This window comes from Andrographis paniculata, unplaced genomic scaffold, assembly GCF_009805555.1.
Source record: "Andrographis paniculata isolate CXL003 unplaced genomic scaffold, ASM980555v1 Contig50END, whole genome shotgun sequence".
Classification (NCBI taxonomy): domain Eukaryota; kingdom Viridiplantae; phylum Streptophyta; class Magnoliopsida; order Lamiales; family Acanthaceae; genus Andrographis; species Andrographis paniculata.
In genome coordinates, this window is record NW_026137585.1 from 562237 (window position 1) to 1597900 (window position 1035664).

The 1035664-nt window shown below is 32.8% G+C and overlaps 164 protein-coding genes, 2 non-coding genes and 4 pseudogenes across 289 annotated transcripts; 76 read left to right on the forward strand and 94 right to left on the reverse strand.

Moving 5' to 3' along the window:
• Nucleotides 1–13142: 13142 nt before the first annotated feature.
• LOC127253225 (calcium-dependent protein kinase-like) lies at nt 13143–17459 on the forward strand. The gene is made up of 9 exons (XM_051277679.1): nt 13143–13404; nt 13496–14341; nt 14430–14573; nt 14823–14975; nt 15070–15179; nt 15509–15676; nt 15755–15882; nt 16528–16627; nt 17011–17459. The coding sequence occupies exons 2-9, from the start codon at nt 13561–13563 to the stop codon at nt 17086–17088; spliced, it is 1662 nt and encodes a 553-aa protein (XP_051133636.1). The 5' UTR covers nt 13143–13404; nt 13496–13560; the 3' UTR covers nt 17089–17459.
• A 308-nt stretch (nt 17460–17767) lies between these two features.
• Nucleotides 17768–20322, reverse strand: LOC127253224 (uncharacterized). The gene is made up of 2 exons (XM_051277678.1): nt 18865–20322; nt 17768–18525 (listed from the first exon to the last, which is right to left on the reverse strand). Exons 1-2 carry the CDS (start codon nt 20269–20271, stop codon nt 18220–18222), a joined length of 1713 nt encoding a protein of 570 aa, XP_051133635.1. The 5' UTR covers nt 20272–20322; the 3' UTR covers nt 17768–18219.
• A 1759-nt stretch (nt 20323–22081) lies between these two features.
• On the forward strand, nt 22082–24563 carry LOC127253284 (5'-adenylylsulfate reductase 3, chloroplastic-like). Its single transcript, XM_051277783.1, has 4 exons — nt 22082–22257; nt 22356–22511; nt 22636–22765; nt 23242–24563. Exons 1-4 carry the CDS (start codon nt 22191–22193, stop codon nt 24281–24283), a joined length of 1395 nt encoding a protein of 464 aa, XP_051133740.1. The 5' UTR covers nt 22082–22190; the 3' UTR covers nt 24284–24563.
• Nucleotides 24564–27687: 3124 nt separating this feature from the next.
• On the forward strand, nt 27688–28402 carry LOC127253153 (RING-H2 finger protein ATL18-like). Its single transcript, XM_051277592.1, has one exon. It carries the CDS (start codon nt 27796–27798, stop codon nt 28243–28245), a length of 450 nt encoding a protein of 149 aa, XP_051133549.1. The 5' UTR covers nt 27688–27795; the 3' UTR covers nt 28246–28402.
• Nucleotides 28403–29209: 807 nt separating this feature from the next.
• LOC127253152 (putative pectate lyase 2) lies at nt 29210–31716 on the reverse strand. Of its 4 annotated transcripts, none has more exons than XM_051277591.1 (5): nt 31346–31716; nt 30096–30690; nt 29901–30004; nt 29686–29824; nt 29210–29604 (listed from the first exon to the last, which is right to left on the reverse strand). In XM_051277591.1, exons 2-5 carry the CDS (start codon nt 30678–30680, stop codon nt 29386–29388), a joined length of 1047 nt encoding a protein of 348 aa, XP_051133548.1. In that variant the 5' UTR covers nt 30681–30690; nt 31346–31716; the 3' UTR covers nt 29210–29385. The 4 variants fall into 4 exon arrangements, with proteins under 4 accessions (XP_051133548.1, XP_051133545.1, XP_051133546.1 ...); XM_051277588.1 differs by having other exon boundaries at nt 30096–30695; XM_051277589.1 differs by having other exon boundaries at nt 30096–30736; nt 31346–31715.
• Nucleotides 31717–36373: 4657 nt separating this feature from the next.
• On the forward strand, nt 36374–41442 carry LOC127253349 (protein STRUBBELIG-RECEPTOR FAMILY 8-like). Of its 3 annotated transcripts, none has more exons than XM_051277904.1 (17): nt 36374–36503; nt 36585–36815; nt 37315–37447; nt 37545–37616; nt 37704–37769; nt 37890–37961; nt 38050–38121; nt 38253–38324; nt 38405–38470; nt 38556–38621; nt 38716–39026; nt 39134–39390; nt 39471–39742; nt 39828–39963; nt 40066–40208; nt 40295–40451; nt 41060–41442. In XM_051277904.1, exons 2-17 carry the CDS (start codon nt 36701–36703, stop codon nt 41222–41224), a joined length of 2175 nt encoding a protein of 724 aa, XP_051133861.1. In that variant the 5' UTR covers nt 36374–36503; nt 36585–36700; the 3' UTR covers nt 41225–41442. The 3 variants fall into 3 exon arrangements, with proteins under 3 accessions (XP_051133861.1, XP_051133862.1, XP_051133863.1); XM_051277905.1 differs by having other exon boundaries at nt 36374–36476; XM_051277906.1 differs by having other exon boundaries at nt 36374–36815; nt 40985–41199.
• A 292-nt stretch (nt 41443–41734) lies between these two features.
• LOC127253351 (uncharacterized) lies at nt 41735–48029 on the reverse strand. The gene is made up of 2 exons (XM_051277908.1): nt 47865–48029; nt 41735–43031 (listed from the first exon to the last, which is right to left on the reverse strand). Exon 2 carries the CDS (start codon nt 43016–43018, stop codon nt 41963–41965), a length of 1056 nt encoding a protein of 351 aa, XP_051133865.1. The 5' UTR covers nt 43019–43031; nt 47865–48029; the 3' UTR covers nt 41735–41962.
• A 1278-nt stretch (nt 48030–49307) lies between these two features.
• On the forward strand, nt 49308–49823 carry LOC127253196 (probable transcription repressor OFP9). Its single transcript, XM_051277644.1, has one exon. It carries the CDS (start codon nt 49308–49310, stop codon nt 49821–49823), a length of 516 nt encoding a protein of 171 aa, XP_051133601.1.
• Nucleotides 49824–50872: 1049 nt separating this feature from the next.
• LOC127253348 (protein CLMP1) lies at nt 50873–54105 on the reverse strand. Its single transcript, XM_051277903.1, has 2 exons — nt 53823–54105; nt 50873–53688 (listed from the first exon to the last, which is right to left on the reverse strand). The coding sequence occupies exon 2, from the start codon at nt 53648–53650 to the stop codon at nt 51314–51316; it is 2337 nt and encodes a 778-aa protein (XP_051133860.1). The 5' UTR covers nt 53651–53688; nt 53823–54105; the 3' UTR covers nt 50873–51313.
• A 420-nt stretch (nt 54106–54525) lies between these two features.
• Nucleotides 54526–61134, reverse strand: LOC127253350 (E3 ubiquitin-protein ligase COP1-like). Its single transcript, XM_051277907.1, has 13 exons — nt 60651–61134; nt 59667–59744; nt 58858–59013; nt 58035–58394; nt 57563–57726; nt 57422–57487; nt 56854–56932; nt 56386–56541; nt 56186–56284; nt 55933–56037; nt 55640–55819; nt 55172–55282; nt 54526–55093 (listed from the first exon to the last, which is right to left on the reverse strand). Exons 1-13 carry the CDS (start codon nt 60993–60995, stop codon nt 54923–54925), a joined length of 2070 nt encoding a protein of 689 aa, XP_051133864.1. The 5' UTR covers nt 60996–61134; the 3' UTR covers nt 54526–54922.
• Nucleotides 61135–63491: 2357 nt separating this feature from the next.
• Nucleotides 63492–66548, forward strand: LOC127253379 (short-chain dehydrogenase/reductase SDRA). Of its 2 annotated transcripts, XM_051277943.1 has the most exons (6): nt 63496–63797; nt 64043–64159; nt 65375–65509; nt 65590–65715; nt 66088–66189; nt 66279–66548. In XM_051277943.1, the coding sequence occupies exons 1-6, from the start codon at nt 63663–63665 to the stop codon at nt 66426–66428; spliced, it is 765 nt and encodes a 254-aa protein (XP_051133900.1). In that variant the 5' UTR covers nt 63496–63662; the 3' UTR covers nt 66429–66548. The 2 variants fall into 2 exon arrangements, with proteins under 2 accessions (XP_051133901.1, XP_051133900.1); XM_051277944.1 differs by lacking the exon at nt 64043–64159 and having other exon boundaries at nt 63492–63797.
• A 1033-nt stretch (nt 66549–67581) lies between these two features.
• LOC127253281 (uncharacterized membrane protein At1g16860-like) lies at nt 67582–73405 on the reverse strand. 2 transcript variants are annotated; one of them, XM_051277777.1, is made up of 8 exons: nt 73134–73405; nt 72848–72939; nt 72336–72428; nt 69772–70940; nt 68552–68716; nt 68115–68332; nt 67803–68018; nt 67582–67674 (listed from the first exon to the last, which is right to left on the reverse strand). In XM_051277777.1, exons 4-7 carry the CDS (start codon nt 70522–70524, stop codon nt 67826–67828), a joined length of 1329 nt encoding a protein of 442 aa, XP_051133734.1. In that variant the 5' UTR covers nt 70525–70940; nt 72336–72428; nt 72848–72939; nt 73134–73405; the 3' UTR covers nt 67582–67674; nt 67803–67825. The 2 variants fall into 2 exon arrangements, with proteins under 2 accessions (XP_051133734.1, XP_051133733.1); XM_051277776.1 differs by having other exon boundaries at nt 67582–68018.
• A 1074-nt stretch (nt 73406–74479) lies between these two features.
• LOC127253282 (mediator of RNA polymerase II transcription subunit 11) lies at nt 74480–75614 on the reverse strand. 2 transcript variants are annotated; one of them, XM_051277779.1, is made up of 3 exons: nt 75430–75597; nt 75211–75327; nt 74480–75056 (listed from the first exon to the last, which is right to left on the reverse strand). In XM_051277779.1, exons 1-3 carry the CDS (start codon nt 75544–75546, stop codon nt 74874–74876), a joined length of 417 nt encoding a protein of 138 aa, XP_051133736.1. In that variant the 5' UTR covers nt 75547–75597; the 3' UTR covers nt 74480–74873. The 2 variants fall into 2 exon arrangements, with proteins under 2 accessions (XP_051133736.1, XP_051133735.1); XM_051277778.1 differs by having other exon boundaries at nt 75211–75614.
• A 953-nt stretch (nt 75615–76567) lies between these two features.
• LOC127253452 (uncharacterized) lies at nt 76568–80161 on the reverse strand. The gene is made up of 3 exons (XM_051278065.1): nt 79711–80161; nt 79199–79336; nt 76568–77015 (listed from the first exon to the last, which is right to left on the reverse strand). The coding sequence occupies exons 1-3, from the start codon at nt 80029–80031 to the stop codon at nt 76875–76877; spliced, it is 600 nt and encodes a 199-aa protein (XP_051134022.1). The 5' UTR covers nt 80032–80161; the 3' UTR covers nt 76568–76874.
• A 3184-nt stretch (nt 80162–83345) lies between these two features.
• LOC127253441 (rho GDP-dissociation inhibitor 1-like) lies at nt 83346–86700 on the reverse strand. Its single transcript, XM_051278051.1, has 6 exons — nt 86363–86700; nt 85963–86272; nt 85804–85870; nt 84650–84868; nt 84433–84557; nt 83346–83712 (listed from the first exon to the last, which is right to left on the reverse strand). Exons 2-6 carry the CDS (start codon nt 86188–86190, stop codon nt 83644–83646), a joined length of 708 nt encoding a protein of 235 aa, XP_051134008.1. The 5' UTR covers nt 86191–86272; nt 86363–86700; the 3' UTR covers nt 83346–83643.
• A 753-nt stretch (nt 86701–87453) lies between these two features.
• Nucleotides 87454–90480, forward strand: LOC127253449 (uncharacterized). Its single transcript, XM_051278062.1, has 8 exons — nt 87454–87721; nt 87832–87925; nt 88266–88385; nt 88475–88523; nt 88697–88796; nt 88898–88959; nt 89075–89139; nt 90112–90480. The coding sequence occupies exons 1-8, from the start codon at nt 87570–87572 to the stop codon at nt 90220–90222; spliced, it is 753 nt and encodes a 250-aa protein (XP_051134019.1). The 5' UTR covers nt 87454–87569; the 3' UTR covers nt 90223–90480.
• A 717-nt stretch (nt 90481–91197) lies between these two features.
• LOC127253330 (pentatricopeptide repeat-containing protein At5g02860) lies at nt 91198–94063 on the reverse strand. The gene is made up of 2 exons (XM_051277873.1): nt 91589–94063; nt 91198–91453 (listed from the first exon to the last, which is right to left on the reverse strand). Exon 1 carries the CDS (start codon nt 94058–94060, stop codon nt 91592–91594), a length of 2469 nt encoding a protein of 822 aa, XP_051133830.1. The 5' UTR covers nt 94061–94063; the 3' UTR covers nt 91198–91453; nt 91589–91591.
• Nucleotides 94064–100279: 6216 nt separating this feature from the next.
• Nucleotides 100280–101493, forward strand: LOC127253157 (uncharacterized). Its single transcript, XM_051277596.1, has 2 exons — nt 100280–100429; nt 100782–101493. The coding sequence occupies exons 1-2, from the start codon at nt 100415–100417 to the stop codon at nt 101199–101201; spliced, it is 435 nt and encodes a 144-aa protein (XP_051133553.1). The 5' UTR covers nt 100280–100414; the 3' UTR covers nt 101202–101493.
• A 1093-nt stretch (nt 101494–102586) lies between these two features.
• Nucleotides 102587–106331, reverse strand: LOC127253436 (F-box protein CPR1-like). 4 transcript variants are annotated; one of them, XR_007839253.1, is made up of 4 exons: nt 106225–106331; nt 104820–106071; nt 104336–104438; nt 102587–103263 (listed from the first exon to the last, which is right to left on the reverse strand). XR_007839253.1 is itself a non-coding variant. In XM_051278044.1 (3 exons), the coding sequence occupies exons 2-3, from the start codon at nt 105932–105934 to the stop codon at nt 104399–104401; spliced, it is 1155 nt and encodes a 384-aa protein (XP_051134001.1). In that variant the 5' UTR covers nt 105935–106071; nt 106225–106331; the 3' UTR covers nt 103270–104398. The 4 variants fall into 4 exon arrangements, 1 of the variants encoding a protein (XP_051134001.1); XR_007839255.1 differs by lacking the exon at nt 102587–103263 and adding an exon at nt 103270–104233; XR_007839254.1 differs by lacking the exon at nt 102587–103263 and adding an exon at nt 103270–104261.
• Nucleotides 106332–109861: 3530 nt separating this feature from the next.
• Nucleotides 109862–113970, forward strand: LOC127253437 (putative MO25-like protein At5g47540). The gene is made up of 11 exons (XM_051278046.1): nt 109862–110277; nt 110580–110741; nt 110865–110983; nt 111840–111914; nt 112081–112174; nt 112349–112408; nt 112627–112695; nt 112790–112888; nt 113116–113160; nt 113243–113345; nt 113656–113970. The coding sequence occupies exons 1-11, from the start codon at nt 110155–110157 to the stop codon at nt 113730–113732; spliced, it is 1026 nt and encodes a 341-aa protein (XP_051134003.1). The 5' UTR covers nt 109862–110154; the 3' UTR covers nt 113733–113970.
• Nucleotides 113971–115159: 1189 nt separating this feature from the next.
• On the forward strand, nt 115160–118876 carry LOC127253438 (inositol monophosphatase-like). Of its 2 annotated transcripts, none has more exons than XM_051278047.1 (12): nt 115160–115338; nt 115414–115493; nt 115570–115620; nt 116510–116590; nt 116678–116781; nt 116857–116941; nt 117159–117213; nt 117299–117342; nt 117468–117536; nt 117877–117974; nt 118057–118113; nt 118587–118876. In XM_051278047.1, the coding sequence occupies exons 1-12, from the start codon at nt 115326–115328 to the stop codon at nt 118678–118680; spliced, it is 831 nt and encodes a 276-aa protein (XP_051134004.1). In that variant the 5' UTR covers nt 115160–115325; the 3' UTR covers nt 118681–118876. The 2 variants fall into 2 exon arrangements, with proteins under 2 accessions (XP_051134004.1, XP_051134005.1); XM_051278048.1 differs by having other exon boundaries at nt 115161–115338; nt 115438–115493.
• Nucleotides 118877–119097: 221 nt separating this feature from the next.
• LOC127253435 (uncharacterized) lies at nt 119098–122048 on the reverse strand. Its single transcript, XM_051278043.1, has 3 exons — nt 121726–122048; nt 120345–120836; nt 119098–119886 (listed from the first exon to the last, which is right to left on the reverse strand). Exons 1-3 carry the CDS (start codon nt 121853–121855, stop codon nt 119282–119284), a joined length of 1227 nt encoding a protein of 408 aa, XP_051134000.1. The 5' UTR covers nt 121856–122048; the 3' UTR covers nt 119098–119281.
• Nucleotides 122049–124851: 2803 nt separating this feature from the next.
• Nucleotides 124852–126833, forward strand: LOC127253333 (U-box domain-containing protein 4-like). Its single transcript, XM_051277882.1, has 2 exons — nt 124852–126267; nt 126562–126833. The coding sequence occupies exons 1-2, from the start codon at nt 124969–124971 to the stop codon at nt 126622–126624; spliced, it is 1362 nt and encodes a 453-aa protein (XP_051133839.1). The 5' UTR covers nt 124852–124968; the 3' UTR covers nt 126625–126833.
• A 2163-nt stretch (nt 126834–128996) lies between these two features.
• LOC127253334 (ras-related protein RABA5a-like) lies at nt 128997–129909 on the forward strand. Its single transcript, XM_051277883.1, has 2 exons — nt 128997–129342; nt 129461–129909. Exons 1-2 carry the CDS (start codon nt 128997–128999, stop codon nt 129907–129909), a joined length of 795 nt encoding a protein of 264 aa, XP_051133840.1.
• A 1729-nt stretch (nt 129910–131638) lies between these two features.
• Nucleotides 131639–135274, reverse strand: LOC127253434 (heterogeneous nuclear ribonucleoprotein 1-like). Of its 5 annotated transcripts, XM_051278039.1 has the most exons (4): nt 134729–134921; nt 134211–134442; nt 132064–133174; nt 131639–131897 (listed from the first exon to the last, which is right to left on the reverse strand). In XM_051278039.1, the coding sequence occupies exons 1-4, from the start codon at nt 134794–134796 to the stop codon at nt 131884–131886; spliced, it is 1425 nt and encodes a 474-aa protein (XP_051133996.1). In that variant the 5' UTR covers nt 134797–134921; the 3' UTR covers nt 131639–131883. The 5 variants fall into 5 exon arrangements, with proteins under 5 accessions (XP_051133996.1, XP_051133998.1, XP_051133999.1 ...); XM_051278041.1 differs by lacking the exon at nt 134729–134921 and adding an exon at nt 134953–135274 and having other exon boundaries at nt 131639–133174; XM_051278042.1 differs by lacking the exon at nt 134729–134921 and adding an exon at nt 134928–135274 and having other exon boundaries at nt 131639–133174; nt 134211–134491.
• Nucleotides 135275–138309: 3035 nt separating this feature from the next.
• Nucleotides 138310–141354, reverse strand: LOC127253342 (scarecrow-like protein 21). Its single transcript, XM_051277895.1, has 2 exons — nt 140968–141354; nt 138310–140138 (listed from the first exon to the last, which is right to left on the reverse strand). The coding sequence occupies exons 1-2, from the start codon at nt 141117–141119 to the stop codon at nt 138557–138559; spliced, it is 1734 nt and encodes a 577-aa protein (XP_051133852.1). The 5' UTR covers nt 141120–141354; the 3' UTR covers nt 138310–138556.
• Nucleotides 141355–145095: 3741 nt separating this feature from the next.
• LOC127253271 (OBERON-like protein) lies at nt 145096–149030 on the forward strand. Its single transcript, XM_051277752.1, has 3 exons — nt 145096–145369; nt 146177–147326; nt 148250–149030. Exons 2-3 carry the CDS (start codon nt 146177–146179, stop codon nt 148837–148839), a joined length of 1740 nt encoding a protein of 579 aa, XP_051133709.1. The 5' UTR covers nt 145096–145369; the 3' UTR covers nt 148840–149030.
• A 19-nt stretch (nt 149031–149049) lies between these two features.
• On the forward strand, nt 149050–156793 carry LOC127253272 (transcriptional adapter ADA2b-like). Of its 7 annotated transcripts, none has more exons than XM_051277757.1 (15): nt 149050–149116; nt 149408–149452; nt 151043–151099; nt 151547–151602; nt 151816–151994; nt 152371–152436; nt 152526–152651; nt 152747–152822; nt 153607–153655; nt 153746–153804; nt 153912–153980; nt 154075–154300; nt 154449–154659; nt 155130–155378; nt 155461–155804. In XM_051277757.1, the coding sequence occupies exons 3-15, from the start codon at nt 151047–151049 to the stop codon at nt 155650–155652; spliced, it is 1611 nt and encodes a 536-aa protein (XP_051133714.1). In that variant the 5' UTR covers nt 149050–149116; nt 149408–149452; nt 151043–151046; the 3' UTR covers nt 155653–155804. The 7 variants fall into 7 exon arrangements, with proteins under 7 accessions (XP_051133714.1, XP_051133712.1, XP_051133715.1 ...); XM_051277758.1 differs by lacking the exons at nt 149050–149116; nt 149408–149452 and adding exons at nt 150830–150943; nt 156567–156793 and having other exon boundaries at nt 155461–155663; XM_051277756.1 differs by lacking the exons at nt 149050–149116; nt 149408–149452 and adding exons at nt 150830–150943; nt 156612–156793 and having other exon boundaries at nt 155461–155663.
• A 652-nt stretch (nt 156794–157445) lies between these two features.
• LOC127253273 (nudix hydrolase 2-like) lies at nt 157446–161135 on the reverse strand. Its single transcript, XM_051277761.1, has 9 exons — nt 160793–161135; nt 160460–160703; nt 159535–159600; nt 159285–159422; nt 159027–159104; nt 158738–158788; nt 158616–158650; nt 158350–158458; nt 157446–157899 (listed from the first exon to the last, which is right to left on the reverse strand). Exons 2-9 carry the CDS (start codon nt 160640–160642, stop codon nt 157723–157725), a joined length of 837 nt encoding a protein of 278 aa, XP_051133718.1. The 5' UTR covers nt 160643–160703; nt 160793–161135; the 3' UTR covers nt 157446–157722.
• Nucleotides 161136–166869: 5734 nt separating this feature from the next.
• LOC127253274 (sister chromatid cohesion protein PDS5 homolog A) lies at nt 166870–181501 on the forward strand. Its single transcript, XM_051277762.1, has 33 exons — nt 166870–167156; nt 168177–168380; nt 168477–168658; nt 169139–169265; nt 169359–169577; nt 169876–170092; nt 170172–170317; nt 170426–170571; nt 170872–171021; nt 171135–171183; nt 171281–171472; nt 171592–171774; nt 172206–172360; nt 172446–172572; nt 172670–172819; nt 172894–172947; nt 173046–173182; nt 173303–173420; nt 173530–173661; nt 173813–174009; nt 175638–175794; nt 176256–176402; nt 177228–177308; nt 177395–178003; nt 178092–178169; nt 178377–178456; nt 179058–179109; nt 179218–179301; nt 179399–179436; nt 180070–180129; nt 180214–180350; nt 180642–180910; nt 181041–181501. The coding sequence occupies exons 1-33, from the start codon at nt 167064–167066 to the stop codon at nt 181071–181073; spliced, it is 4803 nt and encodes a 1600-aa protein (XP_051133719.1). The 5' UTR covers nt 166870–167063; the 3' UTR covers nt 181074–181501.
• A 772-nt stretch (nt 181502–182273) lies between these two features.
• Nucleotides 182274–184877, forward strand: LOC127253361 (WEB family protein At1g12150-like). Its single transcript, XM_051277921.1, has 3 exons — nt 182274–182537; nt 183121–183624; nt 183710–184877. Exons 1-3 carry the CDS (start codon nt 182274–182276, stop codon nt 184754–184756), a joined length of 1815 nt encoding a protein of 604 aa, XP_051133878.1. The 3' UTR covers nt 184757–184877.
• Nucleotides 184878–187470: 2593 nt separating this feature from the next.
• Nucleotides 187471–190295, forward strand: LOC127253172 (U-box domain-containing protein 36-like). The gene is made up of 4 exons (XM_051277618.1): nt 187471–187993; nt 188778–188896; nt 189595–189710; nt 189934–190295. The coding sequence occupies exons 1-4, from the start codon at nt 187612–187614 to the stop codon at nt 190196–190198; spliced, it is 882 nt and encodes a 293-aa protein (XP_051133575.1). The 5' UTR covers nt 187471–187611; the 3' UTR covers nt 190199–190295.
• An 828-nt stretch (nt 190296–191123) lies between these two features.
• LOC127253417 (protein phosphatase 1 regulatory inhibitor subunit PPP1R8 homolog) lies at nt 191124–194864 on the forward strand. Its single transcript, XM_051278004.1, has 3 exons — nt 191124–191280; nt 192594–193221; nt 193628–194864. The coding sequence occupies exons 2-3, from the start codon at nt 192734–192736 to the stop codon at nt 194427–194429; spliced, it is 1290 nt and encodes a 429-aa protein (XP_051133961.1). The 5' UTR covers nt 191124–191280; nt 192594–192733; the 3' UTR covers nt 194430–194864.
• A 1687-nt stretch (nt 194865–196551) lies between these two features.
• Nucleotides 196552–199835, forward strand: LOC127253384 (BTB/POZ domain-containing protein At5g47800). Of its 6 annotated transcripts, none has more exons than XM_051277950.1 (7): nt 196552–197163; nt 197338–197438; nt 197519–197663; nt 197732–197801; nt 197924–198349; nt 198454–199167; nt 199246–199835. In XM_051277950.1, exons 3-7 carry the CDS (start codon nt 197605–197607, stop codon nt 199591–199593), a joined length of 1617 nt encoding a protein of 538 aa, XP_051133907.1. In that variant the 5' UTR covers nt 196552–197163; nt 197338–197438; nt 197519–197604; the 3' UTR covers nt 199594–199835. The 6 variants fall into 6 exon arrangements, with proteins under 6 accessions (XP_051133907.1, XP_051133908.1, XP_051133906.1 ...); XM_051277951.1 differs by having other exon boundaries at nt 196552–197106; XM_051277949.1 differs by having other exon boundaries at nt 196552–197106; nt 197370–197438.
• Nucleotides 199836–200625: 790 nt separating this feature from the next.
• On the forward strand, nt 200626–204946 carry LOC127253382 (probable galactinol--sucrose galactosyltransferase 2). The gene is made up of 13 exons (XM_051277947.1): nt 200626–201072; nt 201574–201785; nt 201872–201962; nt 202046–202094; nt 202200–202291; nt 202366–202473; nt 202599–202727; nt 202954–203506; nt 203595–203662; nt 203737–203871; nt 204021–204235; nt 204402–204490; nt 204586–204946. Exons 1-13 carry the CDS (start codon nt 200735–200737, stop codon nt 204856–204858), a joined length of 2352 nt encoding a protein of 783 aa, XP_051133904.1. The 5' UTR covers nt 200626–200734; the 3' UTR covers nt 204859–204946.
• A 5801-nt stretch (nt 204947–210747) lies between these two features.
• On the reverse strand, nt 210748–217173 carry LOC127253429 (snRNA-activating protein complex subunit). Of its 4 annotated transcripts, XM_051278032.1 has the most exons (13): nt 217052–217163; nt 216470–216647; nt 216301–216356; nt 215427–215493; nt 215253–215313; nt 214680–214873; nt 214517–214605; nt 214345–214429; nt 213644–213739; nt 213341–213466; nt 213002–213262; nt 211807–212122; nt 210748–210868 (listed from the first exon to the last, which is right to left on the reverse strand). In XM_051278032.1, exons 2-12 carry the CDS (start codon nt 216605–216607, stop codon nt 211820–211822), a joined length of 1476 nt encoding a protein of 491 aa, XP_051133989.1. In that variant the 5' UTR covers nt 216608–216647; nt 217052–217163; the 3' UTR covers nt 210748–210868; nt 211807–211819. The 4 variants fall into 4 exon arrangements, with proteins under 4 accessions (XP_051133989.1, XP_051133987.1, XP_051133986.1 ...); XM_051278030.1 differs by lacking the exon at nt 210748–210868 and having other exon boundaries at nt 211565–212122; nt 217056–217173; XM_051278029.1 differs by lacking the exon at nt 210748–210868 and having other exon boundaries at nt 211565–212122.
• A 210-nt stretch (nt 217174–217383) lies between these two features.
• On the forward strand, nt 217384–220468 carry LOC127253402 (myb family transcription factor PHL7-like; annotated as a pseudogene).
• LOC127253401 (protein ENDOSPERM DEFECTIVE 1-like) lies at nt 220122–223713 on the reverse strand. Its single transcript, XM_051277976.1, has 7 exons — nt 222511–223713; nt 222185–222304; nt 221799–221915; nt 221396–221485; nt 221045–221152; nt 220806–220947; nt 220122–220264 (listed from the first exon to the last, which is right to left on the reverse strand). The coding sequence occupies exons 1-6, from the start codon at nt 223462–223464 to the stop codon at nt 220861–220863; spliced, it is 1476 nt and encodes a 491-aa protein (XP_051133933.1). The 5' UTR covers nt 223465–223713; the 3' UTR covers nt 220122–220264; nt 220806–220860.
• Nucleotides 223714–224842: 1129 nt separating this feature from the next.
• Nucleotides 224843–224916, forward strand: TRNAN-GUU (transfer RNA asparagine (anticodon GUU)). The gene has a single exon. It is a non-coding gene; the product is annotated as a tRNA-Asn (tRNA).
• Nucleotides 224917–224930: 14 nt separating this feature from the next.
• LOC127253427 (isocitrate dehydrogenase [NADP]-like) lies at nt 224931–229399 on the reverse strand. The gene is made up of 15 exons (XM_051278025.1): nt 229230–229399; nt 228473–228516; nt 228283–228392; nt 228043–228080; nt 227878–227955; nt 227754–227807; nt 227571–227672; nt 227389–227480; nt 227063–227166; nt 226912–226980; nt 226716–226831; nt 226109–226143; nt 225885–226027; nt 225300–225422; nt 224931–225216 (listed from the first exon to the last, which is right to left on the reverse strand). The coding sequence occupies exons 1-15, from the start codon at nt 229276–229278 to the stop codon at nt 225123–225125; spliced, it is 1251 nt and encodes a 416-aa protein (XP_051133982.1). The 5' UTR covers nt 229279–229399; the 3' UTR covers nt 224931–225122.
• Nucleotides 229400–230536: 1137 nt separating this feature from the next.
• On the forward strand, nt 230537–233042 carry LOC127253322 (peroxynitrite isomerase Rv2717c). The gene is made up of 4 exons (XM_051277862.1): nt 230537–230766; nt 230888–231028; nt 231987–232055; nt 232756–233042. Exons 1-4 carry the CDS (start codon nt 230602–230604, stop codon nt 232873–232875), a joined length of 495 nt encoding a protein of 164 aa, XP_051133819.1. The 5' UTR covers nt 230537–230601; the 3' UTR covers nt 232876–233042.
• A 2833-nt stretch (nt 233043–235875) lies between these two features.
• On the reverse strand, nt 235876–238131 carry LOC127253197 (organic cation/carnitine transporter 3-like). The gene is made up of 2 exons (XM_051277645.1): nt 237614–238131; nt 235876–236932 (listed from the first exon to the last, which is right to left on the reverse strand). The coding sequence occupies exons 1-2, from the start codon at nt 238129–238131 to the stop codon at nt 235876–235878; spliced, it is 1575 nt and encodes a 524-aa protein (XP_051133602.1).
• An 8015-nt stretch (nt 238132–246146) lies between these two features.
• Nucleotides 246147–247697, reverse strand: LOC127253198 (organic cation/carnitine transporter 3-like). The gene has a single exon (XM_051277646.1). It carries the CDS (start codon nt 247695–247697, stop codon nt 246147–246149), a length of 1551 nt encoding a protein of 516 aa, XP_051133603.1.
• Nucleotides 247698–248841: 1144 nt separating this feature from the next.
• LOC127253199 (organic cation/carnitine transporter 3-like) lies at nt 248842–250389 on the reverse strand. Its single transcript, XM_051277648.1, has one exon. It carries the CDS (start codon nt 250387–250389, stop codon nt 248842–248844), a length of 1548 nt encoding a protein of 515 aa, XP_051133605.1.
• A 608-nt stretch (nt 250390–250997) lies between these two features.
• LOC127253316 (ALA-interacting subunit 1-like) lies at nt 250998–257266 on the forward strand. Of its 8 annotated transcripts, none has more exons than XM_051277848.1 (9): nt 250998–251120; nt 251199–251309; nt 251730–251788; nt 252413–252508; nt 252580–252693; nt 252775–252845; nt 252952–253252; nt 253774–254132; nt 254207–254520. In XM_051277848.1, exons 2-9 carry the CDS (start codon nt 251219–251221, stop codon nt 254259–254261), a joined length of 1146 nt encoding a protein of 381 aa, XP_051133805.1. In that variant the 5' UTR covers nt 250998–251120; nt 251199–251218; the 3' UTR covers nt 254262–254520. The 8 variants fall into 8 exon arrangements, 7 of the variants coding, with proteins under 7 accessions (XP_051133805.1, XP_051133811.1, XP_051133808.1 ...); XR_007839244.1 differs by adding an exon at nt 256987–257266 and having other exon boundaries at nt 251034–251309; nt 254207–254327; XM_051277854.1 differs by lacking the exon at nt 251730–251788.
• LOC127253313 (elongation factor 2) lies at nt 255841–339537 on the forward strand. Of its 2 annotated transcripts, none has more exons than XM_051277841.1 (4): nt 255841–255850; nt 336508–336571; nt 336662–336749; nt 336838–339537. In XM_051277841.1, exons 2-4 carry the CDS (start codon nt 336569–336571, stop codon nt 339276–339278), a joined length of 2532 nt encoding a protein of 843 aa, XP_051133798.1. In that variant the 5' UTR covers nt 255841–255850; nt 336508–336568; the 3' UTR covers nt 339279–339537. The 2 variants fall into 2 exon arrangements, with proteins under 2 accessions (XP_051133798.1, XP_051133796.1); XM_051277839.1 differs by lacking the exon at nt 255841–255850 and adding an exon at nt 335633–335750.
• On the forward strand, nt 257780–262354 carry LOC127253318 (2-dehydro-3-deoxyphosphooctonate aldolase 1). Its single transcript, XM_051277859.1, has 14 exons — nt 257780–257957; nt 258065–258162; nt 258254–258350; nt 258502–258567; nt 259012–259071; nt 259180–259254; nt 259397–259481; nt 260030–260088; nt 260174–260218; nt 260853–260951; nt 261262–261309; nt 261427–261474; nt 261609–261679; nt 262067–262354. Exons 1-13 carry the CDS (start codon nt 257922–257924, stop codon nt 261663–261665), a joined length of 873 nt encoding a protein of 290 aa, XP_051133816.1. The 5' UTR covers nt 257780–257921; the 3' UTR covers nt 261666–261679; nt 262067–262354.
• LOC127253315 (metal tolerance protein 10-like) lies at nt 261403–265715 on the reverse strand. Of its 5 annotated transcripts, XM_051277844.1 has the most exons (7): nt 265404–265715; nt 264533–264645; nt 263775–264020; nt 263460–263540; nt 263007–263237; nt 262407–262758; nt 261403–261494 (listed from the first exon to the last, which is right to left on the reverse strand). In XM_051277844.1, exons 1-6 carry the CDS (start codon nt 265561–265563, stop codon nt 262417–262419), a joined length of 1173 nt encoding a protein of 390 aa, XP_051133801.1. In that variant the 5' UTR covers nt 265564–265715; the 3' UTR covers nt 261403–261494; nt 262407–262416. The 5 variants fall into 5 exon arrangements, with proteins under 5 accessions (XP_051133801.1, XP_051133800.1, XP_051133804.1 ...); XM_051277843.1 differs by lacking the exon at nt 261403–261494 and having other exon boundaries at nt 262250–262758; XM_051277847.1 differs by lacking the exon at nt 261403–261494 and having other exon boundaries at nt 262250–262758; nt 264533–264827; nt 265404–265543.
• On the forward strand, nt 265904–269884 carry LOC127253319 (uncharacterized). Its single transcript, XM_051277860.1, has 11 exons — nt 265904–266047; nt 266198–266259; nt 267288–267424; nt 267981–268039; nt 268222–268245; nt 268527–268609; nt 268747–268811; nt 268984–269033; nt 269147–269248; nt 269370–269429; nt 269604–269884. The coding sequence occupies exons 1-11, from the start codon at nt 266045–266047 to the stop codon at nt 269739–269741; spliced, it is 783 nt and encodes a 260-aa protein (XP_051133817.1). The 5' UTR covers nt 265904–266044; the 3' UTR covers nt 269742–269884.
• Nucleotides 270824–279069, forward strand: LOC127253311 (uncharacterized). 4 transcript variants are annotated; one of them, XM_051277836.1, is made up of 10 exons: nt 270824–271569; nt 272455–275365; nt 275456–275527; nt 275932–276084; nt 276316–276479; nt 276679–276826; nt 276961–277083; nt 277168–277255; nt 277843–278027; nt 278949–279069. In XM_051277836.1, the coding sequence occupies exons 2-9, from the start codon at nt 272537–272539 to the stop codon at nt 278025–278027; spliced, it is 3762 nt and encodes a 1253-aa protein (XP_051133793.1). In that variant the 5' UTR covers nt 270824–271569; nt 272455–272536; the 3' UTR covers nt 278949–279069. The 4 variants fall into 4 exon arrangements, with proteins under 4 accessions (XP_051133793.1, XP_051133794.1, XP_051133795.1 ...); XM_051277837.1 differs by lacking the exon at nt 278949–279069 and having other exon boundaries at nt 272455–272518; nt 272615–275365; nt 277843–278154; XM_051277838.1 differs by lacking the exon at nt 278949–279069 and having other exon boundaries at nt 272455–272518; nt 272642–275365; nt 277843–278154.
• LOC127253317 (peroxisomal 2,4-dienoyl-CoA reductase [(3E)-enoyl-CoA-producing]-like) lies at nt 279017–281688 on the forward strand. Its single transcript, XM_051277858.1, has 5 exons — nt 279017–279307; nt 279475–279634; nt 280242–280411; nt 280713–280938; nt 281364–281688. The coding sequence occupies exons 1-5, from the start codon at nt 279122–279124 to the stop codon at nt 281516–281518; spliced, it is 897 nt and encodes a 298-aa protein (XP_051133815.1). The 5' UTR covers nt 279017–279121; the 3' UTR covers nt 281519–281688.
• LOC127253314 (phosphoglycerate kinase, chloroplastic) lies at nt 282703–285899 on the forward strand. The gene is made up of 6 exons (XM_051277842.1): nt 282703–283273; nt 283897–283974; nt 284062–284322; nt 284422–284739; nt 284819–284977; nt 285556–285899. Exons 1-6 carry the CDS (start codon nt 282860–282862, stop codon nt 285763–285765), a joined length of 1440 nt encoding a protein of 479 aa, XP_051133799.1. The 5' UTR covers nt 282703–282859; the 3' UTR covers nt 285766–285899.
• LOC127253200 (patellin-4-like) lies at nt 286625–289176 on the reverse strand. Its single transcript, XM_051277649.1, has 5 exons — nt 287770–289176; nt 287564–287688; nt 287348–287489; nt 286947–287131; nt 286625–286679 (listed from the first exon to the last, which is right to left on the reverse strand). The coding sequence occupies exons 1-5, from the start codon at nt 289174–289176 to the stop codon at nt 286625–286627; spliced, it is 1914 nt and encodes a 637-aa protein (XP_051133606.1).
• On the reverse strand, nt 286630–286702 carry TRNAR-CCG (transfer RNA arginine (anticodon CCG)). The gene has a single exon. It is a non-coding gene; the product is annotated as a tRNA-Arg (tRNA).
• LOC127253310 (uncharacterized) lies at nt 289323–296854 on the reverse strand. Its single transcript, XM_051277834.1, has 17 exons — nt 296563–296854; nt 295678–295876; nt 295153–295455; nt 294951–295046; nt 293950–294420; nt 293759–293866; nt 293501–293631; nt 293251–293383; nt 292656–292983; nt 292102–292565; nt 291819–291998; nt 291588–291746; nt 291385–291459; nt 290925–291030; nt 290493–290668; nt 290170–290385; nt 289323–290086 (listed from the first exon to the last, which is right to left on the reverse strand). The coding sequence occupies exons 1-17, from the start codon at nt 296766–296768 to the stop codon at nt 289463–289465; spliced, it is 3975 nt and encodes a 1324-aa protein (XP_051133791.1). The 5' UTR covers nt 296769–296854; the 3' UTR covers nt 289323–289462.
• Nucleotides 298558–301203, reverse strand: LOC127253201 (transcription factor MYB10-like). The gene is made up of 3 exons (XM_051277650.1): nt 301042–301203; nt 299469–299598; nt 298558–299227 (listed from the first exon to the last, which is right to left on the reverse strand). The coding sequence occupies exons 1-3, from the start codon at nt 301178–301180 to the stop codon at nt 298558–298560; spliced, it is 939 nt and encodes a 312-aa protein (XP_051133607.1). The 5' UTR covers nt 301181–301203.
• On the forward strand, nt 314196–315088 carry LOC127253321 (protein CURLY FLAG LEAF 1-like). The gene is made up of 2 exons (XM_051277861.1): nt 314196–314413; nt 314519–315088. Exons 1-2 carry the CDS (start codon nt 314240–314242, stop codon nt 315017–315019), a joined length of 675 nt encoding a protein of 224 aa, XP_051133818.1. The 5' UTR covers nt 314196–314239; the 3' UTR covers nt 315020–315088.
• Nucleotides 323426–324386, reverse strand: LOC127253323 (auxin-responsive protein SAUR71-like). The gene has a single exon (XM_051277863.1). The coding sequence runs from the start codon at nt 323981–323983 to the stop codon at nt 323603–323605; it is 381 nt and encodes a 126-aa protein (XP_051133820.1). The 5' UTR covers nt 323984–324386; the 3' UTR covers nt 323426–323602.
• A 585-nt stretch (nt 339538–340122) lies between the features above and the next one.
• Nucleotides 340123–349244, forward strand: LOC127253248 (DNA polymerase zeta processivity subunit). Of its 12 annotated transcripts, none has more exons than XM_051277712.1 (10): nt 340123–340288; nt 340373–340453; nt 340552–340664; nt 340828–341017; nt 341459–341712; nt 342025–342096; nt 342190–342276; nt 343186–343275; nt 344007–344151; nt 344233–344986. In XM_051277712.1, the coding sequence occupies exons 1-5, from the start codon at nt 340258–340260 to the stop codon at nt 341659–341661; spliced, it is 618 nt and encodes a 205-aa protein (XP_051133669.1). In that variant the 5' UTR covers nt 340123–340257; the 3' UTR covers nt 341662–341712; nt 342025–342096; nt 342190–342276; nt 343186–343275; nt 344007–344151; nt 344233–344986. The 12 variants fall into 12 exon arrangements, 5 of the variants coding, with proteins under 5 accessions (XP_051133669.1, XP_051133667.1, XP_051133670.1 ...); XM_051277710.1 differs by having other exon boundaries at nt 344007–344132; nt 344223–344986; XM_051277713.1 differs by having other exon boundaries at nt 344007–344132.
• A 6263-nt stretch (nt 349245–355507) lies between these two features.
• Nucleotides 355508–357161, forward strand: LOC127253163 (probable BOI-related E3 ubiquitin-protein ligase 3). The gene is made up of 4 exons (XM_051277605.1): nt 355508–355649; nt 355779–356139; nt 356208–356696; nt 356899–357161. The coding sequence occupies exons 1-4, from the start codon at nt 355594–355596 to the stop codon at nt 356929–356931; spliced, it is 939 nt and encodes a 312-aa protein (XP_051133562.1). The 5' UTR covers nt 355508–355593; the 3' UTR covers nt 356932–357161.
• A 4307-nt stretch (nt 357162–361468) lies between these two features.
• On the reverse strand, nt 361469–365476 carry LOC127253356 (protein WHAT'S THIS FACTOR 1 homolog, chloroplastic). Of its 3 annotated transcripts, XR_007839245.1 has the most exons (4): nt 363986–365476; nt 363807–363848; nt 363644–363704; nt 361469–361732 (listed from the first exon to the last, which is right to left on the reverse strand). XR_007839245.1 is itself a non-coding variant. In XM_051277912.1 (3 exons), exons 1-2 carry the CDS (start codon nt 364952–364954, stop codon nt 363677–363679), a joined length of 1176 nt encoding a protein of 391 aa, XP_051133869.1. In that variant the 5' UTR covers nt 364955–365476; the 3' UTR covers nt 361470–361732; nt 363644–363676. The 3 variants fall into 3 exon arrangements, 1 of the variants encoding a protein (XP_051133869.1); XR_007839246.1 differs by having other exon boundaries at nt 363644–363848; XM_051277912.1 differs by having other exon boundaries at nt 361470–361732; nt 363807–365476.
• Nucleotides 365477–365836: 360 nt separating this feature from the next.
• On the reverse strand, nt 365837–369809 carry LOC127253355 (uncharacterized). The gene is made up of 11 exons (XM_051277911.1): nt 369497–369809; nt 368710–368898; nt 368522–368575; nt 368110–368220; nt 367937–367999; nt 367577–367831; nt 367294–367440; nt 367182–367209; nt 366919–366989; nt 366522–366581; nt 365837–366181 (listed from the first exon to the last, which is right to left on the reverse strand). Exons 1-11 carry the CDS (start codon nt 369716–369718, stop codon nt 366113–366115), a joined length of 1269 nt encoding a protein of 422 aa, XP_051133868.1. The 5' UTR covers nt 369719–369809; the 3' UTR covers nt 365837–366112.
• Nucleotides 369810–372422: 2613 nt separating this feature from the next.
• LOC127253183 (protein PAT1 homolog) lies at nt 372423–379884 on the forward strand. Its single transcript, XM_051277631.1, has 5 exons — nt 372423–373061; nt 373347–373492; nt 373866–373922; nt 374228–374291; nt 377218–379884. Exons 1-5 carry the CDS (start codon nt 372959–372961, stop codon nt 379311–379313), a joined length of 2466 nt encoding a protein of 821 aa, XP_051133588.1. The 5' UTR covers nt 372423–372958; the 3' UTR covers nt 379314–379884.
• A 791-nt stretch (nt 379885–380675) lies between these two features.
• Nucleotides 380676–381045, reverse strand: LOC127253186 (SEED MATURATION PROTEIN 1). The gene has a single exon (XM_051277633.1). The coding sequence runs from the start codon at nt 381018–381020 to the stop codon at nt 380769–380771; it is 252 nt and encodes an 83-aa protein (XP_051133590.1). The 5' UTR covers nt 381021–381045; the 3' UTR covers nt 380676–380768.
• Nucleotides 381046–381152: 107 nt separating this feature from the next.
• LOC127253184 (uncharacterized) lies at nt 381153–384057 on the forward strand. Its single transcript, XM_051277632.1, has one exon. The coding sequence runs from the start codon at nt 382013–382015 to the stop codon at nt 383255–383257; it is 1245 nt and encodes a 414-aa protein (XP_051133589.1). The 5' UTR covers nt 381153–382012; the 3' UTR covers nt 383258–384057.
• A 4932-nt stretch (nt 384058–388989) lies between these two features.
• Nucleotides 388990–390525, reverse strand: LOC127253325 (photosystem II 10 kDa polypeptide, chloroplastic). Its single transcript, XM_051277868.1, has 5 exons — nt 390309–390525; nt 390147–390205; nt 389493–389548; nt 389344–389396; nt 388990–389233 (listed from the first exon to the last, which is right to left on the reverse strand). Exons 1-5 carry the CDS (start codon nt 390460–390462, stop codon nt 389139–389141), a joined length of 417 nt encoding a protein of 138 aa, XP_051133825.1. The 5' UTR covers nt 390463–390525; the 3' UTR covers nt 388990–389138.
• Nucleotides 390526–394399: 3874 nt separating this feature from the next.
• Nucleotides 394400–396931, forward strand: LOC127253362 (probable protein phosphatase 2C 6). Its single transcript, XM_051277922.1, has 5 exons — nt 394400–394696; nt 394900–395238; nt 395713–395830; nt 395947–396170; nt 396338–396931. Exons 1-5 carry the CDS (start codon nt 394400–394402, stop codon nt 396773–396775), a joined length of 1416 nt encoding a protein of 471 aa, XP_051133879.1. The 3' UTR covers nt 396776–396931.
• A 1934-nt stretch (nt 396932–398865) lies between these two features.
• On the forward strand, nt 398866–402005 carry LOC127253453 (COP9 signalosome complex subunit 6a). Its single transcript, XM_051278066.1, has 9 exons — nt 398866–399276; nt 399383–399471; nt 399901–399994; nt 400551–400612; nt 400694–400772; nt 400850–400942; nt 401275–401375; nt 401542–401597; nt 401680–402005. The coding sequence occupies exons 1-9, from the start codon at nt 399000–399002 to the stop codon at nt 401759–401761; spliced, it is 933 nt and encodes a 310-aa protein (XP_051134023.1). The 5' UTR covers nt 398866–398999; the 3' UTR covers nt 401762–402005.
• A 9973-nt stretch (nt 402006–411978) lies between these two features.
• LOC127253249 (probable WRKY transcription factor 2) lies at nt 411979–416207 on the forward strand. 4 transcript variants are annotated; one of them, XM_051277716.1, is made up of 7 exons: nt 412013–412334; nt 412496–412536; nt 412933–413480; nt 413561–413746; nt 413836–414560; nt 414648–414809; nt 415419–416207. In XM_051277716.1, exons 3-7 carry the CDS (start codon nt 413043–413045, stop codon nt 415987–415989), a joined length of 2082 nt encoding a protein of 693 aa, XP_051133673.1. In that variant the 5' UTR covers nt 412013–412334; nt 412496–412536; nt 412933–413042; the 3' UTR covers nt 415990–416207. The 4 variants fall into 4 exon arrangements, with proteins under 4 accessions (XP_051133674.1, XP_051133675.1, XP_051133673.1 ...); XM_051277717.1 differs by lacking the exon at nt 412496–412536 and having other exon boundaries at nt 411979–412127; XM_051277718.1 differs by lacking the exon at nt 412496–412536 and having other exon boundaries at nt 412011–412137.
• A 920-nt stretch (nt 416208–417127) lies between these two features.
• On the reverse strand, nt 417128–420314 carry LOC127253187 (uncharacterized). Its single transcript, XM_051277634.1, has one exon. The coding sequence runs from the start codon at nt 420312–420314 to the stop codon at nt 417312–417314; it is 3003 nt and encodes a 1000-aa protein (XP_051133591.1). The 3' UTR covers nt 417128–417311.
• A 296-nt stretch (nt 420315–420610) lies between these two features.
• LOC127253188 (WPP domain-interacting protein 2-like) lies at nt 420611–428265 on the forward strand. Of its 2 annotated transcripts, XM_051277635.1 has the most exons (5): nt 420611–420748; nt 422375–422442; nt 424846–425253; nt 425457–426857; nt 427623–428265. In XM_051277635.1, exons 4-5 carry the CDS (start codon nt 425849–425851, stop codon nt 428153–428155), a joined length of 1542 nt encoding a protein of 513 aa, XP_051133592.1. In that variant the 5' UTR covers nt 420611–420748; nt 422375–422442; nt 424846–425253; nt 425457–425848; the 3' UTR covers nt 428156–428265. The 2 variants fall into 2 exon arrangements, with proteins under 2 accessions (XP_051133592.1, XP_051133593.1); XM_051277636.1 differs by lacking the exons at nt 420611–420748; nt 422375–422442; nt 424846–425253 and having other exon boundaries at nt 425424–426389; nt 426483–426857.
• Nucleotides 428266–429837: 1572 nt separating this feature from the next.
• LOC127253242 (high mobility group B protein 10-like) lies at nt 429838–433492 on the reverse strand. The gene is made up of 7 exons (XM_051277702.1): nt 433203–433492; nt 432520–432598; nt 431641–431803; nt 431463–431540; nt 430981–431342; nt 430178–430269; nt 429838–430029 (listed from the first exon to the last, which is right to left on the reverse strand). Coding segments are annotated over exons 1-7 (966 nt in total). The 5' UTR covers nt 433394–433492; the 3' UTR covers nt 429838–430028.
• A 542-nt stretch (nt 433493–434034) lies between these two features.
• On the reverse strand, nt 434035–439569 carry LOC127253241 (phosphatidylinositol/phosphatidylcholine transfer protein SFH13-like). Of its 4 annotated transcripts, none has more exons than XM_051277699.1 (17): nt 439358–439568; nt 439004–439201; nt 438472–438560; nt 438061–438364; nt 437620–437719; nt 437206–437487; nt 436766–436843; nt 436567–436671; nt 436424–436473; nt 436241–436340; nt 436051–436149; nt 435860–435970; nt 435530–435683; nt 434793–435190; nt 434618–434692; nt 434468–434537; nt 434035–434375 (listed from the first exon to the last, which is right to left on the reverse strand). In XM_051277699.1, exons 3-16 carry the CDS (start codon nt 438476–438478, stop codon nt 434517–434519), a joined length of 1884 nt encoding a protein of 627 aa, XP_051133656.1. In that variant the 5' UTR covers nt 438479–438560; nt 439004–439201; nt 439358–439568; the 3' UTR covers nt 434035–434375; nt 434468–434516. The 4 variants fall into 4 exon arrangements, with proteins under 4 accessions (XP_051133656.1, XP_051133657.1, XP_051133654.1 ...); XM_051277700.1 differs by having other exon boundaries at nt 437206–437472; nt 439358–439567; XM_051277697.1 differs by having other exon boundaries at nt 436424–436671; nt 437206–437472; nt 439358–439569.
• A 4469-nt stretch (nt 439570–444038) lies between these two features.
• Nucleotides 444039–446722, reverse strand: LOC127253270 (ubiquitin-conjugating enzyme E2-17 kDa-like). The gene is made up of 5 exons (XM_051277751.1): nt 446560–446722; nt 445922–446005; nt 445313–445440; nt 444733–444837; nt 444039–444465 (listed from the first exon to the last, which is right to left on the reverse strand). Exons 2-5 carry the CDS (start codon nt 445989–445991, stop codon nt 444322–444324), a joined length of 447 nt encoding a protein of 148 aa, XP_051133708.1. The 5' UTR covers nt 445992–446005; nt 446560–446722; the 3' UTR covers nt 444039–444321.
• A 1556-nt stretch (nt 446723–448278) lies between these two features.
• LOC127253268 (probable amino acid permease 7) lies at nt 448279–450783 on the reverse strand. The gene is made up of 7 exons (XM_051277750.1): nt 450340–450783; nt 450023–450259; nt 449811–449904; nt 449503–449717; nt 449291–449424; nt 448959–449186; nt 448279–448855 (listed from the first exon to the last, which is right to left on the reverse strand). Exons 1-7 carry the CDS (start codon nt 450455–450457, stop codon nt 448469–448471), a joined length of 1413 nt encoding a protein of 470 aa, XP_051133707.1. The 5' UTR covers nt 450458–450783; the 3' UTR covers nt 448279–448468.
• Nucleotides 450784–455017: 4234 nt separating this feature from the next.
• LOC127253143 (enhancer of mRNA-decapping protein 4-like) lies at nt 455018–462681 on the reverse strand. Of its 4 annotated transcripts, XM_051277572.1 has the most exons (13): nt 461785–462676; nt 461042–461091; nt 460804–460960; nt 460520–460708; nt 459307–459435; nt 458195–459110; nt 457725–458107; nt 457237–457596; nt 457044–457163; nt 456354–456524; nt 456096–456254; nt 455687–455806; nt 455019–455526 (listed from the first exon to the last, which is right to left on the reverse strand). In XM_051277572.1, exons 1-13 carry the CDS (start codon nt 462499–462501, stop codon nt 455218–455220), a joined length of 3780 nt encoding a protein of 1259 aa, XP_051133529.1. In that variant the 5' UTR covers nt 462502–462676; the 3' UTR covers nt 455019–455217. The 4 variants fall into 4 exon arrangements, with proteins under 4 accessions (XP_051133530.1, XP_051133529.1, XP_051133528.1 ...); XM_051277571.1 differs by having other exon boundaries at nt 457725–459110; nt 461042–461088; nt 461785–462677; XM_051277570.1 differs by having other exon boundaries at nt 457725–459110.
• Nucleotides 462682–463479: 798 nt separating this feature from the next.
• On the reverse strand, nt 463480–472232 carry LOC127253145 (general transcription and DNA repair factor IIH subunit TFB1-1-like). Of its 5 annotated transcripts, XM_051277578.1 has the most exons (23): nt 472087–472232; nt 471593–471678; nt 471358–471519; nt 470841–471237; nt 470533–470611; nt 470318–470379; nt 470171–470234; nt 469599–469725; nt 469204–469279; nt 468802–468894; nt 467906–467950; nt 467234–467290; nt 466671–466826; nt 466496–466561; nt 465995–466118; nt 465746–465799; nt 465527–465654; nt 465262–465447; nt 465005–465118; nt 464811–464888; nt 464119–464166; nt 463960–464028; nt 463480–463866 (listed from the first exon to the last, which is right to left on the reverse strand). In XM_051277578.1, exons 4-23 carry the CDS (start codon nt 470919–470921, stop codon nt 463780–463782), a joined length of 1794 nt encoding a protein of 597 aa, XP_051133535.1. In that variant the 5' UTR covers nt 470922–471237; nt 471358–471519; nt 471593–471678; nt 472087–472232; the 3' UTR covers nt 463480–463779. The 5 variants fall into 5 exon arrangements, with proteins under 5 accessions (XP_051133535.1, XP_051133536.1, XP_051133532.1 ...); XM_051277579.1 differs by lacking the exon at nt 471358–471519; XM_051277575.1 differs by having other exon boundaries at nt 470841–471489.
• A 205-nt stretch (nt 472233–472437) lies between these two features.
• Nucleotides 472438–473325, forward strand: LOC127253202 (uncharacterized). Its single transcript, XM_051277651.1, has one exon. The coding sequence runs from the start codon at nt 472438–472440 to the stop codon at nt 473323–473325; it is 888 nt and encodes a 295-aa protein (XP_051133608.1).
• A 1294-nt stretch (nt 473326–474619) lies between these two features.
• On the reverse strand, nt 474620–477982 carry LOC127253243 (protein transport protein SFT2). The gene is made up of 4 exons (XM_051277703.1): nt 477539–477982; nt 475640–475907; nt 475437–475541; nt 474620–474940 (listed from the first exon to the last, which is right to left on the reverse strand). Exons 1-4 carry the CDS (start codon nt 477733–477735, stop codon nt 474830–474832), a joined length of 681 nt encoding a protein of 226 aa, XP_051133660.1. The 5' UTR covers nt 477736–477982; the 3' UTR covers nt 474620–474829.
• A 346-nt stretch (nt 477983–478328) lies between these two features.
• Nucleotides 478329–483335, reverse strand: LOC127253244 (calcineurin B-like protein 3). The gene is made up of 10 exons (XM_051277704.1): nt 483168–483335; nt 481871–481933; nt 481486–481634; nt 481106–481188; nt 480955–481014; nt 479967–480075; nt 479833–479885; nt 478895–478975; nt 478685–478797; nt 478329–478595 (listed from the first exon to the last, which is right to left on the reverse strand). Exons 3-10 carry the CDS (start codon nt 481601–481603, stop codon nt 478538–478540), a joined length of 675 nt encoding a protein of 224 aa, XP_051133661.1. The 5' UTR covers nt 481604–481634; nt 481871–481933; nt 483168–483335; the 3' UTR covers nt 478329–478537.
• Nucleotides 483336–484195: 860 nt separating this feature from the next.
• Nucleotides 484196–485745, reverse strand: LOC127253415 (transcription factor SRM1-like). Of its 2 annotated transcripts, none has more exons than XM_051277999.1 (2): nt 485403–485745; nt 484196–484458 (listed from the first exon to the last, which is right to left on the reverse strand). In XM_051277999.1, the coding sequence occupies exons 1-2, from the start codon at nt 485696–485698 to the stop codon at nt 484275–484277; spliced, it is 480 nt and encodes a 159-aa protein (XP_051133956.1). In that variant the 5' UTR covers nt 485699–485745; the 3' UTR covers nt 484196–484274. The 2 variants fall into 2 exon arrangements, with proteins under 2 accessions (XP_051133956.1, XP_051133957.1); XM_051278000.1 differs by having other exon boundaries at nt 484363–484423.
• A 3053-nt stretch (nt 485746–488798) lies between these two features.
• On the forward strand, nt 488799–492621 carry LOC127253430 (phosphatidylinositol/phosphatidylcholine transfer protein SFH2-like). Its single transcript, XM_051278033.1, has 11 exons — nt 488799–489199; nt 489322–489350; nt 490318–490401; nt 490477–490530; nt 490595–490672; nt 490759–490812; nt 490889–490948; nt 491034–491129; nt 491200–491301; nt 491380–491460; nt 492114–492621. The coding sequence occupies exons 1-11, from the start codon at nt 489145–489147 to the stop codon at nt 492402–492404; spliced, it is 984 nt and encodes a 327-aa protein (XP_051133990.1). The 5' UTR covers nt 488799–489144; the 3' UTR covers nt 492405–492621.
• Nucleotides 492622–492848: 227 nt separating this feature from the next.
• On the forward strand, nt 492849–503660 carry LOC127253221 (poly(A)-specific ribonuclease PARN). 6 transcript variants are annotated; one of them, XM_051277671.1, is made up of 9 exons: nt 492849–493304; nt 493493–493623; nt 494326–494651; nt 495263–495373; nt 495918–496044; nt 496138–496405; nt 496688–498042; nt 498158–498252; nt 502741–503660. In XM_051277671.1, the coding sequence occupies exons 1-7, from the start codon at nt 492946–492948 to the stop codon at nt 497472–497474; spliced, it is 2109 nt and encodes a 702-aa protein (XP_051133628.1). In that variant the 5' UTR covers nt 492849–492945; the 3' UTR covers nt 497475–498042; nt 498158–498252; nt 502741–503660. The 6 variants fall into 6 exon arrangements, with proteins under 6 accessions (XP_051133628.1, XP_051133627.1, XP_051133626.1 ...); XM_051277670.1 differs by lacking the exon at nt 502741–503660 and adding an exon at nt 498438–498489; XM_051277669.1 differs by lacking the exon at nt 502741–503660 and having other exon boundaries at nt 498158–498489.
• LOC127253222 (probable L-type lectin-domain containing receptor kinase S.7) lies at nt 498909–501363 on the reverse strand. The gene has a single exon (XM_051277675.1). The coding sequence runs from the start codon at nt 501106–501108 to the stop codon at nt 499066–499068; it is 2043 nt and encodes a 680-aa protein (XP_051133632.1). The 5' UTR covers nt 501109–501363; the 3' UTR covers nt 498909–499065.
• Nucleotides 503661–503959: 299 nt separating the features above from the next.
• Nucleotides 503960–505275, reverse strand: LOC127253223 (fasciclin-like arabinogalactan protein 1). The gene has a single exon (XM_051277676.1). It carries the CDS (start codon nt 505273–505275, stop codon nt 504064–504066), a length of 1212 nt encoding a protein of 403 aa, XP_051133633.1. The 3' UTR covers nt 503960–504063.
• Nucleotides 505276–506260: 985 nt separating this feature from the next.
• LOC127253140 (DEK domain-containing chromatin-associated protein 3-like) lies at nt 506261–512017 on the reverse strand. The gene is made up of 12 exons (XM_051277567.1): nt 511867–512017; nt 510108–511303; nt 509961–509994; nt 509294–509373; nt 509036–509095; nt 508843–508953; nt 508618–508698; nt 508451–508522; nt 507650–508094; nt 507411–507520; nt 506927–506957; nt 506261–506801 (listed from the first exon to the last, which is right to left on the reverse strand). The coding sequence occupies exons 2-12, from the start codon at nt 511242–511244 to the stop codon at nt 506635–506637; spliced, it is 2328 nt and encodes a 775-aa protein (XP_051133524.1). The 5' UTR covers nt 511245–511303; nt 511867–512017; the 3' UTR covers nt 506261–506634.
• Nucleotides 512018–512381: 364 nt separating this feature from the next.
• On the forward strand, nt 512382–515172 carry LOC127253142 (uncharacterized). 2 transcript variants are annotated; one of them, XM_051277568.1, is made up of 3 exons: nt 512382–512566; nt 514474–514574; nt 514649–515172. In XM_051277568.1, exons 1-3 carry the CDS (start codon nt 512512–512514, stop codon nt 514931–514933), a joined length of 441 nt encoding a protein of 146 aa, XP_051133525.1. In that variant the 5' UTR covers nt 512382–512511; the 3' UTR covers nt 514934–515172. The 2 variants fall into 2 exon arrangements, with proteins under 2 accessions (XP_051133525.1, XP_051133526.1); XM_051277569.1 differs by having other exon boundaries at nt 514474–514568.
• On the forward strand, nt 514971–517349 carry LOC127253203 (uncharacterized). The gene is made up of 2 exons (XM_051277652.1): nt 514971–514980; nt 516780–517349. The coding sequence occupies exons 1-2, from the start codon at nt 514971–514973 to the stop codon at nt 517232–517234; spliced, it is 465 nt and encodes a 154-aa protein (XP_051133609.1). The 3' UTR covers nt 517235–517349.
• Nucleotides 517350–518187: 838 nt separating this feature from the next.
• LOC127253451 (two-pore potassium channel 1) lies at nt 518188–523869 on the reverse strand. The gene is made up of 3 exons (XM_051278064.1): nt 523716–523869; nt 520773–521707; nt 518188–520058 (listed from the first exon to the last, which is right to left on the reverse strand). The coding sequence occupies exons 2-3, from the start codon at nt 521666–521668 to the stop codon at nt 519884–519886; spliced, it is 1071 nt and encodes a 356-aa protein (XP_051134021.1). The 5' UTR covers nt 521669–521707; nt 523716–523869; the 3' UTR covers nt 518188–519883.
• A 6388-nt stretch (nt 523870–530257) lies between these two features.
• Nucleotides 530258–531325, reverse strand: LOC127253359 (uncharacterized). Its single transcript, XM_051277918.1, has one exon. It carries the CDS (start codon nt 531248–531250, stop codon nt 530423–530425), a length of 828 nt encoding a protein of 275 aa, XP_051133875.1. The 5' UTR covers nt 531251–531325; the 3' UTR covers nt 530258–530422.
• Nucleotides 531326–532275: 950 nt separating this feature from the next.
• On the forward strand, nt 532276–536007 carry LOC127253162 (DNA-dependent metalloprotease WSS1). 7 transcript variants are annotated; one of them, XR_007839227.1, is made up of 7 exons: nt 532276–532404; nt 532469–532651; nt 532877–533072; nt 533463–534080; nt 534283–534475; nt 535104–535319; nt 535395–536007. XR_007839227.1 is itself a non-coding variant. In XM_051277602.1 (5 exons), exons 1-4 carry the CDS (start codon nt 532494–532496, stop codon nt 534472–534474), a joined length of 1164 nt encoding a protein of 387 aa, XP_051133559.1. In that variant the 5' UTR covers nt 532299–532493; the 3' UTR covers nt 534475; nt 535395–536007. The 7 variants fall into 7 exon arrangements, 3 of the variants coding, with proteins under 3 accessions (XP_051133559.1, XP_051133560.1, XP_051133561.1); XR_007839226.1 differs by having other exon boundaries at nt 532299–532651; nt 535395–535643; nt 535744–536007; XR_007839225.1 differs by having other exon boundaries at nt 532299–532651; nt 535395–535643; nt 535750–536007.
• LOC127253204 (pectinesterase QRT1) lies at nt 534902–535976 on the reverse strand. The gene is made up of 4 exons (XM_051277653.1): nt 535758–535976; nt 535434–535640; nt 535120–535352; nt 534902–535049 (listed from the first exon to the last, which is right to left on the reverse strand). The coding sequence occupies exons 1-4, from the start codon at nt 535974–535976 to the stop codon at nt 534902–534904; spliced, it is 807 nt and encodes a 268-aa protein (XP_051133610.1).
• Nucleotides 536008–540030: 4023 nt separating the features above from the next.
• Nucleotides 540031–541707, reverse strand: LOC127253205 (desmethyl-deoxy-podophyllotoxin synthase-like). Its single transcript, XM_051277654.1, has 2 exons — nt 541537–541707; nt 540031–540657 (listed from the first exon to the last, which is right to left on the reverse strand). Exons 1-2 carry the CDS (start codon nt 541705–541707, stop codon nt 540031–540033), a joined length of 798 nt encoding a protein of 265 aa, XP_051133611.1.
• A 1401-nt stretch (nt 541708–543108) lies between these two features.
• Nucleotides 543109–553921, forward strand: LOC127253324 (trafficking protein particle complex II-specific subunit 130 homolog). 3 transcript variants are annotated; one of them, XM_051277866.1, is made up of 22 exons: nt 543109–543351; nt 543894–544123; nt 544241–544422; nt 544651–544834; nt 545702–545792; nt 545936–546096; nt 546386–546475; nt 546568–546729; nt 546851–546912; nt 547120–547210; nt 548215–548378; nt 548931–549129; nt 550061–550606; nt 550696–550908; nt 551105–551486; nt 551575–551671; nt 551770–551854; nt 552230–552419; nt 552623–552924; nt 553164–553254; nt 553368–553586; nt 553781–553921. In XM_051277866.1, the coding sequence occupies exons 1-21, from the start codon at nt 543288–543290 to the stop codon at nt 553544–553546; spliced, it is 3765 nt and encodes a 1254-aa protein (XP_051133823.1). In that variant the 5' UTR covers nt 543109–543287; the 3' UTR covers nt 553547–553586; nt 553781–553921. The 3 variants fall into 3 exon arrangements, with proteins under 3 accessions (XP_051133823.1, XP_051133824.1, XP_051133822.1); XM_051277867.1 differs by having other exon boundaries at nt 553841–553859; XM_051277865.1 differs by lacking the exon at nt 553781–553921 and having other exon boundaries at nt 553368–553774.
• Nucleotides 553922–561270: 7349 nt separating this feature from the next.
• LOC127253266 (salviol synthase-like) lies at nt 561271–563730 on the forward strand. Its single transcript, XM_051277748.1, has 2 exons — nt 561271–562295; nt 562987–563730. The coding sequence occupies exons 1-2, from the start codon at nt 561402–561404 to the stop codon at nt 563614–563616; spliced, it is 1524 nt and encodes a 507-aa protein (XP_051133705.1). The 5' UTR covers nt 561271–561401; the 3' UTR covers nt 563617–563730.
• A 131-nt stretch (nt 563731–563861) lies between these two features.
• On the forward strand, nt 563862–565809 carry LOC127253267 (salviol synthase-like). The gene is made up of 2 exons (XM_051277749.1): nt 563862–564966; nt 565038–565809. Exons 1-2 carry the CDS (start codon nt 564082–564084, stop codon nt 565662–565664), a joined length of 1512 nt encoding a protein of 503 aa, XP_051133706.1. The 5' UTR covers nt 563862–564081; the 3' UTR covers nt 565665–565809.
• Nucleotides 565810–567517: 1708 nt separating this feature from the next.
• On the forward strand, nt 567518–568502 carry LOC127253207 (salviol synthase-like). Its single transcript, XM_051277655.1, has 2 exons — nt 567518–567829; nt 567978–568502. Exons 1-2 carry the CDS (start codon nt 567551–567553, stop codon nt 568500–568502), a joined length of 804 nt encoding a protein of 267 aa, XP_051133612.1. The 5' UTR covers nt 567518–567550.
• A 307-nt stretch (nt 568503–568809) lies between these two features.
• LOC127253208 (salviol synthase-like) lies at nt 568810–570652 on the reverse strand. The gene is made up of 2 exons (XM_051277656.1): nt 569771–570652; nt 568810–569562 (listed from the first exon to the last, which is right to left on the reverse strand). Exons 1-2 carry the CDS (start codon nt 570650–570652, stop codon nt 568933–568935), a joined length of 1512 nt encoding a protein of 503 aa, XP_051133613.1. The 3' UTR covers nt 568810–568932.
• Nucleotides 570653–582525: 11873 nt separating this feature from the next.
• Nucleotides 582526–584385, forward strand: LOC127253368 (salviol synthase-like). Its single transcript, XM_051277930.1, has 2 exons — nt 582526–583483; nt 583571–584385. Exons 1-2 carry the CDS (start codon nt 582596–582598, stop codon nt 584192–584194), a joined length of 1512 nt encoding a protein of 503 aa, XP_051133887.1. The 5' UTR covers nt 582526–582595; the 3' UTR covers nt 584195–584385.
• A 295-nt stretch (nt 584386–584680) lies between these two features.
• Nucleotides 584681–587299, reverse strand: LOC127253394 (cytochrome P450 71D10-like; annotated as a pseudogene).
• A 5090-nt stretch (nt 587300–592389) lies between these two features.
• LOC127253400 (salviol synthase-like) lies at nt 592390–594072 on the forward strand. Its single transcript, XM_051277975.1, has 2 exons — nt 592390–593280; nt 593363–594072. The coding sequence occupies exons 1-2, from the start codon at nt 592390–592392 to the stop codon at nt 593984–593986; spliced, it is 1515 nt and encodes a 504-aa protein (XP_051133932.1). The 3' UTR covers nt 593987–594072.
• A 10060-nt stretch (nt 594073–604132) lies between these two features.
• Nucleotides 604133–605733, forward strand: LOC127253209 (salviol synthase-like). The gene is made up of 2 exons (XM_051277657.1): nt 604133–605020; nt 605110–605733. The coding sequence occupies exons 1-2, from the start codon at nt 604133–604135 to the stop codon at nt 605731–605733; spliced, it is 1512 nt and encodes a 503-aa protein (XP_051133614.1).
• Nucleotides 605734–606467: 734 nt separating this feature from the next.
• LOC127253210 (salviol synthase-like) lies at nt 606468–608049 on the reverse strand. Its single transcript, XM_051277659.1, has 2 exons — nt 607183–608049; nt 606468–607097 (listed from the first exon to the last, which is right to left on the reverse strand). The coding sequence occupies exons 1-2, from the start codon at nt 608047–608049 to the stop codon at nt 606468–606470; spliced, it is 1497 nt and encodes a 498-aa protein (XP_051133616.1).
• Nucleotides 608050–611173: 3124 nt separating this feature from the next.
• On the reverse strand, nt 611174–612812 carry LOC127253399 (salviol synthase-like; annotated as a pseudogene).
• A 3219-nt stretch (nt 612813–616031) lies between these two features.
• LOC127253433 (salviol synthase-like) lies at nt 616032–617950 on the reverse strand. Its single transcript, XM_051278037.1, has 2 exons — nt 617065–617950; nt 616032–616993 (listed from the first exon to the last, which is right to left on the reverse strand). Exons 1-2 carry the CDS (start codon nt 617941–617943, stop codon nt 616370–616372), a joined length of 1503 nt encoding a protein of 500 aa, XP_051133994.1. The 5' UTR covers nt 617944–617950; the 3' UTR covers nt 616032–616369.
• Nucleotides 617951–622595: 4645 nt separating this feature from the next.
• Nucleotides 622596–624502, reverse strand: LOC127253432 (salviol synthase-like). Its single transcript, XM_051278035.1, has 2 exons — nt 623555–624502; nt 622596–623467 (listed from the first exon to the last, which is right to left on the reverse strand). The coding sequence occupies exons 1-2, from the start codon at nt 624431–624433 to the stop codon at nt 622844–622846; spliced, it is 1503 nt and encodes a 500-aa protein (XP_051133992.1). The 5' UTR covers nt 624434–624502; the 3' UTR covers nt 622596–622843.
• A 1695-nt stretch (nt 624503–626197) lies between these two features.
• On the reverse strand, nt 626198–628182 carry LOC127253431 (salviol synthase-like). The gene is made up of 2 exons (XM_051278034.1): nt 627224–628182; nt 626198–627057 (listed from the first exon to the last, which is right to left on the reverse strand). The coding sequence occupies exons 1-2, from the start codon at nt 628103–628105 to the stop codon at nt 626419–626421; spliced, it is 1521 nt and encodes a 506-aa protein (XP_051133991.1). The 5' UTR covers nt 628106–628182; the 3' UTR covers nt 626198–626418.
• Nucleotides 628183–628945: 763 nt separating this feature from the next.
• LOC127253388 (salviol synthase-like) lies at nt 628946–630675 on the reverse strand. Its single transcript, XM_051277960.1, has 2 exons — nt 629806–630675; nt 628946–629720 (listed from the first exon to the last, which is right to left on the reverse strand). Exons 1-2 carry the CDS (start codon nt 630625–630627, stop codon nt 629091–629093), a joined length of 1452 nt encoding a protein of 483 aa, XP_051133917.1. The 5' UTR covers nt 630628–630675; the 3' UTR covers nt 628946–629090.
• Nucleotides 630676–635685: 5010 nt separating this feature from the next.
• On the reverse strand, nt 635686–637478 carry LOC127253138 (salviol synthase-like). Its single transcript, XM_051277564.1, has 2 exons — nt 636564–637478; nt 635686–636479 (listed from the first exon to the last, which is right to left on the reverse strand). The coding sequence occupies exons 1-2, from the start codon at nt 637455–637457 to the stop codon at nt 635838–635840; spliced, it is 1536 nt and encodes a 511-aa protein (XP_051133521.1). The 5' UTR covers nt 637458–637478; the 3' UTR covers nt 635686–635837.
• Nucleotides 637479–645855: 8377 nt separating this feature from the next.
• Nucleotides 645856–647642, reverse strand: LOC127253378 (salviol synthase-like). Its single transcript, XM_051277942.1, has 2 exons — nt 646718–647642; nt 645856–646639 (listed from the first exon to the last, which is right to left on the reverse strand). The coding sequence occupies exons 1-2, from the start codon at nt 647606–647608 to the stop codon at nt 646013–646015; spliced, it is 1518 nt and encodes a 505-aa protein (XP_051133899.1). The 5' UTR covers nt 647609–647642; the 3' UTR covers nt 645856–646012.
• A 3114-nt stretch (nt 647643–650756) lies between these two features.
• On the reverse strand, nt 650757–657149 carry LOC127253340 (salviol synthase-like). 3 transcript variants are annotated; one of them, XM_051277893.1, is made up of 2 exons: nt 656228–657149; nt 650757–651561 (listed from the first exon to the last, which is right to left on the reverse strand). In XM_051277893.1, exons 1-2 carry the CDS (start codon nt 657116–657118, stop codon nt 650935–650937), a joined length of 1518 nt encoding a protein of 505 aa, XP_051133850.1. In that variant the 5' UTR covers nt 657119–657149; the 3' UTR covers nt 650757–650934. The 3 variants fall into 3 exon arrangements, with proteins under 3 accessions (XP_051133850.1, XP_051133848.1, XP_051133849.1); XM_051277891.1 differs by lacking the exon at nt 656228–657149 and adding an exon at nt 651940–652876 and having other exon boundaries at nt 650761–651561; XM_051277892.1 differs by lacking the exon at nt 650757–651561 and adding an exon at nt 654926–655733.
• A 1622-nt stretch (nt 657150–658771) lies between these two features.
• LOC127253338 (salviol synthase-like) lies at nt 658772–661004 on the reverse strand. Its single transcript, XM_051277888.1, has 2 exons — nt 659645–661004; nt 658772–659552 (listed from the first exon to the last, which is right to left on the reverse strand). The coding sequence occupies exons 1-2, from the start codon at nt 660533–660535 to the stop codon at nt 658926–658928; spliced, it is 1518 nt and encodes a 505-aa protein (XP_051133845.1). The 5' UTR covers nt 660536–661004; the 3' UTR covers nt 658772–658925.
• A 1708-nt stretch (nt 661005–662712) lies between these two features.
• LOC127253341 (salviol synthase-like) lies at nt 662713–664581 on the reverse strand. The gene is made up of 2 exons (XM_051277894.1): nt 663635–664581; nt 662713–663402 (listed from the first exon to the last, which is right to left on the reverse strand). Exons 1-2 carry the CDS (start codon nt 664523–664525, stop codon nt 662776–662778), a joined length of 1518 nt encoding a protein of 505 aa, XP_051133851.1. The 5' UTR covers nt 664526–664581; the 3' UTR covers nt 662713–662775.
• Nucleotides 664582–668030: 3449 nt separating this feature from the next.
• Nucleotides 668031–669970, reverse strand: LOC127253339 (salviol synthase-like). Its single transcript, XM_051277890.1, has 2 exons — nt 668999–669970; nt 668031–668760 (listed from the first exon to the last, which is right to left on the reverse strand). Exons 1-2 carry the CDS (start codon nt 669887–669889, stop codon nt 668134–668136), a joined length of 1518 nt encoding a protein of 505 aa, XP_051133847.1. The 5' UTR covers nt 669890–669970; the 3' UTR covers nt 668031–668133.
• Nucleotides 669971–675997: 6027 nt separating this feature from the next.
• Nucleotides 675998–678572, forward strand: LOC127253343 (cytochrome P450 71D10-like). Of its 2 annotated transcripts, none has more exons than XM_051277897.1 (2): nt 675998–676885; nt 677784–678572. In XM_051277897.1, the coding sequence occupies exons 1-2, from the start codon at nt 676088–676090 to the stop codon at nt 678396–678398; spliced, it is 1413 nt and encodes a 470-aa protein (XP_051133854.1). In that variant the 5' UTR covers nt 675998–676087; the 3' UTR covers nt 678399–678572. The 2 variants fall into 2 exon arrangements, with proteins under 2 accessions (XP_051133854.1, XP_051133853.1); XM_051277896.1 differs by having other exon boundaries at nt 676002–676972.
• Nucleotides 678573–695142: 16570 nt separating this feature from the next.
• On the reverse strand, nt 695143–697086 carry LOC127253345 (salviol synthase-like). Its single transcript, XM_051277898.1, has 2 exons — nt 696141–697086; nt 695143–696045 (listed from the first exon to the last, which is right to left on the reverse strand). Exons 1-2 carry the CDS (start codon nt 697029–697031, stop codon nt 695413–695415), a joined length of 1524 nt encoding a protein of 507 aa, XP_051133855.1. The 5' UTR covers nt 697032–697086; the 3' UTR covers nt 695143–695412.
• A 9146-nt stretch (nt 697087–706232) lies between these two features.
• Nucleotides 706233–708122, reverse strand: LOC127253173 (salviol synthase-like). Its single transcript, XM_051277619.1, has 2 exons — nt 707170–708122; nt 706233–707070 (listed from the first exon to the last, which is right to left on the reverse strand). Exons 1-2 carry the CDS (start codon nt 708067–708069, stop codon nt 706432–706434), a joined length of 1539 nt encoding a protein of 512 aa, XP_051133576.1. The 5' UTR covers nt 708070–708122; the 3' UTR covers nt 706233–706431.
• A 3493-nt stretch (nt 708123–711615) lies between these two features.
• LOC127253398 (salviol synthase-like) lies at nt 711616–713334 on the reverse strand. The gene is made up of 2 exons (XM_051277973.1): nt 712427–713334; nt 711616–712350 (listed from the first exon to the last, which is right to left on the reverse strand). The coding sequence occupies exons 1-2, from the start codon at nt 713300–713302 to the stop codon at nt 711742–711744; spliced, it is 1485 nt and encodes a 494-aa protein (XP_051133930.1). The 5' UTR covers nt 713303–713334; the 3' UTR covers nt 711616–711741.
• A 3715-nt stretch (nt 713335–717049) lies between these two features.
• On the reverse strand, nt 717050–719016 carry LOC127253211 (cytochrome P450 71D10-like; annotated as a pseudogene).
• A 2097-nt stretch (nt 719017–721113) lies between these two features.
• Nucleotides 721114–722725, forward strand: LOC127253212 (cytochrome P450 71D10-like). Its single transcript, XM_051277660.1, has 2 exons — nt 721114–722010; nt 722099–722725. Exons 1-2 carry the CDS (start codon nt 721114–721116, stop codon nt 722723–722725), a joined length of 1524 nt encoding a protein of 507 aa, XP_051133617.1.
• Nucleotides 722726–723574: 849 nt separating this feature from the next.
• On the reverse strand, nt 723575–729128 carry LOC127253445 (kinesin-like protein KIN-12F). Its single transcript, XM_051278057.1, has 16 exons — nt 728674–729128; nt 728381–728515; nt 728155–728238; nt 727928–728050; nt 727781–727840; nt 727651–727704; nt 727462–727554; nt 727252–727347; nt 726997–727145; nt 726719–726868; nt 726490–726619; nt 725534–726409; nt 725345–725443; nt 725156–725257; nt 724285–725067; nt 723575–724208 (listed from the first exon to the last, which is right to left on the reverse strand). The coding sequence occupies exons 1-16, from the start codon at nt 728986–728988 to the stop codon at nt 723960–723962; spliced, it is 3498 nt and encodes a 1165-aa protein (XP_051134014.1). The 5' UTR covers nt 728989–729128; the 3' UTR covers nt 723575–723959.
• Nucleotides 729129–730541: 1413 nt separating this feature from the next.
• On the reverse strand, nt 730542–735197 carry LOC127253336 (heterogeneous nuclear ribonucleoprotein 1-like). Of its 3 annotated transcripts, none has more exons than XM_051277886.1 (6): nt 735004–735197; nt 734712–734827; nt 734182–734403; nt 732267–733476; nt 731183–731256; nt 730542–730990 (listed from the first exon to the last, which is right to left on the reverse strand). In XM_051277886.1, the coding sequence occupies exons 3-6, from the start codon at nt 734401–734403 to the stop codon at nt 730973–730975; spliced, it is 1524 nt and encodes a 507-aa protein (XP_051133843.1). In that variant the 5' UTR covers nt 734712–734827; nt 735004–735197; the 3' UTR covers nt 730542–730972. The 3 variants fall into 3 exon arrangements, with proteins under 3 accessions (XP_051133843.1, XP_051133842.1, XP_051133844.1); XM_051277885.1 differs by having other exon boundaries at nt 731183–731268; XM_051277887.1 differs by lacking the exon at nt 731183–731256 and having other exon boundaries at nt 735004–735196.
• A 13217-nt stretch (nt 735198–748414) lies between these two features.
• Nucleotides 748415–749040, reverse strand: LOC127253346 (uncharacterized). Its single transcript, XM_051277899.1, has 2 exons — nt 748848–749040; nt 748415–748735 (listed from the first exon to the last, which is right to left on the reverse strand). The coding sequence occupies exons 1-2, from the start codon at nt 748999–749001 to the stop codon at nt 748584–748586; spliced, it is 306 nt and encodes a 101-aa protein (XP_051133856.1). The 5' UTR covers nt 749002–749040; the 3' UTR covers nt 748415–748583.
• Nucleotides 749041–750726: 1686 nt separating this feature from the next.
• LOC127253364 (chloroplastic import inner membrane translocase subunit TIM22-2-like) lies at nt 750727–753744 on the forward strand. Its single transcript, XM_051277926.1, has 6 exons — nt 750727–751013; nt 751649–751713; nt 751824–751896; nt 751975–752028; nt 753006–753251; nt 753437–753744. Exons 1-5 carry the CDS (start codon nt 750821–750823, stop codon nt 753224–753226), a joined length of 606 nt encoding a protein of 201 aa, XP_051133883.1. The 5' UTR covers nt 750727–750820; the 3' UTR covers nt 753227–753251; nt 753437–753744.
• Nucleotides 753745–754925: 1181 nt separating this feature from the next.
• LOC127253363 (40S ribosomal protein S8-like) lies at nt 754926–757775 on the forward strand. 2 transcript variants are annotated; one of them, XM_051277924.1, is made up of 6 exons: nt 754926–755123; nt 755218–755290; nt 756270–756597; nt 756748–756920; nt 757040–757153; nt 757575–757775. In XM_051277924.1, exons 1-5 carry the CDS (start codon nt 755120–755122, stop codon nt 757119–757121), a joined length of 660 nt encoding a protein of 219 aa, XP_051133881.1. In that variant the 5' UTR covers nt 754926–755119; the 3' UTR covers nt 757122–757153; nt 757575–757775. The 2 variants fall into 2 exon arrangements, with proteins under 2 accessions (XP_051133881.1, XP_051133880.1); XM_051277923.1 differs by lacking the exon at nt 757575–757775 and having other exon boundaries at nt 757040–757381.
• Nucleotides 757776–766163: 8388 nt separating this feature from the next.
• LOC127253278 (cytochrome P450 71D11-like) lies at nt 766164–767937 on the forward strand. Its single transcript, XM_051277772.1, has 2 exons — nt 766164–767099; nt 767192–767937. The coding sequence occupies exons 1-2, from the start codon at nt 766182–766184 to the stop codon at nt 767828–767830; spliced, it is 1557 nt and encodes a 518-aa protein (XP_051133729.1). The 5' UTR covers nt 766164–766181; the 3' UTR covers nt 767831–767937.
• A 9591-nt stretch (nt 767938–777528) lies between these two features.
• LOC127253279 (beta-1,2-xylosyltransferase) lies at nt 777529–783558 on the reverse strand. 6 transcript variants are annotated; one of them, XR_007839238.1, is made up of 5 exons: nt 782637–783558; nt 781821–781970; nt 780642–781396; nt 780507–780574; nt 777530–779292 (listed from the first exon to the last, which is right to left on the reverse strand). XR_007839238.1 is itself a non-coding variant. In XM_051277775.1 (4 exons), exons 1-3 carry the CDS (start codon nt 783273–783275, stop codon nt 780671–780673), a joined length of 1515 nt encoding a protein of 504 aa, XP_051133732.1. In that variant the 5' UTR covers nt 783276–783558; the 3' UTR covers nt 780161–780574; nt 780669–780670. The 6 variants fall into 6 exon arrangements, 3 of the variants coding, with proteins under 3 accessions (XP_051133732.1, XP_051133730.1, XP_051133731.1); XR_007839239.1 differs by having other exon boundaries at nt 777530–777861; nt 777942–779292; nt 780507–781396; XR_007839237.1 differs by having other exon boundaries at nt 777529–779292; nt 780507–781396.
• LOC127253213 (cytochrome P450 71D11-like) lies at nt 777694–778855 on the forward strand. Its single transcript, XM_051277661.1, has 2 exons — nt 777694–778311; nt 778613–778855. The coding sequence occupies exons 1-2, from the start codon at nt 777694–777696 to the stop codon at nt 778853–778855; spliced, it is 861 nt and encodes a 286-aa protein (XP_051133618.1).
• Nucleotides 783559–786739: 3181 nt separating the features above from the next.
• LOC127253161 (rho GDP-dissociation inhibitor 1-like) lies at nt 786740–789832 on the forward strand. 2 transcript variants are annotated; one of them, XM_051277599.1, is made up of 6 exons: nt 786740–786995; nt 787094–787333; nt 787417–787483; nt 787599–787817; nt 788424–788548; nt 789444–789832. In XM_051277599.1, the coding sequence occupies exons 2-6, from the start codon at nt 787145–787147 to the stop codon at nt 789519–789521; spliced, it is 678 nt and encodes a 225-aa protein (XP_051133556.1). In that variant the 5' UTR covers nt 786740–786995; nt 787094–787144; the 3' UTR covers nt 789522–789832. The 2 variants fall into 2 exon arrangements, with proteins under 2 accessions (XP_051133556.1, XP_051133557.1); XM_051277600.1 differs by having other exon boundaries at nt 786740–787333.
• Nucleotides 789833–802083: 12251 nt separating this feature from the next.
• Nucleotides 802084–804061, forward strand: LOC127253365 (V-type proton ATPase subunit e1-like). The gene is made up of 4 exons (XM_051277927.1): nt 802084–802209; nt 802460–802603; nt 803336–803383; nt 803473–804061. Exons 2-4 carry the CDS (start codon nt 802506–802508, stop codon nt 803537–803539), a joined length of 213 nt encoding a protein of 70 aa, XP_051133884.1. The 5' UTR covers nt 802084–802209; nt 802460–802505; the 3' UTR covers nt 803540–804061.
• Nucleotides 804062–804531: 470 nt separating this feature from the next.
• Nucleotides 804532–809674, forward strand: LOC127253369 (putative BPI/LBP family protein At1g04970). The gene is made up of 6 exons (XM_051277931.1): nt 804532–805113; nt 806636–806775; nt 807284–807635; nt 807776–808024; nt 808117–808242; nt 809179–809674. Exons 1-6 carry the CDS (start codon nt 804706–804708, stop codon nt 809344–809346), a joined length of 1443 nt encoding a protein of 480 aa, XP_051133888.1. The 5' UTR covers nt 804532–804705; the 3' UTR covers nt 809347–809674.
• A 406-nt stretch (nt 809675–810080) lies between these two features.
• On the reverse strand, nt 810081–812841 carry LOC127253147 (protein HOMOLOG OF MAMMALIAN LYST-INTERACTING PROTEIN 5-like). The gene is made up of 6 exons (XM_051277581.1): nt 812686–812841; nt 812456–812556; nt 812081–812190; nt 811507–811582; nt 811193–811324; nt 810081–810937 (listed from the first exon to the last, which is right to left on the reverse strand). The coding sequence occupies exons 1-6, from the start codon at nt 812771–812773 to the stop codon at nt 810320–810322; spliced, it is 1125 nt and encodes a 374-aa protein (XP_051133538.1). The 5' UTR covers nt 812774–812841; the 3' UTR covers nt 810081–810319.
• A 578-nt stretch (nt 812842–813419) lies between these two features.
• Nucleotides 813420–816861, forward strand: LOC127253149 (ATP-dependent Clp protease proteolytic subunit-related protein 2, chloroplastic). The gene is made up of 9 exons (XM_051277585.1): nt 813420–813573; nt 813688–813731; nt 813802–813874; nt 814645–814759; nt 815027–815164; nt 815255–815371; nt 816197–816265; nt 816358–816453; nt 816563–816861. The coding sequence occupies exons 1-9, from the start codon at nt 813512–813514 to the stop codon at nt 816701–816703; spliced, it is 855 nt and encodes a 284-aa protein (XP_051133542.1). The 5' UTR covers nt 813420–813511; the 3' UTR covers nt 816704–816861.
• On the reverse strand, nt 815458–821538 carry LOC127253148 (grpE protein homolog 2, mitochondrial-like). Of its 3 annotated transcripts, none has more exons than XM_051277584.1 (7): nt 821145–821538; nt 819528–819807; nt 819260–819447; nt 819007–819174; nt 818213–818341; nt 817979–818082; nt 815458–815476 (listed from the first exon to the last, which is right to left on the reverse strand). In XM_051277584.1, exons 1-6 carry the CDS (start codon nt 821283–821285, stop codon nt 817984–817986), a joined length of 1005 nt encoding a protein of 334 aa, XP_051133541.1. In that variant the 5' UTR covers nt 821286–821538; the 3' UTR covers nt 815458–815476; nt 817979–817983. The 3 variants fall into 3 exon arrangements, with proteins under 3 accessions (XP_051133541.1, XP_051133540.1, XP_051133539.1); XM_051277583.1 differs by lacking the exon at nt 815458–815476 and adding an exon at nt 816320–816338; XM_051277582.1 differs by lacking the exon at nt 815458–815476 and adding an exon at nt 817706–817883.
• Nucleotides 821539–821862: 324 nt separating this feature from the next.
• Nucleotides 821863–824198, reverse strand: LOC127253151 (ethylene-responsive transcription factor 3-like). Its single transcript, XM_051277586.1, has one exon. It carries the CDS (start codon nt 823925–823927, stop codon nt 823253–823255), a length of 675 nt encoding a protein of 224 aa, XP_051133543.1. The 5' UTR covers nt 823928–824198; the 3' UTR covers nt 821863–823252.
• Nucleotides 824199–825489: 1291 nt separating this feature from the next.
• On the reverse strand, nt 825490–827843 carry LOC127253347 (glucan endo-1,3-beta-glucosidase 12-like). Of its 2 annotated transcripts, XM_051277901.1 has the most exons (3): nt 826402–827843; nt 826232–826289; nt 825490–825655 (listed from the first exon to the last, which is right to left on the reverse strand). In XM_051277901.1, the coding sequence occupies exons 1-2, from the start codon at nt 827756–827758 to the stop codon at nt 826255–826257; spliced, it is 1392 nt and encodes a 463-aa protein (XP_051133858.1). In that variant the 5' UTR covers nt 827759–827843; the 3' UTR covers nt 825490–825655; nt 826232–826254. The 2 variants fall into 2 exon arrangements, with proteins under 2 accessions (XP_051133858.1, XP_051133857.1); XM_051277900.1 differs by lacking the exon at nt 825490–825655 and having other exon boundaries at nt 826118–826289.
• Nucleotides 827844–831917: 4074 nt separating this feature from the next.
• On the forward strand, nt 831918–833878 carry LOC127253182 (small ubiquitin-related modifier 1-like). The gene is made up of 3 exons (XM_051277630.1): nt 831918–832118; nt 833308–833457; nt 833577–833878. Exons 1-3 carry the CDS (start codon nt 832047–832049, stop codon nt 833649–833651), a joined length of 297 nt encoding a protein of 98 aa, XP_051133587.1. The 5' UTR covers nt 831918–832046; the 3' UTR covers nt 833652–833878.
• A 2358-nt stretch (nt 833879–836236) lies between these two features.
• LOC127253214 (endoglucanase 11-like) lies at nt 836237–838852 on the forward strand. The gene is made up of 5 exons (XM_051277662.1): nt 836237–836562; nt 836689–836901; nt 837578–837778; nt 837876–838130; nt 838223–838852. Exons 1-5 carry the CDS (start codon nt 836335–836337, stop codon nt 838850–838852), a joined length of 1527 nt encoding a protein of 508 aa, XP_051133619.1. The 5' UTR covers nt 836237–836334.
• Nucleotides 838853–840389: 1537 nt separating this feature from the next.
• On the forward strand, nt 840390–843835 carry LOC127253181 (uncharacterized). Its single transcript, XM_051277629.1, has 5 exons — nt 840390–840790; nt 841601–841757; nt 842152–842202; nt 842371–842463; nt 843267–843835. Exons 1-5 carry the CDS (start codon nt 840672–840674, stop codon nt 843324–843326), a joined length of 480 nt encoding a protein of 159 aa, XP_051133586.1. The 5' UTR covers nt 840390–840671; the 3' UTR covers nt 843327–843835.
• Nucleotides 843836–847410: 3575 nt separating this feature from the next.
• LOC127253426 (uncharacterized) lies at nt 847411–851276 on the reverse strand. 8 transcript variants are annotated; one of them, XM_051278017.1, is made up of 10 exons: nt 851053–851275; nt 850645–850713; nt 850382–850471; nt 849691–849733; nt 849008–849114; nt 848819–848914; nt 848219–848409; nt 848063–848132; nt 847763–847965; nt 847411–847649 (listed from the first exon to the last, which is right to left on the reverse strand). In XM_051278017.1, the coding sequence occupies exons 1-9, from the start codon at nt 851242–851244 to the stop codon at nt 847858–847860; spliced, it is 966 nt and encodes a 321-aa protein (XP_051133974.1). In that variant the 5' UTR covers nt 851245–851275; the 3' UTR covers nt 847411–847649; nt 847763–847857. The 8 variants fall into 8 exon arrangements, with proteins under 8 accessions (XP_051133974.1, XP_051133973.1, XP_051133977.1 ...); XM_051278016.1 differs by having other exon boundaries at nt 850645–850716; nt 851053–851274; XM_051278020.1 differs by having other exon boundaries at nt 850645–850716; nt 851049–851267.
• A 2645-nt stretch (nt 851277–853921) lies between these two features.
• Nucleotides 853922–862900, reverse strand: LOC127253428 (1,4-alpha-glucan-branching enzyme 3, chloroplastic/amyloplastic). 2 transcript variants are annotated; one of them, XM_051278027.1, is made up of 21 exons: nt 862558–862900; nt 862360–862431; nt 862046–862110; nt 861201–861875; nt 860801–860967; nt 860619–860708; nt 859760–859835; nt 858920–859027; nt 858093–858183; nt 857866–857967; nt 857514–857616; nt 856814–856951; nt 856635–856706; nt 856383–856472; nt 855680–855757; nt 855498–855605; nt 855304–855393; nt 854862–854966; nt 854703–854788; nt 854537–854591; nt 853922–854115 (listed from the first exon to the last, which is right to left on the reverse strand). In XM_051278027.1, exons 1-21 carry the CDS (start codon nt 862830–862832, stop codon nt 854083–854085), a joined length of 2679 nt encoding a protein of 892 aa, XP_051133984.1. In that variant the 5' UTR covers nt 862833–862900; the 3' UTR covers nt 853922–854082. The 2 variants fall into 2 exon arrangements, with proteins under 2 accessions (XP_051133984.1, XP_051133983.1); XM_051278026.1 differs by having other exon boundaries at nt 860801–860973.
• A 1574-nt stretch (nt 862901–864474) lies between these two features.
• On the reverse strand, nt 864475–864903 carry LOC127253215 (glycine-rich protein 5-like). Its single transcript, XM_051277663.1, has one exon. It carries the CDS (start codon nt 864901–864903, stop codon nt 864475–864477), a length of 429 nt encoding a protein of 142 aa, XP_051133620.1.
• Nucleotides 864904–866345: 1442 nt separating this feature from the next.
• Nucleotides 866346–872999, reverse strand: LOC127253366 (uncharacterized). Of its 3 annotated transcripts, XM_051277928.1 has the most exons (14): nt 872742–872994; nt 872528–872592; nt 871754–871954; nt 871174–871271; nt 870711–870904; nt 870365–870546; nt 869393–869737; nt 869249–869313; nt 868837–868885; nt 868577–868727; nt 868325–868409; nt 868176–868245; nt 867340–867480; nt 866346–866837 (listed from the first exon to the last, which is right to left on the reverse strand). In XM_051277928.1, exons 1-14 carry the CDS (start codon nt 872848–872850, stop codon nt 866544–866546), a joined length of 2049 nt encoding a protein of 682 aa, XP_051133885.1. In that variant the 5' UTR covers nt 872851–872994; the 3' UTR covers nt 866346–866543. The 3 variants fall into 3 exon arrangements, 2 of the variants coding, with proteins under 2 accessions (XP_051133885.1, XP_051133886.1); XR_007839248.1 differs by lacking the exon at nt 868176–868245 and having other exon boundaries at nt 866735–866837; nt 867340–867470; nt 872742–872999; XM_051277929.1 differs by lacking the exons at nt 872528–872592; nt 872742–872994 and having other exon boundaries at nt 871780–871922.
• A 3047-nt stretch (nt 873000–876046) lies between these two features.
• On the forward strand, nt 876047–880444 carry LOC127253189 (uncharacterized). Its single transcript, XM_051277638.1, has 9 exons — nt 876047–876618; nt 877191–877236; nt 877318–877402; nt 877500–877545; nt 877638–877736; nt 878078–878146; nt 878232–878565; nt 878796–878941; nt 879030–880444. Exons 1-9 carry the CDS (start codon nt 876127–876129, stop codon nt 880125–880127), a joined length of 2415 nt encoding a protein of 804 aa, XP_051133595.1. The 5' UTR covers nt 876047–876126; the 3' UTR covers nt 880128–880444.
• Nucleotides 880445–881402: 958 nt separating this feature from the next.
• On the reverse strand, nt 881403–884092 carry LOC127253190 (autophagy-related protein 8C-like). The gene is made up of 5 exons (XM_051277639.1): nt 883935–884092; nt 883244–883299; nt 883086–883138; nt 882247–882365; nt 881403–882157 (listed from the first exon to the last, which is right to left on the reverse strand). The coding sequence occupies exons 1-5, from the start codon at nt 883969–883971 to the stop codon at nt 882063–882065; spliced, it is 360 nt and encodes a 119-aa protein (XP_051133596.1). The 5' UTR covers nt 883972–884092; the 3' UTR covers nt 881403–882062.
• Nucleotides 884093–884961: 869 nt separating this feature from the next.
• Nucleotides 884962–892102, reverse strand: LOC127253283 (transcription initiation factor TFIID subunit 12b). 2 transcript variants are annotated; one of them, XM_051277782.1, is made up of 10 exons: nt 891872–892102; nt 890226–891208; nt 889619–889837; nt 887366–887869; nt 887118–887192; nt 886796–886874; nt 886378–886442; nt 886167–886202; nt 885913–886092; nt 884962–885301 (listed from the first exon to the last, which is right to left on the reverse strand). In XM_051277782.1, the coding sequence occupies exons 2-9, from the start codon at nt 890961–890963 to the stop codon at nt 885916–885918; spliced, it is 1893 nt and encodes a 630-aa protein (XP_051133739.1). In that variant the 5' UTR covers nt 890964–891208; nt 891872–892102; the 3' UTR covers nt 884962–885301; nt 885913–885915. The 2 variants fall into 2 exon arrangements, with proteins under 2 accessions (XP_051133739.1, XP_051133738.1); XM_051277781.1 differs by having other exon boundaries at nt 887366–887878.
• Nucleotides 892103–898184: 6082 nt separating this feature from the next.
• LOC127253457 (uncharacterized) lies at nt 898185–903703 on the forward strand. Of its 2 annotated transcripts, none has more exons than XM_051278070.1 (10): nt 898185–898426; nt 898820–898876; nt 899627–899679; nt 900457–900508; nt 900861–900920; nt 901024–901083; nt 902137–902179; nt 902278–902343; nt 902533–902632; nt 902818–903703. In XM_051278070.1, exons 1-9 carry the CDS (start codon nt 898315–898317, stop codon nt 902594–902596), a joined length of 567 nt encoding a protein of 188 aa, XP_051134027.1. In that variant the 5' UTR covers nt 898185–898314; the 3' UTR covers nt 902597–902632; nt 902818–903703. The 2 variants fall into 2 exon arrangements, with proteins under 2 accessions (XP_051134027.1, XP_051134026.1); XM_051278069.1 differs by having other exon boundaries at nt 902740–903697.
• Nucleotides 903704–904420: 717 nt separating this feature from the next.
• On the reverse strand, nt 904421–907416 carry LOC127253455 (NEP1-interacting protein 1-like). Its single transcript, XM_051278068.1, has 5 exons — nt 907141–907416; nt 906819–906970; nt 905178–905261; nt 904923–905090; nt 904421–904818 (listed from the first exon to the last, which is right to left on the reverse strand). Exons 1-5 carry the CDS (start codon nt 907265–907267, stop codon nt 904696–904698), a joined length of 654 nt encoding a protein of 217 aa, XP_051134025.1. The 5' UTR covers nt 907268–907416; the 3' UTR covers nt 904421–904695.
• A 3610-nt stretch (nt 907417–911026) lies between these two features.
• Nucleotides 911027–913953, forward strand: LOC127253444 (reactive Intermediate Deaminase A, chloroplastic). Its single transcript, XM_051278055.1, has 6 exons — nt 911027–911253; nt 912313–912428; nt 912556–912600; nt 913155–913228; nt 913321–913370; nt 913570–913953. The coding sequence occupies exons 1-6, from the start codon at nt 911082–911084 to the stop codon at nt 913668–913670; spliced, it is 558 nt and encodes a 185-aa protein (XP_051134012.1). The 5' UTR covers nt 911027–911081; the 3' UTR covers nt 913671–913953.
• Nucleotides 913954–914669: 716 nt separating this feature from the next.
• LOC127253422 (protein ARV 2-like) lies at nt 914670–918258 on the reverse strand. Of its 3 annotated transcripts, none has more exons than XM_051278012.1 (10): nt 918109–918258; nt 917794–917933; nt 917661–917708; nt 917465–917554; nt 917323–917368; nt 917004–917100; nt 916811–916861; nt 916337–916403; nt 916092–916167; nt 914670–915030 (listed from the first exon to the last, which is right to left on the reverse strand). In XM_051278012.1, exons 2-10 carry the CDS (start codon nt 917923–917925, stop codon nt 914906–914908), a joined length of 732 nt encoding a protein of 243 aa, XP_051133969.1. In that variant the 5' UTR covers nt 917926–917933; nt 918109–918258; the 3' UTR covers nt 914670–914905. The 3 variants fall into 3 exon arrangements, with proteins under 3 accessions (XP_051133969.1, XP_051133968.1, XP_051133966.1); XM_051278011.1 differs by having other exon boundaries at nt 916811–916905; nt 917018–917100; nt 918076–918257; XM_051278009.1 differs by having other exon boundaries at nt 916811–916905; nt 917018–917100; nt 918109–918256.
• Nucleotides 918259–923955: 5697 nt separating this feature from the next.
• Nucleotides 923956–924844, forward strand: LOC127253216 (protein METABOLIC NETWORK MODULATOR 1-like). Its single transcript, XM_051277664.1, has 2 exons — nt 923956–924705; nt 924815–924844. The coding sequence occupies exons 1-2, from the start codon at nt 923956–923958 to the stop codon at nt 924842–924844; spliced, it is 780 nt and encodes a 259-aa protein (XP_051133621.1).
• A 2664-nt stretch (nt 924845–927508) lies between these two features.
• On the forward strand, nt 927509–931297 carry LOC127253375 (purple acid phosphatase 18-like). The gene is made up of 5 exons (XM_051277939.1): nt 927509–927818; nt 928854–929522; nt 930118–930306; nt 930382–930470; nt 930944–931297. The coding sequence occupies exons 1-5, from the start codon at nt 927687–927689 to the stop codon at nt 931149–931151; spliced, it is 1287 nt and encodes a 428-aa protein (XP_051133896.1). The 5' UTR covers nt 927509–927686; the 3' UTR covers nt 931152–931297.
• Nucleotides 931298–932253: 956 nt separating this feature from the next.
• LOC127253373 (fatty acid desaturase 4, chloroplastic-like) lies at nt 932254–933324 on the forward strand. The gene has a single exon (XM_051277937.1). The coding sequence runs from the start codon at nt 932427–932429 to the stop codon at nt 933180–933182; it is 756 nt and encodes a 251-aa protein (XP_051133894.1). The 5' UTR covers nt 932254–932426; the 3' UTR covers nt 933183–933324.
• Nucleotides 933325–935061: 1737 nt separating this feature from the next.
• LOC127253218 (fatty acid desaturase 4, chloroplastic-like) lies at nt 935062–935823 on the reverse strand. Its single transcript, XM_051277665.1, has one exon. The coding sequence runs from the start codon at nt 935821–935823 to the stop codon at nt 935062–935064; it is 762 nt and encodes a 253-aa protein (XP_051133622.1).
• A 3454-nt stretch (nt 935824–939277) lies between these two features.
• On the reverse strand, nt 939278–942614 carry LOC127253146 (probable folate-biopterin transporter 4). The gene is made up of 7 exons (XM_051277580.1): nt 942247–942614; nt 941555–941682; nt 941063–941284; nt 940427–940888; nt 940080–940277; nt 939866–940003; nt 939278–939781 (listed from the first exon to the last, which is right to left on the reverse strand). Exons 1-7 carry the CDS (start codon nt 942325–942327, stop codon nt 939520–939522), a joined length of 1491 nt encoding a protein of 496 aa, XP_051133537.1. The 5' UTR covers nt 942328–942614; the 3' UTR covers nt 939278–939519.
• A 392-nt stretch (nt 942615–943006) lies between these two features.
• On the forward strand, nt 943007–945341 carry LOC127253371 (probable serine/threonine-protein kinase PBL23). The gene is made up of 6 exons (XM_051277934.1): nt 943007–943182; nt 943272–943451; nt 943846–944012; nt 944122–944311; nt 944387–944778; nt 944934–945341. The coding sequence occupies exons 2-6, from the start codon at nt 943325–943327 to the stop codon at nt 945255–945257; spliced, it is 1200 nt and encodes a 399-aa protein (XP_051133891.1). The 5' UTR covers nt 943007–943182; nt 943272–943324; the 3' UTR covers nt 945258–945341.
• Nucleotides 945342–945422: 81 nt separating this feature from the next.
• LOC127253372 (uncharacterized) lies at nt 945423–950156 on the reverse strand. The gene is made up of 9 exons (XM_051277935.1): nt 949959–950156; nt 949323–949571; nt 949103–949215; nt 948073–948151; nt 947954–947982; nt 947757–947850; nt 947033–947122; nt 946761–946956; nt 945423–946226 (listed from the first exon to the last, which is right to left on the reverse strand). The coding sequence occupies exons 2-9, from the start codon at nt 949470–949472 to the stop codon at nt 945787–945789; spliced, it is 1191 nt and encodes a 396-aa protein (XP_051133892.1). The 5' UTR covers nt 949473–949571; nt 949959–950156; the 3' UTR covers nt 945423–945786.
• Nucleotides 950157–954402: 4246 nt separating this feature from the next.
• LOC127253386 (septum-promoting GTP-binding protein 1-like) lies at nt 954403–959337 on the forward strand. The gene is made up of 6 exons (XM_051277958.1): nt 954403–954851; nt 954934–955054; nt 955156–955252; nt 955355–955394; nt 957701–957784; nt 958920–959337. Exons 1-6 carry the CDS (start codon nt 954489–954491, stop codon nt 959085–959087), a joined length of 873 nt encoding a protein of 290 aa, XP_051133915.1. The 5' UTR covers nt 954403–954488; the 3' UTR covers nt 959088–959337.
• A 194-nt stretch (nt 959338–959531) lies between these two features.
• On the reverse strand, nt 959532–964555 carry LOC127253385 (FHA domain-containing protein DDL). 4 transcript variants are annotated; one of them, XR_007839251.1, is made up of 13 exons: nt 964352–964461; nt 962926–963717; nt 962017–962045; nt 961671–961737; nt 961410–961467; nt 960997–961092; nt 960755–960869; nt 960624–960671; nt 960458–960503; nt 960311–960381; nt 960131–960218; nt 959819–959889; nt 959532–959702 (listed from the first exon to the last, which is right to left on the reverse strand). XR_007839251.1 is itself a non-coding variant. In XM_051277957.1 (12 exons), the coding sequence occupies exons 2-11, from the start codon at nt 963676–963678 to the stop codon at nt 960179–960181; spliced, it is 1323 nt and encodes a 440-aa protein (XP_051133914.1). In that variant the 5' UTR covers nt 963679–963717; nt 964352–964461; the 3' UTR covers nt 959731–959889; nt 960131–960178. The 4 variants fall into 4 exon arrangements, 3 of the variants coding, with proteins under 3 accessions (XP_051133914.1, XP_051133913.1, XP_051133912.1); XM_051277957.1 differs by lacking the exon at nt 959532–959702 and having other exon boundaries at nt 959731–959889; XM_051277956.1 differs by lacking the exons at nt 959532–959702; nt 959819–959889 and having other exon boundaries at nt 959945–960218; nt 964461–964555.
• A 3478-nt stretch (nt 964556–968033) lies between these two features.
• LOC127253403 (tryptophan synthase beta chain 1) lies at nt 968034–971277 on the forward strand. The gene is made up of 5 exons (XM_051277977.1): nt 968034–968439; nt 968804–969160; nt 969883–970325; nt 970566–970660; nt 970880–971277. The coding sequence occupies exons 1-5, from the start codon at nt 968089–968091 to the stop codon at nt 971053–971055; spliced, it is 1422 nt and encodes a 473-aa protein (XP_051133934.1). The 5' UTR covers nt 968034–968088; the 3' UTR covers nt 971056–971277.
• A 1753-nt stretch (nt 971278–973030) lies between these two features.
• LOC127253374 (glucose-6-phosphate/phosphate translocator 1, chloroplastic) lies at nt 973031–976182 on the reverse strand. The gene is made up of 5 exons (XM_051277938.1): nt 975479–976182; nt 975067–975292; nt 974630–974852; nt 973990–974203; nt 973031–973432 (listed from the first exon to the last, which is right to left on the reverse strand). Exons 1-5 carry the CDS (start codon nt 975965–975967, stop codon nt 973418–973420), a joined length of 1167 nt encoding a protein of 388 aa, XP_051133895.1. The 5' UTR covers nt 975968–976182; the 3' UTR covers nt 973031–973417.
• Nucleotides 976183–979522: 3340 nt separating this feature from the next.
• Nucleotides 979523–982359, reverse strand: LOC127253265 (protein translation factor SUI1 homolog). 2 transcript variants are annotated; one of them, XM_051277746.1, is made up of 5 exons: nt 982197–982359; nt 980984–981071; nt 980250–980455; nt 980099–980152; nt 979523–979808 (listed from the first exon to the last, which is right to left on the reverse strand). In XM_051277746.1, the coding sequence occupies exons 2-5, from the start codon at nt 981018–981020 to the stop codon at nt 979764–979766; spliced, it is 342 nt and encodes a 113-aa protein (XP_051133703.1). In that variant the 5' UTR covers nt 981021–981071; nt 982197–982359; the 3' UTR covers nt 979523–979763. The 2 variants fall into 2 exon arrangements, with proteins under 2 accessions (XP_051133703.1, XP_051133704.1); XM_051277747.1 differs by having other exon boundaries at nt 982221–982350.
• Nucleotides 982360–983585: 1226 nt separating this feature from the next.
• Nucleotides 983586–988509, reverse strand: LOC127253264 (polyubiquitin). Of its 2 annotated transcripts, none has more exons than XM_051277745.1 (3): nt 988349–988509; nt 986556–987695; nt 983586–984719 (listed from the first exon to the last, which is right to left on the reverse strand). In XM_051277745.1, the coding sequence occupies exons 2-3, from the start codon at nt 987693–987695 to the stop codon at nt 983787–983789; spliced, it is 2073 nt and encodes a 690-aa protein (XP_051133702.1). In that variant the 5' UTR covers nt 988349–988509; the 3' UTR covers nt 983586–983786. The 2 variants fall into 2 exon arrangements, with proteins under 2 accessions (XP_051133702.1, XP_051133701.1); XM_051277744.1 differs by lacking the exon at nt 986556–987695 and adding an exon at nt 985264–985305 and having other exon boundaries at nt 988392–988463.
• Nucleotides 988510–990797: 2288 nt separating this feature from the next.
• On the forward strand, nt 990798–993179 carry LOC127253354 (uncharacterized). Its single transcript, XM_051277910.1, has 5 exons — nt 990798–990963; nt 991048–991145; nt 991292–991391; nt 992202–992384; nt 992773–993179. The coding sequence occupies exons 1-5, from the start codon at nt 990907–990909 to the stop codon at nt 992893–992895; spliced, it is 561 nt and encodes a 186-aa protein (XP_051133867.1). The 5' UTR covers nt 990798–990906; the 3' UTR covers nt 992896–993179.
• Nucleotides 993180–994031: 852 nt separating this feature from the next.
• LOC127253175 (putative multidrug resistance protein) lies at nt 994032–998588 on the reverse strand. The gene is made up of 7 exons (XM_051277621.1): nt 998381–998588; nt 998209–998263; nt 997931–998118; nt 997326–997783; nt 996702–997242; nt 994614–996571; nt 994032–994532 (listed from the first exon to the last, which is right to left on the reverse strand). Exons 1-7 carry the CDS (start codon nt 998561–998563, stop codon nt 994157–994159), a joined length of 3759 nt encoding a protein of 1252 aa, XP_051133578.1. The 5' UTR covers nt 998564–998588; the 3' UTR covers nt 994032–994156.
• A 2015-nt stretch (nt 998589–1000603) lies between these two features.
• LOC127253178 (protein CHLORORESPIRATORY REDUCTION 41, chloroplastic) lies at nt 1000604–1001418 on the reverse strand. Its single transcript, XM_051277624.1, has one exon. It carries the CDS (start codon nt 1001381–1001383, stop codon nt 1000796–1000798), a length of 588 nt encoding a protein of 195 aa, XP_051133581.1. The 5' UTR covers nt 1001384–1001418; the 3' UTR covers nt 1000604–1000795.
• A 239-nt stretch (nt 1001419–1001657) lies between these two features.
• LOC127253177 (uncharacterized) lies at nt 1001658–1010108 on the reverse strand. Of its 2 annotated transcripts, XM_051277622.1 has the most exons (20): nt 1009792–1010108; nt 1009558–1009646; nt 1009312–1009421; nt 1009161–1009215; nt 1008940–1009028; nt 1008166–1008232; nt 1008020–1008082; nt 1007623–1007793; nt 1007368–1007461; nt 1007209–1007288; nt 1007019–1007094; nt 1006793–1006836; nt 1006592–1006659; nt 1005966–1006048; nt 1005705–1005862; nt 1004284–1005604; nt 1003909–1004189; nt 1003089–1003322; nt 1002837–1002993; nt 1001658–1002314 (listed from the first exon to the last, which is right to left on the reverse strand). In XM_051277622.1, the coding sequence occupies exons 1-20, from the start codon at nt 1009901–1009903 to the stop codon at nt 1001986–1001988; spliced, it is 3681 nt and encodes a 1226-aa protein (XP_051133579.1). In that variant the 5' UTR covers nt 1009904–1010108; the 3' UTR covers nt 1001658–1001985. The 2 variants fall into 2 exon arrangements, with proteins under 2 accessions (XP_051133579.1, XP_051133580.1); XM_051277623.1 differs by lacking the exons at nt 1009558–1009646; nt 1009792–1010108 and having other exon boundaries at nt 1008940–1009042; nt 1009312–1009396.
• Nucleotides 1010109–1010851: 743 nt separating this feature from the next.
• On the forward strand, nt 1010852–1017179 carry LOC127253179 (autophagy-related protein 18f-like). 2 transcript variants are annotated; one of them, XM_051277626.1, is made up of 7 exons: nt 1010852–1011905; nt 1013383–1013847; nt 1013945–1014373; nt 1014897–1015130; nt 1015233–1016018; nt 1016122–1016282; nt 1016757–1017179. In XM_051277626.1, the coding sequence occupies exons 1-7, from the start codon at nt 1011687–1011689 to the stop codon at nt 1017097–1017099; spliced, it is 2637 nt and encodes an 878-aa protein (XP_051133583.1). In that variant the 5' UTR covers nt 1010852–1011686; the 3' UTR covers nt 1017100–1017179. The 2 variants fall into 2 exon arrangements, with proteins under 2 accessions (XP_051133583.1, XP_051133584.1); XM_051277627.1 differs by having other exon boundaries at nt 1011744–1011905; nt 1013457–1013847.
• A 378-nt stretch (nt 1017180–1017557) lies between these two features.
• On the reverse strand, nt 1017558–1020671 carry LOC127253180 (transcription factor ILR3-like). The gene is made up of 5 exons (XM_051277628.1): nt 1020202–1020671; nt 1018655–1018717; nt 1018471–1018548; nt 1018223–1018385; nt 1017558–1018004 (listed from the first exon to the last, which is right to left on the reverse strand). Exons 1-5 carry the CDS (start codon nt 1020336–1020338, stop codon nt 1017738–1017740), a joined length of 708 nt encoding a protein of 235 aa, XP_051133585.1. The 5' UTR covers nt 1020339–1020671; the 3' UTR covers nt 1017558–1017737.
• Nucleotides 1020672–1021604: 933 nt separating this feature from the next.
• On the reverse strand, nt 1021605–1028059 carry LOC127253156 (kinesin-like protein KIN-14N). Its single transcript, XM_051277595.1, has 17 exons — nt 1027648–1028059; nt 1027255–1027503; nt 1026312–1026456; nt 1026102–1026211; nt 1025822–1025941; nt 1025532–1025735; nt 1024904–1025113; nt 1024726–1024800; nt 1024457–1024603; nt 1024200–1024338; nt 1023558–1023667; nt 1023287–1023448; nt 1022972–1023183; nt 1022752–1022833; nt 1022555–1022659; nt 1022347–1022451; nt 1021605–1021909 (listed from the first exon to the last, which is right to left on the reverse strand). Exons 1-17 carry the CDS (start codon nt 1027696–1027698, stop codon nt 1021730–1021732), a joined length of 2406 nt encoding a protein of 801 aa, XP_051133552.1. The 5' UTR covers nt 1027699–1028059; the 3' UTR covers nt 1021605–1021729.
• Nucleotides 1028060–1035664: the final 7605 nt, after the last annotated feature.

Genomic DNA, 1035664 nt, shown 5'->3' on the forward strand with positions numbered 1-1035664 from the left:
TAGATATGTTGTTTTATGAACAAATATAATATATTGTATTTTTATTGGAACTATCGAAATTCAATTTATAACTTCAAAGTCACAAGTTGACCCCACACCTTCGGATTAATTTTTGCGAGGGCAAAAAAAACACATCCAAAATAGACTTTACATATATTTTAAGTTGTAATAATATTTTTAAATTTTATGTTATTCATTAATAATATTTTTTTTATAAAAAAAAATTCACATCACATTTTTTTTTTTACAAAAATATTATGTCAAATATCAAAATTTTTATTACTTGTTAAGTTTTCCAAAATGTTTATATGATCATATTAGAGCAATAATTTTATTATTTTAAATAAAAATATAGTAGTAATTTTTATATAGAAATCATTACATATAACAAACTTAATATATTCAATTTTTTAGGTTATGATTTGATCTGATGCTATTTATCAATTTTTTTTTTATTTTAACTATCAAATCAAAAAATTTGTTTTTGTTTAGTATATTATTTCAAAATTTCTTCATTCATTACATCAAAGACTAATATATACTTATTACTTTAAATTGATATTATTCTCAAACTTTTGATTTATTTTTTTTCAAATTTTTTTTAGTATTTTTTTAAAAATATTATATTATACACACTCATTTTTTATTATTACTTATTTAATTTTTTTTGTACCTTTCATAATTTTTTTTCTTCAAACTAAAATACAAAATAAATACACTTTTCAAATCTAAATTAGAAAATCACATTCTAAGGGTTCTATTTAATTGTAGTTTATAAATCAGTTATAAAATATGATATTTTATATAAAAATTAACAATTGAGCATAATATTTAAAAACAAAACTAAAATAAAAAAATTTATAAATTTAATAAAATAAACTGAAATAAAAAAAAAATCCAATTAATATTTGGCTTTGTTTAATTATATCTTAAATATTTACAATTTCAATTCAATTATAGTAATCATTTTAGCATTTAGTATGTTAATAATATAGTTATATTGATGGCGAAAGGGACATCTGTCCAAGCTTTGCAATATAAAATGACTCATATTTTATTTATATACATACATAATATACAATTTTAATTAGGAATATTTATATATTTTTAAGGTGCATTATTTAAAAATAAAAATAAAATAACAATGCATTGCATTGTATTATCATGCTACGTATATTTAATGGAATTTTGGAAAAATTCAATAAATCAAATATCTATTTACAATATTTCAAATACATACATATAGTTCAATAATAAATCTAATAAAATACGAAAAAATTATTTAATTTTTATCCTAATTATTATTTAGTGGCGTTAAATAATTATTTTTAAATATTGTGAGATGTTTTCTTACGAAGATAATATTTTGAACAAGTATTTAATTTAAAATTAATTAAATTACTGTTTTTTATAAACAAAAATAGTTATTCCAAATTTTTTCGTATGGGCATTGCAATAGTAAGTTGTAAATATATATTTAATCGCAGTAAATGATTTGTGTATTAAAACTTACCAAATAATATATATTTACGGAACAGGTTTTTTTTATTACTAAATTCAAAATAAAATCCATTCTATTTAGTATGCACAATTTTTAATATAAAAATAATATTATCTATTTATAAACTATCAAATCAAAATATTATTTAAATTAATTTTAAATTAAATCAAATAAATTCATTAATTTTCTCATAAAACATTTTGGATCACAATTTATTTTTTTAGAAAAAAAAACTCCAAGAAATATACGGAATATTGTCCAATTTACAGGTATTTAAGTTTTAAAAATATTTTAATACTTCGTCTGTCCCACATAAAATATCATAATTCTATTTTCGTCCACATCTTTATGTTATTTTTATTTTTTGAAAAAATATTACACATTTTAATCATATTTTAAAATTTAAAATTATACTAACTATTTATTTTAACTTCAATTTATAATTATTTTTACTAATATATCTATAATTATTTAGTAATCACATTCTTCCTAAATTCTCATGTCTACCGTGACGGTAACACCGTATTGGAGAAGGAGGGAGTATAAAAATGATTAACACACTAAAATATATTTATGCAATTTTTAAAAGAATAAAATATTTTTATAAAAATTTTTTTTTAAAAAAAATCAAATCAAAATACTAAAAAAACAAACCCTAAATACATACAAAATAAATGAAAATGCAAAATAAATTTATTTTATACTCTCTCCGTCTCACCTTTAAGTATTTACATTTTTGTTTGTGCGTCTCATATTTCATAATTATTTATTTAAGAAAAATATGAGTATAATTTAATTATATTTTAAAATTTTGATTTATATTTTTTTATTAATAAGAATAATTAATTATTTTAATATTAATATATAATTATTTAAATTAATACTTTGAAAATTATTTAATAATCATATCTCTCTTATATTCTCGAGTTTATAATAACTTAAATATGACCGACGAAATATTATTTTAACAATTAATTTTTAATAATTATATATATAAACTCTATTATGTAAGCCACAGGGATTTCCACTAACCCCACTCTTATATTAACAATTCGATGCTAATTTCATTTATTTTAAATACATAATATATTTTTAACAAATAGTGATTTAAATAATTAAAGTATGGACGTGTTAGTGTGTTTTTTGCTCAAAATCATTCAAATCAAACAACCACATAATGTTACTTGAATTGAGTAATTTTTATTATTTTGTAAATATTTTGTGAAAGTAAATTTATAATTAACTAAGAATTTGAGTAAAAATGTTTATTGATAATTGTATAATGTATTTCCTTAACTTTTGAGTATAAATTTCAATATAAATGCATTTTTTTATTTATTTTAAATAAAATAAATATTCTATATGTTAAATATTTATTTGTTTTTTTGCACGCATTTTTTTTGTTTTTAAAAATAATATTAATAGTGTATATGTATGTAGTTTAAGTGGAGACAAAATCACATTCATACTCCTACTAGTAGTATTGATAAGTTATAATGATTAAATAAAATAATGATATTTATTTAATATATTAAAAATTATAAAAGTATTTTTTAATATTATATATGTAGTACAATTATTAAAGAAATAAATAAATATTTTGATTTGAGACCAATCATAATAGAAAAAACAAATAACTTATTAAGGGATTTACGGAATATAAAAAACAATATAATTTTTTACTAAAAAAAAAATTATTTTTATAATAGTCCAGAAAAAATAAGTATAAATTTAGTTAACAGCTGAATACAAAAAATAAAAAATAAAAATTTGAGTATGTTTCTTTAGATTTAAATTGAAAATATTTTGTTTGAAATTTATATTTAAATAAAATTTAAGTTAAGTATTTTGTAAGAAAATATATTTTTTAAACACAAATAAATAAATATACTTTTAAATTTTACATTAAAAAATATATAGTGTATAAGCATTAAATTTTTAAATATATAAAAAGTAAATAAAAATACAAAACAAAAGCGTGAAAATTATTGGAAATTGCGTGGACCTTAAAAAGTCCAACGTCCTATGGTAGACTGTCCATTAACAACCAGACACGTGGAAAGCCACGTGGAAGCAGGAAAATATAATTTTAAAACAATAATTTTTTAAATGAAAATAATTATTTTATAATATTTTAAATATAAAAATATTTTCTAAACAAAATATAAAAATAAAAAAATATATTCAATTAATACTCCTATTGAATGAAAAAATAATGATATATGGTAGAATTTCACTTAAAAACTTACAACCTTAATAACTCTTTAATTTGGGTTTGGTAGCCAATAAGACAATTTTTAATACTCCATTAGTCCCATTGAAAAGTTATTATTTTTTATTTTCGTCCGTCCCAAAACAAGACTACCTACTTAACATAATAAATATCATTTCAACTTACAATATATTACACAAATGTCATTACTTTTATATTACATCATACTAATAGGGGTATTTTTGTCATTTTTACTACAATCCAATATAATACTAATGTTTAAAAATCTATGTGCAAAAAGCAAACATCACCATTCCAACAGGACGGAGGGAGTATATATATTTTATTCACTTATAAAAATTAATATTTAATATAAATATATTTTAATATTATTTTTATAATTTTATATATCTTAGATCAAACAAATTATTCAAATAATTTATGTGACTATATTCCTATTGCACCACTGACTAGGAATCATCATTAACTCAAATCTTAATATTAACATTTATTTTTATATATAAGTCGTGTTTCTAATAGAAAAATTAAAAGTAATAGCAATTTTTTCTTTTTTGTAATTGATCCAAATTATTTTAATAAAACTAAAAGATTTAATAATAAAACAGTAAGAGTATGTTTATTTTGTCAAATGGTTTGAAATTATATATATTTTTATAAAATATATAAAATTATTTAAATAACATAAAAATAATAATTGCGTGTGATATATTATTTTTTTTAAAATTATATTAGTTTTTTTATTAAAAAAAAGCACACACACACCATAAGAAAAAAAAAATCATAAAGAAATAAACTCAAATACATGGGGAAAAAATAATAAAATTATATAAGAATAAAAACTATTTTATTATAAATAGACAGAATGAGTAACAATTATTGGTGTGTTCGCTTCTTCTTTTTTTTTTTTTTTTTTTTTTTTTCTTATGTATTTTTTAAGAATTTATTCTACTATTTCCAATAATAATAAAAAATAAATAAAAAATCTCTTAAAATCCAAATACAAAATAAACAATACTTTGCCTCCCAACATAAATTAATTTGATCGAATTGAGCCATAACATAATCATTTTTGTGTGTGTTTTCTTTATCTTAATTTTTACAATTTTGCAACAATATTAATATATATATATATATATATAAAATAAAGTAAAATTAAAGTGAACACATCCTCACCTTACTTGCCGACTATATAACCTAAGATAGTGACAATTTTGGGAGTAGAGAGAGGGTCATGTGAAATAATCTAGAGATTCGATTAATTGAATGTATTTCTTTTAAAGTTTGAATATAACTTTAAGATTTGAAATTTACTTCTTTATATCATACGAAATAAAAATAGTGCAAAATTAAAACTATTTTTATTGATTTTGTTTGAAATTGAGATTTTAATTTGATTTATAACATTTTGGGTAAGAAAATTTTACTAAAAATCATACATATAATATACCAATGACCCTTTGACACGTGAGCCGGAAAAGATGACAAGAAAATTTATATAGGTGTATTTTCTTTTAAAAAAAAAAAATTAATTGAATTTGATATTAAAATAATATTTTATAAAAAAATATATATCTTTAAAAAATAGATAATTTAAATAGTAAAAATTTGAGATTTAAATGCTACTATAAAGAATAGACCCGTTACATTAACACATTCTGGAAGCTTCGAAGAACCCAAAAGTAAATGAGAAAATTGTACCGGATGGAATCATTGGGCAGTGGACGGTCAGGATTGCATGATTAGATAGGAATCTATGGGACCATCTCAGTGGGACCCACCGTTCGTGTCCTATTCTGACATCTTAATAATAAAAAATAATTAATAACTAACTAATAATTAATAATAAGAAGCAGCAGCGGTAAGTATATGTGAATGTAATTGTGTATATGCTACGGTCGGTCTATCCAATTTTAGAAAGCAACAGTTTCTAATTTAGCTTGTGTTTAATTGTTATTTCATTATTATTATTATTAAAAAATATATATCATCACACAATATAATATATATATTTTATTTATTAATTTTTTTTAATAATTATAAATAAAATATTATTTTTTATATCTAATGTAAAAAATGCATTGGCCCCCAAAACACACTCAATATATATATTATACATTATTTGGTAAGAGAAGTTTTGGTACAGTTAGGATGAACTCGTAATCGTATGGTTCAAATCTCTGACGTCTTCGGATCTTATCTGTTACACATAATTTTTCTAATATGACTTGTCTTATCAGAATGAAGACGATATAAAAAGTATAATACGGTACCATATATTGCAATTAAATTAAATAGTGCCGAAATAACAATAAAAATAAATTGATTGGGAATGTATTTATTTATTTATTAATTATATTGTGTGTTATTGTAGGAATCTTGCATGAGTGATTGGTTCACATGTGATCCTACGGTTGGCAGACACATTGATTAATTTTCTATTATAGGTTATTTGCCTTCTGACCATGTCCCAGCTGTTTCATGCATCTATATAAATTACTAGTACTATTATTATTATTATTATTATTATTATTATTGTTATTATTATTATTATTATTTCATCTCTATAAAGTGTTCAATGCATATAATATTATTATTATTATTATTATTATTATTGTTGTTATTATTATTATTATTATTATTATTTCATCTCTATAAAGTGTTCAATGCATATAATATTATTATTATTATTATTATTATTATTATTATTTGTTTCATGCAATATAAGCATTAAGTAATTGGTCCATAAATTTCTTATAAAATATTCAATACAATTTTGTCAATTAAATTATAAAAGCTTTACATTAAGATGCACTAAGAATAAAGATATAACGGACATCTGTCGTGAAATATTATATTTAAATTATTATTCCAATATAAAAATAACCACCAAAACACACTGGATCATTTTGCCCCTTCAAATCAGTGAATCAATCATTTATATTTTATGCAAAAAAAAATTAATTTTTATTTAAAATATTATATCAAATACTTATTTATATTACTCAATAATTTTAATTAAATTAAAAATTATTATTATTATTTTTAAAGTTGAAACTCAAATCCAAACAGACTTTGGGGGTTCAAAGTCCTTTTTTTAGAAAAATAAAGGCTTTATTTAGACGAATACTTCTGAACATTTGGTACTATTAATAAATAGTACTTTTTTTAATATAAAATATTAATTTTATTATTTTTAAACCTTAAAATATTAAAAGTGTCAGTCTAAACGGTGCCAAAATTATTTTCCATCCGTCATACAATTTTTTGATCATATATTTAGACATGTATTTTAATAAAAATATATAATAATTGTTTTTTTTTTTGTACATTTTATAGTAAAAAATAATATAATGATGTATTGCTTTACTAAAAAAATGATAATATATTTTTTTTATGATAGCAGAATTTAAATTATGCAAAAAAATATTAAAATTTATTCAAAAATAATTTAGACAAAAAAAAAGTTTAAATAATGTTCCAATTACATATTTTGATTTACACCCCAAATTCGAAGTTATCAATAGGAATTCAAAATAAAATTGTCTACTTAAATATTTAATTATATTATTTATTTTAGCAAATGACAAAATAATATTATTGGGGCCCACCAATTAAAATGATAAGCTCTTTTTAATGCTATATGAATTATGATACCAGCAAGTATATTGTACTGTTAAATATTATTAATTTACATATAAATATACATATAAGATTCACCAGATCATAAGATTCCTTGTAATAATTTGGAATGTTTATTAGATTTAGAATTTTTTGGGTTATTTTAAGAATCTCTTATCATTAATTTACTACAATTTATTAATTAATTATTTTTTTACTCTTTAAAAAATTATTATTATTTTTTTAAATGATTGAAACTACAGTTGGGACTGGAAATCAGTGTACCTACGCTGAAAATGACGTCACGCAGTTTAATTTACACGTGCCTTTCTATTATTGGCTAGTCCACTTAAATATCGGACGTCATAATTAGGTAGGTTTGCAAAGTTTTCATTTTTCATGTTCCAACTCAAAAATAATTATGGATTTTTATTTTTTAAAAAAATATTATACATATTTTTCAAAAAAATTAATTATTTACACAATTTTCTATATATTGTATAAAAAATATTATTCTTAAAATCAAAATACGAACCAAACACACCTTTATAAAAAATATTCTTTTAAATCAAAACACGAAACAAACACATCCAATATAAATTATAGAGTGATGTATAGAAAATTATATAGGTAATATAAGAATAATAAGTGTGTCGTATTATTATTTTTTTTATAAAAAAAATATGTAAAAGTATTGATATACTATATTATTACAAAACTTTACTTTTGTTATAAACAAAAGGAGTAATTATTATTCAATTAGTTTTTATGTATTTATTTACTTTCATAATGTAAATTTAAAAATATAAAAATTATGGAACAAATTTTAGATGGAATATGCTTAGCGTTAATTTGGAAATGGTTTAACGCAATTCATTTGAAGGCGAACTTCAACAAAATGACATTCCAAGATTACATCAATTGTCGGTGGCCCTAAGAAGAACAGAGTCGATTGGGATAATGAATATTTCATAGATCTCTCGTATTTGGGATCAGTGAAAAATCAATGTAGATGGCTCGGCAACAAGGAACCCTGGTCGGTTCCAACTGGTATATAGGCGATGTACTAAGGGATGATCTTGGTGTGATTATTTCGATTATGTCAAAACACATAAAAGTATATATCGAGTTTAGCATTTGTAGAATTGGTGACGGTAAACGGTTCTTGGGGTCTATCGGTTCCTCGATAAATTTTTCTGTACTAAATACCATATTAGAGAGCAATTCCACAATAGTGGTGACATGGTTGCAAAAAAAAAATCACAATATCTTTGTAAATAAGATAATGAAATAAGGAGATTTTTAGTTTATAATCACAGTAATTGGGTGAAGGTTCTAACATATTTTTAAGAAAAGAAACGGAATGGCAGATGGTCCGATTTCAAATCGACCTCATATATACCTATAATACATAAACTAAATAATTGGATTATATCTTCATTTTTAACATAATTTCATTTATTAAGATATTTATAATTTATTTAAAAATTATATTTAATTTCAAAATTGGGCTAAGCCAAGCACGACTCGACTTTGATAGACTCGAACACAACCCAGTTCATACTCGTATCGGGTATAAATTGAATTTGCAGATCGCATCTATATTGTTAACATTACTTAATGTACAGCAGCACATTAAGCTTGTATTTCGACATGTGATCGGTTTGGACAATCTGTGACGCGTGCGTGTGTGGGATTTAAAAACAAAAAAAAAAAAGAAAAAAAAGCTCAATGATTTTAATTTTTTTAATTTTTATTTTTAATGGTTTGAGTACAATTTTATTTTTTTTTAAAAAAATGTACATTTTTATAAATAGTCATAATAATTGTAAGCTAACATCTTAAATCAAATTTTAAAAATAACATATAATTGTAATTTTCATTTTGTAGTGATTGCAATTGATATTGATTTTTCTCCAAAGTGTTGTACGATTGTGACACAAACCAAACAAAGGCCTCTGTTATTTTAGCTGGCGTTTGAATTTTATTATAATTTTTAAAAAAATTTAGTCAAATTTCAAAATTTTAAATGATTTGGTTTTTTTTTTTTAATATAATTTTTAAAAATAAATTTGAATAATTATAGTTGATATTTCAGAGACTATAAATACTAATTATTGAATTATATTATTTTTTGTTTATTTATTAAAATGGTAATAAAAAATTAAGATAAATAATTATATATTAATTAAAAGTTAATTTTTAAAACAAATTATCTATTTTACTTTAGTAGTTGTTCTAATTTATATAAATAATTTAATTATGTCATATATAATAATTATATTAAAAATTATTACATAATTATTGTACAATATATACTGACTTTATAATTATTTTTTTCAACTTATAATTTAAATTTTTTTATTTTTTTTTATATGAATATTAAGTTTTTCTGTATTATTAGACGAATTGATCATATTGATGTTCAAAATATCTGAAGTGAAACTAATGTTACAAAGATTGTATGTTTATATGATTATAAATACATCGTAATTTTTAGTTATATTTTATATACAATCTTTAGTATAGATATAAGACTAATTAGACAATAAAAAGACGATACCCAAGTATGAATTTAAAATTGTCACACAAATAATTTCAATTTATCTTTCGATGTCAACTATTCTATTTAAAAAAATTACAAAATAAGACATATTTTACACATATAAATATACATATATATTATTTCATTGTTAATTATTTTAGCATACTAATATATTTTTTAAATATAAAACAGGAAATAATATATAATTAGTACGCGAGCTTATTAACACTTTTATAGATTGTGTTTTTATATATATACTACTAATTATATCTTCATTGATACAATAAGAAGAATTCGTTACATGGTAAATTTAGTATGAATTGTTGAAGTCTTAAAAATACTTGTATCATTTTATCAAATATTTGCAAATATAATTAATTATTTGTTTAATACTCCCTCCACCCCGTAATTATGTATCTATTTGCTTTTTGTACGAAGTTTTAGAAATCTTAGTATTATATTGGAATGTAATAGGAATAAAATAGAAATGACTAAAATAACCTTATTACTATTGTGTGATATAAATGTAATGACATTTGTGTAATATATTGTAAGTTGTAAGGGTATTTGTAATGTTACGTAGATAGTACAATTACTAAAAAAATGAAATGAATACTTTATTATGGGACAAACTAAAATAAAAAAATGGATATTTTGTTATGGAACGAATGGAGTATTATTTTAACAATTTGTACGAACCGTGCATCGCACAGGTCTACACGCTAGTAATAATAATAATAATACTCCCTCCGTCCTAGAAGAGACGTTTTATTGGATGTTGACACTATAATTAGAAAATAATAGTATTTAATTGAAATGAATATAAAATCTAATGTAAAAGACCAAAATGTCATATTTTTTTTTAAAATTTTAAAATAGATTAGAGTAATAATTAAAGATAGTTTAAAAAAATATAAATAAGAAAACATGACAATTGTTTTGGTAAAGACGAAAATGAAAAAAATAAGACAACTCTTTTATGACGGAGTTAGTGAAAATATGTAAAAAAATTTGACATTTTTGTCCTATGATATGATTTTATGTACAAAGTAATTGTATGTGCGATAGTATATTTGTAATTTAGGAAAAAAATAAAAATTATTTTAATATTAGTATATAATTATTTTTACTAAAATAGAAAATTAATATTTTAAAATGAGGCAAATGAAAATTATAAAAAAAATACTTTGACTTGAGACGGATAAAATACTATTTTTTAAAAAAAAATTATAAAGTAAATACATTTTAAAATGTTTTGGTGAGTCTCAAATAGAAATAATAGCAATCAAATTATAACTAATGTTTTCTTTTGTGGCGATTTTTAGTTTTTTTTTTTTTTTTACAATTAATTGAATTTAAATTGTATTTTATCTTAAATTTATATATTATGATAAAATTGAAATTAAAAATATAATTGCTATATAAAATACATATCACTTAAAAACACAATAATGTCATTTTTAGTATATATTTGTATTTATAAAAATTCATTGGAATATAAATAAAACTGTTTTTACTTTTGATTTTGCTTATAATTTATATTGTATTGTTACTAAAGTCAATTCACAAACAGTCACTTTGTATATTTTGTATTAAAATATTAATCATATAGAGATGATAATAATTAAATCTAAAATTGAAGTGGTTGATGTTGATTTTGGTACTTTTAAGGTCGTCCATTGATATTGCATTTTTGGCTAAATTAAATTGTTTCCCACTTTGATTACATTATGTCTAAATGTCCAATATTTGGTTCACCTTTCTTATCATCTTCCCTTTCCATTAATAGCATCATCATTGCTATCATGTTTTTTTTGGTGGGGGCAATTACAATGCTGATTAGACTTAATTAGTACTCCATTTGGTTCACATATTATGTTATATTGTTATTTATGTTTGTTGGGGTGGGGTGCAAACTCAAGTTCCACATCTGAAGTTATGAAAATTTTTTTACATTTTTTAAGTCCAAAGTGAACTCCACTGGTATGAGGCAATTTGGAGGATATTAAAAAATAAATCCGTGCGGACTCAGCCAAAAGCGGACAATATCATATTTGTGTTGAGTTAGTCAAGTCCTAACAGTGGTATCAGAGCAAGGTTAGATGATGAAGTGAACTGGGTGGCATTGGGCATTGGTTGTAGTGGTGGGCTCGCGCGGTGTTGGGTTGGTCCCAATTAAGGTGGTCAAAAATGGCCCAAGTCCCACATTAAAAGTTATAAATTCCATACTTATAAGTTCTAAATCAACTATATCAGTACGAGACCTTTTGAAGAATATCCAAACAATGTTTATCTCATATTTTATTTTATTTTTTAAAAAAATTTATATATTTTAAAATTTATAACTTATTTTATAAATATATTTTTAATTATTTACTAATTCGGTATTTACAATAACTCTGGCAATATATGAAAAATGAAAAAAATATATGAATAATTATTTTCAGGAAATAAATTAAATTAAATAAGTGGGTATTGTGTTATTGTTATAATATAATATCAGTTCAAATATATCATCGTGATATGTTAATTTAAATTTTGTATTTATATTGATTGTGTCATGTATTTTGTGACCTATTAATATATGTTTTTAAATCCATAACTTATAGTATTTATATAATGTTAACATAAATTTTGTATCACTACCAACTGTGTTTTGGGACCTATTAACAAATACTGTTTTTAATCCATAACTTATATTTATAAGTTGTGTTGCCAGCATTGTAATTTAACACATAATTACAATCATACTTAGTTGTTGATGAAAGTTTCATTTAGAAGTTAAGTAATTTTGAAAAAAATTTGTAAATAGTAAAAAAAATAAAAATTGGATATTTAATATGATTTTAATAAAATGAAAATAATATTTTTGTCTAAAAAAAAATAATATTGATAAATAGTGTTAAAATTTCTAAATCAAAACAAAAAAATGAAATATTTAACGCTTAATTTACACACGTATTATATTATTAATAAGCAAAAAAATAATAATCCAATAAAACAAATATCACAAAAGTGGCCCATACGGAATTTAATTGGGCCGAACTTCACTATGGGCAATGGCCCAATGGGCCTAAAAGTAGTACAAAAAATCCTCATATCAATTACCGTTTTTTTTGGGCCTAAATTAGTACCACCTCAGATTCATGGAGCGACCAAAATCCATGGTGACAGTAACGATCGCAAAGAAGAGGGAGAAGACAAAAAAATTGTAGCAGCAGATTTTTAGGGCCGCGTTTGGATTCGATTCACGACAAAGCTGGACAGCGAGGCGGTAATGGCGACTGTAAATCTGTAAAATGTTTCGAATTGAAACATGGCAGGAAAGACAAACACAGAGCTGTAAGGAACAAGGAAAACGTGTGCGCGCAACGAAAAATCTCAAAGCTGTAAGAGAAGTCAACAAACCGCGGTTCTGATCCACAAATCGGCGCCGCACCTTTCTCAGCTCAATCCATACATGGAATTATCCTCTCGATTCTGATCCATAATCGCCGCCGCACGCAGGTCGTCTTTCGATTCCTTAATTTTTTTTTTTATTTTTTTATTTTTAATTAGTTTTGCCTTTTCACCGATTTCGATTCTATCGTTCCGACAGACTCTGTCCGTTTTTTCGACAATTGTTGAACATTTCGATTCAATCGGAGGAAGTTTCCGGTAATAATGGGCGGTTGTTTTAGCAAGAAGAAGTACCAAACCAGCTCCGGCGCCAACGGCTTCAGATCGGAGAAGCCGCGCCATAGCGATCAGGACAGACAAAGTTACGAGAATTATTACAAATCATCGGCTCCGACCGCCGCCGCCGCCCCCCAATCCCAACCCCCACCGCCGCAGCCGGTAATTCGGAACCCTAACCCTAACCCTATCCCAAATCCAAATCCAAATCCTGTACGGACAAATCCCCAACCCCAACCTCCTGTCCAAAAATTGGAGCCAAACAACATCCTAGGAAAGCCATTCGAGGATGTAAGATCAAAATACACAATCGGGAAGGAGCTCGGGAGGGGACAATTTGGGATAACCTATTTATGCACGGAGATTTCGACCGGCCACAATTACGCCTGCAAATCGATATTAAAGAGGAAGCTGGTGAACAAGAACGACAAGGAGGATATGAAAAGGGAGGTTCATATAATGCAACATTTGAGCGGACAGCCAAACATCGTAGAATTCAAAGGCACATTTGAGGATAAGCTGTCCGTGCATTTAATAATGGAGCTCTGCCGCGGCGGCGAGCTTTTTGACAGCATTATCGCGCAGGGCCACTACTCGGAGAGGGCCGCCGCCGATCTCTGCCGCCAGGTCGTAAACGTCGTCCACCATTGCCATTTCATGGGCGTTATGCACCGCGATCTCAAACCCGAGAATTTCTTGCTTTCGAGCAAGGACGATAAGTCCATGCTCAAGGCCACCGATTTTGGGCTATCGGTTTTCATCGAAGAAGGTCGAGATCTTTTATAATGTACACGTTTGTACAATATATGATTGATTCTAATCGAATTTACGGAATTGTGTTTGTTTTGAATTTTTAGGTAAGGTGTATCGGGATATAGTCGGAAGCGCGTATTACGTCGCTCCCGAGGTTTTGCGGCGGAATTACGGGAAAGAAATCGATATTTGGAGTGCTGGCGTCATTTTGTATATCCTCCTTAGCGGGGTGCCTCCGTTTTGGGCCGGTATGTTACATGATGATACAGTTTAATTGTGTGATGCGATATAAAATAGGTATTGGTGTGACGTTTTTAATGTAAAATTGATTTTTAATATGATAAATAAAAAAAAAGAGTTCGATTTAATGTTTTTTGGTGCAAAAATGTAGTGAATAGTAGAAAATCTTGAAAAAACCCAACCAAACATGCCCTATGGTTTCGGATTTTTGCACATTGAGTCGTATTTTTGTAATTGGCTCGTAATTCTTGATGCAGAAAATGAAAAGGGCATCTTCGATGCCATCTTGAATGAAGACATTGATTTCGAGAGTCAGCCGTGGCCTTCGATTTCGAGTAGCGCGAAAGACCTCATCCGGAAAATGCTGTCTAAGGACCCTAAAAGGAGAATCACTTCTACAGAAGTACTTGGTAAATTTTATCTTTGCTTAGAAAGCTGATTCGGAACATTTTTTGATGGTCGGTAATAGATGATCTCATCGTATTCAATTGGTTGTCTTGACAGAGCATCCTTGGATTAAGGGACAGGCTCCCGACAAGCCGATAGACAGCGCTGTCCTGTCTCGAATGAAACAGTTCCGAGCCATGAATAAGCTCAAGAAACTTGCACTAAAGGTAATTTGAACGCGAAATAAACATAGAATCTTGCAATTTCATTCGATTTGTTAATCTAGGTTGTGTTCTGATATGTTTTGGGAGTATTTCGAAGTTTTTGGAGAATTTTGAAAATTATAAAAATTTAATACAAATAGATATTTGTGTGTTAGATGCGATGTTTTTATATAAAAAAACCATATGTAAACATAGCCCTAAATTCTAAAAATAATTTTGCTCGTTTTCGTTCAATATGAAACTACTTGTTAATTATGATGTATTAAATATTCAAAAACAAAGATCGGATGCGATTCTTTATATATATTTTTTCTTACATTATTCTTGTCCAGGTCATTGCGGAAAGTTTGTCCGAGGAAGAAATTAAAGGTTTGAAAGCGATGTTTGCGAATATGGACACGGATAACAGCGGTACGATCACTTACGAGGAACTGAAATCTGGTTTGGCTCGGCTAGGGTCCAAACTGTCTGAAGCTGAAGTGAAACAATTGATGGAAGCTGTAAGAATACCCCCACTCGTTTTTTAATTTTTTCGAAAACATTTAGCGAATAATTCTTTATACCTTTGCTAATATTAGGCCGATGTGGATGGCAACGGGGCAATCGACTACATTGAGTTTATCACCGCTACAATGCATAGGCACCGGCTCGAAAGAGACGAGCATCTCTTCAAAGCGTTTCAGTATTTCGACAAAGATAATAGCGGGTAAGATGCAATTATTATTCCTTTAAAAAATTTCAATATTTAGTCTCGTAAGTAGACTCTATTATCGTTTTAATCTTTTATACATGCGATGTTTGATTTTAGAAGATCAACTACTATCAATGCCTAATTTTGGTACCTTGGTGATTGGAAGTGACAATGTAGACTCGTCGGGATCATGCATTGGCATCGACGTATACAAAAAATCAAATATTTATTTTATAAAGGACTATAATGATAATTATTTGTATTTTAACTATAATTTAAATTTATACTTACTTTTTTTTTTTTGTGATAAAAAATATTCTTATTTCTCTTTTTAGTAAAAAATATCATTTTTTAAAATTGTTTCTATATTTATCCATTTATTTAAAATATGCCCCCGATCAAATGGATATAAATATTGATGACGGAGGGAATATTATTTTTCTTCACAAAACATCATATCAAATATCATGAAAATGCAAGTAAACATGACCGTAGATCTGTTTCTTTTTTATTTTTTTATCTTTTTGCCATACAATGTCATCATTCTCAATAAAAATGTTTTCGTTTTGCTTATACAAAATATTGCATTCCGGTCGGTTTCTAAAAATGGATGCTACCGAAAAACTTTCATCTTGTGAAACTTGTATGCATTCATTTCAGTTATATTACGATGGATGAACTCGAGACGGCCATGAAGGAGTACGGTATGGGCGACGACGGCACAATCAAGGAAATCATTTCGGAAGTGGACACCGATAATGTAAGTCTCTATCCAGCCGGGAACTAGGACATCATATATAATCTTACTTCTCTCGTTTAGTTCGACATATGATCCCTAAAGATTCTATCTTTTGCACATTTCATCCGACATGAGATCCCTATCGGTATGTTTGTTAGTGTGTGGAGAGTTTAGTTTGGAGTTTTGAATAGTTGTTTGATGCGATATAAATATGTGATCATGTAATATTTTGAATATAATATTGATTTTTAATATAATACAAAAAATAAAAGATGAGTGTTCGATATAATGTTTTTGGGTGGAAAAAATTAGTGAATAGTAAAATTTAGAATAAAAACCCCACAAAGAAAATTTGCACATTTCGTTCGACATGAGATCCCTAACAGATTCTTATGTTATTACAGGATGGCCGGATCAATTACGAGGAATTTTGTGCGATGATGAGAAGTGGAACGGCGCAACAAGGCGTCAAGCTGTTCTAAAGCGACGATACGATCGACAGAGGTGAGTCAGTTAATCCGGCGACAAAATTGCATTTTGAAGCGAATACAAAAGAAATTTCGATGAGATCTGTGGTTTGCGGTATGGATATGTTTATATTCTTTCTTGTGTTTCGGAACCCTTCAACACGGTGTTCAAATGTGTAAAAGTTGGTATGATGTTTGAATCTTAAAGATTTCGCAAGTAATGTTGTGTGGTTCGGATATGGTCTAACCTCCGGATGCTCGGCTAGTTTTTTGTCATTCATTGCCTACACTCGTTCTTATGTCTTTCCCAATTATTACCCTATTGTCGGAATGATTGTACTGGAATTTTTTGTCAAGATTGTGCGGTTGTTTGATCTCGACGATAATCTCGGTTTTTTAAGATTTAAATTTTGTTTGAACTCAGCTCGTTATTTACAGTAGCAAGCCGAGCTCGAGCTTCGTATAGTAGTCGAGAAAAACAAAAGATGCGAGCATTCTTTTTGGGAGTATGCTTGTTTAGAAAAATGGTAATATGGATTATTTGTCATACGTTTATATACTATTATAAGTTTATATTAAAAATATTATTTTATTTCACAAATATCACATGAACTACTATAAAAAATATATAATCTAGACAAATTTAATATATATGTAAAATTTAAGTGAAAATAAAATAAAAATAAATAAAAGACACGGCGACAGATGTGAACTTTTGTGGGACAATCAAATATGTTGCACTTGGTACTTTATTAGTATATTATTTCCCTTTCACTTTTATCCTTTCCTCCTTCATCTTAATCTTAGGGAATATCAAAAGAACTTTAAAAAGCACATATTTGAACTCTAACAATTTAAAGAAAATTCACAAAATTAAGTTGGAGAATGGTTAATAATTTCATATATGTTTTGCCCTCAGATTAATAGTATTATAATATATTTCTTCTATTCTAGATAATGTACGTTGAATTTGTTTAATTAAGAAATTACAATATGGAATGGCGAAATATTACTATTAGTACAAGATATGTTCAAAAACACTATCTCGCATTTAAATTCAAAACCTTAAAAATATTTACATAAAACTATTGTAACCCAACATATTATAGGGACAAATTATATATATATATATATATCATTCATCGATCACTTTGATTTCTTGCTCGATTTTAATTTCGATTTCTTCGATTTCCAACTCTTGTCGCCGAAACTACTCCAACTGTACCCACTCGGAATTCCAAAAGGGTCCATCCCTTGCCCGTCATCGCTACTAATTCGTCGGCCATGGCTCGAGCCCCCCGACGACGAGCTAAGACCATTTTCGTCATCTTCGACATCGACAAATTGTTGAGGACTCGACAAAGGAGTGTAGAAAGCTTCCGATGGCTGAAGTTGTACAAATTTTGAGAATGTAATAACCACTCTCACTGTAGGAACCACAGGGATCGAAACCTGAGACAATGTCCAAATGAAATTAACTTTCTAACTATCAAATTCGACCGTTGGGATTTTAAAAAATAAAATAAAATAAAATAAATGGTAACATTTAATTTAAGTATTTCATAGTATTCATGTGACGATATTTATAACTAAGGTAAGTGGGCCCCGTGGAGATGCTTCGATATCAAATCTTGAAAAAGAAAGGAAACATTGGTTAGTCATTAAAAGAATATATTTTTTAAAAAAGGAAAAAATAAATTAAAATTAGAGGACAAAACTTTCACTGAATCAGATAAAATTAGGGCTGTGGGACCCATGTGGGTGGTCAAATTTACGGAGTTTGACCGTTACCTTAACGGGGAAAGTTGACGGAGGAAACGTCGTCGTGAGAACTTCCCGCAGACGCTTAACGGCCTTGATTTTGTTCGCCAATATGTCGAGTAACGGCAGCAGTTCTTCCGTCTTTAACGGAAACTGCTCCGTTAACCAAACCGTCGACCGGAGGGTTTTGCTGAATTCCTTCTCCTTCGTCCGCGGCGGCGCCACCAGCCTCTCGACGGCGCACGGCGGCGCCGGTTTTCGCCGGAAATCGGTCGGGATTATGTCCACGCTTTTCCGGGATACTGTGATCAAATCTCTGTCGTCGCGGATGAAACTGCTGTGCCGGCGGTGGTTACAGTCGCCGGAATAGCTGAATCGTGGATTCTCCGCCACTATAAAGCCTTCGTCGGAGCTTTCGTCGATCTCTAATGGCAGAATGCACGTCGGAGAGAAAGGATCCTCTTTATTGTTGTCGGAGGCGTTCAATTTGCGTGATCGGAAACTGAAGGTTACGTTGTGCATTTCGTAAACCTTAGCTTTCCAATCTCCGACGGTCTCTGTTTTCTCGTTCCGTCGCCAATTTGATTTTCCGATCAGTTCAGCTTTTGTGACGTCCATTCCAGGCCGGAAAACGCTGGTCTGGCTGCAGAAATTGGCAATTTCGCCGTCCGTTAACGGCTTTCCGGCGTTCTCAAAGGCGTCGTAGATTTTCTTCTTATCGTGGTTGAGAATGAGGAGTGAGCCTAAGGAATCGGAGCAGCCGTCGTTGAGGAAGAGGAAGCTTTGATCGGCGCGTTGGATTTTCAGGCCGTCGTAGCCGGCGAGGGAGGTGTCGGCGCGTAGGTTTCCGTCGCGCTTCCAGATTTTGTAGGTGTCGGACGGGGCAATTTTTCCGACGAAGGGTACAATTGAGCTTTCGAAGTGAAAAGTGATCTCCATATAAAAATCTCGCATCCGGCGGAGAGCGGCGACGAGGCGGGGGACGCGGCGGCGCCACTTCGACCAGGCGGCGGAGTGGTGGTGCTGCACCAGTAAGGAAACGATTTCAGGGCAGCGGCGGAGAAGCGCCTCCTGGAGAGGATTCCATCCGGCGGCGTTTTGGAGAGAAACATCCGCTCCTGCGGCGGCAAGTAAGCGAACGGCGGTGGCGTCGTTGAGGCGGACGGCGAGGTGAAGCGCAGTTTCGCGGAGGCGGTTGTCGCGGCGGTCCACGGCGGCGGCGATCTTCCCGGCGAGAGCTTCCATGGCCAACGATTGGGATTCGGTGCGAATCTGGTTTGGATCGGGCAATTTTGGCAACGACGAGAGAATCCGGCTGAGAGTGGCGTGATCGCCGACAGAGACGGCGTAGTGGACGGCGCTCCCGGCGTAGTCCTGTGGCCGGACGACGGTCGCCGCCGTGGAAGAGGCGGCCGGCGGTCTGGACATTCTGTTCATACGGGCAGATGCAGTGAGGAATGTTGTAGAATTCTGTCCTTAGGCAGGCACTCAAACCACGCCTTTTAAATATAAAAAAGGTAAAAACGCGACTTCCCGTTATTTATAAGAAGTCGCTATTGTAATATGCACGACTTATGGTTAAATCGTGTTTTAGGCAAGTAATTTATTGTAGTATATACTGGGCTGGACCATAAAATAGTTAGGTAGCCCAATGTTCAATTATTATGTGGGAATTTTGTAGGGTTTGTTTGCTAACTATTCAGGTTTAGGGTTTCACTAGAAATAGTTCTCTCTCTATAATTTATTTATTTTTTATTTTGATTGGTTCGAAATTAGACTATTCATTTTTTTTGACATTTACATAATGTGATACTCTTGAGTAAAGTAAAAATTTTAATAAATTTATTTGACCATTCATGTTAATATTATAGATATTTTCTTAGAGCTCATTTAAAAGAATTATATAGTTAAAATAAACTATTCATATCAATATTGTAATTATCCAATTTAAAACAACTCTATATTTAAACATTTTTGTTCTAGAATAATATTAAAAAATAGACGATTATGTCAGATAGTTACATTTAATATCAAAACCAATACATGATATAAAATACTAATATTAAATTAAAGAGTAAATGGATATATACATATCCGATAGGAGGAAGTGTACTATTTCCTCTATTTTGTTTGTATGGTCTAACTTATCTTTTAGAATTGTTGTCATAAAAAAAAAAAAAAAAAAAAAAAAAAAAATTAAAATCGATGGTATTTTAAATTTTTGTTTTCAATTTTATACAATTTTCCTTATTAATATCACAGTACTATTTTTTAATCTAATATTCTTTCTATTTCATAAAAATTGTCCACATTATTGTAGACATCGGATTTTAAAAATTATAGTTAATAAATAATTAATGAATGTATTAATAAAATAATAATTATATAATACAAATAAATATAGTTTAAAATAAATAAACATTTAAATTAAAATTTTAAAAATTATATAAAATTTAAAATATAATTAAAATATATAATTATTTTTTTAAAAAAATATTATATGATATAAATGAAAATATAAAAAATAGACACCTTGAGTCAAAAAGAATATTGTCACTTTACATCAAACTCTGCTTCAAATAATAATAAAAAAAATCCCATAATTACAATTGAGTAAATTATAGCCTCTAACGCCTCTTATTCAACTTCACAAATTATTTTAAATCGTCATATTCTTAAATTATGACAATTTTTATGTACAAAATTATTTTGTATTGTCAATAATATTATTGATTACAGAAATTTCAATAAATTTAATATGATTAAATATTCCCAACCAATCATTTAAAAAAAATAATTTTAACTAGACTGGGACTTTCGCACTCCATGATTGAACGGTTGGGATTTGCCGCATACGAATGGACGGCCTTGATTTCTTCAATACAAAATCTAAATTGGATTGTAGCTGCGTGTGGGTTAACGCCAGGACCACTTTTTATATACAAAATTGGAGGCTGTAATAAATATTAATAAAATAAATATAATGATAAGAATATTAATAATAATTATATATAATTAAAATTAATGTCGAACACGATTTCGTCTGGTGCAGAATTCGCACTCTTTATGAACCACGACTCTACATGACGAAAGTGATGACCTGAACCACACTAACTCAGCGGCCAATCATCTCTCGCCACGTCGGATCGCGGTAATGTTTCGAATCACGTCCAGGTTCAATGAATCTGTTATGGCCGCCCTCCCTGCCGTTCATTTGTCGCCTTTATATAGCGGTTCCATTTCCTGCCTTCTCTTCAAATCACAACACTGCTTTTGTAACATTCGGCGAGGCCAATTTTGTCTGGAGATTTTTGTTTTGGTTTGTAGCAGTTTTAGTGGAAAGAAAGGAGGCATCAATGGCGTTTTCTGTCTCCTCTACGCCTGCTGCGATTCGCAGCTCAGCGCTGTTTGAGCAGCCGAGAGGTGACCGTTTTTCTCTCTGTTCGTTCTGTGGCTATTTTGATTTAAATGTTTGTTTGGGGTGTTTTTGGCTAAATTGTTTGTGGTGTTGTTGTTTGCAGTAGCTCAATTCGGCGGATTTCAGCCGTTGGAACGTCCGATTTCGCCATCGACGGTGGTGATTTTTTCTCGGAGGCGTTGCGCTGTGAAGGCTTTGAATGCGGAACCGAAAAGGAGCGATTCGATTGTTCCTTCTGCCGCAACGTTGTTTGCTCCTGGTACGGAATAAATCTTCTAAAAATCGGAGTTTGTAATTGTGAAAATTTGTGTGAAATTTGGTCTGATTAATGTTATAATTGGTGGATCTGTTGTTTGATTTTGTTTTCTCGTCTATTTATTCAGAGGTGGCTGAGAAATCGGAGGTAGAGGAGGACTATGGGAATCTGGCCGTGGAGCTTGAGAATGCCTCTCCTCTTCAGATTATGGATAAAGCTCTGGAGAAGTTCGGAAACGATATCGCAATTGCTTTCAGGTAGATTTTCTCTTTCAACCTACTACTTGCAGTGAACACTGTGGATTTTCCAAGTGGTTGATTTAATAGCATGTTTCTGCTCATAACGAATTCATTTCGATCATTACGAATCTGTTGAAACATCAACGAACATATGCTTATGACTTCCAATCATAGGAAACCTAGAAATCTGTTTGTTTGATTTTCCAATCTGTGCATATCTGGATATTTACGAACATATGTTTATCCTTCCAATTCTTCTCCTATGAAACCTAAAATATAGCTTATCCGATTTACTAATCTGTGGATGCCTAAAACCAAGTACAACTATGAACATTATGTAGCATTTGTTGTTACTCAAATTGATCGACATCTCTTCATGTGATCTCTGGAGGTCTATTTAATCTCATAAACAATTCGACATTGATTGATCCTGATGTATTCCAAAAATTCTGATATTTCAATTAGCTTTACTGATCTTGTGTCAACATCTGCAGTGGGGCAGAGGATGTTGCCTTGATCGAGTACGCACACTTAACCGGACGCCCATTCCGGGTTTTCAGCCTTGACACGGGAAGATTAAACCCGGAGACGTACAAATGTTTCGACGAAGTCGAGAAGCACTACGGCATTCGCATCGAGTACATGTTCCCCGACGCAGTCGACGTGCAGGCTCTGGTTAGGAACAAGGGGCTCTTCTCTTTCTACGAAGACGGCCACCAAGAATGCTGCCGTGTAAGGAAAGTCCGGCCATTGAGAAGGGCCCTCAAGGGCTTACGGGCGTGGATAACCGGCCAGCGCAAGGACCAGTCTCCCGGAACCCGATCCGAAATCCCAATCGTCCAAGTTGACCCCGTCTTCGAAGGACTCGACGGCGGGGCCGGTAGCTTGGTGAAATGGAATCCGCTTGCGAATGTGAAGGGTGTCGACGTGTGGAGCTTCATTCGTGCAATGAACGTACCCGTCAATTCGTTGCACGCTCAAGGCTACGTCTCGATCGGGTGCGAGCCGTGCACGAGGCCCGTCTTGCCGGGGCAACACGAGCGGGAAGGAAGATGGTGGTGGGAGGATGCGAAGGCGAAGGAATGTGGCCTACACAAAGGGAACATCAAGGAGGAGAATTTGAACGGGAACGGGAACGGCGGGGCCCACACGAACGGGCATTTGTCGCATCCTGATATCTTCGATAATCCGCACATTGTGAATTTGAGCCGGCCGGGGATTGAGAACTTGTTGAGGCTGGAGGAGCGGAAGGAGGCGTGGGTGGTGGTGCTGTACGCCCCGTGGTGCCAATTTTGCCAGGCGATGGAGAGTTCTTACATGGAGTTGGCGGAGAAGTTGGCGGGGATGGGCAGTGTTAAGGTTGCGAAGTTCCGGGCCGACGGGGAGGAGAAGGCGTTTGCGCAGTCGGAGTTGGGGTTGGTGAGCTTTCCGACGATCGTGTTTTTTCCGAAGCACTCGGCGGGGCGGGTGGTGAAGTACCCGACGGAGAAGAGGGACGTGGAGTCGTTGATGGCGTTTGTGAATGCGTTGAGATAGTAAGAGTAAGAGTACATGAATAAGAGTGTGTGTGTGTGTGTGTGTATGTATGACGATGTTGTGGGAAGGAAGTTGAAAGAAAGTAAAGGCCAAGAGTGCTTGTCCGAATTGGAGTAATTAGGACAGAAAGATGATGATGAATTGGGTTTGTAGGGGGAGGTTATGTTGGTTTTGAGTAATGTGGATGGTGACGAATTTGTGTTGTAATACGGGTATCAAGCATGGTGAGGGAGAGTGAAGTCGATTCATTTCAAGAATAAATTCTCTACTTTTTATTGTCTTTTCTATATTTATTTATTTAGAATGTAAGAACATGCGGCAGTTACGTCGGCTTAATTTAATATCCTGCGAATTAGATCCAATACGAGACATATGTTAGGCAACTATATATTCCTTTCGTCTTACAACAAAGTATTCATTTTTTCATTTTAGTCTGTTTCATAACAAAATATTAATTTTTTTTTTAGTAAGTTTACTATCTATCTAACATTACAAATACCTTTACAACTTATAATATATTTACCTTCAAAAAGCAAATGAATAGTTACTTTTGGCACGGAGAGAGTATCTGATACGACCCTGATCATTGTTCGGATATATGTGATGTGACCTCAATTCATTGTTCTTGTCGGAATTAAATTGATTCCAAGTACTAGTAAAAATAATTTTAGATAAATTAAGTTGGAGGAGTATTATTTGATAGAGATAAAATTCAATTGAAATATTCTTACTGGCTTATTATGTATATGGTTTTTGTTGATTTTCGAATACAACGTGTGCAAAATAAATGTGTTTTTAAGTTAGTTAGTATACTATATTTATGCTAGAGGTAGAGAGTTTCACAAATATAAATATGAAGTTCAAATGGGCCAAGATTATTAGAGCTTAAGCCCGTCTAGTTGGATCGAACCTCTACATACTTTAATTTAAATTAATGGGTCATCACAAAGCCCAATTATAATGGGCTTTCTTCGATTTATTCATTAACCCGCATAAGCATAAATTGTCTAAAAACAATTTTATATAATTCTTTCATTTGATCAAAAATTAACATGGTTCTTACAGTGAGGAATTTAATAATATAAACATACAGGATATGATATTGTTGTGACAATACGAGTGACAAATTATACGACACGAGAATATATTGTGAATAAATTATATGAATATAATATAAATATAATAATACATAACATAATAGACGATAAATCATATGGGAACAAACAAATGATAAAAGAGACAACTCACAATACTTTCTTATAGCAACTGCGGATTATCACGTCATAAAAAAAATACTTGATTTTTAATATTTAAATTTTTATTATTATTATTATATATTCTAGAAAATAAAAAATATTTATTATAAAAATTAGACGGGGTATTCTTGTTGGCCTTACATCCAACGGGTTCATGACAAGGCAAATTTTGAACGAGAATAAGAGAATGAAACAATTTCTGCATTTGTTTTTTGCAAAAATTTTATTATTTTTTTAAAAAAATTAAAATATTAAATCAAATATATATATTTTTTATTTTACATTTAAAATATAATATCATAGTTCTAATTAAAAAATTTTATTATTCAAATTTAAAACCTATGAACAAAGACACCCATAATCTTTTTGAGAGAACAAAATTTGAACCCTGCAAAATCAAGAAATATTAAGAGCATGTATTGTTAAAAATCGGAGGGAAGAGATTATTAAATAAAGAAATAAAATAAAATAAAATAAAAGCACCGCCCAAATCTTAGGGAAGAGGCGGCAATCTTTAGGGCAATGCGCAGCTGAGTAATAATGTCGTGAAATTTGATGCATGTTGGAATGCGTGCATTACATTACATGACGTCATACATAACTACTGTAAATTTTTGTAGTAAAATTATTTTATCTACGAATCCCCGAAAATCCTGCACGTGTGTGATTTGTGCCCGGTCACCGCCCCCACGTGCTTCCGAACATTAATTAATCAAAACCACCGCCGCCCGCCGACTGTGTTGGGATTCTTCAAAATTACAGTTCAAAATTCGGTTGTAATGCGCCTCCCGAATAGTATTATTTTTTATTATATTAAATATAATTATGTATTAATGTTCAAATATTTTTTAAATTTTACATAATTTATAAATATATTATTATTATTATATATATATGTTATTTATCAGTAAAATATAGTTATTTTGTAATTTATTGCAAAAGTAAAAACCAGTCATTTGAATTGCTAGGGAAAAAGTATTAAATAGTAAAATATTATTATAATCTAAATTGCAAGAATGATTGTGGCAAAAAATAATAGTCTATTAAATATGTGGCCAAAAATTGCAAGAATGATTATGAATTAAAATTAAGGTTTTGTTTTCTTTAACACAAGAATTGAAAGTTAAAGTTTTTATTCAAACAAATATTTTAATTTTTTTTTACAAAGTAAAATAATAATGTTTTTTTTTTTATTTAAAATGGTAAGTATTCAATAGTAAAATAAAATAAAATGAACAAAATCTTTGCTCCAACCAACAAAATCTATTTCCCACTAGTATTAAATTAATAATGCTATAATCTTTTGTGTTACACTCGCAAATTGTAATAATTTAAGAATACGTTGTTCCTATTTTTAAAATATGCATTTAATAAATCTGTATGTCAAACGTAATAATTTGCAAGTTACAATGTTTAATATATGCTTTAATTTATTTCAATTAATTTTGACAAATACATGTTTAAAAGAAAACATTTATAATTAATTAAATAAATTTGGGGTCAATGTTCAAGGCAGTACGTGGCAAAAGAAGAAATTCCTGCAAATTTGTGTGTATTAATTGTCAAAGTAAACTTACCCTTATGTCAACTGCTGTTTGTAGTTTGTACTCATTTGTAAAAATTAATAAAATATTGGACGTGTTTAGTTTATTTTGATGTTTATGATTAATATTTTTTATTTAATACTAATAGATTTATTTTTTAAAAAAATATTTATAAGAATAATCTTTTATATTTAATTCTTAACTTTTATAAAAGAGCAAAATATAAATATTATATATATATAATTGTATACATTGTACTAGTCCTCCGGCGTGAATATTAAATTGCGGCGGGAATGTCGGGGCGACGCCGGCCACCGCCGCCGGAATCACCATTATCGCCGCCGATCTCAAATTTCTCTCCTCAATTATTTCCCCATTAATCATCAATAGTCAAACCCTAATTTCCCCAATTTAATTTACAACTCAAATTCATTCTCAAAAGTCAAGAGCTCAATTAACACACTCCATATATAAATGAGCTAGAAATTTTGACTTTTTTTTTTTATAATTTTTTTTAATAATTATAAAAAAATTATTTTATATTTATTAAATAATATTATTTTCAGCAAGGCATCTCTGCACGCCACGCCTTGTGTTTCTTCATTTCTATTTAAGGCGACAACAGTTTCTCCATTATTGTACCAAAAACCCATCTCTAGCTAACTTCAGACCTCAAAATTTTCGAAAAAATTCAACCTCAAAATCCTCGAAAATGATCTGTCTACACACAGACTACCAATTCTTATCCAGTTTGACTCTGATCCTCTACACATTCGTCATTTTTCCATTTCTGGAGATTATCCAAACAGCAGCCACAGTTCTGTGGTTCCTGATCGATCCCCACCGTCGGATCGAGAGCAGCGAGGAGAATCAAGGGTGGGAGATCGATCTCCAAGTTTCGAAGGTTCTAGACGAAGATGAAGACGATAATGTGTGCTCAATCTGTTTGATGAAATTCCTGAAAGAGGAAATGATAAACGAGCTTCCCAGATGCGGACACGTGTTCCACATCGGTTGCCTCGAAAAATGGATAGACACGTGTCACTTCACATGCCCTCTTTGCAGGGCATCTCTGCTGCACCAAACTGCCACGTCATCATCGTCGGCGGCATCATCCTCGCCGTTGAAAAGAATCAATCTGCCCTTCTGTGTTAATCTCTGATCAACAATGTCTACTGTGTATATATTATGCGTGTATATTTTGGGGTTATTCTGACTTTTTGGATTTTTTTTTTTTTGTATAGCCATTGACTAAAACCAATTTCTCAGGTCATATCTGATTAGTTATTCCTTTTGTGAAACGTCATAGTTTCTTGTTATTCCTTTATTTCAATTAAAATATTTATATGAATAAAAAATTAAAACCAAACCCAAACCAAAAAAAGTTATGTTTACAATTTTTAAGAAAGTTTAACAGCACGGTTTAAGAAATTGTAAATTTTTATCAAAATAATAAAAGTACCCAGTATTTAATATAATGCTTATGTAAATAAATATATAATATAATATTTTTATCAAAAAGTTATTGAATAGTATAAAAATTAAATAATTGTCTATGTAAAATAGAACCTACAGATTAATTTGAATTTGATTCCATATTTTTCATTCATATATATATATATATATATTTTTAATTAAAAAAAATATATATTTATATAGTATACAAAGTAGTAATAATATTTTTTATTTAAATTATTACAACAAATATTATTTTAATTAATTTTTCTATCATTTCTAATATCCAAATTAAAATTCAAAACTCAAACTTTGAAAAAAAAAAAAAAAAAAAAAACAAACCAGCACTTTGTCCTGGAAAATAAAAATTATTTGAAAAATATTAATAGCAATTGTATTTTTTAAGTTAAAATTTCGTAAATTAGCTTATTGTCTTATTGGCCAGACTTTCTCTTGATTTAATTCTCTCACTTTAGTATCTTTGTATTATTTAATTTTTTTAATTTTCAACACTATACCATGTTTAATATTAAAAACGGTCATCCACTTTTGTCCATGTAATTTTCATGCTTTGTAGTATTGTTACATATAAACACTTTCATTTCCTTATGCATCTTGGTCCTAGGTCTCGTTTGATCTACGTATTTCGTTAAAATATCTGCGTAGTAATGTCTCGGTTTGGTTCAATTCGGCTCGTTAAAATATTTACGTATTAATGTGATGATTTTAAGGAAGATGTTATGTTACAGTATATCTCCATTCCATCAATGCTCAGGACAACAATGCAAGAAGAAAGAAGTCCTACCGATGGAATAATCGCGATCGAAGATTATATACTTACAACCTATCAACAAGCTCTATTAGCCCTACAGTTAAGAGGGCCGGCATCAGACGTCAATGCCGGGACCTTCATTCCATCGGCAACCTTAAACGACTGAGTCTTGGTGTAGTCCGGCGCGCAGTTTCCGTATCCGGATTGGACAAAATAAGCGCCGTTGATGAATCTATCCCTGGATGATCTCCATTTCCAGTTCTTCCACCCCTTCTTCACCTCTCTCTTGGTTACCTGTTCGATTCGATTTGTGTAAACTACTCTGTTTCATGTAATCAATCTCTAGCAGATGTAGAAATATGTCATTTGGATTACCTGTTTTATGTCGGGACGATTCGGAGCCATAAAGTAGTTTCCTTCGCTGAAGATCGTTGGATTCGCGCTTCCACCAATTGCATACATTTCCCATTGCTCGTATCGATTGTTAGCCACGTGCGCGTAACCTAACCTTACCCTGTTCATGATCATCGTCCGATTAATAATTGATTCATTCCCGAGTCACAAATATTGAAAATGTCGATTATGCATACCTCGGCATTCTTTGAACTAATCCGGGGCCGAAATGGTTGAAGACTACTGTCACTTTGATGTTCTTGTCCTCCAGATTGTTATCGTCGTGCCCAAACAGCATAACCTGTCGAATGATCGGAAATTACATCGAGTCAATAACTAAAGAATCAATACGATGTTTTGATATGGGGAGATTATGTTAGTTTTTGACATACTTTGTCGTGGTCGGAGAAGAAGTTGTTGGAAATGGTTATGGCTGTAGAAGAATGGATCACGTCGATAAGCCCATCCGTGCAACGAGCAAGATAGCAATGATCGATCCAGATATTGGAAGAGGCGAAGATATCGATAGCATCGCCATCAGCGCCACGGCGATGCCCCGAATGAGTCGGACTGTTGCGCACAATGCCGGAGCTTCCGGGCTTACAGTCGTGGATGCGAATCCCGTGTATGATCACATGGCTAACGTCCTGTATAGTTATACACGGCCCGTATGCAATGTCCACTACGGCCCCTCTCCCATCTATCGTCTTGTAGCTGTTCATCATCAGCTCGTTCTTGAGCTTAATAACCATACTCCTCCCGAAAACAATCCACAGAGGCTTCTCTTGGATCGCGCCGTACCTCAGTGTCCCCGGCTTCGGATTCTGTGGATTGTCGGATGCATCCGTCACCACGTAGATTGCGCCGTATTTCCCCCCAACGGCATCACTCCCGAATCCTACAGCACAATCAGCAAGAGCACGACGATCATTCGCCCAATTCGAGTTACCTCTCCAACAAGAATCTATAGTGTTCATAGCTTTCTTTCTACTCTGAGATAAATTGGAAATGTAGGCAGAATTAACCAGTGATCCTGTTAGAATCATTGTAAGTATGAGAGACAAATTGGTTGCAGGGGAAGCCATGGATGAAACAGTGTCAGAATTGCATTGAGAAATCAGACAATTTATGTGCAAATGTTAGGTGAGATTCACTAAACAAATGTGGCTTCCACGATCATGTAGGAATGAATGTTTCTTTGGCTTTTAGCTAAGAATTTGGGAATAGCATCGACGTGAGTACTTGTATAGCTCTTGACTTTCGCAAATCTGACTTTGAAATGGCAAAATTCACTGAATTCTAAATTAATCAACAATTTTTACTAGTTCTGGGATAAATTATTTGAAATTGAGACTGGAATACTGATTTACTGCATATCATGATAGAATAGAATATAATTGTATAATCCGAAACAAAACAAGTTTCAGCAGCAAGGAAAAGACTGTGAGGCAGTGAAATTTGGAGCATGACCGAGTAAATCTCGATAGAGAATTTCGCATACAGAATTTACGGAATAAGAAAATGTTTTAATTAAAAACTACTCAGAGTTTTTTCAGCTAATATACATCCAGAATTCCAGATCCAGTTATGGTGAAAATTAAAAAGCAAATGATGAATCAACAAACAGAGGATTGAGACAGACCTGAGAGCCGAGACTGATTTCTCCTTCAATTGCACCAATCGAGACGATCGCCATATTTGAAAACCGATTCCTCTCCTTCGCCGGCGAACACACTAACTATTCAGTTTGCAAAACCAAAATCAACAACAATTAGGGTAGAAACTCCTCCAGATATGCAATAATTATCCATAAACAACACATCACGTGCCATGGCGACGAATCTCTTCACTTTTCATCGATCACAGGATTTACAGATTCATTGAACGTCACGACGAACGCCCGTCGGAACAGCCAACAGCTCCGACAGGGAGACGCACAAAACGACAACGTTTTCTAAGCTCCGGCCCATTAACTAAAGCCCAAATTACACACAGCCCAAACAACCGCTCAGGCTCTCAAACAAGAAAAAAAAAAAAGAAGAAATCCACGGAAATTACTAGGACTCGTTACGATTAACCAAATGATCGGATCATGCTTTATATAGTATTGAATTTTTCGGTATGTTTTAGGTATAACGATAATTGTATAAAAAATTTGATATGATATATATATATATATATTTAAATTGAAATTTTAAAGTTAAAAATAATAATTTTAATTTTGATATATATACAAAATAATATATAATTTATATATATATACACTAAAAATATCAAATTATATATTATTCACTCAAAAAAATTTCAATACATCAAAATTTTGATAACTTCTTTATATAGTATATATATATATATATATGATATTTTGATAATTGGATATATTTTTTTAATTCTAAAAATCACAAAAGGGGACGCACGTGAATCGCACGTGCATAGAATCAACCATTATAGATAGAAATAAATAAAATATTCTTACATAATTAATTAGAAAGATACTTGACGACACAAATTATACCAAGTATAAAAAATGGTCCGACACGAGACGACCATTCAATAAACACCCAATTCTGAAAAGAAATATGCTCAGATTGAGCAGTGTGACAGAACATGTCTACCAATGATTCAAACAATAATAGTATCAATTTTAATATATATATTTATATATTATTACACCGTAAGATTCTTCTAAATTTATGTATGTTGTTGATATTCATAAAATTTAATTATAAGATGATACGATACACGAATCGTATGATGTAATAATAGAGGAATATATAAATATTTATATTTTATATGCTATCCTCTAAAAGTTGGTTTAAAATTATTGCCCCCTTTTCATAAATATACATATATATATTTTTTCATTCAAAATGTTTTTATTTCTTTAAAATCGTAAAACAAAAATGTGAACATATTAAAAAATAATAATAAAATAAAAAGAGTATTTTTAGGGTGTATTTGTTTGGGAGTTTGGATTTTGGATTGGGATTTGAATAATAAAAATTTTGAATTTGAATAGTTGTATGATGTGATATAAATAGAGTTTGATGTGATGTTTTGAATGTAAAATTGATTTTTAGTATAATATAGAAAATGAAAAATAGATGTTTGATTTGATGTTTTTGGGGGGAAAAAATTGGATGAACAGTAAAATCCTCCAAAATCCTCCAAACAAACACACCCTTAAATGATGGGAGGCGGTTTGGGTTGATAAAGAAATTGGTTAAATTAAGGTTGGTGGGGCCATTTCTTTATTCTGTTGCATCGCTGCCAGTTGCCACTCTTGGCTCTCCAATCACCTATTTCTCTACTCTACACTGCTACATTCATTGCTCAATTTATTTAGTGGGTGTTCCGTTTTTTTTTTTTTCTTTTTTTATTTTATTTTATATTATTATTATTATTATTATTATTATTATTTCAAATTAAACAATTTTTTGATTTAACATTCTATACAAAACAATATTACTATACGTTTTGATTGAAAAATATCGAGTTTGATTGGTTTTGATTTGAACTTAATATCTTTTATTTGTATTTTAATTTAAATACTTTTTAATATATTATTATTGGGTGCATTGAGTTAAAAAATAAATAAGAAAAGTGAAAGGGATTTTGTCTAGCATAATAAGCTACTATAAATTTTATACTAATCTAATAAAATACAAAGAATAAATAATACTCCGTTCGTCTCAAATACTATGCAATATTTTTTTTTTGTCCCAAATTCATTGCAATATTTTTAAATTTAGAAATAATTAATAATATTTTTATACGTATATTAATATACATTTCACTTTATCCCATCAAATCACTCAAATAAAAAAAACAAATAATTATTTTTCTCTCCAATAACATTATTTAATATCCAAATTATCTCAAATTACGGTACTAATACTCTCCACCTAAATTTCTGTGCCAAATACAAATATTGCACGATGTTTTGGACGGAGGGAGTAGTATATAACAATAGTCCAAACAAATCATCCTATCATCTATCTTAGCACAAATATGTTCATACAATAGTAGAAATATAAATAAAAAATGATGAACACAATAGATAAGAAGCTAAAAATTTAGTGGTGGAGTTGATTGACTAATTTTTATTGACACGATTCTCAATAAATATTATTATTGTAATACTATAATATAGAATATATTTTCATTTCAAAAAAAATTAACCACTAAATACAAAATATTAATATTATTTATATTATCAACTTAAAATTTTTCATATTTTTCATAAAAAATATTTTAAATTTAAAAACCAAACATGCAATGGGTTCTAATTTTGAATAAACAAATTTTGAATTTAAATATTTATTTAATATAATATTAATACATGTTGATTTTTATTTGAAATATAAAATTAATTTTAATATAATCTAAAAATATAAATAATTATTTAATTTAATATTTTTATAAAGAAAAATTGAAAAGAAAAGTGAAAATTCTTCAGACGAAACACAACAATACGAAGTTTAATTCGTTTAGATATAAATGTTTGGAGGATTTTGTAATTTTAAAAGTTCTTCAAAAAAATTATTATGTAATAATGTATTATTTTCTATATATATAAAGTATAAATTTATGTAATATTTTTAAAAATTAAATAGTATACTTAAAATTTCAAAATTACTGTGCAAAGAGACCCTTAATCCAATTGATAAGCTAACACGCAGCCGTACTCATTTGAGGCAGGCAGTCATATATCTGCCCCCATTAACTCCAGTCTGCCTTTGTCTCCTTCCAAATGTCCGAATCGAAACGGGCCCGGCCCTACGGCTGATTTTAAAGGCCTGGGACCCCAGAGCCAGACCATTATATTTCATCGCTCATGTTTGAAACTCAAAACCAGGGCCAGACCATTATATTTCATCGCTCATGTTTGAAACTAAAAAGGGTGTATTTAATATAGATTTTGTAAGATTTTGTAAGATTTTTAAAATTTGGATGTATTCAATTAAGATTTTTAAAAGTTTTTTAAAATCTTGAAATATTCAATAATAAAGTCTATGAATTTTAATGAATTTTTGTGAAAATTTTGTATAAAAAATCTTTTAATCATCACAGATTTTGATGGATTTTTGTAATTATTATTATTATTATTATTATTATTGTTGTTGTTGTTGTATATGTGATAAATAATATGATAATATTTATTACTATTATTATAATTTTTAATAAAAATAATAATTTAAAACTAAAATATATTAGCAAATTATTATAATTTTTTTAAAAATATATATTTTTATATTATAAATATAATTTTAAAAAATATTATTATTACAATAAATATATATTACTATCGTATTTTCTTTTCAATTATCGAATACACTATATTATCATTACGATAACGGTGAAATATATATTTAAATATATATATTTTTTGTTGAACCGTTAATTTATATTTATTTATTTATTTTAATATTTTTTGAAAAATCATAAATTATTTATTTATTTATTTTAATATAACTTTTTTACATAAAAAGTAAATACGTATATATTATTTATTAATATTAAATATATTATCTTATTAATAATTATTTATTATATTTATAAAATTTGTTGTTTGATATAAATTTATATAATTAATATATATTACAAAAAAAAAATTATTTTACAATCCTATCAAATTCATATAAATCCATAAAAAATTCAATCAAATCCGTAGAAATCCATCTAAATGAATGACTAAAATACATGAAACTCAACGTAGACTTTATGGATTTTCTAAATTCAAATAAATCCATTGGCTTTTTAAAATAAAAAAAAATCCATTAAAATTCCAATTGAATACACTCCCTTAAAGATATACTACAATATTTTGAAAATAATACTATAAAACATTAAAACTAATAGATAAGATATTCTATGTAATATTTGCAATATAATTTTTAATATTAATTAAATAATATATATATATATATATGTAATAGAGATCACTACATGCGTATTAATATAATAAAGTTGGTATAATATATTACATAAAAATAATATTATTCTTTATACATTATTATTATTATTATTTTATTTCACTCTATTTTTGTATTATTTCGTAATTATTTTTATTATTATATTATTATGCATATTGATTTTCTCATTTGGAAAAAGAAAAAAAAAATTATATTTTAAATTTTGTAATTTTAATCTTAACTAGAATAATTATTTATTTTAATTTATAATTATTACATTCTTAATTAATTATTTATTAATAATAGTATATATTTTAAATTCTAGTGTTTACGGATTGAATAATGATTATTTTAATTTTAAATTAAAACAAAAATACGCGAAAGTTAAATTGTTTTATGAATTTAATTTTTCTTTCACTATTTAATTAGTTTGTGCGTAAAAAGAGTAAATTAAATAGTTATTTTTATATTATTTTAAAAATTAAATTTATATTAAAAATATTTATGTATTCATATAATATTAAATAATTATTTAAATTTAAAATTTTCCAATAATATTTAAAATTTCAGATTCAAAGTCCTAATTCCTATCGAACACACCCTAGCAGTCTAATGCTGGTCAGGTGGAGGCATCCGCTGGACCTAGAGTCCGGGCCTCCTCAAGAATGAGATTCATCCCAAGGGCATTTCCGTCCATTGCTCATGCCTAGAAAAAGCAACTACGAGAAAATTGGGATTTAGCTCGGAGTGACGGAACAAACTCGCTTCCTTCAATCCAGATTCTCTCTCTCTTTGTGATTTGTTGGTTCGTAATTTCTTCAAGATCATGGAAGATGATTCGCTGAGTTCCTACTAGTCGTAGGTTTCAATTCAGTATCTATCATCGTAATATTCGTATGAACTGGATTAAGCAGCTTTCTTCTTAATCATGAAGCTTCGAATCTAAGCTTGTGCATCTGCGCTTAGGGACGCCTCGAACACCGAAGGATCACTCCTCCTAGCTCGTCAATGCGGATTTGTGACATTGCTTGTTAGATCAAATATCGCGTATTGAGTGCAGTTCCCTATACGCCTCGGCATTGATGGGGAAGCACGTGGAAGCCAGCCGTGCTGCGTTCTTCGCTAAGCTTGTGGTGATTGCAGGAGTCGGTTTTGGCTTCCGTACTACGGTTAAAGCTGCTACTGATCCTAATGATGGTTAAATTTCGTTATCCTTGTTTTCATTTTTTTTTAATTCTTTTATCAGCTTGATTTTGATTGGTGAGTTTCCCGATGTTTTACTTTAAACTGTTGCTTTAGATAGAGAATTATAGAAATCATATGAACATCTTTTGATTCAGCGTGCATTTTGTATTGGTGTGTAGAGGAGAAGATTTTCGTGATGCGTTGTTGAATTTTTTTTTTAATTTTTTTTTTTTAAAAAAACACGAAAGTTTCTGCAAAAAGCTGTTGAATCATGAATGTAGCTGTTATTTAGAAAGGAGAAGAAGGATACATTTACTAAGCGAAAGAATGGATCTGAACATTGGTGTAAAGCATGCCAAGTATATAATACAAAAGTTAATAATCTGACAAACTGGATTCGCTTTGTGCTTTAAAGATGCTTACTTCATGAAAACGATGTACAGTTTTTTGCTCAATTGCCTGTGAAGATGTTGATTGAATGTTTAAGTTGAATTACCTTTGCTTTCTACAGTTCAAGGGCTTCAAGTTTTGTACACTTCATTGAATAGTCCTTCACAGCTAATAGGTTGGAAATCTAGCGGTGGCGATCCTTGTGGAGAGTTATGGAAGGGAATTACCTGTCAAGGTTCTTCCATTGTTTCTATGTGAGTGTAGTATGATATTAAATGTACTCATCTAGTTGAATTCGTTTGGTTATGCGTTTCATGGCTTATAAGATACCTTTTCTTGATATTGTAATAGCCAAATATCCGGGTTGGGACTTAGTGGATCAATGGGATACTTGCTTAGCAACCTTGGCTCACTCAGGACATTGTAAGAGAGTCAATTCATCAAGCCATATTAGTTTTTGTGCTATTAATTTCCTTTTCGATGTAAATTCTTTGTATATTTATGGCGCAGGGATCTCAGTAACAATAACATTCATGATTCGATACCATACCAGTTGCCGCCTAACCTGACCAGTTTGTAATGTTCAATGCTTCTTTACAAGGATTCTTGATTTGTTATAGTAGTAGATTTATTGCACTCCAAGATCTCAAATTTCGAATGTTTGTTTTCTTCTTTTTGTAATGTGCCATGGTGCAGAAACCTTGCAAGTAACAATTTAAGTGGGATCCTTCCTTATTCCATAGGTGCAATCAGTTCACTCAACTATCTGTAAGCTGTCTTCATATTTGTGCCTTTTGCCATGATGTAAGGAAACTCTTTGCATTGATGCTCTATGTTTTTTCTCGTCCCTTACCAGGAATATCAGTCGAAACTCATTATCCCAGGCGATTGGGGATACACTTGCCAATCATTCTGCACTATCAACTCTGTAAGTCATTGAATTGTCTGTCCATTGTGTGCCCATCTTGCATGTTCGACTTATCTTTAATCGATCTTTGCGCATTCGTGCTGTTCTGAATCCGTAAATTTAAAAGTGTGCACTAACAAAGGCCGTTTCAGGGATGTGTCATTCAACAACTTAACAGGGGATCTCCCACCTGTTGTCTCATCATTGACAAATCTATCAATTCTGTGAGTACTGCAAAAACATTACTATCATGAACATTTCTTCATTGTCTCACTATCCTCTGCATTTTCAATCCTTTTGGCAGTCATGTACAAAACAATCAACTTACAGGTTCCCTCAACAACCTTGTTGGCCTGCCTCTGTCGAATTTGTGAGCATCGTTTCCCTGAACAGAACGCACGATCAAAGCAATACCTTATCACTAACCAATCTGTAACTATTTCTAACTTATGCAGGAATGTCGCGAACAACCATTTCACCGGCTGGATACCATCAGAACTCCTTTCTATTCCGAATTTTGTGTTAGTATTGTAGTAGTTTACACGGTGATAGATTATTTCTTGCATCTTTAACTCATAAACATGTCTTGCTTAATTAAACTTTTCCATGTATCAGATATGAAGGGAACTCATTTGACAATGGTCCTGCTCCTCCACCACCACCATACACGTCGCCTCCTCCCAGTGGATCTCACAATAACACCAAGCGAGCTCCACCTAGTGGATATAGCCCTGGCTCTGATTCTCCAAACAATGCTGAAAATAAGAATGGATTGACAACCGGACCAATTATAGGGATTGTTCTAGGATCTTTATTTGCAGCAGCCATTTTGCTTCTTGTTCTAGTTTTTTGTCTTAAAAGAGGTAACAAGAAGGAAATTGCTGCACAAGCCTCAGCTGGAAGTTTTTCGATCAGCAGCCACGAAGGTACGATGATGATGCAGACAAATGTGCCTATTGGATATTCGAATCCAAGTTTATCTTGCTTAAAAATAGCATGACCAATTCATTCCACTCTTTACTTTTGTCTGAAGTGAATATCGAGCTACACGAACCAGGGATGAAGCCTACAGCAACTCAATCTGATTTAAAGCCCCTTCCGAGCGAAGGTGTTGCAGTCGAGAGGTCGCATGGACGGAATGGATCTATGAAAAGAGTGAAGTCTCCGATAACTGCTGCATCTTACACAGTTTCTTCACTTCAGTCTGCCACTAATAGCTTCAGTCAAGAGAATCTGATCGGCGAAGGATCTCTTGGACGCGTTTACAGAGCAGAATTCCCCAATGCGAAGGTAATATGAATTCGGTAACTTCTGTTTGAAGCATGGTATCCGATGACAGCTGCATAAGTATGCTTTGATAAGTGTTTCAGGTTATGGCCATCAAGAAGATCGACAATGCAGCGCTGTCCCTGCAGGAGGAAGATAATTTCCTTGAAGCCATATCGAATATGTCTCGACTGAGGCATCCAAACATCGTTTCTTTAACTGGATACTGCATGGAGCACGGGCAACGCCTTCTTGTCCATGACTATGTCGAGCACAGTAGCTTGCACGATATGCTGCACTTCGCTGATGAGAAAAGCAAAATGCTGGCGTGGAATGCGCGAATTCGCGTGGCACTTGGCACTGCTCGAGCTCTAGAGTATGTTAAATTGCTAACTAACACACATGAACACGATAACCTTCGACAGGAATGAATCTTAAAACTCGATCCTTTTCTTGCTTAGGTACCTTCACGAAGTGTGTTTGCCGCCTGTGATACACAGAAACTTGAAGTCGGCGAACATTTTACTCGATGAGGAGTTCAATCCCCACCTCTCCGACTGCGGATTATCTGCTCTGACACGAAACACCGAACGGCAGGTACATCATTAGGCGATGGAGATCTGCTCAATGGCTTCGAGAAACCATTGATACTCGATCTAGCGGTAGTTCTAACTACTTTTCATTGATAACAATTGCCAGGTTTCGTCGTCTAATATGATAGGCTCATTCGGATATAGTGCACCTGAATTCGCATTATCCGGAATATACACTGTAAAAAGCGACGTATACAGCTTTGGTGTAGTCATGCTCGAGCTACTGACCGGTCGAAAGCCTCTCGACAGGTAATGCTTATCGCGCCGTAAACTATACATGCATCGATTTATTGCTACCTCAATGCGTATTCGAGCATATCTATGTCATTGTTCAGTTCACGACCGAGATCAGAGCAGTCGCTAGTAAGATGGGCGACGCCTCAACTCCACGACATCGATGCTCTAGCTAAGATGGTCGACCCGGCTCTCAATGGCATTTACGCTGCCAAGTCCCTCAGCCGGTTTGCAGACATCATCGCACTCTGCGTTCAGGTAACCTTAATTTTTTACCTGCGACAAAAGTAGAACTATTGAACGAGCTATTCGAGCTCGAGTATTTGTTGTTTGAGCTCTACTCGAACATATTATTGATAGAGGCTTAATTTGATTCATTTAGAATTCGAGCTAAACTTGTAGCTTGAGCGCTTGCTAAGCTCGAATTCAAGCTCGAGTTTAGCTTGTAAAATTCGTTTTCGAACTCTGAGTTTGAATTTGACTAGAATATTATATATATGTTATATGTTTTTAATATATAAATTAAATATCTAGTTTTATTCTTAATTTATTATAATAAAATATTTAAAAATTTCATTAATAAATATAAATTTTAATATAAAAAATTATATATATTATATTAATATATAAAATAATGCAAACATACAATTGAGCTCACTCGAGCTAATCACGAGCCAAAGTTGAGCTCAATTAGTTTGAGCTTAGCTCATTTATCGTTATAAGCGAGTCAAGTTGAACTTTTAATGAGTCAGATTGAGATTAGCTCACCAGCTACTCAATTTGTTTATTAGTCTTAGATAAAAGTCCGGGTTTTTTGAGTTAGAGCGGACCAGGAGAAGATGTGTGTTTTGAACTTGTACATGCAGCCGGAACCTGAGTTCCGACCACCAATGTCGGAGGTGGTGCAAGCACTGGTGCGGCTGATGCAGCGGGCGAGCATCGGGAAGAGACGATCGAGCGACGATTCGGGTTTAGGGTTCAAGGCTCAAGAACATGATGCTTCTACTGCTGCTGCAAACGACTTGTTGTAGAGAATAAGGTAAGATCTCTCGTACGTTTATGCAGTTCTTTTGCACACACTTTGTGTACAAATGGTTCAATGCTATTTTATTTTATTTTATTTTTTTTGTTGCTATCCGAAAGTACGGGATAATACTTTTTGTTATGTATCTATATATATGTATAGTGATTTGATGTAATACTTTGTTATAGAGGATATGGTTTTTTTTTTAAAACATGAAATTTGAATAGTAACAAAATAAAAAATTGTTAAAATAGGAAGTTGTACTTAATAGGCCTGAGTGCAGTATTTAATCCTACAATAAAGAGGCCCGAGTTAGCCTTATCACAATATTAAATATATATATATATATTTGATATAATATTTTAAATATAAAATTAAAATAATTTAAATTTTAAATTACAATAAAATATATTGTATTATATTTTACATAATTAACTAAAACTTATAGCCAAACAAACACAACATTTATTTTCCTATAATAATTTTCGTTTTAAAAAATTATACTAATAATAATAGATCCCTGCTGTCAACTCCAATTATTGTCTGTCATAACTACCAAATTATTGCAATAAGAGTATTTTTATTATCATATATTTACAGGTATTATTATTACAAACGGCAAAAATAAGTCAGACAAAGTGATATTTAAGTATTGATAGAAATTAACATTTACACGGAGTATATTATTGGATTTTAAAATTAATATAAGTATATTTTTATATTATCTACGCCATGAAATTAACTTTTAGTTTATTAACAAACTTTTTCTAGTAAATAAGCTCCTGATGTTAAATAAATTACTTCTGCGTACCCCTTCGCCGGCGACGCCTCCGCCGCCGTCGCCAAGGGCGGAGGCGGCGGCGGTCGCGGAAATGGCACTCTGCTCTTCACTTCTACATCTCAGATTCTGCCGGTAGCCGATACACATTGGGACATTCAGGCTCAAAGCTTTCGCTTTCGAGGCTGCCGGAGAATTTTTCCGGCGGCCGTCTACGGCGTCTTTTCTGGAGCTGTTTTTCACGGCGGCTTCTGAGCTCCGGCCACCGCCGCCACGGCGGACCTGCCAGACAGGACTGCTTCTTCCTAAGTGAACTCCGGCGGCTCGGCTCGGGCTATTAGCCGCCCACTTTCGCGACTTCGACTCGCCGGAGGAGTTGCTCCGGGAACACGGCGCGCTGCTCACTTTCCGCGGCGGAGCCACCGTACGAGGCCGCGTACCGCCATTTCCGGCGGATCTACTCCTTGAGAAAGGCCAGATGTTTATATTCAGCTCGGCGGCGCTAGCCGCCATATTACTCGCGCCGGCGACTCCATTAATATTCTTCTTCTCCCGCCGCTTCTCCTTAACCTTACCGTCCTTCGAGCGGCGATCCTCTCCGGCAACGGCGCCGCCGCAGGCCAGCGAATCGGAGCTCTTCTTAGCATTTTTCTTAAAAATTCTCCGCCACCGCTTGGAATTAATCGAATTAGGAACGTCGCCGGAAACCTCAACTTCAGGCAATTCTACGGTGGAATTCGGTTCTGGCTCGAGGTCGGAGAATCGATCCGGCACGGCGGCGGCGTCTTCGTGCGGCGGCGGAGGGGTGTTGGAGAGGCGGAGGAGGTGGAGAGGGAGGAGGACGCCACCGGAGAAGAGCTCATCGGCGGAAAGAAGGTTAGGCTGAGGAGATATAGGGTTTCGTACCATCCAGAACTCGAATTCCGGCGAATTGGAATCGGCGGTGGTTGTTCTTCTTCCGGTACGGCGAGGAGAGAAAATCTGCGGTGGCCATGGCCGCGCCTGAAGCTGAGGTTCTTCCATTTTGTTGATAAACCTCAAGCAGATTATTTTTCACTTTATTATAAGGGAAAGTTTTTATGGCCTCATTTATAATATTCGGGGAATAGGTGACCCAATGTGCAAATACATATGAAAGGAAGGAGTACCGAGTAATCTATAGTTGTGTTGAGTATTATTCTCTCCGGCGTTATTCATAGTTTAATGTGGTGTTAATTTTCTGTTTTTTTAAAATAAAAATTATTTTTTTAGTAAAAAGTATAAATTTTACTAAAAAGAAAAACAAAAATAATCTTTTTATAAAAATTAAAAAATGTTAATATATATTTAATGACACGAATATTAGTTTGTTGTGTGTTTTTTTTTTTTTGTAATTTATGTATCCAACAGGAATTAAACCTATAATCTGAAATATGTTAAAGGAGAGTTCAACTGCTTAAACTACATACATTTAATTTATATGACAAAGACTCAAAGAGTATTAGTTATGAGGTGAAGAAATTTTGATTTTTTGATACATATGACTTTAACAGTGTGAGTAATAATAACGGACTAAACATGACACTCACGTGCCTTCATCCAATTATTTGGAGGTTATCCAACCATGTGATTTCTTCTTCTGCATGTTATGTTATGTAAGGGTGTGTTTCGTTTAATTTAAATTTTGACTTCAATAATATTTTAATATGCTATTTTTTTAAAAAATAATAATACTCCATGTATCCCATAACTTGGTATTCGTTTGCTTTTTGCACGGAATTTTAGAAATATTAGTATTATATTAGGATGTAGTAGGTATACAATAGAAATTACTAAAATTATCTTATTAGTATCGTGTGATATAAAGGTAATGATATTTGTGTAATATATTGTAAGTTGTAAGAGTATTTGTAATGTTAGATAGATAGTACATTTACTTAAAAAAAAAAAAAAAAAAAAAAAAACAGAAATAGATACTTTGTTATGGGACGAAGTAAAATAGAAAAATAAATATTTTGTTATGGGACGGAAGAAATATTATATTTGTTCATTAAACAACATATCAAAATACCATTTAACATAAAATTAAAATAAAAAAAACACACACATATATATATATATATATATGCATATATAAATGTGGTCCAAAAAAATAAGGATATATATAACAATATAAAAAATCAACATTAGCTCGATTGTCAAGATGCTCCTGTATTAAGGATAAAACAAGCCAGCCCAAAATGACAGCTCAGCAACGCGCTGTTTGGGAGTTTAAACAAGTGACGCTATTTTACCAGCTTACATACATACGTGTACGCATGGCTGGGCGGTGGGGTGGGGGCAGTGGTTAGAATCCAAACAAACAGTCCCAATTGTGAGAAATAAATGGGATGATAGCGATATTTTTGTTTACTCCTTTGTTTGCAACTAAAATTTCAAAATATTGCAACCAAACACGGCGTAAACGTTTCACTTCGCTATGTCCCCACCACTCGGGTGGCTCATGCCCTAAAACCTGCCGACTGACACGTGACATTATTATTATTATTATTACATAAATACACAATTAATGATTGATTGTATTATTAAAATGATTGAACGTACTTATTTTTGTTTGTATTTTAATTTTATTTTAGATGACAAATAAAACTGCCGTAATAACTTTGTTGGGAGAAAATTAGGTGCTTATCCAATCAAACAATCGTAGTAATGATTTGATCGGACCAATATCAAAAATATATTTTTACATAACACATCATATCATATTTTATGTTATAAGATATCATATATATTGTATCATAAATCAAATCAGCACCATAGTGATTTAATTAGTTGGATCACCTCAACTAATTTTGTTATACATGCGCTTAGTAGCAAGAATGGAATTATAAAAAAGTAATAAAAAATTATAGAATTGTAAAAATAAAAATAATAATAACATAACATATGAGTGATTCTTAATATACAAATATAATATTATTTTATTCAATTTTATCGTTAAATAAAATTCAATATTTGGATGTGTTTCTTTATATTCAAACTTCAAATTTTTATTATTAATTTTAATTTAAAATCACAGAATAAAAAACTAAAATCCACCTAAAAACCACGATATGCATTTCATTGAAATACCACTTTCAAATTTATTTTTCTAAAACATAACCAACTCACATCTGTTTTTGGAGAGGTCCACATGGGAAATGTATAATTGCACAATGCGGATATTATTATTATTATTATTATTATTATTATTATTATTATTATTATTATTATTATCATCTCAATTATGATTGTAGAATGAGTGAGTGGATATTTATAACTAACTAACCAAATGATGGTGCGGTGCCCAATCGATCTCAATTATACTACGAACATGCACTATCATAGCTACAACAAAACTAGCTAGTCTATTCACTACTAAATAAATAGGTCTGGCATTTACTGATGAAGTCTACACATACATTAATTAAATTACAGAATAAATTAAAAGACCCTAAATTCATTGATTTATTTATTGGAAATTCCAAAAGCCTCATGTCTATGGCACTTCTTTTGATAAATAAATAAATAAATATAATCACTAGTTCATAATAGTCAGTTTCTTCTTGGGTATAGTAGACACACATTTTGAAAGAGCTCATATCAATAATCACTTTAAATTAATAGTCTTGCTGCGTGTCTACACAATATCAAATCACTTAGTGCTGACTTGATCAAATAAAAATCGAGACAGAAACATCAAACTAAACCTCATATTTCTTAATGCAAAGTATTCTAACACTACACATGTATAACTAACTATCTATTCAAACTATTTCACAAACCAAACACACTACAAACTTATAAGAATTTGTTTATTTTTAATTTAAAATTAACCCAAATTGTTACTATTACTATTCAATTTGCACAATTCCAATAAAAATGAACTATTTTACCCCACAACGTAATAAAATATTATTTAAATTTTAAAAAATCAAACTCAAACCAAACAAAATAGACATTCTCTATCAGCTATTTATTTATTTTTACATATGGATAAAGTTAGATTCAATGAGAAGTGAATCATAGATAGGAATAGTATTTTTGAATTCTTACAGTTAGTGAGCAGCAGGAAATATGTACATATAGTGAAGATGATGGGGCTCTACTGGAATATTGGGGACCAACTAATTAAAGATTTGTCTAGATCCTTTCTTTCTCATGTGGTTCCAAAAAGCTCTCTCTCCACATATTAACAAGCCACGACAAGGCATTCACGTGATCTAAGGGATGTGGATGGATATACACATATATATATATATATAGGGATTAATTTTGTGGATCTTATAAGGAAGAAGAAGAATCACATGCTGTCAGAATCTCCACTTCTAACTAAGTCTTCACAAAATGTTAACGTTTACCATGTAAACCATATCATTATTTCCCCACCTTCAATTTTATTATTATTTATTTAAAGCATTGGTTATAAATTAGCATCTAATTTTAATTTATTTAGTATAAGGCCTTTTTAAAAAGTTTTAAAACAAATCTCAAAACAGATAATATCGTACTAACTTGGAGTTCCACCAATTCCAATATTAATGTACTTCTACTCTTCTAGCATGTAAAAAACCATCATGTATTGTTTCGATGTAAAGGGAAACTAAGATTGTGGAGTCTCACAATTTTCTTTTAGACCTGAGCAACACGTGATGAACTTTGTCAGACTTTGGCCAAGAAATCAGATAAATGGAGAGCGACGCTAGTGATGAAGATTTGGTTTTGGACATTATTCTTAGATGATTGATAACTAATTAATTAGATGAAACAATATAATATAGAAAACAAACAAATTAAATGGTACTTATAAGATTTAATATATCTGTTGGCAATAAACAGCTCAATTATCATAATCAAATTGTTTAAAAACCCTAAAACTTAATGGTGATAAATAACTACAATGCTTGTACAAATCTTCACTAGATATATCATCAAATTCATCTTTATATATATATATATATGTTCATGACATCAAAGATTAATTGAAGCTCCCATTGAATTATTTTGGGTAGGAAAGGTTACTAGTATGAGAAATTGATACACAATATACATCCATGTATCCTTCCTCCAATTAGACTGATCTTAGGATGAATTTGCTAAGGGAATTCTAATGTTATGTGCGAAGCAGCACAAAATGAGATGTTTTTTCATAGAATCAAACCTACAGTGTGGTGACTTATTGGTGGACAGGACATGCACTCAACAGTGCACAAGATAGCAATTGTATTTCGCAGAATTCATTGTGAATATGAGAAAAAGCAGCATAGTCAATATTATATATATATATATATATACACACATATATACGTATGCAAAAGCACAGTTTCTCTATAACAGCCGAAGTTTATTGTTGCCACCGAACTATATTAATCAAAGAAGATCAACCCAGAAAAGAATCAGCCCGACAAGCCCAATACGTATGAGCTTAAAAAGGAATCAAAATCAAAATGATGCTTGCCAAATATGACCAGGTCAAAAATAGTAAAATACTGATTCCAGGTGAGCATTAGGAGTGTGTTTGTTTTTGTATTTAGATTTTAAATATTAGAATTTTAAATTGGAAAAGTTATTCCAAATCCAAGCATCAATACGTAGTCACTTCAAAATCCTTTCGACTCAAACCAAGAACTTCTGAAACAGTAGCTGTTAAGAAGGTTTCGGACTTCACCTTTATAAACTAAGAGAGATTCAACAGTAACATCAGCAACCAGATCAGTAGAATTCAAATTACAAGAAAAAAAAAAAAAAAAAAAAAAAATCAATAAAACATGCAGAAAACATCCCCGCGTAAACAAGTTAAATACGAAAAAAAAATAAATAAAATCATTGTGAAAACAGTACAAATACATACCAGGATTGATTCTCGAAGCGGCTGTTCCACACTTGGCTGTAAACCGCGACGGCCAGAGATGTTACCACAGTCACATCGCCACCAGCAAGCAATGCTGCAGTCACCGGTTGACAATCGCATTTCTCGCACGCCCCCCTCGCGCGTATCTCCGAACTTTCCGGAACCGACTTTTAGTAGCAGCTTTTGCAAGTCGGTTTGAAGTATAAATACTTGAGTAAAGGGCAAAATAGTAATATGAGGTCCCGCCAAGGGGCTGTTGGAAAAAACTGAGCGTATATTTACACTATATTTGAGCCCAGGCCCATAGTTCCTAGTTGTGTCACTCACTTGGGCTCATAATGTAGCACTCACAAATATTTATTCCACTCAAAACGTTTGACAAGCAGCATGTGAAGAAAAAAAAAGAAAAAACTCCATTTACTCGGAGGCTTTTATAATTTTTGAGTTTTTTTTTTTTTAAAAAAAATAATAAAATAATACTTTTGAAAAAAAATTATTATAAAGAAATAATATATAAAATTTTAAAAATGTATGTAAAAGGGGACAAGTATTTTATTTTTTATTACTCCATTTAAAAATGTTTAAGATAAAATATTAGGTTGTGCTTATAATATTTTAACATAGATAATTACTCCCTTCCTCTCATTGACTGCGTATTCCCACTTGATAAAAATAATAATAATAATAATAATAATAATTAAAATTGTAACATCAATCCACTATTTAAACAAACCAAAACATCCTATCCTATCAATGTGTACTTGTTGACTTAAAATAACAAAGCCATAATTAGTTAGGTACACAAAAAGCACTTCATACACTCATTTCTACCACACCCCAACAAATGATACAATCATATGATTCAACATTTCATTCATCTTTATCATCCTGTAAAGTGGAAATGAAGAATCTTATACCCCTAGATTCTCCCCATTTTTATATTCACTTGATTCACCAATCAGATGTCAAATAATTTGAGGCCTAAAAATAGGCATAAGACAAGCATAATAACAATGCCCTTTTGTCCCCAACTACTAGACCAACTTCATCTTTAATTCATTCTCCAAAACTTTTTAATTAAATTTAAATGGATTCCCAATAATCATCATCACAGTGTCATCATTAACCACATTATTTCTTTAAACCTCAGCCACTATTGCAAAAGCATAAGAGTGATGGATGACACCTAGCAACAAGCCTACAATGGGAAGGGGGCAGGCAAGGGCAAAAGCAGATCTGGGCAAAATACAATGCCCATATCATTAACTTTGTAATAAACAAATGTGTCCCATTTTCAAAAATTTCTTAAATTTAAAACCAAACTAAATTAATCTCCAGACATAATCATGATTATCCCCAAGAAGGCCCACATCCTAATTCCTTAAACAAACTTGTCTTCGAACCCCTAATGTTCTTCAAATGTGTGTTTAAGCAAGCAACAAAATGCAGAAATCCAAAGCAGTGAGCAAGAAACAGAGGAAGGCACCACAAAGTAAAGGATGCAATAGGGGATTGTGTTGTACCTGTCGGCTGAGTGTCTCGTCTTCAGAAGAAGCCGAGAGTAGCCTCAACAGCAGCAGCAGTAGTTCGGAGAGATATCCATCGATTTCTAGCATTGCTCATGCCATGGTTCAGGAGAGACTCGATCAGATGATCAGGGAGAGGCAGGAGGCCAGACATGAGGAGAGGGTCAGACGTCGGGGGGCGAGGTCAAGACGGGTGGAGGAGACCAAGTTTGTGGTGATGGTAGCTATGGAGAAGTCGACCTATGATGCTCGGGAGGATTTCAGGGAGTCTATGATGCAGATGATAGTGGCAAACAGGATTTATGAGGTGAGGGATTTGAGACGGCTGCTGAACTACTATGTCACGATGAATGGAGAGGAGTTTCTGGGGATTATACTTGAGGCATTTTATGATGTTTGCACTGATTTGTTTCTACATTGTAAAAGATATTGATGAGGGAATGTTGCTTTTCTTCTTCCTTTTTTTTTATTACTTTCCTTTTTCGGCTACAAGATGACATTCTTGATGCTTAGCATACAGCAAAGTGTGTGCCAGTGCTCCGTGTACCTGAAACGAGCAGGGTAAATAACAAGCAATAAAATAATAGTAACTCTCATGTCATACTAACATAATTCAAGATCCACTGATTTGTAAGTAACAACAACGGGATTTCTACAGTAATGTCACAAAGAAGAAATTCAGAAATGAATACAAACACATAGATATGTGTGCACATGCAAAGTTTTGAATTCTCTAATAGTTTCATTGTGTTTTTATGCTATTGGATGATATATCTTTACTCCTTACTTTAATGTTTGAGTTATTGAGAAAGAACCATCGAGCGTTGCAGCATAAATAGATAAATAAAATGTTGCACTTGTAGTGTAAATAAAGCACTAAAGTCAGGACATCAGCATACCTATAAAATTTGTGGACATGCAGGTTGATTAAAGATGAGCTTCAACAATCCACAGGATGCAGCAAGCTGTAATCCATAGAGATGGGAATTATTCTAATCTAATTTTATCATTCCGGCAGTCTATGAGCTCAAAAACTGTTCAGAATTAAGATAGCACTATCAGCTAAAACAGTACAAGAACATTTTGAGTTTCATTCACTCTTTATAATATAAGCCGGGTAGCAAAAGGAATACATAGAGCAGCAAATTTACAAAAACACCAGAAAGGAAGTCCTATAATGCATTCTACAACTACAAACACCTCTGAATAACATGTTGAAACTTCTCTGCAGGCACCAAAAACCATAATCTAGTTCGAACAAATTGTAATGGCAGGGAAATCTAACTAGTATAGAACACAGGGTTATATTGGTAAGTGGTAAAAGATGCAATGATTCATATCAGGTTTCAAAGTGCTCATCAACAGATAAGGCAATTACAAGACAGCAGACACAGCTTCTTTCAATGATCAGTTTATGTAGATACATCAACCTCAACTAATCTTCTTTCAGCCAACACAGGAATAAACAGCAACATTATAAAATAAAGAAAACTGAGTAAAATCAGATTATGGCATAATTAAGATAAGAAGATCACAGTAATCATTTATAATGCTACCCTATTGAGTGACGAAAAGGGAAATAAAAAACAAACAAAGAAAGAAACTAGGAATTAGTTCCGAAGCAATTAATGATATAATTATGGCAAAAACTGCAAAGCAAGATAAACTTTCATCAGAATCACTGCAAAAATCAATGTCACCCGGCACGTCCAGTAGCTACAAGGAAATCTTGGAAACATTTCCAAGCACAGGGACTTAAGACTTGATGGGCAAAGTAGGCAATATTGCCCCTGAGGCAAAAGAGGAAAGCAGCTTTTAACGCCGAAGATGAAGCACTAATCTCCTTTTGACTCCAATCCCAATGCAAAACACATTGTAGAAGTGAATGCCATGAATCTTTAACTCTGGGTCAATACCAAATTTTCAGACATTGACTTTTTCAGCCACATCAGGGGTTGGGTTGTTGACCTTTGTTTTTTCTTCTGCAGCTTCTTCATTAGAACAGTGATTTTTCAGAACAGTTGCTATATCGGCTTCAGAAGCTCCAGCAAGTTTAAAACGCTCCACTGCAACATCCAGGTTGTTCTTCCAACCAGGCAAACCCAATTTACATTCGATTTGAGATCTCTCAAAAAGCATGTTGCCCCAAAATAGATGAATTTGAGATCTCATAACAGCAGCTTGCTCTGCTGCTTCCTCAGGCGAAATCTCCACTTGATTTCCTACACCAGAGGAATCACCCTGCACGCTGCTACCCTGCTTCTTCCTTCTATTTGGTAGTTCATCCTTCTTGCTCGTGTTTCCATCTTTCAACTCAGAAGCTCTCTGCTCCTCCAGCTTCTCCCACATCTCAGTTGCTGATTTCATTTTCTCTTGTGCACTGTCAAAAAGACCAAATGTCTCAGTTGGATCCCATTTTGATACTTCGTCTTTCTTGGCCAGCACAAATGACCAATGTAGCTTTGCCATTTCAAATTGCTGCTGTCCTAGAGCCAACAATCCTTCATAGAAGTCAGGTTTGATCGATAAAGCCTCCTCATACTTCCCTTTAGCAAGAGAGTACTTCTCCCTCACCCAATCGTAAGCATTTTGAAGCTGCGCACTCACCAATTCTTTAGAAGATGAGTCATCGAGTGGAATTTTTTTCCTTGCTGCACACATATATACGTTTCCCCAGTTGAAGAAAGCCAGGGCAGCAACCTCTTGAAACTTCAGGGCAGCCTTGTCAAAAAGGACCTGAGCATCTTCACTAGTTACTGTTTCCTCAAGTGCCTCTGAACACATCTCCATTCCAAGCTCATGAAGATCAATATGAGCATCTGGATCGATCCCGACATGAGTCCTGAACAATTGAGCAAACTCAAATAACCAATCATCCATCTCAACCTCTTTACATTCTGGATCTTCTGTTGATCCCTTCTTCTCATTCTGTTCACTTTTCTCAGTTTTACCAGTCTCTGAATCCGCAGCTTCAATTGAAGAATCCATAACTGAAGATGATAAAACAGTGCCATCTCCTTTAGGCACTTCAGTCTCAAGAGGTTGCTCCTCCTCCTCCTCTTCATCATCCAGTAATGGTGGCTCTTGTTCAGGGCTCACTTCAACTATGTGCAATCTCAACATACTAAGGGAGTCTCCTTTACTAGAATCAGGGTCTCTTGGATTAAGGTTGTCAACAAAGATCTCTGCCAGTCTAAGTTCGGCGGAACATGTTATAGTCACCAAGTCACCATCAGCATCCTTGTATTTGATGAGCACTGATTTAGACATTTGCAAACGTTTACTTACAATATCTCTCAAAACTTTCAAACTACAATTGGCAGGCATTTGTGCAAGCCTGATGTCATGCCCATAAACAAGCTTCAGTGGTCTGCATTGGATTGCAATTGCTTTGGATTGCCCATGAAGTGGAACCCCACCCGATGCCAAATACGTCTGCTGCTTCTGGTGATCCTTGCTAGCATTAGGGCTAGGTCGTGAAGAACCATTGGAGGGCTTCAAAACAACTTTTGGGAACTGGTTTTTCACCTCAGGACCATTTTCAACAGGCGGAATTGGGTAAAGCTTATCTGCCTTAGCAGCTGGAACACTTGCAGTTGCTCCCATTAAGGATGCCGCTGGCTTCTTAGATACCGGTCGCGCCGGCAAGCACGGTCCAAGGCCACCTATGGGTGCCCCACGGACAGCAGATGCTCCAAGGGCTGCTGGTGATGGGCGGCTTTGAAGGTCCTGTTGAGCCTCTTGACGAGGGCCTAGTGCAGTTCTCAGTCGTCCAGCAATCTCCAAAGCATCTCCATAATTAGGATCAGCAACCAACAGTGCCTCCACATCTTGCATAGCCATTTCATACTTCCCTACAGCCTCAAATGCCCGAGCCCTCCGAAGTAGGGCCCGAGCAAACTGTGGCTGCACCTGAAGTGCCAGACTACACTCCGATATCACAGCTTCATAATCTATCGGCTTCATTTGCATCAAACAGGCCGCCCTATTGCTATGAAACACAGCTCGATCCGGATGCACTTTTGGGATAAGCTTCAGTGCATTCTCATAGTGTTGAAGAGCACCCAAATAATCTTTGCCCTGAAACCTCCTGTTACCCTCTTCCTTTAGCTCATGGGCTCTTTTCATGAAAACCGCAGAGTCCAAATTAACACCGCCATTAACGACAGGTTGCGACGGGTTCTCTCCATTGCTCACTTGGCTTTGGCTCTGGTTTTGACTACCACCACTCTTCTTTTTCCTACCCCCAGACTTCCCCATAAAATTCCTTCAAACACTCCCAGGATTCAAATCTCACCCTGGGCAAAAGGAATTCATCAATAAACAAAATTCCCCATCCAATCGCTAAATGAAACCCTAAAAAATTGGGAGTAATCACCAAAACCAAATGCAAAATTAGAGACCCAAGTAAAACAACAAACGTAGGACTTACAGAGATCAAACCCAAGCTCTTAGTAGAAAGAGGCGCGCTTCTTCTTAAGACAAAACCCGGGAAACACAGCTGCAGGAAATGGTAGCTTGTTGAGTGTGTGTGCAGGTGGGAGATGAGGGTTTTAGGAACTCGTCGAAGCCCGAAGAAACCCTAGGAATGTAGAATTTAATAAGGTTTTATAGTTAAGATGAATATCGATATCCGTCGTCGTCTCTGTCCCCACTCCTTTTCTCTGGCCATCCAACCGTACGATTAGGATGTGGCTTATTGCATCACCGTTACCTACAACTGCAGCACTGCATTTGCATTGTCATAAACTGACACACATAAAGTTGGGCCATAATTATTTGGGCTGTGGAGTCCTATATCAGTCCATTTTCATCTCAATATACATATAGAGAAAAGATTTGTTAGGTTGCTAAGTACCAAATTAGCATACGAAAAATAATAATAGTGTGTTGTATGTATTGTTTTCAGTTGTATTTATGTTATATAAACACATCTCTTGTGATTTTTAATTTACTTTTTTTTTTATTTATTGTTTATCAATACAAGTTTTTTGCCACACTTGTTAATTTATATTATATGTATTGTTTATCAATGTAAGTTCTTTGCCACACAAAGGAATAGCACATACGGCCGGTACTATGCTTAATTTTTACTATGTTGAATTATAAAATTCAACAATGCTTACAACAGGATACAAGAACAAACAAAATATGATTTTACATAATATAACACTATCCCATAGTCACTAATATCGTCTGATTATTTTGTGTATTAAATAAAGACCAGCCCCCTAATCATAAACTCCGTACTAGCATACATAAGTTAATTATATCACACCTTTCCCAAGGGAATAATATTTAACAAAAAAAATTATATATATACATAAAGATTTCTGAAAATAAGCATGTTCAGGCAAGACTAAAGATCAAACTAGCATAAGGGTATACTACACACTGAACTTACCATTTTATCAAATAGGTGACATTTTATCCCACAGAGCTAATTTAATCCAATAAGTTGGATCTCATAACTTCTTGATCTACCTGTAATTTTCTGTATGTTCCCGCAGTTTTTTATCCAGATGTGTAGACTCAAGGAGCAAGTACTAGGACCTTTATTGTTCCTTGGCTGTTCGCCGTCAGGACGGTCGGGCTATCACTTTTCCAGCACACGGCGCTGATGAAATAGGAGCCCGTGTCCTCCTCGCGTTCGTCTGCATCCGAGTTCATGAATCGGTGCCATGCTGCTGGTTTCGATATAGCCTGCAACAATAGATTCCTCGGTTGATAAGTCAAGCTCGGCAGATGGAAACTAGTTCGATGGGATTGAATAGGCCATACCTTGTGATACACGAAAACGTCGTTTGTTTCGCTGCCACAGGCCATATATTCCCTGTTCACTGATAAGCCCACAAAATTCTTCTCATTTGTGTGTCCCCGGAATATGCGCAGCTGAGATGATATAAGGAGCTTAAATCAACTGAGCATTTTTGAACTATTGAGAAGAATAATTATACAATAATCGATATACATGAGTATGCACAACTGAGACAGTATCGGAAGCAGAAATCAGGGGAGCATTCTTGCACTATTGAGCTGAATAATTAGACAAGAATCGAGATATATATATATATGAGCATGCGCAGCTGAGACGATATAAGGAGTATAAATAAGTGGACTACTCTTGCATTATTGAGCGCAATAGTTAGACATGAACCGATATATATATATATAGTAGCTTTTTATTGCAGGCAATATGGTGTGTGCTATAAAAGAAGGGAGAATTGAGGATTGAAGTATGAAACTTACTGGAATGTTGTCCTTGACATCCCAGAGGCGTAATGTGCTATCAGTTGATGCAGAAGCGAGCTCATTATCGGACAGAAATTTCACATATGATACCGCCTTTCCATGCCCACTGAATATGTGCAATGGCTGAGCGACATTTCTCAAGTCATAGTAATGAATATGATGATCTGCAGAACCAATCTGCAGGAAACGTGCACGCGCACACACGGCATCTTAAAAGTGAGTCAAATGGCTGAACAAGGATGCATGAAAGAACAAAATAAGTTTCTCAATAATAGAAGCCCTGAGATTACCGCTACATGAAAGCTGGATGAAGGGTTGTATTTTACAGAACAGATATTGGCTTTCATGTCGATATTGAGCACACTCGCCTCCTGTTTTGTACACCAGACTTTGACCTGTTGAATGCAACTGATTTGCTTAATATGTTTCAAAAGTAACTTCTTTGTTATTTTCCCAGAAAGGAACCATAACGCTTAGAATCATAAATTTGGATTGCCATCCCCATATTAATAGCTTTAGATCCAAGGTCAATAGGTTTCATACCTTGCAGTCATCGCTACCGGAGACAAGCATTGAGGGCTCTGTGCGGGAAAAATCAATGCTCCATGCACGTTTTTCATGTTCCTCGTATTCCATCATGCTCTAGACAAAATTTCATGGGGTAGTTCAAACGCGAGACAAAAATCAATTTGACTTCAAAATTGCAGGACAGGAATAGATTAAGTGACTCGATTAAGTACTACCTGCCGAGTAGTCACATCCCAAACTGTTACTATGCCATCGTAGTCACTACTGGCTATGTGACTCTTTGTGTATTTGTTCCAGCTTAAACAACTGAGTTTTGATCGTGTGGACATTTCCGCAACTGGGCATTGTACATCGGATGACTCGTTAACTACCTGGAGAGCAATGATTCAGTTTTCAAAGTGAAGCAGAGAAAAATCATAGTTACAGCATAAACAGATTCGTGTCCCCAAAGTTGAAATTGAAGTAATCCACTTATAACTCTTTTTTAGCACTACTGGATAGCTGCAGACGATAAATAGTTGAATATTTGGTACTCTCACATATAGAATGCCAAATGAAAACAAAATCGGAAAGACTGATTGATTTCCTTCATGTCCATGGGCAGTTGTTTTGGTAATATTTCAGATTACAATGGTAACTAACAAACAAATACGAATTTTTGAAGCAGTTACAAACATGCTTACCGATGAAAACTCAAAAATCTTGATGCGCCGGGACACTCCAGCTGTAGCAAAGAGTTCGTCGTCTCTGTCAAATTCTATACTGCAGTAAAGAAAAGGATTTCATTACACAACAAGATACAAGTAGCAGATAAAATCCCTTCAGAGGTCCAACAACAAGAAATTGGTCATATGTAAGCTCAAACAGTAATGCAAAAAGATATCACTATCAGAAGCCAATAACTAATATCCCCTTGAAATATTACACAGTTAAACCATTCCACTAGATGTATATTGGCCATTGACATGGATGTTAACAGAATCTTGCATCTCTAGCAACTAAGAAAAAAATGGGCTTTACGTCTCCAGCAATCCACCTTTCTTAAAGGAAATGCGTCAGGCAGGTTGTAAATACAAGCATTAATTTTTGTGCATGCTACTGTCTATTAGCATCATCAATGCAGCATCACAAAATGGTTTTACTACTTAGAACAAGGGGAATAATTTTTCAAAATCTCTTCATCATTTGATATTTGCTTCTGGGTGACAAAATAGAATTAAACTCCATGCATACACAGAAGATTCCACTAACCTTGATACAATATTAGCTGAATGAAACAAATCTCCATGTCTGAGTTCAGCAACAACTCGTAGCCGACTGATTAAGCATACAAAATCAATTAGAGGGTAGTGAGAATGCAATTAAGTGTGTAAGAAGAACATAAAATCACACCTGTATCTGGTGAAGGTTGACAAAACAGACTGAAAATCCTCAAGTCCTTCCGTGTAACCTTCTTTCTTTAACCCATGTGAATCCCGTTCTTGCATTTGCTGTTCTAGAGATAACCTTGCCCAATATCTTCGTTTTTGTAAGTAACATTCTTGTAGATCAGTGAACTGTAGAATGAAGTTAGAATCTCTTAAAAAAGAGCTACAACTAATTCACTGTAAGATGGGTGCAAATTAATTGATGTTTACATGATGAATTTTTAACCCAAACACTATAAATTTCCAAACTGATATCATATCTTGGAGTGACAACACCAACCACTATAAAAAACCATGCCAAAATATGTTAAAAGGAGGCCGGTGATTCAGTTGCTTAACCAACTTTGCTGAAAAGTTTTTGTAAGATAGCACTCTATTGCAACAGAGGAAAGACATTAGATGCTGATGTAGGGCATTGCAAGTAAACAGTAAATGACCTGTGCATGGACCCGCCTCTTTCTTGCCAACGCCAGTCCACATTGAGTACCATTTTGGGGGTCTGATCCTCCATGTGCATCCTTTCTTGTGACAAAAGGGCTTGCTGGAGGTTTTGCATCAGATTTTCTGTTTTGAGAGCCAGTGCAAATTAAGCGTCCTTGAACTGGTGTCATGCCCTTCTTCGAGAAGGGAGCACCACTATATTTATTCATCAATGATGGCCATGCTGGTTGTGGAATGGGGTTATCAACAAGCATTCTCAGTTTTGCGGAATATCTATCCCTTCGTCGATACAATTCTATCCGATGTCTCTCCACAGCATGAATGTCTTCTTTAATATACTTGAGGTCAGATTGAATCTGAACATAAAATGAAAAATGAGAATATATACACAATATGCATAGTTGGTTGAGAACATGAATTTCCATTGCCTATACATACATAAACGAAATTTAGACAAACTAGATTAGAAAATGCAATGGTAATCAACTTGGATCCATCCAGTTCTAATCATTTTTGACAAATTAAAAACGTACTTTTTGGATATTTAATAAATATAGTCATGCCCCATCCTAAACAACCCACAAGAAAATAAAACTTTTCTTTTGAACAAATTAAATTAATTGGGACCGTTTAATTTAGTCACTTCCAAACAGGATACAGGCACTTATCATTGCCATCCCGCTGTAATAATGGCAATATAATGCATTAATGAAATAAAGGGTGACAAGAAGTTCAGTAGTCAACTAGATGAATTATGACTTGCATGTAGCAAGCATAATATGATGGGGGCCATAAAGCTAACGAATCAGATCCAAGCACCTCATTGAGCTCATCGAGTTTTTTCTTTTTCAAACAATGCAGAAATTCCAGCAGAATCTGTAGATTAGTCTCAGCTTCTTCTTGCTCCATTTTACTTTTCCTCTCAGCAATAAGATGCAAGAGGCTCTCAAGCTCCTTGACAGATGCTTCGCATCCCTGTGCGATTATATACATTGGAGTTGCATTAAGTCAGTAGATAGGGTAACAGTGGATAAAACATAGTGTACGGAAAGTAACAGATATGTTTCGAGTCTCAGGGGTACGTGACAGATTTAGAAAATGTGAGTTCCAGTAATTAGAGTAAAACGTTCAGGGAAAAGCTACAGCTAACAATGTTTATTCTTGCGTAAAACTTTGTTTAGTTTCCTATATAATAGAAGGAAAGATGAAAAGTTAACACTTAAAAATTTCAACACATTCCAAATTTGTAATATCTATTTCCTGGTGGAAAAAACTTTCAACTTGGCTGACAGTTTCCAAAGTTTAAAAGAAAAATGAGCTATCAATTAAAGCACATACCTAAATAGACTATCTCTTCAATTAAAAACATATGATGGAAATCTACCATTGGACGATATAAGTAGCATCTAGGCAACCTATTTTATTGAAGAATTAATACCTAGACATACATAAATAGATGCTTCAGTAATTAACCTACAACAGCAATATACCAATTGGATGATGCATGCAACATCTAAGATAGCAATTGCAAGACAATGCAATAGAAGAGATGGCAAAGGTAAAGTTATTTCGTGAAAGCATTTACCACGGTTCCAATAATACATTGTTATGGGCAACATAGAAAGTACCTGTTCTAGCGCCTGGCGAAGTTGTTCCAAAGGACTGGAAGTTTTAGCTATTTGACGGGCAGAGGTTTTTATTAGTAACTGCGCAAAAGATCAAAACAGCATCAGAAGGTGTTGGGATGTCGTAAGCTAATGAACTCACATAAAAGCTTCCAAAGGCAAGAGAAGAGACTGAAATGCCATATCTTAATGGCTTCGACAGTTGAATAAAAAATTACACACTTTCGAGGTCAAGTCACTGGTTCTAAGAAAATGATCAAATGAGAAAAGCCTACACAAGGTCAGCAAACTTTCAAGGTGACATAGTCTCCACTTCCCCTAGTTCAATTTTCTGATGTCTACCCATTTCTTATATACAAGCTCATGCCACTCATTGCATGGTATTACTGGGTTTCAATACAACACTACTATCTTCCAAATCCAACTAAGCAAAGTATACTTCAACCACAAATAAAGGACTTAATCTAATTACCTAAACATTTTCTCCACCTTCACATTCCACATCAATCAAGAAAGCAGTTCCATTTAGCAAAAATACATGCAAATCTTTGAAATGATTGGAATTCTATATTGCTTATACATTTGATCCCATACGCTAAAATGGAAGCCATCTTAAACATGCAAAATGACTTTCTTAAGACCAAACCCAGTGACATTTTAAATGAAGAATTACACTATTGAATTTTATACAGCAAATGAAATCCAATTTTGATTACCTGAAAATCCCCTCTTAAAATAGAAAAAACATTCTAACTTCTAAGTATAGCTTTCATCCATTCTTCAACAGACTCATAATTCAAGTATGATGTATGCACGCACGGTAAATACGTGTATAGCGCCAAGAATAGCTCGAATTTCACATACACCGTACACGTAGATTTCACAGAAAAAGTACTACTAAAACTTCCAAATTAAATAAAATGCAGCTCGAAACTGAATGATCATCGCTTAGCACCAGTCTTCCAAGCTAAGTAACTGAAAGCGAACCTTGTTGAGGAGGAAATTAGGATAGAGACGATTTGTGGTAAGGAAGTGAGAGCAACAAGGACAGTCGCTCTTATTCTGAAGATGAATCGCGATACACATGTAGCAAAAGCTGTGTCCACACGCCGTCAGAAAGGCATCCTTTATTATTTGCATGCAAATCGGGCAGAGAATATCCTTATCCACCTCCAATTCCTCCTCCTCCGCATCCTGCTCCTTCTCCGGCGCCTCCGATGGCGGAGGCAGAGCGAGCGGCGCCTCTGCTGAGGAATCTACGGGTTCCGACTTGACCGTAGGCACCAGCGCGCCAACCGACGAACTCTCGCCTCCTCCTCCTCCTCCTCCCATTGGGTCCCGATCTCGCCGCCGGCGTGACTACAAGTAACAACACCGATTCATGGAAAGAGAAGAGAGAAAAGAAAAGGCAGCAGGCGTGGGTGGGGAGTGAATGGTACGTAGAGATGTGTGTGGGTGTGAAGGAACCACGTTAGGCGGGCGTCCCCTTCAATTTATAAACACTCACGCAGTTAACGAAACTGCGGTCACCGCCTTTATTTACATCTGTAATTTATTTAATTAACGTACTCTCTAGTTATTAGTTATTCAAAAAATTCAATAAAAACCGTTTTTTTTTTTTTTTAAATAAAATATAATAGATTCATTTGAATTACAAATTATCATTATTAGAGATGATTTTTAATAAAAATGTATTTTTTATAAGATATTTATCAAAATATTATTTAAATTATTTTGATGTCAGAATAATTAATCTCATCCACATAGATCCCCTAATTAGTACTACGTACGTCCCACGTATTGTCATATTTTTTATTTTCTATTGTCTTATTATGTCATTTTAAAAATATATATCTTATATTTTAATTATATTCTATATTTTATTATTTTTAAAATTTTTATTAGATGAATTAGTTGTAATATTAATATATAATTTTAGTTGTATTATACAATATTTTAAATTATTTATTAATTATATTTTTTCTTAAAGTTTTTATAACTACGACACACACGGTAGTTCACTCTAATTTTTGCACGTAAGATAAAGAAAATTTTCTATCCCAAAGTTTATTTGATTTTTAATAATAATTTTTATAGTATTATGTAAAATAAAAATATTTTGTGTTTAAGTAAAAAATAAAATTATTGAAAAATAAAGTTGATATATAAGTTAATAAACTATAAAATGAATATTTTGAGGGTAGACAAAAATATATGTTTTATCCAAAAAATTAATAATTTAATAAAAATTATTATTATATTGACATATGATTAATATATTTCATTCGTCTAAAAATAAATTATATAATTTTTTTTATCTTTTTTATTTAGCATTTTTTATATTTAAAAAAACCTATTCATTCTTAATATACTTAACAAAAATATTTAATTAATTTTTTTAAATAAGTATTATTATTTATATTTAAAATTTCATTATTTTATAAAATTAATTTAATCTATTTATAAATATTAATTTATTTATTTATATAAAATGTTATTTTCTAATCAATAATATCTATATTATATATATTTTTTATCATGATAAAAATTTTAAAATATTTATATATAAAAATAATAAAATAATATCGTATCACTATGATTAATCAATTAAATTTTATTACTTTACTTTTTTCAAAAATAAAGAATCAAAATAATAAAATTTTAGAATTTTAAGTAAAAAAAAAAAAAAAAGCCTAATCTATTCGCAAATATCTAATACTACTTATGTCCTAGGTAAAAATACTATACAATAAAAATAAAAATAATTATAAATTAATATTAAAATAATTAAATAATTTAATTAAAATTAATTTTTAAAAATTGACAAATTACGTAAAACACCCCTAACTATCCTGTATTAAGGACATGCAAGAAATATATATATATATTAAAAACAAAAAAACAAAAAAAAAGAAAGATAAAGAAAAAGTGAACTAAGGGGGAATTGTGTTTGGTAGAGAGAAATGAGGCTAGATAAATAAAAATAGTCTCATTTCTCTTGTTTGTTTGAGTTAGAAAAATAAAACTTGAAAAATAAATCATTTCTATTATCTGTTTTTATTTCTCTCATGTATGCAGGAGTATATATTTTTTTAATTTTTTTAAATTTTTTTTGTACTATCTAATTTTTATATATATTTTTTTTAATATATTATTTTAATTTGATTCCGTAACTGGATCCCTTATCATTTTAATCCTATAAATGGAGCTTGTAGTAAACTAATCTCATAAGTGAAAAAATTTCGATGTTTTAGTCCTCCAGCGCCGGAGACGCCCGCGTGGCTCGCCGGAGGCCACGGGTCCGTCAGGTCAGCGACACTTGGCGGACACGTGTATTTTATTTTATTTATTTTATTTTTTTTAAAAAAATATTTTTAATTATATTTGCATTTTTTAATTTTTTTTTTTTGGTCCAATTAGAAAAACTAAAAAAAATTAAAATAAAATAACATCTACGTGTCAACCAAATGTCGCTATTTGACAGGACACCTGGCTGACACATGGCTTCTGGCTCCGTTAGGCTCCATTTATAAAACTAACTAAAATGATAGGAGATGCAGTTAGATTTTTTATCCTAATTTTTAAAAATAAAAAAAAAAAAAAATACCTTCTATAAATTTTTATTCATTAAGATTTTTTTTTATCTCATTAATCATTTATTTTTATTTAATTCACTGTATTTTTTATACATTTCTCAATTAAATTCTCTATTTTATAAGAAAAAAAAATTATTTTTATTCTCTGATCAATTCTATTTATCTCCTATTCCATTCTCAACTTCGATTTCATTTACCCCACCTAACTACCCTGTATTAATTTTCCAATTTGCCCCCTATAGGCTCTGTCTGTAGTAGGCCACAGCCGCAGCACAGTAGCGTTCATTTCGATGCAGGATTCTTCCACACGACAAATTACCGAAGATCGAGCACCCGATCGACGCGGTTTGCCATATACATAATCAAATCTGCGAACAGGAGAAGAAGAGAAGAAATCGCGAAGATGGAGAAGAATTTCGGGAGAAGATTTGAGGGTAAGGTTGCGATTATCTCGGCTTCTACTCAGGGGATCGGTTTCGGCATAGCTGAGCGTCTCGGCTTGGAAGGCGCCGCCGTCGTCATCTCCTCTCGCCGTCAAGTAATCGCTCTCGTCTCTCTTTCTCGTAACTGATATTATCGATCCTCGTGTTTTGGATTGTCGTTTTATTGAAGTTTGGTTGAGATCTGTCCTCTCGTTGGTGTTTGTGCTGTAAAATGTGTGTTTCCTGTGAGGTTGGGAGGGAATCAGCGCTTGCTGCTCAGCTTGAATTTAGAGAATCCGCTTTATGATTACTTTAAACTGTTTGGTTGGTTTTATTGACAAACTTTTGAGGGATATGACAGAGAAATGTTGATGAAGCAGTGAATAAGCTTAAGAAAAGAGGAATTGAAGCGCTGGGATTGGTATGCCATGTTTCGAATGCACAGCATAGAAAAGATTTGATTAAGAACACTATTGAGGTAATTATGCTTGTCAGTGCTGTGATTCCTCCATTTTTGCTCATCGGTTCAAAGTTGTTCCATTACTCAGACATGATTGCTTCACTTGCTAGAGCTAAGAACCGACAGGTGTAATTGTTTGTGTTTATATGTATTTAAGCGTGGAATTAAAAATGAAAAAGTAAATTTCAGGCGCAAGACTCATTTTTATAACTTGGAAACTTTGATAAATTCCCTGAATCTATGATGATATAAGACATGTAAAATACAAGAAATTTAAATGGTGATCTCCAAATAATTCACCTATAAATTTTGTTTTGTGCAGTAATTGAGTTTTTATAGACATTCTTCTAGGTGAAAAGTAAAATACAAGAAATTTAAATTGGTGATCCTGAAATTATTCTTCTAGAATTTTTTTTGATCGAAGATGCCTAGTCTTGCACAGTAATTGAGTTTTATAGACATCTTTCTAGATAAAAGTAAAATAAAGAAATTTAAAGTTGTGATTGCCTCGTCAAATGTTGTGGGAAGATTGGAACTGCTAAGTCAAATTTTGTGGGAAGATTGCCTCGTCTGGAATCGACCAGTTGGAGTTATGTGTAGAACTTGAGAAAAAAAAAAAATTAAAAAAATTCAACCGTCTGGCAGCAAGAATGGGAGTACATAGCCTTGGAAGTTAATCGAAATTTGCCTCTTTCAATAGGCCAAATTTTATTCATTAAGAGTGTGTTTCATGGTGTTTGAATTATATTTCTTTTTAATCGAAAATAGGTATTTCAACTTGACATTTTTATTTGGAAACAAGTTTCGAATGAGATTCTTTTTAGGAGGAAAAATGTATGATTGTAGTTTGCTGAGAAAAGGACGGTAGTTGGAGTCGGCGGCTCCCCCAGGGTCCCTACGCTTCAACAGGAATCGCACAAGGGTAGATTAGAAACCTCCGGTAAAATGCCCGTCATTGCTTCTTCTCTGGGAAAAGAAGTTCACGACCCGTGGGGGATGCCTGTGCCCATAAGAAATCCCGGAGCCACCCATTAATAGTAATAGAACTCTGCGCGGGAAGTACCTTTTCCTCTGGGGGAAACAAGATAAAAATTGTAGAAACACCCTACAATTTTCTTCCCAATTTGTTCTTTTTTGTGGAATTTAAACTTCTCATGTTGCGGTAAGCAGGCTTTAGTCTTTATGCATCATATGAACTTCAAATATGTTCCTTATGAATTTCTTGGCTTGCAGAAATATGGAAAAATAGATGTGGTTGTGTTGAATGCAGCAGCAAATCCGTCTGTTGAAGGCATCTTGGAAACTAAAGAATCAATTCTTGACAAACTGTGGGAGATCAATGTGAAAACATCCATTCTACTTCTACAAGTATGACGGCACCAAAGTTTGTGAGTTTAATGTTAATTTTCTGCGTTTATGTGTTGATCAAATCCGTATCTGTGTGATAGGAAGCAGCTCCCCATTTAACAAAGAACTCTTCAGTCATTTTTGTGTCTTCCATAACCGGCTACCATCCGGGACGAGGCTTGGCAATGTATGGCGTTACGAAAACTGCCCTTTTGGGGCTAACAAAGGTATTCCAAAGTCTTATTTCCTCACATTCTTTATTTTACAATAGGCAAAATTGTTTAGAACTCACATATGATTTGAAAAGTTTCCACTATTCTGTTTTAAGATTTAAAAATTGTGAAAGACTTCTTGTATATCGAAAACATTACAAATCCCTTTTTAGTGGAATCTGTGCAATTTTTTTCCTTTTTGTGCAATTTTTTTAAAATATGAGGGAGTCTCATTCAATATTTAGGGGACCCACACCATTTCTAAATCATAAACGAGACTAGTGCAGAATTTTCAAACTGCAAGTGAATTATAAAGAATTGTCTTTTATTTTTAATTATCATATTTCTTAACTTACGTGTATATATATATGCATTGGTTTTCGTTAGGCCCTTGCAGATGAAATGGCACCGGACACTCGTGTAAACTGCATTGCTCCCGGTTTTGTTCCAACTCACTTTGCATCCTATCTTATAAATGATGATGAACAGGTTATCCCAACTGTACTCAGCTTTTGTTGAACTTTTTGCCTCAACTGATTACTGAGTTGTGCAATGATATATAATGGTTCGATTCACAGAAGCGCGCAATTGAGGAAAAGACACTATTGAATAGACTCGGAACTACACAGGACATGGCTGCAGCTGTTGCTTATTTGGCTTCGGACGACGCATCGTATGTCACCGGAGAAACATTGGTAATTGCAGGAGGTATGCCTTCCAAACTCTAATTATTGTGTTCGATCATAATATTATAATGCAATTGTTGTCTTTGTGCAAGGATTGCTTGTTAGAACATGATATTATATATAATATTGAGATGGTAATAAAAGATGGCATACATTCCCCAACTTGCCTGTTTTTGCGCTTGTTTACACAGGAGTTTGTTATATTTTGTTTTGAATTAGTGATTTTGATTTAATTAGTATTTTCATATATTTTGTGAGGGAAAAAATCAATTTTGATAATATTCATCAATTTTGGTCCCAATATAAAAAATTCATCAATTTTGGTTTCAATATAAACAATTTCAATCAATTTTGGTCCCATTATAAACAATTTTTATCAATTTTGGTTCCACAGTTAAAAAATTAACGGAAATTGCTGACGTGGATATGACGGAAGTAATGTGGCAGTTGACCTGGAAAGTACACGGCCATGTACAATTATACACGGCCATATTGTTACATGATCATGTATATATTTCAGTGTATAATTATACATGGTCATATTGTTACAGGGCCATGTATATATTTCAGTGTATAATTATACATGATCATGTTGTTACACGGCCATGTACAATTATACAAGGCCATGTTGTTACATGACTATGTATATTTCAGTGTATAATTATACATGACCATATTGTTACATGGCCATGTGAAATTCTACCCGGTCGTATATCTTTCTGTTTCGGTCTAAAATTATAATTTTTTGTTATATTTTTAATTTTTTTAAATTTAAAATAGTTAATTAGTTAAAATGGAAAAAAAAAATAATAATAATCATAATATAATTAAAATATATCAATTTTAATTCAAATATAAGTATTGAAAAAAATGACATTTTTATTGTTAACTCTTTAATAACTTTACTATAATATTTTTATTTTACTTTTTACATATTTTATTTTTATATTATTATTTTTTAATCTTATAATTTTTTATACTATTATATTTAATTTCTATATAATTTTTGAAATTTATTGAATATAATATTTTATAAAAAATTATTGTAATTGTATAATAAAAAGTTAAAATTAAATCGTATATAAAAAAAAACAAAGTTTATTAATTAAAAACAAAAATGAAATCCAAAATGCCATAAATACCCCACCCAAATTGAACTCCCACACTAGGAAAGCATTAATTACAATTGCCATAATTTTCCTCGTCAAAGACAAGATGGAGCTTTCGCATCCATTACTTATTTACAATGACAAGTGACATGTTCTTCTTCTTCATCTTGATAAACATGCTGGACACGAAAATTTTAAAAATATATATAATAATTTTAATTTTAGCTGAATGAAGCATATTTGGACACTAAAGCACGTTAAAGAGAATTAGAAGTAGAAGTAGAAATCGAAAAATGTCCATACGCACCTTGTATTGTATTGTAATGTATACTATACAGGAATAGCGTTGAGAGGTAAGTCCTCGCACACCACAATAAGGCCTTGTTCGACGTAGGCCGGTACAAGGCAACACGCCCATTGGCAACCCGTCGACACCGCCTCCGTAGGCGGCACGATCATTACAACATTATCTTGCCGCCGAACCATTCCCATCACGCTCACCGCCATCCCTTCTCTTATCCAACTGCATTCATTCATTCCACAAACACAACTCTCATAAACAAAGAAAAAGAAAAAGAAAAAGAAATCGATAGTCAAAGAGGCCAAGCATATCTACCACCTTTCCTTTAGTCGCATTGTACGGTCACCCTCGTTGCCACTCCATAACCTGCGCCCCGACAGCCAGTTCACAAACTTGCAGTTTGCCTTACTTTTCTTGTCGACTTGTAGCCACGAACACGGTACAACAAAAGGGGCGACTTTCGCGCCGTACCCTGCTTTCACAAGCGCTCTTAGGCCCGACTGAAAGTCAGAGATATAAAAATCCGCCACATACTTCTGTCAATAAGCAGCCAAATGGAAGTCAGTCTCGTGCGCAAATAAATTCAAAAACCAAGCAACTTTACGGCTTTGTCTAGATAAATGTTTTGAATTTTTTTTTGAAAATAGTGAAAAATTGAATATTAATGTGATATTTATTGTAAAAGCTACCATCGATGAATGGCGTCAAAAATTTCAAAAGTTTATGTAAATAGAGCTTAATATTCGGCAGCTGACCTCGGAATGTTTTAGTCCCCAAGAGACATTTGTTAAGCAACTTTCCGAAGTGGGCTCGCCTTTCACACCACAGCCTCTGTATTCATACACCTCGGATGAAACGTACACGCATCTGTCCAGCTTCTCAATTGGAGTTTGAAGAGGTATGCTTCCACATGTTACGACCTACGACAAAATCAGCACGCACAATCTCAAAACATATACGGCAGGCGATACAACCAATGGAGACGAATCAGCCAAAGTTCTCCATGATCAGCAAAGAAGCTTCTACATTTTCGACTATCATGTTCTACAATAAAAGCTTATACATACAATGGCATTGTTCTAGGAGGAATTTCATATTCAATACCATCCTTTGTCCTTAAAGTTTTAGAACATCCCAAATTCTAAACAAACAATTCAGATCCGTAGTCAAACCAAACAAAATGATTACATCTCTATTCTGCGAGAAATAAAATAACAAAATATTACTATCTTGAAAATTTTTTTAGTAAGTACGACAAATCGCACATTATATATATAAGCAAACTTTACATCACTAAATGCAATAATATTTCTCAACCTTTGTATGGGCGGAAAAAGTAACTACATTTTCCATTCGCTTAAAATTATCCATACTTTACAAGTCACTATTAATTAAATACATTTCCTAAAGAATTTTCCAAAAGATTCACGTAGCTTTTATTTTTATATCTTAATCTCGGTATCTTACAAGCATAATTTTCAGGGTCAGAGTAAAACATTATGTTAGGTGAAAATACAATTTTGTCGATTGTATGTTAGCAGCACATGATCAGAACCCAACTCCCAAATCACGTGTTTAAAGTACAAAGGTTTGCTGCTTATGGGGAGACACTATTAATTAATTAATTAATTCCCTTAATCAACATATTTCCTTTTCAATATTTAAATATGTCAAATAGAATGCTAACAACACACACACACAAATATATATACATACATATATTATTAGATTAGAATTAAACTACTACTCTCTTATTTATGTAAGCAGGCTTGACACGAAAGATTAATAATATTTTAATGTTATAATAGAATTGTTAAAAAGTAAAATAAAATATTATTAAAAATTAATAATAAAAAAATAGTGACAAATCATTTTTTTTAAACTAAAAGTAGATAAAATTTATTTACCAACGTAAAGAGCAGTAATAATAATAATAATAATAATAATAATTAATAATAATGAGAAGTGAAATTACCCCAGTGACCTTGACGTACTGTCCATCGACAGCTCCCCTGAGCTCCGCATCTGGAAACTTCCTCACGAACCGCCAAAAGCTGCGTTCCTTGTAGGCATAATTCCAGGCGCCGACCACCACGGCGGCGCCCAACACGCCGACCACCGCCACCAGTATCACCGCCTTCTTGACGGCGGCCATCAGGAACGCCCCGACCACCAGCCCCATAACCGCCACCACCAGAAACACCCAAATCGCCACGCGCGAAACCCTAAGCCCAAGCTTCACATTCTCTCCAAGGCTCGTCACGGCGGCGCCGTACGCCGGCTCGTGGAACGAGCTCGGAGCGCTGTCCTGCTGCCCTCCGGACCGCCGGTTCGAGGAAGCCGACGTAGACAGCGGACCGGACGTGATGAGCCCGGTCGGCTGGATCGGCGTCAGCGGACCAGAGAAAGACGACGACGACGACTTCTTACTCATCGGCCCCGAATTCGTCGATCTCAGCCCCAATGTGCCGGAGCTCTGCCCGGATCTGGCGGATCCGCTCGCCGGCCGGGAGGGGAGCTTCGGCGGCGCCGGTCCGACCGCCTCCCCGCCGGCGATATCGATTCCGTACATTTTCCCTAATTCCCCGGACTTTTTGACATCGCCGCCGGTGTAAATTACCGCGCGCGACGCCACCGCGTGCTGTCGCTGCTGCTGCTGCTGCTGCTCCGGCCGACCCGACACGATCAACCCGCTGCTCAGCTGGTGCGACCCTGTCCGAGTACCCATTCGGATCCTCCGACCCTTTTACCCGCAACACGAAACCGACTGAATTTGTGGAGAGAATAAAGAAGAAAGGATTGGTTTCTCGCTATGGAAATTTTGGAGCGAGCACAATGAGTAGGTAGAATGGGGGTGCCACGTGAAATGGCGGTTTTGCCCCTACGCGGCCACACTTCCGCCTCCTAGTTGCTGTCAGTCGTGCTGTGTCTCGGGATTCCCAGAGTTTGTTGTCCGCTGTATTTCATACCAACTCCCGGGACCCTCAGCTCCCGATCAATCCCATCCGCTACATAAATCATTGAACGGTGTGGATTCTTCGGGGGTTGAACTCCAGGGAGGTACTGAGAATTGCACCAGTGTGGCAGTGACGGCAGTGTTAACAACTAGGTGAGAATACAAATCTGTCCCGGATTAGAGATTTCCTGAATCCAAATTAAAGAAAAAACAATCAAACCACAAATAATTCCATATAAATTCTGCAAACCTACCTTATTGAGAAACCCTTGTAATAAATACCAGCAATAAATCCACCAAACCCTTCTGATTGTTGTTAATTATTTTAAAATGATATACATTAAAAAATTAAAGATTATGATAATTAAAAAGATTATAGTACAAATATCAATAAATTATAACTATAATATAGTAATAGTCCAGATTTTATAGTAAGAGTTAATTGTGATTTGTGGGTTGCAGAGAGTGTCGGTGACACCTGTACTGTACTTACACAACACAGCATATTCATTTATGAAGGGCCCCACTTTTCCCAACACACCTCTACTCTTATTTAAACCTAGCTACACTCTACGCTACACTATTCTTCTTCCAACTCAAATAAATAAGGCTATGATTTCGTATCCCACCTATCGTATAAACACGAAAATTTATAATATATATAATTAAAAATATCTTAGTAAAAATAATTATTTTATAATATAAATAATTAAAATAAAATAAATTAATTAGTCAGTCTTGTTAAAATAAGAAATTTTAAAATAAAATTAAGATGTATATAAAAAAAATGACATAAAATATAAGGAGGACAAAAACAGAATATAAACAAAGGTAAGCGAAACAAAAGAAATACTTTTTGAAAGTTGAATGTAAGTATTTTTAGCTTATAGATGATTTAAATAAAAAATAATAATATTTCTTCCATCCTACAATTTCTGTTTCTATACGCCTCAAATCTTATAATATTTTTATTTTTAAAAATAAATTACATATTTCACTCACATTTTAAATTTATAATCTTTTTAAAATTTTAATTATACTTATTAGTTCTATAATTATTTTTATTATATTATAATTATATTTTCTAATACATTTTAAATTATTTAAAAATCACATATTTTCAATTTTCGTGTGTACGGTCAAATTGACACTATCACCTGTGGAGAAGAAGTACCAAAAAATACAACACCACCAGCAATAATAATAATCAATATCAAGATCTTTTGAACCTTATTACTGATGTAGTTCTAATGGATAGACTTTTACTTATACCAACAACATAGGCAATTATCCCTAACAAAATTGGAGAGAGGATTCCTTCTTTAAAATACCCTAAATAAAAGTATTAATAGAACATCCTTGAACTCTACTTAAGGTTTCCTGTCACCCTCTTCTGTGATAAGCTACTTTAATGTCTTCTTTTTCTTTCATATGCCTAACCCCAACTTTCATAAGTCTCTCAAACATCCACCCCCTCCCACCTAGGCAATTAGATGAGAGCTAAAATTAATTTCGTGTGATGTTCTATAAAAGTCATGTTTCTGAATCAATTCAAGCACGCTTTGAGAAGGAAAGCAAGTTACCTTAAGTGTGCTTTAACCCGCCATTTCTTGATTGCCGATAACTAGAGAGTTAGGGGTTTCCATACGGCTGCCTCCTGTTTAAGTCTGCTTTTCCTGTGAAAACCAATCAGCAAAATTACATCAGTTCCCTCAAGTCAAAAGTGGGTGCAGACAATATGGAGTGGTCGATACATTTGGACTCCAAGAATGTTGAAAGCTCAGAAGCATCCAAAGAGGATTAGGAGTATATGGAAGAATCTTCGGAGGAATTTGCAAACAAGAGCTTGTTTTGCTAAAATTGGTAGAGACTCCAACATATATGGAAGAAACAAAAATCTTTACTCTGCTTTTACATTTATGTCATCCCAATATAGTGCACTTTATATGCTTTCTTAACCATCAGTTACGATGTTATATTTAATATGAGATTTCTTATAATCAATCTTGACCTGCAGCTTATTGCTGCCTGTAAAAAGCTCAACCGTATGCAGTTTAATTACAAAATACAGGTCACAAGGACTTTCAGGACGTACCTCAACAAGAAGGCGCCGCGGTTCATAATCCATCGAGACCATTCTGAGGTGGAATGGAGTGTTTATATTCTCAAGGTGTGATGCGCAGAGACCTGAAATCAAACAACATGCTTTTTAATAATAAAATGACAGTTAAGATGGGAGAAAAGGTAAGTTTTGAATTTTTACTAAATATGGTTTTGTTTATTTTGCCAATATACTGTATGCTGCTTATGTTCAAGTAATGCATAATCACTGTGCTACATATCGAAGCATGAAACTAAAAACATTAAGAATTTTCGCATACCTGCGTTGATAATCTTCGTCGAATGAGAGACCACTATTACCAGAAAACAGCCAACCCTGCACTTGCTCGCCTCATAAAGTGCTGCTAGGTATTAAACCCCTCCCAACATCCAGACTATTGTGACATTGTATGTACACTATAAAAGTTCGATAAATGCCCATTCTTAAATGCTTAAAAGGTAGTGCATCCATAGGTTCATCACCCTAGCTGTACACAACTGATTATTCCAACTCAAGAGTCTTGCAGTATCATATTCTTCTCCAATTTGGCTGCATCTATCATTACTGCAATTTTTAGATGCGTAGGCCAAGTGTTTGAGCTGTTGTCAACTTGGTGTACTCATCTCTTGACTTATGAAAAGCAAAAGCTTGTGAAAATGACAACTGATCCATTTTAGATATAGTTCTTGTTTCGGTGAATTCTTTTAACTCTAGACTCTACAGTATGAGAAGGTGGTCTAAATATAATGCATTTTATGTTCTGTTCAGTTTATAAAGGTGGAAACAAATTTTGTGCTTCATGCAACAAAATTCTATTGGTAATGCCTTAGGCCATTTTGAGTTGTGCTTCGAGATGTTTGACATTTCTTACTACTTTATATTTCCAGTCTCAGAAACAATTGGGTTTTGTTATTTATATCCCACAGATCCACTAATTAAAACACTCTCAATCAGAATTTCAGTGTAAGGAAAGCAAGTATCTACTCTTAGGCAGCACAAATTAGTTGGCAACACAACACGGTCTTCGATGCATTATCTATGCCCATGGCTAGCCAATATATCTGGTTAGCATATCACATTAAATCAATGAAATATTACAAAATAATGATAATTCGACATTACTAATGACCTAATATTCTGAATAGCATAATAAGACATCTTCATTGGCAGGCGGAAACACAAATCATATTAAGAGATCAAAAATGGCACTGCAAATGTAAACCTGACTTATTAAGTATGTCATTTTGGTTTCTAAAGGGAGAAACAGGATATTTTTACAGAACATTTCATGGTGCAAGGTAAACCAAAATAGAAATTCAAACTGTTCTGATTCAGCAATGTGCAATTTCAATACAGCACCTAATTTGGAAAAATAGCTCATTTTTACACTAATCTTTACATTAAAAGTGAACTTGTGTTAATTTTCGTCCAAATGATATTTATCGTAAACTTGTTACATACACAATCAAATGACATCATTCATCAGCTACCTGGTTGCAACAGTGGTAGGAGTGCAAACACAAGCCTTCATGTCCTACATATCTCTTGAGAATGGAAAATAAAGCATATGCAAGTGAAATGAATGGTACCCCATACACGTCAAAACATAAATCAAATTCTTGAAAAGTATTAATATGGGAAAAATAGAACATATGCAATGACATAATTCACAAATCACAAAGTCTCAGTAATGTCGGTCTTCCTCTAATTTTTGCATTGCCTTATATGCTAATGCTAAGCAGGCTCTAAGGAATTCAATTCCCCAAAGATGACATAGGTATCAAACTTCAGTCTCGATTGAAAACAGAGACCACTCTACAGATCCAATCTTGGCATCCATGCTATCAGAATTACACCAAAACACACAAAATTCCGATTCCCCAAACATATATAAGAGCACTCTAAAAAATCTAGCAAATCCACACGATGTTGAACTACAGATAAGACAACCCCTATTCAAATTACCGAAGCATTGCATGACATTGAGCAATCATACCTCGCATTTATACATTGGGCGACCTCAAGCTGAAGCTTCATCACCATATCCCTCCACTGTTTGCTTCATCACATCGAGCTGCGCAATAATATATTCTAGTTTCTTGCAGCAAATCTCGTTCGATATTCTTGGAACATAATCACACTTCTCGAACGGGCGATACTCACACGCACTTTTAATTTCCTCCCGCAGCGTCACCTGAATATCCTGCTCCGAAAAATCAAAAGCGAAAAGGATCGGAACCCTAATTCCTCACCAAAAACAAATCCGTACAGCAATGGTAACGAACTGAGCGTAAAATTGCAGTTAAACGAAACAAATAACCACGAGGGTTTCGAACAGAAAGGGAAAAGAATCGGACCTTGACTAACTGCATGAACTCCCCGCAATGGCTATTAACAAGATCTTTCCGAGGTCCGCTAGGGTTCCCTAATTCATCCATTACCCCACCTGCTAACTCCAGTACCCTGACGATTCTCTGCAATTCACGAAAGCAAATACAACACAAACTATGGCCCGAATGCATGAAATTGAGCACGCAGAATCCGAAAATGCCACTCCTTAACTGTGGAGAAATTACCTTTTCGACGTTCTGGAGTCGTTGCAACGAAGTAGTCTGGCTCTGCGGTTCCATAGCGAATGTTCGTTTCGTTGCCTCTAGAACTCTGAGGAATGGTTTTATAACCGTACAGACCATTTGGTTCGACTAAACTCGATACCGGTCCGGTTTACGTCACAACTCACACCATCGTACCAAACCGGTTTGGTTCCCATTCGAACTTAGCTTCACAGCTTGAGGTCTCACCATGTATAAAAATAATTTTTTTAATAATATTCATCGAAATTATATTAATAGAAAAAAATAGTTAAGTGGACACATCTTTTATATTTATACATGATTTTTTATTATATTTTTCAACTAAAATAAATTCACATGGAGTTTATTGGATTGTGCTTTATCAATATAATTTTTACTAAATGTGGCAATTTCAAACCAATCCGATTTTTTTCGTGTCAGATTAGCTAGGCCGTTTCACTTCGTCTCGGGCATAGACCCAATTCAATTTTAAATCGGGCCTAGAAACTTAGATGCAGACACGGTTTGATTCAAATCGTGCAAGAAGGGGCTAACCCTAATTTTTTAAAATTTATTTTACATAATTCTTATTAAAAAAATTAAAAAAAAATAACAGTAAATACATAATCCCTTTTATTTTATTATATATTTAAAAAATATTTAAATTAAAATTTTATTTGACAAATTATGTTGGTCCAGAGACAGCCCAATTTGCACAAGCCCAAAGATAGTCCAAATTCTCAATATTTTCAATGCCCAGCCTAAAATTATCGAGTCTATTTTGAAGCCCAAGTACTCATTTTTAGTATTTATCTATGATAATTTATTTTCTTCCACTTAAAAATATCATAGTATAAGTTTAATTTTATTTAAAGTATTACATAAAAAATAAAATAAAATAAAATAAAAAGAAAGAAGAAGAAGAAGAAACTTCCAATTCAAACATATAGAACATTTGTTTTCACTCCCCAAAACAGTTGCTAAAATTTAAAATTATTGCTACTCCAAACCTAACATAAAAATCACATCAATCCAAAACACACCTACAAAATTCTCTTGAAAAATTGTATTCAAAATTTATTTTTTTATTAAACAGTATCTCATCCCAAATCATTCACTGTTACCGGATCTTACCCAATAATTACTCAAGTGAATCAAATCTACCATTGGCAACTGAGAATTTCTACAATTATAATACAACAGATTTCATTCCCCTAAAGATGGGATTATAAGTTCAGAACAAATACAAATTGACACAACTCCAAATAGCAGAATCATTGTAAGAAAACCTAAAATTACAGCAAGTGGTAAGAATTCTTGAGGAATCTAAATAATCATCTCAACTGACGGACCGCAGGGAGCAAATAGGCGAAACAATGAATCTTTTCGAGTAATTACAAGCTCATAAAACCAAGATCTAACAAGCAAACAACACGGTGGATTATTACTTACTTGAATTGAGCATCTTTACTTTGTTCTCCTTTCGAATCGAATTCATTTTCGCCATTGTGTGCGCCCATTCCCAGGCTCAAATCCAAGGTGCTCTCGTTCAGATCTTGGCATCCCACCGGATTGCTTTTGGCTGCTGCCTGAAAAATCATTCAAATTCCTCGCGATAGTTATAAACTAATTACGAAACCTATTTGAGCTGAAGTGATTGGAAGAAAACTGAAATGAGAGATAGAAGTTAGCAATGAAGGAAAAATATTTGATTCTAAATTGCTCACCTTGTTTTTCAAGTAAAGCCCAAGCATCAAAGCTTGATGCTCGTTAAATGTCACTTTGCCTCGTATTTATAGGTATAGTTATTGTTTGCATGTTGATTAAAAAATAATACTTCATCTGTCCCAATATATTTGCTATTATTTCTAATTTGGAACGTCTCAAAAATTTTGAATCTTTCCTTCATTTATACTTATTCTTTTTTTTTTAAACCCTTAAAAATACAATTTATAAAATCATTTCTAACAAAAAGTAAAGGCAAAACAATAATAATAATAAATAAATAAATAACTCTCAAAATTATACCATCTAACAAGTTGTGCTCAAACTAAAACTAACAATCTTTACGGGGCAAAGAGGTGTCAATTGTGTAACGAAAAAAATATCATTGGATAGTAAGGCTCACAACTAAAAAAGAATGTATGTTGAAGGGATATTTTAATACATTTAGGGTGTGTTTACTTCGTATGATATGACCATAATGCATGTATTATTCTAATAGATTATATAATTATATGATAAAATAATTTAATATTTACTTTAATTGATTATCGTATAAAATTATTAATTTTGATAAAATTGATAGTAAGTTGAGTATTAATGAAAAACAAAGTAGTCTTTTTAACATTACTAATACTTTATTATTATTTAATACAATCTGTACAAGAATGATTAATAGTCATTGATTATAGTATTATATGAGTTTTACTTTATCCCGAATTATAATAATGTATAGTAAAAACATAATCATTCAAAGTAAGTACACCCTTAGGTGAAATGATGGATATTTTATTAATATCCCAGGGTACACATTTAATAAATAAGGATACGTATCTATTATATGTTGATGAGTGTGTCTATTGTTAACGGTGGAGGATATGTTAGATTGTTATCTGCTCAACAAGCACCAAGACGTATATGTGAATCAATCCGGATCCCTTGATGAGCAGTAAAATTCAATCCTACTGAATAGTGTGGTTGAGTATAATTCTTTCCCATTCATTATCATATTTTGCAGTTTCCTTATATGGTTCGACAGATTTTTATCATTCGATATATATAAGTTTTCAACATATTTACAACATAGTTCAATAAATCAACACCACACAAGCATTTTATTCATGGATCAGTAGATTCTTTATACCATTCAACAACACAACTTTAAAGGAAATTAAGGATATGATCCCATCCCTTTCTTTTCACCTTGGGCTGTGTTTGGAGTTTGGGGTTTTTGATTTAAATAATGTTTAATATGATATTTTATGGGAGTAAAATGTTTGGAGGCAACTGAAAAGATACACACCCTATGTGTTTGGATGGGGTTTGGAATTGATTTGGGACTAATGCCAAACTTTTTTCTCCCAAAACTATGAAATCAAACACCTAATTTTCTATTTAATATATTACACAAAAAATCAAATTCTCATAACATCACATCATAACATATTCATATCACATTAAACACTATTTCAATTCAAAATTTTTACTCGTCCCAAACCTCCAAACCAAATATGATCCTAATCCAAACTATGTGTGTGGATGTGTGTATATAACTATATATATATCATTACTGATGAGCTAATGACATTAAATAGCCCAGCAAGATATATAAGACTCCCTCTATTGTTTTTGTGAATTTCATCAAGTCTTGGAGCTGAACTTAACTTGTTCATGCTCAGAAAAGAGATTAAGCCGCAGTTCCAAGTCGAAAAAACTATTGTTCCTATTAAGCTTATAGATGTCACTACTCAAGCTTCACCTAATCACAAGAACATTATTCCACCCCTACCATCTACGACTGTGTCATTCTTGCTTTGACAGAACAGAGCAGCATTTACAAGTGTAACAAACGATTCAAGACAGCCCATCAGGATAGCATCAGATCATGGGACGGGGAGACAGTAAAAGCACTTGATAAAAGAACTACACAGGTACTTGCATTTGGATGGTTTTCAACAGGAAGACTCACCAAACAATTCAAAATCAAACAAACAAGCCAAGACAATTGTAGAATATGTCTGCTAATAACCTAGTTTTCATCAATTATTACCTCGTTGATGTCCGGCTTTTCATCATATTCTTCGTTTTTGGAGGTTGTCTCCACAGTGCTTGGATCAATTTCAGTTCTCTTGGCTCCATCCTCCATCTGCTCTGAGTGTTCATCCCTTTGTTCTTCAAGCACAATAACCTGGCAATCATCCAACAAACAAAAGACAATGAATCATTTGAATTTAAACAATCTGGCAACAAATTGACACAAGTATTAGAACTTAACAGAATAATTTAACCAAGAAGAGAATTTCAGCTGAAACTCTTCTAGAAACGAGATTTAGGCAAAGAACTGCAAAAAAATCCATGGAAAATCTCCCAAACTAGTTATCAAACTTGAACTTATACACAAGATATTAAATCCAATAACATATTAAAACCCTAATTATGCACAATTCAGGAACCCTAGACTGCTCAAAGAGCTAATAGAGCAAATTCGTGGATAATTTCCAGACATTTCATATCGCGATTCAAATAATTCGAACTCAATGAAGTTAAATTAGGAATACTTACCGGAATATACTTGAATTTCTTCTTCTGAGGCTCCTGTGCACCAACGTCGTCGTCTTTACCGGAATTCTTATAGTCGGCATTGCCGTTGTTATCACTGATGCTACTGTCCTTTGTTTGGCTAGGAGTGATTGGAGTCCACTTGTAGAGGAAAAGGTGAGGGGAGCCGTCGGTTCTGGTGGCGGTGGCTCGGTGGTTGTGGCCGGAATTCGGTGGCGGTATGTTAACCCACTTTTTCTCCCAATTACGAACTGGACCAGTGAATACGGTGCTTGGTCCATAGCGGTTGGAGGTTCGGCCGAGTCTTGCCCCTACTCCCTCCATATGTTGGGATGGATCGCGGCGGCGGCGGCGGCGAGTCCCGGCGGCGTTTTGGAAAGTGGTTTTAAATCGGAAAGCGTGAAATGATGGAGCAGCGCTTCTTGTGTGAGATAAAAAGCGTCTTATTCGTTCCTGCAATAAATTATGACGAGTACCGACTTTCTTTTATTGAAATATATGATTGGTTTTAATTTTTGTATTTTTTATTTATCTTTCAAAAAATATATTATTATATTAATGTATTGTAATACAAAATAAATATATTTAAAATAAAATAAAATAATAAATTAAATGTATAGATTGTAATTAAATATGTATAAATAATAGTATAATATCAAAAAATATCTATGTACAAAATACTTCATTTTCCTTTTTTGTCCACTCACATGGGACATTCAAAACCCTTTTATTTCTATTTCTCTCCTAATAAATAAATATTTTTATATTTATTTAAAACTTCTTATTTTTAATAAAATTAGTTTTAAGTTAATTATAAATAAATAAATTATTATTTTTTATTTATATTATATAAAATTTTATTCTCTATAAAATAATATTCATATTGTATATATTTTACTGATATATAATGTTAAAAATATTTAAAATACCAACAACACTACTCATATAAAAATAATAAAATAATATCATAACTTGTTATTAATAACTTACTAATCTACACTACCTAAAATACACAAAGGGGTCATATTAATGGAGACGGAGGAAATATGTGAAAATCTTATACTTTTTATGGATAAATTAAAATGATAACACATGTAAATTTAATGGATATATAGTCATATATAAAGGACGGTTGTTTTTTTATTTGTTTTGTATTTATGGTTTCACAACTTGTATTTGTATTGAAATTCAAAATAAAAAGAGTTTTTACCTGCATGTCATATTGATTATATTGAGTTAATTTTAGATATCTGCTTTAACTTTTTAACAAAAATTATTTTTGGCTGACCACCCTACCTGAACACGTAGCTGCCATCCATATGATAAATAGATGGGTAGTATTGAACACAGATATTCAATATAGAGTCTGTTTGTTGCTTGCCGAACTTTAAATTATTTTTATATTTCTCTCGTCTAATTTTTAATATCTTAATTGATATTTATACAGATAATTAGTTTTTTTTTTTTATAAAATGATAAATTTATCTTTTATTTTAAATATAAAAAAGAATTGGTAAATAAAGTAAATGCAAAAAAATAAATTCTACATATAAAAATAAAAAAAAAACAATAATTATTGAATATAAAAAATATGATGTTAGTTTGTGGACTGATGGAGTATTTTAAGGCACTCTAATAAAATTAATCAGTTTACATATTTTCTCAAAATAATGTCTATAACAAGATTACATTAGTAATATAAAAAAATAAAAAAATATATATATTTTTTTTATTTGGAATAAAAGAAAAAAACTCAAAGCATTGTTTATAAATTTCATAGATAAAAACTAAAATCCATTTTAAATCATTTGCTTTTATAATTTTATGATTTAGATCCATTTTAAAATCTTTGTTTATGAAGTTCATAGATAAAACTAAATTTTGTGTATAAAATGTTGTAGAATATTGTAAAAGCACTAAAATATTCTAAATGATACTAGCTGTAAGATCATAGTCATTTGGACTTTTTTGTTGTAAGACGAAATTGTATATAAAGGAATAAAGTATTTATTTATAAACATCTAAACTAGAAATCAAACTCCTTTCTTCTTCAATTACTAATGCTCAAGTGTTCCTATATGAGTTTTTGAGATTCTTTTTTTTTTCATAAATCAGAAAAGAAATTATAAGTGAAAGAGAACATAAAATCGGTCGCGACCGCTGATTGGACGGCAGTGCAATAATGGCAACAGGGTGTCTAGGCACCTGATTGGGGTGTGATTGGAGCCCCGAATGAGAGTGAATTTGAAAAGTAGGTTTTTTTTGTTAGATATTAGTCGAAACTATTTACAAATTTGTGGTTTATATATATATATATATATAAAAGTAAAATAGTAAGTTTGCCCCTCCTAACTAATTATTTTGTGATGAATTACTCCGGAAATCAGTATCTAAAAATAGGGAGTTGTTCTGAAAAAAAAAAATTAAAAGAATTTTTTAATATTTTCAAAATTAGATAAAATATTAAAGAACATTTCAGTTCATTAAAATTTTAAAAAGATAATTTGATTTCAAAAAGAATATATATATATACATAGTATAGGTGAAAAAAAAGAACAAGTTAATATTGAAATTTGTTCGACCAGAAAATTTTTCGATATTGCTTTATATGTTTCGGAATTTTAAAAAAACCAGTAAAATCAAATATGAATAAAAAATAAAATAAAATTGGATATTGGATACAATCGGATTTAGTGTTAACCTTAAACATAAAAATCAAATAACAAAATAACCCGAAATCCAAAACAAATTTGATTTTATAATTAAAATCTATTTTTATTTATTCAAATTATAATATATTACAAAATAAAATTGTAATATACTATTATAAAAACATAAAATCAAAATTTCAAACATGTTCTTAAACATATGAGGGCGTCGTCCAGAGAATTTGTAGACATTTTAGAATAAAAGGACGAAAACAAAAGACACACTTCACATAAATTATAAAAACATCACGTAAACCAAACCGAATAAAGGAAAGAATACAAATCAATTCACGGATCTTTGAGTAAAAAAAATATTAGAATTACATTCTGCAAATTAACAAAAAATAAATAAATAAATAAATTTCTTGCAACAAAATTCCTTCAATTACTCTCCGATCTCAATTGTCATCTAAGATGTCAGTCTAACATAGTTTAAAATATCTCAAAGATATTACAAAATAAATAAACAAATGCAACAGATTCCTATTGGCTTTTTATTATTATTTTCTTTTAAATCAATATTCATGTGTAAACAAAAATTCATACTCAAATTTGCCGCCCATGCTTGTCATTTTTCAAAGCCTTTACGTCACCCTCTCCCATGCTTTTGAGAAAATGCTGCACAGCAGCAAATCAACAATTGGACGTGGGTCCAGCTATTGCCGACAACAAAAACACCGCATTATATCTCTTCTCCTCTTTATTATTCTAACTCTTTGTAAAAATCAAAACCTTAACCACAGTCATAATACATATATTCTATCCATTTATAAAAATATTATCCACTATTCTTCATTTCTAATATAAAAAGCATAAAAAGTGTATATGAACATAATCTTTTAGTTTTGAACACAATACAATAACAATCCGGGAAAATAAATATTATTCATTGAAAATAAAGAGAAAATCTTCCATGGGAGGATAATAAAATACGGACAGGATGAAAGCCATGATGATATGCAGTAGCAATGCCAATTACATAATTCTCAGCATCCTCTTCTACTTTTACAAAGTAAGTAGTAAATCTGAAGAAGAATAATAATCATAAAAATAAATTAAAATAAAAATAACACAGAACACCCCTCTGTGCCGGGACATCGAAGCCTTGTTGATTGATTCTACTTCTATCGTCTCATCAATTACAATCGATTAACATTAAGTAATCGGAACTGAAATCAAAATGTATTCTCGAGCAAAGGGTAAATAAATATTGTGTCGAGCAGGAAGGCTACCAGTCTTTCTTGATCTCGAAAAAGTAGTTCAGCTCCAAGTAGCATCTTTTGTCATCGTCAAGGAACTGAATACAACCGGGAAAAGTATATAAAAGGATATTTAATAAAAATGTTACCACAATTTTTAAATAAATCACACTGAGCATATTTAATTTAGGTAATAAATATCACATCCAATATTTATTTCCATTTCAAATATTATACTCCCTCCTTCAAATTTATATTTACTTTCTATTTAAGATTACCATTAAAATATGTTTATTTTACCTTATTAATAAAAAAATTGTATTATAGTTTATATGTTTTTTTATTGTAAAAGATCATATGTACCAATTATTACCCATTTGACAGAAAACTTTCAAATCCTTTTAAATCTTGTTTTTTACTATATAATCTAAAATATATATTTCACCTGAAACTTATTATATCCAACTTCCATTTTTCAGTCAAACAATGATAATCAAAACCTCTTTTAAATTCGGAAAAAAAAAAAATCATATCTAACAACTATCTTTCATTTTAAAAATTAGATCAAAGACCTACTTTTATCTAAAACACGAGCAAACACAACTGTACATCTAACTGATAGTTATGTACATAGAATCAATGATGTTAAAAGGAAAACCATGATTCTAAAGCCATCTATGCTATATAAGTTGTTTTCTTATGCAACCAAATTTTGCTATATCTAGCTGAAAAAGGTATACGAATAATTCTTGTGCAGATTGAAAAAAATGTGATAAGTAAAGATGGAATGAATCGATGGTTCTAAAAAAAGGGAAAACCTGAGTTTTTGCAGAATAAGACCCTCTAGCGAACATGCCGGAAGGGGTAGTATCTTCAGGCATCTCATGGGAGTAAGGCTCTGGCTGAGGGCTAAAAGTTCCGAGCATCTCTTTTGTGCTGTCAACTGTAAAAAGCAGAGTATTCGCAGATAAAAAGAAGATCAACAAAAACCGAAGGAAATTCCATTTTGATAGAATTGTGGCAAGAAGGGACAACCTTTAAGGCCAGTTTTCCAAACAGTGTTCTTGTATTTGAGCCCCGATACAATGTTATTGCTGACCCTGAAAGTAAAATTAAGACTGTACTTGCTTCCCTCTTTCAATGTAAACCATGGGTTTGGAACATTTCCGTCCTTTGGAATCGGAAGAGAGATGTCATCCCTGCCGGGGGATTTGATAGCAAGGTCCAGGATCACCACTTCTGGATCAAGAGTCTCTGCAAATACAAAAAGGTAGGGAAAATTGAATTTGAACCAATGATCTAAACAAAACCAATTATACTTTGTTATATTCATGAATGATTTGCAGAGTTTTTAATAATGATCTTTTTAAAAGGGAAAAAAAGTATAAATCAATCATATGCAATAATTATTAAGAAACTACATCCAGCGAAAAACAAGTCCTAGTTAAATAGTCTGTTTTCTTCTACTTTATTATATAAACAAATCTTTCAAATGCATTCACCACTTTACGATTTCTATTCAAATTATAGAGACACATCAAATAAATAAATAAAATAAAATAGAAAAAACACCCTTAGGACAATAATCTTTGGATTTTTCTCAAACATACAATCACAAATATTTTAATAATGGCAGTTTATTAACTAACACTCCTGTTTAATTTAAAAATTCACATTGAAATATAATTATACTTTGAAAATATATTGTAGCTATGAAAATCATTATATAACTTTTATCAAACATATATTCAAATCATTCAAAATAATTCAAACACCCAAACGCAGCCATTTGGTGATCACCCCACAATTACATTTTCAATCTTGTTTTCGTACTTTGAAATATACAATAAAAATAACTTTTTTCCCTTTAAAAAAATAAAAACTAAACATTTGCCTCCATAACCTATTTCACATTCTCAAATATCGTATTCATGGCTTATCATCCACTTAAAACATCATCACATCAAAATTCAAACAACTTTGAATAAAAATCCCCTCAACATCCAAAACACAAACAATCATATCTCCCAAAATTTGACACCCATAGTTCAATGTTAGATTCCCATTACTTTATGTAACAGCTAGATCCATGAAACACAAGGATACCTAAACATTCAAATTTCGAATAAAATCCAAATCTTCAATTCCAAACAAGCACATTTCACCAATAAAAGGCAAGAAATGATCACCTCCAACCGACTCCATATCCACGCTCCCAAGAAGCTGTTCCTTCCATTTCCTCAAACTCTCGTCATCCTGCAGATCACAGTTTAATTGAATCATCAAATTTTTAAACGATGACGAACAATAATCGAACAATAATCTAATTAAATCAATTTCCTTCCCACCTTATCCTTCTCAGACAACTCCTTGAGAGTGACCTGAGGACCCAACTGAATCTTGGATTCAACGTCATCCTCATCCTCAGTGGCACCCAGAGAACTCTCGCTCATATTCCTGCTAATAACCCCTCCAGTTTCGGACTCGTTCTCTGATTCATTTCCCCCAATCTTCTTCCCCTCTTCGCCACCTCCCATGCCTTTGGAGCTCGAAGCAACCCCAACACCCAAAGACATCAACGAACAAACACCTCAAGCGCAAAGATTCTCACTCACCACCAACGAAATCACAAAACGCCCATAAAACAAACCACGATTTCTGAAGAAGAAATCGAAAAAATAAATAAATAAATAAAAACCCTAATCGCAAAAATTACAGAGAGTACGCAAAATTAAAAGGGAATCTCACGCGGAGTGTGGCAATTTATACAGGTCGTAATCAAGGAAATGGAATCCAAATAAGGAAAGTTTGGAGCGGAGAATCAGGCGTCGACGAACTAAAGAGGCAAACCGATCCGCAAACATAGAATGTAGGGAATGGTCATGTGGCTATACGTAAATGCGAATTAAAAACGATCGGAGATTGGCAGAAACCGTAGAAAAAATAGAAAAGAATTTGCTAAAAGGTGGGAGGAGGAGGAGGAGGAGGAGAGAAGCTGGGAATGGATCGTGGAGCGCAGTCTGCCTCCATTGCCATCGATCGAGGTCAATTGATGGACCTGTTTGGGATTTGACGTATTCTCTCTCTCATTGGCTAATCATTGAATTTGACATTACTAATCTGATTCCGAATTTAATGCAATCCCAATTTACATTATTTATTTTGTCATTATGATCTAAATTTATTTATTTATCTCAAATTATTTTAATCTTTATGTCTACAAGGAAGACTACTATTTATTTTTTACACTTAAATTTTTAAATATTAATATCATATTAGCATATAGTATAAATTAATTAAAAAGATAAAATTAAATAAATGAGATATAACAATTCATTTTACAACTTTTTAAAAATCAAATAACGGTCTGTCCTTGTCCTCGTTAAAAATAGAAATGATAATTTTTTATTTGTTTGTTTTATTTAAAAAATATTTATATATATATATATTTCACAGCCTTTATTATTTAAAATATATATTTGCAATCAAAGTTAATTTGGAATGAAAATTATATTTTGTGCATATTAGTATTTTGTATATTTACAATAAAAATAAATATATATTATATTATTTACCTTTTTTAGTTTAAGTTATTTATTTTGATTTAGGTGAAATAGCAATTTACATTATCTAATATGTTACGAAAGTTATAGATCTCGTGTTCGTCATCGTCCAAATATCCCTTTTCACATGAGAGCTGTATTGATGGTTGACTTATGTATATAATCAAACCAACCCACAATTTACACTCAAATAAAAAAGGCATCTTTTTATACCACAATTTATTGTTTAATTAATGGGCTCTAAATTGGGCCAATCAGATGGGTCCGGGCGGATCCAATAACTCAAATCGAAGAAATCAGGGCGGAGCAAGCGGAGGGGAGAAGAGCAGATTCACAAAGTAGCGACTGGAATCGCCGCAAATCGGTGTTGCCAAATCCTGCAGCGATCGAAAATGGCGGAGGATTTGGTTTTGGATACAGCCATCAGAGACTGGGTGCTGATTCCGCTCTCCGTGGTTATGGTGCTCATCGGAGTGCTTCGCTACTTCGTCTCGAAGCTCATGCGATCCGATCAAGTTCCCGACCTCAAAGTCGTCAAAGAAGGGTAACTTTTTGTTTTTAATTGCTTGTGCTCATCTAATCTATTTTCTGGCGATCGGCGTGTGAATTGATGTATAATTACTTGTGAAATTTTGGATTTGTGTTTCTTCGCAGGCAAGTGGTGGTTAGAGCAAGAAATCTTAGGGCAGCTGCGAATTTTATCCCCGCAAAGTCGTTCCGTGCTCGTAGGTTCTACTATAGTAATGAGGTCAGAGATTTGAACATCATTTTTATTGTTCGAATTTGTGTTGTGATGGATTTTTCTGTTTACATAAGTTGAGATAGTTTATAGTTTCTGGAATTCAATGAAGTTGCTGTTAATCTTTATGAAATTCTTATTAATAGCATAAGCTGCATACTTGCATTGAAGTTAAGTATCAATGGCGGACGAAGCAGTTTGATATAGGAAACGTAGAATAGATTTTGAAAAGCAGAAGCATGGTTGCTAGCTAGTAGGTTTTAGGTTAAATATTTGAGATCTTAGTTGTTGGATGGTTTTGAATTCTGGTCTAGTTTTTGACGTAAGAACATTTAATTTGAATGTTTAGGAGAATGGATTGCTATTTGTGCCCAAGGGCCAAGCTCAGAATGCACAGGCACAAATGTTTTCGGATCCCAACATGGCAATGGATATGATGAAGAAAAATCTTTCAATGATCATACCACAGGTATTATTGCTGGCCGTCTTTCGAATGTTGTTCTTAGGATGAATTTCAATGGTCATTCGTAATATGTATGTATATCTTTTGTGGGACAGACGCTTACTTTTGCTTGGGTTAACTTTTTCTTCTCTGGATTCGTGGCAGGTTTGTCCTTTATCAATATTTTGTTGTTCCTTCTCGCCGTTGTATATCTTAAAACATTGTTCCTTGACGTGGTCTGATGTTAGGTCTTCTGTCAGCATTTAATTAAGTTCCCGAATCAAGCATTATGCTGAATTAAAAACTGATTGGAATATATCCCCCACTTTATTTTCCAGCAAAAATTCCATTTCCGCTCACCCAGAGATTTAGAGCAATGTTGCAAAACGGCATAGACTTGAGCACCGTTGATGTCAGCTATGTTAGCAGTCGTTCATGGTACCTAACAATGCTCTTTCAGTATACTGTAAAATAGTTTCTTGTCGATCCACGTTGGAGTCTCACGATTAGTTATTGTTCTGATTAATTTTTCTTGCCAGGTACTTCCTCAATCTATTTGGGCTAAGGGGTCTTTTTAGCCTTATACTCGGAGAGGATAATGGTCAGCCTTATTCTTCAACATATATTCCTTTGAACAAATTGATCGATGCTATTTTGATATTGTATATTGTGTAGTACTCTGACCCTAACTGAAACTTATTCACTATGGTTACCAGCAACTGATGATGCGCAGCGAATGATGCAAATGGGCGGTGGTGGATTTGGATTTGACCCAACAAGGGTAATAGATTTTTTCTTCCATCTTTCCATGTTTATCTGATTAAAGATTTCAGTGTTTTATTTCTTTTGTTGTCCTTTTCTGTGTGGCTACTGTTTCTAAAGCTAATGATCGACTGTTGAATTAGCAATATATAGGATTTAATTAAGAACTTTCTACTTTTGTAAGTATTGTCTGCCTACATTACATGCATTTTTTCAGAGAATCACTTCCCAATCACTGTCTACCAATATATTTTCTTTGTGTGAGAGCATCTAGAAATATTTGAAAGCAAACTATTAGCCTAGACAGCATATGCTTATTTAAGAAGGATTGGTTAATATTTTATATGTAAATTTAGTAAGGTGCTGATTGGATTAGCGTTAATCAACATATGGTAATAGTACACATAACACATTATCGTAATTAAAACATCATGTGTTGTGTAAACATATGATATGTGCCGAAGATCAAATATGGTATGTTATGAAACTATTTGTGCATATCATTACCATGTGCTAATTAACCCTAACATTTGCCCTTTATATTGATTGAAATTAAAGATTTTGGGTGCTAGGGAATAATGGTACCGAATAGTATCATCCCTATTAGCTTTTAGTATTTATTTGTTTGTAGTAACAACTGCGCAAGAAATCTTCAAAATTTAGATGTGTCCATCATGCATACATATAAGGCATGTTAGTTTTTGTTCTGTAGGTCTTTATAGTTGTTATTGCTTAGGTGAAATAGTGGTCAAATATGATGTTGTGTATAGAAAATAAGTACATTTTTAATAGCCACGACGAAACTGCATAGTAAAAAAAATTGAAAAAAATGCACTTGTTATTAGTTATTGTAAATTGTGAAAATGTTTTGGGAATTATTATTAGTTTTTTGGGTGAAGTAATGTTTATTTTTATTTTTAAATATTTTATGAGATGAAATAATATATTTTGAGCATTAGCTATATCCCGATGCATGGTGTTTCTATTTCAGAGCTTAGGCGCAGAGAAAGACAGTCTAGACATTGTTCAACACGAATGGGCTTTGCCAAAATTCGAGCAACGAGCCACAGCTGTACTGAAGAAGCTCGTAGCCGAGAAATAAAGCAACAATCCTCTGTCCCCCCACGCAAAAACTTCATCGGCGCCTGTCTTGACCATCATCAGCCGAGAAGTTAGAGCTGCAGGAATTCCTGGGCATCTCCTAAATCTGTAAGTTCTATTCATATTATGAAACCTTCCTAACAGGGATTTGCATACGTGCATTCTTGCCAGACCTCTGTATTTAGATGTAATATGATGATATTACACTCTGCTTTTACCCTTGGATGAAATTAATTGGGGAACTTAAAGGTTGTATTTAGATGATTTTGATTTAAATAGTATTTTGACCTGATTTTATGAAAAAGAATAATATATTTATATTGAAAATCGAAAACCCGAAATCTTTAGGAATTTTGATGAGTTTGGGGACTATTAAAAAGTTAGAATAAGAGGTGGTAGATATTCAACCGGATGTAAATATTGAATGTCATATTTTGTTTAGATAGAGTTTCCATTTTTATAACTCAATATTGAATTTTTTTGAAAATATATATAAACAAAATCTAGATCTATTGTTTTGGAGTTTGTTTTTATGTGTATACGTTTTTAGTTATACAATTTTTAAAAGGTATATATTTAGGTTTCAACTGAATTTTTTTATTATTATTATTTTTATCTATTTCACTCAAATATATATATTTTTTATTATAATATAAATAATTAAACACATCACTACCAAATACTTTTAAATTTTATATAATTTACAAAATATAATTATACATTATTTTGATATTTTTGTTTTTAAAAGCAAAAAGAAAATAAATATTTTTATTAAAATTAAACGTATTTTAATATATATATATATACGTATAATTATTATATCTCCGATTTTAAATGTCTCATTTACTTTTTTTTTTTTTTTAAGTGTTTTTGAATATTGCATAACTATCTTAACAAGTGTCTTATAATAGTAATAAAAAATTATACATGATGCAGTGAAAAAAATAAATAATAATAATAATAATAAATAAGTAAATAAACAAAACCTTATGGACGTATGAAAATAGTACAATTTACATACATCAAATACTACAATCATTTTTACTATTTTCAAAACTATTCAAAACTCCAAAAAGACAACCTTAACTATGCAGTAATAATCAACACATACCCCTTATTTCTGAAAATTGTAATAACAACATTGAAGATAATTTACATACCTCAATACAATACAGGTTCCATTCCTCTTCAAGCTCCTCCATTTCACTCTTCCATGGCTTCCCTCCATCCTCCTAATCCAACACCATTCAACAAATCCAAGTCAATCGTAGAAAAATCCGTCGCATTGATCGCCAAAAACACAACGATTGATCGATGCGACGATCCGAAAGAGAAAGACAATAGATCGAAAGAATCACATATATTACCAGTCATTTGACGATAACCCGCTCCGATAACCTCATCTTTTCCTCCCGGGAAATCCGAGGATCGAGCGTCGAAAGATTGCCAATAAACGTCATCGCCTCGTCGCTGCGACTAAGCTTGCAGTACCAATCCACGATCGAGTTGTACGTGCTCTCGTTCGGTTTACATCCGTTTCTAATCATATATCGAACAACGTCGATGGCTTCGACAAACATCGCATCCGCCGCATAGCTCGCTACAAAGGTGTTATACGTAATGACGTCGGGAGCGATTCCAGATTCCGTCATTTCTGTGAAAATCCTCGACGCATCTTTCATTTGTCCGTTTCGACAGTAACCGTAGATGATTGTATTGTAGGAAATGATGTCGGGTTTGATCCCTTTTGACAGAAGATCCCTCAGAATCTCCTCGGCTCTTTCGAAATTCCCCGACCGGCTGTACATGTACATCAAGCTGTTGTACGTAGTCAACGTAGGCGTAAACCGACATTTCTTCATAAAGTCGAGGATCTCGTTTGCCTTCTCGATCATTTGCCTTCGACCATAGATCGACACCATTGCGTTCAACGTGGTAATATCCGGAGACAAGCCTCGTGTACTTAGCTCTAGAAAGGCTCTCTCGGTTTCCTTCAATAGATCGCTCTTGCTGTAGACGAGGACGAGCGTTTTCAACAGGACGGCGTGCGGTTCGATCACACCCGAATAGATATCCGTCGCTAGAGCATCGATCTTCTGAATCTGTTTTCCGTTACCGTAAGCGTGGAGCAACGAGCTATACGTCATCTGATTCGGTTTGCATCGACGACCCTTCATTTCTTCGAAAATTTTCTCGGATTGTTCCCACAATCCGCCTCGCGCCAACGCTGCCAAGACGGCATTGTACGTCGAGAGATCGGGAGTGACGCCCGCTTCCAACATACGTTTATAAATAGCCATCGCCTGATCGAACGATCCGCACCTACTGTAAGCGCCAATCAAGGTATTAAATGTGTCCCGCTCTGCGACAAACCCCGATCGCTTCATTTCTCGGAACACACCCGACACTTCCGTGTCCATCCCGTTCTGCCCGAACACGGCGAGCAGCGTATTCCAAGTAACAACATCAGCTTTGCATCCGCACGCCTTCATATCATCAAAAACCCTCATCATCTCCGCAAACTTCTTTCGATTCCCAAACATCTTGATCAGGGCGTTAAAAGTGCATATATTCGGGCTACAACCCGCGCCTTGCATCTCCTCGAAGATCCTCATCGCACAATCGTCCTTCCCCGCCTTCTCGAAACCCGACAAAAGTGTCGTGTAAGTGAACACATCCGGCTTAATTCCACCCTCCACCATTCGATCTTTTACCTCCATCGCTTCCTCTAACAAACCATCCCTAGCGTAAGCAGACACAAGCGAATTATATGTCACAACACTTGGAGAAAATCCGTTCGCCTCCATCTCCCTCAAAACCTCCATAGCCTCCTTAGGCTTCCTCGACTTTCCATAAACATCCAACAGAGCATTATACGTAACCTTATCCGGCGAATATCCAGCAACCTTCATCTCCTCAAAAACAGCCTTAGCTTCCTCGTACAATGATCCGCGCCTGCAACAACTTATAACTGTATTGTATGTGTATGCGTCCGGAGCTACCCCCGAGCTCTTCATTTCATTGATAACCTCGACAATTTTATGCCAAGGCATTCCCATTTTGCCATAAACATTCAAAATCACATTGTAAGTTATCAAAGTAGGCCTGCAACCTTGCTCCTGCATACCTTTGAACGCCATTAAAGCTTCCCTGTACCTTCCATTGCTTGCTAATACAGTAATTAGAGAAGTATATGCATAAACATCCATTCCAAATCCACCTTTCTGCAAATCATTAAACAAAGAAGCTGCTCTAGAAACCCTACCTTCTCTACCCAACATACTGATGATAACAGCCACAATCGATCCATTAATCAAATGTTCTAAATGCCTACGTTTTGTAATCCAATCGAGCACACTCAACGCTAAATCGCATTTTTTGTAGTGACCTAACGCCTTGATTATCCCTAATACATCATATATAACTGTTGAAGAAGATTGCTCGGAAAATTCAACTTCTGGATTGTTACCGGAATTCAGCAAAGCGGAAAGCTCTCCGTCGAGAGCGTCGATGTCGAAATTAGGATCGATTAAGGAGCGGAGAGTAAGCTCACCTTGAGCGGAGAGACGTTGGTGTGTCCACGGCTTGCCCTTGTTGGGGTCGCGGTGCTTCCCGATGCGACGTCGTTGCCTCGCGATGGATGGGGACGGATTTTGTGAGGAATTGGGGTTTTGTTGGTGGTGGAGTAATTCGTGGAATAGAGGAGTTAGAGGCGGCGGGGAGAGTGGCGGAACGGCGACGGAAGCGGCGGCAGGGTCTTGGAAGAAAGGCTTCGGCGGTGGAGGGTTTGGGAGGAGGAGAGGCAGAGAAAGTTTTTCCGCCATTAGCGCGGCCACCATCTCTCTGCGAATGCTGCTAAAAATATCTTATATATGGGCGATTCTTTGATTATCCTAGCCGTCCATCTTGTTGAGCCTCAAAGAATCAACGGTGCAGATTATACTAAACATTCATTTTAATTTATAATATTATACTTATCAATTTCAATTTTTTGTTATTTTAATTTGGATGTCTCGAATAATTTTATATATTTTATTTATACATTATTTTTATTATAAAATTATAAGTATCATTTTAAACCAATAATAGAAATAAACTCATTTACAAAGTTAAAACTATAGCATCAAAATTAACAATAAAAAATATACGAGGATGGTAGTTTTATTTGAATTTTAATTTAAATAAAATAGTAAATTTTATTGAAAAATATAACAATTAAATAAAATAAATACACTATATATGATGTAAAATTCCTCTAGTTTATCCAATTCTTCGATTAAATGGATTGAATATAACTTATATTCTATGATAATTGAACTTTATTTACATAAATATTTTTCATTAAAAAATGAAAACAAAAATCATATCATTGACATTTCTTCCTGAATATACTTTGTATTGGGCTGGATTGGGCCTTTCTTGTAAAGAACTTCACGTTTATGAGTTTGTTAATTTTGTGTATGTGCACGAACCAAACATACCAATTTGATTTGTTTTATTTTATTTTTTAATTGCATTTGCAATTTAATTTTCAATTATGCATTAATATATTATCATTCAAACTTATCATATTTATATATTCAAATAAATACATTTAAATTTATTTTGTATCTGAAATATCACAAAAAAAAATTATTATAATTTAAATATTTATTTTTTTAAAAACACTCCAGTTTGTATTATTTCAGTATGTTTGTGACTTTTGTCTTTTGTTTGATAAAGAACAAATTATATTACAAATCAGACTAAAAATATTTATATTTGTATTATATTTTGTACAAATTTAAATTCGTCCCACAAAATATTATAGCCATATTTATAAAAAATCACTTAAATTAAGAAAAGAAATCAGTCAAATTCTACATAAAATTTATAAAATTTCTAAATCTACATAAAATTTATGAATTTTCTAAATTTTCAGACTTTTAAATTATTTAAAAAGAAAATCAATACAATTCTAATTGAATACATCCTTAAAATTACTAATTAACTTAACTAAAACTAAAATGATTATAAATTAAAGAATTTAACATGTAGTTTGAGTGTGCTATTCTTTTTTGTTTCCAAAATATAAAATAAGAAAAATAAAATAAAAATGAAACATATGAATATGACTAACATAAATAAAAGATATGAAGCGCAATGAATAATAATTTTATTAAAAATTTACGTGTATTCTTTTCGTTTCAATTATCGTGTTTATACGAGAATTTGGAAAAATGTAATTAGTGAATAATTAAAAATATATTAATAAAAAATATTATTATATAATAAAAATAATTATAATATTTTAATTTAAAAAAATATATAAATTAAAAACTTTAAAATATATTCAAAATGCGTAATTTTTTTTTTAAAAAAAAAAAATAGCATAAAATATAAAACATGCAGCTGAGGAAATAAGTATTGGCTTACTTCTTCCAATTGTTTTTTTCGTATATTTTTTCAGAAAAAAGTAATATACTAAAATATTCAGTATTTTTATATTTTCTAAATAATTTATTATACCTCACCTTAAATTAAAAAATAATTTATTTATTTTTCACAAATCACATTATATTTTCTAAATAATTTATTATACCTCCCCTTAAATTAAAAAATAATTTTATTTTTATTTTTTTCACTAATCACACAAAACAAACACACCCATCTTGCAATTTTTAAATTAATATCTAAATACAGCCATACATATAGTTGATGGCTCACATCATGGGATTGATTGATGGATTGATGATCCCAACCGTATTGCCACGTGGCGGATAGTGAACGGGGCGATCCTGTTATAGACGGGCAAATGGTGGGTCAATCCCCACCGTCCAAATTTCCTAATCAGGCCTTTTCATCTTTACAGAGTGTGCCACTTGCTCATGGTGTGGCTGCATTCTTTTTTTGGATATTCAAATTTGATCCAACCTTTTTAAAATATAAACTTTATTTATATATTTATTTTAAAAAAAAATTATACTCTTTATTAATAATATATTATATATTTTAAATATTAAATCTTATATTTATTATTTTAAAAAAATCTGAATACCATTATCTAAACGAACCAAAATATTTATTTTTATTATTAGTGAAAAATAAAAAAATAATATCTCTATATATATTTGTTTTTGCAATACCACTCTATGTTAGATTATGATGTTGTTTGAACGAAATATTTTTTTTTAAAAAAATAAATATTTTATAACAAGAAAATAATACTCTTTATATTCAATTTCTATTATCCTAAAATATATTTGTACGATTTTTTTTAATTATTTTTTTTATATATAAATTGACAAATTTACTCTTTTATGATAAGGTATGGATTAAATATGATAAATAAATGAATGATAAAAAAAATAAAATTTTTGTTTGACAAAAGAAAATAGAACAATAGTTATTAGACGTTCCAAATAAGAAAATCGGACATTAAATTATGGACGGGAGAAGTATATATTATTACAAAAATAATGATAGATTTTTATTTTAAATTGGTAACCATACAATTATGAAAGATTTATATTTGGCTTTGTCTTTGTTTTTTATTTTTATTTTATAAATATTAAATAAATATAAATTATAAAATTTAAAATATAATAAATATATATATATATATATTTTCTTTTAAACGAAGAGAGTACAATCATTGCCACTACTCTTTTTTCATATTTACATAAATTTTTTAAATATTTTTTTTTTTTAGTATCCTTTTTAATTTACCATCTTATTTTTATATTAAAATATTAATATTTTAAAATTCAAATTTAAAATTGAATTAGAAAAAAGAGACCAAATAAATGAACTAATACGCACAGCTACGCATGACTGCAATCCTGCGTGGCAGCACGCGGGGTGGGCCCCGTACAACTCCTAAAAGCACCTTCGGGGCGGACCCACATTTCCTGAAAATAGGATCCAATCAAAATCCCGAGTGACGCCACGTCAGCTCCTGAGAGAAATTCCACATTTCGTGGGTCCCAATCAGGCACCGCCCCTAGAGGCTAGTAGTAGTTATTATCCTTGTTAAGAAAATATTTAGAGGAGTTTTATTGGTTGTGTATTTTTTTATTTTTTCTATTTAATTTCATGGGGTATTTTTTAAAAAAATTTATTCAGTGTTTTACAATTTACATTTATAATATTTTGAAAAAAAAATATTTTCTTCTAATAATAAAAAATTCAAAATTTTAAATAAACAGAAAAAAAATACACAAGTTGTTTTTTAAAAAAAATAAAAATATTATATTATTATTAAAAATAATCAATTTCAAAACAGAAAACTTCCAAATAAAACCGACCTGATAATTTTTTAGCCTTTCAAATTTGTAATAATATCAATTTTGACCCTCCTATGGTGTCCTCCTTTAAATATCACTTCAACACTATTTACATTTTCTTTTCCTAATGATTTACATTTATCTATTTTGAAAGTAGAGTTTAGTATTACTTTTCTTTTTTTTTTTTTTTTTTATCATTTTTGTTTGTATTATTTCAAAAAATATTTTTTTTATTTTATAAAAGTAATCATACATTAATACTAAAATATCTTTAATTTTTACTTAAATTATAAATATACTATTACACATATAATTATTTTATAGAAAAAAAATATCAAAAACTTTTACATATCTTCACTAACTAATAAAATATTATTATTTCTAATCTTATTATAAAATCTCAAATGATCCATTTGATTAGAGAAATAAGGGAGTATGCTATTTTGAAGTTTATACAAGCGTGTGGTGGTTTTGTGGTTGGAGTTTGCAGTGTTTTTTTATATTTTCTCTATCCAATTTCTATTGTTTTAAAGTATATTTGTACGGTTTTTTAGGTGATTGTCTCTTTGTTATGAATTAATAAATTTGTCATTAATTGAACGATAGAGATTAAAAGTAATAAATAAATGAAGAGTAAAAATGTAAAATTTGTGTTTTAAAAATAAATAGGACAATAGTTGTTGGACGTCCCAAATAGAAAAATAGAACATTAGTTCGTGGATAGAAGGAGTATTAGATATGCTCATAATATAAAAAAGTAATATTACAAATCTACTATTATATATCTAAATATATTATTGCATATATAAATATTTTATACATAAAATTAAATGATAAAATTGTCAAAATTTGTTATCAATTTTTATTAATTAATAAAATATTATTATTTATTAACCTAATACAAAATTTTAAAAATACATTCATCAGAACAAAGGGAGTAATAGTACTCCATCCGTCTCAGATACCATACCATGTCCACGTTGCCGTTTCTGTCCGTCTCACATACAATGTCACTTTTCTTTTTTGAAAAATATTACACTTTAATCTCATTTTAAATTTTTTAATTTTAATTAAACTAATTAGTTATCTTAATCTTAATTTATAATTATTTATATTATAGGATAATTATTTTCACTAATACATTATTAATTCTCTACTGATTACACTCCTCCTAAAATACCGTGTCCACATTGTAGCAGACACGATATTTGAGACGGATGGAGTAATAAAAGTAATTTATTTTATTTATTTGTTTCTTATTTACAGTACGAAATCAGAGCCTTTATGTAATTGATGTAAAAAGACACGATAATTAAGGTTTTAAGGATATGATTCCCATGTGAAGATCTCAATGAGATTATGTTGTAATGATGTTTGTTTGCTTTTTTTGGGATCATTTTCAATTACTAAAAGCATTGGATTAAAAATCGTAATCGCCACGTCTTTTTATAAATATTTGTAAAACCATTTTCAAATAAATATTCTTCTATGATTTTTTTTCACATATTTTTATTATTTTGTTTTCTTTAAAAAAATATTAAATTAAATAATTATTTTTATTTTTATATTAAATTAAAATTTGATATTCAAAATATCACATTATTATATATTTATCAATATATATTTTTAAAATATAGTACAAATTAAAGGAATATGATAAAATTAATTCAGTTAATATATTATAATACTAATATAATGACATTTATACAAATATAAGAATATTTTTAATATTAAAAACAATGACGGCCAAATATAAATGAGAAATTTACCTAAATGAGTATATTATATTAGTAATTTACTATATATCTAATATAATTAATACTCTTGCAATTTTTAATATACTACACAAATGTCATTACTTGTCTTATCATATAATCTATTAAGGACATTTTTGTCTTTTCTATTATAAATCAATATAATACTAATGTTTAAAAATGTAAATAAAAAAACAAATGTTTACTTTTTTTTGTGGGACAGAGATAGCATTTAATTTGGTTTTGATTTAAAATTTAGTTTTTTTGTTTTTTAAAAAAATAAATTTGTATTTAAATACTATTATTTTGTTATGATAATACAAAATAAATATATATTTTTTTTTCCTTCTAACTGTGAGACTTAACACTATAGATTTGTGCTTGAAATAAGAATTGTTCATTTTGTAATTTTTTAATATTTATTTATTTATTTTTTTATGTTGAATATAAAAAATTGTATTAATAATACAAATAAAATTATTTTATATAAAATAATTAAATAAAAAGTAAATATTGCAAAATATATATTATACATATACTTTTAATTTTATTTATAAGAAATCGTATCATTAAAAAAAAAAGAAAAAACAGTAAACACATACTCCTTTACTCTCAATACAATAGTTTTATTTACTATTTTTGTTCATCCCAAAACAATAATCTCATTTCCATAAATAACCATATCACTATAAATTATTCCTACTTTTTTATTATTATTATACACTAATTTTTACACTAATATATTCACAAGAGCAAAAAAAGTCATTTACTTTACTTTTTACCCACTATTAATATAATATCAATATTTTTTAAATTTTATATCTAATACAATAAGACTATATTTTGGCACCGATGAAGTATATTTTTATAAATTATAGTTAAAAAACTGAACCAAATTCCAATTTCCAAATCAATAAAGCAATATATTTCAGGTAATTAAAATTTATTTTGAAAAGAAAATTCTAGAGAGATTTTTTATTATAAAGTAAAATCATTTACAGCTACATATCCCTAATGTGTCGCCAATTTTTTTAATTGTCCCCGAATTTTTAAAAATTATTTAATTTAATTTTTGCCGTATAAATACCCCACTCTGTGTGAGCATTTCTCACCATCACATTCATTTTAGCTTCCACTGCCATCAGTCTATAAGCTTTCTTTTTCAGCAGCAGCGATGGCCACAGCTCAGGTACGTCTGATTCGATTTCCTGCACGGCACTGCGTTCATTGATACGATTAATGCTGCTCTGCATTTCTCGCGTTGATCGAGATTGAATTCTTAAAATACCGAGATCGATCGTTCTATAGATTAAAATACGTCGTGTGAGTTGATTAAGCCCCCGATTTTGTGCTTCAATTTCGAATACAACCAATAAAATCTTGTTCTATAGATGATTCGTGTTTGCTATTGTGAAAAATGACGGATTTGATTCTAGACTGCAGCAAGGAGTATAATCGTGGTGTTTTATGCTCGATCGCTTTTCACTTTCATTTAAATATCGTCGATCGGATCGAATTAATGTTTACCTCGTTAATACCAGGTTGAATCAGTTCCAACTCCAGTAGCAGAGACGAATCCGCCAAAGGAAATCGCCGCTGCTGCAGAGAAAGACGCTGCGCCAGCCGAGGAAGTCCCGCCGCAGGAAGAACCTAAAGAGTCCGAACCTGTAGACAAAGCAGCTGCTCCCGAAACCGATCCACCGGCTGCGGAAGCCGAGCCAGAGAAAATTGTAGCTGAGGAGCCAGCAGAGGAAACCGCCACTGAGGAAGTTACAGAGAAGAAGGTTCTGGAAGCAGTAACGGAACCAGTTGTTGAAGCCACGGAAGCAGAGAAACCTCAGGAAACAAAAGAAGAAGAAGAAGAAGTCAGTAAAGAGGCAGCACCAGCAGCCGAGCCTGAGGCTCAAGCTCCAGCCGAGGAAGCGGCGCCGGCGGAAGCTCCGGCTGAGAAATCTGAGTGAAAAATCGATCGCTTCAGTGAAGAAAGGTGCGACGGTTGCAAGTGTTTTTTTTTTTTCTATAGTCCATATCTTGTTGGTCGCTATAATTATTATTATGATTATAATTATTGATGTTGTGTATTTTGAGGTTTGAAAAAGAAACATATATATTAATATATATATATAATATATAAATTATTATACGTGTGAAGTTTGAAGCCTGTTCCTGCTGTATCATATTATTGTGATGATGATCCTTTAGCTCTGTTGCTTAAATACCGTTGGTATATGAATGTGTGCGAATTCTCGTGTCTTTCAAGCGTTTATAGATATCATTTTTTAATATATATATATATTTTATAAAAATCAGCCAATATAATATAATATATTATTTTTTTTTATAATATCGACACCTTCCTTCAAATACTTCAAATTAAAATGTTAAACAATAATACTACATCGGTTCCATTATATTTGATTGATTTACTTTTTACATTATCTTTTAGGTGATATAAACGGAACCAATCTTTCATTGCATTATTTATTTTCCACTCAAATAAGTTTTTTATTATTTTTTACATTTCAATGTTTAAAAAACTGTCTAAATGGTATTCCCTCCGTCCCAAAGTACAATATTTACTTTTGGCACCGATTTTTAGGTGAGTAGTATTAAATAGGATAATTTAGAAATTAAGTGACGTGATAGAGAGAAATATATATATATTTTTTTTTATTTAGATGATGTGAGAAGATAAAATATGTAGTAGAAATTAAATATAATTAATTATTTTTTATTTTAAAAAATATTACAGGGTGTTTAACACATACCAAAAACAAAATGTTGCAGGAGGAGGGAATATCATTCTTCATTGCATTATCTTTTAGTGTTGATAAGAGTATTAATTATAATGGTGATAGCTACACTTACGGACAACATATGATAAATATTTAACATAATCCAAATACATTAAGGGTGTGTTTGTTTGGGGGATTGAATATTAATTCCCCTATTAATTTCATTTTTTTCCCCCAAAAACATCAAATCAAACACTTATTTTTTATTTTTTATATTATATTAAAAATCAATTTTACATTCAAAACATGCGCATCAACACCTATTTATATCACATCATACAACTATTCAAATTCAAAATTTTTACTATTCAAATCTCAACTCAAAATACAAACCCCAAACAAACACACCCTTAGGGAATATATATATCACATCATACAACTATTCAAATTCAAAATTTTTACTATTCAAATCTCAACTCAAAATACAAACCCCAAACAAACACACCCTTAGGGAATATATATATATATATATATGTATTAATAGTGCGTAACAATAGCCTATACAATACATAATATAATTAAACTCAATACATCGAGACATATAAAAACAAGACACGCCTTTAAAATATAAGATTGTAAGAATCATTTAAAACATAAACTAACAACAAACATTGTAAGAAAATGAATAAATTACATAACCAAACCGATATAATTATATTATATATATATATACACAATTTTCATTTTTCCCCTTCTTAGAACAACTAAAGAGTCACCTAACAATTCCATTTCTAAGCTGCTGTACAAAAAGTCACCTAAAGAAAAGCAAGTAAAAGTGTCTTGTTAGCAAGTCTTACCAGTGTAACACAAGAAGTGGCAGTACACCCAAAAACAGAAGGGCTCCCATGACCAAAATCCTCGATTCCACAGCATCGTAAATCTTTCTGGTCCTCCCTCGAACTTGCCTCGCAACCTCATGGCCTACCTTGGACCACATGTTTACTAGGATTTGATTGTTAATGCTGTTTTTTACTTTTTCTTACAAAAGTTGTAGTTTCTTCGACATCCAAAGTGGAGGAGAATCCACAGTTGCTCTGATGGCCTCGGGATATAAGTCACCATTCCTGGTCGATATATATATACATATATATATATGTGTGTTTGTGTATGTATACACAATAGTTCCAGCAAAGATTAGGGCCTAGACGCCAAGAACATCAAAACTTGACAGAAGAACTGAGTGAGCCTTTCTTTCCGGTTATTCTTCACACGTGAATTTGTTACTATCCTGCAGTTGAATTGCACAATCAGATCTCACGCCGAAAAATTTATATATAAATATTATTCTAACTTTTAAGAAGTTTTAGTTGATTGTAACGAATCAGGGTTAGAACTTACAAATGCTCCCGATAATACAATAGGTACCCCATGTGAACTAGTTCAAGACATTTTCCAAACAATTTAAACAGTTTGTCAATCGGATGGTATAACATGTGTGTGTATAAACTAGACCATATTTAGCAACCACAGTGATGCGAGAAATTGCACAAGTATAATTAACAAAAACTGTTGATTACAATTCTACCCGACTAAATATTTGAGAATATTCTTTACCGCATAATGACAAAATAAAGAATGAAAATAAATCAAGGAAAAGACAACACTATGGGCGACATCAAAATTAATTTCCTTACATTCATTATATACTACAAGGACAAGTAAATTCAAATTTGATGTGATGACATTGCAAATGGAAATAAGAACATGTATAATATGGCTATATATATATATACACACATATTCAAATCCACATTCTACTTCCTTTTGCTGATTATAGATATCTAATGTCTGATAGCAAAGTTCTTTTATCCTCGACATAAACATGTAATGATATTTTCTCAGGGTGAAATGAAAAGCAGGTAATTTTTATTTTATAATTAATCAATTACATGAACAAATATTTTTCATTAGGACAACAATTGCATCAGCGGATATTTATTCAAATTCAAATCACACGCATTACACATACTGTACAATGAAATGCAAGTGAAACTTGCAAAACTAAGTTCATACAATACAGGCTGAATTTTATACACACACACACACACACACATATATATATATACATACACACACACAACACACACACACACACACATATATATATATCTTGAACACTTATCAACTAGAGAAGACTATAGAGAAGCTGATGGGACTCATGAAGCTGTATGCAGGTGATGCCGATCATTGTTACTTTACTGCTTAAACGAGAATAATACTTCAGAACTGAAACCCAGAACATAATTAGAAGAAATAATTAAAATGCTACGGCTATGGCTACGGCAGAAGTGTTAAATTACCTATACTGCCATATCCAGCTAGCTTTCTTTCTTCAGTTTGGTCTCTTTCTTCTGCTCTTACTGTCAGAGAACCAGCTTGAATCCCTCGGACAAGAAATCATCTCTGAGACAAACAGACAAGAGAGAGTTTGATATAAAAATCAGGCCACAGAAGAATGAATAATCGGTTTCAAGAGTGTAGAAGTGATGCATCAAGATTCAATTTCATTTGTCATTTCTATAACATGGCCAGTGCTATAACAAGAACATGGACAGTTTACTTTCAACCATAACATGTAAAATGGTGCTTATTAATGAACACTAAATCAACAAATAAGAACTTAGTTCTTGCAACTCACTTGATCAACCATATAGATTCAAATCATTTTGGTAGTTGATAATTGACCACATAATGATTTATACATGTAGTGTCTGAAATAAATTCATATTAATATCTCTATAAAACGAACAAAAGAAATTCATTAGTTCATGATTACTAGTTTACCTCTTGTTTCTGATCTTTTCCTTCTTTCGCACCGGAATTTGTTTTTTGATTTCTTGCTTGTTGTTCAAAGAAATGAGGGTTTCAACACAACTTTCGGCATAAAACACAAAAGGCATGCCCTCTACTATAACTTCCTCAATAGCTTTCGTCCGTAAATCATACCAAATAAGCCGCTTATCATCACAATTCAACAAAACCATCTTTCCATCTTTCGAATACACCAATGGCTTCACAATATCATTCCTCTCAATGGCAGGTGTACTAACCGACAACAATTTAAACCACGATTCCTTCACTCCATAATCATTCATCACCCAAATCACAATCCTTTGTCTTTTAGTACATACCATGGAAAGATTCCCATCAAGCACATCCAAAGTTACATCAAAACCATCAGTCCGAACACCTTGCGGCAACATCATCTGATAATGCTTCTCAGTCTGAACATTGAAACACATTATTCTGATCTCGTCTTCATTATTCGGATCCTCAACCAGCGTATGCATCGATCCACGAACATGGACACGCCAATTTCCCTTCAAGAAAGGCAGGGGATAAGGAAAATCCTCAATTCTCCTCCAGGAATTCGATTTAAGGCTGTAAACCTTCGCCTCCGACGCAATCCAAACATGTGAAAACTTATGCCTGACTTCCACAATCCTCACAACCTTGTAATCATCATTGCTGGAATCGTAACCAAATCCATAAGCAGTCTTCGGATAAGCTTCCGCAGGAGTCTCATACTCAACAGCACAATCAGGCAGAACTCTATAGTCTGTCGAAAACGGATTCCACAACACAGGGGGGTCACTCATCACAAGAACAATACCGTGGCACGAATTCGAAATCCAATCAACACTCTTGTAGTAAAACGGCGGCTTCATTACCTCAGCCTTGTCCATTGCATCCAGCTTGATATTATACAGACCAAGGCCTCCGAGCAGAAGACTCCGATTGGAATTCGATAGCAACGACTGGCGCAAGTGCAACTTCCTGAAATTCTCGCTCTCTATAAGCAAAAACCATGACTTCGCCACCGCACAGAACCGCTTGAGGCTTTTCACCGGCAGGCGGCGGAGGATGTCCTCTATCAGCTCAAATGGAAGAATCTCCATCCCTTACCTCTAATCAGAAACAATTCTAGGGTTTCTCCAAACTTCGCAGTGGCTCTATCTGCTTCACCAATCCCAAATTCGAGATATCCTCAATCATTCCTCGTACAAATGGATTTAGATACCGAACTAAACCAAACCTGATCAAAATCACATAGAAATCGAACGAATTAGCATTTTATCCTCAAATTTTTCTACGTAACTCATAAACATCTTCCGACGACGATTCACGTCGAATTAAACGCTCAATCCACAAGTAAATCAAGACCACATATTATGAAGAAGCTGATTACCTTCGAAGAGCGGAAGCTATTGCACCAAAATCCGTAGCACAGGTCCGAAGAACACTGAGGACTGAAGGAATATGAACGAAAGAATTTGAGCTATTTATTTATTTATTATTATTGTTATTATTTATTTTCTTTTTATATTCGTCCTTATTCGCTTTTGGTTGTACTTTCCATAAACGCGCTTTTACGTATCATGGAAAACGCGTGATTTTATTTCTGCGGGAAATGCTAAACGCGTGGTTCTGATCACTTTTTCAGTAAAACATAAATATAGGTGGAATAGACACTAATGTGACGTGTCAACTTGCCGTGGGCTGTGGTCTTTTTTTTTTTTTTTATAATAAAAACAAGCTCATTATAACTACGTGGTTAAATTATACTACCTCGTCCCATATACCAGATATCGTAGATACTGTGTATTTTAGAAGGGGTGTAATTAGTAGATCTTACAATATAAATAATTATAAAATAAGATTAAGATAATTAATTAATTTAATTAAAATTAAAAAATTTAAAATGAAAATAAAGTGTGTAATTATTTTCCAAAAAAATGAAAGTGACATAATAAGTACGACGGACAGAAACCGACAACATGAACATGGTATCTACGGAGGAGTACTTCATCCCACATAAAATGTTTATTTATTCTTTTTTTTTTTCCAAATAATTTGTATAATCATATAATTTTAATTTATAGTTATTTTTATTATATTATTTTTAATAATAATTTATTAATTATGTAATGTAACTATGGCATTTGTTAAAAGTAGGAAATACAATTTTCCGATTTATTATTGCGTTAAATTTTTTTATTTAATCAAAGATTGCATAAATTTTTATTGTTTTTAATCCAAAATAAATATTTAAATGTAAATACAAATTTAATTATACAAATTTTACATAAATAAAAAAGATAAAAATATTATCTTTTATTTTATAATTTTTAAAAGACAAATACTAGTAAATATTATACTCCTCATTCAATGGGGTATTTTAGTTGAAGTTTGTAATAACTCTTTAATTTTACATATAAAATAATTATATATTTTTAATTAAATTAAAAAAAATAATAATATTTTAGTACTAAGGTTATTTTTTTTAAATAAATAAAAAAAGGAATACTTTGATTCAAATTGAGATTAAAATAATATAATTGATCATGATTAAATTAATATATAATCTATTTATAATAAATAATTTTTTTTTAATTTTATAATTTTATTTTAACAAATAATGTTCAATTTAATATTATCTTTTAATAATTATTTTTTATCATCATTTTTACATTTAGACTACTCATTTTGTTCCGACGAAAATATCTTTTGAAGTTTTGTATGGTGAAAATATAATATTGTAATATTTTATTAGTTTATATAAATATATAAGATGATTTTAATATTTTTATACTATATTTTTTTTCTTTATAACTTATAAGTGCAATTATATTATATGTTTTTTTTTATTTATATAAAAATTTAAAGTATATTGATATTGTTAATTTTTTCATTCACATTTAAAAGGATTTGTTTTCTATTATAATAAGTAATAAGACGCTAATATAAAAAATTATTTTTAAAATTTTTAAATAAATTATAAATATATTATTAAACATATAATTAATTATGTAGAAAATAAAAAATATATAAAAATTATTTCACATATTCGTTTGTTTCATTTGAAATGTATAGTTTTTTTTTTAAAATAAATTATACAATAATACTAAATAAAAATATAAAAACTTATTATATATTTTATTAATAAATAAATTATTATTATTTTTTAATTTACTATAAAATTGAAAAAAAAAATATATTTTATGAAAATAATTTTTTTAAAATTTTCTTTCAAAAGTCCTTGTATAAATTCACCAGGCGTACTTTTGAACCCGCCGCAAGCCCCATTGCACCCACTAAATAGATCCGCAACGTTCGATGTGGCTCCCACTCAATACTTAACTGTTCCGATTTGTTTGGATGCATAATTAATAAGGATGTATTTATTTGATTTAAATTAATTTAAATATAAATTATTTTTATAAAAAAATTAAAAATTTAAATGTTATATTTTTTTTAGTAAGTAAAAAATAAGTAGATATTTAGTTAATATATTATAAATTAAATTATATTTATTATATATAATTTATCTTAGGATACAAATAAAAAGGGAAAAAAATCAATTTTAGTTTCAATATATATATATATATATTTTTATCAATTTTGGTCTAAATATAAAAAGTTCATCAATTTAGTTCTTTATAAACAATTTCAATCAATTTTGGCCTCATTATAAATAATTTCAATCAATTTTGGTCTCACCGTTAAAAAATTAACGAAAATTGTTGATGTTGACATAACAGAAGTGACTGCTGACTTTACACAACCACGTAAAATTATACGCGTCCATGTAGTTACATGACCATATATATTTCAATGTATAATTATACATGGTCATGTTGTTACACGATCATATTATTACATGACCATGTATAATTATACATGATTATGTTGTTACACGATCATGTATAATTCTACACGGCCGTACCTTTCTGTTTTGGTCTAAAATTTTATTTTTTTTTGTTATATTTTTTAATTTTTTTAATTTAAAATAGTTGATATAGGTAAAATGGAAACAAATCAATAATAATTATAATATAATTAAAATGTATCAATTTTAGTTCAAATATAAATATTTATCAAATATATTCTTTTGGAAGATTTTGTCTAAAGTTCTACTACTTACTAAAAAAAATTCTCTTACAAACATCTAATTATTGTATTGAAATAATAAATTAGTTTTTAATACTACTGTAATATACAAAATTAAAAAATAGTTGTGTAATTAGATGTTTGTAAGAACAAAACTTTTTATGAATAATAGAATTTTAGACAAAAGCTTTCAAATGAATATATCTTATAAATTTTCATATTTGAATTAAAATTGATAAATTTTAATTATATTATGATTACTATTGATTTTGTCTATTTTAACCATATCAACTACTCCCCCGTCCCAGAAGAAATGTCTTGTTGGGAGTTGTCACGAGAATTAAGGAATAATAGTATTTAATTGAAAGTGTGTATAAAGTAGGATGTAAAAGACAATTGTTTCGGGACGGACAAAAATGGAAAAACAAGACTAACTCTTTTGGGACGGATGAAGTATTTTAAATTCAAAATAATTTTTTTTTAAAAAAAATATAAGAAGAAAAAATAATTTTAGACTTAAACATAAATGTACAAGGTACATATCGTATACGTTCTGTTTTAATCGGTGGACCAAAATTAATTGAAACTATTTATAATAATACCAAAATTGATTGAAATTATTTACAGTGAGATTAAAATTGATGAGTTTTTTTATATTGAAACCAAAATTGATAAATTTTTGTTATATTGCGACAAAAATTAATTTTTTTCCTAAAAAAAATTTAAAAAAAGTGTTAATTGTTATTTTGATAAGTACTCTATATGACTATATAATTTAAATAGGGAAAATTAAGGAACTTCAATAAAAAAAATCCATCCTGAATCTCATATACTCAGTTCAATCTACACCGTTAATTCATAAACGGACGGTATCGATCTAAAGGTGTCGAAGTCTGCACAAATTATAGTTAGGGCATAAACGATTGTTTACAGCCACATACATCATATAAACGCACGTAAACAGTCTCTCTTAGATCACTAAGTTGCGTCGATTTGATCATGCACAACTGAAAACCCTAACCAAATGATCCCGCAACCTTCATTGAATCGCAGTCGAATTCTTCGCTGAAAATCTGTCTCGAAGAAATCCAAAAACTTGGAGGAAAAGGAGTTTCAAAACCCTACTGAATTCCAATTCAGTATTTTTTTTTCCCATTCCACAATCCGGAGCGATGTGTAATTGAAGGGGAAGCGACACTGAATTGGCCGTAGAAGAGAGGAATTGAGAATGAAGAGTCTCTTCAAATCGAAGCCCAAAACGCCAGCGGAGGTGGTTCGTCACACGCGCGATCTGCTCATTTTCGCGGACCGCGGTGGCGCCGAGGTTAAAGAAAGCAAGCGTGAAGAGAAGGTCTTGTTTTTTTGCGTGTTTGTTTGTTTTCTGTTAAAATTTCTTTGTTCATCTATCTGCATTGTGCTTTGGATCTGCTATTGATTGAAGAAATTCTGATGTTTTACACTCAAATAATCCGTTAGGGCTTATTTTAGGCGTTGATTTGAATTTCATTGATCAATATAGATGTGTAATTGACAAACAATTTGCCTGATGATTCTATTGCTATTGATGTGTTAATTTGAACAGTTGGAGGTTGTATATTTGATCTATTCAGGAATTTATGTTGTCTTGTTTACTGTTATTTTTTTCTGTATTAGATGGTTGAGCTGAGCAAACATATTCGGGAGTTGAAACACATTCTTTATGGGGACAGTGAATCCGAGCCTGTATCGGATGCTTGCACGCAATTGACTCAGGAGATCTTTAAGGAAAACACTTTTCGACTGCTCATTATATGCCTTCCAAAGTTGAACTTGGAGGTACTTTAGAAAGCTTTCAATTTTGATGTTTTAAATGGCATGGCTCTGTTTTTTATATGGAATGTTAGGAATGGAGATAAATGTTTTTTGGATTGGATATTATCATAGCACAACCTTTTGTAGGCCCGTAAAGATGCCACACAGGTTGTTGCGAATCTGCAGCGGCAACAAGTTCAATCGAAGCTGATTGCTTCTGATTACTTGGAGAAAAACTTGGATCTCATGGATATCTTAATAACAGGGTAACATTACATTGTATTTTTAATTGGATGACTGATTGTTGAATGAAATTGTTAAAAGAGTTTTGGGTTTCTGTTTTCGTCTTTATTTATTTTTGGAAATTTGGTGGATAAATGAGAAACAGATTGATGTGAAATAAATGCTTTTCAATTTCTTCCTTATTTCGACAAAACTTTTGAAACACAAGCAGTTTTTTTTAGATATGGGATGTTATTGTTTAATTTGCTATTTTCGATTCATTTTCTGTTCCATGCTAATTGGTCAGTTGACACACCATAAAGTAACACCTGTTGAAACACGCCGTAACCAGACATCTCAATTTTTTACTGCCAAAAATTTCTTTACTTCATTTAGAAACATTAAGAATCTCACTGATTTTGTATACCGGTTTATAACTCAAGGCTGCATCCTTTTTCTCCTCAAACTGCAGTGCAATATGTTGATATCTGTCGGAGATTATACATTACATGTCCTTGTCTGAATGTTTTCCTGGTGATTGAATGTCTACATGATTGTAACATTTGTAATAACCTGTGGACGATTTGGTTTTGAGATGTGTTCTGCATGTTTGGGCATGGCAAGAGATATAGAAATTTGGTTCTTGATTTCTCAAAAGTGTGTTTGCTTTTAGTGGTCTACCAGATGATTTTTGTGCTTATGTTTTTAACATGGGCATTGGTGTGCTAAAATTGCTCTAGAATGAAGATATTAACCTATATGATTCTTAGCCATGGATTTGCTGTTTAGAGTTTGCATTCAGCCTAATGTTTGCCCTGCAGAAGACCTTGTACAGAGTGTTGCAATGCACCCTTCTTTTTAATTATATCATCATACTGACACTATTTGTTTACCCATCAGTTATGAAAATACTGACCTGGCATTACATTACGGTGCAATGTCAAGGGAATGCATACGCCACCAATGTGTTGCGAGGTTAGTTGATTATTTCTTTATTTGCTCACTTATGATTATTTTTGGTATTGTGAATGCCAGAAGATATTGTGATAGAAAATAATTCCGTGACTGTTTGAGGCTAATTCCACAATCAAGGGTGACGACAGTTTCAAAAACAAAATACTGACTTTAATTCGGTGACCAGGTACGTCTTGGAATCACAGCATATGAAGAAATTTTTTGACTATATGCAGCTCCAGCACTTCGACATTGCTGCCGATGCTGCTGCCACATTCAAGGTAATGCATTACAACCCAATTAGTCGTTTGTTTTTTTGCCAATCAAATGTCTACCAGAACATAAAACTCCACCGCCCTCTTTCTGTCTCCAGGATGATTAAATCCTCGACATTTTGGTGATTTTATTGTTCCATTTTCATGGCATAGCTCTGATGTGTATATCTCTTGTTACAGGAATTATTGACTCGGCACAAGTCAACAGTTGCTGAATTTCTCTCTAAAAATTATGATTGGGTTGGTACTTTTTGTTTGGATGCTGAAATTCTTGCTTTCTTAGTATTTTTCCATTTAAGTTCTTTAAGCATTTTCCTTTTGCAGCAATCACACTGATATATTTCCCCTTTTTTCGTTTGCATGATCATTTCTTTATTTAAGGATTTCTCTGTAGTTCTAATCCCTTAATTATTCACACTTCCCACTAAAGATAAATACTGATAGTTTTTTCTCGATAGTTCTTCCCTGCGTATAACTCAAAGTTGCTGGAATCTCAGAATTACCTCACCCGGAGACAAGCTGTGAAGGTAGTGTCCATCAGTTCGTGTTCTTAAAATTTTTGTGGCGTTAGATACCATCATTCTAATCCTTTGTCTTGATAATGTAATGTGTGCCCATCAGATGCTCGGGGATATCTTACTTGATCGGTCGAATTCGTCTGTGATGATGCGGTATGTTAGCTCAAGAGACAATCTGAGGATCCTCATGAATCTTCTACGGGTGCGTTGCTTTAATTATACTTTTATAATGGGCAATAATAACCGAAAATCACTAGAGATTCGAGTAGGGTTTATTGCAGCAGCACGACCTCATCGAACACGCTAATTAGTTATCTTGATTATGATCCCGTACACGGCCCCTTTATTATAAGTTTTCTATCAAGGTTTAGATGTGTGAAAAATACCAGTCAGTTTTGAAATGATAAAATCTTTCTTTTCTTCTGCCAGGAGTCGAGCAAGAGCATTCAGTTTGAAGCGTTCCATGTTTTCAAGGTACAAAGTTCTACAACAAAATTTGTTTTTTCTTTTTTCTCGACTTTTAGGATGCTGCCTACTCATCATCACCACTGTGCAGTTATTCGTAGCCAATCAGAACAAGCCTCCGGACATTGTTAGCATCCTCATCACAAATAAAAGCAAGCTTCTCCGCCTCTTTGCTGATTTTAAAAGCGATAGAGGTGATGAATAAAGAAATACACATTTTTGATTTATTTTTTTCGCAAAATTGCTTATAATTCATTGGAAAAGTTGCATCATATCCATGATTTAGAAACCTTACTAGGCTCTTGTGTATTTTAGAAATATTGAACAAAATTCTCTAAATAATGTGCTAGGCTCCCTCATTTTTCAACAATATTGCACAAAATTATCTAAAAATAAATTATGTGCAATTTGAAGAATGGTGCAGATTTTCCAAATGATTTATTTATTTATTATTATTACTTTGAACATTATTTGGTTACCAACGTTGGTTTCTTTCGTTATCAGAGGACGAACAATTTGAAGCCGACAAAGCACAGGTTGTCCGAGAAATTACGGCACTGGAGCCGGGGGAACAGGCGTGATCGAATGGAGGTCGTACTATGATTATCAGCTGCTTTCGGTGTGTTGTATGTGTAAAGTTTTTCCTTCCACACATTGCACATATGGATTGCTAATTAATAGGTTCTTATTTAGGTTTATTTTTTGGCTTCTAGTTTTTGGAAAAATCTCATTTTAATATGCAGATGATGGTTTTGATTCCTCAGCTTTTGGAAATTTTCGTTATTAGATTTTAATGCAGATATGGTTACTTTTATTTTATTTATAATTGTAGCCGTGAAAGTGGAAGTTTTAGAAAATTTTGAGTATTTGATAGTAGTATATTTTGTTATTTGAAAAATGTGATTTTTTTTTTTTTTTTATTTTTATTTTTTTTTAAATATTGCTATTAATAAATACTGTTTAAAATTTTTAACAGTCATTTTATGCAAATAGAAATTATAGATTGTAGTTGGTTTGTATTTTATAGTTAAAAAATATCTGATAATTATATGGTATTTTATGAGATAAAAATATATATACTTTTTTAAATAGGAAAATTGTATTGGAAAGAAATTGAAAAAAATTCAAAGAAAAATAGAGCATGAAGTGTTCAATTTTTTTATTTTTTTTTAATTTTTATTTTTATTTTATAATGTAAATTGCATGCATTTATTTAGGGCAGTTATTAAACCTATAATAATAAATACTTTAATAAAATAAAATTATATAATATATTTATATTTTATGTAAAAATGGAAGATATTTTAATAAAAAAAATATATAAGAATAATATTATTCTAATTTAAAAAGTACACATTTGAGTGATAGAAATAGATAAAAATAATAAAAGATTATATATAAGTAAAAAGGATAGAGTATTAAATATAATAAATAAAAAACAATAAATGTATGTATATATATTTGGAATTAACATAAAAAAAATAAAATAAAAATTAAACTATATGTGTTGTTAATCAGTATTAACGAAGACAACAAACAATACACCATATATATATATATATATATATAAGACAAATGCATCACTTTATTTATACACTATTTATTTTTTAAAAAAAAATTGTCAAATCAATTACATTTTTTTTTTTTATAAAATAACATGTCAAATATTATTTATTTATTTATTTTTTAAAATTTTAAAAAACCTTCAGAAATTTATATCTAAACCAGTGATTGAATGTTTTATATATACGGATTAAAATAGTCAACATAATGCTATTTTTTTTTAAGTTACCACCATAACCCATTCGTTTCCAATGATATTATTCATGTCATTTTTATTTAAAAAATGATAATTACATAATATTAATATCAAAACAAATATTACGTAAATAAAAAATTAACTGTATAATAAATTGTTGCTTATTCGACCGTTGGCAGTTCTCGAACGACGTCGTTCCTTACGCACAAATGTATCATGACAAATATTAATAATGATAAAGAATGGCGTAATGGAATCAGCATCTTTTTGGACGTTCAGTTCATGTGCTCAGAGGAAGGAAAGTGATTCGATTCATCATCAATCAAGAAATTGCAATTTACAGCGAGTGTTTATTCTAATCAATCTGATAATCTGATTTCCAATCTGATAACCCGATTTCGATCTGCTCCAGCGGATGGCGCAACCAGGCAAGATTTTAATTGTCTTCATTTTTCACTTTTCCCTTCTTTTAAACCCGTTCGCTCACAAACTCGCACTCACAGTTGATCGGAATCGTGGATTTGCAGGTTCAGTGGAAGATTTCTTGGCGAAGGCTTTGGATGCGGCTAAGAGTGCTGGGGAGGTATCATTTTTTTCGAAATTCCACAATCTGCCAAGATTTCATTTTAAAATTGTAAAACGAGCTCTTTGGTTGCCAGATTATCCGTTCTGGATTCTATGAGTCAAAAGTTGTTCACCACAAGGGCGAGGTATACTGTAGGTTTAATTGTGATTTTTATTGTTTTTAGATTGTTGTATCCAATATACGCATATACATGATTCTTTATATATATAGGTTGATATGAAGGATAAAAACTGGATATCTTGTTGATAACAATACTATAGCCTCTTCTTTGTAGTTGAATTCCACTAATTGAATTCTGATGTCATTGTGGTTAATAGAGAGATGTTTAGACTTCAAGAGTATTTATCAGTTGTAGGATCTTATGTTTTACATGATATTTTGTACAAGAAAGTGTTGAAAAAAAAACCCAAACAAACTAAGTTCTACATCGGAAAAATAAAGAAAAATATTATTGGTTATAAGATAGCTAGCTCCACATAGTATGATGCCTCTTGGGGAAATTCAAAAGCAAATCTGTACGGGTTTAGCTCGGACAATATCATACCAATATAGAGTTATCTCGGTCACAACAAACTGGTATTAGACTCAAAAGATTTGTTGGAAATAAAGAAAATAGCATGAGGTTTTTTAGGAAATTCCAAAAGCAAATTCTTGCGGACTTTACTCAAAACAGACAATATTATACTAAGTGTGAAGTTAAGCCTATTCTAACAAATATAAATTTGATTAATTTTTAGCATCCTTCAGACTATGGGAATGACAGAGTCTGTATGCTATAATATTCAAGATAGATAATTTCTACTGTATTCCTGTACCAATATACGATATCCTTTTCATGTGATGTGCTGTAATCTTACACTAGATATGGCATTATTAGATGGCACTGAAGTTGTAAGGCCAATGTCTTGGTAATTGATTGTTTTTGTGACTAGTGAGTAATCACATTTGTTCGAAATCATGCCAAAGATTTACAGAATAGGAGATGAACCCTTGCACTGTGTCTATTTTTGCAGGTGGATTTGGTGACGGAGACTGACAAGAAATGCGAGCAACTGATATTTGATTTTCTAAAACAACAATATCCTAACCATAAGGTTTGTTCAGTTTTTATTTACTTTGTAGGATCAAGATGGTATTGGATACTTGGTACTGCATCTTATACTGGCCTTTGTTCATTTTAGTTCATTGGCGAAGAAACGAGTGCTGCTTGTGGCACTGAAGAATTGACTGATGACCCTACTTGGATTGTTGATCCTGTAGATGGCACAACTAATTTTGTGCACGGGCAAGTGACTTATTTCAAGTTCATTTACATTCTGATTCTTGTTTCATCTCAGATTTCTCAAAATTTTGAATGCAGATTTCCATTTGTTTGCGTGTCAATTGGACTCACAATTGGAAAAATCCCTACAGTTGGTGTTGTATACAATCCGATTATGAATGAGGCAAGATTCCACGTAACTTCTTCTAAGATTTAAGTGGTCTACGATTTAGATACCTGGCTTGTGTACTTTCTACATTTCTGCATACTACAAAATAATGTCAGATGACAAATTTTACAGATTGGAGAAAAAATGTTACTAGCCAAAGTAAAAGCTTCAGTATTTTATCAAAAACATTTTGCCTTCGATATTTTGACTAAACCTTGGTTTCAACATGTAGCTTTTTACCGCAGTTAGGGGCAAAGGGGCTTTTCTCAATGGAGAACCCATCAAAGGTTCGTTATTTCTTCATCCAGAGATTGCATTTCTTATTCAGATTGCAGTTTATGTGATCCATACAGCTAAATTGTTTATGTGCAGTGTCTTCTCAAAATGAGCTAGTGAAGTCCTTACTTGTCACTGAGGTACTAACCGAAAGTCAGTTTATTTTATGCCGTAGAAAGTTAGAGAGATTTCAAAATTTACCTTTTTAATTATCATGCCAATGCCGAACATGTTTCCTAAATTTCATTTTTCTCTGAATAAAAAGGTGGGTACAAAGCGCGACACAGCTACAGTTGATGCTGCTACAAATAGGATCAATTCCTTACTTTTCCAGGTAAATATGATTTCACCATTGCCTTCGAATTGTTGTTAAATGACCATCTCATTTAAAAATTTAAGTTTACAAGGGATAAATATAATATCACCATCGCCTTTATATATTATGAAGTTAACCAACATGCCCTCACTTTATGCTACATACGGATCTTGCATTTGAACGATGACGAATGAAGGATGGTACATTCTGGCTCCGATATTATATTAAATGACAATTTAACCAAAAAGTTCAAACTTAAAGCACTATGCTCAATTTATTTATTTGATATGAATTCAACCAACAACTCTTTACAAAGCAAAATCGTTTAGAACGTGTAGTTTGTATTTTACATGGTCAGGTCCAAGCCATTCGGTCGTGCGGCTCCACTGCATTAGATTTGTGTGGAATTGCTTGTGGAAGGCTTGATCTTTTCTATCAACATGGATTTGGGCCCTGGTATATATGATTTCATTACAATATGTGACTCCCCACAATGATGCATCATAATATTCACTAAAATCATGAAACATTCGTGCAGGGATGTGGCGGCTGGTTTTGTTATTGTCACTGAAGCCGGAGGACTTGTATATGATCCGTAAGCAATGCCTCTCCACCTCTGCTTTATGTCTTAGAAATTTACATTAGGGTTTTATTTTCTTTAAAAATCACGAGCATATATGTTGTGTTGTGAAGCACTAAGCTGGAGGTTGAAAGAGTACTAGACATCCAGCTCCTCGGACACCGTTCGACCTCTACGGTGAGGTCGTTGGGGTGTTTAAGAGGGGCAAGTAGGCCCCCTTTTGGGGGTTCGGGGTGTGTACCTGAAAAAACTTTTGGACCATCGATGGTCGTGTGCTAAAGTTTTGTCTTTCGACATCTAATATGTATTCTTTTTCAAATTTACATTAAAAATATTAGTGAAATATTTGGTTCGGTCACCTCCAAGTAGATCAATTAGATCGAATTGGGTCACCAAATCATTGCCTTTATTGTGCTTTTTTATCTTGATTTTTCACAATTTCACAAGAATAATACAATATATGTGTGTGTTTGTTTGTGATTCGACAGGACGGGGAAGGATGCCGACATAACAATTCCACAAATTGCGGCTTCGAATCCTCACCTAAAGGATGTTTTTGTTAAGGCATTGCAATGGAAATAGTTAAAAATAGCAGGAATCAGGTAAATTTCTGACCTGATTTCTATTAATTTGTTTAGCATTCTGAAAAATGCATCTTTCTCTGCCCTGCATTCGCTGATATTTGTAATGTTAGCATAAGCTGTTACAGAAATTTGGATTGAAAATGTCTGATGCTTATGAATTCTCTATTTGTTTCAATTAAAGATGCTTGCTCCAACAGATCATTCTTGCAATTTCATCTTCATTTGATTCTCTGCATTGTTCATCCACTTTATTCATTTGCTTCAACCTTTTCAATCTAAATGAGTCGTCGATAATCTCCTGATGCTGCAATGCAATGGTTTTATTAATTCTTGCTTATAACCACACCAAAGTACAATCTCAGTACTACCTCTACCTACCTTGTTGATAACTTTTATTTTTTATTAATTCTTGGAATGATTTCAAGCTTCGATTCTTCTTCATTCATTCTTGTCGGTGGAATAAAAGCCAAGTAGTAGTAGTAACAATACACAATCCAATCCAATCCAGGATTAAGATTAGGTGGATGGATGTGAAATCAGACTCACCCGAAAGGAAAGATAGCGGCTGCAGGTAAAAAAACAAAAACAACCCTTACAAACTAAAGAAGCAAAAGCAACCATGGCAACTGAGCTGCTGCAACTAATCCCAAAGCCCCACCAAGCTTAGCCATTGCGGAAGGTGCCGCAGCAGAGAGCTCCACCCGGACGTCGTCCACCACCGGACCACACAGCGAGCTCATGTCATCCGTCCTCGTGTTGTAATATACGCTGTAGAAGGCCACACGGGTCCTCTCCGCCTTGGCCGTGAAGTTGAGGTTCGCCGCCTGAAAGGTGGAGTTCGAATCCGGAGTGTAGTGCACGTTCTGCGCCTGGTCGCCGGCAAACGCCATGACTGCCAGCGGCTGCTTGCAGGCGTCCCCTGCGTGCCCCAGGGAGAAGCTCAGTCGGTAAGCCTTGTTTGCCTTTGTCGCCACCATCTGCGAGATGATCCCTTCCTTCCCCGACAGCAATTCGACGGCGCGCTTCCCTCCGGGGACTGAGAAGTGGTAGGAATCGATGTAGCGGACAGCCCGGTTGGACTCCACAGTCCACCCGGGCAGAGAGGATGTCTCCTCGTCCAGGTTGGTCGGGAGGAGCACCCCTAGAGACTCGTTTCTGAACATCCACGGGCCCTCTTCGAAATCTCCATTTACAACGGCATTGTCTGCAGAGTTGCTTGAATGAATTATTATTAATTGTGTTGGATGCTCAAAATGACTCACCTAAAAGCTCAAGAAATGAATCATTAATTTATTTATTTGCCCATCAAATATGCAAAACTTGCACATATATACATATATATATATATATGTATGTTTATGCAGAAATGAGGACACGGCTCATCACTTATATCATCTAATATAGTGTCGGTGGTCTCAAAGTCATCACTTATATCATCTAATATACCATTACAGTTTTGGGTCTGGAGTTCGAATTCTGGCGTTGTCCACGGCCGGGCAAATTTAGTTTAGTAGTATTTACACCTTTGTGTGATTAACTCCCATTTGTAAATAAATAAACGGTGCTTATCCCTAAAAACTTAATTCAAAACTTTTTAGGTGAGTCTGATCATAATCATCTGAAAAATTGAATTGAATTGAATCTTCCTTATTATGTCCTTACCTTTGGGTTTGTCGGGGACGAAGAGCTTCTTGATGGCGATGTCGTCGATGATGGGCCCGCAGGTGGGGTCGTCCTCCATGCCGGGGTTCCGGAAGACGAGGCGGGCGTCGTGGTCGGCGGCGAGGAAGGCCCAGGCGTAGGTATCCCAGCCCTGGACGCTGTAGAGCGTCTGGAGGTCGATGGTCTGGGAGGCGGCGGGGGGCACGGAGACGTTGAGGGACTCGAGCTGGGCGCAGGTGCGGGCGGCGCTGAACGTGACGGAGTAGAGGCTGCCCTTCTCCACCTTCACCTCCTGGCTGATCTCGGCGTCGTTCCCCAGCCGCACCGCGTGCGATCCCTGCGGTACGATCAGGATCATCCCCCCCTGCTTCTCCCCTGATTGCACCACCTCCACTTCCCCTTTCGTCTTCCAGTTAGGAATGGCGGCCGGGCCCCCCTCCTCCGACCCCGATGGAGGGGGAGGGGTTTCAAAATCACCGTTGAGGAGCTCGCCTGCCACCCACATTTACATTACATTAATGGGTTACCCAATCAATGGCATCGTCATTTAATTGGCTGGTAATCATCAAATTCCAATTTCGAAGAAAAAAAAGAATAGAGATTTGGAGGATCTAATTTGTTGGACAGAAACAGGGGGAATTATTATTATTACTGTTACTATGAGGACCATACTGATACTGTCAGGTTGGTTCGGTCAGGTTGTGGAGGCATAGCATAATAATGGCCATCACCACCACCCGCCATCTTCTCACTCACTCACTCACTCACATGGCTGCAGTGCAGTGCAGTGCACGGGTGGGTGGGTGAGAAAAAAAGGGCAGTGGATTTTGGCGATCAACAAAAGTGTGAAGAAATCAAGAAACCGCGTTGAACCACAGTAACTCTCTGACCATTTGACTCTCAGAAAGCTCTGTTCTTGAACTCCATGATGCCTAAAAACAGTGTAGCTATATAAAACACCCACACACACAGCAATTCAATTAAGGGCCAGGCCAGGCCAGGACGCCCAGCCAGAAAAGGTTATAATTATAGATAAATAAATGATAATAGCCGTGCCTCCTTTGCAATTCCATCTTAAAAGATCCACACAATAGAAAAAGGTTGAAATTGGGAAATTCGTCGTGTCGACAGAATGATTGAAGGAGCGAATTAAAAGCTTGAGACAAAATGCACTTAGTATAATTTTAGAAAAAATACAAGGATGCTGCAAAAACCCAACCCAGCGAGAGAGGGAGGGGCATTGGCATTGGCATTGGCATTTGGCATACAAAAGAAAACTCCAGATCCACTGAGTAGAGTAGAGCGATAGAATAGGTAGTAAGTAGTAGTAGTAGTAGTGGTGGTAAGTGCAAGTAAGTGAGTGAGGGAACAGAAAAGATACCATCTTCAACATCCACATCAGCAGCAGCAGCAGCGGCTAAAAAGAAAGGGAAGAGAAGCACAAGGAAGAAGACCCATTGGCATTTAGTGGAGCTCCGAGTCCGAGTCCGAGTCCGACTCCGACCAGCCATCTCTTCTCTTCTATTCTCTAGTCTAGTGTCAACCACTCACTCACTACTCCCCCTTGTCGTTGTTGTCGTCGTTGTTTCGCTCAGGATGGAAAAACCCGAGCAGAGCAGAGAGGGAGGTGGCTAAATTGAAATATAAATACCTCTCTCTTGGAAGAGGAGGAGAAGAGGAAAAGGGAATGAGTGAGAAAACGATATAAAGAGAGAGAGAGAGAGGCAGACAGGGCAGGGTAAATTGTCGTACCCAAGATTCGAGGTATGTGTTGTGTAGCGCAACACTTTAATTATTAGTGATAAAAATAATAATAATAATAATAATAATGATGATGATGGATGGGAGGAATCGGCGCATTATACACACATACATATACATATACAATACTACTAGAATGAAGGGAGGGAAGTAGAGAGGGGTAAACAGTGGTTTTTTTTTAAAAAAAAAAAATCATGTTTTTATTATTTAGATTTTATATTTTTGAAAAAAAAAAAAAATTATTTTATTTTTTTATCACAGAACATTCAATCATACCTTATTTTAGATCAAAATTTTGTCAAAATCCATGGAAAGAAAGCGTACACCATTAGCACAGGGAGGGAATAGAGAATAAGGAATGACATCTACAGAGCCACTGGTAATATGCTAATATGGCTATGCTATGGTATTGATCAGCGCAGCGCCGCGCTCTCTCTCTCTCTCTGGAAATTAAAGGCTGAATTTTTGGACAAGTTGTTGGGTGCTTTTCTTTACAGGAAAAATGGATAGATAATAAAGAAAAAGCAGCATAATAATACATTACTATACAACACAACACACTGCATTCTTGCATGCCTCGATTCGATAAAGGCTGAGTGAGTGGGGGGGTCACTCTCTGTTTTTTTTCCTCTTTTTTTTTTTTTTTTAGTATGTAGGAGTATTAATTAATTAATTAATTATTGTTGTTGCCACTTGCCACTTGCCTGCCTGCCTCACTTCACTTCACTTGTCCCGCCACGGCATTCAAGTTCAACTAACTAAATCTACATGGTGTAAATGATTGATACAGAGATGGAGATGGAAGAAGAGGCAAAGTTGATTTTCCAGTGGAGTGGAGTGGAAAGGAAGTTTATAGTAATAGTAGAGGACATTATATTATTATTATTATTATATATGTGATTGTGCCATTGTTATGCATGTTTGTAATCTGCAGTGATCTTGCTGCTGCTAATAGGTATTTTATCATCACACAATACAATACATTACATTTGGAATGGAGGCCATATAGATTTTTGAAGGCATATAGTTTGTTAGACAACAAGTGATTTGTAAAGAATGAGGGACTGAGTGGCAGTGTTTATGGCTAATATCCGAATGTAGATGAGGTAGATGAACACAGCTCTTATGTAAATTCAACTTGTTCTTGTTTTGAGTCAAATCATGCATGGGTTTCTACTCTTTAAAAAATAAATCTCTTGCAACTAATCGGAGTTATCAATTTTGTATGTTTTATCTTTGAGCTTGTAAAGTGTGAGTATGCGTGCCTTGTTTGATGTTCCCCTCCTTGTTTGTCTAGTAAATAAAAAGATAACAATCTAATAATACAAAGTTAGCCTTCAGCCATTTATTCTATGCTGAGCTTAATTGGCAGGGTATTAGGTTCGGCTCGAAATTTACTCAGTGCGCATTTTCTGATAGCGGTTGGGATTCCCACGTCATTAAAAATAAATAAATAAATAAATAATCCCTTGAAGATGTCCATATGGAATGATGCCATGGATGTGTGGGTAGAACTAGCCCTGTTCACAAACAGCAGATTACAAACATCTGAATACCTATTAGCAGCAGATTACAAACATCTGTATTGTGTGTGTGTAATGAATGTAAAAATTTTGAATTTGAATAGTTGTACGATGTGATATAAACAGATGTTGATGTGATGTTTTGAATGTAAAATTAATTTCTAATATAATATAAAAAATAAAAAATAAATATTTAATTTGATATTTTTTAAGAAAAAAAATTAAAAAAATCGTAAAAATTTGGGTAAATCCTCCAAAAGAACACACCAGAAATATACTTATATATATGGCATGTGTGTGTGTTGGGGGTGGGTCGTTTCATGATGATGATCATCACCATTAGGTGGTACACACTGTTCACCGCACCTTTTCTTTTTTCTACTATTATTATTATTATTATTAATTAGGCATTGCACATTCGATGAAATGTGGATAAGAAATATGAATTAATGGTACGTACATATCTTGAGATTTAATAATAATACTAATAATAATAATAATAATAATAATAATAATACGTATCATCTGTGCGGATTTGTACGTGTACAATGAATCTACATTATAGTAGGATCATTAGTTGTCGATGAACATTGAATTTTGAACTTGGAGGTTCATATTATATAGTGTTCTTATCTTGTGTTTTTATTTTTTATTTTGGGGTTAGGTTTTATTCTTTTATTTCAAATACTTGTTTAAATGTGGAATATTTGATGTTTGTTAATTAATAAATTTTTTCATTAGCATAATTCTCCAAAAATATTATAAAAATTAAAATTTCTATAAATATTATAATAAATACAATATATACTTATTAAAAAAATTTAATAATTCAATAAAAATAATGTTTTCTATATTATTGACAGAATTCACGTACTTAGCATACTAAATATATTAATAAAAAGATTCAGCATTTTGATAATCATTTTTAAATGAAAAAAAAAATTAATCGAAACCATTATTGATTTTTCTCTCAACTAAATCTCGCACCTGGTGGGCCCACCGACAGTCATTTCATCGCTGCCGCATTTTGATTATCCGTTTGGGCCCACACATTTTTCACACGCATCAGCAGAGACTACACTCCACAGTTCACTTGTGTGAGCCCAAATTTGAATTCGCCAGCTGTCACTGCCGTACAACGCCTATAACTATGGGCCCCACCCCCGACTACAATTTACCAATAATTTTCTCCGTGTATATATATATAAACCTTCATCTTCATTCCTCCGCCGTGTCCTCCACCGCACCACCGCCTGCCGGCTGAGTAGTGACTAGTGAGTACTGTTCTCAATTTGCGTTCTATAAATTCACTTGATTTTGTTTCTGTCGAAAATCCGATCATGGTTTCAACGGCGGATTTGCGCTCTCGTTGCGGCGGCGGTGGCTTTGAGGATCGATTTCCGCGGTGGTGCTACTACTACACTCCACCGCCGTCGTCGGCGAGCGTTTGCCGGTCATTCGGCGGTCGGTCCATGCGAACTTTTCGGTCTAACATGTTTCAAGCCGAGCGGAAGTACTGTGAGGTTCCAGAGAATTCGATTCCGGAGGAGGTAAATGTCGCCGGCGGTGAGGTAGCGGATGGAGTGGTGAGTAATGCGAAATGCGTGTCGGATTCGGAGATTGGTGATGCGGTGGACATATCAGGTCCGGTTAGCGATTTCTCGGCCTGTTCGAGTGACATTTCCGGGGAGCTTCAGCGTCTGTCGGCTCTACCTGATCCAGGATCGAGTCCTGGAGCGAGTTCCATGTCGGAGACGGAATCGAGTTCAGGAGTTTTGCAGATAGAAAGGTTCTCGACGGAAATTATCGAGAGCATGTCGCCGGAAAACCTTCAGTCTACCGTTAAACTCTGCGTGGACGCCTTGTGTTCGTCGTCAATTGCACTGAAACGTTCCGCCGCGGCAAAGCTAAGGTTTCTGGCGAAAAATCGAACGGATAATCGCGCCTTGATTGGTGAATCCGGAGCAGTACCAGCTCTGATTCCACTCCTTCGTTGCTCCGATCCGACGACGCAGGAACACTCCGTCACGGCGCTGCTTAATCTCTCCCTCCATGAAAGCAATAAGACCTTAATAATCGACGCCGGCGCTGTCAAATCCCTAATCTACGTCTTGAAAACAGGTACCGAGACATCCAAGCAAAACGCCGCCTGCGGTTTGCTGAGCTTAGCTTCGACCGACAAGAACAAACTCTCAATCGGTGCATCCGGCGCCATACCTCCGTTGGTTACATTACTGAAAAACGGATCAAATAGAAGCAAAAAGGACGCTCTCACTACGCTTTACAAGTTGTGCTCCGTGAAAATCAACAAGGAGAGAGCAATAGCTGCAGGAGCCGTGAAACCGCTTTTGGTGCTCGCCGCGGAAACTGACACAGGTCTGCCAGAGAAGGCTATGGTGGTTTTGAGTAGCCTGTCGTGGATTGAGATGGGAAAGGAGGCTGTAGTGGAGGCGAATGGAATCGCTGTGTTGGTGGAGGCTATTCAGAGTGTCAGCGACAAAGTGAAGGGATTTGCAGCGCTGACTCTGCAACAGTTGTGTGAGGAAAGCGTTGCCAACAGGGAGTTGGTTGTGAAGGAAGGGGGTATTCCGCCATTGATGTTGCTGTCACAATCTGGTACAGGGAAAGCAAAGCAAAAGGTCAGTTTCAGTTTTAGTTTCATGGCATGATTTTCTTTTATTATTTTTGTGATTAGTTATCATCCATCCTGATTCAAGTCTGTTCATCATCATTCATCTTTGCTTCAACTGAAGGTTTCTCCGAGCAATTTTTCCTTGCAATTGATCACTATATTGTTCATTGTGATTATTATGGTCTTGTACATATCTTTGCGTGTGATAACATCCTCCTTCTCAATTGTGAATTAAAAAACTGAAAGTGACCTTCACACAACTGTGAATTAAAGTGATTGCCTTTTCGTTTACTTTGGGCAGGCTTCAATACTTCTCGAATACTTAACAGAATCAACAATGGGAGCATCTTCTTCAACTTCTTAGGCAATTGTTTTGAATGGTTTGCATCATCCTTCCCTTTTGAGAACTCTTCCAATTGGCTGTTCATATATATAGAGAGAGAGCAAATATCCAATGAATGCGTATCTGTATAGAGTGGATAGTTATTAATTAATTTCAACATTTTTGGCACCTATCATTGGTAATGTCCATATTTTGAACTTATATAAAATCCATTTCCCGTTTTGTTGACAGCTTCCTATTATCTATCTTGGCCTTTACAAAAATAATAATAATGATTATAATCAATAAAATAAAAAATGTGTGGTGTTGTCTCCTATAATGTCAATGTTGCGGTAAATTATAAAATTAGATACAATAACTTGAGAAGACATAACACACATGAATCACACATGCGTTTTTTAATATTTTTACTTGAGGTCTTTGAAATCCAACTCCTTAGCTGGCCAAGTTGCTCGGAAATGAAAGGTTTCACCTGAGGCTGAGTAGGTAAGAATTAGACATTTCGATCATTTGACCTGCACGCCTGTTTGTTGACATCTTAAATAAATAGCTAATATGTATGAGTATATGTTATTATATGAATTTAATAATACTTTTTGTTAGACTATGCTATTTTGGAATTCTCTTCTTGCTAGTATTATCACATTATGCTTTTGGGATCCATCCCAAAAATTGGGTCCAAGTGGCCCATCCTTTTCAAAATTCAATCTTGTATTCATGTCATCTCCCAGGCCCCACATGAAAATTCAGCCAGCCCATTTACATAGGTCTATAATTTTATTTTATTATTTTATCTTTTTATTATGATTCAATTGAAGATTTATCAATCTTTTTATAACATATTCGAATAGATAGATGACTACCAAGATGATGTGTTATTGATGCATTCAAGAGTGAATGTGCTAGTGCAACTGAACCTTGAATGAAAGGTTCTCTCATGTGTGTTCTATACCCTGATCAAGAATCCATCAATTTTATTATTCGTCGTGGTGTAACCCTAATTTTTTCGATTTGATGACATGGGCTCGTCCATGGATAAAGGAGGAGCCATTTCTTCTTCCTAAATCTAATCTTGATTCTCTCCCTATTTCATGTTTCTCCATTAATGTCGATTTGATCCGTTGCTGATATATATGTGAAAAAACAAAAAGAAAGAAAGAAAAATCTGTGCGCACTTTGTGTTTGATTTGATCACAGGAGACAGTTCTGTGGGGTGAAAGGAAAAGGAGAAGGATTCCATTAGGTATGTTCTCTTCCATTTATGCAGTTGTCATTATCTTGAGAATTCTGTCTATTTTCTTCAAGGATGTGACCATTTAATTTTACTTTTTTGTTTATTTCTGCCCCTTCATTTCAATTTCTCCTCTGGGTTAACTATGAGATCCATTTTGATTGTTATTTAGGAGACAATGCTGATTAAGGAACTTGAAATTGATTGAGATATGGAAATCATTTTTGCATCTTACTGTGAGATTATATATATTTAGGATTACAAAATTCTTGATCAGTGTGAACTTTATGTTTTTTTAACTTTAAATTAATTGTATTTGTATAGGCAGATTTCCATCTAAATGTTGCTTACAAGCTCTATGCTGTTCTTGCTAAGGGCAAAAACTTGATTTTTAATTCCTTTGGCCCTAATTTAACACACACATCATATATATGTAATTTTGATTAATTATTGTTTGTCATTCTTAGTAGATTCAGTGTAAAAGTATCTTATATCTCATTCATTGTCACGTTGATGATGTCGTGTATTTTTATGTCATTCATTGATTGTGACTTTTCACGTATTTAGTACTTTTTGTAACGATGTGCTATAAAACCACTATAACAACAATGAATAAGATTAGCCATTTCTATATAAGGTCACCTAAAGAATTACAACGATTAAGAATACTGCTTACACATGGGTTGTTTGGTTTTAGTTTCAGTTTGGATTTTTTTTATGAGTTCTCGATTAAATATTATTTTGATGTTAATTTTTCCTTAGATAAAATAGTGTATTTTTATTGAAATTTTATGAGATGAATAATATATTTCCGACCTTACAGAAAGAAGATAATATAATATGTCACACACAACATTCATTCTTTCCAAGTAGAGCAGCTATGAACATTCTTAAGGCTCTTTTTTCGACTACCTAACACTCGTTAGTAAAATTCTTAGATTGAATTGTTTATAGATTCAAATTCTTGCTCGCGCCGGTGCAGGTCATAGCTGCAGCGCCGGATCAAAATCTGGATTAGAATCATCTGCAGCAAAGCTACTATTTCAGGAAACTTTTCGACTTTCCCTGCTTAGCTACCACCCGATATTCGTGCCTCATCTTTTTGCCTTAAAGCTATCGAAGTGGTCTTCTTTTTCGTGCTCGAAAATTATGAAGTTGTAAGATGGAGTCTGGTACAGCAGAGGAGGAGGGACCAGCTGAGGATTACCTATTCAAGATTGTTCTGCTCGGCGACTCGGCTGTTGGTAAGTCGAATTTGCTTGCTAGATTTGCTAGAAACGAGTTCTACCCGAACTCGAAATCCACCATTGGAGTCGAGTTCCAAACGCAGAAGATGAAGATCAGCGGGAAGGAGATCAAGGCTCAGATATGGGACACGGCCGGACAGGAAAGGTTCCGGGCTGTCACTTCTGCTTATTACAGGGGCGCTGTCGGCGCCCTTCTCGTCTACGACATTAGCCGGCGCGAAACCTTCGACGATATCCGGAGATGGCTCAATGAACTCCATAGTAAGCTACACACTATCTTGCATAACATTGCATCATAAAATTAACCGTAACGTTTAAATGTAAAATTGATTTAGATATTTGATTTGATGTAACACTATGTGTTTTTTTATTGTAACAGCTCACTCGGACATGAACGTTGTGACGGTGCTGGTGGGGAACAAGTCGGACTTGAAGGAGGCGCGTGAGGTGACGACGGCTGAAGGGAAGGCTCTGGCGGAGGCGCAGGGGATGTTCTTCATCGAGACGTCGGCGCTGGACTCGTCGAACGTGGGGGCGGCATTCCAGCTGGTGGTTAAGGAGATTTACAACATACTTAGCCGGAAAGTGATGCAATCAAAGTCGAAATCAGAGGAGCAACAGCAGCAGCAGCAGCAGGACATGAGTATGATGAAGAGAGATTTAAGTAGCTCCCATGGTAAGACTGTTATTTTAGAACCCGCCGGCGCCGCCGCTTCCGGCGGCGATCAAAACCAGAAAACAGCATCGTCGCCGACGTCATCTTCGGCGGCGGATGCACCTGATGCAGATGCAAATGGGCAGCAAAATGCGGCAGGTGGGTGTTGTTGATGCTATTTTGTTTTTTTGTTATTATTATTATTATTGCTATTACGGAGAAATGGAAATTTTTGTTCACGTTTTTTTTTTTTTTTCCATTTTATTATCCAGATTTTATATTCAGTTTTCTTTTCGTTTTGCTATTTAAAATTATCCTTATTTCTTTTTTTATTATTATTAAAAAATTATATTTTATCCTTTACATTTATTTTTTATGTGGAGAAAATAATTGTTACACAGTAGTGAGTTATATATTCCCTCATCTCATAAAAATGGATTTATTTATTTTATATTATTACTCCTAAAATTATATATCATTTTTTTTACTATAAAAAATAGTATAATATATATAATTCAATCAAAATTTTACATTAAAACCCGTGCCTTATATTACAATTTTTTAAAAAAATATTTAATAAAAATACTGAGATAAATATAAAAAATAGTAATAAAATAGTTATTATTTGTTAAAATAAATATAATAAAATTATTTATTATAAATAAATTATATATAAATTAAGCAAGACAATTTAAAAATTAAATATTATATAATTTTGACTAATGAAAAAAAGTAAATATATATGAGATGTGAATATTATGTAGCTTAGCAATAATATTTATGATCATTTTATACTATAGTTGAACTTTTGATCTTTACTATTTAGAATGAAATATTGTCTAATGAATATGTTTATTATGCAATATATTACATAGTTTAAAATGAATACTTTTAATGGGTATATTAATATTAAATATGAATTATTAACACCAAATAAGGTATTCTAGCAATAATACAATTGTCAATAAAATACATACTACAGGTAATTTTAACATATAAATTTTTTATGTACATGTAACATATGCTTTCAATTTTGTTAGTTAAAGTCGTCTTTCTATTTATATTATGTTGACAGGGTAAAATACATGATTCGTTTATGTTTATTCTTTTACTTTTTTATTGTATCACTATTTAAAATTATTTTTATCTATACATTTTTAGAAATTTTCATACTATTTATCAAAAATACTTTTTTCAAAAAAACAATATATATTATATTATACACTTATTTTGTCTTATATAACATCAAATTAAATATTCAAACATTTTTATTTTCAACTTTAAAATTCCGATACTTCTAAAAATTATATCTGTATAAAGCCCAATGTATTGTCTAGCAATGGACAATTTGGAATGAGTGTCACATGAATGGCCAATAACTATGGCTATGGTTGATGTAGACCAGATAAATTTAAACTAGTTTTCAACATATTGTCGAGTATTTGGATATATTTTAAATTTTTAATAAAAATTTTCAATATAATGCCAAAGCTGTTTTGTCAAAAATATATATATTAAATTACAATTATTTTAGTACACAAGTGAAAATAAATAGTAGAATTTAATGGAATGCTTTTAGCATATTATGTATCTTGTAATTTGTTCAATAGTATTCTCATACTTTGTTCATTACTTGTGCTCATTTGTTAATTAACTGTTTTTTTTCTTTAAAACAATTTCAATTAAAGTAACACATTAGTCTTTAATAATAAAATAAAATTTAAGTGATAGTGTTTTTCAAACTAAATTTTGTATGGAATGATATATATATATTCTTGTTAATATCATAAATACATAAAATAACCAATTGCATAATAATAAAAATAAAAAAAAATTAAAAAAAAAAATGTACACTTAAAATTCATTTCATTCTAACAAAACTGTTCCTCTCACTCTAAAATCAACAAATCAATTCATCATCTTAAATCCCATTTCATAATTCATATAATTCCATCCATCCAATCCAAATAAACATACAAAGAACCGCAAAACCCTCTCTCTCTCTATTTATATATATCCCTAAAAACAACCACCAAAAAAACAAACATATCTCTTTCTCTCTCTACTCATCCAAAAAAGAAGAACAAGAAGAAAAATAAAACCTTACTGTGGCTTGTGTAGTTTACTATTTGGTGTGTTTTTTCTTCCTACGCTGCAATTCCTGTTTCACAACACAAATCCCCCATCATCATCACTCCTTCCTCGTCGTCTATATCATGCAAATTTTACGGGCAAACACCGTGTTCTTTTCTAGGCATAAACAACCAAACAACTACCCGATCGACATCAAACGAACACAGTCGAGTTAGAGTTAGAGTTAGAGTTACCTTTGTTCGATGCAGCCGCAATGCCATAATTCCTGCCGTATCCAACCGGCTCGTTCATTGTCGCACCACCGTTCATTGTTGCACCACCGTTCGCACCAAATCTTGCGAAAGGCTCGACCACCTCCGGAGACAAAAGGCTCCACGCATCGCCTGAATAGAACGAAGAATTGTTTCCGCGAAAGCTGTTGCTCGATGATGACAACGTTGTACCAACAGGGCCTCCGAAGTTTTTTCGGGTGTAATAATTCTCCATGTCGAGAATGCTGTTGTCGCCGTAGCCGTAGCCATAAATATTATTGCCGAACTTACTCATGGAAGAAGACGATGATCTGTTCCATATACCATCCCCGATTCGTCCAAGAACACCGGCGTTTCCAATTCGAGAGGTAAAAAGATCGTTTCCCGTCGCTCCATAACTATGATCACCGTTCCCCCAAATATTTCGATCCGCAGCATTCAAGAAGGAATCGTATTTATCAGAATTCCTGCTTAAGTAAGAGTTCATCCCTCGTCGGTATCCTAAACCAGAATCTCCGGCGAGGGCGTAGTTCAGATCGAATCCCGAGTCCATGTTAAGCCCCGAGCTCTGATTTCTGAGGTTGTACGAAGGATAAGAATATCCACTTCGATTTATGTTTATTCCGGGGCTAAACCGAGCATCCGTTCTTGTTCCATATCCTTGTCGAGCGTAAGCATTCAAGAGACTGATATCTCTATTCAGGCCATTGTTGAGACTACCGGTGGACGGGCTTCGCGTAGGCCCCGGAGAAAGCTCTTTCGGAACGGCTCGCTTGACCTCGACCAATTTCCCATTAAGTTCATGAAAGGGTCGGACAAGAACTTTGTCGACTGCCTCCTCGGAGTCATATGTTATGAATCCAAAGCCTCGAGGCCTCAGCGTGTTATGATCGTACATCACGACTACATCGGTTATTGTCCCGAACTGTTCAAAGTACGCCTTGAAGTCACTCTCGGTGACGGTGCTAGCCAATCCTCCGACAAAAATCTTTTTTGTTCGGACAGGGCTGGGTGACGACGATGCTTGGGTGCTTCCCGTTGTTCTGGTAGAGCTTTGGTTGTTGTCCCTCGGAACGGCCTTCTTTGCCTCGACCTGACGATAGAAAAGAAACGTATTTCCAAGTGAGCATACACACAAAACAGTTTTGAATAAATGTTCGGGTGCTTTCTTGAATGAGTTGCTTCAAATATATCAAATTGGCTCAGAAATGGAAATAAGTTCATATCAAAATGTTGCCATATGCATTCGAACAACACATGTTTTACTCGAAATGTCCTTGCCACGTGTTCAAATAAATGATCTCACGCTGTTTACTAAATTATGCTTAATATAAGGAATCTATCGATTTTTCTCAATTTCCACCTTGAATCCTATTCTAAAAAGAAGAGATCTCCAAATGTCATTACACTTGTTGCATGTAAAAGGAAAGAAACAGAATCATCAAAAAAAGTAAGTTGAAGATTCTCTAAATCTAAACAAGAATCCCCCAAGTGTCATCACAAATGTCGCGAATAAATGAAAGAAACCGAATTATCAAAAAACTACATCTATCATCAAGTAAGTCGAAGATTCTATAAATCTAAACAAGATCCCACGTGTCATCACAATTGTCGCAAGTAAAGTAAAGAAACTGATCATAAAAAAACTAAGTATTCATCAAGTAAGTTGAAGATTCTCTTAATCTAAACAAGAATCCCCAAGTTTCATCAAAATTGACACGAGTAAAAGGAAAGAAACTGAATCATTAAAAAAACTACACCTATCATCAACTAAGTCAAAGGTTTTATTAGTTTAAACAAGAATCCTCAAGTTTCATCACAATGTCGCGAGTAAAAGGAACGAAACTGAATCATTAAAAACTAGGCCTATCATCAAGTAAGTCGAAGATTCTCTTAATCTAAACAAGAATCCCCAAGTGTCATCAAGATTGTCGCAAATAAAGGAAAGAAACCGAACCATAAAAGACTATATCTATCATCTCACTTAAGTCGATGATTCTAAACATAAACAAGAATCCCCAAGTTTCATCATAGTTGTAAAAGGAAAGAAACCGAACCATAAAAGAACTACGTCTATCATCAAGTAAGCCAAACATTCTCTTAATCCAACGCAAGAAATGATTACTCACAGTTCTGCCATTGATGATGTGCCTAAGCTTGACAACTCTTTCAGCTGCAGAAGCATCGGCGAAAACAACAAAACCGAACCCCCGGGAGCGTCCAGTGGAGCGATCCCTCAGCACAACAGCTTCCACAACTTCGCCAAAAGCTCCAAAATACTCTCGAAGATGATCTTCATTCGTCTCCCATGAAATTCCCCCAACGAACAGCTTCCCAGGATCCATCTCCATTAGGTCACACCTAAATTGAACAAACTCCAACTAATCATCCAGCTTGAAGTTCGAAAAACCTACTCGATTAAGCATCTAATCATTCCATTGAATCGCAGCCAAACAATTCTACAATCTCGAAGCATCAATTAACAACAATGATGAGCAAAAACGAAGAGCAAGGATGATCAATTCAGATCACCAAACTAACATTTCTATATGCATCGCCATTCAGTTCAGTTTTCCCTAATCTATGAACTAACAATCATCGAACAAAGCAATGCAGACTAAATCGATTCGATCGAATCAAACAATACCTAATCGCAACAGATAAACCGCAAATTTCGTGTTCAACAAGCCACCGTTCGATCCCCAACAGATCCATAATCCAACATAAACAATCCACAATCCAAATCCCCAATCAATCAATCAACCAATCCACAAACAACACCCAACCATTATCAACCAAAATCAAAAGAAACAAATCAATCGCTAAACAGCGAAGCTGGTATTTACCAAAATCAAAATCTAAAAAAACAACCGGAGTCGATTGAAGATCCGAGAGGAGAAGCAGGCGCCGCCGGGAGACGACAGACACTCGCGCTTTCTCTCCCCCTTTCCTCCGCTCCGTTATTCCTTCCAAAATCCAATCTTTTATTAATTATTTTTTCGTTTTTCTGCCGGAATTGGGAGAGATTTATAGAGTAGAGTTGCAGTATAACAGATTAGCGGTTATGGCGGCCCGTCTCTCCGCAGATTGGGTTTGAAGCCACACAGAGAGCGCTCTGTGGCTGCTCCCACACCGAAGAAATGGAGACGACGACACAACCAAATACGTGAATGAATTTCTATGCATATATAGAGAGATATATATACATAGTTGAAATTGTATAAGTATATATATAGGTATGTATGTAAGTATGTACATAATAATTGTACTACTACTATATAGGCATGTAGGTGCGTAGGCGTATATTTTCTTGCAACAAAAATAAGAATGTCAAAGGATGTCCTTTTCAATATTTATATATATATATATATATAGTTTTGTTAGTTGTGATTTGAATTATTATTATTATTATTTTGAATGAATGTATTATATTCTTTTTTTTTTTTTTTATTCGTAAATTTTAATATATTAATATTTTATAAATAATAGTAAAATAAAATTATTTACTATAGATTATGTATAAATTTAATTAACGATAAAAAAAAAAAATTAAACATAATTTTAACCGACTGAAAATTCAAAAAATTTTGATACAAATTTTAACAATAGTTTATAATACTTGTGATACACTATTTTATCATTTGTATATAAACGAATTCAATAATATTAATAAAAAAATACGTAAATTTAAAAATATTTACAATTTGTGAATTTACGTATAATAAAAATATAAATAAATATTTTGTAGCTGAATAATTAAAAAAATCATAAAATAAATAAACAAATTTAATATAATTTTATAAAGAATCTTAAGACAATATTGCACGGAATAATATTAATTTTTATTTTAAAAAAGAAAAACTCTTCTAAAATTTAAAATAAAATTATTATTAGTCTTGAAATAACATTCTAATTATATATATAATATCAATAAGTAACGAATATATTATTTACTATTTATTTATTTATTATTATTTATATTTACCGACTAAAAAAAGATTGTATATATGTGTCGCTCTGTCTTCTCACATGTTATGTTATGTTAAGGCTGCTCAATAATTTTCACTGTCCATTAATAATGCTGCCTACATACAGCCACCACTACTTATTAATTCTTTTTCTTATATATATTTATAATATACGCATTCAATTGTGGATATGTTAACATATTATTATTATTATTTGTAAATATTTTATTTAGAATATTTTTATTTTTTTAAAATAAAGTCTAGGATTTTCTTTTCTGTATATTTTTTTTAAAAAAAATATTAATATATTACATATATTAATTATTTTTATATTCTATAAATAATTGTTTATATCTTACATAAAATATATCTTTTGAAATAATTTTTACAAAACAAACATGCCCTAAATATAGGAATAGTTTGGAAATTATAAGAGTGTTAGGTTGATTTAATCAATATGATTTTTATTAGAAAATATTTACGTGTTAGAGTAGTATGAGCATATTTCTTACGCTAAAAATAATATACATTGTATAAATTATTATTATATACTATCAATTTATAGGATAAGTGGATATTAGAAGTAACGGCACTGTAACAATCATCAAATAATTCTTTATATAAGGTCATCTCCAATCCAATACCAAGGGTCGTAAAGAAACCGATGCCAAATTGTGCGTAAAAAATTGGCGTTGCTACAGTGCAATGCTAATTTTAGTGTTGCACTGTAGCAATGCCAATTTTTGGGGTTGCTCCTAATTTAAAAAACATAAATTAAATTTTTTATTTTAATTTTTAAATTTATTTTTATTTTTTAAAATTTTTAAAAAAAAATATTTTAAATTATAAAAATAAAAAATTTGTTTAAAATAATAAGAAAAATTGAATATTTGAAGAACAATAGTAAAAAATTAGAATTATGGTTAAAATAAAATAATTATAGCAACTCTAGTTAAAACTGAATAAATGGAGATGGTCTGAGTCCTGAAAGATTTTTTCATTTTTACTTATTTGTTGCCTTGTGATTACATAATTTTAGTAACTTTTTTATAATATAAAAGTTAATTATTGGATATATTTGGTATTAAATTATTGAATTTTTTAAGTGAATATTATATATTTATACATACATTCCGTCCTTCATATTTATACCAATTTTATTTCATTTTTTATTATTTATTAAATTCACGCGTATAAATAATTTTATAATTATAATTTATTTCCTTTCGTTTCATTTAATTTGTCTATTTTTTATATTTGTATGTTCCATATAATTTGTCATTTTATTTTTTAAAAATATATTTACATATTTTAATCATATTATTTATATTCGTATGTCCCACATAATTTGTCATTTCATTTTTTAAAAATATATTTACATATTTTAATCACGTTCTAAAATTCATAATTTATAATTTTTTTAATTATAATTAAATTATTTAGTTATTTTAATTTTAATTTATAATTATTTTTATTAATATACTCTTTAATTACTTACTAATTACATAATATCTAAAATTGTAAACCATATACCTCAACTAAAAAAAACAAAAATTAGTCTAAACAGAAGAAGTAATCAAATAATAATTTAAATTTTTAATTTTTACTGCAAATATTCATGGTGAAAATAATTAGAATTTTATAAAACACTAGATTCAATCATTATGTATATATTTAAATATTAATAAAGTGGGATATGAGTGAGTGACACAAGGAATCACAGCCTTTTGTCTTCACTTTCCACTAATCAATCGCTCAACATCACATGCACTTCATTTATTAATTAATTATTTAATTGTAATTGTGCCAAACATGCAACAACATCAATTTAATTATATTATTTAAATATTAAATAATTTGTGGAATGTGGCAGTAAGATTACGAGTTCAAAATTTACAATATCTTTTTACTTTACTTGCCATGTAGGATTTGGTTAATACGACATACTAATTTACAAACTATTATCTTTGATTTAAAATTTATTTGGTACAACAAATTTTCATATCATAAATATTTTTATAAACTTTTATTGCTTGAAGAAATAAATAAATCTAATTTTACCCATAAAATCAAGTTATTATTTAAATTTAATTTTGAATAATATTAAAATAGGATATTTTAGAAAGAAATTGAAATTAAATAGTATAAAGTTGAATTTAAAATGGAGAGGAAAGCCTTCCAACACTCAACTTAGATAATTTAATTTTATACATTCTATAAACCACTATTTAATACATAGACATTTAATAGTTTTATAACATAATTCAATATAATTATATTGTAAATAAAACTTAAATTATCATTTCAAATCAATATTTTAAGAGAGTGTTTTTTAAAAAAAAAATTCTATTTTAACCATACAGTTTAGTACTAATCAGCCTTCATCCTTACACAGGGTAATTATTATTCAGTAAATCTACACTTGAAACCGTATTCATACACGTAAAATACATATACATACACATAGATATACCACCTTCGACGATTCCTAGGTTCGATCATCATCGTCATCTCCAAGCCGAAACAGAGGACAAAGCCCTGTTTTTCCATCCAAGAAAAAGTGCACCATTGCCCTCAGCCAGCCCATAATCTTTGCTGTACTCTTTCAACACGCCGGCGGCGGCTTTTCCGGCCGACGGACTCACCGGAATCTGCTGAAACCCCGCCATCGACAGCCTCGACCGCCACTTCCCGAACAGTTCGTGCCGCTCGACCCGGTCGACCCCTTCGCACGCGATTATATTCACGACGTCCTTCGCCACGCAATGCTCCTCGGCATTGATCCTCATCCGGTCGTCCCTCGGCCGCGCCGCGTCGATCGACTCGAACATCGCCGTGTAGTAGTCGAGCGTCTCGGAGAATCGCTGGAAGAACGTCGCCGTGTTGGTGTTCGACTCCTGCTCGACGAGCGTCACCACCTCTGGCGAGAGGCTCTTCACCAGCCGGAGGAGGCGGTCGCGGTGGTTCGCCGTGCTCACGCTCTCGTCGGGAATGTGGTGGAGAACATACGGAAAATTCACCGCCAAGGCCTCGCCGCGTCGGATGTCGAGATTCTCCGGTCGAACCTCCGATCCAGAAATCGCCGCGCCGTGGAACTCGAACGGGACGCCGCACGACTTCGCCGCTTCCGATAAACGTCGCCCGACGAGATTTAACCCTCCGCCGCGCGCATGAATCGAGTCGGAGTCGTCGACGCCCGTTATCCGGACAGTCGGCGCGCCACCGGGTCGGCCGGCGACGGACTCAATGAACGACACCCATTGGCTTCCCTGCGCGATTTGGAAGTCGATAATATGGATCCTGTCGACACCCTCCATCGCTTCGCCGATGATCGCGTTCGATGAAGCGTACGCGAATTTGTAATACGGGCAAAGCTCGTATATCGTATGCATATACGACATGAGCTCGGGGCCGGTCGGTTCGTTGCATCGAAGTTTCCGGTAGATTGCGCTGCCGGAGGACAAGAGCCGTGCTCGGAGACCTTCGAGCATGTAAGCGCCTAATCTCTGCAACGGATCGCCGGAGACAGAAACCTTTTTCTCCAAAATGTCGAAGAGGGCTTCGGCAGCAGATCCGGCGACTGCTCGATCGGAGTCGGCTTCGGCGACGGTCTCGGCGCACGTTGTGAGCAGCTGTTTGAGGTCCATTCGGGGTGCCATTTCGAGGGTTCGGTTGTACCGGCTGAACGACGACGGCTGGCCGGAGAATGAGGTGGAATTATCGAAATTGAACTCCGGCGGGTACAATTCGTTCCGGAGAACCCAAAATGCGTGCATCAGCTTGCTGTCGTCGTCGACTATGGACGACTCGCTCAAGGGCGAGCCGTAGTTGCTGATGTTCGATTGATGGAGATCGGGGGAGAAGGGGCTCCGGCTGGAGGAGACGCTGGCGGCGGATGGGGAATTGTAGGCGGCGGCATAGTCAGTGGCGGCCGGCGTCGACTCCAGAGTGAAGAATGGCTCAATCTGAGGCATCGGCTTTCGGCGGTAGAAGCTGCGGTTGGCAGAGGATGCCTTGGATTCTTGCATTTGCTGCTCGGATTTTCCGGCGGCTACAGCATCGGAGAAACCAGAGATTATGGAGCTATTTCTGCCATTGGAAGAACATAATTAATTCAAGGTTATATGTTCATGGAAAAACTATTGATTCCGCCATTATAGCTGCAAGTAGAGGAACAGAATCAATTGTTTATTGCGAAGTTTAGATTCATGGAAAACTAAATACATATTCTGCCATTAAAGGTATTAGTAGAAGAACTAGGTCAATACGTTACTGCAAATTTAGATTCAAGGACAACTATAGATTCCGCCATTAAAGCTGCTGCTAGAAGAGCAGAGTGGATACGTTACTGCAAACTTAGATTCATGGAAAAATTCATGAAAAACTATAGATTCCGCTATTAAAGCTGCTGCTAGAAGAACAGAGTGAGTGAATACGTTACTGTAAATTTAGATTCATGGAAAACTATAGATTCAGCCATTAAAGCTAAAGCTGCTGCTAGAAGAACAGAGGGAATACGTTACTGCTAATTTAGATTCGTAGAAAACTAAAGAATACGACATTAAAGGCTTAAAGCTGCTGCTAGAAGAACGGAGTGAATTTCTCATTGCAAAATTTCCGCCATTAAAGCTTTAGCTGCTGCAACTAGAAGTTTAGAAACGATTTCTAACAGCAAATTTATGTCACGGAAAAATGATTCCGCCATTAAAGCTGCAGCAGCTAGAAGAACAGAGTCAATTTCTTATAGAAAATTCAGATTCACATAAAAGTATACCATAAAATCATCAACAATCTGACAAAGTCCAGAATCAATTCCCAAATATAGTAGGTCAAATCTCGAACATCTAAGAATTTTTAAAAAAACAAAGTCGCAGGAAATTAACGTACATAGAGAAATTAGCAAGCAGTGAAACCCTACCTTATCAATTTCTTCTCCTTGAATTTGAAATTCCTGTCAAAGAATTCTCGAGAAAGCCGGAAAGAGAACGAATTTGAGATTCTTCGCCGCGAGCAAATATGGACCTGAAGAGAGAGTCTATAACTATTATATAGTCTGTCGGTTGAGTCCATTAACTGCAATTTTCATTCACCCTCCGCGTCGACCCGACCCGACTCGATATGGTCCGGCCCGACCCGGCCGCCATTAAAGCCACGCTCCTGGTCAGTTGAAAAAAACAGGAATCATTCGCACAAAAAGCTCTGATCTTTATTATATTCTTAATCGGGTTACACAAATTGCTATCGAACTCGTAATCGAGATTGGGGAATTTATTCTTGGATTTGGTAAAGATTGGGGATTGGGATTGGAATTCGTGGTTGAGAATTTTGGTTGATCCTTTAGCCCGATGACGCACTTTTCTTGAAGGCGATGGTCAGGACGAATCCAGCCGTTGATTTCCCCGGAAATCGACGGTGCACGTTTAGCAGGCAGGCCAGTGCCTTCGTGGAATGTTGCGAAACGCGCTGCCGTTTTCGTCTATTTATTTATTTTGTCAACGGACGACGTCGTTCGATGGTAGACCTTTCAGTATGAGTTTTCACCCCATGGTGTTATTTATATTTATATTTATATTTATATTTAATTAATTATACGAAATAAATATTTTTTGGTATAGATATATGGCCTTTATTTCTTTATTTATGTTTTTGAATACGGACTTTCTTGGAAGCTTCCAACTGCATATGACATGGAATTTAATTTTTTAAGTAGTTTTTAAAATATATAATAATTCATTTAAAACATCTATGGGTTCATTGTATATTTAAGATAGATATTATACATTTTTATGTTATTTATTAAGAATTTTGTATTGGTAGGTTTAATGTATATTATATATATTATGTTTGGGTAAGTATTTAATAATACTAAAATTTAAAAAATTTAAATTAGTTGTAATGAATTTTTTATTGTAATTATTTAAAACATAAATTTAGAAATTTTGTATTTAGATATAGATTTTTTTTCAAAAATTTTATTATTTATTAATTTTTCCTCGTAATAATATTGAATCAAATTTTTATTTTTTATATATAGAGAATGTCAAATTAAATATTGATATTGTATCAAAAATATAGGTACAATATCATGTCATATTAAAATTAGTATATCGAAAGATTGAAAATTTTGATAATCTTTTGGTATCATATGCGTGATATCTCAAAAATTCGATATCTTTTTTTACCTTCAATTAAAAATAAATTATTGAAATAATTATTAGTAAAAAAATTAGATTTTTTTTTTTTTACAAATGCGCTTTAGTATATTTAAGATAAAAATATTTCAAACTAAAATAAATAAATAGATCCGCCTTAAATAGATTAATCTTAATTAGTCAAAATTTAATTGTTATTAAATTATTATTTTTTGCCTTTTCTAAACAATAATATAATTGAATGAAATAACTAACAAAAAGGAAAATTAACATAATTCAATTAAACGGAAGATGTAATAATATACTCCCTCCGTCTCATAACAAAATATTCATTTTTTTATTTTAGTCCGTCCCTTAACAAAGTATCCATTTTTTCTTTTTAGTAACCGTACTGATCTACCTAACATTACAAATACCCTTACAATTTACAATATATTACACAAATGTCATTACTTTTATATCACACATACTAATAAGGTTATTTTGGTCATTTCTGCGTTATTCCTATTATATCTCAATATAATACTAATATTATTAAAATTACGTACAAAAATAAATTGATACTTATTTATGGAACGAAGGGATTATGTTGTTACTATTATTATTGTTATTATACTTGATATGTTTTAATAGTACTATTATTTACTTATTAGTTAAATGGGAGGGCATTCAATAGTACAAAGTAGGGTAAATAATACTCCATATAAGTTCCCACCGCTACGACTACTGTCTTCTCACCACCACTATTTTCATCCTCTGCTCATTCGATATGGCCACCGTCTTCCTCACCGCGCCATCGGTTCGTCTGTCTTCCTCCAACTCCGTCAAACTCTCCCCGCAAAGACCACACTCTGCACCGCACCAGTTATTTTTTACAGCACCATCGGCATTGTTTTCTTCCAACTCCATGAAACTCTCCTCGCACAAACCAAACATCTCTTTATCCAGCGTCCTCCTTAGCTTTCCTTCCGCTCTCCCTATCCTCTCAGAAGCCAAGCCGTGTAACGTTCTCGAAGAATTCAATCTCTGATATCATCAATGATTTTGATGCTGACAGTGCATATGACGGATTCTCCGATAACGTCAATGATCTTGATGCTTGCAATACATGCGGAGTGGTCGGACTCTACGGCGAGTCTGAGGCGCCGCGCCTCTGCGGTTTGGCGCTCCTAGCGCTCCAACACCGCGCCAACAAAGGGGCGAGCGTCGCTGCGATGAGGCAAGATGGAGTCTTTCATAGCATTACCGGTAAGGGTTACGCGACTAAAGCTTTCAACACGATGAAACCGGATATAAAGAGACAAAGCTATAGGTCACGTCACTTATAATAAATAGCCTTTCCTCGTAGCTTTATTTTCATAAGTTTCCGTCCTGATGTTGAACTTTCTTTGTTTCAGCTATCCTCGCCTTAGGGAACAAAGCATAGTTTTTAAAAGCAAATCAGTTTGGAATGCAGATGCAGATGCAGATGCAGTTTGGGAACAAAGGACAACTTCTAAAGGAAAAGCAAAAGATGGAGATGCATTTTGGGAAAACGTGGGATACTAGGGTAGGGTAGGGTAGGGTAGGGGTAGTATAGTTATTTTTTACAATATACTTTAAATTTAATTTTCTTTTACAGTATGCAATTTCTTATTTGTCATGTATGTATTTCAATATCAATTACACTCTACATAGCATACCGTACCGAAAATACCGATCGATATCGATACCGTATCGAATTTTTTAATATAATAAATTTCGGTATACCGCAATTTTCAGTACAATATCGATATATATCGTTTATATCGAAAATTTTTATTTCGATACAATATCGATATCTACCGCTTATACAATTTTAAAAATAATAGTAGTATGCGACTTGAAAAGACCCGGCATGCCCACACATGCACATCCGAACACGTCTGCCATCAACCGTGAGCTTGTCTTTGTATGGGAGTTTAAATTTTGAAAATATAAAATTTTAAATTAAAATAATTATTTGATGTATAATATAAATAGATATTTATGTAATATTTGAAGATAAAAATAATTTTTACAATAATAAATAAAAATGGCATAATTTGATACCTTTGAATAGACATTTATGGACAACAAAAGGTTGTAGTCGAGGTATCAAAATTATTGGATTTTTTCATTGAAAGATAGATAACTATATGATACGTAATCACGAAGATGAAAAAATATTGAAGACATATGTTCAACACGGAGTCTGTTTGTTGCCTTTCGATTTTCAAATTATTTTCATATTATAATTTATAATTATATGGATTTCTTCGAGGTGTCTATAACATAAATAAATTAACAATATAGAATATATAATTTTATGGATATACATTGTTTTACCTAATAGAATATTATATCATAATATTGAATTTATTTATTTAATATTTTTATTTAAAATATAAAAAATAATATTAAAAAATAATTAAATAAATTTATTATTCAAACAAAAATTTAGGTTAATATCTAATTTTAAATTAATTTCAAATCACCTTCCCTAACGCCCGTTGGCCGTCATTTATTAAAATGATAACAGGGATGATTTAATAGTATAGAGGTTGAGCTTGTGACCGTGAGGTAATAGGTTCAAACCCCCGACGCCTTAAGTCACTTGTCATACCTAGTTCGCCTAGTGTGAATTTTTTGTTAGACCTGATTTGCAGGTTATTAGGTTTCGTTTCGTCGAGAATTTATACAGGATGTACTTTCGATAGCGGCAACAAATTTTCACGTTAAAAAAAAAAAAAAATAGTCAAACTTGAAAACCAACCAGAAATCCAAAAGCACGAGTTTAGGTTCGTACAGCGTCATTTAAACGAAAGTCGTGTCTTCAAATTGTCCTGGTTAGATTAATGAAACCGAAGCAGTCGTGGGGGCAAAGAAAGTCAACCAAAGGGAGAGGAGAAATGTTGACTATGGTGGGCCTCACGGGTTCCTCGTGATCCTGACGACCGCCATTTCCCTATTTTGGTGTTTGTCTGCATTGCATTATCCAACGGGTGAGTGGGTGCGTCGGTCAAAGAAGCGGACGCGGAGGGTTTCGAAGAAGTTTCGGTGCCCTGAGATGCTGCGGTGAGTGCTCTTGGGTTTCTGACTGGCGAAAGTTCCGCTACGATAGGCGAGGGTTTGGATCTGTTGTCAGTCGGTGAATCGATCCGTGTCGAGGTAAGGAGGATTAGTGTTTGTCAAGCTTTTTTGTTGGTGATTTATCTGAACTAGGTTTTCGTTTTGATTCACTGGTAATCGGTGCTGATTTTGTCCTGTGGTAGGGTTTTGGTATGATTCCGTTGATGTTAGCTTGATTCGTGAAATCGATTGGTTTTTAGCAGCCGCATTGCTTCTTTTCTGCCTATTTTTCCTGTGATGAGCCATGGTTGATCTCCGATGAATTTTTTTTAGCTCGGATTGTGTTTCCACTGTTGAAATGAACGATTGATTTGTATTTCGATTGCTGAACTGCAATTATCTCCTTGTCCTTCTTCTTAAGTGTATACTGTTCTTCACAATTTTTGGCTTTAGATGTTCTGTTTGATGTTTATAATATATATATGTTTCCATTGTTAGGGTTTCATAAAATCTTATTGGTAGTTATCTATTGCAGTAGTTCACATCAGAATGACATGGACGATTGAATCTATGTTGTATATAAGGAAGGGAAATTGATTTGCTGTCGGCTTGTCGCTTTGAGCTCGATTGGGTTATGATATACTTTTTGTTTTTCGCTAATTCTGCTACTGTCTTCATTTTTGGCTTTAGATGTTCTATTTGATGTTGTTTATATATATATATATATATATATTTCCATTGTTAGTGTTCTTCCTTCAAATCTTATTCTACAAATGGTAGTTTCCAATTGCAGTAGTTTACGTCGAATTACACATGGAAGATTGAATCTATGTTGTATTTGAGCTTGATTGGGTTATGTTTTACTTTTGATTTTTCGCTAATCCTGAGTTTCGATGTTCTATTCAGATGGGAACGTCTTCTGGATCTCATTTCAACAATCAATCCTCAATGCTACCTCCTCGGCAACAGCAGCAGCAGCTCCGACCAGGAGGCGGGGTACTGCAGACCTCTCTCTCCTTGGTTTCACCAGATGCCTGTGGATCTCCAAATCTTCAGGAACGCGGCTCGAATTCTGATAACATGCGTGAATCTCCATCTGAAAGTGCCAGTTCAAGAGAAACCTGGCCTACTGCTGAGGCATTGGCAGCAAAGAAACTGGAGAAGGAAAAGGAAAGAGATAACGGCTTTGCCGAGCACTCTGTTGTCCGCCACATTGCGAGTTCAGATAAGATGTCTCTTCGAGATGTAGCTGGAGAAAGAGTGGAAATTATTGCCGATAGAATGCAGAATCTTCCGGATGAGTATCTTGACAGGTTCAAAAATGAACTTCGATCGTTTCTTGAAGGGTTGGGTAGTTCTCACCAAAGAGAAGAGTTCTTATCCCTGCAAAAGCAGGTTCAAAGTAGAGGCGATTTGACTGAAAAAACACTGATAATGGCGCACAGGGTTCAGCTTGAAATTCTAGTTTCTATAAAGACGGGAATTCAGGCGTTTTTGCATCCAAGTGTTTGCCTCTCTCAAGCATCACTTATTGACATTTTCTTATACAAGAGGTGCCGAAACATAGCGTGTGGATCTACATTACCGGCAGAGGATTGTGGCTGCGACCTGTGCTCGAAAAGAAATGGTTTCTGCAATCTGTGCATGTGTGTGATCTGCAACAAGTTTGATTTCGAGGTTAACACATGCCGCTGGATCGGGTGCGATGCGTGTTCCCATTGGACTCACACTGATTGTGCCATTCGTAACGGACAGATTGGTATGGGCCCTTGTGTTAAAAATTCGTCCACTTCAGCAGAGATGGTTTTTAGGTGTCAAGCTTGCTCTAGGGCTTCTGAGCTTGTGGGATGGGTTAAAGATGTCTTCCAGCACTGCGCTCCGAGCTGGGATCGGGACGCTTTGATTCGAGAACTTGACTTTGTAAGTCGTATTTTCCGCGGGAGTGAGGATCCGAAAGGCAGGAAATTGTTCTGGAAGTGTGAGGAGCTAATTGAGAAACTGAGAAGCGGCATTGCAGATTCGGTGGCTTGCAAAGTAATCTTGTTGTTCTTTCAAGGTATACTGTTTATTACAAAGTCTATTTACGCAATCTGTCCTTTTGATTTATGAGAATCTAGTTTTTGTATTTTGTTCACAGTTGTCAATAACGTGCATTTGGGCCATAGAGCAGCTTCGGCAGGAGCAATATTTTTGTGCTAATTAATCTACTAATCATTTAATTTATTATAAAAACATCCTTTTTGGCCATTTCATTTAAATTTTAGGATATATATTTCCTTCATCTAAAATAATTATGTACTCACAATACTATTACCTTATAATCAATTTGACATTATTTATTCTAATTTCCGCATTACTTTATTTATTAATTCTTTAATAAATTTATCATAATACTGTGATTTTATTGTTTACGAACCACACTTTTATAGTGAAATACTATTATTTCTTAGTGTTCGGTCCCTTTACAAAGTAGTAATAGTATACCGGACGGAGGGAGTAATAGTTATCATTAGGTAGGTTTTGATTTTATAATATAATATGTTGTATGCAAGAGTACCAACAACAACGGTGAAAATAAGGAAGAAATTTGTTAGATTTTGAATTTGATTAACTTTGAGTATTTATTTATCGAAGTACTAGTGTTTTAATTGTTTTTGCTTGTAAAACAATCTATAATCATATTTTTTGACATTTTATTGGGTCCAATGATAACTATGAAATTAATTCGTAAGTTTTTTTTTTTTTTTTTTTTTGTAAAAATGCATTTTTATTGTTATTTTGCATATATAATAATTTTTATAGGTATTTTTTTAAGTTTTTACATAGCGCTTTTTTCATTATAGCTGTATAATGCTATTTGAAATTGACAGCTATGATCCTACCTTTTAGAGATACATGGATTTCTTCGACTAAAACACACGGTCCCGATTCGCATCCTTTTCTTATTCTGTAATGTTTGAAATTGTGTTTCCTTTCCAGAGCTCGACACCGACAGTTTAAAAAATCAAGAAGGTGAAGAATCTGGAAGGATGGTATCCCCACAAGAAGCATTCAATAAGATAGCCGACGTAGTGCAGGAAGCTGTTAGAAAGATGGAAATGGTCGCGGAGGAGAAGATGCGGATGGTGAAAAAGGCTCGTCTGGCTGTAGACGCTTGCGAACAAGAGCTCAAGGATAAAGCTCGGGAGGTTGCTGCACTGAAGATGGAAAGGCAGAGGAAGATGATGCAGATCGATGAGCTGGACAGTATCGTTCGTCTTAAACAAGCCGAGGCCGACATGTTCGAGCTCAAGGCTAACGAGGCCCGTCGGGAAGCTGAGAGGCTGCAACGAATTGCACTCGCCAAGACTGAAAAATCGGAAGAGGATTACGCTAGTAGGTACCTCAAACAAAGATTGCACGAGGCAGAAGCCGAGAAGCAATACCTGTTCGAAAAAATCAAGCTTCAGGAAAGTTTGAAGCCGACCCAAAGCAGCGCCGGAACAAGCGACCCTGCCTCAATGATGTACAACAAAATCCAAGATTTGCTCAAGAACATGTACAATGGGCCGCCAAAAGCAGATGGCTAGCCTCCTAATCGTCATTTTCAGGGTGGTATTTACCGGTTCGGTTGGCCTGTATATTATGTCGTTAATCTTACAAATTGGTTTAACTCTGTAGCGTAGAGAAGACACTTAGTTACATCTTTCTCGCGCTCATGCTTTGTATCTGTACTATTATACTGCCGTGTGGTTGTTTTTAGTGATCTTTAGTTTGGATATTTATTTGCGCCGGCTGCATTCGCTGTTTTTGTAAAATTTCAGGTCCCATTTGATGTCCCCAGGTCAGAATTGAACGGCTAACCAGGTATGTTTCACTTATTTCCGTGTTCTTCTGTTAGATGCTTTCAGCTCGTAGCTGTTTATTTCCATTTTATGTGCATACTGCCGAGTCGTATGATATTGAGTTTGGAAGCAAGTCAGATCTTCTTGTAGTTTTCGTAGGTTTTTATTTTGTCTTTATTTTTCCATGAGCTTCGAAGATTTTGCTTGCCGTGCTTTCTTGTGCTCGTTGTCGTGCCAAATTCCTATGAGTATGTCGGAGATCCTAATTCTTGTTTTTCTGTTTTTTTATCCTGCGTGATATGTTTGGAGGCAGTCGAGGAGCGAATTTGCTATGCAATTTGAATCGGAATCGATCCAAGTAAGAGTATTCTACGACATATTTTCTTTTATTATGAAAGCTATAGTATTTTGAGCATTGAACCATATTATTCGAGAGAATCCTCGATGGATGGGGAAAGAGAGTAGTGTAACTCCATGAAAGTGGTCTATGGATGGATCAAAACTATTGCATTGTGTCTCGTGATCCCGTCACCCACCGGGGTGATGGAGATGACGGGGTGACGGGGTTTCGCACAAATCGTATGCATGGATATATGATGTGATGTTTTTGGTTTTTTGAAAAAATTACTATTATAGAAATTTTTTATCGTTTATCGGCCTAGCTATCTATGGAACAATAACACAGGCTTAGGGCCGGCCCTGGATTCAGGACCGGCCTTCGGCTGCCGCGTCGGGGCCCAATATAAATAGAAGATTTTGTTGTATATGTATAATTTATTTAGTATGTATAAATATAAAAGAATCACGATTCTTTCCATGTTTTGCCTAGAGTTTTCTATTGCTTTCGCCCTTCTTGATGGATTGATATCATGCTGTTCTTATTGTTATTAGTAATAAAAGTATATTATTATATATATAAAATATCTAATTAAATGTTTATTTTTTGTTTCTTTATTACATGATAAATTAATTTTATATTTAAATATTAATTAATATTTTTTATATATGTTATTAAATAATTATTTTTTAAGTTAAAGATTTCATTATTTCAAATTTCAACTCACCTTCCAAATTTAAAACAAAAAATACTACATCCTTAAGCTGTATATATATTTTTTTGTTTAGTTTGTGATATTTTGTTTTGATTGTGAGATGAAATAATTTGTTTTTATATAAATTTAAATGTATAATAAAAAAATTAAAATCAAATAAAAAATGGTTATGCAAATTTTTTTAGAAAAATATATTTATTTTTAGTGAAATATTATATTCAATTCTATCTATTTATTCTAATTTTTTTGCTTTATATAAGTTATAAATATATTATTATATATATGATATTAAGGATTAATTTATCAAAAAAAATGTATATATTTTATTAATTAGAAAATATTATATTATTATTTTGTTTATTTATTATAAATTTATAAGTTTCATATAGTTTTGAGATTTTAATTTTTTTTAAAATAATAAAAATTAAAGATATTTGATGAATATTTTTGAATAAATATTATTAAAAAAATTTAAAAATATTTATATAAACATAATTATCTGACTAAAAAGGTAAAGAGAAGTATTAGTTTACTCCGGAGTATATAAAACATGTCTAATTATATTATTTTTATTAAAAATATTAAAATTTAAAATATTGACAATGACCAAACACACCTTGATAACTGATTATAAGGAAATTTTACAATATAAATATGAGCAACAAAAATTATTCGCCAATTAGGAAATCAAAAATTTCTTCTTAATCATGCGTTGATTATTGTCCAAATTAGGGTTCTTAAAAATCATTTTCATCTATCGATCAATCGCCGGAAATTGTCGCTAATCCATTTCCAGCGTTAGTAAAAGCGTCCCACTGTTCACTGTAAAACCGAATTTCAATGTTTTTGGGTAATTTATCGTGAAATTATTCACCGGAACTTTCTCCAATTGGCAGGTGAATGGGGCGGCGCTCCCGTGGAAATTTTCATGCGAAACATGATCCTAAGCAGAGGTTTTGGATTTTGTTTTATGTTCTTATTTATACGCAATTTTGTTAGGAAATTGGAAATTGGAAATTGGAATGTTTGTAGATTAGTTTATATTCTGAATTGGGTTTCATAATTGATTTGTTTCAATGTTTTGAGGGAAATATTGTAGTTTCTGACGATGAAGCGTGTTGGCTATTCATTACACGAATATCTGTACTTAAAGTTATGGCTCACCAATTGTTGTTCATGTTAAGTTAGAGTTGAGATTGTTTATTTTTCAAAGATTATAAAATTTTATGAATTCGTGGTGTTCTCCAAATTGATTATGTTTGTGTTATCATGCGGGCATTGTAATGATGTGGGAATTTTCGTTTGTTTTTTTGTTTAGATGTGATTCATATGTACTACACCTAGTGTATGCTTTAATGCCCTGTTACATATCTTCGAAATCTTATGCACTTTCTTGACAGATCAAGGAGAAAAAAGAGAGGATCGGATGGAGAACATGTCGAACCTATTCTTGGAGGTAATTTTTTTAAATTTTTAATTTTTTATGATAGGTTAGAATATTATCTAGAACGGAACCTTTGCTTGATTTGCATATCACTGAACTTAGTTGTACCTTATTTGGCCATTTTTGCCACTTTCATGTGTATTATCATTCTTCTTGGATTAAAGCAGATGAGCATTACTATCTATGGAGATTTAATTTGTTAATGTCCACCTTTTGATTGTGCAGTTCTCGGGGATAGTGATGAACAAAGGGTGTTGCACCATTGTAACTATTGCAACAAAGATCTTACTGGGATAATTCATATCAAATGTGCTTTGTGCTTCGATTTTGACTTATGCGTAGAGTGCTTCTCTGTTGGGGCCGAGATTCACCCTCACAAAAGTGGGCATCCATATCGGGTTATGGTCAGTGCCTCAATTTGAGATTAATTGGAAATTTTGACTATCCATAATTTTAATCAGTTCTTACATTTGTTATGCGTGTTTTCGAGATAAATGTTCGAATGAATGCAAGGGAACTTGGATTATAGGATCATTTGTTTTACACTTGTTTTTTATGTTTATGTTATCCTATTCATGAGTTACAATTTATTATATTCAAGGACTTTGACACTGGCATACTAATCATTGAGCAATGCCACAGAGAATCTGCTTCCAGATTGATTAATGCTTCGTGTTCCTCTCGAGTCTTATGGCTTTTTCACTACCAAGCAGTTGTTAAGAAATGCTTAATGATTTCTTAGCTCCTTACAATGATATTTATCAAAATGTGCTAAATCAGGATGTCCCATCATTTCCACTTACCTGTCCCGAATGGAGTGCTTATGAAGAAAAATTAATGCTGGAGGTAATCAGAAATATGCTTTGCATCTCGTTGATCCATGCAGTCATTATTTATTGAAGTCTTATCTTGTTATATGCCTCAACAAATATCAGGGACTGGATATGTATGGCGCAGGGGACTGGGCTAAAATTGCTGACCACGTTGGCACAAAGACAAAAGAAGTGTGCATTGAGCATTATAGAAATGCATATCTTAACTCTCCATACTTCCCTTTACCGGTATTGGTTATATAGTAGGAGTAGGTTACTCACGGTGAATTGGTGTTATTACGAGTTATAAACTTATATCATATAAAAATCTTTCAACTTACCAGGATATGACTAACTTTGCTGGCAAGAGTAGAGAAGAACTTCTTGCAATGGCTAAAGAACATTGTGACAACAAGAAAGGTTGGTATTGTTGATTGTTCTTTGTCTTTCCATGTTTTCTGAACTTTGTATTTTGGCTTCTTGGGTGGATTAGTGTCGCACGGTGAAAGTTTAGGTATCTCTTGTAATCTGTGATCTTGAAATTGGTTTGAACAGTATAATTCCATTCTGGTAAGCTTGAGTGTGCATTTTATTGTATTCGATCGAAAGGATCCACCGTACATTTTTCAGAACTCTTTTTGAGGCCTATTTTGTGTAGTTTTTTGTGAAATTTTCTAGCCCTTACGAAAACTGGAAAGTAGGAAATGTGCTTTATATCACTATTAATAAGATATTGGACTCATGCTGTTTTATCTTGTTATTGAGCATTTCGTGTCCCAGATCTTTCTTGTGTTATTTAGGGTGTGTTTGGTTGGGGATTTAGATTTGGGTTTGAGTTTTTAGTAGAAAAAATTTTGAATTTAAATAATTATTTGATGTGATATAAATATATATTGATGTGATGTTTTGAATGTAAATTTGATTTTTAATATAATACCGTAAAAAGTGAGAAATAAGAATTTTGTTTGATATTTTTGAAGAAAAAAAATGGTTGAATATGAAAGTCTTGGAGGGAAACACCAACAAAACACAACTTTAGTATCTGAAAGAAATAATGTTATAGAACATATAATATCAATCTCAACCAGTTTTGTGTTTGCTTCTGTAATTCATTCAGCTGTCCAACTTTGGTGTGCTGCATGGCGTAAAGTTATTTTTGTCACTATTGTCTAAATAATTCCATCTAATTGGCTTCCTTTTTCAGGGGAACATCAGCTGCAGGAAGAGTCTCCGTGTCCTCCCTCAAGAATTAAGTATTGCAATGTTCATTTAGTAACTGCTGAGTTTACACTTTTTTTTTTCTTTTAACATCAATCGGTCGCTTACGTGCCTTTATTTATTAGGGTTGAAGATTCATACAGAGATGGTGCACCGGGCCGTTCACCTTCCAACCCTGTTGTAGGTAAGTAGAAGATTTGACCTGCAAACAAGCTAGATGCAGTTTGGAGTTATAACGGTGGACAACCATTAGTGAACCTAAAGTGTGTCTACAAACTGAAATTTTTGTAGGTTCCAAAGTCAATAAAAAGGTGTCCAACAATACAGTCACAGACCATGGAGATGTTCAAAATATGGATGGTTAGTTACCTGTTCAGTTTGCTGCAGCCTTTGACTTCTGAAAGTATTGTTAGTTTGTTTTCCAGGTCCTGTGTTTGAGATTTCCTGATTTCAGCAGAACATATTTCAGGGCGAAGTTTTGGTGGGAATAAACATGAATCGGCAGACGCTGAAGCTCCATCTTTGATGGATGCTGTTGGTTATAACCCCAAAAGACACCAGTTTGTGGTAGAATATGACAATGATGCCGAGCAGTTGCTGTATGACTTGGAATTTAAGGATGCTGATACGGAAGACGAGCATGCATTGAAGTTGAAAGTAGTTTGTATATATACAAAGAGGTATATTGTAAATGCTTCAAGGAATGCAAATCTTGGTTGTGTGTGTCCTGTCATTTTTTTTTTTTATTTTTCTGATAGTTATGATTTATTGATGGCAATTGTCGTAATGATCTGTTCTGGAGCTGATGCTAAAAATGCTTGTTGGCAGATGTTCTGAAAGAGAACGAAGGAAAGATTTTATTCGAGAAAGAAATTTACTTCATCCAAGCCCATTCGAAAAGAGCTTAAGCCAAGAAGAGAAGAATATATGCCGTCAATATGACAGATTCATGCGTTTTAATTCGAAGGAGGAGCATGAAAAACTATTAGAATCTGTTATATCTGAGCATAGGCTACTTAAACGAATTCATGGACTTAAGGTACTATCTTTTCTTTGGACTGAAGTCATTATTTTCTTTAACTGTATGGAAAAGCATCTGGAAAAATACAATGGTTCTGTTCTGTCATATGTCTTAGTCTCATAGTCGAGCTGGCAAATAAAACCATGCATCTTTTATGGGCACTATTTGTTGTTATTTTAAATGTGAATTCAAATTTAATCACAATTACATAGAACTTATACTTGTGATTATTATCATTCTTTTTTAATTCTTTTGACTTTTGAGATAGCAAAACTTCAGATGCCCATCTGTGTTTTGGATGTTTGGAGATGTTTTTTATTTAACAATTTCAAATAGAATATATGTTTTTATGTGATGTTTTGGATGAGATACTTTTTTGAAGGGAAAATTTATTATATTATAAATTGCCAAAAAAAAAATAATTCAAAAACACTAACAAACACATCCGAATTCTACTTTGTATTTCACTCTTGGAATTGAACCTTCAGGAAGCAAAAGCGGCTGGCTGCCGTACATCTTCTGAAGCAGATAGATATCTTGAACTGAAGAGACAGGAAGCTGAAGATGCCACTGGTCGGAAGGAAAGTTCTCAGGCAGGTCCAAGCAGCCAAGAAAGTATACCAATTTCTTCAGACTCTTTCGGCACAAATTCAACCACAACATCTACAGGCCAAGCCCACTCATCAACCGATTTGGATTTTGCATCAATTTTGGGAGCTAGTTTACTGTCTGAAGATGTAAGTACACATTGACTCTCTTCCCTGCAATAGTTACTTATTTCCGGTTTTCAATAGTTAATTTCATACATTGCGTTGGCAGGAGAGACAACTTTGTCGTGAAATTGGGTTAGCCCCACAAAGGTTTCTGAAAATACAGGGGGACATGACTATGCATGTCCTGTCTGGCAGTATCAGTAAGAAGACCGATGCCCATTCCTTCTTTCAAATCGAGCCAGAAATAGTCGACAAAGTTTATGATGTTCTTTTGAAGAAAGGACTTGTTCAGTCCTAATACAATGGAAGGTACATACTTCATTTTTTCATTCCTTGTAAAGATTGCATTTGGTTGTCGACAATTAGAGGCTAACACGATGGCATGTTTTAACTTACCATACTTGACGAATGCTTATGACCTCAAGATGTTTTTTTGACTCGAGTAACAAATTACTCCTATATTCCAATTCAATAGAATTATGGTATATTGCAAATATTTTACATGCTGTTTACTATTGGAATTACTAATGATTCTGTCGTCTGTAAAACACCCTGTATTGCCGTATAACTATAGCCTGAATCTTGGTAGGAGTACAAAACCTTAATTGTTTCAATTGACTGCTACATCTAGGCATAGCATGTGCTCCCGGTTAACATAGGCGAAATATTTCCGACTATCTGATCATGAACTGCTAATGAAGAAAAGATGCATAGCAGTCGAGAAAACTGGATTGGATATATTGATAGTCATGACTAAGTTTTAGAAACAATAGTTATTCCCTTGTCTGTCAAGAATATGTAGTTTTGTGTGGATATAGAAATTAAGAAAAAATAATACTTTAGTATTAAATTTGTATGTTAAAAAGTAAGTTGGGAATATAATGAGAAATTTAAGTTGGAGGTTTAATTGAGAGTAATTTAGTTGAAGTAGCTGTCATAAAATTATAGATACATAAGTTTAAGGGACAATCATTAAGAAAAGTAGAGAACTGGCGTAATTTTGGTGTCAAAAAGATGATCTTGTCTGAACATTAAAAACTTACCTCTAACCTAAAGATATATCACAATACTCGTTAGGATTTCAGGAATTCGTAAATGTTGTATGTATATTTAGATATGCATACATAGTGTATATATGTAGTGAATTGTTACACTACTGAAATATGATGCGATGCATCGAATGAATTCACTTCAATAGTTCGGTTCATCTAGAAACGATTGTTGATTCAAGTCTGGTTCTCCTGCGACGAAATCCAGCAATGCTTTTCCCTCTCCGTCGTCGCCAAATAATTCCATAGGCAGAGGCGACAACTGCCCGAAAACGGCAATTGCCATCAAAACTAAACCTGTGGACACGATAAGGGGCCAGAAGTAAATGAGAATTCTAGTTAAGTTAGGCGTAAATGGCGAATAAACCATCAGGCCGTACAACACGGCTGTTGCTGCTGCAGCTGCAGCGACAAACAGGTATCTCTCTCCTAAAACCCGGGCATCATCGATTTTCATGGCTGTGTTGTGTGTGCTGGTGCATATCTTAGGACAATCTTTTAAATGGTCTTTTTAAACAGGAAAGTTGCCTTCGGAGTTGGGTCATATGATTAATTGATTACCTGTTTTTGAAGGATTCTTTGAAATTTCGGAAGTTTTGCATATATTCCATTCTTGTGAAAGTTTTTATGTTATATGGGAGTTTTGAACTTAGGATGTGCTTTACCCTGTTAAGAAGTTCGTAGTTTCTTTGCTTGGAATGAACTGCGATTACTTTCGATAGAATTTTGGATCGTATTGGCCTTTCTAGGTTTTTATTAGCGCCTGACATTTATCCGAATTGAACGAGCTTGAACTTCGTTCAAGAGTAGTGAATAAACATGATCTAATTAAAATTCAGCCAAAAACTGAAAAATATAACTATTTATTAGTCATCGATATGACATACGTTGATTTGATCAAAGAATAAACACAGAATCTATGGCCAAAATATATAGTACCTTCAATATTTATTATTGTACTAGCTCAATTCAGTCTAAAAAAGTAATCATCTTGTCATTTTCAATTGCCAAACACAAATAATAGTTTCCAGAGCACAAAACATATTCAATATCTATTTTTCATTTAAATTGTACTAATTCTGAAACAATTCAAAACATATCCAGAAGTGAGCTGACAGGTCAAGGTGTACCGTACCTGTTATTCCTAAAGACATATATATACCTTGTGAATTGTATCAACATGCAACCATCCAATCTAATGCAACATAAGGTTGCGAGTCGAGTCGAAGCAACAACCTTATAGGATCTTACGGATGTTGGAGAACCACATTGCAAGATTTAGAAATTGTAAGAATGTTGGGCAAACCAAATAGCAAGATTTAGAAATTGTTGGCGTAGACGTAAGTTTTGTTTTGAGAAGAATCGGTTGTCACCGGAACTCGTGAGAATCCAGTGTAGAGTTTGCCTTTCTTCGCCGCGCATATATCTGCAAGTCTTCGGAGGAGTTCGTGTTTCTGGACAAATGGCTGTCCTAGATACTCTTCGTATGGCATCCACTGGAAATCACAAAATAAATAAATAAAATATCGCATTCAACTAAAATTAAAAATATACATGTAAAACTAAAACTAAATATGAAAATAGTCTACATAGAACATGCCACCAGTGATCTCAAAACATAACATCCATAGTATGAACTGACAATAAATAACAACGAAAAGAATTATGCAGACATTTTTGGGTTTTTTCTTCGATTAGTTTTTTAATATGCAATCCTCATGATTAGTTTTGATGAAAAAATCTCACAAAACATCATATCGAACCACTATCTAAACACAGTTGCCACGTCTTGGTTTTGAAATGAAATTTTTTGTACTCATTGACACTAAGAAGATAAAGAAATGTGCTCCAAACCAAAATCTTGAATTGATTGTTATTGGAGGATCAAATATGAGTATTTACCAGAATTTAGCAAATATCAGAACATGTATATTTTAAAACCGTACCTGGGCTGCTTCAATCTCGGTTTCCTGTGGATGGATGTCGAATGAGAGTGGCTTCAAGAAGCACACAAAGAACAAATCCGACTTCTCAAAGTACGCTTTGTGACTCTGCCTGCGACAGGTCGTTTAATCGATCAACATAAGGCGAGTCAGAAACTCTTTATCCAAAATGAACAGACCAAATGGTTCTACACTTTTCCAAGATAGGAACCATAACTTCTTCGAATTGTGCAAATAGAGCATATAATCAATACTATATGGAAGTGTACCTGAATGCCAGTATTTCCAAGAAAATTGAGTCAATCTGAAACATAAGTACGGCCGATGAATCAGAAAAATTGAATCATAGAAAATAAAAAATATGACAAGTTCTGGTATTTGTGTGTCTTACTCCGGTTTCTTCTTTAACTTCTCTAATGGCAGCGTCGCAGATATCCTCACCCTGCAAATATACGCCTAACTGTTACAGATTTACACTAGATATTGTCCAGCCATTTACGACTAAACGTTACACCCTCCATCAATTTTACTATTTTGAGTTGTCAACATTCAATATATCAATATTTCTTAATCTGTCGTAACAAAAGTAAAAGCATGCAAACATTACATAAAGAACAAATTCTTTTTTTTTTTCTTCCTTTTTTCACTGACTATGAAGAAATCAAAGAGCAAGTCACTACCTCATCGACAACTCCTGTAGGGAACTTCCACACACCCGTTCCACGGAAATGTCCACTCTTTTCCTGAACTACCAGCACCTGTAGTACAACAATCTTGTGATGTCAAAATCCCATTAAATCCTTCCTAGCACATAGAAATCATGCAAATTGATGAAGCTGTTTGGCATTTTTTCGTGAAATTAATACAGAGCAAGAAACTTCAACTTCACTGGTATATTAATGTATACACACACACACACATATATATATATATCATACTTCGTTCTTTTCATTTAAAACAAATGCACCGATGCCGACTCTATGTGAGGCATTTGCTGGCAGGGTATTTGGGGTGTTAGGAAGCCAATGAACAAGCATCAAATATTTAGGCTCTGCATGATGAAAATAGAATCCTTCCTGCAACAATAATAATCGCATATGAGCTACAAACAAGGCGAAACACATATTTTTCTGCTACCATTCTTATCCTCAACCCTACTATAACTTTGAATTTTCGACAAGAACTGACCTTAACAGCAGTTTCAACCAGATTCACTAGCTCAATAGGCATCTTAATCCAGACACCCCTTTTCCCCTACAACACACACGATCATTTTTCAGCTATGTGTGAATTCCCACACACACGTATGCACGCATGTGTATATATATATATATCTATGAGTAGATGGTTGAACAATAAAAAATATTCGTTAAATCATATGGAATTTCTCATTGAAAGGTATAAATTAATGCTTATAGATTGAACAACAAAAAATTATTGAATCAAAATGTAGATCAATCCAACCATCTAATAAAATTTGATCTAAGGTTGAAACAAGAAAATTATTGAAGCAAGAGTTAAATCTATTTACAAAAACATCAGCTGAAGAAATCTTCTCGACCACAGCATGAAATATGCTGATCAAACCAGCAAACCTGAGTGTGTATACATATATATATATATGGCAGCTTTTTATATGATGATGAATTAAATCATTCAACACCCTATTGACAATACATAGCATATATATATAGACAACACATAACAAATAAATAGACAACACATATGCTATATTAATATAATACAAATACAACATATAAACTGATTGCACCTGAACTAATTGCCACCATATTGATCTTAGCACAACAATCACATGTTAGCACGGATCAAAGATGCAACACATAGTTTATGTATAATATAATTCAGTATATGATCCCACAAAACATTACAATAGTCCACAAAACAATATTTAACACAGCACAATATATAATTTATCACTGTCAACATATGCTGTTTCAACAATAATCATGTGCTATGTATATCAATTGGGATTACTAACTCAGTCGGCACCATAACCAGATATCCTCATTAAAACTGTATCTAGCAAACCACAACCCTAAAAATGCCTAAATTCAGCATAATATGAACAAAAATAATAACAATCCAGAGGTACCTGCTGTCGCCAATGGGCAATGGAGGCTTTCAACAAGGAAGCGAAAACGGGAAGTTCCAAAGGCTCACAACTCATTTCAACTATAATTCCTCCATGCTCATCGTTTTTGCCCTCCAGAATTCTCTCCACTTGATCGATTTCATTTTCTGACAGCGCCGCTGCCGGAGACGTCAACGCACTCATTGAAGATATAGTAATCCAAAATTCACGCTAAGAACCCTAATTCTAGCCTCGACAAATCTACCTGTAAAAAAAAAAAAAAAATCCAAAAAAACCGAATAACAGATTGAATTTCCGTGCCTGGATAAGGAAAAGCTTGAAAATCTTCCGCACCTGGCAGCGGCGAGGACGAAGCAGAGATCTGCTAGTGAAAACAACATCGATCGGTGTTTACAGGGGACATTTGGCGCAATAAGAGGTGATGATTTCTCTGAGGAGATTTCATACTCGCCGTGGGAAGGAGACTCGTCTTATATTAATGTGTTTGCTTTTCTCTCTCTCTCTCTCTCTCTTAAATGCATATTAATTCAAACAAGCAAGCATCGGAAAGTACGGACGGGCGGATCGGAGGTTGTCATATCAGAGCGGCGGAACACCGTCGCCGGCTTGATCTCCGGGCGGCGAGGTACCGTTGTTGCCTTGCAGTTGTTGATTACTCATATAGATTTTGGTTGATGGAAAATTGTCCATAAATTAAAAAATATGGAGTAGTAAGTTTGTCCTATAACATGATTAACACAATGCTTTGTTATTTCTATTATTTTTTTTTTTACAAATTCTTTTAAAAAATTTATACCTCAATGCTATGTAACATTCATTATTTTTATATTTTCAATGCAATTTTATATATCTTAAATAAAAAAAAAAAATTTCAATAATTTTACAAAACAAATACATTCTTTATTTTTGCACTATTATATTGGTTTACAAGACCAAGGATAAAAATATTCCAATTTATATTGTATAATGAAATATAACGTAAAAGTAAATAGTGTCATTATTAAAAAAAAAATAAAACAGTAAATTCGCAGCCTCGAAACTGTGTACCGAATAAATTCCTAATCGAATCTAATACCTTGCAAGTTAGATTCGACAAGACAAATTCCTGATAAATTTTTTTATAAGAAGGAAGAGAGTGTAAGAGTTAAAATTATGATTTTATTATTTTACTTAAAATTTTTCAATATATTTTTTTAAAAATATATACTATATATTTATTATTTATATTATTTATATAATTTTTTATATTCATATAAAAAATATTTTTTTAAACCAAAAATACAAAACAAATACACTTAATATTTTTTTTTTGGAAAAAAAAATTGATAGAGAGAACAATAAAGTAACATTTTAAATTTTATTTGAGTTCTAATTTAAATAGAAATAATATTACAACAATTATTAAAATTTTAAATAAACTCTAATTTATTTATATAAAAAAATTGTGTATATAATATAAAATATTATTTTTTATGAAATAATATATATTATTTATATTAAAAATCTTATTAAAAAATTATTGAAAAAATAAATTCGAGATATATTTGATTTTAATTTAAAATTAAAATATTAAATTCATACAACTCACCACTTTAAAATGTATAGTATATAATGATATTTTGATAAATACAAATAAAAATAATTAAATTGGTAAGTTGTGTATTAACTACATATATTATAAATATTGTTGATGTAATTTTTCAACAATAATAAAGTAAAATTCAAAGATATAGAAAATATCCTTAAACTTGATTAATTAGTGCCTGAGATTAGGAATCTCTAAACACTGTACGGTACATAAAATAAACTGGAAAATAAAAGACTGAAATTTAAAGTGGTGATCCCCAAATCTGACTTTGCTTTGTTGAAGTTGATTGAAGATGCCTTGCCAAATGATGATCCAAATCCTTAAATATTCTCTGGGAAACCGTACCGAAAACCGTCACCCGAACGGTTACAACGTCTCCTTCCCAACCGTCTTCCAACCCTTCTCATGCTGACACGCGTCCCCAGCAGACCAAAATTATCCCTACATTTCACTCTTTGAGCCGACCACAGACCTTCCGCTCTTTTGGCCCGACTGCCAATCTACAATAGTATGGGTCCGACCGCCAATCCTCCCGACTTGCGAACCATCTGGCTTGAGGTCTTTCCGCCTTGAGGACTTCCCGACCTGAAAACCTTCCGACTTGAGGTCTTTCCGTCTTGAGGACTTCCCGACCTGAAAACCTCCCGACTTGAGGTCTTTCCGTCTTGAGAACCTCCCGACCTGAAAACCTTCCGACTTGAGGTCTTTCCGTCTTGAGGACTTCCCGACCTGAAAACCTTCCGACTTGAGGTCTTTCCGTCTTGAGGACTTCCCGACCTGAAAACCTTCCGACTTGAGGTCTTTCCGTCTTGAGGACTTCCCGACCTGAAAACCTTCCGACTTGAGGTCTTTCCGTCTTGAGGACCTACCGACCTGAAGACCTTCCGACCTGAGGTCCTTCCGTCCTGAAGACCTTCCGACCTGAAGACCTTCCGACCTGAGGTCCTTCCGTCTTGAGGACCTACCGACCTGAGGTCCTTCCGTCCTAATGACTTTCCGTCTTGAGGACCTACCGACCTGAAGACCTTCCGACCTGAGGTCCTTCCGTCTTGAGGACCTACCGACCTGAGGTCCTTCCGTCCTAATGACTTTCCGTCTTGAGGACCTACTGACCTGAAGACCTTCCGACCTGAGGTCCTTCCGTCTTGAGGACCTACCGACCTGAAGACCTTCCGACCTGAGGACTTTCCTTAGTAATAAACCTATTTTCATTGATTTCCTCATGGTCCCCTTCAGTCAGTTCAATCAACTCTATTGCCAGGCCCACTATTCTTTTTACCTTGGGCTTTTAACCTAATTCTAAATTTCGTACGTAACAAATATAAATGAGTTTATTTAGATGGAAATAATAATAAATGATAAGTGAAACAACAAATAGGGAAAATATATATATATATATATTTTTACTTTATTATTTAAATGAAAATTTCAAATAAAAATCAAAATACTTAACAGCCAGACGCCACTTTGCATAGCCATTACGACGTCGTTGTCGGTAATTGCTAGAATAAATTAACACCAATTTGTTATAGGTAATTTTACATTAAGCCCATTAAAATATAATGATGTGACTTTGACCCCAAAGCTTTTTAGTATTCCAAACTGGCAAAGCATATTTATCACTACGTTCTTTTAATGTTACTATTATAATTATTTCTTGTTCCGTCCCATAACAAATTATTTTTTTTTTATTTTAATCCGTCCTATAATAAATTATTTATTTTTTTTAGTAACTGTACTATCTACCTAACATTACAAATACCCTTACAACTTAGAATATATTACATAAATGTCATCACATTTACATCACACAATACTAATAAGGTTATTTTAGTAATTTATATTTTATTCCTAAAATAAATTCTAATATAATTCCAATATTTCTAAAATTTCGTGCAAAAAGCAAACGGATACCTAATTATGGGACGAAGGGAGTATTTATTAATGAGAAATATTAATATATCACAAATGATTATGAAAAAAAAATTGTCAAAATATTTATTTATAGTATTTTAAAAATATTTTGTAAAAATAATACTCCATCCCTCTCAAACACCATGCAACATTTTCTTTTTGGTATGTCCCAAACACAATGCTTCCAAAATAGTAAGTAATTAATTATACTTAATTTTTACCCCACACTTTATCCAATCACATCACCCAAATAAAAATAATAAAATATAAAATTTTCTGTCTATCACATCACCTAATTTTTAAATTATTCTACTTAATACTACCCACCTAAAAATCCGTCCCAAAATAAATGTTGCATTTTATTTGAGACGGATGGAGTAATATGTTAATAAGAAAAAAAAGAATTATTTATTTATTTATTTGTTTTTAGAAACGAGTGTTCATGTAAAATAAAAATAACCCTAACCAGCATACCTTTTTTAAACTTACCAAAATTAAATTATACAGAAATAATTTAAATCCAATTTAGATTTAGCACTAATTATTATATAGACATATATATAAATATAAGGTAACATTAGTACGTTATGTCATAATTTTGTGGAGGTGAATTATGTTATTTACTTTAAATATTTAGAATATAGTAAGTAATTTTATTATATTAATTAACATGACATTATAGAATATATTCGATAAATTACTTACCAATGTGTATTTTTGCTCCAGATTTGATGCCATCTTAGAGTTTGGCAAAATTTAAAATAATTTGTAATTTCATACTTATTAAATATACCATAGTTTAAATGTATCAAATTTAATTCTAAATCCAATAACAATTGAATTTTTTATTTTTTATTTTTAAATTAAAATCAAGATTATTAAGTTTATAATAAATATATATTACTTTATAAAGTAAAATATTATATCAAAATATTATTTAAATAAAAATTATAATCAACATCTTATTTCAAATCAATTTAAAACTATATTCATATTAATCCAATAATAATTATATATTAAATAGTGGATTAAATACACACTTTTAAAAAATAATAATAATAATAATAATTGTTTTTTGTTTTTTGATTTTTGTTTTACTATTTAATTTACTATAATTTTTTTTATATATAAAATATCACATAAAAATTAATTTAAAATACATTTATAAGATATTTCAACCGTTATAATTTAATAAAATATATTCATTTACTCATCGTTTTCTCAATGCTTAGTTAATACAAATAGTCGTTATTTTATTAAGAATAACGCTTAGTATAATATAAGTAAATAAATTTCTACATATATTTTTTTTCTAATTTTATTTATTTAAAATAATCATTTTAATTTAATTTAATTAGATCAAATAATATTTATTTTTTTATAAATAACCACACTATTTACATGTTAAAAAAAAAAATTGATATTATCAAATTTTAAAGAGAACATAGCTTATAAAAATCATGAAATTTTGGATATGTAATTACATATCTAAATCAACAAAAATTTATTAATTTTTATTGTTGTGTATTACTAAGAGAGAATGTAGCTATTTAAATAAAAATTTAAATTAATGTTTTATTTTAAACTACTATTAAACAAATTTATATTATTTTATTAATTTGTATTGTTGTGTACTATTATACTTTTTAATAATATATTTTTTATAATAATAATTAAAAAACAAAATACTAAAGGACAGTATTATAATATATTTATTTTTATATTTTAGTATTTGGAGATGTTCTCATTTTTTTTAATACTCAAGTAAATGGTATACTATATTATAGTTTATTATGAGTTTGTTTGGTTGTTTTTGCATATTTTGATATTATTTGTAATGTTGCACAGGGTTTTGAATATTTCATATAATTTGAAATTGAATATTAATTTAATTTTTTATTTAAATAAATTTTATTTTTATATGATATTTATAAAATAATATTACAATAATATAATATTTTGTAAATATATTATTCAAAGTACATATTTATAAGGTTCAAAACAAAGAATTTCTATTTTTTTTTTATAATAAAAGTATATTATTTTTCATAACTAAATATCATAATTTTTTAACATTAATATAAATAATTTTATTCCATACAAAATCAATTTATTATTTTATTATTATCATTAATATTATTATTATTATTTTATATAGTAATCATAGTCCTCTAGCATCTTACCTATTATACAATCACACCCTAAAATAAATAATATTAAAAATTTTACACGGGGATTAGATTGGATTTACATTATTTCATCTAATTTTTTCTCCTAAAAAAATATAAAATCAAATATTTATTTTTTATTTTTTATATTATATTAAAAATTAATTTTATATTTAAAACATCACATCAACACCTATTTATATCACATCGTACAACTATTCAAATTCAAAAATTTTACTATTTAAATTTCAACTTAAAATTCAAATTCCAAAACAAAGACATTATAAGTAAAGAATACACTCGTACAGAAAGCAAGAGAATATAAAAAATTTATTTAAATAAAAATTTATAAAAACAAATATTGTGTTTGTTTTGCATTTTAAGTTTAAATTATCTTTATTGATAAATATAAAGAAATGTTAATGTATATTATAAATAATAATAATAATAATAATTTATATGAAATCATTAATGTTTTTAAAAATATTGAATATATTTTATATATTTAATATAAAATATAAATATTTATAATATTAATTGAAAAACATGTCCAAACTAATAGACGAACACACACATTCAAATTAAAACCAAACAACAAAAAAGGATATCCCGCGGGGGGCAAACTGCAAATACCGAAAGTATAAGACTACGACTGCAAAAAGACTCGAAGCCCCAAAGGGTGAAATAAAAATCTGAATAAGCGAAGTCCATCGGAGGAGCGCTTATTATAAGTTTAGTTTATTGATATTTTTTTTGAAACTAAAGAAGCATTTCCTCTCTCTCTCTCGCTCTCTCTCTCTCGCGTCTGTTGTTCGAAACAAACCGAAAAATTGAGAGGCCCCAATTCGCATACTGAGCCAGAGACGCTGTGAATGCGTGTGCAAGGGCCTCACCATTCGTGCGCTTGAAGGAATCCTCTGTATTGCTGCTGTCCATGGCGCAGAAGTTGCAGCAGCAGCTGAAAGAGTTGGGATCGAAGTTGGAGAACCCCCCTGCTTCCAAGGATGCTCTCATGAAGCTTGTGAAGGTTAGTAATCGTCTGTTCTGTGTTTAATTTTTGTTCGAAGGTCGGAATTATTTTTTTCCCCCTTTTCTTGGTGTGTGTATGGGAATTGAATTTGTGTTTGTGAAGAGTTCCGTTGCGAATGCATGGTGGAAGTATGAATGTTACGATGCGTGTGGTAATTTGGGTCGGACTAGGGTTTTTGGAAAGTGGTTTTTGGGTTTGGTGTCGTACCTAAACAGAAAGACCGAGCCTTTGCTTTTTTCGTGGAGAAATTCGAATTTAGGTTTGATTTGTGGTGTTAAGCGGACAACTATTAGTTCAATTTGAAATTTCAGGCTTCGGCATTACATTTTGGGTTAGAAGCTTTTCTCTTTTGAAACGCCAGGGCACTCGATGTTATATTGGATTGGTTTTGAAGGGGATAAAGTTTGAACACTTAACGATAAGGAAAGGCTAGGGCTTTTCGAATTTGTGGGCAGTTCAATATCCAATTGAGCACACCACGTTAAAAAATTAGGGCTTTCTATTTATACAGTTAACTAGGGCTTTTTCTCTGATGTGTTTTGGGTAATTGAAGACTCTGTGTATTCTTTTTATCAATTGAGGAACTATTCTCAGATTGAGGTAGTTTTTTCTTTTCCAGATTACCTTGATAAGCCTCTTTTATATACTTAATTTCATATTGCATATATCTATACATGCTTCTGTGACTGCTGAAATTTGTGAGATCGAGATGACACTGCATTTGTGTTTATATATATATATAATAAAATTTCACTGCTATCGAATCCTCCTCGACTGGAAGTCAATTGTTTCTCAGATATTTGTCAGTAAGCTTAAATGCTTAGTTTGGAGAAAATTGTTCCCAGGATTAGTAGTATGTTGTACCTGTTATAATCTTTAGGAAAAATATTGCCTGCCAGAATATTTTGGACTTTCAAATTTAAAATTGGACCATGAGCTCTTGAAATTTATGTAGTTTAAGTTACTCAGATTCTAATGAATGTTTTCTGATAATTTGACTGGCTCATCCTCATCCAGCAAGGTGCAGCATGTCTCTCGGAAATAGACCAAACACCTCCAAAACCACTTTTGGACTCTATGCAGCCTCTCTTAAATGCCATTGCCAAGCCAGAACTATTGAAACATCAAGACCGGGAGGTCAAACTCTTTGTAGCGTCCTGCGTCTGCGAAATAACTCGAATAACTGCACCTGATGCCCCTTATGATGATGATGTGTTGAAGGTAAATTTTCCTTTATAACTCCTGGACATTGATTTCTTACTTGTAATGTTTTAATATATGACTTTGGTTCTGATTTCGGCCTTTAATTGATTCCAGGATATTTTCCAGTTGATCGTGAGCACTCTCAGTGGCTTAACTGATATAAATAGCCCAACATTTCCAAGGAGGGTTGTTATTCTCGAAACCCTTGCAAAATATAGACTATGTGTTGTAATGCTGGATCTTGAATGTGATGATCTCATAAAAGAAATGTTTGAAACTTTCTTTACTGTTGCCAGGTACCGCACTTTTAACTGCTCTTTAGTTGTCACTACTTTTAGTACTTTGCGCATTCTGATTCTCTTGCTTTTGTATATATTCAAGAAAGCATGCACACCAGTTATATTTTCCATGTTTTGGTACTTCATTCATTTCTCTACTCTTATCTTTTATAGTCAGATCAACACATCTTCTCAGATTTTGCATTGCCATGAATGCAATTCACTTGAATCACTGGTTATGATTTCTTCTTGATTTGTAAAGTTTAGTGATGGGAGGATATCAACTTCTTTGATTATCCTCATTGCTTCACGTGGGATACTTCTTATGTGCATTTCAAATTTCAAGTCAGCAATACCTTTGTTGATATGATGGTAAAACATGAGGTTGATGCTTTAAGCATCTTTCAGTACATAGAGCATGACCTTCTTTGAATATACCTTGCTGGATGATTTGTATGTCGTTCTGTTGTTGAAATTTTCTTCTTTCTTAACATGCAGTGATCAGCATCCTGAGAATGTCTTGGCTTCAATGCAAACAATTGTGGAGGTTGTCTTAGAAGAGAGCGAGGATGTACCAGAAAACCTTTTACATATTATATTATCCATCTTAGGTCGTGATAAGGAGGTATGTATCTCTTTCCTTTGTACTGTGTTATTTTTTTGGGCTGTGCCCTCCCCGCCCTTCAAAATTATTGAATTTTGGAGCCTTTTCTATCAGGATATAACTTTGGCTGCTAGGAGGCTTGCTATGAATGTCATAGAGAATTGTGCTGCAAAACTGGAACCTGACATAAAGCAGTTTCTTGTATCATCAATGTCGGGGGATGACCGACCTGGGCAATCTCAGATTAATTACCATGGCGTGCTGTATAATATTTATCGCTGTGCTCCCCAAATTCTATCAGGAGTAGTTCCTTATCTTACAGGAGAGCTACTGGTATTTATTCTCAGCCCCTTTTTGTTTTTGTATTGCATTCAGCACCATAAAGATTCTTATAGTGATAGAAAGTTATGCGATTTTTTTGAGGGACATGGACATGGCACCTCTGCTTGTACACCCAAATTGTACAACTATATTTAGCAACATTGAAGTTGTTTTGTAGGCTGTGCTCCATCTGCATGCCTTTCGCTCTCTCTCTCTCTCTCTCATTTTTTTTTTTTTAACTATTATTTTGTGGGTAACTTTCGCTATGATATGCTTTTCCGTTAATCGTTTTCTAATGTAACACCAACAGAGTGATCAATTGGAGATTCGCTTGAAGGCGGTGAGATTAGTAGGTGACCTTTTTGCGCTGCCAGAATCTACTATTTCTGAAGCATTCAAGCCTGTATTCCTGGAGTTTCTGAAAAGGCTGACAGATAGAGTGGTTGAGGTCAGAATGTCTGTCCTTGAATATGTAAAGATCTGCCTCTTGGAGAATCCCGTCAGGACAGAAGCTCCTGAAATAATATGTAAGGAATTCTTGTTCTGATATTCAAATTGTTCAAAATTTTGAACATCTTTAATCTAATTGTTTGAATGGATTTGTAGCTGCTCTCTGTGACCGTTTGATGGACTATGATGAAAATGTTCGCAAACAAGTTGTTTCCGTGGTTTGTGATGTTGCCTGTCATGCCCTCACATCCATACCGGTTGAAACTGTCAAGCTGGTCTCAGAACGACTTCGAGACAAATCTGTATGTGTACCACTCAAAGATATCTTTTATTTTCATGTTTTTCTCAATCCCCATTTTCCACATTTTCCTAGCTAATACTCTTTTTGTATTTTTGCTGCAAACATCCAGCTTCTAGTTAAAAGGTATACAATGGAGAGATTAGCAGACATATATAGAGTATCTTGCATGAAGCAGTCTAGTGGTTCAACAAAGGATGGGGATTACGATTGGATTGTTGGAAAGATTTTGAGATGCTTTTATGATAAAGATTTCAGGTAATGCTACTAATACCTGTTTTGATTGTCCTCTATAAAAATGCATGAGAAATCCATGTCCGAATTTCCCAAGAAATTTCCCTGTTTTATCCCACTGCTAGGCAGTTTATTGCATTGGAAACTATTAACTCTATGTTGCTCAGGAAAAGGTAAATAGAATTTTAACAAGTGCGCTATCTGAGAAGCTACTAAAGTAGTGAACATTGTCTCCAAAATGGTTTATGAATTAAAATAAGTTAATACTCTTGATTTGTTATTTCTCATATATGATGCTGGAAGAGTTTCTTTTCATCTTTGCAGATCAGATGCAATAGAACCTATCCTATCCCTCTCCCTGTTTCCTGCTGATTTTTCTGTAAAAGATAAGGTGAAAGTTTGGCTTAGGGTCTTCTCTGGGTTTGACAAAGTTGAGGTAAAGGCGCTTGAGAAGATTCTAGAACAGAAACAAAGGTTTGCAACAAAAGCTTACTTTTCAAGATATAAAGCTCTTGTATTTATTTTTTTCGATCATCGTTGAATATGGTTTATTAACTGGAATTTTCTTGTTTTCCATGGATTCTAAGGTTGCAACAAGAGATGCAGAGATATCTTTCCCTCAGGGAGTCCTCTCAGGTTCGCTAGCAGGGGTTTTATATTTCTTAATCTTTGACTACTCTGTTTATTGTAAAGTAGCTCTCAGTGAAGATATCATCACTTTCTCTGAATACAGGAAAGTGATGGCACCGAGAACCAAAACAAAATAGCGTATTGCTTCCGTGTTATGTCTCACTGTTTCACTGACCTTGCAAAGGCACAAGAGAATTTTCAGCTTCTTGACCAGTTAAAAGATTCCAACATTTGGAAAATTTTAAAGCAACTTATTGATCCTAACACTACTTCCCTCGAAGCTGTTGGTTTACGGGTGAGTCACTTATTTTGATGACGAGCTCATTGGATACTCCTTTTCCTTTAGAATGCAACTGAAAGATGCTAAAAAACTTATCTACACTTATTTTCTGAGACTCTGTAAACCTTATGCAGGATGAATTGCTAAAAATCCTTGGTCAGAAGCATCAACTCTATGAATTTTTGAGAACCCTTTCGTTGAAATGCTCTCATCTACTTTTTGATAAGGATCATGTAAAAGAAATCCTTCTGGAGGTCGGCGTACAAAGATCTTCCGGAAGTACAGAGCCAATTTTGTCCTGCATGACTATTCTTGTGGTAGGACATCTGTTTTGGTATTGATGCTTGTGCTCCCTCCCCTCCCCTCCCCAACACACACACACAAGTATTGATGAAGCATGAATTAGGTGTGCTTCTTTCACAGCATGTTTGTTGGTTATTTTGCAATTTTATGTTGGAGTCTGGTATGTCATGGCTCTTCAAACGTGCTGAACTTCTTTTTATGGGCCATGAACAGCTGAACCAAACTACATCTAGTGAATGATTTGCTTAATGACTTATCATTTTTGTATAATGAAGGCCTGAATGCTATTTCCTCTGTTCTATGATTCTTAGTCTAAATATGAACAGCATAATACCGCCTAATCCAAACTTAGAGCTTTTGGTATTTTTGAATGGCTCTCTGGGTTTGCATTAGGTAATTTGAATTTTGGATTTTTCATCTCATGTGTTATACAATGAATGATCAGATTCTTGCACGGTTTTGCCCTTTGCTTCTTGGTGGAATTGAAGAAGATTTGGTACATCTACTTGAGGATGATAATGAAATTATAAAGGAAGGTACTTTGCATGTTCTTGCGAAGGCAGGGGGCACTATCCGGGAACAGCTGGGTGTTTCAACAAGGTTAGACTATCAAGACATCATTTTATTACTTTTTATTTTTCATTTTTTTTAATATTTGGGCAAGTTGTAACCCTTTATCCTGTAGATCCTTAGACCTTATACTTGAGCGCATATGTATTGAGGGTAGCCGAAGGCAGGCTAAATATGCTGTTCATGCCCTGGCGTCCATCACGAAAGATGACGGTCTCATGTCTCTTTCGGTTCTTTACAAGGTTTCTGTTTTCTATCTCCACTTCCATTTGATATTTGCATTTAGTTTTTGTGAAAGTTTGTTGATTGTATCTTCTTTTTTTTCAATCTAATGAGTAGAGGCTTGTCGATATGCTTGAAGAGAAGTCCAATTTGCCCGCTGTACTTCAGTCGCTTGGATGCATAGCGCAGGCTGCTATGCCAGTCTTTGAGACAAGAGAAAGTGAGGTTCAGAAGTTCATTAAAGAAAACATATTGAACCAGGGGCATGTACGTAATCATAAAGGCTCTTGTCATTCATTCTTCATTTTGTTAAGAGTTTTTTAACCATGCTTCACTTGCAGGTGGCTGGCGAACAAGCTGGCTGGGACGATAGAAGTGAACTTTGTTCTTTGAAGGCATTTCTCTGGCATTCTTCTTTCTCTCCATGATCTAGAGACCTAGACCATATTCTTCTTTGATAATTATTTAATGTGAATCGGACTTGCTTCTACAGATATTTGGGATTAAGGCTTTGGTCAAGAGTTATTTACCCGTGAAAGATGCTCTACTTCGTGGTGGAATTGATGACATTGTTGGACTTCTCAAGAATATTCTCTTATTTGGTGATATGTCGAGTGATATCGAATCAAGGTAATTCTGATAGGATTGCTAATGGAATTTCTACAAAGTTCTCAATTTTTACATCTTTACATGTTTTGGTTGCCTTAAGGTTTTTGGGTATTGATATGGTTTCCACTTTTAATGTTTCAGTGTAGTTGATAGGGCCCATTTGAAACTTGCCGCAGCAAAAGCAGTTCTTCGCTTGTCAAAGCACTGGGAGCACAAGATTCCTGTTGATGTTCTTTATCTCACATTGAGAACTGCAGCTGTAGGTTTTACCGAATGCATGCCATGCCTATTACATTTCTTGTTTCGTGTTCATAATATGTAGAAGTAGAACTCTATTTGGTTCTTTCACCCACATCTATAATTTGTAGGATGACTTTCCTGAAGTGAAGAGACTATTACTCAGCAAGGTTCATCAGTATGTGCGGGACCGAATTCTAGATGCAAAATATGCATGTGCTTTTCTGCTTGATATTTCATCTTCACAGTCAGATTTAGAGGAGGTATAGGGGATTTATTATTTACCCTTTTTTTTTAATTTTTTTTTTTTTTTATTTTAATCTTGGAAGTTTACTTGTACCCTCACAAAGCACTAGAAGTATCTTATGCTCATCAGGCAACAATGAGTGCTTATTATACTTATGTGTTTGGCAGAACAAACGCCATTTGAGTGACATTATCCAGATGTGTCGGCAAGGGAGAGGTCGTCAAGTTTCCTTGCAGACTGAAGCGTCTACACCTGTCTACCCAGAATACATCCTCCCATATGTTGTTCATTCACTTGCACACCATCCAACGTTTCCTAATATTGATGAATGCAAAGATGTCAAAACATATGAACCTTTTTACAGGTACTCAGAATTAATACCTGTAAAGTTAAATAATAAGTGTGATGTTTTCAATTCCTTAAGAACAGTGCTAATGGATTCCAAGCAAATAAATGAAGTTTGTTATATGTTTGAAGCTATGCTAAATTGTTAGTGCAAAATAAACCTTTTTCTTATTTGTCATTTTTTTTTTGTCCGCCATTCTTTTGGTTAAACACTTACTTGCTTTGTATTTATTTCTGCATTACCTTATTTTTTTAATACCATAATTTGTAAGTTGGTGATCTTTTTTTTTTGTTCATTGAATTTATTATAAAATTTTCACGTTTTTGAATGCCCACATTATTAAGTGAACTGTTTCACTACCTTTCACCATTCTATTATGTGATTTTGTTAAAATTATATTACTACTAATTATTTTCATGCTTGATGATCATTCATTCTAGATACCTTATTTTGCTTGGTACATCATATGCCGTCAGCCCGTCACTGCAAAAAATCCTCTGACATGGTTTATTACCATACCTAAATAAATTCAATGCTTGATTATGGAAATGTAAAACAGAATTGGAAATTCTCATCTGCTTGTAGTTAGTGATCGCAAATAAAAAGTGGGGTAACAGTTTCGTGACTAATAAATCCGAATAGAAGCTTCAATTTCACTATGATATGCTGATTTTCAACTTGAATCTTTGATCTATGATCTTTTTATTTTTTATATATTTTTAAAATTTTTATGTGAAGAATGAATAAAAACAATAAATTAAGATTTGACAAGAACTGCAGCAGAATCAATGATTCTTCTTAAAATAATATTCTGTACATGTAAAATTGATGTTCTGAACTTTATTATTAAATTGCTCATGGACAATAAATCACTTTCTTGACAACCTTAATTACATTTTTCCTCTGGCCATGCAAAGTTCCTGGATATTCTGTTACAAACTTGTCAGGATGGCATGTGTACATTGCCTTAATATTTTAGTGAAGGATAATCTGAACTTTCTTATTATATCGCAAACGGACAAAAACTCACTTTATTGAAGTGTGTTTTGCTTTCTTTCGTACTCTTAGCTACATGTTACCACTGGAATGTATTCATTGTCTTAAATATTTTATCATATATAAGTTAAGTCTAGTAGCCTTTTTGGTCTAATGTTTTCTTGTGTGGATATGTAATTTAAGAAGCATTTACTGAATAATACGCCATGGGAAAGCAATTATAAAAAGTCTGCGCGAGCAATATTCCAAATTGTCCACCTTTATAATGATTGCTGTGGAATTTATTGAAAGCAGTAGATTCTTCAAGTATCAATTATTTAAAGACAATTAATTATGTCTATTGAATTCTGAAAAGCTGACAGTTTTGTGATACACCTTACTAAGCACTTTTACACCTCGATTTCTTCATCTGAAATGACGGATCTGTCCTTGGTCTAATCCAAGATGTATCAAATTCTATTTTAGATAGGTAATTGTGAATAATATACCCTGATAACATCTGTAATAACAGTTGACTTCCATAAATTGCAGAAACAAACAAGGTGCTTTTCGATTCATGTAGTAATTATGATCTTTTAGTTTCCTTTAGTAATTATGATATTGACTCGACTCCTTTTCCTTATTCACTTATGTATGTTCATTTTTCTCAGACAGTTGTACATTTTCCTATCTATGCTACTTAATGGAGAGGCAGACGGAAAATCCGATACCAACACTAGCAAGGTCAAGGAGGGCATTTCACTATTAAATTCAATGTTTCGACGTATCAGGCAGTCTGAAGATGCTCATGACGCAACTAACTCAAAGGTTTGACATTAAGTAACTAGGGCCTATTATTGAGTAACACGCAATAATTATATAATTTCATTCTATCAAATTAGTAAATACACCCCTAGGGTATATTTTTATCCTTTACAGCCATATTTAATGAAAAACTCGACAAGACAAAAATATCCCCTAACCCCATAGCTTGATACGTGGGGCACCCCGCCCTGGAAGCTTAATTCAGAGATCCATGAGCTCCAATATCTTATCTCCAAATATCCATCATATCTTTTGAGCGCGTCCGTTGTTGCGCTACTGGGCTGGGAGACTTTTTGCTAAGCCTGGCCTTTCATGACGTTGATTATGATTTATTCAGTCTGTCTATTTTTTCTTCCCTGTATTAATCATTTCAGCAGGTAAATAAATGCTCCAAATTAGAATCGTGATGGGATTATTTTTGCTCTAGTGGGGTATACTTACGTCAAAATAACCTCTGATTGCAGAACTTGTATGCTTTGTGCGACCTTGGTATGCCAATCATTAAACGTTTTGCTCCAAATCAAGACGAACTTCAGGACTTGACATCATCTGTGGTCCTACCCATTGTTCTTTACAAGCCACTGGAGAAGAAAGAAGAAGATGACTCTATGGTATGTAAGGCTCAACTTTCTTTATGATTCTTTGCTGATGAAGGGATGCCTTTTCTTATTCCCTATTTGGACATCCGTTAAGAAGCAGGTTATATTGAGTTACTTACCTATCTGCACTGCTGTAATTGTTTGATGTTTTAGCATATTTAAAATTTGATATTTCAGCACTTTGATTGTGTTGAGATGGATGCCGAAGCTCTAAACGAGAAGTGAAATGAATTTTGCATCTGGACTGCCTGATATATATATATATCGGTCTATTTCCTCATATACATGTACTTGAGTATATTTCCTTGAGCTGGATAGACAAACATAGGCAATTAAATGAATTTTTTTTTAGTACTTCTACACAACTGTGTTTTATACAGGTGGGCAAGCTGCCTTCGGTCTCTGTTTGCTTGGAAGTTTTCAGTTCATTTTAAAATCAATGTTTACTATATTAGAATCTATAAACTAGCTTAACTTCATGTCAACTGAATTTTCAGATATGTCAATTCATTCTTACAGTCATTCAGTCATTTAAAACCCTGTGCACTTGTAATTTTAATTTCCCAGTTCGCCACATTTATCCTCTTGAATCTTTATATGTACTGTGATCGAATTAGGGAATCACTTTCAATTCCTCCTGGAAGAACTGAACCTTATTAAATATCTAGCACACCAGAACCATGTAAATTCATCTAGCAAAGTCCGGTTTTGACCTCAAGTTCTTTAGGATTATTATAGATGTGGGAATCAGCCATTTATTTTAGATATATATATATATATATATAACTGGCATTTTTATGATTATTTATTGTATTCTGACACATTTGATGATATTAGATTGGGGAAGAGAAGACATGGCTTGCAGATGATGGGATCTTGGCCCAATTTGAATCACTTGAACTCGAAGAGAATGGAATTGTAAGACTTATTAACGTTTTTTTGCACATCATGAAGTGAGGTGTTTACACTGTGCCTTCTAATAATAGTGTTTTTGTTACGTTTAGATTCAACCAGTTATGTCAGAGGATGATGCAATGAAGGATAGTGAGACAGAGGGCAGTGAGCTGCCATTGGGGAAGCTGATGAAACATCTAAAAGCAAAGGCGTCTAAGGCTAAAAAAGAGGCGAATAATGTGCCTACACAAGCTGGTGTGACTGATGAAAATGATTTTGATATTTTGAAAATGGTAAAGGAAATCAATTCTGAAGATCCCGGTCGAGCTGGCAAGTATAGCAATGGTCATGGTCATACTCGCAAAAAGAGGCGAAGTGACCATGATCTCCAAAAGAGTAAAATTCTGTTTAATGAACCCTCTGATGCACCTCCACCAAAACATAGGAAAACATCATCTTCTCGAGCTCACAAGATCCCCTCAGCAGCTAGTCCAAAGGGGGGTTCTAAGAAGGAGTCTGTTAGTTTAAAATTTGAAAATAGTGATGAGAAGGCTCAATCTAGTTCAGAAAGTCAAAGTGTGCAAGAAAAGACCAGTGAACCTGCAGAATTTGAAATTCAGACTTCACGTCTGAGGAAGAAGTCCAGCACATCTAAGAAGAAAGGCAAACGTACTGAGAGAGATTATGATGAGACACCAAATAAATCTGTGGAAGCTAAGGTGTGCTTTTCAACTAATGCCATGAACAGAAATTGTTTCATGTTTAATGATTATTAATGGTCCTTTCACTGTTTCTTATAATTTACAGAAGCCTAAGAAAGTTTCCGGCACCGGTTTGGGATCTGGGAAGAAGCAAAGCCCTAAAAATCTTTCTGGATTAGCAAAGGTTAGTGCAATATGAGCCTGTGTGAGTTCTGCTATTTTGTCTACTGACATCCTGACTTGCAAGGTCAAAATAATGATGGCTTTCTTTTCCTAATTATGGCTTGCATCTTTGCGTAGTTCCTCACCTCACCTTTGTTTTGAAGGTTGTCCAATCCTTTTTCCTTTTTCTCCAAATCTGTAACCCGCCTTTTGCTTATTTATGTCTCAGTGCTCAACCGAAGACAATGGAAGTTCTGCGGGAGAGTTGGTTGGTTGCAGAATTAAAGTTTGGTGGCCAATGGACAAGAAGTAAGTGCTATATTGATTGGATTAGTATACTAGGGCTGTTATATGGGAAATCTCAGGTCATTAAGGCTTGAATTCAACTTGAGTTCGGCTTGTTACTCATAATAGATACTGAAGCTTGCAAAGATAATTTCGAGTTGATTAAGCTCAGATTGATAAGACGGTAAACTTATATTAGATAAGCTCTCGAGAAAGGCTTGAGTCGAGTTTCTCGAGGCTGAAGTATAAAATGATTTGGTCACTCCAATGAATTATCTATGTTTATTTAATGAAAAATTTTGCTTAAATTTCAACTCTTTCGAAACCCTGTTCTGAAAAGAAATATAACAGATACTTGTTCCAATAATCGAATAAGGGGATTGCTTGGCTTTTCCGGTCCAGATTCTATGGTTATGAATCACAGAATTTAAGCACTCCCATAATGTGTTTTGGTTCAGCTTTGCTTTAAGAACCATTATCTATCAGGCGTTGGAGCCTAAATTTTCAATACATCCTGTTACAAATACAAATTTAATATTGTTCACATGTTTTTTCAACATATTATGAGTTTTGAAAATATTTTGGGATTATTAAAATAGTATCTATCTACCTCTGTTTTGCATAGGTATTATGAAGGCTCGGTGAAGTCATATGACAGTGAGAAACATAAGCACGTGGTATGGTTCTTTTTGTCTTATTTATCTGGCACCCATCGCTTGTATTTTTTTATTTTTTTTTATCACTTTTGCAGGCATATTTTTCTGATTGATCTAATTGTTTTAAAGGTTCTCTATGATGATGGAGATGTGGAAGTTCTTCGATTAGAAAAGGAGCGCTGGGAGATTGTTGACAGTGCACAAAAAACAAAGGTTTGTTTAGCAACTCATTCAAATTCCTTGTAATTATATGTTTCCCTTGAATAAGGTTTGACATAAGTTCTAATCAAATATTCGACACCATCTGCAGAAGTCTGGGTCGTCGAAGGTTGCTCAACGTAAAGGAGGGTAAGTTCTTTTTTGTTTACTTTACGCATGGTATATGCAGGCAGCACCCCCCTTTAGTGTCACGTGGTTAGATATCTAAACATGCTATATTTTTACGGCTTGCCTTCTTATCAAGATCTTTGATTTGCTACATTGGTTAGTCTTCTAATGCTCAATCCTGATCGTATGTTCTAGTATCTAATGCAATGTGTTTTTTTCTGGAAAGATAATAGAACTACCACTAGATTTTGGGTTGCGAAAATTTGTCCTATTAATGTTTGTAATTGGTTTGCATTATACACTCTTCTGGCTTATGAAAAGGATCACAGACACGGTCCCTAGCACCCGGATGAACTATGTAATGGTAATTGCAACTTCCATTATGGTGCTCGCTTGAATATTTGAGTTATTTGAAACTTAATTGTTTTAAAGTGCTAGACTGAAAGCTGATGCTAAACCTTCCGATTCAAGTAATTCTCTGATCATCGATGTGTTGCTGTCAATACCTAACAAGTGAATGTATCATTTCTGTGCCTATAGAAAACCTTTTTCCACATATCGATTATGTTAAGAAGTACATTGAATCTTCTTTGAAACATTCGACTAATTATGAACTGGTGCTTAGATGCTATTTTTTTATTTGATTCTTTGCAGATCATCTGGGCAGAAAAAGAAACCGAGTGGGGGTCCAAAACAAGAAGCACTGGAAGAGAAGTGAGTGGATTGAATCCGAGGAATTACAGTATGTCTGTGTTTATATAATCAAACAAGTTTTTACATAATTGGATATTCTTGCAGATCTCCTCCTCAAATTAAAAAGAAAAGAACTCCTCGGAAAAATCTGAAGCAAAAGCTGAAAACCGTGTTGAAGGGTGAATCCTCGAAGAAAAGTGGTGAAAGCCCGGATGTCATGCAAACTGATGATTCAGAATCAGGTAAAAGGAGGGTGTATTTCTTTTCGGTCTGGATTGGGTCTGGAGGATGTGTTTTTTATTTAAATAATATTTTTATGGAAAAAAAAATTGTATTTTTTCGGCAAACATGAAGTCTAAATAGTAAACAAAGTCTAGAGTCTGAAAAGAAAAACACCCTTGATGATTCATTTGCCCGAAGTTAAACAAAACATCTATGGAGTTTCTCATGACTTCTTTTTCAAAGTTGATATCTATTCATGAACTTCGTTTTCTATCTTTTTCGACTTATAAATGTATTTTACGACAATACAGAGAAGGAGGAACAAAAGGAGAACCAAAAAGCGAAGAGAAAGAAGCCATCCAGCAATAAGCAAGAAGAGGATAATGCCGACAAGGACCTAAGCGATGCTGACAAGCCCGAAGGGGACGGTGAAAAAGACCCTGTAGACACCCAAAGTGATAACAAGGCCGACTCTCCCCATCATGGATCAGACAATGAAGCTGTTTCATCTTCAGATAAGAAGCCGAGCAAGACCAAGGAAGAATCCGCGGCCGAGGAGCTATCTGATGATGAGCCTCTGGTAATCATCTATACATACACACACATATATATATAATATTATATACATCACACTTGAATATTTTATTAAACACCCTTAAAATCTCACTCCCAATTCATTTTTTTTTTTTTTTTTTTCTCTCTAAATGCAGAGTGTGTGGAAGAAGCGATCGGTAAAGAAATAAGTCCCCTGGCGTATAGACTGTAGTTATCCGGCAGCTGATGAAATCATTGCGACAACTCGCCCGACTTAGGTTCCCTTTAAGACAGGAAATACACCACCCCCTCCCCCCATCCCCACCCTACTACCTCACCTCACCTCTACTTACTACTACCATTTAAGTGCTGACTGAAATAAGAAGAAAACTGTGTAGATTGATGAGACCATAGATGATGTTGTTCACCCATGGATGATTGATCGATCCATTAGCATCGATGGATTATTTAGTATGTTTGTTTGTTTGTTTGTTTGTCTGTCTGTCTGTTTGAAGAAGAGATTGGTTATAGCAGCAGAGATTGTTATTGTTTGTTTGGTGTACTGTACAGTACAGTTAGGTACAAATCTGTATCTCTTCTCTGCTTATTATTATTATTATTAGTACTATGCTTACAATTGAATTGTAGCTCACTCTTAAGACTAATTTTTGTGTCCTTTTTTGCACTTTCTATTTGAAAGTTATATGTTTTGTTATTTTTTCTTTTTCCAGAGCATGTTTTTTTAAAAATAAAAATAAATGTGATCTTATTATGTATTTTTTAAGTTTCAATTTAAAATATATATATTTTTCCTTTCCACTCACATCAAAATATTTTTTAAGTCTTTTATAAATTATAAATATGTTATTACTATAAAAGTTCAAATTTTTTTTGAATTGGACGGAGGGAATATTATAAATACATTTAAACTTACAAAAGATATTAAAATAAATAATCGTTTTATGTATTGAAAATGTTTTAATAGATTAAGGAAGATCGAAATGAATGGAGGGCGATGGAAGTAAAAATGAAATACTTATAATTTAGATGAATGAAAGGGCTGAAAAAGTGGGGAATGAAATGAGAACTATTGGGACTTCCACAAATAAAAAAGACACTAATTTAATTGAACAAATAATGAAACAAAGATTCCCATCTTCCCCTTTGATACTTTCTTCCAATTTTATCAAATATTCTTCTTACAACCAAATCCCACATTTTTCTTCTTCTTTTTTTTTTTTCAATCGAAACAACATCAACAACAAGAAATTAATGTACAAAGTTCCATATAGTATGCAATTAAGGTTGATATATATATATACACATACATACATTTTATGTATATGTGAATATCTTCTAACACGTTGGTTTTCATTTTTTTTTTTTTAAAGGTTTTCGATGTTGGTAGGATGTTCGGATTTAGTGTAAGAACGTTGCAAAATGCAATAGGATCGCCGCGATCCATAAGCTCTCCTAGCACCGCAAAGTCGCTAAACTCGCAAACCTCGTTCTCGTCTCAATCTCCGAGGGTTACGGCCGCTTCTCCAAAAACCGATGTCGGAGAGATCGATACTAGGGCGCCCTTCCAGTCGGTCAAGGCTGCCGTTAGCCTTTTTGGTGAGGTCGGGACGCCTAGAGCCCGGCCCGTCACCAAGAAGACCCGAGCCGAAGAGGTAATAACATTTATTTTTTATTTTTTGTATTATAATAGTTATTTAATATAATGTTTTACTATTTTTTAACTTTAAATCCAAACACATTTTTAATCATTCTTGTTTTTATCAATTTTTTGATAAGGATATATATAATTCATCTACAAAGAATTTATAAGGAAGTTTTCAAAAATTTAGATTTGAAATATGAAAATAATAAAAATTAAATTTAAAATAATATTTGATGTAATATAAAAGATCAATGTTTGGTGTGGAATAAAAATTTTACTCCCTCTGTCTTAAACACTGCTCAATATTTGAATTTAACACTGAAATTTAAGTAAGTAGTATTAAGAAAGATAATTTAAAAATATTAAAAAAAGTACATATTTCTTTTTTATTTGAATAATAGTAAAATACATATATATAATTAATTATTCTTCGATTTAAAAATATTGCAGTAAATTTGAAAACAAAAAAATCGCAAATATTTGGGACAAAATGAGTATTTATAATACATAAATATAAAAAAAGAAAAAGAAAAAAGAGAGTATAATTTAAAGATTTTAGATAAATAAAAAGTGAGAAAGCCTTTTTGGTGCAGCAACGGCTACTGGAGAAGGAGACACAGCACCACATGATCCTCAAACAGCTCGAAAATTACAAAAACAACCTTAAAATCCTCGAAGCCGCCAAAGCGCAAGCCCTCCGCGACATCCAAATCGCCAACAAAACCGTCGCCGAGCTCACCAACAAGCTCGAAAACCTAAGCGAATCCAAGCAGTCCATCATCGCCGCCACCGAAGCCGCCAAAGCCCGCGCCAAATCCCTCCAGGAAACCAAATCCGGCGACGCCGCCGCCTCCGACACCGCCGCCTCCGCCGCCGCCGTCGACGCCGAGCGCGAGCTCTACAAAGCCTCCTCCGCCGAGCTCATCGCCTGCAAACAAGAGCTCACCGAACTCCGCCAGGACTTCGACGCCGCCCTCGCCGCCAAAGTGGCGGCGTTCCAAAAAGCCGAAGACGCCCGCCAGTCGGCTCAGAAGAACCGCGACTTGCGGCGGCGCCTCGCCGGAGAAATCGCCGCCCTCCGCGAAACCCTAGGCCAGGTAGTTACAATTTCCCGAATTTTAATTTAAATAATTATATAACAAAAATATATTTATTAAATATTTAAAAAATATTTAAACGCAGGTCAAGCATGAAGCCGCCATGGCCGAGGAGGATCACCTGAAATTAGTAGCAGAGAAAGAAGTGCACTTTCTTGTCCATAAATCCGCCAAAGAAGCCGCCGAGAAGGAAATCCGCCGCCTCACGGCGGCGCACCGCCCGGAGGAGAATCTCGAGCGGAAGCTCGAGGAAGTCAGCGAGGCCGTGAAAGTTCTCCGGGAGCAGCTCGACGACGTCCGCACGGCGGACATGGATTCTCTCCAAGCCCTAATTTTCGAGGTCGAGAACGAAAAGAAAGAGCTCCGGGACGCCATGGCCGGCGAAGCTTCCCACCGGAGCTCCGTCGACAACCTCCGGCGACAACTCGACGAAATCAGATCAAAAATCCAATCGTCGTCGGAGTCCGCGGCGGAGGCGGAATCGCGAGTGGAGCAGTTACAGGCGGAGGTGGAATCGAAAAAATCCGATCTTGAAACCGCCGCGGCGGAGGCGGCGGCGATGCAATCGGAGATGGAGAACTTAATTTCCGGCGCGGAGAAGGACAGGCAGGAATTGGACACGATCATAAAGGAAGCCGATAAATTCCGGCGGGAAGCCTCCGCCGCGAGGGCGGCGGCGGCCACCGCCGACGATAAGCTGGAGGTTGCGGTTAAAGAGGCGGAGGCGGCGAAGGCGGCGGAGAAACGAGCGGACGATCAAATTCACGAGTCTCCGAGGGTCCCCGCCGCCGGCGTCGGCGGCGGGCCGGCGGCGGATTCAGGTCCGGCGAGGAAGATAAGGCTGTCGGTGGAGGAATTCAGGTCGATGACGCAGAAGATTGAGGATTGCCGGAAGGAGGCGGATAAGAGAGTGGTGGCGCTGAGGGCGGAGCAGCAGAGCGTCCGGGCGAGGGAGACGGCGGCGGTGAAGAAGGTGGAGGGGATGGTGAAGGAGAGGGAGGGGATAGAGGCGGATATGGAGGAGGCTGTGAGGAAGGCGCAGACGGCCACGGCGGCGGTGGCGGTGGTGGAGAGTGAGCTCCGCCAGTTGAGAAGTAGTTTTGACAGTCGGCGGTATCAGACCAATGGATGAGTTTTGTTGGTTTTAAATTTAGGTGTAAATAAATGTAGAATATTTTGTATGTAAGAAATTTATCAATGGTGTGTTTGTTTGAAGAATTTTGGTGGGTTTCCACTATTTATTCAATTTTTTTTCCCAAAAACATCAAATTAAACATTTATTTTTTATTTTTTATATTATACTAAAAATCAATTTTACATTCAAAACATCACATCAAACCCTATTTATATCACATCATACAACTATTCAAATTCAAAATTTTTACTATTCAAATCCCAACTCAAAATCCAAACCTCCAAACAAACACACCCTAAATATATTATATATTATATATATATATATATTTTTTACATGTATGCAGATATGATATATTATTATTACATCATAAAGGGTAATTTGCGTTTTTAAATTGAAGAGTATTTTATACAATTACAGGGTAATAGTTTAAATGTAGAGAAATTTTACTGTATTTATTTAAATAGGAGTATATTTTGGAAGAGTAAAAAAAAAAAAAAAGGAATAAAAATAAGTATTTGACCGGAATTATTTTTAAAATTTCTATGCCTATATAAATATATATATATATATATTTTTAATATACTGATCCAAAAGTTTTGAATATATATTTAAAAAGATAAAAAAAATAAAAATAAAAATAAAATTATTTAATATTCCATTGTCGTCTAAAAATATGATTAAATTTTTAAATTTTTTGTACAAGTTTAGTAGTGTGCGTTTTACTTTTTATAATAAAAGATAAAAAAGAAAAATATAGGTTTTTACTAAAAATAATGTATTTTTATGATAAAAGAAAAAGTGTATAAATTCATATGAGAGAGTATATTATATGTGAGTCTATAAATTATCGAATAAAATAATGTTATCATATGTGACTATAAATTATCGAATAAAATACTATTATCATATGTGAGTCCATTATTAGTTTTGGGCCTATATTGAAGCCGTATCATTAATTTTTTAATTGGGCTTTGTTCCATTAAAGCTCTTAAATGAATCGAGTCGTTCGTGAACTTGGTTCAGTTCGACTTGATTAAAGATCGCTTTCGAACATTAACGAGCTGAATTTAACAATATAAATAAGCTCGTTAGTTAACGAACGAGTCCAAACTTTGTTCGTGAATGTTCGTTTAAATAATATATTTATTATAAATATTATATATATATAAAAAATTATAATTTATAAATAAATAAAATATTAATTTAAAAGATATATATAAAATAATTTTAAAATTTCTTTATAATTTATATATAAATTTTAAAAAATAAGGCGAGCTCGAACGAACTTAATCAAACCTAAATGAGTTAAACACGAACACGAGCTCAAATAACAAAATTTTTTAACGAGCCGAGCTCGAACACTACGAACGAGCTCGAAAGCTTAATGAACAAACACAAGCCTTGTTTACGAATATTAATGAACACTTAAAATTTAGCTCAACTCGACTCGACTAGAATCATTAAGAGCTCTATTTTAAAGATAATTTCGGGCCTAAAGTGTGCTCAGTCAACCTACGGAAAAGTCAGAAATACTTAAATCCGTATCAGAATATTCCAATTTGAAGTCAAAACAATTATGCGGTAATTAATTCAATAATAATTACGTGAATAAGACTCCACCCACCCACGCCACCCCACCCCTTTAATTTGTGCACAATTCTTTGTTGTTGGTTGTATTTTAATCTAATGTAATAATCAATATAAATTTAAAAATATTTATAATGTGTAACGTAATCATATTTATAAAAACTAAATATATATTTTTATTTGAACATATAAAAATAACAAAATTTATTACTTCCTCCGTCACGTTCGTATTGCCGTTTTTATTCGTCCCACATCTCATGTCATTTTTTTTTTAAAAAAAATTGATTTCTCATTTTCATCTTCTTTAAAATTTTCTAATTTATTTTTTTTTAATTTTAATTAAATTAATTAATTATCTTAATTTTAATCTATAATAAAATTTATATTATAAGTTAATTATTTCTATTAATATATTCTTAATTATCTACTAATTATACTATAGAATACTTGATATCGTACAAATATCAGCTTTTCTTCGGTAAGTACGTTGTTGTAGTAAATTTAGGATAAACAAATGTATGGAAATAATTATATTGATTACTATTGACATGCCAAATTTAACATAACATTATTACTATTACTATCAATTAACTGATTCCTTCAATATGGGAAGATATTAATAAAAGTTTTCCGGGAGGGGTTGCAGCACCCATAAAACATGCAGTACTATTTTTATTTTTTATTTTTATAATGTAAAAATTTGTAGTTACTATTTAAAAATATACGCTAAAAATGTCCGTTAGGTCAATTTTCAGTCGAACATAATATCTTACAAACATTATTGTTACTGGTAATATTAAACATTTCTTGCACACATTCTATTTTAATTAACGAAATATATTATTAATTTTATAAAAAAATATTATATTTTATAAAAATAATAATACTAAAACATTATTTTTCTTAGTCTATATAACAAAATATTTTAAATATTGTTTTATAAGACGGGGTAGTAATTTTTTAAAAAATATGGTAGATCCAAAGTAGTAATTGCACTCTACTTATCTGGATCTGAAGTCCGGAATATTCCACAATAATGGTGTCCAGTGGGGCCCCCGAAATGAGCAGCTAAGATGGAGCTCAGCTCCCGGGTCTTCCCATATAGTCGTCGACGAAATCCTTATTACATAGATATAATTCAGAGATCAGTTCAGGTCGAACAACTCTAGGAATCCAAATTCAAATCCCAAATTTCGGAATCGATCCGTCCTTACAAAATCCGTCCTTCAATTCCCAAAACGACGTCGTACTCGCCTTCAATCATGTCGCCGTCGCCGTCGCCGGACATGACCTTCGGTTCGTCGGACACGGCCGACTCCGATGAAGTCTCAGCGGAGAAGATACCAGCTGGATCGGACGGCTGTGATGCGAGCGAGATCGAGGAAGAAGAGATGAGCGAGGGCAGTAACGGCGGAGGTTACGGCGTTTATAGGATGAGCACGATAAGGGAGGAGGTGGGGACGGTGTTCTCGTACGACTTTGACGGAGGGGAAGACGCCGTTTACGTGGCGGTGGGGAAGCAGACGCAGAGCGAAGTCATGGATGCTTTAATCTGGACCGTCGATAATGCTGTCGTGGATAGATCTTCCACCGTCGTTTTTCTTGTCCATGTCTTCCCCGAGACAAGGCTCATCCCTTCGCCATGTGAGTCGCTATTTCTATCCGTACTATTTCATCCTCTTTTTTTTTTTTTTTTTTTTTTTTTTTTTTTTTTTTTAAATGTTATCTTTTAAGAAACGAGATAATATATTTTTATAAAAAATTTATACTGTATTAGTTAATTAATAAAAAACTAAAAAAAACATTGTTAATATTTATATATATTCTCACTATTAATATTTTGTTTTACCATTCACTCAAAAAAAAAAAAAAAAAAAAAAAAAAAAACACAAAACAATAAACATTTCTGAAAGAAATGATTTAAAAAACATATATTTTTATCAACATTTGTTCATATATATTTTGTAACAATTAGCATTACAAATGTCAATAAACTGTTCAAATATAAATTATAAAATTCTTTTAATTCTTTAAAATAAATTTTACAAAATAATCTCAATTTGTCTAACTCGAAACCTATCAAAATAATGGATTTGTCCGCTTTACATGAAGTGTAAAAAATTATTTTAGTAATATAAAAAATATAATATTTTATACAATGAATGAATAATATATATATATATATATTGTATTAATTTTATATTATATATTTGTAATAATATTAATGAAAAATTGTTTAATACAAAAAATAAAAAAAATAAAAACTAGAAACTACTAAGTGAACAAATTCAGCTTATTGCAAGTGTTATTTTGGAAAATAAAAATCTTAAAAATAATTTTCTATTTTCAAAAAATAATCGATCGATATTAACAAATTCTTATATTAATAGATATGTATTTTTGTTGTTTTTTGTTTTTTTAAATTCAGTGGGAATGTTACCAATTAGTCAAGTAAATCAAGAGCAGAAAGAAATATACATGTCTTTACAAAAAGCCAAGAGGAGGGAGTTTCTTCAAAAATTCATCGACGTTTGTTCTACTTCTAAGGTATGCTCGTGCTCCTTTTAAAATTTGAAGTTTGATGACAATAAAAATTTAAATTAAATATTATATAATATAATATAATATACTACCTCCGTCCGGCTCTAAGGTTTTTTTTTGCGTATTGACCTTTGAATATTAATTATTATATTAAAACGTAGTACAAATTAAAAAAAAAATTGAAAAAATACTTGCATTAGTCTCTTATAATATTAATAAAAAAATATTTGTACAAAAAATTATACAAATATAAGAATATTTTTAATGTTAAATACAATGACTCAAAAATTAAATGTGATCCTTAGAAGCGGACATATGAAGTAATAAATATGTAATACGAGATATGAGGTTTGGAGTTGTGGTAATATTAAAAATTAAGTATGACGAGTTTTGGTCGCAATTTGAGTTTTATTGTTGAGTAACAAGACGATGTTTAATTGTCTTTAAATATATAAATATATTTGTGTATTTGAGCGAGATATAAATAGAAAATTTTAAAAGGAATTACACTTTAATTTTTTTTAAAAAATAATATTGGATTTAAAAAAAAAAGTTTGAATCATAATGACTACTTTAGTTCTAACCGGTAATAAAACAAAATCTTAATTATAATGTGAAAATTATGCAATTTGGTCTGAGTAATATTTTTTCTAAGAGCGCTATATAATAAATTTATGTTCGTCGTATATGATATTGTCAATAAGGTTAAAGTGGACACAATACTCGTCGAAAATGACAATGAGGTGAAAGCCATACTCAACCTTGTTTCTGTTCTCCACATAAGAAAACTCGTGCTTGGTGCGACCAAATCGACTATAAGGTACGTGCATTTTTTAGAATATAGAATTGTATATGATTATTAATATTATTATTTATTCGGAGGGGATTTGAATTTAGTCATTTGATTAGATTGTATTTAAATATATTCCAGTTGATCTGAATTTGGTAAAAGTTTATTTATTATTATTATTTTTTTTATGTATTATAATGTATGATGAATAGGCGTTGAATATATATATATATATATATTTATGTGATTTTAGGAAGATAAAATTGCGGAAAGGCAACACGATGGCTGATCAAATACTACAAAATGCACCGGAGTTTTGCGATGTTAAGATTATATGCGGAGGAAAGGAAATGTCCGAACTAGCTTGGGAGTCGTTTACGCCATCACTGTCATCGTCATCTTCATCTTTGTCACGGGCATCCGATCTTTCTTCTAAATTTGATCGTGAAAAGGAACAGTTAGTGACCGAATATGCGACTACTTGTAATTGTTTTAAACTGCGATCGAATTGTGAATAGAAAAAAAACATGTGAAGTTGGTAAAAAAAAAAAAAAAATGATAAAAAGAAAAACCTTTGAACATGTTTGAATTATGACATATTATTCTTAAGTTGTAGTATTCTCTTTTTATTTTTGTATATAGGTCTAAATATATTTTGTATTGAATTGTATTTGAAATTTAAGAATATTATTTGAGCTCCTATTTAGAATTAATACTACCCCTATATGTTAATCTAAATTAATATTAGGGCTATGTTATTTTTAATATATAAAATTTTTTCCACGTTTTGTATAAATAAAAAAATAATAATATTTTTTTACAAAATATTGTAAAAATAATAGAAAATTATTTATACAAACAAATTCGTAATTTTCAAAATACTTCTATAATTTACAATAATTAACAACAATTTTACTATTTCTAAGACCACTAAACAAATATACCGTAAATTTTTTACTTTGGATTTTTTTTCTAATTGTATTTTGATTTTTAAGTGAAATAATTGTTTGATATATTTAAAAAGATTCAAAATAAACATATCAATGTAAACAATTTTTGTTAAACATATTTTACTATAGTAAGTATTAATATCGAATGCTTATGCTTGTATAGTTGTATGTAAGATTTTTTATTTATTTTTTTAAAATAGCATGTTAAATGTAAAGTTTTACAAAATAAAATAATATACTTTAATATAAAATTGCAACAGTAGCGAAGAAAGTGAAAAAAAAAAAATCTCAAAGTAAATAGAGTTAAAATCTCATGGTAATTTTTGAATGCGAAATTGATAATTTCCACCTCAGCAAATAATATTTTTATATTTATATGAAAATAAACAGTGATGTAGAGATTGGCCTTCAGGCCCATAATATTAGAAGCGTTTAGGATAAAGCCCGGCCCAAGGTGTAATTCCATTTTTACCCCCACCTGACATTCTCGTTCTCTTTCTCTCTGCTTCCCCCAAATATTTCGTCGATCCTGGTTTTGGTTCCCTTTACCTTTTTGGTTCACTTCTAATTATCAAATTTCAATACTGATTCAATTTCCCTCCATCTCATCTTTAATCGAGAAGTCGAAGAAGGATTCTGCGCGCCCACCGGTAATTTTGTGTCCCTACTTTCGTAGTTTTCCATTTCGAGCGAACTTATGTCGCGGAGATGGGATTATTTATGCAGATTCAAGAATGTCGGAAACTGTGGTTTTTATTTTTTTATTTTTTAATTTCCGTCCCTTAGAATTTCTATTTGCGTGATTTGTTTGCGTTTGTTTGTTTGTTTTTTTTTTTTTTTGCAGATTTTATCTTTCAGTTTATGTTAGTGAGCTCCGTAATAACCGTGGTTGTTGATGTATTGTTGATAATTGGTGCAAATTTGTAACTGTAGGGTCGGTTGGACTATACGATAATGAATTTTGTTATTCAATTTCTCTTATATTTGGTGTGGTTAATTTGTGGCAATATATAGCGGAGTTGATGGGTGTTTCTGGTTGCTTCTTTTAGTAGCTGTTTGTATTTAGTGTCTTCACGAATCAATTGAATCTTTAGGAGAAGGTTAGCGTATCAATTATCATAGTTTTTATTTTGAAGGTATTCGTTGGTTCTTACAGGGAGTTTGATTCGTTGTGTGGTTGCTTATTCTATAAAATGTTTGAATTTATTTTCTTCACTAATCAATTGAATCTTTAGGAGAAGATTAGCTTATTATAGTTCTAATTTTGACGGTATTTGTTGCTTCTTATTGGGTGTTGGATCCGTTGTTTCTGGTTGTCTACGAACTGTTTGAATTTGAAGTCTTAAAGAACCAAATGAATCTTTACGAGAGCTTGTTATGGTATGAACTTTCGCAATTCCTTGGTTCTTATTGGGAATTGGATCCGTTGTTTCTGGTTGCTTATTCTGTTAAATGTTTGAAGTTGAATGTCTCCACCAATCCATTGAGTCTTTACGAGAGAATTAGCTAATTATAATTTGATTTTTGGACAGTATTAGATGGTTCTTATTGGGAGTTGGGATTTGAATTTGTTTCTTGTTGCGTTCCTATTAACTATTTGATTTTTATGTCTTTACTAATCAATTGAATCTCTAGGCGAGCATTAGCTGATTATAGAGTTGTGATTTTAATGTGTTTCTGGCTGCTTTTCTACTGTCTGTTTGAATTTTATTTTCTTCACTAATCAATTGAATCTTTAGGAGAGGATTAGCTTATTATACTTTGAATTTTCGATGGCAGTCGGTGGTTTGTATTGGGTGTTGAGATTTGAAGGTGCTTCTAATTGCTTTCTTATGAATTGCTTGGATTTTAATGTCTTCACTAATCAATTGAAACTTCACGAGAAGATTAACTTATTCTAGTTTGAATTTTCGATGGTATTCACTAGTTCTTATTATGCGTTGGGATCTGATGTTTTTGGCAGTGAAAAGAAGGGTGAAGATCAGTTTTATAGGTTGATTTATGGCTCTTCCCGTAGTTTTATAGGATGGTGATATTGGGATGTGATATCGCGTAGAACTCCTACCTGATTCGGGTTTTTGAAGGATTTGTGTACTTAAGACTATGTATGGCAGAGCAGGCCTTGATCGATTCAAGAAAGCTCAGTCTTCGGAACCCTTCTCAGTTACTGGTAATTCTGCTGCAGCAAAGTCAGCTGCCGTGTCGGCTTTGACAGAATCACATAATCCTCGCCTTACAGTTCCTTCAGCTAATCAAACCAATGGGTTACACGCGAAAATTCAGTTTCCAAATCATCAGAATGTAGCGCAAAATACTGTAACTCCCGATCCAGGGACGAATGCGGCACTTACCCAACAGGTGACACAGGTTGGAGGCGGCCAGTCTTCATGGCAGCCTCCTGATTGGGCAATCGAGCCACGCCCGGGTGTTTATTATCTTGATGTCGTCAAGGAAGGGGAGGTTATTGGGCAGATTAATTTGGACAAGAGGAAGCATATCTTTGGCAGGCAGTTTCATACATGTGATTTTGTGCTCGATCATCAGTCTGTCTCGCGACAACATGCAGCTGTTGTGCCACACAAAAATGGCAGGTTCGACTCTTTCGAGTTAATTGCCATTTTACTAATCTCTCTTTGTTCCTGTGTTTTACCTTCACTTTCAATTCATACGATGTATCCATTCTCAGTTATATATAAGCTTTTCAAAACTCAGTTAAAGCCAGCAGTTTGCTGATCTGGTTACATGTTTTCTAGCTACTTGTGCAATGTTTCGTTTCATTTTCTAATTGTGCTTGATAGGGTTAATTATTTAGTATCAGTCTTTTTCCATTTCTGATCGATAGCTGAGTTGTGCAGAATATAGTTCTCGACTTATCATTACTTGTGGAAGAAATTTTTCATCGATGTCTATTCTTTTAAATTGCGTTTCACTCTGTGACTAATTCGGTTAAGAATTTTCTTTGATCGAAAGGATCTGACTGAATTATATATATTACAGCATATATGTCATTGATTTAGGGTCTGCTCACGGCACGTTTGTTGCGAATGAGAGATTGACTAAAGATACACCGGTCGAGCTCGAGTCTGGTCAGTCTCTGAGATTTGCTGCTTCGACCCGAACGTACATTTTGAGGAAGAACAACGCAGCTCTATTCCCTCCGCCCCAACAACCAGCAGAGATCAATCTTCCGCCACCTCCGGATCCCTCTGACGAAGAAGCCGTGTTGACTTATAACACATATGTCAACCGTTTTCTGAATGGTCTGAAAAGAGCCGATGCATTGTCTAAATCCGACGGGTCGAAAAATGACAGTCATGTGGTGGAGAGAGCGTCTAAGAGAATCCGAAGAACAAGAGTGGCCTTTAAGGATCAGGTCGGGGGACAGCTCGTCGAAGTCGTCGGATATTCCGATGGAGCTGATGTGGAGACGGAACCGGGCCCCGTTGGTGTCAAAGAAGGTAGTAGCCTCGTCGGGAAATACGAATCCCTCGTACAGGTGACTGTAATACCGAAAGGGAAAGAACAGCCTCCCGGGAAGGAGGTCGCCGACCCCCAAACCGGCGTCACAGAGAAGCTCAAACAAGTCTTGAACAAAGTCAAATCTCCGGCGAATTCAAAGAGCGGCGGTGGAATATACGACGATCTTTATGGCGAATCCTTTCCGGAAAAAGTAGGCGGTTCTTGGGCATTCTCGTCCGTTGGATCTTCTGGTCGAGATACTTGTGCTGCCAAGAAAGGAGGAAATGCTGAATCCGTCAACAAGGATGACGATGACGACGATGATGATCTATTCGGGTAGCCGGATGTCGTGGTGCTTTGCAACCTTGGGTGGCAGGTATGTGTTATCGAACCAACGTATACTTTTTTTTGTCGTGCTGTCGTTGTTGTCTCGCCTATCGTGTTTGATATGAACTAGGTTGAATCGAGTTTAGTCGAATTTGTGTGTCTCTGCTTAAATGTGTAGACCTCAGAGAGAGATTTTAAGTTTAGAAAGATTGATCGACGGATCTATGATAAGTAAGCTATGTTTTTTGCACCCGGTAAAAGGTTTCAATTTTATATAACTACTTAGAGTTTTTAAAAAGAATACTGTTATTATATGGAATAAATATTTGATGAATAGTGTTGTAAGTTTAAAAACAAATAATATTGCAAGTAGTTCAATACAAGAGTTGGTTTTGAAATTAGTTATAGCAAGTGTTGTTTTGTTGGAAGCGATTACATTACATTACAGTATTGAAATTTAAATTTAATTTTATATATTTATTATTATTATTATTATTATTATTATTATTATTATTATTATTGTGAGGTGTAAGAGAGAAGGAGGTGATGATGATATTGAATATTTAATTTAATTTAATTTAATTTAATGACGTATGTATGTATTAGTATTACTATTGTGGTTTGGGTTGCATAATGATAGCCTTGTCATCATTACTCTGGTCTTTATTTTCACCAAAGATGCTTTAGTTCATTTCAGGGTCTTTCTTTCTTTCTTTCTTGCTGTTTCAAGAAGACGATTGTATCTTTTAGAATTTTTTTTAGCGATTTAAATATAATACTTTAGAAAAATTTATTATTGCATAGTAAAAAAATTAAAATAATATTTTAAAAGGAACAAAGTTTAGGGAGGTCTTATTATTATTTTTAATTTTAAATATAAATAATATTTTGATATAATATTTTTAAAAAAGACAATAATAATAATAATAATAATAAAATACTCCTATGGTAGATTTAAAAAGATTAGTATTGTATTGAGATACAGTAGAAATAAAATAGAAATGACTAAAATAACGCAAGTGTATTTGTAATGTTAGGTAGATAGTACAAAAATGGATATTTGTTATGGGACAGAGGGAGTATAAAGAATCAAATAAGATGAAGATCATGTGTTATATTCTTTCATAGTAAATATTTGAAGCAGCTTTTTACGAAGCACTCCCATCATTGGAATTTTATTTACCTACGATGCTATCAATCACTCTTGCATACACCTAAAAGTGAAGAGAAAAATAATTAAAAAAAAAATAAGACAATGATAATAATAATGATATAAAAAATCAAATCAGATGAAAATATGAAAATCATGTGTGTCTGCAAATTCATATGCCAAAACCAGACAGATAGGACAGAGGCGTGCATTCGCAAAAAAATCAAAATAAAAATAAGAAAATAAAAATTGTATTGTGGCCACGAAACGAAGCAAAAGAATCATCAAGACAGATAGAGATAGATAGATAGATAATAGATGGATGGGACACGTGGCCGACAGAGAGGCAGCCTCCATCAAGTCTGACATGATCACCACCATCCATTCCATCCCATATATATATATATACCTTAGTGGGGAGAACTATCATCACTTCATTTTGACTACACTACACTACACTATATATATATATATCTCTATATATTCCTATCACTTCATTCATTCCAACTCTCAATATTTAAGGTTGAAAATAAGTATAAAATTTGAATTAAAAAATAAATATTGAAAAGATTGGAGTTTCATTCGAATATGATGATGATTTTTTTTTCAAAAATATTGCTGACCAATAACATCCAAAAAATTTAAAATATATATGTAAGCATATTTAAATGTTGGACATAAAATTTTGACTTACTACTAAAATAAAATCAAGAAAAAAGTTAGTTACATCTTCAATAAAAATAATTTAGCACGAGTTCAAATTCTATCGATGCCTTCTTCTTCTTCTAAATAAGTTGTTAAAAGTGGTTGATTTTTAGCCCTTGTAATGATGCATTACTATGTTGACTACTCCCACAAACATATATGTATATATATATACACATTTTATACTTTTTAAGTCATATGTTACTACACTTTTGTCCCATAAATAACCTTCATTTGTCTAATATGTTTTCAATAAATCTTCTTGCCAATGTCCCCTTTCTCTTCTTCTAACACTCCCCTATTTATTTCAAAACACATTCTTTTCGTACCATCATTCCTTCTCATTACATGATCAAAAACATCGACTATTTTCTCTCGTCTCTCCTCCGGGTAGACCCCACAAATTTCGATCGATTGCGATCATCATCATCGTCTTAGCACCCGTTACACGCCCCATCATCGCCCATCGTCGTTGTTTTAGTCATTGTACATTGTCTTAATGACCGCGCGCGCCCCCGCTCGGGTACAATGTTGTCCGAGAATCCTTAAGGCCCCTTATGTGGTCTTTATATAACACACAACATGTGCCTATAGATCTACCTTGTTAGATTCTTGTTCCCTCTTTTTTCTCTAAGTAATAAAAAAGCAACCAACCTCGAAAAGTTGTGTCGCGGCCGGTTCTCGCACTAATATAGACGGCCCTTACGCGAAGATTCCATTCGTGTAAGAACCTTAAAAAAAGTTCGAGTCGTAGAGCATATCCTTCGCATAATCGCGCTGGGATCCGGCGATCGCCGTCTCCGAAAATCGGGCGAAATATTTGAGAGAAAAAAAGGTGAGAAAAACTCAACTTGCTTTTCATTTCCATCGCCCAAAGTGCTGAAAACAGTTGGTATCTTCTTCCTTTCGTTCTTTTCTTTTTCAGCTTTAAGAGTTTCCTTTTGTAGGATTATTACATCTCAATCTCTTTCTTGCATCATAGTGTGGAGTTATTTATGGAAAAGGACACGACATGATTCTATTTATATTGTTATTACATCTACGACTTTTCAAATAAATATTTCAGCTCGTATATCTATTTGATGTTGTCCTGCTCAGATCGTCGCTCTTGTTCTGACGCAGACAACATCATCAAAACCTCGTCATCGAACTCCTTCATAAGTAGAGGTGAGGATTTCTTTTCGATCGATGTTGTTCTTTGGCGGGTAATTGATCGATTCAGTTTTCTTTGCTATTGTCTTTGTTAGGAGAAACTTGGCTCGGATCAGCTTGTTAGATCAGTAGATATCCGTTTGTTGCTTAAGCTCTTTCGCCTCGACATATCCGAGGAAGAATGAAGTTTATGAAACTTGGGACACGTCCCGACACGTTCTACACCGAGGAGGCGATAAGGTAAGAAAAATCTCTCGTCTAGTTTAATCGAAAAACCGATACTTTACTATCGTTTTCGTGGCTTTTAGGACGGTGATATCGGATGTCCCGAGCGATCTTACCGTGCGGATAAACAATGTTAGCTATCTTCTCCATAAGGTACAAAAATTTTGGCTTAAGCTCGAGCTCATTCGTAAACACTTTTGTAGAACAACAACAAAAGGCATTGTAAGGAAGCCATGGGGGGGACATATTTGATCCTATTATTCTTACATGCCTAGCTGCAGTGTTTTCTTGTGCCAAAGTGTGGCCTATTACAACGCGTTGTCGCCGCCGCCGCCGTCTCCGATGAATCGAGCACTGCCTCCGTTACCTCCCTCGAGCTGAACGATATCCCGGGAGGCGACGAGGCGTTCGAGCTCTGCGCCAAGTTCTGTTACGGGATCACGATCAACCTCAGCGCCCGAAACTTTGCGCCGGCGTTGTGCGCGGCGAAGTTCCTCCGGATGACCGAGTCGATTGAAAACGGGAACCTTATTGTGAAGCTCGAATCGTTCTTCGTTTCATGCATTCTCGAGGGGTGGAAGGATTCCGTCGTGACGCTGCAAAATGCCGCCGAGAGAGTGTACGAATGGTCGGAAAAGATTGGAGTCGTGAGGCGATGCGTCGAGTCCATCGTCGACAAGATACTCACCCCTCCGTCGAAGGTTCGATTATTTACGATATGTCTTATAAGTAGCTTAGCGTATTTGGTGGCGATGCGCGCGTTTTTTATGTCGGAACGGCTGGCTCTCCGGCCGGCACTCTTCAGGTTACGTGGTCTTATACGTATACTCGACCACGGCACGACAATCGCCGCCGGAAATCGGTGCCGAAGGATTGGTGGACGGAGGACATATCGTTCCTCGACATCGATGTGTTTCGAGGCATAGTCACCGCCGTGAAGTCGACGAACACGATGCAGCCGCAGCTCATTGGCGAGGCATTGCACGTTTACGCCATCCGTTGGCTCGTCGATGCACCCGATGACGGGGGGTCGACTTCGACGGAAGCGAGAAAACGAAGGATCCTCGAGACGATCGTGACCTTGATCCCGGCCGAGAAAGGCTCCGTATCGGTTAAATTCCTACTCCGGCTTCTCAGCATCGGCACCTCGCTCGGAGCGTCGCCGCTGATCAAATCCGAGCTTGTAAAGCTGTCGGGTCAGCAGCTCGACGAGGCCACCGTAAACGAACTTCTGATCACGACGCCCTCCGGCGACGATCAAATTTGTTACGACGTTGATACATTTAAGACTGTGTTAGAGAGCTACTGGCGGCAGTGGCGACGACACGCCCCCTCGGACGAATCCCGGGCGTTGAGATCGCTTCACAAGGTCGGAAAACTCGTCGACGCATACCTACAAGTCGCGGCAAAAGATCCCGACATTCCGGCTCACAAAATCGCCGCCGTCATCGAAACGCTCCCCGGCATTGCCCGGCCGGAGCACAACGATCTCTACAAGGCGATCCACACGTATCTCAAGGTACAATGAAAATCGTTATTACGCGCAATATTTACTCAGTAGCGTATAACTAACCTGTCTATTACAAATTATGTTTAGATGCATCCCGATTTAGACAAAGCCGATAAGAAGCGGCTATGCCGGAGCCTCGACTTACAAAAGCTATCGCCGGAAGTACGTGCCCATGCCGTAAGAAACGAGCATTTGCCGCTAAGGACAGTCGTACAAGTTCTCTTCTTCGAGCAAGAGAAGAGCGGCAGCAGCGTTATTACAGCTTCCGAAAAACATAGATCTTCGGACAACCACGATCTCCAACCGGACGGCGACCAGCCGGAGAAGAGCGGCGGCGATCGTCGGAAGCTGATAAAGTCCGGCGGGACGGCGGAGCTGAGAGCGGAGCCGAGCTTCAAAATAAGAGAAGCTTCGAAAGGGAAGGAAATCAGGTGAATTTAAGAAATTTATGTGTACGTAAAATGCTACGAGAAAAAGATTCTTATAGATTCTTATTTACTATTACATAGATACATAGAGGGAATATTCTTATCTGAATCTGATCCATTTTCGTGAATTTCTATGATGTAAAGATTGTATCAAGATTCATTAATGTTTGGACAAGAACATCATCGAAGATTATTAATACTGTCGAAGAAGATGATATACAATTCTTGGCATTCAAATAACTTGTATTCGATTAGGTCATGATTCTGCAGCTGTCATTTGGTTTGATGAAAATAAAACACATTGATGATTTTAAATAGTTTTAACTATGGATTTTATTTAAATTGGAGTAACTACTTAAGTAACAAAATGTTCTAACATATTTTTTATTTCATGTCTTTTTAAAACTTTTTAATTATAGTATTATATATATATATATATATTTTTAACACGGAACTACTGCAGCCGCTGCCCGAAAGTGTAACGATAGTACTTTTGTAAATAGCAGTAATAATAAGTATATTCTTTTATTATTAATTTTTAAATTTTTTTTATTATTATTTTGTTCCAGCTTATGTTGACGTGTATCATCTTATTCTAAAAAGAAAGTTTCTATAGATAAGAAATAATTGGTCTGAGTATTAACACACAGCCAGTTGAGCACCAAACAAATTATAAATAAATTTAGTAAAAAAATAATAATAAAATAAAAAACTATTTGGGTCATTTTCTTATCGACGTGGATAATACAATTTATTTAACACGTGTTTATAACATTATCTTTTATTATAACATCTTTTTAATTCTCACACATTAATTTTTTAATACATGTAATAAATTATATCCATTTAATCGAATACAATTTTTAAAAAATAGATAAAAATAATTTTTTCTTTTATAAAACAATAGAACAAGTGATATTTTTATATTTTTGTAAGACTGAAAAATTATATGCTTTGTATTTAAACAAATAAAATTAAAACAAAAAAATACATACCTTTCAAGTAGAAAGAGAAAATAAATACCATTAATGGCGGCCGACGCGGCTATGAGAAGAAACTTATTACTCTACAACAATTCCATAATAATAATAATAATAATAATAATAATTCATTTATTTATTTCTTCATTCATTCATTAATTTCGGCTGATGGCTGTTTGCGCGTCGTCTTTGCGAACCCTGCAATGGAGAAGTTCCGGCGCCGGCGGAAATGTCCGTTCATCTCTGGCCGCCGACGGCCGTCCGGAAAGGCTTTTGAGATTCCGTAAAAGCGGCGGCTATGGCGTCATCAGGCGGCGCTTTGTGCTCACCACGGCGGCCGCCGCCGTGGAAGATCGATGCCTGAGGTTCGGTGGGACGGCCGCCGATGCTCTCGTGGATGTTCCGGAGAATGTCGTAATCACGCCGCATTCCGAGTCGTCGGCGTTTTTGGGCGCCGCCGCCGATGAGAGCCGCTCCCGCCATGTCTTCAAGCTCGGCCTCATTGAGTAAGCTCTTCGTCCCAAAGTATTTTCATTGAGATAAAATGATTGTTCTAATTTTTTGTACATTTTGTTTTGCTAGGGATAAAAAATTAAAAAAAAAAATAAAAATTGATCATCGAATACGATGTCTCAGAATAAGCGGCAACTGAAATTAAAATTCTAATACTGTGCTGAATAGTACACATATGCTAACAAACAATATATTAAATTACTATTGACAATATCACATATAATGATGAACACATAACATATGTCCCTTTTTATAGGTTACATTTGCTGAATTTTTCAAATCAACATTGTGAATATCATATTTTTTCGATACTTTCATTTTTCATAAATAATTATATTTTTTATTTATTTTTTTTAGTACGCGTAACTATTTTTCACACTAATATAGGAACATTTAAATTGAAATTCAAATAAATAAACTAGTTAGAAACCAAAACTAACTAAACAAACTCTACGTGTTAGTTGTCATTACAACAACGTTGTTGTTTGAAGCAGAGGTACAAGATTACTGAGTCTATTCCGGTTCAAAATATGGTGGATGATCCCCCGGGTCGGGAACTCGGCTCGGGACATTCCGGTTGAGACACAGATGCTGCTGCTCGAAGCCGGCGCCGGATACATACTCTTCTTACCTCTGGTAGCCGGCGAATACCGGAGCAGCCTCCAGGGGAACTCTGCCGACGAGCTTCAAGTTTGCGTCGAAACAGGTCATCCTCATCCTCATTGAATCTCATGATCGATGAATTCTTTTGATTTCCTAATCTCGAAGCCTCGTACTAACATTCTTAAACAGGTGATTCCGCGATAATCGCGTCTTCGTTTCCGGAGGCTGTTTTCGTGAGCTACGGACAAAACCCGTTCGATTTGATCAAGGAATCGATGAAGTACGTCATCTTTAGATTTCGATTCGCTTAAAAATTCGTTATGTTTTGATTGTGTAGTGTAAGATCATCTCGATCGGGCGCAGGATACTGCAGAAGCACACCGGCGCGTTCGCTCTTAGAGAGACAAAACAGGTGAGCCGGCTGGCGACATGGCGCTGTCTTAATACCGAGGTTTAGGACTACGTACATTGTCTGAGTCTGAGTCTGAGGATTTTTTCTTTTCGTCGAATGGCGCAGATACCGGGCATCCTCGACTGGTTCGGTTGGTGCACGTGGGATGCATTCTACCACGACGTTAATCCTAAGGGCATCCGCGACGGCCTTAAGAGGTTAGCTCCGTCACCGTTGTCTCCTTCTTACAACATTTTTTTCGATTAAACCTCGGTTAGTTTCTTTCGTGCAGCTTGTCTGAAGGTGGCACGCCGGCGAGGTTTCTAATCATCGATGACGGCTGGCAAGACACAACCAATGAGTTTGCGAAAGACGGGGAGCCTTTTGTCGATGGGATACAGTAAGTCAGTCAATGTATTCATTTTACCATTTTAGATTATTCACAGTTAGTAAATACAGTTTTCACCAAATAATAAAATACTCTTACATTTTACTTAAAATGATTTTGCCTTAAACAATACTAAGGTTCGCAGCGAGATTGATGAGTGTCGAGGAAAATGCCAAGTTCCGGAAGGCACCAGGAGACGATTCGGTGAACACACCGCATAGTCTAAAGGACTTCGTCTCGGAAATAAAGACAATTTACAGCATCAAGTACGTTTACATGTCTCATTTCTTCATTTATCGTCGAACATAATAACTGTAACATCCCAGTAGACTCAAACCAAAATTTTACTGCTACATCAAACTAAGGGATCGATTTTACCAAGTTAGCCAAACTGATATAATATAACTAATAAAACAATTCAATTTTTTTTTTTTTTTTGTTGGCTCAAATCGAAAAATGTTAAAATGACCTTCGACGATTTGATCGGGACAGATACGTCTACGTATGGCACGCGCTTATGGGATATTGGGGCGGATTGCATCCCGACGCGCCGGGTACCAAGAAGTACAACCCGACGATAAGGTACCCTATCCAATCTCCGGGAAATCTCGCGCACTCCCGCGACCTCGCAATGGATGCCATGGAGGCTTACGGCGTCGGCACTGTCGATCCTGAAAAGGCATCCGGGTTCTACAACGATATGCATAGCTACCTCGTCGCTCAAGGAGTCGACGGAGTTAAAGTCGACGTACAAAACATTCTCGAAACGTTGGCCACCGGGTTAGGGGGCCGAGTCCCCCTAACCCGACACTTCCAACAATGTCTTCAAAAATCCGTATCCGAAAACTTCTCGGACAATGGCCTAATATGTTGCATGGCACAAAACACGGATTCGGTGTATAGCTCGAGTACAAGTGCCATGACTCGGGCGTCGGATGACTATTATCCGAACAACCCGAGAACGCAAACGCTACACATCGCTTCCGTGGCTTACAACAGCTTGTTCTTCGGCGAAGTACTCGTCCCCGATTGGGACATGTTCTATGTAAGAATCGAACAACCTATTTTCCAACTTCATCGTTCTCGGATTGAGTTTTTTTTTTTTTTTTTTCTTCTACGTTATTGTTTTGTAGAGCCTTCATGAGGCAGCCGAGTTTCATGCCGTCGCCCGTGCTGTTGGAGGCTGCGGAGTCTATATCAGGTGTGAAATATCGAACTTTATTATTTTTTTTCCTTCTTTCTTCCTCGAACTTTATTAAGGTTGTCTAATTTCAGCGACAAGCCCGGAAAACACGACTTCAAGATCCTGAAAAGGCTTGTGTTGCCCGACGGATCGGTTTTGAGGGCAAAGCATCACGGGAGACCGACTCGCGACTGTTTATTTAGCGATCCCGTCATGGATGGAACAAGGCATGTTTTTCGACGAACCCCCCTCCCCCTACCCATCCCCTATATATATGTGCGTAAATTTTATTGCATAATTTACCATTAGTTTATCGTCGAAATAGTGAATAACACTTATTTTTTTTTTTGTTATTATCGAATCGCTTATTCTTTAGTCTCATGAAGATATGGAACATGAACAAGGTCACCGGTGTCCTGGCAGTGTTTAACTGCCAGGGCGCCGGGACATGGCCCGGATTGCAAAAATCCATTCAAGTCGAGAATTCGGAGCTATCAGGACACATATCTCCTTCTGACATCGACTATCTCGCAGAAATTTCTCCAAGACAACATTGGAATGGCGACTACGCCGTGTATTCCTTCCAATCAGGTCCAAATCTACGTCTCTGTTCTCCTTAAACTTTTATGTTATCATCATTTTTCTTTTTTCACTATCAGTCATTATGATTTCCTATAAAAATATGTTAGTTTCTCTGACAAAACATTGTATCAACCTATTATTATTTAAATATAAAATACAAACTAAAATTTTTCAGGAACAATTGGTCGCCTCTCAGCAAACAAAAAAATAGACGTGACATACAAAACCTTACAATGCGATATTTTCACCGTATCTCCGATTGAGGTAGTTTTACAATCACACATTTATTTTTCTTCAAAATAGTTGGCGAGTTAGAAATAACAAAGTAGGTGAAAATTTTGCGTGCATGAATCTTGTAGGTGTATTATGATAATCTAGGAATTGAGTTCGCGCCAATTGGATTGATCGATATGTACAATTCGGGAGGCGCCGTGGATTCCATCGAGGCTGCCGGAGATTCCAAAATCCGAATCCGCGGAAGAGGTGAAGGGGTTTTCGGAGGATTTTCGAGCTCGAAACCTAAGACTTGCTTTGTTAATGGGAAGAATGAACATTTTGATATAGAAGATAATATCTTTAAAATTAGGGTTCCTATAGGAACTTGTTCTTGGGTGATTGATGTTCATTATTGATGTATTTTATTTTATTTTTTTCTTTTTAAGTATTTTTCTATGTACCGAATCAATTTATTTTGTTATTTTGTTTCCCTTGAAATTAGTCTATTAATTTTTATTTTTTAATAATTGTACTTTTCATATAATTATAAAAAATACTTATAATTTATATATTATTACAAAAATACCATCATAATTATTAACTAAGTTGTCGTTTTTAAAGAGAAAAAATTAATTTTCAGACTAATCTAAAATTAATTTTAAAGTACTTTCAAATATATATAAATGAATATTTGAAAAAAAAAAAATTAGGGTATAACAAATTAATTTTTAATTTTATTTTATTTTATTTTTTTAAACACGAGAACTTCTCACGGGATCACTAATTTTGGAATGTTGATGAAATTTGATGTGTTAAGCTACTACCGATTCTTCATCTAACAAATGAAGTTTTAGCAGGAAGGATGAGTACAAATCATATAACTTTGTATTAATAGATATATGTTGTTTATAATGGAGTTTTTTTTTTTTTAGAGAAAATATTTGTTCATTATTTATTATTTTTTAGTGGTAGAAATCCTATCAATATTATTTAAAAAATATAATATATATATATAATATAGTATATTTTATGATCTTGTAGAAAATCAATATTCTAATATAAAATATTATTTTTAAAATTATTTATATTCTCTATACTTCAAATAAAAAAATATACATCAAATTCAAACACTAAACAAATAAACCGGTATTTAGACTTTATTAGCCAAACTATTTTTCACTTGAAATAATTTTCAATATATAATACTATACATATTTTTTTACATACAGTTAATATTTAATATAAAATAATATTTTTTTATTATTATTATTAACATTGATTCTCTATTTTATATAAAAAAATATTAAAAAAAATTAATTTTTTAAAATAAATTCACTTCTTTTTATTTATAAAATTATATTTAAAATAAGATATTAAAAAACTGTTAGTTACATAAACAAGAAAATACTATTTGAAGTCACGATGATCATGTGAAAAAGGGCATTCCCACTATCATGCCTCAAATCCATCCATAATAATCCCATGTAACCTTCCCTTGACAAATTCATTAACATATAAATTTTATTAATATATATATATATATATATTTCATTTTCGTCAGTACAAACCCAATACTAAACCAATTGAGATATACTTTATTTGTTTTAATTTTATAGTAATATCTTATTTATATTACTTATTAATATATTTAATACATATATATTTTTTCATAAATTGGGCCTGTTCAGCATGGCCCAATTATAACAGGCTTAGGCCTAATCCAACCCAAAGTTATTGAAGCCCATAACTATTTTTTTTGTTTAGATCTTATTTAACTTGGTTTTTATTTTTGTCAGCTCTAATTATTTTGTTATTTTGCATTTATATATAAAAATTATACTTGTGTGTAAAGAATATTTGCAATTTATAGTATAAAATTAAGTTTGAGAAATAAATTTAAATAAAAAAATTAAATATAACTTTTAGTGGATAGACAGGAGAGAGATATTATAGGAGTATATATGGCTTTGCTTTATGCATACTATTCCCATGTCACCCAAAATCCATGCCCTTGGAACTAATAATGTACTTACTTGTATTTTTATTTTGATATTATATATTTATTTTTTTGATATTCTTAAAAGTGAATATATATTTTAATTAAAATTTTTAATAAAAAATAAATGTTGAATATGTATATGTTTTCTTTTTTAGACGACATTGAATAGCAATTAAAAATCAAGAAAAAAGATGCAAGTAAACCATTCACTCTCTCTACGTACATATGCTATCATATCAAGAAAAATCTGATATTAGAGTTTGAATTATTATCATAAAATTAAGTAATACTTTCTCCATCTTTGTATGTAGTTTTAAAAATATTAGTATTATATTGGGATATAGTAGGAATAAAGTAGAAATGATTAAAATAACCTTATTAGTATGTGTGATATAAAGGTAATGACGTTTGTGTAATATATTGTAAGTTGTAAGGGTACTTGTAATGTTAGGTAGATAGTACAGTTAGGAAATTGATACTTTTTTATGGAACAGACTAAACTGAAAAAAATGGATACTTTGTTATGGGACGGATGGAGTAATTAAATTCATGTTGAATTTACAGTATCTGCATGATTTTCTCACCATATAGAGATAGACAACACATAATTTCGCATAGAACATGTTTAAAGGTATTTTATAAATATATATCCTGTGTTAAAATCAATAATATGTATTGTATGAATTATTATTTATTAGTTAATACTTTTTGTTTTGTACTCCATCTATCATGAGACCTTTGGAGTTTTCGGTAAAAGATTAAAAAATAAGTGGAAATATATATATTTTTGTTTTTGATTTTATATATATAAAAAATAATTATATATGTAATGACATATTTATAATTTCAAAACAAAATTAGAGTATTTTGGTATTTATATATAATAAAAAAATAAATATGTGAGAGAAATGAAAATGATATAAAGAATCCTTTAAATTACGACGAAATGAGTATTATATTAATATAAAATATATACTATACTTTTAATATTATATGTGTTGCTTGTATATTTATTAAAAATTATAAAATCAGTACGATAAAAGCAACCTATATATATATATATAGAAAGAGAGAGATATAACCTATATATATATAGAGAGAGAAATAACCTATATATATATATATAGAGAGAGAGAGAGAGGCATGAAAATGTTGTAACAGTGTGTAACAAACTTGAAAGTAGTGGCAGATAGAATTCGAAATTCCTACAATCACTCACTTACCAAAATGAGGCCCTAAATATGTCTACTTCTTTCTTCATATGCATATATATATATATATATATACATATAATTAAAAATCTGTATTCATTATTATCGCTTCAATCCACTTCGTCTGAATCGCAGAGATCCGATCCAATCTTCATTAATTTCCTCGAAACTCTTAACCGTCATCCATGGAAAACAACGGCGGAGGAGACGGCAGCCGGAAACGCAAAAGACCAAGAAGCGACGGCGGAAACAAGTCGGAATCATCGTCGTCGTCGTCATCATCGACGTCATCGACATCGTCGTCGTCGTCGTCGCAAAAAAGCAAGAGACAGGAATTCCTGATCGATTTCGTCAAGGTTAACGACGGCGACGACGACGATTCTTACAGCTTCCGCGACGGCGCCGGAATATTCGATTTCCCGTGGCTGAAGGAGGACGGCGGCGGCGTGGTGTTCCAAGTGAAGGACTACTTGGAGCCCGACGACCTTTTTGCGCCTTATTTGGATCTGGGCCGGGCCGAGGACTCGCCGGCCCGGGTTTGGGAGCTAGGGTTTGACGGCGGCGGGCAGGGACTGTGGTCGTGGAAAATCGAGGACGAACTGCGGGGATCTTTGGACGGCCAGGATTGCATCTGGAGGTCATCTTTGTTTGATGATCATGATCGTGATCGGACGGTCGGCGGTGAACGAAATGATGGTGATGATCATCTTAATCGTCCGTGATTATCTATCCGTTAGGGTTTCGTTTTAAGGTTTTGAACAATAAGCACGACATATGGATGGAGGCAGATTATTACAATTTACAGTTATGTGGTGGATCTGTTTGGATCCCTACCTAACCCAACCCTTTTTTTTACTATTATTTATTTATAAAACCGGACTCTATTTATGTATATATTTTGAATTTCTTTTTTTAAAAAAAGTTAGATTAAATAGTTATTTTTATTTATTTTAAAAATTTTGACATTATTTTTATTTAATTTTTTTAAAGAAATTAATCAAATACTCCTTCCTCCTATAATTAACTTAATATATTTTGGATTGGCAGAAATATTTAAAAAATATATATTTTATTAAAAATGATAAAAGTATAAAAATAATTGAGAATATTTATTAAAAAAAAAAAATTAAAAAGTGGAGAGAATGTGAATATATAACGTGTAATAATGATTGGTTGTAACATTTGTTTAAAAATATTTAATAAAGAGTAAAAATAAAATGCTTATATTTTGACTTTATTAAAATTAATAACAAAATAAATTTAAAATAAAATGTTGATATTTTGATTTTATTAAAATTAATAACAAAATAAATTTAAAATAAAATGTTGATATTTTGATTTTATTAAAATTAATAACAAAGTAAATTTAATGTACTGACAAAAAAAAATATTGAGTAAGTTTGGCTGATAGAGACAATATGTATATATATTTTTAAAATTTTTCAAAGGGTTAAAAACTCTAAGTGAAAATAGGATTTGTTTGGTTTTATTTGAAATTAAGATAATTATCTGAGTTTTGATTTAATAGTAATTTAATATTTTATAAAATAAAATAACATATTTTTATTAAAAATTATTCGTAATAAATAATATTTAGTATACAAAAATACAAAATATTAGCAGAAATTGAGTGAGTGGAAGAGAAGGGAGATGTGAGAGATTTTCCGGGAGTGTACAAACTTTTTTTATGGCTAATTTCGCTAATCTTTTATTTATTTTTTTTGTATATGTATTATTGTTCAAATAATTCCATCGAAAATAGTGTTTTGATTTGAACTGGTATAGTTCTATGTAATAAAATAGGTGTTATATATATATATATATAATATTTTGAATATAAAATTAATATTTAGTATAATATAATAAATAAATAAATAAATAATTATACAAATGATTTGATTTTTCTATCGAAAAAAGAAATGAATATTATAAATTCTTTCAAAACTTCCAACTAAACACGCTCAAGTGGACTCAAATATTCCGATCATTCCATATTATTTTAATAATTTCAGTGTAATAATTTATTCATAATTGAATTGTGTCATGTTATAAGTTGAAATGGTATTAAATATGGATTTAGCTGGGATTGAGGTGTTAAATATATATATATATATATATTCTATAATAAAAATATATTATTTCATTTTATAAAATATTATTTAAAAAATTTACGAATTAGTTCATTTAAATATAACATTTTTTAAAAAAAATTACAATTCTTAATAACAAATAAATACTAACATTTAAATATATAAGCTCCCTTACGTACACTTTTTCCTATTAGATACATTTTTGGAAAAATTAATAACAAAAAATACTAACATTTAAATATAGTTTTTTACTATCGATTTATTTATTATTATTTTTAAAAAAAAACTACAAAATTTTCTATATAAGTGGAGCTGATATAATATATATGTACAAACATATAACCACGTACTTAGAATAAAAATAAAAATAAAAATAAAAATAAATGTCGCAACGAATATTTATTTTGTTATTAAAAATAAATGAAATTTTACGATGTCCAAAATAAACGTTATCACACTAAAACTGTTGCAATAAAAACACGTAAAGATTACTATACGCAGAAATCTACCGTAACTGTGCCTATAAATACCGTTGAGATTAAATTTCCCAAATATGAACAAATCCAAACCCTAATTAACTCACCGGAAGCAATGGCGATTTTCCGATCGACCGTCCTCTACGCCGCCGTCTTCCTCATCCTCCTCCGCAGCTCCGCGGAAGAGAACGCCGATTTGACCACCACCGTCTGCCGGAGCGCCAACGACCACGAGTTCTGCCGGCAAATCATGACGGCGTATCCGGAGATTCCCGACGCCGAATCGCTCGCCGTCGTGTTTTTCCGGCTGGCCTACTCTAACGCCACCAGCGTCCAGGATTACATCTCGGAGGAGCTCGGCGACACATCCGTCGCCGCCGGAGACGGTGGCGGCGACGGCGACGGCGTGGAGAATAACTTGAGGAAATGCGGCGACGATTACGAGACGGTGGTGCAGAGGCTGGACGAGATAATCGACGATTTGATTTCCAATTATTATTATCAGCTGGACGTGATGACGACGGAGGCGGCGGAGCGGGTCCGCGACTGCGACGCCGCCGTGGGGCGGCAGTGGCGGCCGTTGGCGAAGATGAACGACGATATGCAGAAGCTTCTGAATATATGCTACGTTATAACGAAGCTTAATTTAACTGCGTAGAAAAATATATATATATATATATATACATATTAAATTAAGTTATATTCGTGTTTTTTATTTTATGGATTTATGGGAAATATATAATCCTAGAATGTAAGTGTGTGGATTATGTTTTTAATATTATTCTGAATATTTAATAGTGTTTAATTTAGAATATATAAATAGTGGGTTGTAAAGTTTGTTTATTTTTACGAAATACTATGTATATATATTGTTTTTTATTTGAATAATAATAATAAAATTTTTAAAAAAAAAACTTAAATATTAAATAGTAAAATTTAAACTATATTTTAATATTATCTTCGTTTGAAAGTAACAAGACCGTAACTTTTTTTTATTTTTTTTTACTTATAAATTTTTAAATATTAGTCGTAAGTACAAATTAGAAAAAAAAAAATATTTATAAAATATATTATATAAATATAAAAATACTTGTAATATTAAATAAAAATAATACTATAATATCTTATAAAAATATAATACTATATTTTTATTAAAATTGGTGCCAGTAAACTGCTAATAAATTATTTGAGTCTTGGGCATAACCATAAAATTTTTACACCATTAATCTTACAAGTATTTTTGTTTATGTATAATTTATTTGGAGTAAACAATTTTATCAATAAGAAATAATAACTTTATATGACTTTACCTACATTATGATTAAACAATTCAATGTATTAATATTTATATAATCTACAAATTTCGCACATGTTCAAGAAAAACGAAAATCCCTTTGATACAAATTAAATTTTCCAACAAAATTCGAATCCCCAAAATTTAAAAATGTACAAATGAATAAACATATCAAGAAATCAAAGAAAACCTAAACCCAATAAATCTAATCCAAGAACTCATGTAAAATTTAACCTCATCATAGAATATAAACTCTTTCAGATTTCCAGAAAGAAAAACTACAAAGCAGCGTACCATTTTCACTGGATCACTTGTCGAATCCGCCGAGCAAATCATGATGACAGTCGTAGACTCTGTAATCGCCATAGAGCAGCATTCCATCGCCGTAGTGAAGCATATAATAACAAACGTTGCAGAAGTAACAGGGATTCGACCCCGCCCATTTGTCGTCGATTGTCATCTTCTCTGCCCTGTAAATTTTGCATACCGAGCATTTCCTGTAGCGCAGCTTTGGTTGATAAGTTGTGAGGGGATAAGCTGCTCGGTTCTGTACATCCTCGGAATTAATCAACCTCATATTTCGTATTACAATTACATGTTTACAGTCCCCCTACGAAAAGAAATGAAATTAGCATAGAACACGGAGCCAAGTCAAGACAGTCGAGTTGAGCAAAGTTAATTAATACAATCCAGCAGAATCTCTGATTAGGAAGCACGTCTTACAGATTATAAGTCAACATAGATTTCGACCATCTTTAGTGATATTCCGGTGGCCCTCGTTTTTGGGAATATTCAAAATTTGCAAATTTGAGATACCTAAATAGCACAATAAGGCTTGATTCAAGCTCGAATTGTTTTTAACGTAACTAAATTCGAGCTCGAGAACTCATCTTGTTTGGTATGAACTTAAACTTGATTCGAGCCAAAAAATTGATGTTCATTGATTTGTCTTAAAGCTAATTTAAATGGGGAACGCTCAAGTTCAACTCAAGTGGAAAAATCTAAAAATAAATAAAACTCAGACTCACATAGGAATTAGGATCAATAACAGTTTTACTAATCAGAATTAACAAAATACCAACAGATTGAATCCTTACAAAGTTCATGAGATAGAAGAAAGATTTCGAATGGAGCAGTAACTAATTCTTCAAGTATTTCAACAGTCATCGTCCAATTTCCTAAACTTGGACTTGATTAATGCAATTTAGCACTTAAAAATACAAACCTAAGAAATAATGTCTATTTAGCAGTTCAGAACCACAATGCTAGTCCAAATTCAAGGCCGTGAAACAGTGCTTTGTGCAAAAATTTAATCAAATTCAGAATATCTTATCACAAAGAACACTTCACCTCCAACACAATAAATTTCTAAATCATCTCGAAGGTTTTTCTTTTTTTTTTTTTTTGAATAATACAATAGTGACACAGCAAGAAGGTATAAGTATCATCATTGTTCTTATTGATAATTCATGAAAGAAAGAAAATGTACCTGATGGCAGTAAATGTATCCGGCACCGACCCGAAATCTAATATCACGGAATCTTGTAGTCTGCATTTCCGTGGATTTCAACCTTGGCAAATGTTGTTTCTTTTCACTGCCCAAAAGCGCCTTTTGCTTCTGGTGTGATACACCAGAAGTAACATATTCCCACTTTTCAAGAGCATCATCCTTAGAGTTTTCGAGCCAATCAAGTATTGGCTTACTATAGTCTACAGCAGAAGGGTCCCTTGTATCATTAAAGAAAACATCCTGCACAAAAAATCATTACAACCGTTTTAGCATAGGAAAAGGCCGTAAGCCAGGTATCAAAACAAGTCAGAAAATTACTTCAATCAGGAAGTAGCCGGAGGGATTGTGTTTCCCATCCTTTTTCATTAAGTCATCTGTCGAACAATATATTTTGTCCTTCACTTCTGTAAGAAATTGCTGTCCGAGAACCAAGAATTCTTGAGTCTGCATATGGGGCAGAAAAATAGTTACTCCAAGGAAATGCAGAGATATATATAAAATTGAAGACAGCGACTAACACAGGATACTAAACAACAGGAAAAAAGGACGTAGAATAAACAGAATTTCGAAAATCATTCACTGCGCTGTTCAGGGGTGCCGATAAGTGAGATGAGTACAAACCTTCAGCAATGCTTTTCGCGGGTGGTAAATCTCAAAACACAGGACAGACTCAGGAAAATGCACTGGTACATTATCAAAAGTATTTGAGGCTCTGACCTGCAATGCATTATTGCAAACCATAAACACACTTAAAGAAATAATAGGAGCAAAATGACATTAAGAAATATAATACACATAAACAAAAGATCACAAGATTATATATGCAGCATTTCTAGTCAGTAAGGAAGGTAAAGACAACTTTATTAGTTATGTTGCTTCTTGCTTCAATTAGAATCTGAATTATTATTACAGTATTCATCAATGAGGGCTTTCTAAAGAATTTTCAAAATTCATTCGTTTCATATTTTCCCTTTCAGATTTCCATAATTAGAGTATTAGACAATCTTGACATGTATTGTAGTATACTAATAGCTGTTTGGTTATTGTTCGGAATTGATTTGAAATGGGTGTTGATTTGAATTTTTGTCTAAACAGTATTTTGATGTGATATTCTGTGAGAGAAAATAATGCAGTTTTACAGAAAACAGTGTGGGCTGAATAGTGTAGATTTGTGTTTGAAATCAGAATCGAAGTATAAATGACTGTTCCAAAATAGAAAATGATATCCACAAGGGCAGAAACCAAATTAGCACAGAACATAGTGTATTGGAAGGGGAAAAAATAATAAAAAGGAAAGGGAAAGAAAGAAAAAGATGACAAACCTGTGTCGAAGCACTGGCAGATTTCAGAGATGTGATCCTTTCAACTTTGGTGGCTGCACCACATCTGGCGCCTCTAGAACTACCACTGGGGATCATAGAAAAAGGCAAAATATGCATGACTGAATCTATGTATTAAATAGATGATAACTAATCTATCTTTGAAAGTTCTTACTCAAACGAATGCAATCTTACAGAAGCTTTCTGTTCTTCTTGATTTTGCTTAATTTTAGCAAGTTGTTCGACCTTCGCCATATAACTTTCCTGGGAAAACAGCAAAGTGTCAAAACATGATCATAGAGCAACAAAACACAGGTCATAAAGTCGTTTATCCGTACATCAAATGAGTTTTTGTTTTTGTTGCCACATGTCCTCTTCTTCCTCTTTCCTAAAGTGTGTTTATTTGTTTTCTGATTGCTGCAAGATCCAACTGGAACTGTGTCTGAGGATTCATATAAGACCATCGCCTTTGAATCACTTTCAGAATGTTGTGGACATACAGAGTTAGGGCCAGCTGCAATGTTATTGTCCCCTGAAAATATTACTAAAAATCAGACACATTTAATATCATGTTGAAGCAGTATAATGGAAAAAGTATCATCATGTGAATGATCTAAAGAAAGATTCCGTAGCTTTCTAGAAAAACATTGAACTCTTGTAAATCCACAAATTGCATTTGATAAATCCCTACAATAAACTCACACAAAAGCCATACACTCTTAGTAGAAAATATTAGGTAAGTTTCCACCGATATTTTTAACCAACACATAAGTATTACACAAATGAGATTTTCAGTGGATTACAAGATCATTAAAAAAAAAAAGGACTAGTAAGCATGCAAAAAGTTGTTAATATGAAAACTTCAAAATAAACAGTGAAAACAAGTATGAGGGAAGCAAGCCCCTTTGTACCTGACCTGGGGCTTAAATGCTCTACCAAAGCTTTCGAAGCATCTTCAGACAATTGACCATCCTGTCATCATTTGAAAAGACAAAAAAATAGGAAAGGAAAATTAAAATCCAGATATGTGATGGCTCATACGCGTTAAGCACAAAGCATTTCACATAAATTTCAAAGCAGTTTACCTTGAAAGCTTCTTCAAATGCTTTAGCGACCAACTCATCCTCCGTGATTATTTTTAGTTCATCAACCCTGATGATTTCATAATGCACGAGGTTAAGCACTTTAAGAGGTAAGCATAGCAATACATATTAATCTAAAAAAAAAAAAAAACATGAATCTCTCTTCTACAAACATGTGTCTTGGAATTTGGTTTTGTTTTCGGGTCTTGGTTATTGGTTTGAATAGTGGTTTGGATATGATGTTTTGTGATGAGAAATATTATATTTTTATAAGGAATTGCAATGGCTGCATAGTAAAAAAAACTGATAAACCAAACTCCAAAAGAGCAAAACCTATAATGCACAAGCGCAAACATAAACAAATATAAATAAACAAATGCTACACCAAAAGCAAATCATCATCAACGTCACATCCATTCATGGTCACTTTTGAGGATACTATCATAGCCCGCTCAAGTGCTTAAAGTAAATCAAGTGTCTTTAAAATTGATGTTTCAATCTTAACAAGTACTCAAATACCACAAATTGCAATGCAAAGCTACAAATACCCGCAAAATGGTTATATACTGGGGCACATATATATCTTTAAAGTCTAGTTTTGGTCTCGCACTATTCATAAAAAAATTTCCCCACAAATCATCAAATCAAACACATATGTTTCATTTAATATATTATACAAAATATTCATATTTTAATTCAAAAATCAAATCAGACACATTTATATCACATCAAATAGTATTTTAATTCAATTTTTTACAATTCCCAAATCCTAATCCAAACCAATTGCTGTGGTCACATGCAAAACACAATATAATCAACCAGGCCTCTAATCTCCGTAACTTTGTGAGAAACATACAGTAAATAAACTGATACTTACAAAATTTCTTCATTGAATGTGTCCGTAGAGTCTCCCGAAAGCTCCGATTTCAGGTTCTGCAAAAATTAAACGAACATGGTAAAAGTCAGAACTTTAATTTACAGTACATGTCAATCTCAAAAATTCAAGAAGGCAACACAATGTAAGCACATAGCAGCAAATAACTCACCTGAAGTTCTACAAATACCATACTTTCGAAATCCGGTACTCTTGTCAGTGGACCGACCATGTCCTGTACATATATTGGACCACCCAGCGGAATCGTAACATGGAGGTCGTCTCCTTGCTCATCTCTGTCCATGGCCATGATCCTTCAATCATATATACATATATATATATATATATATCTGCAATAAAATCAGATGAACTATATCAAGAACGCATGCCATATCAAATCAGTAATAACAATAACTAGATTCACAGAAAAATTCTAAAGAAATTCACATTATAAGCTCGATCCGCAATGATTAACAAGTATAAACATGAAATTCTGTACCTATCGAAACGAAACCCTAACATCAAATCACGACACGGCATGAATCGGTGACAACCAAACAAATTCAACAGCAATTTCGTGTATGAAACGGCGTAATTCAGCTTATATTAAACTATTTACACCGAAAAGCTACTGAAACGGCGCATAGCAACTTCTTCCGATCAAAACCGAAATAATATTGAAATAACAAAACAACAAACACGTCGAAGTTTCTGTAAATTCTTCAAAGTTCTCACAAAGGGAAAAGGATTAAACCTACAATTTCGTCACAAATGCGGCTACGGGAATCGACAGCGACGGGATGAAGTGGTGAAGAAGAGCAAGAAGAGAGGGGCGGCTGTTCGTAGGAAGGTTTAGGGTGACGTTATAATTTAATTATTTGGAAAGTTTCCTTATCAAAAGTTTATCAAAGCGTTTTCAAAAATAAAATTTTATTTTACAAAATATTCATTAAATAATATTTTAATATTAAATTTAAATTAAATTTTCTTAAATCATACCTGAAATCGTGTTTTCGTACACCGCGATTTTAAGTATTAAAATTTAAAAGTGTGCCGACCCTGCTCGAAGCTTAAAATCGTGGTTTTGTAACCTGCGATTTTTATTACAGAGCGAAAAATCAATTGCTTGCGGAGACGGATCTTCTGCTCCGGAGGAGTGGCCGCATATTTGTTCTTCGATAGACCAGCAAATCATTTTGCGCCGATTCGCATTTTCGGATAATTTTCGTACTGGTTTGGGGAATTTTGATTTGGGAAATTCTGCTTGTCGGCTTCATTTGCGGCGTTGGTTGAGTGTTACTGAGCACTTAGAGGATCAGCATCGTGGAATTCAGCAATTCTACGTAAGGTTTCCGTTTCCTACGCTCAGAGATTTACTTCTCCGGTTATTTGAGCTCGATTTTTGCCAGAATATCATGTTCCGTGGATTATGAGTTTGCCAACTGTTTGATTGTTTGGAATTGTTCATTTCTGAGGCGAGATTCTCTGATTGACTTTCTGACACTGGTGCTCGGATTGAATTTTTAGTTGTGAATTTTCTGTGTAAAAGTTGTTGCAGTTATAAACTTGAATCGTTATAATTTTTTTTAGCTCGATTGGTAAAGTTTATGTTCTGAATTCAGGGATTGGTTGTGGAAGGGCTTCGAATTCAATACTCTCAGCTCATGCCATAGATGAAGGTAGATTGGTTCACAGGTCACCATTTCGATTAATTTGGCCAAAGGCTACAATAGAAGCAGCAGGATGAACAGAAATCCGATTTCGGCATCCAAACAGCGGCTTCGATGGAACCGTGAGCTTCATGATCAATTTGTTGATGCTGTGGCACAACTTGGTGGACCAGATAGTAAGAGTTTTATTTTTTTTGAACATAAGTTTGATCACTATTTAGTTAGTTTAAGAATTTTGTCGATGCTATACGACGTTTTGTAAGAGGGAATAGGTAAAGTTAATATTTATTAATAGCGTCAAAACTTCCAAAAGTATCTACGTAAACAAAGTAGGAGAGGTAAGAAAGTAGAAACGAAGGAATCGAATCTTAAAAAGTATTGAAACGATTCATATATTTATAGAACATAGATTTGATTCTTGTTGAGTTAGTTTAAAAAATTACGAAATGCATAGAGGATGAAATAGAGCAGGGGAGATAAGAACGCAGAAACTACAGAATCGAAGGTTAAAAGTATTGCCAAGATTCATCTTCGATCACATAATACCTACTTGATTTCACGATTTGCAAAGATTCCATCTCACGATTTCGAGGTTTAATTAGAGAAGTCTCCAGATAGCATTTGTTCATAGTCACTCCAGAAAAGATAATTTTCTTTTTATTTTCAATCGGAAATGTGTTGTGGCTTAATTTCAGGGGCAACTCCTAAAGGTGTTCTTCGGCTGATGGGAGTTCAAGGGCTAACAATTTACCACGTAAAAAGCCACTTACAGGTACACATTCGTAAAGGGATTATTTCACAAAATGTGATTATCATCTATCTTCAGCTCGGACTAATATTATATGTGTCTTCAGAAATACCGACTGGCTAATCATCTTCCAGATTTGTCTTCTGATGGTGAGTTATGCTAAAATAGCAGTATGTATTATACGGCACAGGATTCTTGATTATGGTTCTTATTTAACATCATGTTTTCTTGATTTGGTTGAAAGGGAAAAGACTTGAAAAAGAAAGGATCCGGCGACGAGCTTTCCAGTTTGAATGGCTCATCGTAAGTTGAATGAATCTACATTCTCAATGTTTCCACTCTTTTGAGATATATATATATATATATTTATATAGTGTTGATCAATTTATTCTTTTAGCGGAATGCAAATATCCGAAGCACTCAAGTTGCAGACGGAAGTGCAAATGCGTCTGCAAGAGCAGTTGGAGGTACATTGAAATCTTTATTAAATTTTATTTGCAGTTCGATGTGTGTTTGGCCACAAGGAAGATAAAATACAGCACAGGAAACTAGTTTATAGCCAAAATGTGACCTATTTGGACCCAATTATAATAGTAGGAAGGAAACTAGTTCACTAAGTTAGGGTATATATAATAGGAAACTAGTAAGACGAAACTTGACCTCCGCTGATGATTCTGATTTGACCGGATCAGCATATATTATACAAGTAAACATCATATAATATACATAATATAACACAATATATAGCGTATAGCGAAATATATGTTCTTGATTTTTATGACATATGTTGATCTGGTCATATCAGTATATGATCCGTTGTGCCCCTAGTTATAGTCCACTTATTTTAAATTTTAGTCACTTATTCTAATTGTGCCGGACAATAATGAATGTAGTCATAATTGAGATACATTGGGTAGATAACGTTACAAGAATCAAACGGTATATATATAACAGAGATTAATCTTTTTTTTTCCCTTTTTTTTATGCATATAATCCATTTATAAACCCTAAACCAATTGTCCTAAGTCTAGAAAGGTTATTTTTCACAATCCAATAAATTTCATTGGACACTAATATAAACTGTTCCAAATATAAATTGATGGGAAGAACAAAAAGGTATGAATTTGTTTCCAAATTATAGGCCATCATCATATGAACTTATTATTTAATGTATCATACATACCGTACCAGGTGCAGAGACAGCTGCAGCTGCGGATCGAAGCGCAAGCCAAGTACTTACAAAAGATGATGGAAGAACAACACCGTCTCCGCCAAACTTCTTCCGGTTGTACAGACAACATTTTCAACAACAAAACCGACAACGCCCCAACAGCCGCCACCAAGCCACCTGTCGAAGGCGCACAAGAAAAGAACCAATCTGCCTCTGATTCTGATTCACCAGTCGACAAATAGCCAGCCTAGGTCTGATACAGTAGCGCATGCGGATTAATCAGCTAACACAGAAGAATCGAGTTCTTCTAGACCACCTTATCGTCGCTTCTCGAGAGGGCGGAGAACAGATCAGTGTTTTGTGTTGGCAGCAAAAAATCTGTCGTAAAGACATCCATGTAATAAATAACTGTTTGTAACGCAATTTGTTCAGCTAAGATTACTTACTCCTACATGCAGAGTCAGTCTTACACTTTGTTGTATGTATATATTGTTCAACCAGAATATACTCGTGGAAATTAATAGGTAGACGCACTTACACATTTCCTTGTATAAAATCAACTAGAACAATAAATGATCATCTTTTCAATTTTACTTTTGCATTATTCATTAATTTTATATTTTTATTTTTATCATGTCAAATATTTATTTAAAAATATATCATCTATTTAAAAATACATCAAATATTTTCTATTTGAAAACGTTAAAATACTTGAGCTATCATTATTTTTTACTGATCGATTAAATTTGAAACTATATCATATAAAAATACTATTTAAATCAAAATTTACATAAAAAAACTCAAACCAAACAAACCCGACCAAAGGTTTTCGAGTGCCACTACACTAAACTTAAGGGCTTTTTTTATTTTTTCTTTTTTCGACCAGTAAACTTAAGGATTTTACACAAAATTTAATTACCTTGTTCTATTATTATGATGATTGTTAGTATCCTTCTTCGATCATCTTTGCATTCTCAATCCTTTGCCTTTATTGTTGACTGTCGATCACTACAGCCAAGTTGAAGCTGCATTACAGTGCCCCTTAGGCTGCACTCTTTCACCTGCAGAAGAGAGGAAGACAATGCAGTAGGACACAAAAATATTCAGATTCTTTAAAATGATAACGACTTTTTTTCTTTTTCATTCGCGTCTTTCTACCTGTAGCATACGTGTCTTGGAGAGTACATCTCCACACTCTTCGACTAGAGCTCGTTCTCCCCCGGCTGTCTTAGCTAATTCAGACACTGTCGTGTCAATGTCTTCAGCCTGTAGAAGTTACAAAGAGAGAGTATGATGATATCCATCCTAAGAGTAGTTTTTCCACAAAAGTTGCTTCTAGGGTCGATGATCTATTAGCGCTTTTGCCTCATTACAGTATACTTAATAAAAGAAACTCTTAGGAGGACAACAACTATGCATTTTTATTTATGTCATTGTAATTTTGCATAAATCGATCACTTCAAAGGTATGGATAGAACACAAAGAAATATGGAAAGGGTTATTGCTTACTTTGCTTATGAATCTCTGAATATTATTGCTGATTAATTCAGCTACCTTTAGCGCCGAACTCATTGCCTCCTGTAGCTCTCCAACGTCGACCTGAATAATTTTATGGCTATCCGTCATAAACCACCGGAAAATTAAATTTAAGAGTTAAAGTACATTCCAATTTGTTTCTTACAAATAAAATTCCATGTTGTTTCTTTTCACAAAAACATTATGTCGAACATTATTTAAATAAAAAATTTAAAACTTCCAAATCAATCCAATTTGAAATGTAAAAAGACCCAATCTCACCCTCACTTTCTTGATTTTTTTTTTTCTAACATGAAATATTCTTTAAATAAAAAACTCAAACTTTCAAATTCAATCTAGGCTGAAAAGAAACACCTTAAAGTAAAAAAGATCTCACCCTCACTTCTCCACTGACAGGAAGTCTGATTGAGGAGCTAATCAATGCGTCTGTCGTGGCTAATAGCGAAGCTGAGTAATCTTCCTCAAAATTCGCCCATTGATCGAGGCAAGGCATCTAAGATACATATAAGAAGAAGAACATCATGACTTTCTTCATTTGTTGCATAGAGACAAAGAAACTGACCAACATATTTATTTTTTTTACCGAAACAATATCACAGATCATCAGCCCTAATGTTGTAACTTTATACATAGTTGATAAATATGATTATAGTTTTTTATTAGAGGCTTCAAAGTACGTGGAAAATGAAGAAATTTGACAACAATGAAAAAAGGAAGTTGCGATTCTTGCATGTTATCGAAATTCAAGATGAAAATTCTTACTTGTGCTCCAACAATCATGTTCAAAGCTTTGATTCTACTCAATGTTTCGAGCTCTCGACGCTTCCTTTTCACGTTGTCGCGTAATTCGGATAACTTGCTGCCAATCGAATAGAACTTCCTCTGCAAGATTATTACAGAGCTTAATTTATATGTAAACATGGTGTTACAGCAATGAATAGAGGAAAAAATATGATGATGCAGCAGAACTCAACTGTTTAGATCGAAAATCAAAATTGCATAAAAATGGGGAAAGGAAATATGCTGATGCAGAAGAACTCAAATGTTCAGATCGAAAGTCAAAATTGCCTAAAAATGGCGTAACAAACCTCAGCTTCCTGCCGCTGCGCACGAGCAGACGCCTTCGCTTTTGAATTTGCATGCCGCCAAAGAAGATAATGATTTTGCAACATCTTGAGAGAGTGCAAATCTTCCTGTTGGTTTGAAGCTTTTCTTCCTTTCTTTGAATCTAATCCTGACCTTACTAAGGAAGAAGGATGTGGAGGCAGGGCAATGCCTCCCCCAGTTTTCGTAGAAGATGAAAAATTCATCGAACGAGCTGCGAATTCACTCCTGCCGTTCGAATTCCTCTCCGCGAGCCATTTATCGACTTCAGGCATGGAAGACCGAGCGTCGGAGATGCTCCTCAGCTTGGTGGCGGAAAGAAGAGGCGAATTAGGGCAGGAAGACGTGCCTTGACTACTCGAAGAAGTACGTCTGCCACAATCCATGTCGTCTCGGCTGGATGTTAAAATCCTTGGAAGATTTGTGGATTTATCCACATCGGCGGTGGCTTCCTGCAGCAGCCGCGCCGCCGCCGTGACGGCGGTCAATCCGTTGCTGCTACTGCTGAGAGAATTAGAGCGGGCAATAGTGCCTGGAACTGCTTGTCTGTACCGAGACGGCACGATTCGATCCGTACCGGTGGTAATTGGCGTGTCAGGCCTCGATGAAACCCTAGGAGGAGGATCTCTGGATTCGGCGAGGTGCTTCGATCGCTGCTGCGGATGGTGTTTCCTCTGCACGGTGGAGGAGATCGGCGCAGAGGATTTGTCCGCCGCTCGATTCGTCTCCGGCGCGTGATTTTCATCGGTTTTCGGCAGTAACCGGCGGTGAACCGACTTCGAACGGGGGAGATCGGAGGTGTTGGTGGTCGGAATCGGGGTGGAATTCGAGTGGACTAGAGGAGACATGAAGCGAGAACTGACCTCCCTCACTCTCGGCCGCCGTTGTGTGGGCGGTGGCGCCGGTTGCTCCGCCGCCACGGTGTTCGCATCCGCCATTTCTACGCAGTCGGTTCAAATTTATGGATTATTTACAAATAATCCCAACCCTACCGAATCCAATACCACTAACCAAAATTGCAATTAACTTTGAACCGAACCGTAGAACAATAAGACGTTCAACGACGATGGAACTGCCCTGTGTTGGAAGACGGCGGCGGCGGCGGCGGCGGCCGCAGAAGAAAAAGGCGATTAACACAGAGAAGACGACGGATCTGGAAACACGGAGAAGAGCAACAACAGTTTGGACATGAGATTGAGAAAATTAAAAAAATGATTTAAAGTTAAAATTTATATATATTTAAATATATAATTTATAAATTTAGGAACTAGCCGTTGCGGAATGCGTGAACTATAACGGTTATTTTTCTTCCTCCATAGGATTCTTATGTATAGAAATTATTTGAAAAGTTTTGGGGACCCGATTGCAAAACGGGGCGGCTCCGTTTGCATTTCAATCATATGTGGAGTGTTTTGGTAATTATTTTTAAAAAATTTATTATTTAATGTTAAAAACATATATATACCAAAAGAACAGCCTACGAAATTCGGAAATAACTAAAAATACTAACATATTCAGAATTTCTTTTGTATTTTTTTAATCAATTTTAATAAATAAAAAAATATTGGAGTATATGATACTACTATTTGTCTTATTTACACCAATAATCCATCCAATAATTATTTTTATATAGAATGAATATTAAAACAAAAAAATTAAAATGCATAATTCATTGTTTAATTTCTGTGAAATCTAGGCACGTAGGTGATAGGTGTTTATAGTGTTAGCATAGGGAACAATCAAAGAATACATGGAAAAAATTTAATTGAGTTTTATATTAAAATAATATGCGATAAGATATATCTATCTATATATATATCTATATATAAAATTTAAAGTATTTTTTTCTAAAAATCGAGAGTTCAAAAAATAAAATATAAGAATTTGGTGCAATATATATAATGTGTAAATTATATAGATAGTTTTATATGTGTTTATGCTCTATGCCCTTTTATCGGTATTTGATTAATTCTAGTAATCAGAATAACAACAATTTATGAGCATAAGTTAAATGGAATTAAATATGTTCGTATCTTACCAAAATTAAGTGATATATAATGACAATCCACGTTTGTTAGAAATATATAAATTTAACTTTGACCATGTCTGCTCGGTATTTTTACATGCAATGTTGTAAATAAAAATAAATTATTTATATATATATATATATATCATATTATATAATTAATTTATAAAATAAACAAATAAAAAAAGCAACACAAACCCTAAACGAAGCACATCAATGACGTGAGAGGCAATGCAACAAATTTACCAACATTCTAATTAAATAGTATAAATTAAGTACTAAACTTCAAAGCTGGAATAGCTCAGTTGGTTAGAGCGTGTGGCTGTTAACCACAAGGTCGGAGGTTCAAGCCCTCCTTCTAGCGAATTTGTTTTTCCCTTCTTTTTAATCAATAAATTTTTTTATTATTCCTTCATAACATTTTAAGTTCGATCATAATTCAAACCAAAACATTACATGGATTTTTCAACTAATGAATCCTCAACAAAATCACAATAATTTAGTTTTAATGGATGAGCCAAATCCCTGAATAATCCAACCACAGGTGGGAAAAGCGAGTTACCGTGTTGTTTATAGCTTTGCCTGTTTTGGCAATCTATCCCTCAACTCCCCGGCAACGGCGTCGATAAAATCGAAGGTATTCAAGTACCGATTTCGGCTGGCCCTACAAGAAATTCATCGGTTCCATAACTTAGATGAATGCAAAAAGTAAAGAAAAGAAAAAAAATGTCGAAAGATTGCACCGACTTAGGTCCATGAATAAGGATGGCGAGATCCTTGGTCATCTTTCCGGACTCGACGCATGAAATGCAAGCACCTTCGAGCTTCTCGGTGAAATCTAGGAGCCGGGAATTGCCGTCGAGTTTAGCCCTACAAAAATGGTTAATTAAGTTGCTCGGGAATTGCCGGGAAATCATCATAATTTCCGGGTGTATTATACTATTATTCCACCATAATTTCTTACACACTTTTCGATTAAAATTATAAAAAAAAAAAACACAATATATATATATTCACACAAAATATCTAGTATATACTCTATTACGAATAAAAATCAACAATTGAAAATAAAATATATTTCTTTTATTAACGACAAGCTTCCTTGTATTTGACATAAAAAATAATAAAAAAAAAGTGGAACTGAAAATCTTTTCCGAAGATATCCATTTTCCTGGAGAGACAGATAAAATATCCCGACATAGCGGCGGCTTGATACCACTAGGAACAGGAAAACAAAATTACATGGAATCAAAAAAACGGAAAAATTAATACTTCAGACTAAAAACACAAAACAAAGACGCCCTCCGAGTTGGAAGTAATTTTGGTTTTTACCTGTGTGAAAGTCCCTTTGACCAGGCGAAGATGGAGGCGATGCTATTGGTGCTAGTTTCTCCTCCTTTCTCATGAACGCGGTAATGGCGCGTGACTGTGCCGTGTGCAGCCTCTGCTTCAATAGTCTTTCCATCGGGGCAAACCTGTAGAGAATTACTAGAAAAATGATACAACAGTGATGGTGTAGGGAGAAGACGGGGAGAGTAATGATAAAGAGAACATACGAGCACTGAAGTCATCAAGCCTAGAGAACCGAATCCTGCATTGATGGAAAATATTAAATTAGTGAAGAGTAGAGCCGTTAAAAAGAGCCGAGCGAGCTTGAGTGTATGTTGTTCAAGCTTGACTCGGAAATGTTATTAGCATAGACTCGACTCGGCTCATTAAGGTCCTATTCAAGCTAAAATAATGGCTCAAGCTCGGTTCATGTTTGATTTTAAGCTTGCTCGCATGGCTTGAACTCGAGTACTAGTTCGAGTTCTACTCAAATTTTATACAATATATATTTTTTAATATATAAATTAAATATATCCACTTTTATCTACATTTTGTTATAATAAATATTCAAATTTCATCAATAAATACAAACTTTGATATAAAAAATTATATGTATTATATTAATATATAAAAATGATACAAATATACTACCCCTAACAAGCTCAGTAAAGATATTTGCACGGCTCGTTTATAAAAATAATAATTTTCAAATTCGAGCTCGATTCGTTTATCTCTAAAACGAGATGAGTCGAACTTGACTGCAAGCTAGTTTAACACCTCTAATGAAAAGTAAATATGTACAAATAAGAAGCATCAATAAGAAGGCGTGCAAACCTTGAGCTAAAAAGTCACTTTGAACATCACCATCGTAGTTTTTGCACGCCCATACATAACCACCATCGCTTTTTAGAGCATAAGCAACCATATCATCTATAAGACGGTGTTCATACCTGTAGGATTGACAAAATGTACAATTAGATAGGAATGAATGCTTGCAATTGGCCTCCCGTTTGACTGAAATTTAATTTACCATATTCCAGCAGCCTCAAACTTGGATTTCCATTCTCTTTCGTAAACTTCTTGGAATATATCCTTAAACCTTCAGGAATTGATATAAAAAGGCATCATGCAGCAGAAGAAACAGAAGGCTTTCTAAATGCAATTTGATATGAAATAACGACCTTCCATCGTATTGCTTCAGAATGGTATTTTTGGTGCTAAGATATAGCGGCCACTGTTTCTGGTAAGCAGTGTTCATTGAAGCTTCCGCGAAAGCACGGATAGACTGTGTGCAGTGGAAGGAATTCCAATTATCATCATTCAAAAGTCACAAAATAGTATCAATTTAGGGGCGGTCGATTTCAAATTATATGCAGCAAGGCATTTTGTCAATCCATATTCTACACTATTTCTTCGGGACCAAATCATTCATAATCATCATTACAAGTTTCACAATCAAGAAGTTATCACCAGAAGGGTAATGGGTTAAAAGTTTAGCAATCCGTACCTCATCTGTGTTGTACATCGACAAAGCTACTCCACCAGACCCTGAAAAGTTGTACACCTCCAGCTCTATATTCTCACCGGCTCCAGAAGGCACTGAAACATTAGGCATAGGCACGGTTTAATTATCCATATCATTTACTCGAGGATATAACGACACTTAAACCCAACAAAAATGGTTCATACCAAACACCATTTTAAGTTTTCCAGCTCCTTTGGTCACCAGATCCGTTGCTCGATACTGATCACCAAATGCGTGTCTCCCAATGCATATTGGTTTGGTCCAGCCTAAGAATTGGAAATTTTTTGTGCATTAGAATTAAAGCAATAAACCAATGGATCGCAATTTGGCATAGATTTAATAAGCACCTGGAACAAGTCGAGGGACATTCTTGCATATGATGGGTTCTCTAAACACAGTCCCTGCAGAGAGTGGGAGTTAGCTTTTCACTTTGATTTAGAATCAGGGATGTTTTAAGTTTAGCATGCCAACCATTTAAGATGTTTCGAATGGTTCCATTTGGACTCTTCCACATGTTCTTCAAGTTGAATTCTTTGACACGCCCCTCGTCTATTCCATACAATGTGGGAGAATAATTACAAATGGGACAACACTATGCATCACTTGAACAGATAAATCATATCGTAATGAACATACCTGGAGTAATTGTTGCACATTTAATAGCCACATTGTACCTTATATTATAGACGCAGAATGAAAATCAGCTACTTAGAAAAGAAAATTAACAGTCTGCTCAAAATTAAAGCCTACACTAAAAGTTGAAATCTAGAATGTTGAATTAGTGAAATCAATGTTATGGTTGCCATTGTCGCAAAAGATGGATGAAATAATAAGTCTTTTCAAAGAAGCAGATGAACTAAGTTATGGATTGCATACTTAAGTGTCGCCTCTGCACTTTCAATTGTAACCTTATCATCTGTGGCATCACGATGAGGAAGACCAAGGTCGAAATACTTTATATCAAGATCTAGGAACGGGAGTATAAGCTGCAAATGATGCTAAATCAATACTTATTGCATATTCATTTTGTTCTTCACATAGAAGGTTAAAATGTAGCTAAGAATACCTTTTCTTTGATAGATTTCCAGATAACACGAGTCATTTCATCACCTGCACAAAAGCATCCATTGACATCAGGTCAATCGAGCTCTCAACCATTCACAGCACATTACAAGCTATGGAGGTGAATTAGAAATGAGATTCACTCACAGTCGGAGACGGGACTTGCTCATAACAAAGTGAAAGTCAGAAAAAACAACTATTCTTACTTTGGATAATAGAAAACCTTTCTAAACCATAAATTAAATATCTAGAATATCTAACACTCTTCTTGTACTATCCATCAGTATTCGAAGTATAATTCCACAAAAAATGTGCATATTCTCAGAAGAACCAATACTACATAGAACAGCAAAGACCCTTTAATAACTATAAATCATCAGAGCCGCAATTCAGAGAACAGATGAAATGACGAATAGCAAAAACACTTAGCGAGATTCGCAATAGCTGAAATTCATACATATACAGATTCAATCCAGTGGTATCTAACAGACTAAACTTCCAATTAACAATACGAGAACGGAAATCAATCATGGAATTTCCAATTCGTTCACAAGTGATCCTGATTTCAGATAACTACCACTAACAAACCAGTCCATGTAATTCACTAAGGCAATTGTTTCCCCACAGTTTCAACAGCTGCTAAAGAGTAAGAATCTGTATTTCCCCAAAGTGAACAGCGAATTTCAAGCAGAGACGGCGCAAAACTACAGCAAAATACTTATACAAGAAATTGAACAGCGAGAATGAATCGCAGGACTGACCGTCCATCTCTACGATGGGGTTGTCAACTTTGATCTTCTCGAAGGCCATCCGCAGTCTGTGTCGCGCAATTCTTCGTCGAATCTGAACTTGGAAACTCCGAGACTCCAAGTCCGCAATACTTCAAACAAATTATACAATAAAGCAAACAGGGAAGGTGGCGCGTGAGACACGATTTATGCTGGCGCGTCGACCGTACTGTCCATGTTTATAATGGATCTTGTATTTGGATAGGCACTGCTGCATAGTGCTGCATATTATTACGTCGAAAAACATACTTTCTTACGTGAATTTTAAAAAAAAATTAGTTTAAATTTGATATAAAAATAATATTTGATAATATATTTTTGTGAAAAAATAAAATATATTTTTTAAAAAAGTTTGAAAAAAATTTGACAAAAGAAACATACCGTAAAAATAATAATATATACATAATAAATAAATAATTGTATTAAATGAAAAAAATACTAGTAAATAATATAATTTTTTGAATGGTAGTTTTATATTTTACCAAATTTTTTGGATTTTTTATTATTTATCAATTTTTTTAAAAAAATATTAATCAAATATCTATTTTTTTTATAGTACAACTCTAACATTCTATTTATCTTTTGCATTGTATCAATATTAAAAATAATTTTATATTAATATATAAATATCATAATAATATTATTATAAGAAACAAATAAAAATATTTTTTCATTTTTTCTTAATTACGTAAAAAGTAAATAAAACTTTTATATTCGAACAAAAATAGTATTATATTTAAAAACAAATTTTATCTATGAAATATCAAATAAATATTTATTTATATTGTATCATCTAATTATTTCAACTAAAAAATTTTATTATTCAAATTCTAAAAAAAATCAAAATTCCTAAATAAATACACCCTAAACATGTTAGAATTAATATAAGTCGCTCTTAATACGGTAGAAGTTTATTTAAATTAATTTATATTTCTTAAATAATATATTTAATATTAACAAAAATATCAATTAAAATAAAATAGAAAAATATTTAAAATTTGATTGCAAAATAATAGTAATAAAATAAGAGATTAAAAAATAATTTTAATAATTATAATTATGAATATTTGTAATTTTTTAGTAAATTTTTAATTTATAATTTTTTAAAAAAAAATTTAAAAATATATAAATTTTAATAAATAATGGACCGCAGATTTGTCATCCTTAATCCAACGGTTGAGCCCATTGAATCCGACCAACTGTTTTACCCGGCCCATTACCAGATACAATCCGACCCGAAGTATTAAAATGAGACGAAACGGGTCCTGCAATTTACAAGCGACGGAGACGGCGCGGAGAAGGCGAAGTCGAACTAGAGCAGTACAGCGATAACCGAAGGACAGAGATGGCTGCGACACCGCCGCCGCCGCCGCAAGTGGCGGTCCACCCCGCCGTTCAGCCGCTGGCTTTTTTACTAGGCACATGGAGAGGGCAAGGGGAGGGAAGTTTTCCGACAATTTCACCTTTCAGATACTCCGAGGAGCTTCAGTTCTCTCACTCTCCAATCAAGGTAAATTAACTTCGAATATATGTCTGCTTGATGTATAACGTTTCCAAAATAGGCCTGATATGGAAGGATTTTGATTTTTGAGGAATTGTAACGTTTCAAATTTTCTGTGAGGTAACCGCAGCCAGTTATAGCTTATTCTTCCAAGACGTGGAAATTGAGCAGCGGAGAGCCGATGCATTCCGAGAGTGGTTACTGGAGGCCTAAATTGGATGGAACTATCGAAGTTGTTGTTGCTCAAAGCACTGGCCTCGTTGAAGTGCAGGTTATTCCCTCTTTTAGCTTGTTGCAGTTTGAATTAGTGTTGCCATGTTCGAATTATGATCAATTGATAGTTCTATACGTTGGTATATTGTGTTGCTTAAATCCTACATATGCATTTACTGTTGCTTGCTGTCACATTGACTGCTGAATCTGAATGATTCATACTTATACTTTCTAGTTTCCTAAATCCTACTGTTTTCAATTGTTAATTCCATAACAACAGAGCATTGGTGTTGATGTTAGATTTTTTATGACTGTTTGGATTTGACACATTGGTATTTTATTTTGGGAAAATGGAAATTCAAATTGAACTAGAGATGATTTGTCAAGGTATACCAAATTTTTTGGTATGTTAGATTGAACTAGGATGGTTCGATATGGTATACCGAAAATATCATGTCATATCACTTTCGGTCTCTCTTGTCAAACTAAGTTGGTGAGATATTACTTTGAATTTGAGAAGGGTTGTTAATATATATTTGGAATATATATTATGGAGTAGTTATGTTATTTGTGGTATTTGAGAATATTTTTAGGATTATTAATCTATCTAGGGTGTGTTTATTTGAAAGATTTTGATAAATTTTTAATGTTCATATAAAAAATTTCTTCCTAACACATCAAATCAAACATTTATTTTTTATTTTTTATATTCTACTAAAAATCAATATTACATTCAAAACATCACATCAATACTTATTTATATCACATCATACAACTATTCCAATTCAAATTTTCGATTATTTAAATCTCAATCCAAAATCCAAACCCCCAAACAAACACACCCTAGATGATTTATATGTTAGTATAAATATTTATTGTTTATTATGATTGAAATAGAGAATTTTAGTTTCATATTCTAACAATTAATATTACTCAATTATTATAGTTTTAGATGTATACTAGGTATCTTTTGCAATCAATTGAACTAATTTTCTGCCTTCGGTTTTACCTCGCAGAAAGGGACATACAATGCTGAACAGAGAAGTGTGAATCTAAAGAGTGATCTTGTTGGGAATGCTTCTAAGGTAAATAAATTCACATGGATTCTCTCTGCTCTTCAAAGGTGTGTGCTGCTGTTCATCTTATTAATACCCTTTTCACCATTTAAATGTTTTCTCGACTTATCAGCTTCAAGGCTCTTTGTGCAAAATGCATCGTATCATGTCTAATCTATTAGTCGACAATCTTGTTTCAGTTACTATTGAATAAAGCTCTTTCAACTCTTTTCTCTTTTTTCCAAATGCGGCAATGGATCAGCTTAGATTCTTTCTTTCAATTTGCCTTTGCATGAAACCTTAATTTATTTACTGACTACCTTTGCTTGCATTATTCAAACTGTGGGTTAGACTATATAATAATTAATGATGCATATTTGTAGAAATTTAAATTTTTAAGTGAGATGATCATTTAACATAGAATAAGAACAGAGGTCTCCATGTTCAAGTTCCACCGCCCCCTTCGTAAAAATTGTCCTCCTGCAAGATTAGTGCTGGCGCAAATCTACTTTGCACGTGGAATAATAATGCGTATCCCTACAAGCTCATTTAACAGTAATTAACCATGATAGAACTCTGCACTCCAAGGGAGTGTTCATTTTCTCATATATCACTGTTCTCTGATAGAAATGGCGAATGAAGTAGAAAATAGATGTTAATCTATGGTAGTAACTGTTATGTCCTCTGTATATATACACATACGCATACATATGTATATTTGTGGTGACAGGTGAAAGAGATACACCGGGCTTTTGAAATGGTTGACGGAGAACTGGTTTATGTCGTTGAAATGGCTACCAATCTCACTAGCCTGCAAACACACTTGAAGGCCATCCTGAAAAAGGTATGATATATGTTTATGTTCTTATTCTGCGCATTTTTAATCGAATAAATTATATTGTCCCACTGCGCATGCTGGAACATCTTCATGAACATTCATGGTGATCCAAATCATATAGAATGCAGTTCTGTGGCTATAGAGTTTGTTCTGAAATAAATAGGATTCTGTTTACATTATTGAATGTTTTAAGATGTTTTATCAATAGTAATTCTTTTTTTTAAAAAAAATATTATATAATTTTTTTTAATAAAATATCAAATTAAATACTTATATATATATATCTATTCTTGAAAATTTTTCAACAATGCAGTGAGAAATAGGTAATAACATGCTAATTAGCCTTAATCCACATTCTTACATGCCTAATGACTCAACTAAATCATTGAAGCTAATTCATTGCTGTATTTAATAGTCATTCAAACGTTATTAAAATGCATATACATAATCAATACATTAGACTATGGTACTAATTATTTGTAATATTATAGGTTTTTAATGCTCTTAATAATAATAATAAATCATATTAAGGGTGTCTTTTTTTTTTTTTTTTAATGTTGATTTTTGCTATCTTTTAGGTAAGAGGGTTGTTTTGATGTAAATTTTTATTTTTATTTTTTTGTATAAAAAAATCATTTAATATTTGTCAATTCAAAAGATAATCACTCTGCTATTTGGATTTAGTTGTCTAAACAGAAAGTATTTTACTCTTTAATAAATTTGGATAGCATTTTATCTTAAGAAAATTATTGAATTTATATTTATTTTCGTCAATAACATTATGTTAAAGTAAATTATAAGGGTAAAACTATATATTGAATAATCATAATTGAAAATAATTTTGATGTGATATTTTTAAATATAAAATTAATTATGAGTATAATTTTAAAAGATAAATATTTAATTTAATATTTTTACAAGAATTATTCTTCTATATAAATAATAAAGATCAAAAGTCTGAAACCTTCAAACTCTTCAAACAAACACAGTTTAAGTGTTGATATCCAAATCCAATAACCCTGTGTCTCAAATCTCAATCGGCTCATTAAATGTTTATGTATATTCATTTAATATAGCATTAAATTATTTGATTCAATAAATTTTGTTTAATTTAACATAATCATCCTATAATGGGTGTGTTTGTTTTAAATTTTAAAAATAAAAAATATTATTTCCTTGTCATTTAATTTTGTACTCGTTCCATTTGTACATGTCTTTCCACCATTCAATTCTTCATAGGAAACTAACACATAATTGAATGACAGAATATGTATTATTTAATAAAAATAGTTTATAATAAAAATATACTTCCTCCGTCCCGGTCAAGATGACCCATTTGATTAAGAACACAGTATTTAGATAGTGTAGATTAGTAAGATATTAATAATAATTTATAATATTATTTTATTATTTTTATATGAGTAGTGTTGTTGACATTTTAAATATTTTTAGCATTATACTCCTTCCGTCCCAGAAGAACTGTCTTGTTGGGAGTTGGCACAAGAATTAAAAGATAATGGTATTTAATTGAAAGTGGGTATAAAATAATGTAAAAGACTAAAATGTTCTTACTTTTTGAAGGATTTTAAAAAGTAGGTTAGAGTAATAATTAGGGGTAGTTTGAAAAAGTATGAATAATTTTTGTTATAAAATGGGGATTACGGTTACTAAATAAGGAAACATGACAATTGTTTTAGGACGGACAAAAATAGAAAAATAAGACAACTCTTTTGGGATGGAGGGAATATATCAATAAATATATACAATATGTATATCATTTTGTAGAGAATAAAATTTTACTCCCTCTCTCCCGGAAGAAATGTCTTGTTGGGAGTTGGCACACGAATTAAGAAATAATAATATTTAATTGAAAGTGAGTATAGAGTATGATGTAAAAGACTAATATCCTTGTTTTTTTAAGGATTTTAAAAATTAGATTAGAGTAATAATTAGGGGTAATTTGGAAAAAAATGAATAATTTTGTTATAAAGGGGAGACCACAATTACTAAATAAAGAAATAAGACAATTATTTTGGGACGGACGAAAAGGAAAAAACAAGACAACTCTTTTGGGACGGAGGAAATATATAATACAAATAAAGAAATAAAATAATTTATTTATTTATAATTAATTTAAAACTAATTTTATTAAAAATAAGAATTAAATATAGATAAAATGTTTATTTATTGAGGAGAGAGATAAAAATAAAGGGGTTTTGAGTGGGTGTTATGAGGTTAGAAATTTAATTAAATTGATTTATATTTGTTAAATATATTTAAGATGAATAAATTTACTAAAAATAAAAAGGGTCAAATCTTTAATGGGAAGAACAAAAAAGAAAAAGGATCATCTGTCGCGGGACGGAAAGAATATTTTTTAACAAAATAAAATATATACTAAAATAATATTTAAATAAAAAATTAAACACAAATCAAAAGCAAAACACCCAATGTAATTCAATAAAGTGCATATATAATTTAATAAATATTATTGCAAGATTAAATAGAATCTTTGTATAGATGAATACATGATATGATATGTAAATTTTGTTCGGCAATCCTAAGTTTACATGAACAAATAGTATTCATAGACACACAAAATGGCTACCCTACCCAATATATTACTATTACCCAATGCGTAGTCATCCATACACAAATCGACACGTGTTAAATAAATTACAATAATGGTTTCTGGAATATACTATTACGCACACCCAGGACTTCAGGACCAGTAGAGTCTCCCGACTCTCCCCTGCCTAGTGAACTACCACCCTTCTGGCCCTCCAGATCCATGGACCCGCCGTATATCAACATGATTACTAATAGTAAACAGATTCGCTATCCTACCCTACACATTATGATATAGCCCAGTAATTAGTCATCAACACACAAATCGACACGTGTCAAACAAATTACACCGTATGATTGTTTCTCGAAAATACTATTACCCTCACCCAGGACTCCAGGACCAGTGGTAGTATCCCCTATGTACCAGTACCACACTACCACCATTCACGCACCACCCTTCTGGCCCTCCGGTTCCCGGGACCCGCCATAAATCATCATCTCCTCCGCCTCCATATTCTTACACTCCTCCTCGTCCATGGTGTCCGACAGCGCCCGCCCCCTCGTCTCCGGCAACCCGACGACGCATACGCCGGAGGCCAAAATCGCCGCCGCGAAAACGCCGTAGCTCAGCCACGCGTTCCTCCTCTCCGCCGCCGCTGCCGCCAGCACCGGACTTATCGCCCCGCCCAAAACCATCGCCTGCCGCGCCACCGACACCGCCATGCTCCGTACGCACGTCGGAAAAAGCTCCAACGTGTAAATCACCATCATGTCGAAGGCGGCGCAGCTGCCGAAAAAACTCGCCAGCTGTAACCCTAATTGCAGTCCCTTCAACTCCCGGCCCTTCGCCAAAACGCTCCCCACAACGCAGGTCCCGCTCAGCACACACAGCCCCATCACCGACCCCCGCCGGCGAAATTTTCCGATCATATAAAACGACAGCAGCGACGCCGGGATCTCCGACACGGCGGATAGCGCCGAGCTCAGGTACAAATTAAACGATTGGCTCCCCAAAGCCAACGGCATTCCGTAGTACGGCATCCCAATTCCGATGCTGACCACCACCGCCGTCATCAGGCGGCGCGCCGCCCAGCTCTTTTTGAAAAGCATCAAGCAAACGGCGTCGTTTTTGTCTCCCTGTAAATTCTCCGGCGGCAGCTCCGGCAAAGATTTTTTGCCCCGATTACTGCACGATAAGCTTTTTAGGGTTTTCAGAAATTCGTCCTTCCTTCCTCGTATAAACAGCCACCGCGGCGACTCGTGGACGCAGAAGTAGACAATTAATGAATAGACGGCGGCGGGGATACACGTGGCGAGATACATTAATCTCCACGAATGTCCTCTGAGGAGGAAAGCGATTGCCGGAAGAGATAAAAACCCTAATGAGAAGCAGAAGAATCCCACGATTCCGACGCGGTCGCGCCACCGTTTTCCGACGAGCTCGCTCGCTAGGACAATGGCGGAGCCGCCGATTGCGCCGCGGCCAAGGCCGCTGAGAAATCTGTTGGAGAAACATATAATATATAATTTGTTAGTTCACTTCCAACACCTTAAGTTTTTAACTTAGCCCACCGTGTACTTCATTTAACATATATCAGAGTTAGAGTTAGAGTTAGAATTAGAATTAGAATTAGAGCCGACAATGGGTCGCGTCGGGTTCGAGGTTGAATATTTTAAACGGGTTAAATTAAACTATAACATCACCCGTTTATTATCGTGTCGGGTTCGTAGAGACCCGTTTATTATCGTGTTGACCCGTATACATAATTAAGTTGAATTTTTTTTTCTTCATATTTTGTCTTGTTGTCGTTTTAGTAGTTTTTTATTGGTTTGAGGGTAATATATACAATGAATTATGTTAAATTATTTAAAATTTAACTCAATTTAAATTAATTTATGAGCAAATTATTAAATTATAATTATTTCACTTATATGATAAATATATTATCAATATTAATATATTATAATCAGGTTGTCGTGTCGAATTCGAGTTGAAAGCGTCAATTCTAACCCGCCCCGTTATTATCGTGTTGGATTCGTATCAATCCGTATAATAATCGGATTGAAATCTTTGACCCAAATCCAATTATTTTGTATCGGATTGTCTAATCAAAGTCTTAATCTCGAGTTCAAGTTCCATTTATAGATAAACAAATAAATGATGCCCGATTAATTAACAAACCTTAAACCGGAGTACATCCAAATGTTGTCGGAAAGCGACGCGAGGACGCCGCTGACGGACATTATCAAACAGCACATGGCCAGCAGTTTCTTCCTCCCCAGCGACGAGTCGCCGAGAATCGCCAGGACCATCCCGCCGACGATCGATCCAACGAGGAACGCCGACGCCGGCAGGCCGCGGATCACGGCGGGGCCGGCACAGAGGAGCGACCACTCCGACACGACGGAGGTGGACGCCGGCAGGTCCCACGACCACTCCTCCGGCGACAGTTTGCATATATCGGCGCTGCACTTCACGTTATTACAGTGGCCGGCGACGGCGCCAGAGACCGTATTCCGGTAGCTCCATTTGGGGTGTGTGTCGGTGAATACGGTGATGAATGTCTGGTGAGCGTCGAAGAACCACGCCAGGGAAATGAACGTCGACTGTAAGAGTTGCTTCCATCCGAAGTCTCCGATGTAGTATTCGATCGTCTCCTCCAACGTCGGCGGGAGGGATTGTGTGTTAGGATCGGACATTGATGTTTTTTTTTGTAATTAATTAGTTGAAATTTGGGGGAAAATGTTGGGAGATAATCTGATTAGGGTTTTGTAGGAATTTCAGGTGGAAGACTTGTCTGGAATCGGACATTTGTTTATTTATTGCAGCCAAGGATCAAATATGCATGTACGTATGTGTATATATATATATAGACATATATATACACCGTGTTAATACTGTGTTGTCTAAAAGATAGCTCTATTATGATACTAGCTGTTAATGTATCACTTTTACAAATAATCACTTTTTGTGTATTTGTTCTGTTTTTTTATTTGAAAGAATATTTTTTTATATAAAATAAAGAGAATTGTGTATATAATATAAAAATAGTAAACGTGTGTAATATATTAATTATTTTTAATAAATATATTGAGAAATTCTGGCTAAAATAACAAAGCCTAAAATATTTTTGTTTTTTTTGTATGCATTCCAACTGCTTAAATCCTAAAACAAAATTATATTACATCGTTCCATAATGAATGATCTGATGGTGTGAAGAGTCAATGCTATTCCCACATTATAAAAAAAAATAAAATTATATCAATCCAAATTTGCAGCTGTTACTATGTAAATTGAATATAATTAGTGTCGATCTCAACACACAAAGTCTATTAATACAAAATTCATGTACATAAAAATATTTTATACAATATATATTGTCTTTCATATGTATACTGACTATATATTTCAATACCATTATATATATTTTTTAAAAAAATAAATTAATTAATAATTAAGACTATACATTTCCACAAAATACCAAAGTATTTAATTTAATGATCATTAATTTAAAGAAAAATAAAAAATTAACAGTTAATTTAGCATCCTTTAAAAATTTTATAATAGATTGTATGTGTGGTTCAAATTTTTATAAAGGCCATTACTAATTTACTAATTATAAATGTTGCATTTAAATATGTTTTACAAGTATTTTAGGCTGTATATATTATTAGTTATATTTTTATTTTTTTCCAAGAGAATTAAACCAAATATATAATTTTCTTATATTAGACTAAGAAATTATTTTGCACTCTAAATATTATGTACCTAGACATCAAACAATTATTTCTAATAAAACCCTCAAATTCAACTTTCAAACATCCAACCAAATAAACTCAAGAAATTTGGATTAATTTAGAAATAATAATAATATAAATAGAATATAAATGCTTAATTTAATATAAATTTGTATTAAGCCTAGTGTTTTAAATTGAAATATATATATATATATAGTATTTTTTAATATTTTAAACAAAAAGAAATATTTGATATTATAATTATATTTTTTAAGAAATTATTGATGAATAATGCAAAATTTAAATTGAAAACATAAATAGACAAAAGAGTCAATATAATCTACTTTATATACATTTCATTGGCCAAATTTATATATGTTTGTTTTTTATTTAAGTTATTCATAAAAATTTGTGCTTATATCATAAATAATAACTATTTTTTATATTTATTTAAGATATTACTTTTACTTTTACCGCATAATATCAATTTTGTTATTATCTTTACCTTAAATATGCTAATATCAATTAAATATATCACATAATTAAATCATATTTGATGAGATATATATATTTTTTTTTTCAGAAAATATATAATTCAAAAAAGTAAAATTTGAAAAATATTGAAATGAAGAAACATCCTGTGTGTGTTTATTTTATGAAATAAGTTGAAGGAATTTATTTTTTTTTTACGTGAAATTTAGAGAATTGTGTAGATAATATAAAAAAATAAATAAATAATTGTAATATGTTAATTATTTTAGAAAATGTGTAAAAAATACAAAAAGAACACACCTCCAATGCTTTTAGACTGTATAATGTCTTTTTTCTTTTTTCTTTTTTTCTTTTTTTTTTTAAAGTAAAGTTTATGAACACCCTAAGCATCACTATATATATATATATATATATATTTGAGAAATTGAGAGAAAAAATACATGTACTTGGGATGGCTAAATGATACGTACATTGAATGCATGTATAAATAAATAAATTGATGAGGTCGAATTAAAATCAAAGTTTTTAATTAATAGAGGGAGTGCGTACATTCCAATTTATTGACAATCCGATCGGGTTGGCAACCCTACTTACTCTCTACCTACCTATTACCTTATTTTTAAATTACTATTACTATTACAATACAAATAATTATAATTAAATCATAAAACTCTATATTTTGGTTAAAACATAATAATAATAATAATAATAATAATAATAATAATAATATTTTCTTGAATCGTTACGGCGTTGATCGGACCAAAAAATTGCATAATAATAATAATAATAATAATGATAATGTTGGTTTATTATGGTTTATTTGATTTTAGTTTGATGTTACGACTTTAATTTTAATTTTTATTTAAATATATTTTAATATGATATTTTATAAAAAAAAATAATATAATGGTATTGAAATAGTTAAATAGTGGTGATTTGAATTTGAAATTCAAATAAAATATATGTTTTTTTCAAAAAATATTAAATATTTATTTTTGTTAGTTCATATATTACATTTATATTAATATAGTAAAGTATATATTGCATTATTGTTACATTTTATTAATTATAAATTTATATTTTTATGTATGGTCAATATGAGCTCTTTGTTGATTACAAATTGCCTATAAATTTATTTAATTTTTTCTCTTTTTGTAATTAATTAAAAGTAATCAAAATAAAAATAAAAATAAAAATAAATCTTATTAATGAGAGAATTAAACATAATGTTGATTGCTGACATTAATTATTACCAATTTCAGTTGGAGAAACAAAGTTAATACAAAACGTGACCAATGCCATTGCCTAAGGGCTCTGAAAATTTTGTAATGAAAAAAATAAATTAATATATTAAAAATTAAAAAATGCATCTACTATATTACTTTCTAATGAAAAAATACTTCATCGTCCCAGTAAAATAGACTCATTTAGGGTGTGTTTGTTTGAAGGATTTTGGAGGATTTCTACTATTCATCCAATTTTTTCCCCCCAAAAACATCAAATCAAACACCTATTTTTCATTTTTTATATTATACTAAAAATCAATTTTACATTCAAAACATCACATCAAACCCTATTTATATCACATCATACAACTATTCAAATTCAAAATTTTTACTATTCAAATCCCAATCCAAAATCCAAACTCCCAAACAAACACACCCTTAAAGTATTTTTTAGAAATAGGAAAAAAAATAAAAGATAATTTTATCATTATTTTTTATGTAAGTAAAAAAACTAACTTTTGTTGTAAAGTAGAAATTACCATTACTATTTTTTTAAATAACTATTTTTTTGAGATAGATAAAAATGATAAAACTTACCTATTGAATTATAACAATAAAATTATTTTATATAAAATATAAGATTAGTTTCTTGTTTTCTTTGTTCTTATCTTCAATTAATTAATTAATAATGGGGTTTCTTTTTTTTTTTTCTTTTTTTTCTTTTTTTTTTAAATAGAGGTGCATTTTTTAATGTAAGTATTTTTTGAAAATAGAGAATTTAAATAACCCTCTCAATAAATGTTTAAACTATTAAAAATACACTTTATTTATTTATTTGTAAATTAATTTATACTATTAATTATGCCATTCTTCTCTTTCTTTACAAGAGCAATTTCAACCATCATTACAACTTGTTCAAAATACTTTCATACGATGAAAAAGTTTTACTCATAATTTTCAATAAAATCAATATTTTTTCTCACATAATATTTAAAATTAACAAAAAATTTATTTAACCAAAACAATATTACAATTCTTAAAATATTTTTATAATTTTCAAAATATATATATATATATATCACAGACCCTAAAACACGGCACTAATTCTACATCAATTTATATATATATATATATATATTCGCGCAATTTAAATTTTGTTACGTGGAAAGGCATGGGCCTCAATGCTTTTATAAATCAAAATCCTACCAAATTAATTAAATTCAGATTATAAATGCGTGGTTGAAATATAATATATATATATATATATACACGAGGAAAAGTTATTTTAGTCTCAATATAATCAAAATTTATTAATAATAGTCCAAATATAAAAGTTTTATCAATTTTGGTCTCAATATAACCAAAACTCATCATTCTTGGTCCCAATATAAAATTTTTATCAATTTTAGTTCCAATATAACCAAAACTCATCATTTTTTGTCTTAATATAATCAAACATTATCTTTTTTAGTCCCAACATCAACAAACCGACGTAAAATGCTGACGTGGACTTGCAAGATTGTACAATTTCTTCAAATATAAATATAAGGTTTGATTTCTTTTCACGTCAGTATTTTTCCGTCGGTTTGTTGACAGTGCGACCAAAGAAAATAAGATTTGATTGTATTGGGATAAAAAATCATGAATTTTGGTTATATTAGGACTAAAATTGATAAAAATTTTATATTTGGACAAAAAATGATAAGTTCTGATTATATTTGAACAAAATTTGATAAAATTTTTATATTAAAACCAAAATTGATAAATTTTGATTATATTTGGAGTAAAAATAATTTATATATATAAATTTGAAAATGTACCTACAGGATCTGTCAAAGAAGTAATAACTGCTGAAATTTTTTTAGCATCAATGCCATAAATAGCAACAAAACATTAAGATGTCTATGAAATAAAAATATAAAATACTAGATGTTTAATGTTACAGTTTTTGTTCTCTTATTTTCTCAATCATTCTCAATAATATTTTTTTACTTATATTTCTTAATAAAGAAATAGTATATTGTTTTCGTTTACAAAATATTTTAAAACTATGTTCATAATTGATTTTTTAAAATATTTTTACAATCTCAATAATTAAAAATAAATATTTTAATATTCCTAAAATACTGAAAGGACACAATTTTACTATCATGAATAATGTAAAAAAAAAATAATAATGTCAAAAATAACATATATATATATATATATACCAATGGTTTATTTGAATTAAAATAGGAATGCATGTATAAGGAATAATTGAATTATCAAGTGGAAAATATTAACACCTTAAAAAGCATTTGAAATAAATATCATATATAAATAGTATTAAGACATTTTATTGGTAAGAAAACGTTAGAATTGTACATTAAAGAAGTCGAAAAAAAATATCAAAATTATATATATATATATATATATTTTTTTCGATTCCCCATCGACTCGAAAGCATTTTCGATCATTTAAATACATCAACAAATTTCCTTTCAAATAAATGTAATTTCACTATATATTATAAATAATTTTAAATTTACACCTAATTACGATATAATTATAACAAATGAAGATATAAGAATAAAATCATTTTTACATATAATTTTTTTTTTTTTATCTAATTATATATAATTAGAATGTAGTAATATTCATTAGATAAACAAATACTATGGAACCGCGAGGAAGTATTTATGTATTACTAAAATTTCTATATTTGTTACAAATAAAAAAATTCACACATCAATAAGATTAACATATTTTCTATTTTATTTTTTCTTGAAATATTCATGTATGATTTGTTATTTTATTTTAATTAAATAGGGAATACTTTCTAAATTTAATTATTTCAATATGCCATGGGCTTTTCGGATCAAACCATTTTCAATTTAGCCCATTAACATATTTTTATATATTTTTTTAATTGTACATGAATAAATCAAATTCGAGTTTATGTTAAAAATAAGCAATCATCGGGTTTTATTGTCAAATGCTAAGCTCAAACCAAGCCAAAGCCCAAGCCTAGGCTTTGACTTTTTCTTTCTCTATCTTTTTATTTATTTATTTATAATATTTTATCTGTCTCAACTCAAATTATTTTTTTCTATTATTTTAATATATTTCATTCAAAAGTATTATTTTCTTATTTTAGTAAAAATAATTATATACTAGTATTACAATATACTTAATATTTTACCTATATTTCAACCTTACAATTAATTTATAAATAAAATCAAAGGATAAAAATGTCAAAATTTATTACACACTTTTACTAATTAATAAAATACTACTCTCCCCGTTCCAAAACAATAGAAATATTTGAGATGAATACAAAATTAACAGATATTAGTATTATATTGATACTAGGTGCAAAAGAGTTTTTAAAATACCAAAATACTCATAATTTATGTAATTATTGTGAAAATATGGGGATAATTTTGTAAAAATGTAAAAATAGTTATCAAAAATAGAAACGAGACTATTATTTTTAAATGAATGAAGAAGAAAAAAAATTAGACTATTATTTTGAGACGGAAAGAATATTATTTTTTAATTTATTATAAAATTTCAAAAAATCTATTTGAAGTGAAACGGAGAAATAATTGAAATTTAAAACCTTACATAGAGTTGTTCAAACAATCCAAGGAGAAAATACAAGGAGTTTGAGATGACAATTTTAGACCTTATCCTCTTTTTTTAAAATTCAAGTACAATAAGAAGCCAACAAATATTTTGTGTTCTAAAAATATATATATACATATATATATATATATGTTAAGATTTTTCTTCTTTTTTTTTTTTCAAAAATTCTCAATAAAATATTGTGTAATTGTTGATACTCATGAAGTGTAGTTCCTAATAGACTAAAAGAGGGGTTGGTTGGCCAATGAATCCGACTTATAACGAGAGTTTTGTAGGTTGTTTTTATTTCTGGACATACACTTGATTGAATATCTTTTATAGAATTGTGGTAATAAAACGATATATTGAAATCTAACGACCTCTCAATTAACGGCAATCAAAAGAATTCTCAAATATATTTAAGGAACAATGGATAATGACTCGTTGTATATAATGAGGATGCAAAACTTGTTCGATTCAGTCATAGCAATTGAGTTACAAGCTATGAGGATTATGAAGGGACAACAAGATTTGTGTTTCGTTGTGATACTTGTGTTTACTAGATCTTCAAAGAAACAATTTATCATTGCATTATCTACTTGTGAAGCATAATACATTGCGGCGGCGTCATGCTATTTGGTTGAACAGATTGCTTTCAGAATTAAAGTTGCAATCGGAAGATACTACAAAATTGTTTGAAGACAATAAGTTGGCGATTTCTCTTGCAAGAAATTCAATTCATAATGAGAATTCCAAACACATTGGTACTCGCTTCCACTTCATCCGAGAAAGGATTAAAGAAAACAAGGTCAAATTGATACACATAAACTCAAGAGAGCAAGTCGCGGATATTTTTACAAAAATATTAAAAAGTAATATCTTCCAACATTTAAAGAATTTACTTAAATTCGATGATTCTCTTTAATCCAAACATGCTTGTACATTATCAATGCTAAAAAAAATACTACATTATTTATTTATTTATTTTTACCATAAAAAAAATATTTTTACACAATTTTTTTTTAAAATTTGTGCACAGTCAAATAGATACTCCCTCCATCCCACATACCATGTTCACGTTGTCGTTTCTGTCCGTCCCACGTATCATGTCACTTTCATTTTTTTTGAAAATGATTACACATTTTAATCTCATTTTAAACTTTTTAATTTTATTTTTTTTAAATTTTTAATTAAACTAATTAGTTATCTTAATCTTAATTTATAATTATAATTATTTTCACTAATATATTCTTAATTATCTACAAATTACACTCCTCCTAAAATACCGTGTTTACAGTATAGCAGACACGGTGCGTGGATCGGAGGTAGTATAATTTTATATGAGAGATGGAGTAATATATATATATATATATATAGTGTATATATACACATATGTGTATTATGTATAAAGCAAATCCAGGATAGCAGGATAGGATTTTATGCCGGACAGACAATCCCGTATAGTATATTATTCATGGGATCACCTCCTCCCGAAAACAAATATTAAATATATGTATATATATACACTATCTATGTATAGAATAGTGTAACAAGGTTCTATCCGGGACAGACGAACAATAATTGTGAGTATATTTGGTATTTAATAACAGAATCTCAAAATAAATTTAACTTATATCTTAGTATTAAATTTAGTTAGGCATCGTTTGGCCGTTCCGATTTTTCCTCTTCCTCCAACGTATCGCACAACACTTTCCCGCGCGTTTCCGGCACCCAAACAACAGGCAACCCGCAAATCAAAATCGTCGCCCCAAACACGCCGTAAGACCAGAGGTGGTTCCTCCTCCCCACCGCCGCCAGCACCGGTCCAATCGAACCGCCGATCAGACTCGCCTCGTGCATCACCGCCACGGCGGAGCCTCTCACGCACGTCGGGAAAAGCTCTATTGTGTACAGCACCAGCACATCGAACGCCGTACAGTCGCAGAAGAATGACGTCATTTCCAGGCCGATCTGCAACCCCTTCCACCGCCCCACGAACACGCTCGCCACGCTCAGACTCCCGCCGGCCGCCGTCAGCGTCATCAGCGTCACTTTCCGATTCAATTTTCCGACGACCAGAAATGTCGCCAGCGACGCCACAATCTCCGACACGGCGTTCAAACCGACACCAACATACAAATTAAACGACAAATTACCCAACCCTAACGGCATTCCGAAATACGCCAGGCCGGTCCCGAATCCGACCGCCATAACCACCGCCAGCCGCCGGAGAGCCCATTTCCGCCGCACCAGGCTGCGCAACGCCGTGTAAATATTCTCCTCCGCCTTCACCTCCGTCCACTCCACGCAATTCTCGAAAAATTCGTCTGTTAATTCGCTCTTCTCCACCGCCGGCCCCGCCATCCTCCTTAGGGTTCCGGCGAACTCCTTCTTCCTCCCCGTGACGAACAGCCACCGCGGCGACTCTTCGACGACGAAATACACCAGAAATGAATATATCACGCAGGGAACATTGACTGAAATGTACAACAACCGCCATGAAAATCCTCTAAGCACATAGGCGATGATCGGAAGCGACAGAAACCCTAATCCGAGTGACAGGAATCCAATTACCCCAATTTTTTCCCGCCAATTTCTGGCGACGAGTTCGCTGGCGAGAACCAGGGCGCAAGTTCCGGCCATGGCGTGGCCGAATCCGTTGAAGAATTTCACGGTGGTGTAGACCCAAATATTGGGGGAAACCGTCGCCAGAAGCCCCGTCGTCGACATTAACAGGCAGCTCAGAACGAGGGAATTTTTCCGGCCGAGGAACGAATCGGCCATTGTGGTTAGGAGGATTCCTCCGACGAGGGAGCCGACCAGAAACGCCGACGCCGGTAGGCCGGAGATGATTGTTCCGGCGCACTGGAGCGACCACTCGGACACGATGGACGCGTGGGGAGGCAATTCCCACGACCACGAACCTTCTGGAAGATGGCACGGGTTTGAATCCGCAGTACAGACGCCGCCGCCGCCGTGGAGAGTAGAGTTCCGGCAGGTCCACTTCGGCGGCGCGTCGGTAAAGATGGTGATGAAAATCTGGTGAGCGTCGAAGAACCATGCGAAGAGTGGGAGCGTGGCGCGTACGAACTGCCTCCATCCGAAACCGCCGATGCAGTACTCGATCGCGTCGTCCAGAGAGAGCCGGGGAGGCTGCGCCGCCGCCGCCGTCGGCCGGTCTTGCGAGTTTGGTCCGTCCTCCATGAAATTAATTTAAATCTTTGGCCACTAACGTGTCGTAATTGGAGAATATTTCAGATAATTCGAATATATATATATATATTTTTTGAGAATTAGTTAATTAATTAATTAATTAAAATAATGAAAATATCTGGTCAATACTAATATACTACTCCATATGGAGTATAATACTAGTATGATATTGGGATGCATAATTAGTGGTAATGGCTGCTGCTACAACACTATAATCTGGTCATGCATTAATGAATGACTGCTCCTAGCTAACACACACATATTATATAATTATATTATAGGTGTATTGATTTCTGTTTTATTTTTGTATTTTGATAATATTAGAGATTAAATAGTATTAGAAAAAAGGTTAAAACACACACACAATAGAGCATTTGGTTTGGAAAGTATATATATATATATTTTTTTTATTTGTTTTCATTTTAGTCATTCCTGCGAAATGGGTTAACGAGGCAATACCATGTGTAATGTGTGTGCTTATTATATTTGATATTGTTAGTTTATGATTTTAAATTAGTTCGTTCGTTAAATCCAAATATAAACTCACATAATTAGGTTATACAGAGGGGGCAAGGGGCAGTTCCTCTCCTCCCACCCAGTCCTTATATATAATTAATATATATATTTTTAATTTTATTTTTTGTCTCACTTAAAATTATTTATTTTTTATTATAATAAAATTAATTACAAACTAATATCAAAATACTATTTAATTTTTACATACTCTAGGTTTTGTTTAGACATAAGTTTTGAAAATGTTAAATATTGAAAATTTTTAAAATTATTAAAAAGGAGTAATATTTTATAAAATATATATATATATTAAATTCAAGTTTTAAAAAAAATAACAGTATTAATAAATAATATATTAAAAAATCTCTGGTCCAAAATAGAGCCCTAGTTTTCGGCCCAAATAAATTGAAGTAGCCCATTACATTTTTTTTCATCTTTTCCAATTTAATTTACAATGTGTTGTGTAAATCATCCATTTATATATTTATTTCATTTTAATTTTTTATATAACATAAAAAAGTCAAACTTTAAAAATCACACCCCTATCTCCAAAATATAAAAATACTTTAAAAAATATATAAACCTGGGCTAAATATCTTGCAATTTTAAAAATAAATTAGAGTTAGCGCCTCGTTTGGGCCATCCGAGTTTCCTCTTCCTCCAAAGTATCGCATAATATTCTCCCGCGCGTTTCCGGCACCCAAACAACAGACAACCCAGAAATCAAAATCGCCACCCCAAACACGCCGTAAGACCAGAGGCGGTTCCTCCTCCCCACCGCCGCCAGCACCGGCCCGATCGCTCCGCCGAGAAGGTTCGCCTCCCGCATCACCGACACGGCGGAGCCTCTCACGCACGTCGGAAAAAGCTCCAGAGTGTACAGCACCACCACGTCGAACGCCGTACAGGCGAAGAAGAATGACGTCATTTCCAGGCCGATCTGAAACCCCTTCCACCGCGCCGCGAACACGCTCGCCACGCTCAGACTCCCGCCGGCCGCCGTCACCGTCACCAACGTCACTTTCCGATCCAATTTCCCCACCAGAAAAAACGTCGCCGCCGACGCCGCCATCTCCGCGACGGCGTTCAAAACGACACTCACATACAAATTAAACGACAAATTCCCCAATCCTAACGGCATCCCGAAGTACGTCAGCCCCACGCCGAATCCGACCACCATAACCACCGCCACCCGCCGGAAAGCCCACTTCCGCCGCGCCAGACTCCGCAACGCCGTGTAGATATTCTCCTCCGCCTTCACCTCCGTCCACTCCACGCAATTCTCAAAAAAGTCGTCCGTTAATTCACTCTTCTCCACCGCTGGCGCCGCCATCCTCCTTAGGGTTCCGGCGAACTCCTTCTTCCTCCCTTTGATGTACAGCCACCGCGGCGACTCTTCGACGACGAAATACACCAAAATTGCATAAATCACGCCGGGAATACACGTCGAGAAATACATTAACCGCCATGAAAATCCTCTAAGCACATAGGCGATGATCGGAAGCGACAGAAACCCTAATCCGAGTGACAGGAATCCAATTACCCCAATTTTTTCCCGCCAATTTCTGGCGACGAGCTCGCTGGCGAGAACCAGGGCGCAAGTTCCGGCCATGGCGCGGCAGAATCCGGCGATGAATTTCAGGCATGTATATACCCAAATATTGGTGGAAACCGTGGTCAGGAGCCCCGTCGTCGACATTAACAGGCAGCATAGGACGAGGAAATTCTTCCGGCCGAGTAACGAATCGGCTAATGTGGCGAGGAGGATTCCTCCGACGAGGGAGCCTACTAGGAACGCCGACGCAGGTAGGCCGGAGATGATTGTTCCGGCGCACTGGAGCGACCACTCGGACACGATAGACGCGTGGGGAGGCAATTCCCACGACCACGAACCTTCTGGAAGATGGCACAGATTCGAATCTGCAGTACAGACTGCGCCGCCGCCGTCGAGAGTGGAGTTCCGGCAGGTCCACTTCGGCGGCGCGTCGGTAAAGACGGTGATGAAAATCTGCTGAGCATCGAAAAACCATGCGAACAGTGGGATCGCGGATCGCACGAATTGCTTCCATCCGAAATCTCCGATGCAGTACTCGATCGCGTCGTCGAGAGAGAGCCGCCGCGGGGGCGGCGGCGGCGGCGGTTGTTCTAGTGGTTTTGATCCGTCCTCCATGAATTTTTCCGAAAATTAACTATAGAGTGGACTTGTGTTATCGAAATTGGATTGCATAGGAGAATATGTCACACATGATTCGAATACGTAGATATATATAATTAATTAATTAATTAAATGGGAGTGCTCTTAGGCCAGCAAAATCCTGTAGATGAATTAATTATTTTTTAATGTAATGGCTGCTCGGCTTGGCTCCTACAGCATATCCTATGGAAATGATGATTGGTTCAACACGAATAATTATTTTTTATATTTTTTACATAGGAAACAATAATTTACGTCTCACAAGTCTCAATTAATTTTAGCGTGTAAAATATTTATTAATAATTTAATATAACACAAATATATATACATTTATGATCATCATTTATACAACATATTTTTACGTAAAATGCATATAGTCCATAATATTAATCATATTATATATACAAGACATTTTTTCATACAAAATGAATTTTAATAAAATAAGTTATACTAGACCAAGTAAGGCGAAGTTTGGATATGTGGTCCATAATATATAATAAGCTCATAGTTGGGAGTGATATGATAAGCACAGAGTAGATATATTTATATAGTAATTTTTATATTATGACATTGGTACTTAACATAAAATATGATTATTATTATTATTCTAATATGATTAACGGCTCCTCTCTTCTCCTCTGTTTCTCTCAGCGGTGCAAAAAATCCCTCTGGTGTTGTCTTGAGAGCTTCGATTGAAATTTGAATCGGTACTTTACATTATTCACTCGATGGTCCGCAATATCTCTTCCGTTCTTCGTTTGTCATCTGAAAATTTTGGTGGTTAGGGAAACCCTAGAAAATATGAATGATGGACTCTGTAGATTTGCCGTCGTCTGTCGATGAATCTGGATCGCTCGATCCGACATCGGATACCAGGAAATTCAAGCAGCCGAAGCGTACGTTATTTTCTTTACTCTAATTTTATTTCATTTCCTTTAATTTTTGGTAGTTTCCCCTTTTCATTTCCCACTCATTTATGTTCGATTGCCTGATGGATAGTTGCTTGTTAGGTAAAATTGTGTGTGTATGTATATGTCCGATTATTGATTTTATGATATTTTGAACAAAAACAACTATTAGATATGATATTTGGTAAGAATTTGATATGCATTAATGACAACTATAGTTTGGACAACCATAGGTATTGTCTCTGCAATGGAAATGTACTAATTTTGATGAGCTCAAATAAGGCCTTTTTTTGTTCATGAAATGTGTTGTTATCCCGGCAATTCGTTGTGATCGCTTGTCCAAAAATTTCAAAACTATGGAGCTCATTATTTGGTTTCTTATACATTTGATATGAGTTCGTTTGTCAGATTCGAAGTTCAAGCAACAAGAACTTTCATCGTGCAAGCCTATCATAACTCCTAAATTGGTTAGTATTGTAATGCTACAAAATCGTCTAATTATGAATTTGTCATAATGATTCAGTTCCTCGTGATAATACACATAATGTGTTATGTGAATCATTACCGTGTATTGTCATTTCATACCATGTATGAGTATTGTGTTAATATATATCTCTTGATCTGAGATTAATCGTCCTATATTATATAAATTATTAATATATAATGTCAGTTCATACCATGTATTTATGTTGTGTTAACATATATTATTGTACTAAAATCAATTGTGGTAGGCGCTATGTGAACTATTATCATATACTGATTAGGAGTAATCAGTAGAATCGGCACCCTATTCATCACCTATCACACATATAGCCATAGTTTACATCGAAAATTGGGAATAGATTACCTTTGGGATAAGAGTAGGTGAACATAACTAGATTAATTTGCTGTGACAATGATTATCGTACATGAATTTTCGTACGAAAGTCCCAAACATAGATTTGATTGCGATTGAATTGAGTTGCGATTCTATCCGTTTATATATATATATATATATATATAAATCTTTTCGTTAATTGTTTGTACTTTGTCATAGCTCAATGAGTGTTTAATCCTTAAATTCTAACAAGTCTTTGCTCTTTTCTATATAGGTGGTTTCGACGCTTTTGTTTATCTGCGCCGTCTTCATTCCCATTGGATTCCTTTCCCTCTCTGCTTCGCGCAATGTATGCCCAAAATTGGCAAATGTGCTGCTCTTATTTGTGCTGCTCTTATTCCTTTGTCGTTGTCTCGACTGAAAGTTGTAAGAATTCTTCAGGTTGTTGAGATTGTTCATCAATACGAGACTGAATGTGTCCCTATCGAGTCGAGGAATGACATTTCTCGATTTATGCAAAGCTCGAGCAACAAAACTTGTAGTAGAACTCTTAATGTGAGTTGTCCTGTCCAAGTTTGTCGATTTCACTATAGCATGAAATGCATTATTCGTATCTATTAATTTCTCGGATTTCAGGTTCCAAAGCACATGAAGCAACCAATTTATGTTTATTACCAGCTCGATAATTTCCACCAGAATCATCGCCGGTAATCGAAGCATTCTTGGCTCAACTTTTGCCTCACATTCGTCTTTATTCTGATTATTACCACGTAGTTCTGTTCATTTAAGGTATTTCTCCTCGCCGTGTAATAGATATATGAAGAGCCGGAGCGACAAGCAGTTGATGAGTCGAGCAAGCGAAGGCGACACCCAGAAATGCTGGCCCGAGGATGTAACAAAAGATGGGATGCCGATATTACCATGTGGTCTTATCGCTTGGAGTGTGTTTAACGATACCTACCGTTTTTCTCGCAACAAAAAACCTTTGACCTTAAACCGGAGAGACATCACATGGAAAAGAGACCGGGAAAGGAAATTCGGCAACAATGTCTACCCGAAAAACTTTCAGCGCGGGGCTCTTATAGGCGGCGGAAGGCTCAACGAATCCAAACCGGTGAGTTCCTACAACCTCGTGTTTGTATGTAGAGATGACACAGTTCAGTGTATTGATTTTCATTATGATATACGGTAACAAATTCAATATACCATCGATATACCGAGAATTACGGTATAAATTTTTTTATACCAATACCATACAGCTCTTTTGGTATAATGGTATACCGTATACTATACCAAAAATCTATACACCGAAATTCCCCAAACTTAGTTGTATACCAAAAACAATAAAAATAAATAATTTTTTTTAAAGTTATTATAATTAAAAGTAATATATATCGTAATACCGATATATACTAAGTTATATTGGTATAAAGATATATATTATATTTTGGTATGATAATAGTATGTTGCGGTATACAAAATTTTATATTATTGCTATATTGCAAAGCTATAGTATGATATCATATCGTACTAAAAATTTTGATACAACAAAGATATGGTATTTTTTGGTACAGTATAGATGGTATATTGCATTTTCGATACCTTTTTTTTCACCCCTATTTGTACGAGTACAAGGTTGTCCGCATTGCTTTCAAATGTTGCGAGAATCTGCACCGTGGCCGTGTTTTCTTTGCATCGCAGTTGAGCGAGCAGGAGGATCTTATTGTATGGATGCGAACCGCGGCGCTGTCGAATTTCAGGAAATTGTACGGTAAGATCGAGGAGGATCTTGTCGCCGGGGACACCGTCGATGTCATTTTAGAAAACAATTACAATGCTTACATTTTCGACGGCAAGAAGAAGCTCGTTCTGTCGACTGAGACGTGGCTCGGTGGTAAGAACGAATTTCTCGGATTCGTGTATCTCGGTGTCGGAGGATTGTGCTTCGTCCTCGGCATGGTTTTTGCGGTTATTTTTGTTGTAGTAAAGCCAAGGTACGACTCCTACGCTTCTTCTAGAACTCGTGTTTTAGGACATAATGTCGATTTAATGTGATGTTTTGTGTTAGAAAACTCGGCGACACGAGCCGATTCTCGTGGCACAATGATGCGGGATATAACTGAGGTAGCTTACGGGAGTTTGTTCGAGTTTTTGTACTAGGATGCGGAGGAACTCGTCGGAGGTTCGAGGTTTGTTCCCTTTACATTTATTTATTTATTTAAAATTTTTTAATTTTTTCTTTCGAGTTCTTTTACTCCCTCCGTCGATCGAAAGGTTATCATTTTTCATTTACGTTCGTTCAAAACATGACTACCAATTTCTAATTTAATAATTATACTACCTACTTAACAGAATAAATACTCTCTTTCAACTTATAATATATTACCGTCATTACTTTAGGGGTATTCTTGTCTCTTTTATTACAATTTAATATAATATTAATATTAAAAAATCTACTTAAAAAACAAATATCACTCAACGGGACAGATGACGTATTATTTTTAAAATTAATTGATAGTTGATTATTTGATTACGTTGATGATTTTTTTTTTTAATAATTGTATTTTTTAAAAGTGTAATAATTGTTAAATATAATAGTTGTAGGATAAAATAATATATTTAAAATTGTAAGATTGTATTAAATATAATTAATTGAGATAGTTGTTGAAGTTTATGTTGGTTCTCTTTGCTATTTTATTTTAAAATTTTTAATTATTTTATTTGAAAATTAATTCATAACTGATTATTTGTTTATATTATTGATATGTTTTTTTAATATATATATATTATGAAGTTTTATAATATACTCTCTTTTTTTCCATTTAATTTATTTTTATTTTTTTTTTATTTTTAATTTGTCTTTTAAATTTAATCTATTATTAATTTTAGTAAAGTCAACGGATCAATATTTAGTTGCTTATCCTCCTTCAAAGTGTATTTACAATAATTCTTTATTACAATTTTTTTTATTTTTTGTTAAAATTTCTCACTAAAACTTTTAAAATTATTTTCAACTATCTTTACTTTTATGAATTTTAATAAAATATATATTTTTCTTAATATTTGTATCATCCTATCCTCCTTCAAAGTGTATTTACAATAATTCTTTATTACATTTTTTTTTTTATTTTTTTAAAAAATTTCTCACTAAAACTTTTAAAATTATTTTCAACTATCTTTACTTTTATCAACTTTAATAAAATATATATTTTTCTTAATTTTCGTATCATATCCAAATATATTAATTTTACCCAAGGAAATATTTGTTTTCAAGTAAAGTAGTTGTTGGGTACAATATTTGTACGAAAAAATAATGTATTTTTTTTTAAAAAAAATAGAACACATATGAATCTAAATAATTGGTTATCATGCTAATTGGGTCAAATCATCGAATCAGCCCAATCAGTATATATACACAAAAGGAGATAGTGCATGTTGTACACGGTACAATATAACGATGAATTATATAGAATCATGTGCGTTGTAAATTCTACCGTTATAATATGCTTTGAAATTACAATATATTATGTTAAATAAAATTATATATAATATGATATTAAAATATGTGTTATATATTAGAATTATTTTTATTATACTTATGTTTTTTAATTAGGTAAACATAAACATTCATTATACCGGGTATACGAAAATATTTTTTCATCTAAAACTTTTGTTTTTAATTGTATTTTAAAATATCTTCATCTCTCTTTCTGTATACTCCGATCCTTAACAATCTATTCATTTTTTCATTTTGGTCCGTCTTATATCCATTTCTTTTTTTTTTTTTTTTATAATTGTACTATCTACCTAACATTACAAATACCCTTCAAATTTACAATATATTACACAAATGTCAAGATCATACAATACTAATAGGGTTAATTTAGTCTTTTTACCTTTATTTCTACTTTATCCAAATATAATACTAATATTTCTAAAATTTCGTGCAAAAACAAATGGATATATAGATATGGGACGGAGGAACTATTATTTTTCTTTTCAATTTTGTATTATTTGAACCGAATAAATAAATAAATAAATAAATATTTTTAAGTTTACAAAATATCAAATAAAATACCATTTAAATACAAAACTTAAATCAAGCATTCTCATTCCATACCCAAAAACATACACATGCAAGGGATCGAATAACCTTTTCCAGAGAATTGGAATATTTGATGAAACCCCACACAATGAATCCATCTTTTCTTCAATAAGAAATGATGGACACATTATGACAACATTGCAATGCTATTTCACGTGCAAGGCCTATATATATACATACTTGTATTCAATACATGAGATGCATCCTCCAAATCGCATCCATTTGAATTTTCATCGCATTCTATGCCTCAATTTTCTACCATCTTAATTTTTTATAATTTTTTTTCTCATAAAATATCACATCAAAATGCTATTTAAAACATCGCATTCTGGCACGAGGGTGCCTCTGGTGGAGATCCCGATGATTACCGAGTGCACCATGATTCGGAGCTCCAAAACCTTCATAATCGATCACTCCATAAAAAATTGGCGAAAAAAGAAAAAAGAGAAAGAATCATTTTGGAGGATCAAGAACCTCAAAATCAAAATAATTTGCAGCGATCTTACTCGCGATATTATTAAGTTACAACGAGCTTACTTGCGATATTATGCACTGTCGGTTGAAATCCGACAAGTTTGCTTAGTGGGGTGCGGCAATAGCACCTCCACGAGCCCATACGTGTGCATGATCTCCGTACCCTTGTCCCTGTCTCCTTTCGACCATCATTCTCCGACTTTGCTTTGTTGAAATGAAAGTCTTTATACAAGGTTGTTGCAATAATGTCGATCATCATGTTCCGATAGACATTGTCATGACGACTGATCATGAAGAATATATCGTGATCTGAGTGAAGGAGTTGGAGTTTCCTCCCGAGAAGTAGGAGGCTCGCACCGGCACCACTTGCCGTTAGGACTTAGGTGATCGCTGACCGTCGAACTTCGATGGCCACCCAACACTTGTTGTTTGGCTTAGCTTCACCATTGCGAGGACTCTCCCGACAAAATTGTCGTCGTGTGATCTTAAAAGAAAAGTTGAAATATTGAATTAAGAAGTTAATAGAAAAAAACTGAATATTTGATGTGATGTTTTGTGAGAGAAAATATATATTTGATGTAATATATTTTGAAAAAATTATTATTCTACGAGTAATTTCAAAACTTCTTAAATGTGTATGTAAACGTCTCTGTATATTTAAAAGAAATTTATAATTATTTGTTTGTATTTTAGATCCAATAATTATTTCATTATCATGTGTTCGAAATTTGTGTAGTTAAAAAGTTGCAATGATGAAAATTAATAAAATAATATTGTATAAATGTGAAATTAAATATATATTATTTATTATATTATATTAAAAATTAGTTTTATATTTTAAAAATCAAATCGATTTTTATTTATATTATATGAAATAATTATTTAAAGTTAAAATTTTACTGTAACAAACACACTATTTGATTTTGAAATAAAAATCAAACACAACCCAGAGTAGCCCAAAGAATTTTTTGGAAACTTCTTTTTATTTTTAAGAGTGAAGTGGGCTTAAACGGGTCACCCTTTAAGCCGAATAAGCCCATATATAAATAGAGCTCAACCAATCCATTATTTCTGCTGCTGTAATTCCATGGCGGAACGACGAGCAATCACCAGCGAAGACGAATAAAAAGACAAAATTCCGCGGATCTGAGATCCAAAAATTATTTTCATCTTCTCTGATCAACCAAAAAAGTTGCAGTCAGGCATGGAATCGTCGGCGGCGCTTTTCAACCAGCTCAAGGTTTTTCTAGTTTCTACACATATCTGCATTTTTAAAACTGTTACGTTGATTTTGGTTTCGAATTTGAGAAGAGGTTGAATTATGCGTTGGTTTGTTTTTATGAACAGACAGCGGAGCCATTTTTTGTGCTAGCAGGACCAAATGTGATTGAATCAGAAGATCACATTATGTACATGGCCAAGCATATCAAAGCCATCACTTCCAAGTACTGATAATTCTCGAATCCTTGTTGCGTTGAGTTTGTCTTAAGTTTGAATTTATAGCGACTGATGTTGATGTTTTTATATCGCGTATAGACTTGGATTGCCATTGGTGTTCAAATCGAGCTTCGACAAAGCTAATCGGACATCATCCAAGTCTTTTCGTGGTCCTGGATTAGCTGAAGGCTTGAAGGTAAAATTTCTTCCAGTTTATTCTTTGTGAAATTGGAATTTCTTTGTTTCAGAACGGTTATCAATAGTTACGATGTTTCTGCTGTATGGACGGCGCAATTAGTGTTCTGATTCGTCTGTTGTGCCTATAATTTTACTGCTTTGGTTTGCAGATTCTGGAAAAAGTGAAAACTACATTTGACCTTCCAATTGTGACAGATGTTCATGAAACAATTCAGGTCAGTCTGAAATGGTTACTTTATCGTTGTTCTTGCGGACGTTTGAATCAAGTTGAAGCATTATTTTAGAGATTTTAAGATTCCAAAACCGTGAATCACATTTTGATATGTGTAAATTTGCTAACGACACAAGAAAATTGTTGAACTATAGTGTAGCAGTGTAAGCTACTGAACTGACCTACGAAATATGTTGAACTGTGCTTAATAATTGCTCCTGAAATCCCTCTGTTCATGTGATTTCCTACTGATGTTTCTAATATTTCCTCTTTGTATCGATTCAGTTCTATTATGACAAAATGTGGCATATGAATTAATGCATTATCTGCTATGTTTTTTTCTCTCTTTCTATTACCTATCTATACAATATATATATATATATATATATATGTGCCAGTGTGTGAATATTTCAAAATAGCACTAGACTAAATACTTGTGTCTTTGCAGTGTGAAGCAGTTGGCAAGGTTGCAGATATAATTCAAATCCCCGCCTTTTTGTGTCGGCAGGTTAGACACAATTATCGCATTATTCTAACAATTCAATCCTCCCTTTCTATTATTGCTTGTTGTTATAGAGTGGTTCACAAATTTGCTTATGGCCTTTCTGAATTACAGACGGATCTACTTGTGGCGGCTGCCAAGACCGGAAAAATTATCAACATTAAGAAAGGCCAATTTTGTGCTCCTTCTGTAAGCACAGCAACCATAAAAATTGTTATTGCTATTATTATTTTTTCATACATCCAATTTTCTTTTTCTTTTCGTTCGGGTTTTACTCCCAATCCTAGATATCATCTCTAGCTTGATTGCTTTTGTTTGATTGGTTTTGTAGGTTATGTCAAACTCTGCAGAAAAGATTAGAATGGCTGGAAATGAAAATGTTATGGTCTGTGAGAGAGGCACCATGTTTGGCTACAGTACGTAATCCTCGCTTCCTTTTATCAAATACAAATTATGTTTGATGGAAATGAATCTGTAAAATGAAAACTACTTTATTGCCTATTGAGTTAAGACATACTCCCTCTGTCCTGGAATGTTTTGTTTTTTGCGTGGCTTTTCAGGTGGTATAACTTTGATACATTTTTAACAAATTTGTCCCTACTTTTTGTTAGGAACGAGATTATAAATTGTGTTTTAGATGTTTAAAAGAGTAAAAACTATGTGTAAATAAAGAAACGTAGCAAAGCCTTTTGGACATCTCAAATTAGAAATAAAAGTAAAAGATTTGAGATTGAGGGATTACTATAAAACAATTGGTTTGGTAAAGAACAGCCGATGGTTTTCTGTGTTCACGACTATAAATACTCTACACATATCTACAATGCTATGAATTTCTTTTCTTGGAGCCACGTTTTGAATAGAGAAATATATATTTTTCCTTGCATTGATATACGCTGAAAGTATTGAAGTCAATCTCAACATATTTTGTTTGTGTAATTTTTTTTGCCCTTGGTACAATATGCAGGTGACTTGATTGTCGATCCACGAAATTTTGAGTGGATGCGGGAGGCCAATTGCCCCATTGTAACGTTTTCAACCCCTTGTATATTTGATTTCAGATGCTTTTGTATTCTATTCTAGTTTCCTCAAATAAAATAACTTCTTTCAGGTGGCTGATATAACACATTCATTACAACAACCTGCTGGGAGAAAGGTACGTATGAAACTTTTTGATGGTGTGCTAATTGAAGGATTTGGGATTCATAGAGCTCATTTGGTTTGGATTTGTGTAATAGTTGCTTAATGTCATATTTTGTAAAAAGAAATAATGTTTTTTTTTTTTTTTTAATTAAAAACTAGGTGTAGAAGTTTTAATTAGAAATGATTAAAAATTGAACCAAAGTTGTAGCCGCAAGGTTCAGTGGCACCAATGCTGTACATAAGTTGGCCGTGCCCCAAATTACTAGAAAAGTGCAGTGTTTGTGTTTTGTAGCTTTTCATTTATGTTTCTTATTTTTAGGTAAAATAGTGGTTTGATATAGTATTTTATATGAAAATAGGTATATTTTCATTAGGAATGATAAAAAAGTTTAGTAAAAAAAATTGGAATTGAAATTTTACTTTGGAATGTGATTTTTTTTAAGAGATGAATATTTAATTGGTAGAATGAATAGTGTCAAAACAAATTCATACGAATGTACAATGCAAATCATATGCCCCACAACTTCAAATTTGCGAAAGCACTTAGAACTGCTAATGTTCTTGATATCTCTTTGTAATTATTTTGGTTCTCCTCTTTAATTCAACATGGGAATGATCTAATATTTGCCTGATGATCTTCCGAACAGCTGGAAGGCGGTGGTGTCGCTAGCGGAGGCCTTCGAGAACTCATACCCTGCATTGGTCGGACAGCAGTTGCTGTAGGGGTGGATGGAATCTTTATGGAGGTACAAACTTTTCGGTAGCCAAAGTTCTATAATAATACTGTTTAAAAAATTACGATATTTTTTTAGCATATCATTTCGGCATACTTGTATACCAAATATTTTAATGTATATTGAAAAGATATACCGAAGAAATTATATATATTGAAAATTTGAAAATTATATACCTATATTATATTGAAATTGTTTGTATGATAACCATACTATACCGTAGAAAAAAATTTAGTAAATTCGGTATTTTTCAATATAATGAGTTTGGTATACCAAAATTTTGTATTTTATCTATACATGTATTTGTTATTGTTCGATGTAGGTGCACAACGACCCTTCAAATGCCCCAGTCGATGGTCCAACACAGTGGGTATGTATGTATTACTTTAACGTTAATATTGATAGAGCATTTGTATTGCTTGTAATTTTGCTTCTACTTTGCGGAGTATTTATAACTTACTCATTTGCTTTCATATGCATTATCCAGCCTCTTCGCCACTTTGAGGAACTTCTTGAAGAGCTCATGGCAATAGCTGTAAACAATCTATCATTTACCTGATACAATTTATTAACTTCAGGATGGCTAAACACTTAAAGAAAAATGAGCTTCGGATGTTCGATTATTTCGAGAGGTTTCCTAATTCGAATTTTACATATCTGTCTCTGTAGAAGGCTAGCAAGGGCAAGCAATCTTTCAAAATCGATCTCACTCCATTCGGTCAATGAGAAGCATCGTATAGGTAATCAAGATAGCTTTATTACCATTTGCTTCATATGCTTGTTACTATGCTGTAGCTGTTTCAAACTTAACTACCCGATATACTAGCCTTTTAATTTCTTTCCTTTTTTTTCTTCTATTTCGATGCTTATCTCCCTAAATTCCTACCAAAAATACTATTCTTTCATTTAGGCTTGTCTTATTTAAATTACCTTTTTCCATTTAATCACTTCTCATTTATAGTCTATGTATTCTGTACTTGATTACTAATTTACCATATTCTTATCTTTATTTACTAAGTATTGTCACACTTTCACTCTTTACCCCATTTAAGGGTATTTTAGATTTTTTTATATATATATATAAATTCACTCACCAATATAATACTATGAATCCGTTTTCTACATAGGTGCGGAAACTAAAGTCCCGAGGCAACGGCACCCCCCTGCAGAAACTCGGTATCTATTTATGTTGTCAATGCAACAGTGAGTGATACATATCCGATTTCACCTCGGAATCAAGCCTATAGTATTATGTATATTTCATTACTCAAAATGCTCGTCTTTTTTCCCTCGTGATTTGTTTATGAATATGCTTCTTAATCTAGTGAATTAGTAAAAAAATCGAAAGACAATAGTGTAACGCAGTATACAATATTACTATGTCACATGCAATATGTGTCGCTACTATGCATGAAGCATGATGAGGTATTTAAGTAATGCTTATGAACGGAGAGAACAATAACATACCCCGATGCTATTAGCGGCTGGAATGTTCTGGTCTGTGAGTAAACTCGAAGTCGATATGAACAAAAGCTCTCTCGACATCGGGGAGCTGCTCGAGCTTCTCTTGCAGCATCTCCCCAATGTTATGCGCTTGGCTCAGTGGCATGTTCCCCGGCAACACAATGTCGACTTCCACAAAGTAATGAGACCCGAAGGTATACGCTCTAACTGTGTCGATATGCTTTATCTCCCTGTCGTGGTTCCATATCAGATACGTTAGCTTTGCTAGATACTCCGGCGGCGCTGCTCTTCCTATAATCGATCGAACTTGTTCGATCACTATCTTCGTCCATGTGCTGATTGTGTATATTGCTATCTGTAGAGCATAGAATTAGCGAGCGCACCACGTTGAAGTAAGGAGAGAATTATCAAGATTGAGAGGAATTAGGCTGGAAAAATATTGCCAAAATTGTGATATACCCCACCCATGAATTTTAATATACCATAATTTTTTATATGATAACGGTATGTACCAATATTACAGGATACATTTGGTACATATATATATATATATATACATATTTGCATATTCTCAATATACTGTATACGGGTTATTATACTCACAATGAGAGCGCCGGTAGGATCGATACACCAGGAGAATCGGGCTGCTAAAATAGCTGTTACTAGTCCGATGGAGTTTGTGATGACGTCGAAGAAGTGATCCTGAGCGTAGGCTCTAACGATCCCATTGCTGAATTTGTGGCAATAAAGCATGAGCATGAACTTCACTGTCGTTACGGACACCATTATCCCTATCATCCATTTCTCCTGTTCGCGGTCCATATGCGGACCAGACTGTCCCAATACAATTTATTAATAATAATCATTTAAGTTTCTCATTCTTCCATTTTATTTTAATTTCTAACATTAACAGTGTAAAAAATAGGGAGATTAAAACTAACACTAGAACACAGAAGAGAGACTAAAAATATACTACTTTTTAAAATAAATACTTAAATATTATATTTTTGAATAAAAAATAATAATAAAAAAGCTCATAAATATCATAAAAATTACCTTTGTGAGGAGTTGACGGGCAGACTCCAGAATTATTTGAAGTCCCAAAGTCGCCATTACAGTAGCAAAAACAATAATTCCCTGCAGGCAGGCAGTGTCTTCAGTTAATTTCAGTTGCCAAAATCATGATCTTAATTTGGAATATTTGATTCGTATTTAAATAATATTTAATGTGATATTTTATAAAATAATAAATTTTATTTTTTCGATGCAAAATATAAAACTAGGAAGAAAAACCAAAAAAACACACCTTTAGTAATCCTTTCACAAGTGAAGAACATCTACTAAGGGGGAAGTATTGATGGGAAGTCTTACCACAGGCTGCATTCGTCGCTTTCCGATTGGATAGTGATACTGGTTAGGCGTTCTCATTACATGGGAAGTGAACCACAGAATCAGGCCCGATATAAGGTCTAGTAGTGAGTCCATAGTCGATGCTATCACCGATAGAGACCCGGTCTTGATTGAAGCAAAAACTTTCGCGGCAAAGAGGAACAGATTTGCGATGTTTGAGACACTCACGGCTACCCTCTCACTCATGGCCAGCCGATTCATTTCATCCTGAAAGAAGTTCGATGATCAGATAGAGCAGAACAAGGGAAAGAGGTAACTAAGCTTCAGATATAGCTCAGTTATGGTAAATGTTAGAAACTACTATGTGATGAACATAAAACTTCTTGAGTAGGAAAGGAGCTAGTGAGCGGATGTTAAGTTAATAATTGTATGTGATCACATAGATTATAAATGAAAATTGACTATTAGATGGGTAAAAATAAAACAATACAAGTATATATATAATCAAAGATCTAATTTAATAATGATGAATTATTCACTTAATCCAATTCTTATATTGTTCCAACAGGCAAACAAAAATTCTTAGGCTATTCAATAGAGTGCATTCCTGAAACTATACTATTTAGCTATCATTAAGTTAAAAGAATATCAATTAACTCATAGCTAAGATTGAGTTACGCACTTAAACGATCTTCTTCACATTGACACACATGGGATTAACAACAACTCAATCTTTTCCGTAATAGAGCAGAAAATATAACAAAAACTCCATAACCAACCTCTGTAAGAGCATCCGGTGAAACACCATATCTGTTGATCGACTCCATTTCACCGAAACCTTTTAAGAGTTTCTCCTGATTTTTGTAATATTCCGAAACATTCGTTTGCTTACCTAAGGGGAAAAAAAGTTCAAATACAGTATGTTCACAAACATCAGGCAATCATAGCAGCAAGAAACCCGATGCTCGTGCAGCAGAGTATTTGCAGGATGCAGCACATGGTTACCCCCACCCAATCAAAACTTGAATAAAGAAGCCAGCCGACTGAATAAGTTTCTTGACATTCTACTATTGTCTGCAAGTGAAGGGAATCAGCTAGGACTCATGCGACTTCATCGTTAAATTATACAAGACAATCATGGATCATCCTCTGGCATGTTCAGATGATACTCAAAAGATAAATCTTCTGCACTCTGCAGCATCTTTTCAAAAAGCGAAAAACTAATGTTTCGCTACAACCACAAGCAGAATAGAAGTTGAATTGGAAATCATAACGAGTTGCTCAAGTATCTAATCATTAAGCCTAAGCCAGAAGTTATGTAATCGCAAAAAAAAATTGTTGACTATGGTTGCGAATTGCGATAGAAACCTAGCTGTTTATGTTTCCGGTTTTATCTTCATTCACTCCAAAAAAAAAAACAAAAAAAACAAAAAAACAAAAAAAACAAAAAAACAAAAGAAAAACAAAAATGATTCCTAGATTCTCAACCAAGAAAGTATTCGACAACCATCGCAAGATCTTTTCTATGTCGAGAAAAAATCTACTCCAAATCCGAAGATTTCGCAAGTAAAGATACGACTTACGAGAAAACATAACTGTCGAAACTGCACATTTATATCCATACGCATCATCAAGACATCAACAACATACTATTATCGCGGAGGAGGCGTCTGAGACTAAACGACTGGCGATGATGCTCGAGACTACGCTTCGGAAATCGGAACTCGTTTACGTTGAGTCTCCAGCTTGATTGATCGCCGCCGATCTCCGATGAATCCAGCAGCTCTCTCCTACCTTCACCGCCTTCCATATGTCGAATATTGTGGAGGAAGAACAAAGTGCAATGCAAAAAGAGTGAAATCTATTCCTAATACTCCTGAGAATCAATGTCCTTATATAATATAAAATGCATATGTGTGCATGGGAGATTCCGACGGCTCCACGGCGGACGGCGGACGGCGGAGACCGCCACCAAGTGCGCCGATTTCCACGTGACGATTATTTATAGGCACTGACAATTGGGCCGAATAAATGGGCCGTCCAAATTATTGGGCCTAGTAAATTTGAAAACAAATGAAGGACAGAAAAGTAATTTCACTCCCTATTAAGTGGCTGTGCCTACTTCCTGCTTACATATGCTACCAATCAGAAACACCAGAAAGGATTCCCATTTCTCTGTGGGGGCGTCTCACAGTGAAGGATCCGCTGTTGAATCAAGACGCTAGCCCTCTGCTAATTTCACCCGAAAAATCGTTATCTAGAGGACTGGAGCTTTCAATTCGCTTGTCAGTATGGTAAGTGGTTGGTGTTAATGTTTCAAGTTCCGCAATTTTTGCTTGAATCTGTATGTTTTACGATTTCGAATTCTTCCTCAAGAAAACTCTCGTGTTTTTGTTTTCAATTATGTGTGGAATTGATGATGTTGAGGCGTTTTTTTCGTGTAGAACAAGTTGAACAGAGCACAGCGTGACAAATTGCAGCAGTTCATTGGAATCACCGGCGCCAGGTATCTGAGTAATCGATTTTGGCTTTTAATTTTGGTGGAACGGCTAAATTGAGAGGCTTTTTGTATGTAATGTGATGCTTCTATGTCCTAAGATCTTTAGAATTCCACAAAAATGCACACAAAGGAGGCCATATCTTCGCGTCGAACCTCTGTAATTCATGATAATTTTCAGTTTTTGGTCCCATTGTATTTGCGTGTTCTTTTGTGTTATGGTGAAATACTAGTTTAATGTCTTTATGTTGGAAGAACACCGGAAGAAGGCCAAAATGCAAACCAAAATACGCCTAAACATTGTGTTCAAATTGTTCCACCAAAACCTTTTGCCTTCTATCAATTATTTTTCTACCAAAAGAAGATGAATGATAACCATCAATAAACAACGGAAATAACAATATGAGACACCAAAACTTTTAACGTGGAAAACTCCTTCCAAGTGAGGACAAAAACCACGAGGCCTATCACCCGATCCAAGGCAAAATCCACTATATCAAAAAAGGTTCTTACAATCAAAGATAACCACAACTAAAAGGGCTATCAAATTCCACACTCAATTACAAGAATTGAACCCCAGTCACAGGAGATTTCTCAACTACAAACAATCCATTCCAATGCCCAACCAATAAGATTCAAAATCGAATCCAAACAAATAAGGAAAAATCAACGATACCAAAAGGAACATCCGAAGATGACGAGACCGTTGATCGGAACCGAGTTGAAGAAATTCTCTCTTGCTTGCCGATTCTCTCGCATGCGTGGATGACAATTGTCTCTCTCAAACCCTGCACCAAAATGATCCCTCTCCCAACTATGACGGCTAGGGCAATTGTTGGGCCTCCTACACGTAGAAGGAACCCAAACCCAACAAATGTGATGTTTTGTAGGAAAATTAAAGAATGCAAGCAAAATAGAAAATGAAAACTCAAAAGAACACAACCTAAGCTTCTGGTTATTTTGTCATTTGTATTTGGTGATTTTTGAATGTGGATAGTGATTTGTGTGGTTTACCTTCTTGTTTTCATTTGATGCAGTGAAAAAAATGCTCTACAGGTTTTTAAGTCCTGTGATTGGCAGTTTGAGGGAGCATTTGACATATATTACAACCATCCGCATATTAAATCTGCTGCCGATACGAGGCATTTGGAGGAGCTATACAATAGATACAAAGGTAAATTTTTCAAAATTTTAATTTACAATTTTTATTTGAGCAGAAAATAGAAACTGCTCTGATTTAATCATCTTCAATCGCATACTCCCTTTTTAAGTATCTTTCCTTTTCTTTTATGGAGATTGTGGTCTTTACTCATTATTGCTTTCTTGTCTTAAGTTTCATATTACCATTTGGAAAAGCACACTTCTTTGATGCTTGTCTAGTGAGATTGAAATTGAATTTTTTTGGTGACTTATTAAATACGAGCATTCTATGATTCGTGTTTTTTACTTAATGATATTCAACTAAGGTTTGGTGTTAATTAGATTACTTTCTTTTCTTTTTTTGATCAGAAATTAGATTACTTTTCTTGATGTTATAATATATAGTGTGTGGTTATATTTGAAGCAAGTAATAAGTTTTTAGTAGTATATTTAGTGACTGGATTTTCGTCGAAGGATTGTGAAAGATTCTCATATACAGTTTGGATTGTTGTGTGAATTATATTTAAATAGTTCTTCTACATTCTTACCTTTTGAAAGTAGTCTTATAATAGGGTTTACTCTATTTTCAGATCCCCATGCTGATATGATGTTGGCTGATGGAATCACTCTCCTCTGCAACGACCTTCAGGTAGATTTGACGGCTACTCGCTAGTGCCTAAAACAGGAGATAAGAACACCCCATGATTATTTCCGTCTTACCAGCACTTATTTCATTCATTATGTCTTTTTTTTAATGTTTTTTTAGTATTATAGCAAATATTATTGTTCAAATAACACACTGACTTCATGTTTCTTTTGCACTTTGGATAGATTGATCCTCAAGATATTGCTATGGTAAGTTCCCTATGAGATTACAAAGTCAAAATTTTGTATTAACAAGAATTGATCAGTGTTTTAATCGCGTGGTTTTGTTATAGTTTTGCGTTCTATGCCCGCCAATTGAACCAAAGCATAATACTCTTTTCTAACAGTGATCGTACAACATATGTATTTGATAAGTGCAAGATAGGAATGTAAACAAATAGTGGAGTTTTTCAAACGATATTTATATGGCAGCCTGTATGAAGTGTTACTATATAGAAATTTTAAGCCAGTCATTTATGTATGTTTTGTAGCTGGTGGTATCATGGCATATGAAGGCTGCTACCATGTGTGAATTCTCAAAGCAGGAATTTATTGATGGACTACAATCTCTTGGGTGAGTGTAATATATATATATATATATGTCTTTTCAAAAGAGATTTTGTTTCCACTATAATTTAACAGTGTATTGGTCTTAACTTATGTTTGAATCATAATCTTTGTTCTGATATGTGTATATATATATTATGGCAGCATAGATTCACTGGAGAAGTTTAGAGAAAGATTATCATTTATGCGTTCCGAATTGAAAGATGAACGTATGTGATATCACCGATTGCCTTTCACTTGTCAAAATGATTCTTGTGCATGTTTTCTATACTGAGCTTATGTTGTGCATTAATCCTCTACGCCGAGAAAGCTTAATTTCAGAAGCTTAATAATCATATATCAGCTTCATGCGATTCAATCATACTTCTTTATTATGTCCAGGTAAGTACCGAGAGATTTATAATTTTTCATTTGGCTGGGCAAAAGAGAAGGTATCTTTACTCAACTGCACAAATGTTCCTTTTATTAAAGTTAACTACTTGGATCAGAACTATTAGTTTGGCCTTCACAATAAAGTGGTTTTTTAATATGAGTTGTTGTTCAGGGTCAGAAATCTTTGGCATTAGATACCGCGATCGGAATGTGGCAGTTGCTATTTGCGGAAAAGAAATGGCCATTAGTCGAACATTGGTGCAAGTTCTTGCAGGTGGAACATACTGAACCTACTCTGTTTGCATATGATGCATTTTCATAATTAAGAAATAATGTTAGCAATAATGTTTATTTTGATAATGTTTATAGTCGTCTCTCATCATTACATTACATAGGTAAAACACAACAAAGCAATTTCTCGAGACACCTGGTCCCAGCTACTCGAGTTTGCAAGGGTAAGTAACAATACTCTATCTACTTATCTTCTTTTAAATTTTAGTGAATCTTCTGTTACTATTTTGTGCACATCTATAGTCATATTGGGTCGAACTTTTCGGACATTCTTTCTTCCACCAAAAGTGTCGCGTATTAGATGCATTTCCTAAACTATTTCTTCTGCAAATATGCAGGTGTTCGATCCTTCCTTATCGAACTATGATCCAGAAGGGGCATGGCCGTACCTGATCGACGAATTTGTCGAGTACTTGATTGAAAATGGCATTATTCAGAAGGGCAAGATGACGAGTGATTGGAGCTACAAATATTGAGCGTTGTATCTATATTCCATTCCATTGGGTGGGGTTCGGTTTTAGATTTATTTGATGGTGTATAATTTTCAATTATTGGGCTAATAAAATAGGAAAAACAAAGATGAAAAGGTGTGTTTATGGAGATGTATTTCTTCCTTTCCGATTGTTAGCTTCTGCTGCCTGGCAAAGTATCCCGCTACAAAAAAAAAAAAAATATATATATATATATTAATTTTATAATAAGATTTATTCGTTCTTAAATCAATTTTTTCCTTTAGATATTAAATTTTAAGAACGAAATTTCGTTGCAAATATGTAGTGTCCAGGCAACTATGTAGCTATTTTCACTTTTTTTTTTTTTAATTTGTCGCTTAAATTATCTCAAATTGATAGGAGTATTATTTAGCAAATCCTTTCTTCACTCTATCAAATAAAAATAAATAAATAAATTATATTATACTTAAATTACTATATTATGTTAAATTTATCTCAAATTAATAGAGGGAGGAGTATTATTTATCAAATCCTTTCTTCGCTCTATCAACTCAAAAAAAAAAAAAAAACCAAACTTATATTATAATTAAATTACTATATCATACAATTATTTCGCTAATGTCAAACTATTTTTAATACATAAGGCACATAGAAATTCTAGAGACTAAACATCCCGAACTAAATAAAAATCACAAATATAAAAATGTACAAATTATAAAAATTATGAAAGATCTGAGGAAGCTTATGAAAAACAAGATCCGTAAGAGAGATTATAGAAGGCCAACAATAAAGCAAATATTCAAAAAAAAAAAAAACAAGCTTGTCAGACTTAATTTACAAGATAGCAATTTTTCACAATATAAAAAAAATAAAAATAAAATAAAATAAAAAATTATAAAAAAATTTCTAATAAAATCAAGACTTTTTCTTTTCTGATAACTGATTAAAATAAAATAAAATAAAATAATTGTCAACTTTGAATATATAGCTGACCATCTAAGATCGGCAAAAATTAAATTAAATCCGACCGTCCAAGATGTCATCAACGGTGATAATTAAAATTAAAAAAATAAAATAAACTAGGGTTACAAATCCAACCATTGAAACAAAAAGCTCGAACTTGGAGTGAAGCACAAGAAACTGTAGAGAACGAAGGCACGAAGAACGAAGAACTCGCCATAACCGAAGCAATAATTTAGAGATCAATGGTTTTGCTAATGCTTCACTCGAAAGATAAACCTAATCTGCTTTTTTGTTATTATTTATCCTGCGGATGAACGATCATTGAAAATCCGCTCGATGATTTGTGGAAACCTGCGTTTGCTTCCGATTCAAGTGTATTTATTTGTGTGTTGACTAAAAGTATTGTAATATTATCATTAGTCAATGATACTGCTGGCCAATCACTGCGGAGATGCTTCGAAATCGAGTTTTGCAATAGTGTAATGATGATTTGAGTATTTTAATCGGATATTTGTTTATTTAGTCGCAAATTCTATCTGATTTTTGGTTTTATGGTGTTTTTGGTTTGACCGGTGTTTAAAAAAACCTGTTCAAATTCATCGTTTAATTCATTGCCGAAGGGAGAAAGGGACGAGCGAGCCGTCAATCTGCGGTCGGTCGGAAAGGGTTAGAAAATCCTCAGAAAAAGACGAAATAAGAAATAGCGATTCTTTTCTCACCTATATATATAGATGTAGACACATAATCACGCACAAACGTTCGAGTCTATCTTTTTCGTTCGGTGCTCTATATTATTTTTCACATCTTTATGGCAATGTTACTAAGAACGATGAAGCTGCGGAAATGGCGGATTTAGTCAACAGCTTAGGTATTCCGGGGAGCTTTTGAGGTAAATCTCGTTGATTCTGCAATTCGACTCATTCTGATCCATGTTTTGGGTGTATATCTACGGCGTGCAGTCTACGGGCATTTTTTTGTTTCTTGGTGCACGCTTCTTTGATCTGTTTCTTCCAGAAATTAGGGTTTTTCATTTTCGTGGATAGCATTTCTATAATTTGGGGTTTCTTTCGACAAGGAAGGCTGGTAGATTGAATCTTATCTTCCATTGACAAGTGTTAATTTGGCTACATTTGTGTGTGTTTTCTTTCTTTGTTTGGTCGAGTTGCAGTTTTGGATTTCCCCTTTTTCTTTTTAGAAGTTAACTTATGGACGGTAGGTTTTAAAGGGCTGTAAATTCATCTTAGAATCTCATTAAATTCTAGAATTGATTAAAAGCTCCTCCTTTTATGCTCAGCACTTGTTAAAGGTTGTAGAAATAAATTGTGTTGCAGGAAGAAATGATTCAGCTTTCAGACCTAAAAAGTTCTTTGTTTTCAAGATAGAACTAAGAGTCGATAATGTTTATACCTAAAATGTGTAGCTTTCAGTCTCCTTTTATTGTCTGAGATGCATAGAATTGTGATGCCCATATGATAATTGGTATCCATCACCTGCGTTCAGAGTTTTGGCAAATCTTTATCTAACTTCTACTTGAGCTGAACTAAAGTTGTCGTGCATTTTGTTGTGGAAAGGATATTTGATTGTCGAAGTAATTATGTGGGCATATATACAAGTAAATACATAGATTTCTCTCAACAGATGAATCCCACCATCCAGCCATATTGAAAGCTTGAAAGGAAATAAAGTTTTCTGGAATCTAGTCATCTACTATCTGTTATATTACAACCAATTTCTCATGTTTGAACTAACATGAACTATTTCCCTTTTTTGGCAGTGTTTGATCGTCAACCATCACTGTTGCTAATGGTGTCTCTCCATAATAATACAAGTTGGAAAATGTATGTATATCTTGTCTTATGTATTACTTAGGTACCACTGAACTTATTTACAAGCAAAGTATTTGCTTGGCGGTGCTTCTCTGTTGCCTTTGCAAGTTAATAACAAGGCTGTGGCATCAGCAGTTGTTCCCATTGGATTTGTCTTTGAAAAGAGAGAGATTCGTCAGTTTTGCTATGGAGTCATCCAAAAATCAACATTTTGTGCCATTCCATCCTTCTGAACATGGAGCTGATGATCATGGTCCTGCATCACATCTTGTGAATGTTGATCCTTCAGGACATGCCAATATGAGTTCAAGGTCTTCAAATATTTTCTCAGAAAATAAACCCGTACTCAATTACTCAATACAGACTGGTGAAGAGTTTGCTCTTGAGTTTATGCGAGACCGGGTTAATCCCAGGAAGCCATCTATTCCAAATGCACCTGGGGATTCCAGTTATCCGCCTGTTTACATGGAGCTCAAAGGTATTTTAGGTATTAGTCATACTGGTTCTGAAGCTGGCTCAGATATCTCTATGCTTGCCTCAGCAGAAAATTCTACAAGGGGTTTCGAGCCACATAGTTTGTCTTCACTTGGGAACCAGGGTAACCATCGATCATCATTTGATTCTGTACAACCCGTGCCACATGCTTTATCAGATTCTAATATTCATCCCACGCTTACACATACCACGTCAGGAGCATCTGATAGCTCGTCAACCAAACTCAAGATTCTTTGCAGTTTTGGTGGTAGAATCCTGCCTCGCCCAAGTGATGGAAAACTGAGATATGTTGGTGGAGAAACACGCATAATCCGAATAAACAAGCACATTACGTGGAAAGACTTGTGGCAGAAAGCCTCTTTGATTTATGATGAAACATGTGCTATAAAATACCAGCTCCCAGGAGAGGATCTTGATGCTTTGGTGTCCATATCAAGTGATGAAGATTTACTGAACATGATGGAGGAATGCAATATTGGGGAAGATGGAGAAGGATCAAAAAGACTTCGGATGTTTCTATTTTCTCCTGGAGATTTGGATGATGCTCATTTCACTCTGGCAAATTCTGATGGTGACGCAGAGATGAAGTATGTTGTTGCTGTCAATGGCATGGACTTTGGATCTCGAAAACGCTCTACTTTACGAGGCTTATCAAACTCTTCCAGAAGCAATTTAAACGAGTTAGACGCACTGAATGCTGATGGAGACCCTAGTACTGCCACTGAACTTATGGGATTTAGTAACTCAAATTTATCAGGCTTCAATGCCCTGCCAGCAGCAATTGATCCTTCCAATTATGTTGCTCCAACATTTAACATTGCTGAAACTGGTTTGCATATGTATCATGGCCAGTCTGTGCACTATGATCATGAAAGACGACATTCTCCTCAATTTGGCTACGATTTTCAGTCACCATATGATATGGCTTCTGATAGTACTGCAACGCAATCTTTTTATGGACATGAAGGGAAGACTTTGGATAGCTCAGGTACAATGGGCGCTGTACCAGTGCAAGAAAAGCAAGCAAAAATGAAAGTTGATTCCTTTCCTGAACCTGACAGTGGAAATGATTATATTACTTCACAGGCACACAGTGATAATACTAAAGGCAGTTTTCCTGTGGAAGAGTCATCCATCTTGGCCACTAATCTGGACAGAGAATTTTCTGCAAAGGCTTTAAGGGGGAATGCAATGGCTGGGGAATCTGCACATGTCTCTAAGCCTCTTGATACTGTTACTCAGACTGAGCTCCATACTTCTGACAGTAAGGAGCAGTCTACCTTTGACACTGCTCCTGTTTCTGATTCCATCAACTCGAAATCTGATATTGCAGATTTGAGCTACATTGGGTCACCTATTGCCCCTCAGAGGGTCTTCCGCTCTGTGTGGATTCCTCGAGAGCAGGCAGAATTGCATAGCAGAATATCAAAGTCAGATGATTCACATGCTTCTCAGTTTCTTGTTAACCAGGCACAAACTGATCATTCTGAGCAAGCTACGAATGCAACCTCTGTTGAAAATTTACAAAAAGGGAATATGGCAATTCCAACTCAACCGTCATCTTCTAGTGAGAAGCCTTTCCCCGAAGAACCTGAAACCCTCCAGGATGGGGTTTCCACAACTCAAAAGCCAAAGCCAGCAGAGCACCTTGAAAATCAAGTTCTCAAGGGAGAAACAGAACCTGGACTAAACAACACCGCTGTGAGCCATGAGAATTCCATGAAACAATCTGACGAATGTAATCCTTGGGCTGGGGGGGTTCAAACTCACTTTGTTCTTAGTGATACCCATGGTTATCCTCAACCTTCAACAAGGACAGCCACTGAGGAAGAATCCAATGTTGACCTTCCAAAGAATGAGCAGGGAGATATTCTTATTGATATCAATGATCGGTTCCCTCGTGATCTTCTTTCTGATATTTTCTCTAAAGCTGTACTTTCTGATAGTTCGTCTGATTTTGGTCCCATACAAGGTGATAGAGCTGGCTTAAGTGTGAACATAGAAAACCATGATCCTAAACACTGGTCCTTCTTTAAGAAACTGGCAGGGGATGACTTTACAAAAAGGGATGTTTCTCTCATTGATCAAGATCATGTAGCATTACCATCTGGCCTTGCAAAAGTTGAAGAGGAGGCTCCTTTAGCCTATGATTTCATGCCAGCTAGGAGAGATGAAATTCTTCAGAGTCACAAGGGACTGCCTGGGAGAAAAGGTGAAGATGACCAGAATGCCATCTCTAGTGGTGTTGGAGCTGTCTCCACAACAGTTCATTCTAATTTTGATGCATCACACGTGAAAGTGAGCGAAGGCTTGCAAAATGATGATTTGGTTGATGATATGAGAAATCGAGATTTGGAATATGAGGTACTTTTTGTGTCCTTTTTAGATTGTGTCATATACAAGAACAGTTGATTATTTTTCAATAATTTCTTATGATTTTTACCTATCTTCTAGGATGAAAGTGGAACTGTTGACGTGCCTCCTTTAGATCCTTCTTTGGTGGATATTGATATCAGCTCATTGCAGGTTTGTGCCATGTTTTACGAACTATGGATTCTCTTAATGATATTTACTTGAGTTTATACAGTTTTGTTGTCAATTGTTTATCCACGTGCTGGAGTGTTATGTATTGATTGCCTTGCTAGTTGCTTGTCAATTTGATAAGATAAATTTTGCAAAGGATTCATAGTGCCAAATTATCTGTAAATAATCATGGTATGAAGTTTACAAAGTTTTGTTAGAATTGATATGTGGAATGGACTTTTCGTGGTGCACCTAGAGTCCATTCTTGAAGCATGACTCAGTAATCATATTGTTATTGCTTTTTTAACTCGGAAATTATTTGGTATGGTGGACCTGGTTGTAACAGCATCCTAATGGCTAAATCCATTCAGAACTACCAAATTTGCAACTTTTGAATGGCTTTACAGATTATAAAGAATGCTGATCTCGAGGAACTGAGGGAACTTGGTTCTGGCACATTTGGGACTGTATATCATGGAAGATGGAGAGGCTCAGATGTAGCTATCAAGCGCATCAAAAAGAGTTGCTTCACCGGCCGTCAATCAGAGCAAGAAAGACTGGTAGTTATTTCATTTATTTTTTTATCTTCAATATTCAATTGTGTTGTAAAAAATTTCCATATAGCATTTGACTGTCATGAACTAATGTCAATGCTTCAGATTTTCATGCTTTAAAAATAATTAGAAGTCACTTGAAAGTTCATGAGAAATCAATATAGAAAAAAGGAAGAAGATAAATCTGATGTTTTTTCTTTACCATCATTGTTACTTTGACGATAATACCTCTTGCAGACAATTGAATTTTGGAGGGAAGCTGAAATTCTCTCAAAGCTTCACCATCCAAATGTCGTTGCATTTTACGGTGTGGTACAAGATGGACCAGGGGGGACATTGGCTACTGTGACGGAATTCATGGTGGATGGTTCTCTGAGACACGTCCTACTTCAGAAAGGAAGGTATCACTTAAACGTGTGATTCATTCGTAAACTTGCAATTGCCTGCTGTTTCTTTTGCCAGTAGCTACAAAAACAAGCAACACAAACAGAGGCTCATAACAGCCATCTTTACTCATTGCCTCGTGTGATGTGTCGCTACTATTTTCCTTCTATAACAACTATATTAATATTGCCTTAAACTATTTAATTTATCATGCAGGAATCTTGATCGGCGCAAGAGGCTCATAATTGCCATGGATGCAGCTTTCGGAATGGAGTATCTGCATTCAAAGAACATAGTGCACTTTGATCTAAAATGTGACAATTTGCTAGTTAACTTGAAAGATCCTACGAGACCTATCTGCAAGGTTACATTACTTGAAACCAATGTTTATATGTTATTTTTTACTTTTCGAATCCTTACTAGCTTGTGAAGTTAAGGTTCATCAATGGCAAGACAATGATGGAACTAATTAGTGTCTGATACTGTACATTTTCTCAGGTTGGGGATTTTGGCTTGTCCAAAATAAAGAGGAACACCTTGGTTTCTGGTGGAGTTCGGGGAACTCTTCCATGGATGGCTCCGGAGCTGCTAAATGGGAGTAGCAATAAGGTTTCCGAGAAAGTAAGATGCTGCTATTTGCAAAGCTTTTAAATTAATCTAGAATAGTTGGAGAGTTCCTAATCATCGTTTTCATTGCTGTAACAGGTCGATGTTTTTTCATTTGGTATTGTCTTGTGGGAGATACTCACGGGGGAGGAACCGTATGCCAACATGCATTATGGTGCCATCATAGGTTCGTATAAATTCAAAATGTTATTCGTTTTGATACTTAGATTTAGGGCGTGTTTGTTTGGTGGTTTGAATTTTGAATTGAAATAGATGTTCAATGTGATATAAATAAATATTAATTTTAGTCTGATATAAAAAATAAAAATACTTATTAGATTGAGGGAAATTTTTTAAGATTAGTAAAATGTCTCAAAAAATCCGTGAACAAACACACCCTTATAGTTTTTGCTTGCAACAATTATAGTTGTGACCCAATGTTCCCTTGAACATTATCTCGAGCTGCTGAATTGCATCCTTTGTGGTATAAACATCGACCGAAACAAATCCTATCTTCTCTCATAAATAACATTTAGATGAATGTATACAAGGATTTGTTTGGTTTTAGTTTGAGTTTTTTTTAGTTTATGCTTAAATAATATTTTGATACGATTGTTTTATAAGAGAAATAGTTTACATTTATTTTTTTGTTTGAAACCAAAACCAAACAAACCCTTGACTGCTCGATCATATCTATCCTCGACTTGTTCTTGCTGGTTCCAAACATTATTTAGTTTGACATTCTATTCGTAAATTTCTTTCGACAATCAACAGGCGGGATCGTGAACAACACATTGAGGCCAACCATTCCGAGCTATTGCGACGCAGAATGGAGAAGATTGATGGAGCAATGTTGGGCACCTAATCCTTCATTAAGGCCGTCTTTCACGGAAATAGCGAGCCGGCTGCGCGTAATGTCTACCGCGGCACAGACAAAGAAGGCTGCCTCGGGTTCTTAGGTAAGAAAACTGTTTGTTTTTGTATTGTCTTTTAATCAAAATCGATAAATTTGTTGATTCAATTCGATGTGTGTACTAACTATGAAGTTCTGCAAAAAAATGGTGGTCTTGCTGTAATTTATGGATATATATTTGTGATCCACGATCAAGTTTTTGAGAGGACTACACCATAACCGAGACGTTAGAAATTCGATATTTGATTTGAAATTTTTCCAAGAAAAAAATGTTTCGATCAAAAATTGAAAACTAGTTGGGTTTGAATGAATGTTTGATTTTAAGTATTCACATTAGAAATTTTCTCAAAGTAAAAATATGTGAGCGTATTTGCTTGAGATTTGTTAGAAAGATATTTTCAAATATAGAGTTGTTTAATGTGATATTTTAAATAAAAAAAAGTATTTAATTAATATATTTTTAATATCCTATAATTCTAGATATAACAGTCAAGATATATTATTTTAGATAATGTAAATAAAATTATTCTTTTTCTGTCTATTTAAAATTAAAAAATCTATATTATTTTAATTTAAATAATATTTTAAAAAAAAATGTAACAAAAGAAAATAGTCTCCAAATAAGTCTAAAATTTTTTTACATAATTTTCAATATATATAATATTTATATATTTCTATTATTAAAATCAGTAATTTAATACAAAATAATTTTTTTATTATATTAACAACAAAATACTCAATACCTCACACAAAAAGACATGAATTAAAATAGTAAACAACCAAACAAGTTCTTCGCAATAAGTCATTGATCCTATCAATCATTTGTCCTAATTAATATGCACCTAAAACGACGCCGCATTGATAGTCTACTTAACGACATAAACACTGCGCCAAAAGGCCCAAACTCCGTCCCGGAAGCACCATGGACTCCCAACACCAAATAGATCTTGACCGTTCATTACTGCAGATACCACGCCATGAACGGCTCCGATCCCTCAGTTTCAACTCCAGGACCTTGACAAGACTCAGGCTGTCACAACAGTCTGCTTTTGTGGTTCATGTGTCCGTCGTCCAACCACAACTCGGGCATTCGATTTCCAGTAACGATCGAAGCTCCAAAAATCCAGCGCGCCATCGGAAATGGAGTCCCCGTTCAAAGTCGATGCACTCAAAGGCAAAGTCGCACTGCTAACGGGCGGCGGATCGGGAATCGGATTCGAGATTTCCGCCCAGTTCGGCAAGCACGGCGCCGCCGTCGCCATCATGGGACGCCGCCGGCACGTCCTTGACGACGCCGTCCGGTCACTCAAATCTCTAGGCATTCCGGTGATCGATCTTCACTTCTCTACTGAATTTGCTACTTCTTCATTTGAACTTTGTTTTCCCCAAAATTGTTGCCAATTAGCTGCTGCAATCCGAGGAATTGGAGCCCTAGGGTTCGTGATCGAATTATTCTATTCAATTTGTTGATTATTATATCTGATTTTTGTCAGGCTGTTGGATTCGAAGGTGATGTTAGAAAACGGGAAGATGCGCAGAGAGTGGTGGAGGCGACGGTGAAGCATTTCGGGAAGCTTGATATCCTTGTGAACGCCGCCGCCGGAAATTTCCTGGCGGCGGCTGAGGATCTCTCGTCCAATGGATTCAGAACAGGTCTTGCTCTAACATATTCTCATAATCAGTTTCCATTGGAGTTTTTTGCGAGTCTAATCCAAACAGAGAAGATTGCAGCTGAAATCCATTATTAGAATTATTTTTACAAAAATATTCATTTTGTTTGTAGTTTAAGTCAAAAATGTCCGAATTATCTTAAACACTTCCATTAACAATCAAAGTACTATTATTCCTGAATTCACTACAAAAGAAAAAAGCAAATGTATACTTTGGACTTGGAACGGAGGGAGTGTATTTTGTAATTATTCGATTTCAATATTAATAACATGTAACTTTGATATTCTGTAAAATCTTGGTACATCTTTCCTGTCAAATTTGTTTCTAGTTTTGTACTTTCAATCGTATGCCAATTTGTTCGGCAGCCAATCGATCTTAACCAAGTAGAAAATAACTGTGGGATCTTTTTCTCTTTCGAAAAACAAATTCATTCTTGTAGCCCTATCAAATATCAGTTGTACATTCAATTTTCTGTGGCAATCTGTTGTGATGGATTTGTATGATACAAAAAAATTGATGTAAAGTTTTGTGTATGCTTGGATTTTCATATATCAGCACTGATTGTGTAACATGAAACTACTTTCTGCAGTTTTGGATATCGACGCTGTTGGCACATTCACTATGTGTCGAGAGGCTCTTGAGTACCTCAAAAAAGGCGGTCATGGAAGAAACTCGTCTGGTGGTGGCCTAATACTGAATATCAGTGCCACTTTGCATTACACTGCTGCCTGGTATCAGGTCCATGTGTCCGCAGCCAAGGTTTGTGAATTCTGTGTTTTCCGTGAAGCATATTTCGATTTTTATACCCCAATTAGCACATTTGTTCAATTTCAATTCTAAGTCGAGTCTGGCTTTCTGAATTAAAGTTTTCATTTTCTGGCTTCAAATTGAAATTTCTTTAAACGGTGGAACCAAAATTGATAGATTGCTCGTACTTTGAAATTGATCCTTCTTATACGATAAACATGCTATTTTGTTGTTGCTATATATATATATATATACATGGATTTGTATGTATGAATGTCTTGAAGAAGTTTTTGCGGCGCTTGTGTCTCTTCAGGCGGCGGTTGATGCTCTTGCAAGAAATTTGGCTCTTGAATGGGGGACGGATTATGACATTAGAGTCAATGGAATTGCACCGGGACCGATTGCAGATACTCCCGGCATGAGCAAACTGGCTCCTGAAGAAATGACGAGTGGCAATTCCAGAGATCAAATGCCTCTTTATAGACTCGGCACAAAGTGGGATATTGCTATGGCTGCTGTTTTCCTCGCCTCGGATGCTGGTCTGTAATCTTTACCTTTCTCTCGTATATCCTATTTCAAACTAACTTTTAGAAGCATTTTTTTGCAAATGAATCGGGTTTTTGCTCAGATTATGCCTCTCTTTTTAAACTGATGGAAATCTTCCTCACTTAAAATTCAGTGTTAGTTAGGTTGAGTTTAGATATGTTATGGAAGTTTTGTGCGATATAAACATATGTTGGATATGATATTTTGAATGTTAAATCTTTAAGTGAAAATACATATTGGTTGTGGTTTTTTTTTTTTCAAATGAAAATGTTGATGAATAGTGTGAAAAGTAACGTAAATAGAATCTAATATACATTTTTGTAATTTTTTTAAATTTGATTATATGATTTGTTTGTTTCGGCTATTAGTTTTCTCGATTTGTTTGCTGAAATCGTTAATTTATAATAATGTGAAAAAGGGAAATACATAAATGGGAGCGTGATGCCGGTGGACGGAGGGCTTTGGCTTAGCAAGCCTCGTCATCTGGCGAAGGAGGCCGTTAAGGAGCTATCCCGGACTGTGGAGAGAAGATCTCGTGTAGCACCTACCGGCACTCCTTCGAGCAAGCTATAGCCAACCTACGGGGACTTTGGGATCGAATCAATTGAATAGGTAAAGATGCTCGAATTTGAATTTGTGGCTTGGTTCTCTTTCTATTTCTATTTATATTACATGGTAAAGTGAATCTTCAAAAATGATGTTTAAGGCTTCAGCATAAGCTCATGTCTACTTTGCATGATGAATTGCGTGTGTTAAGTGATTTAGTAATAAGTATTTGATGTAATATATTTCTTACAAAATTATCATTGATGAAGAGCAAAAAATTTTGCTATGCATATGTAAACAAAGCCCCTAGTCTCTTATGTGTGTCTATATATTTTTTTAAATGACTTAAAGAACGTACCGTTGCTATTTGAGTGTTCTATAGATTTTATTATAGTATTATTATATTGAGTTTTATTGTATTTTGGATTATAATAATGCATCGTAAATATATATTATTATATTGAATAAAATAGTATTATTATATTTCACAATCTAATTATCTAAAGTAAATACATTTTTTTAAGTGCAATAAGTTTTTATATATATTATTTTAAAAAATACATATATGTATATTAACATAATATATATATAATGTATATTTTATTTGTTTAAAAAAATAATAATTTAATATAAAATATTATATTATAACAAAGTGAAGAGATTTTATGTTGATTTGATCATATTAATATGATAGTTGGTTTCATTTAGTTTACACATATACTTTCTCATTTTCAATAGAATTTTTTTGTCTTGTTTTTTTATATTATAATAAAATTATTTATACATTTCAAATTATTCCTAATGATTACTCTAATCTATTTTTTAAAATTATTTAAAAAAAAAAATATTTTAGTTTTTTATTTTCTACTTTATACCTTCTTGTGCCCACTTTCAATAGACATCTTTTTTGGAATGAAGGAAGTATAATTTTACATAGCCAAGTATATTAATTGATTTAAGTACAATAACAATATTTATACCATGTATAGCATTTTCAAAATACACTTGTAAAATAGCCGATTTTTCATGCCATAAAAAATAAAATAAAAAATAAAATAATAATAATAATAATGCACCTGTAAAAATTATATTTAAAAATAGAATTTGTATACTATAATTTTTAAGTGAGACTTAGAAAAAATAATACTATGGAACAATTTTTATTTTATTTTATGTTATAGTATTTGCGGAGTGTAGTGGAGAGTGGAAAAGTGGAGAACCTGAAAATCATCGAAGCTCTCATTTTATCTTCAACCAGAGGTTGCCTATCGATAAGAAACAGGTGCCCAATCCCATTTCTTTCTTCATTCTCCACACAAATTCAATCCCTCTCTCTCCTAATCCTTATTCTCCAATTCGCCTCCGTCCATGGCGTCCACCGCCGCTTCCCCCGCCTTCTGCGCCATTCCCAAGGCGGCGGCCTCCACCGCCAGGGCTGCCGCAGTCTCCTCCCCTCGATTCCTCGCTAAACCCTCCCTCCGCCGCCTCGGCTTCTCCTCCGCCACCGCGGACCCCCTCCTCTCCCACCACGTCGCCGCGAAGCTAATGTCGTTCAGAACCTCCTCGAAGCCGGTGCGCGGCGTCGCCTCGATGGCGAAGAAGAGCGTCGGCGACCTGTCCGCGGTGGACCTCAAGGGGAAGAAGGTGTTCGTCAGAGCGGATCTGAATGTGCCTCTGGACGACAATCAGAACATCACGGATGACACAAGGATTCGAGCTGCTGTTCCGACCATTCAGCACTTGATCAGCAATGGCGCTAAAGTCATTCTCTCCAGTCACTTGGTCAGTCGTCTCTCTCGACTCTGCTAAAACCCTAATTTCATTTTGTTTTTTCACCTGAAACTGTCCCTGGTTACTACTGATTTGAAATTCGTTGTGCATTTGTGTTTTTCCATTAATTGATGAAAATTGATTGAGATTTGCCTCTCGAAAATTGTCTCTTATTTACATCATCTATATCTGAATCTGCTCGCTTCGTGTTTGTTGTAAATTAGAAACTCTCCAGTTTTCCATGGCTATGCAGCGATCATATACCGTAGTTTTGGAGTGTTTTTGGATTTGAACATCATTTATGGGAAGTAGTTCATGTGATGATGTTGTTAGTAACTTAGCATAGTATTGAATGCAAACTTAATCGTTACTTGTTCTTCTTTTATAATCTAACGAAGATCAGATTATATATAGTCTTAGGATTGCGGTGTCAAATGTAATTAAACATATGTCGAATCATATAAGAAATCTGCTAAATCATATCAAATACTTCTCTGTTGAACAAAACAGCACAGACGAATCTGATGAATCAAAATACTCAGGCATTCATATCGTTTTGGGATTGAATCTTTTGACACAGATATTTTGTTGTTTTACTCGTATGTCGATTTCATTCTAATACCTAAATAATCCAGGGCCGGCCGAAAGGCGTCACCCCAAAATACAGCTTGGCGCCCATTGTTCCTCGGCTATCCGAGTTGCTCAAGATTCAGGTAATTACAATCCATCAAACACACATTAACTCGTGTACATACGCATTATACATAAATATGTTTTTACATGGAGAGAAATCGATCCAGGTTGTGAAAGCCGACGATTGCATTGGCCCGGAGGTTGAGAAACTGGTGGAGTCACTCCCGGACGGCAGCGTCCTTCTGCTCGAAAATGTTCGGTTCTACAAAGAGGAAGAAAAAAACGACCCCGAATTCGCAAAGAAACTTGCTGCATTAGCTGATCTATACGTAAACGATGCATTTGGCACTGCACACAGAGCGCACGCTTCGACTGAGGGCGTCACGAAATTCTTGAAGCCCTCAGTCTCTGGTTTCCTTCTCCAAAAGGTTAAATGGCTCAACTTGAAACGATTATTAATTTTTAATCGTTGGATTGATTTCTTTTTGGTTGTTTACCTTCGATTTTTTTGCATTTGTTCTGTTTAGGAACTCGACTATCTCGTTGGCGCTGTTTCGAGCCCAAAAAGACCGTTTGCCGCCATTGTAGGCGGATCGAAGGTCTCGTCTAAGATCGGAGTGATCGAATCGCTGCTCGAGAAGTGCGATATATTGCTGTTGGGCGGCGGTATGATCTTCACATTTTACAAGGCGCAAGGGCTGTCTGTTGGATCGTCTCTAGTCGAAGCTGACAAGCTCGATCTTGCCACGTCACTCCTGCAAAAGGCGAAGGAAAAAGGGGTCGATCTCTTGCTGCCGACCGATGTTGTTATAGCTGACAAGTTCGCTCCCGATGCAGACAGCAAGGTGCTGTGAGGTTTTGGTAATTCTGTCCGAAGACTCGAGTTTTATTACTGTATTGTCTTAAACATGAAAAGCATTGCAGATTGTGCCGGCATCTGCAATCCCGGATGGGTGGATGGGTTTGGACATTGGCCCTGACTCTATCAAGACGTTCAACAGTGCCCTCGAGACTACTCAGACCGTCATCTGGAATGGGCCTATGGGCGTGTTCGAGTTCGATAAGTTTGCGGTCGGGACAGAGGTACGCTATTTCTTTGTGAATTCATTCTTTCCGTCGAGACATAATTTCACTTGTGGGCGCGTTCGTTTGAAGTTTGGATTCGATTTTAGAGTAAATGGTAAAAATTTGAATCGAAATTATATTTGATGTGATATATATCTATATATGATAAGCTGTCTTAAATAAAATTTTAGTTTTTTTTTTTAATATAAATAATCGAAAATTTTGATAAATAGTGCAATCCTGGTTTGAGACCTCACAGGAATACACCCGTAATTATTAGGATATGTTTATTTAAGGTCTGGTTGTGAAAACGTTTGTTTTTTTTTTTTAATTTGGAAAGTATTAAATCAAATTATTATTTTTATTTAATATATTATAAAAAAGAAAAGAGAAGGTAAAATTTTAGTTCAAACTCCTAACTATTATTGCTTTTGTCCGTCAAATTTAGTTTTAATTTTTTTTAATCGATTTGTTAAATTTATTCCATTATTAAATTGGGCAAGAAATGCATTTGTCTGAGGGTCTGAATTTTGAGTTTTTATTTGAATAGTAAATTTTGAATTATTTTGAGCTAAATGTGGGGTCGGTCGGCACAGGCAATAGCGAACAAGCTGGCGGAGCTGAGTAAGAAGGGAGTGACGACGATCATCGGCGGGGGAGATTCGGTGGCGGCAGTGGAGAAGGTGGGGGTGGCGGAGGTGATGAGCCACATCTCGACTGGTGGCGGCGCCAGTTTGGAGTTGTTGGAAGGGAAAGAACTGCCGGGCGTGTTGGCCCTCGACGAAGCTGTCCCGGTCCCGGCGTAAGAAGGTGACCGGCGTGGCGTTTACATCAATTAATTTTTTGTTACCATAATATTCCGGTGACCGGAATTATGTTTGTTTTCTTGCCCATGGATTGGTTTTGTGTTTGTGTTGTAAACGAAGGAAATTTAATGAAATATATATATATATAATAAAAATAAAATAATTAAAAACTAAATAAAAAAAGAGGTATGTATAGATATATATATACTAGGGCAATAGTCATATTCTTCTCAAATATAAAAAAAAAAATACATAGCTATATATGATAGTTAAGATATATATAATATATCAGGTAAATTAAAAATAAATAAATTTTTTTTGGAAATAAAATATTGAATTACATTAATTTTTCATAAAAATATTGTTATTATAATTTTTCTAAGTCTAAAATTCTTAAATTAATATAAATTTTCATAAATTATAAACTTTTAAAAATTAAAGATTCTAAATTAATATAATATTCTAAAAAAACTTAAAAACTAATCAAAATTATTTTATTTAAGTTTTTTATTCTACAAAATTCCAAAAAAAAAATACAGTACTTGAAATTGAGATGATAGACCTTCATTCTAAAAATATATGATATATATATTAGATTAGACATGAAAGATGGAGTTAAAAAAAAAAAAAAAAAAAAAAAAACATTGCTAATAGAATGATAATATATTATTATTATTATTATTATTATTATTTATAAATAATAATTTTATTTAAAAAGAAATAATAAATATATCATTTTCAATTTGAATAAAAGAGTAAATAAAAATAATAAAAACTTGTTTTTTGAAAAAAAAGTAGGAAAAAAAATAATAAAAACTTGTTTTTAAAAAAAAAAATAGGAAGAAAAAATAACAATTTACTATCCGATCGCGATGGGACTCGAACCCACAATCTCCCGCTCCGGAGGCGAGCGCCTTATCCATTAGGCCACGCGATCACTTTTGATTAAATTTATAAATAAATAAATATTTAACGCAGTTTAAAAGTTCAAAATTATAAATTTTCATTTGTAAATATTTTATAAATTATATTAATAAATAAATAAAATTATAGAAATTATAAATATTTTAGAATATACCAAATAAAAAATACTAACAATCATATTAGTACGACAAAAGTTTATAGTAAAAACTCTCTCTATATAATTTAATTAATACAAAATTGTAGTTATAATTATTAACCCGCAAAAACAGAAAGTGATCATTTGTTTTTTTAAGCTAGTAATAACTAAGTCGAAAATGTCTTCCCGGTGGCTCCCCTTCTTTACTATCACCGTGTACGACTCCTCGTCCGTCGGTACAAACTCCTCTTTGTAATTCACGTCCCAACCACATATGCTCAAGTCCCAAATCATCGTTTTTCCGACCTAAAAGCATATGTTTTTGTGTCATTACCCTGTTCGGATCAGATACTGACATACAATTGCTAGCAATAACAAAATAATCATACTATTCGATAAAGTTGTAAATTCAACCAATTATGTCGAGTAATACGATCATTTTGTTGTTTATTAGCAAGTTCTCAGCGTTTTACTTCAAAAAAATTGTATCTATGGATTTTTTAGGTTTGTTCGTTGGATCACCTCTGGCATCGGGATTTCTACGGTTCCGGTTGCGCCGGCCTTGATTACAACTTGAGAAGCTGTGTCTTGCGTGGAGAACTCGGGATCATCATCTCTTTGTAGTCCTCCGTACTTCATCGGTATTTGCTCCACGGCAATGCACCTATCGCCATCACCGTTGTTAAGAATGTACATTGCGTTTTTAAGTTAAACCGAGCATAAAAACGTTGGGATTACTTGAGAAGCGTTTCGGTGACGCTTGATGGTCGACTAAAGATGAACTTGCTCTTCGCCCGTTGCGTTAGGAACGGCGACAAGAGCGCGTTGAACGCATAGTACCAAAACGGGACATTGATGAAGATCTATACCAAAGATGAGAAGATCGGTATGAGCGCGAATATAACCAAAGGTAAGATTTTTAGGCGAGTTGACGACAAACGCACATTTTTGGCGACAAACTCGGGATAATTGTCTTGAAGGATCTCAACGGCTCCTCTCGTGGCGAGCCGGAGATCCTTCCTCGACGGCACGGGAGCATTCTTGAGATCGTTAACTTGGATCATCGACGATATTCCACCGGGCTGAAAATCGAGCTTCCGAATCTCCTTCTCCAATAATCGCAACCTCCATCGCAAGAATCGATCGCGCCCGGCCTCCGAACCGAACGTCCGGTTGTACATTGCATCGTCGGCAAACACACCGTATACGTTGTAGCATATCGGGTGGCCGTCAACGCCGGAGCCCTTCATGTAGCCGAAGGCGGCGTATTCTTCGTCGGCGTCGTCGCCAGAATTGTCTTCAGCGATGGCGTCGATGTTGTTCTGCCTCCGCCATTGGAGAGTGTTTCTAAGCATTTCGAAGGCGTCGCTAGCCTTGTAGTCCCGGGCCCTCAGGAACTTTAGGAGGACCTCGTCTGTGCATTTATCGCCCTTGCTCGGCAACAATGGCACCCCCCAGATTGAGACGTCTTTGTTAGATTTTTCTTCTGTGGAAGTTTCTGGAACTTTCTCGAATTCCTCGGTGCTCTGCAATAGCTTGTTTTTGACAATGGCGTGTTCGACCATCGATCGGAGCTCGGCTAATGCTTTCTTCTCGCAATCGTTCATGTCGGAGATGGAATTCTTCTCGGCGTTCGTCGGAGAAGCTTCGCCGTCGGTTGCGCCGGATGTGGACGGAGCTTCTTCCGCCTTGACGGTTCCTTCCGTGGCTTCGTTCTGCGGCGGCGCGTGGTTGTCGCTTGCCTGAATGTGCTTTTCTTTAGAGTCGGTGACCGGCGCGTGGATCTCACCTTTTCCGATCTGCTCCTCTTTAGCTTCAGTGACTGGAAACGGAGGCGCGTGGATCTCATTTTTTTGGATCTGCTCCTTCTCTTTACCTTCGGTGACCGGAGGTGGAGGCGCGTGGATCTCACTCTCCTTTGCGGCCGCGTTTTTAGCGTCAGTTACCTGCTGTGGTGGCGCGTGGTTACCACTTTCCTTCGAAACCTCCGCGGCGTTTGCTTTCCCGTCGGATTTCGGAGCACTTGCCGGCGCATTTTCCTTTCCATATTCCGTCGCCGGAGACGGCCGCAGAGGTTCGTTATTTCGATCGATGTCGTCTCGATTCGCGGCTTCTCCATTTCCTCCGGCGACGCCTTCCGGCATCTTCGCCTCTCCTCCAGCACTTCCGCCACCGCCATTTCTTCCAGTTTCCATGTCGTACAGCAGAAGAAGATGAACATGGCAACATACAGATCGGTTTATAATGTTGAAATGGATCGATGGAGTGCCATCCCTGATTTCCCTCCCTTCCTCTGATGAATGGCCATTCTTGTGCTTTTTGAAATCAACGGCCTGTGATTCTCGTCGCATCCTTAGCGCAATTTGGACCGCTGATGTACGCGGCGAGTCGCAATTAATTGAAAATATACATTGTATGCTAATCTTCGAGGCAAGTCACAATTAATTCGATTTTCCTTTAATTTGATACCCCTATTTCTAATTATAAATTTAAAATATAGCATCAATTACACAGTACTATTTTAATTTAAATTTTAGGTATTTTCAATCTCTAAATATAAATACAAACCATTAAAAACAACACCCTATATTTACACAACAAATAATGTAATGTAATGTAATGTAATACCTCATTTACTCATAATACCCTTTCAGCTTCGGCATTCATCTTCTCAAACACAAACTCAACACAACCAAAATCCACATCAAAACCATAGCTCTGCCCTCCATACACCTCATGCAGATAAACCTTCCCGGCCGGCAGAACCTCTTCGATTTCCGGGAAGTCGTCTCCCGGCCGGCGAGGCCGATCTTCCTTCAGAGAGTAGTACACATCGGCCAGAAGTAGCCAGACGAGATCCGGGTCGATAGAGGCTAGTCCCACCAGAGCATTTACGCAAGAATCTCGAAGGCCCTTTACGCCGCTGCACGCTATTCCAACTACGATGCCGGTGACCCTTTTGAGGACTGCTTCCAACGCTGGAGCACTTCTTTTGTTCCCCGATAACTCCGCGATCATGTCGAGGATTGCCGCCTGGACTTTGAGGTTGGACGTCTCGGCCGGTGCCGAATCATCGGGGCCGCGCCTGTAAGGAAGCTGTAAAGGTGCCCTGTCTTCTTTGGAGAATGGTTTCTTGTGAAATGGGGATGTGGTTAGAAGCTTCCAGATATGGACACCGTCGGAATGGAAGCGCCGTGTGAAGAAATCGCCGCCGCAGATTGGCACTACATTGCTGATCGTGCGGCAGCAGCTTCGAACGGCCTGTGGAAACGGAGGGAAATTTTAAGGCGGCAGTAATTGTTTAGATTTTGCGCTAAAAAAGCAGGGAATGAAAGATCGCTTACGACTAGATTCTTGTTCCGGAAACAGGCGATGAAGAACGGCCAGATTTTGTTCATAGCAGGGAGCAGTCGGTTCTCGACAGTGTCATCCTCGGAAGCACCGAGAGTGTCCATCAGATTGTAGAATGATTGTGACTGTATGAATTGCTCGATTGTCTCCTTCGTCTCAGTCTCGCGTTTATACGCTTCTTCCACTTTTGCAAGTACCGTAATACCATCCTACAAGAGAATTGAGAGATAAAATTCAGAGGATAAAGAGTATTAATAGTTGTTTTTCTCGGAATCTGAAACCAAAAATTTCTACGGGAAAGGTGTTGGATTTATACCTCGACGACATCCAGCGCTGTCAAACATTCTGCCGGATCAGTTGCAGCAATTAATGGAGTTACAGCAACTAAACAAGAACCGGCAATCGATCCAACTATTCGCCTGTATCTTTTGGAGTCGTTGAACTTGAACAAAATCAGCTCCCATTCCTCCTCTTTCATCGTAGAAACTCCACCTATTTTGGAATAAAGCCAATATAATAACAAGTTTCGAACATAACATGTTTCAGAGCCTTCTCTGACCATTCTTTACGATTAATTAAAGATATACTCAACATACTGACTCTGATGACGAATCACAGTATTGGCTATCTAGTAAACCTTAACCAGTTTTTTTAACTTTTGAAAGTACTTACAAGAACTCATCTATCAATCGAACGGTATTATTAGTTATTACAAACATAGAGTCTTGGAATGGACAAAGATGCTTACTTGTTTGAATTGAAATCTTTGAGTTGACCTCGTCCTCGTACGTCTTTGCTCTTGTAGATAATTTATAAGCCTCGTGCTTGGAGGCTTTAGCTATTTCAGCAACTGCCTAAACATGGGAATAGCATACCTTAGGCTGTCGATTAATTATCACTGCAAGAAACTACTGCTAAGAAAATTGTTACAATATATTAAGGTAACAGTGAATCAGCACAGAAGTTGGTTCGGTAACTAACTGTTTTTTTTTTGAGGTTTTATTTTGATTTTTTACTATTCGGTCTTTTTTCTCAAATAAAACATCACATCAAACTATTATTTTAACTAAAATTCCGAATACTTGAAAGCTAAAAAAAACATAAATATCTAGTATTTGTTAGCATGATATGTTTAATATCCTCTTGCAGTGTTTTTATAAGTATGCAATCGAAATAGTGAAATAGCATAAATACAGAAAGATGATCACCTTCAAAAAGGAGAGGGTCAAATTAGGGTGTTGATGCCTGCCAAGAATTTCAAGCTCCATAGAGACTGCTCGCATCTGCACAATTCCCGTGCATCACGTTACAAGAGTAGTGAACATAAATCAAAGAAGAAACGCCTCTGATTGAAGCAAATATCATCACAACACGACAAAAACAGGAGTGCCCAAATATATCTGACACGTACCGGCTCTTCCAATAATGGTAATATTTTATCAGCCACGCCAACGTAGGAAAGCATGGCAGAAAGAACATTTGGCACGTGCGGGCTAAGATCTAAGTGACGAAGTTGCCTACACACTGAATCGATCACATAGTCTGCATTTTCTAGTACCAAGTGACCCACCTGCAAGTGTTTTATTTAGTTATTATCGATTGGAACACACTAGACAAATGAATAATCATCATCTATACTCACAGTTTGACAATCTTGAGCAACGGAGATAGCACGTAGGACAGCATCAGCTGCTCTGCTGACTTGGAAATTTGAGCAAATAACATTTTCAAGCAACATATAAAGTGATTGGTGAAGGAACCCACAAGTTGAAAAATCTTTTCCTAGACAGATGTTAAGTACACCAATGCCTTCAATAATAACCTGTCAAAAGAAAATTCGATAAGTTATTATTTACACACAATGGTCTTCCAACTGAATGTTGAGATATGATTAATCAAAAGAGCACAGTGTACAGTACAGAAACCTGATGGAGCATAGCATTGTCGTTTAAAAGATGCAAGTTTATGTCTCCATCTTCATTGGCTTGGTCACGAGAAGATAATCCAAGAGGAAGATCCCAGATTTCTGGTGATAAATACTCGTGTAAGATAGTTCCAACACAATCAATCAATTGATTTCTCACACTATTATTCTGATTCTTCTTTTGGACCCAATGTGCGGCTAAAGAAATTTCTGATTCTTCCGGACCAGATCGAAACATTCTAACAATATAAGAACTCCCCTCATCGGACAGCGCAAACATCATTTCATTCAGAATACAAGCAGCCGTGCTAGCCTGACGCACCAATTTCCCTGAACTGATTCTATTGAACCACGAATGCCAGCTTTCCTTACTGTATTCTTTTGTTCGCAACTCATATATCAAGTTCCGCAAGTGTCCCAGTAGAATATCAGTTAAAACAGAATAAGATCCCTCACTTCGAGAATCTACAAAAAAGTAAAGTTGGTAGGGTGTAAGGCTGAATCACTCAGTATGAAAGAATTCTTTGGAAGAAGGAAGATGGAAAAGAAACCAACCTGCAAATGTAAAAAGACTAACAAGTCTGAGAACTCCGGAAAGAGCCTGGTATAGTTTCTGACTGCTTGCATTAACAAGCCAAGGAGGCATGCTGGGCGGCTCATAATCATTTCTTACATGCTCATATGGATACGAGACTTTCCTCTTTTGAAAACCTAAAGACTCAGAATTGTGATCACTGGCACTGACAATAGATTTGATCTCTAATATAGAATGCATAAACCCAGAAGATGAAGTTCTAGCAGAAAGCTTGTTAAGTGAACCAGCAAAAGCAGAGTTCTGATTGAAACAGAGGGCAAACATGTCCAAGAATCGAGCAGATGTCACCTAGACAACATCAATACTAATATAAACAATAGAGAATACAATTGTATTAAAAAAAAATGAAGATGCTGAAGCTGAGGGAAATTTAGAAAAATAAACATCATCTTGTGAATTTACAACTTTTCAAATAGGCAGGAAACTTAGGTGTGAGAATAAAGCATTTTCATGATTACAAGCAAGCATTGCATTGCTTGGTATCATGTTAAATACCAGAGCTATACAAAATGGATAAATCATAAATAAAGTAAGAGAATAGGACAGCGATCATACAGGAGATTGAAGAACATAATCTGCAACAAGTTGGGGACCACCAAAATATGTAACAGCAAGCAACTTCCGGACATGCAATAGCGCAACTAACTCCTCATTAATGAGTATGACTTGAGGAAGCTTTTCAACTAGCCTGTAGATTACACACAGAGAGAGAGAAACATGCATACATGAATATATATGACCATACCAGCTTTTATGAGAGAATCGGCCAGGACCAAAGTTGAACAGTAAATAGATAGAAGTTAACCTGTTAAAAAGCTCAGCAATATTGCTCTGTAGTTCAGGCTTCCCTTCAGATGAAACTAGGGATGCAAAAAATGTCTGGGCATTGGAAGAGACATCTTCAAAATCATCACAGACCAGAGCACAAAGACACTCCTACATCAGCAAGCAATGCAAAATTTCAACTTAGCTTCATCTACTTATGATTTTCATGAAGTGGTAATCATATATTATAATATTCAGAGAAGATAATGAAGGACTGAGCCTCATTTATCCAGCTCACCAAAAACATCAATCTGCTGTGTTTGAGAGTGCAACTGCATTTACACAAAAGGGCCTCCACGGAAGCCAAAAGTCCCAGCTTCACTTTTCTGCTTGAATGAGCACAAATCTGAAAACCGAATATCAAATAAATATAACCGCTGACACTGGAAAACCATATAGTCCCAAAAAGGATGACCATTATAGACCTACATGAGGAAATGTTGCTGATAATAGCTTGTTAATATGAGCAGCAGTAGTTGCTAACCACTCAGCTGTACGTTTTACACGCAGCGATCCATCTTTAGTATTAGCTTCGGTCAGGATGGAATCCTTTCCAGACACTATAGCATTTTGCTCCCCAGACTCAATTGAATCTTCAATGTTATTATGCACTGAATTTTTAACAGGTAGCTGACGCAGTTTCTCAACCAATGACATCAGAGGTTTTTCTTTGTTTGAGTGGTAAACAGAAATATCATCCTGGAAGAAGCCAAGATTGGATGTGTAGACTTCATCGCCAAGAACTATAACAAGATATTCAGCCATTGCTCTAATTGCCTGATCTAAGGCTTCAGGGCTTCCAGCTGCACCACTGAGCATTGATCTTGATGCATTCAATACTTTCCCAATTTGGCTAACAACACCTGGTAAATAAAATGCCAGCGCATCTGCAGTACCGACCTGGAAGTTCCACAGAGAAATTAAGTCAATGCCCATAGGCAACATCACATACACTTTGTAACACAAACCAATAAATCATAATATATTATACAGGGATAGCAGCTCCTCTGTAGGTTCCAGAAAAACAGAGAATTGACTATCCTGCTTGTTAAATTGATGCTTATACCATATACCAATAGCTAGATCTTGAGATGCACTAATATCATAATTAATTTCATGTTCTTTTCTTTCTTGGACCGGATGCAAATGGTAATATATCAGGAAAATATGACCAGAAGTTACTTGACCCCCAAGATGTGTTAAAAGAAAGATCATACCAACATTACTGTAGATTATGACTAACTTAATTAAAGGTCATGATTCTCCTATTCAGTGGGCGATTTTTACCCTGGAGTAAAATCATTAGTAATGCTAAGATAGAGAAGCACCTTTCAACTATTTGGATTTATCGCCTAGTTTCGTTTAACATACAAAAGTAAATAAGTCATATAGTTGTTCGAATTTAAAGAAAAAAACAACAATAAAAGCACCTTTGCAACAAGCACTCTAAGTGTTGTCAGGGCTCCAATGCGAATCCTTGAGCTACCCCTATGACCTCGCATGGCCTCAATATCTGCAGCCTTCAAGTACATATCAAGTTAGGCAGTTGGAAGAATCATACGAATGGCATGTGTTAGACCAAATCTTGTCAAGAAACAGTAATCATGATCAGAGGAAAACACATGCCTTGAGCAAGAGAGAGAGCCAATGTCCAATTGCAGGAGAAGCAAGTTCAGACTGAAGAAACGCTAATAGACATTCTTCTGACACTGAATTACATTTTGATCTACTTGAAACAAGTAAGCCCGACCTCTTTTCAGAGGGAAGAATTGGCCAATCACATGCTTGCTTGCATAGGCAGGAATCATCAGAACAAGAACACAAATTTAGAAGCAGTGCCCGAAAACACCTTATAACTCCTTCACGGAACTCTTCTGAAGCTTCTGATGGAGAAAGCATTGCTCCATTCGCCAATTTCTTCAGTATCACGACCATCTATAAGTGAACTAAAATTAGTGCAACAGAAAACATATCCAAGTTCAACTTCCAGGTGCAACAACTCAAGACAATTAGAGCAAGAGACCCATAACTTTTTCCTTGCTAAGACCTATAAAAAGTTACGAATGATGCGGAATATAATAAGTAACTAATAGACAACTTGATTCTGAGCAATTAAAGTACATAATATTCGTAAAATGACAATGTTATTTCGTATACCTGATTAATAGATCCTAACTGACACTTCTTCAGGATTTCCTCCAAGCAAAGAACCACGGCTTCTGCCACAGAGTCGCTCACTTTATGTGTTGCCACCGAGTCATGTAAATCTAGAGATACATCTTTGGTGTCAAACTTCCTTGAGGATCTACAGTTTACTGCTGCTTCAAATAGAAGCAGCAATGGGGACAGAGTAAAACTGAAAAATGAAACCACAAGCAGTCAGCCATCAAACAATGAAAACAAACATAATTTAATTTTCAAGAAAGGGACAACATTTTACATTCAATTACAGCACCATCTTGTAAAATGGCAATAGTTTCCAACATAGAGCTCAAGTAAAAGAGATTTATCCTATCATTTTCCAAATTATGACTTCGTATCTGACTTAAATTCTTTATAAAAGAAATAAGAATTGATCCTTATCAGACGCCCAGGATTTTATTTCAACTATAATACTTTTAGAGCAAAACACAGCAATCAACTCCACAATTCTATGTAATCGATCATCGAATGAGTAAAACAAATCCAAACTCGCTTAGGGAACAATGGCATTTATGACCCCATAAAACTTTTAATTATTGACTGCAGTAGCTCACCATCTAAGATCTTATGTTCTCCAAATTCGTATGAGAACATCAACATCTTAAGCTATCAGTAGAAAGCAAAGCTACATTTTTTCTCTGAACAACATAGAGAATCCAGCACTCCCAAATACTGTAAAATCTATTTAAAATATCTGTACAAATATCCATCACTCTTCATCCATGAATCATCTCTACCCTTCCCTAGACCAGAAAAACTAACATAACAACGCTGACGACGGAAACACAAAGTCCTTATAAACGCAAAGTGATAATAAAAAACGGATGAAACGAGGCGTACTCCAACAACGGCTGGAGAGACCGGCGCGAAGACCTCCGGAGAAGCTCGAGAAGTCGAGGAAGGAAGGCGTGATTCTTCTTCGGATTCTGAAGCAGTTCCAGCAACTGGACGCAATACAGTCTCAGCTCCACAAACAAGCCGTCGTCTTGACTATCCTCTTCGACTTCAACAACCATTTCTGTTGATCTTCCGTTGGAATCTTCCATTCTTTTCCTTGCAAAATCAACACTCGGAACGAATCCCTTCGATAAATTCAACCTCCCATCAAAGAACCTGGAGGTTTTGGGAAGACGACGAAGGGTATAATCGTCATTGCATGTAATTAGAAATGGACTTGTTGGGCTCTCTAATATGGATCGGATCCAGTAATAAATGGGGCTATAATTTGGGTTGGAGCCTTTTATTCCAGACCTATAATTAGACTTGCCCAACCGCTTTCGAACCAGTTCTCCTGTTTCAGAGCGGCGATTCCGGTCGAACCGTACCTCTAACGAGCAAAACCGAACCTGTCTATGTTTTGAACCGTAAACCGTCGGGTTTTTTGTTTTTAAAACTGTTTTCTTTCCCAAAAAAAAAAATCCGAAATCGGACGTGGAATGAAGAGTGGGTGTGGTAAGGGTGTATTTTATTAAAAAGATAATAATTAATAATCTCAACTTAGCAACGCAGTAACTTTTTTTTTTTAAATGTATTAAAATATAATAATAATATTTTTTTAAAAATACTATACTAAAATATTATTTAAAAATTAAATTTATATTTTAAATATCGTCAAAATATTATTTCAATTCAAAATTTTATTATTCTTTCTATCTCGTATCTATGTATCCGTTTGTTATTTATGAGTTTTAGAAATATTATTATTATATTAAAATATAATAAGAATAAAATAGAAATGACTAAAATAACTCTGATATAAATTAATGATATTTATATAATATATTGTAAGTTGCAGGTATTTGTAATATTAGATAGATAATACAGTTATTTAAAATAATTATTATGAGACAAATCAAAATTTAAAAATTAAAATTAAAATGAATAGGTTATTAAGGGTAAGAGGAAGTATTTAAAACCAAAGCTCAAGATCAAAATATCACCGGTAGAGACACCCTATATTTTTACTAACAAACACACGCTTAAAAGTTTGGGGTAGAAATTCCCCATACGCAAACTACGTGGAATTTTCTAACATTTCGGGAATCAGACACTATCATGTGCACGTATGCCAAGTTCAATGCATCAAAACAGGCGGTCTGGATCGGCTCCAAATTTGAGTCTCAGCCGTCCATTTTCATCATTTATTAATTAAATACAAAATTATGCTCTCATCGCCATTATTCATATACCCGGGATCTGCGAAACTTGCACATGCATATGACAAGACTCGAACTCAAGACCTAGCCTAGGCTTTGATACCATATCGGAAGCTAATGACCGTCTCACCTAAAAGTTAAAATTTGTTAAAAGAACTAAACTATTATTCATATATCCGCAAACAAGAGTCCCAACAGGATGCATCTAAAAATAGTTAATTACTGTGTTAAGGTATAAAATTCAGCATGCGACAACATGCATACAAACAAAAAAGGACGGCGGTAGTCGCGTAAGGGCTGAAGTTGAACTTGTGACCATGAGGTCATGGATTCAAACCCTGACGACTCAAATCATCTGCCACACATGAGCTTTCGGGTAGTGTATATATTGAAAAATATAAATAAGCAAATTAAACATAAAATAAACCCCAAATAATTGTTTTATATATATTGATAGATGGGGGATAAATTTAAAACCCTAAATTAATCAACCAACCAAGCAAGGAATGTCTGTCACTTATCCAATCACCTAAGTCCACGTGTCGATATAAACCATCAACACGTGTCCCTGTCTGTATCGTCTCCTCCAACCAAATATTGAGAAAAAAAGAAAGGTCTTACCTCTCAGCGCTGTTCGATTAAAATTAGATGTCAATATTTAAAGGCAGAGAAGGAAAAGTCACGGCGCAACGGAGTTCGAATCAGGACCAAGATCCGGGACCTTATGAGCACTCTCCACTGGACCCTGATCCACCGGCGCCACGTCACCGCCTCCATTGACAAACTCATTCGGCAGCTCGAGCTCTGATTCCAACAACATCAAAAACTGTCCGTAATCGCCGTCCACCTCATCCACAGATCCTCCAACAGAATTCCCCTGCGACGAGTCTTCACTAAGCATATCGAAGAGCTCCGAGTAATCGTCGTAAGGCTCGAACGGAATCTCGATTATGAAAGAATCGCCATTGTCAGGGTTTGCAAGAACTTCCTGCGGCGGCGGCGGCAGGATTTCCTCCGTCCCCGTCGTCAAAGTTGAGCCGTACGATGATGTCGGTGACTCAGACATTGGCTGACAGTCACCTGCATTAATAATCCCTGCTGCAGCAGCAGCAGCAGCAGCAGTATTATTGTCGTCAATAACCATGGAATTTGGGTCCTTCTTCATTACTATCACTTCGGTGACAACTGGAAACCCTAATTCAGGTTCAGTGGGCGTTGCTTCGGTCACATGGCTGTGACCGGAGGCCTCTTCCGTCACAGCCATCAGCTTCTTCTTAATGCTTGTGTTCCAGACATTCTTAATCTCATTGTCAGTCCTTCCCGGCAAGAACTTGGCTATCGCCGACCACCTTAAAATAGCAATAATAAATAAATAGTATAAAAATATATGCATATAAAAAAGTTCATTTTTTAAAAATTATTTACTTATATTATTATCACTAATGGACCTGATCATATATTTTTTGTACTCATACTATTTTAATGAAAAAAAAAATGTTATTACTAATCATCTTAAAATTTCAATTTTATCATTATAAAAAGTATTATTAATTTATTAATAAAATAAAATAAATCAACTATTAAACTTACTTATTTCCCAAAGATTTGTGAAGGTTGATTACAATTTGCTCTTCCTCACGTGTGAAATTGCCACGTCTGACGTCGGGTCTGAGGTAATTAATCCACCTCAGTCGGCAACTCTTGCCGCAGCGCATTAATCCTGAAAAATATAAATATTAATATGAGAATAATATAATATTAAATAAAAAAATGTGCTCGAATTATACAAGAATTTTGAAAATTTGAAATTATAATTAAAAATATTTTGGAAATATGAAAAACAATGAACAGTTATGTGATAGTTGGGTTGTTTCTTTCAGTTAGAATTTAAAATAATATTTAGTACGATATTTTAAAAGTATATGAGAAAATGATATAGATTTCAGACAGTAAAAAATAATAAATAAATAAAAAAGCAGTGAAAATATCAGTAAAACAGAGTGAAATTAATTTTTTGTTTTTCTTTAAAAAAAAAAACTTAAATTGATTTGTATAATAATTAATTGTAATAGAATTAAAAATTGCAAATTAATTTTAGTGGTGATTAGGACTTGGTAATGGCACCCTCCAACCACTCTTTGAAGAATAGCCTGCTTTAAAGAGCTAGGTATAACAAATTAATTATGTGTTTTTTGTTACAAATAAATAAATAATTAGGTGTAACAATTTATTTATGGTTCTGTTAAAAAGAAATAAATAATTAGGTATAACGATTTATTTATTTTCTGTTAAAAAGAAATAAAAATAGTCTTTGCTGGCTACGCTAAATTACAAAAGCTTTGTAATGATTTCACTTACTAAAATAAAAGAACCACGCAATTTCCATTCACTTAAAAAATAATAATAATAAAAAAAAAAATAAAACACCAAACGACGTCGTATCATGTCAAAACAACATAATTCATCAAAACAAACTACTTCACTTGTCACGTGTTAATGGTTCACATGAAAAAACTCTTCAATTTTCATATACTAATCACTTTTTAAAAATAAAAAATAAATAAATAATTTTAATATAACGATACCAAAAAAAAAAAAATGTAAGTAACAACAATACTTTCCGCAAAGAACAAAGATCAACTCTTTTTAAAGAATTATCATCTTAAAATCAAAATGCGTTGCCACAGTACAACACTTACGACGGTTACCAAAGATCAAATTTTTTTTTGTCTTAAAATCAATCATTGTCGATCGTTAATAACGACACAATAAACAAATCCACATATATATACTCGCAACTAATAACAATAAATAAATATTTCATAAGTTTCTATTTGTTGAGATTTATTCGGTGCGCAATCAAAAAATTTCAACGATAAATTCCCACATAAAATAAAAATCCAATTTAAAAAATATTGTAACATCCAAAAACCATATACCCTTTTTCCAAACTTCAAAATTCAAACTTTTTTACATTTCAGAATTACCAAAAAATAATAGTAATAAAACATTACATTAAATCTCTATTTAATTCACTTAAAAAAGCAAAAATAAATAAATAAATAAATAATTTTCTATCAGAATAAAAAAAAAAATAACATAATCATCAATGGCAGATTAGAAACCCTAAAACAGAAGATGAAGCAGAAAGAAAGAGACAGACCTGCAAGTTTAGGAAGAGCCCTCCAATTATTATGGCCATGTTTCTGAATAAACGAGGTTAATCTGAGGTCCTCTTCAGCGCTCCATGGGCCTCTCTTAACCTTAGTTTTGTCGCAGCAAGGAGTTCTGCCTTTCCCCATTAATTAGGGTTTCGAAGCTTTTCCTTACAGAGGGGATTTTTGGACTGTTGGAGGGAGTGAGGAAGAAGACAGTACGGACAACAACGGAGGAACAATGAGGAGTGTGTGTGTATATATATGTGAGAACTCGTGAATTTTTGGTCAATGAAGATTTAATTTTATTTAATTTTTTAAAAAATACTGTGTAACTTTTTTATTTTTTTAAATTTTATGGGAATTAGGGAAATTAAATGTGCTTAATCAGATATTAGTAGTGAGTGGTTATGATTCTTGTAATTATTTGTGAGAGTTTGTGTAATAATAATTATTTATTCATTTGTACCTGACTTTCAGTTTTTTTTTTAAAAAAAAAAAAAATCTTTTAATTATAATGATGTTGTTCTCTTTAGTTTATTATTATAAAGTATATTATTATATTATTATCATTATTATTCAATTCTTTTATATATATATATATATAGAAAAAGAGTATCAAATTTCTTAAAAAAAAATAAAATTACAGTCAATAATTATTTTATCCAAAATTTTAAAAAAAATGCAAACAAACGAAAAATACCAAGTAAGCAAACATATTTTTAATGATAAATACGTTGTAAATATGATGTTTTTTTTAGTTAAATGATAAATTTTAGAAATAAAATAAAATCAAGCTTTTAAAATATTATAACTAAAATCTTCTTTTTATTCAAAAAATTACATTCAGTAGTTAAATTTCCATTAATTTCTTTTTACAATTATCAAAATAATAGAATCTAATATATACAAAAAAAAAATTCAAACCAATTTTTTTATATGATTCTCAATATATATATATATATATATAATTTTTTTGTATAATAACTATACAACTTTACATACCTCACACTAGAAAATAAAATAAAAAATCTCAAATTAAACACTGAAAAAACAAAAAAAAAACCCTTAAATTACACAAACAGGCAAAACTTGCTTTTAAAAATAAAATAAAGTAAACAATTCTTGGTAATCCACAGGGATGATTATTGTCATTATTTTAAATTAGAAAGGAAATTAATAATAATGAAAAATTATGGCTATATTTTCATTTTTATGCTATTTTAGGGTATTAGAAATAATTGTAAATTTTTTTTAAAAAAAAAAAAAAAAAAAAAAAAAGCTACCAAAATGTTTTATTTGTATTAGAATTTCCATTAAAATATTATATGTAAGACTTTTGTATTTATGTTGTTTGTAATAAAAATAATAATCAAAATTATGAAACATATATATATTATATTGATGTCAATTGATCATATATATATATTTTTTTGCATTGATAAAAAATTAAATTAATTAGATTTTATTTTTAAAAATATGCGTACACTATAGCTAAGTAAATTATGCAATAAGTAATCTAATTTTACGTATCTTTTTATTATGTCTTACTATATTTTCCATAAACTTAGTTGATCCTTGTTACATTTTTCTAGTGAGATAGTAATTTGAATTTATGTAGTAAATTAATTGATTAATTTATCGAGTAAACAATTGATCATGGAATTTTCGATAAACCTAATGATCGGTGTCTTTGTTAATTTTCGATCAAGTAATAAGATTTTGTATATATCTTTTTGGTTTTCGAATAGTTGATGATATTAAATGTTAGCGGTCCCTAAGATTCAACTTAAATAATTAAATTTACTAAAAAATTAGTTGTGGCTTGTAAATAAATGTGTCTACTTTCAGTAGTTTATATATAAACAAACTAAAATAATAAAAAATAAATATCGATGAAATTTTGATTTTATATATTTATAATATTACCAAATTTGTGAATATTGCTATCGTGATTGATCACATAAATTTCTTTCAAAATTGATTAGATATATGTTTGCAATTTTAAAATGTTATATTCAATTTTTATTTTAATAAGAATACTATAATTTTTAAACTATTGAAAATAACCAAAAAGATATATATATATATATATTGGTTTTGTTTTGAGTCTGAATTTTTTATTTGAATTTTAATTTAAACAATATTTGTTGTAATATTTTTTGTAAAGAAAATAATAATATATTTTTATTTAGAAAAACTTAAATGTATTCATTTTAGTTTGATAAATATTTTAGATAATATAATTTTAATATTATTTTAACAATTTAATTTATCCTTACTCTTACAGAGTTATAGTAAATCACAATGATTTAGGCAGTAAAAAGAAAAGTTAAAAAATAAAAATGAAATGAAACTTTTAATAAAAATAACAAAGTATTGAAACATTCTAAATTAAAAATAATATCAAAAGATTTTAGCATAATAGAATATACAGATACAGGTTATCTAAGTTGTAAACTTTTTCTATAATGTTTTGTAAAAATAAGTATTTATTTATAATATAGTTTATATATAAAAAAAATTAATAAATAATATCAAAGCTTTTAAAAACATGTATATAAAAATAGATTAAATTCATAGGACTTGGCATGTTGATGTCATGTTACAAGTCATAATGGTTTAGGTCACCAGTCATGAAAATTTCAAACAATTTACCCATAAAATAAAATAAAAATAATTTACCAAGTCAATAAAATGAGGAAATTAAAATTAATTTTAAAATGAAAGCAATAGAATTATTAGCATTAATTAAAATTTATTATGTATAAGTCCATGTGTTAGGGAAATCAGTAAGCAGTCTAAGCACCTAATTTTGACATATATATATATATATATCATTTTCTTCTATTTAATTGGTTGTGATTTGAGGCTTTAATTAATAAAATTTTAAATTGAATTTTAGTATAAATATGTGCTTGTTTTAATATTTTTTTTTAAAAAAAATTACTTTTATATAATATAAAAGAATAATTTAAAAGTGAATAATTTTTTATATTTCAAATTTAAAAAGTTTCTTCAAGTAATATTCTACTAAACAAACACAACAGTAGAAATGCAATGATACATTTGTTTTCCATTTTAAAATTTCAAGATTGTCAATAAAATATTTTTTATAAAATAATACTTCCTTCGTCTCAATACAATAGTCTTGTTTATTATTTTTGTTCATCCAAAAACAATAGTCTCATTTTCATAAATAATCATATCACGATAAAACTAATCTTATATTTTCATTAATATTACACGATTGTCACTACTTTTTACACTAATACACTCACAAGGGCAAAAAAAATTTTAACCCTTATTTTTTATCCGCTATCAATATAATATCAATATTCTTTAAATCTTGTGTCAAACACAACTCAAACTATAGTTTTGGGACGGAGAGAGTATATTAAAATACTACTCCCTCCGTCCCACGTAATTTGTCTCTATTTTTTATTTTCGTCCGTCCCACATAATTTGTCTTTTTTATTTTTTGAAATATAATTATGCATTTTAATCGCATTTTAAATTTTAAATTTTATAATTTTTTTAATTTTAATTAAACTATTTACTTATCTTAATTTTAATCTATAATTATTTTTACTAAATAATAATTATTTTTACTAATACACTTCTTAATTACTTACTGATTATACTTTACTTAAATTTTCGTATCTATACTAATAGTCATGTATTTTCTGGAAAGAGGAGAGTATTTAAATTTAATGATTTTTACACGTTGGTGTGCTTACGTAAGCCTTTATGCATGTATGACGTTTGACATCATAAACAAATAAAGAAATACTATCATTGGTTGAAAATTTTAACAAAAGAAATGGTTTTTTTAGTTTGAATTTTCTATTTGAGTCTTACTTTAAATATTTCTTCAGTTTCAATATAATCGACCTCTTTCATGAATAACAAGATATATATGGTAATAATATTTAATTAGTTAGTTATAATAAGTTATGATATTATTTTATTATTTTTTAAATATAATTAATAATATTAAAATAAATTTAATATGTATAATTAAAAAAATTAGAATATATATTTGAATATTTTAAAAATCATATCACAATAAAAAAATATATAAAATATTGATATCATTTCGTAAATAATAAAATTTTTATAATACAATTAAATAAAAAATACATTTATTTATTTGTAATTGATGTAAACTAATTTTATAAAAAAGATGAACTTTTAAATGTGAAATAAAAACATTTTGTTTTCTAATAGAGATAGAAATAAAGAGATTTTGAGTGAGTCTTACATGATCTATAATATTATATGTTATATAGTTAATTAAGTTGACTTATAGAAGTATTTGTTAAATATATTTTTATTTAGTAAATTTTATTAAAATAAAAAATATAAATTGTTATGAGATAAATAAAAAATAATAATAATAATAATAAATTAATTAAGGAACGATAGAGTATTATTTTAATATCATATTTTATTAAACATATACTTCCTCCGTCCACTTACAATGTTTACATATTTCTATTTTGGGACGTCCAATTACAAAGTTAATATTTTATTAAATACCCTATTTTTTTCCACAAATACTCTTATTTTATATCACATCATTACTTTTACACAAAAAAAAATAAAGGTAAAAATATCGTTACACTACTTTTAACTACTCACTGTAATTAAGATACTATTATTTCTTAAACACCGCGCCAAAAATAAATGTAAACTTTATAAGTAGACGGAGGGAGTATTATATTTATAAGGTTTTCACTGATTATCAAATCAAATAAGATTTAAACTAAACTTCAAATTAATATTTTCATTTCAAATCAATTTAAAATCAAATCAAACAAATATGATGTATGTAATCAAAAATATCATATGCAAATTTTGCATTGTAAAAAAAATAAAAATAAAAATAATAAAATAAAATGAGATGGATAGTGGTTGATTTTCACCTTTTAGTTAGGTTAAAGATATGATGAAAATTGACATTTTAAAATTCCAACTATAGTCAAAGAAAGAAGTACAAATGTTAGATTTTAGTAGGTCAGATTAAAAGTGGAGTTGATTTATAGCAATTTATTTGGAATCTTAGAGGTTTGTTTTTAAGTATTATTTTAAATTGAAGTATTTTTTTAATTAAATATATAAAATTGAGTTATAAATAATAATAATAATATTTTGTATTAAATTAATTATGTGAAAATAAGTATTATGTATTTTTTAAATATAAATTGGGAAGCCTATCAAATAAAATTTAGTAGAATTAGAACACACCCTATATTTGTTCCAATTTATTTGTTAGTTTTTCTTTCCATGTGTTTTTTATTTTTAAATATATATCTTTTTATGTATATTTTATTGTTTTACTCTTATGTTTTATTTATAATAAATTTAAAATAGTATTGATAAGAATATTTTAAAAAATAATAAAGTAAAAGTAAAAAAAATTGTAAACAATTTAGGATGTCACAAAATGAAAATAACAACAAAGAAATTGGAATTAATAGAGTATGCCTTCTATCTTTTCTTTCAATTGTTTGATTGTTTATGCTTCTTTTTAGTTTGTATAATTTTGATATATTTTATGATTGTTATTGTTTTGCTCATATGATTTCAAATAAAAATATTATCATACATCCTTATTAATGTTCAGTCACATATTTAAAATATTACTATTCATTTATTCAGCATTTACAAATTTCAATTAAAAAATATATATTATTTTTTATCAAAAAAATAATATTTAAATATTAAGTAAATAAAAATTTTAAATAAGATAACTTAGATTGAAACCATAACCAAATAAAACTACTGTTTAATTTCAATTCAAAATTTCAATTTATTTTTTTAATAAGCACATTTCGGACCCCATTTTGACCCTAATCTAAGTTGGGTTTGACTAAGAATTTGAAATAAAAATTTATCTCGTAGATTTTTATTTTTTTTATAATTTTCGTTCTACTCTTTTAACATATTTTTTTTTTCAATTATGATTTTTTTAAAATAATAATAAACAATACAAAATACTTTCTATAAAAATAAATAAATAAAAAAAATCAAACAAAAATCTTCAAATACTTATTTAAAAAATAAAAAAAAAATTAAATATTTAATTTAAAATAGTATATTTTATAATTTTGACATAATTTCTCGCACCAAACATAACAAATCAATTCGTCTTTGCGACAAAGCCACTGTCAAGTCAATAAAAAGAGTTTAAACTTCTCGGTATAAATGCTAAGTTTATTTTTATTTTTAAAAAAATAAAATAAAATAAATAAAAATATTTTTTTCTTTTACAAAATATTTTATCATATATATATATTAATACCAAATTCAAAGCAAATTTTTTCAAACTCTATAAAAAAAAGAAAAAAAAAAGAAAAAAACCCAAGTATTGGTATAAATAATATTGAATACTTTTTTATCATCAATATTAAATAATATTAATCTAAGTTTAAAATTTAATAAAAAAAATTATTTTGTGCAACTTCTTTAGAATATTGAATGTATATATTTATTTAAAATATTCTTTTAAATTTATCTTTTGTGTTCAAGATATTAAGTTAAATAATAAATTTAATTCAAGATTATTTCAATAGTATTCAAAATCCTAAAACAATTTCGGTTTGTTTGTTTAGTCACTAAACCACATGTTTCTACTATTTGCATTCTGCGTTTTTCGAAAAAAATATATTTTTTCTTCTCATAAAATATCTCATCATATAGTATTTTAACAAAAAATTTTCAAATTTATCAAAAGAAACATACCAATACACCCTAAACATCTTACAAAGTCAAACATAAGTCTAATCATTTGACATTGAATTTGTTTGATTGTAATTTAAAATTAGTTGTTGGTTTAATTTTGTATTTAAATAATATTTTAAAAAGGATATTTTGTAAAAAAATTAAAAAATTATTAAAATAAATAATTAGATAAATAACGTTATTTTAATTTTAATTTTAAATTAATAAAAGTCCAAAGTCATAAGGAGAACAAGTAATAAAAGAAAAAATAAATACCCAAGTGAACTAAATAATGTAGACTAATTCTTTACTATTCAATTCAAATACGGTATATTTATTTTAAAACATACATTTTTATTTATTTTTGACAAAATATCATATTTTTAGATGTAAGTTAAATTTATGTTCATTTTATCAATAAAATAATAATTTTATCCATTAATAATTTTATTATTCATACTTTAATAAGTAATATTCAATTACTGGGTTTTCCATTTATTTCATTACAAGTTTTGTGCGCTCCTAAATAAATTCTTATAATATCTCATTTTATTTTTTATTTATTTTATTTTAATATTAAAATATTAATATTAAAATATTAATATTTTTAAATTTTTATACTCAATCAAATATTAAATTATTGTTTAAAACGAAAATTCAATATAAACTTCATTTTTATAAAAAGTAAATAAAATTTTATATTTATTAATACTTACGCTTTCTTCGTCCTGTAATAATTACACATTTTTTAAAAAAATATTTTATAACAGCTGAGACATTGGGTGTGTTTGTTTGAAGGTTTGGATTTTGGATTGGAATTTGAATAGTAAAAATTTTGAATTTGAATAGTTGTATGATGTGATATAAAATAGGTATTGATGTGATGTTTTGAATGTAAATTTGATTTTTAGTATAATATAAAAAATAAAAAATAAATATTTGATTTAATGATTTTGAAATAGAAAAAATTGGATAAATAATTGAATTTAAATCCAATCCTCCAAACAAACATATCCCCTTGCAATGCAAAAAAATCGGGATGGTAGGGTATTTATATTGTAAATGGGATTTGATGATCTTGGACTTAAACAAGTAAATTGGGCCGAATTAAAGCCCATATATTGAAAAGTAATATAGTATAATTGTTTATTACTCTTTCTAATTATTTAATATTTTTTATTGTCTTTTAAATTTATACAAAAAATTATTATAAATAATTTATTTATCTATAATTTTATTATATATACTTTAATAAAGAATAATTAAATTTTTATTTTTATTTTTCTACTTATCACATCATTTTTATATTCTTATTTACTTTTTATCTATCTCATTTTTATATTTAAATATCATTATTTTTTTTATATTCATATCCAAATGAAGTGTAAATAATGAGATTCATACTTACTTTAAAATAAAATAAATGAATACTTTTGTTTGAAGAACTAAATATGATGAAAAACTAAAAAATATATAAAAATAAATAAATATTGTTGGGCCTGTATAAATATAAGAACTCAACCTAAATAAGCCTATAGCCCCTATAGTAGTGGGCCCAGTCTAATTTCATTTGGGCCTGACTATAATACCAACCTCTATATATACATTTAATTATATTTTAAAAACTATTATAAACAAATTAAAATTAAAGATAGTAATAGGTTCGGGTATGCCCAAATTTTGACGTGGATCCAACTCATTTAATTGGGTCAACACTAATATGATTTGGATTCAAGGCTAATGCTGGACCCATATAATAATAAATAAATAATATCAATAAAAATATATGTTGGCCCTGAAAAACAAATTTAAAAAAATCAATACAGAAAAATCCCGCAACACAGACTGGTTGTTCATTAGAGACGATCGAACTGCGAGTGAACGACGAAGAACAATAAAAACAACACAAAATGATAACCCAGTTCGACTGCACCAACCTACATTTGGGGGTTCAAACCCAGGCGAAACTCACTGTTAAAACCTGAAGCACAGGATGTGTGAATACAATCGAGCTATACAGTCAAAAAAATCTACTTTTATGATTTCCCCTACTCAACCTATCTCATACACCCCTCACCCTCAGTGTTTTATTTTTTCTTACTCAATTCTTTCTATATCTTCCAAAATCTATTTTTCTCTACTCTATATTTTATATAGAAGCTTTATATTCAAATATAAGAATATTTACCCTAACAAATTCAACAAGAATGGAATCTATTATTCCACTATCTCTCCCTACATCTACAAAGTTTGTTACAACCAATATTTGTTATCCCCACGCATGGATTGAGGGATCAACGAACTTTCTCCATCAATTTGTTTGGATTTTCATTGAATTGATCAATTTGAGTCAATTTTTTTTTTTTTTTGATTAGGTTCAAGACAAATTGAGTCGCATATGTCCATCATTGTTCGTCCGTTGTTCGGACCATCTGCAAACAACATCAACCAAAATCCAAAAAGCAAATACAATCTACTTTCAACAATATATATATTCTATAAACATAATTATTTAAAAAAAATGCTTTTTTTAAATATAATTTGTTTACCTGTGATGATCGGGTGTGTTTACTTGTGAGATTTATTTTTTCGTTTTACTAAAACATCGAATCAAACACAATACATATTTATATCACATCAAACAACTATTTCAATTCAAAACTTTATTATTCAAAACCAAAATCTCACAAGTAAACACACCATTGAAAAAAAAAAAACTTTAGGTTATAAGACCTTACCGAATAGGGTCCGATCCGACTATAATCAGATCCAATGGCATCACACAAAAATATTGATGTGCTGAAAACAAAAATATATATAGATATATTATTAATAATTTTCAATACGTACAAATTCTATTAATTATTTTTTTCTTATAAGATATTAACAAGAACCATTAAAATATATTATTATAACACTTCGTAATTTCCCATAGCTAACAATAGAAACTCTAAAATTTCTAGTCACTAAAAGAACATATTTTATACATTACAATATGATTTACTTATATGTAGATATCGTATAGATTTTATTTTATTTATTTTTGCACGGCTAAAGGAAACATTGGCATACCAAATTTTTTAATAAATTCAATATTTATTGATATGATAATTCTATCGATTTTTTTTATATATATTTTATTAATCTATAATTATAATTATACACAGCTAATTAGTATTATACTTTAATGCAGAAAAATTAATATATTAATTTCTTAGAAACCTCAAAAGTAACTTACCATTGCAGTAAAATATAGGAGTATTAAATTAATTGCATGCATTAATTTAAATTTAATGCCCAAATTTTAAAATCCCACTATGTATTTGTGACATATATCAATAATAATAATAATAATAATAATAATAATAATATAAAAAAATAAAATAAAATTGATTTATAAATTATATTTATTCAACATAAAAATTTCTGATATTAGTTGGAATTAAATGTAATATTTAATATGCCTAATAATTTGGCATTTATGTCTCTACGTAAACTGTTAGACATATATATTGATAAATTAATATTTAAGAATAAGTTAAATGTCAATTTGTACTGTTATTATTTTATTTTATTTTATATTTGGTCAAATTGAAGCTACATTTATTTATGGTAATAAATTAAAGGCAATTTTAGGACCCATATTTCCATCATTTAGTCAACAAAAATTTTAATGTGAGGTTTACTAATTACCATAATTTTATGTTTTTAATTTAATTTGAATCGAAATAAACAATTACACATATCTTGTATTGATTTTGGCAAAAACATCAAATCAAACATTCAATTCTTATTTATTTTATTTCACTAAAATTTAATTTTACATTCAAAATATCACGTCAATATATATTTATATCATATTAAACAACTATTTCAATTCAAAATTTTGTATAGTATTTTATTACTATTCAATGTATCATTTTCTTGTAAAAGATTTATGGTTGTGTTTGCTTTGACTTTGTTCAATTAGCAACAACAAAAAGAATAAATAAATAAAATACATATAACTTTTAAGAAAAAAAAATTGTTATTATTATTATTTCTATAAAATATCACATTAAAGTGTTATTATACAAATTAAATTTTAAAATCAGCTTTTGATAGGCATAATATTATAAGGCCCATGACTCATCATGTTTAGGAATTCATTAAAATCCATCTAATATTAAATGCAATTAATCCATGTTACCTTCAATTGCACCTCCAAGAAAGATTTATTTTTATTTTTAAATTCAAAGTCAAATTTAGTTTTCAATTTCAATAATACAATAATACTTAATAGGTCTCATATATTTTGCTATTATCTTCATATTGAGTATTGAGATGTCTTAGAGGTTTGTTTATTTTGAACTTTAATTTTTAATTTAAATTGATTTAGATAGTTTAATTGAATATTTTATAAAATAAATAATGTCATACTTATAGAGAATCATGCAAATTAAATAATAATACTCCCTCCGTCTCATAACAAAGTATCTATTTTTTTATTTTAGTCTGTTTCATAACAAAGTATTCATTTTCTTTTTTAGTAACGGCACTATCTACCTAACATTACAAATACCCTTACAACTTACAATATATTACACAAATGTTATTACATTTATATCATACCATATTAATAAGGTTATTTTAGTCATTTCTACTTTATTCTTACTACATCTCAATATAATACTAATATTTCTAAAATTACGTGCAAAAAACAAATATATATCTAGCTATGTATGAGACGAAATGAGTATTTATTTTGATTATGAGCCCAAACCAAAGAAACCCTATTAATTAAATAATACTTTTGAAAATTTTCATTATTAATATACAAGTTTTTTTTTTAAAAAAAAAAAAAAACCCTGTTAAGTATAATTTATAAATTCATTACAAACAAGATGTAGAGCTAAAATAGTCAAATAAAATATTAAAATTATATCGTTTAAAATATTATCGAAAAAAAAAGTGGCAATAAAAAATTATAGCAAATACTATTAACAAGGGGGGAAATAATTAAAATATAGTCGATTATAATTCCATTGTAAATTTATTTAATTGTTTTGAGCCTTAATTATTACATCTTTTCAATCAAAAACCAAAATCAAACACAGATAAACAAAATAAAAAAATTAACTTAGATGTAAATACCTATGTTTAAATTTTGAATCCCAGATTTATTTATTTTCCTTGTCATTAATATTGTCAAAATCATATATATATAGACAAATACACATATTAATTTAATACATACGTACATAAATATACATTTCTAAACTTTCAAACTTAACAAATATATATAGATAAATCGATACATATTCTCAATAATTAATAAATATTGAATTTTATATAGAAACTATTAATTTTAATTAAATAACTTCCCATATTTAAAGTAGAGTTATAACTATATTCTCCAATATTTGGTAAAAATATCTACATAGAAAAATTACCATAATTATTTTTTAAGAAAAGATTTTAATAAGATGAATAATAATTACATACTATAATATATTTTTTAATTTTTTAAAAAAGGTAATTATAAAAACAAAACTAATTGTAATTCCATTTTTATAGCAAAAAATTCAAATTATATAGAATTGGTTTTTATATATATATATATAGAATGTATAAATCTACGATATCTTTATTAGTAAAAGAAAAACAAAATATTTAAAATTATCATTATATATTAATCAAAATTAAATATATGCATTTGTAATCTCACAATTTGTATAAAATATTAATAAAATATTTATTTTTTCTATTCATTTTTGTTATTATTATTATTATTATTATTATTATTATTATTATTATTACTATTAACTTTTTACTATGTAAATGAATTTTTGCAAATATATACTATTTCATATAAAACATTACAATAAATCATTTTTTATTTTAAAAATAAAGAAAACAAAATTCTAAAAAAAAACACACACACACACCTAAAATTATTCTTATTATTAGTGACTACAATTCAATAATAATTATGACACCAACTACTCCCATTCATGTTTTAGTATTAATGGTACACGCATATAAATAAATAAAAATTTCCAAAAAATCACTCCACCCAAAATCTGAATAATAAAAAAAAAGAGTGGTGAGCCAAACATGGCCTAACGGCGTCAACTGAAGGCGGGTGGAAATTAATAGAGGCAATAAATGACAATTAATGCATCCAAAGCACAAATTTTCAAAAATTTAAAAAGCAGTCATTACCGGCATTAATTAATGTCATCCATCTATTAATGGGAAACAAACACCCCCCCTACTGCATTTATTACACCCCCTCCAGGCCTCCCCAGACCCCACCCCCGGGGGGGCTTACCCCGACCCACCCCCTGGTAAAAAAATTATCCATTAGGAATCATCATGATTACATTTAATTCTTCAAAATCGCTGCTTTAAAGTCGTGTTATTAAATACACACGCTTTTGTATATATATAAGATTGCCTTCTACGTTTCCTCAGTTGTGTTTTATTTTTATTATTATTATGGCTACCGAAGTTAGCAGTTCTCTGATGAGAGCGATCGACGGCGGAGATTCTCCGGCTGGGATATCGACGGCTCCTATTACGAGGGACTTCCTCGGCGGTGTTGACGGCAAGGAGCTTGAAGGCCTGGACCTGCAAGTTCCGTCTGGATGGGAAAAGCGCCTGGACTTGAAGGTCCGATCGTCTTCTACTTGATTCTTTCGTCCTTCGATTGCGAATTTGGCCTGATTTGATTTTTTTTATTATTATTTTTAAAAATTAGTTTTTGGAATTTTGCAGTCGGGAAAAATTTATCTACAGAGGAGTAGTTCATCGATGCCGAAATCTGCATCGGACGGTCAGAATTATCGGGACCTGTGGTCCACGCCAAAGCAGGGGAAGCAGACGCTTGACCTTCTCGACCTCGATTCCGGCCTGGAATTGAAGCTCCTGCCGGCGTCGCCGTCGCCGTCGCCGTCGTACCAGAGTGTCTGCACTCTGGATAAAGTGAAATCGGCGCTGGAGAGGGCGGAGAAGGCGAGCGCCGCCGCAAGGAAGCGATCGGTGTCGTCGTCGTCAACTTCATCGTCGTCGGTAAGGGACGCCGCCGGCGCCGACGCCGATCGGGAGGAGCGGTCGCCGGAGGCGTCGTTTGCCGCCGCCGCTTGCTCCGGCTGCCTGATGTACGTGCTCGTCTCGCCGGGGAATCCGACGTGTCCACGCTGCGGCTGCCGCGTGCCGTTGCCGGCGGCCGCCGCCGCGGCGAAGCGGCCGAGGATTGATCTGAATTTGTCTGTTTGACTGAAATTCGATTTATTTTTCAGTTTTTTTTGTAAAGATTGGTGAAATATAGGAATTAAAGTTCAAAGAGATTTGGTATATAATATTTTGTTTTTTGCCGTTTTAAATAAATAAATATATACGTTGAATTTTATAGTAAAATAAAATAACATTTGTAACACCGAAATAATAAACATAATTAAATTAAATTTAAATGGGACATGAAACTCGTATCGGCAATATTTTTATATTTATTTTTGTATTGAATGTGATTTAGTATGTGAATAAATTATTTTTCAATCTAGTAACGGTTAGATATAAGGGCAAAAATGTCCTGTGCTTCCGTTTTATATTTTAATAGTATTTTTATATGATATTTTATATTTTATATTAAAATAAAAAATATTTGACATAGATTAATTGACTTACCTACAAAATTAAATAGAATTTTATTAATCAATAGTATCCAATTTTATTATGAATTTTTTTATAAGAAATATATATTATTTAATAATTACAGAAAATAAGATTGAAAATAACGAGTCAAGTGGTTCATTTAACACCTAACAAACAATAAATGTGAAATATTTATTTCTTTCAATAATATATGTGTATTCACAACTACTTCAGTTACAGATTTTAATTTGATTTAATTTAATTTATTTTATTTTTGTTTAGTTACGTACGCAATTGAATTTAATGCAAATTCATTGGAATATGCTAAGATATGTAAGGCAGTAATTTTGTTGCATTCTAATTTATTGTGGCTATTAAATTGCAGAGACAAAAAAAAAAAACAAAAAAAAAAAAAAAAATTACAAACCCACAAGTTATTGAGTTGTTTGTGTATTTATTTATTTTTATTATTCAATTAAGTCTTTTAAAATATTTATTTAATTTAAATATTTATTTAAAAATATTTTTATAAAAATTCTTTTCCGTATTTTTTTACTGTGTAAATTAAAATTTTTAATATTTTTTTTTCTTTAAGACATTAAACATATTTACTACTCCATGTTAAAAATAAAATTCAAAATTTGTAAAATACAAAAAGAATTATAGATTCATTTGATATTTCTATTTTATTTTTATGATTAGCTAAATTATCGATTCGTTAATGCCTAATCAATGTGTATGAAATAATGGCGTACTTGTATCACTATGGTATTTATAATATTGTATCTAATAAATTTCATACTAAGGATTGACAATTATATAATTTATTATATCAATTTTATAATTCAATATTACAAAAAAATTATCAAAATTATTTCATTTAATAAATGGTATTCTTACACGGTGATATTATGGGAAAATCTACCTATTTCTCTTAAAAACACATATATAACATTTGAACATATAATATTACAGTCACAGTTATATCTTTGCATCACTGGATTATCCATTACAAGATAACAATGTTTTTTTCATATATATATATAATAGTATAAGATAAAATAAAATTACAATCCAACCCCATACTACCTATGAATTTTACAATAATTTGAATTCTTTCAGCCTACATCATTTAAATGTAATTAAATAATAATAATGGTAATTTATGACATTTCACAAAATATTATCAATTTAATTAAACTTTAATGTATATAAATGCATAAAAAGCCTAAGTCTTAAATTTTAATGAAGTTCTATATAAAGCTAGCGGGAAAATTTTTAGACATAATAATAATAATAATAATAATAATAATAATAATAATAATAATAAAATTAGTTAGCATATATACGCAAACAAAATATAAATTATCAACCCAACCCATGATATTTATTACTCCCTCCGTCTCAGATACCGTGTATCTGCTACACTGCAGACACGATATTTTAGGAGGGGTGTAATTAGTAGATAATTAAGAATGTATTAGTGAAAATAATTATCCTATAATATAAATAATTATAAATTAAGATTAAGATAACTAATTAGTTTAATTAAAATTAAAAAATTTAAAATTAGATTAAAGTGTGTAATCATTTTCCAAAAAAGGAAAATGACATGTGAACATGGTATTTGGGACGGAGGGTGTATTACTTAGCATCTATTTTATATGCATATTTTGTTTAGAAAAAAAAAAATTTATACTAAAATCAACAGTAACACATATTCGTATGAACTATTTTTATATATTGTAAAATTATACATTTTTTTCGGTTGCAACTAAAATTATAATTTTTATTATTTTCATTTGTTTTCGATTATAGTAAAAATACAAAAATATCATTTAAATTTTATATAAATTATAGACATATAATTACACATACAATTAATTTATATAAAAAAAAATAAAAATAAAATATATGTTACAAAAATTCGAAATACTACTTTAAATTGGGACACATAGTATGATATTTATATGACATTAATATGTATATTATATTGTTCAATGGATTTTATTTGATTCACAGGCTAATTATTGAATGGCGAATGCTTATTTACTTTATATGAATTGCAATAACTGCATTGTAAACAAATAAAATATATAAATAAATAATCATAGAGAATAAATAAAATATTCTTATGTAGTGATATCCCAATAAATATTTAAACAGCACGTATATTTATTTCAACATTATTATTATTATTATTATTATTATTATTATATAGTACTTTGTTATATATATATATATTTATATACATATTTTTTGTTGGGTTAAATTATAATAAAGTATTTCGTATAATGAGAAATTAATAAATTAATCAATACTTATTAATTAAAATATATAATATTTGGAAACCATTATTTTCAGTCATTAATTAATGTTATTGTGACGTTTCCTCGGCTGTTAGGAAAAAGTCGTCATTTGGTTCCTCCACGTTTTTAATTTTAATTATTATTATTATTATTATTATTTTGTACGTTAATTCTGTTCAACTAATTTTGATTTCCTGAAAAGCCACAAAAAAAAAAATTATGAATGGCGTGTCAAATATGGTTACCTAATTTGGCGAGTTTTTTTTTTTTTTTTTTTTTTTGTTTATGAAAAAATATTATGGTCAAATATTATAAAATTACCAAATTGCCCTTGTATATTGGAACTTATTATGATGAGAGATGATAAATCATAAATATGTGTATTTACACATTTAGATATACTCTTGATGCGGTAAAAATAAAAAGTGAATGTAATATTTCAAAAAGATAACATTTTTTTAAAAAAAATAATAATAATTAAAGTACTATTTACTATAAGATATTTTTTACTATCATTTTATTATAATTTTTTTATGATTTTTAAAATAAGTTGAAATATATACGTGAATAAATATGGATTGTTTGAGGAGGATAGTTGTTTGCTTTTTCAATTTTTTACAGAAACAAAATATTTTTATTGAAAAAAAAAAAAAAAAAAAAACGCCAGTAATTTTTTAAAATGTCCATATTATTGCCTGGTTACAAATATATTTATGGGCATTATTATATATTAGTAGTAGTATATGTAACCGTTTACTTTGGTGATTTTTTTTTTATTTAAATGTAATATTTTATAAAATAAATATTTAATTTGTTTTGCTATTATTTTGAAGATCTAAAATTTTTGCTTTTTTTTTTTAATAAAAAAAATTACACCTTTTTTTTTTACATAAGTCTTTAACCATCTCAAGAAAAAATAAATATATACTCCCTCCGTCTGCGAACTAATGTCATACTTTTTTATTTGGGACGTCCAAGAAATAATGTTCTATTTTCTCTTTTAAATACAAATTTTACATTTTTATCCTCTATTCATTTATTACTTTTAATATCTACTATACAATTAAGGGTAAATTTGTCAATTTATAACAAAAAGACAATTACCTAAAAAAATTGTGCAAATATACTTTAGGACAATAGAAATTGGACGAAGGGAATATATATTTATAAAAATGTCCCAAAAGTAATCAAGAAAAAAATATAATAAAGGTCATGTATTTTTACAAAGAATCACACATATTGGGTGTGTTCAATTTGTATTTTTTGGGTGTATATTTTTTATTTTATTTATAAATAATTGTGTCAGTAATATAAAAAATTATATTTTGTGTTGATTTATTGTATTTTTATGAATGAATAAAATATATGTACATATTTATTTTTATATTAATATACATATATTTGTATTTTTCTTATTTTAGATAGAGCGAAGGAGAACCTTAAAAAAATAGTAATTAGAAGAGATGTAGTCATTTCTTGATGCATTAAAATAAACAATAAATGCGAAAAAGAGGAAAAAGAAAAGAGTTGGCTGGCCAATAAATAAATGATTGAAAAGAGTGTCCACCTAAATTATTTATAAGGATTATTAATTTTTATCGCATTTACTCATCATATTCATTATTTACCTAACTTGAATTTAATTCAATTATTATTGTCACAACCTAACACTTTAAATTCCAGATGAAATAAATTCAATTCTTATTATTATTTTTTGTAACATATATCCATATTGATAATAAAATTATTGCAACTAGTATATAATAATAATAATAATAATAATAATGCAGCTACTATATAAATAATAGTGATTATTATTGCTATTAATAAAATAACGTTTTTCTCTTTTTAACATTTCAACTTGAGCTTTTGTTTAAATTTTACTTTGATTCAATATTTTATGACCAGAAAAAAAAAAAAGAAAAAGTGAAATCACCTTAAAAATTTTAATGGTACTTATTATGATTTGTGAAAAAAAATAAAATCGAGGGATATTATACATTTAATTATATTTAAATATAGTCCATATTCTAGTATATAAATGTTTGTGTTCTTTGGAATTTGAGTTTGATTTAAATGTGATCACATTAAATATATTTTTATCATAAAATATCATACTAAAATACTAATTTTTTACTATTTCTAAATTTCAAAATTCCGAAAATCTTCAAACATCTATGTCTAAATGAGTCTAAAATTTAAAAAAATTGTAACACTAAAAAAATCAGCACAACTTATTTTAAATATAATCCATAAAATATATGAATTTTATTCATATATATATATATTGTACAAAATTGATTTATCCGAATAATATGTTGACTTATATAAAATATTAAAATATAAATGCTTATAAATTGATATCTTTTGAACTAATTATATTACTTGGGTTTACATAAGAAATTTGCTGAATTACATAATAAATAAATATGAATGCTCGCATAAGTTGAAAATTCTTTATATGAAAAATCTTATATATTTGAACCAATAAAGTAATATTATTAACATTAATTAAAATGATTTAAGATTAGGCTTTTAAGTGAAATGATTTTATATAAATATTATTTTCTCATGATTTCACCGTCACAAATTCAGCTCCACACTGCTAGACCATTAAGACCTATTTTACAAGACAATATATATATATCATAATTATTCTCATGACAAAGTTTGTTTGTTATAATTTACAATTAATTTAAAATAAATTGCTAGATTTGAGAAAATATATATTTTTACTAACTTGAATTTATATATAAATATTTTTTAAAAAATTATATTTCACCAATTTATTTTTACATTATTACAGCAATAACAAATATAGATAGTAACACATAAATTTAATACATAAGGAGACTTCATGTGGAGTTTGTTTAATTTTTATTATTAAAATTTTGATTTAAATAATATTTTAATATTATATTTTATAAAAAATATATTGAATATTATGATTGTTGTATATATTAAAAAATGCAAAACGAACATAAATGTATTTTTTCCCCATAGTCTTCAATTATTATCAAGACATTGAATTCTATTTATTTATAAACTAACCTAACACACACCAATTTCAATAAATGTGTATAATTTTCAAAGTCAATTTACTTTCAACACATGCATTCAATGCTAATCTATTTATTTTATTTTATTTTATTTGAATCGAACTTCTCAATATAATTATTTAAATTATTATAAAATATATATATAATGGTATGGGCATTATGTATAAATATCACACTAGAAAGATCTTTAAAAAAATAAGAATAATGGATTAAATATGGACAATTAACAAGACATAAGACCCGATCCAATGGTTGATTTGGATTTGAACCCGGCCCGATTACGTTATATCCAATTTCTATTTCACCAGATTCGAATAGAAAATAAATATATATATTATTTTTTTCAATGCTACTTTATTTATATATATTAAGATTTTTTATTAGACTTGATCCATTACTGTGAATAATTGCGTCGAACTTCAGTTAAATGGGTCAAGTAATGAGCCAATATCTGGTTTATTCGGATCTATTTTATTTCTAGTTAAAAAAAAAAAAAAAAAAAACAATTCGGGCTTACGTTGTTGGGTCGGGTCCAGTTAGTTTAGCCCAACAGGCCCAATTCAGAAATACATTTGTCACTTTAGATGAAACATTCTTTTTGGGCCTAATATTTGTAAAGCCCAATAAAATATATATATAAATATACGGAATATTTATATAATACTTTGCCTCTGTCCTTGTGCAAGTAAAATTGGTGGACAATCTTGACGTTGACTGTGATAGTTTGAAATATAATATACTTCATTCGTTCCAAAACTAAATATTCATTAGTTTTTTACACGTAATTTTAAAAATATTAGTATTATATTATGATATAGTAGAAATAAAGTAGAAATGACTAAAATAACCTTATCAGTACGTATGATATAAAGGTAATGACATTTGTGTAATATATTTTAAATTGTAAGGATATTTGTAATATTAAGTAGATAGTATAGTTACTAAAAAAACTAAATGAATATTTTGTTATAAAACAGACTAAAATGAAAAAATAGATACTTTGTTATGGGACGGAGAGAATATATATTTTTATTTTTTATTTTTTTAAATATGTGTACAAAACACACCGATTCTACTGTGAGATTTAAAAACATGACAATATTTTGAATTAAATTTCTTGCAAATTACAATAAAATGCAACATATATTTTGAAATCATCAATTTATAAATTCTTCCACACGACTATTATAATATCAAAACGTAATAGAAATTTTAAAAAAGAATTATATAAATAATTTCATTAGTGTTTATAATACTAATAAATTGATATTTGTATAAACATTATACAAATATAAAAATATTTTTAATATTAAATATAATGACACAAAAGATAAATATGATCTTAGAGACGGACAGATGAAATATATTTTAACTACGGTTTTATTTGTGGGTGTTACTATTATTTCATTTTGAGTATTTAATTATTTCAAAATAATTTTTAAAAAAATACAAATTATAAGTTTCTTATAAGTAAAATAAAATAGCTTAATAAGGAGACCAGCTAACAAGAGCATCTTTGAAAGTTTAGTCAAGTTAGCATCACCATATTCTGAAATTGGATAACACCAAAATTATATAAATAATAATGATATCTCACCGTATTGGTGAAGATTTAAAGATAGTCTTTATTATGCGAAGTGATTTGAATGAATAAATTTATATATAAAGTATAGAAAATTAGATAAATAATACTTCCTCCACCTCGATACAATAATTTTGTTTATATTTTTATCTGTTTCAAAATAATAGTTTTATTTTCATAAATAACTATATCACCATAAACTAACCCTATTTTTTCATTTTTATTACACAATTGTCACTATTTTTTACACTAATTCACTAACAAGGGCAAAAAAATATTTTACTTATACTTTTTCCAATTACTAATATAATATCAATATTCCTTAAATCTCGTGCTCAATACAATAAAAATTATAGTTTTGAGAAAGAGGAAGTATAAAAATAATATGTGTATAAGGGTATTAATTTAAATTTTTATTTAATTAATAATTTGATATAATATTTTTTAAAAAATGTACATCTCTATTAAATACTCTCTCCGTCCAATTTTTATTGTTTTAAAGTATATTTGTACGATTTTTTAGATAATTGTCTTTTTGTTATGAATTGACAAATTTGCCCTTAATTGTATTGTATATATGAAAAATAATAAATGAATAAATGGTAAAAATATAAAATTGGTATTTAAAAAAGAAAATAGAATAATAGTTGTTGGACGTTCAAAATAGAAAAATAGGACATTAATTTGTGTACGAGAAAGTAATAAATATTAATTTTAATTTTAATTTAAAATCAAATAATAAAAAAAAAACTCTAAATTAGACCACAGTTAATTAGATAAAGACGATGACGTGTAAAGAAAAAATACATTAAAAAAACAATTTGTTATAAATAAACTAAAAATAAATAAATATATGAAAATTCACATATGGTTCTGTCATACAAATAATTTTATAAATGTTGTTATTATTTATTTATAGTTAAATTTTAAAATATTATAGTATAAAATATTGCTTTATATATATTTTTTAGTATGAACATTAAAAAAAACTATTTTAGAAATTTAAAAATTAATTACATAAAAGAGTTAAAAAAACTTTTGTTAGTACTATTGTATTTATCAATAATAATATTTTTCAATAAATATATATAAAAAAAATAGAGGCATAAAACATAACTTTAATTCGTTCATAACAAACTATTTACAACATCACAAAAATAGAAAAACAAAAAAGAAAGAGACCGAAATTACGACGTGGCCGCCGTCCGCGGCGGCGCAGCGTCGCAATCATCCGGAAACTTCCTACAGAAACGTGATGTCACAAGTCGTCGGAGATCGAATCAATCAGTTCCTGCAGGTCGCCGTCGAGGCGGAGCGTCTCCAGCACGCGCTCAAAAATGATGACGTGGCAGGGAATCCTGAGAACACCTTTCTGTTCGTAACCGTATTCCTGCGCAGATTTGTTCAGAAGCTTCACGAAGATCGGGTGGTTCAGCAGCTCCGCGCTCACCACAAATCTCTCCATCTCCTCCCCTACATACACCGGAAAATGTCCCCATGGCACTCCGCCGGCGGCGGCGCCGCATCTCTTCCGGAATGATTCCGACCGCCGCGGCGCCGCACCAACAGAATCCGACCGTAGCAGACAGTATTGCGACGAATCAGTCACTTTTGAGAGCTTCCTCATCAGTTTCTTCATCTCAGAATTTAGAGAGAGAGAAAATTGTAGAGAGAGAAAGAGAGAGTTATCTGCGAGTGATTGAGTGTGTGTGTGCGAATCTATATATTATATGCAGGTACGGTGCGGAAGCGTACTTGGAGGTACAATTGCTGGGGTGTGGCATTGAACAACGGCGGGGCCGGGAGTTTGAGTCCTGAATTAATCTGCACCGTTCATCTTAGGAATGGTCTCGGCGATCCGGACAGTAGTAGTAAGTGGACTCCGGAGTGGCTGTGTTGCAGGGTGAATGATGAGAGAATTAATTAAAATTTAAATATTATTATGCAATTATTTATTATTAATATTAATTAATGAAGGGTGGCCTTTCTGGGTGTCACGAGACACCAATTGTAGCCGGTAGGGACGGCGTCTAGTCATTCCCCAGCACGTATCCAGCAACTAATTATTTTGTCTTAAATTATTTTAATAATTTATTACTCTCTTAGTCCCGTTTTATTTATTATTTTTAAAATTTTAATTATATTATTCAATTATTTTAATCATAATTTATAATAAATATTATAATATACTAATTATTTTTAATAATATATTTATTATTTATATTTTATTTAAATTATTATATTACAGTAAATCAGACAAAAAAAAAAAAAATATTACTCTTTTCGTTTCAAAATTATAGTTTTAATTGGGTTGAACACATAATAAAGAATATTAATATTATATTTGTAGTTGATAAAAAAATACATATAAATGACTTTTTGTCTTTGTGAGTATATTAGTGTAAAAAGTAATAGCAATTGTGTAATAAAAATGAAGAAGTATGAATAGTTTTATAATGATATATAATTATTCATAAAAATAAAATTATTATTTTAAGACGGACAAAAATGATAAATAAAACTATTGTAATGATACGAAAAAAAGTATAGGATAATAAAAGAAATGCTAATTTAACATGGAGTGACATCATTACATTAGCCGAAACTATAGTGCAAGGGGCACGTGAACCCCTCGACTCCAATTAAACTACAAATTTACAATTAAGACGATATCGTTCTTCTTCTTTAATAATTCCTTATTATACAAGCGTCTTCGTTTTTCCACCCAAACAAATTTTATATTCAATATCATTTTTATATAAATATAATATTTTTTTTATTATTTTATTTTAATTTAGTCTCGAATCCACTAGTTTATATATTTTTGTAATAATACGATTTTATAATTTTCCTTCAAATTTTAACATATGTTATCTATTACATACGAAGTTTTAATATTCTTTTGTCTATCATAATTATATTACTTTTTTTTTTTTATGTTATTGGTTAAATTTATACAAAATTTATTCATATTAACAATTTTTATTCAAATATGATTTTATTACTTATACTTTAATAAATAATAATAAAATTTTTATTATTTTTTCTACTTACCAAATCACTATTTATCAATTATTTAATTGATTCTTTACAATACTCACTTTATTTTTTATCTTTTTATCATAATATTCTTTAGTTATATCACTTTTTTTTTATTGGATTGTAGTTTAAAATATATTTACTTTATTTTTTAATTTTCCTTAAAAAATATATATATATTTTTTTTGAAAAAAACTATATTCACTATAAACGACAAAAAATAACAATTAATATCTTTTTATTATTATTATCAAAATTCAGGTTCAACTATTTAAACACACAAATAGATTAAGGAGAAATTATACTTTATACACTCACAAAATAAAATAATTTAATATAAAATATTGATTTTTATGTTATCAATACAATTTGTCGTGACTAATATAAAAGATACAAAGTGAACTAACTATTCATCACAACCATAAAAATATGTATATATAAATATATATGTACTCTATTTATCTATAAAAATTAAATTACTCTTTTTTTCATATCAGCTAATTTGTCCACTTTAGTTGATACACAGAAATTTTAGCCATTATATGATTAATAAATAATTAAAAAATATTTTAAGAAAAAATAATTATAAATTAAGATTAAAATAAATAAATAGTTTAATTAAAATTATAAATTTTAAAATTTTATTAATGTGTATAATTATATTAACGAAAAAAAATGCAAATTATATGAGATAAATCAAAAGTAAAAAAAAAAAAAAATTATATGAAGCGAGAAAAATACTACTAATATTTTTTAAATTACTAAAAAATTCTGAAATAGAAACATGAATGTGAGAATATAAATTGTAAGCAGCTGGCAAATTTGTGTCTTAATCTTTATGGTGGGGTCTACGCTAGTCTGACAAATAACTAGTGCCGTAATTCACTGCCCTATGTTCACATTCAAATATGCCTACCCCTTGACCAACATTCCTCCCTTTATACACAAGCTCCAGGGATCTCTGTTCCTCATCCACTCTAAATTTCTTGCGGGACTGCAAGTCCAAGGATCTTCTCCCAAAATAGATGCTGCAGCCGTGATTGGCGATTGCGTCAGTCTTGCCCTTTATTCTGTGTGGCTGCCTGCCGTTACCGTCGGTTACAGTACTATTTGACGCCGTCATGTCTCGTAAATTGATGATTGGTTTAATTATAATACTCCCCCCATTTTAAATCAAATCAAATCAAATAAAAAATAAAAAATAAAAATCAAATACTCCTTCCGCCCCCTAAACTATTGATATTATATTGATAATAGTTAAATAGTACATGTAAAAGACTTTTTTATCATTGTAAATGTATTAGTGTAAAAAGTAGTGATAATTGTGTAATAATAATGAAAAAATAAGGATAGTTTTACAGTGATATGATTATTCATAGAAATAACCCTATTGTTTAGAGACGGACAAAAATGGTAAACAGAACTATTATATTGGGACAGAGAGAGTAATTTGTAATACGCCTTTAGATTTTGTAATAAATTAAAAAATAATACTCATTTCATTTCACTTAATTTGTAGGCTATTACTATTTTCGTTCGTCTCACATAATTTATTTTTTTCTTTTTCCGAAAATTCAATTATACACTTTAATCATATTTTAAAAATTATAACTTATAATTTTTTATTTTAATTAAACTATTTAATCATATTAATATTAATAATATGACTAATATTATTTGTAATGTTAAAATATAAATTAAATGTGTATTTTAAATTAAATTTGACTATATATTTAAATATTTTAAAAATTATATCATAGTAAGTTATATAATATGAATATTATTTTATATAATAAAAATAAATACAAATTTATATTTATTTATGTTTAATATATATTAATTTTATTAAAAATATAAAATTTTAAATATATATACATATAGATATTGGTTTTTTTTTTTTTTATCACATATAGTCTTAAATTAAATTTTTACTTCAATATGATTTATTATCGTGTTATAATTTCAAATATATTTGAAATGTATTTAATTATGTCTTAAATAAATCAAAGGCATTTCACAAATGGACTATTATCCAAAAATTTTAAAATTTATGTTTAGCTTAGATAATTGTTTTTTGTGTTTTAAAAGTTTTGCTACTTAATATGAAATTTTATAGAAAAATATATATATGTATTTAATTTTATTTCTTAAAAAAATTGTTATTACTAATTAATCATGTAAAGTTAAAACAAATTTTATGTTAATAAGGCCATAAGGGACTTAATCATTTCAAAATATATTTACAAACAAAGCCAAATAATTGAGTGATAGTTGGGCGGCACCTAGTCCATTCCGTACGGCATGTACGAACATATTCACCACCAACCGTCCCTACACTAACGTATTAATAATATATTCATTTACAAATTAAATACTTCCTCCGTCGACAAAAAAAGTATACAATTACTTTTGGCGCAGTGGATAGTTAAAAGTAGTGTAATGATATTTTTGCCCTTACTTTTTGGTGTAAAAGTAATGATGTAATGTAAAGTAAGGATATTTGTGGAAAAAAGTAAGGTATTTAATGAAATATTTACTTTGTAATTGGACGTCCCAAAATAGAAACATGTATACTTTCTAACTGGACGGAGGGAGCATTTATTATTATTTTTTTTTATAAGAATTATGAATTATTACTATATTTTAATAAACCTTGATGATTTTGGTATATATAATTTTTTTATTTTTGAATTCTTATGATTTGTAAAATTAATATAATGATATTATATAAATAAATATATATACAAAAAATATTTATAATGCGAGATAAAATTGATGTATGCTAACAAGTAAAATTGATATTTTGTATTTTTAAATGGCAAAATATATATGACCAAGTAGATCTAGAAGTATATTTATTTATTTTTTTCAATTATATTTATATATCATTTTTTTTTAAAAAAAAATAGTAATTCATTGTTCATAAAAATTTTATTTTTATTTATTTATTTTTTTATTTTATTATTATTTGAAATTGATTTGAATTGGAATATAATTTGAATTTTTGTTTAAATAATATTTTTTTAGCAAGTAAACAGCGGAAAAAAAAAAAACAAACTTTTAATTTCATACTTATTTTTAATTTTAGATTATATTAAAAAGTAATTTATATTCAAAATATTATATTTTATATTTATTTGTATCAATCAAACAATTATTCTAATTTAAACCTAACTATAATTTATGAATACTACAAATCTGATAAAAACAATAAACGAGCAAACACATATTAAGGATATGTTTGGTTGTAGATTATAATTAATTTGAAATAAATTTTTTATTTCAGTTTTAATTTAATAATATTTAAATATAATATTTTATGAAATAAAAAATAATACTTTATACGTCTCGCGTTAGCATACACGATTATTCTTAGCTCTTTAAAAAATAATAATACTTAATAATTAGAAATAGCATAAATATAATATTGTTTTTACTTTGTAATGTAAAAGAAATAATATAATGATAAATATGTAATAGATTGATGTTCATTTTTTTGATATACTTTGTAATGTAAAAGAAATAATTATAATATTTTTTTAAAAAATTATACTTCCTCCCTCCCACATAATTTGTTTCTATTTTATATTTTCGTCTGTCCCACCTAATTTGTCCTTTCATTTTTTAGAAAATTAATTATACATTTTAATCATATTTTAAAATTTAAAATTTAATTTTTTTTAATCTTAATTAAACTATTTAGTTATTTTAATATTAATTTATAATTATTTTTACTAAATAATAATTATTTTTACTAGTACATTTCTTAATTACTTATTAATTATTATTTATCTAAATTCTCGTGTCTACAATAATACCGCCCATATTATATAGGACGGACGGAGTAATAAATTGATGTTCATTTTTTGAACTATTTATGCCGACATTTTTGCATTCCGATTGAAAATTGCATCTTGCCAACTTGCCAAATATGTGCACACATTTTGACTGATTGACTAATATTGAAAAATCAGTAAGTATTTGTGGCGAGCTTGAATTTTAAATTTGGATTTTAAAAATAAAGACTTTAATTTATAGTAATAATTTGGTACGATATAAATATATTTCGATACGATTTTTAGTACAATTTTTATATTAAGTATATAAGAAAAATAAAAATAAATTTCAATTTGACATTCAGAAAAAAAAAATAACATGTTCTTAATAATTGTATTGACATTTAATAAATAATTGTAAACATAAAAATTTTGAATCAAAATATTATTTAATTTAATATAAATATATACTTGTTGTAATAATTTTTATTTTTTTTTGTGGGTGTATATAATTAAATAAATAATACGTGAGAAATGTCTAACCTTTAAAGAAGAAAAAAATAGAGAATTGTTCTAAGATTTGTCTTTGGCCTCATTATTCAACAATTTTTTTTAAATATTAAATAAAATTCAATTTTAATTTTAGTTATAACTATTTGAACTTCAATCTCATCCAAATTTAAAAATAATAATGTATAAAAAATAAAATTAAAGTTTTAATACTCCCTACGTCCTATTGAAATCTTACCATTTTTTATTTTCGTCCGTCCCAAAATAAGATTATCACTTTTTAATTTAGTAATTATACTACCTACCTAATAAATATCATTCCAACAACTTATATTATATTACACAAATGTCATTATTTTTATATTACACAATACTAATAAGAGTATTTTCGTCTTTTTTACTACAACCAATTATAATAATAATATTCAAAAATCTATTTGCAAAAAATAAATAACATCCTTGCATCGGAACGGAGGAAGTATAATAATATTCAAAAATCTATTTGCAAAAAATAAATAACATCCTTGCATCGGAACGGAGGGAGTATAACAGCTAACTGAAAAAAAATATTCTAATTTTTAGAAAATATATAAAAAATATCCTACGTGGCCCGCAGGTTTGCGACTTTGTGTCATAAAAGTCAAAACTGGAGCCATCATTATTGACTAATTATCCTAGTTGATTTATATCATCTATCTTTTTTTTTTTTTTTTTTTTTTTTTTACACTATTTTATTTATTTATTTGTCTCATCTTATTATTTATTATATGTCGGTGTCTGCTACACTATAGACACACGAGACACGAATGTAATTAGTAAATAATTAAAAATGTATTAGTAAGAATAATTATTCTATAATATAAATAATTATAAATTAAGATTAATATAATTAATTAGTTTAATTAAATTAAAAAAATTAAAATAAGATTAAAGTGTACCATCATTTTCTAAAAAAGGAAAATGACATGGTATATGGAACAGACAGAAACAACAATGTAGACATGGTATGCGGGACGGAGGAAGTATTTTTAAAAAATATAATTATATTTTTTAATTACATTATAAATTCTACAATCTACAATTTATAATATAATTAATATTATTTAGCTATTTTAATGTTAATCTATAATAATTTTTTTTACAATAATTATTTTTACTATTAAATTTTTTAATTATTTATTAATCATATTTATCTAAATTTCACATCTACAATAAATCGCACATAAAATATGGGACGAAATAAGTATAATTTATTTCTCATATGTTGTCCCCATCCTACCTAAATAATTACAAAGTAATTTTGTACTAATTAAATTTTAATGTACTGATAAACAAAAACACAAATACAAAAGGTTAGTTCACTTTTAAAATACGACAATTTTTTTTTATATTTAATATAAAATTACATATATACTTTTTTTTAAAAAAAAAAAAATGAAAACATGTAGTATGTATAATCAAGCAAAGAGCCCAATAGCTGAAGTCCAGTTGAAAGTCCAAATATAATAAATTAACTAATTTGAATAATATTTAAATTTAATATTTTTACAAAATTGAAAATATATTTTTATTCAGAACATAAAAGTTTTATAATAAAAATTTATAATTGAGTGAAAGGAAACAAATACTAATAATGGTTTGAGTTGTGTAATAATACTTATACAATAATATTATAGTTTTGTTTCGACAATTATTTTGAAAATTTGGCACTATTTATTTATTTATTTTTAAAAATATATTATATCAAAGATATATTTTTTTTTTCTTAAAAGACGTTAAATAAAATATTAATTATATATATATATATATTTCGGCCCGGCCCAGTATAGTTCTGAGACCATTTTATTTTATCCAAATTTAGGATGAACTAAAGCTGAGCCGAATGGAATTGTGCCAGTCTAGTTTGGGCCAGCCCAACCAGATAATTTGATGTTATATATATATATTTCCAAGTTTTTTTCTATTGATTAAAAAAAAAAAAAAATCCTAAACAAATTATAAAATCAAACATATATTTTTTATATTGTATATTATATTCTATCATCAATGTATTTATTTTACTACTTTGATTGGTTCAAAATCAATTTATTTATAGTAAAGATACTTTTCATATATATATTTTTAGAAAAATCTCATACTTCCTCTCTCCCAATAGAACAGTCTTATTTTCATAAATAACCATATCACCGTAAAATTACCATTACTTTTTAATTTTTATTATACAGTTATCATTACTTTTTACAGTAATACACTTACAAGGACAATAAAGTCTTTTATCCATACTTTTTACTAACTACCGATATAATATCAATATTCCTTAAATTCTGTGTCTAACCCAATTAAAATTATATTCATGGGACGGAGAGAGTATATTTTACGAATTATTACATATCATCTTTTATATATATAGAATGGTATTAAAATTTTAAGAGTATAATTATCTACTTACCCATCTATTTTATATTTTTATAATATAATATTAATATTTTAAAATTTATATGAAAAAAAGTAAACATATCATACATAAGTATTAAAAATATATTTCATTAATTTATATTTATATTAAATAATTATTTAAATAAAGAGTTTAAGAAATTTAAATTCAAAACATCAAACAAACACTCCTTGAATGGTAACGGACTGTTTTTAAATATGGAAAGTCTTTTTAAGGACCTTTGGTCCAGATTTCTTATGCTTGGCGTTCAAGTTCGCCTGTTTTTAAATATGGTAAGGGTGTGTTTGTTTGGGGGTTTGGATTTTGGATTGAGATTTGAATAGTAAAAATTTTGAATTTGAATAGTTGTATGATGTGATATAAATAGGGTTTGATGTGATGTTTTGAATGTAAAATTGATTTTTAGTATAATATAAAAAATGAAAAATAGGTGTTTGATTTGATGTTTTTGGGGGGAAAAAATTGGATGAATAGTGGAAATCCTCCAAAATTCTTCAAACAAACACACCCTAAAAGTTTTTTTAAGGACCTTTGGTCCAGATTTCTTATGCTTGGCGTCCAAGTTCGCTTGCTCTCCAAATATTCCTTTTCTTAAATATTGATAATCTTTTTATAAATATATAAAATATTATTGGGTAAACTTCATATGCTCTTTCAAAAGATATTTTTAAACAATACAATATATTTTCCAATATTCAATATTGAGTATAAAAGTATGTTATGTGTTAAAATGAATTATTGTATATGTTATGTAAAAGTATATTATGTGTCGTGATTGTACTATATTAATATAAATGATATGTTATCAATAATAATATCGTGTGTTGTTTGTTCAGCACAATACTTAATTTAAATTTAGCATTGTAATCGTCACCATTAATATTATTATGTACATTGAATATTGTTTTAATAAAAAAAATTAATTAGATGAACAAACTCAGGGTATGTTTGTTTTGATGAATTTGATAAAATTTTAGTTTAGATTTTTGTATTAAAATAATGTACAATGAGATGTCTTGTAAAAATAAAATAAAATTATATATATTTTTTTAGGAAAAACGCAAAGTACAAATCCTCGGTAAATTAACACAAAATATTACTATTATTTATATTTTCAATACTTTTTTTGTACTGTGATATAAAAATTACTTTAAGCTAAAGTACAAAACAAACTGTTTCAAACAAACTCAAAATTTAATAATACATATAGTTTTAACAACAACAATATGTTACATATATAATTAATTATGTCCAGCAAGGAATGATCTGGTAGTTGGATAAACTTATGACCGTGAAAGTCATAGATTTAAACCCATATGCCTTTAGGTTTACTTATTTCGTGAGTTATGGGTAAACTCTCAATCAAACATAATAGCCTTAAAACTATGTCAGATAAAAAAAACATCGGGATTTACATATTATTAAATTCGACAAAAAGTTTAAGCTCTAACTTATGATCATATGAAAAAAAAAAAAAAAAAAAAAACTTATGATCATATGAGTTTAAATAATGATCCTGAAAATTATTATATTAAAATTTAATTGGTACGGTTCCAATATTATTAAAAAAAATAAATCTGAGTGTTAGATATCAAATAATAATGATAAATAAACTTTCAAACTATTACTAATAGATAATTATAAGTACTAAAATTAAAGTTCAGGAACATCTACAAAGAATTGTTGGGAAGAAATCTCAGAAATTATCTTATCTAAGTCAGGGATTGGATCGCTAATAATGTATTCAAATATCGATTTACAATTTTCATCTTCTCCCATATTTTCACCAAAATTCACTTCTTCAATATCCCTAAACAATTCCGTCGCAAAATCGCTATTTAATTGGGACTCTTTTTTGTCGGTAATTTCCGACGATCGATAATAATTGATCGGTGATTCTTCTTTCCAACGCTTTCCAATCCCAAAATCAACTTCGTCGATATTTGTAAATTGCTCTGTATTATTCGACGTTCCCGATCCCACAAAATCGCTGTTTAATTGAGATTCTTCTTTGTCGGTATTTTCCGTCGAATTGATCAGTAATTGTTTCATCCAATGCTTTTTCGTTCTCGGCCTCGTCGGAACTTTGAAATCCAAACGATCGACGTAAATTTTGTTTTTGGAGTTTGTGTTCTTCGATTTTCTTCGTCTCTTTTGCATGGCAAAACATATCATGTAGAAAAATAAAATTGTGGGAATTAAATAAATAATAAATAAGTAAATAAAAGAAAATAATTGTATCTCAGCGTGGTGCTATTATGACTATTTATCAATCGATGGTGTATATATAGAGAGAGTTTTGGTAATTCAAATTGTTATGTTGGCATATTCTGGGAAATTAAATCATAACAATGATTTGTTATACCGTATATTTATTTAAATATACTATCTTTAAAATCTAAAGATTTGTTTGGTTTTGATATTAAATAATATTTTGATATGATATTTTAAAAATAATATAATATATATATTTTTGAAAAGTACAAATATTTTATTTTATCTTATTCTTTTAGCATAGATAATAAAATTGTTTAGCGGATTTTATTTTTAATATATAAATGACATTTATAAATTTAAACAGGTAGTAAAAAAAGTGATATTATTCTAGAGGGAGTACTATATATATATTGATAATTTTTTACTAACATGAAAATTCAATGAATCGGTTTATCGTAAATATTATTAAAAAAAGTATAATATACTTATACAGGAACATATCATATATATTTTATTTATTTAACAAAAATCAGTAGATCAATACAAAAAATATATATTTTTTTATATTAATAACATAATTTCTCATAGTTTGTTCAGTTGGTTTTGATTTGATTTTTTATTCTATTTTATTTTATTATAAATAATTTTATTAAATTTCATAAGGTAAGTAAATTTTTTTAATTTATTTTTTTTTATTATAGTGATTAAGATTCTAACAAAAACTAATTTAAGCTATGTTTAGATATTATATAGTTTGTTTAATTTTGGTGCTAAAACAAAATTAATACTATTTTTGTAGGTATATTCTTTAATAAAATAAATTATCTGATAATATAAAATATTGTATAAAAATATTATTTAAATTAAAAATAGGTAAAAATTTTAAACTCAAACCAAAACTAAAAAAATCCCATAATTTTTGAAAATTTTAGACTATAATTTAATAAATATTTATTTTAATTAAGATATTATATTCTATAAAATTTTGTTTTTTTTATGCAAAATATTATATTAATACTTCTTATAGCATATCAATTTTATTTTTATTTTTACAAAATTTAACATTTTTTTTATTTCTACAAAATTTATTTAGCCACAAATTTGTCTTATAAACACAGGCTTACAAATAGTGATCCGAATATTCGCTGAAATGCCCGAAGGCTTTTACTACTATTATTTAAAAATTAATTAAAAAATAAATACTATATTTAAGCAAATATCTCAGCCTGTATAATAAAATAACCAACGAAAGCGGCGTGAAATGACTTTTATACCCTCGAGGAGGCGCTAGGGTTTCTGAACAGTCAATCCGCGCCTCAGGATTTATATCCCTCGCATAGTGCATTTTGCTCATAACTTATCTGCGCCCGCCGCCGCTGCCTCGCTCTTTCTGCGTTTCCTCTCTTTCTGTAAGTATTCAGATCTACTCTCTCTACTGTTTGATTTCGATTCTCTGTTTGTGTGATGAGCATGGCTGCTCGATTGATTGATGTACGGATTATGTATGTTTCAATATGACTTGATTTGATGTGATGTTGAAGTTTTGAGATTGCGTTGTTAGCTTGGATTTGTGGAGGATTTGTGCGTTTTGTTGGTGGATTCGATCAGGTGTCTGTTTTCATTTTGATTGACGGATTAGTTGATGATTTTTTTTCCGCATCTGTTTTTTCTTTATTTTCTTTATTTGGTTTGTTCCGATTTTGCGAGAAATTATTTGGACAGTGATTTTTGAATTGAATAAAAACGTAGAATTGATGCTTAGATTAATCGAAGCGGTTTTTGTGGCCGTTGTTTTTTCAAGATCCCGTAGAAAAGTTATTGGTTAGCATATTATGAAATGGTTTTTTTATTAGTTTTATACCATAAGAGGTGCTTTTGGTTGCAACTATCTGTTAATATTGAGGCGTTATTCGCTAATTCGTAGTCGCAAATATTTTCATGGATAGTATATTATGTAAGGGTTTATTTTTGATAAGTTTTATACCAGAAGAGGTGCTTTTGGTTGCAACGTATCTGTAAATGTTGAGGCGGTATTCACTAATTTGTAGTTGCAAATATGATGATGGATGGCGCTTTGAAAGGATCTGGATCTTTGTTTTTTTGCTTCTGATATGTTGATGATTTTTAACTACTTGATTGATTCTCATGTAATTTGTTGACTGGCAGGTTATTGGAGAGAAATCTCCAAAAAATTTTGAGTAGCTGTTAAATTTAGAGACTAGTGAAAATGGTAAGTGGGCAGATATATTCTGTTCTTTACTATTGCAATCTGTTTCATATTTTGGATATCTTACAATGAATGTTTCTTGTGTGTCTTCAGGTGAAGTTTACAGCAGAAGAGCTCCGCAGGATTATGGACTTTAAGCATAACATTCGTAACATGTCTGTTATTGCTCATGTCGATCACGGTATTGTCACATCCAATATGTCTTTAATGTTAGACATGTGTATGTATGTACATGAATTGATTGATTGTGCGTTTTAATGTTCATACAGGAAAGTCGACACTGACAGACTCCCTTGTTGCTGCTGCGGGTATTATTGCCCAAGAAGTTGCTGGTGATGTTAGGATGACTGATACTCGTGCCGACGAAGCCGAACGTGGCATCACCATCAAGTCCACTGGTATCTCGCTGTATTATGAGATGGACGATGAGTCTTTGAAGAGCTATAAGGGGGAGAGACAAGGAAATGAGTATCTCATCAACCTTATTGATTCACCCGGGCACGTTGATTTCTCGTCTGAGGTGACAGCTGCTCTTCGTATCACTGATGGTGCGCTTGTTGTGGTGGATTGTGTCGAGGGTGTTTGTGTCCAGACCGAGACTGTTCTTCGACAAGCTCTTGGTGAAAGGATTAGGCCTGTCTTGACTGTCAACAAGATGGACAGGTGTTTCCTTGAGCTCCAGGTCGATGGTGAGGAGGCATACCAGACATTCCAGCGTGTCATTGAGAATGCTAATGTCATCATGGCCACGTATGAGGATCCTCTGCTCGGCGACGTTCAGGTTTACCCTGAAAAAGGAACTGTTGCCTTTTCTGCCGGTTTGCACGGATGGGCGTTCACTCTCACTAACTTTGCCAAGATGTACGCATCCAAGTTTGGTGTTGATGAGAGTAAGATGATGGAAAGGCTTTGGGGCGAAAACTTCTTTGATCCTGCAACTAAGAAATGGACAAGCAAGAACACCGGATCTTCTACTTGCAAGCGCGGTTTCGTTCAGTTCTGCTATGAGCCGATCAAGCAGATCATCAACACGTGCATGAATGATCAGAAGGATAAGCTGTGGCCGATGTTGCAAAAGCTTGGTGTGACAATGAAGTCCGAGGAGAAGGATTTGATGGGGAAAGCATTAATGAAACGTGTTATGCAAACTTGGCTTCCCGCTAGCAACGCTCTACTGGAAATGATGATCTTCCATCTCCCGTCGCCTGCCACTGCTCAAAAATATCGTGTCGAGAATCTGTATGAAGGCCCACTTGACGATGCCTATGCCAACGCCATCAGGAACTGTGATCCTGATGGCCCTCTCATGCTTTATGTATCGAAGATGATTCCTGCTTCCGATAAGGGACGGTTCTTTGCCTTTGGGCGTGTGTTCTCCGGAAGGGTCTCGACTGGTTTGAAGGTCCGGATCATGGGCCCTAATTTCGTACCCGGAGAGAAAAAAGATTTGTACGTCAAGAGTGTCCAGAGAACTGTCATCTGGATGGGCAAGAGGCAGGAAACTGTCGAAGATGTCCCCTGTGGTAACACTGTCGCCATGGTTGGTCTCGATCAGTTCATCACCAAGAACGCCACGCTCACGAACGAAAAGGAAGTCGACGCCCACCCAATCCGAGCAATGAAGTTCTCCGTCTCACCTGTCGTCCGTGTCGCTGTACAGTGCAAGGTTGCCTCCGACCTTCCCAAGCTCGTTGAAGGGCTGAAGCGGTTGGCCAAATCTGACCCTATGGTTGTCTGCACAATCGAAGAATCCGGGGAGCACATTGTTGCCGGTGCCGGAGAGCTCCATCTTGAGATCTGCTTGAAGGACTTGCAGGACGACTTCATGGGTGGGGCTGAGATCATAAAATCCGATCCCGTCGTGTCCTTCCGTGAGACTGTTCTTGAGCGTTCTTCCCGAACTGTGATGAGCAAATCGCCGAACAAGCACAACCGTCTCTACATGGAAGCTAGGCCGATGGAAGAGGGACTCGCCGAGGCCATCGACGACGGCCGCATTGGCCCAAGGGACGACCCCAAGGTCCGATCCAAGATCCTGTCGGAGGAATTCGGTTGGGACAAGGAGCTCGCCAAAAAAATCTGGTGCTTCGGACCCGAAACCACCGGTCCCAACATGGTCGTCGACATGTGCAAAGGAGTCCAGTACCTCAATGAAATCAAAGACTCCGTTGTCGCCGGTTTCCAGTGGGCCTCAAAGGAGGGTCCTTTAGCCGAGGAAAACATGCGTGGCATATGCTTCGAGGTCTGCGACGTCGTCCTCCATGCCGACGCAATCCATAGAGGCGGCGGCCAAGTCATCCCCACTGCCCGCCGCGTCGTCTATGCCTCCCAGCTCACTGCCAAGCCCCGTCTCCTCGAGCCTGTCTACCTCGTCGAGATCCAAGCTCCCGAGCAGGCCCTCGGCGGTATCTACAGCGTGCTGAATCAGAAACGTGGGCATGTGTTCGAAGAAATGCAGCGTCCTGGAACCCCGCTTTACAACATCAAGGCTTATCTCCCGGTTATTGAATCCTTCGGATTCTCTGCGACTCTGAGGGCTGCAACTTCCGGGCAGGCATTCCCGCAATGCGTGTTCGACCATTGGGATATGATGTCCTCAGATCCTCTGGAGGCCGGGTCGCAGGCGTCGACGCTGGTGGCGGAGATCAGGAAGAGGAAGGGTTTGAAGGAGCAGATGACTCCGTTGGCTGAGTACGAAGACAAGCTTTGAGGCGACGAATTTGGTAACAATAAGGGATTGGAATTTCTGCCGATTTTGGTGGGGATTTTCGTCCTCTATTTTTCCTCCCCCTCCTATGTTTTCATTATCGTTGTTTTATGTTGGTTGTTTTTATGTTACAGACTTTGATGTGCTTTTTCTTTTTCGTTGGATGGTTTTATGAGTTTTGGTTCTCCTGAAGTGTTGAAAAGACAGGAATGTTTTTTTTCGTTTATGTTTGAATGGGTTTTTAGATAATTTTGAACTGGTTTATCTGTGGTTTTTATTGTTTTTTTTGGTAGGTTTGGTTACAATTGGAAGTACTTCTATTTGATGTTCTTTTTTTTGTTTGTTTGTTTAAATATGAAATGGTGTGTAATTAATTTAAAATGATATTTGGATACATGTCTTTAGAGCCTCTCCAACCCAGTATTTAGTGAAATCACCATAAATACAGTTCAATTAAAAAGATGAATTGACAACATTTAAAAATCAACACTAATATTCAGTCGCTACTCTGCTTTGGCTACACTTCCCTCATAATTTAATATTATATAACCAGTAACAAAAAATATTTTTCCCCTTATCTTCGATAAAAAAAATATTATAATACAAACAAATAATATATTTATATTTAAGTAATATAAATTAGTTCATAAAACAATATTAAAATTTAAACATATTTAAAAGAGATAAAAATATAAAAATAATACTCTCATGAGATAATTATGACAGTTTTTATATTTTGTTCACTGCATAATCAACTAAATAACTTTATATATTTATAATTTTATAATTTAATTTTAATACGATAATAATTAATTAGAATTATATTTTTATTTTATTTCATATATATGTCTCGGGCCGGATCTATCGAATTCAAATCGGGTACAGGTGTACTGTAAAACTCATCCGTCGACAGTCGACTCTCTCACTCTCACATCCCATAGCAAATCGCTATACTTGCAGATTCTCTCACAGTTTCATAACCATGGATCGGAAAGATAATTCAACTCCACAAGGTTCGTCGTCGATTCCAACTCCTCACGCTTCCAACTTGTTGCTGAATTTCGTTTCTTAATGTTTTAGTTTCGCATATTTTTCAGGCGAAATCGCTCGAATTCTCGTCGAGTTCATGGAGGTTGCCATCACTTCAATCGTTTTCCTCAAAGGAATCTATCCAAACGGTATTTATTGTTTTTTCGCGAAGTTAATAAATCATCAGACGCTTAATAATCCCTAAAAATACAATAAGAATAATCGAATCGACTTGAATTGCATCTAGGAGCTTTCGAGAGGCGGCGGTATATGAACGTGGTGGTGCACAAAGCCAAACACCCTCAGTTGAACGAATACATCCATTCCGCACTTGAAGGACTCCTACCGTTCATCAACAAGGTGAATTTCGACTATTTTGTTCCATTATTTTTGGAATTCGCTCTGCATTTTTCTCCTATTGCTTTCCGATTAGGTTTTGGTAGATTGGTTGTGAATTTCTACTATTATGTTCCGTTATTTTTGGAATTCGCACTGAAATTTTCTCGTATTCCTTTCCTATTAGGGTTTGGTGGATAGAGTAGTTGTGATTTTCTTCGGTGATGATGATGTGCCTATTGAGAGATTCATTTTCAAGCTTAGTGTTAACCAGTCTTACAACTCGAAGGTGGAGCAAGCAGATTTGGAATTCTCTCTGAGATCCTTTTTGATTAAATTGCCTGTATCAGAACCATTGACTAAACCTCTTCCTCGCAGTAAGTCACATGTATATAGCTTTCCTTCAATTGCTAAACCCCACTGCGTGCATCAGTGTTGAATGAAGTAGGTTATGATTGAAAACATACTACCAAATATGTAATTGATGTTTTTGAGCTTTAAAATATTTGATATCCAATATTTGAAATTTTATGTTAGGTTATATGACAAAAAGTATTATATATACGTATATTTTACGAATCACACTGGGTTTTCCTAGTTGGTCCCAAACCTGATGCCCGATGGGTTTAAGGCGAGCGGGGTTCTGGTCTCTGGGGCCTGCAAAATCGGGTCTGAACTTGTCTGTTGCCATCACTAATTCAACTACCTTTTGTTAAATTATGGATGTGCTATACCGATAGTGGTCCTCACCATAGTGTCTGTGTAATCTGTCATTTAATTTTATGAAACATCATTCTATGTTGTTTGCCTTTCTGCAGATTGCAGGTGGGAAATAACAGCATACTTCCATGCTCTGCCTGAGGCTGGCACCAGCAAGGATGCCGAAATGTGGATCCCAACGGATGCCAAGCAGTGGTTACAACCACCATTAATAGTCCCTATTAAGTCGATGACCAGTGAGCCTCTAGGTTTGCAGCTGTATTTGGAGCATCCGAGTCACACTGAACCAAAGAAGACTTAAAACAGGGATTGCTTGGGAGCTCCCAAATTTGTTTAGGCAAATGCTTTACGGGTATGTGAACTAATTTATAGTGCTATTTTAGAAGCTAATCTTGATTTAGTTTTTAATGTTGAATAAATATGATTCGTGTTAATATTTCTGGGATTGTTAATGAATAGTTTGAGACCAAAACCAAACCTTAAAAAACAAACCTGTAGGGATACGATGAAATGTGTATGAAAAGAATTACAATGGTGTCATACCTTGTTTCTATTACCTAAAAACAACAAATAGTATAAGATGCTAATTAACACTTTATATATTGCATCGACTGCTTATGATGCCTATATTTGTCAATCAAATTAACCATCTATTCTGAAACAGCCCTGGCACCATCCACACTCATCGTGTAATGATTCCCGGTAAGCATTGGGAAGTTTCTATGCCAACATTCAGGTATTATCCATATGCACGACGAATTCAATCACTTTATCTATCTGCTTTCTGTACACCGTGAAATCATTATTCTCGTGTATTCTTTTCCATCAGGGGATGTTACAAAGACTTGAAAGCATAATGCGCCCTCCATTTTCATCCCGATGGGATTATTCATTGGTTGAAGTAGATCTTCTCCGGGTATGTCCCTTCCCATTCATCGGCTAAGATGCTAAGTTCTTAAAACACTATTGCAATCCGATATAGTTTAGGCATATATATATGTATGTATATATTGTGCTTATACTTTCATAAGAAATATTAATTTTTAAAAATTTATTTAATAATTTTTTTACTATTTCAAATTTTTCTAGAAATTCTGAAGAGTTGAATAGAAATTATGAGCATGTGCCGTATGGATTGTTATTATGTGTTGTCAATTCAATTTATTTTAAGATCAACTATGACATATACTTTATGGATTGTTGTTATGTACCTTTAGTTCATGTGGTGTATTTTGTTATGTCAAGATGCACATTGTTTTGAAATCAATGGTGTCATATTCAGTAAACTATTACTACTATTTTAATTTTATAATTTTTTATATATTAATATATTTAATTGTATAATTTTTTATATATTAATTTTTTTTAATGATATATATTTTTATTATATTATCATTCAATGTATCAATATTTTTATATATTTTTTTTATTTATATGTTATTTATCTTTTATATCTTGTAAAATATATTTAGTTATTATTTACACACACACAAAACCCTTGTTCCTTTTTATTTCTCATCTTTTTTAGATTTGTTGCAATATTTGATTTTTTGGTAAATATCAGTTAAATTAAATCTTGAATTAAAATAATAAAAAATAATAATAAAAATATTAGTGTATTAGATAATAATATAACTATATAATAAAAATTATAAAATTTAAAATAGAAATATACAAAAAATATTATATTAATATTATTACTAATTATTTATTAATATTTGTAATATTTTTGTTTAAAAAAAAATTGTTATAATTATTATTATAAAGTAAATTTTTACCCTAATAATAGCTTAGGCTGACCCGTTTACGCATCCAAATTCCACAGCTGCATGCTCCACCAGGACAAATTAAAGCGGCTCCAATCTAACCCAACAGATTCGAACATGGCCCAGTCCACCCCAGCCTGCAATGCAATGTAATTATTTTTTTATTTTTATTTTTATTGCAAATAATTAATTAAGGAAAACCCTAATTTGAATTTTTAAACTAATACAACAACAAATAAACATACAATTAATTAAGGAAAGCCCTAATTTGAATTTTTAAACTAATAAAACAACAAATAAACATACAACTAATTAAGGAAAGCCCTAATTTGAATTTTTTCATTAAGTACCGTTGGGTTGGAACTTGGAAGGAAAGAATCCGTTACAACTTAGAAGGAAGGAGCGTCTCTTCTGGAAGCTTCTTCTCCTTTTCTTCTTCTTCTTCTTCTTAATCGTCTTCTTCTCCACAGCCAATTCCATTTCCATTCCAGTGCCCCCTCTCCCTCTCCCTCTCCCTCTCCATCTCCATCCCTGCCCCTCCCACCAGTCAAGTCAGTCATACTCATCATGCCTCCCTCCTCTCAAATCAGAGACGTCAATGGACGCCCTCTTCCCTCCCGATCAATCAGGGTAGTTAATTATTTTCCCTCTCCATCCCTGCTCTGGTGACTGCGGTGCAGTGCGAATGGTGAAGAAAGCCGGTCAACTGGCGGTTGGTTCGATTGCTTTCCCCCAAATTAATCGTATCGTAAATTATAATTTGTAATTTAAAATGTATAATCTTTTTCTTCTTCTTCTTCTTTTGTTTTTTTTTAAAAATAATCTTGTTACACGCAACGCAATCCCAATCCCCATCCCAAATTCCATCCGCCTTTCGCAGTTGAGTTCTTGGTGATGGTGAGAATTGTCAGTCCTCGGTCCTTGGAGAGTGAGTGGGTGTTGGGGTCGGATGCCATCCCATTTCATTTCAATAGACATATACAGTCACTGTCACAGATTCAGCTGTGTAAGATGGTTTTACGGTGGTAATGTTTTAGTTATCTTTTCCTTCAGTTCATATGTATATATTTTATGGATTCTTGTTCTTATTATGCAGTATATTGCAGAGAGAGAGAGAAACAAAGAAGCCCCGTCCCCCATTGCTCAAGAAACCAGTGGATCGGAGGTGAAGATAACACCATCAACTTTTGGGTAAGTTTAACCACCCTTTATCCTTTCTTTCTTTCTTTCTTTTTGTACAGTCTGCGCCTCCAATACAATCCAATTTACGATAGCAATATAATAGATGATTTTTCATAGGTTTTATCAATTGTTTTCATGGATGAATTCATAATTTGGTTTTTTACTGGTCTTTTGTATTTTGATACTTTAAAGTTCTCAAGATCCCTCCACTTCATTGCAAATACTCTCCTGCATCAACTGAAACTCCTCATTTGATCTTTGGGGATGAGAGTTGTTGTTGTTATAACTCATCTGTCGCTAGATCTTGTTTCTTGGTCACTTCATAAAATGAAATTGTGGCACTTTTCAAAATATGTATTCTTCTTTTCAATCTGCTTTCCACTCCCCTTGTTACTCTTGCCTTGTCATAGTTGAATGATTAAGGTTTTGGGTTCTCCCTTAAAATTGACAAGAATGGTGATACGGGTGATTCCATAAATCATTTCTGAAGTTGAGGGAAATCTGAATCTTAAATGTACTTTTTCAAATCTTTATTGTTCATTTTCATTCTCACCTTAAGTCATACTTGAAAAGTTGAGGTGTTGTGTTCTCCCACGAGGATAGTGAATTGGGTGATTCCATAGATCATTCCTTCATGAGAACCAAGGAGAATGGTGATGGGTGATTCCACAAACCATTCCTTCAAGTAAAAGGAAAATCTAAACTTTTAAATGTGTATTTTCAAGTTTTTATTTTGTCCAAAATTGTTTTCAAATCAATTGTCCGTATATTTTACCTTCTCAAAATGGAATTGTGGAAATTTTCAAAACACGAATTCTTTTTTCAATATGGTTTACTGGCCAGCAACGCTTTCAAGTTCTCTTGACCTATTTTTTGTTGAAATTATGAAGTTATTTTGCTACTTTTGTCTATTGGTGGTGAGAAGAGGTACCTTGAGTAGAAAAGATAAATAGGTTCGAGCCCTGGTAAAGTCCGTTGCTAGTGACACTGCCGTTCTTGTGATGTGCAATTCCTTGTTTGATATCACTTCCTGTTGAATATATTTTATCAAGCTTATTTCTGTTTGTTTACCTACATACCAATCTTTTTAGTTGGCAAGGGTTTTACTACTGTTTTTTCGAGAGCCCGTTGTTATTTACTTGTTTGGTTTTAATATTATATGCTATTTTGATTTCATTTCTTTCATTTTTTTTGTTTGTGTGTGTGTGAGGTTGGTGGACATAAAGTGGAGGAGGTTGAAACAAAAATCTGGAACTAAGGCGCGTCCAATCATCAAAGATTGTATGATTTTCTCTGTTTGGTAGATTTGGTAATCATTTTGCATCTAATCATGATGATAAAGTTTGTGTATGTTTGAATCCCTCTAAGATTGAACAATGTGGAAAGTTTATTATTTTTCTGAATGTTGAATGTAAATGAGAAATTATAATATTTAGTTCAAATTCTGATCCAAGATGGTAGTGCCTGTGGACTACAATGCTTTTTTATCTACCCTTTAGTTTCGTTGTTGCGTCTTTATATGCTTTTTAGTGCAGTAGCGTATGGATAATTTGTAAATCAGTTTTGTTTGAGGTGTTTACAGCTATTATATTACCGTTGTAATAACCTGCTTGCCTTGTATACACGCAACGCAACCCCAATTCCCAAATTCCATCAGCGTTTCGCAGTTGAGTTCTTGGTGATGGAGAGAATTGTTAGTCTTGGGTCCTTGGAGAGTGAGTGGGTGTTGGGATCGGATGCCATCCCATTTCATTTCAGTTTCTCTGTTGCTGTCCCCCTTCAGCATTGACATATACAGTTACTGTCAGAGATTCAACGGTTTAGGGTGGTTTAACTCCGATTGGTAATGTTTTAGTTATCTTTTCCTTCAGTTCATATATCTATATTTAGGGATTCTTGTTCTTATGCAGTATATTGCAGAGAGAGAGAAATATAATAGATGGAAATGTAATAGATGATTTTTCATAGGTTTTATCAATTGTTTTCATAGATCGATTCATAATTTGGTTTTTTTACTTGTCTTTAGTATTTTGATACTTTAAGGTTCTCTAAATTGATTCTATAAGTTCATTTTAATCAAGATCCCTCCACTTGACTGCAAATACTCTCCTGCATCAACTGAAACTCCTCATTTGATTTTTGGGGATGAGAGTTGTTGTTGTTATCACTCATCTGTCACTCTATCTTGTTTCTTGGTCACTTTTCAAAACATGTATTCTTTTTTTCATTCCTGTTTCCATTTCCCTGGTTACCCTTGCTTGTCATAGTTGAGTGATTAAGGTTTTGGGTTCTCCCTTAAAATTGACAAGAACGGTGAATTGGGTGATTCCATAAACCATTCTTGAAGTTGAGAGAAATCTAAATTTTAAATGTGTCTTTTCAAATCTTTATTGGCCACTTTTACTCTCACCCTATGTCATAGTTTGAAAAGTTGAGGTTTTGTGTTCTCCCACGAGGATAGTGAATTGGGTGATTCCATAGATCATTCCTTAAGAGTGGTTGAATGCTTTTGGGTTCTCCATTAGAACTGACGAGAATGGTGATGGGTGATTCCACAAACCATTCCTTCAAGTAAAAGGAGAATCTAAACCTTTAAGTGTTCATTTTCAAGTTTGTATGTTGTCCAAAATTGTTTCAACTCAAGAATCTCTATATTTTACCTTCACAAAATGGAATTGTGGAAAATTTTCAGAACATGAAGTCTTCAATCTCGTTTACTTACTGCCGAACAATGCATACAAGTTCTCTTTACCTATTTTTTGATTAAGTTATGAAGTTATTTTGCTACTTTTGTCTATTGGCGGTGAGAAGAGGTATCATGATTAGCGGTGATAAATAGGTTCTATAAGTTTATTTTAATCAAGATCCCTCCACTTCACTGCAAATACTTTTAGAAACCTGCATTTTTATTTGGACTGTATACTTATTTTAAAGGTAGGTGTGGTATGACTGAAAGATTGCATACTTGTTTTGATTGTGTACTGTCTATGATGGATAGGCATGCCCAAATCCCTACATATTTGTTTTGACTATCATGTTTTTTGTTGTTGTTGTTAGCGGCAAAAATTCAAAATTTTGCATATTTGTTTGGACTGTCATGGAAAGCATGCATTAAAGCCTGAATATCTATTTTAACTATGTTATATCCTAAATATGTGCGTTTATATATATGTTGGTGAGAGACTTGTATCTGCTTCTCCCTTGTCACTATATTATAGTGTGATATTGTTGTCAACTGCATTGCACTGAAGTTCATTATTCAAAGGTGAGGTGTGTGGAGTAACAATTATCTTTTAAACCATAAACATGCTTTTCAAGTTAATGTTGGGAATATATTTTTCAGGTCGAATGGAGTAAAAATTAGAGAAGGTTAAGGATGCTGTGGAGCTTTAAATTAATCCTCCTCTTTGAGTGGTATAAATGTTGCAAATTGATTTCAGGTATTTGGGCTTTTATTTGAACATTTGATTTCTTTGGTTTTTGTGGAGAATCATCTATTTATAAGTTTTAATTTTTGGGTGATATTGTTTATTTAACAGTTGATCATGCAATTGGTTCTAAATAGCTCTGTGTTTTTTATTTGCTCCCTCTTCCATATCTGAAGGTTGGTGAGTATCATGCAGCACCTTTGTTGCGAAATCCAATTGCAGCTCACAACAATTGCTCGCTGTCCTCTTTGTCTTGGTATGTCTACCCACTTATGATGATTATTTAGGACATTTATTACGAGTTTGTTTATATTGACTAACAAGTGAGTAAATGTGGATAGAAAATATATCAATCATACAAGTGTTATCTACCACTCTCAACTTAAAGAATCATGAGAATGCAACTCCAGTGGTAGTCTTTACTTGAGAAAAAAAGAGCATAGAAAGTAAGAAAATCAATCTGTAATCTACACTACAACTTATTTAACATTTTTTTGTGGGTTTTCTCTCCTTGTGGCTATGGGAGGAAGGGGTGAAGAAGATCCATGTTGAGGAGCAAAGAAAACAGTGCTGAAATGGGATTGAAAGCGAAGAAGAAACCCATGAAAGTGCCAGGAAAGGAATGCAATGAAGAATGTTGTTTTGATGATCAATTGGCCAATTCTCAGTGTGACCTTCCTCTTTGTTGCCATTGTTGCTTTCCAGCCTGACATGTGAGTGTACCAAGCAATTTTCTTATCATCATATTCACATGAAGATATTGCTAAAGGAATTTGACAGTGATAGTGACTGGATTATGCCTTTCAAGCCTGAGTGCTGGCTTCCTTACGTGATATGCTCAAGGCAGCCATCTGAAACTGGTTTGTGTTTACACCTTTCTTGCATATATTATCCCCAGTCAGTTGGTATTTAGTATTACATGTATCTTTGCAAGTAATTTAATGCATTTATGGCTGATCAACTTGAAAAGTGTTCGAAGTTATCAAAGTTTTCAATTAAGACCATATTGCAAAAGATACAGATTGACCTGACCAGAAAATTGTCTTTTTTGTAGAAACTAAAATTTTAAGATGTGTAAATTGATTTAGTTTGTAGAACTATACTTACTGCATAATCATTATATTTTTCAGCTTGATTAGTTTTGAATTCTTTCTCAACATGAATTTATCACCTTTGCAGACGGCATCCAAACCCAAAGAAGGAGATGCATGAACTTTTGTTGTAAACGGCTGTTCCAGTTGGTCTGAGTTTGGACACAACATATTCGGAACTGCACTGGCTACTATTTCACTTGATGGTGTAGTGGTGAGATTGCTAACTTTTTTAAGTACTGTTTTCCTTTCAAAAGCATTGGCTCATTTATTTCTCGTTGTCTAAACTCGGTATTTTTCTAGTTGTTATTAGCTATCCTTGCGGATGCATAATTCATAGGAATGCATGTGACTTTCAAGAGTAAGTTTTCTAGACTTAAAAGTTGTGCTTTATGTGCTAATTGTCTTGCCATTTTTATTTTTTTTGTGTGTTCGTGCTTTTTGGGTTTTTTTGTGCCATATTTGTATTGTTTGTACTGTGTATTGTGTTTATGATGCATTTTTTGTACTTGTGTGTTGTGGTGTCTTATTGGGCTGTGTTATTTGTTTTGTTATGATGCATTGTTTGTATTTGTGTGTTGTGTTTATGTACGATATAGTGCTCTTGTAGCCTTTTTTTGTGCTGTTTGTATTGTTTAATTGTGTATGCTTGTGGTGTCTTTTTGTGTTGCATTATTTGTATTGTAATAGTGTTGTTTGTGCTTGTGTGTTGTGTTGTGTTTATGTATGATAGGGTGTGCTTGTGGTGTGTTTTGGGTTGTGTTGTTTGTATTATTACGATGCATTGTGTATATTTATTATATGGTGTGCTTGTGGTGTTTTCTTGGATTGTGTCGTTTGTATTTGTATGTTGTGTTTATCTATGGTAATATATGCCTTTTTTTTGTTGTTATTGTTGCTTGTGTTGTTTCTATTGTTTTATTGTATATTTTATATACGCCTATGATGTCTTTTTGTATTGTTATGTTGCTTGAATGTGCTTGTGTGTTGTGTTTATGTATGATACAGTGTGGTTGTGACGGCTTTTTGTACTATGTTGTTTGTATTGCTATGTTGCATTGTTTGTGCTCGTGTGTTGTGCTTATGTGCGGTATAGTTTGTTGTCTATTTTGTGTGCTTAAAGTGTCTTTTTGTTTTGGGCTGTTTGTGTGGTTATGATGTATTGCTTTTGCTTGTGTGTTGTGTTCAAGTGTGGTGCAGTGCGTTCGTGCTCTTTTGTGTAATGTGTTAATATATGGTTTTTTGCTCATGTCGACATAATATTAGATTTGTTTAACTTAATTTGTTTGTGTGACAATATTATATTCATTTTGCTTGCCCATTTGTGTCTTGACTTGTTGCCTATCATTATTTTAATATCTAATTAATTTTATTCGATTCAATGTGTGATGTTTGATGATTATATGACTATAGCATACAATTAAAATTAAGAGTTAATTTATTATTTTTACTATTTAATTCTTATAATTTCTTTTATAAAAATTATTTTATAATGCATTTAAATTACTGTTTAAATAAAAAAAATCAAAACAAAAACTAAATAAATAAAAAGTGTTATATATATATTTCTTGAAACATGGCTTATTCAAATTATCATCTTATTTGTATCAGTTATTTTGCCAATATGTCGATTCACTCGATTAACTTGATCTAATAACTTTTTTTTTTTTTTTGACAATTTTATTCTTTGTACTAACGCACCTTGGTCTGTTGGTGATAATAAAAAAGAAAGGATTTGTTTGTTTTCTAAAATGATTTGAAAGAAATTATATTTTTTATATGAAATATAAAAAATTGTCTAGGCGATATAAAAATAGTGAATATATATAATATATTAATTTTTTTTTTATTTTTTTTTAGAGAAATGTGTATTGTTTTTTACAAAGCAAATAAACCCAACGTTGTTTAGTGAAAAAAACATAGGAATTCTTTAAAAAAACACTTTGTAACGCACCCTTTGTGTGTTGGTAACAATTAAAAAAATATTGTTTCATGAAAATTTTGGATTTTTATCAAAAAAATCTGTGTGTCATGCGGAAATAGATATTTAAGGGTGTGTTTGTTTGGAGGTTGGATTTTTAAATCCATTATTCATCTCATATTTTTTTTTCAAAAATATCAAATCAAACATCTATTTTTTATATTTTATATTATATTAAAATTAATTTTACATTCAAAATATCACATCAATATCTATTTATATCACATTATACAACTATTCAAATTAAAATATTTTACTAATGGAATTCCAACTCAAAATTCAAACCCAAAACACACACACCCCAAACAAACATACCCTGACAAATGTCCAAGAAATAGTGTATGTGTCAATTGCATTCGTTGTACTTGAAAGAGAGTGGGTTGTAAAATCACAAATAAGGTATTAATTTAAAAACACGTAAGTACAAACTGTTGAGGTTACATGTACAAATTTTGTACATCCCTATATGTTACATTTGTTCGGCTCGAATGTCTCATTTATTTTTTGTGTATATAAATATTAATATTAGGATAATTTATTTTTTTAGTTCCGTAATTGGACTTTTTTATCATTTTAGTTCAGTAAGTGGAGCATGTTGCAAACTAGTTTTATAATGAGAAACGCCCGTATGGCTCGCCGGAAGCCAAGTGTCCCGTTAAGTTAGCGATACCTGACAGACACGTGAATTTTATTATTATTTTTTTCAATTGAACCAAATAAAAATAAAATAAAAATCAGTTTAAAAATAATAAAAAAAAATAACACCTGGCGAACACGTAGTTTTCGGCGAGCCACGCGGGTGTCTCCGGCGTCGGAGGACTAAAACAGCGAAAATTTTTCACTTATGAGACTAATTTGCGACATGCTCAACTTATAAGTCTAAAATGATAAGGAAGTCTAGTTACGAGACTAAAAAAATATTTTAGCTTAATATTAATATGAAAATGTAGTACAATTAAAAGAAAAATAACAAAAATATTTTTATTAGTGTTTTATAATGTTATTATAATGACATTTGTGCAAAAAAATTATATAAATATAATATTCTCTCCGTTATCTAATTGTGTGTTCATTTGACCATGCACGAATTTTAAGAAAAATATTTAAGAATAGAAATTTATATATTTTTTTTTTATAATGAAAAGTGATATTTTTTTTAATAAAAAAAGAAACGAAAATAAATTTGAAATTTTGAATGATAACAAAAAAAATGAAAGGAATAAATTTGAATGACGGAGGGAATAACATTTTAAATGTTAAATACAGTGATAAAAGATAAATGAGATTTTTAGAGCGGAACAAATGGAGTATAACAGTGTAGATATTGAAAAATATAAACAAGGGGACATCAATGCAAATTATTCAGTTATGGTGCGTTTACTTTGTATAATAAGAGTAATATATGTATTATTCTAATAGATAATGTAATTATACGATAGAATAATTCAATGTAAATTATAATGGGTTATTGTATAAAATTATTAATTTTTTCTTAATTATTAAAAATATATATATTTTTTTTTTTGTAATAATATTTTAAAAAATTGTTTTACTTAAAAATATTAAGTGAACAAACATATTATATTAGTCATGTTAGAAGATACTTTAAAATCTAATTAAAGGGTTTTGATTCAAATTTGACTTAAATCAATAAATTAAGGGATATTCTTTTACTTTTTTCTTTTATTAAAAAAATGCTATTCAATTTCTTTAATTAATTCCTATTAGATTGAACTTATTGACAAAATCAAAGAAAATTTATTATATATAAAATAGTTAAGTGAACAAACTTTTTGTTTATAGACAATTATTACTATTTCTTTACGATTATTTTCAATAAAAAAATATATAATATTAATTTTTTATAGTCTCGTTAATAGAAAAAACTAATATTTATAGTATTAAAATTATTAATTTTTTAATAGATAAATTTTTTTTTTTTCTTAACAATATATTCATTAGTTTTATTTTGGTTCATCCCATAACAAAATATATATATATATTTTTAAGTAAATGTACTTTCTACTGACATTAAAAATACTTTTACAACTTACAATATCTTGCACAAATAGCAAATGAGATCCTCTGTCTCAAAAATAAACTATATCCCCATATTCTCACACACATAATGGGACAGAGGACCCGATATGCACAAATGCTAATAAAATTATTTTATTTTTTTCTACTTTATTCATATCTAATCCAATATAATACTACTAATATTTTCTTGAACTCGTGTAAATCACAAACAGATATATAAATAAAAGACAGAAGAAATATATTGTATATTGTACTTAAATACATATAGAGATTGGATTTTTCTAATAATATTAATTGGAAATTGTCTATTTTTTATGAATAAATTTTATATATTAAATGCAGGGTTGTATTGTTAAATAAAAAATTATATATCTTGTGTTGAATTGTTGAATTTTTTTTTAGGTAAATAGAGTAGTATTATTAATTGTGTTAATATGTGTATATTGTATTTTTAAAAATAATATTTATAGGCATCCACCCAAAAATACTATACGGTTGTGTTTGGTACAGAGAAATGAGTCAAGAGAAATGGAAATGGTATCATTTCCATTGTTTGTTTGAGTCAAGAGAAATGGAACTTGAGAAATAAATCATTTCCATTTCTCTATTTTCATTTCTCTCCCATATGCAAAGAAATGGAGAGAAATGATGTTGCAGAATATATATTTTTTAATTTTTAAAATTTTTTGTACTATTTAATTTTTATAATTTTTTAAAAATTATATTATTTTAATTTTACAAAAAAACAAACTTAATTTATTTTTAAAGTATTTAATTTTTACGACATTTTAAGAAATTGTACTAAAATATAATCTTAAAAAACATCGTATATAATTTATAATTTTTTTTAAAAAAAATTTACCAAAAATATTTTTCATGAATTCTCATTCGTTAAAACTCTCTTTTTATCGTGTTAATCATTTATTTTTGTTTGCTCATTCATATATCTGTATTTTTTTTTAAATTTCTCAAATCAATTCTCTGTTTTATCAAACAAGAGAATTAATTCTCATTCTCTACTCAATTCCATTTCTCTCCAATTCTATTCTCTACTATCATTTCTCTGCAATTCTATTCTCTGTACCAAAAGCCCCCTAAGTGAACCAACTACAGTTTCAATTATTTTTTTTAGTAATGTCGGAATTGGCCATTGCTACTTTTCGAATAAGTATTGAATAAAATTTCGACTAAACCTAATAATTTGGAAGTTTGTTTAATTTAATTTTCAAGTCATTTTTTACTATTTAAATGCCTAAAACTCTATAAGTTTGTTTGGTTTTATTTTCAAATCAATTTTTTACTGTTTGGTTTAAATAAAAATATACATGTTTCTATTATAATAACCACGTTAAAAATACTATTTAAAAAAGCATATCATTGACTTTATGTGTAGATTTCTCCAATATTAATTACTATATAATACAAATCAAAAGAAGAAAAAAAATAAAAAATTGTTAGTGTCGTATAATACAAATTGGGACATTTGTGAAGTAAATTATTCAAATGTAAATTTATTTTTAATATTAAATATAATGACCTAAAAAATATATGATACTCTCTTATCGAACAGAGGTAATATATATACTCCCTCTGTCCCGAAAGTAAGTATTTATTTGCTTTTTACATATAGTTTTAGAAATATTAGTATTATATTGGGATATAGTAGGAATAAAATAGAAATGACTAAAATAACCTTAATAGTATGTGTGATATAAAGGTAATGACATTTGTGTAATATATTGTAAATTATAAATGTATTTATAATGTTAGGTAGACAGTACACTTATTAAAAAAAAGAAATTGATACTTTGTTATGTGACGGACTAAAATAGAAAATTTAATATTTTGTTATGGGACGGAGGGAGTATATTTTATATTCACCGATTTTAAATCAGGATAAATCTGCTTTTTTATCGGTATAATATTTTTTACTTTTTTTTTTACTCACCAATTTAAAATCAGGATAAATCTGCTTTGAATGAGACTCAATCCACATATATAAATATACATATATTATTAGGATAGTAATAAATTCGACAGTAAAATCAATTTTAAATTATGCAATTACAAATGCGTCAATTTATTAATTATATTTATCATTATGTTGTAACTATAATTTTATTATATTATTATATTGCGCACCGTTTTATATATGGTAAATGAAATATACATATATGCCCTTAATATATTGCAAATAACGTAATATATTTATAATATAAAATTTATAAAATACAAATATTATATTCAAAATTTGAAATATCTAAAATACAAACAAACGCTATCTATATATATATAAATGGATAATATATAACAATATTACGAAATTTCAAAATTATTATTTACAGTATAATAATTCGCATTTCCATAATATTAAATATTAGAATAATAATTATTTTAAAAAAATAAATAATTAGCTGGCGAAAATGTATAATTAATTAACCACCCCATTCCACTCCACCCCACCCCACCCCTTCTCTCTCACTATATATATATAATTAATGATACGTAGTTGAATTCCTATTTGCATATATTTTGCATGATTGTTGCTGTGTGTTGTTTTTTCTCTTCAGTTATTCTTCTTCTCTTCTCTCATAATTCCTTCTGTCCACAATCTAAATTCAGCAAAATCTTAGGATTGATTGATTTGCACGCAAAAGCTCTGAATTGACGCATAAATTCTGACGGAGAGGCTGAAGAGGAGTGGATCATCCCCTCACTGTTTTGGCAGAATTTTTGTACGGTGGAATGGAAGTTGAAGCGCGGCGTCTCCATCCGTTTCCTACGCAGATTCGGAGTAACAGGTAGGTTTAATTTTTGCATTTTTTGGTATGATTTTGGTGGATTTTCATCGATCGGTGGTTGTTCGTGTATAGAAACATGGATAGGAGGATTTTTTTTGATGTGTTTGGTTGTGATTGTGTGTTGAGCAGAGATTTGGGGATGAACAGTGTGGAAGGCGGTGGAAATATGTTTGGCGGTCAGATTGGGTATGGAATGATGCCTCAGATGGAAGTTTCCGTTCCGGTTTACGGTTCGGCGGCGGCGGCGATGGCTGCAATAGCTAATAATCCGGCGGAAACTCCGGTGGTGAAGTCGGATTGCGTATTAATCAACGCTCCGAGGAAGCGAACCAGAGAAGAAATCAATACTCTGCTGTCGTCGTCGTTCCCCAGCGACGCTCAGAATCGAAATGCGTGTCAAGTACGTGGACTCTTCACTTTCCTTGGCGAAGATATCTCGCGTCAGATGCAGCAGCAGCAATTGGAGATTGATCTGTTCATCGCTCTACACGTATGTAACGTTTGGTGTTTTTATTAAATTCGTAGATGAAAACGTAACCGACTCAAATCTCGATGCAGAACAAAAAGGTGAGAACGGAAATCAAAGATCGGCGGAAGAGATACTGCCAAGGAATCGCCGCGGCGCTAGAACAGACGATAATTAAGAAACTGAAAGCAAAGGACGACGAAATCGAGAAGATCGGAAAGCTCAACTGCGCGCTCGAAGACCGATTGAAATCTCTGTACGTCGAAAATCAAATATGGCGAGATTTGGCTCAAACTACCGAAGCAACCGCCAACGCTCTCCGATCCAATCTAGCGCAACTCCTCGCTCAAGTCCAAACCGCACAACCGCCTCTCTCCGCCGGCGACGACGACGCACAGTCATGCTGCGGCAGCAACTTCAAATCAAGCGACAACAACGATCGGAACAAGTGCAGAAAGTGCGAGAAGGATGAATCGTGCGTACTGCTGTTACCTTGCAGGCATCTCTGCCTCTGCAACGCCTGCGGATCCACTCTGCAGACATGCCCCGTCTGCAACGTCACCAGAACCGGCAGCGTTCACGTTAATCTCTCCTCTTGAAATTACTGACTGATTGATCCACCATTGTTGCTATAAAAACAATACTGCTCTCCAATCCAACCGTTACAAATTTTCTTCTTCAATAATTGCGTCTTGATTAATTATTTCTTCAGATTTTATTATTATTATTATTATTATTATTATTATTGTTATTCGATTTTTTTGTTCATACTGTATGGCACAGCACGGAAGCGCAGGGCAGAGAATCGGAGGATAGAGATTATTGTGACAGAGACAAGGCGGAGGAGGATAGGATCATCCGTCAAATCCCGCCACAGCTTTGTGTACTTCGATTTTGGGGAATTGTAGAAATTACAGGTACGTTTTTACTTCCAACTGTAATTTCCGCACCATTGCGTACTGTAGAGTAGAGGAAACACTGTCTCTTCTGTCCCTTTCGTGGACAGCCTCAGCATACAGTGTTTTATGGTAATGCGGTTCGTGTGACGTGGGAAATATTATATATATATATATATATATTTATATTATTATAATTTTCAAAATCATGAATGATTTACTACACTTTGCAAAGTATATACTGTGTAATTTGAATTTGATTTTAAATATAAATTTGTTGGTATTTACCGTTATAGTATATAAATTATATTATATACTTCTGTTAAATTATGAAAATTTTTATTTTTAAATATTTATTAAATTTATATATAATGTATTTATATGTAAAAAAATTATATTCTATAATTTGATTTTTTTATTTTAATAAAAATAAATATATTTTCACTCATTTTTTTATTTACTTTACGATCTTTTCATAAATATTTTAATAAATTTTTTATAATATTTTTACTTTATTTTTATATTTAAATATTACTATTTTAAAATTTTATTTTCTTAGAAAAAATAGTATATATTTTTCTATGAAAATTGTGTAAATTATAAACACTAAACAAATAAAACTATATATATTTTTTTAAAATATACTATGTTATACGGAGTATTATATATTTATTTTGTATTTACTATATTATACTAGTATATAATAAATAAATAACTTATTTTAATGTATATTAAATAATTATTTTAAATTTTATTTTATTTTTTATTATTATTTTTCATTCACACCGAAAAAACATACTTGGGTGTACGTTAGACTAAGGCCGTGTTTGGAACGACAATACATCGTTTTTCATTTTAAGAGAGAGTCTTTTTATGGAAATAGTGTTTGTTCAATCATGGCCGTCCATTTTTATTTTTTTTATTTTTGGGATTGATTTATATAATATGATAATTTATTTAGTCCCATATTTAGGGTATTGTTTGATTTGTATTTTTATATTACTTTTGATTTTTTTAATACTTATTTTATACATTTTTTATGATTTAATTTATGTTTTGTATTTAAAATATTTATACTTATTTTTACCTATTTTCTTCAACGATAACTATTGGCTCTCTTTATGTACAAAAAGACTTTGCTACTATTTCATCAATAATATTTAAAAAAAAAAAAACTACCATACCAATGTATATATATATATATATTTAAAATGATAAAAATATATATTAATTTGTATTATTACAAAACTTCAAGACAATTTCTACTTAAATATACAAGTCCTTTTACAAATTTTTAATATGGATATATTTTAACAAATATGTATATATATTATAAATTGTGCAAAAATAGAATATAAATAAAAGCAAAACACTAATTATTACAATGAATGTGGATTGTGTTGGAAATTAATATATATTTCCATAAATTTCGAAAAGTAGATTTTATTTGGTCAATTGAATGAGAAGTTATTACTATTTAACTGCAATTACTGTCTAAAAATATTATTAATAAATAATTAATTATATATATCTGAAACTTTACATTAATGGAAATTTTATTTCATAAATTGAATACAGTAATTCCATTTTCTTTGTTAAATTTCAAATTTTATAACCACTGTTTGGGTTATTAATTATAAGATAGATTTTAAAATAAATTCCTTTCCCAAATTCATAGCAGCCTTTTCCTTTTAAGCCAAGTGGCTCTATTTTTATTTTTATTCATTATTTTACATATTTAATCAATATTTGATTAAAACTTAGGAAAAATACAAAATAATGAATTTGAATGGATTTGAGTAAAAAAATTAAAATTAAAATTAAATTCAAATAAAACTCACAATCACATGTAACTTTTTATTTTGTATTATACATATATATTTCTCATTGAAATAATTATATATCCACTCATCCATAGTTCAATAGTTTATACTATTATTATGATTATTATTATTATTAAAAATTGTTAGGCTTAGAAAAGAACTCTGTTCAAACTTCAAAGGAGGACAGTAGTGTGGCAATGGTGGATGTGCATCATTAACCACTTAGGTTTTTTTTATAAAAAAAAAAAAAATAAAAATAAATAAATAAAGAAATTATTATTTTTTTCAAGTCACACATGTTGAGTTTGAAATTAATTTAGTGATATATGACATTGCAATAAAGCGTGAAATTAAATATTGTTATTAATAATTATATAGAAAATTGTGGAAAGTATTAGGCCAACTAACCGCCCTAACAACACAAATTATATAAAGTTATTACATTTTTATTTATCATATAATCAAATATAATCAAAGAATTTTGTCAAATGTATTTTATTTTCTATAAAATAAATTTTATTGAAAGTATTATACATATTCGAGTTGACTTGCTTTGAGTTTCAAATCAACATTTCTTATTATTCAGTCAATCCACATTTGTTTTAAAAAAATATATTTTTATCATAAAGATATTAAATCAAAATTTAAATTCAAATATAAATATAAATCAAACAAACGCACATATACTATAATAAATTCATAAATATAAGCCATAATACTACTGCTCAATGAGTCGACATGTACTTTTTCGAATTTAGAATATTATTATTTTTTAAGTAAAATAATTATTGGGTACATGTCTTATATAAAAATTTGGCATAGTTTTATGGGAAATGAGATAATATTATGTATATATATAAATAAAGATCACTGTGGTCACTTGACAAATTTTTATATGGTTAGATCTTTATCATTTTGTTAATAGAAATAATATTACTCCCTCCGTCCCGCAACAAGGTGGCGTTTGCTTTTTGCACGTAGATTTTTTAATATTAGTATTATATTGGAGTGTAGTAAAAAAAGACAAAAATACCCCTATTAGTATGGTGTAATATAAAAGTAACGACATTTGTGTAATATATTATAAGTTGAAAGGGTATTTATTATGTGAAGTAGGTAGTACAATTACTAATTAGAAAATGGTAATTTGTTTTGGGACGGATGAAAATCGAAAACGGTAACCTTTCAATGGACGGAGGGAGTATTTAAACTACTTTAAGAAATAAAAATAGAATCACCTACTAAATGCATCATAATTTTTATTATTATTTTTTTTTTCTTTCTTATGAATAAATATTTAAAAATGGATTTCAAAAATAAATTTTCACACCCCAAAATTAGTTGAATTTTATCATCATACTTTTTAGGGTAGAGTTTGGTTAATATCCTTATCATAGGCTGTAATTAGTCCTTTAATTCTCTTGTATTTTCCCCACCTACAGTCACATCTTCAATAAAAATTAGTTCAAGAATGTAAATTACTATTTGACTATTGGAATAATATATATATATATATACACACACACTCACTTGTGATGATGCCAATCTAAATCAACTTTTTGAAAATGATTGATGGTGGTGTGATTAAGGCCCACTAGATTACATTATTTTTTTTCTTAACAAGATTTTCATCATGACATAATTTGCACCTAAAAATAGCATTTTGGCTAAATAATAATAATGATAATAAAAGAATATTTAATTTAGGGTTTAAAGTTTCGTGTTAATCCATCCATATATGGCCTACATGAAAATGCAAAATGTCACATTTAAGCTGAGAGCTTTTTGTCCAAATAATTGAAAATAATTTTAAAAGAGAAAGTAATATAAGTTGGATTTGGAGTGGAATTTCAAACATCACATCACAATTATAAGAGATTTTATTAACTTAAATGGACAATGAAATTCTATTGTATACTTATGTTTTAACAACTTTTTTCATACTTATCGGGGTTCATTTGACAAGTATACATTTTTGTCATTATTAATTGTCCAAATAAAAAATATTTATTTATTTATTTTTAGTAAATATAAATTACGTTATATATTATAAATATTTTAATATTTATACTTAGTAAAAATACTCCTTACACTACAAAACTATCACCAACTATTATTAAAATAGAATATTTATTAATTGTATTTTTTACTTAAATAAGAAATAATAACTTTATACTGCACACAATATTACAAATAATATTATTATAAAAGAATAGTTTTAGGAGTAATTTTTTTATTTTTATTTTTATTCTTCTATTATACTATCATCGATAAAATAATAACATTACATTATGCATACCAAACCAAGTAAATGGTAATATGGGAGGTGGATGAGTATTTCTAAATGTAATGGTGAAGACAATGCAACTATTCTCATTGACAGAGTTTGTTGCAACAGTGAAACTTAAAAAATTAAATATTTTTTAAAAAACTAAAAAGAAAATGAAAAAATAAAAAATAAAAAATAAGAAAAATCAAGAATGAGGAAGCAAAGCAGGCCTTCACTATCAGAACAGACCACACCAATACGGTAATGCATTGTGTTGTCAACTACTGTTATCAGTGAATGCTCTCTCTCTCTGTGTTTGTGCAGACACATATTATATATATATATATATATATTTGGCCCACCATTGCACAACAACTATAAAATCTTTCACAAATCAAATACTCTTAATCAACCTCATCCGTAGTTAATGCTCAATCAAATTAAAAACTAATAAGAAAAAAAATAAAATGATGAATTTATATATATATATATATAGTGGTTAAAGAGGGTCCCGAAGCTATTGATTTACTGACCAGTGGTAGTGGTAGTGGTAGTGGTAGTGGTGGTGGTGGTGGTGGAGGAGATGAAGATCCTCCCCAAATTTCCAGGTTGGTATCAGAAACCTGATCCTGTCAGCCAAAAACAAACGAGGAGGGATGGATGCAACAGCACAACTCAAAACATATCTATGGTATGGACCACCCGGTGGGGTGGGGTGGGGTGGGGTAGGGGAAGGCCAATCATCAAATGCAAGGGTGGGGTGGGGGGGGGGGGGTATTCATTAATCATTATAGGGCTATGTCTTGTATTGACTGAATTAAATCTCATAGTTGAGCCACAGTGAGGGGAGGGGGAGGACCACACCCTACCCTACCCCACCCCACACTACAGACTACCCCTTTGAAACCATATACATAAATTTGGGGAGACATGGATATTCCTAATAATAAATACCTAATTGATTTCACCATTGTCAGATGTCTTGTTTTGAAACTGTGTTTCCTCTGCCCTAGCTTGTTGGTTAGTGTGTTGGGGTGGGGGTAGGGGTTGGGGTGGGAGATAAAGACAATGCACCAGAATCCTGAATCCATATTCAATTTCTTGGTTTACTGCTGGCTTCTTTATGGTTTAGGTAACAAGTAAGAAGATTTCCAGTACCAACTACCAACACTCATTTTCTTTTTTCATTTCACAAACTATGTAAAAGAAACACATTGTATGCTCTGTTTCTTCTTCACTAGGAGTTGTTTGGTTAAGACTTTGTTTATATATATATATATATATATTATAAGTTTTTTTACAATTTATTGACTGTAGTTTAAAAGAAAATCCACATTGAAAACTTATTTTATATAAAATATTGCATTAATATCTATTTACGTCAGATCAAATAATCAGTAGTTTTACCATTCTCAAAACTCTCCAAAATTCCAAATTTTCTAAAACTACCCTCCATCCCAAAACTTCTGCTATCTTTTCCTAATTTCAGATGTCTCAAAAATTTTGTAACTTTTTATCATCTATACACAATGTCCATTTTTATCCTTATAAATACAATCTAAGGAAATATTTTATACCAAAAATTAATACAAAAACGTCGAAAAAGCAAAACAAATTATAACACCTAAAAACGGCATCAAGAAATCAACTTCTCAACTCTAACAAGAATGATTTTGTTCTTCTTTCAAGAAACCAATGATTTGTTCTTTTTAAAGTTTTTTGCTTTTTTCTTTTTTCTTTTTTCAATTCTTTTACTATGCAATCTCAAATTTTCATTTGCTCCATATATTCAAATAAAATTCAAATCCTATTTCAAACATAATTTTATACGAGTAAGTAACATCCTAAATGTTCTCCGATATTTATAAAAGTTCCATTAACTTCTACTGCAAATATAATTCTATACGAGCAAGTAGTATCCTAGATGTTCTCCGATCTTTAGAAGAGTTCCATTAACCTCTACTTCAAACATAACTCTATACAAATAAGTGGTGTTCTAAATGTTCTCTGATCTTTACAAAAGTTCCATTAACCTCTACTTCAAACATAATTCTATAGTGTCCTAAATGTTTTTCAATCTTTAGAAGAGTTCCATTAACCTCTACTTCAAACATAATTCTATACAAATAAGTGGTGTCCTAAATGTTCTCCAATCTTTAGAAGAGTTCCATTAACCTCTACGCCTCAATTATTCATTCCCCGGCCGAATATTCGGTCCACGACACATGGATGAACATAATCAAGTGAAGAAGATGTCAGTAAATTCACCACACCTACTGCTAGCAACATTTAACAAGACTTCCTGGTCCACTACTACAGATTCAAGTACTTTTCTCCCCACATAACTGTTGGAAATCAAAATGCAAAATTAAATCAAGCCAACTACTGCCCAATTGTTTTTAAAAAGGGATTCTGACAAAAAAACCTAATTCATTAAAAGTCCCTACTTGACCAAGAATTCAGGCAACATGGTCCAAATCCAAATCACAAGTCATAGCCACATTGAAAGAAGTTATCATGGTGAAGCAAAAAGGACTTACCTTTGTGGGGAAATCGAAAATGGCCTCAAACTTTCATAAATTGTGGACCTGCAGACAAAACCTACAATGGTGGTTTCAATTCATTAGCTACACATTTAATTGTTTGTAAATTTCAAAAATAGCAAAATTAGATAAATGTGACATCAAATCTCTAAATTATTACACCATAGGATCTCTTCTACCCATTAGAGCCACAAATTTGTCCCTGAATTCCAATAAAGGACATTTCTTGATCAAGTTAGAACCATCATAAGCCTCCTTAAGAATCACAGTGCTTTTTACTCCTTTATTAGTTATGTAAAAAATGCCATGATTCTTGATCAAACAAAGAAGTAATCTTGCCGGTAAACGGTATTCGTTATGGAAGGCATCGAGGTGAGCCGAAGTTAATCTTTTCTCCATCGTCAAACTTAGAAGCTCATGAATCACTGCCACTGCCCTTTTTCGAGCTTTTGGATCTGCCGCTTCGAATCTCTTTGCGTTTAAGTATGGCGAAGGGAATTCCATTCTCTGCCATCTCTTGACTTCCTCGAGATAACTAACATTTGGCCTAAAACCGGCAGGGAATTTCAGTCGAAATGAAGACGGGTACCAATAATTTCCATCTTTCGAAACATTGCCCCTTAATGATCCCCCGTTCGACGCCATCTTCCCCGCACTTTCCTCGCGAGCAGTCACTGCTAACGACGAATCCCAATTCTCTAATGATAAATATTCCTTGCCATTAACCTCGACCAATCGAAAAAACTGAGGATACTTCGGAATCAATGAATTCTTGAAATCATCAGGCAATCCCAACTCACTACTGATCAATTCAATGTTGTCGAAAGGCAATCTACAATCGATTGAAAGCATCAACAGCTTCTGCAAATTTGTAACCAAAATCGGTTCCATTTGCGCAATCACTTCCGATTCCAGTGATGCAATTTCTTTAGCTTTGTCACTTAATGTAACACCAGGAGGAGACCTCTCAATTTGGCCACCAATAACGCGAAAAATCGACGGATACTTATTGATAATAGCCATGTAATTCCATTTCTCCACAAAACCAACGGATTTCTCGAGATCCCTGAGAAGAAGACTATCTTTTTTCTGAGATTGGATAATTGAAACCAAGTTTAGCACCATTGATGGCTTCTTTTGAAGCTCCATCACCCTGTCAAGCTCATGTACCCTGTGGTATATCTTCTTCTTCGGCTTTCTTCCAACGCTGCTCTTATGAATCATCCTGTAATTCATCCTGTAATAACCCGACATAGCATCGAACATTCCATTTTTATTTATCACAAAACTCTTCAAACATCGATGCATTTTGCAAGATTCTTCACGGGGAATTCGTCGAACAGTTGCTGTGCAAAGATTCTTCACAGGCAATTCGTCGAACAGTTTCAGTACAAACCTTCCTGCCAAATTTCAAAACTTCTCTAGATTGTTCCAACCAAAAATCCACGAAGATCATGAACTGCAACGTGAAGAAATCTCCCAAAAATTTCCAGTGGCAAACGGATTCATCAAATTTTTTTCCCATGAATTAGAAATAATCTTCAATGCGTCGCGCAATCGCATATTTTGCATTCAAACGCCATTGACGTTGCCGAAAGCTTCAGCACAGCCTCGAATTTGGTGCGATTAGCTAAAATTAGATTCTTTGGAAGATGAGATTATGAAATTCCCGCCATCATCGTCAGGTGTAACGCACATTTCATCGAAAAGCAAATCGGCCGTCGATTGCAATTAACGGCCCAAATTTGTCTTCACCCATTCGGCCCAAGCCCATAATTTCTTGTAAACCCTATCGGTTAACTAATTTCAATTTCAGTTCTCCGTCGTCTTTCTTATTCTTCCGTTCTCCGACCGCCGGCGTCGTCTTGTACGATCTACACATTGTAAGTTCAGTGCCCTCCCTATGAGAATCTTTCAACACTTTGGATTTCGAGGTTTGAAAGATATTAAGAATTCTGCATGTACAAAATTTAGGACTTATTCTATATCTTGTTTCGGCAATGTCTTATTTTTTCTCCCCGTTTCGCAATTCATTTGTTCATATGTTAATTTTACGAGTTTCCAATGCCCATCATTTGACTATGATAAGTCATAAAAGTATGGTTATTTTCCACTCAATAATAAGTAATTCTATAAATTTATGCTGTTTCCATCTGTACTGTCTCTTTTTATTATTTTGGTCCGGTCCAGTAAATTCAAATGCCAAAGAAAATACAAAACAATAGGTACATAGGACTGGAAGTATATTGATTCACCATAAAATTCTGAAAGGCTCAACTTACGAGCAACGCTAAATGGCACAATGTTTGCCTGGAAAAAAATGATCAAAATTTGTCACATCCAAATATCAAAACCACCATAACGTACTAACCAGCATATGTTAAGGCAATGCAACCAAGTTTTCTTTTCTATTGTGCTCGTCGTCAGCATTCACCGGAAAAGCTATCAGAGGCGACAAGTATTTGATCATACATTGAATCGGAATAGCATGACATCTCCTTCTTGCACGACGTAGTCTTTTCCCTCGGATCTTAACTGCATTTTTCGAATAATATCAGAATCTTTCGGAAAACCACACCACCATATTCAAAATCTCACCTTGAAAACTTTACGAGAAGAAATTCGGTTACATAAAATTCACAATCTTCAAACATTTGGGATGTCTTTGTTCATATTTTTAACGAAAATACAACTATTCAAATTAAAAAAGTTCATCATTCAAAACCCAAACCTCCAAACAAAAACATTCGATCCAAATAAAAATTAAAAAAATAAAATAACAAACAAAACAAAGAAGATTCGATTCAAGAAAGAGATTCGATGATCAACTAGTGAAGAAGCTCATTTAGGTCACCGAAGCATAAAAGGAACTTACCAGTCCCTTCTCCCTCGCGGAAGCAAACGAACCGGCAGCAACAAAATCATCATATGCAACCTTGCATACCAAGATTCAGTTTCAAAGAATTACTTAATTGGATATGACAAATAAAAATTTCAAAAAAAAAAAAAGTTATTGTTTCTAATGACAAGTATTGCTAGATCGAGTAAATTAAATTGCAACAAAATGCTCGAAAGTAGATTTGATAGGAACAATTTCATACTGCAATATCATTTTTCCACACACATATATGTATATATATAGACATTATATCAGCTCATTTAGAATTAGCCATACATTATTGGTCAATTTTCTCATTAGGCTACTGATTTCACAAAGTTATGTACTCCAGTCTCTTACAGTTTCTACACCTAGCATTCATGACAAAATTTACCGTTTCTGCTCGAATAAATCCCCTCTCGAAGTCAGAGTGTATAACACCTGCAGCTTGAGGAGCAGTCATCCCTGCAGACAAGAAGTAATCAGTTCCTGTGCTGTGTAATTATTTATTCCTACATAAGCAGAGTTACAGTTCGCAATCCCGGAATTAGCAAACTTCTGTAACAGAATGAAGAAATTATGGTGTGTTTTTCAAAATGATTAAGCTACTGTCAAGCATATGTTCGTATTGAGATAACTCGAAGATAAATGACTGACCTGCCCGTATGGTCCAAGCTTTTGTTTCCTACAAACAAAGACATTACAAAAGTTCAGTCACCAAAGAAGTAATATTCGTATTACCAGAAACAGACTTTCCTATTTACTTCACCTTCTCGCCAGAAGTGAAATAAGTTCGTAATCCTAAGAGACTGTACGTTGCCCTAATCAAATTTCCGAGACCACTTTCTTCAGCTCCAAGAGATGCCAAATATTCAATCCTTTCTTCTGGTGGAAGTTCAGTAAGCTCTGCTTCAACCTGAATGATCAAAACGACACGACAAAATTGCTGTATTATAAAAGGAAAAAGGAAATTCAATAACCCCATACACTGAGAGTTCATCTGAATTTTACAGAAAATAAGAAGATTAACTCTGATTAAGGAATCATTCGACCTGTGCTGAGATAGTTATTAGTCCTGATTGCATTTCTGAAGCAAGTGTCATCACTTTTTTAACATGAGGATTGGTTTCAGGTTCGGCTAGATCAGATTCCGCCACATTCGCCACATATATCACAGGTTTCATTGTAAGTAAATATAGATGCCTTACAGCATCTTTCTCATAATCAGTCAACAACACAGATCGAGCTGGTTTTCCATCCAACAGAGCTTGCTGGATCTTTTCTAGTGCAGACTTCTCTGCTTCCTCCTGAAATGAGAAGTTACAGGATAATTATTGGTTTTTTTTTTTTTTTAATGGATCAGAAATAATAGCTGATCATAGCGAAAAATATTTTATCATCAAGAGCTGTGCCTTCATTTTCGATTGCGGGTCTTTAGCTTTGCCTTTCTTGAGTCTGTCTAGTCTTTTCTCAACCTGCAATCTTGCAAAAATAAAAACTTGTTTCTATTTGAAGTCTATAACATATGAAGAAGCTAACATTTGTTGCGTTAAATCTAATAGGAGAAAAGGAGATGACGGCATACCTGATCTAAATCTGTAAACACCAACTCTAAATTGATGACATCTATGTCAGATATTGGATCGACTTTCCCGCTCACATGAACAATGTCATTGTCTTCAAAGCAACGCACCACCTAGAAATGAAGTGAATAAAGTGTGAACTACTCGATGTTGGAAAATTCAGGAAATGTAAGCTAGTGTAAATCAAGCATAATCACTTATATTGCAGCATACTAATTTTCTATATTTAACTAAAAAAAATATCATATTCAAAACATCAAACATCAACACCTACTTTCATCTCATCAAATAACTAGTCAAATTCAACATCTTACTATTCAAAACCCAAACCTAAAACCTAAAACTCAAACTTCCAAACAAACACACCCTTGGAACTTTGGTTTATTAGAGAAAAATACATAGATAGACAGACACCTGCAGTATAGAGTCAACTTCACGGATATGCGACAAGAATTTGTTTCCCAAACCCTGCAACCAAATACTTTGTATAAGCATATTTCTTTTGTAAATGTGTATGTATGTGTGAAAATTGAAACAACTGGAAATTCAAGAATCTGAACAAATGGGAATGTCGGGTACGTAGTCATGTTATAATGCTTCACCTCCCCTTGGCTGGCTCCCTTTACAAGACCCGCAATATCAACAAACTCAATGGAAGCCGGGACTGCTCGCTGAGATTTGCTGAGCTGAGAAAGCAAGTTGAGGCGGGAATCTGGAACAGCTACAATCCCTACATTTGGTTCTATTGTGCAGAAGGGGAAATTTGCAGCCTGAGCTTTACCATTCTCAACCTACCAAGTAATGCCACAAGAATGAACATATTAACAAGGCATGTCTAACGTCGTGCCAAAGTGGATCGAGGCTAGGGCTATCAAGTACATTGGAATAAATGGCAAAAGAGAAATAAAATAAAATTACATGCACGTATGGAAAATCAGCTTTGGATGTGACATTTTAGATGAGAAAGAGGTTTAAAAGTGAATTTTATATGGGAAATAAAATTTGGATGTAATCTTGAATGGAAAATAGACATTGTACAATGTGAAAACAAGATCGATGGCACAAATTAACAAACACACCCAAAATAGAGACTTCGACCAAGATTTGTATTCTACAGAATAAAAGGGATAATCAGATGTGCTGTTATAAATGTCGGATTGTTTCATTTACCTTTATGGATTTCAAATTTTGCATATACAATCAAATTCTGATCAAAACACTACAAAAGCTTATTGATAATCAAAGACTATATATATCCCCAAATGAACATAAACACCAGACTTACGGAAAAAAATGCAACAATAATGGCAGAAATAAGGCGTCCATCAACAAGCTACAGAAGGAAAAGAATTAAAGCAGATGAAATTGATTCAATAAAAATGAACATACAACGGCATTGAAGAGAGTAGACTTGCCGACGTTGGGGAGGCCGACAATTCCGGCTCTCAAGCTCATACTTATCTTCCCGACCGAGAAGCGGCGGCGGTTTATGAAGAGCATCGATTGCGAGGTTTTGGAGGGATTCGGCCATTGGATAAGGAGAGAAGACTTGAGTGATATTGGCGACAACACAGAAGGGGCCAGACGAGAGCACAATAGCACTCTCGCCATTGAAGACGAAGACGGCGAACAGAAAACGGAGGATATGGCTATGGCGGCTCCTGAGTTCTTTGCCGCCGTATGAATACTCGCTCTTAAATTATCACTTAAATAATAAATGGAAAACAAAAAAAACTTTGCTGAGTTCGATTTTGTATATTTTAAATTATTTAATGGAATATAAATAAATATTTATCTTAAACCAAATTTAATTTCATTTTTTTATTATTATTACCTTTTTCTATGTATATGTTACATTGTAGACACGGTATTAGATTAAATTGCGTAATTATTTTAAAAAAATGACATAATATGTAAAACGAACGGAAACGATAACATGTTACATTGTAGACACGGTATTAGATTAAATTGCGTAATTATATTTTTTAAAAAAATGACATAATATGTAAGAAGAACGATAACATGTACTTGATATATGTGAGACGGATGAAGTATTATATATAAAAAATAAAAAAATATATTATTTTATTATTAATTTTTATTCTACACTTATTTATCATTGTGTCACTAAGTTCTTTTATCTGATTCAACTCTTATTTATTATATAAATAATATAATAATAATAAATTTGACGAATAAAAAACATATATTTTATTTTAAATAATAGTATCATATCAAAATATATTTTAGCAAAAATTTAAATTAACGAGCATTTGTGTAAATATATTTATATATAGGGTGTGTTTGTTTGGAGGATTTAATAAGATTTCTACTATTCATCCAATTTTTTCCCCCCAAAAATATCAAATCAAACACTTATTTTTCATTTTTTATATTATACTAAAAATCAATTTTACATTCAAAACATCACATCAACACCTATTTATATCACATAATACAACTATTCAAATTCAAAATTTTTACTATTCAAATCCCAACTCAAAATCCAAATCCCCAAACAAACACACCCATAAATAATTTTTTTAGGATGTGTTTGTTTGGAGGTTTGGATTTTGAATTGGGATTTGAATAGTAAAATTTTGAATTTGAATAATTGTATGATGTGATGTTTTGAATATAAAATTGATTTTTAGTATAATATGAAAAATAAAAAATATATGTTTGATTTTATATTTTTAGAAAAAAAATTTAGAATGAATAATAAAATTTTGTCAAAAATCAATTAAACGAACACACCATTAGTGAATAAACTACATGTTAAATATTCTGTATAGATATATGTATTTTTATATCTTTATATCTGTCAAATTATATTTTTTTTTACGTTAATATTTATATATAATTTATTGAATAATTTTATTTATTCATAATTCTATTAATGAATAGACAAAGTTTCTTTTACCCGTAATTATATCAATAATTATTTTTCATTATGTGTTTGTTTACACGAAATATTTCTTTTAATTCTTAATACATATATTTTTTATTGTTTCACAAAAAGTTTGTATTAAATATAAAAATATTATTTTTTACTCTACATAAAAAAATAAATTAAAAATCATAATATTAAACAATCAAACTCTATATTAATATGAACAAATAAAAATATGCATAATTCGAAAATTCGACTCAAATATAATATGAAAATCGGACTCATGCATAGTTGAGTCGAGCTGAAATTTTTAAAATTTAAAATTTAAAACAATGTATTTTATAATTAATAAATTGTAACATTATGTTTGATTGGAATTTTGAATTTAAGCAGTAAAAATTTTAATTTTAATGATCATTGGGTAAGATATAAATAAATATTAATGTAATATTTTGAATAATAAAATATATTTTTAATATAATATAAAACATATGAGTTTGTAGGGGTTCAAACACCACGCCTGAAAGTTCATTTGTCACACATAGTATAGTGTGACGTGTCTTTTTGGTCCTAATTTGTAGGGAATTAGGTTGGGTCGAAGTTCACCAAGAATACACTCAATTAGTAACGATTGCGAATTCTCACGTTATTAAAAAAAAAAAAAATGAATTTGATTTGATATTTAAAGAAGAAAAACTTATAAACAATGAAAATATTTGAGAATATAATATTGTGTTTATTTTGTATTTTGATTTGAAATAATATTTTTTCCATGAAATATAAAAAATTATGTAATTTAGATAAAAAAAAACAAAGATTACAATCAAACAAAAAAAAATTTAATAATTTATGATTTAAATAATTGCATTAATAATGTATATTTATATTTATAAAAATTTAAATAATTTAATTCATAATATCTTTGATGTTTTTTTTTGTTAAAATTAATTAATATCTATTTTATTCATATAATATTAAATAATATATATCGTCTTATTACATTTAGATTTCACTCAGAATATTTTTTTTAATAATCATATTATAAAATAACATATTTCAATAAGACATAAAAAATACTAGTATTTTATATAAAATAAAATATATTTTTATTAAAAGTTAGATAAAAAAAAAAAGTGAAAACTTTTGTTTCTAATCAAAACCAAACAATTATGTATTTTGTTTGTATTTTTTCATGAAACTCATTGTTCAATCTACGATTTATAATAAAATATAATATTAAAATAATGTTCAAATAGAAAATTCAATATCAAAACCAAACAAACCCCAGCAATTGTCGTGTTTTTATGTCAAAAAATCAAACAAATAAAAAACAATGCAATGAAAATTGAAATCGCGCGTTGAAATTATTTATCAATTATATATATATATATATATTTATATATATAAAAGATTTCCGGACGTGCAAAAAAACCTTTCGGCTGGAGTTTTTACTTTTGTTCGTCCAATGTTCCCTTGCGTTGCGCCCACCCTAAATCCACGACTCCTCCCGATATCAATCAATCCCTCCTTCCCTCCCATAGATTAAATCCAAATCCTCCGCAACGATTTTTCTATCCTCTTTTCTTCGCTCAATTATTCCCTTTCCCAGGGTTTGCTGAGGGGGATTTGTTATTCTAGATGATTATTGGGCAACTGTGGTTGTGATTTTTCAGTGTCCAATTGTTTTTTTCCCGTTCATGCTTGATAAATTTTGGGCGACCGACCGTTTTGGTGTTCTTCGGAAACCCTAGAATTTTGGAGGGCGGGGATTGATACGCGGAGGGCACGTCGTCTAGCTCTGACAATTTTGACTGCTTGGTGCTGATTTCGTTTTGGTTTTGTTTGTGAAGTTCCTTTTTTGAGTTATATATAGTTCGGAGAATCTTCTGGGGGTTTGTGGTAGCTCAGTGGTGTGTATTTGTTCTTAGGGTTTGTTTGTTAGAGCAGGAAAGTTTGGAATGGATGGATATGGCGGCGGCGGGGGCGGTGGTGGAGGCAGTATTGGTGATTCGTCTAAGATTCAGGATCTTACACCGTTTGGCTCAAAAATCCTAGATTCAGGTTTGCCGTAATATACTTTTTTTAAGATGTGTATTTAAGCTTAGTAATCGGATCTGCGTAATATGTTCGTTTATACAATATCAATTAATTGAATTGAAGTATCGGATTTCTTTAATTTCTGGAGTTAATTCTGGGCTTTACGGAATGAAATCACGAGTGTTCTTCTATGACCTAATTTTGGTCCACTTGGTTTTGAAATTACGACTCGTTAATTTTTAGTGGGTTCTCTGCAGATGATTTTGTTGCACCGCTTGACCTCAGTATTCTTTATTGTTCTTTTTGCAGGTGAGGATGAGTTTGATGCATCGAGGTATGAATTCTTTGGTGGCGAAGTAATGGAGGAGGTTGAACTTGGGGGATTGGAAGATGAAGAGGATGATATTGTTGCATTCGGGCTAGGGGAAGAAGGATTTCTGTTGGACAAGGGAGAGGTTGCTATTAATTGTTTGAAATTGTGTGCTAAGTTCAATAATTTCATGTATCTATTTAGTTTTTACTGGTTAGGTATTGTTTTTGCATATACTGAAAGTTTTATGTTCTGCTTATTTACTCATTGCAGCTACTGTTTTATTGATGGCCTTATATTCCATGTATTGAATATGAGCATTTTCTTATGGTCAGGAATATCTAGTCTTTCAATCTGTGAGCCATAGCTTCAGTAGTTTATTCAATGTGTTGATCGTGTAGAAGTAGAGAGTGATGTTTTGTATAAGTCTGTGTCAATGGATAGCAACACTCTATTGTTTCTGTTCCTGTTTGGTGGACTGGATTTACGTTTAACTCTTTCTTCTGGCCTTTCTGCAGGATGATGCATTGGGACCCCTGTCAGACATTGATGATCTTTCTAGCACATTTTTGAAGGTAAGGCTTTAGCATATTTTCTTAGATTTCATGTGTATGTATAGAATATGTTCCAGATACTTGAGTAAATGTCCATGGTCAATTTATATCTGGTTAAAGTGTCCTTGCGATGGATGCCGTGTTTGTCACATGTAAGATATCTATACGTTGCATGCATGATGATCAATGTGGCCTCATTTCTTATACATTCTTGTTGTAGATCATTTCAAATCTTCATTAGATTCTGCTTTCCTGTTTAAGCTTGATGTTGCAATGATGTTACCGGTATCTCATTGTTTACTTACACGTGTTAACTTTTAATGTAGTTGAACACAGATGTCAATCTACCTACAAGTACAGGTGGTGGCAGAGATTGGCGGCTCAGAGAAAGTGAGTGCATTTAAATCAGAATACCTTTCAAAAACTTATTTCCATATAAGTGGCAGTTCGTTGCTCTGCTTATTTCCTGTTTTAGTAAAGTTGATAGAAACATGCCTTTTGTCGTTTATGGTTTGGACACACTCGATAACTGTATCATGACTGGAACTACTATGTGATTAACTTATGTGATTTTACTGCTTCCTAGTGCAGTAATTGATTTGGTACTCTTTTATGTGCTATCATTTGCTAAGTTTCGTAATGTTCATGGATCTGTTCGTAAAATCGTAAACATTTTGGGGATGAACGTGCATTTAGATGTCAAATTAAAAATAAATCAATTGAAGCTTAGCTATTCAAGATGTGGTTCTAAGATGAAGTACTATGCTTGAAGTGCACACGCTCAAATGTATCTAGGCTTGTTTGAAGTCTTAAAACCTAGTTAACTGTACTCAGCTCCATTAATGTGTTTTTGCTTAGACTTACAACTGAATCCATGTTTATTACGCAATATTAGAATGATAGACAGTTATTCTTGTTTAAGACTGAGCCCATTTGTGCCTAACTTTTGGATCCATAAATTGACTCAACGACCAAAATTGATGTCCTTTTTGCCCGACCATTTTTTTTTTTTTTTTCCAATTTTTGGATCTTTTTGTTTTCCCAATGCTAACACCTTTTCACTTTTGTGATAAGTCAATGTGGAGCTTAGAACTATAAAATCTGGTAAATCGTTGATTTTTGTATATTGTGACATTGTAGAATATTTAATGTCACAATAAATGAAATAGTGATCGACTAGGCATTATGTCCTTTGGCAATTTATCATTTTCCTTATATGCTCCTTGAGCCAAAAATGAAAACGCCCTATTCATTGCCTTGCGCTTATAGTAGATTTCCATTTTCCTCATTGCGTGGAAGTAAACTCTGGTCTTTATTGCATTGAAAAATTTTAGACTTGTGTAACTAATAACGGATAAAAGGGCAAAGTGAATTTTTGGTCCTATAATTAGTACCTTGTTATCATTTTGATTCTTTAAGTGGAATTTGTATAGTAATGGTTTTGTGGCTCACTCATTGTCGCTCTAGTTATGTATATGCACGTGATACTCATAAATGCATTATGGAACCATCAAATGTCACTCTTCGTTGAAGAAAACATCTACATGAAGGACTAGAATTATAAGAGGTGTTACTTATAGGACTAAAACTACGTTTTCCCTATAAAAACCTACTTTCTATTTCCTTTGTTGACCACCTTTCTTTGCTATGGGAATGGATTTAATGAGGGAGTTGGGTTTTTGTGGGTGATCAAGCACTTATTTGGGCTGCAATCCTCATTTCAATTGAGGCAACTTGTACTCAATTTATATCAAATTTGAGGTTTTGTGTAGTATATACTAGTACAAATTCCAATAACTTGAGCTTGACTTGTTCTTATTCCATGTTAGGCCAATTTGACATTTATGACAAGTTACTATAATACCCTATGAGATGCTACTTTTATTCTAGTATACATAACTCACCACAGTTGTGCTAGCTCTTTGAAGCCATGTGGCAAGGCAATTCTGGAATGTGTTGTCGTATTGCTATAAATAAGTTTATATATTAGAGCCACTTGTCATAGCATCTTTTGTATATATAATATATAAACTATTAAATGAAATTTGCATGTTAGACTTTCTCAAGACAAGTGAATTTTATTTGTCAGTAAAACAATAGCACCAAAAGTTAACTCCTTCGCCGTTTAACCAAAACTAGAAATTCTTTGGTAATGTTGCCTTGGTGTTAGGTGTAAAAATGGTGCTGCCTCAGCATTTACGTTGTTGAGGTGCTGGCCGCATGTACTGCTTCTTGCGTATGTCTTTCTTTTTTCACACTGCCTGATTAAATATGTCTTTAATTAAAAGAAGTATTAAAAGATACACTTAGGCTCATGACTTGTGCTCCTACCATTCTCTAGTCTCAATGTCTCCTAAAAGAAAAACGCTAGCTTTGAAAGTCTCAGACCTCAAAATGCGCCTTGTGTGCAATTTATATTTAATGTTTCAGCCAATTTTAGGCAATCACACTGTCAAACATATCTAACCTAAAAGAAAGTGATTATGGCTTGTTCGCCAGATTATATTAAAAAAAGGAGAACAAAAATCTACTATAATGAAAAGATGAAAATGGGCAAGACATGAATGATGAAGGAACTGTAGAGGGAGAATGAAACAAAGAGTATTGAAGTAGAACTTCTATTTGGTTCTTGATAATAATGAAATATAGGAATTACCTGGTTATAGCTGATTAGAAGAGCCTTATACTCGTATAGGCAAGGAAGAGCATTGCAGAAAGCAAACATTGCTAGAGAATTGCTGTTTTAATTTTCCTCATCTCCTTTGTACAAATAGATTATAAAGCATGCTTAATAACTAGGGTGTATCTATATGCACTGTTGGTGAGCTACAATGCGTTCATAGATTTTTTACTAGGAGCTGAAACCTTGAGAAGGGTTGTGCTTAACATCTATTAATGTGTATATACACTGTTTGTGAAGTGTGCTTGGTGCATGATGTGTTAATATCTTGGCCCAGAGTCTGAGCTTAAAGAAGCAGGCTGTCTCTAATAAGTATGTTTGGGTACTTACCGTTGCTTAAATAGCGATAGTAGAAAGGCTACACTTTTTTCAGATGTAAAATTTTCCGTGAGATAATATATATTCTTTTTGGGGAGTTAAGTAGTTATGAATGCAAAAATTACTAGTTGGGTGGTTTGGTTTAGTTAAATATAAGTTCGACCAAGATTTGAATTTGAAGCTATGTATGATGAATGTGTCAGTTAAAATTTTAATTTGTGAAGACATTTTCAACGAGTTTTTCTGTGGCAAAAACATTTAATCTGTAATGGTAAGCATTTTATCATATCCTTATCTGATGATGGTTTTTCTTTTCAGGTTCATCGGCTGCAGAGTTTCCGCCTGGTTTGGATTACCCTAATTGGTTTGATAAGCATGGTTATGATGCTGAATCTTTTCAGGAAAGCCAGAAATGGCCCTCGGCACATTCCCCATCTGCCCACTTTATGGAGCCCAAATCATTGTCCCGAGCATCCTCATACCCTGAACAACTGCAGCGTCCTCCACAACAAAGCCTACATCATCAGCATTCTTTCGAACCAATTCTTAACCCAAAATTACCATTCACTACATACCCACCCCCTGGCGGCCGATTGCAGCAAGGTTTGCCGAATGACCAGCCTGGCCATCCTAATATCCCTTATCACCCGCCAGTAGTGTCATCCGGTCTTTCTACTTTCCCAAATCCTCAGCTTAAACTTAATCCTGTGCCTCATGGATCACAGTTTGGTGGAAATTTTCCTCAGTTACCTCATGGTCGTCCCCCGGTTAACAGTCAGCTGCAAAATCAGTTTGCGGCGCAAAGTGGCCTACACCCTGGAAATCATTCTGGTCTCCCGAACAATTTTCCGCCGCAAAAGTTTCCTCACCAAAATGGTCTAATGCCTGCACAGCTGCGACCTCTGCACTCCCAGCAACCGAGGATGAAGCTTCCGTATCACGGTTCCTTTGGTCATCTACCCGGGCCGCATTCTCAACTTCTGAATTCTCAGCTTTCTCAGTCGCCTCCTATGCTCAACAACTTTGACATGCTCGGGTTACCGGATTTGAGAGATCAAAGGGCTATGCAACATCAGAGAATTCGACCAGGTATGCTTCATCCTCATCCAGGCTCTGATTTTTATGGCCAGAGGAATGATCGGGGATGGCCAAGGTTTAGATCGAAGCACATGTCTGCGGATGAGATTGAAAATATTCTTAGGATTCAGCTTGCAGCTACTCACAGCAGCGATCCATATGTAGAGGATTATTACTATCAAGCTTGCCTGTCGATAAAATCTGCTGAATCTAAGCTGAAACATCATTTCTGCCCGACGAATTTGAGGGACAGTTCTTCTAAGCCTCGGAGCAGCAACGAGCAGCATGCTTTTCTACAGGTTGATGCTCTTGGAAGGGTTTCGTTTTCTTCAATCCGCAGGCCACGGCCACTTCTAGAAATCGACCCCCCGAAATCAACCAGTGGGGACAGTTCTGAATCAAAACTTTCTGAAAAGCCACTAGAACAAGAACCGATGCTTGCAGCCCGGGTGACTATCGAAGACGGTATGTGCCTTCTACTCGATGTTGACGATATCGACAGATTTCTACAGTTTAATCAGCTCCAAGATGGCGGGGTTCAGTTGAGGCAGAGGAGACAGGTTCTGCTCGAAGGTTTAGCGTCGTCACTTCAGCTTGTCGACCCACTCGGGAAAAATGGCCATCCGGCTAATTTGTCTCCTAGGGATGATTTTGTATTCTTACGGCTAGCTTCTCTACCTAAGGGCCGGAAACTCCTTTTGAAGTATCTTCAACTTCTAAACCCCGGCGAGCTCACCCGAGTCGTCTGCATGGCAATACTCCGGAATCTGAGGTTTTTATTCGGCAACCTTCCTCCCGACACCGGAGCTCTCGCAACAACCACCAGCCTTGCCAAGACAGTGTCGTTGTGCGTCTGCAGTATGGAGCTTAAAGCTCTCGCCGCTTGTCTCGCATCCGTTGTGTGCTCGTCTGAGCACCCCCCTCTGCGCCCCATCGGCAGTCCTTCCAGCGATGGAGCGTCTGTTATTCTCAAATCTGTGCTCGAGAGGGCAACCGAGCTGCTCCGAGACTCTCATTCTGCCGTCAGTTGCAGCGCGCCTAACCGAGCTTTCTGGCAGGCCTCTTTCGACGCCTTCTTCGGCCTTCTCACTCAGTACTGCTTTAGCAAATATGACTCCGTTGTGCAATCCTTCCTTGCGCAGCAGATGACGAATGGCGACAGTGGATCTGACCTCGCCAAAGCAATCAGCAGGGAAATACCTGTCGAACTTCTCCGGGCGAGCCTTCCCCACACTAATGAGCAGCAGAAAAAGGTCCTCCTGGAATTCACACAGCGATCAATGCCGATTCCGGCGGTGGCTGCCAGCGCCTCCGGTGGCGGCAATCTAATGCCGTGAATGAAGGCAGACGGCGTGGCAGGGATGAAGTTACCGAGTGCGATTTCAGGTTATTTTCTGAGGTGAAGGATTGATATATTATTATCATTCTTGGGTATCGTCATCAACATCATCTATCTTAATACTAAAAGCAGTGCAAGGTGGTAAGGTAAGTCTTTAAGTCATGAGTGAGAAAGATACTACACTAGTTTTTGTTTTTGTTTATGTTGCTGTAGATTTAGATGATGTAGAATTGCTTCTGCTGCTTCGGATTTTCTCACTCTTCGTTTTACAAATGTGTTTTTGAGTTATAAGTTGGTTTCTCTTTCTCTCTCTACATGATGGAACAGATTTTTGAAGTATGCCATCTGTGTCTCTCGTGATTTGGATTTTCTTTCTTTTTTTTTGTGTTTCTTGGGGGCTTATTTTGATGCTCTCTTCTCCTTGTTGGTGTGCTAGTCTCATCCCTTCTAAGATGTTCTTTGGGATCTCTCTCTATTGGCTACGGTTAAGATGGTTATGTTATATTGATCTTATTGATGGGAAATTGAGTTAACTAGATTTTATAGAGTTAATTTAGTAAATTTGTATATGTTTAATGTGTAGATTTAAATTTAATGCTACAAATGTGTTTGCTGCCTAATATTTTAGATTATTTTAACTATATGTTAAAAAATAAATATTAGATATGCTAGGTGAACATGTGTGACAGCAGTCGCAAATTCATACCATGTCATCCTTTTAATGTCTTGTATTTATATACATATATGTGTATGTATATTGTTGATTAAGTATGATTGGTGTATTTATATATACATATATATATATATTGTTGATTAAATACGATAGGTATGTTAATTACCATCTGCTTATATGTTATTGCTGTTAAAATATTCTTAAGTTATTTTATCGAGTTGTGATGAAAAAATATATATAAGTATATTGTTATGGTATTTGTATATAATAATTTTATAATTGTAACATCAATTGAATATTGATGTTTAAATTAAGATTAATTTAACTCTATATTGTACCAGTTAGCCTCAATTTGCACCTTTTAAGAAATGTTGTGTATGGCAGTGCCCTTTAATTTTTTATAATACCTTTTTATTTTTATTTGGTTCTAATTTCAAATTAAAATTAATAATCCTTTCGTCCCCTCCGAGAAAGGGATAATGTATGTCTGTATGTCTTATTGGAAATCGTAAGAAAAAATTAAAAGATTAAAATACTGATTTTTAAAAATAAATTAAAGTAATAATTAAAAATAGTTTGAAAAAGTATTGAACGCAATAATTAAAAATAGTTTAAAAAAATAGAAATAATTTTATTATATAGTGGAGACCACGATTGTTAAATAAGGAAAACTGAAAACGACCCAACTGAACAACACAACTAGTTTGTTTATTTATTTGATCACATGTAGTTTCAGGAAAGACGAAAACGACAACGTTTTGATTCTAAACATAAACCTATCTAGCGTGATCCTTGATTCTGCTTCCCTTCATCGCCGGCGCCGGGAGGTCGGGATTGCTGGTTCGTCGGCGGTGGCTCTTCCTGTTCGGCGATATTACGAGCGCCGGAGAAGAGGTCGACCGGCTGGGAATCGGCGATCTTACCGGATTCCAGTGGCGTGCCGTTGCAATATCCCACTCTCAAAGCCTCGTCTTCCGACAGCTTCGCCTGCGCCGTCGCGTGCTTAATGTCGTCCTTTCCACGCGCTGCCATCGTTCTCTACTCTTCCTCTTCTCGCTGAAAGGACGGCTTATATAATTAGGGTTTTTGGCGGTACTGTGCCACGTGTCAATTTTATAGCTTATATACGTGGAGCGGTTAGGGGAAATAACGGTGGACACCGACTTAGAGAGTTATGTTTTTATAAGTTGGAATGTGCAGGTGTGGGAAAAATATAGATATAGTAAAATATTAAATTTCAATAAATAAAATAAAATCTAAAAAGGTTATAAATTTTACAATAACAGTTTGTTAATCTTCAAAATTATATGTATATTGTTAGCTTTTTAGCCCGGCCCAAATCAAATGGGATCATGGGCCGTTTGTTATAGTTTTGGCCTTATCCAAACCGGCTTTTATCAAAGTTCAATTTGATCCAAGCCGAGCTGAAATGCAGTAGTTAAACGGGCCGGGCCATGTCAACACCACGAGACCCGACCGACCCCCTGTTTTAATGTTTTTAGACTCGAGTTCAAACGGGCCCAAGTCAAAGGGTCTTGACGGGGCTGGGCTGGACTGGGCTGAGGATATCTATATTTGGAAAGCTAAATTTGAGACCCATTAAAATTAATTTTGAAAAGTTGGTTCCCTCCATTATAAGAAACCGGATCCTTCGAGTAAGTTTTGACCGGATCACACGTGTCGTGATTTGATTGGACGCAGGTGAGGACCCACCGTACGATCAGTGCTATTTAATATGGGCAGAGTGTGTACTGCGCACTGCGATCTGTGTACTCTGAAGCGGACAATGCTACGCTACGCTCTCAACAAACGAAGCTATTCAGAGCAGTGCGAACCCTAGCTCCGCATCCACATTTATTTACGTTTGCCTTTATTTGCTCATACATTCAATTTCTCTCGATTTTGGCTTTGAATTTGGCTAATATATGCGGTTGTGGTGATTGTGTAGTGTTTTGCGGTTTGTGTGTATGTTTTTGTTGTTGTTTTGGCGGTGAGGTTCGGAACGAGTTGCATGATCGCCGGAAATGGCGTCGGCGTGCTTGAACAACATCGGAATGTTGTCGGATAAGTTTTTGGACTGTAAACCGGTTAAATGTCCGTCGTATGGGTGGATGAGCCCTAGAGTGTCGTTCGGCTGCGAGTTTCCAGATAAAGAGGCGTCTAAAACCACATCAACCATGGTGAATAATGAAGCGGAGGTGGGAAATGTAGATGAAGAGAAGCAGGAGGATTCAGATCCAGAAATATCTGGCAAGGATTTTGTAGATTTCGAGTTCCGCCTTGAAGATCCGGTGAAAATGCTCCCCGCCGATGAGCTGTTCTTCGACGGAAAGCTCGTGCCACTGCACCTTTCCACCGTTCAGAAGTCGGATAATTCAGGTTTGGATTCGTCCGAAGTCACACGGGAGGAAGTTTCGAAATCTCGCCGGAGAAATGAGATTTCCGCCACTGATACTTACCTGTTTTCTCCCAAAGCGCCGAGTTGCTCCGGCCACTGGAAGGACCTCCTTGGCTTGAAAAAGCTGTATCTAAACACCACTGCTAAGCAAGAAATTCACAAAACAGGATCGGAGCTGTCGTCGTCGGCGTCTCATAATCAGAACAGAAAAACTTCTAGAAGCGTCAAGCAGTTTCTTCTCCGTGGTTCCAACTCCGGATTAAATTCATCCATGGATTCATCACCGTTAACTCATCCTCTGCTCAAGAAATCCGACAACGAGTCGCTGTCAATCTCCTCACGCCTATCGCTCTCTTCATCCCTACCTCACGAACACGACGATCTTCCTCGACATTCGCTCGACACCGAGAAACCTATCTCCGCCGCGCCTCGTAACACACGTCAAATCACAAAAAATCTCCCCAGACCTCGAGCGGTCAAACTCAAGGCCGCCGCGCCGTCGTCAGATCGGAGTCCATTACGGAAATCATCGGAATCTACACCTCCGGTGCGCGACGCTTCAGCAGACAGTCCACGAATGATCTCCTCCGGCAAAATACTTTTCCACAGCTTGGAGAGAAGTTCAAGCAGTCCGAGCACTCTCAACGGCGGTCCTCGTCACCGACACCGAGGAGGCATAGAGCGATCAAATTCCGCTCACGTCGTCCGCGTCACTCCGGTGCTCAACGTTCCGGTATGTACACTTCGAGGTACCTCTAAATCCACCGTTTTCGGTTTTCCTCTATTCTCTTCTCCGCAGAAGAAAGATTCCGCCATTGCAAACAGAAACCAGCAGCACCGCACGAAGCTCCGCACGGATCGAACTTCATAGAGGACGATGATCTAACGCAGCAAACATCTCAGGTACCAATGCTTACTTATCCTTCTGTTCTTCATCCTATCTATATGGATCTTAATAAATTAGCATTATCTTCCTAAGCTTCCTCTTATGTGATATTATAATTTGCTCTGCAATTTCTTCCAGTCACTACTGAATCTCTACATATTCATATCAATCTCTCTTCTTCTTCAAATTGATTCTGCATTTGGTATTGATTCATGATAAAAGCTTAGAACAGCAAGAACAATCCGTGTGCTTAATTCAAAATTGTTACTGTCAGTTAACCCCATTAGGAAGCATCTGTTGTGGTTTATGTTGTTTAATTTGCTGTTTTGGGGTCAGCCTAGAAAATCCAACCCATCTCCATCGTACCCACTGCTTGCGTAGAGAGAGAGAGAGTCATTGAATGAAACAATGGGTAGAGGGAGGCAGGGATAAATAGCTATAAAATATCTCTATCATAAGCTGTTATGGAATTCAGTTGTCGTTATCTCCCCACTTCTCCCTGTCCTTATCACCATTCTAGGCTCAGTTTTAATAGAGGTTTTTGGAAGTTCCGATAGAGATTTTTTAGTTTTGGGAAATTTTAATAGAAAATAATAATAATGAAAAATTAATACTATATTAGTGATTATATTTATTGTTAATCTGTGTTTCAAATAACAAAAAAATAAAAAAGCAAACCTATTGATCCATGGGCTATTATCCAATTCACTTCACATCATCATTTAATTTGCTCTTTGTTCTAGAATTATTTCGTGGTAATAGAGTTAGATTCCGTGTTTGTTTAATTATTTATATAAGGTATAGTTACTGCTGCTGCTGTCATTGAAATATTCATTTTATTTTTTTTGTTGGTTGTCATTTAAAAATCTCATTGTTTCTCTTTCTAATAAAAAAAATTATATCTAATTTTTGTTTTTTGTTTTCATTTTTTACTATAAAGGAAAAAAAAATATTATTTATAATATATTCATAAAACTTGGACCTAAAAGTAAAAATATATTTTTTGGAAGAAGTAATTGTTATGTTTCTTTTGCCCAAAATCTTATATTTTTATTATTTGGACTCTGCGTTTTTTTTTTAAAAAAAAATATTTTTTTCTCTTACAAAATATCTCATCATATATTATTATAATATCAAAATCAAACTAATTTTTTTAAACCCAATCTAAAGAAACATACCCAATATTTTTTTAGTTCTCTCATGCGAAAATATATAGTATATGTTGCTTTTAATATACTCCTCTTAGAAAATTGAATTACTCAAATGAATAAACCAATGCATGTTATAGGTTGTGTGTCTTGTGTTTAAATACGTGTTAAAAGTATTTGAAGTTTTGAAACTATTAAAGAATAATTATTTATTTGATATGATATTTTGTATGAAAATAAAATTTTAGTACTATAATATTTTAATTTAAAAATTAATATTTGAGACAATATTAATTTATACTTTAAATATCACATCTAGCGTATGGTGTCATTAATATATACTCCAATAAATACTTAAAAATTAAGTATGTATTAATGGAGTATAATATTATATGGTGTCATTTGTTAGGTGAATGAAATAGTCCCTAAACTTACGGATCTCGAAAAACATAATCAAAATGAAGACAGGAGGGTAAAGTGAAAAAGTCATAGAGGAATCAAAAGACATCCTAATCATAACCATAATCATAATAATATGAATATACTACTCAATGGTCATTCATTTGTGTTGTGTGAATGTACACTATAGTACATGTAGGCAGTTGCAGTCTCTCTCTCTCCTTCTCTTACTGCAATAAAGTACCGTACACCTGCAGCTGTACAATATGACCTCTTCTAGTTCTAATTCATAAATAACAAATTGGAGTAAGAAATTCGTATTCTATGTTTGATTTAGACCATATCCAACTTTTGCTTAATTTATTTAGTAGCTGCAGTGAAAACATAAGTTAGATATAGAGTAATTTTACTTTAATAATTATTTTTTTTCTTTTTAAAAAGAATATTTTCCATATATTCTAGTTTTTTATATTATTTTCTATAATATCTCATTTTCATACTATCATCCAAAAAAATATATAATAAAAAATTATACATATAAAATACAAAAATTAATTATAAAAAAAATTTAATAATTATTTAACGTATAGATATACATAAATATTATATATATTTATATTCAAAAAATTACAAAATAATTATTAAAAGAAAATAAAAAATCAATTATTCCGCAATGGAAAAAATATATAAATAAAAGATTAATTTAAGAACAGAAGATATTTTAGAGTAGAGATGGTTTAAAATACATTGGGTTGTTTGATTTTGGCGGCACGTGACCTGCTGGTGCATGCATGTGCTGACAGTATTGATACAAGCAGTGTCTCGTCCTGCAACTGTAGCTTCACTGTTATGGGCTACAGCCACAGGCTAAATAAAAATATCGACATATATAATTAAATTTCAATTCTAGCTATGCATACATATATATATATATGTTTTACATGATATTTTATTAATAATGCTATAAGGTAAATATATGTTAATGCAGTGCTAATTGGAGCAAATTATCGTAACATTGTATAAAATAGGCAAACAACATTTGATCTTGTTTAACACCACACATGCTGTTGTGTTAAATAAAAGAAGGTATCGTTTAGTCCATATATATATATATATATGTATATTATATGGATATAATTGTGCACCCTGCTAATAAGTACCTTTATTTTATTATATATTTATCATTGTATAATCATTTTTACATCAAAAAATAATACAATATTATCTTTATATTATTTTTAATTATCTACTATCATTAAAATTTTATTATTATTTAAATTTGTGGCGAAAGTAATTGTATACATTTAACCTGGGATGAAAGTAACTGTATAGAAAATCAAATCGAAAATATTACTTGTATACAACGCTGGTAGTATTTAATTGGTTTATGTGCGTCTTTCTATAGGAAGGACTTTTTTGTGATATACATCAATCAAATTAGCGTTAACTTAGGGACACTTCTTGTGATACACTCAACTTATATATATTGTTTATTTATTTCAATTTAAAACTATCATATTAGAATATGTCTGTGTGAGTATTAATTTAATTTTAGCCTTACATTAATAAATAATTATATTATGTACTGAGTAATACCAATGAACAGTAGATAAGCAAATAAGCGTGTTCGCTATTGCACACGTTTGACCGTCGACCCACAGGGCAGTTTGTACTTACGTAGTTATGTTGTTGGTACTAATAATCCAACGGTTGCGTCGACACGAGATTAGCACGTGCGAACCCGGGCACTGATATTCATATTTTAGTTTTTTATGTTTATTTTATGGGTGAGCATCAGAGCCATTATGACGACAGCTTGCTGGCTGGCGGCTCGGCTTATATAGGCTGGTTTGTTGGCCCAATAAAAATGCATTGATATTAAGCCCGCTCCCTTCGTGAATGAAAGTTGTGATTATTTTCATAAGTAGGGTCGTCGATTCACATTTTTGGATCGTGTTCGTGTCAGATAGAGCCATGAGGATAATAAAAAAACTGTCAATCCAAACTCGACTCAAATTCAAAATCTGATATGAAACCCTAGATTCAAACACGACACAAATTCTTTCAGGTCGAGTTCAGGTTCAGGTCACTCGAAATTCGAACAAACTCAATACAAACTCGACACGAAACAGACTCAAAAATTTAAAAAAAATTAAATTGACCTAAAAAATATAATTTTTATTTTAATTTTTATATTATTTTATATTTAAAATAATATAAATATTATAAATTAAAATAATAATAATAAAAATTTCAGGTCAACCCGAAACACGAAATCTAAAACCTAACCTGATTTTGATATTTCAGGTTATCAAGTCAACCCGAAACACGACCCGAACACGACACGAATTTTTTTCGTTTCAAGTTCGGGTCGACATGATTTTTTTAAAACCCGAAATACCCAAACCCGAACCTGAAAATTTCAGGTCGAACGGGTTCGATTTTTTGGGTCGAGTTTACTTTTGACACTTCTATTCATATGCATTGTTTCCATATTTAATTTAAATTATAGTATTTCCTTCGTCCCATTGCAAGGTTGTCGTTTACTTTTTGCACGTAGATTTTTTAATATTAGTATTGTTAATAAATTGTAGTAAAAAAGACAAAAATGTCCCTCTTAGTATCGTGTAATATAAAAGTAATGACACTTGTGTGAGATATAGTGTAAGTTGGAATTGTATTTATTATGTTAAGTAGACAGTACAATTACTAAATTAGGAAATAGTAACTTTATTTTGAGACGAACAAAAATAAAAAATGACAATCTTCCAATGCGACTGAATAAGTACTTTATTTGTCACTTAAAGTTACTTTATTTTGCCCTCAGCTAAATTTATGAATAATTCGTCTATTATAAATCATATTTATCTACTTATAATTTTATTACTTTTATTGTAACAAATATTAATAATAAATATGTAACTATTTTTTATTTATTCCACTATTTTTTATCAATTATTTAATGCTTGCTTTAATTTTTATCATCGTTCACATTACATATAATTTCCGGTAAAAATACTCACTTCGTCCAAATCTATACACTTATTTTAGGAGGTTATCATAAATATATATATTCTTTTTTAAAAAAATTAAAAAATTATATCAATGTAATCTTTTCCTAAAAAAAGAAAAAAAATCAAAATAATTGGAGTATTTGTTACATACGTTATACACACGTGGGTGTGTTTGTTTGGAGGTTTGGATTTTGAGTTGGGATTTGAATAATAAAAATTTTGAATTTGAATAGTTGTATGATGTGATATAAATAGGGTTTGATGTGATGTTTTGAATGTAAAATTGATTTTTAGTATAATATAAAAAATAAAAAATAGATGTTTGATTTGATATTTTTGGGGGAAAAAAATTGGATGAATAGTGGAAATCCACCAAAATCCTTCAAACAAACACACCCGTAGTGTACAACGTAGCCCATTTTATGTCGATACTTATATTCACTCTTACCTATAAATATGATAATACAATTTAAAAAAAAAACAATTATCTACTTCTGCATCTACTCTCTCACTCTATTTCCATATACTAACACACATATATTTACATATAAGTAATCATTATATATATATATATAAATATATTGTACTCACACGTCACATATATATATATACTTACAAACTATATTATATTATTATATATTATATAACAGTATTATCTTTTATATATATATATATATAACTAACTCATGCCCAAATATTTAAGTATACAGTTAAACCATAGATATCAGCTTTGTTTACCTAAATCATCTTTCCCTTATTTGATTCTATTCAATTTTTGGGAAAAAAAAAAAAGTCACATTAAATACTCAACTAGTTTACTTAATAAATTTACATTTACTATTTAACATTAAAAATATCTTTATATTTGAATATTTTTTTTTTTATAAAAGTCATTCTATTACTATTATAAGATATTAGTAGAAATATTTTTATTCATTTTCCTTTATTTGTATTACATTTTGATACAGTAATTAATATTAAAATATCAACACGCAAAAAATAAATATAAACTTTCAAAATGGACGAAAGGAGTATATATGTCTAAACAGGGCCTACTACTCTAGCAAAATATTTTAAAAACAACAAAAACAAAGACTAAAATTACACAAACCACAATAATCCAACAAAAACAAAGACTAAAATTACACAACCACAATAATCCAACAAATTAGTAATATTTCATGTTCAAAATATTCCATACATATGTTCTTTTTATATATATACATGTGCATGGGCTCTGAAGTACAGTAAAGTGCTTTGAAATGTCCATAGATCCCAGCACACACATACACAGATTAACTAACCTTACTGTGCCAAAGCACTTGTGTTGTACACCAGAAGCGCTCCTCCCGCAAGTATACCCGCAAGCGTCACCGCCCAGATAGCCAACCCGGTAGTGCCTGCACAGTAATTATATTTGTATACGTATAGTTACATAATTTGATACATATGCATATACATGGATGGAAATGAACAAAAGGAATTTGAAGTTTGTGGTGAGCAAACTTACCGCCGACGTAGACTTCACCGCTTGGCGACCACTCCTTCTCATCATAGATTGGGCTGTGAGTTTGAGAAATTACATGACCGCCATTAGATATGTATGTATTAATTTGTTTGTGTGGATTGGATAATTGAAGGTTGATTTTATTCATGTACCTGTATCCATCGACGTTGGCGCCATATTTGTCGACAAATTGGTAAACACCTTTCCCCTGATTTACATATAACAAATTGCATTCAAATCAGGTAAGGAAATGTTTGTTTTGCATCGCCTTTGAATGGATCTAGTTAGAAGATGAATCCATTATAATCTCATCAATTAGTAAACAAATCTGAGTTGGAGATGCTGAAATTTTGTATGTTCAAAAGATGAACAAGTTTCTCAGCTCAATTCAACAATGAAGCAGGTAGCAATTGAGATTAAACTTGAGCTTCGCAGAGTTTTAAAGGAAAATTCAGCTCGTTCGATTGATCTAGACACAAGCATAGTTCAATTGATTACAAATTACTAATTCAACATGACCGAGATCGATAATTCTGTTCTTAATAGTAATCAAATCTGTGTTGAAGATGTTAAAACTTTTTAGGCACAAAAGATAAACAAGTTTCTCAGCTCAATCCAAGGATGAAGTAGGTAGCTATTGAGATTAAACTCGAGTTTTGCAGAATTTTAAAGGAAAAATCAGTTCGATCGATCTAGACACGAGCACAGTTCAATTGATTACAAATTACTACACGAACATGACCGAAACCGACAACGAAGCAGCAATAGCTAAAGAACATTTAAGTTCAACACAAAAGGCGACGTACCCTCCCCTTCCGGCCGGACGCGTCCAAATTGGAAGGTAAACTCATTCCGCCATTAATTCCTGGACACAAGTCCAAAAGAAAACCGATCAAAACAACCGAATCTTCTCAGAAATTAGAACGAACCGTCAAGAAACAACACACAACAATAGAATCAGCACTCACCGTACGGTGTGTCGGTTTTGATCTTCTTCACCTTACTAGCTTCCACTCTAAGGCGACCGGTTCTGGCAAGCGACGGCAGGCCTCTGGCGGATGACCTCTGCACAGTGAACGGAGACGGTTTCAGCGTCACTGAACTCATCACTGTGGTCGCCATGCGCGCTGATCGAGCTTCTGCGAGAGTGAGAAAGTAACAACTGGTAACTGCCTCTGCGGCGTGTTTGAGGACACAAAACATATAAAAAACCAGGGGACTGGCGATTGGTCCACGCGGCAGCGATCCTGTGGCTGGATTTGGATATGATTTTGCAAACATTATCACAATGGCGAGCCCGCGCGCTAACATGAGCCACACAGGTGCAGATTTTTGAGTAACACGTGGATCCCATCCATTGGATGCGTATGTTATTTGTTTGTAATAATAGATAAATTCAAAATTAATTACTCGTCGTTTACGTAGTACTCATGGAAAAGTACTCGTACAAATTTTCTATTTTCATTTGTCTACAAAATAATACTCTCTTCGTCCCATATACAAGGTCCACGTTATCGTTTTTATTCGTCCCACATATACGATACGATGTTATTTTTCTTTTTTCGAAAATGATTACACTCTTTAATCACATTTTAAATTTTTTAATTTTTTTTTAAATTTTTTTAATTAAATTAATTAGTTATTTTAATATTAATTTATAATTATTTATATTATAAAATAATTTATTTTCACTAATACATTCTTAATTCTCTACTAATTACATTCCTCTTAAAATACCGTGTTTACAGTGCAGCAGGTATTTGGGACGGAGGTAGTAATAAATAACAATAAAATAGAATTATATATTATTTTAATAATTTTATATTGTGTGGTTAATTTTGAATAATGAAAATAAATATATAAATATGATTTGATATTTTTTTAAAAAATAAAATAAAATAGTAAAAATTCAAAAAAACTACGGACCAAAGTATATTTGGGCCCAAGTTGTCTAGTGGGCTGAGCACGTAGACCTGAGCCCTCCTAATTTACTTTAACTCAGTTCAATATTGAATTCAATATATGTGTTCGTTTCAAAAAATTTTTGTTTATTTATTTTTAATTAAACTTATTATATTGTAATTCGATTTATAATTAGATAATATTTTATTAAATCAAATAATTAACTACTATATCGAAATTGCTCTTATTTGGCTGTGTTTTAAAAATCATAACAATTTAAATTGAAATAATTTCTTTATAGACACAAAACCAAAATAAATAAAATTCTGAGTGCTTGCTTTATATATATATATATATTAATGATTTTTAAATTTTAAAAAAAAAATACATTTAATTTTTCACTGTATAATGTTTAAAATCAAACTTCAAATTAAAAATAAACTCGAACTACAAACAAACAAAGGGAGGGCGTGTTGTTTAGTGTTAGTTTGAAGTATTATTTTTTTCCATTTTTGTTAATAAAATATATGGAAATTTTTATCAATAATAATATTAAAATGATATTTGTATTGAATTGTAATTTTTTATAATATAAAATATATTATTTATATTATGTGAATATATATTATATTTTTGTATTAATATTCATAAAATTATATCAATAATAATTGATGGTGAACAAACTCTAAACTATATATATTTTCATATAAAATTTGAATAAAACTAAAGAAAAAACAACCATCCCTTAAATTATTGCAACCAACAATCATTCATCTACTATTAGTGTTATGAATTTGGGATAGCTTTAACCATAAATTATAGCATTTGATTGTGTTCTACTCATTTATTTGTCTTGTTTTAATACTTACAAGTGAAACAAAATATTAAATATGATCATTTTACAATAAAGTTGAGATGTTGAATAATAATAATAATAAAATAAAAGAAAATTATACTCTTCAACATTTCCTATACAAGTATCATAGTATTTTTACTTTAAAATATATATTATATTCAAAAAATATATAAAATGTATGTCTAGGTTTGTATTACTCTCTCTCTCATTTAAATTTATGTTCACTTTCTTTTTAGGTTGTCATCGAAAAATATTTTCATTTTTTTTAAGTAAAAAATTATTTTTTTTTTGTATTATTTTTTACTATAAAAGTAAAAATTAACAATTATTACTCATTTTTATTAAAACTCGTGCCCGATCAAATGGACACAGATTTGCATAACGGAAGAAATATTATACAAATATAACTATTTTTTACATTAATATACTTATAATGACAAAAAGATTTTTTATTTATAATTTTTATCGACTATCAATATAATATCATTTCTGTTTAAATTTGTGGCAACACAAATAGAATTATAATTTTAGAACGAATGCCGCTAAGTAACAATATTACTATAATTTAAGTGAACAAATTATAATAGAAATAAAATAAATGCACCCTTTTTTGCGCTGGAAATGATGTGTGGGTATAAATATGTTTAAATAAAATAATAATAATGTCAACCATAATCAATACTTGTACTTCCCGGCAGTGCTGTGGCATCTTTAAATATTGGTCAACAATATTGGATGTGCTTATCTAATACTAATAATAATAAAAGAAAGTTAACATATTTTTGAATTAATATTGTTAAAGAATATAATATACTCTCTCCATCCCCAGTGATGTTTATTTTTTACATATAAATTTTTTAATATTAGTATTATATTATATTGTAGTAAAAAAAAGACAAAAATATCACCATTAATATAGTGTAATATAAAAGTAATGACATTTGTATAATATATTGTAAATTAGAATGATATTTATTAGGTTAAGTAAGTAGTATAATTACTACATTAGGAAATGGTGATCTTGTTTTGAAACGGACGAAAATGAAAAATGACAATTTTTCAATGGGACAATGGGACGGAGGGGTATTATATTTTACATATTTGTAAAAATAATAACTTAATAAAGAAATAGTATATTTTTTATATTATCAATTTTATTTTATTTTATATCTAATACTCCCTCCGTCCCACATTCCATGTCCACGTTGCCGTTTCTGTCTATCTCATATACCATGTTACTTTCCTTTTTTGGAAAATGATTACACACTTTAATCTATTTTAAACTTTTTACTATTTTTTTAAATTTTAATTAAATTAATTAGTTATTTTAATCTTAATTTATAATTATTTATATTATAAGATAATTATTTTTACTAATATATTCTTAATTATTTACTAATTAAACCTTTTATAAAATATCGTGTCTACATTGTAGCAGACAAAGTGCGTAAGATGGAGGTAGTAGTATAAAAATATTTCAAATTAAAAATACTTAACAAACACAACCACTTTGTCTTTTAATTGTAGTATCAAAGTTTAAAGAAAGGATACAAATTTGACCTTTTTCATAGTTTTAAATAATTATAAAAAAACATTTTAGTAAATTATAAATGTATATAATAAACAGTCCCAGTGAGTTCATGTTAGAACATAGCAGTGAATATGAATTGATTCAACATGGTCATATTTCTAACATGATTTTTTATTGTCACATAGTACAATATTTATTACCTAACCAAAATTAATTTTTATTTGAATAAACCCAAATTATAACGAATAAATCAATAAAATTTAATATTGATTATTATGATATATAATGAGACCAAATATATATATATATAATATTTTTATTATTCTCAAAGTTTTCAAAATCTGAAAAACTCTTGTCTAAATCCAAAATATAAAAGAGATACAAATTGTGTACATATACTTTATATACATAAAGCAAATAAATAAAGCCATAATTACATATTAATCCTAATATTAATATAGGCAATTGATATTATATTTGAGGACGGGTAATTAATTGCATTTAACACCCGCGCCGTACAGTTGTGTGTAAGCATTATTTTTTTGAATTGTTGCTGCCTGGCTGCCACTGCCAAATCTGTCAGTCTGTCCTTCAGAATCTCCTACACCACACCAGGCCAGAATCCGGCGCCGGAAAATCTCTTCAATCGCCAACACGTCTGTAAATCCTTTTTTTACGTACTCAATCCTAACCGCCACACCTGATTGTCGTGATTTTTTTGATTGTTTGGATGCCTTTTGATTTCGGAATTTAGCCGAGTCTCGGAATCAATGGGCGGTTGTCAGTCGTCGGTTAACGTGAAGGCCGCGGCGGCGACGACGAAGAAGAAGAGAAGCGATGGTAAGATTGATCGGTCCAAGTCGAGAAGTAACAGCGCCGGTGATTTCGCCGCCTTAATCAACAAGCTGGATAGTGGCGCCGAGGTGGCGGCGGCTTACTTGTCAGAGATGCGGGAGTTTCATCGGATTCCAGGGCGGCTGTATTCGAACGGCGCCAGTCGCATCGCGAGCCTGTACACACAGCAAGGGAGGAAAGGAGTCAACCAGGATTCGATGCTCGTGTGGGAGGTCAGTTTTAATTTCGTAGGTTCATTTTCATAGAAATCGATTCAACTTCGTATGCTGTAGAGATGCTCGTCGATTAGATTAGGTTTTTCGATTGGTAGAACATGATTCAATTTGTTTCTGCGAACAATTATGCGAACGATGAACATCAACATTTCCGTGCATTTTCGCAATTTATAACTTACCTGCAATTGTTTATACGGTAGAATTTGGGGAGAACAGATCGAAACGCAACGTTCTGCGGAGTGTTCGACGGACACGGTCCTTATGGTCACATGGTTGCCAGGAGAGTGCGCGATGTTCTTCCAATATTGCTGCGTTTACAGTGGGAAATCATTCCTCAAAATTGCCATGGATTGGAAGGCAATGGCAGTGATGAAAATGACAACAGTGATAATGACGGCGATGAGATTGTTCCAGATACGCATACGGCGCTCAAGAGGTCAATTCTGAAGGCTTCCGAGTTAATGGATGACGAACTCAAGTCTCATCCCCGAATCGATTGCTACTGCAGCGGCACAACTGCTGTCGTTTTGGTAATGGAGGTACTTCCCTGATCTTGCTTGTGAATTTTATTCTTAGATTCCAAATTCTCAATTTGATTCTCTTGGTAGCCATAGATGGAGAAATTGGTGCTCATGTTGAATCTGTGCATATAATTCTGAGGAATGTTAGTTGATAGATTGTCGAAAACTTGAATGGTCGCTTGTGAAATCCAATCTACGACCCGAATTTCCCATTCGGTTCTTCTGGTAGTCATAGATGGAAAAAGACAGAAACCATATGGTGTTTTAGACAAGCCATTGCCATTGTATTGAGCTTCATAAGAAATGTTCGAGTAGACTGTTGATTGATTAAATCTCTGAGTATTTTCTTCGATCTTTTTGTTGTGCGAACATCAGTTTGATTCCACTGTATTATATCACAATCCATTGCATGGTTCAAACATAACTTGTGGAAGCAAACTAGTTGTTTAACAAATCTGTTGCCCAATTCAAGAAACATAAATGTGATTTCAGGGCCGGGATCTGATAACTGGAAATGTTGGCGATTCGCGGGCAGTATTGGCAACACGAGACGACAACAATGTTCTTGTTGCATTACAGCTTACAGAGGATTTGAAACCAGATCTCCCAAGTACATCCTTCTATCCATTGCTGATTTCTTATGCATGATTATCTTTGAGCCTTCCTGTTTCATCAGACTACTCGATTTCGCGACGAATCTAACCAATTTTCGATCTTTATTTCCAGGAGAAACCACGAGGATACAGAAATGCAGAGGAAGAGTATTCGCAATGCAAGACGAGCCCGATGTTGTGCGCCTATGGTTGCCAGACAGCAACTCACCGGGCCTGGCCATGTCCAGAGCCTTTGGCGACTTCTGTCTGAAAGACTTCGGTTTGATCGCAATCCCGGAAGTTCGTCACCATCGCGTAACTAATAGAGACGAGTTTGTTATTCTCGCCACAGACGGGGTACTAGTATTACTTCAAACATAGTTTGTTCGAATTCTCCCAAAATTGTTTATAACCTATTTGTGGTTTGAAAAGTATATGCACAATTTTGATTTCTCGGGTTATAAGCAATTTTGTCTAAATTATGAGCCGGTTTTAAAGCTTTCTTTCGCTCGACGTCTACGCAGGTGTGGGACGTTCTTTCGAACCAGGAAGCCGTCGACATCGTCGCTTCCTCTTCCTGTCGCACCACCGCGTCTCGAGCTCTCGTCGATTATGCCACCAGAGCATGGCGGTATAAGTACCCGACATCAAAGATCGACGACTGCGCGGCCGTGTGCTTATTCCTCGATCATACGACCGAAGTATGTAATTTTGATCCTCCCAATGGTACCTTACCTAAGGCGGCAAGTTCGACCAACGACTCCGGAGAGATCGTCCCGGCTACGGAGGAAGTCGAAAAGCCAATGCAGAGATCTGCGAGTCGAAGCCTCGCCAACTACATCGCTAGTGAAGACGATGAATGGTTAGCTCTTGACGGCGTTACGAGGTCGAATAGTCTGATCAGCCTCCCGCGATTCTTGCCGGGGCTTCGAAGATCGACCGGCCGGCGACGTCGAAAATGACTGTGAAGGAACCATGCAGCTGTTTTACCGGCGAAAATCTATTGTAGGAATTCATTGTCTCAGCAACTGTTCGTATGTAAGAAATCATATGCAGCTGGATTATAGAGTTTTCGGTTTTTATGTTGGAAGGATGAATTACTTAATATATGAATCTTAAATTATGTTATACTCCTATTATCGTTATTATTTTTGTTTAGAATGTTGAATTTATATAGAACAATCTGAATTGAGCATAGATCTTTACTAATTTAGTGCTATAATCCCAAGCTAGTGAAGTAAGTGAAATTTTTTTGCAATTTTAGTTTTTCAATGCCAAAGATATTTATATGGCATATGCCATGCTCATCGAAGGACACGTGTTTACCGGGTCAAAGATACCTGACGGACACATAATTTTTTTTTTTTAACTATTTAAAAACATTTTAATTTTCAAAATTTTAATTTGTACAAAAAGGAAAAATTAAATAAACTACAATTTTTTAAAAAAAAATACATTAAAAAAAATCAACATATCCGTCATGTGTCATCCGGTAAGTCACGTAGATGTCATGTAGATATCTCCGCCGCCGAAGCACTAAAAATACAAAAAATTTTCGAGATTAGTTTTCAACATACTTCGGTTACAGAACTAATATAGGTCCCGTTGCGGAATTAAAAAATAAGTTTATCGTTTCATTAATTACAAACTCTCGACGACTTCCGATCCACCTGTCACATCAAACTTGCTTATGTGTGACTAACTTTGTCGAGTGTAATTATAAAATGAATTTGATCGAAAATTTACTCACCAATTTGTTTATATTCTACAAAGAAGCTCAAATAAGTTGGAACCGAATAAAGGGTGCGTTTGACAATTAGCTGATAGCTTTTAGCTGTTAACTAATTCAATTAGCAGTTTGTATTAAAATGCTTAGTAAAAACAAGTGACTATTAAGGTCATTGATATTTTATTTTTTAAAATATTTAATTTTATTCATTTTGTTTTGAAATTTATGAGAATTTTTATTATTAATTATAGAATTTTTATTATTAATTATTAAAAATTATAAAAATATTATAAAATATTTATTTTTATTTGTATTATTTAGATCTGAATTTTTTTTTTTTACTATAAACAATAATCATTTTTTATTGAAATTATATAATATATAAAATAATAAATCTTTCGTATATATTTTTATTATGGGTGTGTTATTTTGGGATTTTGGATTTTGAGTTGGGATTTGAATAGTAAAAATTTTGAATTTGAATAGTTGTATGATGTGATATAAATAGGTGTTGATGTGATGTTTTGAATGCAAATTGATTTTTAATATAATATAAAAATAAAAAATAGGTGTTTGATTTAATATTTTTGGGGAAAAAAATTGGATGAATAGTAAAAATCTAATCCGATCCCCCAAACAAACACACCCATGATGTTAATTATTGTTTTAATATATAAATAAATTAATAATTTTTGTTTTTTTTATTTGATATAGCTTTAAAAATTTATATATTTTACAAATAAAATAATATATATGTAATAATTAATAACAGTAATTATTTTAAATTTACAAAAATAAAAAATATAATTTAATAAATTAAATATATTAAAAATAATTAATAAATACTATTATAAAAATATTTATATATATATAAAATAAATAATTAAGTTTTAAGAGTAAATAAGAAATAATCAAAATTAAAATAAAAAATTCTTTCAAAACGTTGGATAGATTGAAATTTTCAAAAATTAGCTTTTTAGTCCAAAAGACTATTTAAAAAAATTAATTTACCAAATACTAAATTAATTTTTTTTTGACAGATCGTTCGTAAACTAAAAACTATCCCAAACACCCTCCAAGTCTCCAATCCTTTAGTATATTTTATTGCTCTAAATTTATATATAAAAGTAATAGCTCAAATATAACAGTAAGAGTGCTTTTTGCTTCCTTTTTTTTTTTTTTTAGTTTGATTTTTACTTAATTTATTTTATTTTTAATTTGAACAATTATTTAAATATAAACAAATAATTATATAATAAAAAAAATGAAAATGAAAAATTTATTTTAGATTGACGCTTGGCGATTGTGGAGTGGAATAGGGACATATAAAAAGGGGGAAGGCAAAGTGCAGGGGGGAAAGGAGAATGCTCTAGAACCCTATTTGAATTCGAGTTAGGGTTTGCGATGGAGAGAGTATAGCTTGAGAGCTCAGAATTTGAATTCAGAGGACGGAGAAGATGGCGTCGTCCTCCAGCAGCGGATTGACGTTCAAGCTGCATCCGCTCGTCATTGTTAACATCTCTGATCATTACACTCGGGTGAAGTCACAGTCGGTTCCGCCTCAGTCCGTCGGCGATGCGTTGTTGCAGCAGCCTCCTCCGCCGCGCGTGTTTGGATGTGTTCTTGGAATCCAGAGCGGTCGAACGGTGGAGATCTTCAACAGCTTCGAGCTTCTATACGACACGGACAATCACTCACTCGATCGGACTTTTCTTGAAAAAAAGCAAGAGCTCTGTGTGTACCTTACCTTTTTCTTTTTGTTTCTATTCATTTGAATTCTTCAGCTCTTGTTTACTGTTTTCTGCGTTGAAAATTATTCTTGTTTGATTGCGATTGCTAGATAAGAAGGTGTTTCCGCAATTTTATATTCTCGGATGGTATTCAACGGGGAACGATGCTCAAGAGTCCGATATGACCATCCACAAAGCAGTGAGTACATCATCTTAGTTTAGTGGATTAATGTTATCTTATAATTCGAGCTGAAATTATGCATACAATGGCCTGTGAAACTATAAAGTGAACATAAAAGCTAATTTTATTTTCCTTAGATTTGTTGCTGTGTCATTGCATATTCAAGATTTCAATGCGCCAGTTGGTATTTAATATAAGCAACTCATGAATAATCTGATTATATTTTTGTTTGTGTCACAACATAGTAAGAGCGTGAGAAAGTAAAGGTTGATGTGGATATTTTCTGAAATGAACTCATTTGACATTATGTACTATATTTGTATCTGAAATGAACGTCTTGAATATTTGTTTGTATGAACACTATTCCAGTTCTGTCCTTTATGTTTCTGTGTCGTAATTATGGCAGATGTTCCACTGTTCTTATGATAAATAAAATTTTCTTAACAGTTGATGGATATAAATGAGAGCCCAGTTTATGTTCTTCTCAATCCTTCAATTAATCCGGCACAGAAAGACCTTCCTATTACGATTTTTGAAAGCGGTATGCTTTCGTTTTCAACTTAATTGTACTCACCATTTCTTGGTGGCTTTTACTTAGGATATGCATATAGTTTTCCCTTGTTTGTGTTCCAATGCATTCTTCTCTTTTTACTGTGCTGTTGCCTGTTCTGAAACTTGATAGTTTGTCAATTCTTGAATACCTTTGAATTTTCTTGATTTTATTTCCAATTAGGGCTTTGCACCCAAAGACGAACTGACCATATCAGTAGGTATTTTAAGTGTGTGGAATATTATTGGAAGCATGTCAGCAATTACTTGACATTGAATTCTCGATTCTCAAAATGCCCACATTGTCTTACGTTTGGAGCAGTTTTCTCATTCATGTTTTTATTGAAATCAAGCAGCCAACCATGTTTCCTTTTTTTGGATTGGTTTACTTCATGTTGCTATGGAATAGGCTCAGCAAATCATGGTTTGTTCATTCATGAACGAAAGCAAGAATAACAGTCATGAGATGTTATATATATTGTTTTTGTAATACTAATCATTTTTATTTTTTTCTTCTTCTTCTAATTTCCATGTATGTTAATTAATAGAGCTGCATGTTATTGATGGTGCTCCTCAACTCATATTTGTTCGCTCAAGCTACACCATAGAGGTAGTTTTGTCTCCTGATTTTTCACATTCTTGGCATGATTGAGATTACAAGAAATAATCACTTCGTTCACTTGCTTACTAGACTGTGGAAGCGGAACGAATATCTGTTGATCATGTTGCTCATCTTAAGCCATCTGATGGGGGTTCTGCGGCAACTCAATGTAACTCTTGTACTGATATTTTATCCAGTTGATCTAGTCCCTTTTGCTAAAGTTAGTGCTACTTTTATCCTCTGCAGTGGCTGCTCACCTCACTGGCATACACAGTGCTGTGAAGATGCTGAATAGCAGAATCCGAGTTCTCCATCACTATCTAGTTTTAATGCAGAAAGGTACATGCCACATTCTCTGACCCCCTTCAAAATTTTTACAGAAGTGCACGATTTAGTAAATTGCATTTGGATTTGGATGGGGAAAAGGAGCCCGTAACATATATTTTTGTGGAACTAAAGATGTTCAGTTTCTCCAAAATTTTCAGCAATGGTGGAAGTCCAGAAAACTCTTCTGTCCTGTTTATCCATGGAATTTTTACTTTTGCTTTCTGTTCCCATGGCATCTGTAGCATCTTTACTGCCATCAATATCAAAACCCGAGAATACCACTGGATTGTATCTCCATTGCAACGTTGATTGAATTAAAATGTTAATCTTACTGGACGTGGCAGGAGATATTCCCTGTGACAATTCATTGCTACGACAAGTATCTAGTCTCTTGAGAAGATTACCTGCCATTGAATCTGAAAAGTTTCAAGATAATTTCTTGATGGTAAGTGATTTCTGAAGGTTCTTGGTTTTTATACACATGATTTACTTGAATACAACTGTTGGATTACTTTTATACTCGAGCAAAAAGCACTTTTTAATTTTAAATTTTTTTAATCAATATTCTATCATTATTGATTTTCCTAATGCTATGTATTTCTGCTTCCCAGGAATATAATGACACATTATTGATTACTTTCCTTGCCATGTTCACCAACTGCTCAAGGTATGTGTGCTAGATAATACCAAAAATTACCTTAAGGTAGCTAGACAACTGATACCATTAATCTTTTATCTTCTCTGTGCAGCACCATGAATGAACTGGTCGATAAATTCAACACAGCTTATGACAGGCACAGTCGAAGGGGTGGGCGAACCCCTTTCATCTAAAAGCTTTTTTCATTTCTTCCCTCCCCCCCCTCACCCCACCCTTAACCCAGTTTCCTTGAGGCCGGCACCATTTACATGTCTAGGTATCCTGTTGGGAATATACCACACAAGTAATCCTAGTAGCTTTTCTGTGTGTAATTTGGTTTTCCAATTTGTTCATGATTTACGGTATCATAACGAATGAGTGAGAATGTAACCCTTACAGCTTCATTCAAAGTTAATAATCTGATCATATCTCTCCAAACTGTTGTAACTCATTTGCCACACCAATTTCTTGCCCTGTCGTACTGCACAGTTTCTTCAAGCTGGAGTGGCTGTGTAAGTGTTGTGGTGTAGATTCTTTTGGTTTTATTATCCGTATCCTTTTCCTTCAATTGTTTGTATTTTGGCTGCAGAAACTAGCTTGCTTTGAATACTTGGAGTCGAGCTGAATCCAAAAGATCTATATTCAAACTGAAGCCGGAAAGGTACGTTGCATCACTTTGTATTTTCACCGTTTTGCTAAGGAAACACTCTTTTAGTGCTAAAATGAAATTTGATGTCCTTATCTCTGCTCAAATTATGCTTTTGGTTCCTTGAGTGATTAGGTGGATAATTGGGCCTAAAAATAATATGTGCTTAAATTAGTCTGTTTACTGTAAGTGCTTTGGATAACAATGTGTCAAATATTTTGATACAAAATTCAAGTGCATTGGATAAATACTTTGCTCGAATTTGAATTTGATGAATACTTGGTTGTTAAGTGAGCCATGTCGGATTGATTCGATAAGATACAATTAGATAAGTAGCCCCAGTAGGATCGATGAAGAGGATGAATTATTTACTGTAGTTGTTAAAAATACAAGTGAATGAAACCAGTTTTTTTCCATAGAAATTTGAGTTTTGAGTTTTAGCTTGGGGCTTAAGTTATTTTTAGTTTTATTTTAATATATGAACTAGTGTTTTCTTGTTTTAAGTCTATTGAAATGTGGTTTGACACAATATTTTGTTGCGTAATCGATATTGATAATCTAAGAAGACTTGTGAATAGATATTACCCACCCCCCTCGCTCTCTCTCTAAAAAATATCAATTTTGTGTGTGAAATTGTCTGTATATGGTTTTGATGATATCGTTTACTTTGCTATAAAGCAAGACAATAATATTCTATTTGGTGACTGAAACCTCATCAATATAATAGCTTTCCTGTTCTTTTGTTCTAATTAGTGTTTTTCCCTTTTGTATAGACATATATATATATATATATATACACTCTTGCGGTGGTTATTTTTAATTTTGATATGAAATAGTAGTTGGATAGGAATATGTTTGCATAAAAGAAGGATATTACATATAATTTTTTATTTTGTGCGAAATTGCTTATAAGATTTTCTGAAAATATTACATATAATTTCTTAGGAATTGTGTTAAATATATATATATATATATATATTTAATAACTACAATTGGATTATAAATAATTTTGCTAAATAATAAAGAAAGGTTTTAGTTTTAGACGCAGGCAGGCACACACGCGTTGAGTTGTGATGTGTGATCTCATAATATATCATGTCAAACTCATTCTTTCTTTGCCCAGTAAGTTGTTGCAATAAATAAATATAATTATTATTATTAATTGACTACAAGGAAACAACACATTGGTCTGCTTCTCTTCTCTTCTCATGAGTTAGTAGTCAGTGATTCTGTTATTACAGCTGTTGTGTGAGGGGCCATTTCATGACATGACTTTCTCTGGCCTTTCCCAACTTCGTTGTCCCAATTATTATTATTACTATTATTCATTTTGTTTCCTATTTTTATCTTGATACGGTTTTTTGTGTGATGTGATATTTTCTCCCTTACAGAGAATATCTGTTTATTTATTTATTATTATCAATAATACTTTATTGTCCTCAATTTAATTTTTTTAATATTAATATTATATTTGTATGTAATAAAATTAAAAAAAATATATTCCCTTTGTTTCATAAGAAACATGTATAATTTTTTATTTACATTTATGACAAGGTTATTATTTCTAAATTTTTTTAGTAATTTTATATTATTAGAAGTGGATCATACTTCAAATTTTTTTTATAGAAGCAGTATTTCGTATATTATATATTAATTAGAAAATCGTCTATGTTTAAAAAACAAACAACTTTTTTTGGTAGTTTAATCTTCAAACTTTTATATAAAATAAAGTTATAAATTGTATTTAAAACTATAAAAAATTGAATTACTTAAAACTAAAAAATTAAAAGTAGAAATTCTGTTTTTATATATTTTTATGGTAATGCTGGAATTGGCCGTTGTTATTTTTTAGGTACAAAGTGGATTAGCTTTGGCTGAATGTAAGAGTTCCCAAACTATGTAAAAAAAATAAATAATTGATACAGTGCTGAATTTAAAATTCTTAAATTCAGTGTTGTTGGATGTATTCACTAGTAACTAATAACACACAAGATATTATTATAGATAGTATATCATCTATATTAATGTAATATAAATATAATATATAAATTAATAGCATCCTAATTCTTTTCTGATAAAAAGTAAAATAAGTTAAACCTTAATAGGCAAGACAGAAATAGCATAAGGTTTATTTATTGTTACTTCGTCCTCGTATAATTGTGTATGAATTTTAATAAAAGTAGATAATCATTGTTATATTTTTTGTCTTTTTATAGTAAAAAAATATTAAAAAATAATGTATTTTTTTGTTAAAAATTGTTAGTTGTTATTGTTGTTTCCTATCTTGTCCATGAACCTTTCCAAGCCATTTCATGTAAATTTTGTTAAATTTCCAATTAAAAATTTTCATTGGAAAATGTATTTGGAATTTATTATTTGCTAAAACCAATTGACACCTTTTAAAACTTCAACCCTTGAGAACTGATCCATATTAATTCTGTCTATAATAATATGAAATATATATATATATATATTCTGTATTTTGGATTTAGTTTTTTGTATTAAAAATGACTAATGAATATAAGATTGTGAATGGAAAATAAACTCAGGACAATTGTAATCGCTTAGTATATATAGTTTACATTTACATGTTATTGAAGTTTGAACGTGTAAATAATATAATTCTTGGTGACAATATTGCAAATAAAAATAAAGTTAAAGTTGTAAATTAAGATTGTGTAATTTTTTTTTTCTGTAAGTAAGAAAAAAGAAAAAAAATATATATTTTAAATAAATAAATAAATCATCTAAATCTGGGGAGGGTAAAAATATTTTTAAATTTGATTGCTTTTCTTATTATTTAAATATAAAAATGTCAATTGGATTAAGTATAGGAATCGAGTGAAATTAATATAATAAGGGGCAAGACAAAGGTGCCAAATAAATGGTGTGTAATAAAAGCATACAAAAAGGGTTCTCTTGTTTGTCCATTTGCACACTTAGACGGCTATTAAGGTTTGCTTTCAATCTAAGTCTCTTTAATAATTAATACAATAGTAATAATTCAACACAATGAAAAGGTATTTAATTTGATTTATTTTTGGTATTATATATATAGTTTGTTTGGTTTGATTTTAAATTAATATTGTTATTTAAATTTTAATTTAAATAGTATTTAAATTCTATATTCTCTATGTCCACTTTAAATGTTTACATCTATTTTTTTTTTTATCTTTAAATATTTATTATTATATTAAAACAGTATAAATTAAATAAAAAAATAAAAATATTTTTATTAATATTTCATAATATAGATATAAATAAATATTTAATATGATATTCTAAATAATTATGTAGTATTCCTCCGCCTTTCTAAATTATGCATTTTTTTTTTATCTTTAATACTTTTTAATTTTTTTATTTAGTAAAAAACTCATCGTTTTTATATATTATAAAATAATAAAAATATCTATTAAAACTTCTGTTAAAAAAGTACAAAATTTGAAAACAGAGGAAGTATACTTATAATATAAATGTTTATTATCATGGTCGAAACAATATTTCAATTTAAAATTTTTATTATTATGTCGGTCAAAATTCAAATCCAAATGTTTTAAAAATACTCTTACTTACTGGGTGGAATCCGTACAGCATATGGAACCGTGTTATTATTAATATTATTATTACACAATAAATATTAGTATATCAATAATTCTCATGTTTGTTCGGCTTCGGTTTAACTTAATCCCTTCTCGGGGACCCCGACGCGGTTTTGTCATTGAAGGTCCCTGGACTTCGGGTCCGAACATGGTAGGAAGGATGTATCAATTAAAACTATTTAGCATTTTATCGAATTTTTAAAATCAAATATATTTAATACATATTTTTAAAAATTCTTTTAAAATTTTTAAGTATTCAATTCAAAATTTTGAATTATTTAACAATTTACAGACTTTAAAATTCCATTGACTAAATCGGATTTTTATTACAAGTTTCTAAGACATTATATTGTAAAATTTTCATAATAAATAGATATTTCATCGCAATTTATAACTTAAAAATATATATATTATTATTCATGTATGTAAGTGATAAATATTACTTATTCATGTATAATATTTATCACTATTACTATATTTTCTATATATATATAAATAAAATAATAATTTAAAACTTAAAACACATTAGTTTTTTTTTTTTTTTATTAAATTACTGTTATCTTTCTTGAGCTTTACTTTTTTCGTCATTTCATTTATGAGTTTTTTTTTTCTCGGTCAAAAGCACCACTAGAACTTGTTAATTTATTATTATTTTTTTTAAAAAAAAAGTTGAATAAAAATTTCACTCAAAATCACTGGGTGTGTTTGATAATGAATTCAAATTTATTCTAACAATATGTCAAAAGATATGATTAATAATCAAGTTATATATATATATTTTACAAAATATCATATTAAAACATTATTTAAATTAAAATTTAAATAATATTTAAATATATTATTATACATACAATTAATATATAAATAACAAAAATATCAAAATTATTTTACATATTTTTATTAATAAAATAAAATATTACTCCTTCCTTTCATTTTGAAATAGTTATTTGGAGTTTTGTAGTAGATTAATAAATAATAGTATTTTATTAGTTAGTAAAAATATATAAAATATTTTGACATTTTTTCCCTTTGACTTTTTTGTATCAAGTAATCGTACGTGCAATAGTATATTTGTAATTTAAGTAAAAATTAAAAATATTTTGATATTAGTATAAAATTATTTTTTAAATAAAAAATAATACTTTGAAATAAGACAAATAAAAATTAAAATTGTTAAATAGCACTTTGAATTGAGACAAATAAAATATTATTTTATAATTATTATAAAATTTTAAAAAATATTCATTTGAATCAAGACAAAAGGAAGGAGCGTAGATATTTGAAAGATATATTAAATATGCAAACCATTTATTTAAAAAATGAATTTGTACAGGTCTTCTATATAAATACTCTATTCGTCCTAGGTAAAGAGTAATATTTATTTTTTTACGTAAATTTTTTAATATTAATATTATATTGAGTTGTAGTAAAAAAAATGAAAATAATTTTATTAGTATTGTGTAATATAAAAGTTGTGATATTTTTATAATATTATTATAAGTTGGAAGAGTATTTATTATGTTAGGTAGATAGTACAATTATTAAATTAAAAAATGATACCCTTATTTTGAAATGGACGAAAATGAATAATGAAACCCTTTTTATATGATAGAAAGAGTATATTTTTTTCCATCATGCAAAATTATATTTATTTGATTCGACATAAATTTTGATAAAAGCGTGTAAAATGATTATTTTTTCTTTTATAGTAAAATATGTGGCCGAATATTCTATGTTGATTAGGTCAAATCAATATAATGTTGATTTGACCCATCAACATGTGTCATAGACGACCAAGGTATATTTATACATAATATAATATTTTCTCATTCCCGTAAGTAAATATTCATTTACTTTTTGCACGTTGATTTTTGAATATTAATTATTATATCAAAACATATTACAAATCAAGAAAAAATTGCAAAAATATTTCTATTAATGTCTTATAATACTAATATAATAACATTTGTATAAAAAATTATACATATTTTTAATGTTAAGTAAAATGACATAAAAGGTAAATAGATACCTTGTTATGAGACGGAGGGAGTATATGTTGTGTATAAGAGATCGTATGCTAAACTATAATATAATATATAATGTATTATAAATATGTTGAAATATGAATAATTATACGGGTCACCAATATAACATATGACGACCGATCAAGTCAGCACTGATTTGACCGGATCACCAGCTGATTCACAAGAAATATATATATGTATGATATTTATGTCATTAATATATTTTTAAATTATTTATTAATTATATATTTTTTAAATTTTCATATCTACAATAATTCGAATGTGATAGTCGGAGTAGAAGGAATAATAGACTAATAAATAATACTAATATTTTATTAATTAGTAAAAATATTTAATATTTTTAATATTTTTTCTTTTATAAAAAAATATATAAAAATAATATATTTATAAAAAATATAAATATTTTGATATTTATGTATAAGTGATTGTTACTATAATAAAAATAAATATTTTTAAATTGAATAGATAAAGATAATAAAATAAATATATTAAGGGTGTGTTTGTTTGAAGGATTTTGGTGGATTTCCACTATTCATTCAATTTTTTTTCCCCCAAAAATATCAAATCAAACACCTATTTTTCATTTTTTATATTATACTAAAAATCAATTTTACATTCAAAACATCACATCAAATCCTATTTATATCACATCATACAACTATTCAAATTCAAAATTTTTACTATTCAAATCCCAACTCAAAATCCAAACCCCCAAACAAACACACCCTAAGTTTGAGTCGAAAAGAATAATTATAAGAAGCTTAAATTAAAGCACGAATTGTGGAGTACAAAATCGCATTCAAATGTCGATGGGACACGTGCTCCAACCTCATGCCATGTATGATGAACACGTGAAAGCTCCTTTTTTATTGTTTATCTCCAATTATACGAATTATGTAAGCATTAAAAATAACGATATCATAATAGTAATAAAATAAATGTTTATATAAAAAAGTATAGTAAAAATATTTTAGAAATTATCATTTAATGATAAAAAAAATAGTGGGAAAAATAAAAATTAATAGTAAAATTAATATTATTTTTAATTCATTAAAGTTGTAATACTCCCTCCGTTTCATTGAAAGATTGTCATTTTCGTCCGTTCAAAAACAAGTTTACCATTTCCTAATTTAGTAATTGTACTACCTACCTAACATAATAAATATCCTTCAAACTTACACTGTATTACACAAATGTCATTACTTTTATATTACACAATACTAATAGGGGTATTTTTGTTTTTTTCACGGCAACCCATTATAATACGAATATTTAAAAATCTACTTGCAAAAAGTAAATGACAACCTTGCACCGGGACGGAGGGAATATTACTTTCTCCATATCGGATAAATTGTCCAAGTTGATGTAGATATGGAAATATAAGGTAAATTAAAATTAGTAAGTAATTAAAAATTATATTAGGGTGAGTTTGTTTGGATTTACACTATTCATCTAATTTTTTTTCCCAAAAATATCAAATTAAACACCTATTTTTTATTTTTTATATTATACTAAAAATAAATTTTACATTCAAACATCACTCAACACCTATTTATATCCCATCATACAACTATTCAAATTCAAAATTTTTACTATTTAAATCCAACTCAAAATCCAAACCCCCAAACAAACAAATAAAAATAATTATTATATGATAAAAATAATTACAGAAAATTTTAAATATAATTAAAATATATAATTATATTTTTTTAAAAATGAAAAATTATGTGGGATATATAATAATATTTTATTGTTCCTTAAATTTATATACAATTAATTTATAGTAAATAAATATTATTTATTCATAATTTTATTATTCTTATTTAACAAATAATACTCAATTTGTTATTATTATTTTTATTTATTCTACATATCTTTTTATTAATTATTTACTAATTTTTCTATAATATTTTTATATTATTTTAATATTAAATTATCGTTATTCTTTAGTTTTGGTGACCATTAATACTGTATAACTCTACGGACATGTGAAGTATTATTGACTAGAACATTAATAATAAAATTGTTATTGAATAAAATATTCTACTAGTAAATATAATATGTGTAAATTTAGCTGATAAAGAAATACAGACATAATTTTTACAGAATAAAAATAATTATTTTCAAAATAAAGGTTATGTTCACTTGGTGTTTTTGGATTAAATTTTTTTTTAAATATGATAAAATTGTGTCAAAATATAAAATATGTTATTTTAGTTTGAATAATTAATTTTTTTAATAATAAATATTTTGATTTTTTACTTTTTTTTATAATTAGTATTTTAATTTTTTATAATGATTATTTTGACTTTTATATAAAATATTATGTTTATTATTATTATTATTATTTTGGGGATCCCAAATGAAAAATAGATTAGAAAAATATAGCGAAAATGATAATTATGATTGAATTATCAATGTAAATAAGTGTTTGCAGATGCGCAAATAATTTATCCTTTTATTAATTATGTTTTGCTTTTTGAATCCACGTGGCATTTTTTAATTGGACAGTCAACTCATAAATAAATTGATAATTCATTTCTAATTCAGCGGTGAAATGAAATTCAACAACACTATATTAGTGTAAATTCGGCATTAATGTACGATAATAAATCAACAGCCAGACAGCCGTAGGTTGTGATAGAACTAAAGATAATTGTCCACAGGGTGTAAAAATAACGAATATACATAATTTATTAATATATAATTTATAAATATAAAAAATTATATCAATAATATAAATAATAATATTATATATTATGGTAATATATCTATGTATTTATAAGAAATAATGTTAAAAGAAATATTAGATGATCAAACCAAAATATTTATTAAACAATATTTGTCGTTTCTAATTCAAAGTATCATTTTTTACAATTTTTGTCTATTTAATTCAAAAATATTTATTTTATATTTTAGTAAAAGTAATTAATACCAAAATATCAATAATTTTTACTTGAGTTACAAAAATATAGTTACATATATATATTAATTACTTTATATATAAAATCAAATAACAAAAATATTAGAACTTCATACACGTTTCTATTAACCTACAAAACACTACTCACTTCATCTCGTGTTTACCTTTCCATTTCCATATGTCTACTTATTTTGGCATTTACTTTTTTGAAGAAAAATTATAAATTTTAATCTCACTTTGAATTTTTTAATTTATAATTTTTAAAATTTTAATTAAATTAATCAGTTATTTTAATATTAATATATAATAATTTTTATTATATAAAAATCATATTGACTAATACATTATTAATCATTTACTAATTATATGTCTTATAAATTTTAGTGTCTATAATAAAGTGGATACCATAGCCGGACGAAAGAAGTATTATTTTTTAATCTACTTCAAAATCCAAAAATTAATAAAAATATGTAAGATAATTTTGATATATTTTTTTTTGCATTTAAAGTATAACAAAAATAAATATTTTTTATAATTATTAAGAATACTTTTGTATTTAAATATGATTATTTTCATAATAATTAAATATGAATATTTTTTAATAACAAACAAAAGTAATTAATAAAATAAATTGAGTTGAGACAAAATAATATAATATATTCTATAAATATTTTCATTAGAAATATAATTAAATTTTAAAATAATACTTTTTCGTCTATTTTATTCAAAGAAGTATTGATTTTTTATTATAATAAATTTGATATATATAAATATTTACTAATAACAATTTACTTAAATTTTAGTATTTAATCATTTATTCCGGACAGTGAATATTAAATTTTCATTTTAATTTAAAACTTAAATTTAAAATCAAAATCCATCTAACAAACACATTTAGAAAAGAGAAATAAAAACGACAAAACAGGAAAAGAAAATTAAATTAACACACGCTGTTCTTTTGTAAAGAAAATTTTAAAATTTGAAAATTTAAATTAATGACAAGTATTATTAATAAATAGCAATTATTTAACCATATACAATAATAATAATAATGATAATAATAATAATAATAACAACAATTAATTAATTAGTCGGTGATGATGATAAATCGACAAGGTTGCCAAAATTCAGACTAAACATTATCTTACCAAAAAGGTCCAACAAAAATCCATAACCCACAAACAAACCCCAAATTTATTCCCTAATTTATATTTTTACTCCTTTTTGTTCAAATCTCATCCGCAATTGCGTTTCTCGCCAACTGTTGAACCATTTTCGAGGAGTGAGAGAGAGCGGGCAGAGAGAGAGTCGTTCTCTCTCACACAGAGACAGACAGGCAGACAAAAGGTAGAAATCGGTAGGGAATCGGGAAAGAAACCCCAGTGTGTGCTTCTGTTTTGGTCCCTTTTTTGTGTGAAAGAGGAGCAAAATCACCCCTCGTTTCTTCAATTTCACGTTCTTCGTATAGTCGAGAATCACAGTTTCAATTTCTGCCCAAGAATAATTCGACTAGGGTTTTGAAAATTGGGGATTTTGCATTTTTTCTTTCGTCAGGTACTCCCAAAGTCTTTCCGTGTTGTTAATAGCTGTTAATATTATTACTGTACAGTTAATTTAGTTCATCTTCATTTCCTAATGATTCTTCCTGTTTTCGTGCTCGATTTCCCCAAATTCGTTCTTCCTTGGACGAGCAATTGACGCACTCGCTGTCTCAGCCATTATTGTTTCGATTTTTGGTTTCGCAACTTCTCTTTTGGTACGAAAAAGTTGGGGTTTAATTTTCCTTTTTTTTCGCCTTTTTAGGGTTCTTCACTTCCTTTACTGTGTTGATTCTTGATTTTGTAGATCTTTGATTGTTTGTGGCGTTTGAGTAATTCGATCACTTCCATTTAACTGGATAATGATTCAATTTCTGAAAAAATCATGTAATTTTTACACGAATTGTCTGATTGAATCCTGAATTTTGTATTGATGTTTATGTGAACGATCTTCATGTTCTTATGCTGTTAGTTTTGTTCATCTTCGTTGATTGTGATTCTAAGAAATGTAACTGTCTGCCATTGCTGTGTTTCGATTCCCTTATCTATTTGGTTGTTGGCGTGTAAGAAATCTTGTTAGTTGCTGTAATAAAATGGGTTTGATTAATTTTCAGGATTTCGCATCGAATTGGAGCTAGACTTCGATCTTCTTTTGTTATTCGATTGTTAGAAGACGATACTAAGTGTAGGTCGACACGGTATCATATCGTATCTGCTATCGTGTATGGGTGGTTTTGACGAACATGGTGCCATTGTGGGAGATTGGATGCTGCCGAGCCCGAGCCCGCGAAGTTTCTTCTCTTCAATGATGAGCGTCGCTGACGATGTTGCCCCGCAGCAGGTTGGTTCCGACGCTGGTCTAAATGATGGCTCCGGTTTCCCGGATACCAAAGGAAAGGGTATTTCCGGGAATGCCGATCAAGAAGGTCCAATTCATGGTATCGTCATGAGCGAATCGGAGCCGAAAATGGGATCCTCTGGGGGTCTTATGGACAGGATCGCTGCGCGGGCCGGATTCAATGCCCCTAGATTGAATACGGACAGCTTTAGGCTTGCCGACCTTTCCAAGAATCCGGATGTTCGGTCTCCGTACTTGACGATTCCTCCTGGCCTCAGCCCGACAAATCTGCTCGAATCCCCGGTTTTCGTCAATAATTCATTGGTGAAAATATAAATCTGTTTTTACGGGGACTGTAAGCAATTGGATTTTACTTTTACATTGAATTACCTTTTCTGCTGCAGGTTCAGCCGTCGCCGACGACGGGGAAGTTTTCGTTTGCGTTTAGCGGAATGAACCATAGCGCTGCATTGGTGGCAGGTGATAGTAGTAAGGGTAAGGAGAACGCTTTTGACGACGGCACGACGTCATTCGCATTTAAGCCGAATCTGGAATCTGAATCGATTGCACAATTTAATGCAGCTAACAAAGTAAGTAATTAATCGTTTCGTCCGACGGCTTTTCCTATTTAAGCGTTTGCGTCTATGATTAACTTTTGGTTCTGTTGTCGGATGATCAGGCAGTTAATGCTCCCGGTTTCGGGCTGCAGTCATTTCCCGGTGCGAAGCTTCCTGTTCCCGCAGTCGAGCATCTGAATTTTCAAACTTTCCCGAAATCGCAAGGCGAGAACCGGGGCAGCGATCTGCCATTGGAAGTGAGTGATTCTCCACCGTTGGATGAGCCACAGGAGGATGACGGCGATCGAAGGAGCGGTGGAGATCTGAATGCCGGCGACGACGGATATAACTGGAGAAAATACGGGCAGAAGCAAGTGAAAGGGAGTGAGTTTCCTCGGAGTTATTACAAGTGCACGCATCCGAATTGTCCGACAAAGAAGAAAGTCGAACGGTCTCTAGAAGGTCACATCACTGAGATCATCTACAAGGGTACCCACAACCACCCTAAACCTCAGCCAAATCGGAGATCTTCGCTCGGATCGTCGATCACGTCAGCCGATACGCATCTGGACTCAGAGACGAACGGTGATCCGGCTTGGTCTGCCATGCAAAAGGGGAACTTTCCGGGGGCTGTGAATTGGGGACAAATGAATGTCGAGGCGACGGCATCTTCTGTGCCGCCGCCGGGATTGGTTCAAAGTGGGGGCCACTACGAGCCGGGCAATGGTGGCGTCGATCGATCTTGCACTTTTTCGAATGATGATGACGAGGATGACCGTGCGACACACGGGAGTGTATCGCTGGGTTACGATGGAGGTGAAGGAGATGAATCGGAATCTAAGAGAAGGTTTATCCTCAACTTGTGTTTTGATTAACTTTTCATTACAGAAGCATGATGGGTAGTTTTCGGGGCGTGCGTATTTTGTTATTACAGGAGAATCGAAACTTACACTGCGGAAATGAGCGGGACTGCTGCCAGGGCAATAAGAGAACCGAGAGTCGTGGTTCAGACAACTAGTGAGGTAGACATCCTCGACGATGGGTACCGTTGGCGCAAGTACGGACAAAAAGTGGTTAAAGGGAATCCTAATCCAAGGTTAGTAAGTCGGAGCCTCATGTTACTTATGTACTTTTTGTTGTGTCAATAGAATACTAACTACGCTCTAGGTAAAGAGTATGTATGTTGGAGGTATAATGGAAATGTAAATCATTTCTGGTAGCATAAATTTTTCTATAAATAAAATATTCATAAGTTTAGCTGGCTATCGGAAAAAAGAAAATCGATATAATTTTTGGTGCCGGAGGGAGTATTAAAATTTTTTTGTGTTGAATAGGCTCAGCTCAACAAAGCTTGACAAAATTTGATAAGATGTGTCGGGTACTGTGAATAGGAATATACTCTGGATCGAAATCGTGAGGAGTACTTAATAATTTCTACCAACTAAAAGCCCGAATTTGAATTATTTTTCTATAAAGAAAAAGAAATATACGGTTGGATAATTTATAGAATCTCCATTACTAATCCTTTGTGTATCTTGGTTTTCCTAACCATCCACTCGTTTTTTTAGTTGGTAATATATCTATAGTAATAGAAAATCTTTGAATCCACTTTTATGATGACTAATCAACTAATTTTGGATTAATGTCGATTGGAATAAATGATGTCGTCCTCGAAATAAATGATGTTTTTTCTTTTACTTTCCAGGAGTTATTACAAGTGCACGAGCCCTGGCTGCAATGTCCGGAAGCACGTCGAGAGGGCTTCGCACGACCTCAAGTCGGTGATCACCACCTACGAGGGCAAGCACAACCACGACGTCCCCGCCGCGCGCAACAACAGCCACATGTCCGGCGGCGCTGCACCCCCCTCAGCCATGCCGCACCGCCCCGAGCCCTCGCAACTTCACCGGAGCGGCGGCAGCAGTGGTGGCAGTATCATCCAACGACCTGCATTTGGACTTCCCGGCGGCATGCCGCCGATGGCAGCGGGTCCTGGCCAAACCTTTGGGTTCGGAATCAGTCAGACCATGGGAATGGCGGCGGCCATGGGGCATAATTCCGGTAGGTTTTCAGGTGTGCCGGGGCATTCGTATTTCGGACAGCAGTCTCGACCGGTGATGAACGATGCGGCGATGGGATTTATGCTTCCGAAGGCTGAGCCGAAGATGGAGCCGGTGGTGGATTCCAGTTTGGGCACTTCGACCGGCGGCGGGTCAGGTGGCAGTTCGGGTTATCAGCAGTTTTCGAACCGGATGCCGCTTGGACCGCAGATGTAGACTTTTGGGGTGGCTTTGGTTAGGACATTGGTAAGAAAATGGATATAAAATACATAAAAACCACATATTTTATATTATATATATATATCTATATATTTGTTACATATAGTACATTTGAATGTTATTTTATTTTGTTTATGTTGTTATGTAAGGATTTGTTGTTGTGACTGCATATGTTGTTTGATTCTTTTGGGGAAATTGAAAATTTGGTGTATTAATTTTTTTTTTCCTAATGTATTGATATCGTTAGAGCCTTGAGAGGCGTTTTTCTTTATTTAATAGGGATAAGTGTGTAAAAATTATCTTTTTATTTTGTTTATCTTATTATATGTGCTGGCTTTGTTGTTTAAATGATTTTGAGAAATTTTAATGAAATGTAATGTGATTATTTGTTAGTATATAGGAGAAGTTTTTTGAATTTTATTGAAGTAGTGTGTTTTGTTAAAGTAATATTTTATTAATTATTATGACATGCATTTCCTGTGAATAATTGAGGGTTGGTTATTTTTTATTTTTAGTTTGTATGTTTGGGAGTGTTCTAAATTTCTATCATTATCTTTATCGATTCCTATTAAAATGGTTATCAGTTTAAATTAGTAAAAAACACTGTCCTCCAAGGTGCACCTCGCCGGCGGCAGTCGCTGGAATTCTCCGGCATCTGAACCGCCAGATCTGGTTGGAAGCTTTCTGCTATCCGGATATCCAGCCTCTGTTGCTCAACTTTTAGTTTCCGGATATTGCTGATAATCATCGGTTAAGGTCTTCCATTGGATGTTTTATATTTCCATTTTCGCGGGAACTTCGTTGTAGACTATTTGGCGCTCGCTTGATGAAATGGCTCAGTTACTGAGTCTTTCACTTGGCAATGGTGTCGAGTCGAGCACTTTAGTTGCGAAGGAATTTGGAGGTAATTTTGCGGTAACACGTGAAAGGCGGCATCGTAGAGGCAAAATCGATTCGGGTCACGCATCTTCTGTTGCTCACGTCTCTTATTTTGCGTGCAATCGATGTTGAATGTGATCCATTTTCAAACGCAATTTCTGGAAAACTTTTCTTAATCGCACGTTTTCAATTCCGCGTATTTCGTATTTGTTTGGTGAAATCTAATTTCGAAGAGACTGATTGAAATTGAACGGCATGAGATGATGAAATGCTGGAAATGCTGTCTAATATGTGTATGATTAGCTTCGATTACCAATTTACAAACAACGGAAAGTTCAACTAGAATTGTGATTTTTATATTATGAACTAGTTGGCAATTTGGCAGCACGAAGATTACAGTGTGAGCAACAAAATTGAGCTACCTGAATTGCAAAATTCCATTATATCTTGCTCCTCATCCTCACTAACTTTGCCAATGTTTCTTGAGCAGCTAATGTTTGGGAGTGGTTGTGGCCGAGCATCACTGTCCTAATGCTGATGCAGGTTCGACATAGTTCTTCACCGCTGTCGAAATGGCCGCCCCTCAGCAGTAATTTCGCTCTCATTTCCAGTAGAGTAGCTTTCAGCAATGTAACTTCTTGCCAAACATACTCATCCACTCTTTGATTCGGCTGCAGAGCTTTCTTCCAGCACAGAGAGTCATGGCACCAATCTTGTATCTGAGACATGAATGACTTCTCCACTTCTTCGAGGACATTAGTGCAGACTTTCAACAGCTCTAAAGCCGAGTTGCACCTTGAGAAATCCATGAAGGATCTTGTCGCCAGAGGGAGAGCTGTTCTCTTGATGAAGAGAACCATGTCAACTGCTTTGAGCTGGACAACTGGTGGTTCAGATTTAAACCCGAATACGAGGAAAGCAGAGGCCCAGAGATGGTCTGAATTCGCCACAGGATTTCCAATTTTCCTTACTCCTTGAACCATTGCTTTTGCAGCAGCCAAGCCATATTTCCATTTGGCAAATAATTGGACTATGGGGTGGAATTGTATCCAGCAACCAGGATGTCTGTTGATTTTCCAAGCCAAACCAAGCCTAACTAAAAGAAGAGCTGATTCTTCTTCATTCTTCCATGCCGAGCTCTTTAGACAACCTGAGCAGCAACAGAGAGTAAGCTTCAGACATCTACTCCATTTCTTCAATTTGTGCCTGGTGGAGGGTACACTGCTGGAAGCTGCAGCTAGTAAATTTACTGGGATTGGCGCCGGCGCAAACCATGCCCCAACCTGAAGCATTCTTGAAGCAAGTGGATTCCTTTTGCGCACTGTATCTTGCAACACAGCCGCACAGAATGTCAAGACTTTCATTAGGAAAGGACTTGTCCTGCAAAATTGGTGATCTCCATTGCTCAGGCTAGTGCAGCCAGTTGGTTCTTCATATTGGATCTGATTCACTGCCTCAAATAGTGCAGACGGTGAAATTCCAAGTTCAGAAAGCAAGGAGCCTATCACCCATATGCCGAAAGTGGACCTGCCGAGTTTTTCGACAAGCTTTCCCAGAATTTCTACCTCGGCATCTGGATACTCCTTCCTCCGTCTTCCTTTAATCAGCGCCATTGCATCTGGCATTGGCAGCGGCTGCAGCTGCATCGGATCACAGGTCATTACTTTCGATAACCTTGTTGTTATGATTACATGAGTACCTCCTGTGTTCCTTGGTATTAAGTCATGTAAATCCTTGCCTTCCCACCATTCCTTTTCAGTTTCTAGATCATCTATTATCAGCAAATATGGCATATCTCGAAACAGCTCCCGTTTAACCCTTTTGAATGCTTCGGACTCTTGTTCATCGAAGCTACGAATCCTGCCTCTTTCTTTCTCCTCATCCGCGGTAACATCCAATCCCAAACTGATAGAGATGTTCAGTATATTTTGCCTGAAATAAGGAGCCTCACCACCTGCCCACAACACCATTTTGTATCTTTGAGAGTACCGATAGGCGAATTCTAAAGCTAGTTCTGTCTTTCCAACCCCTGCTGATCCATTTATGCACACAATGCTGCTCCCAAAGCTCTTGTATTTCCCACTTTTCGACTTCTTGTATTTAGGCCTCTTCATCGAGTTTCTGCCAATTCCTGGTTCAATCCATGCCTCTAAATGTGGCTCCTTACGCCTCCCGATCTCCAAATTTATGTATTTGCCTCCTTTAGTTCTATCAGCTTCACTTTCCCCATCAGCTAGGCCATCAGACAGCCCTGTAGTTTCATCTCTAATTGTTGGCAAACCACATTCTTGCTCCATATAATCCCCACAGCCAAAGAATGCTGTCTCAATCTCCATAATTTCCTTCTCCCTCCCCACAAAGTACTTGTTTCTTGCCAAGGGCAACTCATGATTATGAGTATCTGCTTCCTTTTCAGCCACACTTTTCCTTCCAAGCTTTGTTTTTAGTATCCCAGCAGCTTTAGATATGCAGCTTCTCCAGTTACCATCATTGGCTTCCAATTTGAACTCATGGCATCTCATTAAACCCTCCATGGCTTCTTTGAATTCCTTCTTATCTCCATGCTGATTGAAGAGACTAGTGATTTCATTGGCATCAGTGTCGAAGAATACTGGGATCAAATTCTTCTTCTGAGCAAAGAATCTGATCTCCTCCAGGCTCAGATGGTTCAGAAGGCTGTAATTTGTGACCACCACAATCCCAAAGGTCACCGAGCAGATAACCCTGTCGGCAATCTCGTGGCTCTGGTTATCTGCATACTTTGCTCTGTCGGCCACGAAGCAAGCAATGCCTTGAACCTCAAGCTCCGATTTGAGCCACTTGCAGAACCTCACCAAATTTGGATTCTGGCCATGAAACCCTATGTACACATCACAGCTTCTTAGTTTTGCATTTGATGCAGGTGAGGAGACAGAGCCTTTGGCAAATGAGATTCTTGGGATGGGGAAGGAAAATGAAATCCGGGGTGCAGCATCCGGGCCTGGAACAGGTACGCATGTCACAATCTTGACTTTAGTATTGCTTGCAGGTTCACCGGGAAAGTCCTGCCTCTCCGGCGGCGGCGTGTAGGAAGTGCTGGGGATGTCATCCGACTGAGAACCGCTGTAAGACACCGGCGGTGAGGAGTGGGTTAGAGTAGTGGCTGGAGTGGGGCTTTCTTCGGTGGGATTCTTGTTTTGGTTTGTAACTATAGGTGCTCTTGGAGAAATGTAAGGAGATTGCAATGCTGAAACAAATGCTGAAGAAGGAGGAGAAATGAGGGGGGAATTGTAGGGAGATGAAGCTACTGAATCTGGAGCATTTGAGGTAACAATGTTGGCAAGGATTTCTTTGCCGGGGTTCTTGCCGGAGTTGGCTATCTTAATGGTAAGGGACTTGGGATCAACGGCGGGGATTTGTTTAGGATTGCCTGCAGACAGGACGAGTCCTGGTTCTTCATCCATGTTCCGACAATGAATGAAGAGGCCCCCCTCTCCTTCTTCCCCCCAGGTTTGCTTTTCCAAGAATTCAAGAAAATGGGGTTTTTTTTTATTTTCTATATATATTATTTCCCTCTACAACGTTAAATGAGAAAATATATCTGAAAGCATTTGATATGTTGGAAAAGTACCCATACCATACATTTCAGTAGTAGCATTCCATCCTCATCAATCTCTCTTTGAAAGTCAGGAAAGAAACTGAACTTGTGTTTGGGGTTCTTGCTCTAGTTTATGTTGACAGGTGCAATTTAATGCGGAGCTGATGACCCATCATCAGAAGATGAATGCAACAGTGAATGACTTCTCTTTTTTCTTATTTGAACATAGAGGAGGAGATCTCTCAGCATGTGAATTCAAGCATCATCTTCTTCCACTGTGGTGGGCCTCCCCATTATCAGGTCAGAACCAGAACTCTGCTTTTTTACAGTTGATCAGACCAATTAGTGCAAGAAACAAAACAAGTGAGCAGTATTTAGTCATGAATAAATATAGTGAACTATATTGCAAGTCATTTCATATTTTCATTGTGTTTTTGTTTTCTCTTTAGATTCATTGCGGTGAAAGTCAAGAAACCCATCATTTGTATGCCTTTTATGCTCAAGAACATTTAAAAGAAAAGGAACAAAAAATAAAAGATCACATAAAAGTCTTCTACTTTACCTGGCTATTATGTTCATTTGTGTCAAAAAAAGAAGAATAGGGTGACCCTCCTTTCCTGTAGTTCCAGAGAGACCATCTGCCACTTCGCTCTCCTCTCTCTCTCTATCTTTCTCTTTCTATCTATCATCAACAAGCTGGACAGATTGGAGAATCTACAAGGTGTGGGTTGGATCTAAGATGGTTTGAACATATAATAATATATGGAAATGAATGCATTAAAAGAACTGCAGACGGTAGTAAATGGTCTAATATTCTAAGGTTGTTATTTTAATTGCCTTGTCTTGGGCTAAGTGTATTGCTTTTTGTTTTTAGTGTTGCATGTTTATGTATGTATATATCTCCTAATCTCTAAATGCAGTTAAAAATGTAAAAAAACCATAAAAAATAATAATAGAAATAAAAAATTTACTTGTTTAAATAACAGTGGCCAAAGATTGGGCAGAAAAGAACTCTGCGGAAAGGCCATTGGGGAGAGGAAACATGAACTCAGACCTTGTTGTCTGTAGTTTGGAAATTTGCTTGGATAAATACAAAGGAATATTTTATAGTATATATGAAAATTGCAGTATAGGGTTCTCTCTGTGTGTGTATGTCCTCATCTGACATTATTTTTGTGACTGAATTCCGCTATGGAAATTGGAGTAAGACCAGTCCATCTGAGGACTGACATTTTTTTAATAATTGGCCCTCAATAGAGAAAGGAAATAATATTATTTGAAAGTGCTCTTGAGATTAGCCAAAACTTATGCACTATTTGTGGTCCCCAAGATAATTATTTTTTTGGAAAATAGAACTGTTAGAGAAAACACAATTTATTTTTTCTTGAATATAATTCCTTTGCATATCAGTGTTTTGCATTCAATGTAAAGGTGGGATCAAAAGCTTGCCCCTTTTTGCTCTATAGATAACCTAAATCAGCCATAGCTTTAGTACATGTACATAAGCAGTCAATTATTTGATGCTAAGATCTTAGGTGAATTCAAGCACTATTGATTTATTCAACTGCAATTTATTTCCTTCATAAGTGCTCTGTCTTGCTTGAGATCTGACAAGTTTTTAATGCAGGATAAGGACATTTTATTTTTAATTATTGGTGTTCTGTGTAAGAAGAAAGCTGTACAAACAAGCAGATTAATTAAATACTTGCATGTTATAATCCTATTTTATCGTTTATTATTCTTGCCAATTTGCCATAGTATAAAAGTTTGAAAGTCTCTCTGGCATTTTTATTGTTTTTGTAAAATTGATGATTGATTATTTTTTATTGATTAAGCTGTAAAGCCATGTTGATGATACGGATGGAATTTCAGACATTATTAATCTTTGCTAATTGTGTGATTAGTTTAATGATTTTTCTATAGCAGCTTGGTTTCCAGGCAACCTGTCTGCATGTGGCTTCAACAATTGCAAGTGGCGTTCATACAACGAACAGGTAATATTTTTTTTATTTTTAATTATGTCTTATTTTCCATTATCATATCTTAATAGTTTTTATTTATTTATTTGCTGTTTAATTACAGTGGTGTTATGAGGTGTCAGTTTTTTACTTAATGACTATATATTTTTTATTAAATTAATATTGCACTTAGAAATGTCTTTGGTTGGGACATAATATCGAGAATGTAGGCTTTCCCTTAAAAAATACTAATACTAATAAATAATGACACATTTCATAATGATAGCACCATAATTTTAAGTAAAATAATTAGTAGTACATTAAAATCTTGGAAACATTGCCTACTAATCTAATAATAATTAATTGAATTATTTAAGCTTATAATTGTGCAGGCATCATAATTGTGTAGCTAGCTAGCCTCTGCATAGCAGTATAGTATTTAGGCTTTAGTTAATAGAGTTGAATAATAAGAATGATTGGTGTATAATGTATATATGTATTATCATGTTATTTAATTTTGCTGTCCACAATGTTTGTTATTACCTATTCATGCCCTAAAGTCGACCGTTAGCTACAAAAACTTCACACTTGAAGAGTTGAAGTTAATAAGAATAGTGAGTTTGAATTATATTTTAAATTTATTTGAAACCTGTGAAGTTAAAGGTATAAAAATTTGTTCAACTTAGGGTTACGGTGTGCTTGTTTTGGGTTTGAGAATTGAGTTTTCAATTGAAATAATTGTTTTATACTATTTTAATTTAATATATAAAAAATAAAATTATTATTTAATATTTTTAAAAGAAAAAAAATCAGAATAGTAAAATTTAGATTAAAAACTCAAAAACAAACTAAGCTTATTGTGTTTAGGATTTGTTCTTTTAATTTTATTTTTTTAAAATAATGATTTAAAAGTAATGCTGAAAAAAAAAAAAAAAAAAACTTTTATTTTTAAATTTATAGTACTGTATATATTAACTTTTAAATGAGCTTTTGGAATTGTTGTACAAGTCATTTCCTTAAATAAAAATAACCCAACAAAAATAATTTTCAGGCCAGTTTGGTAGGTACTTTAGCAGCCTCAATGATCGTTTGAACCTTCTATTAAAATCGAAACGGTCCTTCGACTGTCGGCTCTATATATCGTATATACACTATGATATATTTGGTTTTTGTTTTCTAAAATGATTATGTTATTTTGAAATTTTATTTTATTTTTTATTATACAATTATCGTAATTTTTATAAAAATATATTATTTATTTTATAAACTACTATATTTAAAATATTGTTTAAATTAAATTAAATTAAATTCTAAAAGGATACATGTTATCTTTTCCAATCTCCGTATGATTTTTTAGAACCTTTTGAAATCTAGCATATGTAGGATGCAACCTAAAAACATAGACTTAAATATGTATGTTTGTATGTATTATTGTTTACTTTGAATATAATGCTACTTAAATTTGTCTTAGAGTTGTTTTGATTTTTCGTTTTTTTTTTTTAAAAAAAAATTCCAATCATTTTCTAAAACGGGTTTGGTTTGGTTTGGTTTGGTTTGATTTGATTTGTATTTGTATTTTAGTTTTTATTTGAATTTGAATTTAAATAATGAGTGTGCTAATCCAATAAATGATAAACAATTTTCTAAATATTATTATAAAAATATAATTGTTGAATATCCCACATTGAAATCAATGTTAAAACTTTTCTACTTTGTAAGGATGAATGGTTACTTTACTTTATATTAACGAGTTATTAAGTTGGAATTCCAACAATAATTTATATATACATGTTCATATAATTGTCTTACAATTCTAATAGAAAAATTATATACAACTCATATCTAACACAAAAATATGTTTGAAATAAAAAATACACTAAGCTAAAATACACAATATAGTGAAAGAATTTCAACACACAAAAAATACATGTATTGTTAAAATTTTAGTTTTTATTATAAGATATTGAGAATCATTACAGTATTAAAGAAAAATAGTGTTTTATGTATTTTGTTGATTTTTGTTGTTTATATTAATTTTTATTATTAGAGGTATATCTTATATATATATATTATATTTTTATAAATAAATAAATTACTAAGTGAACACACTATGAGGGTATTTATTTAGTTGTAGTTATATTTAGTGTGAGGTATTGGAAAATATGTTGTTTAGTGTAAGATATGATCAAATGATAAAACGTATCAATAATATAAAAATAAAATTAATATTTTATATAAAATTATCGATTATTTTAATTTAATTTATTTTCTTATGTGTATGTTCATAATATTTATCAGAAATCGAATTCAGTGTTTTTTTTTTTTGGCAAACAAACCATATAATTTTCACAGTTTTTGTTAATACAAGCTGGAAGGAGTCCTAACTTCTGTATTCCTTTGCATGGAAATGTTACATTCCCAACTTGGACTGATTCTTAGGTGTCGTGGCAAGATCTACACCATCGGATCATTGCCCGGGTCCAGCCCATCAACGGCGACGATGGAACCTATTTTTGACTGAGGTGTCGTGGCAATATCCACACCATTTTGTGGGGCCCGAGGTAATTCAACGGCGTCGATCGACTTTTATTTGAACGAATTCTTCTAGGTGTTGTGACGTGACAAAATCTACGCCATTGGATCATTACGCGTGGGGCCCAAACAAATTCAACCGCCTTATATTTGTCCCGAGTCTTAGGTGTTGTGGCACGATCCGCACCATTGGATAACTTGTAGGGCCCAGTCAAATCAACGGCTCGGATTGACCCTCATTTTCAACTGAATCCAGAAGCAGTCATGTGTGGTACAGATGGGATCACTGAGCAACACACGCTCCATGTCCTCAAGGTACCGTATGGGCCCACGCCATCCTTTTATTTATTTATTAATTTTAATAAATAAAATAAATTAACAAAAATAAAAATTATCCATTTTATATTTTATTGGGTCGGTAATTTTCGTACGAGTTTCCGATTATTATTATTATTATTATTATTATTATTCGATCATATCGATAGATCGATCGATCGACAAATTTTGGTGGAGTGTAGATCTCGCTCGATCCTTCTCGATTTCTAGGGTTTTCTGCTGCTCATTCCCTCGGTGCTTCTGCGGAATTCGTCGATCGACGCGTGAGGTGCGCCATAGCTGTTTGGATATTTTAGATAATTGGATTCTTCACCGGCGGTCTTCATTTCGGGTTATTGGATTCGATTCTGACTCCTAGCTGTGGTTTCTTCGCCGTTGAATTCGTTCACGGAGGCTCGAGGTGCGCCATAGCTGTCAAATTCTATTCTCCACCGCTAGTTTTCATCAATCGTATCGGATTGGATTTCCGTCAGGAGATTGTTGATTTCTGGCGGTCAGAAATGGTGTGAGTTTCGATCGATTGAGAAATTTAGGGATTCGATTCAGAGTTAGTTACCTGAGTTTTTCGGTGGCGATGGATTTTGGAAACGATCGATTGGTGAACGAATCGATCGTAGATAATGAGGAATTTAGGAATCTTCAATCCGTCAGAAAACCAGAAACGATCGAGGTTCACGACAATGGATCTTATGAGTTAGGAACCTATAACGATAAGGATGGTAACGTTAAGGGAAGTGAAGTTTCAACACATGAGAAGACTCCATTACTGTCTCCATCTTCATCTTCATCTTCGATGAAGAAAGGATTCGGACTGAAGAAGTGGAAGAGGATCAAGAGGGATGTGAATAAAACCGGGGATCCACCGTTGCATCCCGGCCAGATAATGTCGACTCCGGACTTACCAGAATCGGCTGCAAATCCAAGCAAGCGGCCGCAGGTTTATGCAGAGAGGCCACAGAAGAGTATGGGCTCTGTTTCGCCTCCGAATGCATTGGTTGGAAGTGTGGATTTTTTAGGAGTGCTCGGCGATTCTTGCATGCCGGTTGGCCTATCGATTGATACCGGAGGAGATTCAGAGAATAGTGAGGATCAGAGTAGCAAGTCTTCGACAGCAGGTAGTGTTTCGAAAGTAAAGTATGATAAGAGCCTCCGAGTGAGGGGTTCGAGTGGGAAGAATCTGGCTAATGCAGCGCAGCGTGGTCTGTCAGGAAAGGTTCGAAGCGAGGCTGTTAAAAAGGCTAGGGAGGAGGAGCAAGTAGTCAAGGAGGATAACTCTCGTTCGAGCATGGAGTCTGATTCGCGTAGCTCCAATTTTGTGTTTATGCAGGGGACTTTTGCAACGACGAGTAATGGAATACGAGGCGACGAGCCGGGGCATTATGATGCAGAAAATGTTGATCAAGTGAATGATGGACTCAGTGATGGTTGCAGAAAAGACATCGAAGGAGGATACGAAGGTACCGAAAATTCAGATTCGAAGGTTAAGACTGAAAGAACTGAGAATGGCTCCTCCTCTTCGAATCAGGATCCATTAGTCGAATCCATCGCCATGCTCCAATCTGCTCAAGAAGCACTTGAACAAGGTATGCCTACTATTTCTGGTTTTTCTTGATTTTGTTAATATTCTATACTTCTACAAACATGATGTGTTTTATTGCAAATGATCACTTCTTTGAATTATAATTGGTACACTTGAGTCGAGTAGTGATCTTCGAAGGTCTATTTATTTATAGACATAGTGTAGAATTTGATGCCTGTGTATGCTTCAATCTGAATAGGTTATGATTATTTATTTCTGTAGAAATTGAATGTGCCCGTCAAGTCTCAAAAGTTAAAATCTGAAAATACGTCCAAGAAATTAGACTAGAGTTCTTGAATACCGATTATGCTCTGATCAATAGGCTTTAGCCATTATTACCGCTTTGTTCTTTTCATTTTTTTGGCGCTCAGTTACTAGTGTGTTTACTTGGTGGTTGTTTATTATTGTTATTATTTTATTTTGGTTTTGGTATGTTAGTTTGGACAGTGGTTCGGATATGATGCTTTTTGAGTTAGAAAGTAGTTCATTTTACATGGAAATATGGGGAATAGTAGAAAAAATGAAAAAAATTGAACACTCAAATGCGTTTACCTGGTGATTTGTTTATAGTTTTGTTTTTAGGATGTGATGTTTTTTGAACGTAAATAGTGTTATTTTATAAAAAAATAGCAAAATTATATAATAAAGAAATTGAAAAAAAAAATCCCCACGAATATGGAGCCTAATTTATTGTTGCAGTCTTAAGAACTGAGTTATTGTCTAATCTACTAAAATTTCCTGTGATGAAATCAATCCGATATTCCTGCAGAGGTGCTAAAGTTTAAGGAAGTAAGCAGTGACACTACACTGGAAGATACAGTTTCGGATGAAGTTACTGCTCCAGAACAAAAGGTCGAAGAAATGAATCACGGGCTGTTCCAATTTTCCATTGGAACAAAAACCGCAAAAGAATACGCGGAGGCAGACCTCGAGGACCTATTCAAGCGAAAGATTGCCGCTGAAGTGGAGTATTTAACAATATCAAGAACGATTCAAAATTTCCGGGGTGCTGCTGGGAATCAAACTGCTACATTAAAAGACCAAAGCACATCGCAAAAAAATCAGATACTCCAAAATCATAGAAAAACGGATAATGACTATGAGGATACGGTGCTTAGGGCAAAAGCTGAGAAGTTGGAAAAATTTTCGAGAGAGGTCGCAAGCAGGGATGAAATTTTGAAGCTACGGAGGCAGGTTTGTAAGTATACTTTATATTTCTTGGTACAGCTATTTGGTTTGGTGATTTTACGAGTCTTGTTTTCATTGCCTGATTATGCCGAGGATGTTGCTCCTCCGACTTAGTTTTGGAGGTTGAGGTTTTGTTTTCTGTTCTTATAAAATGGTTGATGTTCCGGAATGTGTATTTTCTTTTTCGTGTTCAATTCATGTTATCTTTATTTGTTTCTTTGTAAGAGATGTAGCATTCGTTTAATTTTGAATAAGTTTTTTAAGTTATGGCGATAGTGAAGAAGGACCGACTAGGAATGATAATATGGGTATTATTACAGGCTGTTGGCTTCTTATGTTGTTGTCTTTGATGAAATATGGACTTGTTATCCTAGAATTATAGGGTTGATACTGTTGGGTTGATCCTATTTTGTTTAGGCTCGTTAGAATTAGGGTTTTGAAATTGGGGATTGCTTGTGTCTGTCTGGTCGATGATTGGGCTTGTTAGATGGGCATTTACAAGTAGGCCGGACTTGGCCTGAAATATGGTCCATGTCTGTAAAATTGGGCTGGACTGAATATATACAAGGTCTGGAATAGTAAGCCCAACCCAAAACTTGTTGGACCAACACACACCCAGCACGAGTTTATTCAGGCCAGCCATCCCTTTAAAGTCCAATACAAAAATTCTTGTACCAGCCCAGCCCATTCCAGATAATACCATTAAACCCATTGTAATCGGACCCAACACATTTAAGCCCATCAAGATAGGCCCAAATTTACTCTAGCCCAAGTAAGGCCCAACTAAACTCATGAATCAACCCATCCAATCCAGTTACAGGCCCATTCTTAAATTTCTTAAATCGGCCCAATTTAGAGGCCCAATCATAATTTCTTATTTCCACCCAATTTATATAGGCCCAATAATAATGTTTTAACTCGGCCCAATTTATATAGACCCAATCATAATTTTCTTTAAACGGCTAGGCCCAATCATACTTACTAAACGGCCCAATTTGTAAGGCCCAACCAATTTACTTGGATCGGCCCAAATACAGTAGCCCATAGAATCTTTCTAATTCGGGCGCAACTCAGTTTTTTAGTCCTATTAATAAATAAAATTCTTGAGAGCCCAATACAAAATTCTGGTACCAGCCCAGCACATTTCAGATAATACCATTAAACCGATCTCAAGCAGGCCCAACCCATTTCAACACATCAAGATAGGCCCAAATCACCCTAGACTAATCCAGTAAGGCCCAACTAAACTCATGAATCAACCCATCAAACCCAGTTACGGACAGGCCAAATCTTAAATCTCTTTTAAATGGGACCAATTTAGATAGGCCCAATCAATTTATGTGGACCAGCGCAAATACAGTAGTCCACACAATCCCTTCTCATTCGAGCGCAACTCACTTTTTTATAAATACTGAATATTGATGCAAATTAATTTTTAAATAAATGTTCTCATTTTCCTTTATAATTCATATAAAAAAAATAAGTACTGATATTTTAAGTTCTAAAATTTCTATAGTAAAAATAAATGCCCCACGAAAGGACATTTTATAAAAATACTGAAGAGTTATAGATGTTTGCTATAAATAAATTACGACATACCATGCATATATATTAAGAACTCACTTGGGGATACCCATCATAAAACATCTAAGTACCAATTTTTATCTATCATATTAGAAACATTACACCTACAAATTTAATCTCATCTTACCACAACTATCATCTATTTATTAAATTACCAAGCTAAGAATATATGTATATATATATATATATATTCCTAAGCATGCATCAACAGATACTCAAATATGGAAGCAGCCTAGAGAAAAATCAAAATGCATAATACATATATATATAACAATAAGGCAAACAGCAACGAGAGAACAACCGGTTAGCAAATATACCTATAGCAGTTATCATCAATTTCCCACCCGTGAGCTCATTGGGTTCTTAGAAGTCAATCAAATCGAAGGGGGTGAGAGCATCCTCGCCTACAGTCACAGTCATCGTCATCGCAAGAAACAAGCAAAAGAAAAAAAAAAAAAACCAGGGAAAATAAAGAAATAGGCGGAATTCTTAGAAGTTATATTATATCAGAGCAACAGGATTCAAAGCATAAAGGGATGTCTAAAAACACACTACTGAGGGGGTGATGCATGTTGGGAAGATTTGTACTCCAACATTTCTGCTTTGTATCGTTCTCTGTCTCTCAACCCCTTCTCTTGATATACCTGAATTAATACAATCACCATCCGTAATCCCCGGTAATAAACCAAAAAATGCTTTAAACATGATACTTTGATTTTACCATATCAAGCCATAAGTAAGAGATAAAAGGCTTTAAAAACCAAAATAGAGACATGATAATGTCGATGTAGTTTTGGAACCAATCCCACACTATTCATCCTATACATTAAACATTCATGAATATTTAAACATCTACTTATATCACAATAATAGTTTATCAAAACAAAGGGGATTTTACCAACTTCGGCCTAAATAAACAAAGTCCCTTCTTTGCAAAGCTAAACTATTACTCCCTCCGCTATTTTTTTTTAATGTCAGCTAAACTTATGTCTCCACTTAAAATTATATTACTCAACTTTACAAATAATAACAAATTTATCACTACTTTTTTACTTACCCCACTACCCTTTATATTACTCCTATATTAATTTTTCATAATACCCGCCTTAATTTTATCTACTCCACTTAAATATATTTATTTCCCCAACCAAAATTACATAATTTTCCCAGATGGAGGAAATTTTTTTTTATGCTATCAACAAGCTTAAGCATACCTAATAAAAAAAACACTTAAATTCAAAACACACAAAAAAACACACACACACACACACACACACACACAAGAAATAAGCAGTCTTCATCTTTTCTAGAAAGTTGAAAGTAAGCCACCCAAGTATATGCAGTGTATTCATTACCAGTTTTTCAGCTTCTGTCAACCCGCTCCACAATTGCCCAATCCTTTTACTTATAGCTCTTTCTTGGCCATGGTATAAAGGCCTTAACATATGATACTGCTCAGCAAAGAAGAAGGTATATCCACTTCTATTTCGCTTGGGATGAGATGGATCCCTAGTTGCCGACTGGTGTTTTCTGTGATGTCGATGAGCAGGCTCGCGAAAGGAACTGAAACCTTTGGATTTGTTTGCTTCTGTTGAGTTTTCATATATGACTCCTTTCAAAACCTCTGAACCAAAAGTTACAGTAACCAGATATCCGGATTCAAATTTTCCATCAATTGTTCCGGTGACAAGACTGCCATCCCCCAAGTCAGGAATCACTGCACATCAAATTGATTCTCGGGAGTCACTATATAAGCTATACTGTATTGAGTAAAACTTAGTCACGATATCGAGACCAGAAAATCTTTCAATAAAAACAAAACATTAAGATGAATCACCAGCAAGTTGCTTTGATGAAGCTTCTTCATCAATAGTAAGTGGCAATTTTGTTCCATTGGCACCCTTGCTTGATTGATCTATTCATGTACATGCAAGGAAGATAGTAAGTCGGGCAATAAAATATATATTTAAACAGGAACAGAATATAATGTGACCATAATAAGGTTTTGGCCACACCATAAGCGGCAAGGTATGGTTCTTTTTTCCTGAAATAATAAACTTGCTCAAAATGATAGAGCAAGGATAGATAATATCTTCGTAAGACAAACGAAGCACTTGTGATTGTGGAAGGGAATTTGAAGGCTCCAGTGACTTCCTTCCATCTGCGATCTTTAATAACCTGAAATGCATCAACATTAAAAGTGGAAATCTATCAGATGTGTAAAGTAAAATAAAAAGAGGGGGAAAAGTAAACGGCAAAAATCCCACAACTAAATCCAGATTATTGTAAACAAAATCCAGATCAATTCTCTATAGACATCAATGCAGCATGTGATAGTTTCTCACATTTTAAATTAATCAAGACACATCCTTTATTCTCATTCATGCTTACTTTGAAAAACCTTTTAAGAGGTCCCTCATGGTAAAACTATTTTAGAACAAGCATACTGAACTAGAAAAGCTTATGAACAACTTCTAAGTCTTCTTGCTATTTTTCCAATGTATATACAACAATAATTTCGAATTCTTTTAACTTTTATTACGGTGGTGAGTACTCGACACTATCAAAGTGTTTCCTCTTAGTTTAGATTATCTTAATATCCTGATAATCAAATTAAAGGAGGTAACTAAATGCCGCCTTAAATTCATGTAATTAATGTCCTGCTCGATTTCCAGTAAGGCGCACAACCCCTAACCCTATCCAGCCACGCCAACTGTCTAGCTCCAGCCTCTCAAACCCACCCGAAAATCCATTCCCATGACTCATCCTTAATATCCACAAACTCAAACTTCAATTACCATAAGCAGCCACACTTTTAGAACATACTACAACCTGATTCAACAATTCACAAAATGCAGGGATCTGCAGCAGTTGCCAATTTAGAAGAAGCATACCTTTTCAATACCGCCTCGAGACGTCACTTCCAGAAACAAACGATGTAGATCCAAACGGTTTCCTCCTAAAGTAGGAACCCTGCGCAGGTAAGAATATATGCTGATAAATAATTTACACAATTATCCATAGCAATGTTAACCCTATATTACATAGCCATAACTCTTCCAAGTTTCCTCGTCTAACAACCATACCGACTTCTCAAAAAACTGCAGCTGTGAGCCCTAATTTTAGCTGAATCTTAGCGACTGAACTTCATTTCCTAAAATCATCAACAATTAGCTCTACGGAAACAGTAAAACCTTCCTGTCAAACAAGCACCTGACAATCCGCACCAAATAAAATAAAAGCAAGCATAATAAATCATCACAAACCTAATCTCCAAACTAATTCACAACCTAAGTCGACAAAATCAAACACCGATCCATCCACGCGTTCGAACCAAACCTAACACAAATATCCACGCACTGACAAAAAAAAAAAACAAAAACAAAGACCAACCGCCATCACTGCCAAAAAAACAAAAACTCATGTAAAGCAATTTGCAGTTCCAACTCCCCAACCGCAGCGCGCACAATCAAATCTCACACTACCAAACCGCAGACTCAAACATCTCAATCCTAACACCAATTTTTATTCTATTTTCCTAAAAAAACCACAGAACACGAAGTAGAAAGGTGCGCACCTGAATTTGATGCCGTAGCGAAGGTGGAAGGACTGGAGCTTGTCGAAGAAAGTGTCAGGGTTTTGGATAATCTCCTGAAACTCGGCTTCGGGCTTAGGGTAGGAATGCGAGTCTGAAACCGAAACTGAATTAGGTTTGAGATTAGGAATTGGATTTGGATTAGAAGATGGTGTTGGCGAGTCGTTGGACATTTTACTGCGACTCGGTCTCACCCACACCCTAAATTTTTATGCTATTTAGCGACTAGTAATTCAGATTGATATTGATTCAGATTTGAGAATTGAATTCATTCACAAATTTTAAATAAATACTAGAACCACTTCCAAATTTAAATTTAATTTGAGATATCTATGAAATAATAATAATAATAATAAATTGAGGATTTTTATTTTTTATTTTTTATTTTTACCCTTTGATTGTTTTTGAAGGAACCTCTGACACTTGGCACTTATGTTTTTATTTATTTATATATTTGTTTTTTAAATGTATCAGTATGTACAAATAATTGTTTGGGAAAAGAAGGATAAGAATGCAATGCAAATGGGAGTAAAGTGGGGAAATGTGTAATGTGGGTTTTGGAATTTTGTTTATTTAATTGTCCTTGCATTGCTTTTTTCCTCCAATTTTGACCCTGTAATTTAATTTAATTTGCTTTTTGACATTTTGATCAAATTGGTTCGTTTTCTAAACTACACAATTCAATCGAGTATTATTTACAAGAAGCATGTTTTATTTTACTTTTTGAATGTCAGAAATTGAATTATTTGAAAGAAAAAATTAATTTCTAAACAATATTTTAAAAATCGAGTGTGCAGTTGTAATAGCATCCATATTGATCTTTAAATCACTCATAAAACTATATACCATATAACATTGATAAATTACACGTCAATATAGTTTTACAACAACAATGTTCGTCGACGCAATGATCGATCCATCGATGTATGTACGATTCGAACATACCTGTGATAATTTTCCAAGAGGGTAGAGAGTCGGGGACCGACAGAAAACATCAAATCCTACCGGAAACTTTTCATCTCGGTGACAAGATAAATAACGGGGAAGCTATGATATGGAAGCCGGGCAACAAGTATTCCTATACTCTAAAACTCAACTGTTCATTTACATTTCCCGGGCTGGCTGGCTGGCTGGCATATTACTTGCTTCTACAGCCTGGCAGAGGAAGAAAACTACGGGTGCTCGTAAGATAGCTGCGGTCAAAAAATTTATTGATATGAATTCTAATATCCCGCATTGTTTCTTACCTTCAATAAGACGAACTATTATTGTGCGCTGATTCTAACAGGGTGCAAATCAACAGCAAATCTTTCGTTGCTGCGAGAAAGAAATACGGAAATACCTGTAATTAGATAACATGATGCGAGTGTTTGAAAAGAAATGTCGCGCTGACTTACGTGGAATTTCGATTCCTGAATGTTGTCCAGTAGTTCAGCAATCTCATGCTGCTTCGACACCGTGGAGTTTAATGCCTGAGGAATGCAACAGTGGATAAATATTTGAAGGATAAAAGATGTGCCGGAAAGGGGGAGAGGGGGGGGGGGGGGTGTTAGGGGTTAGATGGATTGTTACCCTTTTTGTTTTCTCGAGGTCGAACTCAACGGATTTGATCCGGTCCAGAGAATGATTGAGAAGCTGTTCCTTCTCGAGTGGGATTTCCGCGGGTTTCCTGCCAAGTTCGTCTAACAAACTCTCCAATCTCTGAAGACGTTGTACACAAGGAAGGATCCTGTCATCTTCTCTAATAGGCGCTGTAGTTGTGGATGAGCTATTATCAGCTTCTTGTTGATTTTCCGCCATCGTATTTGAAGACTGATCGATGGCTGGTCGTCGCAAATATTCGACACATGTAGTCTGGATGGCTGTGAAGAGCTTGGTAGTAATCGATGCTAATGTTCTTGTCATGTACGCCAACCCTCTCTTCACGACTTTCTCTTGGATAGCATCCAACAAATACATGACTGACGTCCCTATAACAATTTCACAATAGATGTATAAAAATAGCTTCCACGCAATGCAAGAAAATGGGAATAACTTTTTCTCCTATGGTAGCCAATGAAAGAAACATTACAGCTCAGTGTACACACATATCCCGACAAATATCGACAATAAAGTTATGATCTTTCTGAAGATCGCAAAATGGAAAGATAAATTGCATTGATCCTGAGATTTGTAATAAAATTTGGAAGCCGGAGGAAAAGGTGTATTGAAAATATTTTGGCAGTTCGATTAAAAGAAAAACAGAACATGGCGAAACGTTGAATAATCATGCAGAACCTCCATAAAAAGAAGGGAATAAATAAGCAAACCTTCGATGCTAGATCTTGCATTGGCCCTTGAATTTCCAAAACCATTGACATGTAAAGATTCGTTGTCCATTCGTAGCCTTTCCCCACTATCTCTATCACCTGGGCCAAAATGCTCGTCACAGCTGTAGTAGATACACGGATCGGATGTTCTGGCCTACAACAAATAAAGTCATACATCAATATATAACCATAGGTGTATCTATCTAAACTAGAGCCTGCCTGCATCACTGTTCATGTTTATTGAATATATGAATATTGCCCTATGCCTGGTATAAAAGATTGCAAAGTAGCGAGAACAGATAACAATTATTGACATTCAAATAAACGTACTTCGTTAGCTGAGGTTGTTCGCAAACTTTCTCTGTGATTTTGTCTGTTAGGAGAGCAAGGATAATCAACATCAGATCCTGATCCAACTGCAGATGTACCACTGCATCTTCCCTGTACCATTCGATTCTTCAAAAGATCACAAACTTGAGGTTGAAGAAGTAGATCTTTTACGATGATGAGGCACCACTTACCTTCAACGATCGCATTTGAATGTATGGATCAATTTTCTGCTGGTAACTGGGAAATTTGGAGATTTGACTCACAAAAGTGGCTTCTGCATTGCACACAAGCTACAGATAAAAACAGATTATTTAGAATAAATTTGCAAATGCATACATTAGTAAAAAGAAGCACATCCCATCTTCTTCATAAGATGTGTACCTTTATTATGTCCGGATCATTCCATGGACCCTTACTAGACCTCAGGCAACCCCCCTCGACATTACATACGCATGCTCCACCCAAAAAGTCGGGCAATTGACTGGGGACAGAACATAGATTAGTTAGATGATATTCTCTTCTGAGAATTTCATTTTAACACTATTATTCAGGTAAGTGACAGACCTTGGATCAACAACTTCGAGTAACTTCCCCAAGGCTTTTGGCTCCAAAACCTGCGAACAAAGAAAACAAAAGCACCCAGTAAATGGTAGAGAGAGGACAATGGTGGGTACAAACACACAGTAAAGAGAGCACATATTCATTACATGGATTTTAGAAATAGTTTTTGGATCCAAAAACTTTTGGGCAGCAGGCCATAGCACCTTCTTGAAGCCGTGTCCAGCATTAACAATGTACATTTGATGTAGTGTCTGCAGGGAATGGAAACAGAAATAAATTCGTCACATACATATGAAGTAATTTCAAGATCTGGATTATGGAATGTTAACAAACAACAAGACATGCCTCAGGATAGTAGCTATTATCAATCTTTGCCATAGATGACAGCAAACTTGCAGCAGTCGCAGTAAAATTTTTAACACCCTGCAGTGACAATTCTGACACATCAATTTATTTGGCATAGAAAACTTAAAACATTTCTAGTCAAAATATATCAGAAAACATTTTTTTAAAACTACCTGTACGGAAACAATTCAGATTCTCCTGGAAATCAAATCAATAAATCAATTGAATGGCATCCCTATTTGAATAAAAGACCATCCTAATATCATATAATATTAAATATCACCATACTGGACTTGAAGCCAAGAGGAGAGTGGAATGAATGTTGGATCAAATACTTTATTTCTTATGATAGGTAATAAGACTGTATTACTGTATTCTAAGATTTATAAAAGCAAAAGGAATAAGTACTCAAGAAATCTGAAAAAAAATAATCAACAGACCAGCCCTTGTACATCAAGAATTGTTGTTGTTGAACAGATCCTTCTCTTGGAAGCAATGGAACAGGCAGGGAACTTCTCATTGAGAGTCTTCTCAAATTCCTGAACATGATATTTTAAGTATCTCTCAATGGAAGTAATGCGCATTAATTTACTTGGATGAGCTTGTCCAAGCCTTTCAATGTAAATAGGTCTGCCTTCTCTATCGACTCCATGAAATCCTTGGGGATAGTACTGCAAAACTTCTTCCAACTCCTCAAATTCAAAGTCCTGAAAACCAATCATCTATCAATATTTATGTCAAAGGTGGTAAATGTTTGCACATGGTAAAACATCTATCCATAAATGAAAATCGTGTATCACACAAGGTGACCAATAAAAACTCAATCTTTAGCCTTTCATGGTAAGTATCAATACCTCCAAAATGTTGTCTGCACCAAACTCCTTCCTCCAGTTTAGCATTTCTTCCCACATCGGAATGGTCTTATCAATGTCGAAATCTCTTGCTTTCAAAAATCTTTTCACCAGAAACACAAAAATGTTTTGATATGGAAAGAAAACAAAATGTTGAGGAAATTTCAAATAAAAAAATGTCAACTACCCAATCAAAATATCAAATGACTACAATTCAAACCTTTTAGCAGTTAAAAACTAAGAATTAAGTTCTTGCATCTAACAAAATGTTTGAGCATGCTCATTCACTTACATTTTATTTGATGTATGGCTAGATTCATGATTTTGACATTACTTGTTAATTCAAGTAGACCAAAATATGTCCAACACTTGCATGTGTGCCATCCAAAATAATTTTGCAAAAAAAAAAAAAAAAAGAAAAGAAGAAAAGGAAGAAGCCCTCACCTAAGCAAAGTGTGGTAATCATCATGCCTAGCGGGGAGCAAATCAACATCAATAAGTCTTTGGCGTAGCTCACAGACAGCACTCTCTTCTTTTGGGTCACGCACATCTTCAATGGAAATGGAAGGCACTCGAAAATCAACTTTCCTTTTCCCTCTTTTTTTGAGAGAATGGGTGAACTTATTTGAAGCACTTATGGCCTTCTTCTTCAAAGAACCTATTCTTGATCTCCGCCTCTCATCTTCAGAGTATTCATATTCTGATTTCCTCTCCCTAGTTTCATCATAAATCTCCAGTTCTTCCAGCCCTATGTATCAGGAAAGTCAGAGGAAAACAGAGAATGGGATAAACATCTGCAGATTTACTCATCAGACGGCAAAAATCTTACAGTAAATTACAAGCCAAGCTACAAACCTGACATGATTGACAAGATTCAAAGGACAAATAAATTGATCCTCAAACTTCCAGCTATGTAGTTCCCCATAAACCCATATTCAGATTAACTACACCATGAATGACCAATGGATTAGTACCATCAAATTAAGCACATCAACGAATGTATCATATGACAATGACCATTTTAAGGAAAGCAATCAATTCCAAATACTCGTATTCTCTGTGTCCAATTCAAAATTTCTGCACAAAATGAAAGGTGGTCTTTCTATGCACTTTTGTACTACTTGCAATAACTCTCTCTAAATTGTTTGATCAAGTAAAAACAATGTTATATCGTGGATGCAATTTTTCCTACGGAAGGCTATCCTATGGTAGCAGACACTGAGATACTGAAACTCTGCAAAGCTCACAATGGCGTATCCTATGCCGCCAACTCAATTACTGATAATTATAAACTACATCAACAAAATGTCATTACTGAATCTGCCTAACACGATCCCGTTAAGCCAGAGATTACAAGATGAACAACAATTTATCAAACATAGCTAACCTTCGTCTATAAAACTTCAACAGGGGAGGTGCATAATCACAATTTGAGGCAAAACAATACGGAAAACCGCAGAAATCTTTTCGTGAAATCAGAGCTTGCAGTTTAAATCTTCGCTCGAATTCAATTCCCAGGACAACGATCCATACACGAAGGATCAAACAACACCATCCAAAGCCCCCGCCAACCCGCGGATCTCACCTGCAACTCGATTCAAAAAGCAACAAAATCGATCTCTAAAAGATAAATAAAAATTAATAATTTAAGCAAACACGGATTCGAAGACAAAACAAACACGCATCCAATCCATCCATCCACAGCGAGATTTAAGGCAGTAAATTGGAGATAGAAGCTTACATAAACCCTAGAATAAATTCGAGCTGGATCGAGATCAGTCGAGCGAGATATCTATATTTGAAACGAAAATCGCCTTCAATACGGAGAGATTACTGCGCGCGTTTTCAAAAGAATCCGAATGTAAGAGGTGCGCAATATTCTCGAGAGAATTCTGGCAATGGAGATCGGATGAAAACGAAAGATCTGATATCAATATATCAAATCCCTTACACACAAAAAAACAGGCATTTATGTACGTACGTCTGTATTGTATGTATACGCTTTTTTTTCCTTTTTAATCTTTTGTTTTTTTATTTTATTTTTATTTTTTTAATATATGTAGTACTTCTTCCGTTCCATCATAATTGACACTATTTTTATTTTTATCTTCCGTAATAATTGACACATTTTATTTTTTTTTGGTAAAAATTATTAAATCTAAATATATTTAACAAATATAAATCTAATTTAATTAACTACATAATATATAACATCAACATAGGACTATTCAAAACTCCTTTATTTTTATTTGTCTCCTAAAAAATAAATATTTTTATCTATATTTAAAACTATATATCTTTTATAAAATTGATTTATGTCAATTATAAATAAACAAAAATATTTTTTTATTTACGTGTTATAGAAAATTTTATTAAAAAATGATATCCATATTACATATATTTTTTAATTGTTATATAATTTTTAAATATTTAAACATATATTTGATTTTTTTAATCATATATATTAAATTTACTTTCAAACTATAAATATTATTAATTATATAAAAAATAATATCATAACTAATTATTATTAACTAATTAAACATCTTTAATTATTTAATTTCGGTGGGACGGAGGGAGAATTTCTTTTTGTCTTTGTTATTATAAATCTTGAATAATTAATTAATTTAATTAAGTTTCAAAATTTTAAAATAAAATTAAAATAGTATATAACTTTTTTTTAAAGACAAATTGATTTTTTAGTCTCGCTCTCTTATTATTTTTATTCTATACTCCCTCCGTCCCCAATTTATCTATCTATTTGCTTTTTGTACGGAATTTTAGAAATATTAGTATTATATTGGGATAAAGTAGAAATAAAGGTAAAAAAGACTAAATTAACCCTATTAGTATTGTATGATATAAAGGTAATGACATTTGTGTAATATATTGTAAATTAGAAGGGTATTTGTAACGTTAGACAGATAGTACAATTACTAATAAAAAAAAAAAAAAATGAAACGGATACTGGGACAAACCAAAATGAAAAATTGATAGATTGTTAAGGACAGAGGGAGTATAACATATCACAAATTAGTTTTGTAAGTTAACGCATAACTGGTCGAATGATACGTCTCTGCTAAGTCAACTACACCCAACACATACGTGAATATTTTTTATTTTTTAATTGTCAATTTTTTTTTAAAAAAAATGATTTAATTTGTCTTCTTTTAAAAGAAAAATAATATATTTTTTTAAAAAAATTGACAATTAAGAATTTTAAAAATAAAAAATAAAAATCTATGTATGTGTCGAGGTGTTGGCGGACACGTGTCATTCGACGAGCGACGTGGATGTCACCTAAACATCTTTAGCTTTGGATGACTAAAATTACAAAAAAAAAAAAGTTACAACAATAATAAATAAGTACAATTAAGGAACTAAAAAAATGATCATATAAACTTAACAAATTTTCTATAATATCTTACTTTAATTTTTATTTATTCTACTTTTATATTAAAATATTATATATATATTTTTTCATTTTTGTGTCTAAATAAAATGATATAATTAACCGAATGAAAAAAGTAATAGCTATATGTTAAATTTTTTATGGATAAGTTTAAGAGATGGACAAAACAAAAATATGAATAACTTTGGTTTGGCGGATAAAGAAAATACATACATCTTTCGTTCGAGAACTATAGTTTTAATTAGATTGGGTAGGAGATTTTAAAAAATATTGATATTATATTAGTAGTTGGTAAAAAATATGGATAAAAAGACTTTCTTGTCCCTGTGAGTGTATTAGTGTAAAAAGTAGTGGCAATTGTGTAATAAAAATAAAAAAGTAGGGGTAGTTTTATGGTGATATGATTATTTATGAAAAAAGACTATTATTTTGGGACGAACAAAAATAATGAACAAGACTATTGTATTGGAACGGAAATAGTATATTTTTTCGCTCCAATTTAATATACAATATTTATTTATTTTATTTATCGTATTTAAATCTATCATTTTGTTATTATAGTAGAAATAATTTATATATAAATATCAAAATATCTTTAAATTTTATAAAATATTTTTTTCATTTATACTTACTGTTGGGAATTTTAAATTCACAACACTTACAAATATAAAAATATCAAAACTATTTCACATATTTTTTTGATTAATAAAATATTATAATTTTATAATTTATAAAAATAAATGAATATATTCATTGAGCATTTTTTTTTAATGAAAAATTGTATTTAGTGATTTTTTGATATTTTATAACTAGTATTTTGATTAGTTATAAGAAATAATATTGATCATTAGAATATTATAAAATATTTTGATGTTTTTACTATTTAATTTTATATATAAAATAATTATATGTAAATAATATATTTGTAATTGAAATAGAAAGAAATATGTTTTTACTACTACTCCATCCATCTGTCCTACATAATTTATCTTTATTTTTTATTTTCGTTAGTCTTATATCATTTGTCTTTTTATTTTTTTTGGATATATAATTAACACTTTAATCACATTTTAAATTTTATAATTTTTTTAAATTTCAATTAAATTTTTTAGTTATTTTAATTTTAATTTATAATTATTATTACTATATAATAATTATTTTTATTAATATATTTTTTAATTAATTTTTATCTAAATTTTCGGATATACGGTAATATAGCCAATGTAAGGAGGGAGTAATATTTACGTCTGACATCTATTTATTTATTTTTACACTGGTCACTGAAAACAGTAAATGTAGGAATTATCACAACGACAGTTTGTCAGGAAATTTATACATATAAGATTATAATAAAAATAATAATTGGCACAATAATATTCTTGGTTAGTCAACATCAGGACTTGTTGTACGGACATTCTGAGAAAGGCGACATACTCATTTCGACGCACAGATAAAATTTTGCGACTATTTATTAGAGAAAAGTGGCTCCCACTTTCCTGCTGTACTCTTTTTATTAATGTTACGTTGTTCAAATACTCCTAATTATGGTCTATTTTTACACTTTATTTGGGAATGGAGATTTAATTCCAATTGTACTTTGTTTTATTTGAATTGTAGCTATGTTTTTCCTAATATTTATATAAGTATATTTTAAATTTTTATTGTTCAGAATTATGTCAAACTCAATTCATATTTAAAAAAAATTAAATTTAAATAATAATTTAATATAATATAAATAAATTTAATGTTATATTTTAAATACTATAAAATTAGTTTATAGAATAAAATTTTTTGTATTTAGATAATTTTAAAAAATAATAATATTTTAATTGTAATAAATAATTAAAATTAGTGTAAAATAAAAATAATTTTATTCTTTTTTTTTATATTACTTTATAATTGAACAACAAAAAATAATATACTTTATAAATGAACCAAGTTAGTATAAAAAGGTAAGAATTATTTGTTTAATTTAATTTTTTAGATGAAAAAAATTAAATAAATAGTACTCCTTCCGTCCCAAATACCGTGCAATGTTTGTGTTTGACACTTAGAATTTAGGTGGAGAATATTAAGTATGATAATTTGAGATAATTTGGATGTGATGTGATTCAAAAGAGAAATGATTATTTATTTTTTTATCTGACTGATGTGATGAGATAAAACTAAATGTATATTAATATATATTATTAATTATTTTTAAATTTAAAAATATTAAAATAAATTTAAGACAAATAAAAAAGAAAATATTACAAGATATTTGGACCAAACGAGTACAAATCTTGTGACACAACCATAATATTTTTTTAGATTTAACTTAATTAATTTTACATTACAAGTATAAAAGTGTCAAACGTATATGAATATTATATATATAATGTGTATATAATATTATTTTATAATATTAATAAAAATATAAAAAAAATTATTGGATAAACACAACCAATATTTTTAATATGTATATTTTTATAAAATAAACATGAATAAATAACGTCAAAACTTAAAAAATATTAAATTCATTTATTTAGTATTTACAGTTTATAAAAAAAATAAATTATTAATTAAATTAACGAAAAATTGTGTAAAAAAATATAAGAAATATAGAAAATAATGGGGTGTTATTTTAATAAAATTTATATCATGCAAAATATCCAGCGATTTAAAATTTTGGTTGAGATGATATATGAACCTGACAGGAGGCGACATGAAATCTGAAAATATTAAATTTTAGTAATGACTGCTCTGCTCTAATTAATTAATTAATTAAAGGAGAGCTGTAAATGCATTTGATGATGTGTGTAAGAACTGATATGCAGACAGACAGAGACAGACTGGGCTGGAATTAAATCGAATTTCATGTAATAAATGGAGACTGGAGCCCAAAAAATTTATACTCCACTACTTCTAGTCTATGTTAATAACAAAATAGGTGAGTGAGATGTATCGTATTATATATATATATCTCTAATAAATAATAATAATAATAATAATAATCACCGAGGAGCTCGTATACATTATATATATATATTATAAATAAAACACAATTTAGTCTAGAAAGCAGGCAGATAGATAGATAATAGATAACAGAAGAGGTGGCAAATGAGTAGCGACCAAATAAATAAATCCACGAGGGAGAATAGGGTAGGATAGGTATTAATAGAAATAGCCTAACCACAATATTATACTACTACGATGACCAGACCAATGATGCATGCACTACACTACTCCGGCTTCATATTCTTATTTTTACCCAAGAAATAGGGGCAGCAGGATTCCCAGACTGGACGATCAATTCATCCCATGGCATACTTCTGAGTCCACGAGCGAGCTGTTGCCTCGTATTTGGCTCTGTCCGTCTTGCAGATATGCGCGATCTCCGGGACGAGAGGATCATCCGGGTTCGGGTCTGTCAGCAAGGAACAGATGGAGAGCAGCACCTACATAGACAAGATCATCATCATCCAAACATCTAGAATCCAATTTCATTTTTCCTAAAAAGATAAAACAAACAAACATATATGCTTGTGTACAGTAACATATACAATTGGTCTCAACATACCAAATATGCCCACACAATATAATGTTGTTTGCGTATTTTTTATGTGGTGATGCATTTCTAGGGGTGTGTAGCAATGTTAGGATTACATCAAAACTATGATCATCGAATAATTTCAATTTTATTGTCATATGATTGAGAGTAATACCTTAGAAATGGTAAGGGCAGGGCTCCATTGATCTTTGAGGATATCCAGGCAAATACTGCCAGTGCTGTTGATGTTTGGATGGTAAACCTTAGTTTTGAATGACACCTGCTCGACGGACAAGCAAAAACCAATTATAATTTTTAAAAAGTGCGCAGTAGTAATAACACTTCCTTGAAATGTTTAAATTCATTATGGTTTAGAATATTGCTAAAATTATACTAGTATTTTACCATGTCTCGAACATTTGTTCCCATTGGTTCAACAAATTGCCAAATGATACTTGCAGAAAACCGAAATAACTAGTTATTGCAAGCACGGACATACTAAATGAAATGGGGCTTTCTATACATAGATTTCTAAAGCATTTACCTCAGTTAAAACACCACGTCAAACACTAGATTCTTTACTATTCTTAATTTGTTTCAAAACTCCGAAAGCCTGTGTCTAAACAGAGCATCCTCTCGATACAAATTAAACCAATAATTTTAATCAAAATCAAGTCGTGGTTAAGTAGTGTTCCCACAATGAAATGGTTAGGACAAAACTTTACGAGGTCTCAAACTATATAAAGCACATTTACCTTGGGTGGTTTGAATGGATAATCGGGCGGAAAATGAATAGATACGAGAAAGACCCCACCAGCAAATGGGCTGTCTGTTGGACCCATAATCGTAGCTTGCCAATGGAACATATCCTCACCAACGGGCCCTGCATAAACATAAAGAGCATAAATTATGTGTATGTCGAAATTAAACAAGAAGAATCAACACACAAAAACTATCTACCACAGTGAAAGTGACACAAAGTTTTAAGGATGAAATTTGTCACATATCTTATCATTGCAGCAAATATTCACCTGTTAAGATAAAGGATGCAAAGCATCCAAGAAATTAATGATCAAGACCAAAAAGCTAAAAAGGATGCAATAATATATGGCCCTTCAACAATGATTAATTACAATACGACAGGTAATTCGACGTATCACTCTGTTTTGTGTTCGTAATGCACAATGGAGATTAATTTCTTTTAACTGAACCATACGATCATCATCTCATCAATAAATTCGAAAAACAAATTAATCGCAGGGCAACAGCTAATATAGCCTACCGATACCAATCAAGAGCTTTCATCAACAAATGTAATATTTTTCATGAAATGGAATCTCGGAAAGAACAAAATAAATACACACCAGCACTGCAAGAAGCAGGAGGGTCCTTTTTCAAGTCCCTCAATTCCTTCTGGATTCGCTTTGAAGCCATCACAGAAACAGTTACTGTAAGAAGGTAACAGTAAAATCAGTGAAAAAAACATTGTGTACATCGAAATTAGTTGAATTCTAAAGCATCTGCTCTGTATCGATGTTATTTCTTCAGGATTGGCAGATTCACACATGCTATGGCAGATATGGAACTTAGAAATCATTCTTCGAAGTCATAAGCAGAATTAGCATTGCCATTTACCAACAACAAACCCTAATCTGATCAACAATCCATTTCAGTAACCCTCAATCTCCGAAAAGAAAAAAAAAAAACGTCAAATTCCACGCTTTCACCAAAACAAAATCAACACAGACTCCATCACAAAACCTACACGTCGAGCCGAGGTTCGCAGCCAAATGAACGCACCAGCGACATGAGTGCTCTTAACGCACGAAGCACAACATCCACCGTCTTCTCAACAATCAAATCAAATCAAAAACCACCAACACACCCCCAAACCCTAAGAATCTCACCGATCAAAATCACCGCACAAAATCATAGTAATCGCTCAAACACCACACACAGAAAAAAATAATAAAAAAAATATCGAAAGAAGCAGAGTTCTTACCGTTGCTCTGGAGCCGCAGGCGAGAGGGAGACCACTGGAAAGGATTGAAATGGGCTTTTCCTATGCAAGGAGGGCTCAGAATCGCCTATATATAGACGCCGCTAGCTTTCTCTATTTTGCAATCCGATAGAGTGTGAGGAAGTTACTGTGTCACGAAATATGTGAGCCGCGTGTCATACCATGTACTAGGTAATTATTAGATGCTCCGAGGATCTCAGATCCTGGTTGTATCTCAACCGTAGGATAAGAGTATTATTCCATCTTTAAGGGAGGATTAATTCAAGATTTGAGAATCTGAGTGTCAGATAACATTTCTTTTAGAGCTTTTTGGCGGTGGAAAAAGTGCACTACAATTATTTTATTTAACTTTTTTTTTAGAATTTAGACATAAATAAATATAATAAAATATTGGCTTGAAAATCAAGCAAGATTGCGTCTAGGTTTGTTTTGCATCGGACCTTTTTTAGAATTATTTTATTATTATTACTAATTATTTTAGTTTTTATTTATTATTATTATTATATATATTTTTAAATAGCTGAGAGTAAATTCAGTTATCAAGATGGGTTGATTTGGAAATCAATAAAACACCTGATATGAAAGAAATGTTCAAAACCGAGTAAATATATAAAAGAATTTCATTCCATACAAGTTTGAATCACTGAAAGATTTATTTGCCTTTTTGATTTATTATTCTTTTTCTTATAATTGTGTGCTGATTGCTCATCTCTTTTAAATATAGATTTTGTAACTTTTTGTTATGGTATTTATCAATTTGTGTTGCTTATCAGACTTGTATGAATAATATTGTTAAATTGCAACTATCACGTGTAAACACAATTTTGTATTTTTATGTATACATAGTGATTTGAGTAAGGCAACCAAAAGTGGCAAAGGCAACAGTGATAGGGATGAGAACATGGGCCCAATATATTATCCCAAGCCCATTTGTTCATTTTTTTATTAGCCAAAATTTGTATATTAACTCCTAAATCAAGGAAACAATGCAATAATTGATTTTGAAATATATTAGCAAGTTCAAAACCAAAAATCTTCTTCTTTTCCTTTTTAATCTCTGACATATCTTTCCAAAATAGCATTGGGAAGACTATCACGCAAGTTAGAAACTATTAGCGTTGATTCTTATAAACGGTGGGGCATGAAAGGAGGGGCTGCTAATCCCATTCTAGATAAGTGATAATCTTTAGAATTGTTTAGATACATATTTTTCTTTAGAATTATTTACATACATATGTTCAGAAATTTCAATAGTTTTTATCAAACAATATATATTTTCTAAATATCATATTAAAAATTTATTTTATTTTAGAAAGCAACTTAATACTCTAACATTTTATTATTTTTAACTTTAAAAAAAATAAATAAATAATCAAAATTTAAACTTCAAAATTCACTATTCAACGAAGCCTCGATATTTATGTATAAATGTAAACATGATCATATCTAGTAACACTAAACTTACATTTATTCTATGACTACTATACCAAGACTAAATAAAACAATACCTTGAATCCCGTAAATGATGGTCCGGTAGCGTAAGATTGAACATGTGACCGTGAGTTCATAGTTAGCTTAGTGTGATTACGCTACAATACTATCTACCAAGTTAAGGACTATTTCTATCAAATTTTTTTTGAAATGTAGAACTAATTCAATACTTAATTAATTATATATATATTTTTTTTAAGTTGTAGAGACTAAACAAACATATTTTTTCTTTGAAGAAAAAACCAAACCAAATCAAACCATATACTTCCCAATATTATTTTCTTCAACCAATGTAACAAACTAACACTGCATTAACCTAAATCCCCCCTTTTTAATCATTTTCTTCTCTCTCTCCTCTCCGTGTATATATACACACATATACATATGTATATTTTGGTGTTCATGAGGAGGAGGTGAATTTGGCTCTCATCAATCCTACAACAGAGCCAATCAAACCAACCAAAGACAGCACAAAACACAGCGCACTAACTCCCTGAAGAAACACCCATTTTCTGGACCACGCCCGTGTCTTCGACTGCACTAAGTACATCTCCACGGGGAAGTACACTGCCAGCGGCCAAAAATTCAAAGCCCCCAACACCCCCAATACCTGGTTGAAGTACGGGAACAACATCGCTATCCCCGTCGTCGACACCACGTACGCTGTCCTAAAGCACACCCGCAATGGATTCACCCCGATTCCACCCCATTTGTATGACTTCCTGCTCTCTGGAAACTTCCTCGATATCCACCTCTCCGCGAATGCAAACACCGGCTGGCTGTATACCTGCCCGCCGGAAAGTCGAAATTCGATAGAACACGTTTGTTTATTCAAATTATAAATTAGATTTTCGGTTGAGGAAAGCAGAGTAGTTGTAGATGGAAGGAACCTGGTATCCACCGACGAGGTGGAGAATGATGCAGGCGTTGGCGAAGTCCACCAGCCAAAACGGCTCGTAGAATCCGAATCCGGTCAGGAGGTTGCCCGGAGTGGCGTCGCCGAACGCCGCGTAGCCAAAGCAGGCGCAGCAGAGGTAGAAAAATGTCGTGATCAGAATTGCCGACATCGTCACCTTCTTCATCGTCTGGTTTGCCGCTGGAGGCGACTTCAGAGTGTCCTGCACATTCATATATATGTATGTATGTATTTGCTGAATAAATTCGTGGTATCGATTGATGGCTGGTTAGGTTGTTGAACAAATTGGAGATTAGTGCATTTCACCTGAATTTCGAGGACGATTTGTGTGTATGGATAAGCGAAAGCGATGTCTCCGAGCGCCTGAAAAATATGCCATGTTTTTTGAGCAGAAGTGTTTCCCGGTACACCGCTTATGCTTCCTTTTATCTCCTTGTTTTCTGGAAATAATTGAATTATCGATTCAGCTTTGCGGTAGAGAAGAAGAAGAATACGATGAATGGTAGTTAAACTTGTACCAATGACGGCTGCGAATCCGAGTCCGAATCCGATGGAAGCGTAGCAGAACGACATGATTGCGGCGACGACGGAGAGCCAAGCCATGTTGTGGAAATCAGGGATTTGAGAAACTATGATCTGACTCAAACCGAAAATCAGCATGAACTTGTAGTCGCCGTATCTGCAATCAGCGTCGTGGCCTCTGTCGTGGTAACAATCCGACCTCAAAATCGCTCTGTGTTTTTGTTTATCAGATTTCAGGTCGATTTGTAGAGAAAGCTTGCAGGATTTTAAATAGCTGGAAATTAAACCCTAAAGATGATCTTACTTGACGCTGGAAGCTGTAACAATGGTGTAGGCGATTCCACATCCGTAGAAGCTCTCCATCAAAAACAATCCACAGATCAGCTGCTGCTTCTTCCCTGCACACAACCGAAAAAGAAATCCGAGCTCTGGTAATTCCAATTTCGAACGCCATGGCAAACAACGTGACTGTCTAACTGATTCATATAACGGACTGACTAACCAAAACTGACTGACCTAAGTAGAACTTGACAGCTTCAATGAAGGATCGGTGTCGCGCCGGACCGTCGATCGGATCCGGCGACCTGTAGCAGTCGCAAACAAGGAAAATCGAAACCTGAGTGATGGCGGCGAAGACGACGATAGCCAGAGGACCGGCGATCCATCCTAATTGAGCCGTGCTCCATGCGAGAGACAGCACTCCTGCTCCAATAACTCCGGTAATCACATGCGCAGCCGCCGTCCAGAACGTCCCTGCAAATCGACTATAAATCAGTTTCCGATCAGACTAATTACCTTAGTAGAAACTATACCTGATTAACCAATTGCTTTACCTGTTCTTTGGACGAGGTCGTCAGAGTCACCGGCGACTTCGAAGCTGGCATTTGGGGATGAAATTAGGTCAGTGCTCTTGGAGCCGTTGCCGCCATTACTGCTGCTGTTGCGCTCCATTTTTGTGCGAAATTCTAGGAAGATACAGCATTACATTTATAGAGAGATAGATAAGAGAGAGAGGTGCGTAGGCCAATGAATGAAATGGTTGGGATTATTATCTCTGCAGGAAATTAAAATTGGAGAGGGGAGGAAGATGCGTCCATGGAAACTCGTGCTAGCTGCAAATCAGAACTCTGAATCGTTTTTTTGTTTGCGAGGTTGATGGTGACCCTTTCTCTGTCTGTCTGTTTCTTTGTCTGTGTGTCGACCCTCCCTATATATATATATATAAGTATATATAAGTGTGTGGGTGTGGGGGAGACGATGGAGCTGTGATTGTGGTTTGCAGACAGGGAAATGACGAGGGGAAATATATATTTACGAATGTTAACCGGGGCGGGTCTTTGCCCCGACCCGCTCGGACTTCAAATTTTATAAACCAAAACGAGTTACGAGTGTGATAAAAAACTCCCTCTTAACTCGATTTTGTTTCGAACTTACTTAAATTTAGCAATTATAAAAATTTATATTATAATTTTTTATAACAATTTATATTATCTAAATTTATAATTTTATTTTTTTTATTATCTTTTAAACCCACACCATTGTCGTTTCTAATTATATTCTTAAACACTTTATTAACAATACATAAAAAACATATATATACATAGAGAGAGAGAGATTTGTTCATCTAATTAAAAATAAAAAATAAAAAATTAGCATGTTTAAAATATGTTTGTTTAAGAAAAAAAACAAGAGAAGAGAGAATAGTTTTTTTTTTTTTTTTAATTAAAATATGATAATACATAGTATATAAAAAAACTTAACATTTAGTACTAACTTTAAATACAATAAAAATATTTATTTTATAGAATTTTCTTTAAAAAATATTTACTTCACATTATATATTTTAATTATCTTTTAAATTTTTTGTAATTTATAAATTTTATATAAATTAATTAATTATCTTAATTTTAATATATAATTATTTTATTATATAATAATTATTTTTATTTATTATTAATTATACTTTTTGTAAATTTTTTATCTACAATAATGTAGATATTTTTAGGAGAGAATATTATACTATTCTCAATAATAATAATAAAATACACCTATTTTTCAATAAAAATTATAATTTCTTTTAAAAAATATTTTTAAAACAGTGAAAAATTATTCTATCATATAATTTTACAATTTTTAAAAGTATTTTATGTAAATTTCAATAACTAATAATAAATATTTCACTAAAATAAAATGATTTAACATTTAAATTTAAATATAGAAAAGATAATATTGGCAAATGTCCATACCTTTTTTTTCATTTAATGTTTAGCCATTTGGCCACTAGTTCCATTATTATGTGTGGTCTTTTTGCATTCACTTATTGCTTGCATTAATACAATGTATTTGTTCATTTGTTGTATACTATTGTTAATAAATATTATTTCGAAAATATAATATATATTTTATTTACTTATAACTAATTAATAGTTACATATAAAATATTATTTTTATATTAACAATATAAATTCATCTAATACAAATTGAACAAGTTCATTATATGTATAGTTTTAAATATTTTGTTATAACAAATGGGGAATTGTAAAAATATTATAGATAATATTTTATATACCTAATTATGTATTTTCTTAATAATATTTTTTATATTAATCATTTTTTTTTTTTTTTTTTTTATAAAATGGTAGTTATGTTAAATACATATAGAAAAAAAAACACACAAATGATTCTAACCAATTTTTTTTTTTTTTATATTTCTTTTTTCATGAATCTTCAATACAATTAATTTACAGTAAATAAAAAAAATTGAATAATTAGAGAATGTATCCATATTATATATATATATATATATATATATATATATAACACGCCAATAATTGTGGATTGCTATTATTAAGCGTAACAAGTCAAATTGAGTTAAAAGTTTATTTATTTATTTATTGTTTTTGCCTATATCAAGCTTCATGATGATTAGTCTTTCATGGAAGTGATATCTTCTAATTAATAAAGAAACCGGGGATTTTTATTTTTTATTTTTATTATTTTTACAATGGTGTGATTTTCCTAATATTTATTACATTTTTTTTTTAAAAAAAATTCAAATTAATCAGTTATTATTTAATTAATATATTACATAAACAATTAATTTTTTACTCAAAATTTATTTAAATGTTATTTTAATTTAAAATTTAATTGTATTTTCTCTTATCTTCGTTTCTTTAAGTCTGTTTCTCTGTAAATTTTGGAGTAAGATTTATTGTTTTGAATAGTAAATTTTGAATTAAAATAATTATTTGAGATAATATAAATATATAAGGATGAATTTCATATAATTTAAAATTATATATTTTAATTTAATATTTTTAGAGAAAAAATTAGGAATTATAAAATACTATTTTAAAGAAACTATATTTAATTTTAAAAATATTTATTTAAAAAATTATATTAAATATATTTATATAATTGAATATACTTTTCATATAGGCTGTCTTTATACGGTGTATTGTGTTATTATATCTTACTTTTTTATTTATATTATATTAATATAAATTATATATTGTATCTATATTTTTATATTATCACCATTGTATTGAATTTTATATATCTAACATATGAACTGCACAACCCTGCAAAAATCATCATTAATAAAAAAGTTAAAAATAAAATAAAATAAATACTCTCTTATTCTCAGATACTGTGTCGGTATTTTAACAGGAGTGTAATTAGTAGATAATTAAGAATATATTAGTAAAAATAATTATCTTATAATATAAATAATTATAAATTACGATTAAGATAACTAATTAGTTTAATTAAAATTAAAAAAAAAAAAAAATTAAAAAATTTAAAATGAGATTAAAGTATGTAATCATTTTTCGAAAAATGAAAGTGACGTGAACATAGTATCCGGGACGGAGGGAGGGAGTATAAGTAAGCGACAATACGAAATGATGATATTCTATTTTAATTGCATTCTTAAAAATGAATTATTGATTCGGTGTATAAATATACACAATAAATCCAAAGTCGGCCGAGATTCAAACTATTCCAATACGACAATCACACGCTATTATTGCCGTCATAATCTCGGACTGAGTTTTATTATTTTTATCTTTTAATGATATTTTTAATTAAATGTAATTATTAAACATAATGAATTTGTTCGTACTGTCTTTATTTAGTGTTTTTTATTTGAAATATTTTAGTGTTAAGTATTGAAAAATATATTGATAATATAATAAATAATATTCCCTCCGTCTCATGTCTGCTATGTCTCATGTCTGCTATGCTACACTGTAGACACGGTATTTTAGGAGGGGTATAATTAGTAGATAATTAAGAATGTATTAGTGAAAATAATTATCCAATAATATAAATAATTATAAATTAAGATTAAGGTAATTCATTAGTTTAATTAAATTTTTTTAAAAAAAAATTAAAAATTTAAAATGAGATTAAAGTGTATAATTATTTTTCAAAAAAATAAAGTGACATGTATGTAGAACAGACAGAAACGGCAACGTGGACATAGTATGTAGGATGTAGAGAGTATTTTATTTTAAATTATTTTATTTTTATAAATACATAAAATATATATTTTATATATATATTATGCGAGTATTATATATTTTATTTATTTATATAATATTAATATGAAAATATGTATATTTTTGTATTGAATGAAGACACTAATGTTTGTATTAATTGTATAAAAAATTATTGAACATGAAAGAGAACATACCATAATTAAGTTAACTATCATTTATATTCAACCTTAACTAATAATATATATACTAAGAATATACTAAATTCGAATGAATAATAAATGCTTTGTTGATTCTTAGAATGTCTTGTAGAGTTATATTTTCAAATTATGCTTTGTCATGCTATGCTTATCTTATAATAATTATATATTTGTATTATATTAATTCTTTTTTCGAACTATTTATACTATAATATTCAAATTAAAAAATAATAATATTTTAATATTATAAAAATAGAATAAGTAATAATAAAGTGAATATATTATGAAAAATTTATTAAATAGTTAATAAAAAAGTAATAGGATAAATAAAAATAATAATAAAAAATTAATTATTACTATTTATTAAAATAGAAATAATAAAATTAAAATTGAATAAAATTATTTATTATAAATAAATTATTAAAAAATATAATTATTCATAAAATGGATATATATTATTTATTTATACTTATACTGTTAGTCCATGGGATCTTTTGTCCCAAAAATAAATTCTATCAACATAATGTGCATATATACACACAATTATGTGTGTAAAAGATAGGGGATGTGGTGTGTTGATGGGATTGAGTATTCGATTTTATTAAAATAGGAACAACCACCTTATATTAATACAGATTTTTTGTGTCAATATTTTTTATGAGTTCTCAAAATTCTAAATTTTGTTTATATATATATATTTTAAAAATTTTAACACTTAAAAATATTAGATAGAATATTATTTTTATTCGCAAAATATCACATAAAATAATAAATTTTTTACTATTTTCAAATTTTTCTTAAACTTCCAAAAAAAATCTTATGTAAACACAGCCCTATATTCAAAAATTGCATCAAAAAAGAACCCAGCTTTTGCTCCAAAAAAAACTCTTTTTTTTTCCCTACAAAGTTAGGGAAACAAAAATACCAGCAAGAGATTCAGCTCTAGAGAATTTCCTAAGCCAAAAAAATTTGTACAAACTTGGAGATGGAGCTGCCGTGGTCGATTTCCCGGTCATTTGGAGGTCATGAGCATCGAATTAAGGACGTGCATGATCAGCCGAATGCTCGACAGTTCGACGCTGGTGGTGCTGGGGAGGCTGCGATGGTGATTCAGAATTTGATTCACTTGCTCCAGGATAGGTTGCACGTGGATGATGACCACCGGATCGGTTGGATTTATGGCGGCTAGGATGTCTCTCATCCACCCGAGTTTTTCGGAGGTCCTGTTGCTGATATCGCACGCCAGCTGCTGCAGGAGCGACAGAAGCACGCCTTGGCTCAGAACGACAGGATCCGTCGTCAAAATCCCCGGTATATCAACCTGTTAAAGTTAAATGCAAGCGACAGAGTACACAATTTAAATTTATATATGAATGAATTTACGGAGATATTTCTAATGGATGTCGATAGGAAAACAGAAAATTCTTGTTCATATGATTATAATGGCAATGGAGATGATGAGCAGCGATTACAATTTGTACCTGCGAGCATAGCCATGATACAATAGCAACGTCGCTCCTTTGCAGAGCAATGGTGAAAGCTTCCTCGTATTTATGCTCGGTTATCAGTTGGGAGAGCTCTTTCTTCGGATCTACAGACGCCTGAGATTACAGAGCAAAATCTCAATTTTAGAATATATAGCTATGGGGCAAAGCAACAAATAGTACCATAAGACAGTCATGTTTCGATTTCACTTTCACCATTGCCACAACTTTCAATCTGAAGTCAGACCATAGCAATTGGCACGATAAAATCGACATAATTCAGTTACAGGCTGAAATCTCCATACGGAACTTCAAGATTGTCACGCATCATTCTAATGGTTTATAATTTTTTGACAGGTTCATACGCTCGATTCCACTTTTATCAATGAAGGAAGAGCAGACAAACCTTTTCTAGGAGGATGGCCAGAGGATCAGTACTCAGTTGATTAACCAATGGATTTGTTGAATTTGTTCCGGTAGCAGCAAGTGCTAACAATTTTCTTTGACCATCGAGAATCTCACTGCTTAAAGTTTGAGTCACTGATGATGCGGAATTTATAGCATCCTGAAATGAAAACCAAAGACACGAGTGAAGTCTAAAAGGCATCCGTAAATTGTCCTCCTAAAGTTTAAATGTATATAATTGTAACAGTTTCTTTTGTACCTGTAGAGCAACTGCTAATGGAGCATGTGAAGCCCCAAAGTGCTGCTGAGCTGCGGATGTATGATCGGCGATTCCTTTGTGAAATGTGGCGTCAACCTGCTCAAACATGGACCTGCATGACTTTTCAAATGCAGGAATCACGGATGCTTCCAGGCTCGACTTCAGAGTTTCCTGCACAGGGGATTAAAGCTAAGATATAGAGAAGGGGAACACAATTATAATTATAATTGCGGCATCCAAATAGATTAATTGGATTCGAAAAATTTTAAAACAAGTAGGAGGAAGGGGTGCTGGATAGTTGATGAAAACTTAACTCAAGAGTTTTGACCTCAAACTTTACTCACGCCGAGCTCAAGCTCATCTTCGGTTGGTTTTATACGAATAGAAACGTATGTTAACGTGGATTTACATCGTATACATTGTTAATAATTGACTGTTGATATATTATATCAATAACAAACGTAAGAAAATCAACTTTAGAAAAAAAAAGAAAGTTTTCAAGCTTGAGTTCAATACTCATGCAACAAGTTCAACGAGATTGAGCTAAAAGCAACAAAGATCTCGATGCCAGGTTGATTCAAGAACATCTTGGTTACTATGTCGATGGAAAGACCTTCATTTAAGTAAACTGTGACAGCATAGTCAATTTTTATTACTAAAAATCACACAACAGACGAGGTAAATTTATACCTGAAGAGCTTGCTTGCCAGAGGTTTGAAACTGCACTTGAATCTGCCGAGCAACTGTGACTTCAAGTTTGGAGCTTACAGATTTTTCAAGTTGATTGACAGCTTTATCACCTACCCCTCTCTGTTCATACAAATCATGAAAGTTTCAAGCAATGATTAAAATCATTCGAATATCGCAGTCTTAAGTTTTTTACCTGGAAGCTCTCTGCAATAGAAGCGGATATTGTTTTCTCAATGGAAGTAGTAACTTCCTGTGCTACAGATTTCCCCAACGACGTCATTTCTTTCTTTATGGCCTTCTCTATACCTAAGCATATATCTTTGTTTGAGCAATTTTTGATCATATTTGTTAAATGATCCACACACTCTCGCATTGCCTTGTTCTGTTTCGTACTCTCTTCTTGAAAACGAAGCGACAGTGCATCGGCATATGATTTGATCATTTTCTCCACATTACGTCCCAAGGTCGCCTCGAGTCTTTTAACTTCTTTGGTAACTGGGTTGGCAACCATGCCTGCCATCTGCTTCTGCATTTCTTTTTGCATAGCCACAAGCTGCATATAACAAAAGTGCATAAAGCAAACTAGAATCAGAATAATAATTCATTCTGAAATGACAAATTCACTACAGATGGGGTTGTCTCAAATCGAAAAATAGAAGTGCTCAAGGAATTGAAAATCACCTGATTCAGCGATTCTTGCATTGATAACATTTGTGGTGCAAATGCACTTTCTGCTGGAGCATTAGTGCTAACACATGGTTCATTAGACTTGTCTGAAGGTTGAGGTAGTGGTGAAGATAGTTCTTGAGCCCCTTTTTCATTCTGCTTCCTCGATACATCATCGTTCACAGATTGAGGAGCTTCGTCTGCAGTTAGCTGTCGACCAATCGTTTGAGTCTCATCAGTTTCATTAAACTGACTAGTGTCCTTGACGATACTGGTTTGCCCTGAATCCCAGGATAATGAATTAAGTGTTCGAGAAAAATCAATCTTGATATCAGCTCCTTCCAAGAAACTGGATAATTTTGGGCTTCGAGACTCAACATCATCCTTCGGTTTAACTCCTGATTCATCAACAATTTTCTCCTCCACATCAATATTCCTTGACTCATTGCTATTTACTGTATCTTGACTTTTTCGTTCAGCATCACCTGTAGGTGGTTCAGCGACGTGTTTTACGTCAGATACCGGATTGGCCATCAATATTTCAGCAGGAGTGACCAAATGAGCAGCATTCTTGAAATCATCTTCAGAAACCTTCGTATTGTTGTTCCTTGAATGAGTATCAAATGAAGCCCCCTCAGAGAAGTTTCTATCAACATTGCCTTGACTGTCAATCGAAAGATCACCAAATATAATTCCTGAACTAAGGACTCTAGCCGATAAACCATGATCCAAGCTGCTTAATGGGCTTCTAAAAGAAGAAGGCATTTCTGAGAACTTGGGGATTAAAGGGAGTGGTGAAGGAGCAGTAGGAGAAGAGATAGAGCTTTGATTAACTAACTCAGGAGCAGCATCAATACCCGGACATGTCATTGTATGCAAACTGTTCTCCTGAACAGATGCTTCCGGCAAGGAACTAGCTTCAAATGCCCCCACTTTTTTATTGCTAGAATGGTCTATATCACCAAGTTCTTTGGCACTTGGCTCTGAATGATCATCCTTGATATTTTCCATTGGAGGTGGAAGACACTGTGTTAAGAATAGATCATGCTGTTGAATAGCCTGAGTTTGAACACAGAATATCTTAACATTGTGCTCACCATTTTGCAGTATTTCACTTGTCCCAGTAACACTCAGTATCGGCATAGTCACAGAAAATTCAGCTATGTAATCCATTTGGGTCAATATTGCGCTAGGACCATATTCCAAGTGCACAACATACATGGCCTTCCTTTTGGCATTTGCTAACACAAGGAGACCAGCCAGTGGCAAAGCAGTAGCTTGATTGAAGAAAGCTTCTTCGACCGGAGTCTCTGAACACATTAATTCCAACATCTGAGTGCAATGCCACATTGTGCCATTATTGGGAGATACCCAAATCTTGACTTCCCTATTCAGTGGCCCCTGCACATGTACTTTTGAGGATGAGTGAAGTAGAATAAACAGAAAGCAAAGCCCAATTTCAAAACAACATTTTTTTTTTTTAACACGGTCCGTGTCCGTGCAAAGCTGACATTGTTGCAAAAACAAATCTGTAGTATACACTGGGATGTAATTTATTCTACAGGAGATGAATTTGAAAATCTTCTTTAGCATTTACCCCAGTAACTAGTACGAAGTGATCTGGCTTATTAGGTGCAGCCAAAAATGTAGCAGTGTTAACAGGATGACCATTATGAGGCTGTAGAACTACAATTGGTTGCAATTTCTTATCATCCCAAACCTTTACCTGCAATCAGAGAAGCAAAAGTAAACAGAAGCCTCTCCAGCTGTTTAAAATTTAGGAATGACTGTAGAGTGCCAAACATTAAATATGTAAACAAGAAAGTAGTTTTTCATCTCCCACAGATTGATATTGAGGAAGTGCAGAGCATGAAAAGGCTAAATTCCAATTAATTTTCTTCGATTCAATAACTTATTTAGATTCTCCAAGAATCAGTTCTGTCATACTTATCTAGGTTAACATAACAAACATAAAATCTTTTAAGCACTAGGTATGCATCAAAATTAATATATACAATATATTGCACAATCGTCAGATAATGTGTTTTTTTGTACTTAAAATCAATTGTCAAAGAATGGACATTTATTAGTTACTAACTTCCGATGATCATGGAACAACATAAACATATATATGCAGTCTTTTGGAGGAAAATTAAAAGTTTGGAGTCAATGGCAACATCCAATAGACACTAGAAAGAATGGGACCAGGGAAATTAAGACAAATTTGGGACACGCTAGACGATGAGTTGGTTAATCCACAGCATTAAAGCATTCATTGTAAAATAACTAGAACATCGAGCATGCCACTCAAGAGGTTAGCTCTGTTTTTGTCAAACAAAGTTCCACTTTTAGATTAGCATGCCACTCAACCCCCCGATCTTCCTAATAAACGTCATATTCCAAAGTGCTTTGCTAGCGCATATGATCCAGAATATCAAGAGCATAAAATCCATGTCCTTAAGGACACTTATCGTCAACTGTATGCCATCTTGTTCATTTCCGGAGCTGGTTTCCCTCCTTTAGTTCTTCAACCCTTACTCAAGTGTCTGATTAACTCTTTTAAGTTAAAATATGCATTCGCTTATTAAATTTCAACGTCATATATTCCGCCCAAATAAAATTCCACTAATCCCAAGGATATACATACATTAAGATTATTGGAGTTAACGCAGTATTGCTTTATCCATAAGCAACATTAGATCCATATGAAAAGGATAGATACATCAAAATTGATCATACTAAGGATTCAAGAGGTATTAAATAATTTATATGCTCCTTAAGACAGGCTTAAGCACAAGAAAACAACGAACCGTGCCATCTACTGAAGCAGATACCAAGAAAGCTGACTGGCACATGGACAAGTCGGTCACTTCTCCATTATGGCTTCCAACAAGCTTGACCCCTGTGATCAACTTTTCGACCCGACATGCTTCACCTCCACCGACCTTTGTAGTATCAATCTTCAGAACATGTCTGCCAATCCCAACGACAAGAACTTCCTGCAAGCAAAATCATTAATCATACAAATCAGGTCCAGAAAGGAAGAACAAAACAACAGTTTGAAGTTGAGAGTGAAATTCAAAATATGGAATACTTGTTTTTGGCAATGCCAACAAACTCTAGGGTGAATAGGTTTCCTTTCGGCATTAATTTGAATTGCAACTACCATCCTTCCAGTAATTCGACTCTCGACCTCGTTCTCTTGATATTCAATAATTTTCCACACACAGACATGACCATCCAAACCCACACTGCATCAAAGCACCGTCACATTCACATTAAGCGTACAACCAAAAGATGGATAACACAAGATCAACCGACGCAGAGGCTACCTAGCCAAAAGATGAACATCCTCAGCAAAGAAAGCCATGTCTGTGACCTTCTGAAAGAATCGTTCAGTACACAAAGAAATTGCTAGGTCATAACTGAAGATTGAGCATCCACAAGAAAAGCAATGTGCAACAAAATCACAAACATCCAAAAGCCCAATATATATCGAAAGGCTCCCATTGTTTAAGAACTTAACCAAACTACACCCCCAATAAAATAACACATACTCTTAAAATCGATGCCCAACAATTTCACAACTTGAGCAAGACCCTAAACAATGATCTTGAAGCTATGCAGTATTTGATATTAATCACCCAAATGGTGTCGATTTTCACTCCACAATATCCACAAGAATAACATTGTGCAGCAAAATCACAAACATCCAATATAAAACGAAAGGCTCCCATTATTTAAGAACCTAACCAAATTCCTTCCCAATAAAATAACACAAACTTTTAAAATAAAAACCCAACAATTTCACCACTTGACAAGACGCTAAACAGTGATCTTGAAGCAATATCTGACATTAACCATCCAAATGGTGTCAAATCTTTACTCCAAAATATCCACAAGAATAACAAGTTGAAAGAAAATTCACTAACATCCGATCCCAATATAAACATCAATGCCCGCATGTGTTTTCGACAAAATAAATAAACTACACAATCAGTTGGCAAGAAATTATCATCCCAAGGGAAACATTAGCACGCAAACTTGTAAAATCAAAACCGGCAAGAACCTCAACCTGAGCAAATTCACCCTTAAGCAATGACTTCGAACCAGTATGGAGATTAATCACCCGAATGGCACCATTCCTCAGTCCATAGCATATATACAACTTAGAAGCTGCAATTTGCCTTCCCAGAACGAGCTTAGGATCAGAGTTATATTTTGTAATTGGAGAAACCTTAAGTTGAGGCTGCACCTCGCCGGGCAACCTAACGTCTATGTCGTAAGCCAAACGATCACCAATTAGGCGTCGTCCTTTAGGAACCTTACTGCTCGGCATCCCCGTTTCAGTTTTTCGAATGAGTAAATCATGGGCTGTGGCTGTGGGTTGGATTTGGTTATGGGTTTCAGGGGTAGGCGGGGGGTTCAACAACGCCATCAGATGAGCACCGTGGCGGTTAGGGTTATTCCAATTGGGAATGTTACAGAATTCGGCCGGCGACGTCGGAGAATACGACATCGACATCAGCGGATGCGCGCCGCCGAAGTCATGGTGAGGCGGCGGAAGATTGAAATGCGGGGCGAAGTCGTGGAAGTAGCTGAAATGCGACGTTGGCGGCGGAGGAGAGGAGGCGGAAGGAGATGGAGACTGCGATTGGAGTAAATGAGATTGGGAGAGAGAGGTAGTGGCGGCGTTAGTGTCGAAGATCGGAGGATTAATGGAGGCTGTGTAGAAGTTGTGCATGTCGAATGAGGCGCCGGCGGGGGGATTGGGATTGCCAGGGGAAGCCATATATAACTGCCCCCGCCGAGGTTGTTTCTCTGCTCAGCGTAGTTGTTGATGGATCTTGGAGAATAATGGTTGGGTCGGTTAAGAAGTTGAGGTATGGTGTGCGGCGGTGGCGGTTATGGCGGCGATGGCGGTGGCAGTGGGGCCTGTGATATAGATGGAGGGCGCGGGTAGTGCCTAGTGGTCGGTACTAGTAGTTTTTTCGAAACATGAGAGAATTTCTCTATTGTCTCTGTTTGTTTTGTTTTTGTTTTTTAAATTTTAAATTTTTGTTTTTACCACTCACCGTGGTCAAGAATACCAAAAGAGGGCTTGTCACATCAATATATATTTAAATATTATCAAATTCAATTTTTTTATCATTTAAAACTCAAATCCCACTAAAATTCAAATTTCAATGCCATGTTAATTTTCTCAGAACTTACATAGTGTAGAAGTAGAATCAGTTCAATTTTGTTGAAATTAAATATAAATCGTACTGAAATCATATATTATTCGTTTATATGTTACATTTATTATATATTAATATAAAATGGATATATCATAATTAAATAAAACATTATTCATTATTGATTTTAAGTTGCAATATAATCTAAAAAAAAAAAAAAGCATTGTTATGTAATTTTATTTAACACGTGTTATTTATATTTATATTGTGTGCTTGCTGTACATCATTGTATTGACTTTTTTATCAACATAGTTGCCTCCATACTTTTTAGATAATGTATTTTTTTTTATATTAAATACAAACTTTTGTATTGATGAATAAAATGTATTATGTAATAATATATTATATTACTATTACGTGTATATAAAAAGTTACATGTAATAAGAGCCTAATATAGATGCAAGAAAAAAAATAAAATTACACATCTATAGTTTGAGCAAATCATAAATTTTTATTCAGTAATTTTTCTTTAATTTATACGACTTTCTTCTCTTTTACCTCTCTAAAAGCAATTCATAAAAATATTCCAAGACAAAAATAAAAAAGAACACTACAAAAATTATCTCACTAAACCGAATAATAATTACAAAAATAAAAATAAAAAATAAAAAAATAAAGGAGGTAGTACTAGATAGCATGAACCCCACAAAATCAGTGAGAAGCTTACACATGGAAATCTAGCACAGCAAAACACATGTAAATGTAATGTAAATGACGATGATGATTCTCTTCCAAGAAAATATGCGGCATCAAAATTTTGTGATCAAAATATACATACATTTGGACAGGAGAGAGTTACCGAGTTGAATACCATACCGAGAAACTTAACTCCATCAGGCGAAGCCGTTTGGCTTTTCCCCACTCTTGGAAGATCTCCTCTGTGCATCCGCGTCGTAGTGTGCAAAGGCAGCATCCAGTGCCTGCAGGAGATCGGGATACAGGATGGAGTTGTTATCTTAGTCAAGAAGAGAAGAAAAGCATATGAGCAAGCAAAATCGAAAGTTTAGTGTAACCTGAAGCATTGGGTGAACTAGAAGAGAGACATGGTGCCTGAAATCGGACTGCACAGATTCCTTGATCTCCTGAAACAGAGCATGAAAAGATGAGATGGTAAAGGCGTTAATTATTAGCAATAGCAGTGTTCGCTGTCTAGCAGATGTTGGAGTACCTACCTGCAACTTTGGATAAACTTGGGACATTGCATCTTTCAATCTGGTTACCTGATCGAGCACAATATTTAGAATATAAGGGTCTGGTGTAGATGACAAAGAAGATTATGTCTCGACAACTGTGTTCAATGTGTGTTCACCCAACAAAAAAAAAAACATACATGTTTCTCGATTAATATTACTTAAAAATATAATATATGCCCGTTGACACAATTATATAATATATATAGTCTATTCCCTCAGAAAAATCAACAATTTAACGTAAAATATTATTTCTTATATTGCTGACTCCCTACTCTATACCGAACACAAAGAACATGTTAAACTAAAACACTAAACAAACACATCCCAAGTTATTGCTAAACATTCATTACTAATTAAAAGAAATTGTTGATGGAGAATAACGACATCTAAGCCACTTTATTAATGAGCTAATTCATTTCATGGTACGAAACATTCCTGTGTGCGGATAGTTGTAGGAACATGGATTCATATTGCAGAATGATCAGAGCATTTTTAGAAGCCGTGAAGTGAAAATGGTTTCTAAGCGTTAATATAGAGATGCAATGGGATGATCTGTGGAGTGGCTCTCCCGCAACTAGATTAGTTGGATAAAACATGGTGTGAACTTGAAGCATTACGACGTAACTGTTTAATATGTGGATCAATATAATCGTGAATTAGTAGATAATTACCTTGGTATAGAGGTACTTGGTTGTAATAGGGTAGGATGACCAAAAGTGTTTCAGTAATTCTTGGATAGAAGTCCAGTGCTGCAACAGATACGTCATTCATTTCATTAGATAATACATTATGGAGCAACACGCTACGTTCTTATAAACAGAAACACAATGCCTGTGGAAAAGTTCAATTATTAGCATAAACTCACATGTAAAAGCTCCTCTTTAGTGACTTTCGGCAACCTGTCCAGGACACTCTCATTTGGATTGTTTCCGAGATGAAACTTTGTGCTGGAGATGTTTTGGGTCAACCCACTAAGGACCTATGCATCAATACACCAAGAAGTTAGATTTCTTGGACCATATATTGGAGCAAATGAAAATTTTCTCTTGACATAATTACACCAGCCCAAAATCGACATTTTAAACAAACAAACAAACATCAGTACATGTGCATATAGCATACCTTAAGAGCAACCTCGTGACTCATTATTGGGTCACTCAATCCAGTACCTCTGATTTCTGAGACTAGATCCCTTAAGGAATCATAAGCTTCGGAAGAGCTCACGCTGGATTTTAATGATATTGCACCTGTACCTGTATCTCCCAATGCTTTTAGTGCATGTTGAGAGTCAAAATAATCCCGTGGATCCTGTTTTAAGAAGGAAGGCATGTCAAAAAATCAACAGCACCCTGAGACTGGAGTTCTTAAAAGTTACTGACAGCCAAACCTTGATGCTGAGAGGAGCAACTGCAGGATCACGCGGCCCTTGCAGATCTTCAATCTCAGCCATTCTACAAATCTTGTCCGATAGCTCTTTTTCTAAATTCCTATTGGATATCTCATCAGATAACTCAGCTGCAATGTATAATTGGTAACATTAAGCTTTCACATTGTGAATTTGGCTAGTAAACAGTAAGTGTTTGAAAGGCAAAAGAACACTTCCAACCTTGCTTAGTCCTCGCAAGGGCCTCCGCAACAGACCTGGTATCTCCTAGCTCATCTATTCTCAAAGATAATAAATAGAATATTAAGGCTTCATATATGTGTTTATTACTCACAATGCAATATATTTTACCATAGTTTGATCAATACATTTTCTAATTAGTTTCAGAATGCCATGATGCAAAATGGTTTGAATGATAGTCATGGCAATGACATTAAAACTGATATTTAGATAGTGCATTCACAAACCTACCTACAAGCCTTCCCTGTAGAACAACAGCAGCATGCTGATTCAGATCTTGTGCAAAGGATCTACGATATGGCTCATATTGTGATTCCAATACCTCCTTCGTTTCATCACCAAGTAATCCATGATCCTACATATATGAAGTGTGCTTAGTGAATAGTGAAGAGAGAAGATTGGCCAATTACACTGTATGAAGGAGTGAAAGCTGAAAACCAGAATGAAAGCTGTCATGAAAACTAGGTAAACAAACTTTGGCAATTTACATCAACACAAAAGCAGTTCTCAAAGAAAAGAAACAGGAAATGTTATGTGTCATTAACAAGGGTAATGTCTGGAGACAGCACTTGAGCGCAGTTTCAATTAGTTGTCATATCAGGAAAAAAAATAACAAATAAAAAATCAAATAAAAACAGGCTAGAGAGAGAGAGAGAATCTTCTGCTATAAAAACCTTTCAGAAGCATTTCTATCAATTAGCCTACACAATAAGGGTCAGCAGTAAAAAGTACCGGAAGATGTGTGTAATCATCACCTTCATCAGCTTTCATGTCTACGGTTGGATCAACCCGCCTGATCTGAAGGAAATATTAACTCGTGAAATAAAATTAAATCTAAAAACAGCTAATGACCATTGAATTTACAATTTTCAACCAAGGATAACATAAAAAACTGGAACCAGATTACCTTTCTCCTAGCCTCATTTGCAAGCATATCATCTCGCTTCAGAAAAACAGCAAGCTCTTCATCTTCAGCAGCTTCTGCTGCTGCAGCAACTATGTTTTTTGTGCTGTGAAGATATTCAGCTCTTGAGTACTTGGTCCAGAACTCTTTTTCTGTCATCTGAAACACCACAAAGATCTTTTACTAGCAACTCATAGCATGGCACTTTTACAGGTACAGCACTATAGTGGGGTGGTGGCTAAGGCTTCAAGACCAGAAGACATACGATATACTCTTACCATGAAAAACTTCTTATTTGAACACGAGTAGCACTTCAATGATTGCCAGAAATAAAATCATATTCTTTAGACCCAAAATTTCAACTTACAAAAAAGAATAAGAAAATTATACAGTGGTCAAAGATAGGGAAGTAGTGCAGTTTCAGTTTTCAGGGAAGCATCAAGTATTTAAAAACTAATTACAACTGCCACAAATGTTTGGAACAACAGAAAGGCATGCAACCTGAAGGTGAAGTTTAGCTAATATGAGCGCCATGTATTACTATTGTGCTTTGTCATTGTTCTTACCTTGTTTGGGACAAACTTTAAATAAGCCTGGCGTACAGCAGGTTTCTCAGCAAATATCTGAAAAAAGAATATTCAAGGATTTCGTTGAATCCATTTAAAAGACTATAATAGCAAGTATAATAGAATAAAGCACGACCTTCCCTTGTATACTTCGTCTACCAAATGAGATGTTTTTGTTATCACTTAAACTCAATCAAAAGGTTATTGCCTTACTGATAGAATCAGAAATTAATTAGGGACCAGTGAAATGTGTATATATATATATGTGTGTGTGTGTGTGTATAAACTTAATTGAGCATCTGATGTAAAAATAAAAAATAAATAAATACCTAAATAAAAGAGAGAAAGAGACGAATGAGGGCAAATGAATAATTTTAATCATAGAATTCGGTGAAGACAAGGTGTTGAATGACCCTAAAGAGAAATGGCTAAAACTAGTTCACTTCATTCAAAATATGTTAGTGGACACAGGAAAGTTTTGGTGTTGTTCAAAGAACAAATTAAAAAATTTGAGATAATCCTGTACTGTTTTTTCCACTCCTGTCCAATGCTTATAGTCCCAGACAAAGTCAATGTAATTGTGAACTTGTGCAACAAGAAAATCTATCTGGATTACTGCTCCACACACACATAATGGGCAGTTATATAACAGGAAGGAAAAAGGAAATGTACCTGATGAATGATTTCTGGTGTCAAGTTAAACGTCACTCTGTTGGACTGAAAACATATAAACTATGATGTAAATGCAGCACTCTTGTCGATATGATAAATCACAGAAAGAATATTAAAGCACATAAGCCAAGCATGAAGTAATAGACGAAAAAAAGCTATTAACACATATAAGATCTTATGATTAAACAAGCAAACATTTATATAGTATCTTTTCTTATAAGTCATATCCACTGTGCCAAGTTTCTCATCATCTCATGTTTCTGTGAAAACTTTGGTTTGTATCAAGAGTTATAAACACCATCCTCCCGTACCTTCGGACTCAATATCTCTTTTGACTCTATATATGTGGGCACCTGATATCTATGAGGATACTATATACACAAATTCATGAGTTTTACACTTTCCAAGTTTTCATTCTTAATACATGCAGATGTCACACCTTTTCTGTTTTACAGATTATTATCAATATGTTATGCAGTGGATATCAATGTCTTTGGGCTTATGATTTGTCTTAAAAGTTTAAACATGAAGGCAGCTGGGTACTCACATTGTTGAGAATGATGTGAGCAATCTATTTTTCTAATTAATCAAGTCATATACAAAAGGTCGTTAAAAGTTGATTCTAACATACTGCGGCAAGCACAGAGGTTATAATACACATTGATTGAAATGACAAGTACAGCGTAAACTAAAACAGCAGCTACCTCATCAAACTATTCATATGTTAATGTGGAATAGACAAGCTGCTTTAAACTTAAATGTATTCTTCTACAATGTTAACAATTGAAGCTGTGTCTGAGCAATCAAACACAAGTAGATATAAAAACAGTGCAACTTGAACATTAACATTATGCTGGACATGTAAAGGAAGTGTAGATGTAAGGGATATCTTGTACCTGACCATCAGATAATGGTTTCACGCTCCACATTTCATTTTTTAATGCCACACGCTGCTTTGGCTTTCGGCTATCGCTGTGCTCCAACAATTTCTGTATTTACAGAAGATTGCAATTATTACAAATCTTTTCCTAGAAGTCAAATGGTAAGGAAATCAACTAGATAACACCTTTTTATCAAATAGATACCAAAAAAATAAGAAAAAGTATCAACATGTTTGTTCAAACAGCAGACTTACTTATGCCAGTAAATATTGGGATATAATATATTATGTACGCAATAAAGGGGAAACTCAATGGTTGAGACTTGAGAGAATAAAACTGCATTTCTTGTTTTATTCTCATGTTTTCTATGTTTGTTAAAAAAGAGAACAAAACTGATTCAAAGTTCAATTAGCTAACCTTCCTCGTAGCCCAAAATTCATCATCTGTCAGTATACCTCCGAATACAAATTGCTTGTGAAGCGCCTGTAATTCACTGTCACTTACACTATTTCAGTACACCCACAAAAGAAGACTTAATAAAAATTAAAAAAACAATCATAAGTTTCCTATTAGACTACTAAATGTTGAATTATCTTCCCTCTCAACATTCAATTACACGTTGTTGATCTGATTGAGGGGCCTCTACAAGAACATGGGAGAGCACAGTCCTCAAATTGAAGGGATATTAAACCAAAATGACAAGGATTGTATTTACTTTCAAGAATGAATGAGATATAAATTATATTGTGACAATGGAATGGTTTTTCTAATACAAGAATAAGAAATTTCACAAATCAAGAAATTCTACCTACCTATTCTCCTGAAGTAGTTTAATTCTTCGTTCAGTTTCTGCTCTACTAAGTTGTTCATTGCTCACTGGGACATCAGACTTTTCATTGATCAGCCTTCCAGCTTCAGAATGATGTGCAATAGCAGTGGCTGCTCGGAAAGTTATATATAGTCATTGTCAAGCCCACAGCCCCAAAGAATTTATGTGCAATCAATAGGAAAAAATGAACGGATATATGCACTGTCTTGCAAAGTCATAATTTAACATAAGTGGATGCATAAAATTCAAATTAACTTACTCTGAACCACAAAAACCAATTTTCTAAGCAAGTTATAACATCTTATGTCCCAACTAAATCCAAAACATGCTCCTCACAGCTACTAAACAAATCATACATTCTACTTGTTCAACTCTAGGAGACAAAAAAACACATCTAACAACTGCATAGTAATTTGCAGGCTGATAATACATCAATTTCTTTCATTTTCCAGTGACACAAACTAGTGTATAGCAAACAAACCACATCTTCCAATAAACAATCTTAATGTGTACACTCTGAAAGATGATGAATAAATGTTGATGCTTGAGACTCACCAACAAATTCCCGGCATGCATCTCGATCAGCAAAGCTATCAAACTCAAAAATGTAATTTACCCCCTGCAAATAACAAAATACAATGTCTACATATTAATGCTTGGATATTTCAGAAGGAAAAGTTCTGCAATCTAACGGTCACAAACCTGGTCTTGGGTAAGATTAAGTAGTGCCTGCTTACTTGAACCCTCCTTTGTAAACTTATGACCTGTAAATTGTTGATTCAATAAAAATACTAACACATAAGTGGCCATTGAATTGCATTGAATAACTAGTAAAAAACTTGGTTGTTTCCCTCGATATAGATTAAATATGAACCATAGGCAATAGTCGAAAATATTAAGGCAGAAGAAACAAGCACCTTTTATCATCCTAAACTCCACATTTAGCTTTGTGGCTGTTGTAGGATCATTTGGCACAAACACAAATCTTTCTATCCTCTGGAAAGAAAAACCACACAAAAAAAACAGCATAGAACATCAAAAACATCCAAAGTCCGTTCCTATGAATCCTATAGCAATTTAAGAGTCCCATAAACATTAATGCGTCTACAGGATGGAAGGGTTCACAAAGGGGTTTAGAAACATCGTATTTCACCCTCCTACTTAATGACACAGAAAATCCACCGCCCTGTCTTTATAGATAATGCGAATTGCTAGGGTTTAATACCATTTTGAGAACGCCGGCGACACCGGGATCCTTGACTGAAGACTTGTACTTTGCACGCTTAACAACTTGTTTATCCGCCATGGTAGATTATAAACCAAGAAACAAACAAGCGGAGAGAACTGAATCGCCGATCGGTACTCTTATCGGCACCGCAAAGACACAAAAGACAAGTCTCGGACCAGTAGAATGCAGGATTCGGCGGTGGAATCTTAGGGCTTCGACGGAGCAACCGAGAGCAATTCCGATTCGCCGCTGCGTTTGCCAACTGCCAAACAGAGGACGTCCGTCCGTCCAGTATGGTAAGTATCGAGCCGATGGCTCAATCGGCTTCGGCTCTCAGCTGAGCCGCAAGTGAAATGACTATTATGCCCTTGCAGTCATCCAAAAACTGACCTGACTGTCACTCCAAATCCGGCGCACACAGTAAACGAAATAAATCAATCACCAGAAAACTAAGGAAGATCGCCATTTTTAATTTTATAGTAATAAATCTCTAAAGTAAAATCCACAACTTAACTCGGCAAAATCAAACGCCGATGATCAATCCACGCGTTCAAAATACAGTAAAACAATGACGAACAGCCATAACTGACAAAACAAGCAATTCGCAGTTCTGACTCCTCCACCGCAGCACAGTCAAATCTCACGCCTCCAAACCGCAAACTCAAACACCTCAATCCTAACACCAATTTTTATTTTTTTCCGAAAACAAGAATAAAAATGGACAGATCACGGAGTACAAAGCGGCGCACCTGAATTCGCCGCCGTAGCGGAGGTGGAAGGACCGGAGGTAGGTCGTCGGAGTTATTATGTTGGGCCCAAGCCTCCTAGTCCGGCTCTGGACAAGAAATAAACGAACCCATTATAATTAACTCAAGATGTCAAATGGACCAGGCCCAGTTGACGTGGGTCCGTTTGATTGGGCAGACGAAATTATACTTTATTTAATAAATGATGTATATGTGTTTTTTGGTTAGACCAACACTTTTTTTTAATATAATTAAATTACATGCATTATATCAAAAATAATCAAAGTGCATGAATTATCCATCATCATACAAATTATGATTTTATCAAAATAAATCAATGCAACTATTTATCTCTAAATATAGAAAGGGATAATATTGGAGGCAATCAGAAATAAAAATAAAAACATGAAAAATGAAAACGAAAACAACAACAATGGTCAATGGCTACGTCGTTACCTTCTTCCTCATCGATTCTCTGAAAATCAATTCTTACGTACCTCCAGAATTCATCTTCAAAACCGAAGCTCTTCCCATTCGGAATCTCGCCGTAGCATCCATCGCCGGCCGGCCTAGGAGAAGAAAAGGCAAGAACCCTACCCTAACCTAACCAGGCAGCAATGGCGGAGAGAATTCTCCCTCCATCACGAAATTAGGGCTGAAATACGAAACTCAGAGGCGGAGACGATGATCGGACGCCGGAATCGCCAAAAAGCCCCTTGAAAAAACCAAAAGAAATTAAAATTTTAAAAGAAAAAAAATGCCGTGGATTTGAGGTATTTTCCTGCGAATTTCTCAATTAGGGTTAGGGTTCCTTTAGAAATGGTGGTTGCTCGGGAAATATCTCGAGGATGGTAGAACCTTCTAGAACGTCCGCGCAAGCTCCAGTAGAAGATCCGGGACCAAATGACCCTACCAACAATTTCGTCACGTGCATTCATCAAGTCAGGGTAGAGGAGATTTTCTGCCATGTAACGGTAACTTGGGCAAAGACAATGATCAGCCATACTCTATACATAACGGTCGAAAATCCAACCGGCGGCTCCGCCACCACCTCCACCGCCACCGGCGCCGGCAATGAGGAGGAGGAGAATCACTACACCTGCAAAATTGATCTAAAAACATGGCAATTTTGGGGGAAGAAAGGCCTAAAGACGTTCCGAGTCGCGGAGAAGCGCTTCGATGTATTTTGGGATTTACGGGCGGCGAAATTCAGCTCGCGACCCGAGCCGGACTCCAGCTACTACGTGGCGATGGTGTCATCGGGGGAGATGGTTTTGTTGCTCGGCGATCAACGGGACGAGGCGGTGAAGAGGACGAAGTCGAGAATTTGTTTGGAGGGGACGATGTTGGTGCACAAGAAGGAGATTGTGTATGCGAAGAAGTGTTTTTGCACGAAAATGGCATTGGGACGGAACGGCGAGCATAGCATAATGATTGAGGCTTCTTTGACGGGACCGTGCGATCCGGAGATGTGGATCGTCGTGGACGGGAGGGAGTCGATTCGGGTTCCCAATTTGCATTGGAGGTTTAGGGGGAACGACACGATCATCATCGATGAGATCCCGGTGCAAATCTTGTGGGACGTGCACGGTTGGCTTTATAACAACGGGAGCAACGACGGCGTCGGGATTTTTGCATTTAGGAGAGTTCCGGAGGATGAAGGGAATGGTTCGTCGGAAGAGGAGGCGGCCGCGCTCGTCGAGTTTTGTCACTTTGTGTATGCTTGTAGGATCTGATAGATAAACATGTGATTAGGATGGATAAAATATAACGGTGGTGGTGAATTGTGTAGAAAATCATGTTAGTACAATGTAAGTTTTGCTATGTGTAATAGAAGAAAATTAGAATTGACAGGAGATAACGGACAAAGAAAAGTTACCAATGTAAAATGCAATGAGGAGTTTTGTTTTTTTAATGAGGAGTTACGTATGATTATGACGATGACAGGGTAAATCATTATACTCTTTTTGGTTAGTCATTGGCCATTACGAATATATTTTTACGTAGAAATCAATTGTAATATGCTGGCTATAACTTTTATTTCATGTGTAATTTATATATACTCCCTCGTGTTTTAAAATAATAGTTTTATTTTCATAAATAATTATATCACTATAAAATTATCATTACTTTTTTTATTATTATTACACAATTGCTATTTTTTATTCGTACTTTTTATCCAATATCAATATTCCTTAAATTCCGTACCAAACACAACCTAGAATATATAGTTTTGGGACGGATAGAGTATTAGTATTATTCATACTTATATTCTTTTTAGAAATTTACATAATTCATGACTATGACGGGAAAATCAACACTACATTCTTTTTGGTTAGTCATTAATCGTTGCGAATATATTTTTACATAGAAATCAATTGTAATATTAATTATGTAAAGCTATAACTTTTATTTCATATGTTATTTATATTAACAAATAAGTATTTAACTTGTTTGCAAGCATTGATAGAATATATAAATAAATAAAATTATTTAATAAATAAATATATTATATATATGAATTTAAAAATAAAATACAATATCATATCCTTCCTCGGAGTTCTTTGGATTTTCTGGTAAATTAAAAAATAATAATATTTTATTGATTGACATTTTTGCTTTTAATTTTTTTATAAAATAATTGTATATTTGTAATTTAAATAAAAATCAAAGGTATTTTGATATTAATATATGATTTTTTAAAAAAAATAAAAATAAAAAATAAATACTTTAAAATGAAACGGACGAAAATAATAAATAGGATAATTTCAATTAGGATGGAGGGAGTATATAGTTTAATTGAGCCGAATACGAACTCGAACAATAAAATTACCCAACGAACCGAGCTTGAATGTTTTAACAAACAAACATGAGCGTTGTTGTTCGTTAACATTAACAAACAAACACAATCACTTGAAATTCTTTTTGATTCGGCTAGTTATCAACTCTAAGTACACCCCACACAAATCTTACTCATACATGCCTTATTTATATAGTATAAAATTCAACTAAAAGTTTTCGACATGAATATAACAAAATTAGTTTTGAATTCAAAATCACACATACATCTTAAGTGCATTCGAATGTCAAAATGTGCACACAAAGTAGATTCTCAAGTATAGCCACAATCTTTACTATACAAAAACTTCAAGAGCACAAGGGTACATATACTTTTCCATTCCAACTATGTTCAATATCCATAAGGCATAAAGAAGAAACAAAGAGGTTGGGTTATCGATGTCACCTGCTGAAGCACCTCATAATCGAAGATGTCAAAGAGGATGTTATAAACTTAAGCCCCGTGGATCCACCCGGAAAGTAAGAGATTGCATAATAAGCTAGAGCAAGAACCTACAAGCCCGTCACAAATGAGGGTCAGATGAAATAATTATTACGGGTGTGCTTATGTTTTTAATTTACAGTGCTTTCCTTTTTGCTCGAAATATAACATCCAAAATCTAATTTCCAATAATAAAATAAATAAATAAATCAAATCAAATCCCACACACCTTAATTTATCCGCTTATTAGGTCCATAAGATAAATTTGGTATGCATACTCTTTTAATCAAGAACTTTAGGCTGTGTTCATGTATGTTTTTAAATCACTTTTACCACTATCTATCAATAATACATTTTAAAAAATTTCACATCATATACTTAATTTTCATTTAAAATATTAAATAAAAAACTTATATTCTATGCAAAAGCATTATATTCAATAACTATTTACATCACGTCAATTACTTGTTTTTTATTCAGCTTTTTAGTATTCCCATATCTCCATAAATTTATATACTCAAACGCCTCGTAATTAATACACCAAAGGTGCATAAACAGCTTTAGTACCTGAATCACGGAACAGAGGACGGATAGAACATAGCTATGGAGCACCATGGAGACATAAATGGTTACCGCCATGCTACCAATGAACCCTAATGTGAAGGGAAGTCTCTGGCAAAAATTAGTTGAAAAAGAACATTAGATATTTGATATGATGGAAATATAAAGTCCATAAAGAGAATAGAAAGATGCATTGAAGTGATTCGAACCTCCTTTGATGTCATGTGGTTGAACTGATTCTTCGGACCTTTGAGGGCAAAAAGTGACCCAATGATGAAGGTACAGCCGACAGTAAAGCAGATGGCGAATTTCTGAGGCACCAATACAATAACCGGGAGAAATAAAGAGAATGCAATGAACACAAAGAAAACCCCACTTGCCAGGAGCACACCGAAATACATAAGCGCCTTTCCTGAAGGGATGCTGCTTGTGGCAGACTGGAAATTCCCGGGTATGTCTCTCACTCCTTTGGAAACCCTGACAAAATAATAGAACTTTAGGAGGAAGAATTTATACGTGAGTGTTTACGCACACACAAACACTGCGGAGTAGTCTCCAAATGACAACTGCCGTCACGCTTTCCTTAGTGAATTGCAAAAAAATCGATTAATTCGCTATTGATATACTTATATATATATGGGGGGGGGGGGAGGGTAGGAAAGTCAAATTGGACAACTGAAATCAATCTAGGATTCAAGTATTGGAAATAATCTAACTTCGTACTGAATTGTCAAACGAGATATGGAATTAAGTGAGATCATCAAACAATCCTTAATCAAGTGAGATCATTAGTGTTATATATATCAAACCAAAATTAAATATAAAATTTCAGAGACTTCTGAAGTTTTTCCCTGGCTTTATCATGTTTACTCGTTCTTGGCAGAAGGAGCATACCACAATTCACACTAGACAATCATGTTTACTATGCAAGATCATTCGTTACATCTAGAGCCAAAATAAAATCTAAAAATATTAGAGGCAGTTCCAAATTTTTCCTACAGTCTTCATCTAGACCTTCTCTTGCTAATAGTTTCTATCAGCAGGGAATTCCTCTGTTAGAACATATCATTTTTACTGGTTCTTCTGTTAGAACATATCATATTTACTGGTTCTTGGAACAACCAAAATACCATGAATCATGATCATAGCTAGAGGTAGACAGCCACGTTTACTCTGCAAGATTGTCGATTAAGTCATAAACTAAAGGGTTTGTTTCTTAAGGTCTGGTTTTCGTCTCACACTATTCATCAAACAATTTCCCTCCCAAAACCTTCAAATCAATCTTCAAAATTTTCCATTTAATATGGCACATTAAACACCTATTTATATCAGGTCAACCACTATTTTAATTAGAACTTTTAATATTCATAAATTCTAAACCCAATCCAAATCTTAAAAGTAACACATTATGAGATAAAGACGGTTCTACACTTGTAGTGTCAATCATCAGGGAATTGGTCTGTTAAACATATCCCGTCTACTCGATTTTCACACGATGGCATACCATTGTTAACATACTTGACAAACAAGTATACCTTAATCAAAAAGTAAAAATGGCCAATGAACTTGTTGAGACTCAAACTCTATTTATTCACTAAATTTTTTATCTTAAAAAACATCGATTCAAACTCTTATTATTTTTATTTTTGTAGTACACCAAAAATCACATTCAATCATTACATAAATATTTATTTATATCAAAACCAAACAACTATTTAGCGAAACCCAAAAACCCAACTCAAAAACCTACACAAGGCTGTGAAAATCTGACAGGCAAGCTCACAATGTGTGTGTATATATATTGCTACAGATTGATCGTAAAGCGCCTTGTCTGCAAAATGGATTTATTTCATCAAATTCCAACAGCACAGGTAACGCAAGCAAATCAATTCGGCAATGGTTAATTCAACAAACAACACCAATGAATGATTTCTAGTTACCTCCAATGTCACGATACAGGGCAAATTTACGAACAATCGGAAATGAAAAAGCACAGATCCAAACAAAATCATTCGAAATTTAGCAAAACCCCTAACTTCAAACGCAAGCGATAAACCCTAGAAATCAGAATCGGGGAAGGCGGAAATAGTTGGGATCTGGAATCTTACACGCTGAAGGTGCCGGAGACGGTCTCATTGGCGGACCGAACAGCAGATTCAATATCGAAAACGCCACCGCTGCTACTCTCATCCGAGGATCTAGCGGCGGCGTAGGAGTTCCAATCGGCCAGCAGAGAAGACGACGTCGCCGCCGGCGGGAGCGAATCCCCGCCATCACCAGAACCAGCTGAAAACCAATTCATCATTTCACAATGGCCAAAAACAATTCTACGAACACAAAACTCGGATCAAGGAATTCGCCCGGATATTTCTCGGGTATGAACCGTTCGATCGCCGGCGGTGGTTAAACCCAAGCTACGGCGTCGAAATTCCACTTCTTACAATTGAAAATTCTTTGAATTTCTCACGCCATATCCATTAGTAGGGGAAAGAAACGTCGAAGGTCCCGTTTGCGCTGTTTAAGAGAGCGTTGTTATAACTTTAATTCAGCAATCATGATAGCTTAAAAATCACTTCAAAAAGATATATATATATATATTAAGAATAATAAAAAAAAAATTATTTAATAGAATATTTAAAAAAATAATAATAATAATATCAAAATTCCAAAAGTTTGAACACATAACATTACCATCACAAATTCATCCCACTCAGTCATCCTTCATCAAATTTTTCTTATAACAGAGTAAAACCTGATTGAACTTGATTGAACTTAATACCCGGCAACTACGCCCGCACTCAATTTTACTCTTAGAATTATTACATGTAATCATATATGCGTTGTTGTCTTATTAATTTTGCACGGAAACCTAACAGCTAATCGAAAAATAACATGAAATGCTCCGAATAAAAATATCATTCCACGGAGTATCTTTAAAAAACCAAAACAAAACACCAATGCAAAGTTTCCCAGCACAAATTACACAAAGAGAACAAACCTTAAGGCAAAAAAACAAACACCACAGCAACTTAAACCAATTTTAGTACAAATAGGAACGAAACAAATTAAGGATTTACAAGCAAACAACACCACACCCCCATCCATCCTCAGGTATCCTCGACCCTCGAATGAAATACGAAGCTCGGGAATGTAGTCGTTATGTCCCTATTTAAGAAGAAAGACAGAATAAAACGAGTTTGTAAAAGTCGAGTCAAATGAAACACAAGTCTGTCGATATAATTCAATTCACTTACTTGAGATATTGAAGAGTCATGTTCTTCAGAAGGGACGGGTGCCTCATGACAAGGCTTCTCCATTCTTCTTTGTCGATTTTCCCGTCATGCTTTGTGTCGGCCTCTTCGAATGTCTGCAAGGAAATCCGCAAACTCAGTTAAACAACCAACACTACTTGTTATAGAAAAAATAAAAAATAAAAAATGAAATAAAATGAGTTGATGGATTGCCTTGTCTATGATGCTCTCGATAACTTCATCCGACAAATTCATACCGGATTCAGCAAGAGTCGCAACCACCATTTGTTTTACCTGCAAATAGGAAACTGAATATGAGTCGAGTGAAAGCAATTTTCCATTCAATACTATACAAACTATAATTAAATATTTTTATTTTTTTCCCAAGAAAACATTACACATTTAGCATTTAATAAACCTATTTTAGTGTAAAACATCAAAAAATTTGTATATGGGAGTAAAAGACAAGTGGTTTAAATCATTAAAAGTAGAAAATGTAAACAATTTATAGATTTATGCAAAACTATTGAGTCGCATCGAAGGAGTTTTAAGAAACCAATGCACTCACCTTTTTATGCTTTTCTTTTAGATATTTCTCTTTCGTCAGCTAACAATATATTCATTTTCTTATTTAATAAATATGGACCAACAATATTAATAAAATGTGCCAAATCACTTCAAGTAAAAATACCAAAATATTCATTTCAGCATATATTTCTTATGAAATGTTAGCCCTTAGACTTTATACAATTACATCATATCTGCCGAATATAAAATACTATTAGTATTATTTTTAAATTAACGTGTAATCAGTAAATGTATCTATTATTTGCAGACAAAGGAAGTATAACACAACTGACATACAAACATGACTAGAAATCGAATGGATTCCGAGCGAACCACTATACACTTAAGTGTATGTGTATGGATAGATCATGTCCCACCGAACTACAAGATTAAGGAGAGTACATCTAATTTAAACACTACTTCTATTATTGAAATCATCATGCAACGTCCGGACAAGGATCCCATTTAATGCAGACAATATAAGTAGGCAGACAGAAACAAGAATTACATTATATGTATGAGCTGCAAATTGATTTCAAGGGTTTCAAGATGCGTTATATTGGGTGTGAGACTGTAATTATTACCTCTTGCCTTTCGATAAAGCCTTGCTGCTTGAGGTCATACAATTGGAAAGAAACTGCGACAAAAGAAGAACGGACATTTTAAAGCTGATTTTTCATGAATACAAACAAAATTGTACGAGCAAGTTTGGAATTACAGTCAATCTTTTCATCAATGGGTGCATTAGGATGGAACACAGAGAGAGCGCGGGCGAATTCCTCAAACCCAAGAATTCCATTATGCTTTGTGTCGAACAAGTCGAATACCTGGTCCCCAAATTGGAGACACAAGACAAAAAAGGAATTAGAAAATTCTTTGGACTTTCTATATTGCTAAAATACATTTGTAGGATATGCTTTCAAGTGTTAATGCAAGAGTCATATGTCAAAGTCAATTTCATTTTTATTCCCTTGTGGAATAGGAAAATCAGCAATAAAGACTACTATAAGAAAGGAGATGTTAAGTAAATGACTTACAATCAAATATAAAATAGGTTAAAAAGCCCGCATTGTTTGGTTATGGTTTGAAAATGATTTGAAATAAATTGTTGATTTGAATTTTTATTTGAATAGTAATTTAATATGACGTTTTGTGAGAGTAAATAGTGTATTTTTATTAAAAATCATGCAAAATGAATAATAGTAATTTTAATTTGAAATCATAATGAAACAAATATGGGTAAGAGTTGTCAATCTCATAGAGCAGAAAATAGTGGTTGACTCTTGACTCCTAAAACACTACCGGGATAGCGAATAACGAGTAAACCGCTACTTGAAAACACAAAAAATATACATGTGAAATTCTTTAGGTATAAAACTTTTCGAAGGGATAAACACCCTCAATTTTTTGCTTAGGAAAGAACATAAGAATGGTGTGTGGTTATACAAAAGCACAATTGAAATCTTGGTGCGTCATGGATTGGTTGTTTTGAATTATTTTCAAGTTATAAGATGATAGAATTTCGATTTTGCATTTCACAGAGGAAAAAATCCATTTAATTCATGTATGACTATTGTCATATGGATCAAGACATGCCGTAGTGCACATAGAAAACAAATATAACAGTATATGAAATATCACAAAAAGAAAATTATTAACTGCATAAAAAGTTAATAGTAAACAAAATTAAGTTAGAATTGGAGTACCCGGTCAGCAAACAAACTCTCTTTTTTGTTCGTCTTGAACAATGCTAATTGAAACTCCTCCTGCATAACAATAACATAAAGAATCACTTGAGCAAATTTGCCTTCATGTGAGAACCACAAAATTGTTATCTTTGCAAATCATATACAATACCTTGTTGATCAGCCCGTCATCGATCACAGCACTACTAATCTTCTTAAAAAGCTCATAAAGGGCTTCGATTTCACTCACACTAACTGTATCCAACAAGAAATCATGGATGTCAAGACTGGCTATTTTTACCACTCTATTAATTTTTATATCTAGTTAAAAATAAGATAGATGCATGAGAATTCACATGATGTTAATTTTCTTTATACAGAAAATTTATTAATGTCACAATCCAAAATATTACCGAAAAAATAAAATAATAATGGTCACAATTAACAGCTGTTTCAAGAACTGAGTATCTTAATGATCTTTTTCTGATTTTGGATTTTATTGAATTTAGGTATTGGGGCGGAGGGGGTGGATTAGGGTAATAGCATGTATACAAACAGTCTCTCGTGCAAGAATCTCGGGATCCTCAAGGCCCCTCGATTGCCGGTCATGCTCGCAACATTGAAGAACCAAAGCACATAAATGCTTGATCCTGTCTAAGCACTGCAACATGGTAAATCATGCACATTCCTGAGCTCCATGCCTGTTAAAATGAAAGCGAGAAAAAAAAAAAGGTAAATAATCTTACTCGAAGTGGTTCACAAGGAGCCTTATTTAACACTGACCATTTTCTTGTCTTTGACGAATGTGGTTCTAATCCTATATGATTAATTATCCCATAATTTAAATCATGAACCTACAGTTTTTCTCTTTATGATTTTATACCTAAAGTGAAGATGGTAAACAGGGCCAACATCTAAAAGAGAAGTAGGAATCAACCTTTGGACCATTCTCCAATACTATGATGCTCCTATAATCGAGTGTCGATTTGTTTACAAGTACCTGCAATTACAAACACACCACATTTGAATATTAGAATAATGGAAGTTATGAGTTGGATGAGGCTCAGCTGGAATTGAATTTTGACATGGAAAAATCATTCACTTTGTATCAAAATTTCTACTCTCATAGCACCAAGTCAAACATGACATTGAGGAGAAATTGTTTCGCCTCCAAATCTTATTCCATAATGGCATGATGCCATATGAGCTCAAAATTCATATATTCAAGTCGAAATAGAGATAGGATAAGTTACAAACGCTATCTTTACTTCTTTTTTTCAGTTTCTTTATTATGAAGCATCACAATTCCCTGTAAAAACATACTGAATTTCTATATAAAACATCAGATCCATTCATATTTTATCCAAAACCAAATCTCAAACACACAAGAGAAAATTAATAATAATAAAAATTCACAAAGTAAACACACCCAAAATAATAAACATTATTGCAAAAATAGATGACTACGCTACTAAAAGAAATTCGAAATTCTTTACCAATCCTTTCTCGTCGAGGTTATGTTCTTGGAAAAAATAGGAACATATATATCACTTGATTCGTCTATCGTATAGTTGTAGCTCATATATAGTATTTACAGTTTGCCTCGATTATTTGTCTCGTGGTTCATGGCATTCCAAACATGGCTTCTAGCGACTAAGTCTTTCTTTAAATGCTTTCAAAGAGAACCATTTCTTATTTCAAATGATATAGAGCTATCATTTACTCCAAACAAAATTATGCAACAATGACAATACCATATCCAGACACTAAATTCCAAAACATCAAATATCCTTCAAAACATCACATCTCAAACTTTCAATCAAAAAAATAGATTCGAATACAAAACAGCCAAAAACAATCCAAGACGAAAAATGACCGTACATCCCACCATCTTGATTCATATGATGCACGCGATATTTCGCCACCGAAAAGCACAGTTAATCGATGAGTAATCATAATCACATACAACATAGATCCAGATCTGCTAAATCGATAAATAAAAGATTCATCAACTTGTAAAAAAATAATCGAAATCAATCCAACACAAGCTCCGTATCTGGATGCAGAATTCGATCGACACAAGATCCGATCCAATTTCGCGATTAAAATCTCAATAATTTCCGAACAGATTCAGCAACGAATCAGACCTTTCCGCAATTCCACAAACAAACAATCAAAATTGTAATTGAAATTGAAATAAGCACATGGCGAGGGAGTCGTGTGCGTAGGCATACCCTGGCAGGCAGAGAAGCTTCGATAACGAATCCGGTGGAGGCTAATCGAAACTGCGAAAGTGTGCAATCATTAAATAAAACCTGAAGGGAAGAGGAGAGAAGAATAAAGCACGACTGGGTGGCACCTGGTTTGATGAGGCTGTTGATTGTGATTTGGATGAAGGGTATAAGGTTGTGTTTGTTTGTGTTTTTAATTTTTTGGGTTATGCGTATGCATACGGGTGTGTTTGTTTTGTGCTTTATGTGAGAATTTCTTGACTTGAGATACAAGAATTATATACTATAAAACATGAAAATAATAAAACATAATTATATACTATAAAATATAAAAATAATAAAAATGTGTGATATATTAATTTTTTAAAATAAATATATTAAAAACATTGTACAAAAGAAACAAATAAAAAGATAATATTCTCTTTTTTACGGTCATGCAATATAATGTACTTCTAAATTCAAAAAATTCAATATAAAATATTTTATACTTCCTCAATTCATTTTTTAATATCCTAATTAATATTTACACATTTTTTAGGTTATTAGTTTTTTTTTTTTGTTATGAATCTACAAATTTGCATTTTATTTGTGTATGAAAAAAAAAAAGTCAATTCCGTATATAAATTTTTTGTTTTAAATAATAATAATTGTTGAACATTCCAAATACAAAATCAAGACAAATAGAGTATTTCAAAAACATCAATTATGAATTGGTGATATATTTTCAATCTATTGCCTCATAGAAAAATCGAATTAAAAGATAAATAATTCAATTTCAAATTAAATCCTTACCCTCAAAATTCTTATAGCAAGAGGTGTGTTTGTTTGGGAGTTTGGGTTTTGAATCGAGATTTGAATAATAAAAATTTTGAATTTGAATAGTTGTATAATGTGATATAAATAGGTATTGATGTGATGTTTTGAATGTAAAATTAATTTTTAGTTTAATATTAAAAAAATAGATATTTAATATGATATTTTTAGGAAAAAAAATAAAATGAATAGTAAATTTAAAATCCAATCCACTAAACAAACACACCCGAAAGTCTCAAAGAAACACAACTAAAAAACTATTTACATATTAAAGGTTTTTTGGACTAAACTAATTAATCAACTTTGGATGGATTTATCGAATATGCTCCGCCTCTTCTTGTCTTGATCCAACTTTTCTTGGCGCTCAAAGTATTTTTGGGCATGGCTCGCTACCTGTGCCGGGCTTCTCGTTTTAACGGCTAGCCTTGATATGCTTTTCCAATCACCTTTTCCATATTTTTTCAGTCCATCCAAAAATAAACTGAAATTATCGAACATTACATTATTAAATATAGTTAATATTAATTTACATATAGTATTATTTCTAAACTTACTAAATGAAATAATTAAATTAAATTAAACTAAAGTCAGACATAACAAACCAAACAATCTCAAATCACCTTATTCTATTTTTATTAAAATACTCCATTCTTTTAAAAACAATTCAATTCATTTTAATTAAATATATTACTCTTCTTTCTTTATCACTCCTATTATATCATAATATAATATTAATATTTTTAAAAAAGAGGATATCATCTTATTAAAATCATCCTAATAGTGTATCGTCGTTTAATTCAAACATAATAATAAATTCAAAAAACACTTCTAAAATACAAAAATAGTACAATGAATTTTATTTTTTATTTTTTAAATCAAAGGAAATAAATTTTAAAATTTCTAAAACATCTGTCAAAAATATAAAATGATGATTTAATAAAGCAAAATTACTTATAATCAATTTGTAGTCAATTTTTATTTTAGAAAAATATCATACAAACTACCTCGTTCACACAAATTTTTTTTTTTTTTTGATGCTATTTCTAAGATATATATATATATATATTATTCTCTCGTAAAAATTTAAACGTATAATTTTGACACAATTTTTTATACTTTACTGAAAATAAAAATTTAAAATCAAAACACTAAACAAACAAACCTTTAAAAATTATATGAAAAATTTCTTATATTTTTATAAATATAAGAATAGAATCTCTTAAAAATTATATGAATCTCTTCTTATTTTTTAAAATATTTCAAAATAATAAAAAAAAAATTTACAATATTTTAAAAAAGCACGAATTTTAAATCAAATAAGAATGATGAATTCCTTTCAAAGTCATAAGTGATTACAAGTAACCTTGCCAATTTAATAATAATAAATAAATAAATAGAAAAAAAAAGAGAGATATGATTGCGTACTTGTGTTCATCGTCGGTCCAGGCTTTGGCGGCCTTCCGCGGCTGCGCCGCCGCGTCGCCCGACGATCGCAACTCGAACGCCTCCTCGTCTCTATACTGCGGAAACTCAATAAGTCCGGCGTCGATCGCGATCAAATCTTCCACCAGCCTGAGGTGGTGCATGACGATCTCCTCCGGCGACTTCGTCTGCACTTTCGCGGCGATTTTCCCCCACCGTTCGGAGCCTCTGTCGGAAACCTCAGAGAGTGCGTCCTCGAATTGCTTATTCTCATTCCACGACCACGAGGATTCCGCCATAGAAGTAAATTGTTGGAAACCTAATCGGAAACTTGGATTTGAGGAAGAAGAAACTGAGTTGAAAAAGGAGTTAATGAATTCAGTTACCGTATTAAAGAAAGCAATACAGTAACAAACATCAAATTTAAATTGTTTGTTACGTTTTTTGTGTAAAATAAAAAGATTTTATGCAACAAATTACTAGACACGGTCGGTATTTTAGGAGGAGTGTAATTAATAGATAATTAAAAATATATTAGTGAAAATAATTATCATATAATATAAATAATTTTAAATTAAAATTAAGATAACTAATTAGTTTAATTAAAATTAAAAAATAAAATAAAATTTAAAAATTTAAAATAAAATTAAAGTGTGTAATTATTTTTTTAACATAATATATGGAATGAAGAAAGTACTATATTATAATTAAATATTATATTATAATTAAATATAATATATCTTTCTTTAAATGATACATTGACCCCGGTAAAAAAAAATATTGGTAAGTCAACACATTTAACAGTGTCTTTGTTTTTTAATTTTCATGTTTTTTCAGTTACTTTTAAAATTAAAATCAATGTCTGCGATTTTATTTTTTTTTTTATTTTTAACAAGACGCTCAATTATCTTTCTGTGTCGCAGAAAGCTAATCGTTTCTCTTTTGCACCTAAATATTTAAATATTAGTGTTATATTAAATTATAATAAAAAATAAAAATACCTCTATTAATACGGAGTAATATAAAAATAATTATATTTGTGTAATATAATATAAATTAAAATAATACTTTAAATAGGTAATATAATTACTAAATTATGAAATAATAATCTTATTTTGAGACAAACAAAAATAAAAAATTATAACATTTTAATGGGGCGAGGGAATATATATTTTAGGGTGTGTTTATTTTGTGAAATGATTTAAGTGAATAAACTTTTAGATTAAAATTTTAATTTAAAATCAAAACCCAAGACATCCCAAGGCAAAAATATACAATAATTTATTTTATTGCTCATATACAATAATTATTTCAACTTATTTTTTTCCCAAAAAACATCAAATCAAACACCTATTTTTACATTCAAAATATCACATCAACACCTATTTACATCATATCGTATAACTATTCAAATTCAAAATTTTTACTGTTCAAATCCCAACTCAAAATCCAAACACTCAAACAAACGCACCCTTAAAACAAAAATAAAATGTTATGTTTGGCTGTTGATGGAATAATAGTTTTAAAAAAAATATATTATGTAATATAAGCAAATAATACTATATAGTATTAATATAAATTAATTTCTATAAAAAAAAAATGGGAGGTTTTAATCTATATATATTTATCTATTTATTAAAGAGATTATAAGATGGGTTGTCATTTTCCTTTATTAGTATTATTTATATATTTATTTATTTGAGTCACACCATTTCAAACTTTAATAATTGCTCACATGGCTTATAGTTATTTGATTTTAATTCCACTTGCCATTTAAAAAGTTTTGGAAAAAATAGACAGTTTTTCAACATTGTATTTACTTGCCAAATTTTTAATGTATAAATAAATATATTAAATATCTATTATCAAGTTATTGTATTAAATAATTATTATATTTGCTGAATTTATCTTCTATTGTAATATAATATATATATATATATATATATTAGTTAGTTTAGGTTCTATTTGCCCAGAGTGTGCAGCTTAAGTGGTTGAATATTGATTTTATTTTTATTTTTATTTTCTTCGAATGCTGTTGATTTTTAAGATTAATTTTTTTTTTTTTATACGAGGTGGAAATCCGCAGCCGTTATTTGAAAGTGTGTACTGGATAAATTTCCGGTCGAATATAATATTCTGCAAATCAGACTTGACGAAAAAGACACACTAGACGAATCATGTGTGATCGGTGATCTGACGCTCGAATTTAAACTTTGATCTTTTGAAACAAGATCCTTGGTAACATCTTACTTTATTTTAATAATTAATAAAATATATAAGTTATACTATAATAAAAATAAAGATGTGCGAATTGAAAGAGAGAAAAAAAAGTATAAAATAGATATTTATATTATACATTTTAAAATATTTATAATAATATCAATTTTTTAATTTTTTTAATATATATATACAGTCTAAGTAAATGAATAATATTGAGAAGCCCTAAAATGAACGGCGTAATTTGTGGCACAATTATGGCGTGTATTTAGACAAGCATTTAAAGGTATGCATTAAAAGGTTGGTTTTATTTTCACTACAAATTGATTTAAAATAACATATTACTATATTTAAATTTTTATTTAAATAATATTTTTATTAAAAATTATAATATACCAAAAGTTGATAAAATTTCCAATTTTTTAATAGTTTCTGACTTTCAGGCATTTTTTATTAATAATATTCCATTCCATTTTTTTAATATCACAGTTTCTCCATTCCATTTTTTTTCCTCAATTGTTTTTATTTCATTCCATCTCATTTTCTTTGTTCTTTTAAGAAATATGATTATATATTTTAAATATATTTTAAAATTTATAATTTATTAAGTTATTAATTTTAATTTATAATTAATTTATTAATATATAATTATTTATTTATTATACTCCCTCCGTCCAAATACAATAGTCTTGTTTATCACTTTTGTCCGTTTCAAAACAATAGTCTCATTTCCATAAATAATTATATTACCATAAAATAATTCATACTTTTTCATTATTATTGCACAATTGTCGCTACTTTTACACTAATATACTCACAAGGGCAAAAATATCATTTATCCTTACATTTAATATTAATATTCCTTAATCTGGTACCCAACACAATAGGACTATATTTTTTGATCGGAGAGAGTATTTATTTAATTTTTTTTATATCATAAAACATTTATATACATTATTTTAATATTAAATTCATATATATATATATATTTTCAAACCTATGAAATAAAATATACTCTAAATTCTTGAAATTTATATCTAAAGTAATCTGGAAAGAACGGAGACAATTAGTAGTACTATTTTTTAATCAAATATTATATAAACCATAAATATTAGATGTAGCTAACGGGCGTGTCTGTGTGTGTATGTATATATATATATATATATATACAACACAACACGCACGACAGTCTCTCTGACGACCGTTCCTTTCGGGCAACAGTCGCACATTCTCGGAAACAGCAAAAAAATGGCTGTAAGAAACCACACTCAGGAAATATCCCAATGTGGAATCAGATCGCTGTAATAATTCATGTGGCGGTGGCGGTGGGGATTTTTAACTCCAGCTTACAATCCATCAATCCTCGTCATTTTCAGTCGCCTATCCTCCTGTTTCTTTTCTTTTTCGTTTTTAAAGATCTAAAGAAACCCGATGCTGTAGCTCATTCAGACACAGCTTGAAATTTAGGGGAAAAGAGGCCTGAATTGTTGTCTGAGATTCGAGGAAGAAAGAAGAAGAAGAAGAAGAGATGGTGATCATTACTGAGGAGATGATTAAACAGTTTCAAACCCTAATGGAGAAAGGTCAGAGTCTCGATTTTACTTTCTAATCGTCCGATTGCTTCTTCTCGTCTCTTCCTGGCCGTTGGATCTGCCGTCTGCGAGATACTGATTTTTATTTTATTCTGTTGTTCTTTCTGTTGCAGCTGATGAGCCACTGAAGGATACTTTCCAGGTTCGTTTTTATTTATTTATTTTATATATTGATTTCGTGTAATAATTGGAGTTTGATCTGGACACGGATTTGATATCTTGTCTTTGTTCGTCGATTGTTTGTTGACATTCCTGTGTTTTGGATAAGTCAATTGTGAAGTCAAATTGCTACTTGGAGCCCTAATTTCGATCTTTTAGGGAATGTTTGTAATAGGACTTTTCGAAAAATAGCTAAGTTAGTCTATTTTGAGCTGTAAAAATTAGGCATCGATTTGGTTGTCCGAATCATGATTAGATGTGAATTTGGTGTTCTTCTCGATTTGCATTTGTTTCGAATCATATAACGAGGAATTGATCGAATAGCCTTTACACTGATCCATGAAGATTCATATAATTTTTCGATTTTACTTATTTATTTACTATTGGCACTCTTTTCGATTGTCACATTTTTCTTTAATTGTTATGAAATCAAGGGATGGGATTGAGGGTTCGGATTCGGACAGTAGTTAGATTTTATCTTGTAATAGCGTGTAGAAAATACACAATGGGAGTCCGAGGGCCCCCGAATTTTGGTCATCGGAATGTAGGATTCTTGGATTATTATGAAATCGACGGATGAGATCGAGGGATTGGATTCGGACAATAGTTAAGATTTTACCCCTTTCTCGTGAAATCGTTTGTAGAAAATATATACATCGAGCACCCGACATTTGGGGTGTGTTTGGATTAGGTTTCAATTTGGTTTCTGGATTTAGGACTCACAACAAAAATTTGCTTTGTTATATAATATACTATTAAATGAAAAAAATAGATGATTGATTTGACAGTATAGGGAAGAAGGTTTGCAAATAGTCCCGATCCTAACACATATTTGGGTTGTGGAAAATGTGTGATTCTTGGATTATTATGAAATTGGTGGATGGGATCGAAGGATCGGATTCGGACAATAATTAAATTCGATTCTTCTTTTTTCACGAAATTGTTTGTAGAAAATGCACGACGGGCATCCGAGGGAGAATTTGGTGAGGTTTCTTAAAGCAAGAGACGGAAATGTTGCGAATGCGCATAAAATGGTTCGTCTCCGAACTCGTTTTGTTTCTCGTGTCGTTGCTTCTTTGACGTCTCGATTTGTATTATGAATCTTTCAGCTGATCGACTCTTTAAACTGGAGATTACAAAACGGAATTGATCATATACTTACGGTATGTATATGTATTTTTAAACACATCTTGTCGATTCTTGCAATAATTTGAAGCTGCTTTGCAGAAACCGATTAATCCTAGCGATCTGTACCGCGCGATACGGGATTCTCAGCTTACGGGAATGTCTGGATACTCGAAAGACGTACTTCCGATTGTCATTTTTAAAAATCGAATCGCATTTTAGTATTTCGACGATTTTTCTCTCGACACTATGATAAATCTTTGTAGGGACTCCCCGTTTTTGCCGTTGGCGTCGGTCGCAGTACGTACGACAAAGCATCGGTAGGAATTATTTGTGTATGTATGTGTTGTAAAATGCTTATATATATGTATGAATTTATTTCGATCCTGATTTCAGATGAACTACTACATTCAATCGCACATCCAGATGAACGAATACAGAGATCGCGTGATTATGGTGAGTTTTCATACATTGATTTTTTAAGACAGACATTAGCTTTAGTTTTCGCGTCACTCGCACATTGGTCCGATCGATGTTGTAGCCTTCTGCGACGAAGAAATTCGGTCGGTATATCAACACGTGCATAAAGATTCTCGACATGACTGGTTTGAAGATATCTGCATTGAATCAAATGAAGGTATGTCGTTAAGTGTGTTTGCTCTGTGATAAGTTTTGATATTTTAAGGAGGCGCCTTGTCTGAATGCAGTTGCTGTCGGCAATATCCACAGTTGATGACCTCAACTATCCCGAGAAGACGGAGACTTATTACATTGTCAACGCCCCGTATATATTCTCCGCGTGTTGGAAGGTTTGCTCATTACTTAGCGACTTAGCGTCTTTATATGATACTGTCGTTTATGTCCGTTTTAAGGTTTATACTTTGCAGGTTGTTAGGCCTCTTTTGCAAGAAAGAACAAAGAAAAAGGTGCAAGTTTTGTCGGGATCGGGAAGAGATGAGTTGTTAAAGGTACTATTTTTTTTATTTTTTTTTTCGTTTTTCGACTCAAAAAAAATTTGTCTTGATTTTTTCTTAACACCAGTTAAATGGTTATCCTATTTTTTGAAATTCAGACTTTTGGAACTTCCGATTTTGAAAATTTCTTTAAGCCCGTTTGGTTGAATAGATTTGGATTTGAAGGTGGATTTTTGTTTAAATGGATTTTAATTACCTCGGATTTGAAATATTTTGTAATTTAAATTCAATATTCTTGTTTTAAGAAGTATTTGGATTGATATAGTATTAAAGGGTGTGTTTGTTTGGGAGCTAGTAAAATTTTGATTTTGTTTAATTGTTTAATGTGATATAAATAGGTGTAAAAAAATAAGTAGAATTGATGTTCATTATATTATAGAAAATGAAAACTTAAAATCTTATAAAAACTCTAAACATACACAACCCAAGAGTATTTAAAATGTCGAATTAAAATCTATTATATTGCGAAATGAAACCGATAAATTTGACGGAATTATTTTAACCAACGAAACAGGACCTGAGTTTACTTCATTTTTTTGGAAATATGTTTTCGATTCCTTTTGTGTTTGTTCTATAAATTTAAATTTTACAAATTATATTCCTTTGATCTGGCTGTTTATCCATGCAACTAATGCTTGCTTTCGTAGATCATGGACTTCGACTCGCTCCCGCATTTCTGCCGTAGAGATGGGTCGGGCTCGTCCCGTAATTCCCGGGACGGAACGGAGAGCGATTGTTTCTCACTAGACCACCCGTTCCATCGGGAAATGTACGCTTATGTTAAGGAGCAGGCAGCCCGGGTCGAGCCAGTTGCGCCGGTGAGACACGCCTCGTTCCATGTCAATGTTCCGGAACCCGACCCGGAGGACCTGAAAATTGCTCGAACGATAGAGTGTGAGTTTCAGAGACTCGGGAATCAAAATGGGGTTTCCCATTGATCGATTCCGATGAATACATAGATACATACATACACATATATATATATGTTCGATTGGATCGACGGTTGGAATAACTTCTCCGATCGCATCGTTTCAATGCGATCGACCACTTTTTTTTTTTTTTTGAGATTTTGATTATGTGCACTTCTTTTGTATTCATGAATATAATGAGCTTGAAATTTATTTTTGACTATATATTTTGTTAGTAAGATGTAAATAGTAGTGATTGCGCTTATAAGAAATATACGATGGTGATGGATCTGTTGTTACTTTCGGAGTATGTATTGGATTAATTCTTGTTATTTTGGGAAATTATTTTGAATAAGTTTTAAATTAAAGTAATTGGTTACATTAGTAATATTTTAAATATAAAAGTAATTTTTAATATAAATAAAAAATATGCATTTAATTGTTCTTATAAAGTTACCTGCTGCGCACCATATCTCGCGTCACTGCTTCCGTACAGCGCCAGCCAGCCCTAATCTGTTCTTCCTCTCCTGTAAATTGTTCTCTTCGAAGCCCTAATGAGCGAAGGCGGACAATGAGGGTGATTCCTCTGGTTCGGGCCCTGGCCCGAGCCCGATTCTCGTTACCAAACCGCTGTCTGTGCTCCCGCACTCCACCGGCGGAGGCCGACGTTGCGCTCAAGCACGTCACGAAGTCGAATTTTGAGCAGGCGCTGAACGAGCTGCGAGGCGACGTCAAGCATGCGGATTTCGTATCGATCGACTTGGAGATGACGGGGATTACGAGCGCGCCGTGGCGAGAGTGTTTCAATTTCGACCGGCCGGACATTCAGTACTTGAAAATCAAAGATTCCGCCGAGAAGTTCGCCGTCGTCCAGTTCGGAGTCTGCCCCTTCCGCTGGGATTCCAATTCGAACGCCTTCATTGCTTATCCGTAAGATTATGCATTTACCTGAATGAAGTTATTTATGGATTGGAAACAAATGCTGTTGATTTTTGCTTGGAATTTTGAGCAAACAAATTGAATTTGATCGAGGAATATGTTAATCTATTAGGTTTCTTCAATGTGACATTGAAGGAATTGAATGTACGAGATGTTTTTTTGATCTCTTGCTATTACAGGTACAACTTTTACATATTTCCACGGCAGGAAATTCCTGGTGATGGCTCATCTTCTGAGTTCCTTTGCCAGACAAGGTCATTGGAATTCTTGGCAAAATACGAGTTTGATTTCAATGCGTGTATTTATGAAGGTGACCTAAAATTTCAATCAATTTTCTCTAAGCTTTGTGATCAAATCTATAAACCATCGTTTTATGAAACATTGTGGTTGAGGATTCTCCCTGTAGTGTTGCATTGGTTCAATTATCTGTAAGAGTTTCCGAATTTAGAATGCATTGGTTGTTGCCAAGATTTGTGTCAAGATTCATTGAGTGGGTGTCAAGATTTCGTCATTGAGTTTTTACTTGTGCCTACATTTTAACTCTTAGGAATTAGGAATTAAGTTGGGACCATGTTTACTTATGGATAACTGTCTGATATAATTATTTAGAAGAATTGTTTTATCCTGTATATTAAGTTGTATTAATTATCTTGTATTCAGTTCATTCACACTGGCTTTTAATCGATTATTCACTTTTTGTTTTTTCCATTTTTATTAAACTTAATATGTGATTAGGCCTGAGAACATAATATAAGCATAGCCTTGTTTTATTGCTAAAAAGCAAAGCTTTATTTGTAGGTCATTATTTAAGAATGATGTAAATTATACTGAGTTTGCATCTAATTTCGTGTTCTAATACTTTATATTAAGCGTGGGGGTAGATTGGATTAAACAATCTATCATGCCTTATTCCACCAAGTAAAACGTATCCGTAAGTGTCATCGGCTTGAGGGCTATCCTTGAAGTCTTCTGTAGCCTATGCTTGGAGATTTTACGCTCTTAAATCTCTCAGGAATATCTTATTTATCCAGAAGCCAAGAGGAAGAAGCATTAGAGCAGTTGGACTCACTGTACAAGTTGACTCTGGATTCATCACCTAAGTTGGGAAACGATGTGGATGCAAAGTTGATCAGGTTGGCAGACATTCTATTTTCTGAAAGAATAAAGAAGACGCTCAGCGAATGGCGAGATGCATTATTACACAAGAGAAGTCGAGGATCCGAGTTTCAAGGGAGCTTGAATGACACGAAACAAAAATTTGAGACAACGTTCTTCCATAGGCGTCCTGCCCTTGTATTGAATGGCTTGAGTTCCCGTCAGTTGGGTATGACTAAGATGGTAAGATCTACTTTTAAGTTTTCCCCACTTTTATATTCTGGACTCTCTTGAAATTTGGTGCATCTCAAATGATTACCGATATTGGCAATGAAAATTTCGATTTATATCAATATCTAATTAGAAGTGTGTCTCCTTTTCTTATGGTTTCGTACACGTTTTGTGTGTTAGCGAGTGAGTTAATTCTGTTTTTGACTTTTTGCATACTCAAGTCTAGAAATTTTCTTTCAAAAATATAATAATTAAATGTGTACTGCTTGCCACCCTCGTAATGTGTTTCCTTACATTTTAAAGTTTTATCCAATATGTTCTTGAAGAGTATCAAAGTTTTGAGAGATTTGCATAGTTTAATATGATCGAAATGGCTTCCTTAAGCTTCTAACTTCTTATTGGTCACTGGCAAATCTTCTTTACTTACCTTTTATGTATCACACTTCAATATATTTTTATGACCATATTTTACTTGTTTTATTTGTTAAACATTACTGGAGCTTCTCAAATGTTTTTACATATTTGTCATTAATTGGTGCAATCCTTCCTGAAATTTTTGCCTTTAACTGTGGCAATGCCTCTTTAACTTTCAATCTTGTGCTGTTTTATTTTTATTTACATAGGTTGTTGGAATGCTCAAAGATCTTGCTTATGTCCATGTATCCAGTGAAACATCTCCTTTACAACATATGGTAGTCTATACGGATTCTACAGCAGATAGGGAGTTGCTTATGGTAAGAGTGAGCGCAATTGAAGAGAGAGGATCATGTTCTCTATGTTTATTTCACGTATTTCCTCATTATTAGGCTGCATTATATATGTTTGGAAATTTTTTGGAGTTTTCGGTTGGTTTGTGAATAGTAAAGAGTTGAATATACAATGTGTTTGATGCGACGTAAATAGGTGTTGGATGTGATGTTTTGAATAGAGAATATATTTTTGATGTAATATTTTAAATTAAAAATAGGTTTTGAATATGATGCTTCTTTGGGAGAGAATTTTCCGTAAAAGGTTAGAAAACAGAGTGTTAGTTTTCTTTTGGACTTCAATAGTTCAACATGTTGATTTGTCATTTCATTATTAGGTATTCAGTGGCTCTACGTATAAGTAGCAGATTTTGAATGTTGCAATTGAACAAAATGCCCGAGAAATCTTTTTGCGTGTGTGTGAAGCCAAAGATATTATGAAAGCCTTTGTGCACTACTTTTGATAATCCTTTGTTATGTTTATGAACTCACGTAGCGAGTGTGTAATCGTTCTCCCTTTTGTGTGTTTCAGATGGAAGTTAAAGCTCGTCAAAGGCAAGAAGCTGAGATGAAGATTAAATCTGCAATTGGGTTTCGGCATGTTTTTGATCTCCTTTCCTCGGAGAAAAAGCTGATTGTTGGTCACAATTGTTTTCTTGGTAGTACTGAAGTTCGTTCTTGATATTGTTCTCCATATCAACCCCGAAGTTTTAACTTCTCTCTGATAATTTGTGTTCCAATTCCCGGTGCAGACCTTGCTCATGTCTTTCGTAAATTTGTTGCCCCTCTTCCTGAGACTGCTGAAGAATTTGTCTCATCTCTTCAATCATATTTTCCACACATCATCGACACTAAACTGCTGCTGAATACAGACATTGAGCTATTCCGTCTCCTAAAAAGTGGCGGCACTTCACTTTCCAAAGCTTTCACCTTACTCTGTCCACCTATTGTTCTAAGTGGTGCTGGCAATGTTGTTGAAGATAAACGAGTTAAAGTCGAAGTTCAAGTGGACGGTCAGAGGTTCGATTTCCATCGACTCTCTTTAAATTTGTTTATACTGATTTTACCCCTACTCTCTTTAAACCTGTCTGAATAATCATTTGATATTATCGAATGATCTAAATTCATAACTGATAGATAATTAGTGTCGTTGTACAAATGGATTATAGTGGACATCTGGTTCGAACTATATGTCATTGGCTTTAACGACTTATAGTTCTCGTCCCTTGTTTTTATTCCTAGTTTATCTTTTTGTCACTTCTTGCAACCGCTGATCGCTAATCTGTCAAACACCATAAACAGGTTTTCAAATTGGAACTCGGGATCCAAGCACGAAGCAGGATACGATGCGTTCATGACAGGGTGCGTCTTTTCCCAGGCCTGCTTTCATTTAGGTATTGATTTCAACTCTCTAGATTTGCTCCAGCACCAGAAGCTCGAAAAGTACATCAACCATTTGTATCTCAGCTGGATGAGCGGCGACATTATAAATCTGAAAACCGGGAATATTCTCCAAGACTCTCTCGGCTCCACAAACATCAATCGGAGGCATCTTCCTAAAACCATCTACTCAAACATGATTCTTCTGTGGGGTCTGCCGCGGACCCTACGAACGGCAGATATAAAAAATTGCTTACATAAAGCTTTCGGAGCGATATCCATCGCGTCGTTCCATCACATAGATGAAACTGCAGCCTTCATTCAGTTCAGCCAACCGGAGCTCGTCTCCGATTTTCTCTCCCTGAAGGATTTGCTGGAGAAGGACACCGGGCCTGTGTCGGTTTTGCATCCTCTATCGAATATACTGGCCGGGGGACGCGTCCGTGCAGCCAGGTACGATACGTATAAAAAAATTTGCAGTTCGCCTATTTCGGAGACTATGTTTGCAGATCAAGCTGCGGCTGTTGGAGTGGACGCCGAACCCGGATCGATGGAGACGACGGAAGTCGAGATCTCGAGCTCGAACGAGGTATGCGAAGCGATATGTTTGGATGGTGATGGTGTGAGTGAGTTACAGTCTAATTGCATTTCTTCAACTGATGGATTTGTGGATTCTTTTCAACTTTCGAAAGCAGCAATTCGAACATAAATTATAGATATACTTATATTATGTATGTGTGCATATAATTTTGTCGGCGGATAATTTGAACATAAAAATCATAGTATATTATATTCGTCCCAAAAAAACAAACAAACGATATCTTACTTTTTTTGGGACGAACGGAACATGAATATAATATAAATGTATAATATGAACAAATAGTATATGATAATAGTTTATATAATTGAAGATAACACAAATATATGGTAGAAATTCATATAGTACATGTTGTGGTGAGGCATCTCTCAGCGTTACCAATAAATGATTAGTTTTATATTTACATATAATTATTATTTTTTGAATGTTCTAGTATAAAATTCTTGTCTAGGACTAGGAGGAGTATTATTTAAAAGTTCAGACCCAAAATCCAAATTAACAAATAAACACGTGGTTGAAGTTTTATTGAATGAAAGGAAACAGACTTATGAAGCGACAAGCAAACTCCAATCAAGGGTCGATCAAATCAAACGTCTTCGAGATCGATCAATCCATAATCAAAGCTGCGCACCACAGCACATGATGATGACGGGGCAAAACGACGTCGTTTTCGATGCTTGTAGAACTCTCTCGTTCCTTCCTTCCTTCCTTCCTTCCTCATATATATATATATGTCCAATCCACACTAATATTAATGATAGTATATACTCATAAGTCATGACACTGTTTTGTAGAAGCCTCTCATTCCTTCCTCAACTCGATCTACTCTGTTATTCCATATCGAATCCGCCGGAAGAACAACCGTCAGCCGTCGACGCTAGCTAGCACTGTATGTTTGTTCACTGTGTTTTAATTTAATTTCCTGCATCTACTGCTCTTAATTTACTGTTTGATTGGTGCTGCTTCATTACTGTGATCAATCGAATGGTTTCGTGTCGTCGTTTTGGTGGTGTGTGTTTTGTGCCTTTAAAATTGATTGCGATTTTTGAGCATATGATATATATTTGTGTGTAGGCATACGCACGCTGATTCGTATGATTAACGATAGAGGGTAATATTTTTCTGAGGTGTGAGCTTACTTTCATGCAATTGGTGTTGTTTTGGAATGAGTGAATCATCATATTCGCTGCGTACCTGAGAGATAGATTTTGAATTTTGAAACACATCTTCTAGGTATCTCCATTCTCCATTGATGAGTAGTTGGATGCTCTGGTTTGTTTTCATTTTAAAGAAAGCGGGAATTGAAAGTGTTTGACAGAAGAAAGAGAGCACAGGCCGCCATAGGTAAAGGATCCTTTTGCCTTTTGTGGCGCTGTGCTCTCTGTTCTTCTGTCACCCACGCTCTTTCTTTGCTAACATTTTTTTTCCTACTTTTTTTTTTTCATATATCCTCATTATTATTATTATTATTATTAGTTTGATTTTGATTTTGTTAGATGGAAAAATTTTTGAAAAAAACACTATAGTTCAATATAAAATCTTGCATATATTTCATTCATTCATTAGTTCTTTCTACACAACACAATTATAAAACAAACAGACAATCAAACGTAACTAACTTTAAAAATCAACACTCCAACGTCCATCTACAAAACAAAAATCCAACAAATCAAAGAATCATCCTCCTTTAAAAAAAAACAATTCACCCAATTTTTCCAGCCCCCGTCTCCGGAAACGGCGGCGACGGCTCTCGGTCCTCTCGATCACATTCCTCGACGATCTCATCGATACTCAACGGCAAACTATTCAAAAAAGTTAGACTAGGCTTCACCTTCGGCACCACCACCGGCTCCGCCTCGTCGCTAAGTATTTGAAAAACTCTCCTCATCGACGGCCTCGCCGCGCCGTCGGGATTAGCGCAGCTAAGCCCGACGAGCAACAATCGCTTCATCTCCTGTTGGTCGAACTCTCCCTTCATCCGACCATCGGCTGCCGAAACTATACGGCCTTCCGAGTGCAACTTCCACACCCAATCGACGAGGTTCACCATCCTTTGCCCCTCGCCCTCCCGCTCGATCGGCCTTCTCCCGCACGCGAGCTCGAGTATTACGACGCCGTAGCTGAACACGTCGGTTTTATCGGTTGCCTTTCCGTATTGTAGGTATTCAGGCGCAAGGTATCCCATTGTTCCTGCCGTTAGTGTCGAGACGGGGCTCTTGTCACCGTGGTCCATTAGTCTCGCCAACCCGAAGTCCCCGAGCCGAGCGTTGTAGTTCCCGTCGAGCATTATGTTGCTCGACTTGATGTCGCGGTGGATCACTTGTTGCTCGCATTCTTGATGCAAGTACGTTAGCGCCGACGCGAGCCCGACCGCAATGTTGTACCGTTGTGGCCATTTTAGTATCGTTGTCGTTGCGGCCTCACCGTTACCGGATTCGTCGTGGTGTAGAGCCTTGTCGAGGCTTCCGTGCGGCATGAATTCGTAGACGAGCAAAAGATCGTCCTTTCGGACGCACCATCCTTGGAGTTGAACCAAATTCTTGTGCCGGAGACATGCGATGATCGATAATTCGGATAAGAACTCGACTTTCCCTTCGCGGGGATGCTTCGATCTTTTTACGGCGGAGATCATGCCGTCGGCGAAGAACGCCTTGTAGACGGTGCCGAATGCGCCGTGGCCTAAGATCCGAGCTTTGTCGAATCCGGCGGTGGCGGCGTTGATTTCTTTGTAGCTGAACTCTCTTGGCCCTGCCATTACCTCGGCTTTCAAGTTCTTCTCCTTCTTGAATCCTCTCCATTTCTTGATTGAAAAGAATCCAAAAACGATGAGAACGGCGCAGAAGAACGCCGGGAAGCCGATTCCGAGGCCGAATCCAATCCTCCGGTGAAGTCTGCTGCCGGAATCCGTTACCGGAATTGACTTTTCCGGCGGGTTTGGAACAGAGGTTTCGGATACATTGTTAGGACTTCGCCGGGGCCGGAAACTGTGTGTTGAGAAGCTCCAATTGGTGATGCAATGGCGCTCCGTACTGCCTTCGGTGGAGGCGGTGAATCCGGCGAACATGGAGTGGTTGAGGTGATCGGAGAGATTGACGTCGACGGTTAAGAGAGGATTAGGAGGTTTGGAATTGGTGTAGCTGAGGAATACCTGGAGGTTATGGTTCTCGCCGGAGTAGTCGATCCAGGCGGTTATGGTGTTGCCGCTCTTCAAATCGACGCCGGCGAGCATCGAATTGGCGGATTTGAATGAGATTAGGGAGTCAATGTCGAATCCGACGTGGTTGTCGTCGGGATCGTGGAAGTGCGGGTCGAGTCTGGTGTCGAACTCGACGGCGATGAAGCTGCTGTTGTTTTCCGGCGGTCGGACGGCGGAGGCGTTGACGAGCCCGAGGAAGGCTCCAGGACTGCCGAGCGTCTGGTTGTCGCCGGAGATGAAGAAGGTGAGGCCGTCGCCGGGCGAGGAAGGATTGATATTTTCAATAGAGAAGGCGAACCTGGTGGAAAACGACGCCGTATCGGAGAATCTGATCGGACGGTTGTAGATGACGGAGCCGGCGCTGGAGGACGGCACCTGGACGTCGCGAGTGAGGCCGGCGACGCCGCTGCGGAGGTAGGAGTCGCCGAGGAGGGTGAAATTTCTGATGGAGAAATTGGGGAAATCGAGATTGAGATCGGAATCGTCCTGCGAGAATGCAATTGAGATTGAGAATGGAATGAGGAAGGTGAAGAGGAAGGTCTTATTCATGGCGGCGATGGGGGGAAGGAGAAATTGAATTGGGGATTCATTGGAGGGAGAATTAGGGTTTTCAGGGTTTGGTGGGGTTTAAACGGTTAAGTGGAGCGTCGTGGAAGAAGGTGCAGCGAGGAAGATGAAGATGACGATGATAATATGTTATTAATAAAGTAAATAAATAAATAAATAATAAAATAATGAGAATGATTTGCTTTTACATTATAACGGTAATATAGGGCACGAGGCTAATATTAGGTTTTAGGAAGCTGGGAAAACGACGCCGTCTCATGTTGTGTGGGTGTTTGTGATTTATTATTATTTTATTTATTTATTTTTAATTTTTTCTAGTAAATCCACATGTTATGAAATTAAGGTTTGATATAAAAGTATTATTTATTTATTTATATGTTTAGAACTTAAAGTTATAAATTGTACCTTCGCCATCTTCAAAGTTTATATTCCTTTTTTTACAATTTTTAAATATTAATTATTAGATTAAGATATAGTTACAATTTAACAAAAGAAGATAAAAATTATTTTATTAATTTTTTGTAATATAAATATAATAATATTTGTATAAAAAATTATACAATTACAAAAATAATTTTGATATTAAATAAAATGAATCAAAACTTAATATTATTTTCAATTCAAGACATAGTCATTACATTTATTACATTCATTCATTCTTTCTTATTTATGATTAAATTTTAAAAATAACCTAAACTAACTTTTTACTTCTATTATTTTTCTAATAAAATATATATATATATTTTTATTTTCGCAGTAGACATAAATACTCTAATTCTAGAGAACAGAATATTTGTTTTACAGTTTATATATGCTCTGTATGGTATATTATGTATAAATGAGAACCAGCTATTATTATAAATCTGTCTAATTAAATTTTCGTTCGAACTTAATCTATTATTATTATTATTATTTATAGTGCATGCGGTCTTAATTCATTACTAGTTTATTTTGTAATAATATATAAATAATAATGATTTTTTTAAAAGTTATATGAAAATTAAAATTATTTAAAAAGAAAATCCGAGATATTCAGACAAAAAAAATGAAAAGAAAAATGGATAAATCAATTACGGATGAAGGGGAGTATTATTTGTTAAAATATACTCGTTCCATCCCAAAAGTAAGTATCCATTTGCTTTTTGCAAGTAGTTTTAGAAATATTAGGATTATATTGGGATATAATATGAATATAATAGAAATGACTAAAATAATCATTTTAGTATGTGTGATATAAAGGTAATGACATTTGTGTAATATATTGTAAGTTGTAAGAATATTTGTAATGTTAAAGTAGATAATACAATTACTAAAAAGAATGGATACTTTGTTATGCAATTGACTAAAATAAAAAAATAAATATTTTGTTACGAGACGGAAAAAGTATTACGAAAAATAATAATAAAAAATAAAATCGAAAAAGATGTGGAGACAGTAACCAAATATATTTATTGGCGGGTAATTCATAATAGTTGGTTCATTTATTGATCAATTATGAGTCTGTAGGAGTGTCTAATAATTAATTAATTATAATCAATTGATTGATGATTGATATTTATTTATTTTAATTTAAATAATGGAAACGTGACATTGTTAGTGGGTCCGAAACTGCAGAAAAATTCAAATGAAGCCGTTATAGAGAGTACAATGAAACGAAATGAAGGGTCATCAGTCAATTTCGCAGATAAGTCTCCATATTATTTGAAATTAGATATGGTGCCGTTGTGTTTACTGGTAAGATTATGATTTTTAATTTTGATTCTGAATAATAAAATTTTAAGTTAAAATAATTGTTTGATGTGATATAAATATATAAATTAATATGATGGTTTAAATGTAAAATTAAATTTTAATACAATAAAATAAATAAATATTTATTTGATATTTTGTTTTAAAAATAATAATAATAAAATAAGAGATCAAATCCTACTAGTAAAAACACCCATAATTTGCCTTAATTTTTTATATACAATTGAATAGAGACTAAATCAAAGACACTGAAATCAATGATCTTGGCGTTCGTAAAGTGTGCTCAATTATTATTATTATTATTATTATTATTATTATTATTATATATGGAAATTAAAAGAAATTGAACCGTTGCGTGCATAAAATAATTAAGGAAAGAATTCCACCATTTAGTACCAAAATAATAGTAGAAAATTCTTACCATCCATGTCAGCTTCCCACTCATTCTTTTGCATGCGACTTCATAATTTATTATTATTAATTATATTTATATATATATGCAAAAATAAATATTTAAATTATATCAAATTACTTTATTTAATACTTCCTCATTCCCATATTGGATGTCTGGTCACTTTAGATACGAGAATTTAGGATATGTATAATCAGTAGATAATTAAGAATATATTAATGAAAATAATTATTCTATAATATAAATAATTATATATTAAAGTTAAGATAACTAATTAGTTTAATTAAAATTTAAAAAATAAATTAAAAAATTTAAAATAAAATTAAAATATATAATTATTTTTCAAAAAATAAAAATAACATGAAATATAAAACGGGGACGGAAGGAGTACTGTTCATATAAATTGTGCTTAACGAAATCAAATATTGCACAAAGCAATATAGTAAAAACATGATTCTCTTTCGGTACAAAAGAAATTTGTATAATTTTGACTGATGGAGTAAAAAACTGATATATACATAATTAAATATTTTGCCACTAATTACAGTAATATATTTTTCGAATTTTATAAAAATATTAATTAAAAATATTAATTTTTTATTTTTGCAAATTTTATAAAACTTCAAAAACTCTGTATGTAATCGGACATATATACACTTGTGTAACTTGAAAACTAGTTAAAATATAAATTTTTTGTGAATATTTATTATAATTCAATGAAACAATTTTGCGGCAAGAGATTTAAAATAAAACCAATAGTAAAAAAGAAAATAATTTCACACAAGTAGTAAAATCGTAACGCAAAGAACGAAAATCACGGCGTCAATGTTATGGCCGTTATAGTTAACGGCGCCGTTACCGTTATTAGTGTGGTCTACGGTGCCATCTTCAGGAGGATCGGCCTGAGAGTCCGGCGGAGAATCCTCCGGCGCTTCTGCAACTGGAGGCGCCGGCGAGGACAACTCACGCGGCAATAGAGCCTTGTCCAAAGCGTAGATCGCCAGAGGCTTCTCATCCTTCACTACTTTGACGATCTTCGCCTTCACAATCCCCGTTTCGATCGTCACGTCAATTCCGCTGCTCTCCACAGTGAATCCGTACTTACCGTCGCCGGCGGTGGCCAAGGTTTTCACAGGGGAGCTCACCGACTGTAAAGCTTTTACCGATAGATAAACCGGCGTCGCGTGATACTGAAGCAACGATCGCTTGTCGTTGCCGCTCAAATCCATGTACTTAGGAATGAAACTCTTCATCGCGTCATCGTCAGGGCAGAATATCGTCAATCCGCCGGCGACGCTGCCGGCGAAAGAATCCTGAGCTGGAGTATTAGCCAATAGTACTCTGGCGAAGACCTTGCAAATTCCGTCCGACATAAAAGCGGTGAAATTCCACTGGCTAGGCAACGGCGGCGGTGGAGGCAGCGGCGATGGCGTCGGAGACGGCGGCGCTAGGGTCGCCGGAGGAGGCAGAGTATTGGAGATCTGAATAACAGAGAGGTTGTACGGTATTTCGAGTAGAGATTTGACAAATGTGGCTGAAACGACGTCGTTATCCTCAGGGGCAAAAATGACTTTTCCGCCGCTGAGGTCGGTTATATTAACAATTCCGGCGGTTCCTGGTCCTTCCCCGCTGGCCTGGAATACGGTGGCGGTGAGATCGGAGCCGCCGGTGAGGTTGCGGAGCTTTTTCCGATCGAAGTAATCGAGGAGAACGTGGAGAGAAAGCACGTTTTTTACGACGTTGATCGAGTAGTTTTTGGTGAGTAGATCTTCCATTCCGGCGTCGTCGACGGCGCAGACGGTAATCGTCTGCCGCCGGTTGATCTCCGCCGCGAGCCGCGTCTGCGTCAAGTAGTCGTTGAAGGTGGAAAATTCAGGAAACTTGGCGAGAATTGCTGTGATGTTGTGGTCACCGCCGGCGGCGGATTGAAGGAGGAGAAGAAGGTGCGTCGCCACCGCAGCCGCGGCGGCGGTCCGGTGGAGCAGCATTGTAACGGAGGTCCGGGACTTTCGGAATTGAGGTTAGTACAATTTTACTAGCCCAATTAGACTCATAATTTATATTAAATAATTCGTGGTATCTTTTTTAATATAGTAAGTTTAATAAAATGTACTAATTTAAAATAAGAAAATGAAACCAATTTATTAATTAATTAGTTTCTAATTTTAATATAATGTGATTTTGATTTTACAGTTGGCTGATTAACTATAATTTTCCAAAATTACATTTGAAACTAATTGTGGATATTTATAAATTAAATGAAAATTGATCCGTGATTGTATTTTGAATTTGAGAATAGTGACTGTTGCATAAATATTTTGTTCAAATGCTATATTTAAAAATATATTCCTTTGATTTAATTTAGTTCTCATTTTATATATAATTATATTACCATAAAATAATTCTTTTTTTTATTATTATTTCATAAATATCACTGTATTTTTATTTTTTACGGATTACCCTTTTTATTTTTTTGTAACTTTTATCATTCTTAAACTTGCATATATTTTTTTGAAATATAATTTTAATTTTTTTTAAAATACTAATAATATTATTTATATAAAAAATAATAAATTAATATCATAAAGAGGGAGTACTGTTTTATATAAAATTATTGATTTTTTTAATTTGATATAAAATACATATAATTTCTATTAGTATTACATTATATACTCCTTATGTTATTCAAATTTATTCTCATTTTTTTTTATTATCATCGCCCATTTTTTTCAATCCTACAAAATAAATTATTTTATTTTATTTATTTATTTTTCTTAAAATCCGTATTCAACTCATTCAAATGAACATAAGATTCAACAAAAATAATATTTGATATAATGATTATTTGAACATGAACTAGACCGAAACTCAAGCTAGATCACGCACTCATACATACATAGCATTAGCAACAAAAGGAAATGCAATAGCTCAGGCAAGACGAAGAATCTAGAAAAAGAGATCAAGAAAACTACATCCACAACCAACCAAATTTTGATAATAATAATAATAACATACCTTAAGAGGACGGATCGGATTGAATCTGATCTTCCACCAGACAATATAACATTAGGTACCTGGAAGAAGAGTTCTTCCGATTCAAAGGTTATTAGTACACACTAAATTGCAGATGAAAAAAAATAAAATACATAAAAGTAAATCTACATCGAATCTATGTGGTTGCAACTATTAAATCTAGTAACAGGGGTTCTTTACTAGTTACGACAATACCTAACAGTCATAAATTACACCTGGTTTTTAACGATGATGAGTAGTAACTTGTAAGACTGTATTTCTACGGTTTTAGTGTACACCGGTTGGTTGTCTTGATGTTGCTGGGTGGGTGGGAGTTAGCCCTTGACGCTGACACTATCCGCCTTTTTCTTGTCCTCTGCGTCGTCTACTTCATCCTCTTCTTCGTCTGCCTCTTCAGCCTCGGCTATTCGAGTGAGCTCGTCCTGAATGATGGTCTTTATCGATGATTTTCTTGGCGTCAGATCCATGTTGAACTTCTTACCTGAAATAATGAAGTTTTGTCATTGAAAAGTTAGGAAAAAGTACTATGTTGGATAATGCTAATATCACGATAGGTAGATGTGATAGACGATCGAGGTCAATGATAGAAGGGTCAAGAAAGCTTACCAAGTAGCTTCAGAATGTCGGTGAAGGTGACCTGCGGAACACAGACATGTTCAAGTAAAAGACCAGAGGGATAACAAAATAATGGAAAATTTTAAACCATTCGAAGCCTCAATTTGGTTGAAGGGATTTGGCTTATAAAGTATGTTAAATGACTCCATTAAATCCATTAGTTTCATTTGAAATGATGTGAATTTCAAATCTTCATAAGTAGATTATGGATTTGAAATCCATCACTCTTAATACTTGCGATAGTTAAATGGTAGATTTTAGTTATGAAATATTTTAAATACGGCTCGAAATCCATCGAACCAAATAAGGCCTAAGATTAAATGAATATACGCCTTCTAACCAATTGGCTCGATTCCAAGTTATCGTAGAAAGACTTTGAAGTTCAAAGGGATTAAGGACTGTACAAGCATAGGGTCTTCCCAATGATCTATCCAAACTGATTATATAAATTATAAAGAGGAAGTTAGAGGCTAACCGCATTGAAGTCGACTTCTTTCAAGATTTCACAAACAACATTCTTCAGGTCAGCATCACTCGGTTTTGATGCCTCATTGAGCTTCTCTTTCACTTTCAGAATTTTCTTTCCTGCACGCGAACAAAAGAGAAACATTGTTCTTGATTCCCAAAAAACGATTACCTTGAGTGCAGACAGATATTTTAATTCCAAAGGATATGTCAGTAGAAAACCGATAAGAGAACAGCTGCAAATCTAACCAGTGCTCTCCTTCGATGGCGAGTTATTTGGTGCAGACGACTTCTTGATTGATTCGCTGCCTTCCTTCTGGCCAGATGATTTCTTTGCACTTGTGTTGCTTTTGCTTTTTGAGTGATTGGGTGGTGATTGTTCCGGGGTTTTCTTGGGGGCGGGACTGATCTTTTTAGAGGATGTTGATTTCTTGGTTATGGCTTTCTTAGATCCCTTCTTGTCGGAGGACTTTCCTGATCGTGGAGTCTTGTTTGTTTTTACCTCCTCTGTCTCTTCTTCAGTTTCACTCTCTTTCCCCATACTTTCAGCTTGTTCGGACATTTCCTCATCGGGTTCCTCACGAACACCATTCGTATCTTTCTCTTTCTCATCATCTGACTCATCTTCTGATTCTGATGGTCTGCTCTTAGTTTCTCCACCCTTTTTAGATGCACTCCTAGATTTCTTTCGATTCTGGATAATATGATATACCAAAATGAGAATATATATATATATATACACACACACACACACGTTTATTCATCGATAACGCAATCAACAGCAACATGGACGATTTCTCCCCTAGAGCATTCATTGATTCATTTATTGTAGTCTTTTAGGAATGTGATGCAGTCTGGATACATAAAGCCATGTATACATACTGCAGTTTCAAAAAGGTTCTGAAAGGAGCAAAGCAATAGCATCCCCAACATTCTTTATCAAACCATTCGTTAAATGGCACAAATAGTAATGTTTTATAGATCAAAATAACTCGGAATGTATTATTTTAACACATTCAATGGATAGACAATGTCTCAGGAACATAATACCTTTGTAGAGCTTTTCGATGGGGTGCTGCTACTTGCAGATGCTGGTTTGCTCACCCTCTTTCTCTTTTTTCCCTTTTTGACAAAGTAAGCATACATGATAGAGATGTCAACCAAGTAGGTAAAGATGTTACACAACAAATATTTCGAAAATTAGCTCAACATCAAACCTGATCTTTATCAGAAAGCAACTCCGAAGTAGTTGCATGAGGTTCCAGCATAAAGTCTATCAACTTTGCAATTATATCTTCCTGAAAATAGAATAGAACGTAGATAAGCTTCCCTGATCAAGACAGACTGGAATACTCTCCAATGTCTATTTTATCTGCGAATACAGCTGAGTATATATAATTCTACGTGATAAATATCAATTTGAAAATGAGAATCGAACATACCTTTCTCGAATTAGCCCTGGAAATTGGTATGTCAAGAACATCACAGAACTCTACCAGTTTCTCCTTAACGATTTTGTCAAGTTTGTCTTTGACTTTGATCATTTGCTTTTCCTGTTAACAAGCTCATTTCAAATGTTGAAATAAATTATGTACCATTCAACATCGTACGATTTACTATTGAGTTTTTCCCTACCTCATCCTCCTTCCAAGGAAATCCAGAGAATCTTGAAATGTTGCTCTTCACTTGTGCAGCCTAAACACATTGAATATAAGAATGAGATGCTACCGTAATTCTTGACAGACGCAATAGTTTTGAATACCCAATGTGCATAGGTATACGTATATTTAAATCTACTGCAATGAAGGAATATCAGAATTTACATATGGTTTAGATATGAAATATGTTATTGTTTGAAGAAGACATCTTAGTATAAGAACTCTAAAACTTTACCTTTCCCCTCCTTCCAAACAGTATAGTATGCAACAATTTGAAAGTATCTTCAGTCTTCTTTCTGGATAGCTTATATGCCACTGAAATAAAAATGATTTAGAAACACTAGCACATTAATTCATATACCTAAAAAGAGATAACGACAATAATAATCCAAATAAGATATTTCCGAAAGCTAATCTAACAAACTTCTAAGCAAAACATAGGATGGAGAATTGCAAGAATCCATCAAGAATATCCACAATGGATAAGATGGACACAGATTTATGAACACCATTACATGAAACAGCCACAAGGTTTTCTATAGCAGCTAAATATATAAGATGTTTAAAACTCGTAATTAGTACCTACATAAACCAATGAATAGTCACTATCAAGGTAGTGTTTAGCAACACAGATTTCTCAAAGTCAAATAAATACATCGAAAAAATGTTAATGCAGTACCTATATGTAGAACTTTTAAATTGAAAGTGCCGCACAAAAGATAGTTTGTTCTTGATTGCCAAACACTTTAATATTAACTAGTAAAGAAAGCCGAAAAGGGACCTAAACTTTTAACTTTCTCACAGAACATTTAGAAGAAAACATATACACAACAACAAAGTGCAGTCTCCATTACGAATAGAAAAACAAAACCAAGGCACATAAGGACAAACAAATTAAATACCATTTGGAATATCTTTCAGCGCTGTTCCTCGGCCCTGCAGACATAGCGTAAATGTTCAAGTACTGGTCATAAGATTTTAGGCTACATATTGAAGAATTTACCAACAAAGGGGTGGGAATAACAAGTGAAAACTAAAGCAAGACAAACCTTTTCGACATAAAAATCCCTAGCGTATTCCCTCTCAATTGTGGCAACCAGCCTCTCCACAGATTTCCGCTCGCGTACCGGACGATCGATTGTTGGAGCAGCGGGGGTTTTCTGTTCTTTTTCCTTTTTCTCTACAGATGTCTTGGGTTCTTTTGTTTTTTTCTCAAGGGGTGTGTCCTGTTCCCGTTCTTCCTCTTCAGGTTGCTGCTTCTTACTTCTGTTCCTTTTCCCAGAGCTACTTTTTGATCTAGGACGTTTTTTGGAGCCTTTAGGCTGTTCTGGCTTTTCTTCATCCACTTCCCCCCCTTCACCATCCTCTTCATCCTTATTCAGAGTTTCTTCCTCTTTTTTTGCTCCACTGACATCCTCTTCAACCGTATCCTCAGCCTGCTCCTTGATTTTCACATGCGACTCTTCCTCCATTACATCACTCTTGGGTTTCTCTTTTACTCCACCAACCTTCCTTGTGCCTTCTTGTTTTCCTTTCTTCACTTCATTCTCCTTCTCTTCTTTATTACAGGAATTTTCTACTTCAGCTTCTTTTCTATCCTCTTCTTTTCCATCGTCAGCATCCGTCTTTCCTTCATCTTCTTTTCCATCATCAGCCACAGTCTTCCCTTCATCTTCTTTTCCATCGTCAGCCACCGCTTTTCCTTCGTCAGCGACTGTCTTTCCTTCATCTTGTTTTCCATCATCAGTCACCGTTTTTTCTTTATCTTCTTTTCCATCGTCAGCCACCGTCTTTCCTTCATTGTCTTTTCCACCGTCAACGACCACATCTCCTTCATCTTTTTTTCCATCCTCAGCCTGTGTCTTTCCCTCAACCTCCTTACCGTCCTCAGTCTCTATCTCTCCCTCATCTTCTTTTCCATCCTTGGCCTCTGTCTTTCCTCCATCTTCTTTGCCACCCTCAGCTTCCACCTTTCTTTCATCTTCTTTTTCGACCGCAGCGTCCTGTTCGTCCACATCCATTGCCTGAGCCTCAGCTTTTCCATCATCCTTTTTATCTTCTTCCATTTCCGTCACACCATCTTTCAGGTTTTCTTTCACATCCATGGCACCCTCAATCTTTTTCTCCACTTCTGAGCCTCCATTTGCCACTGGCTCACACGTTTTGGAAGCATCTTCCTCACCCATAACAGCTAAAACTGATATGTCCTGACTACAGCCAAACCTGTTTCCTGACACAAAGTCCACTTCCCGAAAAAAAAAAAAAAGAAAAAGGAACAGATTAATTCAGTATATAATTACTTAAAAGAAAAAGACTGTCCCTTTTTTCCCCTTAAAAAAAGAAGAAGAAGAAGAAAAGCTATGCGGAAAACTAGGTTATCATCGATACAATAAGAATAACAAAATACACCACACAAAATAATACGATAAAATCCTGCAGATGACTTCCACCAACCAAAGTACATATTATCAGAAAAAAATGCACGCCTGATCAAAATTGGTACCACACCCCTTCCGAAGATCTAAACCACCACACCGCTCGACATCCGTCACATCAAAACACACAAAGGAACGACCTTCCACGGAAAACAAAAGGCGCATAACAACACGCAAGAAGCAGCAGAATTCTTCAACAATACAAAAACCCTAACTCGAAGCGGCAGAAACTTCAACCACGAAAGCAACAGCAAACAAAAAAACCATCAAATTAAATCCAACTTCCGGAACACAAACAAACAAACAAAATTAACAAATTGAAGACGACAGCAGCACACAAATCCTAGAAGAATTTATCAAAATTAATAAGTACCTCAATTCAATAGTTCATTCCTTAGCTCCCTCCACAGCTGATTTGAATTCCTCCTGCCCGAATTCCCAGGTTTGTGCTCACTCACGCTTCGAACCCGTCCCCAAACCAGCCTGGGTCTCTCCTATTTATAGTGCGGACGTCAAACCCGGATTTTAAATCCAGTTTAATGCCATGTCGGAGGCACATGTCTGGATTCCGAAACGGGAACTAATTGGACGGCCACGATCGAATACTTCAGGAGCGTATTTAAATCCACAGCTGACATTGCTCGAGCTTTGATTTGAAGTTTGAACCATATCTATCGTTAGCCTTAAAAGGCCGGCCCATAATATATTGGGCCGATTAATTTCGGCCCATTAATAAAATCGCGTTGTTGATTTAGAAAGCGCTTTTGAGTCGCCACATTTTTAACCGTACAGATGGCAGAATAAAGAATTGATTTTTCTAGGGTTTTGCTTTTGCTTTTTTGTTTTTTTAATTATTTATTTGATAAATATTTTGAATATTAAAGATTCGTCTGAACCATCTTCATAAATATCATCGCATCGACGCTTCTAACTTGGCCTCAATTCGGTAATCTGAGGCGGTGCTGCGGTGCGAATCGCGGCCGGTTTGCGAAGAGTGATCGATCGATGGTCATCGGAGATGGATTCTTCGCCACCGCAAACGGCTGCGCCTTCCATTGAGGAGGATGAGTGGGGTACTCTCTCTCTATATATATACATACTTATTTTGGTTTGAGTTTTGGGGAAGTTGATTTGTCTGCTGCTGCTTCTGCTTGTGTGTATTGCTTTTATTGGCGTGATTTGCTGTTATTGATTTGTTAATGAAGATTTGCAAAATCAATTTATGGTATATGATGGAAAATTGAAACTATCGTTCTCTGTTTTTGGCCTCGGTACCGTGGTATGAGTTAACCCTCTTAATTGATTGATGTTTTGTACTTGGATGGTGAAGGTTGTGATTGAAGATGTGTATGTAATGATTCTGTGGAAAACGTCATTCTTAAGGTTATTGGATTGAAAATGTAAAATGTCGTGGACAACAATACCTAGGGTTTTTCTTGGGTGAAGAGGAGGTTTTGATCTTCCAGTAAAGTACTGCTTGGTGTTCAATTATCTGATTTGTAAACTAAACACCACCCATGCACAAATTGAATATGGCCAATAGATAGATTCAAATTGGAAGAATTTGGGATCTTACACAGTGTCTAAAACTCAGAGTTGCATATCTGAAATCAGGAAATTTGATACTGATAGCACAGTTTTGATATGTGAACTAGAAGGTTAAATTATGATATGTTTGCAAGAATTTGGAATTGATTTATCACATGTTTTCTTTTTCTTTTTTTTTTTTGTGCGCACCATATAGTTGGATCGATCCCATCTATCTTGTCATCTAATATTTCTTTTAACGAACCAAGTCTTATCGTTCAAATGATGCTAGTTGATTTGATCAATCCACATCTATCTTGACGTCTATTTTTTCTTTTAACGAACTATATCTTAAAATTCAAAAGATGTTGGTTGATTTGAATTTGCACATCTATCTTTTCATTTCAGTTTTCTTTGATGAATTAAATGTGATCGTTCAATAGATGTTAGTTGATTTGAGCAATCCTCTAAAATATGTTGGTCAATCAGATCAATTTGCATCTATTTTGTCGTCTGATTTCTCTTTTAACAAATTAAATCTAACCGTTTTAAGATGTTTGTCGATCTAAGCAATCCACATCTATTTTGTCGTATTGTTTGGGATTTTCTTTTAACGAACTAAATCTAACAACGTTGGTTGATCTAATCCATCCATATCTATTTTGTCGTATTATTTGGAATTTTCTTTTAATGAACTAAATCTAATGACATTGAAAGATCTAATATATCCACATCTATTTTGTCGTATTGTTTGGAATTTTCTTTTAATGAACTAAATCTAACGACATTGGAAGATCTAATCAATCCACATCTATTTTGTCGTATTGTTTGGAATTTTCCTTTCATGATCTAAATCTAACGACATTGGAAGATCTAATCAATCCACATCTATTTTGTCGTATTGTTTGGAATTTTCCTTTCATGATCTAAATCTAACGACATTGGATGATCTAATCGATCCACATCCATTTTGTCGTATTGTTTGGAATTTTCCTTTAATGAACAAAATCTAATGGCATTGGATGATCTACTCAATCCACATCTATTTTGTCGTATTGTTTGGAATTTTCTTTTAACGAACTAAATCTACCGACATTGGATGATCTAATCAATCCGTATCTATTTTGTCGTATTGTTTGGAATTTTCTTTTAACGAACTAAATCTACCGACATTGGATGATCTAATCAATCCATATCTATTTTGTCGTATTGTTTTGAATTTTCTTTTAACGAACTAAATCTACCGACATTGGATGATCTAATCAATCCATATCTATTTTGTCGTATTGTTTGGCTTTTTCTTTTAATGAACAAGGGTCTAATGGTGTTGGCTATGATCAATCCACATGTACTTTTCATCGTATCGCATAGATTTCTTTTTCCACTAACAAATGCACGATTGTCTATCTACTGACATTCCATTCTCCTTTCTTCGTTTTCTATATTTTGCTAGACAGTGAGGGATTCGTAATCCCAAGCTTGGGCATCGAAGAAACCGACCAAAATCAAGCCATTTCTTCCAAAGCAGAAGATTCCAAACCGTCTGAGGTTCAAGTAATCCCGAAACCCCTAACACCATTCATTTTTTACACATCTCAAATACACACTCCACGTCGTGTTTTTGACAGGCTGGAAAAGAAGACAAGATATACCTCGGCCCTCACGGAGCTCCTCCATCCCAAGGAAAGCAGCCGGTCGAGCAAAACTCATCTAACCGCAAGCAGAGGTTCAAGCAGAAACTTAAAGAAGCAGACAGGCGATACAGTGGAGTGGGGCGAGAGAATAAGGTGGATAATTTAAGGGAGCTCGTCGGTGGGGCGAGAATCCCGGCAGCTGCGCCGAGAAGTTCTTCTAAGGAATGGCTCGACTCACATTGTCATGAGTCTGAATTCGATAGGAAGCGCCTGCATTGAGAGTTGATGCTGTATTGGTAGCCGTAGCCCCCGACTAATGGCCTCAGGTTTGCTTCGCCCTTTTGTTTTTGTTTTGAATTTCTAATTGAGTCTGTGTTTACATAAAGGAGGGAAAACTTGAAAAAGATATAACCGGAGTTGTTGTGTGGAGCCGGTAATAATTCTGTTCTTTGAGACTTTGCCGATTGTTTTTGGGTCGATTTTGATGCTAATGTTTGGGATATAGATTTTTATTTAAATAGTATTTTGATATAAAAGATAAATATGAAATTTGAATGATAAAAAATTGAATGGTGAGGGCAAAACAAACAAAGGCAATAATCTTGTGTTGAATGTGATGATGAAAGTGAAATATTGTGTGTTTCTCTATTTGATAATTTTGAGAGGAAAAAGGTTGTAGAATAGTGAGAGGTCGTTTGTTTCTTTTGTAAGAATTTATTTATATATATTTTTTAAATTATTAATATATTATATATATTAATTATTTTTTTATTACTTCCCAAGTTGTAGCATTTTTTATTTTTTTTAACTAAAACATAAAATAAATACTGTATATTTTTAAATGAATAAAATATGATTATTATATATATTGTATCATTATGTATATATTGAATTTTTAGAACAAACCAATATATTCATTAAAAAAATACAATAATTTAGTACAAAATATTAATATTTTTTATATTATTGATACATACATTATATTTCATAATTCAAAAAAATATATATATTAAATTATAAATGTTAACAAACACACCATATTTGAGTGAATACATCATTATATTTTATATAAATTAAATAATCGTAAGAAAATTATTTTATAACAAAAATAGTAATAGTATTTGTATAATATATAGTGATTTGATACACTATTATATTAAAATTAATACTAATTTTTTAAAAGATAATCGTGAGAGAAAAAATTTAGTAAAATTATATTAAAAAAAATTTATTTGATGCAAATCTATAGTTGTGGTTATATTAAATCAATAAAATATATCATGGGTTCAAAGCTCAACGTCTTTAATCTTGTATACTAAATATTTAAAAAATTGAGATATTGAATAGAAAAATAATAATAATAATAATAATAATAATAATAATAATAATAATAATAATAATAAATTATCCTAAAAATATTAGGCTTGCCATTTATTTTTTAATTAATAAATTGAGTTTATTTGGTTGAATTTTCAATTTATTTTCACCATATATCTATAATAATATTTCTCCAAATAAAATTATATTATCGATTTATTTATTATTTATAATATAATACAATTTTTTTTATTAAAAATATTAAATCAAATAAATATTCATTCAAACATTTTACTAGTGAAAAAAAAGAAGAAAAAACATGCATTTGGTTGAATTTTGTAGCATTTTTTACTATTTTTTATTTCTTGTATTAGATAAATTTTAATTTTACATTTAAATTATCACATTAAACCATTATTTTAATTCAAAATTTTATTATTAAAAATTTAAATCCAAAATCCAAGATTTATTTACACAAATATTTTTTAAAATTTTTGAGACTATTTACATTTTTTTAAAAAATTACATCAAAACATTTATTTTATATTACAAAAAATCACATCAAACGCTAACTTTCTAAAAATTCAAGTGTCTCACCAAACACTTAAAAACGCAACAAACAAATAAAAACGCAACCAAACAAATCCTATCTAATATTTAATTACATTAATAAGAATAATATCCAAAATCTACTTTTATATTATCGTAATAAAAAAGCGGAGGGGTATTTAGGTAATTTGACGCACGGAATATATTTCCCTAATTAATAATTAATTAATTAATTAAATCACAGACCATGTATAAAAAGCGAACGCCACCTACACCGACTCACTGCCAAAATCACAATATTCGCTCTGCCTCTGCTCCTCACTCACACTCTCTCTCTCTTCAAATCACTCCGCCATGGAAATCCGAGAGAAGCTCCACCAGTTCAGGTTCCATCTCCTCGCGGCGGCGGCGGCGGCGCTGCTCATCGTGTTTTTCTTCTACGCAGCACCGAGTTTTCTAGACGTCGTGCGCTATTTTTGGCCGCTCCTCGTTTCCACCGCGCTGTTCCTAGTCGCGGTCGTCATTTTCGACCGGATTTCCCCGGCGTCCGCCGATTTGGAGGCGGAGAAGGCTGGGGAAGGTCTGCTGGATTACGTCGCCGGCGAGGCTCCGATCGTTGCTCCGGCGCCGGTATTAGAGGATGTTCATGTTCCGGAACTGGAACAGGAGCAGGAGCAGGAACAGAGTGCGGAGAGCGAAGGAAAGCTTTCGTGAACGTCTGTTTCTGTCCGAGGCTTTGTTTTTTCTCTTTTTGGATTTGATTTCTGAACTAACTGGCAAATCTGGAATCTTATCTATGAACAATAACGCGATTGATTGGTTCCTGAAATTGATTTTTTATCCTCTTATCGTTTCTGCACTGCACCGCCTTTTGCTCAACTTTTTTTGCTGTTCGCTTTGAATTATCGATGAGATTCAGATGAAAAAAAGGCTTTCACGCAGAAAGTGAATCGAGTTTCGCGGTAACGCCATTCCAATCCAATCCAATCAAATCAAATCAAATCAATCATCTTTGAGAATTCCTCTGGTCTCATAACAATTTCGTCATTGTGATTTCTTCAACATTCTGAAATCCGAAATCTAAATCTGCTTGCTATATATATATATATAGATTCTTTCAAATCCATGACTCTTTCGTTTCTCGTTTTTTCCTTTCTGGTAAACAACAAATTTTCGCACTGATCTCACTGAAAAGGCACAGAATTTATTTATTTATTTATTTATTATTATTATTATTATTAATCTTATCACTTATCAGCCGTAAAAAACAATTTCAAACTATTAGGTCATTATTATTTTATAAAAACATAAAATTTTATCTTATAACATATTTCATGGAATAACTATTTAAATTTAAATTGAAATTCAAAAAACACAAACAGGATCCCATTTGATAAAATATTTTTAAAAAAAATATAGAGAACATAACGCCACAATAAACACAAGTAAACTAATATTCATTATATATTTAACTTTAAAATAGCAATGAAAGAATAATTTGATTTTATTTAAAATAAAATAGGATTATAAATAAAATCATAAAACTTAACACATTAAATAATTACTCAATGCCAAAATAATGTTACTTTTTTTTTTTTTTTTTTTTTGTATTTTCTATTTCATTAAACTTATATCTATTTTTATTTATAATAAACAATTTTAGCCTATAGTTTTATTCCTTATATCTTAACAAATTATAATTAATTTGCCAATATTTTTCCTATTTATCCAATTATTTTTTAATATTATAAACTATATAGTTTTGTCCAAACAAACTTGCATAAATGTATCGGATGGAAGGACTATTAAATCAATTGAATACATACATATTTTAAAATTTCGTCACTATACAACAATAATGGTATCAATTTATGCCGAATTGCCGCACATATAGTTCCTCATTTCTAAGCATGCCGAATTGCCGCACATATAGTTCCTCATTTCTAAGCGCCAAATAATAGACTAATCAAATAATTATAAACACAAATTTAATCAAAACTATAGCAATTCTCATACATTCATTGCTCAATCTATTTGTTACCACAAGTTATAATAGACAGCAATAGAAACTTAGTATGTGTTAGGTTGTATTATCAAACCTAAATTAATGGAGTACTATTTATCCAATATAATTTTCAATACTATTTTTTTTTAAAAAAAATAAAATTCAATTAAACAATCAATTTCAAATTAATTTGAGCCAAACAAAAAACAAATCACAATGAAAATCAAAGGGAAAAAAGAAAGGTCTCTCAAATGGAATAAACAGTTCTTGTTGAAGGTTCATTCTTTTTTTTTTTTTTTTGTTTTTTGCAATTCGTTTACTATATACTCTCCACAATCTGTTACTCATACATGAAACAACACATAACAGATCAAATTAAAGAAAACAATACACAGATTTATACAACATTATTCAACAATTAAGGATGTGTAATTGCGATTTCAAACCAATATCACCACTATTTACTTCGTACGGTTTTCAATAAACATACTCCCTCCGTCCCATAAAGAAGTATTATATTAGCATTATATTAGGATATAGTAGGAATAAAGTTGAAATGACTAAAATAACCTTCTTAGTATGTATGATATACAGGTAATGACATTTGTGTAATATATTGTAAATTGTAAGGGTATTTGTAATGTTAAGTTAATAGTACAGTTACTAAAAAAAGAAAATTGATACTTTGTTATAGAACGGATTAAAATGGAAAAATAGATACTTTGTTATGGGACGGGGAGAGAGTATTATTTTTCTCTCGCAAAATACACACACCATAAACCAACATTTCACATATGCCTGCTCAACATTTTATAACTAATGAATCGGGAATAAAAATTAGTTATATCAACTTTTGGTCTATTCACTTACGCAAAATGTTTTGATACTATTTCGAATAAATACATATTATTTTATTAATAAAAAAATATTATAATAACAATTTCACAATTTTCACTAACTAAAAAAACCTCGAAATTTTTTATATACTAGAAGAACACAATTCACATAGGAACATCATATGCCTATATTATGAAAACAACACACATTTCAACAAAAATTCAACTAAACAAAAGAACATATTAAGATGTGCCGAAAAATGGTACATCGGCGGCACCAAATATGCACTCAAGCGCCTGTACGCAAACGCGTGCACATATATATACACGCGCTTGTGTACACACATGTATATACGCGCACAAAAAAGGTATGTATAGAAGCATTTAAAACTTACCTAGTTAGGAACACCTGGGCCATGATTACTAAATTCGATAATGTGAGATTATCTAATCATTGAGCGATGATTCAAAACGCGCGAAGATTAAATGATCTCACATGATCCAACTTAGTAAACATACGGACTATGACACGTGTGTTGTTGTTGCATATGATGATTGGGCAAGCTTCAAATCGGTGGTCGACAAAGTTCCAGATTGATCGACATCAAGATTTCCGAATTCCTGGAGCAAAAGTGAGATGTCTTCTTGGCAGATCTTTCCCATCTCTTTCAGCTTATATAGTATGTATTCAGCAGCCCTGTTAGAAGGCACGTAACAAACAGATTATCGAACTATATAATAAAGAAAAAAACTATATAGCGATTGAATGTGTTCTTGAGCTTTTTAGGATCCGTTTGGTTTGGGACGACATAGTACAGTATATCGGAAATTTCACATCATACCGTATCGTAAATATTAGTATGAGAAAATGTCATACCAATATCATACCAAACTATTTGGTATACTGAGAATTACAGTATAAATATATACCATATATTATAAAAAAAATTAATATATCAAAATTAAAGATAAACCGCTATGCCAAAAAAAAAAAAAAAAAAAAAAAAAAACTAGAAATATTAAAAATAACAATATAAATATAGTAAACTTTTTATTTAATTTTATTTAATTTTAATATTTAATCATTTTATTTTATTTGGTATTCTAGAATATACCGCAATATTTTATATACCAAATGTTGGTATATATCGGTATCCTGATATAGACTGAATTTCGACATAATAACGGTATAGCTCGATATGCAAAATTATAGTGTTACCATACTGAATATCATCAGTGCGGTATCATACAGCACAAAAAATAATGGTATACCGAAAATACAATATTTTCGGTATTTTTCCAATACGATATAGACGGTATAGTATACCGTATTTTTGACATTTTTTCTCACCCCTGCGCTTGATTATCAAATGTTAGAAAAGCAAGAAATAGTGAAGAAAAAGAAACTCACTCGACATTCCCATCTGCATCGACATCAGCAGCTTCCAAATCGATGTTCGTCATTTTCTTGGTGAGAACGTATTGGACCACGGCTTTCTGTCGCCTCTCGGTGTTGAGCTCGGCGATATAGCACAGAAGCTGAGCCAGACAAATCGTGCTAGTCAGAATCCAGAGAATGGCAAAAGCTCTCCCGCCCTTTGTGGAGAAGCTCTTATCTCCATATCCTAAAGTCGTGATAGTCGAGCAGACACAGTAGATTGCGTCGACGACGCCTAACCCCTCAATCTGTACTAGAACAAACATTCCAACAAGAAACAGCACGGCGAGAATGCCCATCGACACAAAACACTTGTACTCAACTTTGTTGTTTTCCAACTCTTTCAATATTTCACTGGGGCCGAGATTCTGGCGCATATGCAACGCCTTAACGAGCAATACTTCCTGCTTTTCGACGAGATAGTCTGCCCCTTTACTAATCGTCAAACCAATGAGAGCCATTCCTGAGAAGACAAATGCACAAGCAAGAAGTTTCGATGCTGTGCTGTTAGGAACTAAATCTCCATACCCAACCGTTGTCATTGTCACTATGCAAAAGTAGACAGAGTCAAGCACGCCGTCTACTTTCTCCCCTTTGATCTGATCCATCACAAAATAAAAACAAACGGTACCAATAACTAAGTAGAAAATTAAGTAAAGCGCTACCCTTCTGAAGCTTGGGTGGATATTATCAATAAAGGAATTCGAGCGAGGCGGAGGCTGGGAATCATTTGAGTTGTCGATTTCCCCCGCACCAATTTCATTCATTGGCGCGCTTTTACATCTACGGAACCTTCTTTTTTTAAGATTCACTTGAGGGTTAGGACTCAACAGTTCAGTTAATAACGATTTATCGCCGTCGTTCTCCATTTCAGTAATTTACGGTTCCAACACTGATGAAGGGCAATCCTGGACACACAAGAATAAATTAATAAATTTACAGTTCTGTCATAGGATCAATATGCCGATCATAAATAACTGATAAAGAGGTCCAAAAAGTACAAAACTAATAACAAATTCAAAAGATGATTGATTATGCTGATTATAAAGATCTAGCTCAAAGGCCTCCCAAAAAGTAGGAAATTAATAATGAAATCCATCGATTCGAGAATGATTATGCCGATCATAAATATCTTCTGAAAGAGGTCCAAAAGGTAAGAAATTAATAACAAAATCTATAGATTAAATTAGGATTGATTTATGCTGGTTATAAAGAGCTGACTAAAGATGTCCTAAAAATAAGAAATTAATAAGGAAATCCATCAATTCGAGATCAATTATGTCAATCATAAAGAACAAATCAAAGAAGTCCAAAAAGCAAGAAATTCATCTTGAAAGTCATAGATCAGCTCGAGATCATTTATGTCGAGTATAAAGAATGGATCAAAGAGGTCAAAAAAGGAAACTAATAACAAAATCTATCAACTCAGGATCAATTATGCCAATTATAAAGGTTCGATCAAAAAGGTCCACGATGTTAGAAATTATTAGCGAAATCCACATATCAAATTGGCATTGATTATGCCGATTATAAACAGCAGATCAAAGACCTCCAAAAACTAAGAAGTTAATAATGAACTCTATCAATTCGGGATCGATTATACAAATTATAAAGAACTGATCATAGAGCTTCACAAAACAAGAAATGAATAAGGAAATCGATAGGTTGGTTTGAGATCAATTATTCAGATTATAAATAGCCAATCAAAGTGGTCCAAAAAGAAAAAAATCAATCAAAAAATTCATTGATCAATTCCAGACCAACATACAAGTTACACAAAATCTGATCAAAGAGGTCCAACAATACAAGAAATTAATCATGAAATCCAAATATCAATTCATGGTCGGGTATTCCCATTATAAAGAACTGATAAGACAGGTTCCAAAAACATGAATTTAATCAAGAAATCTATGGATTAGTTAGTGATCCACTATTCTTATCATACATAGAGGACTAAAGAGGTCCATAAAGAAAGAAAGTACTCATGAGAAATCCATAGACCAATTCCTCATTAATTATGCCGAGTATATAGAACTGATCAAATAGGTTCTAAAAACTAATAAAGAATCCATAGATCAATTCATTACCGATTATGCTTATCAGAACAAAATGATCAAAGAGGTCCATAAAGCAAAGAAATTAATAAAAGTGTCCATAGATGAATTCCAAATCAACTATAAAGAAACAATCAAAGAGTTCAAAAGGCAATATATGAATTCATAGATCATGGGTAAACTGTTAAATGGACTTTGTCTGAAAATAGTTGTGGAAGTAAAAAATTTTCGCTAGCCACGCTGCCCTCTATTGGTGACGGGGAGCTAATGCTGCTGACATGTCAGTGACTTGTCGGAAGACTATTTTAGTGAAAAAAATCTAAAATAATAAAGGGCAAATGAAAGAAGTCCCAGAAACAAGAAATAACACCAAATCCAAAGATCACTTCGATGTCAATTATGCTGATTATAAAGAGTTATATCACTGAGGTTCAAAAAGCACGAAACTATTCACAAAATACAACGAGATCCATTAGGCTGATACAAAGCAACAAATCAATCTCCAAACACGTATGCCAAACTAAAAAACTTATCAAAATGTCCAAAAGCACGATTTATCAAATCCAAATCTGATGAGGTATCCAATTCGGAACAATTTCCCAATTACCCAACGGATTATGCAACGACCCAAATGATGCAGGATTACAATAAACAACATCCAATGTATATTAATATCAGGAAAACACATTGCCTCACGATTTATTGAAGATTGAAAACAATCATCCACACCAAGAACGCTGATTAGGCAATTTTAACACCGAATTACATTTCGCGGGTTACAGAAAGGATTCCCATAATTCGACGAAGAAAATAGCAAAATGCAAAACCTAAAACAGATTGGAGTCCGAGAAATTCCACTCACCGCAATTAAGCTCCGATTCTGATTGAAAATAGCCTCGATGCTCAAATTTCGGTTATTGATTCCGCACTGCGAACGGAAGAAAGTTTCCACATAGTGATGTGCCGCGGCGGTCTTTGGGGAGAAAAGCCTGTAATTGACACGTCGTGAATTTACCTTTTCTCAGCATAGCACTTTTACCAATCAACGTGATAATCGAAATATTTGTGAGTAAATTTTTTATTTTATAAATGTATTTTTTTTTTTTAAAAAAAAATAATAAATCAATAGCTGTACAAATTATTTTGTTACACACAAATTAATATAATGTATATATTATTTATTTATTAAAAATTAATTATTTAACACAAAATATTATTTTTTATATTACCGACACAATTCTTAATATCACACACAAAAAAATCAATTTATCTAATAAAAAAAGTTTAATGAACTACTGAATATTTTCTCTCTTCAAAGAGAAAATGTGACCGGATAGACATATAAAAGTTTTGCTTACAAAATACACTTTTACTCATTTAATATTATTTATTTTTTAAAAACATCACATTAAATATTAATTTTTTATCATTTTCAAATTTTCAAAAATCTCGACCTAAACAAAAAGAAAAAAAACTCAGAATGTTAATTATATCTTGCATAGTTTTTTATTAAAAAGTAAATTATATTAATTTAAATAAACATAACTATTATATAATAATATTTTTATTGATAATTAAGAATTTAAATATTAATCATATAATTATTTTTAAGGGGTGGATTGGATGCTCATTTTTAAAAATTAGCAGCCAGTTGATAGTATGAACAAGCCCAACCATGGCTTGATTTTTCAATTATGTGGTTGGTCGTACCCAAAAATCTTTTAGACTTATTTCTAGTCGTAGGATTTAATACCCTATAAATCAGGTCCAACAGGAAATATACATTAGGCTAGGCGGCGTCGGGGGTTTGAACCCATGACTATGGTCACAAGTCCAACCCCTACACCACCAGGCCATCCCTTACGGGATAAGTAACAATATTTTTTGGCACACTCAAATGTTGGTTCAATATATGTAAATTAATTTAAGATATTTGAAAAAATTTAAAATAAAACAAAATTGAAGCATATTAAAACTTGTGGGTTTAGGAGTTGAGTTTAAGGTTTGAAATAATAATATATTGAGTTGAAATAACTATTTAATTTGATATTTTAAACGTAATTTTTTAAAAAATAATATAAAAAATAAGTATGATTTGATTTTTTTTAAATAATAAATAATAAAATTTCCGGCTTAAAAATTAATAAACAATAAGTTTTCAAGTTAAATATTACCCGAGATTTTTACAAACTTGAACTTTGATTGATTATTATAGTGAATGCAAAAAAATTTATTTAAAATTTATTAAAATATTTTTAAGATTCAAGATAAATTGATTCTTTTAGTTAGAGATTAATGTTATTTTTATAAGTCTCTTATAATTTTGGTTATTTAAGTGAAGCATGTATTAAAATAGTAGTATTATATTTAAATCATAGTCGTAAAAAATATCCTCATGTATCGAAATATTTATCTTGAAATGATGCTACTTAAGCTAATACGGGTTAGCCACGTTAAAATTTTTAGTCCCAAATATTGAGTTTAATTTTTTATATTTATAAAAAAGATAAAGATATTGTATATTTATTTAAAAAATTAAATTTACATCAATATTGACTACCAAAAACTGCACATGGCTGACCATGTCATTTTCGGCATATCAATACACATGACAATATTTTAGTATCAAATGATATTTTTAGCGTCTACGAGTTATATATATATATATGTATAGATGATGACTAATTCTAAATAAATTTTAATTTAAAGACCAAAATGATAAAGAGATAAGTCGACCTAAAAATTTTAACTACCCAAGTCTATTATAACTTTAACTTCACCGACTAATATGATTAACGTGCCAAATTTAAATTACAAGAAGCCAACTTTTTATTTAATGAATAAGGTACTTTGGTGTCGATATTTTGAGATTATTTGTTGTGAAAATCCATGCATTGCATGCATGGTTTCGAAATCTTTTAGGAAGATTTGGTTGCAATACATATATATCACATACACAAACAATAAATGAAATTTCTTGACTTTTGTGACATGAATTAGGGACAATCTTTTAGGACATTCTAGATTTCAATCATACAATTATTGATTTTGTTTGTGGTTCTTTATTATGGGATTGACTAAATTTAGTGAATATCTTGTGGACAAGTTTGATGTATATATCATTGAGCTCTATCTAAATTGCAATATATATATATATATATATATGTATATGGAATAATTAAATTTATTTGAGGTAGTTATACAAATTCCAATAAATATTTATATATATATCACATAAATTTGTTGAACTTCTAGAAAATTATGCTCAACCACAAGTTAACACCCATTATTAAATAAGTAGGTATACTTATGGATAATACTTAAGGGTGTGTTTGTTTCGGATTTTCGACTTTTTTTTTTCCTAAAATTATGCTAAAAAAAATTTCGATTTATCAATTTTTTTATTTAAAATATTACATATAAAATTCAACCTCCATTCATATATAATTTTTCGGGTTTTAAAAATTTTTGAGTAATAATAAAACAAATTGTTGTGATTTTTTTTTTTAAATGACTTTCTTGAGGAATAGTAAAAAAAAAAAAAAAAAAAAAAAAAAAAAAAAAAGATTTTTGAGTGTACATAGCCTTAATTTTTATTCAAAATACCACATTTAACATATACTTTTATTTAAAGTATTATATTAAAATTATTGAAATTAAGTTCACCAAGTTTTCATTAGGAAAAAATTGTCATTTATTGAATAGTTATGCCCTTTATTTGAATCATGTTATAAATTAGTTTTGTAATTACTTTAACATTACTGTCTTAATTCTCCGAGAACTTTTTATACAACGACATCACCGAAATTGACATATTTTACAAGTATTAGCTCCATGAAATGATTTTTGGTGTGTTGTATAAAAAATTATTTAAAAAATATAAAACATTTTCTCCGTCACAAATATGATGCAACATTTGTTTTCGGTACGAAAATTTAGGTGGATAATATTAAATAGAATAATTTGAAAATTAAGTTATATGATAAGAGCGAAAAATATATCTTTATTTGACTGATATAATGAGATAAAATCTGAGATAGAGATTGTTGGAGACTCTCAATGCAGTTAGAAATATGGTATGAAGAAACGCAACCGATTACGGACAAATGCGACAAAATCAGGACTAAAAATAAAATCAAAATAAGAAATGAATAGAAACTATAGAAAAATCTCAAAATTGGAAGACCAAAAAGTCTTAAAATTAGGAGACCTCCTAGAATATATCCCGAGAAACGTGAGTTAGTAGACTATATCTACTGCAGAAAAAAATAAACTCTGATACCATGTCGGGCGCAAAATGACCGTTTCACTTAAAAATTCGAACTATTAAGATCACACAACCATTAATTATTTATTCGCAAATGAGAGTCCCAACATATCATATATTTATATTACATTAAATATGTGACTTATATTGAAATTAATCAGTAACATGTGTTGTCATTTGATATGAATCAACACTATATAACATTTGCCATTGTTATTATTGTGACTAAATAAATTAAATGTCACATTCCACTAACAACTACATTTTTTAAAAATATTAACTTATTAATTATTAGAATAATTGTTAATCACTAATTAATTAGTGCAATTATAGCTTCCTTTAGCCATACATGTCAAACCATAATTAATATCCACTAACATTCTCCTAATTAAATTAGTGTAATAAGTAATCGACTTAAATAAGAACAATGATCTTAATTATATAAATTAATGACTAGGTAATAATAATAGAATGTGGTTACGGTGCTGATTAAATATAACTACAATTGTATTTGTTAGAAATTTTAGGGGAAAATAATGAGATTGTCTTTTTATCATAAAATAAAATAAGGAGCATATATATAGGCAATACAAAACAGACTCGATAAACTCAAATCTAAGTAATCTAATATATGAATAAGATCAAATCTAGATATAAATCTACTAAATTTAAAATTGAATATCTAAAATATCTCAACAGTATTAATAGGCAATAGGACAGTAGTATATATTTTGACATGGCATATTCAATAATTATTTTTTGACATGGCATATTCAAACCCCCGACGCCTCAGGTCACCTGCCACGTATGGTTCGCTTAGTATGACTTTTCCGTCGGACCTGATTTGCAGGGTATTAAATTCGGCCGGAGGTTTACCCAGTGCACACTTTCAGGTAGCGGCTGCGGTTCTTACACCATCCAAAAAACAAAAAAATCCAATCAAAGTACATTATCCAAAAAAAAGTCCAAATCTAGTTAGTTTTCACTCAACATCAATAAACTACATTGAAAAATAAATTATTTATTATTTTCTTTAAATCGGACAATATAAACACAATTTTATTTAGATAAATAACGGACTAAACATTCCCTATATATATATGGGGACAATATTATAAATTTTAAATAATTTCGTAAATTATCTAGTAGTATATGACTGTGAAATAATGTGTTCAAATATTTGATGTCAATATAATAGTTTTGTCTTTTACATATGATTCAACTGTGACTGAAGTTTGCAAGTTATTAGATTAGGTCATAAATTTACCCAAATTGCACTAATAATAGCTACTATATAAGTTCACACATATTAATTTAAATGTCTTTTTCTAAAGATTTATGTAAAAAAACAAATACATTGTGAAGAAGTTTCACGAACATTTTAGAACAAGAACAAGTTAGTTGATGAATAAATGAGCAAAGTAACGAGTGTGTTCTAGTTTGATGCTTTTTATATTTGAATAGCGGTCTCAATTTTAACAAAATAAATAAATAAATCTTTACATTCGACATAATATTATAAGAATCATAAAAAAAATTATATATAAAAAAATGAGTTAGTAAGAATAGTTTTTTTTGTTTTTTAAATACTTATAATTTTATGAGTCAATTTTTTTTTTTAATTTAAAAAATAATACTCCCTCCGTCTATTTACAAGGTTTATATTTACTTTTGGCGCCGCGTATAAGAAATAATAGTATTTTAATTATAGTGAGTAGTTAAAAATAGTGTAATTACATTTTTGTCCTTACTTTTTTTTTTTGTGTAAAAGTAATGATGTGATGTAAAGTAAGGGTATTTGTGGAAAAAATAAGGTATTTAACGAAATATTAACTTTGTAATTGGACGTCCCAAAATAGAAATATGTAAACATTGTAAGTTGACGGAGGAAATACTATTTTATTAATTAGTGAAAATATGTAAAATAATGTTGATATTTTTGTCAATTTTATTTTATGTATAAATTAATGGTATACGTAATAATATATTTATAATTTATGTAAAATTTAAAATATTTTGGCATTAGTATGGTTACTTTTACTATTGTTGAAAAAAAAGTCAAAAATACACATTTAATATTTTATTTTGGCCTGTGCTCACTACAAGCATCAATGTTATAATTGTATGATAATCATTTAATAGTCGTGTTTAGTTATTATGGTTGCATAGTTTTGCTGTAAAAAAAAATCGGAGGAGTTGGCCTTTTACATCAAGATTTCTGGCAAATTGTGCACCAATAACTATAATATGAAAAAAAAATATTTTTGAGTGAGACATACGAAAATGATAAAAAAATATTTTAATTGAGACGGAAAAATAGTAAAATATATTCACTTCGTTCAGCAAGAAAGTATATATGTTTCTATTTTGGATTGTTCAATCGCAAAATAATTCTTTCATTAAATACCCTATTATTTTCTACAAATATCACTACTTTACCATCAAATAATTATTTTTACACAAAAAGCAATGATAAAATTGTCTTTACTTTACTTTTAATTATGGACTACAATTAAAATACTATTATTTTTTAAATTTTTCGACAAAAGTAAATATATATTTTGTCACCAAACGGAGGGAGTAATATTCTTTTAACTCCAATTAAAAGTAAATAAATACTTTAACAAAGAACATATAGTGTGTTCTTTTAACAAAAAAATATATATAAGTTTTTCAAAAAATATTAATATATTACACATTTATTATTTTTATATTTTCTACACAATTTTCTCTGTACATCACTTAAAAAAATTCACTTTCAAATTATTCCACAAAACAAAGACACGAATAGAAAGTACATAACTAAATAATGAGTATATTAATTGATCTTGTAAATTTTAACAATAACTAAATAAGTATAATCTAAAGTTATATTAGTGTGAACAATATAAAAAATCTTCTAAAGAATAATGAGTTTATTAATTTTTTATTTTTAGGTGGAAAGATTACCTATAAAATCATCAAATACTAGTCAACTATATAAAATTTTGTTTGAATCACATATAAAATTTATTGAATTATTAAACCCAATCAAATTACATATAATAAAAGTGGTCATCCATATTTAAATTACATCTATTTATTTATTTATTTTCGACACGTATCCACACCCTATGCGACTATGACTAAAAATAAAATAGGTAAAAATTTATTTATAAATGACACTCATTATTTGATCTACAAGCATAGCTAGTAATCCCTCAAAAAGACACAAAGTATGAAATAAAACACTCTAAAAGTATATATAGACTTATATTCTACCCAATAAAAATATATATACTACTATTAAATATTACAATAATTTATTTTACGACCACTAATTGTTGCTGATAATATTGTTGAATTTCATCGACTCTAATTTCCTCCTTCATTCTCTTAATAAATTCTTCGAACTTTTTGTTCAATTCCTCCGTACTCATCATCTCGGCCTCGTCGCCGCTCTCTTCACCGATCCCATCATCGTCGTGATCTTGATCGTGATCGCCATCAAAATCGCGATCATCGCCTACCACTTCTTCAACATCACACTCTATCGTCAATCCATCCCCGATTTCGGGACCCTCCCGCCCCAAAATCACCTCCCTCTCCTCCACCACCGCCTCCGCAGCCGCGGCGGCGGCGGGACCTTTTTCAAAAGTGGGTCCCGATTCAGATACCTCCAAAACTACTTCCATATCGATATCTTCAACCCCAAACCTTAAACTATGCATGGGCCCCACATCATTCGCTCGAACTTTGAACCCTAAACTTTGGGCCGGGCCCGCATCATTTGCATGGACTCTAAACCCTAAATCTTCATTGGGCCCCATAGGGATCGCCTCAACCCTAAACCCTAAATCGTCGGCGGGGGCCGTAGGGGGCCCCACGGGGATAGTAAATCCCGAGATCTTGGCAAGAATCACTAGAAGCCCGTTGAAAATCAAGAACCAGAAATTCTTGTTCATGGCAGCAGTAAAGAGCCATGACGACGGAAACAATTCGAGCTTCGAGCACAAGAACTCGATCCATTGCCGGGAAGACAACATCGGACGCGCCGAAAACGGCGACGAGTACAAAGTGTAGGAAGAGAAGAGGAAGGAGATAAGGGATAGAGAGAATAGGAGATGTGTAATAATGTGCATGGTGTTCATTGTTAATTATGCAAGAATGCATACGTACATACAAAGTCATATAGAGTGAGAGAGGGAGGAGAGAGAGAGAGAGGGGTGTGTGATGTGCTATAAGGGGTGGGTGGTTTATATAGAAAAATTTCAGACATGGATTTGCATGGTGATGGAGGGGAGATTCAGTTTGATAGTGAAAGGAAAATGGTGACCAGAAGAGTGGGATAGGGGGGTGGGAGGTACGTGTGGGGGTGTAATGGGTGCCGTGTGGAGGGGGCAGTGGGGGACTCTCCCAGCCTGCTGCCTACCTTATTACACTACACATATTTTCTCTTGTCCTTTTCTTACATGTATGTTCATCGTTCACCCACCCAATATATATATATATATATACTATATCTTTCTTTTATATATTATGCATGCTTAGATTTATCAATAAGTGGAGCTTGAATAAAATAATTTTTATAATTTTTTCATTTTATTTAATATATATATATATATATATGTAATAGTATGTTCATAATTTATGAAAATATTAAAAAATATTTTTTGTATTAGCGTGTGATTATATTTTAGTGCATTTTGAGTAAATTATCAGTCAAACCTAATAGTTTTTCAACGAGATCCGACAAAATAAATAAATTATAAAATCTGGAGGTATGGAGACTTTGATACCCTGAAAAACTATAAAAATTAATTTTTAAATTATTTATTTAATTCAGAAAATACTATTTAAGATATTATTTATTTGTATAAAATTTATGTATTTATAATCAAACACTAATTTTGAATAAAAATAATATTTTATATATATTTTAATTTAATACAAAATATTTTACGTAATAAATAAAATGTAAAGTATTTTAATTTTACTAAAATAAAGTAGTATTATATAATTACCCAAAACAGTGTGAAGGCGGTTTCAGTTCCATCGGATACATATAAAATGAATTCGGATTTGGATACGACCCGTTATCCATATTAGGATCCGAATACGAAAAAGTATACAGGATCCGATCCGGATCCGGGCGGGAACGGTCCAATTACCCGGCCTTAAGAGTATGTAACGTATCCGGCCGTAATTTTGAAATCCCGCCATTTCCAGATTCACAGGAGGCGACGATCGGACGAGGCTTGTCGGCGGGAAACAAATTCCGGCAGCTCAACGAATGCGTGGATCGGTTGGTACTCTCTGTTTTTTTGGCCAAGAGTAACGTAGTTTTGATTATCGAATTGCTCGGTTAGGGTTTTGGATTAGGAGTTGAAACCGATGAATTTGGGCGATCTCAACAAAGTTTGGGAAATCAAATCGCTGAAGAGGAAACCTAATGAAGAAGAGGCCAGAAAGATTTTGGAAAGAATTGCGAAGCAGGTTCAGCCAATCATGCGGAAGCACAATTGGAGGGTCAAAGTTCTTTCGGAATTCTGGTACAATCGCTTAACAAATTTTCGCCATGTTTATTCTAAATTCGCACCAGGAATACCTTCAGAGCTAAATATTCAGTTGTTTGATAATTTTTTATCGATATTAGGCTGGAATTTGATGTTTCAGACATGAATCATTTGTGGTATTTTCGATTTTTGCAGTGAGCTTTTTTTCTCATTACTTGCTCTTAATTATGTGGATTTATCTGTTTAATCTGAATGTCGCAGTCCGAAAAATCCGGCTCTTTTGGGCTTGAATGTGGGGCGTGGTATACATGTAAAATTAAGGCTAAGGAGGGCAAACAGAGATGATGAATTTATCCCTTTTCATCAAGTTCTTGATACAATGCTCCATGAGCTATGCCACAATGCTCATGGCCCTCATAATGCCGTTTTTTACAAACTCTGGGATGAAATTCGAAAGGTAAATCGTTGTTCAAGTAATTTGTGCTGGTGCATTTTGTTATTTGTGATGAAGTTTGAATTGAGGATAGTGTATTTGTCAGTCAATTTGTATTAGGAAATTCATTTTTTCGGTTTTGGATAGAGATCGTTGGAATTTCTTCTGCAATGTCTATTTCAATAGGATTTGGATTTGGCGCGTATGCCTCTTAGAAGTGTTTTGCTTATGCTAAGATATGAATGCATAATTCACATGTATAATAGTTCTGGGGCAACATAATTACTTTACTGACATATTTATATGCTTCAGAAGTTGTGTAGAGCGCTGTTCTCATTAATATTTGTCGAAAAAGGTCACCTAAAGTGTTCTATATAATTTACAAGTACTTTGTCATTTGCAATTTTTTTATAGGAATGTGAAGATCTCATTAACAGAGGGATAAGTGGGTCAGGCGAAGGATTTGATATTCCTGGAAGACGTTTGGGTGGAGCCTCTCGAAAGCCACTTTCTTCTCTACGCCAAGCTGCATCGAAGGCTGCGGAAAATAGAGCCCGTTTAGGATCTTTAATGCCTTCAGGACCTAAGAAAATCGGAGGAGATAGTTCTATTATGGCTGCTCTTAGTCCTGTGCAAGCTGCTGCAATGGCAGCTGAAAGAAGATTACAGGATGAAATCTGGTGTGGGTCGGAGTTCTACAATTTATCCGAGGAAGATGAATCCTTAGATAAGGTCGACTTATCTACAACTGCCAGCACTTCCCTTGATGAAGATAATACTAAGCAAAAATCGAGGAAAAGAGGCCGAGAAGTGGATGATGTTTCACTGCGCCAATCCACTTTCGTAGATCTTACTGAAACTGTTCCCAATTCATCGTCTTTCAACCGTTCAAACAAAGAATCACTCTCTCAGAATAATAAAAATAAGTTACCGGGGGAAGCTTCATCTTCCTCTTCCAAATCTTCTCACGATCCAACCTGTAATGATCACTGCAGCCAATGGGAATGTACTGTGTGCACTTTGTTGAATCCGGTGAGTGTACTGCTTGTTTCCATTCTTTCTCAATTTTTTTTTGTCGTTAAATCTCTCTAAATTACTTGAACATAAGAGCATATTAAATATCCATCCTAGGTTAGTTTAGCTGTTGTCACCGACTTCTATCCGTACTAAAATTGGTTATCTTGTATTTTTGCTGTCATCGGTTGTGGCTGTGACTCTTTTCTAATTATTGCAGCCGTTAGCCCCAATCTGCGATCTCTGTAGAAGTGAACGTCCCAAGGAGAATAACCTGAAAACCGGAACCTGGTCCTGCAGATTCTGTACATTGGAAAATGACAGGAAGATCGATAAATGTGCTGTATGCGGATCTTGGAGGTATTCATATGGTCCCCCTTTAGCTTCTTCGGCACCCAATCGTGGTACTTGAGGTATCAGCAACAGCTCATGCTTTTTGCCTTCATAATATAATTAATCGATCACTCTGTTATGATTCTCATTTTCTGATGATCGTTCATTTCTCACCGTTTTGGTGGATTTTTCAGTGAAAATCTGATATTTTGTTTTCAACACATTGGAAATATTCTGGTTGTAATTCGAAACTGCGACATCAATATAAGTTACAAAAAAATAAAACATTTGGACTTTGCTTATCCATTCACCGAGTTTTATTGTTAGATGCAATATTTTCGAATACATGGTCTTGAGATAGTATTTGAAGTTTTTCCTAAAGAAAAACCGACAAATGTTTGCAAATAGACAGGCATTACATGGACAGCTGTTCCGTAATATGGCAAAGTCAGACGAGAATGTATATGTCACCATGTGCTAAACGACACGAAAAATGAATGCTGTACTTAGAGCATTAGCCAATTCTGCCCTTGTATGAATGTCTTATCCAGATATTTAATTGCTTCACTGTAATCTAGCTCTTTAGACCACGGTACCCTCCCCGTTCTATCTGCTCCCCTCCCCCGGTTTTTAAATTCTCCGAATTGCACTGTCCTGCGCACGAAGAACACAGTTTTAGGTTCTGAATATATTTTTCTTTACATGTAGTTTTCAAGAAGTATACCTGTGGGTCGATGAATCTCCCTTGTCGTCCCATCCTCGAGGGTAGACGGCTACATTGAACTCACAGTACGAATACACGACTCTAGAATAAGGTTTCCATGCCCTGCCTAAGTAGATAGGCCCCTTCCCGTTTAACGTACAGTTTACAAATGAGAAACCCGTGTCAACATTAGGCGACTCTCTTCCATGAGCTGCTACGGCGTATGCATTATTCACTAACTTTATCGTGCATTCCTGCCGTGATAAATTTTCTGATGTTTATATTGTTGAATGAAGATTGATTCGTCGAGGGAGTAGGTGTGGTCATCGCCATACCTGATAAAGAGATTTTGCGTATCCGAAAATGAAATCGACCAAGCCTTCGATGTACGACTGGTAAAAGTAGTGTGTTCCGAGCTGATCCATGAGGGTGTCCTGTGCGCCCTCGAACCTCGTCTTGTAGAACACGCATTTGTCGCCCTTTATCCGCAATGCCACTGCTTGGGAGTTTTGAGCGCCGGCTGCCGGAGGCCCCGCCGTGTTCTGGTAAGAAATGTGCGCAATTTTTTTATTGTTTTTGAACGAGTTGAGGAATTTCTGTTTTTTTTTTTATCGGATTTGGTTTGCGATAGTAAAGGGAGTGTAGTTGTAGATTTTTGCCTGAAATGTGATCCCGGAGGCGCAAAAGTAGTCGGATTCTATGGTGACGGATGCTGAACCGATCGTCCCGAGCATCTGTCCTTTGTTGCCTTTGTCCGAGGCTTTGTTGTACCACGTTATGATCGTCGACCCCGGACGGTTTCCGTCTCCGATGAACGAAATGTATGGCTTGTTACGGCCGATGACGACCTTTTCTCTACACAGTTTTTGCAAAAACATCTAAGCGGGCTTAATATACTGACTCGCTCAGTTCCACAACAATTGATACTATTTTTATTTTTATCTTTTTCATAACAATTGATACTTTTTATTTTTTTTAAAAAAATTATTAAATCAAAATATATTTAATAAATATAAATCAACTTAATTAAATCCACTCAAAACTTTTTATTTTTCTCTCTTTTGAAAAAAATAAATATTTTTATTTATACTTAAAATTATATATAGTTTATAAAATTGATTTATGTTAATTATAAATATTTTTTAATTGCATATATTTTTTAATAGCTATATAATTTTTGAATATTTAAACATATTTTTTAATTTTTTTAATCATATATTAAATTTATTTTAAAATTATAAATATTATTAATTATATAAAAAAATGATAGGATAATATATAACTAATTATTATTAATAAATTAAATATCTTAACTTAACTACCGTATCTTTAATTAAATAGTTCAATTAAGTGGGAAATGAGAGAGTATATATGAATAACAATGAGTAGAGTATAATTTAAAATTCGATGTGGACCCGCCTCAATGGCTGGTCAACGGTAGGACTCGGAGGATTAAAAAAATATATATACTTAATTTCTATTTTAAAAAATAGATTTTATATAATATTAATAAAAAAAAAAAATAATAACAGATTGGAAAACGTATTTGTTGATTTGAGATAGAAGGAATGTTTTAAAAAATCATATAATTTGTCCATATTTTTTATTTTTGTTCGTCCCAAGTAATTTGTCTTTTCTATTTTTGAAAATATAATTATGCACTTTAATCGCATTTTAAATTTTAAATTTTATAATTTATTTAATTTTAATCAAACTTTTTACTTATCTTAATCTTAATTTATAATTATTTTTATTAAATAATTATTATTTTTACTAATACACTTCTTAATTATTTACTAAGGGTGTGTTCGGTTGAGAGATTTGGTCCAAATCTCACTATTCATCCAAAATTTTCCCTCCAAAAACATCAAATCAAACACCTATTTTTTATTTTTTATATTATACTAAAAATCAATTTTACATTCAAAACATCACATCATCACCTATTTATATCACATCATACAACTATTCAAATTCAAAATTTTTACTATTCAAATCCCAACTCAAAATCCAAACCCTCAAACAAACACACCCTAATTATACTTTACTTAAATTCTCGTGTCTAAAACCCATAGGGACGGAGGGAGTAATTATTTTAATTTAAAATTTTATTATTTTTAATTATATCAAAGTCTCAAACGATATAATCAAACAGCCTTGACTTGCCTTCTAGAGTTTACCATGTTGGATTAGGATAAATTCGATACTTTTACTATTTTATTTTTACTTTTTTACTAATATTATTTTATATAAACAATATATATTTCCATATTTTTTTGGGTGCTTTTTATAAATAAAGCAAAATAATAAGCACCCAATGCAAACTGTTTGGCCGTGTTTGGTGTATTTTTATTATTTTTTTTGTGATGTATTATTTAGTTTTATTTTTAAATAAATGATACTCTCTCTCGTATCTATATATATTCATTTACTTTTTGCACAGAGTTTTAGAAATAAAGTAGAAATAAAGGTAAAAAGACTAAATTAATCCTATTAGTATTGTATGATATAAAGATAATGACATTTGTGTAATATATTGTAAATTAGAAGAGTATTTGTAATGTTAGGTAGATAGTACAATTACTAAAAAAAAAACGGATACTTTGTTATGAGACGGATCAAAATGGAAAAATGGATAGATTGTTAAGGGACGGAGGGAATATATAATTTTATATTTTAAAAAGTAAAATATAATTTTATTTTGTAAAGTGATATTTAAAAAAAAAAATGATATACATTTTTATTTTTTGAAAGAATATGTAATTTTTTTTTTTTTAAAAAAAATAGTGTATAATCTTATTTTTTAAGTAACATATAATTTTATTTTTTGAAAAGTAATATATAATTTTATTTTTTAAATGTGGTGTATAAATTTTTTTTTTAAAAAAAATTATATATAATTGAGCAACAATGTAAAAACAAATTAAAATTATGGTGTAATTTATAAATATAAAAAGTTATAGAAAATACTAATAAAAGAGGAATATATAAAAAATATACTTACTAAAACTTGAAGTTTATGATTATAGTAAAATTACTCTAGATCAAACTACATACTTAAAAAATGGAGTAATGAGTTTGAAATGACCTTATTATAACTTGAACTCTGTTACAATTCGACCACCGGTTATTGTCCTTATTATTATTATTATTATTATTATTATTATAAAAACTAATTAGATGAATATAATTACTTGTCTTATATTATGCATAAGAAAAAAATCACATATTATCTTCTACACGCTGATTAAAATTTTTGAACTAAAATATAATTTAAATATTTACCTAACCAACAAATAAAGAAAAATATTAAACTTCGTATGTATATTTATATAACTAATTTACCTATAAACTCCGGGACGAATGTAAATTTTTACCCGCCGTTGATTATTATTTGGCACCTTATCAATGGCGCCTTGTACTGTGGTAGAGTTTCCGCCCCCATTTTTGTCGACCACAATCAAATTATTATGGTCTTCCTTGCCATTTATCGTCAAGTCGTCCCATTTTATATGTACCTAATTGAAATTATGTCCAAATATAACAAATAAATAAGATTTCGTTTAGACATTTTGTATGTTTTACGTAGTTTTGGATTATTTCGAAAGTAAAGAAAAAGTGTGTAACAATATAGTATTTTAAATAAAAGAGATGTTTTGATGTAATAATTTAAATGCAAGTATATTTAATATAATATTTTATAAAAAATATTTTCTAGTGAATAATATATAGATATATTTTTCGGAAAAAGTATGGGTATAAATAAAATACTCCTACAGTAATGATAATAAATTAATGAACATTAAAGTTAGTATTATTTTAAAAAAAAATAAATGTAAAAAATTCGTTGATCAACTAAAAAAGTAAATTTATATTTAAATTTCAATCAACCTGATCGAAACTAGCTGTTGCTTCGAGTAATACGAAGAAAATGAACAAGAAAAATCCCAAAAACTTCATTGCCAAATATTCTCTTCAAAATTGATGTGACAAAACTATCTGAATATATATATATATATATATATAACAAAATTTATTTGACATTAAAGGGAGGAAAATCATTTGTATGAATGCTTGACTAAATGGAATCATTTTTTATATTTAGAAAATTGGATTTATATGATTATTGAAATTATATAGATGTCTTTGGGATATATTTTGTGAGTAAATTTCATTAAATCTAATTATAAATCGTAGGGATATATACATTTAAAGTTTGGTACAAAATGAAATATTGCTAATTGCTATGACATTATTTTATTTATTTTGGTTGGAAATTTATTGGCCTTACGAAAATAAGTGTGTAACGTTTTGGAAAATATTTGGATAATAATTACATTTAAAACGTACATTCAATCATATATATATACATACATAGGTATGCATGATTCTAAATTATTAAGATAATCAAATCACAATATATTTTCAATTAATTAAATTCCATAATGTTGGAGGGATTTGGGCTAAAAATATTTCAAATAACTTTATCAAGGTAAGATGCCCTTATAATATACTATCTCTGTTCGGTTAAATGGTTACGTGTTGATATTGAAATATTAATTATTATATCAAAATATAGTACAAAATAAAAAAAAATTACAAAAATACTTTCACCTGATAATACTAATAGAAAGAGATTTGTATAAAATATTATACAAACTTTTAGAAGCGGACAAAAGGAGTATTGTATTTAACTGAGAAAATATTATATTTTACATACACATATTATATATTTTTAATAATATTAACTGAAAAATATACACAATTTCTTTTTTTTTTTCTTTAAAAAAGATGAATATACAAATATTTGGGTGTTTTGAATATTTCAATTATTATTATTTTTTAAGATAAAATAGGTATTGATATAACAAAATTTTAAATAAAAAATAAACACATTTCTTTATTACAAACAAACCATTTTATGTTTCAGTCTTACACTAGTTTAGGCAAAGGATTCTTAACGGTAGGAATCACACGTAATGGGTTCTTTCTTCTCGCGGTAATCCCAAATGTCTCGACCATGTCGACATTTTCTGGCTTAATTCCGTTGGGCAGAATCCAATCAAAGTGATAGAGAAACATCGCCAACAGGAGCTCGACGTTCGCCAGCCCGAACGTCATTCTCGGGCAGATTCTCTGGCCGCCGCCAAACGGTAAGAGTTCGAAGTTCTTCCCCTTGTAATTGACGGGGTTGCCAAGGTATCTCTCGGGGCTAAAAATGTCGGGATCTTTCCAACTCTTCGGGTCTCTTCCCATCACCCACGCATTCACAATAACTCGACTTTTTACGGGTATATCGTAGCCGTTGATTTCGCAACGCTCGCGGCTTTGTCGCAGAAGCAATAGCGGCGCCAGGGGATGTATTTGTAGCGTCTCTTTGATTACCATTCCTAGGTGCGTTAGTTGATCGAAGTCTGACTCGTCGACAAATCCCTTTTTGTCGAATACGCGTCTCACCTCATCTTGTGCCTTGTTAAGGACTATCGGGTTCCTTAGCATTTCCGCCATAGCCCAATCTATCGTCGCCGAGGATGTCTCGATCCCGGCGCTAAAGAAATCCTACAATTTTAATAAGTCGCGACGATTTCGCTCAGTTGAAGATTTGAGTTTTGAATTGAGATTTGAATAGTAAAAATTTTGAATTTGAATAGTTGTATACGATATAAATTTAACTTTTTTATATATGAGATGAGACGGATTATCAATTTTATGATTTTAAATCCAATCAAATGGGACAAATTACAAAGTAAAAAATCAGATCAAAATCCCTTTCTTCCACCACTGCAATTGAAAATGTATTATAGCTCAAGTAATTGAATTTTTTAAAATTTAAAATATTAAATCTTTTAACACCTAATATTTTTTTATTATTATATAACCCTAAAATGAAAAAATATATATAATACTTTATAAAAATAAGGCCCCAATCCAACAAGTTCAAGACAAGATCAGTTTTGGATTGGGGTCAAGGCAGGTTTTGGAGCCTATAATTTTCCGGTGGACAGGTTCAAAGGCCTACAAAGCCCATTATGTCTCGAACTCGCCCCCGTTTACATCCTTAGTTTTTACACGTAACCATGAAAGATGAACACAACACAATTCACATATGTATTCTTAAACATATAGAATAGCAATACCACAAAGCAAGCCATTGATGACTAACTTGTTGGTGAGTTCTTCGCTAGGCTCGCAACACAATCATTGTGAAGGACATTAATTAGCGTTGATTGACTCTCGTTTGTAAATAAATAAATAAATAATACGTATCCTAACAGTTTAAATTTTTAGATCAGACAATCATTTATTTCATGTAACAATTAGAATACTAAGAATACCCGTAATTGTAAATAGATCACATAAGCGGGAAAATGTTTGAATTGGATAAACATCGGACGTATCCATAGTAACGATTTTTAATATTATGTCTAGACAATTCACCTCCTCGGGCATCTCATGCCTGTAAGGACACTCTGGCCCTTTTGTACATCGACCTCGAACATAGAAACTGCAAACATGTGCTCGATTTCTCTTGTAGTAAGGCGTCGTTCTTTGGAGTTTCAAGATAGTATCATTTGGGTGAACCTTGCCATAAGACGATTCGTAATCCATCCCGACTTTAGCCTGCAAGACAACAAATTTTTTAGGGTTGAGACAGAGAATATAAACTGGCCCACAAGTCATGCAAAGCCGGACGTGTCGGATCGTAGACTGATCCTACAGATCAACACGAGTCCTACCAACGTGACAAACACACTTAACTTTAAAGTAATCTATTCAATCCATTTAAACTCTAATTAATTTCGAATGATCTAATACTGGTTCATTTACACACAAGAATTTACCGAATAACGGCCAAACTCTGAAATATCATAGCCTAACAACTTATCAACTTAAATCTCATAAATTATATGCTTAGGGTATCAATACTAGCCATAAAGTATTTCAATATTTAACCCCCAATAGGCAGCAAATACAAAATTCAATCATTATGTATATTTCTAGATAAAATTATCCTACTATGATTTATGTCATATTCAATTGAGACATGGTCCAATAAAATGTATCATTGTCAACAAATCAATATAAATAAGAAAAATAATATCAGTAATATCACTAATTAGAGGCCTCAGTCAAAAATATTTCACAACAAAAAAGGTACCACATTTTTAATTGAATATAATATATTATATATATATTATTTTTCTTAATATAATATTATAGGAAATAACTAAATATATTTAATCATACCCAAAATTTTATCTTATCACATTATTTAAATAAATATATACATTTCATTTTTATCACATTATTTACTTCTCAAATTATCATATTTATTACTATCCACCTAAGGCTTTGTTCTTTCTATCTTTATTTTCACACATTTTTCTAAAAATATTAATACAGTACACACATTCATTAATTTTATATTCCCTACACAGTTCCGTATACCTCGTATAATTTTATTTTTCTTTCCAACAATCTTACAAAACCAAAATACCCTAAATTATCGTACAGAAAATGCACTACGTTTGAGGCGGAGCGAGTATTATTTTTTAATCTATTATAAAATTTGAAAGGGTTTTGATTTGGGACAAAGAAAGTAAATAGTAAAAATTCTTAAACAAAAAAAAAAAAAAAAAACTCCCAAATCTACGATGTTTTACTATTTGAACTTTGTGTTCGGAAAAAATATTTTTTACTCTCACAAAATATCGTATCAAATATTATTTTAATACCAATTTCAAAGAAACACATCCTCAAACTGTCATTTATACAATTTTTTTCTTTTAAAATATTATATTATTAAAATATTATTTAGACTAAAAGTAAAAGGATAAAATTAAAAAAAGACAAAGCAAATCCAAACATTCAGGCCCATTATGTAATGGATATGGGCTTTAATAATGGGTTTACAAACATAGACCAACCCGAAAATTAATTGTAACTTTGTAAAAAATTTATTTTATTTTATTTTATTTTATTATTATTATTTTTTTCCATAGTGTCTTCAAATCCATCAATCGGTCGATCCATCGCGGAATTCCTCTTCGAAGTTGGAGCAGATGGCGAGCAGTGAATAGTGATGACTCTTCTTGATCAGTTGCAAGTTACTTGAGCTACTATTGCATTGTGGATTCGTCAATCTCACTCTCCATTAATGGACTTAGGGTCTCCATAGATCGGGGAAAATGGCGACTTTTCTGCCTCAGTTTCAGAGCATCAAGACGGCCTTCGATCACGTCGTTCTTGCTGGTGCGGAGCCTGCATTCTCCTTTTGATTCGGATTGTATTCTTAGGGCTTTCAGTGACTGTGCTTTTGTTAATTTTGCTAATTTTTAATTTTCCTGCTTCGTTCCTTTTTAGGCACTTGTTCGTTGTGTGCTTTAGTCATTTCGGTGATTCATCTACTAAGCTGTTAGAATTGGAATTAAAATCATGAATTAAGCATTTAGATAAGTCAATTGAATAATTACACAGTATGATTTGGGGATTACTTTAATTTATACCCAACGCCACAATCTTGATTTGCAAATTTTTGTTGATGAGCAAAAATTTTTGTGTATAGATATGTGAAAATCTATTCATACGGAAGAAATCATTAGTAAAAGTTATATTTTGAATTTTTAACTTTTTTTTGTAATTATCATTTGTGCATATACAACCATTGCTTGCAGAGCATTTAAAATTATATTTCTTATTGGAGAAATTGGGAGATTTTTCTTTTTGAAATTATTTTGTCTTCTGATTGTGAAGATGTTTTCAGCTTTTATAACTGTTATTTTCTGATGCTATAGTGGAAGATGTGAGCGATCTGTGGCCCACTGTGAAGAAGGAGTTTCAAGAGAGGCTTCCATTCAAAAGGGTTTTCCTAAACAACAAGACCCACAACTCTGTGCTTGTGAATGAATTACCTGCCGAGTATATACTGACAACAGATTCCCGACTTCGTAGTCGGTTCCCTCAAGAGCAATCATTATTTTGGTTTAGAGAGCCATATGCAACCATTGTGCTTGTTACCTGTGAGGTAACCTTCGTGCTATTCTCAAGTTAATTCACTTTATCATCTGTGTGGCTGAGGTTTCTACTCTAACCTGGAAATCTTTTTTGTATTTTCTTTTGCTTGCAATTCTTTTCTGTACAGGATCTTGATGAGTTCAAGAACATTCTGAAGCCACGCCTCAAGCACATAGTTCAAAATGATGAAAAGGAATGGTTTATTGTTTTTGTGTCTAAAGCACCGGCGCACAGTGATCAGGCTACTAAGATGGCGAAAAAAGTATATGCGAAACTCGAGGTTGATTTTAACACTAAGAAGAGGGAAAGGTAATTTAATTTTGTGCTGCTGAATTACAAGAATATATATATATATATATTTAATAAACTGGTGGAAAGTGACAATCAGTGCTTTTTTCTATTTATTTTTTATGTTCTCAAAATCAACCTGATCTGAATTATTCAAGATAGCAATAGGGAGGACTGAATACAGCATGAGAAATCATACATTTCTGTTTTAGGCCTGAAGACTTATTTTAAGATTGATGTTTCATTTAGGTGCTGCAAATTTGATTTGTATGGACCCGAATCACATTTTTGGGAAGATTTGGAGGGAAAAATTATGGAGTGCATTAGAAATACACTTGACCGGCGCATTCAGTTTTATGAAGAGGAAATTCGCAAGCTCAGTGAACAGAGATTCATGCCAATTTGGAACTTCTGCAATTTTTTCATCCTAAAGGTACTTTTTAAAATCGGATTCTTTTGTTTTTGTAAGTTTGGTATAAAATGCCTCATTAAACTTCTGTGAGGCAGTAGAACTCATTCATCCCCAGCTAATAGTTGCAAAGGGGTGCATTTGCTACATTGGTTATTAGGCAGAAATGCTACCCACAAGGTTATGCAATGGAGTTTCCTGATAACATATTTGAGATATTGCAGTAATTTGTTACAATAAAATGTGAAAAAATGGCTGTCTTATGCTTTGGCTGACTTAATGATGGATTGCTTTTTGGTGGAGTTTTCTTTTCTTTAGGGTTGAAAAAAATTCTTAGATAGCAAAGATGAAGTGATGAACATCTAATGATATATTTGATTGGAAAGATATGGAAACAGACTGTAGAGATGAGAATGAGGGAAGTGGGTGGGAGGAACTATAACCCTGGTGTTGATATGAAGCATTTTGGGGAAGTTTGGATAATAAATAAGGGTGTTTTTGGTCAGATTTTCAATCTTTTTGGTATGTTATTTAATAGCATAACCTATCTTATACTATATGGGAGAAGTATTCATGTTTAATTCCCATATGGCACATAATCATTAAATATAGAAAGACTCAATATGTTCTAATCGTAAATGACTCAACATACCAGATATAATTTGATATCGTTTGTTATTGTTTGAATGAACTGTATAGTAATTTCGCTTCTTTTACATCTTGGTTACTTCATTCTTGTATTGTAAAGTACCTCAATATCATAATTGTTTCTTAGATTCTGAAAGGTTGATCATTAAGTGCCTGTGTTTTATTTTAGTTTACAATGCTTCTTTGTTGATCAAGAGCTATAATTCTCGGCAAGTTAGGATCTTTTTCTCTCTCATTTGTCAGGAAAGTTTGGCCTTCATGTTTGAGATTGCTCATCTCCATGAAGATGCTTTGCGTGAATATGATGAGCTTGAACTCTGTTATTTGGAAACAGGTACTTAATCTCCTCTTGATTATTTTTTGGAGATCGATGTATTGAATGATTCTTCTTTGTCTTTCATATAGTTTGAAACTAACATAATAAAAATATTTTTTGTTAGATTTGTAATTTTTCTTTGCTTTGTCTATCTATTGCAGTTAATATGATAGGAAGACAAAGGGACTTTGGTGGACTGGAGCGAGGGGATGATCAGGCTATGCTGCTTGACACTGGGAGAAAAGCATTGACTCAGATTGTTCAAGATGATTCATTTAGGGAGTTTGAATTTAGGCAATATCTATTTGCCTGCCAAGCAAAGGTGTGGATAATATTGTGAGTTCCTTAGGTTGAATTTCTATTGTATGATACTTTCTTTTTGATCTGATTTGGTTGTGTAATAATTTCCTTCTCTGATTGAGTCCACTACCATGCGTTTGAGCAGTAATTTATTACATTTTTATATGTCGATGATTAGCTTTAAATATGTTTCTCTTTATCTTTGATTTTTCATAGTTATCACTCCTATGGCGTCTTACTCCCTCATCTTATTGATGAAATTAGTCTAATTGAGACGTTGTCCACAAGGATATTAACATACTCAAATGCAGCTTCTCTTCAAACTCAACCGTCCATATGAAGTTGCATCAAGGGGTTATTCATTCATAATTAGCTTCTCCAAGGCACTAGCACAGCATGAGGTGATTCTGTTTTTCTATGATCTTGGAAATATGCCATGAGATCTTGATGTAGTAGGTCCTTATGAGAATTCTTCTATATCTGGTTCTTGCAGAGTATATTGCCATTTTGTATGCGTGAAATCTGGGTTATAACAGCCTGCTCTGCACTAGCAAGTGCATCTGCTTCTCACTATGAAGATGGATTAGCACCACTTGATGTTGAAAAGGAATTTTTCCGTGTTCAAGGCGAGCTGTATGCCTTATGCCGGACTAAGGTAGACACACATGACAATTTCTCATTGTAGTTTCAGAGTTTTGAATGTGATTATGGAGCATATTTTCTTTAGCTTTTTCAAGTCAGCTTTTAAATATTACATACATTCATGGTTGTAACAGTTTATGCGGCTGGGGTACTTGATTGGCTATGGATCAGATATAGAAAGGAGTCCTGTCAACAGGTACTTATTATTTCCATTGCAATTCTGCGTATGCAGTTCTTTATCCTCACAAGGAAACATACCTTGAGATTTAATGTTTCTGTTCTGTTAAATGTTCGCCACAATTGTATTATCATGAAGACGCTGAGGACCAATCTAAATCTGTTGTATATAATATACGTAGTTTCGTCTTTTATGACAATATTGTAACTTTTGCATTTTATCCAGTGCTTCACTCAGCATGCTGCCGTGGCCTAAGCCAGCAGTTTGGCCATCACTTCCACCCGATGCTTCATCTGAGGTGCTTGCAAAAGAAAAGGTGATTTTTAACTGGATAGTATTGTGAATGATGCGTTGAAAGAATTTAGCATACTGGAATGATTTATAATATTGCACAAGAAAAGCTGATTTAATTGGATAGTATTGTGAAGGATGAATCAGAAGAATTATTTATAATATCAATAGAATTTCCTGCTTGCTATCTCTTTTACTTTGATCTTTGCTAAAGATAGACTACGTTCTCCCTCTTGTGGCATAATTGGAAATTGTGGGGTGCTTTATGAATATTCTGTCTTCTCATGCCTTTAGAATTCTGAAATTAATGTGGCAATGGATGCTTCCACTGTCACTGACTCACTGGAGATATTATGGCTGACTTTATTTCAATCTGGATTTTGGATATTAGTATTCATGCACTATAACAACATTATTAACATTTACAGTGACTTCCCGTAGTTAAGATGTTTTTTTTTTTTTTTAACATTTCTGTGGATATTATCTACAGGTTCTAATGATCTAAATGCTTTATTCATTCTATAGCTTTGTAATTGAAATGGCCCTGCTAATGAATTTTTAAGATGGAAGCCTTCTGTTTCTTCTGCATGTGGTTGAACTTACCAATGTAGATTGATCAAACTGAATTTTCTTCGTGAAATGCTTGTCTCATTCTCTCATTAGTATTTTGCAAGTCACTACATCTGCAAATTTCTTAGATGTGGAAATTTGTTTTGTGTATTGATTATTTTGTAGTAGAAATAAATTAGTTGATGCTATGTAACTCTTTCCAAGATTAAAATTATTCATAAGGGGAACTACTTTGCTGCATTGGATTCTCAGACTTCTATCATGGATGTCCTCCCCATCGTTTTTGTTTCTTTTTTCCTTTGTTTCTTTCCACTTTGATTTTTATTTATTTATTTATTTATTTTGAGGTTGTGGTTGAAGCTTCTGTACGCATGTTCTACATTAATGTATTTTTAATCCTGTTTTCCAAAATTTCCTCCAGTAATCTTAACTATATTCCTAGCTGAATGGGTTTTGCAGATGATTCTCCAAGAATCTCCACGGCCTAAGCATTTTGGCATCCAGAGGAAGCCGCTGCCTCTTGAACCCTCTGTTCTGTTGCGTGAGGCTAATCGCCGTCGAGCTTCTCTGTCAGCTGGAAATATGTTTGAATTGATTGAAGGCCGTCCTAATTCCAATGATAGGTATCTAAATTATTAGCATTACCCGACTCTATGTATTATTTCTGATTATTTTCTGAATGCATAAACAGGTTATAAAAAAATAAAAACCAAACATTAAAGTTTTTTGTAACATAACCTTGTTGTTTCTCTTACATGTGCCAAAAGCATTTATTCTCTACGTCATCCTGGACTTACATTGCCACATTGCTAGATGAAGGCAGATAACAAGAATGAATTGAAGAAAGTTATATAAATGGCTGTATACTATAGAAGTGGCCCTGCATTCTGCGGGATTATGCAAAAAGTTATTAACCTCAAGAAAAATCTTCAATGTACAATTTGTTATACGTAATTGATATGTTTAATATAAATAGCTGGAATGCTCTTCTCTCTGTAAGGATTATCCTGTTTTCTAGTTCCAAAGGAAATATAAATAGCTGGAATGCTCTTCTCTCTGTAAGGATTATCCTGTTTTGTAGTTCCAAAGGAAATGCTCATGTGAATACTTGGTTTTCTTTGGTTGTAACTTTGGGGTTTAGGGTTTAGGTTCTTATCAAATAGTTTTATTGACAGTTCAGGACCACAATCTTCAATGCCTAAAGCTAGTACATTATCCATGTCAAGGACGTTCTCTTCACCTGGGAATTTTGAGGGTTCAATTGATCGTCCTATGAGACTAGCAGAAATTTATGTTGCTGCTGAGCATGCTTTAAAGGCTTCAGTTTCTGATGCTACATTGTGGAACTCTTTGTCGTCTGTTGAGGAATTCGAGGTACTTGTTTTGCTGGTGCATAATCATTTCAAGTTTTGTTTAAAATTACTATTCAGGGTTAATTTGTATTCTTATTCTATCTTCAAGTTGACTTTTAAGCTTCAAGCTCTCATACTGCAGTTTCAACATCAACTTTGGGCTTGTAAGGGAGATCTTGCTAAATAGTCTTTTCTGTTTCAATCTAATATTTAAGATAAGAGGGATTTATTTTTAATTAAATTTATTAGTATGTTGTAGTGGTGCGCGTGATATATTATAATTTCTTAGTAAATCTTCAAGATCATAGGTTGTGAAAATGAGTGTTCTATCTTGTAAGTTCTTCTAAGGGTGTGTTTGTTTGGGGGATTGGATTTTAAATATACTATTCATCCCATTTCCCCCCAAAAACATCAAATCAAACACCTATTTTTCATTTTTTATATTATACTAAAAATCAATTTTACATTCAAAACATCGCATCAACACCTATTTATATCACATCATACAACTATTCAAATTCAAAATTTTTACTATTCAAATTCCAACTCAAAATCAAAACCCCCAAACAAACACACCCTTAAGAAGAGTAAATGCTAACTTAAAATATGCAATGTTTTCCGTTCATGTATTTCGATGTAGAAGACAATTCTAGTAATTTCTCCAAATCTCAATCATCTCTTGTAGTTATCTTTTATATACCGAACATAGGATCTAGTGTCTTATATGCTCGTGTTTTATTACTTTTTTTTTTCCCCTATTATAAGTTAACCAAATGACCTCTACATCTATTGTAGACATAACTCTATCTCAAGAAACTGACTTTTCTAAGAACAAATTCAATTTTATGTTGCCTGATTATAAGAGGGCATGCGTATCAACATTTTGTGTTTGTTGTTCTATGCATTCGGTTACCACTTCTTGCGGCTAACTTGACAATATGTGTACAATGCAGAAGCGATATCTAGATCTATCAAAGGGTGCTGCAAACAACTACCACCGTTCTTGGTGGAAGAGGCATGGAGTTGTCCTTGATGGTGAAATTGCTTCTGTTTATCACAAGCATGAAAATTATGATGTAGCTGCTAATTTGTATGAGAAAGTTTGTGCTCTTTATGCGGGTGAGGGATGGGAGCACCTACTGGCTGAAGTTCTTCCAAATTTAGCAGAATGTCAGAAGATTCTCAGTGACCAAGCCGGCTATCTATCTTCCTGTGTGAGATTATTGTCGTTAGACAAATCATTGTTCCTAACCAAGGAACGACAAGCATTTCAATCTGAAGTTGTCCGTCTTGCTCATAGTGAAATGGAGCATCCTGTGCCCCTAGATGTATCATCCTTAATAACATTTTCTGGCAGTCAGGGACCTCCCCTAGAGCTTTGCGATGGGGACCCTGGCACACTTTCTGTTACTCTATGGAGTGGGTTTCCAGATGATATAACGCTCGAATCTCTTAGTGTTACGCTGACCGCCACAAATAATACTGATGAAGGTGCTAAGGTAAATATGTTCCTTTTATTATCTGACTTACCTTGTTCTCTGATAATCCATCTTTCACATTGGGACTAACTCAATTTTAATTTCATCAGGCAATAAAGAGGTCAGAACCTGTTGTACTAAGTCCTGGAAGGAATAATATCGCCCTTTCTTTGCCTCCACAAAAACCAGGCTCCTATGTTTTAGGGGTCCTCACAGGACAAATTGGTCAGTTGAGATTTAGATCTCACAGTTTTTCGAAAGGTGGCCCTGCTGATACTGATGATTTCATGAGTTATGAAAAACCTACACGCCCTATTTTGAAGGTATTGATATTTAATTTGACTACAAGCCTTATTTTGAAGGTATTAACATTTAATTTGACCATTAGTTAATGATAGCACCTCTCACAGAACTGAAGATTTTAAAATTATACGGTAGTAGATGACATCTGTTCGCCTTCCCATATACATTTGAATGGGTGTTGTGCAAATAAAAAGTGCCGATCTTATTCTTTAATAGGTAGCAGAACCAAGGCCACTGGTTGATCTTGCTGCTGCTGTTTCATCTGGATTGCTAATGAATGAATCGCAGTGGGTTGGAGTAATTGTTAGACCAATTGACTACTCTCTTAAAGGGGCTGTACTGCACGTTGATACTGGCCCTGGCTTGAGTATTGAGAGCACACATGGGATTGAAATTGAGAAGCATGAGGTTGAGCCACAAAGCAAGGCCAGTTTTGATAATCAACCGAACGATGGTTCTGCATTGGGTGATGAAATTAAGCAATTGAGTCTTGAAGATAGTAAGATCAAGTTACCTGACTGGACAAGCAATATTACTTCTGTTTTATGGATACCGTTACGGGCTGCCAGTGATGGGCTACCAAAAGGGACTCCTGCAGGTTGGTATTATCGTAGTTTGTTTCTTCACATTATTAAATGATGCCCTTCTGTATTTGGAAAGTGTGATTACTCTTTCCTGCTCTTCAGGTACCGCTGTTTCTCAGAGGCAGAATATCGTCGATGGTTTGAGGACTATTGCTCTGAAACTTGATTTTGGAGTTTCTCATAATCAGACATTTGAAAAGTACTAATTGCTTTTTTTTCTCTGACGTTCTCATTTTTTTTCTTTTTTTTCTTTTTCTGGGAATTAAGCCTAAATTTACTGAGAGTTATGCACCTCAGGACAATTGCTGTGCATTTTACTGATCCTTTGCATGTGAGTACAAGTCTTGCAGACAAATGCAGTGACGGTAACTTGCTTTTGCAGGTATTTATGTTACATTTTGCTTCTGCGATACAAAACACCCAAACTCTTTTTTTTTTGGTTATATAATGATAGTTCATAATTATCGTCCTTCATTCTTTGGTTACTTGTCCAATTCCTTATTTATTACGACAGGCTCTGTGGTCAACCTTCTAAGGAAAAACTAAAATAAAAAATCTTGTGCTATTGTCGATCATGACTTTTACCACTTGTACTGATTAATGATGCTAATTGAAGGGTCTATTAATCAGATTTTGCCGTTTCTTACAACTGAGTTTTCTAAATCTGTGCTTGTTCAATCCAAGAACTTTCATTAAATTGTCGAGTATACTTCTAATACTCAGCTTCTGTTTTTTTTTTCTCTCATCTATTTCATAGGTAATTCTGCAATCACAAGTGAAAGCTTCACTAGTCATCCATGATGCTTGGCTGGATCTTCAAGACGGCTTATCTCATGCTGGAAAAGGTGATGGGAGGCCAGCCTCTAATTTCTTTCCGCTAACCGTCTCTCCTAAATCAAGAGCTGGAATTTTGTTTAGCATCTGTTTATCAGAAGTGCCTACGACAGGTAGCCACTGTTTTCTGTTTTACATTTTTCTGACCACTTAAATGCTGTCATGTTCTTGTAGAGGATGTTTTTGTGTACAAAATATCCACATCATGCAGCTGAATAATCTTATCTGTGACTGTGACATGAATATAGCCTATTCTCTAGAGGGCTAGTAGCGCTGCAGATGTGCATCTTTTATTTAGTCTATTTCATTTCTGCAGGCGAAGCATCAGAGTTGCATCCAGATAATATATTGCATATAAGATATTCAATTTCGGGCAGTAGAAAACTTGGAGCTCATGGCCCTATAGCCGAGGAACTTACAGCGTCCAATGATAATAAGACGGCATGTTTGACCTTTAGGAGTGTTCTTGCTTTAAAAAGACCAGTCCTCGATCCTTTCCTTGCAGTGGGATTCCTTTCTCTCCCATCGACTGGTCTCCGAGTCGGCCAGTTCGTGACCATGAAATGGAGAGTCGAAAGATTGAAAGACTCCGAGGAGAATGAGCCTTCCGACTACCTTGTAAGTCATCATTACTGCTTCTGCTTTAATTTAAGAAAGTCGATATTTCAAGCCGCATACTTTATTGTTTGTTTGTCGCCGTTCAAAAAAAAAACTGCTGTGTTTTACTGGGATGTTAAATTTTGAATCATAATATAAAAAATAGTAATTTGATCTGATATTTTGTACATCAGTTGGAATTTCAATACTGAGTTGCTACTACACAAAATCTAAGTTATCGTGGTTTTTTTTTTGGACAGGATGAGGTGCTATACGAAATTAAAGTCAATTCCGAGAACTGGATGATTGCTGGAAGGAAAAGAGGATATGTTTCACTCTCCAAAAAGCAAGGTACATTCATCGCCGTCAGCCATTACCTTTTCCCACTCTTATAAGCTGGTTATGTTGTCTTCTTTATCGATTCTCCATTATTCCAAAATCCAATGTTTTTAAATTTCTAACAGGGTCGAGGATAGTGATCTCCATTCTATGCTTGCCTCTGGTCGCTGGATATGTCCGTCCCCCTCAACTAGGCTTGCCAAATGTCGGAGATGCAAACATAAGTTGTAATCCACCCGGGCCTCATCTGGTATGCATCATGCCCCCCACCCTCAGCTCTTCGTACTGTATACCTGCCACCTGATCTCTCTCGTTGCTAGCGCGCATTGAAGAATTACTCTCGGGTTAGTTTTCTTCTTTAAATGCATTGCCTTGCTCTTGTTTTTTATTTTAACCTCAAATTTTGTAGGATTCCCCACCCCCACCCCCCATTTATCTGTGTTCTAGTTTCTGGGATTCAATAGTGTTCGGTTTTAAGAATATATATATATATATATGTATGTAATAGTTTGTGTTTATGTTGTGGTTCTTGTCACAGTTTGAGATGCGTGCAATTTGGTTCATTGAGGAATTCATATTACTTGCTCAATCTACACAGGTTTACGGATATAGTAACAATGGAAGAAGAATTTGATGGAAATATTGATATTATTGGTAGATTATTTGAAAATCAAGCGTTTTTTCATTGATGATTTTTTTTTTTTTTCTTTGGATATCTGGATATCAGTGAATGTGTGTTCTTTTTGTGGTAGACCTGTTAAATCAGTGGAGCGAGTTCGAGTATCGGTTGTTGGAGGTCGACTCGAACTTGTTAACGGTACAAGCTCAGTTCGGCTCGTTAGGCTCAAATACAAACTCGAGCTCAAGCTTAGTTTGAATTTTATACATATTTTATATATTTTTTAATATATAAATTAAATATATTTAATTTTATTCATAATTTTTTATAATATGTAAATTTTGATATAAAAAATTATACTATATATTATTTTAATATATAAATAATATAAATATATTATCACTAACGAGCTCAATTAAACTACTCGCGAGCCGAATCGAGCTTGGTTCGTTAGTTACTCAATTCGTTTAACAGCTATGTGATAATCACATTTTCCAAAAATACATTTTCAAAAAAAAAAAAAAAGAAAATTAATAGTACTTCTGCTCCAAATGTTTTATATACTTTTTGCGTATTAATATTTGAATATTAATTATTATATCAGAAACATCGTACAAAATAAAAAGAAAATTGCAAAAATATTTTTATTAAGATTTTCTAATATTAATAGAATGACTGTACAAAAAATTATACAAATATTAATGTTAAGTATGATTGAATGTGTTCCTCAAAGGACGGAGGAAATATACACATAAAAATATCTATGCAAATTATTTTGCTAAACAAACAAACTCTGAATAATTATTTTTACTTAAAAAATAAATGAATGACGGATTAAAATAATAAAATCGATTTTGAATTTGAACTAATGAAATATATTCTATTTATATATAAAAATATCACTTGCAAGTTTATCATACTTGATACAAAAACAACCACACACTCATATTTGAATAAACTAATTACGATTTGTTTGATTTTTTGTTTTAAATTAAAATGTTAGATTTAAGTTTTGGTTTAATTAATATGTTGCTTTAATATTTTTAAAAAATAATTAATATATTTTATTAAAAATTATACCAATTGAACAACGAATGATTTTGATTTCACATATAATCTGAAAACAAACTTACGCTATGTTTACAAAAAAATACTTTCACTAGCACTATTCATTTTTTTTAAAAAAAATATCACATTAAATATATATTTTTTTTTCACAAAATATCAAATCAAATATTAATTTTTTATTTCTTTTAAAATTCCAAATTTTCAAAAACTTCCAAAAACTCCTATCTAGACAAACTTCAATAGGCTTTCTTATCACGTGTTCTTTTATATTATCCACGAGTCTAGTGAAGCTTAAAATAATAAATAAATAACATATCTTTGTTCAAACTTCTACACCACAATTTTAATTTTTATTTATTTATTTATTTTTCATCCACAAATATAATATGTATTGTTTATATATTTGGGTAAAAGATATAAAATTCGATTATTTTATCTTCCTATATCTATTGTCCACAAAAATTAGATGAGGTTGGATTTCGTTTTGAGCATCATTTTTTATTTTATTTTTGTGCTTCAATGTTAAGAAATATGTGTAGTTAAAAGTATACAAATATTTTACGAAAAGGGTTCAAAATTAATTTAAGGGTATATATATATATATATAACTCAAGAATACTGATGAAGATTAATAAATTCTTATTAGTACATGATAAAATGCATATAATATATATTATAATTAATTTTAGCATAATATTAATCTCTCTCTATATATATATATTATGCTCCTTTCATTCCAGATATAGTCTTGATTGTGTTAGGCACGAGATTTGGATAAAAAGTAAAGGTAAAAAATATTTTTGCCCTTACGGGTGTATTAGTGTAAAAGATAGTGACAATTGCGTAATAATAATAATGAAATAATAAGGGTAATTATATAGTGATATAGTTATTTATGAAAATAAGACTATTATTTTGAGACGGACAAAAATAATAAATAAGACTATTATATTGTGACGGAGTAACTATAATAGATCAGTGGTCTAAATTTTTCCGAAGAGTTCTTCACAGTTTTTGAGTTTTTTATATAAAAGCATTGGATGCCATCCCACTGTATTCAAACACTCATTTATTGTAGTAGTTATAATGAACTGATTTTCTTTTTTCTTTTTTTTTTAAATGTTATTATTATTATTTTTTCTTTTTGAAAAAATGTGAGGTCCACTTATTATTATTATTATTATTATTATTATTTTCTTTTTTAAAAAATGTGAGTTCCACTTATTATTATTATTATTATTATTACATTTGTTTTGTTTTGTTATATACTTCTTTTGTTAGTTATATTTATATTTTTTATTATTATATTTAATATTAAAAATATTTTAAGATTTATATAAATTTTTTATACAAATGTCAATATTTTAGTATCGTATTTCCTCCGTCCAGTTAAAAAGTATACGTATTTCAATTCTGGGACATCCAATTACAAAGTAATAATTTTATTAAATATTCTATTTTTTCACAAATATCTCTACTTTACATCACATTATTACTTTTATACCAAAAAACAAAAAGGACAAAAATGTCATTACATTTATACTTTATTTTGATTTATACTGTATTTTAATATAATAATTAATATTCAAATATTAACGACAAAAAATTTAATGTAACTCTTGCAAATAGAAGAATAAAGTATTTTTAGTGTGCCACGTTTAGACATAAATAATATTGTTTGTAAAAAGAATATTGCATTTTTATTTGAAACTTTCTAAGATTATCGGTGTTTATTTTGTCTAGTGTCTAAAATCAAATAAATTTTAAATAGCACAATAAAACTATAAAATTTTTTAGTACATAACATATTATTGATTTAGCACAGTAAATATATTTTATAATACTACAAGAAAAATATAAAATTTATAGTAGATACTAAAAAAATAAAATTACAGCATTACGTTTTAAAAACTAAAATTACATATTATTTTTTAAAAATAAAATAATATAATATTTTTCAAAAAAAATTATGGGTGTGTTTATTTTGTATTTTGGTTGAAGGAATTTTTTTTATGCGACATATAAATAAATTGTGTATGTAATATAAAAATAATAAATATGTGTAAGGTATTAATATTTTTGAAAAAATTATATTCCATCTGCTTGGCTCTAAGAATTTCATTTATTGTTTGCATTATTGTTCTTAATATTAAAAATATTATTATATTTATATATATTTTTTTCATAAATATAGTATTATAAGATACTAATATAAATATTTTTATCATTTTTTTAATTTTGTATTACGTTTTCATATAATAATTAATATTTAAAGATAACGCTTAATTACAAGGATGATAATGGGTAAAGTAAGAGTAGTATATAGTTGAATCTGTGACCCTATCCGAATATATATTACTGAAATCAAAACTTTATTCGGACATGAATGTACTCAAACTTGAATGTACCCAAATCTTACCCGCATTTACCTATTAAAACTATTAGATTCAAAAAATTTCAACACAAACTTTACTCGAATACGGACACCGACATATCTATTTATTTCAAAAAATAAATTGGGCACCCATAACCAACCATTTATGCCAATAGCTTCGGCTAATTTAGCAAAAAAAAATTGAAAAACAATAATAATAAGGGCAATTTTTACATATTTTCCTAATTTTATATTTATATTCTTATTTACTCCCTATACATTAATTTTATCTTTTCTACTCCCTATTTTTACAAATTTATTCTTTTTCACTCCCTATTCATATAAAAACCTATAGTACCCTCATTTTTTTTTTCTTTTTTTTTTTCAACTATGCTGTAATTTTTATAATTTATTTCTACTTTTTATTAATTTAAATATAAAACAAAAGATTACAACAACAAAAATAATAATTGACAAGAAATAATAATAATAAAATATATAACACAAAAGTACTCATAACTCTTTCATTATAATTATATAAAATATTTATAAGAAAAATATTGATTTCAATAAAATATAAGTACAAGTAATATAATAAACAAGTTGAAAATAATGAATTTTGATTTGAAAAAAAATATTTTTCTATTATAAAAACTAATATATTGTAACAAGTCCTGCAAAAATTATTGAGTCATAAGTAAATAGATTCTATATACAAAAATTTATTTATATAAAATAAATAAATTTGTTCCATAGATAAACAAATAATATAATTAAATATTATTTACCCAAAGGTTTTGGATTATATTTGGTGGATAAAAATATGAATAAAAAGTTATTTAGAGAGTAAAATGAGTAAAAATGTATAATAATGGAATAAATAGGGAGTTAAATGGAAAAATTATATGAATAGGAACCGATAGAAAAAAATAATTTAGAAATTGATGATTTTAGGAGAATTAACCCTTATTCAGATATAAAAATATATATCAGCTAAAAGTTAAAAACTATAAAGTTTATTATTTAATTAATTGAGTCTTGGTCCGAGAGTACAAGTCGGATAGGGTCTACCTTTAGACCCGACCTTTAAAAAATTATTAAAGATTAATTAAACATCGCTGCATTATCACTACCGACAAAATTGTAAGAAAAAATTGTTTCACGTAAATAAAAAAAATAATATTGAATGGGTAGGATGACTTTTGAATTTATGCATTAAATTACAAAAAGATAAAATTTGAATGATGATTTAATATGATATAAATATATATATATATATTCAATTTAAATACAAATTATTTTTTGATGAGATAAATAATAAAAATAAATATTTATTTTGAAGGAACTAATAAATAGTAAAAAAATTTAGAAACTCACGAACAAACACAATTTATAAGATTTTTATAATTTTTTAAAATTGATTTAAATATTGAGTGTTGATTTGAATGTTTATTTAAATAATATTTTGATATGAATTTTTGTAAAAAAAAATAAAAATATATTCTTATTGAAATATCAAAGTAGTGAATAATATTAATTTTGATTTGAGATGCTAAAAGAATAATAAACTTTAGTTTGTGGGGGATTTTGATTTTTTGGAATAGTAAAAATTTGAATTTGAATATTTGTTTGATTTAATATAAATATAAATTGATATGATATTTTGAATTTAAATTAAATTAAATGTATTGCTTCATTCGTCCCAAAAGTAAATACTTATTTATTTTTTTGCACGTAATTTTAGAAATATTAGTATTATATTGAGATATAGTAGGAATAAAGTAGAAATGACTAAAATATGTGATATAGATATAAAGGTAATGACATTTGTGTAATATATTGTAAGTTGTAAGGGTATTTGTAATGTTAAGTAGATAGTACAGTTATTAAAAATAAATAAATACTTTGTTATGAGACAGACTAAAATGGAAAAATAGATACTTTATTATGGGACGGAGGATGTATAATAAATGAATAATACCATGTTTTATTTGATGTTCTTTCTTAATGGAAAATAAGATTAAGAATAGTAAAATCAAAACCTTATGAACATAAACACTAATGTTTTGTTTGGTTTTGATTAGATTTTAATATTTCGGTTTGAAATTTAATTTAAATAGTACTATCTAAGTCCGGCTCTAGGATTTCATTTACTTCTGCGTGTTGATATTTGAATATTAATTAATCCATTCGTCCCACATATCATGTCCACGTTGTCGTTTTTGTCCGTCTCACGTACTATATCACTTTCGTTTTTTGGAAAATGATCTCATTTTAAACTTTTTTTTTTAATTTTATTTTTTTTTAAAAATTTTAATTAAACTAATTAGTTATCTTAATCTTAATTTATAATTATTTATATTATAGGATAATTATTTTCACTAATACATTTTTAATTATATACTAATTACACCCGTACTAAAATACCGTATCTACAGTGTAACAGACACGGTACATGGGAGGGGGGAGTACTGTATTAAAACATAATACAAATTAAGAAAAGCAAAAATACTTTCATAAGTGTTTTATAATACAAACAAAAAGATATCTTTTAAAGAAATATATAAATATAAGAATATTTTTACTAAAATAATACAAAAAATAAATGTGATCTTTTTTAGAGGTAGAGTCTTTTAATACTATGATATTTTATTATTATAAATAATTTTTTATCTAACTAATAATCAGAATAGTGAAAATTTGAATACAATATATATATATGTATATTTAAAATAAAAAACAAGCACATTTTTAACTTTATATATTTAAATTAAAAATTTATTTGATAAAAAATATTGGACCACATACAACTTGGACTTTCAACCATGCAAGGTTTGGTATGGTCCAAATTCTTTTTGGATTATTTGTAAGCTCAAATAATTTTCTTCGAATCACGTGTAATTGTTTTGCTATTTTTATCACATTCTGATATATTTATTTTGTTTAAAAGTAAATGGATTTATTATTATTATTATTATTATTATTATTTTTTTAAATCACTATATTTCAGACAATATAATAAATAATGTCTTAAAGTAAAATAATTTAAAGACAAAATTATTTATTTATTTATCTTTCCATTCCATTATTCTCTCGGCTCCAATTTAAAGTATAAATTTTACTTTGTTCCACTCAAAAGTATGCCTTTTATTTTTTTTAGTAAAAATAATTATACAATAATATTAAAATACTAATAATTTTTATTTAAATTACAAATATGTCACCCCATATACAATTAATTTTTACATAACATTTTGCTGACTAATAAAATACTATTATTTTATAATCTACTACAAAATTACTTCAAAATACCCATACAAATGAGACGGATAAGTGTTATATATAAAATAATACTGTCTCTTCCGTGCGACTCTAAATGTTCTATTTATTTTTTTGCATATTAATATTTGAATATTAATTATTATATCAAAATATAATATAAATTAAAAAAAATTGTAAAAATATTTCTATTAATGTCTTAATGACTAATAAAAAGACATTTGTATTAAAAATTATACCAATATAAAAATACTTTTAATATTAAATAATACTCCCTCCGTTCCCAAACACCCTGCAACATTTTATTTTTTATTTGTCACAAATTCAGTGGCAAGATTTCCAAATTCAAAAATAATTAATAATATTTATATATATATTAATATATACTTCATTTTATCTCATCACATCACTCAAATAAAAAATTAAATAATTATTTCTCTCTTCAATCACATAACTTAATATTAAAATTATCTCAAATTATCATATTTAATACACTTTCACCTAAATTTTTATACCAAACACAAATGTTGTACGATATTTGGGTAGTTATTACTATCCAGGTGTACCGTGCTTATTTTACCCGCCATAAATGAGATAAGGACACTACCGACAAGGGATCCCAGCGCCTCTCTTCCCTCTTTAATACACTCTGTATGTATAAATATATGTACATACATATACATACGATAAAAGTTACGGGCGATTCCGTGACCACACAATTTAGCCATCGACAATAATTCATCATCAAATCTTATAAACTTCAAATATAAATTAAATGCAAAATTCACCAAATCCCCAAGCTTCCATTTCCCAACAACAATGGCGGTCGCCGTCGAATTCTCCCCCTTCATCCTCTTCTCCTCCTTCCTCTTCCTCCTCTTCCTCCTCCGCCTGCTCCGATCAAAATCCGCCGCCAACGGCTTCAATTTCCCGCCGGGGCCGCCGCGCCTGCCGCTCATCGGAAACCTCCACCTCATGTCCAGATTCCGGCCGCCGCACCGGACTCTGGCCGACCTGGCGGCTAAATACGGCGCCGTGATGCACCTCCAGCTCGGCGAGCTCTCCAACGTCGTCGTCTCGTCGGCCGACGCCGCCAGGGCGGTGTTCAAAGACCACGACGTCACGCTCGCCACGCGCCCCTCTTTAATCTTCACCGAGACAATGTTCTACCGGAACACCGACATCGCCTTCGCCCCCTACGGCGACTACTGGCGGCGCCTCCGCCGGATCTGCACGCTCGAGATGCTCAGCGTGCGGCGCGTGCAGTCCTTCCGCCCCCTCCGCCAGGAGAGCTTCGTCGATCTCTGCCGGAAAATCGCCGCCGCCGGCGCCGCCGTCAATTTCGGCGATCTGATCGAGGAAGCGACCTTCGAGTCGTTCATGACGGCGACCGTCGGAAACAGCGCCGACCAGCATAAAGCTTTCATCGACAGCGTCCGCGAATCGACGGTGCTCGCCGCCGGATTCTCCCTCGCCGACGTCTTCCCCTCCGTGAAGCTCTTCCAGCGCCTCAGCGGGCTCCGGAGCAAGCTTTTGAAGCTGCACAAATCGACCGACGGTATGATAGAAAGCATCATCGCCGACCACCGGGCGGCGGCGGCGGCGGGCGGCGGCGGAAAGGAACGGGAAGATTTGGTGGATGTTTTGCTGAAGTTCAACGAGGAGGGACACGAGCTTCATTTATCCACACAAAACATCAAAGCCGTACTACTGGTTCGATGTTTTACTTTTTCACATTTTAAAAACTTTTCTGTATGAACTATTTTTAAAACTATGATAACTAAATAATTTAACTATAATTCAAAAAAATTAAAAATATTTAAAATATAAAATATTATTAAAATATATAATTATACTTTAAAAAAATATAATTTTTTAAAAATTTTTTATTATTTACATTATATATCTTTTAAAAAAATACATTTTTTTTTTCATAAAATATTCAATTAAATATTATTTTAATACTTAATTAAAACAAACATATCCTTAATTTATGAAGACTTAATACTCTCTCCGTTCCCTCGGAACTAAATATTCATTTACTTTTTCACATAATTTTAAAAAATTAGTATTATATTATGATACAGTAGGAATAAACTAGAAAAGCCTAAAATAATTTTATTATTAGTACGTGTGATATAAAGATAATGATATTTGTGTAATATATTGTAAGTTGTAAAGGTATTTGTAATGTTAGGTTGACAGTTACTAAAAAAATATTTTGTTATGGGACGGACTAAAATAAAAAAATGAATATTTTCTTATAAGAAAGACTATAAAATTTGTATTTAAATAATAATGTGAAACTTTAAAACATAGAATATAAATAGTAGTAAAAAGTAAAAAGATAGATCCAAAAAAAACACTCAAATTAAAACATATTTATGTTATTTGATCGAATCAGGATATGTTTAGCGCCGGAGTGGAGACATCGGCGACAACGATAGGTTGGGCGATGTCAGAAATGGTGAAGAACCCGGAAGTTCTTCGGAAGGCGCAAGACGAGGTAAGAAGGGTGTTCGAGGGCAAGGGATTCGTCGACGAGGCCAATTTGGACGAGCTCAAGTACTTAAAAATGGTGATAAAAGAGACCCTCCGGATGCATCCGCCGTTGCCCCTCTTGCTTCCGAGGGAGAGCTCCGAGGCATTCGAGATCCATGGCTACAAATTGCCGGCGAAGACGAGGGTCATGTTGAACGCGTGGGCGATTGCGAGGGACCCCAAATATTGGAAAGATCCAAACACATTTATGCCCGGAAGATTTCTTGAAACTTCCGCGGATTTCAAAGGGAAAGACTTCGAATTCATCCCATTTGGCGCCGGGAGAAGAATGTGCCCCGGGTTGGCGTTTGGCCTTGCCAATGTGGAGCTCCCGTTGGCGATGTTTCTCTACCACTTCGATTGGGCTTTGCCCGACGGAATGACACCGGATGACATGGACATGAGCGAATGCTTCGGCATTACGGCGCGCCGGAGGGATGCGTTGAGTGTTATGCCGGTGGTTAAGATTCCGGTGCCGGCGAAAAAAATTTGAAGTGTAGATTTTAGTCGAGAAGGATGGAGTGAAATAAGATTGTAGTCGGGTGTTCTGGTATTTTGATGTATTTTTTTTATATGAAATATTAATGTTCTCTATGTTATCTTTGAATTGCCTCGTTTATTATTTAAGGTTGTATTACTTAAAATATCTCCATTTTTCTATTACTAAATTAATATAATATGCATTTAGTAAAGATGATCTGACGGTGTAGGATGGATTCAACATCGGAAAATATAATTATGTTAAAAAGCTTTAATAAGTATATAAATTAATATACTAATTTTTATCGGCATCGTAACAGCCGCGATGTAATAATGTATTGCAACACGAAATGATATTTATATAAAATAATAGTCAGAATTGTATATACTAATAAAAACAAAAAAGTAAACCAAGCTATTTATTTATATATCATATGCGGATGGATCGGATCACATTGGAATGAAATCTTGATTGCTCATGGAGATCACTTTCTTTTCCCTTCTCTCAACCGTTTTCTTCTTCTCCGGTTTCGCCATTTTGCTGGTCCGGTCGCAATTCCGGCACCGGAATATTCCCCCGGGGCCGAGAAAGCTCCCGATCATCGGCAGCATGCACCTACTCTTCAGGAGGTTTGATCAGCCACTCCACCGTACTCTGGCCGATATGGCTTCGACGTATGGGCCGTTGATGCACCTACAGATCGGAGAGGTGCCGATAATCGTGGCGTCGTCTGCTGAAGCTGCGAAAGAGCTGCTGAAGAAGAATGGCGTCAACTTTGCAAACAGGCCGTTCTTTCTCGGGATGAATATCTTAAGTTACAACAGCACGGACATCGCAAACGCGCCGTACGGCGTGTACTGGCGACACCTCCGGAAGATCTGCTCGATGGAGCTGTTGTCCGCGCGCCGCGTCGAGTCATTCGAGCCGTTGAGGAAGAAGGAGTTCGCGGAAATGTGTCGATGGATAGCTTCGCGGCAGGGGAAATCGATCAACTTGAGCCGGAGGATCGGCATGGCTATCGGCTACTCTATCGCCGAGGCTTGCATCGGGAGCAAGACCCGGAAGCTCGATCTCCTGATGTCGACAATAAAAGAAATGATCGCGATTTCCGCCGGATTTTCCATCGCCAACGTCTACCCTTCCGTCAAACTGCTCCGCTGGTTCGGTAGATTTCTTAAACCCGATACCGAGAAAGTGCACAAGAAGTTGGACAAGATATTCGACGAGATCATCGACGAGCACAGGTCGACGGAGAGCCGCAGAGGCGAACGGAGGGAGGATTTGGTCGATGTTCTCTTGAAGCACAACGATCCCGGAAATGACAACTTTCTCACCATTGACAACGTTAAAGCCGTGATCACAGTGAGCTCCGATCAATCCATTTATATACATTATGCGTGCTTTCGATCTAATACATCGTATACGTACGGTAGGATATGTTTTCAGGCGGGATCGAGACATCCATGTCGGCGGTGGATTGGTCGATGGCGGAAATGATGCGACACCCGAAAGTCCTCAAAGAAGCGCAAGACGAGGTGCGCCGTGTTTTCAAGGACGAGGATGGCATCGACGAGGCCGGCTTCGATCAGCTTGACTACCTGAAAATGGTCATCAAGGAGGCTCTAAGGATGCATCCGCCGCTGCCATTGATGCTCCCCCGAGCAAACTCCGAGGCGTGCGAGATTAACGGCTACGAGGTACCTGCGAACGGATGGGGGATAGTGAATGCATGGGCCATCGGGAGAGATCCTAAAATTTGGGAAGATCCCGACACTTTTAAGCCGGAGAGGTTTCGCGACAATGCCGTGGATTACATGGGGCTTCATTTTGAGTACATCCCATTCGGCGCCGGCCGGAGGATCTGCCCTGGAATATCGATGAGCTTAGCGCTTGTCATGTGCTCGCTGGCTACGCTTTTGTATCACTTCGATTTTGCGTTGTCTGAGGCTGTGGACATGACGGAGTCCTCCGGCGCCACCTCAGCAAGGAAGTATCCGCTGCACGTTATTCCGATCGTCGTAAATCCTTTGCCGGAGGCGGCAGCGGGAGCAACGTCGTAGTCAGACGCATATGTACTTGTTTGAGATATTTTAGTTATTCAATTGAATTTGATTTTATCTTAGTCTTCCGACTAGAATGTTTATATTTGAATCTATTTAATGTGCTAAATAATTTGTTATTCAAAATTCATGAACAAAAAAAGTTGAAAACTATATATATATATATAATAAACATATATACTCTGTTGCGTTATTTAATAAATTATTTATTTTTTTATTTGTGTTCATTTAATTTTTTTTTTAATAATTGTACTACTTAATTAATTTTAAAAATATTTTTATAATTTATAAAATATTTTTATTTTTATTTTTCTCCTAAAAGACAACTAATTTTATGAAAAAAAAAGTATTGAATATAATATATATTTTTGTTAAAATCATAGTATTTTACTACTTAATAGTATTAAGAAGTTATTTTAAAAAATAAGCATATAAAAAGTTGTGTTTCCAATGTGGATCCTTTATATACTCATCATAAACATGGAGTTGACTAGCCAAGATTACACTGGTTGGTGTTGAGCTGTGCCATTTCCTATATGTTTTAATTGATTATTTTATTTATATGTTAATAATTTTTATACTAAAATAATTATTAATTATGATATAAAATATAAATATTTTATAACACTTATTTTTATTTTAGTAAAATATATACAATACTTTCTATTTTATTTATGCTTAAAATCACTAACGTTTTGGTTTACGAAGTTAAATGATGCAAGTTTTATATACTCCCTCTGTCCACAAAGTAATGTGGACAAACTAATGTCCTATTTTTTTATCTGGAACGTCTAATAACTATTGTCTTATTTCATTTTTTAAACACAAATTTTACATTTTTACCTTTCATTCATTTATTACTTTTCATCTCGCAAATTTGTCAATTCATAACAAAAAGACAATCACCTAAAAAACCGTGCGACAATAGAAATTGGACGGAAGGAGTATTAAATAAGAAAGATAAAATATTTTAAACATTTTTTTTAATAAAATAAATAAACAATTGATTAATATATTTTTTTTATAATTTTTTTGAAAAAATTTAATAATAATTTATCTCAAAAAATTATTAAATAAAAAATTAATTAATTAATTAATTAATTATTATTTATTATATTAAAATTTTAAATATATTTATCCTTTTATTTATACAATTTTTAATTTACCCATTTAAAAGATAATAATCAGAATGGTATAATAATAAAAACCAAAATAAACAAAGCTATTTATTTATATATCATATATGGATGGATCGGATCACTTTTGAAACAAATCTTCATTACTCATGGAGATCCTCACTTCTTTTCCATTCTATCCGTGGTTTCCTTCTTCTCCGGTTTCTTCATTTTGCTAGTTCATTCGCAATTCCGGCGCCGGAATATTCCCCCGGGGCCGAGAAAGCTCCCGATCATCGGCAACTTGCACCTATTCTCAAGGTCTCAGCCATTCTACCGTACTCTGGCCGAGCTGGCCGAGGTGTATGGGCCGTTGATGCACCTACAGATTGGAGAGGTGCTGATGATCGTGGTGTCGTCTGCCAAAGCTGCGAAAGAGCTACTGAGGAACCACGGCGCCAACTTCGCCAACAGGCCTTACGTTTTCGGCTTGAATATCTTAAGTTACGACAACACGGACGTCGTAAACACGGCGTATGGCGAGTACTGGCGCCACCTCCGGAAGATCTGCTCGACGGAGCTGTTGTGCGCGTGCCGCGTCGAGTCATTCGAGCCGTTGAGGAAGAAGGAGTTTGCGGAAATGTGTCGATGGATAGCTTCTCGGCAGGGGAATTCGATAAACTTGAGCGAGAGGCTCGTCGTGGCTATTGGAAACTTTCTCGCTGAGGCTTGGTCGGGAGCAAGACCGGGAAGCTCGATCTCCTCGTGTCGATGATAAAAAAGACGCTCGCGCTTTCGAGCAGCTTCGCCATCGCCAATATCTACCCTTCCGTCAAACTGTTCCGCCGGTTAAGTAGATTGATGAAACCCGATGTCGAGAAGCTGCACAAGGTGTTGGACGAGATATTAGATGAGATCATCGACGAGCACAGGATGACGGATAGCCGTGGAAGCGAACGGAGGGAGGATTTGGTCGACGTTCTCTTGAAGCACAACGAGCCCGGAAATGTCAACTTTCTCACCATCGAAAACGTTAAAGCCGTGATCACAGTGAGCTTAATTTTAGCCTGCTTGTTTATATGGTATAAAATGACCGTCTCATTTGAAAGTTAGAGACACAGAAAAATGAATAATTAATTACATATATATTATATAGTCTTCCAACACGCCTCCTCATCTCACATTAATGTATATGTAGGATATGCTTTTTGGCGGGATAGACACATCCGCATTGGCGGCGGATTGGTCGATGGCGGAGATGATGCGATACCCGGAAGTCCTCAAAGAAGCTCAAGACGAGGTGCGCCGTGTTTTCAAGGACAAGGATGGCATCGACGAGGCCGGCTTCGATCAGCTCGACTACCTGAAAATGGTCATCAAGGAGGCTCTAAGGATGCACCCGCCGCTGCCGTTGATGCTCCCCCGAGCAAACTCTGAGGCATGTGAGATTAACGGCTACAAGGTACTGGCGAACGGATGGGGGATAGTGAATGCATGGGCCATCGGGAGAGATCCTAAAATTTGGGAAGATCCCGACCCTTTTAAACCGGAGAGGTTTCGCGACAATGCGGTCGATTACAAGGGGCTTAATTTTGAGTACATCCCTTTCGGCGCTGGCCGGAGGATCTGTCCGGGAATATCGATGAGCTTTGCGCTCGTCATGCGCTTGCTGGCTACGCTTTTGTATCACTTCGATTTTGCATTGTCTCGGGAATATCGATGAGCTTTGCGCTCGTCATGCGCTCGCTGGCTACGCTTTTGTATCACTTCGATTTTGCGTTGTCTGAGGCTGTGGACATGACAGAGTCCTCCGGCGCCACCGCCGCGAGGAAGTATCCATTGTATGTTATTCCGGTCGTGGTGAATCCTTTGCCGGCATTGAAAGCAAGAGTGTCACATAAGACACATTAGCAATGCCTGTCAATCATATATGTGACATTGGATCGGTTATGTATTATTGGAATCACTGTGAGAAATAAATTATAAACGACTCAAAAATTGCATTATTATTTATAATAAAGATAGGGACCTAATTTATATACGACATACAGACTCGATAGACTCAAATCGTAACAACCAGGAGAATGGCAAAGTGAAGAAAGCAAAGCAATGAGACAACAAATTCCTTATTGAAAGAAGCATAGAGTGATGCTTCAATCTTGTTTTACAGGCAAAGTTATCTTCACTCTCGGAATAACATACAATGGATATTTCCTACTTGCCGTAATGCCCGAGGTTTCGGACATGTCCAAATCTTCGGGCTTCATTCCATCAGGCAAAACCCAATCAAAGTGGTAGAGAAACATTGCCAAAGGAAGCTCGACATTGGCGAGGCCAAACGATATTCCGGCGCAAATCCTTCTTCCACCGCCAAAGGGAAGGAGTTCGAAGTTGTTTGCCTTGTAATCAACAGGATTATCAAGAAATCTCTCGGGGATAAAACTATGAGGTTCTTTCCAGTATCTCGGATCTCTTCCAATGGCCCATGCATTAACCATAACCCTACTTTTCGAAGGTACTTTGTATCCAAAGATTTCGCATTGCTCCGAATTTTCTCTCGGGAGCAAAAGTGGAAAGGGAGGATGCATCCTTAGAGTCTCTTTGATGATTGACTTTAGGTACTTTAGCTCTTCGAAACGAGACTCTTCGACAAATCCCTTGTCTTTGAAAACCTCTCTTACCTCCTCTTGTGCCTTCTTAAGGACCCTTGGATGTCTTATCATTTCCGCCATAGCCCAATCCGTAGTTGTCGATGATGTTTCGATTCCAGCACCGAAGATATCCTATATCGACAAGAATCAAAACATAGGTTTAGATTTGGGACTTATATATGTACTACTTTTACATATATGTTAAATATATGGAATCTGCTGATTTAAGCCGGTCAATATACAAACTAAAGCGTATTGTATAAAATACTGTTTCAATTTAAAATTTTACTATTCTAAAATCCTTAACCAGATTCTAACCTTAAAGAGTTCAGTGACAAACCTGTATCACAGCTTTGATATTGTCATTAGTCAGCTGTAACTCATTCCTAGACTTGAGTAGAACATCGGCAAAGTCCTCTTGTTGTTTCGATCCATTCGCGCTTTCTCGCCGTTGATCGATAATGTTCTGAATTATCCGGTCCGACTTCTTGTGCACCCTCTCTGTCTTGCGTGCTGCGCCACTGATTCGCCGAAACAAACTGATGGAAGGATACAAATCTGCCAGATAGAATCCTGAAGCAAGTTCGGCAGACTCCTTCGATGTTGATATGATTTCAGTTAGTTCGTCACCCTTTTTCCCAATCGAAGCCTGCATCACAACATTGCAAGTAGTCAAGCAGATCTTCTCTGTCAAATTCATCGACAACCCTTCATTAGATGCTATACATCCACATAAACTCAAAAACTCCTCTTCTCTTAACGCCCGAAACGATTGGACTCTTTTCACACTCAATAGCTCGATAGCACAGAACTTGCGCAGCTGTCTCCAGTATTCGCCGTACGGAGCAGAAGCTATGTCTGAATTCTTGTAAAGTATTATATCCGTTACGAGGAGCGATGGTCTGTTAGAAAACGTTACGTCGTGTGTTTTCATGACTTCTTTCGCGGCCTCAGGCGATGAAATCACAACAATGTTAACTTCGCCGAGCTGCAGATGCATCACCGGCCCATATTTTTCGGCTAAGTCAGTCAGCAATTGGTGTGGCAGTTTCGAACTGGCGATGAGCTGGTACAAGTTCCCGATCAGCGGCAGCTTTCTCGGCCCCGGAGGAAGATTCGAATTCTGATCGGGTACAGGTACGCATCGAGTGATTAATCTGAAAAACACTGCTAAGAAGAAGGAAAAGATAGCAATGAAGGAAAATGAGGGATCGAAATCCATTGTATAGAGCTCTTAGGGATCTTCCCTTAGCTTCTTGTATGTATGTACGAGTTTGCAAGTTGACCTGAGTCTGTTGTGTTGGATTAAAAATCCAATTGTGGGTTAAATGTAACTATTTGGGCTATCAGTCAGATTAAGCCTATATTAAGTGATCTATTAATTTATTGGGCTTAAATGTATTTAGTAAGTGCGGGTCTACAATGTACAGAAACCCGGTAACTTATTAATTGGGTGATGAGGCCAATTAATAATAAAGGATATAAATAGGGTTGTGATCCCAGGTCTAGACGCAACAACCATTACGTTCCATATCTCATCGTGGGAGTAACGGCAGAAACCCTAGCGGTTTTTCTCAGGAGGGGTTGCGCCATAGACTTGAAGAACACAAAACCCTCAATTGTTAGCATATTCGTATTCGACTATACTAATGGAATAAGGTTAGATTTATTTTGCTTTATTTTTATCTCAATTATGACAACACGGTAGATCCTGGGCTTAGGGTTAAATTCCTGATAAGTTCCAACAATTGGTATCAGAGCCTTTTACGTGTTAAATTATTGAGATATTTGGTCAGATCAATTATGTTTGACTCGATGCGCACACGACACAAATCTTTATTTCGTTCTTCTAGAATTAATTGAAATCAAGATTGGGTGAATTTAAGGTGAAATTTAAATCCAATTGGTGTCGGATTCCATCTCGATGCTTGTTGTATCTTTGATCTAACAATTAAATCAAGTAGTTGTTTGATTGAAACCAATAAATTGATGTCAATTCATCTTTGCATACGTGTGATTATTTATTTATCATTCTTCTTTCTATATGACTCAATCTCTGTCTTTTATATTTGAACCAATTTTGGAATCAGACATGAATCTGTACATATTTATTTAATTATTTGTACGTCTGTATTGTCATTGATATATTAGATACATAAATCTATTATTTAATGTTTAATCGGATTAAACTTGCATGTGCCTCGATCTGTGTGCCTACATACATATTCATGTATATGTGAATATATGTGCAATCATGAAGTAAACATATGCAAATCTTTGGATCATGTCAATATGTGCGTTTATTTGTTTATTTATGATTATTAATTTGGGTATTATAATCAATGAAAACACAATTTGCACTCTGGTCATATTTATAAGAGATAAATTTATGCATGTATGAATGACATGAGTTTGTTTGCCTATATAATCATTATTTTAATAATTTATTGAATCGGTATGCCATTTTGCAATGCTGGTATATTTAAAAAAAAATTGGCATATGCAGTTAGAATGTGATATTTTGTTCAATCAATTAAAGTTTAATACATAGTTATTTGATTAACACTCAAGATTACTTTTCTATTTTATTGGTTCAATTAATTAATGGATGCAATCAGTATAAGTATATGTGCAATTTAAATAAAATAGCATTTGGATGTTTGCTTATTTTTATTCATTTATTCTGAAATCAATGAATATGTCTTAATATTTGTACCGATTTTGACATTATAATTAGATTAATTAATTTATTTAATTGATCGTTTGAGTCAAAATTGACGTTCAATGTATATATATGCATCCGGTTTGATAATTGCATAATTTATTAATTAATGTGTGTATGTTACTATATCTGCAGTTAAATTGGATATGTGCATAATTAATTTATTATTCATTAGTGCTAATTTTATAAAATCAAATATTCATTACGATTCGTTTGATAGTCCAATTAAATTTGGGATATAGCATGCATTTTAGACACCATGCATTTATTCAAATTCGACTATAATGATTTGGTGTATTAATTTATAGTCTCTTTGGGTTGCCTGTGTAATTCCGCTGCATTTGGCACTTTCTTGGACTGCTTGATTATTTAATGAGTCCAGAAATTAATTATTGTTGTTATAGTTATAATATGTATTGAACATACATATTTGATTTATTTAAAGTGAATTTAATTAGCAATAAGTAATATAATATATTTTTTGAATTGGTTGAAATAGTCATATTGCCAAAGCAGCCTCTGCTATGTAAATCAGTTTATTTTATGTATTAGAAAGTTGTGTTTGTGACTTACAAGGCTCCTGATTGACCCAAAGGCAATTCAGCCATTAAGTAGTTACATGCATATTTAGTGACATTGAATGTGGTGATGATAATTTGGTGTTTGTGTGTGAATAATAGATCTGTCCAAAGATAGGGTGTTGTTTGACACACTACTGTAATGTCAACATTCGATTGTCAAAACAAGTTTATCACTAGTGAGTCAGTAATTTGTCCAACAACATTTGCTGATGTTGCTCGATAACTTGTGATAACATTGCTAATTTATTTTATAAATTCACATATGGAGTATTCAGTAGCTTATAGACATGTGCATTCAGTTGCTAATAAGCATTCTTTATTTTATTTTTTTTTTATGGAATCAGACCCGTGTATATTGAACATGATTCTGATTATAATTTAGTTTAAGAAAATTATAAATTCATTAATAATGCATGCTGCATTTTGACGGTGAAGATCAAGTATTTGACGTTGCCAAAGTAACCTCTCTTATATAAGATTTTTTCTTGATAACGTAAGTGTTTATGTGTATTTTAATTCATGTGATTATTCTTCGGCCCAAAGGCAGTTGGTAATTGACAGAATGAAATATACATCTGCGATAGTATGTATGGGACGATTATATGGATTTAACTTATGTGAATGGTAAATCAGTCCAAAGATTGGTTGCTGTTTGACATTACTTATTGTCCGTATATCATTATTGCAACAAGATGACTGCTAGCAATCAATGTTATTGATCCAAAGATTGATCATTGATGTTGCACTTAGTGTCTTGGGATGAGAATGCATTATTATTGAGCTTCATTATGATTCATTTGGTTGCATGAATCATGACTTGGTATTAATAATAGACCATCTCACTCATACGGCGAAAAACACTGCTCATGAGCGTAATTATTTGAGAAGTGGGACAGGTCCAACGCCTAAGTCTAATTATCATTAAGAAAAGCACTCCATAAATTTTTAGGAGTACAATATATGATGATATGGATTCCTTGTCGAAATTAAGAAACGCTTTACCAAAAGCGATAAGGCAGAAATGCGTACTCCTCTCATTACCATAAAGTATAACGACAAACAGAACATAAGGGAGTACATCATGAACATGTCTACTATTGCTACTAAATTGAGGGCACTTAAGTTAGACATTTCGGAGGACATGTTTGTCCTATTAGTCTTGCTCTTGAAATTAATTTAATTTCAGTTCATAGACACACCTGGGGGTGGATTTTGGTGTAACAACACACATCAGTGTGTCTATGTAAGATTATTTTATCGTCGAAATCAATTGATGTTGAAAGATACATCTATATGGGTGACGACAAGAAAGTTCAAGTTGAAGTCATTGATAATTTTAGATCATTATTGAGTACTCGTTACTATTTCAATTTGGATGAGATATTTTTTATGGTACCATCTTCAGTCAAAATTTAATTTCGATCTCTATTTTGAACAAATTCAGTTATTATTGTTCATTCGAATATAAAGTTTTGTCTATTCCAGAATTCAAAATCAATTGCAACTAGTGCATCATTTGATAATAATAATCACCATTTAATTAATAGTCTGACTTCATATCATGAATTAGTTATTGAACATATTCATACAACTTCCACGATTACGGATCCGCTTAATGAATAAAGGGTTTCCACATAAGTTCTATAGTGAGCATATTGCTCATATGAAAGTGGAGCCATATAAGATACTTCGGTTTAGTGGGAGCTAATTAGTAATGTTCAAATACACTAAGGTTACTTTATTTTGTACTGCAGTATTCAGTATGCACTGTTCAGTATTGATTTTTTAATTCAGTGTTCAGTTGTTCTGAATTAAAGTTAAGGTGGATCAGTTGGAAATAGGCATGTTAAGATCACGTTACATGAAATTTTCATGCTGTGCATCCGCACTTGATCGAATCATAGGTTATATTAGTGTTGTGACCACTGATCGGTCCCATTGCGATAAATGCAGTGACGGCCGCTTTGATCTGCATTGACATGACTTATAGATAAGATTGGTAATGTACATTAAGGATCTAATAGCAAAACATTCATGAGCTCATAAGGTTATTCAGTGTACATTTACATTTACCCAAGTGGGAGATTGTTGGATTAAAAATCCAATTGTGGGTTAAATGTAACTATTTGGGCGATCAGTCAGATTAAGCCTATATTAAGTGATCTATTAATTTATTGGGCTTAAATGTATTTAGTAAGTGCGGGCCTCCAATGTACAGAAACCCGGTAACTTATTAATTGGGTGATGAGGCCAATTAATAATAAAGGATATAAATAGGGTTGTGATCCCAGGTCTAGACGCAACAACCATTACGTTCCATATCTCATCGTGGGAGTAACGGCAGAAACCCTAGCGGTTTTTCTCAGGAGGGGTTGCGCCATAGACTTGAAGAACACAAAACCCTCAATTGTTAGCATATTCGTATTCGACTATACTAATGGAATAAGGTTAGATTTATTTTGCTTTATTTTTATCTCAATTATGACAACACGGTAGATCCTGGGCCTAGGGTTAAATTCCTGATAAGTTCCAACATGTTGTGCTGATTACCTATTGTCCCAATCAATATATAAATAACGGGAAAGGTTAATTACAACAACAAAATATCAATTTTGTAACAATATTTTTTTTCATATTTAAATTCACTTTTTCCATTACTAATGATATTAGAGACGGAATTAGAGAGGGAATTGCTTTAACTACGTGAACTTTAGAGACGAAATTCCGTTACTAATATACTATTTTTTTGTAGTGAGTGCTGAATTTGAAAAATCAGCACCATGCTGATTCTCCAAATCAGCACACATAAAATATGGAAACAACACACACGCTTTTATTAAATACAGTATGTCTGTTTGTAATAAAAATACGTGCTATTAGTTCATAATTATAATTATAAGGTGTTCTGTATGAGAGTATATAATGTGTTAAAATGTATTGTATGTATTATGTGATACTATATCGTGTGCTGTCCTGTAACACACGGTGTCCTATTAGGCACAGTGCTAGCTGCCGCCATAAATAACATATAATGTTGGGATATGAAGCCTGATTATATCCTAAAATTTAGGGATATGATTTAGATATGATTTGGATATAACATCCGAAATTTAGAGATATGATTTGGATATTATTATCATAGGCATGAATTATAAATATCCATGTATTCTCACTTTAATATGCGCCTGTGTATTTTATAGTAAAATTCCTGGCTTGGCAGCGCCCCCGGACGTAGATCATCGTGATCAAACTGGGTTACCAAATTCTTGTGTTCTTTTGTCTTTGTTCTCTCATCTTGATTTTCTAGAAATTTCCGTAACATATAAAAATATAATAAATACTCTATCCGTCCAATTTCTATTGTTCTAAAGTATATTTGCACGATTTTTTTAGGTGATTGTGTTTTTGTTATGAATTGACAAATTTGTCCTTAATTGTATGATAGAGATTAAAAGTAATAAATAAATGAAGATTAAAAAAATAAAATTTGCATTTAAAAACGAAAATAGGACAATAGTTGTTGGTCAAGAATAATATATTTTGTATAATGTATTAATATGTCCTGTCAATTTATTTCAATAAGAATGTTTTCAGCATTGTGTTTGCACTGTATTTGGCGCTATTTATTTAGGCCAGTTGCAACGCAGCAGCATCTCCACACAGGAGATCTCCTCTCTATTCCAGGTAATCGCCACATTAATATAATTTTTTTTTTTTTAAAAAAATAAAATCTTTAGAGATGTCCAATAAATTTCTCTTTTTCTTATTTTTATATATTCAGTATTTTTGTATTTATTAATTTTTTTTATTTTTATTATATAAAATTTTATTCTCTACCCAATAATAGATATATTAATATATTTTTAAAAATTTTAATTTTAAAAATAAATAATTTTGATATAAATATATATGTATTTTTTTTTTTTTTATTGATGTGTATAAAAGAAAATATGAGGGGGAAGAAAGAGAATGTAAATTAAAGATACGAATTGAATATCTTTATAGCGGATGGCCTAATTAGACTCAATGCCATTATTTCAATATTTCAAAATGAAAAAATATGTATATATATATATATATATTTATTATATATCCTTTATCTATTGCAATCGAGTGGGAAGAATAATAATTTAAGGTAGATTTGAACGATGCAATATAAATTATAATATAATATATAATGTATTATAAATATAATAAAAAATATATAAACATATGCTGCTGATCACCCTAATCCATATCTGTAACTTTGAGTGCACGGTTATGTATAGCAAACTTGTAATAATATACACTATATATAATCTCTGGACAGGATAATACTTGCTCCGTCTCAAAACTATAGTTTGAGTTGTATTTGACACGAGATTTAAAAAATATTAATATTATATGGATAAAAGTAAAAGATTTTTTTTTTTGTCCTTGTGAGTCTATTAGTGTAAAAAGTAGTGGCGGTTGTGTAATAATAATAATGTAAAAATAAGGGTAGTTTTATAGCGATACGGTTATTTATGGAAATGCGACTATTGTTTTGGGAGAAATAAAAATAGTAAACAAAACCATTGTATTGAAACGGAGGGAGTATAAAATAATAATAACAATAGTTCATATAGGCGTCCTGCTTGAGTCGAATCAAATGCTGATTTGACTAGTATATGTCGTGCTATATAGATGTATCAATTTATTATGTACTACCTACGTCGGTCGATCGATAAAGTAAACACATATTTTTGCGTCATTATATTTAATATTAAATAAAATATTTTACAAATATCGTTGTATTTGTATTATAAAAAATTGACAGAGATATTTTTTTTTTTTAATTTATACTGTATTTTGATATAATAATTAATATTGAAAGATTATATAAAAATCTTTATTTACTTTCGGAGGTATTATGACTCAATCAACATTGGATATGAATGCGTAGAAAATAATATATGATCCTTCGTGATTGCTCTCATCACTTTATTTTATTGAATTTGTATTTTCTAATTTCAAGATTGCAATCTCAATTAATTAATTAATGAAGCAGAATATTAAGGAACACGTTACTTTTTAAAGATATCATAGGGAGTTGGAAAAAGATTCCACGGCATGTTAAATAGATCCTATAATTAGTTTATTATGTATTCAACGATTCATTCAAATAACATTTTATCAGTTCATTAAGAAAAGCTTAAAATTTAAGCACGTTTGCGTTTTTTCACTACAAAAAAATATCAATTTTGTAACGAAATTTTTTCGTTCTTAAATTCACTTTTTCCGTTACTAACGATATTAGAGACAGAATTAGTGATGGAATTATGTTAGCTACGTGAACTTTAGGAACGGAATTCCGTTACAAATATACTAATTTTTTTTTGCAGTGTGTGTAGTAATATTTTTAAGGTTTTGAAAATAGTACAAGGCCTGAGGTTTCAAACATGTCCAAATTTTAATGTCCAAATTTTCAGGTTCGATTCCAAAAGGATTAAAGATCGAATAAGAAATAGAAACATAAAGAAGACACAGATTTTTACGTGGTTCATCAACAACGGGTTGGCTACGTCCACGGGAATAAATTGATCCTCATTTTTCCTGTGTTTCGGATTTCTCCCAATAGACTAAGTGTTCACTAGGACCCTTGTGTTAGAAGGTATTTTATAGCCTTGGATTTCACACGGCTTGGAGTTTTGTCGCGGAAGGAGTAATGGCGCAGAAGGGTGCAGCCTGAAAGTCTTTTTGACGACTAAGTTGAGATATTTTAGCTCATCGAAGTAAGACTCATCGACATTTCCCTTGCCTATCGAATACGCTTCTCACTTCATCTTGCGCCTTCTTAAGGATTTTTGGTTGTTTCAGCATCCCCACCATCGTCCAATCTGTCGTTGATGCGCATGAATCGAATCCTGCGACGATCAAATCCTACATGTCAATGTATCATAGCATTATAATGTATAGAAATCTAACATTATCTCCTTCTACGACATGCTGTTGTCGTCGCCATATACAATATGTCACTTGGTCATCTTTCTTGGGGCGTCTTTGGCTTTACTAGAGAAAGCTCGCCGGGGAAAAAAGCCTTTCTCTTTTTAATTAATGGTAGCATTTTTTTATCAGTTTAGATTTCAGGTGAGATGATCATTTAACATAGAAGTATGTATATATATTTGAAAAATTTAATGGTTTGCCGTTTGCTTTCACAATTGGCGGATTTGTGGTCATCGATGAAATTTGCAAGAATCCTATCGGATATTTTGTGCAGCCTCTTCACCCAGCTCCTCGACCTATTGAATAGTCGAAACAAACCAAATGAAGGATAAAGATCTTCCAAAGAGAATCCCAAAGTAAGGTCATTCATTTCCTAGATTTTGGAAGCGAAGGACGATAAATCTGTCGTCGTATTCCCAAAGCACGCGTGCACGAGAACATCAGATACCATCGAGTATATCTTTTCTGTCAAATTTATCGACAACCCTTCTTTAGAAGCTATCCATTTGCACATATTCAATGCTTCTTTTTCCCTTAAAGGCTGAAAAGATTGAACTCGTTTCGGGCTCAGCAGCTCCATTGTGCAGATCTTGGGCAGTTGTCTCCAGTATTCGCCGTACGAGGAGAATTCCATATCCTTATTTTCACAGAATAAAATCGATGCATTGATGAGACACGGTCTATTCGCAAAAATTGTGTCGTACCGGAACTAGTTAGGAGATGGTTCGAGTTCCAGATCAACGGCAACTTTCTTGGCCCAGGTGGAAGATTCGAAGTTTTGTCGGTTTTCGACAGGCGGATAACTTTGAAGAAGGCTGCAAGAAATATGAAGAAGGTAAGAGGAGTTAGTGAAGATGAAAAATCGATATCCATAATTGAACTCTTTTTAGATCGAATTTGGGAAAATTTGGGCTGAATGCAAACATATATAGGCAGCACTGCTACTGTTACTAATTGTTCTAAATTTATACGAGCAATTTAATTGAAGATATTAAACCATTACGCTTGAAAGCATCATTAATGACTTTGGTACTACTCTTTCAGGTTTTGGGTAAACTCTTAAGATTATATGTTTTTTTGTGATTTTCACTGTAGGTTTTTACTATTCAGATTTATTTATTTTTTCAAAAATATCACATCAAACAAATATTATTATTATTATTTTTTATATTATACTATGAATTTATTTTACGTTCAAAATATCACGTCAATATCTATTTATATCACATCAATCAACTATTCAAATTCAATTTTTCACTATTTAAAAATTCAAACCAAAAACCTAAAATCCACAAACAAACACACCCTAAGTCGAACCTAATAACTTGAAAAGTAGGTTTGACAAAACAAATCACATTATTAGACTAATAATGTATGACAAACAAATTAAACCTATGACCTCACGAATTTATGAGTTTATCCCTACACTAACGGATCATCCTTTACGCGAGCGAAGAGTGCTTTGTTATTGTTATTACGTATTTGTGGATGTTTGTCGGTGAATATATTTTAGTTTGGAATCCCCTAAATGTAGATTTGATATCAAACTTGGGTCAACAAACATAAGGTGTTCTTTATATTGCATTTGTTTGCATTTGTTTGCATATAGTCTTGTGACACATGGATATATAACTATCGAACAATATGTGTTAAAAGTTATGCTTACCTACTGTGATTTTATGAATTCCTGCTCCCAAAAGACTCAGAAAAGTCGACCTCTTGTCATGACTTATTTTTCCAATGGACTTAAATATTACTTATATGTTAAGACATAATAACAACTTTGATACTATGATTAAATCACATGTACAAAAATATATTACTTTATATCTAATATATTATATTAAAAAATGTTTTTCATCATAAAAATCATTAATATATATATATACATTACTAAAGTGACAAGTGGTCTGTAATTAATTTTGTTTGTAATTATTAGTGATAAAAATTAATTAATTTATTCTATATTATTAGTGGCAAGTGGTCTGTTATCATATGCAGAAATCGAGATCGCAATTTCAATTAATTAACGAATGGAGCAGAATCTTATCTTTATATATATATATATATATATGCTGTCTTTTAATAGTTCCCAATTTGCATGCAGAGATATAAAAAAAACTTATGTTTGATTGTTTGGATCGGATTCTCAATAGATTGAATTTTTTTTTCAAATTTATAGTTAAGCCTAGTGTGACTTGTCTGATCGGTTTAATTCATTCGCAGACAATCAAGTTCGATCGAAGATTTATCAAAAATGCATTAAAAAAATAATAAATGTGCGTTTTTATGTGGTTAAAAAAAATAATTTGGATAATTCTATCGACTTATCAAATATAAAAGAAATAATTGGAATAAATATATGTATTATTCGTATTGATATTATACTTTTAATTCGGTTATTTACTACTGAGTAGGTAGGTTCACTGAACATTGTGTGGATTAAAATTAGGGGTTGTTAATATGCTGAATTTTTTTTTTTTTAAAGTAATTCAGAACAATGCTGAAATCACTATGTAACAACAAACAACGTATTATGTAACAATAATTAGCACATTATTTGTGTTAATATAACACAAATAAAACACTTGAATTTTTAAATTCAGAACAACGCTGACATTACTATATAACAACAACAACACATTATGCGGCTGTGTGGAGAGTGAATTTATGACAGTGAGGACATGAATTTAAAAATAATATAGTTATAATATATATATATATATATATATATAAAACACATTAAAGTAGTTAGCTAAATTGTGTGGGATTGTATTAACCAATAATTAGAATATAATAATTTTTCTTTTAAAAAATATAAAATCACAAAATTGTTGCAACTTCCCCTAATATAAAATCAAGTGTAATGATACTATTCTGTAACTTATTGTAATAAAAATGTCACTAAATTTTATTATAGTTTCTGTTGCTATATAAAGTCATGAATATCTGTAACTTATTGTCATAGAAATATCATTAATTTAGAAAAAAATCACCAATAAAATTCTACGGAAATAGTTTCGTATATTTTTTCGTGACTTTTAAATACAAACTCATCAATTTGTATTAAAACAACGACTTCTTTTTCGGCTACTTTAACCCAATTTTATGGTAGTTTAATTTGCTATCGGAAAATAAGGGTCTACCCCTCCAACCCCGCGAGAGGGCCTTGACATGCACGAATATGTATCTTAGAGTAAATTAATTATTCATTCCGTCCCGCTGCAAGATTGTCATTTAATTTTTACTTCATTGTACTTGGCATTAAAAATATCTTTATATTTAAATAATTTACTCTAAAATGTTATTGTATCGATATTATAAGAGATTAATAAACATATTTTTGTCTTTTTTTTTTCTTGATTTGTATTACGTCTTCGTATAATAATTAATATTCAAAGATAAACATGCAAAAAAAGTAATGACAACTTTGCTGCGTGACGGAGGGAGTATATGATTTGATGGAAAGAGGTTAGGATGTTGATTATTATTAACCAGAACATCAAATATAATTTGACAGCAGTAGCATGTGCTATATAGATTTTTAGCATATACTGTCTTCATTGTTTAACTTATGTACTATAATAAAATAGCTTATGTGCAGAGATATTGTTTGGACTAATGTCATATTTTGTCTGTAATATATTGCAAAAGTATTATATTACCATACATCACATGGGATCCACCTATACTAACAAACAGCCAATACGATGATCATAAAATAAAAAAAAAAAAAAAAAAGATACAAATATTAATTTGCCTTTATTCATTTTGGACAGTTCAAATCAATATAAACAACCAAAATTGTTAGGTTTGTACATAGATATCTCCATTTTTAGCCCCTAACTGTGATAATCTCTCACAACTTAGAGCAAAGATCTAAAAGAGTTCAATTATGGATACAGATTTCTCATCTATACTAACTCTTCTTACCTTCTTCATATTTCTTGCAGCATTCTTCAAAGTTATCCTCCGGTCGAAAACCGGCGAAACTTCGAATCTTCCACCGGGGCCAAGAAAGTTGCCGTTGATCGGGAACTTGAACCATCTCCTCGCTCGTTCTGCTACGACCCATAAAGTATTGAGTGACTTGGCCGCGAAACATGGACCGGTGATGCACTTGCAGCTTGGCCAAGTTAGCGCCGTTGTTATCTCCTCGGCCGAGGCGGCGCAAGAAGTCATGAAGACACACGACACCATCTTTGCGAATAGACCGTGGTTTGTCAACACATCGATTATTTTCTACAAGCAAAAGGATATAGCATTCTCCCCGTACGGCGAATACTGGAGACAGTTGAAGAAAATTTGCACAATGGAGCTGCTAAGCCCGAAACGAGTTCAATGGTTCCAGCCTTTAAGGGAAAAAGAGTTTTCGAATATGTGCAAATGGATAGCTTCTAAAGAAGGGTCGTCGATAAATTTGACAGAGAAGATGTATTCGGCAATATGTGATGTTCTGATGCAGGCGACGTTTGGGAGTATGACAAAAGAACTATCGGCCTACATTGATCGAATCCAAGACATGAATGACCTTATCATGGAATTCTCTTTGGAGGATTTTTATCCTTCGATCAGATTGTTTCGACTATTCAATACATTGAGAAGGAAGACTAATAGGTTGCACAAAACTATCGATACAATCCTCGATAATATCATCATTGAGCACAGAGCAGCGAATCGTGAAAGCAATCAAGAAGAAGATCTAGTCGACGTTCTCCTCAAGTTCAACGAAGAAGGACACGAACAGCATTTAACTATCGAGAGTGTAAAAGCTGTGCTGCAGGCATTACATTAAACTCTTCGAAAAATAACATGTTTCTTCTTATGTTGGATTTCTCATCTTTTAACACTATGATTCTTACGAATATAGGATATGATCGCCGGAGGATTCGATACAGCTGCAGCAACTACCGATTGGGCCATGGCGGAGATGCTGAAACACCCGACCATTCTTAAGAAGGCGCAAGATGAGGTGAGATCGGTATTCAACAATAAGGGACTTGTCGACGAGTCTTTCTTTAATGAGCTAAAGTACCTAAAGTTAGTCATTAAAGAGACTCTGAGGTTGCACCCAACCGGGCCGTTGCTCCTTCCCCGACAGAGCTCCAAGCCATGCGAAATCAATGGTTACAAAATACCTTCGAACACGAGGGTCCTCGTCAATGCTTGGTCTATTGGAAGAAATCCGAAATACTGGAATGAAGCGGATCGTTTTATTCCGGAGAGATTTCTTGATAATCAAGTCGATTACAAGACAAACAACTTCGAATTCATCCCTTTCGGCGCCGGAAGAAGGATTTGCCCGGGAATAACATTCGGCCTCGCCAACGTCGAGCTCCAGTTGGCGATGCTTCTCTATCACTTCGATTGGGTTTTGCCTGAAGGAATGAAGCCTGAAAATTTGGACATGGCGGATGTCTCAGGTCTTGTAGCAAGAAGGAAAAATCCATTGTACGTTATTCCAGCAGTCAGGATTCCTTTGCCTGCAAATTAAGGATCGATCTATGCTATGTTCGAGTATTTCGAAGTTACTGTGATTATGAGCTTTTTATTTTCATTGTTTTGTACTACTTTCTGTTTCTTATTTCTAAGGTTGATTTTATCTTTGGAATACGTGTTGAATATGTCCTATATTGGATATGAGGTAGGAATTCTCCTGACTTACAAGAGTGAAATCCTCTACATTTATCGTCTATTGGTTTTAGGTTGAAAACGCAGATCTCTTGTTAATATGATATCGTATTTATCTTGTTTGAATTTTTGAGATTATCATCTCAAAGGAAGTATTGAATATGTGACACGGAGCCCAATCAATACAAGTAAGACGTAGAAATGCATATCATTTAGATAGGAATCAAAGATGTAATTCAATCCATGGGCAACAAAGTGAAGACAACAAAACAAAGTGAAGAAAAAACAAAACAATCAGACAACAAATTCCTTATTGAAAAAAAGAATATATACAGTGATTGCTGTTGGAACATGAGATTTATCAATCTTGTTTTACTGGCAAAGGTATCTTCACTCTCGGAATAACATACAATGGATCTTTCCTTCTCGCCGTAATTCCTGAGGTTTCGGACATGTCCAAATCTTCAGGCTTTATTCCATCAGCCAAAGCCCAATCAAAGTGGTAGAGAAACATTGCCAAAGGAAGCTCGACATTTGCGAGGCCAAATGATATCCCGGGGCAGATTCTTCTTCCACCGCCAAAGAGAAGAAATTCGAAGTTGTTTGCCTTGTAATCGACTAGATTATCAAGAAATCTCTCGGGGATAAAACTATGAGGTTCTTTCCAGTTCTTTGAATCTCTACCAATCGCCCATACATTAACCATAACTCTACTTTTCGAAGGTATTTTGTATCCAAAGAGTTCGCATTGCTCTGAATTTTCTCTTGGGAGCAAAAATGGAAATGGAGGATGCAACCTTAAAGTCTCTTTGATGATCGAATGTAGGTACTTTAGCTCTTCGAGACATGACTCTTCGACAAATCCCTTATCCTTGAAAACCTCTCTTACTTCATCTTGTGCCTTCTTAAGGACCCTTGGATCTCTCATCATTTCGGTCATAGCCCAAACTGTAGTTGTCGATGATGTTTCGATTCCAGCATCGAAGATATCCTATATGGACAAGAATCAAAACATTGGAAGGACTCCCTCGGCGTATATTAACAAATATCCAATACAATCTACGAGTGTGTGTATGTTTTTTTTAAAGGTTCGGATTTAGATTTAAAATGTCTGAATAGTAAAATTTTTAAATGAAATAATAACTGATGTTATAAATATAAGTGTATAATTTTTGAAAGTAAAATTATTATTAATATTTTATGAACATCGAACAAGTGAGAATTAAACAAAACAAATGATGAAAAATAAAAATGACATTGATGACGGAGAGTTCGAAAAGAAGACCAACCACATAGACAATATTGCTTAATTTGTTTAAACTAATGTAAAATATTTTAATAAATAAAATGATTACTTTAAAATAAAATATTTTAAAATTCTTACAAGATATAATGTTAAAATATATTATATTATGATATAATTAATAGTAATTATTATATTTATTAGGTCCGTGGGCTAGCCCGCTTAATATGTGTTAATTCATGGTGTGATTTGACTTGTTTAAATCCATATTCTAGCGGGGTCTAAAATATTATTACCTCATCAAAATATTTGGTCATTTCCTTTTGTATTTTACAAAGACGAGTACAAATTTGAATGACAGAGGGATGGATCAATTTGAGGGATTCAACCCATTTTGGCTAGAAATATCAACGGGGCGAGGTTCGGGACAGTTCTACAGGCTTAGGGACCCGTCCCTTCCCGAACCCTTTCGGTTCAAACTAAACTAGCAAATCCGTTTTGGTTTTTTTTTTATTTTTTATTTTTTTTTATAAAATATAAATTATCTTAATAATTTAATACTAACAAAAAATAAATGTTAAAGTACCAAAAAAATTTAGTTCAAAAAATAAGAATAATCAAATATTGACGGTGGTCTGCAATCATGGTCGTTGACGGCAGGCCAGACGTAATCCGCCTTGAAGTATACGTTTTAGACCCGAACCCGCTCTACTAAAAGCGGATCCGGGCTAACCCGCCAATTTGACATTCCTAATTTTGCCGCTGTACTTATGAGTTCAGTGACAAACCTGTATCACAGCTTTGATAGTCATTAGTCAGCTGTAGCTCATTCCTAGACTTGAGTAGAACATCGGCAAAGTCGTCTTGTTCTTTCGATCCATTCGCGCTTTCTTGCCGTTGATCGATAATGTTCTGAAGTATCCGGTCCGATAATTTCTGCAGCTTCTCTGCCTTGTGCGCTGCGCCGCTGAATCGTCGAAACAAACTGATCGAAGGATACAAATCAGCCAGATAAAACCCCGAAGCAAGCTCCGTAGTATCCTTCACTATCGACGTGAATTCAGTTAGCTCGTCGCCCTTTTTCCCAATCGATGCCTGCATGGCAACATCACAAGTAGTCAGGCAGATCTTCTCTGTCAAATTGATCGACAACCCTGCATTAAATGCGATCCATCGACTTAAATTCATAAACTCCTCTTCTCTTAGAGCGCAAAACGATTGGACTCGTTTCGCGCTCAATAGCTCAACAGTACAGAACTTGCGCAACTGTCTCCAGTATTCGCCGTATGGGGCAAAAGCTATATCTGAATTCTTGTAAAGTACTATATCTGTTACGAGGAGCACTGGTCTGTTCGCAAAGATTATGTCGTGCGTTTTCATGACTTCTTTTGCGGCCTCGGGCGATGAAATCACGACAGTGCTAACTTCGCCGAGCTGCAGATGCATCACCGGCCCGTATTTTTCGGCTAAGTCAGTCAGCAATTGGTGTGGCAGTTTCGAACTGGCGATGAGCTGGTACAAGTTCCCGATCAGCGGCAGCTTTCTCGGCCCTGGAGGAAGTTTCGAATTCGGATCGGGTACGGATCGAGTGATTAATCTTAAGAACACGGCCATAAATAGGAAGAAGGAAAATAAAGTAACGAAGGATAAATCAAAATCCATTTTTTTGAGCTCTTTGGGATATCTTTGATTAGCTTCTTGTGTGCATTTGCAAGTTCAGCTGAGTATATTCATATGTGCTCGATGTCATAATTGTTTCAATAATCATACTGTAATGAAAGAAGATATATTGGCATTATTTCTTTGTGACTGGGTCTAGTATCGTAATTGTTTTTGTTTTTATTTTTTTTTTTGTTTTTTTTAATTGCACAAAATTTACGTTTTGTTTTATAAAATTACGTCAAATCCCTCGTACTTTTTAAATAGCGTCAAACTCTTTCATGTTCCATCAATTTAGAGTCTAACTTCTTGACCTTTCTTATTTAAAAGGCGTTTGATCTGCATTGCACAAACTACTCATTGAATATCAAAATCTCAATTTATAAATTTCTAAAACAAATATTTATGAGTATATTAATTTATTATTCTTTTGAAGTTAAATATAATAATAATGAGTATATTTATAATTTCAAATGTTTAGAGTACATAACAAATACCGTTACGTAATGATGACCGAAGGAGTTAGACACATACACTATGAATCACGAGGGACTTTGACACAATTTTAAAAATATAGAAATTTAACGTAATTTTGTGACACCACGGGTAAATTTGGTTCAATTTGGCCTTTTTTTTTTTTTCTTAAAAAAAGATTTTGATTTGATTTGAATTTTATCTTTTAATGATATTAACTTTGATGTTTTGTAAGACATTTTTCCGTTAGAATTTTTTTATTTGAATTTTCTCTTATAATAACATTAATTTTAATGTTTTATAATTTTTTTTTTGTAAAAAAAAAAGAGAAAAGCCAGATAATATACCAGGTTTTTGTTATTTATTTATTTATTTTTTAAAAAATATTTAAATATCTTTTATTATCAAAATCTATTTATTCTTTTTTCCCTCCGATCAATATGTATGTATGTATATATATATATATATATATTTGTTTACTTGTGGGTTATGTAATTGAATGGTAGTTGAGACAAGTTTGTTTGTCTCGTTCCAACATAAGACACATTTTAATGCAACCAAGTGAATCATTCGGTCAACTCTTTGATTATCTGCAGATTTTTTAAAACCGCGTCAAATATAAGTTGCAACAACAGACCTGCAGTATTACTTATATGACAAAAATAGATGAAAAAAGAGTTTGTCTTTTTGCATAATTTCAACAAAAAATATAAAACAAACTTATGAAATCGAGTTTGTCCGCCCGTCTTTTGCTATCAAAATTCTACTTGGGAAAATAATGTAATGAGAATTGCACAATTGAATCATTTCAAAGAATGTTGAGATAATTATTTGAGTTCCTAGTAACTTTGTTTATAAATATATAAATGTTTTAAAATTTTTTATACTATTCATTAATAATATATATATATATATATTAAAAATCATATCAATATATTTGTTTTTTTTATTAAAAAAACTCACGTCAAACCTATCAAACTTTTTATTCTAATTTTTAAAATTCTCCAAAACTCTTATGTAAATAAAGCTATGAAATAGTGTTTCTTAATCTACTTTAATACACTAATTTTGAGTCATTAGTGTATCTTTCAATTATCTATAATATAAAATACTCATCATTTGTAGGAATAGACATTACAGATAGAATTTCATATAAAAATAATTTGGTCGGAAAATTAATAATGATATGATGTGAAGGAAAATAATGTATTAATATTATTAAGAAACAAATTAAAATAATATATCCGGTAAGAGTTGACTTCATGTTATGGAATAAACTTGTGATCGTAAAATTATGAGTTTAAACATCCAATCTTTCTAGAGAAGACAACAACTATAACTCATTGATTTGATATTTTTTGAAAAAAAATATTTTTATAAACAGTAAAAATTTAATAAAACCCTGCAAACAAACACAAATTTTTATATATTTAGGAGATTTGAAGAGATTGCACCACATGTTAAATAGTTCTATAATCAATTTATTATGTATTCAACTAATCCGTTCAAATAATTTATTAGTTCATTAATGAAAATTTAAAATTTAAGCACTTGTTTGTATTTAATTTGTAGATTCCAATTATTATGATTTCCGGATAAAAAAATTGGTTGACTGATATTTTAAATGAAAATAAAAATAAAAATAAAAATGTTGGAATAGTCGAATAGATAAATTGTTTTAGGGGGAAAAAAATCAATGTTAAACGATAGTGTTTAATTTTAAGGTTAAAATAGTTGTTTTATGTTCGAATTGTGTACTTTAGATCGTCCTTTTTTGTATAGTATGCTTGTTTTAGAAGGAATATTACCTTTGTTAGGTTAGCTCCATAATTTGGTTAACGGTGATTGATATAGTGTTGTGCATTCAGTCGGTTGGATTCAAATCGAACTGAACTTTCAATTTTGATCGATTTTCGATTTATAAAAATTGAAATCGAAATCGAACCAAAATTTTTCAAAATCAAATAAATCAAATCAAACTAGTTCGGTTCGGTTCGATTTAAAATCGAAGAAATCGAACTTTTATTTATTAATATATATTTTTAATATACAATCAAATACAAATACTCAAAATTATAATATATATTATTTATTAATATATAATTTTTATTATTTTTAAAAGTTCAGTTTTTCGGTTAATCAAAATTAAAAATTGAAAATCATAACAGAACCGAAATCGAAATTTATAAATTCGGTTTTGGACCAAACCGAACCAACCGAACAAAAAAAAAAAAATTCGATTTCTTTTATTTGAATCGACCACTGCTCACCCTTATGTGCATGTACTGAGTTTAACACAATGCTGAATTAATGATATTCGTTGGATCGATATATATTTTGATCTTGTAGCTTATTGTGATAAAAAAATAATTTAGGAATCGATTTTTTTTTTCTTTATGATATTTTAATTAAAGAGAAAAAAAAGAATTTATCCAATATATACAAATTAAACTTGATATACTAAGTATTATTTGTAACAACTAAATATACTTCTGATAAAATAACAATATGATGTATTATATTTAATTATTCACGTGATGAATATAAAAATGATGTAATTAGGACAAGAAGAGGTTGATACATCTTTATCAATATGTCATTATTTATAAAATTAATTGGAGAATAATATTTCATAAATTAATACAGTTTATTACAACAACTTATCTTTAACCCCCAATTTATGAATTTATTTTTTTAAAAAATAGATCACAAATATTTTAGTAACACCTATTAATTATGGAATATGTTTGACTGATTTATTTTAAAAATACAGAAGTTTTTAATTAATCAATATTTATCATATATTAACAAAGTTATATTTAAAAAGAATAAATCATCCATATATATATTTTTTGATTTATATATTAAATAGTTTTACCATATTTTTTTATAAAAAATATTTTATTATATTTTCTATAATTTGGTGAAAAATAATAATAAAAAAAACTCAAATTAAATATAACATACTAAGCAACCACCCCCACCCCTCAAATTCTCTCTTGGCGATTCTTCGCCTGCCGAATCCAAACCCTAAACCTTTAAATTTAAATAATTGTTTAATATAATATAACGATAGATTCCACACAAATAAAGTTATTCATCCTAATATTATTCTCGCTCAATCACAATTGACTTCGAAGTTTTGATAGAATCTGATGAGTTAGACTTCTATATGTTGTGTTATTGTGCTTATGGGATGTGATAACTATATGAGAAGACACTTGAAACTATAAGAATATAAATGAGTATTTAATACGATATAAATAAATTTTACAATGTTTTAATATGAAAAATAAGTTGTTATATAGGTAGCTATTAACAAATAACTTTATTTACATATATGATTTTGAAAGAAATAAAATCTCAATTAAATAAATATATGATATTTAATTATGCATATTTATAATAAATTTTGTACAATAAAAATAATAATAAAATTTGCTCAAAATAGAAAATATATATCAGATAACACTACGATAAAAAAAAAAAAAATTAATATTACTTTAAATTTAGCTACAGAAAAATTATAAAATATATATGGCTCATCATTTTGGTATGAAATTAGCATAAAAAGATATTTAGTGGTTATAAACATCATAACTAATTTTGCCATATAACACTACATTATATTTTTGATTCTCTTTACCTAATGTATCTGAAATTTTCTGACAAAATATTCAAATTGTTTTAGTAATCACAAGGAAACAAATTAAAATATTAGAAAAATGTTAGTAGTCCCAAGAACATGTGCCCTAAAAAATTGGATCCTAAGAGGACAAGTCATAAGCATCATATCTTTAAAATTCCCGACTTCATGTGCAATATTTATATTTCTTGCCGCAATTCATCACTACCATGTTGACAATACATAAAATATATATCGATAATACATATTTATGTTAATATAATACAAATTTAATGTATAAATTGATAAAGAAGAAGTAGGTTAAGTTAACACATGTAATCTGTGATCGATCCGACAATATATGATAATAATTTTACATAATACATATATATGGAAATATTTATATTGTACTATCGATTTACATCTCTTGTACTACTACTATATATTATACTCTTTCTGTCCCTTATTAAAGGGGCTCTTTGGGGTTTTGTAGTAAATTAACAAATAATAGTATTTTATTAGTTAACGAAAGTATGTAAAATTTTTTTGATATTTTTGCCCTTTGACTTTAGACCATCTCCAATGGGCTGCCTTTTTTTGGTGCAATTGCTGCATATATGGAGCTTTTGCACTCCAATGGAACGCTATTTTTGACACAAAAAATAGAGTTTGCTAATGAAATATTTTGAAGAATATTATTTTTGGAGTAAAAAATAGAATTGTGGGTTGAAGTAAAAATACTGTAGCAACTGTATTTTTCAGAGTTAAACCTATATAAATAGTGTTTGTGGATTGGAGATAGCTTTATGTACAAAGTAATTATATGTGTAAATTTGTGTTTGTAATTTAGGTAAAAATTAAAGGTATTTTGATATGTATGACTATATTTTCTGAAATAAAAAAAATATTCTTTGAAATGAAAATGGTAAAAATGATATTTAAATTGAGAGATAAAATATGTGCTTTCAGCACAATAAAAATCGCCCTATGTTCTTCACATTTAGCTCTATTTTACCATCTCTCACAAATTAATGCAAAGATCTAAAAGAGTTCCGTTATGTATATCGATTTCTCATCTTTACTAACTCCTCTTACCTTCTTCATATTTCTTGCAGCCTTCTTCAAAGTTATCCTCCGGTCGAAACCCGACGAGAACTCGAATCTCCCACCGGGGCCAAGAAAGTTGCCGTTGATCGGGAACTTGAACCATCTCCTCACTAGTTCCGGTTCGACCCATCAAGTATTAAGTGACTTGGCCGCGAAACATGGACCGGTGATGCACTTGCAGCTCGGCCAAGTTAGCACCATTGTTATCTCCTCGGCCGAGGCAGCGCAAGAAGTCCTGAAGACACACGACATCATCTTTGCGAATAGACCGTGGCTCGTCAGCACATCGCTTATATTCTACAAGCAAAAGGATATAGCATTCTCCTCATACGGTGAATACTGGAGACAGTTGCGGAAAATCTGCACAATGGAGCTACTGAGCCCGAAACGAGTTCTATCGTTTCAACCTTTAAGGGAAAAGGCAATTTCGAGTATGTGCAAATGGATAGCTTCTAAAGAAGGGGAATCGATCAATTTGACAGAGAAGATGTATTCGGCGATATGTAATGTTCTAATGCAGGCGACGTTTGGGAGTATGACGAAAGAACTATCCGCCTACATTGCTCGAATCCAAGACATTAATGACCTTGCCTCGGAATTCTCTTTGGAAGATTTTTATCCTTCGATGAGATTGTTTCGACTATTCAGTACAATGAGAAGCAGGGCAAATAGGTTGCACAAAATTATCGATACAATCCTTGAAAATATCATCAATGAGCACAAAGCAGCTAATCTTGAAAGCAAACAACGACAAGAAGATCTAGTCGATGTTCTCCTCAAGTTCAACGAAGAAGGACACGAACACCATTTGACTATCGAGAGCGTAAAAGCTGTGCTGCAGGCATGACACTAAACTTTTTGAACATGTTTCTTATTTTGTAGTTTTCATCTTAATTTTTACGCTACGATACTTATGAATATAGGATATGATCACCGGAGGATTTGATTCATCTGCCGCAACTACAGATTGGGCCATGGCAGAGATGCTGAAACACCCGACCGTTCTTAAGAAGGCGCAAGATGAGGTGAGACACGTATTCAACAATAAGGGACTATTCCACGAGTCTTTCTTTAATGAGCTAAAGTACCTAAAGTTAGTCATTAAAGAGACTCTAAGGTTGCACCCTGCCGGGCCGTTGCTCCTTCCTCGACAGAGCTCCAAGCCGTGCGAAATCCACGGATACAAAATACCTTCAAACACAAGGGTCCTTGTGAATGCTTGGTCTATTGGAAGAAATCCGAAATACTGGAATGAAGCGGATAGTTTTATTCCGGAGAGATTTCTTGATAATCAAGTCGATTACAAGACAAACAACTTCGAATTCATCCCTTTCGGCGCCGGAAGAAGGATTTGCCCGGGAATAGCATTCGGCCTCGCCAACGTCGAGCTCCCGTTGGCGATGCTTCTCTATCACTTCGATTGGGTTTTGGCCGATGGAATGAAGCCTGAAAATTTGGACATGGAGGATGTATCAGGTCTTGTAGCAAGAAGGAAAAATCCATTGCACGTTATCCCCATGGTCAGGAATCCTTTGCCTGTTGAATAAGGATCGATATGTAATTCGAAGTTATTGCTTTCGATAATGAGCTTTTATTTTCATGGTTAAATATGTATTGCTCTCTGTTTCTTATTTCTAAGGTTGATTCTACAATGATAATGTTGGAATTGTTAGTCTTGAGCAATTTGAGTAATAAAATGTTTAGTTTGGCGTGTTTGTTGGAAAATTGTATTTTTGGATTTGAATTTAAAAGAATAAAATTGTAAATTTAAATAATTATTTAATACTACCTCCGGTCCAACTCTAATATCCCATTTATTTTTGCGAATATTAATTATTATATCAAAAACATAGTACAAATTAAGAATAAATTACAAAAATACTTCAGTTATTGCGGTATAATACCAATAGGACATTTGTAAAAAAAAAAAATTATACAAATATAAGAATATTTTTAATGTTAATACAATGACATAAAATATAAATGTCACGCGGGGACAGAGGGAGTATAATATAAATAAATTCAATTTCGCTCTTCACTTGACAATCCAATGGACAAGACTACCCAACTCAAGGTACATATCGCCCCGTAATTGTTAAGAAGGAATTTGGATTTTCAACCTAAAATCAATAGTGATAAGTAAGGTAGCCCTCCACCTTTATAAACCAAAGGAGTTAATATGATTCTGATATCATATTAAGAATGAATCCTATTATTTTATGCTAACTCCATCTCCCTAATGCACTTTGTAGCTTCAAATCCATCCATTTCCGGCATCCGAATATCCATGAAACAGCAAGCATGCTTGCTCTTAGTGGTTTCATGACAACAAATGGCGCGGAAACATCAGAATCTGAAAAAACCGGCTTGAACAACACTGCTTGTTGAATTTGATAGAAGCAATAGTTTAGGAGCGAGCCCATAATTGTTCCTTCTCAACATCGAAAGTGACATACATATATATATATATATATCCCTATTCCAGATTTCCTCTTCAATGAAAACCATGTTCGAGGGGATTACGCCAGAGAAGCTTTGATTCAAGTCAGAAACCACTTCGACGTGGATTCCAAGCCGTTGGATGTGATATTTGGAGACCATAGCAGGGACAGGGTTGGATTCTACTAGCAGTGCTCTCATTCCATGAAATTCCGATGAAATAGAGTTAAACTTAGAACTGTTGAATGGCTGGCTGATTGATTTGTTGAAATTTTGAGGAGGAGCTATTACTGAAAACAGCCGTGAAAGTAAATGTCGATCCAAACTGTGGTGAACCAAACATGATGCTTAAACCAATACCGGTGCTCCCATTTCGGGTGATGGAAGGACCAACTCGCATAGGGATGGAACACACAGGATTGGGGTGAACGTGTTAGGAATATAAATATTTCCCTATCTAAATATCGGCAAATAATAATGTACATTTCCCAATCTAACAGAACAGCCCCTCCACATTGGATAGGATGTGAGAACTCCCTTGGTTTATAACCTAGGATGGAAGTCCGAATTCTTTCTTAAGATGGTATCAGAGCCATGGTGTCGATGTTAGATATTGATCCCGTATGAATTTTTGAGATTATCGTCTCGATGGGGTGTTGAATATATCTCAAATTGGATATGATGTGGGAACTCTATTGGTTTATAAGGATGAAGACCCCTTTCACTTAACTATCACCAATTGATTTTAGGTTGGAAGTCCGAATCCCTTTTTAAGATAGTATCAGAGCCTTGGTGCCAATATTGGATATATATTGATCCTGTATGAATTTTCGAGATTATCATCTCGAATCCCACGTTGGATATGATGTGGGAACTCCCTTGATTTATAAAGGTGAAGGACCCGTGTACTTATTGTCAATTGATTTTAAGTTGGAAGCTCGGATCCATTTTTAACAACAATAAATTAATAAAGAAAGTTTATCACTTTCCTCATGAAGTGATTTTTTTTTTATTTGGGTTAAATTCTTGACAAATTTTTAAAATGTTCTTCGCGTTCTTTCTGAAAATGATCAATTTGGTCCTATTTTTGATCATTTGTTGGGAATTTATTTGAGTTTGAAAAAAAAGGAAATGAAAAAGTAATATGTTGTTTGGATGAATTTTGATATTGTAATAATTGATAATATGAAATAAAACAATTACTAAAAATATTCGTTAAAAAATAAATAAAATTTATGTATTGAAATATTTTAAATTTTATATTTTATAAGAAAAATATAAATAATATATAGTATTATTTTGTAAATAATAAACTTTTATGTAATATAAAAAATAACAATTATATTTATGTATTAATATAAATTAATGTAAAAATAATAAATTACTCACGCTCCAAAATAAATAAAATATTTTCTATTTTAATTTATCCTATTTTAATTGGCATATTTCTGGTAAAATTTACTAGCGCCCGAATAAAATAAACATGGCTTGAAAATTTGATTCAAAGTTGACATGAAAAAATATCGTGATTTGGCCTAAAAAGAACTGACCCAAAATATTTCACGCCATGCCTAGCCTAGCATAGCATGACAATGAATTGGGCCGTGTCCGGGTCCATTGTAGTCGGATCATGCTTGATCCGACCTGATTTTATAAATATATATAATATTATGATTATATTAATAAATAAATTTAATGAAATTGAACATATAGTCTAATTGTTAGGTTATTTAATTCAATTTAATCTAAGTTGCATGCTATTAAATTCCATAAGAGTTTATATTTTGCCAGGTCGACACCATTTTATGTGATCCCTTTGTGCCTTATTTTGTGTATATATAGTTTTCTTTTAAGGATTTTGGACCACTGGGCAAATATTTGAGCAATAGATTTATTATTGTTATGAGATTTTCAAGGAACAATCACGATTTAACTATCTTTGTATGATGTACTCCCTCTGTCTCAATAAGTAACATTTGAGTTCGGCACATAATTTTAGGTAAAAAATATTAAGTAAAGTAATTTACAAATTAAGTGATATAATAAAGAAAGAAGTGTATATTTTATTTATTTTTTTTATTTGAATGATATGTGAAGTTGAAATTACATATAATTAATTATTTATTGTAATAAAAATATTGTAAGATATTTGAAATATACTAAAAAAAAATATTGCATGATTATTTGGGAGGGACAGAGTATTACATATGCCAATTTGTCAACCTCATAATAGAACCCAAAATTCAAGATTAATGAATATTTGTATGAGAAAATCAGTCACCTTAATTATTATTATTATTATTTTATGATGTGCTGGTTCAATTTTGATTTTTATAAAATTCTCTATCTTTTGCAAAATTAATTTATATTAATTACATATAAATATAATTCTTAGTTTAAAACTACGAACAATACCACTCTCATTTTTTTTTTAAAAAAAAGAAAAACTATAACAATACCATTCACATAAAAATTATAAAAATATAAACTGAAAAGATGCTAAAATATAGGGTTTATTCATCCAACTTATATTTGGGTGACACGATTGCCATAAATATGAAAAGTATAATATATACTCTATCTTCTATCTGTTGAATAAAACAAGCAATGAAAAATTTCGCTCATTCAATACGTTTGGAGAGAAAATTTGGCTAAATACTACCATACAAAAAACAACTGAAAAGCAAGAAAGAAGAGTCTATTACTCCACGAATTAAAACTGACACAACATTACTCAAGTATTCCTGAATAACTGACGAAATAACTGCTTAATCCATAATTAGTAAAATAAATCCTAACACTATCCATTTTTTTAGTTGTTATATAAAAAAAAAAAAATCCCCCATTTTAGTAAAAATGTTATTTTTTCTAATTTTCCTTATTATAACAAAGAAATAAATTTTATTTTTATTTTATTTTCTTAAAATTCATGTCCAATCAAATTGGGCATAGTTTAGATGAGAGTATAATAATATTTTATACATTTGGAAAATTTTAATTTTTTCAACATAAAATATTATTTTTAAGGGTAAACCGTTTTTCTAGTCCCATAACTGGACCCCTTATCATTTTAGTCCCGTAAATGGAGCATGTCGCAAACTAGTCACATAAGTGGAAAATTTTCGCTGTTTTCGTCCTTCGGCGCCGGAGACGCTCGCGTGACTCGCTGGAATCCACGTGTCCGCCAGGTCAGCGACACCTGGCGGACACGTGGATTTTATTTACTTTTTTAATTTTTTTTAATTTTTTAAAAATTTATTTTTAATTTATAACAGCGGGCGTCTCCGGCACCGGAGGACTAAAACAGCGAATTTTTTTCAATTATGAGACTAGTTTGCGAGACTAAAATGATAAGAAGGTCGGAACATTAAAAAATAGTTTACCCTATTTTTAAAAATATGATTATGCTTATAAGTTGCAATTGTTTGTAGTTTTGATTTTGATTTTTTTTTTTTCAGTTTTGATTTGCGAACTCATGTGAGCCTCAAATGAATCTCTCTCTCTCTATATATATTTATATATATATACATTAAATCTATATTCATAATGTTTGGTGCTGTAATTTCATTAGGACTGTTTTCATGGCACGAATCACTGTGTTGCTGAATACCGAAATCGAAATCGAAATCGAAATCGAAATCGTGATTAATTACCTACTGAAGCAGAATCTTATAAACCTTTAATTTACTTACAGACATATATATATAATATATCTTATGCATGTACTATGTTTGATTGATTGTGGATTCAATAAGGATTGGGAAAGATTCTAACACACGTGGAACCGATTTTCTCATTTTGCATGTCTCAACAATATTCAAGATTGGTTTAGATAATATTATCGATTATATTTATCAATGAAAGTTAAAAATTTATAAATACAAAAGAGATAATCGGAACAATTAATGGAATGCATTATTCATTTTGAAGATTTGAACTCGAAAACTTACGTAGCTAGTAGGGTTTGTTCATTTTGTGAGTCATTAAGTAATTATTATTTTTGTTAATTACGATCTACTTACAATTTAAAAGAATAAGGGCCGAGTAATAATACAATGATATACAAAGAAATTCTAACATGTAATATTGTTGTTGTTATTATTATTTTTTTCCAACAAATTATATAGGTATTTATAGGAGTACATGTAAGGCAATATGTTAAATAATTACAAGGGTAAATTGTTTTTTTTAATAGTAATTGGACCCCTTATATTTTAGTCCCGCAAGTGGAGCATGTCGCAAACTAGTTCTATAAGTGAAAAATTTTCGCTGTATTAGTCTTCCGGCGCCGGAGACGCCCGCGTGACTCACAGGAGGCCACGTGTCCGCGCTAACCTGGCGGACACATGGATTTTATTATTATTTTTTAATTATTTTTTGTCTTTTTAAATTTTTTTATTTGGTCCAATTAAAAATAAAAAATAAAAAAATAAAAAAATGAAAAAATAAAATAAAATCTACGTGTCAGCGACACTTGGCGGACACGTGGCTTCCGGCGAGCCATGCGGGCGTCTCTGGCGCCGGAGGACTAAAACAACGAAAATTTTCCACTTATGAGACTAGTTTACGACATGCTCCATACCAAAAAACAGTTTACCCTAATAACAATATCTAGGAAATGCAAATAATTAAGGCAAATAAATTTAAATTATGATAATTATGCAACATAAATACAAATTATGCTAATTACGCCACATTTCTAGAAACTTGTTTTACCAACACAATTTATTATTTTTTCAATTTCAAACATTAGATCTCACAGGCAACTTTTCCAACAAATGCTAAAAGAGAAAATTGCAAAAAATATCTCATATTTATATCATATTATCACTTTTGTCCTGTATTTGTCTCGCTGACAAAATATATCCCACATGTTTACAAAAGTCGCTATTTATGACATTTGTCCGCGCGTGACATTCACACCACGCGCCGTTACATGCAACCAAATGATAGAAATAACGATCTTTGCAAACATGTGAGATATATTTTGCCAGCAAGATAAATACAGGACAAAAGTGATAATGAACACTACAAAAAAATAATATATTTGTAACGGAATTCCGTCCCTAAAGTTCACGTAGCTAATGTAATTCCATTACTAATTCCGTCTCTAATGTTATTAGTAACAGAAAAAGTAGATTTAGAGACAAAAAAAAGTTTTGTTATAAAAATGATTTTTTTTATTTTTTTATTTTTTTTAGTAGTGGGAGGATACATATGTTTTGCAATTTTCCCGATGCTAAATGTAACCCTTCTCGACAAGTACTGCTCCTCTACATATTTTAGAGGGTTTGTGTAAAATCGAAGAAATATATGCATGAATTATTTAAATTTCACACCTACAAATACAGCAATACATTAACAATTCATGAGTACACTCTTATTTTTCCATTTAAAACTAAACAATTTTTTTTGGATGATCTCGTAAGTTGATTTTTATTATTTATTTATTTGTGTGATTGTACAATATAGGTTTGAAATTCAACATTAGAAACATTTTACCCAAACACGATCTGTATCGATTATATTAACTTTTGATTCTCTTTACGGACAAAATATTCAAAATTTTTAGTAATCACAAGTAAACAAATTAAAACATCTGGATCGATTATATTAACTTTTGATTCTCTTCACCTAGTACATCTGAAATTTCCTGACAATATATTCAAATTTTTTTAGTAATATAATCACAAGTAAACAAATTGAAATATTAAAATAGTTTTAGTAGTCCAAGAAATATTGCCCTAAAAATTGGATCCTAAGAGGACAAGCCATAAGCTTGATCTCTTACAAGATTCCTGACTTTACATATATACATATATTTCACAGCGCTTCATAAGAACCATTTTGAAAATACTTAAGGTATAAACCGAAAATATATACTCATATGAACATAATACAAATATAATATATAAACTGATAATACATAACACATATATTACGAGTGATTTGTACGTTAAGACAATACGCATGTAAACTATATATATATGTTCTATCAACATATGGTAATAATTTACAAAATGCATACTATATTAGTACAAGCCATGTATAGCAATCTATATTTAAATTTTCTAGAGTGGGTAAGAATATTTTGTAATAATTTGTGCACCTAGCTGCTATTAACAAGACTTTGTTATTTTTGTATTTTTTGTTTATCGTTTTTAAATTGTAAAGTCTATATATATATATATATAACATATTGCAATTAATTATTTTATGAATCCCTTCGATCTTCGAGTAAATTAAAATCGTAAAAAAGACACAAATAGTAATCTACATTTATTCATTTGAGAGTATTCAAACCTATATACAAATCGACGTTGAATTCAACTCACGATGTGTAGGTCCATACATATATATATATATATATATGAGATTACATGACAATAGAATAGATATTACATTTTGTATAAATATTTAACATATTGTTTGTTCTAGATTATACGTGTTGTATTAATATACATTGTATGCTAAGATTAGTTGCGGTATGCATATGTTGTGTGAACTATTATTATATATTTCCTCCTTTCGGCTCCAAGGGCCTCATTTATCTTTTACGTCATTTTATTTAACATTAAAAATATCTTTATATTTGTATATTTTTTTGCACAAATGTCAGTATAATAGTATTATAAGACACTAATATAAGTATTTTTTTCATTTTTCTACTACATTTTCATATGATAATTAATATTCAAAGATCAACACATAAAAAGTAAATGAGATAGAGTGGAACGGAGGTCATACTATTTTTGTATTATATTAGTGTATATCTTGTTTCTTGATGTATACCAGGCTATTCTAAATTTATATCATCATATTTGACTGTCTTTTCAAACGATGTCCCTTTAATATTAATTTTGTAAAATATATTCCTAATTTTTACTGATCAGTGTCAAATATAGTCTAATTATGAATTAAAGAATAATTAGTTAATACTTATAAGTTTCTATCTCCCCTGTTTCATTAATATTATTCTCTTTTTTCTATTTTCTTATTATATATTTATTAAGTTTATATTATTATTATTATTTATTTATTTATTTACATTAATTTATATTGATAGTATATAATATATTTTTTGTATTATATAAATATATTTTTTACAAATAATATATATTATTTATAATTTTATAAAAATATAATTTTTACAATAATTTAATACATTTATTTCATTTGGATAATTTAATTTAATTTATATTACATCACACAATTATTTAAATTAAAAATTTTACTATTTAAATCAAAACCAAAACCAAAAACCCTAACTAAACACAATTTTTTTTTTCTTTTTCTAATATATTAAATATAATATTTTTTATATCATCAATTAATATTAGTTATTATAATCATTATAATTTCAAATTTTATTTCAAGTTTCCATTTAAAATTTTTAAATATAAAAAATTCTTTGCATTTCAAATATATTTCTAACCGCGACTAAACATATTTAATATTTGAATTTTTGGTTGTGTTTTAGGGAAATTATGATAATTATAATTACCAATATTTAATTGATTATGTAAAAAAAATATATTTAATATATTTGATAAAAAAAAAATGTGTGTTTGTTTGGAGTTTTAGTTTTCAATTTTTATTTTAAATAAGAATTGATGTGATATATTAAATATAAAATTAAATTTTATTTTAATATAAGATAAAAAATAGGTGTGATCTTATATTTTTTTTGGGAAAATTTTTTTTATGAATAGTAAAAATTAAATAAAATCACTCAAATAAAATTTATATATTTAAGTGTTTTAAAATTTCTTTTTTTTAAAAAATATAATTAATATATATTTTCGTTAAATAATATCTTTATAAAATATAAAAAATATATTACTATATACTATTACTAAATTAATGCAAAACAATAATAATAATAATATAAATCTAATAAATATATAATACAAGAGAGAAAAAAAAAAGAGAAATATTAATGAAGAGGGAGGAGAGAGAAACTCATAAGTGTTAACTAATTACCCTCTAATTGATAATTAGATTATATTTGTTGGTGATTAGTAAAAACTAGGGATATTATTTTACAAAATTAATATTAAAGAGACATAATTTTAAAAGACGGTCAAATATGAGGACATAAATTGTCAATACCCCTATTTATACCCAAGGACTACTACTATGTTTTATGGATGTGTTAACTTTTAAGGATAAACTTGTAATACATAAATTATTTCAATACATATTAGTATTACTGTATATCTACTGTTAATTATACAATGTTCGAATACAGAGTAATTACAGTGCTAATTTAAGAATCCGATCATCACAAATAACATATACCAATAGCATACACTTTTATTTCAAATATCACATATTGTGCTATTATTTATACTTGTAATTAGGGTGTCAAAAGTAAACCTGACTCGAAAAACCGGACCTGTTCAACTTGAAAATTTTCAGATTCGGGTTTGGGTATTTCGGGTTTGAAAAAATCGGATCGACTTGAACCCGAAACAAGAAAAATTAGTGTTGTGTTCGGGTCGTGTTTGACCTGATAACCTGAAATATATAAATCAGGTTAGGTTTTGGTTTCGTATTTCGGGTTGGCCTTAATTTTTTTTTTATTATTTTATTTTATAATATTTATATTATTTTAAATATAAAATAATATAAAAATTTAAAAAAATGATATTTTTTAGGTTAATTTAATTTTTTTAAAGTTTTCGGGTCTATTTCGTGTCGTGTTTGTATCGGGTTTGTTCGAGTTTCGGGTGACCTGAAACTAATTCAGGTCAAACTGAACCCGACCTGAAAGAATTCGTGTCATGTTTGGGTCTTGAGTTTCAGGTCAGATTTCGGGTTCGGGTTGGGTTCGGGTTGACAGCTTTTTTATTATCCTCATAACTCAACCCGACACGAACACGACCGATTGACACCCCTACTTGTAATGTGTGGTGTACACAGTAAATTATATATGTGCTAACTGTTGCATATGAGATTATATCATATATTCATGCGTTGTATTTATATTACATTATGTGCTCTGGTAGGACGCAATATGCTGTCAATAAGGTGTTGATTCAGAAGGGTAATTGCCGCCCAGAATATATTGTAAATATAACATTAAATCGGATAAAATAATATTATTCATCCTCTATGTTAATATGATTAATGATAATCATCACGGTAACACTCCGCCCTATATATCATTGGCCCTGTAAATCTATCTCCATATTCACCCATATTTTCACCATCTCTCACAACTTAAAGCAAAGATCTAAAAGACTTCCATTATGGATTTTGATCTTTCATCTTTGCTAACTCCTCTTACCTTCTTCATATTTCTTGCAGCCTTCTTGAAGATTATCCTCCGGTCGAAAACTGACGAGAACTCGAGTCTTCCACCGGGGCCAAGAAAGTTGCCGTTGATCGGGAACTTGAGCCATCTCCTCAGTAGTTCCGGTTCAACCCATAAAGTATTGAGTGACTTGGCCGCCAAACATGGACCGGTGATGCACTTGCAGCTCGGCCAAGTTAGCATAGTTATTATCTCCTCGGCCGAGGCAGCGCAAGAAGTCCTGAAGACACACGACATCATTTTTGCGAATAGACCATGGCTTGTCAGCACATCGATTTTGTTCTACAAGCAAACGGATATTGCATTCTCCCCATACGGCGATCACTGGAGACAACTGCGAAAAATCTGCGCGATGGAGCTGCTAAGCACGAAACGAGTTCAATCATTCCAACCTTTAAGGGAAAAAGAAACTTCGAGTATGTGCAAATGGTTAGCTTCTAAAGAAGGGACATCAATCAATTTGACAGAAAAGATATACTCGGCGACATGTGATGTTCTCATGCAGGTGACATTCGGGAGAATGACGAAAGAGCTATCTGCCTACATTGCCCGAATCCAAGAATTTAATGACCTTGCCTCGGAATTTTCTTGGGAAGATTTTTATCCTTCGATCAGATTGTTTCGACTATTCAATACATTGAGAAGCAGGGCAAATAAGTTGCACAAAATTATCGATGGAATCCTTGAAAATATCATCAATGAGCACAAAGCAGCCAATCTTGAAAGCAAACGACAAGAAGATCTAGTCGACGTTCTCCTCAAGTACAATGGAGAAGGACACGAACACCATTTAACTATCGATAGTGTGAAAGCTGTGCTGCAGGCATGACATTAATTAAATTTTTCGAAACTTACATGTCTCTTCTTATGTTGTATTTCTCATCTTTTACACTAAGATTCTTATGAATGTAGGATATGATCAATGGAGGATTTGATTCATCTGCAGCAACTACCGATTGGGCCATGGCGGAGATGCTGAAACACCCGACTGTTCTTAAGAAGGCGCAAGATGAGGTGAGACGCGTATTCAACAATAAGGGACTTATCGACGAGTCTTCCTTTAATGAGCTAAAATACCTAAAGTTAGTCATTAAAGAGACTCTAAGGCTGCACCCTGCCGGGCCGTTGCTCCTTCCTCGACAGAGCTCCAAGCCGTGCGAAATCCACGGATACAAATTACCTTCGAACACGAGGGTCCTTGTGAATGCTTGGTCTATTGGAAGAAATCCGAAATACTGGAAAGAACCAGATCGTTTTGTTCCGGAGAGATTTCTCGATAATCAAGTCGATTACAAGGCGAACAACTTTGAATACATACCTTTCGGCGCCGGAAGAAGGATTTGCCCGGGAATGACATTCGGCCTCGCCAATGTGGAGCACCCGTTGGCGATGCTTCTCTATCACTTCGATTGGGTTTTGCCCGATGGAATGAAGCCTGAAAATTTGGACATGGCGGATGCATCAAGTCTTGTTGCAAGAAGGAAAAATCCATTGCACGTTATCCCCATAGTGAGGAATCCTTTGCCTGCAAAATAAGATGGATCTATGCTATATGTTCGAGTAATTCGAAGTTTTTGCTTAGGATAATGAATTTTTATTTTCATGGTTTTGTACTACTTTCTGTTTTCCATTTCATTTTTAGGTTGATTTTCGATTGTAATGTTGGAGTTCTTGCTATTGAGCAATTCGAATAATAAAATATTTTTAACAAAAATGAATATGAAGACACAAACAAACACACTGTGCGCACTCGATAAACTCCCGGTCAAACCTAATATCCTGCAAACTAGGATAATCTTTATAACTGGGCAGTTCATTCCAAAGCAGATGATCTTTTCTTATATTGAAAAAAGAACATAGCCAAAGTTGATATTTTCTTTCGAAATTCCTGTCAAAATATGCAATTACTTTTTTTTTCATCTAACAAGAAGTAGATCTAAACATGACATTTTAGTATTGGAATCATAGCAGATGTAATTCATTCCAAAGCACAAAAAAACCAATTCAGAATTGGAAACAATCAAACCACAACTCCATTGAAAAAGACCAAACTTAGACAGTAAGTTGGTAGACTCAAACAGGTTGTTTCAGGTCACTTGTCACACATGGTTCGCATAGTGTACTTGTCTTGTCGAGCCTAGTTTGCAGGGTATTAGGTTCGACCGAGGGTTTACCCAGTGCGCACTTTCGGTAACGGCTGCGGGTAAAAAAAAAAAAAAAAAAAAAGACCAAACTTAGAGACACGATCGACAAACAAATTTAAGCATGCATCAATTTCTTGTTGCAGGCAAAGGTTTCTTGACGATGGGAATTGCCAGCAATGGGCTGTTCCTTCTCGCCGTGATGCCGAAATGTTCGGTCATATCGACGTTTTCGGGCTTCATTCCGTTCGGCAAAACCCAATCGAAGTGATAGAGAAGCATCGCGAGCGGGAGTTCCACGGTTGCCAAGCCAAACGACATCCCGGGGCAGCTCCTCCTTCCGGCGCCGAACGGGAGGTATTCGAAGTTGTGCGCCTTGTAATCGACCGGATTTTCGAGAAATCTCTCGGGGATAAAGCTATCGCTGTTTTTCCAATACTTGCGATCTCTTCCGATCGACCAAGCATTCACCATCACCCTCGTGCCCGAAGGTATTTTATATCCGTGAACCTCACATGGCGCCGAGCTTTCTCTAGGAACGAGTAGCGGCAACGGCGGATACATCCTTAGAGTCTCTCTAATGACTAACTTCAAGTACTTTAGCTCCTTCATGCTTGACTCGTCGACATATCCCTTTTCGCCAAAAACTCGCCTTACTTCTTCTTGCGCCTTCTTAAGGACCTCGGGATATCTCAGAATCGCCGCCATAGCCCAGTCCGTAGTCATCGATGACGTATCAATTCCAGCCGTGAACATGTCCTGAAACAACAAGAATATAGGAAAAATCGATCAAAGATGAACACGAAGCAATCGTTGTTTCTAAAAGTGTTCGACAAAGGCATACCGCTAACACGGCTTTTATGTTCTCCGTGGTTAAATAGAGTTGGTGTCCGGCGGCATTGAACTTTAGGAGAACGTCGACAAAGTCTTCTTGTGGTTTACACTTATCGCTCGCGGCTTTGTGGTCATCGATGATTTTTTCGAGTATCCTATCCAACGTCTTGTGTAGTCTCTTCGCGCGGCTCCTCATCCCGTTGAATAGTTTTAAGACACTATTCGACGGATAGAAATCCGCCAAAGAGTGTCCCATTATGTTATTATTGATGTCCTTAACAAGCGACGCGAACATGGCTAGTTCCTCGGTCTTATAACTCCCGAGCGATGCTTGCACCACCACGTCGCACGTTGTCGAGCAAATCTTTTGCGTCAAGTCGACGGCGGAACCTTGCTTGGAAGCTATCCACTTGCACATATTGAAAAATTCTTCTTGCCTCAAAGGTTTGAAAGAGTCGACACGGCGCGCACTCAATAGCTCTATCGTGCAAATTTTTCGCAACTGTCTCCAGTATTCACCGTACGGGGAAAATGCAATGTCCGAATTTTCGTAAAACAAAATATCGGTGTTACCAAGCCACGGCCTATTCGCGAAGACCACGTCGTGTGTTTTCATTACTTCCTTCGCCGCCTCCGGCGACGAAATCACCACCGCGCTAACTTCGCCGAGCTGCAAGTGCATCACCGGGCCATATTTTGCCGCCAATTCGGTCATCGTATGGTGGGGCAGCTGAGAGCTGCGGAAGAGATGGTGCAGGTTTCCGATCAGCGGCAACTTCCTCGGCCCCGGCGGAAGATTCGCAGCTGCAGCCGCAGCCACCGCTGCCGCCGCCGTGTCTGTGTCCGGACCGGGCCGAGAGATAGTTCTAAGAAACATTGCAAGAAATAAAAAAAAGGAAAGAAGAGTTGCAAAATATGAGAAATCGATATCCATAATGGCTTTTCTTTGCTCTGGTCGATCTTTGCTTAGATCTTCTAGTGTGAGTCGATCGATACCTATCTTAGCTATATCTATATATAAAATGTGTTCGATGAAACTACGTAGGAAAAATCATGGAGCAATCCTTTTCTTTTTTTTTTTTTTTTTTTTTTTTTTTTATTAAGACGAGGTAATCATTACAAATTTTTTAATGACTATCACTATCATTGTTGGATGGTCATGGCCACATGTCTAAAACCTTAAAAATATTTGTCGTTTCGTGGTTTCAAATTTTAATTATACTTTATTATGTAAGATTTAAAAATATTTATTTAATAAAAGTAATCCTTTTAAATTTTATAAAAATATTTATTTAATTTATATTTTTAAATACAAAATTGTGGAAACAAATTTTATTCACTTTTATTAACTAATAAAATGTTATTATTTTTTAATTACTTAATAAAAATAAATGAGTATATTGGAGCAGGATTTAAGGAGTATAACTTTGAAAATATTTTTAATGTGTATTGGGATCTATGATTATTGAAAAGAAAATTTGATATTTAATTTTTGAATGACAAAATGAATACCTTTTGGAGGTGCAGTGGGAGTATTTCATTTCAAACAAAATATTATATTTATATTTAACTAATATATTATACACCTAATTCATTTTTAATTTAAAATATCAAATTCGTAACTTATTTATATCTCATTAAAAAAAATTTAATTCAGAGTTTGTACTATTCTTAAAAATACAAAAATAATAAAATAAACTATACAGCCAAACAAATTAAGCTATGAGATTTCTACACGTCAGTGTCTTAGTTTACTTAAGTGGCTGAGTTCATGTCACTGTGGAGTGTGCAGAAATCGGCATCACAACCTAAATTAAATATTTGGAACAGAACAGAACAGAACGTTGACATTTCAAAATTATGGATCAGATCCATTTGTAATATATTTATATATTTTTTACTGTCTTTTTAAGCAGAAACAACGTGATTCCCATCGAACATATTGCATGTTCTTCAATTTTATATACAAGAATAAAATTTGAAAAAAAAATATATATATATATATATATAAAATAATCTATGTCCATCCATGTATTGGTGGCCCTATTGTTGTGTGTTGGAAATAATTGGGGTTTGTTCAAATCTTTGGGATGCCGGGCCGGGACTAAACCTCGAGACCTAAGACTCTGATACTATGTAAGCTGATCGGAATGACCGTCTCACTATCGGAATAATTGTCTCACCTAAAAGTTTAAATTATTAAAAATGCTTACCTTAATTTATCTAGATACTAGAGTCAACCGATAATAGAAATTCACATTTGTTGTTGGATCAAATTCAACCGATAATATGTTAACTGTATTTGAGAAATTCATGAAAAGTGATAACAGAAACAAGAAATACTTGCAATTAATGAAACCAGAATAAATAAAAATGCAATAAGAGAACTGAACAACATGCAAGTTTTGTTCACCCAATTTTGTCCTCAAACTTGACTCTTATCTGGATGGTTTAGATGCACAGTAGAGACAATCGCACAAGAAACTAACATTCGATTAAGGGTCATTTTTATTTTTATTTTTTATCCGGAAAAACTACTTTTCATGCTTCTTTTTTTTTTTTTTTTTTTTTTAGAAATTTATAGAATAAGAAACCATAAAGCCTAATATAAGTCCGAATAAGAGTAATAATTCCACATGTTCTAACTTGTTATCAAGGAATGTGAAGTCCTAGAAGGATTCTCACCCCTTTCAAATTCATCTTTGCAGTAGATGATCGAACTAATTAATTGCTAGAAAAACTCCGACTCACTTATTGAATACTTGAATAGGTATAAATAAGATTAGGACCTTATTGGATGATATCATTTTTACTAAGTCTAAAATTAATGTTGTTGACGACAAAGTGGCCGAATTCGTGTGGGTCTTTAATGGTGACTTATTTTCTCTTTTGGTATATGGACAAACCACTCCCTCCCGTAGCTCTTATTGTCAGAAACCAAAAACAGCAAGACTCTTACTCTGGTCTCTCTCCATCTCCATGGTTTGATCCTGTGTTTTACATAAAAACTCACCGGAAAAATTACCGGAGGACGGAGTTATCAGAGGTCCAACCAGAGGAGACGATCAGTTCTGAGTTGCCTTACTATGTGGTTGTTGTCGGTATGAATTTGTGACAATCAAAGCTTATGGAGGGATTCCAAAGTTAGCCACTGTAGAAGAAATATGTTGAAATGAGTTTGTGGTTTTGTTATGTAGTTAGCATTGATTATAGTTGAACTATTCCTGGATTGAGATCCCTAGATGTATGTTTATTTATAACTGAACTGGGTTACCAAATATATGTCTAATTTATTGTTATGTTGTTCCGGTATTTATTTTGTTGACAGTCTATTTTATTACTGTGAATTAACCTCGCTTTGAGGAGTTGGTCCCTTTCTTGGTGTTCGAAGGAGATCTGATCGAGCCCTATTTTGTTTTTGTAGAGACTGATTAGTAATGTTCAAATACATTTGAAGTTAATTTGTTTCATACTAAATGATTCATTATATAGTATTTAGTATTCAGTTATTTTGAATTAAAGTTAAAGTGGACATGTTAATATCACATTACATAAAATTTTCATATTGTGCATCCACGATTGATTGAATTTAAGTTATATTAATGTTGTGACCACTTATCGGTCTAATTGCAATACATACATTAATGACCACTTTGACCCGACATCAATGTGATTGACCGATAAGATTGATAAAATGCATTAAAAGATCTGATATCAAAATTTTCATGAGCTCATAATTATACAATATATTTACCAAAGTGGGATCTAAATCTTATTTGCAATCTGAATCCTATTATACTAATAATGGAATTTTGTTTGATTTATTAATTTTATTTTCTTATCTCAATTACTTGAACATGATCTTATACAAAGTTTTAATTATGATAATCATTGAATGCAAGAACTAATGTCTAGAAAAGAAAACAAGAATACTAATTCCATTATTGAAAGCAATAATACACTAAGATTTTTTTTTTTTTTTTTTGTTTTCTTGGTACGAATATGGTTAAGTTGTACCCTAAAAAGTTGCACAAGACGGAACTTCAATTTTCAGGCAGAGGATTCATAAGTTTTGGAATGACATGGAGTGGATCTCTCCTTCTTGCTGTAATGCCTAAGGTTTCTCCCATGGCCACATCTTCAGGTTTCATTCCATCAGGCAACAGCCAGTCGAAGTGACAGAGAAACATCGCCAGCGGGAGCTCGACATTCGTGAGACCAAACGACATTCCCGGGCAAATCCTTCTTCCGGCGCCAAAGGGGAGGTATTCGAAATTGTTTCCCTTGAAATCAATTGGATTCTCAAGATATCGCTCCGGAAAAAAGCTCTCCGCTTCTTTCCAGTATTTTGGATCTCTTGCAATGGACCAAACGTTCACCATGACCCTTGTCTTTGCCGGTATATTATACCCGTTGATAACACATGGCTCCGAGTTTTCTCTAGGAACAAGTAATGGCACCGGAGTATGTAGCCGGAGAGTCTCTTTGATGACGAGCTTTAGGTACTTTAGCTCGTCAAAGTCGGCCTCTTCGACATGCCCCTTGTCCTTGAAGACCATTCGCATCTCTTCTTGTGCCTTCTTAAGGACTTTCGGATGTTTTAGCATCTCCGCCATAGCCCAATTTATAGTTGTCGCAGAGGTTTCGATCCCAGCAGTGAACACATCCTGTATTCGAAAGAGTCACAGCATTTAAAACTACATCGATCTCATAACGATAACAGGATTTATAAAAAAAAAAAAAAAGTTCGATGACAAACCCGAAGGACAGATTTTATGTTCTCTGTAGTTAAGTGTGCTTCGTGTCCTTCTTCGTTGAACTTGAGGAGAATGTCGACAAAGTTCTCCCGTTGTTTCAATTCATCTTTTGCAGCTTTCGTGTTGTTGATAATGTCTTCAAGTATCTTGTCCGAATGTTTTTGCAGCCTCTCTGCCCTGCCTCTGATCCCGTTGAGTTTGCCGATCAAACTGATCGAAGGAAAGAAATCCCCCACGTTCATTCCTCCGATGAGTTCAACCGTTTCTTCGACTACGCCTGTGAATGCAGCTAGCGCGTCACTACTGTACCCGAGGGATGCCAGCATTACAATGTCGCACGAAGTTATGCTAACTTTCTCGATCAAATCGATCTGCGACCCTTCTTTAGAAGCTATCCATCGGCAGAGTTTCAAAAACTCTTCTTCCCTTAAAGTCTGGAACGATTGGACACGTTTGGCGCTCAGGAGTTCTAACGTACAGATTTTGCGCAGCTGTCGCCAGTATTTACCGTAAGGGGAGAACACAATGTCGGGGTATTCTTGTAAAATAAAATTTCCGGGGCGATGAGGCCCGGCCTATTGGCGAAGGTAATGTCATGTGTCTTCATGACTTCTTTCGCGGCATCGGGTGAGGATATAATAACTCTGCTCACTTCGCCGAGCTTCAGGTGCATCACCGGACCGTACTTCTTCGCCAAGTCGCTCAAAATCCGGTGAGGCAGCTGAGGGCTGAGGAGCTGGTGCAAGTTCCCAAACACCGGAATTTTTCTCGGCCCCGGCGGAAGATTCGACTCGCCGGAGGATTGCCTGGCTAGTTTGAAGATTTTTGCTAGCAAGATGATGAAAGAAAGAAGTGAAAGCGAAGATGTAATGTCGAGATCCATAATGGAGTCGATCGAACAGTAGAATTTCTCACAATTTTTGGGAAATTATTGCAATCATTAGCAATGATCGATGAGGGACAACGTTAATGATTTGAATGAATCCTTTTAACAACACAGGAGACAATAATTAAATGATTAATTGATAAGAGGTTCTGCAAGATCATATGGGATGGTAATGCTCGCACGGCCATGTGTGTCGATTGTTTGTTTCGATCTTTATTGACTTTCATGTCAGAAATCAGATCAAGATTCATAATTACTGACGAGAAACAATTACTATTAATATTATTATTATTATTATTATTATTATTTACTTTCAGTAATAAGAAGCAATATATGGTTGTCGTAACAACTACAATATACAAAATGGACAAAACAACAAAGAAAGTTGTGCACTTAGGTTTGGCTTGATTTAGGTTTACGACCTTCTGAGAAATTCCAATATAGTCATATTAACTATATAGTTATATATAGAATAATTCGACAACACATCAATCCAACCTCTAGCTCACTAATCTTCTTCTCTACGAACCCTCTAAATGCAATAACATATGCACTAGAAATTGTAGTTGGTCCCGTAGAACTATAACTATTTGATGGAAATAATTCTAATTGATCATCTAAATACTCTACTTTGTTGGACGGGACGGCAGATCCTGTACTGATCCGACCAAGTTAGAATAGTGCTGATTTGACCGGTCAACATATGTCATATATGTAATCGATATATGTTATATGTATTTCAACATATGTTGTATTATAAAATAACATATACTGAGTTATAATATATATCCGGATCATCAGCTGATTCATGCTTGTTGGACAAACATTCATTTTTTTTATGATTATTATTTTTTACCATAGTATTATTATTATTTTTTTAACGGGTCCTATAATTTTTTAGGAGGGAGATATCATGATGTATAATAGCTTGTTATTTTTATTTTCACTGCTAGAAAAAAAAAAGGTAATAATCACAAAAAGATTGTCACAAATTTAAATTATGCGACAATTAAAAGTCACGAATAATAATTTGGTAACAATATTATATCATAACTTCTTAGTATGACTTTTTCATGTGTAATATTTGCGAAAAAAATTATAAATTTACTTTTCGTCACTATTAAAAATAGATCATAGGAAAAAATATGTGTATTATAATATTTCCATTCCTTGGTTTTCATTTTAATTAAATGCATAGTACATTTGATTGTTACAAATATTGGCACGTAAATTTTTATATAACTAGTTTAATTAGTTGTAGCACAAATAACATAAAGGAGTTAAATTCAATAAACAAATTACTTGATGACAATATATATATGGTTAAGTAATAGAAAAAATATAACTTTCATAAGGGCTGGTTAGGTTAGTGTGATAGGTAAGTTCGAACCCGATTTACACCTTCTTAGTATGAGCCATTAATTAAAGACGTAGTGTGGTTTGTATAGCTAGTGTGGTTCACCTAGATTGTCGTAAAAAAAACTGTAAGAATCATGATAATGCTATTAATTTTTGCGACAATATAGTGTCATCGGATTGTTGTAGCTTATTGTTGAAACATAATTCCCTCAATCTATTTTGGCGTATGGTCACTTCATCTTTCCGTTTCTGCCTCTCAGATTTTTATTTGTAGTGACAGGTCTTGCATAGCTGTTGCAACGGACTGTCAACAACATTGTTTGTCTTACCCTCTTTTGGTTGGTGAAGCAAACAAGACAAAAAGAAACTTTTTTGTTGTTGTTAACTCGGGAACATATTTTATACTGAGACACACAATACTATTTCTGTACCAAGGGGAATTAATTGCTTACTGCACTTGTATGTAGTGAGAGAAAGTGTGTTCAATCCTCTCAACTCAACTATTCTCTTCTCCATGTATTAAGTGAGTACTAGATACTTATATTTGCCGGAGATCTCGTTGGAGGAATGAGAAATCGGAGTTCACTTCTCTTTGTTGGCAGTAGGGTATTATAACTGTGATATGACTATTTGAAACCATGTCAGATATGCAGAATGATCGTCTCATCTAAAAGCTCAAACTTGTAGAAAAATGTATCATTAATTTATTTATCCTCAATCAATAGTTTAGGGTTTATTGAATAAATATTGAAATATATATATTGATCCTGTAAAGTAACCATACATAAATACATATAATGAAGTGCACAAGAAGAAAACGAAAAAGAAAGCAATTTTTTTTTTTTAAATTCTACAAGTGGGATAACTAAAGTACAATTAATCTATATTGATAATGTAAAATAACACACAAATATATATATATATATGATAATGACGAACTAAGTATATGAAATTAAGTGACTAATGATATGTTCACGTGAATCATGATGTTTATTGGTATTGGTATTATGTGACAATCATACCCTAATGAGTGATGGGAGTATGGACACAAGGCTCCTACTTAACAATTAAACAACAAACGTTTGTTTATTAGAGGGCTAAATTTTAATTGTCTTTTCGTAGCATTTCTGTCTTCTTTTCATAGCATCTCAATCCCTGCAAAATATAGTTACCAACCCTAATTTTGTTTGTCAGAACGATCTAATTTATTCCGGTGCTACTTAAGCCAAAACATAAATTGTGCGTCACCACGGAAGATTGTTGTAACGGATTAGGATTAATGATCAAATAACAAACGTTAGAAAATGTAAAGACAATACAGATTTACGTGGTTCACCAACAACGTGTTGACTATATCCACCGAAAGAAACGAAGAACATATTTATTCTCGATAGCAAGGTTACAAATTACAGATTTCGAATACCTCGGACAGGCAAGGCATATCAACAAAGACACTATTGGGATGTAATTTATCTTAGAGGCAGAGGGCACTACAAGAAAAAATTATTTTTGTAACAAAATTTTTTTGTCTCTAAATCTATTTTTTCCGTTATTAATGACAATAGAGACGGAATTAATAATGAAATTACGTTAGCTACGTGAACTTTAGTGACGGGAATTCCGTTACAAATATATTATTTTTTTTGTAGTGGCATTAACGTGAATTTATTCCTAATTATACAGTCTCTTGCAACATATATATCCCCTCCCTACAACCATCATTTCCCTATTTTCTCGATAACATTCTTCATTCCATAATAGCATTATTTATGTTTGTTTCTTATTAATCATTACTACATTAATTTCACCGTTATTGAAAATATACATTATGCTTTTCAAATGACTGCAGTTACGATGCTGAATTTTAAAATTTAACTATGCTAATATACAAAACACGATATTACTACAAACATCAGATCGTTTATATTAATATAACACAAATATATTACATAAACTAACCACATATGTAACAATTGATTTTACCCCATGCCATGTGTGCTGTTTGTATATTTTATGTTTGCTGATTCGAGAAAACGAAATGTATGTTTTTTATATATTTTATATATGCTATTTGGAAATCAAATCGACAATGTAAGCATTCTCTTTTCAAATTAGGGCTGACCTAAGGCAGGGCGGATTCCGGGGCATGCAAAATCCGTAAACCTGTTTCCATCCCTAGCACCAGAAAGAGAACTTTATTTTACAGGCAAAGGATTTATAACTGTTGGAATGACATGGAGTGGATCTTTCCTTCTTGATGTAATCCCAAAGGTTTCCTCCATGGCCAGATCTTCAGGTTTCATTCCATCAGGCAGCACCCAATCGAAGTGATAGAGAAACATCGCCAATGGGAGCTCGACGTTTGCGAGCCCAAAAGACATTCCCGGGCAAATCCTTCTTCCGGCACCAAAGGGGAGGTATTCGAAATTGTTTCCCTTAAAATCAACTGGATTGTCAAGATATCGCTCCGGCAAGAAACTCTCGGCATTATCCCAGTACTTCGGATCTCTTCCGATGGACCAAGTATTCACCATGACCCTTGTCTTTGCCGGTATATTATATCCGTTGATAACACATGGCTCCGAGTTTTCTCTAGGAACAAGTAATGGCACCGGAGTATGTAGCCGGAGAGTCTCTTTGATGACGAGCTTTAGGTACTTTAGCTCGTCAAAGTCAGCCTCTTCGACACGCCCCTTGTCCTTGAAGACCATTCGCACTTCGTCTTGCGCCTTCTTAAGGACTTTTGGTTGTTTTAGCATCTCCGCCATAGCCCAATTTATAGTTGTCGATGATGTTTCGATTCCAGCAGTGAACATATCCTGCATTCGAAAGAGTCGCATCATTTAAAAACATCTCATATTGATAATTACAAACAACAAGATTTACATACTCGCAGGACGGATTTTATGTTCTCGGTAGTTAAGTAGAGTTCATGCCCTTCGTCGTTGAACTTGAGGAGAACGTCGACAAAGTTTTCCTGTTTCTTCGACTCATCTTTCGCAGCTTTGCATTCGTCGATTATGTTGGCAAGTATCCTGTCGGAATGTTTATGCAGTCTCTCTGCCCTGCCTCTGATCCCGGTGAGTAGGCCGATCAATTTGATCGAAGGAAAGAAATCCCCCAAGTTCATTCCTCCAATGAGTTCAACTGTTTCTTCGACTATGGATGTGAACGCAGCTAGCTCGTCGGAATTGTACCCGAGGGATGCTTGCATTACAATGTCGCACGAAGTTAAGCAAACTTTTTCCGACAACTCGATCACCGACCCTTCTTTAGAAGCTATCCATCGGCAGAGTTTCGAAACTTCTTCTTCTCTTAAAGGCTGGAACGATTGGACACGTTTTGCGCTCAACAGTTCTATCGTGCAAATTTTGCGCAATTGTCTCCAGTATTCGCTGTACCGGGAGAACGCTATATCGGTATTCTTGTAAAATAAAATTTCCGGGGCTATGAGCGACGGCCTATTGGCGAAGTTGATGTCGTGTGTCTTCATGACTTCTTTCGCGGCATCGGCCGAGGATAAAATAACTGTGCTCACTTCGCCGAGCTTCAGGTGCATCACCGGACCGTATTTCTTCGCCAAGTCGCTCAAAATCCGGTGAGGCAGCTGAGGGCCGAGGAGCTGGTGCAAGTTTCCGATCACCGGAAGCTTTCTCGGCCCCGGCGGAAGATTCAAAACGCCCGAGGATCGCCTGGCTACTTTGAAGATTTTTGCTAGCAATATGATGAAGGAAAGAAGTAAAATTGAAGATGTAAAGTCGATATCCATAATGGAGTCGGTCGAACAGTACTAAAATTTGGGGAAATTATTGCAATCAGTAGCAATTGTGCAGGAACAACGTGAATGAATGAATCATTTTAATAACACACAAGAGAATGACTGAATGATTAATTAATTAATAATGAGTTTCTGTAACATATTTGGATGGCAATGGCCACTTGTGTCTATTGATTGTTTCGATCTACATTTATTTCCATGTCAGAAATCCGATCAAGATTCGTAATTACAGACGAAAAACAATTTTTATTATCTTTTTTCTTATAATCAAGTTGGGAGGCGGCTACGTGAAATTCAGCACCATTCCGACACAGTGTGTCAACTGACAGTAAATAATATATTACTATCGGCAGCACATTATTTTTATTAACATATAACATACTTCTATACACTATCCGTTCTAATTACGAACATACTACTTTTAGTATATTTTATATGTGCCGATTTGAAAAATTAGTACGGTAATTGTTCCCAATCAAGTTGACCTTAAAAGAGTTCATTGAATGATGAATAGGAGGATACAGTGCTCATGGTCAACTGCATTCTTTATTATTGTTGACATTTATTTTTTGCTACAATTAAAATTCATATACAAGAATTTGGTGACAAATTTCTTTACGTGGTTTTTGTTTTTCTTTACGTGCCACAAATAAAATTAAAATGTCTATTATATATTTCTTACGTGGTTTTTGTTTTAATTAAATGCCAATATATTTGTTTATTACAAGTATTGCCACCAAATTTTTCTAAGAGTAATTTGAATTGCGACATAAATAACATCAAAATCTTCAATATTTTTACATTGTTACCAATATTATCATGGTATATATATTTTTTGTGATTCTTTAAAGTCACCACATAAGTAACAAAAATATCAACAATTTTTTCATTGTCATTGAATATTATTTATGTGTATTTAAATTAACAGCAAAAGTAACGAAAATGTCCACAAGATTTTAATTTGGTACAAATAAATATTGCCATGGAATATCTTTTATGACTATTTAAAATATGAGATAAGTAACGAAATATTCGTAAAATTTTGGTTGCATTACATGGTTTCATGAATTTTCGTTGACTATTTAAAATCATATTATAAACAAATTTAGCTTTTATTTCAATTAGATGTATGTTAATTTAATGTAATACACATGTTGCAATAGAATAATCCATGACTATTTATAATTAATATATAAATACAAGATCTAACCCTACTGACACCTTGGTTGAGCCATTAAAAAAAGGAGTGTGGTTGGTGCATGTTGCCTAGTGTGGTTAGCCCGGATTGTTCTGTGAACTCGAAAAGTAGCAACTGTACTACTAATAGTAAAACAAAAAAAAATAATAATAAAGAAAAAAAAAATCATGATAATGCTATTAATTTCTGTGATAATATAGTGTCGAGGGATTGTTGTAGTTTCTGTTCCTATATAAACTCACAAAAATTCGACAGGATTGTCTCATAATTTATTGTCATAATTTTAAAAATGTTACCGGATTTTTGGAGCTTTCGTTTCAATATAAAGTCATTAAATGACATGACTTTTTTGTCGCATTTTTAAAACCTCAAAAGTACCATGGTATTATATCATATTACTGTGTTAATACAGTTTTATGTTTTTCTTGGCCCATAACTCATGGAAAAAGCTACATAATAACTTCAGTAGATTTTTGCTAATTAGTTTTTAAAAATTATGCTTTTTATTTGTAAGGTTTTAGGTTTGAGTTTTAATTTTAAATAGTAAAATTTTAAATTAAAATAATATATTGAACTATGTTGATAATGTTAAATAACATACTGTAATACAAAATTGATAATGAAGTGCAAGAAAAGGTCAGAGAAACCTTTTCTTTTTTTGGTAGAATGGACTGGGCAACCAGAATTAGAGCAAGTTATTTTAGTATTGTCGGTATTGGGCCGAGCCCCCCTCATAATATTGTATTATACGTGGGACTTATAAGATGTTGATATTTTTTCTAAAAAAAAAAAATTCAATATAAGATTTGAGTTTGAATCTCAACATTGAGCTAACTAATCCAGGGCTATCGCTAGGGACCTAATTGGTAGAGGTCAAAGACATTACATGTTTTGCAGAAATGAGTCGATGAGTTTGGAGTCAAGGAGCTCAGTTTCGAGATTGGTGTTCAATCTGAAGAACACTCGATTTGTTACTCAGAGGATATACAAAACAGCCGGCAGTAACCAAAACTTTGTTACTCATATTCATCTTTTTACAATGTGAATATCGATCCTAACAATAAATCTTAAGCAATAATGACGAACATATAATTATTGTTAAAATGAAAAAAAAAAAACCCCTCATTTCTTATTTTAGCATATGGTCAAAATTCACCTTCTTGTAGCAGTTGTCGTTAGAATTCATTTACAGCATTGGACAGATCGAGTCTAGTCATCAGGTTTTGAATTTGTCTTTGTCTACTTTGTCTCATCTCTTCAAATATATAAAAATGACAATTTAGGTGAACAAGGAGATCAAAACGTTGCCAGGTTTTTGGAGGAACACCTTATGTCATTTTTGTGCAAAGGAAAATTAATGGTGTGCCTCCACAAGGCCAAATCTGAGGCTGATTACTCAGCCTTGGGGAAAACAGATTTGGTTGCGAGAAGACTTAGAGGGTATATTGTTGAGAGAGAAATTCTCACATTCGAGCTCTCATCCTTGTTCCCGCCTATCTTCATATTTCGAACTGTTGTTTAACACTTTAACTCGACAAAGGAGTTGTCAGAAATCAGAGTCGTAGAAATTCCAACCGAGGGAGATGATCAAATTGCTCTATGGTCATTAGCTTGTGACAGCTTAAACATGTGGAGGGAATTTCCAATGTCGTAGGCCATTGTAGATATATGAGTTAAAGGAGTTGTGGTTACGTTATATTGTGTAATCAGCATTTATTAGTAGAACTTCTCCTGAATTGGAATCTCCAGATGTTGGTTGGTTCATAACCGAACAGAATTACCAAATACCTTGTCTTCCACCTTGTGGTTCACCGCGGATTGCTGTGTGGACTCGAAAAGTAGTGTGAATAACATACCCAAGTAGGGGCTGCACTGCCAATAGTAAAAAAAACTATTAAGAATCATGATAATGCTATTAATTTTTGCGACAATATAGTGTCACCCGATTTTTGTAGCTTCTGTTTCCTATTCGAAACTCACAGAAACTCGATGGCATTACCCCATACTAGTGTCATAACTTAAAATAATGTTATGGGATTGTTCGAGCTTTCGTTGCTATATAAAGTCATTGAATTAAATGCCATGGAAGCTTATTGTCACAAAAATGCTGCATTTTTTTTAAGTAACCAGCAAAAATCCACTGAGGTTATTCCATAGCTTTTTCCATGACCTATGGGTTAAAAAGACATAAAACTATATTAAAACAGTGATTTTTTTGGTGCGATTTTACACTTATTTTTCTAGTAGGGCTGCTTGTTTAATTGTGCGTATGTGTGTTTGTTGGAAGATAAATCTACCTTTTTTAAACTGTTTCCTACTTTGTTATCACACCAGGAGCTATACACTCTCAAGTTTATTTAATAAATATTGAACTATATATATTGATACTGTAAAATAACAATACATAAATACAAAAAATGATAATGAAGCCTATCAGACTTAGTTTACAGGATATTAGGTTCGACCGGGGTTTACCCAATACACACTTTTGAGTAGCTACTGCGGATTTTCATGTCATAAATAAAAAATAATAATAATAATAATAATGAAGTTTCCGATCAAAAAATATGTATATATATATAATGAAGTGCACGAAAAGCAAGCAAAAAAGAAAGCATTTTTTTTATGCTAAGTACAATTAAACTATATCCATAATGTAAAATAACAACACAAATATACAAATTTGATAATGAAGTGCACGAAAAGTAGACGAAAAAGAAAGCAATTTTTTTTTAGCTACACGAGGGATAACAACTGAAGTATATGATATTTCACGTGAATCATGGTGTGTTTTATTTTATTTTATTTCTACGACATAGAAATTCGTAGTCGCTACTCTTCGAGTGCACTTTGTGTAAAGTCTCAACTCTTCGAGTGCACTTTGTGTAAAGTCTCAGCCGAATCTAATACTCGGCAAATTAAGCGAATAGTATGTGGCAGGTAACCCAAAAATATCGAAAGTTTGAACGCATGATCTCATGATCACGAATCCACTCCTACCGATCATAGTGTTTATTGATATGAGAATTATGTGACAATCAAACCTTAATAAGTGACAGGGGTATGGACACAAGGCTTTACTTAACAATTAAATAACTAACGTTTGTCTATTAGACGGCTACTTACAAGTTTGTTGCACAAATTGATTCTTTCGTCTCGAATTTTCTTGGTTAGCATCGATCTTCTTATATATTCCCCTCTGTAACTGAATTCATTTTGAGACGTGAAAAAAAAAAAAAAACTATTTTGCAAACCCTCTTGTGCTCTATTTCTTCTTCCTTTCATCGTTTCAAAGAAGATAACTTTCGACCCTTAATTTGTCAACCCTTAATTTATCATGATTGATATTTTACATGCTTGCAAAAAGTCGTATTTTTATCCTTTGATCGCGTGTGACGACGTGAGTGATAATACATGTCGGATATTTTTTTATAATTTTCTCACATTAATTTAACCGGATTTGCATATTCTACAGGGATGATCAACATATCTCTATAAACATATGCTGGTCACCCCTGGCATATGTTAATTTGATCAAGTCAGCCATGCTGACTTGACCGGATCGGCACAATATACATATATTTTATTGAAACATATGGTTCAAGAAGACATGTTGATCTCAGGCCTAAGCTAAGGCATAGCAGATTCTGGGGCATCCAAAATCCGTAAGCTCCATTGCCATCACCAAGAACTTTATTTTACCGGCAAAGGTTCAATAACTCTTGGAATGACATGGAGTGGATCTTTTCTTCTTGATGTAATGCCAAAGGTTTCCTCCATGGCCAAATCTTCAGGTTTCATTCCATCAGGCAACACCCAATCGAAGTGATAGAGAAACATCGCCAATGGGAGCTCGACGTTCGCAAGGCCAAACGACATTCCCGGGCAAATCCTTCTTCCGGCGCCAAAGGGGAGGTATTCGAAATTTTTTCCCTTGAAATCAACTGATTTCTCAAGAAATCGCTCCGGAAAAAAGCTCTCGCCATTATCCCAGTATTTCGGATCTCTTCCGATGGACCAAGCATTCACCATGACCCTTGTCTTTGCCGGTATATTATATCCGTGGATCACACATGGCTCCGAGCTTTCTCTAGGAATAAGTAATGGCAATGGAGGATGTAGCCGTAGAGTCTCTTCGATGACTAACTTTAAGTACTTCAGCTCTTCAAAATCTGCCTCGTCGACATGTCCCTTATCCTTGAAGACCATTCGCACCTCGTTTTGCGCCTTCTTAAGGACTTTTGGGTGTTTTAGCATCTCCACCATAGCCCAATTTATAGTTGACGATGATGTTTCGATTCCAGCAGTGAACATATCCTGCATTCGAAAGAATCGTATCATTTCAAAACATCTCATATCGATAATTACAGACAATACAATTTCAAAGGAAGTTCGACAACATACCCGCACGACAGATTTTATGTTCTCGGTAGTTAAGTAGAGTTCATGCCCTTCGTCGTTGAACTTGAGGAGAACGTCAACAAAGTTTTCATGTTTCTTAGAATCATCCTTTGAAGCTTTGCATTCGTCGATTATCTTTGAGAGTATCCTGTCGGCGTGTTTATGCAATCTCTCTGCCCTGCCTCTGATCCTCGTGAGAAAGCCGATCAACTTGATCGAAGGAAAGAAATCCCCTAAGTTCATTCCTCCAATGAGTTCGACTGTTTCCTGGACTATGGACGTGAATGCAGCTAGCTCGGTCGTATTGTACCCGAGGGATGCTTGCATTACAATGTCGCACGAAGTTAAGCAAACTTTTTCCGACAACGCGATCACTGACCCTTCTTTAGAAGCTATCCATCGGCAGAGTTTCGAAATTTCTCCTTCCCTTAATGGTTGTAGGGATTGGACACGTCTTGCGCTCAACAATTCTATCGTACAGATTTTGCGCAGCTGTCTCCAGTATTCTCCGTATGGGGCGAACCCTATATCAGTATTATTGTAAAATAAAATTTCCGGTGCTATGAGCGATGGCCTATTGGCGAAGTTGATGTCGTGTGTCTTCATGACTTCTTTCGCGGCATCGGCCGAGGATATAATAACTGTGCTCACTTCTCCGAGCTTCAGGTGCATCATCGGACCGTATTTCTTCGCCAAATCACTCAAAATCCGGTGAGGCAGCTGAGGGCCGAGGAGCTGGTGCAAGTTTCCGATCACCGGAAGCTTTCTCGGCCCCGGCGGAAGATTCGAAACGCCCGAGGATCGCCTGGCTACTTTGAAGATTTTTGCTAGCAATATGATGAAGGAAAGAAGTAAAATTGAAGATGTAAAGTCGAGATCCATAATGGAGTCGATCGAACAGTACTAAAATTTCTTACAAGTTTAAGGAAATTATTGCAATCAGTAGCAATGGTGCAGGAATAATGTGAATGAATGAATCCTTTTAATAACGCACGAGACAATAATTGAATGATTTAATTTATTAATTGATCAATTAATGGAGTTTCTGTAACATTATTGGATGGCAATGGGCACTGATGTCTATTGATTGTCTCGATCTAAATTTATTTTCATGTCGGAAATCCGATCAAGATTCTTAACACTAACGAGGAACAATTATTGTTATTATTATTATTATTATTATTTTCGTGTAATTAAGTTGACCTTAAATGAGTTCATTGAATGAAGAATACGATGATCGACAGCATTTTTGTTATTATTGGTAGCATTTATTTCCCGTGGAATATTCCATAGCAATGAATGATTCATGCAATATATGGTTGTTCTAGGAATCACATACAAAATTCGACCACATGAGAAAAAAAACAATATTATTTACACAGTTTGGACTAGGTTTATGACTCACTAATCTTCTCTATGAACCCTGTGTAGGCATATAAAGTTGTTATTCTTCAAGTGTGCTCTGGGTAAACCTCCGATCGAACTAAACACGATCACGAATCCACACTATACTATCAGGCCATCCCGTAAAGGATGAGTCGTGTAGTTTTTTAGGAGAGCGATATAGTGATGTATAACAGCTTGTGATTTTTTTATATTCACTACTAGAAGAAAATATTAAAAAAAAAAAAAGAAAAAAAAAAGAAGAAGGTAATAATCACAAAATTTTATTGCAAATTTAAAAAGGACAATTAAAAGTCATATATAAGAATTTTGGTGATGAATTAGTTTATGTGACTATTTAAAGTAGCTGTCATAAATAAAATTAAAATGGCTATAACATATTTATTTGGTGGGTTTTGTTTTAATTAAATGCCAGTGTATTTGTTTATTACATAATATTGCACAAATAATATAAAAGTTTGTGATATTTTACATTGTTACAAATATTACCATGCTATACTTTTTTTCACTCTTTAAAGTCACCACATAAGTAACGGAAATATCTAACATTTTTTCCATTTTCATTGAATATTATTTACGAATATTTTAATTAACAACAAAAGTAATGAAAAATGTTCACAATATTTTGATTTGCTTCAAATATATATTGCCGTGGAATATCTTTTGTGACTATTTAAAATCATAGGATAAGGATAAGTAACGAAATGTTCACAAAATCTTGATTGCAATACATAGTTTCATGAATTTTCTTAAACTATTCAAAATCATATTATAAACAAATTTAGTTTCTATTTCAATTAAATGTATGTTAATTTAATGTAATACACATCTAACAGATCTTTGAAATCGTCCTTCAAATTCAAATTCATCTAACAATATGGACCAAAGAAATTTTGTGATGAACTTTATTTTACAGGCAATGGGTTCCTAAGTTTTTCCTTTTTTTTTTTTTATAACGTCGGAATTGCAGCAGCTATCTGAAGGTACCCACTAAATAAACTCCGATTAGGGATGTCAACAGGGCGGGTTCGGGACGGGTTCTGCAGGCCCCAAGACCCGCCCCGCTAGAAAATATTAAGCCCCGAGACCCGCCCCGCCCAGCTTCCACCCGGCCCCAGGACCCGCCCCGCCCCGAACCCGGAGGGTTCGGAGCCAACCCGACAAATCCGCTTTTTTTAAAAGTATATAATAATAAATATTTTTTAACAATCGAATACTAAAACAAGTAGAATTAAAAGCACCAAAAAAAAATAAATCTAAAAACAATGCAAATATAAGAATTTAAAACATCAAATAGTCAATTCTAACATTCTCAAAGTCTTCATCTTCATCTAGAACTAGTGGGCACTGAGTAAACCCCGGCCGGACCTAATACCCTGCAAACTAGGCCCGAACTATGTGTGGCAGGTGACCTGAGGCATCTAGGGTTTGAACCCATAACTTCACGGTCACACGTGTAACCCCTACACCACCAGGCCATCCCTTACGGGACAAGGATTCATAAGTTTTGGAATGACATGGAGTGGATCTTTCCTTTTTGTTGTAATGCCAAAGGTTTCCTCCATGGCCAAATCTTCAGGTTTCATTCCATCAGGCAACAGCCAATCGAAGTGATAGAGAAACATCGCCAATGGGAGCTCGACATTCGCGAGGCCAAACGACATTCCGGGGCAAATCCTTCTTCCGGCGCCAAAGGGAAGGTATTCGAAATTGCTTCCCTTGAAATCAACTGGATTATCAAGAAATCGCTCCGGCACAAAGCTCTCGGCATCATCCCAGTATTTCGGATCTCTTCCCATGGACCAGACGTTCACCATTACCCTTGTCTTTGCCGGTATATTATATCCGTGGATCTTACATTGCTCCGAGTTTTCTCTAGGAGCAAGTAATGGCGCCGGAGGATGTAGCCGGAGAGTCTCTTTGATGACGAGCTTCAGGTACTTTAGCTTGTCAAAATCAGCCTCGTCCACATGTCCCTTGTCCTTGAAGACCATTCGCAACTCATTTTGCGCGTTCTTGAGGATTTTCGGGTGTTTTAGCATCTCCGTCATGGCCCAATTTACAGTAGTCGACGATGTTTCAATTCCAGCAGTGAACATATCCTGCATTTAAAACTACATTAACATTGTTGGTTGATTCTGATTTGTAGATAAACAAATGAACAAGGCGTATCCCTATAAGCTTAATTTTTAGGTGTGGCGTTCATTTACATCATCTAACACATATCATATTTATAACACCATTAATTAAAGAAGTTCGACAACAAACCCGCAGGACAGATTTTATGTTCTCAATAGTCAAGTGAAGCTCGTGTCCTTCGTCGTTCAACTTGACGAGAACATCAACCAAGTTTTCCCGTAGCTTCGGTTCATCTTTCGTAGCTTTACACTCGTCGATAATGTTTCCAAGTATCCTGTCGGAATGTTTATGCAGCCTCTCTGCCCTGCGTTTGATCCCCGTTATTAGACCGATCAATTTTATCGAAGGAAAGAAATCCCCCAACGTCATTCCTGCCATGAGTTCAACTGTTTCTTCAACTATCAACGTGAATTCAGCTAGCTCCGTCGTATTGTACCCAAGCGATGCTTGCATTACAATGTCGCACGTATTTAAGCTAACCTTTTCCGACAACTCGATCACGGACCCTTCTTTAGAAGCTATCCATTGGCAGAGTTTCGAAACTTCTCCTTCTCGTAAAGTCTTGTATGATTGGACACGCTTTGCGCTCAGCAGTTCGATCGTGCAAATTTTGCGCAGCTGTCTCCAGTATTCGCTGTATGGCGAGAACACTATATCCGTATTCTTGTAAAACAAAATTTCCGGGGCTAGGAGCGACGGCCTATTGGCGAAGGCGACGTCATGTGTCTTCATGATTTCTTGCGCCGCATCCGGCGAGGATATTACAACCGTGATCACTTCGCCAAGCTGCAAGTGCATCATCGGACCGTATTTTCTCGCCAAGTCGCTCAAAGTTTGATGAGGGAGCTGAAAACCGGCGACGAGCTGGTGCAAGTTTCCGATCACCGGAAGCTTTCTTGGCCCCGGCGGAAGATTCGAAACGCCGGAGGATTGCCTGGCTACTTTGATGATTTTTGCTAGCAATATGATGAACGAAAGAAGTAAAATTGAAGATGTAAAGTCGATATCCATAATGGAGTCGATCGAACAGTAGATTTTCTTACAAGTTTAGGGAAATTATTTGAATGAATGAATCATTTTAATAACACACGAGAGGCAAGTTGTTCATATATCTCTAGGGGGTGGAGATTGTCCCACGTAAATCCGCCCCTGAATATATATATATATATATATATATTTTATCATGTCAGAAATCAGATCAAGATTCGAGATGTCTGTCCATGATTTAATAATTGAAGCATGGTGTGATTGGGGATGGAGGAACGGTGTGCTGAAAATGAAAATTGAATTAATTAACCTAACTACATTTATTATGATGGTTATATAATGAATGTTACGATTAAAAGTATTTGTTGATGTTACTTTTTGTGTTTATTTTTTAATATTTTTTTTTACTATTTATCAATTTCATATAATATGTAATTATTGTTGGTGTAAGTTGTTATTTTATATGATTTTCGAAATATGATAGCCCTAATAATAAAATTATTCGATACTAAGTAGATTACATTTTCTTCGGAATTTTAAAAATTTAGCCTCGCTCTCATCCCGATTCTAGAACTATAGCTATTGTTGTGGAATTCCGCAACAATTAATATTATTATGTAACCACAATATATTCAGTTGCAACAAATATTTCATTACAATATAACATTTTCATATTCTAAAAATAATATCTAATTTAATTTAAAATATCCCATAAAATATTATTTACATTTAAATCTCATTAACCTTGTCGGTGGAGCTTGTCACCCCAAACTAGTTTGCAAGCTATTGCGACTTTTATAAAAAAGAAACACACATACATGAATTTCATAACATAAACATCAAATTTATTGCAGAAATCTGAGATGTAAACCAACGCATATGTTGAATACAAAAGTGCAGAAAATAGAACAATCAAACCACAAATTAAATTAAAGTGAAGAATACATGCATGCATACATACATATATATATATATAAATATGTCGATTATTGTTTGAACAAGAGATGCATCAGCCATGTTTTCCAGGCAAAGGTATCTTCACTTTCGGAATCACATACAATGGTTCTTTCCTCCTCAACGTAACCCCGGCCGCCTCGGCCATGTCCATATCTCCGGGTTTCATTCCGTCTGGCAAAGCCCAATCGAAGTGGTAGAGAAGCATAGCCAAAGCATGCTCGACATTAGCGAGGCCAAATGATATTCCGGGGCAAATTCTTCTTCCGGCGCCAAAGGGAAGGTATTCGAAGTTGTTCACTTTGTAGTCGACCGGATTATCAAGAAATCTCTCAGGGATAAAACTATCGGGTTCTTTCCAGTACTTGAGATCTCTTCCAATCGCCCATGCATTTACCAGGACTTGACTTTTCGGAGGTATTTTGTATCCGAAGATTTCACACGGCTCTGTACTTACTCTCGGAAACATTACGGGTATTGGCGTATGGATCCTTAGCGACTCTTTTATGACTAACTTTAGATACTTGAGCTCGTCAAAACAAGACTCATCGACAAATCCCTTGTCCTTGAAAACTAGTCTTACCTCGTCTTGCGCCTTCTTGCAAACACTCGGATGCCTTAGCATTTCCACCATAATCCAATTCGTAGTCATTGAGGATGTTTCAATCCCGGCCTGAAACACATCCTATAAGCACGAGAAATTAGAAAATGCGAAGGATTCGAGAAATATCGAATACGGTAAAAATGAATTTAGAAGCTCGGCGACGAACCATTAAGACGGCTTTTATATTGTTGTCCGTCACCTGTATTTGGTTTCCCGAATTATTAAACTTCAGAAGATTGTCTAAGAAGTCTTCGTGTTGTTTAGACTCGTCCTTCGTCAATGATCTGTGTTCTTTGATGATCTTTTCAAGTATCCTGTCCGCCTTTTTATGCAGCCTCTCTAACTTGCCTTTAATCAGATTGAATTGTCGCAAGAAACTGATCGAAGGATAAAAATCAGCGAGACTTAATCCAATGCCAACTTCGGCGCTCTCATTGGCTATGTCGTTGAATTCTCTTAGTTCGTCGGTCTTTCCCCCAAGCGCGGCCTGAAGTACAATATCACAAGTAGTGAAGCTGATCTTCTCTGTCAAGTTGATCGACAAACCTTCTTTCGACGCAATCCATTTGCACAAATTCGTAAACTCTTGCTCTCTTAAAGCGCGACACGAGTGGCTCAACAGCTCCACGGTGAAGAACTTGCGCATTTGTTTCCAGTATTCGCCGTACGGCGACATTTCCAAACTGGAAGTGTCGTAAAGTATAATATCCGTCGCAATGGTTACCGGTCTGTTAAAAAAGTTGAGCTCATGCTTCTTCATGATTTCTTTTGCGGCTTCCGGCGATGAAATCACGACGGTGCTAAGTTGGCCGAGCTGCAGGTGCATCACCGGTTCATATTTTCCGGCCCAATCACTCATCAATTCATGTGGCAGCTTCGAGCTGGTGACCATCTGGTGCAAGTTCCCGATCACCGGCAACTTTTTCGGCCCCGGAGGGAGTTTCGAATTCGGGTCGGGTATGGATCGGGTAATTAATCTAAAAACCATTGCCAAAAATAGGAAGAAGGAAAAGATGATAACGAAGGATAATGAGAAGTCAGAATTCCATTTTTGGAAACTCTTTGGAGATCTCAAGTACAGCTGATTTTATTTATACTTAATTAATATTCAATCGTAAATGTAATACCCGACACATAATCGAGTTGAACCATACGGTATTTAATTTATTTAAATATTTTAAAATTGTTGCTAATATGTTGATTTTAAACCGCTACAAATTTGTGAGCACTTGTTCGTTTTGAATGAAATTTATGTCTTTAAATAGGAATTAGAGTTAGTTTTCTAACGCCACAAACCGTAAAGCAGAAGTCAAACAAAAGTTATATTGTTATAATTTAATTAAGATTAAAAAAATTATAAATTATCAAATTTATAATATAATTAAAATGTATAATTATATTTTTTAAAAAAAATGACAAATTATCACAAAAATAAAAATTATGAACCATTTATGTATGACAGAAAGAAAATTTCTTTTAGTGTTTAGAAATTAGCTATAAAAGAAATACTCTCATTTTTGTCCGTCTCAATTAAATAGTCTATCATTTTTTGTCCGTCTCAAAACAATAGTTTCATTTCCATAAATAACTATATCACTATAAAATTATCTTTACTTTTTTATATATTTTTTATATTAATTTTTTATCTATATTTTATATACTCTATGTCACTTAAACTTATGTTTTTTTTGTTTTTTATCATTCAACTAACAATATTTTTATCTTGTTATTTAGTAAAAAGATTAAACTACTTTTTGTACTTAAAATAAAGAACAAAAATGCATATTACATTCAAATTCGTATATAAAAATTTGAGAATATTTAATATATACATTTCTCTTTAATTGTGGAATCCACTATTTAATACAAATATTCCTACTTTATTATATATTAATCATTATATCATTGTTTTTATATTAAATAGTAAATATTTATTTTTATATTCTTTTCGATTAAGAAGCGTATTAATAACAATAGTTATTGAGTAAGATTAACATAGTTCTTAATAACAATAGTTTACTTAAAATAAAAATAAATTATAAATTATAAAATTTAAAATATAATTAAAATGTATAATTATATTTTAAAAAAATGATAAATTATGTTGGATAGACGAAAATAAAAAGAATTGATAAATTATGTAGGACATAGTGAATATTGTTTTTAACTATATGATACAATTAAAATATTATTATTTTTTAAATTTTACGTCAAAAATAGTTATATACATTAATGCATAATGAAAAGTAGTAGTAAGGTTATCTCCAACCCAATGCGGGTTGGTGGAATTTTTTACGTTGTTGCAGTGCAATGCCACTTTTGGTTTTGCAACAATCCAAAAATTGACATTGCCTTTCTTTAAAAAAAAAATAAAAAAAATGGTGTAAATTATAAAAGTAAAAAATTGTTTAAAATGATGTATAAAATAATATTGAAGTAAATTATAATATTATATTATAATTGAAGTAAAAATATTGTAACAATTGTATTTATATTAAAATTGTATAAATAAAATTTAGCTGTTGGAAATCGTCTAATTTACTACAAAATAATAATAATAAATATACCTTCAATTGAAAATAAAGAGTATAATATTCTTTTATCAAAAAATATGAAACCAAACAATCATTAATTAAGAATGACAATATCACTGTCCAGGATGGAACGTGTGGAGCGAGAACTTATAACTGTAAGATTATGAATTCAAACCCCAGACCTACGAGTCTACATGCAACATTAAGTTCCGTACCACTTACAATAATTATATCACCAACAAACCATTAAAATATTTGCATAATTATTATTTAATAGTATTTTATTAATAGTGCTGCACTATTTGTTAAATTTAAAGTTTTAAAATTAAAATTATTAAAGATTTATTTATGATTGTTTGGATATTTTATCAGATATTATATTATAACTATTAATGGATTAAAACATGAATATTTATCAAAATCAATATTAAAATAAATAACTTTTATTTTTAATATAAAAAATATAATTGAGTCTTGTGCTTTTCTTTTTTTCAATAAAAAATATTAGTATTCACTATATAAAGAGTGATTTGGTGGTATGGGGAGTGAATTTGTGGCCATGATGTTATGGATTTAAATTTTGCCATCTGTCAATATGATTTGCCTAGTGTAATTTGTTTTGTCGACAAAAATATCAAAATCTCTACTAATAAAATATTATAAACATTACTCAATGTCAGAGTATTGGTGAGAATAGAAAGGGATGTCATGGTGTCTATTTTTTTTTATGACTAATAATAAAGTCCTGTGGTCATTTAATTTCTTGAAGTATTAAAGGTGAACCAACCAACTCTTTTTAATTTTTAGTTATATATATTTATATTAGATATATATTGATATGTTTTAAATCTAGTTTTTACTTTGCTAAGTTTTTACGAGGTCTTCCGGCCGGTCAGCGAGTCGGGGGTTAAAGAGTCCCTTTGCAGTCGTGAATAAATTTGTTTTTTGTAGACGTAATCAACACGTTATTGGTGAACCATGTAAATCTGTGTTTTTTTAAAACTTTTTTTGTTAGTTATTTGATCATTAATCATAATTCGTCACAACAATGCAGGATATCGGATTTAACACTTCATTCATTTATAATAAAAAAAATTGGTTGGAATGTTCTTGAGAATTAAGGAAGATTTCTGACATTTTATGAACTTTTGTTTATTCATAAAAATTTCTTTATTAAAAGCTTACTTATAATGAACCATGATGATGAAAACCTTCTTAATGAGCTACGATAAAATTAAAGAGTGTTACATTAATTCAATAAAAGATTTATTATAAGAGTTACGGCACTTATTGAAAAAGAAGTTACAATTGTTGAATAATTATAGATCTATGATCAATTCAATTGTTAATCTTATGGTTAATTTTAAAGATAAGTAGTTTAACAATTGAAATTCTTAATTTTAATAGGTTTTTAGTTTTTTTTTAAAAAATAAATCATAATTGTATTGAATAATTACGTTATATTTGAAAAGAAAAATCAATCTAAAAAAAAAACATAGTGTATTAATTATTAATTAAATTTATTTAATCAAAACAAGGTAATAACAATATGATCTAATAATTTAAATTACACATTCAAGGTATTATAGACGCTACCTCTATATCAAATAGAAGCTACCCTAATAGATATGAAAACGGAAAGTATGAATATGATATCCATAGCATATAGGATATTCGAGAATGTATTTGACTGAGGTCAGAACTCATAGAGAAAGTGGATCGAACTAAAATCCTCTGGATACCTCAAGGACAAGGTTTGTTGAATACCTTGTCCGACTATAGGAGTTGAGAAAATTGTGTTCCCTTGGCCACGGACTCGAGGAACCACATTTTTTCGCAAAAAATGTCACTTGACTATATTAGAATGGCGACGATGCAATAGGAACAAAATATGTTTCCTTAGATGGTTGGACAAAAGAAGTTACCTCATTTTGGTTGTCTTCCAACACTAAAGGATTTCTTTCACTTTCTTCTTTGTCCCAAAACCATACCATTTCAGTTTGGATGGTCAGTGAGATGGTGTTCGCTAAATATTGTGAGATCTCGAGGGCCGAATCATGTAAAGAGGCTTAGATTTCAGCCTTAATGAGATCTTGAAGTACATTACCGTAAGTGGTAGGTCCAAATTTGGCAAGTTTGTTGGAAGATGATCAATCGGTAGAATCTTCCAAATTTTGATTCCCTAATGGCATGAAACACATGAGATGATCGACAGTTTTACTGGGCGTACCAATTTATTGTCGTTGAAAAGTTCCAATCGACAACATACTAAAATGTTGGGCCAAGCGGATGGAGAAAAAGGTGAGATTCCCGGGCTAACTCGAGAGAGTTTTCCGGACAATCTCCCACGTGTGTGGATTTTGGAATGGATCAAAAACACACAAAAAAAAATAAAAATACAAGAGGTAAATAACAACTTAAAAATCGATATTCAAAGTAGGATTGATCAAACACATAATACAAGTGTTTGGAAATAAAAGAAATGAAACACAAAAACAAGAAAGCAAAAATATTTAAATAAAGAGCTACATTTTGGAGAAATTTTGATTGATTTATCCATGCATGGTGGTCATTTTTATTTTCCCCCTTCTTTTGTAAAGACTTCAATAATTTTTCCATTCATTATCTCATTTATAGACTCTATAATTACTTTTTAACTCCACTTTAAAGACTTCATATCAAAACTCTCATCCCAAATGTTATCATTAGACAAAAGTATCCTCATAATGATATTAGATTTTTTCCTTTTAGTAGTTCAAATAAAAATTAGCAATATTTACACTGCAAGTTCTAATAGAAATAGAATTTTTTTTTTTCATAAAATATCATATCAAAATATTTTTGAAAGGTTCAGTAATGTGGAGTGAACTAGTGATTGTGAGGTTATAGTTCAAACTTTCGTTGTCTCTAACGAAAATGTTTTAATATAGATGAATTGGTGATTTTGCCATCTCTCACTATAATTTGGTTTTAGTGTGCCGTATTATTTATATATATATTTTTTTAATAAATTATCAAATCAGAATACTTATTTTTTTTATTAAATATAAATAACAAAAAATCAAAATTTTATTTAAATTATCATATCAAATATTTATTTATATTACATTGAGTATTATTTTAGTTTAAATTTTTTAGTAATTTTAAAGTCCAAACTCAGATTCGAACCTTAAAAAACAATGCATACATACTACCAACATACACATAGTTTTTCTAGTTTATCTAACTTTGCTTCGGTAGCGATTGCGGATTTTCAAGTTAAAAAAAAAAAAAGAAAAACGAAAAAACAAAAGACATAGTTGATATGATATGAATCTCATTAACTCTAGTGTGTCTCTTGTAACTTTTTTGTTCGATCTAATTTGCAAACTATTGTGTCTTCTTACCCAAAAGAACAACACATATGTGTATTAATCACAAAATTGAAACATCAAAATCATCAAGAACAAGACGTACACATATTCTATGTACAGAAATCTATGATGTAATTTAAAACAAGGTGATAACAGAAGTGCAAAAAACACAACAATCAGAAATTCCTTATTGAAAGTAGAATAAATACATAAATTTAGTGATTTTTGGTTGAACATGAGATGCATCAGTCTTGTTTTCGAAGCACAAGTATCTTCACTCTCTTTAGTAAAATATGAAAGAATAATCAGCGCTATGTGCTTATTACTACGCCGCGGCTGCATAAAGGTATCTTCACTCTGGGAATCACATACAATGGTTCTTTCCTTCCCAACGTAACGCCGGAAGTTTCAGTCATGTCCATATCTTCAGGTTTCATTCCATCGGGCAAAGCCCAATCGAAGTGGTATAGAAACATCGCCAAAGCAAGCTCAACATTAGCGAGGCCAAATGATATTCCGGGGCAAATCCTTCTCCCGGCGCCGAATGGAAGGTACTCAAAGTTGTTCACTTTAAAGTCGACCGGATTATCAAAAAATCTCTCTGGGATAAAACTATCGGGTTCTTTCCAGTACTTGGGATCTCTTCCGAGTGCCCATACATTTATCAAGACTCTACTTTTTGAAGGTATTTTGTATCCGAAGATCTCACACGGCTTTGTACCTTCTCTAGGAAACAATATGGGTATCGGCGGATGGATCCTTAGAGACTCTTTTATTACTAACTTTAGATACTTCAGCTCGTTGAAACAAGACTCATCGACGAATCCCTTGTCCTTGAAAACCAATCTTACCTCATCTTGTGCCTTCTTATAAACACTTGGGTGCCTCATCATTTCCACCATAATCCAATTCGTAGTCATCGAGGATGTTTCAATCCCGGCAGTAAACACATCCTATATAGACAAGAATTAGAAAACTCGAAGGATTCAAGAAAAATCGAATAGAGTAAAAAGGAATTTAGAAGCTCGGCGACAAACCAGTAAGACGGCTTTTATATTGTTGTCCGTCACCTGTATTTGGTTTCCCGAATCATTAAACTTCAGAAGATCGTCTAGGAAGTCCTCGTGTTGTTTAGACTCATCCTTTGTCGATGATCTGTGTTCATCGATAACCTTTACAAGTATCCTGTCCGCCTTTTTGTGCAGCCTCTCTAACTTGCCTTTTACGCCATTGATTTGCTGAAGCAAACCGATCGAAGGATAGAAATCAGCAAGAGTGAATGCAGCTCCAAGCTCGGCGCTCTCGTTGGCTATGTTGGTGAATTCTCTTAGTTCGTCGGTCTTTTTCCCAAGCGATGCCTGAATTACAATATCACAAGTAGTGAAGCCGATCTTCTCTGTCAAGTTGATCGATAAACCTTCTTTGGACGCGATCCATTGGCACAAATTCCTAAACTCTTGCTCTCTTAAAGCGCGGAATGATTGGACTCGTGCCGCGCTCAACAGCTCCACGGTGAAGAACTTGCGCATCTGTCTCCAGTATTCGCCGTACGGCGCCATTACCAAATTGGAAGTGTTGTAAAGCACAATATCGGCCGCCATGAATGCCGGCCTGTTAAAAAAGTTGAGTTCATGCGTCTTCATGATTTCTTTTGCGGCTTCCGGCGATGAAATGACAACATGGCTAACTTCGCCGAGCTGCAGGTGCATCACCGGTCCGTATTTTCCGGCCAAGTCGGTCATCAATTCGTGTGGCAGCTTCGAGCTGGTGACCATCTGGTGCAAGTTCCCGATCACCGGCAGCTTTCTCGGCCCCGGAGGGAGTTTCGAGTTCGGGTCGGGTATGGATCGGGTAATTAATCTAAAAACCATTGCAAAAAACAGGAAGAAGGAAAAGATGAAAACAAAGGATAATGAGAAGTCGAATTCCATTTTTGGAAACTCTTTGGAGATCTGAAGTTACAGCTGATTTTATTTATACTTATAAGACTTTTCAATATAAAATATGTAAAAAAATGGGAAAAAATCATTTTTGTCTCAATATAATTAAAATTCATCAATTTTGATTTTAATATAAAAATTTTATCAATTTTGGTTCCAATATAATCAAAACTCATCATTTTTTGTTTCAATATAACCAAAACTCATAATTTTTTGTCCCAATATAACCAAAACTCATCATTTTTTGTGTCAATATAAAGTTTTTATCGATTTTAGTCTCAATATAACCAAAACTCATCATTTTTTGTCCCAATATAATCAAATATTATCTTTTTTTGTTCCACCGTCAACAAACCGACGAAAAAGATCGTCTAGTTCCTCTCCAAATGAGAGCTGCATGTCATTTCATTTTCCGTCGGTTTGTTGACGGTGGGACAAAACAAGATAAAATTTGGTTATATTGGAACTAAAATTGATAAAAAATTTATATTATGACCAAAAATGAAGAATTTTTGATTATATTGAGACCAAAATTGATAAATTTTTTATATTGGAACAAAAATTAATAAATTTTAATTATATTGAGACCAAAAATAATTTTTTTTTCTAAACAAATTTATTAATATTTTGGATAAACTGATTTTTAGTACATTATTAAACATATTTATCATTTTTGTCTCTTATAAAACGATACGACGCAAATAATTGAATAATGTAATCAATGAGTTTTTGTAGCATAATATCGGGCGACAATGCCCAATGGTTCATTTCCATCTTAGATATTTTCACGTCATAAATAAAAATATTAAATATATATATATATATATAATATTTTAGATAGATCGCAACTAATAGCCTGCAAATTAAATTAGTAAAATATATTAGCCTTCATCTATAACATTAACGTGTATTGCATTCTTTATTGTTGTGGAATATTTCAATAGCTTTGTACACATATATAATTACTTATGATAGATATGGCCCGAGGGAATATATAATTTCTGTGCGCAGTCAAATATAAATAATCAAAATTATACTCTTCGTTTTATTTTAAAGTATTATTTTTATTAATTTTATTCTTCCCATTTTAAAGGATTATTTTTTTTAGTAAAAATAATTATATTTTAATACCAAAATACTCATAACTTTTATTTGAATTACTAATATAGGATTACACATACACTTATTTTTTATATTATTAAAAATTTTGAGGGAAAATAATGAGATCTTGTTATTTATTATCAAATAAAGAAAGCAATACAAAACAGGCTCCATAAACTCAAATTTAAGTAATATAATATATGAATAAGACTAAATATAAATCAACTAAATCTAAAACTAAATATCTAAAATATTTCAACTTACATAAAATCAAATGGCAAAAATATCAAATCTTCTTACACACTTCCACTAACTAATAAAATACTACTACCTCCGTCCGGCTCTAAGGATCTCATTTACTTTTTACGTGTTGATATTTGAATATTAATTGTTAAATGAAAACGTAGTACAAATAAAAAAAAATGACAAAAATACTTCTATCAGTGTCTTGTAATACTATTATAATGAAATTTGTGCAAACAATTATACAAATATAAGGATATCTGTAAGGCAAATGAGAATGAAGTATTATTTCTTAATTTACTACAAAATCCCAAAAGTCATTTCAAAATGGACAGAGGGAGTAATATATATTTTTTATTCTCTTAAAATTTGAATTTTTTTTTTCAATTAACCAAAATAAAATATTGAAAATGTGAATGAAAAAACTCTTTGTTAATTTTAGCATACAGACAAATATATTTTCTTCATACTGCAGCAACCTTACTTTTTATAGTATTCGTAGGTTGTAGAAAAGGTCGTCTCTGCAATCTTGCTGCAATCTGAATTTGTGGGCTCAATTTTATTCATTGTGTCCAATCTTTTAAATGGCCACAAGAGTCAAATATAACAGTTTTGAGATGGTCAGACTCGTGCAGAATCATTAGAGAAGACTCCATCCCATTTCATGCAAAAAGAAATTAATGAGAGGTTGTTCTTTCCAAGGTTACGTGATATATACGATCAAATGAGAAAAAGTTTGGTGGTGAGTAGGTTTGAGAGCCAAAATATAGAGAAAGAAATTATCGTGTGTGCTTTCACTCTTCTCCTCATTTTCTCCATGTTTTGAATTGTTGTTTAACACTGAAACCTACCAGAGAGGTCGACGGAGATCGGAAATAATGGAGTTCCAATCGGAGAGGATGATCAAACTTTGAGCTGCTCTGCTGTATAGTCGTTGTCAGTACGCACGCGTTTGTGACGACGTAAACCTATGGAGGTATTTTCCTAGGTTAACCATGATAGTTTTTTTGGTTGAAAGAGTTGTAATTGTTTTTGTCCTTAATCAGCACTGATCAGTGGAATATGTACTGAATTGATATCCCCAAACGTAAATTGATTGATAATCGAACCCGATCGACAAATACCTTGGCTCATCTATTGTTTTTCTGGTCAAGTATTTATATCGCTGTTAGTAAACTGTTATTAATGTGAGTTAATTGCGCCTTTAAGGAAAGTTGATCCTATTTAAGATGTTGGAAGCAGATTTGTCGATTATAATTGAACTAAAATAAAAATTTATAAAAGGAATTTCGGATCCAATTGAACCAATGAACCAATGCAAATCGAACAGTTCGAGGACCGATGATTGCTTACCCCCACTTCCCAATAAGTTGTTCGTAAATTTATTTCATATTTATTGTGTATGGGCACACTCCTTTATGTAATTTTCTCATTGATCTTTTTGTTGGTTTTTTTTAAAAAAAAAAAATACTTGGGTCCCACCAATTATTGTATCTTGTCATATTTTGAAAAACAATCAAATTTCGAATGGAATTAAATTATTTGATTTAATATAAATTAAAATCAATTCAATATTTTAAATGGAAAAAAAAATGAAAGTTATTTAATAAAGAATTAAATATATAATATTAATTTATTCAGACAATTTTTATATTAAAAATATCTAATTTTACTTCTCTTAATAACAGTAATTTACTTTAGTCATTGAACATGTTACACTCAAAAAAAAAAAAAAAAATAGTATATTTGTAATGGAATTCTATTAAAGATCACGTAGCTAACTTAATTTCATCATTAATTTCGTCTTTAATATCATTAGTAACGGAAAAAGAGAATTTAAAGACGAAAAAATCTCGTTACAAAAATGATATTTTCTTATAGTGTTAGGGTGTGTTTACTCGTAAGGTTTTGTTTTTGGGTTTTGATTTTGAATAGTAAACTTTTGAATTCAAATAGTTATTTGATATGATATAAATATTTATTGATGTGATGTTTCAAATATAAAATAAAGTTTTGGTGTTATATAATAAATAAATAATAAAGGTTTGATTTAATATCTTTTGGAGGGAAAAAAAATTGGAATGGTAAAATCATAGGAAAAAAACTCACAGGTAAACATACTCTAGTATATATTTCCTCCGTCCGCTTCAAAGGGTTACATTTACCTTTTGTGTTATTGTAGTTAATATTAAAAATATCTTTATATTTGTATAATTTTTTATACAAATGTCAATTATAAGACACTAATTAAACTATTTTTGTAATTTTTATTAATTTATATTACGTTTTGATATAATAATAATTAATATTCAAATATCAACACGCACAAAAATATTTATTATTGTAGATATGATTTGTTTGGTTGTGATTTAAAATTAATTTAAAATAAAATTTTTATTTTTATTATTTTTAAATTCTATTTTAATTGAATATTTTATGAAAATAAATAGTATATTTTTATTTATTTGAATTTAAAACTATAAAAGAACAAACTTAATATAGTATCCAATAAACACATAGCACGGGTCGAGACTAATATATCTATTTCTGATATGAAAATAAATGTATAATTGAATTATGTATATTTTAGTAGAATGATAGTAATAAATTTTTAATTAATATATAATATATTTACTTGTATTTATATATATATATATTAATTTTAAAAATTAATATAACTATTGGATGTAATATTTTAAATGTATGCCTGGTTTTATATTTTATTGAAAAAAAACAATGACTTTATTAGTTCAAGTCAATTTTTGGATTGCAATTTTTAAATAATAATAATAATAATAATATTAATAAAAATAAAGAATATAAAATATTTTTTAACAAAAATAATATAATATTTAACTTAAAATAATATATTTTATATTTTTTTATATTTGGTATACAGAATTAATAAGTTGAATAAGAAAATTAAGAAAAAGAAAACAAATAAACACATTACTGGAAAGAATTTTAAAAATAAATATTTTTGATAAATATTTGTAGTAATTACAACATATTTCCATATCAAAATAAATACTCTGTCTGTCAGTAGGCATATGAGACCATGCCCGGCCCAATAGGGATGGGCCCACTACCAGAGCCCATTAATGTAAGAGGCTTATGTCCTCCAAAATTTATATTACTTAAAAAAAAAAAAAAAAGAAAAAAAAAATCTATATTTCATGTCAATTGTTTTAATATCAATTTAACTACATTTACTTTAAAATAATTTTTTATGAATAATTTCACTATTCAATGTGTTCCTTTATAGTTTGTTTGGTTGTACTCCCTCCGTCCCACATAAGTTGTCTTTATTTTCTATTTTCGTCTGCTCTACGTTACTTATTCTTTCTATTTTTGGAAATATAATTATGCACTTTAACCGCATTTTAAATTTTATAATTTTTTTAATTTTAATTAAACTATTTACTTATCTTTAATCTTAATCTATAATTATTTTTACTAAATAATAATTACTTTTACTAATACACTTCTTAATTATTTACTAATTATATTTTATCTAAATTCTCGTGTCTACAGTAATACACCCATATTACATGGGACGGAGGGAGTATTTAGTTTTAAAAGTTAAGTTTGTATATTACATAATAAAATTTCAAATTGAAATACTTATGCCATGTTATATAAATAGATTTTATATGATATTATAAATTTGAAATCAATAATTAATATAAATTAAAAAAATAAAAGTATTTGATTTTATATTTTTTGCACAAAAAATTATATGAAAAGTAAAAGTAAACCAAATCCTACAAATATATATATATATATATCTTTTTATTATAACATATAAAATGATTTTGATACTTTTACAGTACAAAAAAATGAATATTTTTATAAGACTTAACAATCATTTAGAATGACAATTTCACATTCAAAAATTATATCATCTTATAAATATTATTCTCTCTATTTCAATTTTTTATGCCACATTGCAATGGTACAGAAAATTAATAAAGAAAATAATAATAATAATAAATTAATTATTATTTATTAAAATTAGTATAATAAAATTATAAATAGATAAAATTATTTATTATAAACAAATTACACTAATGTATTTTAATACACGAAAATCAATAAGCTTTAAGTAATTTAAACAATCTATTTAATTTTTTTTCTTAATGTATATAGATTATTAGGCCAATATTTTAATTACATCTAATAATATTTTATTAATAATATAGTAATATTTTTTTTAAATTTAAAATTTTTAAATTCAACTTATTGAGAATCTATTTAAAATCATCGATTTTTAATAAAATATATTATTTTTTTTATATAAAATATCATATTAAAATAGTATTTAAATTAAAAATCACCGTATTTAAAATTAAATTTAAAACATAACCAAACAAAATATTTAATACTATTATCTTTACTACTAAAATAACTATTAACAAACGATTTCATGTGATGAGCTGTTGGTCTTGTCAAATCAATATGACGCTGATTTGATCAGATTAATATACGGTATAAGGATAATCAATATATATATATATGTATAAATATACGTTGGTCACCCATATAACATATGCTTATTCGGTTAAATTAGGAGTATGTTGGGACTTCCGTTTATGGATATATGTTCTCTAAATTCGAACTTTTAGATAAAACGGTCATTTAGCATCCGACATGGTATCAGAGTCTGGCTAGGTCTTGAATTTATACCTCCACTTGCACCTGATCTGTCATTCAAAATGAATGGGCCCTAGGGACAGTGCATTCAACAGGTGCGGACAAAACCTATATAAGGCACGTTCAAAATTGCACATTTATTACAATATATATACAATTGAACTATTGTTAGATTTGTGAACTTTAACCAGTATAATATTGTCCGCATTTGGTCAAATTTGTACGAATTTATTTCTAAATTTTCTCTTAAAAATATTATTTTAAGTGGAATTCATTTAGAATTTATAAAACGTGAATTTTTTTTTTAAAATATTTCACCATGGAATTTGTACATGCACCGACAATTTATTCACTGTGGGATCAAAGGATCTGTTGTTAACTATCCGGATGGACCAATACGACGTTAAGAGCTAAGGCCATCTCCAAACCATCGTCTCTATTTATCCAATTTTAACTCTAATCATAACTCCGTTTTTCACTATTATTCTTCAAATATTCAATTTTTTCTATTATTTTAAACAACTTTTTATTTTTATAATTTAAAATAAAATTAAAAAAAAAATTAAAACTAAAAATTAAATTTATAATTTTAAAAAATTAAAAAATTAAAAAATAAATAAATAAACAAATAGCGTTTGCTACAGTGCAACACAATAGCAAACTCTAAATTTTGTGCATGAAATAGCGTATGATTAGAGCAGCATCGCGGCAAAAATAGGATTAAAACACCATAAATAGAGATCGGTTGGAGATGCTCTAAAGAGATTTTCGATATCTTTTTCTTTTCCTTGTCTATTTTTATTAATTTATTTATTATTACTCTCTTTCGACTTCCATCTTCAACTGCATGATGTGAATTCCTCCACGTATACACATTTTAAACCACTTTCCCCAACTACCACACAATCTATTTCTATTGTACTGTTAAATTGGATTATCATTAATCTTTTTTTGTCTGATTCAAATATATAAATTAATGATGTATTTTTTTAACAGTATGAACTTTTAAGTGAGACGTCATTCTGCGCATCCGATATAGTATCAGAGCATTAAGTCTCCACTGTTCCCATTTTGCATATCCATGTACAAATTTCGCATATAGCTCCGGTTGCACCTGAGAGACAATTATTGTGGGCATCTGACAAATAGCAATTTTTAGAGATTTTAATATTATTTAATTTTTAAAAAATATTATATCAAATATTTTAGTTTTATAAAATATAATATCAAATTCTCACTTTTTTTTTATTATTTTCAAAATTTTCAAATTGAAAACACAATCAAACACTGCTGCATCTTTTTATCTTGTTTGTCTATATGTTATTTTACTCTTCTCTCCCTCCATGTTTGCACACTTTTAATCGCTTTCCCAACCTAACAAGTTATTATTCTTTGGGCCTTTCTTTTTATGTTGAGTTGCTATTACTTCATTGGGCTTTCATCTCCCACTCTATCTATTGCTTTTGGGCCCAAGTTTGATTTTTGGATTTTGGGTAATAGAAATATATATATATATAAAAAAAAAAAAAAAACAATTTTACGCAATTGAAATTATTAAAGATTAAAGGATGTCAAAATTAAGCTAACTTTGGAATAAGACACGTGAAATCACTAAAAAAAATAATATATTTGTAACGGAATTCCGTCTCTAAAGTTCACGTAGCTAACGTAATTTCATTTCTAATACCGTCTCTAATGTCATTAGTAACGAAAAAAATAGATTTAGAGATAAAAACATTTTGTTACAAAAATAATTTTTTTTTGTAGTGAGTACATGCTCGATGAAGCTTAACATGGACATTGTCGCTTACGAAGCAAATAATGAAAGGAGTGATAAATACTATCATAACAACCCTAATGTTGTAATGAACTAATGATTGAGATAATTCAACATTAGTACGATATTATCTGCTTTATAAGTCAAATTTATATATATTTGTTTTTGAACTTTTACAAAATATCTCATATTAGGTGAGTTAGATGCTAACTTTTTTTAAAAAAATGATTCTTTATTATTATTTTATTTGTTGTATATGTGATTTGAGTTTGTTCATTTTTTTCAATAGGATCCATCTTGGATTTGTTACAAATAAATTATTTCGAGTTGTATATATATATATGAACTATTGTGTCCTTATGGTGGTGTGAAGAAAATTTATAATGAAAAACAAAAAGGGATTGCATATGATGTATTTTAGTGTAAGATATCTTTATAAATAATATGAAAACAAAATTGAAAAACATACCTAAGCATATATAATTTACATCTTTTGTTTCTTCATTTATGGTTTTCTTCTGTTCTTCCTAATTTAACCTAACAATATAAAAGATCGATAAAACAAGACCTCGAAATGGAAGAATGGCAAGTAACAAAGATGTAATAAACGAGAGGTCATTCTTCCAAGAAATCAAACATAAAATTAAACAACCAAACCATAGAAAACGAAACAAGTTCAATAGTACCAACAAACATCAAGACAGCAATCTACCATGACACTCAATGTCTTAATTAAACATAACATAAAAAAGATCGATAGAATGCCTCGATTTTACTTGAGAGGCACAGGGTTCTTCATTATAGGAATCACATAAAGAGGATTCTTCCTTCTTGCTGTAATGCCAACAGTTTCAGCCATGTCCAAATCTTCAGGCTTCATTCCATCGGGCAAAACCCAATCAAAGTGATAGAGAAACATTGCCAATGGAAGCTCGAGGTTGGCGAGGCCGAAAGTCATTCCCGGGCAAATCCTTCTCCCGGAACCGAAAGGGATGTAGTCGAGATTCTTCCCGGTGTAATCAACCGAAATGTTATCGAGATACCTCTCCGGTATAAAGCTGTCGGCATCTTTCCAGATCTTAGGATCTCTTCCAATGGCCCAAGCATTCACCAAAACCCTAGTTTTCGCCGGTAGTTTGTATCCATTAATCTCACAGGCCTCCAAGTTTTCTCTCGGGATCAGTAGCGGCACCGGCGGATGCATCCTCAGTGTTTCTTTAACCACTAACTTCAGATACTTTAGGTTATCGAACTCGGACTCATCGACAAATCCCTTGTCGCCGAAAACCTCCCTCACCTCATCTTGTACCTTCTTAAGAACTCTCGGATGTTTAATCAGTTCCGCCATAGCCCACTCTGCAGTTGTCGACGATGTTTCGATTCCAGCATCGAACATATCCTATTTACACATTAAGTTAGATGATCAGAATGATCGTCTCACTTGTAAAAATCTCTTCAAAACATCAAATCAAAGTACCTGAAGCACCGCTTTTATGTTGTCATCGGTTAATTGCAGTTCATGTCCGCTGTCCTTATGGTACTTGAGGAGAACATCGGCTAAATCTTCGCGCTCTTTCTTTCGCGAGGCAGCTACTTTGTGTTCGTCGAGGATTTTCCCGAGTATTCTATCTGCTAACTTGTGCACCTTCTCGATTCGGCCTTTAAATCCGTTGATCGTTCCGAACCATCTAATCGATGGATAGACATCGACGAGATGGAATCCGGCCGCTACGGCTGCGCTTTCTTTAACGATATTTATGAAATGGTTGTGTTCATCGGTCTTATTCCCGAGGCACGCTCGCATAACCGTGTCGCATGTCGTCACGGCGAGTTTCTCCGTCAAGTTGACCAAAGACCTTTCTTTCGAAGCTATCCATCGGCAAAGATTTGAAAAATCTTCCTCCCTTATAGGGCGGAAAGATTGTACGCGTCTCGTGCTCAACAGCTCTACTGTGCAAATTTTCCGCAACTGTCTCCAATATTCGCCGTACGGCGAGAATGCAATGCTCGTAGGCCCATAACATATAATATTTATCGCAAAAAACGACGGCCTATTCGCGAAGGTAATGTCGTGAGTTTTCAAGAACTCTTTTGCTACGTCGGATGACGATACAACGACTGTGCTGATTTGACCCAATTGCAAATGCATCATCGGCCCATATTTTGCGGCCAAGTCGGCCAAAACCCGGTAGGGTGGCCGGAAGCTGACAAGGTTGTGCAAGTTTCCGATCACCGGAAACTTTCTCGGCCCCGGCGGAAGCTTCGCCGGAGTCCGGCGGCGTTTGGTGAGAGTGATCGCGTTCCATAAGGTTGCAAGAAATATGAGAGATGAGATAAGGATAATGAAAAAGGAGAAAGCGTTTTCCATTGATTCGAGTTTTTTGCAGTGTGAGTTTAGAACAATTTGCTGCAAATCGAAAGTGTCGATTGAAGATGCAAGAGCTGTAATAAATAGGTAAAGAGAAATTAGGGTTTTAGTTTTAATTAATTATTTCCACCTCTGTACTCTGCACGAGGCAGATTTTACGGTGTGCTTTTCTGAAGGTATGCATGGGTTGTAACGTAGGCGGTTACTCGACATATTTAATACATGATATACTTCCTTTCGTCTTTTATTTATGTATCGGATTTGTTTTTTTTCATTAAAATTTAAAAATATTAATATTATATTAGAGTGTTTTATGAATAAAGTAAGAAAATAATTAAAATAGTTTTAGTAGTATTGTCTGATATAAATATAATGATATTTGTGTAATATATTATAAATTGTAAAAGTATTTTTAATGTTAGCAAAACATACTGTTATTAAAAAATTAAATGGATACTTCGTCATGTCACATACCAAAATAGAAAAATTGATAAATTATTGAGGGATAGAAGGAGAGCTCCGTCTGATAACAAAGTATCCATTTTTTCATTTTAGTCCGTCTGATGACAAAGTATCCATTTCCTTTTTTTTTTTTTAGTAACTGTACTATCTACCTAACATTACAAATACCCTTACAATTTACAATATATTACACAAATGTCATTACATTTATATCGCACATACTAATAAGGTTATTTTAGTTATTTCTACTTTATTCCTACTATATCTCAATATAATACTAATATTTTTAAAACTACATGCAAAAAGCAAATGGATATTTAGTTTCGTGACGGAGGAAGTATATGATTAAGAAAAAAAATTGAAAATATGTATTCAATTATTTCAATATGAATGTAATATTTTTTTTTTTTAAAAAAAAAAAGAAGTTCAAAGCATAATGCTACCCATGTCCGGAAAGCCAACCAAACATACCAAAATAATTTTTTTGTTTAATATTTTATTAAAAAAGTGACTATTTTTATTTCTTAATATCCCTCCCAACTAAATTTTTTATTTTTATTATTTTTTAATAAATTATTATCATTTTTAAAATTTTTGAACCCAAATATTCTAATTTTTAGGGACGAAATGAGTACATAAAATAATAAAATATGATTAGGATTTTCCCTTTTCTGATTATACTCTGCACGAGGCAAATTCTTTGGTGTATTTGTTCCCATGTAACGTATACATGACTAAAAGTGTAGGCCATTGCAACTTTGTCAATTGCTAAATATTTTATGCCTTTCTTTTTCTTTTTATTTAGTATAAAGCACTTTAAATATGTTTTATGTCGTAGTTTTTAATAATAAAATATATAAAAGATATAACAAATATTATCTTCGTCATCTAAATTTATTTTTATCTCGTCTTATTTGTTAATTATTTTTATTTTTGTCAATCCATACAATTTGTCATTTTTTTAGAAAAAAATAATTATGTATTTTAAATTTTATAATCAATAATTTTTTTATATTTTAATTGAATTAACTATTTCTTTTAATATTAATTTATAATTATTTAATAATTATATTTTAACTAAATTTTTGTATATATAAAAAATTGAATATAAAAAAGTAGGACGAAAAGAGTATATTAATAAGAATGTGCTAAAATTATATTGCATTCTATATATTTGTATACTCTATTCGTTTTAAATTAAAGAGGTCATTTGTGATTTTGTATTGAATTAAGAAATAATAATATTTTATTAGTTAGTGAGAGTATGTAGAAATTTTTGATATTTTTGTTTTTTGATGACTTTATGTAAAAAAAAATAATTATATGTGTAATGGTATATTTGTAATTTAAGTGAAAATTAAGAGTATTTTGTATTAGTGTATGATTATTTTTTTAAAATGAGAAATACATACTTTGAAATAAGAGAGATGAAAATAGTAAAAAAAAAAAAGTAATTTAAATTGAATTTATTACTTAGATACGAGAATTTAGGTAAAATATAATTAGTAAGTAATTAAATAGTGTATTAGTAAAAATATTATTGTATAGTAAAAATAAATATAGATTAAAATAACTAAATAATTGAATTAAGATTAAAAATTTATAAAATATAAAATTTATAATTCGATCAAAGTATATAGTCATATTTCAAAAAAACATAAAATATTATGTAGATCAGACGAAAATAAAAATATAAATGAATTATGTGGGACGAAAAGAATATCATCGTGAGTAAAATGATGACTAATAAGAGTTCTATCATATATGCTAGATGTAACGTTTATATAGTTTTGGTTGTTTGTATTAGTAAGTGTTTTAACGATGTTGTAATTTTTAATTTAAAATTATATGTTCAATATAAAAATAAATATTCTATGTGGTATTTTTTGAAAGGCAATCTTTTTTCTTGTGTCAATTTTTTAGTTTTTATATATTTGTTCATTTGAAATTATTCTTTTGAAGTTAAGTAGCTATAGATTGTAATATTTTGAATGAAAAATAAGTTTTGAATATAAAATTCTTGGTGATAAAATTAAAATATTGAATAATAAATAATATTAGAAAAGATATATACAGAATTTACAAAGTGTGAAAATAAATCTCAAATATATAAACAAATTCACAAGTAAAAATATTTTTATTTTCATTTTTTTCGAGTGGATAAACTCGGGGTAAACCCCAACCACTACAAGAAATAATCATTTTTGTAACAAAATATTTGTGTCTCTAAATCTACTTTTTCCGTTACTAATGACATTAGAGACGGAATTAGGAATAAAATTACGTTAGCTACGTGAACTTTAGGGACGGAATTCCGTTACAAATATATTATTTTTTTGTAGTGAACGGAAATGCTGTCAAACAGGTGACCTTAGATCAACGATCACAAGTCCAACCCCTACAACGTGAGGCCATCCCTTACGGGATATGTTTATAAGTATTTTGGTTGTTTGTATTATGAAGTCTTTTAACGCTATTTGATGTTGTAAATTTTAATTTAAAGTTATATGTTGGATACAAAAATAAATATTGTATGTGATACTTATAAAAAGAAAAATTTTCATTTTCTTATGTTATTATTATTATTTAAAAGTTATGCATTCAAAGCTAAATAGATATCATCAATTGTAATCGAGTATATCATAACTCATTGTCTACATTATTAATATATGTCTAGGAACAAGACGTAATCAAAGGTCATTCTTTCAAGAAGCCAAACATAAAATCGAATAGCATAAAAAACAAAACACAAGTTCGAAACTTCTCAATTCAAAGCAATACATATCAAGATAGTAATAATCTACCATGACACTCAATGTCTTAATTAAACATAACATAGAAAAGATCGATAGAATGCCTAGATTTTACTTGAGAGGCAAAGGGTTTTTCATTTTAGGAATCACATAAAGTGGATGATTCCTTCTCGATGTAACCCCAATTGTTTCAGCCATGTCCAAATCTTCAGGCTTCATTCCATCGGGCAAAACCCAATCGAAGTGATAGAGAAACATTGCCAATGGATGTTCGATGTTAGCCAGGCCGAAAGTCATTCCCGGGCAAATCCTTCTCCCGGAACCAAAAGGGATGTAATTAAAATTCTTTCCAGTATAGTCTACAGAAATGCCATCGAGAAATCTTTCCGGGATAAAGCTGTCGGCATCTTTCCAGATCTTAGGATCTCTCCCAATGGCCCAAGCATTCACCATAACCCGAGTTTTCGCAGGTAGTTTGTATCCATTAATCTCACAGGCCTCGTAGCTTTCTCTCGGCAGCAGTAGCGGCAGCGGAGGATGCATCCTGAGTGTCTCTTTGATTACTAACTTTAGGTACTTTAGCTCGTCAAATTCGGACTCATCCACAAAGCCCTTGTCGCCGAAAACCTGCCTCACCTCATCCTGCGCCTTCTTAAGAACTCTTGGATGTCTCAACAATTCGGCCATAACCCAATCTGCAGTCGCGGATGATGTTTCGATTCCAGCGTCGAACATGTCCTATTCGCACATGAAGAAGAGTTAGATGAAATAAATGACCGTCTCACCTAAAAGTTTAAGTTGATAAGTATACACATCATTTATTTACAAACGGAAATCAATCAACACGTCCCCTCACGGACAAGGGAGTAAATATCACCAAACAAAACTTGCCCGTAGACAACAACAAATTGGGACAGTGGAACTTGAATTCAAAACTCTGATACCATGTTAGATGAAATAAATGACCGTCTCATCTTATATAAAACTTTAAGCTGATAGGAATACGCATTATTTATTTATTTATTTATCTACAAACGAAAGTCAACCAGCAAAAAGAATCATACTGTAAGAATCTCTCCAAAACATAGTAAAAATCAATCATGGCTTTCAAATTACCTGAAGCACAGCTTTTATGTTGTCATCGGTTAATTGCAGCTCATGTCCGCTGTCCTTATGGAACTTGAGGAGAACATCGGCTAAATCTTCGCGCTCTTTCTTTTGCGAGGCAGCTATTTTGTGATCGTCGAGGATTTTCCCAAGTATTCTATCCGCTAGTTTGTGTCCCTTCTCGACTCGGCCTTTATATCCATTGATTGTTCCAAACCAACTAATCGACGGATACACATCGACTAGAGAAAATCCGGTTGCTAAGTCGCCTCCTTCCTTGACTAGGGAAATGAATGCATTGTGTTCATCGGTCTTGTTGCCGAGGCAAGCTCGCATAACCATGTCGCAAGTCGTCAAGGCAATTTTCTCGGTCAAGTTGATCGTAGATCTTTCTTTTGAAGCTATCCATCGGCAAAGATTCGAAAAATCTTCTTCCCTTATAGGACGGAAAGATTGGACGCGCCTGGCGCTCAGCAGCTCTACTGTGCAAATTTTCCGCAACTGTCTCCAGTATTCACCGTATGGGGCAAATGCTATGTCGGAATGCCCATAACATATTATTTTGGTCGCAAAGAATGATGGCCGATTGGCGAAGGTAATGTCATGTGTATTCAAGACCTCTTTTGCTAGTTCGGGGGATGATATTATTACTGTGCTGATTTGACCCAATTGCAAGTGCATCATTGGCCCATGTTTCGAAGCCAAGTCCGCAAAAATTTGGTGAGCTGGTCGGATGCCAAGAACATTGTACAAGTTTCCGATCACCGGAATCTTTCTCGGCCCCGGCGGAAGACTGCCGGAACTCCGGCGCCGGTTGGAGTGAGAGATTAGTTTACATAAGGTTGTAAGAAATATGAGAGATGAAAGAAGGATATTGAAGGATGGGAAATCAGTATCCATTGATGAATCTTGCAATGTGAGTTTAGAACAAGTTTATGCAAATCGAAACTGTGAATTGTAGAGCTAAAGTTTGTAGTTTAAATTGATGAATTTTCGAAAAAAAAAAAAACGCATAATTCAAATATTAAATTGAAAGAAAAAACACTCAATTGATTTTATTTTTATTTTTATTTTTATATTTGGTGCACTCTGCTCAAGGCTTATAAAACCGTAAAAGCAGAGTTTGTTACTATTTAAGAATAAAATACTATTAGGTGTGTTTGTTTGGTGTTTGGATTTTGAAATGGGATTTGAATACTAAAAATTTTGAATTTGAATAATTGTATGATGTGATATAAATAAGTGTTGATATGACATTTTGAATGTAAAATTAATTTTTAGTATAATATAAAAAATAAAAAATAGGTGTTTATGTGATATTTTTTTGAAAAAAAAATGAAATAAACAGTCAAAATCTAATCCAATCTCCCAAACAAACACACCCTTCGAGTTTTCTGTTTCTTTTGGTTCACTCTGTACTAGGCAAATCTATGGATTCAGAGCTTAGTTTGTAGATTACGAATAAAATAAAGTTTGGATTTTTTTGGTTCATTCTACACCAGGTAAAATACTATTCCCTTTCTCCCACATAATTTGTCTCTATTTTTTATTTTCGTATGTCCCATATAACTTGTCTTTCCTATTTTTAAAAATATAATTATGCACTTTAATCGCATTTTAAATTTTAAATTTTAAATTTTCTTAATTTTAATTATTTTTACTAAATAATAATTATTTCTACTAATACACTTCTTAATTATTTACTAATTATATTTTACCTAAATTCTCGTATCTACAGTAAAATCCCATATTTTCTAGGAATGAACGACTAAAATCGAAACTGTTGATGTGTGTGTGACTGTATAGGTTAGAAAAGAAAATTAAAAAAAAATAAAATAAAACTAGTCAATAATAAATAAATAAATAAATAAAATATGATTAAAGGTTGTCATACTGTTCATTCGGTGCACAACTCACAGGACAAATTTGGCGAACATGTATTCTATAAATATCTTACTTTACAAGTACTGTTTCATCAGCATTGAACAATCCGTCCACGTGACAACATAAAGAAATGTAAATAAATAAATATATAAGTATTTCTCAATTCAAAATATTTTTTTATTATTTTTATTTCATCTTATTTTAAAATATTAATTTTTTATTATAATAAAAATAATTATATATTAATATCAGCATATTTTTAAATATTTTAATTGCATAGATAATTAATTTATAAATAAAGTACAAATTATACTAAAAATACAGTTTTCTCTAATAATAATATTGCATCGGTCTTGACTCTAAATTTCATTTACTTTTTGTTCCTTTTTTTTCATTGATTTCTAAATATTAATTATTATATCAAAATATAATATAAATTAATAAAAATTTGTAAAAATATTCATCAATATCTTATAATACTAATATTTGTAAAAAAACAATTATATAAATATAAAAATATTTTTAATATTAAATACAATAACGCAAAATATAAATATCACCTTAAAAAAACTATGGATGGAGTAATAATTATAAATTAAGTAATTTTCTTATAAAATCGGAAGATGGTAAGATGTCGGTTTCGCATTATATATTGTTTTAGGATTTTATTATTTTATTATTTTATTTTAGTTTTGGGTCTACAGCTTTCATGCATCAAAGATTCAAGGTTATGTTGTCAATCATGTAAGCAAATTCGTGCCCGGAAAGTTATAAGTTCAAATTTTGGATGCTTTCAAGTCTTACTTGATACATACTTTTTCCGTCCAATTTCTATTGTCCTAAAGTATATTTGCACGGTTTTTTAGGTGATTGTCTTTTTGCTATGAATTGACAAATTTGTCGTTAATTATATGGTAGAGATTAAAAGTAATAAATGAATGAAAGGTAAAAATGTAAAATTTGTGTTTAAAAAAGGAAATAGGACAATAGTTGTTGGACGTCCCAAATAGGAAAGTAGGACATTAGTTTATGGACGGAGGGAGTATATTTTGTCTCGTGCGACTTCTCGAACTTAATTGGCAGCTTATTAGGTTGGAAAAAGATGTAACGAAACCTCTTTCATTCAAGAAATCAAACATACAACTAATTAAATAGCCAAAGCATAGAAAATGAAAACATAAGTTTAAAACTTCCCAATTCAAAGTAATAGTTATAAAAAACCATCAAAGACAACAATCTACCATGATTCTTAATGTCTCGACCATTGAAAGCATCGATAATGTACTTCAATTTTATTTTAGAGGCACAGGATTTTTCAATATGGGAATCACATAAAGTGGATGTTTCCTTCTTGCAATGCCAAAGGTTTCAGCCATGTCCAAATCTTCAGGTTCCATTCCATCGGGCAAAACCCAATCAAAGTGATAAAGAAACATCGCCAATGGAAGTTCGATGTTGGCGAGGCCGAAAGTCATTCCCGGGCAAATCCTTCTCCCGGAACCAAAAGGGATAAAATCTAAATTATTCCCTGTGTAATCCACTGATGAAATGTTATCGAGAAATCTCTCCGGTATAAAGCTGTTGCCATCTTTCCAGATCTTAGAATCTCTTCCAATGGCCCAAGCATTCACCATAACTCTAGTTTTTGCAGGTAGTTTGTATCCATTAATCTCACAGGCCTCGTAGTTTTCTCTCGGCATTAGTAGCGGCACCGGCGCATGAATCCTGAATGTCTCTTTGATCACTAACTTAAGGTACTTTAGCTCGTCGAATTCGGACTCATCCACAAATCCCTTGTTTCCGAAAACTCGTCTCACCTCTTCTTGTGCCTTTTTAAGAACTCTTGGATGTCTCATTAGCTCTGCCATAGCCCAATCTGTAGTTGTCGATGATGTTTCAATACCAGCATCAAACATGTCCTATTTGCACAAGAAGATGTCGAGAAATAATCTTCATTTTCAAAAAATAAAAGTCTATGGACTATGTCAAAAATTAATACATTGCATAATAAATGAGTTACAAAATTCAGTCCCAAATAAGAAATTAACCTAGTGTGCAACCTATTAGGTTTGGTCGTAAATTTATCCAATACACACTCAAACAGTAATGGCCGCAACTTTTCATATCATAAAAAATAAAAAAAAATAAAAACCCTAGTATCAAGCCATTAGCTTGTATTTGTCTACGAGAAATTATTTTTTCTTTTTGTATAGAAATAGACTTTAATTTCATTTACAATCATCAATCAATCAAATGTATTTCATTCTAATTTATTTTTCATCTTTGTGTCTTAGTTATTTCTTCACGTTCTTACTCCCTTTTTTTGCCCAACAGAAGAATCATACTGTAAGAATCTCTCAAAAACCTCAAAAACTTCGAACATAGTAAAAATCAAACATGGCTTTGAAAGTACCTGAAGCACAGCTTTTATGTTGTCATCGGTTAATTGCAGCTCATGTCCGCTGTCCTTATGGTACTTGAGGAGAACATCGGCTAAATCTTCGCGCTCTTTCTTTCGGGAGGCGGCTACTTTGTGATCGTCGAGGATTTTCCCGAGTATTCTATCCGCTCGTTTGTGCACCTTCTCGACTCGGCCTTTAAATCCGTTGATTTTTCCAAACCAAGCCATGGATGGATACAAATCGACGATATAAAATCCGGCTGCTAATTCAGCACTTTCCTTGACAATGGATATGAATTGGGCGTGTTCATCGGTCTTATTGCCGAGGCATGCTCGCATAACCGTGTCGCAAGTCGACATGGCGATTTTCTCAGTCAAGTTAACCGAAGATCTTTCTTTCGAAGCTATCCATCGGCAAAGATTCGAAAAATCTTCTTCCCTTATAGGGCGGAAAGATTGTACGCGCCTCGCGCTCAGCAGCTCTACTGTGCAAATTTTTCGCAACTGTCTCCAGTATTCGCCGTATGGAGCAAATGCTATGTCCGAATGGCCGTAACATATAATTTCTGTCGCAAAGAACGACGGCCTATTCGCGAAGGTAATGTCATGCGTCTTCAAGAATTCTTTCGCCACATTGGGTGACGATACAACGACTGTGCTGATTTGACCCAATTGCAAGTGCATCATCGGCCCATGTTTTGAAGCCAAGTCGGCCAAAACCCGGTGGGGTGGCCGGAAACTGATAAGGTTGTGCAAGTTTCCGATCACCGGCAACTTTATCGGCCCCGGCGGAAGATTGGCCGAACTCCGGCGACGTTTGGATTGAGTGATTAAATTCCATAAAGTTGCAAGAAATATGAAAGATGAGAAAAGGATTATCCAGGATGAGAAATCAGTAGCCATTGATGAATAATCTTGACTCAATTTCGAACAATTTGCTGCAAAATTGAAACTGTGAATGCAAGAGATGTAGTATTTATATAAATAACAGAATTTGTTACATTTTTTTTTTTTTTTGATTACACACTGCACGAGATTAATGCATTTTGGAAAATTGTTTCACAGCTGTTCATGCAGGAAAGTATGTGAGCGGTTACAACTCTGTCAAATGCCAGATGTGTATAACTTTTTAGTTTTGTTTTTATCATGAAGTGTTTTAGATAATTTTATAATTATTTTATGGAATAAAGAATAAATATTAATATATTATATTTATTATACAAAAAATTGTGTGGTTTTTTATTAAATAAAAAAAATGTGGGTACTTTTAGGAAACAGATAAAAAATATGAGCATAATTTAAGAGATGATGAAGTAATATAATAAATTGAAAGTACGTATATTTAAGTAATATATGCTTTCATGATTTTATTTTATTTTTTATTATTATGACGCGCAATTCGGAGCCGCTGCTCTTTGAGTATGCTACGGGTAACTTTCGGTCGAACTTAATAATCTGTAAATTAAATTTTGGCAAGACAAGTCATACTAGATCAATCATGTGTAGCATGTAAAAAGCCGTATGAATCATGCTAGGTCCCGGAAATTTGAGACCTTGACCTTAAAGAACTAAGAAGACGTATGAATGTTCCTTTTGTGTTTTGATTTTTGATTCAAATGAAATATTTCTTGGATGTGATATATATATATAGAGTATTTGTATAATTTTATTATTATCTTGCTTCAGTAGTTTTTCTCATTTTAGGTAAAATTTATGTGTTTGTTACTTCTTTTTATTCCTCGATTCAATTTATATTATTCATCAAATTAGTATAATTTTTTTGTTATTTCTTAAACTCACCCGATCATATTATTTTTTCTAATTTTGTTCATTATATATTTGTTCTACGAGTGTGCATGTCATTTTCTGAGACTACTTTCGATGGTCTCGTGTAGGATTTGTTTTTATTGCAATCGAGTAGATCATAAGCCATTGTCTATATTATATTAATCAGAACTAAAAACAAAGATAAAGCTAATATATATATATTTTTCAACAGAATAATTGAACTTATAGTTGTTTCAGCATCAAATAACAAATAAAATATGAAGGCATATGAATGTTATAATTGACCAAAATAAGAACATACAAAAAGCTTTGTCACCTATAGCCACATAAATTACAAATTTAGTTATGTACATATATTCAATATTACAATTATGGTATATATTCCGCGGGTTGTGTTTTTGTTCTATCTATATCATACCCCGAATCTTCGGTGTGCAATTGGATTTAGAGTTGAGAGTTGATTTTGAAGTTTGGAACAGTAAAAATTTATTCGAAATGATATAGAACCCATTTAATTTGATGTTTTGTAGAAAAAAACATTGATGAATAATAGAAACTCACTCGAAAATCTACAACCAAACATGAGTCAAACTTTAATAAATCAAATTGTGAGACATTTTCGCTTGAGGGCAAGATTCCGGGATGTTTTTCATTTATGCTTTTCTTTAGTTTTTCCCTAATTTTACCTAACAATTAATAATAAAGAGGCAAGATCACCAAATGGTAGAATGGCTCAAAGAATTAGGAACAAGATGTAAAGAAAGTTCAATAAATGAAACATACAATTAATTACACAACCAAATCATAGAAAACGAAACAGAAATTAAAAACTTCTTAATTCATTTCAAATAGTACATAAATCTATCATGATTAATTTTTAATGTCTTGAACATGGAAAGGGTCGATAGATTGAACCTCGACTTTATTTGAGAGGCAAAGGGTTTTTCAATATGGGAATTACATAAAGTGGATCTTTCCTTCTTGCTGTAATGCCAAAGGTTTCAGCCATGTCCAAATCTTCAGGCTTCATTCCATCGGGCAAAACCCAATCAAAGTGATAGAGAAACATCGCCAATGGAAGTTCGATGTTGGCCAGGCCGAAAGACATTCCAGGGCAAATCCTTCTCCCAGAACCAAAAGGGATGTAATTAAAATTCTTTCCGGTATAATCGACTGATATGTTATCGAGAAATCTCTCCGGTATAAAGCTGTCGGCATCTTTCCAGATCTTAGGATCTCTTCCAATGGCCCAAGCATTCACCATAACCCGAGTTTTCGCAGGTAGTTTGTATCCATTAATCTCACAGGCCTCGTAGCTTTCTCTCGGCAGCAGTAGCGGCAGCGGAGGATGCATCCTGAGTGTCTCTTTGATCACTAACTTTAGGTACTTTAGCTCATCAAATTCGTTCTCTTCGACAAATCCCTTGTCGCGGAAAACCTGCCTCACCTCATCTTGTGCCTTCTTAAGAACTCTTGGATGTTTAATCAATTCCGCCATAGCCCACCCTGTAGTTGTCGATGATGTTTCGATTCCAGCATCAAACATGTCCTGTTTTTACAAGAAGAATCTTACTATCCAAAGCTTTCCAAAACTCCAAAAACATCGAACATGGTAAAAATCAAAGATGGCTTTGAAAGTACCTGAAGCACAGCTTTTATGTTGTCATCGGTTAATTGAAGCTCATGTCCTCTGTCCTTGTGGAACTTGAGGAGAACATCGGCTAAGTCTTGGCGCTCTTTGTTTCGCGAGCCGGCTACTTTGTGATCGTCAAGGATTTTCCCGAGGATTTTATCCGCTTGTCCGTGCACCTTCTCGACCCGGCCTTTAAATCCGTTGATTGTTCCAAACCAAGCAACGGACGGATACACGTCGACTAGATAAAATCCGGCTGCTAAATCAACAGCTTCCCTGACAAAGGATACGAATTTGGTATTTTCTTCGGTCTTATTTCCGAGGCATGCTCGCATAACCGTGTCGCAAGTCGTCAAGGAAATTTTCTCGGTCAAGTTGATTGTAGACCTTTCTTTCGAAGCTATCCATTCGCAAAGATTAGAAAACTCTTCTTCCCTCAAGGGACGGAAAGATTGGACTTGTCTAGAGCTTAGCAGCTCTATTGTGCAAATTTTTCGCAACTGTCTCCAATATTCGCCATACGGAGCGAATGCTATGTCCGAATGGCCATAACATGATATATTTGTCGCAAAGAACAACGGCCTATTCGCGAAGGTAATGTCGTGCGTTTTCAAGAATTCTTTCGCCACATGGGGTGAAGATACAACGACTGTGCTGATTTGACCCAATTGCAAGTGCATCATTGGCCCATATTCTGCGGCCAAGTCGGCCAAAACCTGGTGGGGTGGCCTGAAACGGATAAGGTTGTGCAAGTTACCGATTACCGGCAATTTTCTTGGCCCCGGCGGAAGAATGGCCGAACTCCGGCGGCGTTTGGATCCGATGATTAAATTCCGAATAGTTGCAAGAATTATGAAAGTTGAGAAAAGGATGATCCAGGATGAGAAATCAGTAGCCATTAATGAATCTTTCTGTGTTTGTTTATGTTATGTCAAATGCGGAATAGATCGAGAATTTTATTAACGAAAACCGAGTGAAAACATAAATCTTATACTAGTTTTGGTTAGGCTCAGGCTCAGCCCCTAACCACTCATAACAGTAAATCGACACACAAAATGCACCTACTAGCGACTACACACTTTAAACCGGCCCGAAACACGCAACTCAAGCACAAATCAACCCCCACAATCACATACAAGGCGAAACAAGCAAAATTACAAACGCCTACAAGTCGAACGAGCCCTTTGCGGCTACGATCAACAACCAGAGGTGAAACACCACGCCAAAGAACCTCCACAAGAGGTGCCACCGAGAATCGCCGTGAAACCGTCGGAAACAGTCACCGGGAGGGCTAACAGAAAGGTCGAGAGGTAAAGAGAGGGGAGAGCTAGAGAGGGAAAGTTGTATAGAGAGAGAAACGTGAGTGAGTGGAATAAGAGAAATCCCTCTCTCTCTCATTATATATATTCATCTCAATTAAGCAACGGACGGACCAGATCAAGATCCACAATCAGACGGCCAAAATTAAGGCTAGGGAAAAAGACGCGCATCCAAGAAGGATGCGGTCATGGATCGCGGGTCCAGGTTCAGGTTGCGGGTCCAAGCGGCTCTGGTGGCGGGTGCGGGTCGTGGGTCAGGGCCAAGTCTAAAATGGACTGCATAGCGGGTGTGTATCTTATTGGGTGGATCTAATTGGATAAAAAAATCCAACAGTATAAAACAATTTGAAGCAAATCTGAATTGTTAAAGCAGAGCTGTAGTGTTAATAATGAAATATACATATATTTAGGGTGTTTTCTTTGGCAAAATTTTAGGATTTATATTATTCATAAAAAATTAAAAAAAAATTCCATAAAAATATAAATTAAATACTTATTTTTTAATATTTATATAGTCGTTAAAACTTATTTATTTTATTATATAATTATTTTAATTTAAAATTTTTATTGTTTAAATTTCCACTTGAGATTAGAATTTTCTTTTTCTTCTGATTTGACTCTGAACGAGGCTGATTCATTTGTACAACTGACCACAACTATTCATTTTAAAATGTAGGCAGTTACAGCATGCCATTTTTTAAAAAATAATGAACTGTTTCAAATATTTTTATGGGGTAATATTTAATTTAGAAATATATATGAGAGAAGGAAAAAAAAAAACGTTTTATTTTTCAATCTCAAGTGAAATTATTAATCAAATATTAATAACAAAATCTTTTTAATGTTTTAAATAAATTATAAATATATATACACTTACACAAAGTACAAAAAGCTAAAAATATATAAAACCTGACCTTCATATTTATTGTCTAATATTTGTTCCATAATTATTTCTTGTATGATTGTTCTTATCATTTTTCTAGAGTATTCACTACCAAAAAATTATTTTTTTACTATGCTATAATATCCTAATAAACGGTCATTTTTCGTGTAAAATACATATTTTTGTCGCCTTTGTTATTTATTTTTCCCATAATATTTATTCGCGACGCAAAAAAAAAAAAAATTGCGAGCCATTTTTTTTCAACAAAAAAGTTGAATCAAAGTACTTTGATGCTGTTGAGCAGGATTTGTTTTTATTGCAATTGATTAAATAGCTCATAAGTCATTGTCAATATAATATTAATCAGAACTGAAAAAGATTATTGTAGTTTTTAACATATTTTATTTAACTTAGTGTAAACATCAACTAGCTAATAAAATTCGCAGGCACGAATTAATGTCAACGCATTGACAAAAACAATAAAATACGTCAAATTTTGTCCTTTTATTGCACTGAAATTACAAATTTATATTGCAGAAACTTTTTTTAAAAAAAAAAAAAAAACACTTTCATGAGTCAAACTCTTGTAAATCGAGAGACATCCTTCGCTTGAGAGTAAAGATCCCGGACTTGATCCCGGTGAATGCCTGTGTTTGTGGGGTAAAAATAAAAAACGTCTTGCTTTCATTTATGCGTTTCTTTAGTTTTTCCTAATTTTACCTAACAATAATGAAGAGGCAAGATCTCCAAATGGTAGAATGGCTCAAAGAAGTAGGAACAAGATGTAATGAAAGTTCAATAAATTAAATAGCCAAAGCATAGAAAACGAAACAGAAATTAAAAACTTCTTAATTCATTTCAAATAGTACATAAATCTGTCATGATTAATTTTTACTGTCTTAGAACATGGAAAGGGTCGATAGATTGAACCTCAATTTTATTTATGAGGCAAAGGATTTTTCAATATGGGAATAACAAAAAGTGGATCTTTCCTTCTTGCTGTAATGCCAAAGGTTTCAGCCATGTCCAAATCTGCAGGTTTCATTCCATCAGGCAAAATCCAATCAAAGTGATAGAGAAACATTGCCAATGGAAGTTCGATGTTGGTGAGGCCGAAAGTCATTCCAGGACAAATCCTTCTTCCGGAACCGAAAGGGATGTACTCTAGATTCTTCCCAGTGTAATCAACTGAAATGTTTTCGAGATATCTCTCTGGTATAAAGCTTTCGGCATCTTTCCAGATTTTAAGATCTCTTCCAATGGCCCAAGCATTCACCAAAACCCTAGTTTTTGCAGGTAGTTTGTATCCATTAATCTCACAGGCCTCGTAGTTTTCTCTCGGGAGAAGCAGCGGCACTGGCGGATGAATCCTCAGTGTCTCTTTAATCACTAACTTCAGATATTTTAGCTTATCGAATTCGGACTCATCAACAAATCCCTTGTTGCCAAATACCTGCCTCACCTCATCTTGTGCCTTCTTAAGAACTCTTGGATGTTTAATCAATTCAGCCATAGCCCACTCTGTAGTTGTCGATGATGTTTCGATTCCAGCATCAAACATGTCCTGCTTTTACAAGAATAATCTTACAATCCAAATCTCCAAAAATATGGAACTAGAGATGGGAATAGGTCAGACGCCCTATCACCGGAGTGGCTTACATAAGGTCTGGTTTAGCCTGATCTGTTTACTTCAAAATATTAAATTCAGATATATTTTTAAGCTTATTTAACCAAAGTCTGGTCTCGCTCTTACATGTAACATGGTAAAAATCAAACATGCATGGCTTTAAAAGTACCTGAAGCACAGCTTTTATGTTGTCATCGGTTAATTGAAGCTCATGTCCGCTGTCCTTATGGTACTTGAGGAGAACATCGGCTAAGTCTTCGCGTTGTTTGTTTTGCGAGCCGGCTACTTTGTGATCCTCGAGGATTTTCCCGAGGATTTTATCCGCTTGTCCGTGCACCTTCTCAACTCGGCCTTTAAATCCGTTGATTGTTCCAAACCAAGCAAGGGACGGATACACATCGACTAGATAAAATCCAGCTGCTAAGTCGGCACCTTCCTTGACTAAGGATATGAATTTGGTATGTTCTTCCGTCTTATTGCCGAGGCATGCTCGCATAACCATGTCACAAGTCGTCAAGACAATTTTCTCAGTCAAGTTGATCGTAGACCTTTCTTTCGAAGCTATCCATCCGCAAAGATTCGAAAACTCTTCTTCCCTCAAGGGACGGAAAGATTGGACTTGCTTAGAGCTTAGCAGCTCTACTGTGCAAATTTTTCGCAACTGTCTCCAATATTCGCCATAGGGAGCAAATGCTATGTCCGAATGGCCGTAACATGTTATACTTGTCGCAAAGAATGATGGCCTATTTGCGAAGGTAATATCGTGCGTCTTCAAGAATTCTCTCGCCACGTCGGGTGAAGATACAACAACTGCGCTGATTTGACCCAATTGCAAGTGCATCATCGGGCCATGTTTCGAAGCCAAGTCGGCCAGAACCCGGTGGGCTGGCCGGAGACTCATAAGGTTGTGCAAGTTTCCGATTACCGGCAGCTTTCTTGGCCCCGGCGGAAGGATGGCCGAACTCCGGCGGCGTTTGGATCCGATGATTAAATTCCAAATGGTTGCAAGAAATATGAAAGATGAGAAAAGGATTATCCACGATGAGAAATCAGTAGCCATTGATTCGAGTCTTGCACTGTAAGTTTAGGACAGTTTGCTGCAAATCTGAATTGTGAAAGCAGAGCTGTAGTTTGTTGATGAATAACAAAATGGTGTATATATACAATTATAGTGCAAATTTATTATAGAATAGTTCAGTTTTATATTCAAAATATCGTATCACTGCTTATTTATACTTTCTCCATTTGAAAATAATAGAAACATTGAGATGAATATAAAAATTAAGAAATATTAATATTAGTGTGAAATTATTTCTAAAGATCAAAATGTCATTATATATTACTATAAAAAAATATGGGTAATTTTGTAAAAGTTCATAAAGTTAATTACCAAAAAAAAATATGATCATTATTTTGAGACGGAAGAAAATAACAATATGAAAATATTATTTTGATGACAGAGAAAATATTATATTATAAAAATATTTTAATCAAAATTTTTATTATTTAAATTTCGACGTAAAAAAATTCTTAAAATTTCTTTTTTCTTCTGTTTTCACTCTAAACGAAGTTGATTCAGTGCCACAAGGGATGACCTGATAGTATGTGGGAGTTGGATTTGTAAATATTTTTATATAGTAATATTTAATTTAGAAATATATATGAAAAAAAAAAAAACTAAATGCTATATTTTTTCGATCTCAAGTGAAAATATTAATCAAATATTAATATTAAAATATTTTAATTTTTTTAAAAAATTATAAAGATATTATTACATATATATTTATATTTACAGAAAGTACAAATAGGGATGTCAACGGGGCGGGTTCGGGACGGGTTCTGCAGGCCTCGAGACCCGCCCCGCTAGAAAATATTAGGCTCCGAGACCCGCTCCGCCCCGCTTCCACCCGGCCCCAGGACCCGCAGGCCAACCCGGCAAATCCGTTTTTTTTAAAAATATATAATAATAAATATTTTTTTGACAATCGAATACTAAAACAAATAGCATTAAAAACACAAAAACAAATCTAAAAACAATCAAATATTGATCCATAAAAATAAGATAAATAAATAAATAATATATTTTTATTATATAAATATAGACATATTAGGTATAATAATTTTAAAAAATTATTTGAGCAGGCGACTAATTCAATTTTATATTTAAAATTATTTAAGTAAATAAATAATATATTTTTATCATATAAATGTACATATATATTAGTAATAATAATTTTAAAAAATATCCGAGTTCGGGTCCGGGTCCGGGTTGGGGCGGATTTTTAGTAAAACCCGTAACCCGCCCCAAACCCGGCCGAGTTTAAAATTTTAAATTCACAACCCGTCCCGAAACATATTATTTAGACCCGAACCCACCCCATTAAAAGCGGGTCCGGGGCGGGTAGGGCTAACCCGCCCCATTTGACATTCCTAAGTACAAAAGCTAAAAATATGAAAAAACATCTTACACACCTTCATATTTATTGTCTTTGTTATTTATTTTTTTACGTAACATGTATTTGTGACGCAAAAAAACATAGTTTTGCTGAGCCATTTTTTTTTAACAAAAACGTTGGATCAAAGTACTTTGATGCTCTTGAGCAGGATTTGTTTTTATTGCAATTGATTAATTAGTTCATATGTCATTGTCAATATTATATTAATCAGAACTGAAAAAGATTATCATAGTTTTTAACACAACTAGCGAATAAAATATGCAGGCATGAATTAATGTCAAGGTATTGACAAAAATAATAACAATCGTGAAACTTTGTCCATTATTGCAGTGAAATTACAAATTTATATTGCGGAAATAAATAAAAAATAAAAAAATACAAAACATTTGGTGATCCACTTCAACAGTTCGGTTAAAATATCTACGTCTGGGGACTGTCAAATATGTTGGATTCCAAAAACATATTCAACATTTAAAATCGACAATAAACCCAATCCATACCATCTGGGTTTGGGAATGTTGTCCCAACCTTAGAAACTAGAAATCGCATACGTTAAATATTTATATTATTTGCAATATTTGATTAATTTTAATCTGATTCTATTTGATTTGTATATATATATTGTTTATTTATGATTGTCAAAAGATAATTGATAAAAAAACACAATTATTACAAAATTAAGGTAAAAAAAAAGAGGGGGCCACTTTTCATACATCCGGAAGAGAATACACTGCAGAACGTCCTAGGTAGAAATCGTGGATAGCCACAAAAAAAAAAAAAAATGATTCTTCTAAAAAGATTTCAATTTCTTTCCTTCAATCCGATTAATTATAGGCGGTGTTTATTTTTTTCTATTTTTGTTCTTCCTCTTATGATTAATGAGTAGTTCGTAATTGCATTTTAATTTGGTTTAGCTAGCAACTAGCAACAGGCATCACTAGAAAATCACGAAATCAATTTTCAACCGTTTGGCATATGTAATTCTTAAATTGAATTAGACTTTTCTAGTTCGCAAAGCAGTTAAGTTAGTAAATTATTTTGCGGCGTCACTAGAAATCTAGTCTAATTACGGAAATAGTTAATGATCGTACCTTGATTGTCGAAAAACTAAGAAATAGTTGATTATTAGGCGTATGTCGTTAACTAGAACTAATTTATTTAAAAATCAATGAAATTAAATATTTATCGATGATCGAATCTACTATCTAAATTGTCAGTTTCATTCCTAGACTGAAAATTTATTTTTATTGAGTTTATTTTTTAGTGGTAGATTTTTTATTTAGTATTATTTTTATTTTCAACTCCAAAACCCTCTATTTTATTATATCTAAATTAAACATCCGAAAATAAAATCTTTTTTATTTTCTGAGGAGATGATCCCACTTCAATTATCCTACATTTATCTTCATCATGAAAATAAGTTTATTAATTTTAAATTTTGCAGTATGCAACCAACGCGGTCAAATCTCCACTGGGGACTACGCTACACCCCTGGGCCACATACACTTCAGCTAAGTCACAATCAAATTCAAATTGTTTCTAATTTGAGCTTAACAACAGATTAATTTACTCTCATACTTGAGATAAGTTATTATAATTATCATATATATTTCGTCTATTGTTCTTTGCTTCTAATATATGAACTCTAAATCTTGGGTATGTAATTGGATCTAGGGTTGAGAGTTAATTTAGAGTTTGGAACAATAAAATTTATTCGATATGATATAGACACCCATTTAATATGATGTTTTATAGAAATAAAAAATAAATAAATAAATAATAATGAATAATAGGAACCCACTCAAAAATCTACAACCAAACACTGTCTTGAGTCAAATTCTTGTAAATCGAGAGACATCCTTTGTTTGGGGGTAAAGATCCCGCACTTGATCCCGGGTGAATGCCTGTGTTTGTGGGTTAAAAGAAAAACAAAAAGGCCTTGTTTTTCATTCATGCTTTTCTTTAGTTCTTCCTAATTTTACCTAAGAATAATAGAGGCAAGATCTCCATATTGTAGAATGGCTCAAAGAAGTAGGAACAAGATGTAATGAAAGTTCAATAAATGGAACATACAATAAATTAAATAGCCAAAGCATAGAAAACTTAACAGAAATTAAAAACTTCTTAATTCCTTGCAAATAGTACATAAATCTATCATGATTAATTTTTAATGTCTTGAACATGGAAAGGGTCGATAGATTGAACCTCGATTTTATTTGAGAGACAAAGGGTTTTTCAATATGGGAATTACATAAAGTGGATCTTTCCTTCTAGCTGTAATGCCAAACGTTTCAGCCATGTCCACATTTTCAGGTTTCATTCCTTCAGGCAAAACCCAATCAAAGTGATAAAGAAACATTGCCAATGGAAGTTCGATATTGGCCAGGCCAAAAGACATTCCAGGGCAAATCCTTCTCCCAGAACCAAAAGGGATGTAATTAAAATTCTTTCCAGTATAATCGACTGATATGTCATCGAGAAATCTCTCCGGTATAAAGCTGTCTGCATCTTTCCAGATCTTAGGATCTCTTCCAATGGCCCAAGCATTTACCAAAACCCGAGTTTTTGCAGGTAGTTTGTATCCATTAATCTCACAGGCCTCATAGTTTTCTCTCGGGAGAAGCAGCGGCACCGGGGGATGTATCCTGAGTGTCTCTTTGATCACTAACTTCAGATACTTTAGCTTATCGAATTCGGACTCATCGACAAATCCCTTCTCGCCGAAAACCTGCCTTACCTCATCTTGTGCCTTCTTAAGAACTCTTGGATGTTTAATCAATTCCGCCATAGCCCACTCTGTAGTTGTCGATGACGTTTCGATTCCAGCATCAAACATTTCCTGTTTTTACAAGAAGAATCTTACTATTAAAAAATATGGAACTAGGAGTGGAAATAGGTCACGCGTCTATAAGGGGCCTACAGCCTGCAGGCCTATGTAAAGCCTGGTTTGATCTGACCTGTTTACTAAAAATATTAAATTCAGGCGTATTTTTAAGTCTATTTTGCCAAAGTCTAGCCTAACTTATTTCCACCCCTATATGAAACATGGTAAAAATCAAACACGGCTTTGAAAGTACCTGAAGCACAGCTTTTATGTTGTCATCGGTTAATTGCAGCTCATGTCCGCTGTCCTTATGGAACTTGAGGAGAACATCGGCTAAGTCTTGGCGTTGTTTGTTTTGTGAGCCGGCTACTTTGTGATCCTCGAGGATTTTCCCAAGGATTTTATCCGCTTGTCTGTGCACCTTCTCGACCCGGGCTTTAAATCCGTTGATTGTTCCAAACCAAGCAAAGGATGGATACACGTCCACTAGATAAAATCCGGCTGCTATATCGACACCTTCCTTGACTAAGGATACAAATTTGGTATGTTCTTCGGTCTTATTTCCGAGGCATGCTCGCATTACCATGTCGCAAGTCGTCAAGGAAATTTTCTCAGTCAAGTTGATCGTAGACCTTTCTTTCGAAGCTATCCATTCGCAAAGATTTGAAAACTCTTCCTCCCTCAGGGGACGGAAAGATTGGACTTGCCTAGAGCTTAGCAGCTCTACTGTGCAAATTTTCCGCAACTGTCTCCAATATTCGCCATACGGAGCGAATGCTATGTCCGAATTGCCGTAACATGTTATATTTGTCGCAAACAACGACGGCCTATTCGCAAAGGTAATGTCGTGCATCTTCAAGAATTCTTTCGCCACATCGGGTGACGACACAACGACTGTGCTGATTTGACCCAATTGCAAGTGCATCATCGGCCCATGTTTCGAAGCCAAGTTGGCCAAAACCCGGTGAGTTGGCCGGAAACTGATAAGGTTGTGCAAGTTTCCGATCACCGGCAACTTTCTTGGCCCCGGCGGAAGGATGGCCGAACTCCGGCGGCGTTTGGATCCGGTGATTAAATTCCAAATAGTTACAAGAAATATGAAAGATGAGAAAAGGATGATCCAGGATGAGAATTCAGTAGCCATTGATGAATCTTGTCAGTGTTTGTTTAGAACAATTTGATGCAAACCTGAATTGTGAAAGCAGGCCTGTAGTTTGTAGATAAATCACAAAATATATAGAGAGAGTTAGGGTGTGCTATTTTGAAAATATTCAGGATTTATTATTTATTATTTTATTTTTTTTAATATCAAATCAAATCTTTCTTCTATTTTTTTTTTTTTTAGCTCTTTAGTTCCAAATCAAAGGACCTTTGGGATTTTTAGAAGAAATGTATAAAAGTTTCTGAATAAAAATTAACTGTATTTTTTGTATTAATGTATAATTAATTTCTTTAAAATGAGAAAAATGATACTTAAATGTGAAACATTAAAATAATATTTTGAATTAGAATTGAGTAAGTATTATACTATAATAATTTCAATTTTATATTCAAAATATTATATCAAAATTTATTTATACAATACCATATATTAATTCAAATTTATTTACTATTTAAATTTAAATTAAAAAGCCGTAGGCTTTTCTTTTTCTTCTGATTTTCACTTTGTACAAGGCTGATTCATTAGACAATTGTCCACAACTATTCATGGTTTAAAATGTAGGCAGTTACAACTGTCACATGCCATTTTTTAAAAAAAATAATGAAGTGTTTTAAATATTTTTATGTGGTAATATTTAATTCATAAATATATATGAAAGAAAAAAGAAGATAAATGTTAGTACTATATTTTTTACATCTCAACTGAAAGTACTAATCAAATATTAATTTCAAAATGTTTCGTAATTTTTAAATAAATTTCAAACATATTATTACAGACTTACGCAAATTACAAAAGTTAAAAATATACAAAATATCTTCCACACCTCCATATTTATTGTCTAATATTTGTTCCATATTTATTTCTTCTATGTATGACTATTCTTATCATTTTTCTAGAGTATTCACTCTAAAAAAAATTAGTTTTTCACTATGCTTGAATATCCTAATAAATGGTCTTTTTTCGTGTAAAATACATATTTTTTTGCCGCCTTAGTTATTTATTTTTTCCGTAATATGTATTCGTGACGCAAAAAATAAAATAAAATAAAATTTGCCGAGCCATTTTTTTAACCAAAAAAATTGGATCAAAGTACTTTGATGCTCTTGAGCAGGATTTGTTTTTATTGCAATTGATTAATTAGTTCATATGTCATTGTCAATATTATATTAATCAGAACTGAAAAAGATTATCATGGTTTTTAACATCAACTAGCAAATAAAATATGCTGGCATGAATTAGTGTCAACGTATTGACAAAAATAATAACATATGTGAAACTTTGTCCATTATCGTAGTGTTGAGGATTTCTTTTTGCGGATATACGATTAATAACTGCGTTTTCCTAACAGTTCGAGCCTTTAGGTGAGACAGTCATTCTGTATCCGATATGCATGTGCCAGTTTCGCAATACATCAATTTACTCTTATACGAAAATTTAGGAAACGTATGATTAATAAATATTATTTTAGTAAAATTAATTATAATATAATAACAATAATTATAAATTAAAAAAATTAATTAGTTTAATAAAAAAATTAAAAAAATTATAAATTTATAGAATTTCAAATGTGATTAAAATGTATAATTCTTTTCTAAAAAATAAAAAAATACATAAGAAGTGAGACGGACAAAAATAAAAAATATAACATAAGATGGAGGGAATATTAAATATGGTATAAGTATATTTTTTATCGACAAATTAAAATATGATCAAATGAGTATATTTTTTTTACAAGATGAGATAGTATTATTTGTACCAATACTTTAACATTCATGCCTGTAGACTTTATTTGTTATTTGATACTCCCCCGTCCTCTAATTGTCTACTCATTTGACCGGACACAGATTTTAAAAAAAATATATAAAAATAGAAATTTTTACTTTTTTTTTTCTATAAAGAAAAATAATATTTTTTTACTAAAAAGGAAACCGAAAATAAATTTGAATGAAAAAAAAAAATGAAAATAGATTTGGACAGAGTATTAAATTAAATTATAAATTTAATCACTTTGTTAAAACTATATTATATTTATATTTGTTTTCAGTTCTTAATAATAATTTAGACAAGGACTTATGATGTACTCTATTGCAATAAAAACAAATCCTATTCAAGAGCATCAAAGTTCTCTCAGAAAATGATAAAAACACTATGGTTTGTTTGTTATGTGTTTTGGTTCGAAGAGAAATTTTTTTGTGATATACAGATAATTGTGTAAATAATATTTTTATTTCTAATTAAATACAAATAAAATAAAATTAATATATTACTCTATTTGTTTAGCATATATTGTCCGCGTTAACATAAATACGAGAATTTAGTACAATTAACAACTAATTAAAAAATATATTAGTAATAATAATAATTTTAAAAAATAATTATAAATTAAAATTAATATAACTAAATAATTTAATTAAAATTAAAAAAAATTATAATTAAAATATATAATCATATTAAAAAAATTTATATAAAATTAATCAAAATAAAAAAAAATATTTTATATAAGTCAGAGGAGTATTATAATAATAAAAATAACAATGATTACATTGAAATTGGCATCATTATTTTTTCAATAAATGGTAAATTATATAATACCCATTATCTTTTAAGTAAAAATATCTAAAATACCATGTGTTTTATTTATTACGTAAATCGTCTTGTGTAAATGTAAAATTCGTACGAAATAATTTTTTCGTTCAAAATTGATATTTGATGGTAAATATGAACTCAATAATTATAAATAGTTTAAGATTAAGATTAAGATAAATAAATAGTTTCATTAAGATTAAAAAATTATAAAATTTAAAATGTGAGTGAAGTGTATAATCATTTTTCCAAAAAAAAAAAAAAAGAAAAATTATGTGGGACAGACGAAAATAGAAAATATGAACAAATTACGTGGGACGGAAAAGAATATTAAATAATTTTTTTGAATAAAATAAATAAATAAATGATAAATCCCTCATTTTGTAATTTTTGAAGATAAATTGTTATCTGAATTTTAAAAAAAAATTATAAAAATAAATTATTGATCTGTTTTTTTTAATTTAAAAAATTATTTAAGATATTTTATGTTTTCTATTTGTATAAAACTTGTACTCCCTCCGTCCTAAACATCATATAACATTTCTTTGTATATTTGTCCCAAACTAACGGCAACATTTTCAAATTTAGAAATAATTAATTATATTTATTAGTATATATTAATTAATATACATTTCACTTTATTCGATTACATTACTCAAATAAAAAATAATAATAATAATAATTTATCTCTCCAATCATATCACTTAATTTTCAAATTATCATACTTAATACTACTCACTTAAATTCTCGTGCCGAACACAAATGTTGCACGTTATATGAGACGGAGAGAGTATAATTTAGATCTTTATTTGGAATCAAACATCAAATTTGAAAAAAATAGTATTGCGTACAAATTTTTACATTAACTAAGAGGATTTCACGAAATAATAAAATATATGATATTTTATGCAGTTATACTTAAAAGTGCAAAGGACGAAGTATTATACTCCCTCCGTTCTAGGTAATTTGAGTGTGTTACCGTAGACACTGAAATTTAGGTAAAGTATCATTAGTAAGTAATTAAAAAGTATATTAGTAAAAATAATTATTGTATAGTAAAAATAATTATAAATTAAGATTAATACTCCCTCTGTCCCTTAACAATCTATCCATTTTTTCATAAAGTATCTGTTTCCTTTTTTAGTAATTGTACTATCTATCTAATATTAAAAATACCCTTCTAATTTACAATATATTACACAAATGTCATTACCTTTATATCATACAATACTAATAGGGTTAATTTAGTCCTTTTACTTTTATTTCTACTTTATCTCAATATAATACTAATATTTTTAAAACTCCGTGTAAAAAGTAAATGGATATATAGAATATGGACGAAGGGATTATAATTAAATATTTTAATTTAGATTTAAAAAAATTATAAAATTTAAATTTTAAAATTTAATTAAAATGTATAATTATATTTTCTAAGAAAAATGATAAGTTATATGAGACGGGCGAAAATAAAAAATAGGTACAAATTATATGAGAAGGAAAAAATATAATTTATCATGTAATAAAAGACAAAATAAATGATTATGACACGTAGAAGAACGAACCACAAAACAGCCTGTGCATGACGTTAAGGATTCAAGCGGTGCCTCTATTAAATTGGATTTAATTTATAAAAATAGTTATGTTATTAAAAAAATAATAATAATAATAAAATAAATAAATGTGATATTATTGTACATATGCTAAATTATAAAACTTGGTTTATTTGGTTTTTGAAGTGATAATTTAAATTTGATTTTATAAATCGTAACTTAATATGATATTTTATAAGGATTATATTTATTTTTTGCGTACTTAACATTAAAATATTTTTATATTTGTATATTTTTTTATACAAATATTCTTTTTATTTGTATTATACGATATTAATAAAAATATTTTTGTAATTTTTTTTAATTTTGTATTATATTTTGATATAATAATTAATATTCTTGTATCAACAACAAAAAGTAAACGAAGCCCTTTAAGCCGGACAGATATAGTATTTTTTGTTGACTAATTGATATTTTATAAGTGAATGATGTATATTATATGAATGTCTGTGTATATTTGTATTTTTTAATAATATTTTTTATGGGAAATTGTTACATTCAGTATTTAACTATTTATTTTTTTGATGTAATTTTTTTTTTAATTGGTTATATTTTGATGGATTTTTTATAATTTTATTATATTTTTTATTTGAAATAATTTTCTAACTTTTGTTAAAAAGTTCAAAAAAAAGAATAGAATAGATATAAATAAAAAAAAATAACATTACAAATATCTTAAATTAAAAATAATAACAAAAATTTTGAATAGATATGTTCGAATGCGTTTTTGGGTGAAATTCGACAACATGAAAGACCTTATTTATTATTTTCGAATGTGCATTCTGGATAAACTTCATTCACCGTCGGATATGTTTCTTTAGCAATATTTTCCCAAATTTTATTATTTGAACTCTGCGTTTACCAAAAAATATATTTTTTCATCTCACCAAATTTTCCATCAAATATTATTTTCATATCAAACTCAAACCATATTTTTTTCAAACTCATAAAAAAAAAAAACATTATATATAGAATTTATTTTAAGAAAATAAATTTTATATATAATTCCAAAATCCTCAGTCAAGTCTCAAGACTCACAGTCTCACACAGCTTTGAACTTCTCAAATTTATGCCAACTCATAAATCATTTTTTATTTTCATAAAATATTTAGTTTATGTCTTATATATTATATTAATAAACAAGTACCCATGAAAAATAAAATTTATAAAATAATAAAAAAAATTAAATATTAATTTGTAACAATATTATAGCATACAACTCACTTGTAAAATTTGTCTTTTAAGTCAAATGGCATCTTCTTTAATTCGGATTCGCTTTAGAAGATCTGTAAGTGAAAAATAAAAATAAAAAAAATTAGAATTTTAAAATCTACTCTTTTTTTTTTTTCGCCCTAATTTAAGATACTATTTTTTTTTCGTATGTTTTATTTAAAAATATTTATTTTTAATTATAATAAAAATATTTTTGTATGAATACTAAAATATTTTTTATTTTTATAAAAATATCAAAAATATTTTACACTATTCAAATACTACTTCCGTCCCAATACAATATTGTTTACCATTTTTGTCCATCCCAAAGACAATAATCTTATTTTCATGAATAACCATATCACCGTAAAACTACCTCTACTTTTCCATTTTTATTACACAATTGTCACTACTTTTTACACTAATATACTAGAAAAGACAAAAAAGTCTTTTATCTGTATTTTTTACCGACTATCAATATAATATATATATATATATTTGTTAAATTTCGTATCCAACCTAATTAAAACTATAGCTGTGAGCGGGAGGAAATAATTTTTTTAGACCAAAATTCACAAGTCTCCATAAAAGACAAATTAAGGCCTCGACAAATCAAATACAATTGTCATCCCTATCTAAATATTACTACTATTCATCATTGTATATGCAAATCCACCTACTACAAAAGTAAAAAATAAAAAATTAATTCTCCATCGGCTACATCTGCTAAACATTCAACACTTCAATTCAGAACACTTTGTATTCTTGAATCTTGATGGCTATGGATCTATCATATTTCCCTTTCCTTTTTTCACTCTTCCTCTTCATAACATCCCTTTTATTCATAACCAATTATCCGAAATCCGAACAAAAAAATCTTCCCCCGGGGCCGCGAAAGCTCCCGGCCATCGGGAACTTGCACCATTTCTTCACTTCTTTAGCTCCTCATCGTGTCCTAGCCAACTTATCCGCGAAATACGGCGCATTGATGCATTTGCGACTCGGCGAAGTGTCCACATTTGTGATATCCTCGCCGGAATTCGCAAAAGAAATAATGAAAATTCACGACATCAATTTCGCCAATAGGCCATCGTTCTTTGCATCCGAGATTATTTTTTACAATAATTCGGACATAGGAACCGCCCCATACGGCGAGTACTGGAGACAGCTTCGGAAAATTTGCACGCTCGAGCTCTTGAGCGCGAAACGTGTTCAATTTTTTCAACCCTTAAGGGGAAAAGAATTCGCGAATATGTGCCAATTTATAGCTTCTAATGAAGGCTCCGGGATCGACTTGACTGGAAGAGTTGAGTTAACTATGTGCGACATTTTTACGCAAGCGGCTATTGGGAAAAAGACCGACAAACAAGATGTCCTAATATCCTCGATCAAAGAAGCTGTCGATCTTGGAGCCGGATTGTCTCTCGCCGATGTGTATCCTTCGATAAAAATGCTTAGATATATAGGTGGAATGAAAGGCAAGCTTGAGAGGCTCCACAAAATAATCGACGACATACTTGAAGACATCATCGGCGATCACAAAAGGCGCGGCGACGAATGCAAACATCGCGAGGTAGACTTGCTCGATGTCCTCTTGAAGTTTAATGAATCCGGACACGAGCTGTTTTTAACTATCGAGAACATAAAAGCCGTGATCTTGGTGAGTTTAGCTTTAAATTTTCGTGGAACATGTTGTTTCATTATTTTTTATGCAGTAACCATAGATTGGAAATAACACAAAAAAGATTACCATTTCTAAGATTTTGCCGTCACTTTGAAGATATTAACTAACTATTGCCAAAAAATTTCAATTTTTTTTTTTTTAATATCATATTTTTGTATGTGTTTGTGCTCGAAATTGGATGAAATTTGCACAGTTCATCGAGAAAAGCCTCACAAGTCAAAGTCATCGTTTCGTCATAATAAGCGATGTTTTTCTTTTTGGCTATTCGAGATCGTTTAGGGCTTTGAATTAGGCTTTTCTGCCTTCCGAGTTCTCTTTTAGATATCTTTGTAATTATTCTTATGCTGGGTTTATTTTAGGTTTTAGATTTTCGACTCTTTGTGTACATATGTTTTTATCGTGTTAAATGATTATCTCATTTAAAAAGAATTATTGTATTTAAAGTTTTTAGGTGAAAGATCATTTAGTATGATATCAGAGTCGAAATATAATGTGTTCGAGTCTCTGTATCGCCCTCCATATATTCGTCATCGTTCACCTGCAAGAGTAAATTCACGTTGCATGTGAGGGGGTGTATTGATTGACTATATAATAATTAATAATACCTATGCCTAGCATGATCATTTACCATGGTATTTATTTTGAAAAACATACCATTTAAAATTTAAATTTTTAGATAAGATGGTCATTCAACCGTTTTTGCTGAATAAAATATTTTTGATCTTTGATCGATAATTATTCTCATCAATTTGGATTATTTTTTATTTTTCAACTTTTGATCAAACAGGATGTGTTCACGGCTGGGATTGAAACATCGTCGACAACCGTAGATTGGGCAATGGCAGAATTGTTGAGACACCCCAAAGCCCTCCATGAGGCACAAGAAGAGGTGAGACGTGTTTTCGAGGGTAAAGGATTCGCGGATGAGTCGAACTTCGATCAACTAAAGTACCTCGAGTTAGTCATCAAAGAGACTCTCCGGATGCATCCACCGGTACCTCTATTAATCCCGAGAGAAAACCTCGAGGCATGTGAGATTAATGGTTACAAAGTGGCCGCAAAAACCAGGATTATCGTGAATGCTTGGGCCATCGGAAGAGATCTTACAAAATGGAAAGATCCCGAGAGCTTTGTGCCCGAGAGATTTCTTGATGTCGCCGTTGATTATAAGGGAAATCATTTCGAATTCATCCCTTTTGGCGCGGGAAGAAGAATGTGTCCCGGAATGACATTTGGCCTTGCACATGTGGTTCTACCATTGGCAATGCTTCTTTATCACTTCGATTGGGATGTACGTGGAAATATCGACATGGCCGAGTCCTTCGGCGCTACGTCGAGAAGAAAAAATCCACTCTATGTGATCCCTACTGTTAGGAATCCTCTGCCTGTATTAGAAAGTTGAATCGAATCATGCGTTACTATAGTGATCTTCCAAGAAGGGTTCGGTTAGATGAGAAAGATTAATAATTGAATCGAATAATGTATTACTTCACTTTAGTAACAACTATTATTCCAAAATCGGCCAGGCCAGACCAGGCATGGTCCGATCTTAAGAGGGTCAGACTTAATTTAGTTCGTTGTTGTGAGAGATTTGAATTAAATTTTCGGACTGTATTTATTTTTTTGTCAATTCTCAACACAATATACTATTAAATAAAATGGAAAGCATAGTATTCCACATATTTATTTTTTCCTAATCAATTTATAGAACAATATTTCAATAAATAAATATGATAAAATTTAGCAGTTCTAAATATGCATACAAGCCTATTGCAAATACATTTTAACACCTAAAATATTGTTGTAATAAGGAGAAATACCAGTTATATATGGAGTAAGTTTGACCCCAAGATTACAAGTTAGGGCTGAAAATTTAAAAGCAAATATTAAGCTATATATTTGTCTAAATTATTATATGTATACAAAATAATATTCCCTACGTCCCAAAAATATGGTCTTATTTGGACCGGACACGGAATTTAAAAAATATTAATATTATATTGATAGTTAGTAAAAAGTACGAAGAAAATACTTTTTTGCACTTGTGAGTGTATTAGTGTAAAAATTAGTGATATTTGTATAATAATAATGAAAAGGTAAGGATAATTTTATGGTGATACGAGTATTTATAGAAATAAGACTATTGTTTTGGGACGGAAAGAGTAATTTTCAAGAAAAAACCAAATTTTGTATTAAATATATATATAAAAAAATAAATAAATAAAGATTAAAGATTACTTCTTTTAACAAAACTAGTCGTCGGCCCTAATGCAGTGAGGCCCGCCCACGGCCACGGCCCACTTTAGATGTAGGGCCTTCTAATATGATCAAATTAATTAATAATTTTATATAAGAGAATGTTTTATTATTATTTTTTAAGTTTGATTATTATATTTTTTTTGATTGAACAATTATTTGAATGGTATTCTTTCCGCATCTCATCTATCATGTCACAATGTTTTGTTTTTATTTTTCACATATTTGATTTTACTTTCTTTTTTAAAAATAAAAACAAATAAATTATATATTTTTATTATATTTTTGTTGATGTATTTTTTCAACAAAAATAAAGTAAAATTCAAAGACATAGAAAATATCCTTAAACTTGATTAATTAGTGCCTGAGATTAGGAATCTCTAAACACTGTACGGTACAGAAAATAAAACTGGAAAATAAAAGACTGAAATTTAAAGTGGTGATCCCCAAATCTGACTTTGCTTTGTTGAAGTTGATTGAAGATACCTCGCCAAACGATGATTCAAATCCTTAAATATTCCCTGGGAAACCGTACTGAAAACCGTCACCCGAACGGTTACAACGTCTCCTTCTCAACCGTCTTCCAACCTTTCTCATGCTGACACGTGTCCCCAGCAGACAAAAATTCCCTATATTTCGCTCCTTGAGCCGACCACAAACCTTCCGCTCTTTTGGCCCGACTTCGTCCTTCGTCCGACCTACTTCTTCGCCCGACCCCACTTGGGCCGACCTCCATATCAACCGCCCCATGTCTTTGATCAAAGGCCTCCGCGTTTGTCCGACTCCGCCTTCTATCCGACCTACAGTTTACCCGACCTGCGGATATTCTATCTCGACAACTTTTCCGTCTCGAAGACCTCCCGACTTGAAAACCTTCCGATTCATCGTCTTTCCGTCTTGCGGACCTCCCGACCTGAAGACCTTCCGACTTGAGGTCTTTCCGTCTTGCGGACCTCCCGACCTGAAGACTTTCCGACTTGAGGTCTCTCCGTCTTGCGGACCTCCCGACCGGAAGACCTTCCGACTTGAGGTCTTTCCGTCTTACGGATCTCCCGACCTGAAGACCGTCCGACTTGAGGTCTTTCATCTTGAGGACCTCCCGACCTGAGGTCCTTCCGTCCTGAGGACCTACCAACCTGAGAACCTTCCGTCCTGAGGACCTACCGACCTAAAAACCCTCCGTCCTGAATTTTCCTTAGAAATAAATAAATAAATTTATTTTCCTTGATTTCCTCACGGTGTCCTTCAGCCAGTTCAATCAACCCTATTGCCAGGCCCATTCCTCGTTTTACCTTGGGCTTTTAACCTAATTCTAAATTTCGTACGTAACAACTTGCCCGCCGCCAAGGGACTTTCAAACGCCAATAAATGTTTGGAAGTTCATAAAGCACTACCTTCTTGAAAAACTCCCTTAGCAACTACACCAGTTACTACAACACTCCTGGTTTATTCCTTCTTCGCAATACAAGCCTGTGTGAATCACAATCCCAAAACATTCTAACTATGGCGAATCAATACATTCCTGCCCTTCCTTTCGACGGAACCCTTCCAGAAGGTCCATTTTCAGCCTCGAAAGTACTAACTCCGACGATCCGTCCATATTGCACTACTCCTGAAGATTTAAATCGGATGAGGGAAGTTTTAGAATCTCGCAACTCCTTGGCTATCAACAATCCCAACTACCAAGCAGTTCGCATCCGAGACAGCATCAAAACCCATCTCACAGACCCGAAAGATCTGTATCGTGCTTGGTATCGACGAGTAGCAGAACACTTCCAGACTCAATGGCGATCCCAAAAGATCGACCAAGCAATACTACTGTCCACCATGCCTATCAACCTGCATGAGAAAGTGCTGTTGGCCATGGCTGCCTTCTGGAATGCGGAAAATGGGACTTTCCTTTTGCCATCGGGCCCCGTTGGCCCAACTCTTATGGACGCGGCCATGATCGCACATCTCCCAGTCGTGGGTGAAGACCCTGTAATGGGAGCCCTAGATGGACAGGAGCCATCAGAAGACCATCCGGGATGGTCTTTACAAGGTGTGAAGGAATGGGGTTGGACAAAGTTCGCAACCGACCAGCAAGGGGCTCCAGGGACTCCTGTAACCGACCGGGAGCATACTGCCTTTATTCTGTTCTGGCTTTGTAGGTACATCATTGTTTCTCCTTCCAAAAGTGTTCTTCCTTCTCACCTCGACCTGGCCATTCATATCGCGTCAGGTCGGTTCTTCTCCCTTGGCACTCTATTTTTAGCTAATCTGTTTGAAGGACTCACCAGGGTTAGCCTTCGTTTAACAGATAACGATAATAGGAAATTAGACACTGCCGCGTCGGGTCCTTTTTGGTTTTTAGAACTTTGGTTCCGTCTTTACTTCTCCAACGCGTTTAACTTAGGATCTCCGCCCACTATGCCAACATCTGAAAAACATTTAGGATTAGTCCTCAACCGACTCTGCTCAGGACGCAATAAACTCCAATCGTCCGATCCAATAATAACTGCCATTTTAACAGATACCCGCAGTAACTCTCGATTTTCTATGTATAAAAAGTATGCGGGTTATGCTCCCGACCATTTTTGGCCCTTTCCAGTACCAAACCCGCTTCCGACTCCTGAGCCTTGTCCTCATCCCACCTATCCTTTTGCCTGGGACGTTGCCCTCAAACCCAGGTCTCTTTTTAGTAGCAAGAAACTTGATAAAAAAGGGCAGAAAACTTTTTACACCTTTAACTATGAACCTCAATTCATGGCGCGCCAGTTCGGCTGTTGCCAAGGTATCCCTGGACCCGTCGCGTGTCCCCAAATAATTTTTCAAAGTCCCGACCGACGAGTCCTTCCTAATTCAATCCCTTCTTATATTTCCCAGCTCACCACGTATATAATTTCCAATTCTTATATTCCTTTCCGCTCCAACCCTGAGATTGTAGATACTTTCAATGAATGGTGGTCGGTTGTATGGTCCCTGATATCCCCTGATGAGGATCGGTTGCTGAACGTACTCCTCCCCCCCCAAGGACTGGTTCTAGGGGCGGCGATACATACTAGCACCCAAAAACAAACAACCGCCCCGGGAATCGGATCTGGGGGTCCCACGCGCAAAAGAAAAACTTCCCAGCTGCAAACACCCCCGACCTCGGAGACCGACCAGCAAACACTAGCAGACCTTGGAATAACTAGGACGTCAGCAAGGACCCGACCCCGAATTGGTAATGTTTCTTAACACCGTGAACCAATTCACTATATCATAACTTTGATTTTACTCATTTCATTCCCCAGAACCGACCTTGGTGACACCGACCATGCAACCAACGCCAGTACCAACCGACCATTCAATCGGGCCTTTGGTCCAGACCAATTTGCCAATGAGCAGTCGGGCGGAGGACCCGACGCGGAGGCAAACCCCTCCTCCCGTACCGAGGAGTGGTCGGGCCAGGCCCCCGACCAGGAGACAATCTTTACCAACAGTGCCTATAGAACCAGTAAGTTCCTTTATCAGCAAGACTTAGGATTCGGATGATCAACCTTAATATATTTAACAACAAACATCTTCATGATTTTTCCACAGACACCTTCACCCATCCCATCAGCAGCAGGGGTCTCTTCTGACAGCGAGGGGACTACTTCCCAGATGGGTCGGCCGCCATACATGGCATCAGACTCATCTATGTCAAAGGAAGAACCAGCCGCCCTCGCCGAAGCCGACCCGCAAAACGACATCCCTGATGCTGCTGATCCCGAAATCGAAGGTGCCCCAGAGATCCTGGCTGCAGTGGCTCTAGATGTAGCCATCCAACCTGCAGCCGCCCTACCAGCAGCGGCGCCCCCCCTAGCCATCGAATGGCAGGCAGAAGAACCACCTGTGGCAGCCCAACCTCCAGAAATGGAAGAAATGTCTTCATCCGATTCGGAGACTTCTGTTAATTTGGTAAGATTAAACCAATCCATGTCATAACTTTTCTTTCGAAAAACACTAACTGTTTCCAATACTACTTTCCATAGGGACCCAGGTCGGCACCTCAGCGACCATTCGCAGCAGCCGACGAGTCGGCTGCTGTTATACCAGCTGTCTGCCCAGCTCGACCGACCTCATTGCTACCCCCCTCACTGACAGCAGTCCGCCCAGAGGTACCACATATCTTCTTCGAACAAATTTGCAACTCCCTTGGAATATTTATTGACATTGTAGGACTTGCAGGGGCCTTCGGACTTAGCTGTCCTATCGACTGTTCCGGTTCCAGCGGAGGCCCAGACTGTGTTCACTGAGGCCATTAACCGTCCCCTGTCCGAATTAAGGTCCGACTTATTGGACAAACTCATTCAGACGGTTGGTGGCCTTCTTTTTTACACTCCAACGGAATCACCAGCCGTCCCCATTCTGCATCGGCTGATGGAAAGACTTACAGAGCTCAAGACTGAAGTGGTAGTCATTGGCCTTCTGTCAGCCGAAACCCCCCAGCCCGACTTCGATCAAACAACGCTGGAGAATTCTTTGGCCAAGACTCGAGAATCCCTTCAGCAGACTACTGGAAAACTGGGTGGTCTCCTTAGCACGAAAGCTCTGGTTGATGATGCCATTCAGAAAAAGGAGGCAGAATTGCGGGAGCTGAGGAAAGAACAGTCTACCCTGGATAAGCAAATTACCAATGAACAACATCTGCTTGAGAAGTATACCAAAAATGAGGCTGAATTGGATCAAGAGCTGAAAACCCAAGCCCGATCCCAATTCATCATAAGATATCAGACGGCTGCCAATACGAGAAGGCTATCTAGGGATGAAATCAAATGGACCCATATAAAAACTGCCCTAGGGGCACTTTTGTAATAGCTTCCCATTTGTAACAATACTTGACTTAGTAACCCATTTTTTCTTTCTTCTCTCAAAACAAGGATCACCTTTCAATTTCCAACTTTGTAGGAATAGAAACAAACTCCTTCTTTAAAAGAACATTGTTTCTCACATTTTAAGAAACACATTCCAAGGCATATTTTGAAAACCACAACACTTAAAGTATTAACAAACATGGCGAATGACCGACCTTATGTTCCATCAAACAACTGGCAGGGTGTTCTTCAACCCTTCTTTGTGGGTAATCACCCTATTGGAGGCCATGCAGAAGACTTGTTACATATACTCAAGCAACTAGACTTCAAATTCCGATTCTCCCAACGAGGTAGAAGAACTATTCATCGCGTCATCCGCCTGATGGAAAAAGTCATTGAGGGATATGAACCTCTTCGTGACATCCTTAGTCGCATTCCTGATCTCCATCATCACATGGAAATGATTGAAAATCATGCAGCGGCCATACTTCCAGACCTTGGTTGGGATAACATATTTTCCAATCAACGAAAAGTCTTTTCAAGATTGCGTACCATTGTTGACCGTGAACATCAAGCCCTAACAGACATGCAAGCACGTACCCATCAAGATCTAGATGACATGCAAAGCCAATGGGAAAGGTACCGACCAGACTTGGAAGATCTTATTGAAGAAGAACCAGAGCTAATATCTACTCACTGGGATGAAAAGTCTGATTCAGAGGCAGAAAATTTCTCACAACTACACGATGACTAACAGAAATGAACCTTCCAGTAGGTTCGAACCCCATAACTGGGTTCTGAATAATATTTTGTTTCAGGCAGTTTTGTTATCTGAAAAGGCAGGATAATACCTCTTCAGATATTTAGCATTAATACAATCATGTACTCTTCTACCTTCATGATTTACAATAATGAACGCGCCATTTCCAATATCTTTTTGAACAATGTATGGTCCTTCCCAATTCGGCGACCACTTCCCCAATTGATCAGTTTTCTTATACGTAGGAAGAATGGTCTTCCAGACCAAGTCTCCTTTCTGGAACGTCCTATGGAGAACTTTCTTTCCGTAACTCCTTGCTCTGATTTCACTCTGTTTCACACTTTGCCCTATTGCATGGAGTCGGTTAACGTCCAAATCTTCTAACTGTTGCATCATAAGTTGTTGGTATTCCTCTGTAAGACCACTATCAGTAACTTCTGTTCGGCCAGATGATACTCGGATTTCGGCTGGTAAAACAGCATCTTGGCCAAACGTGAGTTGGTAAGGTGAGAACCCTGTGGCAGTATTTCTGGTATTCCTATGTGCCCATAAAGCCTGAGACAATAACAAATGCCACTTTCTTGGGTTCCCTTCAACCATCTTCTTTATAATCCCAATAATAATCTTATTTGCTGCTTCCGCCTGTCCATTGGCTTGGGGATAATAAGGTGAAGAATGATGTAATCGAACACCGAATTCTGCCAAGAAACTAGAGAACTTTTCCCCTGTGAAAACCAGGCCTTGGTCGGTTGTTATAGATTGAGGAATACCATATCTATAAATAATTTGATTCAAAACGAAGTCTATCACTTCTTTCTGATCCACATTTTTCAAAGCAACAGCTTCTACCCATTTGGTAAAATAGTCAGTCGCAACCAATATGAAACAATGATGTTTCGATGAGGCAGGATGTATCTTACCAATAATATCCATAGCCCATGATTTAAAAGGCCATGGTTTTACCAAGAATTGCAATTCGGTTACTGGCAGATGGTTTAAATGTCCATGTCTTTGACATTCCTGGCAGCCTTTTGCAAATTGTATGCAATCCTCAAAAATCTTAGGCCAGAAAAAACCCAAACGATGAATGGCCCATCTCATATTCAGACCTGCCCGATGAGCTCCACATATGCCACCATGTACTTCTGTCATCACTTCTAGAGCTTCTTTAGACCCCAAACATTTCAAAAGTAGACCTTCAAATGATCTCTTATACAAAATTCCATTTATCAACTGAAAACGTAAAGCTTTCAGTCGCGTCGCAACTGAAACATTTGCACCAGGATTCTGTAAATACGTGATAAGCTCTGTTCTCCAATCGGGCACTGTTTCACTGGTACCTTTGTGTCCGACTGTAACTAAGCTGTCGGGCTCCTGCCCATCAGTCTCCTGCCCGACCATAACCTCGCAATCGGTCTCATGTGCGACTATCTCCTGCCCGACCGTAACTTCGCAGTCGGGCTTAGGTCCGACAGTCTCCTGCCCGACCATGACTTCGCGTATTGGGTCTGTCTTTTCTTCTATGCCCGACTTGACCTCCGACCACATATCCCCTGGAATTCCTTTACAGGCCCTTTGAGCCAACTCATCAGCACGTTGGTTTTCTTTCCTTGGAATGAACTCAATTATTACTTCTGAGATTTTTGTCAGTAACTGACCCACAATGTCCCTGTATTTGCGAAGATGAGGGTAATTGCAAACATATTGATTGTTTACCTGGTTGACTACCAATTGAGAATCCCCTCTTATAATTACAGACTGGACCTTCCTGGCAATTAAAGCCTCCAAACCCAGAATTAAAGCTTCGTACTCTGCCGAATTATGGGTCATGGCTTCCAATCTTAGTTGTAAGTTAATCTTTTGTCCGTCGGGTCCTTGCAAAAAGACCCCTGCCCCTGATTTGTTTCCAGAGGTAGAACCATCAAAGAACATCAACCATGTTCGGGTACTTATATAAGGCACACATCCGACCTGTAGGGTGTTCCAACATGATGAACAACCGAATGGTCGGACGCTATCATTATGAGAACACCCGATTTGGGAAAATTCTGCTAAGAAGTCGGCTATTGCTTGTCCCTTGACTGCCCTCAACGGGGAATGTTGAAGATCAAAAGGAGCCAATTTAATGGCCCACTTCATGAGTCTGCCCTTCATAGTAGGTCTCTGTAAAATCAATTTGATGAGGTCCACCTTTGATATAACCTCAACTCTTCTGGGCAGCAAGTAATGCTCAAGTTTAGTACAAGCAAAGACCAATGAATAACACATCTTTTCTGGCATAGTGTAATTCAGTTCTGGTCCTGTAAGGGTTTTACTGAGATAGTAGATTGCCCTTTCCTTCCCGTCATCACCATCCTGCGCCAATAAACAACTAACCACTTCATATGTATTTGCCAGATAAAGTTTGAGTGGCCGACCTTGTTTAGGAGGCATCAAGACTGGAGGGTGAACCAATGCCTGCTTGATAGCATCTAAAGCCGTCTGTTGGTCGGGACCCCATTCGAAGGCGATTTTTCCAGCTTTCAACAATTTAGTAATGGGTCTGACCTTGCCAGCAGCATTAGAAATGAAACGCCTCAAATAATTCACCTTACCCAACAGACTTTGGATTTCTTTAACCGTCTTGGGTGGCCGACTATCAAGAATGGCTTTAGCCTTATTGGCATCAATTTCAATTCCTCTCTCATGAACTAAGAATCCTAGAAAGCTCCCGGCTGATATTCCGAAAGCACATTTGGTTGGATTCATCTTCAACTTGTACTTCTTCATTCTTTCGAATGCCTCTTCAAGATCCCTCAAATGTTCATCAAAACTGGAAGATTTAACAATAACATCATCAATATAAACTTCCATAGATTTGCCAATTAAATCATGAAAGATCGAATTCATGGCTCTTTGGTAAGTTGCCCCTGCATTCTTTAACCCGAATGGCATGACTGTCCATTCATAAATACCTAAAGCCCCTGGGCACCTGAATGCTGTCTTAGGAATGTCTTCTTCTGCCAGAAATATTTGGTTATACCCTGCATAACCATCCATCAGACTAAGGATTTTATGCCCTGCTGCTGCATCTATTAACATATCGGCCATAGGCATCACATATTCGTCCTTAGGGGTAGCTAGATTCAGATCCCTGAAGTCAATGCATATCCTTATCTTACCATTTTTCTTGACTACTGGCACAATATTAGCCAGCCACTCCGCATAACGGCAAGGCTGAATGAAACTTACTTTGAGAAGTTTTTGGATTTCTTCCTTGATTTGAGGCATCAGATCTGGACTCATTCGCCTTGGAGGTTGTTTGTAAGGTTTACAACCTTCTTTGATGGGCAATCGATGCTCTATTAGACTTCTTGTCAAACCAGGCATCTCTGAATAATCCCATGCTAAACAATCAATGTTGTTTCTAATAACTTCGAGCATCATTGTTTGTTGCTCTTTAGACAAATAACCACTTAACCTGATCACTTTTGGAACCAATTCGGTTCCTAAATTAAACTCCAATAATGGGTCTTGTGATGAAGCTGTTGGTTCTGTTTTTTCTAATAAGCCGGGCCAACGAAATTGTTCATCTTCTTGGAGGTGAACATCCAGAATCTCTTTACTATTTTCTGCTTTATGGAATAACTGTTTTAAATAGAACTTATTAATGAGAGAACTACATACTTCTAAAGTTGTATCTTCCATAACAAACAACTTATACGGAAATGGGTGTGGCTTTATTATGAGCCATACAGTAAAGGTGTTCTTTTAATAGAACATCGAGTTCTGGCCAGTGACTTTATAACCCTTGTTTGGGTATTCCCTGGCCATATACAACTGAGACATCGGAGCCAAGTGACTAGAATAAAACACTGACTCTTCCACTTGTTCTGTTACGTCGAATGGGTTGTCATTCGCTTCCATTTTAAAGACCTGATTTCCTTCCCAGAACATTAACTGTTGGTGCAAGGTTGATGGCACACATTGAGAGGCATGAATCCAATCTCGTCCCAGCAAAAGAGAGTATGTAGTATCTGCGTCCACAATAAAGAAAACAGTGGAAATTTTCTTTGGTCCGACCTCAATTGTGGCAACCATCATACCTTCAGGCTTGGTCGGCTGCCCTGTAAAACTTGTCATTTCGAATTCCACAGGAGACAGATCATGAATTCCTTTCCCTAGCTTCTTGAGAGTCTTCAATGGCATAACATTAAAGACTGCTCCATTATCCACGAAAACCTTTGTGATTGGTTTCCCACAAATGTGAGCATTAACATACAGCGGTTTCAAATGGGAGTTCGCACCCTCTGGAATAGGAGGAAACACAATTGAAGGTGCTTCCGACTGAGGCTCAGAATCTGTAATCTTTGCCAACTCTGTTTCCTCTAATTCGTCATCTGCCAAGAATGCCCATAAAGGTTCGTCCATAGTATCATCTACCAGACTCGCCCACGTCGGTTCATCACTCATCTGGTTAATCTCTGTCATTCGACAAGGGATTCGTGGTCCCAGACGAGATTTAACAGATCTTGAATTTTCCTCTGTAGGCACCACTTCTTCCTTCGTCTCATTTCGAGATTGAACCGTCAAGGATTCAATACGAAATTCTTCCAGAGATGGATTGATGTTGATCCGTTCACAATGTTGGCATCTAAAACCTTTAATTATTTCATCTGCCATTCCTTTACCTTTCCCCTGTCCCGACGAACTTCTTTTGGTATAGTCGGAAGCTCCTAATCCGTCCTTCGGTTGCTTTCCTGACCAGACCCGACTGGACCGACTTATTGGAGACTGAACGGCCGCTCCCTGCTCGTCGGTCGTTTGTTCTGTAAAAACTCTAATGGACTGATCTCCTGTCAAGTGGTCGGCTGCATTTTGTTCGTCGGTTCTTTGTTGTACTGCAGGAACTCGTTTCCCATACTTTGCAGCATACCTGCGTTTGGCATTGCGAATCTGTGTACGATTCATACCTGGGAAACGAGGATCTATATCAACGGGTAAAGGCTTTTTATTTCGAGCCCAATCGTTCCCGACTGAACCCGTTTTTCTGGTCGGGTGGTCTCGCACTAAAACCTTTTCCTTCACTTCCACATTAAAAGAACCGTCTGGACGGTCCCATTTTTCAGCGACTGGCCTTTCAACAACTTTGAGTCGTTCTTTCGGTCGGCTGCTGTTTGGCTGATTCCCTTTCTTTTTTCTGGGACTTGCCTGAGTTTGCTCCCCTGTTTGTCCACTATTGACCGAACTTTTCCCTGTTTCCGAACTTGGTTGGATGTCAACCATTGCAGTTGTTACTTTCGGAAATGGTTGCTGGTCTACACCTAAAGTGATGTATTTGAGCCGACCTGTCTTGATGGCCTTTTGAATTTCCTTCCTAAAATGAGTACACTGACTTGTAGTGTGTGTGAAAGAATTATGCCACTTACAATATGGTCTCCCTTTGATTTCTTCTTTAGTGGCAAGTCTTTGGCCCTTTGGAATACGGATCTGCCCATCAGTCAGTAGGATATCAAAGATTTCATCAGCTTTCGAACTATCAAAGGTCGGTTGCTCCTTTCCTTCAGATCCTGGTACTGGCTTCAATTTAGGACATACATACGGTTTTCCAGAAAGGATTTCGGCTGCCATCTCTTCTGACTGATTAAAATCAAAGTCGCATGTTTCTGTTCCCATACTCGCCATATGTTGGCCTCTATTACGCCTGTTATGCTGATCTTCCTCTCTGAACAAAGACTCTAGACGTCCTGCCTTGGATGCAAGACTTGCCAAATCCTCAACATCCAGGGCAGTGAGTGCCTTTCTTAAACGATTATGCATATTCCGGACCACTAAATTGGTCATCTCTTTCTCACTGATTACCGTAGGACATCGTCCCTTCATCAATCGTACCCTTTCTATAAACTGTGAAGCAGTTTCTTCTGGATACTGTCTCAATTCAAGTAAATCAGTTAAAGACACAACTGGTAAAGGATTGAAGAATCTAGCGTGAAATGCCATCTCCAGTCCTTCCCATGTCTGAATTTGTCCAGGAGGTAGACTTACAAACCATGAAAACGCCGTTCTGGTAAGAGACAAACCAAACAGCTGTAACTTATAAAAAGGGTTATTGCCAACTTCTCCTAATTGTGCTGTGAACCGACCAACATGTTCTATGGTGGAAGATCCGTCCTCCCCTGAGAATGCATGAAAGTCGGGTGGTCGAAAATTCCTTGGGAGAGGGTGTTCCTGAATGATCCTTTCTGGGAAAGGTCTTTGATATGCAGGGCGGTTAGCCATCTGAGGAGTTAATCCATACTGATCCCTTAATATATGTGCAATCTCATCAGGATCTACATGAAAGCGTTGATGATCAGGAACCTGGAACGGATCCAGCACAGGAATATGAATCGGATCATGTATATATCCTTCAGGCCTGTCCTCCCTTGTATTGTTCGGTTGCGAATTGGTAACCCTTGGTCCCAGTGGAACATTGTTGGGAAAAGTCAAAGGAGTTTTTCCCCGATCCATTCGGTTGGGATTTGTGGCACTTGGGAATGTACTATCCACGAATGATGGCCCTGCGAAATTTGCCTGTGGTCTGGACGGTGACACTCCTGGTGGCGTTTGAGTGGGTTGAAGACTAACCCTTGACAATGCTTGATCTATCATGTTCTGCAACTGACTCTGTTGCTCACGCAACATGTTCGTTTGTTGCTCACGCAACATATTCTGCATAACCAAGGTATGCTGGTTGTTCATTTGTTGAACATAAGACCACCAATCAGTTGGTGGTTGTGGGATTTCCCCGGCATTTGGCACAATGGGTGGTGGAACGGATTCTCCCACCGGTGTCGAAGATGCTTGCGGTTGTGACCCTGCCATAACCCTTCCGATGATTCGGCCGGATCTAAGACGTATGAAATTATCGCCGGAATTGGAATGAGCAATTTTGTCTTGCTCCCACTGTGGTCGCCAATTTGTTGATGTATTTTTTCAACAAAAATAAAGTAAAATTCAAAGACATAGAAAATATCCTTAAACTTGATTAATTAGTGCCTGAGATTAGGAATCTCTAAACACTGTACGGTACAGAAAATAAAACTGGAAAATAAAAGACTGAAATTTAAAGTGGTGATCCCCAAATCTGACTTTGCTTTGTTGAAGTTGATTGAAGATACCTCGCCAAACGATGATTCAAATCCTTAAATATTCCCTGGGAAACCGTACTGAAAACCGTCACCCGAACGGTTACAACGTCTCCTTCTCAACCGTCTTCCAACCTTTCTCATGCTGACACGTGTCCCCAGCAGACAAAAATTCCCTATATTTCGCTCCTTGAGCCGACCACAAACCTTCCGCTCTTTTGGCCCGACTTCGTCCTTCGTCCGACCTACTTCTTCGCCCGACCCCACTTGGGCCGACCTCCATATCAACCGCCCCATGTCTTTGATCAAAGGCCTCCGCGTTTGTCCGACTCCGCCTTCTATCCGACCTACAGTTTACCCGACCTGCGGATATTCTATCTCGACAACTTTTCCGTCTCGAAGACCTCCCGACTTGAAAACCTTCCGATTCATCGTCTTTCCGTCTTGCGGACCTCCCGACCTGAAGACCTTCCGACTTGAGGTCTTTCCGTCTTGCGGACCTCCCGACCTGAAGACCTTCCGACTTGAGGTCTCTCCGTCTTGCGGACCTCCCGACCGGAAGACCTTCCGACTTGAGGTCTTTCCGTCTTACGGATCTCCCGACCTGAAGACCGTCCGACTTGAGGTCTTTCATCTTGAGGACCTCCCGACCTGAGGTCCTTCCGTCCTGAGGACCTACCAACCTGAGAACCTTCCGTCCTGAGGACCTACCGACCTAAAAACCCTCCGTCCTGAATTTTCCTTAGAAATAAATAAATAAATTTATTTTCCTTGATTTCCTCACGGTGTCCTTCAGCCAGTTCAATCAACCCTATTGCCAGGCCCATTCCTCGTTTTACCTTGGGCTTTTAACCTAATTCTAAATTTCGTACGTAACAATTTTATATTTTTAAATTTATAATTCTTCAAAATTTTAATTATATTAATTAATTATTTTAATTTTAATTTAGAATTATTTTATTATATTATAACTATTCTTACTAATATATTTTAAATTATTTATTCATCACATCCATCATAAAAAAAACTTGTACTCCTATTCTCTATTATCTATTTAGTTATTTTTTGTATTTAAAATTTTTAATATTAATATTTCCGAAAGATAATGATATTTTTGTAATATGCCATTAAATGAGGTAATCATTCAGATTAAATAACAATATCTTTAATTCTTTCCGTTATTAATATGCCATTAATTTTGGTATATTAATTTTTGGTACGATACACTGACGTATTAATATAGTGTCCGTATAAAATTTTTCGTTACATAATATTTGGTATGTCGAATAGTTCGATTCCATGTTTATATGATATTTCACGGCATCTAGGCTCTGTTAGCATAAATATTTTTGAAAATTTAATACTATTCAATTTTATTTTATTTTAATGAAATATTACATTAAATATTTTTTAAAAGAATTATATAACACTGAATATTTTAATTTTTATTATTTTTAATTTTTAAAATCTTAAAAATGTCTCTGAAATTGAGTTCTGATCTTCGAATACTATGCCCCATTTTGAAATGTTTTTATGAGCCGTCAAAGTTGTGGAAAAGTCGAATTGTGATGAAATCTCTCAAGACAAAAATTCTATCCACATGTTAGTAAAGTAATAGTTTGCCACTAATTTGTTCCTAGTCCACAAATGTTGACTATGATCTATGGGATTTGAATCATAATATTATTTTATCCGTGTTAATTCAAAGTACTAGTTTACCAATTTCGTGGGTTTTATATTAAAAAAAAAAAAAAATTTATTTAAAAAAATAATTATACATTAATATTAAAATATTTTTTTAATTTTTACTTAAATTACAAACAATTACTTTATACATAAAGTCAAATGACAAAAATATTTTAAACTCTTCTATACTTTCACTGACTAATAAAATACTCCCTCCGTCCCAAACAAGGTGCAACATTTACTTTTGGCACGAATTATTTTTTTATTTGGATGATGCGAGGGGATAAAGTGTGGAGTAAAGATTAAATATAATTAATTATTTCCTATTTTAGAAATGTTGCAGGGTATTTGGGACGTACCAAAAATGAAATGTTGCATGGTGTTTGGGACGGAGGGAGTACAATTTTTTAAATCTACTACAAAACTCCAAAGGCCCCTTTGATAAGGAACGGAGAGAATACTACTCCATCCGTCTCCTTTCAAAATACTATTTTACCATTTTTGTATGTTTCATTTTAAAATATTCTTTTTTTTTATTTTTAAAAAAAATAATTATACATTAATACAAAATATCATTTAATTTTTACTTAAATTACAATATATCATTATATATACAATTACTTTAAATCAAATGGCAAAAATATCAAAAATTCTTACACATTTTCAATTAATAATAAAATACTATTATTTATTAAACTATAGCAAAACTCTAAAAGCCCTTTTATTTAGGACCAAGAGAGCATTATTTAGTACTTCATCCGTCCGTTAAATTTACTCTCACTTTTCTTTTTAATCCGTCCACTAAATTTATCTCATTACTAATTTTGACAAAGTCAACCATTGAACATTTAACTATTATCCTCCATTCAGCACTTATTTAAAATAAATGTCAGTACTATTATTACCTTCTCTCTTCGTTTTCTTTAATTTTTTCAATAAAATATTTATTTTTTTTGGGATGAGTAATACAATTTATTTTTTTTCCTTTTCTTTGTATCTTATGGCAAGTGGTTCATGATGGGCAAAAAATATTGGTTTCACATTGTCCTAGAGGTAGGTCCAATTGGGATTATATTGACCAAACTAAATATTTTATTGACATTCAAAAAAAGTTGACTAAGGAGATTCGAAGGATGTAGATCTACGATTAGCTGGGTCCTAATATATTCAATTAAATATTAATCTTTTATTTTTATATTTATATTAAAAATTAAATTTTATATGACAATGAGATTTCTTGATCCTTTAATGTCGAAGACTACTTGCAGTCAAGTTTCTCAACGAATTCACCTTTTTTTCTCACATCATAATTGCTTTACACTAATATTGAATTTTACTGTCAAGTTTATAAAAAAAAAGTTCGAACTTATTTCACATAAATTAGCACATCATTGGTAAAGAACAAATCGAAAATTTTCATTGTCATACATCTTATTTTAACCAAAATAAAAATAAATAAATAAATTTTGCAAAAGACCAAAGAATGATAAGAGGAACAACAATTAAATTAAACCAATATAACGTAAAATGAGTAATAATTTTATTCATTTTGAGCATGAGTAGTCTCTTACAATCGTACGTATTGGATTCTAGAGCTCATTGAAGATTGTAGATACTATATTTATTTTCACATATAAAAAATCCGAAAAAAAAAAAAATTACGGATCATCCAGAACAAAAACTAAGATATTAGTCTTACTCGAATCTAAGACGTAATAACTAAGTGCATAAAACAAGCGTACAACCCGACCATAATTCCTTATTTCAAAAAACATACAATGAGATACATCAATCTTCCCTTACGCGCCGCAACGGTATCTTCACCCTCGGAATAACATACAACGGTTCTTTCCTTCTCGCCGTAAGGCCCGTTGTTTCCGTAATGTCCATATCTTCGGGTTTCATTCCATTAGGCAATTCCCAATCGAAGTGGTAGAGAAACATTGCCAAAGGACCCTCGACATTAGCAAGGCCAAATGATATTCCGGGGCACACCCTTCTTCCCGCGCCAAAGGGAAGGTATTCAAAGTTGTTCACTTTGTACTCGACCGGATTATCAAGAAATCTCTCTGGGATAAAACTGTTGGGTTCTTTCCAGTACTCGGGATCTCTTCCAATCGCCCAGGCATTCACCATGATCCTGCTTTTCGCCGGTATTTTGTATCCGAAGATCTCACATGGCTCCGAACTTTCTCTAGGATTTAATATGGTTAACGCCGGATGCATCCTCAGAGTTTCTTTGACCACTAACTTTAGGTACTTCATATCGTTGATACACGACTCGTCGACAAATCCCTTGTCTTTTAAAACTTCTCTCACCTCATCTTGCGCCTTCTTAAGCACCGCCGGGTGCCTCAACATTTCCACCATAGCCCACGTCGTCGTCATTGAGGATGTCTCGATTCCTCCGGTAAACACATCCTATATGAAAAACATCGGAAAAAAAAAAAAAAAACTTATTCACATATCAATGATAAAAATGAGTCGAATTTTTACAAGTTCCGTGATTGACAAACCTGTAAGACAGCTTTTATATTGGTGGTAGTAAGTTGCACTTGGTGTCCCGCGTCGTTAAACTTGAGAAGAACATCGGCGAAGTCTTCGTGTTGCTTATGATTATTGTTGCTTGATCTGTGTTCATCGATAATCCCTTCGAGTATCTTGTCGGATATTTTGTGCAGCTTCTCCGCCTTTCGCCTCACCATGCTGAATCGTTGAAACAAACCGATCGAAGGATACAATTCGGCCAGACTGAATCCGAGAGCAAGTTCCGCGGTCTTATGGACTATCGAATTGAACTCGGCTAGTTCTTCGGCCTTGTACCCGAGCGATGCTTGCATTACAATTTCGCAAGTCGTCGAGCTGATTTTATCCGTCAAATTGATCGGCGAACCTTCGTTGGAAGCGATCCATTCGTACATATTCGAGAACTCTGCTTCTCTTAAGGCGCGGAACGATTGGACTCGTTTCGCGCTCAATAGCTCCACGGTACAGAATTTGCGCAACTGTCTCCAGTATTCGCCGTATTTGGAAAATGCCATGTCGTTTTGGTGGTAAAACATTATATCGAGCGCGATGAACGAATGTTTGTTGACGAAATTGAGTTCTTGCGTCTTGTAGATTTCTTTCGCGGCTTCTGGCGATGAAATCACTACGGTGCTGACTTCCCCGAGCTGGAGGTGCATCACCGGCCCGTATTTTTTTGCTAAGTCGCTCAAGAGATGGTGCGGCAACTTGGAAGTGTCGGCCAGCTGGTACAAGTTCCCGATCAACGGGAACTTCCTCGGCCCCGGAGGAAGCTTCAATTTCGAACCGAATACGAATCGAGAGATTAATTTTAGAAAAAAAGCTAGAAATAGAAAAAATGAAAAGATAGTAGTGAGTGAAAATGAGAAATTGACATCCATTTTTTTGAGATTTTTGAGATCTCGACTTTTTTCTTTTTTTGAGATATCGACTTGGAGGTGAGGACGTATTTATAGTAAATTTATAGTCATTTATGATTGTAGTTGAAGATGAAGTCCTTTTCAATATTTCGAGGAGGGAAAATGGCTTGTTGGAACTATTTATGGATTACTTTTTATTATATGTAAATAGATATTTGACTTTAAGTAATATTTCCAATATAAGGGTCCTCATATTTTGAAAGTTTTAAAATAATAAAAAATTAATATTTGATGTCGTATTTTGTGGAAAAATATATACTCACACAAACACGCTGCAACATTTTCTTTTTGGTATATCTCAAACATTCTGCAATATTTTCAAAATAAGAAATGATTAACTATATTTAATTTCTACCCCACATTTTATTCCCTCACATTATCCAAATAAAAAAATAAAATATATATTTATCTCTTCGTGACATCACTTAATTTCTAAATTATCCTATTTAAAGTAAATATTACACCTTGTTTGAGACGGAGGGAGTACTGATGTTTTTAAAAAATTTGAATAGTGTCAAAATCTTTAAAATTGTGTGTGTTTGTAATTTTTATTAACTTCAAAATATTTTATAAAAAATTAATATTTCCTTTATCTTTTTTTTTTTTTTTTTACAAACTAATTGTTTTTAGTAAGTTTATCGGTTTTAAATATATTTCTTAACAAATATAAATTGATTTAATTAAATATCTATATTCTTATTCATTCAAATCTCTTTAAACCTCTTTATTTTTTTCTATATATCTCATCAAATAACAAATATTTTTATTTATTTTTAAAATTCTTCTGTTTTTTTATAAAATTAATCTACGATAAAGATAAATTTATCTTTAAAATATATTTTTTATTTATTATATAAATTTTTATTTTTTATAAAATGATATTTATATTATATATGTATTTTATTAAAATATAATATTATAAATATTTCAACATATATTTACATCTTTTTAAAATCATTAAATAATTAATCGTGACTATTTAAATAAATAATTTATACTATCTAAATTTTTGTATCCAACCAAAAACCGTCATCGTCTCCCGAATCCAAATAATTTATTCATATTTCTACTGAAAAATATGAATAATTTTATATTTTATTGAGAATTATATATAGTTGGAGAAATATTTATTTTAATTAATGATATAAAAATAAAATCTTAATTTACTATATTTGATAAAAATAAATTAATTAAATACGTTTGTTGTAGTATTTATAAAATTAATATCTTAATAAATAATTAACATCACATATGTCATTTCATAGAAGAATAAAAAATTTAATATACTATATAATAATTTAATATAAATACAAATAAAAATATATATTATATATATTATTATATTAATAAAAATATATATAAATGGTGGGTCTCACTCGACCAACCACCATAATTACTTAAAGAAAAATGCTTTGGACAAAAATATCAAGAATTGGCCAGAAGGTTGTCGATTCTATCGAATTTGTATATTATACCTATTTATAAGTATTTATTTTAATTATATATAATAATATAATTTTTTAGTTTTTATAAATTATTTTTTATACGATATTAAAGATTTTTTTTATATAAGGTAAGTACAATATACTAATTTGTACTCCCCCCGTCTCAAATACTCTGCAATATTTTTTTTTGTCCCAAACTCATTGCAACATTTTTAAATTTAAAAATAATTAATAATATTTTTATACATATATTAATATACACTTCACTTTATCCCATCACATCACTCAAATAAAAAAAAAAACAAATAATCATTTATCTCTTCAATCACATCACTTAATATCCAAATTATCTCAAATTACCATACTTAATATTCCCCACCTAAAGCCCGTGCCAAACACAAATATTGTACAATGTTTAGAACGGAGGGAGTATTTTTTTTCAAGACATTCTAATTTGAAATGTATTCGAAAGTCTTCAAAATCTGAAATTTTATCTCAAATTGTTAGTGCTTTCTTCGTCTTATAATAAAATATTTATTTTTTTATTTTAGTCCGTTTCATAACAAAGTATTCATTTTCTTTTAGTAACTGTACTGTCTACTTAACATTACAAATATCATTACAACTTACAATATATTACACAAATATCATTACTTTTATATCACACTGTACTAGTAAAATTATTTTAATCATTTCTATTTTATTCCTACCATATAAAAAAATAAATGAATATTTAATTATGGATCAAAGAAAATATTTCGTATTTCCGATTATGTTTGAAATATTTGTAACTGTCGGATGTACTTTTTATTTTGATTTAAATATTTTATCAAAAAATTATTTTTATTTAATATAAAGACGCCGCATGATACTTGTATTCCAACTGTCCGATGTACTTTTTTGTTGATTGTTGATACACAACGTGGCCCTTACTATTCATTTTTTTTTTACAGCAAATATAATATGTAAAAATAGATTTTTTTTTTTTTAAAAAAAAAAAAGTGGTATTTTTACTATAAAAAAAATAAAAATAAATTTGAATGACAATAAAAAAAGAAAAGTGAAAATATATTTGAACGACGGATGGAGTATATAAAAGTATGTGTGCAAAGATATTTTGTTAAATAAATTATATAATATATATATAAGTATTATTTATATAATAAAATATTAGAAATGCAGCCATCAATTTTGAAAGGTCAAGCTACGGAAGTCTTGAATTTAAATTAATTGTCATCTGTCGAATCAAGACTACATTTCTTATGTGGCTGTGATTGAGCCAACAACTACATCAAAACAAATAAATAAATAAATAAATTAAATAATAATAATAATAATAAAATTTATAAAAAAGTGGGACACAAGGCGGCTTCTATTACAAGTTGATGGAAATAAGGATCCGTTTATTTTGTACATTTTTATGGTAAACTTATCTAAATGATTTTTTTATTATTTTAGTCGTATAATTAGAATTTTATGCATATTAATTTTATAAGTAAAATTTTTTTAAGTTTTTAGTTCTCTAGCGTCAAAGATGTTTATGTAGTATCTGTATAATTCGTCGGAGGATACGTATCTGTCACATCAGCCAGACCGGGCAGACAGCGTGTTAAAATTTAAAATTTTTTTAATTTATTTCATTTATCATTTGTAAAAAATTAAAAATTTTCAAAAAAAACTGAAAAATAAAAAAATACACATATTCACCGGGTATCACTGACCTAGGGACGCGTGTTCTCCGGCGAGCCACGCGGGTACCACGTAGGCATCTCCGGCGTTGGAAGATTAAAATTGCAAAATTCTTTTATTTACAGGACTAATTTGCGACATGATCTAACTACGGGTCTAAAATGATAACATGATTCAGTTACGGAACTAAAAAATTCAATTTACCCTTTTTCTTGTGTAAGTATTTTTATACTCTCTGTGCCGTTTAAATCTATGTTCACTTTCCTTTTTAGGGTTGTCATCAAAAAAAATTTCTCGTTTCTTTTTTAAGTAAAACATAATTACACTTTTGTACTTTTTTTACTATAAAATAAAAAAGTAACAATTATTACTTACTTTTATTAAAACTCGTGCCCGGCCAAATAAGCATACATTTGCATGACAGAGGAAATATTAATTACAAAAAATATATTAGTAATATAAAAATAAAATAATATTGAATATTGAATATTGATTTTTACAAACAAATAATATACATTATATATTACCTAAGTAAATGTAAATAATTTATTTTTATATAATATTTATTGAGATTTGTATAAAAAAAAAGGAATTATTGAATGAATATCCAAAATTGTCGTATATGTGCTAACATAGTAATTATATCATCACAATGCTGTTTTTAATTATTTGTTACTGCAGTCGTTATTCGAAAGTACGCATTGGGTAAACTCCCAATCAAATTTATATTTTGCATATTAAATTCGACAAGACAAATCAAACTAAACGAACCATGTGTAGCAGGTGGACCTAAGATTTTAACCCATGACCTCAATTACGCCATCCATATGGAACTATTTTATTATATTTATGGGTTGAAATTTAAATAAATTGATAAAATAAAGATCTCTATATTATTTTATTTTATCTGATTTATATTATGTTTCATTCTTTTCGTTTTTTTTTTTTACTTTTTTTCTTCATTATTATCCTATTTTATTCTTTTTATTTGTTCTAAACTAAATGTATCCCTACATTTTATAGAACTATCATTATTTTTAATTATTATTATACAAATATTACTATTCTTAATTTGAGCGGTGATAGGATATTGAACTTAATTACCACAATTTGATTCAAATAAAATGCTTCAATTAACTAAATTGTCTTTATTTAATTAATTATCAATATTGTATAAGAGTGCGAGATTATGGTAGATAATATTATTTTATCCGATTTAATTTTATATTTACTTAAATATATTATCCTTTCATTTAGACACTTAGAAGTATTTTAAATTACTCTTTTAAGTCGATCGGACCCTCAAAAATTTGATTATTAGTTGTACACTACAAGAAAATAGTATATTTGTAACGGAATTCTGTTCCTAAAGTTCACGTAGCTAACGTAATTTCATCTCTAATTCCGTCTCTAATATCATTAGTAACGGAAAAAGTGAATTTAGAAACGAAAAAACCTTATTAAAAAATTGATAATTTCTTATAGCGGTAGATCCATACTCCAATAATTATGTTCGTATTTGTATTCGAACTATACGATGTATCCTTATGTTTGTCCTCGATACGGGTAGTAGGTTGTCGATTTTGTCCTAACAAGAACTTGACACAAATGTAGCCATTATTTTTTAAAGCAAAAAAACAAGAGAAAAAGACAAGCTAGTGAAGTCTTGACATTAATAAATTGATCGACTTGTTCTCATGTCATCCAATTATTAAGTCAAAAATAAGGATTATAATAAGGAGGAGCAAGTGCGTGTAACTAGCCTTTTCTTACGAATTATTGATGAAAAAAAGTGTCGAAGTAAAAATATTTGATTGTAAATTGAGAGGTATAGTTAAAATTTTGATTTCAGTATTGAGTATTGAGTTATAATATAATATATATTTAATTAAAAATAAATTTAAATTTATGTTTTGAATGATTTTAAAAATTAATAAACTATATTTAATATAAATATTAATTTTGTAAAGAATAATTTTTTATATAATATAAATTAATAATAAAAAAAATATGTTTACACAATAATTAATATTTCTTCTATTCAAATTCAAAGTATATTTTTATTATTTTTTATGTCTCACTCAAAAAGTATTTATTTTCTATTTTAAAAAAAATAATCACACACTAGTATCAAAATAATTTTTTAACTTTTACTTAAATTACAAACATACCATTACACATATTATATATAAAGCTAAAAAGTAAAGATGTCAAAACTTCCTACGTATTTTCACTATCAATAAAATACTATTATTTCTTAATCTATTACAAAACCCCAAATGACCCGTCAAACGGAGGGAGTATAAATGAGTAGATAAAGGATAGAAAATTTTAAATGTAAACAACTATACTTCGTCACAAAAATTGCAAAAAAAATATTCTTTACATATACTTAATTTTTATATTCATTCTTTATTAATTTCGCTGAAAGATAACATAAAATACCAAAAACTATTGATATACAAATATATACATGATATAAGTACCCCTATAACAACATATATTGAACTTATGTATGAAATAAATATGTCGCGGCATATAATAGTTATACTATTATCATACCAAAAATCTACTGTGTGGTTTTATAAAAATGATGGTATATAAAAAAACAATGGTAGTTTTGATATTTTTTTCAGTTCATTATTGATGGTATACCAAATTTTCAATAAATTTTTCTAACCCTAGTGATAAAGTTGAATTTGTATATACATAGCATACTTTAAGAAGTCTTGAATTTAAATAGTTTTCGCATTAAGTGAAATTTATTCTTGTAGAGGGTTGTTCGTACATATCCAATAGATTTTTTAGGACTTTCTTGTCATTTAATCCTTTATTTTGTGGAATGCAATGCTTCACATAGGAAAAAGTTAATTGCGATTATCGTCCTTCAGTCGATCTTTTTGTAGATGTCTTTGTTAATCTCTTCAGGTTTATTCTCCCGTTTCACTTCCAAGACCTTATTGAGTAATGTTCAACTAGCATCTCTAAAACCAAAATCGATTCCATCAAATTTCTTAGTTGTAGGTCGATAACTCATTTTAACTTCCACTCAAACAAATTCTAGGGTTCTGATACCAATTTCATAACAAAAATGTAAACCGAGATGAACACACAAAAGACGGAAATTGGTAACCCAGTTTGGGAAACCTATATCTAAGGGCGGCCAAGTCATATATTTTTTCACTACTAAAAGATGTTAATCAAAGCTTTTAGAGAATACACTGAGTATGCATAGATATTAATATAAAATAAAATCCTTACAAGCCCGTGACAAAAAGATAAAAAAACTTGTAATGAAAAGGTCCAAACTTTCTTTGTTCCTTTTTTTCATCCCTAGTAATCCTTCGACAACAATACAGCGTAAGGGAAAAAATTGCAAAAAATATCCTCATGTATACTATTATCATTTTTGTCATGTATATATCTTGTTGACAAAATATATTCAATATTGTTAACATATATGTTTACAAAAATCTTTATTTCTATCATTTGGTTGCGCTCGCGTGGGGTGAATGTCACTCACAGCCAAATGACAGAAATAACGATTTTTGCAAGCAGGTATGATATATTTTACTATGGAGATAAATACATGATAAAAGTGATAATGCAGTATACATGACATATATTTTTTGAAATTTTCTCTTATGTGAGGATAATGTGATGTCGAAATCCATTTTTGGATCAAGTTTTTTGGGATTTCAAATTAACTTTATATTGTATGTGTCTATTCCTAATAGAACCGATAATATTTAAACTAAATGCATTATCTCGATGGTAATTGAGGATGCATTTAAGTCGTCAAAAGTTCTTTGTTTGTTTGTTTTTTATAAACATTTGAATTGATATATATTATATATAATATCAATTTAATCGGTATGGTATTCAATACAAGAGTATACTCTCTCCGTCCCACCTACCATGTCCACATTGCCGTTTCGGTCCGTCCCACATCCCATGTCATTTTCTTTTTTTGGAAAATGATTATACACTTTAATTTCATTTTAAATTTTCTAATTTTATTTTAATTAAATTAATTAGTTATCTTAACCTTAATTTATAATTATTTATATTATAGGATAATTATTTTTACTAATACATTTTTAATTATTCTAAATTCTCATTTCTGACCCAGATATCCAATGTGGGACAGAGAGAGTACTTTTTTTTATATATAAAATTATATATATCATATCAAAATATTGTTTAAATTCAAATTCAAATCAAAATCCTAAATTCAAATCCAACCAAATTAACAAACTATAAATAACTAGTTAATTAATATAATATTCTAAATTGAAAATAAATATTGAATGCGAAATGTTATAGTCAATAATGGAAGAGTAAGATGAGACTCTATGCAAATAAAATATATATATATATATATATATAATCCTTGATTGTTTTATTATTTTATTTTTAAAATCGTACATTTGGTCAAACAAGCTACACAAGATATTTTAAATTTAATTATTAGCTGCTGGGACCGGGAGGCTATTATTTAGTCATACAAAAATTAGAAAAAAAAAAAAAAAAAAAAAAAAAAAAAAAAAAAAAAAAAACGGAACACAAGCAGTATGTCGCTTTTCTATTACAAGTTGAATCGGATCAAGGAAAATAAATAAATAAAGGATAATTTGTTTTAGTTTCGTATATGATCTTTTAATTATTTTAGAATTTTAATTGAATTTTATTTTAAAATAGTTTTGTAAGTAAAAAAATTTTGTCAAAATAATTTTTCGGTGTCGGATTCGTTACGTTGGTCTGTCGTTGCTGATGTGGCGCTGACGCAGTTGATATGTCATCGTTACGTCGGTGATACATCGGAGGACCATTCTAACGAAAAAACTCTATTTGCAACTATTTTTAAACACGGTTCATTTAAAGGACCAAAATGATAAAAAAAAATGTCAGATACAAAAATCTTATGATTTACTCCCTCCGTCTAATTTCTATTGTCCTAAAGTATATTTGCACGGGCTTTTAGGTAATTGTCTTTTTGTTATGAATTGACAAATTTGCCCTTAATTGTATGGTAGAGATTAAAAGTAATAAATGAGTGAACGGTAAAAATATAAAATTTGTATTTAAAAAAAGAAATAGGACAATAATTGTTGAACGTCCCAAATAAGAAAGTAAGACATTAGTTTGCGGACGGAGTGAGTATTTATTTATTTAGTTATTGTATGTGGGTAGAGGGACAAGTATGGTCAGATGATTTTTAAATAAAATAATTTTTAGATATGAAAAATAAAATAAAATTATATACTATTATCGAATGGGTTATATGTATGTGATGTATGTACTGAACAAACCCTATATTGCACGGAGATATAACGAAATTTAACTTTGATATCAGGTTATTAAATTTATATTCTATCGAGTGTAAGGTATCCCAATTTTCATTTTTTAAATTATATAATATAATAATATTATATATTATATTCAGAATTATTGTTATCTCGAAAGAAAAAATAAAAATAAAAATAAAAATCAAGAAGTCCTATGAAAAACCATTAGAAAATAATAATAATAATGGCCCAAGATAAGAGCCCATAAAAGTAGCCCATATTATTATTATTATTTTTATTTATTTATTTATTTTTCCTTCATACATATTTAATTCCAAATTCACAAGACTAAGTCCGGAATTTTATTTTTTATTTTCTATTTTTTATTTTTGGCAAAACTAAATTTGTTTTTCAAATGCCCAAATTCAATAAGCCATTTAAAAAACAAATTTATAGACAACAAATTAGTACGTCCAATAGTACATTGAATGCCTTACATTTTGCACATCTACAAAATCAAAATCTAGACAGCACAATGCTGCTAAAGAATTAATTAAATCAATGAGCTTGTTCAATATTGTCCATATTGGTAAATATGTGAAAATTATCTTAATTTATAAAGGCGAAGGATCACTCCCTCGGTCACCCATTGATTTTAAATTAAAAGTCGAGATCCACCAATGTCCTCCTCCTCGGTCAGATCCGAGGCCATTATCCCAAAAAGATGATTAAGAATGAAATAATCTACCAAAGTTGTTTTATTTTTCATAACAAAAAGTACCAAAATCATTAAGAACAAGACGTAGGGGATGTTATTTTTACAGAAAATACATATATATATATATATATATAACTGGTCGAACATGAGATATCCATCAGTCTTGTTTTGTTGGCAAAGCTATCTTCGCTCTCTTTAGTAAAGCGCGAAAGAATAGTTCGCTATGTGGTTACTACTACGCGGCTGCGTAAAGGTATCTTCACTCTCGGAATCACATACAATGGTTCTTTTCTTTTTATTGTAGCGCCCGCCTTTTCGGCCATGTCCAAATCTTCGGGTTTCATTCCATCGGGCAAATCCCAATCGAAGTGGTAGAGAAACATCGCCAAAGCAAGCTCGATATTAGCGAGGCCAAATGATATTCCGGGGCAAACCCTTCTTCCGGCACCGAAGGGAAGGTATTCGAAGTTGTTCACTTTGTAGTCGACCGAATTATCAAGAAATCTCTCCGGGATAAAACTATCGGGTTCTTTCCAGTACTTGGGATCTTTTCCAATCGCCCATGCATTCACCAAGACTCGAGTTTTCGGAGGTATTTTGTATCCGAAGACTTCACACTCCTCCGTGCTTTCTCGAGGAAAGAGTATCGATAGCCCCGGATGGAGCCTTAGACCCTCTTTTACGACTAACTTTAGATACTTGAGCTCGTCGAAACAAGACTCGTCGACAAATCCCTTGTCCTTGAAAACCATTCTTACCTCGTCTTGCGCCTTCTTAAACACCCTCGGATTCCTCAGCATGTCGACCATAATCCAATTCGTAGTCATCGAGGATGTTTCAATCCCGGCAGTAAAAACATTCTACATGCGCAAGAGTTAGAAAATCACGAAAGGACTCAAAAATTGTCGATAGAATTATAATATGGTTAAACTGAATTTAGAAGCTCGGCGACGACAAACCATCAAGACTGCTTTTATATTGGTGTCCGTAATCTGTATTTGGTTTCCCGAATCATTAAACTTGAGAAGATCCTCCGCGAAGTCTTCGTGTTGTTTACGCTTACGCTCATCCTTTGTCGATGATCGGTGTTCATTGATAATCTTTTCGAGTATCCTGTCCGCGGCTTTGTGCTGCTTCTCTAACTTCCATTTTATTGGACTGAATTGTCGAAAAAATCCGATCGAAGGATAGAAATCCGCAAGCATATTGAATCCAGAAGAAAGCTCGGCGCTCTCGTTCGCTATGTGTGTGAACTTGCTTAGTTCTTCGGTCTTTTCGCCAAGCGACGCCTGCATAACAATATCACAAGTAGCGAATTCGATCTTCTCTGTCAAGTTGATCGACAAACCTTCTTTAGACGCGATCCATTCGCACAAATTCGTAAACTCTTGTTCTCTTAAAGCGCGAAATGATTGGACTCGTTTCGCGCTCAGCAGCTCCACGGTGAAGAATTTGCGCATCTGTCTCCAGTATTCGCCGTATGGCGACATGATCAAATCGTTGTGGTTGTAAAGTACAATCTCGGACGCTATGGTTACCGGTCTGTTAAAAAATTTGAGTTCATGCGTCTTCAAGATTTCTTTCGCGGCTTCCGGCGAAGAAATCACTACGGCGCTAATTTCTCCGAGCTGCAAGTGCATCACCGGTCCATATTTTTTGGCCAAGTCACTCAACACTTGGTGTGGCAGTTTTGAACTTGCGATCAGCTGATGCAAGTTCCCGATCATCGGCAGCTTCCTCGGCCCCGGAGGAAGATTTGTATTCGAATCGGGTTTGGGTCGGGTAATTACTCTAAAAAACATTGCTAGAAAAAAGAAGGAAATGATAGTAATGAAGGATAATGAGAAGTCGAAATCCATTTTTGGAGCACTTTGAGATCTGAAATTGAGCCGAGCATATTTATGCTTAAACGTCTAAGAGATATGCAACAAGGAATGATGAAAATTCAAAAGAAAAATTTGGAATATATATGACTTTTATGTAATATTTTTGAAAATTAATACTATTAATATATATTTTTTTTCAATTTAAATTTTGAAATAAATCATTTTAGTGGAATATAATGGTAAAAGAATTGTTGATGGCAAATTCTACTTTATTTTATTTTATTTTTTCTTTTCAAACTGATCAATCCCAAGTTGGAAAAAGCAAACCAGGCTACAAGTATACTTGTTGAATAGCAAATCCATTGTATGATAGAAGAAGCTTTGATAGAAAATTATATGAAGTAGACACATATATAATATTCAACAATTGAAGATGACTAAAATTTTGCAGTCTTTTAGGAATTCACTATAGTTCTGTCACATTATAATCGATTTTTTTTTTTTTTTTCAGCTGATAGATCCCTCAAAAAATCGATTAGATGTATGTATTCATACTCTAATTATTATGTCATATTTGTAGTCAAACTGTACCATCACTAAAAAAAAATAATAAGTATATTTGTAACGAAATTACGTCCTTAAAGATCACGTAGCTAACGAAATTTTATCATTAATTCCGTCTCTAATATCATTAGTAACAGAAAAAGTGGATTTAAAGACGAAAAAATCTCGTTACAAAAATGATATTTTTTTATAGTACATATATCCTTTTGTTTCTCCTCGACCGAGGATTGTTGAGATATAAATTCAAGCCCCACATTAAAAGATTTAAAGGGTCTGTTTGGTTCAAATGAGGGGAAGGAAGGGGAGGGATTTTAATAAAAGGAAGGGGAGGCAAAGGGAGGGGAAAGGGAGGCAAGGTGAGGAAAAATATAATAATTTTACTGTTTTATCCATGTGTTATATAAATAAAGAAAAATAAAAGTATTTAATAAAATTCGATTAATTTATTTATAAAATGTGATACAAGATTTATTTGTCTAATATAATAAAAATAATAATTACATTATTACTTCTTGGAAGAATCAAATACTTTATACATTAGTTATTTATTAAATTTACCAATAAAGATAAACAATACTTTTACGTATAAATAATAACATTATAAAAATTATATAAATTAAGTATATTATAAAATATTTTTTATTTTTTATTTTTTAATTTTTTAATATTAATTAAACTATTTAGTTATCTTAGATTTAATCTATAATTATTTTTACTATACAATAACTATTTTTACTAGTAGACTTCTTAATTACTTACTAATTATATTTTATCTAAATTCTAGAATCTAATATGCTCATATTATATGAGAAAAAAAAAAGTAAAATATTAATATTATAGATATAATTATATGTTAATTTTTAATTTATTAAAAAATTATTATAATTAAATTTGATTAAAAAATTAATTAAAACTATTTCAAAATATATAATATAATTTCAATATATATTAATACTTATTTGATATAATTAAAAAATAAAATAAATAAATATTAAAATTTTGAAAGATGTTATAAAATTTCTAATAAAATATGTAAAGGGTATAATAAGTAATTAGATAAAAAAAAAATTGGTAAAATTCCTCAACTCCAAATTCCCCCAAATTGGAGGAGAAAATAAAATTAGAAGAAATTGACTCTCATCCCCTTCCTTCTCCTCCCCTCACCTCTAAAAAAGTTTGAACCAAACATAAATTTTTTTATAATTCCCTCCCCTCCCCTCCCCTCCCCTCCAATCAATCAGACGGAAATTCTAACATTTTATAAGTTTTACATGAATTATATCTTTCGGAGAAAGTTCAAAAATAAATTATTGTCCTAACATGGGTTAATCGTCGTAGTTGTCAATTTTGTACTAATCCAAGAAGAATTTTCCGTATATGAAGCCTTTATTTTCTAAAGCAACCAAGTAAGAAAAAATATAAGCTAGTGAGCTCTTGTTGACATTAATAGCTCGATCGACTTTTTCTCATGTCATCAACAAATTAAGTCAAAAATAAAGATGATAATAAAGAGGAACAAGTGTGTATACTTACCCTTTTCTTAGCGATTATTTATGCAAAGAACGTCAAGTAAAAACACCGCGTCGAAGTTGAGAGGTGTAATTAGAAGTTGGTTTTAGTGTCGAGTAGTGAGATGGTAACTAGATATAATTTAAAGTATGATATAATATATATTCGATTAAAAATAAATTTAAATTACATTTTAAATTGTTTAAAACATTATACTTCAATAAAATATATTCAATAAAAATATAATTAGAGGTTCGGTGAGTAATGATATGTTATTTAGTTATAATTTGAGTTAAAATGTATATTCTTCGTCTCATATACTCTGTAATATTTTTTTATTTTGATCTATCTCGCATACCTTGCAATATTTCCAAAATAACAAATAATTAACTATATTTATCACATCATAGAAATAAAAAAAAATTAATTAATTTTTCTTTATCATATCATCTTATTCCTAATTTATTTTTGTTGGTTGACTCATTCTGTAGATAAATAAATAAATGAGTCGATTATTTACATCATAATTTAATCTTTTAGGTGAGTCGATTAGTTAAATCTAAGAGGCTTACGTCTTATTTTCATCATTGCATTCAGTCATGAGGGGTGTGTTGGTTGATTCTGGTATAAATAAAAAGATGATTTCTAAAGCCTATTTTTTATTCTTATTTCGTTTTTTTTATTTGTTTTTCTTCTTATATTTTTTATTTTATTTTTTTAGATTTTCAAATCTATGAACTTTGAGTTTTGAGTTCAATTTTGGATCTTAATATGGGCCTTTTCATTAAAAAATATGGGCCTTTTCATTAAAAATTGATCTAGAATTGGCTTGGGTTTGGAATTGCTTCAACCATTTTCTCACATACAAAATTAAATAGCTCAAGAGAGTAAATAGGATTGGACTAATTTCTAAATATTTTAGCCACTCTAAAATTGATTATATTTTATTCAGATCCAAACTGAAATAGCCTTGGGCCTAAGATAAAAAACTTTTTATTAGTAGAGTTAATTTGAAACTTAAAAGGATCGTGACTTTTTCTTTTAATTTTTCAATGCGGGACTTTAATAAGTCTGTGTTTGTTTGGGGGTTTGAATTTTGAGTTAAAATTTGAATAGTAAAAATTTTGAATATGAATAATTGTATGATGTGATATAAATAGGTGTTGATGTGATGTTTTGAATGTAAAATTGATTTTTAGTATAATATAAAAAATAAAAAATAGGTGTTTGATTTGATGTTTTTTGGGGGAAAAAATGAGATGAATAGCGTAAATCCAATCTAATCCCCAAACAAACACATCCTTACTGTATTTATAATATATACCAGATAATATACTATGGGTGTGTTCGTTTGGGGATCGGATTTTAAATACACTATTAATCCCATTTTTTTCCTAAAAAACATCAAATCAAATACTTAATTTTTTATTTTTTATATTATACTAAAAATTAATTTTACATTCAAAACATCACATCAACACCTATTTATATCACATCACACGACTATTCCAATTCAAATTTTGCGAAACAACACACTAATATTTTATAAACCATACGTTGTTTACTACACAAACGCCCTAATGACTGATTTCATTTATTAACTCCGTAACATAGTAAAACATCGTAATAAAATTACATAGGCAAAGGATTTCTAACAATCGGAATAACACGAAGCGGATATTTCCTTCTCGCCGTAGCCCCGAAGGACTCGGCCATGTCGACATTTTCCGGCGAAACCCAATCGAAGTAAAGTAGAAGGGCGGCCAGCGCGTGCTCGACGTACGCAAGCCCGAATAAAGATCCGGGGCAAATCCTTCTCCCGGCGCCAAAAGGAATGTATTCGAAATTATTCCCCTTGTAATCGATCTCATGAAGATCAAGATATCTCTCTGGTATAAAACTGTCGGCATCTTTCCACATTTTTGGATCTCTTCCAATTGCCCACGCATTCACAAGAACCTTCGTCTTTGTGGCTACTTTGTATCCGTTAATTTCGCATTCTTCCGAGTTTTGTCGCGGGAGTAGTAAAGGAGACGGCGGATGTAGTCGGAGGATCTCCTTGACGACGAACTTGAGGTACTTTAGTTTATCGAACTCGGACCCCTCGACGAATCCGTTGTTTGCGAAGACGCGTCTCACCTCGTCTTGTGCCTTTTGAAGAACTCGGGGGTGTCTCAACATTTCCGCCATGGCCCAATCTATGGTCACGGATGATGTTTCGATCCCACCGGCAAACATATCCTGTTTGAAATAGAGATCGAAAGATGTTAACGGAGAGGAGTCGAGTAGAATCTTTATAAGAAAAAAAATTACTCACAAAAAGGACGGCTTTTATGTTGTCGATAGTTAGATATAGATCGCTTCCCGCGTCATTGAACTTCAATAGGACATCGACAAAATCTTCGCGCAGTTTGGATTCACCGATGGCCACTTTGTGATCGTCGATGATTTCTTGTAATATCGCGTCGATTTTAGCGTGCATCGGCTTTACTTTGCGTTTCATTCCGCTGATTAGTCGTAGCAATTTGATGGAAGGATACATATCCACGACGGAGAAACCGGATACAAGATCGACGCTTTCTTTGATCGTGGATACAAGGATTCCTTCTTTGTTAGCAATCTTCCCGACGGATGCCTTTACGAGAGCGCTAAATAGAGTAGACTCGATTCTTTCGGACAAGTTAATTACGGACCCTTCCTTCTGAGCTATCCGTCTACACATATCCAAAATCTCTTTCTCCCTCGACGGCCGGAAAGATTGGACACGTCTCTTGCTCAAGAGCTCTAACGTGCAAATTTTACGCAACTGTCTCCAGTACTCACCGTACGGGGCGAATGCTATATCGGCATCTTTGTAAAACATCTCTACTAAGAAGAGCGACGGTCGATTGGCAAAGTTGAGGTCGTGTTTTTTCATAACTTCTTCTGCAACTTCTGCCGATGAAACCACGAGGGTAGAGACCTCGCCGAGTCGTAAGTGCACCAACGGGCCGTATTTCAAGGCTAAGTCGGCTAGGACTCGATGTGGCGCGACGGAACTAGCAAAAAGGTGCAAGTTCCCGATCAACGGGAGCTTTTTTGGCCCTGGTGGAAGATTGTTGGATTTTCGTTTCGTCTGAGTGGCGAAGATATAAAGCGACATAAAAAATACGAGCAAAGAAACTAGAACAAGGGATGAGATATCGATATCCATCAAGAATCAAGATTTCGTAGAATTGCAATGAATTGTACATATCGTATGAGTGTATGTAATAATATATATATATATAAGTACGTTAGCGATGAGTTATTGAAAATTTAACATTTAAGGCGGGTTATGGATTTTAAAATTTTAAACCCGATTAAATCGAGAGGGGATTGTGTGCAAGTTATTTTAGGTATTGAAAATTAAATATTTAAATTAAATTAAATATCATATATATATATATATATATTGAAAAAAATAAAATTTTAATAAAATAAATATATGATATTTAATTATGCACTTATGTTAATATTTGTACGATAAGTATCAACTATTAATGCAAAAATTTGTTTAAAATGAAAGATAGCATACAAATATTACGTGCATAAACGGAGTTATAATAAATTTGACAACAAAATAAATTAATTTCGACAACAAAAGAAATATTTAAATTAATATCTTTCGAGAAAAAAAATGATATAAAAATCTTCACTAAAAAGGAAGGTACGCACTCAAATCCTTTTAAAATGAAAAGTGGCATATATGAAAAAGGAAGTATTATAATTAATATAATAAATATCTTCAAATTTATTATGATTCTATTTGTGTATCTTCAAATTTATTATGATTCTATTTGTGCACCGATATATTTCATTTTAAATAAATTTTTGTATTAATAATTGATATTTATTGTACAAATATTAAATATGTGCAGATTAAATATCGCATATTTATTTTATCGAAATTTTATTTTCTTTCCATATATATGATATTTAATTTAATTTAAGATTTTAATTTTTTTATGCCTACCATCATCATCATCATCATTATTATTATTATTATTATTATTATTATTATTATTATTATTATGCTGATTAAATTTTAATATAATAACGGGAAATTATAACTGAGGTATTTTGAAAATTTTAAACTGTAAGATTGTTACATGGTGTATTATTTAATGAATTTATTATAATTGTTGTATCCATTGACAAGATTTGTTGTCGAGCGTATCCATTTGAAATAACATATCGGATTGGTTATTTTGATTGAGTCTTAATCAAACATATATAATAAATAACCACACACAATATATATTTTTACATAATACTTCAAAGGTGATACAGTTGATTTTCGACACGAGAATTAAAGTGAATAATATTAAGTAAGATAATTTAAAAATAAAGACGATATAATAAAAAAGAAAATGATGTAATTATTTTTTTTTTATTTGAATAATATGATGAGAAAAGTATAGCGCATTTTATTAGAAAGATAATTATTTGCTATTTAGAAAAATTTGTAAAATTATATATGGTGAGTTAGAATATAATATATAGTACTTCATCCGTCCCATTGTTTATTATTTTTGTCCGTCTCAAAACAATAGTCTTATTTTCATAAATAACTATATCACCGTAAAACTACCATTATTTTTTCATTTTTATTACACAATTTCAATTATTTTTTACACTAATATACTCACAAGATAAAAAAAATAATAATAAATTTATCCATATTTTTTATTCACTACCAATATAATATTAATATTCCTTAAATTTCATGTCCAATTCAGTTAAAATTATATTTATGGAACAGAGAGAGTATTATATTATAAATATATTCTACTATATAAAATATATTCCCTCCGTTCCACATACCGTATTTGCTACACTGTAGACACGGTATTTTAGAAGGGGTGTAATTAGTAGATAATTAAGAATGTATTAGTGAAAATAATTATCCTATAATATAAATAATTATAAATTAAAATTAAGATAACTAATTAGTTTAATTAAAATTAAAAAAAATAAAAATTTAAAATGAGATTAAAATGTGTAATCATTTTTCAAAAAAGAAAAATGACATGGCATATGAGACGGACATAAACGGTAGCGTGGACATAGCATCTGACACAGAGGGAGTATATTGGTTACATTTATTACATATGATGTATCAAAGTCAAATCCAATCAACATGGGATCTGTGTCCTTAATTTGTATATTTTATATATAATGAAATAATCGTCACATAGAGTAGGTAGTTGTAAAATAATTTATTAGACTTTTATATATATATATATATATATATATTTAAATAGAAAAAAAACTTGATGTCAATTAATTATAAGTTTTTAACATCGAAAATTATTTTTTATCAACTTGCACAAAACGGTAAAACTTGAGGGATTTGTTTGTTTCTCTCCGTCTCAATAAAATAGTCTTATTTACTATTTTTGTCTGTTTCAAAAGAATAGTTTTTTTTCCATAAATAACTATATCACTGTAAAACTATCCTTACTCTTCGTATTATTACACAATTGCCACTACTTTTTATATTAATACACTCACAAAGGCAAAAAAAGTCTTTTACTTATACTTTTTACCAACTGTCAATATAATATCAATATTTCTTAAATCTCGTGCTAGTTCTGAGACAGAAGGAGTATGAGTTATAAAAAATTTTGTTTTGTCCAATTTTTTTATTTTGTTGTTAATTTTTAAAAATTATACTTATACAATATATTGGAAAATTACAAAAAAATATATCACACTTGTACCTCATTATCACTTTTATTTTGTATTTATCTCGCTGACAAAATATATACCACATATTTGCAAAAGTAGTTATTTCTATCATTTAACCGCGCGTAACGACGCGTGGTGTGAATATCACGAGCAGACATATAACATAAATAGCGATTTTATAAACATGTGAGATATATTTTACCAACGAGACAAATAAAGACAAAAGTGATAATACTATATATAAGTGCGACATATTTTTTGCAATTTTCTCTGCAATATATACACAAAATAAAAGAATTAAAATAATTACGGGCCTAACATCCTTGGGCCCTCTTTAGGCTACGCCATTGTTTGAGGTAGTCAAAAGATTGTCTGAATTGCTCTAAAATTATTTTTTTCCGATAAAAAATATATATATATATATATATTAAATATTATATCTTTCAATTTTGTACCCCTTATTCTTTATATTTTTAAAAATATTATATCTTTCCGAAAAAAAAAAAAATGAATATTCTATCTTTTATATAATTATCTTAGATTATATAATTAAATATTATTTAAACTTAACAAATCAGCATGGGTGCTGAAAATAAGAATTTTGCACCCTATCCGAGCTGATTAAAATTATTTAAAACTAGTTTCTATCATCTAATATGTTATTTATGGATTTGTAATAATCTCTTTTAAATGCTAATAGATAAGGTATTAATTGCAACATTATATGAATCAAGTAAGTAAAATAAAATTTTAATACCCAAATGGTCTTTTCAGCAAATTTAGCAACCATAGAATTTTTTTGCTATTTTTTATTTTTTTATTTGTAAAATATTTAATTTTTTAAAAATTAAAGCAAAATAGAAAATCTTACTATTACAAATTTCTTTTTAATATACAAATTTTTATCACATAATAAATTTTATTTTAGAATGAAATAAACTTACTTAAAAGTTATAAGCTAGTGAAATAATAAATTAATTAACATAATAAAAACACATATCCAAATATATATATATATATTATATTTTACATAATTTACAATGAAAAAAAAATTACTTATATTTATAAATAAATATACATTATTATTTTTTTACAAAATATCTAAAAATTAAAAAAATATATATTTATATAATTCCTAAAACAAAAAATTCATAAAAAAAAAAAAAGAAAAATTGTACACAATAGTAAAACTCAATTAATTATATTAAAAATAAAATATAAAATATCTTTAATTGTCATTTATTACTTCCATAAAACACAGTAAAATTACATTGGCAAAAGGATTTCTAACAATAGGAGTAACATGAAACGAATTTTTCCTTCTCGCCGTTGCACCAAAGGTCTCCATCATGTCCAAATTTTCCGGCGCAACCCAATCGAAGTGATAGAGAAGCATGGCGAGCGAGAGCTCGGCGTGCGCGAGCCCGAACGATATTCCGGGGCAAATCCTTCTCCCGGCACCAAAAGGGATATATTCCAACTTAGTCCCCGTGTAATCAAGCTCCATAAGTTCGAGATATCTCTCCCGTAAGAAGCTTTCGGGATCTTTCCACTTTTTTGGATCTCTTCCAATCGCCCACGCATTCACTAGAACCTACGTCTTTGCGGCTACTTTATATCCATTAATTTCACATTCCTCCAAGTTTTCTCTCGGAAGTAATAAAGGTATCGGTGGATGTAGCCGGAGGATCTCCTTGATGACTAACTTGAGGTACTTTAGTTTATCAATCTCCGACTCTTCGACGAATCCCTTGTCCTTGAAAGTGTGTCTCACCTAGGATTGTAAATGAATCGAATATGAAAATCTCATATTTATATTTGATTCATAGTAAAATCTAAGATTATCTTTAATCGATTCCTCTATTTTCTTAAAAAAAAAATTACTTTGAATTTGAATGACTCCAAATTTGGAGGATAAATGGAGACTATTGGAGCTATTTTTGTTAGGAATGGATCCAGGCTTCCAATCTAATTTTTTTATTTTGAATGACTATTTTCAAATAGGATCTATTTAAAGTCATAAATTAGAGGTCAGAGATATAAAATAAAAAATAATAATAATAATTTATCAGGATATTTTGAAAAATAAAAATTTTTCCCATCATTGATGGAATCTGGACTTCCAATCTAAAAGTAATTGGAGGAGTCATTCACCCTTATAAACCAAGAGAGTTTTCACATGTTTACAAATGTGGGACAATATTCAACACTCCCCTCTCGAGATCATAATCTCGAAAATTCATACAGGATCCCTACTCACTACGGCACCATGGCTCTTATACCATGTTATAATGGAATTTAAATTCTCAATCTAAAACCAATTGGTGATAAGTGGATGGGTCTTCACCCTTGTAAACCAAGAGAGTTCACACACCTTTACCAAGGTGGGACAATATTCAAGAGTTTTGACTCGATACTTGAAGAATTTTTTCAAATATGGAGTCGGTTGGAGTTGCTCTAATAGAACATTTGTATTCAATTTGAATCACAAGATTTCAAATTGAATCAAATTAGATTATTTGATTTGTTTACAACCCTGATCTAACCTCGTCTTGTGCCTTTTGAAGGACTCGGGGATGTCTCAACATTTCCGTCATGGCCCAATCTACAGTCGCGGATATCGTTTCAATCCCACCTCCGAACATATCCTGTTTCAACGTGAGATCGAAATTGGTTACCAGAGAGGAGTCAAATAGATCGTCTATGTTAAAATGAACTCACCACCATGACAGCTTCAATGTTATCGGTAGTTAAATACAGCTCGTGCCCGGCGTCGTTTTACCTTAAGAGGACATCGATCAAATCCTCGCTTTGTTTGGATTCACCCGCGGCCACTTTGTGATCCTCGATGATTTCTTGAAATATCGTACGGAACTTTTTGTGCAACTGTTCTGCTTTGTGTTTCATTCCGGTTATTGCTTGCAATGCTTTGATGGAGGGATACATGTCGACAACCAAAAAGCCCGAAATGAGCGCAATCACTTCTTTGATTGTGGATGTAAGAACACCTTGTTTGCGACTCATTCTCCCGACGGATGCCTGTACAAAACTATCGAATAGAGTGGAGTCGATTTTTGCAGTCAAGTTGATCGTTGACCCTTGTTTTTCCGCTATCCATAGGCACATACCCAAAAACTCTTTCTCCCTCGAAGTTCGGAAAGATTGGACGCGTCTCTTGCTCAAAAGCTCTAACATGCAAATTTTGCGCAACTGTCTTCAGTATTCACCTTATGGGGCGAATGCTATATCGGTACACTGATAAGTTTTCTCGGGCACAAAGAGTGATGGCCTATTGGCAAAATTGATGTCATGTGTTTTTAGGATTTGTTCGGCCACTTCGGATGATGAAACCACGATCGTGGAGACTTCGCCGAGCTTCAAGTGCATCAAGGGACCATATTTCAAGGCTAAGTTGGCTAGTATTCGATGTGGCGCCACGGAACTAGCAAAGAGATGCAAGTTCCCGATCAACGGGAACTTTCTCGATTCAGTTGGGAGATTGTTGGATTTATGTTTCGATGTATCGATTACTTGCTTTGTGTAGAATCCTTTGAATTGTATGCTTAAATTTTAGAATGGATTGTATATAAAGATGGGATTGTAGGGTTTTGGTTTTTGTTTATTATTTTGATTTAAAGAATTTTTTTTTAATGTAAAATACATGAATAGTGTAGAAAAAAAATATTAGACAAACAAATCATATGATCTTTAAAATAATAATATATTAATTTAGTATGTAATTCTTAATATTTCATATAAAAATACATTTTTTTTTTCTTATAAAATATTACATCCCTCAATTATTTAAACATAAAATACAAAATTCAAACGCACAGTCGAATGAATTTAAAAAGTAGTTATTTATTTTATTTATTTTTAATCTTGTATAAGTAACCCTAATATTCATACAGTATATTTATTAAAAGTCATATATGACAGTGCATATGTGAAAAATATATGCACGTAACAGTTGTTAGGGTCATTAGAGAATAAAAATTATATAAACTATAAATTCACAACACATCATAACAATATAGTGTAATAGTCCCTCCCTCCGTGTTCTTATTTTCTATTTTTGTCCATCCCACATAATTTATCCTTATTTTCTATTTTCGTTCGATCCCACGTAATTTGTCCTTTCTATTTTTGGAAATATAATTATACACTTTACGCATTTTAAATTTAAAATTTTATAATTTTCTTAATTTTAATTAAATTATTTACTTATCTTAATCTATAATTATTTTTACTAATACACTTCTTAATTACTTACTAATTATATTTTATCCGTGTCTACAGTAATAAACTCATATTACATGGGACGGAAGGAGTATAAGTTACAATTAATTTAATCCTAAGATGGATATTACCATAATAAAATATATCAATAAATTGTCGGAAAAGGCTACCTCTTTGTTATCATTCTTGCTTAATTTGTGGATGTCATAAGAACAAGTCGATCGAGTTATTAATGTCAAGACTTCACTAGCTTGCCTTTTTTTTTTTTTTTCTTTTTTTTTTTTGCAGTAAGAAATAATGGCTTCATTCGTGGGTAGCTAGTTCTGGTTGGATTAGGACAAAATCGACAATCTCCGACCACCCACGACTGAGGACAAACAAAAGGATACGTCGTATAGTTTGAAAACAAATATGAACCTAAAAAGTGGAGTATGGATCGATACACAGCAATGATTTTTTGAGGGATCGATCAGCTGAAAAGAAACAAATTTTGGGGTTAGATCGATTGAAATGTGACGAACTGTCGTGAATTACTAAAAGATGGAAAAAGTTTGGCCAGCTTCAATTGCTATATTAGGTGTCTACTTCATTTAATTTTATGTGAAAACTTATTAATATCATACTTTAATGCGATTTATATTTGTTTAGTTATAGTTTGAAATTAGATGTTAGATTTGAATTTTTATTTAAATATTACTTTGATATAATATTTTATAAAAATAAATAATATACTTTTTTTTATTGAGAATCCCATCGAATGAATAGTTGATTTCAAACTAATTGAAAAATCAACAAAATATTTCTAATAGTATTGTATAAGACAAATATAATGATATTTGTATAATATGAATGTTACATTAACAAATTATAAATTTATCTTTAATACTAATTATAACAACGGCAAAAAAATAAATAAATATATTATTATGAGACGGAAGTAATATTATTTTCTACACCTAACAGTAAAAACACTTCAAACTAAAAATACAAAAACAAAACACACCTCTCTATAAATATGCTAAGCTCCATTTGAGATATCAAAGAACTCCAAAAATGGATTTCGACTTCTCATTATTCTTCATTACTGTCGTTTCCTTCTTTTTTCTAGCAAAGTTTTTTAGAGTAATTACCCGATCCATACCCGATCCGAATACGAATCTTCCTCCGGGGCCGAGGAAGCTGCCGCTGATCGGGAACTTGCACCAGCTGATCACAACTTCGAAACTTCCACACCTGTTCTTGAGTGACTTGGCCGAAAAATATGGACCGGTGATGCACCTACAGCTCGGCCAAGTTAGCACCGTCGTGATTTCCTCGCCCGAAGCCGCGAAAGAAATCATGAAGACGCATGAACTCAACTTTTTTAACAGACCGGTAACCATTGCGACCGATATTGTACTTTACAACCACTCGGATTTGGTAATGTCGCCATACGGCGAATACTGGAGACAAATGCGCAAGTTCTTCACAGTGGAGCTGTTGAGCGCGACACGAGTCCAATCATTCCGCGCTTTAAGAGAACAAGAGTTTACGAATCTGTGCGAATGGATCGCGTCTAAAGAAGGTTTGTCGATCAACTTGACAGAGAAGATCGGATTCACTACTTGTGAAATTGTAATTCAGGCGTCGCTTGGGAAAAAGAGCGACGAACTAAGAAAATTCACCGCCATAGCCAACGAGAGCGCCGAGCTAATTGGTGTTGGACTCAATCTCGCGGATTTCTATCCTTCTATCAGTTTTTTTCGACAATTCAACACGATAAAAGGCAAGGTAGAGAGGCTGCACAAAAAGGCGGATAAGATACTCGAAAAGGTTATCAACGAACACAGAGAAACAAAATCAGAGGATGAGTTGAAACAGCACGAAGATTTCGTAGACGATCTTCTGAAGTTTAATGATTCGGGAAACCAAATACAGCTAACGGACGACAATATAAAAGCCGTCTTACTGGTTTGTCGCCGAGCTTCTGAATTCATTTTTTTGGTATTCGATTTTTATTGAGTCCTTCCAATTTTCTAATCATTGTGCATATATATAGAATGTGTTTGTCGCCGGAATTGAATCATCCTCGATGACTACGGATTGGATTATGGTGGAAATGCTTAGGCGCCCGAGTGTCTATAAGAAAGCGCAAGACGAGGTAAGAATGGTTTTCAAGGACAAGGGATTTGTCGATGAGTCTTGTTTCGACGAGCTCAAGTATCTAAAGTTAGTAATAAAAGAGTCTCTAAGGATCCATACGCCGATATCCATAATGCTTCCGAGAGAAAGTATGGAGGAGTGTGAAATCTTCGGATACAAAATACCCCGAAAAACTCGAGTCTTGGTGAATGCATGGGCGATTGGAAGAGATCCCAAGTACTGGAAAGAACCTGATAGTTTTATCCCTGAGAGATTTCTTGATAATCCGGTCGACTTTAAAGTGAACAACTTCGAATACCTTCCCTTTGGCGCCGGAAGAAGGATTTGCCCCGGAATATCATTTGGCCTCGCTAATGTCGAGCATGCTTTGGCGATGCTTCTCTACCACTTCGATTGGGCTTTGCCCGACGGAATGAAACCCGAAGATTTGGACATGGCCGAAGCCGCGGGCCTTACGTTGAGAAGGAAAGAACCATTGTATGTGATTCCGAGAGTGAAGATACCTTTGTCCCGTGTGGTATGACTCGGTGGTGTCTTGTGGTGTGAGATGAACATGTGATTGTAAGATCGTGAATTTAAATTTTGTTTCACTTCACTTTACCGTGTTGTTTACAAACGGCTAAGACATTATTCAAGCAATAAATTTTCACATACTTAATAAAAAAAAATAATAAATTCAATATTGGTAAAATAAAATAAATAAATAAATAAATACAAGAATTTTTTTATGTGTATATATAATTATAGTTAAAATAAATAAATTTTATATTTAATTATTGTCACTAAATCTATATTTTTTAATAAAAGTTATAAATATTCAAAAATATAATAATTTTATATATTAAATTAAAATTATATATAAATAGACTTGTATGATAAGTTTTAAAAAATAAAAAAAATAAAAATAAACCTAAGCTATTTTAATTAATTAAATACACTTTAAAAAGCCTATTTTCACCCTAGTAGCATTTACGCCTAACTCATTAGATAGATAGATCTAACAATTAATATATCAAATAAGATTGTACTACTACATGTTTCATTCAGTTCCATTAACATTATTTTATTTTTTTTTATTTTTTCATTTCTATATCTTCAACATGTTACATTCACTTCTATTCATATAATTTTTATTTCTGTAAAGTCAAAATTAGTTATTGCTGTTCGTCAAATTTATGATTTTATGATCATAAGTTCATCCCCGAACCTGTTGCATACACATATTTGATTTACTATAGAAAATACATAAATTCATATAAACTTGTCAAATTTCAAGTCCGAACATAATAGTCTATAAATCACACTAGTCGGACAAGCCATGTTTTAAAATCAATGGGGTTAAAAACTATGACTTTGCGGTGACAAGTTTGTCGATACTTGCAATGACATTCAAAGCCAATTTATATGTTACAACTAACTTCACCTCATTCTATCAAACTATGTCGAAATCGTTGCATTTTCTGTATATCGATGTTCTTCGTCATAAACAAGATATCCGTACAACGATAGAAAAGCCTCTAACATGGCTAACAAGTCGTATCGAGCCATAGAAATCAAGCAAAATACGCGTCATTTAAAACTCATGTAGTTTGTTTTAGCTCGATGCCACACGAATGAATGAATATACGACGATTAAAACTAACATGATTCAAACACATCAAATATATCGAGAGCAAACCTCAAATTGTGTAGTCCGGTTTGGCTCTACGAATCGCAAGACCCGAGCAAGGTCAGCAACGTATAATACGATACTTATTTTAGTAGTGCTCTTGATATATCGCCCCGAACTCTGCCCTCCAAGCCTGATCGTCGTCTGCCAATGCGTCGCAATGCTCGACTTTATCTGAATCTTGTCGATATAGCGAAGGTCTTAACGCAGCCTCCGGTAATCGACTCTCTGCTAAGTACTGTTTCATTGTGATCATCTCCATCTTATGCTTTCTCTTCAGTTTCTCCATCTGCTTCTTCAACTTTTCGTTTTCTTCTTGAATCGACGAGTTCTTCCCCTGCAGAAAACTCATAAAAATGAATCGTATAAACTCGATTTCGATTGTTAATTTAAACTAGAGGCTCGGAAATTACCTCAGCCTGAGAAGCAGCTTCTTCGGCTTCTCTCAACCTTACGAGAAGTTCGCCTGCAGCGTGCACAGCTTCGGCAGTGTCCTTTAATTGGATTTTCAGACTTTGATTTTCCTTCCTCAGTAATTCCCGTTCGCGCTCTCGCTCGACTCTCAATGCCGAAAGCTCTGCCGAGAGCGCCTTTGCGAAACGAGACCCTTGCCGGCCTTTCGCGCCTGCTTTCGAAGCTGCCCTTTTCACCTCGGCGATACCTTCCATTATTGCGCGATGTTTCGCTTCCAGATCGTTGTACTTGTCCTGCAACTCCGCGTAATGCTCGATCATTCTTGCATGGTTCACAACCGATCTTTTGAGTGCGTCGTCGAGCTCTTCCGTACATTTCTTCTCTAGCGCCAGCTCCGTCTCCACCTTCTCGGCTCGCCGGCGATTGGACTCGATCTCAATTCTCAGTTCATCAGTCAGTGAAATCCAGTCGCTCTCCATTTCCATCCATTTCTGTCTTTCTTTCTCAAATTCCTCCAAACTATTAGCTTGAGAAAATGCAGAGCTTTTTCTCAGCTGGATTGATTGCGACAGCAACGATGATCGAATCTTGTCGGTCGATCTTCCCATTGTTGCATCAGTTTGGAACTGCAGTTTGTTCCTAAGAACCTCGATCTCTTTGAGAAGCTCTTCCCTGTCTTCGGGAGCAAAGGATTTCGTCGCATTAGTGCTGATACTCAAGTCCCGAATTTCCTTTACCTCACATTCCGTTTCAGAATTTTCTTCATCATTCCATGTCAAGAGCTGTAAAAGAATACACCAGAGGTAAGAACACAGATAATTTCACCATAGGCGCAGAGTATGATAGCTTGAGAGTGATTTTTCTATAAACCTTAGTTTCATTTTCGTCCTCGTTGATTGGATTCAGTGGGTGCTTCAAAAGGCCAAAGTTCGAAGAGCTGCGACATACATTCGTGCACTTGCATTTCTCTAGCTGCAGAAAGATTTAGAAGTTATCGCGGTTTAGGCTAGAACAACAATCCCATAACTCATCGTAAAATCGATTAAAATTGTCTAATACCATTTTCTTTAGATTTTCGATTTGAGTAGCTTGATCTTGGCAAACATTATTCAGCTCCTTCTCTCTCTCAACAGCCAAAACTAAGTCTTTCTCAATGCCCTGCAAAAAAAGAGACAGATCGTTAAAGAAAGAACTATATTGCGATCGTAGCATAATTGAGGTAAGAATCGTTAGCTTTTTTTAACAAACCTTTGAAGTGTTCTCGGCTCCATTGCTTGCACTGCTGCTGCCTCGACATTTCGAGCATACGAATGAGTCTAATATTTTATCTGAAGATCGTCGTCCTGCATGTGAAGTCTGGACAGAAGCATTGGCCTTTTCAGGGGATAGGCATGGCTTGAGTGCTAGATGTTCGAAAGAGAAGGAGACAGACGATCTCGCGGCATCCTTCTGGTGAGATTCGATAATCTGCAATCCTTTATGAAGACTAGCAGCCAAGGAATCAGTAGGGCCTGAGAATATTCGGCTAGATCTCAAGGAGGATGATCGAATGTTTTCCTGCCTTGTCAGATCAAGATTATTCGAAGCTTTTTCTGCGTCACCCTCGAGGTTATTCAATGTGAAAGCTGAGCTTTTCCTTGGGGAGATTTTAATTTTCGGAGACTCGGACAACTCAGGACCTGGAAGGAAGGAGGACTGATCCCTCGAAAGTTCTATGATCATCGAGTTTTTAACAGGCTCGTCAATTGATGCAACTGATTCGGACAGAGCTGCTGCCTTGCCTGAATCAATCTCGTCAGTCTCACTATCTGAGCAGCTTAAATAGTGTTCACAAGTGTACTCTGTCTCACAACCCTCTGCGGAGTATAAGACGGTGCTCTCTCCATGCTCTGCCTCGTTGGAGTTTCTTATACTGTCGATATGAAGCTTTAGCTCCTTCACGTCTTCCTCATCAATGGAAAGATTTGTTTCCGAATCATTTTCTATGCGCGGCAACATAAGTGATCGATTGAGGCTTAGTCTTAGTTGATTCAAGCTCTCGCGTGCATTCCCCTTATGGAAGAATCCTTGATGGCTGCTAAAAGAGTCGACACACGCACTCGACCTGGCTCGCATTAGTTCTTCCTGCATTCGACTAATGTCATTAGAAATGTGGCTCGGAAGAAGCTTCATCGAGTTCTTTAATATGGAAAAGCCAACAATACCTTCAACTGCCGGATTTGATCGCTCAGGTCGTTCACATCATCTTCTGTTATTTCATTCACGACAGGTTCGTTTTTCATGAGCTTCGCTCGCAGTCCGAATCTGAGAGTGCTTAAAGTTTCACTACTATTCCTGTTTGCGGAAAGGAGAAGAACAGCATTGAACAAAGATCAATATTTGCATTAGAATCTAAGTTTCGATAAATATCAAAAGAAATGGATAATACATTACATTTTGTGCGGCGAAATGGCGCATACAATCGAGAGCTTTGCATTGCCGCCGAGTGACTCCTTTAGCAGATGAGTTAGACGAGAATTTCGATAGGGAACTTCTTCGGATTTCCCTGACTGACTTCCTTCTGCAACGATGTTTACCAAGCGCCTGTATGATATGAACCCCAGTCTAAGTGTAAGTATATTGATTTGTTATGGTAACGATTACAGGTATCAAAATCCATCGGACAAGACAGTGTAAAAGCCAATAGGCCAAAACCAGATTCAAGAACATACCCAAGCTGTGATGTAGACTTCTTTATATATTTTCCTTCTCTCACATGTTGCTTGCTGGCATCGTCGAGTGTATTACCCTCGAATCCAGCAAGATCAACCAGACTGATTCTGCTTATCCTTGAACTACCAAAGCACTTTGATGATGATTCCTGAAGTACAGTATAAACAAAAAGAACAAATTTCACTGTAAGATGTACAATTTTTTTGAGATTTATAGTATATGGAAGATAATCGAGCATCGCTGGCATCCCCTACCTTGCACCAAGACTCAATTATGCATGAGAACATTATATGAGATCTCGAACTTTTTGAGTTGATTCTTGTTGTGCCCGTCTTTCTATTCGACAGCCCCTGCAGAATATAAGTGATTGCTGAGTACTCTTCAATAATGATAAAAAGAAAAACATGAATATATATATATGTGTGTGTGTGTGTGCGCGCGCGCGCTGAAACCATCCTGTGTACCTTAATCAACATTTGAGCAACATCCTCATAGCAGGTTACATACTCCTCTGTCAAATTCTCTACATAAAATCCACTCTTGACATCATCCTTTATCTACAATAATTACATCAACAACAGTTCAAACCAAGTTTCACAAATCACAATCCAAAACGTTAACATTCCCTTAAAAGGGAAGTGTAAGTGATTAACCTCCAAGTTTCGTTGAGTTGGATCAAGTAAATCACCAATTTTGTCATCATAAACCTACAACACAAGCCAATATGATTAAGGAAACAGATGGAATCATCACACATTTTCTTTAAAAAACAGGGGATTTCACCTCTAGGAACGAACAGCGGCACTGATAATTCACTTGTTTTCCATCAGAATTCCCTTGCTCCTGGATGATGATATAGAAACAGTAAATAAAACTTAAAGTAAATACCTAATTTTTTACCATGATTAGGTAAAAAGTAAAATAATAAACCTTTTGAATCTCAGAGAAGAGATTCTGAAAAATTCTTGGCACAATGCCTTGAAGACCACTGGCTGCACCCTCAACCATGGCACTTGGAGGTCCCCACATTGTGTAAGTCTTGCCACTTCCAGTCTAAAAATCATAAAAATAAACAACTTCTAAGTCAAAAAAATCTGGACTCGGAAGCCATTCTTGATGAAATTCAGATTAAGATATGAATATATGTTAACCTGTACCTGTCCATAAGCCACAATTGATGTATTATAACCAGATAGTGCATCCTTAACCACAGGGTCCCCCACTAATTGGTATACGTCTTCCTAAATTCGACAAGCACAAGAAAAATTACTAATAATTCACATTAATCTGACATATAACAGGCAAGAAATTCGAGGCTTCAAACAGAAGACATTGCTGTTCTACTTGTGGATATAATATACAATTGCATGAATGATATCGAACCTGAGTTGAATTTGTGTTCAACACCGAAGCAAAAGTGTAATTTCTGTCATCAACAGCCAGTGAATCCTTCGAAATTTTTCTCGCCAAAGTTTCCCCAATTCCAAGATCATCATCTGGCTTAATCCTCACCACGACCTATCGTCAGATTACACAGAAGCTTATCAAATTTGAATTCTGGAGCTAATCACAGTCGAAGTATCCAAACTAAGTATCCAATTTCAGAAATTGGAACAATAATCATAGTAAAACTTTACTCCGTACAGTACAAATTAAAATTAGGGTTTATCGGGTACCTTGACTGGGGGATCCTGAACTTCAGAGACCTTTTCCTGGACAATAGAGGCGGTGAGCTCTGCCGGTTGAGGATCAATTTTGGCTTTCCGTGGCGGATCTTTGGAGAATGAAATTTTGGCAGAGAGGGGAGGATCTGGAATCCGAATGTTCGGATCAACCGGAGCTACATTCTCAGCGTCAGATCTGAAATTCATGCGTCGGTTTGAATTCCCCTTCTGCTTCGATCTGGGGAGCAAACTCTTGAATGGCACCGACGCAGATATGCTTCCAAAAAATCTGCTGTTTCCAGACATTTCCGAATTGGAAATTGACATGCTTCAATTTGAAAGATAACTCACAGAGAAATGAACTGCCCACGAATTTATGAAACGAGATCTGAATGAAAGATGACAAGAAGAAGAAGAGATTGAAGTGTGTTCTTGCGTGAGAGAGAAAGAGAGACAGAGACACAGAGAGTAAATGAACAAAGTTTGATTTGAAATTTAAAACGTTGGACAATGTAACCGTTGTTGGTATGTGACCGTTGGACAGTGAGGATTGTTTGAAAATTCAAATCTAGTACCGAAATGACGAAAATGGACCTCCTTTAATTATGAAATGACGAAAAAGGACATTCTATAATTCAGCCCATTGGGCCAGTGATGTCGGCCCGCCCATTATACGGAGTCTTCTCCGATACACCAATTATAAGAACTCAGAAGCAAAAACCCTATTAGAGGCAGGATCATGACGGAAATCGAAATTGGGTGAATGTCGAGCTGAATCCTTATTTTCCGGCGAGTTACAGTGGTGGTGGATTTTCTTCCGGCGGCGGCGTAATCGTGCAGGAATGGCTAATTGATGTATTCTATATCATTCTTTATTATTTTATTTTATTTTTTTTTCTTTCCTTTTGCTGATGGCTGTAATCGGTTGCGCACAATTGTGTTGTTGAAGCGGTGAGATTCCTGAAGGAACACGTCGCAAAATATACCAAAACATATGTTTGGTTGTGTTTTATTTCTCCCTTTCTATCGCAAATGCACAGTAATTTTTTTTCTCTCAATTCTTGTCAAATATATCATGTATACATATACAAAAATTTATATATACTTGTTATAGCATTGTTATTACCGGACTAAAGGCGATAATCGAATAAAAGTATAGATGCAAGAAGAAGTTCAGGAAGAAATCTTTATTTGGGTTTGAAAAGTTCATCCTTTTCAAGTCTGACTTGTTGAAATATATTCAAGATAATGCAATAAAAGACAACAGAATGAAGCCCAATAAAAATATAAATACAAGAAAGTGTTTGTTTGTGAGTTTTAGTACAAATTATTTTACTACTCTGTTTTCCTCAACAAAAAAAACATTTTTTTTTTTACACAACTATATATTATTTTGATACCAAAATCAAATTAAAATTTTTTTAAATTTATCAAAAAAAAATTAAATGAAAAAAGTTACATATATAGTCAGTTCAAAATTTTTATTATTCTAAAATTACTAAATACAACAAAAAAATAAAATAAAATAACCCTACAATCCAAAAACCTCTCAAATCGATCGAAATAATAACCCTTCAATCCAAAAACCTCTCAAATAGATCGAAATCTCCTCTACGTAAAGCTCAAAAACCTCTCAAATTGATCGAAATCTCCTCTTCGTAAAGCTCAAAAACCTCTCAAATCGATCGAAATCTCCTCTACGTAAAGCCCAAATTTTACGATAAAAGAACTCCTAAAAACACCAATCACAAGCATCCAAAACATTCGATATACCAAATAATAATACTAATAGTATCATGCAAATAAGTTTTTTTTTTTTCCAATAAATCACACTAAGAAATCAAACAAAAGGAGATTACAAAATCCAAAAGACAGGAAAGAATACAAAACTAATCCTTATCTGTGTTTGCTTTTTTACCCAATGTAGTAAGTACAGTCTTCTTCTGTTGCACAACAAATCAAAAACCTAAACAATGGATCCAATCTTCCAAAAGTATATATATATATATATAGATATAGATATAGATATCCGGCGATCGGATTTTTTACATCTCGATCAAAATGGCAGGCGAACAAAACCAATAATGTTATGCCTAGGAATCATTCACTCATACCTCAGAAAACTTTGCGAAAACCATCGAAATTAACCTCTGCCGAGCAATTTACTTTGTGCCAGGATCCTGTAATTAGCTCTGTATGCGGGTGACGGATCTGTTTCTCTACGAGGGATCGAACAAACAAACGAACATTGATTCAGAATTTTTTGTTTCTTGTCTTTCAGTTTTCCCCGGTGTCCTCCTACCAAAGCTACTCACTCATGCAGCAATTCCTGAAGAAAAAAAAAACAAAACAAACACGAAAATAAAAACACTAGGAATAGCATAAGCTAGTTTTTAAATCACTTTTGATAATATACATCAACAATTCTCTTTTAAAAAAATATTGCATTAAATAACTATTTTTCGACTTTTTACTATTCCCCAAAACTCTAAAATACTTCCAAACCATATGTAAATGCAACCTTAGTTCTTATGGATTCGAAGTTAGATTCTTTCCAAATTGTTAAAAGGCTTGGCTCGATGGGATGGTGATCTCCTGAAAATTTTTCTTGCAAACACATTTATGTATCATAAGTGCGCACACGAGAAGATTTACGTAAATGTAACAGCAAATAAAAACAGACATAACTTATCATCAGTTAATTTGGTTCACTCATCATTGCAAAAGACTAGAAATGCAAAAACACAACTCTCCATATGCGGAAACGCTCCATACATAATAAGCTGAAAATATGGCAAAATCTTTTGAGTGTATTTACTTGTCAATTTTTCTGAATTTTATCTACTATTCAATCTCAAAATATTTTTACAAATCACATCCAACAACTATTTCACTTTCAAAAAATCAAAAAAAAAAAAGAACTTGCAAAACAAAAGGATAAAATTTCTGCAAGGGGAAACATTTAATAGGCAATGACTCGACATCGTGATAATTCAGCCTAAAGCAATGTTCTAGGAGTAGATTTATCGGATTCACACAAATAATAATTGCAAACAAAACCAAATAAGAGAGCCAAAGCAATGAATTCGAACCCATAATTGCAAACACCACCGATGAAAAGTATATTTCAATGTATTCGATTATGACATAGAATAAGAAGATTTGACAATCTATGTAAACTACATCAGCAAGGCATTTTACAGAAGGCGTAATTCACTTTAAATTCATATTCATTTCGAACAAACATCCTCGGATCACCATAATCATTGCCACTACAAGATCGTGTTATATATAAAACATGGACTAATACGATATAGAAACATTCTAAATGATTCAACCAAATGATTTCACTACGCTCCTATTGGCATTTCAACTCAATTTATAATTCTCAAGAAACAGCAACTATAAATACTTACTTTGTATCGAACCATGAGGCAACAGTAGTATAAACAGATCTAGGCAAATAAATTGGATTTGATTCTAATAAAGAGATTTTCATTTACTTGCACATCAATCATTACTTTCATTTCTAGGGAAGCTTTCGAAAAATGGATAGTCCTATAAGAATAACAAAAACATTTATTTCAAGGTGCAGAGAGTAATACCTCTATTAGATTGTCGATTTGGAAGGTCATAATCCACAGCATAATCCTCGGAATCCTTAGCAGCGACATCTTCTGAAGCCCCAAGTGCATAACCAAACGTACCAGGATTATCAAGCTCAGAAGAAGTCGAATGCCAAGTCGGATCGCCATAAACAGAGCCATTACGGTAGAGATCTCCATAAGACCCTTCATAGCTACCGGTCGAAGCAGAGAATGACGACTTTGTAGCCAAACCCGTTCCACTGTTTCGTCCGAATCCTCCTCCACCGAGAGCATAGCTATTCTCTCCACCTCTATAGCCAAGATTCGCCCCACCATAACCCGAAGAACTCACACCCATCGACGGACCACCGGGAGGCGCACCCCAAGTCGACCCATTGTTTTCAAAGACCCCGAAGCCACCACCGCTTCCCGAACCAAAGTACGAGGTTGAACTGGCATTGTTTGCCGAATTGTTGAGGCTACCGTTCCCCCAAACATTTCTCGACAAAGAGTTGAAAAAGGAATCGCCTCGGCTGCCACCGCCGGTATTGTAACCGATAGGAGTGCTGTACCTGCTCTGATTGCCGCTAAAATAAGGATTCATAACACGGCCGTAACCTAAACCGGTGTTAAAGTTAGAACCCCCACCGAACCCGGCATTCAACCCTTGTTCCATATTCATACCCATCGCGTACGACGGAGAACCGAACTGAGAATACCCGGCGCGAGCAGCAGCCAACGGACTATACCTTCCGTCCATCCGAAGACCGTACCCGCCGAGCGAGCTAATATTATACCCCTGCGGGAAGCTACTGAGTAAGGCATTGGCTCGATTAAAACCGTAACCAGTAACAGCAAGCGGGCTCCGGGCAGGCCCGGGCGATAATTCCTTCGGGACGGCTCGCTTTACTTCGACCAACTTCCCGTTTAGTTCATGAAAGGTATTGTGCAACACCCTATCGACGGCATCCTCCGAATCGTATGTGATAAACCCGAACCCTCTTGGCCTCTGTGTGTTGTGATCATACATCACTACGACGTCGGTTATGGTGCCAAACTGCTCAAAATAGCTTCTGAAGTCGCTCTCGGTGACTGTGGGCGCCAAACCTCCGACAAAAATCTTTTTAGTACGCCCGGGGCCTGGCGACCCCTGAATGCTGCTGCTGCTGCTGATGTTTCGGTTTATCAGCTGTTGATCGTCTCTTGGAACGGCTTTCTTTGCTTCCACCTGAAGATCGAAGAATTTTGTTAGAAATGCGATAATGAGTGATTCCATAAGATGCACATAGGACTGTAAGAGCTGTAGATGTAACTAAGGATGTTGAAAATTCATGAAAATATATGGCATTGTCCGAATTTAGCGATCCAGAAGTTCAAGAACTTCCGTGTATTGTTCAGAATCGTATATTTTAATAATCAAGTTGATCCAACTCAAGACCACATAGAAACAACAAATGGTTACACGTAAGACAGTAAAAGCTGTAGATCCATCGAAGGAAGTCGAAAATTCATGAAAATCTATGACACTGTTCGAATTTAGTGATCCAAAAGTTCAAGAACTTCCGCATAATGTTCAGAATAGTAGATTTTAATGAGTCAATCCAACTCAAGACCACATAGCAACAACAAATGACTCTCACATAACACAGCAAGAGCTGTAGATCTATCGAAGGACGTTTACAATTCATGAAAATAAATGACATTGTCCGAATTCAGCTAATGATTCCATAAAACACACGTACAGCAGTACGAGCTGTAGATCTATCGAAGGAAGCTGAAAATTCATGAAAAATCTACGGCATTGTCCGAATTTAGCAATCCATTAATTCAAGAACTTCCACAAAATGTTCATAATTGCAGATTTTAATTGAATGGACTTGAAAGAAAAGCATTAGCAATTGAAACTTAGTCGACAAAATCTAAATCAACTCACAGTCCGTCCATCGATCATATGCTTCTCTTTAACCACTCGTTCAGCAGCTGCAGGATCAGCAAACACTACAAACCCAAAGCCACGAGCACGGCCTGTGGTTCGATCCCTCATGATCACGGCCTCGACCACCTCCCCATAGCCCCCGAAGTACTCTTTAAGACGTTCCTCGTTCGTGTCCCACGAAATTCCCCCGATGAAGAGCTTCCCTTGATCCTTCTCCATCTTTTTTTTCCAAATCCAAACCAAAATTAACTCATAATTCAATCCAAAACCCAACCAAACTACAAAACCTGTATAATCTAAGCTTAAACATCATCTCAAACATATGAATCTGAAACCATCAAATGCCTGAATCGATTTTTAGTTTTTATTTTTTTTCAGATATGAAACAAAGCCCCAAATCCAGAGCACAACTCGAAATCGCACAGATTCAATCGAAAATGAAAATCGGAACCTAAATCTCGCAGATCCAACAACGAACGGAAATCGATGAACCGAAAAACAAACAAAATCAACATCGAGAATCTTACCTTATCCAGAAAATCAGGCAGGAAACGAGAAACGTTAACTGATCAGGAAATGCTGGATTTAATTCAAAGGTTCATCGGATCCTTGATCAATCGATCGCGATTCAATACTGGGGGACCTGGAAATAGCATAATACAGACAGATCAAAAACAGAACCCACAATCAGAACAAAAAAAAGTTCGAAGAACAACAACCAGAAAAAAAAAAATAATTTCAGTAAGAATTCCAAAATCCATTCAATTTCAACCCAACAAATCAGAAATGCGAAATTCATCTCCACCAACAAATCCATACCTTGTGGGAGAGGGAGGAATAAATACCAAACAAATTATTCAATCGAAACTAAGATCTAATGAGAGAAATTTACAAAAATGAAAACAGAGGGCTGTCCATCCTCTCTCTCTCCTTCCTCACTCCCTCTCTCTCTCTACCTCTCCCCAAAGGTCCTTCACTTGCTTTCTTTTTCCTTGGTTATTCCACTCCTTTTCTAAACCCAAAATACAAATGTATACATACATATGTGTATATCTACGTATTATATACGGATACGCGTATATGTATAATATATATGTTTGATTGTTAGGAAAAAATCTTCGGTTAAAATCTTGAGGTAGATATGGAGGTGAAGATGAACTTTATTATCAAGAAATTTTTTCAATTGTAGATTAGTTAAAGTCATTACATTACTCAAATGTGCTTGGATGAAATGCTTTCAGAAATTTTTCGAAATGTATTTACTTTTAAATCTGTTTTAATATAAGTGGTTGGGTTTAGATTGCTGATATAATTTCTGCTATTTTATTCACTTGATATAATATATGTATTACACAATCATGTTACGGTTTTGGCTCGCCATTTAATCTGCTTTAATATAAGTCGTAGAGTTTAGATTGCTGATATAATTTTTGTTATCTTATTCACTTAATATAATATATGTATTACACATTCATTTTACTGTTGTGGCTCGTCGTTGAATCTGCTTTAATATAAGTGTAAGTGTTAAAATTACAGATATAATTTTGTCAATCTTATTCACTTAATATAACGTGTAGTAATACACATTGACGTTGTTGTTGTTGTTGCTCGTCGTTGGATCTGCTTTAGTATAAGTGGAACATTTGAGATTGAAGATGTATTTTTGTCATTTTATCAACTCGATATAATATTTGTATTGTATATTTACGTTACTATTGTTGCTTGTTGTTGAATCTGCTTTAATATAAGTTGAATAGTTAATATGAAGAGTTAATTTGTGTCATCGTATAATCTAAATATAATGTGTTAGATGTTCATGCTGCTATTGTTGACTGTTGGATATGCTTTAATATAAGTCGAATGATTAACATTTGAGATATATTATGTCAATTGTATTAATTCAATATAATGTATATTACACACTTATGTTACTATTGTTGTTAGTCGTTGGATCTCTTTGATATAAATTGAATTATTGAAATTAAAGATATACTTTTCGCCAAAATTGTATTAATTCAATATAATGTTTGTTACAAACTCATGTTACTACGGTTACTAATAGTTGGATCTGCTTTCGTATAAGCCGAATGATTTAGATTTAAGATATATTTTTGTCAATTGTATTAACTCGATATAATGTGTATTACATATTCACGTTACTATTATTGCTAGTTATTGGATCTGTTTTAATATAAGTTGAATGGTTGAGATTGAAGATACATTTAAATCGTTGTATTAACTTAATATAAATTGTATATTAACTTAGTATTAACTTAATTTTTTTTAGTATAAATTAAAATAGTTGGATCTGTTTTAATATGTATTTTTGTCATTTTATTCACGCGGAATAATATATTTATTACATGTTGATGTTATTATCATTGTTATATATTAGATTTGGTTATATATATATTGAATGGTTTGGACTATAGATATAATTTTGCCATCTTATTACATGGATATACTATATATATTATATGTTGACCTTTGATTGTTGCTAGTTATAGATATTCTTCATAACTTGAACCGTTGGGGTTGTATATGTCATTTTGCGATCGTATTTACTCGATATAAATATTAATTATTACATTGTTGACTTGTTATTGTTTCTAGCGATGGAACTATCTTAATATAAATTGAAATGTCTGGATTGTAGATATAATTTTACCATCTTATTTGCTCGACATAATATATTTACTATTTGTTTATATTACTATTGTTGCTAGCATTGGATATGCTTTAATATAGTAAATTGAACGGTTGGCAATTATATATGTAATTGTGTCATCATATTCACTAGATATAAAGTTTATATTACATATTGACATTACTCTTGTCGCTAGAGTTGGATCTATTTTAATTTTATACATTGAAAGGTAAGAATTGTAAACGTACCTACACCATCTTATTCAGTCGATATAATATATCTAATATATGTTGACGTTACTAATGGTGCTCGTTGGATATGCGACTCTAATATAAATTGGATAGATGGGATTGTAGGAGTTTGTTTAAATAATATTTTAATGTAATATTTTGTAAAAAAAATTATATATTTTTATTAAAAATTGTAATATTTTGTTTTTTTGTTTGAAATAAAAAAAAAAACCCTATGTATATTTTTGTCATCATATTTACTAGATACTCCCTCTGTCCAAAAAAGAAATATACATTTACTTTTAGCGTGGAGTTTAAGAAATAATAGTATTTTAATTATAGTGGGTAGGTAAAGTAGTGTAATGACATTTTTGCTCTTGCTTTTTGGTATAAAAAGTAATGATGTGATGTAAAATAAGAATATTTGGGGAAAAAAAGTAGGGTATTTAATGCAATGATTACTTTGTAATTGGAAGTTCCAAAATAGAAATATATATACTTTGTAACTGGATTGAGAGAGTATAATATATATCTATTACATGTTGACGTAACAGTTGTCGCTAGCGTTGGATTTACTTAAATAAATAGAAAGATAAAGATTGTTAATGTACTTTAATTTTGTCATCTTATTTACTTGATATAATGTCTATTTATTACGTAGTGATATCAATGTTATTGTTAGCCGTTGAATCTACTTACACTACAAGAAAATATCATTTCTGTAACGAGGTTTTTTCCGTCCTTAAATTCACTTTTTTCGTTACTAATGACATTAGAGACGGAATTATGGATAAAATTACGTTAGTTACGTGAACTTTAGGAATAAAATTCCGTTACAAATATGCCTTTTTTTTTGTAGTGTTAAATCCATATCGAAAGCTGAAAATGTGCGTATGCATTTTTGTCTTTTTATTTATTTGATATAATTTTTTTACTACTTTTAAAACAAACTAAATAACATTATATTTTCAAAATACAACTAACTAAACCTACCTATTATGATTTGAACATAGCTACAAAGTAACTACTAGTAGAATCATAAGTAAGAACAACAATCACGAAATACCTCTAAACCAATTAGTTCGAATTTAATAATAATCAAAATCAATTCATGATATTGATTAATCCCCTAAGCCTTTCTTTCACTACAATGAGATTAAGGCATTACATCATTTTTTGCAATAATCTATGGATGAATAAAATGGATAGTGAAACAGAGTGTCGTACGAGGAATAAGACTTCGATAATGCTTATATAGCTATCAAGGAGAAAGCAATCACTATATTGCAAATGAATTTATAAGAAAATGAGAGAAAAGTACAGGTCAAAAATCCCTACTATAGGGCTCATTTGGTTGTAAAGGACTTCTCGACTTGAATCAATATATATATATATATATATATACCATTGTATGACATACATACATTCATATGTTTTCAAGGTTTCTTATACAATTAGACTGTACGTTAGGAAAATATATTGTTAAAACATACTATTCTTATATATTTTGAATTGAAATGAAAGATCTCTATAATTAGTCAAATGATTTTTTAGTTTATTACTGATAATACTTTAGTGTTCAATTGAAGTCACTTTATTAGTTGAAATGTTATGATATATATCTAAATATAAGCTGCGGATCCGGTGCTGATCAGGTCAGCATATCACGTAAAGGTAATCAATATATATTATCTACTATCATAGAATATTTATGATACAACGTATGTTATGTGATAATTCAACATATAATATTTTATAACACAACATATGTCATGTTATACAAAAAATATATATTGTATATTTTTATGTGATGTATTGACCTGATGCTGATTTGATTGGATCAGTACTTTATTCGCGCCCCTGAATATATTTAGTGTATACATCTTTGTAATTATGATAAATTTTTTTTTTTAATATTATTTATAGACATAATTAGGATACTATACGTTTAAATGTAATATTTGTTTTCCTATTCAAGACCTCAATCAATATCTAAGTAGGTAGTATACTTTTTATCTTTTTATCTTTTATTTTTTGCATAGTACGAGATTCAAAATTTAATTCCCATGAATGCCGAAGTACGTGTGTGTGTGGTAATTTTTATTTTATTTTTTAAAAAAAAGAGGTAAATCCTGACGCATATTTGTCATACATGGTTCGCCTAGTGTGAATTATCATATTTGTCTTTTTATCTTCGGGTAGCGGCTGCAGGTCCCACGTTATAAAAATAAATAAATAAACTGTTGAAACGTGACTTGGATTTAGCGGTCTACCCGACCTTAAACCAAAGCGAAAGGGCTGTTTCAATTGGCAGGGTTCCTTTTGGGCTTATCCTAATTAATAACAAATAGGCTTAGGGTTTAGGGTGTTTTGGGGTGCTTATAAATAGACAACTATGGTTCTTAGTCGGATGACACATTGTAAATCTCTGAATCAGTATAATAAAATCTCTCCGGTTCCTGCCCGTGGACGTAGGTTGACACACCGTCACCGAACCACGTAAAACCTCTGTGTTCTTTATTTGCTTTCTTTCTCGTTTTCTCATAACAAGTGGTATCAGAGCCATATCCCATTGATTGAAAATGTCCTCGTATAAATTTGATATGGAGAAGTTTAATGGGTCGAATGACTTCACGCTCTGGAAGGTCAAGATGAGGGCACTTCTGGTTCAACAAGGATGTGCGGCTGCGTTGGAGGGAGAAGACAAGTTTCCTAAAGACACGAAGGAGGAGGTAAATAAGGAGATTTTGGCAAGGGCTCATTCCGCGATCTTGCTGTCAGTTACTGATGAGGTGTTACGGGAGGTTGTAGATCAGACAACGGCTTTTGGATTATGGAATAAACTGTGTGAGAAGTACCAAAACAACTCCCTCACGAACAGGCTATATCAGAAGCAACGTCTTTACACCCTCCGGATGTCCGAAAGTACTCAGGTAAAGGATCATCTTGATACCTTTAACCGTATCATTCTTGATCTTCAAGGAGTTGAGGTTAAAGTAGATGATGAAGACCAAGCCCTAATTTTATTGTGTTCACTACCTGGTTCATATGAGAATTTTGTAGATACTATGCTATATGGTAGAACTACAATTTCTGTTAATGATGTGAAAGATGCCCTTATGTCCAAAGAATTGAAAAGAAAGGTTTCTCTGGAAGAGGGTTCTGGTTCAGGTCTGTTTGCAGGTAGGGGAAGACCACAGGAGAGGGGTAACGGGAATGGGAGGTCGCGTTCAAAATCAAAATCCTCTAGCAAAGTTAAGTGTTATCTTTGCAAGGAGAAAGGGCACGTTAAAAGGGATTGTCCACAAAAGAAGGGAAATACAAAAGTTGATTCTAGTAACAGTGGCAGCAGTGCTGCTGTGGTACAAGACAATTCTGATGATGGGGACTTTGGTGAAGTTCTGACAGCGTGTAGTGCTAGTACTGCTGACTCCTGGATTATGGATACTGGTGCTTCTCACCATATGACGTTCTCTCGTGATCTACTCACTTCTTTTAAGGAGTGGAATGGAACGGTGAAGTTAGGTGATGATGGGGTTCTAGCCATAAAAGGGAGCGGGGTAGTGCAGATAAAATTGCATGACGGTACTGTCAGGAAATTTGACTGTTGGTATGTTCCTGAACTCAGAAAGAATTTGATTTCTCTTGGCACCTTAGCCAAGAATGGTTTAAAATATCATGGTGAAGGTGAGTGGGTGAAAGTCCTGAAAGGTGCGCTGGTAATGATGAAGGGAAAACTGCAGCATGGAATTTATTTTCTACAGGGCAGTTCAGTGATGGGAACGGCGGCGGTATCTCAGTCCTTGGATAAACACGATGACAGGACAAATTTGTGGCACCGGCGATTAGGTCACATGAGTGAGCTAGGGTTGTCTGTGTTGAGCAAGCAGGGTTTATTTGGTGGAGATGTGATAGGTAAAATTCAATTCTGTGAGGCTTGTGTCAAAGGGAAGCAACGCAGGGTGAGGTTTAGTACCGGTCATCACACTTCAAAACAAATTCTGGAGTATGTTCATTCAGATCTATGGGGTCCCTCTCCGGTGAAATCGCAGGGCGGGTGTTCTTACTTTGTCACTTTCATAGATGATTATTCGAGAAAGGTCTGGTTGTACTTTCTAAAAACTAAAGATGAGGTGTTTGGGAAGTTCAAGGAGTGGAAGACCATGGTTGAAAAACGGACGGGTAAACAGGTCAAGACTCTAAGAACTGATAATGGGTTGGAGTTCTGCAACGCTCCATTTGATGATTTCTGCAAGAAAGAAGGTATAGTGAGGCACCGCACTGTACGACACACACCACAGCAAAATGGAGTTGCAGAGCGAATGAATCAAACCCTCATGGCGCGTGCTAGGTGTATGCGCATATTTGCTGGCTTGTCTAAGCAATTCTGGGCTGAAGCAGTAAACACTGCTAGCTATCTGGTTAATAGATCTCCATCAACTGCAATTGACTTAAAGACTCCTCAAGAGGTATGGTCCGGTAAACCCTCTGATTACTCTAATCTAAGAATATTTGGATGCCCTGCATACGCTCATGTGAATGATGGTAAGCTGGAGCCGAGGGCGGTAAAATGCATATTTCTAGGGTATGCAACAGGAGTAAAAGGTTATCGACTGTGGTGTACAGAAGGTAAAAATCCTGGTAAATTTCTTATTAGCAGAGATGTAACCTTTGATGAATCTGCTATGCTTGATCAGAGTAGAGGTTGTGAAAGTATTGCAGGTACAAAAGATTGTGGTGCTAACCAGAGGGTGGAGTTTGAGACTCCTGACAGAGTTGTGTTAGAGGAAAAGCAGCAGGATAATACTATTGATCAATCCGATCAACCAGATCAGTCAAAACCTCAAGGGAAACCGGTTGAGGGGGAAGCTGATGACGCTGGTACTGGGGTTGAAGATTCCATAGCAGCAAGAAAGGGAAAGAGAAATATTCAGAAACCAGCTAGGTTTGCAGGATGTGTCAATACGTGTGACATGGATTCTGTTGCTTATGCACTAGCGGTTGGTGATGATCTTGGCTCTGATGAGCCAAAGACATATAAAGAAGCTGTGGCGAGTAAAGATGCAGAAACCTGGATTATGGCAATGAATGAAGAGATGCAGTCTCTTGAAAAGAACAAGACTTGGGATCTTGTTGCACTACCAAAAGGGGTGAAGCCAGTGGGATGCAAGTGGGTCTTTAAAAGAAAGGAGGGAATTCCTGGTGTTGAACCTGCTAGGTTCAAGGCGAGACTGGTGGCAAAAGGGTTTTCACAGAAGGAAGGAATCGATTACCATGAAGTCTTTTCTCCTGTGGTGAAACACAAAACCATTCGGGTTCTTTTGGCAATGGTGGGTGCTTTTGATCTGGAGCTGGAGCAGCTTGATGTAAAAACAGCATTCCTTCATGGTAATCTAGAAGAACAGATTTACATGTCTCAACCGGAGGGGTTCTACAGTTCTAAAGGGGACCAGGTATGCTTGTTAAAGAAATCTCTGTATGGCTTGAAGCAGTCTCCGAGGCAATGGTACAAGAGATTTGACTCATTCATGGTGTCTAATGGTTATACTCGTAATCAGTTTGATAACTGTGTTTACTCGAAGAAAGTTTCTACTGATTCCTTTGTGTATCTGCTGTTGTATGTGGATGATATGTTAATTGCAGCTAAAAACATGGCTGTAATTAATGACTTGAAGGCTCTACTAAAGGGTGAGTTTGAGATGAAGGATTTGGGTGCGGCAAAGAAAATACTTGGTATGGAGATCTGGCGTGATAGAGAAGCAAGACGGTTATGGGTTTCTCAAGAAAAGTATATTGAGAAAGTTTTGCAGGCATTCTCTGTTGATCAGTCCAAACCGGTAAGTACCCCTTTGGCGGCACACTTTAAACTTGATCGAAGCACTATACCGGCTACAGATGAAGAGGTTAGTTACATGAAGACGGTTCCATATTCAAGTGCAGTTGGAAGTCTTATGTATGCGATGGTATGTACGAGACCGGATCTCGCTTATGCGGTTAGTGTGGTGAGCAGGTTTATGGCTAATCCGGGTAAAGCTCACTGGGGAGCTGTAAAGTGGATCTTGCGATATTTGAAAGGAGCGTCTGATATTTGTCTGGTATATGATGATAAAGGCCATGGTGATGGTCTTGTTGGCTATGCAGACTCTGATTACGGGGGTGACTTGGTGAAACGAAGATCACTAACTTGTTTTATCTTCACTTTGTTTGGATGTGCAGTCAGTTGGAAGTCTACTTTACAACCTACGGTTGCATTGTCGACGACTGAGGCGGAATACATGTCAATGACTGAAGGTATTAAGGAGGGTATCTGGTTACATGGTCTGGTGCAGAGTTTGGGTCTGAAGGTGGAGAAACCGGTGTTATTCTGTGATAGTCAAAGTGCTTTGAGTTTGGCTAAAAATCCAGTGTATCATGAGAGAACCAAACATATTGATGTAAGGTTGAATTTTATCCGTGATGTTCTGGAGGAAGACAAGTTTTCTATTCAGAAAATAGCTACAGAACACAATCCAGCTGATATGTTGACAAAGGCGCTACCGACGGAGAAGTTTGAGCACTGCTTGAACTTGGTGAATATTCGTAGGAGGTAAAGCCCTCTCGGGGCATCTGGCAGGAAGGAGACAACTGAGAGATACTGACGAACATTTGGCGGTTGGAGAAACTCCAAGTCAAGGTGGAGATTGTTGAAACGTGACTTGGATTTAGCGGTCTACCCGACCTTAAACCAAAGCGAAAGGGCTGTTTCAATTGGCAGGGTTCCTTTTGGGCTTATCCTAATTAATAACAAATAGGCTTAGGGTTTAGGGTGTTTTGGGGTGCTTATAAATAGACAACTATGGTTCTTAGTCGGATGACACATTGTAAATCTCTGAATCAGTATAATAAAATCTCTCCGGTTCCTGCCCGTGGACGTAGGTTGACACACCGTCACCGAACCACGTAAAACCTCTGTGTTCTTTATTTGCTTTCTTTCTCGTTTTCTCATAACATAAACCAATCTCACTTGTTAATTCTACATTTGTTGCTTTATTACCACTAAATGTCCTCCTATGGTTGTCTTGATCTTGATCATTAACATTGTATTCCACTAAATAGTTTTAAAAGTCATTAAAAGCCAATAATGATCACATTATCGACATTCGAAGTCATCCTATCCAAATCATTTGGTGGCTTTCCAAACTCTCGTGTACGAAAATGTAACAAAAATCAATTATCATTTATTGTATGTATCTATATATTTAAAAAAAAAAAAAAAAAAAAAAAAAACATGCAAATTAATTATTTAAAAATATATCAATCATTAATAATAATAAAACTCTATTATTTATATGTAAAATCCTCCAATGGTGATGGGTGATCTGATTACGACGATGAAAATGGGGATAAAATTTGAATGAATAAATAATAAAAAGAGTTTTTGGTAAAGAAACAAAATATTCATTCCGTTCCATTACAAAGTATCAATTTTTTCATTTTAGTTCATCCGATAATAAAGTATCTATTTCCTTTTTTTTTTTTTTTTATAGTAACTGTACTGTCTACTTAACATTACAAATACCCTTACAACTTACAATATATTATACAAATGTTATTACCTTTATATCATACATACTAATAAAGTTATTTTAGTCATTTCTACTTTATTCCTACTATATCCCAATATAATACTAATATTTCTAAAACCCCGTGCAAAAAGCAAATAAATACTTACTTACGGAGAGAGTAGTTCATTTTTAATTTTCTACTTTCAATTTTCTTCTACATTACAATAGTCCACTGTCACGAGAATAAATAATGTATTTTTATAAAACAATAATGAATATTGTGAAGTATGTATATTTAAAAGTTCGGTTAAAAGTTATTGGTGTGTTTGTTTGGGGTATTGGATTTTGAGTTGGGATTTGAATAGTAAAAATTTTGAATTTGAATAGTTGTATGATGTGACATAAATAGGTGTTGATGTGATATTTTGAATGTAAAATTGATTTTTAGTTTAATATAAAAAAAAATGAAAAATAGGTGTTTGATTTGATTTTTTTGGAGGAAAAAATTGGATGAATAATGTAAATCCAATCCAATCCCGTAAACAAACACACTTAGTTGATTAATATTTTAGTTATAACATTATGTACCAACGGTTTTAAAAATTAAAATATGTATTTAAATACTTTTAAAAATTATATTTCAATATTATATATTCGATATGTATATAATTTGTAAATTATATAATTTTATATAATATAAGTAAATGAAATTATAAATATTTAATTATGATTAATATAAATGAATTTTAACAAAAAATATGTATAAAAAATCTTTATCTTATTATAAATTTGTGCTACAATGTCGCATTATATTTACATTTTGTCTAAAATATACTATCATACAATAAAAATGTATACATAATAATATTTCAGTAAATTTATATTAATATGCAAATTATACACATATAAATTATCTCCTAAATATTTACACAGTAATTTATGATATTTTACTATAATGCAATATTTTTTAAGTATTTACTTACAATATTTACCAAATAAAAAAAAACAGCTAAAAAGCACATAAATAGAATAGTTCAAACTTCCAGCTGTTCTTTGTTGTTATTCAATTTATAAAATTCCTCCACCAATCATTTTTTATTTATATTCATATTTTAAGGTTGCTTTTTTGTGACAAATCAGATAAATTTATATTTGGGCCCATTTACAATTTTTTTAAAAATTTGATTTTTATTTTTTTTTTTAAAAAAAAAGATAATGGCTGATATGATAGTTGAGGTTAACTATACGTGTATTTTGAACGAAAATGTGTGTTAACTTTTCATTATAAATTATATTGAAAATATGTTTCATGTGATTATATATAATTTAAAATAAGAAATTTAATATATGTTACGCAACATGTTGAGTTAAATATGTTCATATGACTCCATAAATAATAATAATAATAATAATAATAATAATAATAATAATAAATATTCAACAGAAAATATTATTTTGAATTCATGCCAACTACCACATTATTGAAAGCTAATCCAAGCATTATTAAGTTATTTTAATAGGATTAGATTTGATCAAGAAATAATAAGACCAAATAGAATTTATCATATTTATCATGGGACCGAAATGTGTTCTCCCTTAAAGTTTTTAATTAAAAAAAAAAAAAAAAAAAACATATTTAACAATTTTTGTACCTATGAAAAACCAATGTCCATAAAATAATAATAATAATAATAATAAATAAAAAAAATTCATGAGCTTAACAAAAATGATGCAAATCGCAAACATGACAGTTCTATCGAAAAATATAAAAAGACTATACTCGCAATTTTGGGTAACAGGGCAATGAATCATATAACAAACCTTCGTACATTTATATTAAAACATCGATACTACAGGCATAACTTTTACCATTTCGTAGTTTCTACGATATCCATATTCATCAAGGTAGAGCTTAATTTTCAAAATAAACAACACATATATCAGACAAACATGTTACCAAAAGAAGACTCGGAACCCTATTTACATATAAGAAGCAAAATCCCGTCAAATTGGTTGCAACTTACAATCCCGGTTAACTTGGAATGAACAAGAACAGAGACTCCTAACTAGGCATAACAAGTAGATTTGTCGGTTGGCGAACCTAACAACCACAAGTTAGTGAATTTATTTCAATAATACCTTTATTCGGCGCATAACCAACTCCCAACGGATCATTACCATATTAATTCTCTGTCTAATCACACAAAATATCTAAGTCTGATGTTTGATTTAGTAAGCAGGACACTGGAGTAAATAGTGCCGTCATATGATAAACAATCAAATCCCGAACAAAAATCTAAGATTCTAATTTCTCAACAAAATTAATATAAAGCAGATTAATGTGAACAAAAGTACAAGACACCGCCAATGATATGTATGATAGATGCATCTGTGCTGCTTAGCTACCGAGTTTTTTTATCCACTGCTAAATAAAAGAGCAGTTGATAAGAACAATCGAGAAAAAAAAAAAAAAAAAAGAAATCCAATGCAAGGAACTACTTGAATAAATCTCAATAGAGCCCAACGCAATTTCAGTAAACCTATAGACAACTACAAATTATTGATATCATGCTTGAGAGGCATCGTGGGGCTATGAAGTCTCACTTGATTAAACTCATAGGATTTTCAGCAGGCGGACGTATAAATCAAATTCTAGACACGAAACCCATAAACATCTCAAGTGAATAGAGCCAAGCTACAGATCTAACTCATGTCAAGTAACTTTGTAAGTCAGCATGGTTACTGCATCTGATCTCATCTCACGCATGATCTAGATAAAATTCAAGAAAGAAACTCTCCAAGTAACAGACTGAATTGATAAATGTAAATGTGCATTTCGTAAAAACATGATAGAGCAACAGAACAGTTTTTCATCTAAAAGACAATAAAATTGTGCAAAATAGACATTCACGTATCTCAATTTAAGCTTAACAACAAAAGTCTAGCCGTCGCAAAATAGTGAAAATTACGGACATGACCCTTATGTGCAGCAACTTAGTACACTTACCAAATGTCTTCCTTGTCAATCTTATAGTGCTAAAATATTCTAGCTTTCAAGATTTATCAATTTACATATTTTAAACTTCGCGGAGTTTCATGGATTTCATATTTCAAATAAACTCTAGCAACTTAGTAAACTTTGGCTTTTGCATTTTCTCTGAGCTGGTATTTTTCATTGGGTAAAATGTATTTTACAAAGTCAGATAGAGTACACTAGCTTCGATTATAGCTTCTTTTAGGTTGGCTCTCTTATTGCAGCAGCTTATTTAGCTTTACCTCATTTAGTTCAAATATCTAGAGCTCGAGTTGGAAATAACTTCACAATGACAAGCTAAGCTCAACTAACGTTTATCTCGTGCCGAATGTGACACCCCGGCCCGCAAAACCACCCAAAGTCGGATGTGTCGGAATTAAACTGGCCCCACAAGTCAAGACAAGTACTTCTAGGGCGCTTCTGTCCTCAAATTACTTTAGAATTATTTCGGTAGGACTTCCGGAAAAAAAATATGCTTAAGTAATCTATTCAATTCATTTAACATCTAATCATCTTCAAATGATCTAATACCAGCTCACCACGCACGGGAGTTGGCCAAACAACGGCTCAACAACTCCGAGGTTATCCCACCAAAAATTTAAGCATGAAAACATTGAACTCTCTTACAAAAGGCAAACTATGAATAACTTCACCAAACAACGCAGACATTAAAACAAGACTCAAGCATGGCCATGGAAAATAAACAGAAGGAAAAAAAATGAGAAAACTTCAAAACAGACTAAAAATGCAAGTTAATCAACAAAAACGACCACAATAAACTCAAGTGTCAACAATCACTTCCACATTATTAAATAAAAGCAACCAAGTTTTAGAAGCTTGTCACAGAATACTAAAACTGTAAGTGGATCATAGAACGGAAATGCAAACAGAAATATCATCAATCGATAGCAAAAGAAGCAAAAATGTAGAGATCCTGTTAAGAATTACTTCTTCTTATATTTGGCGACCTCGCCTTCATTGGGGAAAAATCCCATGAGCCTACCGGCGGAATTCTGGTAAGCGTACATGAACCCTCCCATGGCGCCGATTAGACCTCCCGTCACCATCGACGGCCCCCTGATTCCAGGCTTAATTCCTAATCATTTTCGCGCACACCAAATGCATCACCATCTAATAGCAGTAAAAAGGAAAATAAAGAAAATCGAATCGATCGGTCAAAACCCTAATGCGCAGAAAGATGTGAATACCGGAGAGATAACCGACGACGATGGAAACTCCGGTGATGGTGCTGAATCGGAGGTAGTCGAGAGTATTGAAGTTGGCAACTGTCTTCGTGAACGGCGGATTCCGATCCACGACGGGGTACTCCGGCTTCGCCGACGCTGTGATGTCAGTGTTCATTTTTCTCCTCCTCTGCCCTTTCTGTATCTCTCTCTCAATGTATATTATATATACATTATTATTTGTTACTCCCTCCGTCAGTGTAATGTAATATAGCTAAAATATAATTAGTAATTAATTAAAAAATATATTAGTAAAAATAATTATAGATTAAGATAAATAAATAGTTTAATTAAATTAAAAAATTATAAAATTTAAAATTTTAAAAAATGCATAATTATCTTTCAAAAATAAAAAAAAATTATAAAATTTAAAATTTTAAAAAGTACATAATTATCTTTCAAAAATAAAAATGACAAATTATGTGGACAGACGAAAATAGAAAATATGGACAAATTATATGGAGAGACGAAAATAAAAAATATGGACAAATTATGTAGGAGCGATGGAGTAAAAACTACTACTTCCTCATTTCCGTAACAGGAGCACGTCCTACTTTTTTTTTTTAACGATATTTTCTAATATTAATATTATTTTAGTTTGTAGTAAAAAAAATTAAAATATCCTATTAGTGTTATAAAAATAATATAATATATTATGAATGATAAAGATATTGTATTAATAGATAGTATAATTATTATATTTAAAAAAATTACTTTATTTTAGAATGAATAAAACTAAAAAATAATATCCATTCTTAAAAAGAAGTATTATTATTTGTTTTTTTATTAAATATATATTTTTATTTAAATTATAAATATATATTCTTGTATAATCAATTTATATATAAAAATAAAAACTATTCCCTCATTCCCTTTTGAGAAGGGCTTTTTAGTTTTGTAATGGAGTTCCTTTAGGTTAGATTTACTTATTTTTGTAATTGTTTTTAATTAGTATTATGTTTTAATATAATAATTTTATATTTAAAGATCAAATATGTAAAAAATAAATGAGGGTCGGACAGAACTAGTAATATTTTACTTATTAATAGAAACGTTTAAAAGATTTTGAACCACTAATCTAACATCGTGTCACTGAATAGAGAATGAAAATTAATTCGTTTGGTAAAACATAGAATTCACTTAAAAAATATAGAGATGTACGAATGGATCAAATAATAATGATTAACAGGATAAAAAAAGTTTCAATAAATAAGAATTCATAAAAAATATTTTTGGTAATTTTTTTTAAAAAAAATCATAATTATATACGGTATTTTTTAAAATTATATTTTAGTACAATTTATTAAAAAATTATAAAAAAATAAATATTTTACCAATAAATTAAATTTAATTTTTGTAAAATTGTAATAATATAATTTTAAAAAAAATTATAAAAGTTAAATATTAAAAAAAAATAAAAGAAAATTTAAAAAATATATATACTACAACATCATTTCTCTCAATTTCTCTGTACCATAGTTTCGTCTAGAAAAAATTTGAAAAATTGATAAAATCTGATAACTTTTAGAGTGTGAACCCTCGATTCGCACGCAGAAATTATTGGATAGTAGCCATAAATTCGGCTTACGAGAGACAAATTAAAATGAATAAATAAATATTTTTATTTATTAAAATTTATTTATCTGACTCAATGAAAACATAAAAATAAAAAAGATTTATTTCTCAAATTCTATTTATCTAACTAACATAAATGAGACTATTTCTCTGGCCTCGTTACCAAACACACCCCTATTTCGTATAAAATCTAACAAAAATCATAACAAACACAACAACTTACATTTGTACCAAAACTGTACAATAATATAAATATCGGGTGCATTTTATAAATTGAAAAACAAAATACTGTGCAGACAGAGAGTAGAGAAGAATCGGGATTCGACTGCCGGTAGGGTTTATCGTCTTTCATCGATTCGAGAATGTCGGCGCCGGCGAGCACTCCGAAATCGGAGACGGGATCAGAAACAGAGAACACACCGAATCCAAATACTGACCTAACACCTCATTCGCTGGCTCCGACCGACAACACCTCGAGTCCTCCGCTTGTTTGCGTGCTTAAATTTGCGGGTGATTCGGCCGCCGGTGCTTTCATGGGCTCCATTTTCGGCTACGGTAACACCTTTGTTGCTTCTTTGTAGGTTTTTTTGTCTGTTAAGGCCTCGTGAACTGCTGTTTTATGTAATTCGCATCGCGTTTTCTACACGGTGGAACTTATGTTTGCAAGTGACTTTTACCTGCTTATGCAAAATTTTGTTACCTCTTTTGTATTATATAATTGTTTCGATTTGCTTCAGAAATGCAGGTATTTTAGTTTATAGTTTTCGGGATTTGTGGTATCAAAAAGCATCTCAATATATATTTTCGGAGAGATTACAATTGTTTTTAGTTGTCTGTGGAGAGATGCAGCATATAGTTTAGATTACCATTTTGTATGATTTGGAAGCTAGTTCTTATGTATTATGATGAACAAACAGCCTTGTTCGAGTGCAATAGGAAGGTTATTTACGATTTTAGTTTGAGTTTGTTGTTGGGTGCGGATGTCCACCAAATTGAGTGTATTGGAAATTCTGTTCGATCATAATTGCTGTGGTTGGTTCTTGCCCTATTTTTGGAGTTAAGTGTATTAGGTAGTGATGCAAAAGCCATTTTGAGGTGTTCTTTCATAGAATCACAGTTGAATAGTCTCTTGGATGGAGGTCTGTAATGTGATTAATTAAAATTTACCTTCAAGAGTCTTCTGGTAACAGGTTCTGGATTGGTTAAAAAGAAGGGTTTTAAAGGTTCCTTTACTGAGGCTGGATCTTCAGCCAAGGTGTGCCGCTCATTTGTTGCTCCTGAGTTGCCGTGTGCTCAATTCTTATGGGTTCTACTTTTGAAATCATCTTTGATACTGGATTTGTGAATCTTTTGCCTTCTGTGCAGACATTTGCAATTTTATCTGGAGTGCACAGTTTAGTTGTTTGCTTTTTAAAGCGATTGCGGGGAAAAGATGATGGTAAGTACCAAGTATTTTTATTTGAAAGAATATTCTTGGGTTACAACCTCTGCATATCTAACTTCCTATTTTCTTCAGTTATAAATGCTGGAGTTGCAGGATGCTGCACTGGCCTTGCTCTAAGCTTTCCAGGTATTTTTACTCTCTTCTCTAATACCCTCCTCCGCCAGGCCACACATTTTTTCTAATTGTATTACATCTTACACATTACTATCTTGGTATGTTTCTTTGCTTCTAAGTTTTTGTTTGTGTAAGAATGTATGATCTTACATGTTGTTCACTGCATTGGTATTATTTAAACACAGAAGGGGCAAAACTACCAAATCCCGGGTGAAATTATCCTATTACCAAACAATTTTTTCTCAATTGGTTACTAGCTATCAATGTTAAGTGACAAAATTTTCACACTCGCAGTCTAAATCTAGGTACACATGGTGACATTGATTGGTCAGAGCTACTTGAAAGCCCGATAGTTTATTAAGGGTGTGTTTGTTTGGAGGTTTGGATTTTGATGTTTATAGGGGAAAATTTTTGGATGAATAGTGGAATTTTCACAAAACCCCTCACACGAACACACCCTAAGATTGACCTTGGGCTTATATGAAATGAGTTGACTTGAGTTTGAGAAAATTTCAATTCAATTTAATACACGAGTAGCTCAATCAAATTGATTCAATATCCTATTGAATGACTTTTGTGCAATAGAAATTTTAAATTACAGATTATGCAGCTCAAAATCATGCTTAAGCTCAATCAATTCAAGTTTTAACTTAATAATTGTATTATATTAGCCGAGTACAAGCACGAAAAATACTTGAATCCATACAAGCTACTAAAACCAACTTGAGTTAAATAGATCCACATATGGAAAAAATTAATTAGGTTCGTTGAAATACATATGGATCCCGGGAAAAAGGATACCTGAATATTGGGCTTGCTAAACCAGTGCAAATACTATAGGAAATGGAACTTGATTCAATTTCAAAACCTCGAAACTTGGCTTGATTAGAAATTCCAGTTTCCTGTTATGCTGATATCTGAATATATTCCAACTCGAAACCATTAAACTGCAAACCCATATTTACAATGCTATTGATTCTCTCCTACAGGTGCACCACAGGCATTGCTCCAGAACTGTCTGACGTTCGGGGCATTCTCATTTATAATCGAAGGTCTCAACAAGCAACAACCGGCACTTGCGCTACCATTCTCTAAAGCTATCAATCTTCACCACCACCACCACCACCATGTGATTCCTCCTCTGTCACTCCCCCTGCCAAATCAACTAATGCAGTCCTGGTCGTCGTTTCTCCAATCCACAAGAAAATAAATAAGGCTAATGCATATATCTTTTGGTGAGTGCTTTTTTGGGTTTCACATCAAAACATCTAACTGTGCTAAACTCTGCTACTGATTTCTCGGAGAGCTTGTGATTTTTATAATACCCGGAGATGGTTTACACACGGTTGCTTCTTTACTGATTCCCGACTTACCTAGGCTTCTTGACTGGCTGATGTCTCCCTCCCCATATTTAACACAGGATTAATCAACTGGAGAGTGCTAATCATAGGCCTTGGATCAGTTCTTGCAAATAATAGGGTATCGTTTTACAGCCTTTGAGTTTTCAATTTGGTGGAGCCTCAAATTATGCAGGTGATGTTATGTTAATTTTAGCTTATGGATATTTTATGCAAAAGATGTTAAGGTTTTCATTTGCGCATGCTTTATGCTGATCTTTTACGGCTGAGGGATTTAGATGAGATCGAACACATAATAGCATCTCTGTCGATTTTAGATTTTAGATTTGAGATTTTATTTTATTTTAAAATAAAAAATAGATATTTGATCCACAATTTTAAATGAAAAATAGACAAGTGACTATATGGGATTGTAGTATATACGTTATTTTAGATGACTTTTTTTATTGTTAATAAGTTTATAAATTAATAATATATTTAATAAATATAAATTAATTTAATTAAAAATTTTAATTTTTAATTTTTTACTATTCACATTTTTTTTAATTTGTAACAAATATTTTTGTCTATATTTTATAAAAATGATTTTAAGTTAATAATAAATTAGTAAATATATATTTTTATTTATTTGTATTATATATATATAAATTATCTACAAATGATATATATCGTATATATTTTATTGAAATAATTTTAAAAATATTTAAAATATTATTAATAATATTTATATAAAAAATAATAAAATAATATTATAAATTATTACTAATAAATATTTTAGGCTGCGGCAAGTTAGGACTTGATCGAGGGATCAATTGACTCGCATCCTCGTCATAGATCAATTGATGTCTGACTTCCACGAAATGAAAACGGGCGGCATCGTCGCTCTTTAGTATTCGGAAGTGGAAAGCTTATCTTAAATATACAATTTAACTATTTTATCTACATTTAATAAATATTTTTATCTGTATTTATTTATACTTAAAACTTTTTTATTATTATTTTATAAAAAAATAAATATTTTTATTTATATTTAAAATTTAACATATTTTTATAAAATTAATTTAAATTAATTATAAATAAGTAAATTTACTTTTTTTTGTTTATATTATAATTTTATTATTTATAAAATGATATTCATATTAAAATATATTACAATATTATTTTAAAATTATTAATTATATAAAAAATAATAAAATAATATCATAATTTATTATTGTTACATAATTAAATATTATTTTTAAATATGATATTTTTAATAGAAAGTATCAATAGTATCCTTAATAAAAAATATCAATTATACTGAGATGAATAAAATATAAATTTAAATGAGTGAAGTTACTAATGTTTTGTTTTTTCAATAAAAATTTTTTAACTTATTTTTTTAAAAAAATTAATATATTACATAGACTATTTTTATATTACTTAAAAAATATTAAAACATAAAATAAATACACCCGAATTTCCCAATTTAAATATATCCCTTTTGATCTCAAATATGGGCTGTCTTATAAAGTTCTAAAACAAATAAACTTGTTAATTATGTAATTACAGCAAAGGACAGTGAGAAAGCCTACAAGGTTTCGCTGCAGATTGACCGGTTGAGGGTATAATTGTAATACTACATATCCTAGGGTTTCTACCTCAGCTATAAAAGCCTTTGTCTTCCTTGCTGCCAGCACCGGCGTTTCTGAGTTTGTGTTCGATTAAGAGCCTTTTCGGAGCCCTAAAACCCTCCGCCGACAATCATGGGTGAAATATCAGTCGGAGCTCCAAAAAAATTTGATACGTCAAGCTATATTGGTGATTGTTTTGTGTGATTGACGGGAATGGTGTCTGTGCGCAGGTATTTCTCGGGATTCCATGCACAAGAGGCGTGCCACTGGAGGAAAGAAGAAAGCATGGAGGAAGAAGAGAAAGTAAGTGTTGGTGTTGGTTTGTTGACGAGTTTGTTTTTTGCTTTCGTTATTTTATTTTAAGCAATCAGCGGCGATTGCGCTGTGTGAATCTTTACTGTTCTTTTGAGCGTATGCGTGATCTGCTTTGGTAATTAAAGCACATTGGTTTTATACAAAAGCGCGATGCAATTCTGTCTACTTATGTATGCGTCTGTGTGTATGTCGATTTTATTCCTTGATCATGGAAGAAGATTAGGTCATTCCCCTGAATTTGGTAAAAAAGATTTTGTCAAATCCTATTTCGCTTCTTTAATGTTTGTTTATGTCTGGAAATGTGGTTCATTTGACGAGTATTTTTATTTTGTTTTATGGATCAGAGTTATCTAAATGCATGCATGCAGTATTGTGGGTGCTAGCGCGGCAAAATATCTGAAATTCGAATATTCCGTTCCAACCAAACCAAAGTTTAAAATTTGGTTCAAAACTTCGGATTTTGAATTTTTTATTGGTTCGGATTGAAAATTTTCTATAATTTGGATTTTCGCAACAGTTGAAAATGCTAGCAAATTTGAAACATGTAATATATTAAACTTTAATAAATTATAATAAAAGTGTGTACATGTTGCATGTTTTGTAGGTTCTTATCTGGGGTTTTTGTATTAAATGTTTATTTTTTGATTTGTTTGATATTATTTGTTTCTTGATGAACCTATCTATCTTTTTGAAAAAAAATTAGATTTTTGAATATCTTACGTAATTTTGGATTTTTTTATTTGGTTCAATTGTTCAATTTGGATTTTGGGACAATTCAGTTTGGTTTGGATCAATCTTTTACAAAATTTTGAATTTTTGGATGAGTTTGGATTTGGACCATATATTTGAATACTCAACCCTAGTGCTACTGCCAGCATTGTTTTATTTATGAAATTATTATGTGTTTCCGACTGCTATTTGATTCTGCTTCTGTTGTTTAATGCTTGATTTGATTGTTGCCATTTAGGTATGAACTCGGTCGGCAGCCTGCAAACACAAAATTATCAAGCAACAAGACTGTACGCAGGGTTAGAGTTCGAGGAGGCAATGTGAAGTGGCGTGCCTTGAGGCTGGACACAGGAAATTACTCCTGGGGTAGTGAAGCTGTGACCCGAAAATCTCGTATTCTGGATGTTGTTTATAATGCATCCAATAATGAGTTGGTCCGGACCCAGACTTTGGTTAAAGGTGCTATTGTTCAAGTAGATGCAGCACCTTTTAAGCAGTGGTATGTTCAGCACTATGGAGTCGACATTGGCCGCAAGAAGAAGTCTGCTGCTAAAAAGGAAGGAGAGGTAAATAATACATTTTCCCTATTCCTTCGAACTTTGATTATGCAATTCTGCACATAATTCAAGATTCATATATGATTAAGGTCTTTAGTTTAGTTTATTTTATTTTAATTACAATATATATATATATTTTTCGTTTGTTTCACAATGAAGGAGAGCGAAGCTGCTGCTACGGAAGAAGAGAAAAAGAGCAACCATGTCCAAAGGAAGCTTGAAAAGCGACAAAAGGAGCGTACAATTGACCCGCACATTGAGGAACAATTCGGTGGCGGCCGTTTGTTAGCTGCTATTGCTTCACGCCCCGGTCAGTGTGGCCGTGCTGATGGGTACGTAATATCTTATCTAAACACAACTACGATCTATTTGAACAATTATAACTACAAGAATTCATATAATTGCTTGTAATTTGCTTTGCTTTTACGACTAAAATGGATGTTTGTTGCAGCTACATCTTAGAAGGAAAAGAGCTCGAGTTTTACATGAAGAAACTCCAAAGAAAGAAAGGCAAGGGTGCTAGCGGTGCCTAAACTTCCCGATGGATTTTCCATCGCCACACAAGGTTGGTCATGTTTCTATCAGTTTTGTTTTTGTTGCAACGCTAGAGATGAGTTGTTCTTTTTTTTCTCGAGTGTTTTGAACTATCGCCGATTTAATATCATCTATTCTTATATCATTGACAACCACCATCCATTAGGGTCTGTTTGGTACATAGAAATGAAGAAACATATCAATTATTTTTCATTCCTTATTTATGTCGAGAAATGTTAAGAATCGGTAATTGTGAGTTTGGATTCGTGTTGATCCGTTTATTATCGTGTTGGGTTCATGTCGACTTGTAATATAATTAAGTCGAGTTGAGAGCTCCAACCCTAATCCGATTCGCTTATTATCGTGTCGGGTTCGTATCAACTCGTATGAAGGGGTTGAAATCTTTGATCCAAATTTAATTATTTCGTGTCGAATTTGTGTCGGGTTGTCAGGTCGGGTCAATTTTGTCGGCTGCATATTTATAGTTAAAACTGCATAAATGGAGTTTGGATTAGAGATGGCTAAGTACACAATCCTGGCGCGGCGCGGATCCGGATTTGATATCCAAATAATTGAACCAGACTATCGGATCCATTGCCATCCCTGTTCCTTCTGTACCACTCAATCATAAATGACATGCTTTTTATTTATTTATTTTAATTAAAGCTTGATGGTATATAAAATTACTCTTTAGTCCCTGGGTAGTAATATAAAAAGCCAGTAGACTATTTATTTGTTTTTTTTTTAAAAAAAATGTCAAATTATAAATTTATTTTTATTCAACATGTTACTCCTTCTGTTCCGGGAAATTAGTCACTTTTTCTCTTTTAGTTGTCCTGCAAAATTAGTCACATTTTTTAATATAGGAAAAATTAGTACATATTAATTACAATTATAAATTTTAATTATATTTTATTCAATTACTAATACACGTAACTTGGTACAGGGAATTAGCAGAGAAATAGAAATATTTTTAATTCTCTTGTTTGTTAGAACTTGATAAATAAATTATTTCTATTTTTTTGTTTTTATTTCTCTCTTATATTCAGATAAATGATTTGCAGTATATATATATATATATTTTTTTACTATTTAATTTTTATAATTATTTATATTATATATTATTTCAGTTTTACAAAAATTATATTTAATTTATCATTCAAGTATTTACTTTTTACGATTTCTTTTTAAAAAAATTATACTTAAATATGATCCTACAAAATATCGTATATAGTATATAGTCTTCTATTTTAAAAAGTCATCAGAAATATTTTTTTATATTAGATTAATCATTTATTTTTGTCCGATCTATTTATTATTTTACCAAACAAGAGAATTAATTTTCATTATCTATTCAATTTTTTTAATTTCCAAAGTCTCTTTTATTATTTGTTTTATTGTAAATTTAAAAGTATGGCAAGAATTTTGAATAATAAAAATTAATAAATATTTAATATGATATAAATAAGTGTTTATGTTATGTAAAATTTTTAATTAATTTTTAATATAACATAAAAAATATTTGATTTGATATTTTATAATTAAAAATTAGTTAATAATGAGATTTGATTCAGAATTTGATTTTTATATTTCATTAGAAAAAATCATTTATCACTCTTATTAAGAGTGAAAAATATTAATTTGTTCTATTTGTGAAAAATATTTCAGATTATATATCACACCGAATTTTTTGGTATATTAAAAAAATATCGATATTATATAAAAAAAAGTTAGGTATACTGAAATTTGGCATTTTATGTATTTTTTAGTACGATATGTTGTAATTCAAATTTTTTTCATCTATAAATTTTGTATACCAAATTATTGCTACAATATCTCAATATTATAAAATAGCATAATAATAAAATTGAAAAAATTTGATGTTTTGTTTATATTAAAATTTTTAGTATTACAGTTGTTATTTTTGTATTTAAATTATTTACAATTAATTTTTTTTTTATCCAATTGTATAATTACAATCAATATAATAATATATTTTTAAAATAAAACAATTTCAATACATAAAACATTAAGTTTAAATAAAATAATATAAAATAATATTTTAATTTTAATTTTAATTTTTCATCAAATAAAAATAATTAAAATAATATTTTATTATATAATTATATTAACTAATCACACTAATTAACTATATAAATTAATTTTTTTAAAACTTTGAAAAAAAAAAATGAATTTTGCCGGAAGAAATATATTTTTACTATTTAAAATTTTATTATATCATATAAGAATATAAAAACAACAATAAAAAGCCAACTGTTGGGACAAGATTATTCAAAAAAAATCTATATATTGTTAATATAATTGTATTATTTTATAAAAGTTTTATAATTTATTTTTAAATTTTATTAATTGTGTATTTTAAGTTACATTATAATATAAAAATTATATTTTAAATTTTGATTATTTATATTTTAGAATTTTAATTTAAGAATAATGTGTAAATTAAAAATAAAATTACAATCTAATGTTTAATTATTTGTATTTTACAATTTATTTAAAATTTTATAAATTGTATTTAATAATTTTAATATAACTAAAAATATTACATATTCTTACATAAATTTGATGTCTCAATAATAAATTAAAATTTTAATATATAAATTAAAATTAATAATATCATTATATTATAAATTTTTATTAAAATATAATATATATAAAAAATAAATATAAAATATTTTTACTGAAAGCTACATTCAATGTGATTTTGAAGAAAATAATTTTTTTTTTTTTTTCAAAATTGCTTTTTATTATTCTTTTTTTTGGGGACAAACGCAAACAAATATAAAATATTTTATCTTTTTGAAAAAATAAAAAACCACTGTCTACACGTCAATTCAAATAGACCTAATAATAATACTCTTTAGTTGAATATTACTCCATCGGTCCCACGTACCATATCTATGTTGTCGTTTTTGTCCGTCTCACATATCATGTTATTTTTTTTAAAAAAAATGATTACACACTTTAATCTCATTTTAAACTTTTTAATTTTTTTAAAAAATTTTAATTAAACTAATTAGTTATTTTAATCTTAATTTATAATTATTTATATTATAGAATAATTATTTTTATTAATACATTTTTAATTATTTACTAGTTATACCCCTTCTAAAATATCGTGTCTAATATAGCAGACACTGTACGTGGGACGGAGATAGTATTATAAAATAAAATTTTTTTAAAAAAAAAACAGAATCTTTTGTCTTTTATATGGCCCATCACACCAATTTATATATATATATATATGATTTTTATATACTGACGACCATATCCACGCCAGAAATGTAGCCCTCAGTCAAGCTCAACAACAACAATTAGTCAAGAATTATTCTTTCACATTAGTGTTTTAATAAAAAAATTAAAAGAAAGTTACACATCACCTACTATTTAAGGGTATGTTTCTTTTTAATGAATTTGACAAAAAAAAAATTAGTTTAAATTTAATATCAAAATAATGTATAATAAAATATTTTATAAAAATATATATATTTTTTAAAAAATAAAATAAAATTCAAATAATAAAAACATGAAATTTAGGTCAAAATAAACAAACCCTTTAAATAGATAGTACAAAGTGATATTAATATTATAAAAATATACTCCTTTCGCCTCATGGACTTGTTACTATAGTTACGAGAATTTAAGTAAATATAATTAGTAAGTAATTAATAAATATATTTAAAAAATAAATTAAAAAATTAAGATTCAATAACTAAATAATTTATTTAACATTAAAAAATTGTAAAATATAAAATTTAAAATATTATTAAAATATATACTCATATTTCAAAAGAACAAATTATGTGAGACGGACAAAAATAGAAAATAAAGACAAGTTACCTGGAATAGAGGGAATATAAATTGATAGTATTTATAGTCTACGCGATAAATGTTATGAGTGTGTTTGTTTGAGGGTTTGAATTTTTTGTTGGGATTTGAACGGTAAAAATTTTGAATTTGAATAGTTATATGATATAATGTAAATAAAATTTGATGTTATATTTTGAATGTAATTGATTTTTAATATAATATAAAAAAAATAAAAATAATGTTCTATTTGATTTTTTGGAGGGGAGTTGTGGAAACAGTAAAAATCCCATAATAAAATTTTGTTATATAATTAAAAGTGTTTTAGAAAAAAATCTCATAATAATATTACAATTACAATTTAATATATTTTTATATATTATATTTCTATAGTTAGAAAAGAATTATATATGTAATCAAATTTTACTGTTTTCTCTATTCGTTTCTAAGGGTCATATTTTTTTTACCTCATTGTACTTAATATTAAAAATATCATTGTATTTGTATAAGCTTTTTTTTTATAAATATTCTTCCTTAGTATTATAAGACACTAATTAAAGTATTTTTGCGATGTTTTTCTTAATTTGTACTACGTTTTAATATATTAATTAAAATTCAAATATCACCATGCAAAAAATAAATGAATTTTAGAGTCGAACGGAAGTAATTTTATATTTTATAATAACATTATAAATGATATTTTGGGTAAAAAATATAGTTATGGGTTTGTTTGGTTGTGGTATAACATTGATTTTGAAATGAATTGTTGATTGAATTTTTATTTAGATGGTATTATTATGTAATAAAAATTAGTAATAATAATTACTACCTTTTGTTTTTTATAATAAAAAATGCACAAAAAATAATACTCCCTCTCATGGTCTTTTTGGAATTTTGTAGTAGAGTCAGAAATAATAGTATTTTATTGGTCTGTGTAATTAGTTTTCACATTTTTGCCATTGAAATTTTATGCATAAAGTAATTGTATGTGTAATGGTATATATGTAATTTAAATAAAAGTAAAAAATATTTTAGTATTAGTGTATGATTACTTAATATATAAAGAAATACTTTGAAATGAGACGCCAAAAATTTAAAAAAAAAATACTTTAAATTATGATGAATGAAGTAGTATTCTATTACAATCCAAAAGAGAAGGTAAACATATATTTGAACGGCGGGAGAAATATATTTTTATAAAAAATCATGTGGGTGAATAACAGTCATTTCAAATTGAAATCACAATTAAATACGTCCAATCATATAATCAAACCTCTAACACCTTTAGGTTTTGTCTCCCACACATGGTTAGCCAAGTATAGCTTGTCTTGTCATGTCTAATTTGTAAGGTATTAAATTCGCTGGTGGATTTATACAAAGAACACTAGTCGAATAGTAACTGCGAATTTTCACGTATCAAAAAAAAATAAAATAAAAATGAGGCATGTCCATGCCTCCAAATTTTGTTTGCTACACATTGATTTGTCTAATACTCCCTCCGTCCACTAAATAAGTATACATTTACTTTTGGCGCGGAGATTAAGGAATAATAGTATTTTAATTATAGTAGGTAGATAAAAGTAGTGAAATGACATTTTTGCCCTTACTTTTTTGGTATAAAAGTAATGATGTGATGTAAAGTAGGGGTATTTGCGAAAAAAATGGAGTATTTAATGAAATGGTTACTTTGTAATTGGACGTCCCAAAATAAAAACATGTATACTTTCTAATTGGACGGAGGGAGTATAATTTATCTTATCAAACTTAATTTATAAATTATTAAATTCGATCAAAAAATTTATAAAAATGACTTGCAGAGTGACTTGTTGCATATTCTCGTATTATATAAAATACAAAAAAAAATTGTCCGGTAAATAATAATAATAGCATGTCAAATAAAATGTTTGATTTCATTATTTTAAAATACATCATATTGATCGTATATTAATAACCACCCATGTGGTGGGTGGGTGGGTGGGTGGGCCGTGTATATTTATTTTGGAGCTTGAATTTTAAATTTGTATTTGAATTTAAATAATAAAAATTTTAAATTGTAATTGTTGTATAATACAATGTAAGTATTGATGTAATATTTTGACACTTGATATCTGTCCTATATAACAAATAATTATTATGTGTATTAAAGACATGTGATGTTTGTCAATAATTATAAGAGCGTCGTATAAGTGTATATTGTGTACTGAAATCATATATTGTGTAATGTTTGAGACTATAATACGTATTGTTAGTTTATGTGTTGCATTTCTATTATATTACCACATATAATTAATGTATTGTCTGTAGTAATACCGTGTGATGTCTGTTAGCACATAGTGTATTGTAACCACCGTCTTATTTTTATTATAGTCCCTCGGTCTGCCTCGAAGGATTATATTTACTTTTTATGTGATTGTACTTAATATTAAAAATATTTTTATATTTATAAAATAAATGCTTTACAATTAGACGACGAAAGTAATAGAATAATTATTTGTATTAATATGGAGTATTTTTTTTTAATTACTTATTAATTATTCCATTCGTCCGCCAAATTTATTTTCATTTTTCTTTTCTTTTTAGTCCGTCAGTTAAATTTATCTCATTACTAATTTTGGTAAAATTATTACCCTTTATTCAACACTTATTTACAATAAATACTATTAATTTTATTATATTCTCTCTCTTCATTTATTTTAATTTTTAACTAAATTTTCAAAATGGTGCTGCTAAATGGGCAGTTTCTACCCAAGGCAGAATAATTATTAATTATGTATTAATATAGTAAAAAGACTATTATACCCCTATTAATTTATTTATCTCTACTTATTAAATATAACGGTTGTATTTTTACTTTTCATACTAATAAATTTTACTTTTCATTGAAAATATAAAAAGTATTTTCTCATTAATTGTAACAGTTATATTTTCTTGAATAATTAACAATTAATACTAATTAACGTATTTTATATTTTTTAATAGTAATTAACAATTAATTATGTAGTTTTTTATTTGTTCAATTTAAACTAACACTTAAAATAACAAATGTTGTATACGATTTATTTGGTAGTGATTTAGAAGAAAATAATCAATATGAAAATTTTCAAGCGGATAATATCGTGAATGAAGATATGAAAAATATTATTGATAGTTAGATATTTTCTCTTCTTATTTTATTTTTCCAAATACATATGTAAATATTATATTAAAATAAATAAGAACATAAATTAAAAAACATCATAATTTTTTTTTCAAAAAATAACTAAATACACATTTTACATTCAATTGTTAGATTTTTTTTTTGTCAATTTGAATTCTAATAAATTCAAATTTATAATTGTTATAAAAATAATTTATCAGAATTTAAATTGACAAAAAAATCTAACTAATATAAACCTAAAACAATATGTTATATGTCAAAAAAATAATATTAAATGATAAACATATAAATATTAATAAACTATATATGTATAATATTAATAAATTATACAATTAATATATTTTCATATTAATAACTATATCTCGTATTTATAACTAATTATTATTGATAAAATATATAAATGATTGTCAAATAATTTATGTTAATATAATTAAAAAAATTTAATGTAAAGTATAAAGGTACAAAAGTCTTTTACTAATAATAATAATTTATTAATTATTATTTTTAGTGTTTCTGACTAGGCAAAATCTTGTCCACCCAGAATTAGTGCTTTTAAAAATAACTCCAATTAATTACTATCACTTTTTTAATAAAATATTTATTTTTTTTAAATTCTATGTCGAACCCAAATATGCTAATTTTAATGAATGAAAAGAGTTATTTTTTTTTTTTTATCGAACTTTTCATATTTATGATACTCCCTCCGTCCCATAATAAAATATCCATTTTTCCATTTTAGTCTATCCCATAACAAAGTATCTATTTCTTTTTTCTTTTTAGTAACTGTACTATTTACCTAACATTACAAATACCCTTATAATTTACAATATATTACACAAATGTCATTACCTTTATATAACATATACTAATAAAGTTATTTTAGTCATTTATTTTATTTATACTATAATTCAATATAATACTAATATTTCTAAAATTACGCAAAAAGCAAATTGATACTTTTAATGGGATGAGAGAGTATATCTTGTTTTGGGTAATAAAACTATTTTGTCCTCTAGTAAAAAAATGTCAATGTAAAGAAAACAATTAATGCAATGATTGGTCTGACTCATTCATTCATTATACGTACGTATCATCCAAGGGTGTGTTTGTTTGGGACATTCGATTTCAAATTTACTATTCATCTTATTTTTTTTATTTTAAAAAATTAAATTGAATATTTATTTATTTTTATATTATACTAAAAATTAATTTTACATTCAAAATATCACATCAATACTATATCAGATCATACAACTATTCAAATTCAAAATTTTTACTATTCAAATATCAAAATCCAAAATCCCAAACAAACACACCCTAATTGTCTTATCAATTTGATGACTAATAGTTTTTTTTATAAAATTAGCTATAAATAGCCATAGACATATATAATAAAAAGATGATAATTTTCTCTTAAAAAAAAAAAAAAAAAAAAAAGAAATAACGATTCTTCTAAATTCTCTCCCTCCTTTATATATTGCAAATACAAGCACTCGATTTATATTGATATTAATCGATACATAAATATATATTTTTTATTCATTGATAATACATTTGGGTGTATTTCTTTATCCTCAAAATCCCAAATTTCTACTATTTTTATTATACATTTTTTGAAAAAAATAAATATTTTTTCTCTTATAAAATATTTCTATCGTATATCTCACAAAATATTTCGTCATATATTATTTTAATATCAAAATCAAATCAAAATTCAATTAAACAAATCCTTTATATATTTAATATTTATTGTTATATATATTGCATAACAAAAGACGTCTTATAGATATCCTGTGAACTTAAATTAGATAATATATATACTGTCTCTACCACATAAACGTAAACATTTTTTTATTTGTTATTCAAAAATATCTTTAATATATAATCATTTTATTTTTTATTATTAAAGACAAAAGAAATACACTCCCACTAAAAACTAATGCCCAAAAAATTATGAACATAATATATAATATATAAAATAAAAATAAATATTTAATTAAATAACTGCTCTTTTATATTTTCAATTCTATTCAATCTCTAAAATCTTCTATAAAGATACTCAACTCAATTTGAGATGTCGAATAGCTCAAAAACAAAAATGGAGTTCAACTTCTCCCTATCCATCATTACTATTTTTTCCTTCATCCTTTTTCTGACAATATTTTTCAGAAAAATTACTCGATCCAAACCCGACCCGGATTCGAATCTTCCGCCGGGGCCGAAAAAGCTGCCGTTGATTGGAAATTTGCACCAGCTCGCCACCAGCTCGAAGCTGACGCACCAAACGTTAAGCGACTTGGCTGAAAAATATGGGCCGGTGATACATTTACAGCTCGGCCAAATCAGCACCATAGTGATTTCATCGGCAGAAGCCGCCAAAGAAATCATCAAGACACACGAACTCACTTTTTTCAACAGACCGGTAAACATAGCTGCGGAAATTATATTTTACAACCACTCGGATTTGGCAATGTCGCCGTACGGCGAATACTGGAGACAGTTGCGCAAGTTCTACACCGTGGAGCTATTGAGTGCGAAACGAGTCCAATCGTTCCGCGCTTTAAGGGAACAAGAGTTCACAAATTTGTGCCAATGGATCGCGTCGAAAGAAGGTCTGTCGATCGACTTGACGGAGAAGATCGGCTTCACTACTTGCGATATCGTAATGCAGGTGTCGCTCGGGAAAAAAACCGACGAACTAAGAAAATTCACAACCATAGCCAATAAGTGTGCCAAGCTTGCTTCCGGATTCAATATTGCGGATTTCTATCCTTCGATCGGATTGTTCCGACGATTAAGTCCGACGAAAGACAAGTTAGAGAAGCAACACGAAGCCGCGGACAGGATACTCGAAAAGCTTATCGACGAACACAGGTCGTCGACGAAGGATGAGAGTAAACAACACGAGGACTTCGCAGACGATCTTCTCAAGTTCAATAATTCCGGAAACCAAATACAGCTGACGGACGCTAATATAAAAGGGATTTTACTGGTTTGTCGTTTTCGCTGCGCTTATAAAATTCATTTTCACTTTATTAGAATTTTATCGAAAATTATTAAAATTGGTCTTATCCATATATATAGGAAGTGTTTACGGCTGGAATCGAGACATCCTCTATGACGACGAATTGGATTATGGTCGAAATGCTGAGGCAGCCGAGGGTGTTTAAGAAGGCGCAAGACGAGGTAAGAATGGTTTTCAAGGACAAGGGATTTGTCGACGAGTCCTGTTTTGACGAGCTCAAGTATTTAAAGTTAGTCGTAAAAGAGGGCCTAAGGCTCCATCCGGGGCTACCGATTCTTTTTCCAAGAGAAAGTACGGAGCAATGTGAAATCTTTGGATACAAAATACCTCCGAAAACTCGAGTCTTGGTAAATGCATGGGCAATTGGAAGAGATCCCAAATACTGGAAAGAACCAAATAGTTTTATTCCGGAGAGATTTCTTGATAGTCCGATCGACTACAAAGGGAACTACTTCGAATACCTTCCCTTCGGCTCCGGAAGAAGGATTTGCCCCGGAATATCATTTGGCCTCGCTAATATTGAGCTCGCTTTGGCGCTGTTTCTTTACCACTTTGATTGGGCTTTGCCCGACGGAATGAAGCCTGAAGATTTGGACATGGCCGAAGCCCCGGGCCTTACGTTGAATAGGAAAGAACCATTGTATGTGATTCCGAGAGTGAAGATACCATTGCGTAGCCGCATGGTAGTAAGCGCATAGCGAACTATTCTTTCCGCTTCTACTGAAGGAAGTGAAAGATAGCTTTTCCTGTAAAACGAAGACTTGATGCATATTCAATAAGAAATTTGTGGTGTGATTGGCGAGTGTATTTTTTTATTTTTACTGTTTGATTACGGTAAAGTTATCACCATGCCTAAATAATATCGATCAAGAATCTAACTAGTATATTATTTATATTAATATAATATAACTATAATACAAAATATATATATATAATATACTTCTATATAATACTCCCTTAACATTTTCCTTTTGGTATGTTCCGCAATATTTTCAAAATAGGAAATAATTAATTATATTTAATCTCTACCCCACACTTTATCTCATCACATCACCCAAATAAAAAAATAAAATATACATTTCTCTCTCCATCACATCACCTAATTTCTAAATTATCTTACTTAATACTACTCATCTAAAAATCCGTGCCCAAAACAAATGTTGCACTTTATTTGGACGGAGTGAGTACATTACGCTGAGATGATTTCTCCAAATATCATTGATTCAAAATCCGCACTTATAAATAGTATAGAAAACACATGTTTAGGGTTAAAGAAGTTTTGAAATTGGTTTTTCTAATTCATATTATTTTTTAGAATAGAATTAGTGAATGGTAAAAATATTTCGAAAAAATCACTAAACAAACACATTATGTTCGTAGGATAATTGCAGATATTATAATTTTGATGGTATCTAAATTTAACTGCATGTTTTTTTATTTTTTTATCATTTGTAGTTATAATAAAAATAACTGGGTTTATTTACTTTGATATCCATATATAAATTTATAGTACAATAAATAATATTTACATACAAAAATATGGCATATTATTATTATTATTTTTTAAATATTATATTAATATTTATTTATATCAAATTAAATACTTTTACCATCCTAACTAATTTGTTCACATGAGTTGAAACATCAAAATTTAGGTACTATGTAATTAGTAAGTTTTTGTCCGACCTTGAAAATTAGTTACATTTACAATGGAAATGTATGTAACTAATTTTCACGGCCGGAGAGAGTAATTAAAAAGTGTATTAGTAAAAATAATTATAATTTAATAAAAATAATTATATATTAAGATTAAAATTATTAAATAATTTACTTAAAATAAAATATATATATATATATATAAATTATAAATTTTAAATGTGATTAAAGTATATAATTATATTTAAAAAATAAATTATGCGAGGCAAATAAAAATAGAAAAAATAAACAAATTATATGAAAATAAGAGTATAATTATTTTAATTTAAAATTTTAGTATTATCAAAATATTAGCACATAAGAATATAAAAATAATAATAATAGTTGAATATTATTACTTCCTCTATCACTTGAATTTGTATTCACTTATATTTTTGTTGTCACCTAAAAATATTTGTATTTTTTATTTATTAAAAAATTATATCACTTTTTATATTACAAAAGAAAAATACAAAAAATAAAAAAACAAAGAGTATACACGGGTGTGTTCGGTTGTGGGATTCTATCCCAAAATTATTATTCATAAAAAAAAATTTCCTAAAAAATATCAAGTCAAACACTTATTTTCTATTTTTTATATTATATTAAAAATCAATTTTACATTCAAAACATCACATCAACACCTATTTATATCACATTATACCACTATTTTAATTCAAAATTTTTACTAATCAAATCTCAATTCAAACTCCAAACTCCCAAACAAACGCATCCTCGCAGTAAAACTCGTGTCTTTTTTTTATTATTAATATTTATTTTTAATAAGGTAAAAACCCACAATTGAACCTAATACCTTGGACTCCACAAAAATATGTCACATTAGGCGAATCATATATAGTAAACGTTCTCGTTTAAACTCATGACCTCTACCGACACCACTAAGTCATTCATTGTATCAGAATTTTTTTTTTTTTTTTTTTTTATTTATAACATTGTGTCTATATATATGTATTGCGATTGGTGCTGATTATTTTAGTGCTAATATTAGCATACATAATTAGATTAATTATATCATAAATAAAATTAGTTAACATTACTATTTCTCTACACTATGTGCATGGGTGCTACCCAATTCTTTCCCAATATATAAATATATACTCCCTCCGTCCACAAACTAATATCGTACTTTCCTATTTAGAATGTCCAATAATTATTGTCTTTTTTCTATTTTTATACACAAAATTTACTCTTTTATCCTTACTTACTTTATTTACTCTTTTATTTTCTATACATAAGATTAAGGGCAAATTTGTCATTTTATAACAAAAATTTTAATTTCTTAAAAATGCAGAGAGGGACTATATTTTATGGAAAATTGTGTCTAAATATAATATAATTTATTTAAAAAACACAAAAAGAGAAAAAAAAAAATTGTGATATGGTTCACCCATACCATATATATATATATATGATTTTTAAATCGTGACGGCCATAACCACGGCAGAAATGTAGCCCTCAGTGGCAATAATTAATATTTGTTTTGCCCCATTAGGTACACAATATTATATTTACATATATAGTAAAAGATTTTTGAAAATCTCTTTTACGGATATATAAATTGATGGTCGGGTTTTTTAACAGTTCAGAAAAAACAAATGAATTATTTAAAATTTAAAATATCAATGATATTTAAATAACTAAAATCTAATTCAATTAAAATAATCACTTTATATATAAAAATATAAATATACAAAATATATTATTCTTTAAGTTATCAATAATTTATATTAGGGGCATAATAGTCCACACAGTAATTATTAACATCGTCAATCAAAGTTTCAAAGGGGCTATGTATGCAATATTATTTGAATAACAAGTAAAACGAAATTTTAGGACAAACGATCTTTTCGATGAATTTCGCAAAAAATTCTTCTTTTGTTATTTTTCAAATAATTTTCTACAAATAGTTTAAATTTAAAATTTTTTGAAAAACTTTAGGGTAACTCCAACTCACTGCATAAATGGAGTGGGCTGTGCAAAAATTGGGGGAGGGGCTCCAACCCACCCCCAAATTCCCCCCCATTTTTGCAGCCCGCTACAATGTCACTCCATATTTGGAGTAACACTGTACACTCCACTTTATTTTTAAAGTGGAGTTTGTGTGGTATTTTGTGGTATTTATGTATTTTTGTTATTTTTTGGAATATATTGTGTAATTTTATTTTTTTGAAAAATTATGTATAATTTTATTTTTTAAAAATGATATAATTTTATTTTTTTTAAAGTGATATATAATTATATAGTTTTTTAAAAATACTGTGTAATTATATATATTTGGGTTATATTGTAAAAATAAATTAAAGTTGGGGTGTAATTTATAAATATAAAAATTTATGTAAAATAATATAAAAGAGGAATATATATGGAATATACTTTTTAGAGTGAAAAATTGAAGTTTATGGTTGGAGTAAAATTACTGTAGATCAACTGCATTTTTACCGTAGCTACTGCAAAAATGAAGGAATGAGTTGGAGATGGCCTTAATATTGTTACAAATAATTACACCAACCATTTAATTATAAATTTACAAAAAAACTATTTGTACCGTACCGAAATTAATACTTTCTCCGTCCCACGGAAGATGAAGTTTTTTTGTTACGGACACAGTATTTTAGGTAGTGTAGGTTATTAAGTTCTTAATAATAAGTTAAGATAATATTTTATTATTTTTTATCTGTGTAGTGTTGTTGGTATTTTAAATATTTTTAGAATTATATCTCAATAAAATATATGCAATATGTATATTATTTTGTAGACAATAAAATTTTATATAATACAAATGAATAAAAAAAATATATTTATTTATTTATCATTGCCATAAATTAGTTCTATAAAAATGAGGAATTTTAAAGGTAGATAAAAATATTTGTTAATTAAGGAAAGAGATAAAAATAAAATGAGTTATAAGTGGATTCTACGTGCAAAATGTTACAAGTTTAATTAAAGAATTTTGGTATCCTCCCGATGTTGATTAAATTCCAGGAGCATCCTGAATCATTTTAATCCGTTGGATTGTTTTTATTGACAATCCAACGATTGAGTTTGATTGAGGGTATTTTGATAATTGAAAAAATTGATTAAGATATCTAATTAAATAATCAATTAGAAAAAATTATCGTACCTACCTTCAATAATTTCGGGATTAATTTTTCTAAAACAAACAAAAATGTTTCCCAAGTAATTACTTTCAAAATTGTATACACTCAAGTTATAATGATGTATACATCATCCCAAAATGATGTCTCTGTGATACTATTATGATCTACCACAAAATACTTTTTTTATATAACAAAAATATTTCCCAAGTAATTACTTTCAAAATTGTATACAAATAAATAAATTATACCAACCAAATTATTACTCACCAACTTGTCATCCAGCTACCATTCCTGTTTGTTTCGTAGACGCCACAGCTTCAACTTTTTAATACTCCTCTCACTGTCTTGGAATTATAATATTAATTGGATTGAGCACGAGATTTAAAAAATATTAATATTATATTGATAATTGATAAAAAATATAAATAAAATTTTTTTTTGCCCTGATGAATGTATTAGTGTAAAAAATAGTGACATTTGTGTAAAAAAAATAAAAAAATAGGGGTAATATTTTGGTGATATGACTATTTATGAAAATAAGACTATTGTTTTAAGACAGAAAAAAATGATAAATAAGACTATTGTATTGGAAACAGAGGAAGTATAATATTTTAAAATTTTAGATCACTTCACAAGATATTGTGTTATTCGTGGGTAATAAACTATTTATTTGTCCTTTATATATAGATTAGTATAATAATTTTAATGTAAACACGTGAAAGTGTGAAGATGTTTTTAACTTACAGTTTCGGGCGATTGAAAATAACAAAACAGTATTTCTTTGAACTTATCAAATTTAAATATTTCTTTCATTCATTAAAATTAGTTCATTTGGATCCGACACGAGAATTAAAAAAAATTAATATTTTATTAAAAAAGTGATAGGTATTTGGAGATATTTTTGCAAATTTAGTTAAAAAGTAAAATAAATAAAAAAAAAAGTAATAAAATTAGTAGTATTTGTCGTAAATAAGTGTTGATTTGTTGACCTTGCCAAAATTAATAATGTAATAAATTTAGTTGACTGATTAAAAAGAAATATGAAAATAAATTTGACGGAGAAAAGAAGTACATCATATGCGGTTTTGTATTAGATTAAAAATAATAATATTTTATTAATAAATAAAATATATAAAATAATTTTAATATTTTTTAATTTATATTGTATATATAAATTAATTATGTATATAACAATATATTTATAATTTAGGTAAAAATTAAAAATTATTTTAATATTAATATATAATTATTTATTATAAAAATATTTTTTTAAAAAATAAAAATAAAAATAATATTTTTCACAAATAAAGGGAGTAATATATATTAGTGTAGCATACTTTTGCCTTTTATATGTCATTTAAAATTATTTTTTATTATATTTTGGGAAATAAAACGATTTTGTCCTCTAGTATAACATACTTGTGGAGTGCCACAATATGCACGGCGTGATTATAAATTTTATTAAATTATTAAATTAATTATTGTTATTAAAATATTTCTCGTTTTCACATAAATTTGTACATCATTTTATTTTGGTCTCTTCTATCTAATTTGTCTTTTTAAAAAAAATATATATAATTATATATTTTAAGCATATTTTAAAATAATAATTTATAATTTATAATTAAATTATTAAATTATCTTAATTTTAATGTATAACTATTTTTATTAATACTCTTCTTAATTACTTAATATTTAAAATTCTGCCCAGTTAAAATGAACAAATTAGTTGAGATGAAGAGAGTAAAAGTTAATAAATTTTATCACAAAATATAAATATTAATAATAATAATAATAGATGTTGATATATATGATAGCATTACCATATATAAAATTATGTTTATTTTTCTTTTTTTGCGAGTATATATATAAAAAAATCTTAAATAGACAAATATATTAAGAATATGAATAAAAAAAAATAATAATAACCTGTAAATTAATTGATGTTAAAAATAATACTCAAAATTCAAATAAATAATTTTTATATATATTATTCATTTGCAATTAAATTATAAAAATAAAATAAATTATTTATATTTGTAAGTTAATAGTATATAGTAGCAATCTATCTAAATTTGATTGCATATAAAATTTTAATTTTTTTTTTACAATTTATAATTGCAATAAAAAAAATTGACAATAATATTTTTATTTTTATATTTTTCTAAATTTTTATTTAAATGATAGAAATAAATAACAATGTATCAAAATTATGGAGTATTTATTTATTTAATTTTTAACAATCTATTTTTATTATTCGTTAAGAATAACACATACTCATCTTATTGGTTTGAAAGCTAACAATTTTACAATTCATTCAACATTCAAATATAAAATATAAATTTTTTTTACTAAGTGTAACTTTATTACATATTGCAAATATTAGAAAATTTGTTTTTATTTACATCAATACACTAAAATATTATAGCAATTTCGATAAAAAGAAATATGGTGACAAAATAATATATATATATATAAAAGTATAAAAAATTACTATTTCTTTCGTCTCATATATAAATATCACACATTTAATTTATTTATGTCTCACATCTCATATATTCTTATATTTACACTTATTATAATATTATAACGGACAGAGACAATATTAAAATATAAAAGAAATTTTTTTCAAAAAAATATAAATTTATTGTTATATAATATATATATATATATTTCATTTCAAAATATCACTTGTATTTTATTTATATCAAATTTAATAATTATTTTAATTTAAAATTTGATACACAAAAGAATATCAAACAATCATATGACCATTTATTTTATTTTTTTTTTCTGCTAAACTTATATACAATCCATTTATAATAAATAATTTTATGCATTTTTATAATTTTATTACCCTTATTTTAACAAATAGTAACTAAATTGTCATTGTTTAAAAAATTATTCAACTATTTTTTTATCAATCATTTTAATAAATTTATCATAATACTGTCACTTTATTTTTACATACACCACTTTAATATTAAAATTTCATTATTCCTTAGTCTCAATGCCTAAACAAACTATCATTTATAGGACGAAATGAATATAATACATACTATTGCGACCCACATTTTTAAAAATAATATGATTTTTTTTTCTTTCATGTGATTTTCACTGCTTCATTTTCATCTCGAGTATCACATAGTATTAAAAGTGAAATATCATTAAATGATTAGAATGAAAAATAATATAAGATCCACATGCAATTTTTTTTTTAAACAAAAATAGACAAATAAAATAATTAAAATGAAAAATTAGCCCCACACCACAAAAAAAAATAAAGAAAAAAAGAAAAGTGGATCTATACCAAAAAATTAAATTGTATTATATCCCCTATATACAAATAATATCATTTCCATTTTATCGATTTTATAACAAATGAAATTTTTCTATATTTAATATTCCCTCCGTCCACTTACAATGTTTACATATTTCTATTTTGGGACGTACAATTACAAAGTTAACATTTTATTAAATACACTATTTTTTTCCATAAATGCCTTTACTTTACATCACATCATTACTTTTATACAAAAAAGTAAGGGCAAAAATGTCTTTACACTACTTTTAACTATTCACTGTAATTAAAATACTATTATTTCTTAAATTATGCGTCAAAAGTAAATGTAAACCTGGTAAATGGACGGAGGGAATAATATTTACTAATTTAAAATATATTTAACAAATATAAATTAATTTAATTGACTTTATAATATATAACATCTTGTATCATGGAATCTACTTAAAATTCTTTTAATTCTATTCCACATATAAATAAATAAATATTTTACAATTAAAACTCTTTATCTTTAGTAAAAATTAGTTTTTATTAATTATTTATATTTATTCATTTGTACTATATGAATTTTATTATAAAATGATATGCATATTGTATAATATATTTATATTGAGTTATAATTTTTAAAATATTCAAATACATATTCTATATTCTAATTATATTTAATTTTTATTTTAAATGGTGAGACCTACTATATAAAAAATTAATAAAATAAAACAACGAAGGTAAAAAAATCAAATCAATTCAAATAAAATATAATTATATATTATTACATGTGGGCCCCACATCCAAATATTAAATGAAAAAAAGAAAATCCAAAGTAAGACACGTTGTGATACACTTTCGTCGCTAAATATTATATATATACACGATACAATTAATGTAAACAAAATAATCAATGTAAAATATGACTCATTCATTCATTATGTGTCATTTAATGGCGCTGGGTTGGATTATTTGGTGTCGGTTGTCTTCAACCAACGCCTAGCAACCCCAAAAAATGGCGTTGCTCTATATATTTTTTTATAATTTTTGTATTTTTCTAAATTTTTAAAAAAATTATTTTAAATTATAAAAATAAAATGTTGTTTAAAATAATAAAAAAATTGAATATTTGAAAAACAATAGTGAAAAATAAAATTATGATTAGAGTAAAATTACTGTAATAACTGCATTTAAAGTTAAAGCTGAATAAATAGAATTAACGGGTTGAAGATGACCATAATAGTATTATAAAATCAGCTATAAATAGACATACATATATAAAATAAAACGATGATTTTCTCTTTAAGAAAAAAAAATAAAAAAATAGAAAAATAATGACTCTTTTAAATTCTCACTCTTTCTATCAACTTTTTTTCACTCTTTCTATAAAGATAATACGTTGTTTGTTTATAATTATAAACGTATTGTATAATATTATGTGATGTGCTAAAATTAATTGTTGTGTGTTGCATGAGACTATAACATATGTTTTTAGTTTATGTATTGTATTAATATTATATGAATGCATGCAATATGTAATGTGTTAAAATTAACTATTGTATGTACTGTATAAAATTATAACATATGTTGTATTTATATTATATGAATAAATAGAATATGTTATCTATTATAATACCGTATATGGTCTGTTAACACATAGTATGTTGTCTATCATGATGCCGAATTTTAACACGGTAGTCGCCGCCTTTTACTGCAAACACAAGCACACTATTTACATATCAATTAATATTAATATATATATATATTTTTCACTCATTGATAATAGGTATATATTTACATATCAATTGATATTAATATATATATTTTTTGAATGAGACCAAAAATAAAAAAAATTGAGCTTGTTTGGGACTAAAATTGATTTTTACTCTAATTTTTGTTATGTTTTATTATTAAACACAAAAAAAATAATACACACATTAAAAACTAATGTCCAAGATAATGTACATACTTTTAGACGGGAAAAAAGATAATATATAAAACAGAAAATAAATATTTAGATTAATAGTACTATCTTCGTCCCACGTACCGTGTCTGCTACACTTTAGACAAGGTATTTTAGGAGGGGTGTAATTACTAGATAATTAAGAATGTATTAGTGAAAATAATAATCCTATAATTATAAATTAAGATTATGATAACTAATTAGTTTAATTTTAAAAAAATAAAATTAAAAAATTTAAAACGAGATTAAAATGTATAATCATTTTCCAAAAAAAAAGTGACATGGTATGTGGGACGGACAGAAACGACAACATAGACATGGTATGTGGGACGAAGGAAGTATTAGGCTAACTGCTCTTATATATTTTCGATTCTATTCAATCCCTTTATACTCAACTCATTTGACAGAATCCAAAGACCTAAAAAAAAATAAAAATAAATGGATTTGAACTTTTCACCATCTTTCATTACTGGCTTTTCCTTCGTTCTTTTTCTGGTAATGCTGTTCAGAATAATTACCCAATCCAAACCCGACCCGAATTTGAATCTTCCTCCGGGGCCGAGGAAGCTGCCGTCGATCGGAAATTTGCACCAGCTCGCCGCCAGTTCGAAGCTGCCGCACCAAGTGTTGACCGACTTGGCTGGAAAATATGGACCGGTGATGCACCTGCAATTTGGCCAAATCAGCACCGTAGTAATTTCTTCGCCGGAAGCCGCCAAAGAAATCATCAAGACACACGAACTCACTTTTTTCAACAGACCGGAAAACATAGCCGCGGAAATTATATTTTACAACCACTCGGATTTGGCAATGTCGCCATACGGCGAATACTGGAGACAGTTGCGCAAGTTCTACACCGTGGAGCTGTTGAGCGCGAAAGGAGTCCAATCGTTCCACGCTTTAAGAGAACAAGAGTTTGCGAATTTGTGCAAATGGATCGCGTCGAAAGAAGGTTTGTCGATCAACTTGACTGAGAAGATCGGCTTCACTACTTGTGATATTATAATGCAGGCGTCGCTTGGGAAAAAGACCGACGAACTAAGCAAATTCACGAACATAGCCAATAAGTGCGTCGAGCTCGCTTCTGTATTCAATCTCGCGGATTTCTATCCTTCGGTTAGATTGTTCCGGCAATTAAGTCCGACGAAAGGCAAGTTAGAGAGGCAGCACTAAGTCGCGGACAGGATACTCGAAAAGCTTATCGACGAACACAGATCATCGACGAAGGATGAGTGTAAACAACACGAGGACTTCGCAGACAATCTTCTCAAGTTCAATCATTCGGGAAACCAAATACAGCTGACGGACGCCAATATAAAAGGCATCTTACTGATTTGTCGTCATCGCCGAGCTTCTAATATTCACTTTTACCGTATTACAATTTTATTGATTTTCTAATTGCTATTGTGGAATATAGGAAGTGTTTACGGCTGGAATCGAAACATCCGCGATGACTACGAATTGGATTATGGTCGACATGCTGAGGCACCCGAGGGTCCTTAAGAAGGCACAAGACGAGGTGAGACTGGTTTTCAAGGACAAGGGATTTGTGATGAGTCTTCGACGAGCTCAAGTATCTAAAGTTAGTCGTAAAAGAATCTCTAAGGATCCATCCGGGTTTACCGATACTTTTTCCAAGAGAAAGTACGGAGCAATGTGAAATCTTCGGATACAAACTACCTCCGAAAACTCGAGTCTTGGTGAATTCATGGGCAATTGGAAGAGATCCCAAGTACTGGAAAGAACCCGAGAGTTATATCCCGGAGAGATTATTGATAATCCGGTCGACTACAAACTGAACAACTTCGAATACCTTCCCTTTGGTCCTGGAAGAAGAATTTGCCCCGGAATGTCATTTGGCCTCGCTAATGTCGAGCATGCTTTGGCGATGTTTCTCTACCACTTCGATTGGGATTTGCCCGATGGAATGAAACCCGAAGAGATGGACATGACAGAAGCGGCTGGCCTCAGTTTGGAAAGGCAAGAACCACTTTATGTGATTCCGAGAGTAAAAATACCTTTACGCCGCGACCTTCAGTAATCACATAGCAAACTATTCTTTCGCCTTTTACCGAAGGCATTGAAAGATAGCTTTGCCTGTAAAACAAAACTGATGCATATTCTCATGTTTGAGAAATTATGTACGTATGTATGTGTATACATGCTTCTTTCAATAAGGAATTTGTGGGCTAGGCGTTTTTTAGAATGCTAATTTTTTCAAATATTATTGATCAAGAATCTAGATAACATTTCATTTATATTAATATAATAAAAATATAATACAAAAAATAAGAGTACATGACATGTTTCTATAGAGCATGCGAAGTTCTTCTAGAAAGCATTCATCTTAAATATAAGCCATCTCCAACGGGCTACAATTATGACGTTACAGCCCCATAAATAAAGTTTTCACTCTCCAACCTTGGGTCATTTTTTACATTAAAAATAGTGTTTAATTTGCCAGTGTAACGCCAAAAATAGTGTTGCAGTGCAGCAAAGCCATTTTCATAGCATTATGTATATTTTTTAAAATTTGTATATTAATTATTTTTTAAAAAAAAATATTAATTGTAAATATAAAAAATAGTTTAAAATAATATATAAAATAGAATATTTGAAGAATATTATTTTTAGAGTGAAAAATAAAGTTGTAGGTTGGAGTAAAACTACAATAACAAATGCATTTTTAGAGTTATAACCACATAAATAAAATTGTTCCGTTGAGGATAGCCTAATACACTCTATGCTTACTAAAATTTTAATAATTTTAAAAATATTTATAAATATTACTACTAAAATATAAAAATAATCGTTGAACATTTTTTATAGAAAATAATTATTAAATATGATATTTATTGTAGAAAAAAATATTTTATATATTAAATTGAAAATAAATACTAATAATAATAATATTTATACAAAAGAATATTATATATCCAGTAAAATTACATTTGTTAAGGTTTGCGTGAAAATAAAAAATTTATAAATGTTTAGGTAAGAAAGTGAGAAAAATATAAAATTATTTGTTAAAGAGAATGATGTGAAATAATAAGAATAAAATTTAATAATGATGATGATAGTTATAGTAAATATTGAATAATTGGTAATAGTTAAATTTTAAATATTTTAGATAGATACATTCTTTTACCTATACATTTCAAAAATTACATCCCCATTGAAAAAAACCGCAAAACATATCTTCTATTTTTTCCTAACCCCCAAAACACAATAAATTTTACATAACGTAGCACATATCTATTCATTCCTCAAGCTCGAATAGAATCGGATCGAATAAAATCAAGAAATCGAACCTTGATAAAGGCGTGCTATCGCATCCACATAGCAAACGAAAACTTCAGCTCGAAAATCCCGAGCCCTCCTGCATCAATAGCGTCATCAGTGACATCCCCGGGATACGAACATCTAAAAAAAACACGATAAATTACTGTGGGAGGAGGCAAGAATCGAATAACTCTCAACATCCGAGGCTTCTGAGAATCGCGCTAAGTTTATCAATCACCACAGATGGATCAGCGTGCGATCCTGCAAGATTTATCGCGTGATACTCCAAAGCTTTCCACATGGCGATTAGCTCAAAGTGAGGTCGCTTGTACTCGCTGCTGATTATTTCTAAAATCACTGTCTCGGGCGTAGCTGAAATAATATGTGTCAGGCCTGCCCCGTGCGCGCCAACGATCACTGCAGCATCCTGCACGGCTCGAACCTGCTCTTTCATCGACATGTGCGCAAACAGCCCGTTGACGACGTTCAGTTTACACTCTGAATGATTTGATGCCCACTTCTTTATAGATTCGAAAACCTCGGGTTCGTTGCTGAGTCTCGACTGAACCTTACCCCCGTGTCGGGGATGGGCCAGATAATCCTCGCGCCGCACAAAGAGGATATCGAGGCCAGTGGAGGCGGATTTGGGGATGTTGTGCCTGTTGACTGGCAGCCCAAATGCTGCCCTGATCATCTCACCGAACTCGGACAGGCGGGCAGTCTTGTGGTGGTCAGGTTTTCGCCACAGTTGGTAGGCAGAAGCCCCGCGGCAATTGATGTGCTTTGAGAGTCCCTTGAAAAGAGGAGTTTCGTAACCTAATGGCGCGAGAATAGCATGGCGAAAGCAGACGGAGTTGGTGAAGTTCTTTGCGTACGTAATGCTTGAAAACAATGCCGCCCATGTTTCTTCCAAGCGAGTCTGTTTCGTAAAAAGTTATAATTGTGAAATGTTACTCACAGGCAGCGAAAAATGGTCGGATAATATCAAATATCAAAATTTTCTGCAGAATGCAAACAAGGTAATACACAAACTAAAACTAGCATTCGCCAATCTCCTCGGCACGAAAATAGTGCTCGTCTGTAGTTACGGAAATTCCAGAAAAGACTCACCAATATTTACTAGATTTACCGAAAACTACATAAGCAAGTTCCAACATAAAGGATCGAAATATAATAATAATAATACTGCCCAGCTTTCTTAATCAGCAAATGCTTCGAAATACATGTTTTAGAGATGGCCACGGCCATCAATCAACAGAATTTTATATTCATAATCAAATTCTAAGCCATAGCCTATACTCCACACTAACGTTCAAGAAATATAATTGGGTTCGCAGGGATACCTCGCAGTGGCCGTCAACAAAGACCAGATGGGGTCGGGTAGGCAAGCCGGTGACTCTGGAGGACACGTATGCGCTGTACCAATCCGTGAATGTGTGAAACAAATTTGCATATTCGAATCGGGTTACTAAAACTGTTGGCTCCTCAATCCACTGAAAACAACACCATTCTAGCAACAATAAACCCCACAAGAATCACGAAAAAAGAAAAACAAAGAGGCGCTAAAGCATGAAGATCAAGTCAACCCTGACATCAATCTCAAAATAGAATTATATTCGGAATCAGCAAAAATCATTCGTCTCCTACGTCATCCAATACAATATGAAACACAATACCATTTTAACAACAATAAATCCCACAAGAATCACGAAAAAACGAAAACAGAGACACTAAAACATGAAGATCAATTCAACACAGCCAACAATCTCGAAGCTAAATAGAATTACATTCAGAATCAGCAAAAAAAAAATAAATGATTCTGTCTCCTACGTAATCCAAAACAATATGATGCTCATATCAGCAGTATCTAACATGTATCTATCTAAAGATTACATTAATCATCTTTTCCAACAGAAATAAAAAAATTTCCATAAACAAACAAGAAGATTCATAATTCTTTTATCACAATTTTGTCTCATTCAGATAATTCTAATCCCAAAATCTATTGAGTGCAATCACTATCCAATGATCCAAGAAATACAATAATTTACTCAAAGAAGATCAACATAGATACCGAAACATATCTTAATCCTGCATAAACCACAATTATAATAATCTGAAAATCTCAGATCAGTGAGAAGTTACACAAACTTGCTTACCTCAGAGCAGATGAAATTCGTGTCATCAACCAACCGAATTGAATCAACCAAACTACGCATGGTGTGCCTGTGGATTTCGCCTTCTTGTATATACTGATCCAGAAACCCTAAATCTACCAATTTTTCCCCATTTCTCGATCTGTCAGAAACCTGAATTTCGAAAGCTCCATCGTCAAAACTGGGGAGCTCCTCGTCTTCCCCTCTGCCAATTACACTCTCCAGCTTCTCCCCTCCTCGAGCCATCGAAATTCGGTCTGGAATCATCCGAATTCCCCCTCCTTCGCATATCGAACTCCTCAGCGTTTCGCTGTAGAAACATCTGAACCATCCGGTTTCCCGTTGAGTTTCGTCGATCGGCTTCAGAGGATCCACGCGTTTGGTGAATCCGTTCCCGAAATACGCTTCGCAGGAACCGTAGGGCACGTCGGCGTTCTGCGTCCACGGCAGGTAGGACGGCAGTATCGGCCAGGGTTTGAGTGATGCAGTTCCACGCGGCGGCGGGTAGTCCACGTCGTGGCGGTCCTGTTCGGCCGGGCGGCGGCGGTGATGGTGGTCCGGGTGAGACGATAAGTAGATGTAGAGTGAAATCGAGTTCAGCGTGAAAAGAGAGAGCAGAATTCTCAGTGCTCCGCCTTTCATCGCCGCCGCCTCTCTAACCCTCCCCCGGCCGGCGATTCACCGGTGACTCTGCTTTACAAAAGCAACTGTTGATTCCGCATCCAAAATTCAAAAATGTTGCAAAAAAATCAAATATAGGCATAGAATTCCACCGAAAACACATATAATTGAGATGATTCAAACGATGAATCTGCTGCAATTAAGCATTCGGGGAGATTCATGAGAAGTCCGGATGGGTCCGTCGAACGAAGAACTGGAAAATGGAGAAACAGTCGACACAGACAAAAGATGGCTGTGCTCTACACCGAACTTCTACTTTTAGGTGGACCACTCCAACGACGTCGTATTATCTTATCATTAATTTTATTTTTACACTACTAAATTTAAAAAAAATATCGTATCAAATATATAATTTTTTTAAAAAAATATCAAATTAAATATTAATTTTTTATTTTTTTAAAATTTTAAAAAACATAGAAAGTCATGTACTAGCATTATTTATTTATTATTATTCTTAGTTAGTAGTAGTAGTAAAGTAGCAGCACCATTATTATTATTATTATTAATTGTGAGGTTCGTAGAGAAGACTTTGAATTCAATCTTCGAATAAAATAACCGAGCGAGTTTACTTGTGTCTTTTATTGGGATTGTTTATTTTGATTTTTAAATATATTTTTGTATAGTTAAAGAACATATATACATTACTCCCATCGAGTGTATTTATTTTGTTAGAACTTGTCATAAATTTACACCTAAACCCAGGATTTACCGTGTTGTAATAATAATTGAGATAAAAAAATAAAGCGAAATAAATCTAACTTTTTGTGTTCTTCAAGCCTATGACACAATGGTTGATATATGGAACGTAATGGTTGTTGCGTCTAGACCTAGAATCGCAACCCTATTTATATCCCTTATTATTAATTGACCTCATCACCCAATTAATAATTTATTGAGTTTCTGCATTTAAACCCAATAAATTTATAGATCACTTAATCTAGGCTTAATAACCCAAATAGTTACATTTAACCCAAAATTAAATTTTTAATCCAACATATTTCGATTGTTTTTTATATTTTTCTCTAAAAAAAACATTTCTTTATACATTATGTTAATGTTAAATCCAAATCAAAATTCATCAAAAGAAACAAATTCAAATTTATTATTTAAATTTATGTCAACATGATAATATTTAAACTTAAAAATAATTTTTAAATATTATATTTTTAGTAATAAATAAATAAGATAATATTTAAAATATATATATTTGTTTAATACTTCTCCTCTGTTCCACCGGAATTGAACCCTTGGGACAAGCTATTTAAGGTGAAAATGTTTAATTAGTTAATAATAATTAGTTACGATATTACTCCCTCGGTCCACAAATTAATGTCCTACTTTTCTATTTGGGACGTCCAATAACTATTCTCCTATTTTCTTTTTTAAACACAAATTTTACATTTTTACCATTTATTCGTTTATTACTTTTAATCTCTACCATACAATTATGGGCAAATTTGTCAATTTATAACAAAAAGACAATCACCTAAGAAACCGTGCAAATATTCTTTAGGACAATAGAAATTGAACGGATGGAGTATTATATTATTTTTTTTATAATTAATAATATTTATATTTTTAGAGTAAATTTAATATATATGATTAAAAAAATAAAATATATATTTAAATATTTAAAAATTGTATAACAATTAAAAAATATATGCAATATGGATATCATTTTGTAGAGAATAAAATTTTCAGTAATACAAGTAAATAAAAAAATATTTTGTTTATTTATAATTAACATAAATCAATATTATAAAAGATGTGTAGTTTTAAATATAGATAAAAATATTTATTTTTTTGAAAAGATACGGTAGAAGTAAAAGATTTTTGAGTGGTCCTGCGTCATTTATAATGTTGTATGTTATATAGTTAATTAAGTTGATTTATAACTTGTTGAATATATTTTGATTTAATAATTTTTACCAAAAATAGAAAAGTGTCGATTGTTAAGGATAGACAAAAATGAAAATAATGTTAATTATGATGGAGTATTTATTAGTTTGTTTGGCAGTTATTTAAGTGTTAATTTAACTTTTAGAGTTTGTTGATTTTGTATTTTTTATATTAAGTAAAAAAAATTACTAATATAAAAAATAATATTTTATATTGAATTATTGTAAACTAATAAAACATATATTAGTATATTGGATTAGTATGCATATTATATTTTTTTATAATATTTATAAAAATTGTTATATTTAAAAATATTAATTAAACAAATTTTTATTTAAATAATATTTTATTAGATAAAATAGTAAAAAATTGCATAAATCTAATAATGTTATTATAATTTTAAATTAAAACCAAACAAACCCCTCATGTTTTTGTTATTATTATTTTTTTGTGTTTTTTTATTAATTTTTTAATAAATAAATATATTATAAATATTTATTATATATATATATATATTTTTTTTGTTATGACTTGGGAACCAGCAGCTGCTATCCGAAAATGTTCACTGGACAGCTGAAAGGTTGGGTTTGAACCATAAACCATTGTATTGATATTTTATTAGATGCATCATATCTAAGGAGATTCTCTACAAAAATTGTTAGATAGAAAGTCTATTTAGGGTGTGTTCGTTTGTAAGATTTGTGCAAAATTTTACTATTCATCCAATTTTTTCCCCCAAAAAATATTAAATCAAACACCTATTTTGCATTTTTTATATTATACTAAAAATCAATTTTACATTCAAAACATCACATCAACACCTATTTATATCACATCGTACAACTATTCAAATTCAAAATTTTTACTTTTCAAATCCCAACTCAAAATTCAAACCCGCAGACAAACACACCCTTAGTAAGCTTCCTCTATGTAATTTATTCTATTCTCTTTCTATTAATTCAGATTTTTATTATTGATGCTGTTTTGAGAAGATATAAATTATTTTATTTTTAGAATATAGCATCGATCAAGAAATCTTCCTTCACTCAAAAGAGGTTTTTTTCGACTCAGTCTTTTTTTCAAATTTCTCGTTATCTTTTTGTATTTTTAAATCATATATATAAAATTGTATTGATACTTTTGCTCTTTGAAGTACGAATAAAATATATTTTCTTTATCTCAATACAATAGTCTTATCTATTATTTTTTTTCCATATCAAAACAATAGTCTTATTTCATAAATAATCATATAATCGTAAAATTACCTCTGTTTTTTTTTTCATTTTTATTACACAATTATCACTATTTTTTACACTAATACACTCACAAAGCAAAAAAAAAATCTTTTATCTATATTTTTTATTCATTAAATCTAACCAAATTAAGACTATATTTATGAGACGGAGGGATTATATATATATTCTAAGAATTACTTTAATTATAATAAAAAAGAAATAATATTATTTAAAAATAATCCTGTTTAGATTTAAGTTTAAAAAGGGTAACTGACAGTTTTTGGATGGTGAAATTTGATCGGTACATATTGAATGGCAAAAACTCGTAGAGCACCTGCAAATTGCCGCGTTTGTTGCCTTGCCCAGCATCGTCCTCGCAGATTCAACCCCAGATTCATGGATCACCACAAATTCAATCCCCTTACCCTTCAATTTCATTACTCCCACTTGTTTTTTGCTCTCACATTCTTCCTTCGCGGAATTCATTCGCAAGCCTCAAAGTTTATCCATCGTTCTCACCGATTGGGGTCTCAATTGTTGCGGCTAGGTGCGCGCACGCGCGCGCTCGATCGATTTAATCTCGAATTTGAAATTTCATGCAGCGTTTGGTTTCCATTTGATTTGGTTTTGGTGTTTTGCGTGCAGATATACAATTTGGGGGCGCGTAAAGCTGCCTAGGGTTTTCGTGTTGCGGGGATGGGTCATTCCGACAACGAGACTAGCAAAAAGAGCAATGCCGATCCTGATATAGTTTCCGATTCTGAAGGCACGGTCAGCCGGCAGACGAGCCATGCTTCTCTGTGCGGAACGGAGGACGAGGAGGAATTCGCGAATCTTCAATTGGGGCCGAAGATGAGCATCAAGGAACACCTTGAGAAAGACAAGGTTTGTTTAATCAAATTACTGCAACCAACGGAGGTTTACCAACAGCTATATCGCGATTAATTCACGTTTTGATGAGCCGCCAGGATGATGAGAGCTTGAGGAGGTGGAAGGAACAGCTCCTAGGAGGCGTGGATGCTGATGCTGTTCAAGGTAAACCTGAGATAATTTGATTTGATTTTCCTCTGTTTACGGTATCTCAATGTGTTTACCTGATTAAATTAGGGCACTGATTTGTCTTCATAATTGGGAATTTTTGTGAATTCAGAGAATTTAGAACCAGATGTGAAAATCTTTAGCCTTTCCATACTGTCTGCTGGTAGACCTGACATTGTGCTTCCGATCACTGAGGGTCAGGACCCGAAGGGGCCATGGTTTACGCTGAAGGAAGGCAGCAAATACCGGCTGAAATTTTCCTTCAAGGTCAGCAACGACATCGTCTGTGGCCTCAAGTACACCAACACTGTCTGGAAATCTGGCCTGAAAGGTATGTTTGCTCGTAGTGAATTAATTCGATAACTGCTATATGACATGATATATGTCGAATAACAAAAGAGTTTTTCGATTGGATTATACTTGATTTGATTCAGTTGAAAGAGTCCAGTTTCGATATTTATTTCAAATATGAAATAGGATTGGGAATGAAAGAGACATAGAACATGCTTGCTACATTTAATCCTCCTTATATATACGCTTTAAATGCTTTATTAGGTCGATGATTGATCGTAAGCATTGTTGTTTGTTTGTTATAAGCAGTTGGTGTGTTCGTTTAACCAAAAGAGTTTGGTTTTGAATCTGTATTTCAATTGGAGTCCAATTTCAAAAAACAAGTTTTGAAATTTCATAAGCAGTTGGTGCATCCGAATAATCAAAAGAGTTTTGGTTTTGAACCCGTAATTTGATTCACTTGGCAGGGTCCATGTTCAATATTTATTTGGAAAATGAAATAGAACTAGCAATGAAAGAGACATCGAATATTCTATCAATTTGTATACATGCTTACTAAATTTAACCATTCTTATAGTATACATTACGAATGCTTTAATTAGGCCAATGATTGATCATACACATTATTGTTTGTTTGTTAGAGCAGTTGATAGCACCAAAGAAATGCTGGGAACTTTCAGTCCTCAGGCAGAGCCGTACACACACGAAATGCCTGAAGACACTACGCCGTCTGGGCTCTTTGCCAGAGGATCATACAGTGCAAAATCGAAGGTATATAATCTCACAATCTGTGTAATCATTTTAATCATCTTTGTCAGATACATTGTTGCTAAATTGATCTAATTGTTCATTCCATCTCATGTCTAACTTCAGAACTTGGATTAATATTGAAAAATATAACCAAATTGAGATTGATACATTGCTTTGAAGCTCCACGATTGGTTGCTAAACATATCATTATGTAGTAAACTGTGGTTGTGTCCTTTAGGAAAAGTGGAATCTTTATTGTTAGTTATTGAAAATTGTGATGTTGTTTGTGTAAAATAATTTTAAGCTATTTTCTAAGAGAGAAAAATACTGTATTTATGTTGGGAAATGCGATAAATTTCTTTTGTATTGAGAATAATGTAATATATAAGAGAACAATTCTGCACCTCTTCAATCGAATTATATGTTAATGTGTTTGTTCCAAGGTTTGGATTTAGAGTTTGATTTGAATAGTAAAAATTTGAATTCAGTATAATGTGATATAAATAAGTATCCATACTATGTTTTGCATATAAATTTAATTTTTAGTATAATATAAAAAAATAAAAAATAGATGTTTTGTTAGATGATTTTGGAGGAAATTTTCTTTTATGAATTATAGAAATATGTGAAACCTCACCAAAGAACATCTGAATAAAGTATTTCATGCTGCTATAAAACATATGCATTATAGACATAATTTACAGTATATATTCAAATGATTTCTACTCGAAAGCATGTTTGAATTATGAGTATCATTATTTAGAGTTTATAATTTTGAATGATTTTGTTGGACTTGTATGGAATCGTGAAAGTACTATTGGGAATGATGTTTTATGTTTTTTTTTTGTTTTTTTTAAATATCTTTGGCGAATCATGTAAGAATAAAATATTAAGTGGACACACTATTTATTTACAGTTTGTGGATGATGACAACAAATGCTACCTGGAAATCAACTACACTTTTGACATCCAGAAAGATTGGCCATCAAACTAGCAAAATCTTGTGCTGCTGATGCTCTTGTTCATCATTCTGGAAGGGGAGTTATCAATTTCTATCTTTTTGTTTTTTTAATTTATTATTTTTTTATATATATATAAAAAAAAAAGTTAAAACATTACTGTTATTTCTTTAGTTTCTAGTTATACTTTGAATTATAGGGAATTCTGAGTCTTCTTGATTGGTCATTCTTGTAGTAATATACATGGGTGTTTATTATTTATTTAATATTATTATTATTTTTATTATTATTTTGTTTTTGTAATTTTTAGAATTTGTGACAGATGCAAATCGCAATGGTTCTTGCTTGTTAGGATTGTAGAGAATTGACTTTTGCTTATTGAAGTTGTAATTTTCTTTTCTCAGTTATGAATCAGCTTTTACTTGCTATTCTGACATAAAATTGTTGTAAATTTGAAGTAAAATAATAGTTGGACGTGACGTTTCGTATAAAATAAAAATAGATATATTTTTATTAAAAATGATTAAACCATATGGTACCCAAAAAAATGTCATTTTCCAATATTTGATGACGACATTCATTTAGGGTTATATAATGGCTTTGTACAATTTTTGAATTGCAATTTTAAAAAAATAATAATAATGAATATAAAATATGTTTTACAAATATGAAAAAGTCAAAATAAAAATGAAATATTCATTACAAAAATTAAATAATTAAATATTTAATTTAAAATAATATATTTTACTCTGTAATATTTCTAAAATAAAAAATAATTAATTATACTTAATATATATTTCACATAAATCCGTGTCATTGGGATGGAGGGAGTATTTTTTACCTAATTTTTTTTATCATATAAAAAAATTAATTCAATTCGGCGGTCACATGTCCAACCCCCACACCACCGGATTGTCCCTTACGGGACAACCTACCAACATATTTGCTCATTAAAAATGTGTATTTACTACAATATATATTATACTCTCTCCGTCTCACGTACCATGTCCACGTTGCCGTTTCTGTCCGTCTCACATACAATGTCACTTTCTTTTTTTTTTAAAAAAAAATGATTATACATTTTAATCTCATTTTAAACTTTTTAATTTTATTTTTTTAAAATTTTAATTAAACTAATTAGTTATCTTAATCTTAATTTATAATTATTTATATTAAAAGATAATTATTTTCACTAATACATTTTTAATTATCTACTAATTATACCCCTTCTAAACTCCTCCTAAAATACCGGATCTACAGTGTAGCAGATACGGTACGTGAAACGGAGGAAGTACCATATAATAACAATAATAAGAATAATGTAAATTATAACATCAACAGTATAGATTATGCATATGAGATAATGAATTTACATGCTTAATTATATTTTAATAATGAAAAAACTATTTTTTAGTCTCATGTTAGACCTTTATTATTCTAGATAACTAAATTTTGTTTTCAATTAATCTTATAAATGAAAATATTTTTGGTAAAAATAGTCATCACATGTTAAAGTTGGGGATATGACAACGTCATAGTATACGAAAGACCGGCCGGATAACATGTTAGAAATACATAAAAATTCTTTTAGGATACTTATATTCCATCCGTCACAAAGATTGTCATCTCGGTATATTAAGAACAAGGTTATTATTTTTTAATTTAATAATCTATTATAATAAATATCCTACAAATTTACCGTATATTATACAAATTATTTTTGTATTTTTGTACTACAATACAAAATAATACTCTCTTCATCTCAGATATCGTGTATGCTACACTGTAGACATGGTATTTTAGGAGGGGTGTAATTAGTAGATAATTAAGATGTATTAGTAAAAATAATTATCCTATAATATAAATAATTATAAATTAAGATTAAGATAACTAATTAGTTTAATTAAAATTTAAAAAATAAAATTAAAATTTTTTGTTACGTACGAAATTTAGAATTAGGTTAAAAGCCCAAGGTAAAAAGAAGAATGGGTCTGGCAATAGAGTTGATTGAACTGGCTGAAGGACACCGTGTGGAAATCAAGGAAACTACAGGACGGAAAGACTTCAGGTCGGAAGGTCTTCAGGTCGGTAGGTCCTCAAGACGGAAAGTCTTCAGGACGGAAAGACTTTAGGTCGGAAGGTCTTCAGGTCGGTAGGTCCTCAAGACGGAAAGTCCTCAGGACGGAAAGACCTCAGGTCGGAAGGTCTTCAGGTCGGGAGGTCCTCAAGACGGAAAGTCCTCAGGACGGAAAGACCTCAGGTCGGAAGGTTTTCAGGTCGGGAGGTCCTCAAGACGGAAAGTCATCAGGACGGGAAGTCCGCAGGTCGGAAGGCCCTCAGGTCGGGAAGTCCTCAGGACGGAAAGACTAAAGGGCGGAAGGTCTTCAGGTCGGTAGGTCCTCAAGACGGAAAGCCATCAGGATGGGAAGTCCGCAGGTCGGGTAAACCGTAGATCGGATAGAAGGCGAGGTCGGGCAGACGCGGAGGTCTGTCAAGAGGAAGGTCGGGCAAGGAAGAGGTACGGACAGATGCGGAGGTCTTCGGTCAAAGACGGAGGGCGGCTGATGCGGAGGTCGGCCCAAGTGAGGTCGGGCGAAGAAGCAGGTCGGGCGAAGGACGAAGTCGGGCCAAAAGGGCGGAAGGTCTGTGGTCGGCTCAAAGAGTGAAATATAGGGATAATTTTGGTCTGCTGAGGACACGTGTCAGCAGGAGAAGGGTTGGAAGACGGTTGGGAAGGAGACGTGGTAACCGTTCGGGCGACGGTTTTCAGTACAGTTTCTTCAAAGAATATTTAAGGATTTGGATCATTATTTGGCAAGGCATCTTCAATCAACTTCAACAAAGCAAAGTCAGATTTGGGGATCACCACTTTAAATTTCAGTCTTTTATTTTCCAGTTTATTTTCTGTACCATACAGTGTTTAGAGATTCCTAATCTCAGGCACTAATTAATCAAGTTTAAGGATATTTTCTATATCTTTGAATTTTACTTTATTTTTGTTGAAAAATTACATTAACAAATTGGCGACCACAGTGGGAGCAAGACAAAATTGCTCATTCCAATTCCGGCGATAATTTCATACGTCTAAGATCCGGCCGTATCATCGGAAGGGTCCATATGGCAGGTTCACAACCTCAATCATCTTCGGCACCGGTGGGAGAATCCGTTCCACCACCTATTGTGCCAAATGCCGGGGAAATCCCACAACCACCAACTGATTGGTGGTCTTATGTTCAACAAATGAACAACCAGCAACAAACAATGATGTAACAGAGGCTCAAATAACCATAGTGGTTATTTGTCTAAAGAGCAACAAACAATGATGCTCGAAGTTATTAGAAACAACATTGATTGTTTAGCATGGGATTATTCAGAGATGCTTGGTTTGACAAGAAGTCTAATAGAGCATCGATTGCCTATCAAGGAAGGTTGTAAACCTTACAAACAACCTCCAAGGCGAATGAGCCCGGATCTGATGCCTCAAATCAAGGAAGAAATCCAAAAACTTCTCAAAGTGGGTTTCATTCAGCCTTGCCGTTATGCGGAGTGGCTGGCTAACATTGTGCCAGTGGTCAAGAAAAATGGTAAGATAAGGATATGCATTGATTTCAGGGATTTGAATCTAGCTACCCCTAAGGACGAATATGTGATGCCTATGGCCGACATGTTGATAGATGCAGCAGCAGGGCATAAAGTCCTTAGTCTGATGGATGGTTATGCAGGTTATAACCAAATATTTCTGGCAGAAGAAGACATTCCTAAGACAGCATTCAGGTGCCCAGGGGCTTTAGGTATTTATGAATGGACAGTCATGCCATTCGGGTTAAAGAATGCAGGGGCAACTTACCAAAGAGCCATGAATTCAATCTTTCATGATTTAATTGGCAAATCTATGGAAGTTTATATTGATGATGTTATTGTTAAATCCTCCAGTTTTAACGAACATTTGAAAAATCTTGAAGAGGCATTCGAAAGAATGAAGAAGTACAAGTTGAAGATGAATCCAACCAAGTGTGCTTTTGGAATATCAGCCGGGAGCTTTTTAGGATTTTTAGTTCATGAGAGAGGAATTGAGATTGATGCCAATAAGGCTAAAGCCATTCTTGACAGTCGGCCACCCAAGACGGTTAAAGAAATCCAAAGTCTTTTGGGTAAGGTGAACTATTTGAGGCGTTTCATTTCTAATGCTGCTGGCAAGGTCAGACCCATTACTAAATTGTTGAAAGCTGGAAGACATGCTTTTGAATGGGGTCCCGATCAACAGACGGCTTTAGATGCTATCAAGCAGGCATTGGTTCACCCTCCAGTCTTGATGCCTCCTAAACAAGGTCGGCCGCTCAAACTTTATTTGGCAAATACATATGAAGTGGTTAGCTGTTTGTTGGCACAGGATGGTGATGACGGGAAGGAAAGGGCAATCTACTATCTTAGTAAAACCCTTACAGGACCCGAATTGAATTACACTATGCCAGAAAAAATGTGTTATTCATTGGTCTTCGCTTGCACTAAACTCGAGCATTATTTGCTGCCCAGAAGAATTGAGGTCATATCAAAGGTGGATCTCATCAAATTGATTTTACAGAGGCCTACTATGAAGGGCAGACTCATGAAGTGGGCCATCAAATTGGCTCCTTTTGATCTTCAACATTCCCCTTTGAGGGCAATCAAGGGACAAGCAGTAGCCGACTTCTTAGCAGAATTCTCACAAGTCGGGTATTCTCTTTGTGATAGTGTCCGACCACTTAGTTGTTCATCATATCTGAATAATCTACAGGTCGGATGTGTGCCTTATATAAGTACCAGAACATGGTTGATGTTCTTTGATGGTTCTACCTCTGGAAACAAATCAGGGGCAGGGGTCTTTTTGCAAGGACCTGATGGTCAAAAGATCAACTTACAACTACGATTGGAAGCCATGACCCATAATTCGGCAGAATATGAAGCTTTAATTTTGGGTTTGGAGGCTTTAATAGCCAGGAAGGTCCAGTCTGTAATCATAAGGGGGGATTCTCAATTAGTAATCAACTAGGTAAACAATCAATATGTTTGCAATTACCCTCATCTTCGCAGATACAGGGACATTGTGGGTCGGTTACTGACAAAAATCTCAGAAGTAATAATTGAGTTCATTCCGAGGAAAGAAAACCAACGTGCTGATGAGTTGGCTCAGACGGCCTGTAAAGAAATTCTGGAGGATATGTGGTCGGAGGTCAAGTCGGGCATAGAAGGAAAGACAGACCCAATATGTGATCGAATGGTCGGGCAGGAGACTGTCGGACAGGAGCCCGACTGCGAAGTTACGGTCGGGCAGGAGATTGTCGGACAGGAGCCCGACTGCGAAGTGGTCAGGCAGGAGACTGTCGGACAGGATCCCGACTGCGAAGTTATTGTCGGACAGGATCCCGACTGCGAAGTTATTGTCGGACAGGAGCCCGACTGCGAAGTTGTCGGGCAGGAGACTATCGGACAGGAGCCCGACTGCGAAGTTACTGTCGGGCAGGAGCCCGACTGCGTAGTTACTGTCGGACAGGAGCCCGATGGTGTAGTTACAGTCGGACACGAAGATACCAGCGAAACAGTGCCCGATTGGAGAACAGAGCTTATCATGTATTTACAGAATCCAGGTGCGAGTGTTTCGATTGCGACACGATTGAAGGCTTTACGTTTTCAATTGATAAATGGAATTTTTTATAAGAGATCATTTGAAGGTTTACTTTTGAAATGTTTGGGGTCTAAAGAAGCTCTAGAGGTAATGACAGAAGTACATGGTGGGATATGTGGAGCTCATCGGGCAGGCCTGAATATGAGATGGGCCATTCATCGTTTGGGTTTTTTCTGGCCAAAGATTTTTGAAGATTGTATACAATTTGCCAAAGGCTGTCAGGAATGTCAGAGACATGGAAATTTAAACCATTTGCCAGTTACCGAATTGCAATTCTTGGCAAAACCATGGCCTTTTAAATCATGGGCTATGGATATTATTGGTAAAATACATCCTGCTTCATCGAAACATCATTGTTTCATATTGGTCGCGACTGACTACTTTACCAAATGGGTAGAAGCAGTTGCTTTAAAAAATGTGGATCAGAAAGAAGTGATAGACTTCGTTTTGAATCAAATTATTTACAGATATGGCATTCCTCAGTCTATAACAACCGACCAAGGCCTGGTTTTCACAGGGGAAAAGTTCTCTAGTTTCTTGGCAGAATTCGGTGTTCGATTACATCATTCGTCACCTTATTATCCCCAAGCCAATGGACAAGCGGAAGCAGCAAATAAGATTATTATTGGGATTATAAAGAAGATGGTTGAAGGGAACCCAAGAAAGTGGCATTTGTTATTGTCTCAGGCTTTATGGGCACATAGGAATACCAGAAATACGGCCACAGGGTTCTCACCTTACCAACTCACGTTTGGCCAAGATGCTGTTTTACCAGCCGAAATCCGAGTATCATCTGGCCGAACAGAGTTTACTGATGGTGATCTTACAAAAGAATACCAACAACTTATGTTGCAACAGTTGGAGGATTTGGATGTTAGCCGACTTCATGCAATAAGTCGAAGTGTGAAACAGAGTGAAATCAGAGCAAAGAGTTACGGAAAGAAAGTTCTTCACAGGACATTCCAAAAAGGAGACCTGGTCTGGAAGACCATCCTCCCTACATATAAGAAAACTGACCAATTGGGAAAGTGGTCACCGAATTGGGAAGGACCATACATTATTCAAAAAGATATTGGGAATGGCGCTTTCATTATTGTAAATCATGAAGGTAGAAGAGTACATGATTGTATTAATGCTAAATATCTGAAGAGGTATTATCCTGCCTTTTCAGATAACAAAACTGCATGAAACAAAATATTATTCAGAACCCATTTATGGGGTTCGAACCTATTTAAAGGTTCATTTCTGTTAGTCATCATGTATTTGTGAGAAATTTTCTGCCTCTGAATCAGAATTTTCATTCCAGTGAGTGGATATTAATTCTGGTTCTTCTTCAATAAGATCTTCCAAATCTGGTCGGTACCTTTCCCATTGGCTTTGCATTTCGTCTAAATCTTGATTGGTACGTGCTTGCATGTCTGTTATGGCTTGATATTCACGGTCAACAATGGTACGCAATCTTGAAAAGACTTTTCGTTGATTGGAAAATATATTATCCCAACCAAGATCTGGAAGTATGGTTGCTGCGTGATTTTCAATCATTTCCATGTGGTGATGGAGGTCAGGAATGCGGCCAAGGATGTCACGAAGAGGTTCATACCCCTCAATGATTTTTTCCATTAGGCGGACGACGCGATGAATGGTTCTTCTGCCTCGTTGGGAGAATCGGAATTTGAAGTCTAGTTGCTTGAGTATATGTAACAAGTCTTCTGCATGGCCTCCAATAGGGTGATTACCTACAAAGAAGGGTTGAAGAACACCTTCCCAGTTGCTTGATGGAACATGAGGTCGGTCATTCGCCATGTTTGTTAACACTTCAAGTGTTTTGGTTTTCAAAATATGCCTTAGAATGTGTTTCTTAAAATGTGAGAAACAGTGTTCTTTAAAGGAAGGAGTTTGTTTCGGTTCCTACAAAGTTGGAAATTGAAAGGTGATCCTTGTTTTGAGAGAAGAAGGAAAAATATATTACTAAGTCAAATGTTGTTACAGAGGGGGAAGTGTTACAAAAGTGCCCCTAGGGCAGTTTTTATATGTGTCCATTTGACTTCATCCCTGGATAGCCTTCTGGTATTAGCAGCCGTTTGATATCTTCTGATGAATTGGGATCGAGCTTGGGTTTTCAGCTCTTGATCCAATTCAGCCTCATTCTTTGTATACTTCTCAAGCAGACGCTGCTCATTGGTAATTTGCTTATCCAGGGTAGACTGTTCTTTCCTTAGCTCCCGCAATTCTGCCTCCTTTTTCTGAATGGATTCATCAACTTGAGCCTTCGTGCTAAGGAGACCACCCAGCCTTCCAGTAGTCTGCTGAAGGGATTCTCGGGTTTTAGCCAAAGAATTCTCCAGCGTTGTTTGATCGAAGACAGGCTGGGGGGTTTCGGCTGACAGGAGTCCAATAACTAACACTTCAGTCTTGAGCTCTGTAAGTCTTTCCATCAGCCGATGCAGAATGGGGACGGCTGGCGATTCCGTCGGAGTGTAAAAAAGAAGGCCACCAACCGTCTCAATGAGTTTGTCCAATAAGTCGGATCTTAATTCTGACAGGGGATGGTTAATGGCCTCAGTGAATATAGTTTGGGCCTCCGCTGGAACCGGAACAGTCGATAGGATGGCTAAGTCCGAAGGCCCCTGCAAGTCTTACAGTGTCAATAAGTATTCCAAGGGAGGTGCAAATTTATTCAGATAAGATATGTGTCACCTCTGGGCGAACTGCTGTCAGTGAGGGGGGAAGCAATGAGGTCGGTCGAGTAGGGCGGACAGCTGGTATAACAGCAGCCGACTCGTCGGCTGCTGCGAATGGTCGCTGAGGTGCCGACCTGGGTCCCTATGGAAAGTAGTATATAAAACAGTTAGTGTTTTCCGAAAGAAACATTATGGCATGGATTGGTTTAATCTTACCAAATTCACAGAAGTCTCCGAATCGGACGAAGAAACTTCTTCTATTTCTGGAGGTTGGGCTGCCACAGGTGGTTCTTCTGCTTGCCACTCGATTGCTGGAGGTAACGCCGCTGCTGGCTGGGCGGCTGCAGGTTGGGCGGCTGCATCTAGAGCCACTGTAGTCGGGATCTCTGGAGCAACTGAGATAGCCGCAGCTGGGGCACTTTCGGTTTCCAGCGCGGCTGCATCCGATTGGACTATTTCGGGATCAGCAGCAGCAGGAATGTTGTTGTGGGGGTCCGCTTCGGCAGGGGCAGTTGGTTCTTCCTTCGAAATGGAGGAGTCTGATGCCATGTATGGCGGTCGACCCATCTGGGAAGTAGTCCCCTCACTGTCTGAAGAGACCCCTGCTGCTGATGCGACGGGTGAAGGTGTCTGTGAAAAATCATGGGAATGTTGTTGTTAAATATATCAAGGTTGATCATTAGAATCCTAAGTATTGCTGATGAGAGAACTTACTGGTTCTATAGGCACTGCTGGTAAAGATTGCTTCCTGGTCGGGTGCCTGGCCCGACCACTCCTCGGTACGGGAGGAAGAGTTTGCCTCCTCGTCGGGTCCTCCGCCCGACTGCTCATTGGCAAATTGGTCTGGACCATAGGTACGATTGAATGGTCGGCTGGGGCTAGCGTCGTTTGTGTGGTTGGTGTCACCAAGGTCGGTTCTGGTGAATGAAATAAGTGAAATCAAAGTTAAGATAAAGTGAGAATTGGTTCACGGTTTTAAGAAAAATTACCTATTCGGGGTCGGGTCCTTGCTGACGTCCTAGTAGTTCCACGGTTCGCTGGAGCTTGATGGTCGGCCCCAGAGGTCGGGGGTGTTTGCAGCTGGGAAGCTTTCCTTTTTCGCATTGGAACACTAGATCCGATTCCCAGGACGGCTGTTTGTTGCTGAGTGCTAGTATGTCTAGCCGCCCCTAGAACTAATCCTTGGGGGGGAAGGAGTATATTCAGCAACCGATCCTCATTAGGGGAAATCAGGGGCCATACAACCGACCACCATTCATTGAATGTATCTACAGTCTCAGGGTTGGAGCGGAAAGGAATATAAGAATTGGAAATTATATACGTGGTGAGCTGGGAGATATAAGAAGGGATTGAATTAGGTAGGACTCGTCGGTCAGGACTTTGAAAAATTATATGCGGACAAACGACGGGTCCAGGGATACCTTGGCAACAGCCGAACTGGCGCGCCATGAATTGAGGTTCATAATTAAAGGTGTAAAAAGTTTTCTGCCCTTTTTTATCAAGTTTTTTGCTGCTAAAAAGAGACCTGGGTTTGAGGGCAACGTCCCAGGCAAAAGGATAGGTGGGATGAGGACAAGGCTCAGGAGTCGGAAGAGGATTTGGTGCCGGAAAGGGCCAAAAATGGTCGGGAGCATAACCCGCATACTTTTTATACATAGAAAATCGAGAGTTACTGCGGGTATCTGTTAAAATTGTGGTTATTATTGGATCGGAAGATTGGAGTTTATTGCGTCCTGAGCAGAGTCGGTTGAGGGCTAATCCCAAATGTTTTTCGGATATTGGCATAGTGGGCGGAGATCCTAAGTTGAACGCGTTGGGGAAGTAAAGACGGAACCAAAGTTCTAAACACCAAAAAGGACCCGATGCGGCAGTGTCTAATTTTCTATTATCATTATCTGTTAAACGAAGGCTAACCCTGGTGAGGCCTTCAAACAGATTAGCTAAAAACAGGGTGCCAAGGGAAAAGAACCGACCTGACGCGATATGAATGGCCAGGTCGAGATGAGAAGGAAGAACACATTTGGAAGGGGAAACAATGACGTACCTACAAAGCCAAAAAAGGATAAAGGCAGTATGCTCCCGGTCGGTCACGGGGGTCCCTGGAGCCCCTTGCTGATCGGTTGCGAACTTTGTCCAGCCCCATTCCTTCACACCTTGTAAAGACCACCCTGGATGGTCTTCTGATGGCTCCTGCCCATCTAGGGCTCCCATCACAGGGTCTTCACCCACGACTGGGAGATGTGCGATCATTGCCACATCCATAAGAGTTGGACCAAAGGGGCCCGATGGTAGAAGAAAAGTCCCATTTTCCGCATTCCAGAAGGCAGATATGGCTAGGAGCACCTTCTCGTGCAGATTGATCGGCATGGTGGACAATAGTATTGCTTGGTCGATTTTTTGAGATCGCCATTGGGCCTGGAAGTGTTCTGCTACCCGTCGATACCAAGAGCGGTAAGGATCTTTTGGGTCTGTGAGATGGGTTTTGATGCTGTCTCGAATGCGAACTGCTTGGTAGTTAGGGTTGTTGATAGCCAAGGAATTTCGGGATTCCAAAACTTCCCTGATCCGGTTTGAGTCTTCAGGAGTCGTGCAGTATGGGCGGATCGTCGGAGTTAGTACTTTCGAGGCTGAAAACGGGCCCTCTGGGAGGGTTCCGTCGAAGGGAAGGGCAGGAATATATTGATTCGCCATGGTTAGAGTGTTTTGGGATTGTGATTCACAAAAGCTCGTATTGCGGAGAAGGAAGTTAATCAGGAGTGTTGCGGTAACTGGTGCAGTTGCTAAGGGAATTTTTCAAGAGGGTGGTGATTTATGAACTTCCAAACATTGATTGTTAAATGGCGTTTGAAAGTCCCTTGGCGGCGGGCAAGTTGTTACGTACGAAATTTAGAATTAGGTTAAAAGCCCAAGGTAAAAAGAAGAATGGGCCTGGCAATAGAGTTGATTGAACTGGCTGAAGGACACCGTGTGGAAATCAAGGAAACTACAGGACGGAAAGACTTCAGGTCGGAAGGTCTTCAGGTCGGTAGGTCCTCAAGACGGAAAGTCTTCAGGACGGAAAGACTTTAGGTCGGAAGGTCTTCAGGTCGGTAGGTCCTCAAGACGGAAAGTCCTCAGGACGGAAAGACCTCAGGTCGGAAGGTCTTCAGGTCGGGAGGTCCTCAAGACGGAAAGTCCTCAGGACGGAAAGACCTCAGGTCGGAAGGTTTTCAGGTCGGGAGGTCCTCAAGACGGAAAGTCATCAGGACGGGAAGTCCGCAGGTCGGAAGGCCCTCAGGTCGGGAAGTCCTCAGGACGGAAAGTCTAAAGGGCGGAAGGTCTTCAGGTCGGTAGGTCCTCAAGACGGAAAGCCATCAGGATGGGAAGTCCGCAGGTCGGGTAAACCGTAGATCGGATAGAAGGCGAGGTCGGGCAGACGCGGAGGTCTGTCAAGAGGAAGGTCGGGCAAGGAAGAGGTACGGACAGATGCGGAGGTCTTCGGTCAAAGACGGAGGGCGGCTGATGCGGAGGTCGGCCCAAGTGAGGTCGGGCGAAGAAGCAGGTTGGGCGAAGGACGAAGTCGGGCCAAAAGGGCGGAAGGTCTGTGGTCGGCTCAAAGAGTGAAATATAGAGATAATTTTGGTCTGCTGAGGACACGTGTCAGCAGGAGAAGGGTTGGAAGACGGTTGGGAAGAAGACGTGGTAACCGTTCGGGCGACGGTTTTCAGTACAGTTTCTTCAAAGAATATTTAAGGATTTGGATCATTATTTGGCAAGGCATCTTCAATCAACTTCAACAAAGCAAAGTCAGATTTGGGGATCACCACTTTAAATTTCAGTCTTTTATTTTCCAGTTTATTTTCTGTACCATACAGTGTTTAGAGATTCCTAATCTCAGGCACTAATTAATCAAGTTTAAGGATATTTTCTATATCTTTGAATTTTACTTTATTTTTGTTGAAAAATTACATCAACAATTTTAAAATAAGATTAAAGTGTGTAATTATTTAAAAAAAAAAAGAAAATGATATGGTATGTGAGACGGATAGACGGTAACCCGGACATGGTATCTGGGACGGAGTGGGTACTAATATTCAAAACGTAACAGGCTTAGCGGGACGGGATTGTTTTTTATGGAACTACTTCTACCAATTTATTTATTTATTTATTTTATTGTGGACTAAGGTTCAATAATAAACAAATTAAATCTAATTAGATAATTAAACAGAGCCCACATGAGTCCATCAGGCCCAAAGTAATTTTCAAAAATGGATTCCAAAGCCATTTTGGCGAACTGATCATGGCAGAGATTCTTGGGAAAGAGACAGTTGAATCTTCAATCAGATCATCGCCCGATCGTGCCAGAAGCATTTCCTCTCTTCTCCTCGGTGTTTTTTGGGGGTAATTTTCGTATTTCGAGAAAAATAGATTTTGTTTCCAATGCGAATTGGCGTTAGTTAGGGTTCTTCATGACAATCGCATTCAATTGCGCTATAAGTTTAATCCCCTTGGCCAAATTAACCAAATTCCATTTCCCCATCTTCATCTTCGTGTTGCGTCCTGGAATCCGACATGATTGAATTTTATATATTAATTTATTTTGGGGATTGTGCGAAATGTAACAATTGCCTGCTTGAATTCGTCGCTGCAGGTAAGGAATAATACGTGTTGGTGTTGGGGAACGCGTTAGGTCGGAGATGGGGTTCCTGGTAATGACCGTACTGTTTATAGTGGTTGGGATTATTGCATCCCTTTGTGTGAGAATCATTTGCGACAAAGGGCCATCTACGAATCTGTATGCTTTTTGCTTTAACTCCTATTGTTGATTGTTCATATTTCTTGCGATTGAATTCAGCACAATTACTTTTCCTTACCCTATTTACTGAATCGTCGTTTTATTTGTTCATAGAAATCATTATTTCGATCTGATGATAGTTTAGGGTGTGTTTTCCTCTGATTTTGGGTTTTAAAATTTCTTGAATGGAATCTTGGCATCTGATGTGATGTTTTCGATGGATATTGATTTTGGATTCGAATGAAATTGTAAGCCTCGTTTAGATAAGACGTTTTGGAGTTGCAGAGTTTTGGAACTTTCTCGGAAAAAGTAAAAAGTTTGATGGTATGTTTCTTGAAAAAATTTCGGTTAATGAATAGTTTCAAAATTTTCAAAAGTATGTAAATAGAGCCGTAGATTTTGGATTCGCTTATGAACATGATGTCTTGCATGGAAAACAGACACTGGATGCGATATTTTTTAGGGGAAATAGATAATGCAAAAAAAAGCTCGGAAATGCAAAAACACCCTACCTGAGTTTACACAATGTGTTTTTGTTGCTTTGTGAAATTGGTTGGTATCAATTCATAAACTAGCAAAGAAGCGACATGTTATGGCTAATATTTGTGGGATATCCTCGTTGTGTTCTTGTTTCACCTTCTTCTTTTTCTGATCTTTCCTCTGAAGATTTACTTTCACCGATCAATAAAACCTAATTTCATCCGTCTCTCTGTAATTCTCTTTGCAATTCAGGCTGCACACGACTCTGGCTATCACGGCAACTGTGTGCTGTTGGATGATGTAAAAATTCTTCCTTATTTTCTAAACTCGTCGCCGTTGTTGATGTAAAAATTCTTCCTTAATTCGTTTGGTGGTTTGCCATTGCGCAGGTGGGCAATCGTGTACCTCGCACAGATGAACCCTTTGATCGTCCCCATTCTAAATGAATCTGAGTGATCGATGTCGCGGAATGAGACATCAGGTGTGTGCAATCTCTTCTTGAGGGAGATTTATCCATTGTTTGATTCTTTCTTTAATAGATGAATTGATGATTCTATTGGGGAGTTGATGAATATTTGATGCCAAATTTTTGTGTGTAGTTTAGTCTCTATTTCCATTGTTATTTTCTGCTCTTTGTAAATATATTACTATATATTTTTTATGTTTGAGGAAGAAAAAAAGACAATAAATTTGGTGTAGTTTTGGGAATTATATGTTGATGAATAATTACTGCATTGGGTGGGTTGTCTCTGTGTAATTTTGAAAAATAAAATAAAATTGTTCTCTATGAAATTAATTTGAAATATAGCGTGGATTTAAGTGTTTTTTTAAAATAGTATTTTAATATAATATTTTATAAATAAAATTACTGTATTTTTATTGAAAATATGATAAATAATATTGATTTTAGTTTAAAATTACAGAAGAACAGAACACATTTGATTTTAATTATTGGGTTGAATTTAATTCTTTTTGAAAAGATCAAAATTAAATACAATTCTATAGATCATCTAGTGATTTTTTGGGTAAATCCTCGGAATTTAATAACTAACATCACTTTAATTGATTAAAAGTAAGTTTATATATATATATATATTTAAGTTAAAGAAATATGGTTCTTATTTTTATTTACTATTTTTCTATATCTTCATTCTATTTAACTCAAAATTTGCATTATTAATTTTATAAAATTTTAAGTCTATTTTGATAATATATATAAGTAATATTAATTTTAAGTATAAAAAATAATAAATATTAATTGTGTCAAAAAATTAAGCATTACTAAAAAGTGTGTTTGTTTTAGATGTTGGTACTGTTATTTTAAAAATAAAAATATTGTAGTATTAAATAATTATTCTATTTATAAAAAAATAAAATAAAATGAAGAAGAAGAAAAAAAAAAAAAAAAAAAATCTTAAAAAAAATAAATACAAAACATCAAAATTCCCAACCGTGATTAATTATGAACGGTTGGTTTCGTTCGATCAAATCCAGCAACTCATCGCAATCATTCTTTGCTGCTCGGTTCGTCGTCCACCCAAAAATGATCGAAGATTTCCCCAATTTCGATTCAAATTAAAAAACCCTAACTTTGATCTAGCTTTACAATCTGTAATCGCTCAATGGAGCGCATAATTTCCTCTTATTTGCTGCTCCTTTTGCTCACCTTTTCCTATATACAAGTCGAATCTCGAGAGAATGGGTACATCACAGCGGAAATTTCAAACAGAGGGCTTGAATTTCTCAAGGATTTGCTGATACAAGAAGCGGAATCTTCGTTAGTCCCACTCGAGCTGCCCAGGATTGAGAAGGCGGTGAAAATTCCGATCATAGGCAACGTCCAGATTGCGATTTCCAATATTGTTATCGAAAGGATAGACGTGACTTCGTCTACTTTGCAGACTGGAGATTCTGGAATCGTCATCGACGTCGCTGGTGCCACTGCGAATTTGAGTATGAATTGGGAATATTCGTACAGTACTTGGTTGCTTCCAATTTCACTCTCGGATAATGGAAACGCTACTGTTCAGGTAATGAAAAATCAATGGAATTTGGTGAATTGATTTCTACATATGGAGTTTATGCTGTAGCTAAATCTATATGTTTGTTGAGCATTTCTTGGAGGATGATTCTGTTTGAGAACTTTGGATTTGAGCTTGGTAAATGGAAATAGGTAAAAATTTGAAGTGAAATGGAGATTGATGCTATATAAATAGTCATTTGATTTCATCTTTTGAATGAAAAGGTAAATTTTTTTGTGCGTAATATTCTATCTGTTCAGCCTAAATAGTCGAAAAAGAAATTTATAGTAGATTAAATAAAAATATTATTATCCTGATAAATGGGTTTGTATAAAAGGGAAAAGTCAATAATTACTTTTGATTTTAGTGAGGTAAAGAGTGAAGTAGTGCTGGATTAATATTTTGGTAAATAGAGATAAAAAGCAAATGGGATGATATTTTGTTAAATAGAGATAAAGTAAGGTAAATTAGTAATTGTATAGGGATGTATAAACTATAAATTTAAATGGGCGATTTAGATTAGATAACCCTAAATGGTAAATAAGACTCTTCAAGTGGGACGGGGGAGTAGAGTAAATGAAAGATCGACTACAAATAATTTGACTAACAGCACGATACCAAAATGTGTATATTCTCTTAAGGTTTGGATCTGAGTTTTTGGTTTGGGAATGTTGAAAATTTTAGTTGAAATTGGATATGATGTGATGATTTGAATGAAATATATATATTTTTTGTAATTTATTAAATAAAAAATACGGTATTTGATTTGATGGTTTTGGGGCGAAAATATTAAACATATAGTGTGAGATCGGACATTTAAAAAACAAACTCATATAGTTTACTTGGTGTTAGAAATTGACTGATCATGGGGATTGGATTAATGGAATCTCATAATATGGGAAAATGGTATATTTTGTTCACACTTACTGGTCTTGCTTCAAATTCAGTATAATTAGGTGATAATTTAAACTTTTTGTAGCATAAATTTATATTAAATTTCATTTTGAGTTCAATTTACATAGATATACTTCCATGAACTATTTTTCTGTCTAGACTTGTGAATTCAGTATAGTTACATGTACCAATTATTACACAGTTTGTGATTTTGGCCGGCGAAAAAAAAGCTTAACTTAAATCCATACAAATTGGGTTTGCATTGTATTTAGATATAATTGTGAATCTAAATTTAAATCATGATCTAATATCTAGTGGGACTAAAATTGAAATGAGGCGGAGTGAGATATCATCATTTTGGAGCCATCCATAGCCACACATGGAAATATTTCACTTCTATGAATATTTAGGTGAATGTGGTTTATTGAACTGCACTATTAGCTGTATATTTCTGTAAACTGAAACATCACACGACGAGCTCTCGCAACCCTTAGTTCTTACCTCTTTTGCGGAATGGGCCAGCTGCAGATGCTCCTGCACTCTAACACTGAAGCCTGTAATTTCATTTTACAAAAATGATATTAGAAAAATGTTTCCCCTCTGAAAATAAATTGATAAATTATGCTCTTCTCGTAAGGTTGAAGGACTGGAAGTCGGTCTAACACTTAGTCTCGAGACTGTAGGGGGATCATTAAGGCTATCTCCCTTGGAATGTGGATGCTATGTTGGCGACATCTCAATAAGGTTGAATGGAGGAGCATCTTGGCTTTATCAGGGGTATGTTTCTTTAAGTACCTTTTTTCTGCTTGAGGAACTTGCTGTTCATTTAGCAGTAAATTGGAGCTCAGACGGATATAGTGATATGCTATTTTATCTATTAATTCAGATAGCAAACAATTATCAGAATTTCTAAATCTTGTTTGAATTAACTTGAGTTGCAAATTACGAAATAGATTTCCGGATAGAAAAAAATCTTTTTCGACTTCTTTTATGTGCTCTAAACTGAAACCTCTGCTTTTATCCTTTCTCTCGGACCTTTACTCTGTTTTTATAAAGGTTTGTATTTGGGTTTGGGATTTGAAAATAGTAGAAGATATAATTAACATAGCGCTGTATAAATTGGTATTTGATATGATGTTTTGAATGAAGAATTAGTTTTGTGTGTAATACATTATATGAAAACTGAGTGTGATTTGATGGTTCTAGGAAAAAAGTGAGAATAGTGCATGACATACTCATTAAATGCAATCAATTTATTTCTATTTTCATTTCTTTTCTCGTGCAGATTTATAGATGCCTTTGAAGGTAAAATCAGTTCTGCTGTTGAAGATGCAATCCCTGAAAAGATCAAAGAAGCAATCGTGAATCTAGACTCATTATTGCAATCTCTTCCCAAAGAACTACCGGTAACAAATATTGCTGCAATGAATGTGACATTTGTTGATGATCTTGTATTGAATAAATCATCGCTTCGCCTTAAAATTGATGGCCTATTCTCTGAGACGCACAAAGTTGCACTTCCCACCTACCACCACAGGTTACTATCAGCTTTAGTTTCAACTGACGAAGCTGAAAAAATGGTCAAGATATCAGTGCATGAAGATGTGATCAAATCAGCATCAGCCGTGTATTTTGAGGTGAGATTTATTTAACTGAGAAGAGAGACGACACTAAAATTTGCCTCTATGCTTCAGCTTGTGTTGAATTGTTTTGCATTTTCTTTGGGTTTGCTGATTTCATTATATACTCAAATTACCGTTTGCTTTTTGGTTATTAGGCAAACAAGATGGTTTGGACTGTCGATAAAGTGCCTGACCAATCACTCTTGAACACAGCTGGGTGGAAATTTATTATTCCGCAGTTGTACAAGAAGTATCCAAATCACGATATGAATCTGAATCTTTCTGTATCTTCTCTACCGACCATAGAAGTTGAAGAGCAACAGGTCAGGGTAGTTGTTCCATTAGATGTGGTGATTAATGTTTTGGAAGCAGACGAAATCATACCTGTGGTGTGCATTTCCACGGTAAACTTGATTTAGATAATGTTTTCAACATTTAAACCACAAAAATCTATTATAAAATCTGGATTAAGCTAGCGAGAATCGACCTGCTGCAGGTGATCAGTTCCTCTACGTCTGCTGAAATTTCGAGGAATGCTGTGGTTGGAGTCGCAAAATTAAACAGCTTCACTATGTCTCTTAAGTGGAGCAAAATTGGCAGTTTGCACATGCATTTAATCCAGGTACGAATATTCCCAACTATGTGTATTTTGGTTATCATTAGGATGGCAATAGATTGAGTCTAGAATAAATCTTGCAGCATTCGGGACCAATTAGCCTATGCTTTATACTCCCTCCGTCCATTAAGTATAAATGAATATATTGATTTATAGGGATAGTATTTTATATTGGGATAAATATTTTTTTAGTTCCTTGCGTGACACATTCTATCATTGTGGTCCTTCAATGAATATTGCATGTAAATAGGCATAGATCTAATATGCAGGCATTGAAAAGGTCATTTGGTACTGAAATATTGAACCTTGGCTAATTTATATCAGCTTCGACCGGGCCATGTTGGCACATATGATAATATTTCATCATCAAATGAAATTTTCATGGTCTGTGGATTAGATATATCACTATTTTTATACAGACTTCAGTAGTTGAATGATCGAAATAAGAAGGGTCATACACGGGATTAAAAATATTTTTCCTTTTTATATTTAGTAGATAGTGTGTAAATGACTAAAATGCCATTAAGTTGTGACGGTCCATACCCGATATGGAATATGCGTTGAAAGGGATATTTTGATATTTTTATGTAAAATGATATGATATTTTATTAATAATATGAAAACCCTACTTGCCAAATAAGAAACTTTCTATTGTTTATGTATGTCCTAAACGACAAAATGGATTTATAGTTAATGGACGGAGGGAGTATTATTTTCCTTTGGAAGGGTATTGTGTGGGATTTACCCTAGACCCTAAAAGTTTGACTCCCAACCTTTTTAGGTACAAGTAGATCCGAATCCGAATCCAAAACTACGACCTAGATACCGAGTTTTTATTAACCTTATGATTTTCAACATTTTCTTCATCTTTTTCGTCGGCAAATATGTTCAAAGTGTGCCGTGTTTGAAATGATGGGCATTGCCGCATTGCAATATTTGCAGACTCTAGTGTCGACGGTGATGAGGACAGTGGTATTTCCTTACCTAAACTTGCAACTGGACCAAGGATACCCGATTCCCGTCTTCCACGGCTATACCCTCAAAGATGCCGGAATCCTCCTCACCGACAATCAGATTGTCGTGGGCACTGATGTCGCTCATGTCTGCTGAGCGACACTGTCCCGTTTAGTCGGTGTCTCTTAGCAGAGCCTTCGGCGAGATCCGACCCTAAACTCAATTGTTAACGGAATCGTGGATTGTAACAATCCATACAAAGGTTGATTGGATCAAGCTATATGTATGTGTTAGTAGAATGAGCCCTCTATTGTGTAGCTGTATGTATTTAGGAAATGTTATGCACACTCATGTGTTATTTGGATGTAAGAAAATTGGGTTTCATTTATCATCTATGATAAATGGATACATACATACCTAGAGATGAATCATGGGAAAATATTGTTTAGTTTTAACACGTATTTCTGTTATTGAATTCTGTACATTCTGTTACTTTTTTTTTTAACAAAATGGAGTAGTATATTTCTGACTCTAAAAATTGTACTTAAAATTTTTGGGTTTAGGGTTTAGGGTTTTGGTTTTGAGTTTTGATTTTGAATAGTAAAATTTTAAATTGAAATAATTGTTTGATGTGATATAAATACGTATGAATGTGATTTTTTGAATATAAAATTAGATTTTAGTGTGATAAAATAAATAAGAATTAAGTATTTGATTTGATTTTTTCTAGGAAAAAAAAAAAATTGAAATAGTAAATTCAGACCTAAAATTTTACCAGTAAACAGTGCTGTTTGTTCTTTATAGTTAGAAAATTATATACGAAAGTAATGATTTTTTTTTAAATAAAAAAATAAAAAATATTGTTAAGTGACAGATAAAAGAAAATATAATAATAAAAAAAATTGAGCACAACTTTAGGCGATAGAATAAGTATCAAACTACTACAACTCCAAAAGAAACAAATCCTTGTGTTCTCTTTAAGAAAACAGCCTTATCCTCAAAACTCTACTTAACGAAACACAAGTTAAGTTTGTATTTACCCAATGCAAAAAAACATAATCTACCAATGTTTAATCAAACTGCTAATTCCAAAAATTTAAAAAAAAAAACAAAATTCTTGGTTATGAATTCAGCGAGCGGATGAGGGCTTCGTCAACAATTCAAGAGCTTTCTTGAGGTGTTCGATCGCCACCGAAACATCCTCGAAAGCCAGAGCTCCCACCGCGAACCTCGCCGCCTTTTGTGCCTCTCCGATTTGCTCCGGCGGAGGCTCATAGTCACCGCCACCATTGTACACCGGTGATGGATCCGACACGCTCGAATTCCTGCCTGCCGAGTTGTGCCGAGTACTTGATTGTTGTGGCGAAACGGAATCAGGAATATCTGAGCCCTGGTAATGAGTCGGGTAATGCGAAGGAAGGCTGCTCTCGTTGAAGCTCGGGTAAGACTGGAAATTCGGATACAAGTATGCCGGTGGAGTGTGGGAAGGGTATGCGTGTGGCAGCATATTTTGAGATGGGTAGGGCTGGTGAGATTCCGAAGGGTATGATCGATCGGGATGAGGAGATTGATGATATTCGACGGGTGGGGGGTTGCCATAGGGATAATTTGGAGGGGGCGGCTGGAAAGTCGGGCGTTGCAGGTGATCACGGAATGGCTCGGATGGTAGATTTGAATCTGAATCTGTGGGAAATGATGGGGAGGAATTTGCTCGACTAGAGTCCGGTTCGATGGTTGGATTCAGATCCTGCATGAATAAGTAAAATATATAACGATTTAGATTTCGCGCCCCTTGGAAAAGAACTGGGAAAAATCTTCGGACACTGAAGGGTCCTTATCAAAACATCACATCAAAACTACCGATATAACCAAACTCAAAATCAAACTCGGTTTAAACGGACATAGTTTAAACTTTTCACGATGTTACTAAAATTTTCTAAAATTCCAAAACTTCTATCTAAATGGGGATGAAGCAATGAAATGTCAAGTAGAGATGACGTACATATTCGCCACTTGATGTGATCGATGCGTCGTCATCTCCACCGGGTGGACCTGGAACAGGTTTCTTCCCTTCTTTCAAAGCTTTCCTGATGTCGGCAGCTTTCCATGCTGCATATTTCTGCTTCTGCTCAAGCTGTAGTCACAAAATTTGAATTATGGATATTGAAAAACGATCTATATACATAAAAAATCAGGTTGATTACGAAAGAAGTGAAAATAGATATAATATGTAAACCGAAGAATCATCTGATGCCAAAAAAGCGAAAGGGAGGAATTAGTTTTCAGGATATTTCACAGAATTAAAGATAAACTTACTTCGGGTTGAAGTGGACCAAACTGGTTAAGGATTTCAAAGATAAGGCTTGCGGCATAATAAGTTTTTGCAGTGTTCCTGTAATAATCAGAGAAAGAACACACATATCAATCAGCTCCATGTTTTCAAGCTCCGGAAAAAATATATATATACTATTCATCAGTCAAGCTAAGTGTCATCAAGGGATATCTGAGCTATCTTCAAAAAATGCCGCATAACTTGAAATATAGTTCGCCTTTATTTATAAATAGACACTTTTAGAATTTTGACACTATTCATCAAGAATAATTTATTTCAAAAACATTGCATCAAATATTTTCTCTTAAAATATGAGATCAAATACTTTAACTTCTTACTATTCTCTCAGTTCTCCGGAACTTGTGTCTAAGCGGAGTTATTGAAATTCATAACATTTATTCATCGGGAGTAGGGATCATCAAAACAAGAATCTAAACCTTCAAAAAGGCAACAATGACATGCATTGAGATAATAATATGAAACCATTTTCAATCACATCTAATCACAGATGAAATGCAACTGAAACTAGCAACGAGACCGAGCAGAGAAATTACATACAAATCAGCTCTTCCCGCGCGATCTTGCTTGTCCGCCTTCGCAAAAACATTCGATGCAAATCCCTCTACATATAGATAATCATCCGGTGACAACTTCAATGACTTCTTATCCTGTCAAACCAGCCAATCAAATCGAAAATAAGCCACCAAAGGCCATCACAATGTATGATCATATATAGTATCACAACAAATCTCCACAATATGTGCAAAATTCCAAAATGCAAAATTAATTTCCTACGCTGGAAAAATGATTTAAACTAATAATGGAGTGATAATCGATACTAATTAGCAAGGGTTTATTGAATTCAATTATGAAAAAAAACACACAACGAAATGGACAAAATTAAATTAGGCAGAATCAAATTAGGGCAAAAACCTTTTCAAGCTGACCCATGAGAGAAACTAACAGGGAGTTGGTGGTTTTGGTGCGATCTTGCTGTGGAATCTTCAATCCTCGCTCCATGGCGTACAATCGACCTGTTAGATGTTTCAAATCGATCAAAAAATACACAAAAATAAAAAAATCATGAAGGTACACCATAACCAGAGGCTATCACTGATTATCAACGGTAAGCAAGGGTTTGATGGTAAGGAGATTAAGATTACAGTAGTAGGCGACGAGAGGCTCGTGCTTCTGCAACTCATCGGCTCTTTGGAGGAAAGGAAGAAGCAATTTCGCCGGCTCGGTCGCCATAGCTAAGCAGACAGAGAAGAACGTTGGAGCGAAGAAAAGGTTTTAGGGTGGAAAAGGTAAATGGCAGGGCGACACGACGTCGTTTCGAATAAATTATTCAAGTATTTGTTAATTTTATAAAAGATTTTTTTGTGTGTCGTATGTAGCTGCATAATATCAAAAATAATATTTTATATTAAATAATTAATTTTTGCTGTATAATTTTATATTATATTAATGTAGGTATATTTGTATTTTTTTAATAATATTTATAAATAATTATTTTATTTTATGGTAAGTGAACATATTGATTATATTATCTAATAAAATTTTATTTAAACAAAATTTTAAATTTAATTCAAATATAATTAAACAATAATGATAAAGAAACAAATTATGAGTTTGAAGTGTTTCTTTTACAAATTTGAAAAAAAATTGATTTAAATTTGGTATAAAACTTATGATTGATAAAATATTTTATTAAAAAATATATATTTTTTTAAAAACAAATTAAAATAGTAAAATGTAGAGAAATTTTGCAAAAAAAACACATCCTATATATATTTTGTATTAATCATATATAATTCCAAAAAAATTAATTTAATTTTTAAAAAATAAAAAATAAAAACGGGTATCAACCGACCCAAACTGTTTCGGGTCAAACAAATGGATCTGAGTTCGACCTGGTTTTCCACAAACCAAATATCCAATTACTTGAGTCTGTCTCCTGCCTGAGGTCTCCTCACTCGCGCTCTTCCAATGGCGGTTCCTCCTCCATCCTGCCTCTACTCCACCATTGAAGCTACTCAACCCTCCCTCAGGTTATCCTTCGCCCCTGGACACGACCATGGAATCGAATTTCTTCTTTTTTATTTATTTTATCAACCCTAAATTTTGTGTGTGTTTTCGTTTCTTTTTATCTTGCTCATTTACAGCTGCGCCAGCAAAGTTTACGTGGGATTAAGAGCTCAGTCTCCAGGTCTGTGTTCGAATTCTACAAGCAATTGTCTTAGACTTGCCAATTTTTACTTTTTCGGAAAATATCGCAGGTTGTTATGGCGTCGTAAAGCCTAATTTGAATGTGGAATTTCACAGTAAAGTTTACAAGAGCATTGAATCCAGGTAAAATTCTGTATAGTTGGATTGTTTCTGCGTATGAAAAGGCGTTATTTGGAAGAAGGATTTATGCATTTTATCATTGGTTTACAGTTAGGGTTTCTGCTAAAGTGCAATTAGTTCTAAATACGAAAATTTCACCATATGTGTTATATTGTAAATTGGAAAGTTCATTCGGTTGAACATTACATTGTTTCTCTTGGTAGAATGTTCTAAGCTATTGGTCGTGCACATTTGAAGCATTGATTATTGGATTTCGGGAGTAGTATTTCAGAAATGTGTTCTTGCAGTTATTTGTTTCATTTTCTGTTGTCTTACAATCAAAATCTTCAACTGATGCTGCTGTGCGAATCATTTCGAAAAATTCAGCATCATTAAGCATTATTTGATCAAACGCAACATTTTTTCAGTGATGCATTTGATGATTTGAGTGGTTTTGCTGATACTCAAGTACTACTCAATTTGGTAAATTAAAATCTTCAAGTTTTGCTGATGTGTGAATCATTTCAAAATCGGAAATCATTAAGCTATATTGGATTGAATGCAACATTATTTCAATGATGCATTTGGAAGTTTTTGCTGATTCGCACGTTTTACTCAATTTGGGTTAATTAAAATCTTAAAGTTTTGCTGATATGCGAATCATTTCGAAATTGGAAATCATAAGCTATATTTGATTTAATTCAACATTCTTTCGATGATGCATTTGATGATTTTGCTGATTTGCACGTTATACTTTTGAAACCCTAATAATCAATTGGTTTATCTTATCCTAGATCTGGAAAAGCTACGAGAGGCCGTATTTCAATGATGCCTATTGGTACACCGAGAGTTCCCTACAGAAACCCTACTGAGGGAACTTGGCATTGGATTGACTTGTGGAATGCTCTCGTAAGTCATCTTGTAATTGCTACAATAAAATCGAATGATTTAATGAGTTCATCTGACTAATCAAAACCTTGAAAATGAGTGTTCGGATTTTCATTTAATCATAAAGTCATTCTGTATACGTTATGATGAATTGGGAATTTCATTTTTTGCTGATACAGATACGGTATTGATACCGATCATGGATTCTGAAACCCCTTCCTCTGTACATATCCTCTATTCTTTTCGTGATATCTATCCAACATAAATTCTCCCCTTTCAAAACTGCAGTACCGAGAGCGCGTTGTTTTTATTGGGCAACACATAGATGAAGAGTTCAGCAATCAGATACTTGCGTCCATGTTATACCTCGACAGTATTGATGATTCGAAGAAGCTTTATATGTACATCAATGGTCCAGGGGGGGATGTAAGTTCTTTATCTGCAACTCGCTTAAATTGTGTTTCTGATTTTATGCATTCTCGTCTTCCTTTTTCTGAACTTTCAAAACATTTGCAGCTCACACCTAGCATGGCTATCTACGACACTATGCAAAGCTTGAAAAGTCCCGTCATTACACACTGTGTTGGTTTCGCATATAATCTCGCCGGCTTTCTCCTTGCCGCTGGAGAAAAGGTATATATATTTCTTCACTTTTACTATATTAGAGCTTTTACCCATGCTGTTTGCTAGTTTGTGCTTCCATTTTTGTTTCGATATTATACAATTGGCTTCCCCCTCCTGAAAAGACATTATATTTTAACATGTAATGTTCCTTCAAACTTTTACTATTTTTAAAACCACCAATATACCTAAAATGCCCAATTTCTAGCTCTATTCTTTTAGAAACTTTTTTCTGTTTTGTTATTATGCAATCCCCAAGTTCCTCAAAAAGTCTGTTATTCCCTTCACAAAATATTAAATCAAACTACTATGCAAATACAAAATACAAACGAAAACAAAGAGTGTGTGTGTTTAGTGTTTCCAGTTTTTGTTGTAAAGTATCAAGAATTGTGAAAGTATCAAAGTGAACGATGTTTTGTATGTTTTTGTTGACTATTATTGTTGTTTGTATATATTGTATATTGTATTTTTAGGTAATATTTTTTGGGAATTGTGTGGCAACTCAAAATGTTTTGGAGTATATTATATTTTCAAAAAATTTGAAACAGGGATCAGTTTCAGATGTGATGATTTCAATGGAAAAATTAGTTTTAAACATGATCTTTTGAATATAAAATAGATATTGCCTTTGATGGTTTTTAGGGGAAAAATTATTTTAATTGTGGACCGTATAGTGCAGAAATAAGATCGAAAACACTGATGGACACACTCGAGTCTTTTCTCTTGAGGTTTTGGATTCGATTGGATGCTCTTTATTTTCATTCATATCTATTTCTGTGATGAAACATAGAGTTGTATGTCTTGGTTCCAATCTCTCACTGTCGATTCCTCCTTTAGGGTAATAGATTTGCAATGCCCCTGGCTCGAATTGCATTGCAGTCTCCTGCAGGAGCTGCTCGTGGACAGGTACTAAAGACAAGCCTTAATCTTGTTTACAAATCCCTACATTTCTTTTCCTTTCTGCGCGATGTTAAAAGTCCTGAAAATAATCTCTGCAGGCTGATGACATTTGCAACGAGGCAGATGAGCTAATGAGGATACGGGACTATCTTTTCAAAGAGTTGGCTCAGAAAACAGGCCAGCCGGTCGAGAAGGTACATATATATATATATATATATATAGTAGACTTATCAAAATTGGCATTGAATTCTGGATTTTGTTTCCCTTGTTGGCAAAAATAATTTGTGTATGGTTAATATGCAGGTTTACAGCGACCTAAGTCGAATGAAACGGTTTAATTCTCAGGAAGCCCTCGAATATGGTCTCATTGACCGGATAGCTCGGCCTCCTCGTGTACAGACTGATGATGGGCCGAAGAAGGAATCTACATCGGGTTTGGGCTAAGCTAAGCTATCTGTGTTCGATTTTTCTGTTAAGTTGATAGTAAGGAGTGGCTAATTTGGGGAAATAATCCCATATAAGTTTGCTAAGATATTTTACGTTTATGTCAAATTTGGATCGAATTCTATTTCTTTTATGAAGCTCAGATTTCTTTACTTCAATTGTGATCTTTAATATTCCTAATGGTGTGTATTTTTTATATAAAATCGTACGTAGAAAAATGAAATAAAATTATCAAGGTTGTTATTTTGTTGAAGATTATTTACTATACATATATATACTCCTTGTGTTGTGTGTCCAAATGTATATTTACCCTTTTTGTTGCTGTCATAAAATATATATATATAAATAAATATATATGGTTGTTTTCTCTTTTTACTATTAAAAATAATACTCCATCAGGAATAAAGTAAAAATAACTAAAATAACTAAAAATAATAATATTTGTGTAATATATTGAAAATTGTAAAGATATTTGTAATATTAGCTAGATAGTATAATTATAAAAAAAAAAATAAATAAAAAACAGACCAAAATAAAAAAAATAAAAAAATTGATACTAGAATAGAGGGAGGGAGTAATTATTAACTATTTTTATTGAAAAATCATATTTAAATATTTGAACTCCTATTTGGATAACGAAAGTACACAAGCATGAATATGAATTCTTATACAATTTTTGCTAATTTTATTTTGGCAAGGTTTTTATGAATAATCTAAGGTCACATTTACCAATATTCTATAATTTTTGTATAAATATTTTTCAATATGATTGTATTATATTTTGATATAATAATTAATATTCAAAAGTAAATAAAATCCCTAAAGACAGATGAAAAATAGTATATTTTAAATAGGTTTTGGATTATCTTGCCATGATTTTTCGATTTAAAAAAAAAAATTTAATACACTATTTTACTCTCGCAAAATATGCAATATTCAAAATTACTAGCACAATTTAACATTGCCAAATAATATTTCAAACATACTTTGTACCCAATTCAACCGATCTTTTCTATGTATTGATGGCATCAAATAAAAGTGCACCTCTTTATTCACTTATAAGATGGTGCAACAAAACCATCCTCTTCAATCCTGAGTATTCCTAACATATTCCATGCCCAAAATTCTCACCACCAAATATATCAAAGTTGTAAAAATGAATCCACACAAGAACATTCGACTGCAAAGAAATCGAAACACGGATATTTCCAGTTACGAATGTAGAACACATTGTCACACAGTAAAGATATGATGTAAAAGTCAAGCTATCCCTACCTCGTTTAGGCCTCAGGATCTTTCCCGGCTTCCTCATTGTCGACAGCCACTGTCACACCGACTTCAGCTGGCCTTACAACCCGGCCGTGTAGAATGTATCCGGCCTGAGAAGGAAAGTAATGGGTAAGTTTGTAATTTTGCAGCTGTTTAAAAAGTCAAGGTTCTTGAAAAGTTTTGGACTAATGACTGCAAGCCGGAATTGCATATGCCTAGTAACGATGAACTTCAAGTTACCTTTAGAACTACTGCGACTTGGCCAGCTGGTTTTGATGCGTCGGGTACTTGGAATACGGCATTGTGCCGGTTGGGATCGAATTCTTCATCCACAGGGTTGTATTTCTCCAACCCGAATTTTTTGAAAACCTAGAATAACAAAGAAATAAGTGTGCATTAGGTTGCAATTGTCAATGTCGATAGTCACAGGCATGGTATCGAATTTCAGTTTCAAAGTCGATCTCGGACATGTAAATTACAGAAAATTTCAAATTTTGTTTGGCTTCTTTCAAAGAAGAATGACTGCTAACTGGTATATATAAATTAGAGTAGAAGTTCAGACAAAATTATAAATTTGAATAATAATTTAACTTCACTAATAATATTACAATAAAATTCATGCATTTTTTTTTATCAAATACAATATTTAAAACCAAATCGAATTTCCGGGAGGATCAACATAAATAAAAAGTAAATTTAAAAAGACAAAATTTCGAGAAATTTCAATCCAATTTATGGATTGCCACTGAAGATAGAAATTCTACAAACAAAGATTGTATGTGAAATTTAGTTTCACTCCAAAATCCCGAAATTTTGGTTGTCCAGCCAAAATTTAATGCACCAGTCACAAGATCACAATAAATCCATTTCCAGTAACATATTATGATGAAGGATCTAGCAACACATTTGTCTGACTACAACATATTAGATAGATTAATGTACGAATATATTTTCGCTGTAAATGAAGGACAACGCAAGAAGAACTAAGACTGTACCATGCAGCCTACCCGAAAAGCAGATAGAAAGATTAGTACCTCTGTCAACTGTTTTTCAGTCATTTCGACACCTTCGAGAAGTGTTTTGAGCTGTTGAACGGCTCCAGTCGTATCTTTAGATGCATCAATTTTTGAAAAACTCTCTTTAGCAGCAGAAGAAGCTCTGCCCAAATTATCAGCCACATCCAAAAGGCCTTTTGCAAAGTTCTGCATAGTATTACATTAAATCATCAAGAATGAATGATGATCGCTGATCGAGGAAATAAAACAGTATCGAGTAATATAAGCCAACCTGAATCGCAAATTTCTTTGCATTTTCAGATTCACGGCGAGTGCGCTCCATAACATTCTCCATCTCTGCATAGCTCCTCAAGATCTTATCCTTCATTTGCGTGAGCTCTTCCTGCTTCAACAAAAGAAGTTGCTCTTTTTCCTCCACGAGTTTCACTAGATCATCCCTTGTGAGGTCACTTTCCGAATCTGCGAAAGAATCATAGATGTTAGTAAGTTCGGCATTCAGTCTAGTACAGTCAGCTGTTGGATGTATTTAGTGACGGAACCTGATTCAGAAGTTCCTTCAGAAGATGACTCTGCTACACCTGCACCCTTCCCCTGGTTTTCCGATCCATTTCCAGATTCAGCAGTCCCTTTCATTTTGGACTCCGAAGATGCGGATGCTTCAGTTTGATGAGTGTCACTTCCCTTCTCTTGTCCATTTCCAGATTTAACAGTCTCCTTATCATTGGACTGCGGAGATGCAGATGACGAGAATCGAAACCAATTACAGGATGATGAATTAAAGGCCGGTCGATGTTGAGACAGTAGCTGCCCACGGAACCCCTGAAATCAACGCAAAACAACACATTACTACATCTAACTTAAATAAAAAAAACACTTTCAACATAACGAAAAAGCAAAGGCAGAATGCTCAAAACCAAGATACTGAAAATTAATATGGCAACATCGGTCGCCCATAAATTTCACACAAATAAAAGGCATCCCCGCCCTGAAGAGAAGAACAAAATAGAAGTTGGGTTTTAAATACCTTAGCTTCCGACGAAATCGATTACATCTTGTGATTACAGTTAGGATCAGAAGCTCATGGGCGATTAAATTGCATATATGATGTGCCGAAGATAATTTAAAATTTCCAAAAACCATTTGTCACATAATCTATTTCATTTACCAAATAACTTTTAATATAGCAAGAGTTAGCAAAAAGCCATGGAACATTAATTTTGTGGCTGGTGTAACTCCACAATGCTATAATATTGTCCGTTTTTGGTTAATCCTAGACGGATTTGCTTTTAAACTTCTCCAAAAAGACCTCATACTACATGGAATTAGATGCTAACTTATAACCAATAATTTTTTTTTCCTCTATATTTTTCCAACATGAGACTTGAATTTGTTATGTTTTCAACAAATCCTCCTCTCAAACTAAGGACCACAGAACTCGTACATTCAACCACCACAATGTCAAGAAAACTGTCGAAATAAGGCACCAAAAACAAAGATTCCAATCACACTTCGTACAACCAACCTAGTCCACCAACTAACTCATTTGAACTTGGCTCTGATACAATATGTTGGGACCGGTGTAACTCCAAGCTAATATGATATTTTGGCTTTGGGCCAAACCCTTAAATTTGCTTATGTACTTTCCAAAAAATCTCATACTATGTGTAATTAGATGCAAATTTATAACCAATGATTTTATTATTTGTTCTTCGGATGTGCGACTTGAGTTTGCTTTCCCAACAATTAGGAACAGAAAAATAAGTTTCCAGCACAAACGTTGCGTTCATTTCTACCACCGTCTGTATAATTAGCAGTAACTCATTGAAGGCTTACTGTTTGGAGGAAGAACTCAACACACCAAAGCAGGAAATAATTATGGCGCAATTCAACAAATTAATAGCTTCATAAAAACGCTGAAAAATTCAGTCTTGGGGGACACAAAAAAACTGCAGAAAGCATCAAATGGCCAAAACATCCAAAAAAATCAACTAGAATAGACCTTCAATTATCATGAATCGCTTATCTACTATCCATGTCACCTCGAAGCCACAGCTTCTCCGCGTTAACAAACCAAATCACCGAGCACGAAATTAATCGACTAAAATCCGAAAACAGAATCAAAGCTATAACTGATTCTGGATAATAAAAGGCAATACCTGATCAACGATTCCGCGCGGAGATACTAACTGACTTGATGGTGCCCGGAAATGCAAGCTTTCGGGGCGGCCGTAGCGGAACGCGCGGCTCCCACTAGAAGCGGTTCTCAAGAGACTGGCAGCTAATTTTCTCAGGGACATTTCGGCGGCGGCGGCGGAGGAGGAGGAGGAGGATTAACCGGCGACGGTGGAGCTAAGAAGGCAAGGGTTTTAGCTGGGATTTAAGACGGTCTGAACTCGATTTGGTTGATTCACATCTGCCCCAAAAGCAAAATACCCTTATTACCCCCACCGTGTCGAGGGTATTATGGTCTTTCCACGAGCAGTGGTATACTGGTATTGAAGTTATTAGAGGAGTCCAGAAGCATTCGTTATTAAACTTCTTTTTAAGTTTTGAATAATTAAAGTAAATAATTTATTCTCATACCATTCATAGCTTAAAGAAACAAAAAGTACACTAATTTTTCTTTTTCTTTTATTATTAATTTTGATAAAAATCAATTAGTCCTTATTTAATTATTAACTTATATTCAATATTTATTTACAATATATACAATAATATTTGTTATATATTTTTTTAAAAAAATCTAATTGAAATTTCACTTTTTTAATAGATAAACTTTTTGAATGTGTTAATTTTAACCGACTTGATGATAAAATTATTTTTATAAAAATTTATTACAACTGCATTAGTAAAAAATAAATAAGACACAGACGATAAATGAAAAGTAGAGTACATTATTTTAATAATAACCTCAAATCAAATTTTTTCAAAACCATCTAAACAAACATACCCTTTGTTTCTAGTAGAGTAGAGAGACAAACAATAAAGGGACATCCTCTTTTTCATCCCCAAATTCATCGTTTTAGTAAAATACATTATTGCATACCACTTTACCAAATTATTTTATATATACTTACACAAATAAAGCGAAATTAAATTGCAACACAGCAACTGAAATTTGAAAAAACTAAAAAAGGACACAAAGCCACAATTCATTCAACATTTGAATTTTGGTTGCCAGAAAGCTATAAAAATAAACACAGTGTAGATGCTTGTATTATTTAATCTATGAACCTTTTATTTTAAAAAATAAAAAATAATCTGTTTATAGTTTTATATATAATTTATAGTCATGTACAAAATCATCTTATACATAAGCTGCAGATATCCAAATGTGAGAATTGAATGCAAAAGCAAAACATAAACCAAATCCAGCACACAAATTATAATATCCTTCCGAGTCGAATCTTAACAAGAACAACGACAAAGAAAAAGAAAGAAACTACCCCGAAGAAATACACAATTTATGATCACAACAAGATGAAATGAAAAATCGAAAGACAACACCATAATTCAGCAGCATAACAATCCAAAACAAGCAAACAACATTTCAATTGAAGTAAAAACAACATCAAACAATATCGGCAAAGCCCTACACGAGCATAGTTACTAACAAAACATAAATCCGGATGGCATAGAACCCTCGTAAACATAAATAAAAATCGTCGACAATCAAGAATTTACATAACAATACAGAGCAATATCACAAAGGTGCACCAATATGTTACAAGAACCCTAAACACCATGGAAAATGACAGATTTAGATCATGTTTATCACAATGTATCATTCCAACCCTAAAAAATATCGACATCCCACGACTAATTCACACCCGAAAACCTAATTTGCATTCACGAAACTTTCAAATCCAAACATAAAAACCTCAAAAACATATAAAGCACATTTTCCATCAAGAACATTCAAGAAACATGATCAAAGATCCACCATAATGTAATATATATATATATATATAGATGTATAGATATAGAGATAATATTAGAGTATATAACTTTCAGAGAGTAAATTCTCATCAAACAACACACATTCGTAGAAGACAAAGACAGACTGACTATTAGGTTTCAGAGCTCCTTCAGACCTGTCTATGGCGGCCATTCCCCTCTTCTTTATAACTTTTTTTAATACTCCATTTTTTTCCGCAGAATAAAAGAAAGCGAGAAAAATTAAGTAATAGGAACCAAATTGAGGGTAAATTTCTTCCAGCACATCAATCGGAGATTCATCGGCGAAGGAAGACGCCTCTGAAACTCAAAGCCGGAGCGCCGTACAAGCAAGCTCGTCCAGGTCGGCGGCGGGACAGTCCGCCGCCGGCAGCATGTTGAGATCGAAGGGACGAGGTTTTTTACAGGAGGATGAAGCGACGTCGCACTCGGTATCATCAACCACGGAGGAAGAAGAATCGCAGTCGCTGTGGCAGTCGTCGGGAACCACCGGCGGAGACCGAGGATGTCTCCTTTCGTGGTGCTCGACCGGACGCGCCGGCCGCGGCTGCCGCGGTCCGCTGAAGGACTCCACGGTGCTGCTCATGCCGCTCGAAGTCGGCCGCTGGTGCGCAATCATCGGATCCGAGGGGAAGTATCTCGAATCCGTGAACGGATCGTTGGAACCACCGTTGATCGGAGGTCGGTTAGGGTTTTGAGCGCTGAAATCGTGGAAAACGGCGGCGCCGGCGGGGAGAGGGAAGTTCGTCTTCGCCTTAGCGCCGCGCAGCGACCGCGCGGCGGCGTCGTACGCCCGAGCGGCGTCCTCCGCCGAATCAAACGTGCCGAGCCAGACGCGAGTCTTCTTCCAAGGATCTCTGATCTCCGCCGCGTACCGTCCCCACGGCCGCTTCCGGACGCCTCTGAACCTGATCTCCTTGGATCCTCCAGATCCGTTCGCTTCCGCCGCCGCCACCGCCGCCGCTGCTCTGCCCTTCCGCATCGCGCAAATCAAGCGATTAAGCACAACACCACAAAAAGGCAACACACTAAACCCTAGAAAAAATTTCAAAAATCAAAAGTCACAGAACACGAATCTAGCTCGATCCATATATACAGAAGGACAATCAACGCTACAGAGAGGAGATGTGAATGAGATTTGCTATGAAAATCAGAAACTCCTCTCCTTTATTTTTTGGGGCTCTCTCTCTCTCTTCTCTCTCTCTACTGTGTGGAAAAAAAGAGAGGGTTGGGGGCCAACTGCCCTGCGTTTATTTTTCAATAATAATTTTATATTTTATATTTCGAATTTTGGGACTAATTTATAATTAATTTTAATGGATAATTTATGCCGCCCTACCTTCTCACGCGTTCCCACAAACCACATATTGCAATTTGATCCATCATTTCACTTGCATTCAAATTATAGACCTCTTAAATTGGAGCATACCATAAGTTACCCAAAAGTATATGGGCCTCCACTTTTGGTTATAAAGACCTTTGTTTGGTTATTAAACTACATTTGTTTTTTTTTTTTAATTAATTTTTTATTTCAATTTTTATTATTTAATTATTTCAACTTAAATTAAAAAAACAAATTTTATATTCAAATCAAACCAAACAAACCCCAACAAAAAAAAAAAAACAGTATAGTCTACCACTAGATTGTATCCTCGTTTTACATGTTAAATAAATATAAGATATACTATTTTTTTATTAAGTAATTTTTCTTTATAAAAATATTCTTTTTGTATTTATAAAAGAAAATTTTGAATATAAACTAATTGAAAATTTTAAATTTAAATGCTCGTCAAATGCGAGATAGCTAACCTGGTTAGTGTGTCAACCGCATGTAATTTTTTTTATATTTTTAAAATTTAGAACAAAGACATAAATTTGCCTCTTGATCCAATTGAGCAAACTTGCAATTTGAATATGTACAAAATTAAATAATTATTTAATATCAATTACGAATTCAATTATGTTATATTTGATATGAATATCATTTTTATAATACACAATTGATGTTATAATATATATATTATAAAAAATATATATATATATTTTTTAGTATACATAAATCAATAATATATTACGGGTTTGTTTGGGGGTTTGGATTTTGGATTGAGATTTGAATAGTAAAAATTTTGAATTTGAATAGTTGTATGATGTGATATAAATAGGGTTTGATGTGATGTTTTGAATGTAAAATTGATTTTTAGTATAATATAAAAAATGAAAAATAGGTATTTGATTTGATGTTTTTGGGGGAAAAAAATTGGATGAATAGTGAAAATCCTCCAAAATCTTTCAAACAAACACACCCTACAAATATTTTCACATGTATATTCATTTACATCAATATGATCACATTAATTTTATACATTGTAGAAATAAAATAGTTTTATATATCAAAACTATTATCAATTGCCATTAAAATTCAATATTTATTAAATTATGTGAAAAAAATATTAAATAGACGGAATGGATATTATAAAGTTAGTATTTGTTAAATATATTTGAAATTAGTAATAATTTATTTTCTAAAAAAACTAATATTACAGCAAATTAGAATATTGTATCACGAACGTTGGTCTACTTTCATCAATTGCGCCAACCCACTCCGCCTTCTCCCACCAATCTCCAATCCATTGCTTAATTTTAATATTTCTTCACACGACGTCGTTTTGGTCTATTGGGCCAGAATTGTTTCTTAAACTGGGCTTACGCTCTGGAAAATTGCAAAATTCTTTAGCAGATTATTTTATATATATTACAATTTCCTTCGTCATCCAAATACAAATTTATTTATTTATTTTGATTATCATTCAAAAATATTTTCATTTACCTTTTAATAAAAAATATTTTTTTTTTATATTTTAATTTTACTATAAAATCAAAAAATTATATTTGTACCCACTTTTTTCAAAACTCCTGCCTGTCCATGGGCATGAGTTTTTTATGGATGAAATATTATTTTTATGATTTTTAATACTAAATTGCTAAATATTATAATAATATTTAGCAGTAGTAGAAATATCACGTTTTAATAAATTTAAATTGCCACTCAATAAAATTAAAACTATTTCAATTACCACCCTGCAATATTTACATATATATATATATATATGTATATAGATGGAGAAATATTAGGAAATGAAAAGGCAATGTCAAAATAAAACCAATAACCATCTAAAATAATACCAATCTCCCACCAAACAATAAAGCTAATTACAATAATAAAAATCAATCTATATAAAAATTAAAATGACTATAATAAAAAATTTAATAAAAATAAAATTCTTACCCACCACCAACTGCTAATGAAACTCAGTTCCGAGTTGGAAACTCACAGCTACCAAATTCTGCAAAATTCCAAACAAACAATTCATTACTAAATTGAAATACAAGAATTTATCAAACTTTTCATAAAATAAAAAGATACCAAAAAAAAAAAGTAATTTATAACAAACTCACTGGGAGGTTGAGTGACGACATAGGCAGCACCAGCAAAGTCGCACGTGCCACTCACACGCCTATGCCTCTGATAGAAGCTATTGAAGGCGTAGGAAGCGTGCGCCTGTAGTGTGTTAGGATTGTAACACGTGGCACCCGGTTGAATCGGACGGCAGTCAGCTCCTCCCTCGCCGCAAGCATAATCCAACGCTTCCTGCAGTTTCTCAGCTCTGGCTTCGCCATTCGCGACGCACCATGTCTCCGAAGCTCCGGTCTGAGGCGGCGCCGGCGCCGGAGACACCTGGCTCTTGCTTCCGTTCATCATTCCGGGGGAGTTAGCGAGATCCTGCGCCGTGAGAGGAATATCGTAGACTTTCTGCTTGTTAGGGTAGAATAGTCCGTAGTTCCTCTCGGAAGTCGGACCTGGCTTTTGGTTCTCGTTGAAGAGAGCGAATAAATAGGTATTGAGAGGATCGGCCGGCCGGAGAGGTGTTCCGCCGCTGGTGAGCACTCGGCGAACCAGATTGCCGTTGTAAGCTGCTGCATTCTCCTGACTTGCTCCAATTTCGTTCTCGTCGCCTTTGGATGGCCAACCGGTCTCGGAAACCACCAATTTCACGTCGTGGAACCCTAGTTTCTCCATTGCTGCGTAAACGGCGTCGATTTGAGCATCGAACAAGCTTTTGTAGACAAGTCCGTTGGAGGAGTCGATATTACCGGAATTGTTTCGAAACAGAGCGTAATCCAACGAGATCGTGTCCGTATTGGCTGTGTAGGCGAAGAACGGGTAAGCATTCACCATTAAATAGGATTCAGTCTGCTTCAGGACGTCGAGCATCGGCTTAATCACAGACTCAACGAGTTCGGATTTGAAGGAACCAGCGGACGGAGGGTACGAACTCTGGAGAGCACTGAGAGCAACAGGAGACGAAACTTTAATCGACGAAGCGACGTCGTATCGAACAAGCGAGGCGTAAACGTTCTTCATTGCAGGAACGAGGAACTGCGTAGTGTTATTCGAATCAGCAAACACTTCATTACCAACAGCAATGGCGTCGATAAGCGTCTTCGGATAGTACGAAACCACATTCGATCGAATCCACTCGTCAGTATACGATTGGTTAGCCGCCGCCGCGGCGAGCTCCTCGTTTGGCAGCGCGACGGTGGCGGAGATACCGGAGCCGGAGAGAGCGGAGAGTACTGTAGAATCGGTGTCGTACAGCTTCACTTTGGTAACCCCCTGCGCTTTTAGAAGCTCCACCACCTGCTGCGGCGGCGGAAGGTCGTCGGCGATGCGACCGTAGTTGATTCCGACGTAGGCGGCGTGGGATTGGAGAGAAAAGAGGATCGAAAGGAATGCAAAGAGGAATGCTTCCATGGCGCGTTAATGGCGGTGGGAGTGCAGAGCAGGTTGGAGTTAGGGTATATTTATAGGGAGGAGAATTGTGATTTATGGCTGAGTGAGTGAGGGGTTTAATGGTCATTGTGGGAATAGTGGGAACAAAGAGAGTGCCTTAGTGGGTTAAACTAATTTATTTATTTATTATTTAATCTTACTTGAATAATGCTATTAAAATAAAATTTTCAATTTATATATAAATATATATATTTACGTATTGTCGTTTTTTCAATAAAAAACTATGTTAAATTTAATATTGAAAATTCTATAATAAAACTAAATAAATATGTATAATTGTTAATTGAAGAGCTTCGATGGGTAATAATGTAATTATGTTAGTGACAAAATTATAATTAAGTATGAGTTTCGTTCCAATGGAATGCATTTTTATTTTTTTATAAATTAAAAAATAATTGTATTTTGTTAGTGTTTTTATTCTTACAAATGCAAAAATATATATATATTTAAAAATTACAAAGATCTTTTAATGAGATAAATATAAAAAAAATCTACTATAGTTGGAGGGAATAATTAAATAATGTAGCAGCTGGGGCATTAATATGATTGCAATGTCGGCTAAGAACAATTTGTCAAATATATTCAATTAATTCGGGTCGGGTCAAGTTATTACCTGATTGTCTAATGATGGTGAAATTATTATGTCGACAAATTAATATTAATATGAACAAACAGCCTTCAGAGTTTATGTTGAAATTTTATTATTGGGATAATTTGAGAAACCACATATATTGAATCAATTATTTAATTTTTAAAAAATGGAAATATTTTTCCTTCCTAAAATCAATTTTAGTAAGTGAACAATATATTAAATAGAAAATAAAATTTAATTTGAAATCGATTCGCCTTTTGGATTGAGCCATGGATCAGAGATGTGGACTCACGTGTCCATTGAACAAAAAAATAAAAAAAAAAAATAAAATCTATACTTTATTGGACAAATAAATTTATTATATTTATAAATTTTAAAATATAGAATTATTACTAATTAAGATTTTTTGTATATAAAACCCTAATTATGGTTGTTACTATGATTATAATTATTTTCTTAATTCAAACTAATAATTATGGTTAAGTTTTATTTACAATTGTTTATATTTTTGAAATTTTAATTAAGGAAAAGTTTTTTTCCCATTGAGTGCAAAAAAATTTTAACTAAGAAAAGAAGATTATAAATTATAAAATTTAATATAATATTAAAATGTATAATATTTTCAAATCCAATTCAAGTTTTGAAAAATAAATAAATAAATAAATCCATTCCGTATAATCCAAATGCCAATAATTTTTCAATAAATAATAATAATAAATAAGAAAAATAAAATATTAGATTTTGTAAAAAAATGACGAATTTGTTATTTTAACCACAAAGAATAATTTATTAAAAATTATGGTTACATTTATGTAGACACTTTTTAAACATATTCCTGATTAAATATTTTTTTAAAATATAAATAAAATAATTATTTTATTAAAATATCATATCAAATATATATATTTTTTTAAAAAAAATCATTCAAATTTCAAAGCTTTGATAAATTTCTATCTATTCGGAACCTATATAATGTGAAAATTAGATCCAAATGGGATTTGCTTGGTTGTGTTTTAGTTTGAATTTTTTATTTAAATTATAATTTAATTTGTACTTTTATATAATATTTTATTAATATATATATATATATTATTGAAAATAGAATTGAGTTAAAAAATAAAAATGTTTGAAATAAAAACAAAACACGTATAAATGGAAGCCTTAAATTTGTGCCGTACAATAAATTGGGAAACGCGTGTATTAAATTATATAGCTCCAATAAATAGTTATCATTGTATTTGTAATGTTGGTGACATTTATGTCCTCTTTGTAATTATTCATAATAATCCGATGCTTGTAAGAATAAGTCAAGCCTGTCTTAGCTTCGAAGTCACAAAAATGTCCTATTTATGGGTTTGTTCGATTTTAACCCTTAAAAAAAAAAAAAAAAAAACCCTACAATTATAATATAATACATTATTTTATTTCGTAAAATATTATTTAAATTAAAATTTTAATAAATAAACTAAAAATAGAATACTAAAATAAACACATTTGAGAGTCTGTTCTTTTTTGTCAAAAACAAATATATTTTTTACAAATAATTAATATATCATACGTACTTATTATTTTATATATTATTTACATAATTTTTTATAAAAAAATATATTTTCAAATTATTTTACAAAATAAACACACCATCGTCTTCTTTTAATAATCAAATATGTTTACTTGCGTGTTTAGTGGACTTTTTTTTTTATTTTTTTTATTTTTGTTTGTGTTTGGTTCCTACAAACAACGCCTATTATTATTACTTGCAACGCCAAATGATAGAAGAGTTATTGGATAAGGCTGACTTTTAATTATACTATAGTCGCATTTTATGAAATGAAATCGTTGTTCCAATGTGAACACGTTTGTAGCGAAAAAAATTTCAGCTGGCGGACGACGTGGAAAACGACGCCGTTGAATTGAGTTCGACGGCTGACGGCAGCCTTTTTTTTTTTAAAAAAAAAAATAATAATAAATGAGCATAATAACGGATAGTTAATCTATAGTTCCACAAAGAATAGTACAAGGGTGTGTTTGTCTGGTTTGAATTTTAAATTGGAATTTGAATAGTAAAAATTTTGAATTTGAATAGTTGTATAATGTGATATAAATAGGTGTTGATGCGGTATTTTGAATGTAAAATTTATTTTTAGTATAATATAAAAAATAAAAAATAGATATTTAATTTAATATTTTTTAGGAGAAAATTTTGGATAAATAGTAGAATTTTATCAAAATTCTACAAATGAACACACCCTAAGTGAACTCGTGATCGAGTTAACTCTCAAACATTTGAAAAGAAGATTGTCTCTATATATGGCTTGAATTACTATTTTTTGAGAATCTAAATATGGAGAATTGCAAAATTAATACTCACTCCTCCCATTGAAAAGTTGTTATTTTTCATTTTCGTCTGTCTCAAAACAAAGTTATTATTTTCTAATTTAGTAATTATACTACCTACCTAACATAATAAATATCATTATAATTTACACTATATTACACAAGTGTCATTACTTTTATATTACACAATACTAATAGGGGCATTTTTGTCTTTTTTTTTTTCACTATAGTTCATTATAATACTAATATTAAAAAATTTACGTGCAAAAAATAAACGACAACTTTGCACCGGTACATGGAGTACTACAATTTAGTATATTCGATGAAGTCAAATATGATAATATTATTGTTAAAAAATATTTTTCGACGGCTTATCAAACTTGATCGGTAGAAAATCACATTGCTTCTTCAATTCACTCAAAAAAGCGTTCAAATCAAGTCTCGTTTTTTATACTCCCTCCGTCTAAAAAATATAGTCTTATTGTGTTGGGCACGAGATTTAAGGAATATTGATATTATCTTGGTAGTGGGTAAAAAGTAAGGATAAATAACTTTTTTGCCCTAGTGAGTATATTAGTGTAAAAAATAGTGATAATTGTGTAATAATAGTGAAAAGATAGAGATAGTTTTATGATGATATGATTATTTATTGAAATGAGACTATTGTTTTAGACGAAAAAAATGATAAAAAAGACTATTGTATGAAAACGTAGTAAGTATTTCGACAAGAAACAGAGCGAATAATGAAAATTGCAAATGTGGGTTTTTCCCTATGATTTATAAAACCCGATGCAATATATATCGAGCCCAGTACAATGAGTATGATCTAAAATTGTAACTCGACCCGACCCGGCCCAGCCCAGCCGCTAACTTGTGAAATCAAACCTTGTCGGTCTGTATCTATATATTTATTTTGTAATATTAATATTTTATATATATCATATAGTTTGTAAATTGGTGAATGAATAATTATAACCATAAAATAAATAAATAAATCTAAGAAAAAAATTATTTAAAATATGATACCACATATTTTTATTTATAAATTCGAACAACCTTTGGTATTATTTTCAATACGGGCGTCATCAAAATTTAAGTGGCGACTGGCGTATCTATTACGCAGAAATGACGCGTATCCACCGTCGATCTTAATCGAAGTTATCTCAGCCGTTGATTCGAACAGTCGCCGTTCAAAAAGCCTCGGAAATAAAAAACGTAGGGCAGACAGACTGCACAGATAAGAGAGAGAACAGAGCAGGAGAAAGCATTTGCATACCATCACTCTACTGCGGCGGAGATCGGCCATCGGTTAACGAAGTGAGAATGTCGAACGCGGAAGACGACAAGAAGCCCGCCGATTCATCGGTGCACCTCAATATCAAAGTCAAAGGCCAGGTCAATTACTTCTCTACAATTTTAATTGTCGCTCTTCCTTGGCGGCGATGATTCTTCTCCCTTTAGCGTCTATTTTCCGATTAGATGCCTTCATTTTTGCCTTATTTGTGTTCGCCTCTTGTTTGAATCGATTTGGTTTGATTTATATATAAAATTGTTCTGGCTAGGGTTTTCGGAGTGAGTTGCTAAGTGTTTTTAATAGTATTTTTTTTATTATTATTATTAATTTTTAAATTCCGGTATTTAATTGGTTTTGTTTATGTTGTTTTGGTGATTGTTATCGTCTCGTTGAACGTGTTTAGTGGTTTTGTATGAAAATTTAGGGCTTGACGATGCTTTTTCATCTTGTTGTTGGATTTATTATCACTTCAAGTCTTCGATTCTGGTTATATTTCCCCTAATTTAGAAATTGTGCTGGTCGAATAATCTGTTCTTGTTTGTTGGAACCAAGATTTGTTCATTTTAACTTACCGAGACATTCTTGTGCTATGATTTGAAGATATTCTTCACTGTATGATCTGTAATTTTGTATAATAAGCAAATCTGTATGCGAATCATATAACTTTGAAGGTTGTACCTTTGTCAATTTTTTTTTGAAAATTTTTTTGAATTGTAAAAAGTTAGATATTTGATGTGATATATTTGATTCGATGTTCTTTTAAAAAAATTATGTATCTAAAGTTTCAAAAGTTGTCTACTTAAATAGAGTTGGTAGTTGATTAGGCTAATATTGGGTTAATTTACCATTCATATGACAGTACAGTTATCCCTGTGTGTTCTGTATTTTGTAAAGGTTTTTTTAGGTTAAATACTTAAATAGTGATTGGATGTTATATTTTGCATAGAAAATATTGGATGTAAGGCTTAAACTCTCAAAAATTCCAAAACTCTTACAAAACCCTAATGTTTGTGTAAAAAGGTGGGTTTGTTTTGAATTTTGATTTCTATTCTCTTATCAAATATTTTCCCTCTTCTTGGGTTTTGTTATAATCGGGGAACTGCAATATTAGTTATATTGTATTGATCAGCTTTAAAGTAAGCCAGACAGATGTGTGCCGAGTTAGTTTACTAAGGCTAGACTCTGTATACTTACCAGATTTGTTATTATTTTATTTGTGTGTAATTAATTTATTTTCTTATATAATTTTGTGAAATTTGACTTAAGTGTAAATATGGTTGGTTGTTATAGGATGGGAGTGAAGTGTTTTTCAGAATTAAGAAAAGTACACAGCTGAAGAAGCTTATGAACGCGTACTGTGATCGGCATTCTGTGGACTTAAACTCCATTGCTTTTCTCTTTGATGGCCGTCGCCTTCGAGGGGAGCAAACACCAGATGATGTACTTTCTCATTCTCTCTCTCTCTATATATATATGTATGTATTACCATGTGCATATAGTGTAGAAAATTTGTATCGAATTTGGATAGAAGATTTACTGTGGAGTATTGGTGTGGACAGGTGGATTTGGAGGATGGCGATGAGATAGACGCAATGCTGCATCAGACTGGTGGTGCAGGTACTTCTACTGCTTAGGCAGGAAAATCAGGCTCTATTGATGGCTACTAGTATTGTAATATATCTATATCTACATATGTATTATATATACATTGGGTGTTCTTGTTGTCACTCTATAAATTACTAGTAGTCATAATCGTGAGTGCGTTCTATTATTTTGTGATATAAATATGTGCGCACATACATGATGATGGCAAACAACCCCTCGTAGCTATTTTAATACTTATCCCTGTGTTTCTATTCTATTTTCTTGTGTGCTGATGTTTTGAGTAGATGTACATAATATATATATATATATATATAATATTATGCTTTTTTGTTTTTTTGTTTTTTTTGATTAAATTTAATAGTATGCAAACTAGGCCTAACGAGATAAGTCACATTAGATAAATCATGTATGGTAGGCAAGACCTGGAGGTATATGTGGTTTGAACTCATGACTTTCTGATCTCGAGTCTACCTCCTCACCCTCCACACCAACAGGTCATTCAGTAAGGATTATATTATGTTGTTTGTTGTTTTGGTCTGGAATTGCATAGGAGATTGTAGTTGAGATTTTGTTTAAGGAAAAGCAGGAAATGTGCTCCTCCATATTTAATTTTTGGCTAAAGTTATTTAAGTGCAACTATTTTATTTTATTTTTTGGGTTTGTTAGTATGTTTTCTTGGATCTGGTATTTTATTTTTTTGTTGGGTTTGTTAGTATGTTTTCTTGGATCTGGTATTTGTATTTATTTAAGGAAAAACAAGATATTTTGGAGGTATGTTGATATATATATTTTTTAAAAAGAATATCTTGTCCTAATTTATTTTTAAAATAAACTCCAAATACAAAGTACACTCATGAATTTTATTTATTTATTTTGATAGTAAATTAAATGTATGTTTTTAACATCCATTTATCTTGTTTTTAAGATTAATGTGTATTTTTATATTCACCTCTATCTATTATTATATTGTATTAACATTAAAAATTAGGAAATTGTATTAACATTAAAAATATTTTTATATAAGTAAGGACATTAAAAATATTTTTATATTCGTGCAATTTATTTAAAATTTATTATTGTATATATGATATAAAGTAATGATATTTATATAATATATTATAAATTGAAAAATATTTGTAATGTTAAATATATACTTAAAGTTATTAAAAATATAAATATAAATAATACATTATTAATATTCAATTAGCTATTTACATATCATCTTTATCTGGCAAATTTAATTTAATTTTTTTTAATAAAAATATAAGAAATTGTGCTAAATTTGCCGGATAAAAAAAAAACATATACAAACTACATATTCATAACATTCAATTAGCAATTATTGATATTATATATATTTAAATTAATAAATTAACCATTTTAAAAATTAAAATGTATTTGAATTTGATTTAAATAATATTTTAATACAATAATTTATAAAAAATAATTTTTTTAACCAAATATAATACAAATTGAATAAATATTAAAATATATTTAAAATAAAAACAAACCCACCCTAATTATTTTGAATTAGCCGTGTGGCCGATTAGATGACCAATCAATTAAATTTTCCTTATTACTTTCTAAATGAAATTATATTGTTCAACGATTCAACCACTCATTAATCCATCAATTTCAATGAACCTATTGATTACTTTCTAAAACTCTCTACCCAATTAAATAACAATTTCCACTACCATTAATTTACACAAAAAGAAACATGGTAAAAGTTTGAAAAAATTTGCTTTAAATTTTGATATTAAAATAATACTTGATAAAATATTTTTTAGAAAAAAAATATTTAAAAAAATCAACACAAAATACAAATACTAAAATTTGAAAAAATTTGTATAAACAAACACTCAGTACAACAACTACTAATAAGTAAATTTCTTTCCTCACTAAAGATGGACACAAATCTACTATGCTCTCTTTGTTGTTAATTATTATTATTATTATTTTTTATTTTATTCTTTTTTATATTGTAAAATCTACTTTATTTTCTATAAAGGGTGTGTTTTTTTGAAGGATTTTGGAGGATTTCTACTATTCATCCAATTTTTTCCCCCCAAAAACATCACATCAAACACCTATTTTTTATTTTTTATATTATAATAAAAATCAATTTTACATTCAAAACATCACATCAAACCCTATTTATATCACATCATACAACTATTCAAATTCAAAATTTTTACTATTCAAATCCCAATCCAAAATCCAAACCCCCAAACAAACACACCCAAAGTATAATAAATTGTCCTACAAAATATCACATCAAATTACTATCCAAATAAAAAAAAAATACAAACCAAACACACTCATGGGTATTGGGTATTGGTATATATCTATTACATTAAAATACATCAGAATGTCCAAAAAAACATCCATACACACCCTTAGTTACTACTCTAATTGGTGTAGATACAATAATTCTATAGTAAAAAGGGACAAGAATAATCTTCTAATTAAAGCACAAGACAAATCTAAAACAACACAAATGTCTCCCTTCATTTCACCACATTAATATCTTCAACAATCCCATGTTATTTTTCTGGCCCCCTTAAGTAAATAAAGATTTCAAATAAATAAGGATACCATAACACATCAAGATTTCAAAGTGTTAAATAGAACCACAGAAAACCACCATTGATATATACATAATATATATATATATACATCTTTCATGATAAAAGTATGATATAAACCAGAATGCAATGCCACAAAAACAACCTTATATCACACCACAAAAAACTCTGCCTAATAACATTTCTACTATCGCTACTTTCCACTTTTCCATTTTCCCAAACCTTCAACTATGGCGACTCCCTATCCCTGAGTCTCCTCTACTTCGAGGCACAGCGCTCGGGCCACCTCCCTTACAACCAGAGGCTTAAGTGGCGCCACCACTCAGGCCTCATAGATGGCCTCGAGCAAGGGGTATGTATCCTCTCTCCTATATTCTAAGTTCTAACTCAAATGTTTCGATAAAAATGACTAAATTCTTAGAGAGCTAAAAATAACTATGTTAGTTATAAATGAATGAATGTGTGTGTGTTTGTGTAGGTGGACTTGGTTGGGGGATACTATGATGCAGGAGATAATGTGAAGTTTGGGCTGCCTATGGCATTTACCATCACAGTGCTTTCATGGAGTGTGATGGAATATCAAGATCAAATAGCTGCTGCAGAGGAATTACAGCATGCTTTAGAAGCTATCAAATGGGGTACTGACTATTTCATCAAGGCTCACACTCATCCCCATGTTTTATGGGCTCAGGTAATCTAAATATCTTCCATTTTATATTCACCAGAATATGCAGGAAATTTTTAATCACGTTTTATAATAATACCTTATATCTAATTATATATATATTTGAAAAAAGAATCACTATTCAAATATCAACAAAATACATACTATTTTACACATACTCAAAATACTTGACAAACTCTCATTGGGAAAGGACTCATCCTTTGTTGAAGGACTTAACTATTTTTGATAGATTATGCTAAGGTAACAGCAGTTTTCACTGTTATAGTCTGCACATAGTATATTAGATGAAATCCCTTTTGAGTTTTTAGACAAATTTTTACTATATGGACTCTCGTTATTCACAAAATATTATTTTAATAAAAAACCAAACCTTCAACAAACTGAGAAGAAACACACAAAATATATGTAGGAATTGCCTGCAAATGAGATAAATAAAAAATAGATCAAAATGCTCGAAGGAGGCATGGGTTTCATAAATATATTTAGTTTAAAGAATGCGATTAATGAATCATTTTAATATCACTCTACAATATGTTCATTTAGGTATGGTAAAATCGTATTAGTATTTGAAAGGTTTGTTTATTTTGCATATTTTTTCATTTTATTATTTTTATAATTCAATATCTCAATCAATTTCTTCCAAAAACATAACTTTCATTTAAGGTTTAATAATGTTAATTAGGTTGGGGATGGTGAGACTGATCACCTATGCTGGCAGAGGCCAGAAGACATGACAACATCCCGCCAAGCATACAAGCTTGACAAGGACAATCCCGGGTCAGATGTGGCCGGAGAGACAGCAGCAGCCATGGCTGCAGCCTCCCTTGTGTTTAAGAAAAAAAACCCACATTACTCAACCCTTTTACTAGAACATGCACAGCAGGTAATTAAGGACTCACAGACATACAACATTTACCAACAATATATGTTTCTAGTTCAGTTTTAAGGCTGTAGGAATTTGTGTTCGTGTTTGTGTGCAGTTGTTCGAGTTTGCAGATAAGTATAGAGGCAGATATGATGATAGCATTGAAGTAGCAAAAGGATACTATACCTCGATTAGTGGATACAAGGATGAACTTTTATGGGCTGCTTTGTGGCTGCATAAGGCTACCGAAAACAGAAGCTATTTGAATTACGCTGTTAAGAATGGAGAGTCCTTCGGCGGCACCACTTGGGCCGTCACTGAATTCAGCTGGGATATTAAGTATGCTGGACTGCAACTCATTGCTGCCATGGTAGAAAAAAAAAAAAAAAAAAAAAAACTAAAATCAGTGATTGATAGATATGTAGATATATAAAAAATGAATAATTTTCGGTATTCTTGCAGCTTCCAATGGAAGAGAAGACCGAAGAGGAGAAGAAGATACTCCAACAATACAGATCAAAAGCAGAGCATTACATCTGTGCTTGTCTGAACAAGAACAATGGGGCTAATGTGAAGCGCACCCCAGGTGGCCTACTGTACACACGGCGATGGAACAACATGCAGTATGTTTCTAGTGCACTGTTGCTGCTCGGGGTGTATTCAGATCACCTACGGTCCACAAACCGCGCGCTCAGCTGCGATATAGGCTTGGTGGTGTCTGAGGAGATTCTTGAATTTATCAAGTCACAGGTGGACTACATCTTGGGAGATAATCCGATGAGAATGAGCTACTTGGTTGGGTATGGACCGTTGTACCCGACAAGGGTGCACCACAGGGGTGCATCCATGCCGTCGTACAAAGATTACAAGGAGTTCTTAGGGTGTATGCAGGGGTATCATACTTGGTTTGTAAGACATGCTCCAAACCTGCATGTTCTTGCTGGAGCACTCGTTGGTGGACCCGATGAAAAGGATGAATTCAGGGACAGCAGGCGTAACTTTGCGCAGACGGAGGCCTGCACATACAATACAGCTCCATTGGTAGGAGTTTTTGCCAAATTGCATTCACTAGAAAAGAATAATTCATTCTAATTCCACCGCCACAGATTATTTGGGGGGGGAGAAAGGATAGAAGATACTATCCATAGCAAGTGAAGTGTTAGCAAAAAGAATGCAAATTGAAACATAGAATATCGAGTTATGTTATGAAGAAATTCAAAGCCAATTAGATTATGGAAGTAACCAATCATACAAAACAAAGCACAGTGGAAATTGAAACATAACATATCGGCTGAAGTTATAAAGAAATTCAAAGCCAATTAGATTATAGAAGTAACCAATTATACGAAACAAAGCACAGAAATTAACAAAAATGATGCAGAATCATTACAAAATGATACGCAGAATCATAACGTTTGCTTGACATTAGGAATTTGCATATCAATATGGCCATGTACCGAGTTGAAGTCACACAGATAAGCAGAATCACTTGCAGCTTGGTGTAGTTGAAGTCAAATTTGTATACACAAATGACCAAATTACAAAATATTAAAAGCCAATTAGATTATGGAATTAACTAATTATATGGAACAAAGCACAGTAGTTAACAAAATCGTGCAGAATCTTACTAAATGATTTGCAGAATCATAACCTTTCCTTGGCATAAGGAATTTGCTTATCAAGTTGGCGAAGTTACCGAGTAAAAACTGCATATTACACTCAGATAAGCAGAATAACTTGCAGCTTGGTGAAGTTAACACGAATTACCAAATTACAGAAACTCACTAAAAATCAGCAAAAAACGGCACAAATGATGAGTGCTTGTTTAGGTTTTGATTGAGTTGAATGAATCCATTAATACAACAGCCATTTGTCCTCCTTTCCTCGCATTTAAAGCAACCAGTTCCAGATGAACACGTAAACAACAAGCATAATTGGCACGGAATTGCATCAGAAAAAATGAATCGACGAACACGAGGGAGAGAGGAAATCAACCAAGCAATAGAAGATGGAAGCTTACCTACGTCCGCCTCTGTGGGCAGAAAGTTCATTCTAAAGGTAAGGACGCTTAAAGGTGTGTTCGCTTGTAAGATGTTTGCAAAATTTTACTTTTATGATTTTTATTTTTTATTTTTTTAAAAAATATCAAATTAAATATTTATTTTTTATTTTTATATTATATTAAAAAATTAATTTTACATTTAAAACATCGTATCAATATTTATTTATATCACATCATACAATTATTCAAATTGTCAAAATCTAAACCCCAAACAAACACTATGCTAAATAAAAATAGGGAAATCAAAATAAAAATTCTACTTGTATAAATTTAAATTAATTTTTTTTCAAACTTATAAAAAATACATCAACTATATAGTTTAATTATATTTTAATTTTTTCACTAATAAATTATTTTTACTAATATATTTTTAATTATTTAATTATAATATCCGTCTTAAATTCTTGCATAAGTAAACACGAGATCTACGTATAAGCAAACACACGCGCATAAGTAAACACGAGATCCTAGAGTATAATATAATTATTAGTATTTTCCGATAAAAAAAAAAGAATAAAATTATTAGGATTTAACGTATAAGCAAACACACGCTTTTTGGTCAAATTTCATAAAATCGTGCTGGGTATATTCTCTCCACGTCAAGTAGCTGCTGCGCGTCTATCGACGTGACTCACCTTCCCCCAAATTCCCCCAAATCTGCTGTGCATTCTCGAATTCCGATCGTCTCCTCCGCCTCTGCCGCCGCCGCCGACGTCGCCGCCGCCGTACCCGAGCAATTCAATCGCTCTCCGAAATTGAGTGACCCTGATTGTGCACTTCTGTTGACTATTCACGCGATCCGCAGAAACAAAAATCCGATCCGATCTGATCTAGGGGCGCGGCGAGGCGATGACGAGCGTTGATGCTGCTGCAACACTACGTTCTTCGGTTTCGCCTGCGAATCTTCCTCTCGTCTCCGCCTTGCTGGCCTGTGCCATCGCTCAGTTTCTCAAGCCTTTTACTACCTGGTACTTTCTCTGTTCCAATTTTCATATTTTCCCGCTGTTTCCGCATTTGTATGGGCGCTAGGTATTGGTGGCCTCCATTGGATTAATTTTTCATCCTATTAAGAGACATGATGTGCATTTATGCTATTTTGCGTGTTTGTGGATGCTCACATTCTAGGAATTCTGGTTACTTGTCTTCATTTGTTTTGTGTTAGTGTTCATGGCTTTTTTAAAATTGCATGGCGTATGATCCCTGGTCCCTATTTCTATCCCCTTTGGTTGAAGATCCAGATTGCACTGCACAATATTGCCCCTGGCCCACTCGGCTACGCTTTAGAATATTTAGCCTTTTGATGCCTAGGGTTGTGACCTCTCAATGGCTAATATAAGTCTGAAATGATTAATGGTGAAGCCTTTATATAACAATGACTGGAAACCCACAAGTCAGCAATGGTGAAATGAAAATCAGCGGTGGGATCAAATTCTTATCTATTCTGTTGAACTGTTGAATATCTATTTCAACGTCGATTGATTAAATTTCATACGCTCTGTCTTACTGGGGAATACTGTTGTGTTGATGTTGAATGCCTGTTTGGCTGTTGATACAGATTGTGTTGATTTGCTAAATAAACATCCTCAAATGCAAATATTGAAGAGGTTTTGGATGAAAATGAATGAATACCTACATTGACACAGTAGTCTGTTTGTGTGTTTTTTTATATTTTATTTTTTTATTTTCTATAGAATCCTGAGTAGCATTGATAATGTGAGTTCCTAGAGTTATGTGGCTATTCCTGTTTGATCTTTCAATATGCCCCTTTAGATATGCAGGTTGAAGGATAAGAAATGGGATTCTAGGAGGATGCTCAGCTCAGGTGGAATGCCTTCGTCACATTCAGCAACAGTTACTGCTCTTGCAACTACAATTGGCTTGCAAGAGGGAACAGGATCATCAGCATTTTCCATTGCAGTGGTCTTGGCATGTGTTGTATGTACTTTCTAAACCAGGTTTTCTCCATCCTTTTAGCATTGCCTGCTTGTTAATGAAGTTCTAACATGTGTTTTCATCACATCGGAGATGGTATTCTTTCCATATTATATTTGAATTTATGCCGTCTTTTTTCCATGAAGCCTGGATGATATGATCTACATAGCTCTTGTTTATATTTTTAGTATCATCGACAAGAAGATTTTGATTGTCAACATTCAATTTCTTAGCCTTGCAATGTTTGCTCGTAAACGAGTCACTTGATACTGAACATGGCTTCTATCCTCCAGTATTGAGTCTGTTTTCGTTTCTACAACAGTAACTTGACTGGGCTAGTGCTTTTTAATAATTTACGAAAACATGTTTCCTTATTAATAAATACCCTAAACTACAGGTAATGTATGATGCTACTGGCATCAGATTGCATGCTGGTCGGCAAGCTGAGGTGAGATATCCTTTCGATGATATTAAGAAAGCACCTAATGATGCTTCTTTTAGTTGAGCTCTTCGTTTATATTTTCAATTGGACAACTTTATGTCAAATGTCTGTTGAATTGCAGTAGTGCTCTTGCTTATTAGGTCCTAATCCCCTGCATCGTGATATTTGTTGCAGTTATTAAATCAAATAGTTTGTGAGTTGCCTCCTGAGCATCCTGTTGCTAATGTTAGACCCCTTCGAGATTCATTGGGCCATACTCCACTACAGGTACTGTTACATGTGCTGCATCTTTTATTGTTTTATGCTCATTTGTCCCTGTGCAAAATGGTCCCAATACAAGCATTTCATTCAATGGTTTAGAAATAGGTTATTTCTGTTTCAATTCCCATGCTTACCATTGTTGCTCTTTTCATATCACCTTGAAAGTTGTCCAAATTATGTTTTTATTTTTTTATTTTTGAACTAGAAAATTAGTTGTGGTTATGATGTCTTAAATGGAAAATGGGTTCGACGTGATATTTTGAATGGATAGTAGGTGTTTACTACCTCAACCCTGTTTTGTTTGCTTTACTTATGGCACAATTTTTTAGTACACTTATGATAGTGTTTTTGACCTTTTTGTTGGATATGTTTCTATGAATTACTTTTAGAGGGTAAAACAACGGTGTGTAAATAAAGAACAATTAGGAAACGTTTTGCAAAATAATAGCAAAAGATTTGTGACTGGAGGGGTATTATTTTTTTAGGAGGAAAAATATTTTGCTGTAGAGTACCTAGTCAAAAAAATAAGTATGAAAACACAAACAAACACACCTAAAGTTGATATACTCACTTTTGGACCATTTATCTTGCTGAGGAATCTGAAAGAAGATCTCCCCCATTTTTGAGAGGCCATTTTTCATTATCTCCGCTAGATTTTTTCTCTTCTTTATCATTGTACCAAACGGTAATTATTTTGCCACTTTCAATTGTACCCCACAAGTTTCGAGCATGCCAAAGATAAATATTTGCTGTAATTGTGTTTTATTCATCTAATCGAACGAGTGCCTGATGATACTATCTAATTTCAGGTAGCTGCCGGCGCATTGCTGGGATGCCTTGTAGCCATTCTATTGAGATGTTCAGCTTAAAACCTCCGACCCACCGAGCTGCTTCCGGACGCACACAGTCTTGAAAATGCAAAATCTGTAGACAAAAAAGTACGCATAAATTGTTTAAAATCAACAACATACATGCATTGTGATTTGCGTAAAAGCTATTATTGAACATGACAAAATGATTGAATGCCCTCGCTCCATTTTATGTGTAAGCCCTGTAAAATACCTCTAGAAACATTTCTTTAACTGTTATTAAACATTTGTGAATCTTAGATTCTCATCAATCTTTCATGGATAAATCGGAAAAAAAAAAAAAAAAAAAAAGTGCATAAACTTTAGCATATGAGTGGTACTCTTAGCTGTATGTGAGTTGCCTTTCTTCTTTTTGTATGATTTTGAGAATATGTAGTGCTGCGTTGTCAAAATCTCGAGATTATATGCTTGCTTGGCTTTTAGACGTACAGCTGTTATGCGAGTCGAGTTGTTAAGCTTGAATTGCTATTCGATTGTTATAATGAGTTGAGGATGAAGTATTCGAATCATTTTGAATTCGAGTAGTTTTGATATGAATGATAAATTTGTATATTTGATTATTTCCTTTAATATGTAGATAAGATTTGAGCTCATGCCCTTTCTTAATCATTCCAGCTCAATTTTGAGTTTGAACTTTTGATTAAGGGGTGTTTCAAGTCAAGTTTGATAGGGATGGCAATGGGCCGGTCCGACTGGACTCGAGATTCGATCCAAATACATATGGTTGGATTTCTACCCGGACTTGACGTTGATGTGAACCATACCTGATAAAATCCTTTAGATCCAACAAATTTGAAATTTTTTACAATTCTTAAAATTAAAAATTTATATATTTTATTCAAAAAATATTATAGTAAATAATAAATAAATAAAATTCAAAATTTTTTGAATATAATTATATTGTTAGAATTTTATATTTTTTTTGAATACTTATAATTAATATAAAGTAACTTCTCCCGATTAAATATCCAAGAACAGAACGTGTAGGCATAGTAAGGAAACAGAAAAGTGGGGCTAAAAGTAAGTCCATCATAATTGGACATGTCCAACTTTTTAAAGAATCCACAAAAGTAACCTTATCCACTTATCCTCTCTCTCTTATAATCAAATTCTCCCCGCAAAGATACTGTTACCAGTTTAAATTTTCAATACATGGTTCGCTAAATACAATTTAAAACTATTAGATTCGACTTAAAATTTACTCAGTACTTACTTTCGAATTGCACTTTGTTATAAGAAAAAAGTTTATCAATTTTCTTTCAATTCACTTAATCATTCTCTAAATTCTGGCTGTTTTTATTTTAAATTTTTAAATTCTATTTTAAATTTATTTAATATACCATAAAAAAAATTTATTTACATACATATATATGTTTTTTTTTTTTTTCTATTCACATACCATTTACATTTTTTTTTTTTTTTAGATTTGAAAGTTTTTGTTTATTTATTGTTATTTCAAACTTAATTTTATACTCACCACATTCCACATGTGGTGAAACATTAGGTTTTTGCCACAAAACTGAATAATATTAAGTAGAATGAAGTGACGTGATTAGAAAAAAAAAATATATATATTAATTGAATAATATGATGAAACAAAATAAATAAAAAATATTGCACAATATATTAGATAAGGTCACGAAGAAAGTAGTATTTAATTCCTACGATTTTATATTATATTTATTCTACAGTCAAATAAAAGTAAAAGTCATAAACCCTACTACATCTCCATCCCATGGTCTATATAAGTGCAAAATAGGCCCCCTCTCCAACCCCTCCCTCCCTTGCAATTGCTACAATTCTTCGTTCCTTCATTTTTCTCTCTCTCTTCTCTCTCTAAACCCATTCATTTGTTCATTCATTTCTTGCTTGCCATAGTGATTGTGATGATGATGATGAAGAAGAAGCAACAAATAATACAATCCCACAATAACAACAATAGTATTACCAATGTGATGAAGTTTGTAGCCATTGTTGCTCTCCTAACACTTGCTCCATTTCTCACTTCCACTCCCAACTTTCACTACACCCCCAAACACTTCATCTACTTCATTCTCAACCTCCTCATCATTGCCCTCGGCGCCGATGCCGGACTCCTCTCCTTCTTCCTCCGCCACCACAAACCTCCGCCCCATCGTGAAGATCATCACGTGAAATCCAGTGCACTCGTCGAAACACCGTCACCACAACCACCACCACCACCACGACCAAGTTTATTCTTTATTGAAGAAATTAATAGTAATAGTAGTGGTGATAGTAATTCCGATACGAATTGTGGGCCCCAAGAAGTCGAAGAAAAAGGAAAAGGAGAAGGAGAAGATGATGGAGATCAAGAATTGTACCAAAAGGCAGAGACTTTCATAGGGAACTTTTACAAGCAGTTAGAAATGCAAAGAGAACAGTCTTGGAATAAACTTCATCTCCATGCCTATAAGTAAATTAGCTACTTCATATATTAGCGTTATTTAATTACTTGGATATTCTCATATACATACATACGTACACATAGATGTATTGTACACATGCATTTGTCTATGTATATTAATATATATATATATATGGATAATTTATATCCATATATGTTAATTATAAAAATAAGTGTGTTCTTTTTATGATTTCGATTTGAATTTTAAATTTGATTTTTTGACGGTAATTTTATATAATATTTTATAATAAAATATAATATTTATTTAATGAGAAATATAAAAAGAAAACTTGAAGAAAAATAAATTAGTATTAAATGGCTTAGTGACTAATGTATGCATTTTTTTTCAAACACTGAAGGTGAATTATAAAATGAAAAAGCTATATAATACATTTTGGGTGTGTTCCTTAATTTTTGAATTAGAGTTTTAAATTTGAATATAGTAGAAATTTGAATTTTAATAAAAGGATCTAATGTGGTATAAACAAATATTTAATATATAATTCAAATACAAATATTTTTAATAAGATATTTAATAAAAAATAAATATTTAATTAGATTTAGAAAATGATAAATAATGCAAAACCTAAAAATGGAGACCCTTCTTGATTTCTAGTCAAAACATTATCAGTACTTTTGATACAAAATATAGACTTGCATGGAGATCACAATAGAAAATATATTTAAATGGAATAAATTTAACATAGAATATAAATTAATTTTCTATTTGGTAAAATATAAAATACAGTTGAAAATTGTAATAGAGAAGTAATGCGATTTATAAAACAATGTATTGCAAATGAAAAAGAGTGATGATGCATCTATTAAGAGACAGTGAGTAAAAGAAAATTTTAATGACATAGAAATCCATTCAAAAATTTTGTCAATTAGTTATTTTTGAATTACTTATTTGAATAATAATTAATATGTAATGTTTTATAAAATTAAAATAGTGTATTTTCTTTTCAAAAATTATTAAAGAAATAGTATAAAAAAATGCAAAAAAATAAAAATAAAAAATTGACAGACAAACACCCCCAGCTCATTTCTTAATTTTTATCTCTCTTTCATTTCTTGATTTATGAGATTTAAATTCTCGAACTCAAAATAATAATAATAATAATAATAATAATAATAATAATCTTTAAACACCCCAATACTCATTTACATTTTATTCTGTCTCCACACACATGTATGATGTTACTTGAAAGGGGAGAAGATATTTGGCGACTCAAGGACAACAACAACAAAAAAACCAAAAAAAAAGGGCACAGGGTTGTCCTTGTGTCAATATATATATATATATATATACTTTACACAAAAATATTATATCCAAATTATTATATAAACAAAACAAAAAAATAAAAATAAATAAATAAAAAAGAAAACCGAAGGCATCACTAATTTTATATCATGGTCATGGAAAGGAATATGGATAATATGAACTTCAACATCAACACAACTATTTTGCAACCGACCCTTTCTTCCTTTATCCAAACCTACAAGAATATACTTACTACACTTTATTATTCTTTACAGCTAATTTCAGAATATATGTTATTCATTTGTTCATTTGCTAATTTATTTTTCTATAACTCTACTATATATATATATATATATTATTTATAAAAATATACTATTCTCTTTCACAAGCATAACTTCATATGTTACAAACTAAATATTAAACACGGAAATTCGACTAATGTTTTTCTCATCGAACAAAAGTTTCAAAATTTAAAGCTTGTATTATAAATGAACCAAACTCATATCATAAAATAAACCTCCTACCAACATAATTTAAAAAAGCTGTACAAACCTAAGCTCATTGCTTTTTTCGCCATCCAAGATTATGAGTGCCGATGCAGCCCATTGACATGATGTTATAAATCCATGTACCCCTGTCGATGGATCAAAATAGGCAAGCATGAATAGATGTTAAATAGAAAATCTGAAAACTCCAGTATAAGAACCAAAGCTCATTTTTTTCGAAGTTTGTTGCAGGATAATTTACTTTGTGTTTCTTCCGATACCACATTGGCATAAATATTAAGCAGCAAGTTCGTCCCAAAGACTTGTTTAAGAGAGGATAATGTGACCGTAAATAATTTAATTGATCATCATATGATCGAAGCTGCTTCCAACTTGAATAGCGACCCGAGTCCCAAGCACGTTGTAAATCAATTCCTGTAGCCACAATGCTGCCAAGGGATCTTCCTGAAACAAACACAGAATCGAGCACAACTAAGTAAGAATGTATCTGCAATCACTTAGGCATGTTTTGTTAGCATTGGTAATGCGGATTAGCACTTACAACAAGAAAGCCCTTGAGAGCTCCATCTCTAAATATATCCGGAAGACAACTTCTAAGGGCTTCGCAGGCTCTGCATATACGAGGCTTCCAGTTCATAATGTGTGGAGATATATTGTGAATGAAGAAAAGATACAGAGTTTACAGATGCAGATGAACCTAGGTTTATCCGACAATCGACGATAGCATCTGATTATGTGTTTCAGGAGACGGGGAGAAGGCTGCTCTGCAAGAGCAGCAACCATGTTCGCCAACACTCTACTGACAGCAAAGAACCGCTCGGCAGTCGTGCAGATGTATTCTAAGCCCACTTCATCAAGTAGTATCTTCTGCACAATAAATGTTGCCACCTGCCAGATAAAAAAATGCTCTATATTGCATTCACATTGACTGACATAAAAAGATATTGAAGGGCGTTTTTCTTTTCTGCCTGGATTGAGTTTGGAAGTTTGTGTTTTTTATTTAAATAATGTGTGATATGATGTTTTGATAGAAAAGAAAAAAATGTACTATCTTTTTTAAGAAACATGGACTTCAAATAGTAAAAAACAGATATAAACTGAAAAGAAACACACCATTTGATATTGCTTAAGGTAGTATAACATATCTCTACTTGCAATCAACCATACGGGACGAGGCTAAGACATTCTTTCGTATTAAACTTACTGATGCATTAATGCTTACTAACAGAAAGCAACCAACGAAATCCAAGAGCAAACACTTGGGAATATAACAAAAAATGCTTGGAAAAAACTCAACTGTCTTTGACAATTCGCTTCCCATCTCCATAGTGCGCAAGCACAAGGGAATGATCTCAGTAGATAGAAGAAAAGCGATAACATCAGTGTCATCAACCTGGAACCAAGGGAGAAAAAATATGAATTACCCTTCTTAACAATCTTGTGGTTATGCATAAAACTGGAATGCGAATTGAGGATTGAAGAATACCTTGACCAAAGCACCAATGACACCTAAGCTTGTAAGCCTCAAATACTCAAATGGTCTTGATTTACTGGTTGTATTAAGAAAAGGATACAAGTAAAGCGGAATATGAGCTGCAGAAGGAAATTATAGGGGAACAAAGTCATATTTAGGTTTCAGAATCAATCCAAAGGACAAAAGTCGAAATGCTTATTATAATAATTAAGTAAAATAAATAGCATAATGATCTACAAGAGAACAGGTGAAAAAAAGAAAGAAAGAAATTTTTTTCACTGCAGGTAAGAGTGTGGATGGGGTATCAGAATTGAATCTGCAAATAATATGAACTTGAAAACTTTGACCAAAACTTGGGTTGGAGCTTTAAATTTTCAAGCAATATTTTGTATTCAAAACTGCCAACTGAATTCAGAATTCAGTAAGTTTTCTGCATTTATAATTCAAATTACAGAAAATGATAAATACACAATCAAGAACATAACAAACTAGATATTACTCTGATTTAGACAATTTCGACAACAAAATTCCATGTTTGTTTCCAATATTTCAAGTTCAAATATCAAATCAATTCAAAATGTACCAGAAAATTGCAAGTTTTTATTTGCACACCCTGAAGGCAGGAACTCCAATATGAATTCAGGGTCCAACAGGCACCTAAAGTTAGGTATAAAAAGGATCAATTGAGAAATTACCATTTAAAAATAGCATTCGTGTTTCTGGATGTGAAGCCACACACTGCAGCATTTGAAAGCCATTTTAGTTTACCAAAGTAGGGAAATGTGATACAGAAATTATCATACTGATGCTGTTCAGTACTATGATCACTATGCTATGCACCAATTCTAATCAATACTGTGTGTGTGGTGTGTGTGCAGAATTAGCCATATAATGTGAGGAGAATAAAAAGCATAATGGTATCTAATACCAAGGCAAGACTCATTTGCTAAAATGTCCAAGAAATCATACTCCCTCACTCATTCAAATTTATACGGCTATTCTTTTTTACGTTGTCATAAAAAAATATTCATGTTTTCTTTTTTAGTAAAAAAATAATACTTTGGTACTATAAAAAGAAAAAATTAACTATTTTTATCCACATCTATTAAAAGTCATGTTCAATCATATAGGCATAATTTTCAACAGCAGGAGGAGTATTGTTTATTGTCATAATATTAACTTCTGTGAAAACAAAAACAAGAATTTCGTATCTGACTCTTCATCCCCTGTCTACATAATAATGACTGAAATAATGTGCTTTGACCCCTTTCAAACTTGCAAGCATAAAAAATGTCAAAACAAAACCATGGATAACAAGAGCCTTGCATAATTCTGAAATATATTAATCGGGAAAAGAATTCAGAGGGAGTAACAGAAAAAGAATACCTGAAGTAAAGCAAGAGCATTGCAAACTCTATTTGATTGTGCAGGACTAAGGTTTTGAGGAGATAAATAGGGGTAAATCGAGACAATTTCCTAGAGGAGATCAGAAGAAAACAAATGCTTCATCAATCATCCCCAGAAACTAAACCCAGTGTAATGAAATTCAAGGCAATGTAAAAATCTTAAAGGGAAAATGCATCTGAAGATCTGATATACACTATTTAAACAACTTTCATAGGAATTTTTAGCAAGATTTTCAAACCAACCTGGAGAAGAGCAGCAATAGTACCGAAGGAATGCCACAGAATTGGAGCTAAATCTTGAAATATATCTCTCTTCTAGTAGAAAGGCAACAGGGACAGTGGGTTATTAATCACAAACAAGTTTAGACAATTCACAACTCAATCGACAAACGTAACTCTGCTTGCAAGCTAAAAACACAACCGAAATTCTCAATCTTCAGGAGGTATTAAAATCCCACACTTTCAAGAATCAGATCATCTGTCTTACACAGGAATAAAATCAAAATAAAACCTGGACTAAACTCGAAAAATTTACGCATTCCTCCGAAACATGAACGATTACAGAACCTAATCAACATCACAGCACTAAACGCAAAAACAAATTAGAAATCGCGCGATGTGAGATACGAATAGAGAGCAAGCGAAACCTGCCTTGGAGAGTTCGTGAAGCACGTTTTCCCTGAGATCGGCATTGCAGATATCTCGAAGGTGCTGCTCCACGGCTTGCATCCTCCGGTCCTTGTTGGCGGCGGCATGAGAGGCACTTCCGGCGTCGAATTGTGGAAGGAATTTTAGGTTAATGAGGTGCGGAATATTCAACGAATGGTGCTGCTGCTTATCCATCGATTGAATTTCTTTAAATGGTTACGGTTTCGGATTTGCACATATATATATATAGGGGTTTGAGGGGACACGTGGCGCTCTTTGACTGGGTCTTATTTATACTTTTATACCAACCACCGTCATGTCATGCACTCATCTAATTATGTAGTACATTAATTAATAGGGGTAAGAGTCTTAGCTAGTAATAAAAAATTATATAATACATATAAATAAATATATATAATATTTATTTTATTAAAAAAATAGAGATAAATTTTTTTTAATGTATGATAATAATTTGGTTATTATTTATTAAAATAAAAATAATAAAATTATAGAAAAATAAAATTATTTACTCAAAAATAATTAATATTTATTAAATACTTTGAAGTTTATATTTTTAATAAAATATAATATATATGATTTAATAGAGAATGTAATTTTTAAATAATAACAAAAATATAAATAGATAATTTATATAAACTAATTGAAAATAAATTATGATATAATTAGTAATAACATTTTACGGATAATGAATATATGTTGCAACTAATTTGCAACAAAAATTAAAAGGACTACGAATTTTGTGGTTATAATTTATTTTTTTTTCTTGGACTTACAAAAAAAATTGGTAAAAAATTTAGGGTATGTTTGTTAATTTGTTTGCGAATTTGATTTTTCTATAGTAAATATTTAAATTTGAATAATTATATGATATAATATTAAGGCGTTAGTTTAAATATAAAAATAAAAAATAACTATTAAATTTGATATTTTTAAAAACAAAATAACAGTAAATATTTAATAAAAAATCCCAAAAAGCTAAAATTAATGGACTAAAGAATGTGGGAATTAAAATGCAATAAATAAAAATAATAATAAAAGGAAAAAAAAAAAGAAAAAAAAAAGTGAAATAACTCTGAAATTTGACTGGTGTTGTAGGCATCTCTTTTGTTATTATTTTGGGAAAAAATTAAAACGGTCCAATATAACTGAAAATAATCCATTTTGGTCCTATAATAAAAAATTCATCAATTAATTATCATTATAAATAATTTTAATCAATATTAATTTCAATATTAAAAAATCAATAACAAATGCTGACATGGCAATTGACTGGGTTGCTGACATAAAAATCATGGTTGTGTGCTATATCAACGCCGTCCTATATCATTTATTTCTTCCTCCATATTCTTCTCTACAGACTAATACGGTTGTTTTATATTTCTTCCTTCTTCGTATTCTTCTTTGCAGACTCCTCTGCCTACCTATCACTATCACTATCACTATCACGTCACAAGCTCTTTATCCCCAATCCTAATCCTAACCCTAAATTCTCATTCATCTCCCATCCTCATCTCCCCCTCCAACACAAATCCCCCAATTATTCCCTTCCCTGTACCACCATTTGCCCCTCACAATCATCAGTTCCGCTGCCGCCGGAGTACAACTTTTACAATTAGGACTAGAGCTATGGCAAAGTCAAGTCAGATAATCAACAGCCACACCATCAGACAATGGAGTATCTGATTGAATGGAAAGACGATCACTCCCCGAAGCCAACTATATCGCCAAAGATGTCTTCGTCGAGTATGAGGCCTCCCGGTGGACCACCGTAAAAAAAGACCGACATCTCCTTCAGCCATATCATCTAATTCGTTGACGACCCGGCCCGTCCGCATCAGTTTTTTCTCCAATCCGGCGCCTTCAGTTTACATCCTTAACCCACAACTCCAGTTTATATTCCTGAGCCGCTGGCTCCGATATAGTTTCTGACTTTAGCTTGAGTGTTGCTTCAACTCCAATTGCTGGGTACGTATGGATATGAAAAAAGAAGAAATGAAAGAACGACCTTCAGGAAAATTATGGCCGTACACAGCCGTGTTGATATAGAACACGGTCGTGTTTATTTTGTCAACGACACACTCAGCTGTCATGTCGGCGTTTTTTATTGATATTTTAATGATGGATCAATTTTGATTATAATTATTTATAATGAGACTTAAATTAATAAAAAAATTATATTGAAATTTTTATTATTTTTAATTATATTGGACGTGTTTTGATTTTTTTCCAATTTCTTCCTCCGTCTCAGATACTGTCAGTCACACATACCAAGTGACTTTCTTTTTTTTTTTTTTTAAATGATCACACATTTTAATCTATTTTAAATTTTTTAATTTTAATTAAATTAATTAGTTATCTTAATATTAATTTATAATTATTTATATTATAAGATAATTATTTTTACTAATACATTCTTACTTATCTACTAATTACATCCTTCCTAAAATACTGTGTTTACAGTATATTAATAATATATGCGGTATTTAGGACGGAGGGAGCTTTTGTCCTCATTCCTATTATTTTAATCAATTTCACTGATTGATTCAAAAATATTTATTTTTTATTATATTAAAAATAATCACTATACAAAAATATCCATATTTTACAAAAATATCCTTAAAAAAACTAAAGTCATATTACACATTTTTATTAATAAATCAAATATTATTATTCTTTTATTAAAAAAAAAAACAAATATAAACTTTCCAATAGAATATGTTTGACTTTGTCATGGCTAATTTTGGGCTTTGATTCCTTCTTATTAGGTCCAGTATGTCCAACATTTTTTTCTTAAATTTGATTTTTTGATGGATAACAAACATCAAAACATTCGAAATTATAGAGTACTATATACAGATGTACATATATATATATATATATCATAATAGTGTAATTAGTAACAATAAAATAAAATGATCAAAGTTGCAACATTGAATTAAAGCAAGTAAAATTCTTACATGTGAGTGACTGGTCGCCTATTCTGCAAATACAATCACTAATCAGCCACTGCCATTATACTCTCAGAATCCTACTTAATTTGTACACCTGCAACACACAGCTTCACTATATTAGATCTCACACAAAATATACCTACATATATATATATATATATACATATACATAACTATATATTAATGATTACATCCTCGAATGACAGACAACACATATATAGCTACACATTTATGTTCATATAATATACATATATATCTATATAGCAAATCTACTACTATGAACAAACAACACTTGTTTTAAATAACAAACATATATTATTACCATTTAGTAAACATAGATCTATAGTCTATTTTCTATTAGAAAAAATTATAATCCAAACATCTGAAAACACAAAGAAGACCCGTATGATCTACCAAAAGAACATATAGGTTTGAATATGACATAATTCTATCTTATGGTAGAGGCCTTGATTATTGATCATGCATCGTAAGGAAAAAGGTTGCAGGACACTAACCTGCGCTGTTCTACTCGGGAGGGGAAGCTCCAAGCAATATCTGGCACCATCCATTCTGCGAATTCAAGAATAGCATGAGAAATAATACAGAAAAAGTTAGACAGCTGAAGGTACTTAAAGAAAGAAATCTCTTCATGTGAAAATGTCCTAAGTTAAACAACTCAACCTTCTGCTAATGGTTTGTTGGGTGTACTGATCCTGGTGGATTAATGCTTCACCACCGTAGATCTCTTCGTCCGTATTCAGAATGATCTGCACGAGTAATTTATGAATCAGCTGTAAAAAAACTATCCAATAGAACTTGAGTTCCAGATAGGACACTCACTTTATACTCCCCAGCTTCTTCAACACCTATGCTATATTTTTCGTGCGAATTTGTGGGATGAAAGTTGAAGACAAAGAGGAAAGGGCCTCGCGCATATGATATCACCTGGTCCACAAGGCAGTGCATCAGTGTATTGGACACTATACAAAAAAAAAATAAAAAAAATTAATAATAAATTGTATTTACATGAAGCAGGGTTGCAAATGAGTAGAGCTAAATCGAAGTTTAGCTCAATGAGGTGAACTTGATTTATTTATTAGTAACTTCAAAGTTGAGCTTTATTTCAAATTTGCATCTACTTGAGCTCAAAAAGATACTATTAAAAGGATAATATATATTATATAATCGAGATCTGCAAGTAATTAAGCCTAATATATCTTGGCTCAAGATCAACTTGAGCAGCTCGACCTGTGTTGCCCTACAAGAAAGGAAACCTTTTTACCATTGTATTGTCATTGACATGGTGAATATTGGGCAGGCCTTTTCGACCTCTTTCGAGTATTCTGCTATCTACGTCCAATTTCATCATGGCCTGAAAGAGTAATATTGTCTTGAATATAACTAAAAGAATGAATGGATACATATGTAGGGTGGAATGATGTCAAACAAACAGTAACATCTTCGTTTTCAACTTACCTTGTCAAACGCAAACAATTTTTTGTGAAGTTGATCCTCCAATAGATCCCAGCAGCGATTGGCCAGCGAATACGAAAAATTGTTGCTTGGCATGGGGAACTCCACCCGCTGGAGGGAGAAAAAGCAATTGATAAACTAGGGCTTGGATTTTATATGTTCCTAGTAAATGAATATAATTTCACCTTCGGATGCCCAAACTCATTGCCCATGAAATTGAGGTATGCTTGACCTCCAATTGTAAATGTAATTAACCGGATCATCTGTAGATTAAAAAAGAAAAAGAAAAATAAAAAAAAGAGTCAAATTTAAAGTTTGGCATTGTCACGTACAACAGCTCATTGAACAATGATTTAAAAAACTCAGAACAAAGGAGAAAGAACAAAGAGAGACATATACTTCATGGCTTATAAAATTCTTTTACTACGATTACTAAGTTTTTTCTCAAAGTATTAGCAGATATTAGGAGTGATAAAACATCCGGTTAGAACTAATACTATGTTATGTTTAAATGATGTTAATATTTTGTTAGATGAAATAGTATCCTATAGCAATTAATACCTTATAAATATATAAGTGGAGGGCTGATATCAGTTAATATATTTACATGATAGCAATTCATACCTTATAAACATATAATAAAACATCATTAATTAATTACTTTTTTATTGAACTGATGTCCACGCTTAAGGGTAACTTTTGGGGGGTAAAAAGTAGGGTAGGGACTTGGTCAGGCCAAATCTGCCCTGACTGTTATTTGTCGGTGGCTTATCATGCTTCGAAAAGTCATGACAGTGAGATTAAGATATAACAGCAGTATTCAAAACAATTAACTTGAACTTGCATGGTAAATAATATGAGAAAATAATAGAGGATGGAACTATTTACCTTATGCAATGAGCAACCTCTCAGCAACATCTTTCCTGTGCTTTCTGAGCCGAAGAGTATTTCTGCAAATGACCGGCCACCAGAAATGGACTGGTGAAAAAGAAAATGACATTAATGTACTCTTTCCAACAGGTAGTTTGTGTAAGTTTTTAACTATGACAAGAATGCTTCATCAAAGGGCAGGTGGCATAGACAGGATGCACAAAAAAAGATAAGCGTATATTGATCGTAAGAGAGATGATGACAGTTCACCTGGTTGTGATTTTCAGCGTAGAGAAGCATCTTGTCAGTACTGTGTTTGTTTCCAATCAATGTGCTTACAATCTAAAAGTAAGCAAGAATTTTTAATATAACCAGCTGAACCAGCATCCTCTATATTCAACTGTGTATATGAAAACTGAACCAAAAGAACTTATACTGCAGAAAACAACCTTACTCATGCTCCATTCATGATCTGGGACATTCTCAAGGAAGGAAAACCACAACTCTGAGGCAGAGAGATTAACGAAAAAATCAAAGCCTAAGCCGCCTTGAGAAGTTGGTTCACAAAGTCCAGGATAAAGTGTGGCCTAAGCAGTAAATGCAACAAAACATTAGATAGGTTAGGCAAGACTATTTGGCTGCCATAAAACAAAATAAATTCTCATGCATGCAGAGACAAAGAGAGAGAGAGAGAGAGAAGAGCAATGTATGTTGGTCACTATGCAAGCACAATTCTCTGATATTTCTATCTTGAGCCTCTTTTAAATCACAGTATAAAAGATGAACAGTAAACAGTCTGCTTGATCCTAGTTCAACAGCTACACTACAATGCGAAAATAATATTTCCAGGTTTTAAGGAGTTTTGGCCAAGTAAAACCTAAATTCGGAAAAAGTGCAGTCAAATTTAGAAGAAAAACCAATTCCTAGAGCACTCTGCAATCTGCATCATTGGCTGCCATTCAATACTTTAAATATTCTTATAGCATATCAAACTTTAAAATGACTTAAAAGCATCAAATAAGTTATGTAGCCTGCCTAAACAAGAGAGTTGAAACAATAATCAGCATTGCATTGTGTGAAAAAGAAAACGTGTTGAGGTGAAATGAAAAACCACAGTTTGATAAGTAACGTGGGTAATGAATTCTTTACATCTTCAGCAATTGTCACTATATAGGGATAGAGAATGTGCAAGATCTCATTTGCTAGTATGAGATACAGCAAAGCATCCTTGTCAACATACTGATTGCAGTACCTGAAACAGAAAAAACATTACCCTCTAAGAAAAACCGTAGTGCACACAAAGTTCGCTATTTTTTTTTAGTTGATAGTGCTTTCGATGACAATCAAATATAATCCTAAAAATCAGTTATGAATCATTTTATAACCACAAAACCAGCTTACAGTGTGAATTCAACCTGGTCATCCTCAGCTCTCTAGCATGTCATATAAATTAAACTAAGGCAATTTGTAATCAGAGATATTAAGCAAAAAGAAGCCTTACTCCTCTACATCACCAGTTAAAGTAGCAAATCCATTATGTGTATACATCATTGATGACAATGAATGAAAATAGAAGCCATCAACTTGGTACTCCACCATCCACCTGAAATTGTCATTGTGTCAAAATACAAAATTAAAGTTAAATGAATGATAACTGATCGTTGAAAGCATAATGGGCAGTTAACATTTAAGTTTACTGAGAGTAGAGTACTGGTGCTGCCCGGTTACCAGTTCAAATTTGAAAGGAGGAAGTGCAAAACATCATGATCCCCATATTTGAACATTCGGGTGCCCCAAAATTTGTGATGGCCTCTTTTACCTGGAAAAGCAAGGAAAATTTAATAAACCAATTAGAAGACAATTTAGAAAATACTTTTGGACATAAATGGTAAAATCTAATCCCATCCTTCCCTTTACTCTACCATTTTGGATACATGAAACAATTATTGAAACCTAAAACACATAGGGTGTGTTTGTTTGTGAGTTTGGATTTTTGAATAGTAAAAAGTTGAATTTAAATAATTGTTTGATGTGATATAAATAGATGTTGATGTGATGTTTTGAATGTCAAATAAATTTGTACATAATATAAAATAAAAAAATAATAATAATCATTTGATTTGATGTTTATGAAGGAAAAAAAGAATCTGAATTAAAACCCGCTGAAGAAAACAACCATACATTTTAATTTAATTTTTTTCTGTTGCCTTAGGTAGTAAGCTATAATTCATCTCTATTCTAGAGGGTAAATTTATATTGCAAGCCAGTGATAAAGTATGTATTGTTTTTTACTTGCAAAAAAAAAAGACAAGGATCATGATTAGGATAATCTTTCAGGGGAATCCATCAAATAGCATTCAGATTAAAACAAGCTTCAATCTCATTCAACAAAAATGCCTCAGTTTAACAAAACTATCAAAAACTTCTCCCCCCACTTTCAGAATGTAACTGGTCATTATTGGAATTTGGTTTTGTTTACAACAAATGTTGGGCAAAATAAATGATATTGGTGCCAGAATCACTCAAGGAGGGAGTAATTGTAGGAAACAATTTACCAGAATGGAAGTAGCAATCATTTGCTCCATCAAAAAATGACAACCCAACCATCTCATCAGGTGCAGCATAAGAATGGACAATATCTAGAAGGACAAGCAGGCCATGTCCTGCACAGGATACTAAGAATTTTAGTTTACAGTATATATGGCACTCAGTCCTGAGATCTGTATCTATTAGAATTAAAAGCTAACAAACATTGTTTCTTCTAATAGTTTACAAACAAAATTTTGTGCAATCCCTAAGCACATTATAGACCATAAAAAACAGTGGAATGTAATCCCATATTCAACACCAATTATAGAATGATAAGCTTTGTTTTGGAACTTATTATTATTATTATTATAAGTGAGCATTGATGTTAATAGAATGGAGAATCAATCATTACTCATAAGTAAGCATCCTAAAATATCTAATAAAGACCATAGCGAGAGTCATCAACATACACAGAAGCATGAAGTGCAAACTCGGTAATTCCGCCAAATGAACAAAGCCACAAAAAAGGTCATTTGACTCACTTATGCATTTCTAGTTCATTGAAAATACTATTCTCCGATCTTTAGTATGTTCAATGTACATATCACACCCTTTCCCATCTATGTAAGACCTTTTCCACCTCTCCCACCCCCCGCCTCCAAACCGCAAATTAACTACATCCTTATGTTAGCACCAATATCTTAATTACTCAGTTACTCAAAGCAGTGAGAAACAAAGAATGACATCCTTAATGAACTATAAAATTTTAAAGTACTACATAACTTCCAAGTTATTGAGTATTAACCCAATAATCTGGCACTAAGGAAATTTAAAATAACCATAGAACTAATGAAACTTAAAATAACCATGTGCTTCATCCACCAAGCGCTTGAAGTCATCAGGTGTGCCATAACGACTGGTTACAGCATAAAAATTTGTCACCTGAAAAATATGGTTTAGTCATATAATTAACAGAATTGTAAGGACGGGGAAAGATAATAATATGAATATGGTAACAGAACTGAAGAACATGATTTCAATAAGATGAGGATCACTTGAAACTTCAGAAGGTGATTGTTCATTAAATCTTAAAACATTAAGGTAAAAAAAAAAAAAAAAAAAAAAAACACAGCCCACTTCAAGATATGAAGGTTTACTAAGGTGCAAGTAAGACATCGCTTCAGCAAGATCAACCAACCCAGCAAAAATAGAGTCAAAAGATGAAAGTTGAGGTAACTGATTCTGCGTTTTGGCGCTTAACCAATTATCAACAAAAGCCTATGAAGAAGCAACACAGATTTATCTCAATCCGTGGCTTACTGCATCAACTGATAATTTCCAGGAAAAAGAGAAGAAAACCAATTAATAATTTTTGTATTTTAACTTGTAAGTACTGAGTTAGCAGTATAAAATGAAAAGTAAGAACAATTTTCTATTGCAACAATGCTATATAATTCCAATTTACAGGCTTGCTGCCATGATGCTAATGAATTTCTGCAGCATTGAAATTTTTGTGCATATTAAACCGGCAATAGATAATAAGTGTGAGCTGTGAAATCGCCACTTATCCCTAACAAAATGAACTACTATACTAATTCATTCTGTGCCAGAATATTTTTTAGATATATATATTCTGCAACAATCATCAAGCACATAGGGATCGCTTAATGAATTCAATAAGGTTCCATAACAGACTAACAGTGAGTGCCATATAATTTGACATACTTTATAGCCAACGCTGGAATAATCCTTGTGCTCTAGTATTCCAATCAATTGGACTGCATTGTATCCAGCTTCCTTCACATGAGGTAGGACCTAGATTGACATGATAAAGAAGTAAAACCTCAATATTTGACCACAGGAATCAATGTGATGACTGCAAATTGATATGAAGTACAAGCAAGTACCTTCTCAGTGAACTCCTTGAATGTAGCGATCCCAGGATCCTGCCCACTTATCCCAACATGACATTCATATATGCGCAAGGATTTTGGTTTTGGTGGACGAGTATATTTCCATCTATATGCATGTTCAGGAGGTGGTTCCCAGTGAACAGCAAAAGATTGATTGCCATCTGCTACTGCAATTGAGGACGAGAGTTCAATTAAGTTAATTAATTGGGACAAAATTGTAGCAAGTTATACTAAATAATATTATAAAGTTTACAAGCATCAAAGCTTGTGCATGGGTCATATAGTTTCTATGATTGTTGAAATTACCTAAGTTACTAAGTATCAGATAAACATTTCTAACTCGAAGCAGAATTATAGTGATGCAACAATTAAGTATCAATGCACACTAGGTGACCTGGAATCACATAAGTAGCCCAAGCAGGAACTCGTTCCACAGATCCTGCTGAAGTGTTAAAGTACACCCTGTATTTGCTTCCATGAGGAATCCCAGGTCTATACTTTTTCAACCATGCTTTTCTCCCTTTTTGAGTCTCCAGCCAATAGGGAATAGGAGGTTTCTTATTTTTGAATTTCTCTTGCCAAGCAGGATCAGTGACGACCGTAAATTCACCATCACTTCCATCATCAATAACATCACATGGTGGTAAGTTACTTGGTGGATCATCTTTATGCTTCTCTTTCCAGGCCTTGTATCTCGTTTCTGGATCTGCTATTTCTTCCATTTCCTCCTCTGTTTGTGGTCCATTTGGACCAAATATTTGCTCATACAACTTAGTTGCAAGCTCATATCGTGATTTTGAGAGGCGGTCTTCACCGGGTTCCCAATATTCTTCATTTGCTTTCTTAAAAACTTCCTCAACTGTAACACCACTGTCACCTTTATCATAGCCATCAACATAGTTATACCGTTGAAAGTACACTTCATCTGGCTCTTCCCCATCCCTTAACTTATCTTCGAGGATTATAAACCAGTACCCGTAATCATCATGGCCGAGATGGCCCTCCCTTGCAGAGTTTTCTGTAGGCGACCAACCATTAAAATCTCCCACCAAAGAACAATACCGAGCACCTGTCACCAGAGGCTTCAATGTATATGAACTTCAAAAGTCAAAGACACAGATAAAACTCTTCGTTCAATCATTTACTAAGCAACACACATATAAAATTCCCGCACAAATTACCCTAAGTATCATTTTCTTACTGCACTTAATAGTCCAAAAAACCAAAAATTAGCAAAACCTGGTGCCCAATCCATAAAATCTACACGGTGTTGCGCATTCCTGTGCATGCCTAATATTTCAAACCTGGAAAGAAAATGAAAAAAATTAAAGAAAGAAAAACAATCAAAACTCAAATTGAACAACGTGAATCAAATTCAAACTCGGCCAATCCACAAGAAATCAATTCACAACCACATCCATTCTTACATTTTATTATCAGGATCCGAAATTCACTAAATGAAGCACAATTCGCAACTTATACATGCTATCAACAATTCAATACATACAATTGATAACTGAAGAACATTCAAAATCCGTTAAGCAGAAACTAACCCCGAAGCCAGCTCCTGGAGATTGTAGAATCGATTGGAAATTTCATCCTTCAAGTCCTTCAAAGCTTTGTACCTGTAAAAATCCATCCAAAACTCAACACGATTCTCCGAAAATTGACCATTCTCGTTCTAAACCAAAGATAAACAACACGGGCTCAAAACTAGCCAGAAACTGACAACACGCAGATTTATCGATTACCTCTCGCGAAGGAACTGCGCAAACGCTTTATTGGAAATACCGTGCTTGTCGAGGAACCCGACGGGGTCAATTCCATCAAGCTTCTGGGGCTTCTTACGTGGCCTCTGGGATTGCTTCTGTTGAGGCGATTGCTGGCTGTCAGAGCACTTGCAACTAAACTTTCTGCTACGGATGGGCGGGAAGAAAACTCGAACTCCGGCGGAATTGAGAGGAGGAAGCGAATTGAGGGGGTTAAAGGAAATGCAAGGCGTGTATGTGGGAGCTAGAGAAGCCATGGAAGTGGAGATTGAAAACAACGAAGGGTTTAACTAAACCCCTCCCTTCAGCTTACTCCATCCTTATTTTTCTCATTTTTATCTTTTCTCTTTTTTTTATTATTATTATTATTATTATAACGTGGAAAACCGCTATTCCAAGGTGCTTCGCAGGTGAGCTGTCCGACAAGACAAATTATATTACGTACGTACATAATTACGTGGCAATGACATGGGTGTGTTCGTTTGATGGATTTGGATAAAATTTCACTGTTTATTCAAAATTTTCTTCCCAAAAATATCAAATCACACCCCTATTTTTTATTTTTTATATTATACTAAAAATCAATTTTACATTCAAAACATTGTATCATCACCTATTTATATCACATCATACAACTATTCAAATTCAAAATTTTTACTATTCAAATCTCAACTCAAAATCCAAACCCCCAAACAAACACACCCGAAGGCGTCAAGATTTGTTCCTATCTTCATTTTAGAAAGGAATTTTTAATATTAATTTTATTAAAAAAATAATAATATTATGAATTTTTTGAATTTGGACGGAGAGAATATTTAATACTTCTTCTACCTTATGTCACAGTTAGATAGATATAAAAAAATTTAGAAGAGTTATAATTAATAAATATTTAAAAAATTATTAGTAAACATAATTATATGATATAATAAAAATTATTATAAATTAAAATTAAAATAATTAATTAGTATAATTATAAATTTGGTATTCTTGATCCAAAGGGACCCTTTCGGAGTTTTATAATAAATTAAAAAATAATAATATTTTATTAGTTACTGAAATTATGTAAGAAGTGTTAAGCAAACCGGTAAGCAATTCTTCATGGAGGAGCATGCTGAAGGCGGCACGACAAGGAAGAGCATATCTAATCTAGACTGGACATGACATTCGAGGGTGGAGTGCTCTTTGAGAAGGAGTATGTTCGACAGTGCCGGTGCGCCAAGGTGAGCAAGCTTCGTTCGTGAGAGCGGAACCAAGTCGAGGACTATTCCGGGGCGAAGAATGGAGAAGTCACAACATGGGTGTCCCGGATGGTGTTGGAGACGAGCGGCAGAGTAGGCGAGTTGTAGGTCGGTTATGGCAAACCTCGCGGTTGATGAGCATAATATGAAAGAAACAACGTCGATGCACTCAAATGGCGTTGCGCTAGGGCATTTGCAACTTTGAGTGGGGGGAGAGTGTCACATTTATGTGTAATAGTATGTTTGTAATTTAGATAAATAAAAAAAGTATTTTGATATTGGTGTATGATTACTTTTACTAAAATATAAAATTAATAATTTTGAATGTGACAGACGAAAATTGTAAAAATAGTACTTTGATTTGAGTTGTGATGGATCGAATATTTTAAAATTATGTAATATTTTTAGAAAAAATATTAAGTAACATAAGATATAAGATATGAGATAGACGGAAAAAAAAAAAAAAAAAATGAGTAACTAAGAAAACAGCCTTCAAATTTGAAATTTTATGGAATAAGAAAAACAAAATATAACATCGTGTTATTATTTAATTCCACTGAGAACAGTTTATCTCAGCTATTAAACGAATGGAAATTTAAATAAATTTGTGTGAATTTTAGGGATATAAATATGAAGCCTAATTGATCGGAACGTAGTTTCTTCAAGGAATTCCGCCGCCAGCGCCAGCGCCACCGCCAAAACCGCCACCAGAGCCGCCAAATAGTCCGCCACCACCGCCTCCACCAAAGCCTCCGCCGCCGCCGACACTCCCAGAGCCACCGCCGAAACCAGCTCCAGCTCCTTGTCCAAATCCAGAATCACCAGCAAGTCCTCCTCCTCCTCCTCCACCACCACCACCGCCTCCACCTCCACCACCAATTCCGCTACCAACACCTTCGCCAAATCCAGATCCAGCACCTCCGCCACCTAGTCCGCCTCCACCACCGCCACCACCGCCAAATCCGCCGCGAGGAAAGAACGAGTACGTCTTCTCCTCCTCGGCGGATCCTGAAATCTCACTCGCGGCGGCGCAGGAACCAACAGATACAGAAACAAAAAGAAGAAGTAGAAGCAACGCCTTGGAATCCATTCCTAATTACTTGAATATCTTCCTCAAATGAATCAATCAACAACTAACACCGATCAATCGATCGATTCGAGCAGTTACGGAATCAGAATTGAGGTCGGAATTTATAGTGGATTCAGATGAGAAGGAATTAATTAAAGATGTAGGTAGCTAGGCAGGAGCGTTGGGGATGGTAATCATCTTAAATGAGTTCTACACATCTATCTATCTATTTATCTTACCTCACCTTCTCCTCCAATCCATTGACCATTATCCAGGGAGGCAGGCGTCGCCATAGCTGGATCGATAGAAGAATCAATCAAATCGGTGCTAATGAATTAATGCAAGCACGCAGAGATCCATGGATCATCTTCAAGTTGACGGTACGCTTTAATTTGTGCTTTTGGTCTTTCCATTCCATCCATACACGAGAAGAGTTGCAGTTTTCTGTGCTTTCTCATAATTCATTTTGCTTTCCTTCACTACTTTGATGCATGCAGTAATTGACAGTTATGCAGACACAATAACCAGTGGCGGGAATTAATTTGGCAGGGGCCATTTAATTTTTTAAAAGCGAATAATATGATTAAAATTATAAAAGTTTACAAACAATCAAGGATGTTTTGCCCGTTGAGTTTTAATTTGATAGCTGGGTTATATATGATTTAAAGTATTTAATTAATAATTATATTGTTATGGAAATTTATATATATTTAAAAAAGATTAAAATTTTTATTTTAATAAAATATGTTATATCACATTAATATTATTTTATAAAGAATAAAATTTTATGTAATACAAATAAATAAAAATATATAAATATTTATTGTAATTAACAAGTTAATTTTACAAAAACATATAAAAAATAATATATATAAATATTTATTTATTGAAAAATGGTGGAAATAAAAAATTCTATATAAATTACATTTGATTAATATTTGAAAAAAACTTATAAACAATTCATTCAGTTTTTTTAGTCATTCTCTATTTCGTTTTCCTCTACTCAAATTTATTATTTTATTTAATTATTAATAAAATATATAAATTTTATTCATAAAAATATAATTAAATAATATTATTTTTAAATCAATAGGCGTTCTATGCTTGGAATCCATATTCATGTATTAGTTTTATAAGATTCAATTACACTACTTGTTTTAAATATGTGTGTTTATCTTCACCTCCAATCCAAAAATTCTACTATTTGAATTTGCATTTTTTGAAAAAAAAAATAAAATACAATTTTCTTTTTTTTACATAATATCTCCATAATACATTATTTTAATACTAAATTCAAACAAAAAAAAATTCAAAAAAAAAAAACCTATATACTATTATATCAATACTTATTTTATTTAAAATATTAATCAACAACTAGAAACATTTTCAATTTAAAAATATCAAATATCAAAACCAAAAACAAAAATAAAAACCACACAAAATACACACACTCAGAATCCATCTTATCTTTTTTCCAACTTAAAACACAAAATTTTATTCCAACCCCTCCTGAATCTGATTCACAAAAAAATTAAGTTACGATAGAAACAAAAATGTCATTATTTCACATTGATGAATGATATATAGATAGAGAGAGATGATAATGGATGCATCAAACCTTCTAAAATCTTCACCTGAGAGATTTGAAGCACATATGTATATCATACAAGTGTCCAGTCATTTTCGACCAAACTCGGAGCCGTAACCGCAGCCGAAGATGGAGAAGCTGCCGCCGCCGCCTTTGGAGGCTTCTTTGAAAACATGTTGCCGCTGTTGCTATTGTTGTTGTTAGTCTTCGAGTCTTTGGACGAGGATTTGTTTTTACCTCCAAAGATCAAGGTGAGTTTCTTGAAACGATTTTTTAGTTCACCTGTTGGCGTGGTTTCTTCTGGACGGACTGTTATGTTTATTACCTCGTCCGGGTTTAGAATCATCGCTTCGACTGTTTCATAGACCTGTAACAGATATATAACACATTAATATTTTGAAGCAAAAATATGACATGTAGACAGCAAAAATACTTTTCGTTTTGTAAATTCAATATATCTATTTTACCATTTCAAGCTGTGCACGATCAACATGTTTGCTTACTAATTTGATAAATATGGTCCCTAGTAGTAATCTAAACTAAAATATCCCGTTGAAAACAATATCAAATTCAACACCTATTTTCATTCAAAAAATTTTGAAATCCAAATACCCTTCGACACTCAGAAGACTCCAAAACACAACCTCTCTCTCGATATATATGTATATACACACATAAATATGCATCATAAGAAACTAATCAATATTTTACACCTAAGAGGTATATGCATCACATGAGACCAAAGTGATTGTATTTGCAAATTCAAAATATTTTAGGCTTCCATATTCAACTAGAAAACCATAAATCATAGTTTTGATCCATTCCTAAGATTAGTCCACTAGATGAAACTTTGTAGTTTTTGCACATACCTGGCATATGTCATCGAGTTTTTCAATCCAAGTATTTCCTTGGCATGTGGTGACGATAAAATTTTTGCACTCGTTGAACAGATTACCCAAGCTTGGATTTGAGGTTAGGATGGAATCAGCAATTACAAGTCCTGAACCCAACTGAGATTTTACGAAAAGTGATGTCACTGGCGGATATATATATATATATATGTGTGTGTGTGCGTGTGTGTGTGAATGCATCATATAGGCTAGAATGCTTTTAATTTCACCAAGAATCTACTAACGTATAAAACAAGAAAATTAGCGTGCCTAGATAGCTAGATGCAACCCCAAACATTGGTAAAATAGCATGTTTAGCTCCACAAGAAAAGATTTATTTCAGTTTTTGTTCGACAATGAGACCAGGATTACAATATCTAAGACCAAGATATGTCAATTATAGTCCCATAAGTGCTTTAAACATCAAAGTTAACAAAAACGGTTGCTCTATAATGTGAAGTTGCATACATATTAAGCAGTGTAAATATTCCAATCACCTCTTATTGATCAAACATATTGTGCAATGAAAAAATTTCTAATTAGTCCTAAAACACTTCTATCAAAATTATAAGACAGATCATCTTCAAATTAAATTGACATGTATATTTCTTGTAAGACTAAATATACTACTTCGCACACATACACTTCTATTAGCTAAAGTGCTAAACCCATCAAATCATAGATCCAAAATTGTTTCGGGTCTCAATTCTAACCACTTGTTGTCAGGTCTAGCAGATACTTCTTCTATATCGGAGGTATGCAGAGAATAAATGCAGCCAAAATGTAAATAGAAGTAAAAAAAAAGCAGCACTTACAAGAGCAATGAAGAGTTGTTTGAAAAGATCACTGGGAGGCATTTCCTCCATGAAATCCAGAATTCCTTCCCTATAAATTGTTATTGAATCATGGTTCTTTAATCCACAAATAGTTTTGATTCATGAAACAGTAACCTAAATACGCTTACACAGACAGGTCTTCATCATAAAGAGGTGCCTGTTTGACAGCCGGAACTGGCTTCGATGTATCCCAAAGCTCGCGCCATAAATTGCCTAGCAATTAGTTGTCAATCAAAACAATACATGGATTGAAAATAATAATAATAATAATAATAGAACTTCTCTATGGCCTTTTGGAGAAATTAGCAAGCTTTTTAACTACGATAAAATATCTATATTAATATGATAGATAAAACATGATGCATACAGTCATCTTTTACCTTCTTTTTGCATTCGCTGACTGAGCTGCCCTTTGACGGATGGGTCACCACCACTGGAGGTGTTGACGGAATCAGTACTGTCATTTTCCACCCAATCAGGAGGGGAATGCCATCTTACAAAATCTTCCAGTATGGAACCTGGATTTGCTGCCTGAGAAACAACCAAGCAAACTTCATACTATAACTTATGTCCACTAGCTTTAATTTCTCATACTGTACACGCCTAAAAAGATGGAGTGTATATCATCTTGAAACCTCACCTTGAAAGCCTGCATGTCTGCAAGCAGTTGGGAGCATCCCGCTCCGACACTGCGCAAATAAAAACAAGCAATTCATGTCAGAAAATGAAGAGAAACAAAGAAGAAATTGATCTTAGCTTGTTCCATGTTTTAAAGACAAGCAGGGCGCATTTGTAAGGTTCGTTGTTGTAATGACTTGTATATTTGAATGGAGCAACAGAATGGCATCACCCATTTAAGACTGTCTAAACAAATACCCTAGAACAGTTTTATTTATTTATATATTTATTTCGAGGAAATATAATTTGTTATGCATGCAGTCCCAAAAAAACGACACATACTTGAGATTACAAAGTGCCTAAAAGTTTGAGTGTTGCTTTTTATAGCTAAAATCTTATATTGAAAACAAACAAAAGCTACTGCGATAGCTGACCTTCCTGTTCTTAGCACAAATTCCTCCGTTTCCTTGATAAGATCTTCAGTTAGCAAAGGTGGTTCCTATGTATATGATCATTGATAAGAGACTTTAATGTTCTCAATAAAACGACTTCTACTTTAAGATCTACGTTTAACTGACCTGCATCACAGGTGCATATATAGGTTCACCAGTTTCAAGCATTGCCAGGTTCTTGCATTCTCTGTCAGCTCCCAGTCGAAGAACAAGCTCTCCAGACTTGGTTCTGGCATAGAAACACGGATCTCGGGGAAGTGCACCATCTGAAGCAGTACAACCCTCAGCATTTGAACTATCTCGAGCTGTAACAGACTCCAGTGCTTCAACCGCAGCAGAATGGCGTTTTTTTCTTGAAATGCAGCAGTTGATGACCTGTAGTTGCTGATATAACAGGCAAGAATTCAGATCCGGGATATTATCTGGCGGAACCCCTGTAATATACTGTCCTTCGTACCAAAGTCTTCTCAGCTGCAAGGTAAGCAAGATACTTCACAAGCTGATAATTATAGAAACCGGCAGTAAGAATCCACAGTGACATATCAAAAAGATGAGGACTAATGAGTACGTCAAGGATAACAAACAAACAATTATACATTTTCAAATATTATCTTGCGGAATTAAGAAAGAAAATATCATTTTGCATCTAACATTTCAGGACAAACCTCATACATGTGTTTGCATAGCTAAACAACAGATCAGACATAAAACTAACTTTGATCATCCAGACAATCTCATGCATAACCCTTATATCTATTCTTTTATATTACAGACCACTATAAGAACACTGAAGATACATGTTACTTTTATCAATAGAAAAACGATACACGTTAGTTTGTGCAGAGGATTATCAAAAGCATGGAATTATGATAGTTAAGTAGGAAAGACTTCACCCTCAAACATCACTAGTGAAAGCTAATTAGATCCTAAGGGGAGTTCAACTAGCAACTAGATCATGCAAGCGTTCGTTTGTGAAGAGGATTTACACTTTCCCTGAAACTAGTGGGAAGACCAAGGAATCTATAACTCAAACAAACAAAAACTTGAAACTAATTAAATAGGCCAAGCATTCCTAAAGATATATTGGTGCATACTCACTTCTGAAACAACCCTCAACCAAAACGATGCCATTTTCTGCACAGTTTTGAAACAACCAACAGCTTCGGACAGCTTTACAACAAAACTTTCAACCGGTACACCATGAATCTCCCTAAGTAAAGATGTCGCTTTTAACTGCATTTCTTCCAAACCAGAGACATTCCTCCCTTTAAAACATCCTTCTGCGAGTACCTTGCCGACAGCACACCAGAAGTGAATAATCAACACAGAACAATCCAAATTCATTCAACCCACAATCTAACACATGTAAACAAGGCATCTCACTTATAACAGATAGAAGGATAGAAAAAGGGCGGTTTCCCTTCCAGCTTATCAAATTATCTACCTGCGTTAAATAATGCACTGATTACAGAGAGGACTTTCTCATCTGTACCAAACTCACTGCCCAATTTATCTTCCTTCTCTCGTAGCACTAGTGACTTCACAGCTGAAATGCTTTTGCTAGCTCTCTCTCTCATTGGTGAAGAAGCCCTGGATGATGCAAGGACGTCTTTCATGGAGTTGTAGCTTTGTCCCACCCTGAAAATGGGTTAATTTGGGACACAATCATAAGTGAAACTACCAGCTAAACACCATTGATTTAGTAAGAGACACTTAAAATATATCATATAAATTAACCAAGTCAAACATATCAAACATTTCGGTTATAACTAGAAAGCATACAGAAACAGTAATTTGGTTAAATACCAAGTGTAATAAAGATTAGTTGTCAAAAGAAGATGTGTATTCGAATTCAACATGCAGATAGTTGGAAGACTACATTTGCCATTATGTACAAGAATTCTTACTCAATTGCTACAGCCAAATGTTTCACAATCAGCGATGATGGGATAATATCTGTCTCCGCGGACTTGGAACCTTCCATTAATGCTCCTTCCACGGAATCCTGTATAAATACGTTCTAATAATGTTAATTAAAATACAGTAGAGATAAGCCGTTAGCGCACGTAACACGTAACACACAGGGAATCAATAGAATTTTCCAAAGTATAAAATTACAACTGCACCAATCAAAGTACAGCACTTTTTGGCACATGGCATGAATGGACTCCTCTGAAGTGTGCAAAAAGTATTGTTTTTGAGTGAATGTAACTATAAAGCATTGGATAATATGCTGATCACTGTTCTATCAAAACTTTAAGAGCCTATGAAACCACCAAAAGGGTAATCAAACACAAAATCGATTCAGAATATTCGAAAAAGACCACAGATGTTTTCATTAAAGCAATCTTTTATAACAAATTTGTGAGATTGTCAGTCTAACGCCGAAATAAAATTGTGACTCCATTGCAGCATGCATTAATGGACGACTTAGATTCTTTCATCGACACGTAAATGAATATAACATAGTGCGAAAGTAAAACGTACTTTTGAAAGAGAGAACTCTCTCTCACCCATAAGGTACAAGTTGTCATCAAAAATTGCATATGCCATCGATGAATTTTCTGGCCTGTTGTTATCCTCAGCTCCTCTTTTGCCTATTCTTATGTTTCTAAATCTCTCATGCCAATCTTGCTTGATCTTTATTGGCCTCGGCTTCACTTTCTCATTCTTTACTTCACTGGAATTCTGCACTCCAAGTAGAAATGAATTTCATCCAAACTATGCATCAACTAGTTCTGTGCTTATCTGTTAAGGCATTCCTAAATCATGATCCCAAAACTATGACATATTCAAATACGCAATCAAATTGTAACCAACTACTTGTCGAAAAAGACATCCACGATTTCTACATTTCTACTTCTGCGTAGGCAATCTTCACAATTCAAATGGTAATTAAATGAAATAACAATAAAATAAAATATGTAATTTACCGTGATTTTTTTGTCTGCGTCCCATTCAATACATAACATCTACAAAAGCAATCCAAAATACAGGTAAAGACGCCCTAAATTTCAATAAAGAAAGGAAGCTGCACCGATTTGTAATGGCAATTACTACGCAAAAGTAAATTCCAAAACCAATTGCATCGCCTCCTCTACCCCTTCCCTCAAATGCACAAGCCTAGACGCCGTAAAAACAGACTTCTTCCTTCTTTTCTTTTCTTTTTTCCCTAATCTCAACAACTCAGGCGAAGGATTTTCCTAAAATCAAACGCGGAAGCACAGAAAACCAAATCAAATAGGTAAGTTGCAGAATTACCTTCGATTCAACCACGGCCGTTTGGGGCTCCGGAGTTGATGCGCCGGGTGATTCCCTATCCAAATCTTGAGATTCGAACAGAAATGAAACGGAAAGGAAAAAGAAGCAGCAGAAGAGGAGAAATATTAGGAGAAATAACCAAGAATAGGAAAGAAACCGGAAATAGACTAGGGAAAAAATCCAATGAGTCCAACAAGTGTCGTGGAAAGCAGACCTCGATGAGTGATAGGATCGGAATTTTTTATGTCTGTGAAGACTTTCTCCGCTTTAGCCGCGGCGGAATTGATGGCGGTCCTTGCTCGGGATACGAAGGAAGCGTCCATTGGTGGAGAGGAAGACGAAGGGCAGAGAGAGGGGATTAATAGGAGGAGGAGATTGCGGGACCATGGAAGGAAGGAGGGAAGGTAAGAATAGAATAGAATAGAAGGAAATGGAGCAGGGAAGGAGAAGGTGTTGACTCGACTCACTCAATCTCAATGTACTGTACCATCACGCGGTACACTGCTACAAGTCCCAAAGACCTCTACATTGTGTTTTTTGTGATTTTGTTACATGTTTTTAATGTTCAATTTTTTATTTTTATTTTTTTTAAATATTAAATCAAATAATTAATTTTTTATATTATATTATAAATTTATTTTATATTTAAAATATTACCTTAATCTCTATTTATATTATATCAAATAAATAATTTAATTTAATTTTTTTGCCATTCAAAAATCAAATTTAAAAACTAAAACCACAAATAAACACACAAATAAACACACCACCGGACTTTGTTTTTTCATTTTTTTAATATAGTTTTTTAAAAAATATTAATACACTACGCATATTTATTATTTTTATATTTTCACTTACAATTCTATATATTTCAAATAAAAGAATTCTTTTCTAACAATTGCACAAAACAACCATAAATCTTTTAAATTTTAAGTTTTGTAACTTTTATTTTGAAAAAATATACTCATTTCATTTCAAGTTAAGTGCTTCTTCCGTCTCATAAAAAAAATATCATTTTTTTCGTCTCAAAATAAGGTATCATTTACATAATTGTACTATTTACCTAACATAATTAATATCTTTACAATTTTTAATATATTACACAAATGTCATTACTTTTATATCACATAGTCTAATAATAAAGACATTTTTTTTGTCATTTTCATTATAAACCAATATAATACTAATATTAAAAAATCTACGTGCAATAAATAAAGTTTTATGGGATTGAGGTAGTACACATTTTATTATTTTCCTTTTTCTATCAATTATTAATATAATTATACACTAATATCAAAATACTTTAAAATTTTACTTAAATTACAACTATATAAGTATTAAAATGATAAAAATATCAAAATCTTTTATACACCTCCACTAACTACTAAAATACTATAACTTATTAATCTAATTAAATAAGATAATCCTTTTAGATTGAAGCGAATGAAATAATTTTTTTTCCCACAAAATATGCAATTAAATTGTTTTAGTATAATTTCAAGTTAAATGTTTGTAAACTTTTATCAAGAAAATGCAGCCATTATAAGTTTGAATTTTGAATTGTAAAAATTTAAACTAATATATATATATATGATGTTAATGTAATACTTCCTTCGTCCACTTACAATGTTTACATATTTCTATTTTGGGACGTACAATTAAAAAGTTAACATTTAATTAAATACTCTATTTTTTTTTTTTTACAAATACCTTTACTTTACATCACATCATTATTTTTACACAAAAAGTAAGGGCAAAAATATCATATTACTTTTAACTACTCACTATGATTAAAATACTATTATTTATTAAACACTGCGCAAAAAATAAATATAAATATTGTAAATGAACGGAGGGAGTATTTTGAATGTAAAATTAAATTATAATATAAAATTAAATTATTCAACCAAACACACCCTTATATAAAGTGGTATCGAGGTCAGCTTGTAACGGTTGTCATGATTAAACTCTCAAAATTTTTAATTTAGTTTGTAAACTATTAAATTTGTTAGAAATTTGCCTATTATTGATTGTATTTATTTTCAAAATTTGTTCATACTATTTTTTTTTATATATAATTTTTAATATATATTATAGATTAGTCCCATTCAATATAAAATATTATTTTTATATTATCGACATAATTCTCTATCTATATTTCAAATATGAATAATTTTGTTATAAAGTACAGATCATAATTATTAAATAAAAAAACAAAAACAATTATTTTGAGATAAATAAAATGAAAAAACAAACAACTCTATTGGGACAGATAATAATAAAAATAATAAATATATGTAATATATTAATTTTTTTTAAAAGAATATGTTGAAAAAAATTTGTATAAAAGAATACACTCTAGATAGCACACAACTCCTGATTCACATAATAATTAATGTTTAAACATTCAATATGTGCACGAATACTTTCTTCTTCTTCTTCTTCTTCTTCTTCTTCTTCTTCTTCTTCTTTTTTTTTTTTTTTTTTTTTTTTTTTTTTTTCAGAAAAATGAGCACAGTCTATTTTCTTTTTTGTAAGACAATATTACAAAAGTTTTATTTTTTCCATAATCTCACGATCATAAATTTAACCTTTACACCACCAAGTGATCCCTTACAGGATATATATTGTATGTTTTAATTTTATGTATATATTGTGTTAATATAATTTGTATGTTTAAATTAATTATAATATATATTTTGTAGGCGATTTCATATATTGTGAGTTAATATTCAATATGTTATTGATATGTATATCTTGTGGTAGAGGGAAGGAGGGTTAGGACACCTTGCAAATCAGCGTAAGTATAAAATTAATACATATCTTTATTACATATAATATGGTGTAATTATTAATAAAAATATTTATTCATAATTACAACATATATTGTATAAGAGTATATTATGTCCTAAAATCAAATATTATATGTGTTGGGTAAAACTGTGTTGTTTGTTAATATATATATATATAATGCGGAATTTAATAAATTGTAAATTCAGCACTAAATACATTAATATTTGACAATTTTAACCAAATTAATAACTAAAACATTATATTAACTCAGTAGTAATTATAATTAGCCTTTAAAAAACACATTAGTAAATTTGTTTCAATTACCTACACGTGTGGAAAAAGATAAAACAAAAACCACCCGCTCTCTTATTATCTCATTTATTACATTATTAATTAATCAACGTAATTTATGGCAGCCGTACAGTTCGAACGCCAACACAAAAACAGACACTTGTTCGAGAAATCAAAGCTGCGGTCAGGACACGCGCGCGTGGCCGTCCGTGGACCACACGCGCTATAATCTGCCCGCGACGAGGTATATAGCGAATGAAAAAGGAGCCTGGGTTCACGAAGCAATCACGGGCAGCGGGCAGCGTCTCAGCCTTTCACACCGTTTATTCGCTTCTATATAATTCTCCAGTTAGGTTCGGACCACAGAATTTTTGAAAAGAACAGAGGAAAAGACGACGAGCCTAACTCCGAGCCTAAATCCGAGCCTAAATCCGAACCTGGAAGGGGTACCGAGCATTAATAGATGAGTAAAGGAAGAGAGAGGACGAGGAGTGAGGGTTTTTGTATGTATCTGTATGTATATGAGAGAGAGAGAGAATCGTGGAGAGAGAAAGCGGACGATGGGGCAGATCGTGAAGCGGAGCAAGAAGGGGAGGCCACCGAAGGCAGATCCCGGCGGGAAGGGGCGGCGGAAGCCGCCGGCGAACGACTTGCGGCGGAGCCTTCGCCGGAGGAATGTGAAGTACGTTTTCGACCTCGACGATTACTTCGACGAGGATGAGCTATTCGCCGGCGACGAGGAGCAACGCCGGAGAGAGAAGAAGCTCAAGCACCTGCTCAAAAGCCAGGCCGGCGGCGACGTCGAGTCAACTCCCCAGCCGGAAGGCCGGGCGCGGCGAGTGGACCACGCGCCGGAGTCGTCGCATTCTTCCGATATCGATGGTCGCTGCGGCAAGCCGTCTAAAACGCGGAAAGTCGATTTGGACGACATGGACGAGTATGTTGACGATGAAAATGATGAAACCGCCATTGATGGAGATGGTTTCGATTACCAGGACCATGAAGAGGTGATTATCGGTTTGATATTGTTTCGATTAGGAAGTCGAAGCTGCTTCCCTAACAATGGGGGCGACAATCGACATGGTGCTTTGTTGCAGTAAACCCTAATTTGCCATAACTATATCTCTTCGTAGCTTCCTTGCTCAGTATAACAGAATGCTCTAATAATAATCATTAAGATGGACTTGAAAGAGTTTTAGCTCAATTGGAGAAGAACTGTATATATTCTGTATGTATAGTAGGTTGTGTGTATGGGGTGGGGGTGGGGGTGGGGGGTGGTCTTTGTATGTTGTATATGTGTATATATAGGTAACGGTCGGGCCAACTGTCAAAAAAGAACTAGCAGCAAGGGAATCTGATCACATTCCCTTTCTCTCTCTAGAATTCGTGTGACAGACATTAATGCCACAATTTACCCACAGTCACTCATGTTTTCTTTGTCTTCATTTTGTCCATTTGATAATGGCACAGACTTTTGTCATCCTTTGCTGCATAATATTGGATTTGATCATAGTTTCGGATTTGCTTTTTGCCTTGTGAGAGAGAATTCATGGTTGATTGATTGTATTGATTTTTCCAGGTTAGAAGACGAAAATCAGAGCCGAAAATTGAAGACTCGCGGCAAGGTATGCTGTTTTAATTTCATGGCTTGGGCATTACCGGTTGTGCTGAATTTGTGGATTCATGTTGAATTATGTTCGATGCAGAGATGGCTATGGAAGTTCGATTGACTTCTGGGCTACGGCTGCCTGATAAGAAGGTTTTAGAGTTGATCTTGGACAAACTTCAGAAGTATGTGATTAGTTCTGTAAGAGTATAAATATGTGGGGTTGATGAAAAAGAGGGGCTTTGTGCGATGCTGAAGTGATTTGTTGTATTATTTGAGCAGGAAGGATATGTATGGTGTTTATGCTGAACCTGTTGATCCTGAAGAGGTAATTCGATTCGTGTTTAGAGGGCTGTTTTTGGGTGAAATAATCTCTCGAGAGTTGGAAGTTCTAATGTAGTTGCTTTGTTGTTGGTGTAGCTTCCTGATTACCATGATGTGATTGAACATCCCATGGACTTTTCTACTGTTCGGAGCAAGCTGCGAAATGGATCATATGCGAACTTTGACCAATTTGAGGTCAGTTCTGTGTGCCCCCCCAACCCCCCTCCCCCCTGCCTTGGCTTTTCTTGTCCAAGAAGTGACTGATTAATGTTGTTTCTCTTAGATTCTTGATTTTGAAATTATCTTTCTTGTCAATAGTTTTTGATTTGGTGGTTTTGAAAAGTTTTGCCTGCCTCCATGTTTGGTTTCCTTTTGGGTTTCAAACATCCAACCATTGTTCTTTCAAATCAATAATCTGAACTCTCTGTTGCATTTTCGAACATCCAACAATTGTTCCTCCCCAGTAGGCCATGCTTGTTTTCAATCTATTTCCATCATTCTTTACACATTTGTGAATTTGGCTCTCTCTTATGCAGAGTGATGTTTTTCTCATTTGCTCGAATGCAATGCAATACAATGCTCCAGATACCATATATTACAAGCAGGTAATGATACTCACTAATCGATACACCTTACCCTCTCTTTGGCAGTGATTTTATTAACTATCGATCAATCTATTCATTTGCAAAGGCACGGTCAATTCAAGAGTTGGCCAAAAGGAAGTTTCAGAAGATTAGATCTACTTCTGACCGCATGGAGGAGATTAAAGACGCGCAGAGAACGAGTTCTGGATCTAATTCAAAAAAGCAAATTAGAAGACCTGTGAGTCGGACAGCTCAAGAACTGGGCTCTGATTTCTCATATGGAGCAACTCTGGCAACAGCAGGTGATATGCAGACTCAGAATGGTAGAAATACACTGCAAACTGTTGGAGCTGAGAAACTTGTCGGTACTGATGGGCATGTCGAGGGAAATTCTTTCTTAAACCACAACAGTATCGACAAGGCAGAAGAGTCTCTATCAGGTATCTCTTGAATCTGATTGTTTACAATGATATCTATGCACTGGCTCCATCATTTAAATGAAATATACAATACATAAGGTATAAACTGGCAATATGTTAACATAATATAAATACAACACATGAATTAACATCACATTACGTATTATATTAATCAAGCTATGTGCATATCGACATTTTTCATTCCAGTCGGGAGAAATTAATGAAAACATGTGTCAACCTTCTCCTTGCAGGAAAAGGTTCGCTACCTCGATTAGGTAGGAAGCCATCCATACCTGATGAAAACCGTCGTGCAACTTATAGCCTATTCTCCAATGAAGAAGACAGCGCTGAATGTATATTCTCTACTTTCGAAGGAAAAACCAAGCAGTTGGTTCCTGTACGTATCTTCACATTTTGTATTTGATATGCATTCCTCACCATGAATTAGCTTTAATTTCATCCATGCTTCAATGTTCTTCGACCAGGTAGGACTTTATTCAGATCATTCATATGCTCGGAGCCTCGCTCATTTTGCTGCATCTCTCGGATCCGTAGCCTGGAGAGTTGCTTCCAAGAGGATCGAGCAAGCAGTGCCTCAAGGCTTCAAGTTTGGCCGTGGATGGGTTGGAGAGTACGAGCCACTTTCAACTCCTGTATTAATATTCGAAAATTGCACTGTGAAGGAGCCACCGTATTTTGCAGAAGTACCAGCGCCTGCTGATTCTAACAAGTCTCGGACGAATCCTACCTTCTCTGATCCGAAATTCCCTTTCTGTGGAGCTTCAAGATTCGGACCGCCCCAAGTTTCTGTCGACAAAGATCAACCGATCATAACCAACAATTTGGAAACGAGGACGCCTTTCTTTTTAGCTCCCGAGGTTAAACAGAGTGGTTTTCCTAATGTCAGTGGTCTTCGCCAAAAGTTGCAACCCGTGAATGAACACCCTTCGAAGAACATCAACTTTTCAAAATCGGGATCTTTCAAACAGCCTGACAGCAATGGGGTTTCTGCTGATTTGGCGAAAGAGGCAAGCGATTATCCGGAACAAAGATCCTCGAAGCAGTCGTCGGCTGAGGCGCCGGTTTTACCTCTAGCCCCATCCCCGAGCAACAACGATTCAGGCAACGCTGCTGCATTGGCTGCACGTGCATGGATGTCTGTTGGAGCAGGAGGATTTAAACCGGGAGCTGAAATTCCGAATCCAAACAAGAATCAGATTTATGCTGATTCGCTCTACAATTCTACCCGCGACGTTGTTCAGCTGGACAGGAATGGCTCTCCTATACAGCCGTTTGTTCGACAAGAGCAAGTGGCTATGATGGGGGGCAATGTGATCCCGTTCCCAAATCAGCGATCGGGTTTTCCGCAGTTATCAGCTGCCGACTTGTCTCAGCTCCAGCTTCAGTCTACTTGGCGAAATCTAAGTCCACGGATGTTGAATCCGCCGTTTATCTCGAGGCAAAAACAGGAATCCCGACCTCCTGATCTAAACATCGGCTTCCAATCATCAGGTTCGCCTGCAAAGCTATCTTCAGGTGTTCTTGTTGACTCCCAGCAGCCCGATTTGGCTCTACAGCTCTGAAACAGCAATGTTTAGACCAAAATGAGTGCTGTAATTATACTAGGAGGCTTTATGTTCGAGACAGTCGATAGTTATTGACTTATGGGAGAAGATTCCGCGCCTAAGAACTGCATTATCAGATCAGCATTTGCCGGCTTAGGACCAAAAGACGGGAATGGAGCTCGATGGGTTCGACTTGTACCTGTTATTTGGCTTAGGCATAGAGCTGTAGGCGTAATATCTCATTGTGGAGCGGTTTTGGGCTAGTCTTCGACTTATATATATGTGAAGATATATTATTTTCTCGTAGAAAAGTCTAAAGCGCGGTTGAGCTTTCAGTGTTTGCAGTTTGTTATATAAATGGAAGATTTAGTTTGATTACTCGTAAATTGGCGATGGTGAGACGAGCAAGTGATTATTTTTACGGGTACGTTAAGTTGTGTATTCGGGTACTTGTTGGTTATACGTAGGCTGTTTCTTAGCATATGCATGCTTACGACTGGTTTTCGACTAAGAGGAATGTGGTTTTTTGCTGCATTTGTGGACTATTGATCTGTTCTTCGGCTTAGGAACTTAGAAATACATTAGGTCGGTCATGTGCCTTGCCGGATTGACAATTTCTCCGGTAGTGAAACTGTGAAAATATGACACCAACTGTTAGTTTTTTTGGAACCGACAGTCGCTACTCGAAAGTACGCACTGGAAAAACTCCGGGCTGAAGTGACCTGAGCCGTTAGTCATGGGTTTAAACCCCTACACCAACTGTTAGTTGACATTATAATATACAGAGCGAGGGAAAATAGTTTTTTGTAACTTTGTCATTTTAAGATCATAAATAAAATTCAGTTTTAACTTCAAACATGAAATTACTACAGTAATTTTACTTCAACCATAACTCCATTTTTTACTATTTTTCTTCAAATATTTAATTTTTTCTATTATTTTAAACAACTTTTTATTTTTATTATTTAAAATAAAATTTTAAAAAATAAAAATTAAATTTAAAAATCAAATTTTATAATTTTAAAAATTAAAAAAATTAAAAAATATATATATAACACAACGCCGATTTTTGGCGTGGGTTAGGAGGCTACCCACGCCAAATATGCCAATCCGCCATTAAAATGACCTTAGTCTCGATTAAAAAAATTTGGCATCCTCAAACACCTAGTTGCTGATGTGGCGGGTTGTTACTATACATGGACATCTATTTTTTTTGAAAAATTCGAATTTTTGGATAATTTTGGCAAAATCCAATACTCACCCCTACTAAGGATAATCCCTTCTTGGCGATCGTTTTTTTTTTTTTTTTTTTTCTTTTAATCTAATTGATCCTGAAAATTGATTGTAATTATGGCTCCAATTACATAATACTCCGAAAATAGTAAAAAATTGGACCATAACAACTTTCAATAATTTGAAATTATTTTTACATTTTTAGAATTCCAAAACTTTCATAAGTTGTCTAAACAAAACATGAATATTTGATGTAATATTTTATAAGATAAAAAAACAAGTAAAGAAATCTGACTGATTTTTAAGGTCTGTCTCATTGATAATCAATTTTTTTTTCCTAAAAAATCATTACATTAAACACTTTTTTATTTTATTTTATTTAATATATTACTAAAAAAAATAAAAACAAATCACTATCCCTTCCAAACATTACAGCAAACACCTTATTATATAAATATCAAAAACTATTTCAATTCAATATTTACTATTTTCAAACCCTAAACCCAAATCCAAACCCACACGCTGGAGTCATTTAAACAAGCAAGCAGTAGTAATGTAATGAAAGATATAGAAATGCTTAAAAGTCACCCAAGTATTAAGCCAAGGCAGATACATAAAGCCATATTTTCGAATAAAAGGAGCAACATACCATAGATCATTTGAGACGGATTTACACGGTATTCTTGGACTATATACATCAAACTCGGTTAGTCTTCCGCTTCAGAATGACCCGAATGTGTTCTCTCCGCTGTACGTCATGTACAGGAAGCCATCCTCATCTTTATTTTCCTCATAGATTGCGGACATCATTGCAGCTACAACAACACACATGGAACCGTTAAATGGCCAAACATTTCGCTCGTGCATAGATAAATAGTGGCTGTTTTTTTTTTTTTTATATCACCTGTGGGTGGGAGAATGTTCTTGACGAAAATAAAAATTGCCTTTTCGGCGCTCAGCTTGATTCTTTTGCGGACAACATACACAAATTGCCCGACAGTCAGATCAGCAGGAACTAGATATCTGCATAAGAATCGACCATTAACAATAATGCAACAAAAATCGAAAGTGAGATGCTGTTATCAAACTTCTAAACAAAGGTTTCATCTTATGGTGAATTGAGTTTAAAATGTAGCACAAGGATTTAATTTCAAAATAGAAATAATAGAAAGAATAATTTCAGCAGTAAAACCACTTGAGGATGCTTCTCTGTGTTTTCGATCTTATTTTCACAGTATCCAATCTATGGTAAAATCTTCTTAATGTTTATAAATATCTCATGACACTTATTTTTATTCGGAACATCATATTCAAAACCTACTGTTTGTTTACTTCTGAAGTTTTTTACAAACTTTTAACTATTCAATCGCTCAATTTTGTTACAAAAACATCACATCCCAATACCCTTTTTTCATTATATATATAAAAAGAAATCACATCCAACAAGTATTTCACTTCAAATAGGAAAATTCTTTCACATTTACAAAAGTGTGTATTGAATGTGATGTTTTTAGCAAAAATAGAAAAATGCCAAGCAAACAAACCCTTATATTCCACTCAAAAACTACATCGGAAGATTATTTTTCATTTAAAAATAAAATCAAATCTTATTTTCCATTAAAAAAAATTTCAAAAAAAAGAAAAGGCATCCAAAGCATAAGCAACACACAACTGCAAAATGCACACAAACAAAGGTAGGGTGCTAATAAAGTTAGGGTGGGAAGATAATGATAAGTAACCGACTTTTTCTTGTCAATGTCCGGAATGTCGCTTCTCTCCGCCTTCTCGACAATAACCTACAACAGAGGAGAAACACACATAGGCAATAACAGTAGGAACGGGTGACAAATCAAGATTCAAAAATGTAGAAGGGCATGTAAATGGAATTAAAACTCTAATACAGGAATCCTGTCTGGATACTTCTCCCGGATTCGGGCAGCTTCAGCCTGTCGCCTCTCTGCGACATATTAAAATTGCAACGTAATGAGTGTAATCAAAACCTTCAAGACATGCTTAATTCTATCAATAAATTACTTCATCTTGTTTAATGCACAGTATGTTACAATTTGGCATACAGAGAATCTATGATAAAATAATTCGAATACAAAAAATATTCTTACCGACAAAAACATTTGCCAAAAACAAGAAATGCTCAACACAAGTTATACATAGCATCAATGATCAAGCTATGGCGTCCCTCACAAATACACAAAGCTGCTAAAAAAATATCTGCACCTTCTTCCACTCGAAATTTGCAGTAAAATTTAGTCATGATCAGTAAGAAAAGTATATCAATAGAATAATTTACCGCAGGTAACGAATTTGAGTCAAGAAAATAGCGATCGTCAAACATTCACCTCGATTGATAGATCAATTGAACCAAACAAAATAAATTCAACAAAATATCAAGCCAGACATGGAAGCCGATAAAAATTCATTATCGATACAGATCGAAAGTGGAAAGACAAAGAGGAATCGATAATAATCATAGCATAAACAAACTCGTAGTAGGATTTCACATTTCAACAACAAAAAGTCGATCCACTCAACAATAAAAATTGGATTAGTGAAAGATCGGAAAAGGAATCATACCGAGGGGATGTTCCAACTTGAAGGAGCTCTTGGCCATGGCGGATCTGCAGAAGCGTGAAGAGGAAAGGGGAGGAAGAGGAACGACGGAAATTAGGGTTTGGTGCAAGGAAGGGAATGCGTGTTGGAGTCATATCCTTGGCCTGAGGGTGCTCTTCGTCATCCGTATCCATCTCATAGGTCCGACCCGAGGATCCGAACCTTGTTCCGATTCAAGATCGATAATCGGGTCCAAATTAATTTTGCACAACATTACTACAATGGGGTGTGTTTGTTTGGGGTTCGTTAAAAGATTTTGAATTTGAATAGTTGTATGATGTGATATAAATAGGTGTTGATGTGACATTTTGAATGTAAAATTGATTTTTAGTATAATATAAAAAATAAAAATAGATATTTAATTTGATATTTCTGGGAAAAAAAAATTGGATAAACAGTGTAAATCTAATTCAATCCCCCAAACAAACACGTCCCAAATAAACTAACAATATATATTTTCAAAAAATTCATGATAGTTAGTCATGGTAAATTGTTTAAGGTTGTGATGTCTTGGCTTTTTATTAAAATTTTTACTTTTTATTCCTTTAAAACATACCAAATCAAATTCTTATTCTTTTCCACTACTCCCTCCGTCCACAAGCTAATGTCTTGTTCTATTTTCTTTTTTAAACACAAATTTTACATTTTTATCTTCATTCGTTTATTACTTTTAATCTCTAAAGACAAATTTGTCAATTCATAACAAAAGACAATTACCTAAAAAATCGTGCAAATATGCTTTAGGAAAATAGAAATTGGACGTAAGAAGTATTATATTAAAAATAGTATATCAATGCATATTTAATTGTTCATATTTTTAAAATAATTATACATATTCTAAATTTTATTAATTTTAATAAAATTATTTAATTATCTTAATTTATAATTATTTATATTATATAATATTTATTTTTACTAATATATTTTTTAATAATTTACTAAAAATAATTTTTTGAATTTACAAATAAATATAAATAGGAAATCGAACAAGTAAAATATACATGTGATACTTAAAAAGGCCAAAATGAGCTCGATCACAAGCTAACCTAGGCTATAAAAGTTTGAACATAATAAACATACATGTAAGATAATCTTAAGGTGCCGCGAGAATATTGCGTCCAAAAGGCTCACAGGAGAGATGATATGTTTGAAGATAGCTGGGGATCGCAGAGGATTACAACATTTCCGCCCGCTATTAATTATGTATACATATAAATTAGATAGACAGATAGACAAACATTGTCCGACAACAGACTAAAGGTCATCATCGCGGGCATCTAGTAGCCGGAGTTGCCTCTCTTGCATTCATTCAGACGCCCCCGGCCGTTAGCCTGCAAATAGATGTTACAACAACATTAGCCTCCAAGATATGATCGAACTTTTAATTTTCCAGATGTAATAACAGGATGATCGATGTGGTAAGAAGATATGCCAATGGTAGTGAAACACTTGTCGGGAAAGGCTAAGGTAAAAGCATGCTATATTTTCTAGTCAAAATATCTCATCCAACGACTATTTTCCGACCCATCTTTAGTTTACTAATATTAAATCTAAAAATGATTTCTAATTCAAATAAATTCAAATCCAAAACATCTCCTCCAACATATAAAATCAAACTTCTATTTTATTTTTTTATATTACATTGAAAATCAATTTTTACCTTCAAAACATTACATTAACACCGCATCAAACAATTATTCAAATTTAAAAATTTTACGATTCAAAACTCAAACTTAAAATCCAAACTACCAACCAAACCTTCTCAACTTCTCTTATATGGAGCCGACATGTTAGAACAATACAAAGATACACAAACACACCATGGAAAAAACATCAGCTCGATGAACCCATTCAAAGCATAAAAACACAGATCAAGAAGTAACATCAGAGCATTTGGGGCACTAGTCGGCAACAAGATGCTACTAATAGAGGAAACCAATACCTATCAAAATTTGGTAGGCTGTTGCAGCATCTGAGGAACGGTGGATTGCGAAACCAACTGCTCGGAACTTGGAGAAGGCCTTATCATCTGGTTAGATCCTACCGGATTGCTAGGCCCTTGTCCAGACATCTGATTGTCAGAATTGTTCTCTGGTTGAACAGGTTTCGTCGAAGTGCGCACCTAAGCAAACATTTTTATCACTAAACTGTATATTTGATAAATCAATCAAAATTTCAATGGACAACAAATTTTACCGCATCCAGACGCTTTTTGTGGGCATCACTTGGTGGCTGCAGATCATTTCAAGACAGGTGTTAAATACAATAGAAACCGAATAATATTTTTGAACCAGAAATTATTAGAAAGACTTTAGCTTAAGCCATAGTCTTACACCACCAAAGACTTTGTACCAAGATTTATGATTATGAGACAGAATTTATAGTATCAGACAGAGATAGTTCTTACATGATCGGGGTTGTGCTTTCTTTCTTCACCAGAATAACCAGGAATCGTCAAATCCCAATTTTTCTCTGTAAAGGTTTCAGTCAGACATCTTAAAACAAACTGATGATGGAAAAGGCTATGACTTTTTGAAAGGCATTGCCAAGAGTTAGAAAGCCTTTGACTTCCCCGCATGCTTACGAAAATCAATATGGGTTGCTCTTGGATCAAATTTCATGTATGTAAAAAAGACAAATTCGACCATAGAAAAATATAAAAGATGAAACATTTTTTTTTTGCTGTCAAACAATTTAAGAATTAAATAATACATACATTTGTGCAGCAAGCAAAACTATAAGCAGATTAACGTAAGCAGTATAATGGTTTTTATCGTACCACAGAACAAATAAAATGCCAGGAAACAACAAAATGATGCACAAACCTAGATGCAGCAAAACATCTTTGGCTTCCAAAGTCGAAGATTTCCGATGCTTTGCCAGGTTGCATGCAAATGAAGTAACCTGCATAATATACACAAAATGTTTTTAAGAAAAGCTTGAAAACTAATGCTGAAGGATGTATATCACCAACCCGGTATTGCTATGTATTGGGCGTTATATCTTTCATAGGTAATGGTGGAATGCGATCCTCACAATTACATGTGTTCTTTGAAAACAATAAATAAAAATACAGGCACAAGGAGTATATTTTAACAACACAGCACATATAATAGTAATGAGAATATCAAAATATTTGGGTCTCACCGAATCGATGAAGTTATCAGCAATCTCTAAAAGGAGGTCTTCAACATCAGGATCCAGTTTTCCATTAAAACCCAGCTGTCCAAACAAATGAAGATCAGTCTTAATATATGGAAGAAGCATCCATAAACGCAATATGTCAAATATATCAACTTTTCGACATTTCTGATTTGTTTACAGAAATAGAAATTCAAATGTGGCAGATTGTGATGCTGTGTTAATAAAGAGTGAAAAACCAATGAAGAATGAACCTGTGATACTAAATCTTGTATCTTCCTCTTCCCAAGAAGTTGATTACTTGCTTCTGTGCCTTGGCTTGAACTCCCCCCAGGCGTTGTAGTACCAGATGCAGTAGCATCCGGCTGTGATCCGGTCAAACTTACAGATTTCTGACCACCAGGGGCTGCCATTCTAGGAGACTGCTGCTGAAGGAAAAGTTGCTGCGAGGACTGCTGCTGCTGTTTTTGCTGAGCCTGTAGATGCCCTAGCTGTGATTGTTGCTGTACAATTTGGGACAGTTGCTGTGGGTTTAGTCCCACTGAAGTTTGGTGAAACTGTGAAGAAGCTAGTTGTTGCTGCAGAAGTAATTGCCGATGCTGTTGAAGACGATATGAAGAGTTAGGAGAGGCGATCGGTGTCACTTGCTTTAACCACTGCTGTTGAGACATCGCATTCTGCATCATACTTGCTTGTCCATTCTGAGGCAGGCCAGAAATTTGCCCATTCATAAATGACGCCCTTGAGATATTCTGTCCCTGCAGTTTCTAGGAAGCCCCACATTCAATGTCACCCATAACAATAAAGGTAGTCGGATAGTATTGACTCAAAGTCGATGAGTTAGTCATAAATTCTGACAGATTTGCATCATAAAAAGGATGACTAGAACATTAATGAGTTTTTAAATAATGCAAAATTCACAAGGAAGGATGAGCAGATTTTTAAATTATATATCTAGTAAGCGAGTGCTCACATATTCATTTATAAATATGGGAAAAGTCAACCATTTGTCTTGGGAAATTAAAATAATTGTTTTCGGGAATTATTTAGCCCCCCTTGTAGATTTTCATGGTACAGTTTGGAAAAACATTTATTTGAGTGAAATTCTACCTAAAAAGGCTCATACATGGTTGAAAGCGTGATTAAAAATCAAGTGTCGCAGGAGAACAATGCTTTTATCTTTTTTTAACACTTAATATATATGTGCTTATGCATGTGTGTGGGTATGTAGCTATCCTTAGAGACAAATTTGAATAAAGTCATCCACTCTATTTAGGTTAACCTGGAATTCAGAGTCTAAAATAGACAAATTGCCAACAAAACCAAATCAAAATTGACTTCAACACAGATGCCTTCGCGTTGATTGTCAAAAAATTTCATAGGTCAAAGAAATATATCTATTTCCTAGATCTTAATATCAGACGCAGTCACAACCTTCTATCTTGAGCATCTGTAAACATTTTTCACCACAAATTCAATATATTAGGGTAGAATTATTTTATTGATGACACAAATACAGATTGTAACAGATTCTTAAGGTATCACCGATAAACGTATGATGTTTTTTAAACAAACCTTTACACGTTTTGTATAAAACTTAGTATATGGACGTGAACAAGAGCAACAGAAAAAAGGAGGCAAGAAATGTAAGACATGGCAAATTCCAGGATAATTGAAATCAAAGTTGGGGTGTGTTTGTTTGGGGGTTTGGATTTTGAGTTGGGATTTGAATAGTAAAAATTTTGAATTTGAATAGTTGTATGATGTGATATAAATAGGTGTTGATGTGATGTTTTGAGTGCAAAATTGATTTTTAGTATAATATAAAAAATAAAAATAGATGTTTGATTTGATGTTTTTGGGAGGAAAAAATTGGATGAATAGAGAAAATCTAATCCAATCCCCCAAACAAACACACCCTTGGTGTATTAAAGATTGTCCAAAATAAACTGTACAACAGTACAAGCAATTAGACACTGTATGATTGTTTGATAAATAGTATATTAAAAAGACAAAATTCCATGGCTAAGTGTAAACTGCACATTTGAATTTATCTATAACATAGATAGTGTTAAAAAAAGAGACATAGAAGCCATGTATTAATATTAAAAGTTAATATCTTCTAAGTTGACATACAATTAATTACTTTGAATCATTAACCTCAACCCTGCCATTAACAAGTTTTTACAAACCTCTAGGCACACAATTTGACTTTTAAAAAGCAGGTTTTATTATTCATGGCTGAGAAAACCTCCTTTATCGGAAAAGTAAAATCCAACATCCAAAATTTTAATCTGTTAAGGAGAAATAGTGCTTAATGACATGTACCAAGGATTTCTGCCATATAATCTATGCATAGATTAAATTGGAAAGGCAATAATCTTTACATTTCTTTAACCCTAATAGCATATCAACAGAAAGTTTCTTTAACCCAAGAGTGTGCATGTTTTTTCTCAATCAATAGTACTTGAACTTAAAGAGATTGGATGACATCTCAGAGCATGTACCTGACCAGCACTGAGTGCATTTTGCTGTGAGATTTGCTGTCTCAATTGGCCTGGAGCCATCCTTTGCTGAGTATAGGGAAGTGTCCCATTTGCTCGAAGTTGAGAGCTCAAGTTCAGAGATCCTATCACTCCCATTGATTGCATTCCTGGCAAGGATTGCCCTGGAGCATTTCCTGGATGGAACTGAGACCCTTGCATGAAGGCTGCCTTCTGTCGTGGCTGCAATCAAATTGAACGTACCTCAAATACTAATACTATAATCCGGGAACATTCAATGTGTTTGTTTAAAATTAGGAAACAAAGATTCTTACTGGTTTGTAGTAAATTTAGTTCTATATATATATATAAATAGATATATAATATAAACATGTGACGCAAGAAGATATATGAGAGAACAAAAAAAAAAAATGGTACATCAAGATAAAACTAAAATTTTGAGATGAATCTAAATTATTCAAGCTTAGGTTAGTGCTGCAATTCAAATTAAAAGCATAAGCAAATACTTACCTCTTTATAGGGAACTATAGGTCGTATAATTAGCAAGCAACAAACAAAATGCCACATAGTTGTAGAGAGCAATTAAGCAAATATTTATTTGAGAGCATACCGAAGTCAAAAACTGATTCTGCAAACTAAACTGGGCAGCAGCAGCCGCTGCTTGACCAGATAGCATTGGCAAGTGACCAGTCTGTCCCATCAATGCTGATCGTGACAAATTTCCATTGCCAATCTGACCCATTTGCTGCTGCACCTGATTCGTTTGCCCCAATTGCTGCAATTGATTTGACTGTCCCAACTGTTGCTGCTGCATCTGATTTGGCTGCCCCAACTGTTGTTGCTGCATCTGATTCGACTGTCCCAAATGTTGCTGCTGAGTCTGATTTGGCTGCCCCAACTGTTGCTGCTGCAACTGGCTTGGTTGGCCCATCTGTTGCTGCTGCAACTGATTCGACTGACCCAACTGTTGCTGCTGCAACTGATTTGGTTGCCCCAACTGTTGTTGTTGCATCTGATTCGACTGCCCCAACTGCTGCGGCAACTGGTTCTGCTGCCCGAGCTGTTGCTGTTGTTGCAATTGACTTTGTTGCCCTAGCTGTTGCTGTTGCAACTGGTTCGGCTGTCCTATTTGTTGCTGCTGCAACTGGTTTTGTTGCCCCATTTGTTGCTGCTGCAGCTGGTTTTGTTGCCCCATTTGTTGCTGCTGCATCTGGCTCTGTTGCCCCATTTGTTGCTGCTGCAACTGATTCTGCTGTCCCATTTGCTGCTGCAAGTGATTCGGCTGATGCTGATTGTTGTTAGAGTTATTCATACTAACGTTACTGCTCTGCTGCGGCATTGTGTTCATTTTCCCGTTGATAAAATCATTTCACGGTTTCAATAAGTGAAAGAAACAGACTTTTGTGATCATATTTGGGGAGGGTATTCAGCCAATGAACTCAAATATAACTAGAAAATGAAACAACACATCCACAACTTTCTTAGCAAACCTAGAATGCAACCAGTCTGAACTCTGATCAGGTCCAATCCATTATCATGCTCAGTATAACAACCAAGGGCAAACTCACTTCTTTCGGCATTCTACACAATACGCTGCATCACATAAAATATCAACGTACTTGAAAATCAGAGCGGAGGGAAAAAACCAAGCACATAAACTTTTCAAGTGGCATAATCATAAAATGTATGATCGAACTACAGAAGCAACAAAACACAGACAAGAATAATTTTCATCTCTTGCATAACCATAATCATATATGGATATCTATATCTATATCTATATATATATATATATAGGGATATAGTTATAATCTTCGAGGTTTCATTATTGCCTTAATAGGCATAACATGAAATGAACTACGAGTTCAAATAAAGTTCACCCAGAGGCCTTTATTCTTTACTTTTAACTTCTAAGTAGGCTGAAAAAGACTAAACTATACAAAGTTTTTATTACTTGCAACTCAACCCGTGCCTTTTAGAGTAGTGTATGAACTTAACCTCTTCCTCCAACTAAATTCCCCAAACAAGAAATTAATTTCACTTCCCAGTTCTACACGTAAACGATTTAAACGCGGATATGCAAATTAGATTCTAAAACACAAAACTCAATTAATTTAAACCCATCGAGCAGATACTCAATTCAGCAAAATTTCAGATCCATGACAAAAAAAAAATTAAAATACACCTTTCCCGCAATTCAATGGAAACGATTCGGTTTGAATTATGGTTAATCAACAATCAAAAAGTTGTTCATACCTGATGAATGTTCCAGCTCAAGCGGAGGCTCTGTGCCAGTCACCGACAACGAATTACACGAATGCGAATTGTACGAAAACCTAGCAGCTCAATTAGGCTGCTGTTCCTCCAGCTCGTATACGCGATTATCTTCGAACGCAGTAGACATTCCAGTGGTGAATTGGACAATTGAACGAGGGTTGGAAACGAGGGAGACTAGAAACCTGCAGCGACTGCAGAACCATCTTTATATTATTAGTAGTTATTTATTTGGACTCCCCTCGGCGAATATGAAATTTACGAGACCCGAGTACCCGACCCGTCTAATTTTGGATTTGGGGGGGTAGAATTTAATTAAAAGAAATGATCTTTTCATCTTGAAAAAAATATTTAAAGATTGAGAATAATAATATTTTAATATTAAATTAAAATGAAATACTACGTGATATTTATTAAATTATTAATAAAATTCTATAATTAAATAAAAAATAACAACAAATCAATTACCAGCATTAAAATAATAATAAAAAAATTAAATTGGTAAATATAAATTATGGGACATAAAAGTGACAACAGGCAATAATTTACAGCAAAATAAAATGCAATGTTATCTCCCTTTTTCAAATTTGGAGGTGCATCGAGAATTCAGAATTTCAACTATTTATACACTTTAAAAAAGAAAAAACAATTTCAAATAAACTCACAAATCAAACAGCTTCCAAAACCCCGTAATTCGAACCCAATGTATATAACATACATATTGCAGAGTGTATCCATATAATCTACTATAAAACATTTAACCATTCTTTACACTCATTTAGTCAATCCTACACTTTAAGTCAATAGGTTAGAAATATAACGTTAAGTTTCTTAGAAAATTTCCCCGAGAACAACTTAGCAGTTCAAAATCAATCAACTCTACAAGCACCCATTAACCAAAATCAAATTGAAATTGGGACGTACATTCGAAAAACACCTCGAAACCAGACACCCACAATTCGTAAATAGAAACACAGCAATTTCCTCATTAATCCCGGCATTCATTGGAAAAAAATAAAAAATTAAGTAAAACCCCCAAAACCTCAAACCTATTTTTCCCTCAAACAGAAAAAATCCTAAGAAAAATCTTCCCAACAATACCACAAACTCAAACCCACCGATCAGCAAAAATCATCGACAAAACTGCATGCAAAAATGGGGAGAGACACTAATGCAAATAGAAGAAGCGATCGAGACGGAAGCGAGATCATAGAGGAAAACCCAAAGAGGACACGATGTGGTAGTGCTGTCACGTGAAAACTGGACTCTTAGCGAGAAAATCAAGAGCCTTCTATAGTATACTTCTATAGTATACGATCACCGATGATTATATATAGAGACCTCAGTTTAGATCGGTGGAGAGCTGAATTCGCTTCAAGGGAATTGCATGCCATGCGAGGCTCGGATTTGATTTTGCATCTATCTGATTTTCGCCAAAGCTATTTCCCAACAATGATCCCTTCGGAAGTTGCAATAAGTGGTGGCTATAGGGTATTTTTCAACTTCATTAACTTTCTGGACAAACATGACCTTATCTCCTACACAAGCATCACCTTTACAGTTCAACACAACTTGACTTCATCCATTATGCTTATGTGCTTCTTAATCCTCTGAATCAGTATATCTTTCTTACCGCTCAATCTCAATCCATGTTTCCTCAGATATATCTTGCATTCGACTAGTTTTAATAGATTCATATTTTCTTTTGCCCTCTTCGTCAAGCTCTGGTATAACAGCCACTTCAATCACGTCAGAAATGCTGTCTTCATCTTCATCTTCAGCATCATCAATATATTGATTTCCATTATAAAGATGAAGACAGCATTTCTGACGTGATTGAAGTGGCTGTTATACCAGAGCTTGACGAAGAGGGCAAAAGAAAATGTGAATCTATTAAAACTAGTTGAATGCAAGATATATCTGAGGAAACATGGATTGAGATTGAGCGGTAAGAAAGATACATTGATTCAGAGGATTAAGGAGCACATAAGCATAATGGATTAAGGCGAGTTGTGCTGAACTGTAAAGGTGATGCTTGTGTAGGAGATACGGTCATGTTTGTTCAGAAAGTTAATGAAGTTGGAAAGTGTCCTCTAGCCACTACATATTGCAACTTTCGAATGGATCATACTTGCAAATAAATTAAAATATGAATTATTCAACGAGGACAGCGACACAAAAAAGCCAATATGCCGGTACTAATTAAATTGTGTTGTCTATTCCTCCATTTCCTGGAGCAATAGTGTCATGCATAGACACTACAAATATCTTAAATTTTAATTAGTGAAGTGTTACGAAATGAGTCATTATTTTGAATGATATTCGCATAACAAAATAAATAAATAAAACTTCCTCTTGTGCCAAAAAACACGGGACTCTATTTGCATTTGTATTCAACTTTTTTATAAATTCAAGTTGGTTTATGTTATACCACTTGAGTTTGAAGGAAAGTTAGAGATATTTTAGATATTCAGTTTTAGATTTGGTCTTATTTATATATATATATATATGCAAATACATGGCATAGACATATCGGAGATAGACGCAGACATGACTCTAAAATTCAAACTCTAAATGAAAAATTCTAACAAAATTTGGAAACATCCGAGTACATTTCAGGTTGGATGTATCCGAAGAAATGTGGATTAATAGACTATATCTCCAAGAAAAAAAAGGAGAAAATAGACTCTAATAACATGTTAAAAATAATATAAACTGAAAAATCGCAAGGCAATATAAAATCATATTTGATAGACTTAGATGTATAAAAATAATGTAGTATTAAAATAAAATTCTAAAATATCTCAAGTATCTTGAATACTATACAAGTTACCCTAGGTTATAAGTCCACAATTAATATTCATTCATTTGTTCATTAAAATTAGGATACTATTTATTCTTTTATGTCCCATAATTTATATACACAATTAATTTATATTTACCAATATAGTTTATTTATAATTTTATTATTATTATTATTATTTTAATGCATGATAATTAATTTGTTATTATTATTTATTTAATTATCAAAATTTATTAATTATTTAATAAATATCATATAGTATTTCATTTTAATTTTATTTATTTTAATTTAATATTAAAATATTATCATTTTTAATTTTTGAATTTCATATTCGCCGAGGGGAGTCAAATGAATAACTACTAACAATAAAAAGATGATTCTGCAGGTTTCTAGTCTCCCTCGTTTCCAACCCTCGTTCGATCGACCAATTCACCTTTGGAATGGCGTATATTGCTAGGGTTTCGTACAATTCGCATTCGTGTAATTCTTTGTTGGTGAATGGAACTAGGGATGGAGAAATCTCCCGAAATACAAGGATATTATTTTTATTAAATAATTTAACTATTAATATAAATAATAATTATTAATTTGTTTTAAATCATAACAAAAACTAAGTGAACTATTGAAAATTTATTTATTTTTTCATAATATTTTTTGGGGGAGAGAAGTGATATTTATTAATTTTTTACTCCCTCCGTTCCGTTCCATAACAAAGTACTCATTTTTCTATTTTAGTCCGTCCCATAACAAAATATTAATTTAGTCATTTATACTATATTCCTACTTCATCTCAATATAATATTAATATTTCTAAAATTACGTGCAAAAAACAAATGAATATTTAGTTATGAGACAGAGGGAGTAATTATTTTGAATTTTAAAATTATATTTTCAATATAATCGGTATATATTGGTTGGTATCGTATCGAAATCAAAATTTTTAGTATAAGCCGTATATACCGATATCGTAATGTAATTTAAATTTTCGGTATAGACAATTATATTTATATACATAAAAAATTCCATATATTTTATAAACCAATTTATGGTAATTATATATGAATATATATACTTTTATTAATATTTATTATATAAAATTTTAATAACCTAACAGGAATGATCCTTGGAAAGACAAACATATTTTAGTGACAATTACATAAGCCCCAAATTGCTCCCCTAATTCTAAAGCTACGCAAAATAAGCACAGCTTAATCAATGGCTAATGAGATTTTCATTCCCGAAGGAGGAAAGAGAAATCACTAACAAAAACATTGGAGCCTTAAAACACCATTAACACACTCGAGCACTCGGCTAGACGATAAACCCTAATTTCTTCGGCATCTACAAGAAAAAAATGTTCTAAAATAACAACTCGCATGCATTTACACACATGATGATCGAAGAGTTTTGAATTATTTTTTTTTAAAAAAATGATATATGTATAAAATGAAAATAGTGATGTGCGTGAAATTAAATCTAACTAAAAAACGACAAAATATACGTATCTCAAAGAGGATGGAATGATGCGCTTGTGTCTGACTTTTGCGTTTCTAGATGTCTAGATTTCCATGGATGAAATGAGCGAGATGACGATATTGTGATAGCGAAACAATATATGTATAATTGAGGGTGGCTCGGAGAAAGGAGTGCGATCGTATTTGGTCGCTTAAGCCCTACTCTCGACTTGGGTGGTACTTGATTTTAGGGGATTTATAATGAGGCTTCAGCGACATCCAACGAAAGAACATTATAAATAGGAAATTCTACTGTGATTAGAAATTTTTGTGGTCCAATAGATCTATGCTTATGCCTAATTAGTTATTCTTCCAACTGTTCCGCCAGTGGTTCTACTCCTCTATATCTCTCTTTAATCGAGGTTAAATTCAGAACAGTAACTAAGCACGTGGACAAGACTCCCGCATACTTAGTTGCCGCCTAATCTCTGTTAATAAATACAACGCGATCATAGACATGGATAGCTAACCCTTCTATCGCCCTTCCGCAATAAAATCATCTTGCTTGCGACACAAAATTGAAAATCTCATATTATTAAACTAGGAAAAAATACGAGAGAGACAATTGATGGAGAAAATGAAGTATATAAAATGATGAGTTGTGCGTATGATTATGTATATAATATATACAATTAGAGGATATTTATAGGGGATGGAAGCTTCCAGAAGCTTGGCGGTTAAAACTAACAATAAATAACTATCTCTAAAAATACCTATTAATAACTAATTATAACTTACTAATATAACTACATATTTTTTAGAAGGTTCTACAATAAAATACATTTTAAAGTTTTATTTTAGATTTAGTAAATTTGAGTTTAGATATATTAGATTATTTAAATTTAAGTTTATAAATTTATTTTATATTGTCTATACATAGGTCTTATTTTATTTTGATGATAATAATAATGCAAAATTTTCAAATTTCATATTATTTATAACAAAAATCAGTTTGCATAATTTAAATTTTTGTTTAACGTTTTGAATTTTTAAAATTAATAAAAAATAATCTTTAATTTGATATTTTAAAATTATCAATTATATTGCTTTATACAAATATTCCTTTTTTGAATTTGATTGGAAGATAACCAGTAGTCTAGGATTTGTAATTTTCACAAACTATTGCAATAAAGTTGATTAATTAATCATTTTAGAATTTGTTTGTTTAGTAAAATAGTTTGAATTTATATTTTTTCACTTAAGGTATACGAGATTATATAAATAATATAAAAATAATAAAATTTTATAATATATTAATATTTTTGAAAAAAATGTACTTTTGAAAAAATATAAAAAAACACATCCTTATATATACCAATCAAAGAATGTTATTTATTATTTTTAATATAAAATATAATAAAATTATTAGACAAATTATTTAATAAATATTTATGGTGTTAATTTTTATTTGAAAATTTCAATTCTTTAATTTGTATACAATATGTATTTGGTTCTTAATTGAGAAGTATAGTTGAAATTTAAAATTTAGTGTTAGAGTAATAAGGATGTGATTTCTTATAAATTTTTTATTATTTATTTAACTTTTTTTCAATATTTTTTTGCACAAATTTTTAATATATATATTTTATTCTATTACAAAAATCAATATTTAATATAAAATATTATTTTATATATTACCAATACAATTTTTTTATCTAAACTTTAAATCAAATAATAATAATAATTTTTTTATATTACTAAAAAAAAAATAAAAATTGGCATATAACATTTAGCTATATCATTATCAAACAAATATTTAAATTCAGATTCTTATTATTAAAAAAAATGCAAATCCAAAAAATCTAAATTCACAAACAAACAAACCTTTGTAAAATTTAGACAATAATTTTGAAAGTTCTGTAATTTTAAAATGGTAGAATATTGAATTTTATTTCAAAACTTGATTCCGGGCCTAAAACTCTTATTTAGCCCAACAATATGGCCCTACATGTATATATATTACTTAGAACCACGGCAGGTAAAGTGGCGGAATCGTTCCGGCGAATCGGCGATCGTGCTGTTGTTCGGTCGGTCAATCGGGGCATTTCTTCACAACTATATGCGACAGTTTTTGGTGTTGGCCATAGAAGTCGAACAAGTTAGGCGTGATGTCGAGGCTGTGGGCTAAGCTCGCAGGGTTGTTCAGCAGTAGGACCTTTGTTGGAATGGACAAGGCTGGAAATCGATACTTTGCTAGAACTGAGCAAATCGACGGCGCCAGTAAGGAATTCCCTCATTTCCTTCGTTAGCTTCGTGTTTCGATTCTATCTCTGCATTTTATTTTATTTTATTTTCAAATATTTAAGTATCTATAAATCTGAGTGTCTGTGTGTGTAAATGCATGCGAGTTGTTTTTTTAGAACATTTTTTTCTTGTAGATGCTGAAGAAATTAGGGTTTATAGTCTAGCCGAGTGCTCGAGTGTGTTAATGGTGTTTGAATGCTCGAGTGTTTTTGTTAGTGATTCCTTTTTCCTCTTTTGGGAATGAAAATCTCATTAGCTATTGATTAAGCCGTGCTGAATTTGTGTAGCTTTAGATTTAGGGAGCAATTTGGGACTTCTGTAATTCTCATTATAATATGTTGTCTTTCCATTTCTTGTTATTGTGGGCAGTGAAAGAGAAAAGGTGGGTAGTATTCAAAGGAGAGCAGGACCCAACGGTCATTCCTGGTATGTTCAATGCCCTCTGAGTTGAGCTCTTTGAGTTTTATTGTCTAATTGTCTGTGGTAAGTGAGTTTCTCATGCTATTGTTGAGCTTAAGTGGTGATCATTTTGTTGTAAGTTCAGCTAATAGTTGAGTAAAGAAATGCTGTTTGGTTGTAAGTTGAGTTACGATTTATTGATTAAAAATAAATTAAAAATATTTTTGAGTGTTGTAAAAATTATATTCTTATCATATTTTATAGAATAAAAATTAATAAAGTATATATATTCATATATAATTAACACAAGTTGGTTTATAAAGTATATGGAATTTTCAATGTATATAAACATAATTGTTTATTTAAGAGTGAGATAGAATCGAAGATTATATATGAGTAATTTGGACAAATAGTTTAGACGAAAAAATTTGGGAGCATGGTGCCGACTTATGCACGAACTTGTAACTAAACAGGTGTATATGTTGGAGTGTGTTTAACATTTTTTCTTTTCAGTGCTGCAAAATGTACTCTTCCCTAACTTGCACTCGTAGTTAACTTAGTTATATTCAATTTTCAATTGGTAATTGTTTAGGTTTAGTTAATTTTGACGTGCTATTTTGTTTGACCATTATGCTTTAATTTTTCGATTGTGTAAAGCAATACTTCATTCCACATAGAATTATCTGATTATCTGTTTGGTGATATCTCGTGCCCGAGTTGGCTTTATAACTTTCTTTATCATCAGTAATTGTTTATGCTTCAATAGTTTTGTTATAGTTGAATGGATATGTTGGCTGAATGGACAACGGAAGAAAGCTCCAACAATGGAGGTATAGCAGGGCTGCAGGCACTATTCTCCTTATTTCACTCCGTCAAGATTTTTGTAGATTGTCTAGTTTCATGATGTGGGAATTAACCTTGAAAAAGAAAATGCGAATTAGTAATTCCTATGCTTAATTCTTCAATTTTATTTATTATTATTATTATTATTATTATTTTTCTTCACATCTACTCAACAATTTTCATGCTGGTCGTGGGGCTTTAGATGAAAACTTATGTCAATAGTGCATTAATCTTTTATTTATTTATTTTTATGCTTTTGCTTTCTTTTATGCTTTTAAGTTATTCATTCGCCATTGCTTTGTGTATTAGAAGTTGAAGTATTAGTGTTGGTACCTAATCAACTTTTTTAAGGTACCCGCCTCTCAGGGTTGTTAATGCAAAACATTCCTTTGTAAATGGATTAGGTATTTAGGTTTATTAGACCTGCTTCTCTAATATCATGTCAGAATTTTTTTATTTAACGGCTTAACTTGACTATTAAAGAATTATATAATTATGCATTTCTTTTGTGCTTAATTACTCCTAGCCAACCTTTGGCCCTCTTTCTGTCACATATACAAACATTAGCAGAAATCTAGTTGGACTTTGCTTTGCCTATGTCAAAAACTTCTATGCAAACAAAGGTTAGGCATATTTCTCATTTTCAAATAGCATGATTAGAATTATAACATGTTCATTGTTGTTTAGCAATTCATTAGTACTTGCATTTCCTCCTATAGCTGGATATGAAAACTGGAAACTTAATGTAATGGTTTGGTTTCCAGGAAATGGCTGAGTTAGAGGCAAGGAGAGAACGCATCAAGCTGAATGTTGCCCGTGAGTAACTTGTATTTCTGTTCCCAACTTCAATTTGATATGTTTAGATGCTTCCTAATGGAATGATCGGTGATGGACAACTCTATGGATTCTGGAGAGTAAGAAAATAAGTGAATGAACTGCAAAATGGTTTTGAATGCCAATACAATTTGTTTCTGTTCAAACACACTTTTGGTTCCTTCATATAATTTGCCAGTAGTACTCTGTGCACCCTCTTTCCTTTTCTCTGTATTCTTTTTATTTTTTGTCCAAGTACTCTGGAAGATAAAATGACTTGCATCCATTTACTTGACTCCATTGATGATTAACTGATTTTGTAAATTACTCTCAATTGTTATCTTATGCATTCCAGGTCTCAAGAAGGAGGAAGAACAAGAAAAGAAAGCGAAAGAAGGCAAACCCAGAAATATTGGTGGGTGCTTTTTTACCTCAAACAAAATATATTAAAAAAATTGTGTCGGACTTTTTGTTATATGATATGTGCATGCTTATGGATTTTTGACACACATAAGCAGGCAAAGCTGCTGGCCCTGACTTGAAAAGTTTCATTCAACAGCTTCGCACTGATGAAGAAGGTATGGATTTTTGCCTTTGTTTACAATTAGATACCATTGCCTTCAATTAGCCAGTTACTCAAAATGGGGGAATTACTCTGCACCCAGTAATACCTAAATAGCTGCCTGCTAGTTTGAGAAATTATGTCTGACATACTATTTCAAGGCGCACTCAAATTATAAGTTAAGAAGTCAATTTAAAAATACTTACTGCTCACGTTCCATTCATGAAGAAGATCAGATTGAATAAATGTATAAGCTGTGACCAAAGTTCGTAGTTCTGCTGTCCCTCTCCTGAAATCAGAAGCATTATTTCATGTTTAGGTGGTGTTCTACTTGTGTCGGATGCTTATAGCCTTGCTGTTTGGTGTGGGTACATAAGATAGAAATTTGGTCAGCAATGAACAAAACTGGGTAATGGTTCAAAATGTAATGGGTTAGATCTGCTGGCCGTTAGGGAAAGTAATATTACGACTAAGACAGGTTATTTCAGATTAACCCTGTTATTGGCTCTAATTAAGTGTCTAGGATTAATGTTTTGGGATTTTCCAAGATTTAAATTTTGTGTTTGCTTCATGACACTAGAACATTTGGGATAGTAATTTTGGTATGTTTCACTTTGCATTTTTTTTAATATTCAATCTCTCATCTTCCTTCTAAAAACATCACACCTAACACCCCATTTTCCATACATACATTTTATCCAACATCTATTTTCCACCTCAGAAATACCATTACAAAAGATACAAACACAAAAAAAGGTAAATTTTACATGCATCTAACTTTAAATTAATGTTTAATGTTTTTATTCCCCCCCCTCCCTGGACAAACTTTAAATGGTTACATCTTAATTTTTCCAACCCATACCCAGCTCAAGCTACTCTAAAAATTATTACATCCACACTGTGTTAGATGGGTTTGCACAATGCATCACTTGAGATATAGACTTGCAGAGTTTGCAGTCTACGATACTGGAGAACACATTCTTTGATATTTAAATGGGTATATTTATTTGTATTCATTGGTTATTTCTGGGCCACTTTTGTATTGTGACCGATATATATGTTTCAACAGGAAATAAAATTGAAGAAGCATCTAACCCAAAGGCTGAAACAAGGTCAGTACATTCTCTCCCAATACCATTGTACAAATTACATCTTTTGTTATTACAGCTGCTATCGGAACGGAAAAATCATTTGTGCCTTCTCGATGCAGTGGCAAGAGCGTCGAAGAATCTCACGTGAATAAAGAAGTCCCAGAAGCCATTGAGAAGCAGCCGGGGTTAGCCCCTAACCTATCTATCCATTTACATTATCCATTGAAAGAATATAAACATATCATTTGAAACAATTATCAATGTCCAACAAGATTGAGGCATGGATTTGCCAAATCCTCGCTTTTCCTAGATATAATCAAACCATCAGCATTGTGTAAATGTCAAAATTGTTTCTGACTGTATTTGTTTCTCAGATCTTCGGAGCCTACGGGATCTGGTGCATCTTTCAAACCAGGGACGTGGCAGCCGCCAACATAATTGTGATTCGCAGCAGCAATATTCTTTGACACGCAGGTTCCTTTTCCTTTTAGTTTTTTTTTTTTTTTTTTACTACCATTTGATCATTCTGGAATGGTTTGTTCAAATTTTGGTTGTTATTTTGTTTTTGCATAATTTTTTAGCCTGCAGTTTATTGTGCTCGAGCAACGATCACTCCGAAGTGCTGTTGCCATTTTTAAACACCTCCATTCTCATTGCAGGTAAAACTGAATGGGGTTGAAGCTGAACCCCTCTACTGAATTTATTTACAGTTTACTTTCCTTAAGTTTTAGTATTCTAAGGAGTAAGGCCTTGTTGTTTCGATGGATTTGTGTTCAAATTGTCTCCAAAATCCATTAAAATTTTACAAATAAAAAATATATTTCAATTTAAAATTTTACTATTATTGAACTACATCTTAAAGATCAATCTTAGACATTATTTTCGAACAATTAAACCTCCTTCAGATTAACTGTCTGTGTACGCCTGCATATATATGTTCATTGGGTGTGTTTACTTGTGTGATAGGATTATAATAAATAGTATTATTTTAACGAATTACATAATATGCCATAGTTTTAGAGAATTTTAGAATCAAATAATAAAAAAAAAAAAAAAAAGAAGAGAAAAATGAATTATAAATAAACAAGTCGTGAAGGTCTTAGCTGTGTTACCACTTATGACTTAGGTGGACAATTTAATGTGTTTTTGCCATATGTGTGGGTGCCGTTACTGTCCTCAATATAATTATTTATATACTTTTTGCTGGTTGAAAATATGTGTAATTTAATTTATTGAATGAATGAAAGCAACAATGCATGAAAGAAGTAAGTCCATTTATTTCAGTTGCTTTGAAAGTGGCATGTAGTGATGAAAAATCAACCACCTTTGAGAATTCCATTCATTTCAATTACTTTAAAAGGGTTGTATGTGCATCAAATGAGTTCTGCCATTGTTCTTTTACGTTCATTTAGGATCTGTTTGGTTTGAAGAAAAATGAGAGGAGGGAATGTGAGAGAAAATAGTTATAATTTTATTTATTAATTAATTACCCTATTATATCCTTCAAATTCATTTAAAATTCAATTATATTCTCCAAATAAACTGTGCAAGTCTTGATTTGATTTTTATAAATTAATCATTATTATATCCTTAAAGTTGATTTAAAATCAAATTATACTCTCCAAATAAAGTGGGTAGGTTTTTTATTTTTATTTTTTGTAGATTAATAGTTCAAAATTTATTGTGCATTCTTATTCTTATTTATCTAACTTGCTTCACTGTGAGAAATATATATACATAAAAACAATACAAAGTGAACACATTTTCTTGGAAGTTTGGGTTTCATTCGGCATATTCATTATTATTATTATTATTTTTTCCCTCAAAATTTTATTGAATTGAACACTATTTTTGAGTTAATATCCTATATAGAAAATTATTTTTTCATTTAAGATATCGTATCAAACACTTCACATAAATTCTAAAACTACAATTTGATTATATTCAAGTTCCTCTTATCAATTCTCAAATCCACTATCCTATTTCTAAATCCAACAGTTTATTCAATCGTTTGAATGAATCTAAAATTGATCTAAACTAACTTTTGCTTAGTAAATTTTTTTGAGCTTGAGTTCCATTTTTACTAAATAAACCAAGCTCCAATCGAACCCAAGATTCCTTTAGGCATTCAATAGAAAGCGATGACAAAATTATACCAAAGCAATATGAGCTGAATTGAATCAGCTTGATGGATAATGAAATGTGCTCATATGATATAATATCATTGAGCTGATCGAGTTAGCTCCCCCTTAGGATCGAATAACTTGAATTAGTTAACACCACAAATACTCTATTTACAACTTTCTAACCGAGTGCTATGGTTGCGTAACATCGATCAATTGTCAGGCAGGCCACCATAGTTCTTTTTTTAATAAGCATTCTGATATTACAAGTGACACCATTGACGAAGATGGATGTTCATCCCACATAATATAATAGCCTTACTCGGACGGCCATTTTATGCCGTTTGCATAATATGCGCGTCCTCTCCCATTATATATGTTGAATTCCATAATATATATATCTTGTAACAAACATCAAACATCTTTTCTACACATTGGGCACGTACCTTGCCGGGTAAGCCATTCGTCTATGCATTGAAGGTGGAAGAAATGGCTGCAACTCGGCAGCAATCTTGCACAATCTCCGCCTTTCAAGTCCTACCACGAGGGATCAATAAAAGACTTTAAAGAAAGATTACTTTTATTAATGCCCCGGGTTGGGTTTATAGAGCTGGAGAGAGTGTATGTGGTTTTAATGTTACCTGTAAGCAAATGGCGCAGCTAGTTTCAGAACCTGATGTGGCGATCAGCTTATACTTGTGATACTGATAAACGGGCAGTTCATTGATCTTATCGGGAGATAAACCCCGAACTGAATTCACCTCAAAAATGTCGGAAATTTCCCTCAAATTAGTATCTGTTGTGCTGACCTGTGGAAGTGTTAGTTTGTTTACATAATGTGACTAGGAAATCGAAAGATCGATGGAGGGATCATTAGCTAACCGATGATTAATTACCTGCCACTGATAAGCTTTTAGAACTGCAGGGCTTACCCATTCCATGAATATCTTACCGTTCACTAAGCTGCATATTAGTGCAACCTGAAAAACCATGCCACCATCAAACATCTTATTATATTTCATAACAATGTTTCAAAAACACATAAAAGGCCTTTTTTAACCTATCCTTCTAACATATACTAATTGAGAAATCAAAGATGCTTGTCCTTTTGTTTGAGGTCTAAAATCAACTTCGCACTATTTATCATTTTTATTTTTCTATCAGAATTATCAAATCAAATATATTTTCATTTAACATATTATATTAAAAGTCAATATTTTTGTTCAAAATATCACATAAAATATTTACTTGTATTACATAAATTATTTCAATTCAAAAAGCTCTATTTATACAAATATATTTGGGAATTTTGACATTATTTATCTATAATACTCCCTGCGTCTGGCTCTAACTCTAAGGGTCTCGTTTACTTTTTGCGTGTTAGATTTTTAATGTTAACTACAATGACGCAAAAGCTAAATGTGAGCGGACGGAGAGTGTATTTTTTTTTTTAAAAAAAATATTATATAAAAGACATATTTACTTTCACAAAATATCACATTAAATATTAAATATTTATTATTTTTATTTTTCTTTAAAAAATTTCCAAAATAGTAACATTCCTAACCACAAAACCATTCTCAACCCCTAAACAAAAAGACATTTTTTTCTTCCGTTATTCATCAATTTCTTTTTTTTCAAAATTATTAAATAAAACACTATTTTTTCATTAAATTATTACATCAAAAATTATTTCTATTTAAGATATCATATTAATTATTTATTTATATTATATCAAAATCTATTTAAATTTTTATTATTTCCTACAGCCAAACCCTATTTCAAGTTTTCAACCCCTGAGCAAAACAGACCCCTGTTTTCCCCCTGTTAAAAATTCTAAGTATTACCACAGGAGGTACAAATTCACATTTGATTGTACGTATGCAATAATAAGTTAACCATAAATATCTACTATTTACATGTAGTACAAAGAGAAGTAATCGTTCAATGAAAACAAATACTACCAGTAAATATTTACATAGAAAAATGCGTACATTTTTTCACCTTGCTAAAGGACCAAAACAAGATTCCAACAATGGCGGCTATACTGTTGTTTCCCAAGCACATTAGATAATATGTACTGTGCTCACTTATATCTTTCCTTAATCAGCAAACCGTTTTTAAAATATCTAAACGATATTCACCTCCATGAATGCTAATCCAACTAACCTCTAAAAGCATGTCTTGAATCATGTGCACTTATGACACATTGCATCCCAATTCCCCACCGAAAAAATTAAAGCAATGAATTCCAAATACTGCACAGTCAATATTTACTCCAATGGCGTTTAGCTAAAACTGGATAGTTACTTGCACGGATTACTTGTAGAATTTCTACGGTGTTTATTTTAGGTTAGATATTTTCTAAGGAGATAGAATTGTGTTCATCTACAAGATAGGGACAACTGCATAATACAGATGAGTTTTAATCGTGAAAGAGACAGGGAAATAAATGCAGGATGCTGTTGTTGTATAGTTGAACTACATGCAGTGATGCACAAACTTTTTGTTAGTAATAATTGACATAGATCACTCACCTTTGAAAACTGCTCTCCATTCGCTATCAGATCCATCAATTGGACGCCGGTAATCGCCCCTGCCACCGCTCCGACGCCGAATCCACGGCAGAGACCGGTTTCCGTCGTCTGACCTTTGATCGCTCCGGTAATTGCTCCTATTGTAGCTCCACCTGCACGAAATTAATCAAATCCCCAATTTGTGTATGTGTAACCCTAACATTAGAATCAAAACACATTATCATTATATATCTATCACCTCCGCACCATTATGATTTCGCCAAAATTGAAATCTCGAACACAACGAAAACGCATTCAATCGAACAATTGATTAGCGCGTTACCTAATGCAAAAATGCAAGTGAACAGAGGCACCACCAATTTCTTCAGCTGCGAAGCTCTCGGTCGTCCGCACAGCCACCGCATGCCGGCGGCGAACCGCTCCTCGATCAATGCCGCGCCGACCAACATTGGCACTGAAATCGTTTCGAAACTTACGGTCGTATGCAAAATAACGACGGCGATTAAGAAGAGAAACGCGGAAGCATGCTGTGAAGTGCGAAATCGGTGTGGATTTATAGGCGAAGAAGGTGAAATGGATGCGAAGAGAAGAGCATTGAATTCAGTTGGCTAACCATGCATATCCAATTGGTCTAAAATCGGATTTAAATTCATGACCTCAAACAGCAACCAGTGCCACACCATTTAACTAGAATGGTTGCCAAACGGGAGTCCTCAACACGCCCCCTCAGGTGCAAGTGGGTCTGCGAAACTTGCACATGCATATACCACAAATGGGGACGGGCGGGACTCGAACTCGAAACCTAGCCTAAGCTCTGATACGGAAACTAATGACCGTCTCACCTAAAAGCTCGAACTTGTTAGGGAAACTAAGCCATTAGTTACATATCCCGCAAACGGGAGTCCTCAACAATTATTAAAATAAAATATTTATTAAATTTCACTGCAAAGATAAATAGTAACTTTCTAAGCGTAAGAAATGAGTAGTTTAGGTAAAAAAATTTGATTGAGATTAAAGGCGTGTTTGACAATAAATTGATAGCGGTTAACTGTTAGCTGATTCAATTAGCTGATAGTTGTTAATTAATTCAATTAATTGGTTTGACTAGCTGATTTGATTAATTGTTTGTATTAAAATATTTGGTAAAACAATTCTTTCGTATTAGTTGTTTATACAATTGAGGACATTTCTATTTTTTTTTTCTCTAATATATTCAATTGTGTTTTTTTATTTTAGAATGTTTGAAATTTTTTGTTATTAGTTATTGAAAATAGTAAAAGTCTTGTAAAATAATATTTATTTTTATTATAGTTAGATTTTTAAAAAATAATATATTTTTATTGATAAATATAAATAGTTCTTTTTTTTATTGAAAATGATGTAAAATATAAAATAATAAATTTTTTGTGTATATATTTATTATGTTAATTATCTATTAATTCATTATGTTTATAATTTTCAATAAATTTAATTTATTTTTAGTATAAAATTTATATAATGTAATTTTAATATAAAAATAAATTATTTATATTTATATTTTTTATTTTATGTTAATTTTAATAAATTTATATATTTTACCATTAAACTAATATATAGATTAATTATTTTAAATTTATAAAAGTAAAACTATAATATAATATATTTTCTAAAATAATTAATAAATAATCAAAATATATTTATTTTTGTAAAATGAATAATAAATTTTTAAGAGCATATAAGTATAAGGAATAAAAAGATTTAAATTGAAAAAACTATTTCAAATCGTTGGGTAAGTTAGCTTTTCAGAAATTAGTTTTTTGGGTGAAAAAGTTAATTTACTAAACACTTAAATTAGCTGTTTGACTGATCAACCAACTAAAAACTGTTCAAAGCTCTTTAAAAAAAGTTATTTGTCAAACACTCTAGTTATTATTTGTTAACCATATCTACTAGATATATTATAGTAGGTTATAATTTAATTTGATCTCTTTCGTATAATATGTATAAATAGGGACGAAACTAGCATCTAAATCTTGGTTATAATTTATTTAATATTTAACTAATAAATTTAAATAAAAAATAATGACATAATTTTTATATGAACTTAAATAGTTTTGAAGATAGGACAAATTATATATAAATATATAAAAATTAATATTTTTAATACTAAAAAATTATAAAAAATTTGGCTGTCCTAGTATAGTTCCGTTTCTGTCAGTATAAATAGAGTTGCTATTTTCATTTTATTCCTTACTCTTATCTTTCTCATACTTCATACCCACTACAAAAAAAAATAGTATATTTGTAACGGAATTCCGTTTCTAAAGTTCAAATAGCTAATGTAATTTCATCTTTAATTCCGTCTCTAATATCATTAGTAACAAAAAAAGTGAATTTATGAACGAAAAAATCTCGTTACAAAATTGATAATTTGTTATAGTGACCCTATATCTAAACGTTGATTATTTTTTTATTGCTCAACCCTATCTACATTCAACAATGGATTCCCAAATCAAGAAAACAAATTTCTCCCCCACAAAATCAAACCCTAATTCCATCAGCTTCTTGATCGAATTGCCCTATGAATTGATTGTGGAAATCCTTTCCAAACTCCCTATGAAATCGTTGATGCAATTCATCTTCACATGCAAAACCCTAAATCCCCTTTAGATCGATCCTTATCTAATCAATCTTCATCTATCACGATCCAACGGCTCATGTATCATCGTTTCTTCCGCAGCTTCGAAACCCCTTTGGATGCTTCCATGCATGTCACTATCGTAGGTTCATGCAACGGTCTACTTTGCCTTTTGTCGGGATATCAATTTTATCTCTACAATCCCTTCATTAAGGATTATTTCGAGGTTCCAATCAAATCCGATTTCTATCACTATGGAACATCCTATGGATTTGGATTCGATCCTGTTGGACGTAACTATAAAGTTGTCCGAATTTCATTTGATCCGAGGATGCTTCTAGAAGCGGAGAAGTCAAAATTTTTGGTACTTATTGCAGATAGTCGAAATAGCAATGTGTGGACTAATAAAGGAATTATTCCTTATTTGTTAAATCAAAAGGTCGGAGTTTTAGTGAGCCATAGGCTCTATTGGATGTCCTAAAATCCGATTTAAAAAAACATTTTATCGTATCGTATAATGTGGTTGATGATACATTTGATGAAATTTCTTTTCGGGGTCCAAATAATTTATTTCTCGATATATGTCATCTTTTTGTCTTAGAGGGATACCTAAGTTTGCTTGCCTATGATCCTCGTAATAAAAGATTCGAGGAATTGATGCACGAGGAAATACAAGGATATTATGATACTATAGTTCATGTTGGTAGCCTTGTGTCTCCAAGTTTGATTTGATAGATTCTATTTGCACTTTGATAGTTTATTATATTCGAATTGTTAATATATATATATATTTTTTTTATAATATGGAAACTTATATGTAACTATTACTTTTCGAGTACGTTTTAGATAAATTTTTAGATAACTATTCATTTTTCAGTGCCCCCTAGACCGAAGTGTGTTTATTTGCGGGATTTTGATTTTGGATTTTGATTTTGAACCGTAAATTTTGAATTAAAATAATTATTTGATATGATATAAATATGTATTGATGTAATGTTTTGAATATAAAATTAAATTTTAGCTTTGATTTCATATTTTTAGAGATAAAAAAAAATTAATAGTAAAACCAAAACCAAAATCACATAAGTAAACACACCCTAATATAGTTTATAAACTAAATCAGACAAATCACACTAAATAAACCATATGTGACAGAAGCCGGGTTAATAATAATGGAGTAGATAGATACACAGTAACTTTGTATGCTTTATTGGAGAATTATTATAACTAAGGGTGTGTTTAGGTTTGATGGTTGATTTTACTATTCTAATTTTATTCTCCTCCAAAAATATTAAATCAAACACCTAATTTTTATTTATTTTATTAAATTACAATTTAATTTTACATTAAAAACATCACATTAATACATATTTATATCACATCAAACAACTATTTTAATTCAATATTTTGCTATTTAAAATCAGGCCTCACAAGTAAACACACCCTAAAATTTTAATCGGGTTTATTTTACTAGGCCCGGCCCGTAGACGACTTTATCTATTAGCCTGATGAGGTCAGGATTGGGCCTTATTACTTTAATGGGTCTAAAGCCCGGCCCAAGTTGGCCCATTGTATTTAAACTATTGAGGAGGCCATTGGACTTTGGACGTACCCTGTCACAGCGAACTAATCGAGGGAAGGCGAAAATGGCGTGGTGCGCCGCCGCGAGAAGCTTCAACATGCCGGCGATCGATGTAGGTGCACTGCGAGCTCGAACTCCGTTGTGTATGGGAGTAGGATGCTTATCCTTGATTGGCGCTAGCTATCGCCGTTCGCCGATCTTCGCCTCTTTATCCATCTCCACTGACGCTGCCGCCGGTGAGCCTTCTGCTTCTAGGCGCTAGCCGTCATCCACGTATTATATTGCAGATTTTTTGGTTCTCCGACTAGTTTGCTTGTCGGCGCCGGCCGTCGTACACGGATAGAGTAATTTCATTATATACAAGTTTTAAATACGAACCGGTAGAAAATGAACTCGGAAATTGCTTTAATCATTTGAACGTTTTCTTTGGGGGCGTGGGGGAAGATTTAATCTCAGATGATCGGTGAGTTTAATGGTATGATATGATCGCAGTGAGAATTATAAATTTTTTTGGTCAATTGTTAGATTTCTTTCTTTATGTTGGAAAATACTGCACTATAAGTTTTGCAAATTTGTGGCTTTCGGGAATGGGTTTGGGGTTTGTGAATATTAAAATTTGAATTTGAATTTGAATTTGAATTAGGTTTATGACTTGAATTTGATGCGATGTAAATAGGGATTTGGTACATGTTTTGAATGTGAAAATTAGGTTTTGCAAATGTTTTAAAAATAATAATAATAATAATAATAATAATAAAAAGATTTAATGTTTATCAGATGATTTTGATGGACAAATAAAATAATGAATAGTGCCGAACTCAATCTAGATCTCCAAACAGATAAATATTTGTAATGAGATTGATTTGATGCACTCAAAATATTAGTGGATTCATAATGTGATTATGCCATATTATTTTAGTTTAGTATTTGTTGTAATTTGAACTTATCACAGTATGTTAGTGTTTATACTCCAAACTTTTAAATATTTAAACTCTTGAATCTTTCCTAAGTGATTGAAGCTGATGAATTTAAACTGATTGTAGTAAACATGAAGATTAGTCGTCAATGATGCACATTGTATGTAGAAATTTGTCATAAGATGCACACACACACATTTATGTCTCTGCACTTTGTGGTCTTGAATTGGGGATTTTGGTCAGTTCGATTTGCATGAAAACAATAATAAATATAAATAACACCTATTCATGTAGCATCATCTGCAGCTTATGGCATTTCCGATTACACTTTAATTAAACATTCTATTAATGATGATTGCTATGTTCTACTTAACGTAGGTATAAAAGAAGCTGTGCAAACAGATAAGGCTCCTGCTGCGCTCGGGCCATATTCTCAAGCTATTAAAGCAAACAATATGGTTTTTGTGTCTGGGGTTCTTGGACTTATTCCAGAGGTTTGTGGGAATAGGAGAGGTTTTATTGTATGGTTAAAATAGTATATTTGAAATGATTACATGCTTTTATACCCACATTTAAATTTGGGTTGGTGGTCTTAGAAAATTATTCGTTGTTTCAATGCAGACTGGAAAATTTGTGTCGGATGATGTGGAGGATCAAACTGAGCAGGTATAGCCCTTGTATCCGAACTTTTTATTAAAAAGGGTTGTTTAGATAGTGGTTAAAAAACACATAAATTTGTAAATATGCGAACCTTTGATGAACCCTAGACAATACTCGGCAGCATGTATCTGAAATAGAGGCTTAAATTCTATTTGGATCTGACATTAGTTCTTACATGATCCGTGGAAAGAAAATCAGTATTTATCTTTATGTAAGATCATGGCACCTTTTTGTTTGCCGCTTCTATCTTTGGCATGGTATTTTAGACTATTTGTCATTTTTTTTTGTGAGAATTTATAAATTATATTTAGAAAAGTTGCAAAGGTTTTGGGGCATCCCAAAATAGAAATAATAGCGAAAGATTTGAGATGCAATGAATATGTGCTTAGAAGATTTGGTTAGGAATATTATTCTACATTCTATTACTACCGTACGTAAAATTCATCCTTACATGCCCATTTTTTCCATACAACGACTCGTGGACCATAAACATTATTGGGATGTTTCAAAGAAGAGTGATGCTCACTTACGCCTATTCGGTCTCATGAATGAACTAATAGGTACTCAAGAATATGGGCGAAATACTCAAAGCAAGCGGCGCAGGCTATTCATCTGTTGTAAAAACCACAATAATGTAACTCTTTTTGCCCCCCTCCTCTCTCTCTACATTATGTCTCTCACTCTACATCAATGTCGCAACTAACACTTCCCTTTTGTCCTCCGCAGGTTGGCCGATCTGAAAGACTTCAAAAAGGTCAATGAAATCTATGCCAAATGTGAGTTTTCTATTTTTTACTTTTTTACACTAAAGTAAGCTTGATCTCTGGAAATCCTTCCAATTTGCAATACACATTTGAAAAATAAATTAAAAAGTACTGTCGACACGCTAGGCCTCGGTTATTCCACAATCACCAGTCCTTTTACTTCCACATTTATCTGTGTATAAACAGCTCTGAAAATGTATATACTCTGCAGATTTTCCGGCACCTGCACCAGCTCGCTCGACTTATCAGGTGGCAGCACTGCCCATGGATGCAAGGATCGAAATCGAATGCATAGCTGCACTGCCACAGTAGGCACCTTTGCCGCGAGTGAATCGAATAAATCAAGGTATGCTGCATAAGGGCACATTTAGTTGTTTAATTTAACTGTGATTTTGAGCCAGTATTTGTATTTATTGTACTTAGACGACCATTCTTAGAGCCTATGGTAATTATTCGAGCTCCGTACTTCTACGATGATGCATGCCCAATGACATCTAGAATAAGTTAGTCGTGAGAGTAGGGGTTTGTATGCCCGAGACAGGTTTGATGTCTTTTCAAATATCTATTTATTATTAAAAAAATATTTTTATTTGTATTTTTATTATTTTAACTCTGTCTAAGCAAACTCAATGGGACACGTTTGGTATAGAAAATTAAATTGAAGATAAAAAAAATTAAATAGAAAATGAGAATTAAAAGAATTCAAATGATTAATTATGTAAAAAAAAAGAAGAAGAGAATTAAAAGAATATTAATTATGTAAGAGAAAGTTATATAATAAGTTAGAATTTATTAGAAAAATTTTTGATATTTTTTTTATTTAAATAATAAATTAGATTCAATATTTTTTATTATCGAATTTTAGTGAAGTTTTTCTAAATTATGAAAGCGATGGTATTTAAATATAATAAAAACATAAAAACAAAAATAGAGAAGAACGCATTTGGCATGTTCAAAATATATATTTATTCGTTTTTTATTTCAAAAAAAAAAAATTATACCGTTCAGTTTGTCTAATTTTTAATTAAAAAAAAATAGTATTTTTTACAAAAATTGAAACAAAATATTACTCTTGAATTAAATTTTAAACTAATTAAAAATCAAACATGCCCTGAATTTCGATGATTTATCAAATCATATAATTCTACGAATTTTCTTTTTATAATTTTATTTACTTTTATTTAAAATACTAATTTTATAATTTACTAAAAAAAAATAAAAGATCTAAATATATACATATAGATGAAAAAAATAAAAACAAAAAATTGTAAGCTTTTTAAAATATAATCATATTAGAAAATACATATTACATGAAACAATCCATCAATCCTTCTTGTATATATTCATCAACGTGGAGGGGTTTGAACGAATGAAGAGAAGCATATTCATACATATTCTTGGATCACTACAAAGATGACATTATATACTCTCATGCATTCACAGTTTCAGTTTATCATCAAACTAGGAAGAAGGCTAGTTATACCTGAAAAATCGATCATCAGTTCCTTGCTACACTGTTCCCAAATCGAAGTTCTTCTACTCTCAAGTCACGGACACAACATTTTGTCGTTGGTTTGGAGAATAACAGCACTGTAATGACCGGCTAGGAACTTTATGCCATGTGCTATAACACAAACTGCCAAGCATCTCGCCATATCCGAGTCGGTGACCACTATTTCGATGACACAAATTCCGTCAATGCAATAGATAATATGGTTACAATAAGCAATATCATTTTTAATTCGTGTAATGCATCTTGGTGATTGATTGATTGATGTCATCTACTCAGAAGCTCAATACAGCTTAGTTTATTGTCATAAACAAGTTCAAAATCGGAAAAAAACTCAAATCTTAATCAGGTCTAATAGGTTAATTATTCAATCTGATAAACAAGCAACTCAATGAAGCTCAACATGGAAGGTAAATTTATCGGTTTCTATTGAATTTTGCTTGTTAGCTCCGAGATAGAATTTCATTAATTGAGTTAGATATAAGATGATTTCTAATCTTTCTCATTATAATAAACCCTCAATCACAACTCGATATGGGTTTGAATCAAGTTATAAAAAAAAAAAAAAAAAAAAAAAAAAAAAAAAAAAAAAAAACTCAAAACTAATCACTTCTAAGAGTGCAACATATTTGAAAGATTATTTTCAGACTGTCATACTAGATCTATAACATACTTTTGTTAAGAAATAAAAATTTCCTGCCTTGACTAAGCCGCTTCAATTCCAATGAACACCTAGAAATCTGTTTATATTGAAGACTATTTATGACCTATAAAAACTATTTTTTACCCAGCTTAGTTCCCTCCACCTATTTACATTTACTGTCTCATGAACTTCTAGTTTAGGTTGGGCAGCTTCAATCCGAAAAAAGACATTGAACTTCAAATAATAATAATCACCCTATAGATCTATACAATTAAATGAACTGAGAAATCACCTTACAGCTATAGAAATTGTTACTTCTAGTGACATTTGATTTGCTAATGTTGATATCCAATGGATAAAACTAGAACATGAGTTTCGTCGTGCAGAAGGAATGAAACAGCCAACCAACAAAACATAAGAAGTTTAAATGATTTCCGGTCAGACTAATAAACACATACAATGATATGGTGCCAAACATGGTGCAATTTAATGGCTCATATTATAACTGTGCCTGCAGGGTAATATTTACTACCAATATTTTGCCAATTTTGAATTTTATTCATACCATGCGTAGTATTACCTTTTAAAGCCACAATATTGGATGACATGACAAATATATCAATGATGTAGATGACCGAGGAAGGAAAATCCCAAACCTAGAATATTAGAAAAAGTTCGTCGAGTAAAACATAACAGAGCATAATAAAAGACCATAAAATTTATTAATCACATAAATGAAGTCTTGCAAGTAGAAATGGCCTTATATAGAAAACGAAACCATGTCCCCTATGCTCATATGAGGTCAAGTATTATCTAGAAACATACCATCATGGCCATAAGAAAGATCTTGAAGTAACTTGAAACAAGGACTACAAGCAATATCCATTTCCACCTGAAAAATTGTAAGAAATCAATCCCTCATCATTGTCTAAACCTTGACCTTTGAAACATTGACACTGAGAAAAGGTATAGACTCCACACCTCATAATTCTCCACTTATTTCTAAATACAGTAATGTTTTGTTGTTTGTCTGATTTAAAATGAAAATCTGTAAGAAATTGATACCTCATTGTTGTCATTGTTTTGTTATTTGTCCAATTTTAAGATGGAAATCCACATCTTATTCATCCAATTTCATAAAGGTAGAATTTGAGCTTTATCATGTTGATAGAGACTTATTCATTTACTCAATAAAGCAAGCAATGGAACTAAAATAGCAGGATGTATACAGCATTCAGGTATGAACAATCAACTTCAAAAAACATACAAATAAAACTAAACTATATCGTAAATATTTACCCATGAAATCCAGTTGGGGCGTTCAGAAACTTCCTAGCAGCAAGCAATAAGCTACAGAGAAAAGCCGCATTTCCAATGATGACAATGGTTAGCATCTGTTACGATAAATATGATCTATTAATATATTAGAAAGCAGAATTCCAAAGCATGTTCAATTGATATTGGAAGAACAAAGCTAGCATAACATTAGTACCATTGAATGCAAACCTTTCCAAAATCCATTACAAACGATACAGCACTCAAACTCAACGGCCTTTCTATTTCATTCGTGATTAAAGCCCACATTCTATCTAGCTTATTAAGGAGTAACACCAAATAAATCCAAATCAAACAAATAAAATATCGAGTAAAAACATTAGATAAGTAATAAACCTATAAGGGATTTCATTGTGTACTCAAAATAATCATACCCTAACTTATCCAAAATGGGAACCAAATTCACTAGCAAAATCACCCCAACATTTCAAATTCACTCACTAAAGAACCACAAACCACTTAACGGGAGAGGATACAGAACTCCAAAACAAGGTATGCCAGAATAGATTTCCCCAGCAAGCTCTGCAAAAAATATGCAGTTACCTTATTATAAGAAAATCCTAATTTTACAAAAAGAGGATCTCAATAACATTGCAGTTTCAAGCAGCAAAAATGTACCTCAAAATTGGCCCTCCCTTCACCCAGTACATTGTAGAACAAATGCCGATATGCTTTTGGCTTGTGTAGAATCAAATCTATCATGAGAATCTGAATAACAACTACTAATAAATTAATAAATAAATAAACCATAATGTCAACACAAAATGCATCCAATTTGGAATGTCGAACTCCAGTTTTTCTATACTCAAATTACCATCAGTTCACACTCTATGTACTCATCTGCTACTGCTTTGCAATTTCCCTAAACAAAAAAGTGAGAACCGCCATAACTAAATGCTTAAACATAACCATATGAAGATTGAACGGGAATCAGAATGATGAATTACACATTTCATGAGGCGAATATTTCCGGGAGAGTACTGAATGTAGAGTGTCTTAATAGGAAACCCACACTGCACGCATCGGAAGCCCGCGGTTGTACCTTCCGCTTCGCTCGTTGTACGTCCACTCTCCTCCATTTTAGCCTCTGTTAAGAACAGAACAAAATGAACAATGAGAAGATTCGTATTCCGGACTTGTTCAATGTGTATGACGGTAAATACACAGGGTTTATTTGTAAGAAATATATATATATATATTCAATTTTTCATCTTCTTCCATCGGCTAACTTTTTTCTCCGGTGAGTGAGAGGAGAGAGCGACCTTCTCCGGCGTTGTCTTTCCGGCGGAGTAGCGGTTTCGTAGCCGGTGGCGGTAGATGCGAGATCGGGAGGGAGGAGTAGGGTTTGGTCTTCTTCACCGGGCTATAGCGGCGGTCCAATGAGAACAAGGGTGATTGTTACCGGTTCAGGTTGTAAGCAATTATTATTAGTAGTTCTGTTCCGAAACAAAATATTTATTTTTTTAGTTCGTCTAATAAGAAATTATTTATTTTATTTTTTAAATAATTGTATTATTTATTTAACGTTACAAATATCCTTACAATTTATATAATATATTACACAAATATCATTACCACATACTAATAAATTATTTTAGTCATTTTTATTTTATTTCTATTATATTTTAATATAATACTAATAATTTTAAAATTACGTAAATATATATATATATCTAATTATAGGATAAAACGGAGAGTATTATTTTTTTATTCAATATTCTCAATATATACCATATATAAACTTAATTATATTTATATAAAATATTAAATATAACTAATAATTTTTAAAATTTGATCAGTTTGTTTGGGGTTTAGATTTTGAGTTAGGATTTGAAATAGTAAAAATTTTGAATTTGAATAGTTATATGATGTGATATAAATAGGTGTTGATGTGATGTTTTGAATGTAAAATTAATTTTTAATATAATTGTTACGTACGAAATTTAGAATTAGGTTAAAAGCCCAAGGTAAAAAGAAGAATGGGCCTGGCAATAGAGTTGATTGAACTGACTGAAGGGTACCATGAGGAAATCAAGGAAAATAGGTTTATTATTAAGGAAAGTCCTCAGGTCGGAAGGTCTTCAGGTCGGTAGGTCCTCAAGACGGAAGGACCTCAGGTCGGAAGGTTTTCAGGTCGGTAGGTCTTCAAGGCGGAAAGACCTCAAGTCGGAAGGATCTCAGGTCGGTAGGTCTTCAAGGCGGAAAGACCTCAAGTCGGAAGGATCTCAGGTCGGTAGGTCCTCAAGACGGAAAAACCTCAAGTCGGAAGGTTTTCAGGTCGGGAAGTCCTCAAGGCGGAAAGACCTCAAGTCGGAAGGTTTTCAGGTCAGGAGGTCCTCAAGACGGAAGGTCCTCAAGTCGGAAGGTCCTCAAGACGGAAGGTCCTCAGGGCGGAAAGACCTCAGGTCGGAAGGATCTCAGGTCGGTAGGTCCTCAAGACGGAAAGACCTCAGGTCGGAAGGTCTTCAGGTCGGGAGGTCCTCAAGACGGAAAGACCTCAGGTCGGAAGGTCTTCAGGTCGGGAGGTCCTCAAGACGGAAAGTCATCAGGACGGAAGGTCTTCAGGTCGGTAGGTCCTCAAGACGGAAAGTCATCAGGACAGGAAGTCCGCAGGTCGGGAGGCTTTCAGGTCGGGAAAAGGAAGAAAGTTAAGATCTCAAGAATTGATCCAAATCCAGACCGAAGTCGGGCAGACGCGGAGGTCTGTTAAGAGGAAGGTCGGGCAAGGAAGAGGTACGGACAGATGCGGAGGTCTTCGGTCGAAGACGGAGGGCAGCTGATGCGGAGGTCGGCCCAAGTGAGGTCGGGCGAAGAAGCAGGTCGGGCGAAGGACGAAGTCGGGCCAAAAGAGCGGAAGGTCTGTGGTCGGTTCAAAGAGTGAAATATAAGGATAATTTTGGTCTGCTGAGGACACGTGTCAGCATGAAAAGGGTTGGAAGACGGTTGGGAAGGAGACGTTGTAACCGTTCGGGTGACGGTTTTCAGTACGGTTTCCCAGAGAATATTTAAAGGTTTGAATCATCATTTGACAAGATATCTTCAATCAACTTCAACAAAGCAAAGTCAGATTTGGGGATCACCACTTTAAATTTCAGTCTTTTATTTTCCAATTTATTTTCTGTACCATACAGTGTTTAGAGATTCCTAATCTCAGGCACTAATTAATCAAGTTTAAGGATATTTTCCATATCTTTGAATTTTACTTTATTTTTGTTGAAAAATTACATCAACAATAATATAAAAAATGAAAAATAGGTGTTTGATTTGATATTTTTTGGGGAAAAAAATTGGATGAATAATATAAATTCAATCCAATCCCCAGACAAACACACCCTTAATGTTTTTATATGAATAAATTTAATTTAAATTATTCAAAAAAAACATACATTTTACTTTAAATGACAGAGTACAAACTTTGAAGATTAGTTTATTTTTTTATTTTAGTTAAAAATATTATTTAGGCTGTATAGTTTTTAATATAGGATTATAATATTATCATACTATTTAATTTAAAAACTCAAGTAAAAAAATTAAATTCATAGGATAGTTATAACTTTTGATAGCCGGTCGCAAAACAAAACTAACATATACAAAATATAATAATATATCCAATAAATAGTTAAAATTTATTTCTAAGCAGTTATTATTATTGATAAATTGAAATATTCTAAAGCTAGTTTAAATTTTAAAATATTTTAAAATATTATATGCAAACATAAGTATTTTTAAATAAGAAGTTCTTGATTGTATATAAATATAGTCGCTTATTGAGAAAATATATAAATATACAATTTTAAGTAAATCTACGATTCAATCTGTAATTGGATTTTACTAGTTTTTACAATTTTTCTTTTTTTTTTTCAACTTAATATGTAATTGGATTTTACTAGTTTTTCTAACTCTTTTATTTTTTCTAAAAAATAAATCAAATACGTATCTTATAATATCACATAATAAAATAATTTTATATTTAATATTCCTTCTCTTTTTTATTTATTTATGCACAGAGTTTTAAAAATATTAATATTATATTATAATGTAGTATGAATAAAGAAAAAAAATTAAAATCACCTTATTAGTATTGTATAATATACTGTAAATTGTAAACGTATTTTAAATGTTAATAGGAGTACAATTACTATATATATATATAAAAAAAAATTAATACTTATATCACATTAATATTGTAAATTAATACTTTATTATTATGAGATGGAGGATATCACATTAATTTAACTATTCTAACTAAAAATATTTACTATTCAAAATTCAAATTTCACACACAAACACATTCTAAAACTTATACTCCTTCTGCTAATTTGTATAATTAGTAAGTAATTAAAAATTGTATTTATAAAAATAATGATTGAATAATATAAAATAATTATAAATTAAAATTAAAATAACTAAATATTTAATTAAGACTAAAAAAATTATAAATTATAAAATTTAAATTATAATTAAAGCATATAATTATATTTCAAAAAAATAATAATAATTATATGAGAAAATCGAAAATAAAAACAACGGAATGGACGAAAGAAGTATGTGGCTATATTATTTGAAATTTGGTTCAATTTTTAAACTGTGCAACCATTAGGGGTTTGTTTATTAGGTAAAAAAATTTCTAACATATTTTTTTTAAAAAAGAATTAATATTCTATATACACATAATTATTTTGTATTATCTACGATAATTTACTATACTTCATATAAAAATATTTTTTAAAACAAACATCCTCTAGGATTTTTTTTAATAAAAATATATAATATTTTTTTAAATATCATTTCCAAACAACTATTAAAAATACAAAAAAAAAGCAATATGCGGGAAATATTTGATACATTCTCGAAATATTACAATATTAAGCATTTCACTATTTTTATTTCCAAAATATTACTATTATGATATTATTATTTACAAAATATTCAAGTTCCAATAAGTTTTAATTTTAAAAAATATATGAATATACATAATATTAATATTACAATAATAATATTACAATAATATTATATTTAAAATCGGCGGGGAGGTTCACGGTACCGCCACGCCACGGCCTGCCCAAATATATTTTCGTATTGCTTCGGTCACAGCCACGTCACTTCAGCCCGAAGGAGGCATCGTTCGTAACGCTCGGAAAAAAAATAAAAAATTAAATCATTATTCTCATCATAATAATTAATACTATTATAATATATCTGTGCAGGAATTATCATTAATGCGTCTCCCCAACCTCTGAAAAGCATTCCTTCCAACGGAGATTATAAATTCCGGCTTTCGAATTCAGTTTTTTTTGCTCAATTCTAGGGTTTGTACGCGCAGGAATTCTTCTTCCAGTGCTGCTCTGCTCTGAGGTACGATTTTCTATCTTGCTTGCTGCGTTGATTGAGAGTTTTTATTGTTTTTCTTTTTTTTTTTTTTTCGGTTTGAGTGTGATTATTTTTTTTTTGGTTTTCTAGGCGGTGCATTTTGCAGTTAAACGCTTGGAGTGCTAGCGGATTCATCGAGGTTCGATTTTCGCTGTCATTTGCTGTAATTTTGGTGTTGGATTGTTCTTGAATGCTGGTTGAAGTGGTGATAGCTTTATTTTGTTGCTGTTTGCTGCATGTATTTGCTGCCTACGTTTAGAGATTGATTTTTTGGGACGAGTTTTTGATTTTTTGACGTTCTCTAATCTGGATTAAGGAACGAAATCGTTTTTCGTGTGTGGTATGGTGTCTACGAGCATGGATTTGTTTCTGGTTTTGATTTTCGTGGCGTTTTAGTTTATTTTTAGCTTAATTTTCATGTGATGATCTGTATAACATCAAAGAATTCGTTAGAATCGTTGTGGAAGATAGCGTGTTGTTTGGCAAGGTGTTTTGGTTGCATTTGTAGGAAATGTGCGATTGATGATGAGAAAACGAATTGTGAATTTGGTGATAGATAATTGCTACGTATGCTTCGATGGAGTTACTCCAAGAACCCTAAGAAATATCTTAATTTCAATCATTAAACATACAACATATGTTCCTCTGTTAAAAGCTGCCTAAGTTTTGTTCTTCTTACTGATGAACATAATTTATTCATAATCTATATGTGATGCTCATATGTTTATGCTAAGTTAGATGTGATCTACATTTTGGCATTGTCTGAGTAGTCGAATGATCGAATGATCGTGTACATTTACTGAAACGCTGACGCCTGATCGATATTTGAAAACGTGGATATAAATACACTTTTTGCAATAATTGAGGATGTGGAACCTTCGAGGCCGTTATTACCGAACTTTCAAGCTAACCATATTTAGTATTGAACATGTATCCATGTCGAATGAATTGATTGGTTTATTTACTCTTGTCCAACATTCCTCGATGTTTGTCGTGTATTTATGATTGGTAGTAAAGTATCCGACAAGTCAAGATCGGAGTATAACGGTCTCGTGAAATTTTGTGAAAGATATGATATCCATAAATTACATGCGACACTCTTATAACTTAGATCGCTTTCTTGACAACGATATTTCCTTTTGGATTCACTAAAGAGAAAACGACAAAGTTTGAATTAATTTTCACACGACAAAAGGTTTGAATCTAATTTGCACTCGCTTCTCCTCGAATCACCGTATACGGCCTTGTTTTTTGCACACCGAGTCGCATATTTATTCACAACTTGTGGTTATAACATTTCCGTGTTTTCGATATCAATAACTTTTTAGCCAAAATTTCCCTTACACTTCATGATCCTTATCTTTTCAAAATTTCCCTGTTTTTGAGTTTCTCCTTTTACTCCTTTTCTGTTCTTGTCATTTGTTGGGTAAATGTTCTTCTAACTCTTTGAATATCTACATCTCAAGTTGACTATTTAGACATGAACTTAATATAGTATGGAATTATGCGTTGTTTATGATTCATTGCTATGCTTCCTTCCTAATGCATTGTTCTGTGATCTATTCTATAGCATTTTGATCTGAAATTTTCTGTTTAAGAAATGAGAACTTTCTAATCTTACTGTCGTGTTCATTATTGCTCACTCGAAAGTTGATCTTCGATGTTTTTCGCTAACTGATCAAAGTTTGTTTTTCATTTCTCCAGCAGAAACCAATTCAGTGAACATCATTTCCGAAAAAATGTATCATCAAGGAGAAAGCTCCAGCGGCCGAGTTCCTGCCCCTTCGAGCGGCCGCGATAAACAGCCCAAACGTGGCCGTTCACGGAGAGATCCTAGTGAGATTCCTCCGCCACCGGTCGATGAGTTTGCGCTAGGCCAGCCAGTAACCGGAGTCGTGGACGGCATATTCGATTCCGGTTACCTGATCAGTATTAGAATCGGCGAGTCTTCGACGTATCTGAGGGGCCTTGTCTTCAAGCCAGAGCAGGTTGTTCCGGTCACGGCAGAAAACGATATTGCGCCGGAACTTCCCATGATTCGGAGGCACAATATTCCGTCCCCTGCTCCCCAAACTACCGGCGGTGCTGAGGCTCCAAAACCCAAGCGGAGATCCTCCAGAAAAGCTCCGGCCGCCGCTCCTCCGGAAGACATGGGAGGCGATCTCGTCCCCGTGGCAGTGCAGGCCTTGAACTCTCTGCACAAGCCCTGCATCAACTTGCCGCAGCTTCCGGAGTCGTCTAGAATGACCATGGGCGACAGGGACGACGTGCATCCTGCCGTCGGCTCTGGGCCGAGCATGAGGACGACACATGCTGGGGGCTCGTCGGGAGCATCGAGCGACCCAACCGGAACCAGCAAGCAAGAATCGGAACCTCCGGCAGAGAAGGCAACTAAAGGAGAACCTGCAGGTGCCAGCGAGCCCGAATTGTCGGAACGCCGATCAGATCGGCTGTTCGACACCACAAGTCGAATGTCTCAGCTTCTCCTGGTAAAGGAAAAGGATCAAGTTCTACCTATACATTCTAAATTTGTTTTTCGACGAACAAAAATACTATTTTCTCGATCCTCGACTGACTCACTCGTTTTCCATCATGCAGGCCGTGGAGGAGAATCTGAAAAACTTGTAGGCGGGCGCGCAGAAAGGTCCCGATTCGATGCAAACATGGTGCAGCAATACCAACTATCTCTCATAGGGAAGAAACCGGGACCTTTCGAGGACGGAATCGATACTTGTATAGAGTGAGATCTGCAGAATGGTAGTTTTACATATATAGATCATTGACATAATTGGGAGGATTTTTATGAGGGGAAGAAACAGTTTGGTAATTTTTGTTTACCTGTTGTACATACAACAACAGGTGAATTTGATCATCGGCAGAAGGGAGGGAGGATGTGTTTATAAGGTGGGACTCGGGAGAAACAGTTCGGTATATGTTTTTATGAGGGGGAGAAACGTACAGTTTGGTATGTTTTTTTATTTACCTGTGCTTTGCTACAGGTGAATTTGAGCCTTGCGAGGCTTTTTTTTCGTGGCTAATTTATTTATTCTCATTTTTGGTCGATTGTTGGATGCGTTTATTATTTGGTGCACTGTTTTTGATCTATTTTTTCTTATTTTGGAATATATATATATATCTATGGTCTTGTTTGTTGGTATTTTAGGACTATGGAACAGAAAGTCGAGCTGCTTATCAACATCGAGCTTGGCTTTCGAGAAAGAAAGGTAATTGTTTTGTGGTGAATTTTAGTTTGATATGTCTCCATATTTGCTTGTAATATTATTTGAGCGTTGGCGCCATCTTCCATTATATTTTAGGTATTTTGGTTTATTTGGCTGTTTATTTTGAAATTGATTTGAAATTAGGTTTTTTATTTGAGTTTTATTTTTTTTAAAAAATAATTGCGATGATTTGCGGGAAATATAATACTTCCTCCGTTCAATTATATCATTTTCTATTTTTGTCCATCCCTAAATAAGGATATCATTTTCTAATTTATTAATTATACCGTCTCCCTAACATAATAAATACATTATATTTTACAATATATTACACAAATGTCATCACTTTTATAACACGTTATACTAACAGGAATATTTTTGTCTTTTTTTACTACAAACTAATATAATACTAATATTAAAAAATTTATGAAAAAAACAAACGGTGCTTTTTTCGCTGGACCAAAAGAGTATATTTTTACTGAAAACTATGTAACGTTGATTTTGATTTAAAATAGTAAAAAAGTAAGCTATTTATATTTTAGGGTGTTCGATTTTATTTTTACTATTTATTTTTCATATTTTCGATAAAATATTTATATATATATTTTTGTAAGACATCGGATCAAAGTTTTATTATATATATAAAAAGACATATTTAGATATATAATATTTTAAAATTCTTTTTTATATTATAATTTGTCTTTATATGTTTATATGTTGTATTTTAAACTACGTATGTATAATATATTTTTTTTATATATATAAAATTGTAAACAAGAAACTATATATATACTTTTATAAACGTGATTTTTTATTTAAAATATTATATTAAATATATATTTGTATTGAATTATTATGGAGTATGTGATATAGATTTTATTTTTATTAGAGATTTTATTCAAAATATTTAGAAATATTTTTGATAAATCGAGTTTTTTTTTTTTTTTTTCTTTTTAAACTCCCAAACATGTAAATTGAAAATATATATAGTATTTTATTTTTAAAATATTTTAGATGTTTAAAAAAAACAGTTAACTACAAAATATTTCAAATAATGGGTTTGGTTTTGAATTAAGTAGAATTATTATTTTTTTAAACAATAATTTATTTGGTTTTTATTTAAGTTTTCGGTTTAAATAGTATTTGAATATAATATTTTATAAAATAAAATAATATTGTATATATAATGATATTGATTTGTATTTGAAACACAATTCAAAACCCCCAAATATTTGGATGATAAGTTAGTATTAGTTTTGTGATGATTCAACAATGATAGTGCGACACAAATGTACAGGGATTGATCTAATTTTATATTGAATTATCTAATAAGAAATAGTTATTTAAAAAATATACAATTATTTTTTTTTATAAATATTATTATTTTATTATTACATTATTACTTTTGTAAAAAAAATAAAGACAAAATTTTTGACACTATTGCTCACTACAATTAAAGAGTGGACACTTTGTGGAACAAAGGGTAAAATTATTTTCTATTCCAATGCAATTGGAGAACAAAATATCTATGTATTTCATTTATTATACTAAAATGGTAATAAGAATCAAGTACAAGATTTTATTTTATATTTTTTAAAAAACAATTTATTCAAAATTCAAATACATATAAATACAATTTACATTTTAATTGATTTTCACACGGTGCACGAATAGTGCATGTCACAGCGTTAAAAACTCGTCATTTTCCACGAATGATTGACCACAATAATATATTTGTGCCAAATATTGTTATTAGGTACGAATTTTATCGTGGCTAGTAGTCTTTTTTCGGTCAAAGTCTTAATTTTATTTGTTACACTAATTTATTAGTATTAATATATATAATTTTTTTTAATTTTAATTAAATTATTTAATTATTTTAATATTAATTTATAATTGCTTTATTAATTATTATTATTTTTTGTATTTAACATAAAAAAAAAAATACACCCCAAACTTTATAAAAAAAAAGAAAAGACAAAAACAAGCCCACGACATTAAAAACCATTTTCTTCAGTTGCAAGTGGATAATAATAATAATAATAATAATAATAATAATAATGTTGTGTTAGAACATTAATTACGGCCGAAGGAAACATCAAACCGCACCTGGAAATCGTCCCAGCACGACAATCAATCGAAAGGAGCTTTGGCAGTATCTTCTTCTGGTATCATGGCGGTCTACGCTATAGAGGGTGCTCGAATTTTCTGACGATTCAGTTACCGCTATTCGAAGTAATACTTCAATCATGGAGTTTAAGCTAGTTTTAGCGGCGGTGTTAGTGCTGGGAGTCGGTGCCGCAGCCGATTACGTCAGACCTCCGCCTCGTAAAACTCTCTCATTTCCATGGAGCAAGAAGCCTTCATCAATTCCTGAGCAGGTAAAAATCTGTTCGCGATTGAGTTCGAGCTGTAGCGGAAGCAGCTTAGATTCGAGATCCATGATTTTTTAAATTGAAGTTTGTCGTGTGTAATTTTCGAGATTTCTATGTTTGAAAATTTCTGCTGGAGGTTCGCGGATCCGTGAATTTTATTTTATTTTTGCAGGAATTGATAATTTGTAATTAGGGTTCCTTTCTGAATTGTGCTTTCTCTGAGCTTGACTGTTTTCTTCGCTGAAATTATGAACGTGATGGCAATTTTTGGTCAACTACCTATAATTTGCTTTAATTACTACAGTGTTGTGGACAATTGACTAATTGAATTCATGACAAATGATCAATTTTCCTAAATCAATGGTTCTGAAAACTTCATTTAATGAGATTGGCTTTCGTCACGATTCAATTCATCTGTGGTTATTCATGTAGATTGAATTATTGGACCTTTTTCACTTTAATTCCTAATTTATGTACCTCCAAAGTAAAAGTTATTTTGACTATAGTCTGATTACAATACATTCTGGAATTTGGATCCTATAGTTAAACAAATTTCAATATTTTAGTCCTACTATAGGCATGGATATCGAAAGAATTCACATCAGAGTTGCATAATTTGAAGCTGTGGATAATTTTTTTTTTTTGTGATATTATTTAATTACATTAATACTGCAACAAAGCTCATATTATGGCTAAATGAGCATAATTTGCTCTTAAATTTGGAGGCTGTTTGTTTAGTATTTGTATTTGTATGTGTTTTTTTCATTTTTTTCTTTTTTATTTTAAAGTATAGAGAACGGTGAAAGATTATAAGGAATGCTGCTTTATGTGTTTTTGTTGTCTTTTCTTGTTATGTATATCTATTGTATTCTTCGGGTAATATTTTTAAGGAATGGTAGTAGGAATAAAACATATCTGAACACACTCTTTGAATACACTCTTTGTAAAGCAATGAGCTGAAATTAATAAATAGGAATATGGTCAAAGATGATGTTTTCCTTTGTGCAAATCGAAACCTAAATGCTCGAATGACTCTTGTAGGTTCACATCTCCTTAGCCGGGGCTAAACACATGCGAATCTCGTGGGTCACCAGCGACAAAAACTGCCCTTCAATTGTCGAATACGGAACATCGCCCCAAAACTATATTGCCACTTCTGAAGGAGAGAGCAATACTTACAGTTACTTGTTGTACACATCCGGAAAGATACACAATGCAGTGATTGGTCCATTAGAACACAACAAAACTTATTTCTATAGGTGTGGAGGGGAAGGTCCCGAATTTCAGCTGAAAACCCCGCCATCCGAGTTCCCAATTACTTTTGCAGTGGCAGGAGATTTAGGCCAAACTGAGTGGACAAAATCGACTTTGGACCACATCGATCAGTGTAAATATGATGTCTACATGCTTCCTGGAGACCTCTCGTATGCTGATTATGTACAGCGCAGGTGGGACACATTCGGAGAGCTGGTGCAGCCGCTAGCCAGCGCGAGGCCTTGGATGGTGACTCAGGGGAACCATGAGAAGGAACACATACTATTGTTGGAAGAGAGTTTTGTTTCATACAATTCGAGATGGAAGATGCCGTACAGGGAGAGTGGATCCAGTTCAAATTTATATTATTCGTTCGAAGTTGCTGGAGTTCATGTTGTCATGCTTGGGGCGTACACAGATTATGATGAGCAGTCGGATCAATATACTTGGCTAAAGGTTAGTATGCTCATCATTCTCATCCTATTAAAATGTTATGCAAGTTTTTTAACCTACTCTCGGAGTCCCATTGGTATTGTTTCAAAAGATTTTTGTAGTAGATTGTAAAAATAACTTTTATATTAGTGAATAAGTTTGTACAAAATAGAAAAGTCTAAAATACGTTTGAAATTACTGGGCTTAAGTTATATATGATGCTTTTTAGGGGATAATAAGATGTATTACTTGGAGAATGAATAATGCAAAAATGGTTTCGAGAAGCTTTACTTACTTATGTTATCAAATTTATTATTGCACTATTCATAAAAAAAAAATTCTCTCTTTAAGAAACATTACTTTCAAAACTTATTTTACATTTAATATAATACATCAAAACTTATAGTTTATTCAAAACACCATGTCCAACGGCTATTTATACAGCATCAAGCACTCATTTTATATAAAAGTTTTTACCATTCACAAAACACTCCTAGAACATATCTAGAACTAACCCATGTGATTCCATTCAATCTCTTGTGTAAATGTTTCCGATAATATTTCAATTGAGGTTAATGGCTTGTCCTTCGAGGATCTAATTAATTTCTATGCCGAGTAGTCGGATCTTGCGAAGGTGGACCGTGTAAAGACACCTTGGCTTCTTGCACTCTTCCATGTGCCGTGGTATAACAGCAATAAGGCTCATCAATGTGAAGGGGATGATATGAAGGCTGCAATGGAGCCCTTGCTTCGTGCTGCCGGTGTGGATGTTGTGATTGCTGGCCACGTCCATGCCTATGAACGCTCGGTAAGATTCTAACCTGAGGTGCTGTCATTTCTCATTCTTTGAGTCTTGTTTTTATTACATCCTTTGTTGCAACAGACCCGTGTGCACAGTGGTAGACCAGATCCTTGCGGACCTGTCCACATTACCATTGGCGATGGCGGTAATAGAGAAGGTTTAGCACACAGGTAAGTTGTCCTTACATCGCAAATTTTCAGCATTGTTGGCGCCTTATTGAAACTCTGTGAAAATTGTAGATTGTGCAAATTCTGTAAAAATAGCAAATAAGGTAAGTTCTGTTTATAAGAAGCGAAGGCTATTTGCATACTTCTTTATAGGGGGTTTATTCTGAAAGTTTTCGAATTTCAGCAGCAGGGGATTATTTATAATTAACCGTAAATTGTTTGTAATAAAATAACATAGTAACTTATCAAAAATAAAGTTTCATAAAACGATCAAAGTGCCGGGCATGGATTCATCTTAGTGAAGCTAAAATGGGATTGTTGTGTATAAGAATGGTGCTATAAATATTGTGGTTTAGATAGAAAGATTTGGAGTTTTGAGAAATTTTGAAAATATTTTTAAATGGTTATTGTTGATAAATAATGTCGAAAAGTTTCAAAAATATCTGTATAAATATTGCGACGATGGATTGGTGCAGGTACTTGAATCCTCAGCCGGAGTGGTCGGTGTTCCGGGAAGCAAGCTTCGGACATGGAGAGTTTAAGATAGTGAACTCAAGCCATGCATTCTGGAGCTGGCACAGGAATGATGATGACGAGCCCGTGATCTCCGACCAGGTCTGGATAACGTCGTTGGTGGGATCGGGTTGCCTACCAGAGAATAGCCGGAGAAATCGAGAATTTTGATGGTCGAGGTTGTAATAATGTTGGATGAATGAATGGTAATATAACTAAGGTACTTTTACCATCCCCCGTTGATGTGTTTTGGCTTTGTGTTTTTATCATTGTCGTTACGTATAGTTTTCAATAAATATATATATATATATATATTACATTTTTACTTCAAGAAAATATTGAATAAAATAAATATCATATAAAAAGAAGATCAAGTTAGAGAAACAGTACTAAATCAAATGTTTATTTTTTTATATAAAAAACACGGAAACGAAAGAAACACACCTTTAACTATTTTTACTTATTTTGTCTTGAAAACATTTGATAGTGGTCATACCATTCTTAAATTTTATTATAAAAAGGGAAAGGGAAAAAAAATTTAGATTACAAAATTAAAATACGTTTATGCAACAATAAGAAAAGTAAGACTAGTGTATATATAATTATATATGGCCATATATATATATATATATAACCAATTATAGTAAAAAAAAAAACTAAAAAATTATAAGCACAGAACCGTTGTAAGGGATGGTTTGAGACCAATTTTACAGTCTTAAAATGGGCTTTGCTAAAATTTATAGGTTTTAGAATCTGTCCCATCTCATTTAACACCATAACCGAAACGGTTCGAGATCTGCCTCAAATGCTATTCCTAAACCCTTGTAACTAACATGAAAAAATAAATAAATAAATAATAATAATAATAAATGAACAACAAAGTTGTAACTAACTAACAGCTTCCAACACAGCTAAGAACCGTGACTCATTATAAAATGGTCGAGTCTAACTACATAACATTCAAAATTAATAGTCAAGCAATTTTTTAAAAATATATAAATTTATAGTTGCTTATATATTTGGCAATAAACAAATATAAAAAAATATTTACAATAACTTCATTCAAATGCAAACATACTCGTATAATATTCTTTCTACGTGTTGGAACTTTGTGATCCCTATGTTTTAATTAACTTGTAATATTTTAAAATGTATTTCTAAAACGTTAAGAAAACCCTAAATTGAGCATTATTCAATTAAAATAAAATAAAATTCAACTATAAAATCAATCATTTTGCCCAATATTTTGGTTAGATTTCACTCATTTGTTTTGGCTATTTCTTTATTTAGCACCCTAACCATCTATAAATATCACCTCCATACCCCCAAATTTCTTCCCCAATCTTACAAAAATATTTATATTTTCTGGAAATTTTATTTCCCATAACACCATTTCCACATTTCTTATATATATATATATATAAAGCCTGGTTTGTAGTACTCTACATGGCTACTTCATCAACGGTCAGATCCTCGGCATACGAAAATAATCCAGCGGCTTCAGAAGGTGCCACGTGGCAGCAATGGGCATGGTTCACCGGCGGCTGCGCCACCGTGATAATTACACTAGCCAAATCGGCGATCATAACCGCCGCCGCCGCCGGTGTGCGGAATAGTTCGTGGCCATGGGTCCAGCTCATCAGCGTCGCCGTGGCCGGCTACATAGCGGCGGACTTGGGCACAGGAATTTACCACTGGGCAATCGACAATTACGGCGGCGCCGACACGCCCGTGTTCGGGCCGCAGATCGTCGGATTCCAGGGCCACCACCAACGGCCGTCGAAGATCGCCAGGGAGCACATAGCCAGAAACCTCTACCTCACGGCGGCGCCAGTGACGGTCGCCGTACTTCCGATCACGGTCCTCTGTGGCGACCCGGCGGCGTTAGGGTTTGTTGGCTCGCTCGCGGCGGCGGCGGTGTTTAGCCAGCAGTTCCACGCGTGGTCTCACACGCCGAAAGGGCGGCTGCCGGTGGCGGTGGTGGCGCTTCAGGACGCCGGAATCCTCCTGGGGAGGGCGGAGCACGCGGCGCACCACCGGCCGCCGTTCGATTCCAATTACTGCATCGTGAGCGGCGTCTGGAACACGTTTATTGACAAATCGAGATTTTTCCGGGCGCTGGAGGCGGCGGTGTTCGCCGCCGCCGGAGTCCGGCCGCGGTCGTGGAGCAACCCCAATCACTATGAATGGAATGACAATTAATGGCATATGTTAAGATTTATTTTTATTGATTTATTATGGTAAATTATTTTATGTATTTTATTTTTAATTTATAAATTACTTGTATTCATTGTATAAGTTATTATCGCGCTGGTGAAGATGTTGTATAGATTTTTATACCACTGTCCACTTTTTTTCTTAAATTTTAATTTTTATTATTATGGTAAAAAAAATACTCCGTATTATATATATAAAAAAATAATTCTCTGTTTAAAATGAAATATTAATTAATATCATAACAAATGTATATTTTCGTCCATATTTTTATTATTTTCAAATTAATTAAAAACATTTTGTAAACATATCCAAACATATTACTGTCTAAAAAAAATAGGGACAGTGACTTTAAAAATAATAATAATAATTTAATAAAATTTAAACATTGTTTAAGAATTTCTAAAATTTGTTGTTGTTAATTATAAAAAATTATAAGAATATTTATTTTTATTTATTTAATTATTTTATGAAATAAATACTATATTTATTGAAAATGATTTCATGGCCAACCAATCTTAGTTTATTGTATTTTTTCATTGTTAGCAAATTCTTTGTCGGTTCACAATCGGTGTATCAATGTTTTAATTTAGTAAATATAAGTCTTATAAAATACTAAATTTCTATTTCATTCCATTATTCCATTTTAATATATATATTCGCAATAATACACTTATAACGTATATTTTGATGGTATATGATACAATTTCATATATCATACTACATTCGTTTCAGAAGACGTGTACCATAAATTTTTTACATATTGAATTTTTAATATTAATTATTATATTATAGTACAAGTCAAAAAAAAAATATAAAAATATTTTTATTAGTCTCTTATTATACAAATACAATGACGTTTGTGGAGTAAATTACACAAATATAAAAACATTATTAATATTAAATATAATAACGCAAAAGTCAAATAAAACTGAGACGAAAATAGTAATATATTATTAATTTCAGTATAATAAATACTCTCACATTTCATTTTTTGTTTGTCTCAAACTTACTGCAATATTTCTAAATTTAGAAATAATTAATAATATTTTTATACATATATTAATATACATTTCACTTTATCACATCACATCACTCAAATAAAAAAAAAAACAAATAATCATTTCTCTTTCCAATCACATCACTTAATATCCAAATTATTTCAAATTACCATATTTAATACTCCCCACCTAAATTCTCTTACCAAACACAAATGTTGCACAGTGTTTGTGACGAATAAAGTACTACATAATATAGTACAATACATAAACTATACAATACATGCTTCTATGCATATTATTGTATTGTGTTTTATAAAAATATTTACCATTCATTCTATTATATGCTGTATTTAATCAAATTAATTGATTTTGTCGCCTATTTTAATATTTTTGAGAGTATTTCTATAAATAATGACCCAACTTAGAGTTTGTTTGATTGAATGTTGGTGTATTTTGAGAATAATAAAATTTTAATTGAAACGGTTGTTTATTTTAATATAAATAAATAAATATTTAACGATAATATATTATATATATAATACTCATTTCTTTCGTTACTACTGTATTTATATATTTTTGCATACATATTTTAAAATATTAATATTATATATGTATAATCTTTCTTGTAATCTTATATCTACAAATGTTTTGTAACATAGTTAAAAATTGTAGGCAGTAATAGTTAGTATAAAATGTAAGAATTTTTATTTTTTTAATTTGTGGGAAGCATAATTACTAAAAAGAAGAAGCCAATAATAAGTTGATTTAAGATCAATTAAAATAATAAAATGGATGTATTGATATCTTATGTTTAAAAATGTTATTAATAGTCTACAGATAAACATAGATATAAATAATAGTATATCTTAATTATTTTTTCCATTAATGACTAGGGAAGGATCGCTCCACGACCGCGGCCGGACTCCGACGGCGGCGAACACCGCCGCCTCCAGCGCCGGGAAGAATCTCCACCGCTCAAGAACCCTATTACAGAGCCCGCTCACGATGCAGTAATTGCAATCGAACGGCGGCCGGTGGTGCGCCGCGTGGTCCGCCCTCCCCAGGAGGATTCCGGCGTCTTGAAGCGCCACCACCGCCGCCGGAAGCCGCCCTTTCGGCGTGTGGGCCCACATATGGAAGTGCTGCCCGAACATCGACGCCGCCGCGTACGCGCCCATGAACCCTAACGCCGCCGCGTTGCCGCCGCAGAGTATGTTGATGGGGATTCCGGCGACCGTCGCGTACGACGACGGGATTTCGAGGTTGCTGGCGATGGGCTCGCCGACGATCTCCGCCGGCCGGTGGTGGTGGCCGAGAAATCCGGCGACCTGCGAGCCGAAGAAAGGGGTGGCGGCGCTGCCGTAATTGTCGATTGCCCAGTGGTAGATGCCGGAGCTGAAGTCCGACGCGACGTAGCCGGCCACGGCGGCGCCGACGAGCAGGATCCATGGCCACCAACTGTCCGATGCACCGGCGCCGGCGGCGGTTAGAATCACTGATCTGGCTAGGGTAATTGTCACGGCGGCGCAGCCGCCGGTGAACCACGCCCGTTGCTGCCACGTGGCGTATCCTGAAGACGATGGATTTTGGTGTGCTGATGATCTGACCGTTGATGAATTAGAAGCCATGTAGAATACCAGCTTTGTGCGTGTGTCTTTCTCTATATATAGACACGCTTGGAACATATAAATATATATATGTAGAAATGTATATATATATACATTGTATGTGAGGGGGGTGGGGGGTGGGGGCTGGATGGGAAGGGGGGTGGGTGATCCCCTCCCGTATATATATATTGTTGTTGCTTAACAATATATTTATTTTTTTATTTTACACTAATTGTAATATCTATCTAATGTTACAATTATGTCATGCAATACTACTAAAGTTAATTTAGTTTTTTATTTTTATTTCTACTATATTCAAATATAATACTAATATTTTTAAAATTATGTCGAAAAAACAAATGAATAGATAGATATGACACGGAGGGAGTAGTATATATTATGATGTGAAAATTTTATTCCCCTAAAAAATAACTTAGGGTTTGTTTAGTGTTGAGGTTTTGGTTTTGGGATAGAAAATTTTTGCATTGAAGTATTTGTTTGATATAATATTAATATGTATTAATGTGGTATTCGAGATGTAAATTTTTAGTATAATATAATAAATAATAAATAACTGTTCGAGTAAATATTTCTAATGGATTTTTTTTTAAAAAAAAAAAACCACCCTCAAAATCTCACAAGAACACACACCCTTAATTTCCCTATAAACATAGGGTTTTCTCCTCCCTCAAACATTATAAATTCAATGTTCATTATAAGTTGTTGATTTTTTTTTCTTTAAAAAAAAAATAATAATAACAAAATTTTACCTCCAAATATGAGAAAAATAAACGTTGAAAGATGGGCCAAAAAAGACTAGATAAATTAGCTTTATAGTAACAAAATTTGTATATTGAAATTCAATCTTAATTTGGTTGAAGTTGGGACATAGTTCAATATGATTCGATTTAGGCTCATGATGTAAGCAAATCTCTTTATGATGAAGAACGGTAATATTTATTTGATGAAAAAATGAGTATTTTTTTTTTTTTCAATTATAAAGAAAAGTCCAACAAAAAATATATTACTTCAATTAAGACTTTAGGAGGGTTGCAAATATCGATATGTTTGATATCCGTATTTCAGCAATCAAACAGTTTCGATATAAATATAAACGATTTAGGTTAATTAGTTACGGGCAATACAAGTCATTTAGAACGTTACCAACAATAAAAATGTTTTTCTTATTTAAGTATAAAACTATGATATTAATAAAATATCAAATGCTTATCATCTCTTAATCAACCTAGGTGCAAATAGAAAATTGTTTTATTGCTAGTAAGATTGAATATAAAATTAAGATTTTTACAAAAAATGAAATACATAATTATTAAATATAATGTATTTAAATAATTAATATTATAAAAATATTTGCATTTATACCTAAATGAAATTAGGAAAGGTGTAAAGATGCTATGTTTATGGCTAGCCAAAAAATTAAATATATTGGGCTAACATTTTAGGGTTGGGGGAAATTGGAGGTATAGTCATAGAAGTATCTGTAGCTTGTTAGGGTTTGTTGAATAAAGTTGTGTTTGTTTGTAACTTTTATTTTATATTTGCTATATAGCTTAAGGAGGATCCATATGTATCTTCTTCTTCTTCTTCTTTTCTTTTCTTTTTTTCTTTTTTTTTCTTTTTTTTTTTTTTTTGAATTTTACCACTATACAACATTACTATTTTTATATAAATATATCAAAATTTCCTACAAAATATAACTATTTCACTCAATAATAATAATAATAATAATAATAATAATAACACCAACGGATCGGAAGAGTAAAAATTGAAAATGGAAATGTTTAAGGTTTGTTTAGGAGTGATTTAATATTGATTTGAAATGGAGTGTTTATTTGAGTTTTTATTCAAATAGTATTTTGGTACAATATTTTATTAGATAATTTTTATTGAAAATTATGCAGGCTGAATAATGGTATTTAAATATTTAAAAAATAAATTAAACACATTGTTACACAAATCATTACTCTCAATTCAAAACCTCACGGGTGTGATTGTTTTATGAAATAGTTTGAAGGGATATATTTTTATGTGATGCATAAAAATTATGTAGGTAACATAAAAAATAATAAATGTGTGTAATATAATAATTTTTATTTAAAGTGCATGCTTATTGAAAATTTATTTTATATTAAAAATATCTCTCATCCACAACACCCAAAATATCCAAAAACCAAAAACACAAACACACACAAAGATTGAGTGAGATCTTGCCAAAAATATTGGGGAAAAGGTCAATTATTATTAATAGTTAAAAGATATTTTTTTGAAGGAAATGATGCTCAAGATAGGGTTTTCTTAGAGTTCAAAATGTTTAAGATAAAAACGGCTAGAATCAAGCCATTAATGTTAATTGGTTCTTATCTATTTATATACTACCTCCGTCCCATATGCCGTGTCTGCTACACTGTAGACACGGTATTTTAGGAATGATGTAATTAGTAGATAATTAAGAATATATTAGTGAAAATAATTATCCGATAATATAAATAATTATAAATTAAGATTAAGATAACTAATTAGTTTAATTAAAATTTTAAAAAAAATAAAATTAAAAAGTTTAAGATGAAATTTTAAAGTGTAATCATTTTCCGAAAAAGAAAAATGACATGGTACGTGGGACGGACAGAAACGGCAACGTGGACATGGTACGTGGGACGGAGGGAGAATTTTTTAAAAGAAATGTATAAAAAAACTATGGGTTCTTATCTTAATGTAGTTTAAAAATAATTAAAACCAATTTAAAAATGAAATTTATGAGATTTTAATATTATAGATATGATGAACAAGCAAACCCTATAATATCAATATTTGTAATAAGATGTCTTATATTATTGCATATTTGCATGCCTATACTAGTATATGGTATGAACAACTTTCTATAGCTATAAATTTAATGCTTAATTATTTTTCATTTAGAATGTTATAGACTAGAGATATGTAAAAAAGTATATTTTTTTGTTTATGAATTTGAAAGTTGAGTTTCGTGTTAAAACTTTGTAGGTCAAGTGGTGAAGTATTTTTAGTTGGAATAATGATTCAAATTTGATGATCATGGATGGATGTCAAAAAAAATAAAAAAATAAAAATTTAATTTGATAATAAGAAAATATAAAAATATAACAATATATTTAATTTGATATATTTTAAAATAAAATTTTATAAATAGGTCAAAACTCCAAGATCCGGCTAAAGTACATCCGGGCCTGGCTTATGGATCGGATTGCAATGGACAAGTTAGGCTAGATTAGGCTTATATATTATTTCTTTTAATTTAAAGGGTATATACATTGTGTCATTTTTGTTTATACAAATACAAAATATATATTTATTTTTTAAAAGTTTATTTTTAGTATTTTACCATGCAACAAACCGTAATTTTATTTTTAATAATAAAAAAATTGATCCCAAAACACAACAAACCCACTCTTAAATAAATCTAAATAAAACCAACCATATAATAAAACAAACATGTCATGGTAATTTCAAATATTAAACCAATATTACCCAATCAGCCCCTACACAAGAAAGTTCACAAATCCCCCCTCCATCTTTATCCTAATTGAAATCAAGGACAAACTTATTGATTTTTAACAATGTGGCTGTCATATTATATCTTCTCTATGTATCCATAGCTAAGTTCCTATTTTCTCTAACAGAAGCCAACAAATCCTCTGTTTTTTTCTCTGTAATTCTATTCTATGCCGATATTCCCGTAGCTTCTTTAGGTATCAAAAACAAGAAAGCAACAGGGATGAACGAGCACACAACCTGAACTACAATGCCCGCGAAAAGATTATCGAAACTACCCGACGAAATACTAAGAATCGAAGCCAGCCCGGCGCCCACGAACGAGCCAACCGTGGAGCCAAAGTTGTTTATCGACATAAAGAGTGCGAACAGCGTACCTTCTACGCCGGGAGGGCAAAGTTGTCCCGACAAGATTAGGAACGGCATGAACCTGCCGAGCAAGCGGCGAAAATTTTTCAGTAAAAGGGATTGATCGAAAAAAGAAAAATCGTATCAAACAGAAGTAATACTCTACTTGAATTGGTTGATGCCGTCTGAAAGCGCGGATCCGAACAGGACCATGACCTTGTCGCTTATCCCGACGTGAACATGCGATCGCGACACCAAGACTCCATCGAGAAGGCTCAGTATAGCCAACCCGAAATGAGCGTACCTGATTAGATTTCATGGCTAATCGATGAGTAATGTGGAAAGCATCGATGTGTAAGAAAGGTTCGAGATGGACTTACAAAAGAATCCTCCGTAATTTCATCTTCTTCAAAAACCGATTGTAGATAAAGGTGCCAAGCATGAGACCCAACCATCCGACGACTCGTGCTCTGCCTAAAAACGAAGCCTCTAATTTGAGAACTTCTGTCTGATAGTAGAACATGATGGTTGAGAGGTTCGGAACAGTGACGTGTGCCAGGAAAAACCATGTCATAGGCCTATGATTCCCGGGAAAATCCGAGCAAAAAAATCAGTTATTCATGCAATGGAATAGAAAGCACCGGAAACTTCTAGAAGTTAATTATATACCGATATGCATAAATACAAAGCAAATACTACTATGTAAAAAAAACAGATCGATATTTACCTCAGAATGATTGGCTGTCGAAAAGCATCGAACAAAGTAAATGCAGCTGTTTTCAGGGAATGGGATGATTTTGTTGCTGAAGTTCCATGGATTTCATGAGACTGAATTTTTTTATTTCCCGGAACTGGTTCTCCCTCTGCAGTTTTCTTGCTCCTCTTTCTCCTCAAATTGTTGGGTTTGGACTTAACTGTGGAAGTTTTATCTTCGGGAAAATCGCTGCCATTTACTGAATGGGAGGCTCCATTTGAAGTTACACTTGTTGAAGAAACTTTACGGCTAACAGAATTTTCGTCGACTAAACCGCAAGACAGCAGCTGTAGTGCAGGTAATGCTGTGAAGAGCAAAAAAATTTTGTCTGTTGGTATGTTAGTCAGAGCATATCCACCGAGCAAACTTCCGCATATCCCTCCCAACGCCATTGACATCCACGAAACTGACTGAAGATCACCGGCGAAAGAAGCCCTAATCATGTGCAATTTTAGGAGTAATTTAAGCATAGATCGAATATGACACTGATCAGCTATGATAATTGTCAGCCCTAACTCACGATTCAATCTTTTTGAAAGTTAATTAGAGACTATTGGCTAAGATTCTGAAATAATTTGAATAAAAAGATCACTGAAAATGAATGCTCACCTCTCAAACCTTACTGCCTCAGCTATCATGGCATCGATCACAACATCAGCCATTGCAGATCCCAAATTTTGTGCTGTCAACAGAACCATGAGAGGCACTCTAGAGCTCCTCCACCCTGTGCTGATGCTTAGAATAAGCCATGGGAAGAAGGACAGCAACGTCGCAATTATTAAGTAAGGGGTTCTTTTTCTTCCAAGAATCGGTATGCAGTCAGATAATATTCTGCAAATTATGATTTAAGTGCACAGTGAAACCTTTTGCAACCCAAAAAATAAAACAAAATAAAAAAATGATCTTATTGATCAAACATTACAGAGCTCAGTTGCTTGAACAAGAGAAACTTCATATTTTCGAATCATCAAACAGGCAATCAAGAATATGAAAAAAGCACTAAATGCAGGGTATCTATTTTGTTCAAAAGAAACAGAGGTGTATCTTCAGATCAAGTTAATTAACCGAAGCGTAAATCAAAGAGTTTATAGTTAAATATACCCATATAATGGCTTGATACTCCATGGAAAAAATGCTACCGATGCTACAAACTGGGAAGCTGATGGGGAGAGCTTTAGCTTGTCCTTCAGCTGGTACGACACTGCCGTCCACACGAACGATCTGAATCCCTGTGGATCGTAGAAAAACCTTGTAAAAATGGTAGGTAAACTACATGGATTCATATTCAACCAATGCAGAAAAAGCAAAAACAGCTTTGGAATAATTCAATACTTCTAATTCCATCTTGAGGTATAATTCAGAATTTCATTCAACCCTAATCGAATAATCAGCATCATATTTCAATGCCAATCAAAATTATATTAGGGCAACATAAGAAAAAGCTTCTCATACGAACAAGGTAGCCAAATTGGGGGAATCCATACAAGAGGAACAAATTCAACAATACCGTGTTATACGTGAGATCTACATCAATGTGAATAACATAAACCCTAAAACTATCACCAGTCGCCATAAACGCAAATTCCGGAAGAGAATCAAAAGAAAATATCGAAATCAGTTCATCCATACTTTTGCAATGACAAGAACATAGATATACAACGGCGTTCTCCAAAATTCAAATCAGAATAAACAAAAATAACAATAACAACGAATTCAAAACTTACAATCGCAGCAAAATCAATCTACGCAAATAAGAGGAAACTAAAATTCCGTAAGGGAGCGTATAAACGAACCTGCGTGAAGTAAATCAAACAGACAAGCCACAAAAACGACGCTCCAAACGCGATCCGCAATTGTTTCAACCACGTTATCATTTTTTTTTTCGATTAATTATTCTTCTCCTGGGGGTTAATGCTTAACTTTTCCTCGCGCCACACCATCCAAGAGCTTCGTACCATTATCGGCTACAGAAAAATCCCCAATCCTGGATTGGATTGCGAAGAATTCTTCTTCGTCCTTGCTTCCGGAGACCCTGTTTGCCCTGATTCACCGAATTCCTGAATTGTAATTGCAGAAAAATGCAGTAATCCGATCTTCAAATTTGGGTCTCCCTCCTTTCTCCAATTCTCCTCTCTTCGTCTTCAACGGTTTCTCATTTTGTTCTTTTATTGACTTTAAGACAAGGATTTTATTCTTTGACTCTAATTTATTGATTTTTTTTTCCTTTAAAAATTATGGCTAGTTTTCTTTTTATTTTAAAATAAATAATAATAATAATTGACTACTAATAAATTTAATTTACTGTGAAAATAAATAAATAAATTAGCATAAATATTTCAGGAAGATGGGTATAATTTAAATTTTTATTATTATAAAATATAGAAAATATTAGAAAACAATAAAAATATTCCACGTGTACGAATGACATCAAAAATCGCGAGGGAAGCAATTCCATTGGTCCAAATAGTGTCCAGCTGGCATTTCAGACTTCAGTTATGTTAGTTACTAAACATAGAGAAAGATAAAACAATTTGCAGAATTCAAAATCACACATTTCTGCAGAATTTACGTTTCTTCTTCAGCAGCGAAGGAAAGGAAAGGAAAGGAAAGCTCTGCTGCACGGCTGCACCCGCGCTGTGATCCTTTCGAATTTCCGGCGAGAGAGATCGCATCGAAGCTAGTGCGGTTTGGACGCCTCGAATTTCCTATTCCTTCTGCGTGTGGTTGCAGTTGAGTTCGGAATCCTGTTGATTGTGTTTTGAATGTACGAATATGGGAAAATTTTATGTTAGGGTTTAATTGTGTTCGGATTGGGAAGGTTTTCGTGTTGTTGTAGTTGTTTTGAGAAGATTTGGACGAAGGAATTGAAGGATGAGGAGCTGTTTCACCTGCCGCGCTTCGGAAGGGAGATTCCCTCACAAATCGTTCGATGAGAGGCCTGAGCATAAGAAATCGAAATCCTTCCCCTCGTTGTCTAATCGGTCGTCTGGAAAAGCTGGTGAGATTATTGATCATGGCAACAGCAATGTATGGCGTTTTTTAAGGTTTTTTGGTCGTTTGGTATATATATATATATATAATATATTGCATATTGGTTTATCGCCGCCTCTGTTTTCCTTGCTCTCCTTCCTTTTCTAGGGTTAGGAATTTCTGTAGTGATGTGTCTGTCATTTTGCTGAAATTCCTCATGGAGGTTGCAATTATGCATTCTGATATCCCTAACTGAGGTTCATATGTGCTGGATTGATAGTTGAATTCATGTTCCTCGAGCAGCTATAGATCAATTTCTTTCTTAATCTGTTCACAAAATGCATTATTGAAGATGAACCAACGCAATTGAATCTCTGTCGAATAAAGGAACAAACCAATTGACTGATTAGATAATTTTGCAGAGTACATAGACGAAGAAATAGAACAACTAGGGAAGGGAAACATTTCTGCTGAGATTTTCACATACAAAGAGCTATCCGATGCTACTCAAAACTTCAGCCTTAAGGCTTTGATAGGCGAGGGTGGATTCGGGAGGGTGTATAAAGGCTATTCCAAGCGAAAAAACATTGTAATGTCTGCTATATATATCCATTCTTCCCCTTTTGTCTAGATTACTCGAATTCTCTTAAATTTTTTGTTCGATTTTGAATATCAGCAGTGATCAAATTTGTTCTCAGGATATTGCAGTGAAAGAACTCAACAGGGATGGTCTACAAGGAAACTACGAATTTATAGTCGAAGTTTTGATGCTAAGCCTTCTTCACCACCCGAATCTTGTCAATTTAGTCGGATACTGCGGGGAAGGCCAACACCGGCTGCTAGTTTACGATTATATGCAAAATGGTTCTTTGGAGGATCATCTCCTAAGTATGTTAAAGTTTTTTCATCTCAAGAACATTCTGTTTCGCCATTACAGAGTGATGGGACGACGCTGTTTTGCAGATCTTGACGAGGATCAGAAGCCACTCGACTGGTACACGAGGATGAAAGTCGCGGAAGGAGCAGCAAAAGGGCTGGAGTACCTCCACGAAACGGCTAATCCACCAGTAATCTACCGCGACTTCAAGGCCTCAAACATCCTCCTCGACAAAGATTTCAACCCAAAGCTATCTGATTTCGGGCTCGCCAAGTTAGGACCGGTCGATGGAATATCCCACGTTTCTACGCGTGTGATGGGAACGTACGGCTATTGCGCGCCGGAGTACGCCTCCACGGGGCGGCTGACTAAGAAATCTGACGTGTACAGCTTTGGCGTGGTGCTTCTGGAGATAATCACGGGGAGGAGAGTGCTCGACTGCACCAGACCGAGTCAAGAACAGAACTTGATCAGTTGGGTACGTAGTTCATTTCCAAAGATGGGGATTATTGTTGCTATTATTATATAATAATAAATGATGTGTATCTCACTAAGTTCAAATTCAAAGTTTTCTAGGTGAGATGGTAATTTAATATTATTGTTGTGAAAGAGGTGAAAATGTTGTTGGAGCAGGCGGAGCCGTTGTTCAAGGACAAGAAGAGGTTTCGAGTGATGGCGGATCCGTTGCTGGAGGGGAAGTTCCCAGAGAAGGCGTTGTATCAGGCGCTTGCCATAGCGGCAATGTGTCTGCAGGAAGACGACATGGCGCGGCCGGTGATTAGCGATGTGGTAATTGCTTTAGAGTATGTGTGTGCTAACAGTAAAGTGAGGGTTGTTGCAGATGCAGATGAAGAAGACAAGCAAAAGCATGGTGGTGATGGTGATGAAAGGGAAGTTAAGGAAGATGAAGAGGAAGGTAAGAATGATGGTAAAGAATGTAAAGAATGTAAAGAATGATGGTAAAGAATGTAAAGAATGAATATGTTATAATATATATATATATATGTGTGTGTAGAAAGTTATTCTATCCTGATTTGATTTTTTAATTATTTTCTATCAACATTTTTTTTTTTTTGCACACTCAAAAAATGTATTATCTTTAATCTTATTACAAGATATATAGTCAAATAATATATCTGTAAAATATAAACTATCATTAACTATATGTTTACAAATTTGTATCATCATTTTCAGACTCCGCGATAGTTGAAGCCACTTCAACTTTTATACAGTTTACACATGGACGCATGAAATTTAGAATAAAAATTTGTAGTCTCGAACCCAAACTGCGGGAACCAAATTTCAAGTCGATAAAATTATTTCAATTTCATATTTTTGCTAACCCGACCACATTAAATATTTCTTTAATCTCACGTAACATCATATTAAATACTCAATTTTTCACTATTTCCAAAATTTTTAACTTGAAATTTTTTTTAAAATAAATAAATAAAAAGCCACTAATTCCCCCATCAATATATATAGCTTAAGAGAAACTACTATTCATACCTCCACCGGTGAGGAGGTCGAAAAATGGATCTTTCTTGTCGATACCTTTTTCGTGCAAAGCTGATTTTGATTCCCCTACAGTCGAAGAAGCCGGTGCATTAACAGATACAAATGCGACCGTCTTCTTCTTCCTTTTCGCATCTTTTCTTAGTTCAATGTGACGAGAGGGCGTGATAGCATTAGCCGTTAAACCAGGTTCCCGGCAAGTACTGCCGAGGTCGACAAATTCAGGCACAGAGAAACCATCTTCGTGCAACTTCTCACTGTTCGTCTCAGAGGCTGATGATCCTGCTGACCTGTCCATTAGGGGACCTATGTTATTACCATTTGAAGACCCAGCTCCATTTGGGGTTGGGGTGTTCTTATGGTCATTGTTGTGTATAGGGTCGACGCCTTCTTTTTTTGTGTGGATTGAATCTGTTAGAACAATCGGGGAAGTAAGTCGTGACTGGGGAAATCAATATGGACAAGAAGTATTTGAAACATGAAAAAATTAGATACAAGTTTTGGTGCGTTTGGAGAAGTGAAAAATCGAATAAAAAATATATTTTTTGATATAATGTAAATAAGAATTGGATGTTGTGTTTTGTATAGAAAATAAGAGTGTGTTCACTCAGTGCTTTCATCATTCACGAGTCCCAAAAGTATTACTCGAAAAAATAATATATATATATATATATATATAGGTCAATAAAAACACACAAAACATCATTCCTTTTACAACTCTCCATATCTCACAAGAAAAACACCTAAAAATTATAAATATCAAACAAACAAACTAAGATTTTAGTGTAATAATTTAAATAAAAAATATTTATTTGATAAAATAGTTTTTTTTTTTAATTATTTTTGATAAATAGTACTATAAAAATTCCAAAAGTATGCATATAAATAAAGCCTAAAACACGGGAGGTATGAAACGAATTGAATTGCTTGGGTTTGGATTCTAACCTCCGAGTAAGACCTCGATATTGTTGTACTGTATATTCGATGCTTTAAGTGGGACATCAACTTGTTCGGCTGCTGTTGCTCGAGTATTGTTCTCATTTTCGCACGTCTTCTCAACTAATATATATTTATCCGTCTGCCAAACGCATTCTAGCATTAAAGATTCTTTCTCTTTCCCGGGATAAATTTCTCTAAAGACCTGCACTTTAAGGAAACAGCAATGAAGGTCAAGAATCAAAATCATCTTGAGAATCGATTCTGCTTGTAATACTAACCTCAAATCCTTCTTGATTTAATTTCACAATCTGTTCTTTATGAGAAAGACGGGAAACAGTATTGTATATAAGTACGACATCCAAAAGCATCTGTAGATAAAAGAATTACACCACGTTAAAAAGGCATAGTACCGACTTGCTTAGAGGCAATGAAAACGATTATTTAAGTAGTCGATCACAAAAGAGTTTGAATTTTTTTTCCACAAGAATATCATCATAGAAATAGAGAAGGAAAGTTCAATAATACAATTTGAATTTCCATCATATGATAATAACAAAAGGAGAGTAAATGAATCCAAAGGGATGTAAATATTTGACTATGCCATAGACAAAAATAGAATGGAAAAAAGAGAAATGCAAGACTGCTTATACCTACACATAGTATAGAAAGTTTTCATCATATTGATTTTTTATAAAACATTGAACAAAATTCCCTAAAAATTAAATTTTGTACAATATGTGCAAAAACAGGAGAGAGCCTCACGCAATTTCTAAATTGTGAGAGAGAATAGTGCATACTTTTTTCCTTTGTTTTTTATTATTATTATTTTTTTTTTTTTTTTTATTTTTTGGTAGAGAATAGCAAAGACTTTCTAAAACATAGGTGAGTTATAAGCAAATTTGTCCCAAATATGTCGAACACTTCTGACTCCTCAAACCAAAAAGACTATAAAATAAACAGCACTATCAAATACATGGCAAGTAATGGCTTGGGCATGCTTACCTGCTGAACTAATACTCGAATGCGTGCAAGCACAGATAATATTGTCAACGAAAACTTCATAAAAAATGACCTAGCAAGAAGAGTCGATATCTCCCTGCGCGTGGTTAAGGAAAATCAATAACAAATAAGACTCTATATCACAAACCAAAATCCAAATACAACAAATGCAAGTCAACAGTTGGAAATTATGAGGATACATAGCTGCCTTCAGCAATGGCTCGGAAATCTGCAATAGCAACGAGAAAGATGCCAAAACGACGAATGCATTAACTGAAAGTGTTTGAATGTCAAGTTCACAAGAAAAAAGACAAACTACCTGAGACAATAGACGGCTAAAACCCAACAACCTCACCAAAAAATTGTATTTGCCACTACTGCACTTTCTACGCTTCAAGCTGCACGTAAGAAGATGAGGAACTATCAATGTGTTTGTTTGTTATCATACTCAGATATTTCCCCAATCTTTGATCATTGCTAAATCATGTTCAATTTTATGTATATAAAAGCATAACCATAACAAAAAAGTATATACATTTTAAGCTCGTCATTTCTCCGATACCTAATCATATAATCAAACCATCATACAACAATTTATAAGTAAAACAGGCAAAATTAATCAAACCCAATATGCATACCATTTTTTTTCAGAATTTCGTACACTCAATATAACAGTCAAAGAAAGGTTAAAAAAAAAATACACTAAACAGTAACTACAAAAGTTAGGCTCTAATTACACACACTTTTGAAACTTTTGACGTTATTCATCAAAAGTAACTTTTTCAAAAATCATCACATTGAATACAGTATTACTCTCAAAAAACATCTAATCAAATACCTAACCCTTTACTATTTTCAAAACTTTCCAAAGCTCTCATAACTTATATCTAAATGGAACCTTTATATCTGGATACAAACCTTGTGTAAACCATTCATCAACAGTAACTTTTTCAAAAAACATCACATTAAATACATTTTTACTCTCATAAAACATCATATCAAATACCTCATTTGTACTAATTTCAAATTTTTCCAAAACTGTCAATAATTTTATCTAAATGGAACCTTAATATCCGGCTATAAACCTTACTTGTGCAAACTATTCATCAACTGTAACTTATTCAAAAAACATCACATCAAATACATTTTTACTTTCACAAAACATCATATCAAATGTCTAATGTTTTACTATTTTCAATTTTTTCCATAACTTCCAAAACTTCTATCCAAGTAGAGCCCTAATATCTGGATATAAACCTCTACTTGTGTACGAACACTGAAGACTTTAACGATATTCCACAACAAAATTCGTAAGAAGAATACAGAATGAATGGAAAATAAAACTGGACCTTTCCAGAAGTTGGACCTTTTGCTTTGGCCTATTTCCATTGATCACTATAAATGCCGAATCCAGAATCTCCTCCATATTTGTGGACTTCAAAAGGTTCAAATCCCTCCTCACCTTTTTCCACCAAAAATAAAAACAAATGCCATTGGTTCAACAAGCACATGAAAATCCAATTCCAAGCTCAAACATATGATTGTAGTTAGAAAACAGGAGCAACAAACCTTGAGTACATACTGAAAGTAAGAGCACCGTCGATGTTGATTTTTGTGCTTATAAACAAGGCGGTCGAGAATACCACATTCTGTATGCAGCTGAGCTGTGAATGACTTTAGTCTCTCTTCTACCACACCAATCTCCCTCTCCATTTGCATCAAATTGAAGCAGAGATTCAGCTCACTATATCACCAACCCATCAATCAAAATTTTTTTATCTATAGTTTGATTGTCTCTGATGCAAGCTTTTCTAGGTTCTGATCAACAAACACCTCGATATTATTAGTGCAAATGCTTGAAGTGAACAAGATCGAATTGAATATATATATATATATGTCAAAGTCGATGCAATGCTTAAACATTATAGAATGAGATCGACTTTGAAATCACAAAACACAGTAAACACATCAAACTCAAATCATCCGCAACCGCTTGAAAGAAAGCTTCTAAAAATCAAAACAGCGCAAACGTCGAAAAATCAAAACTCCTTTAAATTACTCGAACGATTTTCACACATGCTTCTCGATCGTATTGAAATAACCAAAAAATTCAAAAATCAACATTGCCATGAACGCTAGAAGCATTTTCTCTCGCTTTTTTCTTCTACACGCGTAAGATTGAAAGGGAGGCAGGACTGAACTCACAACTTTGATGCAGCGGTAGCCTGTAGTAGACGAAGTCACGGGGAAGAAGAGAGGCCGAGCGCTGAACAATGTTGCAGTGAGGCGGCGTAGAACCGATGGGGAAAGAGAATCAGAGCATCAGGGAATAGCGCCTAGGGTTTGGAGAAAGTATCCATGGCGATGAACAAACCAGCAGATCCCTATAGAAACGTTGTGCGGTTGTTTGAGTTTTCTATTTTAAATTTAAATTATTTATATTAATATATCAAATTAATATACTCCCTCACTCCCAGGTTGTCGTTTACTGTATATTTTTTGCATATAAATTTTTGAATATTAGTATTATAATAAATTAGAGTGAAAAAGACAAAAAAACTCATATTAGTATTGTATAATATAAAAGTAATGGTATTTGTAAAAAAAAAAGGAAAAAGTTATGGTATTTGTATAATATAGTGTAAGTTGAAAGGGTATTTATTATGTTAAATGAGTAGTACAATTACTAAATTAGAAATGGTAACCTTGTTTTGGGAATGACGAAAATAAAAGATGACAACCTTTGAATGGGACGGAGTGAGTATAATGATAGAAAATCTTTACAAAAATACAGTCTAATTTCATATTAAAAATAAATATTTTTTTTGTTTTAAAATAATAAAAAATATTTGGGATCGGTGAAAATTAACAGACTCCTTTCCTTTTCATAACTGCGTATCCATTTGCATTTTTATATGGAGTTTTAAAAATATTAATATTATCTTGGATATAGTAAAAATAAAATAGACATGACTAAAGTAATCTTATTAATACTGTGTGATACAAATGTAATGACATTTGTTTATATATTGTAAGTTTGAAGGGTATTCATAACGTTAGTAGATAGTAAAGATATTTTGTTATGAAATATACTAAAATAAAAAAAATAATATTTTATTATGGGACAAAAATATTATTATATTTATTATTTTTTTGGTACCAAAACAATAACAACATAAAATATAAATATTTTGATATTTAAAAAATATTTATAAACACAATATTAATATAATATTAATATTTTTAAATTTTTGTGTTCATCCCAAATATTCTTAATGTTTTGAGGTAGAAATAATATTCCCTCCGTCCCATATAATTTGTCCCTATTTTCTATTTTCGTCCGTCCATATATCTTGTCATTTCTATTTTTGGAAATATAATTATACACTTTAATAGCATTTTAAATTTTAAATTTTATAATTTTCTTAATTTTAATTAAACTATTTATTTATCTTAATCTTAATCTATAATTATTTTTACTAAATAATAATTATTTTTACTAATACACTTCTTAATTACTTACTAATTATACTTTACCTAAATTCTCGTATCTACAGTAATACACTCATATTATATAGGACGGAGGGAGGACATGATTTGATGATTTGTAAAAATAAAATATTTTAAAAATATAAATATAAAATTTGAATAGTTAAAATTATGTGTGTTTAGTTTTAGTTTAAATTTGAATTTTTTATTTAAAATTTAATTTAAATTATATTTGAATACTAATATTTTATAAAAATATCTATTATATAATTTGTATAAAAATCATGTATTAAACAATATTAATTAAAATTTGAAGCTCAAATTAAATACAATCATACAATAATTGAGAAGAAATGCCCCAAAGGAGGGATAACGTGTATTTATTTTGTGTTTTAGTTTGAAATAATATTTTTTTATGTGAATAATAGGAAATTATACATATAATATTAAAAAAATAAATCTGTATAGTATATTAATTTTTTGAAAAAAAAAATTAAAAAAATTTAAATGAAAGAACAAAGTCATAATGTCACATTTAAAAATGGTGCATGTGACTCTTTTATGGGGAAGGCATGGGACCAATTAATTGTGTGTCATTATAATATAGTTTAATACTCCATATATATTTAGATAAATATATACGTATATTATTTTATTTTTATTTAAAATATTATATATATTATATATTTTGGCTTTGTTTAGACTACATCAATTTTAAAATCTGGCATTATTTATATTTCAAATAATTATACTATAATTTTTTTTTCATAAAATATCATATTTATTACTAAAACTCTTGTTTGTTTGGTTTTAAAAAAAATATATATTTCAAAATATATATATATATATATCTTATATTAACATTAAAAAAAAAATCCTTCAAACTATTTTACAAAACAAATAAACTTACTTCAAAAGTCCTTCTCTAAATTATTTTTAAAAAATTTACTATTATTGTAATAATACAAACTCCTTTAAACATATATAGCTATATTTTTAAATATTGTGTAATTTAATAAATTAATTATAATTTTATTTTATTAGTTTGTATATAAATGATGTTATTATTTTTATAATAAATTTAGTATACATTATTAAAATAAAATTTAAATATGTATTTAAATATTTTAAATATCATATATAAATAAAATATATATAATATAAAAAAAATTATAAAATTTTTGTAGAAAACATCGACGGACATATTTTTCGGCGTACTACACAGACAATTTATTTATTTTTTAATCATATATATATTAATTCTTACTTGAAAAATACTAATAACTCTATCCACGTAAAAATTATAAAATAATATAATAAATTTATTATTGTTAATTTACTAAATTCTATTACTTTAAATATTAAATCACTAATTAAACGAGTTGGTTGAAACTAAAGGAATTGAGTATAAACAATAATGAAAATCAATGCATTATTTATGTATAATGATGATGATTCTTGTAGCTTTTACTTTACTATTATTTTTATAAAACATGTAATTTAATTATATAGTTCTATTTTTTAATAATAAAATGTTACTTTGGTATTATAAAAAAAATATATTTATTTTTTCATATAAAAAATTATATCACCTAAACAATAATAAAAATAAAAACAAAAACCCCTCAAAGCAAATTAAACACACTAGTGTTTTAGATGTTAATGTCTTTAATTAAATTAATTATTAGGTATAATTTTTTTTATGAGAAATAAATATTTGATTTAATTTAAATATATATATATATATATATACATAACAAAATTAAAATACAAGTCCCATGTACGTAATTTATTTTATTATATGGATGTTTTTATACATTCCGTTTTAATAATTACAAATAAAATTTTGTGTGTGGGGAAAATATTTTTATAATATTTGTGGATCTAGATCAACCAATTAGTTATTTTTAAGTATAAATTAATAACATTGTAATAATAAATTATGCAAAAAGAATGTCTAACATTCACGCTCTTCCTTTATATATTAAAATGTTAATGATGTGATATATTCTGCATTTCAATCGTGGATGGGTGATAAAAATAAAATAAAATAGTTATGCAATATGTTGTCTTTAAATAATAATAATATTGATGATCAAAAAATAAAAATAAAAATAAAAATAAAATAATAATAATAATAATAATAATAATATTTGTTATAAAATTTGATTGTGACGGCCGATTGAATTAAGTTGGTTAAAAGGTCGTCGTGAGAAATTTTTTGATCTATACAATACATAAAATATAGTACTTTATTTAGTTATAAAAAAAAATTAACAATTTGATATAATATTTTATTTTATATTATTAAAAAAATATAAATTTTATATTTAATATAAAAAATACATATAAAAAATTAATAAAAAATAAACTCATGGTAAAAACACACAGCCCTATGTCCTAAAAAGATGAAGAAAAATTAATATTATGTGATTGGATGTAATCAAATATATGCACTTTAAAAATCTTTAATTTGAAAATTCTCTCACCAATTTTCTTTTTAATGTGTCATTTTACAATTTTCAACAAAAATATATCGATTTTGCATAAAAGATACACTCCATCTAATAATGATAACTTAATAAAACTAGAATTACAAAAAGAACAATGCTAGAAAATAAGTACAATATTAATTTTAATTTTTCAAGAAAACAAAAAAATTTAAAAAAATTCAAAATTTTAATTATTTATGAATTCATCATACTTTAAAAAAAATTGAAGTAATAAATAAAAAATAGAGAAATTAATTATTATTTATTAAAATATGAATGAATAAAATTAGGTAAAATTATACAAAATTCCCAAATAGTTTCACGAAAGTGAACTAAATCTTCTTATTTTTAAAATTGTATTAAAATTTTCTTATAATTATAAACTCATCGTCTAGTCTTACTTAATGATTTTGATGTCTCAAACTTTGAATGAGTTTTATAAGCTCTTATTTAAAAGTTGTATTTAATTTTGTCATAAAATTAGGAGTGAATAAATTATTGATTGTAAATAAATTAGGTATAAATTTAATATACATATAAATGTATAACTGAAAAAGAAAATATGGAAAGACAGCACAATATTGTTCAAATATTCTAACAGTTTCCGTACGCACTTATATTAAAGTTTTAAAAAATAATAATAGTAATTAAAAAATTTCTCATGGGGGAAAAAGTTGTCAGCTCATATGCTAAAGCACCAAAAAAACGCCATTAATGGAGTCCTGCTCTTCCTCTGCTACTCTGAGTGCGAACCATGGCTACTCGTGAATTCAACAGCGCCGCCGGGAAGATGACGAAGTTCTGCCGGAAAATTATCCACGTCAACCTCCGTTGGAGTGTATTAGAGAGAGCTGCAGTGTTCCGGCGGTTATTCAGGTTATTTTGGGAGAGGTTTCTCGTCTGCTCGATTAGAATCCCTAATGTCAAATACAGGAGATTATCTGCTCGAAGAAGCGGTTCTTCTCCGTCAGTGCAGGCTCTAGTCTCCGGCGGCGGCGATGACAGCTTCCCGACGACGACGACGTCGTACGGCTCTGGTTACGAGAGCGACTCGGATTTAGTGTCGTTGAAGATCGGTGCGTTAGGCGATTGTCAGATTGGGAAGACGAGATTTCTGGTAATCAAATCTCTTCTACTTTCTAGAATTTCGACTTCTTCCTGTCGATTTGTTGATTAAATTAAAACAACTGCCTCTGAAGGTGAAGTACGTTGGAGATGAACAGGAGAAGACAAGTTTGCAGATGCAAGGAGTAAACGTGATGGATAAAACAATGCGTATTCAAGGAGCAACCATTGCTTGCAGAATCTGGGACGTTGGAGGTAAACTGAACTCAAAATTCCTCAAACCTGTTCCTCAAATTCCAAATTTCACGCAAACGATGATTTCACTCATCCACAAATCTTCACCAACACAAATTCAGGAGACAGCAATTCATCCGATCAAATTCCAATTGCTTGCAAAGATGCTGTAGCTATACTGTTTATGTTCGATCTCACCAGTAGAACCACTCTCAACAGGTTCTTCGATCTGCTAGTCTTCTTCTTCAATTCTGCATCGATTAACTACTTTCAGATTTTGAATTTCAAACTGAATAAATGAATTTTGGTGCGAAATTGCAGCGTAATTGGATGGTACAGTGAAGCAAGAAAGTGGAATAAGGTATGAACTAAGAACTTTGATTTATTACTTTATTTATTTATTTTTAAATTACCAAAAACTTTACTGGTAGTTTCTCAAAAGCAACAACCTACAGCAACACGCCATAAATAATGTTTTCCTTTTTCAGATGATCATTAACTCTGAGTGTTTAAAATCATATATACTGTGAAAACTGTAGAGCACACACCAGTGGTTGGATAGGAATGAAAAAGCACTGTAGCAATAACTTCACAAGTTGGGCCTCTAGATTTATTGCTCCTATATGTTATTTTTAGTTTTGAAGATTTAACTTTTTTTTAAAATAATTAGAAATTATATTAATTTTGTGAGAAAAAAGATCATTATTTTTATTTGGTATTTCGTAAAAAAATTATTATTAATGAATAATACTCCCTTCCTCCAATCTAATTATATCATAATATTTAGCAAATACTCCATCCGCTACACTGTAGACATGGTATTTTAGGAGGGATGTAATTAGTAGATAATTAAGAATGTATTAATTAAAATAATTATCCTATAGTATAAATAATTATAAATTAAAATTAACATAATTAATTAGTTTAATTAAAATAAAAAAATAAATTAAAAAATTTAAAATGAGATTTAAGTGTAATCATTTTTCAAAAAACGAAAGTGACATGGAATGTGGGATGGATAGAAACGGAAACGTAGACATAGTATGTGGGACGGAGGAAGTACTAAAAATGAATAATACTTCCTCTATCCTAAGTTGGATGTTTGGGGCAATGTAAACACGATAATTTATGATAAATATAATTAGTAGATAATTAAAAATATATTAGTAAATATAATTATTTTATAATATAAATAATTATAAATTAAAATTAAGATAATTAATTAATTTAATTAAAATTAAAAAATAAGTGACTTGAGATATGAGACGGATATAAATGACAATGTAGAAATAAAAAGTAAAGTTAAATTATTATAGAAAAATTATTAAAAAGTTAATAATAATAATATAATGGAGCAAATAGAAAAAAAAAACTTCAATAGATTGGAAGGATTAGTCGTGTTTAATTTAACATCTTAATAATATACTATCTCCGTCCAATTTCTATTGTCCTAAAGTATATTTGTACGGTTTTTTAGGTGATTGTTTTTTTGTTATGAATTGACAAATTTGTCTGATAGAGATGAAAAATAATAAATGAACGAAGGATAAAAATGTAAAATTTGTGTTTAAAAAAAGAAATAGGACAATAGTTATTGGATGTCCAAAATAGGAGAATAGTACATTAGTTTGTAGACGGAGGGAATATATTAATTAATGTAGGAATGCTATTACAATATTGAATTATTTTTTTTTAGGACTATGCTGCCAACATATATGTCATCGACATAAATCATAGTATGATTTTATTTAACGTAGCAGATATTGTATTAATTGAAATAATATATTAATAAATTTATATCTTTAGACTTTGGAATAGTCCCTAATTGGAATTAGTCATATTCTATAATCCATCAATTAATAAGTTGTTTTTTTTTCTGTCTTTTTTGTGTTAAGTAAAGTCTTTGTCGTGTCTTACAAGTGATACTCACTTTAAATGCTATTGTTTTGTAGTGTGATAGTGACAATAATCCACTGTGTGAATTTTGGGGCATTTGAGTCAAATTTGGCTGTTTTTATTTTATTTTATTTTTATTCTGATTAATTTCCATAACTTGAACCGTAAATAAAATTTATATAAAATATATATAGAGAGAGGAGAATGACTAGGGTGTTTATAATACTTATTGTATGAACCATTGTTACGTGTTATATTTAGGGTGTGTTTGTTTGAGAATTGGATTTTCAATTCAAAACATCAAATCAAACACCTATTTTTTATTTTTTATATTATAATAAAAATCAATTTTACATTCAAAATATCACATCAATACCTATTTATATCACGTCGTACAATTATTCAAATTCAAAATTTTTACTATTTAAATCCCAACTCAAAATTCAAAACCCCAAACAAACACATATATAGTACTTTATATTGTCAGTATACCTCGTACTATATTACTTCCTCCCTCTCTCTCATATTTGTGCTCAAAATGTTTGGGTAAGGATTTTAATGTATGAAGTTTTTATTGATACTTGTTGTCTCTTATAGTAAAAAAAAATATATAAACAGTGATACATTTTATACTAAATGAAAAAATGAGAACATTTTAAAGAGAAAAAAAAAATGAAAGAAAAAGGAGCACAATTTTAAGAAACTAATAGGAGATATTTTTGTATTTTAGCATTGCAGTGGCTAATTACACAGTGAATGTGTTCTTTGCAGACAGCTATTCCGATAGTGATTGGAACCAAATTTGATGATTTTGTGCAGCTTCCACTTGACATTCAATGGACTGTTGTCACTCAGGTACTAAACTAACACAAATGCCCATTAATTTATTAAAGTAAATGTATTTAAATATGTCAATATGCATTTGATTATTATTTTTTTTTGATGTGCTTACTTATAAATTTTTATTATTCCAATAAAAATATGTATAAATATATATTACTCATATTTGCTAAAATTTCCTGATCCTATTTATACAATATTTATGAAAGTTTTGGTATCATTCATTTTTTCTAAAAAAATATTACATTAAATATATTTTATCCCATAAAATATCATATCAAATATTAATTTTTACAATTTCAAAATTCCAAAAATTTGTGTCTAAACGGAATTCATTCATCTTTGGTAAATATTCCTTATCCTTTTTAGGCTCTATTTTTACTGATGACTCAAAGTATCTTCTACATGTGTATTATAGTGACATCACAGTGTCATTCATGGGCTTCCACACTTTATTTAACTTATTATCACATAGACACAAGTTCTTTGAAACTATTTTTCACACAACATATTTTGAAAATTTATCACTATTTACTCCGATCAAAAACAAAAACAAATAATAATAAGAATAATAATAATAATTTATCACTATTTATTTTTTAAAAAATATCTCATCAAATACATTATAACAATTAAATAAATAAATTAAATAACAATTAAATCTTACAAGTTTTTACTATAGATTATAAAATGAATATTTGATTACAAAAAAAAAAAAAACATGAGATTTATATTTTGTTTATATAGATATTTTTAGAACTTTTGATACTATATCATTACGGTAATTTTTTTTTTTTCTTATTCTCACAAAATATCACATAAAATACCCAATATTTTCCTCTCTCTTAATATTTCCAAAACTTTCTAAATTTCTATTTATACGGAGTTTTATGGGCAGAGGGGATGGATGGTGTTAAGATTATAAGAGTTCGTCTAGTTTTATGGGCAGAGGGTATGGATGGTGTTAAGATAATAAGAGTTCGTCTGGCCGTGTACTTAAAAATTGATTTTAAATATAGTATTAATTTAAATAGTATTTTAATATAATATTTTAAGAAAAAATTATAATATATTTCTATTATAAATAAATAGTATTGGTTTCAAATTGAAATAACAAGATTTTGTTCATTTTGGATGCACACATACACAGGCAAGGGCATATGCAAGGGCAATGAAAGCAAGCCTGTTTTTCTCAAGTGCAACACACAACATAAATGTAAGCAAAATCTTCAAGTTCATCATGGCCAAGCTTTTCAACTTGCCATGGACTGTCCAGAGAAACTTGACCCCCGGCGAACCCATTATCGACCTCTTCTAACTTTACCTATTTTCTTTCATCACCATATTTGCTAAAATCTAGCCTAAATATAATCATCTTGACCTCCCTAATCTACCACGGTGGGTAAAATGATCGATCATTGATAGTATAGATTAACTCGCCACACTATTTAGTAAGCTCGTGTTTTACTAGTTTTCGCACTAAAGTAAATATTACAACTAATACTTACTCCATCCGTGCCTTAACAATCTATCCATTTTTTTTATTTTGGTCTGTTGCATTACAAAGTATCCATTTTATTTTTTAAAAACTGTATTATCCACCTAACATTATAAATATAATACTAATATTTTTAAAACTCTCTGAAAAAGTAAATTAATAGATAGATAGATATACGAGGGAGTATTATATATTCAAAACATTACATCTATTATGTAGTCTCCAAGAATAGTATTCACATGTTGATTTACCCCAATTATTATTTAATCATACAAACCGTACACACAACACATGTTTCTATAAATACATAGTTCATAGGTGTGCCATATGAATATAATTTTTGTTAATATACAAATCATGCATGTTGTATATTTGGATCATACAGGTCAGCATGTTGAAAATTGAATATCAGGACTAACTTAAATACTGCCATTTCTATATAAAAAAAAAAAAAAAAAAAAAAAAAAAAAAAAAAAAATTGGTAAAGGCTTGACACATAAATTGTCGAACATAAATAGAAAATATTGACATGTACCACGATTATAATATACCTCTAAGTTGCAGATAGATCATACTCAAGAGTAGTTTTTCGAACTCGAGCTAGCTGGACTCATTAAACATCCTATATATAATAAGCCATAGTTCTTAACGTAAGTATAAGGACATGCTTGATTAAATGCAAGAGAACTTGATAACTTTGTAGCTAATCCTACAAATAGGTTCACGAATAGGATCAAAACTCGAAAGTAATTCACCGAGCAAAAAAAAAAAAAAGAACTGAAATCGCTAAGTAGTAATGCATACGAGTTTCATAAATTTTCATGTGAAAAATATAGGAGAGAACAACATAATAATGCTCTTACATCCAGGGCAGATGATAAAATTCCACTGGGAAGCAACGTAAGCATCGATCATCCAGCCGAATTCTCGTGCAGCAGAACATATTCGCGGCTGCAAAACAGAGTATTCGAATAATAAGATAAAATAAAATTCCAGAAATTTAATCTGAAAAATGGATCGAGGAACTTATTCGCGATTTCTACCTGCTGTTTCCAAACTTAACAGTATCTTTTTCAATCAGCTCGTAGTATCGCTTAGCCTCGATTTGGTTGTCCTGCAATAGAAATTGTTGATTCCGTGAGTAAAAAATGCAGAACGGATAATGAACCTTATTTCAATAAACAGCTCACGTTAATGAAGGTCCCGTTCGTGCTTCCAAGATCCATCAAATAAGGCCTGGTCCATTGTAAAGTATATACGTAATACATATATAGATATACATATATATATATATATCAGTGCTCATTGCTCGACCGTATTGTACTAGACATGAAACGTAGAGATTGGTGAACCCACCTCACTCGTTTTGATACAGTACCGTCGGGGTTCTCCTCTTCTATTTGCCTGCAAAAGGATATATGTACAAAATTATGCATAGAATTGCATGGGCTGATAGACGGAAACCGTTCATTCGAATATGGTCCTACCGATACTGAAGAACAGCATGTTGTTTGCTGCAAGAAGGGTGGTCTGTGGGGATGTCGACAACCCGTCTCTCTCTCCCAAAAAGGTAGCAACTTTGACGGTGCACATAAAGGGGTTCTGCACGTTAAGGAATTCGATGATCGACACGTCTGCCTTAAAGCTCTTTTTGGATTAAATGTTAAAAGTATAATAAAGCACAATGAAATCAAGAAAATTCATATATGCGGCAGGACTCGGGAGTTACCGTTAAGGACGTCACCGGCTTTGAATACATACAATCGCCACCTTATATCTGGTTTCCGAGCATCGGGGGGCTCTTCGCTGTACAGCAATGTTATGCCTGTCGCACAAACAGATCTTTTAAAAGATACTTCAAAAGGGATGAACATTAAAACAAAAAACCGTAACTTTAGAGGCTATTCCATTTTTTTTTTGCCATGTTTTAAACGTGGCTATGAAATAAACCACGGGAGAGGATACTAAAAATTCTATCGCAGCTGCACTTTTGCACTTTTGATGCTGTATAGCTCGCTGATAGGTGATTCATTAGGTTCAATAAAAAGCATGGATCACAAATCATGTTGAAATGATCTTCAAGATCAAGAAAGCAAGGGATAATAGATCTAAACATCAATCCAAAAAGCAAAATTCAATCACCTCGGAACCGATTAGTTTCTGCAGCAAGCTTTCCAGACAGCTCAAATGAAGGTTTTTGCTGCACATCATGACATCAGCAAATATGTGAATATAAATAGCATCCATGCACAGTGCCACTTAGAAATAAGAAACCTGTTATCTACGAAAAAATCCCAAGATTCTGTTTAAGAGTTTAAAGAAATTTGATTCACTGTTTCAAAGCAAGTAAAAGATAAGAAAGAATAAATAAGAACAGTATTAATAACAGAAATATGGAAGTACTTTTTCCTTTTCTTCCAATTTCTCTTCAGCAGCCTTCATCTTAGCTATTGAATCACTGTCACCATTTCTGCTCAAATCAAGAAATGTGGCAATGAAAAGGACGTCAGACTAGAACTACAAGTATCAACAGAATTTACTCGCAGAATGACAAACTAGAGCAAACAAGTCTAAACTCTAAATTGAACAAATTATGAATCCCTTTGGTCTATTGATAGTCACGAACCTTTGCCAAAAAAAAAAAAAAAAACTCCAAAATAAAGCACAGGCAATCTAATAAATGAAGATCCACAAGAAAGCACAGATTAAATTTTAAAATGACACGTGATATGTTCAATAAGTAGCTTACCGCTGCTCAAGATCTCTGGAGGTAGTCCGCTGCAGGCACACACAGAAATAGTTAGACGAAGCATTTCCAGTTCATTTACAACCACTCAAAGTTGAAAGATAGGAAGAAGATCCTATCTCATATTTTAGGTAACGTACAGAATCCAAAAAAGAGATCAATGGCATTGAGTAGTACTTCAGTATAAATAAATTCATCAATAAGCAGAATATAACAGTCACGTTTTCAATGATAGCACTGGACTCTGAATATACTTCAACTTATCATCAAATTCTTCGGATTTTAGAGCATCAACTGTTACTTTAAATATACAAGAACTGCTTGTCCAAGTAACTGTTATTATAAACTCCATTTTTGCAATATTCTGCTGCTAGAATGTTATAGTCTTTTTAACAAGACATTAAAACACTGTCATCCTATAAACCAATTACAACAGAATACTGTAGGCAAGTATAAAGTTCAAAACACATTGGAACAACCTAAGTCCATCGCTACTTTCCCCATACTAACTTATTTAACTAGAAAACCAACACTATACTAAGACAGTTATCGCATTCAAGTAACAAAGTTCCCATGTCAACTAGTTTATCATCAAATTAAGAAGTGTAAGGATCAATGGATTATCGTCAAATTGAAGTTTCCACTGCACCATTTCCATTTCATTGGTAAGACGTAATATAATATCCTGCCTAAATTATGGTTTGACTACATGACAAGAACTATCAATGATCTAACATTAAACAAACTTATTCAATCACTGAAAATTTATGATTAAGATTATTAATGGTGTGCAGGTAAAACCTTCCTTATCTTTTTGCCTCTCAAACGAAAATAAATTGCAAGCACAAATGCATAAATTAAATAACTTCTTAAGGGTAGGATAGTGTATAGGGAGTGGATATCACCAGACACCTCATCATGTTCTCTTTCGTCAGTATTAGGCGATCTTGATCTTCGTTGACCCCTGTGATGGCGATCAGATGGCGAGGATGATCGTCTGTGCCTCGATTTTGAACTACCAGAAACAGCATCCCTTTGTGGCCGTCTATCATTTCTCTCAGCTAGCAAATCCCTGTCTAAATCCTTTTCCTCATGTGTGCCTCTGTAACTCTTCTTCCTGCCATGGTTTTCACTCCCTTTTTCAGCAGCTTGCTCTGCTTTAGCCCTTTTTAATCTTTTACTGCGTGGAGATGGAGAGCGAGAATCACTAGACCTTGATCTACCATGCGGTGGGGACATTGTTCGAGCCAACACTTTCCTTTTATCTGGTGATTGAGATCTGTTTTGAACTCCTTTTGGTGATCTCATCCGAGATGATGATTTCTCTTTAACAGGTGAAACAGATGTCGGGGACCTCGATCTTATGTTATTTGGAGATCTCATTCGGTAAGATGATCTTTGTTTAAGTGGAGAGCGAGAACGTGACACAGGTGATGGCACTTTCCTATGTTTTGGGGATTTATTACGACTGGAGGGTTTCTCCCTTAGAGGTGAACGGTAGACAGGGGACCTTGATCTACCACGTTTAGGTGACCTGTTTCGACTTGATTGGTTCTCTGCATTTGAACTACGGTGCCGAACAGGAGATCTTTCCCTTCTAGGGGGACTCCTCCTACGAGGGGACCCCCGGGCTTTAACAGGGGATTCTGAGCTGCTCCGCCCCATTTATACCATAATAGCTTATCTAAGCAAGAGATAATCAACCTGCAGTAGGATCATATTAAGAGAAAATAGTAACAGCAAGATATAAAATAATCGTTGAAGAAATCGAACACATATAGGAGTTTGAAAATTCTTCCTAAAGCTGTAGATGCATACATCCCTGACATAGTGATAACTGAACTGATAACTACACTACACCAAAACATCTATACATACATATATATATATTTACATTCATATGCACTGCTACCAACACTAAACCAGTATTCATCACTAGATTTTGTCAGAATTTCATATAAAACAATCATTGAAGAAAATTAAAACACATATAAGATTTTAAACAATCTTCCTAAAGCTGTAGATGCATACATCCCCTAATGTAGTGATAACTGAACTGATAACTACAACAAAACATCTATATATATTCAAATTCACTGCTTCCAACATTAAACCAGTATTCATCACTCGATTTCGTCAGAATTTCAAATCTGCTAAAATTTTAAAAAACAAAAATCAATGAAATCCGTACATTCCTCGCAAACCAAATTGAAATAGGATTTTAATACATAGAAACTACGAAAAAAAAAACATCACAACCATTTCAATTCACCACGAATAATCAGACACGAACACAAAAGCTTCCGAAAAATAAATAGATAAACGAAATACATTGCACCTAACAAAAATCGAGTAAAACATGAGCCAAAGAAGAAATCCAAAAATCGCAGTTGCGAATCCTTATAACAATATCTGCTGCAAACGAGAGAGTGACATCGAGAAATTACCGGAAGACAGCAGAGCAGAGGATTAGGGCTTGTTGCGGTTGCGGGCAGTTTCCGTGGAGTGAACCAAAGTATCAATACGGCGACGTTTTGTAGCGTTTATAGCCGTTAAAGATTTTTTCCAGCACTAAGGCCCAATTATTATGTCTGTTCGAATATACAATTTGGGCTTACGTACACTTAAAAAACAAAAAACAAAAAACCTTTTTTGTTTGTTTATAATTTTAAATTTATGTTACCGGTGGTGTGTTTCTTTTGATTCAATTTGAAATTTTTTGTTTGAATTTGTTGTTAAAATAATATTTATTGGGATGTTTTGTTGTAAAAAATATAAAGGGTCGTGTTTGGCAATTAGCTAAATAGTTGTTAACTGATTCAATTAGCTGGTTTGACTAGCTGATTCGATTAATCGTTTGTATTAAAATGTTTGATAAAACAATTGTTTAATATTAGTTGTTTATACATGGTAAAATGACAATTGAGGACATTTTCTATTTTATTTTTGTTTTTAATATATTCAATTATGTTCTTTTGAGTTTAAAATGTTTAAAATTTTTTGTTATTAATTATTGAAAATTGTAAAAGTGTTATAAAAGTATTTATTTTTATCACAGTTAGATTTAAAAAATAATATATTTTTATAAAATATATAATTAGTTTAATCTATTGAAAATGATATAAAATATAAAATAATAATCTTTAGTGTATATATTATTATGTTAGTTATTGATTAATTCTATTATATTTATAATTTTTAATAAATTTAATTTATTTTTAATATAAAATTTATATAATATAATTTTAATATACAAATAAATTATTAATATTTATATTTTCATGTTGATTTTAATAAATTTATATATTTTATAATTAAAATAATTTTTATATAAAAATTAAATATTTTAAATTTATAAAAGTAAAATTATAATATAATAAAATATTCTAATATAATTAATAAATAATTAAAATATATTTATTTGTGTAAAATGTATAATAAATTTTTAAGGGCATATAAGGAATAAAAAAAATGCAAGAAAAAGCTATTTCAAAATGTGGGGTAAGTTAGCTTTTCAGAAATTAGCTTTTTGGGTCCAAAAAGCTATTCCAAAAAGTTAATTTACCAAATACCTAAATTAATTTTGACGGGTCAAACAACTATAAAAGTTGTTCAATAAAGTAAAAAATTTTCAAAAAATTATTTGCCAAACACCCTAAAATCTAGATAGTAAAAAAAACTGCATAAATAAATGCGGCCAAGGTTTGTCTGTTAAATGTTTTAATTTAAAAAAAAAAAAATTATACCAAGTATAGAGGTGACGTTGGCAGTATAAAACTAATACTTCGTCTGTCCAATACAATAGTCGTATTTACTATTTTTGTCCGCTCTAAAACAATAGTCTTATTTTCATAAATAATCATATCACTATAAAACTACATTATTTTTTCATTATTATTACACAATTACCACTACTTTTTATACTAATTTAATACATTCACAAGAACAAAAAAATCTTTTATCCGTACTTTTTACCTGCTATCAATATAATATAAACATTCCTTAAATCATGAGTCAAACACAACCCAATTATAATTTTGGACGGGAGAGAGTATGTTATATGTGTCAACTTTTATAAAACAATAAATATATATTAAAAGAATCGTGTTTATAATAATTTTATCATTACTTCTTTGTTTATATACTCATTTCACTATTTTTTGTCAATTTATTAATAATTTTTTGTTGTAATTTTATTTTATTTGTACATATTATTTATTAATATTATAATATTATTATTTTTTAATTTTATATTCAACCAAAATCATATAATTCTTTAAAAAAAAAGAGTGTATATTATATTATACATATGATAGAAATATGAGTATATGATATATTTTTATAATATTAATAAAAATGAATATATCAAATTTGTTCGTAAACATATTTAATATATATGTATTTTTAAAAATATATATTTAATTTTATAAAACATTGTTTAAAACAAAGTTTGAAATTAAAGTTATAATTCAAAATAAAACACACTCAAATCAAACAAATAAGCTCTGTTTAGATTAAATTTTGAAAAAAAAAAAAAAAAAAATTAAATAACTAATATACTATTTTGTAATAAAAATAATAATTACTATGATTTTTTAAAAAAAAATTACTATACTTATAAACAATAAACAGTGTCAAAAATTTTATAGATATTTATGTAAATAGACGCTTAAAATAATAGGGGCGGTAATGAATATCTTATTAAAAGGTACAACAAATTAGACAAACACATTAAATATACAATTATGATACCTACTAAACCTATACGTCTGCTACTTCTTATTATTAGAATTTGTTTCTGAAAAAAAAAAAAACAAAAAAAAACATGATATAATATTTTTTATAAAAAATATATTCTCCATCATTATATTATATGCTAAATATTTAAGTACATATTTTACAAAGAGTAATATATAATTATTAATTTTACATAGTAAAAAAATAATGAAAAATATGATAAATAATATATAACAATTTAAAAATAAAAGTAAGTATAACTTTGGATAGCAGATTAAATAATTACAATCAAAACTCTTAAAAATAAAACGTATATATAAAAATAATTATAATAATTTTTATTTAAAAAAAATACATGTATAAACATAACCTTGTATTTATATCAACTAAAGAGATTAATATGTGTTCATTTTTATTTTATTTATTTTTTATTTTTTTTTTATGTAGGTTTTTTTTTTATATATAACTAAATATGAAAATATGTAAATAATATAAAAAAATGTATTTATTATTATTATTATTATTTGTAAATAAATATAATATGAAGTATAACATTTCTTAAATATACTGGGTGTATTTGTTTTGTGTTGTGAAATGATTTAAAATAATGTATATATATAATTTTATTTTTTTTTTAATGTAAAATATAAAAATTGTGTATAAAATATAAAAAATAATGAATTTGTATGATATATTAATTTTTAAGAGAAAAATATGTAAAATTTCTTTACAAAATTCTCTATTCAAAATATCATATTCATCCATTTACAATTTACATTAAATTAAATGTTTATTTTTTTAATTAACATTTTGCTCCACTTTTACTTGTTTTCTTTTTTTTTTAATTTTTTTTTATATATACAAATAAAATAATCAATATTCAATTAGTATGATTTTTAAAATTATATTATTTTTTATAAAATATTAAATTATAATATTAATTAAATTTAAATATATATTTAATGCCAAGTCAATTTTAAACTTGTAAAAATATTTTTATCCATAAAATTTAGCACATATCTACAAATTAAATAAATCCAACAAATTAATAAAAAAAGAGTGTATATATATATATATATATGTATTATAATTTTAAATAATGGGGTATAAAACAACACCTCCAAATATGCAAATAAATATATTTTAGAAATATGGTTAAAACAATACCTTTTCTTTTTGTCATATTTTGGAAACTTGAAGATAGCAATTAAATATTTCTAGAATATTTTGTCTAATTGATAAGACCTCGTTTGGTTAGTAGAAAATAGAAAGCTTAAATATCCCTGCGCAAATGTAAATTTGGACTCCTCGTGGGACCATTTTCTCCGCAAGACAAACATGTCCGTATCTTCTTCTCTCGCCTCTTCCTTCACATCTCGCCGAACCACCGCCGACCTTCCGTCGCAGCTCCGCCGCCCACTCTCGGTGGCCATCAAAGCCAATCGGATATCTCCCATTCTCCCTTCCGGTGCGGCGGCGAGTCCTCCAATCGCGTGCAGGCTCCCTTCCAGGATGTCGGCGATGGCGGTCGAGAAGGAAGTCGTGTTGGCGGAGGAGATTTTGCAGCGACCTGACTCCTTCGGTCGTTATGGAAAATTTGGCGGCAAATACGTGCCGGAAACGCTGATGTACGCTCTGACTGAACTCGAAGCTGCATTCAATGCCCTCTCCACGGACGAGGAGTTTCAGGTTAGGTTTTTTTTCTTTTTTCTGCGGAAATTGTTTGTAAATTCAATTGCTTAAAGATGTTTGGTTTGTGATTGTAAAAAATGGCGGAGATGGATAAAATCATGAGCTGATTTGTTCAATTAACGACGAGTTCGATTAGAAAGAGCGATTAGCGAATCCTTGTTGCAGAATTGTTCGTGAAGTTTGAATCAAATGTTGTATCTGTGCTGTTAATTCAAGCAAACGGATGAACAATGTGCATTTCAATCTCGTCATTTCAGAAAGGATTCAAGCGATGGATTCCAATGTTTCGATTCATCTGTTTGCTGTATACTTTTTGTAATCTTTGGTGATTGAAAACCTTCATTCATTGCATCAATGGCAGAAAGAGCTTTCTGGAATATTGAAAGACTATGTAGGAAGAGAGAGCCCACTGTACTTCGCCGAGCGCCTTTCTGAGCACTACAAGCACTCAGACGGGACGGGACCCCACATATACCTCAAGAGGGAAGATCTTAATCATACAGGGGCTCACAAGATCAACAATGCTATTGCTCAAGCGCTGCTCGCAAAGCGCCTCGGCAAGCAGCGAATCATTGCTGAAACTGGAGCTGGGCAGCACGGCGTGGCCACGGCGACTGTCTGTGCTCGGTTTGGGTTACCGTGTGTGATCTACATGGGTGCACAGGATATGGAGAGGCAGGCGCTTAATGTCTTCCGAATGCGGCTGCTCGGTGCTGAGGTATATCTCCAAATTATCGTTTTATAGTTCAAATTTTCCATTAATTTGAATTCTGTGTTCACCTAAATGCCATTGAAATATGTATGTTACGATATTGTGTTTTTATTGGCATACGCGGTTGTATTCAGATTGTTTTCATGGATATGGATTTAAGGACTGTGGACTCTTAATTGTCTGCTGATGAAATCATCTGTTGTCTGAATTTGTATATTATGATATTGTGTTTTTATTCACATATGCTGTTGTATTTAGTTTGTTTTCATGGATATGTATTTAAGGATTGTGGACTCTGAATTGTTAGTTGATGAAATCGTCTGTTGTTTGAACCCTGCAGTGGCTGTATCCATTAGCCTTTACTGTTGATTTTGGTAGTTTTATAGGTGAACATAATGCTTTGTATTTCTAGTACTTCTTTCCTGTCCTTTTATTGAATTATGAATTAGCTATCGAGCATTTCCATTGGAACTTTTTGTCAATATCATGTGTAGGTTGGAGGGGTTTATAGCGAACGAAATGCTTTGTATGTCTAGCGCTTTTTTCCATTGAACTTTGAATTAGCTATTGAGTATCTTCATTGAAATATTTCATCACTATCATGTGTAGGGTGGAGGGGTTTATTGCGAACGTAATGTTTGTATTTCTAGTGCCTTTTTTTGGCCCTTTTGTCGATTTTTTTGAATTAGCTATTGAGCATCTTGATTGAAACATTTTGTCAATATCAGGTTAGAGGGGTTCATTCAGGGACGGCCACGCTCAAGGATGCTACATCGGAGGCCATTCGAGATTGGGTTGCTAATGTCGAAACTACACATTACATTCTGGGGTCTGTTGCGGGGCCTCACCCTTATCCGATGATGGTGAGAGATTTTCATGCTGTGATTGGCAAGGAAACCCGAAAACAGGCCCTGGAAAAATGGGGTGGCAAGCCTGATGTGCTCGTTGCCTGCGTTGGTGGAGGTTCAAATGCCATGGGACTCTTCCATGAATTTGTCGACGACAAGGATGTTAGATTAATCGGCGTCGAGGCTGCTGGTTTTGGCTTAGACAGCGGTAAACATGCCGCTACTCTTACCAAAGGAGAGGTCGGAGTTCTTCATGGAGCTATGAGCTACTTGTTGCAAGATGATGATGGGCAAATAATCGAGCCCCATTCGATAAGTGCCGGGTAAATTCATTATTTGCTTTTGTAGTCAGTTTAAAATATATTCCCTCCGTCTGCCAAAATTATGTAGTTTTGTGAGTTTAGGGTTTAGGGTTCATAATAATAAAATTGTGATAGATAAAGTTTCAACGGATTATAAAAGAATGCTATACAATTTTGGCGGATAAAGTGGGTAATATAGATATATATATATGTATATATATCTAACATATATATATATATATATATGGTTTGTGTATGTAGCCTAGACTACCCTGGAGTTGGCCCCGAGCACAGCTTCCTCAAAGATGTTGGGCGCGCCGAATATCATAGCATCACAGATGAAGAGGCTTTGGAAGGTGAAAAATGATCGATATCTTCGTGTTCTCTATTTATAGGTCTAAAAAAATAGCGTATAAACTATAAAAGCTTTTGTTGTGAGCATGCATATCTATCTAAATGTGCAGTGGAAATTGCTTATCCGGTTGTCATCAATATATATATATGTATATGTGTATATGTATATGTGTATAGATCCTCGATTTTTTTATTCATCTTTGAACATTTTGCATCCGCAGCATTCAAGAGGCTATCTCGGCTAGAGGGCATAATTCCGGCGCTGGAGACATCCCATGCAATAGGGTATTTGGAGTATCTATGCCCGACTCTTCCGGACAGGGCCAAAGTTGTGCTGTGCTGCAGCGGAAGAGGCGATAAAGACGTACACACCGCCCTCAACTATTTAAAAGTTTAAGATAAGGTACTCAGTCTTGTCGATGGCTCGGTAGCATCTTATTATATATATATATATACACATTTGATCGATCGAACACAGAACACACAATTATCGTCTCCTTTTAGGTTGGTTGGAACATAAGAATAAGAAATTAGAAGCTCTATGGGATTCCTTTCACATTTGTCCGAGGATTTTGTTGTAGCAATATCAATGTTATGACAATTTGTTGTTTCATTTTCATGTGTTTTGTGTTTGATTTGGGGTTGGAGATTTGTTCTATAAGGGGCTATATTTGCTGTAAGTTGTTTTAAGGTTTGGGTCTGATATATATAGTAAAATTATTGATTGAAATAGTGTTTTCAACTTGCAATCAAATGATATTTCAATTAATTTTCAACTTGAATGAGATGACCATAAAAAACTTACCCACTATTTGCATGGATTTTTTAAAATTTTGACATTACTCATCACTAGTAATTTTTAAAAATTAAATATTTATTTAATTTTACAAAATACCAAATCAGATGTTTTAACTTTCACTATATTCAATTAAAAAAAAAAAAAAAAAAAAAGAACTATAAAATATCTACCTAAACTATGACTAGCTCTATGATTTGAAATGTTTTATTAAAAATATATATTATAAAGAAAAATTAATTTAAGGAATAACGAGGATAAGTGTGTTCTTTAAAAGAAAAAAAAATGCACGTTTTTTGTTTAAATATTAATATATCAAAAATATTTATTATTTTTATTCAGTGTTAATACAATTGTCTTGATTGTCATTTTATTTTTCTTAAAATAATAGTTTAATTTTTATAAATACTCATATTACCGTAAAAGTATTTCTTATTTTTTTATTATTATTAGACAAATATCACTATCCTTATACTGCTATACTTACAAGGCATTTTATTTTTCTAAAATAATAGTTTAATTTTCATAAATACTCGTATTACCCAGTAAGTATTTTTTATTTTTTTATTATTATTACAAAAATATCACTATCATTATACTAATATACTTGCAAGGCAAAAAGTTTTTCTTTATTTATAATTTTTATCAATTATAACTATAATAATCCTTCAGTCCTGTAAAAAGAATATTGTTTTCTAATTTAGTAATTACACTATCTACCTAACATAATTAATATTCTTATGATTATTGCACAAATGTCATTACTTTTATATAAAACAATCTAATTAGAATATTTTTATCATTTTCAATATAAACCAATATAATATTAATATTAAAAAATCTAGATTCAAAAAATAAATATTACTGATTTTTATGGGACGGAGATAATATTATTATTTCTCAAATTTTGTGCCCCACACAAAACGGAACGAAGGGAGTATTTTTTATATAATTGTTGGTGGTTCACATTATCTCATTGAACAAGAACACCTATATCTTTAATGATTTGAATAGACATTAGATCTCAAGCTCCGTTGTTTTCCTGTTAAGTAACAGAAGCCAACCAACCACCCTTTCACCTACTTCCTTTGCCGATAATCTTGCTACACCGCCCCCATCCCCATCCCCATCCCCATGCATCAATAAATATCCTTCAAGAGGTGACCAAAAATTGATATCAAATAGGTGAACTTGTAGCCCTAAAATTACAATTTCAAGATCCCCCAATCTCACATCTTTACTTTGTTGGTGTAATTTGCACTCAGCTATAAACTAATCCATTGCACACTCAGAGAATAGTTGCTGGATTCAGTCATAAATTTACTTGCATTCCAAAAATAACATTGTGAATTCCTTCGTCATCAAATAATAATAATATTATTTATTATAAATATCTAAATAGCTTGCTTGGTAGGAAATGTCATCCATACATCACACACATTTCAATGCTAGAGATCATACAACATTTATACCATCCGATGTAATTGAATGATGAATCGATGAAATGAAATGATGATTTATTCAGACCCCCTAAACCCAACAACGTTGTTGATGTTTTTGTTTATTGGTGGGGTGGGGTGGGGTGGGGTGGGGTACAGATCCCATACCCATTCTCCAAAATCTACATTACACTACAAAACAACAAGAACCACACATCCTTATCATCCTCATCCTTGTTCCTTAATTCAATCAAGCTCAACCTCAAGCTGTCTGTAGACTTTAGTATACATAAATATATCATCATTAAGCAAAACAAAACAAAACAAAACAGGGGGTTGGGTTCTTTGTCATAACTCTCATGAATCATCATCTTCTTATTGTTATTAATATCTACAAGTAAAGCAGCTGCTGCTTGCCTGGCCTAGCCTGCTCCGCAAACGCCGAGAAATTGCGAATAAATGAATTTTCTTATGCTCTTCCGTTATACATACGATATAATGATATGCTGCTGCTGCTGCTGCGTTCATTGCTTCTTTGCCTGTTGGAAACAGTTCAAAGATTGCGTATTAAGATAGAACATATATTATACACATGTGATCATATTTGTTTGTTGCTAAGATTTCGGAAACAAAACTATGCAGCTACTTGTAAGAATTGCAATCAAGTTTGTAATAATAAGCACGCGACAATTTGTAAGAATTTAGAACAATGGTTATCATTACGCCGAGCTGTTTTGATGAGGTTTAACTAAAGATTAGATTGCCAGAGATCTATAACACACATGAAACGAGCGATTGGTAATGACACTACGGAGTTCATTTTTTCAGGGCAATAAAAAATTTCAAGACTCGATCTAATAAGGCTCAATTCCTGTCTACGTCATTACATCAAATATCCAATTTTTTACTAATTTTCTAAACACTAGAAACCTGTATAAACAGAGCAAATATTTCGCTTAATATGATAGAGGACAAAATAAAAGAATCGGCATAATCTGTCTAAGTCAAATTCTTTTGACAGTGGCACAAAAAGGTAAACGTCGTAATTTTCCAATTGAAGACAAAAACCATAAAAAGGCAGAAGTCAGCATTTTACCTGCGAGTACAAAAAGGTTCCGAAAATCGCAATAGCAGCTCCAAGTGCATTGACGGGGCTTATGGGTGTCCGGAAGATAATGATGGAGGCGACAATGACAGAGATACGTTTCATCGTATTCCCAATGCTAAACGTCAAAGGAGAAATCTCATCAAGTGACATATAAGACACCTGATTGTAGAGATGGTAAAACACGCTCTGCGCAGCCATCCACCTATTAGCCAAATATCAGCCACAGAAAAAACATAATCAATCGACGGATAATATCAGAAATGAAAGATGAGGACAAGAACAAAAAATGAAAAGACAGATCTTGAGAGCAACAGATTCAATTAAACAAAATTCACAAAGTTCCCAAAATCAATCCAACAAACAGTTTAAGCAGCTAAATTTCAAGATATCTCGAATCGTTATAGCATTATATGTAACAACAGAATATATAACGACCAAACAACCCAGGACATCGGTTTATTCGACAATTCATAGGATGCAATAGATAATATCTAAGTTGTTTATAATAAAGACAAATATCTGAGTCACATTTCAGGTGAATAAAAGCTCTCAAATTCGAATTCTCTACATCAATGTAAACTAAGGTGACAAAAATTGGATAAAACGAGAAGGGTAAAGCAGCGAATACCAAACGATTTGGGGTCCAATTTGCGAGACAGCTTCTTTGAAACCTGCAGCCCAAAGCTGTGGTCCCTCGACAGCAATGGCAAACGGAGTGAGGATGAATAGAGACAAGATCGATAAGCAGGCGTAGTAATTCATCCCGCTGACCGACTTCCCCTTCATTCCTCTCTTCGAAAATATATTACGGAAAACAAACGCCAGATTCGAGATCATGGCCCCCATGAAACCTGATTTCGACAGAAAACAACTACCACTTGTAAAGCACAAGAAAACAAAACAGAACAACCAATCCTTTCCACCTGAAAACCATCAAGAATCGACACAATCGACTTTATGCACACCTAAATCATGTGAGTAGTTTGTTCAAGTTGTACTAATTATGTCATTCATGCTTATTCACGGTATGGGTTAAAGTAATTTTTTTAAGAAAATTGATTTTACCAATCATGTTGAAATTGAGCTCTGTTAGGGCGGCGAGGCCGCAGCCGCCGATGATTGGAAGGAGTGACAGGTAGACCGCCGGCGGAAATGTCTCCCCGAGGATGAATCTGGACACCAAAACACTGAAGGCAGGCTCGCCGCTCTTGATTATGTGAGTGAATGAAACTGCAACTTTTGACATGCTCACGGTGGCGGCGACATGTCCGATGGTGTGCGCCACCGCGACCTGAAGATGCCAAAAATACCCAAATTATCAAAGTAAGAATAATAAGTAAACCCTAAGTGAAATTGACGGGGAAGTTGATGAATTGCTAGGGGACAAATTTAGGAAACAAACAAATTAGGGAAAAGAAATAACGAAAATCGCTATGGATCGCGAAATTAGGGGGAAATATTTGTGTATAAACCCTACCGGAAAGAGCGATTTCCAGAAGTCGAGATCGGTTTTGGGAGTTTCGGCGATTCGCAGCGCCCAGGAAACCAACATTATGAGCGATCCCGCGGCCAGGGAGAGCGTCGAGGTCAGCCATGGGAAAGGGTAAGCATTCAGCACTTTTTTGTTGTAGATGTTGAAGATCACGTTCAGTCCCCACCACGTGGCGAAGTAAACTCCGATCTTCACTCTCCTCGCCGCCTCAGGCTGCGCCGGTGTGGAATCGGCGATCGGCTCCGATCGGTCGGCCTCGTACGCGCGGAGCGCCGGCGATCGGTTCTTCTCAGAGAATGACTCAACGGTGTAGACATGGAGCGGTCTGGAAAGGGAGATAATCGAGCGCCGCGGAGGTTCCGCCGGTGGAAGCAGCTGCAAAACCTGCGATCGGCGAACTGAAAACCTGGTCGTCGGCCTGAGAAAATCCGGAGCGCGGATTTGGAGGGAGGGGTGGTTGACGGAGGATATCATTGTAGAATCGGAGGCGGCGGAATGAAGAATAAATTTGGGCGAACTTTGCGATGCGAGGAGGGGTTTGACTGAAGAAGATGAAGAAGGAACAAGACTCAGCTGTAGCTAAATATACATACACACACGCGCATATATACATACAAACATATGTATGTATGTATATTCGATGGAATTTTTTTAAAGAAAGATTGCAGGTTTGATTACGGCTCCTTGTGGACGACGAGAGAAGGCTTTTCTGTATATTGTTGGTTTAAGCTGGGTTTCTTTTCCTTTTTTTATGTAATTAATTTTTTTAATTATATAATACTAAATTTTTAATATAGAATTATGTCATTTTATCATATAGATTATTATTTAAAGTAAAATTTATAATTATATAAGTTTAGGGTTTGTTTAAGTTGAAGTTTTGATTTGAATTTAAATTTTAATAATATTTTGATAGTTGTTTGTGTCCATTATTTTTATTTCTATTATTTTGTTCCACTGCCAATTTTTTTTAAAAATATATAATTAAATATTTTATCAAATTTTAAAATTTATAATTTATAATTTTTTTTTATTTTAATTAAATTATTTATTAAATTATAATTATTTTTGATAATATGTTTATTAATTACTTAGTGATTATCCAAAACTTAAAACTTTTTGTTTAGGGAAAGTCATGCTAGGCGGGGTTTAGTCATGGTCCAACCCTAAATGTAATAGTAAACTACGGATTTGTTTTTGGATAAATTTGATTTTTTATATTTCAAAAATAATGTTAATAATATAAAAATAATATTTTAAATAAAAATAATAATATTTTGTGAGTAAATTAAGTAGTATATTATATATATATTGTGTTGATACATTTATATATGTATATATTAACAAAATTAAAATATGTAATTAAATTTTTTTTAATATTATATCTCAATAAAATATATATAAATATCAAATCAAATACTTACTTTTTATATATTATATTACACTTTACTTTTTATATATTATATTACACTAAAGTTAAATTTTATATTAAAATTTTTACTTGTGCGTTTACTTGTGAGACTTACTTTTAATTTTGTTATTTCTCGAACAATTATTTCAATTTAAAATTATTAAAGATTATTTAGATTTTGAATGGATCTTAGGTATAAAAGATTAAAAATTTAATTGAATTGATTTATATCGCTATATTGAAATTTGATAAATTTACCAAATAGAAAAAAAATCATTTTTTTTAAGACAAAAAAAAAATTGTATGTTGTGAAGCGAAACATATATACTCCTTCCATGTCATAACAAAATATCTATTTTTCTATTTTAGTCTGTCCCATAACAAAGTATCTATTTCCTTTTTTTAGTAACTGTATTATCTACTTAACATTACAAATACATTTACAATTTACAATATATTATACAAATGTCATTACTTTATATCATATGTATTAATAAGATTATTTTAGTCATTTTTACTTTATTCCTATTATACTTTAATATAATACTAATATTTATAAAATTATGTGCAAAAATCAAATGAATATTTACCTTATGAGATATAATTTTGCTTCCACTTTTTAATGAATATAATTTTTATATTTTATTCTAACGAGGTAAAAGGAAAACCAAAAATCTATGTGCAATAATGGTGCGTTCTTTCTATTTTTTTCCTTCCATACATTTTTCTAAAAAAGAATAAACGCAAGATTAATACACTTTCATAATACACACACTCTAAATGTGTTCACAAAAAAAAAAAGAAAGACACATTTTTCATTAATATAATAAAAGATATTTAGTATACATAGGTATCTATTATATATACGTATTTTTTACGATATTAATCGGAACTGTGCCAAATTTTTTTGATTAGTTTGAAAATACTAACAATATAAGTATTTTAATAATTTAATACAAAATATTGAGTTTATTTTATTTTTAAATTGAGTATTTAATTTAAATTTTTATTTAAATAATATTTTTCTGATGTAATATTTTGTCATATGAAATACAATATTTTTTTGTTTAAAAATAAAAAATAAAAACCATATGAACTGAAAATTATTAATTTAAATTTGAAATCTAAACCAAACATATTCATTTATTGGATTGATTCTTTTATTAGTTCAAACCAAAACTAACACTATTCATTTGAATAATCTTCAATAAAAATAAATTATTTTTTCTTATTAAATATCATATCAAAATACTATTTAAACAAAAATTTAAATCAAATTAATTTTAAACTATAAAAAAATAAAGCCATTATTTTTATATTAACGGAATATTTTTCTACCCCATTATATATATATATATATATAAAACAGTTATGATAAAATAATAAAAAAGGAAACACATTTAACAAGAAGTTACAAAATTTAAAAAATGTTTCAAATTAAAAATACTAGAAAAATATAGGACAAATAAATATAAGGAAAATAGGTGAAATGCACATGGCAACTACAATGTAATATTAGTAGGTTAAAGTTTGTTTTAAGGAAAGGTAAATTATTTAATCAATTAATGATAGAATATTCTAAGCAGTCATTAATAAGCATTCCAAGTCTATTCAAATATTCCGTTCTCTTCTATTTATTTCATTGCCCACACGGTATAAAAATTCTAGAAGTTTATTAAATAAATTAATTATTGCATATTGTCAAACTTCTAGACTATTGTTATTATTATTATTATTATTATTATTTTTTATTAATGAAAATTTTGACTATGTATATCATGAAAAAGAGAAAAGTGCATTTGGACTGCTTTAGTTTTGATTTCAAATTAAAATAATGATTATTTAATTTACAGAATTATTATTATTTATTATATTAAAATAACAATTAAATCAATTTTCAAATAAAACATTCAACTAATAGAATAATAGTAGTACTATATTTTAAGATTTTCTTTTTAAGTGTGTTTGTTTTGTATAGATATGAATTTATTTGAAAAAACCAGTTAAACTATTTTTTTCAAAGTTACCACAGCTATCTTTTTACTTTCAATAAATACCACTGAGGAAGGAGTAACATTTTTCTTACGAGGCTTTAATTTTATAAGAGAATATTACTACTCATGAAATAACAAATTTTTTGGGGTTTATTTTTGGTATGTTTTGATAATAGTGATAAATATGGATAACATTCCCTATAGAAGTAATAAATATTTTGTATTTTTTATATTATACTAAAAATTAATTTTACCTTTACGTGAATATCTATTTATACGAGGTCATAAAACTCTTTCCAATCAAATTTTTTACTATTTAAATATTTAACTCAAAACCCAAACCCCCAAACAAACACACACTCCCGTAAAAACTCAATTAACACTAAAAACATATAAACAATGGATCATCGATCAGTCACTCCTAAACAAGGATTTGCTCACATTGGAAAGATCTCCTTCAAATCTATCTTCAATTAAAGAAAAAGATAATTTAAATAAAGAACATCCCAAAATTCAAATAAACACTAGTCGAAACGTCTCGTCCGATTAGAAGGCATTTGACAAGAAATCATGGAATGAACTACAACCTCACAGACCACAAAGAAACATATATATATATATATATATAAGGTCTAAAATAATTCACCAAATGCAGAAAATGATAATGGTATGGTACACAGCCACAACACTCAAATGTTAATAAAAGTCGAAGCAATGCTTGCAAAAGAAACATAGGCAATGTTCAATATCGGAGAGCATCGTACCATCAAAACAATGCAATTTAACCAATTAATTTGACTCATACATAGTTAGCAGTGATGTCACGCCTTAGATCACCGGGCCATTTGCCAAGATCGTTACTAGCTCAGAAACCGTGAATCTTGATATGCTCCTTTTTTATGATTCCAGCCTGTAGTCGCAACTCACAAAAAAATGAAAAGGTAAAAAAATGGTGAGCGGATGCCAATCTTCATCTTTTAAAAATCGAAAGTAAAGGAAACAATACAGTATTCTATTAGATGGTTATTATTGTTATATTCCCACCGTTCAAGATCTATCTATTTATTTGCTTTTTGCACGTAAATTCTAAAGATGAAAAGTCAATTTTACCCCTAAAATCCAGATATATAGCTTAGAAACTCTCCCAAAATGTAAACATGCTGATTACTGAAGAGCAAAAAATGAAATCGGAGGGGTCACCTGGACAAGAAAAGTGGATACGTTCTTGCGTTGATCGCCTTGGAGTTGAATGACCTTCGCATAACAAATTTAAGTACGAACCTATTTATAATCTCTTTGATGAGAAAGGTATGTAAAGAGGAAGGCTCTAAGGGTCAAATAAAAAACAAACCTGGCCTAGTTCAGGGTCCTGAACAACAGTGCCATTGCAGCAAAACTCTTTCTTAAGATCCTTCAAGATTTTGTTATAGCTGAACTCTTTCTTTAACCCCTGCACGGTAGTCAAGCTTTTCCGACCATTACGCTGCTGTATGCGAATATGGACGTAGTCCTTTGACCCGGCGCCAGAATTCTCAGCATTGGCATCAGCAAAAGCATCTAACCATTATGTAACACAAAACATAACATGTCCCATGAGGTTCCAAAAGAGAATACAACATTTCAAATTAACGGACCATCAACATACTCCCTATCGGGTATATCAAATTATGTATAATCTTGATCAGTTTTATCTGCCATAATATAAGCTAGTTTATTTGGTTGTGTTCTGGGAATAGTAAAAAATTTGAATTGAAATTTTTTTGATATGATATAAATGATATTCCAATTGTTTACTTTTTTGTTTGTCCATAAAAAAATATGCATTTTCATTTATAACAAAAACTAATTCTTATACACTTCTTAATTTAAACCATTAACATTACACTTATTTACAAATATACCACAACTACTTACACTCAAATTTTCTCTAACTTCATTAACTCACTTATATATTTTCCAAAATACTCTTACTTTATATTACAATCATCAACTAATATAATACTATATTCATAAAAAAATTTGTTTAACTCATATGAGCATAAAATTCATGGTTTGGTAACCAAAGGATAACTGAAATCACTGTACCAAAAGTAGTGGGAATCTGAATATCAAGATCAGACATGAAATTTGGCTGTGCAGCAAGATCTCGTCAAGTAAATGTGAATGCTCCGACCTGATCAAAGTGACAGGAAGCAGATATTGTCAAGTTAATTTTTAACTAGCAAATACAACTGTTTCTAGTGACATAAAAGCTTACATTTCCTAGTTTGATAGGAATAGCTTAATCCAACACATGCTGTTTAATAATGCTATCAACAACCAATGAAGGGTACAAGATGTGGAAATACACAAAAAAACATTTATCAATAAGCTTAACATGGGATGCGATCAAAAAAAGGGGATACAGCATAAGAGTGGTAGTCGAAGATTGGAGTGAGTCCCAAGTTACAACATGCTCAAGAGCCTCGATGGTGCTGTTTACTTAAGAAATAATTGGAGAGCCTTTGTAGTTCACTCTGTTTACTACTGTGGTGCTTCCATGGCTTCTTGGTTGAGTTGGTTGATTTTAAAGTAAAAAACCATTCATTATTTAGATGAGTTTAAACACCTATATTTTTATATTATAAAGTATTAAAAATCAATTTTATATTAAAACACCTATTTATATCAAATCAAATAGATATTTCATTCAAAATTTTAATATACAAAACCTAAACACAACTTACAAACCCACAACAAACACACCCTATTATGTCAATAGTTTATCGATTGAATGTTTTCAGTAGGGAACACTTTTATTTAGCTTATTAAAATTTTCATATTACGATTTCAATTTTAAACAGAACACTTAAGAGAAAAAAATATGTTTTGCATAAGTTCCAAGATGATCCATTGTTCCAAAATATTTGCTTATAATTAACAAAATCTGGGAAGAACAAACGCATAGCCAATCCGATTGGTAAATTAGCATCCTAAGAATTAAAACAAAGGTCTTCAAGATCCAATGTCAACAAATAGACATAGCAAAATAAATCCTGAATGCAAAACCCTAATTACAGAAAAGCGACAAATCGTCAACGTAACGTAAGCCTTGTGTGTATCAATCGCGTAACGAAAACCCGACCAAGCGAACACAAAATACAGCAAACAATAAAAGAAGCAAGAATTGGAAAATTAAAATTCACATAGAAGTGTAAACAAGAACCAAAGTTTTCAGTCAAAAACATTTTAAAAAAAAGAAAAAGAAAAAAACACAGATCTTAGAGGTGAATCGACAAATCCGTTGGGAGAAGCATACCTTATGAGAAGGAAAAGCGCGAACCTTGAAAAAACGGAAGGAAGTCCGATCGGAGGTGCGATCTCTGTAGTTGTGACGAAGGAACTTGAAGGGTTTATGTAAAGAGTGGACCGTATTTGGGAAAGCTCAGGAAACGTCCACCAAATTATATAATGGTAGCATCATACATACACCTCTTTATAGTCCTCCGTCCAAATCTACAGTTGTTATTATTTATTTACTTTTTGTTGTTGAACAATATACTCTCTCTCTCCGTACCATCACAATTGACGTTGTCATTTTTGTCTCGCATATAATCATTGATATCTTTCTATTTTTGGTAAAACTTATTAAATTAAAATATATTTAATAAATATAAATCAATTTAATTAATTAGATAACATACAACATTATATATCGTTATCATAAATGATATAGGACTACTAAAAATCTTTTTATTTCTAACTCTTTCCTAAAAAAAATAAATATTTTTATCTATATTTAAAACTAACATATTTTTTATAAAATTGATTTATGTTAATTATAAATAAACAATTTTTTTTTTATTTACTTGTATATTATAAAAAATTTTATTCTCTACAAAATAATATGATATATTTTTTAATTGTTATATAATTTTTAAATATTTAAACATATATTTTAATTTTTTTAATTATATATATTAAATTACTTTAAAGCTATAAATATTATTAATTATAAAAAAATATAATAATATCATAGTTAATTATTATTAACTAATTAAAAATAATATTTTTTTAATCAAATGATTCAATTCCGGTGGGACGGAGAGTATTTAATCCGATAGGATTTTTTTTTTATATTCTATATTTTTATTTTATTGGATATAATTTTTTTAAAAAATAGATAAAATAATAATAAAAAAATTCTTTTGTTAATAAATAAAAAGAGTATTTTTGTTAAAAATAATAAAAATTTAGATGATAATAAAGAAATATATATTATCTAATGAATAATAATATTAATTTTTAAAAAAACATATTTTATTTTATTAAAATTGAAATATTACTTTGATATAACCTATTATACAAAAAAGATATTGTTGTTTTCCTCTAATAGTTCTCTTAGCAAAATGTTCATCCAAAACCAGGCTTTATTTTTATCTTTTTTATATATATTTTTAAAAAAAAAAACCCAACTAAATCGTCTAGCTCATCTTATTATATCAATAAAATTAAAGAATTTTATATATTTATTATTTTGCTATATTGTAGAAGTTCTTAGTGAACTCGAGAATTATTATCTTAAAAAATAAATTATAAATCAAAATTAGATTACAATTAATCATAAATAAATATATATAACTAATATAAATTGTATTTTCTTTTATAATGACATCAAATTATCCAGAGTCGAATCTGCCCACGCCACTTACGTATTAAACATCATAATACCATTACTTTTGTCTGGATAAATTAGCAGGGTGACCCTCCCCTGCTACTAAGTCAAATATCAAATCCAAACATAAACATGACTACTTTATAATAGAAGGAACAGCATTATTCATTAAAAACACCAATTCACAGAACAGTCACCGGACATCTCCTTAACAACTCAGAACAGTAGTACCTTCTAGAAGGCAGCAGCAGTAGCACCGCCACGGAGGCGGAGGACAAGGTGGAGGGTGGACTCCTTCTGGATGTTGTAATCAGCCAGAGTCCTCCCGTCCTCCAGCTGCTTCCCTGCAAATATCAGCCTCTGCTGGTCCGGCGGGATCCCCTCCTTGTCCTGAATCTTCGCCTTCACGTTGTCGATTGTGTCCGAGCTCTCAACCTCCAGAGTTATCGTCTTCCCCGTCAGGGTCTTGACGAAGATCTGCATTCCTCCCCTCAGCCTCAGCACCAAGTGCAGAGTTGATTCCTTCTGAATGTTGTAGTCGGCAAGAGTGCGGCCATCTTCGAGCTGCTTGCCGGCGAAGATCAGCCGCTGCTGGTCGGGAGGGATGCCTTCCTTGTCCTGGATTTTGGCCTTCACGTTGTCGATTGTGTCGGAGCTCTCGACCTCCAGTGTTATGGTTTTCCCCGTCAGGGTTTTGACGAAGATTTGCATACCACCGCGGAGACGGAGGACCAAATGAAGAGTGGATTCCTTCTGGATGTTGTAGTCGGCGAGAGTGCGGCCATCCTCGAGCTGCTTACCGGCGAAGATCAGCCTCTGTTGATCCGGAGGGATGCCTTCCTTATCCTGGATTTTGGTTTTCACATTGTCGATGGTGTCGGAGCTCTCGACCTCGAGGGTAATGGTCTTTCCGGTAAGGGTTTTGACGAAGATCTGCATCCCACCGCGGAGACGGAGGACCAAGTGGAGGGTGCTCTCCTTCTGGATGTTGTAGTCGGCGAGGGTGCGGCCGTCCTCGAGCTGCTTTCCGGCGAAGATCAGCCTCTGTTGATCCGGAGGAATGCCTTCCTTATCCTGGATTTTGGCCTTGACATTGTCGATGGTGTCGGAGCTTTCAACCTCGAGGGTGATGGTCTTGCCGGTGAGGGTTTTGACGAAGATCTGCATCTGTACAATGGAACAAACTCGAATTAGTAAGGCAGATTAAACAACGAGAGCAAAACCTACATATGCAACCTCCTATTATTGATTCAAAAAAGTAACACGCAACAGATATACAAATAGCAAGAAATGTGTGCAGGAATATCCAACAACATAGATGTAGAGAAAAAGAATTGTATAAATTGAATAGGAAGAAGAACAACAGATTTGTATTAGAAACAGATCCGGATGCCAAAACACATCTCCGACGGAGATCCATCTCCCAAAATTACCGACGGACATAAATCCAAGGAAATTAAACACAAACACAGAAAACGAAACCAAAATGATCACCAACCGAAGAACAATAGAAGATGTGTCTTAGCACAAATCTGAGCGATGAGAATTCAACACCACCAATAATTCAAAACGAATTTCCAGATCCGGAATTATAAACAACAATTCCAACGAGATCAAACTCCAGAATCGAATTTCAACAACATACGCACAAATCAGCAAGGGAATTAGACACGAAAGCGAAAAATTAAATCAAATCTACAACAAGCCATACCTTGACGACGGTAATCGAGAGAAACAAAGGATCGAGAAGGAAAGAGAAGACTGCAATCCAAAGCAATGTACCAAGGCTTTGCTCGAAGGACGCACGTTAAATAGGCGTGCGCACCGACCGTAGGTTGAACAATCTTTCTTAGAGGCCCCCAATTGAATAAAGTATGAGCCAAGTTCTTTATTTGAGCCCAATTTAGATAAAATAAAATTAATATGTTAATAAAAATATTTTTTCTGTCATAAAAATAATTATAAAAAAAATATTAAATAATTTTGGATTAAGGACGGATAAAATATATATATATATAAAGGAAAGAATTGGTAACCCTCCTAAGACAATCCACAATGCAGAACCCCCCAAGTAGAGTTTCTTTTGATTCTAATACTAATGCCACATCGGTTTTTCTCTCTTCCAGAAGAACTCCAATTAAAGTTTACTCTCACGTGATAACTCTTTCAAATTTCTATTGTTTCCTTCCCATTAAATATTTTATATATTTAAAAATTATATATTTTCATTATATTTTATTCTTCTAATATTTAAGAAAAATAAATATTTATTTTTTATCAATAAAAAATTAAATAAAAAATAACTTCTGTATATTACTCACATAGTAATAATTAAAATTTTAAATGCAAATTTAATAATAAAATACACTATTATAGTATATCATTTCAAATAAACTAATTAGTTGATTATATTATAAAAAATAGTATTAAAAATATAAAATATACTACATTATTTTAAAATTAAATATTTTTAATTTTTTAAAAAATATATTTAAAATTATAAATATTAAACAAGAATTTATATAATAACAAAATTAAAATACTCTATCTCCGTAGAATAATAATAATAAAAAAATAAAAATAAATAATAATAATGAAAAAATAAAAGTTACTATGCATATTTACGAAAACTTATTTTACCGCTAAAATATTCTAATTCATAATCTAAAATTTACCACTAACATCAAACTCAAATCCAAACCCAAACAAACCTTACCATCCTTGTTACCACATCCGATTCGTATTGCAATGATTTTTGTCTGGATAAATTAGAATAGAACAAACCAAATCCACATTATACATCCAAACCTTACTGTAACAGCAACATTACGCCCGAAGACATGATAAGCAGGAACGAAGAATTTATTCATCACACAGAACAGTCGCTAAACACATCACAACACACCAACAGCATCAATCAAGCAAAGCAAATAGGGATCAATCCAACACACTACCCTTCTTTACCAACTCAGAACACACTACCTTCTAGAAGGCAGCACCAGCACCGCCACGGAGGCGCAGGACGAGGTGGAGGGTGGACTCCTTCTGGATGTTGTAATCAGCCAGCGTCCTCCCATCCTCCAGCTGCTTCCCCGCAAATATCAGCCTCTGCTGGTCCGGCGGGATCCCCTCCTTGTCCTGAATCTTCGCCTTCACATTGTCGATCGTGTCCGAGCTCTCCACCTCCAGAGTTATCGTCTTCCCCGTCAGGGTTTTAACGAAAATCTGCATCCCACCACGGAGACGGAGGACCAAATGAAGAGTGGATTCCTTCTGAATGTTGTAGTCGGCGAGAGTGCGGCCATCTTCGAGCTGCTTTCCTGCAAAGATCAGCCTCTGCTGGTCCGGAGGGATGCCTTCCTTGTCCTGGATCTTGGCTTTCACGTTATCGATGGTGTCGGAGCTTTCAACTTCGAGGGTAATGGTCTTTCCGGTGAGGGTTTTGACAAAGATCTGCATCCCGCCCCGGAGACGGAGGACTAAATGGAGAGTGGATTCCTTCTGAATATTGTAGTCGGCGAGGGTGCGGCCGTCCTCGAGCTGCTTGCCTGCAAAGATCAGCCGCTGTTGATCCGGAGGGATGCCTTCCTTGTCCTGGATTTTGGCCTTGACATTGTCGATGGTGTCGGAGCTTTCCACCTCGAGGGTAATAGTCTTGCCGGTGAGGGTTTTGACGAAGATCTGCATCCCACCGCGGAGACGGAGGACCAAATGGAGGGTCGATTCCTTCTGGATATTGTAATCGGCGAGGGTGCGGCCATCCTCGAGCTGCTTACCGGCGAAGATCAGGCGCTGTTGGTCCGGAGGAATGCCTTCCTTGTCCTGGATCTTGGCTTTCACATTGTCGATGGTGTCGGAGCTCTCGACCTCCAGGGTTATGGTTTTGCCCGTTAGGGTTTTGACGAAGATTTGCATCCCACCGCGGAGACGGAGGACGAGGTGGAGAGTGGATTCTTTCTGGATGTTGTAATCGGCGAGTGTGCGGCCGTCCTCTAGCTGCTTTCCGGCGAAGATCAGCCTCTGCTGATCGGGAGGGATGCCTTCCTTATCCTGGATTTTGGCCTTGACATTGTCGATGGTGTCGGAGCTTTCCACCTCGAGGGTGATGGTCTTGCCGGTGAGGGTTTTGACGAAGATCTGCATCTGTACAATGGAACAAACTCGAATTAGTAAGAAGGTTGAACAACAACGCAATCTATCTATAGATAGATCATCCAATCTTTGATATTAAGCAGATTGAACGCCGCAAAACAGAATCTACAGAGAAAATCAAATCATTGACTAAAAGAAGCTCACGCAACAACAAATCTACAAAAACCAAAGTGTGCGCAGACAAATTCCAACGACATAGATCTAGAAAATAAATTGCCTATATCTAATAGGCAGAACAACAAGACATTTGTATTAGAACCAGATCTATTAGATGGAAAGTCAACACCACCAGAGTTCTAAAACGATACTTCAGATCCGGATGCAAAAACGCATCTCCGACGGAAATCCATCTCCAAAAGTTACCGACGACAAATAAATCAAGGAAAGTAAACACAAACACGAAAACTGAAACCAAAATTTATCACCAACCGCGAGGAACAATAGAAGAGGAGTTTTGGAACCAGATCTGAGCGATGAGAATTTAACACCACCAAAAATTCAAGACGCAACAATTCCAACGAAATCAAACACCAGATTCAAATTTAACGACGTACACACTATCAGCAATGAAATTAAACACTAGAGCGAAAAATGGAATTAAAAAGTAACACGAAAAATGAAATCAAATCTGCAACCAATCGTACCTTGACGACGGTAATCGGGAGAAACAAAGGATCGAGAAGGAAGGGGGTATACTGCAATTCCGTAGCAATGAAACCTTTGCTAGAAGAACGCACGTTAAATAGGCGTGCGCACCGACTTTAGGTTGAACCGCCTTACGTAGAGGCCCAATCAAATAAAGCCACGTGTTCGGACGACCATTACAATAAAAATATGACTTGCGCGGAAGGCAAGGTTGTAGTTTTCTGTGTGCCAGGAAATTGTTTACCAGTTTATGAGAAGCTACGCGCTATTCCGGCGTTGGAATGCCACTCACCTTTTCTTTTATCAAATACACCCTCCGTCCCAGATACTCCACGTTACCGTTTTTATCCGTCCCACTCACTTTTTTTTTTTTTAAATAATTACATACTTTAATCTTATTTTAAATTTTTTAATTTTATTTTTTTAAATTTTAATTAAACTAATTAGTTATCTTAATCTTAATTTATAATTATTTATATTATAAAATAATTATTTTCACTAATACATTCTTAATTATCTATACATCATTCCTAAAATATAGTGTTTACAGTGTAGCTGACATGTCTGGATGGAGGGAGTATTATTAATTAATTCAAAAAAATTAATCAAATATATTTTTAAAATTATACTAATATATTTAGTCTGTTCATTCAAATATAATTGATTGTTTTTGTATGGTACAGACAATTTGATAATATAAAAAATATTAATATTTTGTATTAAATTTTGACTTTTTATTAAGGGATGATATATATATTATATTAATGTGTATATATTCATATTTTTTTAATAATATTTATATAAAATTGTTTAATTAAGAAAAGTTAGAGTGAACAAATTTATTATATCATACAATTATTTTAATTTAAAAATTTTACTATTTCAAATCTCAAATCATAATCCAAACCCTCAAACAAACACTCCCTTTCATTTCATGGTTATATTTGTTCAATTTTTCTTCAAAATATATATTTTTAAAAAAAATTATTATACACTAATACTAAAATGCTATTAATTTTTATTTAAATTATAAATATATTATTATATATACAATTACTTCGTATATAAAATAAAATAAATTCAAAAAATATATAAAAAACTCTTACACAAATAATGTGATGGTAAAATAATAATTTGTAAAAAAAAAGTGAGATATTTTAAAAATATTATGATACCCCGGCCCACAAGTTACGTAAAATTGGACATGTCAAAATCGTAAACTGACCTTACAAGTTGATACGAGACACGCTTAACTCTATAATTTTTTCAGTAAAATTGTTGAGATAAATAGCTTATTCAATTTATTTAACCTACAGTTAACTTCGAATGATCTGACGTGATCGAAAGTTGGCCCAACCAAATTTTAAAATATTACAAATATTTATTTTATAATTGAACAATTCAAAATATAAACATATACTTAATAAAAATAAATAGATGTACCATTTAATAATGTTTGGTGGGACATGTTATAATATTTTTTTCAAAAACCTGTAATTAAATAATATAATTTGAGAAATTAAAAAGTGCATTTGATTATAATTTTAAATTTATTTTAATATTATTCATTATACTAATATTTTCGTAAAACTGATTATTTTATTTAATAATATTTATTTTAAAATAAAACTTAAATAAAAAATTTTAATTTCAAAAGCAAATCATGTAAAAACTAAATTCTAAGGGTATGTTTTTTTAAATTTTTTTTTAAATTTTACTATTTGAATTTTGCATTCGATAAATTTTTGCTTACAAAATATTATATCAAATATTATTTTAATATCAAATTTAAAATAAATTTTCTCAATTTCAAGAAAAAAAAAAAAAAACCCAAATCTATTTATAAGTAGGAGGTGGGCACCACGTGCATAGTAAGCATTTTGTGGTTTGATGAACGGTGGTGTGGGTGTGCGTGCAGTCTCCGGATCAATAATGCGAAATTTCTTTTCAATAATTGGTATAAAAATTTGGTTACAATTATTTGGACGGATTTTGGTGTTAGGTACATTTGTGTACTTTAAAAATCAATCTTCACACTGTTTATTAGAAATAAATTAGAAATATTTTCTTAAATAAAAATATTATAAAATAATAATTAAATAAAATATAAATAAACAATTCAAATTTAAATATAAATCAAATAAACTATCTATTTTATTTGAGCCGTATACATTTTTCTAAAATCCATTTGATTTATTTAATAGTAATTTATTTTAAAAATATTAATTTAAATATTTTATTTTTTATTTTTTATATTATACTAAAATATTATATAAATATTTATTTATATTACATTAAATAATTATTTAAATTTAATTTTTTAATATTTAAAATAATACAATTAATGCTATTTTAAAAAAATTAAACATAATTTACACAACGGTCGGAGATTGTAATAATTTATTATTATTATTTTATATTTACGCTGCGGATGCGAAACAGCTCCGCCGAGGTGGTCTTCGAGACCATAATAATCAACAAATCCTGAATAGCCTCGCAAATCAAAATCCTGACTCAATCCTACCGTTGAAGAAGATCCACCGCCCTCCCATCTTTCATGGCTCCCGCTGTCCCCAAATCCGGCGACGCGATTTTCGCCAGCGTTGATCGCGTGGTAAGTGCTCTCTCTTTCGCTCTATCGCACACTGATAGTTTTCAACTTAATGTATGATTGATGGTTTTATAACTATTGGTGCAGAATGCAGAGCTGTTTACGCTGACTTACGGCGCGATCGTGCGCCAATTGCTCGCCGATCTGGAGGAGGTGGGTGAGGTCAACAAACAGCTCGATCAAATGTGATTTTTAACTTTTCTCATTGAGTTCCGAATCTTCAAGAGTCACGCAAGTTCTTTTGCTTAATAATGTTTGCTTTTCTTCTCCAATTGCTACACTAGTTATGTGTTAAATATTATGGACACTGCTGTATTTTTGTTCATTTCAGGGGATATAACATCGGAGTGCGTCTAGTGGATGAATTTCTCGCAAAATCTAATGTTTCGAGATGTGTTGATTTTAGAGAAACAGCTGAAATGATTGCCAAGGTCGTACACTCGTGCTATTTGTTGATTTATTATCTCCCAACTTTGTACAGTTATCTTGTTGATTAATCAAAGAATTTGATTTTTAAACCTTTTAGGATTATTGTTATGATGTGTATTAGAGTTTGTATCCCACCATCACTGCACTGCAGTGGTTTCTCTGTTTGGTAAATATTTAGATAATCTGAGAGGAATTATCGTTATCTGCATACCAAAAATATTTATTCAACAATGATTTTGCTACCATGTATATACAATTACTCAGGATGTGTTTGTTTGGGGGTTTGAGTTTTGATTAAAATTTTAAATTGAAATAGTTGTATGACATGATATAAATATGTATTGATGTGATATTTTAAATATAAAATTGATTTTTATTATAATATAAAAAATAAAAAATAGGTAATTGTTTTGATGTCTTTGGATTAAAAAAATTGGGTTTCATTGTGTTGATTTGAGTTTGGGTTTTCCTATTTGAATTTTAGTTTAAATAGTATTTCGATGTTAAGTTTTGTGAGAGTAAATTGTATATTTTAATTAAGAATCGTGCTGACTGAATAGTGGTAAAATTGGTTTGAAATCATAACCAATCACTTAAATTTCAAAAATTCTCCAGAAAACACAACCTTAGATTAGATACATGCTTATGAGTAGCCATCACAGAACCATTGCAGCATAAAGTTAATGAAGCTCACTCAGAAAAGATGTAGCTAGCTGAAACTAATAATATGGTGCTTGTTGCAAACATTACCTTTTTATCTACATATAAGATTTTTGTGTTTTTATATCTCTTATTAATATTTTATATAACAGGTTGGATTCAAAATGTTTTTGGGAGTTACTGCATCGGTCACTAATTGGGACACAGAGGGGACAACCTGTAGTCTAATTTTGGAGGATAATCCTTTGGTTGAGTTTGTTGAGCTTCCTGATACTTGCCAAGGTCTTCACTATTGCAGCATTTTAAGTGGAGTTGTCAGAGGAGCTCTTGAGATGGTGAGCTTTTTTTTTCCCAAACACATGCCGATTTGATACCTTCAATGCTGTTGTCTGATGTGTTAATTTATACATTCTACTGTTTACATCTTTGGACTGTTATTTTGGCATATAAAATTGATATAATGTCTGTCACTGCATGATTCCGCTGTGCAAGAACTGTGAAGCTGTAGAATAAGTAACAGTATGAGTGGTTTTGTTTTTCCTTGTTACCCTTATAAAAGCTTGTGTAACCAATAGGGTACCTCACATTTTGCTTCTGCCTCTGCCTCATGCTGGGGTGATCTAGCGATAGAATAAGTTTGTATGTTGAATTTATTTCACAGATCAAGGCCAGTTCAAGTCTTGCAATCTTAATAAGTCTTACATTTTTGTTTCCCTTATTTAGGTATCTATGAAAACTGAGGTGACATGGATTCATGACATGCTTAAAGGAGACGATGTATTTGAGATGCAAGTGAAACTTCTGAAGCAAGTTCCTGAGGAATACCCCTACAAAGATGATGAGTAATTTTTTTCATTTTCTCTAAGTGTATGCAGTCCATTGTCCTTCTCGATTTTGTTCTTTTTCATTTGAATGACGCTACTTCTACTCTGGTGAACATTTTGTCAACAATATCATGTGGCGGTCACCAAGGACTGATAACAAGGGATAACTTTTATTAGTATTATTTTTCTTTAAGTAGTATCACTGGATTTTGTGACACTTTTATTTTTGTAATGACAAATTAATGTTCCCTTATACATTCTCTTTTGCTATTGCCAAAGAAGGTGATTCTTTAAAATATAGCTTCTTGTCATTTCTGTACTTAAATCATTCTTGGGGATCATTTCTTAACTCTTCTGTCCACATTAATCAATAATGCAGGAGAATCATTTCAAATAGTGATTGTAATGATGCATTCTCTTAACTCTCTAGATCTATCTCTCTCATTTTTGTTCTTGAAGCTTGCATTTATAGAAAAAGAAAACGTTAGTCCAAGTTGAAATGGAACATCTGTCCTTGCAAAGCAACTTTATGGTTTCAATACTAAAGAAAATATTAATTTGTTAGTAGCTAGTATTAAATTGAGGAAATCATTAGTAACTCCAGAAGTAAATGAAAGAAATAGGGTGTAAGTAAATGGTAACACTACGTAGATAAACATAGGATCCAGATGTTTGCACTGGTGCACTTTCAGTGTTTCTGTCCTTAACAAAATTGGCATTTCCACTGTTACCTGGAACACTTGCTACCCTGGACTTTGATCTAAAGCTCCAAAATGCAATGAATTGTCAAAAGCAATGGCTTTCACTAAAATTTACAATTTTTAGCACGCAAAACAGTTCCACACCCCTATGGTCTCCACCCAGTAGCAATGTTCTGCTGGGGTTATAAGAAAAAACCTCAACAGAAGAAAAACTTGTCTGGGTAATGTGTTTTCCAAACTGATTGGTGGTGAGGTGTCATGGTGTCATTGATTTCCAGGTCTGCTCATCATTTTGCTGCACAAAATATAGCTTTGTGATGGGGTCATGCGTTTTTAAAGGTAAAGACTGGTAAGTTGGTGCCCTGTGTTTTCACTTTTTTCTTTTTAAATGATCCTTACATATTCTGAAATAAGTTGATTCTTTTTTTCTTTTTTCTTTTTAATGTTATTTTGGGTGTATAGAATTTCTCCTCTCCGAATTACAAAATTTATACTGAAGTTATTACCAGGAAGTACATAGGTGAGAAACCATGGATCTGAAGACCTGGTTCTTTAATTTATAAATTTTATATATCCCTAATTTTAGCGGTAAGGAGAGTTCCCTCCTTGTGGCTTGACTAGAGAGAAATATGAGCCACGATTTCCTATTGCCATTAAATCTGAATGTGATCCTTGTTCTGCTACTTTCCCATCCTTGATCACAGCAATGGTGTTCGATTTCTTTATTGTGGATAGCCGGTGAGCCACAACGATACATGTCCTACCAACCATCATCTTCTGTAGTGCTTCTTGTACCAAACTTTCTGACACACTATCCAAAGCACTAGTTGCCTCGTCAAGTAACAAGATTGCAGGGTCCTTCAAGATGGCTCGGGCCAATGCTATTCTTTGTTTCTGGCCTCCAGAGAGCTGAACTCCTCTTTCTCCACAGTAAGTTTGATATTCATCTTTCATTCCACTGTTATGAAAATATGAACATGTTTTTGTAAAGTGGACTGCAGGATTGGAAATATTTATGAAATATTTATATATTGCATACCTTATGAATTCATGTGCATTTGCAAGTTGTGCTGCTTTTCTGATCTCTGATTCCCCTGCATTATCATTCCCGTAGGCAATGTTATCGTAGATGGTTCCTGCAAAGAGGGTAGGCTCCTGGCTGACTAATGCAATGTGTGATCTCAATGTTCTCAAGTTGTAATCTCTGATGTCCCTGTCATCAATAGTTACTGAGCCGTTAATTGGATCATAGAATCTCTCGATGAGGGCAATGATTGTTGATTTTCCTGAACCACTTTGGCCAACTAATGCTAAAGTTGTTCCTGCACTGATTTTAAGATTGAGGCCCTTTAAGATGAACTGCTCAGGTCTTGATGGATAGGCAAAGACAATATTTCTTAGCTCCACCCGGCCTCTAATTCTGCTGCTCTTCCTTGCGTCTGGTTGCCACGGGTTCTCTGGGTCAATCTCACTCTGCCGATCAAGGATGGCAAAGACGGATCGAACAGCATTGCTTCCCCTGGATAAATCATTTGTCATGCTTCCAGCCTCTGCAATGGTGTATGCTGTAAATAGAAGTGCTAGGAATGCTTGGAAAAGTCTCTCAGGAGTGATCAACCCCTGTACCAGTAGCCTGCCCCCATACCAATAAGCTAAGGATGTTGAAGCTGCTGCGAGGAATTGTGAGCTAAAGAGGCCAAATCCTGCAAACCAAGATTGTCTGACACTCTCCTTTCTTGGGCCTTCTTGTGTGTCTCTGAAGAGCCCAACGATTCGTTTCTGAGATGAAAAGGCTGTTATAGTTCGGTGATTAATGACTGCTTCACTTGCAAGTTGGCTTCCCTCCTTTTGTGCTATTTGAGCTTTTGCAGACATGCTCTTCATCAGAACACTCCTTGCATAAAAGCTTCCGATGAGTAAGGGTTGACCTGCCATCATGACAAGGGCTAGCCTCCATGTTAAAACAATCCCCAGAGCGTATGCAAAGGTAGCTCCGAAAACTGCTTGAGTTAACAGTGACATGCGATCCCCAACAAGTGAACGAACTGTATTAGCCTCTGTGGATAGTCTTGCAGATATAGCAGCACTTGTGTTCTCATCTTGATCAAACCATCCTATCTCGAAAGTCATCAGTTTCTTCAGAAGCATCTCCCGGACTCTTTTAGTTAACTTTTCTCCCATGACAGCAAAGTTGTAGTGTTGGAGAATGTTGGTGAAGAAGTTGAAGAATCCGAGGCCTAAAAATATAAAAGAGAAAATCCTTGCATGAGATGGAATTGATGGTTTCTCTGTTCTGAAGTAAACTGCTATAAGTGCCCCCACACAGTAGGCATTTATTGGTTGGACTGCTCCAGAGCCTATTGCTCCTAAGCATCCGAGTAAAGCTCTTTTCCATTCTGGTCTGTTCATTTTCAGTAACCGCCATTGTGATGGAGCTGGATACGCCGGTTGCTGTGTATCTTCATCATCAGTATCATATGCCCCCTCATATTGAACAGAGTAAGGAGCTGAATAAGGTGTACTTATGGAAAGTGCAGGGCTAAATGGGTGCACGGAAGGAGTACGTGGGCTTGACATCACACTTGCTGGGCTGGGAGGAGGTATCATCATCCTATACTGATTTCTTCCCATTGGATAATTTAAGCTGGTTGTGGCAGTGTTTGCAGTTGCTGATTCTTGCAGCTCTACCATTTTGACATACTCTCCACCATGCAGCTGCATAAGCTCATTGTGCGAGCCTGATTCAACGACTTTTCCTGAGTTGAGAACCACGATCAGATTGGCCATTCTGATTGTAGAGAGTCTATGAGCAACAATAATGGATGTCCTCCCCTTGGATGCCTGGTCTATAGCCTTCTGGACAATTTGCTCAGACTCTGTATCAAGTGCACTTGTAGCTTCATCAAGTAACAGTACTCGTGGATCTCTTATCAAGGCCCTTGCTATGGCTATCCGCTGCTTTTGACCCCCTGACAATTGGACTCCAAATTGTCCAACCTGAAGATTCCACATTACACAGGTCAGTTCAATCTATATAATCTTACTTACCAATAACTTTCATGTATTGCTGTTATTAGACCTAACAATGTTCAGTAAAATTGTTTCTCAACAGAGACGTCGTTCTTACATGAGTTTCGTATGCATCTGGTAGTGTTACTATGAAGTCATGGGCGTTTGCTGCTTTGGCTGCTTTCTCTACTTCTTCCATTGATGCTCCCTCCTTACCAAATAATATATTCTCCTTAATAGATGTTGCGAAGAGGACTGGTTCTTGATTAACCAGTCCCATTTGGGATCTCAACCATTTGAGATGGAGTCTATTTATTTTATATCCATCCAATAATATTTCACCTTCTATTGGGTCATAGAATCTTTGCAGCAATGCAATCGTGGTAGATTTTCCTGAGCCACTGCCTCCGACAAGACCGACAGTTTTACCTGCTGGAACTGTAAGATCTAAGCCTTGCAGAATGGTTGTCTCCGGTCTTGAAGGGTAAGTGAAGTATACTCCTCTGAATTGAATTTCCCCTCTCACATAAGACAGAGCTTTTCCCTTTTTATCATCAGAATCTATGGCTGGTCTTCTATCGATCATCTCTGTTATTCGAATGGCTGCAGACTTTGCTTCTGTGATTGCAGTGAGATTTGGAAGGGCAGTCAGAATATTTCTGCAATGACGAAAACAGAGTTACAGATAGAGACTGATATCAGCCAGTTAAGTCGAGAAGATTGTATAGAACGATGAACTCACAATCCTCCCATGAGCACATTGAATCCTGCTACGAATACGTCTCCGCCCTTTTCGCCTTTTTGGCTGACGAGAAGTGAGCCTATCCATGCCTGAAACCCCCAGCTAATGTAGATGACTCCCATGCTTCCCATCATCAAACCTCTTGCCATGCCTTGCTTAATTCCTAGCTCCATTGTATTTTGCAGTGCATTGCTGAAGTTCTCAAGGGTTCGATTCTCTGCAACGTAGGAGTATACCGTCCTGATGGAAGAAATTGCTTGCTCTGCGATGCCTCCTGCGACTGCATATGATGCTATTGTTTTTATTGCCACGTCCATCATCATCTTACCAAATCCAAGTCCCGGGATGATGAACATCAAGGTGAATGGTATGGCAGCCAAAGTGAGCTTCCATGACAGTATGAACGCAAACGCCAGGCAGAAAAAGAAGGACGACAGGTAGGCAACACAATCAGGTATCTGCAATCAACATCGTTACATGCTCATCTTATATATGGCTGAGAAAATGATTTGTTTTGGAAGTTCACATTAATTTTTTTTCTTGCCATGGCAGGGATTTAATCTTTGCTGCACTAAGATTAATTTTACATGACAGTATATTAGTACCTTCTCTCCTATGGTAACTTGGATTGTGTTGGAGTCGGACGAGACCGTGGAAATAACTTGAAATGTAATAGATGAATCTGCCTCTTGTGAATCGAAGAAACCGACTTCTTGTTTCAGAACGGACTTCAGGTACTCTAATCTCATACGAGAAGTCTGTCTTTCTGCTGTTCTTGCCCAACATAATCCTTCTGTGAAAATGCATCATGCAAAATTAGTTCTTGGAATCCCACAAAAGAAAACACGATCATTTCGTAGCGTACTCTAGGAACATAACCTACCAATAAAAGCTGATAATCCCACCCCAATTGCAACATAGAGTAGCCTGAGTGCATACTGTAACATGAAAGGAGAAATTTTATTAGCATTGCAATGTTTACATCTAGAATTGCATCAAATTCACTACTCGGAAATTAGTACGAATAGTTGCATAGAAATTGTATCATTCATTACCTTGTCAACCAAACTAGTAGTGATTCTGGTGTTTAGTTTCCCGTAGTCATTGATCACTGAACTTAGAACATACATCGTTAGAGGGATCTGCAGTCCATCTCCCATGCTGCCCAAAGTCCCACACAACATCAGTAGCTTGTCCTTTCCATCTGCATATCGAAAAATCCCATTTTGTTTCCCCATCCTGCTGTCGCCTCTGAAAATCGTATATCCAGTCGACCAATTATAGAAAAGTAGAGTATGAGAAACTATAAGGCTACCATTGATTTGTAGCTGCTGTATTTTGTATCTATAGAATTTTTTGATTCTGTTTGATTACGTCTGCAGGCCTGCCGGCTTTTGTCCTCATGTCTGTTTCTTCTTCTTCTTATTTTTTTAATGAATTATTCAACTTTCCTCTCTTTCTCTTATTTTATCATAGGTTTCAAAAACATACATGTTGTGCAACGATCCATGTCTATTGAACTGGTCCGAAACCTTTCTTTCAATGATGCAATTTATGCCCCTTCGAAAAGCTCGGTTTTGTTGCTTCCTGGATCATCTTGAAGGTAAAAACCAATGTAAGATATGTGATTCAGCACTTTGACTCATTCCTTTGGAATCTTTCTGGGGCCAAACTTAGTTTTCATGTTTGAAATCTTCTATGTCACTGTGTAACTCTTTTATATTCACTATGCTTCATTATTATCCGAATCTATATATATATATATATATATATTCCCATTTGTCTTGTGTGCTCTGTTTTCAATCTCTCACTACTGAGTCCGATCCCGGTGCACTTGTGTTGTCGGCTTTTTCAGCAGTTTGCGAGATGTCTTATATCGAAGAGCAGCAGTTGAATGATCCACCTGTTTGATCTATGATATACCTGTCTACATCAGTTTTATATATCGTAACGGCAACGGACAGGTACGGCTTTTAGTTCAATCGTCTATTTGTTTTATGCCAATTATGTTTTTTCTTCTTGCATAGTTATCGACTTGTTGCTTTATCGCCTAGCGGAAGAGTTAACTCTACGAGCATTGTTCGAAGATTATATAACATCATACTAAAATTAATGAGGTAATTAATGATGTATTTCTTCATTAAACTTAAACTTTTAAGGGAAATACGACTACAAACATCATAATAAAATTTGGATAGTAACTTATTAGTAACAGGTGTTTATTTCTTGTTTGATGATTTTTGTGGAATTACCTAATTAAGGATAGATTGAAGACTCAATCAAAGGAGAAATTGCATGGCATGAAAAACTAAGTTAAAAGTATAGTTTGATGTAGATACTTATTATATGTTGATAATATGCCTACCCTTGTCAAACTGGTGTTCAGTAAAACTGAATGGTTAATGAACAAAATTTATAATTTTGTTTGGTAATTCAATAAAATTGAATAATCAAATAACAGTATTTATAATTCTATTTTTACCTACGTCTGCTAATACAAGGGTGGCTATAACTACAAGGAAGTTTTGGGTTGAACAAGGATTATGTGATTTTAGGAGGTGTGTGTTCAATCCAATTCCCAATATTAGTAATACTAATAGTAGATTTGGACCTTATGTTAGAAAGTAGTGTAATTTAAAGTTAATATCTCAATCATTGGATTAGGCACATAATCAATAATTGAGGTTTAACATGTTTGATAATATATGGAATTATTCCGTGTTTACTTTCAATTTTAGTAACACTTCTATACTTAATAAAAATGTACTAAACATATTATTTATTTTAAAAAATTAATATATTAATAAGAAATATTAGTATATTTTATGATGTAATATCAGTAGTTATTGAATAGAAATGAATTGAAAAGAATATGACGCCGGCCGTTAATAGAGATTAAATGAATTTAATATATTACATATTTTTTTTTTTAGATTTCGGATGTCTACTGAAACAGAATCCTCGTTAGTAATAGATTCTAAATGATCTTTAGATTGATCAGAAGATCCTTTCTGTTGGTGGCTAGATTCAATTATTTTGAACGAAATTAGATCTTGTAAACTCACAATACATTTTGCATTTTTCTAAAAAAAATAATAATTCTTATTTACCAAGGATCTAATCGAATATAATTGTCATTTTTTCTGTCCAGTAAAAAATGATCTAAAAAATTATTTGTAAGGTCATGAGTTCAAATACGAGCCCAAGTTTAATCAATCATACTAACAATTCGCCTAATGTGATTTTCTTGCCGGTTCCTCATACCAAGAGTTTTCACATTAAGAAAAAAATAAATCAAACTCTCATTCCCGATCTGCATGGCTTGCGAGCTGAATTCTGATTGGTACACGGATTGTTTTACATATTACTATATCAATATTCCTTCTATATTTAACATAAAAATAATCTCAAACTAAATAAAAACACTAGTATTATCAAACATGACGATATATATATATGGTGGGGTGAGGTCAGAAAGAGCGGGCGACGAGAATGGCCTGGCGGCAGCGCGCCTGAGCCTGGCGGAGGCGGTCGGCGGCGGTGTCATCTTTGACGGCGGCTCTGAGCATGGCGAGATCCATTTCCATGAGCTTCAGCACCCTCCCCAGCTCCACTACCATCCTTCCCTCCACCTCCCCTTCCTCCATCAGCACCTCCGCCTCCTCCCTCGCCCTCTCCGCCACTATCTCGCCGGCCTTAGCCAGCAGCGCCGCCGACCCGAACTCGCCGCCCTCCATCAGCCCCGCCAGCTTCCCCAGAAAATCCATTATCACGTATCCCTTTGGCTTCTCCAGAGGGATTGGCTTCGTCCGCTTCCACCCGATCTCCAGGTTCCGCGGCTCCGGCAAGTCCCGCCGCCGCCGCCGCCGCTCGCGGATGATCTCCGATGGCCGGCGCTTCTCGATTGGGAATTTGTCGGCGCTCGTCGTCGTCTCCGAGGGTGGGGTGGGGAACTCCGGGGGTTCCGGCTGCGCGTGGGGGTGTGAGGAGGCGCGTGGGGGTGGGCGGAATGGGCGGGGGATTGATGGGAGGGATTGGAGAAAGGAAGCGGTCGCCATAAGTGTGATATTTTGATTTTGTGCACTCGAAATGGATAAGGAAATAAGCAGTTGCTGTTGCTGTGTGTTTTTATCATGGGTTCTTTTTATTGAAAATGTAAAAAAAAAAAAAATACTATTTCAATTTTTTTACTTTTTCCAAATGTTAATTTAAATAAAAAAAAATTATGTGCGCTCTTTTAGGTTTTTTTTTCTTTTTTTTTTTCCTTATATTTAATTCTTGATACTTTGAATTGGAATATAAAAAATATAAATTTTCTTTTATCTGGATGTGTTTAGAGCGGGTAAAATAAGCACGATCTGAATTAATCATTTCCTTTCTACCAAAATTGTACAAAGAGAGAGAGAGGCGCTCATGACATTGCCATCCTTGCTACACAAATACAAAAACAAATACAATACAATACCACATCAATCTAGAATCACCATAATAAACCTCAACCACACTTTACAATGCTACAAAATTGCAACTAAAAACTCCCTCCCTCTCTCTCTCTCTCTCTCTCTCTCTATATATATATATATATAAACACCTTGAATACAAAAAGAATTGCAGAGATGAACTTGGAGAAAAACTGTTACCTGTGTTTGTTGTCTGTTGTTTACTTCAAAATCTCACTTTTCAGCTGTTCCAACAATTTCTTCATGCCGTCGAGCTTCTCATTCAACTCTTTCACATTGTTGAGGTATTTCCGGGATGATGAATCTGATTCTGATTCTGATTCCGATTTACAATTGCTCAATTCTGCAAGAGCAGCACACCTTTTCTGTGATTCGACAATGGCTGCCTCTAGAGAAGCCACTGTTGATTCTGTGCCAGAGTTCCAACTTCGTCTGTCCGCATTGCCGGATGGCAAGTGGCTCAGAGAGCTGGCACTGCTGCCCCTGCTTAGCTTTTCCGGGGTGAAAATCCGGTCAATGCCTTCGCTTCCTGCATATTAAGAGAACACAATAATCAAGAAAGTCGTGTAGAATGTCAAGAAATGTAGAGGTTACCGGGGGAGCTAAAATAATACTCCCTCTGTTATCCAAATCTATGTTTATTTTTGTTTTTTTAAGATGCAATACATTTTCTTAAAAAAAGGTCATACTATTTCTTTCATATTTTTTACTATAAAAGGCAAAAGATATACACCCACATGCATACATCTGGATAACAAAGAGAGTAATAGAATATTATGTTAAGTTTAAAACTTATGCTCTATTTACATTCACATTTCTAAAAGATTAGGCACTATTCATCTAACAAAAGATTATTATTATTTTTTTTTGTAAAAAAGGAAATAGCATCAAATAATTATTTATCTCAGAAAACATCATACTGGATTAAATATCCAACTTTTTTGATATTTTCAAAATCATCCAAAACGCTTAAATAAAGAAAGCCTTAAATCATTAGAGTGGCGCACGATTATTTTGAAGATGGTTGTTAAATAAATTGAATTGAGATTACCTAAGTTGCTCAGTTGGTGGATTGCTGCTGAGCCGACAGAGCTCTCTAATTTGAGGATCCGCAAGACTCCAGCAGTTATTCTGCCGAGAGATTCGACCTCAGCCTTGCACAAATAAGCCAGATATTGTAGCTCATCCTTCTTTACTACAGCCTCAATCTATCAAAGTAAAATTAGCATATGTAGTGATTCCAAGCGAAGGCGGGACAACAAAATCAGTCATTATAAAATCACTAAAATGCAACTCGGTTTACCGGCTCAGTCACTGAAAACTTGAGATTTTCAACAACCCACTTGGCCATTGCATCACTACCATCGTCTTCATCAGAAGCTACAATGTCAACTGCCATGTTGACACCTTGATGCTTGCCAACAGATTGCTTTTCGCTTTTGGAACCATTTGGTGAGATCTCTTTCTCTGAAATGCCATTCGATAGCATTACCTGGGGCGAGGTCGGCTTTAAGATTTGTAATCCATCCAAGCCAACCTGCAACCATTTGATAGATTGATTTCAGAGATAATCAACATTGCAAAATAGTAATGGTGAATGTGTAAGTGATTTATTAAGAATGATAGAACTCATTTTCAAGGCCTAGTTTTGGTCACATACTACTTATGAAAAATTTCCCCTCAAAACTATCAAATTAAACACTTATTTTTTATTTAGTAAATTACACAGAAATCAATTTTTCATTTGAAGCATAACATCACAACCTACTTTTATCCCACCAAACACTATTTGATTTGAACTTTCTTTACAATTCCCAAACCCCAAATACAAATTCAAACTTCAAGGAATCACACCCACAAAGTGTTTTTTCATTCGACTCCATTACTAAACAAATTCCATATTTGTCAATGACCAAGAATGACATGAATTGATGAAAAAGATACCATGTAAAATGTAGAAAAATCTCTGACACCAGCCAAGTAAACGTGAAAAGGTGAAATCTTAAGTTAATAGGGAAGAAGAATGGTTCATAAGCATCTTCATGCCAAACAACTTTTTTTGTAAAGTTAAATTGAACTTAAAAAGGCCAATGCTGATATAAGGAATGAGAGCAAGTCCTTACAGTAATCAAGTCAATAGAATGCTTCTGTTTTTCACTGGTTTGATTATTGTCGGCTGTTGCAAGCTTTGGGCTGCTTTTCGCTTTGACATGTATGCTCCGGAATGTCGTGTGCCAGCTCCTCTCTTCTCTATGACATTCTTCTGAATCAAGGAAACTACCTGGCATATTCTGAGCATCTTCAAGAGCAAATAACCAATCTTTTAATTCAATAGACATATCCACATCATCAGGTGGCCCGACATGCAAGAGGGTGTGATCCTTTCCATCTTCTGAACTTCCATCTGGGCGGAAAAGTTAAAACAGCAAAGTCAATATATGTGAAATATCAAAGGTAAGAGGAATTGAAACGGTAGGTAAACAAGCAGTAGTTCATACTCTCTCGAATCCCATCCATAATTTGTGGAGAGGTTTTGAAAAGCTTCCATAATGGTCCCTTAGATAATTGCTCTAATCCTTTAGTAAGATCCTCTCCCGGCCCACCATCAGGACCAAGAATCCCGAACCTATGAAGCAATGATTCAGTATAATTCATTCCCCCACCAAGGCGGACACCAGAAATACAAGCCGACACATTTAAACTATGGCACTCAATATCTTGTGCACTATATGGAATTACATGGACGGTGGACACATCTATGAATGGTGTCACAGAAGAATTATGGTTTGATCCATTTGTCCTGCTATTATGTATCCAAAACACAGGTCTTAATTGACCATATTCTCTTTGATCAACATTACTACTTCTCAGAACATTTGAGTCGGAATCATTCTCATGGTTGAAGTCATTCACGGTATCAGTGCAGTCCACCTCAACTCTCTCCCACCGGACAGAAGATGATATTGCAAGCGCACCACCCAAAGTTCTATGGCTGACTTGGACAGATAAACCATCGCCCATAAAACGAACTAGAGGTATGCCCTTGGTATCAGAAGAAGAAGATTCCAAAAATTTTAGTTGCAGATCCTTCACAGCTAGAGTTGCAGCAGTATCACCAGGAGCCTTTTCCATAATATTTCCACCTAAAGCCTCATCATTTATTTCCTTTTTGTTTTTCCCCACTACAGCTATCTGTTCACTGACCCTGCCGAAATACGCAAAGACATCTAGAACAAAGAATAGTTGCTCCACAGAACTATTAGAAACATATTGTTGGAAAGAAATCCCAAATCTAACAACACCTCCAGGAGGTGGGACATTTGTTAGAGGGCTACCGTCCGCAGTCACCATTGCTACCTCGAGGCATAGATCTTTCATCTCAACACATCTCCATAAGTCCTCACAAGAACTGTTGCTCCTAGTTGTTTTATGGCCAGTTTCTAGTGACAAACTAATTAAAGAAGCTCCAGTGGCTAATTTCTTCTGGCTGGCATCAATTGGTTGGGATTCCCAGAGACAGAAGCATGCAGGATCCTTCTCTAGGTTCAGTAACTTTAATATCAGGGAAGGTGACTCCGAAAATATCAAATCTTCTATATGAAGCCTTGCCCCAGTAAAGGAACTCTGAAATGGCATATTGCAATCATTGGACAAGCATTCTTGTGTTCCTATCTTAAGTGGTACTGTAACATCCAAACCTTTAAGATTAAAAGAAAGGGAATTGATTGAGAAATCTGGCAGTACATCAGAAGAACTAACAACAATTCCATCAGCCAAAAAGGATGATATCCTCAAACAGGATTCTTCCTGAAGATGAATCTGAAATCCAAAAGAAGATACATGGGCATTAGCAGTGAGAAGATTCTTCAGACAGAATATATATATGGATATATATAGAAACTTAATGTGGAATACCAACCATCAGGGGCTGACAATCAATAACAGTTTTGGTTGCGAATGTTGGGGGGTTTGGGGACGGCAATAACTGGAGAGAATGGAGACCGATCAGGGGCACATGACAATTTACTCGCCACTTATGATCCCCCAAAGGATATATTGGAGGACAGAAGTCCTTGGCTGTACGATCAACAAAACACATATTGATGAATAAATAAAAGAAACATACATTGAGAAAATCCGTACAGGAAGCATATATAAAACCTATGCAGTAACATCATACCAAAGTCCGGGTCATGTAACTCTACTGAAGCATCTTGCATTGAAGGCTGTACTAAGGTACATGGAGGACGTGAAAACGTATCCCTGCATTATATTTCATTAGATCAGGAAAAATATACATTAATCCAATGGACATTGAAAAGCAAGAACATTATCCAAATGTTGTTCCAATAAAATTATATTTCAGACGACTACTCAAACCCCCAGATATAGCTCAGAAGGGTAGATCCTTTTGATAAAATATTATATCAAATGAAATCTCAAAACACTAAATTTGAGTTGCAAGTAGAAGCTCTGATAGAATGCCCTTAATACAAATGCTTTCCAAAGCAAATGATCTTATCTTAAAGTTTAACCTAAAACTAAGTATCAAAAGCTCAAATGAGGGCTTCAGAAATTGATTGTAGAGAGTATAACACCAAGAGAGCCAGCTATTTGCAATTTGTCAGGACCCTGCCATCCATATTCTTTAGCAATGCTTATCATGACACTTGTTTCTTAACTTGTACCTAGTTTCTAACCCAGTATCCCATGCTTGTTTGGAGCACAAAATTTATTTAAGTCCATGAGATGATCACACTAAATGGTTGTTGCACCAAACCGGTAATGCAACTATTATCAACTCACCTCAAGAAAAACCCACCAACCATAACCTGGGTCAAGTACTTTGCAGTTGCTCCATCGGAAACACTTGCCTGAATCAATTGTAGAAACCTCAGTCTTTCACCAAGCAGGAAAAAACCTCAACACAGGCATATGCATTCACTTGGCTCAAGGAATTTTGCATGCATTGAAATGTGATTTTTCTTTAAATCAAACATAACTAACCCGAGAGAAGGATAGTGATTGCATCAGAAGTTCTAGCTGGAATTCTGCAAGCCATATAAGATTGTTAGAACGAGATTTAGAAAAGAAAAGGACTACTTGTGATTTTAAACAAAATAAAGCAACACTTGCATGGGAAAATACAAGTACAATCCATTCAAACTGATCAATTTGGAAGGAGAGAGAAAAAAAGAAAAATAGGCATAGGCTCTCTGGATGAAAAACTTACCAGAATCCCTTATACAGAGAAATATATGGTCCACAATTATAGAGACTAAAGAACGACCAGCTGCTTCTACAGACCGCTGTCAAGAAAGAGGCAAAACAGTTGATACCTATTGAAACACTCATTGGTGGAGTGCAAATTGTTATCAAGTTGAAGAAAATATACTCAACACAAGAAGTTGAAGAAATCATACATTCTGTGCAAGTGGATTCACATCGCCTCTATTTAAACAAACGTACACTCCAGTAAAGAAACGGAGAAGAGCTCGTAAACCTACCAATATGAGGTGTTATGTTAAAAATAGAGAAACTCCAAGAAGAACCAAAAAAGGCATTAACAAAAAAATACTTGCCTGGTTCACTCAGAGCTGGGCAAACAACTTCTGAAACATGCAATTGCACTTCAAGCCCCACAGGGCTATTTAGCTCTGTCCTTTGAATAGTAATCTGTAGATGAACAACATTTCAAGTATTTGAAATGTTTCATAAGCGAAACACATGTCAAAATAATATTTCATAGAAACAAGTTCAAGTTTTCTTTTGCGCTTGGTAAAGAAATAACTATCTCCCGTAGAAGATGAATTCATTAGTATCAGTAAGTTTCTTACATAGGCTTCCCCCGATATTCCCTCAATGAATCTCTCCCCGCCAAAGAATGCTCTCTTAGCACCATCTTCATCTTTTCTATTAGATCCTTCATCAGGCTTTGAAAAGCTTGGGTCCGAGAACATATCCGGATGTGGTAAGAGATCAATAGACAAATGTTCCCACTCAAGTTTCTGTTTGTCAAAAAGTAGAAATATTGGTCAATCAATATCTGAAATGGAGAAATGGTATCCAAGAATGACTACGGAAACTACGCCCAGGAAGCCATTTCAGAAAGAACGGAGAATAGCGATGAATAAACAGCATGCTCTTCATTCATATATACCTCTATAGCAGTTCAGGAATTCATAAAGAATTGAAGGAGAACAGTAAGTACAGAAGAAAAGTTAGCTAGTTTACTCTGAACACATAAATGAACTTCTTGTCATTTGAAAAGTCCCTAGCTTCCTTGAGATTTACAACCTGCGAGAGCAGTTAGTTCAGATGGCAAAAATTGATCCTGCTACAAATAAACCAACAATTCTTAGAATGGTCTAGAGCATAACCTCCCAGTTTTCATTTGTTGTATAGAGAAGAAGGTTGCGGACAGTGATGGAAGCCATGGGTGAAGCCCTGTTGAATGGAAATAGAATAATGGAAGCACTGAAAATTCTAAAAAGGAAAAGGTGACGCTCTTCATTTTTCCAACAAAATTATAATCTAGCATTTATCAAAATGTCAATAATTTCTAGATTCTTCATCAAACCATAACCCCTCATAGATTCATCTATAGTTGTTTATAACAAATTGACTTTATCGTTCACACCTCTATATAAAAGAAACAATTCATACATTACAATAAACTACAATTCAGAAACAATTCCCAATGAGGTTTTTTGCATGCACAAAGGCTTGAATTAGAGACTTCTTAAGCAACTAGCTTCACTCAAGCCAAGTTCAGCTAGTAAAGGCCACATTTATCATTCAAGAAAACACACAAGCTAATAGCAGCTAATGGTAGGCTGTTTGTAGAAACTTACATTTATTCTTCCAGAAACAACTTTCATAAATCATTACAGATATCACTTTTCCATTGCAAAAAAAAAAAAAAAAAAAAAAATCTTCCAAGATGCCTCATGTACCCAAGTAAATGTGTTTCATAAGCGAAACAATATGGCAAAGGTAATAAAAGATTGTCCATACTCAATACCTAAAAGAAAACAGTTTTACTAAAAACTAAAAAGGATGATTAGTTGGATATTAGAATTTGCCTCACTATGGATCAAGGGTGGATCTTCATCATGAAAATCTTCGTTAAGAAGCAAAGGGCCAAAACTTACCAAGTTGCTCCTCCTTTCCTTCGACCTCTACCATGAATTTCAAGTAAGAGATTTACAGTCTGCACTTGTAATGTCATTCCATCTGCAATCTGACAAGTACAGACTGACATAAAATTTATTATGCAACTCAAATCATAATATGCTCTAAAACCAAACAACAATAGTCTCAGATTATGATAGCACAAAATTATGCAATCACGCAACAGGAAGCAGCAATGAACCTTATCAGCAAATCCATACCCACTGCCCTTCGCAGGACCGGAGGAGGGCACAGCACTGCAGGAACAAATATTTATGTTAGATTTCGAGCTATAAGAACTACCAAAAACCATTGATCAGCCTAAAGTAAGCATTCTGAGACTGTGGAAGAACCTGCTCGAACTGAGAGATGCATCTGCGTCATCATTTTCCTCCAAGACTAGGTCAAGCCTGTCAACTTGCACCACAATTGGTTCCAACTGAACATTGCTTACAGGTGGAAGCTTCATGATTAAGAGGATATTTTATGTTAGCCCAGAACCAGCACGATTCACAAATCACATAATCCAAACCTCAATACGAAATCCATGATCTAATAGATATTATAATTGTTTAAGTAAAAGGAATTGAATTACTAACTATAATCTCCAATTTCCCAACTTTGGCGGTGGTGACGTTGAGCGCCGGCGGAAGTCCTATACTTGCATGCACCGAGTCTCCATGAATATCTACCACAAAAAATGTTGCCAATTACGCAAGCCGAAACAAAAAATCCCCAAAACCTCCATTGGTAGCTACAGACGCGAGCACAATCGAACAAAATATATGATTCAGAATGCATCTTAAAGCCATATCGAAAGCACGAGAATCTACCTAAATTGGAAAGCTGAACGGTCCTTCCCTGCAATTTAAACTGATCTCTGGAGAACGATTTCAGCCAATACTTGAGGGTGTATTCTAAAGCTCGGGCCAAAATAGATTCCATCGCTGTTCGGATTCTTTTCAATCAAACGAATGCAAATTCCAAGCTTCAAGGCCGGAAATTCGGAGCGACGGCAGAGATATTAACGGCGGCGGCGTCGCCGGAGCGGCCAGAAATCACGAGATCGGGAGAGGGTCGGAGGATGGAGCTCCTCCAGGGGATGAACAATGGGGGAGGAAAGGAAAGGCAGCAAAAAATCGGCTCTCACGTGGGAGATCGGCCAGCACGTGCGGAGAATTTATGTGGGGCCTATAGGACACGTGGACGAATCATTGATGGCGGAGAAGGTATGGAGCAATGATTGTAGATTGAGTGCGATGCAGGTGATTATAACCCTGCATGGGTGTCATTGGATCTCGAGATGGCAGTGACAGATACATCGCTGGCGCCTGGCGGGAGATGTCTTCTTGCCTCTTTTTATATTACTACTTCCACCCGAATAAAGTAACGGTTGGCTTTTTTTTTTAGGCTTATTAAAATATTAGTATTATATTAATATAAAATACATTTTTTTTTAATTTTTTATTAGTAGTATGTAATATAAATATAATAATATTTATATAATATATTGTAATTTATAAAATTCTTTAAATATTTTGTATGTAATATAAAAAAGAATATAAAGATATTTATTTTAAATTTTTTAATAAAAAATATGAGTTTTAATTCTGGGCCAAATGAGACGGGACTGATTTGATTTGGGCTCAGGCTGACCAGCCCAAAGGATAACTCGAAACTATTTTTTTGTTATCCAGGCCCGGCCTGATCGAGGCTAAACATAAAAGCCCTAATTTACTACCCGCCAATTTAATATACCGAGACGGCGTCGTTTTTGGTGACTTGCCGCCAACGAAAAATGCCTCGTACATTCTCCCGGATTCCATCCGACCATTTCCGATTTTTCTTTTTTTTAAATTACTATAAAACAATTCGGTTCTCCCATTCCAGCGCACAGACATTTCCAGCCGTTGGATCTGATCTCCATCACAACATCATCCATCACCTTCCCACAGACGCACCTCTTCACCACTCGCTATTCCCAGCACGCCACGTGTCGTCTCGACGATCGCGCGTGCAGAAACTCCCTGACTCTGCGCGTGGCGCATTCCCATCTCCGACAGCGGTGAAAAAACTGGTTATGACCGTGGTGGAGAAGACGTGCGGCGGAGTTGTCTTGTGTTCGACTCATCAGATAGATTCTCGAAAGACGAAAAATAATTGGGCAAAGAGACGTAATTCGAAGAGTCGTCTTCGATTTCTTTAGTTCATCCCAATCCATAATTCTCTCTCTGCTTCGACTCTTCACTTTCTCGCTCTAACTTAACGATTCTACACGCATCTGTTTCTTCCCGGCGGAACCCTAAAAATTTAAATCGTACAAGCTACTTGTGTATATTATTGCTGTTAGATGATGAATTGTTGTTGCTCAGTGTGAAAATTCATTCATTTTGAGTTAGGTTTGTGGTGTTGTTCGAAACAAGCGGACTAAAGGAAGAAATTGTACATACCGCAAAGGAGTTTTTGGAGATATTGTTGTTCTGTATTGTTCAGTTTCATTGGTAGCAAGCTACGATCGGATAATATAAATATAATATATATATATACGGGATTAATTTGAATAAGCTATTGGAAGAAGGCTTCGGTGGCGATTCAATCTGTTCATCACTGATGTTGCAATTTGATGATTTTGGAAGTGTTTTGTTTTGCAGTTCTGTCGTGGTTAAGTTAAAATTGGAGAGGTGAGAAAAAGGTGTTTGTGGAGTGCTATTTGGTGGTGGTTTTGGGGATGAGGAATGATAGCCAGAGAAGTGGTGGTGGTGGTGGCGCAGTGGTGCCACGCTTTGGCAGGCATAACAATGGTATCCTTCCAAGTTCGTTCAGGACACTTTCTGGTTATCTGAGGATTGTGTCATCTGGAGCATCCACAGTGGCCTCTACTGTAAGATCTGCTGCTTCTGCTGCATCGGCTATTGTTGAGAGGGATGGTGAGGGCAGCCATGATCAGGTGGAATTTCTTCTTTATCTCTTACTTCAATGTTGGTGGCAGATTTTTGATGGTTTTTGTTGTTGTTTCTTGTATTGAAATTCATGGTTTTTGGAATTTGATTGGGTGAATTGTGGTGGTTTTGCTAGGCGTAGAGTGTGGGGTCAATGATCCTGCAATCAGCTTGCTTTAAATAGTTAATAATGAGATATTCGTTTGATGATTGTTTCTAGGATGACTATTGTAACAAGTCCTTGAATTGATAGTATTTGTTTGCTTGGTTGGATTTGTATTCAAATTTGCCGCATTGTTTTCATCATGAATGAAATTGTTGGGAAAAGGAAATGATTATTGTTGTCATGGGTGTGTTTATGCAAGTTGGGAATGCAAATTTTTAATCTCTGAAATAGTAATTATTTTTGCTAGTGCGTTTGAGCATGTCTGAATGTTACTTTTTAGCTAAGGTACTTGGATGGAGAAAATTGTTTGTCACTATTCAAGCTATTTTTTATGTACAGAGTGTTGTTTTATTTTTTAAATCTTATTATGCTTGTTTTGGAGTTGGGGAATGTAAGGTTGAGAAGTTGTTGACACAGCAGAATCATCTATTGTCTCCCATGGAAAAACCCTACATTTTTAGTTCAATTTTATGTCTATTACATGAGTATTGAATAAAGTGCTGTTGTTTTTCGAATCTCATAGCAGCGTTTATATTTTTGTCTGGCCTGAAGGAAATGTTGTCACTACATGCTTATTTGTGCTTGTGCTTGTGTGTTTTTGTTTTTGTATTGTTATATTGGTTGGATGGAACTAGAAACTGCCAAGAAAATGTTTTACCCTCTTAGTAATTTTGCCATGTTAGGCTGAATTCATGTTCCTTGCTTCAATTATTTCATTTACAGATTGATTATACTGACCTGACAAATAATTTTACTTCCTTGATGCATAGGTTGGGGTATATTGTTTTGTTATATGCAGTGCTATTTACATTGTTGGATGATACAACATCAATTACCATGTAGCCTGTTGAAATTATATGTTCCACTCCTATATCTTGATAACGTTTACTTGCGTTATTGATGCACAAATCTTTTATGTGAATCTCAAATGTCGCAAATTTTTTCAATTTTAGTTTGTAAATTTCATTTATATGTAACCTTTTTAAGTGGTTCTTCCTTTACTTGAATCCCAAACCCTCAACCTAACTGTTAATTCACTTTGATGAACCATGGTTGGAATATGCATTGAGAGAGTACAAGAAGGTTCATTTAAGTATTATCACTTCAATACCTGCTAAAATGTGCAAATTGACTCCACAGGTTTAGGCTTATTCTATAGGTACATGATTGTTGCCTTCTTATTTTTAACTAATTATTTTGCTGTTTGCTTTAAAACTCATTTGAGATCAACTGTTTGAACTGTATTGTTCTTGAATTTCATGTATTTATTTAGTTCCATGTAAAAATAGCTCCATTATATGTACATATTCGATTTTCAGGTCTCCTGGGCTGGATTTGATAAACTTGAACTTGAAAGTGGTCTGACACATCAGGTTCTTCTTCTGGGTTTCAGTTATGGATTTCAGATCTGGGATGTAGAAGTAGCCGATGACATTAGAAAATTAGTATCCAGGCACGATGGTCCAGTTTCGTTTATGCAGATGCTATCAAAACCTGTGGCATCAGATCATTCTGGAAATAGGATTTCTGGAAGTCACCCGTTGCTGGCAATCTGTGCTGATGGATCTTTTTCTGGTGACACTAATGTACAAGATGGACTAGATACCCTTTATAATGTTACTTTCCAACAAAGACAAGGATCATTTAATGACAAATATGTTCCTACAGTGGTTTGGTTCTATTCCTTGAGATCTCAATCATATGTACATCTTTTAAGATTTCGATCAGCTGTCCTTGTTGTGCGATGTAGCTCCCGAATTGTTGCTGTTTTGCAATCAGCTCAGGTTTGTTCTAAACTGCCAAATATTGCAAGATTTTGCATTTTTTTGTTGCAATTTTCACCTCTTTCTTATTCAGGCAATAATACACCTAGTTTTACAGATACATTGTCTCAATGCTGCTACATTGGAGAAGGAGTATACAATTCTTACAAACCCAGTGCCATCTGGATGTTATGGATCTGCAGATATAGGCCTTGGACCCCTTGCAGTTGGCCCTCGATGGATGGCTTATAGTGGAAGTCAGGTTACAGTTACAAATTCTGGTCGTGTGATGCCGCAACATCTCTCCTCTTCTCCTAGTTTTCCCTCTCCTCCTACAAACGTAAGCCTTGTTGCACACTATGCAAAAGAGTCAAGTAAGCATCTTGCGGCTGGTATTGTGACTTTAGGGGACATGGGATATAAGAAGCTATCAAGCTACTATACCGAGCAGTTGCCTGAAGGCAAAAGATTTCAGACCGGGACACCTAATATTAGTGTAAATGGCATGACTAATGGACAAGGAGTGGATGCAGAGAGTCTTGGAATGGTATGATGCTATATCCTCCCAGTGAATTCATATAATTGCTTCTATTTCGATTTTTATTTCATTTTATTTGTTTTGAGATGGTCGGGTAGGACCGTTAAAGTAGGTTGAACCTGTTGAGTTAAATATAATATTTTGTTACGTTATGTTATATATCTTTTTAAAATTTATCTATCATAATTTTAATATTATACTTTATATTAGTTTCTTAAGAACTTTCAAATTAGTCCATAACTTAATCTATAGATTGCAACTGCGAAAGGAAATGAAGAGCATTTTTGACCACGATATGCTTAGCTTAGTTTTAATTTTGAGAATATTGTGTTTATGTATTTAGGCTGCCCCGTTAGGCTATTTTGACAGCTATAGGTTGGGTAGGCATGCTCCTTTTATGGAGAGCAAGTTGCTTTATTGAAACACCACGAACTTAATTTAATGAACACAGATACTTGTTCTTTTCCATACCTTTTGTTTGTGAGTATCATATTTTAACCATCAAGCAAATTTGGGCTTTATTGTTTATCAGGTCGTTGTAAGAGACATCGTCAGCAAAGGTGTTATTTGTCAGTTTAGGGCACATAAGAGCCCTATTTCATCTCTGTGTTTTGATCCAAGTGGTGTGCTTCTAGTGACAGCTTCGATTCAGGGACACAACATTAATGTTTTCCGTATAATGCCCCGACTTTCTGGGGAGAGTAGAGAAACTTCCGGACCAACATACGTCCATCTTTACAGGCTGCAACGTGGTTTAACAAATGCTGTAAGATGACATCATCTTCCTTTCCCTGATTCTGAACTTTTAATTCTTAATTATAATTCTGTTTTCAGCTAGCGAATTAAATACCTCAATACTCTTTTGCAGGTTATTCGGGATATAAGTTTTAGTAGCGACAGCCGTTGGATTTTGATCAGTTCTTCCAGGGGGACAAATCATCTTTTCGGCATTTCTCCATCAGGGGGGATGGTTAGTTCTCCATCTAACAACGCGTATTTTAATGCACAAAACAGTCACACGTCTCCGAATTCAGGACTACAGGTGCTGAAGCAGCAACAAATCTGTACATATGGCCCTCCTGTCACTCTCTCTGCTGTTAGCCGAATACGATCTGGTAATAACAGTTGGAAAAAGACGGTTAGTGGCGCTGCTTCAGCTGCAACTGGAAAATCAAGTTCTGTTACAGGAGCAATTGCATCGGCATTTTACACTTGCAATGCCAACGATGTGTGCAGGAACAACTCACCGGAAAAATATTACTTTCTTGTTTTCTCTCAGTCTGGTTCAGTCACTCAACACGCTCTGCACATTTCTCCTGCTTTCTACTCTACAGCTAGAGGTAATCCCGATTTAGAATCCAATCTCAATTCTGATGTTGGGGTAACTGTCGAAGCAATCCAGAAGTGGAATATTTGTCAAAAGCAAAACCGCAAGGACTGGGGGGATAATATCGACAGCTATGGAGAAAATGGAAATGCAGATAACAGTAAAGTGCATCCGGAAAGGGCGGAAATCACGAATGGCATATTATCTGATATTTTGAATACAGGCGCGAAAGAAAAAATTGCTGCTGAAGAACGGAATAACATGTATATATCTGAAGCAGAGCTTCAAATGCACGAAAACGCGAACCTGTTGTGGTTTAGTTCCGAGGTATTTCCTTCTTGATATCGATGTCGAAGATTAGATAAAATAGGTTTTGTGTATGCTATTCTATGCATTCATTTTAGTAAATGATACTCTTTCTCCGGTGTAGACATGTTTTCAGTGTATGTTGGCTGGTGGTATAGACGAAGAAGATGCCGGTGGGGGGGAGATTGAGATCGAAAGAAATCCCGTCCGTGGTGTCGAAGCAAGGTCAAAAGGCTTGGTTCCTGTTCTTGATTTCATTCAAACTACTAAGAGTCTTCACGGAAGGTATGTTTGGTTGTTTTATTCCACTTTCTCAGTCATCTAAATTTATATTCATTTTTTCTTCATCCAATTCTGTGTTATCTATATTTATATTCATTTTTCTTCATCCAATTTTGTGTTAACGTTTTTCGTAGTACAAAGAAAATGTGTAATTTAGCAAACCAATGCCTTAAACCACTCAGCCATCCCTCCAAGTTCTTGATCGGAATTTGATGTGCGGTTGGTTGCCTTTGATGTAAGATGACTTATGGAATAATATTTATTTTACTGTTCTTATTAAAATACGGGCCTAAATGTTTGAGCATGCAACTTGATTGAGTGTATTAACTTATCGATGTATTGTTAAATTTACTTATATATAAATATACATACATGCTTTATAAAACCTTGACCAGAATTCGATCTTTAAGCTGTGACTCAATCTTTAGCTGGATTACCCATTTGTGTGCTTCCATTTACGATCTACTCTACGTTCAGGATATCCGGTATAGATAGAAATAACGAAGGAGACAACAACAGGAGCCGCAGCAGCAGCTCAGCTCGCAAGGGCAGCGCTGCCAGTTCCCTTGAATATGTAGGGAGTGTAAATAATAATGAATACGATGATGGTGGTGCTGGTGATGCGTCGGGGTTTGTAAACAAAACTGTGATTGCGACGCCGCCGCCGACTGTGTCTTCGTTGGAGGAGGATGCAGAGTGTGTAAATAATAATAATAATAATGTGAATGAAGAAGATATTAGGTGTGTACAGAATGACCGAAATAGGAATGGGTTGAAGATGAAGATGGAGCAGCACCAAAAATCAAATGAATTTGGGTGAACAAGTAAGCTCACTTATATGTTAGTATTATTCTTATTCATTGTGAACAAAAGGATTGATGTATATATATTGTATTAATATCTTGGTGGATGATGCATGGTATTGGTTCCAAATTATACAGGAATGGAATGGAATAATGGCATATTTTATTTATTTATTATAATTTACACATTTAATTAAAAATATTTTATCTATTTATTTTTTGGAACTCTAAACCCTAGACCTCCATCTGCCGCCACCACCTTCCTCTCCTCCATTTCCGCCGCCACCAACACCACCCTCCTACGCCGGCGCCACCACCAGGAGACCCAGATCAATATTGCATCCAATCCAATTGTTGAAACTGGACTAGCACTATTCTATTATTTTCTATCCATGCCAATTACAAACAAACATAATCATATCTCAAGTGTGAAGTGAAGTGAAGTTAGAAACCCATTTCAAGAGGTCTCATCCCATCCCATAAAAACAATTTATTTAGTAATATCACTATTCATCATTGTAACATATCCATATCCAAATCCAACTCTTTATCCAACAACACACAAATCATACAAAACCAATATAACACACACATATATATATATATATCTGTATGACACAATTGGAAGGAGGAATGTAGCAAGTAGTTATATAGTTTAGGCGACCGGAGGGCGAAGCACATGATCCTGCGACGTATCCACAGCCGTCGGCGGCATGAACTGCCACATCGCCACACCGGGATAGCTCATAATAGGCACCAACTTGTTGCCCGAGGCTGAGATGGGCGGCGCTGGCGGGGGTGGTGGAGGAACTGCCGCCATATATCCCGGCTGTGGACCATTCATCATCTTCACCTGCATCTCCAGCTTCTCCTTTTCCGATTTCAACCTTAGCTTCTCGTCGCGCAGCTCATGCTTCTCAGCCTACAACCGTTTAGCACCACATCAAAAGATTCCTCAGAAAACCATTCGTCGTATTGAAATGAACAAATCAACAGCGAGGTACAATCGAGTTATTCTAAAACATTCGAAATTAGCATATATTCTCTAGATTTTAGATGAAACCCAAATGCCTATAATGAATTTGGAGAAGAACAAGATCCAATCGTATTTCAGCCAAATTATACGAAAGAAATTCTTACTTTGAGTTCCTTGATCTTCTCTTGCAGATTTGAATTTGAGTCTTTGAGCTTCTGAGCTTCATCTCTGAGCTGATTCACCATTCGAACAGCATCGACCAAAATGACCGATTTGTCGGTTTTGGGGGGCCTCCCCGGTTCAAGCAGCACAGCCAACTCAACAAACCTAGAGGACCGGAACAAACAGTGACTTCGAGGCAATCATGAACCAAACAGGCAACAACAGAAATAAAAAATAGAGAATTTATTACTTGTCGTTTAGCCTATCCCGTCGTTGTTTCTCCCTGCAGGCTTTCGAGCTTGAAGGAGCACATGATTCAGTTCTAGCTCTGCAAATGCAAAATTGTTCGAAAGGCATGGCTTATATTATAATAAAAAGGTTTAGAACAAATTTGTTATTTATTTAAAAAGTATATCAGAAAAAAGATTCTTTACCGTTTTTTTGATCCAGATTCCTTCTGCAACTTTGACTCTCTTAATAAGGCATCGCCTTCCACACTATCAACATGACAACAAATGAAATAAATTAAGAAAAAGAATATATATCTAATGCCCAAACCAGAAAACAATCCTCACAAACAAAGACATCTATGGAATGCTGTAATGTATTTGTATATATATATGTGCATAGTGTCTTCTGAATTAATCGAACATTAAATGATCACAGTCCATAATAGCTAGAAAAGACAATTTACTAGAAATAACTAATGTAAGATATAATCTCTTAACAGTTTAACCCTTTCAATCATCAATTGCTCAAGACTCGTTTATCGGGATATAGACAATACTAAGTTAAAAGACTAACATGGCTCCGCATTAGAGTATTGGATTGCTCTCATAGCAATCAAAATCATTCGACAAATAATCCTATTGATCACACTTTGTTGGGAATGTTTTCATGGTGGCAAGAAATATTGCATAAATATCGGCAGTGACAGCAAGGAAACGAGAGGTTTCACACAGCACAACACAAATCATCTGTGAGTGTTTTTTCTTCGCAACATAGCATTGAGCACAAAGGATGGATCTAAACGCCACAAAACGACAAAGAAAAAGATGAAAGCCAATGATAAACGGGCCTTCAGAAGTGGCTCGGCTTTTGCACTACTGCTTTCTACGTGAAATGACAGAAAAACTCCTCCTACAGTTATACTAAACTCGAGTACATAACATCGTAAAAAGGGAAACACTTCTTGTACTAAACTAAAGAAATTGAAATGCCGCATCTACTTTTAACTACTCGACAATAGAAGTTCTCAACCAGATAGTTATATTTTTGTTTAGATAACCTAACCCATAATGAAATTGTACATTTCCATTTCGAGAACATACAGTTTTTTTATGATGGATCAAATGAACAATACAAAATTTGATGATCTTTACATAGTCACAGTTAAAACTATCTATCAAGTATTACGATTATCTATAAAAATCCATTATTTCATCTCTCAAAACATTACTACATCCAAAAGACTATTCAAATCACTAACCGAAACTAAAAAACAAAAGAACACACCAAATCTTTATCCTTTTATGACTACAAATGTTTCTTTTGCTAACCTTCCAATCAGCACTTCTAATTTCAATTTAACTAAAAGAACTAACTTCGATAGTCATAACAGATCAAATTTATCCAGAAATTGACATGAAACAAAAGAAAGAGAAGCCAAGGGAAAAATCAAAAAGTAACAACAGGAAATTCCTCACGAAGGACAGGACAACTTAGCAAATCAATTATCCAAAATACAGCCACAGGACCACAAATAAATCCATGGAATCTCACAATGATTGAGCATCAGAGATTTAACAATCAATACATAAATATAGGCATTCAAATTTTACCAATCAATATATAGATAAACAAAACGATGAATTCATTGAAGGTAAAAAGAAGGCAAAACAATCAACGAATCAATTAAACAGCCGAAGTTTTTTTTTTTTTTTTAAATAAATTACACACTGAAAGATTAATTAAACAGTACCGAGCATTCGATGATCCATTCAAGGCTTGCATGGGCCACGAAAACCCCGACTCATGAACCGCGAAGGCGCCGCCGGGAACCTCTATGTCCTCCAGCGCCAAATCGTACAGCCAACTCCCGTTCTCTGCGGAAGCCATTTCCGAACCAAACTAGAAAAGCAGAAAACGCCAATCCCCCCTCCGCCGTCAGCCAAATCAAGCAGAAATCAACCGAAAACGAATTCACCTCCGAAAACGAGCGAAAAAAGTGGAGAAGCTATTCTACATGAAATCTGGTCGATTGCGAATTGCAGTTGGTGCGACGCAAGTTGCAGATTGGGGATTTGGAATTGGAGGGCATTAATATTCGATTGAGTGAGAAAATGGATGAATTATCCAAGAAGTGATTCTTCCATTCTTCCTTCCACGAACCCAACCGCTGGCATGACGCACTATCGTCGGCACACATCAAACTGGACCACACCGACTCTCCATTGCACCATCAGATGCCTTTTAGCTTAAGAACTCAATGGGCTTCTGCTGCTTTCGGCCCATTGGGCCTTCCACTTAAGAGCCCAAATATACATTAGTTTATCCATTCAATTTGTTTTAAATTGTTGCTTTTTTTTTTTTTTTTCGAAATTACTCTATATATTTTTGATAGGTCAGAAATCAATATCTTTATTTATTTATATGATTTCATGAATTTAATATATGTCCATCCATTGTAGCAAATTTATTTACATGGCATATCAAACGATGATTAAATTAATGTAAGGTTCTCCTGGAAGAAAACATTTGAAGTGGCAATTCGAATTGATCCGATTTTAAATTTGGTCTGAACAAGTGAGCCCCAAATACGATCTAGTTTGAAATTGGATCAATTTTTTTTTACTTTTAAATTAATTCAATAAAAATTCCAGAGAATCAAACTCACAACTAAATTTAAGACAAAGAACTTAACCGATTACCATCAAACTATATTTTAATTTTGTCATTACTTCATTAGAAATATATATATATATATATATTAAATTTTAAAAAGTAATTTCAAGAAATCGGGCCAGATCAAACACGATCAGACCTTCGGGGGTCCGAACATGGCCCGGTTCATTGGTGTGTCAAGCCAACAATTAGTCTGAAAAATTTTAAGCTTATTTTTCAAGAACAAATTCAGATCGAATTTTCAAAGCAGACCTATTTTTGCCAGCTTTAACAATACATAGCATCAAACAACTATTACAATTCAAATTTTTATTACTAAAAAATTCAAACTAAAAAATTAAATCCACAAATGCTAATCCATAACCTTACTTTGAATCAATCAAAAAATATCTCAGATGGTTGAAATAATAAGATCATTCTACAAAGAATATGAAAGGGCCAAATCACTTGCCATTGTGTGTATGTAAAAAAAAGGCAGTGTTATGTTATCCTATACATGTTATAACTGAAATTTGGTTAGAAATTGCAACTTTTTACGAGTAATTAAGAATCGGATAGGATAACAAACATGAAATGACACTCGTATATGTAAGAAAATAAAAGAATTAGCCAATGCTAAAACGAGAATCGAAAGATCTCATATTAGTATGTCGCCTTGGAATGCCAATCTCACAAGCATTTACTCTTGCCGCGAACCGTAGGGAACAAAGCGACTCGCTCATCGAAGAAGGTTCCGGGGATATGTTCACAAACATTAATGTTTTCGAATCTCCTCCTAAGCATGGCTGAAAGAAAATAAAAAAGATAAGAATGTAAGAACTCATGTTTTGTATCCCTAACCAATATGTAATAATCCAACTTTTGTGTCGTGAAGCATTTGGGGGGTTTGGGGTTTCGAATAAAATTTTGAATTGAAATAATTGTTTGATATGATATTTCAAATGTAAAATTAAATTTAAATATAATATAATAAATAAAAATTAGTTATTTGATTTGATATTTTTGAAAAAAAAAATTAAAATAATAAAATCAACTAAAAAACCCCACAAACAAACATACACGAAGTTTCTGAATATAGGGTTTGTTTAGTTTGCTCCCAGAACTCATTTTTTTATCATTCATTATGTACGATTTTTTAATAAATATATATTATTTTTTTATACAATGCAATATAAAATATTATTTAAAATAAACACTCAAATTCAAACTCAAGAATAGTTACCTGAAGGAGATATGTTAGCTTGGAGTTTCTAAATGGAACATGATCCTCTTTTTTCGCCAAGGCAAATATGACATCGCTTAGTGAGGACAAACTCTTGTTGATGGCCTAATCAATAAAAACAAATGAGATAATAAGATAAGCAATCGATCACTACAAATGCTAGAAAAGTTTTTTAAGATACATTTAGATCTATAAGTTCTTTATAAACCTGAGTCTCTTTAAGCCTATCTCCGGTCGAGCCACTTTTGGAGAGGCGTTCGCTACCAGCAAGATCGATAAGATTCAAGATACTTTGTACTTGTTGGTCAGTGCTCTAAGATAATAATATAAACATGTTAATATTTTTTTTTGTAATAATATGCTGATGTAAGTCGTGATACAAACTAGAAATTAAATATATAGTACCTCATTAACTCCTACAATTCTTAGAGTAAAGACGAAATGGCTCCTCGAAGATTGTTCATTCATTTGAGTCTTGCCTACTGACCTAAATTTGTGTGATTTGTCAAAAGAACGAAGAATAAGCGCGAAAGAAATTGGTAAAATAAAAGAATATATAATTTTGTTGAGAAAGAAATTTGATAAAATTTTAGTCTGATATATAATACCCCTTGTGTTTTAGTACCTGCTCTGTGCTGCCCAGTCTAAGAGATACGACACCTCTTTGCTACTGCAAACATCGACAATTGTAAGATCCGAGACATGAGTGTTGCCATTTTCATCATGTTTTATAGCATATTGCTTTCCGACATTCTCTCCTCTTGATGCATTAGAGCAAGCTTTGTACGGCGCTAACAAATCCCGTATAGTTTCATTGTAGATTTCAAGCATCGACACCTAAAAGTTACATAAAAAAAAAAAAAAAAAATAGATAGTAATAATAATTAGTTCGAGATAAAAATTAGTAGAACAAATGAGATCCAATTGAGTTGATCTACACCTGCATTTCATACTTCCAACCTTGTGCTTCAAGAGCTTCCCTTGACTTAAATACTTGTTCTAATGATCTTGGAATTAGGCCCTTTTGATTTCGGAGTCCCGGATTTCCCATCATTGTGTATGTTTTTCCCGAACCTGTTTGTCCATAGGCAAATATACAAACCTACCATCGATATAGGTCAAGTTAATATATTTTTTCATCAAGGATTTTTTTAACTCGTCATCCTAAATCGAATGGTAATGAATTTAAAGATCCGTTATAGATATACGACCTTATAACCATCGAGAGCGCTTTGAACAAGTTGTGATATCTCCACGAAAACATCTTCTTGGGATTCATTAGGGATAAACACTCTATCGAAAGTGAACGAGTGTTTTTGTCCTTTCAACAAATAAAGAGAAGACATAAATTTAGAGAAAAAGAAAAATAAAAAAAAAAAAAAAAACATAAAATTCACCTATTATTTATCAAAATTGTGCTAAATCTTTAATTATTTAAAAATAATATCAGACTCCCTTATAGTTTTATAAAAACTATGTTTAACCCCTTATGTTTAACCCCTTTTCGTTATTAATGATTCTTCAGTTATAAAATTTTTGAATTACCTTTGCAGTTAGAGCACATGTAGAACAAGCACTGTTATGAAATATTCCCTCAGTCATTTAAATCTATTATCATTTTTCTTTCTTGTTGGCATCCAAATTTATTATCTTTTTTTTTTAAGTAAAAAAATACAATTTTTCTTTACCAAAACCGTAAAAATTTCTATTATTACATATTTTTCTTAAAATCCGTGCCCGGTCAAATGAGCACACAATTGGATGACAGAGTAATATAAGGAAGTTTAAGATAGTTTTTAAACGATATAAAATTTTGTACAATTTTTATAAACCACGTGTGTGTAAAGACTCACCATTGTGAACTAAATCAATGCCACGCCCCATTGCTTCCATCGACGTAGGAAACGATATAACTTTTGCATCACTTTCAGCTCCATCCGCAGACAAGAGAGGTCTTACTCTACAAAATACACGAATATTTCCCTTCAACTCCTGCATCAATAATGATATATTACGAAAAAAATATAATATTATACTATAAATCAATTATATATTTCGATAATTCACATTAAAGATCATTTCAAGTATAATGTATGCTAAATCTAAATACCAGGATAGTGTTATGTAATTTCTTCCGAAGTTTCTCTCCTTCTACCATTTGCAAATCCGCGAGCGCTAATCGATTTTTTAAATCAGCAATTAATCCCCTTTGCTCTTCGTATTCGAATCTTGTCTCCGAGGCCGACATGTCTGACAACTATATATATATATAAATAAATAAATAAATAAAACTCAAGAAATAAGAAAATTGTAGTAAATTCAAAGATCAATGTGTATACATATTATTACATATGATATATATATATATATGTAAATCACCTGCAATTTCTTTTCTGCATTAGCAAGTTGCTCTTGCAATTGTTTTATCTGATTGCTTTGACTCAAGCATGTTGTCTGACAATTAAAGGATCATTTCAAATAAAAATTTAATCAAATCGATAGAAAAATACATCGTCAATAGGAACCTTTAAAATAACTAAAGAGTGACAAGACAAACCTCCAATTCATTTTCTTTAGCCTCTAGAGTATCGATCCTTGCGATGGATTTCTGGGCACAATCTTTGTATTTGTATACTTGTTCCGACAAAGTTTGTACTTGTAATAGCTGACGATCCCGATCATCTCTTACTTGTTGCAAGTCACTCCTCAAACTTGTAAGTTCGCAGCTTATTGCTTCCTTTTGTTTCACGGCATCATCTTGGGACACCTTTAAAAAATAGATTTTTAAAAAAAATAAAAATAAAATTTCACACAAGAAATAAAACAAAGAGTATCTGATATATTTTTATTAAAATATAAAAAGTATTATTCTATGGAAATATCTGCTCATTTGACTATGCATGAATTTCAATAAAAATAATTAATAATTACTCCTTTCGTCCCAGAAGATTTTTTTATTTTTACGAGTATATCGGTGTAAAAAATAATGGCAATTGTGTAATAATAATAAAAAAAAGTAATGGTAGTTTTACAGTGATATGGTTATTTATGGAAACGAGACTATTATTTTAGAACGAACAAAAATAGTAAACAAGACTTGGGATGGGAACGTAATGCATTTTTACTTCAAAATGAAACTACAATATTTTTTTATTACTAAATGATAATTAAAAAAATTGACTTACTTTGGACATAGTGTATTGATCTTGCAGAGCAGTGTAGTGACCCTTCAATGTGCTTAAGCTTTCCACAGAGACAGCCTTTTCTTTCTCCACACGCTTCAGTGATTCATTTGTTGCATTAACTTCCGATTGAAGTTTGGTATTGTACTGCTGCAGGCTCGTGTTGTACTCTTGCAACCGCTTGTACATCTCATTAACCGACTGAATCTGCATATTTCATAAATAAATAAATAAATATTTGATTTGATATAAAAATAAAAATATATAAAAAATTATACAAATACGACACTCGCCTTCTGGTTGACACTCGCATTGTCTTGTTGAGCTCGACTCAAATCCTCAGAAAGAGTGGATTGCAGTCTTTCCGCAGCTATTCGAGCATCTCTTTCTCGCGCCAAACAATCCAATGTTTCCTATCAATTTTATTTTATTTTATTTCGAAATAATGTTAGAAAATAATATAGCTGATTGAGTTAAATCAGCAACCTATATAATAAAATGGACAACATATATATTATATAAAATATATAGCGAAAAAACTGCGAGCGTGTAATGAAATTATTATTGTCGTACCAATTTCTCGCGCTCCTCGTTTGAAAACTTTTCTTGTAGAGCTTCGAAATTTTTTCTTAGCTCCATAATAATCGAATTCAACTCGTCTTCTTTGGCCTTCATTAATGATTCTAGCAAAATATTTGCATTGAAGTGAGAGTAAAAAGGAAGATAAATTTCGCCGTGACGAACATTTTTAAATACGACAAAACCGTAATAATTTTGAATTACCGGTATCATCACACTTCTTTTTTGAAAACTCCAACAAATTATTTAATTTTTGCACTTCTGCGTTGTAATTCCCTTCGAGCTGCTGAAACCATTTGACGCACTGTTTGAGTCTCTTTATGTAATCGGCCATTTGCTCGATCTTTTCCTGCAGCATCATCGAATCCAACAAAACAAATATTTTTCAATACAGGAGTCATTGCTCGAGAAGTATATTAGTAAATATTTGTTATGAAAAATATTTAAAAAAATATAATTAATAAATAATAAAAAAAAATATAGTAGTAAAAATAAGTATTGTATAATATAATAATTATATATTAAAATTAAAATAATTAAATAATTTAATAAATTTTAAAATCAGAATGGAAGAAATATTATTTATTTATCTAATAAAAAATAAATAAGTATACTGAACTGTGACGAAAATAGTATTTGATATTTCATTATTGATCCACATATACAAATATTTTAAATTTCTTTTATTGTACACAAATTCAGAAAGAACATACATTGAAGTAAAACCAAGAAAAATGATAAAAATATATTAGTATTTTGGTTAAATAAATATTCCCTCTGTCTCACACATCGTGTCTGTTGCACCGTAGATACAGTATTTTAGAATGAGTGTAATTAGTAAATAATTAAGAATATATTAGTGAAAATAATTATCCTATAATATAAATAATTATAAATTAAAATTAAAATAACTAATTAGTTTAATTAAAATTAAAAAAATATAAAAAATTTAAAATGAGATTAAAGTGTGTAATCATTTTTTTCAAAAAATGAAAGTGACATAGCACGTGGTACTAACAGAAACGACGATATGGACATAGTAAGTAAGGTAGTTAAATATTTATTCACATTAAATAAATATTTTTCTATTTCATATTTACTACTAACCAAACTTCCATTTATTACCACATCATATATAATTAATTACCTTGTAGTTGAATTTATTTTTAACTCTGATCTTCTCATGTAGTAATGCTCCGACATCTTCTCCGGTGAACTCAATCGCGCCGTAATCGGAACCGGCAATGCTCGGCGGCCCACTCGCCGGAGGCAGATCTTCGCTGCCGCCGCCGTTTACCACCGACAAGGCTTGCCGGAGCTGTGCCCTCATCCCAATGCTTGGTGTCATTATTGTCCTTTTTTTGTTCTCCACAACCTCTTCGACATCAAACTTGCTCTGTAATAACCACAGCTATTAAAAACAGAGCACAGAAATCAAAGACATAAACCTCAAACAATTCAAAGCATCTGAAAATCCTAAAAAAATTAAAGCTGCAATTAACATTGTAATAATACATTGATGAGGAAGAAAGGTAAAAACCTGTGAATGGCTGTAATGAATATGAACCCTGCTCTGGTTCTCGGTAGCCATGGGGAAATTAATGAAGTAAGTGTGGGTGTGTAGAGAGGTGTTTGGAGTGAGAAAATTGGAAAAAAGGAGAAAAGTTAGAGAGAGAGAGAGAGCTGTAAAGGTTGTTGGTAGGGACTAATTAAGGTGGTTTATTGCAATGGAAGCTACGTCAGGAATTGCTTCGAATTGCAGGATTACTCGAAGAATGAAAATGATGGGAAGAATATGGAATTGAATCGAAATTTCCAATCCTTTACAGCTCCGAAAACATGAATCGGAATCGCATTTGCTGTCAGAGAGAGATCCATGGCGTCGAAATTGAAATTGAATTGGGGATTAGGGTTTGCGAATTGTGGATCTGATTGGAGCTCATTCATGCAGACTGCCTGCACAGAATAAATAAAAATTATAAATAAATGAATCGGCGGCATTTAACGCTGTCATATGTATACGTTCAAAATATGATTGGACAATTTTGACCCTACCGGAGAGGGATTTTTAAATTTTAATTTTAATTTTAATTTTAATCTTAATGATTTTTTAGTATATACTATTAATAGTAGTATATTTTAACTAATTATATTTGTAGTACTCCATTTGTCAATAAAAGATGTGCTTATTTGGGGGAGACACCAAAATTAAGAAAAAAAATTATTTTCTTCAGCAATTTGTTTTTTTTTTTTTTTATATTAATAGAAATATATTTACATTAGAAAAAAAGAAGAAAACTTAATAGAAAAATATTTTTTTCATTAATATATCTTCTTTTGTAATTTTAGTAATTTATAAAATGTTTTTATTTATTATTTTCAAATAATTTTTTCTAATAAAAAATTATTCCCTCCATTTTATGTGGATTTGTTTGTGCAAAAATATTCAAAAATAATATTATCTTCGTCCAACTCTAAAAGTTATGTTGATATTTAAATATTAATTATTATATTAAAATATAATATAAGTTTTTTAAAAAATTAATAAAATACTTTTATTAATGTCTTATAATATTAATATAAGGAAATGGAGTAATATTTTATTGCTATTATAAGATAGGTAAAATATACAGCGAAAGTATAATAAAAAATTTATTAAAAAAAATAAAAATAATAATATAGAATTATAATTTTGACACACAAAGAAAATATAATTGTTTAAAATAAATAAATTAAATGGGGACGTATTTAATTTCATATCAAACATTGCATTGAATTAAATTAGCAGCAAAGCATTAACCAAACGCACCAAATTAAAATTTCGTTAGGTTTTGGCCATTAATTGGGTGGGAAGTCACGTGCAATAAAATACGAGTATAGGCGCTTTTGGTTAAAATCAAGGTTGTGTTTGGCTATGAGATTTTTTTCTCTTTTGAAATGAACAAATAAATATTTAAATTTGTATTCGTACCAATATATTTATATTATATTGAATAATTATTTTAATTTAAAATTTTATTATTAAATTTTCAAAACTCCACGACCAAACACACCTACGAGATTGCGTTTATATACGAGGACGGACTGGTGATGGCCTATGAGGTTTGTGCTGATGTTAATAAATACTCCCTCCGTCCCAAACAAGGTGCAACATTTACTTTTGGCACGGGTTTTTAGCTGAGTAGTATTAAATAGGATAATTTAGAAATTAGGTGATGTAATGGAGAGAGAAATATATATTTTATTTTTTTTATTTTGATGATGTGAGGAGATAAAGTGTGGGGTAGATATTAAGTATAATTAATTATTTCCTATTTTGGAAAAGTTGCAGGGTGTTTGGGACATACCAAAACAGAAATGTTGCAGGGTGTTTGGGACAGAGGGAGTATCAATTAGCATATTATAATAATATACACAATATATGATTTTTTTTAAAAAAAAAATAATATATGTTGTTGTTTAAAATGTATGCATTGTGTATTTCTAAATTAATTTATTTTTTTATATTAAGCATGAGAAATTGTATTTATAATATAAGAAACAATATTCTATTTAAAAAGTTAACTTGTATCTTTAAAAATAAAAGTGGCCTTTAAAATCGAAAAAAAATAATACTTCATTTTTCTAGTTTGAAAGTATACATATTTTTATTTTTGGAACGTCCAATTGCAAAGTAAATATTTTATTAAATAACTCATTTTTTTTTTGTAAATACTCTTAGGGTGTGTTTGTTTGAAGGATTTTGGTGGATTTCCACTATTCATCCAATTTTTTCTCCCCAAAAACATCAAATCAAACACCTATTTTTCATTTTTTATATTATACTAAAAATCAATTTTACATTCAAAACATCACATCAAACCCTATTTATATCACATCATACAACTATTCAAATTCAAAATTTTTACTATTCAAATCCCAACTCAAAATCCAAACCTCCAAACAAACACACCCTTATTTTACATCACATCATTATTTTTACACAAAAAAAAAATAAGGGCAAAAAGGTCATTACATTACTTTTAACTACCCAGCGTCAAACATAAATATTTACTTTGTGTGTGGACGGAGGGAGTATTATATTTTTAATAATATTGTTAAAAAAGAAAAGTATAGATGCATGCATGTATTCCATTTGATTTTGCTTCCAAAGGATGGCAAAGAATTTTCACTTTTTCACTTTGTTATTCTATTTTCGTAATAAAAATAAAATTAACACACAAATAAATAGATAAATAAATAAATAAAAAGAGAGTTTGGTGAATGTGAAGGAGATAGAAAGGCAGTTAGTTGTTGGCCTATCTATTGTTCGTTGGTTGCTCTTAATGAAGTACTTCTTTATTTTCGTCCATATTTTTATACTCCTTTTATCATGCCATAAATGATTAAATTTTTTTTTTTTTTGAAAAAAAAAAAAAGTTATATTTCTTCCATCCCAAAATTACAGTATGGGTTATATTTGACACATAATTTAAAGAATATTGATATTATATCGGTAGTGGCTAAAAGACTTTTTTGCTCTTGTGAGTGTATTAGTGTAAAAAGTAGTGGCAATTGTGTAATAATAATAAAAAATTAAAGGTAGTTTTATAGTGATATTGTTATTTATGGAAATGAAACTATTGTTTTGAGACGGATAAAAATGATAAACATGACTATTGTATTGGGACAGAAGAAGTATCTTTTTATGTTTAGTAAATTTATTTATTTTTTTAAAAAATATATTTAACAAATATTCATCAATTTAATTACATTTCTAACTTTTTATACTCCCCCTGTCCCATAACAAAGTATTCATTTTTCCATATTAGTCCGTCAAATAACAAAGTATCAATTTCTTTTTTTAGTAATTGAATTATCTACCTAACATAATAAATACCTTTACAACTTACAATATATTACACAAATGCAATTACCTTTATAATACATAATACTAATAAGGTTATTTTAGTCATTTATACTTTATTCTTACTATATTCCAATATAATATTAATATTTCTAAAACTCCATGCAAAAAATAAATGGATACATAGTTATGGGACGTAGGGAGTATATAGAATTCATTCAAAATATTTTTATTTTCATATCCCCTTAATAAATAAATATTTTTTTATCTATATTAAAAACTCCTTATTTTTTATATAAATTAGTTTTAAGTTAATTATAAATAAATAAATATATTTTTTATTTATTTGTATTATATAAAATTTTATTATCTACGAAATGATATTCATATTACATCTATTTATTGAGATCTAATGCTAAAAATATTTAAAATACCAACAATATTATTCATATAAAAAAATAATAAAATAATATCATAACTTATTATTAATTTATATGGTCTAAAACATGGTGTCTCTTACTAAAAGGGTCACTGATATCATAGCCAACTGAACATGTAAAAACATATTTATTTGAAGTTTGATTTTTTTTTTTTCTAATTTATTTTTAACATTGGGTTTGTTATATATTATATTCAATTACACAAAATTGATAATTTAATTTAAAATATTATTTTTTATATCATCGATATAGTTAATATGTAACATAAAAAAATAGATTAATTCAAATGGAAAAGAAATTAGAGTGTAAAGATAATAGACGCAGGTTTGTTCTTCCAATATTTTTTTTTCGGATACGATTCTCTATATATATATATATATTATTATTATTTTAGAGAAAATCAACATTCAATATAAAATATTATTTTTATACTCCCTCCGTTTCAATATAATAGTCTTGTTTACCATTTTTGTCCGTCCCAAAATAATAGTCTAATTTTCATAAATAATCATATCACCATAAAACTATCCATATTTTTTTATTATTATTACACAATTGCCACTACATTTACACTAATATACTCACAAGGGCAAAAAAGTTATTTACCCTATTTTTTACCGACTATCACTATAATATCTATATTCTTTAAATCTCGTATCCAACACAACAAGCCTATACTTTTAAGACGGAGAGAGTATTACTTATACAATTTTTTATAGCTCGCGTAAAAAAAAATATATCTCAAACAAAAATACTAAACCAACTCGCAACGCACCATAGTTTATTTTTAATAATTAATAATTGATCATCACTCCTTAACCATTGTAATAATTAATACAGTGTCTGTTCACCTAATAAAAAGACAACTGAACATCAATCTTATATTTTTATTTAAATTCTTTAGGTGCAATTCTAATAAAATACTCCCTCCGTCCCAACTACCGAGTCTGCTACATCGTAGACACGGTATTTTAGGAGAAATATAATTAATAGATAATTAAGAATGTATTAGTGAAAATAATTATTTTATAATATAAATAATTATAAATAAAGATTAAGATAACTAATTTGTTTAATTAAAATTTTTTTAAAAAAATTAAAATTTAAAATGAGATTAAAGTGTGTAATCATTTTTCAGAAAAAGAAAATGACATGGTATGTGAGACGAACAGAAACGACAATACGAACATGGTATCTGGGACGGATGGAGTAATAAATAATGTGAAAATATATATATATATATATTATTTAATAACTATGTTGTGACATTTTTGGCCAATTGTTTTGAATGTCAGTTACATACCATACCAAATATGGATGTGCATCATATGAATAACAAATCCACATCATAAAGTTTTTTATTAATACAGTCTCACCTCAAATATTCGCTCCGTCCCACATAATTTGTTCATATTTTCTATTTTTGTTCGTCGCACGTAATTTGTCCATTTTTTTTTCGAAAATATAATTATACACTTTAATTTCATTTAAATTTTAAATTTTATAATTTTTTTAATCTTAATTAAACTATTTAGTTATCTTAATCTTAATTCACAATTATTTTTATTATACAATAATTATTTTTACTAATACACATGTTAATTATTTACTAATCACACTTTACCGAAATTACCGTATCTACAGTGATACGCCCATAATATATGGGACGGAGGGAGTATTGTTTTGAAGTTGTATAGTAAATTAAAAAATAATATTTTATTGATTTATGAAAGTATTAAAGAAATTTCAATTATTTTATCATTCGGACTTTATATATAAAATAATTGTATATCTAATTGTATAATTTAGATAAAAATTGATAGTATTTTGATATTAATATATATATTTATTTTTATTAAAATAATAAAAAAATAAGATATACATAAATATTAAAAATTAAAAATTGTACTTTGAATTCAACAGAAAATGTATAATATAAATATTGTATGTGAATTGACAACATATGATTAGCATGATACATAATTATTAATCTTAAAACATCAAATACAACATTTATAGGTATCAATTGTCAAAACATTAAATTTCAATTAAAACAACATATGGTGTATTATAAATTTTATTTTTTTTTTCACGGAGTTTTAGAAATACTATAATTATATTGGAATATAGTAGAAGTAAATGTTAAAATATTAAATTGCCCTTATTAGTATTGTATGATATAAATGTAATGATATTTGTGTAATATATTGTAAATTAGAAGGGTATTTGTAAAATTAGGTAGATAGTACCGTTACTAAAGAAAAAAGAAATAGATACTTTGTTATGGAACAGACGAAAATGAAAAAATTGATAGATTGTTAAGGGACGAAGAGGAAATATATGTCTATAATTTTATATGTGCTTAGCCATAATTAACACCCTAATCTTTATATTACTTTTTAAATTTAAATTTACATTTAAATATTCCAAAATTTAGTTTATGATTCTATATGGTAATAATAATTAATCAATTATTAATTATGCAACAATTACTCTTATTTTTGTTTATTTTATTAAATACTCGTTTGTTTTGTGTTTTATTTTGAATGAAATTTTTTTATGTGAATTATGAAGAATTATGTGTAAGTGATATAAAAATAATAAATATATATAATATATTAATATTTTTAGATAAATATGTTGGTTATATTTGAGGAAAAGAAATTTTTATATGGTTTGAATTTCTTTTTTGTGTGCTTTTTAGTTTGGTTTTATTTTTTACTATAAAATCACAGTATTATTTTAGAAAAGTCAAACTAAAAAAAGACATCCTTTTTAATTAAAAATTGTATATAAATAATCATGCAAAATACTTATTTTCATTAGAAACATTACCCCAGAACTTATTTAACTTTTACATTTTTTACTATTTACAAACTATCTAAAAAAAACTCCAAAATACATAGTAATTTCATGGGTGAGAGCTGGAATGTGTTGGATTGTAGGTTTTGGGTTCAATTTTTGCTATTTATAACAACTTTTTTTTTTTTTTTGCTATTTATAATATTATTTTATAAGATATCAAATGAAATATTTATTATTAATATTTTTATACTCCCTCCGTCCCATTGGAAGGTGACATTTGCTTTTTACACATAAATTTTTGAATATTAGTATTATATTGAATTGTAGTGAAAAAGACAAAAATATCTCTATTAGTATGGTGTAATATAAAAGTAACGACATTTGTGTAATATATTGTAAGTTGAAAGGGTATTTATTATGTTAGGTAGGTAGTACAATTACTAAGTTAGAAAATGGTAACCTTGTTTTAGGACGGACGAAAATAAAAAATGGTAATATTTCAATGGGACGAAGGGAGTATTAATTTTGGATTAGGATGACCTAATTTTCTTTTTAATACGTTTCACAAAAATGACCTATTTTCATTTTTGGTAACTTTATCGATATTAAACATACTTAACAAATATAAATCAATTTAATTAAACTTCTAACATCTTACCCGGGCCCACTCAAAACCCCTTTATTTATATCTTTCTCCTTAACTATTATACAAAATTTTATTATCTACAAAATAATATCCATACATATATTTTTTCGAGATATATAATCTTAAATTTTTTTAAAATACCAATAATATTATTCATATAAAAAATAATAAACTAATATCATAACTTATTATTAATAACTTACTAATCTACGATACCTAAAAAATCGTGTCCCTAATAAAAAGGTTCATCCCTAGTGACACGAAGGTAAATACTATTTTCAAAATATAATATCAATATTTATTTATTTATATTACATAAAAAAAATATTTTAATTAAAAATTTAATTGTTTAAAAGCTCCAATTGAACTTTCAAACACAATCAAAGAGAAATGATACACGAAATTCTTTTTATTGTTTAAAAGCTTAAATTGAACTTTCAAACACGATCAAACACAAATGCTACACGAAAAGCATATAATGTGCATATTGTCAGAGTTTGCTATCTATAATGTATCTCGAAAAAAAAAAAAAATAAATAAAAAATAAAAAATTCTCTTATAAAACATCATATTAAATATTATTTTAATATCAAATTTAATTTAATTTTTTTTTTCAAATTATTTATTTATTTATTTATTTATTTTTATCCTATTATTATCGGAACAACCTTGGTGTTTATTTGCATTAACATTTATTTGATAAATAGGCATCAAAAGTTTAAATTCGCTCCAAAATATATATTTCTATTTTTAAATTATTCAATTACAAAACAACAGTTTAAAAAATAACTTATTTTTTTTCTACAAAATTCATACTTTA

What these genes read in the sequence shown, in the direction of transcription:
- LOC127253225 (XM_051277679.1), top strand. Translation starts at nt 13,561, where the DNA reads ATGGGCGGTTGTTTTAGCAAGAAGAAGTACCAAACCAGCTCCGGCGCC. An exon ending in TCAAGAAACTTGCACTAAAG is followed by an intron (nt 15,180 to 15,508) that starts GTAATTTGAACG and finishes ATTCTTGTCCAG; the next exon opens with GTCATTGCGGAAAGTTTGTC. An exon ending in CGGAAGTGGACACCGATAAT is followed by an intron (nt 16,628 to 17,010) that starts GTAAGTCTCTAT and finishes ATGTTATTACAG; the next exon opens with GATGGCCGGATCAATTACGA.
- LOC127253224 (XM_051277678.1), bottom strand. Translation starts at nt 20,271, where the DNA reads ATGAACAGAATGTCCAGACCGCCGGCCGCCTCTTCCACGGCGGCGACC. An exon ending in CGTCAACTTTCCCCGTTAAG is followed by an intron (nt 18,526 to 18,864) that starts GTAACGGTCAAA and finishes ACATTGTCTCAG; the next exon opens with GTTTCGATCCCTGTGGTTCC.
- LOC127253284 (XM_051277783.1), top strand. Translation starts at nt 22,191, where the DNA reads ATGGCGTTTTCTGTCTCCTCTACGCCTGCTGCGATTCGCAGCTCAGCG. An exon ending in CGCAACGTTGTTTGCTCCTG is followed by an intron (nt 22,512 to 22,635) that starts GTACGGAATAAA and finishes CTATTTATTCAG; the next exon opens with AGGTGGCTGAGAAATCGGAG. An exon ending in GATATCGCAATTGCTTTCAG is followed by an intron (nt 22,766 to 23,241) that starts GTAGATTTTCTC and finishes CAACATCTGCAG; the next exon opens with TGGGGCAGAGGATGTTGCCT.
- LOC127253153 (XM_051277592.1), top strand. Translation starts at nt 27,796, where the DNA reads ATGATCTGTCTACACACAGACTACCAATTCTTATCCAGTTTGACTCTG.
- LOC127253152 (XM_051277587.1), bottom strand. Translation starts at nt 30,788, where the DNA reads ATGGCTTCCCCTGCAACCAATTTGTCTCTCATACTTACAATGATTCTA. An exon ending in TTAGTTCAAAGAATGCCGAG is followed by an intron (nt 29,825 to 29,900) that starts GTATGCATAATC and finishes GATCATGAACAG; the next exon opens with GGTAAGGTTAGGTTACGCGC. An exon ending in ATCGTCCCGACATAAAACAG is followed by an intron (nt 29,605 to 29,685) that starts GTAATCCAAATG and finishes CGAATCGAACAG; the next exon opens with GTAACCAAGAGAGAGGTGAA.
- LOC127253349 (XM_051277904.1), top strand. Translation starts at nt 36,701, where the DNA reads ATGGGGAAGCACGTGGAAGCCAGCCGTGCTGCGTTCTTCGCTAAGCTT. An exon ending in CATTCTGCACTATCAACTCT is followed by an intron (nt 38,122 to 38,252) that starts GTAAGTCATTGA and finishes AGGCCGTTTCAG; the next exon opens with GGATGTGTCATTCAACAACT. An exon ending in CAGAATTCCCCAATGCGAAG is followed by an intron (nt 39,391 to 39,470) that starts GTAATATGAATT and finishes TAAGTGTTTCAG; the next exon opens with GTTATGGCCATCAAGAAGAT.
- LOC127253351 (XM_051277908.1), bottom strand. Translation starts at nt 43,018, where the DNA reads ATGGAAGAACCTCAGCTTCAGGCGCGGCCATGGCCACCGCAGATTTTC.
- LOC127253196 (XM_051277644.1), top strand. Translation starts at nt 49,308, where the DNA reads ATGCAGAAATCCAAAGCAGTGAGCAAGAAACAGAGGAAGGCACCACAA.
- LOC127253348 (XM_051277903.1), bottom strand. Translation starts at nt 53,650, where the DNA reads ATGGGGAAGTCTGGGGGTAGGAAAAAGAAGAGTGGTGGTAGTCAAAAC.
- LOC127253350 (XM_051277907.1), bottom strand. Translation starts at nt 60,995, where the DNA reads ATGGGAGGAGGAGGAGGAGGAGGCGAGAGTTCGTCGGTTGGCGCGCTG. An exon ending in CATCCAGCTTTCATGTAGCG is followed by an intron (nt 55,820 to 55,932) that starts GTAATCTCAGGG and finishes CGTTTCCTGCAG; the next exon opens with ATTGGTTCTGCAGATCATCA. An exon ending in ACGTTTTCGTGTATCACAAG is followed by an intron (nt 55,094 to 55,171) that starts GTATGGCCTATT and finishes CTATTGTTGCAG; the next exon opens with GCTATATCGAAACCAGCAGC.
- LOC127253379 (XM_051277943.1), top strand. Translation starts at nt 63,663, where the DNA reads ATGGAGAAGAATTTCGGGAGAAGATTTGAGGGTAAGGTTGCGATTATC. An exon ending in TCATCTCCTCTCGCCGTCAA is followed by an intron (nt 63,798 to 64,042) that starts GTAATCGCTCTC and finishes GGGATATGACAG; the next exon opens with AGAAATGTTGATGAAGCAGT. An exon ending in CATCCATTCTACTTCTACAA is followed by an intron (nt 65,510 to 65,589) that starts GTATGACGGCAC and finishes TCTGTGTGATAG; the next exon opens with GAAGCAGCTCCCCATTTAAC.
- LOC127253281 (XM_051277777.1), bottom strand. Translation starts at nt 70,524, where the DNA reads ATGGGTACTCGGACAGGGTCGCACCAGCTGAGCAGCGGGTTGATCGTG. An exon ending in GGGGACTAAAACATTCCGAG is followed by an intron (nt 68,333 to 68,551) that starts GTCAGCTGCCGA and finishes GCTTATTGACAG; the next exon opens with AAGTATGTGGCGGATTTTTA. An exon ending in ACAATGCGACTAAAGGAAAG is followed by an intron (nt 68,019 to 68,114) that starts GTGGTAGATATG and finishes GAATGAATGCAG; the next exon opens with TTGGATAAGAGAAGGGATGG.
- LOC127253282 (XM_051277778.1), bottom strand. Translation starts at nt 75,546, where the DNA reads ATGGTCTGTACGGTTATAAAACCATTCCTCAGAGTTCTAGAGGCAACG. An exon ending in AGTTCATGCAGTTAGTCAAG is followed by an intron (nt 75,057 to 75,210) that starts GTCCGATTCTTT and finishes TTTTCGGAGCAG; the next exon opens with GATATTCAGGTGACGCTGCG.
- LOC127253452 (XM_051278065.1), bottom strand. Translation starts at nt 80,031, where the DNA reads ATGGAGGGAGTAGGGGCAAGACTCGGCCGAACCTCCAACCGCTATGGA. An exon ending in AGAAATTCAAGTATATTCCG is followed by an intron (nt 79,337 to 79,710) that starts GTAAGTATTCCT and finishes GATGATTGCCAG; the next exon opens with GTTATTGTGCTTGAAGAACA. An exon ending in AAAAGCCGGACATCAACGAG is followed by an intron (nt 77,016 to 79,198) that starts GTAATAATTGAT and finishes ATGATTTTTCAG; the next exon opens with GCAGCAGCCAAAAGCAATCC.
- LOC127253441 (XM_051278051.1), bottom strand. Translation starts at nt 86,190, where the DNA reads ATGTCTTTGGGTGTTGGGGTTGCTTCGAGCTCCAAAGGCATGGGAGGT. An exon ending in AGTTGTCTGAGAAGGATAAG is followed by an intron (nt 85,871 to 85,962) that starts GTGGGAAGGAAA and finishes TGTGATCTGCAG; the next exon opens with GATGACGAGAGTTTGAGGAA. An exon ending in GGATATGGAGTCGGTTGGAG is followed by an intron (nt 84,869 to 85,803) that starts GTGATCATTTCT and finishes TTGTATTTGCAG; the next exon opens with AGACTCTTGATCCAGAAGTG.
- LOC127253449 (XM_051278062.1), top strand. Translation starts at nt 87,570, where the DNA reads ATGGCGGAGGATTTGGTTTTGGATACAGCCATCAGAGACTGGGTGCTG. An exon ending in CTCAAAGTCGTCAAAGAAGG is followed by an intron (nt 87,722 to 87,831) that starts GTAACTTTTTGT and finishes GTTTCTTCGCAG; the next exon opens with GCAAGTGGTGGTTAGAGCAA. An exon ending in TATACTCGGAGAGGATAATG is followed by an intron (nt 88,960 to 89,074) that starts GTCAGCCTTATT and finishes TATGGTTACCAG; the next exon opens with CAACTGATGATGCGCAGCGA.
- LOC127253330 (XM_051277873.1), bottom strand. Translation starts at nt 94,060, where the DNA reads ATGGTGGCCGCGCTAATGGCGGAAAAACTTTCTCTGCCTCTCCTCCTC.
- LOC127253436 (XM_051278044.1), bottom strand. Translation starts at nt 105,934, where the DNA reads ATGGAGATTCTTCCATTTGAGCTGATAGAGGACATCCTCCGCCGCCTG. An exon ending in GAAAAGATCAGAAACAAGAG is followed by an intron (nt 104,439 to 104,819) that starts GTAAACTAGTAA and finishes TGTTTGTCTCAG; the next exon opens with AGATGATTTCTTGTCCGAGG.
- LOC127253437 (XM_051278046.1), top strand. Translation starts at nt 110,155, where the DNA reads ATGAAGAGTCTCTTCAAATCGAAGCCCAAAACGCCAGCGGAGGTGGTT. An exon ending in TTCCAAAGTTGAACTTGGAG is followed by an intron (nt 110,742 to 110,864) that starts GTACTTTAGAAA and finishes AACCTTTTGTAG; the next exon opens with GCCCGTAAAGATGCCACACA. An exon ending in CGCCACCAATGTGTTGCGAG is followed by an intron (nt 111,915 to 112,080) that starts GTTAGTTGATTA and finishes TTCGGTGACCAG; the next exon opens with GTACGTCTTGGAATCACAGC.
- LOC127253438 (XM_051278047.1), top strand. An exon ending in ACAACTAATTTTGTGCACGG is followed by an intron (nt 116,782 to 116,856) that starts GCAAGTGACTTA and finishes TTTTGAATGCAG; the next exon opens with ATTTCCATTTGTTTGCGTGT. An exon ending in GGAGGACTTGTATATGATCC is followed by an intron (nt 118,114 to 118,586) that starts GTAAGCAATGCC and finishes GTGATTCGACAG; the next exon opens with GACGGGGAAGGATGCCGACA.
- LOC127253435 (XM_051278043.1), bottom strand. Translation starts at nt 121,855, where the DNA reads ATGGCTGGTCGGAGTCGGACTCGGACTCGGACTCGGAGCTCCACTAAA. An exon ending in TGATGTGGATGTTGAAGATG is followed by an intron (nt 120,837 to 121,725) that starts GTATCTTTTCTG and finishes TGTGGGTGGCAG; the next exon opens with GCGAGCTCCTCAACGGTGAT. An exon ending in CGTCCCCGACAAACCCAAAG is followed by an intron (nt 119,887 to 120,344) that starts GTAAGGACATAA and finishes GCAACTCTGCAG; the next exon opens with ACAATGCCGTTGTAAATGGA.
- LOC127253333 (XM_051277882.1), top strand. Translation starts at nt 124,969, where the DNA reads ATGGTTTCAACGGCGGATTTGCGCTCTCGTTGCGGCGGCGGTGGCTTT. An exon ending in CAGGGAAAGCAAAGCAAAAG is followed by an intron (nt 126,268 to 126,561) that starts GTCAGTTTCAGT and finishes TACTTTGGGCAG; the next exon opens with GCTTCAATACTTCTCGAATA.
- LOC127253334 (XM_051277883.1), top strand. Translation starts at nt 128,997, where the DNA reads ATGGAGTCTGGTACAGCAGAGGAGGAGGGACCAGCTGAGGATTACCTA. An exon ending in ATGGCTCAATGAACTCCATA is followed by an intron (nt 129,343 to 129,460) that starts GTAAGCTACACA and finishes TTATTGTAACAG; the next exon opens with CTCACTCGGACATGAACGTT.
- LOC127253434 (XM_051278038.1), bottom strand. Translation starts at nt 134,796, where the DNA reads ATGGATCTGTTGGGGATCGAACGGTGGCTTGTTGAACACGAAATTTGC. An exon ending in GGTTTATCTGTTGCGATTAG is followed by an intron (nt 134,443 to 134,728) that starts GTATTGTTTGAT and finishes TGTTCAATTTAG; the next exon opens with GTGTGACCTAATGGAGATGG. An exon ending in ACATCATCAATGGCAGAACT is followed by an intron (nt 133,175 to 134,210) that starts GTGAGTAATCAT and finishes TTCTATCGTCAG; the next exon opens with GTCGAGGCAAAGAAGGCCGT.
- LOC127253342 (XM_051277895.1), bottom strand. Translation starts at nt 141,119, where the DNA reads ATGGACTCAACCGACAGACTATATAATAGTTATAGACTCTCTCTTCAG. An exon ending in AAGGAGAAGAAATTGATAAG is followed by an intron (nt 140,139 to 140,967) that starts GTAGGGTTTCAC and finishes TTCCAATGGCAG; the next exon opens with AAATAGCTCCATAATCTCTG.
- LOC127253271 (XM_051277752.1), top strand. Translation starts at nt 146,177, where the DNA reads ATGGGAACGTCTTCTGGATCTCATTTCAACAATCAATCCTCAATGCTA. An exon ending in AATCTTGTTGTTCTTTCAAG is followed by an intron (nt 147,327 to 148,249) that starts GTATACTGTTTA and finishes TTTCCTTTCCAG; the next exon opens with AGCTCGACACCGACAGTTTA.
- LOC127253272 (XM_051277757.1), top strand. Translation starts at nt 151,047, where the DNA reads ATGGGGCGGCGCTCCCGTGGAAATTTTCATGCGAAACATGATCCTAAG. An exon ending in TGTCGAACCTATTCTTGGAG is followed by an intron (nt 151,603 to 151,815) that starts GTAATTTTTTTA and finishes TTGATTGTGCAG; the next exon opens with TTCTCGGGGATAGTGATGAA. An exon ending in CTCCATACTTCCCTTTACCG is followed by an intron (nt 152,652 to 152,746) that starts GTATTGGTTATA and finishes TCAACTTACCAG; the next exon opens with GATATGACTAACTTTGCTGG.
- LOC127253273 (XM_051277761.1), bottom strand. Translation starts at nt 160,642, where the DNA reads ATGAGTGCGTTGACGTCTCCGGCAGCGGCGCTGTCAGAAAATGAAATC. An exon ending in TGGTTGAAACTGCTGTTAAG is followed by an intron (nt 159,423 to 159,534) that starts GTCAGTTCTTGT and finishes TTATTGTTGCAG; the next exon opens with GAAGGATTCTATTTTCATCA. An exon ending in AAGTTAAAGAAGAAACCGGA is followed by an intron (nt 158,651 to 158,737) that starts GTAAGACACACA and finishes CTTATGTTTCAG; the next exon opens with ATTGACTCAATTTTCTTGGA.
- LOC127253274 (XM_051277762.1), top strand. Translation starts at nt 167,064, where the DNA reads ATGGCGCAGAAGTTGCAGCAGCAGCTGAAAGAGTTGGGATCGAAGTTG. An exon ending in AGAAGCTCCTGAAATAATAT is followed by an intron (nt 170,093 to 170,171) that starts GTAAGGAATTCT and finishes ATGGATTTGTAG; the next exon opens with CTGCTCTCTGTGACCGTTTG. An exon ending in ACATATGAACCTTTTTACAG is followed by an intron (nt 174,010 to 175,637) that starts GTACTCAGAATT and finishes CATTTTTCTCAG; the next exon opens with ACAGTTGTACATTTTCCTAT.
- LOC127253361 (XM_051277921.1), top strand. Translation starts at nt 182,274, where the DNA reads ATGTTCGGATTTAGTGTAAGAACGTTGCAAAATGCAATAGGATCGCCG. An exon ending in AGAAGACCCGAGCCGAAGAG is followed by an intron (nt 182,538 to 183,120) that starts GTAATAACATTT and finishes TTTTTGGTGCAG; the next exon opens with CAACGGCTACTGGAGAAGGA. An exon ending in TCCGCGAAACCCTAGGCCAG is followed by an intron (nt 183,625 to 183,709) that starts GTAGTTACAATT and finishes ATTTAAACGCAG; the next exon opens with GTCAAGCATGAAGCCGCCAT.
- LOC127253172 (XM_051277618.1), top strand. Translation starts at nt 187,612, where the DNA reads ATGTCGCCGTCGCCGTCGCCGGACATGACCTTCGGTTCGTCGGACACG. An exon ending in AAGGCTCATCCCTTCGCCAT is followed by an intron (nt 187,994 to 188,777) that starts GTGAGTCGCTAT and finishes TTTTAAATTCAG; the next exon opens with TGGGAATGTTACCAATTAGT. An exon ending in ACGTTTGTTCTACTTCTAAG is followed by an intron (nt 188,897 to 189,594) that starts GTATGCTCGTGC and finishes ATTGTCAATAAG; the next exon opens with GTTAAAGTGGACACAATACT.
- LOC127253417 (XM_051278004.1), top strand. Translation starts at nt 192,734, where the DNA reads ATGTATGGCAGAGCAGGCCTTGATCGATTCAAGAAAGCTCAGTCTTCG. An exon ending in GTGCCACACAAAAATGGCAG is followed by an intron (nt 193,222 to 193,627) that starts GTTCGACTCTTT and finishes TATATATTACAG; the next exon opens with CATATATGTCATTGATTTAG.
- LOC127253384 (XM_051277948.1), top strand. Translation starts at nt 197,605, where the DNA reads ATGAAGTTTATGAAACTTGGGACACGTCCCGACACGTTCTACACCGAG. An exon ending in TACACCGAGGAGGCGATAAG is followed by an intron (nt 197,664 to 197,731) that starts GTAAGAAAAATC and finishes CGTGGCTTTTAG; the next exon opens with GACGGTGATATCGGATGTCC. An exon ending in TTAGCTATCTTCTCCATAAG is followed by an intron (nt 197,802 to 197,923) that starts GTACAAAAATTT and finishes TTACATGCCTAG; the next exon opens with CTGCAGTGTTTTCTTGTGCC.
- LOC127253382 (XM_051277947.1), top strand. Translation starts at nt 200,735, where the DNA reads ATGGCTGTTTGCGCGTCGTCTTTGCGAACCCTGCAATGGAGAAGTTCC. An exon ending in AAGACAATTTACAGCATCAA is followed by an intron (nt 202,728 to 202,953) that starts GTACGTTTACAT and finishes TGATCGGGACAG; the next exon opens with ATACGTCTACGTATGGCACG. An exon ending in CCGATTGGGACATGTTCTAT is followed by an intron (nt 203,507 to 203,594) that starts GTAAGAATCGAA and finishes ATTGTTTTGTAG; the next exon opens with AGCCTTCATGAGGCAGCCGA.
- LOC127253429 (XM_051278032.1), bottom strand. Translation starts at nt 216,607, where the DNA reads ATGGCCATGGACAGAGATGAGCAAGGAGACGACCTCCATGTTACGATT. An exon ending in GCATTTAAGCCCCAGGTCAG is followed by an intron (nt 214,874 to 215,252) that starts GTACAAAGGGGC and finishes TAATATTTTCAG; the next exon opens with GGGACAATAACATTGCAGCT. An exon ending in GTAAGATTGCATTCGTTTGA is followed by an intron (nt 214,430 to 214,516) that starts GTAAGAACTTTC and finishes TATGATCCCCAG; the next exon opens with TGGTAGTTCTAGAGGCGCCA.
- LOC127253401 (XM_051277976.1), bottom strand. Translation starts at nt 223,464, where the DNA reads ATGGCGGATGCGAACACCGTGGCGGCGGAGCAACCGGCGCCACCGCCC. An exon ending in CTGTCAGTGGAGAAGTGAGG is followed by an intron (nt 221,486 to 221,798) that starts GTGAGATCTTTT and finishes AAAATTATTCAG; the next exon opens with GTCGACGTTGGAGAGCTACA. An exon ending in TTCAGAGATTCATAAGCAAA is followed by an intron (nt 221,153 to 221,395) that starts GTAAGCAATAAC and finishes TAACTTCTACAG; the next exon opens with GCTGAAGACATTGACACGAC.
- LOC127253427 (XM_051278025.1), bottom strand. Translation starts at nt 229,278, where the DNA reads ATGGCCTTCGAGAAGATCAAAGTTGACAACCCCATCGTAGAGATGGAC. An exon ending in AGTGCAGAGGCGACACTTAA is followed by an intron (nt 228,081 to 228,282) that starts GTATGCAATCCA and finishes CTATAATATAAG; the next exon opens with GTACAATGTGGCTATTAAAT. An exon ending in CATTCGAAACATCTTAAATG is followed by an intron (nt 227,808 to 227,877) that starts GTTGGCATGCTA and finishes CACTCTCTGCAG; the next exon opens with GGACTGTGTTTAGAGAACCC.
- LOC127253322 (XM_051277862.1), top strand. Translation starts at nt 230,602, where the DNA reads ATGGCTGCGACACCGCCGCCGCCGCCGCAAGTGGCGGTCCACCCCGCC. An exon ending in TCTCTCACTCTCCAATCAAG is followed by an intron (nt 230,767 to 230,887) that starts GTAAATTAACTT and finishes AGGTAACCGCAG; the next exon opens with CCAGTTATAGCTTATTCTTC. An exon ending in CTGGCCTCGTTGAAGTGCAG is followed by an intron (nt 231,029 to 231,986) that starts GTTATTCCCTCT and finishes TTTACCTCGCAG; the next exon opens with AAAGGGACATACAATGCTGA.
- LOC127253197 (XM_051277645.1), bottom strand. Translation starts at nt 238,131, where the DNA reads ATGTCCGATCCTAACACACAATCCCTCCCGCCGACGTTGGAGGAGACG. An exon ending in TGGATGTACTCCGGTTTAAG is followed by an intron (nt 236,933 to 237,613) that starts GTTTGTTAATTA and finishes TTTCTCCAACAG; the next exon opens with ATTTCTCAGCGGCCTTGGCC.
- LOC127253198 (XM_051277646.1), bottom strand. Translation starts at nt 247,697, where the DNA reads ATGGAGGACGGACCAAACTCGCAAGACCGGCCGACGGCGGCGGCGGCG.
- LOC127253199 (XM_051277648.1), bottom strand. Translation starts at nt 250,389, where the DNA reads ATGGAGGACGGATCAAAACCACTAGAACAACCGCCGCCGCCGCCGCCC.
- LOC127253316 (XM_051277848.1), top strand. Translation starts at nt 251,219, where the DNA reads ATGATGGACTCTGTAGATTTGCCGTCGTCTGTCGATGAATCTGGATCG. An exon ending in TATGCCCAAAATTGGCAAAT is followed by an intron (nt 252,509 to 252,579) that starts GTGCTGCTCTTA and finishes AGAATTCTTCAG; the next exon opens with GTTGTTGAGATTGTTCATCA. An exon ending in CTTGTAGTAGAACTCTTAAT is followed by an intron (nt 252,694 to 252,774) that starts GTGAGTTGTCCT and finishes CTCGGATTTCAG; the next exon opens with GTTCCAAAGCACATGAAGCA.
- LOC127253318 (XM_051277859.1), top strand. Translation starts at nt 257,922, where the DNA reads ATGGAATCGTCGGCGGCGCTTTTCAACCAGCTCAAG. An exon ending in GATTAGCTGAAGGCTTGAAG is followed by an intron (nt 258,351 to 258,501) that starts GTAAAATTTCTT and finishes TTTGGTTTGCAG; the next exon opens with ATTCTGGAAAAAGTGAAAAC. An exon ending in TGGATGGAATCTTTATGGAG is followed by an intron (nt 260,952 to 261,261) that starts GTACAAACTTTT and finishes TGTTCGATGTAG; the next exon opens with GTGCACAACGACCCTTCAAA.
- LOC127253315 (XM_051277844.1), bottom strand. Translation starts at nt 265,563, where the DNA reads ATGGAAGGCGGTGAAGGTAGGAGAGAGCTGCTGGATTCATCGGAGATC. An exon ending in CACCGGATGCTCTTACAGAG is followed by an intron (nt 264,021 to 264,532) that starts GTTGGTTATGGA and finishes AACTTCTTTCAG; the next exon opens with GATGAAATGAATCGGCTGGC. An exon ending in CCCGTCAACTCCTCACAAAG is followed by an intron (nt 263,238 to 263,459) that starts GTAATTTTTATG and finishes GTATTGGGACAG; the next exon opens with TCTGGTCCGCATATGGACCG.
- LOC127253319 (XM_051277860.1), top strand. An exon ending in GATGGACTACAATCTCTTGG is followed by an intron (nt 268,610 to 268,746) that starts GTGAGTGTAATA and finishes ATATTATGGCAG; the next exon opens with CATAGATTCACTGGAGAAGT. An exon ending in ATTGGTGCAAGTTCTTGCAG is followed by an intron (nt 269,249 to 269,369) that starts GTGGAACATACT and finishes TACATTACATAG; the next exon opens with GTAAAACACAACAAAGCAAT.
- LOC127253311 (XM_051277836.1), top strand. Translation starts at nt 272,537, where the DNA reads ATGTATTACTTAGGTACCACTGAACTTATTTACAAGCAAAGTATTTGC. An exon ending in ATCGAGATTTGGAATATGAG is followed by an intron (nt 275,366 to 275,455) that starts GTACTTTTTGTG and finishes CCTATCTTCTAG; the next exon opens with GATGAAAGTGGAACTGTTGA. An exon ending in GCATTATGGTGCCATCATAG is followed by an intron (nt 277,256 to 277,842) that starts GTTCGTATAAAT and finishes GACAATCAACAG; the next exon opens with GCGGGATCGTGAACAACACA.
- LOC127253317 (XM_051277858.1), top strand. Translation starts at nt 279,122, where the DNA reads ATGGAGTCCCCGTTCAAAGTCGATGCACTCAAAGGCAAAGTCGCACTG. An exon ending in TCAAATCTCTAGGCATTCCG is followed by an intron (nt 279,308 to 279,474) that starts GTGATCGATCTT and finishes GATTTTTGTCAG; the next exon opens with GCTGTTGGATTCGAAGGTGA. An exon ending in GTCCAATGGATTCAGAACAG is followed by an intron (nt 279,635 to 280,241) that starts GTCTTGCTCTAA and finishes TACTTTCTGCAG; the next exon opens with TTTTGGATATCGACGCTGTT.
- LOC127253314 (XM_051277842.1), top strand. Translation starts at nt 282,860, where the DNA reads ATGGCGTCCACCGCCGCTTCCCCCGCCTTCTGCGCCATTCCCAAGGCG. An exon ending in TCATTCTCTCCAGTCACTTG is followed by an intron (nt 283,274 to 283,896) that starts GTCAGTCGTCTC and finishes TAAATAATCCAG; the next exon opens with GGCCGGCCGAAAGGCGTCAC. An exon ending in CCGAGTTGCTCAAGATTCAG is followed by an intron (nt 283,975 to 284,061) that starts GTAATTACAATC and finishes AAATCGATCCAG; the next exon opens with GTTGTGAAAGCCGACGATTG.
- LOC127253200 (XM_051277649.1), bottom strand. Translation starts at nt 289,176, where the DNA reads ATGCGACGAGAATCACAGGCCGTTGATTTCAAAAAGCACAAGAATGGC. An exon ending in TAGAAATCCCGATGCCAGAG is followed by an intron (nt 287,132 to 287,347) that starts GTGATCCAACGA and finishes ATATGCTTTTAG; the next exon opens with GTCGGAAAAACGATGATTTG. An exon ending in ATCACTTTCTGTTTTTGCGG is followed by an intron (nt 286,680 to 286,946) that starts GTTAATAATTAT and finishes CTAATGGATAAG; the next exon opens with GCGCTCGCCTCCGGAGCGGG.
- LOC127253310 (XM_051277834.1), bottom strand. Translation starts at nt 296,768, where the DNA reads ATGGAAGATTCCAACGGAAGATCAACAGAAATGGTTGTTGAAGTCGAA. An exon ending in ACAATGCTATGCTCCATCAG is followed by an intron (nt 291,999 to 292,101) that starts GTTTCTGTACTG and finishes TTCTTTTGACAG; the next exon opens with GTTATTATTGAAGGCATTGG. An exon ending in TCCGGAACAAGAATCTAGTC is followed by an intron (nt 290,087 to 290,169) that starts GTAAGCGATCTT and finishes CCGTTTCCACAG; the next exon opens with GCCGTTCGAAGCTGCTGCCG.
- LOC127253201 (XM_051277650.1), bottom strand. Translation starts at nt 301,180, where the DNA reads ATGGGGAAAGGCAGAACTCCTTGCTGCGACAAAACTAAGGTTAAGAGA. An exon ending in GGCTCTTCCTAAACTTGCAG is followed by an intron (nt 299,599 to 301,041) that starts GTCTGTCTCTTT and finishes TATATTTTTCAG; the next exon opens with GATTAATGCGCTGCGGCAAG. An exon ending in CACAAATCTTTGGGAAATAA is followed by an intron (nt 299,228 to 299,468) that starts GTAAGTTTAATA and finishes TGCTATTTTAAG; the next exon opens with GTGGTCGGCGATAGCCAAGT.
- LOC127253321 (XM_051277861.1), top strand. Translation starts at nt 314,240, where the DNA reads ATGGCTACCGAAGTTAGCAGTTCTCTGATGAGAGCGATCGACGGCGGA. An exon ending in AAAAGCGCCTGGACTTGAAG is followed by an intron (nt 314,414 to 314,518) that starts GTCCGATCGTCT and finishes GGAATTTTGCAG; the next exon opens with TCGGGAAAAATTTATCTACA.
- LOC127253323 (XM_051277863.1), bottom strand. Translation starts at nt 323,983, where the DNA reads ATGAAGAAACTGATGAGGAAGCTCTCAAAAGTGACTGATTCGTCGCAA.
- LOC127253313 (XM_051277841.1), top strand. An exon ending in TATTGCTCATGTCGATCACG is followed by an intron (nt 336,750 to 336,837) that starts GTATTGTCACAT and finishes ATGTTCATACAG; the next exon opens with GAAAGTCGACACTGACAGAC.
- LOC127253248 (XM_051277712.1), top strand. Translation starts at nt 340,258, where the DNA reads ATGGATCGGAAAGATAATTCAACTCCACAAG. An exon ending in CAAAGGAATCTATCCAAACG is followed by an intron (nt 340,454 to 340,551) that starts GTATTTATTGTT and finishes AATTGCATCTAG; the next exon opens with GAGCTTTCGAGAGGCGGCGG. An exon ending in TCCTACCGTTCATCAACAAG is followed by an intron (nt 340,665 to 340,827) that starts GTGAATTTCGAC and finishes CTTTCCTATTAG; the next exon opens with GGTTTGGTGGATAGAGTAGT.
- LOC127253163 (XM_051277605.1), top strand. Translation starts at nt 355,594, where the DNA reads ATGGAAGTTGAAGCGCGGCGTCTCCATCCGTTTCCTACGCAGATTCGG. An exon ending in ATCTGTTCATCGCTCTACAC is followed by an intron (nt 356,140 to 356,207) that starts GTATGTAACGTT and finishes ATCTCGATGCAG; the next exon opens with AACAAAAAGGTGAGAACGGA. An exon ending in CCAGAACCGGCAGCGTTCAC is followed by an intron (nt 356,697 to 356,898) that starts GTTAATCTCTCC and finishes TGTATGGCACAG; the next exon opens with CACGGAAGCGCAGGGCAGAG.
- LOC127253356 (XM_051277912.1), bottom strand. Translation starts at nt 364,954, where the DNA reads ATGCATCGATGTTTGAAGAGTTTTGTGATAAATAAAAATGGAATGTTC. An exon ending in GGTAGAAGAGATCCTATGGT is followed by an intron (nt 363,705 to 363,806) that starts GTAATAATTTAG and finishes CCACCATTGTAG; the next exon opens with GTTTTGTCTGCAGGTCCACA.
- LOC127253355 (XM_051277911.1), bottom strand. Translation starts at nt 369,718, where the DNA reads ATGGCGAGAGTGCTATTGTGCTCTCGTCTGGCCCCTTCTGTGTTGTCG. An exon ending in TGTTTACAGATTTAGATCAG is followed by an intron (nt 368,000 to 368,109) that starts GTATGCCGTCAT and finishes GCAAGATTGCAG; the next exon opens with GTTGAGAAAAGACTAGACAG. An exon ending in ATTTCACTTCTGGCGAGAAG is followed by an intron (nt 367,210 to 367,293) that starts GTGAAGTAAATA and finishes CTTTGTTTGTAG; the next exon opens with GAAACAAAAGCTTGGACCAT.
- LOC127253183 (XM_051277631.1), top strand. Translation starts at nt 372,959, where the DNA reads ATGGATGGATATGGCGGCGGCGGGGGCGGTGGTGGAGGCAGTATTGGT. An exon ending in TTTCTAGCACATTTTTGAAG is followed by an intron (nt 373,923 to 374,227) that starts GTAAGGCTTTAG and finishes CTTTTAATGTAG; the next exon opens with TTGAACACAGATGTCAATCT. An exon ending in AGATTGGCGGCTCAGAGAAA is followed by an intron (nt 374,292 to 377,217) that starts GTGAGTGCATTT and finishes TTTTCTTTTCAG; the next exon opens with GTTCATCGGCTGCAGAGTTT.
- LOC127253186 (XM_051277633.1), bottom strand. Translation starts at nt 381,020, where the DNA reads ATGGCAGCGCGTGGAAAGGACGACATTAAGCACGCGACGGCGCAGGCG.
- LOC127253184 (XM_051277632.1), top strand. Translation starts at nt 382,013, where the DNA reads ATGGCGTCGGCGTGCTTGAACAACATCGGAATGTTGTCGGATAAGTTT.
- LOC127253325 (XM_051277868.1), bottom strand. Translation starts at nt 390,462, where the DNA reads ATGGCGACCACAGTGATGAGTTCAGTGACGCTGAAACCGTCTCCGTTC. An exon ending in CGTCCGGCCGGAAGGGGAGG is followed by an intron (nt 389,549 to 390,146) that starts GTACGTCGCCTT and finishes TATGTAAATCAG; the next exon opens with GGGAAAGGTGTTTACCAATT. An exon ending in CGGTGAAGTCTACGTCGGCG is followed by an intron (nt 389,234 to 389,343) that starts GTAAGTTTGCTC and finishes ATTACTGTGCAG; the next exon opens with GCACTACCGGGTTGGCTATC.
- LOC127253362 (XM_051277922.1), top strand. Translation starts at nt 394,400, where the DNA reads ATGGGCGGTTGTCAGTCGTCGGTTAACGTGAAGGCCGCGGCGGCGACG. An exon ending in ATTCGATGCTCGTGTGGGAG is followed by an intron (nt 394,697 to 394,899) that starts GTCAGTTTTAAT and finishes TTTATACGGTAG; the next exon opens with AATTTGGGGAGAACAGATCG. An exon ending in TTATTCTCGCCACAGACGGG is followed by an intron (nt 396,171 to 396,337) that starts GTACTAGTATTA and finishes ACGTCTACGCAG; the next exon opens with GTGTGGGACGTTCTTTCGAA.
- LOC127253453 (XM_051278066.1), top strand. Translation starts at nt 399,000, where the DNA reads ATGGCGTCGTCCTCCAGCAGCGGATTGACGTTCAAGCTGCATCCGCTC. An exon ending in TATTACGATTTTTGAAAGCG is followed by an intron (nt 399,995 to 400,550) that starts GTATGCTTTCGT and finishes GTTAATTAATAG; the next exon opens with AGCTGCATGTTATTGATGGT. An exon ending in TTCAAGATAATTTCTTGATG is followed by an intron (nt 401,376 to 401,541) that starts GTAAGTGATTTC and finishes TCTGCTTCCCAG; the next exon opens with GAATATAATGACACATTATT.
- LOC127253249 (XM_051277717.1), top strand. Translation starts at nt 413,043, where the DNA reads ATGGGTGGTTTTGACGAACATGGTGCCATTGTGGGAGATTGGATGCTG. An exon ending in TTTTCGTCAATAATTCATTG is followed by an intron (nt 413,481 to 413,560) that starts GTGAAAATATAA and finishes TTTCTGCTGCAG; the next exon opens with GTTCAGCCGTCGCCGACGAC. An exon ending in AATTTAATGCAGCTAACAAA is followed by an intron (nt 413,747 to 413,835) that starts GTAAGTAATTAA and finishes TCGGATGATCAG; the next exon opens with GCAGTTAATGCTCCCGGTTT.
- LOC127253187 (XM_051277634.1), bottom strand. Translation starts at nt 420,314, where the DNA reads ATGGATGAAGAACCAGGACTCGTCCTGTCTGCAGGCAATCCTAAACAA.
- LOC127253188 (XM_051277635.1), top strand. Translation starts at nt 425,849, where the DNA reads ATGGATTTTGGAAACGATCGATTGGTGAACGAATCGATCGTAGATAAT. An exon ending in TCAAGAAGCACTTGAACAAG is followed by an intron (nt 426,858 to 427,622) that starts GTATGCCTACTA and finishes ATATTCCTGCAG; the next exon opens with AGGTGCTAAAGTTTAAGGAA.
- LOC127253242 (XM_051277702.1), bottom strand. Translation starts at nt 433,393, where the DNA reads ATGTCCAACGACTCGCCAACACCATCTTCTAATCCAAATCCAATTCCT. An exon ending in CGCTACGGCATCAAATTCAG is followed by an intron (nt 432,599 to 433,202) that starts GTGCGCACCTTT and finishes TTACCTGCGCAG; the next exon opens with GGTTCCTACTTTAGGAGGAA. An exon ending in TGACAGAAGCTGAAAAACTG is followed by an intron (nt 430,270 to 430,980) that starts GTAATGAATACA and finishes GTATTAATTCAG; the next exon opens with GTATATCAAGAGAAGGGGTT.
- LOC127253241 (XM_051277697.1), bottom strand. An exon ending in ATAATAGCTACTATCCTGAG is followed by an intron (nt 436,672 to 436,765) that starts GCATGTCTTGTT and finishes CATTCCCTGCAG; the next exon opens with ACACTACATCAAATGTACAT. An exon ending in TTCAAATGCGATCGTTGAAG is followed by an intron (nt 435,971 to 436,050) that starts GTAAGTGGTGCC and finishes CGAATGGTACAG; the next exon opens with GGAAGATGCAGTGGTACATC.
- LOC127253270 (XM_051277751.1), bottom strand. Translation starts at nt 445,991, where the DNA reads ATGGCTTCAAAGCGAATCCAGAAGGAATTGAGGGACTTGAAAAAGGAC. An exon ending in TCCTGCTTCTTGCAGTGCTG is followed by an intron (nt 445,441 to 445,921) that starts GTGTGTATTTAT and finishes ATGTTTATGCAG; the next exon opens with GGCCCGTTGGTGAGGATATG. An exon ending in ATCCATTCAAACCACCCAAG is followed by an intron (nt 444,838 to 445,312) that starts GTAAATGTGCTT and finishes TCCGTCGAGCAG; the next exon opens with GTGTCATTCAAAACTAAGGT.
- LOC127253268 (XM_051277750.1), bottom strand. Translation starts at nt 450,457, where the DNA reads ATGGAGCGCAACAGCAGCAGTAATGGCGGCAACGGCTCCAAGAGCACT. An exon ending in CGACCTCGTCCAAAGAACAG is followed by an intron (nt 450,260 to 450,339) that starts GTAAAGCAATTG and finishes GTCGATTTGCAG; the next exon opens with GGACGTTCTGGACGGCGGCT. An exon ending in AAATCGTCCTCGAAATTCAG is followed by an intron (nt 449,187 to 449,290) that starts GTGAAATGCACT and finishes ATGAATGTGCAG; the next exon opens with GACACTCTGAAGTCGCCTCC.
- LOC127253143 (XM_051277570.1), bottom strand. Translation starts at nt 462,501, where the DNA reads ATGGCTTCCCCTGGCAATCCCAATCCCCCCGCCGGCGCCTCATTCGAC. An exon ending in CTGCTTCAGTAGATGGCACG is followed by an intron (nt 459,436 to 460,519) that starts GTTCGTTGTTTT and finishes CTCTGATTGCAG; the next exon opens with GTAAAGGTTTGGGATGATAA. An exon ending in TATCATGGCTATGCTCGCAG is followed by an intron (nt 455,527 to 455,686) that starts GTACAAATTGTA and finishes TAACTTTAACAG; the next exon opens with GTTGATATACCGGGGATTTT.
- LOC127253145 (XM_051277579.1), bottom strand. Translation starts at nt 470,921, where the DNA reads ATGGCGGATAAACAAGTTGTTAAGCGTGCAAAGTACAAGTCTTCAGTC. An exon ending in AATTTTGGGCTACGAGGAAG is followed by an intron (nt 468,895 to 469,203) that starts GTTAGCTAATTG and finishes CTGTAAATACAG; the next exon opens with AAATTGTTGGAGCACAGCGA. An exon ending in TAGTTCACCCAATGCTTCAG is followed by an intron (nt 463,867 to 463,959) that starts GTTACACTAAAC and finishes GATCTCCTGCAG; the next exon opens with GCACTGGATGCTGCCTTTGC.
- LOC127253202 (XM_051277651.1), top strand. Translation starts at nt 472,438, where the DNA reads ATGGTAGAACCTTCTAGAACGTCCGCGCAAGCTCCAGTAGAAGATCCG.
- LOC127253243 (XM_051277703.1), bottom strand. Translation starts at nt 477,735, where the DNA reads ATGATGAATTGGTTTTCAGCTGGTTCTGGTGATGGCGGGGATTCGCTC. An exon ending in ACCACATGACATCAAAGGAG is followed by an intron (nt 475,542 to 475,639) that starts GTTCGAATCACT and finishes AATTTTTGCCAG; the next exon opens with AGACTTCCCTTCACATTAGG. An exon ending in TCCTCTGTTCCGTGATTCAG is followed by an intron (nt 474,941 to 475,436) that starts GTACTAAAGCTG and finishes ACGGGCTTGTAG; the next exon opens with GTTCTTGCTCTAGCTTATTA.
- LOC127253244 (XM_051277704.1), bottom strand. Translation starts at nt 481,603, where the DNA reads ATGTTGCAGTGCTTAGACAGGATCAAGCATTTATGTGCTTTGGTTCTT. An exon ending in TCTTGCACGAGAGACTGTTT is followed by an intron (nt 481,189 to 481,485) that starts GTATACATGCTA and finishes TGTTGGATACAG; the next exon opens with TTAGTGTGAGTGAAATCGAA. An exon ending in CATTGATGAAAAGATTGACT is followed by an intron (nt 479,886 to 479,966) that starts GTAATTCCAAAC and finishes CTTTTGTCGCAG; the next exon opens with TTTCTTTCCAATTGTATGAC.
- LOC127253415 (XM_051277999.1), bottom strand. Translation starts at nt 485,698, where the DNA reads ATGGCGGAATCCTCGTGGTCGTGGAATGAGAATAAGCAATTCGAGGAC. An exon ending in TGGACCGACGATGAACACAA is followed by an intron (nt 484,459 to 485,402) that starts GTACGCAATCAT and finishes CGATAATTTCAG; the next exon opens with TTTATTTTTGGATGGACTGA.
- LOC127253430 (XM_051278033.1), top strand. Translation starts at nt 489,145, where the DNA reads ATGGTGATCATTACTGAGGAGATGATTAAACAGTTTCAAACCCTAATG. An exon ending in TTGCGAATGCGCATAAAATG is followed by an intron (nt 490,402 to 490,476) that starts GTTCGTCTCCGA and finishes TGAATCTTTCAG; the next exon opens with CTGATCGACTCTTTAAACTG. An exon ending in GTACGTACGACAAAGCATCG is followed by an intron (nt 490,813 to 490,888) that starts GTAGGAATTATT and finishes TCCTGATTTCAG; the next exon opens with ATGAACTACTACATTCAATC.
- LOC127253221 (XM_051277671.1), top strand. Translation starts at nt 492,946, where the DNA reads ATGAGGGTGATTCCTCTGGTTCGGGCCCTGGCCCGAGCCCGATTCTCG. An exon ending in TGGTCACAATTGTTTTCTTG is followed by an intron (nt 496,045 to 496,137) that starts GTAGTACTGAAG and finishes TTCCCGGTGCAG; the next exon opens with ACCTTGCTCATGTCTTTCGT. An exon ending in GTTCAAGTGGACGGTCAGAG is followed by an intron (nt 496,406 to 496,687) that starts GTTCGATTTCCA and finishes CACCATAAACAG; the next exon opens with GTTTTCAAATTGGAACTCGG.
- LOC127253222 (XM_051277675.1), bottom strand. Translation starts at nt 501,108, where the DNA reads ATGAATAAGACCTTCCTCTTCACCTTCCTCATTCCATTCTCAATCTCA.
- LOC127253223 (XM_051277676.1), bottom strand. Translation starts at nt 505,275, where the DNA reads ATGCTGCTCCACCGGACCGCCGCCGCGGCTGCGGTGGCGACGCACCTT.
- LOC127253140 (XM_051277567.1), bottom strand. Translation starts at nt 511,244, where the DNA reads ATGGGTGAGGAAGATGCTTCCAAAACGTGTGAGCCAGTGGCAAATGGA. An exon ending in CATCGAAAAGCTCTACAAAG is followed by an intron (nt 508,095 to 508,450) that starts GTATTATGTTCC and finishes CATATTATCCAG; the next exon opens with AATCGAAAGAAATCTAGGAG. An exon ending in GCCATCGAAGGAGAGCACTG is followed by an intron (nt 507,521 to 507,649) that starts GTTAGATTTGCA and finishes GTTCGCGTGCAG; the next exon opens with GAAAGAAAATTCTGAAAGTG.
- LOC127253142 (XM_051277568.1), top strand. Translation starts at nt 512,512, where the DNA reads ATGGATTCTTCGCCACCGCAAACGGCTGCGCCTTCCATTGAGGAGGAT. An exon ending in CATTGAGGAGGATGAGTGGG is followed by an intron (nt 512,567 to 514,473) that starts GTACTCTCTCTC and finishes ATATTTTGCTAG; the next exon opens with ACAGTGAGGGATTCGTAATC. An exon ending in CCAAACCGTCTGAGGTTCAA is followed by an intron (nt 514,575 to 514,648) that starts GTAATCCCGAAA and finishes TGTTTTTGACAG; the next exon opens with GCTGGAAAAGAAGACAAGAT.
- LOC127253451 (XM_051278064.1), bottom strand. Translation starts at nt 521,668, where the DNA reads ATGGAGAACGACGGCGATAAATCGTTATTAACTGAACTGTTGAGTCCT. An exon ending in GATGCAGATGGGAATGTCGA is followed by an intron (nt 520,059 to 520,772) that starts GTGAGTTTCTTT and finishes GCCTTCTAACAG; the next exon opens with GGCTGCTGAATACATACTAT.
- LOC127253359 (XM_051277918.1), bottom strand. Translation starts at nt 531,250, where the DNA reads ATGAACACCATGCACATTATTACACATCTCCTATTCTCTCTATCCCTT.
- LOC127253162 (XM_051277602.1), top strand. Translation starts at nt 532,494, where the DNA reads ATGAATTTGGGCGATCTCAACAAAGTTTGGGAAATCAAATCGCTGAAG. An exon ending in AAAGTTCTTTCGGAATTCTG is followed by an intron (nt 532,652 to 532,876) that starts GTACAATCGCTT and finishes TGAATGTCGCAG; the next exon opens with TCCGAAAAATCCGGCTCTTT. An exon ending in TGTGCACTTTGTTGAATCCG is followed by an intron (nt 534,081 to 534,282) that starts GTGAGTGTACTG and finishes TAATTATTGCAG; the next exon opens with CCGTTAGCCCCAATCTGCGA.
- LOC127253204 (XM_051277653.1), bottom strand. Translation starts at nt 535,976, where the DNA reads ATGTTTTTGCAAAAACTGTGTAGAGAAAAGGTCGTCATCGGCCGTAAC. An exon ending in CCTCCGGGATCACATTTCAG is followed by an intron (nt 535,641 to 535,757) that starts GCAAAAATCTAC and finishes ATTTCTTACCAG; the next exon opens with AACACGGCGGGGCCTCCGGC. An exon ending in GGAGATTCATCGACCCACAG is followed by an intron (nt 535,050 to 535,119) that starts GTATACTTCTTG and finishes CTTCGTGCGCAG; the next exon opens with GACAGTGCAATTCGGAGAAT.
- LOC127253205 (XM_051277654.1), bottom strand. Translation starts at nt 541,707, where the DNA reads ATGGATTACGAATCGTCTTATGGCAAGGTTCACCCAAATGATACTATC. An exon ending in GGCATGAGATGCCCGAGGAG is followed by an intron (nt 540,658 to 541,536) that starts GTGAATTGTCTA and finishes TTAAAATTGTAG; the next exon opens with GATTTCTTTAGCGCCGGGAT.
- LOC127253324 (XM_051277866.1), top strand. Translation starts at nt 543,288, where the DNA reads ATGGCGACTTTTCTGCCTCAGTTTCAGAGCATCAAGACGGCCTTCGAT. An exon ending in GCAATTTTTTCATCCTAAAG is followed by an intron (nt 544,835 to 545,701) that starts GTACTTTTTAAA and finishes CTCATTTGTCAG; the next exon opens with GAAAGTTTGGCCTTCATGTT. An exon ending in ATGAGCCTTCCGACTACCTT is followed by an intron (nt 552,925 to 553,163) that starts GTAAGTCATCAT and finishes TTTTTTGGACAG; the next exon opens with GATGAGGTGCTATACGAAAT.
- LOC127253266 (XM_051277748.1), top strand. Translation starts at nt 561,402, where the DNA reads ATGGCGGTCGCCGTCGAATTCTCCCCCTTCATCCTCTTCTCCTCCTTC. An exon ending in ACATCAAAGCCGTACTACTG is followed by an intron (nt 562,296 to 562,986) that starts GTTCGATGTTTT and finishes TGATCGAATCAG; the next exon opens with GATATGTTTAGCGCCGGAGT.
- LOC127253267 (XM_051277749.1), top strand. Translation starts at nt 564,082, where the DNA reads ATGGAGATCACTTTCTTTTCCCTTCTCTCAACCGTTTTCTTCTTCTCC. An exon ending in ACGTTAAAGCCGTGATCACA is followed by an intron (nt 564,967 to 565,037) that starts GTGAGCTCCGAT and finishes TACGTACGGTAG; the next exon opens with GATATGTTTTCAGGCGGGAT.
- LOC127253207 (XM_051277655.1), top strand. Translation starts at nt 567,551, where the DNA reads ATGATAAAAAAGACGCTCGCGCTTTCGAGCAGCTTCGCCATCGCCAAT. An exon ending in ACGTTAAAGCCGTGATCACA is followed by an intron (nt 567,830 to 567,977) that starts GTGAGCTTAATT and finishes ATGTATATGTAG; the next exon opens with GATATGCTTTTTGGCGGGAT.
- LOC127253208 (XM_051277656.1), bottom strand. Translation starts at nt 570,652, where the DNA reads ATGGATTTCGATCCCTCATTTTCCTTCATTGCTATCTTTTCCTTCTTC. An exon ending in ATATCAAAGCTGTGATACAG is followed by an intron (nt 569,563 to 569,770) that starts GTTTGTCACTGA and finishes TTGTCGATATAG; the next exon opens with GATATCTTCGGTGCTGGAAT.
- LOC127253368 (XM_051277930.1), top strand. Translation starts at nt 582,596, where the DNA reads ATGGATACAGATTTCTCATCTATACTAACTCTTCTTACCTTCTTCATA. An exon ending in GTGTAAAAGCTGTGCTGCAG is followed by an intron (nt 583,484 to 583,570) that starts GCATTACATTAA and finishes TTACGAATATAG; the next exon opens with GATATGATCGCCGGAGGATT.
- LOC127253400 (XM_051277975.1), top strand. Translation starts at nt 592,390, where the DNA reads ATGTATATCGATTTCTCATCTTTACTAACTCCTCTTACCTTCTTCATA. An exon ending in GCGTAAAAGCTGTGCTGCAG is followed by an intron (nt 593,281 to 593,362) that starts GCATGACACTAA and finishes TTATGAATATAG; the next exon opens with GATATGATCACCGGAGGATT.
- LOC127253209 (XM_051277657.1), top strand. Translation starts at nt 604,133, where the DNA reads ATGGATTTTGATCTTTCATCTTTGCTAACTCCTCTTACCTTCTTCATA. An exon ending in GTGTGAAAGCTGTGCTGCAG is followed by an intron (nt 605,021 to 605,109) that starts GCATGACATTAA and finishes TTATGAATGTAG; the next exon opens with GATATGATCAATGGAGGATT.
- LOC127253210 (XM_051277659.1), bottom strand. Translation starts at nt 608,049, where the DNA reads ATGTTTCTTAGAACTATCTCTCGGCCCGGTCCGGACACAGACACGGCG. An exon ending in ACATAAAAGCCGTGTTAGCG is followed by an intron (nt 607,098 to 607,182) that starts GTATGCCTTTGT and finishes TTGTTGTTTCAG; the next exon opens with GACATGTTCACGGCTGGAAT.
- LOC127253433 (XM_051278037.1), bottom strand. Translation starts at nt 617,943, where the DNA reads ATGGATATCGACTTTACATCTTCAATTTTACTTCTTTCCTTCATCATA. An exon ending in ACATAAAATCCGTCCTGCGA is followed by an intron (nt 616,994 to 617,064) that starts GTATGTAAATCT and finishes TTTCGAATGCAG; the next exon opens with GATATGTTCACTGCTGGAAT.
- LOC127253432 (XM_051278035.1), bottom strand. Translation starts at nt 624,433, where the DNA reads ATGGATCTCGACTTTACATCTTCAATTTTACTTCTTTCCTTCATCATA. An exon ending in ACATAAAATCTGTCGTGCGG is followed by an intron (nt 623,468 to 623,554) that starts GTATGTTGTCGA and finishes TTTCGAATGCAG; the next exon opens with GATATGTTCACTGCTGGAAT.
- LOC127253431 (XM_051278034.1), bottom strand. Translation starts at nt 628,105, where the DNA reads ATGGATATCGACTTTACATCTTCAATTTTACTTCTTTCGTTCATCATA. An exon ending in ACATAAAATCTGTCCTGCGG is followed by an intron (nt 627,058 to 627,223) that starts GTTTGTTGTCGA and finishes TTTTAAATGCAG; the next exon opens with GATATGTTCACTGCTGGAAT.
- LOC127253388 (XM_051277960.1), bottom strand. Translation starts at nt 630,627, where the DNA reads ATGGTTTTTAGATTAATTACCCGATCCATACCCGACCCGAATTCGAAA. An exon ending in ATATAAAAGCCGTCTTAATG is followed by an intron (nt 629,721 to 629,805) that starts GTTCGTCGCCGA and finishes TCGTGCTTATAG; the next exon opens with GATGTGTTTCAGGCCGGGAT.
- LOC127253138 (XM_051277564.1), bottom strand. Translation starts at nt 637,457, where the DNA reads ATGGAATTCGACTTCTCATTATCCTTTGTTTTCATCTTTTCCTTCTTC. An exon ending in ATATAAAAGCCGTCTTACTG is followed by an intron (nt 636,480 to 636,563) that starts GTTTGTCGCCGA and finishes TTGTCTATATAG; the next exon opens with GATGTGTTTACTGCCGGGAT.
- LOC127253378 (XM_051277942.1), bottom strand. Translation starts at nt 647,608, where the DNA reads ATGGAAAACGCTTTCTCCTTTTTCATTATCCTTATCTCATCTCTCATA. An exon ending in ACATAAAAGCGGTGCTTCAG is followed by an intron (nt 646,640 to 646,717) that starts GTACTTTGATTT and finishes ATGTGTAAATAG; the next exon opens with GATATGTTCGATGCTGGAAT.
- LOC127253340 (XM_051277893.1), bottom strand. Translation starts at nt 657,118, where the DNA reads ATGGCTACTGATTTCTCATCCTGGATAATCCTTTTCTCATCTTTCATA. An exon ending in ACATAAAAGCTGTGCTTCAG is followed by an intron (nt 651,562 to 656,227) that starts GTACTTTCAAAG and finishes ATGTGCGAATAG; the next exon opens with GACATGTTCGACGCTGGAAT.
- LOC127253338 (XM_051277888.1), bottom strand. Translation starts at nt 660,535, where the DNA reads ATGGCTACTGATTTCTCATCCTGGATCATCCTTTTCTCAACTTTCATA. An exon ending in ACATAAAAGCTGTGCTTCAG is followed by an intron (nt 659,553 to 659,644) that starts GTACTTTCAAAG and finishes TTGTAAAAACAG; the next exon opens with GACATGTTTGATGCTGGAAT.
- LOC127253341 (XM_051277894.1), bottom strand. Translation starts at nt 664,525, where the DNA reads ATGGCTACTGATTTCTCATCGTGGATAATCCTTTTCTCATCTTTCATA. An exon ending in ACATAAAAGCTGTGCTTCAG is followed by an intron (nt 663,403 to 663,634) that starts GTACTTTTAAAG and finishes TTGTAAAAGCAG; the next exon opens with GACATGTTTGATGCTGGAAT.
- LOC127253339 (XM_051277890.1), bottom strand. Translation starts at nt 669,889, where the DNA reads ATGGCTACTGAATTCTCATCCTGGATCATCCTTTTCTCATCTTTCATA. An exon ending in ACATAAAAGCTGTGCTTCAG is followed by an intron (nt 668,761 to 668,998) that starts GTACTTTCAAAG and finishes TTGTAAAAACAG; the next exon opens with GAAATGTTTGATGCTGGAAT.
- LOC127253343 (XM_051277896.1), top strand. Translation starts at nt 676,088, where the DNA reads ATGGCTATGGATCTATCATATTTCCCTTTCCTTTTTTCACTCTTCCTC. An exon ending in ACATAAAAGCCGTGATCTTG is followed by an intron (nt 676,973 to 677,783) that starts GTGAGTTTAGCT and finishes TTGATCAAACAG; the next exon opens with GATGTGTTCACGGCTGGGAT.
- LOC127253345 (XM_051277898.1), bottom strand. Translation starts at nt 697,031, where the DNA reads ATGGATGTCAATTTCTCATTTTCACTCACTACTATCTTTTCATTTTTT. An exon ending in ATATAAAAGCTGTCTTACAG is followed by an intron (nt 696,046 to 696,140) that starts GTTTGTCAATCA and finishes TTTTTCATATAG; the next exon opens with GATGTGTTTACCGGAGGAAT.
- LOC127253173 (XM_051277619.1), bottom strand. Translation starts at nt 708,069, where the DNA reads ATGGATTTCGACTTCTCATTATCCTTCATTACTATCATTTCCTTCTTT. An exon ending in ATATAAAAGCAGTCTTGATG is followed by an intron (nt 707,071 to 707,169) that starts GTTTGTCGTCGC and finishes TTGCGCATGTAG; the next exon opens with AATGTTTTTACTGCCGGGAT.
- LOC127253398 (XM_051277973.1), bottom strand. Translation starts at nt 713,302, where the DNA reads ATGGATATCGATATCTCATCCCTTGTTCTAGTTTCTTTGCTCGTATTT. An exon ending in ACATAAAAGCCGTCCTTTTT is followed by an intron (nt 712,351 to 712,426) that starts GTGAGTAATTTT and finishes TATTTCAAACAG; the next exon opens with GATATGTTTGCCGGTGGGAT.
- LOC127253212 (XM_051277660.1), top strand. Translation starts at nt 721,114, where the DNA reads ATGGATTTCGACTTCTCATTATTCTTCATTACTGTCGTTTCCTTCTTT. An exon ending in ATATAAAAGCCGTCTTACTG is followed by an intron (nt 722,011 to 722,098) that starts GTTTGTCGCCGA and finishes GCATATATATAG; the next exon opens with AATGTGTTTGTCGCCGGAAT.
- LOC127253445 (XM_051278057.1), bottom strand. Translation starts at nt 728,988, where the DNA reads ATGTCAATTTCCAATTCGGAAATGTCTGGAAACAGCAGATTTTTTGGA. An exon ending in TGAACACAAATTCAACTCAG is followed by an intron (nt 728,239 to 728,380) that starts GTTCGATATCAT and finishes TGTCGAATTTAG; the next exon opens with GAAGACGTATACCAATTAGT. An exon ending in TCTTCTCTGAGATTCAAAAG is followed by an intron (nt 727,841 to 727,927) that starts GTTTATTATTTT and finishes ATCATCATCCAG; the next exon opens with GAGCAAGGGAATTCTGATGG.
- LOC127253336 (XM_051277885.1), bottom strand. Translation starts at nt 734,403, where the DNA reads ATGGAGAAGGATCAAGGGAAGCTCTTCATCGGGGGAATTTCGTGGGAC. An exon ending in ATATGATCGATGGACGGACT is followed by an intron (nt 733,477 to 734,181) that starts GTGAGTTGATTT and finishes TTCGATCTTCAG; the next exon opens with GTGGAAGCAAAGAAAGCCGT. An exon ending in AAATCGACAATCTAATAGAG is followed by an intron (nt 731,269 to 732,266) that starts GTATTACTCTCT and finishes TGTGTTTGCAAG; the next exon opens with AAAAATTTTCAGGAGATCAC.
- LOC127253346 (XM_051277899.1), bottom strand. Translation starts at nt 749,001, where the DNA reads ATGAACACTGACATCACAGCGTCGGCGAAGCCGGAGTACCCCGTCGTG. An exon ending in CGTCGTCGGTTATCTCTCCG is followed by an intron (nt 748,736 to 748,847) that starts GTATTCACATCT and finishes GAAAATGATTAG; the next exon opens with GAATTAAGCCTGGAATCAGG.
- LOC127253364 (XM_051277926.1), top strand. Translation starts at nt 750,821, where the DNA reads ATGTCGGCGCCGGCGAGCACTCCGAAATCGGAGACGGGATCAGAAACA. An exon ending in AGGCTGGATCTTCAGCCAAG is followed by an intron (nt 751,714 to 751,823) that starts GTGTGCCGCTCA and finishes CCTTCTGTGCAG; the next exon opens with ACATTTGCAATTTTATCTGG. An exon ending in ATTGCGGGGAAAAGATGATG is followed by an intron (nt 751,897 to 751,974) that starts GTAAGTACCAAG and finishes TATTTTCTTCAG; the next exon opens with TTATAAATGCTGGAGTTGCA.
- LOC127253363 (XM_051277924.1), top strand. An exon ending in CTGCTAAAAAGGAAGGAGAG is followed by an intron (nt 756,598 to 756,747) that starts GTAAATAATACA and finishes TTCACAATGAAG; the next exon opens with GAGAGCGAAGCTGCTGCTAC. An exon ending in CAGTGTGGCCGTGCTGATGG is followed by an intron (nt 756,921 to 757,039) that starts GTACGTAATATC and finishes TGTTTGTTGCAG; the next exon opens with CTACATCTTAGAAGGAAAAG.
- LOC127253278 (XM_051277772.1), top strand. Translation starts at nt 766,182, where the DNA reads ATGTCGAATAGCTCAAAAACAAAAATGGAGTTCAACTTCTCCCTATCC. An exon ending in ATATAAAAGGGATTTTACTG is followed by an intron (nt 767,100 to 767,191) that starts GTTTGTCGTTTT and finishes CCATATATATAG; the next exon opens with GAAGTGTTTACGGCTGGAAT.
- LOC127253213 (XM_051277661.1), top strand. Translation starts at nt 777,694, where the DNA reads ATGCTGTTCAGAATAATTACCCAATCCAAACCCGACCCGAATTTGAAT. An exon ending in TCGCGGATTTCTATCCTTCG is followed by an intron (nt 778,312 to 778,612) that starts GTTAGATTGTTC and finishes TGTGGAATATAG; the next exon opens with GAAGTGTTTACGGCTGGAAT.
- LOC127253279 (XM_051277775.1), bottom strand. Translation starts at nt 783,275, where the DNA reads ATGAAAGGCGGAGCACTGAGAATTCTGCTCTCTCTTTTCACGCTGAAC. An exon ending in CGAATTTCATCTGCTCTGAG is followed by an intron (nt 781,971 to 782,636) that starts GTAAGCAAGTTT and finishes TGTTGTTTTCAG; the next exon opens with TGGATTGAGGAGCCAACAGT. An exon ending in TTGTTGACGGCCACTGCGAG is followed by an intron (nt 781,397 to 781,820) that starts GTATCCCTGCGA and finishes TTTACGAAACAG; the next exon opens with ACTCGCTTGGAAGAAACATG.
- LOC127253161 (XM_051277600.1), top strand. Translation starts at nt 787,145, where the DNA reads ATGGGTCATTCCGACAACGAGACTAGCAAAAAGAGCAATGCCGATCCT. An exon ending in GGATGCTGATGCTGTTCAAG is followed by an intron (nt 787,484 to 787,598) that starts GTAAACCTGAGA and finishes TTGTGAATTCAG; the next exon opens with AGAATTTAGAACCAGATGTG. An exon ending in CTGGAAATCTGGCCTGAAAG is followed by an intron (nt 787,818 to 788,423) that starts GTATGTTTGCTC and finishes TTGTTAGAGCAG; the next exon opens with TTGATAGCACCAAAGAAATG.
- LOC127253365 (XM_051277927.1), top strand. Translation starts at nt 802,506, where the DNA reads ATGGGGTTCCTGGTAATGACCGTACTGTTTATAGTGGTTGGGATTATT. An exon ending in AAAGGGCCATCTACGAATCT is followed by an intron (nt 802,604 to 803,335) that starts GTATGCTTTTTG and finishes TTTGCAATTCAG; the next exon opens with GCTGCACACGACTCTGGCTA. An exon ending in ACTGTGTGCTGTTGGATGAT is followed by an intron (nt 803,384 to 803,472) that starts GTAAAAATTCTT and finishes GCCATTGCGCAG; the next exon opens with GTGGGCAATCGTGTACCTCG.
- LOC127253369 (XM_051277931.1), top strand. Translation starts at nt 804,706, where the DNA reads ATGGAGCGCATAATTTCCTCTTATTTGCTGCTCCTTTTGCTCACCTTT. An exon ending in CATCAGCCGTGTATTTTGAG is followed by an intron (nt 807,636 to 807,775) that starts GTGAGATTTATT and finishes TTTGGTTATTAG; the next exon opens with GCAAACAAGATGGTTTGGAC. An exon ending in CTGTGGTGTGCATTTCCACG is followed by an intron (nt 808,025 to 808,116) that starts GTAAACTTGATT and finishes GACCTGCTGCAG; the next exon opens with GTGATCAGTTCCTCTACGTC.
- LOC127253147 (XM_051277581.1), bottom strand. Translation starts at nt 812,773, where the DNA reads ATGGCGACCGAGCCGGCGAAATTGCTTCTTCCTTTCCTCCAAAGAGCC. An exon ending in CGCGCGGGAAGAGCTGATTT is followed by an intron (nt 811,583 to 812,080) that starts GTATGTAATTTC and finishes TGATTATTACAG; the next exon opens with GAACACTGCAAAAACTTATT. An exon ending in TTGGTCCACTTCAACCCGAA is followed by an intron (nt 811,325 to 811,506) that starts GTAAGTTTATCT and finishes TTGTGACTACAG; the next exon opens with CTTGAGCAGAAGCAGAAATA.
- LOC127253149 (XM_051277585.1), top strand. Translation starts at nt 813,512, where the DNA reads ATGGCGGTTCCTCCTCCATCCTGCCTCTACTCCACCATTGAAGCTACT. An exon ending in ATTAAGAGCTCAGTCTCCAG is followed by an intron (nt 813,732 to 813,801) that starts GTCTGTGTTCGA and finishes AAAATATCGCAG; the next exon opens with GTTGTTATGGCGTCGTAAAG. An exon ending in TCAATGGTCCAGGGGGGGAT is followed by an intron (nt 815,165 to 815,254) that starts GTAAGTTCTTTA and finishes AAACATTTGCAG; the next exon opens with CTCACACCTAGCATGGCTAT.
- LOC127253148 (XM_051277584.1), bottom strand. Translation starts at nt 821,285, where the DNA reads ATGTCCCTGAGAAAATTAGCTGCCAGTCTCTTGAGAACCGCTTCTAGT. An exon ending in CTGAAAAACAGTTGACAGAG is followed by an intron (nt 818,342 to 819,006) that starts GTACTAATCTTT and finishes TTGTTATTCTAG; the next exon opens with GTTTTCAAAAAATTCGGGTT. An exon ending in AAGTCGCAGTAGTTCTAAAG is followed by an intron (nt 818,083 to 818,212) that starts GTAACTTGAAGT and finishes TTTCCTTCTCAG; the next exon opens with GCCGGATACATTCTACACGG.
- LOC127253151 (XM_051277586.1), bottom strand. Translation starts at nt 823,927, where the DNA reads ATGCGGAAGGGCAGAGCAGCGGCGGCGGTGGCGGCGGCGGAAGCGAAC.
- LOC127253347 (XM_051277901.1), bottom strand. Translation starts at nt 827,758, where the DNA reads ATGGAAGCATTCCTCTTTGCATTCCTTTCGATCCTCTTTTCTCTCCAA. An exon ending in TGTCGTCACTCAACCTCCCA is followed by an intron (nt 826,290 to 826,401) that starts GTGAGTTTGTTA and finishes GGAATTTTGCAG; the next exon opens with AATTTGGTAGCTGTGAGTTT.
- LOC127253182 (XM_051277630.1), top strand. Translation starts at nt 832,047, where the DNA reads ATGTCGAACGCGGAAGACGACAAGAAGCCCGCCGATTCATCGGTGCAC. An exon ending in ATATCAAAGTCAAAGGCCAG is followed by an intron (nt 832,119 to 833,307) that starts GTCAATTACTTC and finishes TGGTTGTTATAG; the next exon opens with GATGGGAGTGAAGTGTTTTT. An exon ending in GGGAGCAAACACCAGATGAT is followed by an intron (nt 833,458 to 833,576) that starts GTACTTTCTCAT and finishes TGGTGTGGACAG; the next exon opens with GTGGATTTGGAGGATGGCGA.
- LOC127253214 (XM_051277662.1), top strand. Translation starts at nt 836,335, where the DNA reads ATGCAATGCCACAAAAACAACCTTATATCACACCACAAAAAACTCTGC. An exon ending in CCCATGTTTTATGGGCTCAG is followed by an intron (nt 836,902 to 837,577) that starts GTAATCTAAATA and finishes AATGTTAATTAG; the next exon opens with GTTGGGGATGGTGAGACTGA. An exon ending in TGCAACTCATTGCTGCCATG is followed by an intron (nt 838,131 to 838,222) that starts GTAGAAAAAAAA and finishes GTATTCTTGCAG; the next exon opens with CTTCCAATGGAAGAGAAGAC.
- LOC127253181 (XM_051277629.1), top strand. Translation starts at nt 840,672, where the DNA reads ATGACGAGCGTTGATGCTGCTGCAACACTACGTTCTTCGGTTTCGCCT. An exon ending in CTCAAGCCTTTTACTACCTG is followed by an intron (nt 840,791 to 841,600) that starts GTACTTTCTCTG and finishes TTAGATATGCAG; the next exon opens with GTTGAAGGATAAGAAATGGG. An exon ending in TGGGCCATACTCCACTACAG is followed by an intron (nt 842,464 to 843,266) that starts GTACTGTTACAT and finishes ATCTAATTTCAG; the next exon opens with GTAGCTGCCGGCGCATTGCT.
- LOC127253426 (XM_051278016.1), bottom strand. Translation starts at nt 851,244, where the DNA reads ATGGATAAGCAGCAGCACCATTCGTTGAATATTCCGCACCTCATTAAC. An exon ending in TGCTTCACGAACTCTCCAAG is followed by an intron (nt 850,717 to 851,052) that starts GCAGGTTTCGCT and finishes CCTTTCTACTAG; the next exon opens with AAGAGAGATATATTTCAAGA. An exon ending in TCATTGGTGCTTTGGTCAAG is followed by an intron (nt 848,915 to 849,007) that starts GTATTCTTCAAT and finishes CCTTGGTTCCAG; the next exon opens with GTTGATGACACTGATGTTAT.
- LOC127253428 (XM_051278026.1), bottom strand. Translation starts at nt 862,832, where the DNA reads ATGGCTTCTCTAGCTCCCACATACACGCCTTGCATTTCCTTTAACCCC. An exon ending in CTTGGTGGATGAAGCACATG is followed by an intron (nt 859,028 to 859,759) that starts GTTATTTTAAGT and finishes TATCCTGTGCAG; the next exon opens with GACATGGCCTGCTTGTCCTT. An exon ending in AATTGTTTGCGTTTGACAAG is followed by an intron (nt 855,394 to 855,497) that starts GTAAGTTGAAAA and finishes TTACTCTTTCAG; the next exon opens with GCCATGATGAAATTGGACGT.
- LOC127253215 (XM_051277663.1), bottom strand. Translation starts at nt 864,903, where the DNA reads ATGGATTCCAAGGCGTTGCTTCTACTTCTTCTTTTTGTTTCTGTATCT.
- LOC127253366 (XM_051277928.1), bottom strand. Translation starts at nt 872,850, where the DNA reads ATGGACGCTTCCTTCGTATCCCGAGCAAGGACCGCCATCAATTCCGCC. An exon ending in CGGCCGTGGTTGAATCGAAG is followed by an intron (nt 871,955 to 872,527) that starts GTAATTCTGCAA and finishes CTTGGAGTGCAG; the next exon opens with AATTCCAGTGAAGTAAAGAA. An exon ending in AACTCGATGACATATGCCAG is followed by an intron (nt 866,838 to 867,339) that starts GTATGTGCAAAA and finishes TATCTGTTACAG; the next exon opens with GTCTATGAAACAGTCGAAGC.
- LOC127253189 (XM_051277638.1), top strand. Translation starts at nt 876,127, where the DNA reads ATGTATATGAGAGAGAGAGAGAATCGTGGAGAGAGAAAGCGGACGATG. An exon ending in CGAACTTTGACCAATTTGAG is followed by an intron (nt 877,737 to 878,077) that starts GTCAGTTCTGTG and finishes TCTCTTATGCAG; the next exon opens with AGTGATGTTTTTCTCATTTG. An exon ending in ATACCATATATTACAAGCAG is followed by an intron (nt 878,147 to 878,231) that starts GTAATGATACTC and finishes TCATTTGCAAAG; the next exon opens with GCACGGTCAATTCAAGAGTT.
- LOC127253190 (XM_051277639.1), bottom strand. Translation starts at nt 883,971, where the DNA reads ATGGCCAAGAGCTCCTTCAAGTTGGAACATCCCCTCG. An exon ending in AGTATCCAGACAGGATTCCT is followed by an intron (nt 883,139 to 883,243) that starts GTATTAGAGTTT and finishes CCTCTGTTGTAG; the next exon opens with GTTATTGTCGAGAAGGCGGA. An exon ending in CCGGACATTGACAAGAAAAA is followed by an intron (nt 882,366 to 883,085) that starts GTCGGTTACTTA and finishes ATTCTTATGCAG; the next exon opens with ATATCTAGTTCCTGCTGATC.
- LOC127253283 (XM_051277781.1), bottom strand. Translation starts at nt 890,963, where the DNA reads ATGAACACAATGCCGCAGCAGAGCAGTAACGTTAGTATGAATAACTCT. An exon ending in CTGATAACTTCATCGATTCG is followed by an intron (nt 886,875 to 887,117) that starts GTGAGACCCAAA and finishes TATATTATGCAG; the next exon opens with GTTACTTCATTTGCATGCAA. An exon ending in AGATGTTTTGCTGCATCTAG is followed by an intron (nt 886,443 to 886,795) that starts GTTTGTGCATCA and finishes AAACCTTTACAG; the next exon opens with AGAAAAATTGGGATTTGACG.
- LOC127253457 (XM_051278070.1), top strand. Translation starts at nt 898,315, where the DNA reads ATGTCGAGGCTGTGGGCTAAGCTCGCAGGGTTGTTCAGCAGTAGGACC. An exon ending in GGACCCAACGGTCATTCCTG is followed by an intron (nt 898,877 to 899,626) that starts GTATGTTCAATG and finishes GTTTTGTTATAG; the next exon opens with TTGAATGGATATGTTGGCTG. An exon ending in GCTTCGCACTGATGAAGAAG is followed by an intron (nt 901,084 to 902,136) that starts GTATGGATTTTT and finishes ATGTTTCAACAG; the next exon opens with GAAATAAAATTGAAGAAGCA.
- LOC127253455 (XM_051278068.1), bottom strand. Translation starts at nt 907,267, where the DNA reads ATGTTGGTCGGCGCGGCATTGATCGAGGAGCGGTTCGCCGCCGGCATG. An exon ending in CACTTGCATTTTTGCATTAG is followed by an intron (nt 906,971 to 907,140) that starts GTAACGCGCTAA and finishes AATTTCGTGCAG; the next exon opens with GTGGAGCTACAATAGGAGCA. An exon ending in ATGGAGAGCAGTTTTCAAAG is followed by an intron (nt 905,262 to 906,818) that starts GTGAGTGATCTA and finishes ATGGTTTTTCAG; the next exon opens with GTTGCACTAATATGCAGCTT.
- LOC127253444 (XM_051278055.1), top strand. Translation starts at nt 911,082, where the DNA reads ATGGCGTGGTGCGCCGCCGCGAGAAGCTTCAACATGCCGGCGATCGAT. An exon ending in CTCCACTGACGCTGCCGCCG is followed by an intron (nt 911,254 to 912,312) that starts GTGAGCCTTCTG and finishes TACTTAACGTAG; the next exon opens with GTATAAAAGAAGCTGTGCAA. An exon ending in TGGAGGATCAAACTGAGCAG is followed by an intron (nt 912,601 to 913,154) that starts GTATAGCCCTTG and finishes ATGAACTAATAG; the next exon opens with GTACTCAAGAATATGGGCGA.
- LOC127253422 (XM_051278011.1), bottom strand. Translation starts at nt 917,925, where the DNA reads ATGGAGGAGAGTGGACGTACAACGAGCGAAGCGGAAGGTACAACCGCG. An exon ending in ATATTCGCCTCATGAAATGT is followed by an intron (nt 917,709 to 917,793) that starts GTAATTCATCAT and finishes TTTTTTGTTTAG; the next exon opens with GGAAATTGCAAAGCAGTAGC. An exon ending in TTGTAATGGATTTTGGAAAG is followed by an intron (nt 916,906 to 917,017) that starts GTTTGCATTCAA and finishes TTATCGTAACAG; the next exon opens with ATGCTAACCATTGTCATCAT.
- LOC127253216 (XM_051277664.1), top strand. Translation starts at nt 923,956, where the DNA reads ATGTATCATCAAGGAGAAAGCTCCAGCGGCCGAGTTCCTGCCCCTTCG. An exon ending in GAATGTCTCAGCTTCTCCTG is followed by an intron (nt 924,706 to 924,814) that starts GTAAAGGAAAAG and finishes TCCATCATGCAG; the next exon opens with GCCGTGGAGGAGAATCTGAA.
- LOC127253375 (XM_051277939.1), top strand. Translation starts at nt 927,687, where the DNA reads ATGGAGTTTAAGCTAGTTTTAGCGGCGGTGTTAGTGCTGGGAGTCGGT. An exon ending in CTTCATCAATTCCTGAGCAG is followed by an intron (nt 927,819 to 928,853) that starts GTAAAAATCTGT and finishes TGACTCTTGTAG; the next exon opens with GTTCACATCTCCTTAGCCGG. An exon ending in AGAGAAGGTTTAGCACACAG is followed by an intron (nt 930,471 to 930,943) that starts GTAAGTTGTCCT and finishes GGATTGGTGCAG; the next exon opens with GTACTTGAATCCTCAGCCGG.
- LOC127253373 (XM_051277937.1), top strand. Translation starts at nt 932,427, where the DNA reads ATGGCTACTTCATCAACGGTCAGATCCTCGGCATACGAAAATAATCCA.
- LOC127253218 (XM_051277665.1), bottom strand. Translation starts at nt 935,823, where the DNA reads ATGGCTTCTAATTCATCAACGGTCAGATCATCAGCACACCAAAATCCA.
- LOC127253146 (XM_051277580.1), bottom strand. Translation starts at nt 942,327, where the DNA reads ATGATAACGTGGTTGAAACAATTGCGGATCGCGTTTGGAGCGTCGTTT. An exon ending in CGACAGCCAATCATTCTGAG is followed by an intron (nt 940,278 to 940,426) that starts GTAAATATCGAT and finishes CGGGAATCATAG; the next exon opens with GCCTATGACATGGTTTTTCC. An exon ending in AAATTACGGAGGATTCTTTT is followed by an intron (nt 940,004 to 940,079) that starts GTAAGTCCATCT and finishes AAATCTAATCAG; the next exon opens with GTACGCTCATTTCGGGTTGG.
- LOC127253371 (XM_051277934.1), top strand. Translation starts at nt 943,325, where the DNA reads ATGAGGAGCTGTTTCACCTGCCGCGCTTCGGAAGGGAGATTCCCTCAC. An exon ending in ATTCCAAGCGAAAAAACATT is followed by an intron (nt 944,013 to 944,121) that starts GTAATGTCTGCT and finishes ATTTGTTCTCAG; the next exon opens with GATATTGCAGTGAAAGAACT. An exon ending in AACAGAACTTGATCAGTTGG is followed by an intron (nt 944,779 to 944,933) that starts GTACGTAGTTCA and finishes TTGTTGGAGCAG; the next exon opens with GCGGAGCCGTTGTTCAAGGA.
- LOC127253372 (XM_051277935.1), bottom strand. Translation starts at nt 949,472, where the DNA reads ATGCAAATGGAGAGGGAGATTGGTGTGGTAGAAGAGAGACTAAAGTCA. An exon ending in CCATTGCTGAAGGCAGCTAT is followed by an intron (nt 947,851 to 947,953) that starts GTATCCTCATAA and finishes AACCACGCGCAG; the next exon opens with GGAGATATCGACTCTTCTTG. An exon ending in TTCGAGTATTAGTTCAGCAG is followed by an intron (nt 947,123 to 947,756) that starts GTAAGCATGCCC and finishes TTTTATCTACAG; the next exon opens with ATGCTTTTGGATGTCGTACT.
- LOC127253386 (XM_051277958.1), top strand. Translation starts at nt 954,489, where the DNA reads ATGGCTACTCGTGAATTCAACAGCGCCGCCGGGAAGATGACGAAGTTC. An exon ending in CAGAATCTGGGACGTTGGAG is followed by an intron (nt 955,055 to 955,155) that starts GTAAACTGAACT and finishes ACACAAATTCAG; the next exon opens with GAGACAGCAATTCATCCGAT. An exon ending in AAGCAAGAAAGTGGAATAAG is followed by an intron (nt 955,395 to 957,700) that starts GTATGAACTAAG and finishes TGTTCTTTGCAG; the next exon opens with ACAGCTATTCCGATAGTGAT.
- LOC127253385 (XM_051277957.1), bottom strand. Translation starts at nt 963,678, where the DNA reads ATGGGGCGGAGCAGCTCAGAATCCCCTGTTAAAGCCCGGGGGTCCCCT. An exon ending in CATGCTGTTCTTCAGTATCG is followed by an intron (nt 960,672 to 960,754) that starts GTAGGACCATAT and finishes ATCCTTTTGCAG; the next exon opens with GCAAATAGAAGAGGAGAACC. An exon ending in GTTAAGTTTGGAAACAGCAG is followed by an intron (nt 960,219 to 960,310) that starts GTAGAAATCGCG and finishes TCTGTTTTGCAG; the next exon opens with CCGCGAATATGTTCTGCTGC.
- LOC127253403 (XM_051277977.1), top strand. Translation starts at nt 968,089, where the DNA reads ATGTCCGTATCTTCTTCTCTCGCCTCTTCCTTCACATCTCGCCGAACC. An exon ending in CCACGGACGAGGAGTTTCAG is followed by an intron (nt 968,440 to 968,803) that starts GTTAGGTTTTTT and finishes CATCAATGGCAG; the next exon opens with AAAGAGCTTTCTGGAATATT. An exon ending in CCCCATTCGATAAGTGCCGG is followed by an intron (nt 970,326 to 970,565) that starts GTAAATTCATTA and finishes TTGTGTATGTAG; the next exon opens with CCTAGACTACCCTGGAGTTG.
- LOC127253374 (XM_051277938.1), bottom strand. Translation starts at nt 975,967, where the DNA reads ATGATATCCTCCGTCAACCACCCCTCCCTCCAAATCCGCGCTCCGGAT. An exon ending in TCTGGAAATCGCTCTTTCCG is followed by an intron (nt 975,293 to 975,478) that starts GTAGGGTTTATA and finishes TGGCATCTTCAG; the next exon opens with GTCGCGGTGGCGCACACCAT. An exon ending in ATTGGACCCCAAATCGTTTG is followed by an intron (nt 974,204 to 974,629) that starts GTATTCGCTGCT and finishes TTTGGCTAATAG; the next exon opens with GTGGATGGCTGCGCAGAGCG.
- LOC127253265 (XM_051277746.1), bottom strand. Translation starts at nt 981,020, where the DNA reads ATGTCTGATCTTGATATTCAGATTCCCACTACTTTTG. An exon ending in TCAGATTCCCACTACTTTTG is followed by an intron (nt 980,456 to 980,983) that starts GTACAGTGATTT and finishes CATAATGGTTAG; the next exon opens with ATGCTTTTGCTGATGCCAAT. An exon ending in TATCCACTTTTCTTGTCCAG is followed by an intron (nt 979,809 to 980,098) that starts GTGACCCCTCCG and finishes TTGCGACTACAG; the next exon opens with GCTGGAATCATAAAAAAGGA.
- LOC127253264 (XM_051277745.1), bottom strand. Translation starts at nt 987,695, where the DNA reads ATGCAGATCTTCGTCAAAACCCTCACCGGCAAGACCATCACCCTCGAG. An exon ending in TCCTGCGCCTCCGTGGCGGT is followed by an intron (nt 984,720 to 986,555) that starts GCTGGTGCTGCC and finishes TCCATTGTACAG; the next exon opens with ATGCAGATCTTCGTCAAAAC.
- LOC127253354 (XM_051277910.1), top strand. Translation starts at nt 990,907, where the DNA reads ATGGCTCCCGCTGTCCCCAAATCCGGCGACGCGATTTTCGCCAGCGTT. An exon ending in CAGCTGAAATGATTGCCAAG is followed by an intron (nt 991,392 to 992,201) that starts GTCGTACACTCG and finishes TTTATATAACAG; the next exon opens with GTTGGATTCAAAATGTTTTT. An exon ending in TCAGAGGAGCTCTTGAGATG is followed by an intron (nt 992,385 to 992,772) that starts GTGAGCTTTTTT and finishes TCCCTTATTTAG; the next exon opens with GTATCTATGAAAACTGAGGT.
- LOC127253175 (XM_051277621.1), bottom strand. Translation starts at nt 998,563, where the DNA reads ATGGGGAAACAAAATGGGATTTTTCGATATGCAGATGGAAAGGACAAG. An exon ending in AAGTTACCATAGGAGAGAAG is followed by an intron (nt 997,784 to 997,930) that starts GTACTAATATAC and finishes TGTTGATTGCAG; the next exon opens with ATACCTGATTGTGTTGCCTA. An exon ending in CAGATGCATACGAAACTCAT is followed by an intron (nt 996,572 to 996,701) that starts GTAAGAACGACG and finishes TGGAATCTTCAG; the next exon opens with GTTGGACAATTTGGAGTCCA.
- LOC127253178 (XM_051277624.1), bottom strand. Translation starts at nt 1,001,383, where the DNA reads ATGGCGACCGCTTCCTTTCTCCAATCCCTCCCATCAATCCCCCGCCCA.
- LOC127253177 (XM_051277622.1), bottom strand. Translation starts at nt 1,009,903, where the DNA reads ATGGAATCTATTTTGGCCCGAGCTTTAGAATACACCCTCAAGTATTGG. An exon ending in AGTTCATTTATGTGTTCAGA is followed by an intron (nt 1,007,794 to 1,008,019) that starts GTAAACTAGCTA and finishes TTTGACAAACAG; the next exon opens with AAACTTGAGTGGGAACATTT. An exon ending in CCACCAACTGAGCAACTTAG is followed by an intron (nt 1,002,315 to 1,002,836) that starts GTAATCTCAATT and finishes CTTAATATGCAG; the next exon opens with GAAGCGAAGGCATTGACCGG.
- LOC127253179 (XM_051277626.1), top strand. Translation starts at nt 1,011,687, where the DNA reads ATGAGGAATGATAGCCAGAGAAGTGGTGGTGGTGGTGGCGCAGTGGTG. An exon ending in AACGTGGTTTAACAAATGCT is followed by an intron (nt 1,015,131 to 1,015,232) that starts GTAAGATGACAT and finishes ACTCTTTTGCAG; the next exon opens with GTTATTCGGGATATAAGTTT. An exon ending in ACTAAGAGTCTTCACGGAAG is followed by an intron (nt 1,016,283 to 1,016,756) that starts GTATGTTTGGTT and finishes CTCTACGTTCAG; the next exon opens with GATATCCGGTATAGATAGAA.
- LOC127253180 (XM_051277628.1), bottom strand. Translation starts at nt 1,020,338, where the DNA reads ATGGCTTCCGCAGAGAACGGGAGTTGGCTGTACGATTTGGCGCTGGAG. An exon ending in CGGGATAGGCTAAACGACAA is followed by an intron (nt 1,018,386 to 1,018,470) that starts GTAATAAATTCT and finishes CCGGTCCTCTAG; the next exon opens with GTTTGTTGAGTTGGCTGTGC. An exon ending in AGAAGATCAAGGAACTCAAA is followed by an intron (nt 1,018,005 to 1,018,222) that starts GTAAGAATTTCT and finishes AAACGGTTGTAG; the next exon opens with GCTGAGAAGCATGAGCTGCG.
- LOC127253156 (XM_051277595.1), bottom strand. Translation starts at nt 1,027,698, where the DNA reads ATGGCTACCGAGAACCAGAGCAGGGTTCATATTCATTACAGCCATTCA. An exon ending in AAAATAAATTCAACTACAAG is followed by an intron (nt 1,026,457 to 1,027,254) that starts GTAATTAATTAT and finishes ATGATGCTGCAG; the next exon opens with GAAAAGATCGAGCAAATGGC. An exon ending in GAATTGTAGGAGTTAATGAG is followed by an intron (nt 1,022,660 to 1,022,751) that starts GTACTATATATT and finishes TTATTATCTTAG; the next exon opens with AGCACTGACCAACAAGTACA.